The sequence below is a fragment of the Chaetomium strumarium genome, assembly GCF_033439665.1.
Source record: "Chaetomium strumarium strain CBS 333.67 chromosome Unknown B0T15scaffold_7, whole genome shotgun sequence".
NCBI lineage: Eukaryota > Fungi > Ascomycota > Sordariomycetes > Sordariales > Chaetomiaceae > Chaetomium > Chaetomium strumarium.
In genome coordinates this window covers 20,001-832,066 of record NW_026944435.1, presented here as the reverse complement: position 1 = coordinate 832,066, position 812,066 = coordinate 20,001, and the positions used below count along the sequence as shown (strand labels likewise).

The 812,066-nt window shown below is 56.6% G+C and overlaps 254 protein-coding genes and 4 non-coding genes across 258 annotated transcripts in view; 133 read left to right on the top strand and 125 right to left on the bottom strand.

Moving 5' to 3' along the window:
* Positions 1-2,415: 2,415 nt before the first annotated feature.
* On the top strand, positions 2,416-4,514 carry B0T15DRAFT_294970 (STE like transcription factor). The gene is made up of 2 exons (XM_062863751.1): positions 2,416-2,781; positions 2,849-4,514. Exons 1-2 carry the CDS (start codon positions 2,658-2,660, stop codon positions 4,444-4,446), a joined length of 1,722 nt encoding a protein of 573 aa, XP_062717944.1. The 5' UTR covers positions 2,416-2,657; the 3' UTR covers positions 4,447-4,514.
* A 2,557-nt stretch (positions 4,515-7,071) lies between these two features.
* Positions 7,072-8,449, bottom strand: B0T15DRAFT_294836 (uncharacterized protein). The gene is made up of 3 exons (XM_062863750.1): positions 7,982-8,449; positions 7,820-7,917; positions 7,072-7,746 (listed from the first exon to the last, which is right to left on the bottom strand). Exons 1-3 carry the CDS (start codon positions 8,259-8,261, stop codon positions 7,162-7,164), a joined length of 963 nt encoding a protein of 320 aa, XP_062717943.1. The 5' UTR covers positions 8,262-8,449; the 3' UTR covers positions 7,072-7,161.
* Positions 8,450-8,637: 188 nt separating this feature from the next.
* B0T15DRAFT_487388 (uncharacterized protein) lies at positions 8,638-9,589 on the top strand (the record flags this gene model as incomplete). Its single annotated transcript, XM_062866431.1, has 3 exons — positions 8,638-8,937; positions 9,013-9,205; positions 9,300-9,589. The coding sequence occupies 3 exons, from the start codon at positions 8,638-8,640 to the stop codon at positions 9,587-9,589; spliced, it is 783 nt and encodes a 260-aa protein (XP_062717942.1).
* A 769-nt stretch (positions 9,590-10,358) lies between these two features.
* On the bottom strand, positions 10,359-15,080 carry B0T15DRAFT_294832 (cell division protein anillin-domain-containing protein). Its single transcript, XM_062863749.1, has 5 exons — positions 14,879-15,080; positions 14,668-14,805; positions 12,229-14,592; positions 11,721-12,072; positions 10,359-11,652 (listed from the first exon to the last, which is right to left on the bottom strand). The coding sequence occupies exons 1-5, from the start codon at positions 14,894-14,896 to the stop codon at positions 10,400-10,402; spliced, it is 4,125 nt and encodes a 1,374-aa protein (XP_062717941.1). The 5' UTR covers positions 14,897-15,080; the 3' UTR covers positions 10,359-10,399.
* A 1,938-nt stretch (positions 15,081-17,018) lies between these two features.
* On the top strand, positions 17,019-19,065 carry B0T15DRAFT_294762 (pyridine nucleotide-disulfide oxidoreductase-domain-containing protein). Its single transcript, XM_062863748.1, has 2 exons — positions 17,019-17,239; positions 17,307-19,065. The coding sequence occupies exons 1-2, from the start codon at positions 17,131-17,133 to the stop codon at positions 18,797-18,799; spliced, it is 1,602 nt and encodes a 533-aa protein (XP_062717940.1). The 5' UTR covers positions 17,019-17,130; the 3' UTR covers positions 18,800-19,065.
* Positions 19,066-19,518: 453 nt separating this feature from the next.
* B0T15DRAFT_514213 (uncharacterized protein) lies at positions 19,519-20,408 on the bottom strand (the record flags this gene model as incomplete). The annotated part of the gene is made up of 3 exons (XM_062868102.1): positions 19,519-20,152; positions 20,217-20,267; positions 20,353-20,408. The coding sequence occupies 3 exons, from the start codon at positions 20,406-20,408 to the stop codon at positions 19,519-19,521; spliced, it is 741 nt and encodes a 246-aa protein (XP_062717939.1).
* Positions 20,409-22,343: 1,935 nt separating this feature from the next.
* B0T15DRAFT_404545 (uncharacterized protein) lies at positions 22,344-30,707 on the top strand (the record flags this gene model as incomplete). The annotated part of the gene is made up of 12 exons (XM_062865257.1): positions 22,344-23,070; positions 23,140-23,293; positions 23,352-26,055; positions 26,111-26,462; positions 26,523-26,829; positions 26,893-27,118; positions 27,175-27,287; positions 27,359-27,570; positions 27,628-28,194; positions 28,259-28,310; positions 28,367-30,540; positions 30,595-30,707. The coding sequence occupies 12 exons, from the start codon at positions 22,344-22,346 to the stop codon at positions 30,705-30,707; spliced, it is 7,701 nt and encodes a 2,566-aa protein (XP_062717938.1).
* A 1,897-nt stretch (positions 30,708-32,604) lies between these two features.
* Positions 32,605-34,998, top strand: B0T15DRAFT_294680 (uncharacterized protein). Its single transcript, XM_062863747.1, has 2 exons — positions 32,605-33,480; positions 33,539-34,998. The coding sequence occupies exons 1-2, from the start codon at positions 32,768-32,770 to the stop codon at positions 34,842-34,844; spliced, it is 2,019 nt and encodes a 672-aa protein (XP_062717937.1). The 5' UTR covers positions 32,605-32,767; the 3' UTR covers positions 34,845-34,998.
* Positions 34,999-35,036: 38 nt separating this feature from the next.
* B0T15DRAFT_542114 (mitotic checkpoint regulator, MAD2B-interacting-domain-containing protein) lies at positions 35,037-36,571 on the bottom strand. The gene has a single exon (XM_062869909.1). It carries the CDS (start codon positions 36,383-36,385, stop codon positions 35,153-35,155), a length of 1,233 nt encoding a protein of 410 aa, XP_062717936.1. The 5' UTR covers positions 36,386-36,571; the 3' UTR covers positions 35,037-35,152.
* Positions 36,572-36,984: 413 nt separating this feature from the next.
* Positions 36,985-39,933, top strand: B0T15DRAFT_561720 (stress-activated map kinase interacting protein 1-domain-containing protein; the record flags this gene model as incomplete). Its single annotated transcript, XM_062870560.1, has 4 exons — positions 36,985-37,408; positions 37,475-39,698; positions 39,729-39,758; positions 39,814-39,933. Exons 1-4 carry the CDS (start codon positions 37,386-37,388, stop codon positions 39,931-39,933), a joined length of 2,397 nt encoding a protein of 798 aa, XP_062717935.1. The 5' UTR covers positions 36,985-37,385.
* Positions 39,934-40,648: 715 nt separating this feature from the next.
* B0T15DRAFT_294638 (uncharacterized protein) lies at positions 40,649-41,416 on the top strand. Its single transcript, XM_062863746.1, has 3 exons — positions 40,649-40,669; positions 40,737-40,936; positions 41,000-41,416. Exons 2-3 carry the CDS (start codon positions 40,892-40,894, stop codon positions 41,396-41,398), a joined length of 444 nt encoding a protein of 147 aa, XP_062717934.1. The 5' UTR covers positions 40,649-40,669; positions 40,737-40,891; the 3' UTR covers positions 41,399-41,416.
* A 499-nt stretch (positions 41,417-41,915) lies between these two features.
* On the bottom strand, positions 41,916-43,663 carry B0T15DRAFT_542111 (uncharacterized protein). Its single transcript, XM_062869908.1, has one exon. It carries the CDS (start codon positions 43,421-43,423, stop codon positions 42,197-42,199), a length of 1,227 nt encoding a protein of 408 aa, XP_062717933.1. The 5' UTR covers positions 43,424-43,663; the 3' UTR covers positions 41,916-42,196.
* A 3,174-nt stretch (positions 43,664-46,837) lies between these two features.
* B0T15DRAFT_496623 (uncharacterized protein) lies at positions 46,838-48,748 on the bottom strand (the record flags this gene model as incomplete). Its single annotated transcript, XM_062867189.1, has 1 exon — positions 46,838-48,748. One exon carries the CDS (start codon positions 48,746-48,748, stop codon positions 46,838-46,840), a length of 1,911 nt encoding a protein of 636 aa, XP_062717932.1.
* An 8,562-nt stretch (positions 48,749-57,310) lies between these two features.
* B0T15DRAFT_294502 (uncharacterized protein) lies at positions 57,311-59,151 on the top strand. Its single transcript, XM_062863745.1, has 2 exons — positions 57,311-58,144; positions 58,328-59,151. The coding sequence occupies exons 1-2, from the start codon at positions 57,715-57,717 to the stop codon at positions 58,837-58,839; spliced, it is 942 nt and encodes a 313-aa protein (XP_062717931.1). The 5' UTR covers positions 57,311-57,714; the 3' UTR covers positions 58,840-59,151.
* Positions 59,152-61,263: 2,112 nt separating this feature from the next.
* B0T15DRAFT_561713 (uncharacterized protein) lies at positions 61,264-62,839 on the top strand (the record flags this gene model as incomplete). The annotated part of the gene is made up of 3 exons (XM_062870559.1): positions 61,264-61,837; positions 61,897-62,179; positions 62,234-62,839. 3 exons carry the CDS (start codon positions 61,264-61,266, stop codon positions 62,829-62,831), a joined length of 1,455 nt encoding a protein of 484 aa, XP_062717930.1. The 3' UTR covers positions 62,832-62,839.
* A 212-nt stretch (positions 62,840-63,051) lies between these two features.
* On the bottom strand, positions 63,052-65,625 carry B0T15DRAFT_422007 (LMBR1-like membrane protein-domain-containing protein). The gene is made up of 2 exons (XM_062865563.1): positions 65,243-65,625; positions 63,052-65,183 (listed from the first exon to the last, which is right to left on the bottom strand). Exons 1-2 carry the CDS (start codon positions 65,554-65,556, stop codon positions 63,335-63,337), a joined length of 2,163 nt encoding a protein of 720 aa, XP_062717929.1. The 5' UTR covers positions 65,557-65,625; the 3' UTR covers positions 63,052-63,334.
* Positions 65,626-65,796: 171 nt separating this feature from the next.
* On the top strand, positions 65,797-68,201 carry B0T15DRAFT_542092 (aldehyde dehydrogenase domain-containing protein). Its single transcript, XM_062869907.1, has 4 exons — positions 65,797-66,416; positions 66,470-66,855; positions 66,904-68,119; positions 68,183-68,201. The coding sequence occupies exons 1-3, from the start codon at positions 66,142-66,144 to the stop codon at positions 67,884-67,886; spliced, it is 1,644 nt and encodes a 547-aa protein (XP_062717928.1). The 5' UTR covers positions 65,797-66,141; the 3' UTR covers positions 67,887-68,119; positions 68,183-68,201.
* Positions 68,202-68,334: 133 nt separating this feature from the next.
* Positions 68,335-70,757, top strand: B0T15DRAFT_294098 (uncharacterized protein). Its single transcript, XM_062863743.1, has 2 exons — positions 68,335-70,649; positions 70,723-70,757. Exon 1 carries the CDS (start codon positions 68,528-68,530, stop codon positions 70,367-70,369), a length of 1,842 nt encoding a protein of 613 aa, XP_062717927.1. The 5' UTR covers positions 68,335-68,527; the 3' UTR covers positions 70,370-70,649; positions 70,723-70,757.
* A 2,036-nt stretch (positions 70,758-72,793) lies between these two features.
* B0T15DRAFT_294021 (uncharacterized protein) lies at positions 72,794-75,069 on the top strand. The gene is made up of 6 exons (XM_062863741.1): positions 72,794-73,153; positions 73,218-73,290; positions 73,345-73,512; positions 73,572-73,667; positions 73,727-74,522; positions 74,684-75,069. Exons 1-6 carry the CDS (start codon positions 72,873-72,875, stop codon positions 74,899-74,901), a joined length of 1,632 nt encoding a protein of 543 aa, XP_062717926.1. The 5' UTR covers positions 72,794-72,872; the 3' UTR covers positions 74,902-75,069.
* An 11-nt stretch (positions 75,070-75,080) lies between these two features.
* Positions 75,081-77,736, bottom strand: B0T15DRAFT_542088 (uncharacterized protein). Its single transcript, XM_062869906.1, has 3 exons — positions 76,912-77,736; positions 76,776-76,841; positions 75,081-76,722 (listed from the first exon to the last, which is right to left on the bottom strand). Exons 1-3 carry the CDS (start codon positions 77,721-77,723, stop codon positions 75,438-75,440), a joined length of 2,163 nt encoding a protein of 720 aa, XP_062717925.1. The 5' UTR covers positions 77,724-77,736; the 3' UTR covers positions 75,081-75,437.
* A 1,057-nt stretch (positions 77,737-78,793) lies between these two features.
* Positions 78,794-80,091, bottom strand: B0T15DRAFT_294294 (uncharacterized protein). The gene is made up of 2 exons (XM_062863744.1): positions 79,792-80,091; positions 78,794-79,723 (listed from the first exon to the last, which is right to left on the bottom strand). The coding sequence occupies exon 2, from the start codon at positions 79,606-79,608 to the stop codon at positions 78,931-78,933; it is 678 nt and encodes a 225-aa protein (XP_062717924.1). The 5' UTR covers positions 79,609-79,723; positions 79,792-80,091; the 3' UTR covers positions 78,794-78,930.
* Positions 80,092-81,717: 1,626 nt separating this feature from the next.
* On the top strand, positions 81,718-82,970 carry B0T15DRAFT_294093 (uncharacterized protein). Its single transcript, XM_062863742.1, has 2 exons — positions 81,718-82,887; positions 82,943-82,970. Exon 1 carries the CDS (start codon positions 81,955-81,957, stop codon positions 82,681-82,683), a length of 729 nt encoding a protein of 242 aa, XP_062717923.1. The 5' UTR covers positions 81,718-81,954; the 3' UTR covers positions 82,684-82,887; positions 82,943-82,970.
* Positions 82,971-84,371: 1,401 nt separating this feature from the next.
* Positions 84,372-87,672, bottom strand: B0T15DRAFT_542077 (uncharacterized protein). Its single transcript, XM_062869905.1, has 2 exons — positions 86,108-87,672; positions 84,372-86,003 (listed from the first exon to the last, which is right to left on the bottom strand). Exons 1-2 carry the CDS (start codon positions 87,207-87,209, stop codon positions 84,535-84,537), a joined length of 2,571 nt encoding a protein of 856 aa, XP_062717922.1. The 5' UTR covers positions 87,210-87,672; the 3' UTR covers positions 84,372-84,534.
* A 95-nt stretch (positions 87,673-87,767) lies between these two features.
* Positions 87,768-88,979, bottom strand: B0T15DRAFT_561679 (ADP-ribosylation factor family-domain-containing protein; the record flags this gene model as incomplete). The annotated part of the gene is made up of 3 exons (XM_062870558.1): positions 87,768-88,550; positions 88,621-88,686; positions 88,766-88,979. 3 exons carry the CDS (start codon positions 88,977-88,979, stop codon positions 88,210-88,212), a joined length of 621 nt encoding a protein of 206 aa, XP_062717921.1. The 3' UTR covers positions 87,768-88,209.
* Positions 88,980-89,979: 1,000 nt separating this feature from the next.
* Positions 89,980-92,541, bottom strand: B0T15DRAFT_293927 (uncharacterized protein). The gene has a single exon (XM_062863740.1). The coding sequence runs from the start codon at positions 92,308-92,310 to the stop codon at positions 90,070-90,072; it is 2,241 nt and encodes a 746-aa protein (XP_062717920.1). The 5' UTR covers positions 92,311-92,541; the 3' UTR covers positions 89,980-90,069.
* A 3,358-nt stretch (positions 92,542-95,899) lies between these two features.
* On the top strand, positions 95,900-96,665 carry B0T15DRAFT_487369 (ATP synthase delta chain mitochondrial precursor; the record flags this gene model as incomplete). Its single annotated transcript, XM_062866430.1, has 5 exons — positions 95,900-96,001; positions 96,056-96,085; positions 96,190-96,343; positions 96,405-96,583; positions 96,633-96,665. 5 exons carry the CDS (start codon positions 95,900-95,902, stop codon positions 96,663-96,665), a joined length of 498 nt encoding a protein of 165 aa, XP_062717919.1.
* Positions 96,666-98,164: 1,499 nt separating this feature from the next.
* B0T15DRAFT_293824 (uncharacterized protein) lies at positions 98,165-99,267 on the top strand. Its single transcript, XM_062863739.1, has 2 exons — positions 98,165-98,802; positions 98,860-99,267. Exons 1-2 carry the CDS (start codon positions 98,226-98,228, stop codon positions 99,249-99,251), a joined length of 969 nt encoding a protein of 322 aa, XP_062717918.1. The 5' UTR covers positions 98,165-98,225; the 3' UTR covers positions 99,252-99,267.
* Positions 99,268-99,283: 16 nt separating this feature from the next.
* On the bottom strand, positions 99,284-100,426 carry B0T15DRAFT_487367 (uncharacterized protein; the record flags this gene model as incomplete). Its single annotated transcript, XM_062866429.1, has 3 exons — positions 99,284-99,910; positions 99,973-100,058; positions 100,360-100,426. 3 exons carry the CDS (start codon positions 100,424-100,426, stop codon positions 99,284-99,286), a joined length of 780 nt encoding a protein of 259 aa, XP_062717917.1.
* Positions 100,427-101,380: 954 nt separating this feature from the next.
* On the top strand, positions 101,381-106,259 carry B0T15DRAFT_496607 (uncharacterized protein; the record flags this gene model as incomplete). The annotated part of the gene is made up of 3 exons (XM_062867188.1): positions 101,381-105,311; positions 105,369-105,595; positions 105,654-106,259. The coding sequence occupies 3 exons, from the start codon at positions 101,381-101,383 to the stop codon at positions 106,257-106,259; spliced, it is 4,764 nt and encodes a 1,587-aa protein (XP_062717916.1).
* Positions 106,260-107,056: 797 nt separating this feature from the next.
* B0T15DRAFT_496606 (P-loop containing nucleoside triphosphate hydrolase protein) lies at positions 107,057-108,574 on the top strand (the record flags this gene model as incomplete). The annotated part of the gene is made up of 7 exons (XM_062867187.1): positions 107,057-107,077; positions 107,146-107,166; positions 107,234-107,820; positions 107,882-108,106; positions 108,172-108,280; positions 108,344-108,464; positions 108,555-108,574. The coding sequence occupies 7 exons, from the start codon at positions 107,057-107,059 to the stop codon at positions 108,572-108,574; spliced, it is 1,104 nt and encodes a 367-aa protein (XP_062717915.1).
* Positions 108,575-114,684: 6,110 nt separating this feature from the next.
* Positions 114,685-116,788, top strand: B0T15DRAFT_293653 (uncharacterized protein). The gene is made up of 2 exons (XM_062863738.1): positions 114,685-115,401; positions 115,468-116,788. Exons 1-2 carry the CDS (start codon positions 114,884-114,886, stop codon positions 116,666-116,668), a joined length of 1,719 nt encoding a protein of 572 aa, XP_062717914.1. The 5' UTR covers positions 114,685-114,883; the 3' UTR covers positions 116,669-116,788.
* Positions 116,789-117,464: 676 nt separating this feature from the next.
* B0T15DRAFT_293647 (uncharacterized protein) lies at positions 117,465-118,674 on the bottom strand. Its single transcript, XM_062863737.1, has one exon. It carries the CDS (start codon positions 118,581-118,583, stop codon positions 117,765-117,767), a length of 819 nt encoding a protein of 272 aa, XP_062717913.1. The 5' UTR covers positions 118,584-118,674; the 3' UTR covers positions 117,465-117,764.
* Positions 118,675-119,734: 1,060 nt separating this feature from the next.
* On the bottom strand, positions 119,735-121,709 carry B0T15DRAFT_542056 (PXA domain-containing protein). Its single transcript, XM_062869904.1, has 2 exons — positions 120,918-121,709; positions 119,735-120,839 (listed from the first exon to the last, which is right to left on the bottom strand). Exons 1-2 carry the CDS (start codon positions 121,453-121,455, stop codon positions 120,070-120,072), a joined length of 1,308 nt encoding a protein of 435 aa, XP_062717912.1. The 5' UTR covers positions 121,456-121,709; the 3' UTR covers positions 119,735-120,069.
* B0T15DRAFT_542054 (zinc-finger of mitochondrial splicing suppressor 51-domain-containing protein) lies at positions 121,710-124,124 on the bottom strand. The gene is made up of 4 exons (XM_062869903.1): positions 124,084-124,124; positions 122,990-124,029; positions 122,276-122,933; positions 121,710-122,204 (listed from the first exon to the last, which is right to left on the bottom strand). The coding sequence occupies exons 2-4, from the start codon at positions 123,777-123,779 to the stop codon at positions 122,174-122,176; spliced, it is 1,479 nt and encodes a 492-aa protein (XP_062717911.1). The 5' UTR covers positions 123,780-124,029; positions 124,084-124,124; the 3' UTR covers positions 121,710-122,173.
* Positions 124,125-124,408: 284 nt separating this feature from the next.
* B0T15DRAFT_487361 (CPSF A subunit region-domain-containing protein) lies at positions 124,409-128,446 on the top strand (the record flags this gene model as incomplete). The annotated part of the gene is made up of 4 exons (XM_062866428.1): positions 124,409-124,652; positions 124,820-126,896; positions 127,075-128,362; positions 128,420-128,446. The coding sequence occupies 4 exons, from the start codon at positions 124,409-124,411 to the stop codon at positions 128,444-128,446; spliced, it is 3,636 nt and encodes a 1,211-aa protein (XP_062717910.1).
* A 321-nt stretch (positions 128,447-128,767) lies between these two features.
* On the bottom strand, positions 128,768-129,733 carry B0T15DRAFT_496600 (uncharacterized protein; the record flags this gene model as incomplete). Its single annotated transcript, XM_062867186.1, has 2 exons — positions 128,768-129,520; positions 129,596-129,733. The coding sequence occupies 2 exons, from the start codon at positions 129,731-129,733 to the stop codon at positions 128,768-128,770; spliced, it is 891 nt and encodes a 296-aa protein (XP_062717909.1).
* A 1,083-nt stretch (positions 129,734-130,816) lies between these two features.
* B0T15DRAFT_293045 (SGNH hydrolase-type esterase domain-containing protein) lies at positions 130,817-132,345 on the top strand. Its single transcript, XM_062863736.1, has 5 exons — positions 130,817-130,982; positions 131,089-131,106; positions 131,183-131,279; positions 131,344-131,468; positions 131,529-132,345. The coding sequence occupies exons 2-5, from the start codon at positions 131,101-131,103 to the stop codon at positions 132,117-132,119; spliced, it is 819 nt and encodes a 272-aa protein (XP_062717908.1). The 5' UTR covers positions 130,817-130,982; positions 131,089-131,100; the 3' UTR covers positions 132,120-132,345.
* A 1,135-nt stretch (positions 132,346-133,480) lies between these two features.
* Positions 133,481-135,364, top strand: B0T15DRAFT_404242 (uncharacterized protein; the record flags this gene model as incomplete). The annotated part of the gene is made up of 2 exons (XM_062865245.1): positions 133,481-133,673; positions 133,740-135,364. The coding sequence occupies 2 exons, from the start codon at positions 133,481-133,483 to the stop codon at positions 135,362-135,364; spliced, it is 1,818 nt and encodes a 605-aa protein (XP_062717907.1).
* Positions 135,365-135,489: 125 nt separating this feature from the next.
* B0T15DRAFT_292674 (Isochorismatase-like protein) lies at positions 135,490-136,787 on the bottom strand. The gene is made up of 3 exons (XM_062863735.1): positions 136,416-136,787; positions 136,335-136,350; positions 135,490-136,219 (listed from the first exon to the last, which is right to left on the bottom strand). Exons 1-3 carry the CDS (start codon positions 136,444-136,446, stop codon positions 135,616-135,618), a joined length of 651 nt encoding a protein of 216 aa, XP_062717906.1. The 5' UTR covers positions 136,447-136,787; the 3' UTR covers positions 135,490-135,615.
* Positions 136,788-137,129: 342 nt separating this feature from the next.
* Positions 137,130-138,922, bottom strand: B0T15DRAFT_487355 (Hydroxyethylthiazole kinase family-domain-containing protein; the record flags this gene model as incomplete). Its single annotated transcript, XM_062866427.1, has 5 exons — positions 137,130-137,697; positions 137,748-137,959; positions 138,016-138,385; positions 138,444-138,579; positions 138,637-138,922. The coding sequence occupies 5 exons, from the start codon at positions 138,920-138,922 to the stop codon at positions 137,130-137,132; spliced, it is 1,572 nt and encodes a 523-aa protein (XP_062717905.1).
* A 71-nt stretch (positions 138,923-138,993) lies between these two features.
* B0T15DRAFT_577274 (heterokaryon incompatibility protein-domain-containing protein) lies at positions 138,994-141,512 on the top strand (the record flags this gene model as incomplete). The annotated part of the gene is made up of 1 exon (XM_062871056.1): positions 138,994-141,512. The coding sequence occupies exon 1, from the start codon at positions 139,434-139,436 to the stop codon at positions 141,510-141,512; it is 2,079 nt and encodes a 692-aa protein (XP_062717904.1). The 5' UTR covers positions 138,994-139,433.
* Positions 141,513-142,661: 1,149 nt separating this feature from the next.
* B0T15DRAFT_514178 (L-Aspartase-like protein) lies at positions 142,662-145,317 on the bottom strand (the record flags this gene model as incomplete). The annotated part of the gene is made up of 18 exons (XM_062868100.1): positions 142,662-142,820; positions 142,894-142,977; positions 143,042-143,121; positions 143,197-143,302; positions 143,356-143,387; positions 143,449-143,459; positions 143,523-143,626; positions 143,685-143,708; positions 143,760-143,882; positions 143,933-143,998; positions 144,056-144,222; positions 144,285-144,303; positions 144,362-144,504; positions 144,590-144,605; positions 144,724-144,759; positions 144,856-144,891; positions 144,989-145,196; positions 145,301-145,317. 18 exons carry the CDS (start codon positions 145,315-145,317, stop codon positions 142,662-142,664), a joined length of 1,431 nt encoding a protein of 476 aa, XP_062717903.1.
* A 1,039-nt stretch (positions 145,318-146,356) lies between these two features.
* On the bottom strand, positions 146,357-149,119 carry B0T15DRAFT_402976 (uncharacterized protein; the record flags this gene model as incomplete). Its single annotated transcript, XM_062865185.1, has 6 exons — positions 146,357-146,596; positions 146,720-146,919; positions 147,029-147,403; positions 147,487-147,773; positions 147,857-148,831; positions 148,989-149,119. 6 exons carry the CDS (start codon positions 149,117-149,119, stop codon positions 146,357-146,359), a joined length of 2,208 nt encoding a protein of 735 aa, XP_062717902.1.
* Positions 149,120-150,369: 1,250 nt separating this feature from the next.
* B0T15DRAFT_292509 (pyridoxal phosphate-dependent transferase) lies at positions 150,370-152,827 on the bottom strand. The gene is made up of 2 exons (XM_062863734.1): positions 152,136-152,827; positions 150,370-152,050 (listed from the first exon to the last, which is right to left on the bottom strand). The coding sequence occupies exons 1-2, from the start codon at positions 152,479-152,481 to the stop codon at positions 150,468-150,470; spliced, it is 1,929 nt and encodes a 642-aa protein (XP_062717901.1). The 5' UTR covers positions 152,482-152,827; the 3' UTR covers positions 150,370-150,467.
* Positions 152,828-153,374: 547 nt separating this feature from the next.
* On the bottom strand, positions 153,375-159,645 carry B0T15DRAFT_292378 (uncharacterized protein). The gene is made up of 4 exons (XM_062863732.1): positions 159,487-159,645; positions 154,631-159,255; positions 153,797-154,410; positions 153,375-153,724 (listed from the first exon to the last, which is right to left on the bottom strand). The coding sequence occupies exons 2-4, from the start codon at positions 159,237-159,239 to the stop codon at positions 153,512-153,514; spliced, it is 5,436 nt and encodes a 1,811-aa protein (XP_062717900.1). The 5' UTR covers positions 159,240-159,255; positions 159,487-159,645; the 3' UTR covers positions 153,375-153,511.
* An 846-nt stretch (positions 159,646-160,491) lies between these two features.
* On the top strand, positions 160,492-162,684 carry B0T15DRAFT_292328 (glutathione synthase). Its single transcript, XM_062863731.1, has 4 exons — positions 160,492-161,079; positions 161,139-161,214; positions 161,276-161,412; positions 161,465-162,684. Exons 1-4 carry the CDS (start codon positions 160,781-160,783, stop codon positions 162,513-162,515), a joined length of 1,563 nt encoding a protein of 520 aa, XP_062717899.1. The 5' UTR covers positions 160,492-160,780; the 3' UTR covers positions 162,516-162,684.
* An 87-nt stretch (positions 162,685-162,771) lies between these two features.
* B0T15DRAFT_514173 (Sec1-like protein) lies at positions 162,772-164,594 on the bottom strand (the record flags this gene model as incomplete). The annotated part of the gene is made up of 2 exons (XM_062868099.1): positions 162,772-163,389; positions 163,455-164,594. The coding sequence occupies 2 exons, from the start codon at positions 164,592-164,594 to the stop codon at positions 162,772-162,774; spliced, it is 1,758 nt and encodes a 585-aa protein (XP_062717898.1).
* Positions 164,595-165,049: 455 nt separating this feature from the next.
* Positions 165,050-166,376, top strand: B0T15DRAFT_404404 (uncharacterized protein; the record flags this gene model as incomplete). Its single annotated transcript, XM_062865250.1, has 2 exons — positions 165,050-165,087; positions 165,173-166,376. 2 exons carry the CDS (start codon positions 165,050-165,052, stop codon positions 166,374-166,376), a joined length of 1,242 nt encoding a protein of 413 aa, XP_062717897.1.
* Positions 166,377-167,179: 803 nt separating this feature from the next.
* Positions 167,180-169,916, top strand: B0T15DRAFT_542008 (MBOAT, membrane-bound O-acyltransferase family-domain-containing protein). The gene is made up of 5 exons (XM_062869902.1): positions 167,180-167,534; positions 167,610-167,654; positions 167,724-167,823; positions 167,889-168,910; positions 169,026-169,916. The coding sequence occupies exons 1-5, from the start codon at positions 167,513-167,515 to the stop codon at positions 169,589-169,591; spliced, it is 1,755 nt and encodes a 584-aa protein (XP_062717896.1). The 5' UTR covers positions 167,180-167,512; the 3' UTR covers positions 169,592-169,916.
* Positions 169,917-170,836: 920 nt separating this feature from the next.
* B0T15DRAFT_404370 (uncharacterized protein) lies at positions 170,837-173,651 on the bottom strand (the record flags this gene model as incomplete). The annotated part of the gene is made up of 2 exons (XM_062865248.1): positions 170,837-171,554; positions 171,616-173,651. 2 exons carry the CDS (start codon positions 173,649-173,651, stop codon positions 170,837-170,839), a joined length of 2,754 nt encoding a protein of 917 aa, XP_062717895.1.
* A 2,592-nt stretch (positions 173,652-176,243) lies between these two features.
* Positions 176,244-177,781, top strand: B0T15DRAFT_440220 (uncharacterized protein; the record flags this gene model as incomplete). The annotated part of the gene is made up of 3 exons (XM_062865904.1): positions 176,244-176,309; positions 176,360-176,854; positions 176,965-177,781. 3 exons carry the CDS (start codon positions 176,244-176,246, stop codon positions 177,505-177,507), a joined length of 1,104 nt encoding a protein of 367 aa, XP_062717894.1. The 3' UTR covers positions 177,508-177,781.
* Positions 177,782-178,442: 661 nt separating this feature from the next.
* Positions 178,443-179,698, bottom strand: B0T15DRAFT_292184 (uncharacterized protein). Its single transcript, XM_062863730.1, has 3 exons — positions 179,485-179,698; positions 178,954-179,425; positions 178,443-178,901 (listed from the first exon to the last, which is right to left on the bottom strand). Exons 1-3 carry the CDS (start codon positions 179,554-179,556, stop codon positions 178,459-178,461), a joined length of 987 nt encoding a protein of 328 aa, XP_062717893.1. The 5' UTR covers positions 179,557-179,698; the 3' UTR covers positions 178,443-178,458.
* Positions 179,699-180,234: 536 nt separating this feature from the next.
* On the bottom strand, positions 180,235-182,204 carry B0T15DRAFT_542000 (uncharacterized protein). The gene is made up of 2 exons (XM_062869901.1): positions 181,714-182,204; positions 180,235-181,648 (listed from the first exon to the last, which is right to left on the bottom strand). The coding sequence occupies exons 1-2, from the start codon at positions 181,840-181,842 to the stop codon at positions 180,587-180,589; spliced, it is 1,191 nt and encodes a 396-aa protein (XP_062717892.1). The 5' UTR covers positions 181,843-182,204; the 3' UTR covers positions 180,235-180,586.
* Positions 182,205-182,679: 475 nt separating this feature from the next.
* Positions 182,680-183,579, top strand: B0T15DRAFT_292110 (Acireductone dioxygenase ARD family). The gene is made up of 4 exons (XM_062863728.1): positions 182,680-182,805; positions 182,906-183,217; positions 183,320-183,379; positions 183,439-183,579. The coding sequence occupies exons 1-4, from the start codon at positions 182,776-182,778 to the stop codon at positions 183,553-183,555; spliced, it is 519 nt and encodes a 172-aa protein (XP_062717891.1). The 5' UTR covers positions 182,680-182,775; the 3' UTR covers positions 183,556-183,579.
* On the bottom strand, positions 183,563-184,957 carry B0T15DRAFT_292128 (Der1-like family-domain-containing protein). The gene is made up of 3 exons (XM_062863729.1): positions 184,635-184,957; positions 184,080-184,548; positions 183,563-184,014 (listed from the first exon to the last, which is right to left on the bottom strand). Exons 1-3 carry the CDS (start codon positions 184,812-184,814, stop codon positions 183,926-183,928), a joined length of 738 nt encoding a protein of 245 aa, XP_062717890.1. The 5' UTR covers positions 184,815-184,957; the 3' UTR covers positions 183,563-183,925.
* A 326-nt stretch (positions 184,958-185,283) lies between these two features.
* Positions 185,284-186,428, top strand: B0T15DRAFT_292096 (putative centromere protein Cse4). The gene is made up of 3 exons (XM_062863727.1): positions 185,284-185,772; positions 185,829-185,953; positions 186,059-186,428. Exons 1-3 carry the CDS (start codon positions 185,637-185,639, stop codon positions 186,278-186,280), a joined length of 483 nt encoding a protein of 160 aa, XP_062717889.1. The 5' UTR covers positions 185,284-185,636; the 3' UTR covers positions 186,281-186,428.
* Positions 186,429-188,713: 2,285 nt separating this feature from the next.
* On the bottom strand, positions 188,714-191,215 carry B0T15DRAFT_514163 (uncharacterized protein; the record flags this gene model as incomplete). The annotated part of the gene is made up of 1 exon (XM_062868098.1): positions 188,714-191,215. The coding sequence occupies one exon, from the start codon at positions 191,213-191,215 to the stop codon at positions 188,714-188,716; it is 2,502 nt and encodes an 833-aa protein (XP_062717888.1).
* A 4,412-nt stretch (positions 191,216-195,627) lies between these two features.
* B0T15DRAFT_292029 (uncharacterized protein) lies at positions 195,628-196,819 on the top strand. Its single transcript, XM_062863726.1, has one exon. It carries the CDS (start codon positions 195,808-195,810, stop codon positions 196,441-196,443), a length of 636 nt encoding a protein of 211 aa, XP_062717887.1. The 5' UTR covers positions 195,628-195,807; the 3' UTR covers positions 196,444-196,819.
* A 4,600-nt stretch (positions 196,820-201,419) lies between these two features.
* On the bottom strand, positions 201,420-204,390 carry B0T15DRAFT_291956 (rab-GTPase-TBC domain-containing protein). Its single transcript, XM_062863725.1, has 4 exons — positions 204,113-204,390; positions 203,257-204,042; positions 203,062-203,204; positions 201,420-203,007 (listed from the first exon to the last, which is right to left on the bottom strand). The coding sequence occupies exons 1-4, from the start codon at positions 204,133-204,135 to the stop codon at positions 201,653-201,655; spliced, it is 2,307 nt and encodes a 768-aa protein (XP_062717886.1). The 5' UTR covers positions 204,136-204,390; the 3' UTR covers positions 201,420-201,652.
* A 90-nt stretch (positions 204,391-204,480) lies between these two features.
* Positions 204,481-207,044, top strand: B0T15DRAFT_541977 (uncharacterized protein). Its single transcript, XM_062869900.1, has one exon. The coding sequence runs from the start codon at positions 204,936-204,938 to the stop codon at positions 206,847-206,849; it is 1,914 nt and encodes a 637-aa protein (XP_062717885.1). The 5' UTR covers positions 204,481-204,935; the 3' UTR covers positions 206,850-207,044.
* A 1,151-nt stretch (positions 207,045-208,195) lies between these two features.
* B0T15DRAFT_291909 (histidine phosphatase superfamily) lies at positions 208,196-209,810 on the top strand. Its single transcript, XM_062863724.1, has 3 exons — positions 208,196-208,343; positions 208,630-209,462; positions 209,537-209,810. Exons 1-3 carry the CDS (start codon positions 208,311-208,313, stop codon positions 209,655-209,657), a joined length of 987 nt encoding a protein of 328 aa, XP_062717884.1. The 5' UTR covers positions 208,196-208,310; the 3' UTR covers positions 209,658-209,810.
* Positions 209,811-212,713: 2,903 nt separating this feature from the next.
* B0T15DRAFT_541965 (uncharacterized protein) lies at positions 212,714-214,755 on the top strand. The gene is made up of 2 exons (XM_062869899.1): positions 212,714-214,263; positions 214,344-214,755. Exons 1-2 carry the CDS (start codon positions 212,853-212,855, stop codon positions 214,424-214,426), a joined length of 1,494 nt encoding a protein of 497 aa, XP_062717883.1. The 5' UTR covers positions 212,714-212,852; the 3' UTR covers positions 214,427-214,755.
* Positions 214,756-217,010: 2,255 nt separating this feature from the next.
* B0T15DRAFT_291845 (uncharacterized protein) lies at positions 217,011-218,792 on the bottom strand. Its single transcript, XM_062863723.1, has 3 exons — positions 218,579-218,792; positions 217,467-218,513; positions 217,011-217,408 (listed from the first exon to the last, which is right to left on the bottom strand). The coding sequence occupies exons 1-3, from the start codon at positions 218,655-218,657 to the stop codon at positions 217,200-217,202; spliced, it is 1,335 nt and encodes a 444-aa protein (XP_062717882.1). The 5' UTR covers positions 218,658-218,792; the 3' UTR covers positions 217,011-217,199.
* Positions 218,793-220,991: 2,199 nt separating this feature from the next.
* On the top strand, positions 220,992-223,028 carry B0T15DRAFT_541953 (uncharacterized protein; the record flags this gene model as incomplete). The annotated part of the gene is made up of 1 exon (XM_062869898.1): positions 220,992-223,028. A coding segment is annotated over exon 1 (1,280 nt), but the record flags the coding sequence as incomplete, so codon positions are not given.
* Positions 223,029-223,359: 331 nt separating this feature from the next.
* Positions 223,360-225,241, top strand: B0T15DRAFT_496572 (uncharacterized protein; the record flags this gene model as incomplete). The annotated part of the gene is made up of 2 exons (XM_062867185.1): positions 223,360-224,828; positions 224,989-225,241. 2 exons carry the CDS (start codon positions 223,360-223,362, stop codon positions 225,239-225,241), a joined length of 1,722 nt encoding a protein of 573 aa, XP_062717880.1.
* Positions 225,242-225,483: 242 nt separating this feature from the next.
* On the bottom strand, positions 225,484-226,355 carry B0T15DRAFT_291794 (isopropyl malate dehydrogenase). The gene is made up of 2 exons (XM_062863722.1): positions 225,820-226,355; positions 225,484-225,737 (listed from the first exon to the last, which is right to left on the bottom strand). The coding sequence occupies exons 1-2, from the start codon at positions 226,217-226,219 to the stop codon at positions 225,502-225,504; spliced, it is 636 nt and encodes a 211-aa protein (XP_062717879.1). The 5' UTR covers positions 226,220-226,355; the 3' UTR covers positions 225,484-225,501.
* A 425-nt stretch (positions 226,356-226,780) lies between these two features.
* Positions 226,781-229,616, bottom strand: B0T15DRAFT_291749 (uncharacterized protein). The gene is made up of 3 exons (XM_062863721.1): positions 229,425-229,616; positions 227,206-229,332; positions 226,781-227,106 (listed from the first exon to the last, which is right to left on the bottom strand). Exons 1-3 carry the CDS (start codon positions 229,448-229,450, stop codon positions 226,899-226,901), a joined length of 2,361 nt encoding a protein of 786 aa, XP_062717878.1. The 5' UTR covers positions 229,451-229,616; the 3' UTR covers positions 226,781-226,898.
* Positions 229,617-233,572: 3,956 nt separating this feature from the next.
* B0T15DRAFT_487329 (uncharacterized protein) lies at positions 233,573-235,799 on the bottom strand (the record flags this gene model as incomplete). The annotated part of the gene is made up of 3 exons (XM_062866426.1): positions 233,573-233,977; positions 234,032-235,709; positions 235,777-235,799. 3 exons carry the CDS (start codon positions 235,797-235,799, stop codon positions 233,573-233,575), a joined length of 2,106 nt encoding a protein of 701 aa, XP_062717877.1.
* A 6,198-nt stretch (positions 235,800-241,997) lies between these two features.
* Positions 241,998-242,934, bottom strand: B0T15DRAFT_291617 (uncharacterized protein). The gene has a single exon (XM_062863718.1). It carries the CDS (start codon positions 242,763-242,765, stop codon positions 242,010-242,012), a length of 756 nt encoding a protein of 251 aa, XP_062717876.1. The 5' UTR covers positions 242,766-242,934; the 3' UTR covers positions 241,998-242,009.
* Positions 242,883-243,852, bottom strand: B0T15DRAFT_291644 (uncharacterized protein). The gene is made up of 2 exons (XM_062863720.1): positions 243,108-243,852; positions 242,883-243,037 (listed from the first exon to the last, which is right to left on the bottom strand). The coding sequence occupies exons 1-2, from the start codon at positions 243,596-243,598 to the stop codon at positions 243,001-243,003; spliced, it is 528 nt and encodes a 175-aa protein (XP_062717875.1). The 5' UTR covers positions 243,599-243,852; the 3' UTR covers positions 242,883-243,000.
* B0T15DRAFT_291628 (ARP8-like protein) lies at positions 243,706-246,332 on the top strand. Its single transcript, XM_062863719.1, has 3 exons — positions 243,706-243,852; positions 243,919-243,997; positions 244,055-246,332. Exons 1-3 carry the CDS (start codon positions 243,813-243,815, stop codon positions 246,171-246,173), a joined length of 2,238 nt encoding a protein of 745 aa, XP_062717874.1. The 5' UTR covers positions 243,706-243,812; the 3' UTR covers positions 246,174-246,332.
* Positions 246,333-247,216: 884 nt separating this feature from the next.
* On the top strand, positions 247,217-247,295 carry B0T15DRAFT_t208. Its single transcript has one exon. It is a non-coding gene; the product is annotated as a tRNA-Leu (tRNA).
* Positions 247,296-250,225: 2,930 nt separating this feature from the next.
* B0T15DRAFT_404426 (uncharacterized protein) lies at positions 250,226-254,049 on the top strand (the record flags this gene model as incomplete). Its single annotated transcript, XM_062865251.1, has 4 exons — positions 250,226-251,744; positions 251,811-252,333; positions 252,768-253,560; positions 253,663-254,049. 4 exons carry the CDS (start codon positions 250,226-250,228, stop codon positions 254,047-254,049), a joined length of 3,222 nt encoding a protein of 1,073 aa, XP_062717873.1.
* A 151-nt stretch (positions 254,050-254,200) lies between these two features.
* B0T15DRAFT_291549 (Tim10/DDP family zinc finger-domain-containing protein) lies at positions 254,201-254,821 on the bottom strand. The gene is made up of 2 exons (XM_062863717.1): positions 254,593-254,821; positions 254,201-254,521 (listed from the first exon to the last, which is right to left on the bottom strand). The coding sequence occupies exons 1-2, from the start codon at positions 254,674-254,676 to the stop codon at positions 254,339-254,341; spliced, it is 267 nt and encodes an 88-aa protein (XP_062717872.1). The 5' UTR covers positions 254,677-254,821; the 3' UTR covers positions 254,201-254,338.
* Positions 254,822-254,902: 81 nt separating this feature from the next.
* B0T15DRAFT_541928 (concanavalin A-like lectin/glucanase domain-containing protein) lies at positions 254,903-256,555 on the top strand. Its single transcript, XM_062869897.1, has 4 exons — positions 254,903-255,105; positions 255,162-255,185; positions 255,245-255,315; positions 255,378-256,555. Exons 1-4 carry the CDS (start codon positions 255,013-255,015, stop codon positions 256,132-256,134), a joined length of 945 nt encoding a protein of 314 aa, XP_062717871.1. The 5' UTR covers positions 254,903-255,012; the 3' UTR covers positions 256,135-256,555.
* Positions 256,556-257,417: 862 nt separating this feature from the next.
* On the top strand, positions 257,418-259,799 carry B0T15DRAFT_291461 (kinase-like domain-containing protein). The gene is made up of 4 exons (XM_062863716.1): positions 257,418-258,738; positions 258,797-259,050; positions 259,108-259,482; positions 259,537-259,799. Exons 1-4 carry the CDS (start codon positions 257,821-257,823, stop codon positions 259,562-259,564), a joined length of 1,575 nt encoding a protein of 524 aa, XP_062717870.1. The 5' UTR covers positions 257,418-257,820; the 3' UTR covers positions 259,565-259,799.
* A 1,444-nt stretch (positions 259,800-261,243) lies between these two features.
* Positions 261,244-263,116, top strand: B0T15DRAFT_403587 (uncharacterized protein; the record flags this gene model as incomplete). The annotated part of the gene is made up of 4 exons (XM_062865212.1): positions 261,244-261,495; positions 261,565-261,626; positions 261,714-262,512; positions 262,646-263,116. The coding sequence occupies 4 exons, from the start codon at positions 261,244-261,246 to the stop codon at positions 263,114-263,116; spliced, it is 1,584 nt and encodes a 527-aa protein (XP_062717869.1).
* Positions 263,117-263,649: 533 nt separating this feature from the next.
* B0T15DRAFT_487321 (P-loop containing nucleoside triphosphate hydrolase protein) lies at positions 263,650-265,575 on the bottom strand (the record flags this gene model as incomplete). Its single annotated transcript, XM_062866425.1, has 1 exon — positions 263,650-265,575. One exon carries the CDS (start codon positions 265,573-265,575, stop codon positions 263,650-263,652), a length of 1,926 nt encoding a protein of 641 aa, XP_062717868.1.
* Positions 265,576-266,056: 481 nt separating this feature from the next.
* Positions 266,057-269,485, top strand: B0T15DRAFT_291301 (amino acid transporter). Its single transcript, XM_062863715.1, has 8 exons — positions 266,057-266,639; positions 266,717-267,427; positions 267,499-267,911; positions 267,986-268,121; positions 268,186-268,210; positions 268,274-268,339; positions 268,418-268,815; positions 268,945-269,485. The coding sequence occupies exons 1-8, from the start codon at positions 266,470-266,472 to the stop codon at positions 269,117-269,119; spliced, it is 2,094 nt and encodes a 697-aa protein (XP_062717867.1). The 5' UTR covers positions 266,057-266,469; the 3' UTR covers positions 269,120-269,485.
* A 1,816-nt stretch (positions 269,486-271,301) lies between these two features.
* Positions 271,302-273,739, bottom strand: B0T15DRAFT_291278 (kinase-like domain-containing protein). Its single transcript, XM_062863714.1, has one exon. It carries the CDS (start codon positions 273,530-273,532, stop codon positions 271,484-271,486), a length of 2,049 nt encoding a protein of 682 aa, XP_062717866.1. The 5' UTR covers positions 273,533-273,739; the 3' UTR covers positions 271,302-271,483.
* A 5,049-nt stretch (positions 273,740-278,788) lies between these two features.
* Positions 278,789-280,525, top strand: B0T15DRAFT_291167 (HAD-like domain-containing protein). The gene is made up of 3 exons (XM_062863713.1): positions 278,789-278,954; positions 279,073-279,113; positions 279,454-280,525. Exons 1-3 carry the CDS (start codon positions 278,912-278,914, stop codon positions 280,108-280,110), a joined length of 741 nt encoding a protein of 246 aa, XP_062717865.1. The 5' UTR covers positions 278,789-278,911; the 3' UTR covers positions 280,111-280,525.
* An 874-nt stretch (positions 280,526-281,399) lies between these two features.
* B0T15DRAFT_291154 (putative methyltransferase-domain-containing protein) lies at positions 281,400-282,478 on the bottom strand. The gene has a single exon (XM_062863712.1). The coding sequence runs from the start codon at positions 282,398-282,400 to the stop codon at positions 281,543-281,545; it is 858 nt and encodes a 285-aa protein (XP_062717864.1). The 5' UTR covers positions 282,401-282,478; the 3' UTR covers positions 281,400-281,542.
* A 98-nt stretch (positions 282,479-282,576) lies between these two features.
* Positions 282,577-283,743, top strand: B0T15DRAFT_541895 (ribosomal protein L23). The gene is made up of 4 exons (XM_062869896.1): positions 282,577-282,700; positions 282,890-282,954; positions 283,015-283,307; positions 283,366-283,743. The coding sequence occupies exons 1-4, from the start codon at positions 282,676-282,678 to the stop codon at positions 283,451-283,453; spliced, it is 471 nt and encodes a 156-aa protein (XP_062717863.1). The 5' UTR covers positions 282,577-282,675; the 3' UTR covers positions 283,454-283,743.
* Positions 283,744-284,843, bottom strand: B0T15DRAFT_541890 (Tim10/DDP family zinc finger-domain-containing protein). Its single transcript, XM_062869895.1, has 2 exons — positions 284,374-284,843; positions 283,744-284,219 (listed from the first exon to the last, which is right to left on the bottom strand). Exons 1-2 carry the CDS (start codon positions 284,492-284,494, stop codon positions 284,053-284,055), a joined length of 288 nt encoding a protein of 95 aa, XP_062717862.1. The 5' UTR covers positions 284,495-284,843; the 3' UTR covers positions 283,744-284,052.
* Positions 284,844-285,232: 389 nt separating this feature from the next.
* B0T15DRAFT_291094 (uncharacterized protein) lies at positions 285,233-287,525 on the bottom strand. Its single transcript, XM_062863711.1, has 2 exons — positions 285,911-287,525; positions 285,233-285,853 (listed from the first exon to the last, which is right to left on the bottom strand). The coding sequence occupies exons 1-2, from the start codon at positions 287,194-287,196 to the stop codon at positions 285,274-285,276; spliced, it is 1,866 nt and encodes a 621-aa protein (XP_062717861.1). The 5' UTR covers positions 287,197-287,525; the 3' UTR covers positions 285,233-285,273.
* Positions 287,526-288,555: 1,030 nt separating this feature from the next.
* B0T15DRAFT_290717 (microsomal signal peptidase 12 kDa subunit-domain-containing protein) lies at positions 288,556-289,416 on the top strand. The gene is made up of 3 exons (XM_062863709.1): positions 288,556-288,773; positions 288,837-288,896; positions 288,951-289,416. The coding sequence occupies exons 1-3, from the start codon at positions 288,723-288,725 to the stop codon at positions 289,146-289,148; spliced, it is 309 nt and encodes a 102-aa protein (XP_062717860.1). The 5' UTR covers positions 288,556-288,722; the 3' UTR covers positions 289,149-289,416.
* On the bottom strand, positions 289,415-289,945 carry B0T15DRAFT_496553 (uncharacterized protein; the record flags this gene model as incomplete). The annotated part of the gene is made up of 4 exons (XM_062867184.1): positions 289,415-289,513; positions 289,569-289,639; positions 289,699-289,777; positions 289,832-289,945. 4 exons carry the CDS (start codon positions 289,943-289,945, stop codon positions 289,415-289,417), a joined length of 363 nt encoding a protein of 120 aa, XP_062717859.1.
* Positions 289,946-291,359: 1,414 nt separating this feature from the next.
* Positions 291,360-292,862, top strand: B0T15DRAFT_403032 (uncharacterized protein; the record flags this gene model as incomplete). The annotated part of the gene is made up of 2 exons (XM_062865186.1): positions 291,360-292,526; positions 292,731-292,862. 2 exons carry the CDS (start codon positions 291,360-291,362, stop codon positions 292,860-292,862), a joined length of 1,299 nt encoding a protein of 432 aa, XP_062717858.1.
* Positions 292,863-296,208: 3,346 nt separating this feature from the next.
* Positions 296,209-299,330, top strand: B0T15DRAFT_541877 (tyrosyl-DNA phosphodiesterase-domain-containing protein). Its single transcript, XM_062869894.1, has 9 exons — positions 296,209-297,293; positions 297,380-297,562; positions 297,626-297,810; positions 297,870-297,910; positions 297,986-298,059; positions 298,155-298,367; positions 298,448-298,653; positions 298,718-298,774; positions 298,859-299,330. The coding sequence occupies exons 1-9, from the start codon at positions 296,577-296,579 to the stop codon at positions 299,022-299,024; spliced, it is 1,842 nt and encodes a 613-aa protein (XP_062717857.1). The 5' UTR covers positions 296,209-296,576; the 3' UTR covers positions 299,025-299,330.
* A 1,499-nt stretch (positions 299,331-300,829) lies between these two features.
* Positions 300,830-301,632, top strand: B0T15DRAFT_496550 (uncharacterized protein; the record flags this gene model as incomplete). Its single annotated transcript, XM_062867183.1, has 3 exons — positions 300,830-301,112; positions 301,183-301,432; positions 301,503-301,632. 3 exons carry the CDS (start codon positions 300,830-300,832, stop codon positions 301,630-301,632), a joined length of 663 nt encoding a protein of 220 aa, XP_062717856.1.
* A 225-nt stretch (positions 301,633-301,857) lies between these two features.
* B0T15DRAFT_577233 (glucose inhibited division protein A-domain-containing protein) lies at positions 301,858-304,395 on the bottom strand. The gene is made up of 2 exons (XM_062871055.1): positions 304,211-304,395; positions 301,858-304,121 (listed from the first exon to the last, which is right to left on the bottom strand). The coding sequence occupies exons 1-2, from the start codon at positions 304,324-304,326 to the stop codon at positions 302,084-302,086; spliced, it is 2,154 nt and encodes a 717-aa protein (XP_062717855.1). The 5' UTR covers positions 304,327-304,395; the 3' UTR covers positions 301,858-302,083.
* An 84-nt stretch (positions 304,396-304,479) lies between these two features.
* Positions 304,480-305,701, bottom strand: B0T15DRAFT_541868 (ssDNA binding protein). The gene is made up of 3 exons (XM_062869893.1): positions 305,176-305,701; positions 304,993-305,081; positions 304,480-304,887 (listed from the first exon to the last, which is right to left on the bottom strand). Exons 1-3 carry the CDS (start codon positions 305,454-305,456, stop codon positions 304,808-304,810), a joined length of 450 nt encoding a protein of 149 aa, XP_062717854.1. The 5' UTR covers positions 305,457-305,701; the 3' UTR covers positions 304,480-304,807.
* Positions 305,702-306,766: 1,065 nt separating this feature from the next.
* Positions 306,767-308,394, top strand: B0T15DRAFT_364477 (pheromone A receptor-domain-containing protein; the record flags this gene model as incomplete). Its single annotated transcript, XM_062864166.1, has 3 exons — positions 306,767-307,412; positions 307,481-307,997; positions 308,058-308,394. Coding segments are annotated over 3 exons (1,500 nt in total), but the record flags the coding sequence as incomplete, so codon positions are not given.
* A 644-nt stretch (positions 308,395-309,038) lies between these two features.
* B0T15DRAFT_541866 (uncharacterized protein) lies at positions 309,039-309,676 on the top strand. Its single transcript, XM_062869892.1, has one exon. The coding sequence runs from the start codon at positions 309,165-309,167 to the stop codon at positions 309,375-309,377; it is 213 nt and encodes a 70-aa protein (XP_062717852.1). The 5' UTR covers positions 309,039-309,164; the 3' UTR covers positions 309,378-309,676.
* Positions 309,677-310,408: 732 nt separating this feature from the next.
* On the bottom strand, positions 310,409-314,419 carry B0T15DRAFT_487306 (uncharacterized protein; the record flags this gene model as incomplete). The annotated part of the gene is made up of 6 exons (XM_062866424.1): positions 310,409-310,680; positions 310,766-310,832; positions 310,862-312,445; positions 312,502-313,960; positions 314,093-314,273; positions 314,386-314,419. The coding sequence occupies 6 exons, from the start codon at positions 314,417-314,419 to the stop codon at positions 310,409-310,411; spliced, it is 3,597 nt and encodes a 1,198-aa protein (XP_062717851.1).
* Positions 314,420-317,341: 2,922 nt separating this feature from the next.
* B0T15DRAFT_290535 (uncharacterized protein) lies at positions 317,342-319,892 on the top strand. The gene has a single exon (XM_062863708.1). The coding sequence runs from the start codon at positions 317,790-317,792 to the stop codon at positions 319,836-319,838; it is 2,049 nt and encodes a 682-aa protein (XP_062717850.1). The 5' UTR covers positions 317,342-317,789; the 3' UTR covers positions 319,839-319,892.
* Positions 319,893-321,319: 1,427 nt separating this feature from the next.
* On the top strand, positions 321,320-322,945 carry B0T15DRAFT_290499 (uncharacterized protein). The gene is made up of 3 exons (XM_062863707.1): positions 321,320-321,961; positions 322,017-322,585; positions 322,645-322,945. Exons 1-3 carry the CDS (start codon positions 321,553-321,555, stop codon positions 322,786-322,788), a joined length of 1,122 nt encoding a protein of 373 aa, XP_062717849.1. The 5' UTR covers positions 321,320-321,552; the 3' UTR covers positions 322,789-322,945.
* A 1,154-nt stretch (positions 322,946-324,099) lies between these two features.
* B0T15DRAFT_290489 (UAA transporter family-domain-containing protein) lies at positions 324,100-326,366 on the top strand. Its single transcript, XM_062863706.1, has 3 exons — positions 324,100-324,600; positions 324,698-325,500; positions 325,644-326,366. The coding sequence occupies exons 1-3, from the start codon at positions 324,371-324,373 to the stop codon at positions 325,877-325,879; spliced, it is 1,269 nt and encodes a 422-aa protein (XP_062717848.1). The 5' UTR covers positions 324,100-324,370; the 3' UTR covers positions 325,880-326,366.
* A 689-nt stretch (positions 326,367-327,055) lies between these two features.
* B0T15DRAFT_487302 (dual specificity phosphatase) lies at positions 327,056-329,584 on the bottom strand (the record flags this gene model as incomplete). Its single annotated transcript, XM_062866423.1, has 1 exon — positions 327,056-329,584. One exon carries the CDS (start codon positions 329,582-329,584, stop codon positions 327,056-327,058), a length of 2,529 nt encoding a protein of 842 aa, XP_062717847.1.
* A 1,915-nt stretch (positions 329,585-331,499) lies between these two features.
* B0T15DRAFT_290479 (uncharacterized protein) lies at positions 331,500-332,320 on the top strand. The gene is made up of 2 exons (XM_062863705.1): positions 331,500-331,737; positions 331,811-332,320. Exons 1-2 carry the CDS (start codon positions 331,602-331,604, stop codon positions 332,281-332,283), a joined length of 609 nt encoding a protein of 202 aa, XP_062717846.1. The 5' UTR covers positions 331,500-331,601; the 3' UTR covers positions 332,284-332,320.
* Positions 332,321-334,778: 2,458 nt separating this feature from the next.
* On the top strand, positions 334,779-338,222 carry B0T15DRAFT_290441 (uncharacterized protein). The gene is made up of 2 exons (XM_062863704.1): positions 334,779-336,016; positions 336,074-338,222. The coding sequence occupies exons 1-2, from the start codon at positions 334,964-334,966 to the stop codon at positions 338,102-338,104; spliced, it is 3,084 nt and encodes a 1,027-aa protein (XP_062717845.1). The 5' UTR covers positions 334,779-334,963; the 3' UTR covers positions 338,105-338,222.
* A 1,293-nt stretch (positions 338,223-339,515) lies between these two features.
* B0T15DRAFT_403652 (KptA family-domain-containing protein) lies at positions 339,516-340,590 on the top strand (the record flags this gene model as incomplete). Its single annotated transcript, XM_062865220.1, has 2 exons — positions 339,516-339,779; positions 339,859-340,590. 2 exons carry the CDS (start codon positions 339,516-339,518, stop codon positions 340,588-340,590), a joined length of 996 nt encoding a protein of 331 aa, XP_062717844.1.
* A 503-nt stretch (positions 340,591-341,093) lies between these two features.
* On the bottom strand, positions 341,094-342,646 carry B0T15DRAFT_440107 (uncharacterized protein; the record flags this gene model as incomplete). Its single annotated transcript, XM_062865902.1, has 2 exons — positions 342,064-342,646; positions 341,094-342,004 (listed from the first exon to the last, which is right to left on the bottom strand). The coding sequence occupies exons 1-2, from the start codon at positions 342,257-342,259 to the stop codon at positions 341,094-341,096; spliced, it is 1,107 nt and encodes a 368-aa protein (XP_062717843.1). The 5' UTR covers positions 342,260-342,646.
* B0T15DRAFT_505134 (uncharacterized protein) lies at positions 342,647-343,943 on the bottom strand. Its single transcript, XM_062867522.1, has 2 exons — positions 343,570-343,943; positions 342,647-343,513 (listed from the first exon to the last, which is right to left on the bottom strand). Exons 1-2 carry the CDS (start codon positions 343,883-343,885, stop codon positions 342,999-343,001), a joined length of 831 nt encoding a protein of 276 aa, XP_062717842.1. The 5' UTR covers positions 343,886-343,943; the 3' UTR covers positions 342,647-342,998.
* Positions 343,944-344,068: 125 nt separating this feature from the next.
* On the top strand, positions 344,069-348,053 carry B0T15DRAFT_290391 (uncharacterized protein). The gene is made up of 5 exons (XM_062863703.1): positions 344,069-344,828; positions 344,902-345,537; positions 345,589-346,089; positions 346,146-346,238; positions 346,294-348,053. Exons 1-5 carry the CDS (start codon positions 344,249-344,251, stop codon positions 347,703-347,705), a joined length of 3,222 nt encoding a protein of 1,073 aa, XP_062717841.1. The 5' UTR covers positions 344,069-344,248; the 3' UTR covers positions 347,706-348,053.
* A 2,224-nt stretch (positions 348,054-350,277) lies between these two features.
* B0T15DRAFT_290367 (uncharacterized protein) lies at positions 350,278-352,538 on the top strand. Its single transcript, XM_062863702.1, has 3 exons — positions 350,278-350,585; positions 350,650-350,950; positions 351,077-352,538. The coding sequence occupies exons 1-3, from the start codon at positions 350,367-350,369 to the stop codon at positions 352,291-352,293; spliced, it is 1,737 nt and encodes a 578-aa protein (XP_062717840.1). The 5' UTR covers positions 350,278-350,366; the 3' UTR covers positions 352,294-352,538.
* Positions 352,539-353,037: 499 nt separating this feature from the next.
* Positions 353,038-355,220, bottom strand: B0T15DRAFT_561565 (uncharacterized protein; the record flags this gene model as incomplete). Its single annotated transcript, XM_062870557.1, has 3 exons — positions 353,038-353,770; positions 353,867-354,436; positions 354,572-355,220. 3 exons carry the CDS (start codon positions 355,218-355,220, stop codon positions 353,253-353,255), a joined length of 1,737 nt encoding a protein of 578 aa, XP_062717839.1. The 3' UTR covers positions 353,038-353,252.
* An 865-nt stretch (positions 355,221-356,085) lies between these two features.
* On the bottom strand, positions 356,086-358,155 carry B0T15DRAFT_403455 (uncharacterized protein; the record flags this gene model as incomplete). The annotated part of the gene is made up of 2 exons (XM_062865204.1): positions 356,086-356,822; positions 356,883-358,155. The coding sequence occupies 2 exons, from the start codon at positions 358,153-358,155 to the stop codon at positions 356,086-356,088; spliced, it is 2,010 nt and encodes a 669-aa protein (XP_062717838.1).
* Positions 358,156-360,178: 2,023 nt separating this feature from the next.
* B0T15DRAFT_290326 (glycosyl hydrolase family 76-domain-containing protein) lies at positions 360,179-361,999 on the top strand. Its single transcript, XM_062863701.1, has 2 exons — positions 360,179-361,162; positions 361,305-361,999. The coding sequence occupies exons 1-2, from the start codon at positions 360,334-360,336 to the stop codon at positions 361,754-361,756; spliced, it is 1,281 nt and encodes a 426-aa protein (XP_062717837.1). The 5' UTR covers positions 360,179-360,333; the 3' UTR covers positions 361,757-361,999.
* Positions 362,000-362,514: 515 nt separating this feature from the next.
* B0T15DRAFT_290322 (uncharacterized protein) lies at positions 362,515-363,503 on the bottom strand. The gene has a single exon (XM_062863700.1). The coding sequence runs from the start codon at positions 363,326-363,328 to the stop codon at positions 362,543-362,545; it is 786 nt and encodes a 261-aa protein (XP_062717836.1). The 5' UTR covers positions 363,329-363,503; the 3' UTR covers positions 362,515-362,542.
* A 1,614-nt stretch (positions 363,504-365,117) lies between these two features.
* On the top strand, positions 365,118-366,972 carry B0T15DRAFT_541827 (HAD-like domain-containing protein). The gene is made up of 4 exons (XM_062869891.1): positions 365,118-365,556; positions 365,619-365,640; positions 365,708-365,776; positions 365,839-366,972. The coding sequence occupies exons 1-4, from the start codon at positions 365,491-365,493 to the stop codon at positions 366,612-366,614; spliced, it is 933 nt and encodes a 310-aa protein (XP_062717835.1). The 5' UTR covers positions 365,118-365,490; the 3' UTR covers positions 366,615-366,972.
* A 1,267-nt stretch (positions 366,973-368,239) lies between these two features.
* B0T15DRAFT_290254 (uncharacterized protein) lies at positions 368,240-370,425 on the top strand. The gene is made up of 2 exons (XM_062863699.1): positions 368,240-368,322; positions 368,385-370,425. The coding sequence occupies exon 2, from the start codon at positions 368,563-368,565 to the stop codon at positions 370,273-370,275; it is 1,713 nt and encodes a 570-aa protein (XP_062717834.1). The 5' UTR covers positions 368,240-368,322; positions 368,385-368,562; the 3' UTR covers positions 370,276-370,425.
* Positions 370,426-372,143: 1,718 nt separating this feature from the next.
* On the bottom strand, positions 372,144-373,665 carry B0T15DRAFT_290207 (putative Sin3 binding protein-domain-containing protein). Its single transcript, XM_062863697.1, has 2 exons — positions 373,560-373,665; positions 372,144-373,404 (listed from the first exon to the last, which is right to left on the bottom strand). Exon 2 carries the CDS (start codon positions 373,364-373,366, stop codon positions 372,272-372,274), a length of 1,095 nt encoding a protein of 364 aa, XP_062717833.1. The 5' UTR covers positions 373,367-373,404; positions 373,560-373,665; the 3' UTR covers positions 372,144-372,271.
* A 2,141-nt stretch (positions 373,666-375,806) lies between these two features.
* B0T15DRAFT_561551 (DNA topoisomerase) lies at positions 375,807-378,543 on the bottom strand (the record flags this gene model as incomplete). Its single annotated transcript, XM_062870556.1, has 6 exons — positions 378,018-378,543; positions 377,758-377,955; positions 377,520-377,698; positions 377,297-377,466; positions 375,911-377,235; positions 375,807-375,842 (listed from the first exon to the last, which is right to left on the bottom strand). The coding sequence occupies exons 1-6, from the start codon at positions 378,099-378,101 to the stop codon at positions 375,807-375,809; spliced, it is 1,992 nt and encodes a 663-aa protein (XP_062717832.1). The 5' UTR covers positions 378,102-378,543.
* Positions 378,544-378,675: 132 nt separating this feature from the next.
* Positions 378,676-380,730, top strand: B0T15DRAFT_541812 (uncharacterized protein). The gene is made up of 4 exons (XM_062869890.1): positions 378,676-379,387; positions 379,447-379,511; positions 379,559-379,782; positions 379,849-380,730. Exons 1-4 carry the CDS (start codon positions 379,028-379,030, stop codon positions 380,280-380,282), a joined length of 1,083 nt encoding a protein of 360 aa, XP_062717831.1. The 5' UTR covers positions 378,676-379,027; the 3' UTR covers positions 380,283-380,730.
* An 890-nt stretch (positions 380,731-381,620) lies between these two features.
* On the top strand, positions 381,621-383,032 carry B0T15DRAFT_290056 (uncharacterized protein). Its single transcript, XM_062863696.1, has one exon. The coding sequence runs from the start codon at positions 382,000-382,002 to the stop codon at positions 382,795-382,797; it is 798 nt and encodes a 265-aa protein (XP_062717830.1). The 5' UTR covers positions 381,621-381,999; the 3' UTR covers positions 382,798-383,032.
* Positions 383,033-383,252: 220 nt separating this feature from the next.
* B0T15DRAFT_403975 (uncharacterized protein) lies at positions 383,253-384,028 on the bottom strand (the record flags this gene model as incomplete). The annotated part of the gene is made up of 4 exons (XM_062865233.1): positions 383,253-383,419; positions 383,522-383,798; positions 383,868-383,901; positions 383,991-384,028. 4 exons carry the CDS (start codon positions 384,026-384,028, stop codon positions 383,253-383,255), a joined length of 516 nt encoding a protein of 171 aa, XP_062717829.1.
* Positions 384,029-384,296: 268 nt separating this feature from the next.
* B0T15DRAFT_541808 (SPOC like C-terminal domain-containing protein) lies at positions 384,297-387,550 on the top strand. Its single transcript, XM_062869889.1, has 7 exons — positions 384,297-385,040; positions 385,129-385,189; positions 385,249-385,767; positions 385,820-386,217; positions 386,277-386,488; positions 386,548-387,017; positions 387,089-387,550. The coding sequence occupies exons 1-7, from the start codon at positions 384,547-384,549 to the stop codon at positions 387,098-387,100; spliced, it is 2,166 nt and encodes a 721-aa protein (XP_062717828.1). The 5' UTR covers positions 384,297-384,546; the 3' UTR covers positions 387,101-387,550.
* Positions 387,551-388,244: 694 nt separating this feature from the next.
* B0T15DRAFT_403361 (uncharacterized protein) lies at positions 388,245-390,310 on the top strand (the record flags this gene model as incomplete). The annotated part of the gene is made up of 5 exons (XM_062865200.1): positions 388,245-388,685; positions 388,748-388,800; positions 388,850-389,587; positions 389,692-390,096; positions 390,172-390,310. The coding sequence occupies 5 exons, from the start codon at positions 388,245-388,247 to the stop codon at positions 390,308-390,310; spliced, it is 1,776 nt and encodes a 591-aa protein (XP_062717827.1).
* A 664-nt stretch (positions 390,311-390,974) lies between these two features.
* Positions 390,975-391,466, bottom strand: B0T15DRAFT_496522 (mitochondrial import inner membrane translocase subunit TIM14; the record flags this gene model as incomplete). The annotated part of the gene is made up of 3 exons (XM_062867181.1): positions 390,975-391,116; positions 391,204-391,331; positions 391,416-391,466. 3 exons carry the CDS (start codon positions 391,464-391,466, stop codon positions 390,975-390,977), a joined length of 321 nt encoding a protein of 106 aa, XP_062717826.1.
* A 464-nt stretch (positions 391,467-391,930) lies between these two features.
* B0T15DRAFT_289901 (uncharacterized protein) lies at positions 391,931-392,913 on the bottom strand. Its single transcript, XM_062863695.1, has 2 exons — positions 392,589-392,913; positions 391,931-392,519 (listed from the first exon to the last, which is right to left on the bottom strand). Exons 1-2 carry the CDS (start codon positions 392,679-392,681, stop codon positions 392,040-392,042), a joined length of 573 nt encoding a protein of 190 aa, XP_062717825.1. The 5' UTR covers positions 392,682-392,913; the 3' UTR covers positions 391,931-392,039.
* Positions 392,914-396,114: 3,201 nt separating this feature from the next.
* Positions 396,115-398,065, top strand: B0T15DRAFT_289867 (uncharacterized protein). Its single transcript, XM_062863694.1, has 3 exons — positions 396,115-396,252; positions 396,341-396,918; positions 397,053-398,065. Exons 1-3 carry the CDS (start codon positions 396,238-396,240, stop codon positions 397,888-397,890), a joined length of 1,431 nt encoding a protein of 476 aa, XP_062717824.1. The 5' UTR covers positions 396,115-396,237; the 3' UTR covers positions 397,891-398,065.
* Positions 398,066-398,623: 558 nt separating this feature from the next.
* B0T15DRAFT_289811 (uncharacterized protein) lies at positions 398,624-400,447 on the top strand. The gene is made up of 3 exons (XM_062863693.1): positions 398,624-399,219; positions 399,319-399,400; positions 399,503-400,447. Exons 1-3 carry the CDS (start codon positions 398,906-398,908, stop codon positions 400,178-400,180), a joined length of 1,074 nt encoding a protein of 357 aa, XP_062717823.1. The 5' UTR covers positions 398,624-398,905; the 3' UTR covers positions 400,181-400,447.
* A 1,745-nt stretch (positions 400,448-402,192) lies between these two features.
* B0T15DRAFT_514108 (uncharacterized protein) lies at positions 402,193-402,897 on the top strand (the record flags this gene model as incomplete). Its single annotated transcript, XM_062868096.1, has 3 exons — positions 402,193-402,503; positions 402,619-402,717; positions 402,786-402,897. 3 exons carry the CDS (start codon positions 402,193-402,195, stop codon positions 402,895-402,897), a joined length of 522 nt encoding a protein of 173 aa, XP_062717822.1.
* Positions 402,898-403,751: 854 nt separating this feature from the next.
* B0T15DRAFT_404147 (uncharacterized protein) lies at positions 403,752-406,369 on the top strand (the record flags this gene model as incomplete). Its single annotated transcript, XM_062865237.1, has 2 exons — positions 403,752-406,136; positions 406,223-406,369. 2 exons carry the CDS (start codon positions 403,752-403,754, stop codon positions 406,367-406,369), a joined length of 2,532 nt encoding a protein of 843 aa, XP_062717821.1.
* A 967-nt stretch (positions 406,370-407,336) lies between these two features.
* On the top strand, positions 407,337-408,237 carry B0T15DRAFT_289677 (uncharacterized protein). Its single transcript, XM_062863691.1, has 2 exons — positions 407,337-407,671; positions 407,750-408,237. Exons 1-2 carry the CDS (start codon positions 407,440-407,442, stop codon positions 408,019-408,021), a joined length of 504 nt encoding a protein of 167 aa, XP_062717820.1. The 5' UTR covers positions 407,337-407,439; the 3' UTR covers positions 408,022-408,237.
* A 1,254-nt stretch (positions 408,238-409,491) lies between these two features.
* Positions 409,492-413,622, top strand: B0T15DRAFT_289687 (uncharacterized protein). The gene is made up of 3 exons (XM_062863692.1): positions 409,492-409,652; positions 409,808-409,889; positions 409,981-413,622. The coding sequence occupies exons 1-3, from the start codon at positions 409,646-409,648 to the stop codon at positions 413,198-413,200; spliced, it is 3,309 nt and encodes a 1,102-aa protein (XP_062717819.1). The 5' UTR covers positions 409,492-409,645; the 3' UTR covers positions 413,201-413,622.
* Positions 413,623-414,132: 510 nt separating this feature from the next.
* On the bottom strand, positions 414,133-414,487 carry B0T15DRAFT_404173 (dolichol phosphate-mannose biosynthesis regulatory; the record flags this gene model as incomplete). Its single annotated transcript, XM_062865239.1, has 2 exons — positions 414,133-414,321; positions 414,407-414,487. Coding segments are annotated over 2 exons (270 nt in total), but the record flags the coding sequence as incomplete, so codon positions are not given.
* Positions 414,488-414,890: 403 nt separating this feature from the next.
* On the top strand, positions 414,891-417,949 carry B0T15DRAFT_541766 (uncharacterized protein). Its single transcript, XM_062869888.1, has one exon. The coding sequence runs from the start codon at positions 415,039-415,041 to the stop codon at positions 417,925-417,927; it is 2,889 nt and encodes a 962-aa protein (XP_062717817.1). The 5' UTR covers positions 414,891-415,038; the 3' UTR covers positions 417,928-417,949.
* A 2,960-nt stretch (positions 417,950-420,909) lies between these two features.
* B0T15DRAFT_514104 (uncharacterized protein) lies at positions 420,910-421,561 on the top strand (the record flags this gene model as incomplete). Its single annotated transcript, XM_062868095.1, has 2 exons — positions 420,910-421,215; positions 421,298-421,561. The coding sequence occupies 2 exons, from the start codon at positions 420,910-420,912 to the stop codon at positions 421,559-421,561; spliced, it is 570 nt and encodes a 189-aa protein (XP_062717816.1).
* A 401-nt stretch (positions 421,562-421,962) lies between these two features.
* Positions 421,963-424,236, bottom strand: B0T15DRAFT_440046 (dihydrouridine synthase-like protein). Its single transcript, XM_062865901.1, has 2 exons — positions 423,943-424,236; positions 421,963-423,877 (listed from the first exon to the last, which is right to left on the bottom strand). Exons 1-2 carry the CDS (start codon positions 424,087-424,089, stop codon positions 422,351-422,353), a joined length of 1,674 nt encoding a protein of 557 aa, XP_062717815.1. The 5' UTR covers positions 424,090-424,236; the 3' UTR covers positions 421,963-422,350.
* A 2,004-nt stretch (positions 424,237-426,240) lies between these two features.
* On the bottom strand, positions 426,241-428,731 carry B0T15DRAFT_403578 (uncharacterized protein; the record flags this gene model as incomplete). The annotated part of the gene is made up of 4 exons (XM_062865210.1): positions 426,241-426,285; positions 426,342-426,736; positions 426,799-427,759; positions 427,877-428,731. The coding sequence occupies 4 exons, from the start codon at positions 428,729-428,731 to the stop codon at positions 426,241-426,243; spliced, it is 2,256 nt and encodes a 751-aa protein (XP_062717814.1).
* A 3,419-nt stretch (positions 428,732-432,150) lies between these two features.
* On the top strand, positions 432,151-433,318 carry B0T15DRAFT_541748 (uncharacterized protein; the record flags this gene model as incomplete). Its single annotated transcript, XM_062869887.1, has 1 exon — positions 432,151-433,318. A coding segment is annotated over exon 1 (518 nt), but the record flags the coding sequence as incomplete, so codon positions are not given.
* A 264-nt stretch (positions 433,319-433,582) lies between these two features.
* Positions 433,583-435,225, bottom strand: B0T15DRAFT_569393 (Acetylxylan esterase At 0.90 angstrom resolution; the record flags this gene model as incomplete). The annotated part of the gene is made up of 5 exons (XM_062870808.1): positions 433,583-433,755; positions 434,159-434,363; positions 434,485-434,664; positions 434,809-435,054; positions 435,121-435,225. The coding sequence occupies 5 exons, from the start codon at positions 435,223-435,225 to the stop codon at positions 433,727-433,729; spliced, it is 765 nt and encodes a 254-aa protein (XP_062717812.1). The 3' UTR covers positions 433,583-433,726.
* A 1,065-nt stretch (positions 435,226-436,290) lies between these two features.
* Positions 436,291-438,125, bottom strand: B0T15DRAFT_289538 (glycoside hydrolase family 16 protein). The gene is made up of 2 exons (XM_062863690.1): positions 438,011-438,125; positions 436,291-437,842 (listed from the first exon to the last, which is right to left on the bottom strand). Exon 2 carries the CDS (start codon positions 437,801-437,803, stop codon positions 436,607-436,609), a length of 1,197 nt encoding a protein of 398 aa, XP_062717811.1. The 5' UTR covers positions 437,804-437,842; positions 438,011-438,125; the 3' UTR covers positions 436,291-436,606.
* Positions 438,126-439,007: 882 nt separating this feature from the next.
* B0T15DRAFT_541741 (uncharacterized protein) lies at positions 439,008-440,684 on the top strand. The gene has a single exon (XM_062869886.1). The coding sequence runs from the start codon at positions 439,256-439,258 to the stop codon at positions 440,201-440,203; it is 948 nt and encodes a 315-aa protein (XP_062717810.1). The 5' UTR covers positions 439,008-439,255; the 3' UTR covers positions 440,204-440,684.
* B0T15DRAFT_421729 (rRNA processing/ribosome biogenesis-domain-containing protein) lies at positions 440,685-443,568 on the bottom strand. Its single transcript, XM_062865562.1, has 2 exons — positions 442,857-443,568; positions 440,685-442,792 (listed from the first exon to the last, which is right to left on the bottom strand). The coding sequence occupies exons 1-2, from the start codon at positions 443,190-443,192 to the stop codon at positions 440,705-440,707; spliced, it is 2,424 nt and encodes an 807-aa protein (XP_062717809.1). The 5' UTR covers positions 443,193-443,568; the 3' UTR covers positions 440,685-440,704.
* Positions 443,569-443,724: 156 nt separating this feature from the next.
* B0T15DRAFT_541739 (uncharacterized protein) lies at positions 443,725-448,004 on the top strand. Its single transcript, XM_062869885.1, has 4 exons — positions 443,725-443,881; positions 443,965-444,085; positions 444,171-446,998; positions 447,064-448,004. Exons 1-4 carry the CDS (start codon positions 443,879-443,881, stop codon positions 447,754-447,756), a joined length of 3,645 nt encoding a protein of 1,214 aa, XP_062717808.1. The 5' UTR covers positions 443,725-443,878; the 3' UTR covers positions 447,757-448,004.
* Positions 448,005-448,244: 240 nt separating this feature from the next.
* B0T15DRAFT_404037 (dihydrofolate reductase-like protein) lies at positions 448,245-449,153 on the top strand (the record flags this gene model as incomplete). Its single annotated transcript, XM_062865236.1, has 2 exons — positions 448,245-448,693; positions 448,802-449,153. 2 exons carry the CDS (start codon positions 448,245-448,247, stop codon positions 449,151-449,153), a joined length of 801 nt encoding a protein of 266 aa, XP_062717807.1.
* On the bottom strand, positions 449,153-450,461 carry B0T15DRAFT_541736 (ubiquinol-cytochrome C chaperone-domain-containing protein). Its single transcript, XM_062869884.1, has 2 exons — positions 449,952-450,461; positions 449,153-449,839 (listed from the first exon to the last, which is right to left on the bottom strand). Exons 1-2 carry the CDS (start codon positions 450,415-450,417, stop codon positions 449,307-449,309), a joined length of 999 nt encoding a protein of 332 aa, XP_062717806.1. The 5' UTR covers positions 450,418-450,461; the 3' UTR covers positions 449,153-449,306.
* Positions 450,462-450,659: 198 nt separating this feature from the next.
* On the bottom strand, positions 450,660-452,368 carry B0T15DRAFT_541733 (thiolase-like protein). The gene is made up of 3 exons (XM_062869883.1): positions 451,810-452,368; positions 451,002-451,724; positions 450,660-450,945 (listed from the first exon to the last, which is right to left on the bottom strand). Exons 1-3 carry the CDS (start codon positions 452,242-452,244, stop codon positions 450,784-450,786), a joined length of 1,320 nt encoding a protein of 439 aa, XP_062717805.1. The 5' UTR covers positions 452,245-452,368; the 3' UTR covers positions 450,660-450,783.
* A 645-nt stretch (positions 452,369-453,013) lies between these two features.
* Positions 453,014-456,034, top strand: B0T15DRAFT_561509 (OPT oligopeptide transporter protein-domain-containing protein; the record flags this gene model as incomplete). The annotated part of the gene is made up of 4 exons (XM_062870555.1): positions 453,014-453,971; positions 454,053-455,013; positions 455,130-455,371; positions 455,496-456,034. 4 exons carry the CDS (start codon positions 453,014-453,016, stop codon positions 455,981-455,983), a joined length of 2,649 nt encoding a protein of 882 aa, XP_062717804.1. The 3' UTR covers positions 455,984-456,034.
* A 3,243-nt stretch (positions 456,035-459,277) lies between these two features.
* B0T15DRAFT_289343 (Intradiol ring-cleavage dioxygenase) lies at positions 459,278-460,564 on the top strand. Its single transcript, XM_062863689.1, has 2 exons — positions 459,278-459,638; positions 459,711-460,564. Exons 1-2 carry the CDS (start codon positions 459,405-459,407, stop codon positions 460,416-460,418), a joined length of 942 nt encoding a protein of 313 aa, XP_062717803.1. The 5' UTR covers positions 459,278-459,404; the 3' UTR covers positions 460,419-460,564.
* Positions 460,565-460,709: 145 nt separating this feature from the next.
* Positions 460,710-463,184, bottom strand: B0T15DRAFT_403224 (fungal-specific transcription factor domain-containing protein; the record flags this gene model as incomplete). The annotated part of the gene is made up of 4 exons (XM_062865194.1): positions 460,710-461,487; positions 461,581-462,620; positions 462,681-462,898; positions 462,962-463,184. 4 exons carry the CDS (start codon positions 463,182-463,184, stop codon positions 460,710-460,712), a joined length of 2,259 nt encoding a protein of 752 aa, XP_062717802.1.
* Positions 463,185-463,836: 652 nt separating this feature from the next.
* B0T15DRAFT_404011 (uncharacterized protein) lies at positions 463,837-464,109 on the bottom strand (the record flags this gene model as incomplete). Its single annotated transcript, XM_062865234.1, has 1 exon — positions 463,837-464,109. The coding sequence occupies one exon, from the start codon at positions 464,107-464,109 to the stop codon at positions 463,837-463,839; it is 273 nt and encodes a 90-aa protein (XP_062717801.1).
* A 1,852-nt stretch (positions 464,110-465,961) lies between these two features.
* On the top strand, positions 465,962-467,218 carry B0T15DRAFT_289308 (uncharacterized protein). The gene has a single exon (XM_062863687.1). The coding sequence runs from the start codon at positions 466,102-466,104 to the stop codon at positions 466,918-466,920; it is 819 nt and encodes a 272-aa protein (XP_062717800.1). The 5' UTR covers positions 465,962-466,101; the 3' UTR covers positions 466,921-467,218.
* Positions 467,121-469,524, top strand: B0T15DRAFT_289315 (CoA-transferase family III domain-containing protein). Its single transcript, XM_062863688.1, has 2 exons — positions 467,121-467,884; positions 467,956-469,524. The coding sequence occupies exons 1-2, from the start codon at positions 467,320-467,322 to the stop codon at positions 469,359-469,361; spliced, it is 1,971 nt and encodes a 656-aa protein (XP_062717799.1). The 5' UTR covers positions 467,121-467,319; the 3' UTR covers positions 469,362-469,524.
* On the bottom strand, positions 469,524-471,260 carry B0T15DRAFT_289301 (uncharacterized protein). The gene is made up of 2 exons (XM_062863686.1): positions 470,978-471,260; positions 469,524-470,909 (listed from the first exon to the last, which is right to left on the bottom strand). The coding sequence occupies exons 1-2, from the start codon at positions 471,054-471,056 to the stop codon at positions 469,687-469,689; spliced, it is 1,302 nt and encodes a 433-aa protein (XP_062717798.1). The 5' UTR covers positions 471,057-471,260; the 3' UTR covers positions 469,524-469,686.
* An 18-nt stretch (positions 471,261-471,278) lies between these two features.
* B0T15DRAFT_440003 (uncharacterized protein) lies at positions 471,279-472,802 on the top strand. The gene is made up of 2 exons (XM_062865900.1): positions 471,279-471,436; positions 471,491-472,802. Exon 2 carries the CDS (start codon positions 471,499-471,501, stop codon positions 472,543-472,545), a length of 1,047 nt encoding a protein of 348 aa, XP_062717797.1. The 5' UTR covers positions 471,279-471,436; positions 471,491-471,498; the 3' UTR covers positions 472,546-472,802.
* Positions 472,803-480,202: 7,400 nt separating this feature from the next.
* On the top strand, positions 480,203-482,840 carry B0T15DRAFT_403786 (uncharacterized protein; the record flags this gene model as incomplete). The annotated part of the gene is made up of 2 exons (XM_062865227.1): positions 480,203-480,235; positions 480,318-482,840. 2 exons carry the CDS (start codon positions 480,203-480,205, stop codon positions 482,838-482,840), a joined length of 2,556 nt encoding a protein of 851 aa, XP_062717796.1.
* A 2,776-nt stretch (positions 482,841-485,616) lies between these two features.
* Positions 485,617-489,775, top strand: B0T15DRAFT_289201 (uncharacterized protein). Its single transcript, XM_062863685.1, has 3 exons — positions 485,617-487,193; positions 487,273-488,303; positions 488,360-489,775. Exons 1-3 carry the CDS (start codon positions 485,727-485,729, stop codon positions 489,678-489,680), a joined length of 3,819 nt encoding a protein of 1,272 aa, XP_062717795.1. The 5' UTR covers positions 485,617-485,726; the 3' UTR covers positions 489,681-489,775.
* Positions 489,776-493,398: 3,623 nt separating this feature from the next.
* Positions 493,399-494,602, top strand: B0T15DRAFT_403648 (Metallo-dependent phosphatase-like protein; the record flags this gene model as incomplete). Its single annotated transcript, XM_062865219.1, has 4 exons — positions 493,399-493,578; positions 493,679-494,080; positions 494,148-494,447; positions 494,510-494,602. 4 exons carry the CDS (start codon positions 493,399-493,401, stop codon positions 494,600-494,602), a joined length of 975 nt encoding a protein of 324 aa, XP_062717794.1.
* A 1,551-nt stretch (positions 494,603-496,153) lies between these two features.
* Positions 496,154-497,150, bottom strand: B0T15DRAFT_541694 (Rdx family-domain-containing protein). The gene is made up of 2 exons (XM_062869881.1): positions 496,951-497,150; positions 496,154-496,841 (listed from the first exon to the last, which is right to left on the bottom strand). The coding sequence occupies exons 1-2, from the start codon at positions 497,044-497,046 to the stop codon at positions 496,362-496,364; spliced, it is 576 nt and encodes a 191-aa protein (XP_062717793.1). The 5' UTR covers positions 497,047-497,150; the 3' UTR covers positions 496,154-496,361.
* Positions 497,151-497,904: 754 nt separating this feature from the next.
* B0T15DRAFT_404295 (GGL domain-containing protein) lies at positions 497,905-498,242 on the bottom strand (the record flags this gene model as incomplete). The annotated part of the gene is made up of 2 exons (XM_062865246.1): positions 497,905-498,025; positions 498,082-498,242. The coding sequence occupies 2 exons, from the start codon at positions 498,240-498,242 to the stop codon at positions 497,905-497,907; spliced, it is 282 nt and encodes a 93-aa protein (XP_062717792.1).
* Positions 498,243-500,361: 2,119 nt separating this feature from the next.
* B0T15DRAFT_289003 (eukaryotic translation initiation factor 3 subunit A) lies at positions 500,362-504,286 on the top strand. Its single transcript, XM_062863684.1, has 3 exons — positions 500,362-500,524; positions 500,682-500,945; positions 501,003-504,286. Exons 1-3 carry the CDS (start codon positions 500,522-500,524, stop codon positions 503,952-503,954), a joined length of 3,219 nt encoding a protein of 1,072 aa, XP_062717791.1. The 5' UTR covers positions 500,362-500,521; the 3' UTR covers positions 503,955-504,286.
* Positions 504,287-507,405: 3,119 nt separating this feature from the next.
* B0T15DRAFT_404504 (WSC domain-containing protein) lies at positions 507,406-509,250 on the top strand (the record flags this gene model as incomplete). Its single annotated transcript, XM_062865256.1, has 3 exons — positions 507,406-507,961; positions 508,031-508,241; positions 508,296-509,250. 3 exons carry the CDS (start codon positions 507,406-507,408, stop codon positions 509,248-509,250), a joined length of 1,722 nt encoding a protein of 573 aa, XP_062717790.1.
* A 579-nt stretch (positions 509,251-509,829) lies between these two features.
* Positions 509,830-512,242, top strand: B0T15DRAFT_288773 (MBOAT, membrane-bound O-acyltransferase family-domain-containing protein). Its single transcript, XM_062863681.1, has 5 exons — positions 509,830-510,354; positions 510,437-510,477; positions 510,556-511,408; positions 511,534-511,722; positions 511,817-512,242. Exons 1-5 carry the CDS (start codon positions 510,093-510,095, stop codon positions 512,050-512,052), a joined length of 1,581 nt encoding a protein of 526 aa, XP_062717789.1. The 5' UTR covers positions 509,830-510,092; the 3' UTR covers positions 512,053-512,242.
* Positions 512,243-512,249: 7 nt separating this feature from the next.
* On the bottom strand, positions 512,250-513,728 carry B0T15DRAFT_288893 (Isoprenylcysteine carboxyl methyltransferase family-domain-containing protein). Its single transcript, XM_062863683.1, has 2 exons — positions 513,482-513,728; positions 512,250-513,177 (listed from the first exon to the last, which is right to left on the bottom strand). Exons 1-2 carry the CDS (start codon positions 513,535-513,537, stop codon positions 512,433-512,435), a joined length of 801 nt encoding a protein of 266 aa, XP_062717788.1. The 5' UTR covers positions 513,538-513,728; the 3' UTR covers positions 512,250-512,432.
* Positions 513,729-514,102: 374 nt separating this feature from the next.
* Positions 514,103-514,597, bottom strand: B0T15DRAFT_404659 (uncharacterized protein; the record flags this gene model as incomplete). The annotated part of the gene is made up of 2 exons (XM_062865261.1): positions 514,103-514,223; positions 514,287-514,597. 2 exons carry the CDS (start codon positions 514,595-514,597, stop codon positions 514,103-514,105), a joined length of 432 nt encoding a protein of 143 aa, XP_062717787.1.
* Positions 514,598-514,778: 181 nt separating this feature from the next.
* On the top strand, positions 514,779-517,496 carry B0T15DRAFT_288844 (uncharacterized protein). Its single transcript, XM_062863682.1, has one exon. It carries the CDS (start codon positions 514,956-514,958, stop codon positions 517,119-517,121), a length of 2,166 nt encoding a protein of 721 aa, XP_062717786.1. The 5' UTR covers positions 514,779-514,955; the 3' UTR covers positions 517,122-517,496.
* Positions 517,497-518,999: 1,503 nt separating this feature from the next.
* On the bottom strand, positions 519,000-521,022 carry B0T15DRAFT_541681 (uncharacterized protein). Its single transcript, XM_062869880.1, has one exon. The coding sequence runs from the start codon at positions 520,939-520,941 to the stop codon at positions 519,415-519,417; it is 1,527 nt and encodes a 508-aa protein (XP_062717785.1). The 5' UTR covers positions 520,942-521,022; the 3' UTR covers positions 519,000-519,414.
* Positions 521,023-521,203: 181 nt separating this feature from the next.
* On the top strand, positions 521,204-522,392 carry B0T15DRAFT_541680 (RNA polymerase, subunit omega/K/RPB6). Its single transcript, XM_062869879.1, has 4 exons — positions 521,204-521,362; positions 521,422-521,706; positions 521,775-521,894; positions 521,953-522,392. Exons 1-4 carry the CDS (start codon positions 521,325-521,327, stop codon positions 521,987-521,989), a joined length of 480 nt encoding a protein of 159 aa, XP_062717784.1. The 5' UTR covers positions 521,204-521,324; the 3' UTR covers positions 521,990-522,392.
* Positions 522,393-522,562: 170 nt separating this feature from the next.
* On the top strand, positions 522,563-522,659 carry B0T15DRAFT_t209. Its single transcript has one exon. It is a non-coding gene; the product is annotated as a tRNA-His (tRNA).
* Positions 522,660-523,580: 921 nt separating this feature from the next.
* Positions 523,581-524,899, bottom strand: B0T15DRAFT_505082 (uncharacterized protein; the record flags this gene model as incomplete). The annotated part of the gene is made up of 4 exons (XM_062867521.1): positions 524,494-524,899; positions 524,183-524,425; positions 523,716-524,118; positions 523,581-523,687 (listed from the first exon to the last, which is right to left on the bottom strand). The coding sequence occupies exons 1-4, from the start codon at positions 524,890-524,892 to the stop codon at positions 523,581-523,583; spliced, it is 1,152 nt and encodes a 383-aa protein (XP_062717783.1). The 5' UTR covers positions 524,893-524,899.
* Positions 524,900-526,341: 1,442 nt separating this feature from the next.
* B0T15DRAFT_505081 (WD40-repeat-containing domain protein) lies at positions 526,342-529,262 on the top strand. Its single transcript, XM_062867520.1, has 3 exons — positions 526,342-526,733; positions 526,964-527,079; positions 527,138-529,262. Exons 1-3 carry the CDS (start codon positions 526,640-526,642, stop codon positions 528,848-528,850), a joined length of 1,923 nt encoding a protein of 640 aa, XP_062717782.1. The 5' UTR covers positions 526,342-526,639; the 3' UTR covers positions 528,851-529,262.
* Positions 529,263-529,482: 220 nt separating this feature from the next.
* B0T15DRAFT_541668 (mitochondrial nuclease-like protein) lies at positions 529,483-530,897 on the bottom strand. Its single transcript, XM_062869878.1, has one exon. It carries the CDS (start codon positions 530,783-530,785, stop codon positions 529,547-529,549), a length of 1,239 nt encoding a protein of 412 aa, XP_062717781.1. The 5' UTR covers positions 530,786-530,897; the 3' UTR covers positions 529,483-529,546.
* An 866-nt stretch (positions 530,898-531,763) lies between these two features.
* Positions 531,764-533,882, top strand: B0T15DRAFT_288657 (Zinc/iron permease). Its single transcript, XM_062863680.1, has 2 exons — positions 531,764-532,068; positions 532,128-533,882. The coding sequence occupies exons 1-2, from the start codon at positions 531,874-531,876 to the stop codon at positions 533,430-533,432; spliced, it is 1,500 nt and encodes a 499-aa protein (XP_062717780.1). The 5' UTR covers positions 531,764-531,873; the 3' UTR covers positions 533,433-533,882.
* Positions 533,883-533,949: 67 nt separating this feature from the next.
* B0T15DRAFT_t210 lies at positions 533,950-534,063 on the top strand. Its single transcript has one exon. It is a non-coding gene; the product is annotated as a tRNA-Thr (tRNA).
* A 701-nt stretch (positions 534,064-534,764) lies between these two features.
* B0T15DRAFT_288645 (SNF2-family ATP dependent chromatin remodeling factor like protein) lies at positions 534,765-539,628 on the bottom strand. The gene is made up of 3 exons (XM_062863679.1): positions 539,437-539,628; positions 535,318-539,364; positions 534,765-535,257 (listed from the first exon to the last, which is right to left on the bottom strand). The coding sequence occupies exons 1-3, from the start codon at positions 539,527-539,529 to the stop codon at positions 534,988-534,990; spliced, it is 4,410 nt and encodes a 1,469-aa protein (XP_062717779.1). The 5' UTR covers positions 539,530-539,628; the 3' UTR covers positions 534,765-534,987.
* Positions 539,629-542,619: 2,991 nt separating this feature from the next.
* Positions 542,620-543,766, bottom strand: B0T15DRAFT_541662 (uncharacterized protein). Its single transcript, XM_062869877.1, has one exon. The coding sequence runs from the start codon at positions 543,634-543,636 to the stop codon at positions 542,797-542,799; it is 840 nt and encodes a 279-aa protein (XP_062717778.1). The 5' UTR covers positions 543,637-543,766; the 3' UTR covers positions 542,620-542,796.
* Positions 543,767-544,476: 710 nt separating this feature from the next.
* B0T15DRAFT_541658 (bucentaur or craniofacial development-domain-containing protein) lies at positions 544,477-545,950 on the top strand. The gene is made up of 2 exons (XM_062869876.1): positions 544,477-544,971; positions 545,040-545,950. Exons 1-2 carry the CDS (start codon positions 544,637-544,639, stop codon positions 545,728-545,730), a joined length of 1,026 nt encoding a protein of 341 aa, XP_062717777.1. The 5' UTR covers positions 544,477-544,636; the 3' UTR covers positions 545,731-545,950.
* A 44-nt stretch (positions 545,951-545,994) lies between these two features.
* On the top strand, positions 545,995-547,812 carry B0T15DRAFT_288555 (uncharacterized protein). The gene is made up of 4 exons (XM_062863678.1): positions 545,995-546,357; positions 546,436-546,635; positions 546,779-547,162; positions 547,413-547,812. Exons 1-4 carry the CDS (start codon positions 546,258-546,260, stop codon positions 547,716-547,718), a joined length of 990 nt encoding a protein of 329 aa, XP_062717776.1. The 5' UTR covers positions 545,995-546,257; the 3' UTR covers positions 547,719-547,812.
* Positions 547,775-550,097, bottom strand: B0T15DRAFT_288511 (kinase-like domain-containing protein). Its single transcript, XM_062863677.1, has 6 exons — positions 549,822-550,097; positions 549,304-549,659; positions 549,041-549,235; positions 548,947-548,993; positions 548,602-548,889; positions 547,775-548,549 (listed from the first exon to the last, which is right to left on the bottom strand). Exons 1-6 carry the CDS (start codon positions 549,883-549,885, stop codon positions 547,907-547,909), a joined length of 1,593 nt encoding a protein of 530 aa, XP_062717775.1. The 5' UTR covers positions 549,886-550,097; the 3' UTR covers positions 547,775-547,906.
* A 1,315-nt stretch (positions 550,098-551,412) lies between these two features.
* On the top strand, positions 551,413-552,858 carry B0T15DRAFT_514067 (RNA polymerase I associated factor, A49-like protein; the record flags this gene model as incomplete). The annotated part of the gene is made up of 3 exons (XM_062868093.1): positions 551,413-551,572; positions 551,632-551,960; positions 552,019-552,858. The coding sequence occupies 3 exons, from the start codon at positions 551,413-551,415 to the stop codon at positions 552,856-552,858; spliced, it is 1,329 nt and encodes a 442-aa protein (XP_062717774.1).
* Positions 552,859-554,189: 1,331 nt separating this feature from the next.
* On the top strand, positions 554,190-560,103 carry B0T15DRAFT_288445 (uncharacterized protein). Its single transcript, XM_062863676.1, has 4 exons — positions 554,190-554,228; positions 554,327-557,444; positions 557,495-557,767; positions 557,820-560,103. Exons 2-4 carry the CDS (start codon positions 554,460-554,462, stop codon positions 559,965-559,967), a joined length of 5,406 nt encoding a protein of 1,801 aa, XP_062717773.1. The 5' UTR covers positions 554,190-554,228; positions 554,327-554,459; the 3' UTR covers positions 559,968-560,103.
* Positions 560,104-561,063: 960 nt separating this feature from the next.
* B0T15DRAFT_561457 (uncharacterized protein) lies at positions 561,064-576,652 on the bottom strand. Its single transcript, XM_062870554.1, has 2 exons — positions 570,994-576,652; positions 561,064-570,931 (listed from the first exon to the last, which is right to left on the bottom strand). The coding sequence occupies exons 1-2, from the start codon at positions 576,538-576,540 to the stop codon at positions 561,266-561,268; spliced, it is 15,213 nt and encodes a 5,070-aa protein (XP_062717772.1). The 5' UTR covers positions 576,541-576,652; the 3' UTR covers positions 561,064-561,265.
* A 224-nt stretch (positions 576,653-576,876) lies between these two features.
* B0T15DRAFT_541635 (ribosomal protein L7/L12 C-terminal domain-containing protein) lies at positions 576,877-577,831 on the top strand. The gene is made up of 2 exons (XM_062869875.1): positions 576,877-577,208; positions 577,306-577,831. The coding sequence occupies exons 1-2, from the start codon at positions 576,996-576,998 to the stop codon at positions 577,633-577,635; spliced, it is 543 nt and encodes a 180-aa protein (XP_062717771.1). The 5' UTR covers positions 576,877-576,995; the 3' UTR covers positions 577,636-577,831.
* Positions 577,832-579,307, bottom strand: B0T15DRAFT_541632 (CTD kinase subunit gamma CTK3-domain-containing protein). The gene is made up of 3 exons (XM_062869874.1): positions 578,840-579,307; positions 578,574-578,750; positions 577,832-578,514 (listed from the first exon to the last, which is right to left on the bottom strand). The coding sequence occupies exons 1-3, from the start codon at positions 578,993-578,995 to the stop codon at positions 578,053-578,055; spliced, it is 795 nt and encodes a 264-aa protein (XP_062717770.1). The 5' UTR covers positions 578,996-579,307; the 3' UTR covers positions 577,832-578,052.
* Positions 579,308-579,621: 314 nt separating this feature from the next.
* Positions 579,622-580,694, top strand: B0T15DRAFT_404157 (pyrroline-5-carboxylate reductase dimerization-domain-containing protein; the record flags this gene model as incomplete). Its single annotated transcript, XM_062865238.1, has 2 exons — positions 579,622-579,679; positions 579,748-580,694. The coding sequence occupies 2 exons, from the start codon at positions 579,622-579,624 to the stop codon at positions 580,692-580,694; spliced, it is 1,005 nt and encodes a 334-aa protein (XP_062717769.1).
* A 170-nt stretch (positions 580,695-580,864) lies between these two features.
* Positions 580,865-582,717, bottom strand: B0T15DRAFT_288394 (histone acetyl transferase HAT1-like protein). The gene is made up of 2 exons (XM_062863675.1): positions 582,533-582,717; positions 580,865-582,471 (listed from the first exon to the last, which is right to left on the bottom strand). The coding sequence occupies exons 1-2, from the start codon at positions 582,549-582,551 to the stop codon at positions 581,036-581,038; spliced, it is 1,455 nt and encodes a 484-aa protein (XP_062717768.1). The 5' UTR covers positions 582,552-582,717; the 3' UTR covers positions 580,865-581,035.
* Positions 582,718-583,340: 623 nt separating this feature from the next.
* On the top strand, positions 583,341-585,177 carry B0T15DRAFT_541623 (Zinc/iron permease). The gene is made up of 4 exons (XM_062869873.1): positions 583,341-583,542; positions 583,625-583,641; positions 583,710-584,498; positions 584,555-585,177. The coding sequence occupies exons 1-4, from the start codon at positions 583,510-583,512 to the stop codon at positions 584,748-584,750; spliced, it is 1,035 nt and encodes a 344-aa protein (XP_062717767.1). The 5' UTR covers positions 583,341-583,509; the 3' UTR covers positions 584,751-585,177.
* Positions 585,178-587,656: 2,479 nt separating this feature from the next.
* Positions 587,657-589,857, top strand: B0T15DRAFT_404211 (WD40-repeat-containing domain protein; the record flags this gene model as incomplete). Its single annotated transcript, XM_062865242.1, has 5 exons — positions 587,657-588,094; positions 588,156-588,754; positions 588,804-589,166; positions 589,222-589,570; positions 589,630-589,857. The coding sequence occupies 5 exons, from the start codon at positions 587,657-587,659 to the stop codon at positions 589,855-589,857; spliced, it is 1,977 nt and encodes a 658-aa protein (XP_062717766.1).
* Positions 589,858-590,716: 859 nt separating this feature from the next.
* On the top strand, positions 590,717-592,759 carry B0T15DRAFT_577164 (dehydrogenase E1 component-domain-containing protein). Its single transcript, XM_062871054.1, has 5 exons — positions 590,717-590,962; positions 591,115-591,248; positions 591,319-591,686; positions 591,742-591,828; positions 591,889-592,759. Exons 1-5 carry the CDS (start codon positions 590,822-590,824, stop codon positions 592,395-592,397), a joined length of 1,239 nt encoding a protein of 412 aa, XP_062717765.1. The 5' UTR covers positions 590,717-590,821; the 3' UTR covers positions 592,398-592,759.
* Positions 592,760-593,060: 301 nt separating this feature from the next.
* Positions 593,061-596,330, top strand: B0T15DRAFT_288189 (uncharacterized protein). The gene is made up of 5 exons (XM_062863674.1): positions 593,061-593,190; positions 593,379-593,554; positions 593,607-594,732; positions 594,810-595,578; positions 595,708-596,330. Exons 1-5 carry the CDS (start codon positions 593,165-593,167, stop codon positions 596,242-596,244), a joined length of 2,634 nt encoding a protein of 877 aa, XP_062717764.1. The 5' UTR covers positions 593,061-593,164; the 3' UTR covers positions 596,245-596,330.
* Positions 596,331-597,567: 1,237 nt separating this feature from the next.
* Positions 597,568-600,805, top strand: B0T15DRAFT_421602 (uncharacterized protein). Its single transcript, XM_062865561.1, has 8 exons — positions 597,568-597,746; positions 597,929-597,961; positions 598,099-598,121; positions 598,235-598,810; positions 598,876-599,019; positions 599,110-599,502; positions 599,593-600,144; positions 600,433-600,805. The coding sequence occupies exons 1-8, from the start codon at positions 597,743-597,745 to the stop codon at positions 600,604-600,606; spliced, it is 1,899 nt and encodes a 632-aa protein (XP_062717763.1). The 5' UTR covers positions 597,568-597,742; the 3' UTR covers positions 600,607-600,805.
* A 143-nt stretch (positions 600,806-600,948) lies between these two features.
* B0T15DRAFT_541601 (uncharacterized protein) lies at positions 600,949-603,440 on the bottom strand. The gene is made up of 3 exons (XM_062869872.1): positions 603,229-603,440; positions 601,474-603,152; positions 600,949-601,393 (listed from the first exon to the last, which is right to left on the bottom strand). The coding sequence occupies exons 2-3, from the start codon at positions 603,097-603,099 to the stop codon at positions 601,361-601,363; spliced, it is 1,659 nt and encodes a 552-aa protein (XP_062717762.1). The 5' UTR covers positions 603,100-603,152; positions 603,229-603,440; the 3' UTR covers positions 600,949-601,360.
* Positions 603,441-606,530: 3,090 nt separating this feature from the next.
* On the top strand, positions 606,531-607,533 carry B0T15DRAFT_514056 (proteasome component PRE6; the record flags this gene model as incomplete). Its single annotated transcript, XM_062868092.1, has 4 exons — positions 606,531-606,561; positions 606,635-606,641; positions 606,695-607,135; positions 607,200-607,533. 4 exons carry the CDS (start codon positions 606,531-606,533, stop codon positions 607,531-607,533), a joined length of 813 nt encoding a protein of 270 aa, XP_062717761.1.
* Positions 607,534-607,801: 268 nt separating this feature from the next.
* B0T15DRAFT_496459 (uncharacterized protein) lies at positions 607,802-608,343 on the bottom strand (the record flags this gene model as incomplete). Its single annotated transcript, XM_062867180.1, has 3 exons — positions 607,802-608,127; positions 608,209-608,252; positions 608,339-608,343. 3 exons carry the CDS (start codon positions 608,341-608,343, stop codon positions 607,802-607,804), a joined length of 375 nt encoding a protein of 124 aa, XP_062717760.1.
* Positions 608,344-608,633: 290 nt separating this feature from the next.
* B0T15DRAFT_541593 (P-loop containing nucleoside triphosphate hydrolase protein) lies at positions 608,634-611,771 on the top strand. Its single transcript, XM_062869871.1, has one exon. The coding sequence runs from the start codon at positions 608,790-608,792 to the stop codon at positions 611,376-611,378; it is 2,589 nt and encodes an 862-aa protein (XP_062717759.1). The 5' UTR covers positions 608,634-608,789; the 3' UTR covers positions 611,379-611,771.
* A 45-nt stretch (positions 611,772-611,816) lies between these two features.
* On the bottom strand, positions 611,817-615,293 carry B0T15DRAFT_288066 (cation transport protein-domain-containing protein). Its single transcript, XM_062863673.1, has 3 exons — positions 614,931-615,293; positions 613,242-614,881; positions 611,817-613,184 (listed from the first exon to the last, which is right to left on the bottom strand). Exons 1-3 carry the CDS (start codon positions 615,025-615,027, stop codon positions 612,255-612,257), a joined length of 2,667 nt encoding a protein of 888 aa, XP_062717758.1. The 5' UTR covers positions 615,028-615,293; the 3' UTR covers positions 611,817-612,254.
* A 3,244-nt stretch (positions 615,294-618,537) lies between these two features.
* B0T15DRAFT_421589 (translation protein SH3-like domain-containing protein) lies at positions 618,538-619,400 on the bottom strand (the record flags this gene model as incomplete). Its single annotated transcript, XM_062865560.1, has 2 exons — positions 619,167-619,400; positions 618,538-619,100 (listed from the first exon to the last, which is right to left on the bottom strand). The coding sequence occupies exons 1-2, from the start codon at positions 619,324-619,326 to the stop codon at positions 618,538-618,540; spliced, it is 723 nt and encodes a 240-aa protein (XP_062717757.1). The 5' UTR covers positions 619,327-619,400.
* A 209-nt stretch (positions 619,401-619,609) lies between these two features.
* Positions 619,610-620,869, top strand: B0T15DRAFT_487220 (uncharacterized protein; the record flags this gene model as incomplete). Its single annotated transcript, XM_062866422.1, has 2 exons — positions 619,610-619,727; positions 619,818-620,869. 2 exons carry the CDS (start codon positions 619,610-619,612, stop codon positions 620,867-620,869), a joined length of 1,170 nt encoding a protein of 389 aa, XP_062717756.1.
* A 51-nt stretch (positions 620,870-620,920) lies between these two features.
* Positions 620,921-622,373, bottom strand: B0T15DRAFT_287973 (tryptophan synthase beta subunit-like PLP-dependent enzyme). The gene is made up of 2 exons (XM_062863671.1): positions 622,038-622,373; positions 620,921-621,969 (listed from the first exon to the last, which is right to left on the bottom strand). Exons 1-2 carry the CDS (start codon positions 622,165-622,167, stop codon positions 620,972-620,974), a joined length of 1,128 nt encoding a protein of 375 aa, XP_062717755.1. The 5' UTR covers positions 622,168-622,373; the 3' UTR covers positions 620,921-620,971.
* Positions 622,374-622,416: 43 nt separating this feature from the next.
* Positions 622,417-624,879, top strand: B0T15DRAFT_287960 (YL1 nuclear protein-domain-containing protein). Its single transcript, XM_062863670.1, has 2 exons — positions 622,417-624,334; positions 624,389-624,879. The coding sequence occupies exons 1-2, from the start codon at positions 622,633-622,635 to the stop codon at positions 624,769-624,771; spliced, it is 2,085 nt and encodes a 694-aa protein (XP_062717754.1). The 5' UTR covers positions 622,417-622,632; the 3' UTR covers positions 624,772-624,879.
* Positions 624,880-624,986: 107 nt separating this feature from the next.
* Positions 624,987-626,263, bottom strand: B0T15DRAFT_496452 (Mis12 protein-domain-containing protein; the record flags this gene model as incomplete). The annotated part of the gene is made up of 2 exons (XM_062867179.1): positions 624,987-626,132; positions 626,207-626,263. 2 exons carry the CDS (start codon positions 626,261-626,263, stop codon positions 624,987-624,989), a joined length of 1,203 nt encoding a protein of 400 aa, XP_062717753.1.
* Positions 626,264-627,158: 895 nt separating this feature from the next.
* Positions 627,159-630,565, bottom strand: B0T15DRAFT_487216 (uncharacterized protein; the record flags this gene model as incomplete). Its single annotated transcript, XM_062866421.1, has 2 exons — positions 627,159-629,528; positions 630,560-630,565. The coding sequence occupies 2 exons, from the start codon at positions 630,563-630,565 to the stop codon at positions 627,159-627,161; spliced, it is 2,376 nt and encodes a 791-aa protein (XP_062717752.1).
* A 1,531-nt stretch (positions 630,566-632,096) lies between these two features.
* Positions 632,097-634,418, bottom strand: B0T15DRAFT_541583 (uncharacterized protein). The gene is made up of 4 exons (XM_062869870.1): positions 633,105-634,418; positions 632,649-633,051; positions 632,471-632,594; positions 632,097-632,370 (listed from the first exon to the last, which is right to left on the bottom strand). The coding sequence occupies exons 1-4, from the start codon at positions 634,197-634,199 to the stop codon at positions 632,244-632,246; spliced, it is 1,749 nt and encodes a 582-aa protein (XP_062717751.1). The 5' UTR covers positions 634,200-634,418; the 3' UTR covers positions 632,097-632,243.
* A 2,249-nt stretch (positions 634,419-636,667) lies between these two features.
* Positions 636,668-637,849, bottom strand: B0T15DRAFT_287906 (P-loop containing nucleoside triphosphate hydrolase protein). Its single transcript, XM_062863669.1, has 4 exons — positions 637,698-637,849; positions 637,482-637,601; positions 637,031-637,409; positions 636,668-636,955 (listed from the first exon to the last, which is right to left on the bottom strand). The coding sequence occupies exons 1-4, from the start codon at positions 637,712-637,714 to the stop codon at positions 636,887-636,889; spliced, it is 585 nt and encodes a 194-aa protein (XP_062717750.1). The 5' UTR covers positions 637,715-637,849; the 3' UTR covers positions 636,668-636,886.
* A 1,769-nt stretch (positions 637,850-639,618) lies between these two features.
* Positions 639,619-640,856, top strand: B0T15DRAFT_541578 (uncharacterized protein). Its single transcript, XM_062869869.1, has one exon. The coding sequence runs from the start codon at positions 640,029-640,031 to the stop codon at positions 640,608-640,610; it is 582 nt and encodes a 193-aa protein (XP_062717749.1). The 5' UTR covers positions 639,619-640,028; the 3' UTR covers positions 640,611-640,856.
* A 234-nt stretch (positions 640,857-641,090) lies between these two features.
* Positions 641,091-642,510, top strand: B0T15DRAFT_287861 (uncharacterized protein). Its single transcript, XM_062863668.1, has 3 exons — positions 641,091-641,211; positions 641,270-642,239; positions 642,431-642,510. The coding sequence occupies exon 2, from the start codon at positions 641,410-641,412 to the stop codon at positions 642,223-642,225; it is 816 nt and encodes a 271-aa protein (XP_062717748.1). The 5' UTR covers positions 641,091-641,211; positions 641,270-641,409; the 3' UTR covers positions 642,226-642,239; positions 642,431-642,510.
* On the bottom strand, positions 642,388-644,247 carry B0T15DRAFT_287850 (histidine phosphatase superfamily). The gene is made up of 2 exons (XM_062863667.1): positions 642,733-644,247; positions 642,388-642,667 (listed from the first exon to the last, which is right to left on the bottom strand). Exons 1-2 carry the CDS (start codon positions 644,149-644,151, stop codon positions 642,551-642,553), a joined length of 1,536 nt encoding a protein of 511 aa, XP_062717747.1. The 5' UTR covers positions 644,152-644,247; the 3' UTR covers positions 642,388-642,550.
* A 287-nt stretch (positions 644,248-644,534) lies between these two features.
* On the top strand, positions 644,535-647,587 carry B0T15DRAFT_287843 (uncharacterized protein). The gene has a single exon (XM_062863666.1). The coding sequence runs from the start codon at positions 644,699-644,701 to the stop codon at positions 647,291-647,293; it is 2,595 nt and encodes an 864-aa protein (XP_062717746.1). The 5' UTR covers positions 644,535-644,698; the 3' UTR covers positions 647,294-647,587.
* B0T15DRAFT_287807 (uncharacterized protein) lies at positions 647,587-649,771 on the bottom strand. Its single transcript, XM_062863665.1, has 3 exons — positions 649,444-649,771; positions 649,149-649,356; positions 647,587-649,095 (listed from the first exon to the last, which is right to left on the bottom strand). The coding sequence occupies exons 2-3, from the start codon at positions 649,284-649,286 to the stop codon at positions 647,881-647,883; spliced, it is 1,353 nt and encodes a 450-aa protein (XP_062717745.1). The 5' UTR covers positions 649,287-649,356; positions 649,444-649,771; the 3' UTR covers positions 647,587-647,880.
* A 6,254-nt stretch (positions 649,772-656,025) lies between these two features.
* B0T15DRAFT_569336 (uncharacterized protein) lies at positions 656,026-656,949 on the bottom strand (the record flags this gene model as incomplete). Its single annotated transcript, XM_062870807.1, has 2 exons — positions 656,176-656,949; positions 656,026-656,145 (listed from the first exon to the last, which is right to left on the bottom strand). The coding sequence occupies exons 1-2, from the start codon at positions 656,833-656,835 to the stop codon at positions 656,026-656,028; spliced, it is 780 nt and encodes a 259-aa protein (XP_062717744.1). The 5' UTR covers positions 656,836-656,949.
* A 1,265-nt stretch (positions 656,950-658,214) lies between these two features.
* On the top strand, positions 658,215-659,376 carry B0T15DRAFT_541572 (uncharacterized protein). Its single transcript, XM_062869868.1, has 2 exons — positions 658,215-658,962; positions 659,022-659,376. The coding sequence occupies exons 1-2, from the start codon at positions 658,346-658,348 to the stop codon at positions 659,158-659,160; spliced, it is 756 nt and encodes a 251-aa protein (XP_062717743.1). The 5' UTR covers positions 658,215-658,345; the 3' UTR covers positions 659,161-659,376.
* Positions 659,377-661,632: 2,256 nt separating this feature from the next.
* B0T15DRAFT_514033 (uncharacterized protein) lies at positions 661,633-662,020 on the bottom strand (the record flags this gene model as incomplete). Its single annotated transcript, XM_062868091.1, has 2 exons — positions 661,633-661,893; positions 661,934-662,020. The coding sequence occupies 2 exons, from the start codon at positions 662,018-662,020 to the stop codon at positions 661,633-661,635; spliced, it is 348 nt and encodes a 115-aa protein (XP_062717742.1).
* A 1,899-nt stretch (positions 662,021-663,919) lies between these two features.
* On the bottom strand, positions 663,920-665,519 carry B0T15DRAFT_287658 (fatty acid hydroxylase superfamily-domain-containing protein). The gene is made up of 2 exons (XM_062863662.1): positions 664,661-665,519; positions 663,920-664,580 (listed from the first exon to the last, which is right to left on the bottom strand). Exons 1-2 carry the CDS (start codon positions 665,337-665,339, stop codon positions 664,132-664,134), a joined length of 1,128 nt encoding a protein of 375 aa, XP_062717741.1. The 5' UTR covers positions 665,340-665,519; the 3' UTR covers positions 663,920-664,131.
* A 938-nt stretch (positions 665,520-666,457) lies between these two features.
* Positions 666,458-667,293, top strand: B0T15DRAFT_487206 (Mss4-like protein; the record flags this gene model as incomplete). The annotated part of the gene is made up of 5 exons (XM_062866420.1): positions 666,458-666,472; positions 666,568-666,679; positions 666,776-666,913; positions 666,994-667,153; positions 667,209-667,293. The coding sequence occupies 5 exons, from the start codon at positions 666,458-666,460 to the stop codon at positions 667,291-667,293; spliced, it is 510 nt and encodes a 169-aa protein (XP_062717740.1).
* A 271-nt stretch (positions 667,294-667,564) lies between these two features.
* Positions 667,565-669,110, bottom strand: B0T15DRAFT_287730 (uncharacterized protein). The gene is made up of 3 exons (XM_062863664.1): positions 668,744-669,110; positions 668,663-668,689; positions 667,565-668,598 (listed from the first exon to the last, which is right to left on the bottom strand). The coding sequence occupies exons 1-3, from the start codon at positions 668,822-668,824 to the stop codon at positions 667,678-667,680; spliced, it is 1,029 nt and encodes a 342-aa protein (XP_062717739.1). The 5' UTR covers positions 668,825-669,110; the 3' UTR covers positions 667,565-667,677.
* On the bottom strand, positions 668,735-669,110 carry B0T15DRAFT_287670 (uncharacterized protein). The gene has a single exon (XM_062863663.1). The coding sequence runs from the start codon at positions 669,076-669,078 to the stop codon at positions 668,860-668,862; it is 219 nt and encodes a 72-aa protein (XP_062717738.1). The 5' UTR covers positions 669,079-669,110; the 3' UTR covers positions 668,735-668,859.
* Positions 669,111-669,207: 97 nt separating this feature from the next.
* B0T15DRAFT_505042 (chloride channel) lies at positions 669,208-672,650 on the bottom strand. The gene is made up of 5 exons (XM_062867519.1): positions 671,522-672,650; positions 671,239-671,391; positions 671,078-671,192; positions 670,931-671,022; positions 669,208-670,877 (listed from the first exon to the last, which is right to left on the bottom strand). Exons 1-5 carry the CDS (start codon positions 672,470-672,472, stop codon positions 669,330-669,332), a joined length of 2,859 nt encoding a protein of 952 aa, XP_062717737.1. The 5' UTR covers positions 672,473-672,650; the 3' UTR covers positions 669,208-669,329.
* Positions 672,651-672,811: 161 nt separating this feature from the next.
* On the top strand, positions 672,812-675,137 carry B0T15DRAFT_287554 (Neurochondrin-domain-containing protein). The gene is made up of 3 exons (XM_062863660.1): positions 672,812-673,368; positions 673,428-673,734; positions 673,791-675,137. Exons 1-3 carry the CDS (start codon positions 672,980-672,982, stop codon positions 675,012-675,014), a joined length of 1,920 nt encoding a protein of 639 aa, XP_062717736.1. The 5' UTR covers positions 672,812-672,979; the 3' UTR covers positions 675,015-675,137.
* A 543-nt stretch (positions 675,138-675,680) lies between these two features.
* On the top strand, positions 675,681-676,824 carry B0T15DRAFT_287575 (uncharacterized protein). Its single transcript, XM_062863661.1, has 3 exons — positions 675,681-676,185; positions 676,321-676,423; positions 676,495-676,824. The coding sequence occupies exons 1-3, from the start codon at positions 676,006-676,008 to the stop codon at positions 676,647-676,649; spliced, it is 438 nt and encodes a 145-aa protein (XP_062717735.1). The 5' UTR covers positions 675,681-676,005; the 3' UTR covers positions 676,650-676,824.
* A 110-nt stretch (positions 676,825-676,934) lies between these two features.
* On the bottom strand, positions 676,935-677,568 carry B0T15DRAFT_514028 (50S ribosomal protein L30e-like protein; the record flags this gene model as incomplete). The annotated part of the gene is made up of 3 exons (XM_062868090.1): positions 676,935-677,059; positions 677,144-677,459; positions 677,566-677,568. 3 exons carry the CDS (start codon positions 677,566-677,568, stop codon positions 676,935-676,937), a joined length of 444 nt encoding a protein of 147 aa, XP_062717734.1.
* Positions 677,569-678,091: 523 nt separating this feature from the next.
* B0T15DRAFT_287298 (ribosomal protein S8) lies at positions 678,092-679,053 on the top strand. Its single transcript, XM_062863657.1, has 3 exons — positions 678,092-678,373; positions 678,622-678,691; positions 678,748-679,053. Exons 1-3 carry the CDS (start codon positions 678,241-678,243, stop codon positions 678,935-678,937), a joined length of 393 nt encoding a protein of 130 aa, XP_062717733.1. The 5' UTR covers positions 678,092-678,240; the 3' UTR covers positions 678,938-679,053.
* A 648-nt stretch (positions 679,054-679,701) lies between these two features.
* On the top strand, positions 679,702-682,472 carry B0T15DRAFT_541548 (glycosyltransferase family 90 protein). Its single transcript, XM_062869867.1, has one exon. The coding sequence runs from the start codon at positions 680,014-680,016 to the stop codon at positions 682,063-682,065; it is 2,052 nt and encodes a 683-aa protein (XP_062717732.1). The 5' UTR covers positions 679,702-680,013; the 3' UTR covers positions 682,066-682,472.
* Positions 682,473-682,777: 305 nt separating this feature from the next.
* On the bottom strand, positions 682,778-684,327 carry B0T15DRAFT_403849 (RNA polymerase II-associated; the record flags this gene model as incomplete). The annotated part of the gene is made up of 2 exons (XM_062865230.1): positions 682,778-683,982; positions 684,054-684,327. The coding sequence occupies 2 exons, from the start codon at positions 684,325-684,327 to the stop codon at positions 682,778-682,780; spliced, it is 1,479 nt and encodes a 492-aa protein (XP_062717731.1).
* An 831-nt stretch (positions 684,328-685,158) lies between these two features.
* B0T15DRAFT_514024 (retrieval of early ER protein Rer1) lies at positions 685,159-685,921 on the bottom strand (the record flags this gene model as incomplete). Its single annotated transcript, XM_062868089.1, has 4 exons — positions 685,159-685,244; positions 685,306-685,605; positions 685,681-685,798; positions 685,853-685,921. 4 exons carry the CDS (start codon positions 685,919-685,921, stop codon positions 685,159-685,161), a joined length of 573 nt encoding a protein of 190 aa, XP_062717730.1.
* A 608-nt stretch (positions 685,922-686,529) lies between these two features.
* Positions 686,530-687,707, top strand: B0T15DRAFT_287488 (ClpP/crotonase-like domain-containing protein). Its single transcript, XM_062863659.1, has 2 exons — positions 686,530-686,815; positions 686,915-687,707. Exons 1-2 carry the CDS (start codon positions 686,650-686,652, stop codon positions 687,643-687,645), a joined length of 897 nt encoding a protein of 298 aa, XP_062717729.1. The 5' UTR covers positions 686,530-686,649; the 3' UTR covers positions 687,646-687,707.
* On the bottom strand, positions 687,705-691,058 carry B0T15DRAFT_541541 (uncharacterized protein). Its single transcript, XM_062869866.1, has 2 exons — positions 690,707-691,058; positions 687,705-690,565 (listed from the first exon to the last, which is right to left on the bottom strand). The coding sequence occupies exons 1-2, from the start codon at positions 690,782-690,784 to the stop codon at positions 687,770-687,772; spliced, it is 2,874 nt and encodes a 957-aa protein (XP_062717728.1). The 5' UTR covers positions 690,785-691,058; the 3' UTR covers positions 687,705-687,769.
* Positions 691,059-691,251: 193 nt separating this feature from the next.
* B0T15DRAFT_541540 (autophagy protein atg15) lies at positions 691,252-693,784 on the bottom strand. Its single transcript, XM_062869865.1, has 4 exons — positions 693,415-693,784; positions 692,095-693,362; positions 691,935-692,030; positions 691,252-691,872 (listed from the first exon to the last, which is right to left on the bottom strand). The coding sequence occupies exons 1-4, from the start codon at positions 693,622-693,624 to the stop codon at positions 691,557-691,559; spliced, it is 1,890 nt and encodes a 629-aa protein (XP_062717727.1). The 5' UTR covers positions 693,625-693,784; the 3' UTR covers positions 691,252-691,556.
* A 1,128-nt stretch (positions 693,785-694,912) lies between these two features.
* On the top strand, positions 694,913-697,697 carry B0T15DRAFT_541537 (uncharacterized protein). Its single transcript, XM_062869864.1, has 2 exons — positions 694,913-697,344; positions 697,421-697,697. Exons 1-2 carry the CDS (start codon positions 695,074-695,076, stop codon positions 697,601-697,603), a joined length of 2,454 nt encoding a protein of 817 aa, XP_062717726.1. The 5' UTR covers positions 694,913-695,073; the 3' UTR covers positions 697,604-697,697.
* Positions 697,698-698,072: 375 nt separating this feature from the next.
* On the bottom strand, positions 698,073-700,623 carry B0T15DRAFT_541535 (calponin domain-containing protein). The gene is made up of 3 exons (XM_062869863.1): positions 700,357-700,623; positions 699,297-700,276; positions 698,073-699,237 (listed from the first exon to the last, which is right to left on the bottom strand). The coding sequence occupies exons 1-3, from the start codon at positions 700,480-700,482 to the stop codon at positions 698,346-698,348; spliced, it is 1,998 nt and encodes a 665-aa protein (XP_062717725.1). The 5' UTR covers positions 700,483-700,623; the 3' UTR covers positions 698,073-698,345.
* Positions 700,624-703,028: 2,405 nt separating this feature from the next.
* B0T15DRAFT_403555 (pseudouridine synthase) lies at positions 703,029-706,437 on the top strand (the record flags this gene model as incomplete). The annotated part of the gene is made up of 4 exons (XM_062865209.1): positions 703,029-703,150; positions 703,442-703,529; positions 703,597-703,833; positions 703,891-706,437. 4 exons carry the CDS (start codon positions 703,029-703,031, stop codon positions 706,435-706,437), a joined length of 2,994 nt encoding a protein of 997 aa, XP_062717724.1.
* Positions 706,438-709,239: 2,802 nt separating this feature from the next.
* On the bottom strand, positions 709,240-710,798 carry B0T15DRAFT_487191 (kinase-like domain-containing protein; the record flags this gene model as incomplete). The annotated part of the gene is made up of 3 exons (XM_062866419.1): positions 709,240-709,396; positions 709,457-710,118; positions 710,181-710,798. 3 exons carry the CDS (start codon positions 710,796-710,798, stop codon positions 709,240-709,242), a joined length of 1,437 nt encoding a protein of 478 aa, XP_062717723.1.
* Positions 710,799-713,214: 2,416 nt separating this feature from the next.
* Positions 713,215-715,073, top strand: B0T15DRAFT_421516 (P-loop containing nucleoside triphosphate hydrolase protein; the record flags this gene model as incomplete). The annotated part of the gene is made up of 2 exons (XM_062865559.1): positions 713,215-713,957; positions 714,020-715,073. Coding segments are annotated over exons 1-2 (1,644 nt in total), but the record flags the coding sequence as incomplete, so codon positions are not given.
* Positions 715,074-715,212: 139 nt separating this feature from the next.
* Positions 715,213-716,415, bottom strand: B0T15DRAFT_487189 (amidohydrolase; the record flags this gene model as incomplete). Its single annotated transcript, XM_062866418.1, has 1 exon — positions 715,213-716,415. The coding sequence occupies one exon, from the start codon at positions 716,413-716,415 to the stop codon at positions 715,213-715,215; it is 1,203 nt and encodes a 400-aa protein (XP_062717721.1).
* Positions 716,416-717,307: 892 nt separating this feature from the next.
* On the top strand, positions 717,308-718,471 carry B0T15DRAFT_496419 (oxygenase; the record flags this gene model as incomplete). Its single annotated transcript, XM_062867178.1, has 3 exons — positions 717,308-717,349; positions 717,411-718,261; positions 718,339-718,471. 3 exons carry the CDS (start codon positions 717,308-717,310, stop codon positions 718,469-718,471), a joined length of 1,026 nt encoding a protein of 341 aa, XP_062717720.1.
* An 850-nt stretch (positions 718,472-719,321) lies between these two features.
* Positions 719,322-720,023, bottom strand: B0T15DRAFT_514014 (uncharacterized protein; the record flags this gene model as incomplete). Its single annotated transcript, XM_062868088.1, has 1 exon — positions 719,322-720,023. One exon carries the CDS (start codon positions 720,021-720,023, stop codon positions 719,322-719,324), a length of 702 nt encoding a protein of 233 aa, XP_062717719.1.
* A 564-nt stretch (positions 720,024-720,587) lies between these two features.
* Positions 720,588-722,269, top strand: B0T15DRAFT_541523 (uncharacterized protein). The gene has a single exon (XM_062869862.1). It carries the CDS (start codon positions 720,889-720,891, stop codon positions 721,939-721,941), a length of 1,053 nt encoding a protein of 350 aa, XP_062717718.1. The 5' UTR covers positions 720,588-720,888; the 3' UTR covers positions 721,942-722,269.
* Positions 722,270-722,668: 399 nt separating this feature from the next.
* B0T15DRAFT_403232 (putative transferase CAF17, mitochondrial) lies at positions 722,669-723,964 on the bottom strand (the record flags this gene model as incomplete). The annotated part of the gene is made up of 1 exon (XM_062865195.1): positions 722,669-723,964. One exon carries the CDS (start codon positions 723,962-723,964, stop codon positions 722,669-722,671), a length of 1,296 nt encoding a protein of 431 aa, XP_062717717.1.
* A 3,609-nt stretch (positions 723,965-727,573) lies between these two features.
* B0T15DRAFT_496416 (uncharacterized protein) lies at positions 727,574-728,275 on the bottom strand (the record flags this gene model as incomplete). Its single annotated transcript, XM_062867177.1, has 1 exon — positions 727,574-728,275. The coding sequence occupies one exon, from the start codon at positions 728,273-728,275 to the stop codon at positions 727,574-727,576; it is 702 nt and encodes a 233-aa protein (XP_062717716.1).
* A 4,740-nt stretch (positions 728,276-733,015) lies between these two features.
* On the bottom strand, positions 733,016-735,880 carry B0T15DRAFT_286947 (uncharacterized protein). The gene is made up of 3 exons (XM_062863655.1): positions 734,513-735,880; positions 734,300-734,450; positions 733,016-734,242 (listed from the first exon to the last, which is right to left on the bottom strand). Exons 1-3 carry the CDS (start codon positions 735,572-735,574, stop codon positions 733,089-733,091), a joined length of 2,367 nt encoding a protein of 788 aa, XP_062717715.1. The 5' UTR covers positions 735,575-735,880; the 3' UTR covers positions 733,016-733,088.
* A 624-nt stretch (positions 735,881-736,504) lies between these two features.
* Positions 736,505-740,448, bottom strand: B0T15DRAFT_286937 (uncharacterized protein). Its single transcript, XM_062863654.1, has 4 exons — positions 740,007-740,448; positions 739,464-739,953; positions 739,123-739,408; positions 736,505-739,067 (listed from the first exon to the last, which is right to left on the bottom strand). The coding sequence occupies exons 1-4, from the start codon at positions 740,051-740,053 to the stop codon at positions 736,912-736,914; spliced, it is 2,979 nt and encodes a 992-aa protein (XP_062717714.1). The 5' UTR covers positions 740,054-740,448; the 3' UTR covers positions 736,505-736,911.
* A 235-nt stretch (positions 740,449-740,683) lies between these two features.
* On the bottom strand, positions 740,684-741,277 carry B0T15DRAFT_286910 (uncharacterized protein). The gene has a single exon (XM_062863652.1). The coding sequence runs from the start codon at positions 741,078-741,080 to the stop codon at positions 740,724-740,726; it is 357 nt and encodes a 118-aa protein (XP_062717713.1). The 5' UTR covers positions 741,081-741,277; the 3' UTR covers positions 740,684-740,723.
* B0T15DRAFT_286927 (uncharacterized protein) lies at positions 741,165-741,833 on the bottom strand. Its single transcript, XM_062863653.1, has 2 exons — positions 741,492-741,833; positions 741,165-741,437 (listed from the first exon to the last, which is right to left on the bottom strand). The coding sequence occupies exons 1-2, from the start codon at positions 741,655-741,657 to the stop codon at positions 741,250-741,252; spliced, it is 354 nt and encodes a 117-aa protein (XP_062717712.1). The 5' UTR covers positions 741,658-741,833; the 3' UTR covers positions 741,165-741,249.
* Positions 741,834-741,979: 146 nt separating this feature from the next.
* On the bottom strand, positions 741,980-743,270 carry B0T15DRAFT_541508 (ras family-domain-containing protein). The gene is made up of 3 exons (XM_062869861.1): positions 743,037-743,270; positions 742,912-742,975; positions 741,980-742,849 (listed from the first exon to the last, which is right to left on the bottom strand). Exons 1-3 carry the CDS (start codon positions 743,109-743,111, stop codon positions 742,287-742,289), a joined length of 702 nt encoding a protein of 233 aa, XP_062717711.1. The 5' UTR covers positions 743,112-743,270; the 3' UTR covers positions 741,980-742,286.
* A 141-nt stretch (positions 743,271-743,411) lies between these two features.
* On the top strand, positions 743,412-745,790 carry B0T15DRAFT_286845 (KRI1-like family C-terminal-domain-containing protein). Its single transcript, XM_062863650.1, has one exon. The coding sequence runs from the start codon at positions 743,513-743,515 to the stop codon at positions 745,565-745,567; it is 2,055 nt and encodes a 684-aa protein (XP_062717710.1). The 5' UTR covers positions 743,412-743,512; the 3' UTR covers positions 745,568-745,790.
* A 744-nt stretch (positions 745,791-746,534) lies between these two features.
* B0T15DRAFT_286852 (fungal-specific transcription factor domain-containing protein) lies at positions 746,535-750,374 on the bottom strand. The gene is made up of 2 exons (XM_062863651.1): positions 749,014-750,374; positions 746,535-748,942 (listed from the first exon to the last, which is right to left on the bottom strand). Exons 1-2 carry the CDS (start codon positions 750,153-750,155, stop codon positions 746,704-746,706), a joined length of 3,381 nt encoding a protein of 1,126 aa, XP_062717709.1. The 5' UTR covers positions 750,156-750,374; the 3' UTR covers positions 746,535-746,703.
* A 4,950-nt stretch (positions 750,375-755,324) lies between these two features.
* Positions 755,325-756,797, top strand: B0T15DRAFT_286818 (uncharacterized protein). The gene is made up of 2 exons (XM_062863648.1): positions 755,325-755,502; positions 755,579-756,797. Exons 1-2 carry the CDS (start codon positions 755,420-755,422, stop codon positions 756,324-756,326), a joined length of 831 nt encoding a protein of 276 aa, XP_062717708.1. The 5' UTR covers positions 755,325-755,419; the 3' UTR covers positions 756,327-756,797.
* Position 756,798: 1 nt separating this feature from the next.
* Positions 756,799-763,747, bottom strand: B0T15DRAFT_286819 (peptidase family C50-domain-containing protein). Its single transcript, XM_062863649.1, has one exon. It carries the CDS (start codon positions 763,588-763,590, stop codon positions 757,210-757,212), a length of 6,381 nt encoding a protein of 2,126 aa, XP_062717707.1. The 5' UTR covers positions 763,591-763,747; the 3' UTR covers positions 756,799-757,209.
* A 201-nt stretch (positions 763,748-763,948) lies between these two features.
* B0T15DRAFT_286746 (uncharacterized protein) lies at positions 763,949-764,693 on the top strand. Its single transcript, XM_062863647.1, has 2 exons — positions 763,949-764,449; positions 764,507-764,693. The coding sequence occupies exons 1-2, from the start codon at positions 764,023-764,025 to the stop codon at positions 764,662-764,664; spliced, it is 585 nt and encodes a 194-aa protein (XP_062717706.1). The 5' UTR covers positions 763,949-764,022; the 3' UTR covers positions 764,665-764,693.
* On the bottom strand, positions 764,478-766,054 carry B0T15DRAFT_286743 (DHS-like NAD/FAD-binding domain-containing protein). Its single transcript, XM_062863646.1, has one exon. The coding sequence runs from the start codon at positions 765,925-765,927 to the stop codon at positions 764,722-764,724; it is 1,206 nt and encodes a 401-aa protein (XP_062717705.1). The 5' UTR covers positions 765,928-766,054; the 3' UTR covers positions 764,478-764,721.
* Positions 766,055-766,878: 824 nt separating this feature from the next.
* B0T15DRAFT_403102 (cation efflux family-domain-containing protein) lies at positions 766,879-768,144 on the top strand (the record flags this gene model as incomplete). Its single annotated transcript, XM_062865189.1, has 2 exons — positions 766,879-767,467; positions 767,549-768,144. 2 exons carry the CDS (start codon positions 766,879-766,881, stop codon positions 768,142-768,144), a joined length of 1,185 nt encoding a protein of 394 aa, XP_062717704.1.
* Positions 768,145-768,686: 542 nt separating this feature from the next.
* On the bottom strand, positions 768,687-771,818 carry B0T15DRAFT_496406 (chloride channel; the record flags this gene model as incomplete). The annotated part of the gene is made up of 7 exons (XM_062867176.1): positions 768,687-768,749; positions 768,860-768,970; positions 769,038-769,415; positions 769,489-769,821; positions 769,882-771,021; positions 771,083-771,474; positions 771,548-771,818. The coding sequence occupies 7 exons, from the start codon at positions 771,816-771,818 to the stop codon at positions 768,687-768,689; spliced, it is 2,688 nt and encodes an 895-aa protein (XP_062717703.1).
* A 1,222-nt stretch (positions 771,819-773,040) lies between these two features.
* Positions 773,041-776,640, top strand: B0T15DRAFT_496405 (NRDE-2, necessary for RNA interference-domain-containing protein; the record flags this gene model as incomplete). Its single annotated transcript, XM_062867175.1, has 2 exons — positions 773,041-775,967; positions 776,070-776,640. The coding sequence occupies 2 exons, from the start codon at positions 773,041-773,043 to the stop codon at positions 776,638-776,640; spliced, it is 3,498 nt and encodes a 1,165-aa protein (XP_062717702.1).
* An 800-nt stretch (positions 776,641-777,440) lies between these two features.
* On the bottom strand, positions 777,441-779,527 carry B0T15DRAFT_286719 (uncharacterized protein). Its single transcript, XM_062863645.1, has 2 exons — positions 778,977-779,527; positions 777,441-778,886 (listed from the first exon to the last, which is right to left on the bottom strand). Exons 1-2 carry the CDS (start codon positions 779,337-779,339, stop codon positions 777,906-777,908), a joined length of 1,344 nt encoding a protein of 447 aa, XP_062717701.1. The 5' UTR covers positions 779,340-779,527; the 3' UTR covers positions 777,441-777,905.
* Positions 779,528-779,943: 416 nt separating this feature from the next.
* On the bottom strand, positions 779,944-784,891 carry B0T15DRAFT_286712 (uncharacterized protein). The gene is made up of 3 exons (XM_062863644.1): positions 784,459-784,891; positions 784,259-784,367; positions 779,944-784,187 (listed from the first exon to the last, which is right to left on the bottom strand). Exons 1-3 carry the CDS (start codon positions 784,662-784,664, stop codon positions 780,429-780,431), a joined length of 4,074 nt encoding a protein of 1,357 aa, XP_062717700.1. The 5' UTR covers positions 784,665-784,891; the 3' UTR covers positions 779,944-780,428.
* A 3,346-nt stretch (positions 784,892-788,237) lies between these two features.
* B0T15DRAFT_286612 (uncharacterized protein) lies at positions 788,238-788,793 on the bottom strand. Its single transcript, XM_062863643.1, has 2 exons — positions 788,359-788,793; positions 788,238-788,299 (listed from the first exon to the last, which is right to left on the bottom strand). The coding sequence occupies exon 1, from the start codon at positions 788,698-788,700 to the stop codon at positions 788,395-788,397; it is 306 nt and encodes a 101-aa protein (XP_062717699.1). The 5' UTR covers positions 788,701-788,793; the 3' UTR covers positions 788,238-788,299; positions 788,359-788,394.
* Positions 788,794-790,201: 1,408 nt separating this feature from the next.
* Positions 790,202-791,793, top strand: B0T15DRAFT_496402 (aspartyl aminopeptidase-like protein; the record flags this gene model as incomplete). Its single annotated transcript, XM_062867174.1, has 3 exons — positions 790,202-790,259; positions 790,325-790,630; positions 790,700-791,793. The coding sequence occupies 3 exons, from the start codon at positions 790,202-790,204 to the stop codon at positions 791,791-791,793; spliced, it is 1,458 nt and encodes a 485-aa protein (XP_062717698.1).
* Positions 791,794-792,286: 493 nt separating this feature from the next.
* Positions 792,287-796,238, bottom strand: B0T15DRAFT_541471 (armadillo-type protein). Its single transcript, XM_062869860.1, has 3 exons — positions 795,817-796,238; positions 794,147-795,683; positions 792,287-794,092 (listed from the first exon to the last, which is right to left on the bottom strand). The coding sequence occupies exons 1-3, from the start codon at positions 795,826-795,828 to the stop codon at positions 792,582-792,584; spliced, it is 3,060 nt and encodes a 1,019-aa protein (XP_062717697.1). The 5' UTR covers positions 795,829-796,238; the 3' UTR covers positions 792,287-792,581.
* An 11-nt stretch (positions 796,239-796,249) lies between these two features.
* B0T15DRAFT_439769 (POB3-like protein) lies at positions 796,250-798,641 on the bottom strand. Its single transcript, XM_062865898.1, has 4 exons — positions 798,491-798,641; positions 798,150-798,372; positions 797,231-798,099; positions 796,250-797,171 (listed from the first exon to the last, which is right to left on the bottom strand). The coding sequence occupies exons 1-4, from the start codon at positions 798,499-798,501 to the stop codon at positions 796,565-796,567; spliced, it is 1,710 nt and encodes a 569-aa protein (XP_062717696.1). The 5' UTR covers positions 798,502-798,641; the 3' UTR covers positions 796,250-796,564.
* A 953-nt stretch (positions 798,642-799,594) lies between these two features.
* On the top strand, positions 799,595-800,499 carry B0T15DRAFT_403284 (uncharacterized protein; the record flags this gene model as incomplete). Its single annotated transcript, XM_062865198.1, has 3 exons — positions 799,595-799,724; positions 799,808-800,149; positions 800,237-800,499. 3 exons carry the CDS (start codon positions 799,595-799,597, stop codon positions 800,497-800,499), a joined length of 735 nt encoding a protein of 244 aa, XP_062717695.1.
* Positions 800,500-802,156: 1,657 nt separating this feature from the next.
* On the top strand, positions 802,157-804,154 carry B0T15DRAFT_286429 (glycoside hydrolase family 1 protein). The gene is made up of 3 exons (XM_062863642.1): positions 802,157-802,422; positions 802,485-803,917; positions 804,010-804,154. Exons 1-2 carry the CDS (start codon positions 802,379-802,381, stop codon positions 803,869-803,871), a joined length of 1,431 nt encoding a protein of 476 aa, XP_062717694.1. The 5' UTR covers positions 802,157-802,378; the 3' UTR covers positions 803,872-803,917; positions 804,010-804,154.
* A 713-nt stretch (positions 804,155-804,867) lies between these two features.
* B0T15DRAFT_286421 (uncharacterized protein) lies at positions 804,868-807,310 on the top strand. Its single transcript, XM_062863641.1, has 4 exons — positions 804,868-805,779; positions 805,847-806,082; positions 806,220-806,630; positions 806,702-807,310. Exons 1-4 carry the CDS (start codon positions 804,974-804,976, stop codon positions 807,034-807,036), a joined length of 1,788 nt encoding a protein of 595 aa, XP_062717693.1. The 5' UTR covers positions 804,868-804,973; the 3' UTR covers positions 807,037-807,310.
* A 497-nt stretch (positions 807,311-807,807) lies between these two features.
* Positions 807,808-807,879, bottom strand: B0T15DRAFT_t195. Its single transcript has one exon. It is a non-coding gene; the product is annotated as a tRNA-Met (tRNA).
* Positions 807,880-808,022: 143 nt separating this feature from the next.
* Positions 808,023-810,471, bottom strand: B0T15DRAFT_569300 (Golgin subfamily A member 7/ERF4 family-domain-containing protein; the record flags this gene model as incomplete). The annotated part of the gene is made up of 3 exons (XM_062870805.1): positions 808,023-808,569; positions 808,620-810,062; positions 810,412-810,471. 3 exons carry the CDS (start codon positions 810,469-810,471, stop codon positions 808,453-808,455), a joined length of 1,620 nt encoding a protein of 539 aa, XP_062717692.1. The 3' UTR covers positions 808,023-808,452.
* Positions 810,472-811,347: 876 nt separating this feature from the next.
* The window catches only part of B0T15DRAFT_403347 (uncharacterized protein), a gene marked incomplete at both ends in the record, with an annotated part of 1,348 nt that continues 629 nt past the window's right edge, over positions 811,348-812,066 (top strand). Inside the window, 2 exons of the mRNA XM_062865199.1 lie at positions 811,348-811,679; positions 811,747-812,066. The exon at positions 811,747-812,066 is cut by the window's right edge and continues 629 nt beyond it. Coding sequence (XP_062717691.1) covers positions 811,348-811,679; positions 811,747-812,066 — 652 coding nt within the window. The remainder of the gene's footprint in view (positions 811,680-811,746) is intronic.

Here is an 812,066-nt window from a genome sequence, read left to right as displayed (position 1 = left end):
TAACTACCTTACCTTAGTGAATTCCGTGCCACCTTAATGCTTGTTAGTGGACGTGTACCCTTTCTTCCCGTCTGGCCAGAGGGTGAGTGGTGATGGGAGGCGGGGGGATTGAAGGTGGTGGCACAGACTCGGAACTGACATACTGTACTAGCGACGCCAGCTCACGACCGGAAATGGTTGCTGTCGGTGTCACAATTGACTGAGATGCGTTGTCTGCGGTTTACCCTTCTCTCAAACAAGAACCTAGACAAACGGAGGTCTAACCTATATCCGTACTGCGTATGCCATGGATGTTTCTAGGGCGAACGGCTTGCACGGTCCTAACGTAAGGTACACAGTATGCAGCTAGGCGAACTAACCTCTCCCACATGGTACCTACCGTATGTAATCATGATAACCTGGCGCGGCTTATGTGGTAAGCTAAGGTACCTCTATTGCGATGTTCCACTCGCAAAAGAAAACTCACAATAGGTAGTACCGAGGTAGGTAGGGAAAGCCATCGCCACCTTTGCCGTCTCACGGCTGACTTTGAGGGTCTTGCAGATACCGGTACAGTAATCACAACCTCAATGCAACCTCCACAGAATACATGGAATACACCAGTCGTGTAGGTAAGGTATGTCCGGATCCACCAGGGCGAAAAAACGAGGGCGGAGCTCGGTCTACGGCGAAAGCCATCCAAGGATGTTCCCGCTTTCGACATGGCCCCGCCAATGTTAGCGTTCGCGGGATATTTTTGTCGACTTTTATGGATTGCAATTTCCTGGCGCGCCATCTGTGGGAACCTAACCCAGGTCAGAGGCCGTCTCGGTTAACGTTATGGCTTCTAGGCGCTTCTGCATTCTGCACCTCTGATGGCCAATGCTTCCGGTACACTATGCGCAGCCCCCAGCGAAGCCGACTTGAGAGATAGATACAATGAAGCTCGAAACCAAGCAGCATTGGCCGAAAGACTAGAAACAAAGAGCGCCACAATAGAACCAATCTCCAATCGTAAGCTGGTGGGACATCAGCGACAACCTACAGGTTGAGTCGCCGAGCCGCCAGCCATGGCGGCACAATGAATGGACTGACTCAGTGGTCACCCTACCCCGTAAATACTAACAAACTTTGGGACTTCATGGCAGGAATTGTGGGTAGTATGTAAACGGGTGGAGGCAGAGGCAGGGACGCGATCGCCAGCAAAACTCACGCGGCATCCTCAAGAGAATCTCCGGGGGAGTTGGGCGGGCTGCTGCCGACCTACCTACCAGGTAGGTACTGTGTAGTACCGTGGTCCGGTCAGCCCCGGTCAATTGTATAGCAAAGCTTTGATCTCGCACACAAAGGCTAGGAGATTAGGGCAATCAGGATCCTGACACGGTAAACCCGACTTGGGGATGGTGGGCGAGCCCTTGGGAGAATCACATCGACCCAGTTCTTTTAGAGTAGAGCCGTTGAACGAATGGAGTCGTTCCGAGTCGTGTTCGATCTCCGAGTCTGGCTTCTCCCTGCCGTGCGGCAAAAGCAAGAGGATCTTTCACGCCGGCCGAAGTCGCAACCGTGGAATCTTAAAAGGAGATCCCGGGCTCAGTCAAGAAGCTCTGCCGGGAGCCCTGTTATTTGCAGGGTCGGGTGGAAGTGTAGTCCGGCGGAGCCAGCCGGCGGCTTTGCCATTTGAGATCCACCGAATTTTGCCCAGGCTCAACCATTGGCAGGTCGTGTGTGGGTCCCCCGGCCACCAAGCAAAGTTACTGCCCCTGGCCATGGAAGTCATTAACCCCCCAGCGCCGCCCACTCACCATCTCTCGCGATCCCGTCCTTTTCCCTAGAACTCCTCTCCGTACCCCCATCCTTCCTTCACCTCTTTCTGGGTATTGCCGCAGGAGACAGCATCTATTTCTTTCTCCTGCAGCACCGGTGCATATCCCTTCGATTGGATTTCGCACGTCTGATTTTGCGCGCCTTGCTCTTTTTTTTTTCTGCTCCCCGACTCCGATCCTAGAAGGAACCTAGAATCGTTGCTCTGGCCCGTCCAAAGCGCAGCGCTCCTGGCCACCGTCCGACACTTGCCGTCGCAGCCTTCACTGCCACGACACTGTCGACCCGCTCGCTGTTTCTGTTTGATAGGCATCGATACCTGGAGGATCTTTGATTGGTTTCGTTTCGTCCAAACAAAAGCATTAATTCCCATTCACCCATTGTTTCCCGACGCTGCAGTCGTCAGCACCCGCCGGTCGAAGCACCCGCCGAGAGCGCAATCGCCGTCCCGATTCCGATAAAGCTTACACCCGACCGCGCGGTCATTCTCGCGAGCCGACCGATAATCCCTTCCATCCGCCGGGGACAATTGTTGGGAATTAGACCGTTGTGCAAATTTTTTCCTATGTCACGGGCTGGCCTCGGAACCCCTCGACATCTCACTTAAAAGTACACATCGGTATTCGTTCGCAGGCAGCGCCTGAGAACACGTCGCGATCTGATCTACGAACCTCCGAAGCGCTTGGGAATCATCTTTCTCGTCTTCCCACCTTGCTGGGCTCCAAGGTTGCCTCAACTGAGTTGAGTTTCAGAGCGGGCCCGTGGCCTTTGCTCCTGCCTGTGAGCCTGGTTCGACATCCTCACGACGAGAAAGCCGTCGCGCCTTTGCGACTTGACCTCTCCCTTCCTCCCACAACATGTACCCACAGGGTGCAGCTATGGCCGCACAACAGCAGAAGCCAGAGACGTTCATGCTGAGCACTGAGGCTCAGCAATCCCTTCCTCAAGATGCTCAGGTAGCTCTGCAGCAGGTTGACAATCGTGAGTGTCTTGCACGTCGGAAGTCAACAGTGAGGGTAATCTGATGTTTTGCTAACACCACCTGCAGTCAAATATTTTCTCATTTCGGCGCCAGTTGACTGGTCACCCGATCAATACATTCGGCGGTTTCTTCTTCCGACTGGCGAGTATGTATCGTGCGTGCTATGGAACAATCTGTTCCATATCTCCGGCACGGACATCGTTAGATGTCTCTCGTTCCGTTTCCAGGCTTTTGGGCGTCCCGTGAGGAATTCAAAGAAGTTCGAGGAAGGCATTTTCTCGGATTTGCGGAATCTGAAATCGGGCACCGACGCGTCGCTGGAGGAACCTAAGAGCCCGTTTCTTGACTTCCTTTACAAGAACAACTGCATTCGGACGCAGAAGAAGCAGAAGGTCTTCTATTGGTACAGCGTTCCGCACGACAGGCTCTTCTTGGACGCCCTCGAGAGAGATCTGAAGCGGGAGAAGATGGGTCAGGAGGCAACAACGGTCGCTGTCAGCGAGCCCGCCCTCTCGTTTCAGTACGATTCGTCGCAGTCGCTGTACGAGCAGCTCACAAAAGCCCAACAAGCGAACACTTCAGCATTTAACGCGGCGCAGCAAGTTGCGTTTTCCCAACCTCAAGCCCCGTCTCCGGTAATGCCGGCGATGGACCCAATGCCTCCTCCCCAGATGATGATCCCCCAGTCAATGGCCCCTTTAGCGGATGGGATGGACGCCATGGCGCAGTACGGCGGGTCGATGTCGATGGCGCCGACCATGGCTCAACCTCAACCGGTGATCAAGCGGGAGCCTGATTACTCGCGTGTTCAGTACAATCAGAATGGAGTTCCGATCGGCCCGACGCACCAGCGACACACGTCAATGCCCGCTTTCGCACTTGAATATTCGCCCGCACCATCGTTTGTCTCGTCCCATTATGATGAGTACAGCCAGCGCGGTATCTCGTTCGAACCTCTGACGCCTCCCCAGCAGGCTCTCGCCATAGCAGGAGAGCCTGCCTACATCGCCAACGAGGAGACGGGCTTGTACAGCGCTATCCCGGACCTTACGCCTGTCGGCGCCCTCAACGGCATGATGCAGCTCCCGCCATCAAACCTGGCTGCTCCCTCGTTCTCGAGAGCTTACGGCTCTAACAATGTCTACTCCGTCATCGAAGGATCTCCGACATACAAGCAGCGAAGGCGGCGTTCCTCCATCCCTCCATCCTTGTCGGCCACTACCTCGGCGATGGCTGCGGCTACCTCTGCGACCCACCGACCCTCAGATCTCCGGAGATCAGTATCCGCGTCAGTAGGTCCCGTTGCCGAAGGCGAGGAGTCCGCGGAGACATCACCACCGGGCCTCACATATAGCAACTCGGGGATGCCGATGGGCAGCCAGCAGCACAGGGAGGTCGTGGACTTGTCTCGCCATGGTACTCCGCTCTCGACCGTTGAGGGCAGTCCCGCTCTCAATCCTATGGCGCTCCAGCAACACGACTTCTCTCCACTCACGGGCGACGAACTGAGCGAGCAGCAACGGTCAATGATGCACGGTCCGCACGTGGTACGCAAAGCCCGCTCTGCAACCGTCGAGCTGGGTCCCTATCCCCAGAAATCCCATTCCTGCCCCATTCCCTCATGCGGCCGTATGTTCAAGAGGCTTGAGCACTTGAAGCGGTAAGACTGCACATCATTCCATTTGTGAACAGTTTCATTTGTCAGCATGAGCCTCCTGCTGCGGATCTAACCATTGCGTCCAGACATGTGAGAACACATACACAGGAAAGACCCTACACCTGCCCTTATTGCAACAAGGGATTCTCCAGATCAGACAACCTAGCACAGTATGCCCCCCTCATTTCCTTGGTGTATCGTTTCCTTTGTCAGTCGACAATTGGGAAGGTGGGCAGTATGTGGCGCAAGTGGCACATTCGGAGCGAAGCACTCCAAGCCTATGAGATCGCCAAGAGTCACGACACAGCAGCCCTCCACAGCAAACATTCAAGCCTGCCGGCTCAGCGTCTTAGGTGTATGGGACAGGGACTAACAAGCTGCCCCTCTGCAGGCACAAGCGTACACATGACCGCAATGATGGCGCCGAGGGCAACTTCAACTCGGAGGAAGAGCAGTACTCTGGCGAGGATAACTCTGTCGAGGAGGCTTCTCCGACATCCGAGAATGGCTATGTTACTGGTTCGCTCGACGCTGCCGTTCACGGCAACAGCAACCCTTCGGTCTCCGCCGGCGGGACGCCTGCGATTCCAACGAGTCTGTCGCATACACAAACGTTCAACAGCCTGCAGACTCTGAGCATGCCGATGACCATTAGCCAACCGCATGCCATCAACACCGGCGGGATGGCATGATGATATCTCCCGGAGACGCCCATGAGGGAATGCAACGCTACCCCCATGGCTTATCACTCCCGCGGCTATGTGGTTAGCTGGGCCCTTTTCTGGTTCAGCGTCTTGGGGGTGGTCTCTACTTCGAAGAGGACGATTTGGGATGGCAGTGGTGATATCCTCATTTTCATTTGTCCTACGGCATATCCTCTTGTGGTGCTGGATTTTCGTCTTCTGTGAGCATTTCAGTGTTTTGGAAAAGCTGGTTCACGATAGAGATGGACGCGGGGCGAAGTGCTCTCCTGCAATTGGGGCGGTTGGGCCTTTGGAGATGGACCTTTTATGCCATATCATTTTTTTTACGAGCGCTTGGGAAGTTTCCATACGGGGTATTCTAAGAGTCGTCGCATTTCCAGGTTCCTATCCTGTTCTGCGGGTTCCTCGGAACGAGGAAGCGCGGATCGCGGTGGATTGGGGGAGGAGAAGGCATGCGAGCATCTCTGTATATATAGCCTTTTCTTCATTTTCTCCTTTTCCCTTTTGGATGGCAAGCGCACGACAGCCGCTTCTAGTTGCTGGCATGCCGGGAAGTGAGATACCAGGTGACGAGGTGAATTGACGCTTTGAAGGAAATGTCTTTGCATAAATTTAATTTGACTTGCACCAGACATAAGTCGCTTGCTTGTTCAACCCTGCTCATCCTTCGTAGACCTTGGCGTCAAGCCGCAAGCGCAGATTTCCTCCTTGAGATTTCTCCATGGCTGCTCATTCTGCGTTTATTCAGCTAAATGGGAGAACATCATTGCATTGCCGTACAATGAAGGCCATTTCCCGCTGCATCTCATGAGCGTTGATAACCATCCTTTATGATCTCATGTGTTCCCCGTAAATTCTCCTTCGCGACTAGCTCGTCCTCCCGTACAGCTGATGTATCTAAGGCAGACCAAACATCTGCATCTGATCAACCCAATTGACTGTAGATCCCGGGCTGGAGTGTATGCCTGCACAACGGTGTAACTAGCAGCATGCAAATGTAATGTACTGTCGGGTACCTATCTACTACACGTATCATGATGGGCATCCATACCGTTTAGATAGACAGACGCATACTGTACGATACTACTGCCGATACCACAGGCCAAGCAATCAATGTTTGTAAAGGCCGCACTTTGTGGTCGCCCGGGGTCACATTTGCTCTGCGCCGCCATGCGGTCGGGAAAGGCCGGCCCAGCCGCCCGGGTGGTCGAACCACCCAGCTGGGACTCGAGCTGTTCAACTCGGAGACTGACTGCTGGTGTTATCGTTTGTTTGCGCTTCATACCCTCAACATCTATTTACACACAAAGTAGGTCGATACACATACACATACTACCTAGTTACATGATAAATATGCGATGACAACCACGTTAACGTACTACACTCTCTGATGATTATACGCTTTCGTGTTGCATATGCCTCAGCGACAAGACGCGTTACCTCCCCGTGGTCAGTGGTCTCCTAACGGAGCTCGAGAGGGACCCACCTTGGCTTCTACCAGACTTCCACAGTACCAGTTGCTAAGCGGGGTGAATAGCCCTCTCTGGAGGCGTGGCCGGAGCTAGTTTGCCGTGGCGGAAGTAGATGTATGCACTTCATCGTCTTAACTTGGCCACTGGGAAGTCCGAGAGGCTGGCTGTCTCTGTAGCCTGGCCCCCAACTGGAATGGTTGGCAGACCTCGAGGCGGGCCAGTCATAGCTGAAACCGGTCCGATGGGGTGGACTCGGGCGGTGCGAGATCATGACATTTCATTCCCCCCGTCACGAAAAGCTTGTTTGCCGGGTCGATTGGCAGGCCAGGTCTCCGAGCTTGCGGTTTCCCAGATCTGGGAACAATAAGATTAGGGGATAAATACCGGATGGGTTTGATCGCAGTCCCTCAAAAGGACAAGGCGATGGTGCTCCTTGAGGCACAACGGCCCGGAGAGCCCAAATCGCGCGGAGGAAGCCCAGCAGATAGAGTAGGTAGTGGACCTGCTTGCTTGCACGCTGCGCCGGCAGGGATCAGGCAGGAGATATCATCTCCTCCGCCTCCCCTTCCCTTTCCCAACCGGTCCCCTCACCGAAGCAGCGATCGCCCGTGCCTCTCTGGCGCTGACTCTCAACTCGGCCCCTCTCATCTTCCCCACGGCCGGCAGATCGACCGGTCTGTCTCCCCTCCCTCTCTTCTTCGGCGTGGCTTTCTTCCCCTCCCTCTCGAGAATGATTCCGTTCTCGCGCGCCTCTCTCCTCCTCTTCGCCTCTCTTTCTGCAGCGGCACTCACGATACCCTTGCGCATAGACATGGGCATCTTTGCCTGAGCTAGGACGCTCTCCTTGGCCCCCAGTGCCTGCACACGCATGTCGGTGGTTTTGCGAGCCGTGCGGCCGGCCGCGAAGGCACGCATATTGGCGGCAGTGCCAGCGGCGTGCTCCGACTGCCAGTGGGAGGGGTTGGCACCGGCCGCCGACAGGATGTGGGACTCGGCGATAAGCCGCTGCAGGGCGAGGTCGTTGGCCAGGAAAGCGGCGCTGTCTTCGGGTTGGTCCTGGTCAGATGGCGCCTTTTTGGCACTGGCCGTCGCCTGCGCCGCTGGCCTGCTGGGGTCGGGTGGCCGAGAAGACTGGGGCCGGTCCGTTAGCAACTTCGCCGGTGGGTAAAAATGGTAGCAGCGGGATGAGATGGGACAGTCTTACGAGGTAGGCTTTGAGTTCTTGCTTGCTCATCTTCGCGATTGCGGCGGCGGATGCCTCGGATGTATGGTCAACTACCTCGATCACGGGCGTTTCCGTGTCTGTCCCCGTCTTGTCAATTCGGCCTGGTTGTGCCGCAGGCGCAAGGCAACGGGACAAACATACCATCCTCATCCTCGTCTGTATTTCCACTGTCCGAAATACCGCTCCACTCCGAATCGGACTCTCCCGCGTCGGCATCGCTGTCGTCATCATCCTGGCTGCCGTCACTGTCGTCAGTCCCAGGATCGTTGGCTGGCCTTCTTGGTGCGGCGTGGGCGGCGGCGATGGCAAGTGGCTTGAAGCGCGCCTCGAAGTGCCGCTTGAGGATCTCTTGGGCGTCCACGGATGTCTCTGACTCCTCTTCCACTGGCCGCGCCTTGCGCTTCCCTAACAAGCTGGGCATTGTGAAGAATTGCTCGGTAATCGGGTGGGTGTTCCCCGACAGTTAGTGTAAGCTCCGCCAAAAATTGACAGTCAGATGATTGTACGGTACGGTACGATTCAATACCGTGAAATGTCCGGGCTTATCTTATCAGCTGCCAAGCAGGGCCCCTCCAAGACTGAGATGCAAGCTGCTTTTACCCCGCCAACCATACAGCGTCGAGTCCTGTAAACAAGGAAATCGATAAAGGAGGTGCCCCTTATTATTTGTGAGAAGTCCCTGGTGGCATCCGTAAGGGACATACCTAAGTTTGATTCTTGCCGAGACCAGGACTGTATCCTTTTGAGAGCTCACGTCACTCGCCCAGCCTCCCATTGGCCTCGACGATTCCCCTCAGATGACCCGGTTCCGCCCCTGCATCGACCTCCATGCAGGGCAGGTCAAGCAGATTGTGGGCGGGACACTAGACAGCAAGACTGCCTCCCTGCAGACCAACTTTGTCTCTCCCCACCCGCCGGCTCACTTCGCCCGGCTCTACCGCGACAATGCGCTTACCGGTGCGCATGTCATCATGCTTGGCCCCGGCAACCAGGATGCTGCGCGGGAGTCGCTAGCGGCCTGGCCAGGCGGATTACAGGTCGGTGGCGGCATCAACGATTCCAATGCGAAAGAGTGGATAGGAGCCGGTGCCGAGAAGGTTTGTTTTACATGTCATGTCGCCTTCCCGGCAGAAGAACGGTTCATTAACCAATTTCCCCGTTGAATCAAAAAGGTTATCATCACCTCCTTCCTCTTCCCCAACGGCACTTTCTCCCAATCCCGGCTTGACGCAGTCCTCGCCGCAATAGATGGCGACAAGAGTAAGCTGGTGATAGATCTCAGCTGCCGGCGGCACGGCGGCGGGGACAGGTGGTTCGTGGCCATGGACAAGTGGCAGACTATAACCGACATGGAAGTGTGTGAAGGTAAACCATCCCGTTGAGATTCGATCTGCTCATGGCTGTTGTTGTTGCACGCCCGATTTAATGACTTACTTTTCTAACTAACCTTGCAACACAGATTCAATCAAACGCCTTGAACCTTATTGCTCCGAGTTCCTCATCCACGCAGCCGACAATGAGGGGCTGCAGAAGGGCATTGATGAGAAGCTGGTGGAGAAGCTGGCGCAGTGGTGCAGCATCCCAGTGACCTATGCCGGCGGAGGGCGTAGCCTGGAGGACTTGGAAAAGGTGAAGCAACTGAGCGGCGGCAAAGTCGACTTGACAATCGGCAGCGCTCTCGACTGCTTCGGCGGGAGCGGCGTCACCTTGGCCGAATGTGTCGAATGGAACCGGCGCCAGGAAAATTGAATAGATTTGTAGAAACAGCTGTAGAAAAAATGTCAGCCGCCCTTCTTTCACACCATGCTGTTGTGAGGGTGGAGAAGACTGCATCGAGGTCCGCGTGCCTTGCCAGATCACATCGCACCACCTTCCATGGGATACTAGTATACTACATTTCACTTGAATTCTCTCAGAAATGCCAGGCTGATCCTGCAACTGCAACTGCATGGTCTACAAGCCTAGTACAGAACTCAATACACAAATGAAGCATGTTGCTCAACCCTCGGAGCCGCCGACTCATCGGACCTCCTTGGTATTAGTCAAGCCAGCTCGAGCATTTTCTGCCTTTCTCTTGATCTACCCCAAGGGAGTAGTAGGGAGTAAGAGTCAGCGAAATGAACTGAAAATTATGACAACCCAACAACTCCCCGCCAGACATACGGACAACGCGAAAGACGCTTGCTAGACGGACAAAGAGAAAAATATGCAGAATGTGGCGACAGGACGAGCCACCGTCTGTCGAGAAGTGGCGAGAGGAGAAGAAAAGATGGAGCGAAATAGAAAAGGACCATCAAGGGAGGGAGAGGTTGGATGGTCAAACCAGCCGAACCTCATGTGCCCAATATGCTTCCATCCACAAAAACCCATCATCCATCCGCCCCTTTCCACCCTCAACCCTGATCTCCCCATTCCTCTTCATCATACCCCTCCGGAAACTCCTACATGATTATCCCCATCCTAGCGCCCCGACATAATGAACATCTTCATCTCCCGCGTCCCACATCATCATCCCGTCGTGGCAATAGGAAAGCATCCCCAACAGCAGGCGCCACCCCATCAGACATACATGCTCTTCGTCCGGGAGTGCACCCTCCGTCCCTCGGCCCTCTTCTTCAGGGCCTCTTCCCGCTTCAGCACCAACTCACACCACTTGCCCTTCATCCTGCTCGATCCGGTCGTGGTGAAGTCGTCCCCACCGTCGACCGAGCTGAGGCTATCGCGCCCGATGACCTCGCCCAGGACCTTCATCCAGCCTTCCTTGTCGGCGGTCGAGTCGGCATAGAAGTCGATCAGCTCGCCGTTGTTGAAGCGGATGCGGAAGCCCTCCTCGACAAACATGTAGCCCTCTTCCTCCTCGGCGAAGGCTGAGCGACGGCGCCTGCCGTTCTTGCCCGTTGTCTCCTTCTCAACGAGCGTGCGCCGGTCGTCGATGAGGCGCTTGGCGTTGGCCAGGTTGATGGTGGCGCGTGGCTGCCGCGTGGCCTCGTGGTAGGCCGTCAGCTTGGTGCCGACGAGCTTGAAATAGCGACGCCGCCAGTAAGGGCAATCACCGCCCTGCTGGCTGAGATGGCCCTCCCAGCTGCGGGCGAGCCTCTCCTCGGCGGCCTTCATCTCCCTGATGCACGAGTTCATGCTCTTGGGCATGTCCTCGTCGGTAGCCCCCTTCGGCCGCGGCACAAACAGCAGCTGCAGCTCCAGCTTGCCGATCTTGTACGGCGCGCGACGGATCACGCCGCCGGCGCCGCCCGCAGTGCCGCGCTTGCTCTTGACGCTGGACGCGAAGCCGGCATCCTCCGTCGCCCACTCGTTGAACGCGGCTACCTCGACCTGGTACGGCCGGCCAAAGCAGCGCGGCTCGTGCTCCTTGAGACAGACGTAGGCGCGCGCGAAGCTGCCGTCCTCGGCGGCCAGCGGGCTGAGCAGATCCCAGGCGGTGGGCTGTTGAGCGGCCTTCATGAGTTGGCGCGCCTGCGCCTCGCGCTGAGCGGCCAGCGCCCGCTCCTCTTCCTCTTGCTGCTTTTGACGGAGCTCCATTTCCCTGCGCTTCTTGGGCGAGGCGAAGACGCGGCTGAAGGTGGACGTCTTGGGCTTGCTGGCTTTGGTCGGGGAGGGCAGCGCCTTCTTGCTGCTGACGGGCGTAGGCGCCGGCTTCTCCAGTTTGACGTTGAGGGTAAGTTGGAACTCGAGGTCGTTGGGCACAACCAACTCGAATTCCTGCCCGATGGGCGCGTTGCGTGCAAGCTCCAGCCAAGCGGTTGTCACGCAGTGCACTCCGTTGTCCAGTGTCAGGCTGAACCATGTCCGTTCGTCTGTGATCGTCATCGTTAGCTAGGATGCTATTTGAACACACAATCGGGATCGGGTTGTGTGGTCTTACTCTTCGGGATCGGCAGATCGAGGTCCTTGACTCCCATCACTTTAACGAAGAGCCTACCTCTCTCGCCGCTGTCCTCGGTCGCCATCTCCACGCCCACGTCCTCTTCCTTAAGCTGACTTGGCGCCACGGCATTGCTCTCTTGCCCGGGCAAGGGCGGAGCCGGCCCTGCCACCGGGACTCTCGCCCGGAGACTCCGTTTCCTCACGCCGCTCCAGGGCTCGACGGTCCAGGACTGCGGACGCGTCTGCTTCACGGGAGAATTGCCTGCCGATCGGCAAGCACGGGCATCATCGACAAGGTCCTTGTCGCTGGCCGTAACAACCTTCGTATTCTGTCGCATCAGATAGCCGCGCTGTTTGCGTAAATAAACGTTAGTACCCAAGTTGTCTGAATGTGCTTTGAGCTGCATCGCTTCCTGCATACGTCTCCGGTCATCTGGGGGCAGAGTGGCTGAAGTTGCAATTGCAGTTGCAGAGAGCGGAAGAGAAGAAAATTGGTGGAACGCAACCTTTTGTGCTTCAATAACCCGGTCAAAGTCTTGGTCCAGGCTGAGGCCGAGGTCCAGATCCAGTGTCAGACTGCGTTTCTTAAAGCTAGGATGACGTTCGAGGAAGTCGCTGCTCGTCTGGCCGAGTTCGGCGTCCTTGTCGCGCGCGATGCGGCTGCGGTGCCGTTCGGGGATGGGCGGGATGTCGGGCACCTCGCGGCTGACCTGACGGCGAGCCTCCCGCATGGCAGCAAGATCGGATGGGGTTGCCGACGGCCGCGTCTTCAGCTTGGAGCCGGATGCTGATTTGATGGTGGCCAGCTGCTCCGGGATGGCGGGAGACTGCCGCGCCGCCTCGTCCTCGCTGTCGGGAATGGGATGGTGGATGACGGACTCGGGAGTGCCCGGCTCGTTGAACTCGTCTTCAGGCTCGCCCCACCCGGATCCATCATACTCAGGTTTGGTGAGCGACCTTGTAAGCTGTTCCTGCGGTGTGAAGGGCCGCTGCAGGTCAGCCTGAGCGTCCGCCGTGCTCGCCTTCTCTGGCTCTGGGACAGCTTCTGGTTCCTCAGGCTTGGGGGCGAGAATGCAGGACTCGAAGCTCTTGGAGAAGTCGCTCTCCTCAGGTCTGTCCGGCAGCTCCGGCGACGTGGGCGCCTCGGTTTCTTGGGTGGCCACAGCCGCCTCATCGGCCGCAGAAGCTACCCGCGGAGTAGGAGCGTGGTCATCCGCGCCGTCTTCCTCCTTGTTGCTCTGAGGCCCATCATCATGATCCTCATCATCGTCAGTATCATCGTTAGAATACTGGCTCGCACTGTCATCGTCAGACTGCCTCTTTTCGTCGGCTTCCTCATCGCCGTCCACTGTCTCTGAGCGCTGGTACATGTCGGCGATCGAATCAACATCGTACTCCTTGGCCTCATGATCCTCGCTGTCCCGCTTGATGATGACGCTCCCCTCATCGGAGTCCTCGTACATCATCATCGAGTCTTCGGTGCTAGGAATCGGCACATCGGGATCATATGCAAAGGGCTGCTCAGAAGACGAGGGAGCGGCAGGCGACGAGAAGCGGTAGTCCGACTCACGGTCAAACAGCTTGTTGCCGTTGACACGACGTAGGATCGACTCGCGCGAGATGCGCGGAGGGAGCTGGTACTCCTCAAGGCCCGACAGCTCTCCGACGGTATCTCCTTCTTCCTCTTCGTAGTCCGAGTGAGGCTGGGCGCTGGGACTCCGGCTCTCGCGCTCGGGCGTCTGACTCTGGGACCGCTCGCGCGCGTGAGCACGCCTCATGCGGCGTTCGCGTTGCTGCTCAGCGGCGGACTTCCCGTCGTCGGACAGCATCATGAGCCTTAGGCGCTCTTCGAGAGGCATCCGGCCGTTGCCAATGCTATTAGCCTCGGCGCTGGGGCTAGATGCCGGCGGCGGCGACGGCAAGCTTCTCGCCTGGCCCATACCCGGGAGCGGGGGCAATGGCCGACTCTCGCCGTTCGAGTTGGACGAGTCGGTGCGACGGTGCAGCGGCTTCTGGACGGGCGGCAGTTCGTCGGGCATGGGGCTCCTCTCGAAGGGGTCGTCATGGCTCCCCTGCCGCCAGTCATCCGGGCCCACGACCGGGGTCTTGTCGGTATCCTCGAGCGAAGCGTCAAAGCTATCATCCGGGTCGACGCTGCCATACGTCATGTAGTGCTCATCGTCTTCGTCGTCTTCTTCCTCGGAGTCGTAGCTGCCTTCCCTCGAGTTGCTCCCAATGGACGAGAGGTCGGGGGTGGCCATCTCGTACTCGTTGACCTGAGGAGGAGCTGCGTCGAACGTGACACTCTTCTGATGTCGGTGGAGCGACTTGCCCTCTGGGAGGTTGCGCTCGTCGCCCGACGTCTCGGACCAGGTCCCGGTCTCCGGGTCGAAGCTGCTCTTGAAGCGGCTCGACAGCGAGGACTTCATCGGCGACGGCTGATCCTTGCTCGGCGTTGTCGGCCGCACTGGGGAGCTCAGTGAAGAGGGGACAACAGTCTTGGTGGGGCTCGGGGGAAGGATGCTCGTATTACTCTCGCTTCTCTGGTGGCCGAACGGCTGCTTCTCGGAGCGAAGGCCGGCGACGCCACTGCCACCAAAAGCGTTGCCCTGGACTTTGGCCAGAGGGCGCTCGATGTGGGGCACCCGGGTCGGGTCGTATTCCTGCTTCTGCTCGAGGGCCAGGATATTGCTATTCTTGACGCGCGAGGCCTTCTGCAAGCGCTCGATGGAGGAGCGCCGAGAGGGAGACGGTGATCCCAGGCTGTTTTCCGAGTTAAAGCTGCGATTCTGCCAGAAAAGGCGCGGGGAAGTGGTGCTGCTTTCCAAGGGCGACGACTGGAATGGAGACGAGTCCGTGAGTGCCAGTTTCTAATAGGCCGGGCAAAACAATCAATTAGTAGTCTGCAAAAAATCGAGCGACAAACGGGCACGAAATTGTCCCACCTTAGTGGTTTGGTTCCAGCTTGGCGAATTCCGTCGCTTCTCCGTTGGGGAGATCTCAGAGAGCGGGCGCGGGATCGCGCTGCCGGCCTTTGCTGGCGAAGGCATGGTGTTGCTCTTGGAGAGGCGCAAAGGCTGCACCTAAGGTACACAGTTAAGGTTAGAAGCAATGTCGGCAAACTGGCGGTTTGGAGTGCCGTTTGCGACTACATACTGGGTCGTCGGATTTCATGCTCCTCAACCGAGCAGCGGGGGTTTGCTTGCTCTCTGTTCAGTATTGCTGGCGTTTGCGATAGCCAATGCGCAAGCGCGCCGTTGCAAGAAAAAAAAAAACACACGGGAGCGGCGCAAAAGAGCTGCAGGCAATAAAATTATCAGACGGCGGGCGGCGCAATCGTGGGGGAAAGTGAAGCCGAGATGTGCCCGTCGCAGAGGATGCTGGCGCGCGGGGTTGCGAGACCAAGGGAACGTAGACCTCGACCGCGGAGCTGTAACCACACACCGACAATGGTCAGCAAGAAAAAGGGGAGGTGAGTTTCAACAACTGCTACGCAGCTGGAGGAATCTGGATTGTGGTGTTTAAGGGACCTCCCGGCCTTCTCAAGATGCGATGCTACTGTTCCTGATTGGCCCAGCAAAGTAAACAAGGGCCGTCACCCGTCCTGCGCACCCAGGGCGCGTTGCTATGGTAACGCTCGGCAACGAACCGCTCCTGCCCGCTCTGTGAAACTCCCACGACTGAGCCAGGCTCTCCAGGCCAACACTTCCCTGGTCTGCCGTGCCCCATTTCCTGCAGTCCAGCCCCGGTCATATCTGGTCTGGGCCAATCAACAGCAGCAGGACGGCGATTACCTGCTTCGACGTGCAATGCAAGGGCGGGGACGATGGCCGACTTGCAGCAGATTTCATGCAACAATGCAACTCCTTCGACCAGGCAACTGAACTCGGAGCAAGAGATTCCAACAAAGCTGAGATGAGCGCACAGACAAATCGCCCGCTTTCTGAGTTTCGAGAGCCGAAACTCGGGGCCTCGGGATGGGAAAAGAAGCTTACTACTGTGTAGGTTTTGTAGCGACAGACGCCTTCGCAGCGTGTCGCCTAAGGAAGTTCGTAAGCACCTGATCGGAGGCCCGGGCACGCCTCCCGCCTTCTAAGGAAAGGGCTGTGGCCCCAGTCCTTCCATATTATCCGTCCTTCTTACACAGTAATTCATTTCCATTCATGGTCAGTCTCCTTCGATCAGGTACCGGCCCCCAAAAAACTAAGATCTTAATTAGGGCCGGTTGACCAGACCGACAGAGCACACTGGCGGACCTACTTCGTGGCTGCCCAATCTGAATCCTGTGAGAGGAATGTTGAATGCTAAGCCGTTCTTGGGACCCATACGAAGTAGGACAAGGTGGTTTTGGCATGACCACGAAACACGTTGGTGAAGGTGTTATGCTGCGTTGATACAAAGATCGTTGTGGACATCTTGAAATCGAAAGGTCTCGGGAAAATCCCAGCAGGGGACAACATGGCGATAGCTATTCTCTGACTGCTCTAGGCCTTTTCCGACCTCATGCGTGATGGTGAATAACATCGAGGTGTGTAAACGCCTACCATAAGTATACTCCTAGTAGTAGTATAAAACAAGTGAGGTATTTGGCATCGGGAATCTCAACTTTCTAGCTCAGCTCTCTTGAGTACTACTAGTAGTACTAGGTAGTCCCGCTGACAGCGATGTTTTTGTATGGCTTATTCTGTTCGATGCGAGCCCAGATTGTGTGGATTGCTGTGTACAACAGCGGTGGACCTGAGCCTCAACTGAGAGGAGATAACTACGGAGTACGTAGGTACCTTACCTACCTACCGGGCTGCCACCGTACGGAGGTAGCCATCTGAAACCCTGTAGAACACGTCCACGGGTGTACTCCGTATGGTGTATCAACCAAAAGGCTCGCCGGGGCTCCCGAGGTCGTCCCGATGCTTCCCGAGTGGAAGCACGGACCTCATTGTGCCAAGCCGCGTATGTCTTGGCAAACCATCAGTTTCAGCCTCATCGACTTCCTGGTCCAATTTCTTGTCTCCTCAGCGGGAGCAGCTGCCCGTAAGTATGCATGACCGAGGCCGAAAGTCGGGTTTGTCTTTGAGAGAATCGCGTTCTGCCGCCCGTCCCGTATTTGAAAATCAACCATCGATGACACGTGCAAGCGGGCGGAACCGGACCTGGGTGCCCTGGCTGTGCCCGGGAGCCCCATGACATCACGGGCAGTCTCGGGATGACCCGCTGTTTCCGGACCTCGCCCAGCTTCTCATCTGTCCAGCAATGCGAAAAAAAAAGTTAACAATTCTCATAGGCCCAGCATAAGTAGAGCTTGCTATGCTCTACTTGGGTTTCAGGTGGGATGAAGGTTGCCCTTACTGCTGCTATCGCTGAACGCGGCTTGGTGTGATTCCGCGAGAGAATCCAGCTCTACTGCGTAGATGTCTTCATTGTCCCTGTACTCGAGGGTAGCCCGTCGTGGGCTTACTCGGCGCACCGAAATAGCGGCCCCATCACATACGCCATGGCGATGCTTCAGTATTGCGAAGAGTTGAGTTTCTCGAACGATGATCAAAGTTACAAGTGAAGTCGCTCTCGTGCTAACAGCCTTCTCCAGGCAATGACAGCCAAAAAGAACGGATCGTGATCCTTGGCTCGGGATGGGCAGGCTACGGCTTCGCTCGGACGCTCGACCCGGCCAAGTACGAGCGTGTGATCATCTCTCCACGCTCTTACTTTGTCTTCACGCCGCTACTTGCCTCCACGTCGGTCGGCACCCTCGAATTCCGCACCATCTTGGAGCCCGTCCGCCGCCTTCCGGGAAAGATTGGCTTTTATCAGGGCTGGGCCGACGACATCGATTTTGACCGCAAGACGATCCGTGTCGAGGCGAACGCGGCCGAAGAAACAGCAAGCAAGACAGTTGTCCCGCCGCCCTCCCCTCCACCATCCGAAACAAGCGGCGCAGAGAAGACCGAGCTGGCACCGGCGAAGAAGGCCAAGGGCGACTTGATCGACATTCGCTACGACAAGCTTGTCATAGCGTGCGGCGCCTACAGCCAGACCTTCGGCATCGAAGGCGTACGCGAACATGCCCATTTCCTCCGAGACATTGGCGACGCCCGGCGCATCCGCTTGCGAGTGCTCTCACTATTCGAGCAATGCTCATATCCGCGCGGGTCCGACCGTCTCAGCGACGACGACAAGCGGCAGCTCCTGCATTTTGCCATCGTCGGCGGCGGTCCGACGGGCATCGAGTTCGCCGCCGAGCTGCACGACCTGATCCACGAGGATCTCGCGCCGCTGTACCCCGATTTGATGCCTCTGGTCAGCATCACGGTCTACGACGTCGCCCCCAAAGTGCTCCCCATGTTTGACCAGGCGCTGGCGCAGTACGCCATGGACACGTTCGCGCGGCAAGGCATCCGCGTCAAAACCGAACACCATCTGCAACGGCTGCGGCTCGCTGACGGCGCGCTCGGCTCCCGCCACGGCGCCCTCAAGGTCAAGATCAAGGAGTACGGCGACGAAGAAGTGGGCGCCGGCTTGGTGGTCTGGAGCACCGGGCTCATGGCCAACCCTCTCATCGCCAAGCTCGCCGCAAAGGAGCTTCTTGCGCCCGGACCCAACCCTCCATCCAGCCACTCCACGGCAACACGTCACCTCCTCCGCAACGCCAGAACAGGCGGCATCGTCACAGACGAGTACCTACGCGCCCGCACCGTCACCAAGGGCGACGAGACGCCCGGCATCCTAGAGGACGTCTACGTGATAGGCGACTGTGCGGTGATGGAGAACGAGCCCGCGCTGCCCAAGACGGCGCAGGTAGCCTCGCAGCAGGCGACGCACCTCGCCAAGCGGCTCAATGCCGGCGGCGCGCCTGCGGTTGCGGCAAAGCCTTTCAGGTTCCGCAACTGGGGCACGCTGACATATCTGGGCAGTTGGAGGGCTATCCATCAGAGCCAGGCCGATGAGCTCAAGGGCTGGGTGGCCTGGGTTGTCTGGCGTGGGGCGTACCTCACGAGGTCCATGTCTCTGAGGAATAAACTTCTGGTTCCCATTTATTGGCTGGTCTCTTGGATCTTCGGGAGGGGTATCAGTCGTTTCTGAGGGCCAGAAACCTGTGTATGGCTGGCGTTTGGACGGTTCCTGCTAGTAGGCTGTACAGGTTCACCGCTTGTATGCCATGTATAATACATGTATTGTCCATCCCGGATCACAGCTGAAGGTCACGATAGACTAGCTACTTATTCGTTTGTAAAAGTCAGTGTATTGTATAGATACGGAGGCACCACGGGGCTGTCGACCTCGGAATTCGACATTGAGCGTCCCCTCCCAGTCCAGTCTTGCCGTGTGCCTCTCAGGCCTAAGAGCACTTCCCGGAATAGAAACCCAGCGCTACCGGCTTTGTTGATTCTCCTATGCACCTGAAGGAAGGTTTGTGGACGAATGGCACCTCGACGGGGAAGTTGGGCGCTCCTGTCGCCGCGATCTCTTTTCCTCCCCGGCCCCCCTTTTCCTTTTGCGGGCGGCGTCAACTTCAAATCCCGGTCCGCCGCCAGAGGCACGGCGACTGCAAGCCGCCATGACGGTGCTCAAACAACGGGGCGGAACTAAAACCCTTCGACTAATCGTGTTGACATGGCCACGCTGCTGGACTTGTCCAAGCTGCATGGAGGCGCCAGCGGATATGCGCCCATCGATGTCGATGTCGCAATGCGAGTCGCTAGCCGCATCTGGAACCGCCCGCAAGCCACGCACGGTTCCTGGGCAGACTGTTCCCTCACGAGGTGCATCTCAGCAGCCGAATGCCCATATGGGGGACTGACTCAAGAGAGCCTTGGTTTCTTAGTCCCAACCTTGGTCGGAACAGCATCGATCCTGGTCTCGAGGAAGCTGGCAGACCGAGCTTCCCGGAGCCAAGTAATCTCGATCGATGCGACGTGTTCACGTACAAAGTCGACCAGGCCTTTGGCCTGCGGGGCACCTTCCCGGAGCGCAATGCTAGAAACTCGCGGAATCCCGAGTGCCGCACTCAACCGTTCCTCACAGGCCTTCGAGAAACCGACCAGCCTGACAGCTTCGTCCGGCGACCGTGACGCAGCCGCAAGAGCCACCATCTGGGGGAAGTGGCAGTGGAACGCCGAAGACTGCCCGGAGCGAGCCACAAAGACGACAGTGTACGGCCTGCTTTCTACCCCGGTCGTTGCTTCTTCCCGCTTTGATGCCGCACTTTCCGAAGATCGAACCAGCTTGTCCTTGTCGGACATGATCTGTAAGGTACGAGAGATCTTGGAGAGCCCAACATCGACGTAACCGGCCAACTCAGGCACTGGGGGCGCAGCGGGAACCGGAGCTGCTGCGGAAGAGCTTTCTGGGCCGCTAGCTTTCTTGACCCTTTTCCGCTTGCCCTTGGATGCCGGGATGAAGGATCTTCGATGGGCTCCAAGCGGAGCCAGAAGACTGCGTGTATGTTGTCAGATGGATTTCCACATGACGGAGCGACGACAATGAGAGCAGAACTCACTGACAGAGGAGCTCCAGGATGGCATCCTGGTCTTCCTGGCTGATCTGCGGCCTATCGCTGAGTATCAGTACGCGGGGCACAGAGAGAAGACAACAGAGAAGGGGACTGTAGAATAGGTATCAGGCAGAGTGCTTACCATTCGATGGCAGAGTAGGGCGTGTCTAGCGTGTGTACGATCCGTTTGCGCTCCATGGCTGTATCGTTAGGAAACCGGTTTGTGAGACTACCTAGCTTTGCCAACAGCTGGAAGGTTAATAAAACGCCGTCTCTGGCAAACTACCGGCCACCCGCTACGAAATAAGCTTGGACTTCTTCCGGATGGCAGCGCAGCTGGTAGCTCGGCTTGTCTCTTGACAGGCGCTGGTATCGAGTTACGCTCTGCAGTGTTTGCACTTTGCAGTCCTAAGGATTGACGCCCATGTCCCGTGTACCTAATGTTCAGTTATCTTTGATGCTCAGGCCAGTTTTGACATGAGCTAGTAGAGGTAAAGCAACCTATGGAGACCGAGAAGCCAAAGGATGTGACAGGTATTGTACCTATGTACGGTAGGTACCCTATGTCTGTACGAAAGTAAGTTTTCAATACCGACACCGACACAGTACTATTAGGAGGTAGTATTTGTAAGAATGATTCCCTGCGCCCTTAGAAGACCCCACCAGGTGTGTTGCTAGCGCGCGATCAAAACTTCTTACGGACATTCCTTCATGGTGTAATGGGTGCAGAAGCCAACTTGCCTAATAGCTATTGGTTTTAGACGGGCTACAAGATATCAGTGGTGGCATTTAGCAATGCTCCGGACGGCCCCATGGTGCAGGCACTACAAGTCCTTGGTCTTTCCCTAGAAACCGTACGATGTACATATAGTACTCCAGTACAGTACAGTACAGCACATGCATACCCCAGATAGGATTTCAGTACCTTGTATGCTCCTATCACATGCGACACCAAAGATCATCTACATCGCGAAGATCGCAGGGAACTGAATGGCACTTCGTATAGGAGATGGGGATAGTGGACTTGCTATGCTAATACCGTTATTATAGACGACCGGGCATTGCATCGCGGCATCCTCTGAAGCATTTTTCCATTGTCTTGTACGCATGTATGTACGTAGAGTATCTTATTACACCCTGCCCTGTACCTTATATATGGGACCTTAGTTACCTATATGGGAGGGAGCCGTGCCTTCACAATCAGCTGCAGGCCCATTACCTTAGGTACTTCAGCACACACCCCCCTTCCCCGCATTGGCCCCCCTTTGCTGCTCACGCCCTCTCCCAAAGGTGCCCTTCAAGGTAGTAGTTTCATTGCCACAGCCTGTCCTTCTCTTCCGTTCACTCCTCTCCACTGCAACACCCGACAGGCCATGCTCTCAAGCCTCAAACGGTCAAGGCTGTGGATTATCATCATATCTTCCGCATGAGACTAGTCTATTCTTTCTCCGTTGCACAATTTACGGCTTTGCGATAACCCCGTTAAGGTACCTAGGTATGTACAGTCTTCTTCCTCTCGAGATCGAGATCGATTCCTCGATCCCGTCGTCAGGGGAGCCTGGCCCCGCGATTCAGTCCTCCTGGAGCTTGCACTCAGCCTGGTGCCCGGGCCCACGAAGAAGGGCGCTTCCATCCCGCCAGCCCGCACTTACATCACCTCCACTCCCCACATCACCCGCCTTATTCCAGACCCGAGCACCAAAGAACTAGATGAAACGGAAGAACACCAAGAAAGCTTCGAGGCAGAAGTGTGCACGCAATACAGTGCTGATTCCACCTTACCCTGTTACCAGGCACGCTGTTTGGTGTCATTTTCCCCTCTTCTGTGGCCTTTCAATTCACGTTATCGCTTTTATTCGCTTTTATTTAGGGAACGCGTCCCACCAGAGACGGGAGCTTTCCAAAGCGGAACCTTAAGCTTTGGGCCTCCCGCCGTGGCTTTTCCAAACGCCATCATCCAAGCAACCATCCACCCCACCTTCCCGTACTTGCACTTGCATGCGCCTATCACAAAACACCACCACATGCTAATAACTGGCAAGATCAAGAAGCTACTACCAAGCTTCCCCGAGCGGAGCTCATCCGTCTGCGGAGCTATAGCGGCCTTCCACATTGCCCTTCGCGCAAAGTCCGATGGCTCAAATTCGGACCCAAGCTCCAATAGCAGCCGACCCTTCGAAAGAACGAGCTGTCTCGTCTGAGCCCCCCTGCTCAACCCGCCCTAATCCCTTCGACGACGGCGAACTTTCCTCTCGGAAGCGGCGACGTACATCTCTGGCCAGCGAGTCACCAAGCCAGTCCGTCGACACAGTGCGTTCTTCCCCGAGGTTGCCCGCGACGGGGACGCCGGGGCCAGAACTGAGGGGCGATTCTGTCATGAAGATCGATACGGAATACGTCATTCCCACCACGCCTGAGCAGAGGCCCCTCGACGCGGAGCCGTCTCCAGAACAGCGCTCCAGCCGCGTCACCATAAATGTCCGGACACCCTTGCGGCCACTCGAGCCGATTCTTTCGTCCCCCCCATCCCCGTGCCCAAACGGCTCTGGTTCAACCGCGTCTACAACATCGACGAATGCTGTCCGGACTAGTGTCGAGGAACCTGAGGCTGTCATGCCGCCAAATGATGGCGTGGCGGACACCCCCGCCTCCTCGAGGTCGGCTAGCGGAAGTCCACCAGTCGAGGTCATCTCGCTGAATGGGGACGATGACGGGGATTTCGAGGATGAGGAGCCTATCACCATTATGGATGCTCCAGGACGGTCTCTTATCTACGATCCGACAATCAGTTTCCCATTCCACGACGCGACAGAGTCATACACAGAGACCGTTCTGAGGCTGTTACAGTATCTGCCGACCCGTAAGCTCCTTATGCCCTATGCCCTCCTCCATCATTTGACCGCGGGCGGTAATCACTAACATGCCACAGACGAACAAGTGTCCCGCGGCTTTGTTGAGTGGATAGACAGATATCTCCTCTTTGTCAGGGCCGCTTCGCCTCGGGCCGTGGAGGACTCGTACTTCACACACCGGGACATGTGGCAGCCGGTGTCCCAGTTGGTCATGCACATGGTGAACCGAAAGTAAGTTCTTGCTGTTTGCGATTCGTGGCATCATATCGGAATTGACATCCTGTTGTAGAGTTGCCTACCCCCGGTCCAGGGACCTGCGACAAGACATTTTCGCGTTTTACAGGTCATTTTCCGAATTGACTGCATTCTTTATCGAATTTGACCTCAAGATCTTACGGAGCACAGCCTTATCCGACCAGGAACGTTTGCAGGCTCGTGCATCGCCACACTATGTTCAAGCACTCGCGGCACTATTGCGCCGAGAGGAGGTGGCAGTCCACGCTTCTCACTTGCAGCGTGGGGATGAGGATTGGAGCTATCCGGCGGAACTTGCAGCGATGGTCGACCGTTTTCAGAAATTTCCAGCGGTTCAAGGAGGCGGACTCGCACTCGTCAGGCAGCTCGCCCTAACCGAGCGTCGTCTCGTTTCCCAGTTTCCAAAGGAGGTCACCGACCACTTGGGGAACTTGTGTCTCATCGCGGGAAACGTGTTGAAGTACGGCTTGCGCCGGACACACGGCCCTGCTACCGAGTTTGTACGGCACGGCATGTCGCTCAACTATGCCTTCTTCAACACCATGAGCGCCATGTTGTCGGACGTTATCGAGAAGCACCTCAATCGGGTCTCCTCGGACGGCGTGGCAAACCTCATCGAGGGCCTAACAGATATATATGAGGCATGTCTTGCCACGAGTGGCGTCGTCCCTACTGAAATCATCGCGCAGCACGTTAAAGATCACCCGCCCGTCGCGGGTCACCTAATTCCAGAGGCCATGGCTTACCACTGGAAGTTCACACACTTTGTCAGACTTATCAGGTCTGGACAGATGCAGCTCCGCGTCATGGCCGTGAGTACCATGTGCAATGACCTGGTTGGGATCTATCGCATGAACCAGGAACCAAATGGGACGGAGGCCGTTCTTACGCTGTGGAGCTACGTGGCCGACTTTTTGCTAAAGACCGGGCTGGTTAACTACATCTTGGGCCCGAGCTGTCACCCGGAGATCACACTTGAGAGCAGCAACGTCATTGGCTTTCTGCTGATCTCAAACACATATACGAATGCGCACACGGACGCCCTCTGGCAGACGGTCACGTCGACGCAAGACCCCCGGGTATCCGATGCGTTACTTCGCATGGTCGGCCGGATAGCCAATCTCTTTCCGCGCCCGGCCCTGACATATTTCTTCCAGAAGCTGAACACGGTGCCTGTGGAAGCCTTCGGCCCCACCATGCGAGAGTTCTGCGACCACTTGCTGAAGCAAGCTCTGACGAAGTTCCCGGACACGCTTCACCACGACTTGGCCCCCTTTGATCTGTGTATTCGCCTGATTCGGCAGTCGTCGTGCTTGGGGACGCAATCCCCGGTAGCGCATCCAGATATTCAGCAGTTCGGCATTCAGAAGCTTGACGGCATCCTGAACCACGGCCCCGGCGCCGAAGGCCGGTGGAAGATCTACCGCGGTTGCTTGAATGACATAGCGCAACGGTCTCCGTGCACAAGGGGCAGCCTCTGGGTCCTGAAAATGGCGACCCGCTTTTACCATGTTCGAGATCTGCGCGAGCTACTCGCCGAGCACGATCTAACGAGGCTTTTGATCGAAGAGCTCGAAAGTGCGATCCCTGTCGCAAAGGCTGCAGGCTTCTCGGCTGTAATCAGTGGGCCGGAGAACGGGCCCCGGAAGGAGCTTCTCATGTCCATGATACTCCATGAGCCCAAGTCGATTATGAGCAACCTTGGACCGAAGCTCTGGAACCTGCTTGTTGGTCCTGAAGCGGGTTGCAAAGAGGACCGTGACGTTGCATGGCAGATGCTAACCACGGCGATGAAGCGGAGTCAGGGCGAGAATGCGTTCACCTCGGCTTGTTTCGCAGAGTATCTTCCCACGCTTGACCCTAAGCTCTTCTGCCAGGGTGCGCTGGATTTCGTCCGGGAAGGGATCATGCCGCTGGTCAACGACCCGGCGAGCATTGCGCTCGACGAAGACGACGGCAGTGCCAGCTGTTCCGGGATTGAATTGTTGTGGCGGATTGCCCTGTATGCACCGGCCGGCACGGTGGAACAGCGGGCCATACAAACCTTGGTCAAAGATGTCTACATCGAAAGCCGGTCAGTCCAGTCCTTCTCGCCATTCAGGGCTCGCAAAGTACACTTAGGTCTTGTTGGCCGATGTCTCCGGCAACTATCCTCGGCGGCTTCGAGGCTCAAAGCGTTCGCGGATGGAAATGATAGCGTTGGCGACGACTCCATGGTGATAGTCGCCACGGACAGTCAGATTCACGAGCAGGAGCTCCTCTTCATCCGCTCCTTGGCCATCTTGAGAGAGTTCCACCAACTGCATCAGGCCAAGCCAGAGTTCTCCGCTCCGGATATGAGATCTCTTATTCTGGAGTCCCCGAAGGAGGTTGAAGGCGAGTCAGCCGAGCTGAAGTACCAGTCGTTTGACGGTGACAGGCAGACCACGGTCATGCCCCTGAATATCGGCAAGCGCAACACCGCCGCCTCACTGCTGGCGAGTCTGAGGGAAGCCACAGGCTTCGAGAGTTACCGGATCTACTACCGCGGGAGACCCTTTGTCCCCCAAGAAAGCGACATCTGCAAATCTCTCGAAGACCTCCAGATCCACAACGGGATCATCCTTGTCAAGAAGGAATCCGAGGCGCCTGCTTCACCAAAGATTCGCATAGGTGCGTCTCCGGTGGAAATAGAGATTCTGAGCCACTTTGAGGAGCTATGGGAGTATCTATCTCTGGAAGAAAAGCTCGCTCGCGAGGTGAGGACGCCTGTCCGATGGACGCCTGGATGATATTACTGACCGTTTCTACCAGATATTTGGCTTCTTGGTGAAACTTCCCGCGGACGAGAATCTTCTTCAAACGATTGGCGACCCCGCTGTCTCCTACTTGGACACGTTCCCGCTCGGTCAGCCATTCAAATCACTGTATGCGGTTCATGCGCTACGAGAGTACCTGGGCTTCCACCGACCCAGGTCTGCAGTCAGTGAGCGAGCCCCGGGGCAGGGTGGAAGTCCAAGTCTGCGTAAAGACTGTCTGACTCGGGCGATGTCCCTCGTTGTTCCTGCGCTCTCCGACCCGCAGGTTACCGGGCAATGCCCCAATCTTGAGCGACAGGTTGAGCTCGGTGCTGCCCTTGTGGACCTTCTCGTTTCTCTACTTAGAGGTATCCCCGCCCCGGTACAGCCCTCGGGTTTCAACCTTTTACTCATACCAGACATCCCAGATCCCGAACTTCCGGTCTCAGCAGCCCAGTCTCTGGACAGCCAGTTGCTGGATCGCCTCCTGGCTATCCTGTCCCTGGCCACATCGTCCGATATGCCGCAGGATGCCACCAGGCATGCTCCTCTCTGCCTCCACGCTATCCTGGAGTCGTGCTCATTGAGCGAAGTCTTCATGTCGGCGTTCCGCGCCCATCCGGAAGCCGCACGCTTGCTTGAGCACCTCCTGCACAACGATCCCAGGGCCACCATCAGGCAAGATACCGCACTGCTCATCCGGCAGAGAACTTGCCTGGTCAACGAGACCGGAAGGTACAGATCCCGTGTCCATTCCTCCCTTTTCGTATCCGAATCTAACAAATCCGCCTCCCAAAGTCTCCAAGAGGTGGACCAAACAATCACAACCCTTCGAGACTTCCTCTGGCCACTAGTTTCACGGCTAGTCAGGCCAGCGATTGGTGACGCAAGCCGTTCTGCAGAGGTCCTCGATTTATGCTTCGACATGCTGCGGGCCCTCCAAGAAACGCAGTCTGAGATCACTAATCTCAAACAGCTCTCTGACGACTGGTTCGACGTGCTCCTTGGCTACACGACCACAGAGGTAGGTGTCGGAATTGATGCCCTTCGTTGTCACTCGGTTTAACTCGATGTCTTCAGGATCCCACTAAGCCTGCGAACACGGACCCAGTCGCAGCTGGTCTCATCCGGCTTCTTCATGCCATCATATGCGCGACTGATGAGACAGTCAGCCGGGAGATCCTTCCGGAGAGGTTCGTACTGATCCTACCTATACCCTAATACGTCATTAGATGCAACGACATATGATCTAACCGTGAAACAGCGGCGTTGCTAGGAAGATATTCTGGAAGCACCTCTTCCCGCCCCGCAACGAGACGGTGAGGGAATACGAACCAAGCCACCCGATTACCAGTCCTCAAACCCGCAGCTGGCTTCTGGAGATCATCTTCACTCTGGTGAAAGATGATCCAACGCAGTTCATGTGGCTCCTTGAGGACATGGACAACTTGGTGCCAGTCTATCCCAAGGAAGAAGGTGAGTAATGGCGCACGGGTGAAGACCAGGCCGACCAGGCTAACCTCCTTCCCGCAGACTTATACTCGTATGAGCTTCCCCAGCAGTTCGAGAGGGCGAAAGCGGTCAGGGCTCCGTGCGGCTACCCGGGTCTGCGGAACTTATCGAACACTTGCTACTTCAACTCCCTTCTCACCCAGCTCTTCATGAACGTCGACTTCCGCCAGTTCATGCTCCAAGCCACTGTCCGAGATCGCGACTACACTCAGAATCTGCTGTTTGAGACGCAAAAACTCTTTGCGTTCCTACAGGACAGTGTCCGGCACTTCATTAGCCCTGAGGAGTGCGTCGCTAGCATCAAGACGTACGAGGACACGCAGATTGACGTCGTCGTCCAAATGGATGTTGACGAGTTTTACAATCTGTTGTTCGACCGTTGGGAGGGACAGTTTCTCACAAGTGGAGAGAAGAACCTCTTTCGATCCTTCTACGGCGGCCAGCTTGTGCAACAAGTCCGCTCTCAGGAGTGCGAGCACGTCTCCGAAAGGCTTGAGCCATTTTCAGCCATTCAGTGTGACATCAAAGGAAAGAGCTCATTGCAAGAGAGTTTGCAGGCATACGTCGATGGCGAAATCATGGAAGGCGGTGCGTACTTCCCGCCACTTCCCCCAGCGAAGGCTCGCGCATCGTAGGTACTGACCGAGGCCAGATAACAAGTACAAATGCTCTACCTGTGACCGCCATGTTGACGCTGTCAAGAGGTCAGTGCGGTATGGTTCGAGTGCCGCAGGTAGTGGTTGCTAACCGCAACGAATAGGGCTTGCCTCAAAGACATTCCGGATAACTTGATCTTCCACCTGAAACGGTTCGATTTCAACCTCCGGACCATGCAGCGGAGTAAGATCAACGACTACTTCGCCTTTCCTGACAAGATCGACATGCGGCCTTATACGATCGATCACTTGAGCAATCCTGGCGAAGATCAGCCCGAGGACATCTTCGAGCTGGTCGGCATCCTTGTTCATACCGGAACGGCTGAATCCGGCCACTATTACTCGTACATTCGGGAACGGCCAACAGACCGCGAAGCGCCAACGTGGGTCGAATTCAATGATGAGACGGTGACCACATGGGATCCGGCATCGATGGCGAACTCATGCTTTGGTGGTCCGGAATACCAGCCCCAGTTTGCCAGCAACGCGATATACGAGAAACAGTACAGCGCCTACATGTTGTTCTATCAGCGGGCATCATCCCTCGCCAAGAACCAGGCTTTGCTTCAGCGTTCCACGTCCCCGATGCCTTTCCGTGTGAAGATCCCGGACGACATCCAAGAGTACATCTTGGAGGAGAACGCGTGGTTGCTCCGGCGGCATTGCCTGTTCGATCCGTCGCAGATCCAATTCGTCTGCTTGGCTCTGTTTCAGCTGAAGAACCTGAACTCGGGCCGATGTTCTCGGGACCATGCCATGGAGACGCAGGCCCTGACAATGGCTCTCAGCCATCTTGACCAGATCGCGTCGCGAACAAAGGACGTTCCCGACTTCTACAATCTCCTCACTCGGATTCAAGCCATGTGTGAGAGCTGCGCTCAGTGCGGCCTTGCTGTCTACGGCTATTTCTCGCGCTACACGTTCGCGCTTCGAATGCTACTGCAGAGGAACATCGATGAGGATGTTCGGCAGGGGACAGCTAACTTCGTAATTCAGATCGTCCAGTGGCTCAAAGCACAGGTACCGGCGCAGTACGGTATCCCAGCTCCGGAAGAAGGGGACGGAGAGGATATGGGCGAAGTCGACCCCGAGTCCTGCGTCATCGCAGGCATGGTTCGCATCATGGAGCATCTATGGCAGCATTTCCAGGCCAACCTGCGGTCATGGCCCGAAGTCTTCGACTTCATGCTGTCTTTTGTCAAGCTAGGCCGCCACGAGCTAGCGGCTTTCCTGGGACAGCCAGAGTTCCTCAGGTGGCTATTATGGATCGTGTGGGCGGACGCCAATGCTGAGCCATACCTGCCCAGCCAGTTTGCGAGAATGGTCGCGGTCGTCTCCAGGAGGCTGCCCAATCGTCCGCCGTCGTACGAGACGATCATTTCACTTCTCGATTACCTCCTCGCCAATATACGGTTGACATACAACGCGAACGGGCAGCCCACAGGAGCAAGTCATCCTGCGGACCGCGTCAAGAGGGCCACCGACCCGGGCGAGCCATTTGCCATTACAAGAGCAGAGACCGACATCATTCACCAAATGGGCCCTCGCACGATCCCGGTCAATATCTTCATCGACCGGCTCATCTCGATCGCCCAGAACCCGGCCGGAACCGACTCCATAATTGCTAACCTGATGAAGCAAAGCGACCGGATGGAAGTCTCGGTCTTCCAGACCCTCGTGCATAGGATCACGGGGCAAATCGCCCACAACGTCACACCCTACCTGCGCGTGGCTGGGTCGGTATTCTGCCGCCAGGCAAGGGACGCACGCCTAATCGCCGATCTGATCAAGCACGTGTCGCAGCAGTGCTTATCCTTGCAGAATCCCGAAGGGAAGGCGTTTCTAGAATTTGCACGAGAGACGTTTGATGGCCCTCGAGAGCGGTCAAGAGAGACAGCGCACCAAGTGATCATGGCTGGTCTCGACGGTGTGCCCGACTGGGCGCCCGGGTTGCTGGGATACTTTGACACGTCGATCGTTGAGGAGACCGAGCTGTTTTTGCAGGAAAAGATCTTCCAGCATCGGATCTCCCGGCTGCCCGGCGGCGATGAGCTCAAGGAAGCACGAGAACTGGCCGAGAAGGTCAGACAAACAGCTAGGATTTTGGGCATTAGATGTCTTTGGTACCTACGCGACAACTATGTTGTCCGGAACGCGGAGGTGACGGAGCGGTCGATCAGTGGCCTGCAGCGAGTCATCAAGCAGTGCAGTAGGTATTTCAACCTAAAGGAGCCGGTGGAAGATGAACAGACTCAAGAGTATATCCAACTCAATCAGAGTAAGTAGTTGTCCAACACACCTCATAGAAAGCAGGGCTAACAGCGAGGGGTAGGTGTCATGGAGTCAGTGGCGAGCCTCGTTGTCGTGGACGAACTGGAGGAAGACGGCTCGGGTATGTATTATAGCGACGACTCGAGCATCGCGTCCAGCATCACCGCCGGCTGATGACCCCACTTCCCGCACACTGGAAGGAATCGCCTGGCCCACCCTGGAGCAGGATGGTCTTGGTGACATCACGACGGCGGGACGGTTACAGACAAAAGGATGTATGAAAAGAGGACGAGAATAACGCGAAACAAGCTCTCACGGACATCACGACGCCATGGAATTACGACGGCAACCTGAGGAAAGACCTAGTGGATTACTTCAACTACATCGGAAGGGGAAGCTACCTAGTTACTGGGAAGGGCAGCATTTTTTGGCGTACGGGCTACATCAACGATCGCATGAAATGGAAGGCATGGTTCGCCTTTGGGAGCGGCGTCAGGGAGGGGAATAAAGGTTAGGGACTGGGCGTTGAGTTGTCAGTCCTCGGTCCTAGGTTGTGAAGAAGGATTTGCTCCGGTTTGCTTCGTTCTCATGGAGCCATCACGGATCTGGGAAAGGGATAGAAGGAAGGCTTTTGGGTTGGCTTGGTTTGGGTGGGGTTAAATAACTGTATTGTTTACTAGGTTGCACAATTGCGGACTTTCCTCATAGACGGCTGGATGCCGGGTATGGGGACCATGGCATGGGTTCGACTGACAAAATGGCGGCTGACATCGGCTTAGTTACTCTGTGTTGTGACTTGTATTTCAAGTGCAATCAGCTTCGGGGTTAAGGTACCTACTAATGCCTGGGAGGTTGAGACTTCATAGGTTCATCGCGCGTGGACGTCCCCTCAGCCGCTGTAAGCTACCCATGGAGGGAGTAGATTTGTATCTGATAGTTCATCAGGGGTAGGGTCTGCCAGATAGAGCAGAGAAAGTTGGAATCGGCAATCAAGAATACTGAAAATAGAACTCCTGGTAACTATTTACTCCCCGTTCATCTCGCTGTGATGTCGTTGGCTCGGCACGTCCTGGGGTTTGGTTGTTTGCCGCCGCCGGCCACGGAAGGCTTGAGGTGTGGTCCGTGCTCTACCACCCCGCATAAGCTGATTGGCTGATGCTGGTGTGACCCCCAGGTCGACGGAGAGTTAGCCGCCTACCCCTGCCCACCTCAAGCAACCTTCCTTCGTTCGATGAGTCCTCCTTCGAGGAACTTGGAGGTTTGCAGAAGGCCCATTACGCATTCTGACAATTGAAGGCAACTCCAGCCCGGTTGAGACTGGAAATTCTCAAAGTGTGCGGGATGCCGTCTTGGACTGGTGCTTGGGCTCATCATGCGAGAAGTCAATGTCTTTAGGATTTGCGTCCCTTATAAACGTGCATCAGGTCCATACGGATTTAACTTATACTAGAATCCGTATTGATTGACGAAGGCATTGTTGCCCTGACCTGTAGAGGGGCAATTGAGGTGACTCGGAGGTTGAACGAAGGCTGCTCGGCTGATGTCCACCACCAAAGGTCTCGCTTGCCGACCTACCCCTGTGCGTTGCAACGCCTTCCCAGGTCCTCATCACACATCACACAGCTTGCATGGCAGTTCGTTGGTCAACAGCATGGCCTAGCTGCATCTTGTGCTCACCGCACCACGCGGGACGAGGTATGTATGTTTATTTTGGAAGACCCGCCCGCCTGGGCAAATGCTTGTGCAACGACGTGAAACGCAGGCACGATAGAAGATGTCTTGTTTCTTCTCTTTTGCTTTCACTTGAACATCGGAGGCTAGTAGCCGCCCAACCTTTTTTTATCAGCGTTAGGCAAAGGGCACTTACCCCTTTCATTATTGGTGTCGTTGTTTCATTCTTTGTTTAGAAAATTCACTGCATGTTTCCCATCCCAGGCTGCATCCCCGGATCGAGGTTCTGAAACAGCCCTCAGATGCGAGATGCAGCAGCTTCACTTAAGTCCGGCATGTTTGTCTTAGTTTTCATCTGGGAGGATTTGGTTTGAATCTTTTGAGTCCACCAGGCAAGCGGCCAACCGAATCGACCTGCATACTGCATCGCAACAAACCATCCTTCTCTTGGCACCTGTTGACCTGGAACCCGGACTTCAAAAGCATCCACTTCCTCTGCTTGTTCCTCCGGCTGTCCATCCTTTCAGTCTGTACGGCTCGCCTGCGGCCGTGTTGTAGACATCATGTCTTCCACACCGTGCCTCAGGGGCCGCATCTCTTCGCCGCTTGAAGCCGGTCCCTCTATTTCAGACGGTCACCATCTCCCCAGCCCGGTCAACGAGGCGTTCGAATATGCTTCCAAGCGGCTGGGGAGAAAAGTGGGACATATCACGCTCCTAGTGGTTCGGAAGGACTACCAACTGCCTACCTCGCCGATCACCTCCCCGACATTTCCTCCTGGCTCTGTGCCCGCCTCAACCGTCGCCACACTGTCGAGACCGGCCTTTCCTACCACTTCACGGTTAGGGGCCTTGAAACAGCTTGTCCGGCAAAACTTCTCAGGAGATGCGCAGATACGTGAGAGGATACTGCATGTCCATTTGGATCAGTTCCGCAACGATACCGCATCACCAGCCTTTAGCGAGGCTTCCGCGGCTTCCGCAGCTTCGGCCTCGACGGTCTCATCTGTGTCGACTTCCGATTCAACCTTCAGTCACCGGGTACGGTGGCCTACGACTCCAACAGCATATGAAAGCGTGCCTGTGACACCAGCTACCCCGTTTACGGTCATGTCCTCGTTATCAGGGGCCGACGGAAACAGTGCAGTGTCACAGTCCTCGGTACGAGACTCGACGCGGTTTGGCTTGAGACTCGTCTATGCCCACCCATTAAGTCCACGGGAAGAGAAGGCCCTCTCCCAGGTTCTAGAAAAGTCGGCAAGGAAGTTCAAACTTGAGTATGCTCTCCTGAACTGCCAAACATGTTAGCCCCAAGGTTTCTAACACATCAAACAGTCCTCGCTGGCTCTCCCAAGCAGTCTCCCCCTCGACGCTTGGTCTCCCAGCCGACCTCGTTCTGAAGTCCACCGCCCAAAACGAGGTACTCTTCTCGTCGGAACACCTCACCCTCCTCTCTCTCGACCACCTCTACACGTTTCGCACAGCTCTGCAAGCCTACGCACGCTCCAACGTGCTTTGCCGCCTCGAAGATGCCGTCGACGACCTACGACGCCTCTTTCTCGCCAACGGTCGCCGCCCAGTACGAAAGAGTGCCCTCCTGGCTGCTTACCGGTGGCTAGATCCAATCAGTGATGCTTCTCTTACTGAGGTTTGCCGCATGTATGAGAGGGCATACGGGGGAAAGGAGAGGGAAAGTGGGGTGAAGAACGATATTGATCCTGCTCCGGCGTGGCCGCTTCTCGAGGGTGATGTGAATGCCACGGACGCGGAGCCATTGTCGACCAAGAGAATGGGCATGTTGGCACCAGGACCTCGACCGGCTGAAGGACCCAAACCCCCACCGCAAGAATCAGGGCAGCGGACTGAAACCCATATTCTCGATCTGGTGGACGCCCTTGACAAGGAGATCGTTGTGTCCGGTAGTACTGATATTGGCCTGGACGACGGGTCCCAGCTCGATGAGTACGAAGCTTGGTACCGCGAAATGCACGACGGCGAAGCGGCCGTCGAGATCCATCCCCTACGCTCCCACCCGGCGACAATAACACCGGCTGTGACCGAGATTCCGCACCCTCCACCATCACCACCACCGGACCCCCCAACGACAGCTACCTTCCCAACTGACTGGCCCCAATCAGACGATCTCCAATCAGATGACGCGCCGCGGGTCGAAATGCAGCGCACAACACCCAAGCTACGCCCTGCCCCCCCAGGGAAATCACCCGCCCTCAAACTGCAAACGACGTTCGATAAGCCGGTCGGCAATGGTGGAAAGCAGTCCGCCAACATGAAACAGCAACATCTTACAGAACAGGGCCACGGCGAGCACGAAGAGGAGGAGCAACTGACAGCTCGCCCGCGCAGCGCCATCAAATCGTTTGCCGACGTGCGTTGGAGTTTTGACGATAATATCGACAGTAACAACGGGATGTCGATCGATGGGATGCTGCATGGGGATCATCGACATCCGGATGACGACGGTGATGGTTCGAGGAAACCGCAGCATCACCAGCAGCAACCGGAGGAGAGGGTTGGCCCCATGACGCCGAATGGGTACGACGATATCTCGCCTATTACGAGGGGCGAGTGGGGTTTCTTGATGTTTGGGAAGGGGAAGACGGCCAAGGTTGAGACATGCTGATGGTGCATTACCTACCTTACCTTACGTACATGCATGGAACAAATAATTTGAACGGGCCACATGGAGAATGGAGATCTCACACCTTGTTCGCGACTGTAAAGCCAATTCAGTCATGTGTTGTACATATTATGTTGAAGCGCTCCGTTCAAGTGGCGAAAACGAGGCACACACAAGGACGCAAATCAGCACTTATATCAGGTTCATTGTATATAGGTATACACCAGGGTATCATTCTCCAACCTCTGCCAGGTCTTCCTCCGCTAGCCTACACGCAGCACACCCAAAACCGCCCCATACCCAGCACGGACCTACTTCCACCCATACCGCCCCGCCGCATCTCGCTGGTTGCTCTTGGCCCGCGCGAAGCTCTCCTCCAGCGCGCTCTGGTTACTCTGCGCCATGTTGACCACCTGCCGCAGGCTGTGCTTGCCGGGCGCGATCGACCGGACCGGATTGTACGCCTGCTGGGCGCCCGACGCCCGCAGCGACTCGTTGTGCGCGTACTCGCGCTCCATGTCGAAACTGATCACCTTTGCGTTCGGCGGGATCAGCATTGACGCGGCATCGGCGCCGCCGCGGTTGCGGCCAAAAAGTTCGCGCCGCGCTGCCGCGGACAGGCCGTCGGCGAGGGACGTTAAGGGCTGTGGTTGTTGTTCTTCTTGGGTTTGGGTTGAAGGTGGATGGTGCTGGTAGACTGGGTATGCAGAGGTTACGTCGCTTTCATCATCTTCTTGGAAGGCGCCGGGACCGGTGGGGTACATGGGTGCGTAGTTGTCTGCTACGGGGGCTGTACTGGCGGTGTTTGGAGTTGGCTCGTCATCGGCCACGGAGAAGAGGGAAACCTTCTTCTTCTTCGGCGGCGGCGGCTCTGTGCTTGGTGCTGTAACCGTCACCGTGCTGGGCGAGCCCCTTTGCGGAGCCACTGCCTCGGCGGCTGCGCTGGCTGCGACTGCGACGGCCTCTGTCTTCTTGTTCTTCGCCGGCGTCTTCTTCCTGGTCACCGACAGAGGTTTGAACATCAACGGCTTACCAACTAGCTTCACCTCCTCTTCTGGTTTTTGGCCTTCGGGTATTGATGGGCCTTTCGAAGTAGGAGGGCGTAGGTTCAGGTCAGACGACCGTGAGGAGCCATCGATATCGTCTGTGTCGTCCAGGTCGGTCCCGCTACCACGTCGGACGAATGCCGGTTCGGCGGCCGTCCGCAAGTGTACCCCGGGCGCGGGTGCTGTGCCTAGCTTCCTCTCTGACGCCGCAGGTGCGGCGGCCCCGGTTTTCTTGGGTGGCGGCAGGAATGAGCTGAGGCCGCTGAACCTGCTTGCACCGGTTATCTTGGCCCGCTTTGCGGGCGGCCGCTCATCATCGGCGCTGTTATCGGTGGTAGAACTTGCTGCTGGGAGGTTGACAACAATCTTGCCAGAGCCGGACGAGCGATCGAGGAGCTTCTGGAAATGCTTCTTCGAAGGTACAGGCGCTGCGGAAGTCGCTTGCTGGCCCACGGTTTCGGTTTCGGATTCCGAATCCGAATAGTCGACTAGGCCCATGACTGTGACTGTTGACACGTGGCTTTAGGCGCACTACACCGGATCAGATCGTTTGCGGCAAGTGCTGGATCTTTGCCAGAGATAAGATGTGGCCGGCGTAGGGGAGTTGTCTGATGTCTGATGAAAGTGCCAAGAAGATCCGTGCCAGTGGCCTATGATGGCTCTTATCGATAGGTTAGCCTAGGAAGACATATGATCCATGTGATTGTGTATGGTACTGTATGAGCTTACATGTACGATACAGTATCAGAGAACCTAAGGCTTACCAGTGTCTCAAAGACTTGTATGGTACCAATGTACTAGGTTAGGTAGGTATGCAAGGAACAAGCTGTGAGGTAAATGACATTCCAGCTTTCTCTACCGGACTGGATCTGTACTTATTCCTTCCATTCACAAAACTCGGTAAGAAAAGATGTTGAAAATTGTATGGACATGATCCGGTACCTTACCTATCTCTAGTATGTATGGATACATGGATGTATGGATGTATGTATTGTACGTGTATTATACGGATACAAGGTAAGGACAGTACGGGTATGACCCACTCTTTCAAGCGGCATTGACAGATCGGCAACCGCTTCACCCAACTCGCAGTCGGCCGCTCCCTTATCTCGAAGGGGCACGTGGGGGGGCTACCTCCAACTTCGATTGTGTTTGCAGTGGTGTCAGCATTTCAATTTCATATTCCTTTCAGGCTCTTGGGCTGTTCTTGAGAAGGCTTGACTACCTACCTAGGTAGGTACAATGCTTATTCAAATACCTAGGTAGCTGCGGCCCACAACCCGTTCCTGCGTTCATTGTCTGGGACATAGCACAACTCTCCTCCGCGCCGCCGCTTGCTGATTTCCCTTATCGGCAACGTGAATTGATTCTGAGACGGACCCGAGCAGCTCCTCCCTTTACGTGTTTCCTCAGCGGATTTAAACCAGGTGCAAGCCGAAGGATCTTAGCTGTGCGAGACGAACCCCTGATTCTCAGCAACTGCTTTGGATGTGACAGGATGTCGGTTATCCAACTCGAAGAGTATGACTCCCCACTCGCTCCTTCGCACGCGTCCAGACATATGATCGCAGTTCTGACCATTCCCAGTCTGGTCTTGTACCAGTTACGGACCAGTTACCTGAATGACATCGCCGATGGTGTAGGGGAGCGCCTGTTCACCCTGAACGAGGGCTTCCTTAATTCGGCTCCGTTCAAGGCTACAGGGTGGCGCCCGAACCCGGCTCTCATTAAGCGAACTCACTCGCCCCCGATCCCAACGGCAGTCGCGTCTGAGTATTTCCAGGCGCCTCGACGTCCCGGTCTAACCCTCGAAGACGAAGGAGAAGAAGCCGGTCTTTTCCCCGGCAGTGCCGCGGACACCGTCGGCCCTAGCATGGCAACGAAGCGTCGCCGGCGCAGGGAGCAGATGGAGGAAGATGACAGCAGTGATCTCAGTGACGAGAGCGACGATGAGCCGGACCAGCGCGCTGCTCAGCAGATCAAGTTTGCAAAGATGCCTGTGCGGAATCGCTCCGGATCCTCGCCGCTGCAGTCGTCTATCCTCCGCCAGACCGCTCTCTCATCGCCCCGTCCAGCCGCAAGGAGGGGGTCGCAGTCTGCATTGGAAACAGTAAAGGAGAGAGCCCGGCGTGACACCGTCACAAGCAGCGAGGTATCGTCAGAGAACGAGTTTGATGCATCGGCCTTCCATAAGCACAGAGAGGCCGCGCGAGCTGCTGCCGCCCGTGCTGCCAAACTATCTGTCAAGCTCAACACGGAGCCTACCGAGGGCATCAAGCGCCAGGGTAGCGACCCCCTCGAGGAGGAAGAGGAGGACGATTCCGACGCTTCCGACATGTCTTCGGCGTTCATCGAGAGCATTGATTCCGCATCGATCTTGGACGCCGTGAAGAACCCCCTGAATCAAGGGTCCCTCCGAGACCAAGTAGTGGGCACTCCGCCTCGTGAATTCACCAGGCGATCGACGATACGCAGATCGGCCATGCCTGCTCCGCTGCAGATCTCTGTGGGAGAGCTGCCGCCCCCACGGCCTATGAGCACCATTCGGCCTCTGAGCACAATACAGCCCAAGAGCTTACTCTCCGCTGCCCTCAACGCGAAGAAGACCAAACCTGCGCTCCCTTTCGACAGTTTTGCCTCCCTGTCGGGGCAGGGCGACCCCAACCCTGTCATGCTTCGAATCTATGCTCCCTTTTCCACGACGCCCTCCAAACCATTTGAGGTCCTTATTCGCCGGACAGTCCACCAAGGCGAGGGAGGGGACAGGCCTGTGACGGTTGCGGACTTGATTGGCCTCAGCCTCTGGCGCTACAACGAGGAGAAACTAGAGCCTCCTCTTCCTAGTGACAAGCTGAACGTCAATTGGTGGACACTGCGCATGGTCGAAGAGGACGGCGAAGTCGACGAAGACTTCCCGCCCCTCGACCGCAACAAGGGGCTGGTTTCGTTCACCACAGCGAATAACAAGGCCGGACGGGCGCGCTCGAACTCCAAGGTCTACGACATCTTCGCGCTAGTCCAGGCGTCGCCCGAGGAGTTTGAGGAGAATAAACGCAACACACCGCAATTTGAGCAGGAGGCGGCTGCGGCAGAAGACGACAAGGACCTCACGCCCCGGAACACACCGCGGCCGGATGCTAGCATGCTTCCCCCCGCGCAACCTCGCGAGAACCCGCTGCTGAACACGGCATACCGCGCGAATACAACCATTTTTGCAGACACACCCCAATCAACTCAGCCTGCAAATGTTCCCTCCCGGGGCGAGAAGCGACTCCTGCGCATTCACATCCATTCCTCTGATGTTGCTCCGGGCCAAATGATTACGCTAGATGTGAGCACCGACACCTGGCTGGCCGAGGTTCTCGACATTGCCTGCAGGAAGCGGCAGCTGGACAAGGCGAATCATGTCCTCAAGCTTCCACATTCCGGCACAGTGGTGTTGCTCGACCGGACAGTTGCATCACTTGGCAACGTCACCGACCTGGACCTCTACAGGCGTCGCTTCGCTACCGACGGACCCCTCATGGCCGGATCACTTAGCAGTTCCTCTCCCAGGCCGCCTCTGCTTAGCGACAATTCTAGCTGGACCAAGACGAAAAGGACCAAACTCCTGGGGACGCATCCGTTGGCGAAGGAGGTCCTGAAGCAGGATGAGCTAGGAGTCGGGTCCAACTACAAGAAGTACACAGTCTGGCGGAAGCAGCCGATGCGGCTGTTGTCTGAGAAGCTCTTTGCCATTGACGGCGAGTACATCCACATCATGCCCGCCTCGGGCGGCAAGCTGGCCGACGTGGACGGGAAATCGACCACGGTCCACTTCAGCAACGTTGTGGGCTGCAAGGTCTCCCGGAAGCATCCAACAAACTTCAAGGTACGTGAAACAAGCGCTGTACAGATCTCTGGTCAGGCGCTCACCAAAGCAACAGCTGGTTGTGTATAAATCAACAGAGAGCAAGAGGTACGACTTTGTCACCAGCAGCCCGGAATATGCAGCCGAGATCGTCGAGGAGCTCAAGAAAGGCATCTCGCCCTACCGGGAAGTCTGAGTACCTCAACAAACAACCTGGAAGTCATTGGAGCACTGCGTTTCGAGTACCTTTTCCCGGACGGAAGCACCGGACGTTGCTCGGACCATATGACATCATACACGAACCCCGGACCCACATCGCCTCCGGCCGCATCTTAGTGTGCTTGGATGACTTCAGTCGACTTCAAGTTGCTAGTTCCAAAAGGCTCGAGAGGATTCTGGAGGTCATAGTGGCCTGGGACTTGCACTGTGCAAGGTTTGCTTGCGGGGTTGACGGCTGAGAAACCGATGGCTGGCTTTCTTGCATAACCACAAATCAGGCAACTGGCGAGCCATATGTGGCAGAGTTTGCCATGGCGGTCACGAAGGCAGCTGAGACAAGGTCTTCACTACAGCACAGCTGGACTCGCTTCGCCTGGGTGCGAGTCGGATGGGAGCATTGGGCAGTGACTACGAAGGTAGACTTTCTGGAGACTCTGCAGCTTTACAGTACTCCGGTTCGGCACGGCTACAGCTTCCTCAACGAACAGCCTACCTAGGTACAAAATACGAGCTAACGGTTACACAACTGGTTACCTGTTATTGGCCGGCCGACTATTTCTATCCCGCTGTGTTGGCGTCGCACTGTGGTCGCCCCAAGAGGAGTCGGCAAACAGACGGGGCCTGCTGAACAGCCCGAATGACGTTGCAGGTATCCCCGCTATTGCAATCGGTGTGGCTGTGACAGGAAAGGGCAGGATTGCCTGGCATTACGCGTACATGTTCCCGTTTCGTGCCTTGATTTGTGCCCCGACCCCGATACAAATACCGTGCGTGTCTTAGAATCCGAGCGCTTATAAAGCGTCTTCCAGCCTCCCTCTTCGCTTTACCAGTACCTACCTACTACAAAAACCGACTTGAAGCTCCTCGTCTGAGAACTCCACCGACTCACAACTTCCCGCATATTCCCAACCAAAAGACATTTACCAGTTTTCAAAATGCGTTGCGTCGCACTGCTCGCTGCTTTTGCCGCCTTGGCTTCGGTATGTTCTGTTTCCCGTCGGCTGTTAATAGGGACAGACAGCTAATACAGAAAATGTTCACAGGCCCAGGATACTACCACACCTGTGACGACCGCCAATTCGGCCTCGTCCACGTCCAGCAGCACTGACCTCTCGTCGGCCATCTCGTCGGTCATCTCGTCCATTGAGTCCCAGGGTTCGTCGCTTGTCAGCTCCGTCACCTCGGATGCCGGCAGCGTCCTCTCGAGCTTGTCGTCGGTCGCCGCGACTGCGACCGGCTCAGCCGCCGCCTCCCTCTCGTCGGAGATCGCCAGCATTAGTAGCTCGATCGAGTCAGTTATCAGCTCCAGCATCAACCCGTCTATCAGCTCGGCTATCGAGTCGGCGAGCACCGCCACAAGCATTGGCGGCGCGCCGATGCAGACTGCTGCTGTTGCCGTCGGGGCATTGTTCGGCGGTGCCGCAGTGCTGGCGAACCTCTAATTCCTTTGGAAGGGTTTATGTTGGGCTTTTGTATGATATTACGATTTACCTACCGGAGATGACGAAGTTGTCCGTCATTGTGACGAGGAGATGGGATTGCGGGTACTAAGGCTTAATGCTCAAGTGGCGTCACTTGGCTTCTTGGGATTGTTTAAATAGCGTGACGACAAAATCGGATGTGTTATCGGCATCTCACATTAGGAGTATCAGATCTCACACATACAGAGCTTACGGGCTCAATTCAGTATCTCTAACGCTCCAAGTTGGCCCAGAATTCAAGCCCATAACAGTTGAAGCAGTTGGCATCACCCGCACCGTCTCTACCTGCATGATCATTTTAGTGACGTCAGCCCGTCTGATGGACCCCACCAAGTACGGTAATTACAACGGCTTCCCGTAAAGTATTGTACTAGTAGAGGATGTACCTATTGTACGTACAAGTACATAGGTAGACGGACGTTTGTAGATCGATTTTGCCGACAGCCGATGAACATGTTGCTCAGCATCTCCAGGACGTTGGGCAGGCAATCGTGCTCATCAGTGGATGGATGCGCCAGACGACTTCCGTGGAATCTGGGTTCTATAACTTTCTTAACCATCTCCAGAATGGCACTGCTTCGGACCGGTGGTCAATCTCAGTCGGTTCTTCTAGGCGTCGTGGCGCCAGCATCTCACTCTACCTAACTTGAAGGTAGTACTGAAGAGGCTTGCTAAAGAGAGAAGAAGAGAACTGAGAACTACACTACCGCCCATCAACCCAGCGACTAGACCCGGACCATCGATGCCTCTCCCTAATGCTTAGGCACGATGTTTCCTGGTCTCATTCCACAATGCATCCACGATCTGGAAGATAGCCGTCACGTTCCGCATTGTTTTCTCGTCCACCTTGCCGCCAAGCCGCTGCTGCATCTTATCCGGGTGCCACCTGACCCTCTCCTCCTTCAGCGCCGCCGCAAACTCCTTCTCTCCCAACTCCTCCAGGCCGATGCCTTTCACAAAGAACGCCCTGACCGCCTCGCCCGAGACCGAACCCTCGCTCCCTCCGCCGCTCTCGGCCCCATCAGGCCAGGGTATCCCCTCGACCCCAGCCTCCTTCCCTTCCCCTTCTTCCCACGCTTGCCACCGCTCCAGATACCCGCGCCACCTCTCCTTCCAGGCCCTCTTCTTCCTCCTCTCCTCGCCAAACCTCAAGCTCCTCTCAATCTCCCGCGCCACCCTCTCTCGTTCCTCCAGCTGCCTCCTCTCCTCCTCCCGCTTCTTCTCCCTCCGCGCCCGGGCCTCAAGCAGACCCGCGTGCGTCTTCTCCCACATCTTCTGCCGCACGTATGCCGCATACTCGTCGTCGGTCATGCGCTCCAGCATGCCACCACCGGCGCTGCCGTCGCCGGCGCCGGGCGCAGGGTAGATGTGGATGGGCTGGCCGTAGACGGATTCCCAGTACGCGGCGCCCTCGTCGTCAGCAAGGGCGTCAAAAAGCGATTCCCGGAAGGCGGTTTCCGGGGTGAGAGGCGGGTCTTGGAACGGATCGGGTTCCGGGTCTGCGTGTGGTGCGGGTGTGGGGGAGTGGGAGCGTCTGCGACGGTGACTTTGACGGTGACGCCTGTGATGACGGTGACGGTGATGACGGTTATCTGCGTCGTCGTCGTCGTCGCGATGCCTTCGTTCTTTGGAGTCGTCGCGCCCGTTTTTGTCCCCAGATCGGGTCCGGGACCTGCGCCGGTGATGGTGGCGGCGGCGACGGTCATCAGGATCGCTTTCCGCCTCGCTCTCGCGTCGTGACCGTCGCGACCTGGAGGACCTAGACTTGAAGCGGAGCTTAGTGGGCCGCGGCATTGTTGTGTCGTGCTCTGCCGCTTTCGCTTGTTGTTTCCCTACATCTAAGTCCTCCATTCGAGGGGCAGATCTATCGCGCGAGATTGCGCGATCACGCTTGTAGGGCTTCGGGTCGTCGTCCTCAGCGCCCGGTTCAGGCGGGTTGATAGAGGAAAGAATCCGCCGTCGCTTGGGCGAGCGAGGCGACTCCATGCTTTGCGGTATGATAGCGAGTATGAAGTTTCCGCCTCAACAGTAACTACGAGTACTGATACCTGCTGAGGTAAGATGGACTGTATCTGCCCGAATCTCCGTTGCGGGGCCGCCGGCTTTGTTGAATCCACGGCTGTATTGAACCCGCTGTTAAAAGAGCGTAGGAGTCGAGAGGATGGCTTCGGGGTGGCAAAACCGGCTTGTACTAACATTTGGTACAATACAATACCATCAGCTCCAGCCCCTTTGGAGCACGTGCCGCCGCGCCAAGCTCGCGGCGTGTTTTCTGACTTTTGAGGTCATGCTACCCACGGAGGCAACTACCCCGCGTTTCGGTACTGTATGTACAGAACCTACCTGGTATGTACCTGCGGATATCGACGCTAAAAGATCTGATGGGCGTACTTATTACCTAGAACAGTACTGTTTCGCCTCTCATACAGGCTGTTCCGCAATAGCAATGCTATTTTATCTAGCTGCCAGTCTCGCCAGTGAACTAAGTAGTACATTATGCAGACATGACCATTTCGTTCTGTCCCAGACGACTATGTATTTTGTGGCCCACAGTTTCCCGTCAGGTCTCTCTCCAGGTACTAGTAAAGCAAAATCGTGTAAACTTGGGTCGGTCACACTCACAGATTGCTCATCGTTGTTCTCTCTCTCTCGCTTCTTTCCCTTCCTCTGAAGGCAACCTGCCACCTCACATCAAGAAATTACCTACGGCTGAGCCACTCGCTTGGTAACATTCCAGTCTCTGGCCACATCCTGTCAGCTTCAGCACTGAAAGTTGAGCAGAGACATGAACAGTTCATTTCTCCCTTTCCATTCCCAATCCTACGTGCAATGCATGCAATCAATATCAACCCAATTCGAGCCAATACCAAGATTTGTCGGTTTCCGTTACCATCGGGAAGCGCGTGGATCGCCGCCGCTTGGCCCTTTGCGGCGGTCCCAACGGAGTGGGTCATGTAACGTCACTACGGCACGGGACGCTCTCCGTCTCCACCGCCGGCCGGCACCGTGCTCGCAGGGTGGGGTTACTCGGCTCGGGGTGAATGAAGCCAGGTAACTTATACCGACGTATGACGGTCATAGTAACCAACCTCAGGCAACATCCTTCTTTCGTTTGGGGCAGTTCGTACCCATTCATTCCATAAGTTTCCGCCGGACGCGCACAGCTATTCCTCTTTCTTTTTCGAGTTCCCCCGCTGTCTGCCCGATATGAATCCGAAACTATCCATGCCGAGCAGGCAGCCCCGACTCTTGATCGCCTGTTCCAATTTCCCGGCAGTGGACTGTGGGATCAACAACTGGCGGGCAATCAAGCCTCGATTCCAAGACGGCTCAAGGCCTTGTTTTGCTCTCCTCAGCGTCCGTCAATCTGACTCAATGATCTACTCTTGCGTTCTTGTTACTACCTGCTGATCTGCCCTCTACTCTCCGCCACGCCGAGGCCACAGGGACTGATGTACGACATTGTTTGGTTCCGGTTTCCGTACCTGCTTTAGGATCTCTGTTGTCGTGGGGCTAATAAGGGCATAAAATGGCTCGAGGTCCGACCTTTGTGTCACCGCGGCTCGACAGCTGAAACATGGGACAAGATCTTGCAGGTGTGAGAATCAGACCTGGAAGGGCGTCATGACGACTGGGATATCTTGCGGTACTTTTCGCAGCCAAGCGGCCAATCAATGTTGCTTGCTGCAGTGGATGGGGGAGAGGCAACATCTGATGCAGTGGCCCCCAGGTTGCTGAGACAAGGTATGACGTGGAGAGAACATCGTTGCGTGGACGCACAATGCTATTACCTTGACCTTTGTCGTCAGTATCGGGGGTGGGGGGATGAAGGAAGAAAAAAAAAAGAAAGGAAATCAAGACAAAAGCGAAAAGAAGAAGCAAAGAGATAGAGGAAGGAGGGACGCGGGTAAGTACGGTACCTGTGGTAAGCGCCGAGTTTAGCATTGAACCAGCCACAGCGCCGCCGTCACACCGAACAGCAGCGAAGCATACATGTGGTACAATACAATGCAACCGTATCTACAGCACATACAGTCCGCTGCAAACAAGACATCACGGTGATGACAGGACGCACAAAATCCCAGGGCTGACATTGCATGTGACAAGCAGCCGTGCTCGATGGGGAAGGTAAGCCTTGCAAAGGCCCCGGGAGAGGCTGCGGCTTCCTCAACCAGCAACAACTGGCATTGCATTCGATAAGCGGGAAAGCTTCAGGGTTCTGAATCATCTCCGTCGATTCTTGCCTTGGCAGCAATGGATTTGATTCGGGGGAGATTTCCATTCTCGGGTCTTTTGTTGTTGCCTGGGCCGCTGTGATAGGTGGGCAACCCGGGTGTTTCTCTCTTCTGTCCTGCTTTCTCCGCGCGAGGCGTGTCCGAGACAGAAATCCCGGGCAACTGGACTATTCCTGCCCAGAATTGCATGTGAATGCACTGCAAATGGCCAGAGAAGGTGAGCGTGTAATCTCCCAAGCAACCAGTGTCCAACCCTTCGGGCGATCCTGCCTCCTTTGCCTGCACGCTTTTCCATTCATTCGTCAGCTTCAGTCCGAGTTCGCCTTCCTTGGCCGTTCAGAATGTCCAATCAAAGCGGCGCTTGTCGGTTGACGAGCCAGTAGTTAGAGCACAAGGGACTGGGCCGTGGGGGTGGTGGCCGGAGTGAGGAGAGACAAAGATTTCAAGGTTCCGAAATTTGTTCTTCTAGTAATTCAGTTTTGGTATCAAATGCTCCGCCCAGCTGGATGAAGGGAAAAACGAACATAAAAACAGAAAGAATAGGGAAGCACCGCCTTGGACAGAGAAAAAAAGAGAAATACAAAACTGTTATACGATGCCGCCCGGATCGGAAACTGACAATCAAAAAGGAAAGCAACTAAAAACACAAAAGGCCTCTGTAAACGCCACTACCTAGACCGTGAACCCCTTGACTGCAAGGTAATTACTGCGGTAAATGTGAACAGAAGGAAGCAAGCAAGCAGCTGCGAGATATTCGGGCGTGCATACATGTTGTGCAATGATTAGTAGTAGGTGGTCAGGTAAGAGGAGCAGCAATAGCAGCAGTAAACAGTGATGATAAAAGAAAAAAGCAATACTGGCTCCTCCCTAATGCAACGATGCAGAAAGCCAACATGCCGCCCCGGATCCCGAAGGTAAGGTGTACAAGGAATATAACAGACCAGGATGAGAGGGAGGAGTAAGATATACAGAGATATAACAGAACGGGGTGAGGCAGAACCCATTGATTGACTGTTTCGTTTCCTCTTTTTTTTTATTTCGCTTTCCCAACCAGAAAACTCTGGTTGCCGGTTGCCCGGGCATATCTGTACCATCCTCTAATACAGCTCCAAGCTAGACAAAGGGGGGGAAATGGTGGCAGGACAAAGGGCGGGATTGGTCCAGGTTACCTGGGACCGCCCTCCGTGTGGTCCCGCGGATCTACAGCCCATCCCGTCTCGTAGGGCTGTCTCCTTGCTGTGGTAGTGTATGCACTCGCCGACTGCGGGCGTGCCACTTGTGGAGGCGGCACGCCGGGGACAGGGGGCGGCGTCGTCGACGGGGTCCGGGACTGGTCGAATCGCAGCGGCGGCAACCGCGCAACCCCCGGGGGCGGGGTGACGTGCGGCGACGGCGGAACACTGAAGGCGGGAATGGGAGGAACAGGGCCGGCCGTAATGGGCGGCAGATGCGTGGACGTCGCGAGGCTGTAAGAGCTGGTCGGCAGCTGCGGCTCGGAATCCGTCCTCCGCCGCCTCGCCGGCGGTTCAAGGGCCGATGGCTCGCCGTAGGAACTGGAGCGCGAATGCGGAGGTGCGAGAGGATGGGCCAGGATCTGGGGGTATGGTGTCGGATGCCCCGGATGCCCCTGGGACTGCGAAGAATGAGCATGTCGCGGAGGCAGAGGCGCCGGCTGGGCCGGAAGAGCGCCGCCGCAGTCGGGCGCAAGCAGTCCTCCTCCCCCGGTCCTCGAGATCGGACTCGGTGGTGCCCGGTCGGCCCACTCCTTCATGCCGGGCGTCTGAGATAGGATGTCTCGCAGGCGGTTCCGTTCGCTTCGATAGAAATCTCGCTCTGCCTCGACTTGCTGGCAACGCCTCACGAGCTCTTCGTTCTTCTTCTCCAGCTCGCGATTCTGGTTCTCCAGCTTCTGCAGTTCCTCCTGTTGCTGTTGCTCCCGCTCCTTCTTCCGCTGTCGGAATCTCGCCGATGCCCCGGCGTTGCGCTGCCTCTTCTGGTCCGCCACTTTCGATGCCTGGTACACATCGACGGGAACCAGCATCTCTTCCCCTTGTCCGGGCATGATGGCCATGACAGCCTGGACGTCACCACCCAGCTGCAGATTCCTGGCAGCGCCAGCGGGCAGCGAGGTCAGCACGCGAGACGTCCACCTTGAATCGCCCATAGCGCCCGATGTTCCAAATGGCTGGCCCGCCGGGAGAGGAGGCGCAAATGGAGGTCCGGACAAGACGGGCCGCCCGCTGTGTTCTCGCTTCAGCCCTGCCGGCTGTGACGGTTCCGAGTGTGGCGCCGAAGGGAGGCCGCGACTCAGGCTGGGCTGCGAGAGCGACCGCGCCAGTCCGGACGTCGGGCGCATGGGCGAGGGTGTGGCTGTTCCTTGTCCAAACACGGAGCCGTGAAGCTGCGGTGGCGGTCCCAGAGGGGGAGGCCCGCCGACGTGCGTCTGGGCGGCGGGAGGAGCAGGAAGGCTTGCCGTGAAGTGCTGCGGCTCCACTGCTCTCATCGCTGCTCGACTAAGGCCAGCTGCTCGCGGGGATCTCGGCGTCAAGATACGTCTCGCGGCCATGGGATATGGGTGAACGGTCTGGGGAGATACTCGGTCTGCGGAGGTATTATGCCCTCCCGCCGGCGACGTCGTCGTCGCGGGCATAGCCTGGCTCGTCGATCGTGGTGTAGTAGCGCCCCGGGCTTGTTGGACAAACGCAGCGGACGGCGACCCCTGAGATCCCGGCCTCCCGTATTGGGCCGCCTCCATGGCCGACTGAGGATTCCCGCTCGGCCCGGAAGGCGGTGGGAAGGTTGGTGACTGACTCGCGATCGAGACGGCGTATGGCCTGTCCGGGTTGAGTAAGCTACGCCGGTCCATGTCTCGAGTCCCTGCCTGTTGCTCTCTCTCGTCGCCCCGATTCAGCGCAGCCTCGGCGGGATCTTGAAGCGGCCGAGCTCTCGAGTCATCCTGGTAGGCACAGCTTCGCCGAAGCGGAGGTGAGGATGCTGTTGCGGGAGCCGTCGCTCTCGCTGGAGATGGTGAGGAACGCCGGGAGGTAGGGCGAGGCGCAGTTCCCCCCTGCGACATGGCGGCCTTGTCCCCTTCGCTCTTGAGCTCTTCGGGACGCAGACATTGACGTCTCCAGCCGCTTTTGGGTATTGCCTGGCAGGCGTGTTTCTTCTTGTGGACAGAGCACCCGGTGTCCGGCTCGGATAGATGCAACTTGCCTGGACCGCAGCGCCGAGCTGCCAATGACAGCTGCAATGGCACCACGCCCACCCAGGTCCGCGCTGGTTCTTGGGCCCACCGAGGAGTCGACTGGCTCGCCACGCTGGACGATTCCGGGTCTGGAAATGTGACGTGCCTATGCCTATGCCTCCGCCCGCCACCAATGGAGTGATCAAATCCAAACGGCAGTTCGCGGTGGCCTCCGCTGGCCGTCGCACACCCCGGGGGGCGGGGGAGGGGGGTGTTGCCCGGCTAAGGAATCTCAATACGGGCCACACGGCCTCGTTCGGGAGGGCGGGAGATCGAGGAGCTGGCCGTTCCGGGCTGTTGGAGCGGAGCAAGGTAACGTGCAGCTGCAATAAGTACGTGTTCGGGACCACATATAGATGTGCTGGCTTGCGTTAGGGCCGGGGGTGCCGCACAGGCACCGGTAAACACCGGTAAAGCCACGCCGCCTGCTCGTTGGACGACGAGGAGGAGCTGTCACGGGTGGCTCCTATCCAAGCGGAACGGAATGACAAGCGCAGGGCGGTGGCGAGCGAGCGAGCGATCGTCGCCAAAACCGTAATAGCTGCAGTGGGCCGAGGACTGACGGTTGCGAGCAAGAGACGACCAGTGGTTTATCCTTGAGAGATGGCTCTGGCACACTGACTGGCTACGAGTGCTTGACGTGCGCTAATAAGAGGGGCTCTCCGCGACCTGAATGGGCAGAAACACAGCCAAGGCACTTCCTTTGCCTTTGTTGATTTTGTCTTCCCCTGCTTTCCAGGTTCTTGATCAAGTGAAGCAGCGGGACGCGCTCGGGTATCTCGAAAAGGCCCGTGGCGACGCAGCACTCAGATATGCTGTGATTCCGACTCTTCTTCCCTAGTCGGCACAGCTAATCCGCTACTACCCCAAAAGTAAAGACGGGGGAAATAAGGATGCTACCGAGGGGGGAGCTCGATAGAGCCGCGCTTCTTCGCTGCTGCTGCTGCTGCTGCTGCCCAGCAATGACCTCGATTAAAGCCCATCGAAGCCCAAGAAATTTCGGCCCTTGTCCATTGCGTCGACCGGTTTTGTTTCTGACGGTACATACGGAGTACTTCAAGGCCTGGCCAGATGACCCTGGGTAGTATTTGGGATTGGGAGCCGTCAGTGTACCGGGGTGCATGGCTCGGTCAGGGGTGCCATGCTGGATGCTGCCGGTGTGTGTGAGCTAGGACCATAATAACGGGGCTTAGTTCGGGTGGTCCGCCTTCTTTTTGGAATTGGGTGGCTCAGGGGGGTGTGACCTCTGCTCTCGACCATTCGTTACGTGTTTTCCTTTTGGATGGAGGAGTGTGATGGGCGCCCGTAACGGTCCTGACGACGACCAGATGCCCTGGCTAGGCACACAGCCAAAGACGGCATTTCGACTCCATCCTGGAAAGTGCAGTAGGTGCCACAGTACTGTACAGTTACGTACCAGACAGTAAATACTAGATAGGCCTAGTGCAAGAGCTTGACCGCTCCGAAATGGAAGACCCAGAGAAGCGGCGCCGGGTGCATGGCTCGCATCAGCGGCACCCTGTAACGTCACCTGCATGGATCCGGGCTGTGTATGGATCCGGGCCAGGGTCCTGGCCTGAATTCATTTCGACTGTCAGCCACAATGAACATCACGAACAACTTCATCAAACAGGCTGTTTGACCGCATTTTCCAACGAATCCATGGTTTGACCTGTTTTTTGAACTCCTCTGACAATAGCTAACCTTTTCCACATACCAGTCAACCTACGGCATCACCAACGCAGTCAACATACCACATCACCACTGCAATCGACGCAGTCAACCGACTGCATGGTACGTACTCAACCGACCGCATCATATGCAGTCAACTAACCGTATCATGAACGCAGTCAACGCAGTCAGCCAACCGCATCAACCATGGCGCCCAGTCAATCCAAACCCAAACCTCCCAAGCCCACACTCAAGAAGCCACCACGCAAGCGTACCAACAGCCAGGAAGAACGCATCCAGTCTGCTATTGAAGCCCTGCGAGCCGGGGAGGTCCCCAGCGTTCGAAACGCGGCCCACATCTTTGACATACCACGAACCACCCTCCAGGAACGGTATGCCGGTCGACGGCAGAACCACCGGGCCGCAGCCCAGCACTTGCAGCGGTTGACACCACAGGAGGAACAATCCATTGTTAATTCCATTTACCAGTTGGATGCCTGGGGCTGGCCAATGTCAATCTCGGCACTAGAACATCTTGCAGCCCAGTTGTTGCTGGCTAAGGGAGACATCCAGCCTTTGGGTGAACGGTGGATCTACAACTTCCTGAACCGGCACCCGGAATTGAAAGCTCGAAGGTCCCGGGCATTGGACCAAGCTAGGAAGGACGCTGTCGATCACAACACATTACAACATTGGTTCGAGCTATATCAAACTATCAAGTTGGCTTATAACATCGCTGACGACGACACCTACAACATGGATGAAAAGGGGTGCATAAAAGGCATGGGGGACAACCACAAAGTCATTGTTCCGAGGGATTCATTAGAGCCGACCGTCGTTCAACCCGGTAACCGCGAATGGGTCTCTATTATCGAATGCATCTCGGCCAACAATGACGTCCTTCCACCCTTCGTCATCTTCCAGGGCAAACGCATTCAACAAGCGTGGATTCCCAAGGACCTCGACCCCCAGTTTGTTATCCGGGTTAGTGAGAACGGCTGGACCGATTGCAACATTGCTCTAGAATGGATCCGACACTTCGACAAGTATACGGCACCCCGAACACATGGTAAATACCGGCTCCTCATTCTTGACGGCCATGCAAGCCATGTTTCACCCCAGTTCGTGGAATACTGCGAGGAGCACAACATCATACCACTTTGCTTACCACCACACTCGACACATGAATTGCAACCTCTTGATGTCGGGGTCTTCGGGCCGTTGGCTAAGGCTTACCGTAAGTTAGTTACTGAAGGGGCATTGTTCGGAGCTGTCAAGGTAGATAACCACCAGTTCCTCCGGTATTATGAGAAGGCCCGGGCTTGCATTTTCCGGAACATTCCGGAGGCATGGAGAGGAGCTGGGTTACTACCTTACAACCCAGAGAAGGTCCTAGCCCGGCATAGGCCAGCCGAGGCACCTATAACGGCACTGGCACTGGCACCGGCACCTACATCGGCACCCGCAACGGCACCCGCAACGGCACCCGCAACGGCACCCACAACAGCACCCGCAACGGCACCCAGACCCAGGACCTCTGACCGGCCGAAGACCCCAGCGATGGTCAGTATTACTGATCAACAGGGCCGTCGAGCCGAGCTCCCGGTGACTGGCGACATGGCTACAAAGATCAACCAGGTTGTGGAGGAACTGTTCCAGATTTGTGATACCCCCAAGAGAGCCAGGCTGTCCTGGATGAAAGACTACTTCCTAACTACGCAAGCTGACAATACCACACTCAGGGCCCTGACCCAGGAAGTAGTGAAAAAGAGGTTCGAGAGCCGGAAAAAGTCCTCGAGGAAGCATTTTGGTGAGGCCCGGGTACTGACTGTGGAAGACATCCGGGCTCGCATAAGTGAAAGGGAGGCTAAGGAAGCCGTGGAAGCCAGGGAAAAGGAACGTCGTATAGCATTAAGAGGGGTAGTGGGCTTTGCGAAGGGTGTTTGGAAGGACTACAAAATGGGCCCAGATGTGTTCAAGTAGGTGGATTTGGATGTGTTTTCCAGACCCCCATTGCTTTCTGGCCATGGCACTGTCGTCTGCTTGTGAATAGCTTCAATTTTGACCCAGCTGTGATCATGTTGGTGATGGTGGGCATGGTGTTATGGTGCCCCTAAATTAGCCGAAATTGCCTGGCCCGGATCCGTGCACGGCCCGGATCTATGTAGGTGACGTTAAGCCTTGCGAATCCACAAAACTAGTGCAAAAACGGTAGCAGCGAGTGACGCCGCCTTGGCAGGCTTGGCGGCCGCAGCAAGCTCGTCCATCGTCTCATCTTTTGGTGGGCCGTGTCGCTGACATGCCGACTGCTATCACAGACGACAAGTAGCACAACCAGGTAACTATTCCCCTATTCGAGCCTGCCTGTCACAAAAAGCTCAAGCAGAGCTCGTGACACATGCATAGCATGCCAGTGACGGTGGGAAACCGCGCTCTATCCTTTGGCGACCGTGTTCGCTGTTTCTTCCAGATGTCCTCGCTGGCAGCCAGACAGTACTGTAGTTAGTGTACTCCCGATGGGATCGGTAAGCGGCGGCGACATGAGAGACCACGCTCATCATTTCTGTATCAATAGCGCCATCAGGACGCCTTTCGGAGCCCGTGGCGGATCGCAATCCCCGCGCCCCTTCCAGTGACCTGGCAGCATGGCGGGACTTCCAGCACATTGGGCGCTCCGCTCCATAAGATAGGTCACTAGAGCCACACCAAGACCGACATTTCGACAGCGGATTCAACTCCATCTACGGTGGTAGGCTGGACCAGTGGGACTCGGACGTGTCCGGAGCTTGCGATTTGTGAGGCACCTGGGTGTCTCTGACAAGCCGGATCGAATAATAAGCAGCGTGAGCCTGGGGGTTTTGATGAGTGAGATGAGATCTGCATTTCGACTGCGTGTAAGTTGATCTGGGGAAGCTGGGCCTGGCAAGCATCTTGTTCAAGGTCCGGGCTTGCTTTGGGTCGCTTGGAACCGTACGAATTTGTCGGCGGTGCTCGGCAGGCAGGATCTGGTCTGGCAATAACGTTACCCGAGATGCTCGTCATCATCCAATGGCGCCGGCGGCGGGTCATGGACTGTGCTGATGCCATCGAGAGGGCCACGACAGAACTGCGCCCAATACTTCCGAGATAGGTGCCGTGGTCCGCAACCGCCTGCAAGAGCACAAACAAGCGGCATGCGCGTAATCAAGACTATTGGAACCCACCGAGGGACCAATGAACCTAATACCGCGGGCGGGCCGCGGGGAATGACTGCCGGTGCGTCCTTGCATCTTGGGTTGTCTTCCGATGGGGTCTAACTAAATAAGTGGAGCGAACAAAGTGGCGGGATTCACCTGCATCTCGTGTCCAGGAAATGGTGCAGAATTGGGCGCTGGAACTCTGGAACGCGGGATCCCTGTCGTGCATGTGAGCATAAGGTACTGTGGTAGACATATAACTTACCTGAAGTTACGTGGTGCTGTCCAGTAGCTCTAGGCTTTCTTGATAGGTGCTACACATACCTATTCGTAGCAGTATCTTGAATGCTGCACGTGTATATACCTACGTAAGTACCGGTGTGGCGTAGTGGTGTATTGATCGTTTCTTGACCCAGTTGACGATGGAATTTGGAAAGGCCGCTTCGGGCTACAGCAGTCGTGGATGCCGACGGTTGTGGAGCCCTGAGCTCCCAAAGCGGCGTAGCGTCATTCTGCCAGAATGTTTTTGGCATTTTGGCTCCGAGTCGGTCATGATGGTTCGTGACGTTTCGCGGAACGGAAGGCGGAACAGCCCTGCGCTACCTAGCTTGACATATCAACACCCACCCCCTCCGCATCCGCATCCGCATCGGTTGTCACACAAAACTACTGCAATCTGCATGTCCGCTGGTATTGCGCTCGCACGTATATATTGTATTGTTGCAGTACCTGGTAATAAGGTCGGAAGAGTATTTTTCTTTCCTCCACTGATCGGCCCCCGGCGCCCGCATACACAGTAGACTGACAGTCAAGCACTGAACCGCCCTTCTCTACCTACCGTTCCACCGATACCACGAGGCGGGCAACTTCTCCGAGACTCGAGCGCCGGGTGTGTGTTTTGATTGCCAGCTCATGGTCTTGGGGGTTTCCGCCAACAGGTGCAGTGGCTTCTGCACTTCCGGCTTGCGCACCTCGTTTAGGGGAAAGTGATCGTCCCAGTGTACTCGGACAACAACCAACTTGGGGGCCGCAAGTTCTCGTCCTGGGTACTCCGTATAGCAGCTGTAATGTATCGGACAAAACTACACAGGGCGTACACAGTCCCTATACATCATTGCACCGCGGGCAATTCCACCGGTTACTACGACGAAGGCGATGCGGTTCTAGTAGGTAAGATACTACCGTATTGAAGGAGCTCAGAGGGCAGGTGGCGGTGATGTTTGCGTACCGGCCATTCTTGAATCATCTCAGGTCGCTCTCTTAACTTTGTTATTTTATTCTTTTACCATGGCAAGCTCCTCTTTGTGACGAGTCCCTTGGTACTGTGTTGTAGTCAACCGTTTCTAGGCCGCCTCCATTGACCACTGACATGCTCCAATGGCAGCATACTTTGTGTCAGGCTTCTTTTTGGGGGTTGTCGATCGCCCTCTCTGAAATCCATATCGTTTCTCTTCTACTAGTACTGATACATATGCAAAAAGACGCGACAATCCCCTACCCGGCTTAAGCACGTGCAGCTTGCATTGCGGCCTGACAGTCTCTCGGCTTTGGGCTGTGGTGCAGATAATGCCTGTGCGGTCCTTGCAAATCAGATCGTTATTACAATGCTGGCAATGTTTTACGCATGTATTCTGATTACATGGTAGGTGGATGTCTTTCGCAGTACGGTACTGGGCTTCAAATTGTATTATCGTACACAGCAGAATCTCACTCTGCGGCCGGGAGCGCGGCCCTAGCATCAACACTCGCATCAGCGACCTCATCGAGCTGTGCAACGTGGCTTGCAGGTACAGTCCTGCTGGCATATCAACCCCGTTTTGCTTGCCCCCACGTGGGTAGATTACTACATCTCAGAGCGTCGAGCCTAGCGGACGGATGGAATGACATCGCTACCTGATACGATACAATACCTACCGTATGTTTGTACAATACCTCCTAGTATCTATATAGGGACCGTGACCTAAGGTAAGGTGGTTATTGTGTAGGGTCGCTTCTGACAAGGCGTGTGCGGCCATCGACGCTATCTTACCTTGCTCTATCTGATAATCACTAGTATGTACAAACGCTATATGCACCCATTCGGTTCAGACGACATCTGAATGGAATTTATACATGAATTGAAGAAATTCAAGCTGTGCAGGGTAACTATTCCGTAACTTACCTACAATACATACATGAGCCCTGAGTGGAGACATGAGTGACGTGACGAGTGAGACATACCTACCTTACTTTATTGTGACACAGGAGGTCCGTCAGAAGCAAACAGAAACCCAGCACATCACATGCGAGACCTGACCCCCACAACGACATCATGTTCGTTCGAGCTCCACACCTAGTTCCTGTCTCGGAGTCGATGGAGAGATGGGAGGTGATGTCCCACCAAGGCACCGCGGACTGGTGTTGACGGGCAAAATCCGGCAAACAGAACTAAGGCTGTCCCGTGTGCCAACGCATCATACACTAATTGGTGATAGGTACCAAAGTGGGAGCTAGGATACATATGTGGTGACTACTAGTGCACCGATGGCGTATATCCAGCTCACATGAAGACGTCCATGCCTCGAAATCTCCGCCGAAACCGCCTTACTCTTGAGGGGAAAGCAACGCCTCTGGTGCTAGACTAGACATATAGGAGTACGCAACGAGGCAAGAAAAGCTCCTTGAATCGGCAAGGACATATATGCCTTCGAGCATCTCAGTCTTCCCCGCTAGGTTGCGGATATCAAAATTACAAGGTGGACCAAAGCCGTTTCCGCATAATGTGGGTACCTGACTAAGGTATTTACCGATGGCATCGTAATATGTACAATACCTCGAATACGTACATACACATACAAAGTACGGTAGTCTACAGTGCCGATTACATTCGCGGAGCCAATTCGTTCTTCCAGTCAGGCGGACTTGCCGCCCGCGTCTTCCAGATCCCTCAACACAACGCGGGAGGACATGCAGCCGTTGCAGATCATGTGTCTCGCATTGGCCACAGTATTAGACGCGAGCAACCCGGACCGGCGCCATTCTTAATTTCGATGTTGTGTGTGCTGCTTATCCAATCTAAGACACGAGGCGCACAGATCTTGACGAGAGTGCGGACTACGTACAGGTCGGTACAGAGGTCGATGAGATCAACCTGGGAATGAAGACTGCTTGAGATCCCAATCTCGCATCCTCGACGCATGCGGCCATGCGGCGTGTTTAATGAAGCTGGCCCTTGGTAGCAAATTTCCCCGTCCGTGGTCAATGGCGAGGCTCATATCGTCGGAAGAAATGGAATGGCTCCTCGCTTTTCTTGGGAAATTGCTTCTTGCCGCTCAACAAGCTGACGCGATCAGCAGGCAATAACTTGAAGCTAATCAGAGAATCTGTCTCTTTTGTCGTGCGCTAGGACCTCCTCACCTCAATCAACAGCAACCTAGCTCACCTCACCTAGGGTTCCTCACTTCCTCGTCAGGACGGGGCTTCCAACCTACTGTGTACGCAAGCTAAGCTAATCTGAAATAATAGACGTGGTGTCTCCGTTCCCTCCTGTGCTCTCCCGGCGCTGTCAAGAGACTCAAGACCAGCGGCTGTAACGGGCCGTCTTCCGGCTCCAAAGCCGGCGGGTTGTAGTGCCGCGATCCGAGCCGCCGAAACTTCGCTCCCGCAACTACCTACATAGCCGGAGTCAAACATAACATGGTCTCCACCTGGAGTAGAGCCGGATCATAAAAAGGCGGCAGCTACAACTCCAAACCTGTGAACTAAGTATCCGGGAGGAATTCTTATCACCGCTTCCAGATTCTTTTGACTGGCCGTACGGAGTACTGCACGCCAAACACGTTCCACAGGTCGAATCACCGGAGTCTTGGCGATCGGGCTTGTGGATCTTGATTCTTGACCTCACTCTATCACACAGACTACCTACCCGCAGCGTACATCAAGCGCATTGAAGCAGTAGAAGAGACAGCAATGGCAGATAGTCAAGGCTTACAGCAATGGCACGTCAGCGCCCCTTACCTCGAGACTCACTGCTCGCTCGGCGAGGGTCCCTACTATGAGCCCGCCACCAACACGCTGCGCTTCGTCGACATCATCAAGAAGCGCCTCCACACCGTCTCGCTTTCCGAGGGTGCTTCGTCGCTCAAGACGCTCCAGTTCGACGAGGCCATCACCGTCACGGCCGACATTGACGGCCGGGACCCGCAGGAGACGCTCCTGGTCGGGGCGAAGCAGGGCATGGCGGTGTTGGATAGGAAGACGGGCAAGTACGAGTATGTGACCAAGTTTGGGGATGAGAAGGCGGAACGGATCAGGAGCAACGACGGCGTGGTGGATCCCAACGGGGGCTTCTGGCTGGGAACCATGACGGATTTTGGACAGGGTCCGTTCCAACCTGAAGGTGAGTTGTTTTTTTTTTTCCCTAAACAAACTGAGTGGCCTTGGGAAGGACAAGACGAGAGAAGGGGGAAAAAAAGAAATAGAAAAAGAAAAGTAAAAAAAAAAAAAAGGAGGAGGGGGGCCACTATTCCGTATCCACGTGGCAAAGTTGACATGTAGTGCAAAACGGCTCGACCACAAAAAGGCTCCCTGTACCGCTTCACCCACACCGCCCCGGCGACGCGCACCCGCTCCGGCCTCACCATCCCCAACTCAGTCGGCTTCTCCCCGGACGGGCGCACCATGTACTTCACCCACTCGACGGCGCGCGAGGTGGTGGCGTGGGATTACGACCCGACCGCCGCCGCCGGTGGTGGTGGTGGTTCGCTGACCAACGAGCGCATCTTCTACCGCCACGCGTCCGGGTCCGGCGAGCCCGACGGCTTCCGCGTCGATACAGAGGGCAATCTGTGGCACGCCGTGTACGGCGAAGGCAGGGTGCTGAAGATCAGCCCCTCGGGGGAAGTGGTCGGGGAAGTCAAGATCCCCACGCGGAATGCGACGTGCTGCGAGTTTGTCGGTGGCGGGGACCTGGTCATCACTACCGCGGCAGACGAGGAGGGTGAAGGAGAGAGTAAGCGGCTGGGCGGCTGCGTGTTTCGGGTGACGGTGGGTGCCGAGGGGACGAGGAGGTATGCTTTCAAGTTGGATGGATGAGTGAGACTAGGGGGATACTGTACATCGTTACAGCAGTGAGCAAATGGAACCTACCCTGCCTAGTATATATGTACCGAATACATACGTTGCGTACCGTGGGCGTAGGGTTGGGATTGTTTGTCCTCTGGTTCTGGAATGTGTGTACCGCCTAATCCATGTCACAGTATGAAGTAGTGTAGCCTCGGCGGCGTTTTGCGTATTTATTGTACATAAAATACATAATCCCACAAGGAACTGCTGCACCAGGTAACCTACTAGTAGTGTACAGTAGGGCACCTACCCTACGGAGTTCATAGGCTTGCTTGGTCCTACCTACTAAATCTGGAATCACATTGCTTGAATCGGACGATAAACCCCGACCCCTGCCCAAAGCGAGCAGGTGGACTCTTACCGCCCAGAAGCTTAACGCTCTCCGGACCCCAGTCAGCCGACGGTCTCCGCCTTGATGGTATCGGTCATGTGAGCTTCGAAGGCTGGGGAAGCGCAGGGTAGTGTCGGCGAGGCAGGGTAGTTTAACGCTTCAGCCAGTCGGGGAGAGCAAGCCCTTGTCTACGGCGATTTGGAGGGAGGGGTCATAAGCGGAGGAGGAGGAAGAAGAAGAAAGATAAAACCCCAAATATGCGGTCAATGAACTGGGCCATTCAGATTACGGTGGGCTGGATTCCCAGCTCTCTGCAGCCAGTGGTCGTGTGTGATAACGATACTAGTTGAGAGCCGTGGTGGTGTTCACAATCCGTGCGAGGGGAATGTGTACCGGTAGGCGGCCTTGGGCTTATGCGGAGGTTATGCCTTCCCTTGGCCCGGATGCCAGAACTGCGGTAACTTTCCGCCATCCTTTCTCGACGTTGCTCGTCGTGCTCCAACGTAACGGACCCAAGAACTGAAACAAGCAGGAAGGGAGCAGGCAAGGAAGATGCATGGCTACCGTACTGGGTAGGCATGTAACAGCAGCGAATGGACGATGTTCACCACGGAGCCACATCACAACAGAGTCGACCGGATCCGCAACAACATACGAGATGATCATCAACGTGACATGACATCCACTCCCGTCCTGGCCACTCAAGACTCGGCGACCACCATCGGATATGGGGTGTAGTGTAGGTACTCGTTGGGCTCCGGACGGTGCAGACCCACCCCTAGGGCAACGCTGGCGGTGACCTGCAGTCTCCGCGTTGGATTGGTCTGGGAAACACAGATGGTGAGATAGGAAGAGCAGGATTGGGTAGGTACGCAGAAGGGCAAGGGGGGCGCCGGGTTCGACGGTACCCTGACCAACCACCAGGTGAAGCAATCGAGTGCTGCCCCGGAAGAGAGAGATAGGCTGCTTGCAACGCCTTCGGGGGCATCGAATGATGTGGATACATTGCATACGATGTTCTGCTTCAGCAAATCATATGGTGTGCTAGATGTGTCGGTATAGTCGCCAACGGGTTGAACACGACGCAGTCGAATGTCGCCACGATCACCTCTTGCTTTCGAGCGTTCTAGCCTGGCACGGAGTGACGGCTATCAATGATGTAAGCTTCTGTACCTGCTAGCGTCCCCTATTGATGTCCATTCGCGCAGACCATGGCTGGCGTCGAGGAGGGGTTGGGAGTTTACCGGCGACGCGCCGTCTGTCTTGGAATCTTGACGTGGAATCCTACACCATCGTAGTGGTGAAGAAGCACAAGCACGGGAGCTGTAGAGTGAAGAGATTTACAGCCTGCGTAAACGTTACCTGGCTGACCCTGCCGATGAGATAGGAGATTCACCGGGCCAGAAGGGAACGTCCGGAAGGAACCGGGAGATGTGCGCAGCGCCAACCGGACAAGTACATGTCAACCTCCTCTTAGAGCTAACAACCGGTATGCTGCGGCATACGGCATGACTCTCGTCTACTGCCTCCTCGAATGACACATTCAAGCTAAGGTAGCAGATGAAAATCAAGACTTTGCCGTCCTCTTCGATTTCTTGTGAGATTCTGGACGATGGTGTAGCTGTGAAGTAGCATTACTTGGATCTAAGTGTGCTGGATACCCATAGTCAACGCCTCTGAGAACGAACTCGAGGTATCCTTTTGGGAACTCGAATGTCTGTGATCATGCCATGGGAAGAATCATCGGGAGCTTCAAGTTCTCATTTGAGGTGTTGACTCTGTTGACAGCCTGAGGTCGTCGACGCAAACAGGGTTAGGGCTTTTCTGTGGCTGTGTGGGGCTCATTTCAATCTGGATTTCAACATCGCGCCTTCTCAGACTGCTGATTGTTTCCGAACTTTGAGTCACGTCCAGGCCCAACACAGCACATGGCCGAGGCCATCATCGCCATGGCTCGTGTACTTCCTGACGACTCTCCCTCCTGTCTTGGAGAGGAAAATGACGACATGGAGTCGCTCTTCGGCGGCGACGACGACGACGACGTTGATCTGGCTTCCCTCTTAATGGAAGTCGGTGCTGTCGCGCCGCCGCAAGAACCCGACTGTGAGCCAGCATCAATCTCGCCGCAAGAGCGGCCTCAACAGGCGGCTAATCATTTTGCTCAGCTCTCTTTTCCAGAAGCACCGCCGCGAGATGAGCCGGATCGCCGGCTGTCGTGTTCGGCTCTTCAACAGGCTCAACTTTATCTGCCCGCAGTCCCTGATCCTCCTGCTACCTCTTTATCGCAACAGGATGGACACACTTCAGGTGATTTTGTGGTTAGTACCCGCGACTTTGCCCTCAGCTGTCCTGGCCCTGCGCCCGCAGCGGCACCGCCCGGGGAGTTTCCCGACGATGCGGCGCTGGAGGCGGAACTGGAGGACCTGTGGAATTCGATCCAAGGCGAAGTTCAGCCTGTTAATGCTCATGTAGGGAGTCAAGTCGGAGGGAACCGCCAGGGCGACAGCTTCATTCTTCCGTCACAAATTCCGGGCCATCGCTACGCCAACTGCCAGACCAATGCGTCCCTCCTTGTCCCCCGCCGCATCGATCACGACCAGACGCTGGCTGGAGAGCTTACTTACTTTATCACCCTCAGTATTATCATCCTGTTCCCTCTATCGTTGTGGGGCAGCTCAATGGCTAACTGGTGGCAGACCGCGCTTCCAAGATAGATACGCTCTACGGATACCTCGAATTGGGCGTCGGCGAGGGTAAGCGTCTTAGCAATGAGATGAAGAAACTTTTGAAGCAGCCGCCACTTAGTCAACTTACCGATCAACCCGGCAATAGCAGTTGCGGGCCCGGCGAGACCAAAAAGACTCTCATCAACATCTCATTCTATCTGTTGGTGTGCCAAGGATGGGGAGACGCCTGGTTCGGCGAGAGTTGCAGCACGGCTAGTTCCCGCACTCTGTTTTGGCCCACAGATTCTTCGATGTAAACCGCCCTCCCGCGAAAGCATTTGGAAATACTGCTAACTCTCGCACACAGCCTCCTCACTGGCTTCGTGATGCTTCTCCACCGACATTTCACAAACCAGAAGCAAATGCGCCAAGCAGCCTTGCGTGCCAATGCTCGGCACCGGGACTCCATTACAAATTCGACCCTCTCGTCACCAGCACCATCGCGGTCCGCCACTGTCGAGCCGGTCATCTCCCCGAGTACTCCGCCACCCACTCCAGAACCCCAAGGGCAAGCAATCTTTGAAGCCCTAGCCAAGGACGTGGCTGCGGCCAAGAAGCGCAAACATGCCGAGGCCATCCTCAGCATTGCCAGCCAAGAGGCTTACGATCTTGAGCTTCCCGCAAATGCCAAGCTCGAGTATTACATTTACATCAAGGACAAGACTCTCGGCATCGATCTGGCTGCTCCGACGAAGTTTCGGCACACTGACTCTGTTATCTCCCATGGCGCCTTCTCCGGCATCAAGGCGACCTTCGAAGCGGCGGGGCACACCCCGATTTTCGAGATTCAGACGCCGTTTGGGAGAAAAGCCATCACGAGCGAAGAAGAATGGGAGCATGCTGTTCTCTCAATCTACAACGTCAGGCGGTCGGGCGGCGTGGTGGAGGTCGATGTTTTTGTCTGAGGGCGCTCCATCGAGCTATGGTGGGTCGGCAACTGTTCGGGGAGTAACCCTGTGAAACTGCGTGGTTAGGGCGGGTATCCGATCAGTACTGGCATGGAGGATGGTATGGATGATAGCGATATGATACTGGGAAATCGGAGTTGTGTGGTGTTCGTTGTTGTGATGGTGAGGATTCTGCCACAGCGCAGATATCTGGGCCGTAATCGGCCAACTAGCGGCTGTCATGATAATGGAATATGGATTGTTCCTTCGCCGCTGCTTCTTCTATTCAACACGAAACTGGCTTTGTGATATGAGCCGTCTTGCGAAGCGAAGAAACCTGTTCCCGTTGGCTAGCACTGCACATTTAAGCCGGGTCCTGAATCAACCAAAAGAAAAAAAGAAAGAGAGAAAAAAGGATAAGGAAAAAGAAACGCCGTCCAATGCTCCCTCCATACGCAACACTAAAAGCCACGCCGCCTATGCAGAAGCCAGACCAAGGAGCAAATCAAGGAAGTACATGATTACAACCTAATCCTCCCTTCACTATCCCCCCCACCAAACCACCGCCTTACATCCGTATTCCCCGCGGGCCTACTACTGCCGCTACCCTCAGCCTGGCCCTGTCCGGCACCCATCCACTTTGGCTTCTTGATTCCCTGCCCAAAGTCCTGTAACCACTTCGGTGCATCGAGCGTATCGATGGTGTTCTTGAACCGATGCCCCAGGGCCTCAAAGAAATTCTCGTCCTCCGGCTCGTCCAAAACAATCCCAGCGCGTCCACCGACCCTTCTCGCTGAGGTGTTTGCCTGCGGCCGACTCGTGGCCGCCGTACCCGCAGCAGTAGGGGACGTCGCGAAGGGGGTGGTTGGTACTCCCCGACCACTACTACTGCGGCCGGGGGGTATGGTCAACACAGGGCGGCGGGCTGGGCAATCGGCGCCGCCGTCGGAGAGGCCTGAGCGGGACATGCCGCTGAGTTCGCGCTCGATAAGATCGCGGCCTTCGCGCCAGGAGTAGCCAGTGCCGTAGGAGGTGCCTCGCTCGTTGCCGAAATCCTCGTCATCGTCGTCGTCGAGGACGTCTACACCGGAAAATCCGACCACGCGCTTGACCTTCCCATATAGACCGAACAAGGTCGCGCACACGGGCAGCAGAATGAAGGCGGGGAAGACATAGTCAAACCACTTCCCTAGCGGAGTGAGATTGATAAGCTGGCCTAGGAAGTCGTAAAACACCGTGTCACGGTAGATACCCCCCAGAAAGGTCATGAAATTGTAAGTCAGGGGCACGCTGAGCCGGGCGACCTGGCTGGCGTACCAGAAGGCCGACTCGTGTGCGGTGTTGCGGCGGACCAGGGCGCGGCCCCGCCAGACTTTCACCTCGGTAATGGAGATGAGCGCAGCAGCGCACATGTAGACCATCCACAGCGCGGCGATGACTTGGCCGGCGAAGCCGACCTGACCTTTTCCGCGAATTTCATGGTGAACCACGGTGTAGCGGATGACGGAGAGTCTGGGAAGGACGCCCTTGACAAGCTCCGACCAGACGATGCACACGGAGGCGAGGGACATAAGTGCCGCGAGGGTTACCTGTAGGTATGGGATGAGGTAATAGTGGAGAAGAAATCGCGTGTAGGGCGTGAGCAGCGTGTGTCTGTCCCAGAAGCCGGCGTTTGGCGTGGCCTTGCCAAAGTCCAACTTCTTTGAGGCCGCCGAGTCTAAGACTGCCTGCGTCTTAACGGCGTCTTGCAGCAGTCGGTTCCACTCGCTCGCATATCTCAACCTCGCATGCTTCGCTCTGACCAACCTCCTGGTAAGTTCGGCAAGATATTTCTCGGTGATGACATTCGGGACGGAAATCTGGTTGCCAGAGCCGCGGACGGCATTTGCTTGACCGGGTCGCGACTGGGGCAGGTTGGTCATGTCGACCAACTCTTCGATCCAATCTTGAAACAGGCTCGCGCTGCCACCCTTGCGGCGGCTGAGCTCGCCCACCTGCAGCTCGAGATCTTCGAGATCCATCTCGGCGTCTTGCATCTTCTCATAAACCCTTGGAGCCTGCCTCTGTATCCGACGCAGCCGGCCACTGATGTTGGCGCTGCGGAACAGCCGGCGGGGTATGGACACAAGGCCGTGGCCCATCAGGTAGATGACCAGGACCAACCCCCAGCAATATGCGAGAGCCATGACAGTGCTCTTCAACGACGCGGAGAAGTGACCGTACGAAATCAGGACATATATCAGGCCGAGAGCCCCGGACCCGAAGACGATGGCATAGTACTGCGCATTCGCGTATAGGGAGTCGAGCACCTTCGCCTTTGGTTCGCGGTATCCGGAGTCGGAGTATTCGCCGAGAATTGGGAGGATAAACCTGAAGAACGTCAGAGCCGGACAGCAGACGGCCGTTGGGTGAGACGGTACGGCGCATACCAAGTCAGAGCAAAGGTAAGCCAGTACGCTACCCTCCACGAGACCCTCAATGCCCTCGGGTCCAGCCATATGCCCCGCGCATCAAGATCGTCGACCATGGCACTGGATGCCAGGTCTATGGGCACCAGCAGCACCATGCTCGCGGGAAGCCATAGTGCAAAGAAAACGGGCACGAGAAGGAACGCTGGCGTGGTCCGGAGCGGGAGATAGTAGCGGAGGATGAGGAGGACGACCGCAGAGATGCAGAACAGCGAGACCACTGCAAAAACCTGGGACGGGACCGGCGACGGCGACGATACCGTTGTCTCCATCATCACGGGCGGATTTGGCGTTGCATGTTCGGGATCACGGAGTACTGGTAGTATTGTTTGTTCAGGTTTAACTGGACTGCAGCAGCCAACGGAGGATCCGCTCAACGTTCAGATGTTATGTCACAAGACAAGGGGCCGTTATCAACATGACCCACTTCTGCTTATCCACCACTTTGATTTGCTGAGTGCCCGATAGCTTGCATGTGGCATGCCCCACGCTCATCAACCACGACGCTTCGTCATCATGCAGGCGGCAGGCCTGCCAGGACTCACATCTGTTACAACTTCGGAAAGACCTCCTCGCCCGCGGCTTTGCGGCGTGCAGCCCCGGCCTTTGATAACCTCATACTCCGTACTACCTATCTGCCGCTTCTGGTGCATGTACATTTCTAGTGTGAAGCTCACAGGTGTTAGGGTCGATGTAGCTTGGCCTGCTCAAACCTAAAGAGGTAAAAATGTCCAGATCCGGTGGAGTACCCCACAGCTACCGGAGAAGCAACCTCTCCCCCCACCCTGTACAACCATCATTATCACTTGCAGCGTAGTAAGAGTTGAGAGGAGGGGTCAAGCGAGCAGAATGCCAATAAGATGACTGCTCTCCTCCCACGGCTCTCATGTGCGTGGAAGAGGTCGAGCTCCTCAGTGACAGCCCGTTCGAGGATATTCTTCAGAATCATCACCGCTGGCACCTTCCGCACCTTCTCCATTACTTCGCAGCGCAGACGGGAGTCAACTCGCCCGAGGATGGAGGTCGAGCTCACAGCACCAAACGGCAAGAAGTGGACTCAGCCATTAGGTCTCTTCATCAACAATGAGTTTGTTAAGAGCAGCAACGGGCAAACGATTACGTCCATCAATCCTGCGTGCGTGACCCGTGGTTGCTTCGCGTCACGCGGCCGCTGACGTTGGCTCTCAGCACGGAAGAGGAGATCTGCTCCGTCTTTGCTGCGACTGCTGAAGATGTCGACGCTGCAGTAGCTGCCGCCCGCAAGGCGTTCAAGGACCCATCATGGAAGTCACTCTCCGGGACAGAGCGCGGCGCCCTGATGCTGAAGCTGGCGGATCTGGTGGCACAGCATGCCGAAACCCTTGCCACCATTGAGTGCCTCGATAACGGCAAACCGTACTCAGGCGCCCTTAGCGAGAACGTGCCCGAAGTGATCAACGTGCTCAAGTACTATGCTGGCTATGCCGACAAGAACTTCGGCCAGGTGATTGATGCCGGCCCGGCCAAGTTTGCCTACACCGTCAAGGAGCCTCTGGGTGTCTGCGCCCAGATTATCCCTTGGAATTACCCTCTAGGTGACTACCCTTGCCCCTAGTGATACCCATAGTCTAATAGGACCCTAGATATGGCTGCTTGGAAACTGGGCCCTGCGCTGTGCTGCGGAAACACGGTGGTGCTGAAGCTCGCTGAGCAGACGCCTCTCTCGATGTTGTACGTTGCACGGCTCATCAAAGAGGCTGGGTTCCCGCCGGGCGTGGTAAACATCATCAATGGCCACGGACAAGAAGCCGGTGCGGCGCTCGTGCAGCACCCGCACGTCGACAAAGTCGCCTTTACAGGCAGCACCGCCACTGGCAAGCAGATCATGAAGATGGCCTCCGCCACTATGAAGAACATCACCCTCGAGACAGGCGGCAAATCTCCGCTCATCGTGTTCGAGGACGCTGATCTGGACCTCGCGGCGTACTGGTCGCACATCGGCATCATGAGCAACCAGGGCCAGATCTGCACCGCCACGTCACGTATTCTGGTCCACGAGAAGGTGTACGACGCGTTCATCGATAAGTTCAAATCCAAGGTCCAGGAGATATCAGTACTGGGAGACCCGTTTGAAGAGACGACGTTTCAAGGCCCACAGGTGACCAGGGCGCAGTTTGAGCGGGTGCTCTCGTACATCAAGTCTGGGCAGGAAGAAGGCGCCACCATCGTGCTGGGCGGCGAACCGGCACCGCAGAACGGCAAGGGCTTCTTCATCGCGCCCACCGTATTCACCGACGTAAAGCCGACCATGAAGATATTCCGGGAGGAGATCTTCGGGCCCTGCGTGGCGATAGTCAGGTTCACCTCGGAGGAAGATGCGATCCAGCTGGCCAATGACACGGATTATGGTTTAGGCGCAGCGCTCTTCACCAAGGACCTAACGCGGGCGCACCGGGTGGCCAGAGAGATCGAGGCAGGAATGGTCTGGATCAACAGCAGTAATGATTCCGACTTCAGAATCCCCTTCGGAGGTGTCAAGCAGTCGGGCATTGGCAGGGAATTGGGCGAGGCTGGGTTGGCGCCATACTGCAATATCAAGGCCATCCATGTGAACATGGCGGCATGATGGTCCAAGACTGCTGTGTAGGTAACTACATTACCTACCTAGTCAAGATGCCATTGCAAAATATGCAGACAAGTGATTGTTTCTGTGTGCTTGAGGAAGTATCTTGATTCTGATGTTCTTAGTAATGTTAGACGATATCGATGCGAAATATCAGCATATAGGTTCTTTTGATGATCCCGTTATGTCGGTTTCATGGTTCGCTTCCTGTAGCAGAGCTTTTCCTTCACACATAGGTAAGGTACCTTACCTGCATCACCAGTCCTGATCTTGGATAGGTGTTAACCCCTAACCCTCAGCAGCAAGCTTAACAACCACATATAGTACTACTAACTAGTAGTAGTAATGCGCTAACACGGAAGCGGTTAGGTAGACATCACCAAGCTGCGGGAAATCCTCCGGTACGCCATACCCAATTGGAGGCAAAGCACCACCTGGTCCTACTAAAACTCCCTTACACACTAGTGTAACCGTGTGGAAGTTGGCTTCGCGCCGCATCGGGCGTTCGTGGTCGCGCAGTTGTGAACGGTGAATTCCCTGAAGGTCCTCGGCATCAAGGTCACTCGAAGTAACGTTATTCTTGGAAATTCTTCCCACCGAGACCGCTTTCTTCCGACAGCCAGCGCGGCCGCATCAACAGACCAATGGCGCCCGCGATCACTGCATCCGCGTTGCGACTGTCGTACCCCTTATACGCCCTCGGCTTCGACCCCGAAGATGCGGATTGCCTTGTGATCGGCGGCGGCGGAGGAGCTGCCAGAAGCGGGGTTGGGAATAAAGTGAGCGTACTAGATGCGTCACGCGAGGATTCTCTGCAGGTCGTCTCAGAGCTTGAACTGAGCCGCGATGAGGATAGCGTCAACACCCTGGCTGTCGGCCCGCGCACGAAGAACTCACTGCTGTTCTATGCGGGCATTAACTCATCCGAGGAAGATTTGAAGAAAGGGAAGAACGAACACTTTAGAGTATTCGCTGCCGACCTACCCTCCACAGCAAAGGCCGAACCCAAGATCGCCGAACTGTCGCGGTCCGCCTTGTTCTCGACTACCGACGCCGACACATATCAAAGGTTGTTGAGCATATCGGGTCAGGTTGGCGCAGCCGCAACGGGCACAACAGGGCGCGCCAAGGATGCGCAGATTGCTGTGTTCAACCTTCCGCCGGCGGGCGGCAACAGCCCGGCGCCCAAACTCAGAGGCACACTGGAACTCACGAAGGAAGCTATGGATATGGACATGACGCAGGTTTCCGTCGACGAGCACCAGCTCGTGTATTGCGACGACTATAACATCTACACCGTCATCGTCGGCAAGACAGATACCACTGGGCCACACCGCGTCTTCACAGTACCGGACGATGGCTCCAGCGGAGCGGCCCGTCCCTCATTCCGGTGCATGCGCTTCCTCACTCCGACCTTTGTGCTTGCAGTCGCAAACAAGCCGAAGGCCGGCGGGGTTGTGCTTCAGGGCTTTCGCCTACCAAAGTTATCTGACCTTGGAAAGGAAGAGAAGGAAGGGAGCGCTAGGCTCGCTATTTCTGTACACCTTCCCAAGACGGTCGCCCGCGCCACGGGCATGGCAGTCCGCAACCTCTCCCCACCCGCTACCGCCTCGACGAAACAGAGCGATGCGCAGTTTGTCATCGCTGTGACGGGCCAGGATGGCTCCATCCTGATCTACACGCTCGAGCACCAAACCGTGGGCGACGTCAACCTCATTACCAACCTGCACCCCGTCACCACCCTCAAGGACGTCCACCTCGGCCCCATCTCAGGCCTCGCTTTCTCACATTTCACGCCGTCCTCCAAAGCCTCAGCGCCAGCCACATCGCCGAAATCACCACAAAGACCACCCCACCTCAAACTCGCCTCCATCGGCTCGATGGGCAACACGTGCGCAGTCCACTCCCTCCCGCTCAAGAAGCTCACCACCACCAGCACCGCGACCAAACAAACCACCACTCGGTACGTCCTCGGCCTCAAGAGCCGGCCCCCCTCCCCGACAGCCCTCTTCCTCGGCTTCGCCAGCTTCTTCGCCTTCCTTGCGCTCTTGCTACAGGCCATTCTAGAGATAAAGGGGCTCTCGCAGCCCGTAATCGGCGCGCGGTCCCTCACGCCCGTGAGCTGGCACGCTCCGGGACGCTACTACGGAATCGCCGAGTCGAAACCTCCCATGACCCCTCTGCCGGGCAGCATCCTGGAGCAGTACCGGGTGCTCGCTGCTGCCGAGGAAGAGAGAGAGTTGCGGGAGAGCAAGCGCGTGATCCTGCACCACGGCGGCGAGGGGGACGGCGTCGTGAGGGTTGAGGCGCTGGACGCGGAGCGGCACGGCGAAGCGAGGGAGTGGGAGGACTTACAGCCTTCCCAGAGGGAGGCGTGGAAGGAGAGGCTCAAGGAGGCCGGGCATTGGGGCGAGGAGATGGGCGAGGCCGTGTTCAAGGGCGTGCTGTTTGGGCAGATTGCTGGGGCTGTGGGTGCTATGATTTGATCTGATGAGGTATGGCGGACTGTATGTATGAGCGTTGGATGGATGGAAATGAAAGGGTGGCATGTTGTACTGTTGTTCTAATGCGGGTGTATCTGCCGAAGCTGATCGAGGGAGGCTCGTGTGTGTAAGATAGCCAACCTTATCACTCGCTTCTCCTATCCCCTCGGCCTGGCCTTGCGGGGTGCAGAAGGTTGTTTTAGGATACGAATGTTCATCAATCTAGATGGACAAGAAAGGGCCCGAGTACGAAGATAGATCTCAGCCATTTTACAAGACTAAGGTACGGAGTAGATTCGGCGGCTCCCTCCGAACGATGACGGCACACACTGATTTGCAAGGCTCCGGGTGGTCAGAACTGTCGTCACAGCAACCGTTACTACAGAACATCCCTGGGATACACAAACATGCCAGTTAGCCAGGCCGATGACGTACATTTTTGTCTCACAAACCTCATACTCTACCCACGCTTCATCGAGAGCCGAAACCCGGGCACCCTTCGCTAGTACGGTAACCGTTTCGTATGCCACGTTACTACAGCGTCTTCGTGGTACGGTTCCCCTGGTGTGGACGTTGCCGAACAGTCGGGAGTTTGGAAGGTTCTCGTTCGACCTAGTCTGCTACACTGCAGGCACTGCGGAGCGGCGACGGCGAATTAGAGATACCTATGGCTACCTGGTAGATAGGGCGTCTTTTATTAGCTCGGATGAGATTTTGCACAAATAAAGAGAAGATGGCTGCTTCGGTTGGCACGACAGGCCGTCGCTGCATGGTTACGAACTCGATCTGCAACCTCCGAGGGGACTCATTTCACGGGTTGGCACCCGGACGGGACCTTTTTGGACCTGACCAGCTCGGACCTTCGGATGGCGTGCGGGTGGTCGCTTGGAAGCTGCAGACTCCGGGCAAGTATCGATCCTCGGACGGCACGTGGACGGCTCCCAAATGGTACGTGTACGGAGGGCAAGCGCGACTCGGTGTCAGATCTCGCCCGGCCTCAATCCTATAATCTTCTCTCCATTGCAAGTTCGTGCCACTCCCTCGACGTTAACCCCTAGCTACTAAAATAGTTTCAATGATGTTTATCTAGGAAGCGTGATTTCTTTCTTTGCAAAGAAAGAAACTTGCAACTTCAAGGCCTGCGCGCTCGCCCTTTCCGACTGGACCTAACAGTCGCACAGCACGAACATTCCGACGCGCCTTCCTGCATCTCTCCTGCAGCAGTTCTATAGTGCCTGACGTTGGTCCTGGGTCTCCTCAACGCTCCTAGGTCACCGCCCGTCCCGCCGCTCCACAGTAACGGTCAAGGTTCGACTTCAGCCGAAATACAATGTCGTGATTCGGAGCGGCTTTCCTCGAATTTAGGATATTTGCCGCGTCATCCTCTTTGCGGGAATACCGAGCTCAGCTTTCCAGACGGGAGACCCCAGATCTGCCGGAAAGGAACCATCGCCGATGCGGCTGATCGTTGCGGTTTGGGGTGCCATCCTACGCCCTCGGCTGTCCTTGGTTACAGCAGCAGGCAATTGCTTCCCTTGTGATGGATCTGCTTGATACCGGGATGGTACTTCGCTTTTCGCCAGCTTGCGCTGCCTACTTACGGCTCGGGCATGGCTAATGATCGCCTTCCGAGGTGTACTTCTTCTCTTTCTCCTGTTGAGTACAGCGGGCAGGCGCAGCGGGTTGGCAGCCTCCGATGGACCTATACTCTTCGTCTGTTTCCGACTTCCCACGTACACCAACGTGACAAAGCTGGTTCGACGTGAGGCTATCGTCACTTTACTGGCCGTTGCGGAAACCCCCCCCCCCCCCCCCCCCCCCCCATATTGAGCTAGAGTTACTCAACATCTCGAACCAGCAGCATAGCGGGATAAGGCGGGATCCCCCTGTCATATCCCAGCATTTCTGGCGTCCTGTTCGTTGACTCTAGCTCAAAGATCGGGTGAGTAGTCAGGCCCTCTCACAAAAACCGAGTTTCCAAAGTGCTCGGTCTTGGACCAACCCGTTCTTCATTCATCAACACATGAAGCTAGGTCTTCGAAGCTCTCAGCCGCATGTTGTTCAGAGCGCCCCGCCCTTTCAGAGAACCACGAGAGAAAGGGGACTACAAAGCATGCATACGTACCTTATTAAGGTTACCTGCGCCGAGCGAGCGGACGGCAATATGGGAGGCCCGGTTGTGAGATGGATGGCCGCATGTCCCCCGCAACGTGGTATTTACCACCTTCATTTATACTTCCCGCATACTCTTCCACCAACGTTCCAATATTCGGTTACTTCTCGTTTACGACCCGGAGACTTGCATATGGGGTCCCCGTGCTGCCGCTGGAGCGGCTGTTTCTACTAATATGATCGTCCGTCCCTGGTTCATCAACTCATCCCAAGACTCTCCTTGGCCCAATCTTTACTCCGCCGAGGCCTGTCATTCTTTTTTTTGTTTGCCTCGTGTATGTCTTTGTCATTTGCCGTTCCATGTACGCTGCTGTCTTAAGAGCCCCTGGATACGATGAAGCTCCTGTGCGCACTCCTCGCTGCTTTGCTTGGCCTGGCCCTCGCTCATGACAATCATGGCCCGCACATTCCCAAAGCGCTGGGAGGCAGGAAGCTCTTGTCACGACTGGAGGCTCGGAAAAGGGCCATGCCACGTGAACATGCTGTTACTGGAAGGCAGTATGGCCCAGCCAGTCCGCGAGGAAAGCTGGAGGCGCGGCAGGTTGGCCCTGACGACACGCGATGCGGACCTGGCAGTGGGAGTTGCGCATCTGGATACTGTTGCTCTGCTGAAGGGTATGTTCCCTCTAACTGTTGTTGTCTTAGATACTAGTGGTGCGTAACGCTGACATGCGCGTAGCTGGTGTGGGAAGGGCCAAGACTACTGCACCGCCCCTGACTGCCAGATAGATTACGGCCCGGGCTGTGACGCAGTAAGTGGTGTGTATTGGGGGGGCTCTCCAGTCCCTGACTGACCCGATAACTAGAATCAAAAACCCAGCGGTGCAGACACTTCCGGAATCGCCCGGCCTAAACTAGGGAACGTCCTGTATGGAGGAGCGGGCATCTACGACTGCGTGAACAAAGGAGATATTGCTCTGACCTTTGACGACGGGCCCTATATATACACCAATGATCTACTTGACATTTTGAAGGTCCGAAATAGTGCTCTCTCCTCTATGATACCCGGCCGTGCCATCTGACATGGAAACAGAGCTACGGAGCAAAAGCCACGTTCTTCATCACTGGGACCAACCTCGGTAAGGGGAAGATCAATGACCCCTCAACCGTATATCCTGCCATCATCAGAGTAAGTTACTGCTGCGGTGGTTAGCAACAGATAGCCCATTATACTGATACCAGAGACAGAGAATGCATGCCGAAGGCCATCAGATAGCCAGCCATACATGGTCTCACCAGAATGCCAGCCAGCTGACAAACACGCAATTCACGAACCAGATGGTCTGGAATGAGATTGCGCTCAACTCGATTCTTGGATTCTTCCCGACATACATGCGACCTCCGTACTCCATCTGCGAGCGGAACTGTCAGACGGTCTTGTCACGTCTCGGCTACCACGCCATCTACTTCGACCTCGACACAGAGGGCTATCTGCACGATTCCCGGACACAAATCCAAACCAGCAAGGACATCTGGGACGAGGCCGTTGACGGATCCGACCCGGAGGAAGACAGCTTCCTGCAGATCGAGCACGACATCCACTACCAGACCGTGTACAACCTGACCGACTACGTCCTCACTTCTCTGTTCTCGATGGGCTACCGGTCCGTGACCGTGGGGGAATGCCTAGGCGACCCCGCGGCCAACTGGTATCGCGCCGGTCCCAGCGGGAGCATCTCCTCGGTCGTCCCTCCGGGTTCTAGCACCAGTGCTACTAGCAAGTCTGCGAGCACCCCGACGAGAACTACCGTCTCTGTTGCCCCAACACGCACGGGCGTGAGTACCAACGGCAGGTGCGGCAACGGCGTGACATGCGCCGGTGCGCGATTCGGACCCTGCTGTTCCGCCTTTGGCTACTGCGGCTCCGGCGACGACTACTGTTCGTTGGACAACGGCTGTCAGGCCGCATGGGGAAGCTGTGATGGTGATGGGACGGACGGGACGACTACGGTGATTGCCACCAGGTCTTCTACTATCGTAAAGTGTAAGGAAGAGCCCCTCAACCCCCCCCCCCCCCCCCCCCCCCCCCCTTCTCTCTTCTCTCTTTCTCTCTCTCTCTCTCCGGTCTGGCTTCTTGTGTGTTTCCGTCATGAACGAACGAGCTAACAAGACCCCCCCCCCCTTTTTTTGTTTCCATCTCTTTAGCCACCAACTCCAAGTCCACGTCTTCCGCTCAGCCAACGCAAACCGGCGGCGGCGGTCTTGCGATCAGTACCGACGGCCTCTGTGGGCCCGAAGTCAGGCAGACTTGCACGGGCAGCATGTTTGGCAGATGCTGCAGCTCAGAGGGCAAGTGCAGTTCGAACACGATCTCCTGTCGGGCGATTCTGGGCTGTCAGAAGGATTATGGCTCTTGCGTCTGAGCTTTTTGTGTGACTCGGATGTCAAAAAGAAAAAGGGGGGTTGGGTTGGAGGAAGGGATGGGTAGTATATGACGTTCGTTTGAAGATTAGTATGGTAGGTAGGAGAGATTGTTTTGTGTACCAGTACCGAGTACGTAGGAATTGATGCAAGTCGCTCTGTCACGGGGATGTTGGGCGACCTCAAGAGGCAAAGTTGTTTGTTTGGTTCTAGGCGGTACAGTATATTTGGACGGATCCCTCTTTATACCCTACTCAACCGTTCGTATCATACCGGTTCATTACCCCGTGGCCATCGTCCATCGTCCATCGTCCATCGTCTGCGAGGGGCGCATGTGGGCCAGCCACTCTCGCCTCACACGCAGACTTTTGAGTGTATATATACATATCTAACATCATCCATCCATCCACCCGCCATACCCCACGACGGTAGGTAGGTACGTAGTGAAACCCGGAGCGTGAATAAAACACAACCCATAACCCATAACGCCGTGCTGTCTATAAATATATACCTTACGCCCGAGTGTCTTATTGTTGCTCTATTCTTGCTGCGACCCAAGCTCAAACGTAAACCCCGTCGGAGAGGAGCGTGACTGGAGGCTGCTGTAGAACAACTCGAACGACGAATCGGTGTACTCGGCCATCTCCTGCTCCGTCAAGAAGCCCGAGGATTGGCTGCCGCCGTGCGGCTTGGGCGTGCCGGGCCCGCCCGGCCCCCTTTGGAAGGCATCCGAGTCGTCTGTCCACGAAAGCTCTTGGGTGAATCTGGGTCTCTCCGCCGCCTCCTCCGCGCCGAGCGTTGGGCTCCCTGTCCCGGCGTGCTGTTGTTCTGCGCTCGGGGCAAGGTCGCCGAGGCTGCCGCGGCACTGATCGGTGCCGTAGCCCGAGTCTGGGATGGATGGGAGCGGAGGCCGGTGAGCCAGGGACTGTTTGCTCTGCTGGCTTATTAGAGGGTGGCCGGTGTTCTGTTGTTGTGTCGGAAGCCCCGCGGCCCGAGGAGGCGGGCTCAGGGGCACGTGGTGGATGGTTGAGCGCGAGACTGTACTCAGGCCCGAGTTCATCCTGGAGATGGACTGGCGGGTGTGCTCCACATCATCCATGAACCTGTACACGTCGACATTCGTGGACTGCGAGTCCATGTGCTGGACTAGACTGTCTCGGTCGGAAGAAGCTGTGGATATGACGGACGGATCGCTCTTGCATGAGCCAGCTCTTAAAGATTCGATGCCGGACTTAGTCGATGTATGCGTCCGCATCTTCTCCTGAATGAATTGGCGGGCTAGGAGAACTTGGGTTACCCGCTCGAGCTGGTGGTGTCTTTCGCGCAAGGCCTTGTGTTCCTCCTGCAGCTTGCAGTGCTCGTCTGCAGAGATGAATCGGCTGTTGCTCGGATTCGAGGGGCCGAACGCTGCCGATGGGAGAAGGTCAGGTGACGGGACCGAGGTAGGCGGGGTCCCGATGCCGCCCAAGACATCGTCCTCGTTGGCGACGGGTGAGCCATCCGCTTGACTGGGGAATCTTCTCCTCTGTGCTTCCGTTTCTTGGGTTAAGTCGTCGCCGCTGCCCGAGGGTGGCGAGTCCGTTGCATCGAGCAATGGAGTAAAGGCGTCGTACAGGGCGCGCCACTTCTCTCGCTTCCCCTTCGAGACCTTTTCGCATGGACGGGACACGTGGGCATCGAATATTTGTCGGTCGCTGAAAGTCTGCCAGCACCACCGGCAGACGCCCACCCTCGGGTGTCGAAAATCGGGGCCTTCAGCCTCAAAAGAGGATATGGCTCGCTCTGTGACTTGTAGGCGATGGGCTGGTCTGCTGAGATGGCGACTGGGCGCCAGGATTAGATTTGACGAGACGGGGACTTGTCGCAGGGAACTCACACCAGTGTCGAGATCTCTCGATGCATAGTGTGACATGGCGAGTATTTATCGGCCCGGTCCCTGTCGCTGTTCGATTGCGGGTGTCAGCAACCGCGGGCGAGTGTACCCACAAGCTGCAGATAGAGCATCGACTCACTAGATATGGGGGTGGGCATGGCGGAAGATGTCAGGCATGCTCGTGTCCGTAAAGTCCTCCGTAGGATTAGGCCTCTGCTTCTTCCGAGGCCGAGGACCGTCGTCGGGACCGAGTCGATACTCCGAGCCCACCCCGGAGTTCGAAGAGGTCCGCGCTACCTGACCGGCCCCGGCTTTCCGGCTGCCAGACGGTCGCTCGCCGGATGACGGGGGGGCGGCTTGCCCAGGTTGTGATGAGGGAGCTACGATGACCTCGTGCTTTCGCTTGTTCGGGAAGACGGCATCAACCGATACGATGGGTGATTCGGCCTTGATCGTGACGTCGTCGGCTGATTGACGCTGGTCATTGTCCCGCGAATGGTGCCGGATATCGTGAGGTGGCAGGCCAGCGAGCATCGGATCCACTGTAGCGTAGTCGGCAAGGGTGCCTGTCTTCTCGTGGGCGCCGTTATAGGTCTGGCTGAACATCTCGATGAACCGCTCGTTTCTCCTCAGCCGAGTGGACGGCGATGACCAGGGCAGATAGGACTGCGCGCCCTCGGAGTCGTCGTAGTCGGCATATAGGCTGTCGTCATGGTCGCCTATGGCGTCGGCTTGACCGTCGTCAAAGAGGACGAAGTCCATTGTGGCGGGTAGAGGCACAGTCGCAGCCGGTGGCGGGGCGGAGGAGGCAACGGCAGGGTCATGCATTGCTTCAGCAGTTCCCGGGCACGCCTTTGGACTGTAGTCACAGCCGGTGGCCTTGACCTGGGCAGCCGACGGCTTGCCTTTGCATCTGCTCCGGATGTAGACCCAGTTGTGGGCCTTCTCCATGTGCTGCTTGCAGTTCGACTCCCGTTTCGACCAGTAGGGGCATGGCTGGAACAAGCACGGAAAGACCCGAGGAGACGCCGAGTGTTTGTCGTTATTGTGTCGTTCTAGCTCCTTAGCCGTTGGCCAGCCGAGAGTGCTGTACTTACATCTCGGGTCGTTGCACTTGTACGGGCGGCTGTGAGACTTTGCGTGCTTATTCAGGTCACAGAGACGGGCGAAGGCCTTGTTCGGACAATGCGGGCAGACATGCGGCGCGGTAGTACCGGCACGCGAGTCGGTGAGAGGAACCATGAGGTCGTTTGTGGAATGGCCGCGCCGGGAGGCCGTGGTTGCGACAGGTGACGGCCGAGACAACAGACGACCTGGAGGGCAGACCTCAACCGCTTTAGTGTCATCCAACATGCCCAGAGCAAATCAACTCACTAACACGTCGGGGTCCGTTGGCCAGCTAGACGAAAAAAGTGAGTAAGCCACTTCCAGGGCACGGGGGCTCGGGCCTAGTGTGTCGACAACGTGAAGTGAGACACAAAGCTGTACGGCGAGGTATGAGTTGCTGGTGTGTGACGGGATGGGTGTGTGCGGATGGGGTGGTGGCAGACGGTCTAGGCAGCCGGGCCGTTTTATCGAGTAAGACCTGGGGAAGCAGGCTGCGAGGACTTATATAAGATGGAGGACAAGAGCGAAATGCGTTTGGGTGGGCGAGTGAGTGTGAGTAACCGACCTGCTAGGCAACGGCGCAACACCTCCCAAGGCCAGATGCTGCAGCTCTTCTCTTATATTGGGATATCTGCATGTCCAAGGACTGCAGGACGCGATAGATGCACAGATGAGCAAACCGATGAGACGCCAATCCAAACTGAAGATCGCCCAAGTGGGAACAGGCGGCCGCCGCCATATTCAGGTTCGACGACATCGTGCGGTCGGATGGATTAGTGTAGGCTGGCTAGGCTAGCCTGGCTAGGCCTGTTCGTTGGGCCCCGGACCGCTGCGCATTTACTGCGCAGAGGCTCAGCGGCCGCCTGTTAGGACTCAACGGCCCCCAACGGTCGTCCTCAGTCCTGAACGGTCGTGCACGGACCAAGCCGCTTTCGTCCTCCCTTTTTACCCAATCCCGTGCCGTCGGTGCATTCAATGTCGCCGTCGCCGTGACAACTGAGACGTGCGGCCAGCCGAGCTCTGTCGCCATGCCGAGGCGGGCACTCCCGCTTCATACCTGCAAGACCCCGCGAGCTCGCCGGTAGGAACCCGCTTCAGGAGTCCTGGCGATCAGGCGAAGCACCACCCGGATGGGGACTCGAAGAGTCCCTGGGCGACAGTGGAATTGAGCGACACTGCGCTTCGATAATGTTGCCCCTGTGCGCAACGCAGCAAATATCATATCACCGCAGAGCTGCCACTGGCTCAATCTCCTTAGTAAAGTGCCTGGCTGTCGCCGCCAAACGGAACAGCCACAGGGTCGAGCGGCCGACCACATCGTGAGGCCATGGCTGTGTCGCAGGAGCCCCATAATAATCCCGCACTTGCGGTCAGGATAACATATTTGAGTGGCTGATCCAGGAAGTCGGGTCGCTGACCTGTCAGCCTGTTGGGATGCCTTCGCATTTTGCTCGTCTGTTCTGCCAGAAGACGTCAACGGCAATTGTGCTCCTCGGCCTCGACGACTTTCCCGCCGCATCAGGCAGCCCCTCCCCCGCCGACCCACCCCCGCAGTTCGTCCGTAATAATGGTGGTCCTGCTTGATCAGCGTGTTTAGTCGTCTCCTCCGGGATGAGCAACCCAGAGCGCAGAGCGACCATCGTCTTTTCGAACCTCGAGGTCGATACCGCCTGCACCAATTGAGCCCAATGCGTTGTTGACTTCCGCATGCAGTGTACCTGTGCCGCATTGATGCCTCTTCACGCTCAAAAGAGCGACCATATCGACGTCACCCTTCCTGGATCATCCCACTCCGAACGGAAAACTCGGCAGCGCTAGATGCGCGGGAGAGAAGGACAACAAGGAAAGTTGAATGTGGCAACAGCGCACTTGCACCCGTGACCCATTCTAAACCGGTGAAGAACCAAAGGGCCGGTGTCGGGGACGAGATAACCGGGAATCCGGGTGGACACGGTAGCCAGTGACCTTGGCCCAAAATCGAAATGCCATGATCGGGTGTCCGATGAAGGATTAGACTGCACTCTGTTCCGCCTAATCATCAGGAACACCGGAGCCTTCTGACAACGTTATCCAGGACGAGAGGCCAGTCGGCCCGGCATGGGCGGAAGGTTACTCCGTTGAACCGGAATCCTGTGCGGGCTCAATCGGTCTTACTGCATGTAACATCAGCATTGGACAGACTGCACGTCGAAGTGCTCGATCAGAAGGGGCGAGGAATCCACAGTTCTTTGGAAACGCGTTGGGCCCGACAGGTCAAGCGCGCCTTCTCCTCTCCGCCTCTCCAAGACACAAGGCAAAGCAGGCGCGACAATACATTATTATAACCTTGCGCAACACTGAGCTTGTTTGCTGGACTGCCTGCCGACTTGAGAATTATTCGATCCACCACACCGACGTCCCATCTTCGAATTCCCGTGGGCCGTCGGGCACCGAGTGGAGCATTCACAGGGTTCAACGCCCTACCGCCTCCTTTTGCGGGGATGACTCTCAGGGAGGTGGAGAGCATTGGCGATCAGGGCCCGCAAGGCTTCGGGCTCCTTTGACACGTGCATATGACTGGGTGATTGGTTGTCGGCGGTTCTTGTGAAGGTGAGAGTGACCGGCAGAATTGATGCAAAACCCGGGAAATGGTTGGCAGGCAGCAATTTTCCAGGCCTGGCAACGTCGCAAAAGATGGGTTCAAAGGAGCGATGATCATGGAGCATGACAATGGGTCTTTTCGGAAATCCCCTCCTTTGACATCAACCCCGACGACCGACATCGTGCTACGCGCCACGGACATCTCGTTGCGTTTGGAAATGTCTTTCTCTTCAACAAGCACTCTCGGAAACAAGCAACTCGCAGAGGGCGCTGCAGCCAACCCGTTCGTCGACGATGATGGAAACTTTATCTCGCTTGCTTCCGTCTTGGAGGGCTGCTGTCGAATGAGAAAAAACGCCCCCTAATGGTACCTGCATTAGTGCGTGCGCCATTGATTCCCCCGCAAGATGGGTGTTCTGTTCATGCAGCGTTAGCTCGGCCTCCGCGCCTCCTGATATTCTCCCTACGCTGCTGGAATGGAGGCCTATTTGAAAGGTCATACAGAGAGAACCCGAGATCAGCAAGAAGACAGACGATACAGCTAGTGGACAAACACACGTTAACAGATACAACGGTCCGGCCACGCCGTCGTCAAGTGTAGGTGTTTAGCCCGGCAGTTGCAGCAATACAGTATCACGCGAATTGCGGAGAAACATGAAGATCGAATCTCCGCTCTCACTCTCGTATCTTTTCCTTGACAGCCTGACAGCTACATACAGGCGTACCGGTATTCGCGCGCGAGGGTGGAGATTTTCAAGTCTTTGTTGATCTGGTTGACAGCTAGAAAGTTTCAGAGAACGACCGAAGACAAGCCGTGTCCGTTCAATCCTACATAGGCAGTGTATGGATGATCTCTAGTGGCAAATGCAACATGGCTGAAATTGGCTTCCCAGGGACTCTCACACAGCGAAAGAGAGATCCGCCAAATCAGAGAGCACTGCATGGATTCAGTCATCTCAGCGATGACTGGTCTAAGCGCCCCTTCAACCAACCCGGAAATCGAGCGCGAACAAGCACACATTTATTAAACCCCTGCCCTGGTGCTACGACACCTGGGAACTTGTTTGGATAGGATAAGGTCCGCAAACACAGCGGGAGCGCGACGTGCGCGACCACTCTCGCAGGTCAGACGGTTGCGCGCTCCAGGGCTCCCCCGCTTCTTGTGGAGATGCGACGTTCCCTCCCAATCTTGTCCTCCACCGAGCCCCTGGATTAGCGTCGTCCGAATATGGCAGCCGGTGCAGCGGTGCAGACAAGCAATTTCCCACTCCTCGCGCAGTCGTGGAGGGTTCGGCTATTTAACGATGGTCTGGCGTCCCCTTCGAGCGTCCCTCTTCTTTTCTTCTCTCTTCAGCTCACACAAGCCAATTCAAGCTCTAGCTCTTTGACTTCGGTCGTCCACTCTTTTTTCAGCTTTTAGTCGGTCTTTACACCAACTCCAACCCCAAAACAACCCCTTTTTCGTTTTCAAACGAAACCCCAACAAACAGTCAAGATGCGTTTCGCTGTTGCCACCATTGCCCTCGCTGGCGCTGCCATGGCCCACGGCCACGAGGAGGCGGAGAGCACTGTTTACTCGACTGAGTTCTACACCATCACGTCGTGCGCGCCGACCGTCACCGACTGCCCGGCCCGCTCGACTGTGGTCACGTCCTCGGTCGTCCCCATGACCACCTCGACCGTCTACTCCACGACCACCCGGACCATCACGGACTGCCCGGACACCGTCTCCCACTGCCCGGCTGACTCCACCACGGTCGTCACGGAGACCGTTGCCGTCTCGACCACCGTCTGCCCCGTCGGCGAGACCACCCCCACTACCACGGCCGTTGAGGTTCCGGAGACCACCGAGACCGAGGCCCCGGTCCCCACCGAGACTGTGAGTGCGTCCGAGACCGAGTCTCCTGAGGTCCCCACGGAGTCTGGCTCCGTCATCCCTCCCTACCCGACCACGACTCTGGTCACCGCCGCCCCGGTCCCTGAGTGCCCCGGCACCTCGGTCAAGACCATCAAGACCTCCATCACCACGGTCATCCCCACCATCATCTACGAGACCGTCGAGGTTCCCTGCTCGACTGCGGCTCCCACTCCCAGCTCTCCCTCGGCTGGCCTTCCCAGCCCCAGCAAGCCCGCCACCACCTCCCCGGTGACCGCTGGTGCTGCCAGCCTCGGCGGCTCTGCTCTTCTCGCCGCTGCTGCCGGCTTCGTCGCCCTCTTCGCTTAAATTTACCCCTTCAGACCCTATTCTTGGTAAATATCTTCACTTATTAAAGATGGGAGAGGGGGTGTTGGGCTATGCGATGCCTGTTGCTTGATGGAAGGGGGTGGTCACATTTGCTGTGGATACGTCTTCTTCAGGTAGCGGATTGAATGGCAATGATACCTCTGTACCTCTATTCTAATCGCTATTCTTTTACGGCGCTTCATTGTACGGAACGGTTCATGGACGTCTTATTTTACCCATTAATGATGATGACTTCCAGCCAATTGTGCCGTCGGCTGTCATGAATGCACTCTCGGACCCAAAAGTCCCTTGAACCACGACGTTGAGCTGTCGGGGGGATGGAACATGGCGGTCTCTGACGCAGTGTCATGACACTGCGGCACTGTCCACTAAATCTCGCAAATGGGGCTACCGCGGAAATTGCACTTTTGTTGATCTGTCCCATGATAGCGCCATGATTCGCTAGCGCTAGGGACCCCGGATTTTCCTATACCCACCCGAACTCGTTAGAAAGACGGTCAATCCGACAATCCGTGATTGAAACCGGGAACAACAAACATTGTGGACCGCAGGCCCATACGTACCAGTGTCCTGCCTGAACACCTAACTTGCGCTGCATGAACATGCTATTGGTGAGGCGCACTGCTCAAAGGGCTCCTTCTATCTCGGCAGTTCCAGGAGCAAGGCGCCCTCAATGGGCACTCGGTTTCTCATATATTCCGTAGTCAATAACAGCTGGGAAGACTACTAAGCAAACATACGGACATCATATCGCCAAAGTTATCTCGTTGCGTTACCGATAACTAACGTTAGCTACCTGCTTGAACAGGTTAAGGCATGTACTGTAATCCGTACTGACTGTCCAGACACATCCATGATCCGAGATCTTGAAGCGACATTCCCTTCCTTCACCGCTCCTTTTCCCCTCGTCCCATGGCACCATCCATCTCATATCTCGATCGTCGTTTCCTAATTCCTATCGTGCTGCGCAGAGTCCGTCAGAGGGAGGGGCTCCGAGTGGAAAACCGGAGCGCCGACCAACCTGAACGTCTCCGCTGTCGTCGTCTTGACGCTCGGTTCGGCATACGGAACCTCCGTACGCGATGATCTGTCTCACCCAGTCAGCCCAGCGAGCCAGTCAGTCCCCGACCAGGCTCACACGTAAGAAAGCGGCCCCGCTCCTAAAATGAGCGCAACCGGCGGTAACTACGCACAGTATTCATCAACGGGACTGCTCGTTACTGAGGTGAGCCACGGCCCGCAGCGTGTGATGGAAACAGGGACAGATATCTTTCTACAAACAACACTGTAACATTGACAACACAATCCCGATCCAACTACCGATGATGATTACCAGACCTATATCGGCTGGCAAGTCGTCGACCTTATGAGCACGTCGCAGTTAAAGTAGTACTCCGTACCCCCCTCGTCTTCGTCAGACTCGGATCCTAAATAAATCAGGCTTTCACTTTCCATTGTCTCTCGTTCGCTCAAGTCCCCGGAGGACAGCCCCAAGGAGTCTACATCCTTTGGTTGTTATTGAGTGATACGAATCGCAATGACTAGGAGTTTTTTTTTTTTTTTCTTTTCTTTTTTTTTTTTTTTTTTTTTTTTTTTTTTTTTTTTTTTCATTTAGTCACAGCCGAATACGAAGACATTCCCCAAGCAGGATAGAGAGTAAGTAGCATGTGTATGAAGTGCACTGTCATTTCCAAACGATGGGCGATGCCGGTCTACAAAGAAAAAAATGTCTACGGGTATGACTTGGAACGACTGAGCCATCCTACTCGCATACAAGAAGATGCTCTAACACCTGTAAAACTCCTGCGCTCCAGTATTATGTGCCCTCATTCAAAGCTGTCCCTCGGCGCCCGCCAACCCGCTCGGCGTAGCAATCTTCGGTTGTTCCATCCTCGCAGCCTTGATCTCCCCGCCGCCCTCCCCGCCGTCAATGACCATGCTATCATCGTGATCCACCTCGGAATCCGTGGAGTCGTCGTCCTCTTCCGTAGCCGTGACGCTTCCCCCGCTATCCCTCTGCTTCCCCCGCTTCTTCAGTAAGCTCCTCAGGTCATCTTCGCTCAATATACTCTCGAGGCTCGCTCTTTTCTCCAACGTTGCAGGACCCACACCATTCTCCTCCCCCGTTCTCCCGCCGACGTAAATGGGCGCTTTCCCTCCTCCTCCCACACCGAGTCTGCTCTCCCGCCGGCCCTTCTCCACGAGCCTCTCGACTCTCAGCCGGTTCCCGATAAACTTCATCTTGGGGAAGGCACTCTGCTGACCCTCGTGGATCATGCGCGCCAGCCTTGCCTCGTCCGGGTCGCTCAGGATGTGCCAGAAGTCCGAGGGGACGCTCTTGGGCCAAATGGTCACGGTGCCCCCGAACGTCTGCAGCCACAGCATCGACCAGTCCTGTCCGAGCGGGCGGGGCAGCAGCTCGAGCTGTCGCAGCACCCGCAGCCACTTGGTCAGGTCGAGTTTGATGTACTGCTCCACGGCCGAGCCCAGGTAGCCGCCGCGCCAGCCGCGGCCGCGGCGGTGGGTGACGGGCTGGCCGACGGAGCCGCGCGACGAGAAGAAGAACAGGTTGATGTGCGGGTTGACTTGGCTGACGATGGTGAAGTTGACGTTGAAGTGCAGGTTGAGCGCGTGGATGGGGATGTCGGTGCGCAGCGAGCCGTCCTTCCACTTGTGGCCGAAGGAGTAGGGGACGAGCTGGCCCGAACGCGTCTTCATCATGAGCACGACCGGGTTCAGGATGCCCGGCACGGCGGCCGAGGCGAGGACCGCAGACCAGATCACGCAGTCGGGGCTGGTCAGGTAGTTGCAGAGGATGGTGGGCGAGTGCGGGTCTGCCGGCACGCACGAGACGTTGAGGATGCGCCCCGTGCGCTCGTAGGCCTCGCGGAAGGTCATGGATCCGCGCGTGAACCAGGCGCATTGCTTGGCCCAGTCAACCGAGTCGAAGCGGGCGTTGGTCGTCCACCAGCGGCGGAACCAGACCGTGATGGGTTCTCGGCAGGCCTTGATGCGGTGGGCGAGGGCGGGCACGAGCAGCTGTCTGAGCTCCTCGTTGGTGCGCGTGGCGACGAGCGCGGCCACCAACGCGCCACCGCTGGTGCCCGTGATGATGTCCGGCAGGTAGTCCTCCTCGAGCAACGCCTTGACCACGCCGAAGTGGTAGTACGCAAACGTGGCCCCGCCCGACAGACACAGTGCCGTGCGCCCGTAGTTGGCGCAGATGCCCTTGAAGAGGACGCGCTTCTCCTCCTTGGAGAGCTGCTTCGTGTCGATGAGGAATTTGACACTCTTCTCCACTGGGCAAAGTCTACGTCAGCGCTAACAACGACTCTTTCGACAGTGGACCTCTGGGAAAGGCGAAGGGGCTGGCTATCTGGTAGAACAAGATCTCATCACTCACCTTCATCGATGAAATTCTGCACCAAGTTCTTGGTCCCGTAGTACGTCTGGCTGTACAGGCGCGGGTTCTCGACGCCCACAAAGTTGTTCTTGACGCACGCCTCGATGAGCACCTTCAATTCCTCCACTGCCCGCTTTCCGTCCTGCTCCTCCACCGCCCCGCCCGCCTGTTCTTCCTCCCCCTTCTTTGCCAGCCGCCTACACTTCTTCATCTCCGTCAGCACCCTCCTCACCGTCTTGCTGTCGTAGTAGGCGAAGTCGTCCTCCTCCTTCCACCGCTCATTCCCAAAGAAGTCATCCATCCGCCGCGCGGCCGCGACCCAGTCCCGGTACCGGCTCGTGGCGCGCATGGCCCGCCGCAGCCTTTCCCTCTTCCCGCGCCAGGCGATCCACTGCTCGTACAAGTAGATGTATGTGCGGGTAGCGATATACGCGAGGGCCAACCCCACAATCCACGCGCCGACGATGAGGAGGAATGGCCATTTCAGCAGACTGTAGAGGTACCCCTCCCGTGTCTCGTCCTTGGAGCGCGACTTTTTCCTCCTGCTCTTTTTCCCGGCTCGTTTAGCAGCCTGCTGGCCGCCCTTGTCCTTATCCTTGTCCTTGTCACGGAGGACTCTCTCGCGGACGGGCGCCCAGTCGCTTCTAGCCGCGATGAAGAGGTTGCTGGAGGAGCTGGGCCGACGGCTTCCCAGCGCTGGTGGTCGCTGTGACGATGACGGTCCGGCTTGGGTTGCTGGGCCTCCTGGCGCAGCGGCATCGGCGGCAGCGGCGGCTGTCCCGGCGGCATCCCTCGCACCGCGCTCCTCATCGTGGAGAGTCAGGCTCAAGGCTGCGGCGCGCTTGCTGAAATCAACGTCGGAGCTGGTTGAGCTGGCCAGCGGAGGGCTGTTGAGGCGGAAGGATGAGGAAGCGGTGGGGTCCTCGGGGCTTTGCGGGATGGGATCCGGCGCGGAGAGGGCCTGGACAAAGGCCTCGATGTGTTCTGGTGGGAGAAAGTTGGTCTCAACGTCCGGCAGGCGCGTCCAGTCGAACGCCTCTGGTGAAAAGCCGTAGGTGCGTGCAGGTAAGCGAATCTTAAGCGATCCGTCTGGCTCGGCCATGATTGCTCGTGCTGCTACGGCTCTCGACGTATGTGCGTGTCAACGGATTCGGCACGACTACTACTAGCCATTAAGGGGGCTATTCAAGCAAGTTCGACCCGCGTCGCCCAAAAGTGTCTAGCAGGGAGAAAAAAGAAAACGATGGAAACACGAACTGGAGCATAGAGCGCAAGTACGGAATACCAGACGGGAATAACCTGGTTTATTTCGCTGTATGTATGTACCTTTATGTACATACAATCAGGGGTCCGATCGAAACCCGTGGGAATTTCTTCAACGGCGACTTCCATGGGCGTCCCCAATGGGGGGGTTCTTGAAATGTGAGGGTGGAGTGCTGGGAGCGCAAAAGTTGGGAGAGAGGAAATGACGTCGGTCGCCCCTGGTCAACAGGCACCCCACTGCATCGCATGTTCCACCGGCCCGTGCAGCCCTGCCCAACCAAGCAGTATGCCGCGACATGCCACGGCGTCCAGGTCTCAAGTTCCGAGACCGTGTACGCTATCTTCAAGCCTGTGATCTGCCTTTCGGCACTGCTGCATCATTTCGCTTCGATGAAATCACGGTAGAATTAGTTGGAGATCCCCTAGAGAAATACACGGCATGTATATTGTCAGCTCTCAGTAACCGTGGTTCAGGGGTTGCTCCGTCACTCGGCTCTTGTGCTATGATTCCTCGACTAGCGCCTCCGTTTCTTCGACGGCAAATCAAACTGCAAGGCAAATACAAGAGGTATGATTTCCGAGTCATATCGTTGTCAGTCGTAGAGCAGACTAGGGTACCTCGTAGAACATCCCCAACAGCAAACCCCTCCCCCCATGGCCCGAGCAGATTGGCATGTTCCAACTTGCGCTCAGCCCGTTGGACAGCAGAATGCATTGCCCAAGTCTCGATATATCGTTGGCTTCCCGCGGGATTTGATCCGTTGTTGCTGACTCCGCCACTACCGCCCGGCGCACCCATTATTGCTCCAGTTGACGCCCCCGCCTCCCAATGCTTCCCGTTACACATACTGAGACAGCCACCGGATAGCCTCGCCATACCCCTGCCTCATGACTACCGAGCACATGAACACCTCGATGGGCCGGATGCCCTCCAGAGGCACCTTACCCTTACCCGTCGTCTGGTACATGCCGAGCTGGTGGCGCAGTTCGTCCTCGGACACGGCGTCGGGGTGGTCGATCTTGTTGCCGAGGATGACGAATGGCACCTTGGCCAGCTCCTCCATCGATAGGAGCGCGTCGAGCTCGGCCTTGGCCTCGGGGAACCGTTCGTGGTCCTTGGCGTCAACTAGGAAGACGACGCCATTGACCTCCGGGAAGTAGTCTTTCCAGAGACGGCGGGCTGCGGGAAAAGGACAATTAGACACGAGCTTTGATAAACAGGGTCGAAGGTTAAAGGGAGCAAAACCCACCTTGCTGGTGACCGCCTAGATCAAAGGTCGTGAACCTCACATTGCCAATTGACAACTCCTCCGAGGCTGTATCAGCGGATGTCAGCCGACCCTGTCCACACTCATCATTCGCACACCACGATCGGGAAGGTTTAAGGGGACGCACTCGGATGTAACGTCGGTTGGAGGATCGCAACACGGTCATTCTTCAGCATGTGTAGCAGGGTTGTCTTTCCGGCATTGTCGAGGCCCAAAAACAGTAGTTTGGCGTGCTTGTTGAGCAAGCCGAGCGACGACAGGATGTCGTAGACTAAGAGGCTCAGCGTTAGCTTCTCCCGGCTTGCTTCGACCGCTGACGTTTCACCCCCGTAGTGGGACATGTAGAAGATGGCCAACCCACTGCCGGGTCTTGTCCATCTACAATGACATGCTTCAGCGAACACAGGACTACTTACACCAGTTAATGATCCACATGGCGGTGGTGTTTGGCGGTCGGCGTCAGCAGACGGTCTCTCTTGTCGTCGTCCCCAGCTGCTTATGAAAATAAGGGCAGGTGAGTTATCCCGTTTGACCGAGTATTAAAAAAGGGAGCGCCAGCCTTTGGCTCGATGTGTGTTGCGCTGGAGAAATGTGTCAAAGAGGGTTGGTTGGTGTAGAAAGGTATCGGCCAACGATGCTCGAATCATCCAAAAGCTGGCAGGAATTGGCCAGCAGAGCGCATTGGCCACCCCGTCCGACCCGGGCCATGTGCCAATCGCGGGTGGAAGTTCCTCGTTGGGCCTCCCGTGACTGCTGGGTCCTCCTAACTTAGATAGTAACTGCGCCTGAAATATCAGGCGGCAATCAGCCAAATATCAAAGCAAGAACTCCGAGTCACTTCACCTCCTCGAGCCTTGCGGCCAATGTTGTTGTCTCGATAGCGCAGCCCTTTGGCCTAATTAGAAGCTGTTGGGGGTGCATCGCATGACCAATATTGGATCGGCCACACGCCAATGTATGGCGACTCCCAGGAGGTAGTTGTGCACTACTAATGTAAATTGGTTATTGTTCGTTGAATCTCTCTCCTGGTCTCGTGCATGGTTTTCTGATTGCGATGACATCGACATGCGGTCGAACCAAATCTATGGATGCTACTTACCTACCTTCTTGGTACATATCTGTACCTACCGGGAGTTCACGGGAGCCCAAGCAAGTGCAGTGTCTCGAACAAAATATGTATACTTTGAGAGCCATTACACTGGTTCAGAGCCTAGTGCGGCCTCATGTCTACCTACTAAAGAAACAACTGTGATTATAATCAAACGATATCCAACCCTCCCAGAATTTGCAAGCATTTGCGCCGCCATGTTGTCGTAAAAGTGTAACGATGCCCACCCAAGCTCGTAATGTCATGAATGCCACCCGACTCCAGCTGTACATGCCTGGGTATGCCCGCAGTTATCGATTGCTGATCAGATAAACCTCCCCGGTCTAGATGGAAAGCACGTAATTACCGTGTCCCACCTTGCCAGCCATGAACAGCCCGAGCTCCCTCATGCGCTCAGCGCCCTGTCCGGGAGGCGGCCGTCTTGTTTGCGCCTTCTCTTTCCGCGCTCGGTTGTAGTACTTTTGGTAGAATTTCTCCTTGCGCCGCTGTCGTTTTTGCTCGAGTCCCTTGACGATGTCGATGGCACCGCGAACATGCGCCTCGTTCGTTATGGTACCACCTCTCGGCCTGCGTACCTTGAGATGAGGGATCATGCTAGGTGCCTTGGGAAGGGACTTGGCCTGCATCGGGTGAGGACCGAATGCCAGAGGCTTGAGACCGAGGCCTGCGCAATCATGCACCGGGGAGATGACGGGTAATTTGAGTGCTAGGCGAGGGGGAGCCGGAGACCGCAGTCGGGGAGACCGCTGATCGTACAGCTTCTTAGGAGAGTGACCGCGCGACTTGAGCTTGGGCGGTGGGGAGCGACATCTCTTTGGAGATGGTACAGGCCCCTTCTTGCGGCCCCTGCGGTCACGCTCATGGTGTAGATCTTCAAACTCGCCGTGGAGCCAAAGATGGTCATCGCTCTCGCCATTCCCCTTTTTGTACAGCTCTTCGGCCTCATCCTCGGGATCAGAAGTTGGGAAGCTGGGGTCGATGTCCTGAGGAATGGGCTGCTGCCGCTCACGCCTTCGCCTCTCGACACGCGAGATATAAGCTTCCTCCAAAGGCTTATCCTCATCGAAGGTGCCGCATACAAAATCCGTGCTGTCAGGTAACTCGTGAGTGGCAGGCTGGAGGGAAACAGGACGCGTCTTCGAGCGCTTCTTGCGAGATAGGGCCGACTTGCGATTAGACGACGACGACGAATCCGAGTTCCCGCCCAGTGACGGCCTCCGTGAAAGTGTGGACATTGTGGCAATGCCTGATACGGCCCCGGAAAGAAGAGACCGATAGTGGCCTATGCGAGTAGTCCATAGCACCAGGTCGTCATCCTCATCATCAGACTCGGCAAAACCAAACTCGCTGTCCGTCTTGTAACCATCGGAAGCTTCCTCATCCCAAGCATGTTCTGTGTCGGCACCGTCTTCCAACCCTTCCTCATCCTCGAGGTCGTCGACCTCGTCATCCACATCATCCCCTTCTTCGGCATCCCCAGAATCGTCCTCATCATCCTCATCGTCGATGAGATCTGCCTCGTCAACCTCTTCATCCTCCTCCTCGTCGATTTCTTCTTCAAGTTCCGCCTCTTCCTCAGCTTCCTTGCCCAGCTTTCGAATATCGTTCTCCTTCTTGAGGGTGTCGTTAATCGTGAGCTTCGGCTTCATGGTCGCATCATCACGCCGTATCCAATCCTCCTCCACCGACTCACCGCTGGCAAACTCGTGGAACCGTACGCATTCGCTGTCCAAATCCTTGGAGTCTGCAGTGAGCCACCGCTTGTTCCGAATGGCAACGGGACTGCCGGGGTTCCTGCGGGACGTCGAAGAGCGAAAGGCGCCGATAGTTGACGGGGAACGCGGCTTCTCGAGGGTTGAAGAAGCCTTAGGGGTGCTAGGGCTCGCTTGGGTTGCTCTTGGCACTGGAGTTGGCGGTCGAGCCTCACGTCGCTGCATGTATGCGGTCCGCGGTGGTTGAGGGCATGCAAATCTGATGCAAGTTTTCTTCTGCGCAACTTCGGGCTTTCTCTCGTTCCGGTCGGCTGTGGGCGGCATCGACGTCCTCTCATCAGGCTTCGGCTTAGCTGCACAAGCGAAGGAAATGCAGCGCTTCTTCTCCAGAGCCTGTACAGCGGGGTCCTTTTGCGGCTGCGCACCCTTAGAGTTGGCAGGAGCGAGAGAGACAAACCCGGCATTCGGCAGTCGCGGGCTCGGCGAGCTGGTGCGGGCTGGGGTCGTAATGCCGCTGGTGCAAGTGGAATTGGCGGTTGACGCGCAGCTAGTATTGCTCGTGATAGAGCGTTGCCGACGAAGCTGGCGCAGAGACCCGAGACCGTTGGTGTCGTCGTCCGACTGGCTTTGCAGCCCCTTGGTCAACAGTGACTCATGCTGTTCACTGGCCCGGCGGACAGGCGTGCGTTGAAAATTGGTGGATAGATGCGACATCCGCGCCAGACGATCGGGCGGTTCGTCTGCGTCGGCGCCTGCGTCCTCTTCCACCGACGGTTCTACGTTGGCGGAATGTGCGGCGGTCCATGCCAGGACATTCGAGGTCGCATGATCGCGGGGTGAGTGGTGCTCCATTTGGAGGAACAGCCGTGCGGCCAGCTACTCTACGCTGGTGCTAATAACGCGTCTGACACCTGACAAAGAGTTTTTTGCCGTCCGAGAGGACGCAGAACGGCCCTCGCAGGTCGTGATTTCCAATATCAAGAAACTGAGAAGGTCGTGTCGTGGTGAAGGTCGTAACAGATATGGCGTCCACCTGTGAAGATGTTTTGAAAGCTCGAGTCCGCAACTTGGTCGAGGTATTCGAACTTAAGGCTTGTAACCGGCGTACAAGGTGGTGTCCCTAAGGACCCTATTGCTATAACTGCAAAGCCATCGTGAAGAGCGATATGGTTTTGGAGTCACAGGTCGCTTGTTTGACGATGGGGTTTGTTACAAGAAAGGCCGTCGCCGTCGACCCAAGAAGGCCTCTGTTGCGAGGTCAAGCAAGTTCGGCCTGGTGTGTCGTGGAATGACGTCGAATTGAGAAAATTCTGGATGGTGAATCAGGAGGGTTGCAGAAGATGGGAAGGCAATAAAGCAATGAAGGCTCAGTTAATGCAATCCTCGTGGGAAGGAAAAGCGGCAGAATATCAGGTTTTTAGAGCAGCGGAGTCCTTCAGGGCTGGGTGTGGTCGTGTCGTTGTCGCGAGATGCAATGGAAGAGAGGACATGGTCCGAGGGAATGAGGGACAGGGTGCAACAAGGGCCTCAGAACCGGGGACAAAGCCATCTAACAATTTAGCGAGTGTGAGATTGGGCGGTCAAAGGGTGGGTGGTGAGGTGAGCCTGCGAGCACGACTTTTGTGTGAGTGGAGCAGCCGTGGAGCCGTACTGCGCGCGGGATTTGTTAACGCTGAGGTCACCACGAAAATCAGCCTCTGCAGCTTAAACCCGGGCAAACCCTTGATGTGGCGATAGAAGATCAGCTTGGAACGTACGGGAGTACCTCCCCTAGGTGGGTATGCAGGTAGCGGGATTATACAGTAGTGTTACGGAGTACTGCCACCTTACTGTATGGAATGCGGTCTGCAAAGTAGAGAACCAACTATAAGTCGCCCCCACGTTTGATGAAACCCGGCTATTAAGATATCTTTGGTACTGTAATTGTTCGCAATCATACTGTCCTGCCACGGAGGCTGGCTTTGTAGCCCAGACAGCTCGCACATCATGCTGCGCTGTCTGCCGCGGATGTCCAAGGCGCAGCTTGTGGATCTACTAGCGAACAACGGCCAATGGCCGACTTAGCCCTGCCAGCTCGTTTTCGACCTGGCGTTCTTGATTGGCTTCTCTTTTGTCATCCCAATTGATCTTGGGGCAACGTTTCCATTTTCGTTGATACCGGGGTGTCACAGATCATCAGCCAAGATATTTCATTTTTGAGACCGATTCCGCTCAAAAATCTTCAAGCCACGGACAGAATGAGAGAAAGTCCAACCTGGGCCTCATGCCAACGGGCTTATATGTCCTTGCTGCCGGTGCTTCCTTTGACCACCCGACCACGAGCCCATCCTCTCGTGTAAACAGCCGTCTTCAATGGCAAAGACTCAAAACCCCTCAACTTCAAAGGTGGATATTAGTTGCAGGGGCTGGACTCCACCACCTTAGGTAGGTAGGTAGGTGGTTCTGCAGTCTGCAAGCCACGAAAGAGAAGACAGGCATGGAGGTTATAGGGACTTTTTGCCTGCAGGAGGCTTGCAGTCGACTGATGACAATCTGCTGTGTAACATCTGCCAAGAACAGGGCTTTCGACTCTCATCACTCCTTTGTTGGGGTTGGGAGTAGAAAGCACAGCACCAAGTCGATGGTGAGGGTGAGATGGGTTCCCCCTTACTGTACCGTGTACTCCGTACGTCCTCGGTGCTCACAACATGGCTCACCAAAGCACTACCTACTAGTAAGACGCCGACGAACTACAACATCGTTAGGAGACACTGTTCTCCTCTCTGGGGAGCCGCGGGTCCTGCAGTTGCATACCGACTTGTTGGCCAAATGGCCGACTTCCGGAATGCGGCGGTCCGCTGGACCCCGCTTTTAGTGTTGATGTCGCTCGGTTGCTCGCATGTGAGCCTGCAACCAGTCCGGTACTTCAACATCTGAAGCCCGGTGAATAGTTATCATTTGTAATGGTCATTCTCATGAGTGGTCACACTCCAAATCTCTTCGGTTCAGGTGTCAATGATAGGCACAGACGACCATCGCCTCTCCAGGCCCATTGGTGAAGCGTCATTGCCCGTAGAGCCACTACAGTTCTTTGAGAGGCCGCGGGGATGAGGGCCGTCTCAAGTCGCATCCAACGAGCCTCTTCCCGGGGCGATTCGCGCCAGGGTCCGACTGGTCCGACCCCGCGATCGCCATCGTGGATGAAACGACTCGAGATGACCCCGCATCAAAGGAGCAGTCTCGTGGCGCAGGGTGATTTCGCTGGAACGTTTCGTTCGCAGCGAGCTACACTGGAAACAGGAAGCCGAAGTGCAAGCGTCGTTGATATCTGGGTTGCTCACAGTCTAGCTGCGGCATCCTTGCAGTGGCATGGTTCGGGCAAACACTTCATCGTTGGGGCCTTGTTTGTTACAACTACCTTATCTAGTCGTTCTCCAGGAGGGCGAACAAAGTCGTGCACTAAACCGAGTTTCAATGATAGATTCATTGGAAGAGAAAACGAAGCGAGAAGGGGAGAGAGAGGAGGCAAGAGAAAGCAAAACCAAGAAGGAAAATATAAAGCAAAACATAAAGAAAGAGAAGACGTAGATGAAAAGAAATACTGTGTTAGCAGCTGTATTAGAGCCGTCCTGGCCCCTAGTAAACCGTTGCCTTGCGTGTACGTAGAACTTGGCTCGAGTCTGACTGCGGCAAGATCTATCAAAGAGACCGATGGGGGCTATGCGGCCTTCTCCGGAGGCTTGGGCATTGTTTGTTCTACGTTTATTATTAGCCCGAGTTTATACTCGGGAGCAATATACGAGACATGTCCCGGGCTCTCTGTCTTTCGCAGCTTTTGGTTTGTCTTCCCCATTGCTGGTGTTTCAGTGGGGTCGGCGCCCAGGTGATATCCTCATGCGTTTCCATTTTGACTGAAATCACGGAGGCCGAAGATGATCATCCAAGGTGTTTGGCATCATGTTGTCGGCAATCGTAAAGTGATGTCGAGTATGTATCGTATTGTACATCTACGTACAACACGGAAGTACATACGTAGGTAGGTACAAACGATCCCGGGCTGATTGGGAACCATGCAGGACGGCCAGGCAGAGAGTATACTAGTACTGTAACAGACTATTGGGTTCTTGCAAAACCGCAGTATATGGGCCCTCGCATTAAACTAACTGCGATGCATGTGGTGGACTTCATGCCAGGTATCAAGAAACTGAAAGTTGGCTCTTGCAAGTTGCACGCGGGCTTGCCGGGTTGAGATGCTCAGCGCTGAGCGCTGACCTCCAACTTGGGATTGTGTTGGGCCTGCAGGGCTTGGCAGACAAGGACCGCACATACTTTATTCCGCTGAGCTGCCCGGAGAATTCCGGTTAACTAAGCTAAGCGATTCTGGGTCCGCCGCCAAATCTGCTCCGACGACGAACGACTGGCCTCGCCGACGACCTGCACTCAATTGAGACCGCAAACCACCATGAACTCCCTCCGCATTGCTCGTGCGGCTCTTCGGGCGCGACCGGCGGCCCTTCGCGTCCCCCTCCAGCGCAGAGGCTATGCCGAGGCCGTCTCAGACAAGGTGCGTCTTGCATCCATCATTGCGCTCTTCGAATACCCTAACGTATTGTAACAGATCAAGCTCAGCTTGTCGCTCCCTCACCAGGTACGTGGTGGAATTGCGGCTGTGGCTTACGGCGAACCCCGACAGCAACCGTGCAGACGACAGGCCAATGTTCACCCAGGCTAAATGTTTATTCCCGCATCTAGGCCATCTACCAGTCCCAAGATGTCGTCCAGGTCAACATTCCCGCCGAGTCGGGCGAGATGGGCGTCCTCGCCAACCATGTGCCGTCAATCGAGCAGCTGAAGCCCGGCGTCGTCGAGGTTATTGAGGAGAACGGCAACAACAAGCGGTTTTTCCGTATGTCCCCGAGATGATGTTCCCCAACGGAGAGCACGAGGCTTACGCAAGAGCATTGCAGTTTCCGGTGGCTTCGCTGTCGTCCAGCCCAAGTCGGCCCTGAGCATCAACGCCGTTGAAGGGTACCCTCTGGAGGACTTCAGTGCCGAGGCCGTCAAGGCCCAGATCGCCGAGGCGCAGAAGGTTGTGAGCGGTGGTGGCAGCGAGCAGGATATTGCGGAGGCTAAGATTGAGTTGGAGGTGAGCTCGCATCGCAAAGGTGTTCCGGCAGTCGCTAACTTTGGCACAGGTTCTCGAGAGCTTGCAAGCTCACCTGAAATGATGTATGAAAGCCGATAAACCCGCCCTGTAGTATACCAAGATCCCCTAGCTCAAGACCCATTTCGGAGCACCTTGCTCTGAGACCCTTTTTAACAGACATGTTTCTCCTGTCATTGGTCAGGTAGTTGGTGGTGCCGGTAGTGACTGCTGTCCTTGTATGCCCTCATGGCCACGACCAAATCAGCTGGTAGTCTGCAAGTACGCAGTCGCAGCCCTGAAGCTTAAGCCAAAGTCCGAAGGATTCATTCGCCGCCGGGAACTTCATTGCTAGCAGGCTCGTTGGTTCAGCTAAACTCTTTATCGCTTAGGCCACCGTTATAAGCGTCCTCTGGAGCACATCATACCAGTCACTCAGAAGGATCCGCCAGTGGGATGTACCCTCCCACACATAAAGAAGCAGAACTCTATCGCCGCGGGCAACGGCGACAACCTTTCGATTCAAGCATTCAGGGGCCAATGCTCAAGCAAAAACGATCTCAACCATCCCACGACCTTCCAGGCGACAACTAAGATCGTTACTACAACCTTTAGGACACCCTGCCGCCAGGGCAAGAGAAATCAAATCTGCAGTTAGCCTCTCTTCTCCGCCTTACTTCGCGATGCAAATAGCGAGCAGGTTCGTACCCGTCTCTAAACCAATGAGCCGAGACACCTCTTACGTGCCAACAATTGGCAACAAAAGACCACCCGAAGACCAGGTATCTCGGGCGTCACTGGTCATCAAGTACAACGATGTCTCATAGACTCAGCAGCGCGAACGACACAGCCCGAACTCCAGCGAGTGAATACTTCAAAGACCCCAAGCTTTGTGAAAGATCGGTCGTCCATCACGGCTGTGTCTTGTCTCCGGGTCTCTTTCGGCAGCTTCCTCGGCGGCATCAATGGCGCCGGGGATCTGTCCGGGACGTCGATGGACTCGGAGGGGCACGTGCGAGGGTTCCGCTTGGTTTTGGCGATGTTTGCTCTTAGGCTCCGGCTTTGGTGACAGTCGTGGATACCGCCTCATATGGCCGGCGTTCTGAAAGCCGGCTACGCCTTCGTGAGGTGAGCGAGAGAATGAGGTGGGTTGCTTGATTCTGCCGTCTCATTGACGTTGTGTATACTTGCCTCCCAATAGCTTTGGGTTCAAACAGGCAAAGTCAAAGCTCGAGATGGCTAGAACGAGTGGAAGCTTTCGAGGTACGGACTTGGAGGGAAAGCGACTCCAAAGATCGGGTACACCATGGTGGGGATAGCGGAAGTAATCGAAGTCGTGGCGAGCCATACATAAAGGATAAGGATTGCTCGACGCCAAACTGAGCTTTTCAAGCTCGCAGGTAACTGATCTTACACTAGGTAGACTTGAGTAAGGACCGTTGTTGTCTGTACCTACCAGCTATTGTACAACCTGAAGTACATACTAACCTAATTGCCAAGCATGGCGGCGCGGAACAATGTGGAGCCGAGGACGGTGAACTGGTGCAGGTGCCCTGCCCATGGGATGCGAAAGCACATTTGACACACCTCGACACCCATCTCATCCACAATCATTCTATTTTCTGCTCTTACCGACCGCTAGAACATGGCAGCTTGGGGTGAACTCCTGCAACGGGCCCTCCTTACGCTGTCAAGCGTCACACCGGCGCAATGGTGCCAGGGCTTTTTTCTCCTCGCCGCCGGAGGCGTGATGGCGGTGGCAGTGATGCCGCGTGATGCAAAGACCCTCCTGGTTGACTACGGCGCTCGCAAAGCTCACAAACCGTCAGCAGACAGGCCGTCTCCAAGCCCTTCGCAGCATGACGGCTGGCTGCTTTCGCTCATCGACGCTGTCACATCCTGGACGCAGGTGCCTCACTCATGGTTCAGCGCCTTCTATGTTGTGTCTCTGGCATGTTCAGTCTTTTGGCTTGTCCAGTACCTTGGCCACGGAGCTGTGTTACAATCCATTGCATCCAGCCAGGCATCACTCCATGAGCCAACTTCCACCCTGGCTCAGGTCGCCTTAGGTTGGTTGATGATGTTTCTCCAAGCGACCAGGCGCGTCTATGAGCATGTGACTGTCATCAAACCGTCCAAGTCCACCATGTGGATCGTCCACTGGCTACTCGGCCTTTTATTCTATCTCTTCATCAGCGTATCCGTCTGGGTAGAGGGATCGGGTATGTCTTCCGCCCTGACGATGGGCCACGAAAGATGGGTAGCTGACCGTAGCACAGGTGCCATCTCGAACCTCCGAGCTGGACGCACAGACGACGCTCAATCCCTGTGGAAGATGGCTGTCGCGATTCCTGCATTCCTGTTCGCCTGGGTCAACCAGTACAGGTGTCACAAGCACCTCGCTGGGCTGAAGAAGTATTCGTTGCCGGAAGACGGAATGTTCCGCTACTTCATCTGCCCCCACTACACGTGCGAGTGCCTGCTCTACTTCTCCATGGCCGTCGCCACAGCCCCCACCGGGGCGTGGTGCAATAGGACGCTACTGTGCGCCCTGGTCTTCGTTACAGTCAACCTCGGAGTCACAGCATCGGGCACCCGTAAGTGGTACGCCGAGAAGTTCGGCATGGGCCCGGTTGCGAGCAAGTGGAGCATGATTCCCCTCGTTTTCTGACGGCATTTTCCGACCCAGCGGCCGGATATCACTCATAGTCGCTTGAAGAGGGGCCCGAGCTTGGTACCGAGCCTTGATACCTTCAGCACATCGCGATAGGTGAGGCTGGTGCGCGTCTCCCGCTGGTTGACGCCATCGGTATAAAGCGAGGGCGAGCGCAATAGGTGCCAGTTTGCGATGGTCCGCTCCGAAAGGTCTATATCCGCTGAGATCGGCTCGATGCCGTGAAGGTACTCAGAATAGAGAGCTGCTGTCGTGATCAGGAGACTGCGCGGCTCTTGCAAGATTCTCCACACGGGTTCCGGATCCAGCGCCCCGTCCTCCTTGTTTTTGTGCAAGTTGAGGCATAGGCTCGAGCCTAGACTCACAGTGCAGACCACAGGGTAGTAGGCGGCCCCGTCCTTGTGCGGCATGATTCCTGTGTTCGGGGGGTATTCGTTGATGAGTACGTGGTTCGGGCGGAGGTGAGGACTGCCGGCGAAGATGTTCGGCTCGTCGTCCGAGAGGGGGATCGAGAGGATGCGTGACACGACGGGGTTTTCTAGCCAGTCGGGCAACGGTGCAGCATCGAGCAGTGTGTCTTTGACGAGGTCCGAAGGCCATGTCTGCAGCCGGCGATGCGTGAGTTGCCTCCATCTTGCCTTGGGCGCCGTCTCGACCTTTGCGTCGTTTCGGTTAGAAGTTCAAATCATTTAGTTAGAATCGGCGCGTGTCGAGCTACCTTATGCAAGATCGTTTGCTCTTCTTCCTCGGTAAGGAAGTTTGCGATGTAGTACGCCGCCGGCGGGGAGCGGCGATTCGACAAGTCTCCAGCGACGGCGGCAAGTTGACTTGCGCAGGGACCGAGTTCATTATGTCTGAAAGTCCTTCTCCTCACTACGCGGGCGCTGTTTGGTCGTCACCACCCCCGGTTCAGCCGAGGGGCGGAGCATTCAGCGCTGCAGCAGAGAAAGTAGTGGGAGACGCTGACAGCGGTTCCATTGGCAAGCGGCACCGGGAATGGAAATTGGTGAGGAGCAAGGCTGGCAAGGAGGTGGCCCACAACAAACGCGCAGAGCGGGCACACAGACAGACCAGGCTACACGACCGGACGGAGCCAACCAAGGACCGAACAGGAGCAATGAGACTTCGAGAAGGCGTTCTCGAAGGCCCAGTATGTTCTGGTGGTGAGACATCGCGGTTTGTCGAAGCCTGAAGAAAACACGATTTGCAAATCTTTTCTGGACGCTGCCACCGGGAATTCTGCAATTCCCGTCATCTAGTGTGCCTATCACAGTAAAGTACAGGGAGCTAGCACCAGGCAGCAGCAGCCCCCGGGCCCGGAGTCACACAGTGCAAAGGCTCCTGTTGAGCTTCATTCCGCGCCCAGCTTGTAAGGAACCTTGAAATGCGCCGTCGGCTTGCGAAGGGCCATGCAGACTGAAGAGACGCCCCTTGCCCTTGCCCTTGCGGCCTTGCCCCATCCAAGACCGCTAACTAGCCCTGGCACCCTGGTCCGTCGCGTTGGAATACCTAAGCAACTGTCGCCCGCCGTACTCGTAGCTGGCCAATCGCTGTTGTTGGTGGCGATCATCAGTCTTCCACACGATCTGGAACTCGCCCAGCTCCGCCTATCCCAGCCGGTTTTCTGAGGCCTGTGGCAGGTGCGACCAGTTGATCGATGGCGACCAGTCGTGTCCCGACGCCTCCTCTCGCGAAACACTCTCTATTCCGCAACAAGCAATCCACAGCCATCTCTAACGGCAGCTTGTATCATCAGTATATCGTGTTGCAGCCATTTTCTCAGACGCCTTTCTCCCTCGGACGACTCGGTCCTCTTTGACTCATTTTTCTCATCGTTTGTTCGTCGCCGCGCCGCCTTTTCTCACCCGCGGTCCCTGGTTGCTGTGGTTGCTGGGTTCCTGGACTAGTTTTTCGGACACGGAACGGCTGTGCGGGTCTGTCCCAGATTCTTACCACCAACAAAGCCCCTAACTTTCTCAATCCCCTCGATCTCGGGTTGTCTGGCGCATCAATTCTGTTGACTCGAATCAATCGCCTCTCACCCCCGGTCCGTCTTGTTAAGTCCAGGCTACTCTAGCAGCGACCAGGATGGTGCAAAACGGTAGTTTTTCTTCGAATTAAATGACATGGATGCGCAGAATGCTGCTGAGCCCGCCTCCACGAAGCTTGCTGCTTCTCCCAAGCGGCCGGGCAGCGACACCGATCATCCCAGGGCTCCCACCGTGACCAAGACGTCCCACCCCGCCAAACCCGAACTATCCCTCAAGGACAACAGACTGAGTGCTTCGGGACGTCGTCCAAGCGATGAAGATGGCGGGGCCGATGGCAACTCTGATGCCGAGACGATAGTGCTGCCGGGCAAAGACGGCCATTCGCCGTCGAAAGTGCGCAGGATCATCAAGCATGAGAAGAACGACACGGAAGACGGCCCATCATTGGCGTCAAGCCGTAAGCATTCTAATTTGAAGCTGGACCGAGAGGGTGACAGGGCCGAAAAGGGTGACAAAATCGACCGTGCCGAGAAGGTGGAGAGATCGGTGTCGGTTACCGGGACTGCGCCGAATGAAAACATTGCATTGCTCGCCAGCAAGAAGAAGAAGCATTCGGATAAGACCAAGAGCAAGGACGGGTCCAATGACCTCAGCTCTGCACCCGGATCTCCACCTCAGCCCCAGCGTCGCCGCCGCTCGTCGAATGACCCAAAATCGGATCCCGACACCGCGCCTGCGGAATCGGTCAAAGCCATGGTCAAGGACAAGCTCAAGTCACCCGACAAGGTGGTGCCTCACAAACGGAAGGCGCCCAGGCCCGACTCTGACGACGAAGCGGAGAATCGGAAGATCCGCCGACAGCGCACCTCTGGTTCTGGCCTCGACGCGTCTCGGAAACCACACCCTCCTCCTAAACCCCATCATCACGAGGCGCAGTCTTCAACGCGCACTCGGTCGATTTCTCCACACTCTCGAGCCCATCGTCGAAGCATCTCGACGCAGCTCCCAGCTCACTCTTCTAATAACGGGCTCGGCCAAAAGAAGAAGCGGATACCAGCTCCGCTCCAGTCGGCCGACTATCACTCTGACGAGTCGTCAGCCAGCAACAGCCCACATCCGCGCAGCTCCAAGATACGTGGCTTGGCAACTCCCGCTCATGCCGAGTCTACCGTCTCTCCTGCCAAGATGGCTCCGCACAAGAAGCACCTGGATGCGCACGGTCAAACCTTCCTTGCCAGGGCTTGCGCCAAGGGCGAGTACCAAATAGCGAAGCAGCGGTTACAGGAACGTCCGGAGGACATCAATGTGGCCGATTATGCCGGCAACACGCCGCTCCAGATCGCCGCACTTAATGGCTACGATGATATTGTCCGGCTTCTTGTGGATGCTGGGTGTAATCTCGACTGCGTCAACAACGACAAAGACACGCCTTTGTTAGATGCCGTAGAGAACGGTCATCTAGACGTGGTCAAAATTCTGCTCGATGCTGGCGTGAATCCTCGCAAGGCCAACGCGTACGGGCAAGAGCCGATCGACAGGGTGAATGATGAACTCGACTATGCGGACGAGATTAGACGAGCCCTGCAGGAGGCCAAGCAGAAAATGGGCGAGCGACGACGAACCTCTGAGGAACATCATCCGGATCCGGCGGATACCCGTTCCTCGCATGGGCCCGACAGCCCCCGGAGATCGCCAGGAGCATCGAGCTCCATCCACGCGGGTGGCGGTCGAAGGGCTGGGACGGTCCGTGCAACGAAAACCAGCAATCATCTGCTGTACATGCCCATGGATGACAAGACTCTGCGTGCGGCGGCTGCCCGTGGTGACGAGGAGACTGTTACGCGCATTCTTCAAGTCAGAGAGAACTTTGACGACCCCGAGTCTATGGTTGCGGCCGCCAGAGGAGGCCACGACATCGTCATGCAGCTCTTGTTGGCCTTAGGAAGGGCCAATCCAGATCCTCCGCCTATCCCAAACCCGAACAGCGAGTACACGACTCCCATGTTGGCTGCAATTGGTCAGGAAAACATCAAGGTCGTCAGGCTTCTTCTTGATCAGACCGATTTCGATCCCACGCGACGTATCAAGGGGGAAACATACTACGAGATCGCGAGGAGACGACGGGGTCCGAACTGGATGGAGGAAGAGCACATGTTGAAGGATGCTTTTGACGAGTATAAGAAGACGCACAAGGAGACTTCCAAAACCCGGTCTCCCGGCCGCCGAGAGCAGGACCGCGAACCGAAACGCAGGATCGATGTCAGGAGGGAGGAGAGTGTGAAAGGCCACAAGAGGAGGGCATTGAGCCCGCTGGGAGAGCCTAGAAACCGCATTACCAATATATCCACGAGTCCCAAGGAGAGGCGGCGCGCGAGCTCAATCGCCACCCATCAAGATGACCAAACTTCACCAAAACGGGGCCCCGGACGGCCGAAGAAAGAGGACCGTATTCCGACAATTGCAATTTCCGACCGCGAGGCCTCACCGGTTGGGAAGCCTACGACCAAGGTGAAGCGCGCAGAGTCGGATCTTACAGGAATATCTTCTGAAGGGGAGACGGTCAAACCGAGACGGAAGAAGTTGGTGTCCGGCCGGGAGCTCAAGGGCGAGCGAGAGAGGGAGCGGGAGAGGCAGCGGCGCCCCAGCCTGACGTCGAATGCTTCTTCGTTAAAGGAACCATCCAGCCCTCGCGAAGAATTCGAGAAGAGGCAAAAGATCGAAAAGTACCATGACAGGGCAAGGATCCTAAAAAGAGATGAATCCCGCGATAGACTCTCCGTCTCGGGCGAGAGCACCGGCAAGCGATACAGATCGAGTGCAACGCCTCCGCACCTGGGACTGACAGAAAAGGATGATGTCGATGTCTCAGCCAAGAGGCGACGCCTGGATACCCACGCTAAGGATAAGCGACCAAAGTCTAGTCAGTCCGACGATAGATTCCTCAAAGCATCCTTACCTCGAGACCCCTCCTCCGGCTCAGCCGCTGGCCAACGACCCCTGTCCAAGTCGCGAGATGAAGAAGATCGAAGGCTCACTTCGAAGCCCGCGAAGGCAGGTACCCTTCTTCATCAGGGGCGTCGGGAATCTGGGAAGTCTGTTTCCTCCGACGGCAGTATTCATGTTAAATCAGAGGACCTGGATGTCGAGATGTCTAACGCCGTCGCGCCCGTGGACAATAGCCTAGATACCCTGCCTCGCGATTGCCAAGAACAAAGTGGGAAAGAAGATGTTATAAAGGTACCTGCGCTGCATCATAACAAAGTGGAAGAGGAAAAGCGTATACAGTCAGAATCTGAAGCACGGGCCCGGGAGGCAAGGAGAAGGGATCAAGAGAAGCAGCGTCGGGATGATGAAGAGAAGGAGAAGGAACGGCTCCGGCGTGAAGAGGAAGCCAAGAGAGTTGCTGAGGCAGAAGCTCGGCGACGTGAAGCAGAGGAGCAGCGGCAGAAGGAGGAGGAAGAGCGGAAGCGGAAGGAGGAAGAGGCGCGAAGGAGACGGGAGGAACAAGAGCGTCAGCAGCGAGAGGAGGAGGAGGAGCGACGACGATTGCAGGACGAGGAGAGAAAGAGGCTTGAGGAAGAGGAAAAGAGGCTTGAGGAAGAGGAGAGGAGGAGACAGGAGGAAGCGCGAAGGCAGAAGGAGGAAGAAGAGCGCAAGAGGCGAGAAGAGGAAGAGCGGCTGCGTCGGGAGCAGCTCGAGCGCGAAGCAGCTGAGGAGGCTCGACGTAAACGTGACGAGGAGGAGAAGAAAGAACAAGAGCGCAAGGAGCGCGCTCTCCGGGAGGAAATGGACCGCAGACGAGCCGCGCGGGAGGCCGAACGACAGCGCATCCATCTTGAGCAGGAGCGTGCCCGTCTGGCCAGGTTGCCGCCTGTCCTGCGTTGGCTTGATGGCGCCGATAATCCGAAGCTGCCCGAGGTTGCCGAGAAGTTCAGCATCATGCAGGGGGTCAGATATGATTGCATCAATCCGGCAGCAAACGGTACCCGCGACGGCAGGGAACAGTGGCTGCTCAACACGCAGGTTGCGCTTCTCCTTGGAGAGAAAGATCTTCAACTCTCGCGATGTAAGTTCCGCTCTTCAAGCGAACCCAACTTGAGCTTTTGCTAATGGTGCTGCACAGATACGGCCTGGACTCGGATACCTGTGTCGCCCATCGCGAAGCGTGTCATTTGGCGGCTTGAGTCTGACCGCTACGCGCTGACAACGCCCCGGCTTTTTGAGCTCGGCAGCCAGCTTCCCGACTACTATCGAGGGAACGACCCCGCCCGGATGGGTTATCGGATGCTCGAGGGGCTTAGAGCAGAGGCGTGGGAGAAGTTTTCTGCTATGGATATGTTCTTTGTCAAAGTGAGCGCCTATACAACCCCACTTCCTCAACCTTTTGCTCCGTCTCTAACTATTCCAGGCGTCCGATTTCTTATACATCATCCCTACGATACAGCACCTTCGCAACGTCAAACTCACGATCGCTTATTGCGAAATACCTGACGACGAGACGCAGTACGTAAGTTGGACGCCTCACAAGAAGTGGAGGGATGACCCGGAGACGAACGGCTTCCACGGGTTTGCGCCAAGCAACAAGCATTACATCAACGGCGAACTCGTCTCTGAAGACAAGCCAAGACTGAGAGAGGCGAGCACATCGCCTTTCCCGACACAACGAATTTCCCGCCGCGGCCTTGTTGCGACATTCCGTGATGACCCAGCCTATCGCGGGCTCTCTAGGGAGCGAGGCGCCGACAACTCCGTAGTTGACGGAGATTCGTCTCTCTTACCAAACGGAGTGCACTCGTCCCCGACGAGTGGGTCGCCGCATGCGCTGACAGCGTCTGTCGACGGCCTGAGATCGCCGACATTGAATACGACTCAGCCAGCTTTCGTGACGGCGGCGGTCAGAGCGGTAACCGACGGGGCCGGGAACCAACCGATCTCTCCGTCTTCTGAGGCCGGACCTGGGCAGGCTCGGCCCCTGGTTAATGGCCTCCATGGCACGCTGAACAGCGCCGAATAAAGGAGCGCTATGGGGAACACTCAGGTGGGGCCTGCAGCTTGCCATGCAAACAATCCAAACCTATCACATGGGTAGAGGCCGCTCTCCTGGGCTCTACCTAAACTTGGCCTTGAAGAAGAGGGCTCCGACCCAGCCAACCGACCACAATCCTTTCGCCAACGAGGGCGCCGCAGTCCTTCTGCGGACCCAACACATCCGCATTCGCCTACGCAGTCGCCAACAGCCCCGAACCAACCGGGGCAACTTCCTGCTCACCAATCGACCTTTCTGCCCAGCAACGTCCTAGAGAAACCCTCATAAATGACGGTAAACGGGATCTGTGTGCTCCACAGTTAGAGCGAGCACAATTGTTGGAGTCATGTCATGGATCATCGTATGTTGGTTCCTTCACGGAAGATTCAGGGGCATTGGGGAATGTATGAAGACTCGGCTCATGGCTTTGTGGGCGGGAATTCTAAGATGTACTGTACATAACATAAAGTGTATACAATACCGCGCGCAGTGAATGGCGTTCAATCCTTACTGGTCTGCGAAAGTTTGTCTATACACTTGTACTGCGTTGTATACATGTATGCCCCTGTTATAAGCCCGCTCTTGCATCGACGTCCGATGGCGGGGCATTGTTCGGGCCGCCCCGTTCGAATTTGCCCCCACATTGAAATTCCCAACTTCGAACTTGGAACGACATCGAATTTCAAGTTGAACTTCGCCAACTCTACATCTGCTTCCAGCGCCATCTCCCGACCCCAAGGAAAGACATTACGACGATCCAGCAGGAACCCAACGACACCGTGACCATGGCGACCACAGTAGACAAGGTACGTTGAAACGTCCCGATTGTTGGCAGCAAAGTAACTGCCTTCGTACTGACGAGTTGCTACAACAGATCAAGGAGATCGAGACCGAAGTATGTCTGCCCTTTTGCGCCCGGAAACGAGGACAACGGACCCTAACGATTCATCTCTTTGCGGCAGATGGCTCGGACTCAAAAGAACAAAGCTACATCGTATCATCTTGGCCAGCTCAAAGCTAAGCTCGCCAAGCTGAAGCGCGAGCTCCTGACCCCGTCCGGCGGCGGCGGCGGCGGTGGCGCAGGCTTCGATGTCGCCCGCACAGGAGTTGCCAGCATTGGTTTCATCGGCTTTCCCTCTGTCGGCAAGAGCACGCTCATGAGCCGGCTGACGGGGCAGCACTCAGAGGCGGCCGCGTACGAGTTCACAACCCTGACCAGCGTGCCCGGGCAGGTCATATACAACGGCGCGCCACTGCAGATCATCGACTTGCCCGGTATTATCGAGGGTGCGAAGGACGGCCGTGGTCGTGGCCGGCAGGTCATTGCCGTAGCCAAGACGTGCCACTTGATCTTTATTGTGCTGGACGTCAACAAACCGCTGACGGATAAGAGGATTATCGAGAGTGAGTTGGAAGGGTTTGGGATTAGGATCAATAAGGAGCCGCCGAATATCACGTTCAAGAAGAAGGACAAGGGCGGGTTGAATATCACCAGCACGGTACCGCTTACCCATATCGATCAAGATGAGATCCGGGCGGTCATGAGCGAGTAAGTGTGCGACACTGCTTCCACTTCGTAAGGTGCTGGAGTGTGTTGACGCTTGGCACAGGTACAAGATCAGCTCGGCAGACATTGCTATCCGCTGCGACGCCACCATCGACGACTTGATTGATGTGCTCGAGGCCAAAAGTCGCAGCTATATTCCGGTGATTTACGTGCTCAACAAGATCGACAGCATCAGCATCGAGGAGCTCGATCTACTCTACCGCATCCCGAACTCGGTGCCCATCAGCTCAGAGCATGGGTGGAACATCGACGAGCTGATGGAGGCCATGTACGCCTAACCCCCCCCAACTCTGCTACTTACAGTCTGGGCGGACAGTCGCTGACACCAGAAAGGTGGGAGAAACTAAAACTCGTCCGGGTGTACACCAAGCCGAAAGGCAAGATGCCGGACTACTCGGCCCCTGTCGTGCTGCGCTCGACGAAATGCACAGTCGAGGATTTCGTGAGTGACCCATTCGTCCGCCGCGTCGATCGTGGGTCGATACCAGACGCTGACTTCATCCAGTGCAACGCCATCCATCGGAGTATCGTTGAGCAATTTAAGGTGGCCATCGTCTACGGCAAGTCGGTCAAGCACCAACCACAACGGGTGGGTCTCTCACATGAGCTGGCAGACGAGGATATCGGTAAGTCGACTCCATTGAATTTGAGATTTATAACCCGGATATCCCCACTCGTTCTGTCTATTCCGGGTTACTGAGCTATGTCCACCATAGTCACGATCGTCAAACGGTAAAGTCTCTTGAGACACGATCCTACCGGTCCGGCTTCACGCGGGGATGCCCTCAGTGCATCACTTGCCGGGTCCAGCCAAACATGCGGTACGCCGAGCCCATGCCCAAAGGACAAACGATATCAACCCGCTTTGTGTGATGTCGACACGGCCGCGACACACCCAAACGCTGGTAAGACCAGGAGAGGTGGCTCCGTCCTTTTGTATCGCGTCCGAAGTTACCCGCAGTGCTCTGCCAGGTCCGGATCGCATCGGGGGACCGGTGATGCTTCAATGGGCTGGGGATGGATGGGGGTGCCGGGGAGTCAGGAATTGCAGCGAAGGAAGGGATAGGGGAAGCTGGCAGGCTCGCTGACAGGTTCGATGTCCGCCATGACAGATACCGTTCTTCCCTTACGACGCACAACTTGGAGCATATGCGGCATATACTTCACGTAGATCTCTGAGAGGCAATGAAGAAGAAGAAGAAGCTGCTACAAAGGTTTCGATCAGTTCCACGAGGCTACAAGGACTTGGTGCCTCTCCGTACTCTTGGTAAGGGATGGCCGAGCCGAGCCGGGGCCGGTGGTGGAAGCCTCAGAGCCCGCTGTGTAAGCGCGAAGCTAACATGAGAAAACACCAACATGATCTCCCAGATAGCTTGGCATTGTTCTCTGTCCGCCCAGCTGTAACACAGTATCATTCATGTAAGTGCCGCCCTATAGGCACATGGCCGACAGTTACGGTGTTGATCGTCCGCCTCAAAGTAATTGTACCATGGCGTGCAAGCACCATGGCGTTCACTGCAACCTTCCTCTACCAACCGTCGGCGAGTTATTCTCACCTTGACTCTTCGACTACCGGCAGGAAGGGCGGTTTTATTTAATGCTAGTATTGATGTAGGCTGCCAGGTCGATCGGCAAAGATAGTAGGTACCTAAGGTAAGGAAGACCGTCGTCTGCGGAGACGGCGCTTGCGAAAAATACACTACACCGTAAGTATGGGGCTGTGTGAATGTGATAAGGCCCGGGCCAGGCAAAGTCTCGCCCTCTGTCTGACCTTACCCGGTCCGGGTCGGATGTGTATGCGGCCATGTTTCATCAAGAAGCTCGCTGGAGAGGACTGGGGGCGTAAATAAGTCAGCTACCGCCAAGTTAAGACGCGGGTTCGGTCCAGCCCAGCCGCCAACGCCCTACATCATCAAAGCGGGTTCCGAGGGGAGCAGCCACATGGGGAGAGACATATTTCTCATAGACAGCAAGTCCAATACTAATGGTAGGCATATATTTGAAAAGTAGGGAGGCATCGAGCAACAATCCTCATCAAATTCGACAGCGTCGATGCGTTGACAAATCAGTACCTAACATATCGGTATCTCGCACGTCTGCATGGCGCTAAACTGTATGCGAGAGAGCATACGGAAGTTGGGTAGCAACGAGAGCAACTGCCCCTTGCGTGCCGCATGCTTGCTGCCGGCTGAGGTGCATGAACATGATGACAGGAATGAATAGTGTGCGGATTAAGGAACTTGACCAGAGCGAAAATAGTGCCGGGAAGGGGGGGGGGGGGGCGCTCAGCCTTCCGGGCCTCGCTTGTGGCTTGACCAGACTTTCATGCGCAGAAGATGGGGATGAGAGAACATCGTGAAACCGGGTAACGAGCGGGATGATCGGCGTGGCTTCGGATTGTCCGAGCACCTTTGCGGATAACAACCATCGCGAGCGCTCTTTACACCACGGATTGCTGGATAAGGCATGCCTTGAGAGAGGTCGCTGCGACTGCCTGTTCATGAATTCGCTGCTCCGGATCGCCCAGTGCAGAATATCATCTGGCAATTACTACCCTAGCAAGACGCCATGACCAGTTCAAATCAAACATTATCGGGTTTCCATAGGTTACTTCGGAAGTAAGCGTGCCAACAAAAGGCAAGAAGCCGAAGGTCCCGCCGCCGAAGAGACCGCCGGTTTGACCCGAAGATGCAAGAACGGCGGCTATTATCCGTAGCCTGTCGAGCCTGTACCCATTCCCAGCCGACGACGCCCTACGGCTGCATATCTGTTGGTTCCAGGTTGAGCCTCTTTTTCTGGCCGCCATTGCCTGTTTATCCACCACGTCGATGTGAGAGAGAGCGGGCAGTGCACCGTCGGATGATGAAGCCAGGGAAGAAGCCGATGAGGCGCGAATCAGGACCGGCTAGGTATCATCATGTGCAATTGTCTGCTTCTTCTGCCCCTTGCGCGATGCAACCCCATGGCAGCCTCGTGTCGCGGCCAGCACCCAGATAGGAAAGCTGGCGAATTCCAAAAGGGGAACGAGCTGCACGATGCTGCCGTGCAAGTGCTCTGATGAGCGGGGGAATGACCACAAGCAGTGCTTCAACCAACAAGGTCGGGAGAGTTGCAAATTGATCCACAATCGAGGCGCTTCTTTGGCGGAGGGAAGAGGAAACGGCCGGGAGATCACAAAAGCAAGATCTTGTCATGGCTGTGGAGCATTGGAGCTCTGTGGGGCTCGGTATCCGTAGGCGATTGGCGGACTGTTCGATCCACAAGACGGGACGGAGTAGACTTATACAGTACAATGCATACATAAGGTAGGTATCCAGTATCTACATAGGTATCACGTACTGTACAATACAGGCCTTCAGATACGCAGTATCGCACCAGCTTGATGATGAAGGTTCATCATCATGATATCGTCGACTACAATCTCTCGATCGCCAATGGATGGCTAAGATACTATAGTATTAACCTTCTACTGGAGTCGATGGCCGTATCATTGTAGGGGACGTCGCGATGCCTTCGAACCTAGGCTGGGAGGGCAGCTTCCGTTGGGACGACATTGGGTCGATTATTTAGGTGATACTAGCACTTGGCGGAGTCGCGAGTCGGTGGTTTCTGGTGTGTCCTGCGCCGCCGATGTGAGGATCTGGATTTGCGTTTTGCGGAAGGCCTGCCGCGCTAGCCATCCACGGATGGGCCTTTCTGCATCCTCTCCTTCCGACGCGTTGAGAATTCATTACGAGATGAGCTCGGCCAGTGGGATGCAACGCCGGCCATGATGCGCTTGGACGGCTGTCTTACAGGACCATTTTCTGCCCAGCCAATGATATTCCCGCCCTTCCTGTCTTCGTCGCCGTTGGACAGACTCATCAGTCGCACTTTCATGAGTGAGAAGTTGGTATGGTACAGGTAGAGAGATCCCGGTAAACCAGATAACGGTTGCAACCCCAGATCACGTCAAGAGGATTGCATCTTCCGTACTGTGTACACTAGTACTGTAGACCTGCCCTGGCCGTTTTGCTAGAGGGTTCTCCTCGTGAAGTGCTTTGGATAGTAAGCCGGTAAGGTAGGTAGGTACCCATCTGCTGACGCATATGATCATGTCAGGTACACCTTGTCGCACCACGAGCTACGTAGTATGTGCCGGCATGCTGCGGCCATTGACCGAAGCAGTTGTACTAGTCCGTGGTGCAGATCCCCTGACTTGTCGATAATGCGATGGTGCGTTCTGGGAGAGGTGACCCGAAGGTTGTACGGGTTGAGTTGGAGATCCGGGAAGGAAATGAGCCAAGGAATCGTAGAAAAGCGGGGATAGGAAGAAAGGAACAGAGGAAAAATAGAAGAACAAGAAAGAATGAAAAGCGAGAAGAAGAGAGAGATGATGATGAAATGGTTGTTGAGTCTCTTGAGGTGTAAGTCCGGGCCGGCACGGATTTCTTTTTCTGCGAGAGCGCGGGTCTCGCGGCATGCCGAGCTGCGAAAGACGGGATGATCTTCAACCTGTTACACTGCGTAAAAATAAGTACTGTGTACTGTGTGAATCGGATTATCGGCGCTGCAGGCGACGGCTGAGTCGGCTTCGGGCGAGCGTTGGCTATATGGTCGCGGGCCGATGCGGATAGGGATGGGCGCGCTTGTGGATTTTCGAGCCTGGTTTGTCAAGACCAGCACTTGGTTGTTGTCCCCTCTCGATGATCGACTGCAGTGCTTGGCTTCCATTCAGTGGTGCTGCCAGAAACGGGCTGCAGAACAACAAGATGTTCCCCAGACGGCCGCAGCTGAAGGCCGTTCTTCGACCGGCTGTCCTTGCTCGCAGACGCATCCTTGTGGGCCCCCGGCTTCCCTGGGCGGAGCTGCCCGAGCCTCAGGGCAAGCGCGGCCCACCCTGACCCACTTCGGGTCTTGGGTGACCGTCGGGGAGAGTCCGTTGCACAACGTTGATTCGCACGCGGCTTTCGTGTGGCCTCTGTACTAGGCACGTATTGTCGACTAGAGCACGAATAAGTCGGAGGTTATCGAGGGATTTTCAGAAGCGTGAAACTGTAGGAAGACTCCGAGTCATGCTGAACACGAGTGAACCGGTTTCGGTCCATAACAAGCACGCATCTTCAGCTGTGGGGTAGATTGGCGGTAGTAATTGGTAGGTACTCTCCGTTCCTGCCGTACATGGATTTGGCTGTAAACGGCGCCTCCTCATGCTGCATTGCAGTCGGTGTATGTACTGTGCAGCCCATGGCAGATCAGAAAGTGCAAATGTTAGAGGTAATGGAACGTTAGACGGGAGAGTGCGCGGTATTCCCTCCTCCGATGATGTGTCAAAATCTCGCCGTTCCCGTACACCTTGATTCTGGAAGAAGGTTGCTACTGTATCCGTATCTAAGGTACCTACCAGCTACCTTAGGTATCTATTTAAGGTACCTAGGTAGTTATCTACGTATCCTAGTTATTCCGTACAGATCTCAACAACCGGGGAAGAGGACGGTAACAAAGCAGGATCAGCCACAAGCTTGCTAAAACGGCGCCTTCATGGGCCCACGGTTGCTTTTTGCTCGCCTGTCTGGGACGGGATATCAACCTTTTACGCACAGTGTCAGCGCATCGGCGCGACAGGGGAGCGACAGGGCATCACCTTCGTCCACGCTAGTCCGGGACGCGCCTTCCCTAAGGCCACACAGTAGGTGCAGACAGCTCGAAGCCTGTAATCGCCCCCTTCTTTTTTTTTGGTTTAGTATCCATTTGTCCCATTTTCAGGACCAGTCATGGACGTGCCTCAACCTGGAAGCGTGCTCAACTTAAGCCCGCTCGATCACGATCACAACAGAGCCCTTGTTCTTCGCCCGGGGCTCCGTCCCACCCCGGCTCGGGCAGGTCGCGCCTCCTCACCACATTTTCCTCCCGCCCGCGCCCTCCAGTGTGAAGTGTGTGTGGTGTGTGAAGTCCGGGCCCCCACCTCACTCCCCTGCTCGCCCATGCCCATGCTTCCACTCGGGGCCCTGGGGCCAGTGCCCTCCCACATAGGGCAGCCCGGCCCCTGGAGCCCCTGCCGGGAGATTCCCACACACATTAGGTGCGTCTAGCGGAGCTGTGCCCTGGCATACATATGCCGCTTGGGGCAGGCCTTTCTCTGCCCAAATGCCTGCCCGCCCTCCGTCCTACCGCACGCCTTCCTTACCTATCTCGTTCCAGTTCCAGAGGTTGGACTGCATCTGAGGCGCCTGCTCTGCAGCAGCCTGCCGTCCTCCCACTGGCTGATCCACGTTGTTTGCTCTCGACTGCATCATCGCCGCTGCCGTTGAGGCAAGCTTACTCCAGCCCTCGGCCAGTTCTCGGCAGCTCGATGCGTTGTTGACGTCGACCTGAACCTGACCGTCGCCCGAATAGGTGGCCCCAACAGGAGCAGAACAGGGTCAGGTCCGCAGGTCGCTCTCCAGCCCTCTCTTCGCTGCTCAATCAGGAGGTGGGCGCGCTTGTTGCTGAAGGGTCGGGTGGTCGATGAGTTTGACCGAGCAACCTGGAAGGACAGGACAACCGTCACTAATTGTGGCCTGGGGGAGAGCCTCCGACAAGAGCGGCTCCCATATATTTCGCGAGCGCCGCTTTCACCGGACCTATCCCGCCGAGTCCCCGGGCCAAGGCACAACCCCGACCACATACCACGCCCATCCCTGACCCAGACCTGCCGAACGGCCAAACCCCCACCAACGCTTCTGCAGCCGCGACGCTACCACTACCTTTCCTGTGAAAGTATTGTGTTACTCCGCACCTAGCTGCCCCCAAGAACTGCAACCTCCTCCACGGCCAGACCGCTGCATGTCCGATCCAGGGGACCAATTGGTGTCGGACAGCCCCCGTATCATGCATGCCGTCTCCTGACTGTGTCTTGTCCACCCCTTCCGGACGGGCTAATCCCGACAACTGCTAGTTAGAGTCCGTGTGGCCCTTGATCACCAGTGGCTCTTCACGGCACCAATCCCACTACCAGTCTTGCTTGTCCCCATCCGCTCGCGCCGCCCGCCCGGTTTCGTCTGAGCCAGACGAAGCGCCCGTCACCATGCACAACCAGATCACGGCTTCCACGGGTATGGACCAACAGAGTCACCTCGCACCCGACAACACCTATGGTAATGAGAACTGGGTCGACATGAACTCCTTCCAGCACCAGACCACAATGCCCGACTATAGCGGCGGATTCGCCTACATGCCTCCTATAAACCACGGACTGCCTTCGGAATCCCTCAGCAGAATGCCGCCGCCACCTCCTCCGCAGCCGATGCACCAGCAGCCGCAGGCCAGTCACACGCAGCTGCCGATGCTCATGATGCCCCCGGTGACGTTTCCGAGTATGTTGACGAACCCGAACACCTACGGACCGCCGCACTCTGCTCCACCAGTTGCCATCCCCTCCATTGCGGCTCCGCTCAAAGCCTCAAAGTTGCCCGCAATCCAGACCACATCGCAGCCAAGGAAGACCCTGACAGACGAGGACCGCCGGGCAATGTGTCAGTATGCCGAGGACCATCCTACTGCCAAACAGACAGACATTGGCGCTCGTTTTGGGGTGGAGAGGAGGTAGGTGACCCGGATTACACTTTGCCTCGGGGCGATCTCTCGGCTGGCTCTAACATGGTCTGCTAGCACCGTATCCAAGGTCTTGCGGAATAAAGAAAAGTATTTGAACGCCGAGGAGCGCAGCAGCTCTCCGGTCAGGCGCATCGGCAAGGGGAAAGGGGTCGACCTCGAGAAGACACTGACAAATTTCCTTCGGAAGGCCCAGAAATCGGGCATCGCGGTCACGAGCGAAACTCTCAAGGAAAGGGCACGCCTGTTCGCATCCCTAGCCACTGGTGACTCGTTTTCCGAGCCTATCAGCTCTGCCTGGCTCGATAAGTTCATGCTCAAGCATGGCATCGGCCCGGGTAGATTGATACGTCGGGCGTCCGAGACCAACATTCCCGACAGTATCCGTGCCTCTGGCTCACCGTCCCTGGCACCGTCTCAGCCTCAAAGTGCGATTTCCCCCGCCTCTCCGTCGGGCCATCTTTCCCCGTCTCCCTTGTCGGCGAACAGGAGCGACGAGGAGAAGGAGAGTATGAACAGCTTCATGGACTTCACCGCGGATGGCGTCTACAAGCACTCGAACTCACAGAGCACGACGTCTTTGTCCAGCGCCTTCACCGATGCGGCAACCCCGTCCTTCCCGGGCAGTGCAATAAGCCCCACAGCCTCGTTCAACTTCTCCCCTGACTCCAATGTTGGCTCGTTTCTCCCTGCAGACCAGAGCAGACAACTCCCGGGGCACGGGGCTGGGTTTCAGCGACCGCGAAGCCAGACTTTCCCCACCCTAGATCTTGAGTATATGAATCAACCTCAGTCAACGGAGCCTGCGACGCCAAAGTACCATGTCTCGTCCACCGCTCCATCTTCCGCGTTGGAGGCATCAACTCAGGAACACAATGGATCGAGCTTCAGCTTTGAGCAGGCGGTATCGCCTCAGCTTCGCCGCAGCAGCAGCAACAGCAGCATCGCCGGCCGGTCAACGACCACCACAGCAATGTCCAGTGCCGTTGGCCCATCCCCGGGCTCCCCTACGCAGGAGGATGCACGCAGGGCTGCCGACACTCTACTGTCGTTCATTTCGAATGCCAGCGGATTTGTCGACCATCACGAATACTTGACTGTCGTGAGGCTAACGGAGAAGCTGCGGATACACCAGAGCCAGCTTGCCAAGGCCGCAATCCACGGGATGGGAGGGCTGTCTCGAATCCCCGAAGGCGACAACGAGATGCCGAATGCACCGCCCTCTATGATGAAGGCGGAATCAACCATGAATGGCTAGGGAGCATGGTCATTGCGAATTTTTTCGTCGACATCGAGATCCTGACACAGGCGAAGTGAAGCGCAAGATGAGTTCATGGCCGCGACGACGTGACGTTCCGGCAGCCTCAAGGAGGAGAACCGCGGAAGATATAAACCATCTCATACACGACACACGATATACCCGTTTACGCAGTTTCCAGTTTCTTATACCCAACTTCGCATTTCCATCACATATCCCTGCCGCTCAAGCCGCCGGAAGATGTCACGCTCACGCGAATCTTATTCGGAATTCACCTCGCGTCTTTTGTCCTTTTCTTCTGGCCCATTTTTTCGCTCGGGGCGTTTGACGTCCAATATGCCCTTACCATTGGGCTCGCCCCTGTTTAGCATGGTGCTATTTTTGTTTTGCTTTTTAACGTATATGCCTGCATGTTTGTACTTCTGGCGCATTTTTATTTCTCTATACGCTACATATTTCGCATCTCTGTCTCATCTAGGTGGCGGCTACAGGTAGGGCTTGTAAGACATGGGGATTACCGAAGCTATACCACTGCGCCTAGTAGGCAAAGCCGCGACATGATGGGATCGGATCACGCAGGCGCTTGGGAGTGGAGTGGGAGTGGGACATGAGCGGGACGGCACCCGGAGGAGGAGGGATCAGGAAGGGGTTAAAGGAGAACATTTGGATGGCATAATTCTGGAAAGGGAAACATGTGATCTAACTAGTCACCCCGTCAACAATGTGGCGGGTATTATGGGAATAGCATGCTATCTGGCAGAGGCAAAGCAAGGTTCATGAATTCATATTTCAAGCCTTTGCCTTGAGCGAGGGAGGCGTCTATAGCCGTTCTTTGCTATCTCCTCGCTGAAGACATGCGACTACTGGCAAGCCCTCAACGAGATCACACCTAGCCCGTTTAGCTCTCTCTCTCGGCGTCGGACTCGCAGCAAATCACAGGTCGATGCGGCCTTCTGAGTCTCCGAAAGACCACCACAGTACGGAGTACGTATGTACGAGATCTCTAGGTAATAATAATCTATGTACCAAAGTGAAACATGGAATCATGAGCAACATCATATATCCTACGAGTATATCACCATGATGAGCTAGCAAACTAAACCTCAACAGGAACCCTCTCCTCCCAGAGCTCCCAAACCCTCTTCTCTGTCAACTCGGGCAGCAAGCGCACAAGGATCAGCTCCAGGATGCTGTACACGAGGTGTTTGTTGCAGTACGCATCCGAAAAGACGTCCAGGATGGTTCGCTCAATCTCCTCCAGGATCACCTCGTCCTCTGCATCTGCATCTGCATCTGTATCGTCATCAACACCATCACCATCCTCGCCAAACGGGCTAATAACAATGTTAGCGGGATTCGGCGGCGGCGGCGGCGGCGGGGGATCAGCGCCAGCGCTAGCAGAATCATCGAGGGGACCCTGACCGCCGGTCTTCGGCCTCGGAGCGGGAGCGGACCGCCAGGACGGGGAGTGGGGTCTTGGCGGCGCTGCTGACGACCCTGACTGAGACTCCGATCTTGTCCCTTCCTGTCGACCTCGCGCTTGCATTGGTTCCACCTGCGCCGCTTGTGCCGCCGCCGCAGGCTCGACCTCTCTCATCAACAACGATGATGACAGTGAACCCCTGTCCGGATAGTCTCGCTTGGCACTGTCGTTGCCGTTGTCACGCTTCGTTGTCTCCTTCTTCTTGCTGTTGCTGCTGTTGCTGCCAGCCGCCTTCAGCTCTGCATATCCTTCCGTATTCTCCATTGTCCTTCTCCAAACGGGAATAGCTCGCAATAGTAGGCCACCGCCAAAGTACAGCCTTCCGATTCTTTTCGGAACCAGGGCCCAAAGCGCGCTAGCGCACCTGCGCCTGAGGGCGCGGAGCTCGGCATCGGAAGAGGGAGCGACCAGCGCGGGCTTGCCGGCGGGCATGTTGTTGGGGAACAGCGCCCCCCGCACGCTGCGGAGCAGGGGGGACAGATTGGCCGCATTTAAGACATGCCGATGAATGCCATAAGATAGGAGCCTATCAGAATTATGTGAGCATGGGCGGACATCGACAAGGTTTGCCTGGTCAGATAGAGAGGAGCGTATTGGGGGGCTTGTTTGAGGACTATTTATGCGTGGGGGATGCAGCAAAAAGGGGTGTGTGTGTGTGTGTGTGTGTGCTTGTGTGCAAGATCTCGAAGGTCACGCTGAGGGGAGCAAGTGCCCGGGCCGCAACCGGTTGGGCTGCCAGCGGGATCAGGTGTATGACAAAACGCGTGCAAAACGGTGAACAACGAGCAAGGGTAATGGCTATCGAGTGGAGGGGGCGGGCGGCACCGTCGCACAGAATGACGGCGTCAATGGACATCTCGCCGGCTGCAACGGCTTGCTCGCCGAGTACACTAGGGAGGTACCTCGGTCTGAGGGTCCGCAGGGAACTGACACATGGAGCCATCGACAGAGCGAACATGGGCCCATGCGTCTGTTCTCACGTCATATCTCATGCTCGAGGATACTTCCGGCAAGAGCGAAGACGGCATAGCTCACGACTTCCGGCCCATCGTCCGATGCATGAGCATCACGATGGCGTCCGAGTGTCATGCAAATGAGTGAGAGATCGCCGAGTTCCCTCGGTGAGAGGGCCTGGCGAACGGGCACTTGCATGGCGCGCCAATCTGATAATTGTGGTGAAAGGATCACGAGGCGACCTGTCATCCTCTCGAGAAATCTCGACAACCTTGGCGAGCTTTCTTAGACAACGCCAGCCGAAAAGGGGAAAGCTTCATCGCAGCGATCTGTCTCTGTTGAACAAGTCTTGCGTGCCATGGGACGGTGCGAAGCGTGGACTGGCGCCAAATGTTGGTGCCTCATGGGGGGGGGACTCGAGGCGTGAGCGCTCATGGAGTCATTCAGGATGGACAGGGGGGGATTCTTGATCCCTGTAGCCTTCCCCAGCTCGGCGCGTAAATGAGGCCCGTCGATGGTTCCTCTCGCGAAGCCCCACGAAGGCCTCGAGGCAATCAGACGGAGCCAAGGCCAGGGCAATTTGCGATTGGCCCAACGTCCCAGATGCACGGCTGGTCAATGACAAGAAGCGGCAGGAGGCGTCACCTGCGGGTCGCCGATTCGGCCGCATGACATGTGGGAGGTGTGTTCCACCGCAGCCAGGCTTTTCCCGCAACTCCCCTCTTGTGAGCCACGATGGGGCAGATGCACTGTATCCAGTGACCTCCCGCTTTTGGCGGCGGAGGACCTCCATTAGAGAACTCCAATACTGCGCTCGCAACTGATGGAGTCGCGGAATACACGCTGTTGCGCTGTGGATCTATGGCTACCGGGTCCAGTGACTGACTGGCCATGCAGTGTGACAGACCAACTTGGGGAAAAAGAGTGTTTGATAATGCAGAGAGCGAATAGAAGATGGAGCCTCCTACCTGTCGAGTCTGCCGTCCACGCCGGCGATTCGTCCTGGTCCCATGACGGCAATCCACTGGAGCAGGGAGAGTGCGCCACAGAGCCACGGCATCCGTTTATCCATCTCGGAGAGATTCGATACGGCTGACCAGCATCGAAAGGCCAGGACGGGCGTCTTAGAGGAGCTAGAGAGTCGGGGCGTCTCCTGGCTGGTCGGGTGTCGGGCTTGCCCCTTAGGAACGCCTGTGTCTCGAGGGACTCGCCGAGGCAAAGAGCCGGACGTCACGAGGATTGCAAAAGCCGTTTTGATGAATGAGACTGCGAGGAAGCACCACTGCAGGAAGGCCCAAAATAGGGCGTGAACCGAAAACACCCTACGGCCAGCCGAGTGACTAGTGTTCGATTGCATCGAACGGTCCACACCCTCGGCTGTCTTGGGCCGTCTGGTCGTTCTGGATGCAATGATGAGAAGTTCCCAGATGAGCCATGGCTCCGATAGTCTGCCGGCCACTGTGTTCCCGATAATTAGCTCCGACAGTATTTGGCCAACCAGAGCTGCCAGGCAGCTGTTTTCGAGGTCTTCGGTGGGGAGGAGGATGGCCAGGAATGCATAGACGAGAAGCTGGCGGTATGCTGTTTCGTTTTCGGCCTGGGCGGCGACGCTCTCAGGGTCGTCTGGCCGAGGCACTGGAGAAAGCGCGGGCAGAGGGCACAGCGAGTGATAAATCTCGCGTGGGTCTTTCCCGACTGGTGGCTGGGTGATGGCATCGTGGGCCACTCGGTAGGCTAGCGTTCCGAGGTGTCAGTAGAACACACGAGGGGGGGCTCCGGTGATTTCGAAGCAAACGAAGGGTGCGGACGGACCGGTGACATGCTTGTCGAATAGCTCGGGAATTTCGTCGAATAGCAAGCTCTCCAAGTCCACCTTTCTCAACCGCTGCTCGAGTGCTCTGGTGATATGGGCAATGACCTGCACGATCTCGGCCACGAAGGTCTCATCGGGCGTGATCTTGGCGTACCAGTTCTGCACATACTCCCTCAGGAGAATGGCGATGAGAGCGTAGAGCTGCAGATCGACGTCGTTGCGGCTGGTCAATGGCGGTAAGACGTCCTCTATCGACGCCGGCGAGCTCCTGCCCTTGTCGGCTTGCTGGGGACAGAGAATGCGGCGGATTAGGAAGGCCGTCGCCTTGTCCGAGAGCGGGTCGGTGGATGCCGCGCGAGCCCCGCGGCGAGGTCCTCCTGCCTGCTCAGGCTGTGCGCCGGTTCCTGTCGATGTTAAAGTATGGCTAGTCCGTGATTTGGGTGGCGCGGTCGCATCCGCTTGTATGCCCGAGGTGCGTGGCGGCCTGGGTTGAAGATCCGGCGTGTGCGCATGAGGTTGCGCAGCGGCGGTCGTCATGGTGGGCAGAGTTGACAATAGCGTCCCGTCGTCATGATGGAGTCGCAGCTCCAAGTAGAAATTATGGAAGCGTGCACCTCGTCGCTCAACCGTTTTTCAGCGGGTGTTGGTGGTGTTCTACGTCAGTAGGAGCATCTTCCATTTTCCCCCTTCGAGACTTAAATCATCGAGGGTTGGTAGGTACGACAGCGGGACGGAAAGCGGCGGTCATCAATCGCTTATCGGACTCGCATGCAATCTGCCGAGTGCCAACAACATCCGACCGATTTGAAAACGGCAGGCGGTGAACATCCACAACACTTCAAGACACTGGTGTGATATTCAAGACCATCGCTTTTTGAATCAAATGTTCTTGTTACAAGGGGATAGGACATACGTACCTACCTTTACCGAGATGCATGATAAAACCGTGTTTGGCAGCGCATTAGGGTGTCTGGCTCTATGCAGCGAACAGCAGCAGTTCATGGCATCCTCCAACATTTTCGGCGTGAAACCGCCTTGCAAGTCCGCCCAGCTCAAGACAAGGCTGCGTCTTTCTCTCGTTGATGGACGCGTAGAGACTAGAGAGTGGCATCCGTGCACAGCGTTAGACCGGGTTTGTGCACACGATGCTTGTACTCCACATACACGGGCGAGACGAGCTGGCCCAAATCTATTATACAGGTTAAGAGGTTCCGACACAAGACTCAAGAGAGAGTCAAGAGGCCCATGGCCCCGCTCATTCCTCAGACTTGCGCGTCGTCTCATATCTGCGGAAGAGCCAATGTCAGTCACCTGGAAGCTGATGGTTTGCTTTATGGGAATCAGGAGCGGAGCTTACCTCTTGCCTCTAAAAGCCCACACCCCCCAGTTGCCTGCGCTGACATCCTGAGGGTCTAGGTCATTCAGGTCCCATCGGAGGCTGCGGAACCGGTTCTCGCCGGGCTCCAACAGCACGTCGAACTCGCCAGCCGCCGTCTTGTTAACCCAGTCAATGTCGCGCTGCATGTCAGCCTGGGTATAGCCGGTAACAATGATGGGCGCCTTAGTCTCCAGCAGCATAGGCAGCGTCTCCTCCCATTCGTGCGAGCTAGCTGGATGACCCAAGCCCGGATGGAACAGGACGAAGCAGTCGAAGTAGGGATCGTAGGGATAGAAGTAGCCCGTCCTGTGGATGGTGTGATAGTAGTCGACAATGGTGCTGATCTTCATTGTCGGCCACACCCTGTCCTCGACTATGGTGCCGAACGGGTTGGACGGCGTCCGTGGAGGGAGAGGGAACTCGTCGTCTCTGTTAAGCATGCTCTCTGGGCCAATGAAGATGAGGTGGATCCTCGACCGAGGGAAGAGGTGCGCCAGTTGAACCCAAACATCTCGAGGGAGTGATGACTCGGCCCGAGCACCCAGAATGAAAATGCGCACCGCCGGGGATTCCATGCGCAGGCCCTTCACGTCCAGCCCGCCGCCCGACTTTGAAGGATGAAGAGTATACCGGAGCGCTTAAGAAGGGGTCAGATTGTTCGTCTGCAGACGGTCCTCAGGTCGCGACACCTACCGCTTAAGCTCTTGAGACCCTCCACCGTCAGCCTGCCACCGGGCTTGATGCTGTATGGGCTGAGTTCGTGGATGACGCTTCCGATAGTGACCGGATAGGTCAGAAGCCTCGTTGCTTGCCTCATGCTCCGGTCGTCGTTGACGGCATTGAACTCGCGGGTGTACAAGAAGGTATCCCAGTTGGTCATGTTGATCAGCGCATCATCCATCTGTGGCCCGGCATACTCGAACTCGGGGAAAAAGCGGCCTGACCGGAGGTCATGGTCGTCCTCGTTGATCTGGCGCAGAGTGTCGCAAATTTGGAGATGCGCCTCGTAGTCATCGGCCCAGTGCTCCTTGCTGCAGTACACCGGGATACCGCAATCCGGGCACTCGAAATCGACATGCGCCGGGGCCATGGCGCCCCCTGGCTGGTGGTCATGGTGTGGGCATCCCGCATGTTGTCGTATGAAGGCCGCGCGTCGCCGGATCTCTGGGATCGGGGAGTTGGTGAAGGAGTGGAAGAGGTCATCGGGCGACAGGACCCGCGTCGGTTTCGACTCGGAAGTAGGCTGCGCAACCGCGGAGGATAATCGCTTGGACACAAGGCCTGAGCCGGCCCGGGCGGCGGGGCCGGGAAGGATACTGCCATGTTTCGCCCGGGGGCGCTTCTCTGAAAGTGACCGCCGCTGTAGCTGGGAAACATTGAGCAAGCCATTGGACAGCCGGCCTTGTCTTGCCAGAGAGACAGAGCATCGTGTGCAAACTCTTGACAGCGCGGAGCGCGCTGCGAGTTCCGCCGGGAGAGCCATTGCACTTGCACCTAACGCCGATATCTTACGACGGGAACTTTTTCGAGACGTGAGCTCTCGGGTGCCGAGCTGCTCCCCGGACTGATGTCGCCCAATCAGAGCAGCTCAGCCACGTCGGAAGATGAAGAGCTCAGGGTGTGTTAACTTGACTGTGCAGGGAGCTCTCAAGCCTCAACCATGGTCAACCCTAACCCCTGCCGTCCGAAGCTCACGCCCTTGAGGTTGGCGAAGGAAAAGAGAACTTGAAGTACTAGTATTGTAAGATTGTAAGATTGTGCAGAGTGAGATCTTGAGGAGTAAGTACCAGGTAGTAGTTAAGGTACGGAGGTACACTTCTGAATGACGTCTATGCCTCCGATGTTGCATAATTGAGGTGACCTCTCTGCGACATCAAGAAACACCCTAAGTAACGCCAGCCAGCTAGTCCATTCGCGGGAGTCGCACTGTACAGTTACTCCGTCAGATGTGGCGGAGTGGCTGCGCTAACGGGAGTAACTTCCTACCGAACGAGCTCCAATCGTTTTTTTCAACGACCGAGCTAACTTCAGATCCAGCACAACACCATCGCGTCAAGGCTGCAACCGTTGTCCCAGCAAAGCCGCGCCGGCTTTCTGCGCATCTCGGGAACCATGGCGACGACGTCGAACATGTTCCTGTATTCGCTGACGATCCAGCCGCCGACAGCCATCACGCAGGCGCTGCTGGGTCAGTTCTCGGGAACTAAGGAGCAGCAAATCATCACGGCGTCAGGGTCGCGCCTTACTCTTCTCCAGCCGGATCCCAGGCAAGGGAAGGTCAACACGCTGTTATCCCATGACATCTTCGGCATCATCAGGTCCATTGCTTCCTTCCGGCTCGCTGGAAGCCACAAGGGTGAGTGGTTTCGTCGAGCACCTGCCCCCTTTCACCGTTTCTTGGACACTTAGTGATTTTTCATCCGCTCTGCAGCTTTGGCGGGATGATATCCGCGTGGTGGCCTGCGGAATCCTTCAGAATCTCGCTGTAAGCCGGGACTGTGCTAAAACGCTGTCTGCACCTAGACTACATTATTCTCGCGACAGATTCCGGCCGCATCGCCATCGTCGAGTACCTGCCCAAAGTGAACAGGTTTTCGCGGATCCACCTCGAAACCTTCGGGAAGTCTGGGGTTCGCCGCGTCATCCCCGGCCAGTACTTGGCTGCCGACCCCAAGGGCAGAGCGTGCCTCATCGCATCCGTCGAAAAGAACAAGCTGGTCTATGTTCTGAATCGGAATGCTCAGGCGGAGCTGACCATCTCGTCGCCACTTGAGGCGCATAAGTCTGGAGTGCTGGTGTTATCGCTCGTCGCTCTCGATGTTGGTTACGCCAACCCTGTCTTTGCTGCCCTCGAGATCGACTATTCCGAGGCAGACCAAGACCCTACTGGCGAGGCGGCAAAGGAGGCTGACGCGCAACTCGTCTACTACGAGCTTGACCTGGGGCTCAACCACGTGGTTCGCAAGTGGTCCGATACGGTTGACCCTACCTCTTCGCTGCTCTTCCAGGTCCCTGGAGGCAACGATGGGCCTAGTGGTGTCTTGGTTTGCGGGGAGGAGAATGTCACCTACCGTCATTCCAACCAGGAGGCCTTCCGCGTCCCCATTCCCAGGCGACGTGGGGCTACTGAGGACCCCCAGAGAAAGCGCACCATTGTGTCAGGAGTAATGCACAAGCTCAAGGGCAGTGCGGGCGCATTCTTCTTCCTGCTCCAGACCGAGGATGGCGACCTGTTCAAGGTCACGCTCGATATGGTTGAGGATGGCGAGGGCAACCCGACCGGTGAAGTTCGGCGTCTCAAAATCAAGTACTTTGACACAGTACCGGTCGCCCAAAGCCTGTGCATTTTGAAGAGTGGTTTCCTCTTTGCCGCAAGCGAATTCGGCAACCATCACTTTTACCAATTCGAGAAACTCGGAGATGACGATGAGGAGCTGGAATTTTCGAGCGACGACTTCCCGACGGACCCTCGAGCCTCCTACAACCCTGTCTACTTCCACCCTCGGCCGCTGGAAAACCTCGTGCTTGTTGAGAGCATCGACTCAATGAACCCCCAGGTCGACTGCAAGGTTGCAAACCTGACAGGCGAGGACGCCCCCCAGATTTACTCGGTTTGCGGGAATAGGGCGAGAAGCACTTTCCGTATGCTCAAACATGGTCTCGAAGTGTCGGAAATTGTCGCATCTGAGCTTCCAGGCACGCCCTCTGCGGTCTGGACAACCAAGCTCACGAAGTACGACGAATATGATGGTTATATGGTGCTCTCGTTCACCAATGCGACCCTTGTGCTGAGCATTGGAGAGACCGTCGAGGAGGTTACTGAAAGCGGCCTCTTGACAAGCGTGCCGACTCTGGCGGTTCAGCAGCTAGGTGAAGAAGGGCTGATCCAAGTTCACCCCAAGGGCATTAGGCACATAGTTCAGGGCCGGGTCAACGAGTGGCCGGCCCCTCAACATCGATCTATTGTTGCCGCCGCGGCGAACGAGAATCAGGTCGTCATCGCGCTAAGCTCCGGCGAAATTGTCTACTTTGAGATGGATGCCGATGGATCGCTTGCCGAGTACGACGAGAAGAAAGAGATGTCGGGGACGGTCACGTCTCTCAGCTTGGGCAGGGTTCCTGAAGGCCTCAGGCGAAGCTCCTTCCTGGCTGTGGGATGTGATGACTGCACGGTCCGCATTCTCAGCCTTGACCCGGATTCGACTCTGGAGATGAAGTCCATCCAGGCATTGACATCAGCACCATCATCTCTGTTGATCATGTCGATGGAAGACTCATCCGGCGGGAACACGTTATACCTCCATATCGGGCTGCACTCTGGCGTATATCTGAGGACCGTTTTGGATGAAGTTACTGGCGAGCTGACGGACACACGGCAAAAGTTCCTCGGTCCTAAGCCCACCAAGCTCTTCCAGGTGTCAGTGCAGGCACAGTCATGCGTTCTGGCCCTCAGCTCGAGGCCCTGGCTCGGCTACACGGATCCTATCACGAAGAATTTCGTCATGACACCGTTGAGCTATACGGAACTCGAGTACGGCTGGAATTTCAGCAGCGAGCAGTGCCTCGAAGGCATGGTCGGTATCCATGCCAACTTCCTCAGGTCGGTTCACTTCTGCTTTGCATTTCCGCTCTATGATGATAAAAGGGATTCCTACGCCACGTGCTATGAGGCTTGAATACAACTGAAGTTGTATCAATTGTTCCTTCTGAGACGACTTGCATCACACCCGCTTTCGTTTCAACACTGCGTGTTTTGCACATACTGATCAATCTCACAGGATCTTCACGATAGAGAAGCTGGGTGAAACCATGATCCAGAAGTCCATCCCCCTGACATATACCCCAAAGCGGCTGGTCAAACATCCCGAGCAGCCGTACTTCTACACGATAGAGTCCGATAACAATACTCTACCACCAGAGCTCCGCGCTCAGCTCTTGGCCCAGTCGGGTGCTGTGAATGGAGATGCGGCAGTACTGCCGCCAGAAGACTTTGGATACCCTCGAGCCAAAGGCCGATGGGCGTCCTGCATCAGCATTGTTGACCCTCTTGGCGAAGAACCCAAGGTGCTTCAGAGGGTCGACCTGGAGGGGAACGAAGCCGCTGTGAGCGCAGCAGTCGTTCCCTTCGCCAGTCAGGATGGCGAGAGTTTTCTCATCGTTGGTACCGGAAAGGACATGGTTCTCAACCCACGCCAGTTCACCGAGGGATATATCCATGTCTACCGGTTCCATGAAGATGGCAAAGACTTGGAGTTCATTCACAAGACCAAGGTGGAAGAGCCACCGATGGCTCTCATTCCTTTCCAAGGCCGTCTTCTTGCCGGCATCGGCAAGATGCTCCGTGTCTACGACCTTGGTCTCAAGCAACTACTCAGGAAAGCACAGGGAGAAGTGGCGCCCCAACTAATCGTATCACTTCAATCCCAGGGCAGTCGCATCATCGTGGGTGATGTCCAACAGGGAATCACGTATGTCGTCTACAAGCCCGAAAGCAACAAGCTTATTCCCTTCGCGGATGACACGATCAACCGGTGGAATACATGTACTACCATGGTCGACTACGAGTCCGTGGCTGGGGGCGATAGATTCGGCAACGTGTGGATCCTGCGGGCCCCGGAGCGTGCTAGCCAGGAAAGCGACGAGCCGGGCTCCGAGATCCAGCTCCTCCACGCCCGGCCTTACCTCCACGGGGCGCCAAACCGGCTAAACCTAATGGTGCACTTTTACACGCAGGATCTGCCGACGAGCATCGTCAAGACCAACCTCGTGGTGGGTGGGCAGGACGTGCTCGTTTGGAGTGGGATCCAGGGCACGGTTGGTGTCCTGATCCCGTTCGTCAGCCGCGAGGATGTGGATTTCTTCCAGAACCTGGAGAGCCACATGCGGGCCGAAGACCCGCCGCTAGCAGGCCGCGACCATCTGATCTACCGTGGGTATTATGTCCCCGTCAAGGGGGTCATCGATGGTGATCTCTGCGAGAGGTTCAGCCTGCTGCCGAACGACAAGAAGCAGATGATTGCCGGGGAGTTGGACCGCTCGGTGCGGGAAATTGAGCGGAAGATCTCAGTATGTGAAGCACTTACGCCGATTGCACTGACATAACGCGATTGCTAACTCTGGCAGGATATCCGAACCAGATCTGCTTTCTGAGATGATAGCGAGCGAGGTGAACATATAGGCATGGGTTGAAGTTTGGACTATGTACTTCTAATACATGTACGGATTTGGCGCTCTGGGGTAAAAACGGCGTTTGTTGTCTCGCTGAGTGGACGCTTGTTCACAGCGGTCATCTGACCTTAGATTAAGGAGGGAAACAGGATGATCGTTGATACCCATCGACCATCGAGCATCGACCATCGAGCATGTGCGTCCCTTGCCCCGTTCATATCCACTCTTTATCACCTCACCACCTCGACCGGCTTAAGATGGACCATCCTCCGTCGCCCCCCTTTAGCAATTCCGAGCCCACACTCAACCCCTTCTTCCTCCCCTCCCCTTCCCTTTCCCCTTCGCATGAGTCTCCAGCGGATGGGCCCGCTCCCACGCAACGTCGTCCCAATAGCGCCTGACGGCCTCTGCGAAGTCGTACCCGCTCTCCTCCAGATACACGACGGCCGTGTCGTAGTCCGCCTCTTTGCACGCCACCATCCACCGCCGGATCGTCGTCTTCCGCTCCCTCTCGGCGTCGTCTTCCACCGGGTACGGCGACACTGATAACCCTCCTCCCTCGCCGCCGTTGTTGATCTGGTCGCCTCCAGGAAGAGGAGGAGGCCGACGACGATGACGTGTGATGTAGGCTGTGGGGATCAGGAGGGTGTGCCGCGCTGCCAGGAGGTAGTCGGCGTCTGCGGCGAGGTTGTTGTGGCGGCGCAGGACGGAGGCGGGGATCCCGTATCGCAGGGAGAGGGACACGATTGTGTCCGCGTCCGGGTGGGGTGGGTGCCGGAGGTGGTGGATCGTGTAGCCGGGTTGTGAAGCTGGGGCTGGTTCTTTCTTCTCGTCCGGCTGTGGTTGTGGTTGTGGTGGGGAGTCTGTAGACGAGGAGGGCGTGTAGGGCGGTGGTGAGACGGCTGGGGCGATGGCGGAGTAATAAGGGGGCGGGTCGCTTTCTGGCCTGCTTTCTCTCTCACCACTTGGCCGCTGGACGGTGCGGATGCTCGAGCGTAAGGGGGAGCGTCTGGAGGTCTGGCAATAGGGACAATAACTTAGGAAGCGGGGGTTTGTCTACATGTGATGTGATGTGTCAGTCTGCCGAATTCCGGATTGGAAAAGCTGAAAGGTGGTTATATAAAAGCCTACGTATATGCAGTCACCACAGATGACCCGGCCGCAGCAGTCTAGTTGTCTCTCTTGAGGTAACGCTTTCTCGGATGTGGAAGAGACGCCGGGAGCATCGGCGAGGAGTGTTGCGCAGGTGCAACAGGCCCTCTGGGACATTTTTTTTTTTGTTTTTGGCTATCGCGGTAAGCTTTTAGGTCGTATATCTATTGTCTACTAGGATAACAAAAGGGGTAGATTAACTCTCTGAGCGCAGGAGACTGGGAGAGTTGTGGTAGCAGGTGCTGGCTTGCAAGGTCCAGGGCTTCCATGATGGCGAAGTCGTTATCGATAATTAGGCCCTCGATCGCTCCATGAACGCTCTTATCTCCGAATCGACTCGTTCTTCTTTCCCTTCCCCGCGTCCAAAAAGAGAGCCGTTCACCAACCCACCTAGATCCCTAGGTAGTTTCACCGATAAGATCCAATCGAGGAGAGAGAAAGTGAAAGTGAAAAGACAAAAGAATACAAGTAAAGCTAAGAAGGAGGGAAAACAGGGGAGAAAGTAGAAAGAAAGAGAAGAGGTAAGTTAAATGCAAAGCAAGCTGCGATTGCTAACGTACCGCTTGTTTTGGCCCGGGGGGGCTCCACCACTAATACTCCGTATGCCCCGCGCGCCACGGGTCTGCAGGTGGCATTTTAGCCCACGATACACGAAACACTCGGGAGCGACATTGAAGGCAGCCTCGCAATGAATGGCTTACATGAATGTCTCAGGTACTGCAGGCGCCTAGCACACTAGCTACGGTGTACTACCATGTTGGCATTCGCGACGCCCGGCCTGCTGCACAAAACCACTTGTTCCGCGGTCCCGGGTCCGAATAATCAACAGGTGACCCGAAGAGGTCCCACACCGGCCTGCGGGGTCTCGTGGGACACCGCTACACGGCCGGGGCACATGAGACAGGTGATCAGCGAAAGACGCAGCAGCAGGCCTGTCCGGTGTGCATTCGAGGCATTCCAGATCAGACGGAGTTCACCGTCCCATGCCACCGGTTGCCAATCGGCGCTTTCATCTCTCTAAGTCGGTAACAGGGTAGGATGGGCGCGTCGAGGGACAGGGCTGTCGACCTGTTGAACCAACTCAAGTAATAAGTTACCCACCCCCCGCCTGGGAGAGCTCCATGAATCTTTTTACCGAGATATCAATGGCTTGCGGGCACTCTGCGGGGGTTCAAGGCAAATATGCCCACGAATGAACAGCCATTCTGCATGTTGCCCACGCTCCCCCTTCGAGTATCACAAGTTTCACAACTTCTGTTGTGCACAGTAGCTCCAGAAGTCCCCGACTGCAGAGGCCCGTTTGCGGGGCTCTCTGGCGGTGGGCGGGCCCAGGGAAATGGGCCTTCCGCAGACCGGTGAGAGTTAGGTAGGTACTATTTAGAGGAAGGAAGAGCCCGGGTGTCCAGTCTCCCTGCTAGATCTTCCGCCAAAACTCTAAGCTCGGCGGCAAATCTCATGATAATTCCGAACAGCTAGAACCAGCCATGGCGGTAGGTCGCCCACCCTAATTTGTCCATGTAAGAAAAATGAGTTGACGACGAGGACAACCGTATTACCCCGCTGAAGCTCCCCTATCCTCAACTTGTCTTGTTTGGGGATTCCCTCTTCCAGAACACTGCCGACGTTTCAGACGGCTTTTCATTCCAGGCTGCCCTACAAGCTCGTTAGTGTTCCAACTCGTTTGTCTGTTACGCCGAAACCCTCCGGCGCTGACGCAATCATGGCAGAGGTCATCCGAAGGCTCGATGTTGTCAACCGTGGATTCTCGGGCTACAACACATCCAATGCCCTGAGTATCTTGCCGCAGATCTTTGCGCCGCCAGGCCCAGGCGTACCCAACATCAAGTATCTTGTGAGCTGCTTCTGGCTGAATCGGGCAAATCCCTGAACCTGGCGTTGACCTCGTCATCAGTTCGTCCTGTTCGGTGCCAATGACGCCTGCATCCAGGTGCCCACAAACTTCCAGCATGTGCCCCTCGAGAAGTACAAGGCGAACCTCAAGCGCATCGTCCAGCATCCAAACATCGCGGCGCACAATCCCAAGATCTTCCTCATCACGCCGCCGCCGCTGGATGGAATCCACGTGAAGGAAATCGACGTGGCCAAAGGGCATCCTGAGGCGTTACGGCAAACCAAAGTCAGCGCGGCGTACTCGGAAGCCGCCCGGCAGGTGGCAGCCGAGAACCCGGGTGTCACGCTGATAGACTTGCACAAGGCTCTCATGGACAGAGCCATCGAAATGACCCCGGACTTCGATCCACACGGGCCAGCGCTCGGTGATCCGGAAGGCGGTGTTCGTGGCTACCTTGAGCACCTCCTCCCCGACGGGCTGCACCTGAGCGCAGAATCGTACCGCATCCTTTACGACCTCGTGCAGCCTCACGTCGGTGCAGAGTGGGCAGCCACGCCGGAGCAGGACAAGGTTGGTTATGTGATGCCTGAATGGCCTGACGCACCATGGCTGGAGGAAGACGCCCACCTCAAGGGGAAGTCTCTGCGATGAGTTCGGAAAGTGACGCGCACCCGGAAGGTGGGCACTGTGCACCCGCACTGGCACAGTACGACCTGCACGTGGTGTGCCTCCGGAATCGTACCCATGAAGAGGCTGATTCTGTGGCATATGCGAAGTAACAGTTCCATGTAGACATATTTGATGGGGAATTCAAACCACAAGCTCGCTGCCTATATGGAAAATCTTGCCGCGCTGTCTTGAATCTGGCAAGAAGCACCGGCGCAAGCAGAAGGGTAGCGAATTCAGGATACCTGGTACAGTACTGTGTTGTCGATACTGTATGAGGTAACAATGGCTTAGTCAGCAAGTAAGTTCGCCAAACGTCAATCCGTCATGCGGACGATGGACCGGACGGCCGCTGCATTCTCACTGGGCATTCATTCGCTTGCTTGAAGAAACCTTGAACAACTTCTCCAACAAACCAGTCCCGCTGATTCCCAACATCAAGACAGAAAAACCTGAGAGAATAGAAACCCCGGCGAAGCAAAGGGATCTTCACCTCCGCGTTTCATTTGCAACGCCCACGAACTACGAAGTATATACTACTCCATCTAATACACGTACGCCCAGACGTATCGCGTCCGGCCATTTCAAACCTCAGCAACCTTCCTTTCTGGAGCCACCCTCCTCCCCCCCACCCGCAACCATCAGCTTTCCGCTGCCGACCTGCGATCTTGAACTGGACGGACCCCGATTAATCGGTGCCTTGCTGCCTTAGTCAAGAACCCCGCGTTCCTCGCGATACGGATACTCCATCGGCTGAGCACACCTGCTGCTGTTCCATCTGCATTCGTTAGCTCCCTGGTCGGCGGGTCCTTGCCTATCTGCATCTACCTGCGTTTTGCACCGATCACGTCCTCACGCCCATCGCACTGGTCATTTTATCCCTGCTTGACGAACAGCAGGGCGACCATCGCCATATTTGGTGTCGATTTCTACCAACGTCATCAACTGGCAACGACTTCCGACAGAAAAGCTATCCGACCGACCACCCTCGTTTACGGCAAGTCGCTGAACTTCTTCACGGCCTATCTAAGCTTGCATTTAGGACCGTGCACGCATCCGCAGGCGCATCGAATACACTGGGGGCGACGAGAAATCGTGGAGACCTGTGGGGGTCTTTGCGGGCGATGAGGGGGGCGGCAGACCTCGAGAATTGATGGTATCAAGGATCGAGGTCGGGAACAGAACGCGAGCGGCCCCTCGGGCCTGGGAGTCTGATGAAGTCAGACATAATCATCCCCACGAGGCCTTTATCCGTTTTCGTTTCGAACCATACAACCTCGCTCGCGCCCTCCTCGGCCACGTCGTCCTGAATTATATTTTTTATACTCGGCTTTCGGTTTTCGGGCATGGATCCGATCTTCGCCGTCAGCCGTGAAGAGTTCTACGATGTTCAGATGGAGTTGAGGCGCATTCAGCATGTTCAGCACCTCCACGGGGAAAGACTACGGTCGCTGGAGAAACGCCAGGCTGATGATGCCGCCTTGAGGTCCGTCTGGAACTCCCCCTTTCCCAGTGCGCTAGGGGGGACTCCTCAACACGGTCAGCGCACCTCCTATCCCCAGCAATGCAACTCGTTCCTCTACGGACTTACTAATCGTGCCACAGGACCGGTAGTCTCCGGCGAGTTGATCAGTGATTTCGAAGACGAAGCCCAGAACCTTCTTGGGTCGCTCCAGCTCGAAACGGAGGATGAGCCGATACGACGGGGAGCAGCCTCGCGGGCCAACAGCGTTCGGTTCGATGAAAGTGCATTGCACGGTGCCAACAACAGCGGCCATGGCGGCCGCCAGTCTGGTGACTTTGGGATCATCCGCCCTGGAAGCGGCATGGGAGGTCACCAGATGATGGAGCGCTCATACTCACACAGGTCAGACGGGAGACACAGCTCGGCAGGGCACTCAGTCCATTCGATGCACTCGGGGATATCAGGGCGCACCAGCAGCCTGGGGCTAGACACTAATTTCGCGATTGGCGGCGACGAGGATGAGTCGGGCCTGGAGATGCCGGAGCGGCCTCCCATGTTATACATTCTTGGCTCACCCCCCTCCATCATCCGCTGCTGGCTGACCCCGACCTTCACATCCGACGGGCTTCTGTATGCCGTGGTGTGCACCGGGTCCCAAAAGTCGACCGTCGACTACACGCTACTCAAAGAGCTCGATTTAGTCAACAATATCCACAGGGACATAGACGGTGCTCACAGGATCACCCTGCCTGTGTTTTTGGCCGAGGCACGTGTTACGCAGGCAAACTCTCGGGCCGCGAGTCCGGGCCCGCATCTTCCCAATATCACGGCGTCCTTCGAAGTGACGGGCATGGCACAGCCGGAGTCGCCTGAATCGAAGAAGGCCATCCGCGTCTTCATCGGCAGCCACACGTTACGCATGCATGGCGCCGATATCTTGCTTTCGCGGAATCTGATGACCTTGTATGGAAGCGACCGCGATAAGCTTGCCATCCCTTTTGTGCGACCGGAGGATGACGCAGTTTTCAAGCATATAACTACGGCCAACGTGGTGCCGAGTAAGCACAAACTGAACGCTGCTGCCCCTGAGTTCGTTGCCAGCGACAAGTCAGCAAAAGGATCCGTACAGGATGCCAAAGACCAAGGTAGCTCCCGGTCGATGTCCATGGACAGCAACTCTGAGGCGGCAGTATCACCTCGGGCGCCTTCGGCTCAGCCTGCCAAACAATCCATCACCGGTGCGACACCCGAAAGCGCGGGAGAGAGCGCGAAGCAGTCGGCCGAGTCGGCTGCACCGCAATTAAATGGGAAAGAAGGTACGGGAGCAACGGAAGCTAACCGTCGGGATCCCGGCGCAGCCATCCAAACGCCGTGGCGGCAGAGGGCCACGGCAGGGCTCGGGGATAGCAGCACACCGTTGAGTGGATATCAGCCAGCTGCGCGGCCTCGCAGCATGAAAGTGCTGAAGCCGAACAGGTCGAGCAGTTCATCTATGAAGACCAGTGCGACATATGAGCCGGCGCCGACGTCACGGTCTAGCACCGAACAGAGACGTAATGGCGGCACAACGGCGATCAGCTGGGGCGGTTCGAAGCGTAGCCTGAGTGGCTCTGCGGCAAGCAGCTTCGGGGAAGCGAAATCGCCGAGCGGTCAGGAGACCGGGAAGGGGCCGTCAGCCGCACGAACGGCAAATAACCCTCTCGGGAGCGCGTCTGCGTTTTCCTGGATTGCTAAGCCGAGCCCGCCGACAACTGCTACCGACTAGTTGCGGCGGAAGTTGATTTGCAATATTGATGCGATGCGTGGCTCGATTTTGAGCCGCAGATGAAAGTGACTTTTGGTTTTCAACACGCCAGCCTGGGATGAAACAGGCGGCGGCATTGCAGAAGCTTTTACAAAATAGCCAAAAACAAAACCAACGAAGGGCTCAAAGCTTTAGCCATAATTTCGCTCATGCTTGCCGTCTCTGCCTAGGTAGGAATGATCCGTCGCCTCGGTTAACCTGGTATCTCCCACTTAAATCTTACTCCCCAACAAAGCCTGCAGCGCAGCCCTCGTATCCCCCATGGTCTCCTTCACAACCTTCACCATCCCCCTGAACTCCGGAATCCCGGCGTCGCCCATGCACTCGTAGATCCAGCTCTCGCTCGTCGTGACCACGGCGCCGGCCTGCCGCAGCCGCGCCAGCGCGACCCCGACCTCCTCCCGGTTGGAGCTGCTGACCCCGTCGGCCAACACATACACCCGGTGGCCCGCCTGCAGCAGGTCCAGTGCCGTCTGGGTGACGCAGATGTGCGACTCGATCCCCACGATCGCCACCTCGCTGCTGCTGCTGCTTGTGTTCGGCGACGAAGACGAAGTGAAATGCGGGTGGGACGCGACTTCGGGCAGCCACATGCTGAAGCGGGTCTTGTCGACGTCGGCCTTGACGAGGGGTCCCGCCGCGGCGAGGAGGTCTTGCAGCTCCGCGACGGTGTCGCCCAGGCGGGCGCGGTTCTGCGTCGTCACGAAGACGGGGATCTGCAGGTCGGTGGCGGCGCGGAGCAGCTTGCGCGCCGTGAGGATCACCTTGTCGAATTCGAAGATGGCGGGGCGGAATTTCTCTTGTATGTCGCATATGCTTTTTTTATGGTTGCGTAGGTAAAAGGGTTAGTTAAGGAAAAACATGTTACTTGAATATATATATATATGGCCATATCTGAGTGCTGAGAAGTGAGGGCAGAGTGAAGGCTCACAAGATAGCTGGGTTCTCTGTGATGTCTTGGTGTTAGCGACTGAGTGAGTGTGTACAGGTGGGATAACGGGGAAGCCCCTACTCAACCGGCGCTCAGGGGTAGGGGCAGCCATGACGGACAATATAAACGTTTCCGTCGGATGTGAAGAATGGGGATGGATAGTGTTGGATCCAGTAGTATTCCCTCAAAAGAGCAAGTTTGACTGTTCGTCCGGGGATAATGTTCTGATGAGGCGACTTCTCACAGTAGCTTGGATCTCGAGTCTAACTCTTCTCTCAAGGCAGGAGATGTTGTGGCGGGCAAGCGGATCGGCGGCAGCCGGGGAATAAGCCGACTGTACCCCGCATTCCCACCGGCATGGAAGCCGAGCTTTCGGGTCTCGGGATGTGGACTCGTGGGGAACCTGGAACGGTTCCAGCGACAACAGGGTTCACGGGGGAGGCTGCTGGAGCATAGGTAATCAGCTACAAAGTCCTGGGCTGCGAATCGCCGAGTCAAATACTGGGCACAGATCCATCCACGACAATGCGCTGTCTTCCTTCGAATCGCAATCTATGAGCAACATGTTCAAGCTGCTGCTGGATTTGGCCTCGTGAGACTAGGGTACCTGATAAGGCAAGAGGGTCTCGTCCATGGAAAAGGAGCTAGACACCCACACGGCAAGTCGATAATGGTGCTCAAGCGGATATTCGACTATCGGTCTACGACGTAGAGGGCCCAAGGCGGTTCCTTTTCTATGACCCGGGATGAATGTGGTCAATGGTTATCGGTTTCTCAGACTCAGGGGTCTCAGACTCAGGGGTAGTCCTCGGGGAAGTCGACGGTCCTAACTTTAGCCCTCCGCAGCCAAGACAGCTCATTGCTTGCCGTTGCCTGACGAATGCGATACAGCTCGTCCAAAAAGGCCGGGAGGAAGGTGCCCGGCCCCCTAACCTCGGGCCGCTCTGCCGCGAGCTCTGCAGCAATCTCGAAGTGAAGGGTAGCGGCAATTACCGCCGTGAGCCTGTCCGCCTTGCGCGATGCGATAGCAGCCGAGATGGCCGTGCCCAATGTGCAGCCTGTTCCCGTCACCAAGCCGAGATACTCATGGCCGTTGTCGATGGCGAAAACAAACTGCCCGTCACTGACAAAGTCGGTTTTGCCCGTCATAACAACCACATTCTTCTCCCGCGCTGCGAGTGCCAGCACCAACCTAGCCTTTTCTGACTCGTCTAGCGTGCTTGAGCTGTCAACGCCCCGCTGCTGCGCCTGGCTATCACCAAATACGGTTCTGATCTCGCCTTCGTTGCCTTTGATGACGTCGAGATAGCCATTGGCCATGATCGTCTTCACGGCGTCGCGTCTGATGGAGGTAGCACCGGCACTGTGGCTGTCAGCACCTTACTCCGAAGTAAGAGAGTCGGGAATCCATACCCAACGGGATCGAACACGACTGGCCGCCCGGCCTGGTTGTAAGCCCTGAGTGCTTTCAAGTAATTCGCCAACCCAGCAGGGTCTACCGAGCCCATGTTGATGACCAGGGCTCCCCCAAGCTTGCACAGATCAGGGGCCTCTTCTCCATATCCAGCCATGATGGGGGACGCGCCAATGGCCAGGGCCACGTTTGCCGCGAAGTTTTGTACGACCTGTTCTACGTTAGGGACATGCTGCGGCAGATCCTAACTGGCCGAAAGACACCTACGATGTTGGTCATGTTATGAGAAAGCGGCGTGGCGTCGTGAACTGCCCGGATGATGGACGGCGCCTGAGCAACCTGTTCTTGCACGACAACTGGCTGGCCCATATCGACGCCAAAGGCTGGCGGACTCTTGACCAGCCCAAGGAGCTCTCTGGCGGCGCCTTCGGGATCCGGGGCTGCCATGATAGCGCTGACCAGCGCCACACCGTCTAGGCCTTTCTTCGCCGCTCCACTCTGGAAGATGATGCGCTGCAGATTGGACCCGTTGATGCCGCCTATGCACACGGTTGGTATGTCGAACCCGGTCTCGGCAATTTTCCCGAGTATCTCGCGCACACCAGCCGTGCCAATAATATCCTTGGTGTTCGTCTTGCTGCGTACAGTGTCAGATTTTACTAGGACACTTCCTTGGGACCAACCGAAGCGCTTACGTTGGTGTGGCATAAACGGTTCCGATGCCGAGATAGTCGGCGCCTCCCTTGCACGCCCGGAGAGCCTGTTCAACGGTGCTAACTGTGACACCTATGATGGCGTCTGGACCCAGTAGCTTCCTCGCAGCCGACAACTCTGCGGGGACCAGTTAGCTTCGCAGAGTCAGTGAGCAGTAATAAAAGGCTCACTTGCCCATGTCGTCCTGACCGATGTGGACGCCCTCGCAGCCCACGGCCAGGGCCACGTCGACGCGGTCATTGATGAGCAGCGGCACATTGTACTTTTGGGTAATTCCATGAAGCTCCCTTGCGGTCGATATCATGTCTGCTGTGTCGGCCGTCTTCTCGCGGAGCTGCACGACCGTGACCCCGCCCCTTAATGCCTCCTCGACGACATGGGCGAGCTGCCTGTTGCCGAGAATGGCCGGGGTCGAGTCAGTGACAAGATACAGCGAGTAGTCTACTTTTGGTTTCCCCATTTTGAGTCTGTGACGCATTGGGAATTTAGAATCACAAGGTTAAGTCGAAACGGGCAGCATCGTACCACCGTAAACGGATGAGACCGATCATGGGAAGAGGATCCGGGACCGGAGAAGTGGGGCTTGGTGGGCCATCAAATCGGCATTGGTGGGCCCCGAATGAGATCGGCCGGGCGTCAACCGCTTCATCTGATTCCGCACCCTTCTGACGTGGACACATCAGGAATCAAGACCAAGTCAGAGACCCAAGCCTAGTAACTTAGGCTCTATGTTTCAAAATATTCAAACTTCACATTTGCCGGCTGGGGAAGATGTCTGCTTCGCATAGGCGAATGGGACGCAGCCAATCATCATCGCGTCGACGGGGGGAAACCTGCTGAGAAGTTGGATCCCCCCAGTTGGGCACACTGCTCTGAGCTTTCTCCTAAAATACAAACCAAACAGCCGCATCAGCTCATTCACACTACCGCATGCCCAAGGTACTGTACAATACAATCAAGGGTTGTCTCAGATGGAGTTCGCGACCCAGGTTCTCGATGCCACTGAAACCGAGAGTATCGAGTCCCAGCCAAGATGCAATGAAAGCGTGAATGGGATGACGGACAGCTTTCTCTGCAGCGGCTGTCGATCCCTCAATCTCCATTCCGTGGTTAAGCTGAAGCTCGCTGGGCGAAAGTTGCCCATCGATACCCGGGCCAAAGGCAGGCTGAGACCATATACCTGGGACGTCGACTGGTGGCACGGCATACGGGCAGATTCACCATGCCGGCTCTGTCAGATCATCGCGACCCACAACGGAGTAGACTGGGATCCGAAGATTGCCGCCCACTCCGCGCAGACCTTCTTCAAGAGCGATGATGTCGCAGACACTACGGTTCTCCAGCTTCCCTGCTATCCCATCACGTTGCTCATTCCCGAGTGCGACTCCGACCATCGCCAGCACGGAGGACGGCCACGCATTGCCGCGCGGGCCATCGATAGCCACCGCGTTGACACTAGCTTGCTTCGCCAGTGGCTGCATGATTGCTTTCAAAACCACAAGCCTTCCTGTTCAGGGGCATTTGCCGATCACCTGGCCGGTCTGAAGGTCATCGACTGCCAGACACGCAAGATCGTCACCGTCCCACACCACCGCAGTTACGTCGCACTCAGCTATATCTGGGGTCAAACAGCAAGTGACGCCGTCACCCAACCACGCCAGCCAGACGATCCCCTATCCAGCAACGTACCACAGGTGGTTGAGGACGCCATGATTGTTGCAAGGGAAATCGGGATCCCATACCTCTGGGTGGACCAGTATTGCATCAATCAAGCCGACACCGTCGAGAAGCATCACCTCATCAGGCACATGGATAGGATCTACAGTGGCGCGACACTCACTATCGTCGCCGCCGCCGGCGACGATGCCCGCTATGGCCTCCCGGGCGTGTCAAGGGATCGACGGCACCAACAAGCCTCCATCGTGCTTGGCGGCCGCCGTCTTCTTGCCTTTCCAGATGCCACTCAAGACGTGCGACGGTCAAAGTGGTCAACGCGAGCCTGGACCTATCAGGAGGGCTTGCTTTCGAGACGGCGGCTGGTATTCACCCATTCCCAGGTCTACTTCCAATGCACGAAGACATACTGTTGGGAGTGGCTCTCCATGCCGTCCAACAGCACCGGACGACAAGTCCCCTTATACCGCGTCTTCCCCGAAGGTGTCATCGGCCAGCACGCCGACGACATTGTGGACAGGCTGCGTGAATATGCCCCGCGCCAGCTAACGTTCGACTCGGATGCGCTCAACGCCGTTCTGGGCATCTTTCAGCTATACCAGGCCAGGCAGGTCTACCACCTCTGGGGCGTTCCGTTTCTCGCAGACAGCGCCCGCGGGAACGTGGAGAGGAATTTTGCCATGGCCTTGGGCTGGACTAGTGACCCATCAGAGGCAGCGGAGCGTCGACCGGGAATGCCTTCGTGGAGCTGGGCTGGCTGGAGGTATGTCTCCAGCCTCGTCGTGCCCTGGGCCCCTAAGTACTGCTACTCCGTTGAGCCTCTGCCTCTTTCTGTGCGTGTCTTCCGGCGCATGCCGCTTCCCGAGAATGAGATGTCTTTGGCCGAGTATGTCGCTCACATCGCCAACGGCGTCGATTACACCAATTTCTCCCAGTCACTCAGGGTCACCGGTGCATCCTCTCGGTGTCGAATACGCAGCCGCTCCGAGTTTGAGGTGGCTTTTCTCCCCAGGCAACTGATGGGCGAGGGAACGGTGTCTACTGTGAACGTGATGGCGGCCCGCGGCGCCGACTACTCTCTCCTCTTCCCGGAGCCGCTTGATATTCTCTACCTCGGGCATGGGGGCAATTCCAAGGCGGTTATCTTCCGCTTCGTGATTCTGCAGGAGATGCTTGGCAGTATACGATATACCAGGGCTGGGACGCTCACCATACATTATGTACCTCGGCCATTGAGGTGTGACCGTACGGGGCAGTCCGTCTACGGCGGTGCTGCTGCGCAGACCGGTGCGAACTCTCGCATGGCGAGCTGGCTTGCGGCCGTCAACGAAGCATTTCGGCAGACTTGGCAGGTCAAGAGCTTCACTGTATCCTAGCAGTCACCCCGATTTGCTGCTGTGGGATCTTCTGGTTCGTTGGGTTTGGGGATCTCTTAGACCTCTCTGTCAAGACCCCCTCACCGTCAGCGAGACGCTGATTGAAATGAAACGCTGGCCCGTGTCCTTGGTAGAAGAGTCGACACGGCCAGTGTTCGAGTTCACTTCGGTCGCGGGTCACTCCGGTTACCCCCCAAGAGGAATACCTACGTAGGTATGTATCATCAAGCAGAAGAAAGGTAAAATATCTAAGAGGGCAAGCAACCAAGAGCTAATACCACTTCGATATCCAGGCTTCACCGCGATGTCGATGTCGCCTTTCGCCAAAAAGCCTCCTCATCCCTGCTTTCCTCCCGCAGGCAAGATGAAGAAGGTGGCGATGGATCTCGCAGCCACCAACCCGGAGATAGTCCCGTCCGATGTCAGCGTGGCGTCCGTCGCGGATACATGTTTTCCTTCGTCCATACCGGGGGTGCCAAGCCAAGCGGGAGTCACGTATACTATACCCAGCTAACGAAAGGGATAGGCAACAGTAACTTCAAATAGCATGACCTCCAGATGCCGATTCCTTTGATGTTGGGGTAGGTTCGTTCATCGTCCTCAACCTGCGGCGAGTAAATACTCGAGCTTTCTAAGGGACTCGTGAGAAGGGGGAAAAGTCGACTCAAGAAATACCCGACGTGGCATGCGGGTGATTTCCTGGTAGCTGACCATGCAACATCCCTCGGAATTAAATCTGTGGGGTAAATCATCGTCTTCCCCATCCTACCCCAGATTCTGGCTGCCATCTGCTTGTAAGGATGGACCCTCTGATATCTGGGTAGGTAGACCCTCCCCAACGACGCCTCTTAGCAATGGGTCTTAATATTTACCCTCCAAAACGCACAATCTAGTCTCGAAGTCCCGAGAGGGCAAACGTTCTTATGAGGTTTTTTTCCCACGCTTGTTCATCACCGATTCCATTCTATGGTCCCATCTACCAATCCCGCCCTACTCTCTCGGCTTGAGCTCGAGCTGCTGGACTCGAGTCTTCGGTGCTCTCAACAGGACCTTTTTTCTTTCTTTAATGACCCCTCATGACATCTGATACACCGCATTTTGTCCCCAAATCGAACCCAAACAAAAAAGATATTCAGAATATCTCCCGCCTCAGATGGAGAGCTGTGCTGTCGACGCCTTGTCCAGGACTTCTTTGTATTTCGCCAGCTTCTTCGCAACCTCTCCGTTGCAGTAGTCCTCGACGATCTTGGGGCAGTTGCCGATGAACAGCTTGGGGTCGACAAGGCTGTCGATGTCGTTCCAAACGGGCTGCAAAGGCTTGAGTTTTAGCTGCCCTGCCCCGCAAATCTCCGTCCACCACATAAAGTCAAATCGGGCTCACCTTGAAGAACTCGGTTCTCTTGATGCGCTCGAGCAAATCGTTGCGACCGCCCTGCTGTTTCACGACATCGCTAGCTTGGTGTGACTGCCATCTTTGTCAGAGAGTGCGTTTCCCACAAGATTCAGCAGAGCCTTTTTTCAGAACATACCAGGACACGGATCTCCTCGTGGGCGTCTTGGCGGGAGACCCCATGGGCGGCAAGCTTCATCAGGATGGACTCGGTGGCCACTGGTAGGTAGACAGGGTATGTCAGTCTTGGAACGGCCACAGACAAGGGACAAGGGATTTCTGTCAACGACGTACTGAACGGAAGCTCCTGGTCGATGCGGGACCGGATAACGCTCGGGTAGATGACGAGACCGTTTGTGACGTTGTCGAGTGCCAGGAGGATGGAGTCGGCAAGCAGGAACTGAAGGCGTTTTAGCATGGCACTTGAGGCGGACGGGCGGAGGGATCTATTACCATCTCGGGAATGTCCATCCGGCGGATGGCGCCTGTGCCGGTCAGTGGGTAGACATTCGCATCATGGGGAAAGGCATTATCAAGTGAACTCACTGTCATCGAGTCTGTGGTATATATATGTCAGCATACTAGGACCGTCCACGGGGGCCAATTGGATCGAGACTCACGTCCTCTCAAACCACTGCGTCTCAAACGTGGCGGTGAAGTTGGCCGGCAGACGGGCGAGCTTGCGGCCAAGGGCGGTGATGCGTTCAGACCTCATGGGGTTTCTCTGAAATCTTGTCAGGGACTGTCTAAGCGGATAGCAGGGAGGGCAGGCCCTCTCTCACCTTGTAGGCCATGGCTGAGCTTCCCTAGGAAACGTTAGTAAATGATCCAGTGGGATTTAGGGAGTGACTTCTCACAATCTGGCTCTTCTCGAACGGCTCCTCCATCTCCTTCAGGTTGGCCAGGTGGCGGATATCCGAGCAGATCCGCTCGGCCGTGGCGCCGAGGGCGCAGACGGCATTGGCAACCCGGAGGTCGACCTTTTAAACGATTAATAGATGAATCAGCGCGGGGAAAGCAGTAGGCTCACCTTTCTGGTGTAAGTCTGAGTGGAAATGGCGTAGGTGGATGGGAACCCCGCCTTCTTGCAGAGGATCTAGGGGTGGTGTAAGCCAGCAGGGCACAGAGACAATGGCGCAGATAGGTCACTCACCTCGTTAAGCTTCGTGATCTTCTCGGCATCGCCGTTGAACAGTTCGAGGAAGGTCGCTTGCGAGCCAGTGGTGCCCTGGGCGCCCCTGAACTGGAGCCTCTCGCGGACCGTCTCGATGTCCTCCAGGTCCATCATGAGCTCCTGAATCCACTGCGCAGCACGCTTGCCTGGGAGTAGATTAGTATACCATAGCAAGACTCGCGGGACAGAGAGGATATGCGATCCGTACCCACAGTGATGAGCTGGGCCTGAGAGGGATCTTAGTATGGGTAAGTAGGTAGATACCGAGTCAGGTTCGCTGCTTACCGGCTGGTAGTGCGTGAAGCCCAGGGTCGGCATGTCCTTATACTTGAGCGCGAATTCTTGCAGATTCTTGATGACCTTGGCGAGCTTGGGAAGGATGAGATCCAGGGCACGCTGCTGGAAGATCAGGTCGGCATTGTCGGTGACTGCGAGGGGTGTTAGCATGATTGACACATCCAGCAGACGAAGGAGAGCGGTCTGTGCCAGGAGAGAAAGAACCAGCGGACTTACCATAGCAGCTAGTAGCCTGTGGCAAGTTAGGTACTCATCGCAACCAATTGTCTTGAATACCAAAAGGTGTTGGGCCAGATATCTGATCCCGCAGCCAGGGAGACGTGGGCATAGTAGCCTGAACTGTCACTTACACCGAGGTGGATGTGGCCAGCGGCAGCAGGGGCATCCTGAAATCACGGTCCAGTCAGCCCGGGAACGGTAACTACTGTCACGGCCAAACGGCCTTCCTTCAGGCGTCCATATTTTGGAAAATCGCATCATACTTCGCCATAGGCATGGACATGGGCCATGACGTCGTGCTGTGCACAAGTCTGTCAGCCCACTTTTGCTTTCACTTTCATTCATTTCTCAACGAAGAGAGAGAGAGGGAAGTAATAATAGATAGGGCATATATACCCGAAACTTGGCCTCGTAGTCCCGAGCAGAGGCAAAAGCCTTGTCGGATACCACCACGTTCGCACGCATCTGGTCCAGAGCCTCGTCCGGGATGGGGAGTCCCAGCTCCTTTTCAGCCTCGGCAAGCCAGACCCAGAGCTGACGCCAGGTGCTGGCGCGCTCGCGGGCCGAGAAGATGGTCATCATCTCCTGCGAGGCATACCTCGTGCTGAGGGGTGTCTAACTTAGTTTTAATTTAAAGTTCTGGTTAGCCATCTGCGAGAGGCAAGAAAGAGAAATGGTTAGGTGGTCGGGCGAGAGCTTGCCTGGTACTTGTCGTAGCTCGACATCTTGCCCGTCTGATTTTGGCGTATCAATTTCACTTGTCTTCTGCTATGTGAAGCAGTCGGACGCTGAACAGTTGAGTGGCTGCGGGGGAGGGGTTCAAAAGTTGACTTTTTTCGGCTGCCGCTGTGGGGGAGCTTGTCGTCACTTGCAAAGGCCGAATCATCCTTTTCTTTCCAGCTTTGGGAAGACAATGACATTCACCGTAAAACTGAATGACATACACGGTCATGTAGGTAAGGTATGTATGGTACACACATATGGCTCATACACGTGTATGTCTGGTTAGGTAGGTAATTTCATATATTCTTCCCCTGGGTCACGACAGAAGGGTGTAACAAATCACTGAGCCTACGATACTGACGGTAAACCTTTTATTGTTACGCATACCTTCCCTGGTCAGGGTAATGATGTATTTCACCGGCACCCCCCGTTTTCAAACTTCCAGGCAGTAATCAACATGATAACAGCGTACGAAAACCAGTGGGGTGTGGACAACGGACATGGTGTTCGGCAAACGCCACTTGCATCCCAGGAGATTCCCCAAAACATCATGCCACACACAGCAAATTCAAAACACCACAGGACACGAGGTTCCGGACGAATGGACGATTCAATGCCCAGAGAACCCCCGAACACTTCGACACCCGGAGGCTCTTCGTTATCGAGAGCCGTAATATTTCGAGCGTACAGGTTGCGCCGAACATCGGCCTCTAAGTCAGTCCTCAGGCTGCCCCTTTACGGTTAGAGCTCATGGTGAGGCAGAAGCTTTAGGTAGGTAGGTACCTGTAGTTAACTCGAAAAAAGGGGCGCAAGGGCCCAACGATTCAAATCCAAGACCAAATGTGAGAATGCGCCTGCCTGCCCCTGAACGCTTCTAGATTCCTAATAATCCCGTCCCTCTTTATTAACCCCAAATCCGACAACGCCACAACTGACACGCCCTTGTTAGCCAATCCGGAACGCCCGTAGTAGGCTCATTCATTCCCTTTTTTGCAAGTCCGCTTCTTCCACGTTTTCTCTCTTCTTTTCTTTCTCTTTTTTTCACATTGCAAACCCCGAGTCGGTCATGCTGTTGTAGTTACCGAAAAAGGTCGCCCAGTCGACCGGGTCGCCGGCCAAGACCGAACTCCATTCGGCGGACAGGCCGCTCGTGACGTCCTGCCACAGGCCGGCGCCGAGATCCTGCATCAGGTCCTGCGTGGCGTCGGCCAACGTCATGGGCGCCGGATCACAGACCCGCGCTATCTGCGAGCTGGTGAAGTCGTTGCCGAAGCCGTTGGTCTGTTCCCGGACGTGTTAGATTAGTTGTTAATGTCTCCGTCCAGTAAAGAAGGCGGACCCTATTTCCCCCTCCTCCCCCCTCCTTTTTTCCCCCCCCCTTTTCTCAGAGAGGAGTCAACTTACAAGGAGATGGTCCCTCACGGTGCGAAGTTTCCGTGCCAGCTTGCTCCATGGATCCTCCGTTCCGCTTAATCCGCCGTGCACGGGGCTGCTGCGGTTGTTGTTGTTGTTGCTCTGCTGGATGCCGGCGATGCCTCCTTTCCTCTTTCTCTTTCGCCTCTCGGCCGTGAACTCCATATCCTCTATCAGCTGACCTATGACGTCTGAACACAACCAGCGGCGGGACCGCATCAGCTTTTCTGACACCTTTCATGGCACATGCATGGCAGATTGGGTAGATAAGGTAAGGTAGGTAAGGGATTGCTTCCTTACAATCAAAGCGCATCTCTTCTCTCGCGCTTGCCGAGTCCCACCCGGGAACCTGCAGGGTCGCTAGCTTGAGCATGGTCAGAAGGACATAGGCCATGTCGAACGAGGACAGGCATATGAAGCGCGGGTAGTCGCCCTTCTCGGTGGAGAAGCGGTTCGACATGAAGGCCTGCACGGCACGGGCGCACTTCCACAGCATCTCAATGTGCTCGGGGCCTGGGTCTTGCCCACCAGCCGTCGTCGACGATCCGACCACCAGCGGATCCTGCTCGCCGTGCCCGTGCGGGGATGCAATTTGAAAGGGACTGCACAGAAGCTCCGACAAGCTGTTCCCGTAGATGAGAACCTCGGCGACGTGGAGGTGGCCTACTAGGGACACTGTTTGTTTTTTTCGTTACACACATGTCAGCAGAGGGGGTACAATCGCGGCTGGCGAGAAAGGTCTCGCTCATCGGGCGTACCGTTGGTCCTGAGATGTGGCGGGAGGGTGGCGGCAAACGCTCGGATACGCTCCAGCAAGCCGTGAATGATAGCCGTCTGCGGGATTTGGCTCTCGCCGGGCGCGGGCTGGGCGGTGCGCCGGGCACTAAGTGCTTGTGAGATGCTTTGGCACAGCTGCTGTGCACGGACGAGGTGGACAACGAGCTCGTCGGTGGGGTATTCCATCTGGCCGTGGAGGGCCCGGCAACATGTGGCGAGGTACGACGTGTTCATGAGAGCCTCTGGTTTCTTGTTGGTAGTGAACGTTCTGAGAGGGAGAGAGAGAGAGCTGGTTAGTTCGGGGGCGTTCCGGTGTCCGTCAAGAGTCGAGGAAGAGCAGGGGCACTTTACATGGTCACCATGTAGTACGTCCCGGCAAACGCACGCATATGCTCCAGGGACTCGGTCGCATATTTCCCGTCTGCCAGCGTCTTGAGCTCTGTGGTCCTCAGGCTGGTCGTGATCGAGCGAGCCAGGAACAGGAGGTTGACCATCTGGAAGCTGTTGAGGTTGTAATGGTACCAAGCCATCAGCATTTGCAGCCCCTGCAGCAGATCGAGAGTCTTCTGTGGTTTCATGAAGGCCGCCTCGGAGATTTCCCTCAACAGCTCATTCCCCAGCGCAACCTGCCGCGGCCCGTCAAACAGACAGCCCGTCATCATGACTGCCTTCCAAAAGAAGGGCCTTTGTTCTCGCATCCGGGCCGATGACAGATGCGGCGGCACCACCGCGAACGGGAACAGATGGCCCATGTTGTTCCGATACTCGTCCAGCATGACCTCGGCCTCGTCTCCGTGAGGCCACGGAGGGATCTCCTTCTGTTCCGGCAGTCCTGATGGTTGATGGAGGTAAGGAGAAGAGCTTCTGTTGGAGTCGGCTGTCGTCGTCTGCGCCGATAATAGTCCAGGGGGTGCGGAGGGCGAGGTGGTTCCGGTCGTGCCGCCATGCTTGCGGTTGGCTGTGGGCTGCTGGTGTTCGGCTTGTACTTGAACCTCATCAAAGATTGACCGTTCCGGAAAGATGTGCCCGAATGGGGAGTCCCAGCGGTCCCGGCCGAAGGTGGGAAGCGGAACGTCCGCACAGGAGAAGTGCCGCGGGGGCAGGCGATCCTCGGAAGCGCCGGGCGGGCAGGGCGGTGCAAGACAGACAGGATCCGAGTCAGGAGGGGTGAGCACCGGGGAGCCCAGCCGCTGGACGGACTCGATGCGGGCCGTGAGATCCTCGAGGCGCCGCTCCAGTTCGGCAACCCGGGTGGGCCTCGGCTCCTTGCGTTTGCGCGGCGGCGCCGGCGTCTGGGACGAGCACGGCTTCCGTAACCGGTAGCATCTTCGGACCTGCGTTAGCCTTGCTTGCGTCTAACCATGCATCTTTTGGGTGCTTATGGGGGCCAAGGTGCCTATCGGCCCTGGGACACGGCACCTGGTGATAAGCCCGCAATGCCGGATACTCCGTCGGGCCCCTCATAATCAAGTATAAGACTTACCGCTCGCACTTCTCCTGCCCTACCGGCCCAGAGATACACCTGCTCTTCGCCCGCGCACAAGTAGCACACGCCCTGGGGCCCTTGAGACCCTTACTCCCAGCAGCAGCAACTGGCACACCCGCCGTGGCCATGCCGCCCTTGACACCACCTTGTCAGCTCTGTATGTACCAAGCTAAGCTGGGTGTGCTGAACAGCCGAGAAGCGGAGAGCGGAAGCGGAGACGGACGATTCAAGACGGAGGAGGTCCTAGGCAGGAGCCAATATAGAGAGGCAGATAGTATACCAAAACAAGATCGCCGTGGCAACTCTTGCTGACACCTGGTACGTAAGGGAACAGAGGAGACAAGTCAACGCAATCCCAAACACTAACTGAAAAGTTAAGGCAGTCAAGTAAAAGTTCCTGCCGCATTTGACCTGGATATCAAGATTCAAAAATCCCATCCACGACGACAACCACGAAGGATGAAACCAGGATCCCTATTCCAAGCATAAGCCACCGGCCGGTACGGATGCAAGTCAAATCAAAGCCAAGAAGAGTCATCGCCATGCCGCTTACATCTCCATGCAGGGCATGCTACATCGTGTTATCTACACGGCACGGCAATGTACAGCCTCCCAGGAACACTGTACCAACCACTGGTCCAGTGCAACTGCGGCGACTTACACGTTTGGGCCGATCAACGAAATGGAACGGAAAGCCAGTCTCGCTCCTGCTCCGTCGGAGCAACTCACTTAACTCCGGCTCCGTTCCTGTGGGGCTTCGTGCTCGAGGCCTCTCATGATTGGATAGAGCTGATAGGCATAGGAACGGTCACAACTTCCGAGTCGTTTCGAGACGCGTAAACCTTGGTGGCTGTGCTTCATCCTTCGTTTTGTTGAGAATCAGCTGGCTTGTTATGACGATGCCGAAGGATACGACCGCTCAGTAGCACGGCAGGGAGGTCTGGGATCAGTGGGATGGGGCCAACAACCCTGAACAACAAGAGCATCGAGGAACTGCAACACATTCAGGGGATACGATATTGCTTCAGCTCACGCAGCGGTAAAAGATGCCGCCGCCCAAAAAAAGGTAATGGCAAATCGACTTCTCAACACGAGACGGCCCGCCAGCGCTCTTCAATTCTTTTTGTGCTTCAAACAATTGTTTGTTATACACCGCGTATATGCGGCACAATGCAACCACCAAACGCTATAGCAAAATGCCCCATTGGTGCTGCTCGCTCGCTCCAACGAACGTTTTTCATACGTCTTTGGTCTTCGGGGAACCACAGAAATATGTGGTAGGCAGAGTAGGTACTTTAGGGAGAGACAGATACGACAGGCCAGACGGGTCCGGTGAGCTCCCCTAAATAAGTAGCAGCAACCAGGCGTCCGGACGGACAGGTTCACCGACCGACCGACCGGCAGAAGAAAAGAGAGGTCTCTCTTTCTCTATGAAAGAGAAAGAGTGAGTAGACCAGGGGCGAAAAGAGAAGCTGCCTAGGCAGAAACGCTAGCGCTTCTCAGCCCTTTCATCTCCCTCTCCAGAAGCCTCTCTGTCAGGCCGGGCATCACGACGGGCGAGCCGGACGCGGCGTTGCGAGCCTCGAGTTTCTCCGCCTCAGCAGCCTGCAGCAGCGTCCTCGCCGCCTCGGCAATGCCCAGCTGTTCGTCCGTCCAGAGCGGCTCTTCGGGGGCGGCATTCGGCTCGCCGACGCCGATGAAGCCGCCCATGGCCGCCCACTCGCTGGTGCGCTTGATGCCGAGCTCGGTCCAGATCGATTCGATGGCGTTGACCAGTTCTTCGCGGTACTCCTTGGTGTGGCCGGGCGTGGGCGTGATGCGCAGGCGCTCCTGCCCCACGGGCACTGTCGGGTAGTTGATGCTCTGCACGTAAATGTTGTGGTCGTGGAGCAGCTTGTCGCTGGCCTGCTTGGCCAGCTCGGCGTCGCCTACCAGGATGGGTACGATATGGCTCGGGTTGGGGATCACGGGGATGTCCCGTGCGCGCAGGGCTTCCTTGACGGCGCGCGTGTGCAGCTGCTGCAGCCGGCGGTCTTCCTGGTGCTCCATTTGGTATTCAATGGCCGCGCGGGCGCCGGCCATGACGGCGGGTGGGAGAGAGGTGGTGAAGATGAAGCCCGGCGCGAGAGAGCGCACCGTGTCGACGAGCTTGGCGCTGCCAGCGATATAGCCACCCACGCAGCCATAAGCCTTGCCCAACGTGCCGGTGATGATGTCAATGCGGTCCATGACGGTGCCGCGGGGCCGTCCTTGGACATGCGCCTCGTAGTCGAGGTGCTCTGCCACACCCGCGCCATGCGGCCCGTACATGCCAACCGCGTGGACCTCATCTAGGAAGGTGATGGCGCCGTATTTGTCGGCAAGGTCGCAAATCTCCTCAATGGGACCGATGGAACCGCACATGCTGTAGACTGATTCGAACGCGATGATCTTAGGGACATGAAGCGGCAGCGACGCCAGCTTCTCCTCGAGATCCTGCACATCGTTATGCTTGAAGATGATCTTTCTCGCGCCTGAGTGACGGATGCCCTGTATCATCGAGGCATGGTTCAGGCTGTCCGACAGGATGACGCAATCGGGCATCTTGCTGCCGAGGGTAGCCAGAGTCGCATCGTTGGCCACATAGCAGGAGCTGAAGACCAGCGCCGCTTCCTTGGCATGGAGTTTGGCAATTGTCCCCTCCAGCTCGACAGCATGCTTGTTATGGCCCGAGATGTTGCGCGTGCCACCCGCGCCGGCGCCATACTCATCAAGCGTCTCGTGCATCGTCTTCAGAACATGCGGATTGCGCCCCATGCCCAGGTAGTCATTGGCGCACCAAACCGTTACCTTCTCGTCCTTTCTCGACATGTGAGCGCGGGGGAACTCCTTGGCCAGGCGATTGATGTTGTTGAAGTAGCGGTACGACTTGTCCTTGTGCTTCTTCTCGAGCTCATGATTGTAGAAGCCTTCATAGTCGAACTTGGACCCCTGCGACACCGGTGCGCTGGACCGCGTGGCGGTAGCCGGGTTCGAGGCGCTGACATGCTGCTTGGTCGGAATGCCGGGAGGTAACTGGACTGTAAGCCGGGTATTGTCAGCAGGCGCTCTCCTTCGGCTGTGTTTCTGCGTGAAGACTTTGCGTGACCAGGCCGAGTAACTGACCTTTCTCACGGCCGCCGAGCACCGGGGTATCAACGGCCTGAGCCTCCTGAGCACGGCTGGTGTGCAGCTTGGCCTTGCCAGTCTTGTTGTTGCCCGGGAATGTGGACATGGCGGCCTTGGTGGCAACACCAGGGAAGCCACCGGCATGGCCAAGGCGAGCAGACTGGATGGCCATGGCCTTGCCCATCACGGGGCAGCGGCGGGCGAGCACCTGCAGCTTGGACATGGTGCCACCGCAGGGCGAGGTCGCAGCCGGGGTCGCCGTGGACATGGCACGGAGCCCTGCGGCAGTGGCCTTCCTCATGAACGGGCACATGGCTTTGGACTGGCGCAGAACGGAGTCCATGGTCGCTGGTTATGAGACTCAAATTCAGTCGAACTGGTGTATCAGGACTCGAGGTTGTAGGTAGTGGGAGTTTCGTCGACAAATAGTAGGGGAGAGTTCAATTCAGTTTCTGCGATAGGAACGAGAGAAACAAGTCCTCCCGCCCGTTACTCTGGCGAAAACTTGAACTGAGAGACGGAGCTGTAGGCAGCGCACAACAGCGAAATGCACTGGCACAGTAAGACCAGAAGGGAAACAATTGGGATTTTGTAAAAAGGGTCAGAGTTGTCAGAGGCCGGCGAACACCGTCGAACGCAACAACGACTTCTGCCGACATCTTGATGGCAGGTCCACCTCTTGGTGGGTACGGGCCTCGAACTCGGAGTCTCGGAATCTGTCCTTTCAATGAGGTTCTGGCCGTTTTTCAAATTCTTGCCAATTCCCCTTCAATCATTGGATGGAACATACGAGCTTGGCCCCACTCCCATCAGGTCACCGTAACCTCCACTCTTGCGCCCGGCAAGCGTTACCCCGCGGTATCGGAGACCTTTTCGGGGCCTGATGCTGACACCACTTCCAGAGCTGCGTCGGCCGATGGCCCCTGTTACATTGAACTGTCAACTTGCACACTGCATGCACGTAAGCGAACCGCAACTGAAAGACAAGCTTGCTCTGCCACCCGTTTGAGGACCGCTTGTTCAAGTCCAGCAGGCTGTGGTAAAAGCCACCTGGTTAAAAGAAACCAGCGATGGCCGCTTGTGTTTAGGTACCCGTACATGTACTTGTCAAATACAAGATCTAACAGATCCCCCCCAAAAAAGACACCAACGCCCGAAGTCCGGCAGAGTGCAAGGGCCCGCGATTCTCGTCTTCCTCCGTCTCCTACCTTCCGCCCTTTCCGTGTGTCCCGTAGGCGAAGTGCCTGAATCTTCCTGTTTTCCTGCCATTACCCTCGAAAACGCCGTGCAAAAACAGCTGCAGCATAAGCAACCGTGGGGTATCTCAAGAAAGGAGAAGGAAAAAAGTTAGCGTGATCGGAAGACGCCTGCGCTCATTCTATAACCTGGGGCGATTTTGCTGAGTCACCGGGCCTCCTGGACCGTGGACGATCTTGCGGCGTGGTAGGGGGCTCGTCTGGTTCCGAGTCAATGAACCGTAAGAACCCTCGTGTCGGTCTGTCACGTAGTGTCGGTAGCGGGCCATTCAGCTCCGCCGACCCTACCGTGCGCCTCTCGGTCTTTATGGACAACTGTGCTGGTGTTTGCTGTTGCGATTCTTATGTCAGTCGTCATCCTTTGGAATGGCTTGGGGGTTGTGTCTTGGTGTCGGCGCATACGTTGATATCGGCCTTGCCCGTCCAAACTCGCTGCTTGAACTCGGCCTCGGCCAGGCCACTGAGTGAAGTCGCAATTCTCTCCATCTGGAGCCTCGTCAAAGACGCAAGCTGTTCAGGCTCCATATACCCAGAGAGCATTGCCTCGGCGAACCTTGGGTCTCGAGAGAATTTCTTGAGATTCTGCATCTTGTCCATCAACGGCAGATGCTCGATCTTGTTTTGCGCCCACACGCCTTTCACCCTGCTTACTAGGTCGTTCGGGTGATGCTTCACATGGCGTCCTTCTTGACACAGCCTATGATGAACGCTCAGCAATTCAGGGAACTCAAGATGTGTAGCCTCTACTGCTTGTAATGACGATGGCCCGCTCGGAGCAGCTGAGGGGGATCGCGTGGACGGGCTTTTGAAATGAGACCCCGAAGCAAGTATGGGCACAGGTGCTGCGGCCTTCGATTCTTCGGCCGTGGCATCATTCGGCCGAACCTCGTTTGGCACCGTAGTAGGCTGCTGATTGCCCGCGCTGGGTTGACCCGGCGAGACTTGAACGACAGCTGGAGGTGCAGAGTTAGGAACCACGGTCTGGTACAGGGAAGAAGGGTTGAAGAGCTGGCTAGCTAAAGCTGGAGCAGATGTCAAGAGTTAGCCGTTGTTGCCGTGGATGGTCGTCGTGCTACTGTGAAGGTAGCGGGGTGCTAGGAGAAGGTTTAACGCCAGGAAAGACATGGGGAACTGGTCGTCCTGAAGTGCGTTTATTCCTTAGATGCTCTGGCACCTTGATCTTGATGATCGTTTTGCTTCGATTCTTTGCGGAAAGAGGCACTGCTTGCGACTCACCGTCGATAGAGCGTCCCGGTGGCTGATATGGGTTGGGCGGCGAAGGCAGTGGCACGGCCGTGCTTCTCGGTTGCCGGATCCTCTCCAACTCCCTGCGTCGGAATTCCTCAGGGTTCTGGAGTCTCAGACGTTCTATCTCAACTTCTTCTTCCGCCTCTCTTTTCTCCTCCGGCGTAAGCTCATCCTTCTCCTCCTTCTCGAAGGTTTCGGTGGAAGTGATTTTCCTGATCAGTTTACCGATGTCTTGGCTATTGAGGAGCGCATCGAGGACTTGATCTTGGCCGAGGGCACCGGACAAATCTTCCTGATCCGGCATTTTGGGCATCACGAACCACTCGGTATATTTCCTGGACCATGGATCCGGGTTCTTCTTGTCCACCACCCGAGACGCCAGCTGGGTCTTGAACACGGCATTGTTGTGGATTGTGTCCTCGAAAGTGCCGCCAATCGTTAACCAGTAGACATAGACCGGCTTTGTTTGCCCGAGTCGGTAAGCCCTGCCAATTGCCTGCTGCTCATCGGTCGGGGTGTACTTGAAATCGAAAATGACTACACGGTTGGCGCCGTGTATGTTGAGGCCGATGCCTCCCGCTTTGGTCGAGATCAAGTACACCTGGGTGGCGCCATCGGCATTGAATTTTCTGATGGAGTCTTGTCTCCCGTTCATGGGAGTATTGCCATCGAGCCGCTGGTACACGACTCTCTGCCTCTTGAAGATGTTCTCGATATAATTCAGGGTGGGAATGCTCTGAGAAAACACAAGCACCTTGTCGCCCACTTTCTTGCACTCGTCCAAGATCCGCAAGAGAACGAGAATCTTGTTCGAGAGAGCGTAGTTCTCGATCTCCCGGACACGGACAACTGCCATCATCTTGATCAAGACGTCCTGGGGCATCTCGACATTCTCCTCGTCGCTGTCCTCTGCCTGTGCAACCCTTGGCGGTTTTGACGACTGCACCTTGCTGCCGTGCGGCTTCGTCTTCCCAGCTTCTACCGTCGTCTTGAAGATGATGGGATGGGCCAGGACATACCCAAGTTTGGCCACCAGGCTCCAGGCCCTCGCTTGACCGTTCATCAACTCGCTGCCCCGTTCCGTAACCCACTCGATGTACGTCTTGTATAGATCCATCTGTACCTTCGTCAAGGGAAGGGTCAGAATGAATTCTTTCTTCGTCGGCAGCTCATTCCTCAGAACCTGAATGTCCCTTCGGTGCACCTTGGGTTCCACCGTGGCTTTCAGGACGTGGAGCATTCTCCGGGCCCTTCTCTTCTGCTGAGGCTCGCTGTCCGCCCAGAGACCTTCTCTGATGGGTTTCTCGAACCTGTCCCGGAACTCGGCGATGTCGGCGAGATAGTTCGGCGCAACCCAGTTGATCATGGCATAGTAATCCATGACATTGTTCGTCAGCGGCGATCCAGTCATAGCGATGCGGCTCATCGTCTTGAAGTTGGCCGTCGCTTGATGCCTCTGGGAGCCAGGATTCTTCATGTAATGTGCCTCATCGCCGATTACCAGGTTGGGGGTCTCCTGCAGTAACTTGGCAGTCTCCTCATCACTTTGGGTAAGGGAAGTAAACAGGCTGTACCCAATGATCAGCACTCCACCAGATGACGCCCAAAGTCGGAGAGTGGTGGCCCGGTCGTTAGGCAAGAGCGACGAGTACAACTTCTGCACGCGGCCTAGCGAGCCATCGGGAGCCCAGATTGCGATTTCCTCGGACCAGTTATCCACCAAGCTCGACGGGCACAGAATCAGCGTCTTGGACACCCGCAGGCTCTCCGGAATCTGCGACCGAACAGACTCGTCCGGCGACGCTGACGCCTCGGCAATGACGACAAGCAGCGTGATCACCTGCATGGTCTTGCCAAGACCCATGGTATGGGCGAGCAAGCAGCCCTGGCGGACGCGGGAGTCGACAACAAGTTGGTTCCACATGAACCGGACGCCCTCGATCTGATGATCTTTGATCTTCCTGCCGATGTGGTCGTTGATATAGATGAATGGCAAGTCATCGGATTCCTTGGTAACATTGACGATCAGGCGGGTCTTGTTGCCAGGGATCGAGCCCTGTTCAGCCATCTTTTCATGGAACTGACGCTCGCGCCGAGCAAGCTCTTCGTTGAGCTGACGGTGATGACTTCGGAGATCCTGGGCTTTTCTGTCGCGCCGTTTGCGCTTCCGCCGCTTCTTGGAGGACGGCACCGGCATGTCATCCGCCGCAGATTCCTCTGAAATGCTGAGGTCCTCAGCAAGGTCCCGGTTTCCTTCAGCCTCTGTCTCCTTCTCCGCTGGCGTTTCCTCTAATTGCGCCTGAAGGACATTCGGCACCCGAGGGCTAAGATGCAGGAAAAGTTGAAGGACCTGCCCGAGGAACTCATAGAAGCCGGCAAACGAGTGCCCCTCTCGAAGTATTCTCTTACATGACATATCCGCCAGGGGCTTGGTCGAACATTTGGCGCTCTTGCTGGCAAAAGTGTCGAAGAGCCGACAGAGAAGAAACCCAACGGACTCAGCCGTCGCTGACGAGGGATCTTCAAGGGTCGGGCTCACATACTCGGCCCATGCTTCCTTGTGGTCTCGGTCCTTGATCGCATCATGGAGCTTGGCCTTTTTTGTGTCAGACCAATCGCAAAGTGCAGCGACCACAAGTCTCTCAGCATCCCGAACCCTTTGCCAGTGTTCAACTCCGATCTCTCCGATCTTTTCGAGGCTCTCAAGGTCATCGAAACCCGGGACCTGGCCAGGGGGTTTGACGGGAGATGGGGAATCCGGTATCACGATGATTTCTTTTGGAGCCGAAGTACTAACGGGGCGGGGTGTTGCCGGTGCTAGGGATTTCTCCGCCTTTATTTTCTTGGGCGTGGGCTGTACTTGGGGGCCATCATCGACAACCGGTTCACCAGATGGGGTCGCATCTACCGGCGGAAGCCCATTGTCCGCCTCGTCAATCGGGATGACGGAATCAGCACGGCCCGAGCTAGCCGGGACAGCACCCTGCTCTAGCTGTTCTAGAGGCGGCTCCGGATCGACCTCCATATCATCACCGAAAGAGGGAACAACGACGTCGTCGTATTCAATGAAATCGTCCAAGCCGTCGGAGTCGCTTGCTAACAGCTCTTCGTCTTCGTCGAGGACGGGTGACTCTACCGGCTTTTTGGCCGGTCGAGGGAGCGTTGCTGGTTTCGGAGGCTGGCGAGGGCTCTCAAGGACGTCGATGAGCCATTCCTGGTACTTCTTGTCGAAAACGCTCCTTTCAAGGTAATCAACGGCCTTCTGCTGGACGTTGTTCTCAACGGACCACTGCTGGCCGATGATCTCGTCGGTGAAACGGGCGATTCTTCGATGTAGCTGGCCTAGGAATTGCTTCTCCGACTTGATACGAGCTAGGCGGTCCGGATTACGCCGGGAATCCTGCCATACTGGCCAAGCTTTGCGATCCCACTTTGGCTTCTTCTCGATGAGCCAACGGGAATCCAACTCTTGGATGACATTCCGGACCACCTCGGCCACTTCCTCTTTGCTAAGGAGCCGTTCCTTTGCTGCCTTGGCTGGGTCCTTGCGGGCCGCCAGGGCCAACCGTTCTTCTTCCTCTTTTTGATACTCGCGCCAGGTCTCAGAGTCAAGACTCTCCTCATCGTCAGACTCTCCAAACACGGGCAGCGGGGCATCTTCGTTCTCACTGCGGCTCTGTTTGAGACGTTGAACCAGGTTCGACCGGAAGAACCGCTTCATTGCTGCCGACACTTGGATCCGGCGACCCGCAGGTATTTGTTTCCGCAACAATACAAATTCAGGATCGGCAGCATCCGTCTGGCCAACTAACTCAGGTCGGGTAAGCTCGTCGACCAACAAAATGCTGGTCCCGAGGAAGGCAGACGAATCGCCCTCATCGAACACGATCTCGGCTGTCCTCTGCGATATACCGTCGGCTTGGGTTGGTAGGTTCGAGAGAGCTTGGCCGGTAGGTTCGGCCGAGATTGTTATCGGTGCTAGCCTTCTCTTTTTCTTAGGTCTCTCTTCCGCATTTTCCTGCTCAAGGCTTAAGGCATCCGCATCCGCATCCGGAATGCCAGAAGATGCAAGCGCATCAGGGCCGGCAGATGGCGAGAGTGTTGGAGATAGAACCCCCTGGTAAGGGCTTTTCAACCTTGGCTCGGAAACAAGGTCGGTTGACGCTACCCCTGTGACGGGCGATGCTTGAACTATCGGCTCAAGTCGAGCCACTGTTTTTGACTCAAGTTTTACTGCCGGATTGTCGTCTTCTTGGTCGCCGCATGATTGGTTATTAGCCAGCTCTTGCCTCTTCCATTCACGGTACCCCGCGCTGGCCTTTCTAAACCGCTGGATGGCTTTCTTGAGCGACACTTGATGAGGGAGGCTCCTGACCCCCAGCTGACTCCACAGGTCGCGGAAGTCGAATTCATCCGCGTAGGTTAGAAGCGTTTCGCCATCAACCCCGCATTCACGGAGTTTTGTCTCGAGGGCAACGGAATCCGGCCATCGGTTTGCTGGCGGTGCTGCCCACGTTCGTTGGGCTGTGCAGAGTTCTCTGACCACTCGATCCTCATCCCACAGGAAAGGGTCGCTCTGGTCGTCGTCCCCCGCCATGTTGAAAAGGGCACGTCTTGGAATGCGAGACTGGGAGTCAGCAACGGGATCTTGGGATCTAACGAATATGTTGCAAGAAATTGCAAAGCTCGGGTAAACAATGTCTTTGAACGAGCGGATAGAATTGAGGATACTGAAAGATGAGAAATTGAGGGGTACCCAGTGAGATGATGTAGGTATGTACCAGCATCGAAAAGCTGCTGTATTTGAAATGCAAGTCGGTCATTTAGATCAGAGGGATACATACAGAAAAGAAAAGAGAAGCCTTGCCACGAGTTGTTCGCATGCGGCAACCTCAACCCGTCCGGCCGGTCGGGGCACAAGTCCGGGCACTCAGGTAAGAATGCTGCAAACTAGGTAAGAATCAACTCTGAACCCATAGAATCTCGCAAATCTCATGGATGCTCGATCGGGAGGTGTCAGTTCGCAGTTGTGTTGCGCGCGGATACTGATGTCGAATGTTGTGAGTAGAATGATGCTTTAAGAATTCTCACACTTTTCGAATCCGCCGAAGCACTTGTGACCAGAAAAGTGGAAATAATTGGAAGGGCCTTAAAGAAGAAAAGCGATTGTTGGGGGAAGTGATGTGAGAGGCGATGATCGGGTGAAACTCGCATTCTGCGAGTCGACCGAGCAAGCGGACGATGATGCTGAAGAACAAACCTCCCGCATTGAGGGGCTAGCTGCAGAGATATATCCCAATTGAGTACCAACGTAAGGCGCTGAGTTGCGATGGTTGGGATTCGACCAGATCCCTCGGAAGGTTGTATGGTCGCGTAGATACGCGCAGAAACGCGATGAGACCGTCTGTGGTGTTTCGAGATCGACGGGTGTTCACGTTATTTTCCTACCTACGTACCTTTGTAGAACGGTGCAGAGTTCAGGCCCATAACCCTGACCCTTTACCTGGAGCTTTGCATGGTGGAAAGTGCCTGCCACGTCACGGTGCTTGCCCAAAGTAAGTACCTACCTAAGTGGAAGCACCAATGTTGCGACGGCAACACAACTTGAAGTATCATGATTTCGAGCTGACTCGGTAGGTATAGAATTCAGTCTCGTGGCAATGGGTTAATTAAGGCATTAGGTGGGCTGAATGGCGTTTTCTGATCGGCGTCCCACGAAAGATGCCGGAAGTGCTCTTCAAGTTCTAATAAATCGTGAACAACCCCGCACTGTGCTTGTCCCATAATAAGACCAGCAAGAGCCCCGCCAAATCTGAGCAGCAACCTCGGGTCAACGATAGTGTTTGCAAATACGCGCAAGAAGGTTCACAGCCAAGTGGAAAACGGTATTTGGGCTGCTTGCTATTCTTGAGAACAACCCGAGCCTTTTGAAAGACCGCTATTGGATGAGTTTGCACTAGACGGCCTTGCCGGTCCTAGAAGTACATCCACGACTCAAGTTGATTTCGGCTTTGTAAGCACATGGAACCGACCGGAGACTTAAGAAAGGCACAAATGTCTCTTGGTTTGACCTTGAGCTAACGACATCACGGAAACAACCAACCGAAAGATCCGCCGGGCCTCACTATACGCAGTGCAATGTCTTCTCTCACAGGGGGCTCGTACCCCCCGGCTCTGGATGATGCTCTGGAAAGGGAGCGGCTGGTGCAAACCATCAAGGACTGGACCATCGCCCACGGCCTCGCCGTCCGGCCGCCGCCCGCATTGGCAGGCAACGACGCCGAGGGCGTTCTGGCCATGAGTGCGCCCGTCACTGTCTTTCCCAGCCCGTTTCCGAAGAGTTGCTTCGAGGAGGCCGTAGCTATTCAGCCCAAGTACAACGAGCTGTACGCTCGCATCAGCCAGGACGAGGAGTTTCTCGACGTTCTCGTGCAAGAGTGGGTCCGCTGTTCGCCCCTAAGGTCATCCTCCTCCCGACGCCGTCTGACCATGGCAGGGTTGCTGGCGGAGATGAGTTCATTGCCAACCTGTGGGACGTCCACCGGCGGGTGAAGGAGGAAGGCTATGTCCAAGTAGGGGCCAGATTCTTCAGCTTGGATGAATTCCGAAAAGCTGACCACGTACATCATGTAGAACCTTTCGCTCGGTCTCTTTCGATCTGACTATATGGTTCACCAAGATGGTGAACACCTCCAGATTAAGCAGGTCGAGTTCAACACGATTGCCTCTTCATTTGGCGGCCTGTCGGCGCAGACCACCTTGCTTCACAAGTATGGCAACCAACCCCCTGAACTCCAAGCCACTGTGCTGACGTCCTCCAAGACATCTCGCCCGAACCGAGTATCCGGCCCTGAAGAAGGTCATCCCGCAGTCTTCGCTCAACCTACCCAGCAACGAAAGCTCAAAGGGCCTGGCAGCCGGCCTCTACGCCGCATTCCAGGCCTACGGCAAATCCGCCCTCGGCCATCCAACCTGCGTCCTGTTCCTGGTCCAGGACGGCGAGCGCAACGTTTTCGACCAGCGCCACCTGGAGTACGCCCTGCAGTCGTCCGGTCCCGAACCGGTTCCCGTCTTCCGCCTGCCCTTCTCCCAGATCCTCGCCCACACCTCTCTCGCCCCGTCTTCCCCAACAAAGCGCCAGCTCCTCTACCGGCCTCCGCACAACCCGGCCCTCGCCTTCGAAGTCGCCGTCGTCTACCTGCGCGCAGGCTACGGGCCCTCCGACTACCCTTCGCCCTCGGCATGGGAAGCGCGCTACCAGATCGAGCGCTCGGCAGCCATCACCTGCCCCTCGGTCCTCACGCAGCTGGCCGGCATGAAGAAGGTGCAGCAAGTCCTGGCCACGCCCGAGTCGGCATCCTCCTCGCCATCGCCGAACTCGGTCCTCCGGCGCTTCATTCCCGACGACAACGAAGGGTCTGCCTCGGCCCTCTTCAAGACCTTCACCAACATCTACCCGCTCGACAGCACGTCTGCCGCGGGGCGCGAGGCCCGCCGCCTCGCCACGGACCCGGAAGCGTGCAAGAAGTACGTCATGAAGCCGCAGCGCGAGGGCGGCGGCAACAACTTCTATCGCAGCGCCATCCCGCAGCGGCTGCGGGAGATCCCCGAGAGCCACTGGGGGTCGTATATCCTCATGGAGCTCATCACGCCGCCGCCGGTGGCGAATACCATCCTAAGGAACGGCAAGCTGGAGCATGGCGGGGTGATTTCCGAGCTGGGTGTCTATGGCACGTGTCTGTGGGACCAGAAGACGGGTACGGTGCTGCATAATGCCGAGGCTGGGTACTTGTTGAGGACGAAGGGGGATAAGAGTGAGGAAGGGGGTGTGGCTGCGGGGTATGGGTGTATGGATTCTTGTCGGCTGGTGTAAGGGGCGTGGGAATAAGGGGACGGCTGGCAAAGTATGGTATATACTGTACTGTACATACATGGGGGAATAGTCTTAGGTAGGGAGCTTAGAGGTGCATTATGGCGGCTATTTGAAGTGGGAAGTAAAAATATATTATAGACTCTGCTTTAACGACGCGTACTATCGTCTTTTCCTAGAGCAGCCGTCTAACCACCACGTTGGAAGCCTCGGTGCTCTGATTTGGTTCACCACCACCTAGGTACCTGGTAGTTTCATTCTACCGCCTCCTCCCCGCTCCCCCGACCTCAGGCCAACTCGACACCGCATCGTCCACCTCCTCCATGAACGTCGCCGCATTATGCACCGTCGTGCCGCCCAGTACGACCCTGACCCCGGGAGTCGAAGCATTGATGCCGGCCACCATCTTCGCCTCCTCATACGTCGCCCCGCCCACGATGAACACCACCACGTCCTGCGGCTTATCCCTGGTCGTGCCGCCGCCTTCCACGAACGGGTACTGCGCCTCCCGCAATTTGCCCTTCACCAGCTGATGCAGCGTGGTCTCCAGCAGCGGGGAGTGCTGCGTGTACACGTTCTCGACGCCCTTGAGCCCCTTGAAGCGGGAGCCGGCCGAGCTGAAGAGGCCCGTCGATTCGAACAGCTCCGTGATGCCGCCCGTGGTGGCGGGGGACTGCTGCAGGGAGTGGTGGTACGTGAGCAGCTTGGAGACGAGGGCAGCCTGGCGGGGCGAGACGCCGCCCGCCGCGCTGAGGAGGTCGGTCAGCATGGGGAGCGAATTCGAGGGGTGTTTGGCGTAGCGTAGGGCGTAGAGGGCGACGAGGTAAACTTTGTTTTCGGGGGTCACCGATGGTGATTGGATTTGTTTTTGGATATTCTATCCAGATGTTAATACTAGGTGGGTAGGTGATGGAGGAAGAGCGTAGGGAAGGATGGACCTACCTTTAGATCTGCTGCGTGATTCTCGTTGCACGCTATACTCTGTTCAAGCTCGCTGACTTCGAGGAGGTTCTCGGTGCCCACCCGCCTGCTCAGCTCTGAGACGAGCGTGACGTGCTTGCTTACGTTGCCCGAGAGCTTCCGGAACTCGGGATACTCCTCGATGAAGCGCTTCATGTCGGCTATTGACTCAATGTCGGCGTTGTTCTTAGTCCTGGACTGGTATTGCTCGACGTAGTCCTTGATATTGCTTCCCAGGTCGCCGAAGTTGAGGTACATGTTCTTCTTGAAGAAAGGGTCTTGGTCTTGTGATAGTACAATCTCCTTGAGCTCCGGCCTGATATCGGGCACCTCGCTGAGATCTACCCTGCCGTTGTTGATGCCCAGCAGGTGATGTACCATGGCTTGGTATGTCCACTGCATGAGTAGCGGGGTGATGGGGTCTTCCCTCCGGTCCAAGATCAAAAGGAGGGGGGGCGTGTCGACTTTCCGGAAGTCAAATAACTGATCTTCTTGGGTCATGTAGTACCGCACCTCGGAAGCAAGCTTTTTCGCTAAGGGGCTGGTTCTTTGGTATCTGATTAGGGGCTTCTTCTTGAGACTTAGGAGCATGGCAATGATGCCTTCGGTGGCCCGTTGCAGCGAATTCGTGTTCCAGGTGTCCGGGCTGCCACTCCATATCCGGTGCACGGGTAGAGACATGTTGAGGGAAAAGAGATCCGGGTTGATGACCACGTAGTCGAGGAAGTACTCCTGCACCAGCTTGACCACCTCATGGTCATCGGCCTCTGCCAGGCGCTCTAACGTCGACTTCTTGACAACGTTGCTGAAGAACAGATGGTACTCCCCGTACTTGGGTTCCCGCAGCTCATCGATGAGCTGGCCGATGGAGTCTGGGTGTGGCCTCACAAAACAGAGACAGCGCAGATGGCGCATCTTCTCGCGGTTGGGGTTATCGAGGCGGTCTATGAGATAGACCTCGTGGTTCAGCAGGGCTGACTGCGACACAGCGCTCGAGATGAAGTGCAGCGTCTCCCTGTCCAGCAGCAAGATCTTCATTTTGGCCGGCGGCGCACCTGTTGTGCTCTCGCCGGCCGACACCATTTTGGTGACGTAGCCCGACGTGGCCTGCACTACATCCATCTTCCAGTCTGTACTGTAGTAAACGGGGTTTTCCGAAGCAAGCAAGCAATCAATTCATTGAAAGTTGGCGACGAGGTGATATCCTACGTAGGAATCAATGGATGGGCCGGGCCATATCTCAGAAAGGACGGACGGACGTCACGGAGTATGAACTGGGCGGCTGGGGCTGTGAGTGACTGAGTGTAGTGGCTTTAGTTCGGTGTAAGAAGGATGGAAGCTACGGCGGCTTTGATGATGATCCCTCGATGGATGGCGGCTTGATGAGGTCGCCAACTGGCCCGCTACGGCTGCATGCCAAGACCGGCGTTCCAGGGGCTCGGTGCGCTCGAAGCCGATAAGATAAGGAGCTCACCTGCTGTAAATTCCCGTCCTCCACACCATGTGCGACGTCACCGCGATTGCAATGTCAAGCTACCGAAGTCGTTGCCCGGTCTGGGAGTGTCATGACGGACAATATGGCACAAGATGTCTGTCCCGCCAAGTCCGAGCCTACGTGAGTAATTTCCAACTATCTTTATGCTCGAAGGCTCAATTGCAATTTGCAGATCGCTAATGATGGAGTTGTACCCGGGGCACAGGCTTTCCTTCACCCAGGGTTTCATCTTGGGCCAGATCTCGATAGTACTGCTGATCGCCGCATTCATCAAGTTCTTCATCTTCGGCGACTCTCCTTCCCCTGACGTGACGGCCTCCCTCCGTGCCACTGAGCGGCGGCAACGGACGCTCGCGCATAAGAGAAGTCTGCTGAGCCTGCGTGAGTCGGACACTCACCGACAAACCGGCCAGCAACCCGCGCTCAATAAAAAGATATCGAGCATCCTGCGTCCGGGACCACCCACGCTGACGATCAGCTCCATTCTCGACAAGACCTATTATAAGGTGGATAGTCATCAGCCAGAAAGCTTGGATTGGTTCAATGTGCTGGTCGCGCAGACTATTGCGCAGTTCCGCAGCGACGCTCAACACGATGATGCCATCCTCACCTCGCTCACAAAAGCGCTGAATGGAACATCGCGGCCGGATTTCGTGGATGAAATCCGTGTTACCGAGCTGAGCTTGGGCGAGGACTTTCCCATCTTCAGCAACTGTCGCATCATTCCCGTGGACGAGGATGGCCTCAGCGCCAAGGCGGGCAATAAGGAAGGCGCAAGGCTTCAGGCTCGGATGGACGTCGACCTGAGTGACATGATTACGCTGGCCGTCGAGACGAAGCTGCTCCTCAACTACCCGAAGCGCCTCAGTGCCGTTCTGCCCGTGGCGCTGGCCGTGTCAGTCGTCCGGTTTAGTGGCACGCTGTCCATCTCGTTCATCCCGAGCAACCCGTCTGAGAACACGCCCACGAAGATGACCTTCACCTTCCTCGACGACTACAGGCTGGACTTTTCCATCCGCAGCTTGCTAGGGAGCCGGTCGAGGTTACAGGATGTGCCCAAGATCGCGCAGCTCGTCGAGTCGCGGCTCCATCGTTGGTTCGACGAGCGATGTGTGGAGCCGCGGTTCCAGGAGATCGCGCTGCCCAGCATGTGGCCGAGGAAAAAGAACACGCGCGGCGGCGACGAGGCGATCGCGGACGTGGAACGCTCGTTGGGCAAGACAAAGGGTATGGATATCGCCAAGGACATGCGAGAGGAGGCCCGAAAAGAAGTTGAAGCTGAGGCGGATGCACGAGCTGATAGGGTACACGAATCACTGAGATTTCGACGGCGGCCGCGAGCCGAGGATGCGTTTTCCGCCTCGGGGTCCATGCCAGGATCAATGCCGGACCTAGACATTCCCACATGAAATGGTTCGGACGAACAAGAGAGTATCAACCGCTTACGAACCCCAGAGGCCTCAACGAGAACACGTAGTCTCTCATATGCGCCTCATACACCTTTTAACGGCAGTCGTAGACTCGGTCGGGTCGGGCCATGAAGCTAATCCCAGCCAAAGCGTCCCTGGCTGTTACCGCGCATCCAAAGAGAAGAGAGATAGCCAGGCAAGCCGTTATATCTGAGGTCACATCGAGTAGGTGACTCTTGGTCGACCGGATACCGCCTCGTTTGAACAAACGACAGGACAATTAGCCCCCCTCGCCTCGGTGAGCACTCGTTTGTTGGCTTATGGCACCATGAGCAAAACGGTGGAATAGTTAGGGGATGTATGTACATCGCCCCTGACATAAATAGGCACCCATCCCCTGGTCAATGCACCATCGAGAGAACACAGGACGGGTAAACTTTAGGAGTTGAGAGTTAGGTGGTCTGCCACTTTGTTTAGCACAACAGGAGTATTGGCAAGGCAGTGGGAAGAGTCATAGGTAACAGAAGCGGCATGACTTTGAGCTGTTGCCTGCAGCCCATCTGGCTCCGGCAGCCTTGTCTCATAAGGTGGAATACCAGACAGACATCTTCTACCTGCCAAATTCCGGCGGGTGTGTTGTGTAACTATATGGAGGTTGGAGCCTATGTAAATAATAAAGGGACTCTTTAAAGTGGGACGAGATCATGAAGCACATGCATGTGACAAACTGAACCCATGCCAAGCCCTTTGGCACTGGTGAGTGATCCGGTGATGTCACGCAAATGATCCCTGTCAGGGTCCAGCTGCCAAATTCTTGGTTCAACAGTTCAACAAAAACAGAGCTCCTTTTTGTGTAACGGCATTTGCGGCGAGCATAACGAGTCCTGCACATTCTCTCCTCATATAGTATCCGTACAGTATCTTGCGCCCACTCCTCCGGGAGGCCACCTTGTGCAGCCTTCGCCGCTCCATTTCTCCCCGAAGACAAGACAAGTCGCCTCCAACAGCACCGAGGCTTGATCCCCAAGCTCACAGAGTAGCTCATGTGTGGTGGGATGGAATAACACGACTACAAAGCTTCGACTCCTAAATAAATACACTTGCGATTCTGGAACCGCGGTCTTTTCCTCGCCAAGATGATACCACTAATAGATAGACGTATGAATACCACATCGCGACGCTTGAACCATGGCGATTTTGAAGCTACTAGTATTCGGCTGACGCACATCGCAGCATTTATCTATGTGGCCGACAAGCTTGGCGCTGGCCCCGATGAGTGTATGTTGCCTCTTTCTGCTGGTCCATCAAGAGAAATTCGAAAGAGCTGATAGATTCCTGGCGCACTAGTGAAGCTCATCTTCTCCCTTATCCTATCCTACCCTCTCGCCGGCGCATTGAAACGAGTTCCCGATGCCCGGCCCGCATACAAGAACCTTTTCTCGCTCAGGTGCGATGAGCTACCCGGAGCTGAACGGCGACAAGCTATAGCACCTGGCTAACTGCCCACTGCAGCATCTCCCTTTTCTACCTCGTCGGTCTCTTCGATCTTTGGGATGGCCTCCAAACGATGCTCATCTCGGCGGCCGGCGCCTACGCCATCGCCAAGTTCCTGCGCGGATCGCCCTACATGCCCTGGGTCGGCTTCGTCTTCCTGATGGGTCACATGAGCGTGAACCACATCGCGCGCCAAGCCGCCAACAGCCCGCGCAGTGTGGACATTACGGGCGCGCAGATGGTTCTGGTCATGAAGCTCAGCGCCTTCTGCTGGAACGTGGCGGACGGCCTGCTGCCCGAAGCCGAGCTCTCCGATCATCAGAAGGACCGCCGCCTTGCAGAGCTACCAAGCCTCCTCGACTATGCCGGCTTCGTGTTTTTCTTCCCGAGCATGCTGACCGGCCCGGCCTTCGACTTCGCCGAGTATCGTCGCTGGCTCGACACCACCATGTTCGAGGTGCCCGCCGGCATCGACCCGGCCAAGAAACCGCCGACAAGACGCAAGCGCAAGATCCCTCGCAGCGGCACGCCGGCCATGATCAAGCTCGTGACCAGCCTGCTCTGGATCTTCGCGTTTCTCCAGCTGTCTGCCTACTTCGACCACTCCGTCCTCCTCGACGACAGCTATCTCGAGTACGGCTTGATTCGCCGGGTGTTAGTCATGCACATGGTCGGCTTCACGGCGCGTACTAAGTACTACGGTGTATGGACCATGTCCGAAGGCGCCTGCATTCTCGCCGGGCTCGGCTACAAGGGCGTAGATCCCGCGACAGGTAAAGTCTCGTGGGACCGTCTCCAGAACATCAACCCGTGGGGCGTCGAGCTTGCGCAGAACACTCGCGACTACCTCGGAAACTGGAACATCAATACCAACAAGTGGCTGCGCAACTACGTCTACCTGCGCGTGACCCCGCAGGGCAAGAAGCCCGGCTTCCGCGCCAGCCTCGCCACCTTCACCACCTCGGCTTTCTGGCACGGATTCTACCCAGGCTACTACCTCTCCTTCGTGCTTGCCTCCTTCATCCAGACCGTAGCCAAGAGTAAGCCCTCAGCCTCTGTCTATATACTATACCACCCCCTTTCCCAACAACTCCCCCCGGGGCCCGTCACAGCATCGTCCCACCCAGCTAACAACTACGACAACAACAACAACAGACCTCCGCCGAACTTTCCGCCCTTTCTTCCTCGACCCCAAAACCGGCTCCCCGCTGCCTACCAAGCGGTACTACGACATCGCCTCCTGGCTGACCACCCAAGTCACCTTCTCCTTCGTCGTGATGCCCTTCCTCCTGCTCTCCTTGTCCGAATCCCTCCAGGCCTGGTCACGCGTCTACTTCTACGGCGTCATCGGCACTGCCGGAGCCATGGCCTTCTTCGCGTCCCCCGCCAAGCGGTATCTGAAGAAAGAATTGGAAAGGAGATACGCCAAGGTCGGGGTCGTCGCTGTGCCTACGACTACCGGTACTGGGAAGAAGAAGGCTACTACTACTGCTACTACTGAGGCTGCCGCGGCGCAAGCTGCTGGAGACGGCGGCAGGGCTGGCAAGAAGAAGAAGGAAGGCGAAAAGGCCTTTTATGATGATGAGAACCGTAGTCGGTCGGCCAGCTCGGATAGCTTGGCGTCGCGCGAGCCGGTCATGGGGATCACGCAGGATCTGGAAAGGGAGTTTGATGATGCCATGAGCGAAATTCGGGCGTTTGAGGCTAAGAAGAGGAAGTGAGCCAGCGAGGCCAGGAGTGAGTGAGAAGGGGATGATGATGGGTTGGGTTGAGTTGTGCGAGAGAAAGAGGTGAGGGAGAGGAAAGAGAAATAGCCTGATGCGTATGTATGGCTGCTAACGAATGTTTGGAACAAAGTCGTCTAATAAGTGAGGATAGAGGGTAAGGTACATAGCGCGGGTAATACCACTCGACTGGCTACCTAGATGTGCGAATTGGATGCATGGCGATATCTACATCTTGCTGGTGTGCATAGCTGCCTAGGTAGGTGGGTAGGTAGGTACTCGGGCATTCAGACGGAGATTCTAGACGGGTCGTACACAAAGAACCTGGTTAGATTCACATACGTTACAATATTGGCTATCGTAAACGTACTCCGCAAAATATTCACAGCTACCAACTACCGCACCTAATCATAAAGGCACAATACCTTAGGTAGCTAAGAAACTAGTTTAGACACTAAAACACTAAAGTGCTAGCGAGCCTGGGTCTCATGTGCTGCCATAAGCTCTGTAAATATCATCATCATGTGAAGCTTTTCGAGTTCCCCGCCATGACAGATCGATATCCATGATATCTCCCAAGAACACAAAAAAAAGATTGTAGCCTGAAAAAAAAGGATGCCACGGTGACAGGCTTGCACCGAGAGAGACCCCGCAAGCAAATGTTCACAGCAGCATCCCGCCGCGCAAAACAGTAAAAGCCCGCCTCGACTCCAAGCTTTCGAAAGAAGACCACGCAAGCAAGCAAGCAAGCAACAACCGAGGTTGGGGGGGTATCTTGCAACTTCTTCCCCTTAAAACCGAAAACCGATGATGCTCCCTCTCCGTTTCGCTCAAAAAACAACACCACCATCATATATGGCAGAATCGTGATGGTGATAATACAACATGACGAAGAAAGTGAATTGAAGGCTTGAGAGGATGGCGCAGAAGGGGGAGAAAAGAAAAAGTCGAAGAAGCGAAAGTTGGTACATTTCGTGACACCCTGATTGGCGTGAATGAGGTTGCATCGCAAGAGTCTATTGTTGCGGCGAGAGAGATCCCCGATAGGAAACCGTCAGGCGTAGAGAAGACCTCCCGTCGTGGAACGTGTCGTAAAAATCGTAATGCGCGGATATGTAAAGCCGGAAGAGGGACATGCCAAGTCTCATGTCGTCGGGAGGGGGTGAACGAGACTGGGAGAGTGCGTGCGTGCCGTGAGTGTCGATACTTGAGCCGGAAAATAAGGCAGAACATCCCATTCTACTAGCGGTGGCCCCACCCTTGCCGGACACCAACAACTGCGAGGGCGATGATGGCGCCAATGATGAGAAGGCCGACGACGGACATGCCTCGATTGAGATTACGCCACCACCTGGCGCTCTCGTATCTCAATTCGTCCAAGAGTTGCTGTTGGTACCGAAACGCTGGATGAGGGGACCCGAAACGGCCTTGGCTATTTTCGACGTCCAACATCCGAAGCTTCGGGTTAGGCGGAAGTGGAAGCACTGCGGCAACCATCCAGGCGAGGGGAAGAACAAACCCGAGAATGAAGAGAATCACTTGGATGTTCCTTTTCCCCAGAATACCGCTGTCCGCCGACCAGTTCACACTCGGGGGGTCCCACACGCTGTACCGACTGGCACGACGATCCGGCTGGAGGTGCGGAGACCAGATGCTCGAGGTCTTCTCCCGCAATGACCTAAAGACGCGGTGATCCTGGGGTGGCTGGGCTGGTGAAGGGGCTGGCGAGATCTCCATAGAGGCATGATCGGGAGCCGGACGCTGGTCTGCGGCAGGTTGGACTTCCCTGGCACGTCTCCGCGGGCTGAAGATGGCCTGAGGGAAATTGAAATTGTCCGAGTTCGGGGATTCGCTACCGAGGAAGCCCGAGCTCGGCGGCCGGCTATCACTCGATTCGGAGACGGTCAGAAAGGACGGGCGGCGGCCGAGGAAGCGTCGTTCGCCAGAGCCATAGTATACCCTGGAGCCCATGCGTCAGCATAGGGATTACAGCAAGTGTTGATTAAGGTCTCGATCCTTACCTAGCCCAGGCCGGGACCGTTGAGGTGAAACTATTGGCGCGCGAGCTGGCGCCGGAATGAAGAAAAAGGGTGGATAGTCCGGTTTGTGACGGCCTGTGCTCCAGATCCGCCAGGCCATCCCCGTGTTCGTCTTGGTCTCGAACCAGCCGTATCCCCGGCAGGCCACCTCTTGAATGGCTTGGCCGCGGGCGGTCGAGCGGGTCGCTACCTGACGCAGCGGCAGCCTCGTCGAGCTGTAGGGCTATTGAGGAGGATATGCTGGGCATCTGGCGGCTGTGCATCGAACTGACCCAGCCAGTGCTGCTGCGTCGACGGTGATGTCCGGCGCCTTCCGACGACAAGGGGGAGACAGAGCGAGCTGGATCGCTGCCGCCCTCGCTCTCGGACATTACCGTCGACAGTTGAGAGCTCCATTGGTGAGGGTGGGAGTGCGACATGACGGGGGCCGATGGCCGCTGGATGAGGGCGCCCTGGGGACTGGAAGAACCGGATCCCGGCGTCTGTGGTGGCGCCCATGGGAAGCGTTGAGACGATGACTGCGCAAGGTTGAGCACCGCCGGCGCCGCTGCGAACGCCAGAGAGGGATCCTGGCTGGTGACTATGGACGACAGGCTCTTGAGAGACTGCACAGACCCGGTACGGGATCGGAGGGTCTCGCGCGACCGCTGCTTGTAGTACCCGAATCTTTCGTGTGACCTCTTTTTGATCGGCCTCAGGGGTGGGACAACCAAACTCTCCTGTGAGTACTCCGGGCGCGGCTTTCTGACGACGGTGGCTAGAGACGACGAAGGCGATTCTGACGCCGCACCGTGCAAAACGTAATTCTCGTTCCCACCATGCGAGGTCGCGGGGGGGCTGCTCGCATATGCCGGCGACGACTGGCCCAGTACTTCCCAGTTCGAGGCACTGGCAGGGTTCAGATCGAGGCTGTCGTTCGAGTCCTGCGCACTAGATCCTGGGCCATACACCTTGTAGTTTGTCGCTTCTGAGACTGTCTCGATTGTCTGGTTAGATGCAACGGACGAAGACGATGTCTTTGGCACCACCGTCCGAGTAGGAGTCTCGTCGTCGCCAGGGGTAGTGGCAGCTTCCGGTAATGGAGCAAGTTGCGTCTCGGGCGTTGAAGTGGATGTGTTGTACACTGGTTGCTTCCCCTTCTTCTCGGGGGTCGAAGGCACCTTCCGAACGCCACCAATGAGGCGGTAGTTCCAGGGCGATGAGGTAGTAGCAGTGGAATCTTCTGCGAGTTGCGTGGATGAGGATGCCCGGGACGATGACGTGGAATGCGGCTCTTCCGAAAAGCTCTGGTCAAGGATGACAGTACTTGCGCCTGTCAATGGCGTGCTCGCGCGGCGGTCGCTCCACGTGTCGATCGACGGACGGTCTTGCGCGCTCGGAGTTCTGGAAGCGTAAGACGGGTGAGGCGATGTAAGGCTGGGAGAGGCCTCGGGTAGCGGCTCTTCGGGCACGAGAGAGAAGGTTCCGTTGGGATGGACGGCAAGTCGCAAGCGCCGCGACAAGGATCGTGGGCGGCCGTGTGTGGAAGAGGCAGATGACGAGGCGCGGGAGCGCCGCGACTCTGACACATCGGGACCGGTGCCGGTGATGGTACTTAATGAAACTTCAGATACTGATCTCAGATGACGTGCGGTTGGATAAGCGTGCCCCACGCCCGAGGGGCTGGCCAAAGGTTTCACCCCTGAAACCCTTTCATCCCTGAACTTCGCCAATGAGGCACCCGAGCCCGAAGGCGACGACAATGCGGGCCCTTGGCTCGCACCGTGGCCCTCTGTCACCTCATCCTTCCAGCTTGAGCGTCTCGTACGGTCGGTTCCGCTATTGGCCTGGTCATCGTAAATTCCAGATGATCGACTGCCTGCATTCTCGCGCGACGACGTCTGACTGGGCGCCCGCTCTTCCGGGTCGAGCCTGGGCGGGGAATATGGGACGAGGCGGATGCCGGCCTTGCTGTTTTGCGATTTGGATCGCTCTTTGGGGGGTGTTGTTGGGCCATGTCGCGTTGGTGGCGACGACATGGCTCTGAGACGGCCGAAGCTCGAGGCCGGGAGGTTATCGATCCGTTAAATCCTGCTCCCACTCTACAAGCTGGGCAGTGAGCTCCGTTCCATATCCTGGTCATGCGCGCGATCAAGTGGACAATCAAGCGAGGCGAGCTCTGAAGCTCAGACAGGGCAGTGCCGGGGGGTTCGTTTCGTCCGAAGAGGAACGTCGTTTCGGTCGGTATAGGTAGGTATATATGAGGGAGTGTCTGCCACGTGAACAATGGTTTTGAATGTCCGATAAAGTTACGGTTCTGTACGGAGGGCCGGAGATTCGGTCGTTGGAGGCCGGAGATCGCGGCCGATGCGTCGTAGCACGGGAGGCAAAATATGATTAAGCGTTATGATGAACTATCAAGGACCATCCTGGACGGACAAGGCGAAAATGAGCGCGCCGCAAAGAAAATGAAAAAAAAAACGTCACAATGACTGAATGATAGACAAGAAGGAGGATGTCTAAGGCAAATATCAATTGGGCATTATAGGCGGGCGAGAGAGAGAGAGAGAGACCGGCGTCTGGCGAAGCACCCGAGATCCAATGGCTGCGATGCGATATCCAAAGGGACGGGTGGACGTCAGACAAGGGCGCCTAGCTCGGCCAACGCCTAGTACCGTCCTTGATGTTTCGCCTTTGGCACCCGGAGAAAATTTGGAAGGAGAGGAGGCGTGGGTTGCGTGGAGGAAGCTTTCGAGCTCATCCTAGGATTGTAATATTCCCGCAATCGCGCACTAAATGGCCGGGGTTATCCTTCGGCCATGGATTTCTGCAGTGCACAGGAGCAGTCACTACAGAGAACCTGGAAGCTTTTCCTGACCGCTGCAAGCTCCCAGAGCAACACCCCACGAGGCTGAGAGAGGTTAATTTCGCATTCCCCACCGGCTCTCGAGCTGTGATAGGCCAGCCGCTTCTCTGCCTGTCCTGTTTTGCGTTAACGCAAATCTTAAGATCCGGGGCTTGTTCGTTTTGGGGAAGGCTCAGCACTCTTAGGGTTAGGACATTCCAGAATCTCCGGATGAGGATCCCTTTCCCCAGTAAAGCTCCACGGATGAAACACACGAGGCGGTGGCTGGTCTGTCTCCCGATCATCACCAACTTGTCCGGGTCGGCGTTCTGCGGCCAGAACCAAAACCGCTATGATGCCAGTCTGAAATACTACAAGAAGGGTGCGGTTCTGCATTCCCGGCTTGAAGACGTCTGACCGGGAGCGAAACCACAGGGCACGATGGCGCGTCGACAAGCGCCTGCAGGAGTGCCCCCACAATGGCCGCAGCTACGCGCAAAGTTCGCAGGCGTCGAGCCTGGGTCTTATAGCGAGTGATACATACACTACTTTGTGCGCTTCTACTGGGAAACGACTCACCGCCATAAATTGCTGTCTCTCGGCCGCATCCGAGAATCCGGCTTCCGAGAGAGAACTAGAAGCCTTCCGTCGTTGTCGCGGCCAAGTAAATGCGGCTGCTCAATTCCGTGTATTCTCATGATATCGCCGGCCGCATCGTCGATTTGTCCCCCCTTTCAAGTTCTCGGCCCGTCTAGCCAGCTCGCATGCAGCAAAATGGCACTTCACGGATGAAATGGGTCCCTTGATACGTGTTCAACGGTGGTGGGAGCGAACGCGGCCGAAGATCGCAAGCCGCATGCTTGGCAGGGGCCGCCACAGCAGCTCCTGTCGCTATGTATAAACTACTAATCTCGACCCCGCGCAGGACAATGACAACGCGTCTCTCATTCGCGTCCATTTTTGGTTTATCGTGCCGTCTGGCAGGACTCCTCCAACCAGACCTCACGGCTCTCTAGGTCATCAAAGATGCACGCAGCTGAAAGGGAACTGCTCAACACAATCTTAGGCCCCGGGAATCCATGGATGTGATTTGCCGACTTGGGTTTGCCAGTCTACCACATGTATTGTACCTTAGGTAACGACCCCGCGAATCTCAACGCAAACGGCGGACTGGAAGGGTTGGTGCAAATTCCACGTACTGTGGTAGCATTGTGTCGATGAGAAGTTGAGAACAATAGAATGCCTAGTTGGGAAGACTGGAATGCAAGGGCGTCGCACATCACAATGGACCGCAACTGGGGAGATTCTGGCTGCCCAGACCGCCGAGGAGCGGTACGAGCCCGCTAACGGCCGCCGACAAACAGGAAAGCTTCCAGACTCTCCAGAATATAGAGTTTCCTGAAGCACACTCCATTGCGATTCACGAACCCGCAAGCTTCGTCCGAAGTCTTGGCCCTATTCTTAGCCTGTCAAACTATCATAAAAACCATAATAAGGAGCATAGACTAGGAGCCGCTCGGTAGCTCGGTAACTCGGTGGAGCGCGGGAGCAGCCGCAGATCTTGAACAGGCGACTGGGAACCAACTTGGCGATTCGCTGAAACGGCCCATCCACACGGCCGCCCGTCCAGCCCTTCCCGGTGCCGCGGTGCACAGCCGGACAGGAGCCGTAACGCGCTTCTCTGACGGCGTCTAAGCAGGAGTGCAGGCCCCGGCCATAGCCGCAAACCCTCCTTTTGTTGCGCCCGAACTGTCACTCCTGTCTGTAACCTGGGCTGACCCTGACGATGCCCGCGGTCGGGGACCTCCTCCGCAAGATCAACCCCTGGAACAAGGGCAAGTGCTGCACTCTCGTCCCATACTTTCCTTTCTAACGTGCCCCCGATCGAAACACACAATAAAGACGGCCTCATTGATGATCGCGCTAACCATGCCACAAGGTGCGGCGGCCCCTCCACCTCCACCGCCCATCAGCACGGGCACCGCCACTCTGCTCATCGCCCTCTATGCCCTCAGCTACTTCGTCCCCTTCTACCTGTCGCCGACGACGCGGCCGTCGCCAACCCTCTCGCGGGATGCGCCGTCGGTCATCCGCGCCCGCGTCCGCTCGGTGACGCTGTCTAGTCTCCTCTGCACCGCCTTCACCTACGTGGTGCTCTCCCGCGCCGGGACGGCGGGCACCAGCGAGGCGATCACGCCGCGGGAGGCGTTGCACCTGCTGGGTCTGTGGCCGGCCGCGCTGTGGGATTCCTGCCGGGTGCTCTTCCTCACAGCGCTGCTCTTCCTGGGCCCGCTCTTCAGCTACTTTATCGTCGAGCGCGGCTGGGCCGAGTGGATGAGGCTGGCGCCCGTCAAGGAAGTCTGGGACGAGTGGACGACCTGGCGGAACATCATCGCCGTAAGAGCCTCCCCCCCTCTACCAATCCCCCTACACCCCGCTTCTCTTCCAAAAAAAAGTCATAGAGCTCACAAAAACCCAACCTACTTACTGTACTTATATGTATACAGGGCCCCATAACAGAAGAAATCCTCTTCCGCACCGCCTCCATCCCCCTAATGCTCCTGTCCCGCTCCCCGCTGCACAGAACCATCTTCCTAACGCCCGTCCTCTTCGGCCTCGCGCACGTGCACCACTTCTACGAGTTCCGCCTGACCACGCCGCGGGTGCCCGCGTCGGCCGCCCTGCTGCGCTCGCTGTTTCAGCTCGGCTACACGACCCTGTTCGGCGCCTACGCCACCTTCCTCTTCCTGCGCACCGGCTCGCTGGTCGCCGTGTGCGCCGTGCACGCCTTCTGCAACTGCATGGGCCTGCCGCAGGTCTGGGGCCGCGTGGAGCCGCCCGAGTTCGACGAGCCCGTGGCGGTGCCGGTGATGGCCGGCGGCGATACCGGCGGCGGACTGGCAAATGGGAGCGGGAGGCCGAGTATTCTGTGGACGGTGGCCTACTACGTGTTGTTGGTTGCCGGGGCGGTTCTGTGGTGGAGAAAGCTGTGGGTGTTGAGCGAGAGTGAGAATGCGCTGGTGCCAAGTTCGGCGTTTTCGAGAGTTTAAAATGCTGCTTCGGGCCTGGATAATAAAGCAGCGGTGGTTGGTTTGGCCGCAAGAGGGTTAGGAAGGAATACCTACCGTACCTACCTTAGGCATAGAGCACTAAATAGGGGTTGTGTTGGTTGAGCCTGGTGGAGCTTGGAAAGCGTGGCGATCTACTGGACTGTACTTGTACAAGGTAATGTGGACAACATCTGTACACACAATGCAAGACTCTTCTGAACTCTACCAGCTTATAAGCTCTAGACCCATAGTTTGCAACGAAGGAAAACTGGCCGCGAACGATGAGCGCATAGCGGGCTGCATCCATATGGTCTGCCTATGACCCCTTCTCTCTCTTGTTGTGCCACTAGCGCAAATGTCAACATCGATATGATCGATCAGAACGTCTTTGCATTACTATCCAACTACCACGGTAGAGAGCACCCGACAAGACCATCAGATTGCCTCCCACCTCCTTTCCCCTCCCTCGAACCTCACACTGCATAGCGAGACCCAGCACCGTCCATACCGCCGATCCCAAGCTGGCATCTTGAACACCCCGCACCCTAGAAACGCCAGTCATGCGCGCGTTTATGTCTTTTGACACCGTGAACTGCAAAACCGATGCAGGTACTCCGTTTTAGCGACGGAATGATTAGGAAACTCAGCGCCCGTCCCGCTCTTCCGCTCCCAAACCCATCCCTAAGTCCGCGTGCAGAATTTCTATGTTGAAAAAGTAAGATTACCGACTAAAATGGCCGTAAAGGAGGTGGTGCAGGAACAGCTTGACATGCAGAAGCAAAGGAAAGTGCCAGTGAATCAAACAAGCGATCCTTCCGCCTCGATCGCGTCCCTTGCCATTACCGTGGTTGTTGGCGGTTGGCGGCCAACACCGGACGTCATTAAGGCTTCAGCTCGTACGCGGGCGCGCTGTGAGTAGCTCGCATTAGCGCAGAACCATGGCTTCGTGCTTTATGAGTTCGCAGCGTCCCTGTTGCTCTGCGCGCTTGCACTCATCGTAGGCTTGTTGGTGGTGGGCAAGATGCCCGCGTCCTGGGCCTTTTGCCGGACCTTGGCCCACGAGAAAACGAGACCGCTGACAAAGCCGACGAAGATAGCCGTCACACTGCCGAAGGTAACGGGGGCATCGAAGAAGACCAGACCGCTAACGGCGATCGGGAGCTTGTTCAGGGAGCCAACCATCGAGTACGTCGTCGAGGAGGTGACGCGGATGCACCAGGCGGAGCAGTACGAGATGAAGATGGCGCCCAAGCCAGAATAGATCATGCCGATCATCAGCTTGTTGCGTGTCTCCTCAGGGAAGTTCCTGGCCAGGTTCTCCGAGGACCAATCCTCTACCAGGAGGGAGCCGACAATGAGGACGGGGATGGTCAGGAGGTTGTTGTAGAACATAGCTAGTCGAGAAGGTCAGCGCACCGGGCAACCACCTCGAGAAACCAGACTTACTGTCATAGTCCTTGAAGTTCATCTTCTTGATGACCTTGCGCATCCCGAGCAGGTATGAGGACGTGCACACGACGTTCAGGCCCATCCACGCATACCCGGCGTTCAGAGTCGAGAGAGCAGCCGAGGTCTCGAGGGAGTGGCCAACGCCGTCAATGGCAGCTTGGATATCAGCCCAAGCAGCAATGACGGAGCTCAGCACCATCAAGCCGAAGGACAGCAGCATCAGGGGTGTGACGCTGCCGCCGAACCAGAGCACCTCTCCGTAGGCGATCACAATGATGGTCAGGTTCTTGAAGATGGTATACACCGGGACAGACAGGAACTGAAGCGCCTTCGCACCCGTGTAAATCATGCCGACGAGGAGCAGCGAAATAGGGAACCATTTCTTCGCCTTTGTCGAATCGAAGGGAGCAAGGTTCTTCAACAGCCCGGTTTGCTTTGCAAGTATGATCGTGAGCGTGCAGACAAGGGACTAGTGGACCGTCAGTCAACCGTGGCATCCTCCAGATATCCGGGCATCATCCCGCATACCTGAACCGCGAGGTAGAAAAAGTTCAGGTTCCATTGCGCCCCCGAAACGACGTATTTGTTCACGACCGTCATGCTGATGGACGCCAGACAGTATGCGAGAATGGACGCGCCGGGGCTGTGGTCGATCTTGTCGAAGTACGACCAGAAACCGGGATCACGACGAGGCCGATGCGACACGGGCGGTTTCCTGCCCAGGAACGGGTCCTTCTCCCCCCAAAGTCGTTGCCGCCATCGCCGGGCCGCATCTCGATATCTTCGTTCTTCTTATTCGACATGGTGTGCGCAGTTCACGAAAGCTTCAACCGATTGAGAGAGCGACGGGGGAGGATGGTGCAATTGTGAAACTCCTACTCAGGAATGGGGTTTCGTGTTCGAAGTTGGCGAACGACCGGACTGACTTCCGAAGGCGGATGGTGGGAATCCGGGCGTGGCGCGCAATGCGGACGGCACAGCGGTTGGCGTGGTGAACTGTTCTCCACCGTGACACTGGAGAATGGCAAAGCAGCACCGCAGGAGATCCGAAGTCGTCGTCAAGCCCAATTCGAGGATGTGCGTCGAGGGCAAGCGAAGACGCGTGTCCAGGGAGTGCGGTGGTGGAATTCTTATTAGTTAAATTGCAACCGCTCTCGAAACCAGCCAACTCCAGGCTCTTCCCCGGTTTGCTCTGCCCTGTCTGGCTCCCCTTTTTTGCTTGGCTTCGGTACCTGCACATCCATGTGGGGCGCTTCGGTGGAGACTCAATGAAAGGTGTTTCAGGATCTTGGACACATCTCGATTTATGCAATGATATGCAGATAGGCAATACGTATCGTACAACTGCCGTGTCTAATCCATACACGACTGCATCCTGTGACCTGTGGTGTAGCAGCACACAGCTATGCATACACTTTGTGTCCCCTCGATGGCAATCTCAAGTATCAATCTCGTCTGCGGGTCGAGACATAGTATGGAACCCGAAGGATGAGTAGTCAGAGCTAAGATGCAGGAAGATGACCAGACCGCGACCAGCCGTAACATCACAAGAGGGATGGAGAAACTGCGTCATATAAGCATGGACATCATGTCCCATAGAGAACCTCTCAGGTCCCCCAAACTATACTTGTCACGAGCCTTCCGTGTCTCTTGTATTCGGACTTATCCCTTCCATCATATCCTCATCTCCCCTCTCCTCCTTTTCTTTCCCTTCGCCCATTCTTTCATCCGTTTCTTGCCGGTCATGCCTTAACTCGTTGTCTTCCCTCTCTTTGCTTTCATCTCTGTCATCTCTATCATCCCTCTCTTCCTTGTCTCCCTTCTCACTCCTCTCCCCTCCGGGAATATCCGGCGGAGGCGGGAAATTGAGATGCTTCCAATCCTCCAGCTCCTCCGTCACCGATCGTAGCCGGTCCCGGATACTCTCGATTGCATAGCTCCCCAGCAGCAGCCTGAGCGGCGGGTACGAGCAGTGGCCCAGCTGCCACACCAGCTCGGCGCACTTGACAGCGCTCGTCGGCTGCCTGTCGCCGAGCCACTGCACCATCCTCTTGGCGTGGAGCGCGGGAGACGTGGCATGCGAGTACGCCTCGCTCTCCGGTTTGATGAGGAAGTGGCCCCATGTCGGCAGCGGGTTGGTCCCCGAGTCCGGCTCGTCCCTCCTCACCAAGCCCGGCTCAACCAGCGTGGCCTTGATGTTGAACGAGTCGACCTCGTACAACATCGCCTCAATCAACCCTTCCACCGCATACTTGCTTGCGCAGTACGGCCCCAGCCCGGGAACACCGAGCGCGCCCGAGGTCGAGCTGAATATGAGATAGCGACCGCCGTTCTGCTGGCGGAAATAGGGCAGGCTGGCCTGGACGATGTGCAGGGTGCCCATGAAGTTGGTCTCGAATTGGTTGCGCAGCTCGTACTCGTCCTGGTCCTCGCACGCACCGATGACACCGTACCCGGAGCAATTCGCGATGCAGTCAATGCGGCCGAAGCGCTTGAGCGTACGCTCGATGACGCGGGCGACCGACGCGCTGTCGCGCACGTCGCACAGCTGGCCCAGGCAGGTGTCGCTGTTCAGCTGCGCGATGGCTTCCGGTGAGGTCTCAAAGACGCGCCCAACTGTGGTGACAAGGTCGCCGTGGCTAAGGGCCGACTTAACGAGCGAGCGGCCCATGTGGCCGGTGCCGCCGAACACCTGGCGGATGGATGGTCAGCAAATATGAACAAGGGGAGAAGGCATGAAGGGGGCTGGCAACTCACAACCCAAACCAGCTGCTTGACCGGCGCCCCCGGTTGTGGGGGCTCGCAGCTCGCCGGGAGCTGCAGCTTCAGCTTGGACGTTTCCGACCCGGCGACGGACAATCCGTCGTGCACGCTCCGGGTATCCATCGCGAACGCAGACACGCGTTTTCACCACGGATGGTCCCAGGTACCTAATCTTGTGAACAAGGCGAGGCGATGCCAGTTGCAATTGCATGCGCCCGCCTGAACAGGCTTCAACTCATGGTATGTTTGATACGTCTGGCTATTGCGATACCGAGACTCGGACAGTACCTCTCAGGTTATGACAGTGGATGCGTGATGGATGGATCCGGCGGTTGAAATCCGCAGTGTGGGGTGTGGGGTATTACAGATTTCAAGTTGGGGAAACAAGGATAAAATGCCATAGATAACCCTAACCCGTACGTTCAGCTCCTCATTACCTACCTAGGTACTACTAGTACTAGTACTAGTACTAGCACCAGTGTTACACATCTTCTACTTTCTCCTTTTCACCTGGAAGCGCCAGGTAGGTATATAGCAGGCCAAGCACTTATCTAGTAGCGAATGATTATGGAACTGCGTGGTGACGAATAGGGTAGCCACGTGACTTACCTAGGCGCCATCGCCAAGCACGACATCGTTCCTTGGCAAGTTGTCATAGGTGGTTCCAGGTTCTTGTTCGATAGGCGTTGCTAATGGCGCAATCTTTGGAACTTCATCTTATGTCGGGCCTAATAGAAGCGCCTTGCGGAAACTGGAGTTCCCAGCTCCTAAGCTTGACAACCGGTGTTCATGAGAAAGCACTGAAATACATACAGCGAATACCAAGAACGCAATTTCTTCGAATTGTCCTAATTGCTGAGTAACCCGGCCATCCCAAGGGGGAGGGAGATCTTCCAGGTTGCCTGTCTTGTGCCCCTCACCACCAAATTTAAGCCGTGAACCCCGCCATCTTTGGCTTCACCACCCTTTTCGTCTTCATCGCTGTCTGAGCTGAACTCCCAACTGCGTCCAAATTTACCAACACACCAGCATCGCCATACTCAAACCAAACGCAAGATGAAAGCCTACTTCTACGACAACCTCCCCGTAAGCGCCACCTGATATTATTATATTATGCCTAGAAATCCCTCTCTCACTCACCCGCTTTTCACTCACTCACTCGTGCTTGAAATTCACACAAAAAAAGGGTGATCAACGCCTGCCGCATGACTCCGGCACGGCTCTCAGCGAGTCGGAACTCTCCTCGATCGGCGTGCTGTACTACCGCATCCCGGAGCTCTCGGGCGTGGACGCGCTGGCCGCCGAGCGCGGGTACAAGAACCGGGACGAGATCACCGTGTCGCCCGAGAAGATGGGCGACGCCTACGAGTCCAAGGTCAAGATGTTCTTCGACGAGCACCTGCACGAGGATGAGGAGATCCGCTACGTGCGCGACGGTAGGGGTTACTTTGACGTCCGCGACCGGGACGACCGGTGGGTGCGGATTCAGTTGGAGAAGGTCCGTCTTCTTTGTTTTTTCTTTTTTTCTTTCTCTTCCCACAACAGGGACAGAACTCTACGGCCGTGGTGGGCAGGTGCTAATGATGGATGGTTGATATAGGATGACTTGATTATTCTGCCGGCGGGAATCTATCATCGATTTACGACTGATGAGACCAATGTAGGTCGTGACTAAAGGAGTTGCCCTGAGGGTGAGGTTGATGACTGACAGCAGCACAGTACATCCACGCTATGCGCCTGTTCAAGGAAGAGCCCAAGTGGACGCCCTTGAACCGGTCTAACGAGCTGGACACGAACCCCTATCGGAAGGAGTATGTTTCTCAGTACCTAGCGTAGGTAGTTGGTGGGGACAGCATCAGCGAGTAGTTGAATGTCAAATCGTGTTTATGTGTACATTTGGAGACCAGGTCGTGCCCATTGAAGGTGGTAGCTACTTATCCTTCTGTCAGGTCTAAATTCCTGCCTAGCAGAGTTGGGTTCCATAGCGCATACTTCAATCTTTATACTCAAGGCTCCAGTATACCGCCGCCCTCCTAACCTCCAGCTCAACGCCAGTACCGTATGCAATGCCGAAATCAAATGCCCTCCGCTAATGTGTGGCAACTCCTCGAACGCCATGCGACCCGCACCAATATGTAATGCCGTGGAGATTCCATATACACCCAAGCATTCCAACAGTTTCATGGAGCCTTGCTTGCATCCAGAATCACCGCAGTTCGGGCTGCGGCATCCCAACTCCGGCGACAGCAATCTCGTTATTAATTCCGTCTGCCGTCTCGTCACGCGGTCGACCCTCTGCAACAACCAGCTTGTCAGCCGAGCATCCCCAACGACCCCGGCACCACTCACGGATCACTCACCGAACAGACGGCGCCACCACATCGGTGGATCCAGCGGCCTCGACCCTTGATGCAGTGGCGGATAAACGTCGTTGAAGAAGTACCACACATGGCCAATGATCACGCCCATGAGCTCGTCCCTCGGCACCGTCCCGTGGATCACAAAGCTGATGCCCATCAGCACCCACGGCAGATATGGCGCGCGGAACACCAACAAGCCCAAGAAGCTCATGAGCGTGTCCGGGTTGCGGCGCGACCAGATGTAGACGAGCGTCGACGACAGCGGGTGGCCGAGGAAGGGCATCGAGACGAACGGGGAGAGCAGCAGGAGGCTGGTCATGGCGTAGAGCAGCAGCCACGAGAAGTGCGCGGGCGACCGGCCCGACGACTCTTCGAGGAGGCGCGAGTAGCGCTGGAGGAAGTAGACGTGGAAGAGGAGGTCGATGGAGAAGGGACCGAAGTAGAGGAAAGTTGTTATCAGGCGCCAGTACTGTTGCGAGACGTGACGTGTTAGGTGTTTATCAGTTTCTTGAAAAGAGAATATGACTTCGGGTTTGCGTCGGGGTGAGGACTTACCTGCGACTTTTGGAACACTGCACGGTAGCTGTAGAAGAGCTGGAAGGGGGTGAGAAGCTGGCACTGCACCAGCCCGCTGGTCAGGACTGTCGCCGTTGTCCACCACCTTGTGCAGATGGGCATCTCCCAGAACCACGTCTCAAGCGGGAATCCCCCATCTCCGCCCATAATTTGGTCCATGATTGCCAGTTACTAGGTAGTGTAAACGGCGCTGAACGTGTAAGTGGGGTGGTCGGCGCGCGGTTGTATCCTCTGAATGCGGCTTGGAGCGCCTGGTTGGTCTGCTGAGAAGGGCACCGTGGTAAGCTGCGGTCTGCCGTTATCGTTTCAAGGTCGCGAGTATCAAGACATGTGTATTTTAGTTGCCCTGGTATCGCCTTTGAGATTCAAGGGAAGGAGTGGGCTCGCAGAGCTGCTGAGAAATCACCGTGTTAGTGTTGAGGTGTCCTTTACGGATTGCGAGATGTCATCCCCGCGGTATTCCGACCCGAGCATGTACCTTGGTACCTTATCCACTATCGGCGCCGTCCCTTGCAGAGTGCAGACCCGCAGTGGTTGAGGCTGGTTGTGGCTAGTACATTGAGTCCTGACCTATACTCCAGCCACCCCATTAAACCCCCTGCCAATTCGCGTCGCGCGCTGCAGTCTGCCCGCGTCTGCGGGTCTGACGCAGAGATGTTGAAGGGAGCCCCAGCCCCCCCGAATTGAGCCCTCTTTCACATTCCTGAGACCATCAAGACAAAGTCCTGTTTACGGATTGCGTCCCTACATTCGCATTCGCGCACTATAACCCGCTAGCAAGCGTACTGCGATACCACATATTTCTCCCACAATTTAGTTTGCGCTCCCTCGACAATCTGCATCCGCTTGTTGAGCTATCAAACCTACCCTCCCGAGCTCCTTGCCAACCCGCCAGCTTCCGTCCTCTCCAAGTGTATTGGCGTTGTCGCATAGTCAGAAACCTCTGTTAGATTAGTCGCTCGCTACAACACCCCAAGCACAATGCCTCCAAAAGGTCCCAGGCAAAGAAAGCCCGCCGCGGCAGCGTCACCCAGAGCCAGAGGAGCAGGAGTCGCACGAGCTGCAGCAGCAGCGCCAGCGCCAGCACCAAGACGACCAAGACAAAGCGACGTACAACGTATGGTTCTGCCCCCCGGCGACGCATTGGCACGCCCCAGCTAACCCCCCCAACAGCAGGCGACCCTATTCCCCAACCTAAAAAGCGACGCTACCGCCCCGGCACGCTCGCACTAAAAGAGATCCGCCGCTACCAGGCCAACACCGATCTGTTGATGTCCAAACTTCCCTTCGCTCGCCTCGTACGTTACATCCTTCCTTGCTCCCCTTTCTCTCCTTCCCAGTTGCCCCTTTCTTCGCACACAGCGCGACAGCAGCGGGGCTGACACGCCACCCCCTAAAAAAAGGTCCGAGAAATAGCGCTCCAATACCAACCCACCAGCGAAGAACTGCGGTGGCAATCGCAGGCGATACTGGCGCTGCAAGAAGCGGCCGAGGCGTTCCTCGTACACCTCTTCGAAGACACCAACCTGTGCGCGATACACGCCAAGCGCGTGACCATCATGCAGAAGGATATCCAGCTGGCGAGGAGGATACGCGGCGTCTGGGGCGGCGCTGGGTGGATATAGGCTTTGCCCTCTCTGGGAGGGTCACCGGCTTTTGAATGGTACATAATACCCCTGCGGGGGAACGGGGCGCGTGGGTTCTTCCAGCGGACTGGAGGGTTGGGGCGGGGCTCCTCATTATTCTCGCTTTCGGTATATACCTACTTGCTGGGTTCCGTGGCCTTGGGCTGGGGGTTTCTTTTTTTAAAAAGGTTGGATCGCGAAGGTGTTGCAAGAAAAGGAAAGTCAAAGGGCTGTTCCACCGGTCGAAGACCTGGCGTATGGCTTGCTGAGTTCTCTCCTACTCGCCTGCGGCAGCATGTCTGGTCTCTTCGGGAGTCGGCGGAGTTATGGCGTACATCTGGTTCTGATTGTCGTCCTTTGGGAAACGGTGTATCCTATATGCCGGGAGCTGGGAAACGGGGACAGGGGAGGGCAGAGGTTTGCCCCGGGTTACTCTAGCACCCACCATCAGCCAACCCCCTTGTGCAAATATAATGGACTCGAAGTCGATACTCACTGGTTCGTCGGACAGATACCCGTCACTGTCATCGGTGATGGTTATTAAAATGTACGGAGTAAGTCATAGAACCGGTTTTGGATAGGCACATTTCTTGCCGACGTTGACTCTGTTGTTGTCTCGTTTGGACCAGTGTCTTGCTAATCAGGGGCTTTCCCTTCATTCAGACGCGGGAATGCATTGTGGACGTCCCGGCTCGGTTGGTCAAGCCTCAATTGGATGTCGCTCCATGGCTAGGTACTCTTTAGTTTGTGATTGTGGGTAGGTAACCAGCACATAATACTCCCATCTCGGAGCTAGCTGTGGCCATTCAAGTGTTGCTGTTCTTTCAGTGGTAGGTTGGGTCAAGGGGACTCATCCCATGCATTTCCTTTGCCGGCTTTCCCAGCAGCACTCCCATCCATGCCTGCGATGAGCGAGATCCACGAGACATGCACCCCTACCTAGGTACCTTACCTACGGTATGCAAACATTCACCCCGCTGAGTAGGTAGCTCTCGGTTCACAATGCCAGGTCAAGGTAGGAACTGTGACAGGGCAGGTGATAGTTTGTCCGGTTTCTGCTGATGACGTCTGGCTTGGAGCTAAGACATGCAGCTCTAAACCAATTAAGAAGCTGGGCAGGGGTTTTGAGACCTCGTGGCTAGGTTGCTTTGCCAGCTCAGAACTGCAGAGAACCATGTGGGACTGAAGACACTCGTCTTGATAAATTTGTAGTATCCGTATACCTTCCTTTTTCCGACCAAGGGATGCACAGCGCTTGCCTCTTCATGCGATACCAAAATGGGAGGCTTGAAAACACAAAGAGAACATGTTGTGCCACGTATTAATCTACCAGGCTGACCATATATGTTGGGCTGCCTTATATAACTGGGCTTCATAGCTCAGGTCCTATCCTATGTCCTTCCCTTCACCTTCACAAACCGACCTCGTGATCCGAACCAATGTAAGCGCAATGCAGATGAACACGGGGGGCCTCGCGGTCACCGTTCCAAGTTTCCAGTCTCTATTTACATATCTTGCCCAGATCCATTTTTGTTTTTTTCCTGTTTTTTTTTTCTTTCTGGGTGTTTTATTTTTTTTTCTCGGTTCTTCCATCCGCCGAGATATCCCAACCCAGGCTTCCCCCCGCCATCATGATCATTTCCCGTCATCTCGTCATTCCAGACCTGTTCGACATTCCGCGACTGGTTGCGGCCGGGCCTGGCTGGGCCTGGGCTGAGTTGGCAAGCATAGCCTAGACACTCGGTTCCCGGTCGTCTGGCTGCTACCACTTCTGTGCAGCCATGGATTGTCTTTCTTTGGGACGGTCTATCCATACTCCTTAACCACTCCCAGTTGCCCGGGCACCGCTGTTGTATCGAAGCTTCCTTTTGCTGGTTCGCTCGCGGATGATGTATAACGATGTCGGCCTCGGTGTCGGGAGCGCTGTTCCTGGCAAGCGGTATGATATATATAAAAGAGAAAAGAAAACATACGACAGGGGGTTTTCCTAACCCGGTACAGTTGTCCGATACACGCGTGCGTTGTGGAAACACCAGAATAGAAACCAAGGAGAGATGCTAAGGTGTCTGCAGGTCGACGGGCGAAAGCCATAGGGATGAGAAAGGAGTGAACGGATGTTGATGTGACAATAGAAGGAAATGGAGACAGGTCAGTCCATGAAACGGAGGAGGGTAAATGACTTTTGCTTTTCGTTTGCGCCCACCGCCCGGCCCCTTGGTGATATACACCATCCCAAGTCTATATATGATCCGGCCCGCTTACAGATGCTTATTGAGACAACAGAGGCATTCGAATATAAAGGAAACACATGCGGACAGAGCCTGGTAAGTGTCCGGGCTGTGATGGCGGAGGCATTTGTTTATCCCGGGGTTAAGATCTGTTCTTTTTTTGATGAATGTACAACTGCGCGAAGCCGCTTGATGCTTTGTTCGCTCAGATCTTCTTCCCGCTCAGGTGTACCGATGGGAAGAGCGCGTACTGATTCGGCGGGGGCGGTGTGCTGAGGCTTGTGGTCCGCGATCGCCCGCGCTGGGCTTGGATCGGCATCTTCGCCTTGCCTGGCCAAGGCTCATCCATGGCTAGTCTGCCAAGGTTCGACTCGCTCCCGCGGCTTTTGAAGTCAGGGCGACGGACAGGCGGTTGTGCCACTTCTTCCGTCTCGGGAAGCGGGGGCATGGCGGTCTTGCTTTCGGCAATGCCGTGGTCGAACGAGGGAAATCGCTGCAGCGGCTCGCTTGTTGGGAAACAAGTCTCCATGTCAAGTGAGGAAGTGCTCGCCGTCAGTCGCGTGTAGTCGGTCGATGTGGAAGCAGTCGAGATGTGCTTATCGAACGCCGAGCTGGTGCTTTCGATCGTGCCGGTGGTTGAAGCGCTTGTGCGGTACCGAAGGAGGAGGGCTGACGGGTCCATGTTCAGTGCTGGCTCGTCAGAGTGACGAAACGCAAAGTCGGAAGCATCTTGCCTTTCCGCCTCGCAGGCCATCATCTGCTGCTGGTAATCCGGAGGGATCAGGAGCGATGGCGACAGAGTGAAGCCCTGAGACTCTTTGAAGCTGGATGCGTCCGAAGGCTTCCGCACATGGAGCAGGTTCTTGTTCGAATCGACCCGCGGCAAGGAGAAGTTTGATGCCTTCGGATTGTTCACCACGGTTGGCGTGATCGCCTCTTGCGCTGTCGCCGACGAGAGCTGGCTGACGGGACTAAGATCCGGCACGTCGAACTGCCCTGGCGTCAGCATTGCAGAAGATGCCTCCTCATACGACCCAATGCCCCTTCCTTGGTCGTCAACGGGCGTCGCTGTGTCGCCATCCCTACTTGTCTCGAGAGACGGACGGCCCCACTCATAGTCGCAATCAGCCTCCGCCTCGTGCTCATAGCAGTAGTCGATATCGTCCTCCCAGGCCTCCCGAGGTATCGCTTCACCTCGGCTGCTCTCCGCCAATGCCTTCTGGAGGTCTCGTTGAGCGGCGACCAAATCGAAGCGGCCGAGGGTGTCGGAGGCATCGCTGGTCCGGCGCGCAGGGTCATCGTTTCGACGGATCGACAATGCCCTGAGCATGGGTACCGATTGGCTGCCACGGAGGGACGACTTGCTCCCTGCGCTCGCATGCGTTTTCCGTGTTGTGACCGCGGTCTCATCCTCTTCCGGGACGCCAGGTAACGTGCACTCGGATGCGGTGGCGCTACTCGGGCACGGCAACGGCCAATTGGCGTCAACGGATTGGCCCGTGATGCTGTGAAAGGCATGCTCGGGGATGACCTTCATATCCGGGGCGGGGGCATAGCCATAAGAGGCGGCAACAGGGCTTCCGGGGTCGGCATACTGAGGGGTACGGAAGCTGATACTAGTTGGTGGCCGGTCCGCCGAATCGAATCGCTCATGGCGAACTGACGTGCGACTTGACCCGCGTGGAGGCGGAATAGGAGGGCACGGAGCAGACTGGTCGATAGGAGACCTCGGCGGACGAGGTGGTGGCATGCCCCTACTCAACTGCTCCTGAGATTGAGACCGATTAAGAACCCGCCGGGATGTCGAGGTCTTCTGGATCACAGACGGCGCCCGGGTGAGAGAGGTCGTTTGCTGAAGCTCGGGAAGAGGAGTCATGGTGTCCTCCTCGCTCATGGCGAGAGATTCGGATGAGAAGGCGGCGAGGTGCATCCCGGGAGTGTGGCCCACGGCATGGTTGGCGCGTTGCAAATCCGGCGGAACATGGTCCTTCTGCGTGTGAGCCACATGCTGGAAGTTATACGGCCCGGAGATGTTGAGTCTGCGCTGTGTCTCCGCAGCCTGTTCCTGCTTGGAGCCCCGGCGAAGTCCAAATAGCGCGGGAATTGTCGACTCCCGATTGGGAGCCAGCGGTTGGGGGGGCGGCAGCGGTGCATCGGCCACCGCGTCCGTCGAGTACATGGAGCTTGATGAGCTCTGGGCTCCGCTCTCGCGCCTCATCTTCGCTCTCCGGCTGAAGATGGACTTTCCAAAGATCTGAACGCTATCGGGTCGCTCCCGCGAAGGCATGCTACTGGATGTCGAGCGTCCAGATGATTTTCTTGAGAGCGGGCCTGGCTCAAATTCCCACGGCGTGGGATGGTCGGCCGGCGTCAGCGACCGCAGCGAGGACGAACCGGACGAGCTAGTTTGGTGGCTGTGGTGCTTGTCCTGGATAGATGCGCGCCTCACCTGCTGGCTCAGTTCGCGGATGCTCTCTGGTGAAGGGGGGCCATCGATGGCAGGGTCCAGGAGCCTGTCAATGGAGCCGGCGTCGTGCGGGACGGCATGGGATGACGTGAGTGGGCGAACGGGGGACGGCACAGTCTCCTTTGGCGAGCTCGGCAGACCGAGGATCCTCGACTTCTTGGGGCCCTGCTTGGACGCCTTTTGCCGCGCCTCCCGTTCCACCCGGTACACGGGCATGTTAGACGCCGCGTAAAAGTTCATGGTGGGCGATCTGCGACCGTCGTCCTCCTCTCCGTCGTCCTCCTAGTTGCACCAGCTCGGCCGCGGGCGATGCTGGTGCGAGCGGTTGGTCGTGGGTGTCGCGGCAACACGTCGACACGTCGACACCCACTGACACTTGCCAGTCGGGGGTGCCTGGGATATGCCGTCCCGGGCAAGCGAGCGAGGGCATCCGCAGCTATACGGGCCGGCGTGGAGAGTCGATGGCGGAGCACCTCGGCCAGCAGCGAAGGCGAGTTGGCGGTCCCGGAAAGGGGAATCAACAGGTCCAACAATTCTCAACTTTCGAGCATTCGGGAAGGAAGCAACAACGGGAGCTCTTGGTTTGTGGGGGAAGGGGACGGGCCCCGTGGTCCCCATATATTGCCCCAGAGTGCGTTCCATCGCATCCTTGCTGTGCTTTGCAATGCGACGACCTTGCTCGCACGCCAGGGGTCGACGGCCTGGTGCCAACCGCTCCAGGGTACCGCGGCTTCGTGCCCCTGCGGAAGTGCAGTCGAAGAAAAGTCTGTGGAGCAAGAACGGGGTGGCCGCAGTTTCTTGCAGGGATCCTACTAACTACACCCCGTATCACCGGGTGGCTTGGCGCCGAAGCCGTCATGCTCAAAACGGCGCATCACCGTTGGACCCGTCCGGAAGACGTACGGCGAGAGCCTCTCCGCTTCACTTACACGTGGGGTTCATGGCCGATTCTGCAAGAAGGTCTTTTCTGGCGTTGCAATCTCCGTTCTGTTCAAGAAGACTTCCGCTGGAGAGTTCGGACGATAAAGACTCGGACCTCATAGAGTCAGATGATGAGCTTACCCGCAGACCGAGGCTCTTCACACACAGGACGATTGGTAGGTGCCAGGGTGAAAGATGGTTTCGCTTCAGCATCCCGACGTTATGGAAGAAGTGGTTGTGCGCCTGGCCTCCATGACCAAATTGGCCCAGTCGGGAACGGACCGAAAATGCCAGGTATCCAATATTCGACTGGCAGCGATACACTCACTACCCAGGTATGTATTCTCGGGGCCGGCCTAATGAGCAGGCAATGCCGGCCGCCGTCTCGAGGTCGCAGCGGGAAACAGCACTGAGAGCAAGCAGTCGGCCGTCAAACTGTGTGCATTGAGCCGTGACACACGGCTGGGTATTCGATGCTGCTTCCAGACGTCCCAAAGGTCCCGGGCATCCTGTCGCGTGCCGCTCTCGCCTGTGTCAGTACAACCTCGCCAGTATTCGTGCGTATAGGCAAGCTGCCGTCTTGTATCCGAGGTATCACCCTACGATAAATTTAGCCCTGCGTCGGGCTTGATTCGCTGCCGTCGTTGACTGCCTGCAGCAATCCTATGCCGGCAAGCCTGTCGCGCCCGCATATTCATTGCAGTCGTATGTACTTGTACATATGTAATAGCGGCGAAACGATCCGATCAGCACCAGTACTCTGAAAAGAGTTGGCAGGGCAGAGCGCGTGGTGTGGGATCGTCGGCCGAGGATGGCCCGTGATCGAGTGTCCCGTGTCACAGCACAGAGCGCAACACCTAAGGCCCTGTGCTTCCCCAGATTTCATCCACGCCTGACACACCGTGGCCGACGAGCAGAGTGGTTTGAGGTGAGTGGGTGTGCTCGAGTCCATTCCGGGGGAGGGGCGCCATCCCCGCACTCAAGTGGAAGGAACAAACAACACCGTTGCATTGGGTTATAGAATGAAAGGCCCATGACAATCCGTGGCAGTGGGCGGGGAAGCCCTGGGGAGATTGGGGATTTACCGAGGAAGCCTTTGTTGATGTCTGAGGTTGGTTGATGAATTCGAGAGAACAACTACTAAACCAGGCACCTAGTGTTAATTCAGTGTCCGTCGGCGCGAGTTGTGTGTGAATTGAGGGATCGCGACTGCATGACGGGAATTTGTCCTTGCTCGCAACTTCCATTGTTCGCATGCGCCAGGGCGTCCGGCCAACCCCAGCCTCCACGGGCGGTAGGTACTACAGTTGGTGCTCCCAGGACCCAACCGAGCTGTGAATCCGATCTTTCTCCAGCGTCAACAAAGTGCTAATCTCCCCATGGAGCACATGTTTGCTTCCAGGTCCGAAATGTGTCCAAGTGTGGCCATTGCGCTCTCATCAGTTGGTACCATAGATGCTGACCTTCGCAACGATCACATCGCTCCCATTTGTTCGCAGCCGCTCTCGGATTTCTTCCTTCGCACCACGACGTGAGCGCTCCGGCTAAATTCGCCCCGAGGAAGGGCGGAGCGGGAAGCCAGGCGCGGAAGACGGTTCCGATGTCGAATAACTAACGGCCGTCAAAACGCCGAGAACCCGGGTCCCGAAGCGCCATAATGGGACGGGATAGTTCTGAACCCGCTCACTACTACTTGTGCCACATGGTAAAGTTACACAGAAACGGAGCTGTTGAAACTGTGGCTGGTAAAGCGATTTTCCGACAGATATCGCAGAACAAAACCACCCTGATGCACTCCACGAAGATCCGCGAGGACTGGCAAGGGCAGTTACGCGTGCGGTGATGCTGACATCGACAGTCATGGAATGAAACAAGACAGACAAACAAGCTGGAGGACTCGTAAAGGTTAACGTGTAAGTGGGTCAAGGGGTGACTGCCCTGCGATCGGGCATCAAGCCGATAAACGACTGTCCGGGGGGGCTAGCCTGGTTCAAAGACCGACTCGCAGATTTGAGATGTTCAGGATCAGGATCGGCGAAACAAAATGGTGTGAACACTGAAGGACTTTTCCAGGTCAGCTCTGAGGTTCGCCGCTTTCCAACATCTGGGTGTCCGAAGCGTTGCGAGACAGTGAATGAAGCCGAATCTCAGTTCTTAGACTGGAGCACTGTTAATACCCAATCTCCAAAACACTGGGCATTCCCACTCACAGTAATCATGGCCTCCGCAAGTGCAGCTAACGTCACAACACCGCTTCACCGGCCTTGATAACAGCCATCAGAATCAACCAACCCGATGTCCGCCGACTTGGCCGAGTTCCACGATGATACCGTTGATCTTCTCTTTTTGTTTGCTCGCCGTTTCGAGCTCAAGCCAAGATGAGCTTGAGCCCTGACGAGGTCGTGGAACGGTGACAAGGAGCGCTCTCCACCATCGCCACTCGGATTGGTCAATTGGGCACCGCCAGGCGTGGTCTCGACAAGGTATGCATGAGCTCCATCCACGTTCTTAAGACCATGTCCTGGTTCTCAAACTTCCCAGACCGCCGGGTCGTGCCTACGGGCACAATTCCCGAGCCTGCGCTTTATTACTGTCTGTACCAGAAGACACTGCGGTAAGGCTACGTAGCTGCGCACCAAGACAGCCGAACGAGAAGGGGAGCAATTCCTTCTCTTCCTCGAAGTCCAAAGCGGCCCAGGCGACATAGGTGGCCTCGGGTTCTTGTCCAAGGCCGCCGTCGACGAGGACTTGACGATTATTTGGCACGAGAGATCCCCTGGAGAAGATGCCGTCGGTTAATTTCGAAAGGCTATGGTTTCCCGGTTGTTGGTTCTAGCAAAGAAACAATCGGCCCGCAGAGCTACACAGGTACAGTATACTGTGTAGATGCAGCGCTTACAATAAGTAGCATCAAAGAGCTTCCAACAAGCCGTCCGTCCGTGTTGTTCATCATCAGGATAAGTCGCTCAACCGGCAAAAATACAACCAATAAGACCGTCAGTCCCAATCCGATCTCCGTCCCCTCCACGTCCTCGAACTGCAAAGCAATACGGATAGGCGCAAGCCATCGCAACGATATTACAAGAGTGTACATGGCTCAAGTAGGTTTACGGAGTCCCGTGCCCAGCATTCTCCGCGCCGGAGCGCCTCCCAAAAAGTTTGGTCAAACCCGACGCGTCGAGGACCCACCATCGGACCCGATCCTTCTGCGGAGCCATCAACATCGGCGACTGGCCGGGGCCGGGACTGGCGTACGCGATACATACCTGTACGTGTATGGTGTGGATAGCGTCATATGTATTTTCGACAAGCCTTCAACAAAACCTCGATGTGGAAAAGCAAGGCGACCAGATTGATGCGGGACGTACCTACGTACATACGACAGAACGTCGCGGCTTGTGGTCGCAAGCCTTTCCCAATCCTGGTTGGATCCAAATGCTGGTTGGATCGCGGGACATTGACCCTGTCAGCCGCGACCCCTGCAGTCCCAGCAAACTCGGCCAAGCCAAAAGGAGCTTAAACCGGCAGGCTGGGCATCCTTCTGCAGCCTAGATCCCATCATGGCACGCTTGCTCTCGCACGGCCCCTGCAGCACCTGCCGCCCACTGCGAGGGTCCCTGCAGAACTGCATGAAGACTCTTGGGAGAGATAGCGTGTCAGCGACGAAAAATGGCTCGGTTGTCGTTCGACTCCAGATTGAGTTTCGGACTCAACTGCGGGATACCAAACAATACACGTGCACCGCGAGAGAAGGACATGCAGACTCCAGACAGCTGGTCCTTGAGAAATCTGGTTGGTGAAACATTTCGGTTATATATGCTTCATATCTGCCTTCATCGACGCCAGAGAGCGGGAAAAATGATCACGGTTACACCCCGACCTGCGCCGCTCGTCTGCTGTGGAAGGCTTGGATGCACTTCACTTTTGGTTGGAGCTCTTGTTGTGGGAAGAGACGGCTCGGCCCAGGGGAGAGGACACGGCAACTGGTTGGCGTCGCGTTGGCGACGCGTGGTAGTATGTTGCATTTGTGGCCTCAAGCGGGATTAAAAAAAGCTACCATCGACCCAGCAGTGACAGCTAATAAACAGCTCCTCTTGCTTGATCATTCAATACTGCACGGCTGCCGCAGTTGTCCGCAGGCAACATGCATGGAGATGCCCCATTTGGTATGGACGGCTCCGCCTATTCGACTCAGCGTCGAGCTCATCCTTTCCGTGTGGTGTGGCTCGAATTCAACATTGGAGGGACGGGCCGGTGCGGCGTGTAAGGACAGGTATACTTGTGTCTCGGACGTCGATGCTCAGGGACAGGAACCCCCTTCACATGAAGAAAGCAGGGAGGTTTGCTTCCGAGGCAAAGAGAAGCTTCTCTGGCAAGTTTCTTCAATCATTCACAGCACAACTTTCAAGCTTTTACAATCACGACTACCGCTATGTACGTACAGTGCAGCACAACCACATGGCCAGTTTCCTACACCTCTCACCGGGATTGGATTTATCGATCCAGGCATTTGCAACCGGGCATCCTCACACGGCCATATAGTGTAGGAAGGCTGTTGCTGCAAAGGCTAGGAGGGAACGCCAGCAACCATCTCGCACACCCCGACAGGGACAAGCAATTGGAGACGCAAGGCTCGCCCTTCTTCTGTTGTCAACTGTACTGCCGGTACCTAGAGCCCTTGACTCAGTTGAGTGGAGCTCACGGCGGCGGTCCGAGGGCAATGATGCTCTGGACACTCCATGTTCCGGCCGTCGGCGTCCCGCACCATCGGCGGAGGCGGTGGGGCAACCCGTCAAGGTGCCGGACTGCTTCCGTCACCTCCGTCACTAATACCGCTCCGGTCGGGTCCGGCTCCTTCCAGCCTGTTTCCTACCTAGGTACAGCACATACATGGGCCCACGTGTAAAACATTCTAGCCTTCAATTGCCTCGCGCCTGCTGAGGTATGGAGAGAAAAGGAAGCTTAGCCACGCCACAAGCCCGACAGGGCTCAACGGTTTGGCTTGAGCTGCTTTTCCTACCGTAGTCAAGCGAGTGAGTTCAGAGCAGGAGTCAGATCATTCTCCAATTTGGGTAGTTGAGCCAGGGTTGCGTGTGAGACAAGGGTCCACTATCCAGCCCAAAGCCCCGCTGCAGTTAACCCCGCCATTCTGGTCTTCTCGTTCTCTTCGCAGCATCGTCAGGAACCCAAGGAAGCTCACCCCACAATCCGTGTCTTGGAGTTGCAGCATTCGTTGAACACGGACACGGCGACAGAGCTGAAAGAGGAGCTCCCGTCTGCCACTGCGTCGTCACACGGAATGGACCCGACATTTCCTCGTGCTGCAGAAGGCTATTACTTGGCTGTTGCTGCAGCTCTAAAGCGTTTTTCGCCTGGCGGCATCTTTTCGCTTGAGCTTCGCTTTCATTCGCACGCAGAGGTTCAAGCACAGATACCTGGTATCTTTCTATCCTATAGTTCCACCTTTATATCTGCCGCGTCTACGCAGAACATCAGAGGGGCTCAGCAGCAAGGTGCCGCCTGCATTCAGGTGGCCCCAAATCCTCAGAATTACCTCAGCAGGCCGCTCCCTGATAGGCAAAACAAAACCTTGACAAACCCGCTCGGCCAGGCGGGGCGTCACAGTGGGAAGAGGTGCTGAGCATAGCGTTAAAGAGATGCGGTGTGACTGTCGTTGAGAATCCCGCGACAAACCCGCCGGCACACTAGCACTAGCCCGGGAAGCAAAACAAGGGCAGAGATACTCCGGTACGGCTTGAGGTTTGGTGTCTTTTGCATTCCCCCGTCTGTTCCTGATCACGGCCGGTGTCCGGCCACACAAATGAGCCCGTTGTCGAGTCCAAGCTCAAACCAGAGGGGGAAGGAACCACAAAAAACGGGCGATGGTTCACACCAATGAGGGAGAAACAATTGCTGCCGCTTTGGGCCGGGCTCGGCTCTGGCTTCCAAATGTGGAGCATTTCGTTGGCACCCGTTGCATAATGCAACCCCACTGGCCCGCTCCGTGCACTTCTTCAACAAGAATTGACCAATCAATGAGCCATGGCACGAGATGCGATCAAACCCCACCCATTCGAGACCCCTGCCTTTTCCTACACCGGTTGATCAAATCAAGCAAACGGGAACTTGTTGGAAGGAATCGCGCAGACCCAGAAATGCAGAAAACGATGAAGAGGACACTGCAGCCATCAGGAACGCCAGGAACAGGAACAGCAGACGAGCGGGCGGGCAGCAGGCAGGCGCGGCAACATCTTTTATGCGGTTTCGTCCCATGCATCATCCGAGCCCCGACGCTGACAACCACCCACATAGCAAGGGCAAGCAAAAAGCAGATCCATCCCAAATCGACTCGATGCCATGCGATGGATGGATGCGTGGTCAGTGTCTGTGCACTGGTCACCGTGGTGCCCGGCCTCGAACCACCTCCTCAGGATCCATGTGTATATGATACAAGACATAATATAGTACCAATGGGCCGGGGGGTATGCGGTGGGAATGGAAATAGCCTACTGTGTACGGATTATGTCACCGTATCTCATCAGAATCGGGAAGGCAGCTTGGGAAAGAGCGTTCCAAAAGAGAGCGAGAGAGGGATTGCAGAGTTGCATTCGACAAGCTGCCATGCGGCCCATGCCTGACCCCTCCCGCCCCCCCCCCCCCCCCCCCCGGGGGGACCTGGCCTGCCTGCCGCCTGCTGTGACGGGACTGATAATGAGATGATGGCTCATCATTTGCTTCGTCCTGTCTGTCACTTTCTCTGACAGTTGTGATAGGGCGGCCGGGCTGATGGGGCGCAGGCCCGGCTAGGCTGGAAGGGGGTATTTTCGCACACATTTTCCGGCTGGCGGATTGTCCAATGATGGTCCCCGTTTTGAATTGGGTTTTCCACAGCCAGGATTTTGTTTTGGGTCGACTTGCATGTTTTTCATCATCAAAGTGTCCTCAAGAATGGCGTAGCCCCTGTTGTTTGTAGGTCCCTACGTATGACGGTGCTTGTGTGTTTGATAAAGACACTGTGATGCTGTTGCGTTCAGCATTGCAATCACCGGTACGTGCTTTGCTTCTCTCTGGTTTAGCTTCTCTGTTGTGTTGGCAAGCGAAACTAACAAGTGGCTTTTCGTTGCTTGCTTGCTCGCTTGCTTGCTTGTGTTTATCACTTCGCTCGGGAACAGTGTTCGACATCTCATCTGCTCCAAGACAACCCGCAGCGCCGCCGCAGACCGGGGCCCCGGCGCATTGGGATCCTACGGTATCCTTGGCTCGGCTCGGCCTTCCGCTCTATCGGTTCCAGTGTTTTCCTGTCCGGGGCCCGTCTCTGTCGTGGCCTCTCCGGATTGGGAGAGCTTGAACCAAAAGCTTCCTCTGAATGGTATCTAATCTGCACGGATTTGGCAATGCTTCATTCATTACCCGCACCTTACTCTAGTCATCTGCGCTCTGTGACAGTTTAAACCGCGTGGAAGCACGGTTCCTGCTGCAGCTGGCCATCCGGATCTCCTTATCCCCTTGTCAACGACACCGCTTCGTCACCAGGATCCGTACGTCCATATACCCCGGCTTGGGGATTGTTCTCCACGGTGCAGGCTGTCGCTGCTGCGGTGACATCTCTTCAAGTGCCGATGGCAGGGGAGAGGATTGGGTGATACGGAGCAAAGGACGCTCGCTCTGTGTTGATCACGGCGCTCTCCGCTTGCACCTCATTGAACGCGTAGGGCTGTGGAGTTACGATATATTCTACGTTTCTATGTACACGGATCCGTACGTATGTGATATTGTATTCCGTACCTGCCTTCATCGACAATCCCATGGATCTGGCGGTGCCACTCGGAGCCCTTGCTAGCATCGTAGATCAATGACTGCTCATTCGCTCGGATTTGGGATTCAGATCCGATTGCTGACTGCATCCAGTGGGCTGGCGCGAAGTTCGTGTATGTGGATTCGGACTGGAGAGAACTTACGGATTGCTGTGGACGGAATCCTCCATGCGATTCCATCAACGGACTCCAATGTTTGATGGAGACGACTCCGTAACGCAGGGGAGTGGAAACTCGTAAAAACGAGGTTTCGTGCGTGTGCGTCCTGTTCGAGGCTGAGAATGACTCCCGGGGCCCTGGGTTTGGATTCGCCGCGTCGTGTCGTGTCGCGCGTCACAAGCTCTCCGTGTTCTGTCCTGATATCATCAGTGTTTGCTAGACAACTACGCGGTAGAGCAGGCCCCAGCGGCGAGGGTCAAGGGTTCAACTACGAAGTACGAGTTGTTCATAACTATGTGTGTGTGTACCTAGGAATGTTTCAATCCGATGTTCCACGGAACAGAGCACAAAGTAGACTTAAATTGTCCCGATGGTTGCACCAAGGCTTTTGAGCACGACGACTAGATCGTCCGGGTTACGTCAGCTCTGCTCCATATGGCATTGTATAACGGAAGAGGAGGTCGATGCAGGGACTGTGTGTGGACTCGGGGAAATATAAGGTCCCTTGCCGCTGAACTATATTGTGTTCCGGTTCACCAACTTACGGTAGCAACCTACGTACTTAAAACGTCATGCTGGTGCACAAAGGGTCTATCATGTATCACCCAGGACTCGGGAACGCCGTGAACCGGAGATTATTGGCATCCGGGCCGCTAGAGTGCATCGTCCCGTTGCATGCACCATGACGCGTTGCAAATAATGCCACTAAGCTTGTAGATAATGGCCCTACTTCGGCGTCTGTATCACGTCGCAGTCGTCCATGGTCTGGTCTCGGTTCTACCGCGCGACGGTAGATGTTGTTTTAACCATATCTTGCTTCTATATTGGGGTGTGTAGCACTGCTTCTTTGCACTAGCTCTACCCAACCGGCTGGCTCTCACCTCGCTTGTTGCTTCCTAGTTTGGACCATTTCCATCAGCTCTTGCTAGAAGGTGAAACTTTCCCTTTGGTGCCTCTGTATAGCATCCATATAAGCATTGTGCCCGTCTCGCCGCTCTACCGCAGGAGCCTGTGTATACAATAACATGCTCGTTCGGCATGTAAAGCGGACGAGGCTCTCATTCGCAACATAAAGAGTTTGACGTTGTTGAACACTTGGCCCTTCCCAAAAGAGACATAGACGGTCGTCCACAGCTCACAGGTAATCAGTACGACTATGTATAGCCATAGACAATGCCTCTGTAGTGCATCCCCGAGCCGGGGGAGAGGTCATACACTTCCCGAGTCTCTCTCCATATTCACCATCCTGCAGGCATGAATCGCGAAGACTAAACCCTCTAAAACGGACGTGTTCGAAATAGCCAGTCGCCAATGACATCTATCGTATCCATATCTCTCGGAGCAAGCCTGTAGACGGCTTTCTCGTCCTCTCACCAACCATGGTTCTTGCACGTCATCTCCGCACGTAACGTTCCCAAGGTTCAATGCCACCCTTTCCCGGCCGGTAGCCGACCCTACGATAACCCTCCGCGCACACCCTTTCCACTTAACCTCATCTCATATCCGCCTGATCACGAGATGCGTAACGCGATCCCCTCGGCTACCACCTCGCGACGAGCTGTGTGGTCCATGGAAAGAAAGTCCTGCTAGGCCTCCTGGACGCGGCTCGAGACGTCCTCGAAGGACGTAACAGTGCCTGCCGTTCCTACTCTGATCCAGCGAGTCCGTCATCCGACGGGCCTTTGCCAGGGATCGATGCACCGCTCAACAGGTCCCGGTAGTCCACTAGCTGACCCCGCCATTGTATCTCCTGCATCTATTATGCTCTTTCCTATGCCTCCTTTCAACCCCCTCCTTTCCGGATGGGCTGCAGCCCGAAGATATGGTCAGCAGAGAACGAGCCGTCGCCGGCGCCGTCGGCCGTCACTTCTCCAAAGAGGAAGGCATTCCTCTCCCTGCTGGGGTTATACCGCTTCTTGGGGCCACCAGTGCTGCCTCCACTGCTGCTGGGCGGCCTGCCGGACAGGATTGTGGAGGACGAGGAGGAGGTCGAAGGGCGCCGTAAGGACGAGCTGGTCGTGTCCGGCTCCAGCATCCATGCAAACGAGGACTGCGCTAATGTTGAACGCGTCGGTATGGGGCCGTTGGGTCGCTTCTCCATTGGAGTAGGTAGAGGTGGAGTATCAGGTAGCACTGTCGTGATGGGCGGCGGTGGAGAGTTTGTGATCTCGGACTTGAGAGGGGGCAGTGTGTCGTCTTCGAGGAGGTCTGTGTCCATTTTGTCGTCCGCTTCGTCAATGATCTGTTCAATCTGTGACGCCTTTGGCGGGAGTTCTAGAGGGCTGACTCCCTTTGCTGAATCCGGAGTTGACAGCGCCGTCCTCGTCTCTTCCACGGCAGATGAGGTCATGACCACCGGTGTCGTATCGAGAGCCACCGTCGGTGAACTGGTCTCGCGGGGGCTCGATATGGTTAGGGTGTTAACGGCGGGCAGCTCCTCGTCGGGTAGAGCAACCGAGGGATCCTCCAAGCAATCCCTGACCAGCTGTATCCTAGCAGCAGCAACCTCCAGTATCTCGAGGTGTTTCTCCTTCTCTCCCTCAAACCCCGAAGTTGCCAGTAGCTTGAGATTTGTCACCGATTCGTCTAGCATGGCGGCCAGCCGGCGATTCCGATTCTCCGCCACCATAACTGTCGGCGAACGGTCTAACAGAGACGGCCCGGTCTCACCAAATAAGGGCCGGGGCCCTCTGGTTGCAACACGGGTCTCCTGAAAGCCCTGCACGTTGCGGCGAATCTCGCCCATCGCATCGCGCACGACCTGGCTGATACCAAGCTTCTCGCCCCTCTCTATCATGTTTTTCGCAGCCCCCTGTAGCAATGCCTCGACACCACCAGGTTGCTGCAGGATCCTCGCTGAAGCCGACATCGATGATCTCCTGCCCAGAGTGCGCTGCCGCAAACTGCTCAGTTTCTGGAAGGATGGCGTCGAGGTCCGTGATGGTGCTGGCGTTGCGAATGCCGTGTTCGCCGGGCTTTTGCCGGTGTACTTGAAGATCAGGGTGACACCGCCAGCAGCATCAAAATGGTCTTTGAGGTACAGGGCATCATCGACGAACGTGTGGGGGCCATGCGGGGCTGGGGGAGTTGGGTATTTCAACATCAATTGCAGTGCAACTGAATAGTCTGCTTCGAGCACTGTTCGGCCGTCAGTTTCATTCAGGGGTCGGAAGGTGCAACCAATGTACGTACGAGTCCATCGGATCCTGAGGAGCATAGAGACACAAACGAGGTCTATCAACTCAAGATTGGGATCGTAAGCAAATATTGTATCCCAAAGAGTCAATAGTTGGTCAAACGGGAATTCTCTCCCAAACAGGAGTCGGATCCATCGGCTGGTTCAGTTAGACTTTCGAACTAGCATAGCTGGCGGCACTGAGCACTCACATGAGGAATATCTGCGGAAGGACCTCAATGTTCCGCAAGTGATTCGCTAATTCCTCGTCAACCCTCATCAGGGCCACATCGTGGATGTATTTGCTTCTTTCCACGATGGTGTTCCTTTGCTGTGACTCGGATGCCCCATCACTCTCAACCTCGTAAGAGGCGCTGGCGCTCTCCATGAGCCTTGAGAACAGCGCATATGCATCGTGCTCGACAAAGCTCGAGTCCAACAGCTCGGCAATCAGAATCTCGGACGGATCCTCTGTGGTAACGGCCGCACGGTCAACAGCATCTTGTGCCAGAGACCAGACAATCGGAGCCAGCAGCTCATGCATGCCTTGGCGGTACCCGCCAATAGCAGGGTGCAGCTTGCAGTAGAGGAACAGAATGTCGAGGATCATGGTCTGGACCTGGGGTTCGTGGTAGAACGGCTCGTCTGGTAGCCTCCGCACATCTTGCAGGATCTCAGCGCGGACGGTCTCGTCCCGGCGTACGGCGTTCCAGGGCGAATCCGGGTCATCGGCGAGAGGGTCGATTGTCAGCGCAGCCAGCTGCTCTGGGTGTCTGATGAACCTCAGATGTAGGTCACATAGGGTACTGTATGATTCCCGAGATGCGTGCGCGAGCTCGGGCCATTGCTCGACAGGGACGGTTCTCCAGAGCAAGAAAGCCTTCCAGCAGATGGACCGCAGACCGGTTGCGCAGGGGCTGTTGGGGCCGTTGAACTTGACGGCCCGCTGCAGATCCGCAATCCTAGAGCCATCCTTGAACGTTTCTGCCCATCTTGACCTGCGGAGTTATGGTTAGAATGTGCTCTTGCTAGGGAGTTTCATTGACTGAGTGAAAGGAGGAGCCGCACTTTGCTTCAGCTAGGGATCTCATGATTCCAGTTTAGGATGAGCATGTTCCAGAAGGTTGGTTGCCGCCCAGATACGAATGTTCTCTCATTCGATTAGGAATCCAAGTTCCAAGATCGCCCGCGTAGTGGAGAACGCAGGTTGACAGAGTCTCTTCTTTTTGAACTTGATTTCGGTGTGTAATAACCGATCTCACGATGTTTCGAGTTTCGCCCAAGTTGACACTGATAGCCCACAGAGGTGGGCACATCAAGTCGTCAGTGGGTTGCACTTGGGGAGAGTTGCTGATGCGACTTCGGCAGCAGCCCCGCCATCCAATCGATGATCCCGACAGGGACCCCTAACCCTTGTCAGAACCCCTGAGTTGGCTGCATGGAACATTCTTGCCCATCCGATTTTCAGACACTTGTTGAACTTCGAACGTTGGTTACAAGTACAACTCGAGGTCGAGAGCCAGAGGATCAGCTCGGATATCATGTGTCCAAGTAGTGAGTCATTTGCATGCGTACGGTCTTGATCTCGGCAGCGCCCCTGAACTCACTTCTCCACTTGCCACGCTCAGCTTCAGCCGAAGCTTTGAGGGAGCAAGGAACCCTTGTGCCGTGGAGTTGGTGTTGCGAGGTGCCACGCAAAGCAGCCCCACCACAATCCTACTCGACGGTGTTGCTCCTGATTCCTGAGTGACGTCCGAGTCCTTCAACAGCTTCACATACACGTGTAGTGTATTGACGAGCCCCTCTATCAGTCGTCATGTTCGACTGTGCGGGTTGTTGCCGGACACGAGAGTCAGAGCATTAATAACAGTCATACTAGTAATCAGTCACCATGTCAGCCGACCTTTTTGCGGCGTTCGGTGATCTATCTCAGACGTCAACACACCAGCAACATCAGAGCACTTCCCGTGCTGTTCCGGCCACCACCGCCCCAGCTACGAATGATCCCTTCTCTTTCCTGGTGTCTCCTAGTGGCTCCGTTCCACAGTCGCAAACCGGTCAGCAATCTTCACATCGGCCACAATCTCTTCAGCTGACGGCTGGCCAAACAAGCTCATGGCTCAGTTCCCCAGCCATCGAGTCTCGGGGAAACACTGGCCTTGGAGATGTCGGGAGCCTGGGAGGCTTGGGTAGACTACAAAGTCATCAAAGCACGCCATTTACTGTGTCACAAGACCGGGCGCAGGCAGAAGGTGACGATGATGGCTGGGGTGAATTCGAGGTGGCTTCACCGCAGTTCCCTCCGGAACCTCCCGTCCCAAGCACCACGGCCAGCCAACCACGAGCGCGTCTCGCAAGAGCATCTACCTTTGACATGATGAGCAATAAGCTCTTGGACTTGGACCTGGATCAACCCGCCCCGGAACCCTGGCAGCAGCGGCCATCATGGGAGAAAGATACCAAGACCCAGCCAATACCCAAACCGATGCGCAGTTCCGATCCAGATGTGCTTTTTGACGCCGACTTCGAAGCAGAGAACGGCACGAACGAAGACGAAGACGAATTCGGCGACTTTGAGTCTGGGACACCAGCTAGCACTATTCCACAGACCATTCCAGTGAAATCTGCCATGGATCTTCTGTCCCTGGACTCAACACCAGCACCAGCACCACCCAAGAGGCAACCCCCTGGACTAGTTCTATCAAGTGCAGCCCTTCAAGCAAACCCCGCGTCGTACCCAGCGGCGCCAAAGTCTCCTTACGGGTCTTTCCAGGAGCGAAAACCAGAGCCGATGAAGAAACTTCAGGTCAGGCCGCCAGCCGTGACAAAGGCGATGCAAAAAGACAACGAGGCGTCGCCTTCGCCAATCACTGCCTGGCCGACTGTCGAGGACGAGGGATTTGGAAACAAATGGGAGGAGTTCAAAGATAGTCCAACTACAACGTCGGCCCCAACAACGAACCTCAAACCGAGCTCGAAGCCGAAACAGACCCCGGTGTCGACCTCGGCGCATGCCCCAGACTGGGAATGGCAAGACTGGGAAAGGGGAGCGGACGACCAATCAGCTGCTGACGACATTACCGACGCGATACCCTCTGTCAGCTCCTCATCCGCCACAGTCGAGGACAAACCAGGACCCCCGCCAACCAACATTCCCCCGCCGGCGATCCTCCTCTCCCTCCTCCCACAACTCCTCGACCTGGCCTCAGCCTCCTTACTCAAACCGCTCCTAACGCTGGCGCCTTCCTCCCCGGCCTACCAACGCGTCCTCGGCTCCGAGTTCACCGTGAGTTTCCTCAGAGGCTATCTCGCCCTCGCCACTGTCGCCGCCCGGCTTATCGCAGGCCGCAAGCACCGCTGGCACCGCGACAGGTTCCTCGCGCAGGGCATGTCCATCTCGGCCGCCCCCGCGGGAGGCAAGGGACAGCGCGGCATGAAGCTGGCGAGCATCGACAAGTCGCACTCGGCGCACGACGACCGGGAGGCGGCCGAGGTGGCGGGCGTGTGGAAGGCACAGGTGGGCAGGCTAAGGGGGTTGGTGGCCGGGGTGAATGCCGCGCATGCGAAGGACGGGCTGAATCTGAGAGTGCCTGATGTCAAGGAGAGCATGACGGTTAGTACGGCGAAAGGGGTGCCGACTGCGCCGAAGGCGTGCGTGGTCTGTGGGCTGAAGCGGGACGAGCGGGTTGCGAAGGTGGATTTCGAGGTCGAGGATAGCTTTGGGGAGTGGTGGGTTGACTTCTGGGGGCATCGGGAGTGCAGGAACTTCTGGGTGAGGCATGAGCGGGAGTTGAGGCAGCGCTAGGAGTCGCTTTTTGCTGGAGAAGGGGTTTGAGAATGACAGGCCCGGGGGGCTTGGAGTCGGAGGGCGCTTTGCGATAGGGCATTCAGCGTCTGTGTGATGATTACATATGGCATCTGTGTTATGACCTATGAAGATGTATACAATGAGACATCTGTTATCAGGGCTTCTAATACCTAGGATGTGTTCGACAGCCCGTACTGCCTCGCCATTCCCTGATTCCCATTCAGATGTCGACTTCGTGGTGCTGTATAGTATATGGCCAGAGTTCTCTGGGCTAGGGTTAGGGTCTTTCATCCCGAAGTCATGCCTCGGCTCGCGGTAGTTGCTATCCGCATCTTGACCACAAGTTCCGACTCCCTCTTCTCGATCAAATAGCGTTATCACACAACACAGTTTGCCTGTTTGAACGGTATCGTCTCATTTTCACTTCTCATTTCCTTCGAATATTAGACTCTGAAGTCCATCAATCACCTTGTCGTAAGCCCAGGACAGCCAAACATTCTGTTTCTCTCATTTCACCCTCAGCCGGACAGGCACTACCTTAACTGCGTAAGGTACGTACATGAGATGGGAAAATCGCACACACACCTATACACACCCACACACACAATCCTTTTCTTTGCAGCCTCCCATCCCTCGAGTCTCGAAGCGAGAAACACAGCTCTTGGCACCAACTCTTCTGTTATCACACTTTCGGGCAGTCTTCGTTCTCGAATTCCCCAATCCGTCGACCTATATACATGCTATACCGCGTCTGGCTCCAGGAATCCGGGAAACCGGGTAGCCCTCTTGTTTGGGTGGTTGGGGGGGGAGGGGGACTCGATCGGATCAGATCCGGACAAACCAACCTTCCCCCCCAAATCGTCGGAACTATCCAACTAATAGTCACGTAACTAGGCTGCATTACTTGTGTTTGCACTACATATCGCAAGGGAGGGGTGCCGGCAATCTGCAGTGGCGGCAACGCAGGAGGAGAGCGGAGAAGAAAGAGTAGGTGTCTAGCTCGCCTTGGCCTCTCTCTGCCTTATCGAACAAACCTGCATCGGCGAGGCGGTTCGAGGTACAGTACGCCCAAGGTGTGAAACGGGGGTGGTATGTCTCTCTCCCTTCCACCCCCCCCCCCCCCGCTCTCTGCGTCGAAGTTGTGTGATGCATCGAGCCTACACTACCTTAGGCTGGCTATATATGCGCCGGGGATGTACGGACCTGCATCTTGCAGACACACACTTCTTTGTGTGCATGTCTCAGAAGGCCATTGAGAACCCCTGCCGAGCTGAAGTCGCGCCGCATTGCAGCGTTCGCCACTTGCATCTGTCATTAACAACGTTTTTAGCTTTTTATGACAGGACAAACTTCGGCGATCTGGGATCGGAGGTAACGTTAAACTCAATCTCCCAGCCAGTCACTCATAGGCCTTTCCGGGCGACAAGGTTGAGGCTGGTCTCCCGCGCCGCTGCCGTCATGTTGGAGGTGATTTACGTTACCCGCCATGGGGTAAGTTGTTCCTCCTCTTCTCATCTTGTGGTTGTTCTGCGGCTTGTATGTTGTTATTGTCTCAGGTCAGGCGGCCATGCTGCGATGCCCCAACGCATGTTGGTCGTCTCTTGCTGGATGGATAGGTGGGCTAGTAGCTGTTGTAGATCTCGCTAGGGATGGAGGGATGATGGTGACAGACAGCCTTAGTCGGGGGCATCCCTCGATTTCCTAATCCGTCGAGTCCGAGCCATTGTTGCAAGTGATGGCGGCTTGCACAAGTGCTTACACACACACACAACAATAGTTCCGGTCGAACTGGCTCGTCGATCCGTCCAGCGGCAGCTACACGACGTTCATCAAATCTCCCACGGGCGGAGCAGCTGATCCGGCCTTGACGGCGCATGGCGTGGACCAGGCCAACGAGCTTGCCGTAAGGCTGCTGGATGCCGACCCGCCCATCGCGCGTGTCTACTCCAGCCTGTACTACCGCTGCCTGCAGACGGTCGAACCCTTCGTGCGCAGGGCGCAGGAGGCAGCCGCGTCGGCGGGTGAGCGTCGCTTGAGGATCCGAGGCGAAACGGGCCTGGGCGAGTGGTACGGCTCAGCCAGCTTCGAGCACCCCGTCCCTGCCAGTGTCGGGACGCTCGAGCAGCTGTTCCCAGGCATGCTCGATCCGGACTATGGGCCGGCAGTAACGCCGAACCGGACGGGCGAGAGCGTCGATGAACTGCACGACCGCGTGGCAGCGACGTTGGAAGCGCTGATCGCAGAGTGCGACCGAGATGGCGTGCGTGCGATCCTGCTGTGTTCGCATGCCGCCGTCATCATTGCCATGGGACGCGTCCTGACGGGACACATGCCTGAGAATGTCGAGGTCGAGGACTTCAAGTGCTTCACCTGCGGGCTGAGCATGTATCGGCGGCAGCCGCCGAACAACAGGCTGATCAGCGCCGAGTCCCGGGCCAGCAGGGATGGGATCATGCGGCAAGCCACGGATGCATGCGGCGTCGATCATCATGCCAAGGCTGGCTCGGCCCTCGGTACCAGCTGGCGAGCGGGTAAAGGGATATCAGGGGGCTGGAACTGCGAACTGAACAGCGACTGTACCCATCTGTCGCTGGGCGCAGAGCGAGGCTGGTGAGCAGTAATCCGTACCTACTTTTGGGGGTCCCCCTTATTGCCCGTGGAGCCTCTAACTAACGGGGAAGCAGGAGGTTCTCCGGGGACGAGTCTTTCACAGACATGGCAACCGGACAGAGCATCCTTGATGCTCGGCCCGACAGGGGCAAAAACTCCGCACACCGGGAGGAGGGCTCCCGGGGCAAGCTTTAGGCTTCTCGCGGAAGGTGCCGTGGTCGGGGATATTGTGGGGACTGTCTATGCCCTTTCGAAGTCTCGGAGAAGGGATCCCGGCGCCTCGTAACCGCGGTTATACTCCGTACGTGCACGGACAATATGAAGCAGCGCTTTGACCCGGACGTTGCAGACACCCTGTGGAACTGCGATCTCTTGAGACGCAAGCTCCCCTGCCAAGCTCGAGTACGATGACTCGCTGGGCTGGTTGTGCAACGCCAGAACTACCATCTCATGGCATTACTGCGGTGTTACCCCATCCGATGGTTGATTGAAGGTCTGGCATGCAACTTGTGTTGATGGGTGAGGGGGTGGCGTTCCGGACAGGGACCAACCCATCTGGCATTCTGGCTGAACTGCATCAGCCATCCACTGACAGTGATATCGTGCGCAGCCACCCGGTCTGGGAAGTTGGTTTCACATGGAGCGGAATTCTGGGAAAGTCTAGGTGGCGCCAAGCCGAGTCCCAAAGTCACTACTGCACCAGATTCCTCGTAGCGTTGTTGCTGCATGTGTCATGTCATGCACACCACCACAGATTTGCTGTGTCGTGCACCACCCGAAGCCCTTTCCCGAGTTCTGGTTCCGGTCGAGAGCCAAGGATTGGTCCAAGACGTAAGAGTGAGAAGACATGGGAGCAAAAGTGATATATCACATATTCCACCGCTCCCTTCTCTGAGTCAGGGCCCTGTTAGCCACGGAGATTCAAAGCTGCACAAGGTATCTGTAGATACCTTCTCTGATGAATTGTGAAGCGAACCTTACCTCATATGGACGACATCTTTGCTGCTGTGGACGATGAGAATTATTCTTGGCTGATATGATATCGTGACGAGTGTGACGACGTCGCGGGAATCCTAGTCTCTAGCCATCCGATCTAGACCAATACATGCCTTGCGGCGCTGCGGTGATAGGCTCGATCTCGCTTCACACCGAAGTTGAAGTTGACCTGCGGGGCACGTGCGGGACTCAACTTGAGCCGCTCAAGATACCTAGGTAGGTATTATTAATCATCTCAGTATTAGATGCGAGCCCTGAGCCTGCAAAGCTGCAAAGGGAGGGCCTTCGATCTATCAGTACATACTTCCAAGGGCCAGGGTATCCTTTAAAGTTCAGACGGGGGGGTTGATTGCGGGGTGATGCGACCCTTTATTCCGTATTAGGTGCTCGTACAGAATACTCGCGCTGTGCAGCCATAGTGTGCTGCCCCACCAAATCTTCGACAACTGAATTGCATAACAACGCGTACCTAGCAGTTGGAGGTTAGTGGCCACAGTAAGGGTTGTATTTAGGCGTTGGGATATGACCTTTGCGTATTATAGTTCAGGCTCTACACTGATTCGCAGTGCGCATATCGAAGAAAGCGATCGGGAGGCTGTCGATCATCGCATTCAGGTGACGGGAGCGGAGATAGGCGGTTAGTGTTATGTACATGTACGGTACTTACGGGAATAAGCCCTTACAAAACAGGTTAGATTTGAGTACGAGCAGGTAACGATTAATGATTAACGGGGTCTGGGGTGGTGCGGGCCCACTGCGGCTTGAGTAGCACGGACCACTCTACACTACCGTAGTCCAACCGCATTATGTACCACAGTAGGTTGAGCCAACAGTCATTGTGAAGGACTCGCGCCACTCTACCGTCCCCGTCTCCCGAAAGGGAAGTTCGTTCCTGCAGTTCCAATTCAACTGGAGTCAGCGTGGGAGCGAGTTCTAAGGATTGACACCGGTGGTCTGGTTCACCCGCTCAATTGGCCGGGTTTACCAAGCTCACCTCCCCGTCTTGGCTGTTTTGTTGGGTCGTATTCCGTATTCCTGGACGACAAAAAAAGGTGTTCCAAAGCTACTTTGCTCCCAGCCCATTCGTCACGATGATTTACTGTGGTATTAAAATCATCGATCCAATGGCACACGCCTGCTGCGGGGGGAGGGCTCCCGCTGACGAAGGGAGGCAAGGTCCAAGGTACTCCCTGGTACTGTAGGTACGTCAAGGGAAGCACACTACCGCCCAGTAGCTGCCTCTTTGGTGAATGTAAGGTATGTTCAATACCCACCTCCCTTACCTATGCAGTACTACCTGAAGAGGAACTGAATGAATCTGCCGGCGATAGCGTTGCCGACCCGTAGAACGAGGGAAGCCATTATCGCCACGGGCTTGTTACCCGGCGCGTTCTTGGTTCACCGAGGCAACCACGACTCGGGACAACAGAGACCAAGTCTTTGAAGTTGGCTTCATATCATCAGGCATCTCCAGATTCCACACACCACACCAATTCCAAGAGACTCGGTAGAGTGGCAAGCGGGATCAATGCAGTGCCTCCGGGTGTGCTTACGTTGGATGGACTGAAACAAGAAGATGGTCACGACGTCACGCACTTGACAGTCGCAGAACAGAAAGAAGAGGAACGCCCACGGACGAGAGCTGTTAAGGCCATGTCCAACGCCATGGCTGCGTCCAGACCGGGCTATGGATATGGCTGGGAGAGGGAAAGACCCGGTTGCCAGCCACCACCAGCACCACGCTTGACAGGACTTGACGCAGAACGCAGGCTCCAGATCTTGCTGGCCGTCGATACAGCAGTGGACCCGCGGCCTCTCCGAATCCGCTGCACAGCATGCAGTGCTGCTGTGTGACCGTTGTCGGGCTCTAAGCTTCCATCCGCGGGAAAAGCTAGGGCCCGGAGACCTCTCCCTAGCTGCCTTCACAGTACCAAGATTGCCACCATTCACCTATCGTTGCCTATTCGGGTCTGGCACATCAGAACGGCGACGGTACTTGCGCCCCGTTTCACCGTGCTAACCTTCTTGTAGAGTCGTGCAGGTCGACTAAACTGATTCTGTGTGAAGTCAAGAGATAGTGCATCGCGAGATGGCGTTCCGGATGCAGTGGAGAAGATCCCCATCAAGGCGATGCTGCAGAGAGTCATGGTCTGCGAGGCGCGGTGTCTTGCAGGCTCTCACTCAGCTCTGTAAGGTTGTGTAGGTATACATATATATATATATCGAGGCCTGCGAAGTCTCGTAGCGATTCTTGGTCCCTCAATCGTCCTGGTCCCTACTGCTGTCAGCAAGCAGTCTCTCATCTACACAGACGACAGGCCGTGGTTGATATCTCCTGAATGCCTCTCCATACCGAACCAACATTCCACTCCTTGTTCCATTCTTGTGGACATCATGTTCTCTCCGACTCTTCCTGGCCTGGCCAAGGGCCAGGCTGAAGCCGTGTCCTCCACCTCGATGGGACACACGAAGCTCCCCAGCATCAGTCATCTGGGGCTAGTTCCTTCGCCTCCTCCGACCCCTATCGTCCCCCGAGCGGACGCTTTTCTCCATGATCGCCAGCTCGTGATACGGCCAGCTGCCGATGGGAATCCCGCTTGTGTGGTCGGAGCGGTGTCGAATCTCGCTGCCAGTTCCTCTTTCATCGACAGAGATTCTCCCAGCAGCCACGCCGTTGGGCCGGGATGGCCTCTCAGCTTCCCGACCGAGCAGAAGCTTCCCCCAATATCCGATCTTCTAAGGGAGGTTCCGTCGCTGTTGATTCACTCCCAATCCTGCCCGGATTTGCGCCTGACCCCCCTTCCGTCCCCGATCGGGCCAGCCCCGTCCGCGTTCTCAACACCATATCCGACATGGACGACGTTCCCTCCCCGGCGACGGTCCTTTTCCTGCCACTTGCCAGGTTTATTGCTTCCTCGTCCGACGACGCAGGGTCCACGGCGAGCATCCGCCCCGTGCCTAAAACCCATGCCGGGGCCCTTCACCATCTCCGGTACATCGTCGACAAGCCACCGCGCAGTATTATCCGACCGTGACCGCGAACGCCAAAGACGCCAAAGCAAGCACGTCCACCGCCGGCGCGGCTCACCTTTCTCGTCTGGCTCATGTTTCTCCTCCTCTTCAAGACACAGCAAAACCCAGTCTTCCGAATCCGATTCGGACATTAGCACCACCCCTTCCTCCATCATCACCCTCTCAAGCTCCTTCTGCTCCCAGCCAGAAACAAGAACAACAGCAGCAACAACAAACCTCGGAACTCCAAGAGAAGGAGGATACTGGGGACGAAGGAAGCGCAACAACAAGCCCTACACGTTCGAGCAAGAAGCCTTCTTCATCTACCACCGCATCGACCTCGAGCAGACGTGGGAGCAGGTGCGCGCCGCCTTCATGGCGCGCTGGCCCGGCCTGGAGCGCTCCGTCAGCGGGCTCGAGTGCGCCTACTACCGCACCAACCTGCACCTGCCGGCCACGACGGGGGATGGGTTGCTGGTCCTGGTTGATCCGTCCGAGATATTAGGGGAGGGTCACGAGCAAGAGGGTAATAATAATGATGTTGTTGATGGTGGTGGTGGTGACGATGAACAACAAAATGAACAAGGGCAACAACAACAGCAGCAACAACAACGGAAGGAAAATAAGGAGCCGGGAATGGGTTATAAATTCTACCGCGGCGCCGCATATCGCACGCTGGCCGTCAAGTGCCGCAAGGCGCGCATCTCCCTGATGGAGCGCTTCCCCGAGGAGCTGGTGGACGAGGCCAACGACTGGGTCCGGGAGGAGCATCGCGTCTTGGCCAGGGTTGCCGGTGAGTTCCCATCCACCCATCCATCCTCTTGGGAATCCGATCAAGGTTTTTGTGCTAACGATGGAATTCGATATCCACAGCCGAGAAGCGACGCCTGCAGAGGGAAGCGTTCCTCGCTGCTCGCGCTACTAGGCCAGACTGCCGCCTGAAGGTGTATTATTGATGTTTCCTCATTTTGCACGGTCTGTTCGTTGGCGTTTGCTTTTTCTTTTCTTGGGCTGCAACGTCACTCGCTAAGTTTCTTAGTTCCCTTTTTCTCAAGATCATAACCCTCGTTTGTGTTCCTTAATATATAAATATATATCTTCCCTTTCCACCCTTTTCTATCATTCTTTACGTTGTCTCGCGGCGCCAATGTTATATGATAGGTCGATGGTGATGTTGATGTCAGTCGATGACAGTGGTTCCGAGATCATGAGGCAGGTAATGGGAACTCGGTCAATACTTATAACGTACATGATAAGCGAGCGACGCAGATAAGCGAGCGACGCAGATAAGCGAGCGACGCACTTTCAGTGCGACGCGCCTCCTCTAAACTTTTCCACCAAATACCACCGCAACAAGCCATGCGTAGCCCCTCAAAAGAAGCCAGGCTTCTTTTAGCCCTCGAAGCTATCAAACAGAGCGAGAATCTCAGTATCCGGGCGGTAGCCAAGCTATACAACGTTCCAGAAGCAACGATTCGCCACCGGCGCAAGGGACGTGCTGCAAGACGCGATGTTCTAGCCAACTCGCGTAAGCTCACGGATCTAGAAGAGAAGTCAATAGTTCAGTATATAACTGAGCTATCTACACGCGCATTCCCACCTAGATTAAGTGGTGTGGAAGATATGGCCAACCACCTACTACGCGAACGCGACGCGCCCCCTGTCGGCAAACGCTGGGCTCACAACTTTGTCAAACGCCAGCCAGAGCTCCGTACGCGGTATACACGCAAGTACGACTACCAGAGGGCTAAATGCGAGGATCCACAGGTCATCAGCGAGTGGTTTGCACTTGTGTGGAATACTAGGGCTAAATATGGGATTGTCGATGACGATGTCTACAACTTTGATGAGACTGGGTTTATGATGGGTGTTATCTTCGCGGGTATGGTGGTTACGACCTCGGATGGGCGTGGCAAGGCAAAACTAGCTCAGCCTAGTAATCGGGAGTGGGCGACTGTGATCCAGGGAGTCAACGCCCTTGGCTGGGTTATCCCTCCGTTCATCATCCTAGCCGCACAGTACCACCAGAGTAACTGGTACCGGGAGTGCAACCTACCACTTACCTGGCGCATTGCAACCACCGATAATGGCTGGACTACCAATGCAGTAGGTCTGGATTGGATCAAGCACTTCGATTACCATACGGCACCTCGAACAAAAGGCACATACCGGTTGTTGATCCTCGACGGCCACGAGAGCCACCACTCAACCGAATTCGAGCTCTACTGCAAGGAGAACAACATCGTCACACTCTGCATGCCTCCACACTCTTCCCATAGGCTCCAGCCTCTCGATGTTGGCTGCTTTGGGCCACTTAAGCAGGCATACGGTCGCCAGATCGAGGGCTTAATGCGCATGCATATCAACCACATCAGCAAGCTTGAGTTCCTCTGTGCCTTCCGAGAAGCCTTCTTTGCTTCTATGACAGAGAAGAACGTACAGGGTGGCTTTGCAGGGACTGGCCTTGTGCCATACGACCCAGAGCGGGTGCTTTCTAAGCTAGATATAAAGCTTCGTACGCCAACACCCCCAACCTCACGGCCCAGCACTGCGCAACCCTGGGTCTTCCAGACACCACATAACCCACGAGAAGCCGACGCACAGTCAACGCTCATCAAGACTCGCATTGCGAACCATCAAAATAGCTCCCCAACTTCAATGTTGGATGCTGTAGACCAGCTTGCCAAGGGTACGATGGCTGTAATGCACCAGGTGGCCCTCCTTCGGTCAGAGGTCTCTTCGCTTCGCAAGGCCAATGAGGCACTAAGCAAGCGCCGGCGTGCCAAGAAAACACGTGTGCAGCTTGGAGGTTCACTTACTGTGCAAGATGCAAAGGATCTACTAGATCAGAACGCCGTAGGTGGGGAGGCAGTGCAGGAAACGCAGCCGGATGGTAGCGGTTCAGGGGGGGCTCGTACGAAGGTTCGATGCTGTGGGGTATGCGGCAGGCCTGGCCATAATTCTCGCACTTGCCAGGAGGCTGTAGAATCATCTGATTCATCTATTTCTGATGTAATTGTAGTTGGTTGCTAGCGTTGTTGTATTATAATTGAGGATAGTTGCTGTAGGGTGGTAGAAAGTGCGTCGCTCGCTTATCTGCGTCGCTCGCTTATCATGTACGTTATATGTGGGCCTTGGGTTTCCAGTCGTTTCATCCTTTGTTCGGGGGACTCGGGAGTATCCTCCGCTGTATCAAAAGGGTTATCTTTTAGTTACTTATCTGCCACAGAAGCGGCCAAAAAGGAGAGGTGGGAATATGGGGTGGAAATATGGGGTGGAAATATGGGAGGTAAGTACCTGGTATGTATTGTACAAATCACTCAGTTTTTTGAAAACTTAGTTGCTCACTAAGGTACTTACTAGTACATCAGTCGACTCTCTTTTCCCTTTCCCCGGTTTCGTTGTCCCTTGATTGGCTCCTCCTCTTCTTCCTCTCGTTATTACTACCTACCCATTGTCTCCATATAGGGGTCAACAGTCACACACTATTTCATCGAAATAATGTTTGATGAAGCACGGCTTGATGAAGACTCGGACGTCATGGATACGGCAGGATATGAGATAGTATACAGGTTAGCTGCAAATATCCATGGGAACCTGCAGCCTGTGCATAATCAAACAGCCAAATCAAATTAGATTTGCGTGTGACACGGGCATTCAAGGCCTTTGAACTATTCAGTATCCATACCAAAAGCGGATCCCACAACCACGGATCTGACTTATCCTATCCTACTGAAGCTTGCTTCCGTCCCTTTCACATCGCTCCCAGAACGCGTCCGACCACTTCCCACGATCAAGCTCCTCCGCATCATAGTCTCTCTCGTCAAACTCCTCCAGATCCGACGCATTCCGGTTCATGTAGTGGTAAGCGTTGTGACCAAACTCATCATCCCAGTCCATGTCTTCATCGGGATAGTCGTTTGCATAGTAGTTCTCCGCTAGATGGCTAGTCAGCCGTCTCTGGCGGCCATCCATTTGAGTCAAGCTGCTACTTACCGTTCTCGTCGTCCTCATCTTCCAACATCTCGTCATCGTCATCGCTCTCATTACTATAGAAGAACTCGACCATGTCGGGTTCCGTCTCGAACACTAGCAGACCGACGCGGTCCGCCGGTACTGGTTGGTCCAACAGGCGTTCGGCGGGAACCAGTTCGTACGTGTCCACCACGTAGTCTTCTTCGTCTGTCGTGTCACCACCGTTGACATCCTCAGCTTTCGAGGTGGAAGCCGCCTGCTGTGCCGTCTCCGAACGGCGGTGCTGCGGGGCTTTGGGCTTGAAGCGTGATGTGGCCGGGCTATACTTGGATTTGGCGTCCTGCGCCTCAACTTTCTCACGGTTCTTGTTGATCTCATCAATGACCCAGCTGTCCATACGCCGAGTAATCTCGTCCATATCATCGTTTCCGCGGTCGAGTATGGACGCGGCGGTAGGGATCTTGGATCTCGTGGCAAAGAAACGACCCCTATCTCCGGGCCGTTTATACTTGACGGTAATGCACTCTACGGTGGTCTCGGGCAGCGAAGCAGCAGTAGGTCGCTCATCTCCGGATGACGAAGACTGCGCGGACTGCGAGCCGCCGACCGAGTTGGTCGCCTGTGTTAACGGTATGTTGCGTTCCTCGATGACAGCTTTCAGCGACTCCCGCTGCTTCTTCGCGTCCCGTTCCACGAACACCGCGGGCGCGCTGCGCTTCTTGGACACGCCAGCAGTCGGCTGTGGCGAGTAGGATCTCGACAAATAAAATCGCCGAGTGCGCGCGGCGGCCAGATGACTTGGGGCTATCGATGCTGGTTGTTCTGCGGTGGGGGCTCCTGCCGCGTTGTTCTCTGACGTAGTGCCATCTACCCCAGCCGGGCCCGGAGGCGCCTTGTGTGAGCGTTTGAGAAGGCGTTTCTCATCGCCATCCCGGGTCGGCTGGATGGTCGGGATAGCAGCCGCAGAAGGCTCGGCCGCAGGGATCGCGGGTTTTGCAACAACGGTTTTGCGCTGGTACAGCCAAAGATCGCCGGAAACGCTTCGAGACCTTTTGCTTCGCTCGAGGCCTAATGTCCCAGCCCATCAGTACAACAAAGCGCTCGAAACGGCCGAGGCAGCGAAGGGTACGAACGGAGAAAATCAACCGGGTTGTTGTCGTCATCGCCACGCTTGCGCTTGACCGTAATCTGAGTCGGCGGACGGGCCGCCATGGTGATATTAAATATCGAAGTGATTGGTAACAGGGAGCTATTAGCAAGTCGGTAATGAGTTTGCTGGGTTGAATTGGTTGGAGATGAAATCGGGTGGAGGTCGGTGGCAGTATTTGTTCCTCGAGAAGACCTTTTGCCAGTTTGTTAATCAGCGTCCATCCGCTGTTCTAGCTTCTCAGGCATCGCACAGGTGGGCGGTGATTTGCGGCAGGAACCTTTCTGCCGCTACCCACCGCCTGTAACTAGCGAGCTATCCGTTATCGATGCTCCATGACGCCAATGCGGGGGATCACCGACTCGCCAAGCCGTTGGCCAATTGGCTTTATTAGCGTGGTTCACTGGCCCACAACTCCACTGCAACTCTTATGGAAGCTGCAAGCTGTGACGACAGCTGCCCGGTCGCTGTGCTGGTCTTATCAGCGTCATTAGTACGATACTTGCCACCTAGTGTACAGCAGGCTCGCACCTAGCTACGCAGAAGTAATTGCTGACGTTGTTGAGATAACCAACTTGAAAGCTTGCTCCGGCATTGGATATCTGGAAACAATGGAATGCGAGCCTGACGGTGCGATGATTGTCCCCTTGAGCTTCCTGCTGGATGCTGTTCTTGCTTGGGCCTCTCCTGCCCTGACAACCTGGTAATCGAATAACCTGGAAGCGAAGCGAGCCCAATCCACACCCACTGCAGTCAGGCAGTTCTTGCTTGTCTTTGTCTTGATCTGCATCGTTGTTAAGATTTTCTGTTGTGCGACTCTGCCCCGCGCTTGCATCCTACGCCCTGCTAGAAGTGGCGTGATTGTCGTGCCTTCCTCGAAACCGTTTCAGGGGCGCAAATTGTTGTTGAACTTCGAACTTGGTTCGGTCGTCAAGCTCATCTCACGATCAACCCGACCCTCGATCTGGGTGAGTTCAGATTCGCAGCCATTCTTCGTGGTCAACCTCGACAGCGCAGCTCCTCTGCACAGCTTCGAGCAGTTGCTATACTTGCCTTTGCGGGAAGCTCCGCACGTACTATTAGGAACAGCATTTCGCACTTGTCATCACAACTGCATTCGCATCTAGGCTACTTCTATCGAACGGGTGCTGCTAGCCATGACGACTATTCCTGCTGTCATTACTTACCACAAGCCCGGCACCCGGCCGCCGGTGTACGTGGCCGGCACCTTTTCCGAGCCGCCATGGCAACCCCACCAGATGGATTGCACGACCCGAGAAGATGGGGAGTACGACTTCAAGAAGGAGGTCTATGGCGAACCCGGCTCCCAGATCCAGTACAAATTCCGCATTGGAGACGGAGATTGGTGGGTGTTGAAGGATGGCGACCCGACGGTAACGGACAGCGCTGGCAACACCAACCATGTGCTGGAAGTGAAGACCCAGGAGGAGCAAGTTTATCCCAAGAAATGTAGACCATACAAGGCAGGAAGACTAATTCTACTAGATCATCCCATGAGCCTTCTGCGGACCCTCACGGTGCCGAAAACGAAGGGCATACCGACGATGCTCCCCCTCCAACCTTCGCCGGCGTTGCCGCCATACGCCTTCAACCTTCCCTCGAGAAGTCGACAGACGACCGCTCCGGCACCGGGACCCCAGTTTCCGCTAGAGTGGCTGCAGAAGTGGCTGATTCTGCTGAGCTTCTCCACGAGGAAGTGCCAGAGCGCGAGGAATCTGAAGGCGACTCTTCGACCAACAAGCTCCCCGAGCAGACGCAAAGCCAACAGCATGCGGATGATGCTCGCCCGGCAGAATTCTCCAGCGTTGCCTCCAAACACCTTCAACCTTCCCTTGAGGGGTCGGCCAACGACCGCTCTGGCACCAATACCCCTGCTCCCGCCAAAGTGGCCGCTGAAGTAGCTGATTCTGCCGAGCTCCTTCATGAGGAAGTGCCGGAGCGCGACAAGTCCGAAGGCAAAGCTACGACCAGCAAGCTCCCCGAACAGACGGAAAACCAAGGGCGGGCGGATGATGCTCAGCGCCTAACATTCTCTAGCGTTGCCGCCAAACACCTTCAACCTGAAGGGCCGCCCGACGAGCGCTCCGGCACCGGTACCCCAATTTCCGCCAGAGTGGCTGCCGAAGTGGCCGATTCCGCCGAGCTCCTGCATGAGGAAGTACCGCCACGCGAGGAAATTGAGGGTGGCGCTTCCACCGAGAAGCCGGAGCCTACCCAGGGCCAAGAGCATGTGGATGATGCCCAACCCTTAGCATTCGCCAGCGTTGCCGCCAAACATCTTGAACCCGAAGGGCCGCCAGGCGAGCGCTCTGGTGCCGGCACCCCAGTCTCCGCCAGAGTGGCTGCGGAGGTAGCCGATTCCGCCGAGCTTCTGCATGAGGAAGTGCCAGAGCGCGAGGAAGTTGAGCACGGCGCTTCGAACGGCAAGCTCCCCGAGCAGACGCCTGTTCCAATGTCGGAACCTGCAGAATCGGCACCAGAGGTGGCCAACACGGCCGAAACACTCGATAATGGCCAGGTTTGCACCCCGATTACCAGGCGACGACTTCATCTAACTAACCGAGCAAGCAGGCCCCGATCCTCGTTCTGAACCCGCCCTCGGGCGGGGACCACTTGTCCGAAGTGCCACTTGAAGGTGGACAGTTCTTCGACGATCAGGAAGACTCCATCGTGGACAAGTCTCCTCTTTTCGCTCACGAGTGCGTTGGCATGTACCAGTCCGATCAGGACATTGGGCCAGCGGATGAGGAGGAAGATAGCCCTTCCTACGTTGCGCCCGTGGGTTTTATTGACCCTGACACGATTGATCCGAACGACCCAACGCTGGAGCGTTTCCCTTCAAACCGAGAGGAGATCATAGATACGGTTCGGAAATTGGAAACCGGCCTTGAGGCGGACCAAGCTTCCTTTGAAGGCAGCCCTCATTCTCCGGTCATCAATCCGTCACGGCGAGGGACGGAGGACATCACTGGCGACTTCCTGATTGCTCCGCCCCAAGTACCATCATCTCCTTCGACGCGCCGCAATTCGAAAAGGTCGCCGCGCGGTTCTTTTGGGTCGGCGAGCGGCAAACTCTCCCTCCACTCTATTTCGGAGGCTGAAGAGCCGGCGGCAGAGGAAGGGTCCTTCCGTCCGGCAGTGGTATTTTCGAATCCTTTAAAGGCCAGACCCGAACAGCTCAAGCTTCCGGCCGGTGACGAAGATGAAGGCGTCGCATTTAGGGATGGCGTGAGTCCCAGAACAGTCAAGCCAGCGCACCAACCGATTGCGTCGCCGCCATCGTCGCCAAAGACGCAACGAAAAACCAGCGCGGCGGCTGTAGAGACTGAATTGGATAGGGACAAAGAGCGTTCGATGCAGACAGTCACGATTCACTCCGCGCCGGAGCCTGGCGAGCCAGACCCGAAGCAAACCTACCCTGCCACGACGGAAGCCAAGGGCGAAGGCCATACCGAGGCATTACAGCGTTCTAGTGCCAACGGTCCTAGCGAGAGCAACGGTAATCAAGGCGCCAGCGATGTCGGCTCAACAAGCCCTTCACCTCCCACGGCCAGACGCCCCAGCTACGCCGAGGTGGCCAGCTCAGCGTCGCCTCCAAGCAGCGATGCCAAACCCACATCGGCGACATCGGAGGCTTCCCCGGGTACGGCAACCACCACTGCCGCTCAAGATTGCGATGATGATGCGGACAGGGATAGCCAACTCGGGACGGGCGCGGGCCCCGACACCGCGCAGGAAGAGCAGCCGCAGCAACCAGCCAGTCAACGACAGCAACAAGCCCCGTCCTCATCGGCCACCCGTGTCCCCGCGCTACATCCTAAGAAAGGCGCCGGCTGGATCAGGGCGTTCTTCAGGCTCCTCTTTGTGGATATGGTTGGTGGATTTTTCAGGAAGATGTTTGGCTGGGCCTGGCCAAAGGGAAAGGATCGGGCGAGGACTGAGACGGAGACGGAGACGGAGACGCAGACGCAGACGCAGGAGAGAGCTGAATGAGGTTATGAGATCGCGACGAGACAGTGTCTATCCCATGTAACATACATAGGCTGGTAATATGCGAAGACTGAGTGCTGCTGGGAGCGGAGGACTGGAAAGGCGGCATACATGACAGCGCTGCTTTGTGAGATCGATATAATACGGTGCGACGGGTGCTTCAACATAGACTGCTTTGGTGGAGAAGGAATAGGGTTCAACAAGGTGATGAGGCTGTTTTGTGTTGTTGGTATTGACTGATAGGGTGTAGTGTTTTCTGTCGAACTGAGTCAACTCTAGCATTTACCACCATCTTGACTGGTGTACTGGCAAAGCGTCCGGATTGCCGCAGCTGGACGCGCTCTAGGAAGACCCCCACGAATCGTTTTGATCGTCTGATATATGGCGGGGTCGAGTGCATGCAGCCTCATCTGGATAGAGCTAGACTCGCTGTGACATGTTCATGCCCATGCAGCCGGTGGCCATGTGCGCACTACGCATGGACGCTACATCTCACCCACTAAGGGAGTTCAGCCGAGCCGCGTGTGTCTGGGCTTCATCTACCACCTCAGCTCTACTACCTTACTTACCTCAGTACAGTATTACTACCTTGTAGGTCAGCATCATATCATTCATCCGATCACTTGAGCATGCCTATATATATTTTATTCACCAGTATCTATCGTTCCTGGTCTTAAACCAAACATCTCTTCCTTTTATTATGAGTTCATTGCCATCACATCATCCAAGGGGATGAACAACACGGAGACGCCCAAGATGGACATCGAGACAAACACACAAACTAGATCATCCTCCGCGCCGCTCGACTTTTTCTCCCGCAACCACCTCCCACCAACCGCCCGCTCTCAGTGCTGGCTCTTCGCCCGGTCTGTCCACCCTTCCGGCCGCGTCGTCGAACCGGCATGCCAGGGCCACTGCTCCTACACGGTGCTCCTCCCAGACCACAAGACCGTCATCCAGTTCCGCCCGCCCAAGCACCGTCTCGACCTCGAGATCACCTCGGCCGCCCACGCCACCTTCGACGTCCTCGCGCCACACACGCAGCTCCTCGGCGTCATCACCTTCGCCATACCCTCCTCTGGGGAACACGACAACACCAACGATAGCAAGAAGAAAAACAACAACAACAACAACAACAACAACAACAACAACAACAACAACAACAACAACAACAACAACAACAACAACAACAGCAGCAGCAGCAGCAGTAGTAGTAACAACAATAGCCCGTCCCTGATAGTTTACTCGCACTCCCTCATCGAAGGAACGCCCCTCCCCATCGTGCTATCCTCCTCTTCTTCTTCCCATTCCCATTCCCACCACTATGCCCCTGGCCCTTTGAATCACAACCACCCCTCCTCCTCCTCCTCCTCCTCCTCCTCGTCGCTCTCTTCGTCAACAAAGCTGGATTTAGATTTCGATCTCGATCTCGAACCGCTCCTCCGCTCCCTCGCAACCTCCTATTTCGCACAGTCATACTACACCGCCTCCTCGCTACAACAACAGCCCACCACCACCACCAGCCCTTTCCTAGTAACCCCACCCAAGAAACGCCGCATCGGCAAAACCCTACGCCACCGTCTCGCGCTTCTGCGCGCCCACCTGCCGGCGCGCTTCCGCCCCGTCGTGGAGGACGTGACGCGCAGCCTGGCCGAGCTGGAGAGCGGGCTGCCGTGGGCGCTGACGCATGGCGATCTGTGCGGGGCCGGGGTCGGGAACTTGATCGTTCGGCTTAAGCTTCAGTCTCGGTCTCGGTCTCGTCGATCCCCCCATCATCATGATGTTCGGGAGCAGCAGTGGGTAACTAGTACTAGTACTAGTAATGGTGTTGGTGGTGGTGGTGGTGGTGATGGGATGGAAATGGGAATGGGTGGTGCGGGAGGTGCGGGAGAGGATACTACTAGTAATGAGGCTAATAAAGACGTTAAAGAAGTCAAAGTTGAAGTGAGGTTGGCAGGGATGATAGACTGGGCCGAGGGCGAGTATCTCCCCTTTGGGGTCGGGCTGTACGGGGTTGAGGAGGTGTTGTTGCTGCTGGGAAGGATGGTGGAAGAGGAGGAGGAGGGTCAGAAGAAGAAGAGCATGATGTTTCAATATCACCCTCATGCGGAACGGTTGAGGGAGGTGTTTTGGGAGGAGCTGGAGGCTGCTGTGCCGGCGCTGGCCGAGGACAAGGTGCTGCGGAGGAGGGTCGAGAAGGCGCGGTTGCTGGGGTTGCTGCTGTGGTACGTTACTACTCTGAAGCCTGACTCCTGACTTGGTCGAGTGGCTCCCTATTTTTTTTTTTTTTTTTTTTTTAAAAAAAAAAAAACGTCCCCCCAGCATGGCAGCCTTGTTTGAGTGAGAAGAGAAGACAAGGAGCTACTAAGTAGCTAACATTCGCAGGTACGGCATCGCCTTTGACGACGGAGCGCTCGATCGTGTCGTTTGCCCTGGACGGGACGACGAAGAGCTGCAGAAGCTCGACCTGTTCCTCTTTGGGTCAGACCACCGACGCGGCCCCGACACACCCTCGAGTCCGGAGGAAGGCGGCGCATCCGACAACGATAGCGGCTGCGCATTCTTCAACAACGAATGCGACGACGCCGCGTATGCTGAGAACCTAGATTGGTATCCGGACTCGAGGAGCGAAGTTTGACGGAGCCTGTTTTCTGTGGCGGATAAGCCATGATGAGTGTTCTCACACACTCACTTCACAGGAATGAGTGGCGCATATCTGGCGATGCCAGCCTCACGGCAGAAACCAACATCAGATTCGACACAGGCACTTGTTGGCCTCCAACCGCCATCGCCCCGTTCCCAGAATCCACCGCCGTTTCAACTTGCCAACCCCATATGCACCGCCATTTATTTACCCATTAACCCGGACTAAGATACCCGACTTTTTTATTTTTAGTTTTATGCCTTCAGAAGCTTCACCAACTCGGCAACAACGGCATCGCCCATCTCGGAGGTGGCCGCACTCCCGCCAATGTCCCTGGTCCGCGTGCCATTGTCGATGGCCAGCTTGACGGCCGCCTCGACAGCGGCTGCCTCCTTGGGCAGGTTGAGCGAGTAGCGCAGCATCATGGCGACCGAGAGGATGGTGCCGACGGGGTTGACGATGCCCTTGCCCGAGATGTCGGAGGCCGAGCCTGCCAACGGGGAGGGGGGGTTGGTTAGTCAAAGTCCAAACAAAGCCAGGCAACCATTTAATTTTAGATGGGACGCAGTTACCGTGGATGGGCTCGTAAATGCCATTGCACTTGCTCTTCCCATCCGGGATGCCCCCCAAGCTCGCGCTGGGCAACAGGCCAATGCTCCCCGGAATCACGGACGCCTCGTCGCTGATGATGTCGCCAAACAGATTGCTGGTGATGACCACGCCGTCCAGCGCGCGCGGGTTCTTGTCCATGAGCATGGCCGCGCTGTCGATCAGCTGGTGGTTGACCTCGAGCTGGGGGAACTCCTTGGGGAACACCTCGGTGACCACCTTGCGCCACAGGCGGCTGGTGGCCAGCACGTTGGCCTTGTCGAGGCTCCAGACATTGCTGGGCGGGCTAGTCGCCAGGGCCAGGAAGCCGGCCAGGCGCGCGATGCGCTCGATCTCGGCGCGCGAGTAGGGCTCCATGTCCATGATACCGTACGTCGCGATTGTCTTACAGTGCAAGGAGGTACTACTAGGGTGTAATTACGGCGCAGAGGCTGTGTGGTACACCTGATTGTGAATAGCTATCTCAAGGGGCCAAAAGAAGGGAAAAAGAGGGGGGGGGGTTGGGGGGGAGAATGGAAGAAAAAGAAACAGGAACAGAAAAAGGTCGAAAGCATATAAGCAAGATATGCAGCCGGCTTCCACCACCCCACGCCTAGCCATCTACTACCTGTACCTACCTCGCATAAGACGCAACATGTAAATCAATGCCTTTTTGGCAGTAACATCAATCCGAGTTAGACCCGGGCAGCGTATCGGTGCACGAGGGGGCAGAGAATCGGAAGGGCAGAACAGTAGTTTTTCTACATCGGTGCTCAAGTTCATAACATTCGAACTAGGTAATGTGGTGTATTCGGGTATCATATGCATTTTGACGTCGCGGTGCGATGGTGGCCGTCGCCGGTCTTCAGTTTTGGTCTAGACATTTTCCTGCCCTTTATCATCCAAAAGCCAGGACACGGCATCTCGAACGAGCCGGTGATGGGGCCAACCCTCCTGCTCTAATATATCAGCACATGACGGTCGTCGAGTTCGTTATTGTGGCCTGCTAAAGCCTGGCGGCGGTTCGTTCCTCTTCCCAGAGCACCACTCCTTCCTATCGGCTTCAACGGAACGACTTGAGTGACTTGTGCGCCAGTGGCGACGTGGCCGAGCCCGGAGGGTTAGCCGCCCCCGATAAGCGTCCGTTGTCACGGAGTCTCCCGCCTCGCATGTTGGGCGTGTTGGCACAAAAGGCACAGATATATATGGACGGCATCGTCCGCTGGGTGATGTCGACGCACTGGCCGTGCACATACAATTCGCATGAGTCACTAGGCAAAGTTTCATTTAGCAGGCACAATCTGAAGGTTTGGCGGGGCTGGTGGGAAGAAGAAGGGCTAGCTGGGCGCGAGAAGCGGTGGAATACACACCATTGGACAAGCAAGTCATGCCGAGCGGCTTCGGCACGGTTGCAGACACAGCGGACGCCGCGGGTCTTTGTCTCGGTTGCCGGAGTGGGCACGCTCGACTCGCTGACGGTTGATGGCGAGGTGGCAGCATGGCCGGCATAATGGCTCGAGATGTACTGTTTCGGCCGGGAGCTTGACAATTGCTTCTGCCGCGTCTCCCGCAGCTTCCGGAGTTCACTGAGTGCATTGCCCGAAGCCCGATTAGTCGGCGTCACTTCATTCACCACCGTCTCGCCGTCACTGTCACCATCCTCTAGAGACGCCCCTTGAAAGCTCGTGTAGGACCTGCTGCTATGTTCGCTTATGCTTCGTTGTGAATTGTGGACAGTATGAAGCATGGCGGGTTTCGGGGGCGCTGGAAGCGCAAAAGACGTGTTCCTGCTGGGGATGATAATAGGTTCATCATCCGTCGATGACGAATCGTCCTCATCCGACGAACCCCAGTGGTCACGGCGTGGTGGTGCGGCGTACGCACTATGCCGTTTGCGAACACTCGGGGGAGGCTGGTCCACAACCACAGTGGTCTCTACCCGCGCGCGTCCATTGGCATCGATGGTAAATGTCGCCTGTGTCCTCATCTGCGGGCTGGGGCTCGGGCTCGTCGTTTCCGGTATCGAGGAGAGGCTCGACAATCGATGGTGGTGCTGACTCTTGGAGGGCGACGACCTACCGCTCGGTCTTTGGGGCTGCGAGATGACGGGCTTGTTCGCATTGACTCCGGCATTGCTGACTAGCTGAGAGCGCGGCCGCGGAGCAAGGGGAGGTAAAGATGGCCGTCCCAAGGGCTTCTTCCCCCTATTCTCACTGAAGCTCCGGGAGAGCCCCGGACGTCCGGCCTCCTTTACCGGAGAGGTCCCCGAACTTCGGTCGGGTTTCCTTGGAATCGTGTCCTTCGCACTGGCCGAACGGCGCAGCTCGGTGCGTCCGGCGGCCTTTGGGGCTGAAGACCCTCGACTATCCGCGTGGCCCGCTTGGCTGGCCGTGGAGCTTGATGGGTTTTGCCCGGCAATAGCTTGGTTGAAAGATGCCGCGTCCATGCTTGCCGACTGCGGGCGGCTGAAGAGGAGACCCGGATTTACGGCACCCCCGTTCTCACTTATCCCAAAAGGGTCCTCGACAGGGGTGGGGTAGCTGACCCCGAAAAGCGAATGGTCGGCGGACGAAGCCGCCAGCATCGACATGGGCGGTTGAGAGACGAGGGAAGCTTGGTTGTCGCCAGCTGATTGATGCCCATTCCCATGCCCCGGAGGACCGTTTGGGCTCTGCAACATCTGGCTGGCCGCTGCCCAATCTACTGGACCCGCGGTCTGCTGTGGAGGTTGGAAGACGCCTGCGCCGTTGGCGCCAAAGTCGATGTCCATGCCGGCGAGGCCAGGGTCTGGGTCCCAGAACGATCTTTGGGTTCCATAAGCGGGCGCGGTGGCCGGAGCCGAGAGCGGATAGCCAAACATGTCACCCTGGGCCGTCACAAAGTTGCCCATGCCCTGCTGCTGAGCAGAAGCCATGAACTGTGCCTGCCGGCCAAAGTCCTGCTCATTTTGCATGGCGCTGGTGGTGTCGAGCTTGGGCGCAAGTTTACGCTCACCCTTGCGGGCTGACGGGGGAGGAGTTGCTGTTTGCCCTTGTGGTTCTGAGACACTGGTGCCACGACGTGCCTTCCTCGCAGACCTCTGTACGGACCCCGGAAGCTGGCTGGCGGCGCCTGGGCGATCGAATGTCGGCGTTCTCAAAGGAGCCGGCGATGATGGCAGGATCTTGGACGGCTCAACAGGGGCCAGCTGCGGAAATTCGTCCACATGCGCTGCAACCCCAGCACCGATTCCCTCGGTGGACAACGGCCGTTGCTGACTGGGGCCGGCAGAATATGGGATCGTGGGACTGAAGTCGGGAAACGGCGTTCGGGAGCCTCTGAGGTTTCCTGGAGTTGCGTTGAAGACGGAATACTCCTCGGCAAAACGAGGAGTCCACCCGCCCGATTCGTCGAACCGTCCCTGGCTGTGCTTGGGTGTCTCGAAAATAGGGCTCGGCAAAACCTCAGATATAGGGGTCCGTTTGGGTGTGGGCGGCTGGGCGTTTGGATCACCAAAGCTGGAGGGACAAGGTCGTCAGTAGGGCAAACACAACGCCAGACAAAGCACTGCCTTGCGGGCATGCTACCAAGGGATGAGAAAGGAGCGGACCTAGAACCCTGCTGATCCGCACTCATAGCAGAATCAATTGCGTCTCAAACATGTATCCCGGGCCACGACACAAGGCTACCAAGCGGTGGAAATAAAATGGTGCGGTTATATGCCCACGAGACGATCCGAGGTCCAGTGCACGGGGAGATAGCTCATTCGGACAGAGATAGGGAGAGCAGGCACAGGCAGGGGTCGATCCGGCAGTGTCTCAGACTGGAGTGTGGTATCTTTCTGGGCTGGAATATCCGGACATCGCCCAATGGCTGTCGATGTTCGGTTTCGAGGAGCAAACAGACAATGATCTAAAAGATAATACGGCGGGTCAGTGAATGGCATTTTGCAGAGGGCGGGGCTAAGTGATGAGAGCGGTGCGGAGCTGGTCCAACGGACTTAAAACAGAGAGCGGGGCAGGAAACACACCACGATCCACGAAAAGTCTTCTAGAATCAAGTGTTGTCTGCAGTCGTGTGAATGACGGCGAGGATGTTCGGCGAGTTGCAACAGCCAGTGCCTGGGGGCTGAGAAGACGTGGTACAAAAAGCTGTGGTCTTGCAGTATTAACAGTCAGGTCTGTGCTGGGACATCGGAAGCGCTCGGCGGCACAGCTACCCCTTGCCCTTGCCGAATGAGGGAGGACGAATCCGAGCACCAAGATACCTGGGAGTACATACCTCGAAGATATCCGTACGGTGGTATTGTGTATACTCCGGCACGCACGTGGGTATCGTTACACTCACTCAACGTTACTGATACAGCCTGCAGGGATGGCAAGCTGAGCAGGCCTAATCTCAGATCCTCAGGCTGTCCGTTCCCTGGTGTGTAGGCACCTTTGGCGCTGGAGCCGTCGAGAGGAAGTTCCGATGACTTTGGGGGCCGGCGGCAATCAGGGCGAACGAGATTGTAGCACGAAACCTTCTTCGTCACTGTCGTGCAAGCGGTCTTCAGGTCGAAAGGGCGGTTCAATTTATAAGAGGTTCGAAGTAAACGGTGACTAGTCCCACCTGTTCTCACAGCAGGTGGGGCGTCGGTACTCCGTAGACCAGAGGGGCTCAAGCAGAACGGAAGAGTTTCGCTGGCTGTGGATTCCAACTTGAAAAGGATAGGTATTATTCTGCACAGAATACCTGCCTTGTATGAAGTTGGATCTCGCAGGTTGCTGCAGAGAGGAATGCTACTGAAATTGTTCGCTAGAGCTGTTCAAGTCGTGATGGAAGAGCGAAGCTCCACAAGTGTTCCTGTCCCGTCCCTTGAACGGTTCCACATTAGGCAGTCGTCTGGCCCTCAGATCAAGGAACGACAAGCACAGGGTTATTAGGTTGGGCAAGGCCGGGCCTGCAATGGACTCGGAGCTGCAACACAGCACCGGAGTTACATGTCAAATTGATGAAGAAGCGGTGATGTCGACAGCTAAGTATGGTTCATCAGCTTACTACTGTGTGTAGACGGAACAAGCTCCCGAGATCCGTGATCTGGCTCCCGTTCTAGGTCGCATGTCTTCGACTCGCCGGGACGGGGGTAGGCACAGGGATCCGTCGCATGCTCGGCCAAGCCGAACCTCAAGTTTGCGGATGACCGCTGCATACATTCCAGCTCACTCTCTTGGAAACTCCCAAGCGGGCAAATCTGGGACTACCTTATACCGTATCCGTACACTCAGGTAGTAACTTCTGTGTAAGGATAGGAAGGAAGCCGTGTTGTTCACACTTCACAGTGCCATCCGAACTGAGGGGCTGGCTTCAGACCCTTGCAGTCCTGTTTCTTCCAAATTAATCTCCTCTTCCTCATACAACATTCCTCATACATAGTTCGAGGCCACCGCCTCCACGCATCTTGGGCGGTCTCTAGTTATCTTACATGCGCATCGGGAAGATTCGCTGTGTTAGTACTATTGCATAGATAAAGGCCCGCAACACAGTTGTGCAGCCACCAGCTGAGGGCGGGCCAAGAGTTGACAGCATTGGATGTCTGGCGAACGACAGGAACACATGCTGCAGGAGTTAATAAATCCTGCTCCAGACGACATCGGATATCAGATGTCCTGCACAGAAAATCCGGGGTTGGAAAGGGGTCTTCAAATGGAAGCTGGCCTGCGGCAAGTTGCTGCGTTCCTGCATCAGTGCAACACGCACCCAATGCAACTTTAGCGCCGCCTCGGGCTCGAAGCAGGAGCGCGCCTAGACTGTACGCCGCCGCATACCCAACAGTTAGCGGGTAATATTGGACTTGATTTTTGGGTTCAACTTGAGTGTTGGACAAAGGTCCGGTAGACTGTAGTGCCATCAATTCCGTTCTGTGGCTATATCATCGCTATCTAGGAACAGAGGTTCACGCTGATCCGAGTTCTTGGTGAGGGTCGATCAATGGTGGGACTGTCCAGTAACTAACCCTCAAAAGACTCTTGTCCCTTCTTCGTATCAGGTCACCATGGAGCTGATCATCCCCTGGTTCCCTTGAGCGAACCAACAGCATCGGGGGAACCGAGGAGATCGCCAATACATACACAGTACACTAATGTAATGCCCGCGAGTGTCGAGGGGAGCCAAAAGTTAACTGGCTACCAGGTAGTTAAGTTAATTGCATGCCAGAAAAGTTAGTCACCCGGGCCGGGGCCAGCTGAATATGCAAGCACTTAAACATCCCTGCTCGCTCCATAGGGCAGAGCCACCACTTCTTGGTAAAGAAGTTTGTCTCTCACCACAACCTCCTGCTGTCGTTGCCCGGCCAGCTTTAAGTACCTCCATACTTACCTAGATATTGTGGTAGTTCGACTCGTGGGCTAGGGGTGATAAATGAAGTACGGACTATATCGTATCATAGCCTACTAGTAGCAGACAGACCACCCTTGCAGCTGAGTCGCCGTCATCCATTCTTCTTGTCCACCAAGTCGTTATTAGCGAGAATAGTCCGAAGGACCGTGACCCGTCGCTATGGGTGTGCCTGAACACCCCCCCGCGCAAAAGCTTCGTCATATTTCTTCTCGCGAGCTGGGTTATTCCTAGACGCAGATACATACACCGGAGCGAATCGCATCTCTTCTCTTGCCTCTTCTCCTTCAACCCCCCCTTCTCATGCTTCCCGCGAAACCGGATGCACCGGATCTCAGAATCTGTCCAGGTTCTCTTGGACGAACCGCTATGGCAGAGCAGGCAGTAGTGGTTTCCAGAAGTTTGTGCGCCGTACTATGTGGTGCTGTTATGCTGTGGTTTGAAGCCCCGAGTCCATTACGTACAAGCGGGCTCCCTTTCTACCTTACCTGCTATGATGTGACACAGATCACAATGACCACAATGAGAGTCCGTTCACAAAGCAATTCCAAAAACAATCTTCCAAATCCGATTTCAAATCTAATTTGGTACCTCCTTCCAAAATATTCCCTAATAAAGTCGAGACTTTCCTAGCAATCCTATTCATTCCTCCACCACCATCCAAAGCCCCTTTTTTCCGTCGTTTCCAGTTTAGTTGCCCTCTTTCCTCCTCTTGATTTCACCTTCCAGGGGTATCAACAAAGGGTTCGTCATCATGGCCAACCAAACCAACCCGAACCGGACCGAAGAGACTATCTAAGTGTGTATCTACCTAAACTAAACAGAAAAAGCTTGCTGCAAAATAAAGTCGTCTGAAAGGAGGGGAGAGAAGGGAAGTTGAAGAAGCATCAATGTTGAAAGGGAAACGCTTAGGAGGAGAAACGAGAAAAATGAGGAAAAGAGACATGAGAAAATAGGAAGACCCAACCGAATTAAGGAGAGATAGAATGAAGCGTGTGCGAAAGCTGTGCATCGGGCCAGTCTGTTGGATTAAGATGGTAAAAAAAGCCTTTCCCAACCTGCCACACCAGCGTCAAGCAGGGGAAGAGAGGGGAGTCATGTGTCGCCCGACCGCGACTATCATTTGTTGCCGTCATAACCAGCCAGTCTATAGAGCCACTCCGATTATACCCAGAATGTCATCCTTCATCAAAGTTTGTTTTGGCCTGCCTGGGCAGGCCTGGAGGGAATGAAAGCAAGTGAAGTGAGATTTGGTGTCTGTATCCGGGTCGTTAACGGCATTAGAATATTGTTTTTTTTCGGCTGTTGTTTCTTCAATTCAATCTTGGTGTTGTCTGTTGGCGAGAAGCAAGTAGGACAGAAGTGAGAATATATCGGACTCCTTCAGATCATGTTCCGAAATCCATCTACACCACCGACCGCTCCAACCGGGCTCATGACGGCTGGCCGGGCGGGCAATGGTGGAGGCGCTGATGCGACTTGACAGTGGAACTGGCCCGAGAGCGGCCTTGGCTGGTGAAGATGTTGGGGTATTGGCGGGGCCTGCAACTTCAACTGCTGGGGTGCCGGCGGAGGCTGCTGTTGCTGCTGCTGCGGATGTTCTTGCAGAGGAGTCTGGTCATGAGCTTTTGCCGGAGTCGGCGTGGTTGCAGTCGAGATTGCGGGTGTCATCTGTGGTGTAAGAGGATCCGGCCGTGGTTTTGCAGTACTCGACGCTGTGAGCGGGCGCGTGTTGTTGCTCTCTCTTTTGCGCTTGGGCGCGTCCTTGACCTTAGGATGCGTATGGCACTGGCAGAGTCAATATGAGATCCCCAGAAGGGAAGAAGAACGAGATCAACGTACCTTGTAAGCGTGCCTAAACCACGTGGTTCCCTTCTTCTTGCTGCTCACCAGCGCAATCCACTCGTTACAGCTGCCACACAACCCTTCCCAGACATCGGGGTTCCCATCCATGCGCCTCGTCTCCTGCGGCTCCTGGAACGGGTTGCCCGTTGCCGCGCTAATGCCGTGCGTGAAGCTCTTGTCGTACCAGAAGGCCGAGTTCTTAAGAACCAGCCACCGGCCGGGCTTGCAGATGCCGCACCAACCTTCCCGTTTGTTTCCGTGTCCTCGCACCCACTTGGGCGTATACAAGTCGCCCTCGAATCTGAGTTCCTGCTCATGCGGGATAAGGTCCTGGTCCTCGGGGTTCATGTCCTCGGGCGGGGGCGGCACCTGCTCCTCGTGCAGGGAGGCGTACAGGTCGGGCGGGTCCGCGAGATCGGTGTAGTGGCTGTGCAGGGAGTGCGGGTCGGCATTGCTCTGGAGCATCCTGAAGAACCCTTGAGAAAGGAGCGGCGGAGGGTTTTCGTACTGGTGGGCGTCTGGATGGAAGGCCTGAGACGGTAGCTGCGTTGGCAAAAGCATGCTGTTGCGTTGGAATGCCGGCGTGTTGCTGTACAGGTACGGGGGCGGCTGTGCTGCCTGGAGGTTGCTGAAGCTCAGCGGTAGCTGATTTTGCGCGACGGTCGGTGACGAGTGACGGGAGGACAGGCGGGCATGGACGTTGAATGCGTCGTGGGGATGGTGATAGACAAAGGGGGACGGACGACGATTGGAAGCGGTGCCATAGGACCCAGTAGACCACCTCTTGTTCCTCGCGCTCTCGACCGAGTACGGCACGGCGCGTACCCCCGGCCGCGGCGATGGCGACGCTCTGCCCCTGCTCTGAGTCCGCACGAGTTCCGAGCGCGTCTGCGGCGTCAGCCGCGGCGATGCGACGGGGGACAACTGGGACGACGAGATGGAGATCATAGACGTCCTGTTGGACGGCGGTGGATAGTCCGAAGTGAGCGATGGCGCATCCGAAAGCGCGGCAGAGAAGTCGTCGAACGACGCCAATTCCGACAAGCCACCAGAGGTCGATACGGTGAATGAAGAACCAGACATTCTGCGCGGGTTCACTCCGCCGTCAAACGCTATCGAGTCGCCGTCCATCGGAGGCCCCGAGCACCTGAGATCCATGACAGGGATGGCTTCGTCGGTTGTATATGCCTGCCCTATGCTCATCTCCGATTCCAGCCCTGGAATGTCCATGATGCTATCGCACGGCTTTTGCGCCCACGTACCTGACAGTACGGTTAGCTCCCCCCATAGTCCCAGGCCAAACCGACACAACTCACTGCTCTCCATGGTGGTGGCGGGGTAAAAGCCCGGATGAACCGACAGGGGCCTGGATGACATGGCGTCGCTTAGTGCAGACTGCATGTGCAGCGAAGAGTCCCACGCCGGTAAGCCTCCGAATCCTTCTCCCACACAGAACGAGAACCCCTCGTGAATGGTGGCGGGTCGCGGCCTCATGCCCTGAGAAGTCGGCACCGTCCACACCCCATTTGACACCGTCAACGAGTCCGACCGCGGGGGCAGCGTGGTATTGCTGTCCATGGTGAGCGCGTTGGGTTGATGAGACGCGGGCCCGTCACCGCCGTACCTGGCGCTCGGTTCGTTGAAGCTGAAGGGAGGTGCTTGTGACTCGTGCCGGCTGTAATATCCATGTAAGTACTATGGTTCCTGATCGGCATCGGGGAGAACAAAGTGGATGAGCGTACAGATGGGCCTGAGTTGAATGCATAGCCATACAGCCCCTATTGAGAGGTTGCTCAAGTTCTATTCTATTGATGGAGAAGTGAGGGCGGTCTTTGGAGGTTAGCATGATACCTCAGGTACGCGAGGGGAGGGTCCTCGGGCAGTTGAGGGGCCCGCTAGATGGATCCACCATGTAGTGTGTCATGACACTCCCGTACAGAATAGGACAGTCTTGGAACTTACTGGGATGTTATAAGACACGCAAGGCCGGTCTCAAAGCATCAGATGATCGGGTTGAGTTTCGTCTGAACAGCGAATCACTAGCCGGCGGAAAGTAGTTGTGGCGATGGATGGTCAAGAGTGAGTGTATAAACGTCGTGAAATGAATGTCGAGCCGAGAGAGGAGAGATATCGATAGCACCGACGGGTGGAAACTGAAGACAGGGAGTGGTGGCTGAGGTCTCAAGGGCCAGGAAAAGAGTGTGTTGAGTCGAACAAGGGCCAACTCGCGGGAAAGCAGTTCCGCAGTATCGTCCGCCGGTGGTAGAGCGGGAAAGAGAACCGGCTCTTGCTTATATTATAGCCCAGAGGTTGATATATCAGGAGTGACAAGATTTGTTTAATAAAGGAGCGACTATGGGACAACCAATGTGAGGTGTCGGGCGAGACGAGGCAAAGGGAACAAAAGAGGCCCGGACGATGGGACGGTGTAGGACCCCAAGGGTATAAGAGAGACCGGCAGGGCAGCCTCGGAGACAGGGGGGGTAACGTAGTATAGCCCAGCACGGTCGAGGTCGGAGCACCGGTAGGGGCTAAGCCGGATTTTCCTCCTACAGTACAGTACGAAACTGACCTGGACAGGTGAGCCTATGAGGTCCAATGGGCCCGGCTCTAGCCTTGGAGGGGACGAACTGCAAGGATCATGAAGGAAAGGGTTAGGATGGGCCCGCAAAGGGTGGACCGTGGTTGGCAAGGTAGCATCCGTCCGCAGATGACGGGGTAGCCGGAGGCATGTGGATGAAAAGCGATGGAAAAGGTGGGCAAATCAGTGACAGGGCTCAGAGTAATCTGCCCATTTGGGAAAGGAGCAAGACGCAGGCAAAACAATGAACAGCAGGGCTGCGTACGACAAGCCCCGAAATCTGAACAAAACCCTGGACCGGGCCTAGACATAGCTAGGGAGCCGCGCAGGGAGGCTCGGCAGGGGCGGGCGGGACAAGCCCAGGGACGGGAAGCCAGGGAGGGTCGAGGGGGTGGCCAAAATAGATCAGACGTGGAAGCAAAGAAACGATATCGTTTGTTCAAAAACCGAGTCCTGACTTACGGCGGCGCAGTCCACCAGGACGAGACGAAGGGGATGAAAGGGACGGAAGCTAATCCCGGCTGGAACTTGGGCCCGTCAAGGCTGAGGTTAGGCAAGGCCGTGTGTGAAAGACAGCGGAGATGGTCCGTCTCGTCTGTATTGTGCGTCTAAAGAAGAAGGTGAGGTGACAACGTGAAAATCCGAGTCAAAGGTGGAACCAGGTAAGAGGACTGTAGGGAAAGTAAGAAGAGCGGGCGATGAGGCAGCACATCAGCCAGAATGAAGCAGGCCTGTGTTCGAGGACATGTCGCTGATCGCTTGACTCGAAGACATACAGTAGTCGATTGAGTACCTAGCCAGCCCGGCGACGCCTCAGTCCCTGTACCGCAAATCCGGCGCAAGCTTGGGCTACAGTTGCTGACGGAGCATCACAAGAGCTCGCCGCTGTGGCCAAGGCTAGCCCGGGCTCCGCATCGAAGATCATGGCCGAGCATGTTTGGCACCAGCATCGGACGCCGTTTTGGCATCGGCGATCCGGACCTTGTCTTGGGATGCTCTGTTTTCGCCTCGCCCAGATCCCCACATGATGGGCAGTGTTAGCTGCGAATGCGGGCCCGACTTCGGGTCCAAGGAATCCAGCAGCATTTTGATACATACGTACATAGGTAAGGTAGTCGGCGGTCTGCAGATTCTGCCTCTTGACTGTGTTGGTCATGAACCCTAAGGAATCGCGGAACAGGTTACCGCGTCTTAGATGATACAATGAGGGGAGAAACAATGTCGCAAGTCTCCGTCCTTACCTACAACCTTACCATTTGCAGAACCACCTCCGACGCCATCAGCTGAGGGACCACAGCTGTTGTGGCTGTGAGTGTACATCTTGATGGATCGTGTGGGCAACTGATAGCGAAGATTCTGACGACAACCGTGCGGCAGAAAGAAACCACCATTTCAAGGGGGAGGCAGCGGATTGGTGAGAGCGGTTTCGAAGGCCAATTGCAATTGCAAGTCCAGTCGAGCGGGCAGCCACGAAAATTGGGCCAAATGACTCGACAATCTATGAAAACCGGACCGGTGACTGCTTGGATCCGACGAGCTGGATCCGAGAAGAGGAGAATGAATCGGGAGTGGTGTCCCCAGAGGAGGAAGACAGTTGTTCGGCCATGTTGGTGGTGCGGGAGCGATGGTGGTTGACCGGGACGCGTTGGAGAGTTGTCGTTGGAAAAGACGCGAGTCGCGGCAGGGGCTGCAGACGTTTGAGGTTGGGGTTGTGGTGGGCCCGGCGTGTGTCGTGATTCGCTGCTGATGTCATTTGCTGCAAGGTTGGCCCCACAGACCCGACGACCATGATTTGTGGGCCTGCGGGAAGCACGCCAAAAGGCAGCTGTAAAGTGGGGCTTTGCAAGGGGCCCATTGTATCAGATTTGTCGCAGGGGCCGGACCATGTCACCTCCACAACTGCAACCACGTCTCGCCATCAACAGAAGAGCCCCCTCGTCTCTTCTTTCTAGATCCAGATCGCAACTCTCCGAGAAAAGCCAAGCCGGTACCCGCGTCCACTTCCGTCGTCCCCGCCGTAAGCCCCGGCGAACTTCGAGGGCGAGGACGAACGTCCATAGAAGCATCTTGGAAATTCGGAATGCCTCAATCCCTTCAGTCGCCCCAACAGGCCCGATCTCAACTTGGAGAACCCTTCACTTGCACTTTTACGCTGATGTCCGTTGCCTTCATAGGCAGCAACTGGTAAGAGATTGCAAGGTGGGAAGTTTCGTCATGGTGCGGTACCGAAACCGAACCCCGCAGCCCCTTCATCGCCAGGTTTCCCCATCACTCGGTGTCGAGGGCCGGCTGTGATGTGACATACAGTAGGAGAGGCTTCATGGCTCAGCGTCACTCGAACGATCCATCAACTCCTGATCCGTTTCTCCTTCGCTCTTCCAACAAGGCTGTCTTGGCGCTGTTTTAAACCAACACGATTTTCTGGCCTGCTTGTTGCTAACAGGTTAACGCTGCCTGCCTGCACGGCTCTTTCATCCGGAGGCAGAAAGATTAGTGTTCCAGGAGCGACTTTTGGTTCCAATTGGCAAGTTTCGGCGCCGGGAAAAGCTGCGACTTTGCCAACCGTTTGGCTGATTATTACACGTGTACCTATCATGGATGTTTCGCAACCTCTAATTGCTCGATCAGCGCACTATCACCCGTCTAATAAGGTCCTTTCTCAAAGCCTCAAAAAGCGAAGGAGGCCGGCGCAGGAACCCTCTGCCCCAATGCGCTCTGCCGATAGGGCTAGCTGGGCACACAACGCCTTTCGAGAGGTAAGTCGTCAATAAATCTCCGGCCTGTTATCAATCCAGGCAGTCTTCTTTTTTTACCTTCGCGGGACCCTATCCAGACAGGTTACTTTGCGGGGAAGTGTACAGTACAGGACAGGACTGTATTGTACAATGTATTGTACATCCCTCGCATCCGCTCACAATGGATATGGGATGCATCGGCCACGTCTATGTACGGATCCGTGTAAGGTACTGTACATGTATGTATGTACAATCCACGCACGCATGCCTGTGGTGTCGGAACTACCTTACGAAAACAGTGACGCGCCGGTTTGTATGCTTGGGCCGTTCTAATTTCGGAAATTACCATCACTGCCCGGTCACTGTTGGCTCATCAGAGTCCGGAGTGTCTCCCTTCCACAGAGCTTCCGTGACATTATTCTGTGCAGGGGCTACGGTACATACGCTGCCTAGCAGCGGGGCGTGGCATTCGGCGAGACCGGCAGCCCAGCCCAGGCCGGCCCGCAGACAAGGTGTGCCCAGCGCTAGCGTATCGTACCGTAACAGTACGCTGGAGACATCAGATGTTTCGCATGACAACGCTCGCCGGTTTAGGAAACAGAGTCTCCTTTAGCCGTCAATCAACATCCGGCCTGAGCCGACCTATACGCCGGCTCTTATGGCGACTCCGGCCCAATGATGACGCGATCCTTCTTTCCTCAGGAGGAGGAGGCCGCCCACTCTTCGGACGGAGCCCATCCACCGGAGTCTCTCTGTGCCTGTGGACTCGTGGAGGGGAACGACAACCCGTGAAGTGCAGGATACTCTTCTGCGGCGTGTGGGTGCCGGGCCTCGGCAATACGTCCAAGTGACGAGATGGCGGAGGAGTTGCTTGCGTGAGGGGAGACATCAGTGTGCACCTGTACAGCAAATGATGGCGAACAGCGAGGAGCAACACGGGATACCCCAGGAGCTGCACCCTTGGTGTTGAGGGGGAGTTGGGCTGATGGGCACCCCAAATGGCCCACTGTCCACATCGACTACTGGGCCGTCTACTGTTTGCCTCCCACGGCCAGGCTACTGCCAGGTCCTCCCTTATTAATAAGCTCTCGAGGTCAACACAGCTTACCACAGCCGGAGCCGGGTAGTTGTCTCTTGATGGGTTGATGGGGAGCCAAGTCAGTCTACCTGACTCATCCATCACTGACTGTGGAGGTGGTGTCTGTCTCGCACCGGACTAACTGCTCCCGTAGAGCTACTGAGTCAGTTCCCGCAAGGAAGTTATCGCGGGTTGAAATCTGTGCTTATCGGACAGGATCTGCGTATGTACAGCTTGCTGGATTCCGATTGCTTGCCGAAGAGGCAATGGAGAAATCCATTTGTCCGGGTGTCCAGTTGGTACTGTACCAGGCCACATCCTCGGCCAACCTGTGCCTCTCAGATACGGAACGAGACTCGGAGATCCCTAGAGTGCGACGACCTTTGAGCGGAGATCAGGCGGGAAAGGCCCAACAAAAGGTCGGTTAGCTCACGCCGCACTGGGCCGCAGCACCGTTCGCTGCCAGGGGCCGTGGTATACCAGCCCGGCTGGCTTATCATCCTTCCTGCCGAGGGGCTAACGCCCAAGCATCTGATTGCGAGAACCCGACAGATCGGGCTGTCCCAGTCCATGACGTCTTGTGGATCACGACGCTATGAGTGATCTGCGCTTGGGTCCAGCGTATCCGAAAGGATGGACTCATCCACTTCACATCTGCCAACGTACTCCATCCTAGCTATCACAGTGGTTGTTTTGCTCTTCGACGTCCGAAGAGTCTTGATCCCATCATGTGTAGTGGGGGCAGGACCAGCGTCGAGCCCAGTGTCGTGTCGGGCTGCTAGGTACCAAACCTCATGCCGGGTTGTGACACTCTTCACAACACTTAGGCAACCCTTGTGCACCTTAACGTGCTTCCATGACCCTGATCAAGCGTCCCCGTCAACCGTATGGCCGACTCGACATGCCGTTAGTTGCGCAGCGTCCTGCTGGGGCAGCACTGGGTCAAGGGATCGCCTGCTCGACTCCCATAGCAAAGCCCCAGCAGGGCTCATAGATTGCTAACACGCTCCAAGCCATGAGGGCGGTCAGTTAATGAGGGCTCTGGCTTGTTCTGCAGGGACAGGACGATGGAAGCTTTGTATCTGCAGTACATCCAAAACGTGTCAGACCTCCGTTGTATGACTGGAATGGCATATCCTCGCACGGAACACCGTCACTTTCCCTTGCGAATCATAGAGCCATTCCCTTGCAGCATCATAAGTTGGACCTTACAGCAGCAGTCCATGGCCAACAGGGCAACAGGTGATAGGAAACCAATAACGCAGAAACCCAACCTCACAGGATCCACCGGCTGTGATCTTATTATGCATGTATTGTATTGTACATGCATTGCGCACAACGACAGCCCGGGCCGCCCCTAGAAGATAGGAAAGATATTTATCACCTATTAGTAGTAACTCATCACGTAAACTCAGAAGCACGATACCTCCCCATCAAGAAAGACACAATACCGCCATTAAACGGACAGACAAGACAACGCCTTGGTATTTCCCCCTCCACCAACCGAGTCCTAGCCCACTCGCGCTCCTCCTCTCAATCCCACTCCGTCCGATACAAAAAAAAAAAAAAAAAAAGGACAGCTCAGCTCTTCTCCCCGTTAATCCTCCTCCAAACCTCGCTCTCAGCCGCAGCCAGCTTTTCCCCAGCAGCCTTGGCAATCTTCATGGCAGAGCTAAACAAACCCTCCTGCTCCTCCGCCTCTTCCCTATCATCGCCATCATAACCCCTACCGGCCTGATGATAAGGCGCCACATACCCTGAGTGACGATCCCCTCCTGAAGAAGCATTCTGCTGATACATTCCTCCCGAACCAGCGCCTGGGCCTGGGTGAGCAGGAGCGTCCCACAATGGCCGTGAAGAAGAAGCGGAAGAAGAAGGTCCAGCTGGACCGCTATTAGCGGTGGACGTCACCCCACGCTGGTCGGTAGGCACGGCGGGGGGCGGCATGTCCATCTGCGGCGGGTAGCTCATGCCGGGAATCTGCGTTGTGGGGATCGGAGCTGGCGTCGGTGCTGGTGGCGAGGGCGCCGGCGCTGGCGCTGTGCCTGTTCCTGTTCCTGTTCCTGTTCCTGTTCCTGCTGGCGATGATAGTGATGGAGCGCCAGTGACCTCTGGAAGGCGGGGGACTGCGCCTGGTTGGGGGGGAGGAGGGCCCTGGGAGGCGACTGTCCGCGTCGGTGTTGGATTAGGCCATGGTTCGCCGTTTGGTGTGGCGGTCGTCTGGGCTGGCGGGTTCGCAGCGGTAGCGTTGTCTGCTGGCGCGGCGGTTTGGGGCGTTACGCCCGAGGCTTTGGCCGCGTTGATGGGGCTCTGGGTGTACACCGGGACGGGAGGCATTATGAGATTTGGGAAATGAGAACCGAGTCTTTGAGAACGGGTGCTGGGTGTTGTGTTGAATTCGTTTGAATGAACGTATGAGAGCGGTCGAGGCGATCAAGGTCAAGCAGTTAAGATACTTTGAATGAGTGGTGGACTTTGACTCGGGCACGTATCCGAACCTTGGTAGGTATCCTTTTCCTTGGTGGAAGAGGTCCTTTATTATGGCTGTGAAATGTGCCACTCTCCAAAGACGTTAGGTGGCTTGTTTGAACGTTTGCTCTGCTTTCCGTCTGACAAAGGTGTAAGTGGCGACGTCATCGACGAACAGGTGGTTGCCGGATGTGGCCAGCTGGCCCTCACTCATGTTGCTCCCTGAAATGCCGGGTGTCCCACGCATCTATCGTTAGTAGGTATGGGAAAATTGAGTAAAGTCGGGTACTGGCAGTGCCGCAGCTGGATGATTTGAAGTGAACTCTCATTCTTGCCCTTATGGTATCGCATTGGCTTGTATTTTGCATATAATCCGTAAATACTCCAATCTGTGAACCAGAGACATTGACCTTCTTGTCTTTTGATAGTGAGACACCTGACTTTGCGCCAAGAATGCTGGCGCCAAGCCCGCTAGCCCAGAACCGTCTTGGTGCGAACCGCCTTGTCCAGCCGCGGACAGGGACCTCGGAGGAGGTCGTGGATCGCGCCGGGATGATCAACGGTTGGAGCCGGCGAGATGTTGCGCACGGTGTGCGCGCCAACAAATCTGGAGTAGGGAGCCTACCAGCAGAGCAGAACAGACGAAAACGACGTGCCAGGACGTGGCGACCACGAATGACGCCAGGATAAATCCAACGCATAACGACACCCAGCTTATTGAGCTACCGTCATCCTCACGCATGCCTACAGTGCTGCACCAAGTCGCCGGGCCTTTCACCATCGCAAACCGCTCCCGCGCCACACACGAACCTTGGGCAACTGATCTTTCTACACTCAACCCGCACCCCGTGCAATCCCACGCTCAGGTCGCAGACACTCTTTCAATCCAGACGATCGCGGTAGACGGCGGCAAACATGGTTGGCAAAGTTAGCGACCGCGTCCTCCTTCGGGAAGGTTCGTAGACTTGAGAAAGAGGTCCCCCGCCGATGAGAGCAGCTACTTACCCATCGGCGTTTTCAGGGCTCGAGCGCACCGACAATGGCATGAAGATGACCAGCTGGCCCGACGTGCCGCCAATAAACCAAAAGAACTACTACACGTAAGGATCGCGTGCCGTACGTCTCTCCTTCCGGCTAGGAGGCTGACAGGGTGTCAGGGATTATATGAAGCGCGACGACCAGATCCTCTCGCTCCGACTGCAGAATGAGGCGAACAGGGAGAGACTGGTGCAGAACGCCAAGGACCGTGACCGCGCCATGAACACGACCAATGGCGAGATTCCTCTCCCTCTGGACGACCTACAAGGGGAGGATGGGCCGGCACCGTCAACGGCCTTCATGGACCCATCTAAGATCATCGTAATACATCCCGGGAGTCAGAACCTGCGCATTGGCTTCGCCAGCGACGCCCTCCCAAAGACCATCCCGATGGCGTTAGCAACGAGATATTCCCAGACCGAGTCCGAGATGTACGAGTCGCTGCCGCGGCGGCAGTTTGATGGCCGGAGCATGGACCAGCAGCACGGGGAGGAGTGGTCCAAGAGATACCAGAAGATGGTCAACGACCTCAAGGTCGACATGCGCGCCAACAAGCGCAAGGTGCTCCCTAATTCCAAAGATCTCGTCGTCAGCCACAACCGGCGGACGGAGCCCGAGATCATCCCGCACCACAACGACCCCCTGCAGGTCGAGTGGACAGATGTCAAGACTCCGCAGGATTCCGGTACGACTCCAACGGTTTTCATCGGGCAACAGGCCCTGCGTGTCCCGGACGACTCGAACCCCAAGTTCAAGCTCTGGTGGCCGATCCAACACGGTTGGTTGAACGAGGATGACTACGACACGTGGGCGCACCTGTTCAACGACCTGGAGACCTTGCTTGACCGGGCCTTCCGGTGGGAGCTGGGTCTGAAGCGCAAGGCAGAATGGAAACAGTACAGCTGCGTCCTCATCATCCCGGACCTCTACGACAAGCGCTATGTCGAACTGCTCCTGCACCTCTGCATCGAGCTGTTCGAGTTCGGCCGCGTATCGTTTATCCAGGAGAGCATGGCGGCGACCTTTGGCGCAGGATACACACAGGCCTGTGTGGTCGATGTTGGTGCCCAGAAGACATCCATCGCCTGCGTAGAAGATGGTCTTTGCATGGAGGACTCGAGGATCAACCTCAAATTTGGCGGCTACGACGTCACCGAAACTTTCATCAAAATGATGCTTTACGACCACTTCCCGTACCAGGAGATCAATCTCCGCCGGCGGTATGACTTCCTGTTGGCGGAAGAGCTCAAGATCAAGTATTGCACCCTGTCCCAGGCGAACATCTCGACCCAAACCGTCGACTTCCATCTGCGCGCCCCTAATCAACCGACGCGCAAGTATCAGTTCAAATACTACGACGAGGTCATTCTAGCCCCAATGGGCTTCTATGACCCGTCAATATTCGACAACTCGACCAAGCTCCGTGGCCGACGGAAGCTGATCGAGCGATCGTACAATGCCTACGATGTGGAACTCCCCGACGACCCAGCATCGGCCGCCCAGCTTGCCATCTTGGCGCTCATCCAGCCCTCGGTCATCGCAACATCGACCAGTTTTGCGGGCGCCCCCGGCGAGATGTCAACGCCCAGCAAAGAGCGCACCCAACCCTTCAACTTCCTCTCCCGCAACGGCGACGCCAATGGCACGCCAGGCACCTCCAAGGCGCCCTCCCCGGCCCCAGAAGGCGCCAGCACGCCCGTCCCCCCCCCTTACATCTTCGGCTCCTCATCGCGGGACGTGAACGGCAGTCCGGCCCCCGGCGGCCGCAGCACACCGGCCCCGGCAAACGGCACCTCAGTGCTCCCTGGGACCTCCTTCGACGGCCCGCAACAACAACCACAACAACAACGTAACGCCAAATCCCTAGCGATCGAGCGCGACTCGGTGCTGCCGCTCGCGCCGCTCGACATCGCCATCATGACGTCGATCCAGAACGCGGCCAAGGGCGACGAAAAGAAGGTGCGCGAGCTGCTGGGCAGCATCATGGTCATCGGCGGCGGCGCTAAGATCCCGCACTTCGCCCCCTTCCTCGAGGAGAAGCTCAAGCTGCGGCGGCCGGATCTTGCCGACCGCATCCTGGTCAGCCGCAGCGCGCGCGAGATGGACGAGCAGGTCGTCGTCTGGAAGGGCGCCAGCGTCTTCGCCAAGCTGCCGACCAACGATTCGTGGATCTCGGGGTACGAGTACAAGATGCTGGGGAGCAGGGTGATTTATCACCGGGTGCTTTGGCAGTACTAGTCTTTCCTACGGAGCTATGCAGGGCTTTGGTTACGTATGATGGATGGGTGTATGGGAAGGAAACGAACTTGAAGTTGGTAGGGGGGTAAAATGGAGGGTTGGCGGAGGAGTTTATGGCGTGTTTTATCAGGGTAGGTGCTATTGTGGAAAATACACTGGCTGTTGCTTATGGTCTTGCTCTAAGAGACGGGAGGATGGTCTCGTGTTGCTGCCCATGTCGACATATTCATCATTATCAAGCATAAATTAGCTTAGGTTAACTTGGTGAGTTTCAGCCAGCGGTTATAGCGATACTTGACTGAGGAGAACCCTCGTTCATCATTGATTTATCTCCCCCCCGTCCCTTCCCTTTTGCCTTCCTTTTATTTCTCTATCCCTTTTCCCGTTCTTTCTGTTCTTCCTATCTTGTGTTGATCACCCTGGCCTTGGTTCGTTCCTTCCTTCCGTGTCTGAATGTCGGCGGGTGACTGGCGGAGGGAGTAGCAGGCAGTGGCCGCATATGTGGAATACCTGATCTTTCACGCTTGCGAATGCCACTACAATCCAACCATAACACCGAACACTATGCATAACTCTGATTGATTATGGTATACTTGACCGCTTCCGCTCCGCTGTGCAACCATTGCATCGTACAGGAGACCTTCCTCCTGTCATCAGGGCCCGATACCAACCGACCGAAAGACGGGTCCATAGAGCAAAATCAGTTGCAGCGCTGCATCACAACTCGGCCACAACAAGCCCGACATTGCACCCTACCTACATGGCTAGGTGGCTGCTGCATCACGGACGAGCGCGGGAGCACGATCAACGGCAACGACCGCTGGCCGACCGGCTGGTCTCGAGCCTGAAGCAGTCCCGACCGAACCATGGAACTATCCCCTAATATGGAGTCGAACGTTGGTTATCTAGTCTCCTCCTTTGCTATAGTAATTTAGAAAAAAAGGTAGAGAGAACGTTGGGGTCGGGTCCATATGTAAAGCAGCTTCTACATGTTGGCCTGTTAATATTAGAAACTATGAAGCTGACCATTGTCCCGTCTTCTAGGCAAGGTGGCCGAGTGGTTAAGGCGCTAGATTTAGGCTCTAGTGGGAAACCTCGCGAGTTCGAATCTCGTCCTTGTCATTACTTTTTCTCTTCTTGCCCGTCGCCCCAGTCAACAGATTCAGGTCAGTTTTGCAACTCCAACCTATTTTTTACATAAGGGACTGGTACTAGTAGTGTGGGCCTGCCTTTTGGTAATAACCTGGAAGGTCTTACGATGTCTACTCCCCGTAACTATGACCTATATTATGCCAACCCTAGCATCCTCCCTCCGGCTCTCCACGTATCATGCTCTATCTCTAGGTAATTCGACTTAACATATCGCTAGCGGTTCTCCAAGCCCCTCGCAGCTAACTTTATTGTCCGAGGACATTTGTAGCAGCATACTGCTCGTTTCTAAGCAAATTCGATTCACATGTCTTCGCTGTGGAATTCCTTTTTTTCGTTGCTGTACCTGAATCTTGATTTCTATGATCTCTCGGGGCTCGCTGTGCGTGTGAATGGTGCTGAGCAAGGCTATCGTCGTTCCAACATTTGAGTTTGCATCCAAATGATGTTGTTTCAGGTTAGGCCCAGTTCCATAAAGAGCGTCAGATAGCTGCAGTCGAGGGTATGTAGCTCAATGCATCGAGGTTTTCAAGGAAATCAAAAGCACGGAGACGCCTGAGAGGAAGCGATCGTCTTCTCGACCTCAACGATAGAGCGCCCTGGGTCCGAACGACCGCCACCTCAAAGACTCAAACAACCTGAAGTCATCGCCGTCGATGACTCCATGCCTGACGTGAGCCGATTTGCTGCCTAGTGGATGGGCCGCTCTCATGACCGGCGACGGAACCGATTGAACGGTTTCGTTCGGGACCGCCTTCGATCACGTCGGACTGGAGTGCTTAGACGAAAAGAGAAGATAGTAAAGAAGCAAAGGTAGAATAGATAGGTGGAGAAGATAGGAGAGGAGAAGGAAGACAATGGAAATGAGAAAATGTGAGGATTGGAAATGCGAAAGAGGACGGAATGGCAGAGAAACATGAGATTTCAGGTTCGTATCCACGAAGGTTGAATTCGGCTCGCTGGCCGCCTTCGGGCCCATCGCACTTTCCTCTGACATCAAAATTGGAGGACGACCGGCATAATCAGGATGGCACAGGCACACGCAAGCATAGGAAGGAACGACAAGGACAAGGTGGGAAGGTACGAACAAGCATACCACCTAGGTAGAAGCCAAGACCACACGGTCCAGATCAAACATGTGATTCAGGCACACTCAGTCAGGACAGTCTTGATGTGACCAGTCAAGAATGAGCAGACATAGGATGTATTCAAGATAGCATATTGGCGTCATTTCTCGATTGGTCACAGCAAGTCACAGAATACAGTGGCACGCTTAGTATACCAAACACCTGGCAAGATACAACTTCTACCATAAAGGAGTGTCGAGAATTCCTACCGTAGCAGTGTACTTTGAAGCTCCAGCGTGCACAAGTCATGTATGCTAAGCGTAGGGGTAGGCGGTAGGCATCAGGCATGAGAAACAATGCCTAACACTACTCACCGTTCCTAGCTTCTACAAAGCTAAGGTAGATTACCTTGCTTTATTCCCACATATTCTCATATCGACCAATTTCCACGTTTTATATTAGGATGCCAGGCATAACTACCTTAGGATCCCCAACAGGATAAGAAAATTCCCTTCATCAGCAGGTCGGTTTTCAGCTTGGGCCCCAGCCCTGTGTTGGATGTGCTCGGTCTGGAGAGGCAATACAGAAGAAGGATAGACAATCCCGATTTATGGACCGGACCTGGCACAAACAAAGGTGACAAGCAGCAAGCCTGCTAGCTGCCGTGCCGAACAACTCCGGAAAACCCCGACTCATACAAGGCAAGTTTGAGTAGTACAGAGTAATAAGTGAGCAACATGGAGGAACAAGCTGGAATGATGAGATCTGCGTTGGAGGCGTTGGGTAGTGCATGTCGTTTACTTTCCTGTCAGAGCTTGTGTATTCTGGCCAACTACTGAGGGACTCTAGCCGTTCGGGCGCTTGGAAGCTGGGCTTTGAGAAACAGTTGAACAGGATAGTGGGGACGGATATCACGTGTGCAGGTGTGTCGGCTGGTACCCTTAAGGCATGGAGGTGAGGTATGGTGGGAATCGACGTGAACTGTTTCCCAAAGTGGGACGAGCGAGCGAAGGCGGCGTTCTGCTTCACACATCAACCCCTTCACTCGTTCTCTCAACCTGCCATGATCTCCTGTGAGCGGCCACCTAAACTACTACTTGAATGTTTATCGTAGGGGGTACTGCGCTGAGGGGAAGCCGCACAATGCACCTGGTACACCTCTTTGATCCACAATATAGCTCACCGTCTTCACTTCGCATCATTAAGGTTAGTACCTACCTATCCCTGCCCAGGTGAGCTTACAGGGAAAACGCTGAGGTCTGAGGACCCAAGTTGAGATGGCGACAAAGTGTATAGCGTGAATGCAACAAGGCTCATGGTCGGAGGGAGAATGCAGCCTAAAATATGCCATAGATCCGTCCCATGAGGTGTGGAAGATGCTCGGCCGACGGCGCGGGATCGGGCAGTCCCGTCACCGGGGAGACCCGCAATTGACCGACAGGGGCAGCTTCGGTCCGGCCTGACCGCTTCCAGCTGAGGGTACTCGGAACTGCCTGGCGGGGTCAGGTGTTTCACCAATGACCAGCCCAGAGGGAGCTGTTTGGCGGGGTCTTGGAGGGGTTCTCAGCCCCTGGTTTGACACACCTAAGCCCAAGCCTAGGTGGTGGAGGGCTTTGGAGGCCTGACATGATTTGGCCTCAACTCATGCTTACCGCTTGCTTGTGTGTACTTGACTTCGCTGACCCTTAAAAAAGCAGGAAACATATGTAGAGCCAACTCTGGCCAGCGTGCGGATTCAGGATCTGGTTTTGCTCGCTGCTGACCTTGTTGTAGCCCCCAACCTTACCCGAGTACCTACCTGGTACCCTCCTTTAAAGAGGTCAAACCCAACCATCCATGGCGACCGCAGCAGCTCCCAACCCACACCCTCTCCCAGATGGCAGCCATCAGGCGGGCGGCGGTGTCTCTGGAAAGGTGCACACAGTCAGGGCGCTCAACGAAACTACTCTCCAACACCTCCAGAAGGTCTACACAGCCCATGCCGGCAGTGACAGCACCTGGAGCCCCGAGACGGCGGCGGCTTTCGTGAAGGATATCCAACGGGACACGGACGCTGAGCGAGCCCTAGAGCTGGCCGACGGGAAGGCCTGGGATTTCAACACCTTTGTCCGGTACATGACATCGTCCATCACGCATGCCGTTGCACCCCCCAAAGAGGAGGACCTCTCCTGGCCTCTGTCGAGCTATTTCATCAGCTCGAGCCACAACACGTACCTGACTGGCAATCAGCTGTCAAGCGACTCGAGTGCCGACGCGTACAAGAACGTCCTGTTGCGTGGTTGCCGCTGCATCGAGATCGACGTCTGGGATGGCGACGATTCAGACTCTGAGGGTGACGACACCACCACCACCAGCAGCAGCAGCAGCAGCAGTGACGAAGATGAGCGTGGGGTTAAGGCCAAGAGCAAATCGCGTCTCAAGCTACCCAAATCTCTGGCCAGTCGGCTGGGGAGGACGACACTGGGTAAGAAGCTTGACAAGGTCGTCATCATTAGGAGACTCTTCGGCTCATCGTCAGGAAAAGCAGGTAACACGGAATCTCCAACACCCCCGGCGGGGACGGTGGCGTCCGAGGTGCCCATCGAGAAGGAGAGCCCGGCCGCAAACTCCCCAGGAACCCCCTTGAAGAAGGTCCCCAGCCCTAAGGAGCCAAGGGTCCTCCACGGCTACACGCTGACCAAGGAGGTGTCGTTCCGGGAAGTCTGCTATGCCGTCAGGGACTACGGCTTCATCGTCACAGACACGCCGCTGATCGTCAGTCTGGAAGTCCACTGCGGTCCGGAGCAGCAGGAAACCATGGTCGCCATAATGAAGGAGATCTGGGGTCCATTCTTGCTGCCCGAGCCTGCCGAGGACGCAGCAGACTTGCCCTCACCAGCGGACCTGCGCGGCAAGATTCTCGTCAAGGTGAAGTACGTCCCTCCCGAAGGCGGAAGCTCACCAGGGGCCGACGGCGACGAAGCTACCGTGCCGGGCGACGTCCCTGCCAAGCAGAAGAAGCCGTCCAAGATCATCCACGCGCTGAGCAAGCTCGGCATCTACACGCGTGGCGTGACGTTCAAGAGCCTGACGCAGCCCGAGGCGAGCATGCCGACCCACATCTTCTCGCTGTCCGAGGGCGACGTCGTCGAGGTGCACAAGAAGAGCGCACGCGACCTGTTCGAGCACAACCGCCGCTTCCTGATGCGCACGTACCCGTCCGGCTTCCGCATCGGCTCCTCCAATCTCGACCCGTCCGTCTTCTGGCGCAAGGGCATCCAGATCTGCGCGCTCAACTGGCAGAATTGGGACGAAGGGATGATGCTCAACGAGGGCATGTTCGCCGGCACCAGCGGATACGTCCTCAAGCCGGAGGGTATATTTTCCCCGTCTCCTCCCCCGCGTCTCCCTCTCAGTGCCAACACTGACGCCCGCATCACAGGTTACCGCATCTCCAGACCCCTCCCCGCCGCTACCCCTTCTTCCAACCCGGAACCGCAAGCGGCCGCCGTGAAGCACTACACAATGGACCTGACCCTGCAGATCTTCGCCGCGCAATCGCTACCCCTCCCGCCAGACGAGAAATCCCCGTCCTCCTTCCGCCCTTACCTCAAGGTGGAGCTGCACGTCGAAGAGCCCGGGGAGCGGCACGGCACCGACGCCGTGCCGGCCGAGGGCAAGGCGAAGGAGGGCGAGTTCAAGGCCAAGACCAAGTCAGTGAAGGGCACCTGCGATCCGGACTTCAAGGGCCAGGAGCTGCGGTTCGAGCGCGTGCCCGGGGTCGTGCCCGAACTGTCGTTTGTGCGCTTCCAGGTGCTGGATGACGAGCTCGGGCGCGACGACCTCGCGGCATGGGCTTGTGTCCGCGTGGATCGGCTGCGGGAGGGGTATCGGTTTGTGCATCTTGTGGATGCGGATGGGGTGGAGAGCGACGGAGCGGTCTTAGTCAAGGTGGCTATGAAGCTGTATTGACCTAGAGTGTTGTTTTTCTACAGATAGATTAGATGGGATGAGCAGTGGTGCTTGGTGCGGAGTTGCATCGTGAGCATGGCGATTTCCCTGAGATTGCATATGGTCAGGTAGATACTAGATTGGCGTGGTCGGTAGCTTAAATGGATCATCCGCGTGAGAGCAACGTTCTCTCAAGCTGTTGTGCGACATCTTGGTGACTGACCAGCTTTCTGATGACGTTGGAATCATTCAACTGAAGCGAACGGCTCTCATTGAAGGCACCGCCAAGACCCTTGCCTGCCGGATGGGCTTATCGACCGATAAGAGCTGTGGCTGGTGAAATGACCCGCTTTAATTCATCAGTTGCCGTCTTGCGCCGTGACAACAACCATCCCGATAACTCCTTGGACAGGATCCCTTCGGCGTAAACCGTATTCCACACTGCAAGCACAATGAGCAAGCCGGTGCTCTCCTTTGGGCTGAAAAAGTCCGGCCTGGCCAAGCCCACACCGGCCCGACAGAAACCCGCACCCTTCGGCGGCGCAGCCGACGATGACGGGTCCGGCGACGAAACCCCAAGCAACGTAGCGCAAGTCTTCGAACTCGACGTATTCAACAATGCGCCACCCACAACGCCTAGCGAACCTCCAGAGGGCAGGAAAAAGCACACAAAAAAGCCCCTCAAACCAGGCGACACCCTGCCACCACCACCCCCCCTATCCCGATCCAAACAGCTCTCGCCAACAACAGACCAATTCACCGACCTCTCCAGCACGCTGACGTCACGGAAATATGCCGCCTCCGCCGAGGCCGCCGACCCGTCCATCTACGACTACGACGCGGCCTATGACTCCTTCAAGGCCGCCAAGGCCGCCGCCTCCCTCGCGGCCGACAAGGACGCCGAAGCAGCCCAGAAACGGCCCCGGTATTTCAACGCCCTGCAGCAGGCGGCCGAGCTGCGCGAACGGGACCGACAGATCGCCGAGGAGCGGCGGCTGCAGCGGGAGCGTGAGGCCGAGGGGGACGCGTTCGCCGATAAGGAGAAATTCGTCACCGAGGCGTATCGGCGGCAGCAGGAGGAAAACAGGCGGTTGAGGGAGGAGGAGGAGAAGAGGGAAGAGGAGGAGCGGAAGCGGAACAAGGGGAGGGGGATGGCGGATTTCTATAAGAGTATGTTGGATAGGGGGGAGAGGGAGCATGCGGTGCTGGTCAAGGCTGCCGAGGAGGGTGTGCAGCTGCCGGTACCACCAGGAGGGGAGGAGGAGGATGCGGATAAAGAGAAGAGTGCTGCGGAACGGGCCCGGGAGATTAATGCCATGGGCGGGAACGTGCTGGTGAATGAGGACGGGGAGGTGGTGGATAAGAGGCAGCTGTTGAAGGGCGGGCTGAACGTCGCGGCGAAGAAGAAGGTCCAGGTGCAGCAGGAGAGGGCGAGGCAGGAGGCTGAGGCGGCGGCTAAGCGGGCCGAAGGCGGTGCACAGGCTAGAGGGGTATATGCGGCCGGCGGGAAGCAGGCGCTGAGAGAGCGGCAGACGAGGATGCTGGAGGCGCAGCTGGAGGAATCGCTGAAGCGCGCGCGGCAGGAGGAGGAGGAAGAGGCTGCTAAAGTCCAGCTTGCGAGTAAGAGCAGGAAGACGGAGGCCGATATTTCGAGCGCGAAGGAGAGGTATCTTGCGAGAAAGAGAGCGGCGGAGGATGCGAAGAAGAAGGGGTTGGCTGAGGCGCCGTAGAAAAGGGGCCTTGACTCGCTTCCTTCCTGACGATAACCCCTGCCTGGGCTTTCTCTGCAGCCGAAGATGTATGCCGCCACGTCTTGGCCTGATTTGATCCTGCTGCGGAAGCAGAGATCTACCCGCTCGCGCTGCAGCTTGTCGCCCGGCCGATATGATACAACCCTGCACAGTGCGCCAGGCCCAGTCTATCCCTATCGTACAAGTACAATCAGAGCTTTCCACGCCCAGCCCAAGCCACTATCGAAATCGCACACGGTATATAGATTATCCATCCTCTCTGGCGCCACTATGCGTTCGTGATGGTCTGGTTGCCGAGCTCCTGCTGCACCCTCCGGATATATGCCGAGTTCACCTCGTTCCAGGCCTTCATGTACTTGTCCATACACTGTGTCAGACACGTCTGCTCACCACCTGGCAACGAGCTCCCGGGTTTCGGAACGCAGCAATCGAAGCATGTCTTGTTGATGTTCTGACAGTAACGTTAGGATGGACGTTCAGTTGGTATGGAAACGGGACCTAAGGTCCGGAAGCAAAACTTGCCTCGATCAGGATCCGCGCGTTGGACATGTTGGTAGCCTGCACCGCCTGGCGCATGATCGCCTTCTTTACCGAGTCCGAGTCCATGGTTGTAGTTGAGTCTGGTGGGTTCGGTAGGACGTCGGGGCGTACTAGTATCCCGTTGCTTTCCGTGAGGTTGCTGTTTGTTGCTGGGGGACTGGGCAAAAGTTACAAGCTGTGGCGCATGCAATGGGGACTGATGAGGCTAGTGTGCTGCTTGTTTCAGACTTTCAGGCCCGGGCGGTAGCTTTATTAGTGGGGAAGCCCAGTCGAGAGCCAGGGGTAGCCGACCCACTTTCCAGCTCAGGCCAGCTCATCGTGAACAGTTTCCTTATCTTCCATTCCCCTACATTCAGGTTTATACCCGGCCGACCACATCGTATCCATTGGCATTCGGGCGCAATGTTGAAATCGACGCTGTCGGCCTTATGGCTGGCCACGCTCGCCTGGGGTGCGGTCCAGGCGGACGAGGATGGTAATGTGAAGAGCATAGGGGTGCGCTCCCACGTGCGACGTTCTGGTGACAGATAGCAGTGCTGACGGTTTTCTAGTTGCGAACACACACGCTCGTCCAGGTTCGCATTCCTGTACTTTACCCTATAGACGATCGACCGGACTGACCCCACCGCTCCAGCCATACCTAGACTCCGACATGCAAAGTCGCTGGTACGACTTTGGCGGCGATACCATCATCCGCACCGATCAGTAATTGCCCTGCGCGCAGACCCCTCGGCTGCTGAACACCGGTCTAACAGCGCCTACCACAGGTACATCCGTCTGACTTCTGACCACCCGTCACAAAACGGATGGCTCTTCTCCAGAGTGCCATTGACGGCGACGAACTGGGAAGTCGAGGTGGAGTTCAAGATCCACGGGAAGAATCAGTTGTATGGCGACGGCTTCGCTATGTGGCTCACGAAGGAGCGCGGGAAAGTTGGCCCGGTATTCGGCAGCGCCGACAAGTTCGAGGGCCTGGGCATCTTTTTCGACACATACAAGAACAACAGGCCCGGGGTCGTTTTCCCCTATGTCATGGCCATGGTCGGCGACGGCAAGACGTCGTACGATAAAGACACGGATGGCAAGGACACCGAGTTTGCTGGCTGTTCGGCCAGGGGCATCCGACACGCTAGCGTGCCAACCAAGCTCCGTTTGACCTACTTCCAGGACAAGTACCTCAAGCTGGAGCTGCAGTACAAGTCCGAGGGCGAGTGGTCGCTGTGCTTCGAAACGAGCGAGCCGCCTGCGATCCCCCAAGTTGCTTACCTTGGCTTCAGTGCTGAGACGGGCGAGCTGAGCGACAACCACGATATCATCTCGATCAGGGCCAAGAACCTGTACACGGCCCAGCCGAGCGGCAAATCTACCCCTGGTAGCGGCAGAGGCAAGAAGACGGCCACTAAGGAGGGCGGCAGCTGGACATGGTTCTTTATGAAAGTCTTCTTTTTCTTTGCGCTCATCGGCGGCGGCTATGTCGGGTATACCGCCTGGAGAGCGAACAGCAAGCGGAGCCACCGCTTCTGAGGGTCCAGATCTGTCTCGGAAGCGCTTGGTGAATGCGAATTCACTGTCCATTACGGAAGAAAGACAAAAGATACCATACATAGCCGGCTTTTTGCATGAGGAAAAGGGGTAACAACGCTTGCAGCACTTACTTTGTATCAGTAACATGCGTCGGGAGTCTTGGACGGAGTTTAGCGTCTCTGTAACAGTTTCCCAACGACCTCTGGTCTACTGCTACCTAAGGTACCTAATAAGCTCTAAGGTATGTGTTGCATTATGTCAACCATCCATTGAAGAGTACCGGTATCGATGGCCTGCCATAGCCCATAGGACACACTAGCTGGTTTCTAGCACTTTCGGTGTGCTATGATCAGTTATCTATCCGTGGAGTAGCTGGTATGCGTTTGTACACGTGTGCAGTACAGGATTCACCGTAAACTCATGCTTTGGCGATCGAAGGACATTGTGCATTTCTTTACCCCGCCTGCTGTACATAGCCGGACAGATCGCCAGCGACCCTATGACGATATGAAGCGGGCCTCGCTCATTGAAGCTCAGGGGCCTGACCCCTGCTCGGCCGAAGCTATTTACCCCACATTGGCCCCACTTCAACCATCGACGCCAACATCTGAAATCTCACACTACAGAATAAACACAAGTTTATTCCTCTATACTCCGTAGTATATGTGGCGTGTGATCCGAATTGGTTCGGACGAGCCGAGATCTAAAAACCAGGGATAAATAATATCGACAGCCACGTCCTATGAGGAGCTGAAGCCAAATTGAGCTAAAGATGGCTCTCGGGCAACTACTACCAAGGAAGCTGGACTTAAGTCTGCTGCGAGATTTCCGGCCCAGCACTGTGGACACTCTTTTACAGTAGCCCACTCCCACCTCCATGACACCTCACTCACCTTGTAAACTGAGCCGATCACTATCCGTAGAAAGGAGCTGGTTGTAGGCCCGGCCCGACTCTTTGACTTCAATCATCCATCCTTTTAACATTTCCCATCTCGGTAACGCCAAGTTTCCAAATACCTGGTTCCTCGAGCGCGGGCACATATCCTCCGCCCTGAACTCCAGCCTTCTGCTGCGGGACAAACCCAGATTCGCTTATTTTCTCGAAAGGCAGGCGTCAAGCTGCAAGGGAGAACGAATGCAATAAGCCGAGTTTGGAGGCTTCTAAAACACAGCTGTCTCTTGTTATACTCCCCACACGTTGTCCTTCCTGTACCTCGCAAAAGTCAATTGGCCCATTAGCAGCCCTTTGTCTTTCTACCTGTGCTCTAAGGGAAACCCCCTCTGCGCCAAAGCTGAGGAGTCCGCCCGGAGCACTTGCGGATTGCAACCCAACCGCAGTTCAGCCTTCCGCCGTTCCGCACGTCATTATTACCGCCGACCATTCGTACCGTTGGCAGTCTAGATCGCGGCGAGCCAGCGCCCGGTGCATCCTCCCCGCGCCTTCCCCGCCAGATACTCCGCGTCAGCTACTACCTACTAGTACCTAGTACGTTGTAGCAGCCAGCCGCCAGCTCCTACGGGCGTACCAAGTTCCTCTGACGAGCGACATTGGCTCATTGGCCCGCCGCTTGATTGCCGTGCAGCTCCTCGTCACAACCGCTTGGCCGGTCTTCCTTTCTTAGACCGCGCTCGGCCAATTAGACGGCCCAGGGATTACCGGTGGGCTGTCCCGTCGGAGCGCGCTTGATGCACACCCTCAACTTCCTTAGGAGGAGACGGACGAAGGACAGCGGCAACCCGGGCACCTCGTCGCCAAGCAACCCGTCCAGCCCCGTGACACCGACAGCGCCCAGCAGCTCCGAACAGGCCACCGCCCTCCGCGGCCCCTCTCGTCCAAGCACCGCGTCGCAGTCCACCCACCGCTCGTCCGCGACCGCTTCGCAACCCCACGGCTGGCCAACCGAAGCAGCGGTGGCCGAGCAGCAGCAACCGCAGCACTCAATGAGCACTTTACCAGCTCAGCAACCACCTTACCCGGTGGCACAACATAGCCCCTCTCCCGCGACCGAGCCGCAGAACGTGCCACGCATCGCGAACCTGATCAATCCGCCGCAACAAGATGGCTCGGTCGGCTACCAACAGCCCGGAAACTACTATGCGACGAATGCTCCGTACAATGGTGGGGGGTTGTTAAGCCAGCCCCAACAACAACAACAACAACAACAGAATCATCATCAGCAGTCACAACATCAGCAGCAGCATCAGCAACAACATTCAGAGCAGCAACAGCACCAAACACACCAGCCTGTACAGCATCATACGCAGCAGCATGCGGTGCAGTCCGAAGGCCGGGTCACCAAGGGAAGATACTCGCTGGCGGACTTTGAGATGTTGAGGACGCTAGGCACGGGCAGCTTTGGCAGGGTGCACCTCGTGCAGTCGAGACACAACCACCGATTCTACGCCATCAAGGTGCTGAAGAAGGCACAGGTGGTCAAGATGAAGCAGATTGAGCACACCAATGACGAGAGGAGGATGCTGAGCGAGGTGAAGCACCCGTTCCTGATTACCCTCTGGGGCACGTTTCAGGACCCGAAGAACCTGTACATGGTTATGGACTTTGTCGAAGGCGGCGAGCTTTTCTCGTTGCTCAGAAGGTCTGGGGTAAGTCAGGGTGACATATTGCAATGATGGTGCGGTCGCTGGGGCTAACGCTGGGCAGCGCTTCCCTAATCCAGTAGCCAAGTTCTATGCTGCCGAGGTGACGCTGGCGCTGGAATACCTGCACTCAAAGAACATCATTTACCGGGACTTGAAGCCGGAGAATCTGTTGCTGGACCGGCATGGCCACCTCAAGATTACGGATTTTGGTTTCGCCAAGCGAGTGACGGACAAGACGTGGACGCTCTGCGGTACTCCAGACTACCTGGCGCCCGAGGTCGTGTCTCAGAAGGGCTACAACAAGTCGGTAGACTGGTGAGTCCCAATAGTTGTGTGTCCGGCCTCCTAGCGAGCGGCTAATGTAGGTGACAGGTGGTCGTTGGGTATCCTGATCTACGAGATGCTCTGTGGCTACACCCCATTCTACGACAGCGGGTCGGCCATGAAGATCTACGAGAACATCCTCCGTGGCAGAGTCAAGTACCCGGCTTACATCAACCCGGACGCCCAGGACCTCCTCGAAAGGCTGATTACGGCCGACCTTACGAAGCGGCTGGGGAACCTGTATGGAGGTTCCCAGGACGTCAAGAACCACCCTTGGTTCGCCGAAGTTACGTGGGATCGACTGGCCAGAAAGGATATTGATGCGCCTTACTCGCCCCCTGTCAGGGCGGGTGCGGGAGATGCCAGCCAGTTTGACAGGTACCCCGAGGAGACGGAACAGTATGGGCAGCCGGGGCATGACGAGTAAGTCCAATTTTATCTCATGGGTGCACAAAGACGCGATGCTGACTGGAGCAGATATGGACATCTCTTTCAGGACTTTTGAGACGCGGACGAACAACCACAGTGTATCGGCGGTCCACACCCAACAGATGGTTGCCTGCTGGTACGTGTCAGTCACAAAGCGTGTGGTTTGATCACCACTACCTCTGATGAGCGGCCTGCATGGAAGGTGCAACCCACGGCAGCTGCCAGAATCATGCCCTGGTTACGACGCGGATGATGAGGATGAGGTAGAGCGGGACAGTACGAATGGGTTGCTTGGGTACTTGGAGCTCAGGAAACGGAAAAGTGATTGAACGGGGTTTCAAACCTGTGGCCTGGGAGGGACCTTTGGGAAACACGCAATCCTGGTTGCCTGAATGGATAGCTCTCTAACCACTTGGGTGCCTTTGCTCTTGTGTATCTCTTTAAAAAAAGACCTATACAGACTCACAGAGGTGCATTCTATGCGGCAGGAGCGGACAGGTTTCGGAGAGTAGGTGTTTAGGACTGTAGGACTACACAGTACCGCCTTTATTTGTATGGATTGATGTTTAATGATTTAGTAGAGGATGTTTGTTTCAGTTTTCTTCCAGCGCCTCTGGCAACCGAATCTCCCATCCTCTTGGATCCTCTGACCGTGAACTCATCTATTGCCGTGCCTAATTACCTACATACGCGTCAGACCCCTTCCTGACGAGAAGCTGACAGCCATCTCGGTAATTCTGAGGCGACTTTACCTCGGCAGCTTGGCGGTGAGCCTCGAAGCATGTATCGGCGATGTAAATTACTGTACCTAGTGTATTGTACTGTACAATACATGCATACATTACCCATGCGTGCATTTCAGAAGTTACCTCAGCTCCTGTCATTAACGTTACCTCAGATTCCGTCATTACCTAGCCCGCCTCACCGCTCGCAAAACCGCTCTGCAGTTTTACCTAGGTAGTACGAAGTAATAGAAGTGACTCGGATCGTCATCCACCAACCATTGGCTGTCTGCAGAGAAAGTAGGGACCCGATTCTTTCTCAGCTTCTGTCTTTCTCTTCGCCCGGCAGCTGCTCCGTGGTGAAGAACAAACAGACGGGTTGGTTGACTGGCGGTATGTGGGTTGGCTGGTAGGTGGTATGTAAGGTAAGGTATGTACTTTGTTTGTCATTACAGTTAGTTACACCGCCTATTTGGTCTGTACTACTGTCATTTTCCCGTAAATCCCGTTGATTGTACGGACATAAGGTCAGCCGTCGCACTGTCAGTACATGTACTGACCCACCGCACTGTACTAGTACTACTTGCCAAAAACGGTGTGGTTAATACATCACGAGCGGCCTGCAGAAGGTGGCTGGTCGGCTGCAGAAATCGAGCCGTTGATGCATGGGGTGCAGGCTGTGGTGATCGAAAAGCAAAGTTGCCTTGCTTTTACTGACGAACACTGAAAGTCTCGTGAGAGTTTCGAATAGGTACCTTATCAGGGTGAGAGGGTTCTGATCAGGTAGTTGTGCACTTCTTTTCCAGTCCCACGCTTACACGTTTTACAGGCTGATTGAGCAGTCGGTGTGCTGTAAAGAGTCTAAGACTGAGCTTGCATGTGGTGTTGAAAATAGGTAGCTTCGAGGCCAACTTGTCTGCTGCTCAGTTAAAACACCTGATCTGGATTTTGGAGGCGGTGAATCGCACTCGGCCAGTGTGAAGGCAACAGATTTAAGACCCGAAAAAGGGGGGGCCAAAAGATGGACGATTACATGTTTCAGTGGCACGTGAAGGACTGTACATGCGTCCAGGAAGCAACGAGCTATCTGGAGATCTTCAACTACTCAGTGAGTGTTCTAATCCGAGGGTTGGACTTGTTGAGGGCGCGGGGTAAGGTAGGGAATGGGGGGTTTGTTGCTGACGGGATATTCGTTGTTCAGGAACCCTCGCACAACACAGTGGAGGAACACCGCTTCCGCCTGGACGAGCTGCCAGATGAATTCAGCAATTTTCTACACCGAAGGGTAAGTTGCCTTTCCCCTGGAAAGTAGAAACATTTCCTTCGCCATGAACCGAACTGACGGTCCTTGCAGGGGGCATTTGCACCTCCGAAACTTCCCCCCGACGTCAAGCTGGTCAGCGGCGTGCGGTTGATGTGAGTGTTGCCCATGATAACGGCCGCTGTCTGACCGGAGCCGGAAGCTTCTTGCGCTGACAGACGAGCATAAATTAACCCCGGCAGTCTCCAGCAAAATGCGCAGCACCCCGAGACGTTCGCCACCCGCTACCTCTCCCTGTCTCACGAGGCGTACGAGGAGATGGTCCGGGTCCTGCGGCTCCCGTTCCGCGCCGTCGAGGGCAGCAGCGTTGTAGGCCCCTTCTTCTGGTGCGCCTTCGACCAGGTCGACGAGGATCCGCACCTGCAGATCATCTTCCGCAAGTCGGATGTGCGCAAGAAGGGCAAGACGCGCGGCTGGGAGCTGATGCTCTCGCACTGCTTCAGCACGGGCATCACCACGGGCTATGCCAAGGGCACGCCGTCGTCCGACATGGTCGACTGCATCAAGCACCTGTGGCACTGCGCGGCGCAGGTGATGCACCCGCTGCTGCTGCCCATGATCATCCTGAGCCACGACCTGTCGGCGCGCAACGACCAGAAGCAGCGCGACGCGCGCGAGTGGCTGCGCAAGCTCGAGCACGCCGTCAGCATGCGCAACGAGGTGCTCGAGGAGGAGAGCCCGTACGTCAAGGAGTCCATGGTCGACCTGGACCAGATCAACCGCGACCTGGTCGAGTGCCACTCGCAGGTGCTGTGGAAGCGCCCGCAGGCCTACCAGGAGATCATCAAGAGCATCTACCGCGCCATGGACAGCTTCTGGTCCAAGGCCCAGGAGATCCCGGCATATGGCGGGCCCTGCGGGGAGGTGCACAAGCTTCATCGCAGTCTGCTGGCCAGGCTGGATTTCTACCAGGCCAAGCTGAAGGGCATCGAGAACTATGCGCATATCACGCTTGAGCGGTTGACCATCCAGCGGGCGGCGGTGCGTTTCCTTTTCCTTTTCCTTTTCTTTTTCTTTTTCTTTTTCTTTCTCTTTCTCTTTCTCTTTCTCTTTCTTTTCTCTTTTTTTGCCCCCTTCCCACATCGCATACTAACAAACCAACCCCCCCGCCCAGCTCTACAACATCATCGCGCAAAAGGAATCCAAGCTCGGCCTCACCATGGCCGCAGAGCAGCGCCGCCTCGCCCACGCCGCCAAGCGCGACAGCACCTCCATGAAGATCCTCTCTCTGTTGGGCGCCATCTTCCTTCCCGCGACCTACCTCGCGTCGCTGTTCAGCATGTCCTTTTTCGATTTCATCCCGGACAACAACAACAACGACTCCTCCTCCTCCTCCGCTAACTCCACCTCTTCGTGGTCGCCGGTCTCCCCGCTGCTGTGGATCTACTTCGCCATCTCGATCCCGCTGACCCTCATTGTCGTGCTTGGCTGGCGGTGGTGGGACAGACGGCGTGAGATGCGGTACGCGAAAGAGGACGCCGACATCGAGGCCGGCATCGAGAAGATGGAGGCGCAGATCATGGCGACCATGCGGAAACGGACGCTGAGCAAAGTCCGTACGTGGGGCACGGGGGTCAGCCCCTAGTATTTAAATACATACCGTGACATAGTTTGGGGGGGGGGGCGATGTGATGAGATCTGAAGAAAAAAAGACCGAAGAGGAAACAAAAAAGGAGGAGAAAAGAAGATGAGGTGTGCTTGGTATTGTTTCTTTTTTTTTCTCAGCGAGCGATCTGCGTCTGGTTGATAGATGACGACGTTCACGACTTTATGATTGACGAGTCTAGAGAGAGGGGTCCGTCTTTTATCACGGGGTTGTATAAAGATTCCTGGATACAGCAGATCCTTCTGCCTTCTGCCTTTGTTAATAGCCTCTTGATATTTTAGTCCCTTTGGATACCAATCACAACGCCCCCGGCGGCTACGCGCAGTTCATGAAATAGGGGCTGAGGTGGACCGAAATCCTGGTAGTTAAACAAAGTCAAGCCAGGTGAGCCCACTCAACCCGTCTTTAAATGCTAGGTATCTAGTGTTATGCCTTTTATGATCCTATAGTACGACCCGCCAGCTCGATAGTAAGGTACGTAGTAGCACATAACACAGTCATCATACAACGTTTCATATCAACGCCTGCCCCATGAACATGCTCTCCTTCACCTCGGCGACTACATCCCGCCGGTCGTCTTTACCCACCAGCACAATGCCCCGCCCTCTCCGACCCATCCGTCCAGCCCTACCCAGCCGATGGATGAAGTCGATGGTCGTGTGCGGCACGTCAAACAACACCACATGTCGGACGGCGAGGGTATCAATGCCCCTGGACGCCAAGTCGGTCGCCACAATGACCTTGGTATTCGGCAGGTGTCTCCTGGGGCCGCCCGACCCAGACCCCGAGCCGACCTGCTTGGCCAGGATAAGCTGCTTGTTCTGCTCCACCTCGTCCCGGCTGATGCGCAGCGGCTCGTTGCTGGTGAAGTTGGCCAACATCTCGCTCTGGCGGTGCTCGGGCGTGTCGCGGTGCAGCGCGACGGCGTCGATGCCCTTGGACACGAGGTAGTCGGCCACCTCCTGCGTCGTCTCGCGCTCGTTGACAAACACCATGATGCGCTTGACGTCGACTTCGTCCTGGCCGGCCCCGGAGGAGGGTCCTTCGTGCTGCGCCGCGTCTTTGCCGATCGACCAGATGGCGTCGGCGCAGGCCAGGAGCTTGTTGTTGCGGTACGGGTCCTTGGACACGTCGATGACGCCGAGCTGCACGCGGCGCGGGATGGCGTGCAGGTTGGGCGTGGCGATACGGTGGATGTTGGGGAAGTGCGCGGCTAGGTAGTTGTCGAGGCGGCGCGGGATGGTGGCGGAGCAGAGGATGAGCTGTTTGAGCGAGGGCATGGCGCGGTCGACGATCTTGGAGGTTTCGGGCGAGAAGGAGCGGTCGAAGAGGGAGTCGGCTTCGTCCACGATGAGGTGGCGCACCCGCGAGAGGATGTTGGGGTCGCTGTCGGCCATGCTCGCGAGGAGGTGCGGTGTCGCAATCACCATGTCGATGCCCCCGTGGCTGTAGAGGTTGCGCTGGATCTTGGCGACGTTGTAGTTCGCCGAGAGAGGACGCACCTTGAGCTTGGCCACGTGGGAGATGGCCTTCGCGACGGCAACCACTTGGCCGACGAGCTCGGCCGTCGGCACCAGCACGACGGCGCGCGGCCGGGCCGTGTTGGGGTGCGGCTCAAACTTGTCCAACCACTCGGACACCGGAGTCCCCCCCCGCCGCTGCTTCTCTGCCTCCAAGCGCTCGTTGTATGCCTGCACGTCGGCATCGTCGGCCTCGGCTACCTTGAGGGCGTGGATGGTGGGCAGCAAGTACGCCAGCGTCTTGCCGGACCCCGTCTCGGCGGCCAAGAGGAATTCTTCTCGTTCGGTTTGAGACTTCTTTAGGCGCGACGAGTCATTTCGCCTGAGCCGTCCGATCGGCTGACCGAGCAGGGCCGGGATGGCGAGTCTCTGCACGGGGGTCGGCTTGACGCCCACCATGCCCTTGAGCACTTCATTCATGACGGCATCTTTGATGGATGGCAGCAGATTGAACTGGTCGAAGGACTCGACGTCGGATATGCGCGCCTTGACCTGAATCCGCTCTCGGTAGGGGATAGTCGCCAGCGCACGCTGCATCTTCAGCGCTTTGCGCCCATCGTCTCTGTCGCTCGGGCCCCTGTCCCTGCTCCTTGTGTCCCTGTCGCGGCCATCACGGCCAGTCGTCGGCGATGCGGATCGAGGCGGCGGCCCTCGCCGTTTAGAGGGGTCGATGTTGGCGACGGTGCGGTTCGTGCCAGCCCAGGGGCCGTCGGGCCTGTCGCGGGACCTCCTGGGATCATCGGTTCTCGGCCCGCGGGCGACGCGATCCGAGAGGACCATGCGCGATGGACGCTGCTCCCGGCGCGTCGCAAAAGTGCGCTGGCCAATCCATGCCTGCCTGGACTCCAGGAGAGCGTTCCTGGAACCTGCGGCTGAGCGGCATATGAGGCACACCGAGTCGCGGGCTGTCCTCCACATAATCGAAAAGTGAGGCCGCAGTCTACGGGGAGTGGCCGGCTGCTCACTTGAACAGGCGGTACGAAAATTGTCTGAGCGGGACCGTTCTGCCGCACTCGACCGCTCTCAGCCCCTGTCGGACGGCAGATGCGTGCGGGTCTTGGCACATGGCTTGGCAGAAGCTGCAGCTTGGGTGGGGTTTCCATTGGCGAATCAAGGAACCATGTGATCCAATCTGGATGGCAGTCTACATCAACGGCCTCCTGACCGCGATAAGAAAGTTCTGGCAACTCCCAGGAGACATATTCATAGTGCCGAGTGCAAGGTACTGTGTTACTGTATAGGAGGGGGAGACGATCGCAGCTGGTTGATAGGTACAGGTACTCAATCCACAGCTTACTTGAGACCTGACCTTGACACCAGTCGAACTGACAAGAGAGTCACACAGTGCGCCGGTGCGGCATGTGTGATGTCGTCACAGTTCGGCGCATCCCGAATATAACAAAACTACACTCGATCCTCGCTCAAACTCCTGCCCCTAGCATCAACAACTGTCAACCATTCCCTGCAGCTTGATATCAGACTGTAGAACACATTGTTTACCTTAACACGCCCGAATAGGTCTCTCTATCACACACTGCAGCGCTTCTATCTACTATCACACGACCGTGAACCTGAAAGCACAAGTAGTCGTAGTCGCCGGCCCACCAACTCCACAAATCGCTATCTCGCCGCCGCCCTATCCCTGCGCCGCAAGCGCGTCGTTCAGGACCCCACGATGCCCCGCGACAGTACCTACTAGTAGGTAACTGTGTAGCTCAGGTCGACTAGCCAGTGACCTGAATTTGCCTCAACTTTTTCTGCTCGACTTTCGCCTATCCATCGTCCCTCCCCTGTGTTGGATCATCGTGCGCAATGACTTCTAGAAACGCGATAAACTGGGAACAGTACGAGCGCGGAAGCTCCTCGCCAGCGGGCAGCGTCTCGTCCTTGGGCAACCGGAGCGGCCAGTTCGAGTCTCCGCTAGGCCGCAGTGCCGACTCGAACCAGGACAATGGCGAGTGGCCGCCGCTTAGGCGGAGGAGGTAACATGATGGACATTTCAAACCTGCCCCCTTTTTCAGATCGATTGATTCATCATCATGGCTGACTCCTCCCCCAGATCCTCCATGACCAACCGCCTGACGGCCCTGACCGACATCGGCGGCGTCAACAGCATCCGCTCCTTCACGCGCAGCTGGCAGCGCGCCGCCGGCTTCCCCGAGGTCATCCCCCAACGGCCCTCTTTCGTCTTTGCTCCGGACCAGGCGCCCGTAGCAGCCACAGCAGAAGAAGCAGGATCCCGCGATGCCTCCCCCTACGCGCCGCGCGATCTCGAGACCGGGTCGCCCTCGCTCATCCGGCAGCAGCTCCAGGCCGCCCTACAGGCTTCCGGCCAACGCTCGTCGCCCCGCGCAGAGAGCCCGGCGCCAAGCGCAAGCCACAGCTCGCTGTACCGCCAGTCGAGCCGCGACTCGGGGGCGCAGAAACAACCGCTGTTGGAGGGCGAGATGTCGCAGGCGTTCCGCGTGGGGAGCCACACGAGCGCCGGCTCGACCGGCTCGATCTTCGCCATACCGCCGCACCTGGCTGCGCCGTCGGTTGTCGGGAGCTATGGGTCCGGTGCCGATTACGGCACGATTCGGTCGGACGTGGGCCGCGAGTCGATGGCGGAGGCGGCTGCGCTGTGGAGGGAGCAGCAGGAGACGGGCGGCAACGTGCCCGACAGGGAGCTGCCGCCCATCCTGGTCAAGGAGGTGGAGCAGGACGGCAAGATTGTGCTGACGGTGGAGGGCCAGTCGACGCTGCCGCAGACGGTGTTCAACTCGACCAAGTACGTCTTCAAAGTTGTCTGGCTTAGTTCCGGTATGACTGCGGGTTCCGTGCTAACGCAGTGCGCAACAGCGTTCTGATCGGGATCGGACTCCTGAGTCTTCCCATGGGAATCAAGTACGCGGGCTGGCTCTGCGGCATGATCGCCCTCTTCCTCTGCGCCGCCGTGACAGGCTGGACGGCCAAGATTCTAGCCAAGTGCATGGATCTCGACCCGAGCCTCATCACCTTCTCCGACCTTGCCTTCATCTCGTTTGGCCGGAACGCGCGGATAGCGACCAGTGTCCTGTTCACGCTGGAGCTCCTCGCAGCTTGCGTGGCGCTCATTGTGCTCTTTGCCGACTCGCTCGACCTGCTCTTCCCGGGCTTTCTGTCGGTGACCGGCTGGAAGATCTTTTGCGCCATCATCCTGGTGCCTCTGAACTTCCTCCCGCTGAGGCTGCTGAGCTTCACCAGCGTCATTGGCATCTTTTCATGCTTCACTAGTGAGTGGCCATTCCCAGAAGCGCGCATGCACACAGCGCTGTGGTTGAATGTCGACACTGACTCGGCATCTCAGTTGTGCTTATATTGATTCTCGACGGCTTCATCAAACCAACCTCGCCGGGCTCCTTGATTGAGCCTGCCAAAACCTACCTGTTCCCCGCGAACTGGTTGACGCTGCCGTTGTCATTCGGTCTGTTGATGTCTCCATGGTTGGTTCCAGATGACCTCGTCGGAAATATGTATTGTACCTACAGAAGCTAACGTTTCTCGCAGGGGCGGCCACAGCGTCTTTCCAAATGTAAGCCCACGCCACCCACCCCATGCAACAGCCATGAACCGTGTGTGACTCACCTTTACGCAGATCTACCGCGACATGCGCCACCCCTACAAGTACACGCAGGCGCTGAAGATCTCCTTCTCCTTCACCGTATGTCCCAACCCCAACCAGCTCCTCCCCTCGCCAGAGTTAGCGAAACCCGTTCCTCTGACTCCCCTGAAAAACCAGTACGTCCTCGACGCCGTCACAGCCGTCACAGGCCTGCTGATGTTCGGCGACTCGGTCCGCGACGAGATCACGTCCAACATCCTGCTCGAGACGAGCTACCCGCGCGCGCTGACGGCGCTCATGTGCCTGTGCATCGGCATCATCCCGCTGACCAAGATCCCGCTCAACGCCCGGCCCATCGTGTCGACGGTCGAGGTCCTGCTGGGACTGCACCAGCAGACCGTGGCCGAGACCCACCACGGCCTGATGGGCATGGGCCCCGGGCTGAGGGGCGCCCTGAAGGTCGCCACGCGCGTCGGCGTGGTCCTCGTGTTCTTGGTCATGGCCGTGGTGTTCCCCGAGTTCGATAGCATCATGGCCTTCATGGGGAGCGCGCTGTGCTTTACCATCTGCGTGACGTAAGTTCTCTCTTTTCCCGTTCTTGGTCCCCCTTGTTGCATGGGCATGTGGCACGTAAGAGGTCAAAGAGCGGAGAGGGGGGGACAGTGTGGACTGACTGACTGACTGACGGGAAAACAAACTTGCAGGCTCCCCCTCGCCTTCTACCTCAAGCTGTTTGGCCACGAACTCTCCCTGCGGGAGAAGGTCTTGGCCTCGACCGTCATGATACTGTCGTTCATCCTGTCGGTCGTCGGCACAGTCTGGGCATTTCTGCCCAAGAGCTTGATTGGCGCTGAGCCGTCGGCGCCGTCGTTACGGTAGGACAGATCGCGGATAATGAAAGCCTTTCGCCTTTTGCCTGAGACCCCCTTGGCGACTACGATCCCGCCAATACCGAGCCCGACAAATGGCTATAGTTCACTGCTCCTCTCCAGGATCAAGACACCTAGACCAATGCGCCGGCGACGTTGCTTGCTATGGATGGACAAGTGCCCGCAGAGGCCAGTTCGATGTGCGTAGGTTTGGGCATGGCGGGTGCGGGTGGCATACCCAGACGACAACACACGCAGGACAGTGATGGGGGGGTCTCTTCATTGGTAGGGGGGCAAGTTGGATGTCGCCTGTGACAAGTCACCCCCTCTGCTGGTGAAGTGATATCGGATGTGATGTGTTGGCGAGCCGGGGCTGCTGTCGTTGTCTCACGCGTGGCGTGGTTCAGCTATGGCGCCACATCTTTCATTTTCTCGGCTTCACGTTCCGGCTCAAGCGACCTGCATGATCACACTCATACCTAGCATTATGGGTCATGGCGCCGCGTGGGAAGACATGAGTTGTGGGATTAATAGAGTAACACAGATACCACATAATATAGAGAGATGCATTTGGTTTGGTCTACGGTTTCCCGTATGACTTCGTCCTGTGTACGGCGGCCCTCATCCGATCGAGGCACATCTGTCTTCAAGTTCTTTTAACCATCCGAACTCCTTTCCCTCCTCTCTTACACTGCCCGTTTCCTGTCTCAGCCAGCCAACCAATATTGACATATCGAACCGAATGTACCTATCTTTCCCTCCCCACGTCTGCTATGGGGACTCTTTGATCTTCCGCTGCGACAAGCCCCTGGCCAGTGTGTGTGTGGTGTGTGGGGGGCGGGGATTTGTTTACACTGCAAGCGGCATGGCATGTGGCATGTGTCATGATGGGATAGGAGGTGGGGAGCCAGGATGCCGAATCTGCATACATACCTGTACATACACTACCTAGTGTACCTACAATACCTTACCATGCTACTGCACTCCGGATTGCCCTCCTACTGTGTAAGGCAGTGCCTACACCACACTACGCTACCTTCACCATGACGCCAAATCCCGAACTTTCGTACCTACCCGAATGCCATAGGATAGGATAGGTAATGGGATGGATGGATGATCTGTAAAGAGCTGGCGCTCGCGCGTATTCGTAGTGAGCGTCTCTTGCGCCTCTACTGTCACGAGATGGGGTTCTCTGTTTGTTGGCCTTTGCTTGGCTGTGGCATTGCATTTGCATGACGGCCACGACACCCAAGTCCGGGAAACGGTTCCCCCAGCTATGCGCCTCATTATTAGCAATTGAGCGAGGCGGGCACGCAGGAGGTGTCGGAGGTGGCGTGGTGGTTGGTAGATGATGTTAGACACCTAATGTTTTGCAAACTGTCGAGACTTCGTTGGGGGAAAAAGGAGGATGGGGGGATGGGGGGTTAATGATGTTCACTCGTCACGTAGCGCTGTCGTCTCATTTGAGAGAGCACATGGCTGGACAGAGAGCCAGAATCGAACGACACATCATCTTCTTGGTCGTGACACACACCCATGCCTTCAAACCAGTCCACCTATCCCCAACAAACCAACATACTGCCTGGATCCATGACTCCCAATAATCTGTAGAAGGATGTGAGATCTCAGACTATCACGCTCAAGTGCCCGATGCCTGTCACGTTGGACTCGCATGTACTGAGCCGGGCTACAAACCTGCCAACTCATACCTGATATCGAGCCCGCTCTTCGATTGTATATATCACTTGACACACTTCAAATATGGAACCGACATCTGAGTGGGTAACTTCTGGTATTCTAGACTTGATCTCATGGAGATAAACTATCTGATACACAGAAAGCGAGTTGAAGCCAAAACCAACCATCCCTCAACCACGATGCCGCCTCCTTTCAGCCCAAGCCCCGTCGATCGATAGTGTAAGAGTAAATAGAAGAACAATAAGCAAATGCTGACCCCCCCCTCTGCGATGATGCTCATGATGCTGATAGTCTTTTTTTGGCCCGCCCCCATGTAGTGAAAACAATATGGTAATCCAAACCAGGCTGTTTTGTCAAGTTTCTCTCAGAAATCGCTCGAGCTCCTTCGCGCCTTATACCCACGCGCCATGTGTTTGTGCCGTTTTCATTCTAGGCCATGCTATGCTTGTGGAAGAAGATAAGAGAAGAGAGAGGAGACGGGACGCGCCAATAAGGCACAAATGTGTGAAAAAAACAGAAACCAACACCGCGAGGGTCAGCACCTCTTACACCAAGAAAGAAGACAAAAACAATTGTTCCGATCGACGGACTGTGAGTGAGGACGGCGGATGTGGATCAAGGAAACTGGTGGGCCCAACCACATTTGATAAGCCGGCTTCCGAGATCCGCGCTCCCCTCAGGAGCGAGCCTCTTGCCAGTTACCAACCCACCCAAAATAACCAAACGCAGTGCGCTTCTCCTTGCGCCAATCAAAGTTCCAATTCCAATCTCGGTCGCGGCCCTTGTTCCGAGGGCACTCCTTGGCGCGCTCGCGACTACCGCGGTTGCTCCACCTTCCTTGGTGATGGGTGTGTGAATGTTCTTGAGGGGAGTGATGGCCAGTCGAATGGCCCAAGTAGAGTGATTTGTTGGTTTGGGTGCTGGAACTGCTGTGGCCCTTGATTGGAGAACTGGCCGGGAACCCTTGTCCAACTTGCCGGCCCGTTCGGAGGGGAACATCAGGGACCTTGCGGGGTGAGCTTCCAGCAATTGCCCGGCGGCGTTCACCTAGTGCTGCCCACTTGTCCATGTCGTTGCGACGCGAAGTAGGTGATTGGCGCGGAATATGAGCTTCGTCCTTGACAGGGGGTGCCTCGTAGAAGAACAAGCCATCTGCTTCGAGGTCCTGGTCAACAGTTGCCCCAAGCGCCTCGTCCATGGCAGGCATCGTGTTTTCGTCGTTGACGAGCGCGGCCGACTTGGTAACTGGTGACATGCCTTGGCGAGGCGTGTCATCGTTGTCAATGGCCGGGGACGGCGCCACAGTGCTTTCATGGCTCCAGGTTCTCGAGTTCATCTCCTTCAGCGCCTGTAGCTGCTTATCTGCCTCTCCCTCCTCAAACTCCTCGTCCCACAGATCGCTCCAGCTCTTAGATACCGTATCCTTGCGGCCGAAGACCAGCGACATGGCGGACTGTTGGCGAGTCTTGGACATGGTAATGGGGAGTGACCCGGCCATCGGCGCGACTTTCGCGGCAGCCTTGGCGGGCAGGATCGGTCGGAACTTGGACGGCAGGTTGAAGGACTGCATCGAAACTCCAAGGTTGGAGTCCATGTATGACGACATGGAAGGCGTGTGCGCAGCACCCGACATCCAGTCCGACCTCGTGCCAGACTTGGAAAACAGGTCCTCGTCGGGTACGTCCTCGTCCGGGATGACACTGAGTTGGCGGCTCGGCTTGGGAGGCGTTGCCTGCAGGGCCTTAGCCCACGGGAATGCTCCGTTGTCGACCTGCGGACTCTGGATGGAGGGGGTGCGCAAGGGCTCGCGGTTCGAGCTGGCAACGACGCGGCGGTCGCTCGAGCAGAAATCGTCGAGAGCCTCGTCGAGGGTGGTGAAGCTAACAACACGGAGCAAGGCCTCGCGGGCTCCAGCCAGGGAGCGCTTGCTCGGGTCCAGATTCATGCACTGCACGATGACCTCAAACGTGTCCTGCGACATCGACGGGAACACATCGAACAACGACTGCTTGTCGCGGGAGAAGTCCAGGAACAACGGATCCGCCTCCGTCGGCTGGGTGAAGGGATTCCGCGAAAACAGAATGTTGAGAAGGCAGATACCGATGGCCCAGATGTCCGCCTGAGCAGGCGAATACCCAGCGCCGGCTGAGTCATACTGCTCCGGCGACATGTACCGATCGCTCCCTACCGTCGTCTCGTAGGTCCACTTCTCGGTCGTCGCAAGTCCGAAGTCACCCAGCTTCATCGACCCAGTCTGGGTGAGGAAGATGTTCTCGGGCTTGATGTCGCGGTGGTAGATGCCCTTGGAGTGGATGTACGCGACAGCGTCAACAAGTTCCAGCATGAAGCGCCTCACATGCTCCGTCTCCAGCGGACCATGGCCGATCCGGATCGCCTCGTACAGATCGCCGCGCGGGCAGAATTCCAACACGAGATAGACATGGGCTTCCGTCTCGAACGAGTCGACCAGGTTGACGATGTTCGGGTGCGAGCCCAGTTGGCTGTGCAGGCTGAGCTCCTCCGACTTGTCGTCGATGGCGAACTCGTAGCTGGCCTCGTCCGCCGCCGACTTCTTCGTCAGACACTTGATTGCGACCGTCTCATTCGTCTTGACGTCCTTGGCCATGAAGACCATGCCAAAGGAGCCGTGGTTGAGGGGCGAGATGGTCTGATACCGACCACCAAGGATGAAGCCATCGTGGAAGTTGTCGCGAAGGCATTCCATAGCGGTGGAATTAGGCGTAGGCGTGGCTACACGGAGTCGAGATTGGTGGTACAATATCAAAAACGACCTTTCCCCCTGACCTCAAGCCGGTCTATGTCGATCGAGTCGCAGTCTTATCGAGACAACGCTTCCGATTTGTACACGAGCAAAGCAACCGCTTGCAAGACGGAGAGACGAACGCTGACGATACGTGAAGGCGAGAAAAGAAGATGCAGCAACGGCGGAAAGAGGAACGATGTGTACAAGAGCGCAACGCGACGAAGACAAAACAGAACAGAAGCAGCTCCGGGTCGTTCAATATCCGAGGCTCATGGGAGGAGGGTATTTGAATGATCAGTCGAACAATAAAAAGAATAAGTGGTTGAGAAAAGTCGTCACAAATTGGACTGGCAGTCCAGAACAAAAACAAAGGGAATGGTCGTTATAACATCGGTACGAGTAGTTAGAGAGTGTACGTCGTGGTGCGTCGAGTCGATGAGGTTGTGTCGAACTCGGAGATGCCGGTGTCGCAGGGACAGGACCAAGCAAGGAGGTTGGGTGCCGAACAGGTGCGAGAACGTAAGGGAGTTGATCGTTCACCGACCGATATCGTCGAGGGAGCTGCGCGACAGAACGCTAGCCGCAGCAACCGTCAGGGGTAATATGGCGTTGCGAGATCCGGCAAGGGCGGGTGGGCCGATGACAAGAGAGACCAGGTGGCAGACAGCAATTGCAGCTATTGGAACACCTGGCGAATCGTCTCTGAAATCATGCGGGATGGAAGGAGCCTTTGGGGAACAGGTGGACGAAGAGATGACTCTTCGGCCCCCTTGTTCGGCAGACGAGGCGTGTGATTCACGGGTGGTGGAGACCGATCGGAAGCTGGTGATTGTCGGGCTTGACGGGATTCGGGCAGCGGTGGCACGACCGGGCCGGGCGCTAGTCAGCAGCACTGGAAGGCGCCACGAGATGATGCACGAAATGCTCAAGCGTTGCTGATGTGGAAGCTCCGTAGCACGCCGTGATGGATTCGATGCCAGACGCCTCCTTTGATGTCGTCGCTTGTTGGTTGAGCTGGTCGTCGTCGCGAGTTGAGACGAATGGCAGGCCGCGCAGTTAGGTAGCGTTATCGGTTGCGTTGTGCCTGGCAGCTCGGACCACAAGATTCAAACTGTAGCGCAATGCCTAGTCGCAGACAGAGACGAAGAGCACTCGAAAGGGATGCGACGGTGATTTAGCAGTAGCAAAGGCGCACAGGATTATACGACAAAACACAGAGGGGGGCGCAGGGTAAAGAGGCGGTAGGAAGGGAAGGTGATGGATGGCGAAAGAGAAGCAGCTGGGTGAGGATTGGGAATTCGCTGGTTGAAGGCACGGGGCACGGCTGGAAGGGACCAGAAACGCAGGGACAACAGTGGCAGAGACTTGGTCATCAACAGTGGGCTGAGCGCCCGCTTGAGTCAAAGGGGGAATGGGCGTGTTGCCAAGGGTTCACCTCGTGCCTGCCCATGGGAGGCGAGAGACAGGGATGGTGGGCCAATCCCATGTCGATCTTCGGTTCGAGAACGGACGAACAGGCACTGGGTGCTGGGCTGAGGTCGGCCATGGTGTGCCAACGTGTCCTTGATTGCTGCTCGCACTGTTGAGATAGTTATGTGGGGCGCATTGCAGCAAGCAGCGAGATGACGAATGGGACCCATCGAAGAAAGCTGCAGGACAACACACCGCTTTTGCCTCGCTCTTGCAGGCCGTATTAGCCGCTTAGGGTTAGTGAGCTCCTTTGTCTGGCTTAGAGCCAACTCTCTTTTCGCTGCCAGTTTTCCATCCCCGGATTGATTCTCGGCATGTTGCATCTTTGACCAGTCGCGGCGGATGGGACCAGTGGGACCAGGCATGACGACTTTGCTTGGTTAAGAGCTACACCGCCCACTCTCGCGCCGCTGTACCTCGACAGCGTGCCAACCGTAGCAGGTGACCTATGCGTCGGGTACTACTGCATCTCGCTCGCGAAGCCCGAATTCGGAATTGACCAGTTGCTGTTCTGTTCTGCTAGGTAGGCTCAGCACTGTCAGCTGGCTCCCAGTGAGGCCACGTTCAACGATCGCTGACAACTTGAAGCTCGGGCCCCACACCCATGCTCCCTGCCGAGCCAACTTGGAAGTGAGCAATTCCTCTGGATCCATCCAATTCCAGCTGGGCGTGGACAGTCAAATCGACCGAGATTACGAGGCCAATGGACCGTGGAGGCGAACATGATCGCGAACTCGCGATGGCTCCGAACTGTGTGTGTGCCGTAGTGTACTTCCAAAGATGCTGCTCAACCCCTGGGGAATTGAGTACTAAGTCACAGTGTTAAAAGCTAGTGCTGTACTGTACTAGTTTATATTCTTCCAGCGAGCGCTTTCTGTTTCACTTGGAGCCGACAACGACCAGAATTGACAGTAGCTACTACTAACAAGTGGGGCGAGGCATGCACTCCTTTCTCTCTGCATATGGCCCTTTGCAATCGTATGCGTCTGCGTCGCGGCACAGGCACGCGATCAGCGGGTTCAATTGCTCCAATTGCCCGCGAAAATAGCAATGGCCAACAGTTTGGGTCCCAGCCAGCGTTAAATGATTGATGAGGTCGGCATGTCCCGGTCCCAACGACTCCATCACAATCAGCACTTAATTTGGGTGACACAGCTTTGTGGAACACGACCGGTATCCTGTTTTAAAGTGGGCGCCACGGACACAACCACCGAGAGCGATCCTGTCACTGATGAGAGAGACAGCGAGATACAACGGCTACAACCCCACACTACCTCTGATAGCATGGAAAAAGGGGGCTGAAAGACGGATTGATAAGCTACTAACTGCACGATAACAGTAGTCTATAGTATCACAGTATGTCTTGTATATGCGTACATTGGGTACCTATAGGAAATCAAAGGCGAATGGTCGGTACGGTACGGTGCTGCGTTAGATCTTTAAAAAACTTCGATGCCCGGGGACGCCCGACGTTCCGGCGCACTGACCGGCCGACCAGCCATGATGACTGTGTCTTGGCCGCAATTGCCGAGGAATGAAGGTAAGGTCTAGTCCGCTGCCGCCATCAGGGTTTACGCATTATGGAACTGGGTGACGCTTTTGTTGATGCCGCTGGTTTTCTGATGACGTCGTGACGGCCGTCGGCTTTGTCGAAGGAATTTCATATGGGCATAGGAGGGCCACGCAACCCGCCCCAGCGGATGTTCGAGCTCTGTTTCGGCTGAGACAGCTCAGCGCGGGGTTTGGCCACCTATCCCGAAAGTCAAAACATGAGATCAAAGGAGAAGCGATGCGTATGAGTGTCACCGCACATAAGGTACCTACCCCCCTCAATTGAGCAGTCGACCACTCGACGCGAATTGAAACAAGTGCCGGGCTTGGCTTATTGGCCTTACACAAATGGACGATGATGCAGCAAGGTTACGTTAGGAGGGCATCATCACCAACTGATCTTCGAGCGGTCAAGCAGTGGCTAATTGGGGGTGCATCGCTTCCATATCGCGCCAACCCATACGCGTTCGAGGCCAGTGCACTATCTTCTGCTGGTTGATACACACCCATATGCAAGCTTCCTCGCGCTAACCGAGAACGAAGTGGGCGGTTGTCTGCAGCAGCAAGGTCGGGTGCGGTCGCAGGATCGCGTGGTCGTCCTCTCAAAGCACCAATGGCCGGCAAGAGCGCTTGACCCTGGTAGTGTCTCTCTCTGGCTGTGTTTTGGATTGTTTACAGCGGCTCTGGCGACAGTGTTCCAGGCAAGGTGATTACGGAGATTGATGCCATTCCAGAACGATAATCTTCAGGGTCCTAGGTTCGCTTTGAATCGTGGCGGGAGGGTGGTGTCGATCCCGTATCAATGCAAGACCGGCGCTTGGTTTGTGGCGGGGTCCTGGACTCCTGCCGTGTGTTTGTGCTTGATAGCTGCCCCTCTTCAAGTGTAAGTTGGGCTGTTTGGAGTAGCCCAAAACATATCCGTTTCAACCAACTATCAACTGCCCATTCCGAGCTGCGGGTAACCGGTCAACCAACCCTGAGGGTGAATGCCGACTGGGGATGTCTCGAGCAACCACCGGGAGAAGATAGAGCGGGGTCGCTGGCATGGCGCGAATGGCAGCTGTTCTCGTGATCCGTGGGACGACGGGAATGCTGCCGTTGCTATAACCTGCCGGATTGTTTACCAACCCAATCAGGCCATTCTCCCTCGCATTGCTGCAGATCTGGCGATGTCTCTCATTCGACGTGTCGGTGCGACATGCAGACGACTCTTGTTCAAGTGGTTGAGAGTGGGATCTTCGACTTCATGGTTGGTCGCATGAACCAAGCATGATTTTGCCGCTGTAAGGGCATGGCTTTGATTCTGCCCGTCCGCGTCAGCAGTCGCGATCCTGCCGCTCGAGGAACTGGTTGGCCAGGAATGGCCAGAATCTTTCTCCGTTGAGGACCGGCGCGGGTTCCGTTTGCGCCGTTTGCTCCGTTCCGGTTCATAGGAGAACCTGGGCCCACGGTATGATCATGGAACTCAATAAGCCCTTTTTAGGAAGCCAATGTGTAAAAAACCATCTTCCCTTTCACGCTTCCTGCTCCCATGTTGACCTTAGCAAGCGTGTACAACAAGCCAAGCTCGGTGCAACTCCCTAGCGATCATGAAGAATATCCGTTCGTGTGCATGCCGATACTACACGTTCGGACAGCAGAGTGCGCTGCGCGTGTTGGGCTATCGACGTATCGACGCGTCGATGCATCACACCCGCCAGCTCAACTTCCCGGTAGCTCTCCTAGTAGCGGCCTCATGTGCCGTAAGTTAGTGTAGGTATGTACGTCTTCTGCAGGTGCTGTGGTGTGGTGCGGATGGAGATTGGGGTCGACTGTTGCATCAAAAGAGGTTGGCTTCTTGTTGACCGCCATTCTTCTCGGAGGGTTTCGTCAATGCATTGAACGAATCCTGGACGACTCCGAGGCCGCCATTCTCGATGTTGCTTCGGTGATGGTAGGTACCTTAGTAGCCTGTCGTGATGATGCACATCGAGACGATTTGAGTTCAGCATCGGCAAACTTGCGTCGTTCAGAAATTTTTCAGCCCTCCTCCACGATCCACTCACAGCGCAATATCGCCAAACGTGGTTCATTCGCTACGCCCACCTCTTCACCGCATGATCGGGACTGCTATAGCAATTCACGCCGAGCTTAAGGTAGCGAGCGGTACTAACTTGCTCGGTTCAACGCCGGCCCATTTTCGGTCCACTCCGGATTGGCCCGCTTGTCCGCCCCGAATAGACCGTCAACCCCGTCCATCACCGGCCGAACCGGAGGGGCTCAATCGAACCCCGGCCGCTCATCCACATCGGACGACACATTATACCCTGTTCTAGAAAGATGGCTGCTGCAAACAAGGCCGAGGCGGTGCTGCTCGACATTGGTATGGCACTGAGGCCTCTTTTCTCCCTCCACTCTGTTGTCTTCTCTATGCGTTCACTGGTTTAATCGCTCATCGAAGAGCCGGGAGTTGGGCTAACACGGGCCTGGTTCACTTCTAGAGGGCACCGTCTGTCCCATCTCATTTGTCAAGGATGTTCTTGTAGGTTGATAAAGCATATCTCTCACTCTCCTGGTCAACAAATGGTTTCTTGTTCGGCAAATGGTGCTGGTGGTTCAATGCCATTCTCTCGTCACATGCCCGGATGGGCCACTCATCACCAGACGCGCCCCTCCCTCACCCCTCTTTGGTTGGTGTGCCATAACAGCACCATAGCAGCACCAATACTGTACGGGAGAAGAGATATTAGCGAAGCGGTGTGACATGGCATCCCTCAGCATTTCCACATCGTTGCCCCTATCCCACTCTGGGGTAGTTCATGGCATCATACATCTTATAGTACACACTATGTTATACTACACTCTGTACTGACACCCAATAGTTCCCCTACGCCCTCAGCGCGCTACCCACCACCCTCAAAAACGAATGGGACTCGCCCGCCTTCGTCCCCTACCGCAATGCCTTCCCACCGGAGCACGCCACCACCCCGGAGGCCCTTACCTCCCACGTCCGCGATCTGATGAGCCGTGATGTGAAGATCTCGTACCTCAAGTCACTGCAGGGCTACCTCTGGGAGTCGGGGTACGCCTCCGGGGCGCTGAAGGCGCCACTCTTCCCGGACGTGGCACCCAAGATCTCCTCCTGGACGACAAAAAGGGATAGCGCCGGAGATGGTGATGAAGAAGGAGAAGCGGCACGAGTGATGATTTACTCGTCCGGGTCGGTGGCGGCGCAGAAGCTGCTGTTCCAGCACACGAACGCAGAGCCTGTGGCCGACCTGACTCCGCTGATTACTGACTTCTTTGACACGGTCAATGCCGGGCCCAAAACGGAGCGGGCCAGCTACGAGAAGATCGCGGCCAAGTATCCCGAGGTGCCGGTTGGCCGGTGGCTATTTCTGAGTGATAACGTCAAGGAGGTGGAGGCGGCGAAGGAGGCTGGGATGCAGAGTGTCGTCGTTGAGAGGCAGGGGAACGCTGAGTTGTCGGAGGAGGATAAGAGCAAGCACAGGGTGATTAGGAGCTTTGACGAGCTGTAGTCGTCCGGGAGACTAGCATACAAGTCTGTCATTGCCAATCAACTGAAACCAGCCACCTCGACCTAATGTTGTTATGGAGCCAACTGACCAACGTTGTCCCCTTGGAAACCCCAATTCATCCATGCGAAGGATGGATTATGCCACGGCGTTCACGCGACTCCTTCCGCGGTATGGGGTCGGCGATCAATGCTCTCACTGTGGTACATCCTGGTCCGATTCCTTTGAGAGGTCCATCAGTTGCCGCGTGATGTGCCAAGACCCCATTAGCTTCTTCTACCCCTCAAAACCTGGGGAAATGGGGCTGGGCAGCCCTCCCGCCGTGGCTGGCGTTACCCTTCGGCACATAGTCGTCATCTGATCAGCATTGTCCAATCCGGCCATATTTCAGGGGGACAGCACGCGACCGGAGGGCAAATCTTGGGTTGCTTTGCAGTGCGTAGGCAGTCATAGGGGTCTGAGGTGGTGTTGATGGCGTTCGATAAACTGCTTGGGTGCGGAGGCGGGTGGGTGGTGGCAAGTCTTGCACCTGGAGCGGTCCTTCTTCTTTGTTGGACCGCACGCGAATGTCACGGAAACCTGGCGAAAGTGGGAGAGGCGCTCTGAGGAAGGATTCAATTCAGCGGCGGGGCCCGCGCCAAGCTAAAGAGATGGCCGATCCTTCGTGAGCCCTTCTGGATTCGATATTCCCAAGTAAGCAAGCGCCGATGATAGATCCTCGGCTGGCCGGAGGTGCGGTCTTCGAACGAATAGTAGATACCGATAATCCCTCTGACATTGGTGGGCCAGCTTGCTGACCTGGCGATGTCTTGAAGGGCACGGGCGGCGTAACCTAATGCCCCCGAACGAGACCGTTGTAAATCGAAGACCATTCATTCTTGCTCACCAAGATCGACATCCACGGTTTTCTCTGTAAGCCGGGGAACCCGGCCAGGGTTCCCCATATGTTCCCACCATTGTAGGTGTACGGCGATCCGACCATACTCATAGAACTTCGCGTCGTCATCCTAGTACTTCGCGCGTGGGGTCTGCCCGTCTGATCACTAGAAGACCACGATGTCAATACCTCCCACGAACAAGTGCTTGACTTGCAGCTCAATGCAAGAACCAAGCCTTCGGTGGTGGCATAACGATGACTGATGGGAGACATCTTGCGAGTCTGAAACCCTATGTGGCCGACGAAGACAACGGATATGGAACGCCGCTTTTAGGCAAGGGTTCCTGATACCATGATGATTGGATGGCCTGGATGAGCTCATTGTTCGCTCATGGCCATCAAGGTGCCGTGCCGCTGCATCAACAGCAGGAGTGCCGAAATCAGATTGCTATATCCAGGATACCGCTTTACGGCATGCCCTCAGACTGTGATGCAGACAAAATAGGCCCTAAGACACATCGCCTTGGCCCGGAAGCGTTGGAACCCATGGAGGTCGGATCAGCTCAACACAACAGCGAAGTTGTTACGACTTGATCCGGATCGGACCTCTTTCTTCGGGAACGGGCCTCCACTTCCTTTGCAAACTCGATCCCTTCTCCAGAGGTAGTAGACCAGACGCTGCGTTGTCTTCGATGCCACCATCGCATATCCGAGCGAGGCCATGATGGCGCTCAGTCTTTCCTCATCGAGGTACCGAGAGTTCGTCACGCACGGAGCCGGCAAGACAAGAAAGAGGCTCGGAAATTTTCCTGTCAGCTGAGGGGTATCGACATATCGGCCAGGGGCGCGTAAGAACTGGGTTGTCCGGCGCAGCATCTCTCCTCGTTCTTTCGGTTCCGGAACGTAGTTGAGAACCAGCGAGAGAGATATTATGTCGAACTGCTCAGACTCTTCCCGTGGCAAGGGCCGCTCCATAAAGTCCTGCTGAAGGATGCCTTCTTCCTGGCTGTTCAGATCAATCCTCTCAATGTCAAAGTGGCCGCTTTTAGAGCAGGCGTTCTGCGTGCTGAGCGCGCCAACCTCCAGCATTCGAAGCTGGCGACCTGATTCCAGTAGACATGGCTCCAGCCACTGCATGAGCACGCGAGAGCTGTCGCCTCCGCGGTCATGTCTCTGCCCTTGAAGACTTGCTTCCTGATAGCTCTCGAGGCCACCCAAGGCTTCAATCTCGGCGTCAATGGCTGCCTCCGCGGCCTTATCGCCCTTGGCAATAGCTTGCCGCTTCCTTTTTTGCAGCAAGTGGTGTCTGTTGATTATGGCCTTAGTAGCCTTTCTTGAGATTGACTTCGGTCGATGCAGAACCGGAGGCCGACCCGCTGCCAGGTTCTGAGGCAGCTTCCTTCTCTTCTGGCCCATGCGGTTGAGATCTTCCTTGCACCGGGGAGTTGAGCCAGAAAATTATCGACTTGTCCTCAAAAGTCATTGTCATTCGGGAGTCACGGGTAGAGGTTGCTTATCTTATCGGCCGTACACATTAAACGCCAATCATCGGCCAGCCACAACCCACCAGCCACATTAGCGCACCGCACAGAATTTCAAGCAATTTTGTTTGACCCAAATTTCGCGATTTCTTTCTTCAACCACGACCGACTCGACGACTTCGCCCAGCGCCGACACACACAACCTCCGAAATGGCTCCCAAGGACAACAAGAAAGGTACATGAATGGCAGGATGGTTTCCTACACGCACAAACTCGGGCCGTCGCTCAATGCGCACCTCTGCCGCCGTCGCCCTGGCGGCGGGGTGATTGCACCAAAGCAGCAGCAGATTTTGCGAGTTTGAACAAGACGGATCTCTCCCTTGTTCAGGCGAATGCTTTTACTGACGACGCTCTCCTCGGATAGGCGGCGCCTCCAAGGCCGGCAAGGGTGCTCAGGCCAAGAAGGCTGCCCAGGCCGCCCTGAAGGGTGTAAGTAGCTACCTTGATCTGTACGCCAGAGTACCGGCCGGGGCTGACAATTCGCTACAGGTGCACTCGCACAAGAAGACCAAGGTCCGCCACACGACCACCTTCCACCGGCCTAAGACCCTCGTCCTGTCGCGCGCCCCCAAGTACCCGCGCAAGTCGATCCCTCACGCGCCCCGGCTCGATGAGCACAAGATCATCGTCCACCCTCTCAACACTGAGGGCGCCCTGAAGAAGATCGAGGAACAGAACACCCTCGTCTTCATCGTCGATGTCAAGGCCAACAAGGCCCAGATCAAGCAGGCCCTCAAGAAGCTCTACGACATTGACACCGTCAAGATCAACACCCTGATCCGGTGAGTGACCTCAAGGTCCGTGAGATCCCCAAGAAGGCAGTTGCTAACTCCCCTACAGCCCTGACGGCTCCAAGAAGGCGTTTGCCCGCCTGACTCCAGATGTCGATGCTCTCGACATTGCTGCCACCAAGCTTAACCTCGTCTAAACTTGTTATTCTGGCTGGGAGCTGAGGGGGGAAAAAACGGTCGGTCGGCACATGGAAGGGTCATGGGTTGCATTTTAATCGGCGTCAGATACCTGGGCTTGGGCACGATTTGGCAATGAAAAGGACGAATTGACACCACCCTTTGTATCTGGGCCCTCCTGTTTCAGCGACTTGCTGCAGATCTCGCCGGTAGCTGCTCGAAGACGACGAGCCGAGGCCTGAGATGTCTTCCACACCACGAGGGGCCCATGGAGCCAAGACGTAGCAAATGCAAATAGATCGCACCATGGAGTTGTGATCCCATCCATCTAGTACCTATATTCCCCGTACCCGCGTCTACTGTACAGTGTAGAATTGCCTTGGGTGTCCTCGTTTGCCGCGTCGTGTAGGTACTGCCAATTTCTTCATCCAGAATCGCAGGCTCCTTCCATCTATAAGTGACCGGGAAGCCCTGCCATGTCCTCCCTGTCCCAGTCGGATACATAGTATCTACTTCTTCCGCTCTGCTGTCCAGGTTGATCCGGCTTCAGACTCCAGTGGGGATAGTCGAAACCGCTTCCTATCCTACACCCTCCGTACGTCACTGCCCCACGCGCCTATCATTGCTGGCGCATATCGCGAAGGTGCTTCATCGTAAGAAGGTTGGCATCCATGAACCGGTCGACACAGTTTGCCAGGCAGGTCTGCTCGCCCTTGTCGAGCGCGCCACTGCGGACGGAGCTGGTGATGCACTTCTTCCAGCAGATGGTCGTTAACTCGTGGGTTTCTGTTTTTTTACAGAACACACAAAAGAGGTTAGCTTTTGTTTTCTTCCCCCTTGTTTTCCTTGCTTCGAACTCTCTCTCCTGCTAAGCTATAGTACTGTGTAGCGAGCGGGATTGCAATGATAGAGTAGGGTAATCAATTAAGCAATAACGTACGTGCGTGGACCCGCGCGCGCTGTTCCTCGTTTGAAAAGAATTGGCGCAGCTCGGCCTTGTCCTTGTCGTTGAGCTTCTCGAGGTCGGACTGGTCAATGGAGAAATCACTGGAGGACGACATGTTCGGCGTGGCAAATTCGGTATGGAAGGGGCAACTGGCGGTGCAAACTGAAGCGATGGGATGTCCGGATAGTCGCTCGGAGGATGCATGTTAGATGCCAGTGGTGTAGAACTTTTTGGTGGGGCTTGCTGTGGTAATTGTCTGGTACAATACAAATACAATACGTAGGTTCCGATTGTCTGGGGGGTAAATTACGCTCCGTGATAACTTCCCATGTTCTCCTATTCGGCAGTAGTGGCAGTCGAGCGTTGGATTTGCGCATTGGATTGCATGATTCCTTCTCGTTAGTGTCGCGGATCTAATGGTAAGCTTGGAGGAGGCATATTGGTGGCTTCGTTAACGCTTTTGGTCTTACAATGAGCAGGCCTATAATACGAAGTGTAAGTTACTCTCGGATTGCTGAATCTTCGAAATACTTTCGGCGACAAAGATCCATTTCCCAACCAGCTTTGGAAACACGGCTTGTTGAGTTGTCGCTTCTTCTAATGTCTCACTGCCTGGCAACCTGTGACAATATGAGGTTCTCTTCTATCTCAAAATCCAAATGCGGTGGCGCTCAGGCATACGCTTCTAGCAGCAATACATGTGTATATTATTCAAAGCTGCTATCACCATCTCTCAAAGAAATCTACCTCCTCTGTCTACTTTACCAACAACCAAACAGACAGAGCCTCCAAGTATTACCTGCTGCTGTCTAGAGGACTGTGCGCGTGACAATCGTGTCTCATAATGCGGAGTCCAAAAGCGTAAACCGCCAAAACCAAGATGACAGGGCCTGATCAAAGCATCCTCAGCTTCCACGCCGCGACGGAGCAGATGAAGCAAAACGCGAGCAGCGAGGCCAAAATGCCGAAGAAGGGGATCAGAGAGTCGGTATCTCGCCAGGGAACTTCGACATTCATCCCAAAGAGACCCGTGACCACGTTCAGGGGGACGATAATGGAGGCCAAGAGTGTTATCTTGCTCAGAACCTTGTTAGTCGCCGTACCCTGAGCGATGCCGTCGATCGAGATCTGGGCCAGGTAGTTGCTGTGGGCCCGAGACATCATCTTTTCGAAGTGGCCGAGGTTGTTCATCATGGTAACGACGTGGTCTTGGATATCGCCCAGATACAGACCAATGTCCATGCGGGGCGTGACCTTGTAGTTCTCGTTGCAACGCTTGGTAAAGCCCCTCAGGACATCAGCCTTGCCACCAAGCAGCCGCATCAAGGCCATTGTGTTCTTGCGGGCGGTTCCAATCTTGCGTAGGAACTGCGCCATATCATCTGTCCGGGCAATGAACACCTCGTCCTCGATCTGGTCGGTATCGGCTTCAAGCTTGCTGATCACAGGCGCAAAACAATCAACGATGTCGTCGCTACGTGTTTGAGTCAGCAATCAACTCTACCAAGCCGAGAGGCAGCAGCGTCCTTACATCAATGCATAGCAGATCCAGTCACTGCTCAGCGAGACGTAGTCCTTCAACATCGCAATCCTCTTCCTCACGTTTGAGGCATGTGAATTGTTGGCGGAGCTAAAGCTCAGGGTGCCCTCGCGGAAGACAACCACGTAGATGTTGAACGGCACGAACTCCTTCTCCTTGGTCTCCTCGTCGACCTCGATGTAGAAAGACCGGAAACAAGCGAAGTAGTAAGAGGGGAAGAGCTCAATCTTTTCGCGAGATTCCTGCGTCGTGATGTCTTCGGCCGTCAAGGGATGGATACCGAAAGCCCTGCAAATCGCACGAACTTCCTCTTCTGACGGGTTGTTCATGTTGAGCCACCAGACACCGTCCCTCTCACCTTTCGGGAAAGCGAAAAGCCCACGAATGTCCTCACCCGGCAAGATCAAACCCTCGAGGTCGGAAGCGTGGATGGTTGACTCCCAGGCCGAAGAGAAGAAGCTCACCCGGCTATCGACCTGGGATGGCTGCGCTGGTTTGGCGTGCTCTTCGTCTTCGCGCGTGTCCAACTTCTCAGGCTGGCTTTCACCGCTGTCAAACGGCGTGCCCAGGAAGTCGCCCTCGGCCGTAACTACGGGATGGGGAGCTGCTGCCTCGTTGGATTCGGGCCGCAGATCAGGGAACACCCGGACCACGGATGGACGACGTGCCATCGCACGAGCCTCGGCCTCGGCTTTGATGAAGTTTTCGAGGAAATCAAAGTCGATATGGAGATGATCCCCTCTCTGTTCATCCTGCACAGGGAAGCAGACATCCTCTTCAGCGGTCCTATTGGTAGCCAGACTCGCAGCGTCGGCTGCATCAACCGTGTGTTGCCTGCTGCGGTAGCTATGGCGACTGGCGGTTGACGCGGTTCGCTGCAATTCGAGATCGTCGGGCTTACGTTCCGGCCTAGGCTCGGAGAAAGAGAGCTCGCGCTCACGCCGACGGGCCTCCGCAAAAGCCTTGACCGAGTTCGGCGGCGATGGCGATGACGACCTACCAGACACTGTCTCAATGGACAGGCAGCGAGGCCGACGCGTGGTCGGCGAGTGCTCGATCCCCTCCTCATCGACGACAGCCTCCTCAAAGTCACGAACCCGAGGCTCGGCAGAAGCACCTCCAGAGGCCATCATCATATGAGCTCCATACAACGAATCAAAGGTGCCCCGGCGAGGACGGTCCGGACGCTGGACCGAAGCCGTCTGGTTCCGATGATCGTCCAGCTCGGGGACAGGGGTCGAATACCCCGAATTTGAGGCCACCTCGTGATCGGACATGGTAGAATCTTGCCGACGAAATGAAGCTGATTAGGTGCTGTGTGTAACGACTCTTCCCTTTCGCCCTTTTTTGCACCGACACAGCGTCGAACCCAGCCTTGAGAGCGCCTCTCTTAAGACTTAGCCGGCGCGCATATTGGCGTAAGCAGAACCCGTCTAAATCACCAGCGGAGGCAGCGAACGGCCAGCAGCCGTCCGCAACGACGGCGGTGTAGTTGCGACAACGTGACGATTGGAACCTGAACTGCGGCTTCACCCACGGGTTGGATGAGCGGGGTCGATGGAGTGGGTTCTATATCTTTCCGAATAGCGGCCAAAATCGCTGGTTGATTAGAGTAGGCCTAGTTATGGCGGTTGCTTGTTCACTCCGCTGTAGACCAGCCGGGGGCCTAGGAGTGAACGAGGTGAGGAGATCTTTTCAGAGATAGTGCCCGCCAACTTGGTGGCTTCTTTGACTGATAGGCGGCCGGTTGGTTTTGCGCGACGTTGGCTGATATCGAAAGCTATACCACAGAGACCGTGATTCGATGGGCGGATGGGGTGAGATGTGAGAGATCGGCGAGGTTTTGAGAGTGCGGAAACGCGGGGTTTCAGTGAGATACCCAGGGTTTTATACCCAGGTGTTTCGTTTGGGTGGGAGGCAAATGTTCAGAGAGCTATGGTTCTTGCGTGGCAAACCGCGTGTTCGGACGATGAACTGATGACGTTCTTCAAGTTGCTGGCCGTAGTGGATAGTGCCCCTTGCGAAGCTTGCAATCCTAACAGAGCAAGCTTGGAGAAAACCAGAATGGCAAGAGCCCGGCTACTCTTGAAAAAATAAGGTGAATCGCGCGTCGTCTGGGATGTTTGTGCACCCAGGAATCGATGTGGTGTCGGGGTTCACATGAAAGAAAGAGAAAGCAGTTGTTGGTGAATGAGGGATTTGCCTTGGAAAAAGTTGTTCGAGTTTTAGCGCAAGGTTCGACGTTGGTATCCGTAATCGGCAAGCTCCTGTCGATTCAGGTCTAGGCCCACCCCTCGTACATGTACATACCCAGGGGCTTTTGTGGCAGGGAACGAGAGTGACTCGGAGCTTCAAGAAGCCAAATCATCCAAGCTATTATGATAGGGTCGACTTTTCGATCCCGAAATCACCCCTTTGCTGCTAGATCACACGGTAATTATGCAAGAGATGAGCCACGACGGAAATGCAAGTTCGGATCCGGTACTTGTGCAGTAGCCTCGGGTACGAGACAAGGGGTTAGGTAGCCTCAGCGCAGCCCAGCCCAGCGCCCTGCGCTGGGCCCTGTTCCGGACGCTAAAAGGAATGCAGCCACTGCCAGCGACGTAGATGATTGGCCAGCTGACAAAGCGTGCCAAGCCAACTTCAGGTCCACGGGCAAGTGAAATGTATCGTCAAGCCACGTTGGAGGCCAGCACTTATCAAGACACCGTAATCATCACATCACCCATTCGTTGCCATATCGCAACGACCTCCAAACAGCGACCCTGACGGTCAAGATACTTTGGTGCTGAGGCTGATCGCGATGGCCGACCAGATATTGGACCAGGTCCGCGACCTGTTCGAGGGGCAGATTGTTGGTGGCTTCTTTCCGAGCGCAATACATATATCTTGATACAGCTGCTGACGCGATAACAAGGACTTTGAGGGCCAGAAACTGGCTGAGCTCCTTGTCAATGTTGCCTTGACTGTCGTCGGAGTAGGTTACATTTGAGCCTGCCCTCCGCTGTCCATGGCTAACTGTCGGTCCTAGGTCGTTGCGTACCTCGTCGGGTATTTCCTCCAAGACATCAAGCTCGCTCTTTACATTACCCTCGCGGGAACTGCCGCAACATTTGTCCTTGTTGTTCCCCCGTGGCCATTCTTTAACCGACATCCCGTGAAATGGTTACCAGTCGGTGGAATCACGCCGCCAGCGAACCTAGTTGTCGATGACAAAGCGTTCAGATGAGGCAGATGGGTTGGGGGCTCGCGCGAAGAAGCAGCGAACAGTATGCGGTAATCGGGGTTGAAGGATGGCACAGCGATTCGGCTGCTATCATATTTCTGGTGTTCTCCGAGCCCTATCGGAGGATCTATGGATGAACCCGCGCCCGATGCCGTGCTACCAAAACATGCTCATATCGCTCATGTGCAGAGTCCCCAAACCCCCGTTATCCCACCCCGATGTCCGAAGTCCGTCCTGATGTTCTCGCTACGTACAACTTCTGTCGCCGCTTATCTTCCATACTTCTGGAACTCCCAGTCGCGGTTGTCGAGTGGGCAAACCTGCCGGGCCTTGAGCCATCTCGATATGCAGTGGAAGTGGAACGCATGCTGTATGTCTGGTCAGTGATGTGGCCTCGGGCTGGTCGGCCTGGTGTAGTCCTACATTACAGATCCCCCATGCCACTGTGCACTCCTCGCTCGTAGCCGACGCCTGATTCGCCTGGCACTCAATGCCTAGAGCCGAAGAAGTCAGCAAGGGTCTAAGTCAGTCGAGCATTTATGCTGGCACTCACACAAGTCCATAATGTGATTTCTGCAGATGGCGCAGTTGTCAACAACGATGTCCCATGCCCAGAGCGCGACCGCATTCCACTAAGCCCGGTTAGCCTAGGGAAGAGCAAGATAAACGTCCGCAGTGCCATTCACCTTCTTCACCTCAAACCGCTTCTTGCCCTCCTTCCCCTCGCCATCGGCCGCACCACCCTTCTTCTTGGTAACGGGAGCGGAGGTGGGCGCATCGGTCATTTCAACGTCGGCCATGGCGAAAATAAACTCAGGATGATGCTGAAAACTTGATGTGTCGAGACGAGGGGCGACCGTCGGTTGGCGGAACAAGGGAGGTGCTCGGCCGAAAGTCGAGAGCTTGTTACTAGTATGCTTCAGCGATCAAGGTTCTTGGGAGATCCTAGGCAGCGGTTGGTTAGGACCTAAGGTATCTTCCTTATCGGCCAGGGCGAGTTTATGACATCAGAGACCGACCTATCTCAAAACTTCCGACAATTTGGGGTTCAGCAGAGAAAGTCCCGTTCTGTCGTAGATTCCAGGTTCGGGACCGAGGGTTCTTCTAGCTTCAAGTTGGTTGTAAGCCGGTGGTGAATGCCGCCGGAAGCCCCGCCGTAACTTACGGAAATCCAGCAGAACATGAAGCTATCGTTAGCTGCATAAACCCCGATTTCAAGTGCCTAAGAAATGGCAAACTGGTACATAGGTAATATGTACATACCGAGCAAGTGGCAAACACGAAGTCGTCTTGGCACTACTAGTACGTAGTACTGCGTGCATTTGCAGATGGGACACAGAGACAGTACATAAATGCCAGAGCAGCCAGTTCGCAAGGCCAAAACCAGATAGCAGTATCCCAACTGTTACCAGCCATGCGCGTACGGCGAAAGCAGGTACCTAGATGAATTCCGACCCTATGGGATCGGAATTCCCGATCAGGTTGATGATGCGGGCAATACGCGTTGGGATTTTGATGACTGCTTTTGACCTTGCTGTTTTGATGAGATCTGCGTGGGCTTCGGGTCGTCGGAGCAATTGGGGAAATCATCAAGATCTCAACGCGTATTGCCCGCATCATCAAACGGATCGGGAATTCTGATTCTACGGGTTTGAGTACATCTATTTACCTACTTTTACCTTATGCGTAGGGCCTATTCCGGTTACGATGTTACGGTCTGCCTTTTGGTACTAGGATGCCTAGCAAACAAAGGGTGGGACACGAGTCAACCGCTTTCAGCCTGGTGACTACTAACGTTATGGATAGTCGCATAGGTACGGATGCAGCTCGCGGATCTCGCGCACATCACAACTCACCATTGCCGAGAATTCCCGTTCGCCGATGGAATCCATGAAGCAAATGTGCCAAAGCACGCATACCACGACAAGCGGAATATTCCTCATCTTTATCGCATCAAATTATTCCCGCATCGCTGGCGACTGTTTGTGGCACATCTGCGGTGCGCATTTCCGTCCGACGTTTACAAAGAGGTTGCTCTGCTGCTGGGCACGATTGCGCACACGATTGCCGGGATCGAACGTTAATAAGAGTCATCCCTAGCACATCTCCGCCGTTGGTACCTCTTTCCCGACGTGGAGTCTTGAACCGACCTTTCTCTCCTTGCCTCTAAGTTCGTGACACAAGCGGCTTTAGGCCAAGCGCTTCCGCAGGACCATGGAACTCAGAAAATCGCAACCCCAAAAAGGGACCCCCGCACGACGACGTGCAAAACGGCCGGTTAACTCGCCTGCTCGCAAGACATATGCCTCCGAGAACGACATGCCAAGTGAAGCGTCTCTGCCGATCGAGCTCCCAGGGCCGTTTACGCCCCGGAAATCGGCGTCAAACAGCCCGGCGCCCTCCTCTCAGACTGCCCACCCTAAACCCAAGCCCCGGAATGGGAACAACACGAGGGTGAAGCAGGCCTCATCGCCCCGGCCACCGAAGCACGGCCAAACTACCCCTCCACAAACAGCAGCAGTGCCCAAGGCGATTCCTGTATCTGCCTTTGCAGGCGCAACCTTCCACGCCTCTCCCGCGCCTTCCTCCCTTCCGATCCCGAGCTTCCTCTCCAAGGGGCCCGGCTCCCCTTCGGCGAGGAAGGATATCGATCGCATCTGCGGCGAACCGTCACCCCCTGCCACAGACTCGGAGGCCCCCACGCCTCAGCACCGTCTTCTGAAGGCGGAGCCCACGCTGCAGGAATCGCCTCTGGATATCTTCTTCCGTGCCGATCGAGCTGAGAAAGAGCGGGCACGGAGGGCAAGCTCGGCCAACATTCTCAGACCGCACCCAGTCCCGTTCTCTCCTCCCGCGCAGATCCGTTCTCCCCAGGAGCCTAAGACCGTTCCTCGCGAGCTGTTCAGTTCGGGCAATCGTCGACATGGGCTGCAGCGCAAGTCTTCAACCGGTATACCCGTTAGCGAGCTCGACGGCACTCCGGGCACAGCTGTGGGCCCGGCATTCTCGAAGCCATATCAGGACCGTATCCGAGCTGCCCGATCCACCGAGAAGCGAGGCGAGCCGATGAAAAAACCTGAGTCGTACGACCAAAACCCGGCCACGGTGGACGCGAGTGAGAGGCTGAAGCGGCTGCTGGCCATCCGGTCGGTTTCGAACGGGCAGCAACCTCTTCAGGTGGCCGCGGTGTCTCGCGGGTTGGCCGATCTGTCCCCACCCTTTGGGACCGGGTCTCAACCGGCGTCGGCGTCTTCCGCATCGCATGTTTCGGGGCCGGAGAGTCCCGAGTATAGCCGCTCATTCGTGTGCCCGCCGCCCCCCGAAGCTCGCTACAACTACACCGAAACTCCTCCGAGTAGCGGTATCAGTCAGGCCGGCAACGTCGTCGCCCAGCCCACTAGTGTCAGTCCCATCCTTGATGCCATCCTATCCTCCGAGCGGTGCGTCGAGCATGATGATATCCTCACGGTAACCCCTGCGCCTGCCAAGGGACCCGCGCCTCATTCATCTCGCCTTCCACCATCATTGGCGATATCCACATGCGACTCCCTATCCAGTGCTACTGTGCTTGGTTCGACCGCCCAGCGTTCGGTGATAACAGAGCCGGTCGTCAGCCGCGCTCCCGAGATCGTGCACATGGAAGACAACCTGCGGCGCCTGCTAAAGCTGAACATCGGGTCAAACCCGGCACTTCCGACCAGCTATCAGAGCTCCTAACGGTTAGGCCCTGATGGCCACTTTCTGCTCTTGGCTACTAGAAAGGGAAAAGGACGTGTTCCGAACACGTCAAGGATAGTTGGCTCTTCAAGAGTATCGTATCCAAGCCAACAAGGAAGACAAGCACGGGAACGCCTTGTTCGTTCCCTCTCGGCTGTCGTATGCCATAGTATTCTCTCGAACAACGGAACAAGGAGGCGCAATATTTGCAAACAACAAATTTGGCACATCGGCGCAATGTTTCTTTTATCAGATCTGGGTTATGTTACAGCACTCTTTTCCTCTCTTTCCTCTTCTCTTCTCTTCAATTACCGCTCACTTTATGGCGTTGAATGGCGTCTGGGTTGCATTGGGGGTTCTTACCGCGGGTTAGAACGATCAGAGCCTGGTGACATGGCGGACGGGAGGGGGGCTTGTGTTTTGGCAGCACAGGACAGGGCACGTACTCGGTTGCATTGTCGTCGGTTGGATGGACGGCCCTCTTTTCTCCCCATTCTTTTCTTCCTATGTTTGTTCTACTGTCATGTTATTTGGTTTCTGGGTTGCGAGCTGGCATCCATGGCCTATTTTGGGCTGGGACATCAGTCACCCAACCATGGGTGTTGGAGATTCGGGCATTATGATCCGCTCGGGTTAATGATTGTCTTCCGTGGGTAAGGAAGAGAGTCGAGCGGGGTATGGGCACCCAGAGAGACGAGTGGATGCAGCCTTTTCATACCTATTCTTCTGCGTCCTGACACCAGGCCCATATCGTTTGGGTCTACGTTGTTTTGTTTTCTTTTGCATGGGCGCGTGGGTCCCTGGCTTTCTCCGGAGATCGCGGGGAACGGGGAGTACCGCGGAGGTGGTTTACTCAAAGTCTCATTCTTCCTAGGTTCGTTCTCCGGATCCTCGTCGCCGGCGTCGCCTCGCAGCCGATCTGTGAACGGACCAAACGCAAACAGGAACCTCATCAGGACACTATCACCGCCGACCCCCAGGGAGCGGCGTGTATGCTGAGCAATGCCTCAGGATGAACAACACTCCAGGGTGGCTAGGCGAGGACACGTGCGCCTATTCTCGGCATTCCTGTGCCGTCGTTGATCGGACCTTGATGGCCGAGATACGAGAGCTCATCGATCTGAAAGACAAACTTGGACCCAGAATGCCGGGAGCAGCCGCTCGTCGAGTTGCTACATCTATTATCCACATTATACGAAGCCTCCGCCTGCCCGGGTCGTTCTCGGAGCATCCGTCCTCCTACACCGCTGCGCAGGTTCAACCACAGCAGCCAGCGCCCCAAGCGAAAATCGCCCCGCCACACAACGTATTCGGCGGCTCGAGTGTTGCTGACGACCACAACTTCAACCTAGCTTCTATGAATCGCTTACCGGCTCTCAAGGCTATCAGAACCAGATATCAACCTAGTTGAGAACCCATTCAGTTCAGATGGATAAGCCAGCCGTTCGGTTCAGATGCATAAGCCGCGCCACAGTCAAACATACACGAAGGGCAGCGACGTCGTCGGCGGTGGGACGAAGCGAGACAGCTGAACCGCATCCTCAACGCTCTCCGCGAAGGCAAGAAGTCCCCTGATGACAAGGGAGGTAGTATAAAGCCATCCCAGAGTGCTCCGAAAGAGTACCGAAGAACCTCCGTCGCTGAGGGAGGACGACGGGATTTCTGCCAGCAAGCCGATGCCACAACAGCATACGACCGCACCTCATATGGGCAGTGGTAGTGCAGCGAACAGCATCGCGTATCACCTCTGACTAAAGTCGTTGCGTGACACTCAGAAACCAACTCGTTGGAGGCGGAGAAGCGGTGCCCCCTTCTGCATGCATTGGTCCTGGTCCTACTCTCACTGGAGAGCTACGGCGCTTATGCCCGTGTGCTGCGCTTCCACATCACCTCCTCTCTGCATCCGCCGCTTCGCATTCTAGCAGAGGCCGAGGTTCGCGTGGGCCAAGCTTTGTCTCAAGACCTCAAGTCCATCCCGCCGGAACTTCTGGCGCCAAGGAAGACTTGAGGATGGCAAGACCGTTCAGAAGCGGAAGGGTTCCCTGGCGGTCCCTGCCGGCGGACAGTTCATCGCCAACAACCCCAGCATCAACACCCCGCAAACGAACAATTATCTGAACCAGTGCCAGATAACCCAGTTAGCAGTTCTGGGAAAGGAAAAGAGGAGCTGCGGCAATCAACGCTCCGGCTCCCCAGCAGCAGCAGCCACCGAGTAGCTGGCGGCCTTGTTTGGATTCAACCCTTTCTGTTCTACACCACATTTCCAGACCACCGACACAAGACAAGTTCGACACGATGAACGGGCGCGTTTCAGCACAGAACAAGAAGAGCACTCGTTTGCCCAGCACATACCTTCCAAGGCGGGTTGGAAGACCCGCAAGAAGTCGAGGACTCCGCCGCTGGCCTCCCCGTCATTAGGGACCTCAGGTCTATGCTGCGAGCCAAAATTACACGGCGGCAGTCAGGCAACACCTTTCTGACCACGAAACCCTTCAGCGACAACATCAACCCGAACACCAGCAATTCCCGAACCCAGTCGCAAGAGAACGCAAGAAAGTACAGAAAAGATTTGGGAACATGTATCGTGGATCCGGCTTATAAAGGACAAGATTAGGATCGAACGTAGTATAGAAAAGCCAGAATACACTGATATATCCCACTTGATCGGCCTCCATACAATTCCAGGGCAGTCCGTGCTGTTGCCGTTGTCTTTCCGCCACCTAGAGAAGGCATGAGCAAACTAATGCAATCCCAGAAGCGGAGTATTTGGTTCAACCCAGTACTGGTAAGGTGCCCCGGTAGCAAGCTGTTGATCCACTTGTTGAGGTGAAGACAAGCCTCACAACGAAACACGAGCACCACCAGATCGCACACTTGTCTCCCCCATCGCAGTGACCGCGTCATATGAGGCATCCTCTCGTCGTTGTCTAATACGTACGACCATACCTGGTAGAAAGTACGGCATCCCGTCCGCTCTGCCCTCGTCAAGCTACCAAGGGCCGAATCAGTACTCAGGTCGGTGACGACTGGGGAATCCTTGGTGTTGTACGTTTTCTTTTTTTGTTTACATTTGCTATACTATCTGCGCTACGGAGCAGCTATCCATACCACATCGGATTTTAGTCAACTTGAATTATTATTCAGCTCGACAATAATATACTTTTCTGAGACACTATTAATATCAAATAACGTGAAGCTCGATCTCAACGGGGACGGGATTTCGTGATCTACTTAGTACTACTAGTACTTGGAGCAACAATCGCTTGCCAATTCAAGGGCATATGTAGGGTTAGGGGTTGACCATCGGTCATTTTGTACCTGGAGCTCTCTGAGCTACGTACTCCGTAAACAACAACAATCCAACTTTGAATCGACCAAGCAGTGAACCGTCTCGGCTCAGCATCCGTTTCCGAGAAGTGAGCCCTGACATTCTTTTTGCCTACTGGCTTTTGGCTTTTGCCGGATCCAGGCATATTCTCTGGCAGTCTCTCGACTCCAAACGTTCTCAATTCAACCTAGTCGGTTGAAGGTAGGCGTATGTGTATCCGCCATCGAGGGACCGAGGGGTAGAGTTACCTAATCTTTTTGCAGCTTCTTGTATATGTTACTCTGCAGTTCGGCTGTGCGGGTTGGAAGTTTTTGACCTCTCTCTCTCCCTTCCATTTCATCTCCTTCTGGGATTGCAAACAGGCAGCCATCAAACCAATATTGGGAATGGCGAACAATGCCGACAAAGACTGGGCGGCCGAAGTCAGCGGCGCTGAAGACGACGACGAAGCGCTGCGTATCGCGATTGCGCTGTCGCTGGGGAAAGATCCGGGTGAACGGAGCGGTCGGTCGAGCCGAAAGGGAGTGATCGACCTGACGCAGGACGACGAGGATGACGGAGATCGTGAGCCGAAGGAGACACCCCTGCCACAACAGACGATCGCTTCAACGCCAAGCCTCTCCGGCCTTGCAGCGCTGGATAGGAAGAAGATGGAGGAGGAACGGCTCGCGAGGCTGGGCAAGCGGAAGGCGCCGCAGCAGTCTGAGGATGGCGGCCTCTCAGGGTCGAGACCGGTCCAGCGCCCCAGGATAGCTGCTGAATCTCCACCACCATCTTCTTTGGCTTCTGCTTTCGCTTCCGCTGCTCCTAGAGAGGAAGATACCTCGGCCAGGCTGGGAGTTGCAGTTTCGACGTCCCCTTCGACGACAACGAGCTCAAGATCAGGTGGCCTCCCCTTCCCACGTGGGGTTGTAAAGAAAACATGGGCATATGACCAGCCGCGGCAGAGCGACGATATCAAGATTCAGGAAGTCCTCCAGCAGCACCAACTGGAGCTCGCCGTGCTGAGCTCGTACCAGTGGGACGAAGAGTGGATGCAGTCCAGGATCGATCTGGCCAGGACGAAGCTGATCTTGATTGCGTTTGCTGTCAGTGAGGCGCAGGTAAGGGATTGCTCTTCCATCGTTGCTGCGATTATTGTCTGGAACGGGGGAAGAGTATCCGCTGACAGCGTTGTGCTTGGGAAAAGAAGGAAGAGATGCGGAACAATGTGCCGCGGGACAGAATCCGCTTCTGCTTCCCGCCCATGCAGCCCATGGGCGCCATGCACTCCAAGCTCATGCTGTTAAAGTACGAGAAGTACATGCGGATCGTCATCCCCACCGGGAATCTGATGTCGTTCGACTGGGGAGAGACGGGAACAATGGAGAACGTATGCTGCCGTCGCCATGGTCAATCTTTGTTTTTGATGACAACCGCTGACCAGCCCTATTAGATGGTTTTCATCATCGACATTCCCAAGTTCGCTACTGCTGAAGAAAGGGAAGCGCAAAGGCTTACTCCGTTTGCTGAAGAGTTGCTGTACTTCCTGCGGGCCCAGGCATTAGACGAGAAACTCGTGAGCAGCTTCCTCAACTACGACTTTTCCGAGACAAGCCGCTACCGTTTCGTGCACACCATGTAAGCCCTCTTTCTACCAAACTGCTTTGGTATTGTTCTCTAACTTCGTACTGCACTAGTCCCGGCTCTCATATTGCCGAGGACGCATGGAGGAGAACAGGTGAGGCCCTGCCCTCCTCTCCCGACACAATCCTCTCTCTGCTGGGGGTATTCGCAATTAACATTGGACCGCTAGGGTATTGTGGCCTTGGCCGGGCGGTCAACTCGCTTGGACTCAGTTCATCAGACCCTATCGAGCTAGACTTCGTGGTGCGTCTCGCCGGTGCTTGACCCCGTTCACCGTCTCCCTTGCCCCTTGCGGATAGCTTCCTCATCAGCCATATGACGCTCACCTAAGTGCACAGTGCGCATCCCTCGGCGCCGTGAACTACAGTCTCCTTTTGGCCCTGTACTATGCGTGCCAGGGTGACTCGGGCTTGAAAGAGTACGGCAAGCGGATCGCCGGTAACAAGACAAAAGGAGCTCCGCCAGCAAAGGATGAAGCATTCTTGCGCAAGCATATGCGCGTATACTTCCCGTCGCGGGAAACTGTTTTGCAGAGCAGGGGGGGGAAAGATGTGCGTTTTCCTCGTGCCCCTGTCAATGTTTGAATATGTCGTCCAATGGAGAAGCCTTGCTAACGATCCCGGCAACACAGGCGGCCGGGACCATCTGCTGCTTGGCTAAATGGTGGCAAGCACAAACGTTCCCGCGAGAAGTCCTGCGGGACTGCAAATCTCTGCGGAAGGGCCTGCTCATGCACAGCAAGGTCATCTACGTCCGGCCTCACCAAACCAGCCCCGGAGACTCGGTTGCTGGCGGGTTTGTCTACGTCGGGAGCGCGAACCTGTCCGAGAGCGCGTGGTGAGTTCACGCAGGCCAAGCAACCTTGAACTGTTTAGTCTGACAGATGCGACCCTTCTGCCAGGGGCCGTCTTGTTCGTGATCGGACTACAGGCAAACCAAAGCTCACTTGTCGCAACTGGTTCGTATTCATACCGCAACCTTCCTCCATTTCCCTATGCTCTCAGAAGACATATCTTGGCTGATGAAAAGCTTATGTATCCAGGGAGTGCGGCGTGCTTATCCCCGTGCAAGGCAATTCCAGTGATGGTACAGACCTGAGTCTCTTTACGGGACAGGTCCCTGTCCCAATGGAGTGGCCGAGCCGGCCCTTTGTCCGCGATGCGGACTCGGAGCCTGAGATCGCGCCTTGGTTCTACCAGGACGGATGATTATTTACCTACCTACGTAATATGGTGCGGTCAGTATGTCAAATTGATGGGCGTATGAGAGTGGGCCAGCTGTCTGATCAGACATGGCTGGTTTTTGGCACCCAGCAGGCTTATAGGGACTTTTGGAGGTGTGCTGAAGCCATCAGTACTGCTTAGCTAGATGGAGCCGGGTGCGAGACTGGGAGAACTGGACACTGCCCATGGTTGAGAAATTACAGCCGCGTGTCTCTGTAGGACCCTAATTGAGACGCATGTCCACTACCTCTGGTCCTAGAGGCAATGACTTGACTACAGGGCTTTCAGAAACAAAGCACAAGTGACCGCGCTACTACAGTTGCTCCGCCTCTGAACGGGCCGAACGTTGTCTTTATGCTCACCTCGACAGCTAATAAATCAAGGCTGTTGAACTCGGCCCGTGGCTGTTCAATTGATCTTGATCGGAGACACGAACTCCTTGGAAGACGGGAGCACCCGTGCTTGGCGTCGATCTCTACCCCAGAAATTTCCATCCTCGTCTTAGCTCAGCATCCTTTCAAATGATTGGCTCGAGTTGCCCCACTAATAACCCCCTGCCGCTTCTTTTCTCTGGTCCTTGAACTTCAGCCGTTCCACAAGTCGGATTGTGACGTTCTCTGCAGCAATCGTCTCACGTGCGACACCATCCCAGCCAGCCGTTAACTTCAGCGACGAGGGTTAATCCAAACCCGACTCAGTCATCTTTTGACGGCTTATTTTTCAGCGTGATGGAATAGTCAAAAGCGGCACAGCCCCAATTTGCTCTCAAGCCACACCGAACTTTCTCGTTTGCACCCTCTGCGAGCCAGGCAAGTAGCCGCATCTCGAAAACTTACTAGGCACCTCAGGGGAGGGCGGTGCTGTGCAGTGGACCTCGGCCTCTGCTTTCGTTTCCGGGGGATCCGGCTGCATCATTCGATTGCCTGGACCGCCAGGGGCTTCTGCCGAGTGCAGAGGGTGCATCGTTCGTTCGTGTCACTCCTGAGCGTCGACGCCGGCGATAGCCAGCAACAGAATCTTGGGTTCCGGGAAGCCAGGGAGAGTTCAGGAGTGAGCCGAGCCAGTGTTACGGCCAAGCCAACCGAGCCCGCGCCGAACTGCATCGCGCAGCATTCGAGCAAATTCCCTTAACTGCGCCAGGGAGGTTGGTGGTTGAGGAATCGGAAACCTCGGACCCCCAGGCTGTAGGCGCATACCTACCCTGAGCCGTGGAAGGTCATTCACGGCGAATATGCTGTGTTCACCCCTGCGGTTGACGCGGGCCCCGGCTGGGCTAAGGCGTGGGCCTAGTTGTCTGGTGAAAGTGAACGGTTCTGGGGCTGTGACCGTTCGGGGCATGCGACGATGGCTCGGCCCAGCAACATCCATGTCAAGACGTCTAGAAGGTGGGCTTAAGCTAGGCCCTGCAGATGGCGCCGGGATTTGTGCACAGACGAGATGGTTTGCCATTTCAGCTCCATGGAGACGCGGGGAGGACAAGGGAACGGAGAGGTCGCACAAATCGGGGACGGAGGTGGGAGCGGATAGCAGGTATGCACTGAATGTTCTTCATCGTACTTGGCCAACTGATAGTTTGGGCCCTTCGGGATCTCCGGAGACCTTGGTTGTTGGTTTCACTCTTTTGGACTTGATGAGGCGCCGACTTGCCCCGGCGGCCCAGTGAATTGGGTCTTAAGGGATTTCGATTCGTGATATGCTCTGTTTTCGGCTTGGGAAGGCTGACTTGCAGGAACAGCTCAGGTCCAGCGAAACGTGACTCGTCGTCCGTCTTGCGCAAAGTGCTGCCCACCATGTCGAAGGCAACCCTCCGGGAGAATATCTACACGCTCCCTAACCTGCTAACAGCCTCCCGGCTCGTTGCCGCGCCCTTCATCGGGTACTGCATTCTCCATGACTACCACGCCATGGCATTTGGCCTGTTCGCCTACGCGGGCATCACCGACCTACTAGACGGCTGGATTGCCCGTCGCTGGAACCTCAAGACCATCGTGGGCACGGTAATCGACCCCATGGCCGACAAGACGCTCATGACCGTGTTGACCGTGGCCCTGGCCATAAAAGGGGCGCTTCCAGGTAAGAAAGAGTGATTTTATGCGTTATTTCACGGCTTAGCTTCTGTACTGAACCTTACGATACGATACAGTCTGGCTCGCCGTGATCATCCTTGGGCGAGACGTGGCCCTGGCAATCTCGGCTATCTACTACCGCTGGATCTCGCTGCCGCCGCCCAAGACGTTTGCGCGGTACTGGGACTTCTCGCTGCCCTCGGCGGAGGTGCGGCCGACCCTGATCAGCAAGTACAACACGGCGCTGCAGCTGGGGCTCATGGGCCTGACCACTGTCGCGCCGGTGATGCCGGCGGTGGACTTGAGCACCACACTGGGCATCATGCAGTGCGTTCTCGTCGCCATATCTTCTCTCTGCAACTTTGTTCTTTCCACGTGTAGCTAACATCGTGCCAAGGTACGTCGTGGCGACGACAACGATCTGGAGCGGCGCAAGCTACGTCTACAGCAAGGACGCGGTCAAGATCCTGACCCAGCCGCAGGCTGACGAAAAGAAGGAGGCCGGCGGCGAGAAGGACTCTAGGTGATATATCTACTTAGGTACCTAAACATGGGCGCCGCCGGGAGCCGCTGATCCTCAAGTCAATTACCGGTATCCAAACCAAACCCGTTGGTGGCACATGCAAGTTCTAATTTGATCCCCCCCCACCCGGAGAGCGCGTCGTTAGAACACTGCTGCGGGCTTTCTCTGCCCGGGACTCCGTCAACAAATTGACCTGGCACTGCAAACAGTCGTAGGCGTTGCAAATGTTACTTCTAACATATGTGTACGTGTACCAATAAAGTAGTTATCAAAGTAATTTAGTTTACTCCTTTAGAGCGCCGACCGTCGACCCCTTTTTTACCCAGCCTTGTAACGATCCTTTGCTCCGGGCCCGTCTAGAAAGCATTCAAAAAAAGCAATCATACTACATATATATACACACACATACACTGACTCTTATACCCCTTCAAGCATGAAGCAAACTCCGGTCATCGTCATAAGTCAGCAAGCCGACTCTTCGCATCCAGCGTCTCGAGGTCCCCGTCCACGCCGGACATGTCCAAGCCCTCCACAATAACATCCTTGTCCTTCTCGTCGGCTCCCCACCTCTTGGCAGTACTACTACTAGTACCACTACCACTCCTATCCAGCCGCCTCACATACCCCAGTAGCTTGACCAGCCCGGCGGGCGTGACCCCCTCGATCCGCCGCGCCTGCGCAATGCTCTCGGGCCGCGTCTCCTTCAGCACCGTCTTCTCCACGATGCTCAGGCCGTGCACGGCGTCGTAGTCCAGGTCCACGGGCAGGCGCATGTCCTCGTCCCGCCGGAGCTTGGCGGCTTCGGCCGCCTGCAGGCGCGCGTAGGGCTCGTAGATGACCTCGACGTAGACGCGCTCGCGGATGCGCGGCGGGAACCGCTCCGGGTCGCGGACGCCCGGGAGGGACGCGGTCAGTAAATGCGTGGGTGTGACCCCGGGCATGCGGAGGACCTCGTGGCCGTCGCGGCGGCGGGCCTCGTCCTTGGAGACGATGGGCACCCCCGCGCGCTGCCACGCCTCCGGGGTGAGCAGCGTGTCGCGCAGGACGCGCTTCAGGTCGGCCACGCGCTGGGCGTCGTCGCGGAAGCGGGCCCAGCGCGCATCCGACACGACGCCCCACTCGCGCCCGCGGGCGGTCAGCCGGACGTCGGCGTTGTCGGGGCGGGCGGTCAGCCGGAACTCGGAGCGCGAGGTGAACATGCGATACGGCTCCGACACGCCCTTGGTGACCAGGTCGTCGATCATGATGCCGATGTAAGCGTCGGCGCGGGAGAGGGTAATCGGGGGCTGCGAGAGGGCGGCGCGGCCGGCGTTGATGCCCGCGATGATGCCCTGCCCGGCGGCTTCTTCGTAGCCCGTCGTGCCGTTGATCTGGCCGGCGAGGAAGAGGCCGCGGATGGCCTTGGTCTCGAGCGTGCGCTTGAGGCTGCGCGGGTCGACGTAGTCGTACTCGACGCCGTAGCCGGGCTGCAGCATCACCACGTCTTCGAGGCCGCGAATCGTGCGGAGGAGCTGTTCCTGGGCGGCGGCGGGCACGGTCATGCTGAGCCCGTTGGGGTAGATCACGTCGTTGTCGAAGCCTTCGGGCTCGAGCCAGACGATGTGGCGCTCGCGGTCGCCGAAGCGGATGATCTTGGACTCGAGCGAGGGGCAGTAGCGCGGGCCCTTGACCGTCTCGCGGATGTGGATGGTCTTGTCCAGGTTGGCGCGGACGATGTCGTGCGTGGCGTGGTTGGTGTAGGTCGCGTAGCACAGCAGCTGGTCCCGCACTGTTACGGCGTCGTTGAGATAGCTGAAGGGCATCGGCGGTTCGTCGCCGCGCTGCTCCTCGAGGATGTCCCATTTGATGCTGTTCTTGGCGAGCCGTGGCGGGGTGCCCGTCTTGAGCCGGCCGAGCTGAAAGCCTGCTTCGCGCAGTGATTTGCTCAGCCCGAAGGTGGCCTGCTCGCCCATCCGTCCCGAGGGGAAGGCCTCGAGGCCGATGTGGATCTCGCCGCCTAGGAAGGTGCCCGTCGTGATGACCACCTGGCTCGTGGGCAGCACCTCGCCCGACTCCAGGCGCACCCCCGTGATCTTGCTCTTAGCGCCATCGGCAGCCGGGTCGTCGTGGTTGTCCGCGATGACGATGTCGGATACCCTGCCGAGCACGATCGACAGGTTCGGATACGACTCGAGCTCCTCGCGCATGTGCTTCTTGTACAGGGCGCGATCGATCTGGGCGCGCGGGCCCCACACGGCCGGCCCCTTGCGGCGGTTCAACACCCTGAACTGCACTCCCGCCTTGTCGATGACACGCCCCGCCAGCCCGTCCAGCGCATCGACCTCGCGCAGGATGGTGCCCTTGCCGATGCCGCCGAAACTAGGGTTGCACGAGCAGACGCCGAGGTTGTCGATGTCGGGCGTGATCAGCGCTGTCCGAGCGCCCGCGCGAGCCGCTGCCGCGCAAGCTTCCGAGCCGGCGTGGCCACCGCCAATAACAACGACATCGAATGGCCTACATTGTTCAGACGCCAAAAGTCAGAATACGATGCGATTTCCTATTGCGCCGAAGAGGAACTTGGGGGACCTTGAACCCGCGCTCACCTTGAGTCGGAGCCAACTGTTGCAAATGTCCTCCTAGTATGGATTTTGAGTCTGTAGAGACGATGCTGCCATCGGAGTGGCCGGCCGAGGCCCCTGGGAAGCCAGAAATTGGTCATGGCCGTTGGCTATGCCAGCCTGGATGTGGATGTGCTGATGGGAAGGATGGCGGGACTGCGACGGGAACCCCTGCAAGAAAATAAATTGGAGTTGATATCAACCGAGGTGGGGCTGATAGAAACCGCTGAATGTTACGCCCACACGGGCATGTCTTGGCGCTCAAAGAGAGCGAAGGGTTGGATGTATTCATCAGACTTGGATCACAAATAGCTGCGAAGCTCTGTACTCGGTACAGGACGGGGCGCAAGAAGTCCAGCAATCTCCTAGCATCGTCGCCGGAAGATGTGTTATGTGTGAATAGAATCGTACATTGGTATCGTACCCCAGAGACATCGTTAAAAATTAATACAGCATGTCCCGGTCGCCTAGAGACAAAAACCCACGATCCAGAGAAGAGAGTATCGTTCAGGGCGCCATGCCAACAGATTGGCGACTCTAATGTGAAGAATAATCAGGGGCTCAACTGTGTGTGACGGCCATCTACTGTGGCGCACCCTCGCCCTCATGCTCACCAGCCTCGACATAGGAGCCGGGCGGGCGGCGCAGAACCTCCAGGTTGCCTGCATCATGTCAGTAAGTAAGCAAGATTGCTCCTCGTCCTCCGCGGGGGGGGGGGGGGGGGGGAGGAGGGAGGGGAGGGAGGAATTCTATGGGGTGTGACATACGTTGTACAACGTTGAGTCCCTGGCGAGGCTTGTTCTCTGCATCAGTGTACGTCGAGATGCTCACATCGCCCTCAACCAAGACCAAAGTCCTGCCAGGTCGCGTCAGTCAATTCAAGCCTATCTCTACAGAACAGGGTTTAAAAAATAAAAGTAAAAATAAGAATGGAAATAAAAAAAACGCACCCCTTGGGAAGCGATGCGATAAAGTCCTTCTGGACGCCCTCGACGAACGAGCTGACCTGGAACCAGCTGGTCTTGCGGTTGTCGCGGGGCCCCGAGTTGCTCGCGACGGCGTATCGGATGTACTCGCGGCCGGTGCTCGAGGCGCGCGTCTCGGGCACGTCGGCCAGGTTGCCGATGATGGTGATGCGGGCGACTGGGCGCGGGGAAGTCGTGCTGAAGGAGCGCGCGGCGGTGGCCGGCCGGGCGACGGCGCGGGATGCGGTACGCAAGAAGGCAGACATTGTTTCCCTTCGTTTATTTCCCCCTTCTACTTCTTGGCTCTTTTTTTTTATGGTTATGCGCGGAAGGAAGTGTTAGTGGGGGGCCTACGTGAATTCCTCTCAGCTGAAGTTCTGTCGCGTTTAATTGATTGTTGCGGAGACGCGACTACGTGTAACGTTTAGTGGCTAGAGGCATCTGAGCTGCAGCTTCAGCCACAGTGGCTGTGGCTATGGCAGCACGTGCTCCCCTAGACTTACACCGTAGTGACCGCACACGGAAGATTAGTAGCATGTCAAGTTGTCAACGTGGCGGAAGCCGCAGCCCATCCCGACATTGGCCAAATTTCCGACCGGATCTCTTCCGTCGACTGCCGAGTGGTTATCAAATACATTGCGCAGTGACAGCCACTCAGCCTTGCAGCAGAAGCGCAGAGAAGCGCTGAGCGCGCATAACAGCCGCAGTGTCTCACGAGGAAGGAGCAGTCCGCGCGCAGCAGTGGCAGCAGTGGCAGCAGTGGCAGCAGTGGCAGCAGTGGCAGCAGTGGCAGCAGTGGCAGCAGTGGCAGCAGTGACGGCAGCTGCAGTAGCCCAGCATGAAGCATCCCTGGATTTGTGCGAAGTGTCGCCCGGCTCAGGAATCAGGATTCAGGATGAATCCGGCCGTCGTGAGATTGCACTCTCGATTTCTCAAAGTCGGCCATGATGTATCGCATTCCGGAACCGAAACTATTCGCGACGATGAGTTTCGGATTTTATATCCAGGCCCATGAACCGTCTGTTTGCAGTCAACGGCGTGGCATTCTCCTTGTGTGGCCTTTGTTGGTAAGCGCGGCATCAACTCTGGACCGCTGCCGAGCCTTTCCTAATCTGGGTCTGAATAGAGCTTCAATAGGGCTATTCAGCGCTTCTCACCTAAAGTTCGGCCGCTACACCATCACCACAAGTGGGGCTGTCACTTTCATAGTCTCAATGGGACTGCTACTCGTCAATAAGCCAATGGGCAATAGAGCAATATCATAGCCATGGGACGGCCATCTTGCCCCCTGGGCCCTGGCAGAACACGCATGTCGCCGTCTTCTTTTATGTTGCCGTCGTTGCCAACGCAGGAGTCCCTCTCATTCTTAATGCGCACCTCTTCGTTGCCTCCGAGCCGGCCTCGTCTACACCGAGTGAGATCAGTGAGATCCGCAGTATCCGACTGCCCCAGCGTTCCAACTTCCAACCTCGGGTGCAACCTTGGGTGAAGCAGCAGACAGATCCCTCAACAGCACGCTGCTGCTGTGAAACCCCCTCCTTGCCTCGCCAAGGTCTAAGACCTGCCTACAGCCAGCATGGCCTCAACGAACAGCACGCAGCCGGTCAACAAATGGGCCCTCTTTGGCTTCACCACCACGTCAGAGGAGCGCATTGGACCCGGGCCGCCATACACGCACCCAGCCCTGCAGGTCAACCTCTTCTTCAGGGTGTTCCTCGGCATCGTCTCCCTCTTTGTCACCTGGGTCCCAGCACGACTCCTCTGGCGGAACGGCGAGTTCGGCGGCACGGTCCTCTGTGTGATGCTGCTGGTGCTCAACCTCCAGACCGTCATCAACGCCCTGATATGGCGCGACGACAACGTGGAGACGTGGTGGGCGGGCTACGGCTGGTGCGACATCCAGGCCTACTCCAACTTTGCCCTGCACACGGCCTTCAACATCAGCCTATTCGAGATCATGCGCGGCCTGGCGTCCAAAGTGGCGCTCGACCGCGCTGTCAAGCTGACTCGCAGCGAGCGGCGCCGCCAGCGCATTGTCTCGGCCCTGGTCATCTTCACCTTTCCCGTCATCCAGGTGATCCTCATCTACTTCGCCACCTTCGGTCGATATAACATCTCGACCTTGGTGGGCTGCGATGCCGTCTACTACCCCAACTGGATCTTCCTGGTCTTCTACATCCTACCTACTCCTATCTTTGCCGTCGGAGCGGCTTACATGGCAGGTGAGTGGAGAGCACACGACACTCCCTTGGCTTGGGTGAAGTAGTTGGTGGTTACTGACAAGGCACAGGTGTAACCTTCTACCGCTATCGGAAAATCGACAAGGCCACCCGAGACGTTGCCCGTTCCCAGGACGGCGTCGCGGCGGCCAGGCAGGAGCGGGTCAGGAAGAAGCTCTACTTCATGACGCTCTTCTGCATCATCGTGGTGTTGCCCCTAATCATGGTCCTCTTGTTCAGGAACATCGTCCAGGGCGCCCCCTGGAACCTGCCTTACGACTTCTACGCGCTCCACTTCGGCCCGGACCCCTTGAACATCTACTTCATCTCCTTCACCACGTCCGACATGATGGACTTCCCGTCGCTGGCCATCAGCTTCATCGCCGAGCTGGCCGGCATCGCCGTCTTCATCCCCTTCGGCACCACCCCGGAGGCGCTGAATATGTACCGCAAGCTGCTTTTGGCCTTCGGACTGGGGTACATCTTCCCCGGACTGCGGGAAGAGTACGTGCCGCGCCCGAAACGCGGCTCCTCGCTGTGGTCGTCGTTCACCCGCTCCCTGCGCGGCAAGGGTCTCCTCTCATCGATGTACGGCCCCTTGTCTTTGTGTCTCCCCTTGCCCACGCTGACTGAACCCCCCCATAGAAGCACCACATTCACCCGCAAAGACAGCCTTCTCCCCACCGCTGAGCAGGTCTCGCTCACGAGCCGGCCCGACAGAGCTCCCTCGTCCTCCGTGACCCAGCCGCGCAACATGGCCATGGACACGGAACTCGTACCCATCCAGTATCCTGAGAAGACCGCCGCAGGCTCCTCCTCCGTCTCCCACCACAACCCGTGGCCCGACCTCTCCGCGGCCGAGATAGACGCCGCCACGGCCCAGGTCGAAGCCGGGTCATCCCATCGACTCCGCAACCCCTTTCCCTTTCCTACCCTAGTCAGCATCGCCAAGCCGCCTGTCAGATTCCCTTCTTTATCCATCCCTTTCCACAGCCGCAGCCGCAGCACGGACAAAGATGCACAACTACTCCGAGCAGCAAACGACTCCTCAACTCATTCCCTATCGGGTAACCACACCCAAACCCGCCTGACGCCGAGCGCCAGCACATCGACAACAACCACATTGGCACCGCCCAAACCATTGACAGTAGCTCACCCCTCCCCCTGGGCCGTCCCAGCACCGGGCTCCACTTCGCGAGTAGTAGGCGTCGACACCCGCGTCTGGGCAGCAAGCGAGGGCCCTCCTCACCAGGACCCAGGTAGCAGCAGCAGCAGCATGTCGCCGCCGGCCGCGCAGCAGCAGCAGCAGCAGCAACCAAGCCCGGGAGCTGATCGCCACGGGAACACAACTAGCAAGGGTGTGAGGGTTGAAACGAGCATTGCACAGCGGTCTATGGGTCTCGACATCGAGTCTTCCCAGGGGAAGGTAGATGGACATGAGATGCCGGCAAGACTGAGGGTGGATCGGGCTTCCTCTGCTGCCAGCTAGGCGCTTGCCGTGAGGATTGCTCTGGGGTTGGATGCCGGTTGATACTCTCCGTATATAGGTAGGTACCTTGCTGGTGGTTGATTGGTTGGGGATTCGGTGCGGAAGCTGTGAAGGGGGGGGGGGGGGGGGGGGGGTAATAACTATTGTTCTTTCGTATATCTCTACCTGGTCGTCATCGTCGCCGCTGTCGTCGGCACAGGGAGTCTTCTTATTATTTTGAGTTCCCAGCTTCAAAGGGGTTTCCTTCTCTAAGTTCTGCGGTGGTGATGCCATTGCCTTCTTTTCTTTCTCTCTTTCTTTTTCTGACTAAAGACCGGGGGTTGCCGAGTTGCAAAGATAAAAGATTGTTCTCCGGGGGTAGTGGTGGGTCGAGCTCGAGAGGATCAGGGAGTGGGATGGCTGTTATTCGTTTCACGAGTACTTGCGTCGTCGATACGGTATCCAGATTGGAACAGGACAGGAAACCCCCTTCACTCTGAGGAGATGCATAGCTAGGTTGCAGAATACATTCTGAGTGGTGGACTGCATGATATGAATCCCTTGCTTCCACGTAGTCAGAGTCGACCGCGCTGCGCCATGCCCGAGTCACCTTAGGGTATCTAGGACGGGTCAGACAAGCACAGACAGTGAGCTCCTGAAATCCTAAGACTGGCTTGCTAGCTAAGGTAGGTAGCTAAAGATGGATGGAAAGAGAGATAGCATGAAGTGAGCTAGCATTGCGTCAAGCCCGCTCAGACAGTTAACATCTGCACATGCAAAGTGTTACATCTCAGGACCAAGGTGGTGATAATGCTGAGATCTGTTTCAGCGGGCGTTTGTGTTCATGCTCCATCCACTGACATGGCCTCACGCAGCTACTGCTCTGTCTGGCGGCAACCAGGAGTGAGCAGGCTTAGTGCGATACTAGATACTAAGTTAGAGAATAACGTGCGCTGTTAGGAGAGTGCAAGCAAAAACAGCCTGCACATCTTAGCATGTATATATATATATATGTGGGTGTGTGTGTGTGTATATAGCTGGGGTATTTAACCATGTCTGCGTGTGGGTCCGTCCATGTCCTAAGTAGGTGAGTCCAGCAATCTCTCAGCGTCTTCATGCAGCTACACACCTCCTCGTCTTCACCACTTCTTTACAACCCAAAGGCGACGACCACTCTGCTTTAAACGAAGAGAGAGACATAAGTGAAAACAATGCAATCGGTATCATATCTTCTTTGTCTCATCTTAACCACTCGTGCAGGGACATCAAGCCTGCCACACAGTACGCCACCAATGATGCAGCCAAAAACCATACCAGCCAGAAACAAAACCAAGAGTTGAGGGAGACAAAAAAAAGAAACGCTTCCACCCCTAAAAAGGAAGCAGCGTAACAGATGTGCCAAAGAAGAGAGGAGAGAGGAAGAAGGAAAAGTACCTGATCCTCCGCCACAACTATCGTCTTGCCATGGGCGCCCTATGCGGCACCACGTCACTAGACCCGACCATCGTCCCAACCTAGCCGCGGCACTCGCTCACCCAATGAACCCCTGACACCAAGGATGCGCCAGCACCTGGTCGATGTCAAGCCGCTTCTCGACATCGCGGTTGAGCATCTTACGGATCAGGTCGATGCTCTCCTCGCTGATGACGTACGGCACGCGCAGGTCATGGTCCATGATCTCGTCTATGCTATAGAAGGGGTTCTCCTTGTAGATGATGGTGTAAAGCAGGATGCCGAGCGCCCACACGTCCTGCTCCTTGCCGCCGTAGCGCTTGCCGGCGAGGACTTCGGGCGCCGCGTAGTCTATGCCACCTCACGGTCAGCTCTCTCTCTTGGTAAAGGCGAATGGGATGGACGTAGGGCCTAGGAGAAGTGGGTAAACACTCACCAATGGTACCCACAAAGACATCAAAGGGTCCGCTCTTGATGTATGCCGCACTCCCGAAATCGATCAACTTGATGTGCCCTCGCCGTCCAGGATGACGTTCTCGTCTTTGATGTCTCGGTGCACCACAAGCGCCTTGGTGTGGAGGTGGTGGATGGCGCGAGCCACCTGCACAAAGATGCTGCGACTCTCCTGCTCGTCCATGTTGGTCCGTAGTTCAATGTAATCGAAGAGATCCAGCCCGGGCCGGCCGTGGGGGGCCATCTCGATATAGTAGTTAACGGAATCCTCGAAAAAGTCCTCCATCTCCACGATGTTCGGGTGCCGCAGCCCGTCCCGCCGCAGGTAGTCAAGCACGTGGATCTCGAGGGGCACCGTGCCCAGTCTACGGTCGCGGGTCCAGGTGTCGACGAGAATGCGCTTCTTCGTCACGTACTTGAGGACGCACGTCTTCCCCGTTGGCCGGTATCGCGCGAGCTTGACCTGTCCGTAGGCGCCCTGGCCCATGTCCTCAAGGATGACGAAGTCGTCGATGGTCTTTTTCTTGGCTGGCTCAGCCGGTTTCTCGATCGCAGGCTGTTGTTCCTTCTGCGGCTCGGATGGCGATTGCGAGCCCGTCAACTTAGCGGCGGCTGCTATGGCTGCCTTTTTGATTTGACTTGCCAGCGTCGAGGTTGTAGCTTCACCTTTGAAGGACTCGTCGGAATCGGATTGCAGTTCTAGGGGTGTGTGAGCAGGCGTCTGGCCTGGTGATGGTTGTTGTAGGGGCGTCGCGACGCGGGAGAGCACTGGGGATGATACGCCTCCCAAGTTGGGACGAGCGGCGTGGATGTGTCTCGAATACGTCACCCACAGTGCATAGACCCATTCCGTCTGCGCGACCACGAACTCATCGCCGGCCTCATCCGAACGGGACTCCTCGTCGCTGGTCTCCTCCGTGTGGTGCGTTGCGACTTGCTTTTCGCTCTTCACGACCCGCATCTGGATGTCGATCTTCAGTTGGGACCCATCGCGATGCCGGGCTGGGAGACAGTCAGGACGCAGGAACCCTGTCGCGGCATCCGGCAGGCCTTCTTCAAGAGCCAGGAACGCCGAGGCCTTCCGGAACGAATGCTCGGGGATCACAATGCCCTCAACGAGGTGGATGCCGTCCTTGTCGGTGAGGATGCGGAGGACCTTGTCGAAGTTGGGCACCAGTTGGTTGATTGACATGCCATCCGGCTTCTCGTAGCCGAAGAGCGCGCCGCAGAAGACGGAATTCGAGCTCCTGATGGTCAGGTCTTGAGGGCAGACCACGATGATACCCGCGATGTGCGGGAAGCTCGACACGCGCAGCTGGGTGGACCCGCTGACCTGTTCCACCGTTGCTGGTATGTTGATTCCGTTGCGGTTACGGCAAGTGTAGTATTTCCTCTTGGCGATTTCTCGGTAGTCGATCTCGCCGAAGCGGGGGTCGATCCCTTGTCGGGAGATTCGAGGGATCAACGTGCCAATGTCCACACCCGTCTTCAGATTCTCGTCCCCCCAGATCGGTTCTAGCGCACCAGAGAGTTTGGTAACGGTGCCCTCTTCGTCGAGATCGATGTACGCAACATCCTCGTGGATCTCTTCCAGCACCCAGATCAAACCCACCCGTTTCTCGATCACCCAGAAGCTGGCAGAGCCGGTTGCACCGTTCCGTTTCTAACCAGAACCGTTAATGACCACACGTGCCCCCAGAGAGTGTTTCCTTGACTCACCTGAATAGGAACGACGTCTCCACAAAGCAGCACTCCCCTAGATTTGCTGCTGAGGCGGTGGCCCTGCCCCGGCCTCGGCGGCTTCGGGTCGCCACTGTGGACGGTTGCCGGCCGTCGCCCGGTCTTGGGTGCCTGCGATCTTGAGCTTGGCTTGCTTAGGAGTTTTGCCGTGATCCCGCCAGCGCGGGCGCCAAGCAGCGTCGACGTCTGCACGGCAGGCCTTGGCTGAGAGATTTCGCTCTCAGAGCCGTCTCCGGCATCGTCGTGGATGCCTTTCTGCAACTTGCGCACCAGCCATGCCCGCCTTTCCTCCTGAACCACCTCCAGGATTCCCATCTTCCGCACCTCGGCAGTGGTCACGCCGAACAGCAAACAGGCGATGTCATTGGCCGAATGTATCGTCCATGGTGGTTTCGCCTCGGTGGTGAAGATTGCTTGTGCAGCAGGCACCCATCTCGTCGGATGACCATGTGGCACGGGGGCTACGCCGGCCGATGGCCCAATGGCCGGCGGAAAAGGCAGCGATGGTCTGTGCTGGGGCTGTTGCGCCTCAGCGGCGAGGAACGGCTGTGCCATCACATCCACAAGCTTCTGCTGTACTGACACCTGGACCGTGTCCGTTTCGGTCATCGTCCGCTTCAGAAAACTCGGACGTCTAGATGCCGGTGGGGACGTCTTCGCCGTCGTGCCGCTCTCGTTCGTCGGTGTCCGCGACGAGCTTTCGGACCCCGTACCTTCGCTTGGCAAAGGCTGAGGCTGAAGCCGCGTATCTGTCATCGAAGCCGATGCGTCCTGCTCGGATCCGCGGACTTCGGCAGACGCAGGCATCGACGCCGGCGCAGGAGCAGCTGGGGACGTGAGGGGTGTTCCATCTAAGGGTTCGGGGCTTGCGGTCCGCGGTGCGAAGCCTTTGTCGAAAACATTCGCATCTGACATGGATGCCGGCCCCGTGAGCGGTCCCGTAAGAAGACCGGCGTCTCCTCCCGCAGGCAGATTTCCAGCGCCGACCAGCTGTGCCTTCGCTAGCAAATCTAGCATGCTCTGCATCTCGACATCGCCAGTGACCCGTGCCTGAGCGCTGGCTATCCCCGCGTTCGACGCAACAGTCCAGCCCCTCCGGTCCTTCATGAACTCAATCGACCGCTTCAGAACATTCTGGCGGCTGTGTATCAGGTCCTCCGACTGGTGGGCGAACGAAAATGAATGCAGCGATTCGGACGGAAAGCGCGAGAGATCTTCGGTAAAGGCGGGAGACGTTACACCCGGTGATAGCGGTATTGACTGGACATGCGGTTCCAGCAGCGTGGAGGCAGATGGCGATCGTGTCAAGGTGTGCAGGGAGGGCGTCCGACTCGAAGCAGACAGCAAGGGAGAGGCCCACACCGGATTGTGCTGCTGCCGTATGCGCCTGAGGCCGGACATTCCCAAGCCATGGTCATGGTCCGTCATGAGGGAACTCCTAAGAACATGGCCATGTCAGCTACTAGGCCACGAATCAACGGGAGACCGGAACCTGTCTGGCACGCAACCAAGGGTTTCCGCGGCGCCAACAACCCCGCTCTCCCTTGCCCCTTCCATTTCCCATGCTAACCTTGACATTGTATCGTACTCGGCCGCCGAAGGGCCGGCGTCGAACGAGAAGCGTATGCGGGCCTTCTCGGAGCTGTTCGCCACGGCCCCAAGATTTCCTGTGCTTCTGTTCTTCGGGATCTGCAACGGAGCCAAGAGCCTCGCCTGGCCGCCGGCCTCGGGGTCATGCTGTTGGTAGTCGCCTGCGATAAGTGCGGCGTGCCTCCTCGTCAGCAGAGGTTCAGTGCGGAGAATCATGATCGTCGTTTTGCTTGCCGAGTTGTGGCGGAAGCTGAGGGCGATCCATCAACTCACCATTGTCCGAGCTTCCACCACATATCCCGAGCATAATGGGAGCAAGGGAAATCCGGCCGAGTCAAGAGGAAACAAAAGAAAAATATTCAGTTTCCTCTAGAGAAAAGGCCAAATGCGTAGCCAAATGCGGACCGAGTTGGTTGACAGAGAAATCGATTGGTGGGGTTCAGGCTGCGTCGTGAAAGGAACAAGCCACCGCAGAATGCCTGGTTTTGAATGGGCTGTCAGGCGGTTCTTCAAATGCCTAACTAACCTTCAGGCACTTCCTTGGAAATAGACTGGTTTCCCCAAAACGCAAAGCAAAGCAACTGTGTTCGGCGATCGACGATCGAAACCCCCTTGTTAACACTTCTTGTTGGAATGCAATGTGTAGCAATACACGGTAAGAACGGGTCGCAGAGTTTTGTCCTCTTTTGCAGGGCTGACGAAGCATATACCTGGTGACGCACAACATCCGGAACCCTGGACGCTCAGAGCAGATGAGAGTGGATTCCTCGCGATCTTTCGCCCATCTATGATGCACTCCTCAAACAAACCGGCTAGTCCAAGAGACAATCAGCATGGGGAACCCCAGACTTGTTGCCCGGCTATGTGACAGAAATTAGGTGTGTCTCCGCCAGGTTGATGGGAGTTACATACATACAGTTAGCTGTTTCCCTTCCATGGAGACCCAAACTCGCTACAAGCGGCCACCAGGCGGGCGGCCACAGCCTAGGGGAGGGCTACAAAACCACGGGAAACCCAGCCATTTAAACCTTCAGATTCCAAGCTCTAAGCTTGGCACTTCTCACTACAATGCCGCACAAAGTTTGGAGGTGATCCGATGAATGACCGCACAACGCCCACAGAGGTTTTTGTGGGCCTGTCAACGATGGAACAGGTCGCCCAGCACCGGACCACCGAGAACAGCTGAGCCCATCACAGTTGAAATAAACAACCCGCGCACTGTTACCCCGACCACAGCAGTTTCCCCGCCTTCGGTTGCTGATGAATGGCATGTGTCAAAGCAAATGTGGACAACCCCTTTCAAGTGTTATTCGCCCGCCGCACCTATCAATGACTGAGATCGGCTTTACTCATCAGTTGACAGTTCGTAAGATTCCCCCGACTCGGTTGACACACCTGGTCTTCCATCCGCATGCCACTTAACAAAGTGGGTCTCGGCGGCCAAACACCATGGCTGCCGACAATGGCGACCTTATAAGTTAGTAACTTGAAGTTAACTCCCAGCCGTATGTATGGCCCATAGCAACGCCGAAACTGGTGCCCGGTCGGCTGACGGGGCCATAACCCAGTTCCGAACCAAACACCGAGGCTGGCCCCGGCTTCGCCAACTTCTGTATGCCGTTCAGAAATGATCACCAAACAACACAATGTCTCAAAAGCCAGATTCAAGGCAGGACGACGAACCGAGGCACAGTTGTGGAATGGATTCTGCCGATCATCCACCGCAAGACCTCAAAACGCACCCCCACGCTCAAAGTAATTTACCCCATACTGTGTGGCAATTGGTACCCTGGCACGCCCTGGCTCCTGTCGAGAGTCGAGCGATGCCGGTACCCGACAGTCGACACATGGGCTCGGTGGGCTACAGTCAGCTTACCTCTCTCGCAGCGCCGCAACGACGCTAGTCGGGTCGTCTGGGGCACATTCCTCCGTTCCGGTCGGCTTGCAACTCGGCCGCCCGGCCCGGTTGAAACGGCCTGGCTGGCTTTCGGAGCTTGTGTCTCCATTACCCAATGATGCGGACAGCGGTGGGCATCGAGGCATCACTTATATGTACCACGGTAAGGATATAACAATTCCAGATTTGGAAGGCACACAGGAAATATCCACATGCGCATTGCTGCGTCGGGCGTCCCGTGCCGCATGACGGTGAAACTGAGACAGGTGTAATCCGTACAACGAGTAGCGTCAGCGGAGCTCTACATTGGCAGTAGTAGCGCGCCCCGAAGATCACTTACAGGGGCAGCACACGTATTGTACCACTGTCGTTGTACTGATGCAAATATGGAAAGACTTCGTGTAAGGGAACATACCTACCTCCGGTACCGATGTGATGTGCCAGACTCTCGTCAAGCCCCACCTGCCGGTGCCGGACCCCTCTAGCACTTGTCGTTGGCCTTACTTGTGTAGTACTAGCTCGCATCGGCCAACAGCAGCGGATGTTGGATGTATAAGGTAGACTACCTTGGGGAAGTGCTGGAGTGACTCGGAAACATGGACCCTGAATTCTCCCTGATAGTTGCGACCATTGCAACCTCCATGCATGATAAGATAAGGTCGGGCGCCCGCAGTGAGCCACCGTGACCCCACCTTCCCGAATGTCTCGCTCCAACGAACCACAGCCAACAGATACCAGGTGTTTTAAGTCACGCAACCCAACGGTGTGCCAGAGAAACTGGTCAGATGCAGTGCAGGTGAGGGAGGGTGCGGTAGATCTTGCGCAGTTTACTGTCAAGTTGCTCTTCAGACACCTAAGTAGCAAACAGAGCCGCCGTGTCTAGACCGCTGCGTCTTCCAGTTGGATGTAGATGGCATGTTTCTTGCCCGGATCACGCTCTCTCTTAGGTTACGCTCTACACGATGGGCAGTGCCACCGAACCCCTGCTCTGTTGGCCGGCTACCTTCTGCAAGCGGCAATCTTCAGCTTAGAGACATTCGATAGTCTCAGAACTGGACGGCTCGGCTCGATGGATAGATAGTGCGTAGGAACCGGCGATTCACATTGACCTAGGTAGGACCTAGAAAAGGGGAGCCCTGCTGCCCCTCATCTAGCTCTTCCCCCACATTTTAGCCCCTTCCTTTCAGCTTTCTCGCCTCACTTGTCTCGGGTCCTTCGCCACTTTGACTAGCGGTGGGAGCTCGAAATCCCATCATTATCACCAGTGTCACCTTCTGCACAGTGTCTCGAGTGTATAATCCTCGACTGGCTTCGATATGGATGAGGCTGCGATGGGATCCCAGCTGAGAATCACTCAACACCTCCTGCGCCGGTTTTAGGTCTAGCCGCACAGCCTCAGCCTGTGCTGAAGATCCAATTCGGACCCCGCCCCGATCGATGATACGAGCGGCCTGATATCGACATCATCACTGCACCCGCCCACCATTTCTTGCGTGTAGTACGCACTGACTAGTGGATCGGTTCCCGCTCGTTTTACTTGGGCGACTTCTTTTCTCCTTCCTCCTACTTGCTGGCCCGGATATCGCCTACCAATCCGACATTTCTCTTTCTTCCTCGACAACGCCATCGCCATCACCAGATTGCAATTCGCCAGCGCCGGAGCATATTCTGAAACGTCCAGGAAGGCACACGGCATTTATTTTCTGCGCCTCTTGGACCTTTGCTCCGCTAAAGCGCTGTTCCCGATTACGCGGACTTATACCCACCTGGCATCGCCATCATGGCAGCCCCCTACACCATTCACAGTGTTCCAGGCACGCCACCGAGCCCAGATACCCTGGATGAGAGGCCCATTGAAAACGACACAGCGGCACCGACGAAAAGGGACAGGCGGCTGCGCCGTCTTCAGCGTGTCTTGTCCTCACCCTCCCTCACTCGCGGGAGGTCCGCAAGCAGCTCAATTTCACCTCCTGGCAACATCTCCTGTGTCAGTCTAGGCTGGAACAGCTCCTCGTCCGGCCAGTCAAGTACCAGCTCCTACTTCTCCCAGGCCTCAGCGGTTGGGAGTTCCACCACGTACCCATCGATTCCAACCAGCCCGATCGCCGAGTCGCCGGGCTTTGATGGCTTCGATTCAGCGCTTGCTATTCGATCGGACTCATGTGTCCCGCATGCATCAACCACCCCTTCTCTACCCGTGAGAACCAAGAAGGAGCGGAATGCATGGAGCCTGTGGGCGGGCTTGCCGCCGGAGCTCAAGTCCCATGTGCTTTCTTGCCTCCGGCCGAAAGAGCTCGTGCGTGTTTCGAGAGTGTCCAAGGAGTTTCACAGGATCTGCTTCGATGGGCAGTTGTGGACCAGCCTCGATGCATCCGAGTTCTACAGAGAGATACCTGCCGAATCACTAGCCAAAATCATTGAGTCGGCGGGGCCATTCGTGAAGAACCTCAACCTCAGGGGCTGCGTTCAGGTGGAGCATTACGAACAGGCTGCGGTGGTGGCCATGGCATGCCGAAATCTTATGAACCTCACCCTGGAGGGATGCCGAAATATCCAGCGCTCGACCCTACACAGAGTACTCAAGGCCAACAACAAGCTTGTACGGCTTAACCTCACCGCGCTGCCCGCCGTAAACAACGCGACCTGCAAGATCATCTCAAACTCTTGCCCCGAGCTAGAAACTCTCAACGTCTCGTGGTGCAAGAACATGGATGCTAGGGGTGTTAGGTTCGTGGTTGAGGGGTGCCGGAAACTCAAAGATCTGCGAGCCGGTGAGATTAAGGGGTTCAATAACGAGGACGTTGCGAAGGCCATATTCCGGACCAACAACCTCGAGCGGCTCGTCCTCCCGGGTTGTGACGACCTAAATGATCGCACGCTCCAACTTATGATTCACGGTCCGAACCCCGAGATCGACTGGCTCACGGGCCGACCAATCGTCCCTCCCCGAAAGCTGCGTCACCTCAATCTTAACCGGTGTTACAGGCTTACCAACGCCAGCGTGAAGGCGCTTGGATATCTGGTTCCCGATCTAGAGGGTCTGCAGCTTTCGGGCATTACAGCTCTGTCCGACGGTGCGCTTGAGCCGATTCTAGCTTCGACCCCCCGTCTCACGCATCTTGAGCTAGAGGAGCTCAATCTCAGCAATCTCCTCCTGTCAAAGCATCTTGCCAAGGCTCCTTGCGCGTCCGGCCTCGAGCACCTCTGCGTCAGTTCTTGCGAGCGCATCGGAGACCCAGGGTTGCTACCCGCCATCCGGAACTGTACCCGCCTCAGGAGCATCTACATGGACAACACGCTCGCCAGCGACCTCGTCCTTGCCGAAGCCGCCGCCATGGTGCGCGAGCGGTCAGCCCTAGCCCCACGACAGCAACACAAGGCCCTCCCCACCGTCGGCCTCAGCCTGGTCTGCTATGACTGCCATAACATCGGCTGGGCCGGTGTGCGCGAAGTCCTCAGTCGAAACACGGAAGCGCCGCAGCAGCTTCGAGAGGACCGCAAAGGCAAGGGAAAGGCGATCGACCCACACAACCTGCCGACCGAAATCATCAGCCTAAAATGCTATCATAACTGGCAGATGACTGTTGACGAGCATACGAAGCGGGTGCTCAAGGGGGATATTGCGTCCGCGAGACGGTTGGAGAGGAAGTGGGCCGATTTCATGCAGGCGACCGAGGAGGCGGGCGTCTCTGGGGTCGGGGCAAGGAGGAGGAGGAGGAGGGCGAGGGAAGCGCAGCAGGCGCATGACCAGGAGGGTGCCGTGGGCTGGGCTGTCGCCACTGTTGGGGGCAGGAGGAGGGCGAGGACCACGTCGTGTGCCGTTATGTGATTCACAAGACGGAAGGGACTCCGTCTTCTGGGAGGCATATGCATCGCATCGGATTACAATTTACGCTATGGGGCCAGGCAAGGGTACAGGTATCTGGAAGGCATGGGTCATTTCTTGGAGGAGTTTAGGAAGATTGGATTTTGAGAGTTTTGATTTTTAGGGGCGTTGGACAAGGTGTTGGAGGCAGGTTTCCGAGCGGATGGATCTGGATTTTCTTCCCTTTCTCTCCACCAGTTTGGATATCTTTTTCCCCTTTCCTTTACCACCACGGTTGTTATTTTTTGGTATGCGTCTGGTCTGCTCCCTCTATCAGGTTTTTGGGCAGCATTGTCTTGGATCCTCTTCCTCTGCCGAATCCTCCTGTATACTATGACACTACGATGCACTGAACAGAACCACAAGGTTGGATTGTTGAATACAGACTCGAGAAGGTACGACAGCACGCATATATCATTGCAGTCATGCGGCTGTAAGATTGCCAGTCTCGACTGGGCCCGTTCTTCTGACATGTGTTTGATTAATTCCAGCCAGGGATTGTATAAGAAAGTCGACATGAGAATAGTAGAAGAGAGCTTGAGATTCGTCGCTGGCCTAGTACCTGGTCTTGTATCCTTGACCGTGCCTCTGATAGTTCGACAGTGTAACCCATCTTCGATGGCCGTCCACATTGGTCAGACTGGATACGTTACTGCAAAATTAGGTACCTACCTTAGTTATGCTGTAGATATCCATAGCCCTGAGCTTGGAAACAAACAATCGTGAAATCTAAGTGGAACATTCAGTATGCTGCAGCTTGCTCTGGGCAATCACCTATGTTCCTGCTCCCCTTGCTGGATGCGCCGACTTCGTGGTGGCGTTCTAGACTGGCATCGAACGAAAGGGTTAGAGCTGGTTCAACTAGCCGGGTTCCAGCCTCTATGATCACCTCGCGCCGAAAGCTCTCCTCTACCACTAAGAATGACCCCTCTTTTCTTCCCATCTTTTCAACTCCCCCATCTCTTCTCCCCACCACATTTTCCCTCCATGTGGTGAATTCAACCTCCCGCATTCATTCCATCCTCCTGCGATCACCCTCTCACCTTTTCTTCTTCACCTACACCTCTACTCTCATCCTCTCCTCCGCGCCCTTGTTGCCACCCATCTCCCTCGAACCCCTCGCCGTGCGCCGCGCTACCTTTACATACCCCATTCCCCGGCCTGCGCACAGTCCAAGAACCCCGCTCCACCAGCGTGCTGCAAGGACGTAACCACCCCCAATTGGTCGCGCCGTCGCCTGCTGCAAGAGGTACGTGCATTGCCCCGCCATTGGACCCCAAAGGTCACCCATCGCGGCGCACCGTTTCTCTTTCCATCCCCGGCGTCCACATCCTTCTTTCCACAAAAAAACATCCAAATAGCAAAACGGAAGTCGGCAGAGAAAAGATCGCCGAGGATTGTATGGTAGCACTTGCACTATTGCAACAACGCGACTTGGTTTCTTTGTTCTTGGCTTCCTGGCGCGACCAACTTTTGCATTCGCCACCACCTCTGAGTTTATTGTTTACGGGTTTACCCAGCTAATTCTGCCCAGTCCCCGCGACCATACTTCCAATCTTCCTTTTAACCCGCCTTCTCTGCACACTGCCTACCTAGTTTGTCCCAGGCCATTCCGACCCCACGTTACAACCCATTGGCCATCAAGCGCTCAAGCTAGTACTGGTCGCCTGCAACCAACATGTCGGCAGCTCAAGACACGATCCCCACCAATGGGGCTGATCTCGCCCAGGCCGTTGACCATTTGAGTCTCGGTGACAACGAGCCTCGTCTGGGGCCGGATGGAGAACCGGCGCCCAAGACTGACGAAGAATACGCACAAACACAACTTACTTTGCGGGCCATTGTCTCGTCTAAGGAAGCTGGCGTAATCATCGGGAAGGGCGGAAAGAACGTCGCCGATTTGCGCGATGAGACAGGCGTAAAGGCTGGCGTTAGCAAGGTCGTCCAAGGTGTTTATGACCGGGTCTTGACCATCACCGGTGGCTGCGAGGCCATCTCGAGGGCCTATGGCGTTGTTGGACGTGCGCTCCTGGAAGGCGCTCCCACAATGGGCATGGGAGGAGTCGTTCAAAACAACGGCACTCACCGTATGGCCCCGTTGCTACTATTGCGTTTCTAATCTGCTGCTGACTTCCGTCGCAGCTATCAAGTTGCTCATCTCTCATAACCAGATGGGCACGATCATCGGCCGGCAAGGCCTCAAGATCAAGCACATCCAGGACGTGTCGGGCGTGCGCATGGTGGCCCAGAAGGAGATGCTGCCGCAATCGACCGAGCGGATAGTCGAGGTCCAAGGCACGCCCGAGGGCATTCAGCGCGCCGTCTGGGAAATCTGCAAGTGCCTGGTAGATGACTGGCAGCGGGGCACCGGCACGGTCCTTTACAACCCCGTCGTTCGGACCCAGGGCGTTGGCGCCCCAGCGATGACTGGAGGCAACAGCTACGCTCAGGACAGGGCTCCATATGGCGGCCCCCGTGTGACACGGACAGGCAACGGTGCTGATTTCAGTAACGGCGGGTCTCGACCGTACACTCGCCGCTCAGACGACGCACCGGCTCGCGGTCCGCCGACTCACGACGAGAACGGGGAGGAGATTCAAACCCAGAATATCAGCATCCCCGCGGACATGGTTGGATGCATAATTGGTCGCGCCGGCTCCAAGATCAGTGAGATTCGCAAGACCTCGGGAGCCCGCATCTCGATTGCCAAGGTGAGTGACAGCCATTGTTCGCCTGCACAGTTGTTTCCCCCTCTAATCGAAGGCGATAGGCACCTCATAACGAGACTGGTGAGCGGATGTTCACGATCATGGGCACCGCCAAGGCGAACGAGACGGCGCTTTTTCTGCTCTACCAGACCCTTGAGGCGGAAAAGCAGCGGCGTCAGCAACAGACCAATCCAGCATCCGAGTAGAGTGCGGATGAGGGTCGTCCGAGTCATAGGCTGTGACAACACCGTATATGGTGTAATCATTGGAGTTACGGCGCGGGGGATCTGTTACCAAAAGCCTAACCACATCCTTTTGGGGGATTTTCTGGTTTGGGTCGGATTTGGTAGCCCTCCATTACGGGTCATCAACCAGATCTGAATGCCGCGAGGCCTTGTTATTCGACGGAGGAATGATGCGATGATGACGATTTTTTCTTTCCTTACTTCAAAACGCAAACTTTCCGCCGGATACTTCTCTCTTCATTTCCATCTCTCTGGTCCCGGTTCACTCCTCCATCTTACCTTGTTATTGGGACGACCATCGGCCGGGCTACCCCATTGCTGTCCGCGAGACGACAACGGGATCCACGAGACCTGGCTCGGAGGCGCAGAGTTATAAGGCATACCTTAAGCAGGCTCAATCGTGCCAGAATCGGCACTGACTGCTGCGACCTCCTCATCCTCGAACTCAGAACCCGCCAGCGTAACCCCGCGTTCACTCTTCCTCGCTCAACATAGCCAGAACACCACATCCTCACGTCATCCGTTTTCGCTCGCCACCACGTTATATCCGTCTTCTCTCGACGGCCGAAATCCTCTAGCATACTTATCATCCACGAATGCTAGGCTGCGGCGTGTCTTACCTACGTCTCTCTACCGACATGGAGGCGGTTTGAAGCACACAGTGCAGTGCAGTCGCCTAGCAAAACCGATGATTACTTCCTCGATGGGGCCTGACATTGGTCAGTCATCAGCAGATCTTAGCAGAGATGTCTAGTCGAGACATCCAAGTGGAGGCAATGGCAGATCAAATATTTGACTTTCATGATGAATCGACCGTGCATCTCGTGTGAAATGGCTTAATAGTGGCGTGTTGCAGCCAGATACTCCTTGTCTCCCACCATCTACTGCCAATATGCGATTGCTTACTTACCAGGTAACGAACCAATCCTTAGGCTCTGCACGGCTGCAAGTCAGATGCTTGACTGTGGTACTAATTCGAATGGACTTCTTTTTCTTTGTTTCTATCTTTCTTTCCTTTTTTCTATGTCTTTCACTACTCGATATACACACTTCGTAAAAGATCTGGGTCTGGTCCGATTTGCATTTGTCTCAAAATCAACACCCGGCCGATTCGGAATTTAAGGTTCCTCTCTCGGCATGCGACAGGCAAGCCCGGGTTCTCCACACAGCTCCGACGGCGCGGAAGCCGCCAAGCGAGTCCCTGAAATCTGGCGGGTCGTTAGCGCGGTGGGGGGAACCAACGTGGGGAACCTGGAATGAAAACATGCAGCTCCGAAAAGCCAGCCTGGCCGAATGCCGGGTTCCTGAACATCAATCGGGCGGGCTGGAGATTGTCACCTACTTATATACTTCGTACATTACCACCACCCTCGTTTGGTTTCGCTTTGCGACCCTTGACTCTTTCCTCTTGTGCGACCCAGTTTTCTTCCAGCCGCCGTCCTTTTGTATCTACCAGCTGCCTTGCTCCAATATCACATTCCCTGGCCGAGTCGTCAAGGTTCTCGCGCATCTCGACAGCGACCGTAATACCGAGTCGCCCCCCATGGCTCGCACAAAGCAGGCCACGCCTCTCCGGCGTGAGCCGTCCTCCGAGTATGCCAGCAAACACGATCGGGGTGCGCGAAGCGTGGAACCAGTTGCAACAAATGGAATCGCAGAATCGCCCACCGAGAAGACCAATGGCCAGGTATCCCGAGACAGGGCCCTAGTCGCGAAGAGGGACGCCGGCATTGTTACCCTCGTTATCGACGTTGCCGGCATCTACGCTTCCTTGTGAGCTCCCCCCAATGCACCAATGCACACAATCCGCCGCTTGGAGACCAATCCAGACCTGTCACCACACCCATGACTAACACACATGCCCGCCTAGCCTAACATGGGCCTACCTCCAAGAGAAGCTCACCACGACCGCCTACGGCCCGCCGTCCTCCCCGGAGCGCTTCAAGTTCCCCGTCTTCCTCCTCACGATCCAATCGCTCTTCGCCTTCGCCGGCGGCAAGCTCTTCTCCATCCTGACCACCTCGCGGGGCCAGCGCGTGCCGGCCATGATCCCGAGCCGACAGATCCTGGCGCCGCTTATGCTGGTGGCGTTCACCAACGCGCTCGCCGCCCCCTTCGGCTACGCCGCGCTGGCCCACATCGACTACATCACCTACATCCTCGCCAAGAGCTGTAAGCTGCTGCCCGTCATGTTCCTGCACATCACCGTCTTCCGCAAGCGCTACCCGCTGTACAAGTACCTGGTCGTCGCGGCCGTCACGTGCGGCGTCGCCGTGTTCACGCTGCACTCGGGCAGCCGGAAGCATGGGGCTAGCAGCAGCAGATCGCATTCGGGCCAGACCGCATGGGGGCTGTTGTTGCTGGGGATCAACCTGCTGTTTGATGGCCTGACCAACTCGACGCAGGACTATATCTTTGGGACGTTCAAGGGCTATTCTGGACCGCAGATGATGGCGGCGAACAACCTACTGGGCTCGCTGATCACCGGCGGGTATTTGCTGCTTAGTCCCTGGCTCGTACATACTCCGGTTGGGGAGTGGTTCGGCATGGATGTTGGCAATGGTGGCGGTGGTGAGTTGAAGGCTGCGTTGGCGTTCCTGGCGAGACACCCGGCTGTGTGGAGGGACGTGTTGGGTTTTGCGCTGTGCGGCTGCGTCGGTCAGGTGTTTATCTGTGAGTCTCTCTTTCTTTCCCATTCATCTCTCCCCATCCTGCACAATTTTCTTTTACTTTTTTCGGATTTTCTGGTCTACCCCCCTCCCGTTTATTATCACCGGGTGGGTTAGGTAGGCGCTGACAGAATCCGTCCTTCACAGTCCATACGCTGTCAACCTTCTCGTCCGTGCTGCTCGTCACCGTGACCGTCACGCGCAAGATGTTCACCATGATCCTCAGCGTCGTGGCCTTCGGCCACCGCCTCTCCCAGATGCAGTGGCTCGGCGTGGCATTGGTGTTTGGTGGCATCGGGGTCGAGGCGCAGATTGCCCGGCGCGAGAAGCTGGCCAAGGAAGCTGCGAAACGGGATGCCGCGGCCGCAGCAAAGGCGCAATAATACGTACTAACCGATGCCGTGCTGTGGTCCGGGCTGGGACGGAGATATATACCTAGTATGGGGGCGCTTGTAGATATACGGTACTAGAGAGCTATCTAGATACCTACTCGGTTCTGGTATATTGCATTCCTGCTTTGCCTTTGCCTGGTATCTTATTCGGGTGATGGATACACTGGAAGCTTCTTACATGAGCCACCTACTCTTATCCAAACAGCACCTTGGTGGGGAGTAAGCTCCGATGGTAGCGGAGACAGAGGAGAAGGTTGGTCTGCGACTCATGGTCTCGATGGTAAGGGAGAGCAGAACCCAAGCAACGCTGACAAGAAGAATGGGATAGCAGCAGTTGATTGCGTGGCGGTGAAGAGATATTATGATCCCGAAGTTGCGAGGTTTCTGTCACCCCGGACCCAAAAACTAGGTAGGACTGCAGGATATAAGGGACCAGGGCAGGTTGGCAACGATCTGTCCGACCGTTTCTTCACGCACGCCTCTGTCTGTTTTACCCCAACAGGGTGATTGTCAGATATGCATACTAGTAGATGTTGTGTAAGGCTATAGCCTAGCCAACATTATGTTGATACGAACAGTGTTGTTAATAATTTTCGACATGTATCCGCTGAAGCATCCATCCTCCTCGTCCTAACCTAAAACAAAACTAAGGATTATCAGATATTTACCCTCCCTCCCCTTCCGCCTGACCCTCTCCTTTGACTCCATAAATGACGCCGGCCATATCCTTCCCGGCTTGCCTAGGAAATTTTAAACCTGCGCCTCCCTTTCGTATCATGCATGCTGTGTTGTTATATTATACATTTCGTTTAGACCAAGGGGAACTGAGGCGCAGTTGTGATGCTAACGCTGATGATGGATGATCCAATGCAAGGAAAATGCAGTTGAAACCGAGTCAAGCCGCCTTCCTAAGGTCCGATAATTCCCGAAACCCCAGTGCGCTAACAGCCCGTCGATCCATGAGCACACGCTTTTGCATTTGAAAATAGTGGCAATGGATTGGAACGAACAAAAGAAATTGTCGATTTTTTTAGATGGCAAGAATATCTGGTACGCTATGGTACTTGGTGTTTTTGCCACGCTCCTGGAGAATGTCCCCGAAACACCTGGAGACCCTAGTAGCGGATAAACTTCCATCGTGGTCCCGAGCGAACGTATTTTGACTCTTCATATCATGTCGTCAATCGACCGTACAATCGGTGTTTCACCCTTGGTCGGAGGACTGCGCGGATCCGCCAGTTGAGGGGGCCTGGCAAACGGGAAGAAAGGATCGCGTGGAAACATGGTTTCCCTCGGCGAAAACAACCCTTCGCTTGGCGTTGGCGGAATCTCGACGAATTGCATCCCCGTGAGCTCCGTCAACGATTGATGGATCGGATTGCTGGTCATGGTCTCCGCGCGGGGCGACAAGAGAGTCGCGTCGTCGGGTAAGCTCGGAACAACCGCAACATGCCGCTCTGGAACCTGCTCTTTCTGAACCGCCGGTTCTGATGGGGGACCGAGATTCAGAGACCCAAATCCCAGGCCACCGGTTTTGGAACCAAACCTGTGTGCACCAAATCCGGGAGATGGAGGTGGTTTCGACAATGGATTCGGAGGCGGGAATCCGGGGGATATTGGCGGGCGGGATAGGTCCAACGGAGTAAACCCGGGAGACGGGGGCGGTCTCGATAGGTTCAGCGGGGCGAACTGGGGAGAGGGGGGCGGCCTCGATATCGGGGGAGGGGCAAGCTTCGGCGATCGAGGGGCGTTCGACAATGTCAAAGCAGGAGCAAGCCCCGGCGACGCGGGCGGCTTAGTGTGCGTAATCAACGAAGCAGGCTGCTTGTCGGCTTGTTTATGAGCGAGGATAGAATCGAGGTTGAACCGGCCGAATTTTCCCGGATCGGACTCGTCCTCCTTTTCCGACCACGAGAAACTCGAAGGCGCAGATGAGGGACCCGGTGAGATCGGCTCACCCCGGTCGGGAGTCGAGTTTCCCCGCGCCCGATTCGGACTCCTTTCGGTGCTCGCGCGCTTCGAACACTGGCCGTCGGACGGCAACGGGGCGGTGAGAGGCTCCTTTGCTGGGACCTCAATGTTGTCCGCCGACATGGTCGCCCTGTGCGTTGGGCTTCGTCCCGAACGTGGCTTCAACCCCGCGCTGGGCGCGAGTCTCCTCTTGGAAATCTCCTTTTGGAAGTCTTGCAGGCAGTACATCAATCTCATGTTTGGGCTGATCCACCGGCTTTTTGCCTGAGCTGCATAATAGGCGTCATTGACGCTCAACTCGGGGTTTTTGTAGAGGCCATAGGCAATGATTAAGCTGGCCGATCTGCTGGCGCCTTGCTGGCAGTGTACCAGCACCTTCTTTCCTTCCTTTGTGCGCTTGTCGATGGTCTCGCAAAGCGTCATCAAGTCCTGAGCAATATCGGTATTGTGCTCCCATGGCATGTGAATGTATTCGGGCTCCTTCAAAGGCTGGGCCTTAGGGGTCGTTGGCGTATCGCTCGAGGCATCTTCCGGAAAATACTCATAAGCAGTGGCATAGCTCGCAGTTGTCATCGCAGTGTCGGGAATCGGAGATTCCTCATCAGCCTGCTCCTTCGCATCCCGGGAGCCGCCCTTCGCAACAGCCCTGAACGGGTTAGAGACTTCGCGAGCCACGTTGATGACCACGTCGAAGCGAGCCGCCTCTTCTGCGGTTGGCTCAAGATAGAGATAGACGTTGTCGCCATAGATGGCGATCGGACCATCTGGGTAACCGGGTGACTTCTGGTCCTCATTGTTCTCAACCTCGTGATAGGGCTCGGTGTCGAAGGCGATGCGATTCGCAACCTGAGGTCGAATTGGCGAATCCTCCTCTGTTATCGTCGAGCTCAGAGCAGAAGGGGCAGCTGGTCGTGGCGGGCGAAAGAAGGAGGAAAGACCTGACTCATTCCGCTGCAGTACTGGTGGTAGCGTCATGCCGCCAACAGGACCAAACGTTGCGGACTGCATCCCCGACAGCATAAGGGGCGTCGAGGTCGAGTGTTTCAAGGCGCGCCGCTGCAGGATAGGAGCAACGGTGGGCGAACAAGGAACCTCGAGTGTTGTACGCGCTATGAGATCTGAGGAGTTCGTTTTGAGGCTGAGCTGGCTGGGCTTACGCTTCATCGGAGCGATCGTGGGCTTGATGAAGGAGGGCGAAGCAGGCTCCGACAACAGTGATGAGGACAGAGAGCTCGATGGGGGCTGAATGGAAAGACCTTTCATGTTCTTGAGCCTCCTAGGTACTGGTGAGGTCATGGGCCGATCTTGATTGGGGTCTGAGACCCTTAAGCTGGACATGCCGGACAACCCCCCGAAAGACGCCGGCGCGAAACTCGGAAGGTTCGATAGATTAACAGGCGAGTCGGGAGATGAAGACGGAGAAGGGTCCGAAAGATCTGACGAATCTGTACAGGAGAGGGTTGTTGTGGGAGACGACTCAGCCGACTCCGCCCGCGTTAACGTGCTTTCGTGGTGTCTGTGGGCGTTTTCCGAGGCCAAGGCACTGGGCCTTAGGCCCGGCTGTGAATTCCCAGGCAGCTTCGTGTTCTCGATGACCAGCTTGGGGTCAATAATCGTGACAGAATTCGGCTGGTCCATATCCGTCATTCCGCTATCCACGTCATAGACAGACATGAAGGAGGGTATTTGGTCCTCAAACAGCCGTCGAGCCACGGTAGAAGGCATATTCGGTGGCGCTGGAGTGACGGTAGTTGTTGTGCTCTCCGGATCACCAAAACCCCGGTCTGACCTCCTCGTACGTCAATCAGCTCAGCCACGTTTTGTCCGTCGCACGGTGGCCACCTGGCTGGCCTCCTGGCCTCTCTGTCGTCTGATGACCGCAAACGGGCGAGAGATGGTATCGATGCCTCCCAACGCACCGCTAGAGGGTGCAGTGTTCACACTGCAATTAGTAAGAAGCTGTCAGGTATTAAGTCGGACCAAGCGGGACAGCGCTGCTGAATCCTAGCTGTGCTCCGTGAATGTCCTGAGCAGAAAATGAAGACGAAAGGTCCTCCAGTGGCAGAGACAGGGTGCAACTAAATGTAATCCCGCCTTGAGCTGGACTGGATGTCGCGCGAGCGAAGAAGATAACCCGAGCGGACGCGACGACGAGAGATGCGATCGAAGAACAACGGACTGGCGTCCGAGATGGCGGGTACTCAGTGAAGGCTGGAGTTGCGTCTCACGCAGGGGACTAAACTGCGGCGCAGCCGAGCGGGGGTTTGCAATGCGGTCGAAGGATCAACAAAATAAGGAGCGGAAGGCGATATGCGGTGGCCGGCGACCAAGGCGAAGGAGTCAATACATGGTCCAGTCGTCCACTCAGTCTGTCGCGGGGAAGAGGCTGGGATTAAGACGAGGGCGGGTGCTCGATGTCCCACGCTGACCGTGGTCGACTGGGTCTGAACTGGCGGGCCGGACAGCGGGGTCCCCTTTGTCTCGATAGCCGAGTCTGGTTCTCGACCGATGCCACGTTCCCGTCCGAGCTGCGAACTGCGATCCGTCCCTTTCAGGATTGAAGTTGGGGAAAGGAAGAAGGGGGAAAAAGGAGGGAATTGAGGCCAGAAGGGAGGAAACGAAGAGAATTGGCCGGCCGGCAGTGCAAGGATAGGCGCACAAATCGAGCGACCGGGTTTGGCCTGGTTCCAAGTTGACAGTGGCAGAGCAGACGGGGGCAGACTGGCAAGCGCTGAACATGGAAGGGTGCCCGCTTCATCAGAATTGGGCAAAGGTAGAATTGGGAGGAGGCAGCACACAGTGCAGACGACATCCCAGGTCGCCGACACAACACATTCCGCCTCAGAACCCCGGTTCGTTGCTGAGCAGCATGGGAGTGCCGCGTCGCTGGCCAGCTCGCCCTCCGCCTGGGCTTCGTGCAGGGGGCCGATATATGTGGGCCGTGGGGGAACATGTCAGCCAATGACGGCCTCCTCTGCAAGACCCCGCCTGCTGGTGCAGAACCGCCGGCGGCTAGCCAGCTTTGCAACTTGCTTGCTCTCAAACAATTTCGCCTAAAAATAGACAGTTTGAGCACCCAGAGCAAAATTTGAGCGGCACTCCTAATTGGAGCGCGCCTCCGCTTGGAAGTCGTTCACCCAATCAACCATCATCTCTTCCGGCTGCCCCTGTCCTGCTCAACTTCTCACTGTCTCTTTTCTGGATTCTTCCAATCGAGCGACGGGGAGTCGGCAAAGTGTGAGCGTGGACAGAAATCTTCAAATCAATCCATCGTCCCGACCACTCGACATTGCTTACGCAAAGATCAGGGATGAAGCTGGACAGCAATTACCGGAGACACGGTTGCCCAGGTATCCTCGATATTCCCACGATTCTTGTTCTATTGTTAGGCATGATACGGAGTATTACGGCACGCACGGAGCACCAGATTCGCTTGGCGCAGAGGCTCTGACTGGTCATTTGGCGCTTCGGCCGTCGCCACCAACGACGACCAGATTGGGATTCGTGATGGTGCGCGTAGCGCCCGCAACCGTGTAGTCGGGTCCCCGAGATCTGTGATCGCAGTGGCGTGGCCTTATAAGCAGCACGGTGACGATATCGTCTGAAGTACACCACGATGGCCGCGAGAAACGGCCATCTCTGGTCTCGGGAGCCTTCCGTACCTTACACGAGGTGAAGCCGTGCCACACGGCTCCAGAGAACGCCACGGCCCGCCTCTGATTGTGACCTAAAGATACTGTGCATGATTTTCCAATATACGTGTGCATACTGTGGTATGGTTGGCACATATCGTGGGGATCCTCGGGTCATTATGATCCAAATGCCCGGGCTCGTTCCCGAGAACCTGGGCTCTTCGATCTGCTCTCGATTAGACGGAGGTTAGCACCCGCGCAATACGCACATTCAGCTCGGTCCGCGGCTAATAAGTTGCTTATTAGTTTCCATTCCTAGTGTATGTAGACAGTTTCTACCCAGCTACCGTCTTTCTCCCAAGAAGCACCACCACTTGTGCTTGCAACGCAATTGGCCCAACATCTGAAACAAGCCAAGTTCGAGAGGCGGGGAAGGGGTGGAAACAGGACACGTGCGAACGCAACACTGTTCAATTTCGCTTGTTGGGCAGTGGAGTAGTGTTCGTCAGGTTATTAGAATCCTGCACAGTGCACGCAGAGCCTCACGTCGCCGCGGATTGCACAAAATCCGTCAAGGAGCGCTGTTGTCTCCTGCCCCTGAAACCTGATGTCCCGATCCTCGAAGACGCGTTTTACATCCCAGGCGAGACGCGACAACGATGGACCCCGAGCTCCTTGTGCTCCGGACGGGACTCCGGACGCCCTTGCAATCCAGACATATGTACGCCCATAACGTTAGTGGAAGTCCTACGTTCATACCCTACGAAGTACTATTCCGTACACAAAGCATAGCAACGATAGTGTTGGATAAATTTGACTTGATCCGGACCATGCCTACCAAACATTGTGAGATCTTGCTTCCGTCGCAGAGTTCACGGCCGGTCTCGCAGGTTTGGCCGTCATATCTACCTCCGACTTCGCACCGAGTCTATTACATGAGGTAGGTAACGTATTATTGTCAAAAGAAGGAAAAGCGAGCCCTCCACAAGCTCGACCACGGACCTACTGTCTGTATGAGCGAGAACGCGTTTCGGTCCGGTGGAGTTGCACAATATCGCGGGACCGAGATTTGAATGCTAAAACTTGCCCGCTTGTTGAAACGCCATTACCCTCGCCTGTGTGTTTGGTACGGGCAGGCTGACGCGTGTAGTCTTTACAAAGTTGGGTTGACAGAAACCCGCTTACATTTAGTGTACGTACGGTAGGTATAGTCCCTAGTGATATCCACCCCGTCGTTGAGAGGGCGGCGCACATCTCTAGGCGGCGAGTACATAGCCAGCCTCGCGTAGCCAGACAGAGCAAGACGGGATTTCCTGATGCATTTCTCTGACAGCATCACCAACGCATCGGTCTATGGTCTGATTCAAGTTCGAGTCAGCTCCTCTGCTCTAACTTCATCAGTTTCCAGACGAGTCAAGAACCTCAATTGATCCCGGGGAAACAGTGCTGTCAAACGTGTTTGAGCGTAGACAGGGGGTGTAATATGTCTTACCAATGTGCTCAGCTAGGTGACCTTGCAGACTTGCCATGAATATGATACATACAAGCCAAGAGCTATCTGTAACCCAGACCACATTGAAGCAATGTTTCTCTCAGCTGGGGCGGCAGAAGTCCACGTTGCATCACGTTGCAATGGGAACGTTGAAGGTTGTGCCTGTGCCGGCGTCAAACTGGAAGCGTTTGAAGAACTAAGAGTACGCCTGCTGAGACACTTTCAGTTATCAACTCAGCTCGACCACCCAGATGTATCATCTGAACATTGTACGCTGGGAACTCATAATGATAGATGATAGATGGCCATGCAAAACCGATGAAGCCGGAAGGTCAGGTGGTCGTTTCAAGCGTCTTGTTGCCTTGCGGGTTATTGGCGGTTCTGAGATCCAAGCATCTGTACGGAGTAGTCTCTTCGCGTTGCAAGCCTGTGTACCTATTCTCGCAACCTGACATTTGCACGCCGGCCATGCTTTTGTCTGCTTTGTCACCAACTGGTATGTCGGAAACAACCCGTTCAACTGCCCAACATATTGCAAGTATGGCATCGTCTCCTGCTAATGCTTCGTTTTCAGGTCCTGTCCGACTCCTGAAAGCATCGAATCGCTTGCTTCCCAGCTCGACCCCGGCACGTCCGCATATCGATACGCCAGTTGGTGAATGAAAGCTGATTCGTCAATGGCTTCCGAGAACCAGGTCAGTCCACAACCCCAGTCCATGAGCCTGGGCGCATTTTCGCTTCTAGCTTCTTCTCGTCCTGGCTTCCCCTGTGCCCGTCCACAAAAGCCGGTCAGTTATGCGATTGCTCGCTTCGTTTATTGACGTGTATGGAATAATCAGTAAAAACAGAAGAGAAACCAAGGAGGACACCTAGTTATTATCCGTAGGTGTTCGGAAGGAAGTTGAAGTGACCTGACCGTCGGTTCGGCCACAATATCCAGGCTTGGTGATTCCGCGAAAGCCGCTGACTGACCCCCGCCCCCTGCTTCATCATGCAGGTGTTGTGAGGAGGCGCGGGAGGAGGATTTGCCCGTGCGGGGCGAAATGCGACATTGCGTCGACTTTCTGATGCGACCTTCAGGCTCTTGCTTTGCCCATTCGCCAAAGCGAGGATGTTTTGCGAGGCCAATTGTCCACTTTACGGATACTGCCTGCGACTTTCTAGCACAAGCAGTTCGAAGAGAATCTTGGCTTTATTGCTCTAAAAGCCCGCATCTCCTCACATTGTATGACGGTTGGGATGATATTGCGATTTTGAAGGGTGAAGCCGTTGACGGAAGTTGTCACTTGCCAGTCGTTATTTTCCGAAAGCAGGGCTGTAAGCGAGGTGCGGGTGGAGTCACTGCTTTGCGATATGGTGTTAGGCCATTGGCTGCGACAAATTGGCTTGCCGAGACTCCAGCCGTTGTGCCCACACAGACCGCTTGGCGGTCCAGCCACTGTCGTTGGACCATCCACTCGCCGCAGTCAAAGTCCCGTCCAAGCAGGAGATCAGCCAGTCGTTCTCTCCCGTGTCGCAACACAACAACTCTAGCTTGTCAGACAGACAGACAACATCGAGAGTTATCAACGTTCGGCTGCGTTTTTCTTGTTCAAAACAGGAATTCTGACTACTGTATCTGGCTCATTACCAATCAATTGCTCAAATACATCTGCGCTTGCATTCGCGCTCTCCAGGCTGCTTGTTACTGTTCCTACCCTGCGAGGTTGAACGCGCCCAACGTTCGGCCCCTCAAGCTCCTGGACATCTCGCGCAGTCAGGCTTCATTGCCGATGCCACCCAAGGTCCTCAACAATCTCATGCACCCATCAGTCATCAAGACTCGAAACTTGTTTCCTGCCATAAAGAAACCCAGGTCACCAAACACAAAGCCCGGTCGCAGCCCAGGAGCCGGCACGCATTTTGACGCGGCGCAGTGAGATTGAAGGTGTGCGCGATAGTGGAGACCCGAAGCACAGGGCACCTCTGTCACCCCCGAACATGGCATCGACCAGTTTCGGAGCCCGCTCGAGAGCGGTTGCCCACGTTGGCACCCAACCCCTGGAGTCGCATCACACACACAGCAACAACTCATCGTTCAGCAGCGACAACACCACTTTACACACGCATCGCCAGAACAACAATTCATCCAAGCTCCCTGCATTCCGGTTTGCCGACCTGAGAAAGGATCGTATTTCGCTCCCTTCCCTGCAGCAACGCGCCCCGCTGTCTCCCATCTTGTCGCAAACCACAGCTGAGCCCCTGGACCATCATCAAACCGAACAGGAGGAAACCCATCGCAATTCTGGCTCATCGCACAGCGAACTCCACCATCACAGCAGCGCTCGCACCCTTAAATGGAGGTCAGTCTCGTTTGAAACACCTGAGAAGACTGGCGACGTCTCGAGGATCCGCTCGCTCAAGTTCCATCTGCCCTCCACCACAACCACTGTATCCGCCGATACGACAGCATCCAAGCGTCCGGCGTCATATCCCCCAGACGCACACAGAGCGACTGACAAGCCGTCCGCGGCCCGGTCGCGATTTTCATACGACGCCATTCCCGTGCTTAGACGTCGACTGACCGAGAGCGCGGCTAAGGACTCGGCCCCGGGCCAAGTGGAACCCTTGATGCCCAACGCGACTGAGACCACAAAGTCAGACGACAACAAGTCGCGCCCAGCACTACTATATTCGCTTTCCGACAGTGCCACTGCCGCCAGCACCTCGGGTGGGCGCACGGGCATTCCTCCCATCAGGGTCTTTCGGTCCTCTGGGTCGCGCAAGACCGTGGTGATTGACGCGCACGCCCGGCGCAAGTCCGAAGAATCGGTCAATAAGGAAAACACAGACCCTTACCAGCGTGACCGCGCATTGCGGGCTCTTGAGGGACGGAGAGACGAGGACCCTTTGCATACCAAACCGTCCGAATCTGGGGAGATGACTGCAACGACTGATAACGACAACACTGCCGACATCTTCATGAAGATCGCTCGTGAGGAGCCAACGGCTCGAGCGTTGGAGAGACAAGCGACGACTACGGAGAGTGTCCTTGTAAGTTCCCATCTTCGATGCAGGGTCGTGTTGGACTGGGTAACTGACCAAACACAGCCGCGGATTGCTAAGACATCGCACCGTCGTCCTCTCTCATCGGCGATTCCCTCCCAGGATGGCCAGCTGCCCGTTCCACTCTCGCGTCGGCTTTCCGATCAGCAGGAGAATTCGCGAGCTCGACAGGGATCGGTCACTCAGCCAGGTCAACAGATCACGAGGGAGCTGTCATACCGCGCGACTACTAGAGAGAACCTACCACCCATCACAACCACTGCGGAGAGCCCGAGCCGCGCGCAGCTAGGCCGAAGTTCCTTGAGGCCGTCCCCTATCACTCCTAGGCAAATCTCTTTCAAAGACTCGTTTGCTGAAAGCGGCTCGGCATACCAACGCAGAAGACAGTCTGTTACTGAGAACAACAACCACCTTTCAGGCTCAAGGGCCACGCCGTACAGGAGTTCGAATCTTGCACTGACCCAGAGTCGAACCTATCATTCGTCCCCATTGGGGCCCAAGTTCACAAGCGCCCCGACGGATGGATCTCATAACAACTCTGACGCAAATCATGGCGTCGAGGGCACAGACTCCTCGTCCTCAGCTGCGGCGCCGTCAACGGTTTGGGATGAGTTGGACGACCTAAAGTCAAGGATACATCGTCTTGAATTGACAGGCAAGACACCATTGACGACAGGGACATCAACGTCCAAATCGTCTGACGAGCGCCCGAGAACTGCCACCACAAGTGCCACAACTGTGTCGGCATCCCCCAAGCAAGTGTCTGGTACTAGCTCAGCACAAGCCAACGGGAACAGCAATCCGCCGTTGACCCGTGAAACCCTCCTCACGGCTCTCAGCAAGACAAAGGATTTGGTCCACCCAGAAGTGTTCAGTGCTATTGAATCCGCTGCAACCGACGCCATGGCCTTATCATCCATGATTGGTGCTCCGGGCCAGCCAGGGCCGATCTCGAGTGGTGCCAGCAGCATTGGCGGGTACAACGGCAGCGTGACAGACAGGCAACTGCGGAAGAAGGCAGATAGCATCTGCAGGAGCTTAACCGAGTTGTGCCTGGCGCTCGCTGACCATAATGGCGAAAAGAAACAGCCTCGGCAGCAGTTGCCAACGGTCGCACCTGAACAAGAACTCTTGCTGAGCCCCTCGTCCAACAAAGCCACAACTGGCGCGCTCACGCCCCAGAGACGCCCTAATGCCATTGCCGACATTATGGCGAAGGCCAGCACAAGTCCTAGAGCCCCGACAGCTCTGGAGCAAAAGAGGAAGACTATGTTGGCCAGCATCTCACTTCCTACCCCTCGGTACGCCACGGCACCATCCACGCCTCTGGAGTCGAGCGCAGGGCGGAAGTCATCTCTCCTCCTGGCCCGGATTCGCCGAACAGGAACCGATGAGGCAGAGGAAGTAGCCCCTCAAGCCGGAAGGAGGTCGTCGCTATTGCTGAGGACAAGGAGAACCGGGGAGGAAGAGTCAGGGGAAAGCCGTGAAGGGCGGAAGACCTCGCTGCTCCTTCGGACTCGGAAAGCTATGAGTGAAGAAGATGAGTCGCCACGCACTCGTGCGCCATCCAGGGCGATCACCGAAGTGAATGGCTTCCGTCCTTCACCACGGGAGCTTGCCATGCCCTCTATAACCGCTCAACGCACTTCCGAGAACAACATAGACACACATTCGGCCGTGCCACGCCGGGTCATCCCGTCAGCCATTTCTACCAGGCTTTCTTCCACAACAGTTACAGCAGCCCCACCACCGACCACCACGGCACGCAGGTATCTCGAACGCGGGACGCTCCAGGATCGAGCTTCTCTCCAGGATCGAGCTTCTCTCCAGGATCGAGCTGCTCTTCAGGATCGAGTTACTCTCCAGGATCGAGCTGCTCTCCAGGATCGAGGCTCCTACCTTGAACGCGGCACGCACCAGGAGCGCGTGTCCGTCAACAACATTTCGGAAAGGCTCGCTGAAGAGAGAGGGCAGCAGCAACGTACTCTCTCCCTAAGTCAAACCGCTATGCTCAATAGGACCGGTAGTCTAAGCCGCCGGACCCGTGAGAGCGGAATCCCCAGCCTTCGCTCGTGAGCCGCTTGGAGACAGAGACAGCCCTCGGTCTCACCGGCGAGGCACACAGATGACACCGCCATGAGATTACGAGGTCGCGCCTACCGAGTGTATATGCATGGTGCAACGGGCGATATGGCGTTTCTGCTTTTTTTTTTTTTTTTGCATTTAACCGGATTTGGAAAGAGGCGTTCACACTTGACGACTTGTTTCGCATTCGACATTCGCATCATTATCATTGATGGATCCAGTCCATATCAGCATGGCGTCTTGGGTTTTGACGACTGCATATGAGCAACAGCAACAAAATCATACACCGGGTGTTTGGAGACGGAAAAAGCATTGCTAGCACATAAAAGGGGACGGAAGTGTGATGTTGAGATGTCATGGTTTTGGGGTTTTGGGGCGTTTCTGTTGTTCTGCATCGGGAAATGGGTTGTCATGGACGTGCTAGCCTCCGGGCTTTCCTCTTGGTTATCCTGTGCTCTGGGTCGTTCCTTTTGGTGTTGGCGGTCAGGATTTGGGCGGTCCTTATACCCTAAGCTGGAGGAAACGGACATTTGGACAAGGGACAGGCAGGAGGTCTTGGAAGGCAGTTATTCTGGACATGGAGTTGAGAGGCAGGAAATGCCCTGGCTGCTGTTGAATTGATCGAGTTCGCTGTTGACTTTAAGTGCCCTGTTGTGTGCGTGACTGTGTCCGATGCTTCAATTACGGACATCATACGGAAAGTGCCCTTATGAGCCACTGGCATATAACATGTTCGGCATGACTCAGACCGCTTTGCTCAGGCCCCCAACATGAAATTGCGTCTCGTTTCTTGACCTGGCCCATCGTTATTGTACTTATGTTCAGTCTATCAGCGAGGAGGTTCCATGTCAAATTGGTGCACAGTCGTTTGCGACCCTCAGCGGCCAACTGCCATTCCTGCTGGACGCTATTTGAACCGAAGTATTGATAGCCTGCCGCAACATCCACCTTACCTAACCGTGACTTCCATCTTTATTCCACAACCAACCACACTTCCCCCAGGTACCTGAATATTTCATGCATACCGGAACTACAAACCAGTGCTCGAAATTGTATGTGAGCTCCAACATTCGATCTCGCCATCGACTCAGGTCATTTTTACATGCACAACCGCCTTCTTCCCTCGTCAACCCCGCGTCACTTCTCGCTCAAGCTGGTCCCATCGACATCAAGACCCACCACAACATCCGACTTCTCAAGGCCCTCAACTGCCACACCCGCCTTAGTAGTAGCAACGAGATACCACTCCAGCGCCGAGAAACACGGTCTAAAGTCAGCTAAGGTCTTCTACGCAGACGTCTGCTCCAGGCCCGTTTTCAGAAGAGACCTTGGAGCTGAACAATCGCTCGAGAAGAAAGGGAAGACAGCTGACACAAATAAACGGAAACCCAGTGCCGCTGCAATGGCCGACGAGAACGAGACGGATCTGGCCACCTGCTACGAGGTGATGGCGGAACGGGTAGAGGATGGCGGTGCTGGCGGTGGTCGCCGTGGAGGTGCAGGCGGGAAGAGGGGCGGTGCGAAAGGCGGACGAGGAGGCGGAGGCGGAGGAAGAGACAAGCGCGAGGTGGACTTGTCCCGGGCGCTGTCGAGGCTGCTGAGGCATCAGGCGGCGAATGCGGGGATTCAGTTGGACCGGGAGGGGTTTGCGCCGTTGGATCGGGTGGTGAGTGTTTATTTTCTTTTTTAGTTTCATCTCTTTGAGATGTAGGTTGAATCTCAAAAACTAAACCCACCTTACACAGCTTCAATGGGGACCCCTCCGCTCGCTGGCACCCAGCTTCGCCGAGATACTCAACGCGGTCCACAACAGCGACAAGCAGCGCTTCGCCATCAAGCCCAACGCGGCCACCAACCCTTCGCTCGACGAGTCGTCGACCGACCCGTCCCACTGGCTCATCCGCGCCAACCAGGGCCACTCCATCAAGCTCGACAGCGAGCACCTGCTCAAGCCGCTCGCCCTGCCCTCCGAAGGAGACGGCGGCGGCAGCAGCAGCGTGCCCATCCCGTCCGCGGTCATCCACGGCACCTACTTCGCCTTCTGGCCCGCCATCGTCGCCAGCGGCGGCCTCAAGCCCATGGGTCGCAACCACGTGCACTTCAGCACGGGTCTGCCCGAGGACAGCGGCGGCGAGGCCGGCGTGATCAGCGGCATGCGCCGCGACGCCGAGCTGGCCGTCTACGTCAACGTCGAGGCCAGCATGCGCGAGGAGGGGATCAGGTGGTGGATGAGCGACAACGGCGTGGTGCTGACGGAGGGCAACGCCGACGGGCTGGTGCCGGTCAAGTACTTTAAGGAGGTGGTCGGGCGCAGGCAGGGGGTTGGCGTGCTGTGGAAGGATGGGGAGTGGGTGGCTGATTTGCCGGAGGGGTTGAAGATCCAGGCGCCGCAGGGGAAGAAGGGGGGCGGAAGGGGAGGGGGAGGGAGAGGGGGAGGGAGAGGGGGTAGAGGTGGAAGGGGAAGAGGGGGGAAGTAAGGCAAGGGCTCGAGTAGGAGATAAACCAGCAGGACAAACATCATAGCGAGGGGCATCCACCCTCATTAACGGTCGGTACCTGTCTCATTGAGCTTCTGAAATACCAGGTATGCTGAACTCTCCGCATATTCACAGTCGGGCGCTAAAATAACCATTGCTCACTGTCCATAATGATAAAATCTGGCTCCCCTTCCAGCCCGAGAAACGCCCCCCCAAGCCCAAAGCACCCGACCTCCGATCACTCCATCGCCGTGCCGAATCCATCCAGGTCTACGCCACATGTCCCAACCAGTCTTTATGTCATCCCGCTTCATTATCACTCCCACCAAAGATTAGACTCTAGAAATCGCAGAAAAATCAACGCAGATAATTTCACGAAAGAAAAGTTGCCTTGCCCTTTACCCCCCACCAGCACGCCTTCATTGCCACCCGTCCCCTCCCTCTCTCTCCAAGAGCCGAGGTCCAAAGGCGTCTTCACCCTCCTCCCCTCCTTCCCCCTCCCTTCAGAGGCACGCCCCCTCCTCACCATTCCCATTCCCATTCCCATTCCCATTCCCATTCCCATTCCCATTCCCATTCCCATTCCCATTCCCATTCCCATTCTGCGCCTGCTGCGTCAGCGCCAACAACCCGGCCAGCTCGGCCCCGCGCCTCTTCTCCTCGGCCACCAGCCAGGCCAGCACCTCCTCGGCGATGCGCTCCCGGGTGTTCTTCCTGCCGTACACGTTGGCCACGCGGCCCAGGCCGTCGGGCACCTTGACGCTGTCGGCGCCAAAGTCCGGGTACCCGTCGAAGTAGGCTGAGCCTGAGCCTGAGCCTGAGTCGGTGCTGGTGGCGGTGGTGGTCATGGTTGTGAGTGTGGGTGTGATGCGGTACTGCGGCGTGATGATGCCTAGCTGTTGGCAGAGCTGGGTTACGCGCCGCGTGGCGGGGACGTCGTCTTCGTCTTTGATGATGTCGACCGGATTGGTGGTTTCAGAGGAGGAATGGGTCCTCTTTTTGGGCGTGATCGTCGTAGAAGTCGTGGTGTTGTTGTAGCCGTTGGTGTTGCCAGTGATAGTAGTAGTAGCAGCAGTAGATGCGGGCTGCTTCGTCGGCTGCGCAGCTGCTTTGGCGGGCGACTTTGCCTTGCTCTTGGGGAAGGTCACGCTCTTCCCATCCGACGGCATATGCCCGTTCGCCATGAGCCACTCGACGCAGCATTTGGCGGCCCACTGCTTGGCGTCCTTCTTGCGCGCGAAGCCCGGCGCGCAGCGGGTGCCCGTCTCGCCGACCACGAAGCCGGCGGCCTGGTTGGGGAACACCATCTGCTCGGTCTCGGCGGAGAGTCGGAGATTGCACTGGCAGGCCCAGCCGCCGTTATCGGCCAGGTCCTCCGTGAACTCGGACGCAGCACCAGTGGCCTGCGAGAACACTGCATACTTGTTAGCAGAAGAAGAGAAGAAGGGTTTGATGTTTGGAGGGAAGAGTTACGATTTAGCAAGGTGACCCAGTCCCGGCCGCCCAGGTCGGGCTCCAGCGAGCGCTTGAGGTCAGCAATGGCCCGCTGCTGGACCGGCGTGAGCGGCTTCGGGTTGATCTCCTGCTGCGCGATCCATTCCTTCAGGTCGCGGTAGTCGACTGGTTCGTCAAGCAACGACGGGCTCGCGACAGCGACGTTGGAAGCCATCGTGTTGCGGATAAGTATGTTCGTAAGTGTATCTGATACCTGGAAAGTAGATTCGCGCTGAGCTCCTCAGTGCTTTAGGTCGGTAAACGCGTAGCGATGTTTTTAGCGAAGAGCTGTCTGTTGGGTTGTAATGTATTAGCACTGGCGAGGCTGTCGACGAGGTGGGCAAAGTGTGGGGTTGAGAAAGGAAAGGTAAAGGAAGTCCAGTGATGAACTCTGTCCTAGGTAGTTGCTGAAGAAAAGAACAACGAAACAGGAAAGAAAACGAGCTATTCAGATGTGGCTGTTTGAATGGTAATGAATAATGGCAGGCATCCATCCGTGTTGAGTTTCTTAAGGCAGAATGGCGCATTCACCACTCGCATGTGTAAATGGACCACGGCAATAAGGGGGCAAACGCTGTTGTAGGCCTCAGTCTTGGCTGGCCGTATTTTCTGGCCGGCCTGCCGGTTGATCCAATGCGACGTGCCTCGAGGACTCGATCCCTGATGGAATCCGTCCTACTGGCCGAAGCTCGTCTATGCGGCTCCCCGTCGTGGCTTCAATGTGCTATTCGAGGCTACAGTAGGAACAAACGAAGGTGAGAAGCCAGGAAGTCCGCGCGAGACCATAACGGAGCCTCGTGGCACTTTGGTTTGCTCATACGCTCCTCCGTGATATGGGTATCATAAAAATGTGGTAAGTGGACTGCACAATCATACCGAACGGTGACTGCCCGCTGTTCCCAAACGCAACTTGATCAATCCTCGTCGAAGAACCCGCCACCATCGCTCTCATCACTGCTTTGGTGCTTCTTTGACCCACCCCCCTCTGCTTCCGCCCGTCTTGGTCTCGACTTCGTGGACGTTTGCGCCTTCGGTCCCTTCGCCTTCTGCACCGCTAGAGGCTTGTCAGGGGCACCGCGCGCTACTGGTTGCTGGGAGGACTCGCGGCTCCTCGGCGGCTGTCTATTCTGCAGTTTCTCGAGTGCGGCTTGGCCCTCCTCCCTGGTCTCCTCGATGACGGTCCACATGGGCGGCCTCGCGGTCCGCAGATAGCGGGCCCATGCGGCCGTGCTGGCTTCGTCTTTTTCCCCTGACGAGGCGCCAGCATACAAGCTGACGTAGGGTTCCATAAAGGGGAAGTACTTGGCGTAGTCGATGTCGACCTGCGCGACGTGGAGATCTGCTTTGAGCTGGGCCACCTCCTCCGGATCCGTAGCTTGCGCAAGCTTCTTCTCGAGCTGTTTTACAAACCGCATTGCCTTCTTCCTCTCTGCTCGAGTTGTCAGTAATGGACGCCCAGATTGGCCAATGCGTGGTGTGCCATACCAAAGAACCTAACCATGTGATACTTCTGAATCATCTTGCTCCTTTCCTTCTTTGCCTTGGCATCCTCGATCCGCTGCTTGTGCGCCGCCAGCTCTCGCTCCAGGTCATTCTGCTTGTTTGCCGGAAGCTTCAAGTTGTCGCGCGCGAGAAGCCTCTCAATTGCCCGGGCGCGCTTCTTGATTGCAGCCATGCTGTCGTGGTCAACGGGTTTTGGTCTTGGTTTGTGCGGCCGGTTGGTCTTTGGTCGCTTTCTCGTCCCTTCCCCGGAGCCGTGGCCCCAGGATTCTGCATCTGGATGCGGTCTCTTATTTCCCATGTTGCTAGTCAAGGAAAGTTGCTACAGCGAGGAGGTATGGTGAACTGGTTTGTGTTGGCCGAAGCTCGCCGTTGAACTCGCTGGAAATTTTGGCCGGCGAACTGCCAGCCGCGGACGACTGATAAGGGTTAGGGTAAGCTCTTCGCACTGTGGGGCCCCAGTGCTCCTCTCCAAGTGCTCCGAGTCCTTATACAGCACAAGCGGACACCTCTAGACAACTACTATTAGCAATTCATTTCGTGTTGCATGCATGCCACATAACAGAAATTTCGAATGAGCAACTGAGGACGGATTGATTGAGGAGAGACAGCACTTCTCTCCTCTTTCCAATCCTCCAGCCTCTCTACCCTTGCATTCATCGCCATGGACCGGCCCGAGTTGGGGCTGATCAAGTGGTCGCCGAATGCGGCTCACGATTCGTTTCTGCACATCAACTTACAGCACCGTGTGGCGCAACTCTATGAGCCAACGGGCCTGGCTCAACGCGGTCGGTTCGAGTACCGGAAGCTGGCAAAGCACGATGATCTCCCGCCACTCACCACCTACGACTGGTCGCCCACGGTGCCGGGCCTGCTTGCCGTGGGCACGTCGACTGGCGTGGTCAACTTGTTGCGAGTGGACGACAACTCCAACGCCTACCTGGAGCTCGGCCTGAGGGTCTCGCGCAATTGCCAGGCGGTGGCATTCAGCACGGCCGGGAAGTTGGCGGTGGCACTCGATAGGGTGAGGAACGACACCTGCCTGCACATCTGGGACGTCGGTCGTCTCTCGGGCATAGACTCCAGCGCTTCCGGCTTTCCTGCGGACCTTGACCTCCCGTCAGACCCAGTGGACCGGCTAGAGCTCAACGCGTCGGTCTCGAGCGTCAGGTTCTTCGAAGATAACCCGAACGTGTTGGTAGCGGGTATTAAGGGGCAGGGTCTTCGCATCCATGATTTGAGAGGTATTCCATCCGTGCCCGAGATGTATTGACCGGAAACGCCTGTCAAGTGCCAACGTTCTAATGCTCTCATCAGATCAAGGACAGGGCCCAGTCGTCCAGTTCCAAACTAAATGCTGCAACAACCTGGCCATTGACTATGCCGACCAAAATTACTTTGCGTCGTCTGCCCTAGATCAGCCTGGAGTCATGATCTGGGACCGCCGCGCGATCAACCGCCATCATGTTAGCCCATCCTACACCAACGCACTGGTGCACGACAACCTCCCATGGGGCGGCGCCGTACGCCTTGACCGCGCGGTCGAGACCGAGACAGACCCGGCAGCAGCGGACAGCGGGAGCTCCTTCATCCGAGCCCTGCGCTTTTGCCGTGACCATCGCGGTATGCTTGCTGTGCTCTCGCGCACTGGTCAGCTGCGGGTTCTGTCCACGAGGCACGAGCATGTAGATGGAGACGTCAGAGTGGATGGCAGCCCAGAGCTTCTAGAAGTCAGGCGGTCATACGAAATGGACCCTCTTTACGCGGAGCCCAACCACAAGAACGATAGGATAGTCTCCTTTGATTGGATCACGATGAGCTCTCCCGTGCTTCAACCTCGAGTGCTGGTGCTCCGCGCCAGCGGCTCCTTTGATGTGCTGCAAAAGCCCTCTTTTACCTCAGAGTACCCCTTCAAGTTGATCTCGTGGCAACCGCCGTACCGCGGACACGCCGGTATGCCACATCGATCCCTCGCAATACGATAATGCTAATGTCTTCGCACAGATGGAGCAAATTACCAGGAATTAATGGACTTCGAACCAGCAGAAGCTCATGACATCTTTGGCCCCCTCTTGACCGAAACCGCCTTGTCTGATGTGCCATTATTTGGCCCGCAGAAGGCAACGGCCAAGTCTTTAGTGGAGAAGACACTAGATGCTGTGCCGACGGAAGAGCGTTTGGTTGCGCAGGTGTCTGGTGGCAGCCGATCATGGCCATCCTTTGAGGAGGCATCTTCAATCGCCGAGAAACTGAAGGCGCTGAGGCTGGCTTCGAAGGAAGGGAAGGACGAACCAGAGGAGGAGCCGTTCCTGTCCCAGCTGGAGCGGCACGAGAAGCTGCTCACCGAGACCAAAAATATCGCGGGTCTGTCCAGCAAGGAGCGATTCGCCGTAGACCACACCATGCTGCTCCGTGCACTGGAGGGCTACCGCTTCGACTTCATCAAGAACCAACGCATCGTGGCCGACGATCCCTGGCTGAGGGATGTTTGGCTCTGGGTTACTGGTAAGAGCCGCAAGTTCGCAAGGTTAGGTGCCCGGTTGCTCATTGCTCTTCAACAGGCGCCGAAGCAGCGGCGGCTGATGGCGGCATGATGTCGCACCCCTTAGACCTCAGCTACATGGGAGTCCAAACGATATGGACGAACAACCTTGGTGAGTCCACGTCGGTCTTTCTCGTATGTGAGCGAACTCATCTGACACCGAGCAGGGAGCAAGCCTCAGATGAGACTATCAGAGGATGCAGCGCCGCCCAACGAGGTGGGCTGGGAACGTTGCCTAAATGCGATATGCAAGAAACTGGGGGTGCCTAGGTTTGATGGAGAAGTAGAGACAAAGCGCTGCCATCACAGGGAGATGTGCCTTGAGATATGCGGCCTCGGCCGTTCATATGGTGAGGAGTTTGAGGACGCGCTGTCCGCGTCGGGTCCCAGGAGAGAATCGACTTGGTACACCATGGTCGCCGCCCACGCCATATTCAGGGGCAACACGAAGGGCGCTGTACAGGTGCTGAAGAGGGCTAGCTCCGAGCATCCAGAGCTGCTTTTCGTCTCGCTAGCGCTTCAGCTCATGGGGAAAACCGCGGATAATGAGGTCAAGGCGGCCCTCGACTTCGACGAGAGAGTGGCCTGCAAAACCGATCCATATCTGCGGGCGATATCAGCCATCATTGCGACGGGCGACTGGGCCGTGATCGCCGATCAGAGATCTCTGCCGCTCCGCGACCGCTGCTTCGTCGCCGTCCGCTACTTCAGCGACGACGCCCTCACCGCCTGGCTCGAGCAGGAAGTCGCGGTCGCCATCGAGATAGGCGACATCGAAGGCATCGTGCTAACGGGCATCACCGACTCCTTCGTCGACATCCTCGCCCGCTACGTCCACAAGTTCAACGACTTCCAAACCGCCACGTTACTCCTCTCCATCTGTGCGCCCCGCTTCATCGACGACATCCGCGCCAACACGATGCGCAACACTTACCGCCGATACCTCCAACGCCACAGGGCTTTCTTCATGCGCGCCAAGTTCGACGTCGAGTCCACCCTGCGAAGCAAGCACCACGGCCGTCCCACCGTGCCCGCCGCCAGCCGCCAGATCGGCCTGCGCTGCATCTACTGCGACGTCGAGTTCAAGACCGAGTCTCTCCTAGCGCCGCCTCCTCCTCCGCGAAGTGGCAGCGGAATGCCCGCCTTCATGAAGGCCGCCGCCGCCGCCTCGTCCTCGTCGTCCTCGTCCAACAACAACAATGATAACAACAGCAGGAGCAGCAAAACCTCCACGCCGCGCCTCGAAGCCCGCTCGCACCACCAACAACAGGCGGCAGCCAACCCTTACACGGAGAAGATGGTGGGGAGCGGCATCAGCTGTCCCAACTGCAAGCAGCACCTCCCGCGCTGCGTCGTGTGCCTGGAAGTGGTAGGCATGCCGCGGAGCGACCGCCCGGAGCAGTCGCGCGACCCGGAGGTCCGGCGCACCGCGCGCTTCCCGACGTTCTGTGCGTCGTGCGGCCACGTCCTGCACCTGGACCACGCGCGGCAGTGGTTTGCGCGGCACAGGGAATGTCCCGTGCCCGAGTGCAGGTGTCTCTGTAATACCCGGATTAATGAGGAGTTGGAGTATGCATGACGTCGCATGTAGAAGTACAGCTTTTGGATAATTCGATCTCGGAGTTAGGGATGGGGTTCTGGAAGACTGGAAATGAGAGACCCAGTGCGAATGATTGTTGGGAGAGGCTCGTTGAGTCGAAGTCTTGGGCCGGTTATGTATAACTAATGTGAGCTCTGATAGACATTAGTCTGAACTGCCTTGCCTGAAACTTCGACATGCTCACCATCTAACCAGAAAAAAGAAACCGTATACCAAAACATGAAGATCGAAAGAAACCACTAGTTGCAGTACTAGTCCCGATTCTCCTCATAACGTATGCCTTTTATTCCGTTCTTTCTTTCCTCCTCGTCTTCTTTCCGTTCCCACTCCTTCTCTTTCTTTTCATCCTGTTCTTCTTCATTCTTTTATTTCAGGTTCACTTCCGTTTGATCGGCTCCTTGTATTGCTTGGACTTTTGAGAGAGTCTGGCCTTTTTGGACGTGGGAGAAACGGTGTACACTCTGATTCCGGGTTCAGTGATCCAGATCGGTACGTTCAACTGAGCTGACTCAGATCAATAGCTTTAGAAGAGACAATGCAGCAGAGCCCTGCATTTGGGTTGTCTCATGACATTGCATGACCATGATATACGTGGATACCTTACTTATCCCTTCTAGAAGTGTCATACTGCTGATCCTGTGTTACGTGCTATGAAGCAATGACGAAAGCATCAAAATGCTTGGCTTTTTCTGTGTGTCCGAGAACATCCAAGCCGCCAAGCTCTCAGCCCACGTTTTCTTGGGAGGATACGTATGTAGTTTGGAGTTTAAACTTCGCACAAGCTCCGGCTTTGCTTCTGGGCAACAGCACGTTTCCCCGGATTTCTTGGCCCCGGGGTTCCGTTTCCCTCTCCTTCGACAAGGGTCGCTTGGCATCGAGGAGCACGTTTTTCCCGTTCGGGGGGCCTCTTGGCCTGGACTCGAGGCCAAGGAACGGCCAAGAATGATGCCAAGCTGCCAAGAGACTGCGATGATATCGAGTCTCGGAGCACGGATGGAAGGGGGGAACAGCGGAGGTTCTCCTATTTTCAAAGTTTACAGGGTCAAGAGAACTTGCTATGGGTTGACCCAGCTCTCTTTTATTACCAACCGTAGGCTTCAATTTCTCCGTGGCAATGGAGGTAGCGTTATGGGGAAACGGAACATACCTTAGGCATTCGCATTGTATACGGACGTACATATCTTCATTTTGCTTGAGCATCCAGCTCTGCCCACCAGTTTGCGGCTCTTTGCATTCACATCACATGCTTACGTGCTTGGCAGGGTAGTGGGTCCTGCGGTTTGAACCGCAATACTGTGTACATAGAGAGGGGCAGATGTCGTGCTCGCACCTCACGAGTCAAGAGCTACCTACGGAGAACGAGCGTCATCCGGCGCCAACTGTGCCAATCCAAGATGCTTGTGTTCGGCCGACTTGACCCGGCCATCTTCAGCCGGCGCTGAAATGAATGTTCCAAGCGAGAAGGAGGCTGTGTTCGACCCAAACTGATGGTATTCGCTGGATGTCAACGGTAGTCGGGAGAGACGGGACCGCCAAGCGCTTGGCGCGCGGAGCCGTGATCTCTTGGCCTCACAGCACGCTTGGCATCAGCCGGTCGAACTCAACAGGATTCTCGTCCGACAGAAATGCTTGGCGTGGCGTTTGGTTGCTTGGACCCCTCTCGGCAAAGGTACCTGGTAATGGCACGTGATCCTGCAGGAATAAAAAACCTACAACTCAAACCTGATCAGGAATGGGCCGAGGATCGCTCGATGTTTAGCAGAAAGCTTCGGGCGATAAGGTCAGCATGAGCGGGCAGGAAAGCCTGGGCGAAGCGTGTGACCAGGAGGCAAGAACGATTGGGGGGTTTTATGAGGCCTGCCAAGCGTTTTCTCCCAAATACCAAGCCTTGGCGGTGACTTGGCTGATCTTGGCAGGCTTGGCGCGGATGTCGTGCTGTTAGGCAGGGCCGACCGTCAGGGCAAAACGGCACCACCCGAGAGGGGCACTTGCCCCCCTCACCATCAGCAGGTACAGGGAGCAGCCGAGCGTTCCTCCTCCAACCAATGGGACGCGCTTGGCATCCGAGGCCCAGACTGCCAAGAGCTTGCCAAGCCTTCCGCCAATGTACTGCTCCCAGAGCAAAGCTGTAATAAAGGAAGGGGCCCGCTGTTCTCCCGGAAAGCCTGACGTTGACAGTTTTCTCCCTGATCATCTCATCATTCTGGCATCTCGTTCCTCGCGGCATTAGTTCAAAGCTCTGTTTGTTTGTTGAGACCATCTCTAGCGCGCATAGCGTTTTCTTACTTTGCTTGGCATATCATCCCCTGCGCGCTCTGCACCGTCACCTCTCCGGGGCTTGGCACGCCTACCGCGCGCTGTCATTTGACTCTGGGCGAGTCTTGGTAAAAAGTGGGACTCGAGAAGCCCGGGCCTCAGGGCTTGCTGCATTCTCCCTTCGAAAGCCGCAGTCACGTGAATAACGAAATTGGCCACACCCACGCCCACAAATTTTAAAAAAGCCGAGGCCACCCACGAATAACCGATCATCACCAATTTTAACCGCGGTTTTACCGAACGCACAACACACTCAGCCGAGGGTTTTCCGAACACCGGAGTTTAGCCGGAGTCCGCAAATACTTGGCATCAGCTGCAATCACAATGTCGGCTCAAGCGCCCGCTCCTCCTAAGCAGGAGACTGCCGCTCCAGCTCCGGCCGCACCGGCTCCCGCGCCGGCAGCTCCGACGTCGACCGGAACAACGCCCGCACCGTCGACCACGGCCACTGCGAGCTCGGCCTCCAGCTCAGGTGCAGACGACAACCTGGTTTGTAAGTGGCAGGCTTGCGATGAGCCTTTTACTTCGCCTGAAGCTCTTTATGTAAGTTGTGAATCTTATTCATTTTTACCTGATGAATTTTCTCTCGATCGCTGACACGTCCCAGGAGCACATTTGTGAAAAGCATGTTGGCAGAAAGAGCACCAACAACTTAAACCTCGTCTGCCAGTGGAACTCGTGCAGGACCACCACGGTCAAGCGTGATCACATCACCTCTCACATCCGGGTGCATGTGCCTCTGAAACCTCACAAGTGTGACTTTTGCGGCAAGTCGTTCAAGCGGCCCCAAGACCTCAAGAAACATGTCAAGACGCATGCCGACGACTCGGTCTTGGTCGCCGGTCGCGCTCCTCAGGACCAGCCCGGTGGCATGAACCCGGCTTACCGCGCCCATCCGGGCAACAAAGGTATGTTTTCCACTTTCTGACCTGCCCGCTCCCGGGTGCTCGATCGGGTACTCGATCAGGTACTCGGTACTGGAGTGGCCGCCAGTCGTGCTCTCGCAAAATCCCGAGGCTAATCGGCCTCTGTAGCTCCCTCCGGTTTCTATGATCACAACGGCCATATGCGTAGTACTAACTCGGGCCACTTCGGCCATCACCAGGCTGCCCAGCCTAGCTACTACGGGCAGCCGCAGCACCACGCGCCCCATCCGTCGTACCAGCCGCAGTACTACCAGCCCCAGCACATGAGCTCGCGCCCCGAGTACATGGGCTACCAGGCCGCCCCTGGTTTCCACGATGCCTCCCGGAAGCGCGCACCAGACGACCCCCTCAATGAGTTCTTTGGCAGTCTGAAGCGCCACCAGGTCGACCCGCGTTCCTACTCGCAGATTGGCCGTTCGCTTATGCCTATTCATTCGAGCCTCGCCGTGCATGGCGGCGGCGGTCTGGCTGCCGAGTACATGCCGCAGGCTCCGCACACCCTCGGCGCTGTCGGTGCCTCTCACGGTCCCCTGACGCAGCATTACTACTTGCCGCCGATGCCGAGCGTGCGCACCAAGGAGGATTTGCAGCAGATTGACCAGATGCTCGAGCAGATGCAAGCAACCATCTACGAGAACGGCTCTCCCCAGTCGCAGTATGCGCCCGTTGATATGCGCTCGCCGACATACGCGACCCGCCCGGCCGCTGTGGATCCGTACGCCGCCACCGCTGCCCAGGTGGTGTCTCCGCTGAGCGCGCCGACTCACTCGGCTGGCGGCACCCCGGCCGTCACCCCGCCGTCCAGCGCTATTTCGTACACGTCTGGCCACTCTCCCACAGCGTCGTCTTCGGGCATGTCGCCCACATCCCGTCACAGCTCCACGTCGGTGTCGTACCCGAGCCTCCCTAGCCGGCCCAACCTGCCCTTCCCGTCGACCTCTGGTCTCGGCTCGACCTTCGCTCACAATGAGCGCCGCCTCTCGGGCGGCATGCTGCAGCGGGCTAGCGGTGCGCACCGCGGCAGCGACGGCGACCGTACCCCGACCCCGAAGAACCCCGACGGCGCCGCTGTGAGCTCCCCGTCCGAGGCATCCGAGGCCGGCGAGAGCGAGAGTTACGACGACTGGGTCGCACACATGAAGACCGTGGAGTTTCTCAGGAGCTACGTCCGCAACCGTCTGGAGCGCCGCGACTACGAGGAGTCCGATTCCGACAGCCCTCGGTCGATCGACAACAGCCGCATCGACCCGGCGCTGCATGGCGATCGTGGCCGTACTGACCGCACTGACCGCGTTGCGTATCCTACGCTCCCTCCGATGCACTGAGGGGGCGAGAGCTTATGTGATCCTGCCTCTCTGACACACGAACATTTTGCTAAGCTTGTCTACACCGATGGTCTTGGTTCTGAATCATTTGATTCGGCCCTCTGAACATTGTACGACAAGTACGGGATATGGCACACTATTCTATCTAGTACCTCTCGCAGGTACCCTTCGTTGACACTGGGTCCAATGACGACCCTCATGGTGGCGTCTCAGCGCGATTGCTTTTCTCTTTGCAAGAGTCATGGTTTCGTTTCGTCTTTTCTTCTTTCTGTTTTGAGGCAAACATCTCGTCTCTCTTTGGTCTGACGTGGCAACGGGCTGGGACTTTCTCGGGTTCTAATCAAACATCTCCAGTACTGGCGGACGGTGTTTAGGGCAGCAGCGGCCAAGATGGTGGGTCATGGATGAGCACATTGCCGCGTGGGATTGATAGTTTGAGGGCCTGGCCCTCGTCTGGTGGTTTTGCAGCAATTGTGCTGCTGCCTTCACGGAAAGGTTGATCCGGATGGAGGATGGAGTTATTATGGGATGTCGAGTGTGCTGTACAATTAACCTAACGGGCTGTAGAATGATCAATCTGCATTGCAACCAACGTCTTCGCTTCCTTAATTAAGCCGTTCTCCCTCCTCTGCGGTTGACGCGGCCGTCTATTCGCCTTGATCAAGATGGGGGAAACACAAGCGTAAGACATGCATTTTGTGAATGGAAGCATAGTAGTTGCTGTGTATACAGCAGCAGTTATGTCACCAGCTTGTAAGGGGTACGTGATAGTCTCTGCTATGGATGATATTGGCTGTTTTCCCTGGCCGACTAAACGGGTATATAATAACCATGTCCACCCATCAACTTTTACATGCAAGAAGCTGAGAGTCCTTGAATGTAAAACAAGCTACGCTGGCCTTCCATCGCGCCATGAAGAAAAGAGCATTTACGCGATGCGATGCTAGAATATGTCCCGCTCATAGGACCCGCCAGATGGCCCCCGCCCTCGGGGCACCCTCATCCATCCCTCCCAATCCCCGCCTATTCATCTCCCTCACCCACCGCATCTCCTCGGCCGCCGCCTCCCGCTCAATCTGCTCCATGAGATTCAGCTCGGCCAGCATGCCGTGCACCAGCGCCCGACAGCCGGCCAACATCCTGTCCAAGCTGGAAGGATTGCCTCTTTGGCCCTCCTGCTCTTCCTCTTCTCCTCCTTTTTCTGTGATAGTAGTAGCAGCAGTAGAAGTAGCAGAAGAAGTAGAAGAAGCAGGAATGGTAATGGGATCAGGGAGCTCGCGCAACACCCTCCGCCACTCATCCAGCCTGCGCACGAGCGCGCCACACTCCTCCTTCCAGGATGCGTCCAACTCCTCGATGAAGACCATCTCCTCCACCTCCCCCTCTGGCGGCCCATCTCCCTCTTGGTGGGGGTGTTGTTCTTCTTGTTCTTGTTCTTGTTGTTCTTGTTGCTGTCTGCGGGCAAGCATGACCCGCTCTACATTCCCACACCACTTCTCAAACTTCCTCACAACCCGTTCATACCTTCCCCCCCCTCCTCCTCCTCCCCCGCCGCCTCCTCCTCCGGACTCACCACCCACCACGCTCCACAACCCCGTAACAACCTGATCCAGCATCGCCACCTTCTCGTCCAACAGCTCCAATCTATTACTAGATCCAAACAATAACCCAGACTCCCCCGGCGGTAGTGGTGGTAGTGGCAGTAGTGACAGCGAGCCCCACTCCAGCAGCGCCGCAGCATTGCCTTCCTCCTGCACCTCACTCTCCAGACGACTGACCTCCTCCTCGCGCAACCTCACGTCCTCGAACCTGCCTCGCAGCTTCTCCCTGGCGCTGCGCTTCCACCCTTCCAGCGTCGCGGCGGCGTCGCGGTGCAGGAGGTGCAGCTGGAGCAGCTCGGTCTGCAGGCGGGCCGTCTCGGCCGAGAGCGCCATGTTGGACGGCAGCTTGGAGGGGGAGGGAGGCGCGAGAAAGGTCGAGGTCAGTGGCTTGGGCGCGAGCGATTTGGCGGGGGAATAATGCTGCTGGTGGGTGGTGAAGGCCGGGCGGGGTTCGAGTTTGGTGGTGGTGTTGTTGTTGTTGTTGGTGGTTTGCCCGCCTTGGGCTTGCTGTTGTTGTGGCTTCGGTTTCGGTCTTAGGGATGCTCCCGAGGTAGTAGTAGTGGTAGTAGTAGAAGTAGTAGGGGAAGTGGATGGATTAGAGGACTGTCGACGGTGAGCTGTTGCTGCTGCTGCTGCTGCTGCCGCCGCCGCTGTTGGAGCGGCTGAGGGCCGCGTACGGCCGAGACTCGATAAGGGCGGGCGGGAGCGGTCCGCCGTCGCCGTCGCCGTGGTGGTGGAAGAGCTGGCAGAGGAGGTCTGGGAGGGCGGACGCAGGGTGGTGGCGCCGGATAGGGCTGTCACAGAAGACTTTGCGCGGGCGTGGCCCGGTTTGGACCCGGTGCTCACTCCGGAAGCAACCCGCCGTGAGGTCGGAACGCCAGAGGACGTGGTGGGCCGAGCTGCTGAGGGCACATTGGAGTCGGCACCCGGTGCGGCCGGCCGGGTTGAAGTGGACGACTGGCGTGTTGAAGATGCCCGGGCGAGACGACTCGGGGGCGACGCCTGAGGGCCGGGACTGTCCTTCTCACGCTGGCGAGTGGAGGAGGACGTGGTGATGCGCGAGAAGACTCCCGATAACGGTCGGCTGCTCTTCACAGTGCCCGTGCCCGTGCCCGTGCCTGTGCCGGCGCTGGTGGTGGCGCTTCTTGACGTGCGCGTTGCAGCGGGCGATGCCGTGGAGGTCTGCACCTGTCCCTTGAGGGGTAGTCTGCTGGGAGACACATTGCGCTTGCTCTCACCGCTGGCGCTTGTCGCATCCGGCGTGGTACTCGGTTTGCGCAGGGAGCGAGTGCGCGACAACGCGCTGGTGGGTATGGCTGACGACATGGCTACTAGTAATTTTTGTTTGATTCCGCCGTGACCATAATGTGGTGGCGTCTGTACGTTTTCGCCAAATTTACAGGTGTCTCAGTTGGTTTGTTTTCTGGCTTCATATCAAGCTGGAATTCTCGTGTGTTGTTGACACTTGACGTTGCAGTTGTTGATTCGTCGTTGCGATGGAGAGCACCCTCGCCAAGCACAGTTCAGCCCCTGTAACAGGGCGGTCTTGGCTTCAGCCGGACTGCCTTGCGGGGCACAACCGCAAGGTTTCAGTGGCCACCGGCGGTCGGTACCTTACTGTACTGTACATACATGCATGTGGAGGGTTGCATCGAGGATTGACAATAGTTAACGCCCGAGTTCCATGTCTAAGACAACTCTGACTTTCTTTGTGAACCCGACTTATTGGCAGAATATCTCCATTCTCCCTTCAAGTACCGCCTGCTGAGTGTACAGGTACGGTAGGTACAATACCTGACAAAACTTGAGTATGGGGGTGTCTTAGCTCCAAGACAAGGCCAGCTTTCGAACGGCTACTTTGTCTACCCACAGCCAAGAAGAGTCTTTGCGTACTTTATGTGCAAGAGCTTCTCTGTTGTACAGTACGAAACCAACCCAGCCTCCTGTAAATCCAATGGTATCTCCGTATGCGCACCGCTCGGTATCATCTCAATGTAGAGTCGTATCCACCCGCCCAGCCTCTAATTCGTTCCGAATATACTTCGCAAACCAGCTGCTTCTTCTATGACCAACCCCAAAGAAGTGGAAAGAAGACTGACCAGCGTAGGTAGGTATCCAGCCATGCGAAACATTGAATCGGGGAAAGAAATGGAAAGAACACTACCTAGGTACTCACCCGTCGACACGTCCTTCAATTCTTCCCCCCCACCTCCCTCAGAACGGCCCTCAAATCCCCCTTGAGCCGCTTCAGCAGCCCGGCACAGCCCGAGCACACATTCAGATGGCAGGCGCTGCAGATGTAGCATTCGGCGTTGCGGTCCTTGTGCCCGCACGTCCGGCAGGCCACGGGATTGGTGCGCTGCTTGTTGGCCGTCATGTACCGGTGCTGCGTCAGACACCGATAGTGCCGGTCCGTGAGCGGGCGCGCGTCGGGGATGTGCATGTTGTTGTTGTTGTCGTCGCCGCCTAAGGCGGGCGAGGGGTTGTACCAGTTGCGCGGGAAGAGCGCGGCGCCCGGGTGGTCGGTGTGGTCCGGCTGGTTGGGGTCTGGTTCGCGAAGCGGGAGAAGGTCGTTTTGATGATTGTCGCTGTGACGATGGTTATCGAGTGCCAGGCTGGGGATGTGGTCTGGTTCGCGAATAACGGGGGGCTTGGATGCTGCTGCTGCTGGTGGCGCCTTGACTGTTTCGACGGACCCGGCTTCGGAGATGGCCCGCTTGAGACCGCCCGCGCTTGGGTTCTGCGGCTCCGGGTTTCGTTGCGGCATAGCTGGCAAGGCCGCCACCGGCGATGGCTCCTGGCGCGGAGTCGGGGGTTGGGCAGACTGGTCGCCGTCTTCCCTGGATGAGGCCCGAGCCGGAAACTGGGTTTGACTCGGAGCCTGATTCCCGGCGGGCGGGGGAGAGTAGGGGATATACTGCTTCTGATCTGGACCCTGCCTCTGGTCGGCCCTCTCAGCGGGAGCGGGACATTGTGATTGTGTCTGACTCGCATCCTTACTTAAGTCGGGTCTGGGAGACGTGGGCAGACCAGCCAGCGTGCGCACGCCCAACCCCAGGTTTTTCGACTCTGGCGCCAAGGTCGGAATGCTCTTCGCATGGCGTATTTGGGCGTCTGGAGCCCCGACGGGTTTGCGAGCTACCGGCTTCGCTTCGCCGGGCAGCTCTGGCGATACAGACAAAGCGAGCGGAGAAAGGGCCGTGTCTGAAAGCGGGCTTGGAAGGCGCTGAGCAGAGAGGGGGGAGATGGTGGGTCCAGCCGTGACCGCCGATTTGACCTGTGCTTCCTGGATTTTCTTGTCCGCTTCCTCCGCACTTTCACGCTTTGTCGTCTTCCCAATATGAAGCTTCTCCTTGACCCGCGACCCGTCTTGGCCCATGCTCGCCTCGCCTCCTCGTGCGGCGGTGTGCTCACCCACCAGCTCGGGACGAATGTTGCGACCTGGTAGTCCGCCGTTAGCGCTCCGTGGGGGAGCTCGAGATGTTGCGGACTGCGTCGATGTCTCGTGGTCGCTTCCGGGAAGAAGCGTGATTGGTTGTTGCGGAAACAAGCTGCCGGGGCCGCTTTGCGCCGTGTTTTGAGCTGACGCGGCCGTGGAACCGTGGCTCGAAACCAGTTTGAGCTCCGGAATGGCCGGGGGCCTCTCGCTTTTGAGCGATCGCGACCTTCGCCGCCACAGCTGCTCTTGCTGCGCGGGGTCGTTCCCCAACGGTGATCCGGCCACCGGAGAAGTTTTGGATTGCGTGGTTTGTGCTTGCACGGAGGAAGTGGGCGTCTGCACTCTCGCGACCTCGCGCTGTGCATCTTTCACAGGCAGCGGTGGCGGCAACTCTTCGCTGCTCTGCTCAAAGACTCGACGACCGTTGGGCTCTTCCTTTTGCGCATTCTGTTCGGGCCGCGGCAGCGCCTGCGCAGGTGCATCAGACTGTGCACTGCTCCTCTGCGTGTCCAGGGCTGGTGACACAATCGAATAGGAGTTCGCCGAGCTGAAGATAGCCTTGCCGGAGTTTTCCGATGGCGACCGCGGCGAGTCGGCCGTGTGATTGGAGTAGGCAGAGAGAAGGCTTGAGTAGGAGCCAGCAGGCGACGGGATCGGGTTGGGGGACGCCGGTCCGGCGGGAGCGGTCGGCGCCAGAACCGGTGTCGGGGTCACGGGAGCTGCTGCAACGGGCCGTCGCGGGATGCTCATAGGTGCGGGTCCGGCGAACTTGGAGGGCAGTGGCGGGAGCGGCGAGCTCAGAGGCTTGGCTACCGTGGCCATTCTAGTTGGGCTCTCGATGCCGGCTTCCTTGGGCGGCGGACGAGGTGGCAGTGATGTCTCGGGTTGTGGACGTGGAAGCGTCTTCTCCTCTGGGAACAAGGACGTGAATGAGGACTCATCAAAGTCCAGGTCCAAGGCTGGTAAAGAAGGAGGTGCTGGGAGCGCCTTCGAGAAACGAGACCGCCCGGTTTTGGGGGGCTCCAAGGTCGCGGAGCCCATCATGTCCTCCTTCGATTCCGTTGCCCCGGCTGAACGGTAAGACACGCACGAGAAACTTGATCCTGGTTGTGCTTCTCAAACGCGTGTCAGAAGGCCCGCATACGGTGTCGCATATAGATGGAGTCGCGCGGACCGCGAGATGCCAACTTCTCTGCGCCAGCGCCGGGCGACAGGCATTCGATTCGTTAGGAAATCCGATAATCCGCGTCAGAGCATGTCTGTCGATTCCTGGGGCCAGCCAGGCGAAGCGTATGTACGTGAGGCGTGGGCATAAAGGGGGTATATAGTGTAGGTAATATCGGGACAGAACGCACAAGCAAGGAATGCTGGCCCAATTCTCGAATCTCTCTGATGCAGCCCAGCAACCAGTGCCAACCACAGCCAGGAACAAGTGAGACTGCTGTCTTGAACCCCGGACCCTGTACCGGCTGAATCTGCGACCAACTCAAGGCGAGCCAAGACCAAGATTTGATGACAGGGGGAGAGGCTTCAAGGCACCCCCCGTTCAAGCGTCCTGACTGGCGCGCGGGTCGGCAGCATCGGATGGCTGAGTGGAGACTCGTTGGCCGTCGACCACGGCACGCACAAGCGCCTCGATACGGCTTTTTGGTCCGGCTCCGGCTTGAGTGAACGAGTCCTTCGCCATCAAGTCTCGGTCGTCGACCAAATTTTTCTCATTCAAGTCATATGAGCTCCGTTATAGGCACACTGCATAAGTCTGCCTTGGTTGTGATAACCGCTAGATACAATTCCCCGGCGCACAACTCTGGCCGAACCTTTGGGGCAGAATTCCGACCTCTCGCTTCGCATGAGCAGCAACCCCATGTCTTGTGTGGTTTATGTCTTATGAGTGTCGTTGCGAACGGTCGGGAGACCATCGTACATAATGGGACGGGATGGGAATGTTGTTTCCCATACCCTTTGGACAGAGAATTTCAATGTACGCTACACTAGCGCTCCGCTAGTGAGTTCATTTCAGCCGGAGAGTCTGTCGGGTCTTGAAAATGGAAGCATTCCGGACACGCTGTGACTGATTTTGAGGTTGAACCGTGCACTGGATTGCTCCTTCCGGAAGAAGACGGCGAGAATGCCAGTCGTCCTCTCACGATGGCCTCTGCAGGCTGTGGTTGGCCAGGCAGACGAGCCGCCCAAATCCATGTGACGAGGCGCAGGCATGTCCCGCAGAAGGAAAGCACGAGGCACAAGATCCAGACTGACACGTCCACACCCAAATGTGACCCGACGGTGTACCTGCATTGACTGGTGGGTTTGTTTCCGCGGGAACCGCACACGGAAAATGCCATATTAATCCAATTTCCTTGACCCGACTCTCTGCTCTCATGGGAAGGCCGGGTGCTTCCTCTGCAATCCCGTGCCTGCAGTCTGCGTTGATGATGCCAATGCCGAGGCGAAGATTCGTCGCCCCAAAAGTACCCCCGGTTGACGAACATTGGACTCGACGTGAGTGGTCGCCGTGTGCTACTTAGGAGTTAGGACTGTGATCCCGCCTGCTTCCCCTGGGCCTCCGCGGACGGCACAGATGGAACTCGACGTTGTAGGAAAGCCTCCATCCGACTGACACTGACACACAAGACTCGGGACCGGTAGGCCAGACTGAACACACGCGAGACACTCGTGCGAGTTTGTGACTATGGCTGCGGTACCCGAAGCCTCGGAGGGAAACGAAGAAACGGAGATTCTCAGTGATATCACGGCAGGTAATATTGACGATTGGTTGCCAGCTACACGCGGGACGGATCTGCGCGTCTCATCTGGCGACACGTTCATGCCGCAAAGTGGTTGACCAACTTGCAACGGCGATCGGGCTGTGAGTCGCTGGGCACACGGTGATACTGAGGGCCATGTTATAAACACCTGAGGTGAGCCTTCATCTGCGGTGGCCTGGCGATCACACCAACTCGCCACCGCCAGTGTGAGGGGATGTAGGCTGTCGACAGCATGAGACCTAGCCTTTTCTTCAAACTCGGATTCCTCTGGAGCATTCCAGGCTTCGCCGTTGCTGCTGGTGCTCAGCAGCAGGTTGTCGAGCCACTTCCTGAGACGCATCCCGTCCGCTCTGATGACCGGATTGTGTCGGAGAAGAGCCCTTCGCGGACGAGAGATCTGGATCCAAGGACCGCAGCGAGGGCAGCCATCGCCGCCATGAACGACAGATTCTTTGCACCCTCCCAGAACATCTGGTCACCAGGTGACCCATGGTGGGTCAGTGGCGTCGCCCTGACCGGCATCATCGACTACATGCGCAAGAGCAACTCAAGCGAGTATCTGGATCAGGTTGAGAAGATCATCCATGCGCAACGGGTAGTTCTTTCCTGGTGGCCCCGGGGCCTCGGCGAGTTCCGGGCAGACTCGACCGATGACACGGGCTGGTGGGCGCTGGCCATGATCGGCATGTACGATCTGACGGGCAACAGCACGTATCTCGGCATCGCGATCGAGGACGAGGTCTACATGTACGGGTACTGGTCCGACAACCCGTGCGGCGGCGGCTTGTACGTCGACATCCCGAAGCTGACCTACAAGAACGCCATCGCCAACGAGCTGTACATCAAGCTCGCCGCGTCCCTCCACAACCGCATCGACGGCGATACCGTGTACCTCCCCAGAGCGGAGAAGGCGTGGTCCTGGTTCCAAGGCTCCGGCATGATCGGCAACGGCAGTAATCTCATAAACGACGGCCTCACCTCGCGAAGTGACGGCACTTGCTTCAACAACCAGCTGCCCGTCTGGACCTACAATCAAGGCGTCATCCTCGGCGCGCTAGTCGGTACTGATCAGTTCTCCCTTCCTTCGCCGTTCTCTTCTCTTTCTCTCTCTCTCTTTCTCTCTCTCTCTTTCTCTCTCTCTCTTTCTCTCTCTCACACTCTGAACTGCAGGGTCCGACTAACCCTTTTCCCCCTCCAAAACAGAGCTATACCAAGCAACAAAAAACGACACCTACCTGTCCACCGCGCAATTCATAGCCGACGCAGTCCTCGCCGCCGACACCACCCTCGTACGAGACGGTGTCCTCACCGAGGCCGGCTGCTCCTCCTCCTCCTCCTCCTCCTCCTCCGATGAGAGCCAGTGCAACAGCGACCAGCAAGCCTTCAAGGGCATCTTCGCGGGCAACCTGGCCGAGCTAGACGCGGCGCTTCCCCAGCCGGACGATGACGGCAGGGAGGGCAGCAACCACCGCCGGCCGTACAAGCCCTTCCTGCAGCTGAACGCGCAGAGCGTGTACGGACGGGACCGCAGGGTGGTGGAGAGCCCGGATGGGGAATTGGATCTGTACGATGTCAGCTGGGCGGGCCCGTTTCGGAACTCGACCGTCGCCAAGCAGGCGAGTGCGCTTTGGTTGTTGGTGGCCGTCATGCGATGAGCGAACTGCGGGTTGGAGGGCGGGAGTGGCGTATCGGAGCTCAATGGATCCTCTCTAGGGATGTAATGGAGAGGATTCGTGGCTTTTTCTTTTTCTGAGGGAGGACTCGATGCGATAGTCTGGAGACTTCTGTCAGAGGATCTACCAGGTGAACTAATCTTGTTTAGCTACGCTTGCAAGTAACACGACTTTTTGATTCGACAGTGCCGTCACCGTGACACACAAAAGCCGACTGGCACCTATATATAATGGGTGGCAATAGTTTATTCTATGACTGTAAGCTGATGAGATGGTGTCCGGCTTTTCCGCCAAGCTTGGGATCAGGCAAGGCATGTTCATGTTCTTCAGCTAGTACTAGTACTCTGAAGCAAAGAACCCTGATGTGATGAGCTTCTAACGCTGCCCATTACGGATACAAGATAACCATTTATGAGGACACCGCGTCTGCCTTGCACGGCAACGGAACAGGTGGTCTGAGCAACTCACCTTTCAGGTCACTCATTTCGGGATGGTAACTGGTGATTCTCTCTCCGTTCATTCATGGCAGAATATCGACAAGAAAACAAAGCTTGGGATATCAAAGTTAACGAAAGCTAGACGTGCCAAGGGTTCGTTGCGGAACACCAGATCGGCAGATCCTCGATTTCCTTCGCAGCCGTCTGGGCGCCACTTGCTTTTCATATCGGCATGTTTCCCCAATGGGTGCAAACCCGCCAGCAGTATCCCATGACCGGAACCCCAAAGAGCCTCCCACAACCATCGCGCCGCCTTCCCCACTTCCACCGTCTATAGGCTGAACGGCCTCCTCGGGTAGCTGACCCCCTCCACGGCAGCGTTATCCACGAACCAGCTGCACCGCTCCCCGGTACCCTCGTTGACCAACGTGCAGGGCAAGCCCGTCCCTTCCTCGAAGATCTGCTTCATGATGTCCTTCTTCCCCCCGCCCGTCGCCACGAACGCCACCTTCACCGCGTGCGTGACAACCGGCAGCGTCAGCGTGATGCGCCTCGGAGGCGGCTTCGGCGAGTCCTCGATCGGCGCCACCCACGCGTTCATCTCCCGCAGCAGCTCGTGGCCGGGGAACAGCGAGCAGGTGTGTCCGTCGGGGCCGCAGCCGAGCAGTAGCAGGTCGAAGATGGGCAGCTTGACCGAGTCGCGGCTGGCGAAACTCCGGACGAGCGTCTGCTCGTACCGGTCCGCCAGCTCCTGCGTGTCGTCGAGCACCTCGGTGTCGATGGTGTGCACGGTGGGCGGCGTGGTTCCCTCCGGCAGCTTGTCGAGCAGCTCTGCCTTCAGCAGGCCGTAGTTCGAGTCCGGGTGGTCGAGGGCGACGGCGCGTTCGTCGGCGAAGAAGATCTCCCATTTGTCCCACTTGACCCTGTCCGTCTCGGAGGTAGGCGGCGCCAGGAGGGCTTGGGCCAGCGTCTTGGGCAGCGAGCCGCCCGAGACAGCGACCTTGAAGACACCGTGCCGTGTGATGCCGGCTTCCTGGCAGGATACGACATAAGCGCGGAGAGCCGGGGCGAGGGCGTCTACGGTGGGGAAGGAGTAGAGATTGGCCTGTTTCGCCATTGTGATAAAGCTCTCTCTGTCGTCCAATTTCCCGTCGCTTCAATCCAGCTGGAGCTAAACCCCGCGATGATTTTCTTACGCCGGTCTGCGTGCCTGCGAGCTGAAAAAGGTAGATACTCTTCGAGTCGGACCGGGATTGGTAGTGGAAGCCTCAGCTTCTGTGCGCTGTAGTGTAGCAGAACTTCGAAACAGCTAATGTCCGAGGCTAGATACACCACGAGCCTAGACAGAGCCAACTAGATCGGTTGGGACCGCCGGCTGATCTGCGACCAAGGGTTGAGTAACTTGAATTAGGTTTCCAGGAAGAGCGTTACTCCGTTTGACGCAAGGTTCACCACACGCAGTGAAGTTAGAAGATGAAGTACCACGTGGAAACCGGCAAGCACTCCGTGCGCGAGTGTATGAGCGGGATTTTGTGTTGAGTTTCTGGAAGGGAGTTGCTGCCGGGGAAATATTGGCGGGGTGCATGGAGGGGTAGCTGCTGGGGAAGCTTCTGCCGCCCTGCTATCGATAACACTGGTTCGTGGGGGAAGACAAAGGATGTGGTTGCAACCGTCTCTCGCCTTTCAATTGTATGTATGTCATAGAAGGCGATGACCGAGTTATGACCGACCTTCTGGAAATGAATCCAGCCCAATTGGTCGCCGATCAAGTTCTCCAGCATTTGGGAACTATGACGGATGATGGAAGGGATAAAAGGGCCCAAGCTTATGGTCTGAACGAACAGTTTCCATCGGGCGGGCCAGCTACTTTTGCCCTACCAGTCCTAAGCAACTGTCGAGAGGTCCTGACACCTACCGAGGTATATCAGAAAGCCTAAAGCAGTACTTCGCTCACAGAAGAGAGCCCAAGTCATTGTTCGCTGCTAACCCTCTGTTTACAAGTTTGGGTCGTTGAACTGTCCTGCCATCTGTCTTGGGCACATGCTAGCACGATTCTCCGGCCTACGTGTAATGTACTGTAACGTAATATCATGTAAGATATGTATTGTACGTAAGGTACCCAGTATGTGGTTTATGCTTCCGTATACGGAGTAAGTTTGTGTCAGTCATGCCGCTGCCAACCAGGAAGAGTGTGAAGCGGTATCCGTAGAGCGGTGATAAGAGATGAGTTTATAACTCCGCCATCGTACACACTCATACAGTGATACAATACTGACATAGGCGCCTTGATACCATACATAACTGCCGTAGCCCCGCTCTGTCGACGACTCGACACTCTCCCCCGATTTCCATTTGCTGCGGCGAACATGCAGGTGCTGTCGTCGCGATACGCAGAACATCGAGAGAGGCGTCAGGAGACTGACCCTCAGTCAAGGGGACGAAGACACATGGCCGCTGCTACCGCACCGCGGCAGAGGATTCCAGAATACCCAAGCGGGTGAATACCAGTAACGTTATCATCCGCAGGTGGGGGTGCGGCGTGAGACCTTACCTTAATCGTGTAATGTATACATACAAAAAGTTGGGGGTCATGGAGGCGGGAACCCCACCATGGAGGGTTTCCCATTCTGACGCATTGCTGGGGGCAATGATGTCAAAATCGTACGATAGCCTCACTTCGTTCAGAAGTTGTATATTTGCCCCCGAGCCAGATACTCCTCCCACACTACATGTTGTGTAGCTATGGGAGAATGGAGCGGGACGGAGAGTCTGCGGCCTACTAGGCCTACTGTAGCTACTAGTAGGTGTATATACGGGTCTGGGCAGCCACGCCCTTGGCTTGTTTGCAGTGGCGTCTAGTGTAACCGTGTGTGGTTCGAGTTTTCGACGGCGTTCTCGATCTTTGAATCAGGAATTAAAGCTTACCACTTATGGTACCAAGTAGTAAAAGCCGGCAATGGATCGTGAGATGGTACGGAAGTACAGCCGTCAGTTCCCACGACTCTGGATCCCCGAGAAGGGCCTCTCCAATAGAGGTTTTAGCCAATCAATGCCCGTAATCTGGATACATACCTAGGTAAGGTGTTGTACAATACATACACACCCAAGGTAGCTTCTGTACAATACCTAAGGTATTCAAAGCAGCAAACCCGGCGAGTGCCCGAAAATGAGACCGGGAGTCGGATTGTGTCACCTTGGTTTCTGACCAAGAGCCCCCGGCACCCTCGGCGTTCAGCCTGACCTGATTATCTTCACCTTCCATTGATTGCCGTCGCAAGGATGAGCACACCAAAATACCTCACTGGCGATGTTGCCGCCATCAATGAATTTATCGATCAGTTTGATGTGAGTTTGTCAACTCATCCGGCCCCCCGGCCCCTCACCGCAGGCTTACTCACCATCACCAGGTCTTTCTGTTGGACTGTGATGGTACCCAAGAGACACATCAGAATTAATCTCCGTCGATGAGAAACTAATTCTCTGTTCTCATTCTTAGGGGTGATATGGTCCGGTGACCATGTCTTTGAGGGTATCCCCCAGACGTTGGAACTGCTGCGATCCAGAGGTCAGTTCGCTTCTTCTGCTCGCAGACTTGGCACAGTTTCTGAACTCCTCCTGGCTTGTCAGGCAAGAAAGTTGTTTTCGTGACAAACAACTCGACAAAGTCCCGTCAGGAATATGTCAAGAAATTCACCGCCCTGGGTATTCCTTCCGAGGCAGAAGAGATCTTCGGCTCGGCCTATTCCTCCGCCATCTACATCTCGAGGATCCTTAAGCTTGCCCCGCCAAAGAACAAGGTATTTGTTATCGGCGAGGCTGGCATCGAGAATGAGCTGCGTAGCGAGAATATCCCCTTCATCGGCGGCACCGACCCGGCCTTCAGGAGAGACATGACTCCGGAAGACTGGAAAGGCATCGCGGACGGGACTCTGCTGGACCCGGACGTAGGCTGCGTGCTCGCCGGCTTAGACTTCCACATCAACTACCTGAAGCTGTCGCATGCGCTGCAGTACCTCAGACGGGGCGCGGTCTTTCTGGCGACAAACATCGACTCGACCTTTCCCATGAACCACAACTTCTTCCCCGGAGCGGGATCCATGTCCATGCCCCTTGCGTACATGACGGGTCAGCAGCCGCTGGCGCTGGGCAAGCCGAGCCAGGCCATGATGCACGCCATTGAGGGCAAGTTCCAGCTGAACCGCGAGCGCACTTGCATGGTCGGAGACCGCCTGAACACGGACATCAAGTTCGGAATAGAGGGGAGACTAGGCGGGACACTGGCGGTCCTGACAGGCGTGAGCCAGCAGGCGGATTGGGAGGCGGCCGATGCAGTGGCCGTGCCGGCATTCTATGTCGACAAACTCAGTGACCTCGGCGCTGCGGCACGGGTAGACACGCAATGACGGTAACTGACGGTTAATTGGTGGAATTGAACGGGGAGTGTCCCAGAGCAGCAAGACTGGGCGCAGCAACAGATAGAAGGCATGTAGGACAGTAGGACGAGGTGAAGGAGGCTGGCGCGGATAGCGCTGCGTGTTGGTCTCTATTGCAGTCGCAGGTGCTTGATCGGATATAGAAAGCGGCCAATAGATCTTTGTCCTTCGAGAGCGAGGGGCATCCAATACCAAGGAATGTCGAGACTTGGGGGCATTATTAGCGCTGTCTCTGGCTAGGCGTGCCGAGCAGTTGACGGTAGCACTCGTTCCGGAACCTGTCCCTCGATGACGGCCGTTGTGGATTGGCAGCGTTGAAAATGGGCTCATTATTACTCCTTTGCTGACCCAGTGTGACGGGATCTACATAAATCGACGGAATTCCTCAAGGGTCTTCCTCCACATTCCAGCGGCTTATCAAACAGATCGACACCCCCGCCGCCGTCAGATCTGCCATCCGTCTCTCGCGTTTCGGCAGCAACCGGAAATCACGGTGGAAATGGACGGTACACTGTACACTACTAAGTGTAGCATGACGAACAGACAACTGCCAGTTCACTGCGCCGTGACTTGTGGCCTGACACCTATTTCAGCTATGGAACCAAATCATTCGTGAGGGAGCATCACGGGGCACGTGGGCAGGTGCCGACGGAGAGGATGACGTAGTGCCCCTCGCTTGCGACGGTGGCCGGCCAATAGCCTGCCGCCACCATCTGCAAGCCCTCCGTTCTCCAAGCAGGACCCTGAGAATCAGCTCCCGAGCCGCTGCTTGATCTGGTGGGTGTGAACCCTGTTTTAGCGCATGATACCGTACACAAGGGCCTCGGTGGGTCTAGCCCTCCGCGCGCAGGGTCTTTTTCAATTGCGGCCCGGATCTCGACCCCCTCGTTCTCAGACTCAACTGGCACAGGAACTCCGCCAGACCGTTGACCAAGTTGCTTTCTTTGCAAGCGAAGGGCATCGCCCTCCAGTGGTTTCTCTAGGGGTTCGATCATCGCTTTTCTACCTACCGGTACCTACTCTATATTACACCACCCCGTCGTTCTCTTGTGGCTCTGTGTGCAGTGCAAGCATAAGGTATGTCGTGATAAGAGACGGGCATCTTTGAGGATTCATCCAAGCTGGCCAACAGCATGCCCCGCAACCTCAAGAACCAAGCAGGGTCAGGCACTGTATGTAGTGCACAGCAGCTATGACGGCATTCCGCGCGTTGGCCGGCATCAACTGGCCAAGGTTTGCTGGAGCCCTTGGGCCCGATAGAGTCTAGCCCAACGCAAAGGCGAGCCGGGGGCGGGTGTGCTTCCCATGTGCATCGCGCAAAAAGCTCCGGCATCCCTTGGTCTGGACCAGGTATTCGACGCAAAGCCGTCGAGGGTGCATGGAGGCTGCTGGCCCATAGTCCAATGTGTGCAAATAAAAAATAAGGGACAGCCACGGGTTTCGTGGCACCCACACGCCAGGTGCTTCCCTTCCTTTATAGTAGCTTTCTCTGTTTTCTCCCTGTCTCCGCAGAGGGCTTACATTTTTTGAGCATCTCGTCCGAGTCGTCCCATTCTGCAGACGACTCGAGAGTTCGTTGTAACTGCAGTTCCACTTACCACCTCTTTCTTCCCAGTTTGGCTTGTCAGAAGATTCGGAATAGCACCGAATACAGAAGAACGCACAATTCCTTATTAAGGTTTGGTCACCCGATCCACACTAGGTCCTCGGATGCCATGGCTTATCAGAACCTTGAAATAGCCTCTCACGCAGCGATGCCCGCCAGTCGTTATTAAGACTCGGAGACGTCCCATCATCCATCATCTCCTGACCCCGGCATCACACCCCAAACTTGGGGCAATTCCTCTTTGGAACCCGCGATGAAAACGGCCCTTGCTCGACCCCTGCCGTCTAACAGTTCGCTTCTGTGTCCTCCACCATGGACAGCTCCTCGCCGTCCGTCGTAACGGACGAGAAAGATCCACCCCGGGGGCCCCTTCTCGAGCGTCGCCAGCAGCTGACAGATGCACTGGCCGCATCCCCCTACGACTTGATCCTCTACCTGGAACGGGCCGTCGTCTACTCCAACCTCGCGTATCCCGACCTGGCCGCCAGCGACGCCTACCGTGCCCTGCTCCTGGCCGACGAAGTGCATGATGAGAGCTTCGAATACCACGAACAAGCCAAGGAGGCTCTTAGCCGCTACTCCACCACCCCCTGTCCCGACGTGCTTAACCACGGCGCGCTTGTCGAAGACCTCGATCGCCCCCAAGACGGAGAGGGCGCGCAGGCGGCCGGCACTTACAACCTGCTCGCGAACCTTGCCTCGGTCCGCTGTTTTCAGATCCTCTCGCTCAGTCTCTTGCTCTGCGGCTGCCTGAAGAGCGCCCTCAGCTTCTGCGAAAGGGGTCTGAATCTTGCGCCTCACAACAGAGAGCTCGCGGAGATCAAGGGCTACATCGAGCAGGTGGCAAGGCGAAGGCTGCGGAAGGACCCGGACGAGCCACTCGACATAAACAGCCTGCCGGATACCGGAGTTGTGCGCCGGGAAGTGTATCCCTGGAACACCTACGAGCCTGACCGCTTTTCCCAGGAATCGCTATCGTACCTCAACGGACGGCTCGCCGAGATCGCTCCCAAGTGCGAAGTCAGAGTCTCGAATCTCCCCGTCCTGCTCGATGGCGAGAGCAACACCGACGATTACGAGATCATTCCGACCTGTAACCAGTTGGGCCTCTTCGCGAAAGAGGATATCGCGCCCGGCGAGACGGTCCTGAAGGAGTACTCGCTCCTGACCGCCAACAACCGGCACAAGGAATCGACCTGCGACGCCTGCGGCACCGAGTTGCCGCCTCTGGACAGCAACTCCAAGGCGGTGAGCTGCCCCGAGTGCTACGACACCATCTTCTGCGACGAGTTCTGCTTCCAACAGGCCCAAGAGCAGTACCACCCTGCCGTCTGCGACAAGGATGTCGACTCCATTGCAAAGGACCCTGATGCCCGCGACGTCGACGAATCCCTCTATCTCTTGCTGCTGGCACGCCTTTTTGCCATGTCGGCACACCAGGACATCCATCCGCTCGAGGTGAAGGAGATCAAGTATATCTGGGGCGACTTCGTCCCTACCGCCATGAACGACATCGACGGCTCGGTCACTGCCGAGCCGCCACCGGAGTGGACGCTGCCTTTCTCCTTCAAGTACAACGTCGAGATTCCGCTCCACATCCTCGACAGGATGGACGTCGACATCTACGCGACGCTGTACAAGTACGATCTGTGGGTATTCAACACGGCATATGCCAAGTTCCGCGGCACCGCCTCGGCGAGGAAGAGCCTGCGCGATGGCCGCCCGGACGTCGCGGCCGTCCATCCCTTCTGGTGTCTGGCGAACCACGACTGCAACCCTAACGTCACCTGGGAATGGGGCGGGCGCATGGTGATGTGGGCGCGGGAGACTCGGGTAGTGGGCCAACAGCCCGGCGGCATCAGGGCCGGAGAGGAGATCCTGAATCATTATTGCGATGTGAACCTGCCCGTCCAGCAGCGGAGGGAATGGGCTCAGGGGAGTCTGGGGGGGTGGTGCATGTGTACGCGGTGCCGGGAGGAGGCGGCAATGAAACCGACCAATGGAACTACGGAGCACTTGAATTGATGATACACGGAAAGATGGGGTTACGCGCGCGGGGAAGGAGTCGGTATTGGATGGTGTGGTACAACTTCAAGTTCTTGGATCAGCATGGAGCACTGTTTTGGGGGATTCTATGGGATCCGACGAAGTCCTACCCCCCGGGTGGGCCCTCTGAGGAGCGGAAGTGTATCATCAGCACGATCTCTCTGCATATATGTGGCGTACACGACAGGCACCTCTACTTTTGATGTTTGACAGCACTGGAGCATCTGCTAGCCAGGAGTAAAACGGAAGAGGGCTGGTTGGTTCGCTAATACATACCATCTAGGCACCGCAACCGAATAGGTTGTCGTCCGGAACGAAGGGAATGAAATGGGTGTATTGTACATCGGTTAAGGCCAAAATGTCTTTGTCTTGGGAATCAGAAACAACTCCTCTAACGATTCTCACCCGACCTGCACGTACTCTCTGGGCTCTTGCTGGAATGAACACTTATATATGATCTGGACCGTAGTAGAGGAGACAGGGCATCCCTCCCTCTCCTGTACAGATAAATAATCCTTTACTATGACTGCTATTTCCCCGCCTTTATTTCAGTTAAGCCCGAGAAGACAAATGCTGACAAAAGGAAGCATTCAGTATAGGACTCTACGTGATGAACACTCTTTTGAGTTTGATCCGTATCTCGTCTAACCTGACGGTGAATGCTCTTAGATATATGATATATAACTGAATCCACCCTTCTACAAGCTGCTCCTCTCCTATCCCCCCCAAGAATCAAATCGAAGCCAGACCTGGTCAAAGTAGGTAGGGAGCCGAAAAGATTAGATTAGAAGACAGGATGAGGCTTCGATGCAAAGACGTGTGCATGGTTTGCTCTCTATGGAATATGCTGCACTCATGTATAGTTCCGCCCTCAAAACACAGGTAGCAAGCAAAACCCTTGTATAACCCAGAGTTCGGCCACGCCTCTTCAATCTAAAATCCGCGATGTAAACTAACAGACAGCATGCTAACCTGAACGCCTAGCACCGAACTGGACTTCCACGATGGATAGTATTTCGACCCTGAACGTAAAAGGACTGTCAAGACGAGTAGAAAAACCTCGGTGAATGCGGCCAGAAAAAGAGTTGGGGTATATATTAAAAGGAAAAAAACTCTATCTCAAGAATCGGGCACCAAAACAAAGGCATAAGACAGTGGCCGTCTTGTTACGTCCCCATGAAGCAATCGAGCGCACGCGGAAACAATCCAAGGTCTCAAAGGTCCCTGCAAGCGCTTCTTAATTCCTCTCCACCCATTTGGTTGGTGGCTAGAACCAACACTCATTCCTTCATTATTACAAGAATCTTTTATATAAAAATAGGTCAACGTCGGTTTTATTTCCCTGTCCCCAGCCGTCGATGGTTGGGCGAATGCGGACGGAACTACCTCAAATGCGTCAGGGTGGTAAACGCATTCGACGGGGTGATGCCATTAATACCATCTGACCAAGGCCGCAAGAGGGAAGGCTCGGACTAGTTCGCCGGAGCAATTTGGGTGTAAGGAATAGTGGTGAGTTGCGATGATTGGTCCGTCCGTGACGTTATGATAATGCGCGTAATAATAATGCGAGAGTATAGCCCCAGGAAATCGGGTCACCCTGAAGCCGATTGCATGAAGACGTGGGCTCGTAGCTCGTGTCCAGGGGCGATCCAAGACGCGTAGGGCCCGATAAGAGGGCGCCGCCTCCCAATGTAATCCAGGCCTGCTCCATTTGTCCCATCTATTTCATCCATCAATAGAGTGCATCGGAGGCCCGAACCCAGATTGGACCGACCGACACCATAAAACAAGAGGGGATTCCCAAGCAACCCAAATCCCCAAAGCCCAGAATCCCAGAACCGAAGTATTTCCCACGCCCGGCGATGTTTGTTCTTGCCGCCAATGATGATGATGAGTTGATGCCCCGCCCCTGTGTTGAAAACGCCGAGCCAATGCCATGCGAATGTCGTGTATGCAGAGTAGAGTTTTGGTGATATTACATGGATCCAAGACGAAGGAGAGCCTCCACAGCCTCGCGTTCCTGCGCGTCGGGGGCAGCAGCTCCGAACGCAGATGCCGGAATACCGGGGTAATTGGGCGGGCGTAGCTGCGGCGGGCGCGCCATCCCCGCCGAGAAGGAGCGTATACCGCCCGAAGTATGTACTGTGCTGAAAGGAAAGTGTTGTTGGTTGGACCGGGCCTGGTACGACGACGCACGGAGCGCCGCGGCGCCGACTGCCGCCCAGTCCTCATCGTCGGTCGCGTCTTCCGGGTCGTCGTTGTGCCTCCTCATATCGTCGTCGTCGTCGGGAGCTTCGGAGCAAGACGCCGATCCGGACCCATCTAACGACATCTTGTCGGCTTCGTGGTCCATCATGTCCATATCCATGAAGCGGTCGTCGTGAGAAAGAGCGGCCGACGAAAAGGCGCCAAGGCTCGACCCGATATTCGCGCCGAGCCGTGACCTGTCCATGTTCCACCCGGCGGTCCTGGTGATGGGTATGCTGTTCGGATGGCCCCCAGGGGATGCGTCACGTACCGGCGCATCCCGACCAGGCTGGCCCCGACGCTTAGCATCCCATCGACCCCAGCCCACCTTCACAAACTCCACGTCACCATCCAGCCCACCACCCCCGTTGCCACTTCCTTTTCCCTCCAAAGCCCCCACGACCAATCTACGCGCCTTCCCCGGCGGAATCGCCGCGAAGCCCGGGACCGAAGTGGTAAGGTACCCCATCAAATGGCGAATCGGCAACGGACCATGGCTAATCAAGATTTCCGGCAGATGGAACTTGGCCAGCATAGCTGAGGTGATGGCGCCGGACGAGTCGTACGGCGGCGACTCGGCACCCTCGTAGTGTTCCTCACCGCTATCCAGTAGATCCAAGTCCGAGTCGATGGAGTCGAGGCGTGCCCGCATAAGCTGGGCCTTCAGCCCGTGCGGAGGCAGTGAGGGCGATATGGAGTTCGGGGGAGTAGGGAGGGTCGTCGGATGGGTTGCCACAGGGACACTCCGAGCCGCTACAGCAGTTAAGTTGTCTCGGTCGGAGGTCTTCGCGATATCGCGGACAGCAGATGCCATAGTTGCCATGTTGACAGTTCTAGGGGTTGGCTTGCTTCGAGACGTGTCTGCAATGCGGCGCGACCGACCGTTAGCGCTTCTTCTTGAGGCAGACACGGTGCAGCGCGCTGATCGGCGTTGAACACCGCTGGGCGCAGGAGCCATGGCTGGCAGCGGTGGCCGGCGGCGGGTGTGCCTGGGACGGGACTTGAATCACACTCACTACTGTCTGAAGCAATTGTTGGGCAAACAACTTTTGACCGGAGACGAGGCTGTCGGACAAAAGTGCGGTGGGCAAAATGGCAGAGCTGCTGCGGATGATCTGTGGTGACAGAGATGACTCTCGCTGTAAAGTCGAGTGGTTAGAATTGCGAGTTGTTGTTGCTTTGGAGAGGCAAGAGAAAGGAACGGAGCGAGGAATGACAGACCAGGGCAAATAATAAAGGGTGCGTGTGTGCCTGGGCAAGCATCGGATGGAAGGTGTGTGTGTGTACCAATCCGGGGAGGTAGGTACATTAGGATACCGCTGTCGGCAAGGCAGGTACAGTGCCTCGCAGCAAGGTGTTGCTGATGCTTGCAGCCAATTCTTTGTTGGCACTGGGTACCGGGGCCGTCAAAGTGCCAAGAGAATGAGCGTGGTAGGTAAATGTGGGTCCCTCTGTCTTTGTCACCGCAAAGCGCACATGGAGAGCAGGAACCTTCACACTGGTGGCATTTCGATTTTCGAGCGGATCACTGCACCGTGCCACCATCAGAATCATGACAAAGGGAGCGGCGTCCCTCGCATTGAATCTCAGTCCTCCAGTCGGAGCAGACTTTAATTGAGCGTGTTTGGTCTTCAAACATCAGATTCCGATGCCGACTGCTTTTTTTCTTGGGCGAAATTTCGGTGAGGAATTCCACGTTGTGCGAACCCCAGAATTGATGAAGTGTTCTGTGGATCTCAATCATCAGTCACCTATACGGGCACAGTGCGAAGCCGCATCTTTGATGTCTGCTTGTCGCATTTCGTAGGCCGTGAGTTCCCTGGACGTACCCGCCCAGCGCGATGACGACGTCCGATCGTGCGCAGTGACAAAGACCTGCTTTGTGCACTTTACTCGTCCTAACCACTAACCTCTCAGATTCCCACCTTGTGTTCTCTTTCGTCTGTTCTTCCACACCAACCAACCACCAACGAGAATCCCACCCCTGGTCATGTGTCCGTGATAAGGCACCACGAACCTTGTAGCGTGCTAGTGATACTATGTAACTGAAGGTCGGCTCTACACTAGATGCAGTCATTCCCATCCTCAAGAGTTCGAAGTTCATATCACCCCGCTCTTGTCCGAGCAGCGGCCGACATGCCAACCTTGCCCAGTTTATAGCTCCCACACAATGGCAGTGAAAATGGCAAATATTTCCCGCAAAGTTTGTCGCGTAATGTGCGTCGAATGCTCACATCAGAGTTCCCAAATGGCGTTTCCGATTGGCTTCGGGCTGACTACCTCCTTGCCCTACTAGGCTGGCTTCAGCCCAGCTGACCCGGTGTCGCTCCGTGGTTGGACTTTTTCATCGTCTCCAGATACGGATAGAACATTCGATTTCGATTTCAGGTGTCACCCGTCTTTGCTCAACGACAGCAAGAGGGTTTAACCCCAATGAGGGGCTGCTTGATGAGTCGCGTTCCTGTGGCCACCCCAGGCCGGGGCGTACAAGCGAGGGTAATCCCGGAATCGAGAAAGACCCAGATCGGCGCAGGTCGGCTTCCCCACGGCAATCGGACGGAGGAATCAGATAAAGGACCCGGAGTCCGACAGCGATCCACTGACGCGAGGCGGGGCCCGCAGCCCGCTGGCCCGAGGCGCCGAAGAGCTTCAAGTTCCTTCAGCGCACCGCAAGGGCTTGGACAATATCAACCCTATCGACGGTTCCGAAACAAGTGCACAAATCGAGACGTATTGCCTGTTGCATGCGGGGTGGCCCCTCTCACACAAACCCGTTGCCGCCCGAGAGTGTGGATTGGCTCTCCGCCGCTTCTCCCGGCTCCCGAGTCTGTCCACCAACCAACCTGCCTGCATCACGGTCCCAATCGAGTGGTTAGAAAACGCCAAAACCCCGTGTAGCAACTAGATCTTCGGTGCCCTGTTACATACTCTGCCATTCTGCATTTGCGTTTTACCAAGAGCGCCGATACCATCATCCGGTATCGGACGAGGTAATAAGCCCGCTTCCGTCCGTTGGCCATAGCAGCCCAAGATCCCCCCCTTCTGCACCACCACACCTGCATGGAGTTCCGACCCGCACGCTAGATTGTGGCTGGTCTCTGTTTCCCTCAGTCCATCGTTTTCCGCTTCGACAAGAGGGGTCGGCTCACGTCTCGGCTGAGCTTGAGCTTGGAGGGTGCCACGTTCCCCGCACTCTCGAAGCCACCATCATGCAGGTCGCCCTGAAGGTAGGTATCTGGTCAACTCTTAGATGGGTTGGCTCGCTATGCTCCATTCTGGAAGACATATTGTCTGCAGGCCTATCAATGGGTCAGGTCAGCAAACCGCCAGGGGACAAATGCCGGTGCGCGTTGCTGCGGCCACTCACTGCCTTTAGGATGGCGAGCTCTGCCTTGGAGTGTTCATAAACCTGCCGATACTGGTTCAAACTTTCGTGCAAGACTGTACGTTTGGTCGTGCGGCCCTCACATATCGCCTTCATTTTGAGCTCCATCTCCTTGCGAAGGAAAGGCTTGCCAAGGCTGGTCTCAAAGTGCATCCGGTCGAATCCCTCGATCAGAGCGACTCCCAGACTGGTAGGGATAAACTCCCTCACCCCGGACCGTCCCCCTCCACGGCTCGATCCTCCCCCACGCCCACCCCGTGAACCCCCGCGGCCGCCGCGGCCTCGCCCCCTACCGCGCCCGCCTCTCGCCGCGGGAGGCTCCGCTTCGTCATCATTGTTCGCGCCTCCGCCGCCGCGTTCCACGGTTCTCACGTACTGCCGTTCCTGTATCTTCTCGATATGCTCGGCCATCGTAGCGTCTGTGCCGATTCCGTTCGCGTCCATGAGGGCGATGAGGTCAGCCTCCGTAAGGTACCCCGGTGGGCTTGTCTTGCCTTCCGTGATCATCGCCTCGGTTGGCTCGAACCGCTCTCCAATCGTAAACTTGGGCAGCTCCGCCGTGTCCGTCCAGTTCTCGTATGGGTATACGTCGAGGTAGTTGCGCTCGAGGACGATGACGCCGTGCGCGTTGAAGGTCTCGTCCCCGTAGAGTATCTCGATGTCTGTTGCCATGCCTTTGGCGTCCTCGGAGCAGCAGGCGAGGAAGCGGCGGGTGACGAGCTCGTAGACCCTCCTCTCGCTGTCGTCGAGCGCCGTTGGGGCAGCATAAGTGATGGGATGGATCGGTGGATGGGCTTTGTCGTCGTGTCTGCCTTGGCGGGGTTGTTGAAAGGCGCCGTCTACCAGGTTCTGCGCAAATGGGCCCCATCTGTTATCTTGGGTTTGTTTCCTCACCAGCGCCCGGAGGTCCATTCCCTTGTCGAAGCGGTCCGTTTCGGTACGGGGGTAGCTGATGAACCCCTTGTTGTATAGCTTCTCGGCTACAGTCATGGCTTGTTGACCCGTCATGCGCAGGAACCGGGTGGCCATCTTTTGCAGTTCGACGGTCGTGAGAGGGAGCGGCTTCCACTTCTTCGTCGGTTTCTCCTGGACCTTGGTGACCTTTGCGGTCCTAGCCGCGAGGCATCTCTCGTAAAGGATAACAACCGCCATGCGGTCGAATAGGCGGTGTCGGGACCAGTTGAAGTTAACCTTAATCCCATCTCTCTCATGCATCACCTTGATCCCCCAGAACGCCTCGGGGACAAAGTTCTTGACGCGAAAGTACCGGTCTACGACAAACCCGAGGGTCGGAAATTGGCAAGACCCTGTGCCACGTTAGGGAATACTAGGAATCTCGAGTGGCTCACGTGGAATATCAATGCTCACCATAGCTGATTGTGAGCTGGGACATCGGCCCCCCAAGGGCGCGCAGGCTCAGCGTTAGAAACCGGGTGAATGCGTAGCCGATCCGCAAGTCGAGCTCGATGCGAGCAGAGACGGCGTCTACCTGTTTTTCATCAAGGGCAACCAATCGTCTGGCCGCGGACAATATGTGCCTACACATCATGCTCAGCACAAATGGCCACGCAAGTGAGGGATCATGACCTACGCTCTTTCGATGTTGCTGAACCGGGCCCGCTTGATCTGTATCTGGGCATTGCCCCTTTTTGCAGCGTCCCGGATCTCGCTGCCGATATGTTCGCCTTCGCGATCGCAATCTGTCCAGATGACGAGTGTGCTCGCACGCCTTGCCTGGTCTTCGATATTCTTGGCGATGTGCTTGTTATCCTGTCAAGATTTCAGTAACGGAAGCCGCATGCTTCTGATGTCGCGCTTGCGTTTCCTACACTCGGAATCACCGTCTGCACGGGCGCGTCAAACAGACGGTCAGGTGGTGGGTATTCCCATGACTTGAACTCCTGGGGAAACTCGACTGCGGTGAGATGACCCTTCACAGCGGTCATAGTCACCGAGCAGGATCCCCATGACCCCCCGAAATCAAAGTCGAAGGAATAATTCTTGATGTATGTATCGCGTGTGTTGTTCTATGCTAACGTCAGCGCCGCGCGGATCCAAGGCGAGGAGGAGCGGGAAGGAGAGGACGCACAGTCTGGTACCGACCACCAGAAAGATGGCTAGCAACTGCCTTTGCAATGGAGGGCTTTTCAGCCACACAGAGAATGCGCGTCATGGCTGTCGACGACTGAGGAGGCAGGCTTGAATGGTAACGGGCGTGTTGACGGAGCCAAAGCCGGGAAACTCGCAGAGTGATGAGCGCCTTGCCGCAACTCGTTATTTCCTAGACAAGCTTGTGGGTGGCGACGAAAGCCCACCTTCTTTAAGTCAAGCTGTAAACGCATTATAAGTGCTCAAAGGCGTTTTCAATTGTCGGCATCGCGGCCCCATCAAGAGGAAACTCGAGGCTGGAGGAGAGAGCAAGGGCAAGGGCCAAGCGCACAAAACATCCGCTTGTTGTTTCCCAGTCTTTGGTTCTACGGCACGCGATACTTCATGAGGGGAGATGGGTCTCTGGAGACATTCATCATAACTTGAGTTCCACTCGATTATTGGTGCTCATGTCTCAAGTGTTTTCTGGCCTGCCAACGCGTCGCGGTCAACTTGATGAAACGGTTGCCAGCCTTGTGTGAGCTTTACAGGAATCAAAATTACATGTCTGTTAGTAAATTACAGAATTCAGGACGATTACAGTGTTTACTTACTTACATGTGTTGTGTCAATGTTTTGAAAGCACCATATGCACCTAACAAAAACCCCGAAATTTCGGTTAGTTCCATTCCTTTGCCGTTTGTTAACAGACCCGCGTAAGAATGGGGTAACGGTGGAGTTCCGCCGAGGTGCGCTTAACATATCCCGCAAATCAAACGGGCGCTTCTGAGTTCTGCGCGCCGTTTCGGAAAACGGAAAGGGCCAAGGCTTGCAGTGGCCTGCTAGTGCAACAAGATGGAATGATGACGCCTACATCACAGTCTGAGCTCCAAAAATTCAAGTTCTGGGTGACGAAGGGGAGAAGACACTCTACACCATCAAGTTGTGTAGAACCTCATGAAACCATTGAAACAGACCTCTACTGATTCGAAGTGGCGTACTTGACTCGACATGGCGCTTCCGCACCTTCGCGCTCTAGAGGACTGCGCAGACTTCACGAAGACAGTGGAACCCTTCATTCCCCAACTCTATGCCCTCCCCGGCAAGCTACTTGAGGTCTTGACGGGCCATGAGAGTCTGTTGAGAGTTTACATGCAAACCAACCCTCTCATATCCGGCTTCGCCCTCTCTGTGTTTCTTGGTGCGGTATTCCTCGTGGTCGCCGAAGTCAACCGCAACTACTCACAGGTTGATCGCTGCTGGAGCCTCTTGCCGACGCTGTACATAGCCCACTTCGCTCTATGGGCGCGCCTGGTTGGACTTCCCACTAGGCGTATTGAGGCAGCATTGCTCTTCAGCTCGATATGGAGTGTGAGCTGGACACGATATCTTGATAAAGGAACTCACTAACCGGATGGATCTCTGACTAGGCTCGTCTCACGTACAACTACTGGAGGAAGGGGGGCTACAATATCGGGAGCGAGGACTACCGATGGTGGGCATGACCACCTCTCCTGTAAATGTCACGCTGACACTTTCCAGGGAACTCGTCCGACAGCGCATACCCAAGGCGGCGTTCCACGTCCTTAACTGGACCTTCATCTCATTCATGCAGAGTATCCTGCTCTTCCTGATTACCGCGCCCGTTTACAAGATTCTGCTCGCATCGACTATTGAGCCGAACTTGACCAGCGCTGATCTCGCGTCTTTGGCCATGGAGCTTGGACTCATCCTGACAGAGTACATCGCAGACGAACAGCAATGGGGTATGGTCGATTGGATGACACTGCCTTGAAAAGAGGGGACCGAGCTGACTATTTTACAACCTGCAGTCTACCAATCAGCAAAGAAGCTGTACAAAGAGACCGGCAAGGTCTCGCGGGGCTTCAAGCAAGCCGACCTCGACCGGGGCTTCCTCACCTCCGGCCTGTGGGGATACAGCAGGCATCCCAACTTTGCGGCTGAACAGACCATCTGGTTCCTCCTCTACCAGTGGAGCTGCTACGCGACCAAAACTTTGTACAGCTGGGCGGGCCTGGGCCCCTCGTTTCTCATCCTGTTGTTCCAAGGCTCGACGTGGCTCACTGAGGGGATCACGGGCGGGAAGTATCCCGAGTACAGCGAGTATCAGCGCAATGTTGGCATGTTCGCTCCGAAGCGGCTCTCCGCTTACAAGACGCCGGCCCTGAAGCCCAAGATCATTCGGACAAGCGAACTCGCCGAGAAACAGCGACAAAAGGAGAAGGAGAAACAGAAACAGAAGTGAGGTGGCGGCAGAAGGCGGGCAGAGCCCCCATTCCCGAAAAGCACACGAGACATAATAAGCACGGGGGCTCGGCGGTTAAGCAACTACCGACGGAGTCTAGCGTCGCAAAAGGCGGCCAACAGTATTTACGTACAGTGTACGACTCAGACTTGCGGGATGACTGTGGGGAGGAATGCGGCACAGATTGTCAGATCCTCCGATGAGTCCCAGCACTCTCGTGATGTGTTGGAGATGTGGGAGAAACACCGGGATCCACCCCGGTGACTGTCTTGAGCAGGGATTGTTATGATGTGCATCTGGAGAAAAGGGGGGTCATAAAAACTAACGTTGGTAAACTGTGGTAAGCTGCGCGGCATCATGCATATACATTGGTATTAGCCTAGTAAATTGTGTAGTACATGAGCGAGATATACGACTTTTTGATACTACTATGGGATTTGAGCCTGGCGAAGAACAAGCATGAGATGCTGATGAGTCAAGTCACATGCGGTTCATCAACTCGCTTGGCGGGAGGTGGACAAGAAGCTCCAGTTTTTAGGCTGTGCAGCGGCAGATTGACGGCGGCGTCCCACGGACCTGGTTAACCTGACGTTAGTGCGGTTAGCTGCAAGACACTGCAAGGGTAGCACAAGCTAGGTGGCTTCCAGAATGCTCACCTGACCAGTCTGCGAAATTGCAAGCATTGTGCAACATTTGTTGGACCCCCATTTTCGAGCGTGGGGTTGAAACTTGCCAGAGCCCACCTCCAATTGCGAGTGTGGATGAGACATGGGGTCTCCGACTCCCTGCGCGACTCTCATCACACTAGCTGGCCTATGTAAGTACTACCTATTACGGAGCAAGCGGTCCAAGTTCTGGGCCATGCCGACCTGTCAGAGGCCATGGACGGGCCCCGAATCGCCAAGGCCGGCAATCTCGCAGGCAGCGCCGCAGGCTCGTCCCCTAATCCCGCTGGGATAAATACGTACGGCGATCTTCACGGGAGATGCACCTGGAGTGAACACCCCTGGCCCGGAGAGCCTGCCGGTCTCCCCTGGCTGGGCCATGTGGCCAAGTGAGAGATGAGGGTGGATATTGGGTCATCACCGGTCCACCGGCTGAGGCTTCGTTGTTGTTTGATGGGAGATTAGATACTAAGGTACTATATATTCTCAGGCTGCCGCCCTCGTTCCCGTAGCCGGATATTCCAAACTTTGGTGGTTACCTCGTTTTCGAGTTGTACATACTTCATCCCAAAGCTGCTGGCTGCTTCTCTCGGACACCGAGCACCATCGACCTACAAATTCTGTGCATCAGCTGTGTCGACTTACATCAAAGCTGCGTACTGTGACTCGGTGTACCGGGAGCAAGAGAAGACCGATCATCAAGCAGCCAGACAACTCCGATCACCGAGGGACCGAAGTCCTCCGGTGGTATTTGGTTTCCCAACTCACAGCAGCGACCGAGATCCGGGAACTACGACGGCAGGCACCCTACTTATTACTTCACTCTTTCCGTCTGCCATTTTGCTCATTTGGCTCCGTAACGCGCGAGACCACTCCAAGATCAAGTGGGTACCGTGGGGGTTCTTACCGGTGGCCACGCAGTGAGCGACTTCCCACATCTCTGAGATTTTAAAATCCGCAGGGAAGACCCCGACTTGCAGCCAAAAAAATCAGGTACACAATAGTACTAGTAGTGTTAGGGCCCTATTCAAGGGTCTGACCGCACTGGCAAAATGGGGTTCACATGGGAAGCCATCTATTCATTCTTCTCCCCTCCTACCTCGCGCAATCCATCCCCGCAAGACGCACCGTCGCTCTTTTCGTCTGCGTTCTTTGCCCAACCGACCGAGGCCACAAAAGCCAAACAGACGGACTTGACAATGCCCTCGTTTGCCTCGCCGTTCGGGCGGCAGTCGCCCAATACAATGTCAGCCGACCCATCCTCCTGCCAGCAGTCGCCCGGCGGCCGCGATTATCTGTCTTCAACGGCATCGTTCGGGCGGCGATCACCCATGCCCTCCCCGGCCGAATCCTCCATCTCGGTGTTGCCGCCGAGCGAGCGGGACTATTCCCCGCCCACGACCCCCTCAAGCGCCTTACTGCAGCGGCGGCCCTCGGCGTCCTCGGCCGCATCAGGCAGATCAACCGTGGCGTCGGAACCAGAGCATCGGCCGCAGCTAGACAGGTCGCACACCACGCCGCCGTCACCAACACTCGAGGCGGCCCAGGAGAAGAGGCCGTCGCCCCGGCGATCAGCCACGGAGGTCGTCGCGCTAGACCCCATGTCGCGCTCCTACCCGAAACCGGCGGAAGAGCCGAGCTTAGAGGAACTGCTTGCGCGTCAACCGCTCAAGTATTCGCTCGGTCACTACGTCAAGCACGCCAAGGCGGTCGACCCCAGCGCCGTCGAGGCGCGGCTGAAGGAGGAGGTGCTCAAGGCGCGGGAGGAGATGAGGAGGGAGTTGCTGAAGGCGAAGGAGGAGCTCGAGTCTAAGGTTGGGATGAAGGGGAAGGCTGCGCAGAAGCAGTGATTCTTTTTTTGGGGGAGGTTCTTCTCTCGTAAGGGTGGGGGACGGGGCTCTTGAGAGTTGAGAGCGTCGGTCGGTTGGTCGTCGATTCGTTTCTGTCGGGGGTCGCAGTAGATGTGCCCACCGGCTTGGCTAGGGGCTCGTTCTGGGCATGTGTTGAGAGAGTATCATGTTTGGCGTCAACGGTTTGGTTTTGGTCTGCGTCTTGCGGGGAGTTCAAGCGGCACATTTCATCTTTCTCGGGAAAAGGGCATTTGGGCGCGACGGAACCAATGCAGGGTGGTCTTGTTTCCCTTTTCCGTGCTGTTAGTTGTTGAGGGTCAGAGCACAACGATACCTAACCCGCTGGCCTGTATGGACTTGTAATTCCACCTTTTATTCTGGGGAGGATGCATAGGATAGAGAATAACAGCTAACTATCGGTGCATCGGCAACAACGCCGTCGCGGAGTGTCTGCTCTAGAACAGCCTGGATGAAAGTGAAACGCCGTAGACGACGGCCGCGACGAATGTTCCAAGGTTCAGGAGCGACGAAATGCCGTGGAGCATGGAGAACTGCTTGTTGAGCGCCACCATCTCCTGCGAATGCGGCGGCGCGTCATAAGACTTCTTGCCGTCCTTTTTCTCTAACCGGCCGTAAGCCTTCGCTGCTAAATTAAAGAGCACACACACAGAGAGAGAAAAGGGGGGAGGGAGAAAGAGAGAGAGTGGCTTGGTTTGTTACATACCCTGCTGCCTCCTCTCATCCATCACCCTCGTGGTAGCCGGGCCGACAACCGCCAGATTACCCAGCGCGCAGAGGAAAGCGCCGGCTATGGGAGCCAGCACACGCCACCGGTTGGACGGGTCCAGCACGCCGGACACGCCGCCCGCAGGGTAGGTGATTGCCATGACGGCCGGGAGCGCCGTTTGCATGGTGAAATACACAGGGAAGATCTTGGCCATGAGCGCGGCGAACTGTGGTCGGGGCAGGACTTGGAACGAGACTATGCCTCCAACGAAGGTCTAGACCGGTATGTTAGGCGGCAAGAGGGGCGATAGGGGGCCGTGTGGTGATGGAGATGGACGGCTTACGTGGAAGAAGGTGGTCCCCAGGAGGGTTCCATAGCTTGTTCACATTCCGACCTTGTGAGCAAAGAATTCAATCCGTGCGAGGGCGAGGATAGAAGGAGTGAAATTCGTGCGGCGCCGGCATACCTGAGAACATGATATGGAGCAGGCGAGAGGAGACTCATCTTGAGTTGGTCTGAATTTTCCCTATCTCCGTGTTTGATGCCCGATTCCGCCAACCCGAAGAGCTCGGAACGTGCCCTTGTATATTGAATTTAACACTGGACGCGTGCGAGGTTGAATGCCTCAAATGTCCTCGATGAGGCGGTTGGTTGAAGTTGGGGTTTTGAGTCCCCGCAATTCTGTAGTGTATTGTACAAGCAGTATAAAATACCTAGGTACATATATGATGCATGTAACCATCTTGGCGGTGATGCAGGGTGGGGACGGATCCGAGCATGGAGCCAGGGGTGAGATCATTTCCAATGACGCGCAATCATGTGACGCCGCGCGAGGCAGCAACCATCGACGCGAGGGCCGTCCGTTTGCTCGCCTGTGCTGCCTGAAGTTCGGCATGGAACAATGGCGCGCGGAATAAATCCATGTGCATTCCGGGGTCCCCCACACTGTGCGGCCGCTCTCCATTGATTCGTTTCCAGTTCTCTCAGGCTCCCAGTCAATCGCCCGCCGAACTTCGATCACAATGGCGGACAAAGAGGCGACCGTGTACGTGGTGGACTTGGGTGAGTCGATGGCCGACTGCCACAACGGCCGCGACGAGTCTGATCTCGACTTCGGCATGCGCTATGTCTGGGACAAAATCTCAACAACCGTCGCTGCAAGCCGCAAGACCTGGACGCTCGGCGTCGTGGGCCTGAATACTGACGAGACAGACAATGCGCAGGACCGCGAAGGGCTGGAAGGCTACGAGAACATTTCGGTCCTGCAGGAAATCGGACCGATGACCATGAGCGAACTGCGGGATCTGCGCTCGTTGATCCAGTCTTCGCATAGCCACGGAGGAGATGCCGTCTCGGCAATCGTCGTTGCTCTGTCCATGATCGAGGCGTTCACCAAGAAGCTCAAGTACAACCGGAAGATCATACTCGTCACGAACGCCGAATCGCCAATTGATGACGAGTCGCTAGAGGATGTCGCTAACCGGCTCAACCACTCCAACATAGAGCTTATCGTGATGTAAGTGCTAGGTGCTGGTGCTGGTGCCGGTGCTGGTGTTGGTGCCGGTGCTGGTGCGGCCGTTCCTAGGCCAGACTGACACTCTCAGTGGCGTCGACTTTGACGATCCGGATTATGGCTTCAAGGGGGAAGACAAGTCCAAGCGGAAGGCAAGTGGAGCTTCACAACGGTCCGCACGCACATGGATAACTTTTCTGACCCGAAACAGCGCAAGAACGAGAAGATACTCCGGAAACTGGTAGACCAGTGCAACAATGGCGTGTTCGGGACCATGGCTCAGGCTGTCGAGGAGCTTGCTATCCCTCGCATCAAACCCGTAAGACCCTTCAAGGCCTACGATGGCCCGCTCACGCTTGGGGACCCGAGCAAATCCGAGAATGCATTGAGTATCCATGTAGAGCGCTACTTCAAGACCAAGCGCGCGATGCCCCCGGCGGCAAGCACCGTGGTTATCAATCAGGAGCGCGGAGGAACCTCCCAGTCCGAAACGCTTGACGAGGACACCGAGATGGGCGGCACCGAGTTCTCCGGCGTCAAGCGGATGCGCACCTATAAGGTCGACGATCCGGAGGCCCCCGGTGGGAAGCGGGACGTTGACTTTGAAGAGCTGGAGAAAGGCTACACATACGGCCGGACTGCGGTGTCCATTAGCGAGTCCGACTCGCACGTCACCAAACTAAACACGAAGAAGTCATTCACCATTCTCGGGTTCGTTCCGTTCAGCAGCGTAAGTCATGTGGCCTCGAACCTTGGCACCTGAATGCTGAGCCGGATGACAGTACAGCCCGTTCATCAACATGGGGGAGACCGGCATCATCGTCGCACAAAAGCTGAATGAGGAAGCCGAGCTGGGCCTCTCAGCGCTCATCCACGCTCTGCATGAACTCGAATCTTATGCCGTGGCGAGATATGTGCAGAAAGACGACGCTCAACCAAACATCTTGCTACTCAAGCCGAATCCTGCTCTCGAGGACGATTTTGAGTGTCTGTACGATGTGCCGCTTCCGTTTGCTGAAGATGTTCGCAGCTACCAGTTCCCTCCCCTGGACAAGGTGCTTACCGTAACCGGCAACGTCATCAAGGAACATCGGCTGTTGCCGTCGGAGGATCTAAAGCAGGCCATGAGCGATTTCGTTGATGCCATGGACCTGTCTGGATTTGATGTTGACGATGAGGGGTACGCCAGGCTGCAGATATCTCTCTCCGGTACAGTACACCGGAACTAACACGGCACAGGAAACCGGCGGAATATGCACCGATCGACGATCTGTACAATCCGACTATCCACCGCATCAACCAGGCCATCCGCGCTCGTGCTGTAAACCCAGATGCGCCTATTTCTCCGCCAGCCGAGATCCTCCTTCGTTACTCCAAGCCTCCCGAGGAACTCCTACAGAAGGCGAAGTCGGAGATAGACGCCCTGATTGACGCGGCCGAAATCAAGAAAGGTCTGTTGCCTATCCCTCCCCTGTTACGGAAGAAAGTATTTGCTCACATGACGATCCAGTCCCCGCCAAGGCACAGGGCAGGCGCGGCAGAAAGGAGTCAGTCAAGCCACTTTCCGGCCTCGATGTCGATGCCCTGCTCGGCGAACGCAAGCGCACCACCATCTCGCTGGAGAACGCGATTCCCGAGTTCAAGCAAATCCTCGCCACGGCAGAGGACGACGCGACAGTCGCGAGCGCTGCGAAGCAGATGGGCGAGATCGTCCGCAAGCTCATCCAGGACAGCTTTGCGGATCTGTTCTATGCCCGGGCTGCCGAGAACCTCCGGGTCATGCGTGAAGAGCTCATCAGCTTAGAGGAGCCGGCAATGTACAACAAGTTCCTGACCGGGCTGAAGAAGAGTATCTTGAGCGGCGAGCTCAATGGTGATCGCCGGGAGATGTGGTTTAAGCACATCATTGGGGGCCACCTTAATTTGATCACCCAGGATGAGTCGGAGGTGTCGGAGGTCACGGCTGATGAGGCCAAGGCGGTAAGTATGGAAGCTTTTCAACGTTTTGAGGTATTGTACCAAGGTGTTTACTGACTGCTGGCTACCTGTAGTTTGCGACGTGACCTTACTAGGTCAGGTAGGGAATGGGCTGTGTGACAGTTGGCCACGTAGGTACTAGTAGTACCTACTACTAGTAGTACCCAATGTTTTGGCGATCTGTTGCTAGAGAACAAAGGAAAAGCGTACTGGTATCCTAGCTTGGTAACGATGAGCCGTAAAAGCTCGAGCCAGCTTATTGGGCAAAGCTGTCCTCACGGTAGTAGTAATGTATAGAAGATGCCTGAGCACCTTTCCCTGAGGACCTTGGATGTTACCTACTGTCGGATGGTGGTGACGGGAGCTTTAGATCCGACGCGCCTGCTCTCTTGCGGCCTAAACTCACATATAATGTTGGTGCTTCAGTATCATGATTGATTGAAAAACTCATCATCGCGGTGCAAGCGGAGAACCTGAGTATTACACTGGTGGTCGTGCAAACGTGTGTAATCGTGGATGGTATACAGAGGCACAGGTCAGGTGCCTGTGTTCAGTACTAGTAGTAATTATAATAAGGGATGACAATGATGGTAAGTTACCCCATACATCTGATAATACAGTGCTTATCCCACGTCACTTGTTGCAAAAGACACCTCCAGTACGTAAGTTATGTGGATCTTTGAGATGCACAGTTTCAATTGCCTGTCCATCCACCTTGGCAACCAGTTCACTTGTTTACTACCACATGTGTTATGTACCTTATGCGTGCGAGCTGTGCTGGGTGATACTAGCTTGATCATATGGAGAACACACAAGTGCATCGGAGGAACGAAGCTCCAGTCTCTGCTATCGTTGGCGGAAGTATTTCAACAGTTCTTTGTTTGGCAGTGCCACGATACATGTGGGATTGTGTTCTGGCTGGACAATGCACCTTCCCACATGTTGATTCGACTGCACTTGCTTCAGCCCAGCTCCTTTTCCGTTTGCACCAGTGCAGTCACTGCGGTGTATTTCACTTCTCGCCGTGGCCCAAACCTGAACTTTTCTCCATTGAGGCTGAGAACCTGCTTATTTCCTCCCGTTCCTTCCCATTCCTTCCCCGTCTCAACCGTCTACGGTACCTTCGTGGGCTGCCGACATGACAAGTCGGATTTAGTACTTCTACCTTTGCACTCCGTCCCTCATACCGACTTTTCAGTTTTGGACCAGCACTTTGTGCGCCGCTTCAGCATGGAGGACGACGATCACCTGCGCAGCCTTAAGGCCCTCACCGCCGACGACACAGTCTGGGAGGGCTTCGACCCCTCTGCATGGCGCGACATCCCTCCCCAAGAGACAGCCGCCAAGGTCGGGCCGTCGTCTGCGGTTCAAGACCAGGACGAAACTGCTGATTATTCGTCGGATGACTCGGCACCCATGATCTTCAACCACCACAAGCTCACCAAGGCAGAGCGCGCCAAGCATGGCATCCCCATGAACCGGACGCGCCAGAATTTGGCGGAAGACCAGGAAGTTCCACAGAGTCGTGTGCCGGAGAAGTTGGAGAAGGTCAGGTGGAAGGAAACTGGGCTCCGCATGGGCGAGGTTTCGCCCAAGGGAGAGGTCTTCGTGGCGTTCAGGCTTGTCACGAGCTACCCCGACATGTTCATCGGGAAGGCCAACAGCACCCGTGTAAGCCCGCGAATCCTATACCGATCCCGCTTGGACCAGAGTGTGCTGACCATCCGGTCAAGGCGGCCCCTTTCTTCACAGTCAAAGCTCTTCATCAGAAGTGCGAGTGGGATCTGTAGGTCGTCATTCAGATTGTTCACGATCCGGCAACTGACAACTATCAGCTACTACATGCATGCGCCGCCCGAAATGAACATGGACAAAGCTGTGATTTTTGTGCCCACTTACCAATTCCAGCATGTCCTAGATGCTGTGAACGCTAAGCTCGACACTCAGCTCACGATCCCTCCTGGCAAGAACGAGGCAAGATTCAAGATGACGTTCGGTTTCGGGAACACGCCTAGGCCGCGCTATTTGGGCCGCTCCAGCAACCCTACAACGTTCAGAAGACTCTGCAAATCGACCCCGGGGCCTCATCGGGATGATGATATCTCGAAAGTGGAACGGCCCGACCTTGAGAAGTTTCGGCACCTCATCGCGAGGACCCGTGCGGATAGGAAGAATCGGAGGAGGGCCGATAAGAACCGCACGAAACGCATTGCGAGCCATAAGGCATGGGGTCGGTCCATCAAGCGAGTCCAGCGATACCTAGGTCTCCGTCAGAGGGCAGGGGCTGCTGATATCAACCCCGTCATCGATCTCAGTCAACCAACCGCCGTGAAGCCGGAGAACTCTGTCATGTTTTTGGCCGTTGATGTTGAGGCATGGGAGCGAAACCAGGACCTGATCACCGAGGTTGGCATAGCTATGTTGGATACGATCGAGATCCAGAACATTGCGCCTGGTGACGGCGGGCAGAACTGGTTTCCGTACATCCGGGCTCGTCATCTCCGTGTCAGAGAGAATACCTGGGCCGTGAACAGGCGCTACGTCCATGGCTGCCCGGACCGCTTCGACTTTGGGTTTGTCCCCACCGTCCCCTTATCCCAGTCCCCCTTTCCCCAGAGATCCTCCCCTCCGACTCAAAAAAAAGCCCTTCATACCACAGACGACTAACCTTGCCTAGACGGAGCGAATTTGTCCAGAAAGCCCAAATCGAACGGATTCTCCAACAACTGGTCGAAGGCGCGACCTTCACTGATCCGGTCGACGGGGTCACCAAGCAGCGGCCCGTGGTGCTCGTCTTCCACGAGGCAGCCTCGGACATCAAATACCTGAGGCTGCTTGCCTACCACGTGGAGGCGGCCCGTAACGTGCTTGAGGTTATCGACACGCGAATGATGCACCAATACCTAGTCCGGAGCAACGATTCGGCCAGCCTGGCGACCGTCCTCAACTGCCTCCGCATCCCCTACCGCAATCTGCACAATGCCGGCAATGACGCCGTCTATACGCTGCAGGCCATGGTCGGCTTGGCGGTTGCGGAGCGGTTGAAGCGCCCTAAGGAGGCTGCTAACAAAGCGACACAAACGTAGGTTTGAGGCGGTGCAGCTGTGAAGCTGATCCAGCACTAGGGCGTATTTGCTAATTGATGTGGTACTTACAGACACATTCCGTATAACGAGAGCAAGCAGGATGAAGGGGAAGGGTGGAGCAGCAATGAGGATGACGACGGCGGTGATGCAGACGATTCGTTCCGCACTGTTTTCGCCGAGGAGAGCGGGGTTGCCATCTGGTGCGAGTAATGCTAAGGGACTCAGGGAAGACGGGCATCTTGCTACTTCGTGGGAACTGACTATGGTATCAGCGGACATTCTAATCGGAAAGGGACTGTTGGGAGTACCAAGACAGCGGATGCTTTTCATGCCGAGCCTTTTGCTTTTAGCCACCGCAGAGTGGTGATCAGCTAGCCCCCTGCATGTCGATACAAAAACGTTGATATTAGAGGAGAGTTATCAACCCACGCTGACTTTGCTAGCGGTCCATTTATCAGAGCTTCCTTCTCTTCCTTGCTCCGAGTCCAGGCACAGATGATTTCTAGCGATACAGAGCATGCGGCCTTTCTCCGCCAGCCTCGTATTGCCATGACTTGACATAATCCCACCCAACCTATCCCAAGCCAAGACATTCCCACCCCTAACGCCAATGCTATGATGTTGCGTGTATGTTGTATTTGTGTTGTACAATTTGGTGCGTGGCTGACGAAGTAGAGTCGCGCCGCATCCAAGGGTCACGGGGCAGCTGGGCGTCGCGGTTCGGCTATCCAAGGCCACGGAGACAGCCCGTCCCACCCGTCTCCCGCCAGCATCATGGGACGTATCCCCCCTCCCCGAGACCCAATCACGAATCTCGGCCGGTAGCTTCATGTGTTGTACCCTTCGACCAAAGTTGAAAAGGAGAGTAGGACCGTCATTGCACATTCTTCTCCAGGAACTCCTTCGCCTCGTTCACCTTGGTCGCCAGGTACGGACTCCCGCCGCGATCGGGATGGTTGAGGAGCATCAGCGTGCGGTGCGCCTTGCGCACTTTCTCCTTGCTGAGGCTGCTCTCGCTGTTTTTTTTGGGTTACCTTGTTAGCATCTTTTCTCCTTACACCACTACCATACAATCCATCCTTGTTCGAGGGGTTCATTCGTACTTGAGCGACAGGATCAACGCAGCCTCGCGCCGGTTCATCCGCGGCTCGAAGCCGCCCTTGTAGAAGGCCTTGCCAAGCGCGCCGACGCCTCCGCGGGAGCGCCGCCAGGCTACAAGTCCTGCTCGGCCCTGTGTAGAAAAGTGGGAGCGTCAGTTTGGTTGGAGTTTACGAGAATGCGGAGGATCTCGTGGAGAGACGGGCGTGAGACGTACGAGGAAGGCGGCTACCGCGACGCCTGCACCGATGGCTACTGCCGAAGACATTGTTTCTCTTTGCCGTTGTCGGGCAAGTTGATGATTGTGGCTGTGATGGTGGTGCCGCTGACGCGATGTGATGACCGGGGGTTCGTGGTGGATAGGTTGGCAGTAGTTGGTGATGGCGATGATCTCCTTCAAGTGGGCAGCCTAGCATGCGATGGCACTTTTTCTGCTGGGTTCGCCGTCGGGATTTGCCGCTGCCGACCGGACCCCGGACGGGCATGTAATGACACGGTATTTTACAATCCCATACCTCTACCCTCTTTGTCTCCCGCTTGACACCTCTTTTGGCTTCAGTTTCCTGCAGCGAATGAGCTAGCTCAGTCACTACGAAGAAACATAAGGAGTCGCTCACTTCCATTGTATCGTCGTCAGACCTTAACTTCTCCTATGCTAGCATGAGAAGCATGATCTCAACAGCCTGACCTCCTTGCTACCGTACCTAAATTGATAAGTCTGTGAATTAGGGGTAAGTAATGGATGTGCCTACTATGGGGCGTGAGAGTCTCTATCTCGCAACTCCTAGTACTATAGCAAACATGCTCCGTGTCTTCAAACAGTGCACCCACCGAACAGGCATCACGAAGTGTCAGTCAGTTCCTCGCCTTTACGACGGCCGCCCCGCCCAGGATGATGATAAGCCCTCGGCGGCGGCGCTAACCCAACCTCGACGTCCCTCAGCACTTGCATCTCGAGCTCTGCCGCCTTCTTCTGCCGTTCCTCTTCCTCCTTCAACTCTGCCCCTACCCCATCATGACCAGTCCAATTCCCCGCCCCTCCCCTCCCACTGAGTTCTCCCGCCCTCGGTTTGGCCGCGATAGTTGCTGCCACGGCGACAGCTGCCTGTTCTTTTAAGTCTCTCTCCTCCTGCTGCGCGGTGCTGCTGTTCGGGTCCGTGGACGGGGCTGTGGTGTCGGAGCCGGCCGAGCGAAAGGTGAAGTTACCGGCGCCGCCGCGGCCGGTACGGGAGTAGCTTGGCCCGGAAGAAGTGGAGTGGGTCTGAGTCCGGGTTACGGCGTTGGCCAGGGGTTCGGCCGAGTTGTTCTGGGCTTCTAGGTCCTGGCCTAGTGTCAATCACAGAGGAGCTGCTTTAAGCATGCAGCTACCAAATGGGATGAGATGACGCACTGGGGGAGTGCTGTTGGCCGCTTCTTGAACATCTTTCTTGCTGTAGAAGTTGCCCGCTCCACCACGGCCTACCCGGCGGAGGATGTCAGACATAATGATGGTTTATTAATGGTTTACAGTGACTCCCAGAGCTAGGAGGAAAGGTTGAGTGAGATTCAGAAACGTTTAGCTATGGGTGAATTATCTCTCAAAAACATTCCTGGAACTGAGAAGATGCCGATTCATTTGAATCGTTCATCCCCAAGTTCTTATCAGTGACACCCCCCAAACCTTATCGTCTTAGCTGTAAAGCTGTGTAACTGGATTCAGCTTTGCCAAGGAACCTAGGTGCCCTTCATTCAAAGAGACAAGGACCTAAGGTAGTGTAGAGGTAGGTACTAGTAGTGTGCAGCGGAACATCTGAGACAACACGTACGTGTTTCATCATTGTTGATGCTGCTCTGCGGCGTCCAAAGGTCTTTATTAGTTCACACAACAAGAGCGAGTTCTCAACTGGTAATCTTGAGGTTCGATCTTCAGGAGCGTTTAGGAGGTCTAGATTGCAATTGGCATTGGGATCAATCGGCACTAGTCCATGCACGGGGCAGGTTGTGAGCTGAACACAAGCCGCCGGTAGTCGCAGTGCTGATCCCCCGCCCTACTGTACAATACCTCAACTTTCCCTTCCCGAATCCGTTGCGCGAACTGGAGACGGGATCGGACAAGATGCGGAGGAAGAAAAGGCCCGCTCTCGGAGAGCGCAAATCCGGCAGTTTCGGAGCGGCACACGAGGGGATCTGGCGTGGCTGATCAGCCGGATCCGAACTCAGAGCCGCTGCTGGTCCCTGGTTTGGATGAATGCGGCTGAATTTGTCGCCGAATTTGTGCCTGCCTTGGAACACACTTTTTCTTCCGTCTGTCTTTCTACACAACCTGGCTGCCTGGCATCGTCATGCTGCCCAGATTATGTTCCCTTGTCAGGTGGACCTCTGACAACGTCATGCGGTTCTCACCATTTCTCCCGCTCTCGCTGCTCAGAATCTGTCCACAATCACATTCATGGGACCTGCACGTCCCTAAAAGCGAAGAAGCACCTACACAGTAAGTTGTCGGAAGACGGCTTCTCTCATCCCTTGTTGGCATCGTCTGCCAGACCCAACAGCCTAGCGAGGCGGGCAAACCCAACTCTAGCCAAGTAGATGTGATTAGCGTCCAATAGTGCGGCCTTTGCCCCTTGAACGATCCGGGTCGTTCTACACGATTCGTTTTCATGGCCTCTCCTTCGGGACGAGCACCCTTGGGCAGGGGTGCTTGAAGGGCTTCAACCTGTCAAAAACATGGGATCGGGTGAGGGGCTGGATGCTTCCGCATTATTGGTGGTTCGTCTATCCACGAAAGATGCAGGTTGGGGACGAGTTGCAGAACGTGGGACAAAGTCAATCTAGACTTCCGTTCTTCAAAAGGAGCCCGACATGTGCACTACTACTCGGACACCGGACTTGCACAACCGGCTGTCTAGATCCTAGTCCTCATTGGCAGTATCCAGAGTGCCCATAATACCGATCTACTTTTAGGTCATGGTGGTGATATATAGAGCAAAAGTGCATTTCGGAAGACTTGAAGTCATACGTGCTCCGTGGGACTCGGTCTGTAGACATTGGCGTTCAAACAACCTTCCAGATTATCGCGGGCAATCTGTGGCCTTATTAAGGTCCTCACATTCTTTCTTCATACACGTGTAATGTCAAGTTTCTGGTCCTTTTGCCTATGGGTTGCCAGCTGACCAGAAAACCGGCAATAGGTAACCCATTGGCGTAGTGTGGGCGCCCTGGGTGGCTGCTTTGCACCGCCCAGACCCGTGACCTAGATCTTGTTGCTGCTTTGTCTAAGGTAAGCAAGGTAGCGAGGTACCTATGTAGGCGGTAAGGTCACACGACTGGCTTCGCCGAAGCAGAGATGCAACTTGAACAGTACACTAGCGTATCACCGGACTCGGGACAATGATGCTTCGACGGGGCTGCCACAGGACGACTACTACACATTACGCCCAACGATCACCACCACGGAACCTAGTGAAGCAGCTTCACGCACAGCAGAACTCGAACACTCGGCTAGCAGATCACTTATGCCTTGCATGTGTTTAGGTAGTTGCTCAATCTTGCATAAGCTCAGGTTTATGCTCGAAAGGTAGCATCGGCGTCTACGGATCGAGACGCGGACTACCGAGTCTGGAACCAGAACAGCATGTCGCTGTATAGGGTACTAGTAGTACCGTACGAGCGGACTTGGTATTGTACCTGAGGTAGATATTTCCCAACGGATTCCTTACTTCACAACACTGCTTGATAGAGGACGCATACTATCGTACCACGCAGGTAGTAGCAGCCTAATAAAGCAAGCTGAATGTCGAGCAGGATGCAGACGGGACACGCGATGCCGTGTCCGGGAGGTCCGTTCGATCCGGCTCGTCTCTTGTTGGGCCTGGTTCTGACCACAATTGGAACTGGAAGCCAGCACGCCAGGTACCCGCTCCCACCAGGGAGCGCCAGGGAGGGGCATCGTTCGGGGCGAGGGGCGACGCATGCAGGTCTTGCCCTATACGTAATGTACAATACCATACCTACTGCCCTGGCCCTGTATGCAACAAACATTCCGCAACTTGAAGTCGGAGTGAGAGATCCAGCCCACTGGAAGATGACATGAGTAGAGAGAACCAACTCCAGAGATGCAGTCGGATGATAGGAAATGACTGAATCGAAAACAGAAGTGAATGCCATTGATACAGAGTACAGCGATTGATACGATGAACGGTAAGCAAGAAAGGAGCGAGAAAGAAGGTGGTATCCACATGATCGTCCATACACAGTAAGCGCGCCGAGCTGGTTGGCTTAGACACTGACAAGGTTTGTTTACCAAGTACAGTACATTGGAGGGTGAAGTTACCTGTATAATAAATGTGATAGTTTAATCATAGCTAGGTAGCTATTAGGTGGTATGCCCTCGCTCCAGCTCGATGTTGTCCAGCCGTCATCAAGTGCCGCTGCTGTCGCTTGTGTTGAGCTACCCGCCGTCGCACCCAAGGAAGTAGGTAATATTGCTCGACGGTCGTGGTTAGCGGCACAGCGCCTCCTCCCTCGATTCTCATGTGAACCTTCTCCCCCTGCGCGGTTGATATGACCTGTTTCGTTCCCATACCTCCATGCCACGCGCTCTCGTCTTACAGGCAGCTAGCGACCCGCATTTCATTCCAGGTTGTTGGATCATCCTTTCTTTGACGGCGGGAGGCACAGCCACTCTTTCTTTGCTCTTGACATTATTATTTTTTTCTGCCCACTGTCGCATCCCAATCGCTCGCGAATTGTTTCGAACTATCTGGACCGTACACTGGAGTGGTTGGAAAGAGTCATCCCCTGCCTTGCGCATGCCCTAGCCGAGCCCGAAATTGTTATTGTTCCTCCCCGCGCCTCGACTTGCAGCTAGGTGTTCCCTGACACAACGACCTCCCAACAAAACTCCCGGCCAGCAAGAATCTAAGACACACCACACTACCGACCGCCAGCACACCGGATTCTTGCGCATTGGATTCATATTTTGGGCTATCCTGCGTTTGGATAGAAACCAAGTGGAAGAGCCGCTTGGCACGTTGGATCTTATAAAGGGGGTTTAAGCAATGGCTTCTTTCAAGGTAAGTCAAGTCTGACTCAACGTCCACTGTGAGTTCGGCTTCAATTGCGCGGAGGGAAGTAGCCCTAACCGCGCCGTGTGTATCTCAGGAAATACAACAAACGTCGCGACCGCTCTCGCACCGGCCGTCCATCTCGTCCACATCTGTACCCGGCGGTCTCACAATCAGCCGACAAACCCACTCGCGGAACAATTCGCACTCGCTCCTCGGCAGCGCCCTCAATGGCACCCACCGCGTTACCCGCCGCAAGAGCATGACAAACACTGGCGCCAATATGGCAGCGATAGCCACGGCTCTGCAGGAGTCTGGCGATGTTGCCACGCCCCTCCCTATCACCGTCAATGGCCGTCGAAACACCATTTCTAAGAACGGGCTCACTCGGTCGGCGATCGTGGGAAGCCTGCCCTCCCCGCCGGCCAGCCTCCCGACTCGCCGTTTTGCGACAGGAAACGGAACGGTCAACGTGCAAGACAGCGCGATCGACGACGAGATGAACGACATGTCCGGGGACGACGCGGAATCTGCCTTCCAGAAGGCTCGCGTGAGGAGGGCCAGCGATGGCCAGCCGCTGGTCAAGGAAGGTGGCCGGAAGAGCAACCGCCCGGAACTTCGCTGCGAGAAGTGCGGGAAGGGATACAAGCATAGCAGCTGCTTGAACAAGCATTTGTTTGTGCCCACTTTCCTTTCCCTACCCTCTCCCACCACGTGGTACCCGAAGTGCGGAGCCGGCAACCCTGTACCGGTCACAGATCCTAGGCGATGCGGTTTGAAGCGCGTGTGTTGACTTGTCTGCTCGTCAGGTGGGAGCACACTCCCGAATGGTCGTACACTTCCAAGCTCTTGATTTCCAAGCACCAGCAAGTGCAGCTTCTGGAGGCTGCCTCGGTGCTGGTTGCCATGAACAATAGTGCAAACAACAGCCTCTCGTCCGCCACTCCTGCTACCAATGCGGCAGCCATCACCACGACGCCCCCAGACTCGACTAGGCATTCGATCAGTGACCGGGACTCCGCGTCTCCCGCGGCGAGCGGTTACTCGGAGCAGCACGACGGTGGCTCGGCCGACACGACCCCGCCGCCGCAGCTGGACGCAATCCACCCAGCCAATGCGTCTTATAGGGGCTTCGACAGGAGATATGGCAGTGGCAGCGGCGTTTCCCGGTCATTCCAGACCGCGGCCTATGCCAGCTCAGCCGCCGGCAGCATCCCAAGCGTCTCCGGCTTTGGCCACTTCCGGCAGCTCAGTCAGGACCAGAGACCCACGTCGTCGGGTAGGAACGCGACAGGGCAGGACGATCGCGAGTTGGCGGCAGCTGTTGAGCTACTTAGTTGCAGCTTCAACAGCAACGGCGGCTCCCGAACGGTGCAAATCCCGGCGGATGCCCCGCCGGTGCCGCCACTTCCCGCGCAATACCTCGATCAGGGGTCGTTGTACGGCACAAGCTTCATCAGCAGCTACCCTAGCAGGGCACCTGAGAGCTTCACGCGCGGCGAGCTACGTCGGGCGGATGCCAAGATGGAGGGCAGTCCCGAGAGCCTTATGGGCGATGACGACGAAGACATGCGGGACGAAGACATGCGGTCGCGGGCTCGAAGCGACGAGGACGACGACGGCGTCTTTGGCAGGATGGAGGAATGAGTTGTCAACCGGCAGCTAGATGGGACTCTAGGCGGAGAAGCTTGTGCATCAGCTATGAGCCGCCGGGACCATGGTATGGATATGGGATATGATGGAAACGGTCTCTTTTGCCTGTTTGTTTGTGTAAGCGTGTAAATGGAATCGCTCCGCCGACGAACCTTGGCACCGATGAGTGGGGAGTTGCCGCGACCGGACCGATGTAATCAGGGAAGCCGGCCAGCTCCACGAGGTTAAAGTAAGGTTCGTGTGCGAGCGTTGAGCGATTGCGACTGTTTTGATAGTGCTTGGAGCTCTCATTCTCCGGCAGAGGCTTGGGATAGCGTCACCCAATACCGCCTCTTGTTCTTCAATGGGGCGAATCGAAGAGGTTTATCAACAGATGAGCTTACACGAACACTGTCTCCCCGCCCCTCAGACCAAGCGCCTCGCAACGCAGCATCTGGTCGATAGTGTCGCGAGGTACTTGTGGCGCCGCAGCAGGGAGCAGTATGTCCGTAAATTCGAAACGAGACTGTGTGCAGATGTAACTTGTATACCTGGCTCCGGTCGATTCAGACGGGCGACGTTTGCTGTCTGTTGGCTCGAGTCTGGGCAGCGAAGGCCGTTTGTTGATGGCTCCAGTGCGTAAGTAGAGACAGCCTGCCTAGGGGAAGGGGTGCTGCGGCAGCAATGGATCGACACTTTGCACCGGGGCAGTGATTTCGACGTCACTGTCTCCACACAACTCGCGTCTCCCAAAGCTCCCTACTAATCCCCCACGCCCGGCTAATAAGCTTGAGCTCACCCAATCTCATCAACAACAACTGCAAAACACACAAGGACCGTCTGCCATCCGAGACTTTTCCATGCATTAGGAGCCCAGGATCCGATTTATTTAGCTTTCAGTGGTCTCGGATCTAGGATCTCCAGTGCTGCACAGCGTTGGCGCTCGTCCTTCTAGGCCGCCAATTGTTTCGTTCGACTGTTTTCCTCGTAAACACGCGACCCACCATCCTCACATTCCCGCCAACCCACGATGGGTCGAGCCAAGGAGGCGGCGGCTGAGGCTGTCAATGCCGTCGTGGATGGCGCCGCAGCGGCGGCCTCAGCTGCAGACACGATCTCAACAGACCTCGCTGAGTCCATCGGAGCCAAGGCCGGGACGATCGCCAGGAGACGCGACTCCCGCTTGCCCGGCCCGGTGCGGTTTACGTTGGCTGTTGTTTTGAGCTTTGCACTCTCTTCGCTGGGGCGCTCGTTTGTCGACCATTACAGCCAAAACGAGGTGGGCAGCATCATGAGAGAGGAGACATCAAGGACCGAGCTCGGTGTCCTTGCCGCGTGGAGATTGTATGTTTCCTTCGAATGCACCCTCAGGGCTGAGGAGGCTGAACCCCCTCCCTCCTCCCCGCTTCAGTTCAGCCAAGCTAACCCTGGCTCGCACGGCAGGTTTGGACTAGCTTTGGGCTGGTACAACGACTACGATGGCTACGATCTTGCGGCCCTGTCCCTGCTTTCGGATGGTCCTGCGGTAAGTTTGGGGTTTCATACCTTTCCCAGCGAACGGCCGCAGCCAACCCCTCGCTTCTCCCACATGGCAGCAGGGCGCAGTCCGCTGACAAGCTTGGCCCAGACCTATCTCATCTCCATCTTCTACGGGATCCGTCCATTGACTGCCGGCGCTTACCTCGCCGTTGACGTCGCCTCAGCGTTTCTGCCGTTCCTCCTCGTGCGCCGGCTGTCCGGTGCGCACTCAGACGCCCCCGGCATCCCAAACAAGGACATTGTCGGCGACAGAGTGATCCAAATCCTCACTTCACTCCAGTCGGCGCTCGTCTATAGCGTGGTGCTCTTCCTAGCTGGTCGGTTCCTTTTGCCTAGCAAGCTGGTCCTGTACTTTGAGGGTATCCCCACCATCAAGCCCGCAGCCGATGCAACCTTCCTCGGCTTGGGCAGTCCGATTACCATGGCCCTCAGCCTGCTGTTCGGGTTGGCGGCGCGGACCTTCATCTTCACGCCGTTCGTCACTACGCCGCAGACATTCGAGGACCAGAAGAACGCTGAGTTCGATCCGGTCAACGCTACTCTGGGGCAGACGGTAGCGTGGAACTTGTGGGGCTATTCGACGCGCACCAAGGTGTCCCTCAAGCGTACTGCTGTGGCTATGCTGTTCACCGCGGTCGGCACCTATTTGGACACCGCGTTGGCGATCAAGGGCGTCGAGCCATACGGCGCGGGGGTCTACGCCGGCGTATGGGTCACCGCTGCTTTCGTGACCGGGCTTACGCTGAGATATGTTGGAAGCATATGAGTTGCCTATACTGCTGGTTGTCGCAGATATTAAATGGCGTTGCTCTGGGACAACTGGTTGCAGAAACCAAGGCAACAGGGCGTTGATCGACATCCGGATGACGCGCGGGCTAGGTTGCATATGACGGATGTGGGAACGCTGATCCGTTCGGCCACGGGTCGAACGTGGTCCGATCATCCAAATTAACATGCATCCATCTTCGGTCTCTGTTCGAGTTCATCAGTTGTGGTAGGGTAGCAGTGATGGCATGGATCCGATGGGTCAGCAGGGCGGCAGAACCTCGTGGAAGCCTAGGTCGAACTGTCGAGTTGTCGGGCACTGCATTGGGTCCCTGATCTGTATCATCCGAAGATTGGCGCGCGTTTGCGGCAACGATGTCATTCAGAAACCGGGTAACGTCCCTATGCCAAGGCTAGCTGAATCCGAAATCGCCTTGGGGAGGACAAGGCAAGGCGTTCCCGACCGGGGGGGTGGTTGAATACGGTTATCCGATAAAGCAACCGTCGCGAAAGAGAGAAAAAATGGGAGCGGTGTATGACGAGATGCAAGCACGTGCCGCAAGTGACCTTCCCTTCTTCAGCCGTGCTGCGCCTTACCTGAGTTTTTAGTGGACAGACAACACGGGCTGGGCGAATGGCAGGGCGAGAATTAAGCATTCATCTTGCACCGGGCCCCGGGCGGACGTCGATGCAACGTCCGGGCTTCTCCGTCCACGACCGGAATCGGCTGGCTGCCTCTCCATCTGGGAATCTGAGAAACTGTCTGTTTCAGGCCCGAAAAAGGGCTGAGAAACAGCCGCCTCAGGAACCACTATCTGCGGCTGCGGCTACTGACCTCTGCTCTGTGCGTCTGTACTGGGAAACCATCGAATAAAGCACGCTGCGCCACGGTGTCCTGCTCCAATCACGTTTTCCTTTGCGTCTCCCAACAGCCCGGAACCGCGATGGTCTCCAGAAACTGGCATAGCAACCAGCGTTTATGCGTCTAATACTAAGTTGCGACTCTTTGGCATGGGCCCATAGTGTACACCATGAAACCGGGATATACAGAGTCAATTCTTGTTTCCCCATTCAGGCCTGGAACGTGCCAGGATGGAGCTGCCGTGCATGGAGACGTTACATGACGTCCCGGGACGGCTGTGGAGCGCATGAGTCGCGCCCCCTTTTAGTGTCGACTTGGTGGTTGCTTCTCTGAGCAAACTGGTAATGGGAAGCGAAAAACCACTCACGAGTCACGCCCATCCCGGGATGTGGTCTCTCGTGAACTGCTTCGGTCAGAACCACTCACAGAAGGAGCCGGGCCGAGTCCGGCGCGGAGTGGAGGCTCATGGCTTGGCTCAGGATGCGCCCTAGAACCGTTGAGTGTTGGCCTTGTTGGACTAGATGACTCCCTACTACTAACTACATGGATTTGATGTGACCTACACACCATGGCCCTCGCCCATCCCGACCGGCTCGAGGGCTGGGGGTTTCCCTTCTCGGAAAGTTGCCGCTTTCTATATAGCTCCCCGAACATCGCCATCCGAACATCGCCATTGGAGACGGCCGAATCCGAGTTACATGCTTGCATCCAATATTCAACCTCTCTAAGCCTCGCTGCTGTCGGTCGTTCTGTCACTATCCACACAGGTGGTAGCGGTGCATCGAGCATGACAGATACGCCGTAGGGGTGTCATCGCGAAGCTGCATCAGGTTGTACAGTTGCTTATGGCTACCTTACCTTCTTCTTCAAGAGCTCTGCTGCCTTCGCCTCTGTGTCGAGAAAACATGAAAAAGGGCACGCGACCTCCCTCGGTTGAGATGACGGACAAGTCACCATCAACATCGTCACCAACACCAGGACCAACATCGCCACCGCCAGCAACGGCTACATCAACGCCAGCTCCTGCCATCACAACCACGGCTGCTTCCTCTCCATCAACCTCTCCAACCACCACAGCGGCACCCTCTCCCCAACCTTCCCCTCCCGCACGAAACCCCACAGCAACAGAAGGAGAAACCGAAAGCGAAACCATGTATGAGTACGAGCAGATCATGACCTTCGACCAGCCCATGATGATGGCCGGCTCGTCGAGCACAGCAAGCACGAGCTCCCCGGTCAAAAAGAAGAAGAGCATCAAGTCAGACAACTCGCTCGACCTGCGCGGGCCGATGGAGGTCGACGGGTCCGTCAAGTCCATGGCCTCGGTCACCTTCAACGGGGACTTCTCGGTCCGCGACCGCATCGAGGCGTACGGCGATCTCAAGGTCAGCGGGAACCTGAGCTGTGCCGGGAAAGTCAAGAGCATGGGGAATGTGAAGGTCAATGGGGCTGTTGTTTGCATGTGAGTCTTGTTCCAGTCTTTTAGTTTTATTTTCTCTATGTCCTACTGAATGGGGGAGGAGAAGAAGAAGAAGAAGAAGTAATAAATTACTGACGGGTGAATTCGCTGTGTACAGGGACAAAGTCAAGATCTTTGGCAAGCTCAAGATCAATGGATCATTGGAGGTGCAGGGTGACTTGGAGGTCTGGGGCGCGTTGACCATCAATGGGTACCTGTGAGTTCCGAGATCGAGGTTGGCATTGTTCCGGTTGATGAGGACTTTGTCTGACTTTGGATTCGCAGAAAGTGCAGGACACTGACGGCGTACGCATCGCTCACGACTGTCGGCGACCAGTCGTGGTATGAGGCCGAGGAGGGCGAGACGGTCCATGGCGCGAAGCTGGTTCAACGCTGATTCAACGGGAGTTTGCCTATTGCACTATCTTGGCTTTTTCTCATGGGGCGGTGATGATGGACTGTCGGAGTTGTACACGCGATCTGTATACCACTGCTGCGCATGATTTGGGTTTGGCACCGGGGGTTTGCGTCTTGCGGACTTTTCTCTTCATCTTCTTTTACTTTCGACGGTATCTGGTATCCTATGTTCGGTACACTCAGGGATGGGATAGATGACAGTCTGGGGAACTCTACAGAACGGCTCACTGCCGTGTATCCTTTTGTGGTATCCAGGCTTTTTAAAAAAAAATGGCCTTTTGGGTGGAAGATATTCCACAGCCACTGCAGAATTGATGTGGCAATTTTGGACATTGACGGAACTACCGATGAAGCCGATTGTGAAGAACTCGGACTCGGTGGGACCAGACGTCATGCTGTTTGCCTACTTGTGCTGGATGTGAAGAACCGACCCCCAATTGCTCTGTCGGAAATGCCTTGTAAGTTGTATTCCGTACGGAGGAGATAAGGAGTCAGGATAGGTACACTCTTCGGAATCGGACGTGCTTGGTTTGGAAGGTGGGGCTGTGGGTCTTGCGAGTGCAACACTCCAGCGCCGCGGCTTCAACCACGCGCACAGGGCTCATCACCATCCATTCATTAGGTACCTGAAAGTGTTTTGCCATCATCTGCGAACAACGAGTCGCGCAACAAAATCCACACGTGGGCATTGTCGCGCTCATGGCATTGCTTTCATAATAGCATGCGAAGTGAGGCTAAGCAAGACCAGCGATAGCTGGAGTTTTGTGCAAAGCAACTGCGCAGGACACGTTTAGCGAAATCAGCATGGCGGCGGATGACATTGCGCGCCCGGCCATGGACGAACCCATCTCGCCGCGGCAGCCCGCGCCATCGATTGAGCAGGGCAGCCAGCCGGTCGGTCCCGTCTCTACCTCCCTAAACCACCTCGACATGCGTGCCGATCCCGACGCGCAGGCCACCGTCTCGGATTTTCTCGATTTCACCGAGTACCTTCCGGCCGATATTACGCGCTCCCTGACCCAGATTGGGAAGCTTGATGAGAACTACATCGATGCATCGGGTAGTCTGCACGATCTTACCACTCTCTGGGGTCAACTACCCGACCTCCCACCTGTCGAACGGACCGACCCTGTCGAACTCCGCGCTCAGATTTCAGAAAACCTCCATCATGCCTTGAACTCGCGCGTCTTCTCCCTGGCCGAGGCTCAGCGCATGGCTGAGAACATCAACCGTCACTATGCCCGCGCCAAAACCATCCTCGGCAAACTCGAGACAATGCTGGAGAATTACCCCCCTGCGGAAGAGCAGAAGAGTCCTGTCGCGACCAAATCGCCGCAAATGTCACGGGCGCCCAAGATAGCGATGCGTGTGGACGGGCAAAAAGTGCGCAGGCAGCGAGTGCCGCGAATCACGGTTCCAGGGGAGGTACTCGCCCCGTATGACCTGAACTACGACGCATACACCACAGGAGAGGACAGTAGCTCTGACGGGGGAGAGGGCGATGAGGAAGGCCTGTCGAATAGGCTGACCCCAGCTCCACATACACGCATCAAGGTGGTGAAGGCCTCGTCGAGGCCTCCGAAGCCTGGAAGGCCGCCTCGACCGAGGACCTCTGTGGTGCCGTCCAACCTACCGGGAGCTGGGCTGTCGACGAGCGCTGCGATGGCCCAGCTAGCTCCCCCCCCAGAAAATGCCGTCATTGGCGGCCCTGACGCGCCTTGGGGCCAGCTCACTGCATATGAACTAGCTAGGCTCAGGAAACGGATGAAAAAGAATGCCGCCTGGACTCCGAGTGATACTATGGTTGCACGCGAGTTGAGCGCCCTTGGGAGGGGCGTGGATGCTTTCAAAGCTGCAAAGCAGAAGGCTGAAGCGGAGGGGCGTGTGTTTGAGGGCCAGATGCCGGTCCCTACCGTGGATCCGGACACGGGCGAGAGGCGGATGCCGCTTGGTGCTCTGACCATGGAGACCCTGACGTCTGACGAGAAGAGCCTGAGTAACCGTGGGATGAAGCTAAACGAGGCAAAGAAACTCAAGAGAGAGCTTTTGGCCAAGATGGCTGCGGAGGAGGCTGAGGAGTCTGCCAGGAGATTCAACGCCATCGCGCGAACTCTCATGTCAGACACCACTCAGGCCAGCGTTCAGGACCCTTCCAAGGCGCCCGGTAAGGCGAAAGCACAGCGGAAGCGCAAGAGAGAATCCGGGCCCGAGGCTGACACCGAAAAGCTGGACACGGCCGAGGGGCAACCCCAGAGAATCCAGATTAAGCGCACCAAGACGGAGACTCCCGTCCCTCCGCCAGTCCTGACACCGGGCGGCTCACAGCTGCCTCTCGAGGTCCTGACGCAGCAAAACCAGCGTACGTCAAATGCCGGCGTGCTGCAATCGACGACGCCAATTCCCTTACCGATTCACGGCCAGGACCCATCCATCACGGCAAAGTCGGCCACATCCGCGGCTTCGGCAGCCTCTCCGGCCAGCAGCTACGCAGGTCCAAGTGGCGCGCCGAGCCTAGCATCCGTGAAACTGCCTGCTACAGAAACCCCGATTCCTCCCCCGGTCATCTCGCCCAGAAAATCCATTACGCCCATCCTGCCTCCTGCGAGGGAAACCCGCAAAGCTCAAGCAGCCAGGGAACAGCAGCAGCTGCTGGAAGCAAGGGCTGCTCAAGTCGTCACGGATCCCCTATCCCGCTCGACCCGCTCGGCAAGCCCAGCGATAGCAGCCAAGCCCGACCCCGAGGCTACCTCAATGACAACGGTATCGCGCCCAAGGTCCCGCGGCAAGGCCGCTAGTCAGGAACCGCAGGTTTCTCTAGCAGCAGACCGTCCCCGTCGCGCTAGTACCGCCCGGAACACGCCTGCGCCGGAAGCTGCTGCAACTGCCGCGGCTGGAGCAGCAACCGCGACCGGCGCAGTCGCGGGTGCTCGGCAACCAAGCAAGCGCACAAAGCGACCCGCCCCAGGCATCATCAGCCGCACCAACAGCGGCGGTAACAGCGCCGTAGGGCGGCGGAAGGCCGCACCGAGGAAGAAGAGTGCGCGGGCAGCGGCGAACAAGGCGGCTAAAGATAAAGCGGATAATGCCGCGACGGGCGCCGGAGGGGATGTCCTCGAGGTGGAGGTGGACGACGAAGGGAACCTGATCGACCCGGACGAAGAGAGATACTGTCTCTGCAACCGGGTTAGTTTCGGGACAATGATTCAGTGCGATAACGATGTAAGTCTTCCTGCCGCCGGAGGTTCAGCCAGGTTGTATTGTGGCGTGCGGAAAGCCAGCAGAGTTGCTAACAAACCACACAACAGAATTGCGAGCGGGAGTGGTTTCATCTCGAGTGCGTCGGGCTCCTGGAAATCCCTGCCCGCACGACGAAGTGGTATTGTCCTGATTGCAGGAAGCTGCTGAATATCGGCGAGAAGGGGGAGGTCAGTGCCCGCGGGGTAAGGGCCTGACATTTGTTCCCCCTGTATCTGGTATCCCTTTCTCGACGGCAAGATTGTCTGGGATCAGAACCCTCACCGCGATGCTGCAAGTTATGGGTGCCGTATATCGACGGGGACCTTCTCGCAGCGAATGGCGGAAGTGCAGCTTGGAGGAAGGCTGGGCTTGACTTTTCGCTTCTACCTTTGGTCTCACCGTTTTACGTGATTTTCATTGCACTTTGCTGTGATTCAGACACCACAGCGCGCTGCATTCGGGCGAGTTATCAGTCTAGGGAAGGGTGTGCGGCTGGGTTGCCGATGTCTACTGTGTAAGCGAATTTGTCTGTGCTAGTCGGTGTTGGGGCTGGTGACTTTCGGAAGGCTTGGCCAACGGCGTATGATACCTTACCTTTGAAGACGATGTTTGAAGGGTCCGTTGATCGAGATGGGCGGCAGGGCTCGGAGCAAGGAAGAGGGGAACATCTTACGAACCTAGAGCTTGGGTTGCTTTAAACTGATCCTAATTCGAATCGAAATGTGTGTCTACAGCGAAAAGGTCGGAAACCCGGTTTCCCATCTCTGGGCTCTAGCCCTCCGATCTCTACATTAACATAACATGCAAGTCTGGTGTTGTTTACGGTAGTAAGCTGGGTAGAGAAGCTGGGGTACCTACTAACGGTACCTACCTAGTTATAAGCAAACAGCGTAATGATCGTATGATCACCAGTAGCACAAGATATTGGAGCCAACGGACTGTGCTTACCTAGTGTACGGTATGTAGGTAGGTACTACCTTGTGTAGTGTAATGCGATTTACGCGGAAGCAGACGTGTCACCGCAGGACTCCACGCACGGAAGGCTCTGCCAGCTTCCATCGAACATCGATGGAAGGTAAACCTGGAAGTAGATCTGCCGGTCGATCATCTACGTGGGAAAGGAAAGAACCCCGAACCTGCGCAGCCCGCTAATGTAATCCGACCTAGCCAAGTCTCGAATCTTCAGTGTACTAGTACCGTACAGTACGTTTCTAACGATCCAGGTCGATAAAACAAACAGTCGCAAGGCGTTTCTTAACCTCTGCCGTACAAGAACGAGCGAGCCATGGCTTCCCAGTCGCCGGCACCGCCGTCCTCCTCAGCCGTGAAGCCGGGTGGTGAGTCTGGCTACGAGCCGTGGTATCCAAACAACATACCCACCGACTCATCCGTCAAGAGGTTCATCACCCACTTCTTCGAGGTGTCGGACGACCCGGACAGGAACGACGAGTGGGTCGGCTTTTTCCAGGACGATGCGACGGTCATAATAGGGAATGATGTTGCGAAGGGAAAAGAAGGTTTTAGTTCTCTTCCTTACCATACCTCAACAGCCGAAAAAAGTGAACAAATGGCTGATTGTTATGCTGGGGCTACAGAAATCCGAAGGCTAAGACGCCGCATGTGGAAGGAGGTGGAGGCACGCAAGCATCGGCTGGTCAAGGTGTTTCCGGGCTGGTTTTCGGCCGATCCAAAGGCGGTCGCGTCGTTGAACGAGACCGAGTTCATGCTGTTCGGGGCTGTTGCGCACCGGCTGAGGGACGGGAAAGGGGACGCGGTGGTGAGCTGGGCTGGGCATGCGCAGATGCGCAGGGACGGGGTGAGTGCGCCGTGGAAGCTGGGGTTCTATAGGGTCTATATTCAGAGGTGAAGCGGGATGGAGGATCTGTGTGAGCCGGCGGCGCTGACTTCACGTCCCTCGAAATCCGATCCGTGGTAGGCTAGGCATGTCATTCTATTCCTGTTGCTGCTTAGCCACACGTGCCTTGCCTGTCTCGCCTGAGTCGTTTCGTCAGTTGGTCGTCTGTCATGTGGCCATTGCTCGCCCCCCCTTCCCCGCGCCGGTGTTGTGATGCTTACATCCCGTCGTTGCTTGGTGCCCTCTCGTTTTCAAGAGGGCTGAAACGTCGCGCTGCACTTTGCAGGCGCCTTGTTATAACTTATAAGGACGTTCGAGCATGCTTTATGCTGCGTCAAAGATTCCAATCAGCACCGACAACATTCAATTCAGAATTCGTTGCCTGGTGGGCGGTAGAATGACAAGATGGTTCTGCCTGGACGTCGGGTAAGGTGTGCTAGGAGATGCGGGGTGAGATGACTAGACCATTGCTCCATCGACTCATCCGGGGAGATCATCCCGAACACGTCGTCGCCAATCGCAACTCCAACAATCCGAATCAACACCAGATCGACAAGCCCAACTGTTCCCGGCGCTTCTCGCCAGCTTTCCAGTTGACCCAGATCATTAGTTATGGTCACCAGCAAGTCGGAAGGTCAGGTCCGGCTCTGAGCCACGGATTTGAGGTGGGTGACCTCGGCTTTGGAATGACGTAGGATACCTAGGAAACGGGCAGTGGCCCGGGTATTCTTTGAAATTAGTATTCTGCTGCTTCCCATCGCTCCAACTTCCATTACCCATCTTACACGTGTTATACCAAGGATCTTCTTACCTTGCTTAACTTGTCCCAACAACATCTGAACCTGCCGACGTGCCGCAAAGCCATCCGCAATTTGCATCGCTTATCAGTCGCAACTACTCGGTATCATACATCGACAATCAACCCCGCCAAAGCTGATAGCGGTGACGTTTATCTGGATCGCGGTTGCGCTATTCCCTTCGCAGCTGAAGAGCTCCAGCACTGAGTGGATGCATCCGCTGCTGCAGACCCGGACCCCACCGCACCCGAGACCCCAGCATTGCCAGGAACGAAACCATTACGTTACAATCTCCCCTCCGGTCTTTCCCTTCTGAGCGATTCTGAGGGTGACTGTGAGGCCCGCGCGTCACCTGCAGCAAGCCCCGCCTGCCGCCGAACCCCAGCGGCCACCTCCGAGCAGCAGCAACAGCTCCGCCATTCTGTCGCAACCAACACTTCGCTCTTTACTATCAGCAACGATTCGAAGAGACAAGCTTTCTCCTTCTTTATCCATATTTTGCATATACGGCGTTGCTTTTTTTTGTTTCATCCTAGTGGTGGAAGACCCCTTTTTCCTTTGGCAAGCCTGAGATCTGGGCTGGCCGCTCCTTTGTCTTGACCAAGCCGAGAGACCCAGCCGGCAACCTTGGGGAACATATAGCCCATTCAACCCCGGCTCTGGACCTCTGGGATATACATCACAACTTGTGCAGACATTTCATCAACCGAAAAAGACACATAGACTTGCACGGACGTTGCGCTATCACTTGGCACCGCCTTTGCCCTGACGCTTAGGGGTGCACGCTACTACTTCCACGCGAGCGGCACGCAGCTCGCCCGTCTCTTCGATTGCCATTCATGCCAGGTGCGTCTATCTCGTCCAACCCGGTTCATCGTTCAACCGCAGCATCGGATGCACTGAAATCACAACTTTGTTTCTGCCTGGTCCGATGGCCAGCCCAGAACCCGTCTCAACCCGGTGCACGGTTCGGAGCAGGCGGCTAATCCCTCCCGTAACAGGCTCCAAGAAAGACCGGAAGAATGGCAAAGAAAGTGGCGGCGGCGTTGTTGCAGCGGTGACGAAACATGGTGCTAAGTTCTCGTGAGTTCTCTCGCCCTCGATGGAAATGCCAGTCTTGCTTGGCTGGCGGTGACAGCTCAGGAATCTGGGGGCTGACCGGACCACGTCACAGCAACAGCAACGGAAATGCCACCCAGGAGTCCTCCTCAAACCCCTCGCCCGTCATCGCTCCGGTAGTCAACCCATCTAGTTTGTCTTCTACTGACAATACGGTCGCCTCTCCGTTACTGGATGCGGTATCGTCGGCATCCTACGCAACGAGCAACTCACCGAGCACAAGGGAATGGGCAAGAGGGCTCGCTCCCGGCATGGCTGGGTCCCCGGGGAATCTCATCAGCCTGTCAGGGGAGTCTCCGCCCACAGCCCCTTCGTCCTACGAAGACACGCGTGGAATGCGATCCGGGTGGTCGTCGCCTAGACCGGTTGGCATTTACCATCCGCCTTCAGCCTCGCCGCCTATGGCTGGTCGCCGCCCGCTAAGCTACCACATGGATGGCCATTACTCTCCTCCTGATGCGCACCTTCAGCTCGCCGCTGCTGCGGCAAGACGCAGTTCGATGCACTCACACTATAGCCAGCTCCGGAGTGGTACCTCAAATCCGCCGTTGCCGCACCAACCACAGCCGCACTTTTACGGCGTGCCTGCTCTCGATCTCGACCTGCAGTCGCGGGCTGGGATGAAGGCGGGCGAGAAAGGCTACTTTTTCGGCTTTGGCACACTCTCCCCGCAGAATACGGACCCGGCTCCTGGAAAGGACAATGTGGTCCTGGCTGGGTATGAGGGAGGGCTCGAGGTATTCTCAGTTGGAAAACGAGGTCTCGAGAGTGTTGCCGGTCTGAAAGGACTTCGTGGAGGCGTACTTCATGCCAAGATCCTGCCGTGGACGCCTGACGGCTCGGAGCTGTTCCCTCTGGTGGCCGTGGTGGTCCATGGTCCATGCATTCCGCTGCCGACACCGGAGATCAACGTCGAGGGCGACTACGATGCTGTGTCTGTCGACCGGTCGGAAGCCATGGCTAGCCCCAGTCCAGACCCCGCGGCCAAAATGAGTGGCAACAGAGTGTCTGGATTCGTGGAATCTTATCAGACAGCCGTCGAGGTGTTCTCCTTGAAGACGGGCCGACAGGTGAGCGTTCTTCTTGAGGCGCCTAAGACGCCCCTCAAGTCGCCTATCACCAGCCCAGGCTTCCAACCGCCTCCGCCAACTGGCGCCTTCCATATCCATGCCGATGGGGGTAATATCGTTATCTCGTCGGGCGTCACAGGCGAGTGTTGGGTCTATCGACAAACCCCAGCCTCGAGCGAGCATCCCTTTCACTTCCGCTGTCTCGGCAAGATATGGACGACTCTCCAACAGGCCCCGAAGGGAGAAGCCGCTCAAGAGTCTGAGCGAGGCCGTATCCCTGTATCTCCTCGTCCCCGGCCGCAGGTGGCAATCCTCAGCATCAGTGGTAGATGGATCGCCTATTGCCCGGCCGCGCCATCCTCGCAAATCGCCCTGCGGGCTTCAATTAGGGTGCCTGCGTTTGGGCGTGCTCCGGGATTGGCTTCCGTGACACCACCACAGCTACCGTCTGCGAACGCGGAGGTTGACCTCATGTCTGAAAGCGCCATGAACAAGTTCGTGAGAGATGTTAGTCAGGAGCTGATCCAAGGAGCGAAATGGGTCGGCAAGCAGGGCTTGCAGGCTTGGAACAACTACTGGAACCCGCCTTCCACTCAACAACCACAGTCGCCCACCCTCGGGCCTCAGAACTGGGGCGGAGGGGGCGGCGTGCTCCCAGAGTTCTCACAGTTTCCGCCCACACATGGCACCGTCGCCCATCCGGTGGTAAAAGAGCCGGGCATGGTTTCGATTCTCGATGTCGAGAGTCTTGGTTCTTCCTCGAACCCGCATCCTGTCGCCACATTCGCCATACCTCATGGCTGCAGCTTCTTGTCGTTCTCGCCCTCTGGCCTCTCTCTCTTCAGTGCCAGCAGCAAGGGCGATGTGCAGACCGTGTGGGACATAATGCGCGCCCAATACACCAAATCCTCGCCACTGCATGCTACTGGTTCACCTTCAGGTGGGCCGAGAGTGCGCCAGGTTGCCCAGTTCTCACGGATGACAGTTGCTCGGATTGTCGAGGTCGCTTGGGCACGTCCACATGGCGAACGCCTGGGCGTGGTCACCGAGCGAGGTACTGTCCACTTACTGGATCTGCCCTCGAGCGCCTTCACATGGCCTCCTCCTCGCCGCCGGCGGCCTCAGGAGGCGAAGCCTTCGGTGGCAGAGGGCCCAACATCGGCCGTCTCCATCGCATCAAATGCTCTAAGCTCGGTTCGCGAGGTGGCGCGGCCTCTCATCAGCCGTCAGCGCAGGAGCAACTCCGGTGCTTCGCAGACAAGCGGAGGCATCGGAGACTATGCCACCCATGGTGGGAAGGTCATCGCTGCTAGCATTAGCCATTCACTGGGCAAGACTGGCAATGCAATCAGCCAACTTCGCCACACGGGAGAGAACAGAGTTTCACTTCCAAGCTCGACTACGCTCCCGGCTTCCTCATGCGTGACCTGGGTCACCGGGAAGAGGGACCACTCCCTCTTCGTGCTGGGCGGCGGCCTTGTCCGAACCTTCCCAGCCAAGAGTCGGAAGACGGCTTCGGGTGTCGATAAGCGTGCGCCGCGCCTTTCTCGCTACATAGACTTCCAGGTTCCCCTGCTGCCGGACGAGATCCTGTCGCCGTTAGTCAAGAATATCCTTGACCCTGATGAGTACCTGGACTTCGTGGAGAAGGATTATGACGAGGGTGACAACACAATGGTACTGAACCAGCCCGCGCAGCGAACGCGCACTCATGGCCGCAGTCCCGAGTCCTTCATCCCTCAGGCTGAGATCGAATCTAGTGCTCCGTATCAGCCGTTCCACACGGATCGGCGGGTGGCGCTGTACGAGACGGAGCCGTCCCAGCAGGGGGCTGATATTGCTGCCCTCATGGCGGCGACGTCGCTAGAGGAGACGTCACCGGAGCTGTCGACCGGTCGGAAGAAGGGGCGGAAACCGAACCAACCCCAAATAGACCAGTGGGTTTTCGGGGAGCGTATCGAGGCCACCAAGCTTGATCTTGGCTTGCCCAATCTGCCAGAAGATGACTCATTCAGCATCCCACTCGACTCATCACGCGCCCTTCCGGCTTCTGCTATGGAACGAATCCTTCAACGCACAGGGGACGACGATGCGCAGATTGTCGTTACGACCCGCCGAAGACGGGGAACCGCGCCGACCCAGGGTGACGACGGCTTCTTTGAGGATGATTGCGAAGTGCTTGATTTTGCAGACCAGCGGGTCTGACCATGCAATCGATTTTCATCGCCGGCACTATTCGATGTTTTCCTGGCGGCCTTAGCTCATCGCCCGTGTGGAATCATGTCACGGTTACGATCCGTTGGGCTTACGCAGTGGTTGTGCCCACGGTCGAGGCGGGGTGCCGATTTGGGGATTCATATTTACCATTGAAAGGAGCTGGATATGAAGGTCATCGCATTGGAATTGAGATGGGCATATTAAGGCAGCGGTCAGGGGATAATTGACAGTTCTCTCCGCTCCTGTGCTTAGGTTTGGCGCTTGGCTCGGGTTGGTTGTGATCGGATTGGGCTACCTGACTTCTTTTCTGCCAGTCCTTGGAGACAGGCTCGACTACCGAGAGTACCGAGCAGATAGTTGGAAACTGATCTGGCTCAGCAAAGTCGAGCACAGGAGGTGACGAAAGACCTACCTGGATCAGTTATGGATATGGCAGCCCAGCAGTTGTCGAGTGACAGAGGCAATTGCTTGGGAATTAGCTAGTTTAGTTTAATCTAGGTACAACGCCCAATGGACGAAGTCCTCTGCCGGGGACATAGAAGCCAGCGGCCTCTCCTCCTATGAACCGATTATAGTGAGCCCAGATAAGGCGGACCGTTCTTCCTTTGCTAGGTTATACTCTGAACACTTGCTGCTACTGGGATGGTTTAGTAATTTGTATTGTACAATGATTTGGTATTCGTTAACCGTGCCTCCATCTTATAAAACATCACCCTAGATAGGTAGGTAGGTAATCCATTACCCAGTCCTCCAAGTCCGCTTCCCGTACCCTCAGCCTAGTGCCACGGCACACCAGTAACGAACAGTTTCAAGGCTTCAAGTAACAACAAGATGATTTTAGTCTTTTTCGCCCGTATAGTCTGCAGCCATGCATCGCCCCCCCAACCGCTGAGCTCAAACAACATGCAATGCTATGGCAATCACGCCTTCTTCTTAGCCGCGGCCGCCTTGGCCTTGGCCGCCTTCTTCCGATTGCTGCGGATCATAACCACGCTGAGGAAAGAACCCACCACGGCCGAGCCGAGGAGGAGCAGGATCACGGGAATGCGGATCGCCCAGACGCGAGGCGGGAAAAAGTTCTGGAGGGGGTGGTCTGAGTCGACGAAGGGCTGTTTTTTGGGGACCGGGTTAGCAAATTTTTTTTTGGAGATTTTAGGGGAGAATGGGGAGAACATTGGGGGGAGGATAGCTCACCATCAATAATGTCCAGATGGTGTAGTAGAGGAAGACTACGCTGGCGGCCACGAGCATGGCGAGGCCGACGAGTTTGTCGAGCTGCGGCTTGTGTCAATTCGGAGGTCTCTGGACTCTCTCTCTCTGTTGTGGACGGACTGACCATTTTTGGTGAAGGATGAGGGAAAGCTGATCTAGTCTGTGTGTGTGTGTGTGTGTGTGTGGCACTTGTATGATGGTCAAGTACGGATCGGACGAAGGTGTGGGTTACATGGCCCGAACGAAGCTCTGGAGGGCTCCACGATGATGAACGGACGTTGCGCCACGGTGACCTCTCCAAAATGTGGTCAGGGGTTCGCGCTACGCTACTGTGTAGTTAGCGCGTATTGTGCTCCGCGGCAGGCAAGTGGAGGCAATGGACCTACCTGGGAAGTGGGGCGCTCAGTCTTGGCTGCATCAGCCTCGTCGACAAATTCCCCAAACCTACGAATACATTTCCTGGTTCCGTTGACATGCTTGACAAGTTGCCATTCTCTGAGCATCAAAACCCAACACCGCGCTACTTCTACTTCCTGCAACCCGGGTGTTTTGCATCTACCTCGGCGGCGCGCACATCAAATTCGATCCATCGCTGCTAAGAACGGAGGAAGAATATGGCGTCGGCGGATACAGAGGCGCCGTCGCGCCACCACTTTGACAATCGGTCGCCATCACCCATCGACCGTCACCAATCTCCGAGCCTTCGCCGCGACCGGTCCCCATCTCCAGGTTCTCGCGATATCTCACCGCCTCCTCGGGACCGTTCTCGAACAAGGTCGCCACCGAGAAGACGCTCGCCGCCGCCGCCGCGCGCGCGTCGCGATGCCGACAGGTACCGACCAGCCAAGAAGGAGCGCACGCCGCCTCCTGCTCCGCCACCCAAGACGGAGGAGGAGAAGCTAGCGGACGCCAGAGCTGAATACCAGAAGCTCCTCAGCCTGCGCAGCCAGGGTGTGTACATGCCGCCGCACAAGCTCCGCGCCCTGCAAGCCGCCATTACGGACAGAAGCACCAAGGAGTACCAGCGCATGGCATGGGATGCCCTGAAGAAATCGATCAACGGTCTGGTGAACAAGGTCAACACGGCGAACATCAAGTTTGTCGTGCCTGAACTGTTCAACGAGAACCTCGAGCGCGGTCGTGGCCTGCTCTGCCAGAGCCTGCTGAAGGCGCAGCACGCCAGTTTGCCCTTCACGCCAATATATGCGTGTCTGGTAGCCATCTGCAACACTAAGATGCCTCGGGTGGGCGAGCTGCTCGTCAAGCGGCTCATCATGCGGTTTCGGAAGGGCTTCAAGCGGAACGACAAGGCTGTGTGCCTCTCCTCGACCATGTTCCTCGCCCATCTCGTCAACTATCAGGTGGTGAACGAAAGGCTGGCCGGCCAGATTCTGGTGCTCTTGTTGCAGAGGCCCACCAACGACAGCGTGGAAATTGCTGTCGGGTTCATGCGCGAGGTCGGCTTGTTCCTCGAGGAGATGTCGCCCGGGATAGCCCACGCCGTGTTTGAGACGTTCAGGAACGTTCTGCACGAGGCCGACATAGACAACCGCGCGCAGTACATGATCGAGGTGCTGTTCCAGGTGCGCAAGGACAAGTACAAGGATAACCCGGTGATCAAGGAGGAGCTGGACCTGATCGACGAGGAGGATCAAATCATGCACCAAATCCTGCTGGATGACGAGATCAATACGGAGGACAGCCTGAATGTCTTCAAGTACGACCCCGACTGGGAGGCCCACGAAGAGGAGTATAAGACGTTGAAGGCCGAGATTCTTGGAGAGGGAAGCGATGACGAGGGTGAGGAAGATGAGTCGGAGAGCGAGACCGAGGAAGAAGATGAGGAGGAGAAGGCTCTTGAGATCAAGGACCAGAGCAACGCGGATCTCGTCAACCTCAGACGAACGATATACCTGACTATCCAGTCAAGCGCCGACCCCGAAGAAGCGGCCCACAAGCTCATGAAGCTCAAGCTTCCTGTCGGCCAGGAACCCGAGCTAGTGTCCATGATCGTCGAGTCCTGCGCCCAGGAGAAGGTGTATCTCAAGTTTATGGGACTTCTGGGAGAGCGGTTTGCGCGGTTGAACCGGATGTGGATGGACCTCTTTGAGGAGTCCTTTATGAAGTACTACACGACGATCCACCGGTACGAGACCAACAAGTTGCGGAACATCGCCAGATTCTTCGGCCATCTTCTCGCCTCTGATGCCATTGGCTGGCACGTCCTGTCCGTTATCCACCTCAACGAAGAGGAAACGACGTCAGCAAGCCGTATCTTCATCAAGATTCTGTTTGAAGATCTCCAAGAGAATCTGGGCACGGCGAAGCTGAAGGCACGGATGAGCGACGAGACTCTGCAGCCCAGTTTGCAGGGCATCTTCCCGCACGACAACCCGCGGAACATTCGCTTCTCGATCAACTACCTCACTGCCATCAAGATGGGCTTCCTCACCGACGAGATGCGCACCTTCTTGGCCAACATGCCGAAGCCCACCCTTCCGGCCCCGGCTGCAGCCTCGGATTCAGACTCGGTGTCGAGCTATTCTTCCTACACGCGCTCCTCGTACTCGTCACGGTCGCGTTCTCGAACTCCCCGCCGTGCCGTGGACCGCGGCCGTTCCATCTCGCGCACCCCGCCGCGTCGGGGTAGAGACAGATCCTACACACGCAGCCGAACTCGTAGCCGCAGCTACACGCGTTCCGTCTCGACCGGACGGTCTCTCTCGCGCTCCCCTGCGCCGCGCCGAGCCCGCGGTCGCAGCCCGAGCCGCACTCCCAGCCGTAGCAGGAGCCCAGAGCGAGGCAGAGGCAGAGGCAGAAGTAGAAGCTACACCCGCTCACCGACACCACGCTCTGTTTCACGCTCGCGTTCTCCTCCCCCGGCCCGCCGCGGTCGCGCGCGCACACGCAGCCCGTCCTACTCGCGCTCGCCGTCCCGTTCCCGGTCTCCCGTTGCTGGCCCTTCTTATTCCAAGCGCCGGCGGGAGGACTCATACTCGGCCAGCCGCTCCCCTCCGCCGCCGCCGGCAAGGAGGCAGAGACGGTACAGCAGCCGATCGAAGTCGCCTTTGTCGGGGGACTCGAGGTCACCGTCGAAGTCTAGGGCGAGATCTAGAACCAGGTCGCCCGCGCCAGCTGCTGGTGCTGCTGCGCGTGACGGTCGTGGTGATGACAGGGGACGCGGCGCGAGGAACTATAGTTCTCGTTCCTACTCGCGCTCGATGTCAAGGTCGCGGAGTCCTCCACCGTCGCGAGGTGGAGCTGGGAAGGATGGTGGTTATTCCGGAAGCTATGCGGATAAGGGAGGGGATGGCTACAGGGGTGGTGGGTACCGGGATAGGGATGGGTATGGCAGGGGGAGGAGGGACAGCAGGAGCAGGAGCGGGTCCCCAGCAAGGAGTCCTGCGGGAGGAGCTGGTGGCGGGAAGCGGAGGAGGTATTATAGCAGCTCGCGGTCGAGATCGCCACGTGTGCCGGCTAAGCGGGGGAGGGTTGGTGCTTAATAATTAACAGCGGTCAATCAGGGGGGAGGGGGGTTTGCGTTCCTGGAAGGGTAGTGGCAGATGATAGATTGTGATACCATTGCTATCGACTTAGTAGTTCCTGGTTCACGGTCAGATTGGCGAGCGTTCTCGGGGTGCTATGAATCGGTAGCAGACTGTCCCGGTGTTTGATGGTGGTGTTGGTTAAAGACAAAGGAAAGGCAAATACCTAGCACACTATATCATACAGTCCTATTGATTCTTCCATATTCAAACAAAAGTCAACTCCTATTTTGTGGTTTACTAGTACCAGGCATTCACTGTCACCTAAGGGGTAAGGTATTGATCGAAGCTTCACCTTTAAGAATGCACTCTACTTGAGGAGTTGAGAGTGACTAGTTGGTCTCACGAGTCACGAAGGGAGAAGCGAACTATTCAAGTTACTGCTTCAATTTCAAAAAAGACCTGGGACATACCCAGACTTCATCTTGTTCAAGCCGAGTCACGTATCACCTATGGAAGCGGGATTGTCCCTTGGCCAAATCAATACAACTGAGCAGGAATCCCTTATACCTAATTGCCGCGACTTTGTATTCTTGATCTGGCCCGCGGGGAATTCCACGGTAAGGTGAGTACTAGGTACCTACCTAAGGTAGATATCACTGATTACCTTGAGGCGGCACTTAGCTAAGACGAGAAATCAATGACGTTATGACTTGCAAAGTAAATAGGTAAGGTACTCGCGCGGGGCGCCCTGGATCGCCGATTTGGGAGGCCCAGCGAGTATGATCCCGGGGGTTCTGAGAAGCCTTGCTCTCCGACTTTCTTCTCCTTCATCAACTTGAACGTTGAGCTTTTTTCGAAGCTGCTTTCTATATATTGAATAATTTCCGATCAACTCGCCACGGACATTTCTTTTTCTTTTTCCTTTTTCTCCTTTTTCTCCTTTTTCTTCTTTTTCTTCTTTTTCTTCTTTTTCTTCTTTTTCTTCTTTTTCTTCTTTTTCTTCTTTTCTTTCCTTTTTCTTTCTTCTACGATAAAGTATTTAGATACAACGCCCAGCCAGTCAAGTAACGTACATGATAAGCGAGTGACCCAGACAAGCGAATGACCCACTCTCCACTACCCTACAAACATTATCCTCAATTACAAAACAACAAAACTATCAACCAACTACAATTACATCAGAAACGGGTGAATCAGATGCTTCTGCAACCTCCTGGCAAGTGCGGGCATTATGACCAGGCTTGCCGCATACACCACAGCACCGAACCTTCGTACGACCCCCACCAGCACCACTACCATCCAGCTGTGTTTCTTGCATTGCCTCCCCACCTATAGCCCCCTGGCTTACCACCTCCTGTGCCTCCTGCACAGTAAGTGATCCTCCAAGCCGCACACGTGTTTTTTTGGCTCTCCGGCGCTTGCTTAGCGCCTCGTTAGCCTTGCGGAGCGAAGACACCTCTGCCTGAAGGAGGGCCACCTGGTGCATTACAGCCATCGTACCCTTGGTAAGCTGGTCCACAGCAGCCAACATTGAAGTCGGGGAGCTATTTTGATGGTTGGCAATGCGAGTCTTGATAAGCGTTGACTGTGACTCGGCTTCTCGAGGGTTGTGTGGTGTCTGGAAGACCCAAGATTATGCAGTGCCCGGCCGTGAGGTTGGGGGTGTTGGTGTACGAAGCTTGATATCTAGCTTCGAAAGCACCCTCTCTGGATCGTATGGCACAAGGCCAGCCCCTGCAAAACCGCCCTGTATATTTCTCTTGGTGATAGAGGCAAAGAAGGCCGTGCGAAAGGCATAAAGAAACTCGAGCTTGCTTATATGGTTGATATGCGCGCGTACCAAGTCCTCGATCTGGCGACCGTACGCCTGCTTCAACGGCCCAAAGCAGCTAACATCAAGTGGCTGGAGGAGGTGGGAGGAATGTGGAGGCATGCAGAGCGTGATAATGTTGTTCTGCTGGCAGTAGAGCTCGAACTCGGTCGAGTGGTGGCTTTCGTGGCCATCGAGGATCAACAACTGGTATTTGCCCTTTGTCCGAGGCGCTATATGGTAGTCGAAGTGCTTGATCTAATCAAGGCCTACTACGTTGGTAGTCCAGCCGTTCTCGGTGGTTGCGATACGCCAGTCGGCCGGGAGGTTGTACTCGGTGTACTAGTTGACGAGGTGGTATTGTGCGGCCAAGATGATGAACGGAGGGATAGCCTAGCCGAGAGCATTGACTCCCTAGATCACTGTTGCCTACTCGCGATTGCCAGGCTGGGCCAGCTTAGCCTTGCTCCGGCCATCTGAGGTTGTAACAACCATACCCGTAAAGATAATGCCCATCATAAACCCGGTCTCGTCAAAGTTATAGACATCGTCATCCATAATACTATACTTGGCCTTAGTGTTCTGTACAAGCCTAAACCACTTGCGAATAACGTCTGGATCTTCGCATCTAGCCCTCTGGTAGTCGTATCTACGTGTATATCGCGTATAGAGCTCTGGCCGGCGTTTGACGAAGTTATAAGCCCAGCGTTTGCCAATAGGGGGCGCGTCGTGTTCGCGTAGTAGTTGGTTGGCCATATCTTCCATACCATATAACCTAGGCGGGAATACACGTGCAGATAGCTCATTGATATATTGAACTATCGCCTTCTCTTCTAGATCTGTGAGCTTGCGCGAGTTGGCTGGAAGATCGTATCGTGCAGGCTTGCCGGCGCGTCGGCGCCCCAGGGTCCTACGGTCAACCCTATAGATCTTAGCTGCGGCTCGTTCGCTTAGATTCTTGTCGTTTTGAAGAGCTTGGAGAGCCAAGATTATCTGGCCTTCTTTTGAAGTAGAGGGCATTTTGGATGGTAGAGGAAATTTTGTTGTTGAGTGCAAAGATGTCGCGTCGTGTAGGAAGTGGGTCATTCGCTTGTCTGGGTCACTCGCTTATCATGTACGTTAAGTCTATACCGTACTAGATAATTCATTCACCTGTCTCCTTACCAGGGGCCAAGACTGCCTTAAGCATGGGCAAGATTACCACCATCGCAAAGCGGCCATTTGCGGCTGTTCACCAGGCGTTCATTGACTACCAACTCGGCCGCAGGCTCCGCAAGGGTCTGGACAAAACAACCAAAGAGCCAGAGCAGCGAGAATTTTGTTGCGAGGAACATATTACGGAGGATTCGGGTTTACAACAGCCGAACGGCATAGAGGACGCGGCCCCGCCCCCGATGACGACATGCAAGGACGAAAACAACGAGGTGGAACAACAACTCGACTCCAAAGGGAACGCAGTTCCGCCCGCGGTGGGCAAGGACGAGCCCTACGAGGTGCCGCAACCCGAGCCAAGGAAAACTGACGCCGCCGGCTTATCCGGCAAAACGCCCGCCACAAAGCGGATGGCGGTTCAAGCGAGGGGCCGAATTTCCCTGGCGCCTCCAGCAGATGGTTCACGAGGAGAGCAACTGGCGAGGGACTTGGATACTGGAAGTCAAGGACATGCAGGCCATGGTTTGGGAAACGGAGCGGGTGCCCAATCATGAGAGCGGGCGTGCCAAGTACCAGCGGACGGCAACATGGCAGTTGCCGTTCCCGCCCGAGGGACCACTGCCAGACCGCACTTTCCCAAATGCCGGGGGGCAGGACGATCTGATGGTTTGGCTGGGGAAAGCCTAAGACGGGCACCGATGGGATGGGGAATTACCTAGGTATTATTTTTCCTGTCATCTACGGGGAGGGCTTTGGATGGTGTCACAACTTTACAGGATCGTTCTTTTTCTTTCCAATTTCTGAGTGGCTAGCTTGGGTTATAGGAAGGATACCAAGGTATGTTCCATCTCATACGACTCCGGCCAGACCTTAAACCTGATTGATGATGACACAGGGGCATTGCCACTTTTGTTTTCCTGTGCGTCGTAGCAATCAAAGGCGTCACGAAATGCTGGTTGAATTAGTAGGTAACATGGAGTACGGAATAGCTGTGATGTCAGCACTACACTCATCTCTCTCAGGGGATGCTACGTTTGCTACTTAGATTCTAAGATCAAAGGATGACATCGATATGAGTGATGAAGGCATTTCGTGATACGTTCTGCTTTTTCCCTGAATGTTTAGGACGTTTAGCCTCTTTGCCCACACCATATTCCATGCCTCTAGTTCTAACTATTAGTGGAGTAGATGGCTACTTCTGGCTTAGATTTCACAGCAGAGGGTATATTCAAGACAGCGGTCATCAGAAACGCGGCATATCCACAACTAAATCCCGGGTGCCAGCAGAAGCATCGTTAGCCTTCGTCGCTTAGTCTTGCGTGCGTTTCTCGGGTGTTACGAGCCTGGCCACCATCACACTGCCAGCCCTGCTCCGACAGCCACAGTAGAGCCTGCTTGCCGCTCCTGCGCATTCCCATCTGCCTATGGGCGGGATTGGCTATCGCGATTCATCCAGATACAGCCCCCGGAGGAGGCTCACCCGTTCACTAGCTCACTGGATGGATAACTGGTCGTTTTCTCGAGCGACTGCGCCTCCAAAACAATCCCGGCGCCGGGCTCGCCAACAGCGGTACCATCCCCGTTCGACGCCGGCCGTGAATCGTCCTTGCTTCTCTTAGCACCATTCACTGGCGCCTCCTTCTCTTCCATCTCAGCTGCTACCCGTTTCCTCTCCTTCTTGCTCATTTGTACCGCCCCCTTAGCCATGGCCTCTTTGGGCAGTGGCCGAATGATGGGCTGGACAACCCACCAGGGGCGCTTGCACTCCCGGATCGCGCGGGCCGAGCTCTCGGGATCATCTTGGTCTTCTACTGCAACAGAGGTACCCTCCTCTTCGACGCTCTTTCCATCAGTTCTCTCGTACTCAAGTAACCCCTCCGCAACCTTCTTCTCGACCAGTTGGTAGATAGCCTCATATGTCTCCATGTCGCCCAGACGCGCCTTGGCGAGGGCGTCCCGCACGTCGTGGTGGCGCGAGACGAAGTGACGGAGCAGGTGGAACAGATGCGGCTGCATGCCGATGAAGTTGGCTGCCATCAGCGCAGGGTTCTCCTTGGCCACGTCGCTCCTGCGCTTCTTTGGCTTGCTCTGATGCCCACTCTGACCGGGCAGCAGGATCTCCTCGCTCATCCAGGCTGTGTCGTCGCCGGGAACGAAGAGCGGCCTCCTTGGCGGTGGCGGGGCGCCCAGGACGTACTCGTGAAGGATGTCGAGGTAGCGGCGGAAGACTTCGTCAACCCGCCATCCGCCCTTGCCATCTCTGCCGCGCCAGTAGCCACGCGGCTCTTGGCCGGGTGGTGGCGGGGCGGTGAAGATGCCTGGGTTACTGAGGTTTCCTTCGGCGCTCATGACGCCATCTGCCCCGGTGGCGGCGAGGCATTTCTCGATGTCCTCGTGCTGGAGGATGTTGCCGTTTGCAAACAGTACCGTTTCAGGCGGGAGGTTGTCGCGCAGGTAGCGGATCATTTGCCAGTCTGCCAGGCCAGTTAGATGTCCCTTCTGCTCGCGCCGACGCCCGTGTACCGTCAAGATGCTGGCGCCGGCACTGAGGACGTTCTGCGCATACTTGAGCGTTGCCTCTTTCGTGTCTAGAATCCGGATCTTGGCCGTGACGGGAATGTCGAGGTTCTCGTGAAGGGTCTTGATCATGCGGTGTATCAACTCCTGATCCTCCTGCAAGAAGGCACCGTAATGGCCCTTCTTGGCGATGCCCTGCGGGCAGCCTAGGTTGAGATCGACTGCGTCACAGTAGGGCGCCGCTAGTTTCGCTGCATTCAGAAGCGCCTGCGGGTCGTTGGCGCAAAACTGCACGAAGAACGGTCGGTCGATGGCCGGGTTGCCGTCTAGAAAGGGGGCGTTGGATTCGGGTTTTGTCGGCTGAAAGTGTTGATCTCGGTACTTCTGGCTTTCTCCGAAGAGCCGCGCGTGAAACATGGGCGAGTAGGCAAGGATGCTGGATCGCTGGGACTCGGGAAGAAAGGATCTCGACAGCATGCGCCAGGCCTAACACAGCAAAAAGGAGGCATAAGTCGCTATCGCCAGGCGCAAGGACATCCCGCTTGACTTACAAATTCTGACTGGTCTACCATGGGAGCAATGATATGCTTTGGTGAACCGATGCTCTCATAGAACGCGCGTCCATACAGTTTTGTCTTTCTCATGGCAGGCGGAACTGATGCCGCCGCCGCCTCAGTCATGGCCGCATTGGACGCCATTGAGAATAATCTCACCCGCAGCGGGTCAACCACCAGCACCCGCGCAACCGATGCGCGAAACACGAAACCAAAACCTCGCGCCAGCGTGTCCGTTTGAGCGAGGGTTGGCGATTTGCAATGTCGAGGCTGAACCCCGGCAGAAAGCCGAACAGAAAGATAACACTCTGATAAGGAAAAATACTGTCAGGCTGCAAGGCTTTGAAAGTTCCATCGCAGCAGCAGACGCTTTGATTGGTCATAACTTCTTGAACATGCGGGGCGATGCAACACCCCGCAAGGCGGCCAGTCGACCCCCCGAGTTCAGTCAAGGCAATGATTGCATGAATCATCCTTCCATAGTATCCTGACCCGGGGCACACCACGAAATGTTATCGACACGCGTTCTCGTATCTGCGACATCAAACGGTAAGATCGCACCATCAGAAAAATACACGGACAAGGTAAACGGACATGGCGTAACTGTCTATACCCCTCAGGAGACAAAACGAGATGTATTTCGGCTGCTAATAATCCGTACGGTACCTTACATGGCTTGCTTTATTTCTATTACATCTTCTATTCTTCCTTCTGTTCTCATCTTCTCGCCTTCCTCTTCTTTTTGACCTGTGTTAACTGTCGGGTGAGTTGGCACGTGGTTGCAGCACCGCAAGCCGAGCTTCTGCTTAGAATGTATTTGACATGTTTCCGGGAACTTAATTTACATGCGTTACATACTGTCCATACAGGTCAATACTCCGAGCACGCAAGAGACAGCAAGGGAAACTTTCGAAAGCAGACGAACCAGGCAGAAACTAGCTACTCGCTGGGATGCAATCCACCCCCTCACAGACCAGATTCATCATCTCCAAGGAATGTATGAGCATAAGGTAGGTCGGCCGGCCGTTTACCGCTTTAGAATTGTTAGCCCGGAGTTGAGTGGGAATGCATAACTGCAATTCCATATGGCAGCTGCATGTATGTGTACGGTATTGTACGAAATATAGGTTCGTACAGTACCGTACTTCACAGCGTTCATATCAGCTTCTTGTATCACTGTGTATAGTACCGTAATCCGGCCTTATTATGCAGTAGTAGAACCGTGAAGTTTCCATAGTACGGGTGGTCAACGGTAGAATCGATAGAAGCACGCCAGATCAAGGACAACCAGCATGAATACCAGGTAGGTAGTCCGCGTGACTCCAATGACGGAAATTGTTCGAAATGAGCCGAAGGGCGTTTTCGTCCCCCCTTACCAACTACCGTGATCTCTGTAACCTGGCTTTTTCAGGAAGATGATCTCAGTCTCTGTATACAGCACCTTGTTTTTCAAGTTCCTTGCTTTGGTGCTTTCCCTGCAAGTTTGTATGTACCTGATATTTGCTTTTGTTACCTAATAGGTGGAATTAACAATGGGCGACGGCGGCCAAACGACGACGACAATGGCAGCGATGACTATGTATGACACCAAATGGAAGATGGAAACTGGAAGGAAAATGAGAGGAACAAGAAAAATCATGATTAAGCCTCCCAATGAGAAGGACGCTCCGACACGGACATCGTGGAACCTTTTGTCGCTTAGTAAACAAGAAAAAGAAAAACACAAAGACATTGTTGAGTATGTTGCCACGCTGATGCCGTGTCCTCGACGCTGTGGCCTTCCCATCTCTTCTGGTGTCGGTCTGACTGCCGCGCCGCTGGAGGGAGGTTCCCGTCTCGTCGCCTTTGCTCGTTGCTCCATGCGAATTCCGTAAATCGACGATATCCTCCACCCCGCTTTATCCCCGCCCCCTATTCCTCGCCTCTCGCTCTTCCCGATCCCCCAACCTCTGCCCCATACTCTTCCCAACATCTTTCCCCGCTTGGCCTGGCGTCCAACGCCGCGGCAGCTCCCGACCGAATCAGGTTGGTTGGCGTCGAAACAAGAGAGACGAAACCGGCCTCAAATCGCACGTGATTAATTTTGCTGTGTCGAGTTGTGCAAGACTCTAGCCGCAAAAGCTGTCCAGACGGAATGCGAAAACGCCGTGACACCGTACTATGCAGACCCTGAAACGCCCAAGAAAATGTAGTCACTGGTCAAGTACACGACAGGATCTCACTGCCCTCTGTATCAAATGAAGGCAAGTTGGCCGAGAGGTGTGGTTCGAAAGGCATCATGATACGCCTGTGTCATCAGAAGAAGTGCGTGTAGATTTTCGAGTTCTCGTGGACTTCCATCTCCTATCCAACTGTTAGCCGTCTTTGAAACAGTCACGTAGCGTTATCGCAGAGACACTTGCCATTTTGAAGCTGTTTAGCTCCTCCTTGATCTGCTGAGCCAGCATTGGTGTCAAGCGGTTGCACGTAGCAATCTCGCCCCGACGGTCATACTCCTGACTTGGCCAGGTTTCGAAAAAGACAATCCGGGGACTGAACGTCGCAGAGCGCTTCGTACCCTGTGGAGTGCCGGGCGACTTCGAGTCCTGGCGGAGCCGCAGAGCAGAGACAAAATAGTCCTCGCTCCCGATCGCGACCGTGCCAGTCCTCCTCTGTCCCTGGGAATCTTCATTGGGAGTACTAGGCGCGCTAGAGCTAGGCGAGTCTGTGGCGGACGGCACGCTGGGTAGATCGAAAGGGGAGCCCTTGGTTTCAGAGGGCCGAGGTGATGGGCTTTGAGAGCCATTGCGCTCTGTAGGAAAACAGAGGGGTTAGCAGCTGTGCCATGGTTAGAAGACCAGAAATGATGCTTACTCTTCAAGATCCCCTTCCTAACAGCAGCTAGCACCTCTGCCCGTTCCTTCTCGCCGCCTACAATGCTCTTTCTCGCCGTGGTGCTATCGGTTCCCGAACTTCCCACACGCTCCGGTTCAGCCGCTGGTACTTTGGCTGCGTCAATGGAATTTCGCTCCAGGCGGGGAAACCCGGTACCTCCCCCAGGGGCCCGAGGTTCGGGGTTCACGTTAACGCGTTCCCGCTCCGCCTCAACGGTGATCATGGACACCGCTGCTTGTGTCGTCTCGGGGTGAGTCGTTTCAGCCGCTGGAGTGCCGACGATCGACTTTGGCCGGAATAATCCAACGAGGGACCTAGTGCCCTTTTTCATCCCGCGGCCCATCTTCCGGATCATAATCGAAGCCGACGAAGCTGTAGACGAAATAGAAAGATTGTCGGTTGAGCCGGAGAAGAACCTGGCCCCGTAGATGTTGCTGCCAATCCCAGCAGCCTCCTGTTGCTGAGCGATCCGCGCCTGTTCCTCATCAAGCTCGTCATCGGCATCCCGCTCCTTGTGAAGTTTCCCTTTGCTATTATCCGCGGTCTCACTGTCATGCACAGCCTTCCTGAACTCCGCGGCACTACCAAATGAGAAAGCTCGACGAAGCCGTGACGTTTTGCTTTTGGCCTTGCCCCCCTTCTGGTTAATCGCAGTTAGTTGCTTAACAGCGGGGCTTTCATAGCGAGGCGTAGATGCGATCTCCTGAGTCGCGGATCGAGGGGCGTCCGAAGACTGGCCGGTTCCTCCCTCCGAATCCATAGGGACCGGGTTCGAAAGCGGCGATGAATTTGGGGCTCGTTTCCCATTCGGAGCATCGGTTGAGGAGCTTCGTGGAGGAATATCGACAGGCCTTGCAGAATCCGGATTGGTGCTGGCTTTCTGGTCAGGGGAGGCGGTGGGCTTCGCGGGGTCAGATAAGTTGCCGTTGCGGTTTGTCGACTGCATTATGAGAGAATGGCCGTTTTGATTAGCACAGAAGAGAACATGGGCTTGGCAAACGATTGGACAATGTGGCAATGGGGTGCGGCCGAACGAAATGCAGGTTGGGTCACTTACAGACGAGGACGGAAAACTTGGCCTTGGGCTTCCGGTCTGCCCATCGTTGCTGTTTTTGTCGGCCGCCGGGCCCGTTTTGACGGGCTTGTTATCCCTATCAGCACTCTTGGGCCGATTTGATTCTGCCGGCTGCTTGAGATCGTGCGGGGTTAGGTGCATGGAAAAACCGGGAGAATCCAATGCAGGCATGCTGCGCCTGCGAACCCTCTTGATTTCGTCCTGGGGTGGGATCGGCGCCACTCCCATATCGTCAATCGCAGATCCAGATACGGCGCCAACGAAACTATTGGGCCTATTCAGCAGCGCCGAATGCGAAGGCCGTAATTGGGAGCCGGCGGGTGTTGCCGCACCTGCCGTATCAGCCGTTCGCAAAGCTGATCGCCTATACCGCTCGGGCGTCGCCCGTATAGGAGCTGCTGGCGCAAGTGAGGACTGCGTCGACGCTCCATTGCTTCCCTGCGAACGGGGTACCGTTGAGGTTCTCCTGCTGCCAGGGACTGGCAAAGCCGAGTCGTCGCGGGTGCCCAGATGCAAGCCGCTGTTTGCAGTGCTGGGCAGGTTGGTCATGGACGCACTAGCCGTGTAGCGGGAGCGTGCCACAGCAGGCTGTAGGTAATCTAGGGTCTGGATGCTGGGAACAGCTGGCGAAGAGGATGTTCGGTGCGTCCTCGGGTGCTGCCATTGTGTTGCTGGAGCATGACCGGGCATACCTCTCAAGGTATACTGTTGGCCGGAATTGGAACCGCCATGGTACACCACGGGTGCAGTGACCGTCGTCGGCAAGCCATGGATGCTATTCCTCTGGGAACCGGACGTGTATTGCGTAGTTGACTGAACCGGGGCTGACTGCAGCATGCCAGAGGCAGACGATGGCCGTGTCTGCAGCACCGTAACTGTTCCGGATTGCTGGGGATGGTAACCTTGTACAAGAGCGGCCATGGTGAGAGGGGTATGGTTTAACACAACCCCGCGGAAAGGAAGCTCTTCCTACCGCCCAAAATCTCGGGTCTGCGCGACGATACTCAGCGTACGGCAAAGGCACGACGGAGGTTTCGTGAATCGGGAGGGCTGCCGCGTGGGGTATCCTGTTAGCGGGAAGGTCGAGAACAAGATTGACAGGTGCAGAACCACCAAAAGTTGCCTGCGAGTCGTAGATAACGACTGTCAAGCAAAATTACATACCTGCAACTCTAAGGGAAAACGAATAGTAGGTCCTGCTGAGGACCTTCAACGATTGGTGACAGGGTAGAATCGAAGGACGCCTGCGGCCAAAGGAAAAAGGGTATTATGGCTTCTTGTTCGTTTCAAGAGTACCCTCGATGACTATGGCAGTTTGTCGATTTGGGACTGTCAGGTAGTCGACACTCGAGGAGAGGTTGTGTGCAGTGTCCACTGCTGACACCTGCAAATTCGGTTGCTATTGGACCCAAGACATCGGGTTGACCCAGATACTGGCACCTAGAAAAGCAGGCAGAGGTCGGGGTGTTCGGGTTATCTCCTTGTTTTCTTTTTCTTTTTTTCTGGTTGTTTTGAAATTGCCCAAGGTGGCCGAGTCGCGTTAGGGCGATCGAAGGCCTAGACGCGGATTATGAGAAAGAACTGAGCAGAAAATAATAACAGATAGGGAAGCAAGACAGCGTAGGTGAAGGGCCGTGACAGGGTGCAATTCCAGAGCTGTTTCGGCGAAGGTCGACGAAGAATCGAAAGAAGGGCCGTCCCAGAAGGGGCAGGGCACAGAACGACGGGAGGGGGGCACCGCGACGTTGCACGGACGGAGGAGGCTTCTGAAGGGCTCGGTTACACCTGACGAGGAAAGCCCAGCGAAAGAAGAGACCTTTCGAAGAGGAGACGGGCGTGTGGGCGGTGAAGTGACGGGACGAAGAGAAAGAATGAATGATGGAAGGGATTGGGGAGCGGGGAGTTGTGCGAAGGCGAGATCAATCTGAGGAAAGTGAGAGACAGGCAGACCACGCATCAAGAGACGGACAAGGCAATGGCGGTGCACACGCCAGAATTGGAAAGCCCCTGGAACGAATGGATCGGTAATCTGTACTGTACCGCTTGCCTTGCGGACAAATTCCAAGACATCCAGGGCATTGCAGCCGCAACAGCCACTCCTACACGCCGATGCAGCTCCACTGGGCAGGTCCACCACGAACTTTAATACAAACAATCTTCTTATAGGCGGTAACTTACAGTAACGGCTGGGGTGAAGTCCCACTCGCGCACCTTGGACTTACGAGAGTACCTACAAGTCGGTACGGTACAGTACACCCCGCGACGGAATCCTTCCATTCTTAGCTGCGACGTTGGAGCTAATCAGTGGAGACAATCTAGCCTGGCTCGTACCGTGTCAGGGGTTGGTTACTAACTGAATCGTGACAGTTCAAGCTGTCTGCATCCCTTGATCGGCCGTCAGTGAATGAACTTTGCTTCTTTTTTTGCCTCTGTTGTAGCGCCTTTCTAGTGTAGGTATTCGTGGCCATCTCAGGTCAAGTCCGATGGCTTGCAACGACCAGGCACTTCTCTCGCCATCATGATGTTGACTGAGGCCAAAAGAGCGGACTGCGCGATTGGTTAACGCGGGATGGAGACATGCATTGACCCGAGAGTCGCGCGAACAGGGGTTGGTCCTGTGTGGCGAAAAGGGCTCGCCCGCCGCACCACAAGGGAGCTCATGATAACTATGAGAATCTTTGCGGCTTACAACCTCAATTCGTACGAAACTCCCTACCTTAGGTATTGGCAGCAAAGCAACTAATCATAGTGAACTACATTGTCGGCTCATTAGTTCCTTCTCCGTCTTTTGATCTCTCGAGCGCGTTTGCTCGCATCCGCTCGTTAGGAATAAAAGAATTATGGATGGATGGAGTCGCGCCCATTCGGTTTCGTGTCGATTTCCAGTAGCCTTGATGCCAGAGGACTTATAACAACATTCCGCGGCTGCGTGAGTGATCTGTCGGTCGGATTTTATGTGCAGACCTCCCTGCAAGACACCCCCGCATTCCTCGTGTTCCCTTGCCTCACCACCAGGTATCCATCCGTTGGTAAGGTAGGCACGGAGCAAGTACTTATAACAGGCATACTTTCCCCTCGCTGTCCTCATATCCAAAATAATTTCTTGCTCAGTGATCCGTACTCGAACAACAATGGCAGGCGGTACTTCCTGCTTCTTTCAAGCTCACTACTACCTAGTGTAACATGGACTACTACCAGAAACAGTAGGTAGCCAGCCCCTAGGTATTCTCGGAAACCCGAGTGTGTCTCGAAAATCTCGACGGCCCATCCCATTCGAAGCGGTACCTACTACCTACACAGTAGTGTATGCGGCGCTGCATAAGATAGGGGATGCCGCAAACATCCCGCCAAGCGAAGCAGGCCTGCAGCCCTCCCTACAACAACAACAACAACAACAACAACCCATCCTCCGGCGCGTGCTGCAGCGGGCCAGCAGTACCTCAGCTACCTGCCCGACGAAACTCTGAACGGGCAGCCCGGTTTTACTCGCTGCAAGTACGAGAGGCGACCATTTCTGCGGTCTTAAACTGGGGGTCATCACACAGCAGTTCAGCCAGAAATTCTGCGAGATTAAATAACTTAGTATTTAAACAGTACGGAATACTCCGTACCGGAACCCGGTTTCTCGGACAGAATGCCAAACACGACTTCGGTTAATGACTACAAAATATGCAAGCTCTCTTATTACCAAGCCGGAAGCAGTTCCCTGAATGCTCGTGAACCCCATGGGGAAGCACGCCAAGACAACGCAAATCATCATTCTTCTCATCAGCCTTCCAAGTGTCCCACTCTGCTTTCTTCTGTTGAAGTTTCCATTTCAAGTTGCAGGTATATCTAACCGTTAGAGTAGTGTATAGCACTCACGTGGCGGTGTATGGTAAGACCTCTCTTTATGTGCCGCAGAGGCACATGTCCTGTTTCCTGCCCGCCTTTAAGTGCCACGCATGTTGGTTGTTTCCGTACGAGTACAACAAGGGAACTGTGTAGATCGACTCGCCTAGGTAATGGTTAACAAACCTTGTCCAGGAAGCAATCATTCGGAACACAAGAGTAGGTTGAGAGCATTGGGGATATCGCAGCCGCACGAACGGCCTTGGGCCTTTGCATGAGACCATATTGTTTCCGGACAGAGTCATCAATGGGCCAGCTGTCGGCCTGTTCAGATTTGGCATCTGTACTTCGGCATGCACCGTAGACATGCATCATGCCTTACATAGGTAGTTCCACGGATCAACATTACTACTAACTACTATCTATCCACGAAGATTATACATAACGTCAGCAGCGAGATGTGCCATCCGGGGTTCGGAATTGGGAACGGTCGATCCTTCACTCCGACGTGTACTGTAGTCCAACATTGCTAACGGTTATCATTTGCCGCCTATCTCCAGCTGTTCTGCGTAAGCATCAGAAACCAAGATCGATTGACGTTTTCAGCACCAGGCTCTCGATCACGCCATCCATAGAGTCCTATGTCTGGAGTACATACCACCCGACAGTAGAGGCATTACACATCTTGCTTGCGTGGCCCTCCCGTCCCCCCGCCGGGAAACGTTCTGTTAGCGTCAAGTCCAGATCATCTGAAATGTGTCTCGGAGCATCAGGCGGAGCACGAGCTCGGACAAAGCTTAGCATGAACTGATATGCCAATGGAACCGTTGGGATAGGTATGGTTAGGTACATGTACGTAGTTATTGGATGACCACACATGCCAACGCTGACGAGCGCTTTCCAGTTCGACAGGGCAGCAGCGCAGGCACAGTGTCGATTCGTCGCAGGCTTCAAATCAGCCAGCGACCGGGAGACGGACTTACGGACAATCTGGAACCTAGTGTAAGCCAGATCAGCAGGCACGAGCTTCCGCCGTCCCGGTACCCAGCCCAACGGATTTCCATCGTCGGCTTAGCCGCTATCCGGCGACGGGACTGGCACGACCGGGTAGGCTGCTGGATGCTGCTTGGCCCGTCGATTCTCGGCGAGACAATAACGTCAGTACTAGTAGGTCTCCGTGTGCGAATGCGGTGCAACGGGCCCATGTCCAGTTCCTCCTCTCTTGGCTGCATGGCCAACTCCCGTTTCCGTCGGCATGAAGCCCGGAACGGACTACAGCAGCGTGCATGCCGGCCGCTGACTGGACGGCACGACAACTCGGCGACCAGGGGAGGTTTCGCACTCAATAACTGGCATAAACCACACTGCAAAACTAAGGTACCTAAGTAGTAGCTCCGTACAACCATGCGATATTGCGCACCAGAACACTCTCGCTCCGACCGAGGATTCGCTCGCACATGGTGACCGCTGCGGTTGTGTAAGCGCTGGGTGGCGGATGATAGGTCCCTCTGAAAATCGTCGTCGTCAGCAATTTTTATGCTCGCCGAGGAATACGAGCGTGCTCCGGGGGTAGGCCACGGAGCGGCGGAGCAGGACGGAGCGGAAGAGGAGACCAACAGAAGCCTTTACGCCGCCCGGAGAATTACCGTTGACGTTGACAAATGCGTACGGGATTTACGTGGTAATTACACATAGACGTTTGTTACCAGACGCATTGCTCGTATCTTACATACTAATATGTAATATTTCAGCTCCTGTGGAAAGAGCCCCAATTTGCGCCAAGCTCGCGCTTGCCTGGGATTGGCGGCCCCGAGATGATTTCCGATTTCTCGAACGAGAAATGACAACGTCGTTCCACTTCAATCCAGTGCTGGGGGCATGTTGCTATGATCTATGAATTGCAACACGCAGGGGCGGACACGAAAGACTCGCCAAGGCTGCAGGCTTGCTGGAATTCAGCCCTATCTTTCAGCCGGGCTGCCCGCCTCGAAAGCCAACGCCCTATCCCGACGTGCCCGCAACTGACAGCGCTGTAACACAGTAGTATGTACCTATTTGATTGATGTTATTGATGTGGCCTACCGCCAAGATGCATCGTCCTAAGCATGCTCGGCTTGTCAAAAGTCAGGAAATCTGTCGACAGAGGCAGGTGGACGGTCTTGGTCATCATAGGTGAGGCCATTGGGAGAGACCGAACTCTTCTCTTGCCTTCCAGAGAAACGTCCGCCGCGTCTTTGGACGTCACCTACTACTAGTACCTTCTAGGTTGATTCTGAGTCTCCAACGCAATGTCGGGGAGGATTCAGGAGTGTTCAACATGGTCAGGCAAGCAATGCCAACAAAACGTAAGGTATCAATCAGGTGCAGTACAGTATTACAGATATGCAACCAAACCATATACAAAGCCCATGATAACATGGTACATACACGCACCCGGGGCAATGGGCCGCGACCTCGCCGACGACACTGCCATCTTGGTGATGACGAACTGCAGGGCATCCTGCCCAAACTCTTGCCCATACCCCTGGTGCGTGGCCGGGTCGTTTCCGTTGGAGCAGAACGGGTCGGGCGAGTCGCAGTAGGCCCGGATCCTGTCCTGGAATTCAGGGCACCGGAAGCCCACCGGCCTAGCAGCGAACTGTTCCCCCGACGTAGTCAGTAAGGTAGGCATCTTGCTCGACGTAACATGCCTGGGGACTGGGCTGCGTTTTGACGGCGAAGAAAGCAAAACGCTAAACGATTTTTAGGTAGGTACTTACTCCGCCAGCCGTAGCATTCCCAACGTTGAACGGCAGGCCGTCGACATGTCGTGGATTGCCCATCAGGATGATGGCCACGGTGCTGTTGGCCACGGCGGCTGGGACGAGCCTCCTCCCCGTGGAGTTGAAACTCGGCAGGTCGGGTCCGCCGCAGAAGGCATCGTCCATGATTTGCGCGCCCTAGGTTAAGGTAGATGACAGACAGACTGATTAACCGTCTGCAATTGCTTGTCGTTTGTGTCCCCATGCGACGACTCAACAATCCCTTCACACCCCAAGCAGGAGACCATGATATATATATCCACAAGCACACCTAAAACCTACCTGGGAATACCCATGCATGACAACCCGACTCCCGGGACACCGCTCGGCAAACTCGCCCGTCTGCCTCACCACCGCCTCGATCCCGGCCGCCACGCTCGCGCTGTACGCCTCGCCTCCGGCAGCCGGGTAATCGATCGCCTCGGCCGTGATTGACGGAGAGAGGGCCTGGAGGAGGAGGTCGACGAGGGTTCGCGAGGAGCCGAACGGCGGCGGGGCGGTCGTCTCGCGGGCGGCGATGATGTGGATCTTCGGGCATGTCGTGGTGTTGGTGGTGTTCTTGCTTGAGCTGAATGAGTTGGTAAGAGACAAGACGGCAGGGGGCGCGGGCCGGAAGGCGGATGATGGGAAGGCTGCGGTAGTGGTGAATGTGATGCTCAAGAGGAGGGGGGGGAAAAGGATGAGGACGTTAATGGCCATGGTCTGGATGATGATGGTTGTTTTGGAGTGGCATTCACCTGGGTGCTGTGATGCCTTTAGGCCCGGAGACGAGGGGAAATCACAGATATACTACTACTACTACTACTAGTACACATTTACCTTATATAAAGCCTCAAGGAAACTCCACCTGTCCGGCAGAGTTGCCATCCGTGGTTATGCACGATGCGCTGCCCTGATTTCCCTCCAACTCATTCTTCCTGATCGGCGTGGGAACGTGTTTAACCGCAACTATAGGTACCACCGAGAACCAGCAATGGGCGGCATGCAGGAGTGCACTGAGTGCAACACCAGTTATCACAAGACGATCATGCTAACTGCAAGTCACCGTTTTAGGGCCAATGAAGATCAGGTACAGCGATCCCCGACACTTGAGCCACAGCCGAATTGTGCCGGATATTTTGTGTTTCAGAGTTCAGACATGGAATGCTGATGTGATTTCACCAAGCTACACCTTACCAGACTCGGAAAATGATAGAAAAGACCACAATGAGACTCGGAGTTTCAACAGGCCTTGAAGAACAAGTAGCCTTTTGATCTTTCTTTTCTTCCTTTTCCTTGATTTCCTTTTCAGTTGAATTCCCACTACCTACCTACTTAGGTGCCTAGTAGTGTCGCTCTGTTGTAGTAGTGCTAGCGAGATTGAATTCCGTGCTCAATACGCCCTACTTCGCCCCAAGGTAAGGTAATATTTGATTGAGGTACTAATACCTAGTTCAGCTTCCTTCGCGGGTTCATCAAGGGACTGTCTCGATGGGAAACCCCAGCGCAGCATCCTCAACCGCGATTCGCAAAACGGTTCTGAACCCCAATGCCAGCCGAGTAGCAAGAAACGGTCTTTCCGATGGGCAACGTAGTTGTATCTGGCCTGAGGAAAAAGGATTGTCCCAAGATGCCGCTGCTGAATAGGGGCTCGACCCTTGTTGGCATTGTTGCGAGGCCTAGGTCACCTCATAATAATTATATGGTAGTTGCTCTCGAGCTCCCTGAATACCGTCATGATCAGGGACTTACTAGGGTAGTAAACTGAAGTGGTTTACATTCAAGGTGGAAATGGCAGCAGTTGATGGGATTCGTCCAGCGCGGCTGTTTGAATACTGTGCGTGAGCCACTCCACCTTCTATAATAAACTGCCGCTAGTACTTATCCCACTTTGCGTCTCCTGCCTCAAATTCTCTTCTGGTAGAGTCGTGTGATCTCTGAAGGATCTTTTAACTTTGCAACTGCTATATGTTGATGCTGAGAAGGCTAGACGCTGCGGTGCAGTCACGCTGTTGATTTTGCCAAACTAAGGCTTTGGACTAATCCATCAAGCACTAGTAGCACTCATATGCAGTCATATCATCCTTCCGCAGCCCGAGATTCACATCAACAGCCCGGTCGACACCAACACCATCAAAGAGACCATCCCCATCGGCAGCCAGCTAACGAGCCTTCCAACCCCATTGGGCTGGTTCCCCGCCGCACGATTATCCCACAGCATCACTGGCTTCCCCAGCTGCGGGGTCTGGTCGATACTACACACGGCCGCGCAGCCACTGCCGCCACCATCCTCCCTCCTCCTCCCGGTCCTCCTCCTCCTTTCCTTGTCCGTCATCTTGCCTACCTCGGTGTTGTTAAACACCACCTCCAACCATTGTACCTGCAAGTATGCCGCGTCGTTCCGGCTCATGTTGCCCGTCCAGGCCCCGCCGTCACTCCATGCATTCAGGATCAGGTTACTCTCGTCCCTGGGCGCCTGGAACTCGATCTGTGCCACCTGTGTATCGTCCACGTACCACGTGGTTTTCCCGGGGGTCCAGTCCATGCGGTGCACGGCCCAGTCCGTCCAGTCGCGCCCGCCAGGCATGGTGGCATTCTGCGTGGCTTGCGGGACCGTGTCCCCCGCGTCGGTGTAGGCGGGCTGGTTGGTGTAGTGGATGAGGTTGCGCGGATCCGAGGTGCGGATCTCGAGGTCTGACTCTTGCACCTTGGCCAGCGTGTCGGCGTCGCGGTATGTGAACATGGCCGTGATAGCTCCCGCGGCGCCGACGGTGCGGGCACGCATGCGGATGGACAGGTACCTGAACTTGGCCGAGGCGGACTCGATCTCGGCGGCGGTCTGGAAGTCGGCCAGGCGCTGCGTGCGGAGGGTGAGCCAAGTCTGCGAGGACGGGTTGGCCTCGTTGTTGGCCTCGATATAGATGTTGTTGGGCGAGTTGACCATGAGCACGGTGGCGTCGGAGCGGCCATGGTTGCTGTTGTTCCAGCTGCCGAGCATCCAGAAGTCCGTCCATTCTGAGCTGGAAAAGTAGGCACTAGTCATCTCGGCCCCAGCGCTAGCATCGACGTTCTGGACCACAGCCGGCACGCCGGCGTCCTCGGACAACGATCGGAAGTCGAAGAACCTGTGGTCTGCGAAGAAGGCGCTCTGGTTGCCGTTGGTTAGGTAGCAGCCGCATCTCGAGTCATCCGTCAGAGCAGGGTCTGCTGCTGCTGCTGCGGGAATGGTGGCGGAGATGAGGAAGATGAGCGAGGAAAGGGAGGATGGCAGGCATAGTGTCCGCTTCAATTGCTCCATGGTCTCTCACAACGGGTCCCTGAAAACCCCCGGTGCCCCCTGAGGTCGATATAAGAATCAGGTCCAGCCTTGCAGAGGTAGCATGTGTGGTAGGGGAGGCCTCAGTGTGTGGTGAACAGATGTAAGACACGAGGGCATGCGACCACATGCAAGAGAGCACATGGAGCTAAGCCGTGGAAACGTACCGCATCAAGGACCTATACATACGATAAACAGAGAGAGCAGTTGGGCCAGGCGTGGGAGCAGGGGAAGACGCCACTCAAATAGCTAATCCGGAGCCAGCAGAAAGCAAGCGACTGCTGCCATAGCCGGGCAGGGGTGGGCGGCCAGGCTTATCTTCTGACTGCATACCCAGATGGCATGAATGGTTTTGCCTTTGGTTCAGCAAGTTGAGCAACTGGATCTATTTGTCCAAGCTCCGAGCATTGCAACGACGAACTAGATCCGTAGTTGGAGCCGACCCAAGCACAGCTTCTATCAACTCGTGGGTCGGACCGGGACGACAGTTACCAGCGAATCGGTGTCCGCCCGCGTGGGACGCAGGCCGGCCGCTCGAATGTAGCCGTGGCCAATGGCCAGGATCAGCATTTTACCAGATAGAGCGTGCGTGGTTGGCGGCCACACCATATATCCGGCTAAAGAGAGGCCGAACGGAGTGCCTAAATATGGACGACACAGCGGCCGAGATATTGCTCGAGGCTCGCGCGGATCCCACCAAGAGCCCCAAATCCGCGGTCGCACTGCGGCCTGGATGCAACCCCGCGCGCCCAGATGCGCTTGCGTTATCGCAGTCGCCGCAGTCCCGGGCATGCAGTTCTCTCTGAAGCTGAAATGAGTGTGTATAAGAAGCGGAGGCTCTCTGTCGATGGCTTCCTGATTCCGCCCGGGGTGGGCCGCTGAAGATCGGCGATTGCGTGGTGTCGTATATCTGCGACTACTGTGTAACCGAAGACGGCGATACCACTTGCGCACGCCTGCCATGGAGAATCCGATCAGGCCGGACGGGAGAAACAGCTTTCCGGTGCGAGTTTGATGTCGGGCAGTTGGCCACGACCAGGACCCGGCCCCTCGGGAGGTTGCGGTCACCCCAATTGCGGGAAGTTGCCCCACACTTCAGGGCTGGCAGATAAGGTTGGCTACTCCGGTAATTGACTACCTATTGGAATTGCATTTACGGATAATTACATCCATCATCTGCTTGCATTGTCGTAGCGATGCATCTCCACTGTGGTGACTTCAACTTGAAGTTCATGCCACTGCAGCCGGCCTCACATAAATTCCGACAACACATCGAGCACTGTGGATCATTCCGACCCTCGATCCCCTCACTTGTCGTGCCCTCTGCGCAGCACTGATCGTTGCCGGAGGATGAAAGCTTCAATCGTCTAGTCTGTTTCAAGCTATTTTCGGACCCGTCATTCTCACTCATCAAGCATCTGATCTACCTCCGCCATGTCGACAGCGCCGGCAGCCGAAGCTTCGGCTGCTCAGCCCGAACGCCAAGTCGACACTGCAGACAACAGCCCCGAGATCGAGCCAGAACCGACACCAGACCCGACTAAAGCGCAAGTGAACGAATCTCCAACAGACGAAGCGAACGGCTCTCGTTCACGTTCCGAGACACGCAGCGAGGGCGAATACTCCGGGTCCGGCACCTCGGAACAGAGCGAATCCGAAACAAGCCAGAAGGCTGGCGAGGACACACAACCACCTCTTCCCAGCGAACCGCTCCCAGATCAGGACGGCACAGAACCTCCACTGCCAAACGAACCGCTCCCAACAGATCCCACCGCGCCGCCTCTCCCAGCAGAACCTGTACCCGACCCCGAAGACGACGGCTGGGAGTTCCACTGGAACCCCAACGACCAGCAATACTGGTTTTATAACCGCTTCACGGGTGTGTGGCAGCAGGAGAACCCGCGGGTACCAGGCGGCGCCACCACCACCACCACCAGCACAACAAGCGACACCACAGCCGTGGCACCGGGGCAGCAGACCGCGCTGATGAGCAACCCGACCTCCGTCGCGGGGGGTTACAACCCGGCCATACACGGCGACTACGACGAGAACGCGTGGTACGCGCAGGCTTCGCGGGCGGCGCCGCCGCCGGCCCTCACGGCCGAGCAACAGGAAGAGTTCGGGACCGCGGCCTTCTTCAACCGGCGCACGGGCCAGTGGCAGGCGGCCGACCAGAGCGTGGATCGGCACTCGGACGAGGCCAAGAGCCGGCGGCAGATGCGCGCCTTCTTCGACGTGGACGCGGCCGCCAACATGCACGACGGGCGCAGCCTCAAGGCGGAGCGGGCGGGCAAGAAACCCACGCGGGCGGAGCTGAAGGCCTTCAAAGAGCGGAGGCGCCAAAAGAAGGAGGAGAAGCGCCGGGCTTGGTTGAGGGATTGATTTTCGATCTTTTACATACATGGAGGTCCCCGTTTTATTATTCAAGGTGGCTTGTGGTGTTATCGGGTGGCTTCTCTGCGCGTTGCAATTGTTTTCGGTGATTTTCGGCTTTGATGGTGGTGAAACGAGGACCGCTCCCTCCCCAACTGGACTGGAGAGGGCTTCGTAAGGTAGGGAGGGGATGTGGGGGTGTGTTTTGATATCTGGTATTGAATCGGCAGCATTTTCAAGAGGGTAACAAACAGGGCTTACGGCGCGCACAGCTGAACAGGCAAGCGATTGGCGGGCGTTTTAAGATCAGGTGGCTTCAGAGATATCAGGGACGGTTACACCAGCCAGGTTTAGAGAGACAGGCTCTTGAGAGCAACAGTGCATGGCAGCTCAAAGGGGCCGATTGCCGAAGGCAGGCAGTCATGCCTCTGCCGATGTATACAACGTCTTCAACAAGTAACATGAACAGCGAATTATGTTGTGTACATCAACGTACAAGATTTCGACGCCTTATCCATCGTTCTCGTCCTCCTCCTCGTCGTCATCATCATCCAAGGTCATATCGATCTGGACGCTTCCGTCGCTGTCACTCTCATCGCCGCTTTCTTGACCGCTTTGCTCCGATGCTGGCTTGGCTTGGGGCATGACGGCAACCGCCGCCTTGCCCGTGTCAACTCGCTTGGGCGGATTGCCGGTATCAGCCTCAACCGGTTCACTCTTTCGCTTGAGCGACGACGCGGGCCGCGCTGGTCCCCGCTCGGGCTCTTCGTGGCCTGCGGTGGCAGTCACCGCTGCGAAGGGATCTGTGGTCTCAGGCACTGTCTGCGCGGGCGGAGCATCGTCAACATCCATATCGACCCTCCAAGCAGTACCGCTTCTCTTTTTCTTCTTCTCTTTATCCCTGCCTTCCTGCTCCCTTTCCTCCTCGACCTCCTCACCCCCTGTCTCCATGGGCACAGGTGCAGCACGCAGAAGCAGCTCTCTCAACCCATCCCTCGGATGAGCGTTGATACCGCCACCATCCTCACGATCATGATCATGATCGTGATCATCCTCCCACCTCCCGTCCATGAGTTGATCGCCACCACCCTGTTGCGCACGTATGCGAATGAGATTACTCCTGAGCACCTCGACCCCCTGATCGCGGGGGTACCTCCTGACCAGGAAGGGCAAGATGCTGGGGTAGTAACGCCCGCGCGAATCCTTGTACGGGTGCAGACAGCTCGCCAGCATGGCCTCCTTGCTGTCGGACAGGATGGCCGTGCGGTCGAGCAGGCCTCTTGTTTCCGGGGCTAGGTGGGATTGGGGCAGGTGGGAGAGGAAGAGGGGCAGGAGAGATGTGGCTGCTTGTTGGTGGGATGTGGAGAGCGGGGAGAAAGACGTTGCTGATGAGGAAGTACCGGTGGTGTTGGCGTTGGCACTGGGGAGGTAGGCGTCTGCGTTGGTGGAGGCGATGGCGTTAGGATTGGTTTTTGGTCGTTTGCCATTTGTGGTTGGCTTGGTGTCTTCTGCGGCGGGCTTGTCTTCCAAGCGGCCTGCTGCAAGGAGGATGTCCTGGCAGGCGGACTGGATGAGCGCGGTGAGGGAGTCGACTGTGAGTTTCGGGAGGGTTGGACCAGAGAGGAGGAGAAGTTCCTTTGTGAGGCTATACGCAGTCTCGCGTGTGGCAAGAACGTGGCGGCTGGCGGCGGAGACGCGAACTACTTGGTCGAGGATGTCGGTTGCGAGGGGGACCGCGTTTTCTCTCAGTCGGCGGATGACGGCATGATGAAGGCGCAAAACAGAATTGTGGATGTCTGGGAGAACACTCCATAGCTCGGCCTTCTCGTCTCGCCCGATGGCGGGGTTGGTGATGACCGAGTCCTCCGCGCCGGACGATGGCGGCGTCACGAGCGTTATCCTCGCCGTCAGGTCCAGGACTTCCCCGAGCGGGACTGTGACGGGCGCTTTGGTGGGGCTGTTGAAGTAGTCGGCCAGGAACTCTAAAAGGCCGATGAGTCTGTCGGCGCCCGCTGCGACACCAGTCCATGGAGGGAGTTCCTCGGCCGCGTCGCCTCCCCCGGAAGGATCCGCGCCGGTGTGGGCCGCCTGGGGTCGGTGGCCCGTTGTAGACTCCCAGGACTCGACCACGGCCCGGAACACCTGATCAACGGTGGCGTGGGCATCTAGGATGGTGGCCCGGATCGCCCGGGCCCATTCTTCGCTGCTGCCGTTCTTGGGTGCCGTGTAAGACAGGAGAACAAACAGCCGGCGCGAACTCTCCCTGAGGCTCCTGGGGACGACCGCGGCATCTGAGGAAGTGGGAGCGACGTATGGCCGCAAAGCAGCCTTCATCTGGGCGGCTAGGGGCCGCAGCGTGGTCGGGTAGAGCACGACGAGCTTGGATAAGGAGCTAGCGACAGTGTCGACAAAGGCTGCCGGGACCTTCCGCGGCCTGCCCGAGGCTGGGGGTCTGATGAGCTGCAAGCAGGCTTTCACGAAATCCGGGACGGTCGGGGTGGCCATCTCTCGCACCAGAGTCGGGTACGCCTGGAGCAGCATGTACATCTTGGTCAGGGTGACGATGCTGAGCTCTTTCGAGGCAAGGGGGTCAGGTTTCTAGCAAATTGTCAGTCAGTCTCTCCAGCCATCAGAATTACCTAGAGATGAGTACTTGTCGTACCTGCAGCGCCCCAATCAAGCCCCTGAGCCAGGCGTCTGCTGTCCGCAGGCTCTCCCATCCTCCCACGTCGATGACCGCCTTGACCAAGCACACAGCGGCGAAGCGTCCCGAGGCGTTCTTGCCAGTCAGGAGCGTCGTGATGTGTGTTCGGAGCTTGTGGACCAGCATCGGCGTCTCTGCCGACTTGTCCTTGGCCTTGACATCGGAGGGTGCAGACAGGGGCCCGCCGCAGCGCAGCACATGGCTGACGAGCAGCGGACAGAGCCGCGGGAGGTCGTCGGCTGGCGTGGAAGCCAACCTGCGGCAGAGCACTCTCAGGTCGGGCGGCGCAGCCATGCTGGCTCGTGTTGAAGGGGAAAAAAAGAAAAAAGAAGCAAGAAACAAGAAAAGAATAGGCTCAAAAGGGACACAGGTGACTACTGGTCTAGAAACTGAGACGATATTAAACCCTCAGCTTGAACTAGCATCAGGACTTGCAACTTCTGCATGAACTTGTTGAACTTGTCTCGACAGTAGAAATCTAAGTGAGTTGGGTTGTCCACAAGCTAGATGCAGAGCTGCCGGATGACCGCTCACTTTCTCACCACACACCGGAACTGCTGACACCAACAGCTTGAACCTGGAAGATACAGTAACAGTAAGTCGTTCTTCCATCCTCTTTTGGTCGAAATTTTTGGCCCTTTGGCGTTGCTGCACCCCTGTCCTGGCCTAAACTTAGTGGTGGAACTGACCAATTGCACACCGTCTCTGAGATCTTGCCGTGCATGTGCCGTCGGCCAGGCTCGCCGAGCCCCTGCGGGTCCCAACGGGCCCCCTAGGATCTTGGCTTGGCGTCAATCAGTTGCCCCGTCATTTCATAACCTGGAACCCAACTTGGAAACGCTCTCCTGGACGGGCACCCACCGCCTTCGAATCCCATATCCTTGCCCGCGACACCGAACGTCTTGTGAGAAGCACCCGTGGTTCGCATGTCCTGTCGGATTAGATCACCATAGTGCGAGTGGGCTCTCCAAACAGGCAACATGGTAATTTCAATTCAACACCTCGCCTTTACACTCCGCGTTTTCCCGTTCTCGTGGCTCCAAGTCCCGCTGACGTATAGATCCAGCCCGACCCAGTCAAAGCCGCGCACTACATCCAACAGCTCAACGATGCCCGCTGCGACGAGAACTGGGATGCCGTGCCCGAGCTAGTCCGGAAGGTGCGGAAACACGCCCCCGAGCGCACCTGTATGGCCTACCTCCTTTCTCCCACCCTCTTTCTCTCCAAGAGTCATCACGCAAATCTGACGCCAGTAATCCCATGATGACCCAGGCCTCGCCCTAACCGCCGAGATCGAACACGCCATTGCCAAAGCCAACCTCCCCGCCGACGGCACCTCTCCCAACAATGCAGGAGGCGGAGGGGGCCTCGACGCAGCCGACAAGCTCCCCGCGCTGCTCACCACGATCGACTCGGAGTCGCACCACCCGGAAGACCGCTTCCAAGCCCGCGTGTGCGCCGGCTGGCTGCAGTGGGTACTACGGGAGTACGCCGCGGCGCTCGCCCGGCTGCCGCGCACGCTAAACGACAGCGACGCCGCCGATGCCGACCACGACGTTGCCGCCGCCGACGGCAAATCCGAGTGGACCAAGGTCTGCGCGCTCAAGGCGGCGTACCTGCGCGCGAACTGCCTCGCGCGCGATGGACAGCGGGAAGGCGCGCTCAACGCGTTCGAGGCGGCGCTGCCTGCCCTGGGCAGCGTGTGGTCCGCCGGCCCCGCAGAGGCAAGGCAGCAGACTAGGTACTGGGCGGAGCTGTTTCTGACAGAATATTGCATGCTGGCGGCCCAGGCGCTAAAGGACGGGGTGCAGTCGCTGAGGGATGCGGATTGTCTGGGCTGTTTCCGAACCTGGGCGCGGTATTGGTCCGCGGGCAAGGGGGGTGGGGGTGCTGTGTTGTCCGGCGGGTACGGGTTTCGCGGGAGCGTGCCGAGACGTCAGGTCTGGGCTGAGTATTACTACGCGCTGTCGGACATCCTAAGTGGGGATTTGCCGTTTCCGACGGGATATCTAGAGGTTGGTGCTGGGAAGGAGGGTTCAGCGAGGAGTCAGTTGAGGGCGGAGCTGCAGAAGGTTGAGGCCGTGTATCAGGGGCTGTTGTTCAGCGAGACCAAGTTCCCCAAGGCGGACGAGGAGCGGGCCGAGATCGAGGACTTTGTCCGCCGGATGATGCAGAACTGGGAGATCCTGAACGGGCGCGGCTGGAAGGAGCACGATCTTGGCGCTGGCGGGAGGGACTCGCTCTGCCATGGGACGCTGGACAGCCTGTACGGCGCGGCGGCCAAGACGTATCACTCGACGGCGATACTGCGGCACATGTTCACGGTGCACCTCGCCGTGGCCGAGTTTGACCTGGCATTCATGGCGTTTGACTCATGGTTGGAGCTGGTCAAGAAGGGGAAAGCGAGAGTGCAAAAGACAGGCCACCGTGAGCCCGCGCTGGATGATGATGCCAGAATGTTAGAGACCATCTCGGCTTGTATCGCCGCTCTTTGTCGGTTCGGGAGCAGGGAGGCGGCCGACAAAGCGCGGAAACTGGCGGAGGAGCTTGAGGAGCTGGTCAGGAAGACGGAGGAGGGCCGCGATGCAGATGGCAACGATGTCCGGGATGAGGTGCCGCCGAATGTCCTGGCGCTGGCGTGGCAGTCGATCGGGCTGGCTCAGGCACAGTGGGCGCGCATGACGTATGAGTCGGAGTCACGGGCGTCAATCCAGCAGAAGGCGATACAGTGCCTGCGGAAGTCGCTCTCAGCAGAATTCGGCGCTGCAATTGATGCAGGCGCTGCGTTCGCTCTAGGGATATTATACGCGGAGCAGCGCGAGCTTTCCGCGGCAATCGAGCTGGTCAGGACGGCTCTCCTGGCGGAAAAGGCAGACAGGGAAAGCCAGGAGCTGCTCCTCGGCCCGTACTGGAGGGAGAGGTCGCTTATTCCGCTTTGGCATCTTTTGGCACTGCTGCTAAGCGCCCGGCAGGAGTACTTCATGGCTGCGCGGGCCTGCGAGGGAGCCATTGAACAGTTCAAAGACCCGTATGTGCTGTTCGGGAGTAGGCACTTGAATGGTGCTTTCCGGAGCGAGCATCTCAAGGAGGCGGGAATCAGAAACGAGAAAGCCGGCGATGGCATCGTGGACGAGATGGACGACTACGAGAAGGAGGGCATCCTGCAGATTAAGATGACGCAGCTCGCCATTCTCGAGCTGATCGAGGGCCCAGCAGTCGCCGTCAACGCCAGCACAGAGCTGCTTACCCTGTTCCCCAGGTTATTTGGCGAATTGGAACAAAATATCCAGGATGTCGAGCTCAGCAAGGCTACTGAGCCGCCAAAAACCGCCGCGACGATGCGCACTATAAGGAGTAGTGTGTTCGGCGGCAAAGCGGACAGGGCGACGCGTCCGAGGCATAATACCGACAGCGCAAAGCTAGAGACCATCGAGTCGCGGCCGCAGACGGCGCAAACAGCTCACAGCGTGGCAACCACGACGCTGACGCGCCAGTCCACGAACGCCGACCCAGACTCGAGCCGCAGGTCGATCAAGTCGGACGACTTCAAGCGCCGGAGCCGGAACAGCCTGCGCAAGCGGGACCGCAGCGGCAGCCGGCAGCGTGCGGTCAGCAGCGGAGGCCCGCCGGTGCCGCCGCTCGACGGCAACAAGTACTTTGCCCCCGCCGACGAGCGGAATCTCCCTCAATACTTTGCGCCCAAGCAGACGGTCGAGCCGCCGAGGACGTCGTCGCAGCACGAAGGCTCCCGCATGCCGTCGCCCCGCTCGAGGGCGACGACCAGCCATTCAGAGCTGGCGCCGGTCGCGCAAGTGGTAGGATCTTTCACGCCGCTGCTGCCGTACGTGCACTTCTCGCCAGAGCATACCCGGCGGCGGAGGAAGGCGATCCTCGTCAGGGTGTGGCTCGTCATTGCCGGCTTTTACCGCCGGGCCGGGCTGCTCGAGGATGCGCACAAGGCGATTGGCGAGGCGCAGAAAGTCGCGCAGAGCCTCGAGGCGGACGTGGTCAGTGACGCTTCGGGGTCGCTGTCTGTGCGGCAGGCCGGCTGGGGAATGGAGAAGAGTGCGGAGGAGGTTTTGGCGGATGTGTGGGCTGAGGTGGGTTGTGTGTCCCAGAGGCCAAGATGGAACAATGACCGGTTGCTGACGATATTCATCTACAGAAAGGGCAACTCTCCCTCGCCCGCAAGAAGCCGTACCAGGCACGGGCGGAATTCGAGGCGGCACTGACGCATTTCCCCGACCACACCAGCGCCATCGTCGGGCTGTCTCACATTCTCCTGGATATCTACGCAGAAAAGCTGCTCCCGCCGCCAGCCGTCCCGGGGCTGGACCTCAGCGGGCTCTCCCTCGCCGACGAGGACAACGTGTTCACCTCCCCAACTAACAGGACCATGTCCCCGGCAGGCCACAGCATCAACGAAGAGGGCCGTTCGAAATTCCCTCCGTTACCATCGGCGCCTCTCGGGCTGGGCCCAGCAACGAACCCCAAACCAAAGGCGACAGCAGCAGCCAAGGCGAAGCCCGCCGAGGCAAACGGCCACACACCATCCCCGTCCACGCCACCGTCGGACTTCCTGGGCCCGCAGCTGCCCCCTCCGCACGAGGCGACGTCGCTGCCCCTGAACGACCGGCTGGCGGCGCGCGATCGCGCATACGGCTTGCTCTCGGGCCTGACCAAGCTCGGCAGCGGGTGGAACGACGCGGAGGCGTGGCTTGCGCTGGCACGGGCGTACGAGGAGAGCGGGCAGGTGGACAAGGCGCGGGACGCGCTGTGGTGGTGCGTCGAGCTGGAAGACGGGCGGGGGGTGCGGGATTGGAATGTCGTGGCCGTCGGTGGGGGGTATGTGTTGTAGGTTTGGTTTCCTCTTTTGAGTGTTGCAGACCGGGAAGTGATTTCCTTGCTTTGGGGTTAAGGATAGGTATCATAGATTGGTGCTAGCCAGTTCCCCTGGTTAGTAGTATGATAGAGGGTAAAGAGGGCTACCTGGTAATACTATTTCGCGGCATAATCGGTCACCTCGATCTGCAGCGTTTCCTACTGTAGTATATGTCCAATACCTAGGTAGGGCGACCAATGAAACCACCACAACCTGATTCTTTGGTCCCACTTTCATCTGTCTTTCACCTCAAAAGTCAACCCGCATCTCATCTCACCTTTCCCATCCGTCTATAAAAATGGCACACTACTAGGCATTGGTACATACATGCAGCCCACCGCCACATCCACGATCTTTTATTCTACCTCGCACACCCGATGAGCAGCGGCAAACCAATCCGCGGCATATTCAACCACGGCTTCGGAATCCTCTTCTCCTACCTCGCGCGCCCCCACAAAAACAAGATGTCTCACGAATTCCTTCAGAAGACCTCCTCCTCCTCCTCCTCCACAGCAGCAACAGGAGCCACCCAGCGGGGATCGCCCCTCCCCGAAGTAACGCTCATCGTCGCAGCCACGGCGCAGCACATGGGCATCGGCCGCGCGGGAAGCCTCCCCTGGCCGATGCTGAAGAGGGAGATGGCCTACTTTGCGCGTGTCACGCGCCGTCTGCCACCACCGGTGGTGCCCCTCAAGAGTGAGAGTGGTGGTGGTGGGGTGATGAACAATGATGATGATGATGATGCGAGGAGGAAGAAGAAGAAGAAGAACGCGGTGGTCATGGGCCGGAAAACGTGGGAGAGTATCCCCGAGCGGTTCAGGCCGCTTCCGGGAAGGTGGAATGTCGTTCTTTCTACGAGGGGGGCTACCACTACTACTCCTACTACTGGGGGGGAGGGGGCGGCTGGCGGTGTGTCAGGGGCTGGGGCTGGGGCTGGGGTTGGGAATGGGAGTGGGAGTGGAAGCAGTGGGCCTGTGCCGCCGTCCATCATTTCCTCCACGGAGGAAGATCATCAACAAAGTCCCGAGGCGGTCACGGCGCAGTCGCTAGAGGAAGCGCTGGCCTATCTCCGGGACGTGAAGCAGAAAAAAGAGGGCGGCGGGCTAGGCAGGGTGTTTGTCATTGGCGGCGCGCAGATCTACCGCGCTGCGCTGGAGATGATACAGGCGAGGCGGGTGCTGCTGACCCGGGTGCGCACCGACTTCGAGTGCGATACCTTCTTTCCCCTGAAGTTGGATGAAGACGGCGCTCCCGGGTGGAGGAGGGCCAGTCAGGCCGAGATGGATGCGTGGGTTGGCGAGGAAGTCCCCCGGGGCGTGCAGTCCGAGGCGGGCACCGAGTACGAGTTCGAGATGTGGGAACGGGTGGACTGAAAGAAAGAAAAAAAGAAAAAGAAAAAACGAAAAGAAAAAGGACGGCGTTGTTGTTGTTGTGCATTGTACTTGTACAGTAAATGTATGGCTACAGGGTGGTGGTTGGTTTTACAGTCTTTGTTGGTCGTACATCGTACATCATCCCACGCAACGTCATGCGCGACTCGCCTCGGGCTTCAACGCCGCCTGCTCGAGCACGGCCCTCATCGACGCGGTCGGCAGATCTACCGCCTGGAACTTCTCGGTCAGCTCGCCAAACGCGGCGTGCCCGCCCACCTCGACCTCGTCATCCGTCATGCCGCCGAGCTCCGCCAGGCCGGCGCGCATCCACGCGACCACGGCGGCCAGCGCCCGCACGTCGACGTCCTCCCGCGCCTTGAACAGGTTGCGCCACACGGCCGACGCCAGCACGGCGTCCCCCTTCACCAAGCCCTCGTCGTAGGCCAGCATCAGGCCGCGCCACTGGACGAACAGGTCCTTGAGGTACTTCTGGCGGATGAGGCGCGACGTCAGCTCGTGCACCTCGTCCATCTTGGCCTCGGCGTGGTAGAAGAAGTGGTTGACCAGGTAGGTCTGCCAGGCCTGCTGCGAGGCCGCGTCGAAGCAGCGGAAGCGGACGACGAGCAGGTACATGTGCAGCATGGTGATGTGCGCCCACGTGTTGAAGGTCGGGAGGAGGCCGAGGTCTAGTGGGGGAAGAGAGTGTGCCGAGTCTCAAGTTAGCAAGCATATGTATTGTACAGGTACTCTACTACCTATTTGCTGGATGGAAAAAAAAAGAAAGCCCTGAGATCGTACCGTTGTGCCACGACCCGCCCTTGCTGACGCCAATCTCCTCGCCCTCGGCCGTTGTCTGCAGCTTGCCGGCCTTGCGGTCTTTTGGGTCGATCGTGTAGTCGGCCGGGGCGGCGCAGGCATTGTAGAGGCGCTCGGCGGCGCCGTAGATGTAGTAGCTGCTCTTCTCTGTCGCCAGGGTCTGGGCGATGCGGCCGAGCAGCATCTCTCTCAGTTTGAACTTCTGCCGGGACGATGTCGTGTGGAGGGCTCTTCGGGGTGTCCGGGCCGGGGCGGTGATCTGGAGGCTGGGTATCATCGCATACGTCAGGACGAACCCCGAGGCCGAGCGACTTGTCGCGCCGTAGCAGAACGACGGCGACGGTGATGGTAATTGTAGCGGCGTGGTTTCTAAGAAACTCCGGCTGAGAGGCGATGATGCCCTGGAAGGTAGGCGGGCGAGACCCGCGCCGCAACTGCGACAAGCCATTGCGGGTATCTGATCTGCTTGGACTGAGGCAGGTGTTGAGTGCTCGAGGGAGCTCGTCGCAAAGCTTCATCCGTTCGACTCCAAAAAGGCTATCTTGGAGATGGTGGGCATGATAAGGGTTAGGGTCGCAAGTGTGGCCTTCAAGTTCCAGTGAAGAGAAAAGGGGCATTGTACACAGTACTTAAGGTCTGTAAAGGAGTACTGCGATCGTTGACCAGAAAGTGCACAAGACAAATCGAATGGCTGCAATTGCAATAGGATACGTTCACATGGTAATATGTACAGCACATATACAACTAACATACAAACCCCTTACTCAATCTACCAAGCCGGGAAATACGCCCAGATCGTTCCGGCTCGGCGATCTCATTCCAGCTCGGAAAAGACCAGCGAGGCGTTGGTGCCGCCAAAGCCGAAGCTGTTGGACACGGCCACCTTGATCTTCTTCTGTTGCGCCTGGAGCGGGACGAAGTTAAACCCGGCGCCGACATCCGGCCTGTGCAGATTCAACGTAGGAGGGACAGCATTCTAGTACATGTCAGAAAACACACAGAACGACCAGCAACAACCCCATCAGCACTCACCTCGGTGATAGCAAGAACGGAAAACACGGCTTCGATGGCGCCCGCCGCCCCCAGGAGATGTCCAATGGCGCCCTTGGTGCTGCTTACCGTGACCTTGCTCTCGTCGTCCACTCCGTCCTCACCCATCATCAAGGAGCGTATGGCCGCCGTCTCGGCAGCGTCCCCGACTTGGGTGCCGGTGGCATGGGCGTTGATGTAATCCACCTGCGCGGGCTTGATCCCGGCATTCTTCAACGCCTTCTTCATGGCGGAAAGGGCGCCCGACCCATCCTCTCTCGGCGCCGTCATGTGGTACGCATCGCCGCTACACCCATATCCTCTCACCTCGGCCAGGATCCTGGCTCCCCTGCGCTTGGCATGCTCCAGCTCCTCGAGCACAAGCACAGCGGCGCCCTCGGCGACCACGAACCCTGCGCGATCAGCATCGAACGGACGACAGCTCGCTGGCGGGTCATGGTTGAACGCAGTGGACAGCGACCTGGAGCGTCCGAACCCCGCAAGCGTGAGCGGATGAATGCAGGACTCGGCTCCGCCCGCCACCATGACATCGGCGTCGCCAAACGCAATGAACCGCGCGGCATCCCCAACCGAGTGGGCGCCGGTTGTGCAGGCGGTGGTAGCCGCATGGTTTGGGCCCCGGAGCCCGTAGCGCATGGCAACGTGTCCCGAGGCGAGGTTGATCAGTATCTTGGGCACAAACAGTGGCGAGACCTTTCTGTAGCCCTAATCCGCCCACCGCCGAGCAAAGCAATCAACATCGTCTCAGTAGTGGTCCGCGGAACCCAACCAGGGGAGAGGGTTAGCCTACCCCTTGCCCAAAGGCCACACTCGTGGCGTAGAAGTCGTCCAGATTCCCGATGCCACTGCCCAGACACACGCCGGTCATCTCTTGCTCCTTAGGGCCCATAGGCTTCCACCCAGCATCTCGCAATGCCATCTCGGCCACGGCGACGGCGTACTGCGCAAAGGTGGACATGCGGCGCTGGTCAGCGGCGTCAAGCCAATCCGACGGTCGCCAGATGCCTTCATCGACCCCGTCGCGACCATCATCTGATTTGGTGGGCACAACGCCGGCCACGGTGCTGGTCAATTCACGCCATCGGGATTGCTCAAGAGCGTCTCTGCCGCGCTCGGCGACACTGACCAACCCGGACTCGGAGGCAAGCAGACGCTGCCAGGTGCGGCGGATGCCCATGCCGAGCGGGGTGATGGCGCCGAGGCCAGTCACAACAACGCGACGCATGTTAGGCCATTCCAAATGTTTAGTGTCTTATCTATTGAGGGTAAAGGCGTAACTCAACAGTTAGGAGGTTCTTTTATTAACGAGGAAGTGTGATGCAGAGGGGACTGCACTGTAAGTTGTAAACCAAACCCGGAAGGGACGTTGAGAGAGCTCTGCAGAGCTAATCCTATTTGGGCTAGTCGACTGCGGAAGCTGCACCGTAACCCTCCCGAGTCCCCACCGCCTAGCACCCTTGTCAGCCTTTCCGAAACCCAGATCTCCCTTGTGGGGACAAAGCTGATTGGAGTGCCACTTGGCCGGAAACCGTCGTCAATAAGACGAGCTGAGCCAACAACAAGCAAACACCGGAAGCAATACAATATGCGCCGCTGACAATCTAGGTCACAATGCTGTCCTTCCGTGATTCCTCAGCCTAATTCCACCAGGATTGGAAATCCAGATCAGGAACATTGCCACTTCGACTCGGGAATCCTGGATCCGGTCGCCGCAGGACGACGACCTCCGACACTGAGCCATCGTTTCCAGGCCGTACGGGCCTCTTCTCATCAGATTTGAATTCCTTATGACGGGATTCTCAATAACCACAACGGATTGATGATGAGACTCGGTATACAAGTGTAAATACAGTCAGAGTGCACCAGCATTCCGGTCCGTCAAGCAGGGCTCCGCCTTCTGTGATCCTGCCCAGTGCTTCATAAATATTGGAGTCACTTCTGTCCTTCTCCCGTCGTCCCGTGTTGATGCCGGGGTAACCCGACTCTGTTAGACCATGGCCGAACCATCCAGCTCCAAATCTGCGGATGTGCCCCTCCAAACTCTTTCGTCGGGCTCTCAAGACAACGACGGCTCTAACCGGCCCTCTGCTCCTCCTGGTTTGGCGAAACGTACACACCGGCCTCCATCCTCCGAGACAGAAGGCCCCCAGAGCCCACTCAGCCACCTCAAAGCCCGCCTCTCTCTCTTCGGCCCCGGCCACGACGACCATGAGCACCGCCCAGACGACGCTCACTCCGACTCCGGAGGCTCCGAGTACGAGCTCCTGCTCGACCCCAACCTCCCAGCCGACTACTCGCAGCGCCACCAAGCACTACCGCGGCACTCTCTCTCCATCGTCGACCCGGACCATGACGGAGCCCCCGACAAACCCCGATCCACCAGCTCTCTGGACTCGGACCAGGCCCCCTTGGTCGCGGACGGAGCCGATGACGAGCAGGAAGAGATAGAGGACTCGCCCTACCCTGAAGTGCGCGCGGCCGTGGCCCCCTTCGACGACCCCTCGCTCCCCTGCAACACGCTGCGCGCCTGGACTATCGGCCTCTCGCTGATCTTCCTGGGGGCGAGCATGAACACGCTCTTCTCGCTGCGGTCGCCCAACATCAGTCTGGGCGCGCTGATCGCGCAGGTCATTGCCTGGCCGCTGGGCAGGGGGTGGGCGCGGTTTGTGCCGGACAAGGAGATTGCCGTGTCTATCCCGCCGTGGTTGTCGTGGGATGAACGGAAAAGGGCGATACGGCTGAAGCTGAACCCGGGCCCGTTCAACATCAAGGAGCATGCCATCATCGTGGTCATGGCCAGCGTGTCGTTCTCGGTGGCGTACGCGACGGATATCATCCTCGCGCAGAAGGTGTTCTACAAGCAGGACTTTGGCGTGGTATGGCAGTTGTTGCTGGTGGTTTCGACGCAGAGCTTGGGCTATGGGATTGCCGGGATGATGAGGAGGTTCCTGGGTAATACTACTACTACTACTACTACTTGTCCCATCTCCCCCCTTCCGGTCCCGCCACTGACTACCTAGTCACACCACACAGTCTATCCTGCCTCGATGATCTGGCCCGGCAATCTCGTGTCGGTCACGTTGATGAACGCCATGTATGAGAGCAGCGAGGACCGCGATCCGACCGTCATCGGCGGGTCGATGCCCCGGTACCGCTGGTTTTCCCTCGTCACGCTCGCCGCCTTCGTCTACTACTTCATCCCGGGCTTCCTGGCCCAGTTCCTGAGCTCGTTCGCCTTCATGACGTGGCTCGCCCCGAACAGCCCCGTCGTCAACCAGCTGTTTGGATACACCACCGGCCTGTCGCTGCTGCCCGTCACCTTCGACTGGACGCAGATCTCGGGCTTCGTGGGATCCCCCCTGATTCCGCCGTGGCACGCCATTGCCAACACCATGATCGGCGTGGTCCTGTTCTTTGTGTTGCTCGCGTCGGCGCTCCACTACAGCGGCACCTGGTACTCGCAGTACCTGCCCATGAGCGACTCCAACACGTACGACAACACGGGACGCGAGTACGACGTGGCGCGCATCCTGACGGCCGACTACACGCTGGACGTGGAAGCCTACAGCAACTACTCGCCCCTGTTTCTCAGCACGACCTTCGCCATCTCGTACGGGCTCTCCTTCGCCGCCATCACGTCCCTGGTCGTGTACACGTACCTGCACCACGGCAAGACCATCTGGCGGCAGTACCGGAGCAGCACCACCGAGAAGCCCGACATCCACATGAAGCTGATGCGGCGGTACAAGGAGGCGCCGACCTGGTGGTACATGTCGCTGTTCGCCGTGATGCTCGTCATCGGCTTCATTACCGTCCTCGCCTGGCCGACCAACCTGACCTGGTGGGCCTTCCTGCTGGCCGTATTCATCTCGTTTGCCTTCTCGCTGCCGATTGGCATCATCCAGGCCGTCACCAACAACCAGATCGGCCTGAATGTCTTGACCGAGTTCGTCTACGGGTATATCCAGCCCGGCCGGCCACTCGCTCTGATGATGTGAGCACCACCACCCCGCGTTTCGTTCATTCATTCCAAGTCGACCTTTTCCATTTTTTTTTCCTTTTTTTCCTTTTTTTTTTCCTTTCTTTTCTTCCTTTTGCTGACTATCATAGCTTCAAAACCTTTGGCTACATCACCATGTCACAGGCCCTGACCTTCGTCTCGGACCTCAAGTTCGGCCACTACATGAAGATTCCGCCGCGCACCATGTTCATGGTCCAGGTCGTCGCCACCACCTTCTCGTGCTTCGTGCAGGTCGTTGTGCTCAACTACGCGCTCCGAACCATCCCGGGCGTCTGCGAGCCCACCCAGCCGGAGCACTTCACCTGCCCTGGCGGCAAAGTCTTTTTCTCAGGTAAATATCATTATATATCATTGTCATGCCTGTCCTCATCTCTTCCCATTCCGTGACCCCCCATTTTCCCGCCGACCAAAAAGAAAAACAAAAAATAACTAACACCATTACTCTCGTTACTCAGCATCCGTGATATGGGGCCTCATCGGCCCAGCCCGTATCTTCTCGCCCGGGCAGCTCTACTCGTCCCTCTTCGTCTTCTTCCTCGTCGGCGCCGTCACCCCGCTGGCCATCTACCTCGCCGCGCGCTGCCGGCCCAAGTCCTTCCTCCGCTACCTCATGGCGCCCGTCATCTTCGGTGGTGCCGGCGCCATCCCGCCCGCCACGCCGCTCAACTACCTCTCCTGGGGCATTGTCGGGTTCGTCTTCCAGTATCTCGTCAAGAAGCGCCACTTCGCCTGGTGGCGCCGCCTCAACTTCCTCACCAGTTCCGGTCTCGACTTGGGGCTGGCCCTGAGCACGCTGGTCATCTTCTTTGCCTTCACCCTCCGCGAGGTGGCGCCGCCCAAGTGGTGGGGCAACGAGGTAGTCAAGACAACGTTGGATTATAAGGGCAAGGCCGTCCAGGTTGTGCTGCCGCCCGGCGAGACTTTTGGGCCTGCTAGTTGGTAGTAGAGTTAGACGGCCTGGGTCTCGTGTGTGTTTCAATAGGGGGACTAATGAGGTTTCGAGTAAGCATTACCTGGCGGCAGACGGTGGGAATGTTGATGGCTGTCATCTGTAGATGCTGGGTACTGTGATACAGACAATGGCGCCGGATATGAACTGCACGTTCTGGGTCAGCACGGCAATACCTTCGCCGGCGAGACAACTAAAGACATTTGTGATGGTTAGTCTGTTTTGTGTGCCCTGCCGAGTCTGGGGATCGGATATCGGACTTATACACGTACACAAGATCGATCCACATCCTTTTCTCGGCTTGTTTCTGAATCTTGCTCTTGAAGTGAGACAGTGCAGGTCGTCGTTGGGCGGGAAAACAAGGAGAAACAGGAATGGCCTCGTCCGAGGTTGTACATATAGGTACCTACTCAGAGACACAGCGAACAGCGGTCCAGAACCTCGAACATTGTCTCTCTTCTCGGTGAAAAACAAACAAGGCACAACACACTCTCTCACACACACGTCACCACATGACTCCCCTTCGCCCGCCAACCGGATCGCATGGAGTCGCTTGTTTCTGTGCTCTGGCACAACACATGATACACAAAAACACACATACACACACACATACGGGAAAAAGCCCCATCCTCCTCCTCCCTCCTCTTCCTGCCGCCGATCACCACAACAGTCACACGGATAACACACCCGACAACCTCGTGTTCACAACGACAGTTACGAATAGTTAGGCGGCCTCATTCAGGCTCTCTCTCTCTCCCTCTCTCACACGCACACACACACTCTCTCTTGGGATTCGCCGCCCACCAACCAACCAACCAAGCATCCACCCACCCACCCACACCCTGGCACGGCCACAGCCACTTTCACAACTTTCATCACCGCAACATTGGCCGAATATCCGCCTTTCACGGGCATCTTGTGCGTGTGTGTGTGCGTGTGTGTGTCGTCTTCTCACGAGTCATACGCCTCCAGGAGATCCTCTCGGGAACAAACCCCCTCCCCCCCTTGAAGCGGTGAAACAGAGTCACACACACACACACACACACACACACACACACACACACACACACACACACACACACACACACACACACACACACACACACACACGCACACACGAAAACCTGCTTACACATTAATTCGTGTGAACAAATGCCTCTCGTCTTATGGTTCCTATTGGATGCTGCATCCTCGTAGTGGCAGCAGGGGCACGCGTAAGGCAGAAGGGGAGACAAGGATTGTAGTGTATCCGTAGTTAGTTAGGTAACCGACAGATGTCCGACTGTGACTGACCGCCCATGGCCGTGCTCCCAGGTTACCGGGTTCACGTCCCTACTTTCGCCTTTCGCTGTGTACTTGCATAGTAGTACTCATCTGGTCCGGTCCGGTGTAAGGGATAGATGAAGGAATGAAGATAGCTACCCTAGGTACCTAGGTATGGTGATTCCTTCATTCTGCATAACTCGCGAACAGCCAGCAGCCACCAAGCCTGTGAATCGGGAGAGCAGACGCCGTCACATTTCCCGTATTTTCGTATACTAGTACACTACCTAGTACACTAGTTAACCCAGATTGCCGAAAGTCATCAGCCCTGCTTGGAACCTGACCGCCAGATCTACAGAAAGCCCTACGGATCGTAGAGGTAGGGAATAGGTATCGGTTCCCAGTACCCAGTCTTTCGGCAATTGCTGCCAAAAAGCATGCAACGGTGAACCTATCGGAGGCTTCTCCGGGTCGCAGCCGCAGGCAGCAGGCCGGCCCGGCCGGGGCCCGCAAGAGCCCTCGAGCGAGAGCCGCCGGGATCGGCTTGACCGCATTTACTTATCATGTAGTGTTTATTTGTTATTGGGCCGGCGGAACAACCATTCGAGAACGTGCACCGGCTGACTGGAACCGGCATGGGAGATCCACGATGGCAAGGCGGTCGGGTCGGTAGTGTATGCAGCCGAAACAGCGGTATATGTAAATTGCCACGGTGCTTGGTGTGAATCCCGGCAGCTGACAGAAAACCCCCCGTCGCGGTTATCTCCGGCTTCGGGGGGTGGACTCTTTTTGGGTACGTTGACAGAAAACACCGGATCTCGGAGCCGGATCAACGGGTGGTCTAAGTTCTAACTGGTCTCAGTAGGGGCCCGGTAATGCTCCGTACACTTATTTACGGCCGTTTCCTTCCGTACCTTACATAAAACCAAACTTCGTAGACCGGAAAAATATAGCGAACTGGCGTCCACGTTTCGTATGTCCCCTTGTTGAGGACCGCCTCTTCCCTCTCAACCCACGCCTGTTTGGACCCCCAGTGTCCGCTCCAGCTCCTCACACAACGCCTTGTCCCGATAGGTATCAATCCCAAGGTGGAATCCCCTAACATCTTCGGCTCGTCAGCCCTGCATATAATATAATAAGATGCAAGCCACTGTAATACGGACACTGTAGTCGCAAGGCGGTCAGCGGGAGCGAAGTCAATGTCGCACGGCGCAAGGGGGGGTGCTTACATGATTACATCCACCCTGCCCTGCATCCTTTGGAAGTTGTCCCCTGGCCATCTTCTCTATCTATTCGTACCATCCACCCCCTTGCATGTACATACATACATACAATATTCCTCTCAGCTGCCTGCCTGCAGGACTGCAAAAGAGTGCAGCGAGTCCATCAGCTTCGATGAATCCGTCCGCCACATGAATACCAGGGATATCCGGAATGTACAGTGCCGGGAAACATGGCCGGCAGCCGGATAGCCCAGCCCTCTAACCCAACTTGCCACGAGGTCGGGACTCGGGAGTCACAGCTTTGCTGGCCTATCACACCGTATCTGTGCAACGAGTTGCTTGGTGACGCAACAGCGCCGGTACACTAGGCTTCTCCTAGTTCGTGCGTGCTTCGTCCGAAAGGGTTGTCTCGCAATAACCACACGCGGTCAACAGCTTCTTGAGAGAAGTGCGTCAACATCGAAACCAAATATCACTTTTTCTTTTTGTTTTTTTACTTTTCAAAGGAGACAGATCATCAAACGAGGAAATACCACCTGGTCGAGAGCACGCTGGGGAAGGGAGTCCGAGTCCGAGTCGTTGCCGCGGGTATCGTAGGTCAGATGGTAGATAGGTAAGGTAGGAAAGTATGACGTTGCATATCCGCGCGGTAGCCCATCCGTTGCGCCACCTCATGCAATGTGAGTCTGTGCCGCCCTCTTCAGGCCGTCCCCTCTGCTCCCCCCGTCTGAGACAAGCACGAGTACTTGAACCAGCCACTCTTCAGCATTCAGAACCTCTTCCACATTCTGCAAACCACCCCGGGCATTCACCTCTCAGTCTCCCGTCTCCTGCCTTGTAGTACCTGTAGTTGTCAACTCAAAGCTCTGAGCGTACCGAGTCCCCAACGTTCCAACTTCTTCCTCAACTCATCTCAACTTTCAATCGACATGGGTCAGATGATACCCGACCACGCTTCCCGGGCTCCGGTGGATCCCAAACCCAATGACACATCGAAGAAGCCGAAATATGATCCAGCCTTCACAGACAAGGTGATCGCCGCCACAGGACCGAATGCCAACCGGCGCCTGGCCGAGGTGATGCCCAGCTTGGTGCGCCACCTCCACGCATTCGCGCGTGAGGTCAACCTGACGGTGGAGGAATGGACGGCCGCAGTGGAGTTTGTAAGCAATGGGCCCCCAATCGCCAGCTCGATGTCGTTTATTATAGCTGCCAAGACTGACGTTTCTTCGCAGATCAACGAGTGCGGGCAGATGTCGGACGACCGGCGGAACGAGACGCAACTCCTTTGCGATATTGTCGGACTCGAAAGCCTGGTGGGTGAGATCACCAGCAAACTTGTCTCGACATCCGAATCGGAGACTCCCTCTGCCGTTCTCGGACCGTTCTATCGCCAGGATGCACCGTTGCTGCCGCACGGCAGCTCCATTATCAAGGACCTCGGTCCGTCTGTGCCTTGGTATGAGCAAGCAGTGGCCGATTCAGCCTTTGTTACAGGTCGTGTGCTGTCGAACTCGGGAGAGCCGATCCAGGGGGCGATACTGGATGTGTGGCACGCGGCACCCAACGGGCTGTATGAACAACAAGACGAGTCGCAGCCGGATATGAACTTCAGGGGTCGCTTCGAGACAGACGCGTCTGGCCGCTACGCCTTCTATGCCCTTCGACCGGTGCCATATCCGATACCCGACGATGGGCCCGCCGGCCGGCTTTTGGCCTTGTTAGACCGGCATCCGTACCGGCCCGGTCATATCCACTTCATCGTGACAGCACCGGGATTCCGACCTCTGACAACCCAGCTGTACGATGACCGGGACCAGTACCTCGGAAAAGATTCCGTGTTTGCTGTGAAGGACGAGCTGGTAGTCAGATTTGCACCGCGCGAGGGAGACCCGAATGCGCGGTGGTCGCTCCAGTACGACTTCGTCCTTGGCCGGGGCTGAGCCTGTGCGGCAGAAGTGTGTTGGGCGTGGGTAGCTGCTGTATTCCCTCCCACCCAGGCCGGTGGTTTTCAATTGAGTTTCGATGCGTCCCACCAGAGTTGTCCTCTGCCGGGTGTGTTTTGTCAAATCCGTTAGCCCGTCGCCTGCCACAGCCCGCCGCCCCAAAAGCAGGAGACCGCCTTCAAACTGCCAAAAAGAAGATGAAAACGCTATTTTGGTCGCACTGGTATGCCTCCGGCTGCTCGAAGCTCACTCAGAAGCCAGGCTTGTCTTACACAACAGTCCTATGAATCAGCCAAAGCCTGCACGAAACAGCGGGGCGTTGCTGTGTGCTTGAATCGGGGGAAGCATCCGGATTACCGGAGTCGAGTACGCACCATATGGCTCAGTGGGTGTACCAATTACTGGTGGCGGAAACTGAGATGCAAGACTGTTTAGACCCGGGGCTACCGTCGAGACAGGCGGGAGATGGGTGATGAAATTGTTCCATAAGCCGTCAAACTCGAACTCGATGTTCCCGCTAAGCGGCTCGGAGCTCGCGATGGATGAGTGAGCCGAGATGCTCGACCTGGCGCCGGCAAGAGAAATCGAGTGAGCATGCGTATGTGGCGGCGTCACCCCGCCCATCCGTGTTTCTAACGCTGCGCTGGGAATTTGTGCCGAGAGGATGTCGAGAAGTGGCAGCTTTGGCAGTGACGGTGGAGTCAGCAACCCTGGATCCGACCTGCTGATAGCCTGGGACGATCTCCGCTCCTGGATGGTTGTGTTGACGGCAGGAAGCCGACTCGCGTGTTCCGACGTCTGCCCAGAGCGTGCGGGCTGGTTGTACAGGCAGCTGAAATCATCCGACAGCTGAGGCGCGGGATATGCGTGTGCCTTAGTCCACTTAGTGACTACTTCTGAGAACCTTGTTATGATATCTAGAACCCGCTGTGCCTGTGGATCGATCTCGGCACAGTACGCCATGATAGTGCGGGCATGATGCATGGTCTCTTCGTACTCGTCTGTGTGGTAGAGCGAGGAGAACTGATTCATGAGGATCACGAGGCTTGCGGCGAAGATGAAGTATCTGGGGCAGGGGTTAACGTTAGTTGCTATACCCAGGCTCAATGAAGATCAGGGATCTCTCTGGCTAGAAGATATGTTGTCAGCCGAAACTTACATGACGAAGGGGTTCCTGCGCGGGAGGTAACCGTCCTCATAAGCACTGACTGCGAGCTTGATCGTCCGATAAGAAGCAACAACGCAGGCCTCCGAGAATCGCGCCATTGCTGATTCACGGATTTGCGGGGCCTTCTTGCCGCCCGACCGCTCCTCCACAAGCATCCAGTTATGCATGACGAAGAGTTGGCGGGTGAGCAGTATCAGCGAATGCAACGAAAAGAGATTGACATGAAGGCATGCCATCCCATGTGCCGCCGTGGGACCGCCGCCCGATTGTCGTCGATAGGCCTGCGTGCTCGAGGCTTGGTCCCAGTTCCTGGACATGTCGACTATCTCCTGGACCCTTTCGGTCGAGATCCTCCTCTTGGAGAAGACCTTCAGCGTCACCCCAATGACATGGCAGGTCTCGACGCAGGCATCAAGACTGCTCGCATGGACCTGGTCGAAGGCCGGCCCGCCAACAGCCCGAATGTCGACCGCATCACCCTCCCGCAGGATCTTGCAGGAGCAGTCGTCCTCACTTATGGCCGTCGGCCTCCCAAGCGTGGCGGCCAAGAAGCGGTCCAGAACGAACAGAGTCTTCCACAGGTTCCTCCTCACCCTCATCTCATCTGGCGTGAAGATGACGTCGCGCATAGTCTCCTCCCTATGTATGCCCATAGCATAGGCGGAGCGGACAGCCATCCCTAGGTATGCATAAGCCGTGTTCCTCTTGGAGACTATCAGCATGTAGATCGTCATCAACGCCAGCGCTTGGATGGACCAGAAGTCGGCGTCCTCGAAGCCGGCACCCGGGTCACACATGGATCGGGCACTTCGAAAGAAGATCTCGGCCCTGTCTGGTCGAGCCGAGAGCTGCTTCTGTATCACGGCATCTTCCGGGCTGTCCGGGGCGGGAGCTGCCAGCAGGAGGCCAATTGCTAGAACCAGAAACAAGTTACACAGGAAGTAGTTGTTGGCCGAGGGTGGGTCGTTGTAGCATTCTTCCACTGAGCGGAGAAACGAAGGCCTGTCCAGGATCTCGCTCAGACCGCATGTCTACTGATGTCAACACCCATTCGCATTCGCACAGCAACAAGCACAGGGAAGCTGACTGACATTGGTGAAGTAAGACGCTATGAGGACGTCGGCGGTCTCCCTGTCTGGCAGCGGACTAGGGATATGAACGTTTGCGGGTATGTCTATGACGCTCTCCAATATGCGATGCCTCTTAGGATCATCGATAAAAGGTGAGCCCATGTCTGACCCGGCCGTATTCTCGACGATGATGCGGATCAGCTGCAGAATCGACAGCGTCGACGCATCTCCAATGTAGACTAGAGGACAAACACGTCAGATAAGTCCCGGGGCAACAGTACCACAGCGTCGAGAGCACCTACGAAGGCGCCCTGTCTGGTCCTGCAACATCCGCGTCTCGGTGTAGATGTTGGTTTCCTCGGATAGCCCATTTGCATTGCTACGATTCGGCAGCTTTCTGGAGGTTTGGAAGGAGCCTTGTCGAGCATGCTCCGAGACTGATAACGGGAGTTGTGCTGCCATGCCTGCCATGGAGGAGCTACCCGATTGTTGCTCGTTCTTTCGAATCTGGCCCCAAGGTTGCATTGGTTCATCACGGCCTCGGGGAGAGATTGATTCTAACGTCTCTAAAGCAGAGGGAATGGAAGGCGGGGACGTCTCAAGGTGGCGCCGCTTTGATGGTGACGCAGCAGAGTCCGCGGCTTGGTCGGAGGTGTTGTTCGGCGTGTAGCAACAGATCAATCTCCTCCTGAGACAGGTTTGGCAGGGTTTCGAGCCATTGCACTAGACGGGGGGGAATCAGCGAAGATGCAAGGTGTAAGGAGCCAGCCGAGCCGCGATGAGTCTGAAAACGATGATGAGAAAAAAAGGCAGGGAAAAGTGTCAGGAAGAAGTCCTCTCAGAAACAAGGCGATCACCGCTTGCTGGAACCCAACCCAGAGATGTCCAGCCACTAACTACATATTGGTGTGGCGTCCTCTTGTCTCAAGTTTGATGGCCAGCAGACCAGAGCAATCTGTGCCACTCAAACTCAATAATAAGGGCCTCTCCTTCTCTCCCGCAGCCTTGTGCTTCGTAACAACTGAGCGAATACGACGCCCACTGGGGCTTTGTCTGAGCTGGCTGAACTCTGCACTCGGTTGAGGCAGGCATCTCCCCTCCGGCAACGAACGGGCATGGCGGCGGTGCTCTCGACGAGAACTCAGAAGCGGAAAACGAGGTTTGGGGGAACATTGACTCAGACATCTTGCAGTATGGGGATACAACTGTAAGGCTCTAGCAAGCCACTGACAAGTTTCTGAGATCTGACGACAGAAGGGTTGACATGGGCACCCACTGGGCCTTGAAATACCCACCCGGGTGACGGAGAAGGAAGGCAGGTATGCAAGGAGGAGAGGCAACGACAGAAAATGGAGACAATGGAGCCAACCTTTTGCTTCCGGCGCTTGCAAGAATCGCAGGCTTGAGCCGTGCGCTGGCGCTTGTCGTCGGGAACCTTGGGGCGCGTCATGGTGGAGAGGCTGCTGCGTGGGGAGATGCGCGCGGGCGCCCCGCCATCGGAAAGCAGGCCGTCCTGCTGACCGGGAGTCTGGCCGAGCAGACAGCAGCCGCAAGTGCAACGGTGCGGATAGCTGATAGCTGATAGCTAGAGGAGAGAACGACAGAAGGAGGACGAATCTTGGTGCGATCGGAAGCCGCTGGCGACGGCAGGGAACGGATGACGCACGAGACACGTCGGCAGCAGGGCCGGGTTATCGGATGGATGTAATCTGTCAGGGAGGATAGGATGTACTTGCTGGGCTGGTCGGGCAGGGAGCTGCTGGGGTTTCTAGCCTGCCTGATGGATTCAGTCGGGGTCCCAGTCTCGTGCGGGCGCAGCGGCGGGAGAGCGCTTGGTGGCACGAACCGCTGTGCAGCAGGCTGATTGCGGGGTCTGCGAGTTCAGGATGATGAGGGCGTCGGGGCGAGAGATGTCACTGTTGAACGAAAATATCGCCAGGATTCTGCACCACGCAACGAGATATGCTGAGCCGCGGCCGCCGTGAAACAGTCCTGCGAGCAAAGGCAGAAATTCGATCGCGGGGCCCGGGGAACACCCGTCGACGGCCCTCGGCGCACACCATCCGCTTGGAGTGTGGATGATGGGAGCCTCTAATAGAAACCCCTGCCCGCTCGCTGCTGCAGGTTGACACTTTGGATAATACTGGCTGTGCGGCCGGTTGATTTTTGCGCCCAAAGGTACCCAAGATCGGCTCCATGCATGCTAACCAGTGACTGGCACGCCTCGGCCCAGCTGCATCAGCAAGCGGTGCGAGGGGGCACGTGGACCCAAGTACTTGGATAACTTCGCGATGCGCCAGCTAGCCGCTGCTGCATGACGCGGACATCGAGCGAACATGATGTGGGGAAGGATGCGCCAGCAGGGGGGTTGGCAACCACCAGCTCAACATTGCAATAGGCCCCATGACGGCGATGGAGGATGGCGATAGGCCTACCTCCTCCCAGCACACGAACGAAGCCGCGCCCCCAGCTCGTGCTTGACAGCGACGATGTCTTTGAACGTGTCCGCATTGGGTCGTCAGATAGCAGGCTTGCCTCGTGGCGTGAGGTTGGTGCTACCATGGTGTCAAGCTTTTCGTCCAGAAGAGCGTGCCCTGGCGGGGATCAGGCAAGACGAAGCGAAGGGGAACGACGGCACGTCCATTCCATGTGGTTGCATGTAAGCCCCGAGTTGTCGAGCTCTGGGGTAGAGAGAGGGTTGTGTGACCAAGCGACTTCGATGCGTCCTTCTCTTCACTTGTTGAGGTTGTGTTGGTAACTTGAACTTACCTACCTAGGTTGGTGGTGTGTGGCTGTCAGGGGTTCGAGACCCTCATTCGAGCCGCGTTCTACGAGGTGCATGCAAACCAGAGTGGGATCGAAAGGCGGCACAAAATTGGCTTACCAAATTTCGTGACCGCAGGACCACCGAGGAACCTGGAATATTCCTCGTGGTGTCAAGTGGAATTTCGGGGTTCCATGGTGAAGCCGAGGAAGGTGCGATTGCTCAGGTTCATTCCGTGGATGCCCTAGAGAGCCCGTCCCAGCAGTCAACCTACACAGTATATCGCAGAGGGAAGGGACGACCGACAGCGCCGAATTCATCGGATAATGCACCTAATTTCCCCAGTTTTAGTGGATATGGGTGCGGCCGCTACCGAGCGGGACGCCCCACAGCATAATAAGTGGACCGCTCGACCGCGAAGGCCCTGCTCGAGATCGTTCGCAGATTGGTCGTGTCTCTGATCCGGCGGGATTTCCATCTTCAACACAACCACCAAACATCAAATTTCCCCCACGGCGAGAAGCGGGGAGAGCGCCGGGTGACCGTGTCCCTACTTGCTTCTTTCGGGATCTCCGTTCCGGTAACCCAAGCAACAGAGCCAGCTCCGTCTTCTCGGACTCACAAAAGTGGACATTGGAGCGGCATCAAGCGAGCAGATGACGGCATTCGTCAGGAACGATGTCCCATCCGCCCATGAAACACGCACAAGCTCTCTTGAGCAGTGCGCGGCTCACGGCTGAGGTTATACACATGACGAACCGTTCCTGCGAAGCCACCGCGGCAGGCTCATGCGACGCAGCTGTTTTCCAGCCTGGCCACGCGCGGCTTCGCCTTTCCCGTCTGAGCAACCATCTCGTCCGTGGGTCGATTCGGCGTCTGCCATCGCCCATCCCGAATTTCCCGACGCGGAGCTCCTCGGTAGTCGATCGACCCGCGGATCACACCACATTGAAGGCAGGGATGGTCTCCCCACGTTGTCCACCAGCTTCTGCAGCGTCCCCAGATTCGGGTTGGTATGTATGCTCGTCACCCAGGGGGCAGGCAAGCGCTGTGTTTGCACACGCTAACCCCACACTTGCTCCCGTCACCAACGCCTCGCCTTGTGTCTCTGGGGTGCAGGGTCGCCCCCAAGGCTCTTCAGCATCCCGCCGTGTAACCGGTTTCCCCGGTATGCTTACGCCAAGGAACTCAGCTCTTACTTCCTCTTCTGCGAAGTCTCACTGTCTCAGTCTGAATCTATGTTACAACTTCGGATCTTGTCGGCCGCGTGATCACGCCCGGGTCCCACGTGAACCTGAACTGGTAGATCACAGCGTATCCCGCAACCAAAAGATTCTGCCAGGGCCCGGCAAGAACATGCCGGGCCGAGCCATTCCCCCATCGCTCTTTTGGTACAGCGGGTGGAGGGCCCGTACCATGAGCCCTAGGATTCGTCAATACCTCGCCAGTCGTTGGGGCCATTCCGGTCCTGGCGAGTCATGTAAATGGCTCACCTAGCGTGGGCTCGCGGAAAGACGACTCCAATCATAGCCTTCCCCCTTCTTGTGAGATCCTCTCCGCGTTGGAACAAACCCCGCCGGCGCGCGGGGAACCAGAAAACAGAGACCCCGTCGCCGTCACGGATGCGGTGATGCGGCGATGTTCCTCAACGCCTGTTTCTTTTCGTGGCCAACACGTGCCGGGTATCACCTTAGCTCCACTAGCTCCCATCATCCGCTCGACACTGCGGGTCTCACCAGGAATTTGGACCATGCACAAGGTCCTCTCATGACCAACAGGGTGTCATCATCGCCATGGCTATGCATCGGATGGGACACTTATAGTGACATGTCGCCCGCGATTCGTCGTGATGTGTCTGTTCTCTCACAGCGACTGTGCTCCCAACTCTGAAGACGAATGGAGGCGGCCGCTACGATGGCAGCGTCGACGACTTCATCCCTGAACTGGGGCTGGAACAGCGCTCTTGACAACTCTAGCCTCTACGGAGAAGTTCTTGGACAGATGTCACAGCAAAGCATCCTTCTCACGGCAATTCGCTGCTGGCAGCGGATTCTGTCCTTCGGGAAAGATCGCGAACCCGCGCTTCAGGGGCCTCAGAACCGTACCCAATACTCTGTGGCCGCCGGGTCGCAGGAAGCACTCGCAAGCCTGTGTGCGACCTGCCGAGGTTTGCTCCCAGGGGCGATCTCGACCTTCACGCAGGTCGTTGATATCAACTCGACATCGGAGAACGGGGATGCAGTGCACTTCCCGACGCCTCTCAGAGAGCAGGAGGCCGTTACGGCCATCAAGGCTCTCGAGGCATGCGCCGCCGCTGCCATTGCCACGCTGCGTTACGGGACAGAGATCAGGAGGATACAGGTCGATGTCGACAAGGTCTCGGCCTTTCTGATGTCGGCCTACCTAACCACTCTTGATGGGATGGACAAAGCGGACGTGAGAACTAAGGAGAAGATTCCGGGTACGTACTCCGGATCCCAAGTCTGTGGAGGAAGGAGGACATAAGGGGCTAACCGGCTAACCTGCTTCAAGATACGGATCTGAATCGCGCTCAGTCAGTGCTGTACCGGCGGATGTCGGCCAACCTCTACAGCACCAAGACCCCGGGCGAGTACTATCACATCCACGGCTCCCTTGACGCGGATGTAACCCTCGAGATGCTCGGCCTGCCGAAGGACAACCCCTCCATGACCGACTACCGCGCCATCATCTCCTACATCGAATCTGCTGTGATGGAACACACAGCCTCCGAGCTCGAAACCCTCAACCTCGCCCACCGCCAAGCCGGCATCCAAGCCCTCACGTGGCCTCAATTCCAGTCCACCGCACACGGCAAAGCCCTCCAACAGCTCCCACCCTTCACCGTCCAGCCCAACCCAACCGATACCGCCACCCCGCCCGTGCCCTTCCGATCCCCTATCCCATCCCCCTGCTCTGGCCCGCACTATGCCCTGGCGGGGATCAAAGTCCTCGAGCTATGCCGCATCATCGCCGGTCCGACAATCGGCCGCTCGCTCGCAGCACACGGCGCCCAGGTCCTCAAGGTCACCTCGCCGCACCTCCCCGACGTCCCCTTCTTCCAGCTGGACGTCAACACGGGCAAACACGCGATCCACCTCGACCTGCGCCACTCAGCCCACGACCGCGCCGTCTTCGACGCCCTCCTCGCCGACGCGGACGTGCTCATCGACGGGTACCGCCCCGGCGCCCTAGCGCGGCTGGGTTACGGCCCCGCCCGGCTCGGGGAACTCGCCCGCCAGCGGGGGAAGGGCTTCGTGTACGTGGCAGAGGACTGTTTCGGCGGCTGTGATCTGCCGGCCTCGGCGGGCGCCGAGTGGGCGACGCGGCCCGGGTGGCAGCAGATCGCCGACTGCGTGACGGGCGTGGCGTGGGCGCAGGGTCGGTTCATGGGCCTGGACGAGCCGGTTGTGCCGCCCTTCCCCATGTCGGATTACGCCACGGGCGCGCTGGGCAGTCTGGCCGCGCTGGTGGGACTCTACCGGCGAGCTACGGAGGGCGGGTCGTGGGTGTGCAGGACCAGCCTGTGTCAGTATGATGTCTTCCTCATGGAGCTGGGCCTGTTGCCCGCGGAGGAGCAGGCGAGGCTGAGGAGGGAGCACGAGAACGAGGCAGGCTTTTTTGAGCTGCGGCATAGCGACTCGGTGGATGAGGTGGGCAAGAGGGCGCTGGCAAGCATGAGGAAGGTGGTGCCGCATCTGTTTGAGGAGGGGACGATGATGCAGGAGGCATGGAGTGAAGGGTTTCAGGGTGTGGTGAGATGGCCGAGAGAGGCAGTCGAGATTGACGGGCTGAGGGTTGGGCATGTGAGGACGACGAGACCGAATGGGTGGGATAAGGTGGCTACTTGGGAGGAATGGGAGGAGGAGGAGGAGGAGATCGATGAGGTTGCAGATGGAACGCAGAAATCGTCGCCATGAGGGTATCTGGCTTGTCTTGTCGTTTCACTAACGGACACACAAGGGTCGGAGCGTTTGCGACTATACAGCGAAAAGAGAGGCGGACAATGATAGCCTTTAACCACTGAAAGGATGAGGTAGTTTGAACTCAATTTTAACATTGGAGTATTTCACGCTGGCAGAGTCCGCAGCTCTCTCTTCCATGCCGCCCATGCACGGGCGATAAAAGGCCCAATGACACTTGGATGGCCGCCCACTGTAAGATAAAAAAAAGAGTATCTATGCTCTGAATTCGATTTGCCTCTTACACTGACTGGACACAAAGACCCGTTCCAGTAATTCCACGTTACAGCACCAGCCTCCCAGGTTCGTTCTCCAAGACAAGCTTAACCCTCTCAAGGAAAACCTGTGCCCTCCTCTCCTCAGTCTTGGGTACCTGCAGGCTGAAGACATTCGGCCCAGTAGATGCCCCCGGGATCACTGTTGTCTTCGCAGCCCGCTTCGGCTTCGACGTTCCCCCCGCAAGTATGTCGATGATGTCCACCTTCTTAGCCAGGGCGGAGCGGGTAGGCAGGGCAGACGCGGGCGGGATGGCGGCAATCTGCGGGATGTAAGAGCCCCGTGATACTTTAGGGCCAGTGACCTTGTCCAGGCCCAAGACCTGATTGAACAGCTCGTCTACTGTGGGCTGGTACCCCGCGGGTAGCGGGAGCTCGTCGTTGGCAATCTCTGTGGCGCGGGCGATGAAGGTCGAGAGGGGGAGGAACACGCCAAGAGACTTCTGGATTTTCTGTTGAGCCTCGATAACGGCCGACAGGGAGACCGGAAGCGTTACAAGCGATTTGACGGGGACTGGAGGCGGTACTGGCGCAGCCTCCTTGAGTGGCATCTTGGGCTCGGGGGCCTTGGCGACCTTGATGTTGCTCAGATCCAGATGTGACGCCTTGTCGAACCGCGACGAGATCTCGGACGGAATCTTGGCGTTGATTTTACCTAGATAAGCGAGTACGTCACCCTTGAGGAGACGGCCGTTAGGTCCGGTAGGGATGATGCCGCTGATGTCAGACTCGTCCAGGCCGTTCTCCTTGACGAGGTGTGCCACCGATGGGAGCAGAGGGTAGTTGTGCTTCATAGTCTTCGCTCCTGGCTTTGCGGCGGCCTTGGGACCCGCGGTCGAAGGTGGTGCGGCTTCGGGTTCCGGGGCAGCCGAAGTCTGCGTCTCGTACACATTGGGCGCCTCGGCGGTCTGCGTTCGTTGAGGGCTCACGTCGGCGGGGATCTCGAGCGAGCTGATGTCGTCCCCCTCCTCAGCAACGACTGCTATCCTGGTGCCAACCTGCACACCCTTGCTTCCGTCGCCTTGCATGATCTTCATCAAGATGCCGTCCTCCTGCGCCTCGACATCCATCGTCGCCTTATCCGTCTCGATCTCCAAGAGGACGTCACCAGCTGAGAACTTCTCACCCTCCTTGACCCGCCAGGTTGCAATGTTTCCCTCGGTCATCGTGGGGGACAGGGCGGGCATGGTGAAATTCTGGGCGGCCAGAGCGATGGCCGATGTCCGGAACCCTGCATCATGGGAGCTGTGAGCGGCTCTTTTTCTACTTTTTGTCTGCAATTTCCAGCTATAAACTAACCTCTGACAGCCGCATCCGACTGCAGTTTCCGCGTCGCTAACCGCGCAGACAGGCGGCATGCTGCAGCAAAGGATGCCATGATGGCGACTGCAGTGCGTAAACCTGAATTGAGTCGAGGTGCTTCGGTAATTGTTATGTGAGAAACGAACTGATCTGCGCGAGAGCAAATGTTGGGAACTTGCCAAGAAAGCTTGGACCACCGCCTAAGTTCGGACTGGCTCCCGCCAAGTTCAAGGAACAGCCAGGGTTCTTCACCCCGAACGTAACGGGACCCACTTCTCTGACCATGTCAGTTGGGGATCTTCCGGTGGAGCTTCCGCCAAGACCTGACTTTCCATCCGTGAACATTCACTTGCGGCCGACAAAATTTCGGGCCCCGAACGGAGCGAGAGTCGCGGTATGATCGGAGTGATCGGAGTGGTAATATTAGGTAGCCAATTGACTTAGCTCTTACTCAAGGTATGGATTCTGCTGAATGCGTCGCCTTTTCCAAGTTCCATAACTAAGATTCAGACCTCCAGATGGCGTCTTTCTCCAGGGGCTTCGGCCCTCGAGTTCTCCTCCTCGTACGGCAGCAAGCCCCGTGTCAGTGCGCCGCAACCCAGGCCCGGCTGCTCCTCCGCGCCCGCATCCACACCTCCCGAATCCTCCAGAAAGCCGCACAAATACCACGACCCGCAGCGAAGGCCACGCCTAGAACTGCAACCTCGACAACAACAACCCCCAAACCCGCCCCTGCCAGAGCGTCCCTGGCCATCGGCTCCGCGACGACGGCAGCACACGCCGCCTGCGCCTCCTCGTACGCCGAGCAGCTCGCGCAGAAAGGGCGCACGCTGCTCTACGAAGCGCCTTCGCACTTCTGGTTCCGCGCGGGCTGCTTCTGCTCGGCCGCCTTCTGCGTCTCGTACACCGTCTACCAGTACTGGACCGTCATCCTGCACCCGCCCGAGGGGCTGCTGTGGTGGGTCCCGCACGCCTTCAGCGTCATCCTGATCTTCATGGCCGGCATGGGCGCTTACTTCGTGCTGGGCGCGGGCCGCATCGTGCGCTCCATCGAGGCGGTGCCCGCGGCGGCCGTCGCCGCGAAGCAGATCGCTGCGGCTGCTGCTGCTGCTGCTGCCCCGCAGAGTCCCATCTTCATCGAGGTCGCGACGCGCCGGGCGGTGCCGTTCCTACCCGCCAAGAAGATGCTTCTCCGGCCCGAGGAGGTGCTGTTGCCGATGAGGATGTACACCTTGTATGCGGGGTCCAACCGGGCGGGGGCGGCGCAGAAGACGATGAGCTTGGCCGAGAGAGTGCGTGCGGAGCGGGCGGCGCGCGAGGCCAGGATTGCGGCGAAGAAGTATCAGATGGACCATATCCTGACGGCGCCGTTCCGCGACGCGGCCAAGGCGTTCGGGACCGCGTGGGCCGGAATCAGGCGGTCGTTTAGCCGCGAGGGGTTCGCCAAGATCTACCTGGCGAACCGTGAGTATAAGTTGGACGTGTCAGGCGGCTGGGCGCTGGACGAGGGCCGGGCGATGGACAGGCTGCTGCCTGTGAGACCAAATACCGTGAAGGCCCGGTAGGAATGTTTATTTGATTTTTGTATGAATGTATGATTAGGGCGTGCTGCTGTGTAACACCGTGTATAACGGCTTGCTCATTGTTGTAGAATACCGTGTAGAGCCGCTCAGTTGATGCCGATGTGCTTACGGGTCCGGCACAGTGGGTAGGGTACTGAGGGTACGCAAGGTCGGGCTCTTGGGGGAGCTTTCAAGCTTTAAGTGCATCTTCAATGGCACTTCTCACTTGGGCTATGAAGCCGTGTACACCAACAGAATCGTGCTGAAGTAAGACTTATCTCGCCGTGTTGTCATGGAGTTCTGTATCTCCCTTTTCCTTGCTCTTTGTCCTTTGTGTTCTATTTCTCCTTTTCTCCCTCCCCATTTTTGCTCTTATCATTCTTGTCACATTTTAAAGGTCCATCGACGACGCTGCTCGCCGATCCCATCTTCTTTCAGAAGATATATCTTCGGTGACCAGCCCGTGAGAGGCAGCCACCTTATCGTCTTCATTAAGGTCGACTCTCTATATTTGTTTCACAGATCCGCGGACCAGACCTTCTCGCGGTCAACCTCAAAGCAATTATAGAGCATCTATTCCAGAGGCATATTCCAGGGCCCCTCGGGTCAGGTATGGAGAGTCTAGTCATGACAGCTCAACGGTTGAGGCTCATCACCAAGACTACCTTTATTTCATTTCACCCATGCCTGCCCCCCCTGGAGCTTGGAGAAAGCGGGTAGCTACACATGACAAAAAGGAACCTGCCCAGGCCCACGCTGCCCATCAGAGCGAAGACCAACCGGCAGTGGATGTCACTGGTTTCCCTGACCCCACCACCCATATAACGCTCTCATTCACACCCACACCAATACATACGACCATACCTGGTAGAAAATACGGCATCCCGTCCGCTCTGCCCACGTCAAGCTACCAAGGGCCGAATCAGTACTCAGGTCGGTGACGACTGGGGAATCCTCGGTGTTGTATGTTTTTGTTGATTGTGGCTCCATCACCAGTCTTGGCATGAGGCCCCTAATTACCTACCTTATATATCCAGGACAGTACACAGCACCAGCGTCAGGTCCTAAGGACGTTCAACAGTCAGCTTATTACATAGTAAGGAAGTTCGTCTGCCTAATAGTATAGCCCTTCTTTGGGGTTGGTCATGCTGTGCCTCCACCCCTTGCCATTGGTCTCAACGCATATCAGCCAAACTTGAAGGGAACCAAGTTTATCTGTGACATATACTGTAGCATGTGAGAGGATTACCAACTCCTTTCGCCTACCTTATTGACAGTGACATGTAGAAACATTCCGTTCTGTGACCGTGTGAGCACCCCCCGATGCGTAGCAGCAGCAGCAAGCAGGCAAGCAAACAACCAGCAGCCTTCGAGCATTGGATGCTACGCGCCTTCATAGCAGGGAATCTCCTAGTTCACCTTACCCATCATCCTCCCTCCCCAGTGTCCAGAGACGGACACGTGGAGTGACCACAACAGGCCAAACCGTTCCTCCCAGCCAACCCTCCCAGGGTGTCTCTTGTAAAGTGAAACGCACCGTGGGCAAACTTCCCCCCTTTCCACAAAGTCAACCACATCAACCCCGGCTCTGTGTTCATCAAACCAAATGGGTATGCACTTCCTCCTCATGAGTAGCCCGGGAACCCTCCGGTAAACGCCCTACATCCGGCGTATCGCGTGTGTATCACGATCTCCTGTATCCCAGCAGGGCAGGTTGCCATCAGTGATCCCCGAGTTGATTCCTTCAGAGCTATTGGCCCAGAGTCAACTATACCACTGGTGGTCATGATATCCTCGGAGGCTATTCGCCGGTCGTCCACCACCACTACCATATATGCCACTCCGCTTATCGTGAAGCGAGGCACAGATGATGCGTCAAGCTCATCGTAAGAGCGAGAAAGTTTCAATATCCCCCCGCATTCCGCATTTCCATGACGAAACAGAAAGAAACGGCTAAAGACCCCGGGCAAGGTGTTAGTTAGGTGCCAGTACCTACTTACGGTATGTACCTATGTCATGCATCGATGCATTTTTGGTCTTGGCTCCGACAAACTTGGGGAGGTGGAACAACGAGACCATCATCAACGCTCCACACAGGAAGGCGGTCAGCTGTCTAGTTATCATCAGAGGATGTTGTGCCCGCGATCCTGCGGATCATTCATCCCCGCACAGTCATGGCATCGTTTATGTCCGAGTTCGGCAATCCGGCGCCGAGCACAGAGATTCGGAATTGACAGACAGGGGTGTTGAAGAAGTTGGGGGCGGGGTTGACAACTTGACTGTAAGTACGGAGTACTAAGGTCAAGTAAAGGTGAGGCGAGAACGGCGCGATAACCGTTCCGGTCCGTGATTCTGGCGGTCTCGGGGGTTCGGGATGGCCGAGGTGAAGGTCCCAACGGCCGAGTTGGCCATTCATTATGCGTCCCTTGGGAGACCCGTGGAGGGGAAGCGTATAACGGCGTGCTCTCTTGCTCTGTTCTCATTGAATCTTCCTCTATGTCCGTTGGTACTCGTTCGTTATCGCGCAGATGGATTGCCCCGCGAAAAAGCAAGCAGAGAGGACCCTGATGAAGACCCCTCCGAGAGTTGTTCCATGAACAAAAAGTGAGAAGTACAAGGCATGCAAGCCGACGGCGCAGCTAGAGGCTAATGCAATGTACGTGCAACCAGATTAGCCACGGCACCCACTTAACTCTCTTCCCTTCGCTTCCTTGCTTTGCGTTCAACAGCAAGGCATGCATCGCATGCATACTAAAGCCGTCACAGGGAGAGGCGGTGAGAGTCGGAAGGAAGAGGGGATTTGAGAGTAGGTATCGCGGAGGAGCTACGTAGGAATGCATGTGCGACTCGATGCGACGGGTTGTCGACTGCCGTTGCCCCGCCTCAGCCCACCTTGAGATTTTCTCTTGTCGACGGGATATGGCTCGTGCTCAGAAAACCCTGAACTAGGGTGGGGGTCAAGCCTTGGGATTGCCAGGGTGAAGAAGATCCCCCGCAAGGTCAACTCACCGAATGAGACACGGCAAAGGAATATCACTACTTACACTAAATCTTTGGCAAACGGAAGATATCAGGCGCCGCTGGCGCGCCTCATCTCATGATGACCCCGCGCAGGTATCACATCGTCTCATGTGTTCTTGCGCGCTTCGTCCCATCCAGAGGTGTCATGTGCACTAAGGTAAATTGCTCCTTGGACAACGTGGTGTCTGTGATAGTCGAGTTTGGCGCGGATCTATCGAACGTTGGCGACGTCATCAGCAAGTCCCTGAGAGAAGTTCGGCCAGTGTTCGTCACCAGTTCTCCACGAACCGAAGCAAGCAGCGGTGGGGATTCGGCAACAGGTTGTGTTCACAGGAACACGCCATTGGGCGCAACGCTCCGAATGAAACCACACCTGGGGCATCAGGGCGGTCGCAGTTGTGGGTCGCGGGGAGTAGATGGACAAGACCGCCTTGCTTGACATCTGAACTCTGAACGGAGATCTCTGCTCCATTGTGAAGCAAGATTCGACCGGGATTCATCCATCTCGAGATCTTCGGCGCCGGCATATGCGAACTGACGCAAGCGGCGACGGCATTGTCTTTGCCAGCCTCGCCAGCGCCAGGGATATTCTCAAACTATGAACGCCTTCCTTGTTTAGCCGCCAGCGAGGGTTATTATCCTTTCAAAAAGTACGCCATGCCTCTCATTCTTGGGTTCAAGAACCCCGCTTCCTTTGAATCCGTGGGGGATTGTCGCGATACTAAGCAGATCTGCATTTGAGATCCCGCCCGTACCCTGTTGCGTCTCCAAGGGGCTGTCGAGGCCAATCGTCTGCCGTCCAAGCCGGCAAATACGGCAAGCCGGCCAATTATAGCTGCGAATCGCGCTGGCGTGGAGTGCCTCGAGGTCAACCGGAGGCGGTGAGGCTGCGGCATGTACATCATGTCGTTCAAGCCATGCGTGGATTGCGTGCTAGACCCATTCACCGTCCGCCTTTCACACAGCAGATGGTAGCTGGTGTAGCGTGGGATTGGACACAGGCATGGGAACGGCGTCTACTGCGATATCCTTCCGCAAAGTCCCTTCCTCTGATGCAGTGTATCCTGCATGACTGCGAATCCGGGGAGCCCATAGCACGCTGGGGGTAGTTAGCAGTTTCAGAAGGCTATGCCAGGACCCGTAAGAGAAGGTCGAGCACGACCGGCGCCCAAAGCCGATGTAGGACGGGGAACCGCTGTGATGCCGTGGTGGATGTCATCAGATGCTGTTTAACCACGGACCCTCTTCTCGCACGATCCCCTTTCTTCTGAGGGCATTTCCTAGCGAGAGCTCCGTAATGTACCCTCCGGGTATGGCCTGGCGGAATGGGCTCGGCAAAGGTGAGGTGAGAGTCCGAATTTCAGCAGCACATGCAGACATTGCCAAGCCTGCAAGTGAGAGGTGCGGCGGTGTCGTTGCAGGGTTGTGCCAGGCTTGCGAATCGATTGCATGCCACTCGCTCATACCTGAAGTTACTGACGCGCATATTTTTCGAAGACGACATGAGCGCGTTCTGTTATGGGCCGGTTTGGTCGTACAAAAAGAACATAGTGTGCCACTTGCTTGCGAGTCCTGCATGCCGTAAGAGGAGAAAGTTTCCGTTTTTTTAAGATTGGCGAAAGGTGTTGCCGTCTTATTAGTCGTAGTCGTAAGCGTTGAGCGACCCCTGTCGACTTGTCTTTGATATTCAACACGGGACAACGGCAACGGGGCGCGGGGCACCGGTCATGAACCCCCAGCCGCTCCATGCCATTGGTCCTGTACTAACTGCTGAGATTCGTACATACAAGGCCGATGTCTACACGTATCAGCGCTACACGAAGGGCCGTGGCTGGTCCTTGCACAAGTCGTTTCTTGGGAATCCCAACTACTGTAGGACAAGCGAGGCGATTGCGCTGTTCGGGCCGTGAGCACGCATGAAGATGCAGGGTTCCGCAATTTCGGTGATAGGTAGCTGCGGGAGGTGGTTGATACCGATAAGGGATAATCACCGGTTGCCGGGATGCTTAGCGAGAACCGGGTCGTTACCTAACTCAAAAGTAAACAAGGCGCTGGGTGAGCTATGGACAACCTAGGTTTCCCTAAACTCCTCGACCCAGAATTATGAGTTGAGTGTCGCATAAAATGGTGTTGTCGATGAGGGGCTTCGAAGACTCGAGAAATCCTAAGGCAAGGAGTTAAGGAAAAGGTCGGGTGCCCGATGACCCCGCCAAATGACTTTGAGTCTTGTGTCTGGTGATTGATTCGTTAATCTGGCGCGCCGCCAAGACATCTCAGCTCGTCCTCTCGATGGTCTGTTCGTACAGTGCAAGTCACGGTATGCGATGCCAGTCTTCAAGAAGAATTCCATGTCACCCATCCTGTCCATCTGGAACCGAGACAGATAGGTGCAATACAATACAGGGAATACCTAACCGCACCACCTCATCAATCAACCCCCGCTGATACACAGTCGTTCCTCGCACGTATGCACGTATGCCTTCGACAAGTCGCACTACCATTCCATGAGACATGTAGCGTCCATAGCCTGAGAGTGGTATTCACTCACTTACTTACCACAGGTGTTGTAGCACATACTTCCTCCACACCTGCATTGCTTCCGGTATCGACGATTGGTCGGGGCCGCGACCAGGCGGCATGTTCTTGGATGATCATGCGGGAACCGACTGGCTGGAGAAGTGGCATCTCAGCGCCAGTGCAGTTCTCAGGTATCCGTTTCCCGTGTGGCCGCGAAAGCTGAGGTGTTCTGAAGACGGGAATACTACATCGCAGGTTCGGGCGACGACACCAGAAGGTTCGACGCTATCATAGAAAGGTCGCTCTCATTTCATCTCCCACTTGCAACTGCACATCAGAGGAGAACGCGGTTATTGTGTTGCATCGTACACAAGCTTCGAAACACCAAAGCCGCCGTAAGCGTTGATTGATCATCAGTGGGACGGTCGTCGAATGGTCATCCGGCCGGTAAAAGGGGCCTGACCTAGGAGACTTCAAGACTCATGTTCAAGTTCATTACGTACCAGGCACATCAGCAGGTACTTTACACTACCAGGTATGGCGCACGAAGAAGATGTAGCAGCAGCACCGTCCATGACAGTGCGAAAACCAGCCGGGAATCTACGCGCGAGGTGCGGGACGTGGGAAATTGCCCACCTGGCTCGCACTTTCCAGGTTTCTGCGGGTGACCCCGCTGCTCTGCAAGCACCCTTGCCCAACTCAGGCAAGTGGGCGCCGCCTAACCGTGCAGTGGGCGGTCCTTGCCCAGCGCCATCAAGCTGGACCCCCGTGAAGCTGCAGCGGGCAGTTTTGGTACGGTCCATATTTTAATTTGGCTGCTCCCCGGCCCGCTCATCACCAGAGAAGACCCTTCATTCCCCTGTTCTTCCTTCTCGCGACGGAAAGACGCTGCACCGCCAGCGCGTCGAGCGTGTGAGCGAGAGCGCGGGCAGGATCTCCATCCATCTCGTCGTGTCTCTAGCGACTCCGCTGCCCGGCTCCTCCACTTCCCCTCCCTCCTGCGCCTGAGTCAATTGTGCTGCACCGGCACGTTTTGCGGCCACCTCGACAAAATTCCGAGAACACGCCCGGGTTTGGCCACGGAATCCAAGGGCCTAGGTCTCCGACCGGTGACCTGTCTCTCTGGGTTTACACTCTGGTAAGTGACTAGTGTTCTATCATTTTCCTCCTTCATCCAGTTCTTTTGTGCATTGTGTGGCGTCCGGCGACCGAACTCACCGTTGCATCTCAACCGTGATGCACCCCAGAGGACTTCGTGTCGTAGCGTTTGGTGGTTGTCCGACAGAATTGATACCAAGGGATTCTCGATCACGCTATCTGGTGACTTATCCACCGGTACCAGTGGACCTTGGCCTTCAGCTTACGACTTCTTGTGCGCATGCGCGTGATTCCTTGGTCCATTCCTTCCATCACCCTACCTATTGCTCAGCCGGCCTCGGCGCCAGCGTCAAACAATGGAAGCTTGTTTTTACCTCGACTTGGTCTTTCAGCGGTCACAATGGAAGGAATGACGGGGATCTGCTTTGCCGGCACTTACTCAGTCCCAACATTGGCCTTGAAACCGGCGGCCTTGAGTCTCGAGACCATGGGAAGGGACGCCGACCACTCAAACGACCTACTTCACAGAGACGCAGCTGGCAACCCGTAGGTGGCTTATAATCCTGTGCCGCACAGCCGCCGTCCCCGCAACCGACCGTTTCTCGAGATTACGACCTCTTTTGACTCTGGCCGAGTTCCCCCGCACCCGCCTAGCACAATATCGTCTTTACGTCAACTGGGCGCCATTCCTGGCCGCGGAAGCTTCCTCGGTCGTGTGACTGTTTTCGCTGGCCGGCCTCCTGTGCCTTATCATCGGCCACAGACGCCGAGTTTCTTGTACACCGTGACGAATCGCTCGACTGACATATGATTCTGATCAGGCTGCTGTCCAACCCGCGCCGGACCACGTTCAACACCGTCGCTGAAGACGTGATACTCGATCAGTTGGCCGCCGATAAACGCCTGGCCGAGGACGAGTTCGAGATCCCTCTCCTACCCCGTCCCCCAGGCTTAGGACTGGCAGCCGTCCGCTCCTTTGATCATCGCTCCCTCATGCATACATATCCATAGGAAATCGGCAAAGATGGACTCAGAAGACGGGGAATTATTCATTAAGGTACTGCTAGCCGCATCTCCAGGTGCTTGGCTTTCAGTCCAGACATATGCGGGAGAGAAGCTAACGGCTTGTGGTTCTGTAGCAACTTGCCAACTTTGTGCGGACGCACGAAAAGGCCCTTGCGAACGCACTTCAGTTCCGGAGGCAAAACGTGCCTCGCCATGGACCCTCCCAAAGTGTGTCGTCAATCCCGACGGGGACCATGCCACCGCCGTCCGTACCTGAAAGACCTTCGACGTCCGCCTCGACGTCGAGCACACTCGCCGCCGCCCTGTCGTTTGGAACGTTAAACTTTACGTCACACACTATCAAGTCTGCAAGGTTGGCCCTCACCGCACACCATCTCTTCTACTTGCTCTCTCGCTTCGAAGAGCTCGGTATCCCTGTCGGGCCGATGAAAGTTCGTCTTGAGAACCTGCATGATAGTACTGCCTCGGCAAACTATGTGTCATTCCTGGGACAGTCGCAACGTTCCAAGAGCCGCGGCTCCGACGTCGGCTCGATTCACTCCGTCTCGAGCATTAGGAGCGTCATGTCTAGCATGTCCGCTCTCTGGGCAAGCCTCGGGATTGGCTCAAGCATATCAGCGGCAAGGACGGAAAGACAGAAGGCGGCACTTCAGGCGGACTTGAAGTACCTCTATTCTGCCTTCACCAAGATCCCCTCCCTGAAGCTGGCACCCGACTTCCAAGCTCGCCTCATCAAGGGTTACGAGGAGTTTCCGTTTGACTCCGCGGTGCCACTCTACGTGTTCAAAAACGTGCAGGCGCTTGAGGTCAGCGACATCGACTTCAGACAGTTTTTCGGCTGGGACAGGCTTGCCGAGCAGCTTCGATCTCTTACGCTCAAGCGCGCCAGCGTGGACGACCCAGCCGATATTCTGATTGATATCGTGCTAGACGACATGGATAAGAGGCGCCGCCGCTCGTCCAAGACTCATGGGTCGCCCACCCGACCATGGCCTGCGGCCGCGACTCCTCGAAGAAGCCCGACTATGTCCAACAGTGACCTGCCCAGGTCCTCAGTCATCCCAGGCTCTCCCGGGCCGAGGAAATCCACAGCTGATCTGCAGGTTGGATCGCTGAACAGCGAAGCTGGGGCTGAGCAGGATGGATCTAATGGGCCGGATAGTAGACGGCCATCGATCGTCAGGATTGATAGCGATGAAACGGGCTCGCCGTCCAAGGACGGCACCCGGACACGAAGCCATTCTCCCCGACGACCTGGGAGCTCCAGGAATCCGTCCGCTAATGTTCGCGGATCTTACAAGATCCGTCGGTCCGGGTCTGGGAGTTCTCACTCGAGCCTCTCGGATTCGTGGCACAATTCTCGCGGGAGCTCGTCGAACCTCTTGGCCACGGCTATCCTCCCAGCGTCAAAGTGGCGCTTTCTCAAGCACCTGAGCCTGGCGGATAATTCCCTGACCGCAATTCCCGCAGCGAGTCTGGCGCCGCTTGCTAACATCCTTCACTCCCTCGACCTCTCCTCAAACCTCTTTACGCAGGTGCCCGACAGCCTAGCGACTCTCAGTGCTCTGCGTGCTCTAAACCTGGCCTATTGCATGATAGAATCGCTACATTCCCTGACACGCAATCCCCTGCCCGCGATCACTGCTCTAAACCTGCGAGCGAACCGTCTGCAATCTATTGCGGGAATCGAAAGGCTCCTGCCCCTCGAGAGACTGGATTTGAGGGAGAATCGTCTGGCTGACCCCATGGAGTTGGCTCGGCTGACTGGACTTCCCGAGATTCGCGAGATCTATGTGGAAGGCAACCCATTCACACGCACCCACCGTGACTACCGAATCACAATCTTCAACCTGTTCCGGAAGACCCCCGGATATACGGAAGACATCACTATTGACGCCACCGGGCCAACGTACTCCGAGAAACGCTATTTGGTGGAGCGAGCCGAAATGCCTCCGGCCATCCCAGTGGTCAAGCCCGAACCCCCGGAGATTCCAGCTGTCGATGTTAGTAGGCCGGCCATCATCTACGATGCCCCTCCTAAGGAGCCCGCGGTTCTCCGGAAAGACAGGCCCCTACCCAAGACTGCATCCAGCGAAGTCAACACCAGCTCCTCGCGCCGTCGCCGGGCGCCCAAGCGCCGAATAGTAGATCTGGCTACTAGTGAGACAAGTGTGCCCTATTCGCGGCCCGTTAACCGCGGTGTGGCACCTGGCAACATCAGCCTTGATTCGAATGGCCACTACCGCACTTCGCAGCCACCCGAGGTACATGAGGCACTGCAGAGTCCGTTGGCGGAGAGTTTCCCTTCCAACACACGCGAAGCGACCGCAGACATCCCCAGGATTGATACTGATGTCGTTTCCCATTTGCCATCCTTTTTCGGATCACCAGAGAGCAACATTGACTGGGATGTCGGGGGCGAGCTCTACAGGCGCAAAATCGAAGATCTACGCAACAAGGTCGGCAACGGCTACTTGAGTGTCCTCAGCGAAGAAGGTTGGGACCCTGCTTCCCATCCACCTGATTATCGCGAGGCAACTGACTTTGGTGCAACCTCCCCATCCATCCATTCGGATCCAACGATACCCAGAACTTCAAACATGCAAGCCATATCCAGTGGTGGGACGCTTGTTTGAAAAGCGAAACCATCATGTCTTAATTTGTGATACCCCCCTTCCCTCATCCACTCACATCACATCACTCTTCGGCACGACTGCATGGGCCGTGCCGAGAGTCATGATATCGGATGAAGGGATTATTCTGTGTCCCATTGGGCCTGTTCGGTTGGCTGGATTGAAAGACGGATAACGACGGGCGGTAACGAAATCGGAAATACCCTCTTCTTTCTGACTGGTTGGTTCTTGTCTGCCTGCCCTCGTGTTTCCTGTTTCCTGCTTCCTGCTTCCTGCTTTTGTTTTTTTGCATTTGGCGATATCACAGCAGAGCATATCGCACTGGGGCATATTGCATGCATGCATACATGGCGTTTTTGGTTGGGATGGCGAGGTGAGAAGGATCATGGCGTTTGTCTTGGCTTTCGTCTTGTTCCTCTGATGTTGCTGCTGGTGTGGCATGGTCCCCTGGCTCCTTAATACCCATCTCCCTTTCCGTTGTTGTAGACTTGGATGGAAGGAGTCGGCGGGAGGTGTTGTTTTGTACTAAAAATAACTATGCCGCTTACAAGGCTTGTTGGAAGATATACGAAGAAGGCTGGGGTTAGGCGAGAGAAGAAGACAGTTGATGGGGGAGGGGGCAGACGAGAAAGAGAGAGATGAATTGATGAAAGACACATTTTGTCTCGCGCACAGGTGTTGAGTTTGCATGGTCTGGTGCGGTGTGATGAAGTTGTGTGCAGCGTACCTACGAATGCCGTTCTTGCAGCTTCTTGCACTGCATGCTCTTCTCTCGCTTTCTCTTTCTCTTCCTTCCTTTAGGTCAGATGGCCCATGCAGTTCCTTTTACCCAGGTAGGACTCCCCTTGTCGGTACCTTGAGAAGTCCAGCTAGGGAAAGTCTGAGCCGTATGATCAATGTGATGTGCATAGTGCTTTTGAGCTGGACTGGTATCGTAAGCAGATACTCTGTGACATGTCGGTCGCCTGGCGTTCCAGGTTTGCCATCTGTCCAGTTGTGCGTGCTTCAGTGCCTGTTGTTATCTCTGGAAGAGTTCCGACTTAAGCTCGAAAGTGGAAGCCCAGTCCGGATGACCTTCTAAGAGTTCTCCGACTGACTTTTCTCTCTTTAGGCTCAGATGGATGAGTCCAGGCTTCAAGTCGACGGCTCTGTTCCATGGCGACCGTATAGGTGTATTTTTTGATCTGATGTTGTGGAATAAAGTCGTTCGCTGGAGAGGTGGGCCGAAGGACGATTAAATACTGCTGTAGGAACCATGCCTTATAGATTGCGATTTATTGCTAAAAGTCAAAGATGAGACCAGCGTATCATCTTGTACGACAACCGTTGAATACATCGGTTTGGAGTAGGCGATCCCGAAATGAGCTGTCTCCGGTCCACTAGGGTTATCAGGACACGGATCTCACAGGAGCAAGAGAATCATGATTGCTAGCCAGGTTGTATAATTGATCATAAGCAGAGAACAGTCCGTAGCGCTAGCTTGACCCATCCTTGGGAAGGAGAGCAATTGAGGGTATAGCCAAACGGCAGAGATTTCCGGAATTGAACCTTCGAGCCCAGATAAGCCGAATCGGCAGGTCCTTCCAAAGCTGTGTGGCATTGGGGGGCGTTTGTCTCGATAGAAAGAGCTGAAAGTAAGGGAATGGACATTGCATTTGGAGGACGATCATAAGAAGTCTGACATGAGCAATTGACTACGTAGGTAAGCTGATGGGAGACGTGTTAATAGATGTGACGGTGGTGTAAGCACAAGGGATCTAGCCAGCTCGAGAGTGGACGCCGCCGGCAAGATGGAGTCAAGTCGCTGGCGGTCGGTCTTGACCGCTGTTGCAAATGCGCTCAGGTTCTGATTGGTCTGGCGCATTCCAGTCTTGCTCGTTGAAATGATCGCAATGGGAAAGTGGAAACCAAGTTGGGGTTGATTGCCAAGGCTCGCCAGCAGCGAACACGTCATTTGGGGTCGCGGCCATCGGTCGAGGTTCAGCCCTACGAGTTGGTGCCGCCGGCAAAGACAGAAGGTAGTGTAGTGTATGGCTGTATGGATATGTATTGTACGTATGGATGTGGGAGGATGCTACCCTTCCTGCATATCCAGGGCGGCACAAGGCACGTGTATGGCTTTGAGACATCTCGGGGTCTGCAACACACCGTTTCTGTAAGATATCTGGTCCGGTAACCTGGCTGCAGTTGTGGACTTGTGAGCTTTCTACTGTGTCCTGCCAGTGTGTTTCGCAAATGCACCTTGTGGGGCATTTCGACATTTCACATGGTGCCTAGTGTGGTCTTGTGGGGTTCAGCCGCAGATCAGCGTGAAAGTTCAATTACTTCCAATTCATCAGAGTTGCCGTCGGTTTTACAGAAGACCGAGGATTTGCACCCATCTTCCCAACAAGCAACAATCCGCATTGCAACTTACCTTTGAAAATTGAACGTTGCTAGCGTGTTAAGGCGCTGCGACTTGCATGTGATAGGCGACACACACCCTGGTCTGGCGCTCGGACCTGCATGGATGCGGCTGCATTTACGTAAGCATTTCAGGCAGGGACCGCTAACCCATTTCATGGTACGAGCGCGCTGATTGGCCAGCACCGCACGACGCCTCGCGTTTTCCTTAACGTCACGTCTTCCCAAAGCTTGGACATCGCATCACGTCCAGCATCATCAGTAGTCGCAACGAGCCTCCTGCTCGACCGTGGGCACACGGCCGCGTCCGGCCCAGCGAATCAGTCCATTCTTAGCAAATGCTTGAGAAGAGCCGCTGCCCGCCCCGACTAACCCCGCATCGAGCAGCATCCCTGCGCTGACTCCCCCTTTTCCCGCGTCTCGCTCACTTGAGCGCGCTTTTTGACCTTTGCTACTCCCGAAGTGCTCCCATAACAGTCGCCGGCCATGGCTCCGGCCCCAACAACACCGAGGCGCATAGTGCGGGGCCGGCGTCCGGGCCGCCCCAGAGGATCCGAGTCCGCCAGCGCGACTCGCTCCAAGCGCAGCGTCTCCGATGCTCCTGGCACTGAACCCGCCCCGAAGAAACGTCGATACATCCCTGGTGGCCCCGGCGGGGGTGGACGCTTCGTTGACGAAGACGGCACCGAGATCCCCACCGAGTCGCTCGCCCACACTACCACCGCGCCGCGGGTGCGAGCATCCGTCGCGGCTCAAGCGCAGCCTACCCCGACCGTATATCCACGACGAGAGAGAAGCACCCGTATTCGCACAGCCGTAAACCGGGACGAGCGAGATGATATGCAGTATAGCACGGCGGCGGCCGTAGCGGCGGCAGTCGTGCAAAGCGAAGGATACAAGCCCCGCGAGGAGCGCGGATGGGAGGAGTTCCACCCAAATCTCGACATCGAGGCCACTTTCATGGTGTATCAGGCTGATGAAGTCGACGGCGTTGTGAAACCGGTCCCACCCACACCGGCTGCGCTGGCCCCCGGCATCCATGTCGACGGTACAGGCACGCCCACCAAGGAGACAAACCCGGGCCTTGCGACCGAGATGAGCGGGACACCAAGCAGACAAGGCAAACCGTCTCTCGGCAGCCTCCCAGATACTCCTGGCAGGCGTCGGGTTGGTAGGCCACCTCGGGACTCCTTCTCGCTGTATGCCACCCGGACCCTCGAGCTCGGCGCAACCCCAAAGGTTCCCAAGGTCCTTCCCATTCACGGGCAGGCGTCGAAGGAGCGTCTCGATCTGAAACAGCCTCAGTACCGCAAAACAAACCGAATCGCCCTGTTCGAGAGCAAGACCTTTGGTCAGGCGAGATATGTCGACAAGTCGATGATGAATGTGGGCTATCAAGAGAGCGACAATTTCATCCGACCGGATCGCAACCTCATCAAGGCGACGGATGCGAACATGGAAGAGGAGACCGATCAGCCGGGCGCCGTGAAAGTCGACGGTGACGCTGTACAACATCCTCCGGCTGGCACTGTCGGTCGGGTGGAATATGACATGGACGAGCAGGACGACATGTGGCTCGAGAAGCTCAACGTACAACGCAAAGCCGCTGAGCTCGACCCGATAACCCGCGAGATCTTTGAAATCACGATCACGAAAATCGAGAAAGAGTGGCATGCGCTCGAGAAGAGGATACCGAAGCCGAATCCGAAGCCGCCCCAGACTCATCGGCCGCGGTCGAGCTCGGCGGCTGCAGTGAACGGCGAGCCGCAGGCTGGGGAGGAACAAGATAGCAAATGTGCCATCTGCGACGATGGCGACTGCGAAAACACAAACGCGATTGTGTTTTGCGACGGTTGCGATCTTGCCGTCCACCAAGAGTGCTACGGAGTGCCCTTCATTCCGGAAGGACAGTGGCTGTGTCGCAAGTGCCAGCTTATTGGGCGCGGTATTCCGGTAAGTGGCCGAAAGGAGAAGAGGCGTCGCGGGCCGCAAGGCGGCAGATGTGTGCCATAGTGCTAACTCGGTACTGCAGACGTGCATTTTCTGTCCAAATACGGATGGGGCGTTCAAACAGACGAACTCATCCAAGTGGGCGCATCTGCTATGCGCCATGTGGATCCCTGAGGTGTCACTGGGAAACCACACCTTCATGGAGCCTGTCATGGAGGTGGAAAAAGTCCCCAAGACGCGTTGGAAGCTGGCATGCTACATCTGCAATCAGCGCATGGGAGCCTGCATCCAGTGCTCTAACAAAAACTGCTACCAAGCCTTCCATGTGACTTGCGCCCGCCGGTGCCGGCTGTTCCTAAAGATGAAGAACGCGCAGGGGGCCCTTGCAGTTCTCGATGGCAGCCTCCCGCTCAAGGCGTTCTGCGACAAGCATTGCCCGCCGGACTATGCCGAGGAAAACGGCGTGGCCCGCGCGACGAAAGATGCGAAGCGCTTTTACAAGCGCACCATGAAGGGCCGCATCTGGGCAGATAGCCAAGCCTCGGCCTTGCAAATCGCAGCCACCCACCGCAACGCCATCACAGAGCACCCACCGGACGAATCGCAGATAACCGGCGCAAAAGTGTCGGTGGTTCTGGGAGATAAGAAAAAGGGCCAGCCACCCAAAAACGTCTGGAAATTGCCATCCGGCGCACCCATCATTCCGCAAGCCGTTTACGACCTGGTCGAGAGCGCCCTTGCACGGTTTCCGATTCGCAAGCGTAAGGACTTTGTAGCGGAGGCCTGCAAGTATTGGACGCTTAAGCGCGAGGCACGTCGCGGCGCCGCCTTGCTCAAGCGGCTACAGCTGCAGATGGAGACCTTCTCTTCCATGGAGCTGACTCGGCGCAACTTTGCCGCAATGGGCCCCTCGGGCAGGGCGCGGCTCGCGAGGAGGGTCGAGTTCTGCCGGACACTTATCAAGGATCTCGAGCAGCTCAAGGAGCTCTCCGATGCCGTCGTGCGGCGCGAAGCAGCGAAGCTCGAGGCGGCCGAAATCGAGCAAGACTTCATCGATAGCTGCTATTTCCCCATCTTCAAGGAGATGCAGCCGATCCTCGACAAGGCGTTCCTGTAAGTGGCTATTCGACCCTGATTCCCTGCCACGGGCTGCAACTGACATATTCCAGGCTTGATAAGAACGTTTTCAAGCGGGGACTGCAGAAACTCCAGGACAGGCTGGACGAACGTTATTACACCACAACACTAGACTTTGCCCATGATCTGTGCCAGGCTATCAATGCTGGGATCAATGACCCCGCCACGGCATCAGCGGCCCAAGAGCCACGATTCGAGCCCGTCGACGCCTCTCCTTCTAAGCACAGCAACTACTCAGAGACCGCCGCCCGCAAGCGCCTGGGCAAGAGGATCCTGAAGTTACTTCAGCCATACCTCGAGACAGTCCTGAAGGCCGAAGCGGACATCTGCGGCAAGTCGATCGAGACACTGCAGAAAGAACTCGAAGGCGTCCTCGAAGCGAGCCTTGAGGTGCGGCGAGCACCTGGACCTAGCATCACAGTATCCGGCGAGGACGGCACAGGTTCCAAGCAGGACCCAGACGTCGACATGGCCAACCCTCCAGAAGAGGGGCAGATCATAGTAGTCCGCCCCAGCGGAGGCGAGGAAGATGTCGACGCCGACGCAGAGGGAGAGCCTGACGAGGCTGCCGAAGACAACATCGAAGTTGGACGCCGAGATGCGCACGAGGACACCCAGCAACCGAATAACACCCTCTCCGGCGACCAAGCCCCACCACCCAACGATGCCAGTCACCATCTTGCCAACGGTTTCCCCAAACCTCCCTCTTCCGCATCCCCTCCATCCTTGCCAGGTGGAAACTACAACAATCACCTCTCGCCCGCTCACGAACATTCCAACAACAATGATCCCCTCACCCCACCTCAATCACACGACTCCAACTCGTTGGGCTCATTTGCCGCTCCTCCGAACCAAAACCCGTCCATCACAACGACCGCCGCATCCAGCGCCACCGCAGTCGCTACAGGCAACAATCCGCTCACCGACGGCGGGGTGCCCTGGTACCTGTCCGGCTTTGAGCTCCGCGGCACCACAGCCGTCGAAGAGCGCTGGACTACGGGGCGGGACGCCGTCCGCAGTCTTAGCGAGGAACTGACTGATATGGATGAAGATGCGCTCCGGGACCTGGAGTTTGATGTCGATGAGGAGAACACGATTTCGGTTCATCGAGGGGATGACGACAACGACGGTGATGATGGGGATGCGGAAGGCGATGGCGACGCCATGGATGTGGCGCCCCCCGTGAACTCGAATGGAGGAGTAAGTACGAGGAGAGGGAGTCTGAGGAAGGCCTCTTCTCTCCAAGTTGTTAGCGGCGGTGGTGTCGGCAAGAAGAAGGGGAAGGCTGAGGTGCCAGCCGGTCAGAGATTCTCTTTGCGGAAGGGCGTGAGGAGCTCGGCGAGAAGAAGGTAGTTCGTTTTTCTGGGACATGATCCTTTCATCTATTTGCTCACTATGCGTATAACTGGAATGGGGATGTATGAGTATCTGTTGGTCTTGACATTCTTTGGGGGTCTGTTTATCCTTGCGATCCTCCCTACCCCTTTTTTGGTGCGGTGGGTTGGGGCGATTATCTTCCTATTATCTTACATTTGATTACATTCTACAGCCTCTCTCGGCGGTGCAAGCTGGAGTGAGAGGCGAGACCCTTGCGGTTATTCCAACCTTCTTTCTCTCTTTTCCCCCTTCCTCTGAGAGTTACTTTACTCTTCCTTGACCTTGATATCATCGATTCCCAGTTTCCTTCTAGCAACTTTACCTTTTTTTTTTCTTCCCTGTTATCTCGCAAGACGGAGAGCAGATTCCAGCAATCAGGGATCGGGCGTTGGACGAAGGGATGGCCCGAGGGAGGGACTTGTGTTGTCGGCATATACACCTTGTTCGGTTTATTCATGAGAGGTATCATGTACCGCGTCTATGTATGGTTCCAAGGGGCGTCGGGAGTCGGCGAGTGCTCTTGCGCTCGGTACAAATCTGCATACATTAGGGCCTCTGAAATACTGGATTTATTGTTTTCTCTGTGACTGTTCTTGCTGCGCTGGGTGACTACAAAGCTGCCATCATGGGATTCGGTGACGTTGCCTGAGCGGGCAGCAAGTTTTAAGAGGGAAAGGATTGGAACTCGAGACGCCCACCGACCGCATGCCTTTGGACCTTCCGACGGCAGGATATTATACACCCTCAGTCATTGCGGAGCGGAAGGGTGTGTACCAACTGGCACACCGAGTAGGACGAGACACCGCCTCCCAACTGTACTACAGCTCTTCCTCCCAACCTTCGGAGCTGCCCAGTCTGCTTGATTGCCAAGTCGATCAGCCGGTGTATGTACGCACGCATCTGTTACACTCGTAGCTTTCTTGCCTGCCACAAGGTTCCCTTGGCCTCAGTACAACGGCTCCTGTCAGCTCAATGCTACTCTCCGGGGCCTCATAGAAAGGCGAGGGAGGACCTTAGCTGTCCCATGGAGTAGATGCGTTTGAAACTCTGTGAATGCATGGGAAGCATGGGATTCTCAATCTGGGCATGGGAATCTGTCCGACGCGTAATAGTGCGATGTGTGCTCCTTACGGATGGCTTGGTCTTCCAAGGGGCGTTACTTTGTTTAGGAGGATTGTGCACCTATGCAGTGCTATGTGCGTGATCTACAGCATGTGGTGGTGTAAAAGATGAGCGTTCCTTTCCTTGCTATACTAGTAGTTACCGCTTCTATGATGCTGCTGCGGAGCATTGATCAACATCGACGACGAGTTAGCTGTTCACAAGTCTTTCGATGACAGAACAAGGGATAGGCCAGAACCATCTGGGGGCTTCGTATCGGAGCCGATCATGTGACCGTTACGTGTTTCTCGATGCAGTATTATGTTTGTGTCTCCTAATGGTGACATTTTGTGGCTACGGCTAACTGCTCGTGGCTGCATACGATGACAGCATCGAAGAGGGGCAGAATGCCTAGAATGCCCCGCTTGGCACAGCCGTGACGGTTCAGTGTGGGCCAGCCTCGACATACATACGAGTACGATATGCGCAGAGAGATGCTGCCATGACAGGAAAAGAGAACGCTACGATAGTAATCCGGACACGCTGTGCGTTAAGACTGTGTATCAGATCGGATGCTGATGGCTAGCATTGCTACTAGTAGCTAGGGAGACCACGGCCGGAGGTGAGTGTTAAGTGTTCCAACCAAGCCAACATCTGCTTGCCGCCCAATCGCTCAAGGGTGTGGCAGGTGGAACATCATCCGGATCGCCAGCCGACAGGGCCACGATCAGTCGCTGGGTGAAACCTCCCCTCGATCAGGGCGATAAGTAGGGGAGGCCGTGGAAAAGCATTCCTACACATTTGCATTGGCCCGGGGGGTTGAGAGAAGGGATGACATGGAAGGCTTTAAGTAACGAATCAGCTGCCATCCCAGCAGTAAGGTGAGCGGCTAGTTGTAGCTGCTCGGGAAAACTCGAGGATCTGGCCATCAGGGGGCGCAGCCCAGATCCGCTTGCGACCTTCGAATGCGGAAGCCCTCCCAAAACCCCGCCGCAACCAACAAGAGGCGGGTTGTCCTGCAGTGATCTTTGTCATCAATATCCGCGGCGGCGAGACGGAGGGTGGACCTGAGCATAAGAACTCTTGAGTCAAGTCAAGGCAGAGAGTGTCCGGGCCGCTCCGGCTGAGGCTGACCGGCACTGGTTCAAGCAGTCCTCGAGCTGTGGACGGTCAAGCGCCATAGAGAGCAGCGAGAGATGTGGACTGGCCACAGATGATCGAGAATCGCGATATGAGTCAGGCCAACCAAAGCCGCTGTTCGTATCTCCAAGCTCAGGTCGATTCATGGTTAACGAAGAATCGAGCTCCGCGTTGTTGCGGCTTGGACGGAGTCGAAGGGATCGCAATTCGACGAAGTTGATGTGAGTTGCCCAGGACAGGGGCCGACGACGAGGGGTTGAGAGTCCACTTGGCAGATTCGAAAAAGGCCAATCCCAGCCGAGATTGACGGCGCAGCGAGACTCCCTAACAGATGCGGGGTACATATGTGAGTCCGTTAGTTAACAGCTACACGATCCAGGCGTCGAGCCCCGCGTGGCCTGGCCTGGTAATTTTTCGTGGACTTTTGCGGGCCCATGTCGCCCAGCACCTGGCGGTGCCTTCCGACACAGTTGTAGCCCTGCGGAGCGCCCTTGTTCATTTACCTTCGCTGCCCGGTTGTGCCGCCGTCCAAACCTGGCCCTTTCTTCCAAACGACGCAGGCCTCAGTTTTCCCCGTTGCGCTCAACCCGGAGCAAAGGCGATTTCGTGAAAGAAAAAACACGATTACTAACGGCGACCAAAGTCCTGTCGTAGGCACCCGCGCAGTCGACATTTCACTTCTGCTGAAATCACGACAAAGTCGCGAATCCCTGCCTTGAAACATCTGGCACCCAGCAGTTTCCCACCTTCCCGGGTCCCGACCGTGGCAGTCCCAACAACCACAACATCTCCCTTCATCGAACACGACGAGCCGGCCTTGCTGCCATCCCAGTGACACACGTCCCAAGGGCGTTTCTTTTCAGAAGTATTGTCATTTTTGACATCTATTGCCGCGCCGTGCGGTAACAACGAAATTTCTGTCATTTTTCCGAGGCGCACTCATCGCCCGCCCGTCGACGCCTGCTGCTGCGAGTTGCTGCAACGGTTCTTACCATCCGGTGACGATAACAAATCGCCATCCCACAACACCAAAAGTTTTCTCCCCACTGGGTTGTTTTTCCGCGAGTAATTGAAGAAGACGAAGCAAGGGGCTTTCTGCCCTTTCTCCTTTCCCCGATCACTCATAGCCGCGGTCACTTTTGAGCACCAGGTAAGCTAAAATCCCTGCCCTTTTTTTCGCGATCGGTCACGTCCTCCCAGCCTTCGATTCGATTGCCGCGTGTCTGCGACCACAAGCGACTCTCAACCGCGATTTTAGTTTTGCACCTGGCTGACCTTGTATCCCGCTTGCTGCTAGCTGCCAGAAGTGTATCTTATCTCGGTCCTTCTTTACACTTGCCTTCTTGACGAGTTTTTCTTACCCAGCTTGTTGGGGGCCTGCGGTCACCGCCGAAACCACGTTATCTGTGCGCGCGCCCCTCGTTCCGGCTAGGAGGATTGAGGACATATTGCAATGGCGGACCAACACGAAGTCGATCTCGACTCGATAATCGACCGTCTCTTGGAGGTGCGGGGCAGCCGTCCAGGCAAGCAGGTCCAGTTGCTTGAGGCCGAGATTCGGTATCTTTGCACCAAGGCCCGCGAGATCTTCATTTCTCAGCCCATCCTGCTGGAGCTTGAAGCGCCCATTAAGGTGAGAAACCTTGTTTTCCTCGATGGGTCGAACGGCCGCTCTCGCGTGGCCTCTTCTCCCCTTTGGGCTCCTCTGACTAAACTATCGTGTCTTGTCCCAGATTTGCGGCGATATCCATGGGCAATATTATGACCTGCTCCGCCTCTTCGAGTATGGCGGCTTCCCGCCCGAGGCGAATTACCTCTTCCTCGGCGACTACGTAGACCGGGGCAAGCAGTCGCTCGAGACCATCTGCCTGCTGCTCGCCTACAAGATCAAGTACCCCGAGAACTTCTTCATCCTGCGGGGCAACCACGAGTGTGCGTCCATCAACCGTATCTACGGGTTCTACGACGAGTGCAAGCGCCGGTACAACATCAAGCTGTGGAAGACGTTCACCGACTGCTTTAACTGCTTGCCCATCGCCGCCATTATCGACGAGAAGATCTTCACTATGCATGGTGGTTTGAGCCCCGACCTGAACTCGATGGAGCAGATCCGCCGTGTGATGCGTCCGACCGATGTAAGCGAACAGATAACACCGCTTAACCTCTCTCCCTGAACTTGAAGCTGACTTGTTGGGCCTCTAGATCCCTGACTGCGGTCTGTTGTGCGACCTTCTCTGGTCGGATCCAGACAAGGATATCACCGGCTGGTCCGAGAATGACCGCGGTGTCTCCTTTACATTCGGCCCGGACGTCGTCTCCCGCTTCCTCCAAAAACACGATATGGATCTCATCTGCCGTGCCCACCAAGTCGTCGAGGATGGCTATGAATTCTTCTCCAAGCGCCAGCTTGTCACGCTGTTCAGTGCGCCCAACTACTGCGGCGAATTTGACAATGCCGGTGCCATGATGAGCGTGGACGAGAGTCTGCTCTGCTCTTTCCAGGTTCGTAGGCGTCATATCCAATACCATGGCGTCAGTCCGGCTAACGGTCCCTTTTCTCCCAGATCCTGAAGCCCGCAGAGAAGAAACAAAAGTACGTTCACGGCCTTGGGGGCGGTAGCCGACCCACTACTCCCAGGAAGCAGTCCAAGTCGTAAGATAAGGGTTTATACGAACTTTTCCTCTTCTAGGTTCGGGCGCGGTCGATAGACTCTCTTGTGACGACACATCAAACCACCACAGCCAACGGAACCAATCTCGATCTCGTCAGTTCATCCACTGCCTCCGCGTTTTTGATCGCCAAGGGCCCCGTCCTTGTCATCCTGTTTCTTTCGGCCAATCCGCCATCTTACCGCGAACCTCGGCCGCCACCCGCGGCGTCACCGTCATCAACCAAGCCAAGCCATGTGTGTCTCTTAAGTAATGTCATAGACGGAAAGGCTGTATTGACACAGGGATTTTCTTGGGGGGGGGAACGAATAACGACTCTCGACATTTGTCACTCCTAACGAAGGACGCACAACCCGGAATGTATAGATATGTGGTGTTGACGTTGCGCTATCGGCAGGGGCAGCCTAGGTGGTGGCTCGGTCCTTGAGGAAGAAAGGAGCCACAACTGGAGAAAGGGAGTACCATGTGCTTCCTCCGGACGGCGCGGCTGCTTGCTGCCAATCTAGCCCAAACCCTTCCATAACCTGAGTCGCTGTTCGCTTCCCTAGGCCTTTCATGTCCACTCAGCATATCTCGGCTTGTTCAGGTTCGGCGTGGTCTGCATGAGGCGGTCTTGGGTCGTTTAGGAGCGGCATGTACAACTGAATTTTCATGAGCAATCTTTCTCGTCTACCTGAGCTGCCTCTACGTTTATCTGCCTGGGTGCCGCGTTCTGAGCCTGACTTGACTGTTTAGTACTGCTTGCTGCTGCGGGTGATCTGTTACCCGCGGCGCTGTTGATCTTCGTGATCCTGATCCTGCTTCTTAGATGAGGAATTCTAATTCGAGGAGGACGCCTCCCCTCAGAACAGTGTGGTGTAAATAAGACACAGTGGGTTATCCCTTCCGTTAACTTCAAACCCATCCTACGAAACTCTGTTGTCGTGCTTCCTCGGAGGTGAGGGTGTGAGGGTGTCGTCAGGGCCTCCTGCAGTCCGAACCATAGATTGGAAGGGAGGCATTGGGCGCTGTTGAGGTTGTAACGTAAAGGCGGGGGGAAGCTGTTGAGTTGCGAGGATGGAAGGGACAGAGAGGTGATGATGTTGGTGGAAGAATCTCGAGAGATTAGGGGTGTTCCCTATTTGGTGCGTTTCTGTATGTTTCGCGGTTTTCTTTTCCTCCATTGGTGGCTGTGGTCAGTTTATATCCTGGGGAGTACGTAGTGGGAACTTATGTGTAGGCAAGCGAGGTCTTCTAAGCATGACGTAAATGTGTAGCGTGTGATATAGCTCGCATGCCTTCTCTGTCGGAGCCCATGCAGACGGATGAAGGTAGGGAGGGGAGTGGGGAGGGTGATGACCGGCGGGATATTCTGGCTTGGTTGACGAAACGTAACGAGGGTGGTTTGTCCTCTGCTTAGCCACTTACTACCCTCTCATTTCTTTTTTCTTCTTCTCTTCCTTCTTTGTCTTTCTGTTTTTCTTTCCTTTTCTTTCCTTTTTTTCTTTTTTTCTTTTTTTTTTTTTTTTTTTTTTTTTTTTTTTTTTTTTTTTTTTTTTGGTGTGTGCTCCAGGCACTGGGCTCGGTTGGCTGGGAGACTGATAGTATTCAGGAGACAACACCCCTCTCCTTTGACACCATCCCAATTGATCGTGTTCGCGCCAGCCAACCACAGGGTCATAGGTATTGAAGGACTCAAGCCGAGAAGGACCACGAAGAAACTTGACCGTCCCCCAGCCGTATGATTTAACATCCCCATACCTTCCGTCACTGACAATCCTCACATACTTCCTCCCTTTGTCCTTCTACGCTGCGCACCCTCGCTTTATCCCGCTTTTCACCACCCTCCTCCTCCATCTTACGCTCCTGAGTCGCCTTCCCCTCTTCCCCTTCCTCCTCCTTCCGACCAACAGCACCCTCCTTTAACCCCGCCTTCCCACCTGCCTCCTCCTCACCATCATCATCATCGCCTTTCCTACGCCGCGCATAGTCCCGATCGACATGCCCCAGATCCCTCCCGGGCTGGATCACGTCCCTGACCCGGCGCTTGAGCTCCTTGGTCTCGGGGAAGCCAACGTCGACCTTGCGGTCCCAGAGCACAGTCCTCCGGGTCGCTGCTTCCTCATCCGCGCTGTTGGCACTGGAGGAGCTGTGGGTGATCTCGACGACAAAGACGCCGCCTGTGCCGGGCTGCAGGGCGACTTCGCCTAGGGAGGTGGAGAAGGTGGATAGTAGCTCTTGGGCGTACTGTTTGTCGTCGTCGTCGTTGTTTTGTGTGGTTAACTTTAACTCCAAGGGAGACGACGGTTCAAAGAGTTTGTTGATCTACCTAAGGTAATCAATAGTCGGAACTTACATATGCTGCTCGTAGCATCCATTTACATTGCGTGCAGAATTGGATGGTAATGCGAGGTAGCCGTGGCTCAGCTGCTACTTGGGAACTTTCGGCCATTGTATCTGGAGTGTGTATTGTTTGGACCTTTTCCTAAGCTTCTAGGTTGGTGAGTGGTAAGTGGTAACTCTGAGAGGCTGCAATCATTGAGCGTCCAGGATGCGTTGAGCTGCGTCATTTGATGGTTGCGAGTTATTGTACGGATCCGTACTGTACTGTACTGTACTGTACTGTACCTCGAGCTGCAGCTCTACTCCATCAGATCCTCCCTCGACGAACGAGATGTGGCTATGCGGTTACGATCTAGCAGTCGCTGTGGCATAACACTAATAATGGAAGGCTTGATTTAAGACCCGTGTCATTCACCAGTTCTCATCTCGTGAACCCATCGAAGGAGCCGTGGGAAACCTTGAACCTATATACACATAAATAGAAGAGCCCAGGACAAGGAGGGAAGCCAGGCCAAATAGAGCACGGCGGTTAGACAACATAAATGAAAAAGAAACAGAGAAGGATATAAGGTATTACACGCTGAAGAGCTGCGTAGCCAGCCTGCGATCCTGCCCAGAGAATAAAAGGGGTATGAGTAGGAGCGTTATCGTAGGAAGCCGTGCCGTCATCCCGTCCCTTTCCATGACCCTTCCTTCCTTGTCCTGGTAAATTTTGAGATTTTTGTTCTCGTACAGGCGTTGGAGTGTGCTGGATGATGGATGCCTTCGCTCCTCCAGGATAATCCATTCTGCCATGCCCGTGCCATGTGGTCCGATGCGGTTTTCAAGACGTCGGCGACACAGAGCGGAGGAAACTCGTGCGCAACTGCGATGCCGACACAACTCCAGAGACACAGCCGAGTTGCCGGGACGCGCTCAAGCTCGGAATCGGCCCGTTGCGTCCGAGCTGATATTCCTCATAGCAACTCTACATAACGATACAGCACCCGCCGTTTTGTTGTGGCGCGTACGGATCATCTCCCTTGGGCACCTGACCCCAAACGCTAGGCACCATGTAATCTCGGGTGCTGTTGCAGTAGGCGATAATGCTATCGACACCGGATTAGCGGGAACTCCCAGAAGCGACCCCGAGTGTGTATCTTACCTTTTAGCGGCCTGGCTCACGGGGATACGTTCCCGCTCGAGGTCCTCCCGTAGTCGCGAATTGAGCTCCGTAAGCCGGCGGAGCTTGAGGTCGGCCATGCTCTGCTTGTTCTTCCTGATTTGCGACGGGTCGCCGACATCGCGCGATGTGTATTGAGGCATCTCGGCAAGGATGATGAAAGAGATCAGGGGAAGCGGAGATCGTATATGTATCGTGGTCCGAGACGAGGGTTCGCCGGGTCGTTCTCGAATTTCAACTGCGGCGGCGGCGGCGCACGCGGCGTAGTTTCTTCGTCGTCAAGGTCCAATGGAGAGAGCGGCTCGGCTATCGCTGCGATCGTCTGGCGCCGCTGGCTTCCGCCGAAAGGTGAAAATTGCGGCCTGAGATCGCGACCGAGGGGTCGCTGTTTATTGTATTCGTGCTAGTACTAAACAATGGTAAAGTGTCAGTCAATTGTTTACAAAACTTCATTTGCACCATTCCACATTATTGACGTGGCGAGCATTTTGCTCTCATTTGTGCCCTGATTCCTTCCCGTCCTTGCTGCTCCTGTGCTGTTGCCCAGTCGATTCGCTTTCGCTATCGATCGCAGCACACGCACAGTATACCAGACGTGTCGAGAGATGCCGGAGCGGCAAATCAAGAAAACACTGTAATTGGAATGTATCAGTAGGAAAGAACTCACCAAAGGAGTGAAATGGGATGTATGAGGCCGGGTGTGACGTCTGGCGACGGATTCCAAAGGCGCTGTGATTGAAGCTGGCAGCTTTTGGAATGAGGAATGGTGGGAAGCGAAGAGGAAGGGGAGACGACGGGAAGGGCGTCGATGTCCGTGCACCATGCCGTTCCTTTGGAAAATGAGTTGTCCAAAGGCGGTTAGAATGGACCCACCACCAGCATTCGATCGGTTGCAGGCCTGTCCCCTTCTCGAATCTCGGTCCCCACCGGAAAGACTTTCCGCAGCCCGAATTTTCAAAGGACAGCCGGGAAATGACGCCCGCATGTGTCTGACTTCGGCATCGTGCACTTTGTGTATACAGAATAAAGAGTAAGGGAAACACAACAGAGCGATTCTTTCTCGAGGGACTTGAACGTTATTCGCTGCCGCAAAAGTTCAAACGACCGTAGCCCTCGACTCATTGACGTGCTCTAGAGCACGCTAGTCCCGACCGGCCAAGGTTCAACGCGACTGCTCCTGAACTGCGATCAGAGTGATTCAGTGACAAACTGCTCACTAGCCACCTAGCAGTCGGCGCCGCCAGAGATCTACATTCAGCGAAACTTTAACTCCCTTCTGCCGCCTGCGTTGCTTCTGGCCCTGTCCAAAAGTGATTTACATGTGACCTAGGGTAGGGGTCAGTTACCAGTTACCCTTGTAGCCAAACCGCCGGGAAGCAACCATTGCCGGAGGTGAACGAAGATCTGCACGGGGAACAGAATTCTCATCGAGAAGGTCGAAAAGGGACACACTCAGGGTTTCCACGTATAATGACACGCAAGGAGGCAGGAGGGCCGACATCTCCGTGACGACTAGGTATCCGTATTGTATGTACATAAGGTAACTAACTCGGAAGGGAATAATACGCCGGACTAGAGCCTTGGTCCCGTACTGTGTAGTCACCCGCTGAGGAGCATTGAACTTCTCAACACTAGGAATATGGATGCCGGAAGCTTGAAGTAGGAACGGAAACCGAGTGCTAGAAGACATAGATCGTCAAGTAGATGTACATAGATCAACACATTGGCTTGCGATCGTACCTTCAGTTCCTACCTCGATGCATAGACATCCTTCCACGACTCCCCGATACAGAGATACCGACCGGGACTAAGGTATCATTCTCGAGTTCACTTGTCTGAGGCCCAAGTCCTTCGGGGTGCTTCTACACAGTAGATCAGAGAGGACAAACATCGGTCACGTAACCCCCTAGTAATTCGCATCTGATCATCATCACAATACTATCTTCTTGACTTGGCGTTTTATTATTGTTCTTAATCCGGCAGGCCCCGCCATTTGCATCGAGAGAGACTCCCCCCACCTTTCGCAACCCCTCCGTTTCTAAAGGTAGCGTCACCAGGAAAGCTGGACTGTACAACATCAAGTCAAAGTGTGAAACTGCCATACAGTACTTCGGAGGAGAGTGACAGGCCTTGACTGGCCCTGGAACACCCTTGGAGAAGTTCCAAGTCGTCAGAGGTGCTGTTTCCGCCTGACAGGTTGTCAAAGTGCAATCACGTGATCTGCATTTTCCGCCCACAAATTGAGGTCACCAAACCCAAAGTTGCCTGGTCAGGGCTTCGCCAACAGATTCTCCACGAGGCGAAAAATCTCTGGACAGCGCCAGCCAAGTCGCCAGCAACCCCTCCCGCTGCCTTGCGCTGCACGGTAAACCATCAATAGATCTCCTCGAGACCTGCCGCCGCGCAGAGGAGATTGCCCATCATGGTAAGCCGCATTACTGCGCGATTGCGTCGCCGGGGATGAAAGGCAGTGGCAACCCATTTCCCGTTGCGAATGCCCCTCCCCGCTTTGCATGTCCATCTGCAATGTCGCCCTTGGGTCGCCAGCTTTTGTTGTCGAGCACTGACTGACTGTCGCGCAGCCTCCTCCGCCGCATCAGAAACCCGAGAATGTCCTCAAGCGGGCTCACGAACTCATCGGGGTCAACCAGGCCCCCGCCGCCTTGACCCTGCTGCACGAGCACGTCACGTCGAAGCGGTCGCGCAATGTGCCCATCGCGTCACTCGAGCCGGTTATGACCCTGCTCGTTGAGCTGGCCGTCGAGCAGAAGAAGGGAAAGCTCGCCAAGGACGCTCTTTATCAGTACAAGAACATCGCACAGAACACCAATGTCGGGACAATAGAGGTGCGTGGGGCATCGATAACCTTGCGCCGGGCTTGCTGGTACTGACCGGAATCACAGCTGGTGTTGAAGAAGTTCATTGAGCTTGCGGCCGAGAAGGTCACCGCCGCCCAACAAAAGGCGGAGGAAGTCCAATCGAGCATCGAAGCGAGCGCGACGACGTCCAATGTCGAAGACCTCGAGGCGAGCGAGACCCCGGAATCCATCCTTTTGGCCACTGTCTCTGGTGAGCAGTCGAAGGACCGTACCGACCGCGCCATCGTTACGCCCTGGCTGAAGTTCCTGTGGGAGGCGTACCGCACTGTTCTGGATATCCTCCGCAACAATGCCCGGCTTGAGCTTCTTTACCAGAGCACAGCCATGCAGGCCTTCGACTTCTGCCTCAAGTACACGCGAAAGACCGAGTTCCGCCGGCTTTGCGAGCTTCTTCGCAACCACGTCCAGACTGCCGCCAAGTACTCGGCTCAGATGCACGCTATTAACCTGAATGACCCGGATACCCTCCAGCGCCACCTGGAGACTCGCTTTCAGCAGTTGAACGTTGCCGTCGAGTTGGAGCTCTGGCAGGAGGCTTTCCGCAGCGTGGAGGACATCCACACCTTGCTGAGCCTCAGCAAGCGCCCGCCCAAGAACATCATGATGGCCAACTACTACGAAAAGCTCACTCGCATCTTTCTCGTTGGGGAGAACTACCTCTTCCACGCCGCGGCTTGGTCGCGGTACTACAACCTGCTGCGGCAATCTGCCGCTCTCGTTGCGACGGGTCAGGGCAGGAAGTCTGACAACCCGCCCGCGAGCGAGGCTGATCTGCAGCGGGCTGCCACCTTCGTTGTTCTCTCGGCTCTGTCCATCCCAGTCATCAGCACATCACGGTCTCGGGGTGCCATGGTTGACTTCGATGAGGCGCGCAAAAACAAGAACTCGCGGCTGACGCACCTTCTCGGTATGTCGCAAGCGCCGACTCGGGCCAGTCTGTTCCGTGATGTTCTGTCCAAGGCTCTCCTGCGCCGCGCTCGTCCCCAAATCCGGGATCTGTACAACATCCTCGAGGTGGATTTCCACCCCCTTTCCATCTGCCAGAAGATCTCCCCGATTCTTGCCCAGATTGGCGCCGATGAGGAGATGCAAAAATACATTGCCCCCTTGCAGCAGGTCATCCTTACTCGGCTGTTCCAGCAGCTCTCTCAGGTGTACGAGACGGTCGACCTCGAGTTCGTCCAGAGCCTAGCGCAGTTCCCGGAGCCCTTCCAAGTCACACGTGCTACCATTGAGAAGTTCATCATGAACGGCAACAAGAAGGGTGATCTCGCCATCCGCATGGATCACGCCACAGGCGTGCTGAGCTTTGATGTCGACGTCTTCTCCTCCGCCAAGGCCGTTCATGCGGGCTCGGCCGCCGGTTCAGCTGAGAGTGAGGCTGGATCTGTCCAGCGTCTCCAGAGCACTCCCTCACAGATCGTTCGTTCTCAGCTTACACGTCTGGCTGAGGTCTTGTACACAACGTGCCGCTACATCGACCCGTCTTTCAACGAGGAGCGCATCAAGGCTCGCGATGCTGTCCTCGCTCGGGCTAAGGCCGCTGCGGAGAAGGAGCATCTTGACATCCTGGCAAGGAAGGAGATCATTCAGAAGCGTAAGGACAAGGCCTCGGAGGCGCAGGCGCAGAGAGAGAAGGAGAACGCTCGGAAGAAGATGCTCCAAGAGCAGGCTCTACAGCAGGCCGAGGCTCAGCGGTTGGCCGAGGAGCAGAGGATTCGGGAGCAGAAGCGGTTAGCCAACGAGCGTGAGCAGATCAAGAGGAAGGAGGTTGAGAGCATGCTCAAGGACATGAAGTTGGACGACATTGATGTTGAGGATCTTGAGAACCTCGACAGCAATAAGATCCGCATGATCAAGCTGCAGCAGCTTGAGCGGGAGAAGAACAGCGTTGCCGAAAAGCTTCGTGTCACCGGCAAGCGGCTCGATCATCTGGAGCGTGCGTTCAGAAAGGAGGAAGCCAAGAAGCTGCCGGAGGATTATGCCAAGCAGCGGGAGCATGACTTGGCCGCCTACGAGCTGATCAAGGCTCAAACCCTCAAGGAGGCTGAGCTCAAGCACAAGGAGGATCTCGAGCTGAAGCACCGCTTGAGCCGTCTCATGCCTTTCTACGAGTCCTTCCGCGCTGAGCTGCACGAGCGCCGCCGCGACCAATTTGAGAAGCGCCGTCGTGATGCCGAGCGTGAGCTGGAGAGGGCGGTCGCCCAGCGGAGGAAGGAGTACCGCGAGAAGAAGCTGCGCGAGAAGCGCGAGCGTGAGGAGAAGGAGCGTGCTCTTCGGGAAGCCGAGGAGCGCGCGGCCAGAGAGAAGGAGGAGGAGAGGAAACGGCAGGAGGCCCGCAGGGAGGAGCTGGCCAGACTCAAGGAGGAGCGCGAGAAGGAGCGGGAGAGGGCCAGGGAAGCCCAGGCTCGCCAGCAACAACGCGAGGAGGAGGCCATGGCCCGGCGCCGCGCCGAGAAGGCTGCCGCGGCGGCCGTGCCCATCCGGGGACCGCCCGAACCGACTCCCGTTGCGGCTGGTGGCCCGCCCCGTCTGCCGCTTGCCGGCACCAAGCCCAGCTGGAGAGAACGCGAGGCGCAAAAGGCTGCTGCTGGTGGCGGCCAGGCTCCTTCCGACACCGCCCCTCCCTCGGCACGGCCTGGTCCCCCGGCCATGGAGCGGAGCGATTCCGGGGACCGGGCAGCCGCGGCTGGAGGTCCGCCCCGCCTCAACCTTGTCGGTAACAGGAGTGGCCCCAGTTGGCGCGAGAAAGAAGCTGCCAGGGCTGCCTCTGGTGGTGCTGCGCCGCCCTCCGAGCGTGCTGCTGTGCCGCCCAGACTCCCGGCCGGCCGTGGTGTCCCCATGGACCGCGTCGGCTCAGGCCGTGGTGGTGACAGGGATTCCAAGGACAATGGACCTGCACCGGAGCCGCTTAAGGCAAGCGGTGCCCCTGGCAAATACGTGCCGAAGTGGCGGCGGGAGAATGCGGGCAACTGAGTAGACCCGGCTGCGGAAAGACGCTGAAAAGATGGAATGGAACGGAGGGCAGACGGGCCGGTTTCTTTCCCTTTTCCACTCTCGTTGGCATTGCAGGTGTTACGCACACGCACACACACACGCACACACAAACACCTATTCAGGGTCCGGTTTCTTCTGCAACAGCACATAAAGGGTTCGGCTCGGTCGGTCTGCCCTCCATGATTGTCACGGGGCATCGTCTGCATTTGTAGAGTACAAGCATCATGTCGTCACGTCTCGTCACTCACGTCGGTCACGTAATGGGGGAGGGCGGGGCAATGGGCAAGTTGAGAATGGCATACGAGAGATTTGTTTTCCTGCTTTGATTCCCGAGATGACGGTTGCTATTTATTGTCCTGCTGCGTACCTACCTATCGATGCGGACGGACTATTCCGTACAAGCTCGCGGATACATCTCTTTGCAGATCACTAACGGAAGCCTAGACTTGAATACTTCGGCCATGTTTCTTTCCAGTCCGGCACAGTAGGTATATGGCGTCAGCCCTGGCCTGCCGCCTGCAGCTAAGGGCATTTGCTTCGCTGTCTCGGCGATATTGTGGATAACCTATACATTTTCTCCCGCCGGGCGTGTCTCAGATGCGATGAACAGAGAGAACAGCTCTAGAAAGGAAGGCTTGCTTCCATGAGCCCCATGCTTTGGGTTCATCTTCAACTGCACAGCTTCAGCTTCTGCACACATAGGCAATATATGACCTACATGCATGCAGTACAGACAGTAGTGGCTACAGGTAGGCTAGCTAGGCTGCGATTGTGTAACAGCAAGGTCTCAAAAGAGAGAAATGAGATACTCTCAAAATAGTACGTCCGTAGGGTTAGATACAGACGAGATGGTTACACTATCTCAAAAAGAAAGAAAAGATGAACAATTACTCAAATAATTGCCAATCCTCTTGTGTGCTGTGGTACACAAAGTCACAAACACGTCTCTGGCTTACACACGGTAGTAAGGCTGGCAGTGGGGGGGGTTCGGCAGATGTTGTAGCCTTCGATGGGGAAAGCCGGGGAACGTAGACTAACGTTAAGAAGATGGATCGCTGCAACATCGTCGGAATCTCGAAATTTCATCAGTCGGCCCGGCTGCAATGGATCGATCGATCACCAGAGGGCCACAGGGTGGACAAGGTGGATTGGATGGATGATGCCGGGCTGAGTTATTTAGGGTTGGATCGCGTGTGGATCGTGGAGCCTGGCGATCGTGGTCGAGCTCGAGGTCGAGACCTTACATCCATGTTATGTAGTAGCCGAGTAGGTATCTAGTACTACCTAGTACAATCCCTATGTTGAGGTCTGCTTCTGCTTCTGCTTGCTTCATTTTACGCTATAACTACTATAGAGGACTGTGGGTGGTTAGTTATGTTTCAGGAGCTGAATAACCATTTGTCTCGTAAACGTCTGTTTCTATTTCGTAGTGGGCGGGGCATACGCCTTGAGGCTGCTGCTGCTGTTGTCATGCAGTTTAGATATGTTGTGATTGTTTAGGTGACCGAACCGTGTCAACACTAGGGAGGTACGGATGCGGTTGATGGATAACCATAGGCAAGGCTTGCGAGGAATCGGCGCTCGGCAGTGGTTGTCTCGGAGCTTTCCACTTGCTACGGTTAGCGCATGGGCTTTCGAGGATCTCGATGGGCTTGCTCAGCTGAGCCTCGCTTATTCTCTATTGGGTTAAGTTGTTGTTTGTTGTTGGGCTCAGCCCGAGCGTCGACGGTTTGAATGCCGACACCCACTGCCGTTGACCAAGAGACCCCCATAGGTAACTCGCTCCGCCCATGCCAGGAGATCTACCTAATTGAAGTCTTGGTATGTCTCTCTCTCAAACATCAACAAACGACCGACTCCATCACGGCATCTATTGAGCAGCAGCAGGAGAATGTCATGGTAGACTCCAGAGTGACGAAGACCTGCGTCGAGTCCGCTAACTAACCTAAGCTCACCTTCCTGGTTCCCGTTTGTCACGGTCACACCAATATTTGGCACCATTAGCCAATCGCACGGGAGGCGTCTGCACCTTGTATTATATGACGGTCTCGATGCAACAGCGGCACATTGCTACCGCTTAGTGCAAGCAGACGGACACGAGCGGCGCAATGCAGTGTGCGAATACCACCTCAGCTCAGCAGCGTGACAGATGCGGCAATGGAGAGATGCAAACTCTCAATATTGCATGCGCACGTCTCCTCATAGCTACAGCTACAGCTCCAGCTACAGCTACAGCTACATGGGTCAGCCGCCAGGCAGAGACGACGGGAAGACTCGGGGGTTTTGCTGCATCTCCCTCTCCCTTGCTTGCTGGATGGCCGAACTTCCCAAAAATAAACAACGCCGAGTAGAGGTTCGAGAGCCGCGGCATCTCAGTGGTTCCCAACACTTCGGGCGTTTGTCTGTATGATAACAGAAGACCTGCTCCGTACCTGTAAATGTCTTACTATGACGCCAGCATATCGGGTAGGCTATGAGGGGCAGTCCGAAAAGGCAGTTGAGGAGCGACAGGGTAGGCCGGAAAATTTGGGGTCCAACCTTGGAGGCACAGCAGGGAATGGGCGAGCAGGGGTCTATGAGGTCCAGAACTGGGCCCTAGCTGACGCTAATGCAGGTACGGATTACGCCCCGCCAATTACGGAGTGGCCCGGGCGGGGCGTCTCCATTGATTTCCCGTTTGGTTCTTGTCGGTTTTTGGTCAACCCTCGCCTGTTCTTGCTCTGTTTTCCTCACGATCCAGTTGCATGGAAGCCCGGTCACTCACGCACCCCGAGCTGAACTCCAAGGCGACAGACAGCACCGCCTTCGTGTTGAATCTACTACCGCTCATTGCACCACATGAGCGCCTTCGACGTATGATGTGCGCAGCGGTTGAGGCTGTCGCTCGGACGTGGCCAACCCCGCCGCCACTGATGTTTGTTGAACCGCCTGGCTCAGTTGCCATCGCCGTTCTCGAACGCGAGCTTCGAGCTGTTTCTTCCTCACCTCTGCGCCCGTCCCGCTGAGCGCCTTGGCACCTTGGCTGTTGCCAGAAACAGATACGTTGTGGAGGAGGCGCCGTGTCCCTGCAGCAGCCCAAGCCAAACCGCCCAATCTCTGCTTCCACGCGACGGCGGTGCAGTGGTGACTGTGCGTCCAGCTCATACGGTCATACGCCGAGCAACCCTGACCTGGTCTCAATGGATATCTCTTCTTGCGTTTGGTTTTCCAAGGCCCCCAGTGCAGGGCGAGTGATAGCATGCATATAAAAGAAAGCCATTTCCCCAGTCGTTTGGCTGATATTCCTGTCCTCTCCTTATACTTAGGGTCGTCGTCCTCACCCAGTAGCAAGTGAAGATCGAAGCCTCCAAGATCTCATTGTGCCTGTCCACTCGCTTCTTGTACACCCCGTTCTTCTCCTTCCCGCTCAACCATGGCCGCCCTCAGGACCATGGCCGCCGCGATGGCGGCAGTGGCTCTTGTCGGCAGCGTCCGGGCCACCGAGAACCCCCTGCCGCCTTGCTTGGACCCCTTCCAACCGTTCGTCTACTCGGGCTGCTTCAGCGAGGCGAGCGGCAACCAGCTCCTGCCGTACCGCAGCCACAGCGCGAGCGACGACATGACGGTCGAGAAGTGCGTGGCCGAGTGCAAGGGTAACGGCTACCGCTACGCCGGCCTGGTCTACTACGGCGTGTGCTACTGCGGCCAGACGGTCAACGGCCCGAAGGTCGACGAGGCCCAGTGCAACCTCCCGTGCAACGGCAACAGCACCGAGACGTGCGGCGGCAACGGCATCTTCTCGGTCTACCAGGACCCGACCTTCTTGCCCGTCGAGGACGTGACCATCGAGGACTACCACCCCCTTGGCTGCTGGTCCGACGACTCGAGCATGGGACGCGCCCTGGTCTACCGCCAGGACAAGGTGGACGGTGCGTCGCTGACGACCGAGAAGTGCCTGCAGGCCTGCCGGGACGGCGGGTTCCCGTTTGCGGGCACCGAGTTCGGCGGTATGTGAATGAAAAGAGAGCCGAAAGCCCGCATCTTTGGCCGTAGCACAGCTGACATGAGCGAAATAGGAGAGTGCTACTGCGGCGTTGTCATCGGCAACGGCACGGCTGCGGCCCCTGCTGGCGACTGCAACATCCCTTGCAACGGCGACTCGTCTCAGACCTGCGGTGGCCGCTCCCGGCTGAACCTGTTCGTTGCCCATGAGCTGCAGTCGCTTGAGCCGTGCGGCTACGAGCCGCCCGTGTCGAGCAGCACCACGCTCCCTCCGTCGTCGACCACGTCGTCTTCGTCGTCTACCTCTTACCCGCCCTCGGAAACCTCGACGACGTCCAGCTCGGTATCTTCTTCTACCTCTTCTTCCTCTTCCTCCTCGTCGAGCTACCCCCCCATCACATCGACGACGACCACATCAACCACGTCCAAGACACCGACCACGACAACCAGCAGCTCCGCCTGCGTGAGCACCACCGTTGTGCCGCCCACGTGCGAGTGGAAGTGTGGCAAGTGGTGCTCGTCCCCTCTGCCGGACTGGGACGATGACAAGAGCTGCAAGGGCGCCTGGTCCAACTGCGCGCTGCAGGTCGCCTCCTGCTTCAAGCACGCTGGCTGGCCCGACGTGGTCGACTGCTTCGACTTTGGCGACTGGTGTGCCGACATCTCCAAGTACTGCAACAGCAAGCCCCCCTCGGGCGGTTGCCGCAAGGCCGACTTCTTCGGCAAGAAGCCGCCCAAGGGCAACAAGCCGCCGCAGCCGACGACCATCACCGTCACCACGACGTGCAAGCCAACGTCGACCAAGCCCCCTACTACTACCACCCCGACCACTTCCTCTACTACCAAGTGCCCCGTCCCGACGCCGACCAACATCTGCACCCAACCATCCAACCCATACTACGGTTACGGGCCGGGCAAGCCGGTGGGGGGCATCGAGATGCCGGTGGTAACCTGCAACGACCTGGCCGACGACTGGCCGGCTTATCCCTTCAAGCAGTACACGGACCCGGACAGCCGCAAGTGCAAGAAGTACCCCCGCCCAGGGTGCGCCAACGCCTGCGCCGATGCGTGCAAGGAGCAGTACGAGGACTGCCTCGATGTGTACGCGCAGGGCTGCAAGACCAGGCCCAACCGCGGGCGGAACTATTTCGAGGCTGTGGAGAAGCGGACGTTCCGGTGGAATGACTCGTGGGAGTCGGCTGTGGGCAAATGCAAGGCGCAGTATGCCGATTGCTTGAAGGTTAACAAGGGCGTTACTGGGGCCAGGAAGTGTCCTAAGTTTGGAGAGTGGTAAGAGTGGTAAAAAAAAAGGTACCTATAAGGGGGGGTGAGGGGTGGTGTGATCTTCTGTGGTAGTAATGGTGCCTACCAGTTGGGTAGGGTAGTCCGAGGACGGTTATGATATTATCGGGACTCTGACACAGCTTCTTACACTCCTTATTATTAGCACAAAAGTGAATATTAATACTTGGTACCTATGTAAATCGGGGATGTCACTGAGTGTTGGCCTTGCTGTAAGAAGCACCGCATAGGTATTAAATAGGGACTCTTCAAAGATCACCGGAGCTAAGCTCTGACAGCGCAATAGATACCTAGTAGTCAAGCTCATACTAGTAGTAAGTCTGATCTACGTAGATTGATCAATACTAGGTAGAGTTGATTCATGGGTTAGTGCTAGAGCGTCACGGTATCATAATCCTGACGTCAGTATTAAAGGAACCGCTCTCGCTATCAAGCCAACCGACATGCATCCCATGCGCTAGGACCCTCCTCTGCAAGGTTGGTGACTCAGTTCTTCGAGCTCAACATCGGGAATGGTACCAGGAATTACGCTTGAAGTATCTCGGCCATCCATAAATGTGCATCCAACTATTAGAAAGGAGAAGGGCGAGGGAGGAAGAAATTTACGAAAGCCAAGACTTTGTGTCCTGATCTGGAAAATAACTAGGGTAGGTGCATCCCTTGTTGATGACCCCCCCTTGCTTTGCATGTGAATAGGCCCTACGTGCGAACCACCTCCATCCGCCTGCAACTTCGGACGAACCCGCCATATAAAGCCGAGAAGAACATCATACTACTCTGTACCGATTCCCCATTCTTACCTCATGTCCGCTACAGCACCACGACGCCGCAGCGATGACAGTTTCAACGGCCGTTGAAGCGCACGCCAATGGCGTTACCCGCCGGGTTCGCGAGCCCAATGGCCCGTCAACAACGGCAACAGCGGCGACGGGCCCGCCGCAGCCTGCTTCAGCCGAGCAGTTGAAGCAGGCATTCCGCCGAAAGTACCGCCACGTCGAGGCGGTACACTCCGCATCGAGGCCGTCGTGCCTCAGCCATGACACCACCGAGACGCCCAGTTTCCTGGGGTTTCGCAACCTCATGGTGATTGTGCTGGGTAAGGGCCGGGGACGCTTTCCAGACCCCAGTGGATCAGTGGATGGTGCAACCGTCAACGTATCACTAACGCCACCCGACAGTTGCCGGCAATCTCCGCCTGGTGATCGAGAACATCCAGAAGGTTAGGTTGCGGTGTGGTCTCTGAAATTTTATAATTTTTATGGAAATGCATGGCTGACATACATACACCACCACACAGTACGGCGTCTTGATTTGCATCAAGTGCCACGACTTCCGGAAGAATGACGTGCGCTGGGCGCTGGCGCTCTACTTCCTCATCCCGTGCCACCTGCTGATCGCCTACCTCATCGAGCTGGTCGCCGCCCACCACGCGCGCGGCTCTCGAGCGAGAAGGGCGGCCTCCGAGAAACACGACGGCAGCAGCAACAACAGCAGCAGCAGCAGCCCGACCGAGGACCAGTCGCTCGCGTTCCGGCGGACGTGGCGCCTGATTCGCATCGCGCACGCGCTCAACGTGACGGCGGCGCTGGCGTTCGCGTCGTACGTGGTCTACCACCGCATCCACCACCCGCTCATCGGCACGCTGACAGAGGTGCACGCCATCATCGTGTGGCTCAAGACGGCGTCGTACGCGCTGACGAACCGCGACCTGCGCCACGCGTACCTGCACCCGGCGGTGCGCGGCGAGCTGGACGCGCTGCCGGACCTGTACAGGGCCTGCCCCTACCCGAGCAACATCACGCTCGCCAACCTGGCCTACTTCTGGTGGGCGCCCACGCTGGTCTACCAGCCGGCCTACCCGCGCACCGAGCGCGTGCGCTGGGTATTTGTGGCCAAGCGCCTGGGCGAGCTGGTGTGCCTGAGCGCCTTCATCTGGTTCTGCAGCGCGCAGTATGCCAGCCCCGTGCTGCGCAACTCGCTCGATAAGATGGCCAGCCTCGAGTGGATGGCGATCGTGGAGCGCCTGCTCAAGCTGTCGACCATCTCGCTCGTCATCTGGCTGGCCGGCTTCTTCGCGCTGTTCCAGAGCTTTCTGAATGCGCTGGCTGAGATTACCCGGTTTGGGGATCGAGAGTTCTACGAGGCTTGGTGTATGTTGCCCGCCCCTCCTCCTCCTCCCCCTACCCCATACGATTCCAAGGAGGAAGTGGTTTGGTTTGGTTTGGTTTGATTTGGCTTGGGTTTCTGGGTATTGACGAAAAACCTTCTCATGCAGGGAACAGCGAAGGTCTGGGCATGTACTGGCGCACATGGAACAAGCCCGTGTACCAGTTCTTCCGCCGCCACGTGTATTACCCGCTACGCTCGCGCGGATGGAACCACACGACGGCCAGCACAGCCGTCTTCCTGGTCTCGGCCGTCCTGCACGAGCTGCTAGTCGGCGTCCCGACGCATAACATGATTGGTAATACTTCCCCCTTTCCTCCGTCCTCCCCCTTCCCTGGTCCTGTCCCTGTTACGTTACGTTATTTTACTAACGTACGAAATCAATAAAAAAGGCGTCGCATTCCTGGGCATGATGATGCAACTCCCCCTCATCCAACTGACGCAGCGGCTCGAGCGCATGAAGTCGGCCGGCGGCAAGCTGCTGGGCAACACCATCTTCTGGGTGTCCTTCACCGTCCTGGGCCAGCCGCTCGCCGCCCTCATCTACTTCTACGCCTGGCAGGCCAAGTACGGGAGCGTCAGCCGGGCGTTGGCGCAGGAGCGGCCACCCACCTGTCCTGCTGTTTGAGATTTGGGATGGCATGGGGTGCTAAATGAAATGAATCTTCTTAGAATAAATGGCTTATTTGGATTTAGATAGATGGTTCGGAGATCGTCGATTAGATGGAGATAAAAATGGTTATTTTTCCTTTGGGGATGCTTTTCACGATGGTGTTTGGTCGGTGGCATGGATGGGCAAAAAGTCGGCGTTTGATCCATACGGTACAGTACATGAGAGCCCAGTCAATTCCGACTGCTAATATACTGCTTCTCATAACGTACAGCGGTGAGGAAGCATTGAGTATAATGCGAATTTTCTCACCAAAAGTTTGTACAACCCCTTTCCCTTTTCCTATAGGTAGACCCCGCCTCCTACCCCGAGTCGAATGACTGCCCGGAGCTGTCAACTCAAGGCACGAACGGGATAAGAGTCCTCACCCGCCGCCGGTAGTTGACATACTCGTCCCCGAAGAAAGCCACCAAGAGCTCCTCCTCATAATGAATCCGACTGCTGAAGAAGCGCCACAGTACCACCGCGTACCCGACAAAGCTGACCACGTTCCCCATGACCATCTGCGTCCCCAACGCCCACCAGTAGAAGCCGAAGTAGCTCGGGTGCCTCAGCACGCCGTAGATCCCCGTCGTGACTAGCACGTGCCCGGACTGCCGGCGGTACTGCACGAGATGGTTGAAGCTCCGGCCCGCGTGGATCATGGCCACGCTGCGCACCGCCTGGCCCAGCACCACCAGCGCCCAGCCCGCCAGCGTCAGCGCGGGGCCCAGGCCGAAGGGCGCCCATCGCGCGTTGGGCCAGAGCAGGTGGGTGAGGAGGCACTCGAGCGTGGCGAACGAGTGGGCGATGGCGTAGGCCGGCCAATTGGACGTCAGCAGGAAGGACGACACCTCGGCGGCGCGCGTGTTGTAGGCCGCCGTGGTCCAGAACTCGAGGAAGTGGAAGAGCGACAGAGCGGCCAGGAAGAAGGGCAGGCGCCATAGCGGGGAGGATGTGTAGAAGTAGATGGTAAGCGTGGCGACGAGCCCCAGAGTCAGGGCGATGCCGAGGCAGAAGGAGCGGATTGCGATGCCCGCGAGGGATTTCGGTTGGTGCGGGAGGTATAGCGAGGCGTCGTCTTGGCTGCTGTTGGGGTTATCGCTGTCGCTACTGGAGAACTTGTCAGCGCGGGTGCTCCCTGCGTCTGTGGACGAGTTGGTGTTCAGGGTCCGGCCGGTCACGGGGGAGTCCCGGCTGCAGCCATTCGAGGTGGCTGAGGAACTGTGGGCCGCGGCATGGCTTCGGCGACGGCGGCAGGGGTCGGTCAATATGGAAGGGAGGCAGTCGCCAGCTCGCATTGGCAGCTGCTTATCGAGCGACGGTGACACCGTAGCGTATGGCATGCTGATAGCATAGGGAACGAGGACAGGCAGGGAAGAGAAACAAAATCGATGGCTGCTCTTACATTTCTGGCGACCAGGGCCGCCGTCTGGAAGAGGAGGAGCTGTCCATCCTCGACATAGTGCTTGGTGACTGCAGAGAATTGCTCGCCACTCGGTCCCAGGCCCAGGAACAACAAAGACTCGGGCCACGAGGGTGCTGCCGTGTTGGTTTCTTTGCTATGCCATGCCCGATTATTCGTTCCGTCTCCACAATTGGCGCTTAAGCAGTGCCGGGATCCGTTTTCATTGACGAGCAGAACAAGTTTGTTCTTTGAGGCTGCAAAGAAGTCGTCTTGGCTGCACAATTTCGGCTTGCGAAACGCAATGTTTCTGGTGTTTGCTTGATGGATGTTGGCCAGTCGCTGAGAACTTTCAGGCTTTCAGCCCACTGCAGCGGATAGGGGCGGGAGGAATTAGTGCCCCACTTCCCACGTGGAAAGCGCTGGGCAGGGGTCGTGCGACCTATGACGCGCCTCCGAAAGACTGCGGATTTGTCTCCGCCATTCCTCCCTTGCATTGGACTGAATGCAGCTTGTACGGAGAGCCACATCTCCCCCATCCTGCCGATATCTTCCCATTTCTGGTTGGAAATCGGAAGTGACACAAGCAGTGACGTACCGATCCTGCAGCGTTCTGCAGCGAATTCACAGACCGCCTTGAATCCGAAAGGAGGACACGAGCAGGACGAGGACGTTTACCCACCCCCAGACAAAGGGGATCCAGGTCGACATTGTATAGCCGCCGACAATATAGCTCGCGCCGACTCTGCTGCGCATTAGCACGGCCCGGAAAATCCAGGGTAAGATAGCTGAAATCGGAAACGCGCACATCAAACCCACGAGTGTTCCGGCGAGGAGGCCCTCGAAGGCGGCAATGAGGGCGTAGACGAGAGGAACCAGCCAAAGGTACTTCCAGCTGGAACTCCGTTTCCCCCCTTGCATCAGCACGGCAACCCCGACAGCGCCCAGGTGGAAGAGACCGTAGAGGATGAGCGTCCAGTAGAGTGTGAACTTCCACATATCGTCTAGTTCGTAGAGGATGACGGTTCCGTCCTGCGGCGGCCAGAACAAGGAAGGGAAGGGCGGGACTGTGTATTCGGCCGGCGTGTCGCGTCGGACCACACTCGCACTGCGAACCATTCAGTCGGTGATTGTCCGCATGCATAGCAGATGGAACAAAACGTACACTGGGATTTCCATGACGACGGTTTAGTTTGGAGAACTGCGTTCTGGTGTGAATGGAAAGACAGGTGCAGTTGTCGATGGGACCACACACCTCACGGAGCCAAGCTCGGCTGGGCTTGACCACCTTGACGGGTCCGGATTCGGTTAGATGCATATGCCTCGGCACAACAACACACTGCGTCGCAGCTGCTTCCTAAGTTGCTTCGTTTGCTGCTTCTCAGATCGATCAACTGCGAGACAACAGACAACAGACAATCGAAAAAGTAGCGTTATTCGGCCGTCTCAGCAATGACATAGCCCACCATCCCAAACCATGTCCGTTGACCGCCTCCTGACCACGGTTCTGCAGCTCTACCAAGACGTGCACGACGATGCGCGCACCGAGCAGATCTACGGGACGACCACGGCCCTGCTCACGTCCCTCTCGAACCCGCTGAATGTCTCGCTCCTCACTTCCCAATTGCTTACCGCGCCGGCAATATGGGGCCGTCGCGACGGTATGCGTGCGTGCTTCCGCATCATCAGCATCTACAATACCGCCGCGATCCATGTGCGCCGCAACGAGGTTGAGAACGCCAAGAATATGGGACCGCGTGCTGGGGGTGGTCTGGGGAGCGATGCATGGACCGCCGCTGTCCTCAAGGGCGCCGACGACCAGTCGGGCCGCTGGCAGCACCTGCTCGTCTTCAGCGGCGTTTTGATGGGCATGGAGAGCGGCAATCGGCACTCGCTCAGCCGCGGCATGCGCGCCACCGTCGAGCGCGCCGTCGTCACGGCTGCGAACCTCGCCATCCGAAACAGGGCACCCGAACCTCCTGCCCCGTCGGGTCCCGTATCATTGGCGCTCAACTATGCCTTCCCGATGCTGTCCGAATCGGCCCGCGCTGGCCTGGACTGTGATGCTCTCGTTCCGGTCGCGACAAGGGCAATGCTCGGCGGGGACGGCCTGCAGGACGGCCTCTTTCTCGCGACAATCGATCTCGATGTGCGGCAGGCGGAGCAGAAGTTCATGTGGGCCGACAACTCGCCCTCATATCTACACCTCCAGCAACTTGAACAGAGACCGCTTATAGCTGGCCTGGGCCCGTTGTCAAGGCTGTTGGCCCATGCCGTCCAGCACGCCCGCGATTCTGGCGTGGTCTTGCAGCTCCAGGATGATCTGCTGGCCTTTACCGAGCGGCTGCTGCAGCATTGGCAGGCCAACAAGCTGTCTGAGCTTGAACAGTCGGAAGAAGAGATCTTCCTCGCCCCTGAGACGCTGAAGAGCACATGGCCAGCGCTCTGGCAAGTTCTCAAGAAAGTCATGTACGCGGTCGTGGCGGTCCTGCAAGCTGTGGTCGCCCGGAGTCTCATCGACCGCAACCTCAAGCAATACACAATGGCGCCCGCGGTGGCGGCTAAGACGCTGCACGCTCTGCGCAACCTCTACTTCATCTCCTCCCGCAACGGCAGCGACGCCTTCCAGGTCTACACCTTCACCTACCTCACCTCCCTCGACACACTCGTCCGCTACGGCCCAGCCTGCGCCTCTTTCCTCCGCGAAATCAATCCTGCCCTGTCCTCGTCTTCCCCAGGCTCCATACCCGCCCACCCACTGCACCGCACCCTGGATCTCTTCTACCTCAACGTCTCGGAACACCTCCCGCTCAACCTCCCCCCCTCTGAGTGCGACGCCCTGATCATCCAACCAGCAACAACCTACCTCAACCACCCCTCGGGCGGCGCCCTCTCGCCGCGCATGCTGGAGCTCTTCGAGGCCGCCCACAGCGCCGTGCTCTCGGTCCTCTCGTGCCCGCACAACGCCCCGCTGGCCGTCGACATCGTCCCCTTCTACGCCGAGACCCTCTTCGCCTCGTTCCCCGCCCACATCTCGCCGCGGCAATTCCGCCTCGCCTTCAAGACGGTCATGCAGATCCTCAGCCCGCCCTTCCCCCCCTCGGCCAGCCATCCGCACCTGGCCGAGACCCTGCTCGAGATGGTCCGGTTCCGGGTTAGCGACGATCCCAGCGTGGGGAGGGCGCCGCTCCCGCTCCCGCCGTCACCGGGCCCTTCGCTGCTGCCCAACGCGACGACGCCCGTGCCGCAGCAGGCGGAGCTGGTGTCGGAGCAGAGCACGCTCGTTCTGACGCTGATCGACTCGCTGCCGTTCCTGCAGCTGGCCATCTTTGAGGAGTGGATGACGCTGGCGGCGTGTGCGGTGCACGAGATTGCGGACCGCGCGCTGAGGGAGGTGGCGCAGCGCAGGTTCTGGGATGTGCTGGCCAACGGGGAGATGGATGTCGAGAGGGCGGCCATCGGGCTCGCGTGGTGGGGGACGGGGGGAGGAAGGGAGGCCGTGTTGTTTGGTGTGCCCATTATGCTTAGAGGGCGAGTACGACAACCGGAGCGCGGGGAAAAGGAAGGGGAAGGGGAAGGGGGTGCGTACTTGATGAGTGGGGCCATTCATCCAGGAGGCGCTGTGGTTGAGAGTAAACTTTGATGATGGTGGATGGACAACATCACGTGGTGTGGATCAGGGGGGATGGTTCACTTGAAGGAAGGCCGGTTGCCACGGTAACGCGGCCCGTTGGCTGCTCGAGTCGGACGAATGAACCTCGCCAGGTCTGGATTATTGTGCCCGGTATATGATCAGATGATCAGTCTGGTGTGGCTGAACATGAGGCTTGAACAGCAGCTTCTCGGGTATCATACACCCCCTCCAGGGCCTTCACCATTCAGGCCGGCTATCATTGGGTGCAGTTCACAACAGGGGTGCCCCCTTGATTGGTGTTCACATACCTAGCTCCGGTACAGGTAGTCGTCAAGGACGTTGTTTACCCTCTCGTTGACGTGTGTTCTGTTGCCACCCTCTGGACGCGCCTGTTAACGCGTTATAAGCCCCTTTAAAGCCAAGGTCCACCCGCTGCTTCCCAGAGATTCCTCATCGGACGGAACCACAAACATTATACGCACACGGTTTATATTCTCATTAACAAACACAGTTTACATTCTCATCAGCTACCTACACATAGTTTCTACCAGACATATCGGCCGGACCGCCTCTCTCTGCTGTCAAGCTGCTGTTCACGACGAACAACACCCCCAACCGCGCACCGTCTCTCTTGGTGGCCCCGACAAGCTCACTTCCCGTCCGGCGCATCCTCAGGATCTAGGATCACGCAAGCTCCCGCATTCCAATTTTTCAAACCAACACCGCAGCACCCCCACCCCTCCTCCTTACCTCAATAAACATGGGCTTGCAGCTTTACCAAGACGCGCATGACGACGATGCGCGCGCCCAGCAGACCTACTCGACGACAGGAACAGACTTTTTACTTATGCTTCTCCTTCACGACCTTCAAGTTGCTTGCGGAGGTAAACATCGAAGAAGATGAAGATGACGATCATCAGCGGCATGGTGAGTATGTCGCCGAGGCCGAAGAAGATGAGGGTTATGTTGCCGATGTCGAAGATAACGAGGACGACGACCTCGACGACGATTTTAAAGACGACCATGAAGACGACGAAACGACGACGACGACAACGACTACGAAGACAAATGTATATACGACTTTAGTGACGACGATTACAACGACGGCGAATACGATGAGGGATCCGCAGCCCTCCTCAGAGCCATGATGGAGGCAGAACGACACGAGCGACGAGTGCAGATATTTGGCGACTGTTTTGGATGCGCCCACTGCGTCAACGACCCTGCCTGGCCGTCCATTATATATCCTTTTGGTGGACGGTATTGGCGTCTTGGGTCGTAGAGTGCAATGTTTTTATTTATTTATCCCTTTATAGCAATACAAAAATAGCGTTAACAACCCTAAGGCCGGTCAACCATGGTGACGCTGGCCCACCCCTTGGCTGCTCGGTATGGACGGATGAACCCGGCCACGGGTGTGTTGTTTTGGTGCGGTACGTATGGCAGTCCTCGACGACGGTTACGTCGGGGCAGTCCTCCGAAGAGGCCTGATAAAGGTCTGTTGCAGTATGCAGAGAGGTCAGAGGCATGGTTGGGGTCTGGATAGTAGGTAGTAGGTAGGTAGGTGAAGAAGGTGATGTGCCCACCTAAGCCAGGGAACTGGCTTATATGTGGGAGGGCTTGGAAGCCATAGTCGGCACAAAGACCGCAAAGGTCTTGGTAGTCCAACAAGGTCGAACGGCACGGAAGATAGATTCTGATCTCTGGCGACTGTCTCGGCTGCGCCCACCGCGTCAACGGCCCTACCTGGCCACCAGCATGGCAGACACCCCCGTTTTGTTATGGACGGGGTGGGCGTCTTGGGTCATAAAATGCAATGCATTACACACGACGCAGAGGCAGTCCCATCTTGTATAGATACAGTCCTGCAGCGCAGCACACACATATACACTGGGCAAATTGCTTCGTTCTTTCTGGGCTTGACCAAAACCTGAGCCATCATGTCCACTATAGATTTTGTCCTAAGTAGGTTAGAGTGACAGACGCGCACCACAAGCATCTCCTCTCTCGCGTTTCTGGTGTTCAACACCGGCATACAATACGCAGAGTGACCTGCCTTTCGGCCCACTGATTCAGCTCTCTGTCTCTCCATAGCAAACACAATAGCGTCGACCTTCAGCTTGTTTCATGACATGATCAGACTTAACCCGGCTTCTTCATCATCATATCGTATAAAGCAACGAAAATTCATGCACTACACGGCGTCTCCGGCTGGACTTGAGGCACCCAAGGGCCAAAGCAAAACGAAGCAAACAATGGCATCGTAGGGTAACAGGGGGGAAAAGCTTTCCGCCTTCTACAGCTACCCGCTCGCCTGGACAAACGAGTCAAGATCGATCAATCTCCGCATCTCGGCCCACTCCGTATCGAACGCCGGCTCGTCTCTCGCAGGCAAGGCCGACTCAATCCAGAACGGTTCCTCCGTCGCGCCTTCTCGCTGCAGCCGTGGGTCGATGGCATCCTCTTCCTGCTTCGGCTCGCGGTGACCTTTCCGCAGGTGCTTCTCCAGGTCGGCATGTCTCACAAACTTGGCTGAGCAGCCCTCCACCGAGCAGGGGATGGTCCTCGAGGGCGCCGCAGCCGACATCTCGTCTGCTTCACCCGGTAAGACCGATTTGGCCGTGTGCAGACTCGGCGGCCGCTTCCTCCCAAGGTGCACATACCGCACATGCTCCTCCAGCTTCAGCTTGCTGACAAAAGTCTGGCCGCACCCTTCCTCCTTCCAGTTCCAGTCCGCAATATCCTCCGTTCCATACGTATCCACCTGCCCACAGACAAAGCGCAGCCCCTCGTGCGCCGTCCGGATATGCGTATTGAGATTCGACACCCTCGTAAACTTCTTGCCGCACCCCTCCCACGTGCACTCGACCGTCTTGCGATCCTCGACCGTCGTGCCGGAGTGGTACATGTCCACATGCCTCTCCAGATCCGCCTGGCTGCCACACCTGACGTCGCAAAACATGCAATTGACATGCTCCTTCCGCATGTGCGCCTGCAGCAGCAACAGCGTGCGAAACCCGACCTTGCGCCCGTCGCCTTCCTCGGCGCCGCACTCCTCGCACCAGAACCGCAGCTCCCCGTGCTCCCGCGCCACGTGCCGCCTCAGCGCCCCGGCCGAGTCGAACCCGGCCGCGCAGTCCTCCGCGCCGCAGACAAACGCCGCCAGCCCGAGATGCGCGGTGCGCACGTGCCGCTGCAGCGTCTGGTGCTTGCGGAAGCTGAGGCTGCACCCCTCGTAGCCGCGACAGCGGAACCGCTCGGCGCCCTCGTGCACCGCCGCGTGGCGCCTGAGTCGCGTGGCGGTCACGAACGCCTTGCCGCATCCTTCCTCCGCGCAGACGTACTTCTTCTCGTGCGTGTGCGAGCCCTTGATGTGCTGCGCCAGGTGCTTCTCCTCGAGGTAGGTCTTGTCGCAGCCCTCGTAGGGGCACTTGTACTGGCGGTCGTTGGTGTGCGAGCGCAGGTGGGCGGCTAGCCGGGCCGGGCGATTGAAGGTCTTCGGACAGCCTGGGTAGGTGCATTTGATTGTCTTGAGGTCGGAGGGGAATTTGCGGCCTCGCCGGGATGAAGGGCAGGCCGAGACCGAGGTTGCTGCGGAGGTGAGGCCGTCTGCGGCTTCACCTGCGGGCAACATCGGGGTTGCGGTCTGCGATGACGTGCTGGTATTGTCGTCTGCCGTCGAGGTGGTCGAGTCGGCGGAAGGCTCCATTGGAGCTAGAACTGATTCTGGATAGTCGAGGTCCGTTGTTTGGGAAACCTCAACTTGCTGGCGTTTAGAGGGCCCGGTCGGGCCGTCATCCTCGGTTGTAGCTTTCCGTTTCATGGCCATTTGCCAGGAGTGGAAGGTAATCGAAGAGAGCTGGTGGGCGACGAGATGGTGTAAGCTGCGATTGGAGTTGCAGAAGTTCGATGTAAGCTCGATAATTCCCCAACTTTTCTGTGGTGCGCTATGTTCCCGGCAGGCAAGGGCCTTGGCGCTAACTTGGATTGACTCCACTGAACCCGCACTGCAAGGCTGATAAAGCTTTTGGTCGCAGGGATCCAGCCCCACTCAAATATTTTTGCTGTCCTTCCATCAGCCTCCCCTCCCATTCGCCGCCGTCTTCATCAAACAGCGCGACCTTGCATCTCGGCTTTGTCACCGCCGCAACTCGAACCCATAACCGTCGCCAGTTGATTCTATCGCGTACGTGATCTTGCGAATACGCCAAGATGTCTGACTACGGTGGCGACGACGACCGCGAGCCTCTGTAAGCTTCCCATTGTTCCCATCCCCGCTCAAAAGCCTCTCTCCGTTAACCTCAAGCAGCAACGACGAGCCGGCGTTCGACGAAGATGCCGATGAATACTACGAGCCAGAGCCGGACCCGGCCGAGGAGGATGACGCGGCGCGCGCGCCAGAGCAGGACGGCGAGCAGCAGGATGGCGATCACGTCGTGGTGTCGGGCGACCCTAATGCGGCGGCCAACCACGGCAAGGGCAACGAAAAGTCCCACAAGGACAAGAAGATCCCGAACGATCAGCGCACCACGACGCCCTTCATGACAAAGTACGAGAGGGCGCGCATCCTGGGCACGAGGGCGCTGCAGATCAGGTGCGTTTTCGTCCTTGGGAGGGAACTGGCGCAGGAGTAACCCGACTGATGGAAAAATTAAATCACAGCATGAACGCGCCGGTGCTGGTAGACCTTGAAGGCGAGACGGATCCGCTGCAGATCGCTATCAAGGAGTTGAAGGAGAAGAAGATCCCTTTGATTGTGCGCCGGTACTTGCCAGATGGATAGTAAGTCCTCGTTTTTGCCTGGTGGTCTGTTTCAGCTCCGACTAACGTCATATTCTAGCTATGAGGACTGGACCTGCGAGGAGCTTCTCCAATGATGCCATTGTGTTTTTTGAAGAAAACGAGGAAAACCAAGACTGCATTAGCGAGGGCGTTGGGGTATTGCTTTATTGCTGTTTGAGATAAGGGTTACTCGCTTGGAGAGAGATCGGGGGTCAATATTGGGTCTTGCATGGTCCCTGAGCCGTAATCCGTGGTCGCTCGTAGTGGTGATGCTCTTTTTGCTTCGATGGAGGAGTCATAGGCATATCCTGGCCTGGCTCCTCGATTTCTTTCAAGGTTCTTAGAGACTTCGACAAGCCAAAGGTGGCTGTTGCAGATGCAGACGAGGACAAGATACTTGACAGACTAGCAAAGATTCAGAATGTAATCCGACTCACACAACCTGAAGCTTAAGTACATCAGTCTATGGGCTGTGTGAAGAGGCTGGTGTTGTGAACTTGTGGAAGTTGCAGACCCCCCTCCCCCCAACTGGCCCAACTTAACTGCAACCCACCTGCAAGCGGACCTCAGCCGCACCGATGCCACCGAAAAACCGGTCGCATAATCCACAGCAACGCACCGAAAACCAGCGTCTCAAAAAGCCAAGCATCAGCTGCATCAACAGTGGAGGGCGACTAGTCTAGTGGTCAGGACGCTTCGTTGTGGTCTAGGGAAGTACTTGAGCAACGTTCCGAAGAAACCCAGGTTCGATTCCTGGGTCGCCCAACCTTTTGCCTGTGGACGCATATGCATAGAATAAATATGCCCGCCCCTGTCTGCCGTTCACGTTCTTTTTGGAGTCTAAAATATGGGGTAGTCGAATTGCCTTCCATCGACGATATACCGCTTCCTGTCGCAGAGTTTTATGCAAGTTCATTCAATTCGATGTTCGTGTCCGACGAAGCGGTTGACCGTCTTGAAGTTGAAGGATGCGCTTGAGCGCTTGCGACGGCGAGCAGGTTGGGAAAAGCTAGCAGCTCGACTTTGGAGAAACGTATGTGATCATTCGCGAGTGAGAAAAGAAAAGAGGGGGGGGGGGAAGAAGGGGGGGAGAAAGAAAAGTAAGATCGTCCGAACTAGTATGTTCGCATTCTGATCTGCGTCCACATAAGAGCAGACCACTGGTCAGGTCGAATTCCCACTACGGGCTTTTGTGTTACAGGGACAACGGCAGATTCGGAATTGGGATATCATTCAACGGGCGTTGGGAGGAAGGGTTCGTTCCTATAACTCGGCGTGACCTAGCATCAACCTTAGAAACACTCAAGGTATGGTATGTACGTCACCAGCCTGTGCATGCATCAACATCCAGTGCATGGCATTCCAGAATTGATCTATATCAAGGTCATCCATGATAGCCGGTCCGCCAGCGAGGTCAGGGAAGCTGCTGGGTCCTCATAGGGCCGGAGGATTTGGGAAGGCTTGTTGTCCATCGGCACTGTAGCCACCAGCGGTGACGTTGATCTGTTGAGCGGGTATCTCCTCTAATGATGAATCGGGATTGATTGCTGCGATGCTGCTGCTACACAGCCTGCTGCAGGGCGCTTCCCCGGTGCTGGAGCTTGGTGCCATGGAGACTGAGTCGGAACCCGAACTCGTCTGCCCGCCGCCGCCGGGCTTGTTGGGGCGTTGCGTGGAGCGCGCTTCTTAGTTCTCGCTCATGACCTGCCACGCTTTCTCGGCGTGGCTTTCTCTCGGCCGCCGTTTCAGGTCGCTCAGAACGTGGATGTATGCCAGGGCTGGGACGTGGAAATCTGCGAGCCACAGGTACGGTGTACCGACGGGTCAAAGGAGAGACTCGCAGCCTCGTGTCGCAATCCAGCATCTCGAGTGCGTAGGACAGGGCAGCGTTGCGCTGCGAGTCGGCCTGCTGTGTCGTCGCCGGCGATGTCACGTATCGCGCGTAGTGCTCCGGCAGGCGGTTCCTGGCTGGTAGGTAGCCGCGCGTTGTCCAGATTGTCAAATAGTGGAGCGGGTCAGCCGGGTCACAGAAAGCGAGGTACTTGGCCTGGATTGCCTTCTGTATAGTCGACATCTCATTCTCACCATTTGCAGGAACGGACATGTCGCGAAGATCCTTTGCTTTCGCGACGGCCGCCAGTACCGGGTTGACGAGGTTGATGTGGAACGTGCTATGGCGGATCAGGTCGGCCAGCTCGCTACGAATCACCGCGAAACAGCGCCTCTGTCGGTTTCTCGCTGTTTGGCGGGCTGGAATGGGTGTCAGGTCGGATCTTAAAGTCGTTCACGTTTGACGGAATCCGGCAGTCCCTGGTGGGCGTCAAGGTGGTGGCCTTGTAGTCGGACATCTCGCAGATGCGATGATCAAAAACCACCAACGACCACCAGAGTCTTCGGCGCATCTCGGCCTCCACGGTAGTATGTCGGGTGTATGTGGACTCATCGTGGAATCCCATACGTTGCGCAATCCGGATGGAGGCGGCCAGCATGGAGGAGAGCGAGCGCGGGTCTGTTTGCGGCCATTCCGAGACCTAATTTAGAGCCGTTATTACTACGATGTGCTTCGTTCAACTCATATCAACAACAGAGGATCGCATACCAAGTAGAGGTACAATGCGGTCAACCCGTCGATATCTGTAAACTGCCAGGGCCGACACTTGACCAGCAGTTGCTGACACGCGAACCGGTACCGCGACAGCAGATCCTCCTTGGACGATTTGAGCAGCCGGGGACATTCACTATCGGCCAGACTCACGACCGCGATGCAGTAGATGCTGAACATGAGTGCCTCAAAGGTAGGATGAATATCTCTTCCCAGTTCGCTGACCGCGTCGATAATCCGTGCTTGCAGCATCGACGAATGTGTCACCTTCAGCAGCGGATTGACGTTTTCCAGATACGTCTGCCAGAGCCGGAAAATGTGCACTTGCTCAGGGTGCAAGGCGGACACTGATGAAAGCGGTGGGATGAGGTGGGAGATGCAGATGGAAAAAAACATGTCTGAGTGTTCTCGGCGCTGCGGCTCTCGAGTGGAGGAGCGTGCAGAAGTCGGCGGGGGATGAAGTCTCTGCAAAGAAGGGAGTGACGGGCCAGAATGGGACGACCGAGAAGGTATAGGATTGGAATACGTGTGCTGTACACCAGTGGTCAACATAAAAGATCTCTTCACTTTGAAAACACTGTAGTTACCTTGAGTTGAATATTCAAGTCTTTATAGAGAAATAGAACATTTGTAGTATTCCAATTACCCAAACTATTTTAACGTATTTGATCAGGTATTTAACGAACACAATCCTCAATTGCAAAACGATAATACTAGGATCCGACTATAACTACGGTAGGTACATCAGAGACGGCTGAATTAGATGCTTTACAGCTTCCTGCAGGCACACGCGTTGTGGTCAGGCTTGCCGCATACATCCTGGGTTATATCACCAAACCTTGATACGAAGTCCCCCTATACTACTGCTATCCTACTACGATTCTTCCACTGCCTTCCCCACTCATAGCCTTCTAGCCTAGTAGATCATATGCATCCTGTATACCTAGGTACCTACCTAGTAAATGATTTCCAAACCGCTTACGTGTTTTTCTTTTTCTTTTTCTTTTTTTCTTTCTTCTTTGTTTTTGACTCACCCCAGAGGCATATAGAGCGTGATACAATTGTTCTACTGGTCCTAGCGCTTGAACTCGGTCGAGCAGTGGCTCTCGTGACCCGTCGAGGATCAACAACTGGTACTAGTATTTGTAATGGATCACGCTTTGTATCGCACAAGGCGAGGATGGAGGATAAGTAGTTGATTGCTCCAAATGAGAAGAAGAGAAGAGAAGAGCAAACTAGACGCAAAGAGGAGAGCGACCAGTTCTCAAGATCCAGGACACTGATGATGTCGTAACGACGCTATACACGAGAGAACCACGGCCGGGGGATTGCCGGGACCCATCCCTTCACAAGTTGTACTGTCATAGAAGCCAGAGCCAAGAAGTCCGTTAGTAGGAGTAGGAAGAGTGATGAGAAAGAGAGGAAGGGAGCCGCGAGGGTCGACGACAGGCGAAGTCGACAGCGCCGAACGACTACGCGAACAGAGGACAAGATCCTGGCGCCGAACATGCATCTCGATTGCGAATGCGCGGGAGGTGTTATGCAATGGGTGTGAACGGAGTAGAATGGGCGACGCCCTTCCGCTCTCCGTCGCCGGCGCCGTTTGGTAGTTGTTACGGAGGCGGCGACGGCCCGGGATTCCGGGAACACGAACGGATCTCGCCAGGCAACTTGTTGGAGTGTAGGGATTACGAATCACAACGTAAATACGTACGGAATATCCGTAACGACATCGTAAGTTTCCTTTGGTCGAGTGGGTCCAACGCACGGATCATATGGGTACGAAAGCTATCGGGGTACGGAGTACGTACCAGATGTGTGCGCTGGAGCCATTCTTCACTTGGTCGCGACAACAACCTGGAGCCTTCACACTAGGTGTATAAAAGCTGCGGTTGACAATCCGTGGCAAAAGAAACATTAGCAGTATGCACCGATTCTTGCAATCGGCTTCATATCACTGCATATGAGCGCTCAAACTTTCACTACCCATTACGCATGACAAAGAGTATCGTTAAGCTCGGTCTACAATCTACTAGTACATTGCATGCGACTGGGGCGCCTTTCAACAGCCTAGAGGTGATATCGAGAACCTAAAACTCGCAGACTACCAGCTGCGAATCGTTTACTTCCCATCACATTTGCCATGGCGTATGATGGGAGGGACCATGCCGACAAGGGCTTCGGATCTGGTGGCGGAGGGTACGATGGGCCTCTGCCGTCGAGAGCTCGAGGGAGACGTAAGTGCAAGCTTCTCCTTGAACTGTGAATGACATGGGCTACCCGCCGCAAAGTGGTTTTGCAAGAGCTGCCGTTCGCTGTGCGGTAATGGCGGCCTGCACATTCTGTTGTCGAGGTTTCCCACTTACCACCCACTTCATGCCATGATTGTCTTCATCCCTCCGGCTTTATACTAGTTTCGGTTCTGAATTAAAGTTATCATCTTCAAGACTAACCGCGCCTCGAACAGGTCCTGTCACCGACTATGGCGCAACTATTGTCCATTGGATGCGCCGTCGCCAACCGCGCTACAAGGGCTCGTTCGTGGGCGAGACGGAGAGACCCAGCAATAGCTACATCGTTGATGTAAGTGCCCCAATGCGGCCGGCCCTTGAAGCGGTTAGGTACTAACTCGCGGGCCCAGATGCTGCCGCCCCATGCCAGGGTAACAAGTCCCGCGGATTCAGTGCCTTCACGCCACCTGCACTCGTCTCTTAACAAGATCAAACACCCCATCAATGTAGTGCGATGGACACCCGAAGGCAGGAGACTGCTGACGGCCTCCAGCAGCGGCGAGTTCACGCTCTGGAATGGCACGGGCTTCAACTTCGAGACCATTATGCAAGCGCATGACTCGGCCATCCGCGCCTTGGCGTATTCGCACAGCGACGACTGGCTGGTATCGGCCGACCACGACGGCATCATCAAGTACTGGCAGCCCAACTTTAACAACGTGGAGAGCATCCGTGGCCACACAGACCCGGTCCGAGATCTAGCCTTCAGTCCTACCGACGTCAAGTTCGTCACAGCTTCCGACGACTCGACGCTCAGGATATTCGATTTCGCTGCTGGCGCGCCCGAATCGACGCTGACGGGGCACGGCTGGGACGCTAAGAGCTGCGACTGGCACCCGACGAAGGGTCTCATCGTCTCGGGCTCCAAGGACCATCTCGTCAAGCTCTGGGACCCAAGGACAGGCCGGTGCCTGACAACGCTGCACGGCCACAAGAACACCATCACCAAGACGCTGTTCGAGCGAGTGCGCGGGCAGTGTCTCGCAACATCGGCCCGCGACCAGACCGCCCGCGTGTTCGATCTGCGGATGATGCGGGACATCTGCCTCCTCCGGGGCCACGAGAAGGACATCTCGACGCTCACCTGGCATCCGATCCATCCCAACCTGCTTAGCACTGGCGGTTCCGAGGGCTCGCTCTTCCACTACCTCCTCGACGAACCCAACACCCCCCCGGGCCACTCCGCCTCCACGGCGCCCTACGACAGCGCCGACCCGGCCTCGGCGCCGGCGCAAACCATCTACCCGGCGCACCGAGTCCCCTACGCGCACGACTTCGCCATCTGGTCGCTCGACTGGCATCCGCTGGGCCACATCCTCGCGTCCGGGTCCAACGACCGCATCACGCGCTTCTGGGCGCGCGCCCGCCCGGGCGAGGCCGAGAACTTCAACGACCGCTACCACATCGGCGAGGCCGCCGCCGAGGCCCAGGGCACGTGGGACCGCCGCGGCCACCGACACATGCGGCAGGTCGAGGAAGAACAAGAACAGGAAGATGAGCAGGAGGGGCTGGTCGACCAGAAAATGCCCCTCAGACCTCCCGGCATCCCGGGGCTTCCTCTCCAGCAACAACCCACCCTCCCGGGCCTGATCCCCCCACACCCAGTTGCAGGAGCAGGAGCAGGAGGAGCAGCAGCAGCAGCAGCAGCACCACCTCCGCTCCCATTCCCCCTGCCGGGCCTACCGCCCATCCCCGGCGTGGGCGTGGTCGACCCCAAGAACCCGCCCGACTTCGCGGCCATCGCCGAGATGATGAAGAAGCAGGGCATCCCCCTCCCGCCGCCGCCGCCGCCGCCCGGTATGTTGCCGCCGGGAACCTTGCTCCCGCCGCCGGTGCTGCCCGCGGGGTATCCCGTGCCGCCGGGGTTCCCGCCTCCGCCGCCCAATCTCGCGGCTATTGCTGCTGCTGCGGCTGCGGCCGGTGGTGGTGGTAGTGGTGGGCAAAACAATGGAGGTGGTGATGGAGGTGATGGTGTTGGGGTGAGGAGGCGGGGCCCGCTTCCCAGCCAGGAGGAGAGCCTGCGGATGGAGCAGATCCAGGGGAAGTATACGAGGGCGCGGTAGGCGTGCTGAATGAAGAGGGGAGGGGAAGGAAGGGAGGGCCGCAGCGAGAGGGGGTAGTTGATAATTTGCGTGGTGCCTAGTTTAGACTACAGAAGGGGGGGTAGGAGAAAGGGGTGGAAATCCAGGAGGGAAAGGTAGCCAGCCGGTGGGTTGCGGATCAGGACGGCAAATTTTTGGGGTTGTCATGTATTATTCTGGTAGTGCGATCCGGGCACCTGGTTTTAGAAGGAGGATAATGGAGATGTAGCGGAGCCTGGAGGGTTCAAACGTCAGCGACTCGGATTCTATGGATTCTCCTCGTTAAAGATGAGATGAGTATTCCTAGCATGAATTACCTAGTCCCGGAACCTTGGATGGCACGCCCAGGAGTCGACCAGTCATAGAGGAGACAGAGGAATGTATCGTCGGGAATTCGATGATATGTCTGCAACTATTGTTCTTAGCTGCAGTGTATGGTATGTATTGTACAGGGCTCTGATGTACGATGTAAACATTAGATACACATCAACCCCCCGGCTCTAATTTGCTCCTATGCATAACCGTCCCCCCCCTTGGAGGCTACCGTGACGCTATATTATGCATGCAACGCTCAACCCGCTCAACCATATTAACACTCATCCCCCTATCCCATCCTCTCTCTCGCTCTCTCGCTCTCGCTCTCTCTCTCGCTCTCTCTCTCTCTCTCTCTCTCTCTCTCTACCTCCCCCCCTTGGCAAAAGCCTTCTGTCGCTCCGCATACTCCTTGACCACAATCGAGCAGCTCGTCTCGGCACACAGCCTCTTCCTCCGCTGCACGGGCAGCTTGCTCGCAAACTCCAGCCCCGCCGCCCTCTCGACGGCCTCGAGCGGTACCTCGAAGTCGCTCAGCGGCTTCTCGTTGGGGATCACGGCGTTGGGCAGCACGAAGGCGCCGAGCGCCACGTGGCCGGCGCCGCCGGGCGCGGTGGTCGACTCCTCGGCAAAGATGACCTTGTAGAAGTGCGTCGGCACGGCCACGTTGGGCGGGTTGCCGATGACCTCGTACTTGACGTACCACTTGTTGTCGGCCGGGTCGCGCTTGGGCAGGTACAGCGGGCCCGTGACGATGCGCACGGACGGGTAGCGCGCCGTCAGGCGGCGGCAAAAGTCCTCGAAGTGCGCCCAGTAGTCGCGGTTGAAGCCCTCGCCGACCTGCGGGCACATGTTGCTGAGGTAGAAGGTCTCGTCCATCGCCGCCTGGCTCCACTTGCAGTCGGCCGCCGGCACCTGGTGGCCGCGGTCGTACCCGGAGCGGAAGTAGTCCTTGAGCTTGGCCTGGAACTTCTCCGGGATCAGCGGGTCCTCGAGGAAGGTGCTGTGCTTGCGGTCGCCGTCGCGCTGCGCCAGCGACGCCGGCGTGATGTGCTCCACCACCCAGTGCGGGTTCTTGGTGCGCCGGTCGTACGACGAGATCAGCGCTTGGCGAGTCGCCAGGTCGGCGACGGGGCCGGGGAAGCCGTATTCGAAGAGCCCCGCCGGGTTGACAAGAGTGGCGGGGGAGGCGCCGGCCGAGGGGATCGCTGGAGGAGACGGGACTGGGACTGGGACGGCCGCGGCGGCGGCGGCGGCTTGGTTGGGGCTGAACACTTGAGATGTGGGCACGGGTACGGGAACGGCAGGACCTTTGGTGGCAACGACGGTGGTTGTGGTTGTGGTGACTTCGGCTTTCTTTTCGGAGCGCATCGAAAACACGGCCGCCGTGGCAGCCGCGCCGGCGCCGGCGCTCATGGCCGCGATAACGGCGATGGTGGCTTTCGACATGGCAACTTTCGTTCTTGTTGCGGCTTGGCAGAATTGGTGGTATCTCTTGGCCTGCCGCCCCGATCGCTGACTTGCCCAGGTGATGGTGAAGTGGCCGTCGTCCACCCAGCTGAAGCTATGGGTTGTGCATTTCTTTCGGCCTCCTGTTGCCTGCATGTACTCGGAAATTTTGTCGCTGCTGTGTATCCGGTCGAGAGCGACCCTTGCACCCTGCTCGGCAACTGAGTGGGATCCACCCGGGCCTCCTGCCTCCCGCCGAAGTTACGGGCCGAGACGGCGCAGTCAACGCAAACACTACGGATACTACTCCGTACAGATTACTAGTAGTTACTGTACATGTACTATACTGTATAGTTCATGCATTTTCGTGACTTGCGACCACCTGATATCAGGCTGCCTCCAAAGTCACACTGTCACACCTACTTCATGCCTTTGAATTCGAGTCGTGTTTCGCCTGTTGCACGGTCTCAGGCCCTCAGGCTCTCAGGCTCTCAGCAGTACAAATATCGCAGCCATCGAGGTGCACCAGGTGTGAAGGATCGAGGCGGTCAGCCTGAGCTGCAGTACTACTGTGTGGTGGGCGAGTGGGAAAGCAGCGATTTGCAACGTTTGGCGAGCACCCCTGTCGTGGCGGGGTACCTCCTTAAGTCGTTAACAATCTGACTCTCGAAGGGCCAGGACATAGAAAGTCGAGAACTCTGCTCCCTATAGATAGGTAGTTATCCACCCCAAGTGTCAATGGACCTGGCGGCCCGGGCCTTTGGTTTCAAAGCTAAATCTGGTGGTTGTGCTGCGGTCAAGCAACGGCCGCCATATGGTGGACTGATACGGTCCAAGTGGCCCATTTTGGCAAAGGCGAGAAACTTGGCCGGCGAAACCCGACGTCGCTGGATGGAGGATTTCTTTTGCAGCTTTCTGCAGCTCTCCAAGCCGCATGTGCTGCAATCCGTGCTACGTACCTGCCCACGCTGCCTTACCAATCAGCTGCATGGCCATCGAGGTTCTCACTTACCAGGTAGATGACATCTGACACCCCCCCAAGATTCGCCCCCCGGTTCAAGTCCTAGCTCTTTGTCATCTTTCCCACGTTTCCGACGCTGTCGACGGTTAATAAACGTGCCCCGAACAACGTTGGCACGTTTTAACTTCAAAAAGAACCCCCTCCTTTTGCGTGAAACTACGCTGTGAACGAGATTACCTTTGAAAGTGTTGAACGGTTTGAGCCCGGGAGCTGGCCCGGCACCATGAACGTTGATGGCATGGACAACGACACGCGAGGCTGGATTATGTCCATAGTCAGCGGCCTAGCATGCATACTGGGTGCAACTGTTGTTTGCATCGACATTCCCATTCGCCTCCTCCCGGGCAAGCATCGCTTCCGAATCCAGGATAGCAATGCCTTTCTCGCGTCTTCACTCAGCTTGAGCTTCGGCGTCATGGTGCGTATGACGTGCCCGCATGCGCTCTTCTTGTCTTCCTGCTGACATACATTCCCCAGCTTTTCTCGGCGCTGTACAGCATGCTCCCATCGGCTATGCGCTACCTCACTAAGGACGGATGGGACGAGCACAAGGCCAGCTTCTTGATGATGGGCTGCTTTGTGGGGGGGTTTTTCGGCATCCAGGCCATCTCCCGAGTACTACACCAATTTATGCCGTCCCATGTCGTGGACTGCGATCATACTCACGATAGCCCTGTGGATGAGGAGCATGGTGCCCACCCCGTGCGGAAGGTGTCCTCGCATACCGCCGCCGTAGACCGTCCAGATATGACCGAGACGGACCGCAGCGTCACCGAAACCACACCCCTGATTCTTGCCAAGGTCCCGCCCAACGGCCATATGCATACAGCACTTCCCAATGGCAACACCGCGCCGGCAGTTGAGGCCGTCACGCACTTCAATCACGATGATAGCGAACCAAGGCAATATACGCAAATCAGGCGGATGTCGATGACCCAGGTCCGGAGTCGGGTCCTGTCCTTTTTCAAGGACACAAAGGCCAACTGCGACGAGGAGGGGCCGTGCTACGGCTATTCAGACCCCTGCGGTCGCGAGTGCTTCAAGCACATCGGCACGCGGTCGGCCCTCTCCCGGATTGTCACGGCGCGACCAACAGCCGGTTCACTTCTACCGGACCTGGACACCACCCAAGACGCACACGACGACTCGACGCCAAGCCTACGGCACAACGTCACCCGCACCCACTCACTCGATCTCGACAGCCATTCCCATTCCCATTCCCATTCCCATCCTTACACGCACTCGCACTACAGCCAGTCCGAGGGCCTCGAGGACAGCGAAGCGCAGCACCACCACCACGTGCCAACCAACGCCTTCCTGTCGATCGGGCTGCAGACGGTCATTGCCATCGCGCTGCACAAGTTCCCTGAAGGGTTCATCACGTACGCGACTAACCACGCGAGCCCGTCGCTGGGCTTCAACGTCTTCATGGCCCTCTTCGTGCACAACATCGCCGAGGGCTTCGCCATGGCCCTGCCGCTGTACATGGCGCTCGGCAGCCGGCTCAGGGCCATCTTCTGGTCCTCCCTCCTGGGCGGCTTCAGCCAGCCGCTCGGCGCCGCCGTCGCCGTCGCCTGGTTCAAGCTTGCCAACCGCTCCGACTTCGCCGTCGACGGTACCGCCTATGGCTGCTTGTTCGCCGTCACCGCCGGCATCATGGTCAGCGTGGCGCTGCAGCTTTTTGTCGAGAGCCTCAGCCTGGACCATAATAGGAACCTGAGCATCTTTTTCGCGTTTTTGGGCATGACGCTTTTGGGAACGACGAGTGCGCTGGTTGACTAGAGTGTAGCGGCACTATATACGGGGAAAGAGTTTGGGTGTCTTTCTCTCTCTCTCTCTCTCTCCTTTTTTTTTTGGCGTTTCAAGGTCCATGTCGGTTGGCAAGGTTTATGAAGGTATGATGGATACGCTCTGGTTTTTGCAGATGGGTTGATGGCGTCCGTTCATTGAAGGTTCATGTTGGGCTAGTACCGGGATGAGCATTGGTCGGTCGAACATGCACAACCACTCTTGGGGGCGCGGTCATGCATCTAAACGACCCCTCTGCTCTGACACGTTACACGCAGGGATGCTTCATGTGTAGGTCAATAATCATTTTGAAGGCATGCACGAGGGGCCATTAGCCGCAATGGAGCATTTCTAAGGGCACGGGCTTCAAATCATGAGTCCATGAAACCTAATAAGTGACCAAGAGAAAAGACACCGCAACTCAAGTATGAAGGGAAACATCTCCACCTGGATACCGTTAGGTACTTGAAGGAATGTGTGTCAATCAAAACGGCCAATAATAAGCGAGCAAGCCTGATTAGCATAGTGGCTAATGCGTCGCACTTGTATTCGGGGACTCTCAACTCAAAAGGTTGCCCCCAAACTCGACATGCGAAGATCACAGGTTCAATTCCTGTATCAGGCAGCTTGAAAGCTTCAATTTTGCTTCCTCCTTCCCCAGCCATCTCGCGCGGCCTTGTAGCTCTCCTTTTTTGATCCTCGGTTGCTTGCTTCGCGGTGTGAGCGAATAGGGCATTAACGACTATCTAAGGTATCCATGAGAGGATCCAGCGTGGATTCTTTTTTGAAGATTCTTACAGGTCGGACGGACAGACAGAAATCGATGAAGGAGCAGAACATGGAGGATCGGGGCTATAATCAACCGAACTCCCCATAGAGCGCTTCTGCATGGACTACTTAGAGCTGGGTCTCACCCACAGGGAGCAGAAGAGAGACACCCCAACCCGATACTCGACCAAGGGAACCTCGAGAGCAGCAGCACGCCTTAGAATAGTAATGTACGCAGCAGCGTCAGGTTGTATGTGTAAAGTACTAGGTAGTAGTGTGTGTATGTGAACATCAAAGAACCTGGAAGTGTAATCCATACTCAAAACATAAACCATCACCGGTTCCCTCGTCTTGTCTCTTGTCACCCATCAGCCGGCCACCAGCCAAAGCGCCGAAGCAAAAACGTATCGCCCACTAATGACCCCGAGCAGTTTATCTTAGCAATAAGACCGGGGCCCTCTCTTTTCCCTTCTTGATTCTCCACCCAAACCTTCTCAGAGCCATTCCGCCCAAAGGAAGGGAGTAAAGCAAGGGGGTAGCGAAAAGCAAAACTTCCAAAACAGAAACGCCATGTCCTTTCTTCCGATAACGGTACACCGACCCATCCACGAAAGCCTATAACACAAAACCGAGAAGAATAAACCATTCCGAGGTCCCGTCGTGGGGCATCCGCCACTATCCCCTCCCATCATGCACGATCAACCGCCTTGAAGAAAGAACGCACCTGGGACCGGGTCCGGGCTCGTTCGCGGACCGCGGGTTCGTCAGCGATTCGGAACAGCTAATCCTCGTCGCTCTGCGCGCCACTGCTTCCGCCATTGAGCTGGCTTCCCACGCCACCGCCATTCGCTTGATTTGTATTGGCATTCGTAGCACTAGAGATCAGCTTGATCCTCGTGGGCGCGCCACCCGCTAGAGGCTGCGGGGTACCATCGGTAGCTGCTGTCGATGACGGCGCGACTGAGCCATCTTTACCCGACGAGGGATCTTCCAGCGTGCGAAGTTCAGGGTTCTCGGCGAGCTCTTTCTCGAATTGGGCTTTGAAGAATGCCTATTTGGAACGCCCTGTCAGTCTAATGCAAACGGAGAAAGGAGGAGAACAAAAACTCACCTCGATCAAGTTGACGTCCTGGCAGATGCCACTGCTCTCCTCGTTAAAGGTCCTGCAGTTGCTGACCATGAGGTCCAGATCTTTGCGCATGTCCGACAGGCTGTTGTACTCCTCCTTCTTGATCCTCTTCTGGATGTCATTCATGCAGATTGGATTCGTGATGATGACGTAGTAGTCTGCCCATTCGCGTTTCGGCGGCAGCTTGACGAACGGCCCGATGATGAGACGCTTCGGCGGCTCGTCGTCGTCGTCTTGCTCGCCGTCAGGCTTCTGCGGCTCTTCGTCATCAACCTCGAGGTTCATAAGCCCGTCATAGATGCGCCTCATGCTCTTCTGCAGCTTCTCACGGAGCTCCGGCGCTACGCGGTTCTCGGAGCCGTTTATGCTAACCGCCTTTGGCCGTCCTTGCGGGCCACGGCGTTTCTTAGCAGGCGGCTCGTCGTCGCCCTCTTCTGCCTTGCGCTTCTCTTGGTTCTTGCTACCCGGCTTGCGCCCCCGCTTCTTAACCGGCGTCTCCACATCCTCGGTGCTAGCGCGGCTGGCAGACGGCGAGTTCTCCAGGGACGCGTTCATCAGCGCCATCCGTTTCAGCTTGTTTTGCTCTCGCCTCTCCTTGCGGGCAGCCTTCCGCGCTGCGGCCGCCTCGGGCGAGTCATCGTCGTCGTCCACAGCCATGAGCCATTGCTCTTCTGTGAGCCCATCATCGTACTTAACCTTGTTGCGCTCACGCGCACCTCTGCCAAGGATCACTTCCGACTCCTCTTCGACGGGGTTGCCGTCCTGGAGATAGATATCCGGAAGCTCGTCCTCGGCCATAAGACGCGGCACACCTTTGCAGCCAGGTGCCGTGCCGTAGACCGGGTCGCGCGCCCTCTCCTCATCCAGCTGCTGGAAGACGACGAGCTCGTCCTCATTCCGGGCGAGGATCATGTTGAGCTCCTCATCATCCATCTCTTCCTGCTCGCCGGACTCCGCCATGTCCGCCGTCTCTAGCAGAGTCCTCAGCATGGCATCACGATCCGTCTCCGACGACTTGTTGTCGAAACGACCGGCTTGAATGACCTTGCCGTCCATGTCGAGCTTGAATCTAGCACGCTCCAGAATCTTCTCTTCCACAGACGCAGAGCTGATCAACCGGAGAATCCGCACCTCATTCTTCTGCCCAATACGATGAGCACGATCCTGGGCCTGCAAGTCCTGGTGAGGATTCCAGTCTGAATCGTAGATGATGACCGTGTCTGCCGTTTGAAGATTGAGACCGAGACCACCAGCACGGGTGGAAAGCAGGAACATAAAGTATGGCGAATCTGGCCGGTTGAACTCCCTCAGAAGTTCGGACCGGTCTTCCGACTTTGTTGTACCGTCCAACCGGAGGTACTGGATACCGCGGAATCGGAGGAAGTCCTCCATGATGTCCATGATAGCGGTCATCTGGAAGAACATCAACACGCGATGGCCCGTTGCTTTGTACTTGGGCAGGATCCTATCCAAGAGCTCAAACTTGCCAGCCGTTCTCCAGAGGAGATCGTTGCTGACGTTGGCCGGATTCATCTGGTTCTCGACCTCGTCAAAGACGAACGGGTGGTTGCACAGTTTCCGGAGCTGCATGATCATATTGCTCAAACCGCGAGCGCCGGTCTTGCCGCCCTTGCCGTCGCTGACGATGATCTTCTGATGCGTGACCATCTGCTTGTATAGCCGGGCTTGTAGGGCCGAGAACTTGCACTTGATGACCTTCTCGGTCTTGTCCGGAAGATCCTTCTCGACATCCTTCTTGAGACGGCGCAGCAAGAACGGCCGCAGCACCTTATGCAAACGGCGGATGACCAGAATTTGTTCTTCTTCTGTGAGCTCCATCTTGTCCTGGCCGCCCGTGTTTGCGAAGGGAGTGTTGAACCACTCGTCGAATGTCTTGGCGGACTTGAAGATGTTGGGCAGCACAAAGTTGAGCATGGCCCACAACTCGGCCAGATTGTTCTGGAGTGGGGTACCCGTGAGAATCAGACGGAAGCGGGTGCTGTAGTACTGCTGGATCGTGGCGCTCAGCTTGGAGTTCGTGTTCTTCATGCGGTGACCTTCATCGATGATCATGTGGAACCACTTGATCTTGCTCAGCAGTGGCCGATCCTTGATTATGTACTCGTAGGTCGTGAGCAAGACCTGGAACTTGCCCTGGCGGATCTTCTCCTGCTGCATCTTCCTCGCATTCGGGGGCCCCTTGTAGACCACCTTGGCAACCGAGGGCGCCCACTTGTCGAATTCGAGATTCCAATTGGTCAGGGTGCTGAGAGGAACGATTACCAGGTAAGGACCGTGCTGCTGCTTCCTCTCGATCAGGTACGTGATCAGACTGATGGTCTGGATTGTCTTGCCGAGGCCCATTTCATCAGCCAGGATACCGTTGAGGTTGTTATTGTAGAGTGACAGCATCCATTGCAAGCCTTTGAGCTGGTACTCTTTCAGGGTACCGCCAACCAGGATGTTGGCCTGCTCGGTGACTTCTTCCTTGATGCGGTGGGCAACGGCGTAGTAATCGATCTTGCGACTGCTGTCTCCGTCTTCATCCTCATCCGCGTCGCTCTCCTCTGGCAGGCCAGCTTCGTGGCCATAGCGTTCTGCCGCCTGCCGCTGCTGAGCACGGACAGACGAGGCAAGCTGATGCAGGAAGCCATCGGTCTGGCGTAGCAGGTGAGTGATACGGGTATCCTTGGCTTGGTCGAGGAGTTTGAGGTAGGCCTCTTCGTCGTTGGCCTTGAGAGCCTGAAGACGCTGCTTGGCGGTCCTCTCGATTCTCTTCTGCTCCTCCTTTTCGATGTTGAAATGGTGGCTATACATGACGCGACTAAGCTTCTGCAGCTTGCCCCGTTCGGCCTGACCAGCGTTTAGGACCGCGCTCCTGTGGTTGCAGAGGGCAATCATCTGATCTTCCAGCTTCTTCCTCTGCTTGTTCGCCCGCGCATCGCGCTGCTGCTTCTCCAGCTTCTCGGTGATACGCGCTTCCCGTACGTTCTGCTTCTTCATGCGGCGGTACTGTGCTCGGTTTGTGGTCATGGCGAGGTTGTCATAGTGCATCATCTGCTTTCCGATCTTGTCCCTCAGAGCGCGCTGCTTGGAGTATAGCGCGAGCTTCTTCATCTCGATGACAGCTTTCCTCTTCGCTGTGTCGTCAGTCACCAAAACGTCCTGGGATGCATCGATGTGCGCCAGGTTGCCGGGGAGAGACTTCAACTCGGTATATCTCGCACTCATGCGGTTGAACACAATCTTCTCACGGTCTGCCCTCAATTGTTCGAAATCGATGCCTGTGGGGAAGATGCCCGGGATGATCAAACGATTCTTACGGCGCCCATGGTCCATATAAGAGATGGTCTTGCGAACGAGCCCACCATCATACGGAGATTTCACCGACTTGAACGACTTGGGTTGAGGTACAGATGAAGCTTCGCCTCGGGTCTCAGCACCACTGGGACTTGACTTTGTACCCTCTTGCGCAGGCGTGTCCGAACCGGCGCTGACGGATACGGATTGGGAATCTTGCTTCACCATCGATGCACGACGACGCGCACGGTGCTCGAAGATGGCCTTCTGCATCTGAAAAGGGACACCGGCATTCTTCCCCAGCAGCCTAAAAGCCCTGATTTGTGCATGAAGGAGTTGGACCTGCGCGGGCGTGAACTGGCTAGGTTGGTTCTGCCCTGGCGCAGCAGCGGTTGTGCTGGCCGCGGATGCAGTTGTGGTCGCGGGTAGGGCGGAAGCAGCGAGCGACGTTGTCGAAGGAGGCAATGTTGTCTGCGCTGTAGCCGTCTGAGCTGGCAGACTGAGGGGTTGAGTCCCGTTAATAGCACCATTCGCGGCATTCTGTGCGGCCTGTTGCTGCTGTTGTTGCTGCAGTTGCAGTTGCAATTGTTGTTGCTGTTGCTGCTGCTGCATCTGCAATTGCTGCTTCCTCAACTCATTCTGGCGCTGGAGAGCGGCAAGGATCGACTGGAGCTTGATGAATTCGGGATCGGTGTTGGGGACGCCCTGTTTCTTCATCTGCTGAAATTTCTACGCCGTGTTAGCGATATCTTAGCCCGATGTGTTATATCAGACGGAGTGCAGAGGATGGACTCCACGAACCATAAATATTTCCTGAGCCTGTTGCTGGGTCATGCTCGCCGGGAGGGCGGAGCCTGGGTGCTGCACCGCAGGCGGCACCTGGACACTAGCCATGATGGCGGCAGCTGTGTTGGGTTACGCCAACAGGATCTCAATTGCTTAGTCCGAAGGTTACAGTCCGCGCATATTCTGGCGCCGACAGTCGTTGTCGAGGGGCTGCGGAGCCCTGACTGTGTATGTTACAGGCGGTATGGCGACGGAACGGCGAACGTTGAGGGTTCGGGCGCGTCCGAAAACGAGGGCGGCAATTGAATGCTGGTAGCGCTGCAATCGATGATCCGCGGAAGGGAGGGTTGTGGGATTGCGCAGTGGGCTGTCGCGTCGCGGTGGAACAAGGCGCAAGTTAAGGTATGGATTTTGGGGAGTGGGAGCTTGCAAGTTGTCCAGCCGCGCCTGGGATGGCGACGTGCTGTGTGGGGTGGGAAAGGAAAATCGAAGACGGCGGATAGGCGTGATGAAAATAGTGAGTGTTGGCCGAAGGCGGCTGGGGTCGTGTGGTGCTTGGTGGGTTGCGCGGGGATTAGCGCGTTCGGTGGTTGGCGATTTCGAGATGAACTCGATGCGTCGCAAGGGAGATTGGTGATTTTTTTTGATGCGCGCGGTCGCCCTTGATGGGATGGTGAGGTTGAGGCAGACAGCCGACAAGATTGAATGGCGCGGCGATCTGGTCCAGGCTGTGCTGCTGGCTCCTGCGCAGATACGAGCACGTCTTATGTAAGGCAGATCGGCAGGAGCAAAAGTCCGAAAACAACTTCGGTGGGGCACACACGACAATAGCAGCCAATCGCGATAAATGCCCCACTTGGATGCCTGGGAAGGCAGAAGCTGAGAAGTGAGAACGGATTGAGGTTAACATTGCTGTCTTGTTGATAAGCTTTGCTATCTTCCTTGGTTTCTAGTCACTACCTAGTACCCTTCTTGTTTGTGAACAGAACAACTGTATAAACTTCAGTTTCTAGTCTACTGCCTCATTCTACTACAATGTCCTCAGGGATTCATGAATTCGTGAGTTTCGAACTTTCGATGAGCAAGGTCGGTTGCATCTCCGCACTATTTGGCTTGTTAAGTAAAACATAGGTATGCATTGGATGTGTGGTATCAATTTAAAGACAAACTTCTAGCTTAGCCAAAGTCCCGAGCTTTTGCTACCCAGCCACCAACGCCCATAAATTGCCCTCACCGCCCCATCATCACCTCTTAGCCTTCTTCTTCTCAGGCCCCTCCTCCTCCGCCTCCTCATCACTCACCTCAGCATACTGCGTGACAGGCTGGGTTTTGGTCCACGCCCCGGTGAATATGGGGTCCTTCTTGGCGACCTCGGCGTACTTCAGGAGCGCCTCGCGCGGATCCTCGTGCAGCATGCGACTGAGCGGGATATTCTCCGAGATATGTTTCTCGTCCGGCTGGCTGCGCATGAACGGCGTGATCTGCTGGACTTGCGGGCGGCGTGGGTCCCGCAACTTGCCCGAGGCGGACACGCCGCCGCGCTTCTGGCCACCCAGGGCGCCGGGCGCAATGATGGCATCGCCTGACAGACCCATCTGACTCTGGTCCATCGTAAGCGAGGGGTCGTCGTCAATGTGCCGCTTCTTGGGTGCACGGGACATCACTTCAACCGCGCCGCGGGAGGAGAGAGTTGGGTTGTAGAGAACGTGAGTTTCGGCGTTGGCGGAGCCGGTGATGATCTGGTTGAGCTTGGGATGCCACTCGACTGCGATGAGCGGTATTCCTGGAGTGATGGGTGTGACGTGTTCTGGCCTGAGGTTTGCCGGGTTCAAAATGTGGAGGTGCCCTGACGCAGACCCGGTGATAATGAGACGGGAATCGGGCGAGTACTTGATGTTGGTCATCGGATAACGGTCCGACGTCGAGGGGTGTTCAATCTTGACCAGCGGCTGCTTGAACTTGCGTGTGTCCCAGAGTTTGATCAAGCCGTCGCCGCCGCGGCTCACTACCATCCGGCCGTCAGCGCTGATATCGATACCCCCGGTCCAGGTGTCGGGCCGATGTGCTTCCCTGATTTCCGCCGCGGGCCTCGAGAAGGGGCCATTGCCGCTGTACATGACCAGGGACCCATCTAGAGCAGCAGATACCAGAACCGGGCTGTTCCCCTGCGACGAAGCACCCCAGGCCACGGCTGTCATTCTTGTGCGTCCCGCAGAGCCCGCCGCCTTTGATTTGAAAACAATAACGTCCTTTTGACTCCTCTTGTTGTTGATGTCCCATATCCGTAGGGTGCTGTCTGACCCAGCAGTTACGCATAGGTTCTGGTCGGTTGGATGCCAAGTCCCTGTAGTGACCTCTCCAACGTGCCCCTTGGTGTTGTGCATATCCCGCAGGTACATGTCACCTTTGACAAACTCTGTGACTATTCCGCCATCTCTCGACATAATCTTTGCCTGGGGATGCGCGGTGACGCATAGGAAGACACTCCCCGAGTGGCGGCTGAATTCGATATGTTGGATGGGGTGCGAATCGCTTGACGCTGACTTCTTGGTCTCCCACGGATCGATGGTCTTGAAGGCCCTCAGCGTTGTAGGCGTCATGGCCGCGAAGTCGTGGAAGTTGACGGTGCCGTCGAGTGAGCCGCTTAGCATGCGCGCCCCTGCAGGGTCCAATGTGACGCTTGTGATTGCTCGTTCGTGCGTCTTGAGTACCATCTCGTGAGTTATGGGAAACTTCTCCGCCTCGTCCTCATCATCAGATTCTGAGTCATCCGAGTCGCTGCCATCGCTGTCATGCGCAGCCTTCACTTGCTTCTTTTCCGTCGGCTTCTCGACCTGTCGTCTCGTCTTCTCGATCTGCGCGGCGATGTTTGCCTCCTTAGTCGTCTTGCCAAATGAGGCGGGCACGAACGCCCGCATCGGGTCATCGTCAGCAAGGATAGGCTCCTCGGCCTGGTGGTCGTCACTGTCGCTGTCACTCATCTTGCCAGCTGTTGATTTGAATTGTGCATTGTCGACGTTGAACATTGCTCATTCCAAGCTTTGGTTGTGATGGGATCTGGACCGTTCTTGGCATGCCCCACAGCAGCAGGGCTCCCGTTCCGTGGGTCTTGGCACGCGGGAACCTTGCGGGGCACGGCTCTCCGCGATACCGAGACACGACTCACGAGAGAACGTTCTGATGGGATGATTGACCTCCCTCGACATATGTTTATTTCCCTTTGGCATCTAGATAACATTAGAGACATCCAAACCTATCAATAAACATCAGATCAGAATCTTAGCAGATACGAAGTATTGTGGTACGTATGGCTATCTGTATTAACACTTAACTCGAGTCCTCGACACAGGCGCCTTATTATTAAGTACTATTGAATCACGCCGCGGCACTGACAGCCGGCTGCCCCTCCATCGCCTTGAGCTCCTCCAGCCTCCGCAGCTCCTCCAGCCGCATCCTCTCCTGGGCCTTCACCCGCTCAGGGACGACTCGCTCCCGCGGGCCGGCAATCTTCCACCCGCTCAGCCTGTCCTTCCCCAGCGCGCGCAGCGTGACCTGCTCCACCAGGCTGTAGTTCTCATCCTCCCTGTCGAAGCAGTGCGGCTCCCTGAGCGACACGGGCGGGTTCGTGATGATGCGCACCCTGCGCAGCGAGTTGCTCGACGGCGCGTGCAGCATGAGCGGGTGCATCAGATACACGTCGCCGACCTGGCCTGTGGCCTCGATGAAGTTGTCGCAGCTCTTGGCCACGTTGCAGAACCAGCTGAGGTCCTTCTCCTGCCGGAAGCCGGGGTCGGCCCGAGGCGTCATCCGCGGCGACACGCCTTCCGGGTGCTCGTACAGGTGCTTGGCCACCTTAGGGATCGCCTCCGGGCAGATGTAGGTGGCGCCGCCGTTGGGCACGATGTCGGTGAACAGCGGCGTCACCAGCAGCGCCTGCTCGGGACTGTCCAGGTAGTGCACGAAGAAGTCGCCGTCGACGTGCCACTCCGGCAGGTCCTGGGGCGGGACCGGCTTGCTCTCGTACTCCGGGGCGCCGAGGTTGACGATCAGCGAGTCGCGCCACGTCTTGGAGTCCGGATCGACCCGGTCCTCGCCGCCGCAGAGCTCGCAGATGGCGGCCCAGGCGCGCGGCGCAAACTGCGACGCGTCCCAGGTTGTGTGATGCGGCATGTTGGTCCGCAGGCGCGTCCAGGTCGACCGGTCGTTGGGGTCCATGCCTAGCCGGGTCCACACATTCTTGGTGATGGCGTCGGCTTGCTCTTTAGTGAAGGCGTTGGGGATTCTGTAGCAGGGTTAGACAGGGGTGAGGACCGTGAGGTAGGTCTAGGATGCTGAGGCTTGCTGCTAGTGGGTAAGGTAGGTACTTACTTGACCCAGCCGTGGGTCAGGAAGTGCTCCTTCTCCTCCGGGGTGAGAGCTGAGGCGGATGGCATGATGATGGTGTGATGGTGTTGGTCTCGTCAACAGGTGTCAAACGGTAATATTTGTGTCACTTCCTGGTTTATTAGTCTGAAGTCCTCGCCCGAGGTCGATGCATCTGAGCCCCTTTCTTATAGACGTTTGAAGCAGGCTTCGGCCCAGACGTCGAGGCCTGGACGTGGGAGGAACCCCGTGATCGTCATACATATACACTAAGGCGCACCCAACGTGCTCCCCAGAAGCGGGGGAAGCAGTCAGGTTTAACCAGCTCCATCTCATTGGACGTCCGGACATAACGGCGTTGTCGTGCTTCCTCATCCGTGATAGTTGCCCTTAGTGTACGGATGCTTGACCCGTCAGCCCGGTTAAGGTCCGGTGGGAAACCGGGTTTTGTCTCATGGATAAATTGGCCTGGCATCGTGGAAGACCGAATCCGGCGCCCCGGCTTTTGCGATGAGGAACGCAGTGCCGAAAGGGCATGAGAAGCCATCCATCCCTGTCATAGAAGGAGCTACGTATCGAGGTCGTCTCTTCTCTATTAGAACGAGTTTTATCTCGGACTCTCCACGCCGTGGAAAGACGCCTGTAACCTTCAGATCTCCGAACAGCTTGTAGGATAACCCTGCTATTTCGTCTTGTTGGTCTTGCACCGGGAAACCGGAGCCGAGGCGGGGGCGGGTCGAGGTCGCGGGAACCACCTTGTCCCCGCCCCGCTTTAATTTGGCCTCTTCCGTTCTTCTCGGCAAAATGGTTCCCGACAACTTGAACTTGACGTCTGATAACCCCACGCGCCATCATGTCCACAGAGCTAGTGCAGGACGAAGACTACCTGTCAGAAGAGGACTCCGATTTCGCACCGGGAGATGCACCCGGCGAGGAGTCAGCTAGCTCAGATGACGACGAGGCAGCCGTCGCCGAGGACCATGCTCCAGGGAAGCGCAAGAGACGGGATGTTGGCGATGACGGTGCCGAGGTTACTGGCTTTGAGAACTCCGGGGACGAGGCGATTATTGAAAAAGGGGAAAAGCGGCAGAAAAAGTTGAAAAGGAAAGATGGCAGGGCGGATAATACAGATGAAGAGGAGGGGGGCGAAGGAGGACTAGTGAAGACGCGACGAATGCGCGCTGCCGAGTATGCTACCATGCTACGAAGTTCAAGTGGCTTCGTCTCTTGCTAATTTGTAACTTGTCGTCCCACAGGAAAGCCGAAAAACGAACGGGAGCAGCCAGCGGTCCGGTGACGATTGACGTGGATGCGCTGTGGGCGCAAATGACCAGCGAGCCCGTCGTCCGAAAAGCGCAAAACAAACCATTCACAACGTCGCAGCCAAAACAGGACGCTCTCAGGCCTTCCACGCAACCAGCCCAACCAAACCCCGACAGGCCACTCGATGAGTCCAACCTGATCCGCATAAAACGAACCTACAACTTCGCCGGCAAGGTGCACACCGAGGAGAAGCTCGTGGCGCGCGATTCGGCTGAGGCGAAGCTCTACCTCGCCGAGAACCCCACCAACCCCGACGGCGACGACCCCTCCTCCTCCTCCTCTCCCACACAGAAACGCCTGCCCAGAAAAGCCTTCCGGTCCGTCTTCGAGCCGGTCGCCGCCGCCGACGGCCTGTCCGCGCGCACCGATCTCAACCTGTGTCTGTCAGAGCGGCTGCGAGCGCGCGAGCTGGCCGCCAACCAGGCCGAGGCCAAGAAGCTGAACACGGTGGAAAAGAGCAGGATGGACTGGGCCGGGTTTGTCGACCGGGAAGGCATCAAGGACGAGCTGGAGCTGGCGGGCAAGTCGAAGCACTCGTTCGCGGCGCGGCAGGAGTTCTTGGCGAGGAGCGAGGCCGTCAGGGAGGAGGAGGCGAGGCGGTTGCGCATGGCAGAACGGGTTTGACTTGGTTGGGCTACTGTGTTTGTATGGATGGATGAAAGTATGTGCGGCGTACTCTACATATTAATAGGGCATAAGAGGGGGGTGTAGGGTAGGGAAACAGCGGCGTTGGGGAATAACGTAATACCCGGAGTCAAGGTTGTCTAATATTACACGATTACCGTAGGTTCAAGCGTCCGATCTATGACACAGCCATACAGCTTGCGGCCGGCAGGCACAGCACATATAGAATCACGATGTTGAGCTTCCATGTCCTCATCACGGGATCATTTTCCGCGCCGAGGAGCACTGCCTCGGTAGCCCCACTTCGGACGGTAGCCGCCGGCATTACCGTCCGGCCGATCACTAATCCATCCGGGCTCGGCAGGTGCCGGATTGACCCACTACTCCGGCCGCAGGCTGCGTGCTCATCATGGGGTGAAACCTCCATGATCCCAGGCTGAGGACGAGTGGTCCTCTTTGCCACTTACGAAGCTCCTGACAGTTGACAACCGTCACGTACCTACTACTAATAGTTAACTTCGCCCGCCATGCCATCCACCACGAGCAGCCCGGTAGCTCTCGTGGTTGGCGCCTCGCGGGGCATAGGCCGGCAGATCGCCATCGACCTGGCCAGGAACGGGTATGCTGGTAAGCAACAACCACGACACCACCCTTTAAAGCGAAATGATACAGATCACACGTTACCTAACCAGCCCCAAATTGAAGTGGTCGTTGCCGCCAAGTCCACCACTCCCCAAGCCGACCTCGACAAGATCTCCCCCTTCCCGCCCGATCCCAATTCCTCCCAATCCACCATCACCACCGTCGCCCGCGAAATCACTCTCACGGGCGGTGAAGCCACCGCCATCCCCGTCGACACAACCAAATATGAGAGCATTCAGGAGCTAATCCGTAAAACCATCGAGGCTAGTAGTCCCTTCCCATCCCATCCCTTCTATTTCCTCCCTTTACTTAACTTACTCCCCCAAAATGATGAACCCTCACGTTACAACTACATCGCTTAGTGAACTACAACTACTAAAAAGAAGGAAAATGTGAAACACCACAGACCTACGCCCGCTTGGACGTCCTAGTCTACAACGCCGGCGCAATCTACTGGGCGCCCGTCGCCCGCACGCCAATGAAGCGCTTTCAGCTGATGCAGCGAGTCAACGTCGACGGCCTGTACGCGGCCGTGCAGGAGGCGCTGCCTCATCTCAGGAAACGGGCAGTACTAGTAGAGGAAGAAAGGAATAGGGGAGGAGGAGGAGGGAGAATCATTGTGGTGAGTCCGCCGATTTACAGCCGCTTCTTCCGCGGCAAGACGGCCTATGCCATTGGCAAGGTCGGCATGAGTGTGCTGGTGAAGGGGCTGGGTATGGACTTGGAGCGGGAGGGGTTGACGGCGGCTGGTGGTGGGGGGTTGGCGGTGACTGGCATTTGGCCGGCTGTGGTGAGTATTCCTTTCTTCAACTTTCTTTTCCATATTACCTTTCTTTCAGATGGACCTTTTTTCGATCTTCCGCCTGCTCTCTTCTTCTTCTTCTTCTTCTTCTTCTTCTTCTTCTTCTTCTTCTTCTTCTTCTTCTTCTTCTTCTTCTTCTTCTTCTTCTTTTTCTTTTTTTTCTCCAGGAGAAGGAGAGGGAAGACAAGTATGATGAGCATACAAGAGCCGAGCCAAGGCTAACCTACATGTCAAATAGGCCATCGAATCCGCAGCGACAGAACAGTTCACCCGCAGAGACCCGTCCTATGCCAGGGACTTGCGTAAGCCGACTATCATGTCCGACGCCATCCTCGCCATGCTCACAGCTCCCGCGCCGGTCGTCAACGGCCAGCTGGAGCTGGATGAGGACTTCCTCAGAAAGCACGCAGGTGTCACTGACTTCTCCAAGTATTCGGTCGTCCCCGGAGCGTCGCCAAGGAGGATCATGCCTGCTGAGCTCCCTGATTTGACGGTCAGGGAGCAGGACGATGAGGGGATGAGGGCAGATAGCTCAAAGCTGTGAATTTTTATATCTACGAACGCCAGCTGTCCTATTGCGGATCAGGCTGCTTCAGGCTGGGTCTTCTAAGGTTCTCACTTCTCACCTGGATGTTTGTTGCAAATTAGCTACATGCGGTCTTATTACAGCACTGGGCAAGGGGTTAGTCTGTTGCAATCTCCCCGATCTCGCAGTTGGGCCTATTTCTGGCATCAAGTCGGCGAAGACTTCAGTCGTTTCGCGCCCCCAGTGACAGGCGCCATATCCTTCCGTTTCTTTTGCTCCATAGTGTCGTGTCCGATCGGCGTTGTTGGAACGGCTGCACACTTTCCCTTGCTGTGCGTTCTCGGTCTCAGAGCTGCCGTCACCTGCTTGCGGTCCATGAAATGCGGCGACACAGAATCTTTCGGGGCGTTGTAGTTGTTTGCATATGAGCCATGACGCTTATCCATGCCAGTAGATTCCCTTTTGAGGGTTTCGATAACGGGGAACTTGACCCACTGGGGCTTCCATAGTAGGGCGCTCTCCGCCTCCAATCGCTTGAACGTCTCCCTGTCGCTCTTCGGCTCTTGAAGCCATGCGTGGTAGAAGGCCTGGCGGGCCGTCGGCCTTCTTGCGCTGTCATAGACAAGACAACGGCGGATGAAATCCTTTGCTGCCTGGGAAATTCGGAGTTGAGGATCGAAGCCAGAGAATGTCAGGTCCAGATATTCGTCAATATCTTCTTGGTTCTTGAAGACGACGGAATCAAGCCCGGGTAGCTCCTGGTATCCGAGGAACAGCTGCAAGGTAAGCATCCCGACTGCCCAAATATCAACCGATAGATCGTGGTGATGGTCTGGAGCAGCACATTCACTACTCGGAGTCAGACTCGTGTGAAATCGACGATACGGGTGGCTTGGCTTACGGCGGTCGGTAGAACCGAGTTCCGACGGCGGACTTCATCCTCTGCGGACCAGCAATGCCCGAGTCCCCAAAGTCGGCTAGCATGATCCGGTACGGGACCTGGGGTGTCACCCCGCAGAGGACGTTCTCTGGTTTGATGTCTCGGTGGGCGACGCCTTTGCTGTGAAGATAGGTGACACCGCGAAGGACCTGCCGAATGATAGACCTGATCGCCCAATCAGCCAGCCGGTTGTACCTGAGAAGGAGCGAGAACAAGTCGCCTCCCGTCGCCAGTTCCATGATGACATATCTGTCGGTGAGTCAGCCCCTGAAGCCATCAACGTAGGGATACTGCTATACTGCGTACATTGTCTGTTGCGTCTCGAACGCCGCCTTGACGGGGAGGATATTTGGCTGAGCTGTCAGTATCGACTAGGCTGATGGACGCTTTAGTTACCTACATGGTCCAGCGTGCTCAGCAAGGCTGCTTCTTGGCGAATTCTCTCAACTACCCTGGATGTCTGTGAAAATCTGCTGATATCATGGACTTTGCAGACAACGTGCTGTCCAGTCTCGACCTCCTTGGCGAGAAAGACCACAGCATGACCGCCTTCGCCAATAGTGCGATCAATGACAACATAGCGGTCTTTAAAGAGCTTAGAATACATATTAGTACCTTAGTATCGTAGAGACTTTAAAGAACGCTGTAGAAAAGCTTGCTTACCTCGACCTCCTGCTGCTGGGTAGGACTGAGGATGTACGAGGACTGAACCTGCGACAGCTGGACTTTGAGAGTCAAGTGAGGATGCCGCCCGATGGTTATCACGTCTCCGTTTTCGAGCAGTCTGGACGGGGACAACTTCGCTCCCTTTCCGATGAGCTGACCATTGACGGCGGTCCCGTTCGAGGATACTCGATCGCGCACAAAAACGAGAGGGGGGTGCTTGCCCTCTTCATCAACAACGATGGAGAAGATTTCCAGCTGAGATCTCGACACCACTGGGTCTGCAAATGCGATATGATTCCTAGCCTCATCCCGGCCAACTAAGACGGTCTTGTTTGCAGGAATCAAGACAGATCCTGGAGCCCATATCATTAGAGAGGATCTTGTTCAGTGCTCTGAGCAATGCATGGTAGTCTCGCTGAAACACTTGGACGGCATCTGACAGCACTGTGCACCACATCACATGGGACTGTCGGATACGCAACAAAATCAGGACACCATTCGACGATGGATCTCACCTCTATCCGGGGGCTCTTTGCTCGTGTCCTCCCAAGTCACTATTCCGACAGCCGTTGACGACATGTTCAAGAGAAGAGCTCAGCTTGCCATCGAGATTTGGGTGGACGCATCAAGTCATGTTTCCATTCTGGTCTGTAATGTTTCCATGATTTCTATGCATAATTTGTGTGTAGGGAGTTGTAGACAGACTTCAAGTTGTGACTCGAAAAACCGAGTCGCACCTAGGTGGTTTCTCAGTTTCGGGAAGGAGCTTGTCTGATGACTTCCTGCCTCTGATGGTTTCCGAGTGTGAAAGTCGCAGAAAAGGGATCCACTGACCCAGAGCTTGGGCCACCATTGAGCTTTGCAGGCTGCAGCCAATTGAGTCACCTGACCGCTACCCCACAGGGCTTCCTGCCCTCTGCCCTATCCAGTTTAAGTCAACTTCCCCTCCCGAAAATCGATCTTGATCTTTTCCTCCAACCATCACGCAAACCTCATCGAAGAATTCAAATGTTGGTGCACCCCCATTGACTGCAACCTACACTGGCACTGACATTGCATAGTCAAGATGAGAGCGAAGTGGAGAAAAAAGCGCGTTCGCCGTCTCAAGCGCAAGAGAAGAAAGATGAGAGCTCGGTCGTAAGTGTTCCTGCAACGAGTCGCCCACCTTTTACTGGATGGCCATTAACAATCTCGCCAGCAAATAAACGCCTGCTCTGCTCGACCTCAACCAGTCCCCAGCGTCGTAGCTGGGTCACCCGGCGGTTGAGCGTCGCGACTGCGTCATCGGTCGCATCAAAGCTCCCGCTGTTGGACATCCTCCGTCACCCAGCGACCCAAAGGGTCTCGGCAAGCGAGAGTCTTCAAGGAACATGTTGCTCTTCACGACAAGACATTTCGACAAATGAATGGGACGCATGGCACGGGACGATTATGGTGGTATCATGAGTTATGGTAACGACTGGTTGCCCGTCAACGAAGGTTGAGAAGGAAATGCTGGCGTTTGTAAGATTCGAGCAAGTTCAGTGCCTCGATAGCATTGCGAATCCGAAATCATGATTTGCAGGAATTGATGACTATTGAGCTCCGAGGTTGTTGTTTTCTCTCCGACAGCTATCGAGTGTGCGACTTGAGTCACTTGACCCTCTGCTGATTCCCACGCCCTACCTGAGCTGCCGCGGTGGAATATTATCTTCTGGTAGCTTGGTTCCTTTGTTGGCTCAACACCCCACTTTGATGTTGCCGCAGCTTGACCACTAGGTGCTTGGATCGTGAGTCTGACCTTGGGGAGCACTGCAATGTAGTCGTTACGAGCATGGATTTGGCTGAGGACGATAGGTTAACTACCCAATTCCTTCCGCCGCACATTAGAAACTTTGCCGCCATGCGTGCAGCGTCACTCGCTATTTTGCTACGCTGGGAAGCTGTGCGTCCTATGATGAAATTGGTGGGGACGAGACCCATATGTAAGGCGGTGAAGCGAAGCCGCGTCCCTCCGCCGGCAGAAAAAAAGTCTCCAGGAGCCTGATCTCTTACGAAGCGCTCTCGTGGGGGCAGGATAACAGCGATTTCCAGAGCTGCTGCATCACAAAGCGGTCAACCACAACAATGCCTGACTCGGCAATCAAAAAGCGGAGGAGGCCAGAGGAAGAGACGCCTCAACCAAAGAAGAAGAAGGTCGATTTTCAGCAACCGGAAAAGTCGGCCGTCGCATCCTCGTTCTCGGTAACGAAGCTGCAGAAGCCGCAAGTATCACCCCCCGTAGTGGGTGAGGCTCCCTGTATCCAAAAACGCCGCGGACGGGATTGGTGCTGACCTAGCATGCAGCGCTTACGCCCGGAATTTCCCTGCCCGACTCTTTCCCCTTCAATGTCTACGAGAAAGATGAGCAGCCAATTGCCAAGCGGCGAAAGAGCGGCAGCGTGCCTTCGCCCTCCGAGATGGCCCTGCACTCTTCGTCGCACAGGACAATAGACTACACGGCTAGAGAAGAACGGTCAAAGAGCGTGGATACGCTCCTAAACCACTATCTTGCGATTATCGACCCGCGGACTGGGGAAGTGGAAGTCATTCAAGCGAAAAGGATGGTGGTCCGTGGCACGGTTCGGGCGAAGCAAGCGCCGAAGGAGGCGATGGAAGTGGCCGCTGGCAGACCGGTATGAACCCATTCCACAATGCCTCTAGCTCCCATCAGGGACTAACAAAAAACTGCAGACTTTCTCGGAGATGAAGATGGAGCTGGGCGAGGCGTTCGGTACGAAGAAAGCAAAGAAGGCCATCCAAGCTGTTGCAGAAGACGCCATGCTGGCTGCCAGGTCACGCGGCAAGCTGGGCGAGGACGACCGTGCCCTTGTGGATACCATCAAAGACGCCAGCCAACATATGGCCACGCGTGAGGGTCTACAGGCAGCCCTCGACTCGGCTAGGCCCGTGCCGCGGGGCAATTTCGATGCGAAGGAGATCCAGGATGTTTATATCCCCCGCGAGATCATTGGCGCCGACGTCCTCAATGCGATACCGGTTTTGGATTGGCAAGAGAAGGTCAGCAAGCTGGAAGATGTTCAGGTACCTTCTCGTTTCGTTGCAAACCGCATCGTCCGTGTGGCTGGCAACGAGGACATGCAAAGGTTGAAGCTCTTACGATATCTCCTCTGGGTTATCGTCTTTTGGGCGACCACTACACAGGGGCGAGAACGCGGAACCAAGAGGATATCCAACAGGGAGAGGTTGCGGAAGGATTTGGCGCCCGCCCCTGAGGTGGTGATTGAAAACATCCGCCGCAAGTTCTCGGACAGCGGGGTCATGCGGAAAGCTCACATCGACCTCCTCATGACTCATTGCTGCGTCTTCGCGAGCATCATCGACAACTTTGAGGTTAGCACGCTCGAACTGAGGGAGGACCTCAGACTTGAGCAGAAGCAGCTCAACCAGTACTTTATGGAGATCGGGGCAAGGGTCAAGCTGTCAAAGGCAGGCGACAAGGTCAACCACATTGCGAAGCTGGCGTTGCCACTGCAGTTCCCCAAGATGAGGCAGCCACCAAGGCGCAGATGATGGCTCTAAGGAGTATACAGGGTTTACAGGGGGGAAAGGTGCATGCGACGAGATCTATATCTGTTGTTGGCGACCGCGAGACTTTTAGCACTACGTATAGAGGCTGAGAATGGGTAGGCTTGGCAGCTGGGGCTCCTGGACGGGAGGGGGTGGTGGATCCGGACCGCTGGTTCACCCAACAAAGCCCAGTGCAACCACCCTACGGAATACAGTGGTAAGAGATAAAGAGGCCACTGGGCTCAAGAACGAGTACGAGATAAACACAGCTGTAAAACTTGGTCGTGCCTGACATCTCTGACCCTTCTGTTCAGAGCTAGACCGAACATCAGAAGTGTCTCGGGTATAAGAGCGATAAAGTGTGAATGCCCCGTTATTAGCTTCCTTTTGAGGCCCCTCGGGATCGCAAGCCGAGTCAGGGCACCCCTAAGCGGCCAGCTATCCAACAACCCTGCGTTTCGTGCCGGCCATCGACCTCGCACAGACCACGGCAGGCAAGAGATGGGACCGGCCCGTCGAGACTCTCGGGACTGCCGGCTGGCCGTCCCTTTCTCCCGCCGACCCCTGGCAGCGGCACTTTGAGCCGCATCCCACGTGGGAATTCTGGCTCTCCACCGCGCCGTCAATCGAACCATGACGACATTGTTCTTTTCGCGATAACCACGTCGCGGTGCGCTTCGGAGCGCGTTGCGAAACCGACTCTGCGACAGTGAATCGCGAAGCCGCTGGTTTTACACAATGGTTGTCATGCTTGGAAATTCTGACCATTGATAGCAGGGTAACTGAATGTGCTGAACCTGGGCATCTATTTTGCAATTTGACGATTGTGCCCCAACAATGGCTAGATTTATTCGCGAATTGGTCGCTATTGATGGATGGTTCGCTCATGAGTTGTGATTTTTCGAGATGGGTTTTCAAATGCGGCGCGGTTGCCTTGCATAGGATCCGCCCCACTTAACCTGGTCATTTCCTAGCACTGATTGGCTGTACCACGACAAGCCGCAGCCAACCCGCCTGCGCAGAGTGGAAGAACGCGCGAGTCCTTCTCCCTCGCCTGCCTGCGTCTTGGTCATGCTTCCGTGCGGCCCGTTTCCATGAACCCAGTTCTGCACCTTCACCGAGAGAAATTTCGCCAGGAATTTTCATCTGTCCCTCTGGCTAGGCATATTCGCTGTAACATTACTTCTCCCGTCGACCATATTGTTGTGTTGCATTTTCCCGTTTGACGACTGCGAACGAAACGGCCTATCAGCTGGTCTAGCACGCTCCCTCAGTGCATCAAGGTCGGTCCTCGTACTTGTGCGCGTTAGGATCGTCCTGCCATCGACAAACCCGTCGCGTTTTTGAATTGAGGACAGCACGGCGACTGTAATGTAGGTGGCTTTCTCCTTGTCGACGAGGCCGCCAAGCCCTTGCCATCTACAACACTTCCGCGCTGCCTGAATGATTCGCGTTGACATGCTCCGAATAGGTCCCGATCAGAAACACAATAGCGAAATCGCCGCGTACTTGGAAGTTAATACCTTGTTGAGTCGGTGCTGTCGATTTTACGCTTGTTGTTAGCCATTACCGCTGTCCCCTATCGTTTTCTGTGGTGTTGAACCATGGTGTCGAAACGGAAACGCGATCCCCTCGAGGGTTTCGACCCGAATAAATCGGACCCGGAAGACGAGAACTTCGACCCGAGTGAGGAGCGGCCGCGGCGGAGCCCCAAAAAGTCGCGCACATCGAGGCCGAAAGCGTCACGGAACAGACGGCACAACCGCTACAGAGGGTCCGACATCGAGGATGACGACGAGGAGCTTTCTGATAGTGACCAGGATGATTCTTTCGGCGAAACTGAGGATGATGACGAGGAAGAGGACGAAGATCTCCCTTTGAATGCTACGGGCAGGAAGATGAGGAAGGCCGCTGCTAGGCATCAGTCCTACAAAGAAAGTTCCGAAGAAGAGGATGTGGTTAAGGATTCCGATGATGGTGACGAAGAAGCTGAAAAAGATGAGGAACTGGAAGAGCCCCCAAGAAGGCCATCGAACCGTCCCTCGAGGATCGTGGTTCTTAAGACAAATCAACGGTGGCAACGAGGGTCAAAACGCGCGAAAGAAGAGGCGCCACATCCCCCAGCACCGACGCGTCGTACCAGAGCCCGCACGGAGGAAGTCGAGGAGGAATTCGTAGAGTTGTCGAATTCGGGACGCCACGCGCAGCCAGCACGTGCTTCGCGGAGTAGGAGCCCGGAAGCGATGGCCCGAGCGACTCGCAGCACCCGGGCGACGAAGGGCGTGAAGCAGCCGCCGCCGCCTATCGAAGAAGCGACCCAAGAAACTGACCCCACGGAGGAGGCTGAGCAGGGATTGGAGGAACCGGATGAGCTCGCTCTTACTAAGATTGAGGATGAGCCGGAGAAGCCAGATGACGGAGCTGATGTTCAGGAGAATGAAGAACCCGAGGATGCTGCCATGGAGGACCAGCAAGAAGAGCAGGCCGAGCCTGAAGCTGCGCCAGCCGAGGATGAAGACGAGGAAGATGTTCGACCCGTCACGAGGCGCACGCGGTCAAGAGCGAACGCGGCCGCTCAGGCCGAAGCCGAGGGGGCTGAGGTTGAGCCCGAGACCACGAGGAATACTCGTCGTTTGACGCGGAAATCACGCCTGCGAAGCAAGAAAAGCCTGCAGGAGCCTAGTAGCGATTTCGAACCTGGCGACGAATCCGGCGAAGGCGAAGCCTCGGGCACAGAGCCCTCGAAGAGCGGTGAGGTCGACGACGATGTCGAGTCCACCCCAACGCGTCGTGGACGCGGCTCTCGAGCCCCAAGTCGAAGAAGCCGTCGCAATCGGAATGATTCAGGGGATGAGGAAATCGAGCTTGACAAAGATGAGATGGCGGAGGAGCTTGAAGAACTTAGGGAATCTTCCAGGTCGCGCCCTCGTCGCACTCGCCGCCGCTCCCCCTCTATACAGTATGAGGAACGAGCAACCAAGAAACGGCGCACAAAGCCTGTCAATTACAGTATTCCGGCGATCGACCCTGCCGCACTCGAGATCGAGGAAGACGACGGGGAGCCGGTAGCAACGCCTGCAAGGAACCGAAGGAATGGTGCGGGGGCCGGCGGCCGGGTTTGGGAACGCACTCTTAATACCACCTATGGCCCGTTCGGCGGTGGCGGCGGAGCTGGGGCGTTGCTTGGGGGCCCCTGGGGCACCGGGGCGACGGGCGGCGTTGAGTCGGATAGCAGCGATGATGAGTTAGTGCAGCGGTCTGGTATCGGCGGCGCAGTCGGCATGACCCCCACCACAGCTACCCCTGCTGTCGGCCTGTTCAACCCGCTCGGCCAGACTCACGGCGATGGCGGTGGAGGCATCGGCGGGGCTACGCCGCAGGTCGGCAAAGTCAAGAATCAGAAGGCATTCGCTGATGCTGATCCCCTCGGAGTCGATATGAGCGTCGACTTCAGCAAGGTCGGAGGCTTGCAAGGTCACATCGACCAGCTCAAGGAGATGGTGCAGCTCCCGCTACTCTATCCCGAGCTGTTCCAAAGGTTTCACGTCACTCCTCCGCGTGGTGTTCTCTTCCATGGCCCGCCTGGCACGGGTAAAACGCTCCTTGCCAGGGCTCTGGCGAACTCGGTTGGCTCGGGAGGCCGCAAGATCAGCTTCTACATGCGCAAGGGAGCCGACGCGCTCAGCAAGTGGGTCGGTGAGGCCGAGAAGCAGCTGCGTTTGCTGTTCGAGGAGGCTCGAAGGACGCAGCCCAGCATCATCTTCTTCGATGAGATCGATGGCCTCGCACCTGTGCGATCAAGCAAGCAGGAGCAGATCCACGCCAGCATTGTCTCGACCCTGCTGGCCTTGATGGACGGCATGGATGGCCGCGGCCAAGTTATTGTCATCGGAGCAACGAACCGTCCAGATAACATCGACCCGGCCCTCCGTCGGCCTGGGCGCTTCGACAGGGAGTTTTACTTCCCCCTGCCCGACCTGGAGGCACGTCGGTCCATCCTCGACATTCACACCAAGGACTGGGGGATCTCGGACGAGTTCAAGAACGCCCTTGCCGAGAACACGAAAGGCTATGGGGGTGCTGATCTGCGGGCTCTCTGCACGGAGGCTGCTCTTAATGCAATCCAGAGGACATACCCGCAGATCTACACTTCGAAAGAGAAGCTTGTAGTGGATCCTGACAGGATCACGATCCACGCTAGCGATTTCATGATCTCAGTGAAGAAGATGATCCCGTCGTCGGAGCGGTCCACCTCGTCGTCGGCCCATCCGCTGCCGCGCGTTGTCGAGCCGCTGTTGCGAAACCAGTACAGAGCTATTCTCAGGGTGCTTGACAGTGTCCTGCCGCGCCCCAAGAAGATGACGGCGCTTCAGGAAGCCATGTATGAACCATTCGAGGATGCCGACCACGGATTTGGGAGGGAAGCGATGCATCAGGAGTTTGAGCGTTCCCGCATTTACCGTCCTCGGCTGTTGATTGCCGGCACCCCCGGGATGGGCCAGAACTACTTGTCGGCTGCTATCTTGCACTACTTGGAAGGGGTGCATGTCCAGACGATGGACCTTGCCACTCTGCTCGGTGACGGACGGGTAAGTCAATCGCAGGCCCGATAACGCAGGACTTTGCTAACGTTGTACAGCCCATGGAGCAAGTGATTGTGAGTCTCTTCACGGAAGTAAAGCGGCACAAGCCGGGTATCATCTTCATCCCCGGCGTCGATGTCTGGTGGAACAGCATCAGCGACGCGGCCATGACGACTTTTACCACCTTGCTGAGGAGCATCCCACCTTCCGATCCCGTGCTTCTTCTAGCAACAGCGGACTGTATGCCTGAGTTGTTGGCACCGGAAATCCTCAAGGAGCTGTTTGGCTTCTCCAAGAAGAACCGGGCTGTTGTTGAGCGCCCGGAGCGGGTATGTGTTTGGAGCGTACCTGAACATACGGAGTGGAGCTAACCTGTAACAGGAAAACCGGCTCGAGTTCTTCGAGAATATCATCGGCCACCTTTATAGAACCCCCAATGACTTCCCCGATCCGGCGAACCGCCAGAAGCGAGTGCTGGAGGATCTCCCAGTGGCGCCCCCACCACCACCCAAGGAACTGACGAAAGAGGAGATCAAGGCTCAGCGCAAAGCTGATCTGCATCATCTCAACCTGTTGAAGATGCGCCTGCAGCCGATCATGGACCAGATTCACCGCAAGTACCGGAAATTCAGGCAACCCGTGATTCCTTTTTCGCAGATCACCTATCTCTTTGACGAGGCCGACCCCAACTTCGTCCGGCCCGATCTTGTCGCGGGCCAGAACCGGCCTTTCGAGATCGCCAAGGACAAAGAAGGAACAGAAGGTATTCGAGAAACGGCAACGGGCAAGTTCTTCTACAACCTGGAGACGACCACGATCGAGGAGCGTCTGGCAAACGGCTACTACGCCAGGCCCATTGACTTCTACAAGGATATCAACAGGCTGTATCTCGATGCGAAGAACATAGGGGATAGGGACAGGACGCTCAAGGCCAATGAACTCCGCACGAATGTTGAAGTCGATGTCCACGACATTGAGCAAACGCTCACCAACCAGGGCATCAGGTTCGAGGACATCTACCAACGGCAGCTGCAAAGGGCCAAGGAGGCCGAGGAGAAGGCCCGGAAGAGGAAGGCGCTGCAGCCGGTAGTGGACTTGATCCAATCCGACATCCCGGGCGACGGCGATAGCGATTCGCAAGGACCAGTGGGGATGGGGCTTCCTCTGGCCCGGGATATGCGGACCACGACCGCGGCTAGGTTCCAGCCGATAATGAGTCCTCAGTCTAACGGGCATGCGGACACCGCTGACTCGCACCGCCTGACGAACGGCACATCCATACCATCTCGTCTAGACGGCGAGGACGTCCATATGAGTGGCTTGGATGACGAGACGCAGCGTCTGTCTGGGGCCGGGCCAGGCTTGTCCTCGCCTGTTCACCAATGGCCTCATCTGGCACCTCCGCCACCGCTCGGCGATTCGACCAGGGCGACTGCCGGAACACAGCTGTCACAACGCTCGGCGCTCACTTCGATGCCCGCAGGAGTCCCTCCGTCGGCCGTGGTGAACGATGCGTCGACAACGAAGACGTCAGAGCTCTCGACCAACCGGGGCTCTGGACACTGGAGCACGCAGCGCACCGACACGCAGCACACCAATGGCACGGCACACAATGCAGATGAGACATCGTTGCTCGTCGACACGCAGCGGCTTACACAGGACATCGGTCTGCCGCAGAGCGGCCACTCCCTCAGCCAGTCCAGCTCCAGCGGCAGAGAATGGGCGCATTCACAAGCGGCCGCCATGGCCGCAGGGATCCTCCAACCCCGGCCGGGAATGGGCCCGCCCCTTAGGATCGGTTCCGCCTCGGTCCGGATTGCAGAAGAGGACAACATCCCCCCGTCGTCCTCTCAGCGCTCGCCACGCAAGCCCTCCGGCGCCAGTCTAGGCAACATCCTCAACGAGGACAGCAGCAGCAGCCACCACACTTCGGCCGACAGCGGTGGCGCCAGCGGTCCCAGCGTGCACACCCCGAGCAGCGGCGCCAGCGTGGGAAGAGGCAGCAGCAACCACAGCGCGCCCCGCGGCTCAGGTGGCCCTGCCGCCTCCCTCCCGGGCTCCGTGCGCGCCAGCCTCGCCGCGGGGAGCCACAACCTGCGACAGTCGGGCGGCTCGACCGCCTCGTCACAACAGCCCATCATCGACGAAGGGCGGGTTCACGAGTTCCTCCAGACGCTGGCGGACCGCACGTCGGGCTGCAGCGTCGAGCAGCTGGAGCAGATCTACCGCGAGCTGATGGACGAGATCTGGAAGACGCGGCACGAGTGGAACCGCATGACGGTGCTCAACACGCTCATGTCGGTCTTCAACGATACGATAGGGGATATCGAGCTTGTGCAGGGCGCGTTGGTCGATTCTCAGAAGCAGAATAAGAACAAGGGAGGCGTCGATGCGAATGGCGGCGAGGTGCTGGAGGGTCTGGAACGTGGTGGAGTGGGGGGCAGCCAGAGCCAGAGCCAGAGCCAGAGCCAGAGTCAGGGCAGGGAGAAGGAGAAGGAGGTGGAGGAGGCCTGGGTTTATCTCCGGTGAGAGCGCGGGACTGCATGGTGGTGTATAAAAAAGAGTGATGGGATTTGGTGATGGTGGCAGCACAAGGAGCAAAAAGAAGAAACAAAATTGGTGTGTTCGGGGGTTGCCCTGGGCGGCGAAGCCGGTCACAACTCGTTCTTCCGTCACTTCTCTGCAAATTATCGTCTTTGTTGCTTTGGCCGGGGTTTGGGAGCCTATGAGTTGGTAGACATGCTTTTGACTAGGTTCTTTTTGTGCTCTTTCACCGCTTCCCCGATAACTCTGTAGTCGTTTTAGGTTTTGCGGCAGATTCTTCCCTCTTCAAGACGTAGAGGGCATGAGTGTTGCATATGATGCGATGCATAGCTTAAGGGGATTTTTAAATAATAAGCAGCGTCGTGATATTTGCTCGTCTTACTTAATAAGTCCACCTCGGGTATGTATTGTACTTGTACACTTCGCTCCTGATCTCACCTTTCCTTCCCTGTGAGGTTTCTTACCTGATTCTTCCCATTGGCACTCTCACTGTGTTCTGTCATATCTTCCAGCGAAGGCCTTAGCAGCTTCCGGACGGGCTCCCACGCAGAGTGGTCCCCCGCGCGAAGAAACAGTGCGTGTTCAGGCCAGACGACGAGAGGGTCCTGAATCTCAGAACTCAGTAGTCCTAACCTTACAGATAATACCCCGTACCATAGATTTACACTGCATAAGGTAATAATCCTGCTGAACTACTCCGTAACTTGGGTGCCTAAGGTAGGTAGTAGGTGCTAATCGGGAGTGTCTTGTCCAAGGTACATATACACATTTCCTACGTAGGTATGTTAGGGATGAGAAAGGGTTCTCCGTTTCCGTTTACCTGGATATAGGAGTAAGCAACCCAAAGCAGCGAGCTGGGAAACCGTGTCTCAGCTCAGGCTTCGTATTGTTTATATGACAGAACCTAATATACCTTAATAAGACCGTCACTTGTTCAACCTGGATTCTATAGAGTTGGCCACTTCTCCAAGATCTCCTTTGCTTGGAACTGAAGGAGAACCGGCTCTTGACGGTTGGAAGGGGACTAGGAGGCAGTCTACTCAACGGAGGCATTGTCATGGCACCTGCAATCATGGACTCATGTATCCATACTGGTAATAATAACATCTTGTCATAGCTCCTAAACTTCACTAGTCTATACTTTTCCGTATGGAACTCCAAAATGCAACCAGCCAGCCCCAGCCCAACATAACAGAACACAACATACTTAACTAGGAAAACAAACAGAAATCAAGTCTAACTACCTAACCGACATCCCCCTAACAAAAAAAAAAAAAATTGCACTACGAGTTGACCTCAGCAAACCAAGTCCGCAACAGCGCCGCCAGCGCGCCCGGCAGATCCTCGAGGTGGTGCACAATCAGGTAATACGGAAACGGGAACGAGTCCAGATACCTATGAATGACGGGCACGCCATCCGGGCCGAACCTCGCCTCCTTGAGCTCCAGCACGCTAGTACTATGTCCCTTGCCTATTGTCCCGCTGCCGCCGCGAGCGTCGTCCATGACGATGAACACGACCATGACGCGCTGCTCCATCGCCTCGCGCAGCAGTGGCCGGAGCCGGGCATGGTCTTTGCTCTGCACCAGGCCGTCCGACAGGATCAGGGCGAGCTGCCACAGATCTTCGCTCCCACCACCACCAAAGGATTGCAGCATGCGCGCCTCGCGGAAGTGGTCGATGGTGGTCCGCAGCAGCCGCACCATGTCGGTGCCGTCCTGGCGGAAGGTGAACTGCTGCAGCACGCGGGCGCCCGTGTCGTGCGAGGTGAAGGGCGGGTCGGTCAGCGCGTGCGCGACAAAGACGTCGGTCCCGAAGCCGAGCACGCCCACCTGCCCGGCCTCGAGCACGGTCAGGGCGCGGGCGACCATGACGAGGGATTCGAGGGCCAGGCGGCCGGCTGACGAGGAAGCAGACTTGCTAGTACTAGTAGTAGTAGTAGCAGCAGTATCGGGTGGTGACATGGACGAGCTGTCGTCGACACATAACAAAATCTGGTAGGCACGTTTGGAGGGGATGGCGCGGCGCATCCAGATCTTGTCGCGCTTGTAGCTGGACGCGATGTAGGGGATGATCTTCTTGATATTGAGGCGCTTTCCCGTGCGGAAGGCGCCCGAGAGCTTGGTGGATTGGGTCGGGGTCAGGATGAGGCGCAGCTGCGAGGACAGCGACTGCGAGAGCGCCTGCGTCTTGGTCTGGAAGGTCGTCCACAGCTCGAGTGATTCCGAGTAGTCGCGCAGCGGCCGGGCGCCGTCGTCGTCCTGCTGCTCCGTGATGTGCGTCGCCAGCAGCTGCGTCGACGTCTCCTGGACTTCTTCGTCGTCGGCAGCATCCTCGGGGGCAGCCTCGGTCCGGGGCGCTTCGTCCTTGTCGTCATCCGTCTCGTAGGCTCCCCTGCGCGTAGCGACGCCAGACCGGCCGTCCTCGCGATCCTCGTTCTTGGCAGCATCCTGGGGCTCGGCGGGCTCGGCGTCGTCCATCTCCACGTCGACTTGACCCTCGTCTTCCTGCTCATCCTCCTGCGGCAAGACCTGGTTTGCGCCCTCGTCCATCTCGGTGTCGACGGCCATGGCGTCGTCCATCGGCCGGGCCTCCTCGTTGGTGGCGGTTCCCAGGGCCTGGGCATCCGCTTCGGCATTTTCGTCCTGGAGATGCTGGAACTCGGCGCGAGCCATGTCCTCAGCCGACTTGTCCGCCTTCTCTTGGCTCTCCGAGGCAGCCTGGATGTCGCGCTGGTTCCGGTACCAGCGCTCGAGTGCATCGCCAAGCTTTTTGAACGGCTGCGCGTCGTTCGAGTCGGCCTTTTCGGGTTCGTCGGACGGGCCCTGCTCTTGGTCGAGATTCGAGAGGGCCCCCTTGCTGCCGGGCGCCTTGTCCTCGTCGGACGCCTGCTTGCCGAGCGCGCCCTGCTCTCTCTGCGCAGCCTTGTTGTCGGCCTCGTCGTCCTGCATGTTGGCGTCTTCGGCCTGGCCGCCTCCGTTCTGGACATCGCTGGGCGCGGCGTCGTCCTGGTTTGCCCCGGTTCCGTCATCGGGCAGCGGCTTCTTCTTCTCGTCCTTCTCCTCGTCTCTGCCCTCTTCGCCCTGCTCCTCCTCCTCTTCCTCCTCCATAGTATCCAAATCCATCTCCTCCTCTCTGTCGCCGGCCGCATCGATCTCGTCTTCCTGTTCGGCCTCCTCCTCAGGAATGTTTTCGTCTTTCTGGTGTTCCTCTTCCTCGCGAGTTTCTTCGCCATCCCCGCCCTCGCACATCTCTTCGGCCGCGTCAGGAGGCTGCTTCTCCTCGTTCTTCTCCACATCCGACAAGGCATCGAGGTCATCATCCTCATCATCCTCCCCGCTCTCCTCCCCTTCCCCATCACCAATCTCAATCTCCATATCCTCCGGCAGCGCCAGCGTGTCATTCTCCTGCACATTCTGGTCCTGCCGATTCAGCTCTCCCTGCGGCATGCCCTCCTCTTCCTGGCCGGCCTCCATGTCGTCCGCATCAGCATCCTCCTCGCCCTCGGGCGGGGCATTCCCCTCCTCCTCCTCATCATCATCCTCCCGTTCCTTCTTCCGCTGCTGCTCCTTTTTATTCTGCCCCTCCGCCGCAGCGCTCTGATCATCGTCCTTCCTCCCCTTTTCGTTATCATCGCCCAGCTGATCCTTCTCCGCCTCCTCCTCCTCACTGCCATCCCACATCTTCTCGTCCACCGCCGTCGGATCGAGGTCATCCACGTCGCCAGCCTGCTCATCCATCTCATTCTCCTCCTCTTCCTCATCACCATCCCCATCCTTATCCTTTTTATTATCCTCCTCCTCCTCCTCATCCCCTGCAACGCTCCCCAACTCCCCCTCCAACTCATCCTCACCCATATCCACAGCATCTTTATTCTCCTCAATCTTATCATCCCCCTTCTTCCTATTATTATTCTGCGGATCCTGCGCCAACTCAGAGAGGTCCTCGTCGGGCGCAATATCCTTGCTGATATCCTCGGCGCCCTCCCCCTCGCCCAGGCCCGTGCCGCTCTCCAGCTTTCCCCCCGGCTCTGCCCCGCCCGCCTGCTCCTCGTTCTTCTCTTGCGGGCCGCAGAACCCCTGACTGGAAATCTGCACGAACGACGCGGCCAGGTGGTAGCCCAGGCGGCAGGTGGCGCGATGCAGGGCGGCGAAGCGGACGAGGTGGTGCGAGCAGACGGCGCTGTACTGCGCAAGGAAGGGGTGCAGCAGTCGGAGGAGGGCGGACGCCGCGGGAGAAGACTGAAGGGGCTTGAGCTGCTGGAGGAGGGATTCAACTTCGCCGACGATCCTGGCCGTGCGGAGGGCGTCGATGGATTTCTGGAGGCCGCCCCCGTAGGTGAGCAGCCAGCCGGCGTCTTCTGCCGTCTGCGGGAGGGACTGCGCCGCCGCGTGGAAGTGCTGCAGCGCGACGAGGATCTTGCTGGAGAGGGCCAGGGCTGGCGAGGCGAAGGCGCTGACATCGCCGTCACCAACCAACCGGTTTCCGTTGGCAACAAGCTCGGTCTTGTTCCGAATATTCGCCCACAGCCCAACCTGGCGCAGCGCAAAGGCCAGGTCCGACCGTCTGCTCGCCATCTCGTCGAGCCCGATCCTCAGGGCATCGACGCCCTTTTCCACATCCCTCTCCCACTCCTCACCACGCGCCGAGCCAAGCCCTTCAGGAAGACGGGGCAGTCTCTCGTGCTCCGTCTCCAGCCTGGCAAAGACATCCGCCCACCCTTCGAGCATGCTCTTCTCCCCCCCATTATTATTATTATTATTATTCTCGACCCCGGCAAGCTTGGAATGCACCTCCACCAGCTCCGCACCAAGCCTGAGAATCTGCACGAGCCAGCGAACAACCTGCGCATGATTCCCCCCCACCAACGAGGAAGAGGCGCTTCCCACGGACTCGCCGACCGTCTTGGAAAGATGTACCACGGCCCGAAGCCTTCCCACCTCGGCCGCCTGCCCAGCCAGGAAATGCCGCTGCGCAAGCATGACGTGCAGCACCCCCTCGAGGAAGCCAATACTCCTGTGCACAACTTCCCTGTTGAGATCCTCCGAGTGCTCGAGCGCGGCGTGGCGGACGCGGGGCGCGAGGTCCAGCGTTTTGTGGAAGAAGTACTCGATCGCACCCACATCTCCTAGTTCTGCCAATAATAGCATACCAGAGTTGACGAGGACGCTGGCGGTCGAGTTCTGCCGCGCGAGGAGGTTGGTCCCCAGGTTGCGACTGAATCCCATGGCTCGGAGGGTCTTGAGCGTGTCGCTGTAGAGAGCGACCTTGCGGGTCTTGAGGTGGCGGACCAGGTCTTTGTTCTCGTCGGTTAGCGTGCCGGGCGTTTCCTTGCGCAGGGCCGAGATGGAAGACACGAGATCGGTGATGTAGTTGTCTAGCGTCTCGGCGGCATTGAGGGTGCTGGATGGGATGGAGCCGTGCTTGGACATGGCTTTCAGCACGGCGGGCAGGTTCGAGGATATCCTGCCCCAGTGGGGACTGCTCTCGATGCCGGGGAGTGCTTGCTGGCACAGGGCGATTGCGCCTTGATCAACTGCCGCGTCGACAGGCTTCACACCGATGATGCTGTCATTGCTAGTGGTAGAGTGCTCCTCGTCAGGCAAGCCCTGCTCCGTAATGCCCCGAACAGGCTGCTCCAGCACGGCGCGGAACTTGCGCACCAGCTTGAACAGCTTCTGGTGGGACTTGCGCGCGCTCTCGCGCAGGGCGTCGATGTTCTTGTCGCGCCACTTGTACATCAGCAGCACGTCCTTCATGCTCCTGTCCAGCGGCGCCCTGCCGGTCCGGATGGTCTCGGCGACCTTGCGCTCGTACCGGCTGTAGAACAGAATTAAATTCTGCACGGCATCGCGGACCAGACCCAGGGCGGGCTCATCCAGCACTAGAAGGTCTAGTTGGTTCTTGAGCTGGCGCAGAAGATCCAGGCGCGCGGCAAACTGGCCCACGCTGGCGCCGGTGAAGTACGACTCCAGGATGCCCAACAGCTTGACGGCGTGGTCCTTGAGGTTCAGACCCTGCTGCAGGATGGCGCACGGCTCGAGGATCACGGCGCCATACGCAATGAACCACCAGGACCTGGCATTGTCGTAGTGCTGCTTAGCCTCGGCGTCGAGCAGCCTTGACCAACTACCCAACTCGAGCCGGCGCCAGTCGCAGATGGTGTCGCGCAGCTTCTCGTACAGTACCGTCGCCTTGTGCGCGCTTGTGGCCCACCCGCCCTCGTGCCACTCGTAGACGTGCGCGTGCAGGCGCTCGACGGCCGTGATGAGCTTAGCCAGCGGGTCGTCGATGGCCATATCCAGCACCCGGTCGCACGCCAGGACCACGTCGGCCAGCGTCTGGTGGTGGCCGATCTCGTCGATGCCCTGCAACTCCAAAAAGCGCTTCTTGATGGCGTTGACCAGGCCCAGCACCTTGCGGACCTCGGCGAGGTTGGCGTCCGTGTAGAAGTTGTAGCGGGACGCGTCGACGCTGGCGCTGAAGGCCTTGATCTGCTCGTCAAACACGAGCATGGTCGCCGGAAGAAGCATGCGGTCCAGCTCGGGCTCCGCAGCGGCACTGTCCCGGGCGACCCGGCGAGCGACCTGCATGCACAGGCCCTTGATGCTCTGGTGCGCTTCCTGGGCCGAGAGGAAGATCTTCTCGTGCGCCTCGGCCAGCATGACGGAGAGCTCGCGTCCACCGCGGCGGGGCTTCTTCTTGTTCTTTGCCCCGCCATTCTCCTCATCGTCGTCATCGTCGGGGTTATAATCGGGGAACAGCTGGTCGAATTCTTCCTGGTCAAACTCCTCCTGATCCTCCAGGCTGCCCTTGAAGCGGAACAGGCTGGTTTTGGCCTCCTCGATCTTGCGGTCCGCTTCCAGCTTCTTGGTCCACTCCTCGTGGAAAGCCGCGAGGGACTCATGCAGTGCACGGCGGAGGTCGGCGGGCAGCTTGTCGAGGCCCTCGACCGCGGCAACAGCCTGCACAAACGAGAGGAACTCGAGCGTGCGGATCGGCAGAGGCGTGATGCCATCATCAGCCTTCCAGACCGTGCCGCCCAGGAACGGCGTGACGCCAACCAGAGCCTGCGCGTCACCGCTCTCCTGCTCCTCTTTCTTTGAGCCTACCCCCCTGCCAAGCGACAAGCCCATCCTCAAACACCGCAGAAAACTGACCAGCGGCATAGTCAAGTCCTGATAGGCGCCAAACCTGGTGGTCAGACGCGCAATCAACAGCGTGACATTCTGCTCAACAAGCGCCAGTTCCTTGGCCGCTTCGCCTTGCCCTCCAGACAACGAGCTTCGCAAAAGCGTACCGGCAACGTCGTTCCCCCCAACAAGCAGCGAGTTCAGCACATTGCTAAACTCGCCCTGCAGGCTCCTCAACTCGCCGCCGCCAGGCCGATAGATCTGCTGCACCGCCGGCGGCTCACCCAGGCCCTGCGCTTCTTCGACAAGCAGCCGGGCGCGGATGCTGGTTTGTTTGTGCTGCTGCTGGCCGGTGAAGGCGCGCTCGAAGGCTTCGAGGGCAGCAATCTGTCGCTGTAGAGAGTGGTACAGCTCGCGGTGCTCGTCGGCCTCGACCTGGGCGCGGTGGTGCGGGTCGAACGGCTTGTCGGGCACATACAGCTCGATGCAGCCGAGGGCGAAGTGCACCCACGCGAGGGCGGTGGTTGTCGAGCGGGGTTGGAAGCCCCTTGCCGACAACGCTAAGGCGAGTAACGTCCTGGCGAAGTGTTTCCCGAATGCCTCCCCAAGATGCCGATGTTGGTCATAAGTAGGCAGCGGTTGAACTAGATCGACATGTTGATCTAGCCACAGCGCCAGCTCATCCCCCCTCGGCACGGCCTCAATCCGTACCAGTAGTAACCCATAAACCCCGCTCACCCAACCTTTATAGACCCCACCTTCCTCGAAATCGAGATCGAGATCAAAACGGGTGTCATGAGCAACCATCACCTCTTCTAAAGCCCTCAGCAACAACTCCTCCACTTTAGGTAACGCACGAGTGGCCAGCGCCTCCGACGCAGCAGCCAGCGCCCGGCCCATGACCGGCATCTCGGTCTCGAGCGAGCGCAGTTCATGCAGGCTGGCCGACGAGGCGGCGTCATACTTCAGTAGCAACGTCTTGGACAGGGCGCCTGACCAGGGGTGCACGACGCCGTCGCTTTCTGAAGAGGGGGAGCTGTCGCGGACGAGAATGTGGTCCACTGCTTGGAGAGCCCCGGTGCTGGCCTTGTTTTGAGAGGAAGGGAGGCGCATGAGTGACGCGGTCGGGATAGACGCTAGGACATCAACCTCCTTCTCACACGGGACCGGATGTGGCGTGTTGTTGAAGGTTGTGCGGTGCAAGATCAGCGCCTGCCGCAGACTCTCAAAGCATGCGGCAAAGAACGGACTGTGCGGGCCGGCATGCTCGCCAACCTTGCCCTCGAGCGCTGCGATTTCCGAGTCGAGATCCTTGACCAAACCATCAGCATCGCCCCCCTTGCCCGTCCGAATGACGGCGTAGACGCGCGCCATAGCATCCTGAATAGCGCGCAGGTTGGCGAGCGGGGCATCGACGCGCCACCGCAGCGCATCAAACCGGTCCGCGAGCCGCTCCATTTCGGCCACCTGCTGCAGCGTGCGGAGATCCGGGATCGGGTCGGGACGCAGACGGCGCCAGAGGACTTCCATGCTCAGCCCCGTCGACAGCTTAAACCCGATCACAAAATCACGCTCGAGGTACGCGGACAGCGTGCTGAGCAGTGCGCGACCGTGATCCTCCTCTTGCAGCGCAGACATGCTGTGCCGGAGCAGGTTGGCACCCTGGGTCAGGTGCGCCTGGAAGCGGGCCTCGTCGAACGACGCGGCGACCAACGCCTCGAACGTGCGCTTCCAGAAGAGCAGCAGCCGCCTGAGCACGGCGCGCCGCTGCTCCCACCCTTCTTCGGGGCCATCCGACTTCTCGCAGAGGAAGGCCTTGACTATCCTCAGGACGGACGAGAGGAAGCGCACGGAATGGACGGTCGAGTCGCGCGAGAGGGAGGCGACTTTGTCCGCGACGCCGGATCGCTGGAGGCGGTTCATCGACGACGGCTTGCTGACGTTGACTCGGCCGAGCTGCGCCTCCATCGCGTTCTCTGCGCTCCGGATGTGCAGGTAGAACTCGTAGCAGCTGGCGAGCCAGTAGGCCGAGCCTTGGCTGCCCTGTTCCAGGAGCGCAATCATGGGCGAGTTGAGGAGCGGGTGAAGCGGCATCAGCATCTTGTCGGGCACCGCGGCGTAGAGGTTGGCAATGGACTGTCTCAGGGGCGCAGCGTCGTCGGACTGGATGTAGGATAGCAGCTGGCCCAAATGCTGGAGGGCAGCAGGGGCCGAGGGTAGCAGGGACGGTGCAGCTTGCAAGTACGCATCCAGGCGGCTGCTGTCTCCTAGTGAGAGCACATCAAACGCCAGCGGCACCACCATCTGTTGTTCATCTTCGGGCGCTTCGTCCAAGATCCGGGCGGTAGCATGGAACCGCTGCATGCTCCCGTCCACCGGCGCAATCCGCTCCGCAGCAGCCGGTGTCACTGGCAAGACGTCGAGGTAGATCTCAATAGACCGGTTCCTCATCGCGCGCGAGAGCTCGCCATAGCGCGGGTCCACCGTCAAGAACACCCTGAAATCCGGATGCGGCGTGATGATGCGCGGCTTGCCGCCCGGACCGCTGTGCTCGTTGATGCTAAGAATGCCATTCGGGCGCTCGAGCAGCGAGTTGAGCCTGTCCAGTACCGACGCGCTGCACAAATTGGCGTTGTCGAGGACCAGCCAGGCGCCCGTCTCGACCGCTCGGACAATGACACCGTCGAGCCACTCGAAGCGCGGCTTCTCCAGTGCCGGCGGTTTCTGGAGTACTTCAGAGGCCTCGGCGAGCAGCGCGGCGAGCTCCGCCGGCAGCGACACATCGACTTGCAGAGCCTCGATGAGAGACAGGATGCTCTCGTGATGGCGTGTCTCGCCTGGCTGGGAGCGGAGAGCAGCCATCAGGTCCACCACGGCGTCCGGGATGGGGTTCGGCAGAGAGCGCAGGATCTGGTCCTGGAGTGTCTGCTGGAGTCTGGACAGACAGGCTTGAACTTCTCGGTGAGGATCGGCCTGCTCAAACCCTCCGATCAGATCCATGGCGTCCACATCCGCGTTGAGCGGGAAGATGACGAGCGACTTCCCAGCTAGCGCCGCAACATGGGCCAGGAGAGCCGACTTGCCGCTACCCGAGGGGCCGACGAGGATGCAGGGCAAGTCCTGCTCGATGGCCAGCATGACGGATTCGATCTCCTTGAGCCGGGGAACCGGGTCGATCGGGGGAAAGGGCGTTGGCTGCGACAGGGGGTTCCGCTTCAGCGTCGCAAGCCCGACCTGGCCGGAATAGGGGTTGACATCGTGGTAGAGCCCATGCTCCTCGGGCTCTCGCTCAAAGATCTCGGCGAACAGCCTGTCCACCTGCTGCCGGTCTCGGGCTGTCCTGAAACGCTGGCGGATAACCACATCCAGGTAGTCGTCCGGCTTCCGCCCGCCCAGCAGCGCATTCTGCGAAGTCAGCAGGTCGCCCCAGCGCAGGGTGTCTCGTAGGTTGAACTCCCACGGCGAGCCGAGCGCGCCAAACGACCTCCGACCAACCACCTCTTCGTCCAGCCTCGACATGAACTCGATGAGCTGCTGCTGCGTCTTGCCTCCGATCTTGTCAAACTTCCTGGCCGTGATGTGCAGCAGGTCCTGCTTGGTGAAGACATCGGCGTACACAACGATGAAGCGGTTGACGAAGGAACTGGGCAGCCCCTTCCGGCCGCCGCCCTGGTGATGGGGGTTCTGGGCGGCGAAGAGCCGGAAGTCGGGGTGGCGCTTGAATACCTGGTCCAGTTCGGCAATGTACACCTCTCCGCGGTGGTCAAGGCAGGCATTCAGACCTTCCAGCACCGTCTGCGAAGCCAGGTTCATTTCCTTTTTTTTTCGCCTCAGTCAGCATCATCATTATGAAACAACAGACGTAAAAGATAACTCACATCCAGCAGAACCCACTCCCCCTTCTGCATAGCCTCGAGAAACGGCGCATTCTGCCACGCGAAATTCCCCGCCTCGGCGCCCTCCACCGGCACATCCGTGCCAAACAAATCCATCAGATCGGTCTGGTCCGACAGGTTGATCCTGGTCAGCGGCCGGCCACAGGCCCGCGCCAGCGCCGTGACCAGCGTGGTCTTGCCGACGCCCGGGTTGCCCTCCAGCAGGATCGGCTTGGAGCCGCCGCCCTGCAGCGCCCGCACGACGCGCATGGCGTTCATCCTCGTCGTCGGGACGCCGAACTCGTCATTAGAGGAGGTAAAGGATGGGGAACGGTCAATGCTAAACTCGCCGATGGTGAGCGACCTCTCGTCGATCGTAACCTTTGGCTCGCGCAAGTACATCTCGGCCAGGTCAACACCGCACAAGGCACCAAGCTGGTCGAGACACAGCCGCCGCCGCGCAGCCATCTCGCGCGGGTCGACGGCCACGAGCGCGGACGGGTTGGCGCCGATGGTGTCGATGAAGACCATGGCTGCGCCGTGCAGGAGGGACAGCTCGACCGGGTGGGAGTGGCTGCTGGCGTTCATGAACTGTACCCAGGCGAGGATGTCGCGCACCGAGAATGCCGTTGCGGATGAGGGGCGGAACGTCTTGCCGAACCAGGCGGCGAACTCGACGATGATGCGCGAGGCGGGCTTGGCTGGCTTTCTCTTGGCCTGCTTGAACCGGCTGTCGAGCTTGGAGACCACAATGTCGTGCACGTCGTCCATTTCTGAGAAGGCCGGCACCCAGACCTCGGTGAAGCGGTTGCGCAGGGCCGGCGAGAGCTCCTTCTTGCCGAAGTCGCCGCCGGGGTTCATGGTGGCGAAGAACTGGAAGCCCTCGGCGGCTTGGACGAACGAGTCGGTGATGCCTTTCTCGGCGAGTAGCAGGCTGCGGTGGGGTTCGAGCACCGAGTTGAGGCGCTCGAGCACCGAGTCGTCCGCGAGCGAGATCTCGTCGAGCAGGAAGTAGCTCCCTTCTTTCATGGCATGGACCAGACTGCCGTCGCTCCACTCGAAAAGCGCCTTGCTCCGCGTCGAGCTCGCATGGATTTTCGCCTTGAGGCCTTCCGGTAGTTTGCCCAGGTCCTCGGGGGTCAGCGAGCGGTACCACTCCTGCAGAGCCTCCAGCGAGTGCGAGTGCGAGTCCTTGTCCTTGTCATTGTCATGGTCCTTGCCCAAGATGCCGGCGGCTTCCCGCAGATCCCTGGACAGCGCGTCCAGAATCGCGCCGCGGTTTCTCACCGGCCTTTGAGAACCGATGAGATCGCCGGTCTCGGTGTTCTGATGCGCGTTGACGATATGCAGCTGCTTCTTCTCAAACTCGGCCAGCAACTGACAGACCGTGGTCTTGCCGCAGCCCGTCTCGCCAACCAGCAAGACCGGCTCGTTGTTCTTGATGGCCCGCTTCACCAGCACATACAGCCGGCGCATGGCCCGCGTCCAGATGACGCCCTGGCTGTTCCTGGCCCGGACATTGCTCAGCTCCGGCGCCGTCTCCAGATCATACAGGCGGCCCGGGTCGATGGTAACCTTGAAGACGTCCTCAATGGCCTTCTTGACCTCGTCGCGCTCCTCCGGCTTGCGCACCCGCTCGGCGAGCAGCATGAAACCGTTCTCGGCAATCTCCTGGCGCGTGTCGGCCTCCCTCAGCGCCCAGCGGAACAGATCGCGCAGCGTGGCGAAGCTGTTCTTCTGCTCGAAGACGCGGCTCTCCTGCCGCAGCCGGGTCAGCTGCTTGTAGACGGCGACGATGCGCCGGCAGTCGGACGGCGCCGTGTTGCGGCTGCGCTTCTGCAGGATCGTCTCCAGCTCGCTCTCGGGGATGTCGTCGAAGTGCAGCTCGAGGAACCGGTTGCGGAAGGCCCGCGACAGCACCTTTCTCCCGCCGTACAGGCCGGCCGGGTTCTGCGTCGCGAACAGACAGAAGTTCTCCGCCGGCCGCACCACCTCCTGCGTCTCGGGAATCAGGAGCTCGCGGTTGTCGTCCAGGAGGCGGTTGAGCGCTTCGAGCACATCGGTCGGCGCCAGGTTCAGCTCGTCCAGCACGATCCACGATCCCTCCCTCATGGCCTGCACCAAGACGCCTTCCTGGAACTTGAGCTTGCCCTCCGAGTCCGAGACGTACGTGCCGAGGTACTCCTGGAGGTCCGTGTGCTCGTGGTTGTTGATCCGCACAAACTTGTTCCCCGTGTAGTTAGCTAGATACTCGATCATGCTGGTCTTGCCCGCCGACGTCGGCCCCTGAATCAAGATAGGGTATCTCCGCGTGGATGTGGCGCGGACCAGGTTCAGCAGGTTCCGCTCGACGTACGGCGTGATGATGTAGTCTTCTCGCTCTTTCGGCACCTCGTTTCCTTGCAGCAGCCAGTACTGGTGGTCCTTGTTCCTGTTCTTGAACGAGACATAGTTCCGCCCGTCCGTGGGCCGTTTGGGGGGCTGAGTGAGGATGTTTGACCGCTTCAGCAGATGCTGCTGGATCAGGGGCATCACCGTCCGCTCCGACTCCTCGCTGAGCAGAGTCGTGAAGCACATGCAGAATCCTTCGTACAGAGCCCGCTCGAGGCCGTAGAACGGGGCCACGTCGTTGGCGTAGGTCAGCACGCGCGTTAGCGTGCGCAGGCTGAAATGAGGCACCTCGTTGGCCTGGTCGACTAGTATCTTGAGCTCCGCTCGCTTCTTGATCTCCAGGTAGAGGTCGGCGACATCGTCGGCCAGCCGGTCGATGCTGCTGTTGTTCCCTTTCAAGTAGGTCTTGATGATGGTCAGAAGGTCTTTCTTGTCCCGGTCCGGGCTCCCGACGTAGATCTCGGTGAATCGAGAGCGCAAGCCAAGCGGGAGATCTCGCTTGCCAACGTCAGTGGCCGGGTTCATGGCGCCGAATACCCGGAAGTTCGGGTGCGCCTGTATCCTCTCGATCTCGCCCGTCTCGGAGAGAAGGAGAGAGGGAGAAGTCTGAAACAGCCCGGCGATGCTCTCCAGGGTGTCAGGAGAAGCCAGGTTGATCTCGTCAAGGAGAACCCAGTCGCCGTTCCGGGCGGCCTTGACAATCTTGCCCTCAACAAAGGCAAACGCGACGCCGGCCGGCCCGCTCGCAATCTGCCGATCGAACTGGTCGAGACTCTGCGAGAACATCTCCCAGCGCGGCTTGAGGTCCAGCAGGCGCTGCAGCTTGGTCGACTCTGTCTTTCGCCGCTTTGCAGGCTGGCCGTCCGCGCTCTCCGCACGCGTCTGACTGCTCTCAATCTTGGCCAGAATCGCCTCGAACATCTTGGGCGCCTTCCGCCATTCCTTCGAGACCTCTTTCCAACGGCCCTTGGCGAACCGCTTGGCGATGCGCTCGAGGTACTCCTTGTTCTTCTCGGCCGAAACACCCGTCTTCTCGAGCAGATCCTCAAACTCTTCCTTCAGCGGCATTGCGAGGCTCTGCGAGCTGACGGGCTTGAAACCACCCAGCAGGTCGCCGGCCTCGCTCTGCTGCGACAGGTTGACTGCGACCAGTTGGTGCCCGAGAGACTCGGCCAGCTGCTGAACCACGGTTGTCTTGCCGATACCAGTCTCACCGACCAGCAGCAGGGGCTCGCGGTGCTTGACGGCGACGGCTATCTGCTCAAGCAGCCTCTTGGCATGGACCGTCGTGGCGAACGGCCGCTTTGACTTGCTGACCCGGCTGGAGCGTCGCGGCTTGATGAACGAGGCACGCCCAATCGCCAGTCTGGACTCGCTGTCGTCCAGCTCCGGGATGTAGCTCGTCAGGTAGTGCTGCACCCGCTCCGGAGAGAGAAGCATCTCCTTGGCGATCGCCGCAATCAGGATGTTGCGGGAGGACGGGTCATGCATGCTGCTGACGAAGCAGTCGACAGCCTCGAGGAACATGCGATCTCTAGTCGTGTCCGTGATGGGCTCGTCGCCCGTTTGGAAGCCGGCACTGCGCAAGATATCATCGAGTCTGCTGCACCACTTCAGGAGGTCTCGCGTGCCAATGGGCCGGTCGAGGGTTGTGCGGCCGAGAGACAGGCGACTCGACCCGCTGGTGCATGCCATGAGCCGGTCGAACACGGCCAACACGCCGGGCGTGTACTTGTGCAGCAACGGGTACCGGCCGTTGATGACCTCCGCCAGGTCGTCTCGAGGAAGCGCTTTGACATGCAGGAGATGCCAAAGACGCAGGCCGATCAGGTTTGGCAGATTCTCCCTATCGTTCATGCCGAGCTGGGTGCGGACGGTGGCGAACACCCGGAAACCGGCGGATGCCTGGATCCTCTCCCCGCGGCCTGGGATCAGAAGTTCTCCGCGTTCGATAAGCGGCAGCAGGGTGCTCATGACCTCGGTCGGCGCGCGGTCAAGATCCTCGATCAAGACCCATCTCCCCTCCTTGGCCGCCGTCGTCAACACGCCCGGGCGCCACTGGAAAGAGCCAGGCCTCGAGTCTGTCGTGTACAGTCCCAGCAACATCTTCGCGTCGGTCTGTTCGTTGAGGTGCAATGTGACCATCTCCTTCTGCTTCCCGAGCTCCCTGGCAATCTCGTGGACCAACGACGTCTTACCGGCCCCGGAGCGGCCATGAAGCAGAATAGGACCCGGCTGCTGCAGCAGGCCGGCGAGGTTCTCAAGGTTCTCAACGGTGGTCGGTGTGAGGGCTAGCGTGCTGGGGGTATTCACAGGGCCCAAGGGCCGAGGGAGGACTGTCTTGCCATATTTGACAACAAGAGGAGTTAGATTTTGCATTGGACTGCGCGGCTGGGTTGACTCAAGAGCAGCAGACCCCGCTGTCTGAATACTACTGCGAAGACGCCGGATTTCTTGATTCCTTGCGTCTTCATACAGGCTCAGAAACGCATAGTCAGCCTCCCTCCCGTCTAAATCCGCAACGATGCTGGTGTCCTTCGGGATATGCCTGGTCAGAAGTGCCTCGAGCTTTTGATCCGATGCATCATGAAGTTGACAGAACACCCTGATGGCGAGGTATCTGACTGTAGGATCCCCGTGGTCGAACAGGGACTGGAGCTGGGACGGTCTCGACAAGGGTGAGAACGTCCGCTTGTCAAAGTTGTTGAGCCTCCACAAAGCGAGAAGAGCGATGCGAAGCTCTGTGTTTTGAAAGGATGTCAGATCAAGGAAGTCGAGCGTTCTCGCACCGGAACCCTGTATCACTCCTCCTAGGCGCGCCCCCAATCCTGCTCCTGGTCCTCCTTGGAGATGAGATATGAGAAAGACAGACAGAGACGGGGCGAAGGGTAGAATGCGGGCAAACGACGCGAGAACTCTCACGTCGAGTTTCGGGTGAGATAGGACCCATCTGGCACCAATGTCTGCGAACGCCGCCTCAAAATGGGCAAATATCCTGTCCGTGGCCGGGGAGACGAGCGCTGCATTGGCGACTGCATCGAACAGTTGCGTCGAGTGATGGTCCTGAAGAATGAGCAGCAGCTCACGCGGCAAAAGTTGTAATGTAGCCGCATCGCCAAGCAGAGACTCTCTCTGCAGGCTCATGTCGATCGTCGCCATCTTCTGGGCTCAAGATGGCTTATTCGTGAATGCCAACTCATGTTGTAAGTTGCAGTCTTGAATTCTCGTCCATCAACTTTTTTCTTCACATGAAATTCATGGTGGGGCATTGTCCCGCGCCTGCATGGGCAGGTTGCAGCGGTGTGACAGGGGTCAAGCGCCGCTGAAAGGACCCTGGCAAACGGATCTCAGTGGGCGCTTTGGGGCCTGAGGAACAGGGCGCCGCCGGGACGGGGCACACCCCAGCTGGCAGCCAGCTGCCGCGGCCCAGTCAGCCAATCAATCTCGGGCCGGCCGACTTTTCGAACGACGGCCGAAAAAATCTCCGGGATTCTCGACATCAGCAGCAGCAGCACGCACTCCATCGTGAGGCCCAATTCCGACGCCCGCGTCCCCTGACAACCCGCTCCTTTCCTAGCTCGGCCTCCCGTCCTCTCACAGCAGCGCCTCACACCATGTCGCTGTCCTGCAGGTACGCGGCCCAATGCTGCGCCCGGCAGCTCCGCGCAAGCAGTGCTGTCCCGATTCGCGCCTCGAGCTCCCTCCTCCAGCGGCAGCGGCGATACAACTCGACCGAGGCCGCCGCCAACCCCAAGATCAGCGCCATCGTCGACCAGATTAGCCAATTGACGCTACTGGAGACAGCAGACCTCGTTGCGAGCTTGAAGGTGCGGAAGAGCCCAGGGAAGCTGCTTGGTGCAGTAGCGAATGGATTGGGCGTCCCTTGACTAACATGACATGCGTGCCATTTCCCTGGCCCAATAGTCACGCCTTAACATCCCGGATCTCCCCGTCGGCGGGTTTGCTGCCGCCCCTGCAGCCGCCGCCCCTGCAGCGGCACCTGCCGAGGAAGAGGAGGCTCCCGCCGCGGCGGCCGAGAAGACGCTCTTCACCGTGAAGTTGCAGTCGTTTGACGCGGCTGCCAAGCCTAAGGTCATCAAGGAGGTCAAGAACTTGCTCGGCCTCAGCTTAGTAGACTCCAAGAAGTTCGTCGAGAGCGCGCCCAAGACGATGAAGGAATCGGTACCGAAGGAGGAGGCGGAGAAGATCGTGGCGACGTTGAAGGAGCTGGGTGCGGTGGCGGTGTTGGAGTAGACGAGCAATTGAAGAGGTGTCTGCGCTATCAGTGAGCCTGCCATATAGCTCATGGTCCGAGGACGGCGGAAGGCCGGATCAGGACCAGGCCGATCCGGTCTCGCAATCGGCATGTTACGACTAAAACCAGACTGCAGCTTTCACGCCGCATGTACAAAACACAATGTAACACTATAAACTCGAGATGTACAAGCCAATCTCTGCATTGTACGGGCATACGCTACGAGTGCTGTCCATAGAACTCCTGTTCCAGTGATGCCCCAAACCAAGCACTAGCCACTTTGTGATTCCTTGACCTCTTTTCCAGCCACGCCATAACCTGTCTAAACCTGCTGAGGTATGTCCCAAACCACCGAATCCACATGAAACGCCTTGCAATGCAGAATCACTCAACTCCACACAACTAGTCGGGGGTTATCATCCCTTTGCCTCATTCCTCTGGTGCTGGCACCGGCGCGCCTCGGCCTCGGCCTTCCACTCGGCATACTCCTCCTCCCCCATGCGGTGATCATCCTCACCCAGATCGCTCGTCTCCTCCCACATCTTCTCCATCTCAGCGTCCTCGCCGGGCGGAACGGCCCAGACATTCTCCCTCTCTCTCTTGTGCCGCTCCCGGTCCTCTTCTATGCGCTGTTCGATCTGCTTCTTGTCGAGCTTGGGCGGGGCATTACCCCTCTTGCTGTAGGCGGGAGGCAGTGTGCGGGGCGGGGGCATGTCGCCCAGGCTGTCGGCCCCCTCTACGCCGTCGCCGCCGTTAGCGGGAGGCGGCGAGGACATGACGATGTCCTGCGCGGAGACGTCCCGTTCCTTGAGGACCTCTTCGATCTGGATGACCACTTGCGCGTCGAGGAGGGTTTTGGTCTGCAGCGCGTGGAGGACCTGCCGAAATGACATTGTCAAGATCAGCTGGCCCGCTATGGATTGTCGAGAGTCCTCACCTTGCGAACGACCTTGACGTTCGCCGCCCCTGACCCGTCGTCGGGCGCAACGGCATCCACGACCCTAATGATGTCGCGCTGTATCATGCGCACGTAGTCGACGTAGCCGTCGCGGTTGGCCATGTCGAGGAAGTGCTCGATAAAGTACATGATGTTGGCGCGAGTGTTCATGTTATTCTGTGTTCTCCATCAGCTGTGCATGTTCCATCAGACCGGCCAGAAGACGAGCTTTCCGGGCGCGGCGGAATTGCAAAAGTCTGGCATACCCGCTCGAGCTGCTCCAGGATGCACGAGTGCAAGTCTTCGGCCATGTCCCTATACTTCAGCGCGTACTGCGCTGCCTTCTGGGCCGATGTCACCGACGCGTTGAGCTGCCGGAGCTGGTTGGTGAAGCGCATGCGCACTTCGAACGGGTCCGCCATGGTGTCATCTGCTTCGTTGTTTATATTCGGCCGTTATCTGAATCTAAGTGTGTATGTGGGAGCCAAAAAGACTACGAGATGCGGTCAAAAGCATGTCCTGTCATCTAAGGCGTGTGTCACGGTCTGGTGTGGAAGGCTCTGTCGCGGTTGCTGCTGCTGGAACCAGTACGCCAATTGCTGCGTTACAACGAGAGCTCAGGGTATTAATTAGCTTTACGCTAGTTCATTTCAGGCAGGCGGTGACGGGGGTGCCGGGAGTGGCCCAAGAACGCGGGGGAGGGGCCATGATGCCCCGGTCCCTTGGAGATGCTGTTGGGGAGGTTCTGAGAAAAAATAAAATAGAAAGGATAGGGGAAAGGGGGCAAAGCGGAAGAGGCGAATGCTTCCTAGAATTGTTAAAGGAACTGCAACATCGCGAACCTCCCTGTTAGGTACAATACAATACTGTATGAATCGCCAATTCGCCCAGAAACGAGACACAATCGCTGTTTCTTGATACCGAGCTTGGCCCGTTCTTGGATCCTATCACTTACACTCCTTTTTCTTACTTCCTCCGACTATCGGCTTCCGTCCTTTCCCATCCTCAACCACCTTCACCGAGCACCTTCCGAAGACCAGACAGCAAAATGAGTGTCGCGCAGAATGGCAGCAGCTCGGAGCTGACCATGGCTGTGCTCGGATGCGGTACGTGGTTGCGCTCGCTCTCCAATCGAACCGCGCCCAAATCCAACCTCCCCTAACATTTGTCCCAGGCACCATGGGCATCGCAATCCTGTCGGGCATCCTCGCCTCGCTCGACGAGAAGCAAGACGCCGCCGCCACCAAGCCCTCCGCCTCGGGCACGTCCACGCCGCTCTACGAAACCTCCCCCACCACGCGCCTCCCCTCGCGCTTCATCGCCTGCGTGCGCCGTCCCGAGTCCGTCAAGAAACTCAAGTCGACCTTCGCGAGCCACCTCGACGTGGTCACCATCGCGCAGAACCGCAACGTACCCTCGGTGCAACAAGCCGACGTCGTCATCCTCGCCTGCAAGCCCTACATGGTGCAGGACGTGCTCTCGGAGCCGGGCATGGCCTCTGCGCTGGAGGGCAAGCTGCTGATCAGCATCCTGGCCGGCGTGCCCGAGACGCAGCTGGAGAGCACGCTAGCAGCCGCCAACGGCGGGAACCCAGTCCGGGATTGCCGCGTCGTGCGCGCCATGCCCAACACGGCGTCGCTCATCCGCGAGAGCATGACGGTGATCGGCATCTCCAACCCGCCGCTGGACCCGGACACGCTGGGGCTGGTGACGTGGATCTTCAAGCGCATCGGCGAGGTCGTGTACCTGCCGCCGTCGACGATGGACGTGTGCACGTCCCTGTGCGGGTCCGGGCCGGCCTTCTTCGCGCTGATGCTCGAGGCCGCCATCGACGGCGCCGTGGCGATGGGGCTGCCGCGCGCCGAGGCGCAGAAGATGGCCGCGCAGACTATGAAGGGCGCCGCCGGCTTAGTGCTGAACGGGGACCATCCTGCGCTGCTGAGGGATAAGGTCAGCACGCCCGGCGGTTGTACGATCGGCGGCTTGTTGGTGCTTGAGGAGGGGAGGGTCCGGGGGACGGTTGCGCGGGCGGTGCGGGAGGCCACCGTCGTGGCCAGCCAGCTCGGGAAAGGCGTGCAGGGAGTGAACGGGACGAGGTTTCCGAGTAACCAATTCCAGTAGTAAAAAGGAGTGTAGCTATGGTAACATTCTCTTCCTCCGGGGTAATCATCGAAGAGGTTCAGCTGGGGGATAAACACTCGGTTATTAGAAAATGACTCGGCTGTAGAGAAAAGTAAGCTCAGGGCTGGAGCTTCATTGATGCTTTATCAACATCTGCCCTCCTTCCTGTCCTATTCAGTGGAACTTAGAAAGAAATGCTGGCACACTGGACGCCGTAGTGTACACAAACCGGATAAGAATACACGCCACGCATACGCATACACAAAAGCTCATGCAGCCCTCCCGTCCCCGAGGCAAGGCGACCACAAGCAACAGGCTCACCGACGGCTCGCAATCCCTCCTCACTCGTCCTCAACCCTCGCTTTCTTACTGACTGCCTGGTCCCCGTCCTCAACCGCCGCCTTGCGTTTGCCGTTAGCCGCGCCATTGGCAGCAGTCCCGTTCTTCTGTTGCTGCTCGTCGACCTGGTTCCTCTGCTGGTGATCCTCGGCTTTGAGCAGAAGACGCGCGTAGTCGTACTCGACGCTCATGACCGTCTGGTTAAGCTTCGCAATACGCTCGGGGATCTCGAGCTCGCCGAGCGCATCTTTATTCATACTGTATATCCTCTTCTTCAGCATGAGCCTCCAGAGTTGGTATTCGTGTTTCTGCTCCGCCGTCGCCTCGCGCGCGGACTCATCCGGCACTATTCCCGGTCTGACGGGCTCGGGCAGCCTGGACATGAGATCCATCTCGAGAACCCGCGCAAACTGACGTGGGGCCATCTTGGCTTTGGCTCGCACCGCGTCATACGCCGCCTTATCGATGATGTCCTTTGGTGCGGGCCCTATCTTGGGAATGGTGACGTCCGTGTTGATGCGTAGCGCCTGGAACTCTGGCATTGTCCGCAGGTATTGGAGATCTACGATGTCGCGCATATCGTCAAAGGCTTCATTGGGGTCCTCGACCGTGATCTCAACCGTCTGAGGGTGCTTGATGTATTCCTGGAAAATGATGCTGTATAGTTTCGGCCCCAGCCCCTTTTGTTGGAATGGCGGGAGGATGAGGAACTGGGATAACCTGCTGCGGCAGGGAAGTAGAGACAGGTCGAAGTCTTGAGCGAGAGTCTGCTTTTCCAAATCGCTCTCTGATGGAGAGACGGGAGGGGAAGGCAGCTGCAAGTGAAAGAAGCGGTATACCGTAGAGTAACCGACGAAGGTATAAGGCGAGCTGGCAATCTCCCCGTTGGATGTTTGCTTTTGGTAGAGCAAGAAGATCGTCCACCGGTCGGCATCGGAATCATCCACATCAATAGCGCTCCCACCCTCGATGAAGAGCAACACCAGGATCTGGATGCGCTTGACTAGCTGCTTCACGGCGGGCTCGCCCAGGTTCGCTTTCCTGACCTCAAAGGTGCTGCCATGGGTGCTGAACGTCGTAACCAGCTCGCCCGGCGGGGTCCAGTCTGCCGGGACGTTCTTGATCGCGGCCTCGAAATCGCTCTTCTTCTGGAAGGCAACATCGGGAAGAAACTCGCGCAAGGTCCCATTGATGTCTGCCGCCTCCACGTCCGCGACAGCAGGGAACTTCTTGCTGTATTTGACAGAGAGATTCGGTCGCATATCGGTTGCATTGTACTGGAGACTGATTTCGAGGCCCTTGTAGCCGAAGATCTCCTCGCTGTCGCCAAAGATAGGGTATGTGAATTTCGGGTGGAAAGTGTGCGCGACCGTTTTGATGCCCGCCGGCGATGGCGTTACGAGCGACAGCAGCAGCGCATCGTTGGCCGGCGCCGACCCTGCCAATTGATTAGCATTCAGTAACTACCTAGCTACGTCTGGGCGGGCGTGAACACCCACAAGCGTCGTCTGTGGACATATTGGATTGGAAATTCTAGAATCCGAGAGGGCACTGGAGGGTTCGTGAAGTCCGAAGCGGAAGAAGTCAATGACCGAAAAGTTGCTAGAACTGCCGGTGTTGAACCTGGAAGCGTGACGCGATGCAAGCGCGGTTCGATACCCCGGTTAAGTTAATTACTTGGGGGTTCCGAGCGTTGTTCTAGAGCAGGCCATCGGTGGAACAACGCTCGGACCCCCAAGTAAAGATCACGCCCCACAACACCGTCTTGCTCTTTCTGTATCTCCGTAGTGTATGGATGTAACGTCTCAAACAGGGATCCCGGTCGTGTATGAATCCCGGCCACAAACAGCTATAACCCTAAAATGAGCTCGTAAAAGTTAGGGTTAAAGCTGGCGTGGCCGGGACCTATACATGACCGGGATCTATGAGGGAGACGTTATTGTACATCTGTATGTAGAGATCAGTCACTTCGGGCAGTCTTAATTTACCTCAGGTTTTTGTTGTTAGCCCAGTGCTACCATGGCAAGAACTTAGAGTTGCAAGCTTCCTCATTTCAATATCATCTCAAAGCAAATATCTGATCGTATCTGCCCCAAGAGCTTCCTTTCTTCTGTCTCAGTCCAGCAAGTGTCGGAGCTTTCGTTTATCCACTTAAACCGCCGGGGGAAACAGATTGCCGTAGCCAGTTTGGGACAAGCGGGACGGGAGCAAGCAGACGGGTAACACCAACTGCTTGGGAGTGGGGCGAGCGATTGGCGCCAATGCAGCGGTTGGCAGTGATCTGCTTCCAGGCTGATGAATGAACGAACACGAACACCTCAAAACCAACTTGAACTTCACTTTTGTTGTTCCTGCGGGGTAACAACATCCAGGTCCTACGCGTCGCCGCATGTTTGCCGGCTTGACCCCATGTGCCGGCAAAGCAGAGTCCGGCATTTCGATCTCCTGGCAGTATAACGATTGACGGCCGCCCACGATGGCCGGGTTGATCTTTCTGGTTGCGACCTCGGTCAGTGGTGCTACGAGCAACGTCCCGGGACAGCCATTGACAAGAGATATGGGGCCATGAGCTGACTGCTTGCTTTTGACAGGTTGTGATGGCCGTGGCGTACGTTGAATCCGGTGGTCCCATGTCTGTATCTTTCGCTGTCGCAAGCTGACTCGTCTCTGCGGAAGCTCCTTCCTTGCCGGCGCACTCCCCTTGTCGTTCTCTCTCTCGCAGTCGCAGCTTCGGCTCATCGCTTCCCTTGGGGCTGGGCTATTGGTCGGCAGTTGCTTGATTGTCATTCTGCCAGAGGGGATTGAAGCTCTAGCAGCAGCAACGCAACACCCGCAACATACACCGAAACAAAACGCACGGGCGATGGATGCAATATTGAGGAAAGATGAACCCGCGGAACAGCACCCAGAGCTCCCTGCATTCTCCATCGGCTTCGCCCTAGTCATCGGCTTTGCTCTGATGTTCCTCGTTGACCGGTTGCCCCGTCATGCGGCCGAGAAGTTTATCACAGCGCCGGCCAGCATACATGTCAGCCTGGACGATTTGAGCGGGCCGGCTGTGGCTGGAGAGGAGGAATCGGAGGGCTTCTTAGGCTCCCTGGCGCCATCGCCGAGGCAAACACGCAGCGTTGCTACCACAACGGGGCTGGTCATACATGCTGCGGCAGATGGTATTGCGATGGGAGCATCAGCCACGACGTCAAACCTGAACGTCGGACTGATCATCTTCCTTGCGATCCTGGTACACAAAGCCCCTGCTGCGTTTGGCTTGACTTCTATTTTGTTGAAGCAGGGCCTCTCCAAGAGGGCTACACGTGTGCACCTCCTGGTGTTCAGTCTCGCAGCTCCTGCCGGCGCATTGGCGACCTATTCTCTTGTTTCCTTGATCGGGGGTGAGACTATGGAGGGCGAGTCCACTCAGTGGTGGACAGGCATGCTCCTCCTCTTTAGTGCCGGGACGTTCTTGTAAGCGGTGGCCATCTCCTAGTCTCATGGGCGTTTGTACTGACATTGTCTGTCAGATATGTCGCCATGCATGCGATGCAGGAGGAGAACCATTCGGCGGCCTATGACCACTACTCTGGTCCCAATGGGTATACCGAAACCGGCAATTCATCCCACAGGAGGCAAGGCAAACTGGAGATGCGGGATACTCTTGCGACATTGGTGGGATTCCTCTTGCCGCTACTAACACGGTTCGGCCATCATCACCATTAACAACGTTGACGTCGTTTGGGCTTTTCGTCAGGCCAGGCGTTTCGGTTAGACGGGGGGTTATCTGAGCGTAAGCGCAATGTGAGTTATGGCAGGTGTTCTAATCGAATGAGTTCGGTCATTTCAGCTCATCCTACCGTTATTCCATGGAATTGACAGGATGAAGATGTTCGGTTTCAAGTTTTTAGATCTGGTATCCGATTCCGGGAATTCGCCGTGCTCTGTCAATGCAATGCAAGGAATGTTGCTTTGCATTCATTTACAACGCAACACCATGGCAATGACGCAACTTGTGTAAGGTAGACTTACTTCATGTGGTTTGCCGGCCCTGATCGAAGCCCTGGCCAAGCGTACAGTATACCGGTTTGTTTCTACGGGTACTAACTGTATTCGTATGTCTGTAACGCTCAGTAACTGACGAGCCCGTTACAACCGTTACATACTAGTATACACCCCTGTGGATAAATCGACGGCCTCAAAAGATATTTCGACATAATCTAACCTCCTTCGGAAGGAGATCGACGGGTCAAGCCACAGCCAAATTTTGCAGGCAGCCACCTCCAAGTTCCCCGTCACCATGGTAATTCCGTCGCGCATGCAAACAACCGCGTATCAGATAACCGATTGAATTTCCAGAGAGCCTAGAACTAGCTGAATCGTTCAAAAATGCAATAAAATACAGAGTGCGCGCGATACAACTGCCAGTCTAGACCGCGACCTAGGAAGACTATTGCATGCAGGCGAGGGCAGGCTAGGAAGGCTATTGTATATAGGCGCAGGGGAAGGCGTGCTAGGAAGGCTAATGCATTCGTTGTCGCTGGCCAAGGTGGTCGGTTATTAGGAATGGCTTGAAAAAATCGAGTCAGAATTCAGAATTCGGGTATGTCGATAGATGTACTTGTTGATTATTGATGTCGCTACGTCTTCATCCGCGACCGCGTCGGGGAACTCGGAGGTGGCTGCCTGCAAAATTTGGCTGTGGCTTGACCCGTCCGGCGCAGATTGAGTGGGCCCGTTTCAGACATGTCCTGAGTCCTGACGGAGCTGCCCGCTGTTTCAACTCATCCGTTGGACAAAACATGTCAGACATACACTAGACTGAATTACCGCAGGTAATAGGCCACGATTTTCGGCTCCGTCATTTCATTGTCCGGATGGGCACCAGGCTATGTAGCAAGCTCGTAAGGGTGAACCGAACTCTGGCTGCCCTGCGTGCTTGCCTCTCGGAGCCCTTTAACCCAGCGCCCCATGCCCCATCGAGCGGCCACGCAGAGCCCGGATCGTGCGACAAGCAGCCCATGGCGCTGTTGTTTCCGGCCCGATCTAGCCATTGCTGATCAATGCACAATCTGCCGAAATATTGCCATGCTCGAGGAGAACGAGCCATCAAGGACTCGGGGGCGGAGAAGGAAGCCATGAACATCTCACAGTTCAGGGCCCATTCTCAACGAACTCATCACTTCCACACCCAGGGAAGCAGAGTTATTATGCAGTGATATAGGCAATTTCTGGCGGTACCCTGTGCCTCAATACATGGCATAAGCTGCGGCACAGCCCGACTTGCCCAAATCAGCAGAGCTGGGACCCGGACACTTGGTATGTGAGTGTTGGGTGCACGTCATTCGCGAACCTAAGCTCCTCAAACCTGGAGCCCTGCTTTCTCGACCTGTTGGCTCACGATCCTTGGTCTAGACGGGCTGGGCCTGGGTTTTGTTGCACAGGATAGAGCCACAATTCATGATCCTATCCAAGAGAGCCAGGCGCCATTTGCCAGCTACTAATGTGCGTTGCTCTTCGAGGAGAGTCATGAAAAGTCATGAGGGGCAGAGGTGTATAAGGCTTACCTTACGGTAGACCTGTCGCTTTGAAGGCTCGAGGAGTTAGCCCGGCCCATGGACACTACACCCCAGCAATAGCGATGTTGCAGTCTTCACATCGACCATATGCAGCTGGGTGGGCAACCAACGGTGTTCGAGGACGCAGTCGTTCTTGTACGTATGTACCACTGTACTACCTCCATCAGGTAGTGAACTGTCCTGGGCTTCCGGCCCAATGTGTCAGCGAACAATGAAATCAAAAAGCTATCAGGCAGTGACCATGACTGCCCGCGAGCATGGTGGATAATGCGTCCGCGAAACGGTAGCTCTCCGCCGCAGGAGTGAGTGTCCGCTTCCGATCGTGGCTCCATTGAACTGAATCCAGGGTCGCGAGGGGCCGCAACAGGTGGCGTTCACCTGCTGTGTGGGGCCTGCCATCGTGGGGCACAGAGCGGATGCATCCTGCCAAGTACACACTACTAGTACGTACCCTAGAGCCAGTCAGCCTGCACCTCATTCGGCGCATGGGAATTCTACACAGTAGGAAGAGACCTGGAGCGCCCCTTCCCGCCTCGTATTTCTTCGTCTCCTCAGCCCTCAACATCAGGCCTTGGACGTTGGCCCTCCGCACAACCTTCCTCGATATCACGACTCGACAACACGGGATTGCGGTGGACGGATTCGCATGGCCGTGTAAGGTACATCACGATCTCTTCCTACCTCGCCCCTTTTCCCCTACGTGATCCCGTCCCGTTTTCGGTCCTGAATTTCGTCGCCATTACCGGCCTGCAACCCGGGTCATCAGCCGTGCTCCGTTCCTACCTCGCGAGACAACCCTTTTGACACCGTGCAGCGCGTCTGTACCCCGTTCTCTCGCACTTCGAGCCTGATCGCTGGCGATTGAACGCAATTCTTCCGACGTGATCAGCCAGAAACCCCACACCGAGGAGTGGTCGTCCTCGGCGGTCCTGGGAACATTTATGGTATCGGTCGATTTGCGTTGGAGTTGCTTCTCGGTGGACTGAGCGGCGCGCCCTGAAAATCGGGTTCAGAACCTTCGACCTGTGCGTCGCTCGGCTTGAAAGGCCCGAGATGGCTGCGCCCTACAACCGGCCGCTCAGTTTCTCTGAGCGAAGGGGGGCCATGTTCAACGAGGAGCTATCATTGAACACACACAATGTGAAGTTGTCACAACAGCGCCCTCGGGGCCCACCGACGCCGAGCATGAGCACACCTGCGGCCGACTTTGAGCAAGTCACCGGCTCCCCTCCTCCTCCGCCGACACCTGCTGCATCTCCCGGGCCGTCACACTCGAGATTGAACTGGAGTAACGCCGGGGTGGACGAAGAGAGCTATCTGGCGGGGTTGCGGCAATACTTCGTGCAGTGTAATGGCGGTCAGAGGACTCGACTGCTTGCCGACCTTTTAAACTTGTGCACCAGCCAACAACTGAGCTTTGTGCACCAGTTTGTCAGTCCGTTGCTCAAAAAGGATCCCTTCACGACCCTCCCAGACGAATTGTGCCTTAGGGTGTGTGCCCGACCGCCCCGACTCGAACACCGCGAGTCCTTGCAGCTGACATTCTTTGCAGATCCTCTCTTTCATCGACGACCCCAAGGTTCTAGCACGCGCGTCGCAAGTGTCACGCAGGTGGCGGGACCTACTCAGTGATGATATGACGTGGAAGAATTTGTGCCTGAAACACGACTATCAGCATAGGATGTCTGAGATCGGGCCGCAAATCTACCCGCCTATTACGTCCGGCGCGGAGGCCTACTCCTTCAGTCAGCAAGATGAGGATCCCGGGAGCCATGAGTTTTCCGGCGCGTTAACTTCCACTTCGCTGCCGGCTACGTTCGAGGGAAGGGCTAACGCACGACCCATGCTCCGGTCGTACAAGTCGCATTTCAAGCAGAGGTATCTGGTTGATACTGCCTGGCGTTCCGGCGGTCGCAACGTGACGCGGAATATCACACAGGATGGTGGCGTGGTCACGAGTCTGCACCTAACGTCCAAGTACATCATCGTCGCTCTTGACAATGCCAAGATCCATGTCTTTGATACGGAAGGAAATGCGCTGCGCACACTGCAGGGCCACGTCATGGGTGTCTGGGCTATGGTGCCTTGGGACGATATTCTGGTGAGCGGCGGGTGCGACCGTGATGTCCGGGTCTGGGATCTTTCGACTGGGTAAGTTAGGTCAAGTTTGGGATTCGGGCACCACTAACGAGATCTCTAGCAACTGCCAGCATGTACTGCGAGGCCACACTTCCACTGTCCGCTGCCTTAAAATGTCGGACGCCAACACCGCGATATCTGGGTCTCGGGACACGACTCTCAGGATATGGGATATCAGGACCGGACTTTGCAGGAATGTGCTTGTCGGCCACCAAGCGAGCGTCCGGTGCCTAGAGATCAAGGGTGACATCGTGGTTTCCGGCAGTTACGATGCTACGGCAAAGGTGTGGAGTATTTCGGAGGGCAGGTGTCTGCACACCCTCCAGGGGCACTACAGCCACATCTATGCCATCGCGTTTGACGGGCAGAGAGTGGCGACAGGCAGCCTTGACACGAGCGTGAGGATATGGAACGCTCGGACTGGGTATGCATCCTCCAGAGCCTACATCTCTAGAGTCGAGACTGACTGCGTGTTCTAGTGAGTGTCAGGCCATCCTCCAGGGCCACACCTCCCTTGTAGGGCAACTACAGATGCGTGGTAACACGCTCGTCACGGGCGGAAGTGATGGTTCCGTGAGAGTGTGGTCTCTGGAGAGAAACTGCGCTATCCACCGCCTTGCCGCTCATGATAACAGCGTGACAAGCCTGCAATTTGACGACACACGCGTGGTCAGCGGCGGCAGTGATGGGCGGGTCAAGGTCTGGGACCTGAAGACTGGCAATCTTGTCCGTGAGCTCGTCACTCAGGGAGAGGCTGTCTGGCGAGTCGCCTTCGAGGAGGAGAAGTGCGTCGCGATGGCACTGAAGAACGGTAGGACTGTTATGGAGGTAAGCTAACCCAAAGGACTTTCCCATGATGCTTGGCAGCCCATTGACCGAAAACTTAGGTGTGGTCTTTCTCTCCTCCAGAAGATATGTTCGATGAGCGAACGATGCCTCCTCCAAAGCGGAGACACGACGGCCCAGTCCCAGACCGTCCCCTGAGCGCATTGTCGCTGGATTACCGAGCGTCAATCTCGGCAAGTGGCATACAAGACTTGGACATGCCTGATGCCGGCCCTTCGACGGCACCCCTTCAACAACAGAGTGGCCCGACGTTTTTCCAGGATGAATAAACGGCACTGCCGCTGAAACCCCAGGGATACGGCGAGCAGACATTCTCATTCCTTTAATTACGCGCACCGAAGGTACCCCTCCACGTGCACTCAAACACTGGCGTTTTCTGGTCCATACGGCAGGCAACAATGGCATAGGGGGATAATAATACCAAACCTTCAACGACAAGGGGAAAAGGGCATGCGAATCAGCATTGCTATGGCGTTTGACTTACAAACATATTCACATGGGTTCGGTGGAGATTCCGGGGGTCGCAATAGCAACATATTTAGTGGAGGGAGGGTTAAGGCTAGGCTCCAGGTATTGCTAAGTTTATTAGGGGAGTATCGGAAGGGTCGCATTGTCGAGAAATGCGCGGGGGTTGATGTCTTTTGTGTTGATGGCCTGGCCCTTGCGGTGTTAGGATTAGAATGACTGTCAGTATACGAGTGTTTGGCATAGCAAGTGAAATTGTGCGATACCTTACCGCAGGGAGGCTATGGTGCGGCAGAGTATCTTAGTTTTACTGGATGGTGTATCTCCTAACGCTCTACTCTCTACTAGGAGAACGTAAGAGAGTGAATTTCGTTAAGAGGTCTACGCAAGAGGGTTGCTTCTACAGGAGAAAGGGCCATCATATGTATTGTATGGTAAGGCAGCACCAATACATGATTCAGGTCTTTTCTCATCAGACCTCGAGGCTAGACGAAGGAAACAGTCCTACGAGTGATAATTTGAACATTTGGAGTCTTCCGGTGGAGGTCCGATGAAGTAACCTGAATCCCTGCTCGACTGCCCAGAATAGCCTAGCCTGGTTCAACAAGCATCATTGCCCCAACGCCAAAAATTAGGCCGGCCGTTTTCTCGGACTGCAGGGTCAGCTTTGCAGGACAGAACTTTGCGATCTCGCAAAATCCCGATCTCCTTCCTTTGCCAGCCGTCTTCTTCTTCCATTTCTCCACACCCATTTTTCTCAGACACACCATGTTCTCGCGGGCTGTCCGGTTATCGCGGGCAGCGCCCGTCCGCGCTGCTCCGCGCCTTCAAACAGCTTCAATTGCCGCCCGGAGGACCGTCACAACCAATGCGGCGTCGGCGCAGGTCGACAAGAGCTCTATCCCACAGGTCAGTCGACAGCAGATAACGGCGGTCTTCTCGAACCCCCATTGTCACTGATTTCTTGTTGATATTCGTGGGTTGGATGTCGCAACGCTGCTGGCATCGGATTGATTTGGTGATGGAATTGGCGCGTTGCTGACGATGCTTGCTCCGAGTAGTCCGACGATGAGCCTTTCCAGGTCAGGCTCAGCGATGAGAGCTTCGAGACCTACGAGCTCGACCCGCCACCGTACACGCTCGAGGTGACCAAGAAGCAGCTCAAGCAGATGTACTACGACATGGTCGTCGTCAGGTATGCCGCCATCCAGAAGCTAGCAAACGACGATCGGGGTTCGCCAAGCTGACAGCCGTGCACGATAAAGGCAAATGGAGATGGCTGCCGACAGGCTATACAAGGAGAAGAAGATCCGCGGTTTCTGCCACCTTTCTACCGGCCAGGAGGCCGTCGCCGTCGGCATCGAGCACGCCATCGAGAAGAGCGACGATGTCATCACGTCGTACCGGTGCCACGGCTTCGCCTACATGCGTGGCGGCACCGTCCGCTCCATCATCGGCGAGCTGCTCGGCCGCCGCGAGGGTATCGCGTACGGCAAGGGCGGCTCCATGCACATGTTCACCAAGGGCTTCTACGGCGGCAACGGTATCGTCGGCGCCCAGGTGCCCGTTGGTGCCGGTCTGGCCTTTGCCCATAAGTACACTGGCGGCAAGAAGGCTAGCATCATCCTCTACGGTATGGCCTGAACGCAATTGCAGCTGAGAAATAGGGTGCTGACTGTTCGCTGCAGGTGACGGTGCCAGCAACCAGGGCCAGGTCTTTGAGGCCTTCAACATGGCTAAGCTCTGGAAGCTCCCCGCTCTCTTCGGCTGCGAAAGTAAGCCCCTCCGAGTTGTGCTGTATTAGTAGTAGCTTAAGGTTGCTAACGCCTGTGCAGACAACAAGTATGGAATGGGAACATCTGCGGCTCGCTCGTCGGCCCTGACGGACTACTACAAGCGCGGACAGTACATTCCCGGCCTGAAAGTCAACGGCATGGACGTTCTCGCCGTGAAGGCTGCTGTCCAATACGGCAAGCAGTGGGCTGTTGAGGACAACGGCCCCCTCGTCCTCGAGTATGTCACGTACCGGTACGGCGGTCACTCCATGTCCGACCCCGGCACCACGTACCGCACCCGTGAGGAGATCCAGCGCATGCGGTCGACCAACGACCCCATTGCCGGTCTGAAGCAGCACATTCTGGACTGGGGCGTCGCCCAGGAGGACGAGCTCAAGGGCCTTGACAAGGAGGCGCGCAATCACGTCAACGAGGAGGTCGCGGCTGCCGAGGCCATGGCGCCGCCCGAGCCGACGCCCAAGATCCTGTTTGAGGATATCTACGTCCGTGGCACCGAGCCGCAGTTCATCCGGGGTCGGACGCCGGACGAGAACTTCTACTTCAACTAAGAGAGCTTGTGTGCTAAACTGGGTCTTAATGAATGGGACAACCTCACTAAGGAGAACGCATCCAGGCGGGGACTGCAAGGCTCCAAACGTCAGCGAGTTTCCTCTTGTATATTTATCCTAATTTGCGATAGAGCCTGGGAACGTCCTGAAATTAAGATTCGGTATAGGGGAAGCTCGGAGTCTACAGTCGACATCTTCCCTACACTATGACATGATTTATCTGTTAAGATCATCAGCTCCTGCTGAACACAGGTTTCTCTTCTGAATGAGTGAGCAGTCTGCGGTGATGACTGATACTAAGAGTAATATTTGGCGATATAAAGGTGAGAGAGGCAGTTGGATCCTCTCGCGCTAAATTAACGGTCAGCAAAGACGCTCATGTGACCGTGCCACTTTACGCGACTGCTGCCTTGGCCAAAAAGTCGCGTCCTAGCGCGTCACGTCAGGCGAGCTCAACCATTCGATCCAATTACGGCTCCCAATTGCACCTGCCTAACCCGCCTGCCTGAATTCTCGTCTTGCACCGGCAAACGGACAAGATCCTTTCCAAACTCTTAATATATCCGCGCTCTATTCGGGATTGAAGGGTTGTTTGCATCCATCCCGCCACCGCACCCGACGCCAAGCTGGCTCCCAGATCAGCACTCCGGATCTCCGCGCCCATCAGGGCATCAACTTCCCACACCCATATTGCAGGTTGCGCAGCCCTGGTCCCTCAGAGTCGAAACTTTAGCTCCGTGCTTCCGCGGAGAACCGGGAGATTTGCGATGGCGCCTAAGCAGGCGACGTTAGGGTACGTCAAGTCGGGACAGACCACTGTGGGGTGGGTAATACCATATACAAAAAAGGAAAGGAAAATGGGGATTTTTGGGGGTATTACCCGCTCAATGGGCTGGTTGTATCTTCCTTTTTTTTTCTTTGCTCCTTTCTTCTTGGTTGGGCTGTGAGGAAGGATGGGGCTGACTCTGGGGTTTGTTGTAGCAAGTTCTTTGCCGAAGCGAATGGAGCGAAGGCGAAGGTTGCGCCGGCGCAGCAAACAAAGTTGAGCTTCTCTACCAAGGGCAAGAGCGAAGCGGACAAGGAGGATTCCGAACCCTTGAGCAAAACGGAGCAGGAGGAGGAAAAGGTGGAGGTGGAGAAGGCCGAGTCGGGCAAAGGTATGTTCGAGGACACAGGAGGGCGGAACGAGCTGACGGGATGGGGGAACAGAGACCGGCAAGAAGCGAGTGCGGCCTCCCAACGCAGGTAGAGCGGCGGCTAATGAAGCGGCGACGAAGAAGAGCAAAGAGGAGGTGGTCGAGGACGATGATGCTGAGGTGGCCGCGCCTGCTAGCAAGCGGCCAAGAAGGGGAAGGAAAGTGGTTGAAGATGAGGAAGACGACGAAGCCATGGAGGATGCGACCGAGCCGGAGACCAAGACAGCCAAGCGCTCGACGTCTCCAAGATCCAAATCGCCACGGAAAGGCGAACCTGAGCCGGCAGCTGCCATGAAAACAGAGGCGGAAGAGGACACCCCTGAGTCGGCATCCGAGCTAGAGGACGAGGAGCTCCAGGACGAAGAAGAAAAGTCGGAGGTGGCGGCCAAGGCGCGGCAGACGGTCCAGGCCAGCCTCAAGTCGGACGTCAAACACCCGTACCCCGACTGGAAGCCTGGCGAGCCGGTGCCGTACGCTGCGCTGTGCAAGACCTTCTCGCTGATCGAACTCACTTCCAAGAGGCTTGAGATCATGGCGCACTGCTCGCTGTTCTTGCGTCAGGTTCTCAGGCTCACGCCAGCGGATCTTCTGCCCACAGTCCTGCTCATGATCAACAAGCTTGCCCCTGACTACGCCGGCATTGAGCTCGGCATCGGCGAGTCGCTGATCATGAAGGCGATAGGCGAGACTACGGGCCGCAGCTTGGCCGTCATCAAGCAGGACCAGAAGGAAATCGGCGACCTCGGCCTGGTGGCCGTGAAGTCTAGGTCCACGCAGCGGACCATGTTCAAGCCCAAACCGCTCACCGTCCAGGGCGTCCATAAGGGGCTCATGGGAATTGCGACCGTTACTGGCAACGGCGCGCAAGGGAGGAAGGTGGATGGGATCAAGAAGCTCTTGGCGGCGGCGGATGCGAATGGCACCGGCAAGGTGGACATCACCAAGGATAAGGGCGGCCCGAGCGAGGCGAAGTACATCATTCGCTTCCTGGAAGGCAAACTGAGGCTGGGCCTGGCCGAGAAGACGGTCATTGTGTCGCTGGCCCAGGCCGTAGTGGCGCATGAGGCGGCGAAGAAAGGCAAGGTGCCGAGCACGAGCGACATCGAGAAGGGCGAAGCGATTCTGAAGACGGTCTACAGGTTTGTACCCCTTTTACAATGGAAGGTATCTACGTAGGTACCTGTTAGCTACGCCATATGCTGACCGCATCTACTAGTGAGCTGCCAAGCTACGATGTCATTATCCCGGCGATGGTAGAGCACGGCATCATGAACTTGAGGGAACACTGCAAGCTGCGGCCTGGCGTCCCGCTCAAACCCATGTTGGCAAAGCCGACCAAGGCCATCACCGAAGTGCTCGACCGCTTCGAAGGCCGGACGTTTACATGCGAGTACAAGTATGACGGGGAAAGAGCGCAGATTCACTACGTCGCCAAGGACACGGACGAAGAGCTCAGCCAGTCGGCGTTGAACGCCACCAAGGAGGTCGGGCGCGGCGTAGCTGCCATTTTCTCGAGAAACTCGGAAGACCTGTCCAAGAAGTACCCCGACATCCTCGCCAAGCTCCCAACGTGGGTCAAGGAGGACACCAAGAGCTTCGTGCTGGACTGCGAGTCGGTAGCATGGGACGTGCAGGAGAAGAAGGTGCTGCCCTTCCAGCAGCTCATGACGCGAAAGAAGAAGGATGTGAAGGTGGAGGACGTCAAGGTCAAGGTGTGCGTGTTTGCCTTCGACCTGCTGTACCTGAACGGGGAGGCGGTCGTGGAGAAGCCGCTCAGGGAGCGCCGGGAGCTGCTGCACAAGGCCTTCCAGCCCGTGGAAGGCGAGTTTGCGTTCGCCACGGCCATGAACGGCCAGGAGCTGGACGAGATCCAGACATTCCTCGACGAGTCGGTCAAGGCGTCCTGCGAGGGCCTGATGGTAAAGATGTTGGATGGCGAGGAGAGCGGGTATGAGCCGAGCAAGCGGAGTCGAAACTGGCTCAAGGTATGCTGCTATGTTTTCTTTTCCCCTTTTTTTTTCCCCTTCTTATTTTCCTCGTTTCTTTTTTTCTTCTTTTTTCCCTCTTGTCCGCTGTCCCTACAAAGAATAATCAATGCTAATGCTACGGTTCAGATCAAAAAAGACTATCTCTCCGGCATAGGCGACTCGCTCGACCTGGTGGTGCTAGGCGCCTATCACGGCAAGGGCAAGCGCACGTCGGTCTACGGCGCGTTCCTGCTGGCGTGCTACAACCCAAGCACGGAGACGTACGAGACGGTGTGCAACATCGGCACGGGCTTCAGCGAGGCGGCGCTCGAGGAACTGCACGCGTCGCTCTCGCAGATCGTCATCGACCGGCCCAAGCCCTTCTACGCGCACAGCTCGGGCGGACAGCACCAACCCGACGTCTGGTTCGAGCCGCGCTACGTGTGGGAGGTCAAGACGGCCGACCTGACGCTCAGCCCGCGGTACAAGGCCGGCATGAAGGAGGGGGTCGACCCGAGCGGCGAGAAGGGCATCAGCCTGCGGTTCCCGCGCTTCATTAAGGTGCGCGACGACAAGAAGCCGGACGAGGCGACGACGAGCCGGCAGGTGGCCGAGATGTACCGCAAGCAGGAGAGCGTGAATAAGAGCAAGGGGCCGGCCGTGGATGACGATTTCGAGTATTAGCAGCAGCAGAACATGAATGGCTTGCAAGGGGAAAGGGGGGTCCCTAGTTGAGTACGGTTCGACCGGTATGTCATTCTTCCAGTCGTCATAGTCAACAAAAAGCGACGTCTCGGATTCCAAAACTCCACACCGCTGCTGGAGGAGCTGTGACTCCGGGCCACAAAAAGTGCCTTACTCATCAGACGTCTTACATTTTTCTTCTTGCCCGTCTTCGCTGCTCGGCCGTTGAACACTCCTCGGCGTCCCATTGGATGGAGTGCGAAGATGACACAGCACAAGACAAGTGGCCTCGCTACCACCGTATGCGCCGCATGCTTCCATCGCGACTTGGACCAATCCCCGCCCGTTGTCGAATGCGCCGCTGCTTACCCACCCCTGCACGCTTCTGCCGACCAAACCTGGCAGCGGCAGGCAGAGAGCCCCTGAGTGGTTCCACCGCCCGGCGTGCGGTAGTATGTAGTGCGGGCTCCTCAGCCCTATGGTAAGGCTCGGCGCGAGAGCACCAACAAAGCCAAGTTTGTGTATTGTATTGTATGTACTTCCCCTTAACTGTACGTACATACCGCTTTCCAGTTCCCGTGCGCCACCTAGCCTATCTCCTCCAGGTTCGGAAGGCGTCCACGCCTTTTCCTTTCCAGCGGGAACTTCCAAGCTTCCATCCCCCCCCAAAAAGGGCATCGGCAGCACCTTGCAGGCTTTGCACTAGACCGCCATGCAGTCATGGCGGGGCGAAAAGCACTTCACATGGATGATGGGATTGGGATGGTTTTCCGATTTTTCATCGGTACTCCGTATGTACACTACTGCTGCAAGGGCGGTCTACTACCCGGCGGCGGCAGCATGGAGACTGGAGACTGGAGGTGGCAGCAGAGTGGAATTCCGAGTGGTGTCTCCTTCTCGTGCTGATCAAAAGTTTCTGACGGCTTCCATGGCGCACAGGGGGGGCTTCCATCTTGGTCATCTTAATAAGCTGCTGTTCCTCTCTGAGCATCCTTCCCTACTGTGTCTGTGTGTGTGTGTGTGTGTGAACACATGCCTACAATTTTGCTGCCAGGGTCAGATGAGGGGGGCGTGATAACCTTGGGGAAGGCCCAGCCACGCGACAATCTGCCTCATGGGATCCTTGACTGGTATTACTTATTTGGGTTGGAAGCATACATGTAAGCTTAACCCTCCGTCTGATCTGGTCTTCACATCGTATCAAGTCATACCCGTCGGCGGCCGCCCGAGGATCGCTGGCCAAGTGGTACTGCCGTGGTCGACTGTGCCAGGGCTAGCCCACCGCCTCTTCGTAGTATATGGGGGTGGTGCCGTGGACAGCTTCGACGAGGGGGGAGGGGGGAGACAATTATATACAAAGGGGGCCACGCCGGACCGCCCGGCATCTGTTCGCTGCTTTCTCCCCATAATCACCAGCCACTTGTACCGACACTACTGTCCGTCCGTCCGTCCGTCCTCTTTACGTTCAACCAAGCAACAACGCCGTTTATTACTAGCCATGGGTAAGAAAATTCCCCGGCTTTCCTCGAAGATCTTTCTCTCTCTCTACCCCTTGTCAGTCCCTGATTACATACTACGTCCGGAGCTGCCATTGGCCTTCTTCTGCCTCGTGCCCCAACCGGGCGATAACTTTCGAAAGCTTCACCGCTAACTGTGACGTGACTCTTTGGTTGACGCCGCGAAGTGGGAGTTCCAGGGAAGTACAAGGGCTGCGAGAGTAAGTCCCCGCCCGCTTTTTCTTCCATAGCCAAACGACAATGACAAGTTGAAGTTATGGCAGCAACGGATGCGGTTGTGCGGTGGACTGCTGATGCTGATGCTGATGCTGATGCTAACTTTTTCTTGTTTCCCCAGCCTGTCGACTCCGTCGAGTAAAAGTACGTGGAAAACAAATTTGGGGGGGAGGATTAGAAAAAGGGGGGTGAAGCAAACCATATCGAACCAGCAACGCTCACACGTTTATCTTTTTTTCTTTTCTCCCCTTATCCAGTGCGACAACCAGCGGCCCTTCTGCAGGAAATGCATCGACGGAGGGCGGGAATGCGCGGGCTACGAGCGCGAGACCGTCTTCATCATCGGCACCATCGAGGACCAGGGCCGCTGCTCGTCGCACCCGCCGCGCGTGGTGAAGCCGAGAAGGGGCGGGAAGGCGGCATCATCATCACCGAAAGCGGCCGCCGGCAGTAGCAGCAGCAGCAGCAGCGAGGATGAGAAATTCGAGCTCAAGCCCCGGGAACCGCTCCGCCCGGCCTGGGACGATCTGATCCCGGTCGTGTCATCCCGCGGGAAGAGTTATCGGCTGCAGATCGCCGCGCTCCATACCAACAACCTGCAGGCGGTCATGAGGGCCGGTGCGGATGACGAAGCTGGCGGTGGTGGTGGGGGCAAGCCTGTCTTCGTTTCGTTGCCGCCGTACGAGCCACAGAATGTCCAGCCGGGTTTGGGCCAGGGCGAGGGCGAGTTCCGGCTGTCTTCGCAGTGCTTGGTGCACCTGGCCACGCCGGACGAGGAACAGGGAGTGGGCACGGGATCCGCCACGGAGAGCATCTGCTTGTTTCTGTACGAGGTATGCTGCTGCTGGATATTTCGCGTGTGGTATATCTCGCACTGACTACTAGTAAACTCACCCAGACCAACAACTCGTCCTACTTCAGCAACCAACCGCACTGGAAAGACCCCTCCGGCCACACCGACACCGTCAGGCGCATGGGACCTGAGAACTTCCGGTCCTTCCCCAACCACCACATTTTTGTGCGCGTCTACCGCCCCAGCGCTGTACGTTTCCTGCTCCCTACCCCCCTATCCCCCCTTTGAGTTGAGTTCCTCCCCCCTTACTCTTTTTTTCCTTTTTCGGGTTTCTACTAGATCTTCGCAGCCCTGCTCCACCGCACGCCAACCTTCCTCGCCGAGCCGCAATGGCTGACGACGCCGTTCGAGTTCCACGGCAAATCGGCGCTCGACCGTCTGCTCGACACGCTCGCGCTGTTGCCGTCCCTCCTCGCCCGCGCCGACCGCATCCTCGCGCACGAACCCGGCGCCCTTCTTGCTCGACGGCTGATGGCGCAGGATCTGCTGCTTAACTGTCTTGATGTGGAGGCTGAGTTGGGGAGGTGGTGGGGGGGTGTTCAGGGGCAGGGGCGGGGAGCCTCCTCCTCCTCCTCCTTGTTATCAGCAGCAGCAGCACCCTCGCCGTCATCAATAACAACAACAACATCATCGACGACGGCGACGACGACAACAATATTTCCCTTTCCGGAGGTACTGCAACAACAGCAACAACAATCACCACCCCCTCCACACAGAGGAGGACGAGGAGAAAAAGGAGAAAAAGAAAGAAAAAGAGGGGAGAATAATAATAACACCCGCCTCATCACCCTCGCACTAACATACTACTACGCCTCCCTGGTCTTACTCCACCCTACCATCTGGCGGCTGTATTTCGCTGCCGTCCTCGACCCGCTCCAAGAAGACCCCCACCATCACCACCACCATTCCTCACCCTTGCCCATCCCACCGAGGCTACAGACGCTCGATCCGATGCGCTACTCCCCACACAGGACACGCGAGTGTGCGGCACATGTGTGTCGCGGGCTGGCACATCTTTTGTTGTTGTTGGATGAGCCTGATGATGGTGGTAATGATTTTAATGGTGGTGGTGGTGGTGCTGGTGATGGTTCCGGGGCTGTGGTGCAGCCGGATCTGCTGTGGCACCCTCTTTTTGTCGTCAGGCGCTTCTATGAAGAGGAGGAGATGGCCGTCGCTGGCTATGGTAGTGGTGGCGCTGGTGGGAATACCGGCATTGTGATGCAGATGGGTACTACTAGTATGGGAAGCATGCATATGGGTGTGGATGTGGATATGAGTGTTGTGGGCATGGATATGGATATGGGTATGAGTGCTGTGGGTATGGATATGAACATGAACATGAACATGAACATGAACATGCCGGTGGGAATCGGGGAGATGCATACGACGACGGGACTGGGAGGGCTCGGGGTTCATCATCATCAACAACAACATCAGCAGAGCCACCACCAGGCAGGCCCGGGAAATGTTGGATATGGATTCGGGGGTCACCACGGAGGAGGAGGAGGGTTGGAGCAGCAGCACGCGTTTCAAGCTGGCTACCATGCTGGGTTCTTGGGAAGCGGCTCGGAAGGTACTACTAGTACCCCTAGTACCGTCCAGCACGGGCGGGGCGGGGCGCCCATGGTGGCCGGCGACGGCAGGCTTGAATTGATGTGGTGTGACGGTTTCCGGGAAAGGTTGCTGGCGAGAGCCGGCGAGATACGGGAGGTTGTGCAGGCGAGGACGTGGGTTGAATTGGCTTGTTTTTTAAAAAAGAACTCACAGGATATGTGAGGCATGCATGTACAGTACCGGGATCAATATGGTTCTTTCTACCAGCAGGTCTGGGGTTTTTTTTATTAGTACTGTTTGTTTCCTTCTATTCTGTTTAGACCATCATCGGATGACCGCCTGACGGGGCAAGTCTCTGTGAAACATACAATACATAGATGGTGAAGACAAGATAGAGTCGGTGCTCAAACCCGCCCGCAACCGCAACCGCACACAACATCGCCACGGAACTCTTCGTGGCATCATGGTTAATGGGCTGTGAAAAATAGTCCAACATGCTCCATGTGCGCAGCCTACTACTATGGACTTTGTAGGACCACATGCTCAGTTCACGGTAGCATCACCCTTTTGTTCGATGTTTTGCTCTGTTATGGAGATCCTTCCTTCATTTCCACCTGAACAATAGTACCTAAAACGTTTCTTGCCCAGACTATAGTTGCACCCAAGCCCAGCACTTCTTTTCTTGCACGGCAGACATCCCGTCTTTCAAGCTCATATCCTTCAACCAGCGAGACTGGAAAACCACCCTCTGTCTGTTTAGGCCTTTATAGTGCTTGACTTCAGGAGATACATGGCAACCAGCTCTTACATACATATATGGCAGAGCCACTTTTGGCCCACTAAATTCTCCCGTTGAACAAGCTGACAACCTGCCTCCAGACCACAATGAACTCCAAACTCTGTTACTTTCAGCTTCGCGATGAATCACATCCAAAAGGCGCCGCCCCTCCTGGTTCAGATAGAAGGTAGATTAGGTCTAAAGATACTTGTACGGGTTAAGAATGCCCTTCTGCGAAGTATCGTCAGCGAGGAAGTCCCAAAACGGTAAACCCTGGTTATGGCGTTGGGAGTGGAGGGGGAGGGGCCTACCGGATCAAACGAGTCCTTGATGTTCTTCATCAACCCAACCATAGTCGGGTTGCGGCTGTATCCAATGAACTTCTTCTTCATCAAGCCGAGGCCGTGCTCGGCGCTGATGCTGCCCTGCCGCTCGGCGATCCACTCGTACACAAACGGCTCCAGCACCCTCTCGACCCTCGCGTCGAACCGCCTCGTCGACACGTTGAGGTGGAGGTTTGCGTCGCCCATGTGGCCATACCCGACCACCGCGCGGACGGGGAAGTCGTCCGTGTCGCCCAGCAGCCCGGCCTCGTCGACGCGGGCCCGCGTGTCCTCCACCAGCTGGTACAGCTCCTTCAGCGGAATCGACACGTCGTACTTGTACGTGCCGCCCAGGTGGCTCAGCGCCTCGGTGATGCCCTCGCGCCAGGCCCACAGCGATCGGATCTGCGTCTCGTTCTCGGCGAGCGTCCCGTCCGCGACAACCCCCTTCTCCATGACCTCCTCGAGGAAGGCAGCCAGCTTCTCGCTGTCGTGGTCGGCGTTGGACCCGCTCGTCTCGATCAAGCAGTAGAACGGATACTGGCCCTCCAGGGGACTCTTGTTGTTGGTGACCTGCCGCACCAGCGCCTGGCTGCCCTCATCCATGAGCTCGAAGGCGGACAGGATCTCGGAAAGCTGGCCCTTTGCCTCCCGGAAGGCCTGCTGGACCTTGTCAAATGACTCCAGGCCGAAGAAGGCCACGTTCTGCGCTGGCGAGCGCTGCGGGCACAGGATCGACACCTTGGTGATGATGCCCAGCGTGCCCTCGGCGCCGATAAAGAGCTGCTTCAGATCGTAGCCCGTGTTGTTCTTGCGCAGCCTGCAGAGGTCGTCCACAACGGTGCCGTCGGCGAGCACGGCCTCTATCCCCAGCACGGTGCCGTGCAAGCTCCCGTACCGGAGCAGCCGCAGCCCGCCGGCGTTGGTCGAGACGTTGCCTCCGATGTGGCACGACCCCTTGGCTCCGAGATCCAGCGGGAAGATGTAGCCCTTGCCCGCCAGGAACTGATCGGCCACCTCGAGGATGCACCCCGCCTCGGCAACCAGCGTGCCGCTGACCTCGTCGAAGTCGAGGATCTGGTTCATGCGGCTCATGTTGATGACGATCTCGTCAAAAACCGGCACCGAGCCGCCGACCAGGCCCGTGTTGCCGCCCTGCGGGACGACGGCCAGCATGTTGTCGTTGCAGTACTTGAGGATCTTGCTGACCTCGTCCGTCGACCCCGGCTTGAGCACCAGCTTGCAGTGGCCGCGGTACTTGCGCATCCAGTCGCTGTTGAAGGGCTCGATGTCGTCTACCGCGTCGCTACTGCTCACGCCGTCGATGACGGCCGACTCACTGCCGAGCAGGCCGCGGAAGTAGGCGACATGGTCTGCCGTGAGCTGGGCGAACCTGCCGTCCCGCTTGATGTCCGGGTAGGTCTCGCTCGTGAACTTGCCGCTGGCGGCAGCAACAGCTGCGGTGCTCCGCAGGCACCGCCGGCGGGATTCGCTGAAGCACCGCACAGCGCCGGAAACCGGCAGTTGCAATGTTGCTTGCCTGCCAAGCTTCGCGGAGCATCTCCCTGGTCTCAACCTCCTCAGGACCGGGGCGAGCTGCTGGCGGGCAGCCATTGCGTGGCCGGGGTTGGAAAAAGCGCAGGAAGGTAGGTAACTCAAACGTATGTCTAGACAGAGTCACAGAGCGAACGGCTGGCAGGGTTTATTAAGGGACAATCTGCCGCCAATGGAAAACTTGCTCACTTGCTCGAAGTCTGGAAAGAACCTACTCGAGTCTGGCGCTGCTGCCTGCTTTGCAGGGAAGGTACTACCTGCCCAGCACCTCGAGCTCGACCTTGATTCGTAACACGGTTATTATGGGAAGTTGCGCCCCGTGGATGGTCTCAAACCTAAGGTAGTACGTTGTACAATAGCGACACCGGAGGCAAGTCTCTATAGGCTGGCAGACAGTTGGCAGAGGCTTGACGGCCCGCCGAAGACGGCCTGGGTGGCGCACTTACCCCTAACCCTTCATTTCCCTCTCGTTCACGACGGGAACTCGAAAGGGCTAAACTCAAGGCAGACCATTGATTAAGACGTGGAAGTGGGGATATTCGGGTGATCGACGCAGTTTGAGAGCTGTAGAGGTAAGAGGCGCAATAAACTGTCTACATCTGTGCCTCAGAACGGCTTCCTCCTCCCTATTTTGCTGCCTCCCGTCCTTCCACCCCTGAAGGCCGCTTCCCACCTTCCCTCGGAGTCGAACATTCGTGATCCGGGCCCGAGAAGAAGCGTAGTGCCTTCCAGATTATCACCCGCAGAGGAAGAGCAGAGGTTGCGTGCGTCACATGTGAAACTGCTGGCCCGCCTAAAAGAAGAAGAAACAATGGAAAGCGCCGTAGACTCGTAGACGCAGTAACTTGCGGCAGGAAGCTGGGAAGGCTGAATACTTGTGCTGTGTGCTTGCTCTTTACTCGGGTCTCGTCGAGGAATGAACGACATGAAGGAGGTGCTCTCCAAGTATGGCAAAGATCAAGGGAAAGGACTCTCTGCCATCCATGTGTCTAGATTCCTTGATGTTCCGCTTTCCTCAATGTAGCGACTTCCGGAGGCAAGCAGGGACTGGGAAACGCAGAGGTTGGAAGTCACAACATGTATTGGTATGAGTACGTAAGCCCGCCGCCCATCCGTCCAGTGCCTTCTCTTTTCCTTCCACTTCTTCCAACTCAACCCATCTTCAGCCGCTTCTTCTGTTGATCCATTCGCTTTCCACCATGGCTGGTTGAAGCCTCGAACCACCCACTTGACCTTCTCAGATCTCGTCTCCATCTCCTACACACCGCTTGTCACGCCAGACCGTCGCCTCAGAATCGTCCTTGGCTGAGCTCGAAGGCAACTCAGCTTTCCCTAAGCCACCTTGGTAGCGACAAATCATCACCGGTAACGGAACGGTTTCCTTCCAGCCCCCGGTTGACACCTCTTGAGTTCATTCTTCTCAGCTGAGAACTCGGCTCTCAGAACATGAAAAGAGCCCTCATCGAATGCAAGAGGCACTGTGTTGCATTACCCCTTTCCGCGGTACTCCGCGTTGAATCCCTCCGGTCTGTTCCGATCAAGTATCACCCCAGAAACAGCCCGGCCGACATCAGTCATCCTAGCCGTCCCTTAGCCATCGCAGTGGCGGGAATCATCATTGGCAATACCTATCGTCGCTTGCTCTGTTACGAGCTCATTCGCCTCCCCGGTGAATGACACCAAGGACTACCCCCAGCTGCTCTCTGTATTGAGCTTCTTGAGTCTTGGGATGCTGGTCAGAACACCAGGAAGACCCCGGTGAGTGGACCGGCCCCAATGACGATACTCACAACGTCGAAGGATCTCTGAAGAACATTGATGAGATTGAAGTAAACTTGCGGTGGGGTCCCCGCTCACTCAGCCTTTTGGCTGACCCCCTCCAAACCCATGACTAGGATCGATGATTGCCAGCTCGGCAAGGAGACCTCAGGTTGCGTAACCGGAGACACGTCGCCCCCCGTTGTCATTAAGGCGAGTGAGCTCCTTCTGACGCGTCATCATTGGTCCCCGCCGGCTAACCAGATCCAGGGACAGATCGCGAGACCCGACTTTAGCAATCTCTCATCCCACGCAAACCGCTTACCGAAGTCACTCCAGTAAGTCCATGCGTCGTTTCGCGGTGGTCGGCCCTGCTTGCTGAGCTTAAGAAGGAGAACGCAGCGCATTGCTAACTCATGTGTCGCACCAAGGCAGCCATGCGCGCCTCTTTCTCCAGTGCGGCAAGAGAGCGTGCGGTTCTCCTGATAAGCGCGGGCACATGCAGATGATGTGCAAGTTGATCGTGCCAGGAAGACTTGCCCGGGAACAAAATGCCAACGGGTTGAGAGGGGCATTTGGCCACCATGACGACTTCGCCAGTGGGGAAACGAGTGGCTGGTGTTTCGTAAATCTGCAGAGATGGGAGACTGGAAAGAGCAACGCGTCGAAGGTTGAGGCAACTCGGGTTAAGGTGGCTGTTAAACGATCTGGTGGTGCATGGGTTGGTTGGGCATTCGGTAAAAGGGAATCAGATTGTCAAGGAACTTGTGCAGAGGAGACCCATTCAGCGGGATAAAATTATGAAAGTATTTGATCAGAGTCGAAACTGCAGGTGACATTGCGTGCCTACCTTAGGTAATCGCAACTGCGATATGTGCAGTGCCAGGTGAAAGTGAAGATAAGTGCCATGCTTATTCTCTTTGTCGTTGAGATTGGAACAGCAACTTTGAATGGTGAAAGAGAAGGTAAGAGTTGGAAGAAATGATTCAGCAATAGAGGGTGTGGCTCGCAATTTATACCTGCAAAGGTGGGCGTGGTGAGTCAGTTGAGGGCGAGGGGGTCTATGTCATGGGCGGGTTTGAGCACGACCTTTGGAGGTCTGATGGTGGTCAATTTTCGGGTATACACATCATGACTTCGTTAGAGTTTTGTCACGAGGTCTGAGCATCACTAATAGATAAGCCGTCAACTGCCCCGCGGTGAGCAACTCCGTGGTCTGTCGTTCGTTCCGCTCGGGCCGGGTCGGCACTCGACAGGACGAGGCTCGAGGTCAATAAGAAAGCTTTTGACCGGGGGCAAGTTTATATCATAAGAACAGCTTGAGAATCGATACAAGGCCCGGAGGTAACAGACACATAGGTACCTAGCTAAAGGTGCAGTCAACGGCCAGAAATGGAAAGAGGTGAGGGCAGCCGGAAGCGTGTTGTGCCATTGGCCAGCCTCACTGGAGCTCTAAGAGTGGGTCTACTCATTCGCACGGACCCTTGACCCGCTTGGTCCCACACCCGCCTCGCCTGAGGCTTGGCAGCCTTCCACACTGATGAATGAGCTCGTCGTCAGAGCTGGCAGCCTGCAGGAGGTGCCCGCATCGCAGAGCAAACCACCAACACCGACTGAACTTGAGCAACCACAATAAGTTCATCCCGGACCCGCCGCACTCTAGAACTACCCGCATTTAAAACGGTTGACTGTTACTTTAGGCAATCAGACCTCGAGGATTAACAGTCGGCAACATGGCTTCGGGCTACGACAGAGCTCTCTCAGGTGAGTGAATGCATGGCGCGGTGCCCGCTGCTCCACAGCTACCTTGCACATTGCTAACACAGCTGGCTCTCAGTTTTCAGGTCCGTCGCTGTCGCGCCCTTAGACCGTCAGGCAATGCACTGACTCGTCATAGTCCCGATGGACACGTCTTCCAGGTCGAATATGCTGGAGAGGCCGTCAAGAGGGGTACCTGCGCTGTGGGAGTCAAGGGCAAGGATGTGGTCGTGCTGGGCTGCGAGAAGCGTTCGGCCATGAAGCTACAGGACACCCGTATCACGCCCTCCAAGATCGGCCTCATCGATACCCACGTGTGCCTGGCATTCGCCGGCCTCAACGCGGACGCGCGCATCCTTGTTGACAAGGCCCGTTTAGAAGCGCAATCGCACCGCCTTAACCTGGAGGACCCCGTCACGGTCGAGTATATCACCAAGTATGTTGCCGGCGTGCAGCAACGGTATACGCAGAGTGGAGGTGTCCGGCCCTTTGGCATCAGCACCCTCATCGTCGGCTTCGACAAGGGAAGCCAGGTGCCCAGGCTTTACCAGACGGAGCCCTCGGGCATTTACTCTGCATGGTACGGTCCACCTCTCCGTGTCAGGACAGCCACTGGGATGGTATTATCTAACGCTCCCCAACAGGAAAGCCAACGCGATCGGCCGATCGAGCAAGACAGTCCGCGAGTTCCTCGAGCGCAACTACAAGGAAGACATGGACCGCGAGGCCACGGTGCGGTTGGCAATCAAGTCGCTGCTAGAGGTTGTGCAGACAGGCGCGAAGAACATTGAGATTGCCATCATGGCGCCGGGCAAGCTAATCGAAATGCTCCCGGTCGAGGACATTGAGAGCTACGTCAAGAACATTGAGCAGGAGAAGCAGGAGGAGGCAGCCAAGAAGAAGACAGGCAGGACTCCCGGGACAGGCAGCGCTGCTATACTGACCCGGAGCGCTCAGGAAGAGCCTGGTGACCAATAGAGGGGCTGGTGATGGCGGCGGTGGTATGGAAGAGACGGGGCGTGCGGAGTCGGTGGTGGTAGCCCCAAGAAGAAACGCCACGTAGAATATACCATGAAATGCAACCACGGTGCAAGGACTGTTTTGTTTTGGTCCAATTTTGTTTTCCAGGGCTTACATCTATGTCTCTGCTGCTCTTCTTCAGTTCGGGTATCTCGCTAAATGTATGCTAAAAGTCACAACCCTTTTTCCTCACCAACGATCCCACTTCCCGCCCGCCACACGCCCCTCAGCCGAGTTTGTCAGCCTCCCTGTCGGGATCAAACACGGTCACCTTCTCGCCGGCCTTCGCCTTGACTCGCTCGTCCTTGATCATCCGGCTGTCGATCCGCACGTCGGCGCCCTCAACGCTGATCGCCGGCTTGGGCGTGACCGCGTCCAGCACGAAATGGTTGTCGCAGTGCGGGCAGTACTCGTCCGCCTCCTCAAACTCGGACGCGTCCTTGCGGAAGCACTTCTTGCACTTCTTGCACGCAAACGTCATCTCGAACCGCTGCAGCAGCGGGTGCGACTCCTGCTCGGCGTGGCATTCGGGGCAGTCGAACCATTTGCGGCCTGTGTGTAAGGGTTGATTTGTTGTTAGTGGGACGAGAAAAGGCCCGCGAGGAAACGGTGGAGAGGGCGGGGGAAGAGTACAGCATGGTGAGCGGATTGACACCTGGGCGTTGAGGATGTGTTTACTGGTAGAGGAAATAGTTTAGCAGTCCGGATCAGGTAGCATTTGAGGATGAGAAGAGCTAGAGGAGGGCTTCCACAGCGGACTTACCACATTGTTGGAGATATGGGTTGTTTCTAGATAGGTAGCCTGTATTTTGGATGCGCAATCAATTGTTTGTCTCCTGAATCTCCATACTTCCATACTGCTAGCACGAAGTCTTGCTCACGTTATTGATTTGCCCACCCCCTCGTGGCTTTAACTTTAGCTAATAGCGGGGTACGGCGGGCGGCTCTAAGTGGAACCGTCGGCTGCCAAGCGGGACCCGCAACTGCCTGGCTAATTGGAGAATGTCACACCCAAGGGGACGGTACTGTAGTACATTACTTGATCTCTCGGTTTCAAACGGACCACCGTCATCTGTTTCCTTCCCTCATCACAAACAACTGCCTGGTCGCCACTCTTCCGCCGCCATCATTCAACGCCCAGGGAGAATCGCCGGCAATCGTCATACCGAATATCTCTCAACTCAGACAGCGGTCCGAAGTTCAGAATTCCCTTGATGATGCCGGCGAAGCGCAAGGCTCCGGCCGCGCAGGCAGCCGCCGTCAAGGCAGGGCGCACTTCTGCCATGTCCACGCCGGGACCGGCGACTCCACGCAGCATCGACGAAAGTTCAGTCATGTCAGGCGCCGACGAAGACTTCGACGAAGATGTGCCCGAGGAGCAGAAAAAGCGCGAGGAGATGCTGACCAAGGAGGCCGACGACTTTGTCAACAAGTTCACATTTGGCGCCAGGCGACTCCACGGTCAGGCAGATGACAGTGGAAGACGCTACGATGCCGCAACGCCATTTTTCAAAAAGCGGGATTTCTCCCATCTCCCGCTCAAATCCGATCACCAGAACCGGCCGCTGTGGATTGATCCGGACAACTGCACCATTGTGCTCGAGCGCTTCAACCCGCTTGCTGAGCAGGCGACCGACTTTCTCATCACCATCGCGGAGCCCAAGTCTCGGCCAACGTTTCTCCACGAATATACCCTGACGCCGCACAGCCTGTATGCCGCAGTATCCGTGGGTCTCCGGCCGAAAGACATCATCAACACACTCGACCGCTTTCTGAAGACGGCGCTGCCTGACTCCGTCCGGCGGGAGATTGAACACCACACCAAAAGCTACGGCAAGGTGAAACTGGTGTTGAAACACAACCGATACTTCGTCGAGAGTGTGGATGCCGACGTGTTGCAGATGCTCCTCAAGGATAAGGAGATTGGCGCACTGCGTGTACAAGGGTCGAACGAAATCACGACCAGCTATGCGCCTACTATGGGTGGCCTCGTCATCCCGGGGACGCAGAATGCAGCTGGCGTCCACCAAGCGAATCTGAAGCAGGCCGAGAAGAAGTCCGGCGAAGGAGGAGATGCTCCCAACGAGGCCGATCTCTTCGCCACCCTGAACGAAGAAGACGACGATGATGACAAGGAGGCCGTCCATTCCTTTGAGATCGCAGATTTCAACGTGGAGAAGGTGCAAAAACGATGTCTGGACATTGGATTCCCAATTTTGGAAGAATACGACTTCAGAAACGACGACGTCAACCCCAACCTGGAAATCGACCTCCGCCCTAACACCCAGATTCGCCCATACCAGGAGAAGAGTCTGAGCAAGATGTTCGGCAATGGACGCGCCAAAAGCGGTATCATTGTCCTCCCCTGCGGTGCTGGCAAGACGCTTGTGGGGATTACGGCCGCTTGCACCATCAAGAAGGGTGTCATCGTTTTGTGTACCAGTTCCATGTCAGTCGTGCAGTGGCGGCAGGAATTCCTGAAGTGGTCCAACATCAACCCGGACGACATTGCCATATTCACCGCTGAGAGCAAGAACAAGTTTTCCGGCAGCACCGGTATCATCGTGACAACATACTCGATGGTCACCAACAGCAGGGAGCGCTCTCACGACTCGAAGAAGATGATGGACTTCCTGAGGGGTCGCGAATGGGGCTTGATGCTCCTGGATGAGGTCCACGTTGTCCCCGCGGAAATGTTCAGACGCGTTATCAGCTCGATCAAGTCGCACTCCAAACTCGGGCTCACGGCTACCCTTCTTCGCGAGGACGACAGGATTTCTCATCTGAATTTCTTGATCGGTCCCAAGCTTTACGAAGCCAACTGGATGGAGCTGTCCCAGCAGGGCCACATTGCCAAGGTGCAGTGCGCGGAGGTTTGGTGTCCCATGCCAACCGAGTTCTACGACGAGTACCTCCGGGCGAGCGCGCGCATGAAACGGACCCTCTACGCTATGAACCCGCGCAAGTTCCAGGCCTGCCAGTATCTCATCAACTATCATGAAGCGCGCGGCGACAAGATCATCGTCTTCTCAGACGAGCTGTATTCGCTGAAGCAGTACGCGCTTAAGCTCAAGAAGGTTTTCATCTACGGCGGCACATCCCAAGCGGAGCGCATGCAAGTGCTCGAAAACTTCCAACACAACCCCGAAGTCAACACCCTCTTCCTTTCTAAAATCGGCGACACGTCCCTCGACCTTCCCGAGGCAACCTGTCTGATACAAATCTCCTCCCACTTCGGCTCTCGCCGGCAGGAAGCCCAGCGGCTCGGGCGCATCCTCCGGGCGAAGCGCCGCAACGACGAAGGGTTCAACGCCTTCTTCTACTCCCTGGTCTCCAAAGACACCCAGGAGATGTACTACTCGTCCAAGCGGCAAGCCTTCCTGGTCGACCAGGGGTACGCCTTCAAGGTGATTACGCAGCTGGCCAACATCGAGAACACGCCCGACCTGGCCTTCGCCACGCCGCAGGAATGCCGCGAGCTGCTCCAGCGGACGCTGGTCGACAACGAGAAGGGTGGCGAAGACGATGTCGAGACCGACGATCTCTTCGGCAGCAAGCCCGGCCGCGGCAGGAAGAACAACAACAAACTCGGTGGTGGGCCTGCCGTCCGCCGCACGGCCGGCACGCTGAGCGAGCTGAGCGGCGCCCAGGACATGGCGTACATTGAGCGCAACAAGGCGGCCAACAAGGCGCTCAAGCAAAACGCCAAGAAGAAGGGCGCGGGCGGCGAGGGCCAGAGCGCCTTCTTCAAGAAGATCCAGCGGGAGAAGCAGAAGAGCAAGGCGCAGGCTCGTGCTGGCTAGCGACGGTAGACGCGGCCTTTTTATTTTATTTTTTTGTAGTCTTTGGTTATTGGATCTTATTCTCCGGAGCGAATGCGTTGCTGTTTCGGATGAGATCGGCTTTTTTCTTTTTTGTTGGGATTTGCGGCCCCTATTAGGGATGGAGATGATGTTAAAAAGATTTTTCTCAAAAAAGACAGAACATAATATTTCTGTCTTGTGTTACATGATTCGGAAAACACGAGGTCTGGGAATGGGATTACATGGCACAGGCGTTTGTTTGAAATTCATAGATCGGATCGAAGACAAGGCGGAATTGGGGGGAAAGGTTTGGGTGATTTAGCTTGAGCACGTTCTCAATACCTGGCCATCTGGCCACCGACTCTCTAGCGTAAAAAAATGAGATATACATCTAACATATTGTGTTCTATAATGGGGAATCCAATGCATAACAAGCACGCCTGCTGTAGCGCCCGTTCCCTTGTCCTCCAGTTACGCCGTTGCCGTCATGTTATGTCTCAAGGAGGCATCCGTGCTGCTGTATTGCGCATATCCTGTTCTTGAAGAAGCATCAAATACCGAGATATCCAGCCCGATGCTCCCAGCACCCCATCTAAAATATCCCTGGTGTACAGTATCCTGTGCCGAACGCCCTGATAATAACCCGTTTAAACGCCTTCCCGAGCCGTGGCAATTTGCTTGCTTGCTCAAGCCCTGCCTGCGACTTTATGAACTAAGAAGTAAGATGGAGAACAGGGGAAAAGAAAAGTGTGGGGAAAGTGCGCCGCCCTCCCAGGGTCTGTAAACCCGCGCATCTGCTGGTCTCATTGAATCGAAGGGGCCTCCAAATGCTGCCGCTGTGGTGGAAGGAAACCCCCAAAAGAAAAGCGAGCCCCATTACTCGTTCCCAGCAGAAGTCCGTGGCCTATCCAAACTCAACGTAGGATCAAACCTTCTCGAGACGCCGGGCTCCGTCCGCCGGGAGCTGACCCGCGTGGCATACGACTCTGGTTCCTCGGACATGGCACCGGTATCGGAGAATCTGAGACCAAGATCTGTCATGTGCGGGTCGGCGGGGACGGCCGGGCCGGGATGCAGCAGAGAAGTCAAGATGTTGCCGTGATCGCCGCTCATGGCTCTATGTCGCCCGCCCACACTCGAAGAGCGGGCGGCTCCCGTGGTAGCAGAAGTGTGCGAGACATGTCTCGCCATCCTCGCGTCATCGGCCGCCTCGGTGGCGTTCAAGGATTCGCTGGGGAGGAGGATGGCACGATCCAGGCCGTAAGGCAGACCACGGTGTCTACCGCGGATCACCATAGCGATGATGACTAGCTTGCCGAGAACGGAGAACTGGGAGGACAAGGAAGCGTTGACGCCAGTATAGCCTATGCTCATACCGACCGTGCCATAGGCGCTAACCACCTCGAACAGGACATCAAATTGCGTGAAGTCACCCGCCATGAGACGGGCGCCCTCGGTGATGTTGATAATGAAGAAGCCGATGACGATGTACCACAAGTCGAATGACAGCTGCCGCCGTAAATGAGCCCCGACGTAAGACAAGTCGCTGCCGGCCGCCTGCTCGTCGATGTCGTTCTTGCTGTAAACACCTAAGGACCTCTCCTCGTACACGTTCGTGCGGCGGACCGAGATGGCAATGGGGAAGACCGATATGTACATCATGACCATGTACGAGAACCGGACGGCGGGGTGCAAGGCGGCCAGGTTCACACAAGAGAACCCAGCCGTTCTGGTGGAGACCGCTTCAAACACGCCGTTCAAAACCTTGAGCCCGGCCGGTAGATCGACAACTGGACTCCTTCCGAGCTGCACGAAAAGAGATCAGAGACATGTCCAACAGGCATTGGCGGGTTTCCAACTCACATCGAGCACAATGAAGAACATGACGTCGAGCCCGTTCATGACGACCAGTAACCAGAAAAGCCACCAAGTTGCTCCCGATGGGAACAGCAAGGTGAAGCAGCGCCGAGGATGGTCGAGTAGGAAAGTGAGTTCCTCATAGAGTCCGGTGGCGACGGGGACCATGTGCGACAGCACCCAAATTATAAACCGCAGCATGACGGGAAATCCGGTGTTGCCAATGACGATGAGGAAGCTCATCAGCAGCAGCGGCCACGTGGCGGTGTTGAATGAGTTCATACTGTCCGGCGTGAGGGTGAAGCCCAAGTCCATGAACGCCGAGCTGCCTGTGAAGAAGGCCCACCACGTTCTGCTTACGCCGGCGGTGTCGACAATGCGGCCGTAACTCGGCATGCGCCGAATCCATGGCAATAGGCCGACGACAGCGATGGCGGAGAATATCCAAAAATAGCCGGTGAGAATCACGGCAAGTGTCTTCAAGGACCTGTATTCGATCCCTCCGAGCTCTTCCCTCTGCTCCTCGGTGAGATCTGGGAAGGCTGAGTTACGGCCAATAGTCGGCTCCCAACTCAGGTACGGAGTACCCTCCACCTTATCCCTCGAGAAGACTGTCCTTATTGACGAGAAGGATTGCCGTCGGCCCTTGCCCTTAGCAGATGCACCCAGCTCGTCTTCCTTGCCATGCAGCCGTCTGTTGTTCCGGCTTAGGAACCTGGGTCTCCGGATCTTGATGAAAGATAAGGAAAAAACGCGGGCAGCGGCTTTGGCCCCGTCAACCAGATCGTCCGAGTCGGACTGCTGCAGATTGTGTCGGTCAGGCTCCTCAATTGTGATGGCCTGCGGGCGACTCTCGGCGGTGGGCGCCTGAGAACTGCCGCCCAAGTCCACGCCCAGTCCCTGGGCGCGGGGCGAGGCCGGCTCGGCCTCCTCGTCCTCCCCAGCCTCGACACGCTTGGGAACCATGCCACGCTCCACATCCCTGGGGTTCGGGATCCTCAGCACCTCATCGTCTCCCTTCCGTTGACGTTCCAGGAAGTCGATATGCTCCTGCTGGGACCGAGTGGGCGGGAGCTTGATCGCCCCTTTGCCCAAGCCATCACTCTTCGTAACGGTACGAGCAAACTTGATTTCAGGTCGACGAGACTCGTCGGTCGCAGATGGGTTTGAAGGGAGCTTGGACTTCGGGTCGGGTTCGTCCTCGTCCGACGACCGCGGCTTGTCATCCAGCAGGATGCCGTCATTCGTGATGCGTGACCTGGCACCATTGAGCATGACGGTGATTTTCCGACCATTTACCCCCCTCTCGACATCCTCGTCGTCGGGTTTCGACCTCGTCTTGGACTTGGAGATGGTGCCTCGTCTCTGGCGAGATTCGCGGACGATATGCTGGAAGCGCTTTTCGAACCAATAGAGCCGCAGGAACACGACGAAGGAGTTGATGGTGATGGGATTCGTCAGCATAGGCCACAGATATAACACAATCTGCTGGAACGTGTTGAGCAAGTTGAGGTCGACCGTGTTCAGGCCGGCCTGGGTACTGGCGCAGCTGGCGAGGAAAAGCGCATCGATATAAGCCACATTCCCCTTGCCCGAGCCGAAGACTATGACAGATCCGAGAATCGCGAGGCTGATGATGTAGAAATCTGAGAGCAACGTTAGCGAGAAGTTGTGTCCACTCGCGGTGTTACTTACAATGGGCGGAGATAAAGTTAAAATGTGGCTTTTTGGAGATGAACGAAGGCCGCAGAGCCTTTATCTGGTCGACAACCAAGTGTCTGAAGCCGTCCATCGCGGATGTCTAGCGAGCAAGCCGTGCTGGGAACACCAAGGACCGGACCGGACCGAGATAGGCCGAGGACTGCGCGACGGTAGATTCGACGAAGCAACCAACCGGCGGCCTCCCGGAAAGAGCTGCGGTACTCACTGCAAAGCAGGAGTCAATGGGGCTACCGGCACGGCAGAGACATGACGGCGGAAACAATCGGATGAGAAGCAAGCGGGCAAATGCGGGCGACGAGAGAAGATGCTCAGAGGGAAGAAATGAATCTGAGGCGGCAGGCGATGGTTTATCCAGAAATTGGCGGGAGCTGCGATGATGCGATGATGCGATGATGCGTGAAAGCCGAGAGGCCAAGAAGTGGCCGAGCCACAGCGGTCGGGTCAGAGCAAGACGCGCTGGGTCTCACTAACCTGAGCCGCCGCGTAAAAAGAGAGTCAGAAATCGACAAAGAATTCGGCGATGTGGTGTAATACAGTAGGTTCGGAAGGTTTATTAGGAGAGATCTGTGTTAGTATCGTGGAACTTGAACAAATGTTCCGGTTCAGGACTCGACGCAATGCAGGATCATTAAAGAGATCTTGTGCTTGGTTACCTCGCCAAGGAAAAGGACAAAATTAACGTTGGCGAGATCCGAGCAGCAAGACAAGGGCCGTGCGCCAAGCCAAGCTGGACCCAACGTTAGCCGGGGGTAGCCCGCGGTGGCGAGACCCAGGAAGTGGATCCCGCCTTTCCAAGTTCGCTGTCGAAACTCCAAGGATGATGGATCCGCTTCCGGAACGTCTCCTATCAACTTAATGGAAGCACGTGGGGCACATGAACAACATCTGAGGCTGACCTCGACCAGACACGGTCCAGGATGCGGTTATCGTGCCAAGAGGAGAACCATTTCCCATCACCGCTGTTCTGCATGCACATGGATATTGGCCATGCAGCCTATATGCAAGTTGCCATCTTTTATTGAGCACGTATCATTCCAGGGTGTGGTGTGAGCAGCCTTGAGCCGTTCATCGATGCCTACCTTACGACTGTATGGCCACTGATCGGGGACCGCTCGGGTGAAAACGGGGTACTGTATGCATAGCGGTGGGTAGTATCTATGCCAGTTGCACAGCATAGGTGGTTGCACAATTGCGGCACGACAAGTCGCCGGAGGAAATGTCACGGTACCGTAGGGGCGGGTTCGACGAGCACTGGCTCTCTGATACTGACAAACAGGGGTGCGAAGGATCGGATGCGGCTGGTCGGCAGTCACAAGCGCTGCAGCCAACCAGGCTGCAGCCAAGACCTTGGCAAAGTTTAACGATGGCGTCAACAGGAAGATCACTGCTAACAATGTTTCAAGGTGTCACTTCTCGAATGTATACGGAACACATACCTCCATTAAGCCTCACGATACCCACGAATATCGCCGCTGGAGATAACATCACCGCCGCAAGACACTGTATGACATGGTACTTTTGTTACACATACACTAGAGTCCGACGCCCGTAAGTTCCGCCGAGACACATGGGTACAATTGTACAATACAACACACCGCCGGCAAGCCCCTTGGACCTTTGCTTTTGTGTTTCTGCACCGGACTCTGCCGAGTTTCTAGACACTACCTAAGCTTCCCACGACTACATCCAGCAGCGGATATCAACCCTGTTGGGAATATGCCGTATCGCATTTTCGTGATCTATTCATCAAACCTTGGGTCCCATCCGCCGTCATGCTATTCCTCCGCCATGTCCGAAAACCTTTCCGCCGTCTATGTTCCCATGACTCGGCGAGTTACCGTAGGGTATAGCGCCTGTAGATAGGAGCTGGACGGCAATTACAGACCATGGGGATCAACAAGACCGCTTTTTGTCCGAAGGTACCAAGGGCAATACCCCAGGTTGTCAATGCTATTATGCCCTACAAAACAGAAGACACTCATGTTCGAAACCCTGCTCGAACGTCCCGCCAGATCCCCGACATATCTCTCTTACGGCAAACCCGGCCTTGTCCTCTTGAATTTGACGATTCAGGCCTCCAGAATCAGGAGATCATGAGGCGGGTGCGGAGATTCGTAGTCTCGCGACGCGCGCATTCCGATACGGATGTTTTGTACAGCACGTAAGCATTCAGAAACGCGTCTCGTACGGTCTCCCTCACGAGCTGGATCGTCTTGGTGATCATCGGGGCGCTGGGGGTAGGCGAGATTGTCCAAGAGCATGTCAATGCGGTTGAACTGGTTGTATGTTCTCGAGTTTGTCGAAAACGAGTACCAGCTCATCCTTCACAGCGAAGACGGAATCTTTTGCGAGGTACTCGGCCGGACAAGCAGACCTCGCTGTTGTGCTTCTGTCGGCCTTCTTCCAGTTCCCACCACTGTTGGCCACGACGGCGTCCATGACCCTGATGTTGGTTCTGTGCCGTCCGAAGAATCCATGTCTCTAACCCTGTCGCGGGCGCCGGAGAGGCGAAGAGTTCCATGTCGCTTGATCTTCCACCTAGTTCATTCCGCTGGGGGAATACCGCCGAGGGGTACTCGTCGCGCGGCGCGACGGACCCCGTCGCCCTGCGCTTCCGCCCCGGCGTCCGCTTGTCAAAATCTACAACGGCTTGGCCGTTCCGACCCGTTGATGAGCCAAGGAGCGTGTCTCCCTCTTGGGGCTTCGCCTTCTCGCAATACCTCTTATTATCATCCTCGTCCTTCGGCTTCGTAGATTTGGGGCTGTCCAAGCAGCCAAAGAATCCCGGGTTGCGACATCTACTCTCCACATTATGTAGATGTCCCTCTAACCCCTCGGAAATACAACGGCTTCGCACGACCATGTAAATTTCACCGACGACGTTCCGAATCTCCCCGGTAATTACCTAGCCGAGTGCGGGTTCGTAGAGCTGTCTCAATCAGGGACGAGTTGCCAGGGGATAATACGGGTGATGATTTTCTGGACGTTTTCTGGACGACCGTCATGGGACGTTGGCCGGTATTTCTCTGCTTTCGGGTTGCTTGGGGTCAGCTACAGCCGGAGCAAGTTCTATCTTTCTCTCTCTCTCAAGAAGTGACAAGCGGAGAGTGGCTCTAAGCAGAAGACACAACTTGAAACCAGGGTGTCAACACAAAGCATCCACAGAGCGTGGTGCCTAAAGGACACTTTTGTTTGCTTTCGTTGTATGCTTAGGCTGTAGGTCAGCAGGAGGCTGGCTCTCGCGTCGTTGGGAAGATATGATGGCCGGGACCAGTGTCGAACGAAGGGGTTCATGCTTCTCTTGCGCTGTTGCTCCCCGATGAACGGTAGTGCTTCCTGTGCTGCCGTGACCAATGTGGTACTGAGTCTAGCACGGGGAGCCGGCCTCAGGGACCACTCAGTAGTACACATAGCCCTTTTAGTCTGATCCCTGACTTGCACAGACAAGAGTTCCAATCCTACTGTCCCCCGTCAGGTATATGTTCTATACAAGGCTTACATGAGTACATGGTGGGAAACATCCACCCACCTATCACCACCTATGCCCTCCAACCAATCAACCCCCCCACCTTAAATCCCCCTATTTCTTCTTCTTCGCAGCCGCGCCACCCTTAGCCCCCGCCGCACCCGCAGCCGGCTTCCCGCTCGAGAAGACCTTCCTCGACCGCTTCCACGCAAACACAAGGTCCTCGACGCTGCCCATATCGTGCTTGGGCTTGCGCATGTACGTGAGGCGCGCGCGGCGTGCCCGCTTGGGCCGCCGCTTGACGATCTCGATGCCGGCCACGTTCTTGTTGTACACCTTGAACCACATCTCGACGCCCACTTTCCCCAGGTGGTTGCGCAGCAGGATCGCCGTGTCGATGCCCCGCCGCCGGATCGACAGCAGCACGCCCGCAAACGGCTCGCCGCCGCGCCGGTGCGTCACCATCAGCACGTCGCCGGGTTTGGCCGCCTCGCGCGTCTTGGCGAACAGCGCCGTGCGCGCTCCCGTCGGGTCCATCTTCTTGATCTGCGCCTCGTGCAGCGCCTGCAGCGCGTTGACCGGCGGCGGGGTCAGCGACTTGGACCCGGCGGCCACCGTGGTCGGGTAGACGGCGAAGGCGGTGCGGAGTTTCTTAGTTTTGCGGTCGGTGAGACCGACTGATTGGCCTTGGTTAGTAATCGGCACAAATTCGTAGCTCAATGAGGCGGGTGGGGAGACTGTACAGAAGTTGTGTTTTGGCGGTGGTCGTGGTTTTGATGTCTGTATCGCAGCCGTGACTTCGGTTGCCATGTGCCGGGTGAACAGCATTTTCTGGTGCCTTGTCCGGCGTAGGCTTGCCTTGAGGCAGCCCAGAGGCCGTCTTGCCAGTGGCGCGACGTTCATTGCGATGGTCTGGAGGAGGAAGTGGTGATGTGGTTTGAGTGCTGCTGTCCGGCCGAACGTTTCGGCTCCGTGCGATGCAAAGGCTCCGCTTGAAGTGATTCGCTGGCTCCGATTGGCTGTGGTACGTCGTGGTCAAGCCAAAGGCCCACTTTATTTTTGAACCCACCAACCAGCTGCCGCGCGGCGACGACGTCTTTCCGTCGACTTGAATTTCAGTCGCGCGGTGCACATCGGACCTCGTCGTCCCTTCCAACCACTATCCACCTCTTCTCCTCCTGCAACCATGCTCTCACCAACAGCCACCGGTGCTCGCCGGGTTCTGGGAGGCCGGCCATGGCTACCAATAAACAAGGCCGCTGCCCTGCAGTCCAGGTGCCTGTCCATGTCCCCGGCTCTTAGAGGCAGGTAATTCCCCACGATTGGGTCTGGCGGAAAGTGGACGCATCAACGCACACGGGAAACCACACGCAGCTGACACACTCGTCTCCCAGGCGGCCATGTCGTCACGTTTGGCGAAACCTCAAACCCCGAGCTTGCTGAGATCCTTAGCGAACTGCGTCAAAAGGTCTTCCTCCCGACATACCTGGCTGCGGAGCAGCGGAAAAAGATCCACGACCGCAAGCTTGCGGATGTACTCCGGAACGACCCAGTAACGATGGAGATCGACGGGGTGGTGCACAAGTTCCGCTACGTCGACAGGATGACGGAGATGCCCAACACGAGGAAGGCGCTCAGGCGGGTATTCGACTGCATGAAGACGCCGGCCGACTTCAAGAACGTGCCGCCATTGCTGGAGGGATGCGTGCGCGCACGGCGACAGGTGGACCCGGACATTCTGACCAAGCTGATCCGGCGCGCCAGCATGCACGGCAGTCTCCAGGTGATCCTGGATTGCGTCAGGGGGGTCGCGCGGACAGGCTTCAAACTCGACACGTCGGAAAAGATCAACGAGCTCCTGACCTGGATCCAGCACCCGGCCATTGTGAGCGGATTCAACAAGGCCAAGACCCAGACCGCACTCAAGCAGGTCCAGCTGATCCTGAACATTCTCGAGAGCGAGCAAAAACATTGGCCAACCAAGGAGAGCGGAGGCCGGTTCCCCTTCTACCGGGACCCCCAGATGCTGGCCGCGAGACTGCACATGGCGGCCGCGATGGCGGTGTATCACCAAGAAGGCCATGACGAGACCGGCAAGGTGACAAAGTACGCCGAGGAGCTGGTCACACTATGGCCTGAAAACGCGGGCCTCCTGGACCTCCAGCCGGATGAGTCGTACAGATCGAAAACGAAGATGCAATACCTGCTGGACCGCAACCAATATCTGTGGATTGCATCGCCCGTGCTAAACGGCTTGACGATCGCGACGCAGGTTGTGGACCCCGCCCTGGCGATGCAGTTGCAGAACCGGGCGGACGCGGTCGAGGCTGAGGTACGGGCCGCCCTGAATTCCGACAAGCGGAAAATGGGAGGAAGGGGCGAGCTCATGTACGATACATTATTCAACCCCCAAGCAAACGCTGGAGAGGCCGAGGAGGAGGCATGAGGACTAGAACCGCCGGGGTATGATCTATCGACAGCGAAGTCTTACGGCTATGTACATGTAAATATCTATGTATCTGTAACAAAGTGCAACGGGGTCGCGGGCCTATGGCAGGACAATGTACTTTTGAAGATGCTCCGGGATGGCCGACAACAGGTTCTTCGCCTCGAGCCACTTCCTCGAAAAAAGCCTGTCGGCATACCGGTACGCGCCGTCGGCGAGGATGGTCACCACCGTGTGCCCCTTGCCCAGCTTTTCGGCCACCTCCTTCGCCGCGACCACGTTGAGCGCCGAGCTCGCACCGAGATACAAGCCTTCCTCATCCAGGCACCTGTACACCATCTCGATGCTCTTCTCGTCGCTGATGTGCAGCGACCCATCCAGCAGCTCCACATCCGGCTTCAAGTTCTCCGTGATCCGCCCCTGCCCGATCCCCTCGGTGATACTCGACCCGGTCCGCTCGATCAGCTTGCCGCCGGAGCTGATGTACGAGTGCAGCACGCTCCCCGGCGGGTCCGCCAGGAAGCTCTTGACCCGCCCGCCCGACACGTCCTTCAGGTACCGCGTAATCCCGGCCAACGTCCCCGCCGTGCCCGTCGCGCAGGTGAAGGCGTCGATTTTGCCTCCGGTCTGGTGCCAGATCTCCGGCCCGGTGGTCTCGATGTGCGCCCTGCGATTCGCCGTGTTGTCGAACTGGTTCGTCCACACGGCGTTGTCTAGGCGCTCGGCGTGCCGCTTGGCCTGGTGGTTGTAGTTCTGTGGGTTGTCGAACGCGACGGCGGGGACCGGGTACACCTCGGCGCCCAGCAGGCGCAGCAGGTCGATCTTGCCCTGCGACTGCGTGTCCGGCATGTAGATGACCAGCTTGTAGCCCTTGCTGCGGCACACGTGCGCTAGCCCGATCCCCGTGTTGCCCGCCGTCCCCTCCACCACGGTCCCGCCCGGCCGCAGCAGCCCGCGCTCCTCGGCGTCCTTCACCACGTACAGCGCTGCGCGGTCCTTGACGGATCCGCCGGGGTTCATGAACTCGGCTTTGCCCAGAACCTCGCAGCCTGTTTGCTCTGAGAGGCGGTTCAGGCGGATGAGAGGGGTGTTGCCGATGGCTGCGGCGAGGGCGTTAGTGGATCGGCCTGTCTGGCAGAGAACATTGCGGCTTGATGAGGGTAACTACCTCCTGTCAGCCCCTTGGCAATTCCTTGCGCCTTGGCCACGGCGATTAGGTGCTGGGACGGTTCGGTGGCGGCCGCAGCGGCCACGCGCCGGGCGCTTGTCGCGAAGGTGCGGGCGCTGTGGCGGAACATGGCGCAAAAACGGTGTGCGCTGCTTGAGATATGTGGAATTGTAGTCTGAAGTTAGTCACAGCAAAAAAAGAGCAGCACGAAAAGTGTAATACTCCTTCTCCTGGCCGCTTCGGAAGAAAGGTGCAGCAGCAATGGGCCGATTCGGCCGTCAAAAGTCGAGATGGTTCGGCGGGAAGCCGGGGAAGTGGGGTCCTCTTGGGCATCCCGGCGATGGCGCAATCGAGCATTGAACCACAGAACCAGCCAGAGCGGCAGGAAACTCCCGAGAGCATGGGTCCTGCCACAACCCCTGCGGCCCTGCCCTGCGATCCCGCAAAACAGTCCCCACTTGCGTCGAGCTAACGTTCCGCGACATGTTGTAACTTTTGGCGCCGTGAACCTGCCGGCTCGCGCGTTCCTCCGTCGTGGCATCCGAATGCCACCGCAACCCTCACAAGACTCGAACAAGGTGGGAGACCAGACATCATGGCAGCCAAAGAAGACGAGAGGGAAACCTCGCCGTTAGACGATCTGTCCGACATCCAGAGCACCAGTAGCAGCGATGCCGAAACCGACGCAGCGACGCCTGCACAGGTCGAGTGGCTCGCTACGTCGCGCGCAAGACGGTCGACGGCCGGGAACCGGATGAGGTCGATGCTCGCCAATGAAAAGCCAGCCGCCGAGGATGACGAGCTCGAGCTACTCTTTGCCGAAGACGACGACGATGCAGGCTTCAGCGACGACGATCAAGCTGACGCGTCCGACGTTCAGATGGACTCGTCTTCAGACGACGAAGACAAGGAAGACAATGGCGACGACCTGGAGGGAGAAAAAGAGCTGCTGCGACAGGCGCGGGAGAAACGCATAGCGGAGCGCAAACGCAAAGCCCAAGAAGCCATCCCCGCCAAGTTCAGGAAGAAGGTCCGTATTGAGCAACCCGCTGCCCGACCACCGCGACCTAAGAAGAAGTCGGAGAGGACAAGCTGGCTGCCGTCCCCAGCGGACATGCCGACGCGCGCCTCGGAGCGCCATACGACCCGGATAAGCAAACAGCAGCTCCACCAGAAGATGGTCTCCGACGAGCTCAGACGGAGGAAGCAGCTGGAGAAAATGGAGAAGAAGGCTAAGATGCTGGAAGCCATGAAGAAGCCACCAATGACACAGGAAGAGCGTCTCGCCGAGGCGGCCGTAGTCGAGAAGAGGAATCTGAAAAGCTTGAACCGATGGGAGGAGGCCGAGAAGCAGAGGGAAGAGGAGCGCATGAGGAAGATCGCCGCGCTGAAGGGCCGAAAGCTCGACGGGCCGGTTGTGACGTTTTGGAGCGGCATCCAGGAGTTGCAAGAGGGCCAGAGCAAACACGTCGGCAACCTGGTCTCGATGGAGGAGAAGGCGCCCAGGAAGAAGCGACAGTCTGCTGCGGCTGCTTTGGCTGCGAAAGAGGCCGAGACGGGGCCATCCACGCCCGCCACGCCGGGAGAAACATCGGGCGCAAATACCGTCGAACCACCAGGGCTCAAGTCAGAGCAGCCCGATACACCAGGTCCATCAGACACGCAACGCTTACCTCAGGCTGTCGCTGCTAGTGATTCCGGTCAGAAGACATCGCCCGAGGTAACAGCGCCGGCGCCGGCGCCGGCACCAACCCCCATGGCCCCTCCCCCCATACCTCCGCCGCCAGACACGAGAGCAGGGAGCTCGGGGGTACTCGCTGCACCTGTTCTAGCTCCGCCAGCTGGCATGGCCCCGCCTACGCTGGGCGGGCAGATGTCCATGCTGGGATATCACGCCGGAACGAAATCCGTACTCGCGGCCCCGAATGCTGCACACACCGGCTCGCCTTTGTCCATGCCTCCGGCTACACCATCTTCCGCCATTCCTTCCCCAGCTCCGCCAATCGTTGCGGCACCAATGGCGTCTACTCCGAATTCCAAAGCTACCATTCCACCACCGCCGCTACCTTCGACCCCTACGATCAACCCCTTACAGACGCCCAACACAAAAGTACATCCGCCTTCTGCAAAACCGCCAGACACGCCACAAGAAGCACCCCCGTCAGCGGCCGAGCCTCCCCGTGAAAGCAAGGTAACGCGCAGCTGCATCATCCTCCAGAACTTCGACGACCACGCCATCAAGGACAAGCAGGTGCAGACGCAGATTCTATTCGGCAGGAGGATGAACAAACTCGCGAGTAAGTGTCTCTTCTAAGTGCCACCAGCCTTATGTTGCCACTAACATCGCGCAGAGCCCGCCCATCCTCCGCTCTGCGTAATCACCAACCTCCCCGCCAAGTATCGAGACCCTAAGACGGGGCTGCCGTACTACAACAGCTATGCCTACCGCGAGATCCAGCGCGTCCACCGCGGCGACTACAAATGGAGCCGCCTGATCGGCGCCTGGGTTGGGAGGGGGGACTATGCCGCCCGCGGTGTGCCCGAAGGCTTCCTGGATCCGTCCAAGGTGCCGAAGGCCGCGCAGCCGATCTTGGCTCCTATTGATGACGATGTCGAGACGAAGGTTGAGGAACAAGACCCGAAGGATGCGGAGGAGCCGAGGTTGGAGCCAGCTGACGGAGTGAAGGGGACGGAGGCAGCCGAGGCCCCCACTGCGCAGCCGGTGGAAACATAAATGTCCTTGTTACAGCATGTCTGCGTGAAGTCCGGATACACTTTGAAGGTCATAAAGCGTAGAGAAGAAGCGTCTTGAAAAAGCAATCCCATCACTCATCATAGTTATACGGAGTCGTTCCCCATGTGGTATCATCACAAGCCGGCAAACCGTACGCCGATGTGCCTGAAACGCCCCCCGCCCCCGTTACCGAATAAAAGGTGAACTCGCGGTGGTCATGACTCGTCCATCCTGCCCTGCTCGTCCCTACTCCCTCCAAGGATGCTCACCACCCTCTCCAGGCTCTCGACCTCACCCTTGGCCAGATTCCGCCCACCGCCATCCCACTCGCCGTCCCTCACCTCGCCGTTCTTACCCAGCTCCAGCCCGCGCACATTCTCCAGATGCTTCCTTGTCGCCATCTCCACATACTCCAACCTCTCCCGCCGCCAGCTCTTCTTCCCACCCTTGTCGCTACCCTCTCTCTCCTCGTCAACCTCCTCTCCTCCCGCGGCGGCCAAACCGGGCATCGCTGCCCTCAACACCGCCGACAGCGCCCTGAGCGACTGCAACTGCGACAGCGTAAACGCCGTCGTGGTCGTGAGCGGCGTCTCGGCATCGCCTTCGGCGAGGTGGCCCTTCTCATGCAAGAACCGGAGCGGCGGTTTCGTCTGGCTCTGCTGCTCTTCCCTTCCCCCTTGCTGCTGCTGCTGTCCACCACTGGAAGAAGCCAAAGACGAACCGGTCTCGCTCTTGACCCCCGGCACCGCACCGCCAATCAACCTCCTCATCTCTCCCAACAAGGCCGCATTCCGCGCCCGCTCCGCGACCAGCATACCATGCAGCCGCTGACTCGCCTGTAGCTTCCTTCTAAGCCGGTTGACACTCTCCACCCGCGCACCGGGCGGCGCATTCCCTTCTTCTTCTTCTCCTCCTCCTCCTACTCCATCATTCTGCTCTACGGTAGAAGAAAAGAAAGGAGCAAAGTCCAGCCCCTCATAGTGCCCCAGCCGGATCCACTGCATCTCGACGGGCCTCAGGCACAGGATGTTGCGCATGACATAGATCTCGAAGCGGTCAAAGTTCTTGTCGATGCTCGCCCAGAGGAGCGTCTCGAGCTGGTGCGTGCCCGACTCGACCTCGTCGCGGTGCCTGCGCGCCGGGTCGTCATCATCTTCGTCCTCCCCACCCCGGTGGTGGTCACCGTTGTTGCTATTGTTGTTGTTCTGGTCGGTAGTATTGCTGGTACTGCCATTGGAGCGGTACTTGGACGGGCGGAACCCCAGCGACGCGGGCGGCGCGTTGAGCAGACCCTGCTCGATCGAGTGCAGGGCGCGTTCGGCGAGGAAGTTGATTGCGTTGATGATCTCGTCGAGGAGGCTCTGTAAATTCCAGGTTGTTAGTTTTGGGTCAGATGTTAAGAGGGGGAGAGGAGGGGTTGGATTTGATTGCATACCACTGGCGGGTAACCAAAGTGTTCTGTCAAGAGCTCTGTGTCAGATCTTGACGCCATGGTGAACTTGCTTTCTTGGTTTGAGCTACAACCGCGGCAACGACGCGTTCGGGATGAGAGCCCGAGGTCAATCGTGGGGTGCAGCACTGCAGACATGGTATCACGGGTTAGGGTTATCTCAAGGTATTCAGAATTCACGTTCGAAGGGTCCAGGCAATTTGTCTTCATTCTCCACACCAAGTTGGCATCAAGCTCAGCGCATTTTGTGTGGCTCAGTGCTGCTACTGGCCATACTGTGACCAGGCTGTGAGCGGAGTTAAATCTCTCGTGCAGTTCTCTAATGCGACTACTCCAGTTCATATACAGCGTGCGACGTTCTTTCTCTTTCATGTCAATGTCATTCGGTATCACGCTAACGCACTTCTTCACTTCTTCATGCATCAGCATTGTAGGTTGGCGCAGTCGAGATTAGACTAGTTTTCCGCTTCTTTCCAACTAACCACTCGGTGTGAACCATGCTAGACCCTCGACCCATCCGACCTATACAATGACGATTCCCTTCCGTGCTTCCTCCCTATGACCCCCTTTCCTGTTTACTACTATGCCAAATGCCTCCCACCCCGTCTCTCTCCTTTACCACACCACCTAAGGTAGATAATTTCCACCACATATCCCCTAAGTGGTTATGTGACATCTCTTTCCCCACTGAACGGGGACGGCCATTCGGGATTAAGCGAAGCAGAAAAATCAAACAGCAAAAATCCAACATGATACAAGTGAAAGGGTGTGTGCTATTACAAGGAGCGAACTGGTCGAAGAGAAATAGCGGGTGACAAGATAAAGTCAAAAGCAGCGCCCAGATTCAGCTAAACCAAAACGATTACAACAGAATACTCAATTTGTTCCCCGTCTCGATCCGCCGTCCCCGGTCGATTGGCAAAGTTGGGAAAGAGACTCAGTTCGCGACTTCCTCCTCAACCCAGCCGTTGAGGTTGCCCTGGATGGCCAGGCCGAAACCCGTGCCGATGCCGCCGTAGCTGGCCTGGTACTGATGTCCACGCCGCCCCTCGTCGGCACCTCCGTTGCTACCGTGGAGGCTATTCGGAGTGCTGTTTCCGTTTTCAAAAGGAGCGAAGACTGGCAGGCTCACGGCCCGGCTGTGCGAGGCACGTGAACTGCCTGGTGCGAGCAGGCCTCCAATAGTGGTAGCGCCCGAGGTCGACGGGTTCGTGACGTAGCCATTAGAGATGCTGGCTGACTGCTGGTGGCCAGAGATGGGGCCCTGGGGAACCTCGAGAGTGAGGCCGGGCTCGTTCGGCGACGATGCAGCGGTGCCAAACAGCGCGGCCTGTTGAGCAGCCAGGACCTGGTGTTGTTGTTGCTGCTGTTGCTGCGCCTGCTGGGAAATGTGGTTCAGATACATCGTTAGCGGGTTGTTGGTCGTGTTAAACAACGCAGCAGCGGTGGCGGCAGCGCCAGTGGGCGAGTTGCCGTTGTGGCTCGCGCCATTTGGGGGCGGCGAAGACACCTGCTCCCCACGCGGAGACTGCTGCAGCTGCCGGGGCGGGTTGCCGCAGCGGTCCTTGCCGAAGTTCACCTTGAACTTCTTGTACTCCTCTTTGCCCCTGACGGCCTCAATCGCCTTGATGGCGTTGGCGATGTTGGTGAAGTTCACAAAGGCACAGCTCTTCTCCCGCAGCGTGTTCACCAACTCGATCTCGCCATACTCAGAGAAATCTTGCCTCAGCCGATCCTCCGTCCACGTCTCGTCGAGGTTTCCGATATACACATTCCGCGAGGCGCCGCCGCTGACGGCGAGGGCAATCGCAGGCGGGAGAGCGCCCGAGTGCTTGCCCCAGCCAATCTTCAGCCGGCGGTTGTGGATCATCAGCCCTTGCAAATTGCTCAGAGCATAGAAGGATGCCGCAGCCGTGGGGTCGATGAACGTTACAAAGCAGATGTGCTTGTCAGGGATATAACGAATGTGGTGCAGAAGCCCACCGCGGACGACATTGCAAATCTCCTCGATCGTGGTTTCTGGGTGGATGTTGCCCAGGTAAATGGTCCGATTACCCAGGTTGCCAATGCCACCAGCGGTGGTGGCCACGGCAGCGGCAGCGACCGACTGCTGAGCCAGAGCGTTCGAGATGAGATCACGATCGGCGCCAGTCAACATATGCGCGTAGCCCGGGGCAATACCAAGATACTGGGCGGCGTTCTGCTGCTGGGTCTTGGATACGTACGCACAGCGGTCCTTGCCGTAGTAGACTCGGCGGGGCGCTTGCCACTTGGGCTCCTGCGGAAGCTGGGAGACGGCCTTGATCGCATTGGCGATGGAGAGGAAGTGCACGAAAGCAATATTCTTCTCGCGCACGATCTTCACCGTGTCGATCGCGCCAAACTTGCCCAAATCCTCCCGCAGCTCCTCCTCGGTGATGTCCTCGGGCAGGTTCCCGAGGTACACGTTCCGAGACGCACCAGACTGCTGAACAGCCAGAGCAACAGAAGTCGGGACTTGCGAGGGCTTGCCCCATCCGATCTTGATATCCTGACCCTTGATGCAGAGCTTTTTCAAGATGGCATCAGAGTGGAAATGAGTAGCGGAGCTCGCGTCCAAGAACGAAATGAAAGCGCAGTTCTTGTCTGGGAGGAGGCGGACCGACTCAATCTGACCGCTGCGCACGTGTCCCAGGATTTCCTCGGCCGACGTGTCAGGAGGAATGTTGCCCAGGTAGACTGTCCGGCTGGTGCCGCTGACCATGCCAGGGCCCATGGAAACTGGCGACATTGGCTGTGCGGGGACCTGGATCTGGCCAACGTTGTTGAAGGAGCCCGTCGGAGACTGCGGCGCGTAGAATTGGGGCGCGCCGTATGCCGAAGGGGACACGATGGACTGGTACATCTGCGGCGAAATGTTCTGCTGGACCGGGCTCGACGGACCATTCTGCTGCTGTTGGAGGTTCTGCTGCTGGGCCTGCTGGAAGCTGCTCACGTTCTGGAAGTGCGGGCTCGCGAAGGCGGCAGGCGTTCCGGGCTGGAAGGGGCTTCCGAGAAGAAGCTGGGAGGGAAGCAGAGGGGTGAACTGCATATCGAAAGCAGTGCCCGGGGAGGTAAGATCAGCGCCATTGGTAGGGGCCTGCTGATGGTGCTGGATCGGCTGGGTGTTGATCGTAGGAATGTTACCACGGCGAGGGTGTCTGTCAGCAAACCCGGAGATGTTGGAGGTAAAGGCGCCGTGAGAAAACCCCGTGTCGCTGTTGGACGGCTTGGATGCATGGCCGAAGCGGCCAGGGCCATTGGACCCAGCATGAGAACCGGACATATCCTGCATCGCCAGAAGATGCGGAGGGACAAGACTGTCCCGGGCCTGGTGAGAGAGGACCGCCGTTTTGAAGAATTAGACGTGCCCTGTCAGAGGCACGAAAGAAGGTATTCGCGTTGGAATTGCACCGACGGTTGCTCAGGTACAAGTGACTCTCGATAATTCCTTTTGAGAGTATACAAACAGCTCGTCTGATGCCGTCTCGAATCCTCAACCCTACACTCTGCCAGAAAAGCCGTCGAAGTTGTGTCGAAAGAATGGCCCGAGATCAAACCACGACCTTCACCAGTGGAAGCACTGAGTCAAGGTATTCTGGGAAGACTGACCGTGGCTGACGAGTAAACACCCCGAGAGACGCTTTGGGTAAGTGCGGTGACTGGGGCTTGGTTCCAAAGAAATGCTCGATAGTCCAATGTGGTCTCTTTCAGGAGCAAGCGCCTCTTTCGAGCAAAGGACAATCGACAAGAGTGGCCGAGGTCGACAATGGTTGGCGGGAGACCTCGTCTGGCGATTCTGGACAAAGAACGATGTCGAGTATTAAATTTTTACCGGTAAGTCGAGCGAGCGGTTCTCAAGTGAGTGTCGCGAAGGTGCAAGAATCAACGTCGGGCACACGAGCCCTCGTTCGTGTTAGGGGACCAGAGAATTGGGCGGTCGCGTCGAACAGCGTGGTCCCCGGATTCTGCACCTAAGAATTAATATCTATAAAGAATGAAGGAAGGAAAGGGAGGTCGTCGAGGTAGAAGTCGGACGAACACGGCAACAAAGTCCAACGAACGGTGGTGCGGGAGCAGAGGAAAAGGGAAAGGGAAAAAAAAGGAGGTGAAAGACTGGGGCCGAGCGCCAGCCGAATTGGTGTGGATGAGCCAAAGCCGTTTTAATTGCACCTGGCAGGGAGCTGTGACCGTCTCACGCGGTACCTTGCGTTCAAGTCGCATGGTGGAGGTTCTGGGCGTGTCTTAACCGAGCGAGGAACCTAACAGCGGGTACCTACTTCGACGGCTCAGCCAATCAGCGGGTGCCATTTTCATAACCGTCATGGCGGAGGGTGAACGTGAAAGGGGTCGTAATACGGATCGATAAACCCTGGCCAATCTGGATTGATTTGTGCAACAACTTTACCGTACTAGCCTGTATGGCCCGAAGCGGCTCTGTTCCCCAGCACCAGGACGTTGCAAGATGCAATTGAAACCACATTCTTCCGATTGCTCACAATTGATCCTTATGAGTAGGTAACCTAGTGGTATGTCTGTCGCGACGTTGCCAAGGGGTTGCCAGGCACCCCGTCTCCGTACCGATACTGCGGGTATCTGACGGCAGTTCCCGTACTGCATGCTGAACTCACCCTACCAATTTCCGACTGGGAATGCGTAATAAGGCCGGTAGCAAAAGTTGTGAAACATGTCCTACACTAATGGCAGCATGGTCGTCGAACCCTGATGTTTCCGACCCGTGCCTAGGGGTGCAGCATACAGTGCTTGAGCTGCAGCCCTGAACCAACTGATGAATAGTACTACCATGGTAAGCTACACGTACCTACTAACCTACTACTTAGGTACTCATAAAAAAATAAGAAAAAAAAATAAAAACAAACCAAATGAACTGAACTGAAAATAGGTGCAACCTCAACAGAAGCGCTTAACTATTAGCTCTCGCACCTATATATGTTGGGTACTACAAACCGGCGCTTCCATTCCTCACACAGCATGAGAAATCCGCCGTTGGCTTGCAAAGCAGCGGCACAGTGTAAACACCCAGGCCGCACACTCCCCTTTTCACAACCGCTTCTCAGGGGATGCTGTGATGACTTACCAAAAACGACTGATCTGCATAAGGCTGGCTTCCCTGGTCGAGGCAGTGAGACCCCCCAAGATGGCTCGGTTGGGAGCCAACAGTCAAAAACGGCCATTCAGATCTCAGAACACGATCCAGACATCACGAGCTTGAGAGTGAAATCAGGAACAAAGACAATGCTCCTTCCTAGATTACCATCGGAAGAGCCCACCAATACTAGTACTCCTTACCAAACATAAGGTATACGGTAGCAGGTCACACTGGCATTGATCATTACTAGTGCTTACACACCTACCTACGTGGAAACACACGTTGCACATCCCGCAGTAGGATTCACAGATCCACGCAGCACAAACACGACCCGGGGATGCGGCTCGGCCGCGCGACGGATCGTCGAGGGATCACAAGCTTACCACAGTGCTTACTTACAGTACCTTAGGTAGCAGCCGCCGGCCGCCGCAACCGCCGCACCACGCAACGCCGCAAACAGGCCCATTGAGCTTCTGGTCTAGCCGCGGTCACCCCCCACACACACACGATGCAACACAGCGTTGTTGTAAAGTTGCAGCGCCAGAATCCTCTGATGGGACCGAATTGGTCTAAGACTCTAAATGGGCCTCGAACCCCTAGTTCTCCTCCTCTAACGTCCCACTCACGCGAGAAAACAACAATAGCCACAACTGTATATCACGATCCCCAATATGCAGCAGGTCCTTCCAAAAATCTTTATCTGCAAGCAAGCAAGTCTATGTATAATGTCCTGGGGGGGGGGGGGGGGGGGGGGGGTGGGTTAATGTCTAGCTTCAAAACTAACATGACTGCCCTTCGGATTTGACCCCGGTTGATAAGCCGGTCAAACCAAGCAATGACCGCCGCTCCCAAAACTCCACGCTCTCCGCCTCCAGCTTCACACCGTTTCATCCATCAAGGCTTGCACCGCCCCATAAAGCGCGGATACAAGCTACATGTCCGGACGGTATGTTGGTTGGCCATCCAAGCCAGGAAGCGCTCCAGGCCGAGACCGTATCCACCGTGCGGCGAGGAGCCATACCTATGGGAGGAAGCCACGTCAGTCACAGCAAAAGGCGATGGCGGGGCAGAGACTGAGAGGGGATGTTGGTGAAGACAGGACAGGGAAACAAGAGACGCACTTCCGCTGGTCAGTGTACCAGTAGTACGGCTCATGCGGGATGCCGTTCTTCTTGTAGGCCTCGATCAGCTCGTCGTAGTCGTCCATTCTCATGGACCCACCGACGATCTCGCCAACGCCGGGCACTACACCGAGTCAGTGGTTATCTCCTCGTCGACAAAAGGGTGGGAACGACGTACTTAGCACATCGACAGACTCGGTCACCCGCCGGTCGTTGGGGTCTTTCTTCATGTAGAAGGCCTTGATCTCGACGGGGAAGTGCGTGAGGAAAATTGGCCGGTTGATGATATCCGTCATCCTGCGCTCGGCCGCCTCGGCGATATCGTCGCCAAACACGTGCGGCTTGCCCTCCTCGTTGAGGATGGGCGGGTCCTGCTTGTTGAGCCACTCGATCGCATCCGCATACTTCATGCGCAGGAATGGTCGCGACGGCTTCTGGAAGTTGGGGTTCAGGTGCTTCATGTATCCCGACATGGTCTCGTCCGCCAACACCTTGTCGACGACACGCGAGATGAGCTCCTCAAGGTGTTCGAGCAGCTCGTCGAAGTCGATGAAGTCGAGTTCGCCTTCGATGTGGGTGTACTTCGCGCTGGTCAGCCCATCCTTCCTGTCAGTGCTGTCTGCCTAGTGCCTACCTCCGAGAGATGTCGCCTCGTCAGGCTCTTCTCCGCCCGGAACGACTTCTCAATGCAGTACACATTTCCCAGCGATTGCATCACTGTCTCCAGATACAGCTGCGACGACTGTGTCAGGTAGGCCTCCTCCCCGTAGTAATCGTACTTGAACAGCGTGGCGCCGCCCTCGACCTGCGTCTGCACCATGGCCGGCGGTGACACCTTGCGGAACTCCATCTCGCGATACGTGTCGATAAACGCCAGCTCGACAAACTCGCGCAGCTTCATCACGGCTGAGGCGTTCTCGCCGCGCAGCACCAGGTGCCTGTTATCCAGCATCTGCGCATCCCACGGGTCCTGCTGCATCGACACCTTGTTGGTGATGGCATCTAGGTCGCTCGGCGCCGCGCCCAGCACCTTGTAGTAATCGACGTGCAGCTCGCGGTTGTCGGGTGCCTTGGCACCCGCCGGCACGCTGCGCATCTCGCCGTAGAGGACGAGCGCCGTCTCGATCGCAAACATCAGCGCATCGTAGTTCTTGGTCAAGTCCCCGGCCTGCAGGATGCACTGCAGGTACCCGTAGCCATCCTTGAGCGTGATGAAGGTCGTCGTCTTCTGCACCCGGAGCTCGTGGATGCGGCCGTACACCTTGACGCGCGTGCCCTTCTTGCTAGCACCGTCGCCGAGCTCGACGCTCTTATTGTTGAGCTTGATGCGCACGGCGGGCGGGAGCGAGGGGTCCTCCTTTAGCACGATCTTCCTGGCGTCCTCGAGGTTCTTGAGCCGCTGCTTGCGCTCCTCCTCCTCCTGCCGGGCCGAGGCCTGCTCCTTGGCCAGCTTCTTCTTATACGCGTCGACGCGGCCAGTCGCCTTCTTCATGGCGCTCTTGGCGGGCTCTTCCCACGCGGGACCAGTGCCGTCCTCCTTCGGCGCGGCTGGGCGTGTGAGGTATGCCGGCGCCGGCTTGTCGAGGTGCTGGACCAGGGCATAGTAGAGCGACTGATAGGGCTTCGCCTCGGAGCCGTCCGCGGTCTCGTCGTCTTTGCCCACTGCCGGGTCAATGTAGCATTTGGCGTCGCTCTTGGTGCGGTCGGCGAGATCCTGCGCCGCGGCCATCTTGCCTTGCACTTCTGCGAAGTCAATCGCAGGTTGTGGTGTGGAAGGAGGGATTGCCGTGAAGGGAGCAGTCACTGTTTGGTGGGGTCAATTTGAGGGAAGGAAAAGTTGGCGGGGCAATTGAGCGAACTCGCCGTTTTGTGCCTAACGTTAACTTAAAACGCGCGACCATGACTCACGGTGCCCTCAAACTCGATGTGTCCGAGATAAGAATTGTACCCATGTTTTTATCTTTATGAAACGGTCTGCGATTCTGCATAATTAAACTGTCTATCGTGCTATCTGCAACGGCTCTAGGACAACCGGCGGTCTCGTCCTCGAGACGATTGCCCAGCATCTGCCCATGTCTCCCAGTCTCAGTGGTCCCGTCGCCTTCGATGTGGATGTTGTCGGGGCAGGTACTAGTACTTAGTATTTTGTACTTGGCGAGTCAACTGGAGAAGCATTCTCTTATCTGCGCGAAGCAATTGATTGTCATTGTGCGCAAGGGGTCAGCTTCAGACTGCGATCTTTGAGTTTGTATCTTTGGGTGCCTAGTCTCTGAGGCACAGACTTCACTCTCGTGCGCCGCGCCAGCCGCAAGCGGCTGGCGGGGCGGGGCGGTGTGGGCCGCCGCTGCACAGCCATAGGGACCGTGCACATGTACCACCGGACCCACCCCAAACGCGCACTGAGTAAAGTCTGTGGACGTTGTGAACATTTTCGGGAGGAATGTCATTCGGGCCGCATATAAAATAGAAAAGTTACCTTTTTTAATCACTTATTTCTAGACCAATTAGTATAGTATGAATCTACGACTTTAATGCGAAGGATAGGAATTAGTAGGGCTTTCTAATAATATTTATATTGAACTGTTCTGATTACTAGTTACAAAGTTCTAACTCTGAGGGGGTAAAAGAGAAGTGTCATTAAGCTTCTTTTCGTTCGACTACCCCATGTAAAAATTATAACTACGATAGCTAGTAGGATAGGAATTGGTAGGAATTACGGCCTAGAGAAGGTGATTCGTCGGATATATATGTTGTATAGGTTGGCTTGGTATAGAGGTGTTGTGGTAGAAACGTACGATTTTCACCTTTGAAGACCTACCTTCTTCAACACTTTACTTAACAACCACGTACCATACAATAGTGTAGCTGTCACGAGGGCCGTCGTCGCAGGCCAGGCTCAAGGCTCTGGTGGGCAACTGACTGCATTGCAAGAATATTGAACTTGCAGGAGGAAAGGAATCCTCGAAGACTGCAAGGTGCGAAGAAGTCTAAAATACAGGATGTGGGGCATGTGCCCAGATGTGGAAGGTGGGGCACCAACCAGGTTGACCAATCAAATGGCCTGTGCCATGGTACGGTGGGTTCCACCGTCACAGTAGCCATATTTGTAGTAATGTTCCGGATCCTACGGTTCAAATAAGGTCTATTCTATAGGTGCGCATATGGTAGTAGTAGTAGAAATGAATATAGTAGGTAGAAGCCGTGGCTTCCTATACTTTTGAAAAAAGACCTATTTTCTTCGACACTTTTCTCAACAACCACGTACCGTATAATAGTGCAATTATATATGCAGTAATCTTCAGGTCTTCCGATTCGAACTATACCTATCTCCTATATATACGTATAGTATTGGTGATGGTGGAATTAAACGTAGTAGGTAGGTCTTCCTTGGTGACAAAAGCCGCGAAAAAGTTCCCTCAGACCAGCTGGCGCTGGTGTTGTACGGGGGTTCTGATTGGTTGGAATTGCCTGAGCACGGTAGTGGGTCCCTGCGGTACATCACCGCGCCACAGCTGGTCTGAGCACCTGAGACTACCGCTGACAATATTATCGCGTAGTGTTGACTTACACGACGCGTGCGATCCAGGGTGCCAGCCTAATTTTGGTGTGTCACTAGTGCAGGTGGCAGGGCTTCTAGATATGGTTAGATACCCACGTGATACCGTCCCCCTACGGGATTATACCGTCCCCCTACTAGTCTCGCTTCTGTTGGGCCTACCCCCGACCGACTAATCTCCCTGGTCGCCAGGCGGTTTCAGTGTTTTCTTGATATGTTTGATGGTTGATTGAACTGGGCTGGTTATTTTTGAGAGCGCAGCTCGGTATAGAATAGACTGAGGTACGAACTGCGGACAATTCAGAGAAAGGGGAAGGGAAAGGGGATCTTGATTCAATTGCACTCCAGTCGCCAAACTGTCCTATCAAAATAGAAAGCTTCCTGCCTCGGTTTATGAACTGCCGCCCATTGACAATGGACATAGAATCAAGGAAGGCAAAAGACTGCGCTTACAGACCAAGCGGAAATACCAACGTGAATGGTCTGGACTTGACGGGCTCCGGGACAGGACAATAAAGACTCGATCGAACCAAACCCAGCCCCTCGCGACGGAGAGCAAGCCCAACGTCTTTCCCAATCGCACAGTACCTCCGACGAGGGAAAGGCAGGTTCGGAAAGGGCGGGGGCCTGGAGATACCCTGACGTCGACCGATCCATATTCCTCCCCAATTGTGGGCATTGGGCCATCGCTGTTTAGCCGTGGTGCGCTCGCTCCGGACAACTCAACCTGCGGTCTACGGGCTGGCCGAAATAGGACCGGATATATAGCTGTCCAAATTCGCTCTTCCTGATATGCCGCTTCCCATGGCTCCGTGCGATCGGTCAGACGACTATACCAACATGCGCTAGGAGAGCCTTGATCAGAGAATCTGGCATCTGTGGCTTTTGGTTTTCTTCGGCGGAGGCGGTTCAAGTGCAGCAACAATAGCCTAGTATTTTGTTAGTCAGCCCAACCAATGCCGGCCGCGCTCGCGCGGTTGGTGCACGATTGTCGGTTTACGCACCTCATCAAAGACATCTTTGAGCTTGTACTGCGTCAGAGCACTACACTCGACGTATTTGACCGCCCCGAGCTCCCTCGCCATTCGTTCACCATCCTCCCTCTGTACCGGTTTCATCTTCTGCTTGGCTAGCTTCGCCACCACCTGCTGGTCTTCCCGCAGATCTACCTGAGTGCCGACAATCAAGCACGGCACGCCGGGGCAGTGGTGATGCACCTCAGGAAACCACTTCTCACGGACGTTTTCGAACGAGGCGGGAGACGTGACGCTGAAGCAGACGAGGAAGACATCCGTCTGAGGGTACGAGAGCGGACGCAGGCGGTCGTAATCTTCCTGTCCAGCGGTATCAAACAATCCCAGCGTGTAGGGCTCGTCACCAATCCTAGGAGGGTCTGTTTAGCAGGGTTGCTGAGTGGTACGGGATAGGGGGGCCGCGGGGCTGTGCTCGACGTACATAACCGTGACGGCATAGTTATCGAAAACCGTGGGCACATATTCCGAGGGGAACTTGTTTGTCGTGTAGCTGATGAGAAGACACGTCTTGCCGACCGCACCGTCACCGACGACCACGCACCTAAGCAAATAGATGGTCAGCGGCACGCTCAGCTGCTCAAGAAAAGCTTCTGGCAGCGTCGAAGCAATAAGAACGCGTCAGGTCTAGGGGCGGTACCCAAGACAGCAACGCATGAGGCTGCGGCCAGGTGGCGTGCTGCATGGCAGACTCCAGACAATGCAACTTGGGAAGTGCTCGCTGAATCTTGACGGCGGTGGAGGGAGGGTAGAACGCACTTGATGGTTCCAAGCACCATTTTCAACTACGGGCTCCTGAACGAGAGCAAGATAGATGATGGCTATGCTCGTGAACGGCCTCAAGAAGAGAAGGCTTTGCAACCGACCGCTTCTTCCCGTTATCGCACGCTGCAGATCACCGGCGATGTGAAAGCGCGCAGCGAGGACTCAGGAGTGGAGTCGGGGAGAGAGCGGATGGGGAAGCGGGAACCCAGTAAATGGGGCTTCGGCGGAGGAAAAGAGCGGGAGCTGATGACGAATGAAGAAGCGATCGATCTCTCGAGGCCGGGTGGCCCTCGTGGGAGAGGGGATCTGTTTCTGCACAAACAAACAAAACCTAGACCGGGGGTTAGGTATGACGGAGGAAGAATGCCAGTTTGGTTGTGAGCAGGGAGCGGTAGCGCAGCAATTGAGATGGAAAAGGAGATGGGTCCAGGTTCGCGAATTAAAGGGGACTGGAGGTTTTGATGCAAGCATGAAAGCGGCAGCAGCCTCGTAAGATTACGGGGGAGCTTGGAGAAACGGGCATGGCGGGCGGGCCTGGCACTGCGAGAGAGGGCGGGCAAGAGGGCGGGCAAGCGGTCAGTGAGGTCCGGACCGGGATTGCTCCACTGCCGGCCGCCAGGGCACGCAGACTCCATTCCGCACACTCCATTGGTTGGATTCATTTTAATTCTCGATTCTTCAGCGATAACGTCAAGTTGAACCTAACCGCGAACCCAAGCTTCCCAGCAGGAAGCCAAGCACTGCCCGCAACAGAATCACGGTGCGGAAGCAAGCCTCGATCCTGCGCTAGCTAACCGTAGCAACTACCTATCTACAGCAGGCTAAGGCAATGCTCGCACCTTAGGCAAGGTACAGACTACCTAGGTAATTGATCTTTACAGACGAAAGGAGGGTCGAGTCAAGCACGTAGACGAAGTCACATGGTGTGTAGGTTTCGCGGGAAAGAAGAAAAAGCGACCAACGGTCCGAGGTTGTGTGAGCTTGAGTTCCTCGTCGATAGTCTACCTCCGCGTGTGACAGCCGGTTGCAGCTGGGAGGGTCGGTGGCGACGCTCGAACGTCTAGGACTGGAAGACACTGAACAGAGCCGGCAAATGCGGTGGAACTGAAGCCGCGCTCACCTCGCGATCCACGATCGTGACGTGCCGGCGTGTCCCGTCGTTTTTTTATTGAACAGACAGGACGCGGCAACGCGGAGTCCTCAGCTCAGCGAGTCATGGCCTCGGAGGTGGGGAGACCCATCCGAGGTTGGCGTGCTGCTCAAGGGAAGGTTCCCTGGTAGTTGATATGCTGTCGCATGATAAATTTGACGATGGCGAAGGAAACACAAGTCACCGGCATCAGCGAAATTCCCACCAACGCGACGAGTAATGTGCGTGTAACAGAGGCGCCGGCCGTTGTGTATCCCAGGGGCAAATCGAGGTGAATGTAACGCCCCTTTGCTAACAAACAGCATCTCGCTTGGCAGAATGCCTCAGGGTTGTGGAATCGGTCGACGGGAACATGCTTTCCTAGCTTCGAGGATGGTTCTGCTTGCTGTTTGCCCCGTTCCGTCATGCTGTTTGCCTCCTCTTTCATCCTTGCTCCGGGCGGACAAGCCATCGACAAGCTCGACAATACTCCGTAAAGATAGGGATTCGAGTGTGACGACCCACATATCAAGAGGGGAACCTTCATGCACTGAGCAGCACATGGACAGCTGACGCAACTTATTATTGCGGCTCCCAACTTTATATCAGATCAGACGCCGCGTCTTTTGTGGGCGTTGCGGCGGCCTGCGGCCGGTATGGATGGTCCGTACGGGTATGCGAGACGTCACACCGTAGAAATTTAAATGTAATGTCCGCAATGTCTAATCCGTACACTAGCCATGGAAGCTGAAGGCGGCACCACAACTCCCAGGTACTATCTACTCGTAATAAATGGCAGAGTCGAGTACTGGGCGGCAAAACAAACGAGAACGAGTTAAGTAGTAGTAATAATTAACAATCTCGGTACATTTCGACTTGCTAGACTCGAGTACAAGGCTGAAATGGTACCCCCCTAGCTCACGGAGTATACCTGTTACTTGATTCCTGTACCATTCCTGGCCCACCGAAACCTTCCAACCAAGTTGGCCCCCTTGGTCGTATCAAACCTCCAACACGACGTGCCCTGCACTCTTTCACTTCATTCTACAATGCCCGGAGGGAGAGAGTACTACATAGATGACGAGACCCGTGCGGCCTTGCAGACCAAGGCCGGCGTACGGTTTCTTCTTCGCACGCATCAAACTGAAGGCCGAGTCTCGACACTCTTCGGATGTCATCCCTTGGGCAGAAAACCTCTCGGAAACGGTCACCAAGGCCATGGCGGAAGCAGCCGGGCACCAACTGACCCATTTCGCCATACACTTCAACGTGATCAAGCTGCACCGCCGCCACGCGCTTATCTGCTACGATCTCTTGCTCCATGAATCCGACAAGGACTCACGAAGCCAGTTCTCGCAAAACCCTAACCAACCAATCCACGTGATCATCAAGCGGGGGAATAGCCACCATAACATCAGGAGCAAGCGACTGGACGACCTGGTAGCAAGCCAGTACAAGCAGGTGCAGGAGTGCGATAACGGACCGCGGCCGTACTTTGAAGATATCCTCTATCCGCCCCTGTATGTCGATGGGAGGCGGGTCGAGCGGAATAAGGACGGAACGCGTCATCCAGACGAACCGGAAGGATGGGACTGGGAGCGGGATTGGGTGTTCGACTTCGAGCCGGAAGAGGATGAGTTGAAGAAGGGGGAGGAGTGACCTCGGGCACAGTTGGTGGGAGAAGGACAGTGGCTTTCTATCCTTACAAGCACATGTAGAAGATCGTGATCTTATTGAGGTGAAAATCGGGGGTTGATGGATGAACCAGCTCGCCTCCTTGGCGGGGAGCTGGGTTTGGCCGCTTTGGGACGCCCAGCGAGTAACTACTGGTCTGAATCTGAGATAACTTCCAAGTCCCAACATGGAACAGCTCATGAGCTGAACGATATTCGACACTTCGAAGCCTCAGCAAAGGGTGAATGTAGCGTTGATTGGTTTTTACCATGACAAACAGCCAAGCTCACACATTGCCGGATCTGATAAGAATTCCGTAAGGTAATCCGTACATGCTTTACATACCTTACGGATCATACGTATTGTACAATACCTTAACCTAGGTCCTCTCCCGAGCCGGGAATTGACTTACTCTTGCCAGGCCTCACTCAGTTATTCTCAAGGGAACTTTAATATGGTATTGGCCGTCAGGTGAGGTCATCGATGTTAAATTCTACATGGAAAGCGTGACTAGACTGCTACATCCAGACCTCTGTGAAGTGGTAATCCGTACCGGTATCCAGGTGAGCCAGGTAACTAAAGTGGGGTGAGAGCAGGGCTCATCATCACTCAACATCAGTACCTAAGCTTATCAGATCGGACAGGGTTCCATATCAGTTGGACCTCACCCCTAATACGGAGTTAAGCATCAACACATCTTGAAATCGCCTTCCACACTTCACCACCCTTTCCGAGTCCGGACCACCGGTCAAAAAAGCCAGAGAGAAAAGCCAAGCTTTGCACCATGTCAAACCAAGCCAGCGCAGCAACAGAAACCATCGACCTCCTCCTCGAGCACTACCTCGCGCTGCTCGACGAGTACACCACCCTCCGCGGAACGCTTAACACAGTGCAGGCCGACATCTTCCACAGCCTGGCGCGCGCCAACTTCTCGGCCGAGCGTGGCATCCGCTACTACGGGCAGGACTACTACGACGAGCGGATGCAAGCCATCCGGCGGATCCAAATCGGGCCAAAGGACGGGAAAGCGGAAGCGGAAGCGGAAGGGAAAGGGGACACGGATCCCGGCGCCAACAGGCCGGTATTTACTGTCCGCACATACCCGCCATCGGCGTCAGGGTCGGAACCGGATACGGTGTCACGAACGTCCGATGGATCTGGATCTGGAACGGAATCCAAAGAGGCAGAGAAGTCGGTTCCTGATGCTGATGCTAAGTCCGGCGGAGTAAACCCTTCCGCGACAGACGATAGTAGTGGGTCTGTAGACGAGAAGCAGAAGAAGGAGCAGGGTCAAGAAAAGGGAGAGGAGCCGGGGCCCACAAGCGAGGAGGAGCAGAAACCCAGACCGAAAGACAAGCCCACAGACCCCCTCCGCTGGTTCGGCATCCTCACGCCGCTGGCCCTCAGGCAGGCTCAGGGGCACGCCATCAAGGCAGTGGAGGAGATCATCCCACGGCTGGCGACACTCAACGTCGAGATGGCCGCGATCGAGGTAGAGGTGAGGAGGGCGAGGAAGAGGCGGGCGAAGGCCGAGAAGGCGGAGGAGAAGCGGGTGGCCGAGTTGGCGGATCAGATGGGCCACGTGGATGTCAGTGCCTAAGGGGACGAGGTAAGGTAGGATCTGTGTCCCAATTTGTGGGCATGTTTATCATTTTCTTTTCTACCTAGTCTGTTCGACGCCCCATTACCCTGTTCCTGCGCCCGTTTGTCTCCCAGCATGTATTTGCAGCACAAATTGTATTGTAACCATCCTATCCCGCTTTCTGTTCGAGTCCGCTGAAATCATGTCCAACCGGAGAGGATAGGTAGCCAAGGCTCTGCCTCTTACCTGGTAGGTATCTCCTCCCTCCCTCTCGTTCGAACCGCAGCAAATTTGGGCTGGTTATTCTGGCTACACTCAATAAGCGCTAGATGATCAACGGCCCTCAGTGGCCCGCCCATTCCGGCTCTCCGGTCGGGAGAGTGGGCTGGTCTCTGTTCATTCGGCACTGCTGCTTCCAGTCCGTCGGGGTGAACTTGTCAACAACGGCTTTGAAGGCGGCCTAGAGGTCACATCAGCCAATTGTCTACCAAGAAGCAAATCTGCGATATTATAGGGTGCACTCACCAGCGTACAAAACGACTCGTCGCCCTTAAGATGGTTCCCCGGCAGCCGGCAAGCCGGTACAGTGACGGGCTCGTCGTTGTAGCGTATCCGCACGTAGTATCCATCGAGCTTGTTCTTCTCAGCGGCCGTCAGCTCCGTCGTCGGTCGCCGGCCGATGTTTGTAGGCCCTCCGGCGGCAGCAAACAGCGAAGTCCACCAGCTCTTCTTCGCCGGCTCTGCCTCGGGGGGCGGGATCTTGGACTCCCTGAACAGCTCAATCGCGACGTGGCTCGTAAATGGCGGCCACCGGTCCATGCCGTACGCGCCCAGGCTCGCCAGAACACCCGCGAGCGTGGTGTCGTGACACCCGCTCAGGCCGAACCGGATCGTGGCGCTATGGTCCTCCTGCCCCGTCCGCTTCAGCAGCGAGTCCGGCCCGCCCGTCCCCGTCTGCTGCTCCACGCTCCCGACCATCCGCCCGACGATATCCCCAAGCAGGCCCCCTATCCCCAGCGTGCGGAACTCCTTGGACTCGACGTACCCGGCGAACCATTCCTCCACGACAACCTTGTCCATGATATCCCGCGCTTTCCCGTCGTAGAACTCCTTAGGAAGCTTGGTTTCCGGCCCATGGGCCAGCGTAGCATTGACGGTGTCCATGATGCCCGACAGGCGTGGGTGCGAGTCGACGGCGACCTTGTTGCCGTTGGGCATCCACTTGCCGTAGATCTTCTGCAGGTACTCCATGTCGGACGTGTTGTTCCACCTGTCGGCGGCGCGCTGGGCGAAGGCGTTGGCGAGCGCGGCAAAACGGCGGCAGTTGCCGTCGTTGGGGTAGAGCGTCTCGTCTCCCGGCACACGCGAGAGGATGGTGGGGGCGGGGAACTTGCCGTCCGGCCCCGGGTTCCGCGTAGAGGGTGGGTAGAGCGCCGAGAAGGTTTGCTGCAGGGACTCCAGCGCGCGGGGCACCGGCGTGGAGCGCAGGTAGAGGAAGTCGGCGGAGGAGATGGTCGGAGGCAGGAAGCCCAGCCGATCAATGTAGAGCTGGCGCAGGCGCAGGCCCAGCTTGTACGTGCTCTGCCTGCCGAGGTCGGTCAGGCTGCCCAGGTCGCAGATGTCGTCCGTCTCGCCCTTGGGGCCGCGGGCGACGACGGGCTCGTCATTGGGCCCAAATGTCTCCAGACGACGCTTCCATTTCATGGTGTCGAAGGGGTGGTCGGTCGTCGTGTCTGCAGCAGCGAGGACGGCCGACCGCATGTGGCGCGCGCTGGAACAATACGGCCACCATGGCGTTAGTCCGGCGTTCTGGAAGCGCGCCGAGATGGGGGTGCGCTCGCCGTGGCGCATCAGGATCTGCACCAGCTGCAGCTCCAGGCTGTCTGGGTAGAGCTTCCGGAGCTCATCGTCCGTGTACGGCTTACGCGGGACCAGCGACGTCATGGCTGTGTCGTGCCCGCTTGTAAGTTGTTGGCCTACTTTGTGCGCGTACAGTACCTGGTTAATAATAATAATATTGCTCCTCTTCCCTTGGGGGAATCGAAGCCCAAAAAATTATAGAGCTCGGGGCAGAGCTCCAAGCTGCTAGGGAATACCTTTAAATACGAGATGGAAGGAGGGTCGGGTACCTGGCCCCTCATGGAACTGACGGAGCACGGCTCATCAGGGTCGGACCTGCCATACACGGCTCCTCCGTCACAGGGAAGCGGAAGCGGTGAGGGGCCCACGGGGCCGTATGACCCCTGTCTCCCGGGACGCTCGGTGGGGCACCCTCCTGGCCATTTGTTGCAACGGACTTCCGGATGTGTCCCGTTGCGAAATTTTGAGCCACGACATCGAACACAGCAACCGCCACAGAATAATTGCGTGCCGCCGCTCGAGGTGCAGGGATGCTCGCGGCACAATTGCTTGACTTCGACTGCAGCAGCTGCTGGTCATAGGATGCACTGCATTCACCTTATCTCGAACCGCAACCCGCCAATAAACGATCATGCGCGGGTTAGGGAGTGTTTGCCTGCGATGTCGGGTCAGGCTGCTCATCGCATCCCAAGCTCGAGCGCGCCGCGGAATATCGAGTCACTGCGGCACTGCGGTTGCTGAAAATGATCAGCGTGACGGTCAGGTGCAGGACGAAGGCCAGGTTAGTCCCGCGACGCCTATGCCTCGGGGCCCTTCGGGCGATGCGCAACCCACTGCGCCGACACAGCCCCCTCGACACGTCCCGTCGTCTCGCCAGTCCTCGTCTCTTGCCATGTTCCAGAGCATCGTGAAGAGCCAGGCCGAGGCGCCTTCCATGTCTGGGGTCCAGGGACCCGGGACGGTCGGCATCGAGCTGGTGACAGATGTGGCGAAGATACAAATAATGCTGGAGCGGGAAGGCGCCTCGATCGCCGCGGCATACTCGTATTTCGAAGAGACCGTATATCCTCAGATCGTCAAGCCCGGCACCGTTGTTCCCCAGATTGTAAAGAACCAGATTGCCGGGGTCCTCCTGAACCCGCTGGCTCTCCAGAAGCCGCAGGATTTCGACCTGGACCGTCTTCCAAGCGTTTCCCGTATCACGGAGATCATGATCGCGCTTGATGTCCTCAAGCCTTCCGCCTGGGCTACGCTGGTGATCGAGTTGGTCCAGCACATCTACCGGCAGAAGACGGACCCCGACGCCTACAGCTCAGTGAAAGATTACGAGAACGCCATGGCGCGACGAGATGCTCTGTTGCGCGATCTGCTGGGGTCCTGGAGGGTCTTCTGCGAGCAAAGAGCACCCGCCCAAGGCGGTTTCTCACCCAAGCCCCGAGGGTCGGACCACCTCAAAGCTAAGGCCTTCCGTGGAGATGGAAAGCCGCAGCAGCGGCCTCACCTACAAGAGGCATTCGGAGCCATGTTCCCCCAATACATGCTCCCGACTCTGACCCGGCCAACTTTCGCAGCCTTTGCAACCTATAAGCTGTTGACGGATCCCGTGAATCGCTCCCGGTCCGTGAAGGGAGAGGCTGCGCCGTTCCTCCAGATGATGAAGGGTCTCATTTTCCAAGCGCGGCCACCGCGTCGCAACGACTTCGGGGCGATATTCGACACTTTCCCGGATCTCCCACGGTTCATGTGGCCGACAAGGCAGGGAAACAATGACGGCAACGCCTTTATGGATTCCGCTTCGGTCTTTGGAGATGAATCGGAACAGCTGACGGTAACTGTCCATCGGCAGCTGGGGGACGCGATCAAGGGCAGGAATCTGGGACTGGTGAACAAGGCATGGCAGGAGTTCTGGGGGAAGGCGCCCGTGCCCGATGCTGGGCGCATCGCGGAGCTTGCCAAGCACCCGGATATGTTCGACTACTTTATCCTAGCCTACACCATGATGCGGCGGTTCCGCGAGGCCACCGGAGTGTGGAACAGCATGGAGCGTATCGGCATCAAAGCGACCATCAAGACATGGAACTCGATGCTGCAAGGCTGCGTCAAGGCCAACAACGCCCCCGGCATCAAGACGGTCTGGGACAAGCTGATAAGATCGGGCGCCAAGCTGGACATTGCTATCTGGACGGCACGCATACATGGACTCTTTGTCTGCGGCGAACCACAGGCCGGCCTCCGCGCGCTCGACGAGATGGCCAAGATCTGGGCAGCGCGTCATGACCCCCAATACGCCGCCATGGCGGTGCAACCCACGGTCGAGCCCGTCAATGCGGCGCTCGCCGGGCTCCTCCGCCTCAAACGCGACGGCGACGCCACCAAGGTGCTGTCCTGGGCCGCCAAGCACGGCATCGACCCGGACATCTACACGTTCAACACCCTCCTCCGCCCGCTCGTCCGCCGCGGCGACATGAAGGGCATCGACGAGATCTTCGACACGATGCGCAGCATCAACATCCGCGCCGACGTGGCCACCTTCACCGTCCTGCTGGAAGGCACCCTCAACCACATCGGCGACCTCGCGCCCGAGCAGCAGGTCGCGCTGGTCGAGCGCGTTCTCTCAGCCATGAGATCGGCGGGCATTGAGATCAACATGCAGACGTACGCCAAGATCCTCCACCTCCTCCTGCGCGAGGGCGACCGCGCGGGCGAGCCGGTCAAGGCGGTCCTCGGCCACATCTGGCGGCGCGGACTCGAGCTGTCGTCGCACATCTACACGATGCTGGCGGAGCACTACTTCTCGCTCGACCCGCCCGACGCGGCGGCGGTGACGGCGCTGATCGAGAACCGGCGCCTGCACGAGAACCGGGGCATCGACCGCGTCTTCTGGGAGCGCGTCATCAAGGGCTACGCGCAGGCCGGGGAGCTGCAGCGCGCGCTGAGGATCTTCGACCGCGTCTTTGTCAGCGGTACCACCATCACGCTGGCAACGCTACACGAGCTGCTGAAGCCCTTGGTGGCGGTGGGCGACGTGGCCGCCGCGGAACGGCTGGTCGAGGCGGCGAGGAAAATCGGAAGGGCGGACGGGGATGCCACGGGTGTTACGGGTATTGGGGGGGCTGAGGGCCGGCGGTTCTGGCGCCATCGGTTCTGGCACCTGGCGTACGAGGCAGGCCTGATGGGTGAGCAGCTGGCGGAGAGGTTTCGCGAGGCGAACGCGGGCCCGCTGTGATGGGGGGCAAAGAGGGCGTAAAAGTCCAGAAAAAGAACATGTTGAAACTTGATGGGGTTTGCGTCGGTCCGCGGCCATCGATATATTTTTACCTTGCCAGTCCGGTTTTCAGATCCCTGAAGATGGAAGCCGTCGTCGCGAAGTGTGGTTGTTGTATCAACAACTTAATAGATGCGAAGCGGATCATTTTGTCGATTAAGCTTCATCTACTAACGTTTTACCTTTTACCTGACCAAGGGCCTCGTCCCCCTGCAGGGTCGAGGTACTCATCCGACTCATTAGCCCATTCCATCATCTACTGTGGTAGCCCTGAGGGGTGCTCTTCCTTCACTGTATGTATAAGGTATCCCAGCAACGAACAATGGGATAGAATAATAAACCCAGAAACAAAAAGGGAAAAAGACCCCAAGGTATCTAATAAACCCATCCGATCCCGCTCGCTAAATATATGCCAAGTAAAGCAATCCACGCCGACCCATCCCAATCCAAGCTAGTACTCTATTTTGTATCCTGTAATATCCCGCTCCCAGCACGCCTTTTGAGAGCCAAACCACCATAGACAGAGAAAAGAGAGAGTATGAAAGAAATTAGGCACATTCCCCTTTGATGAAATCCGCCATCCACCCAAGCTCACTAACCAAATCCCCCAGCCCGGCGTCCGGTATCTCACATCCGGTAAGCAGCGACGTGGCATTGCCCTCGTCGGCCGCCACCGCGCTCAGCGCAGCCGGCTGGCCTCCAACCCCAGGGGTGCTCAGCTTCCCTTCCGTGCCCGCCGTCCGGGGCAGGCTGTACGTCGACAGCGTGGCGGCGAGGTTCCGTGCGAACGGGTTCTTGGCCATCATCATCGGTCGGTCGAGTGCGGATGAGGCGGTCCCTGGGATAGGGAGGGCATCGTCCTCCTCGTCGATGTCGACTCCGGAGAACGGCTCGTCGTCGTCCTCGTCTTCGGAGAGGTCGAATCCCGGCAGAGAGGCGGAGTCGGGGGATTGCGGGGAGGCTTGGGAGCGGAGGGCAGAGATGGGGAAGTCTGACTGGGAGTTGCGAGTGGATGTCGGGATCTTGAGAGTCGGCGCCCGTGGTGGTGGGCGAGTCGGGGCTGCGGGGATGAACAGGGGTGAGCTCTTGCGAGCCGCAGAGTCGGTGGCGGACGGCACTGCTGTCGCGGGGGAAAGGGCGCGCTGGGGCGGGGGAGACAGGCCAGTGAACTGTCCCGTTTCCGAGACGGCCGATGTGGCGAAGTTGTCGTCGTCCTCATTCTCCTCGACAATGTCCTCCGGGATGTCAAGTGCCGGCCTGTTCTCTTCGTCGGTTTCGTGGTCGAGCGGAGCGTCGTCGACCAAGAACTTCCGAAGCGACTCAGGGGAGATGTCCCTTGAGCGGCTGCCTTCAGACCTGAGGTTCCGCTCATCTTCTGCCCGCAGAGTCTGGCTCGGCGCCTCTTTCAGCGATGAGCAGCTCGACTTGCGGCTGAAGAGCTTCCGCGGCGAGAACATCCAGCGGGAGCCCGGAGACGGCGACCTGGACGGACGCTTCGGTTGCTGCATGCGTAGCGGCGCTGTTCCGACGCGGCGGGCCGGTTCGGGAGGGCTCGGCGCCGGCCTCGGAGAGACAAACTTGCTTGCCGGATCCATCGTCTTGAAGTCCTCTTCGCGGAGCGACGTCAATGAAGCACTCCGCTTCCTGCCCGATTGCTCGACCGGAATCCAGAGCGCGTTGACCGTCTGGCCGGGAAGGTACGGGCAAGTGGTGGTCGTCGGCTGAAAAGGATCGTGGGTCTCTGAGGCGCCATCCAGTTCGTACTGCATGTCTCAGTCAGTGACATGGCGCGCACCTGCAAGCGAGATGCACTGACATAGTAGTAATAGGCGTGGCCCATCTTGAGGCCCCCGTTGCGCTTTGGAACGCTACCCGCATCCCCCTCGCATGTGATCTCTTTGAAGTTGTAACAACCCTTCCATGCGCCACGGTCTCGCCGACTATCTCTTTCCATTGAGTAGGCCCTTGTGAAGTTGTCCCAGGACCCAATGAGATGGACAGCTTTGACCGAAGGATCGGTTTGTCTATACCCTTGTGTTAGAGACAGTTTGGATGTGAGACATGCATGGGAATGATCGAGCGGTACACGATGAGACAGGGAGCGACCGTACCACGACGATTCGAGTGAGACCCTTTTGACAGCTCGAATATGAAACAGCCGGCCTCAGACAAAGGGCCTGGCGGGTCGAGAGCAAGAAGACGTGGAAGCTCTATGTTCAAGAAATAGAGAGCGATGGGGTATGTCCGAAAGAGAGTGGTTATATATGACACCCAGAGCCACAAGCGCAGGACCAGACTGAGAAAAGGAATGACAAGCGGAACGTCCGCGCAAATATACAACGAGAGACACTGAGTGTGTTCAAGCAGAACAGAACTCACAGCATAAAGGTAAAGAGCGTTGTTGTTGGATCCATGCCGCTGGGACGAGTGGTGACTGGCTGCGTGTTTGGCGGACCGAGCCTGCGTACGGCGAAGCCGATGGTCTTATAAGCGGAATAATCTACGACGGGCTGTCCCGTGCGCGAGCGTCTATGGTGGCCGGGCGGAAGGGCCTGGATAAACGCGCGGAGGCGCTGCAGAGACGAACGTGGCAGAGGATCTCTCCGGAGGAGGGAATGCGTTGCCTGACCAATGACAGCGCCGACAAGATCCCGGAAGCGCCGTGAGGTGGGCAGAACGACGCCTTCCCGGGCGGGTTGAGTGGATGGCGCTTAGCCACGCAAGCGGCAGACAGGCCAGGGTCGCTGTTTCGAGTTGCTCGTCAGCCAGCCTGTGCTCGACGGATGCAGAAAATAGTCTTGCGTCGTCCCGACTGTGCCGCAGTTGTTGGGTCGACTGATGAGACGTGGCGGCGCCGCAACACAGCAGCTGAACGCGGTGCTGGAGCGCCTTTTAATAATAATGATAAAGAAACTTGGAAGCGGCCCGTGGAGCAACATGGTGGAAACGGAGGAGTTGCGGCCGATGGAGCGTCATGGCGAGCATTATTTCCCTCGCCCGAGACCATCGTCCCCCAACAGGGGCCGCATCGGCGAAACCAAGGCTGCCAAGGCGACCCCAGGCTGGGATGATGGACGGCACGCTTTGGCCCTTCAATCGCGATCGAATGGCGTGCCAGAATCCGAGCGGCTGACAAGGAGGATCGAGGCTGGGGATTGGGCCACCTTCATGCGTTGCCAATCTCGCCAGGGCCCAGTGCCCGGGGTCCCTGGCAGCCATGGCAACCATGCGGGACCAGTGGTTGAGCGGGATGCAGTCGATCAAGCGGAGCGCAAGCGGATGGTTGCATTCAGACCTGCTTCCGACGGCGGCTCAATGGTTCGTGAGTGAAGCTCTCGAGGTGCTCGAGTCGGACAGCCACCGACGTGTGAGACGACGGATTTGTTAATTGGCGATGCACAAGATGGGATGACAATTCGGAAACTCTGTTCCGTGCGACTTTCGCACCAGACATGACCGGTACGTTATACCATACCGGCTTGTGTTGCAAATGAGCAGGAGCCGCTTGCGAAGTCTCATCAGACGGCAAATGCCGTGTTAAGGTGTCAAGGGTTGCAGTCCAGCTGCGGAGATAGCGCCACTTTTTTTTCCGTGTGCATCGATGTGAGCTGCAAAAAGGAAATGAAGCCCGACCGAAGCGCAGCTGGCATTCCAGAAGGGACGTCCGAATGCAGCTGAGGTGGCCATGTCTCGGGAACCTTCAGCTGTCGAGTCGAGTCTTTGATCGCGCCATCTTTCGACCGGTTCGCCGGCAATCAATTTGACGCGCTGAGGGGATTGGCGCGACGTCGCACTGGTCAGAGGGTGGAGCGGTTTCAAACATGAGATCGAGTGCTCCATTTGTCAGGGGCACAATGCGGGATCCAAAAGATGAGATGGGCAGGCAGCCAAGACCCGATTGTCAGATGGATATTACTACGGGCTTGGTGCGAAACACCAAACTGCACCTAACTATCGGGTAGAGCCGGGCAGAAGGATTGCTTTAAGTTTTAATACCCACTACACTATGCGCTCGATCTGACTGATGAGTCCGCACAACTGCCACAACTGACGCTTGTCCAAACCCTGATGAGGCAGTGGACTTGGAAAGAAGGCGGCACGGTTCGAGTTTAGGCAACACTGAGAACCTCGCATATCAAGACCGAATAGGAAGAGGTAAGTAAGGTAATCAAATATCTTTCGCTCGCTACGGTCCGTCATCCATGCCAGTATGGTTATCTATGTCAGGATAGCCATAGGAGAGACGGCCCTTCAACTCGTGCCGATTCACTTATGACTACTACGTGGTAAGTATCAAAAGTAAACCGGGAAGCATACCTGATTATTCAGTCCATCAGAGCACCTAACGATAAATACCTATACAGAGAAAATGTTGAACTTGCTGAGATCCTGTTAGCACAGATGGCGGTGATCCGAGTCAGCAAGGCGATGCGAGGAATGGTATAGAGGATGCCGAAACTAAACAAGGGAGATATAAACCTACCATCAAGCATGCGTCGCAAAACCCATCGCTCTCCGTTGCGGTTTTCGCTTGGTTGTTCGTGCCGTCCTTCCAAACCTCTTTTACTTCCTGGTCCTCGCTTGCCTCAATCGCCTCGCCTGTAGGAGTGAGAAGATCGGTAACGTCCTTGTTTGCCTTATGGTACCGTGCTAGCTTGAGGGCGGTCCACTTCGTGGGCTCCCGGCCCAACTCGGAGCACTTGCCCACCGCCTTCTGCCTAGATGCGTGCTTGGAGTTTTCGTGCTGCAGCAGCGTCTTGACAGCTAGCGTTTCTGAGGTCTCTTTGCTGCACCACGTGGTGCACTTTCGGACTGCCCACATCAAGGGTGTCCAGCCGTCATGGTTGGTTTGCTCTAGCTGCTCTGGATGTCTGTCTAGGACATACTGAACAATGCTTTTCTGGCCGCTGGCCACAGCGCAGTGGAGTGCTGTTCTTCCCATGGCGTCTGTCGTAGTAAGATCAGCTCTATATCCCTCCGCAAAGCAGCCTTACATGCTCCTCGCTGTTGTACAAGGCGAAGTGGATGGGCTGACGGATCATCCTGTCCGTCGTATGTATTGCCTATGTTACGCCTCTGTCAAGAAGAAGCTTCACCGTCTCGATTTTGCCTTGTATACAAGCGATAGAGAGGCTACCGCCCCACCAGTTGCTGGGCCTATTGAGATCAACGCCTCGGTCGTTGAACGGGGAGAGGTGCAGAAGAGCCTGTTAAACGACGAGGAGCTTAAGGATTACATAGTACTAGCGGTCTCCGAATCATATGCCAGGCTAATCGAAGGCTCGGTAGTGACGGTCCTAATAATTCATCACAATTAGACGAGGCTAATACCAACGACAAGGCGAGAGGCGACTTAGCCAATTCGGAGCATGCTATAGGTATAAAGTAATATACCTAGAGATTAAGCAAATTTCAGTGCCGGCGGCAGATCTTAGCGCAATACGTATCCTGCCACCAGACCGGGTAGTGTTAATGGTATCGTTCTATATAGAGGGTAGTAGCGACGAAGCACTAGAAGATGCAATAAAGGAGATTAACCGACTAATTAGTAGGTTTCGAAATGGAACAAGGATAAGAACGGATATCGGATTATTTATTACGGGCGACTTCAACCGCCGCGGCTAGCTCTAGAGAGGAGATAATACCTTACCACTAAGACAGGGCGAAGGAGATCGCATTATCAACCTCATAGACAAACACTCCCTTTACAACCTCTCCCTAAGAGGTATAAAGATATGGCAATCAAGCGATACAGAAAGTATAATCGATCTAGTACTAGCACCTACAGGATTAATAGATTAGCTGCTTACCTAGATATACAATTCACCCCTATAACCATAGCTTAGAACATAGAGCGATCGAGATAGCTTTCAACATCACAACGGAGGACCGTCCTAATAAGACAAGGCTCCTTTTTAAAGATACGCCCAGGCGGAAATTAAGACTAGAATAGCAGTAAACCTCGAACATATCCCCTAAGACAACAACGTCCAGTAGTAGACGAACGGCACCGGAGCTCAACAGCAAGCCAAGATGGCAGCTAAGGAGTACCATAACGCCATCCGCAGATAGAAGAGTTCGTACAAGAACGACTTCTTAGCCAGTAACGCTAACATCCAGTAAGCGATAAAGTACCTGTAAACCCGCAGCGATATAATAGGCGATAAGATGCCCCCGCTTATCCGACCCGACGTTCCGTCATAGAAGGTAAAGCAGAACAAACGTAGGAGCTGCTCAACGCCTTCTTCCCAACTTTACCAACGAGAATCAAGGACAAGGGCTAACAACACTAACGGGGACTATAATATATGCTAGACCTAATAATGGAAGCGGTAGAATAAAAGGTCCTGCCTGCTAAGCCATAGAAGGTGCCCGGCGAAGACGGGCTACCGGCAGTAGTATAGAGATAGCTCAGGCTAGTGGTCAAAGATAGGGCGCTCTATTTATTCCGGACGTCGCTTCGAGACGGTGACATCGCCAACTAGTGGATGAGTACTAAGATCATTCTCTTGAAGAAGCCAGTGAAGAGCGACTATACTCTGGCCAAGTCTTGGAGACCCATCTCGCTGCTCTCTATGCTAGGCAAGATACTGGGGGCAGTTCGTTGCGGAACGCCTATCCTATGCAGAGACCTTTGGCCTTCTGCCTACGAACCACTTTGGAGCTAGGAAAAGACACTCCACTGAGCAGGCTCTCCTACTACTCCAAGAACAAATCTATAAAGCATGGAGAGCCAGGGAAAGTGCTCATAACTGGTATAATCCCGCGGCGTGTTTGCCTATTAAAAAGGACCCTTATACGTTAACGTTACTGTGCAAGTTAACCGGCTAGGGACTCAGGGGTTGGTTACTTGATGACGAAGCTACAGATGGCACTCCATTTTAGAATCTCGCTAACCAAAGAATTACTGGAATCATGAATCTATCGGGGTTGCGGAAGTGCTAAAATACTGTTACTTGATGACGGGGTGCCCAAGGATGAGGTAGACTGCGAGTGTGGGCTTGTTATATGTGTGAGGCCTTAAAAGGCCGTACTTGACTCAGAGGGTGTTCATGACCGGGCCTGATTATTCCAGGTTGTGCGACAGCCTGACAATATGATGCATAAATAGTCATCTCTGCTAGACACCGGGTGCTAGTTGCTAACAATCTCGGGGAAATCATTGAGGTGGTTGTGTTCCGGACCTCCGGCAGTTTTGAATTAGGAAGGAATCACTATGCAATCAGTATCCATGTTTGGCAAGAGACAACAGGTAAGTACCTAAGGTACCTAGGTAGGTACTAGTGAAGTTGCTTTTTCTTTTGTTCCGGAGGGGATTGCGTTCAAGTGGTTCAACAGCTTGGGTACCTCACTCAAATAAGGCATGTACGTAGCCAGATTCACCCATCCACTCACAGAGCTCTCTTAGTTCTACCTCAGCCACCCACTCCCGGGAACCTCTATGAAAACCAACTTCTTTGACTCTTCTTTTTAGGCTTGGCATCCCAATATATCAAGGACTGCGAGACCGGTACCCAATTACATACGGTAAGCTTGCAGCGGACCTTTACATTGCTAAAGCCGCTGCCAGTCCGGGGGCGGCTGCCACCCAAATATGGCCATTCTCGGCTCGACCGGCGACGCTGTTTGGTGCCGAGCGTGTGGGCGTCGATGTGGGCGTCGAGCCTGATGGTGTCGCGCCCTGGCCAGGTGTGGCGGTGGGACCGCTCTTTGATGCAGAAGTGGGATTCGCTTCGGCGTAGCATTCCCCGTCGATGAGGGTATGGTTTAACCAAATGGCGCCTCCAAAAACGCACAGTTGGACGCCTCGCACCAGAGAATCGGGCAGTCCTGCGCAACCCGGACGGCACTTGCGTTGTTTACCGACCACCAGGAGGACGCATTGCTGGCATACCACGAATAGGCCGGGAGGAGCGAGGCCGGTAGCGCTGTGGTGACGCCGCACCAACGGGTCTTGTCCGGGAGGGGCAGGGATAGGGGTAGGCCCCGGACGTCTTGCATGTCTCAATCAGCTCGGAGCCGTACGAGATCATGGATATGTCAAGACTGCCGCTCGGTTTCGGGCCATTGAAGTACCGCTCTTTCACGCTCTCTGTCACGCACGTCCACTGGTCTGTGGTGGTGACATTCGGACGCGCTGTGGGTACGACAATGGGGTGGAGCTCAGCTTGGCCGGCCGAGGTGAGGATGGCGGCGGCGGCGGCGGGCGTCGTGAAAACGACAAGCACGCTGGTGGCGACAATGGCTTTTATCATGTTGGTAATGCAGCCGGGGAGTGGGTGTGGGTGGTTGTTGTCGAGGAAACACAAATCAAGAATTCGTGATGTGCAGAGAGCATCAAGTGAGCGAGGAACGCAGCACGGGATATTGAGAGTTCTTTGAGTGGTTCGGGGACGGCTGAGGTTGACTATCATCTCGGCTGACAAGACTGAAGACTCGAGCCACTCGACCTCTTTCTTGTCTTCCAATTCGAGAGGTCCAATCCACAAGCAGCTACGTTACCATTCATTATTATCCACTTTCGTATCGATAGAGCAGGCCAGGAAGCCATGCCGAGTACAACATAAACTACGTACAGAATAGGTGCAACCGACAGACCCCCATAAATAAACCAACTGCGGACCAACCGGCTCGTCACCGAGGTCTTGCCAATATGTGATTAGCTTCGCCCCCTGTCCCATACCTCTCCAAGGTCACAACGAAATGGGGTAGCGCTCTCTAGCCATCGCCCCGACTGCTTTCAGACACTCTTCTTTTTGATAACGATCCAGGTCGGGCCAGCTATGTTCACGATAGATGGCCTGGAGCGTGGGCTATGCTTCTTGCGGACTTGAAATCTCCACGTCGAGTACTCTAGATGGGCTAATGGGAATGACATCCAGCTGCCGGAACTGGTCCTTGAGAAGCTCGAAGAAGTCGGCAATGGCAAATGCGGGGTAGTTTCGCCAGTCTGCCTCATCTTCGGCGGCATAATCGTACGCATCGTCTTCGATCCGTTCCCGGGTCGGGTGGTGCCAGATCCTGCCAGGGCACTCAAGCCAGTAAATGACTCCAAGTTGCGTGTCGAGCATGAACAGGTCCTCCAAATCCTCGCTCGAAGTGAGACCGACAACGTGTGAGGGAATCACATCGCGGTGGCCGCCCTCGGTCATGAATTTCATCGTGTCGAATTCCTCCTCGGAGTCTTGCGACTCTTGTCCCGTGAGGTCGAGGGAGCGTATCGGGTCAAGCCAGCAGTAAAACTGAACGCCGCAGGGACCTGCATCAGGGCCGGAAATGGCGTAGTTAGGGCGGATGTACGGGAGATGGCGCAGCAGCAAGGTGACTTCGTCGGTCTTGCCCAAGCCCTTGAGCCGCTGCGGCATGATCTCGGGCCAGCCCCCTTCCGGTGGTCTGAGAATGTCGGCTTCGTTGAGGTACATCTTGGCCAGGAAATCAAAGTACCCCGTGACGGCAGCGACAGTCGCCTCGCGCGAGTACCTGATTTCGCTAAGCACGGGCATTTTGGGTTCGGGCTTGAAAGAATGCCCGCGCGATGCACAGGAATGGTCTGGACGAAGGTGAAAAGTGACCAGAAAATAGGACTTGGATAGCAATCGCCAGCAGGGAGGTCAACGAGAGGGAACCGACATGATTACTCGGCTTGGCGCCCAGCACGTCTGCACGAGTCGTTAATAAACCCGGCGGGTGCGACAGCGAGTTCTATATTACAGATTAAGTACAGAACTTGCTGTTGTAGCCACCGAATTTGGCTGGGTAGCGCCGCTATTTTCGGGTGTCTTGACAGTCAATGCCATCATAACGCAAGCAAAGTGACAAGACACGAATGGCGTCGTCTAGCTGGGACTCGAAAGAGTTCAAAATGCTGAACGGCAACAACGACAAAGAAACGCGGCCTGGCATGCTTTGATGGGCTCGAGCGCACGCGCTATCTAGGACTTCGGGACTGTCGATAGAGTCTACGTTTAATAGTTTTCGTGGCATCCATGTTAGGGAACCGGGTGTAAGTGCCGGTGGCCGTTCACCAACCTTGTGCTGTGGTTAAGGCAGTCTGAACTTCTAGACCCGATATGGCACTGTCGCCGCGAGCGTTAGAAGAGGAACGCAAGCGTGGTGTATATTCCTCTGCCTGTACGTGCATGGACAACAGGTGAAGTATATACCTGGTAGGCATAGCAATTTCCTGAAGCAGGACCTAAAGCCTGAAGTCTGGATCTAAGGGCACAGCTCTGGTCCAGTCCTACCTTAGGCCCATTGAGGATACCACTCTGCCATTGCTAGTAATACTATCTCCCAGGTACACTGCTAAATCAATGTTCAGTATTGCATCTTGGAAAATAACGTCGTAAGAACCAGCGCCAACTGCCCTTATACTCGTGGATGGTATTAGGTATCTGTTGGTAGAGAACGAACGAGGTATTCAGACTATCTGCATTTGCCCATTTCTGTGTGCAGACCTCGAACTCGACTATACCGCCGGCATGGAGGGAACCTAGGTACCCTTCAACTCCCCCACCCACTCTGTCTAATCCCAACGGCTAAGGGACATGCTCGGTCTTCCCTACACGTGTAACTCTTCTTGGCCTTACTAATTACGCAGCGGCGGACATGTATCGCAGCGAGTTCGTACTTCACAGACCTGGCACCGTATTCTCCCTAGGCACTGTGCAGCCAAAATTGTCCAGGTCAGCAGAGTCCAGACTGACAGTTTTGCCGCCGTGACGTAGACATGCCATCGGTGGCGTAAGCCCTCGTGAATTCTGCGGTTGCTACGGCTGCCACGTGCTTACTTAAGGTACAGCTGTATCTGCCCACGTGTTCCCTTCGAAAAAGGAGGGCCATTCGTCATGCTTGTGTGGCGACATGCAAGCTGTTTACTGAACGCTCGCCCCTGGCTTTCTTTATATTCTGAAAAGAGCCACACTCTCCCTCTGATCGCAGACTCACCTTTTCGGCTTTTCCTACCTACCCATCCTCGTCTCTAACGAAATCTAGCACGCTACAATTCCCACTATGGCACACCGTCTCCGAGCCTGGTTGAGACGCTATCTCGCACCTCATCAACCTTATCAACGTCCTCCGACACCCCCTCCCCCGTACGAAGAAACCACATGCCCTATTCGAGTTGATCCGATCCCAGGCTACGCCCCAGTCCGCGATCGAAATCCTTATTTTAGCATCCCCCCACCCGACCCGGACGTCCTAGTTCCGTACGACTTAGCTGATGTTGCAGGCTGGATCGCGTCTGCCGCTGCGAAGGCACCGCGAGGCAGCGTAGTAGCCGTCGCCGCTAGTTACGCGAATATCATCGCAACTACGGCGTATTTGTACGCCGCAAATGGATTTGAATCCGGAGTAGATTATTCTACGATATACTCCTCAGCGGTACGAAACGCTTATGACTTACAGTTTCATATACTGCCACTTGGTTATAGGGGCCTTTGTGATATCTCCGCTGGTTTGCTCGGACTCTTCGAGTTGATGCGAAGATATCGGGACTCGCCAGTCGATCTTGCCACGACTGCTCATCGGGTTGCCGACCTCGCCCACGCAACGGCCCGAGTCATTGCCAACGGTGTCGCTGCCTTGGAGCCGACGCAGGACATGGACGAACAGAACAAGAAAGCAGTGTAAGCACGCCACCGTCCGTATAGAAGCAGGACACCCGACTGACGAATACGACGACTAGGGATTCCATCGTCGCTACAGTTGTCGCCGAAACTGCCGCTGCTCTTACCGCCGCCGCTCAAGATGAAAACAATCCCAGTCAGCATGCGCCGTCGCGGATAGGTGCAACAAAAGTCATTGGAAACACTGCAAAGGAGTGAGGGAGCATAGCCCATGGAAACAGGATACCAAGAGAGAATATAAGTACAGTACAAAAGACAGAAGCGAGGCTGGCGGGCGGTGAAGCAGATCCAGCAAACCTGGCAAGCCGGACCCTACGGTAACCAACGCCGCAACCAGAATAGCCAAGTCAAATAGTTTATAATCATCGGTCGACTAATTTACTTCACATAAGCACCAACCAGGGTGCCGGCCCCCGATTCGAGTAGGAGAATACCGTGTATTCGCCTCCTCGGTGAGAGTGAGGAGGGATGCTGATGCTCATGTCAATGTCCGGGGGCTGCCCTGGGCTTTTATATACTAGCGAGGCCATGCACGAAGACAGGCAGGGCCACCTGATTAGAACGCCACGAGAGGAAAGAGACTAAGGTGCCCGATGCCACACATTTCACTTCACAACAATAAAAGCACCGGTGAAAGAGGGGAAAGTAGTTTCGAAAAGCGCAGCAAGCGCTCCTCAATCTGACTCTGCCATATAGCACTTCCAGCTCGTCGCCTCCTTTAGAAATTAGATGCCCTGACAAGTCGCTGTACACAATAGTTTGTCCCCATTTAACTGGATCTTCTTGAGCCAAAGGCTCGGTGAGGAGCTCAAGGAGAGAGCCCTCTTGTTGAGCCCTAGGCGCGGAGTGGCAGGGGCCCCGGGCCTGCTGGGCATAACGGTACTGGTGGCGGATGAGCGGCCACCGTGCATAACATGCCATGGCACAGGAAGTTGGGTATTGGCGTGTCTTCCAAGGTTGCGCCCTCCATATCCTAAGTGCTCCTGCTAATATAACAAAAAGGTCAATGAGACGGGAGTTTCCAACACTCTGGCATGTCGCATACTCGCATGTTACTTCCCTGCATGCCCTTGGTGCAGCTGGAAGTGTCCGAGACGTCCGCTCACCTTCGTTTAATGATGCTGCGCACCTTCCCTCATGATGGGAGCAGACGGGTCTCTGCAGTAGGAGCTACGACCGGCGGTCGAGGGGAGATCGGGTATAAGTATCGACTACCCGCCCCGACGCGCGGGCAGCATCTTAAGAGGTCGGCCACACACACCGACACACTGACTGCAGGTAGTGAACCCAAAAAAAAAAAAAAAAAAAAAAAAAAAAAAAAAAAAAAAAAGAAGAAAAGAAAAAAAAAAGACCATGGATGCCGTCGATCTTATCTTTTTCATCTCCGCTGTCAATGACATGGCTAATATCACCGCCGCCGTCGTTACTACTGTCACCATTACTATCACCACCACCACCACGCAAACCGCTACGGCCACGGCGGGGGCAACGGGGTCGGCAAACGTCGACCCCGTCGCCGTTCTCGATATGCTAGCAAACTGGTGCCAAGCTCTAGAGTTAACGAAGTGGCTCCCCCCCCTCATTACCGTCTTGTGGTGGCGTCTTTGGGACTACTGGCGGCGGCGGCAGCAGGCTCAGCCGCAGGCGCGGCGGGCTGAGCTTGTGGGAAAGGCGGCGCATGACGGCGCCCGCGCCGCGATACGGCTGTTGCGGGCTCTCCCGCCCGACGCGGATGCAGTGGTGGAGATCGACGGGCTGCTGGACAGGGCGGAGGAGGGGAAGGGGGCGGTCCATAGCCGTAGACTCGGTACCTACAACGGCCGTCCTCGTCAGAACCCGATGAGACAGCACTCCACCCCCCGAAGGTAGTGACCGTCTTGGTGAACTGATTGAGCTTCAGTGTCAACAAAGCGGCAGTCTTGTGGGGGTTTAGGTGTCGCAAGGGTAGCTAGTCGGACAGCAGCCTCCACCGAGAAGAGGACGGCCATGCATAGCAGCCAGCCCCGACCACAAGCGGGTTGACAATGGTAAGGTTGAAGAGGGCCGGGGGGTTACCCGGCGACGCCCGTGATGGTGTCGATGACGGCGGAGCCTTGCGTGACAGCAATCCGAGCGAAGAATTGGGACGAAAGAAAAGAAACGCAAGAGCAGGCGCATGCGCGAAGGCATTGTGTGGCTAACTAGTAACAATGAGCATTGGATCAGTGAAGCCGCGGCCTGTGGAAGACTGAGAGTCGAGAATTCAGCAGGTGCGGTAACTCTCTAAGAACAGATGGGAGTTGGGAGATCGCAAAGAGCAAGACAATCACGAAAGAAATGCCCGCAAAATATACCTACTTTCTTGCATTCAGCTTCATTGAATTGTCCTTGCCACACTCCCACATAGGACCCAAAAGAAAATCAAACAACTGCTCCATCGTCACTACGCCATCGCCGTCCTACGAATCTCCCGATTTCGGGTTATTGCCACGCTCTCCCATTAACACCAGGTCAGTATCATCGGCGCTGGCCTTCGTAATAAAGGTGGTACTCGCGGCGGGTGGAGCGAGGTGGGGGAAGGGCTCTTGACCCGGTGTTTCCGCGAGCCAACGCTCCATAGCGGGCGAGAGTTCGCCGCGGGTCCTCGTCTTGATGTGCGAGGTGTTTTTGCGACCGCCGCCGGCGCTGCTGCTATCCTCGATTTTGCGCTTTGCCTCGGCCTGGGGAGCTCTTGACCGACGGACGGGAGCAAGCTTTCCGGAGAATGAATTCGTCCGCAGGATCCCCAAAGGAAGCATTGAACTTGGGCCCGGCCGTAGAGATCAGTCGAGCAGCCCGTTGCTGGCGAGCTGGAGGTTTCTGCGCTGGCGTCTGCACAACCGACGGCGAGGGCTCGGCGATATAGTCTTTGTAGTCTTGGTTGTTGGCGGTGACTTCGAACGACCGCGGTTGCTGGGGGTATACGAGGCGATGTGGAGCCGGAAGCACTTACGGAGGAATGAGGTAGGGAGAGAGGGGCGAGGGAGAGACAGGGGCATATAAGATGGAAGCTTGCCTTCTTGATGCATGACTTATCCATGTTGGACGTCGAGAGTCAATGATTCGTCGGAAACGGAAAGGAGGATGTCTTACCTGATGAGAAGACACAGCAGCGACTGTCGGCCGAGAGAAGGGAGGAAGGGCTGTATACTCCGAGGGGTTGGGACGAATCGTCTCTGGAATTCGCCACGCGAATCGCCCTATATGCGTCAGTTACCGTCGGTGGGGTTAACGAGATAGCTCTCCTCGGATTAGTGCTCTTACTTGATCAAGAGGTATAATACTCTCCTGGCGAAAAGAGATAAAAGTGTCGAAGTGGGCGAGGACGCTGTGCTTGTATCGTGCTTTGACTGCGATATGAACGAGCTGCCGTTATCGGCCCGGTTTGAAGGTCACGGCGGAAGCTTAACGACTCGACTCAACTGCGGAGGATGCGTGGAAGAGAGGAGACGACTATTATGGACCGGCGCCATGGCACCTGCTAAAACTATATCCTAATGAGTGTCGAAGTATGTCCTCGGGATGCAGACTTCACATTGCGTGTTAGAGTCTAGACCCGGACATAAAAGGTCTTGCGGTCTGCGGAATGAACTTCAATTGGTTGATGCGATCGGTACTCGGTTCTAGTTGGGCTGGCTGGCACGCCAGTCGCGTTATACAATGGAAGGTGCCTTCCCTTAGATACATTACGTAGGTACCTTAAGTGCTGTATGATGCCAACGCAGCCAATCTTCCCGTCTTCCAGCAGATCCGAAGCCTATCAAGGCCGAGGTTCCTTCTGGAAACGCTGCAATGCAACTGCACCCTATAGTACTCCGCCTTGTCTCAGCCCAGGACCCATGGAAGGTCTGGCCCCCCTCCAAACTAAGGTACCGTCCGCCTCGCTTACAACGCAGACAACGAGCTTCCCAGGCCTTCTACATGTCCTTCCTTCTTTACCTCGCTATCGCTCTACTCCAAGCTGCGGTCGTGATACACAGGAAAAAAGAAGGCCCCCCTAGATCAGTCAACTCCGTATCTACTACTACTGCTATAGTTGCTCAGCCTATCCCCTTACCTATAAGATATGCACACACGATAGGTAAGGTACCTAGTCCCTAGGACACATAGTCTCCCTGTTTGCCGTTCCATGTGAGGTGAAGACACAGCTCTTCTCACCGTCCCCTATCTTCGCAACCACTCCCAGTGTGAGTGCGAGGTCCAATATGTGTGTTAGTTAAGGGAGGGTAAATCCAAGTTGTATCAGACTATCAGACCCAACACTCTTACATTACAGTATGCGCACTGGGACTCTCGTCATGCACACTAAGGAGATGCCCTTATTGCAACCATCCCGCCCCAGCCTAGGACCTGGAGCGGATGAAGCGTCTTGACAAACGGCATCCCCCCCACATTCGAGTTCGCCGACCGCGGATGGATAAGGCCCCGGGGACCATCAATCCTTCCCGTCTCTGGATCCAACTAAAAAAGCACACCATCTCACCTTCGAGAGGTAGGGCATTATCGCGGCGAAGCAAGAAAAAAAACCAGGATGCCGCAGAGCCGCAGATGATCGACGCACCCGCAACGGGAACGCCGCGTTGTTGCAGGGGCAGCTCCAAATCTGATGAACTAATCATGAATGAGCCATATCTATGGAGGCAGTATGTCAAAAAGGCTATTATCATTATCCTAGTGTTGTTGTACTGTAGTGTAACACCGCCAGGGGCCTCCCCTACCACCTCGTAACTTCACATCCGCGCCTTCAGAAACTCGCTAGAACACCGGTATTCCATATCCTCATAACCGGCCCGTTCCCGTCCAATCAAGTCGTCGAGTGGTGAATCTTTATATACACATATCGGTCTTTCATTAGCGGTAGCGGTGTTTGTAACCAAGAAACAAAACGGGAACGCTCCCCTTCCTTTCTCCCGATGCCCAATATCGCATTGTGTCCTGGTTGTCTGGATTTGCCATTCCGGAACGGATCCAAAACAGGGGCCTCCCTTGGAGCGTGTCTTCCCAAGTCTGCAAAAAATATATCATAAGCTTTTGCCGATTGCTTCGCGTGCGCCGGCCCTTCGTAGTCTATCAACCACCCGCCCAGCGAATTGTGGCTGAATGGAAGTGGTCCAGGACTTCTTCTCAACCCCAACACGCATCCAAACCAGATTACTTTGCCTTGGCCTTGCCATTAGCAGTACGGGCCCCCGTAGCGACATCCTTCTTCTTCTCCGCCGCTGCCGCCCGCGTCCGCTCATACTTGGCCTTAGCATCCCCCGTCCACATGGTGCCCAGCAGGCGGTCCCAGATGATGAAGAAGGGCTGCGAGAAGTTGCTCTTGATGCCCCAGCTCTGGTGGTGAATATCGTGGTACGCCGCGTTGTTGCTCGTGATGTGCTGCAGAGGGTCCCATGGCAGCTTGTACCCGCAGTGGTCGTCGACCGTCTTCATCGTGCTGAACGTGAAGAAGACCATGGCCATCCGCGGGCTCATGCAGGCCACCTTGTACGCGGCGCCCGCGCCCAGCGTGTCCATCACGAAGCCCTCGACGGGATGGTTGTACAGCGCGCCGTAGGCGTACGGTACGTACAGGCGGTGGTGTCGGGCGTGCCAGTGGGCTGTCGCAGTTGGGATTTCGGTTAGCTCGAGCGCTCGCTGGGAAGGGTAAGTGGGAGCGGAAAATGGGACAGTGACATACTGTACATCCACTTGTTCACGTGCATCGCCCGATGCATGAAGTACTGCCAGGTGTCCAAGAACGCGACGGCAACCCAGAACTGGAAACACGGGATAAGGACCCAGTAGATGGCCTTGGCCAGCAACAGCTCCCATGTCGCAAACGCTGGCACCGCGGCCCCGGTGACGTCGTCGAGGGTGGTGGTGAGGAACGGATAGTGACCGCCAGCCAGCGCGCCGGCCAGCAGCGGGTGGGTAGCAGCCATGTTCTTAGAGATGGCCGCAGCGTTTAGTCCGAGCACTCCGAGGACGGACGGCAGTGTCCGCTGCGCCAAACGGATACGGGTCGCCCAGACAGCGACGTCATACTCCTCCATACCGGTGGTCTGCTGGGCCTCGGACAGCGTCAAGACAGCCGACGTTATAATCTGAATGACTTGCTCGATAATCACATCGCGTAGCACCTCCCACCTCGACGCCAGATTGCGCTGGGTAATCTCCTCGGGCGTATGCAACCGGTACTGCGGATAGAGGTCGTAGATGTCGATGACGTGGAAAATCAACGAGACAACCCAGTACGCGATGTGCGGGAGGATGGCCAGCAGCCAGAAGTCCGAGATGAAAGGCAAAAGATCGGGCATCGGCCGGGTTTCGTACGCCGGCAATGGCGGCAAATCGGAGGCGACCGTTATGTTCGCCATTGTGCGAGCGGGACCGTGTCAACGGCGAGCAGATGGAGGCGGGAAGTTGGCGGGCGCAAATTCGTGGAATTGGATATGAAAGCTGCCTTGTGACAGCAGCAGAGTCAAGTTAAGAAGTCAAGAATGGAAGATCGCCGGGGGCGAAGAGGTGGCGCGGAGAGGCCGGAGTAGAAAAAGACGATCGCTCGGCGGTGGAGAAGTCAAGTCCCGATTTAAACAGCGAATCGTCTCGCTGCACGGTCCAGAGTTCAATTTCCCGTCCCTCAAGGTGTCTCGCCATAGATGGCACCACTCTCGGGGAATCGAACACTTTACTCCTGATGACTTGACCACCTGTTGTTGAATACATGGGCCCAATTGATGTTTGCTGCATTCCAGGCCAGACCACGGATCATGAAACCTCTCCTATCTGGCATAATTAGACAACGCGTTTCTCGACCGTGTCGTGTCTCCTGGGCCCTGGCAGAATTGGGTTGTTTGTTGGTCTTGGCAGGGACTCATGCAGCCCCGGAGAAGCGGCAAGAGCCTGAATCAGAGGTCAACTCAGGGTTAGGGCTAACGTGGTATCAGGTGAGCCGCGATAGTAGTAGGCAGGGTTAGGGTATGCACCACAGTCTGCAAGTGAGCTCGGGCACAGTACAGCCCAGCTTTGGTTGGCTCACGCCAGTTATGAGGACTACTAGTAATTAGTAAGTAAGCATCCATTTAGAAAAGACTGTACAGTGTACACCTGGGCTAACGTAGGGCTGATAAGGGCTCTAGTGGAATGGCAATTGGATAGAGCGAGACTGGGAGTGGAACGCATGGAAGGAAAATACAGAATCTACAGAAAGGGCCAAAGCAGAGTACGTAGAACGATAGTTACCTTGTACTTATTACGGGTCGATACATTCAACTTCCCTCCATGTCTGAGCAGGGATCAATTGAACTGCGCACGGTCGGTCTAGACAGCCCCCGTTGCCACCAAAAGCTGCCCCGCCGAGTACCCCTCCTCGACCTCTTGGGGCCCCCCGCTCAATTTTTTCCCCAGCACCTAAAACCCAGCCTTCTCTGACGAACGGTTCTGTTGAGACGCTCCTTTCCCATATCCTACAGATAAACACAAGCCATCTGTCAAGATGATTATCTACACCGTGAGTCGGGCAACCCATGGATTCGAGTGCCCTGCACACCAACCATCGCGCGCAAAGGCACGCAGATCCGCTAACATGAGCCCGGCTCCGACCAGGATATTATCAGCGGCGACGAGATCATCTCGGACTCGTACGACCTCAAGGAGGTCGATGGTGTCGCCTATGAGGCCGACTGCGCTATGATTACCGAGGGCGCCGTCAATGTCGGTGCGTCAAACCGGTCCTTCCAGTTTACAGCAAGATCCCGAGTCTTGTGTGTCAGTGGGAAGGGTTTGACCATGGGCTAACGATTCTGACATTCAGACATCGGTGCCAACGCTTCCGCCGAGGAGGGTGAGGAGGCTCTTGACGACCAGGAGGTCAAGGTCAACAACATCATCCACTCGTTCCGTCTCCAGTCAACACAATTCGACAAGAAGGGCTATCTCGCCTACCTGAAGGGTAAGTAACATTAAACTCTTGGTGGGGGCATGTATGTCTCTGGTGGGGACGAGCGCTGACCTGGTTCCTCTGTCCCGCAGGCTACATGAAGGCTGTCAAGGCCAAGCTCGTGGAGGCCGGCAAGTCCGAGGAGGAGATTAAGCAGTTCGAGACGGGCGCCCAGGGCTTCGCCAAGAAGATCATCGCCAACTTCAAGGACTGGGAGTTCTACACCGGCGAGTCCATGAACCCCGATGCGATGTGAGCACCGAATCCTTGTCTCCGCCGGAAAATGGAGGAAAACTAACTTGACCAGGGTCGTCCTCCTCAACTACCGTGAGGATGGTGTGACACCTTACGTCGTTGTCTGGAAGCACGGCTTGAAGGAGATGAAGGTGTAAGGGGTTGGATCTTGCCTGTTTTTTATACCAGCAGTTGCCACAAAAGAACCCCCCGCCCGTCCGCCTCCTCACCAAAACGCTGCGTTTGGAAATTTTACCCAAAACGTATTGGAGCAGAGAAGAGGAGTTCTCCCATGTCCCTTGATACCTCGATGTAACCAAGGGTCTGGCTTAGCCATTGCCCATCAGGGCAACGGACGCGCAAATGTGCACTTCCCTCGTCCACCACTTTCTATCGGTCCTCTTACTTTGCGTCTGCTTGTCTTGGCAACACATCATCGTCCATGGTTAGGTAGCCCATGAGCTCAATGCAAATGGCATCTCGCAACACGACCCGCATCATCAAATGTGACAATCCTCTTTTATTCTCCTTCGCACGCACCCTCAGAACCGGGGCCTCGTAGCCAAAGGAATAGGCGGCGGGGACGGTTCACCAGCTTCCTTATTGTCCCCATTCCCATTACCATATCCCTGTGCCTGTGGCGTACTACCCATACCAACAGCCAAACCGGCCTTCTTCTTCGGAGGCGGCGGCGGCGGCGGTTTCTTCTTCGCTTCCAGCCCTGGCCCAGACCCAGACGCAGTCGAGGAAGGCGGTCTAAGCTGCGCAAAGCGCGACTGGAGCTCGCTCACCGCCGTTCCAGCCCCAGTCCCGAGTCCGGAGGAGGGAGGTCCGCGTGCTGCCGCCGGCGCGGGAGCTGCTGGCAGCGGTTGTGGTGAGTTGGAAGGCGTGTTAGTAGTGGAACCGATCCCGAGGCCGGGAACCGAGATGCCCCTTGCGCCGAGCCGGTTGATGGCTGATTGGTTCAGGTAGCTTTGGCTTGGTGCGGGAGGGGGAGGCGGCCGGGCAGGTAGCGCCGGGGATGCGGAGCGGGAGGGCGACGCTGTCACTGTCGGCGAGGTGCTGGTGGAGGCTGAGGATCGTGGCGGGAGGCGTGGGGGGAGGCTTGGAGGAGCAGGTCTACCTCCGTGGCCTGTGGGTGGTGGTGGTGGTGGTGTGCGGCCGTCAGCCGCGTCTTTTCGTCCTGGGGGCGGCGGCAGATGTGCCGTGGAGAGGCCGGTTGTGTCGAGGCGCCATGGCTTCGGCGGAGAGGGTGGCTCGTCTGCTGCTGGCGCCGCCGCCGCTGCTGCTCCCGCTCCTGTTCGTGGGGGCAGGGTTGGGCCGGTCTGGGGTGCTGGTGATGAGCGGGCGGAAGCTGTTGGACTGACGGCTGCATTGGGACTACGCTTTGGCGGGGGCGCAAAGCTGGATGGGTCGCGCAAGGAGGAGAGGGGAGGGGCAACGTGGTTGGCGTTCCGTCGGGTCTGCAGAGGGGTCTGATGGTTAACAACTCGGCTAGTGAGCCAGGAAGTAAAGAAATTAACGCACATCGTCGCCTTTGCCAATCAGGCTTTTCTGGGAAAATGTCAGTACAGAGTTCGCAACAGTGCCCCATTAGACTTGACATACCACCTGCCCCTTGAGAGACGTTCCTTCCTTCTCGGGATGCCAGCCTTTCTTCAGGATGTCCTTAACTCCTTGCCCTGACATGGCGCAGTCCGTATAAGGGTGAAAGTCACAGCGTGTTACTGGGCATCAGTTACACAAGAATACTGCGATATCAACCTGGAGCGTGGTTTGGAGATCAGTGTCGGTGAAGCAATGAGGCGAGCTGAAAGCACATACATGCGCGAAGGTGGATACAGTGTAAACAGGGTCCACAAACTCACTGAGGGAGAGCCCAGGGACTGTGCACACATACACACAGCAGGGTACAAGCCGGAAATATACATTACAAATAACATACCTTATCGTGCTGCGAAATCTTGCAAAACCGAGTCGCGCTGTCTTCTATGTGTTCAGAGGTCCTGGTGTGACGTAATGTTACCCTGGAAGTTTTGGGCTAGGGTGAAAAGAGATGCCTTGTAAGTTGTGCTTCAGGCAATTAACTCCCTGAGCCTAGGTTCATGCACCTGAATCACTCACAGCGCTTGAACAACTAGGTAACCCTCTCGATACGGTCGTATCTCACGTCTAAATCGAATCAAAACCCCGTCTACAATATACTCCCGCGATCCAACCCCGGACTCAAAGCGGGCGCTTCCCCATCATCGGCTAAGCCAACGGCCCGCAACAAACCGGCACTCTCGCCCTCGCCATCCTCCCTCGCCACGCCCGTACGCAATGCACTCCCGCCACCTCTATGCATCTCTTCACCGTCCCCTGTCTCAGCCATCAAGCTCGTGCGCCTCGTCTCCTCCGCGCCGTTCAGCACATACCACACATCCTTCTTGGTCAACAACCCCTGCAGGGCCCCCCTATCCACAAACAACACGTACCGTAGCCCCAGCTTCTGGAAATAGCTGACCGCCAGGTGCAGCCGACTCCTGCTCGGCAGGGTGAGCGGCGTCTGGTCCATCCACGGCCGCAGGTCCAGCGTGGTGCGCGGATCGGCAAGCGGCTGGTGCGCGAAGAAGGCCTCCGTCTCCGGGGGCAGCGAGCGCGGTGGCTGCGTGGCCGCGTGCAGGGTGTAGGCCAGCTCGGCGCGGGAGATGTAGCCGAGCAGGATGGCGTCGCGCGGGTCCGAGACGACGGGGAAGCCGCGGTAGGGGTGGGACTCGAGGATGGCAGACAGGGACGCGATCGTGTGGCCCGTGGCGGTGAGCACGACGAGATCCTCGATGCGCGTCATGATCTGCGACGCCGGTATGTCCGGGATCGGCGTCGTCTCCTCCGAGTTGTCCAGGAAGGGGTACTCGTTGAAGTGGATCCACGACTCGTAGATGCCCCGCCGCGAGAATGCGTCGCCGACCCATTTGGAGATCATCACGGCCACCATGATGGGCAGCACGTAGGTCAGCGCCCCCGTGAGCTCGAACATGATGACCACGATGGAGACGGTCATGCGCGTGACCCCGGCGAGAGCGGCTGCGGCCCCGATGATGGCGTAGGTGCCCGGCGTGATGCAGGGGATGTCGGGTTCGCAGGAGCGGAAGGCGATGAAGGTGGGTTGGTTGAATTGCCAGATTTCCATGATGATGCCGACGGCGCGTCCTGTGAGCGCGCCTATGGCCATGGACGGCAAGATGATGCCCGCCGGGATCTGGAGCCCGAAGGTAATGGCTGCGAGGCCGAAGCCTAGCAAAGCGGCCGAAATGAGGAGGAGGATGGTGCCGGCGGACGCCGCGCCGGTTTTGCAGAGCCCGAACTGGTCGTCGAACATCTTTGAGCACTCGGTGAAGAGGTTGGCTACCAACTCGGAGCACTGCGCACGCATGTAGTGGTTGGGAAAGTTGATGAGTGCGGTAAGAGAGACAACAAGGACGACCTGACTGAAAGGACCCAGCCACGCCGGCGATGACTTTCTCCACTTGGCCATTTTCATGTTGGCTTTGATGAACAGCCCCCCGTATATGCCACCGAGCATGCCGAGGAGGACGAAGGGGATGAGCTCGAAGCCGTGCCAGCCTCTATCGTATGTCACCTGGTACATGACCAGCTTGCCCGACCGGAAGGGGTCCAACGCTTGGAGCACCATGGCGGCCGTCATGGCACACACGAAGCTCTGCCACATGGTCTTGTCGGGGAAGTAGTACGATAGTTGCTGTTCATGTCAGGATCTGCACTGTAAGGTGGATTGTAGGAGCTTCAAGTTACCTCGAGAGAGAAGAGCACACCGCCGATGGGCGACCCAAAGGCGACAGAAATACCCGAGGCCGCGGCCGCAGACAAGACCTCCCTTTTTCGCGCTGCTCGTGTTAGCTTATGACGCTAAGCGGCCAAGGGGACAAAGCGTCAACGTACCTTCATTGCTGTTGATACTGGGAAACAGCTTGATGAAGACGTTGGCGCAACAGCAGGCGACGTGGACCAGAGGGCCTTCTTTCCCCAGCCACATCCCGGATGCCACCGCCAGGACCTGTCCAGTCAGCAACAGTACCTTACACCAGCCCAGAGAGACCTACCAAACCCAGCGACTTGGTAATCAGGGTCCATATCCCCAGGAACCTCCTGATCACAAACCCGCCCAACACCGTCTTGATCTCCGGTATCCCGCTGTGCCTGGCATAGATGGCGTACTCCTTCACCAGCAGAGCAGCCGACACTGCAAACGTGATCTGGAGGTACAGCTCAAAATCAGCCCCCATAGCCAGCATCATCATCATCATCACCATAATAACCACCATCCACCTCTTTCTCAACAGAAATACGAACTCTGTCCCAATAACACAATAACAGAAAACCTACCGCAAAGACGCAATAAACCGCATACTCCACCGTCCACTCACCCCTGCCCTCCCCGAACACCACCTCCCCCCATTTCCGCCACGCCCGACACTGGCTGGTCCCCTCATACCCGTAGCAGCACGCGCCTTTACTCAGATAAAACCGGCCGCCATCCACGCCCTCCTGGCAGAACCCGTACTTCAGATCGCCCAACCAGTCGGTCGCGACATCGATCCCCGCCGCCAGCGCGCCGACCGCGAGGCCCGTCAGGATCAGCACCACCCACACCTGGCTCGCGTCCAGCAGCCGCGTCACGTAGCCCAGCACGGGCAGCGCGGCGGTGCGCCGGTGCAGCGCGCGCTGCCGCTGCCGCTCCTTGGTGTACTCGAAGATCCAGTCGATCGCCGTCAGGTCCTCGTACCCGGCGCGCCGGAGACGGGGCGCTTCGTCCGCGTACCAGTCGTGTGGTAGCGTAGAAGCAGAGGGGTCTTTGTTGGTGGTGGCTTGGTCGGCGGGGTGGAGGATGTTGAGGCCCGTCGTCGTCGTCGTTGTGTCAGGGGGTGGAGGTGGAGGGTACCGGTGGGGTGGTAGTGGGGGCAGGTCATGACTGATCCGGGGGGACGATGTGTTGTTGTTGTTGTTGCTGCTGCTGCTGCTGTTGAAAGCCCGGCCCGTTAGGGCACTGAACAGGCGTGCGGGTTGGGAGAGGAAGCCTTGCTGCTTTTGTTTTCGCTTGAAGGTCAGCGGAGAGGAGAGGTCGGTTTGGAGAGGGTCATCGCGGAAGATGGGCGTCGCGTCGTCGTCGTCGTCGCCGTCGTCGCCGTCGTCGCCTAAAAGGTCTAATTCGTCCGCATCATCGTGGGTGTCCGGGGCATCATAAGGGTTGCCGTTGTCGTGGCCGGTCGGCGGACGGGATGCGCTCGACGGCGCTGCACTCGGCGCCCCATTGTTCATTGCGCTGATCGGGGGCATGCGGTGTGAAGCGATCGCGACGTATCGGCCATTCTCATCCCGTTCAAAAAGCTTGCGGGGGATTACGTCGTGGCGTTTGAGCGATCCCAGGCGCGCAACGTCCTGGTTCTGGTGTTGAGCCCGCGTCGAGTCGTCTTCGAGTGCTGTCTCGGAGCTGGTCCGTCACTTATCTTATCGCCTTGCAGTGAGGTGAAAGACTAGGAGTGGTCTGTGCGTGCCTTGTTCCGGGCTGGGGCTGAATTGATGATCTGCAGCCCCACTGTCAGCGCAACCTTGTCGATGGTAACGTTTTAGTTACACCGTACTAGGAGTACACGTACGTACGTAAAGTTACAGACCATGCGGATGATGAAATTGGTATGGACATGAATACCATAGGACCGACCTGGCCCAGAACTCACTTTGTTCTTCGGCAGCATTGAACTGCGCATTTAATGTGTACGTGAATGATGCCTTATAGTACAGCTCATCTTAAGGACCGAGATTGGGCTCTATAGGCCGGTCAGGATGAGTGAAGCTACCACGGCACCCGAGCAGGGGCCGTCCATCGACAAGATCAAGACACTGCTTGGTGCAAAGGACGACACATCCCGCTTTGTCGGCCTGGCATTGCTCAAGTCAGTCCTGGATAACACGCCGGAGCTAAGGAGCAATGAGGAAGTCGTTGTTGGCCTGTGGGAGAGCATCCCTCCAAAGTTCCTCGATCGGCTGATCCGCACCGGGTCCAAGCACAAGGCACAGGATTCCTCGGAATCGTCGCGCAGGGATTCCAACGACATGCTGGATCTTGCCGTGTCGGTACTGCACACATTTGCCGCCCTGCTCCCAGAACACGCCAGACAGAACGCTAAATTGCTCGGCCGGATACCGCAGCTTGTGGTGTGTCTCCTCTACTGGTAAGCCATCCCATCAACTCTCGACAGACAGCCAAACCGGCTTATTGACCACCGAGCAGCTCCAATGACACCATGCGGTTGGCGCTCGAGACTCTAGTGAGTCTGGTGAGCCAGCCAAGCGGTGCCCAGATCTTCACGGCCGTGGAGGATCCGTCTCCCCTGACCGAGATTGCCTCCTCGCAACCCCTCGCATTAGACACTTTGTTGTATGCATGGCTCAATGCTATGACGGCAGCCGCAGACAAGACAGATCTAAAATCTAAGATTGACCGTACCATTGGGAACCTTGTTTCGTCCTTCAAGGGCACTGATGCGGTGACATTGCTTGGCTTCTTAGCAAACTTGCTCCCTCGCCTAGAGCCCGAGGTCAGTTGCCCCTGAGCGCGCACACATCAGCACTATAGAGCTAACCACGGTCCTAGGTTCTGCCATTCAACCCCAGTTGGCTACCATCATTAGGCAGGTTCATCCGCGACCTCGTCGTCAGCCGTCCCACAGCCGCTGGCCGCGCCGCCTTCACCAATCTCTCCGCTGCGCTCCTCGAGGTCTACCCCTTACAGGCGCCCCAGCTGCTTTTCGCCGAACGGGGCAGCAAATCAGACAACCCCTTCTCTTACCTCCTCATCAACCTCATCCTCGTCGACATCCGCGCCACCCTCCCCACCCTCCTCGAGCAGCTAAACAGCCCCCAGTATCCCGAAACCGCCAGGCGGCTCGCCTCAGCCTTCAACGTGGTCTCCCACTTCATCGGCTATCTGGTCCGCTCCATGGACTCAGTCGGTGACAGCAGCCTGCCATGGGTCATCTCGCCCGACCTCCTCCTCAAGATCCGCAAGGCCATCTCCGAAACCATGTCCCTGACGACGGAATATCTGCGCGACCGGTGGGACGCCTCGGTTGCCGGCGCAATGGGGCTGCATCCCGAAGCCCGCGTGGGAACCGCCAACACCGCCGCCGGGTCCCACTTCACGCTGGCCTGGGATTCCAAGAGCGACAATGCCGCCGACGACCCGCTCATCCTGGCCGCCGTCCGCGCCCTGGCCATCTGGATCCGGGAAGACGACAACAACCTCCTGCGAAAGGAAGCCGCGGGGCTATCCGACATGTTACTCGACCTCTACCAGGATGGCAGTCAGGGCAACGGCAGCAAACTCGACTTCCGCCGACCGGTGCTGGTCGCTCTCGAGGGGATCATCGTCGAGAGAAAGGGTCGCGAGGCATTCCTCGACAACGGCGGCTGGTCGGCGCTGGCCGACGATCTGCTGTCCATCCTCGAGGCTAGCTCCACCGTCAGCGACGAGGCCGACGCCGCGCGGGGCATCGAGATCGTCCGGGTGCTGCTGCAGATTGCCGAGGCGGAGCGGCCGGGGCCGAGGGAGGCGTGGATGGATGTCGTCACCCGCGTGGCGGCCTGGTACGTGCCCGAGGCCAAACAGTCGCCTGTTGTCGAGGAGTGTCAGGTGGCGGCGCTGCAGCTGGTCACGGCGCTGTTGGCGAATGCGCACCCGGGCATGCAGAAGAGATATGTTCATTCGACGAGCGCGGTGTTGGGGATTGCGAGTCAGCTGAAGAAGAAGACCTCGGGGGATAAGGCGTTGGAAGAGGCGCTGGAGGATGTGCAGGGGACGCTAAGTGGTCTGAGGTGAATCCAACCTCTGTGCGGACTGCTGTCCCATAACTCTCCGGGCCACTGTTCAGACGTGGATCGGCCAGCGTCGAAAGCGGCGGCTTTGCGAGCTGATTGGCAGAGGATTGACGCTACCGGACCTCGAGCGACAGCTCTATGGAGACTAACAATCAATGGCCGGCGAATACTTCGTCTCGAGTCATTACCTACAAACTCAGACGCTAGGCGCCTGGCCGGATGCGGTCTGGAAGCGCCGAACGGATGAATGCCTAGTCTTGAGAATGCACAAGGGATCGTATGTTGCATGGTCCAGGTTGACTGCGAGCCCGGAGACGGACAAAACTCTGATGGAGGTCGCTCTGACGGCTTAACACCTTTCAGATACTATCAGGAGCTGGAACACACTCGGCAGCTACCCAACACAAGCAATGAAAGAGGGCGGTCAGGGGTGGATCGCGGACCTGCGCAGACGAAGGAGGACATGCTGAGAACGCAGAATGGGGGACAAAGTCCGTATTCTCATCAGATAGCAATGAGAAATAGTCCACCTAGGCCATCCATCCTCGCTGAAGCAAACAGCCGAGGTAAATAGTAACGGGCACGCGACAATATGAGATCCGAAACCTGTCTACCTGTAGGGATGGTTGTCTTGAGACTGATACCATAATCAAGAATCCACCAAAATGAGAAAACACCGAGACGTTCAGAACAGAGAAAGGCATATATATATTATATTTAGGGAGTCAAAGGCGAATCTACCTGGGTTATGAAGGGAGTGACAATAGGGGGATGAAAAGAACGCTCGTAGTTGGCCCTAACCCTTCATCTGCAGTGGAGGGGCAACCCACTCAGTTTCTCACTGACAGCAGAACTGAGCTTTCACAACGCAGTTTCACCCACCCAAGCCCTCAAAGCCACAGGATTCCGATTCTCTACGCCCTTCCGAAAGCTTAGACTACCTAGTCTTTTTTTTTAATTTACACCAGGAAGTTAGACGGAGAGCAGAGCTCATGGGTAAAAGCAAAGACACCAAACCCGCAGCCGGGGCAAAGGGCGGCAAGACAGACAAGACCGACAAGGGCGGCAAGAAGGGCGGGAAAGGCGGCGCCGGCAAGGTCGACACTGAGAGCAGCGATAGCAAGTCAACTAAGCTCAAGGGCGCGCAAAGCATAAACGTCCGACATATTCTTGTAAGTCTCGACTGCCTTTGAATTTACTAGGAGTAATGAGTACGGCGGTAGAGGGACAGAGGGGGAACCGGGGAAGCACCATATATCACGTAGAAAGCTTCTAGCTCGGTTCTTTCTTCTTACCAAACGTAACAGTGTGAGAAGTTCGCCAAGAGCGAGGAGGCCATGACGAGGCTGAAGAACGGCGAGAAGTTTGACGTTGTGGCTAGGGAGATGTCTGAGGATAAAGCCAAAGCAGGTAGGTTCGTTCAGTCGCCTCTGTGGAACACGGATGATCACATGGGAACACGCTCACACTGCTTTACTCAGGAGGGTCATTAGGCTGGCAGGCAAAAGGGAACCTAGATCCGGCATTCGAAAAGGTGGCCTTCGAGCTCCCGCCCAGCCCCGTGGACAGCCCCACGGTTGAGCGAGTTAAGACGGGGTTTGGATATCACATCATCATGGTCGAGGGACGCAAGTAACTTGGTTTGGCAACAACCAGAATGCCAGGTTGCGAGGCTTCTTTTTTGTTTTGTCTCGAAGGGGTTTCCCATGCCCAATGCAAAGGGTAGCCGCATGAATGGGCCACCATGTATCCCGCCATCTTGATGCCATCCGGTGAGATCTTTGAGTGTATCCGAGGAAGCATAGGTCATCGGATTCACGACCTGGGAGGAAACCACCGTCCCAAATCCATCTATGTTATCCCCACCCTTCAGTCTTCCCTGGAGGGAAGCGTCACTACCCTCGCCTGCATTTTGGTTCTCTTAAGCCTCAGACTGGAAGTAGTTGAGCAGGATCGACCGCTCCTGCGACTCCTCACCCCAGTCCTTAACGACGACGCACGAGCAGTTGACAACCTTGCGGGCGTTGCCCTCGCGGTCGAGAACACCTTTTGAACACGCAGCCCAGTCAGCACACCGCATCCCATTCTGAAATAAAGACCCTGCACGGGAGGTATTCCAGGCCAACTCACAGAGACCGGCCCACTCGCCGAGCTGCTTGCCATCGGGCACCTTGATGAGCGGGATCTTGTGCTCGGAGCAGAGGGCGATGACGAGCTTCTTGTAGGCCTCCTCCTCGCACGACTCGTTGAGCACGCACATGTGCGCCTCTCTCCGGTCCAGCGCCTTGGACGCCTCGCGCAGGCCGCGGGCGAGGCCGTCGTGCATGAGCGACAGCTTCAGCACGCCCTTGAGCGCATCCAGAACCGACATCTGACCCTTAGTCGCATCGGCCGACACCTCAACCTCCTCCGCAACCTCCGGGGCGTTGGTCTCTTCTACGTCCGACTGGATTGGGGTTGGAAGACATAATTAGCGGGGTGTGCTCTCATCGAAAATCGACCAGCGGGGATCGCGGGGGCAGAGTTCCAAGAGGTAGGACGAGGGCTCTCACCATCTTGACGTTGTTATTTGCACTAAGCTGTCGGGTACGATCCTCGAAGAGTAATTGGGGATTAATTCGTTTTGCTTGTGTTGGGAGGAGCGATCTCGACTTGGCTCCAAGAAAGTTCCAAGCGAATGTGTGCGGACTTATCGGCCCCACCCAATCGGCTGGGGTCTGAATTTTGTGTGGTCGCGTGGAATTCAGCGACGCTAGTCCGCTCTAGGGTAAGCGCACACTGGCGGATCTCAGCATTAGGGCAAGTTTTCGCTGGCACGGACCACCACAGCTCTTGCAGCCTTGAATTTTCTTGTCGCGGCTGTTCTCCTCCATCTTCGACCTCCCCAATCCACACGTCCTTTCCACGCAGGCACAACCGAGGTATGTAAAATCATCGCAATCGGAAAATGGCTTGTCAACAGGAAGATGCCTTTTGCGAAGGCCGAAGGAAGCAATCACGGGACGGCTGAAGCTGTGACCGGCGCCGTCGCTGAGGCCGTCCCCTGATACGCTTCTCTTCACCGGCAACTGAGCAGGCAGAACCCTCTTGATACCTGTCGACGAGGGCACTCTCCACGCTCCTCGAGCCTCGGAAGGCTAACATGGCACGCTTCGGCATGCTGGCAGATACCTCATTTCCTCTGACGATTTGAGAATCTCCGTTCCGACAACCCTACAACCGCCAAAATGGTCCGCACTTCGGTTCTTCACGATGCCCTCAACTCGATCAACAACGCCGAGAAGGCCGGCAAGAGGCAGGTCATGATCCGGCCCTCCTCCAAGGTCATCGTCAAGTTCCTGCAGGTCATGCAGCGCCACGGTACGTTGCCTCGCCGACACCCCTCTCCGCGAGGCGTCTCCGAGTGAAGTGGAAGACCTTCCACAACCCCCATGCCCATATATTCGGCATGATAACTAGGCGACGGTCTATCTCCGCCCCACGATCGCAGCCCTTTAAGTTGCCGAGAAATCAAACACTAATGCGAGGGTCTTACACGTTCTCGGAGACGCCAATGATGTGCAATGTTTAATCTTTCGCAACAAACAACTGACTGGTTTGCTTTCCAGGTTACATTGGCGAGTTCGAGGAGGTCGACACCCACCGCAGCGGCAAGATCGTTGTCCAGCTCAACGGCCGGTTAGTAGCAAGACGAGGATGGATGCCCTTGAGGATCGTATGCTGACTGTTCTCAGCCTCAACAAGTGCGGTGTCATCTCACCCCGCTACAACGTCCGCCTGGCCGAGCTCGAGAAGTGGGTGGTCAAGCTCCTCCCGGCTCGTCAGTTCGGCTACGTCATCCTCACCACCTCGGCTGGGATCATGGACCATGAGGAGGCCCGTCGCAAGCACGTCGCTGGCAAGATCATCGGCTTCTTCTACTAGACACCAAAAAAGGCGAACGAGAGATGACCGGATGCAAAAGGCACAAAAAGGATATGGCATGTGCGGCGTTCAACTGCGTTTGAGGGATACCCTTCCGTGAATACAAACGGCCTGCATTTTCGACAGGATTGCCGCAGCTTATGTCCACCAAATGTGACCGGGCTTTTGCCGCTCAGACTCTGTGATCCCATTCGCCTTTCCCATGTGAGATTGAGTTCTTCCCAGTTCTCTGATGCCCAGCTGTAATCCACCTATGCGAGATAGCGTCAGCCCGGGTAGCAAAGATTTGGGGTGCCTGTGGCGGGGGAGCTGCGGTGGCCGCCACGGAAGCACGAACCTTTGTGGAAGAATGCCAGTCTCGGAGACGATAGAACGTCTTGTGAAAATGATGTGTGATCTGGCCAAGATAGCGTCAGCCCAGGCAGCAAGGATTTTGGGTGGCCTGTGGCGGGGGGCCGTGGAGGCCGCCACGGAAAGACGAACCTTCGTGGGAGAAGAATGCCAGTCTTCGGAGATGATATGTGGTCTGGTGGAGGTCACGTGTGATCATGATGGGGTGATAAACCTCGGTTTTCGGGTAACTGTCGGGCTCGTATGGTGGACGTTATTATAAAACTTGTGCCCCGGGCATCGAACATGGAAGAGCATTGGGGGTTTTGTAGTACCGATACTGACAGTGCTCCTGCTATGGGCCGAACAATCGTCCAGATATTCGAGAGTAATGTGAACACTGTACGAACTGTACGCAACCTTTCGGTTTGGCAGTCTGGACACCATCTTACGATACTGTGTACCTAATTGGCGGTCGGCGGAGTAGTCACCCCACACGGTTTTACTAGCACCGTTTTGCGTGGACAAATTACAATGGACATCGTCCTTGGCACGATTCCGCACACTTGCCTCTGGCCCCCAACTTAAGAACGCTGTAGTTACTACGACCGGCAGACGGAGCGTTAGGATTTCGCTTCTTCACCCAATGCGAACCGAAGGCTGCTGGGCCGTAGGGAGAGAGCCGCCGCCAGAGACAGGACACGGCTGAATCCAGCATTGAAATAGGCGAGAACAAGACCAAGCTGATGCTCTTTCCTTGGGCCGCGCGCCCCGGCCGCGCAGCAAGCGTGACGAGACTGGTACAGATCATAGACAAGCTGACGATGCGCAACCGCCAAATCGGCATCCTCGGCGTTCTCGTCTTTATAGTCTTTTGCTTCTATTCGATCTCGAGGACGTCGCCGGCCGGATTGGGACCACTCCCTAACAAACAAGCGTCCCAGGCGCAGGGACCCCTGAATCCCCAGCCTGACCCCAGCGATATCATCGCCTTCACCAGCAAGAAGTTCGCGTCGACCAAGCCAAAGCCGGCGCCCGGCGGGCCACACCCGATAGTGCACCTCGTCACAGATGCGGAGCGCGAGTTTGAGGAGGTCAAGGCTCGTCAGTCGCGGACGCTGCGCGATGCCGTCTCGGAGTACCGCCGCCGATATGGACTGCCGCCGCCGCCGCACTTCGACAGGTGGTGGGAGTTTGCGAAGGGCAAGAAGGTGCTGCTGGTGGACGAATTCGACACGATCCACGAGCTGCTTGCCCCCTTCTGGGGCCTGAAGCCCGCAACGATCCGCGCGCGGGTGCGAGAGGCGCTCGGGTTCGGGCTCGACAACCAGCTCATGGGGGTGCAGGTGCGCAATGGCACAGCGAAGCACATTTTCGGTGGGTTTGAGTGGCTCCAGACGGCCCTGGTTGACATGATGGGGAGCTTCGTCCGGGATCTGCCCGACATGGACCTGGCCTTCAACGTCAACGACGAGCCGCGGGTTGTGGTGCCGCATGACGATATGGCCCGGTTGATGCACGTCGCCGAGACAGTCGCCAAGCCAGCTGTCAACGCGAAGAGGACCCTCCGGAACGGTTTCACCGAGAAGCCCGCCGACCTCAACTACGACGGCCGCTTTGACGAGGTCAAGCAGACGCGCTTCAACCTGTTCGCGCACCAGCCCGTCTGGACACACTCGCGCATGTCCTGCCCGCCGGACTCGCCCGCCCGCATCCTCGAAGAAGAGGACCAGTACGACGACATCGAGAAGTACGGCCTCAGCGACCTCGGCTTCGTCTACAACTGGACCGCCATGTCCGACATCTGTCTGTCTCCTTCCCTCTCCTCGACCTACGGCTTCTTCGAGCGGCCGAACGCGTACGGCGTGATCCACGACCTCATCCCCGTCTTTTCCCAGTCCAAAATCTCCTCCTACGCCGACATCATCTACCCTTCCCCCTGGTACTGGGCCGACAAGGTCCCCTACTCGGAAGACACCGACCCGGCCTGGGACGCCAAACACGACCGGCTCTACTGGCGCGGCTCCACGACGGGCGGCTTCTCCCGCAACGGCGGATGGCGGCGCCAGCACCGGCAGCGCTTCGTGCAAAAGATCAACGCGCCGGACCAGGCCAAGATCCTCACCCCGCCGCCGCCGCCCCCCTCTGAGTCTGATCCCAATGAGTCTACGAACTGGACAAGCCTTGAGGTGCCCCGGGGGAATTTCAAGTCGCTCATCGACGTGCATTTCTCACACATCGGACAATGCGACCCGGGCGACTGCGACGCGCAGCGCGCATTCTTCAGCGTGGCCGAGTACGCCAAGCAGGAGGACGCGTTCCAGTACAAGCACGTGCTGGACATGGACGGCAACGCCTTCTCGGGCCGGTTCTATGCCTTCCTCCGCAGCCGCAGCCTCGTGTACAAGTGGGCCATCTTCCGGGAGTGGCACGCCGAGTGGCTGCGGCCGTGGGTGCATTTCGTGCCGCTTAGCCTGCATGGCGAGGAGTGGCTTGAGGCGGCCAGGTTCTTTGGGCTGGGTGGTGGGAACGGGAACGGCAATGGGCATAGTGGTGTTGGTGTTGGTGATGGAGGGACGCACCTGGAGGAGAAGGGGAAGAAGAAAACTGTTGCACGCCGGGAAACTCGCGGGGACGATGCGAATGTGGTGGGTAAAAGAGAGGATACTAATAATAATGATGAAGAAGGGGGGAGGAAAGAGGCGGAGAGGTTGGCGGCGCAGGGGAGAGAGTGGGCGGGAAAAGTGTTGAGGAATGAGGATTTGGAGGCATGGTTCTTTAGGTTGTTGTTGGAGTGAGTTTTCTTTGTTCCCCTTTTCCCGCTCAATCTTCTTCGTGAATTGAACATACTAACCCGGATCCCACAGATACGCCCGGGTCATCGACGATGACAGGGATAACATTGGGTATCTACTATGATTGAAGTAGGGGTACGCTGATTGATAGAGGTGGGATTTGGGTAGCCTATCTGGGCATATACCTAATACAAGGTGCGGCATACCTCGTTTCTCGGAGGAGAGAGCGCATGGAGAAGAAAGAAGACCGTTGGGTTGGGTTATTATACTGACCCTTGAAGGAAGTATAGAGAAAGGATCTGGCGTTCCGGTTGAGCTGCTCTTCGCTGGATCAGGCATGCAACTGGAAAGGGGGCCATATGCCCCCTACTCATCCATAGGTACCTACTTATTATGACTAGACTGGGATACTAGCCTGTTGTCTAGAGCAGTTGCAGCCACCTTCTATGGGTTATCATTACCCCCCTGCGTTGCACTATCTGTTGCTCTGGATACCATTCCTAAATTCCCTGCCGCCGGTTTTCGCCGTAGTGCAGCGTGCCGCCCGGCACACGAAGCATGATCTTGCGGCGGCCGTCACAGCATAATGCTGGCTGGGACTATTACTTATTCATATCCTCTGTTCTGCAGCCAGCCTCGTCATCAAAACTCCACGCTCACAGGTGCATACTCTTAAAGAGAATGATTTGCACAGCCTTCCAAAATCTCCCATCCTCTACTCATCCTCATCACCCTCAGCATCCTGATCGTCGTCATCGTCACGCCCCTCCCCGTTCGCCGCTGGACTGGCCGAGTCCCCGTTCCGCTGCGCACCGTTCCGAGGGTTCTCCACTTCGTCCACCTCCTGCTCCTCCTCGTCCTCCGACAGATCGCCCACGGGCTGCTCCTTGTACCGCGCCAGATGCTCCCTGAGGCCCTCGCTCGGGTCGTCGACCCGCACGTGCAGTTCGTCGACCGGCCGTTCCTCCTCATCGTCGGCGAGCCCTATCGTCCGAGCGATGTTCTTGGTCCGCCGGCTGCGGATCGTGGTGCGCAGCATGACCGGGTAGTAGTAGACAGCCTTCTGTGGTTGTTGTCTGGTGCTGTCGTCGTCTTCGCCGGCGTCGTCGCGGTAGGCCAGGATGACCTCCTCGTCGTACTTGTTGTCGTGGTCCATCTCCTTCTCCTGCGCCGTCTCGTACGCGCGCACCCGCGGGAAGCGGAAGCTGCCGCCCGAGTCGTGGCTCGTGTACAGCGAGCGGCGATCGTGGTCCGGGTTGTCCACGTCGAACTTGGCGCGGAAGTTCTCACCCGTCCGTGTGTCGGCGGGGAGGAACAGGTCGTAGTTCATCATCTGTGTCGGCTTGGGCTTGCTCGGATCCATCTCCCATGCCGCTCTGGCGGCTTCATAGAGCTGGTCCTCGGCTGCCGTGCGCTCGATCGGCTTGAAGATGCCGGAGAGCAGGCGTGTGTCGTATGAGTCGCTCTTGTTGACCGGGTTGGTGGTAAACTTGACGGTCACGTACGCTCCGGAGTCGGGGAAGGCTTCGAGGTCGGGCAGCACCGGGAAGGCATCAACCACCTTAAGGTTGCGCTTCGATGGGTGCTTCACGCGTGACCGATCGGCGAGATTGGCGGCGGCTACCTCGAAGCTCTTCTCGATGCGCCGCTTGATCCAGGTTGGCGTGCCCTTGTCTGGTTCGGGAGAGGCCTTCCGCTTTTCGGGTCGCTTCACGGCATTGCCTGACGAAGGCTTGAGGAAGCCGTGGTCCGAAGGTCTTGGCTTGGGTGGTACCGACGATACCGCCGAGATGTACTCGGTTCGTCGGAGGAAGGAAACGGCGGTGTCGCCGACCTTGGGCTTACCAAGAGTGGAGAGAGGCCGGAGGAGAATGCGGTCATGGGGATGGACGGGCGGGGGGTGAGCGGGTGCTTGAATGGCTGTGTGTCTTGTGTGAGCGTTTGCACGGAAAACAGAGACGGGGGCCAACGGGCGAAAAGAATGTACTGACCGCTCTCGTCACCATCAAAGACGCCCGGCATGCCAACCAAGTCTAGTGGCATGCCGAGCTCGGCGTCTGCCTCAATGTTCAAAGGTTGCTCTCGCGCAAGGCGCGAAGCGAAACCCGGCGTTGTGTACTGGCCGCCCGCTAGTCCCGTGTTGGGGATGTCGAGCAGCTTCGGCGGGTTTGGGGGTGGAGGGAGCGCATTGGAATATCGTATCCTGGCGATGTAGTCTTGGTGTATCATGCGCTCGCCGCCGCTTCTCGATTGTGACGACGACATCTTGGCTTGACTGAAGTCGGTCGTTGTGATGCGGTTAACAGAGGTGATGCGCGGTCGCGAATGGATTTGAAGAGCGCCAAGCATCCGAAATTCCAGATGGGGCTCCCCAAGGACCCCTGCCACCGCGACTCAAGTGAACACTCCTATTGTCCCGCTGACCACAACTTGAATAGTTAAGAATATCGGTGGCCCAATTGAGCTTGATCGAAGGTCCAGAGGATAGAAGAAGTACCTACAACGTAGGAACTGCACCAAGGTGAAATATAGAGAGCCGCACTATTGAGGACGGTGACACGTATAGGACAGTACGTTAACTTTACATCCTGTTGTTCGCAGCCCCTGTCCATGAAGAGCGTCCAAGTTTCAACGACATGGAAGGAGAGACCCCTAGGTTTACCAGTTGCACATCCACAACTTTAGAGCACCAAGCACAATTTAGGTCGGATGGTTTGGGCATCCAAAAGACCATGGACCCTTCTTCATATCTCAATTGGCCCACCTTCGCCCGCTCGAACAAGATCTCCGCCTGCCATCCCGTCTCATTCCACAAACTCCCGTCCTCCCCCCTCCTTATGGCAAGCCGGCCCCCCGTTCGAAAAAATAAAAGTGGCAATGATTACGCCGAGTCTGCCCGCCCGAAACCCAGTGCCGCAGCCGCGAGCTGATTAAATATATGAGTACATAGAGTTTTCCAGGACCGTCGTGACCTCCGAGCATGCGTCATAATACATTGAGGATATCTGAACACCCCCGTTCTATCACCAACAAGCGCCGCCTCTCGGTCTTCAGGGTGGCGAAAATGCGGTATTCTACTGTCGGAACATCCGCTCCTCACGAGCTGTTCTTGGTGTAACGCGCTTTGCCAATGGTGAAGGGCACGTAGCGATACTTGATCATGTGCTGGATTTGCTTCCTCACTGAACTCCACATCAGTATGTGAAACAAGCTGAAACGGGGAATCGAAAGCAGGCCACCTACTCGTGAGGATGAATAACATGAACCAGTACATGACCAGGACGGGCCAGAAGACGGGCACGTTGAAGACCTCGAACCAGCTGCACACAAACGAGATGACGATGGCGCGGGTGGCCGAGTGCCAGAACTTGAACTCGGGTAGGCGGCGGATGAAGGGCCGGAACTCCTCGTCCTGCTTGGTCGGGAGCGTGCCGGCGGCGCCGTCTTCCATCTCGTTGTCGAGCGCATCGTTGGAGGGGTCAAACTTGGGCTGCAGGAAGGCCAGGAACAGGTTGAGGAGGTAGATCCCGAGCGCGTATGCGACTGTATGAGTGAAGAGGATGTTAGTTGCGGGCTGGCGTTTGGAGAGTAATAGAATCGGGCGCAGGGAGAACCGACCGATGTACCAGCCTTGCGCGAAGAAGACACGCAGGAAGAAGATGACCAGGGCGGCCCCTGTGCCAATCCACCGGTAGAGGACATATGGCGTCGACTGGTCAAGGAGCGCTTGGTATTGCTGGCCGCATGTCAGTGAATTGGCTGCGACATCAGGCCCTTTGTCGCAACGTACCCTCTGCAACTTGTTGGTCTGCGCAGTGACGGCGCTGAAGGGCGTCGCCGGCTCGTCCGGGGCATCCATCACGACGGGAGTTTGAGTCGGGAAATTTATGCAGTAACCCTCGTTCCGGAGGACCTCGACGCAAGGCACAGTAATGCAGATGCCAGCTGGGGAACTGAATAAAGTGGTTGAAACCTGAAGGCGGCGGGCTGCCGTTGCGCGTCCCTTCAGGTTAGTCCCCTGTGCCAAGTGGACAATCTTCCCTTGCAAGGGTTGGTTTTTCAGCCACAAGATAGGGGCAATTGCTGTGGCGCACACATTCCGGAATCTCAAGGGTCCTGTTGGTCCGAACTGTAGCGCAAGCTGCCGCTGTCTCGGAAGTCTTGGCGCTCTTGGCAAGTGGCTGCTCTGACGTCGTCTCATCACTCCCGAAACCGTCGAAGCAGAACGGACCGACCACATCGAGCCATGTGCGGATCGTTCTAACTAATGCTGGCAGGACTTAACATGCTTAGAATAGTGTCCAAAGTATGTCAAGACGCCAATTGATAGCAATATCAAGTTAAGAGACATGCGGATTGTGATAGTCTGAAGTGGCTGCGGATCAATGGTCAACAAATAATATGGCCCGTGACATCGACTTAAACCGAGGATAACCTGTAGGCCGGTCACTGAGGTGCACTCGACCCTCTCCGGCGGAACGAGCTTCACTCCTTGCCAGCCGCACCCCAGAACTCGCAAGACATCAACTCCCATATCGCAAGGCTGGGCAATCTTGTTAACAGCCGGCATACCCAACAATTCAAAAGATGAACGCCGCAGCAGCCCGTGTCACTGCCCTGCGCAACCTGCGGCCGGTGGCCTCCCGCTTCCAGCCGAGCTCCCTGCCGCAGGTCGCCCGGGGCTTCTCGGCGTCCGCCCGCCGCAGCTACGAGTACATCGAGGTGTCGGAGCCCCGGCCTGGCGTAGGACAAGGTAAGAATTTTATCTTTTTTTTTTCTTTTCTTTTCTTTTTTTTTTTATTATCTAGAAAATTATTGAGCAATGAGTACTGGTACTAACCCACCAACACAGTGAAGCTCAACCGGCCCAAGGCACTCAACGCGCTGTGCTCGCCGCTGATCGCGGAGCTCAACACGGCGCTGCGCGCATTCCAGTCCTCCCCGACCGTCGCGGCCGTCGTACTCACAGGCTCCGAGAAGGCGTTCGCGGCGGGTGCCGACATCAAGGAGATGGCGCCGCTGACCTTCAGCGAGGCGTACAGCAGCGCCTTCATCGAGAGCTGGTCGGAGCTGACGACCAGCCTCAAGAAGCCGCTGATTGCGGCCGTGTCGGGCCACGCGCTGGGCGGCGGGTGCGAGCTCGCGCTCATGGCCGACATCGTGTACTGCACGGAGACGGCCAACTTCGGGCAGCCCGAGATCCGGCTGGGCACGATCCCCGGGGCGGGGGGGAGCCAGCGGTTGACGCGGGCCGTGGGCAAGAGCAAGGCGATGGAGCTGATCCTGACGGGCAAGTCGTTCTCGGGCCAGGAGGCGGAGCGGTGGGGGGTGGCGGCGCGCGTGTTTCCTACGTATGACGCGCTGATGGAGGGCGCGCTCAAGACGGCCGAGACGATCGCGGGCTACTCCAAGGTGGCGGTGCAGGCAGCCAAGGAGGTGGTCAACAAGAGCCAGGACCTGGCGCTGCGGGACGGCGTCGAGTACGAGCGACGCGTGTTCCACAGCCTGTTTGGCAGCCAGGACCAGAAGATCGGCATGAAGGCGTTTGCGGAGAAGAAGAAGCCCGAGTGGAGTCATCGGTAGGCAGGTATTGTATACATGTATGTAGATGCGGGTTCAAAAATATAAGAAGAACAGCAACTGTCCATATTTGACATGGTTTTGACATGGTATCTATCCATGTCACCGGGTATCCAAAAAGAGGTGTTCACCTCCCCACAAGCCTGACATACGGCGCCGGGAACAGTCCCTGGGCGTCCATATAAAACCCGTGGAACCACTCGCCATTCACATCCTCCACCTCCACAATCTCGGCCCCCTTGGGGAACATGAGCTCATCTTCCACCCCAGGGGCAGGGATCCACCCCCAACCAGCAACCGCCCTGTGTCCGGCGCCTCCATCAGGCGGAAACCTACTAGTAGTAGTTGTAGTAGTAGCCTGAGGATTACCATCCTCCAACCGCCCTCCTTCCGCGGTCATCATCGTCATCGTCCCCTCCGGGATCGAAGCGCTCACGTCTTTGGTCATCGACCGCCTCAGTTCTCTCCCTTGCTCGCGCCACGAACATATTTGCATCTGGCCGCGATACTCTTCGACTTTAAGCCTCCGCCCGCCCACCAGATCCCTCAGCACCTTCCTCTTCAGAAAACTGCCTCTTTCACTGTCCGGGCTCGAAATAAACCCCACCACGGCCATGCGATGGCCCTGCCGCGGACACCGCCGCCAGCCCGCAGGGCCGTTCTCGGGAGACACCGTGCCGTCTGCGACGAGAGAGGCATAGCACGTTTCGCAGAGGTTGTATTCGCCCGGCTCGGAGTTGGCGAGACCGGATGCTGGGCAGATGTAGCAGTGGTAGTGGCACTCGGATTGGGGGACGGGGATGCGACATGCCGAGCACGGCGGGGTGTGCATCAGCGGGCGGAAGTTGCCTATTTGCGTCTCTGCAGTTGAGTAATTTGCTGTTTGCTGTTGTTGTGCAGGAGGAGGAGGCGAAGAGGGGGCCGCGGGGGGACGGTAGGCCAGCGCCAGCAGCGGGTGGGTGCAGCACTTCCCCTGGTTGACGCAGTCGTTGCAGAAGCCCCATTCGCCTTCGTTGCAGACGTCGCAGCGCCAGTAGCAGTCGTTGGTCCAGGCCGCGCAGCGGCAGCAGAAGGTGCCGCTCTGCAGGCGATCGGCCGGGTGCTCCGTCGTGAAGACGCGGCGGCCGTCGGCGTCGCGGGAGACGCGCTTCGGGCGGAGGTAGCGGTTGGCCGTGAGCATGTGCGGCGGCGGGAGCGGCAGGCCGGCGAGGTTGCGCTTCTCCCAGCGGGCCCAGGCTGCCTGGCCGAAGCCGAACCAGTGCAGGCAGCCCTTGCGCCGGCGCCAGCAGTCGAGGCAGATGTTCCAGTCGCCGTTGTGGCAGATGGCGCAGTTGAAGTGCAGGTCGTACTCGATGTGCTCTTGGCCGCAGGTGTTGCAGTTGATGTGCGGCTCTCTGTATTGAGCAGGTTGGGTAAGTTGTGCGCGTGGCGGGGAGGCCAGGGGCGGCGATACCACGCCCGGGCTGACGGGTGCCGACACAGTGGACACAGTGGCGGGAGGTGACGATTCTGAGCGGAGGTCGAGTGCTGCAGGTCTGTTGGACCTCTGCCTGCTGCTGCTACCCGAGTTGGACGGGATATCTGGTTGTGGAGCGGCTGCAGTGCCCAAGCCTGCCGATGCCCGAGCACTGAAGGGGAGTCCTCTGGCAACGGGAGAATCCCCCCAAGAACCGGCGCCAACCGTGGCGGTCGCGGGCGAGCTCGAGCTCCGGGCATCGACGCCCATGCCTGGCCTCCTGAGATGCAAGTCGAGCGCGCCGGACCTCGAAGCGAGATCTGTCTGCGCGCGGACTCCCACTCCAACTCTGGCATCCGCCTGCTGCGGCGACACAACAGGCACCGTCGCGCTGCGGGCGCCGCTGGAAGCTCTCCGTCTTCGCGGCGGCTCTTGCACCTCGAGATGCGCCGAGCTGGACGGCGGATACCTCCCGCGCTCCTCGTTGCTGCCCGCACTCGGCGCCCTCGAACGGTTCGCGTGTCTGCTCCTACTCGTTGGCCGCGATGCGTCTCCTGTGCGGTCTGACCTCGGCCTCGCCGACACATCGGACCGCTGAGACATGGCACTGGCATTGCTCCTCCTCCCGCCGTCTCTCCTCCGCTCGCGATGCCGTCTCCTGTACGCCTCGGTGATCTTCCGGCTGAGCTCGTCGTTGTTCTCCAGATCGAGATTGTCCAGATCCAGCCCGTCCAGCAACCCCTCCTCCTGGATCTGCCGCGCAAACTCCTCGATCTCCCGCTCGATATCGATATCCCTCGCATCCATCCCCTCGGTGCTGATCAAGCTCCTTAGCGAGGACTGATGCTCCACCTGCCGCTGCTCTCCCCTACTCGGCGGCTGTCTCGACTCGCTCCTCCTCCTCCTCCTTCGCCTTTCCCTTTCCCCACCACTACTAGTACTGTCCGGGACCGTTATCGCAGCACTCTGCGCCCTCCTCCTCCTGCTGCTCCTCCCCCCAGCGCCGCCTTCCTCCTCATCCCCCCTCCGCGAAGCCCTCCCCACAGCCTCCTCAGTCGCCTCCCTCAAACTAACTCTCTGCACCTCCTCAATAAGCCTCCTTTCCTCCTCATCCCTCCTGACCTCCTCCTCCGTCCGATGCTCCCACTTCAACCTAGGAAGCACCTTCTCCCCCCTCGTATACCGCCGATCCATGTCCCTCTTCTCATCCTCGCTCTTCCCCTTCCCCGGATTGAGCGCGAGGAAGACCTCCACGAGACTGACCACGCGCGCATCGTGTTTGGTATCGCGTACCGGATAGCGGCAACTCGGACACGTGAAGACGGCTTGCCCCGGCGGCGGGGGCGGGCCCGGCGCGGACTCGGCGCGCTCGGCCTGGAAGTGGAACCATTCCTTCAGGCAGGCCGCGCAGAAGGTGTGCAGGCAGTCCAGGAGGGTGAGCGGTTGGTAGAGGAGGTCGGTGCATATCTAGAGAAAGGGGAAAAGACGGAGCACGTGGTTCGGTTACGGTTAGTTTTTTTTTTCTTTTCCTTTTCATTTTTTGCTGGCTTGAAAGGTGTTGAGCTTGATTGCGGGTTGGGGCATTGAGGGAAGGTATGTGGGACATACGGAGCAGGTGAGTTCGGCCTCGAGGTTGGGAGCCAGGGCTGGCGCCGGCCCCGGGTCCGGGCGCGGGGAGTCCGTCATTTTGGACGGGATCTCACTGGCAACCTTCGAGTTGAGATGAGAGAGTCATGCACCACGGCGGGGTAGCGGGACTAGAGAGATACCTAAGGCAAGGTAAGTCGACCTCTGCCCGGCTACCGTAGATACCGTACTGTACTTAGCGGGGTAAACGGACGGAATGTTGGGTTCTGCAAAAAAATATAACAAGAAGGAAGCAAATGAGCAAAGGAATAAGAACTGAAGTGAAGCGAACACAGGGTAGACTATGCCGAGATAAATGAAGAATTTAAAAGACACCACCGAGAATACGAGGCGACGATAGGGCGCCGGTGGACCGGACGGGCAACTCTGGGGCGGACGGGCTGACCCGAGCTGCAGCAGAGTGGGTCATTTCGAAGGTGCCCGTCTGCATGACATCCGGATCGGACTCGGACCGCGTGCTAATCACGGGATTCATAAGAGAGAGAGAGAGAGATCACTGCTTGGTCTCTGTGGGTGTGCTTGTAAGTGTCTCCGTCGTGTATAAGTGCTTCTTGCTATCAACACTTGCTAGAAAATATACTGAGTATAAAACACCCGTAACATCCCCCTGCGAGAAAAGCAGAACACCCTGTATGTTACTCATCTTTTCAAAGATCAAACCAGCATTCGACGGAACTCCCTGTAGTGTGTATGTATGCTATGCAAAGCCCCAACTTCGGTGTTGCTGATCGGAAGCTGATCTGTATAGAACTCCATGCGCGCCCAATACCCAACCCAGACTAAGCACAAAACACATCCGCTCCAGATCTTCTTACATATCCTCATTACTGCCACTCTCATCGCCTTCCCATTCCCGACACCACCCATACCAAGCCCGGTCGACGCAGGTGGGGGCTGCTGAGGGCGACGATGTTGGCGCGGGCATGCTTGGCGGAGAGGTGATGGTGCTCTGCTCTCTGGTTGCTGTTGTTGTCATCGTGATGGCCGTCTCTGTCGTTGCTTCGTCATTGCACCCCCAGAAACGGCCTGGTGTCTCGCACGTCGTACTGGTGGCAGTGGGTGTGGTGGACGTGGTAGGCGTCGTAGTAGTGGCTGTGGTCGTCTTGTCCTTGCACCCAAACCAGCCCCTAGGGAATGTCAGCATAATTTCAGAAAGACAGGTAGGTACCTGCTCGAAAATCTAGCTTACGGAGTATGACAGGTAGTGGTGGATGATGTCGTGGTGAACTTGGACGTTTCGGTACCAGTCGTGGTAGTCGTCTCGTCTAAGCAGCCCCACCAACCCCTGAATTGCGTTAGCTAGTTCTAACTAGTAAGCCTTAGAAGATCCAGTCGGCCTGTAAACTTACGGTGTCTTGCACGTCTCTGTACGGGTGCGGGTCTTGGTGGTTGATGTCGGAGCACTCGAGGTCGTAGTAGTCTCGGTCCCGTTGCTCTCGTACATCTTCCACTTGCCACAGTCCCTGCACTCAGGTGTAAATTTGCACTCGGGCACCGTGTCGTACTTCAAGATCACGTCGCGGATGACAGCCCGGATCTTGTGCGTGCCAATGCCGACACGCCAGCCCTTGTCGCCCACCGTGTCGTAAACGCACTCTCGGCCTGTATGGCAGGATGACTCCAAAGCATATCCTCCAAAAGAGCATGACGCCGTAGCTCCATTGCAGGTGCCGACATAGATCGGATCAGCTGTATGGCCGAAGTGGTACGCCCCGGTGTATTCTCTTGTCTGAGGTGCGTCCGGGTCGGCCCCTGGAGGTACAGGCAAACCCAGCCTTCCTGCCGCCAAGGCATCGGGTACCGCTTGGAACGTAACGACCGGTACTCCATACGTGAGACCGATGAAAGAACTAACGGCCCCGCCCAGCGAGTGCCCCGTAACCCAGACGTTTGAGTTGGGATAGAGCTCCGTGACGTTGGAGTAGAGTTCACGCGCCGCCTGGTAGTACCGATTCTCATCGCGCAGTGCTTGGGCGACGCACGTGTTGTTGCAAGTGTAGGTCCCGGTTGCGCAGTCGCAAACCTGGTGCCATGTCCACGGCCCCTGCTGAGCGCAGCAGCAGCTGAAGAAGAGGTTGTCGTTCACCTTGTCGTTCGTGGTGGTGCCATCGCCATCGAAGACAGCGGGTGATGTCCCCTTCAGCCCGATGACAATGGTGGAGTTGGTCTCATCCGCGAAGACATGGCCCCGCAGCCCATCGCCTTCCCAGCCAAAGTCAGCGCTCCGGTTGAACGGCCCTCCGACGTCCTCCCAGTCTGGTTCGCCCGGTTTCTCCACATAGGCGTCCGCCGCCATCAACGCCAGCGTCAGGACGGTGTCCTTGTCGGTGACGTTGGGCCCGGGAACATCATCGACCGTCCATGCCGACGGTGAGAGCACGGAAACAAATCCCCGCTGCCGGGCCTCGGCAACGATTGGGTCCACCGCGCTTGGCCGCCGGTCGACCAGCCGCTGTATCCGGATCGCATTGCTTCGCGCTCGCAGGGCGCCAACGCGCTCGGCCTCGTAGCCATCCTCGGCCGCCAACCATACATCGGCACCTTGTGTATCGACATCTAGTTTTCGATGGAGGTGCGGATGCTTGTACGTGCCATGATGGTAGATGTGGCGGAGGGTCTACGGATGGTCAGCAACCACTCCAGCCAATGTCCGCCGTTCTCCTACTTACGAAAGTATGTTCTGCAGGGGCTGGCGGTTCCGGTATGAGGGGCGCTATCGGCGAAGCATCTATGGGGAGAACAAACTGCGCGTCTGATCTGGTGTTGCCCGCGGCCGAGATGGGGGTTGCTGATAGGGCGAGGAAGGACAGCAGCAGTTGGGCGGTGACTCGGCCGGCGGAAGTGCACGTCGCACCCGCCTGCTTCCTCCTCGGCAACATGCCAAATGCGTATGTATGTGTCGACACTAGAACAGCCGCCGTGGAAGCGTCTGGAGATGGGTTATGGATGTTTTGTCGCTGGTCAGTCCATCGGGGCAATAAAAGGAATGGGAAAGGGCAAGACCGCGTGAGTCGTTGAATGTACCCAGATGACGACGACAGATGGGGGTTGGCCGTTGCCGATCGGAAGGCAGCCGGCGCCACCGCCTAATCGAGCGGTCTTATCTCTTATCGTAGGTGATAAGATAATGATGTGGATCTTGTAGCACTTCGCCCAAGCAGCAAGCGGAGATACCCGATAGGAAGTGAAGCGTTAACACACGCATGAGACCGTCTTCCCAGCGTCGTGCTGACTTCCGCCGCTTCCATTGGCAGCCGACGTTTGATCTGAACTTGGTCATCGAACGTTGTCGCCGGCAACCAGTCGAGACAGTAAAGACCCAGGTACCTTATTACTACTAGTACATACCCACATGATACCTTACTTACCGGAATGCCGAGCACATTGTACTGCATGCGGTTATAGGGCGAAAACGAAACAGGACGGCAGCACCTTACGGACTACGATATGCCTGAAGCATTCAATAGCGAGTCCTGGTTCTTTTGATACACAGCATAGAAACGACATCCAATGAGATGGCCCTGGCCCGATACCAAACATTCGGACCACGTTTGAATCAAGTTGAGCCTACCCGACACGCCGCCTTAACGTTCAACCCCGGCCCGCCTGTGAACCTTGAGAACTGGCCGGGTACTGAGCCCGCTATCGCGCTGAAATAAGTACCTAGCTCGGAATCTCTACTGCATAACCTGAATTCTCAAGCTATATACCGGTAAGCTGAGTAACGCGGTCGTTTTCTCACCGCAATGGCACAAGTTCAAAACTGCCAGCCGTCTACAATCTCGAGTCCCGACGCCCAAGCCTTGTGTTAAGATCCTCTGTATCGAGATGACGCAGACGCGGCCCGATCCCACTGCGCGTCGGGCCCACAATGTGTCCGCTAGCGCAGGAACAGCTCCATCTCTGGTACGGATAGCGCGATAAGCATCGATAGTGACAGTTCAAGCTCAAGTGACACATGTCCCGCAACATCCGTCTCCGTCTGCAATACCTAACCAAAGTACAGTAAAGCAAGCCCGCTTTGTGCAGATCGTGCCTCCATTTCCCGTTTCGTGGTGGGCTACCCGACTGGCCGGCTTCTGTGCGTTTCGGTCTAGGCGTGGGGCCACCTGCTCATCGCCTGCTGGTCCGCTGTTTCAACATCCCCTATTTCTGTCCTCCGCTGCCTCATGCGCTGCGATTGAGCACTGGTAAGCCCACGTCGGCAATACGACCTGTCTCGTTCATTATGGGAGGGGCAGCCACAAAGATCTGGCGATTAGCCGCTTCCCCGGCTTCGAGCTTGAATATTTGATTATCCCACAATAGACGCTGATGATCTGATCGCAATGCTGTCCAGCATGAACCCCCGAAACAGCTCTATGGCTTCCAACTCGCCAACGTCGTCAAGTCGCACGAACCCGCTGAGGTCTGTACGTTCCTTCCGAGTAGAGCGCTCCGCATCTCCTGAGCCCACGACGCGGACGAAGAGGGCGAGCACCGTCGAGAATGGCCACCCCCCTGCTGCGAGGTCGGCCCTGCGAACTGCATCCGGGCCGCAGCTGCAGCCGGACGGCGAAGATGAAGTGCCCAACACATTCGTGAGCAGGATCAGCGAAGAAACAATAGAGCCGCCCAGAGCCTCGGTCGAGCTGGACGATCTCCCCATCGAGCTTATCAGCCTGACGGACCGCTTCATCGACTCGCTCTCGGCCAAGGTCCATCCCAGTCCGCCAGACGTCGAGAAGCTGGCCCGCATGTTCCAGGAGTTCTACGCCACCGCGTCCTCGCATATCCAGACGCATGTCGATGCGCTAGCCACCCGGCAGAGACGCGAAGATGCGCCGCCGCTTTCTACCCGCACATCGGCCGCCAGTATTTTGCGCGCAAAGGCTGCCTCGCTCGGTACCAAGGAGAAAGCGAAGGCCACGTCGCCCGGGCGGGACTCGGAGCAGCAATTGTTGACGGCTGAGGAGTACGCGAACAGAAAGAAGGCGAGAAGGGCACTGGAGGTGAAGAAGTCGCTCCTGGAGGAAGCCGTGGAGAGGAGGCTGTGCGAGGGCATTTACAGCAAGATCTACCGTCACCGCAGCACCCAGGACGAGGCGCAGGATGCGAAGCTCAGATCGAAGACGGCCGCTCTCGCCGTGGTCGGCATTGGCCCAGCTGACCTCGGCGTCGAGCTCGGGACGGCCGACGACGACGAAGAGGCGGCCGCCAAAAAGCAGGAGGAAGTCAAGGAATGGCTGGACCAAGCCAGGAAGGAACTTGTCCTGATGAGCCAGTCCAGGTATCCGTTGGGGAAGCTGAACCATCTCAAAGCAGCCCACAAGAGTATTATCGACACCCTGTCGCACTTCCACCCGTCCTCCTCGGCCGACGAGCTCATGCCCATGCTCATCTACACCCTCATCACCCTTCCCCCGGAGAATCTCAACGTCATCAGCGACGTGAACTTCATTCAGCGCTTTCGCTGGGAGCCCAAGCTCATAGGCGAGGCGGCTTACTGCCTCACCACACTCGAGGCCACGATCGCTTTCCTCGAAACCGTGGACCTTTCCACCCTCCGCGCCGACGAGACTCCGACTGGTCCGCTCAACAAAGGCCCCGGCTCGTCCCCGGCCTCAAAGGGCGAGACCTTCCCCCCGGCTTTCTCGCCCACTTCCCCCAGCCCTGCCACCGCCTCCTCCACCCTCAGCCCCAACCCATCCGCAGCAGAGTCGGCAGCAGCCGCCAGCCTCAACGCAGCGCTGAAACAACAATCCCAAACCTCATCCCCATCCCAAACTCCCACTCCCACTCCCACTCCCACCGGCTTCCGCGCGACCGTCAACGCCCAGTTCCGCAACCCGCCGCGCCGGCTAAGCGACCTGGTCCGCAACACGCCCACCCCCGCCCAGGCGCTCAACGCCGCCTCCGACGCCGTGCTCAACACGGCCGACCAGAGCCTGAAAACCATCGGCACCTCCCTGGGCGACAGCTACAAGTTCTTCTTGGGGAAGCTGCGCGAGCGCGTGCCCGAGGTCCTGCTGAGCAAAGACGGAGAGGGCGGGATTGTGGTGCCCAAGACGTTGGACGAGGCGCGGAAGTTGATTGCGACTCCACCGCTGCTCCCTGCGGGTGGCCAGGAGGACGACGCGGTATCGTCGCTCCGCAGTCCGAGTCCTCTCTCAGCTGCAGCGGCGGAGGAGAATAGAGGTGGCACCGAGGAACGGCCGCCGCTGCTGAGTTTCATCTCGGGGAGTGGGCGGAACAAGGCACAGCGGGATCGCGATCACAGCGCTGATTCGGCGCGGAGTGCGGCGTCGTCTTCGACGAGGAGGGGAGGCAGTGAGCTGGAGAGGAAGCACCAACACCAACAGCAGCCGCAGGAAGGCCAAGCCGGTGGCTCAGGGTCGGGGTCAGGGTCGTCGCCTGTGGTGACCAGCCCGCCTATTATGGATTCCATGCGCAATCTAGGGAACTCGCTGAATCCCATGGCCAGGCTGTCGGCGGGGATTGCGGGCGGCTTCAGAGGGTTTGGCCGGTCGTCTGCCCCTACCCCTGCGCCGGCGAGGGCGCCCACGCCGCCGGCGAAGGATGGTAGTGGGCCTGGACGGGATGGCGGGGATCTGACTACGGTATGGAAAGGCCTCCCCTTCTTTCCCTACCCCATCCTTTTCAAAAACATGCTAATGTTCTTTCCCCATACGACAGGCCTTCTCCGACCTCGCGACCGCGCTCCCCCCGAGGGAATACCCCAGGATCAACCCGCCTATCCAGCGGTTCATGGAGATGCAAAACGCAGCTGACCTGAAGCTTGGCGAGGTGTTCGACCTGCTGCGAGACTATAAGCGGCTGGCGGGGGCGCTGAAGGAGATGGATGCTTTCAAGGAGTAGTTGAGTAGTTTACCAAGGTGCTAACTCCATTTTTGAGTGTATCATTGGACTGGAATATGTGTTGCTTTGTTTTAGCTGGTCTGCCATTCTCGGGGGAGAGGGATAAGGAGATAGATGGGGAAGGATGGCGTAGGGTGCGTGGGCTGGATGGATCATCATTTATCGGCAAGGTAACTTTCCTTAAGTCGTGTGGCATTCTGATGTATTGGCATAAAACGTGGCTTGGATAGCTCACTACTTAGACAGATGTTATGTGCTTCAAATTGGCCCCTGTCGTGCCTCGAAGCATCAAGGGACTCGAGTAACGCCTACCGGGATGGTGACATCTCTACACTTAATATATCCGAGTCCCAGGTCGTTGGTCCTGTCGGTTCTAGTTTGGGTACCTTACATATACCTGACGTAATGGGGATCTGCTACCGTCAGCGGTAAGCATCGTGCTGCACTCAGTCTGTTTACAACACCGTTGGCGTCCCAAAGGAAAGAAGTTGTCTAGCATGAATACTATTTGAAACGGATATTGAACGCTCGTCTAGAGCAGCAGTCCTACATTTTGCTCTACCTCCCACCCCGTCCCCCTAATTTGGACGCCGAGCAAATCGAAACTGGTATCAGCAAAGCGTCGAGAATAATATAGTGTGTGTGTTCCTATCCGCCAAGACCCAAATGCGCTATGCTAACACGGTTATTAGAGAGAAAAGTCTAACAATAAAGTGAATGCGGAAAGAGACGGTACTGCTCCTCAGATTAAGACCGTAGGTTCCCTTGAGTGATCACCATTAAGCTTCCCGCCGGCCAACTTCGACGGACTCGTCCTCCCACCGTGACTCCCCTTTGACCCCGGCCGCTGCATGTCCCCATCGCCAATCAACTTCTCCATAAACGCGATATAATCAAACTGCGGCTGGCCGCGGTCGGATTGCATATCCGGCCCACTATGCGGCGGCATGATCTTGACCAGATCCTCAATCACCTCGTCCGGCACGAGCGAGTGGCGCAGATCCATCTCGGTCACGTAGGGCTTGCCGTCGGCGACCTCCCGGAAGCTCTGGAAGACCTGCTCGGCCGTGTTCTGGTCCTCGGTCACGTCCACCATGAAGCGGATGAACTGCTCGAAGGTGACGCGGTCGCGCCCGCCCGAGGTCTCGAGGAAGTAGTCGTGCATCTCGTCCTCGGAGAAGATCAGGCCCAGCGAGGCGAGCGCGGCGCTGAACTCGAGCTCGGACAGGCAGTTGGTGTCGTCGCGGTCAAAGTGCCGGAAGACGGACTCGAACTCCTCGAGCTGGATGGGCGTCAGGTTGGTCATGTTGCGCGCCACCATCTGGTTTTCGAGGAAGGCCAGCTTTTTGGACACGGAGGATTTGACGAGGGAGAGCTCGTAGCAGAGCTCATCGTAGGTGTAGGTGGTGAAGTCGTTTTCCTCAATGTTGGCCTCTTGGCACTTAATGTCGACCGCCTCGATGGTCTTGAGGAATGCGTCCAGCGGCGGGAGATTGTCCGAGAGCTTCCGTACGTGGTGTAATTGGTCTTCTACGTCGCCCTCCAGGCCCGAGATGGCGAGCTGTATGGTGTTGAGTGCTAAGGCAAAATCATTCGCCTTGTCGGCGAATGATTTTCGTAGAGCGTTTTTGATGCTATGGCAATGTCAGCGAGGGATTCATAGCGATTCCTGGTGCTCTTGCGGGCCACATACTCCCTGATGGTCTCGTTGATTAGCTGCCCTCGGGCCATCTCTGCCTTGGTCAAGTTGGACCATTCCATGTCCAATACCTCCAACCTTAATTCTGCCGGTGGTTCATACGGCCGTAGCCTGTACGTGCCCAGCTTAGTTTTGATATTGCCCAGGAGTGTCGCTAACTCGCTCTTCTCCGCCACCCATTCTCGCTTCAGCCCCCTCTTGTACGCCGCAAACTCCCCGGCCTGGGCCTTCGCATCTGCATATGTCCCCTCAAACTTGGCCTGCTGCCAGCTCTCCATCTGGGCGCGGATCGCCTTGAGCAGCTCCCTCATCCGGCGCTCGTAAGCGCTCTGCATGTCCCAAGCACCTCGCATGTTGTTGACAAATTTCTCGACGCGGCGGCCCGCGTTCTCGACCTTCTCCATCTGCGAAAAGGCATGGAACCAGTAGGCAATATATGTCATCAAACTCCGCTCGTCGGGCTTGGCAACGTCGCACACGTCCTCGACATCGAGCAGCTTCGGGATGCCAATCTCCTTGTGCGCGATGTCGAAGGCCATTTGCATGTTGCCTCTGTGGTCTGATTTGTCGAGCGCGTCGTAGTCAATCAGGTCTGGCCGGTGGATGTCGAGCAGGGCGCAAAACGCGAGCCCGTCGTTCCAGCTGGCGCTGAAGTCGCGCACGTCCACCTCGTCGTAGCAAGCCGTCTTACGCTGGCACCATAACAGCAACCCCTCCTTGGCTGTCATGCCCTCCTCGTTGATGTCGCTGATGGTGAAGCGCAGAATCAGTGTCCATATCAGTCCCAGGATGATCTTGCGGTTGCCGTCGACGACATCCTCGGCACCAATATTCGTCATCTGAATCCCCCGCGACTTGATGAAGTCCAGGGCTAGGTTCGCATTTTCAAAGCACTGCACGCGCAGCTTCGGTCTCGAGGCGTATCGGCCGAGCGACTCTCCCGACAGACATTCGAGCAGGTGGATGAGCATGACCTGGCAAGGGATGAGGACCCCGTGTATCTCAGCACGACGTTCGCCATTGGGGCAGCCAGAAAAGTAAACACGGAACCTACGCCATCACGCAGATCCCGCACCAAGTCCTTGACTTCGAGGTTGCGGACCTCCAGCTTGGTGTTCAGCCATTTCGTAAACGTCTTCTGCTGGACCGTGATCCAGCGTTGCTGCTCTGCGTAGGCCATTTTGTTGGTGAGGGAAGACGGGGCGGGAATCTCTATCCAGATTTGGACTCTAGCCTCGGTGGTTGCTTGGCAGAGCTGCTGCCGCCATTTGCTGCGAGTGACGCTCTTGGTGCGGAAGTTCCTGAGCGCTGTCACATTGTGTGACTTCTCGAGCTCAGCATGCATCTTTTGGGACCGCCGCGTCGAGGCCCAGCCCCCCGCAGCACTGTGTCAATAGCCGGCACCGGCACCTGCAGCCGATATCGATAAGGTTTTCGTTGATTACTTCGACGCTGTCACGCTGCCCAGTTTCGCCGGTCTTCAGCTTCCTTCTCCTGAAAAACACAGTCGAGCTGAATGGAACCTGGAAGAGCAAGAAAGAGAACAATTGACCTTTTCCTATGTGTGGCTGAGATTGCCAGTCTGCATGCATATGGCGGACTTTCTTCTCTTATACGACGATGTTAGGCGCTTCCAGTTCGAGTTTCACGCAGTGTCTTTGCCTGTCGATCAACCAAGCTCAGCCGAGTCTCCCGTCAATGGTTTATGCCAGCCCTTCCCTACTGTTAGGCCATCCTACTCGTAAAAATGCTAGTTTGAGCATTTAGCCTGTGTTAGCGGATGTCCAATTCTGCCGTGGGCTCTTCACCACCTATGCCTCTGCCGCGAAGTGTTTTAGCTCTCGGGTGCTGGGACGACTCCGTTCAGGTGGAGTGCGGCCATGTCTTTTTGAATGATCGGTTCCATTCATTGGTGACTACCTACCTGGTAAGTCTGGCTAGATAGAGCAATACTGGTATGCGTTCCAAGGGCATAGGCTTTTGACATCTGATATCACAGCCAGCAGCAATTGCCTGTGGCTACGGGTAGCAAGCTACGTGCGGTATATCTCTCAGACTCGTCTCGGATTTCGGGAATCCGCCTCCCTTGGATGCTTGGGAGTTTCTTCAGGTATTTCACGTTATCGAAAGGCCGCGGAGCCATTTCAGTACCGACATATGCTTAAGTCAGACATCTTAGCAATAACTTGGCCACGCATGCTATGAAACACTACCTATGTACACTTGATGATGAGTCGCTAGCCGCCACCTTCTTTTCTTTTACCTGTTCTACGCCCGCTGTCGTTCATGACACTTTACACCTTATAACTCTAAGGGGCTGGCCAAGCTTAAGGTATGTTTATAGCATCTACAGCCGCCTCTGTCTCCTCACCCCATCCTGCTGTGCCACTTGTACTCCGTAGTCCTGGCCGCCTCCTCATATGTTGCCAATCAGTTGCTTCCCACCTCTTATTCCTCCTATTTGCGCGGTCTAGATACACCCGTCAGGCGTCTTAGTCGGTGTAGGCCCTTCATCGAATAGCCGAGTCTGTTGCACGCTCAGGCAGTCCATCACTTGCCAGTAGGGACTGCGAAGACAATGTCTGTGAAGGGTGCCACTTGCCGTCCAACCGCAGCCAATCCAACCCAAAGAACTTGTCAAAGTCCTGTAGGGTCCCCCGGAGCTTCTAAGATACCAGCATATTTACGATCACACAAGAATTCTAGGACAATGGGATGCAACGATGGGATGCAACTGAAGTCGCGGGCACTGCAATGATGATATGATCATCCTTCCAACCTTCGTCCTAGGTGATTTCAGGTGGCCGATACTGCTGTTATGCCACTGATTGGAGTCTTATTGGTCTCGGTGCATGCAAGTCCGAAATGTGACACATAGTAGTACCTACCTAGATATCCATAAGGCAAGGCTCAAAGCCTCAATTGCTCATGGCCAGGGACCGTCGCCAACTCGCCATTGACAGCCCCGCAAGGGTCCAGAAGCTCCCGTCGTCAATACCCCAGAACTGCCCTGCCAAGACACATCCCCTGAGCCAATCAGGACCGCGGACCCTGTCCGAACCTGGCAAGCTCGGCATTGGCGGTCCCGGCGGTGAAAAAGACACCGCCTTACGTACCCCGCGATACTGCCGGCGAGAACACGAGCTGGTATCCACAAGGTGAACGTCTCGCCGTCAAATGAACTTTTCCACGAATACTAAACTCACATCCATACAAGGGAAGGCCTGCTGCCTGCCGACCACCGAACGTCCTCTGTCTTGGTTTCAACTTTCAAGGTGGAAATATCAAAGGTAAGGTTTCTCCTAGTGATGTCCATCTTAGCCTGTCATCTCCCTCAAGGGCAGCTTGCTCTACTTTCCCCGTACCTTCTTTGGTAGCTTGCTTTTCTCGTCCCGGTCAACCACTGTACTGTTCGATCCCAAGTCTGGACTTGCAAGTTTCCTTTGCATGGCACACAAAGCTTTCTACCCTTCAACCTTTCCAGTTCCTCCCACTTCGTCCCCTTCCTCCCACACGCTTCCAATTTTTCTCTCCAACAATCAAACCCTTCACCCCATCTTCCACATCACAACTTTCCTTCGCTTTCGCCTCAGTCTGACAGCGAATTCGGCCTTCTAGATCGCGCTTCACACACCAAGCACAACAGTCTGCCAGGCGGTGCAATCCCCCAATACCGACTAGCAACTCACGGGCGCTGCTGCTGGGACGCTTGTCGCCCAAGTCACCATGTCGTCTCAGCGCCCGGGCACACATGTGCCTGCTGTGCGCGTTGAAGCCGAGAGGGCTCTCGGCATCTCACAGCGTTCGGCTGCCATCAACTTCTCCTGGACCGGAGATATTCGCAAGCGGTAAGTATCTTTAATTTCTGTCTTACATGCCTCGCGGTCAATGCTGTCACCAGCAATGTGAACTGCGCGTTTCATTCGCCGCCGATTGATTTTAGTGCCCATCTAAACCTTCCGCATTTGGACGGCGATGATGTCAACCTTCCTTCCGGAATTCCGGAATCCTGGATTGGACCCGCCTGAACCGCAGCTTTGGATGCTAAGACCAGACCATGACGGGATTCCGGAAGGAGCATTGGCAGCGACTTCTGTCGACTACCCTGCTTTCTCAACGGACAGCTAACTCCACCTTAGATATACCGACTTTCTTGTGAATGAGATCCGGAAGGATGGCACTGTCCTTCATCTTCGTGATTATGAGGAGCAGACGGAGGCTTCTGCCGTGCAGGTTCGTATACATTGTCATCCGCCACAACATTTGCGGCTTCTCTAACACAGGCATCATACAGTCGTCGGTCGATCGTAATCCCTCTGCTGCAAACCTCCGGCCTGAGAATAAGCCGAAGGTCCACTCCATCACTCAAGATGACCGCACAATTCTCGTCGTTTTGATCGGCGAGAACACCACCCAAAAGCTTATTGATCTGGACGAGAAAGTCCAAAACAAAGTCCAGCTGGGTCCTGATGAGCGCACTGTTATATTTGATCCTGTCACCGACCGATCTAAGCGAGCTTCCATTCACCAGGTTTGCTACACACTCTCTTCGTTCACGCCACCAGAACTAAGAGCTAATGGTCACCAGGAAATTCGCCGCATCTTCAAGTCCCGCTTTGACACTGGCGCTGATGCAAATGGTGTCATCAAGGCCACCCCTACCAAGTGGGCTACCAGCAACCGGGCCACTAGTCAGAACTGGGGCCGGCCCCGTGACAACAGCCGCCGTGATCAGAATCGTCAGCTCAATGAGCTCGGCGGTCCTTACCTGCATTTCACTCTCTACAAGGAGAACAAAGACACTATGGACGCCGTCAATACCATCGCACGTCTTCTCAAGATCAAGGCCTCCAACTTTGGCTTCGCCGGCACCAAGGATCGCCGTGCCAGCACTGTGCAGCGCATCAGCGTTTTTGGCCAGCAGGCCAAAAATCTGATCTGGATCAACTCCCGTATTACCAGTGTCAAGGTTGGGCAGTTTGAGCACCGCAAGGAGCCACTTGAGCTTGGCCAGCACGGCGGCAACGAATTTGTCATCACGCTGAAGAACTGCCAGCCCCTGGGTGGCAACAACTGCTCTCTGGCCCACCGCATGAAGATGATCCAGCAGTCAGTCGAGTGCGGACTGGCTTACCTCAAGCATAACGGCTACATTAACTACTTCGGTCTCCAGCGCTTCGGGACTTACGCCATTGGCACGCATCTGCTCGGCATGAAGATCCTCAAGGGTGATTATGAGGGTTTCATTGACGATGTTCTGTATATCGACGATGAGACCCTCAAGGATGTCCTGAGCAACACCCAGCCCCAGTATCAGCCCGGGAAGGACTTGCAGCAGAGCCGGGACGACCAGGATCGCGCCCGTGCCATCACCACTTGGAAGACGACCAAGAATGCGGCAAAGGCTCTTCAGATCATGCCCAAGCGCTTCAGCTCCGAGACTGCCATTATTCGCCATCTGGGTAAGAACCCGAAGGACTTCAAGGGAGCCTGTCTGAGCATCACCCGTGGCTTGCGCTCAATGTACACCCACGCCTATCAATCATACGTCTGGAACTTTGTCGCCACTCGTCGCTGGTCCAAGTACGGAGCCAAAGTCGTGGAGGGCGATCTTGTCCTAGTCGAGGGCAGTCGCCGTCGTGACCGTACTCCGGATGAAGAGTATAATCCCTACGACGACAATGATGATGACAACATCTACGCCCAGGCGCGAACCCTCACTGCTGAAGACGTTGCAAGCGGCAAGTACACCATCCACGACATCGTCTTGCCTACTCCCGGCTATGATGTCGTGTACCCCGGCAACGACATCGGTCAGTACTATATCGAGTTCATGGGCAAGCCGGAGAACGGCGCACTGGACCCTTACAACATGCGTCGGCTGCAGCGGGAGTTCAGCTTGTCCGGCAACTATCGCCCGCTCATTGGGCGCTTGATCGGCGACCCCCAGTACGCTGTTCGGGCGTATTGCGACGATACTGAGCAAATGTACCCCACTGATCTCGACTACGCCACTCACAAGAAGAAGGCGGAGAAGCTGGAGAACGTCAAGGCTCATTTCGAGCGCAACCACGCTGCCGAGATTGCTGCTCACCCTGGAGCCAAGCCTTCTGCTCGCCCCGACGTAAGTCCCGGCCCCGACGCTTCTGTCAATCGGTGGGCTCATTTCTCCAAGAACCCCCAGCTGTACGACGACGCCATGTCTGCTGCTTCACGCCGACGCAAGGCCGAGCACGAGCCCTCTTCAGACGGTGTTATCGTCACCAACGAGACCTGGGCCCAGACTGGGGTCGATGGCAGTGGCAAGCGTGTTAGGCTCACGAACCACCACCAGCAGGTCGAGACCCAGGCAAGCAGTGACCCAATTCCCAGTGCTTCTCCTGCCGTTCCCGCAGTGAAAGTCGACGAGCCTGAGGAAGATGGGGGTTACCCGCGGTTTCCTGTCGGCAATGGCGCACCACTTCACGGCCATACGCCGGAGAATTCTCCTCGCAAGGATAGCGCTCGTAGTCCTCAGGACAGTTCTCGCATTATCGGCGGTGGCCCAGTGTCCATGATGCCCTTTCCCGGGGGTACCGTCGTACCCATTCCTGGTCTGCGTGGCATCTCAGATCAATACTATGCCGCCACCGGCATGGTTCCTTACTTCGGCGCGCTCCCGGCTGGTTTCAACACGGCAGCGCCCGTGAATGGCTTCTTAGGCTTGTCCAACCTTCCGACGCTCCCCACGAACACAGCTGGGGTCCCTGTCAACGACATCGCTTCCAAGGCGGAGCCGGAGACCACCGACCCCATGAACTGGTACGGCCCGAACATGCCTAAGGTCTCCGCTGCCTCGACGAGCGCCACGGATGCCCAGGCCAATCATTCCAGCACGGCCCTTGTCAAGGTTGAAGAGCCCTCGAATGCCTCCAGCGACACGATTGATTTCATCAATGGCATCCCTTTGCCTAAACTTCGCACGGCATCGGACAATCCGCTGTCTTCGCCGGGCAATGGCATTGACGAAGCCAACATCAATCCCTTGGCCTGCAAGATTGCTGTAATCCTGAAATTTCAGCTCAAGCCCAGCAACTACGCGACCATCGTGCTTCGTGAGCTCATGGGCACGACGGCGGAGGAACTGGCTCTCTAATTGGGTAGTATTCGGTGGCTTCCGAGCCCACCCTCTAGGCCGTATCTCTACCGGAAGAAATTCACACAACCGGGCGGCCCCTGTTGGCAGTACCTGCCAGCCTTGTACGACTACAAACGATACGATTTTCATTGGTATATCGGCACTGAGACCTTTCCTGCGGTTTTGGTGCCTCAGCCGCTTGTTTGGTTGACCTCTAATAAGTGGTCCGGTCTGAGCATACAGCAGCTCCGAATTGGTCGATCTAAACCTGAGTCAACCATCTTCCGGGCTTAAGAGGGCTCCTCATGAATAATGAGCACAGCGTCTGTTGAGCATTTCCGGCATTTTCGGCATTTCCGATCTCACCTTCTGCTTTTCTTGTTTTTCGGCATGCAAGAGATGCCTGAGACTACTGCCCCGACTGGAAAGGATTCGACTGTCGCTTTCACCACATGGAAAGCCTTACTCTGACATGTCATCACTCCACGGGACCTCACTACATGTCACGGTACAGCACAGCCTTTTGTTGCTCCCCATGTTGACGACTTGTCTCTGAGTTCAAGTTCGGAGCTTGTCCGGGGAAACTGAGCAGCGCTGTCCGCTGTAGGACTCATCTCGGGCTACTACGTCTAGCGCGTTTTCTTTTTTTTTAATCTATGGCATCTACCAGGTCGATTCTGAAAGAGAGTCGAAGTACAGTACACAGGGGATTAATCTGTTCCGCGATGCGAGGCGAAATGAAAGGATCTTCTGCGAGATGCTGCCATTTAAGTTGGCGGTTGGCTGCGAGGACATTGATGGGCATGATCGCATTGAGATGGGAACCATGGACATTTTCTCTTGGGGAGTCGGCGGTCAAACCTGATGATATTCTGAATCTTCTTCGGCGTTTTTGGCATCGAGAGAGCGGGATAACTGGGATTGGGTTTGACACATGAGAGCGCCATTTCATGACGAACCATTTGAGAGGATACCCCCTTTTTTACTACTGGGAAAAGGTAGATGGGTTATGTACTATTACTTGAACTGACACAGGCATCACATTGTCTGCCTGAAGTGCCTACCTTAGGCGCGAGAGAGAGTGAACATAAAAATGGCGACGATTTGTCTTTTATGCGCTGTCATGGCTGATGCAGAGTGTTGTCGCGTGAAGATCTTAAGAGGCAGTGAGTCCAGGGAGAGAGACCTGCGGCTAACGGACTTCTTGTCCATCTGTGGAGACTGATATGACAGTGAGGTTGGTGGTGCATTCAACTCTTGCTGGAACACCTTCGGTTTATAGATACCCGGGTAAGTACATGTACAGCTGATGCTGGGTGTATTCTGCTTCGGGAGCATGCTGGAGTGCGAGACTATCCGGAGATCACGTCTTTCATACTCCCAATTCCCAGCCTCCTCGAAAAGGTTACCTCATACCTATTGAGTCAGAAGGCCCATAGGCAGGCAGGCAGCACTTTGGACATTCGAACTTTCTCCTCCGTCACCGCATTTGCAGATTTGTCAAGGTCTGCTGCAGCAGCAAGCTCAGTGAGGCGTGGCAGCGTGAGGAAATGTGAGCCAGGACTTGTTTCATCTCCCAGGTGGCTTCTTGTCTGTCCTTCCTAGAAAACAACCTGGAAGCTCGTGCTATTGTGTAGGTAGGTACTTACTGCTCGGTTCAATAATGATGCACCACCTAAACCTGCAACATGGAAGTTCACTCTTCATATACACACTTATTAAGTAAGCTACCCAGATAGTTGGCTAGTTAGGTAGAGTGGTGAGTGAGGCACTGCCTGTTACTCGTGGGAATGAATACATCCTATGTGAGGTATTATCCAGTCCATGAAGTAATCCCATAAGGTGGCCATGACAATAACCCAAAAGAGGAGATACCGCACGCTGACCAAAAGAAAAAGTCCCAGTCCGAAGCCAAGAGAAAAAGGGAAAGACCACTTGTTCCTACCTTTCTTGATTCCAACCCGTCTCTCCAGGGAAGATGACAGACACGCTCGCTATGGTAGTAGGCTGTCCCGACCGGAACCGCTCCCTTCCCACTGACCCATTTCCAAACATACTCAAAAAGATCCATCTCAGAGCTCCTAGTCCAGACGGTTTCCAATGCAGCGACCTTCCCAAGGCGTTTTATATGCTTATTTCTCGTCGACAATCGGTGCTTCGCGCCATCGACCGACTCCTTCTCACTTTATCAAGCCCCGAGTAGACGTTGCGAACAACCCCTCTCAATTTTGTTTCCCATTTTCTCAGGCCGGACTTGATGAGACTGGAGTTGGAAGTGGCAGACGAAGGGGAGGCAGACTGCGGATATGATCGAAATCGCTTCTAGCGCGATGATCCTTTCGATCCAGATGAAGAAGGCGACTCTGGGTTAAGCGGCGACGGTAAGAGTGGCGCCGTTACGAGTGTGTCTGTAGGTGAGTTATTGCTTATTGCTTTTGAATCCGCTTCGATCCCAAGCCACGGGTTTAGCTTCAGTTCTAAGCTCTCTTCTAACAGTCGCTCATGGGCCAAGCTAAAGATTGAAGGCGAGCGTGCGAATGCCGACGCCTAGTCCGGGCTCGCGGAAGCGGACGGTTCTTCTTCCAGCAGCTCTTCAATTGTTGCCAGAACGGGTGGTGTGGCTGTGGCGATTAAGGGAGCTAGCGAGTCGTCTTCTGCGTATTTCTGTCGTAGTTCTTCTGATGGTGACAGCCTTCCTGTTTTAATGCTCACTGGGGACGAAACGGAGCCGCCTGCTCGACCGCTCTGTGCTCTCGTCGCCTTCTAGGCCACCCTGGAGCTCACGGTATGCCCTGACCGAGCCAGGCCACGTCCGGGGCTCTATGCCTTCTGTGGCGCCTGAGGTTCCTGATCATCCCAGCCCCAAACTTGCGACAGGTAACGGCGCATGTTGACGCGCTTGGTGCTCATCTCCTTCATCCAGGGGTGCTCCATCATACGCCAGGGGGTCGCACGGCGGGACGGTTCCTTTTCGAGACTGATGGACATCGTTAGCGGGTATGCTCATGGGAATGGGGAATACGTGGACAAGACGAACCAGCAGTCGATGAAGTACTTGAAGTTGCCACTCCAGAAGATGTTGGCATCGGGCTCGTCCTTGAGTTTAGGCGTCGGGTGCTTGACGATGTAGGTCAGCAAATCGAGAGGGCCGGCGCGGGGCTGCATCTCGGTGCCGTCGACCGGGAACGGGAAACGATGCTGGGCAACCTCAAGCAGTGTGATACCGGTAGACCAGACATCGGACGTGATGGTGTATGACTGGCCCGTAATACGTTCTGGTGCCATGTAGTAGCTGGTGCCAATGAAGGTGGACGCGTCGCCCTTAGTGCCGAACTCGCCAGAGACACCGAAATCGCAGAGCTTCACGTCGCCATTGCGGCAAAGAAGGATGTTGCTCGGCTTGATGTCGCGGTGGATGATCTTCTTGGAGTGAAGGTAGGTCAGACCTTGGAGGACACCCTCGGCAATTTTGCCCAGCACCTTTTCACCTGTCCGGCCACCGAGCCGCTTGACCTCCTTGTAGATGCTGTCCAGAGACCCGCCCTCGCAAAACTCCATTGCGATGGAGATGGTGGCCGTCGCGGGGTCGACGAATGCACCGTAGTAGCGGCAAATATGTTGCGAGGCACACTCCTTGTTGAAGCCCAACTCGCGAATGATTTGCCGCTTGGCGTCCGGGTCAGGGTTTGTTGTGATAATCTGGGCTGTTGTTAGAATTGGCCATTTCAGACTGTCCTGAAGAGCTTGTTGGAGCGTCATACCTTGAGGGCGAACATGGTGTTCCCACCCTTCAACTTGCATTTTGTCACTGCACCACCGGCACCTTCACCCAGGGTTCCCAGCTCGATGATCCTCTTCTCCATACTCACAATTCGCCAACCTTCGTCATCCAGGTCTTCCACATCTGCTGTCCTCGCCTTCTCAAGGCTCAGCTTATCAAAGCTTTCCAGTCCGTGTAAGCTGCCCTCTTCGCCTATGCTCTCACTGGCATTCGAATACAGCGATCCAACCGCCGATACTGGATCGCCCGTCTGCCTTGTCGACCCAATACCATAGTGGCTAGCGAAGGAGAGGGCGCTGAACTGAGAGCCGGCACTGGTGGGATTACTGGCGCGGCCGTCGAGCGGCCCAAAACTCCCGCTCCTGCTGTGAGCGGCGCTGCTCTCGCTACCACCACTCGCACTTTGCAAGCTCAGGGCCTTGTGCGGCTGTTCTTGCGGCACCACGGTGCTGCCCATCGGAGTGGCGATGTTCAATGTGGGTAGCGCCGGACGCGGAGGAGGTGCCCCCTGGTTCCCGACCGGCTTGACGTTGGCAGACGGAGGAATTGCAAGGCCCAGGCGGGGGCCAGCTCGGCCGCCAGGACGAGGGCCGCCCATGGCTGGGCGGAGGGGCGGTGGTGCGGCGGACATCGTGGGAACTGGAGAAGGGTTTGGCTGCGGGATTCCGAGAGTTGGGACCGAGGACTTCATTGTTTTGAGGGAGCTATCAGCAACAAGATCATTCAAATTGTCGCGGACGGTCTAGGCTGTCGCTTCTTCCCCGCTGAGGCTCGCCTTGAAAGTGCACTTCCAAAGGCCCAACGGATCCACCTAGGTATTGCCCAAGCTTCAAGACGGAAGCTGGTTGGAGGCCCGGTCTGACGTTGATGGAGACAGAAGACACACAGCCAAGTGATATATGAAGGCAGGGAGAACAACAGCGGAACAAGCGGATAGAAGTGAAAATGGAGGAGGCTCATACCATGGGTGCAGCACCCTCGCCGCTCTGGTTCGGGGGAGCGGCCATGACGGCCCGGTAGTAGCGTGGGCCTTCGATATCGACTCGGCGCTGGTGATCAGCAAACCAAGCTGCAGTGGTCTGCAGACCAACGAGGCGAGATGCAGTGGGTTATGCGGACCGAGCCCAGGCTGGGATAATAGGGCCGATGCGACACGCTGGCGAGCCTGATTCAACTGCCAAACAAAGGAGGTGCCGCGGAACACGACAGCAACGCACGAACGGACGCAAGCTGGATCGAGCAATCAGCTGGGGCGATGCTACTTGGGGCTCGGCGCGCTGCGGCGATGAATCGGCGGATTGAGCGTCAACTCCCGACGTCGTGTGTGCGCCTTATGAGGCGATGGATGGGGCCAGGAACCGTGAATGTTGGACGAAGTCTAGTCAGATAAGAATGTGGCGAACTGTGTTGATTTGGGAGCGGTGTCCGTCGGACTGAACTGTTTGCTCATTGATGGAAGGGGAGCGGTTCATCCATCTGATGAATCGGGCGCAAGAAACCCCTCCAGGCTCCAAGCGCCCGTTCCAGGGCCTCCCTGGCTCCACTCTTGTGATTGCTACCGGCCCGGCCAATGCCCGTGGCTCAGGATGGGCGGATCCGGGCCCTGGCCCTGAAAAGGCGGGGCTCAACTGACAAAGCTCGCCTCTGACAGCCAGGGGATCCGCGATTCAGAGCTTAAGACATTCAGGAGCAGGCAGCGCGGAAAGCCCAATAGGTAGGCACTGTAGGTACTATACAATCTTCAAGGTCGATTTCCCATATGGATGGACGCTAGTGTAGTAGGGAATGGAAATTAAGCTGAGACCTGGCGCGTCCTGCGGCATTTCACCAAATCAACAGCAACTCGTAAAACAAATCAGAAAGCAACACGAGGTGATTCGAGTTCAAAGGATCTCGGGCTCTGCTGAGTGGGAACTTACTGTCGCACATACTGTGTCGCTAATGGGCTGGCCGCAAGGGATGATAGCCGCCAGTGATCAACACTCCCATGAACCTTAGCCCTGGAGGACTTCCACAGAACGCCACCCCCAGTCCTTTGGCTGCAGCGTCCGGAACTTGCCCGCACATTGAGCTGCAATGTATGCAACAGACTACTAGTACCTACGCATGGAACAGAAGTACATACCTTACCGTTCGGAGCATGGGCCCCGAAGTGTCTACTCCTTTTGTTAGTCTAAGTCACGTCGCTGTATATACTGTCTTCCCGATGGTCAAAAGAATGCGTAGACTAGTCCCAAGATGACCTCGATGGTCCAAAGAGAGGTAAACCAAAGAAAGTTGTTAGTTAAGTACATGTCTTAAGTTATATCAATGCTACTATCGGCGATTTTTGGTATATAATGTAGTATATAATACGTTCCTGACTGAGCCGCCTCCTGAGACTTCGCAACTTACCATCCAACAACCGTCCTGAGCTGACGTGAGAGTCCACTTGCCGGAAGGTCCGTCTGGTTAACGGCCGCTAGGCGAAGCCGAAGGTTGGCTTGGGTGCTTTACACGTGCACTGGTGCCGCAGTCCTGCGCTCGGCCCGGGTACGTAAGATACGTTGATGGTGGTGGTTAGCCGATTCTTCTGATATAGGAACTCGGCATTGTGTCCAGAGGTTGAAGAATGAAACCTTGTTCAGGATCATCGTGTTACTGGGCTATAGATTCGCTGATCCTTGCTTCACCAGGGTCAACGACAGCGAGAGACAGACTTGCTGACTGTGTGTTTTGCTTTCCTGTTTCATAGGCTGTCACCATGTTTTCGCTTCGTAGTATAGCTCCTCATCCCAGACTCTAGTGTATACGCACACAGACACGGTGCTTCACAATAGCCCAGACTGTGCTTGATGCGCGACAGCTTCGCAGGCGCCGCCCGATTGTTAGGCGCTGTGATACGAGACGTCGTTGGTCCGTGGAGGCAGCGATCCGACCCACCAAATTGTTCTGATGGGTCTGATGGGTCGCGGCTCCCCGAACCGAGATCCATCATTATCCGCCGCCAAGATGCCTGCGTCCCACTTTTTTATCTTAAATCGTGGACCAAAATTTTCGACTTTCATGAGCGAACCGCGACGACAGTGACAGCTTGCTTGCTAGCGCTCGCAAGCATCAAACAGAGCTCCGGCAAACTTTATGCAGCTGTAGTAGTTTGAGTGGACAAACAGACAGACGATTGAACTATGCCGTCAATTGCCCCTGTAAAGGGAACGCGCAAGGAGGAGCTGGTAGAGCGCCTCAATGACACCGACGGTTCAGCCTCCGACTCGGATGCAAGTTCATCGGCGTCCCACAGCGACAGAGCTGCTACAGATTCAGACTCTCTAGACAGCGTCAGCCCCCGGAAACGGCGCCGCACCTCTCCCGTGGCTCATGAGGATGGTGATGATGAGGAGCCCAAGGTCATCAAGTCTGTCATCAATGTACCGTCTCGCATAAAGCGCAGCCAGCCTCAGGCCGAGAGTAAGGTCACCGCCCGGCCAAGCGACACCGAAGCCGAACCGACATCCCGGATCACGGCACCGTTGGATGCCAACACCACTTTCGAGTCACTTGGTGTCCGGCCATGGCTCGTGCAGTCACTTGCAAACATGGCCATCAAGCGGCCAACCGCCATTCAGCGAGAGAGCATCCCGATGCTGCTCAAGGGAAGAGACTGCATCGGCGGGAGCAGGACTGGTTCAGGTAAAACGGTGGCCTTTTCCGTCCCTATTCTGCAGAAATGGGCCGAGAATCCGTCTGCCATCTTCGGGCTCATCCTAACCCCGACTCGGTGAGTGCCATTCTTGCCCGCTTATTGCTGAGTGACGGACCCGTGCTAACCGCTGCCCACAGAGAGCTTGCGCTCCAGATCTACGAGCAAGTCAAGGCGATCTCCTCGCCACATTCGCTCAAAGCTATCCTAGTCACGGGTGGTGCAGATATGCGGTCGCAGGCCATCGCCCTGGCCCAGCGGCCACACATTGTCATTGCTACCCCTGGCCGCCTGGCCGACCACATCCGCACATCCGGCGAAGACACGATATGCGGACTCAGACGCGTCCGCTTTGTAGTACTAGACGAGGCCGACCGACTTTTAGCGGCCAACGGACCGGGAAGCATGCTCCCGGACGTGGAAGAGTGTCTGGGCGCTCTTCCGCCGCCAGCCGAGCGACAAACCCTGCTCTTCACGGCAACCATCACGCCAGAAGTGATGGCGCTCAAGAGCATGCCCCGGCAGCCGGGACGCGACCCGGTCTTCGTGTGCGAGGTGGACACCGACAACTTGGCGATACCAAACACGCTCAAACAAATGTACTTCCGGCTGCAGGTCACGCACCGCGAGTACTACCTGCACACGTTCCTGCTCACCCCGGCCAACGCGGAGAAGTCGGTCATCATCTTCTGCAACCGGACGTCGACCGCCGACTTCCTGCACCATCTCCTGCGCCTGCTCGACCACCGCGTGACGGCGCTGCACTCCAAGCTGCCGCAGCGGCAGAGGATTGACAACCTGGCCCGCTTCCGCGCCTCCGCCGCGCGGATCCTGGTCGCCACCGACGTGGCGGCCAGAGGGCTGGACATCCCCGAGGTGAAGCTCGTCATCAACTACGACGTCCCACGGGATCCGGACGACTACATCCACCGCGTCGGTCGTACGGCGCGTGCGGGGCGGAAGGGTGAGGCCATTACCTTCGTGGGACAGCGTGATGTCGAACTGGTGCTTGCCATTGAGAACCGCGTGGGCAGGCAGATGGAGGAGTGGCAGGAGGAGGGCGTGAACCTGGAGACGAGGTTGACCAAGGTGATGAAGCTGGTCGGGGAGAAGAAGCGGGAGGCGTTGTTGGAGGTGGAGGAGCAGAGGGAGGTCGGCGGAAAGAGGAAGAGGGGGAAGCTGAAGCTGAATATGGTATAGGGGCTGTCAGGGGTGGGGTGTTGGCCGGGAGGCGATCCTGCAGACTGGCATTGCCCGGGCGATTGTCAGTCATAGCCATCATATTCCGCACGAACAACACAGAGTCTAACTCTAGTCTCTATGCCTGACCCATCTACTCAAACAGCCGCAGCACGCGTATTGCATTCCCTCCCATGACCAACTCCGCCTCCTCGCTCCCTTCCCCCAACGCCCGCTTGACAGCCTCGGCATTCAACCTCACACTCTCCCACTCCCCTTGGCTGTCCGCTTCGTCCCCGACAGGCGGGAAAAAAGGGTGGTCCGTCCCAAACATCAACCTCTCCGCCCCCTCTCTCCCACCACCACTCGCCTCGACAGCCGTCTTCAGCCCCACCTCACTGTACACGACAGCATCGAGATACACCTGACTCCTCAGCACCTCCCACACGCTTCTCCTCCTCCTCCGGCTTGCCGTCGTCTTCTTCTTCTCCGCCTCCTTCGCAAGCCTCTCATCATGCAAAACACAACTCTCGATCCTCCCGGCCAGAAAGGGCAGCGTCCCGCCCGAATGCGCCAGGATCATGCGCAGCTCGGGCACGGCATCGAACACGCCCGCGAGATACATGCGGGCCACCGCGATCGTCGTCTCCATGGGGAACCCCAGCGCCAGCGGCAGCACGTGGCCGTACTCCTCGGCCGCCCTGGGCCCGTACACGGCGCTGGGCAGGCCGTAGTGCGGGTGCAGGAAGACGGGGAGGTTGTGGTCCGCGAGAGAGCGGAGGATGGGCAGCAGCGCCGGGTCGTCGAGCCCGGATCCCAGGCCGGAGGTGCCCAGGATGACCCCGCGGCAGTGGGGCAGGCACTGTGAGACGTGGGTGATGCACGAGACGATGGTTTCGAGGGGTGCGGTGAGCGGGAGGGCGGCGAAGAAGAAGAAGGCTCTGTTGGAGGAGGAAGAGCACATTTCCTCGAAGGCGGTGTTGATTCGTTCTGCGATGGCGCCCGCTTCGGAGGCCGGGAGGAAGTCTAGCCACGGGTTGGCGAGGGAGAGGACCGAGATGTCGATGCCGTGGGTCGTCATGAAGTGCAGCTTCTGCGGGAGGGAGGTGAAGTGCTTGGTTAGGGGCCGGCCGGGGACGGGAGCGGACGGGTCCTGGAGGGCTTTCTCGAGCGCTGGCAGCTCGGCTTCGAGGAGGATCAGGCGAGGGTCGGGGTCGGGTGATGAGGGCGAGGGGAATGTTCTCACGAGCGGGATCTCGGTGCGCGAAGAGAGGATGGAGATGTACTCGGCGGGGTACATGTGGGTGTGGATGTCGACCACTTTGCGTTTGGGCTTGGATCCTCCCGGTTGAGCCATCTTGGAGTTTCTACTGACGTATAGGTAGCTTGTGGTATCCTTGCTCAGGGCAAGTGAAGTAGTTTGAACCAGTCGATCGTTCCTATAACCTCAACTTACAAGATGGGAGGGATTTGCTGTGTGAGATAATGATACATCGAGGCGGGGGGTGCCAAGTCCGATGCCAAGCCGGGAACCACTCCGCATACCCCACTGACCCGTTGGAAGCTCCCCACTTGGGTTATCAGTGCCGTCGATCTGACAGGGGTTCTTATCGCTGCGCTGCAGCTGGGGGTCTGTGGAGCGGTCGCGACTTACACAGTACGGAGTACAGCCATTGAGCCCTTGATAAGTGCTGGTGGTGGGCTGGGAAGAGACCCGACTGAACAAGAACGAGTACCTGCTATAGTAATAGGCTAATCACTTTCATCTGTGGTGAGGATACGAGATGTATGGTGCCCGGTGTTACTGTGCACGCTCTGCAGACAATGGCTTTGCACATGGAGCAATTGGGTTTGCTTTGTCGTCATGTGTAACGGAGATGGACTCGGCCCTTCTTGGATGGCATTGGCTTAACTGCCGCGGGACCATTGGAGGGACAATGTATCCTATGCAATCGGGGACAATCTAGCCGAGCACAGGATCACATGGCAGCTGCATTGCGAGTTGCACTGGACTATCCCGTGATACTCGATTATCGGGAGGCATCAAAGGAATTCAAGTGAGAACCGAGGCGGGTCCGACTTAGCTGTTCCCCCCTCTCCCAAGCTGTAGCAGACAGGTAGTAGAACTGACCTATCAAGCTTTGAGTCTCCTATTCTCTGACGACGCGGCTTGAGCGTGGTTCTCTTTTTCACCATCGTCCCTCCACTCGAAGAAATTCTAGGAGGTCATTACATTTATCTGGCACATCATGGAGAAGGCAGCCGTGGAAGGAAACGGTCTTCTCATTCCAGTCAGCTCCTACCACGTTCCCCTCTCACAGATAACAGTTTCTAACATAAGGTACGTAACAGCTCATCGACTTCTCCAAGTTCCTGCACGGCGACCCCTCCCAGAAGGTTGCGACGGCCAAAGCAATCCTCCATGGCTTTCAAACCGCAGGTTTCATCTACCTCTCCAACATCCCCACGCCACCGCCCACTCTCGCCCACGTCTTCGACATGTCGGCCAAGTTCTTCCAACTCGACACTGCCACCAAATCCTCCCTGGCCTGGACCGTCCCGGAAGCCAACCGAGGCTACTCGGCGCCAGGCCGTGAGAAGGTAACGCAGCTAACCGACGGCGCGGCAGTCAGCGCCCTGCGCAGCACTGTCCCGGACTTGAAAGAATCCTTCGAGATCGGCCGGCCGGACGAGCCGCAGCACCCGAACCACTGGCCGCCCGAGACGGCCGAGAACCAGCTCGTCGGCTTCCAGCAGACCATGCTGGACTTTTGCTCGCAGCTAAAATCCCTGCACACGGACGTGATGCGCGCCATCGCCGTGGGGATGGCCCTGCCGGACGAGAGCTACTTCGACCGATTCGTGTGCGACGGCGACAACACCCTGCGCCTGCTGCACTACCCGGCCGTGCGCCGCGACGTGTTCCAGATCAACCCGGGCCAGGTGCGCGCCGGCGAGCACTCGGACTACGGGAGCATTACGTTCTTGTTCCAGGACGACAGGGGCGGGCTGCAGGTTAAGAGCCCCGAGGGCGAGTTCGTGGATGCCGCCCCTGTCGAGGGCACCTGTGTGGTCAATGCCGGGGACTTGCTCGCGCGGTGGAGCAACGATACCATCAAGAGCACGGTGCATCGGGTTGTTGAGCCGCCTGGGAAGGAAGGGGGCAGTGAGGCGGAGACGTATCCGCCTAGATATAGCATTGCGTGAGTGTTTCCACATGGAAGGGATCGGAATTGTTTTGCTTGGTTGAGAAGAGATGATTAGCTGACTTGTGTGGCAGGTACTTCTGCAACCCCAACTTCAAGGACTGGATCGAGGCTATCCCGGGAACGTACGCCACCGAAGCCGACAAGAAGTACGTGGGCATCAACAGTGGGGAGTACCTTACACAGAGGCTGAAAGCGACGTATTGAGGAGGTGTATGGGAATTATGCAGCAGAATTCTGGTTTTCATGTCCTATGGTAGGCGACATCTCAGCGTTCTCTCATGTCAGTTCAAACGTCTGCGGTTTTCTTTTAAAACAGTTGGTCACTCTGTGGAAACATTGTTGAATGTCAACTGGCATTCAAACTGGCATTTCTAGAAGCGCATACCCCATGTTCTGTGCCCTCTCAAAGTTGAAGTTTCGGATTGATATTCTTGGGTCTAGTTTCGGTATGCTTGTGCTATCTCTAGGTGACCCCTGGTCCGTTTCTCTGCCACGCCCCTCCCTGTAATTGATGTCTTACTCCAATGTATGGCCTTTGAGTTTGGGCAGTAGTGCTCCGAGTGTTTCCGTGAGACCTGGGACCTGTCTTTCCAAGGGATCTGGCACTTCAGTTAACCCACTGTCTGTCTGTTTTCCAGCCAATTCATGACCCAGTTATAAAGCCCAACACCGCCGTCCTGATATACCCTAACGGCCCGCGCAAAAGGCTGTATTCGCTCGTCAGACAAGACCGTAGACAGCCTTGTATCCAGTTGCCGCTTCTCTTCCATCTCTTGGACAAGCCTAACATATTCTGCCCGCTCGAGTTCCAGCTCCCCGGAGAGGGTGAATGGTGGACCGCCGCTCACACCAGGAGGAAGGGCGAGTGCGTCAAAGTACTATACCACCTCCCACGGCCCCACGAATGCATTCTCCCAATCGATCACTGACAGAATGGTGTAGTCCTCGTCTATGATGATGTCCTCGCAGCCGAAACTTTTGCGAAGGAACGGGAAGGGACCGTCTCAGAAAGGAAAGCGCTCAGCCAGCTTCCGGACGCGAGTGGGAAATGTGTCTAGCGATTCAAGAGCTTCGCCCACGAACAGTCCTGGCAGATCATCGAGCATGTCTTTGAAATCGGCGTCTGAGTACATATCGTAAGGAAACTTGGCTGTCCTGGCCCAAGCGACGAAGTATTCAGCTGCGGTGTCGAACGGGCCTCCGACATCTGGCATGGGGCCAATTCAAACACCCCCTCGCGGAAGACAATGGTGCCAATCTTGGGGAAGCGTATTGACGCCATCTGAGCCTGTATGTCGGCCACCGCCGCATAAAACTTGTTCTTGAATACGGAAGGCGTCAGGTCCGTGGCCGTATCGCGCGGCACGAACTCCATCAACATAAAAGCAGCACCGGAGGGAACCCCCCAATCGTATCGTAGGCGAGGACTTCTGGAACGGGGATGTTGGACATTGATCTCACTAGCAGGGTGTCGACCTCGTTCCGTAACTTCTGGCGAGATTTCGGGCGTTAGGAGCGTGCATTGGACCCAGACAAGCCACCGGCGGTTGTCCTCAAAGTCGACCCGTCGGACAACATGGTTATCACCGTAGTTGTACTCGGTAGAAAGCTGGCATGGGCAATCAACCCCTTCGGCTGCCCGCCTGGCGCTGGTCGCAAAACGTTTTATGACTTCCCAATCAAATTTGAAAGCTCCGTCTCCGTCGATATCATTCCTCGCCCAGCGTTGCGGGAGAACGCTAGTCGGAGGGGTCATGGCGAGAGAACGGCCTGGTCCGTCCTTGGGTGTACCTGTTCGGTGGGAAAAGAACAGAAAGGAGATTTCGATCATAACCCACAGGCACTGGACCTGTTACCCCCGTTGGTCTTCTCCGTGCCTGAACTCAGTGGACTCCGATCGCGAGCGGAAAAAGAAGAGAGACATAGAAAAGAGTAGAAGAGGCGAATAAGTAAGTGCAAGGAAAGCGAGAGAGCAATGAAAGACCGGATGCATGGTGACTGCCAACGGCGCGGGGGGCCACCAAGCAGTCGACCGTCGACCAGCAAGTTACGGCAATGACATACACCAAAGTAAAGCGATTGTACGAAGGAGGACTCCTGGGTTATAAGTGAGGGCAGTTACTACCTACCAGGTACCTACCTCACCTAAGGAAGGTAGGTAGGTGTCAGATCTTAAGAGGGCGATCGCCCTTCCGAGATCGTGATGCCGGTTGCCTTTTGCTTCGTCCTCGTCTTGGTTGCCTTAGCTACTACCTAGGTACCGAGTCCTTTCTGGGCTCCGTGATTCCTTCCGGTTTACGCATCACGCAGCACATATAAGGTACGGTTATCATCCCGGTTGCTTGATCATGGTCTGGTGTATCCGTAATTTACAGTCAATTGATTCATCATACTACCTGGTACTCGTACCGTCTTGAAGTTACAAACAGCAATCGGCCTGCACCTTACCCGATAAGTTAGCGCTGATTGGAGAAGCGATAAGCTTATCGGCTTACCTTCGTATCCACAGCAGTTATTGATCGCCCGCGCGTCCTCTTCCGCATTGCTCCTGCAAATTGAACGCAACCCATCGCCAACATTCTTGGCTCGTCTCCCGCCGCTTCAACGACAACAAACCAACAATGGCAATGGCAGACCAAGACCTCATCACCTACGCTCAGGATGCGGCCAGTAGAGGGGAAGACCTGTTCGCCCTGCTCGCCACAGACGCGACCGCCTCGGAATCCGACATCCGCAGGGCCTTCCGCCGCAAGGCCCTGACGGCGCACCCGGACAAGGCCGGCGACGCCTACGATCCCGCCCTGTACGAGCGGCTGGAGCGCGCGCGCGATGTGCTGCTCAACCCGGCGGCCCGCGAGGCCTACGATAGCGGGATGCGCGCCGTCCTGCAAAAGAAGATGCAGCTGGAGCAGATGTCCGCCAAGAGACGGCAGCTCGTCGAGGACCTCGAGCGGAGGGAGGAGGAAGCCAGGCGCGCCAGACAGCAACCAAAGCCTCAGGCATATGACCCAGAGAGGGCAGCCATGGCAGCGAGGGGCAAGGCAAAGTGGGAGGAGATGGTGCGGCAGAGGAAGGAGGCCGAGGTGCGGGAGGAACTGGCAAGGCAGGAGCGGTTGGCGGCGAGGAAGAAGAAGGAGGCGGGTGCCGCGGATGCTGCGGCGGGAGACGAGCCATCTGTCGCCTTTGCGAGCGAGCCAACCACAAATATCCCTGACGATGGCCAGCGCGCCCCGCCTGCACCAACAACAACTGACGACCTCGACGAGCGGATAGCCGAGCTGGAGAAACAACTCGAGGAGAAACGACGCAACAAGGCGGAGAAGGAGCGGCGTAAAGCCGAAAGGAAAGCGGAGAGAAAGGGGAAGACGAAGACCGAGAGGTCCACGTCGCCCGAACCTCTGGGGAAATGGGACTCGAAGACTTCACCATCACAATCTCCTCCTCCTCTTCCTTCTCATGCCACTGGAGAATCACAGGCTGACGAAGACAAGGCCAAGCCCGTCGAACCCACCCCATCTGCGGCGCCTCCATCTGTCGACGGCGCCCGCCAACCAAGCGACCGCTTCGCGTCAATGTTCGCCAGGTTGCGGGAGGCTCAGGCGAAGAAAGACGAGGTAAAAAGGAAGAAAGCCGAAGAGGAGGCGCGGGCAGCAGCAGGCGTTTCCGCTACGTAGACTCCTTTCGTCAAGGTTATGTTATGTACTATTGTCGTGATACACCCTACCGATACGTGCCTAATAGAACTAAGTGTCCGATGCCATAAGAGCCTCACAGACTAGTGTGTTTGGCTCTGCATAGGAGACGGGCTGTGATTGAGTTATGAGAGATACATCTGAAGACCCTAGACAACGGTGCTATAAATATAGGACTACCTATGCAAGCGCCCGCGATCCCGACGTCTTTCCGGATGGGGACAGGTGATGGGACATAGCAGATACAAAAGATGGGATACAAAAAGCTCACCACCAAGCTCCCCATCGCTTTTCTCTCTCTCTCTCTCTCTCTCTCTCTCTCTCTCTTCTTTTTTTTTTCTTTCTTTTTTTTTTTTTTTTTTTTTTTTTTTTTTTTTTTTTTTTGGCTTGGGAGGTTGGTGACTACGAAAATCCCCCACCAGGGATTTTACTTCGCCGTATACGATAGGAATCGAACCCAGGCCATCTCAGGCGAGAGGGGCTACGACGCCGTGGCCCAACGCAGGTGCACCGAGGTAGCCACTTGACCACTTTGCGGCGCCGTTGGAAAGTCGGTTCAATGATGTTTGGCTATATACTGCATACTGCCCTGTGGTTGTGCGAAGTGATGGTTATAATGGAGAACCCAGGTTCATGGGCCGTAGTATCTACAAACATCGAGGTATACAACACACTCAACCCCCGAACCGTCTCGCAAGCCAACGGCAACTTAGTGGTTCTCTGTATTCACTAACCCGTTTCTCAACCACTCCGGCACAAACGCCTTGATCTTGACCTTCCTCTCCTCCCCTCCTCCTCCTCCCTCGCCCTCCTGTTGCTGTTCCAGCCCAACAACAAACTCATCCCCTTCTTTATAACCCACACCCCCGGACTCCCCCGGCAGCACAATGTCCGTCATGATTTCTAACCGACACAGCGCCAGCCCCAGATTCCCCGCGCCCCTCAACCACTTCCCCGCGCTCCGCCCTTTCTTCCCCACCCGCCCGATGCTCGCCTCGGGCGGTACCATCTCCGCCGTCAAGCCCGTCCCGATCTCGGGCGAATACGCCAACATCCCCGCTTCGTTGTCTTGCTCGGGGGGGTACAGCAGACAAGGCAGGATGCGCTTCCGCACCACCCCGCGATGCTCCGTGCGGATGGTCAGCTCCTGCCCGACGTAGCAGCCCTTGCGGAAGTCGATGGCCCCCATGCGGTCGATGTTGCTCTCGTGCGGCAGCGCCTGCTCTCGCAGGATCTCGGCTTGCCCCTCGGGGATGCCGTGCAGGTACCGTCGGATCGTGTAAGCGTCTTCCTCGACGGGGGAGATATCATCATGGAAGGGTAATGAGTCTGGAGTTGTGGGGGAGAAGGTCAAGATGCGGTAGCCCAGGTTGGGGGCGCGCGTGTCCGGGAGGGTGATTATAGTACTGCCACTGCTGCCACTGCTGCCAAGGTTGCAGAGCAGAGAGAAAGAGGAAGAGGCAGAGGAGGAGGAGGAGGCGGGTAGATTGTCGTCCCACGCCTGCCAAACCTGCCCCTCGCCGTCGTCCAGCAGGCGCACGTCGAACTTGGCGCGCAGCTTGTACCGCCGGATGTGCTTCTGCAGGCGGTCGGCCTCGGCGGCGTCGACCTCGAGCAGCCAGCTGTGGCCCGGCGGGTGGGACGTGTCGCGCACGTCGCGGTAGACGAAGACGTCGTGGAGCACGCGGCCCTGCGCCGTCAGGAAGGCGGCGTAGAAGCCCGCGTCGCTCCGCAGCGGTGACGGGTTGGGACCTGCAGGGCCGGGGAAGAGGTTGGCGGTGATCACCCCCTGGAGGTACTTGGCAGCGTCCGGGCCCGAGACGGAGATCAGCCTGCGCGAGGAGAGTTGCGCGAGGCCCGCCGGGGAGGGCCGGGCCGGAGCGGCATGGCGGGGCACGGAGCCGGAAAAGGTGCGGCGCTGCTGATGTTGGCGCGCGAGCCGCGACAGGCACCCGCGGCAGGTGAAGGTGCCGGCCGAGTTGAAAACCGTACGTGCCGGCTGCATTGGCTGCATTGCGGCGTCAACTCACTCTAGTTGGTAGTGTTCGAAGTCTGCGTTGGCATTGGTCATGTGAGTTCACTGGCAGTTCAAAGAGCAACTTCAAACTTCCCGGTGACGTCGATCCAACTATCCGAGCTCTCCGGTCGGCGCCAACAATTTTGCCGGTCGGCATGCGGGACATTGCAAGGCCGAGGTGGTCAAGGCGCGATTCATTGATCAGCCTTGCAGGAGGTGGGTCCGGGCCTGCGAGGTTATCGCCGGGTTCTCCACGTTTCTTTGAACTTTCGGGGACTCGGAGATAGGGTCGTCTTCGATACGTATCTACGGCACGGTACTCTCATCACCGACATTAACCAACTCCTTAAATTCTCGGGTAGCAACTTAGGCTACCGGACGGACATATGTGAATTTATCTCCAGAGTACCTTCGTACGCAAGCCTTAGCCCATTCATTATCTTGATTTGAGGCTTGTCGGGCGCGTCGGGAGCGGGTGGGCCACCTGCTCCCGGTCCGGGACGGAGGGACTCGGGCTCGTGTTGGGTTGTCTCGTCAGTTGACTCAAACCCTCGCCTCAACGCGCCAGGAAATCTTGCTTGGAGTTCCCGATTCAACGGTCATGACTTATGTAGCCAGCACGGTACGGATATTCTCATCAACATTCTTGGGACGGCAATGTCACAGCTATGTAGGTAGGTATCCAAATCTCGATCCCTGTCTAGCCTTGTAGTCGATTACCTACAGTACACCCTACCTAGTGTATATGCAAAGGACCTTCTTGTGCTACCAGAGTCCCGCGGCTTGTCGCGCAGTAGTCGACGAGATCGCCCGGAGAGGCGGGGTTCCGCCGATGAACTGTGCATATCAATTTCTTGCCGGAGTGACACCGGCATCAGAGGCGGTCTGTATCGTAACTCACAGTCAAACCTGGTCTCAATGCCTGTGCTGTCCCTTTTTTGCTTCTTAATAAGCGCGATAAATCCTTGGAATTGGTGCTCGAGATTTTGATTCATGTGCCGTATGCGGTCAACTGACGGCCTTCTGGTGTTTCACTCGAGGCCCAGTTGCCGAGACCTTGTGACGCCCCGCGGGATGAAGGGGGCCCCCACCCCTACAATCGGCGCCGTATTGTTGGCCCGTACGCGCGCTTTCCGAGCCCGAGCGAGCGACATACCTCTCTACCTTAACTAGGCCGGAAAGCCGTTAAGATACGCATCATACTTACACAGATACAGTCAGCCAACCGGCCAGCGTAATGATAGGTACGCTAGTGAGATACTTCGGATGGCGGAGAGGTCCGAGCTGATTGATAAGGACTCATCCATGAGCCGCATTCAGTAGGGTACATTTTTCTTGCTGCACGGTCGTCAAGGGTGGTGCCGAGATGCTTCAAGCTCACCGCTAAATAAATAAGTTGATGAAACCTCCGGCCGTCCTCCATTGATAGGATAGCGGACTTGAAGGTATTGACAGCACAGCCTCCAATACATACTAATGGATTGGCCGACGGACAGCGCCCTTTAAGCATCGTGTCACCAACTTCCCCAGATTAGTAGTTAAGAGAGTCAGTGTAACGTTGACAAGACGCCAACAATTGCCCTGTTGATCCGCAGCACATCATCCAAAACTGTAATTCTGCGGAGGATCGCCCAACGTTGTGGATTGCGCTGATCTCGCCCTGCCCAAACGAAATGACAATGGCTGATGAGAGTTGATCTGAACCGGGTCTCAAACAGAGTTTGAAATGGTCTGGGGAAGGATATGTTACACGTGGAGGAAGCCCTGCAATTCCCAGGACACTCCCTCCACCATAAGGCATCTATCCGTATGATCTCAGCCACCCTCCACATCAGGCAGCATCCGCTCTTGCATCAGAGTTGGACTCACAGGATTGGCAGGGCATTTGATGCGGTTGAGCCTGAGTCAGCTCGAGAAATTAGGCCCCCGCCTTTTCGCCCTGTAATTTTCATGCAGGCGAAGTCTTCAACGCAAAGCAAAGAGCTCACTCATCGTGTGAATGTGTGTTGGGCGGTGAGCCTGCAAAGGTGATCGGTGTCAAGCCAAATGAAGGGCCAGCGAAGCGATGCGTTGTGCCTGTCAAAACCCCAACTACTCCTTGCACCGAGAGGCCGAAACACAAACGGCGGGTCTGACTGGTACCTACACACGTCCCGTCCACTGCTTCATCAACTTGGCCGACCCAGCCAGCAGTCAGGTGAGCAAGGGCGTTTGTAGCAGTGACTGAGAACCTTGAAGATGAAACCATTGAATCCCTGACCTCGAGGCCTCGGCCTCGGTGACCACCCGCAACGCCGCGAGCCGCGAAAAACCCCAACACCCCAACACCCCGTCAGCGATAGCCAAGGATCGCGAGAAATGAGCGATGATGAATCAACAATTGCGCCATGCGCACGTACCTGACCAAAGAATCAGCAACCCAACTGGTCTGTCAGCTGTCTGCCAACACGCCCAACAACGACAACAACAACGGTAAATGAGAGCTTCGCAATCTCATTTTGCCCGACGGGTCTAATTTATGTGATCATGCCATGGAACTTTGTATTCGTAGGTACCGTATCCGCCGTAACTATCCTGCTCGCGAGTGCGAGTGCGTGTGCGCTGCCTAGCACATCCACGTAAGTTCGCATTGCTCACAGGATCTCTCCCGAGGTGCCCAGGAAGGCAGAAAATAAGCGAAAGCGATACAACAGTATTAACAGCGAGCAAATTTACGCGCAACTCGCGCGCTCGAGAAGAACCCTCGTGGTTTTCTTTCACTTGCTCTTCTTTTCACTAGGCAGCCGGCAGGGACAGTTCTCCGCTGCTCCGACCCCGTTGCCCCGACGGAAGGAAATTGTAGCCGGTCAGGTACAAACGGGGTCTTTCATCACAGAAAAGGGCAAAAATTCCTGACACGCGGCTCCACCACCCCAGACCGAGTCGTCTAAGCCGACGCCCGTGGCGTGGGTGTAGCTTCCGCTAAATCTTGTGAATCATACCGTCTGCTCGGAACCGATCTCATTGGCGACTTGCCCGATCATCGGCGACTGACGTTGACGGTTTCGGAGCATTCGTAGACAACGTCACAGACGACGACGGGCGAGATGGAACTGGATCGGTGTCAATCGGAGTGTTATCTCCGAAGTGCGTCATACATGCGATCATTTCGATGGTGTAAGATTCTTGATACTCATAGATCTCATTGTGATTGCAATGCTATCCGAGACGTCACTGCTTTCCCACTCTACCTTGCACAGCTTTGGTGTGGCAGGGAGCGGAAGAAGCGTGATGATGGAAAAAAAAGAAAGATGAAGTCCAGCGTCCGTCCGACGAAAAGAGCTCACTGTGTGTGTGTGTGTGTGTGTGTGTGTGTGTATACAACCCTTCAGAATCCAATACCCCGCCCATTTCCCATTCCAGTATCCCGTATCATCGCCCAATTGTGGTACTGAGTGGTGTAAGATTGGCGCGTCATAGCGCCTGAACTCTGTCAATGAAAAAAGAAAAACCGAAGACTTTTTGTTTTCGCTCCCGCCCATTTGGTATCATCTGAAAACGCCGGCTCATGCAGAAAGAGGAACTAACACAAGACAGAGAAGGCCGAAGACAAGCCGCTCAGTAGACTGATATCGCGGAGATGAGACCCCCTTGTGGCGGGAGGTAGTACTGGCTTTCTATGGGATCTGTCGCTGTTGTTGTTGTTGTGCCGCTCCCCTTCTGCGGTGCCTCGAACTCCGTGATGAGTGCCGTGGGCGGTGACGGCGGCATTGACTCGTCTTCTGTCGAGTCTGAGTCGTCGTCGAGTTCTGGCGGTGATGATGGCGAGGTAGAGTGTGATGGGCTGCGCTGCAGAGCCAGCTTGGCGTAGTCCTCCTCGTCGTCCATGTCGTAATCATCCTCCTCTTCGTGGTAGTCGTAATCCACCTTGTGAGGCAACATCGTGTTGGAAGGTATTCTCCTCAGGGAGACGGCATCGGCCATTTCAATGTCTTCATCGTCGCTCAAGTCACTGTCCGAGTCGGAGTCCGAGTCCGAATCCAACTCGGCATCCTCGACTTGCCAGTCGTGCTCCGGCTCCTCAACGATCGTGTCGGCCCATTGGATGTGCTTCTCTTCAGTGTATTGGGAAGCACCCCGGACGGACTGATTGAACCACGACTCTTGTTCCCTCTCGGCGTCGGCGAGCTCCAACATCAACGAGTCGAGGAGATTGGCGTGCCCGACAAGCAGGCGGAGGTTGTGATCGGGACGGGCAGCCTCATAGGAGAGCTTGGCCCGGGCCTTGTGGGCGAGAAAGTAGGTTTGGGCGATCGACATCTTCTTATTGGCTCTGGGTCTGAAAGGCGATGGGAGAGCTGTAATGGTTGCCGGTGAAGCGCCCAATGGCCTCGGTGATTGTTGTTTCCTTGTGGATGGGATGGGAAGAGGAGAAGACATTGTGAGTAAAGTTCGGCACGAGGCGTTCAAAAGTCCTTTGGCTTTTTTCCTGGTGACTCAAGGGCGCGAAAACCGATGACAGGATGCCCCAGTTTGCGGGTCTAGGGTGTGGGTTTAGACTTGGCGGGGTGTGACTGAAAAGCGGTATCGAGGACAGCGCAACAACCATGTGAAGCTGGGCTCTTGTGCTGGTGGGTCGGCAAATGAAGACCCTTTTGCAAACAGACAATAGGTAACGGCTTGGGTAAACAATCAAGTCCTCAAAGTCAAGCTGGAGTGTAGGCCTGGAGGATGCCTTGTGTCTGGGGAAAGGGCGGCCCCGAGTCCTTTTGTAAGCTTGACCGTTTGTTGGTGTTCGGCCTTCCAAGACACCGCTGGTCACCAGAGCTTGGCTGGTTGTATCATCCGCAGCAGCTGACAAAACCCGAGTCCGATCTCCACCTCGGCCCGCCCATTCGCCCACGTTACCTCCGCAGTCGTACACAACAACTCTCAGTTATTAATTACCCTTGCGGGTTAGTTAACGTTAGAGAAACGCGGCCCTCGGCCACGCCTTGCGCCGCCCCTTCCCGCAGCGTACAACAGTCGAGACTGGGACGCGGCGGCGGTGAAGCGGCATGGACGAATTTGCTGTCTCCGACGCACACACGGCCACATTTGATTTCCCCTGCGGGCCGTTTCTGCGAGCCCTCTCAGGCTCCAAGCAAACTCAATACGTCTCACCATTAACAATTTGGTGTGTTGTCGACGATACCCTGTTTCGGCCAACGGCGGTTGTCCTCATCGTGGGACGGAGTTATGTCCCAGCTTAACACCTTGCTTAACACCACCTCAGCCCTTAACCCCGGCCCACATTGATAACGCGGCGTCAGGATGAATTGAATTTCGACTCACCAGCGTAGTGTATGAGCGAAATGTGTCCGACATACGTATCTGTCATCTGGTCGGACTCGGCTAGCGCCAGAACCTTGATGCCTACGAAGTAGGCTGCTTGTTAATCAGCAACGCCGAGCACACCCCGCATTTGGCAGGGAGGACTCGCAGCATCTTCTGGCGGTTTCGCTCAGGACTTTTACTAAAGTTCTAGGTTTACCTAATCAACCGCCTTATTAACACATTTTTGCTGCACCCATGCCCATTCATTCATACAAATTTCCATTGAAGGCATAGTTAACGCACTCGCGCCCTTGCAAGCGATCATCATAACCCTAGTTTGTATGGATTTCTAATTCCATTAAGCGGCACGGAGCCTCAATATCTTTGCGGCATGGATCATTCTACCTCGACAATGCATGCGCGCCTTTTTGTTTTGATCTCATCAATCGGTGAGTGTTCAAAATGATTCATTGGCTTGACTTGGCAACCTCCGTTCAGTCCAAACAACCCGAGCTGTACGAGGGCCACGAGTCCACGACACCCCCACCTCCGACACTGAGGCAATGCACTCGTTTGATACGCCGGGTACATACTGTGTTCGCAACAGCAGGCGTCGCCGATGCTACAAATCGCAAATCTCCGCCACGAACGCCAAACCGGAAGGCTCGAGGTCGATTTCCGATTGCAATCCCCGACGTTGTAATGCATGGAACATCTGCAGAGAACAACTGTACCGCCCCCTTGCCGATACAGTCATCAACATGCGAAGAGGAAATGAGCATCTGCAGGGCAGCGTCGGCTGGGACCGTAACACCGAGTTGAAAACGGCGTTTGCACTGCCTGTGCGAAGCGAGAATTGGAATTGCGGATCGCATTGGTTCGCTACCGGCCTCGTCTGATTCGCCGGGTCCGCTCGTAGGGCTGATGAGGTGATGGGCACCGCAGCGGTGGGATTGGAAGACACGGCGGGCCGGAATGCGCTCTCCTGTCCCGACAGAGCTGCATCTGAGCTCTCTCACACGTGGATGTACGCGGACTCACGGCGCAGCTCAGCCACAAACATTCTGTCGGAACCGCAGATGGCGTCTGCGGTGCGTAGCTGACCGCATGGCCAGTGAGACGCTCAGGGCAACGTTAACATCATGTAGCACCCGTTCCTTGGTTTTGAACCGTCACCCAGCGATGCCGAACTCGGAATTCTTGTTCGAAATGCTTCCCGGAAAAAGGACGCGCCAGCGCCCATCATGAAAACCATGCTCAATACCTATCCGTAACGCGGACACATTCGACGCCATGGAATCCTGCGGATTACGAACGGCATCGCACTCGGGCCAATCAGAAATATCTCCGTGTCGGCTCGGCGACAATTGAACTTTAATAAGTGCTACGTACCCAGGGCCAGTACCCACATCTCCGAATGGTCCATGCATCGGGCTGCCTCGGATTCTCGCTCTCCCCCACAGGCCGCCGGGCCGTGGTGCTCCGTGGCTCAGTCATCCGTCTCCTGCCGATTTTCGCGATATACGGTTCTGTCACACGCGTTTGACGTCAGAGGCGCTACAGACAGTTTATCCGAAGATTTTGACGGGACATCTCGAAGAGTGTATCGATCAAAGAGGTTCGTCCTAGGCTATAATGCGATGCATCATGCAGGAGCGTCATGAGTCCTCATTTGCACACTTCGAGAATATCGATGCAGTGGAATACTCGGGGAGAAACGAAGGACGAGAATCAATTGAAGAGGTCGGTGAAGAAACTGTTGGAACAATGTATATCGCGCAGCGGAATATTTCGGGGCGTGCTAGGAACCCCCACACCTACTTTTTGCCGCTACCGCAGGTCAGCGGACAGGAACTCTTGGTTTGAATATCAAATAAGCTTCGAACGAATCTTGTACCATCGAGATGTCCCGGGCCGGCGGTTTCTCGTGGCCGACCGATATCCTCCAGACCCTCACATTGCCAGCCACACGGCGGAGTTAGACAGGACTCGAACTTTGGAATGCAATCCTGTGACAGGCGAGCAAGAACCGTATGCCAACATGCAAGCGCTTAGTATCGGGTAGCACTGATGAGCTGGTATTGGTTTAGAGGGGAAGGGGTGCCGGGAACTCGAAAGCGAGGTGCCTATGTTAATGAACAGAGTCAGAATAAAACTCACTGTGAAACTGGTTGCGGGTGAGGTTTCTGCTGCCGCGCGCCGTTTCTCCTGCGCCAGTGCATTCATAAGTGCAACGAGGTAATTGGGTCTCTTTGAGGGTCTGAGGGTATGTGGTGTTTTGGAAGGCCGCCGTGCCATTTGAATCGTCGATGGTTGTTGTTCACGCGATCTCTTCGTGGCAGAAGCATAAAAAGGGTCACATCGACGTCGTAGCACCTCATTGGTATCGACGCAAGCGAACTGAATCTTACATTCTCAACTCATATTCCAGAACTCACGAAGGCGTTATAGAGTGGGATCGTGGTATAAGAAGTTCAATCCAAGAAGAGGTGGGCCACCTGGATTGGTTATATGAGCGAGTATATGTCCCTACCTGGTAGTGTCCTCTGCTATCTCACCCTTTCATGATATCGGATGTACGGTATAGTATACAAGCAATATAGGTTGTGGATACTATGAACAACTAAATGTAGTCGAGACTGTCGGAGTACAGTACATAGGTATATATAGTAGATATCCTAGCCAACCTTACATCAACCATGGTTGTGGACAACAGAGTTCTCGTATCAATCATCTCGATATGTCGGGCATACTGCCTACCCTCTTGACGATCAAGCAGCAAACGTGGAGCGTTCCCTGTGAGGCTGTGACCGAAATCCCTGGGAAGCATATTGTGGCCAATCTCATTGGGGCGACATTTAACAGACCACACTGAATGAACTGGGACACGAAGATGCTAACAGACGCTCGACATTCATACGGCTCTCCGATAAGCGGTTGCTTGGTTGACCAAGGTATTATTTAACTCAAGTACGTAAATCAAACATCACAAGCTGTTTCCTGTTTCTGCACTATGCCACTGTCCTCATGACCTCAGCGAGGACGATATTCAGAAACAGAACACGCATCTTACAACGTCCACTCAAGCTTCTGCCGTGCGCGTTTGGAATATATGTCCGCGATCCGCCTCTACCACGACATGAGATGGTTCGATTGTGACCGACAGACTCTAGCTCGGAGGATACGAAGTATCAGTGGTGTTCTCGAGACTGAAGCTGTGGCTACATCCAGCCAGAAACAAGGTACTCTCCGCCTCGCTTACAGGTAAGCAGCTAACGAAGCCCGATGTGACTTTTCAGGTAGGAATATACATTCCTGGATCGGGTTGAGATTCTTTGTGTACCTTCCTAACGCCTCGAATTACCTCGCATCAGTATCACCAAGAGCTACCACTTACCCAATTTAAACATGATGCCGCTACGATCTCTGCCCCCCCCCGCCCCCCCCCCCCCCCCCCAATGACGTCCTCATCGATGTGCAGGGTATTGGAGTCACTTGTGGCACACCAGGTGATTCCCACACAGTTGCATGATCAAAACCAGCTGGAACTCAAGGATACCTATGCATTTGCGCCGTCCTACTTACCGCTCGGTATGTATCACGCCCATCTCTGCCCGGCGTCGCCCCCCTTGCATGACATAGAGAGACCTAGAAACCCTATGTGGCACTGAACCATCCCGTGATATGTACAATGCATGCAAAAAGCACAACCACAACCTTAGAAGTGAAAGATACATTAGGAGATTGCATAATGAAACCCAGGCCTGTGTCTCTCTCCTTCCATCCGTTCCCGATGCCAAACCATCAGATCCCATGATTAGTACCTAGCACCATACCAAAGCCGCTCCCACTCGCCCACCATCCACCCGTAAGCCTGCAGATGGATATGATGTCTGGTCACCCACAGCGCCAGCCCGCCCAGCACGCCCAGACTCCCCAGCACCTCCAGCGCAATCAGGCCCTTGTGCCGCAACTCGTCCGCGACCTCCAGCAGACCGAGCGGATCCTGCCTGTGACGCCGGTATTGATGCTGGTTCTGACTCTGGAACTTCTCCCGTTTCCTCTGTCCGGCCCTCCCGTCACGCGGTACTCCCAGAGAGCTCGAAGAAGGGACAAATTCCCCAGCCGCAGCTTCCGCAAAGTCCAGACTGGATTTATTCACCCCCCTACCCTGCCCTCGAGTCGTACGAAGCTGATCCGCGACAACGAGACTCCCGTCCCTCACACACTCGCTGATCCGCTCAGCCAACCACATGGCGCGCTCGCCCCTCGCGAGTGCGGCATACTGCTCCCTCTCGCGCGCCAGGCTCTTCTGGAGGTCGGCGGCCCAGTTCGCGAGCCGCACCTGTGCCAGGCGCTCCTCCCGCTGCGTGTGATCGGCCAGGCGGGCGAGCGCATAGCTCGATGATGTGGTGCCCATCGGGGTGGCGAGGACTTGGTCTGTATAGGAGCGTGAAGGCGACGGCGGGGATAGCGGGGAGGATGAGGATGGGCTGATGTTGAGGTTGGGCGGGAGGGTTTGGTTACGGAGTAAAGAGGATGGTCTGGCGGGAGGGAGGTTTTCGGCTTTGCGCCACTGCACGTACTTGCGCGCGACCGAGTGGCGGAGCCAGGACACGCCGGTGCTGCTGAAGACTTGCTCGACGAGGGTGGCCAGTTCGGTGGGGATGAGGGGTTGGACGTAGTCTGGTGACATCAGCAGGCTTGCGTCCATGGTGTCGTGGTCCGAGCCGGTGGCGCTGGATATCGCATAGATGCCCTGTTTCTCGGGGTCGGAAGACACGACGGAGTTGGGCGAGGGCATGGAGAAGGAGAAGGGCCGAATATTGGCCTCCTTGAGCTGACTGTACATCTGCTCCTTGCTGGCGGCTACCTGCTCGGCCGACATCAAGTCGGCCTGGGCGAGCAGGATGATGATGTTCGTAAGGTGTGAAAGCTGCCGTAGATACTCAATATCGACGAGCCGCAGACCTGGTCCATACTAGTCAGCACCAACTCCTCCGAACTCAGCGGCAGCGCATCTCATACGGTTCGAAACCAGGTAAAAGACGGCGTCAACCTGGACACCACCCTCTCCACCTAGCAAGTTGAGAAGGTCTCCATCGCTGAGGAGACCGGTGTTCATCCGCTGCAGGTGGGCTTCTATGTACTGCGCCACGGGCGTTATCGTATCCATCGACTAGAGAGGGTCAGCCGGGTCCTCACACCCTGGTCTCGCACGAGGGAGTGAGGGAAACACACCGATGATCCGCTGCCGTATCCCGGGGTATCGACAAAGCAAATGTTGCGATCCAGCACGGCATCGCCCAGGCTCTTCCTACGCCTCAGCAGCCGGAAATCGTCCACCTCGGACCACCAGTCGGGGTACGGCTTCGTGCTCGCATAAATCTCGGTGATCTGGCTCGTGCTGGCCGACTGCTGCCGCCGGCGTCCCCTCTGCTTTCTGACAGGAGCTCCCATCACACTCGGTATGGACCTCGTGACAGACGAGGACGGCAGCGCCGACGGCGTGATGGGGTCCACATGCACGATATGCTCGCACGACTGCACGATGGCCTTGATCAGCGAGGTCTTGCCCACCCCGCTGTCGCCGGCGACCAGCACTTTCAGACGGCCCATGCGCTTGCCCTCGTCGGTAAACGGTCGGCGGCTGGGCATCTTGATGCTGGGCATGACCAGCTGCGGGGCGCTGCCGCTGTCCGCCATGGACGAGCCGCCCACGCCGGGGTCGCCACCGCCTTGGTATTCCTCCTCCTCCGCCGCCTCCTCCTCCTCTTCGGACTCCACCGCGACATCGCCGCTGTCTCTCATGCTTGGCGGGCGGCTGCCGAGGTCTTCGGATAGGCAAAGCGAGTTGCGCCTTGAGGAGACGCTGCTCAGGACCGACGCGGCACCGGATGCTCCCAGGAGGACAGGCGTGAGAGGCCGAGAAAGGTTGGGAGTGTCTGTTGGTCTGTGGAACGGTGAGATGGGCCGTGACGAGTCGTATTCGTCATGTCTGAGAGCCTCGACGGGCCCCTTGGAGCTCGACGGTCGACCGGCGGGCTCTTTGTCTCTCTCAAGGTTGTACTGCGATCGTCCCCGGGCTTTGGGCGGCTCGGCGTTCTCGGGAGGCGGGACTGTGCGGTGTTCCTTCGGGCGGTGGAGGGCTACCGGTGGAGGTTGGGAAGACGAGCCGATAGAGGACTCGTCAGCGAAACAATAGCTCATTTGCGGAGCGGCTGGAAGTCTGAAGGTCGAGGGACCGTCGGGATCGGAGGTGCAGGGACGCCTGTGCGCGTCATCGCCAGAGAGTGGTCGCATCGTCGCCGGACTACATGGAACGAGCGGAGTGAAATGTTAAACTGCGGTATGCAAGACGGGAAATGGCCCGGAAAGCTTCTCTGTCGAGGGGTTGCAGGTTGGTAGTAAAAGTGCTAAGACAAACAGAGTAGGCCTGGAGGCGGTAAGAGGTGAGGTGCCCGTCCTGGTGTTAGCGGGCGGACGTGTAACCCCCATGTTCATGTTCTCGGGATGCGGGGCAGTATGTAATGTAGATGTACCTGCACTGTGCAGCATATCTCACCACATTCCTTGTATCAGCTGCCGCAACAGGGCCAATGATGACATCCCATCGAGCTCTCGCAGTGGTGATCGGTCGACTTAACCCCGCCTTCCCCATCCTCGTTCCAGGCCATGCGCGGACGGTCCGCTCGCAGGAATATCACCCGTCTCGGCATGTGTAGCGTACTGTGTAATGCAGGGGTACCCTTGACCCTGAATATCAGGTATGCGACTTCATCACAGTCCTCCATGGCCCTTCCCGCTTTTCTCAAGTGCTGGTTTAATCGTATAGAAAGAACTAAATAAAGCCCAGCCAAGAAAAGAAGATGGAAAATACGGCCTCCAGGAACACGCCGTCCATGGAGATGATCTTATGATAAGGTACCTTAGGTATCAAAACGCTACCCGACTAGATCCTGTTTCCTTAGGCTGTAGTCGGTTACGAAAAACACATGGGCGAGGGCCGTTGACGATGGGGGACATGGTCCTTCTATATATACCTCACCCTATCGTGGCCTTATTATCATTGACCGACTCGGCGCGAAACCCGGGTATATTTGGCTCCCATGACCCCGGTCTCCCCGGAAGAAAGCTTCCGCGGTGTCGCCCCAGATCATAGTGCATTGGGCACCACTTCATTGAAGCTTTCGACTGAGTGATCATGCTACCCAAGTATCAATGGCAAGATACAGCCCACAGTTCCATAAATATGGGTGTTCTGGTCCGGTTGACGACTCCCAACTGCTTAGCAATAGAGAACAACATCTCGAATTAAAAGCGGAGTGGACAAGCTATCGTACGTAGGCACCTACCTACCTCGGTTACCCGAGGCAAGTTCATCCCAGCGGACTCAACATACCAGCCCTTTGTCTAATCAGACGAGACTCTACATAAGCACAACCCCCCACAAGGCAAACTTGAACTTGTACATAGACAGATTACATGCAGCGCAATGCGAGCTTCGATGATCAACGCGTTCCTCTTTCTTTGCTCATGCCAAATCTAAACCTTTCCCCGCTGTCAATCCTGCGCTGAACCTCCCCTCCACCCTCTTTTGTTTACCAAAACCCACCGCATCCAGATCTTACCAAGTGGTCTCATTCATACCGAGCCTTCTCCCGCTCCTCTTCCAACCTCCTCATCCTCTCCTCCTCCCCCTCACGATCATCATCCGCACCACGCCTCGAAACCCTGCGTCGACTGGACTTCCTGGCCCCCGCCTCGTCGTCGCCCCCTCCAACATCCCGGCTTCGCTTGGACCCTGCAGCAGCAGCAGCAGCAGCAGCCAGCCCAGTCAGACTCGCCATGCGTCTTGTCTCGCGGAGCAGGCGCTCCCTGTCGCGTGCTGCACGTTCCGCCGCGTGCGGGTCGGCTGTGTTGCTCGAGGTCGCGGTATTGTTGTGGGCCGGGGTGCTGGCTGTGGGTGTGGCGAGCGAGGAACGGCGGCTGTCGGCTGCTGACGCTGAGGCGGCACCCTTGATTTCGAGGCCGAGGCTGCGGGCACCGCTTGCGGAGGTGCGCGGGGCGGCTGGGGGTTTGATCTCGTTGTCATTGTCGTGGCCGTTAGTATTGTTGGCATTGTTGGCATTGTTGAGGTTGTTGTCGTTGTCCGCGTTGTCGGTGGCGGAAGAGGCGCGTTCATGGGCAGCGGAGCCGGCGGTTGTTGTCTTGTTGCTTCGGTGGTGACGGTCTTTGTCACGGTCTCGCCGGCTCTCCCTGTCTCTGTCTCTGTCGCGGTCCCGGTCCCGGTCACGGTCTCTGTCACGATCTCTATCGCGGTCGCGGTCGCGATCCCGCCGTTCCTTGCGGTCCTTGTCTCGCTCCCGGTCCCGGTCCCTGTCACGATCCCTGTCACGGACACGATCACGATCGCGGTCCCTGTGGCGGTCCCGCTCCCTGTCCCGCGACCTTTCGCGGTCTCGATCTTTATCCCGCTCGCGGTGAGACCGGTGCGATTTGCGCCGGTGATCGTCGCGGTCCTTCTCCCTGTCTCGGTCCCGGCGCTTCTCCGACTCGCGCTCCCGCCGGCTGCTTCGGTGGCTCGACCGCCGCTGAGACTCGTCGCCAACAGGGGATGCAGACCGCGACCGACCGTCCTGCTGCTGCTCGTCCCGGCGGGACTTCGATTCGCGCTCGTCCGCGCCATATGTTGAGTGCTTCCTGCGGTGAGAAGACCTGTGGCCGCGGCGGTCGTCTTCGCTTTCTCGTTCCTCGTACTCGGGCGAGTACGACCGGTGCCGCCTACTGCTGCGCCGGTGATCCCTGCGCTCATGGCTACGACTGCGGCTGCGGCTGCGACTCCTGCTCCTGCTCGACGACCGCTCCCGGTCTCTCGTGCGGTCTCGCTCAGGGTCGCGGTGGCGGTCCCGATCGCTGTAATCGCGCTCCCTGCTCCTATCTCGGTAACGCTCACTGGGGTGTCGGCCGTGCTGCGAGACATGCACAGAACTACTCCGCGACCCGGCGCGGTCAAATTCCTGCCCCGTGGCGCTGGTCGGCGTCGACGGCTTGTCATCATCAACCCAGCCTCTAGCTTGGAGGAGTTTGTAGCTCGTATTGGGCAGTCCGCGCACCATCGCCTTCGGCCCCTTGGGCGCGTTGATGGGCACGTCCGGGTTCGGGCGCGGAGGAGCACCGTCTGCGGCGCCATCGCCCTCACTTGGGCCCTGATTCGCAGTTCCCGGGGCAGCACCGCTTCCTTCAACCTCGCCACCTTGCTTGCCACTCCCTTCCTGCCCGGCGTCATTGCGGAGTGAACGCCCGAATTCGTCGACGCTGGCATCCGCATTGTTCCCATCAGCACTGCCGTTGTAGTCGCTCTGCCCGTTTGGATACGCCTGGCCGTGGTTCGCTTGTTGGTCATTCCAGTTGCCGCCTGCGCCGTACCCGTGCTGGTAGCCTCCGCGGCCAAATCCGTATCCGTAACCACGGCCTCGACCCCTACCGCGGAACCCGTACTGATTCCGGCGATAGTCATTGAACTGGTTCTGGTGGCCATAATTACCTTGATTGAATCCTGTCTGGAAGCCAGAGTTAAACGAGCCAAAATCACCATTGCCCATGCCAGAAGCGCTTGGATGATTGTAATTATCTTGGCCGACATTCCATGATTGCTGTCCGTTCCAGTTATCGGCTTCGCCCCCGTAGCCTCCCATCCCCATATTCATGTTCATGCCGTTCATGCCCATGCCTTGAAAGCCCCCGCTCATGTACATCTGGATCGTCATCGGGTCCATGTTCATGCCTGGCATGCCTGGCATACGTTAGCCATGAGTCTCTTGGAAACAGAAAGAAACCTGGGGACTCACCCATCATCGGAAAATTGCCAAACCCGTTTTGCATGGCCATCATCATCTGCATCTGATCGAGTCCAGGGGCAAACCCAGGCATCGGAAAGGTCCCGCCCACGCCATCAGTAACAGCTCCGCCGGAGCCATCGGGGTTCCCTTGAGGGCCGTCGCCATTCTCATCTCCTTGCTCTGCTTCCTCGGCGTTGCCAGCCTCAACAACCTCCGAAGCTTGTTCTGCTGGGATCAAGTTAGTCGAGGGATCTGCCTCTGGTTCGCCTCCTGCTCCATCGGCGGGTGCCTGCTCCTATCTTATTGTCAGCAAGGGAATGTCTTAGAGGAAGTGAACTGGGCCGTCATACAGCATTATCCACAGCCTTTTCCGCAGTCCCAGCCTCTTCCTGCGCAGGGATTGCTTCCTTGCCTTCTTGGTATTGCGTAGGGGCGGGGGTGGTTTCAAGAACCGGCTCGGCTGCGGATGGCTTTTGTTCTTCGATGGCTTCGGTTCCTTCTCCCTGCGGTGCTGGTTCCGGCAACGCCGGTGCGGCGGCCGAGACGGGACTGGGATCCACGGGTGTGATGGGAGTAGCGGTGTCTTTCGGCCTGTTCGACTCTCGCTTCTTCTCTTCGGTCCGCAGAAACACCTTGATGGTCGTGCGCAGCGCTTTGTGCGGCTTGCAGTCGTCGGCCGACAGCGGTGAATGTTCGCAAACCGGACAGGAGGCGGGTAGGGTCGATTGGCAGTTCTCGCAGATCGCCTGCTCGCAGCACGGCAAGCGGAAGGCGTTGATCGCGAGCTTGCTACAGATGGCGCATCGGAGCTTCGCGGGGATATCGTCCTGTGACAAGGAGCTGAAGTCCCAGTGGTCAGCGAAGCCCCCGAGAATGGTTTCATTGCTGCCTACCTGATGAGCTCGGCCTGCGCTTCCGTGATGGTCAACGATGCAGCCATTTTGCAATGCAGTCCGCGATGACGCGGTCCGCACCCGGGAAAAGGCTCAGTTAAGTGATGTGATTGCGACCATCGAGTACTGCGCAATTGCGGGAAAGTGACGCGAAAAGAGAAAGGCCGCGGCCTCAGGTTGCAACTTCCAGATCGCGGCGGAGTCGATGCTTCCGGTGGAGATTGGAGTTGGCGAAGCTCTCAAGGGCTGTCGTGTTATCAACGTCCGCCCCGTCGAATGTTGGTGGCAGGGTGAAATACTTCCTGTCGCGTTCCTTGCTGTGAAAAAATGGAGTCCGTTGCCGCACGTGCACGGTTGGGTTGAAGTTTTGAAACTGGATCCATCACGGTGTCTAAGTTCATTATTCATACTGTACCATCTTGGCGGACGAGCACACACTAGGGATGGCCGTTGTTGCTGACGTAAATGTAAAGTACTTACGTAAGTTATGGTTAGCTTATGATTACCATCAGAATCAGGATGTTTCTGACGGCTGGGTTATTATTTAGGGCTGTATATGCCAACCTTCACTTCAAATTTTCCACGAAGATTTGACAGGACCTTGGACATCACGCAAAATACATGACCGTGCGAGGTGACTCTCCAGCTTGCCCCGTTAACAATTACTAAGAGGTCTCCATATGAAGGTCATCGCTCTAAAACAAACTACCAGCTACCTTATACAACACGCCGCCAGACTTTCTCCGCGTAGGTCTGCAAATCCTGCACGCTGATCACGATGTCTCTTTCTGTGGGGCTTGGGTCTCGGAGCAAGAGAAGCCTGAACCCCAACACCAATGCACCGCTAGTGACATTGTATGATACCGGGTTTGTGCTGCTATCCCGAGTAATGGAGATGTGCTGCCGGCGTACAGGTTGAAGAGCAGCAGTGTATCGTGTTGTGGTAACCCCCGGACAGGTATCGCGTGGTTCTTCCTCCCACTTTTCCAAAACGATGGCTCGGTGAGTAGAGTCAAACTTGACCAGAAGAACAATCTTGATCTGGTGGTTTGACGCCTGAAACCACCATTGCATGACCCTATGAAGTCCCCCTAGTGTCTGAGAGACACCGGCCTCGATGACCAGTGTTGGCCAATCGTCATCTCCGGCACGTTCCGGATATGGTCCGCCTGTCGAATCACCTTCTCCTGCGTTTCCTCCAGGATGACCTTCTCGATATGTGGTATGCCCAGTTGATTCCCAACTATCGAATAGACCAATTCTGGCCGTCTCTCATGAAACTCTGATACAACTCGAGATGGAGCGCTTCATGCAAGCGGGTGGGGATCGTGATGATGAGGATCTGGGAATTGCTGTTATACTGGCGAAACCGAACCCCACGGAGCGGCCCATCCTCACGGTCGAAGTCAGCGAATTGAGCGGGAGTGATATCTATATCAATACTAGTATCCTTAGTTAGGATAGCGAGTTAAGGAGTAGTTGGACCTGTGACGATGAGGATATCACTAGTGGTAGACTCAATTGTCTCACGGAGATGCTCCACATTGGTAAACCGTATCGTCCGCGGGGCTTCGTCAACTGAAGTAGGAATTTTGGACGTTGAGGGAACTACCGATGAAGCCGACAGAGAAGTTGGTGCAATTGACACCATGCTGTAGTGTGCTCTCAGAAAACGTTGATGCTCGCGGAGGAAGTCTCGTTGTGCAATCGTGCAATTGAATGCAGAACTGTTTGCCTACTGTGCGGGATGTGAAGAAGGCAGAAGTGTGGTTGTGTCTGTGGGAGAAAAGACGATGACTTGGATAGTTTGATTGATGGTATGATGAATTGATTGATCGAACAACCTACGTAGGGGCCCCAGCCCCAACAAGTGATGATGTTCCGGGCTTGCTCTAGTTCCGTTGGTTGAATGATGGATGTTCTGAAGGCCAGAGGTTGCAGGACCACAAGAAACCCAAACTCGGCCCAGTACCTAGGTGGCACCTTCCAACCTACTAGTAGGTTAGTTGTTGGATGATGTAAGAGCTGAGTTCGAAAAACACCCACCAAGCATCACAAGGTACCTAGGTACTAGGTACCTCCGTAGGTTGCTGCGGCATCAGGGACGGCGGCTTTGGGAAGATTATTAAATAGGCTCAGAAATACAAAAGACCAAAACAACTAGTACTCCTGGTTGACCTGCCCAGGCTGCCCATTATGACCGACCGCTCGGATAAACCTTGTAAAAGAAACAGAAACCGGGGAACTCAATAAGCGCTCGAGCCATACCCTCTCCTTGCATCAGCATGCACAACCCGCCTTTGCGTTCGGATCCTGCGGGCCGTTGAGATTCACTCTCTGTTCCTCCGTCCGGCCAGCCGCGTGTGATACGCCAGGGCCACGGGCAGTCTTCAGGGATGTCTCCGGAATGGCATTGGCAATTGCCGTAAACACCTCGGTGACGTTGTAGCCCGTCTTGGCACTTGTCTCGAAGAACAGTAGCCCCTCTTCTTCCGCATACGTCTTGGCTTCCTCGGTCGTGACCTTCCTGGCGTCGCCCGAATCCTCAGACCCCGCGCCATCTGCGTCCCCGCCGCTCCCAGCTCCGTCGTTTGTGAGATCCAGCTTGTTTCCGACGAGTGCGATCACGATCCCGGGGGACGCCTGCCTTTGCAGCTCGGCAACCCAGTGCTTCGCCTTGATGAGAGATGTCGGCTTCGTCAAGTCGTAGACCACCAGAGCAGCTTGTGCATTTCGGTAGTACATTGGCGCTAGTGACGCAAACCGCTCCTGACCTGCTGTATCCCAAATTTCAAACTTGATAGTCCGCGTGGGCAAGTTGCATTTCTGTGTCAAAAAGGCGGCTAGAACGGTTGACCGGTTTAGCAGAGGTACTCTACGGCGGTTCGAGGCGCTGGCGACCTACCTCCTATTGTGGGCTCCTTGTTCTCTTGGAAGTCGTTGTTGACAAAACGAAGGACGAGAGACGACTGCAACAGAGACTCGTCAGCCTGCATGTAGGGCGCCGAGGGAGATTGGGGTGCAACCGACCTTGCCGACAGCAGCTTCACCGAGCAGTACCAGCTTGACGCTGCTGCTCGGTTTCGGAGTATTCGAATCCGCCATTGTGAGTGACTATACGTTGATGCTTCTCACGTTCTCACGGAGGACAAAACTGCGGAAAACGAAGGGTCGTGGGATCTGTTCGTCACTGGGGCAGCGGTTGCGTTGCGTGTGACTGTTCTTGGGAGTGACGTGATAGGCAGACGCTTGGTTTGCCGGATGCATTGCGACGACATCTCGAACCAACCAATGTTGGATTAGCGCCAAATGCAGGCAGGGTATGGGCGCACGGGCCACGACGGGGGCGTTCTTTATTTGATGGACTCGGAACTACCCACAGCAGCCCCACTAAAAAGTTCAGATGTCAAAAGCTCTTTCCCTCATTCTCTGGGAGTGCCTGTCTCCAGAAGTTTCACACTTAACGCTCTCCTGCATTGGACAACAGAGATTTCCAAGTCTCTGAAATGGCTCAAGCTTCTGCAAAAGACGCCAAAGGCGTACCCAATGGCGACGGCGCTGTGCCCAAGAAGGCCTTGTTTGACGACGACTCTGCATCCAGCAGCGAAGAGGACCAGGAAGAAGGCGGGGCCGCCCTCGGCCCTCCTGCTGAACTCAAGATCAACGAGGAATACGCCCGCAGATTTGAGCACAACAAGAAGCGGGAGGAACTCCACAGGCTGCAGGAGAAGTACAAGGCGGCTGGTGGAGAGGACGAAGAGTCTGAGGAGTCGTCTGAGGACGAAACGGAAGATGACGAAGCCGCGCTCATTACCGAAGACCTAGATGCCGAGATCTCGGCTACGCTTCAGGCTATCAGGAACAGGGACCCCAGAATATACGACAGGAACGCCGTCTTCTACAAGCCGTTCGACCCCGATGCTGTGCCGACGAAGAAGAAGGAGGAAAAGCCAATGTTCTTGCGCGACTACCACCGTGAGCGGTACTTGAGCGGCGATGTCGGCGCTGACGACGACAATGCTGCCGATAGCCCAAGGACATACGCGCAGCAGCAGGACGACATCAAGCAGTCCATCCTCTCCGAGATCAACGCGGCCGCCGCTGCTGCCAACGACGACGAAGAGGAGTGGAGTGATGACGATGCCTTCATCAAGCCGGTCAAGAAGGACGACGGTCCCGCAGAAAACGGCGTCCATCCGTCACGAGCGGCCAACGTCAAACTCACCGAGGTCGATGTCGCTAATGCCGACAAGAACCCGGAGGAGTTTCTAAACAAATTCATGGCCTCCAAGGTTTGGGCGGCAGAGGACGGAGATCCCAATTGGCAGGCATTCGAATCCGACGAGGGTGAGGACGCGGACGACTTAGCCGAGGAATTCGAACATGCCTACAATATGCGCTTTGAGGACCCAGCCAAGAGCAACGAGTTTCTGAAGACCTACTCGAGAAACATGGCGGCCGCACGGTCTGCCAGGAAAGAGGAGTTGACGGGCAGGAAGAAGCAGAGGGCGCTCGAGAAGGAGAGGAAGGAAGCGGAGAAGAAGGAGCGCGAGGCGGAACGGGCCCGTCTGCGGCGCCTAAAGATTGACGAGGCCGCGGAGAAGCTCGCCAAGATCAAGAAAGCTGCTGGATTGAAGGGCAAAGCACTCAGCGAGGAGCAATTGATGAAGGTGCTGGAAGATGCCTGGGACAACGACAAGTGGGAGGAGGAGATGAGGAAGCAGTTTGGCGACGACTACTACGCCGAGGCCGATGACATGTCCCTAGACGAGGAGGAAGACGATGAAGAGGAAGAGTCGAAGAAGAAGAAAAAGAAGAAGCCCAAGAAGCCCAAATGGGACGATGACATCGATATCAAGGACATCGTTCCCGATTTCGAGGATGAAGTCAAACCCAACATCACCTTGACCGACGACGAAGCCCAAGCGGCGCAAGCCGAGCAAGACGCATCAGACGACTCGGGCTCGGACCAAGAGCGGCCAGCCAAGAAGCGCAAGACCTCCAAAGACATCAAGAAGGAGCGCATCGAGGCCAAGCGACAAGCCCGCGCGGAGCTTGCCAAGATTGAAGCGCTCGTCGACACCAAGATGGAGCTCGAAAACCCGCGCGCTCTTCAGTCTAGAGGCGGCACAGCTGGCTTCCGCTACCGCGAGACGTCGCCCAACTCTTTCGGCCTCACGGCGCGCGACATCCTGCTTGCACCGTCCGACGCGGCGCTCAACGAGTTCGCGGGCCTCAAGAAGCTGGCCACGTTCCGCGACGCCGAGAAGAAGCGCAAGGACAAGAAGAAGCTGGGCAAGAAGGCCCGGCTGCGGCAGTGGCGGCGCGAGACGTTTGGCAGGGGCTTCGAAGAGACCGGGCCGACCTTTGGGTTTGAGGCGCTGCTCAAGGACGAACAGTCTAGTGGAAGTGGAGCCAATGCCGCGAGGAAGAAGCACACGTCGAGGAAGGATAAGCCTGAGAATGGCGAGGCGGGCGCTAGTAACATCGTTGACGGGGAGAGGAAGAAGAAGAGGAAGAGGTCCAAGAAGGGGAAGAAGGCCGAGAAGGTGGAGGAGTAGGGGCTGTCTCTGTTGGCGTTCAGATGACTACGTTACTTATGCATGCATTGCTTCATTTATTGGCAGGCCTGTATCCATTCAATGGCGTTATATGGACCTTGAGCTACATACAAGTTATCTGGTTGGCCTCGTCTGTATCCCGTACATACCATACCGTAGGGACCCAGATGTATTTAGGGTTTGTGTCCTTGACATCGTCAATTTCACATCCCTAGAGTAACCGTACAGGTCTCGGTAGTCAGTAAATGCATTCATCATTCGACATATTGGTAGACTGTCCAGCCAGTTTGGCCTGTTGAGTCGGCCAGTTCTCGCACTCGCAGATGCCGCACCTAAAAAGAAGGTCACGTAATTACAAAATGTCTACGTCCCACCGCTGCCCATAAAGACGCCAAACCCGAGTCCAGGTAGTTCAGTCCAATCCAGTCCAATCCAGTCCCTGGACCTATGCAGACCTGGCATCCGGACCCGGCACTCTGTCTCTGTAGAAGTGGTGTCCCCGATAGAGAGTATCGCAATGTGTTTTTTTTTGTTTATGTGTGTGTGTGTGTGTGTATGTGCATGAGTATGAGTGATGACCTTGCCCGTTCCACCCAGTAGATACTCCACCAGTTGCGTGTATGTGTGCGCGCGCGCACGTGTGTGTGTGTACGCCTCGTCCTGTCCCAAAACCCCATCCGTATTTCGCCAGGTGCCCGAGAAAAATATCGATCGCTCGCTCAGTTGAATGCGCTCTGTCTCGTGCTGTTATGTTCAGTTGAAACCCCCATTTAAGCCACATGATATGATAACCACCCATCCCAAACAACACCTATATATCACCCTCACGGCACTGTCGATCGCCCAAACCGAGTCAAAATGATCCGTCCAACGTATACAGACTAGAACGATATCCCAACTTATTCCCCTATTCACACACCTCTCATCACCCAATCAACCCCGCGCCTCAAGCAGAACAGCGTAGAAACAGGATTTGGGCAAGGGGACATAGCTTCTTCTTCCATGCCCTCTAGGGTGGCTTTTGAAGGGGCAATATATCGATCACCCAAGAAGAAAACCAAATGAAGCTAGAACGAGAACCGCGATGTCCTCTAACTCTTGGCCCCATGGGTTCTTTATCAACCTGATGGTTTTGATCAATGATGATGCATCCCACCTCCACCACCTCCACCGCCGCCAAACAGATTGGCAAACCCATCCAACCCGCCGCCCAAGCCCCCACCAACCCCCAACGACTCCGGCCCAATCTCAGGCGGCTCCATGTTGAAGGGCATGAACCACGCGGAACTGGGCTCGCCAAACGCAGCGTGCAGCGCCGCGTCCGCCGGGTGCGGGTGGTGTCCGTGTCCGTGTCCGGGGTGCGCGTGCCTGGCGTCGCGACCGTCGGGGCCCGAACCCTCGCCGCCTCCCGGCCAACCTCCACCGGCAAGGCCGCCGAGGCCGTGGTGGTGCGGGTGGTCGACCGCGTGGCCCGACACGCCGTAGGCGCCGAAGACCAGCTGCCGGTCCAGGCGGGACATGCCGTGTGCTGCGGCGAGCGGCATGGCGAAGGGGTCGGGGGAGAAGAAGGAGTGCGATGGCGGATGGTGGTGGTGATGCGGGTGGGCGAAGGCGACGGGGGAGACGGGGGAGAGGGCGGATGCGTGGTAGGGCCCGCCCGGGCCGGCGAGGGGGTTGAAGGAGCCCGGAGGGGCGCCGGTAGTGGGTACGCCGCCGTTGGGGTTGGCGTTGGAGAAGGACCGTTGGTGGAGGCGCGCCGCGTGGAGCTGTTCTGCCGTCGCGCGGGCAAAGTCTGTTTGCAGCGGTTCCAGGCCCTGGTCGGACCCGGCACCACCGCCGCCGCGGGAGCTGATGCTCGGCTTACGGACGATGGACTTGCGCTTGTGTTGGGCGGCGGCGCTGGGCTGGCCTGGACGGGGGGCGCCGTTCGCTGCTGCTACTGCCGCTGCCGCTGCCGCCGCCGCCGCGTTCTCGGCGCTTTGCGGGGAGAGAGTGGTGAAGAACTCCTCGACTGTGTGGAGTTCCGGCTTCTGCTCGAGGACCGCGTCCTCTCCTTTCTCTTTCTTTTTGTAAGCGGCCGGGTCAAGGAAGTCGGACTGCGACACGCCGTGTGGATAGCGGTCAAACCAGTCGCCGTACTGGAAGATCGGCGACGACGCGCTGTCGTTCGCCGGATTGTTCCCTTGCCTTGCGGCGTCGGCGCAGGTGCGGTACTGCTCGCGGAGGTTCTCGGACATGAAGTGGAACATGCCCCAGTACCGCTTCATCTTGGACAGGAACCTGACGTTGGTGGCCAGGTTCCGTTTCGAGGTCGCCTCCATCGCGGGGTTCCCGGAGAAGATGCCGAAGATATGGACAGTGCTCGACAAGAATGCACAATACCCGGTAAACGGCGCGGTAATGAAGTGGGCCTCGGCGTCTTTGAGCAGCTCGGATATCCTGTTCGCGGCCGCGAACGCCTTGGCACCCGCCTTCGTCACGAATGCTTTCGGTACGTCTTGGAGCGAATGCCCGTTGGGCGACGAGACGGCGAACCTGTTCATGAAGAGGATGTTCTGCTGGATCGAGATATGCAGGAAGAGGAACTGGTTCGCCATATTGTCCGTCTCATGCACTTTCAGGTTTTCGGGCGTGTACGCCAGCGACTCGGGCAGCTCGGTCAGGAAGTCCTCGGTCTGCTTCAGGAGCCTGGTGTACTCCGAATCCGGACTCCACATTGGATGGGGATCCAGCTCCTTCCCGCCCTGGTTAAGGTAATTGATGATGCGTCCCCACAAGGCGATCACCTTGATCATCCAGGCTGCGACTCCCATATTGTCCTTGGCTTCACTGGGCCGGTCCTCGGAGATCTGCTCTAGGACCTGTCCGCTGAGCGTCTCGGTGGGGCCTGGGAGGTCATACTGGAAGTTCTTCTCCTTGATGGGCAGCGGGATCTTCAACGTCTCTTCCCGGATGAAGGTCGGCCTGTCCGTCCCTGACGAGTTGAACCGGTCCATCAGGAAGCAGGCCCACATCGTTCGTCTGCGGATTTCGCGGTCGATGAAGCTGAGCTGCGTCTTGCCCGGTATCCGCAGAGGGTCGTGCTCTAGGTCCTTGTGGAGCTGCAGGGCAAAAGCCATGCGGATCGCCTGCCCTCCCAACGACCAACTCCGCCCCCCGTGGCATGTACCAAACTCGTGCAAGCCCAAAATTAGCAGGCAGGTCAGGATAGTGATGTTAGGCCACTCGTATCGTTTCGTCAGGATGTCGCGCGCTACGGATGCCCATTCCTCTCCGCGGAGGAAGTTCGGATTCGTATTGAGCTTCGGGTGATTAGAAAAGCGCGCCGCTATCGCGCAGACGGAGAGCACCAGCACCGGGGGCAGTGTGCCAGCTCTGGTGGGGAGAGGGTATACGGTTAACATGGCTGCCAGTGTGTGTGAAGCCGAGTCATCATGCCGACTTACTTGAGCTTCCTCATATAGCTAGGCTTGTGGAGGAGATGGTAGGCTTGGCCGTAGATGTTCTCAAAAAATACCTCGGCGAGATGCTCTTGGATCTCCTTGGAAGGGAGAGCATCGCCCCCTTCCAGAAGGAGCTTGCTTTCCTCGGCCTCCTGCACAAGAATAGTCGACGGCTTGTTCGGCCCGTCCAGCTTTGACCTCGATGGAGCGCGCGCCCAGTGGTCTAGGTCCGGACCGAAGGCCTCATCAGCGCCGCGCTTCTTCACTGCGGCCTTTCCACCGCCTGGCAGCGTGCCGGGGATCGCGGGTTTGACGACAGCTCGGGTCACGGTCGACGAAATTGCATCCTGCTCCGCTTTCGGCACAATCTTGATGATGCGTTCCTCCATCCGCTTCAACCGCTTATCCAGCATCGCCATGTAGTCCGTCCTAGGGGCGGCCTTGCGGGCCGTGACTTTGTAGACGCAGGGGATGCGCGACCGGAGGCAGTGCTTGCAAGCGGGCTTCTCGCCGGAGCAGCGGATCTTTTTGCGACGGCATGCTATGCAGGCCAGGGGCAACCGCTTGCGCTCTTTGCCTGCCTTGGTTTTCAGTTCGCTCCACGCCGGCGCGGCATCCGATTTCTCCCCTTTCTTCCCACCCAAGTCCGTCCCGTCCGCCATCCCACCAGTTGCCAGGCCAAACTCATCCGACATCGGCTCCTCCAGTGAATTGGCGCCGTTCCCATTGCTGTCCGGCGTCCCATTGTCGGACCCGCCGGGGCTCGGTCGTTGCCCGTTAGCAGGGCCATATCCGGTTTGAACGACGATAGAAGCTACCGAGTCCTGTCGGTCCTGCATCGGCGAGATGGATGTCGGCTGAGGCGTCGCGAACACGTCTGGCCCGTGGTCATCGAAACTGTGTGGCAGGCCACTCATCGGCGAGTCATCGAGCGAGCCCTGGTATGAGAATGGGAAATCGGCAAACTGCGCCGCATCCCCCATGCCGTGGGCGGCTGTAATGCTGTCCAGTGTCTCATTGGCATTTTCCAGCTTGAGATCGGGCTGGGCGAGATGGACTTCGGATTCGCCGGCGCCAGGAGAGAACGCGAGATCGAGGGACGGATAGTTCTTGAGGCCGGTCTGCGTGTCGCTAGGCGGTGACATGGCGAGGCGCCGCTGAGAAGGGGAGGATAGTTTCAGGAGAACTCGAGCCCGGCGGGCACCCGTGACAGGGCAGGCGGCACAGATGATGAGACGGTTCAATACCCTGGCACACGACCAACCCAGGACCTCAGGGTCTTTCTCCACTCAATCCGGCTCAACTCGTGATCAGATTCAGTGTGCCGCATAGGGATAGGACATCATATCTGTCGTGTCCAGCCGCGAAACCGGGTTGAGTGGGAGGCTGCCGGTCGTTGCTACAACTCTAAGGCCGTGGCGATTCTGGTACTTAAGAGATGTTTCCCGGCTGAGGTGGTACCCTAGGTGTCGTCTCCAAAAAGTTGGTGTTTGGGGAAGAGAAATCGGAGAGAGGAGGCGCAACTGGGGTCGGAATCTGCGGCGTCTGGGCGTCCCAAGCGGCCAGGCGGTGGATCATTCGGGAATGGGACTAGCGACTAGCGTCGAGAAGTGTTTTCGCGTGGTTGAGTTGTGGGGTAGCATCCCAGTCACCCCGGTCATCCCCAGAGTCTCTAGCCTGTCTGGGATGAGCGTATCTCACCGTACCGAAATACCGAAATTGTCCGCCTGGCAGTGGCCGCGATGCAGTAGTAGGTACTAGTATGTACAGTACCTGCTGGCCAGAATAAGTTCATCCGCAACGGCGCATGCAGTCGATTTCCAAGCAGCGGGCGGCATGAAGCATCGAAGGCCGGGGGAACAGGGAAAGAAGGCTGGCTTATACTCGGTTGCAATGGGACAGTAGATTGACCATGGGGAGCGTTGGTGAGTTCAGGGGAGTGACGAAGTCTGACGGGCCGACTGCAATCGCAACATATGAGGCTTCCTCGCCCCCCCTCTTCTCAAAATCCCTCCTTGTCGTCTAAACCAATGCAGAAGAACAAGAACAGAGCAAATGGAGACCGAGGATATGCAAGCGCGCTGACGAATCCCCACACAGCATCGCTTCTCTGTGTCTCCCGCAGCAGCCACTCCGGGCCACTCCGGGGCCGCCTCATGCATGCCACCTGCATGCGTCAGACAGCCTTTTGTCACTTTGTGTAGGTAGCTGAGGCAAGCCGCACGCAGCGTCATCCATGGATTGTGATTCGAATCAAGGACGAGGAGTGTTGGTTCGCTCTCCACATCGCCGTCTTGCTGCGCCGCGCACAGGCATTCGACTTTGCGGAGTACATGCCCTCCCGCTGCCTCCATAGAGAAGGCTGAAAGCATCGCCCGAGGCCTGCGAGGTCGCGAGACACTGGGGTCGCTCGTGTGCAACTTGCAGACGCCGGGATGTGACGTGTATGCATGATGGTAAATTCCGAGAATACGCCGGGCGCGTCATATATCTGACAGACTGTCTATCGAGCTTGTAGGTATTTCACGGCGGGATCTGTTCAATTGGCCTTCATCGGATCTTCTCTTCTCTGTTTGCGACATTACTTGTTGTCAATGCTAATAAATGGCTCCCCAGTGCTGCTGCTGAGATTGCTGCGTCGTGTGTTTCATTGCGACATCGCAGCGCGAAGCTCCGGTGGGTTACGCGGGTATCGTTTCGCCGATCATCGATCGTCTGGTGGCGGAACGACATCTGGGGTTTATTAGCTCCGGCTGACAAACCTGCCCATGTCAGCAGCTCACCCGTAACAGCTAAATGTGTTTTGCTTGACCTGAGAGCCTGGAAGTCAGTACATACATACAGACGGCAACCCAACCGTGACGCCATGATTGATGTTCTAAAGCAGTACAGCGCGCGAAGTTGACGGGGAAAATGTCCGTATCCTGAATAAGGCAGGTGCAGGCGACTTGCCCGTTTATAGGAAATTCCAGGTTTGGTAAGTGCTCCACCGGGCGAATTTCATGTAAGTACGGCATCCAATCCCGTCGAGGACGTTTACACTAGGTACCTCGAGATTTCATCGCCCGAGCACGCCCCGCTTTGCCGGACTTCACTGCGTACGACTCAACAATGGAGAACATCAAGCAACCCACACGTTATGTGTACATATCGACATTTTTAGGTCTCCGGACGATACTAGTCGATTACTCTCTGACTACCTAAGGTACTTCACCTTACGTAGGTGCCCATCTGTATCCTGACCGAGCGAGATTGGCAGCTTCTCCTCGGCGCTTCTGATCTACTAGTACTCTAAAGACACCGACCGACAGCCTCGATGTCCACTTACGCCATAGATTTTCATCATCTGCTGCTGAGAAGGTCGTTGTCATGCTGGTGTATGGTCAGCAACACTTCTGCTGTGTGACCCCGACCCCGGCTGTACTCGATGCACGGCTCGTTTCGATCCGTCCGACATTACCAGCTTCCCGATTTCGCATATTGCCCTTGTCTATCCGACAATTACCCGCTTCGGATGGAAGGGAGATGTAGACCTGGTATATAGTGTACCCAGCTTCCATGCATGATTACACAGCTTTTGCTTCATCAACTCTCCATGCGTTGGCCGACGCTGTCCAAGTAAAGCAGGCTTGAGCAACGCCCATAGCTCCGGCCGAGAAGGGTTACCCCAGACTAGGTAGGTCGTCAAGGACGGTTAGACCTCCCAACGGTTGAATCGGCAGCCCCCACCCCACGAAAATGCGACCCTACACCTCAACGTGTATACTAAACCGACATGCTAGGTACCCATCCTGGATCCCGTATCAACCAGAGCGGACGGTGAAAGATGATAGAATTAAAGTCTTAACAAGCCGCACTAACCTCATCTCAAGGAGACACCCACAGACTGTCTCATCATACGCTCTAGAGCAAACCATACCTTAGTTAGCATAACTGTGATGAGGAAGCATTCCTCTGGCAACGGTTATTGCTTTCGACCCCAATGGTTACCACGTCAGGCTATCCGTCATCGATACTGGTCCCCAGCCAACACAGCCCGCAGTCCACTTTGCGCAAAGCAACCTCGAATGGGCCACACAGCTCCTGTCAGAGCTTCTTTACAGTCCGTACAATCTACATGATCCAACGAGGACCTCTCGCTCCGAGATGCAGCAAGCTCTCGCCTCACATATGCCTTCTGCCCGCCAACCTGGATAGTGTCTCGAAGCCAGACGTCAGAAGCATGCCAGTTCTGATTCGAGGGTACAAAGCCTGAAGCCGCCCTCGTGATGGAGATTTGATATCCCAAACATGTCCCGCTATGACCATGCCGTTTCACATCCGACCCGTTGCAGTATCTGAAGCTACCGGCCTGCTTCTCTCGGTTGGCCCCCGGTGTAGTGAGGTTCATTTAGAAGCAAATTTCAATCTCTGGGACCCCGCGTCAAGGCTACAACAGTCCAACTTTGGCCCCGACCTTGTCTGGATTAGGGAATCTAGCGGCTTGCTGATGGGCATACCCTAGGGGCTAGGGGGAACGGGGGTTTTCCTCAACACAACCTGCGGAATACTAGTAACCACTCACAGTTGCAACATGGCCGGGGTAAGTTTTGGCAGACTGGCAAAAGAAAAGTCGAGGCACGAGGAAGCAGGAACGGCGGTTAGGCTGGAGTTCCCCCGCTTCCTTTCCCTCCGGCCCAATGCTATATGGTACATGTACTTAGGTACCTAGCCAATAGGGTAATACCGGGCTCAAGTCTCATTCAAGGTTCGGCTCATTGTACCGAACCTCTCTATTTGCTTTAAGCATTTGGTCACGCATCTATCAATCTCGATGAGACAGATTCTGGTTGAACGGGGTAAAGGGTAGGCCGAAGGCTTATTTCTTTTCATCGTTTCTTACTATCCCGTGGGTGCTGCTGTTGTCCATGTGACCAGTGCCGCCTCCCATGCTTCTCGTGATTGATGCATCCCGTCTTCTGCATGCGCACTTTCCAGCTCTTCCGATTCGACTACCAAGTGGTACCTAGGTACGTCATGAATCCCCCGTACTTTACAGAGCCACATGCCCTCATTCAACTCACTCAATAGTGGCCTGTGGTTCTGTACCGTCGTAGTACAGACCTGAATTACTCCGCAAGTCTTGTTGAAGATTCGAGTTCGAAAAATTCACCACAACGAAATATGTGGTTTAGTTGGATCCGGTAGGTACGGTATGTTAGTAGGGTCAATGGCGATGCTTATAGGTCACTTGTCTCCGTCACCTGTTTTCTTGCACTCTCTCTCCGTTTCCTTATATACCCAAACTTCTGTCCTTGTCTGTGCCAGTTGATGGGAATTGGAGCCAGTACTGAGATGATATGGAGCAAAAGCCAATGCCGCTGTTGAGGTGTTGCCAACCTGCAACCCTGTTCTTCCGGCAGCGACCATTGTTGCATTGGTATTGCAAGGGGGATGGGGCAGTTGAATTGAGTGTCTCAGAAGACTCAATGTTATCCAGGGGAGAAGGGGGATTTGGATATCCAACATCCGTGAAGTAGACTCCCAGGTGAATTTAGAAATCAACCAGCAGATCAACAGAAGCCCTTCAGAGACCCATCATCCTCCATCACTGCTTGATTTTCATCACTCGACATTCCATCTTGCCTTCACTCTCATCACTGACACTCTGCCTCGATCCTCTCAATCTCTCGCCAATAGAACTCGACTGACCGTAGTGGATACACTGGATAGTTCTCGGCAGTCTCCGTCTCCTTCCACACGACTCAGATGATACTTCAGTGGGGAACAGCCCCGCGGGCGAACATGCGCAGCGGCAGCCGTCGACGGAGTTAGCTAGCGCCGCAGCCTTGAGCCACGTCGGCACCATGTGCCGCTGACTATTGCACATACTCAGGAGTGTAGACTGTGTAGGTTTTGCGTAGCCACGAAGACTTCGAAGTGGAGTCAACAAGCTAGGAATCTGTGTTGCAGAAACCGAATAGGAAGAAGAGGTCGGCGTCGGACGGGGAGAATCGAGTATTTGGTAAATCGACAGCATAGGCTTCGTTTTGTCTCTAGTAACGACAAATGAGCAGGCTCTGGACAGCAGCGCCTACCTATAATGATGCTCCTGAGTCCTGAGTCGCCCGACAACATGCCATGATGTGAGATGATCACCGAAACGAAATCGGGTCGGTTTGACAAAAGGTAATACCTCTTGTTTCAACGAGCTTTGATGAGCTTGTTGAGTTTGTTGCTAAGGCTTGATTAGGACGATGGAAAGCTGCAGTGAGCTAGGTACCTTATGCGTCACCCCATTAACATCCCATTACTATTTCTCATGGGGTCCTTGTCTCGTGGATCGCCGAATCAATACCTCCTTTATTAACGATTCGCTGCCATCCAAAAAGAAGAACCTAGACGAAAAGAAAACTAGACTCCCCCTCAGATGCAACTAGAACACCTAGCTCAACTTTCGCTCTTCGTGCGGTGCAGCCTGGTTGCACATTTGCACTCGGGGATGAGGACGAGGTAAGATGGCCGCGAATAGCAGTCAACTATCGATAACATTCTCGCTAATAGCAAACACCCTTGATGGATTGAACAGGAAGAATGGCGCCCATATTATACCTCCGCTACCTAGGTATTCAAGCTTTCAACACGGTTTCGACCGCCGACAACCAATATACCCTCGGTCCCCGGTTCACTTAGGACACCCTCCAATAAGTAGGAGCACCGACCGGCGGCTTTGTTTCCCTGTCGCCCACGGCATCCCGATTCCCATATCCTCCATTGCTGTCAGACGTTGGCGGGGACCCAGACGCTGCGCAAGCCTCAGACGTTGCGGGAGACTCGGACGTTGCCCAAGACTCAGACATTGCGCCAGACACAGGCGCTACGGGAGGCCAGGTTGGCCAGGTTGGCCAAGTTGGCAAATGCGGCGAGGGAGACCAATTAATCCAAAAGCATTCGCCACACAGCATATGCCAGCACGTCGCGCATGCCCGCACGAAGTGCTGGTTGTCGGTGAAGCAATGATGGCACCTCCAAGTGACCCAGCAGCTCGACGTAGCAGAGCACGGGAAGTCCAGGGCGTCGGGCAGTTCTCGCCAAATGGGTTCCGCTCTGTTTCCAATTGTCCGTTCACAGCCTTCCGGGTAAAACCTGAGGTTACGGCCCCCATCGCAGCGTATGATGACTTTGGAAAAGTGGTGTTGGCAGACTGGGCGCCAGAACTGAATCCAAATGCACATTGCGTACTTTTCGAAAGTTTGGAGATGGCAGTTGTACCCTCGGAGAAGAAGCGGGTTCGACTTGAAGTTGGAGACTTGAAGTGGCGCCGATGGGCTGATTGAATGCGGAAGATGAGGTGGTGAGTCGCCGGCGTCGACCCGTCGGGTCTTTGGAGGCAAAGCGTACGAGAGACCGATACTTGGATAAGGGTGTAAGGTATCGCGTATGTATGTCCTAATGGTCGGTTTATGGTCTTGCGGCGGGAGAGCTGGAACTTCGCTAAGGATATCATGTCGTATGCCGGGAGCCGATGGTTGGAATTGGGCTGGAGATTGTGTTTGGCAGTCACCTGGAAGTCGCAACAGCGTCGTCGGCCATACCTTCCAAGTTGTCAGTCCCAATTAATTATTACCCGTCTTAGGGAAGGGGCGATTACGATAGTGGCATTCCAGGTTTGAGCAGAGGCACGATCGTCAAAGCATGCGGCGTCCACAGATTTGTATACGGTATCAACTGAAAAAAGCCGAAGAGCAGGATAGAGAGGAAGGATGGCACCAGAAGTAGCTAGCTGTAGTGCGGATAACGATGACCTATCGGGCATGGTTGAATTCGGAGGGTGCTAATCCAACAACATCCTCAGAACGGCGCCCTTATTACAGACTTCCATTATCAAACATGAATCGTGACTCAACACCAATATTCCTGTCTATCTCTCATCTAACAAGGCTTATGAACCAGGACTCCGCGTCCGTTGACCCCGTGGCTGTATACACAATCGACCTAGCAAGGTATATGCTGCTCACTTTGTATGTACAGCACATCCAATGCGTCATTACTCAGTCGCCATCCTTTGTAGTTACTCACCTCATCTGTACATGTAACTGTACAGTACAAAACTCCATCTCCCTCCCTCCTTCTAATGCCAACCCTACCATACCCAGAAAGAGCCCAAAAGAACAGGATATAAAAACACAGACAGAATACTACACAAACAAGTCGAGCTCATCACCTCTCCACATAAACCGGAATCCCATACACCACCGCCGCTGCAGCCGTGACATAGCGGAACCGGCACCTCTCCTCTCTAGCCCTAGCAACCGCTTCCACAAGCGACGCATTCCCATATCCACCTCCCGTACTTGCTGCAACCGCACTTTCACTTCCCTTCCCACCCCTATGACTCTTCCCCTTGCCACGCTCATCAAGTTTGACAGCGCCCCTAGGCAAGACCCCCCAACCCTCCAACACACCAGCGGCAAACCGATCGATATCGCGATCCGTGACGTCCCACAGCGTGCCCACCACGGCCGGGCAGCCGGCCATCATGTAATTCCACACGGGGCCGGACGGCTCGAACTCGCCTGCTTCGAGCAGCGCGGCGCTGGAGCAGCCCATCAGCAAGACGGTCGCGCGGCAGCGATCGAGCCGGCGGATCGTGCGGCCGCGGATGTACTGCGCGCCGGAGCCGTGGCCGAAGTACAGCAGGATGTCGGAGTCTGTGAGCGCCGTGGAGAATTCGGCCTCGGTCGGTGGGCGGGCGATGATGCGCTTCCACGATGAGGAGTCGGCTGACGAGGAGGGTAAGTGCGTGTCGAGGGCCTGGGAGAAGGTGAATTGCGTCGAGACGAGGTCGGCGGAGGGGTTGAGGATGTAGGTGCCTTTTTTCAGGGATGCGTGATGGCCCTCCCCTTCCGGAGCGGCATCCCATCCGTCATTGTCGGCGGTGCACCGCTGTCGTCGGTCGAGGATGAGACGGCGCAGGCAGGCGAGCGAGGGCATGCGCGAGATGGCGAGGCCTTGCATGCAGGGGAGGGACTCCCAGGGGAAGATGTGCAGGGCTTTGTCCAAGAGGAGGATGGTGTGTACGTTGGGAGTGGTCTCCTCGGCCGCGTTGGCGGCAGTGTGGTAGGCGTGGAGGGCCTCCAGCGTTTCGACCGCGATCGCATCGAAGGGGATCTCGTCGTAGGCGTTCCGCTCGCCGTAGAACTGGAGGATGTCCACAACGAAGTACAGCAGGTCTGTCAGCTCCTCGTCAAAGTCGCAATCGGGCTGGGTAGCATCGCCTAGGCCGATAAATAACTCAAGCACGTTCGTGTCCAGCGTCACGCGAGGCGTTTGTGCGGCCTTTGTCTTCTTCCCGCGCACCTGCCGTCGGGAGGGAAGATGCTTGTCCAAGACGGTCACAAAGTCCCTTTGGAACCTCGCCAGCAGTTCCGGGCGGCGCATGTGCTGCGAGAAGATGCCCCTGAAGCCGCCGAGCCAGATCTTCTCGACGTTCATCAACAGATCCTTGAGGCGCCCATCCAGTGCCTCGCGCTCGGCCCACCACGCATTCTTGGCACCCTTGACCGTCATGTCCCTGGAGTCGTGGCACGTCTTGTTGACCAGCTTGATGATGTCGAGAAGCTCAGCGCGGCCCTGCTGGAAGTCGAAGACGTCGCTGTCCGCGTCGCGCGAAGTTGCCCGCTCCAAGGGAAGACGGATGACAAACGGGGTCTGCCCAGCCTGGAGCTTCGTGATGCAGAGGTCATGGTTGCCGTCGCTGAGAGAGATGGAGATCACGTTCCAGGACGCCGGGACAATGTCAATGTAGTCCCGCTGAATCTTGTGCAGGTCGACGCTGAATCCTAGACTCGAGCGTCGGGTGCTCGCAGAGTGCAGCGCGGGCGGCCACTCGAGTCCGTCCGTCTTGGGCGCACTCTTTTCTTGGACGAGTGCCTTTCGTTCACGCCGCCATGTGAGATTCCGGGCGAGTTCGACCGAGTACGATGTCTGGGCGGAATGGATGGCGGCTTTGGCCTTGGTTGACGTTGCCGCGAGGAACAGAGCTACATTCTGGAGCATCCCCGAGATCCTATGGATCAAGCTGGCGTCCCCGCTGAGAGCTGCCATCGAGTGCGCTTCAAGAAGATAATCATGAGCCTCGCGCAGGTGCTCCACGTAGAGCCGTGAACCTGTCTCCCTGGCGGCTTCTCCTTGACCCGCAGGCGCGGCGCCTCGTGGTTTCTTGGTGGGTGACAAGACCTTCAGCGGGGACGGGCGAGCTGGCGAAGCCTTGTCGGAACCCGCGAGTGCAGGGAAGGAGATGGTGGAATCTTGGATCACGGAGAACACGGGATCCTGGGCCATCTGCTCCATGCTCATGCCCACCAGGCACGATGCCATGGCAACGTGTCGAGTGGGCAGGAGCCCCGAGGCCTTGGAGGCCGCCTTGGCTTCTGCGAGGACTGCCTGGGCTGCTGCCCACTCCTTCTGGCGCAACTTGGAGATGGCTTTTTGAACGAGGATCGACGCCCAGAGTTTGGCTAGTTGAGCGTTCTCCACGGACGACGCGGGCGGCTTCGGAGCAGCAGCCGCCACCGCTTTTGTGCTGACTGGCGCCTTGGTCTTCTTCACGGGTGCCCGCCTGACAGGCCTAGCAGGAGCCTTGCGCCCGCCTCTCGCCGGTTTCTGAGCTGTGCTGAGCTTTGCCGTCTTGTTCTCGTTGGCCGCTGCATCAGCCGGTTGCTCGTCAGCGGCCGGGGCCGTCGCAAGGCTTTGCGCGATGGTCTCAGCCCTTGCAAGGAGAAGCCCTGCCTCTTCAAACCTGTCTTGCGATAGGTACATGGAGCTAATCTGGCAGGCGAGCGTTGCAGCGGAGTACGACTGATGGTCGTCAGGTAGCAGAGCCGCAGCATGCTGCAGCATCTCGAGCGACTTGGCACTGTTGGCGGCTCTCCAAGAGACCGATCCGATCCAAGCGGCACACTCTGCGTTGTAGAACTCCGAGCCCACCATCTTCGCCATCTTTAGCGCCTGCTCCGCGTAATACATGGTCTCCTGAAACATGCCAAGATGGGCGTACAGCGAAGAGAGCCGGAAGACATTGCGATAGAGGCACCGAAACAACCTCCAGAACTCAGGACCGGTGCTGTGCTGTTGGTTTTCGCCCATGAGATCTACCGCCGAGACATCAAGGGTGTGATCCTCCAGCTGGCTTTGTTCCGGGGAGGCCTGGCGTACCAGTCGAGACTCGAGCTTGACCCAATCCTGAAAGAGAATGCGAACGCTGTCTCGGGAGTAAACCAGAGCATAGTGAGAGTCTCCGCGTTCCAGGGCAACGAGAGAGTGTAGGTAGCAAGCGTTTGCAATGAGTCGACTCCTTTCCACCTTGTCATGCCTCCGAGGCACGGACTCGGTACTCAAAGCCAACTGTGCCTGAGAGAGGTGCTCATCGGCTTGCCGGAAATTGTTGAGCGCAAGAGAATGCTCGGCGAAGGCAAGGTGGAATTTTGCAAGAGCTTCGCCACGGAGTTGATCTCCGATATACTCTTGCGTGTTCAGGAACACCTGCTCAGCCTTGGACGACTGGCCGAGGCTGGTGTACTGCAGCGCCAGACAAGAGCTGTGCTCGGCAACGTCTTCTGGCCTTGGTCCCTGCGCGACTCGCGCCAGGTCCGCGATCAGCTCCAGCACGGTTGCAAGCATGCCGTCGCGACCCTTCATGTGAAGAAAGTCCGCAACGGACTGGAGGTGCCCTAACAAACCCGGAACATCGTCGACCGCCTTCTCTAAGGTTGTGCTGTCCTGCGACGCCTTCAGAATACCGCGCCAAGCCGAGATGGAGCGCTCCAGTGCCTGATAGTCTTGGTATGCGTGGATCGCCGCAGCCAACGAGTCGTAAAGAGCCTTGAGGTGCGGAACAAATCCTAACAAGCCCGAGTCTTCGCGGAGGTCACCATTTTCCTCGACCTGTGCGGCGTCCTTAACGACCGAAAGGAGCTCTGGAGCCCTGATAGAATCCCCCAGGGCGGTACAGAGCAGGAGGAGGAGCACCCTAAATCGCCGGATAGGATACCGAGTGGGGATGTATATCCGTAGTAGCGCGTCGACAACGGGGTGCTCCAATGTGACATCACCGTTCTTAGCCCCTTCCTTCAGCACGATGAATCGCAGCCGGTGTTCGAGCGCCGCGGCCCTTTCCGCCTCGGAGAGATCCACGGTCCAGTCGATCCACACAGGCTCCATCTTGGCGATAGCCAGTAGTGCACGCGAGAGGGCATCCGCTTTTCCGTTGTTGAACCAGGCGACGGCAGGCGACTCGGTTGAGAGGGCGTTTGCAACCGACTGCAGGATGCCATCTTCCAGCAGACTGGCACGGATGGTTTGGAGTGCACCGAGTGCCTCCTCCGCCCTGCCGAGTGTCCTACACAGATCCGCCATCCGCTCCAGTTTCAGAATGAGCTGCGCCTTCTCCTTCTCCGCGCTCGTCCGGTTCTTGACGCACTCGACAGAGCGGCGCAAGGCGCGCAGGGGAGCCACGTCTTTCGGATCGCCCGACCGTTGCCGCAGGCAACTGTATTGTAAGTAGTAAAAATGCGAGATTTTGACATAGTACGATGCCGAAACATCCGATGCACCTATGTTCCCCGTGTACTCCAAGAGCGTGTTGCAGTCACTGAGGACGGAATCCATAAGCTCCCACGAGAGTCGTGATTGTTCCAAGCAAGACTTGATGATCATGAATGCCGAGTCAAGGATATGCTGAAGGTACTGCAACATAAGCTGCCGTCGTTGTTCGTATCTAATGTAGTCCTTAGTGCTGCCTTTGGGCCCGGGGGGTTTGCCGAGCCACCGTAGGCAGAACCGCGGACATTGAAGAATGAATGTCTCCAGAAGCTCCTTCATCGCCGGCGAAGGTTGGAAGGCGCTATCTCCCCTGATCACGGTGAGTAAGACCTGCATGGCCGCTTTCCGGGCTGCGCAGATGTTGGTCAAGAGCTCGTCCAGCTCCGTAGTATCTCCCCGCAGAGGACCCTGAATGCCGGCGACCACCTCTTTGAGAAGCTGGTCATCGGATAGGTATGTCGCCGGCTGTTTCAGATGGAGCGAGAGCAACTGAGCAGCAATCGAACACGTCTTGGCGATCGATTCGTCGTCCGGGCTCATCGCTCCACGGAGTCTGGTTGCCCACATGATGGCGTCCCGTGTTTGTTGGGCATCGCGTGCCAAGGTGAGCAGCGTCTGGCATATGCTGGCAAAGGGGAGCCTCGACCCCCTCGAGGGATGGAGAGACTGACTGTGGAGCTGCTTGTTGATGCGGTTGCAGATGTCTGAGCAGAAAGCATAGCTGGATTTGGGGCTTTCCGAGGTCCGCCGGATGTAGGCGCTGAGACATCGCGACAATGGAGTTATGATGTCCTTTTCGGCATCGCCCTCGTGCTTCACCATCCCCCACCAGTGCAGCCGGGCTTCCAGCGCTAGTGCCTGCAGCTCGAACGCAGATGCTGGAGAGATGCTGAGTCGAGACTCCTGTGCCAAGCCGTCGTCTTTGCCGGACACGTTCGGAGTGAGTGAGAGGAGGCACTGCGCAACCGTTTCCATCTGTCGAGCAATTTTCCCAACGTCGGCCCCATCTTCATGTACTGCTGTTCGCAGCAGGCTTAGTGGTGAAGAGGCGTAGCCCTGTCGGAGATATGGAACCGCTGCCTCGATAGCTGACGGCTTCTTCGTCATTGCGAGAATCCGCAATGCCTGGATTTGCGTTGTGATAACCAAAAGAAGCTTCGGTCCCGATGCCTTCACCTCACCATAGTCGAGAATATCCGAGAATACGTGGGCGGCATTCTTGGGCTCCGCATTGTGTACCCTTGCTGACTTCTTCGCCTCAGGAGCCAGGCCACCATCCAGCCTCTTCTTCAGTATCCGCAGTTCTTTGATTGCCTGCTCTGGAAGGTTCAGGGAAATCAGTCTGCCAACCAGCGCCGACATCCCAGTTTCGAGTTGCAGTTCTGCAAGAGTGATCTTGCCCGTGGCGGCTAACTGGCGCAGGGCCGCCAGGGCCACACGGGCACACTCGACAGTGGCTAGGATGTTTGCAGTAGTCGACGATCTGGACGGTGAGCGTGCGTGCATGGGGGAAATCGGCGTGGTCGACGTTCGGTTGAGCGAGCGGGGCTGCAGGGGCGTCATGGGCACCGAGCTCGACCGCTGGAGGGTCCTTTTCGTTGCTGATTTGACCAGGTCCTGCTCGTCGGCGGGTCGCTTTGCGGGCGTTGCGGGCTCTGCGGGGGCTGATGTCGGCTTTGCGGCTTCTCCGAGTGCCTTGAGCGTGGCATTGACAACGTGCGTTGCCAGTGCCGCCCTGTCCCGGACAGACAAGCCATTTTCGGCTGCAGGCGGAGCGGCTTTGGCGCCTTTTGACGGGCCTCTCGCAACCGTGTTCGCTCTTGATCTAGCCGGGTGCGCAGCCTTCGAGCCAGCTCGGGCGTTGCTCTCGTTGACGGTCGATGTCTCGTCCTTAGGAAGTAGCAGGGTTTTGAGCAAGGCGGATGTCGCGGGCGAGCATGTCGCGACGGACGATACGGCGCTGCGCACAGCGTCAGCCTGGGTGAGTGGCGTATCCATGAAGAAAGTGTTAAATGGGCTGATTCCTAATCATATCATCGCCGTATCTAAGGACATTATCCAAAAGAACAGCAATACCCGGAGTGCTTATGAGAAAAACGAGAGGTTTGGAACGATGAAGTCAGAGTTTCAAGGTCAATCTCTCGCGTTGCGACCCGTTTCGGTTCGATGTTCAGTTTGCAGCTTCCCCAGTAGCGGTTAGCGTAGTGCCGAATCCGGTATTGACTCCACGTCACAAGAGCCACTCTTCGTTGTCCAGGCAACAGCCTTGAAGTGGACCCACTTCGATGCTTGCCATGCCGAAATTCGGGAGCGGCCGCTTCCATGCAAGGTCCCCATTTTTTCCGACCCGGGGCAGCTTCCAATTCCGATTGCATCTGCAACGTCCCAGCCGATCGCCCGCATCTCTTCCTCGCCGACAGTCATACAAACATGAGCCGAGTTTCTCTTACACGGGCGCTTCTAGCACCGCCAATGCGCCGAGGATCTCTTCTCGGAAGGCCTCTGCGATTGGCCGTCGGCGCCCGCTCCGTGAGCTCTGTCGCAGAGCCTTCGTTCTGGAAGTCCCTCGTGCCGAAGCCCCTGCGATCTCGGTCCACGACAGGGCTGGAAAAGAGGCCCAAAACCAAGCAAGGGTGGAATCCCGCGACATTCTTCATCCTCATGTCGTTGTTTATCGGATCCATGTCCATCCAGATGATCGCGTTGAAGAGAGACTATGGGAATTTCATGCGCCGGACGGATGTCAGGATAGGGCTGCTCCGCGAGGTGGTGGAAAAGCTCCAGAGGGGGGAAAAGGTGGATGTGGAACAAGCCTTGGGCACGGGTGATCCAGTCCGGGAACTCGTGTGGGAGGAAGGTCCGCAAACCCTGACAACTTGAGCTCTGGGCGGGATAATGCTGACGGATACATCAGTCTTGAAGGATATCGAGCGCGGGGAATCGGCAAAGAACCAGCAGAAGAAGCAGCCCGAAACGGCTCCGGCGCCGAACCCGGAGCCTAATGCTCCTCCTGCGCCAGAGACGGCGCGGGCGCCGGTGCAGAGCACCCTCGCTAGCCAAGGGTTTTTCTGAGGGCATCCTTTCACCTGGGAGCGACGATTATCACCATTTAACTTATCATGCCTGGTTCTATTGTAACAACTTTTTGAACACAGCTCCTTCATTCTCCTGGAAAGGCGCGGTGCCAGCCGAAGCGCGCGGCACACTCCGGAGCCCAGGCTGCCGCAAGTCCTGGACAAGAGCCGGCAACAAGGTGTCGGTGGACATCTCGACTCTCACTCCGCGGCCGCCCGTCTGATCAGGGTCCACACCGGCGAAGAAGATATCCTCGCCCCTAACGCCGCCGATGTTTACAATGGCAATTGGCATCCCCCTATCCTTAGCGCGTTTGGCTAGCCTCCAAGCTGAATACGTCGCCATAGACGTCGCGAGGACGAGCAATCTCCCAGCGCTGTCAATCGCCTCGTCGGCAGACTGCTTGACCTTACTCGCGATGCTCTCTCCAAACATGACGACGGCGGGCTTCAAGATGCCGGCATTGCTAGTCGGGCTCCAGGCCCCGTTGCTGTCAACCTCCACCACCCCCCTTACCTCGTCAGCCAGGGGCGGCGGACTGCTCAAACACTTCGGGCAAGCAGGGTACCGAAAGGTTGTATACGGTGCATCGGGCACCTCCACGTCACCATCCGGATTCATCCTGATACCGCGCGCACGCTTCTCGTACGGGTCCTCTGTCTCGAGAGCCCCAGTAGTAATAGCTTCCTGCAGAAAAGCATTCCACAGGGGATTCAGCCTCGCCAGCTCGGCCTGGAAGGTCTCCCTGGGAAACTCGGTCCAGCACGACGTACACACGGTCGACCGCAGATAGCCATGCAGTTCCAGCGTCGGGATCTCAGGGTGAGCCTTGGGATGGAAGGAATCCACATTCTGTGTGATGACACTCGACACGAAGCCGAGCCGGCCTAGGTCCCGCACCGCGTAGTGCCCTGCGTTGGGCGCTGCATTCCGCATCGTCGTCCAGCCGAGGAAACTCCGCGCCCAGTAACGCTTGCGCGCTTCGTGATTCGAGAGGAACTCATGATAGTAGATGGGCCGGTATGTCTTGTTGACCCGGTAGGTGCCATTGGCGCCGCGGTAGTCGGCTAGACCGCTTGCTACGGAAAGGCCTGCGCCCGTCAAGACCACTGTCGAACGGGGCAGGTCCCGGGGCGGCGGACTGTGGAGAAACTCTTGTAAAGCTGCGATAGCGCCAGGGAGGGAGTTGGCTGTGGATGGGATGGTGGCGGGCGGCGGGAACAGCCCCGTGTAGGGGATGCGCATGAGCGGCTTGCTCATTCTTTATGGAACATTCGGTTCTGTAGTGTTCGTAATGTTTCGAAGCCAATTGATTGAGATAATCAGGGGTGCTTACGCGGCTCTGCTGAACACACTGGAACGGAGCGTTGCTTTCGTCATGGACTATGGATGGCTTCGGAGAAAGTGGCGGCGGCCCGGACTCCGGAGCTTGATCGTCCCGATCTGGTGGGTCCACAGCTGACCGCGCAAGGCACAAGCTGAGTGGTCAGTGCTCAGGACCCAACCTGAGATTCCCTCAAATGATGACGGGAATTGTCGATTCCCACGGCCATGGATTCCTCTGCGGGCCTCTGCAGGTGGAAAATGGTGCGATGTCGGGCCTTGCCAGGCCGAGCGGATGAGCCCACTGCAGCGTGCAGACATGCCCTTTATAACCGGCAATGACGTGCGGGCTTCTATCGCGTATCTAGACTCCCTAGAAAAATCCCCAAACTCCAGACTCCAGATCCGCCAAAATCGTGTAGAAAGGCAACTTGACTGCAAAGACAAATAACTGCCGATTGACAAGCAGATTCCCCTGTCACGCACCTGTCGCCCACGTCACCGACTTCCACGTCCCCGTTTGGGGCTTGATTGACCGGTCCGGACGCTCGTTTTTTGATGCCTCTGCTGGGGTGCAGGCACACGCCGGGGCCCGCGCTGGTGCAGGTGCGGCTGCGTGCGACACCTGCCGCGTCACGGCTCCATCCGAGACGGGTACGGAGCCATGAGCCTCCCTCCTCCATATTTAGCCACTCGGGGACACATCACCCACAACCCGGGGCGCCGCGCATCTTCCAGACGTTCTCTCCCTCCCGGGCATTTACAAGCCGGCTACGACGCTCGCTGCATCCATTGCCGCCATCAGCGCCTTTCCTTTCACCCTCCGCGACAGACACTCTCTCGTCGAGGAAACCACGATCGACATTCCTTTACAACACCAACACCATCATGGGCACCGGGACACAGCAGCAAACACGAGGCCATGCCGGCCATGGCCACCATCACCATCACCATCACCACCACCACCACCACGACAACGTCTACCTCACCTCGCAGAACAAGAACGACGCCGGCGTGCGCATCACCCGCATCGGGCTCTACTCGAACCTGGCCATGGCCGTCGCCAAGGGCGCGGGCGGCTATGCCTTCAACTCGCAGTCGATGGTCGCCGACGCCTGGCACTCGCTGACCGACCTCGCGTCCGACATCCTGACGCTGGCGACCGTCTCGTGGAGCCTGCGGCCGCCGACTGCCAACTTCCCTCAGGGCTTCGGGAAAGTCGAGAGCCTGGGCTCGCTGGGCGTGTCGAGCATGCTGCTGTTCGGCGGCCTCTTCATGGGCATGAGCAGCTGCGAGTCGCTGTACGCGCACTTCTTCCTGGGGCCGGACGCGGCCGCGGCGCTGCTGGAGCACGGCGGGCACGGCCACGGCCACGGACATCATCACCATAGCCACGCGGCGGTGGGCGGGCCGAGTTTGCATGCCGCCTGGCTGGCGGCGGGGACTGTTGCTGTGAAGGAGTGGTTGTACCATGCTAGTACGTGAAGTTCGCCCCTTCCCATCCACCAACAACAACGACGGCAGCTTTTGCAGAAGTCTAACTCCTATGGTTGTGCAGCAATGAAAGTAGCGCGAGAGCGCAAATCATCCGTCCTGGCGTCCAACGCCGTCCACCACCGCGTCGACTCGCTCACGGGCATCGTCACGCTGCTCGCCATCCTGGGCGCCAACTTCCTCACATCGGCCGCATGGCTGGACCCCGTCGGCGGCCTGTTCATCTCGTTTCTGGTCATCCGCGCCGGGTTCCAGAACGTTCTCTCGGCGCTGTACGAGCTCGCGGACAAGTCGATCGACGAGGAGGTCAAGGCGTCCGTCTCCCGGCAGGTGGGCAAGAGCCTGGAAGAGGTGTCACAGGGGCAGGAGGTTGAGCTGCGCGACGTAACGGGCGTCAAGTCCGGACAGAACTATCTGGTGGACGTGGAGCTGGGCGTGCCGAGTGCGTGGACGGTGGAGGACGTGCGCGGAGTGGAGGAGGCCGTGCGGACGAGGGTCGGTGGCAAGGTCAGGGGCGTCAGGAGGGTGCGTGTACGGTTTGTGCCCAAGACGGCGCCCGTCCCTGATCGGTTTGACGAGTTCATCCGGGGGGATGTGAGTCCCCGGTCGAGTCCCGAGCCGGAGGATGAGAACGTGCATGAGCATCGCAAGGCGGAATGAAAACCCCGCGCGGTTCTATATCGACTTCCGTAAACCATACCTTCACCTGCGCAACCACCCACTAAGCGCTTAGTTGCCACTTCGATACCCTATCTGGCATGGTCTAGCTGTCCCTAGAAATATGTCAGAGCAGAAACGAAGCAGAACGCTTCAAAGGCGAGGCAAAACACATCTATACTGTCAAATACATGTCCACCCATTACCATAGCCATCAGATCATTAGATGTTTCAGTTCTCGCTCAAAGCTCAAGTATCTATGTATGCCGTGTATCCGCCGCAGATGATGCAAGATGTATGCATGTATCTATGTATGTATGCCTGACAAACAACAGACGACAGCCTCCTTGATAATCGAAATGGAAGATGCAGATGGAAAGCGCAAATGCAATGTTAACATAGGTATGCAGCGACCGGACGCCCCCGTCAGCCAACCCAGCCACCTATCCTGCCCACAAATACAAGGAAGAAACAACGGCGAAGCAAAATCTCTACCATGCATGTGTAGTATACCTGCCTCAGACAGCGCAGAGCAAAGCGCACAATCAGCGATGCCCTTCCTTCTCCTCCAGCTCTCGCATGTACTTGACAAACGTCTTCTTGTGCGTCTGTTGCGTGCCACTGCAGTCAGTACCGTATGCCCATGTTGGTTTGGGCAAGTATAGCGACTTGGTAGATGGAAGAGAGGTTGGGTATAGGAGAGGGGGAGGGAGCTCACCATGCCCGCATACTTCCCGTCCCGCAATACACAGATGTACCTCAGCCCCAACTTCACAAAGCACTCGTACACCAAATCCAACGGCGATCTGATATCCAGCGCAACCGGTGCCTAGCCAATATTTCGTCAGCAACCCTCTTCACTCCCACAGCAAGGCAGACAGACGGAGAGGACTCACAGGATCAATATATGGCGTGAAATCCGTCGGGTCCGGTCCACCATCATCCGAATCGTCGATGCTCGGCACAGGCGCCATCAGACACAAGCTCGACCCTTCGTCGTGCAGGTTGTCGAGCGCGTACTCCAGATCGGGTGCGGGGATGAGCCCGACGAGGATGCCGTCGCGCACGATGGGCAGACCGCCGTCCAGCTCGCCGGCCTTGTGCAGCAGCTCGAGCTTCATGCGCAGCTGCGACGCCGGCACGACGGGCGAGTTGGTGATGTCGATGATGCGCTCCTTGCGGACGCGCGGTACGATGTCGGCCAGGTCCGAGGTGAAGATGGGCTTGTGCTTGTTGTTGAGGTAAGGGTATGAGTTCATCTCCGTAAGGAGGTCCTGAGAAACCGTCAGAGAGTGCGAATTGGGTGACACACAGATAATATAATGTGGAGGACGGGGGGTGCCTTACGTAGATGCTGAGCGGCTCGATCGCATCGGCGGTCCACTTGGCGACTAGGATAGCCAACGAGAACGGCAAGACGTAGTCCAAGCTGCCGGTCAGTTCAAAGAGGATGACAGCAAGCGTGACGGAGAGGCGCGTGACACCGCACATGGTCGAACCGGCGGCAATGAGACCGTAGACCCCCGGCTGGATGCAGGTCGCGTTCGGCATCTTCCCACAGGTGCCCCAGACGCCCCAGTCTGGCGTGGCCATCACCATCCACTGGACGACGTGTCCTATCAGGCGGCCCATCAGACCGCCAACCACCATGGACGGCACATAGATGCCGGCTGGGACTTTCTGTTTATGCCGTCAGTTCTGAAGGATGTTGGACCGCGATAAGGTTCTCATCAAACTTACGATGCCGAATGTGATGATGGTCAGGAAACCTTTGATCAAGAAGGCGGCAAACAAGTTGGAGAGAATAGGCGGGATATCGCCGATCTCCTCCGGACACAAGCCCAGATTCTCAAGATTGTTATCCCGATCGTCGCATGGCGCGGCAAGGTTGTACAGCAGCTTAGCCACGGGGAGCCTGGTAAAGACATTCCAGTACCCGATCAAGCCCGTGATCAACGCCACGAGCACCACCTCGAGCAGGGGATACGCCTTGATAACTGGGATGCGGCGGAAAGTCTTGGCCCAGTGGCGGGACGCTTTGATGAACAGAGCGCCGGCCGCACCTCCGAGCACGCCGACCGCAATGAAGCTGCAGATCTCAAAGTACTCCCAGTCGACGAGGTAGCGCACCTGGAACATGACGATCTTGTGCGTCCCGTAGGGATTCAGGAACTTGAGCGTCAACGCGGCCGTGATGCAGCAAAAGAATGTCCGGAACAGCGTCTTGGCCGGGAAGAAGTAGGCCACCTCCTCCAGGCCAAAGAGCACGCCGCCGAGGGGCGCGCCGAACGCGACAGCCACACCGGCGGCGGCCGCCGCGGACAGGACCTCACGCCTCTTCGCATCGTTGCGGTCGTACTTCTGGAAGAGACGGCAGGCGATGTTTCCGACGCACGTTGCGATGTGCACGTAAGGGCCCTCCTTGCCCAAGCTCAGGCCCGAGGCGACGCTGAGGATCAGCGCGAGGGTCTTGATGATGAGCGTCTTGATGCCCAGGAAGCCGTGCAGCACGAAGCCGCTAAGAATGACGCGCACTTCGGCAACGCCGCTGCCGGCGGCCGAGTAGTAGACCATGGGCGGGGCCGCCGTCTTCTCCGGTTGTGTCTGCCGGGGGCTGATGCTGCCTGCGCCATCAGCCGTCTCTTGCTCTGGCTGCGGCGCGACAGCCTCGGCGGCGAGGTTCTCGTCCAGGGTCGTCAGTCGGTACGCCGAGGGTACGACCGTCTTGGTGGTGAGCGAGAGAAGACAAGACAGACTGGCCAGCGTGATGACAGCCACGATGTAGACGGCATATTCGGTCCATCTCTCGCCAAATGGGAACCCCTGTAGGACCTCGCCCCAGTCCCGCCAGTCGGTGCAAGGGCCGTGCGGGCAGCATTTCTGTCTCGACAAGTCAACACGACCCCAAGTCCATGTCTACACTGTAGCAGTCTCCGCTCACCTTCTCATTGATATACCACCCCCTGGTGCAGTACCCATCCTTGAAATCAAACACGGTCGCCTCGCTCACGTTGACCACGTACGCCAGCACGGCAACGATAAACCCGACCAGGGCACTCAGGATCCAGCCCTGGGCGCCGTCGAACAGCACGTAGACGCGGCCCCAGAAGTCCTTGCGGGCGCGCAGGGCCTTGACGCGGTAGGCGTCGGCGATGCTGTCGTGCACCCAGTCGGTCGACGTGAACTGGTCGTACCACACACGGTCGTCGGGGAAGACGGGGCCGAACTGCTTGGAGTCGGCCATGGAGGACTCCTGGCGGTCCGCCAGCGCCTGAATCAGGCGCGTGCCCCACGATCCGCCGCGGGTGTGGTGGCGGATGCTTTTGATGCTGTCTATATAGACGGGGCAGCGGTTAGCCTGGTTGATCGGTACCAGCCGTGACAAGGTGAAGAGGGTCAGCCATACCGGCGTAGCTCTGATTCCTCGACAGATGGGGTATTCGCGGCGAGCCGTGGGCGCTGTGCACGCGGCGGGTGTGCGAGGTTCGCGGCACCCCCAAGAGCGGCGACCGCTCGTCTGGGGGTTGCTCGGCGGTGGAAGGCCTCCTGCTCATGTTGGCAACCGGTCGTCGGACGCTGGTGGGCGAGTTCGGCAGCGAGAGATACTGGCTCTGGCCCTCGCTGCTATCGTTGCCGGCGCCCTCGGGCAGACGAGGCCCGTGTCTCCTTCCTGGCATGCGCGGTTGGTGGAGGGGCGAAATGAGGAAGCGGGTTCGTTAGACGCGAAGGTTCGCGTTGTGTCGCTGACGCGGCGCGGGATGCCGTCACCCTGTCTGGCCTTCAAGACTTAGTTAGACCAGTCCTGCGGCTACCCGGGATAAATCACACTCGGGATATACCTTATGGGAACTAAATAACCTTAGGTCTCTCGAAGCATCGATCGCTCGACGCAAGCGGGGCCCTCGACCTCGGTGAAACGGGAAGCAACAGAAAGGCAGGCAGACCCAAGGGAACGATCAAACGGCAGTGGGACCTTCCGGTTATCCTGTATCGTACAACTGCACTCGAACGACAGAAGAACCAACCCACAGCAAGCCAGACGGATCGCAAAACAGAAACAACCAACACCAGCGGCGTCACCAGCAAGGAGACAGAGCGGCCCTAAAGCCGGGCTCGAGCGGAGGGTTCGAGTGGTTTCGGAAACGGAGTGGAGACCGGGGTCACGGGTGGTTTGTGAGGCTGCCCGGATCTGCACCAGGCCCCACGTGCCCACTGGAATGTCTTACCCTGGCATGCCTGGCCCAAGAATCCAAAGAATCAGATGCCGCGGCGTGTTGTGATTGCAGTTACGGAGTAGTGTAAGCAGTCTCAGGCAGTGTTAAGTTACACTGTGCTACGAGGCGGTTCTTGGTTGTGTAAGGTCGTTTAGGCAGCAATTTAACGAGCAGTCGAGAGACCGGCCTGTGCTCTCATCGATGTCGCGGCTCATTCGGCAATAGCAGAGAAACTGAGGTACAGTACAAATTGTGATGGGATCGATCCAGGCACCTCGAACATGCAACTTGAATTTCAAGGTCAGACGGAGCCGATGCATAGTGTAGGTAGTGTACTTTACTTGGCCCTGTGCAGTTGATGTCATACCCCCTGTAATTTACCTACAGAGGGCCGTGCTTTTTTTAGCCGTTGCATTGGAACTGGGGAAGCGGCCCCCGATTGCAGCGACCCGCAAACAAAACTCCGGGCCGGGCCTTGACAACTGCCGGTCGCACAACACCACGGAGACGGGGAGAAAAAACATGAAATCCCGCTGCAAGTGGAATATTACAGAGGGAGACAGCAGCATCTGTCTTGCATGACTTGAACAGAGAGTCGGCCGTGCTAGCACTGCTGAGGGGGGTATGTTGGGCGGAGCTGTGACGGTTCTGAGGATTTGCGGCGTGGAAAAGTGGTACGACAGAGATGGAGACGGAGAGGGAGAAGGAAAAAGGGAAGCGGCAGAGGGCTGTGCCAAAATTTGGATCCTTCAAACCGAAGGGCACTTCCCAGCCAGCTTCCCCTGACACACGGCTAGCATCGGGAGAACACCGTGAATCAGAGAAACGCCGGGGCGACGACCGGAGGGATGATGAGCGCCGCCGTCACGATCACAGCCGTGAGCATCGCCACTCCGATCGCGAGCGAGAACGCCGTCGTGATCGGGATACGGAAAGGGACCATGAACGGGATCACAGGCGAGAGCGTCACCGCGAGCGCCAGGGGTCACGACCGGGCAGCCCAAAAGCGGCGTCCAGAGACGAACGCCAAGTCACGCCCTTGGCCCTGCCCCTGAGTACTAGTAACGACGGGGACCTCTTCATCATCGACAAGCGCGGCGACCCGCTGATCCTGCAGTACGGAAGCAATGACCGTTCCCAGGTCCCCGCCTACTACCGCTTCGGCGCAGGCAGGATCATCGGGTCGCGGGGCTTCCTCACCATCCACCGCGAGGGCGCTCACGAACGATTCAGCATCAGGGCACCCGGCGAAGGCAGCGGCAGCGGATCTGCGTTCCGCGACAAGGCGCTCGTCGAAGCAGCCCACCGCTCCAGGTCCAGGCGCGTCAAGCCATCAGCAGACCCGCCTCCCCCAGCCGCTGCAACAGACGACTTCATCCCCCTAGACACGTCCCGAAAACGCAAACGCGGCTTGGAGGACCCGACAGATTCAGACCACGACGACAAAACACCAGACTACCGCTCCATCTACGGCAAGGCCCGTCCCGCAGCCTCCGATTCCGATTCCGATTCTGATTCCGATCCCGATGTCTCCTCCAGCACCACCCCCGTCGACCCCTCCGCAGCAGCCACCCATGACCACACGGAGCTCTCCACCGCCAAATCCCGCTCCATAGCCCTCTCGCGGCACGTCAAAGCCCACCCAACCGACATCCCGGCCTGGCTGGAACTCATCTCCCTGCAAGACACCCTCTTCCGCCAGGAACATCAACGGGGCCAGAGCCAGAGGACGCCAGAGGAAGTGAAGTCCCTCGCAGAGCTCAAGATAGCCCTCTACCAAGAAGCCCTATCGCACACGACTGCTGCGCCGGGGCCCGGCGACAGGGAACGGCTGCTGGTGGGCATGATGCGCGAGGGGGCACGGGTGTGGGATCCGGCTGTTTCGGCGCGGAAATGGGACGAGGTCGCCGGTTCGTTAACGGAAGGAGGAGGGAAGAGTGGTTGTAGTAGTTTTGGTCTGTGGAGGGCGAGGTTGAATTTCGAGATGGGCCGCGCGACCACGGTTGAGGTAGGGGTTGTGAAGGGCTATATTGTACGTAAGCTCGCGGCGCTGACGGAGGAGCTGGTTGTGATGCATAACCCTGCCAGAAGGGAGCAACAGAAGGAGGACGAGGAGGACCGCGACGAGGAGGACCGCGACGAGGAGGACCGCGACGAGGAAGAGCTGTGCGAGCAGCTGGTCTACGTCTTTTTGCGGCTGACGCGGTTATTGCATGACGCGGGGTTCGCGGAACTGGCCGTGGCGGCATGGCAGGCGATGCTGGAGATGACATTCTATCGACCACAGGCCGGGATGGAGTATGATGTGGAGTCGGCCGCGGCGGCGTTTGCGGACTTTTGGGAGAGCGAGGTGCCGCGGATCGGGGAGGAGAGAGCGAAAGGGTGGCGGTACTTTGTGGAGGCCGGTGGAAACATGGTTGATCCGTCCGAGGCAAAAGGAGACGAGCCCGATGGCATGCCGCGCACGACACATCCGTTCCTGGCTTGGGCAGCGGCCGAACGGCAACGGGCGGAGAAGGCGCGCATGCCGGCGAGGACGCTTGATGAAGGCGTTGAGGACGACCCGTTTCGCGTTGTCATGTTTTCCGATGTCAAGGACTTTCTGGTTTGGTTTCCGTCGGCTGCTCTCCCGCGGGTCAGGCCATTATTGGCGGATGCCTTTCTTGTGTTCTGTGGGCTGCCACCCGCAGTTGTATCGGAAGAGAGGTTTGGGGCCCTCTTGAATGATGATCCCTTCGTTGCTGGCAGGGGGGAACGGCTCAGCCTCGGTGTGGACCAGGACCGTCGCCATGGAGAGACTATGGATCTTTCGAGGAAATCTCCCGAATTCGGCCAGCAGGGTGGCAGCATGGCTATGTCACCGGAAGTGCTCTTCCCCGGAAAGGCATGGTTCCGGTACCTCGAAGAATGGTCAAGTGCATATCGGCCAGGAGACAGACAGGTCGAGTGTTCCTGGGTGTTGGGCACACTCAAGTGCCTGGTCAAAACTTCGTGGATGGAGGATCTGGCAGAGTATTACCTAGCCATGGAGTGGCTCAATGCGCCGAACAGCGTCAGGAAAACTGCAAAGTGGCTTCTCAAACAATACAGCTCTAACACTAAGCTGTACAATGCGTACGCCTTGGTTGAGTGGGCAAATCAAAACACCGAGATTTGCCACAATGTCCTGTCGTCGGCGACAGGTCTTACATCTGGTGACGGTCAGCTCCTCTGGAATACCTGGGCCTGGATTCATCTCCAGTCCGGACAGAGGGAGATGGCTCTAGCCCGACTGTGCTCCTCGGCGGATAGGGACTTCAAGGACACAACCGTATCTCCCGCATTGCTCCTCAAAGCACGGTCTTATCATTCCAGTACCCGGGACTATGCGCTGTCCTCCCGACAGCTAGAGAGCGCGTCTCAGCACGCCGAGGGTCTGATGTTGATCGAGTATCTGGCCGCCAAGGCAGGCACTGAAGCCGCGTCCGAGACTCAAGGCAACATCTCGGCCGCCTTATCCAGCGTCGAATCCTTTTCCCAAGAACTCGTAGCCCGTAAGCTGAGCGGCTCCCCGCATCACGAACGGCTGCTCCAAGCTGCCGCACGATTATTATACTACCACGCGACACACGGGTAAGCCGTCATGTCACGTAGCCCAGCAACCCCCCACACACCCACCCCCCCCCCCCCCCCAATCAACGATACGGTGCTAACCCGCGTCCCTCCGGCTCATAGACCCTACCGCCCACTCTACCTCCGCGCCCAGCTCCAAACCTTCATCCGCCTCTTCCCGCGCAACGCAATTTTCCTCTCCCTCTTCGCCTGGTCCCACTCCTCCTCACTTCGCCTCGCCGACGATCCCGTCCGCAACGTCCTAAGCACCCTCTCCCTCGCCGAACCCCACGACTGCCTCAGCACGCGGCGCTTCGCCATCCAGTACGAAGCCCGCGCCGGCATCGGCACCGCACACTCGGTTCGGGCCGCGTTCGAGTCCGCGCTCACAGACAGCGACGCCGCGTGCTTGGGCAGCAGCGTGGAGCTGTGGACGGCCTATCTCCATTTCTGCTGTTCGCACGGGGAGCTGCGGGGCAAGAAGGCGAGGGAGGTGTTTTACCGCGCGATCGCGGCGTGTCCGTGGTCGAAGGAGGTGTACATGGAAGCCTTTACGCTGCAGGAGGGGCTGGGGTTAGACGATGCTGAGTTGAGGGCTGTGTATGAGACCATGGTGGCGAAGGGGTTGAGGGTGCACGTGGATCTAGAGGAGTCTTTGGGGGAGTTTTTGCAGGGGAGGGGGCGTGGGAGGTAATGGGCTGGGCTGTGATATGCTACTATGATCTTCCTCGTGAGAGGGTAGTGTGCGGAAATACTCGCGGGCCTTTACTCGGACTCTGAAATTGCGCTTTGACGTTCGAAACAGCATATTCAGCGCCACTGATTCTGCCCCGTGAGAGTTCTTTTGATACTTGCCAGCCTGTGTTCGTTTCTCGGGTTTGTGTCTGAGTTGTTCTCATCGTTGCCAGTTCCAGACTGATATCCCCCGCGCCATAACTGCCAAACTACTACATCAGGTATATACAGTATCAGCCCGTAATTTGGCCAACCGTCAATACTTCATACAAAAGATCACTGGTCTTGCAACGAGCGGGAGACAGCGCCTTTCTTGTCTTTCACAGAATACAAAACCACAAAGCCGAAACATCCGAAATAGAGCGGGTACAAGTACAAGTCACGGTACATACATATAACATCCACAAGTAGGCTACGCTCAGCTCCTCTATCCCCGGCTACGGCCCACGTGGCGCGGCGGCGTCGCCTCTGGCCTTCAAACCTCCCCTTGCTGAGTTTGCGCTTCGATCTTTGATTGGGCCGTGCCTTGTTGCACCTGGGCTGAGCTATGGGGCACGACCCTGGGTTGCATCGCATCTGCAGGATTTTCAGCTGAGCCGTCTCAGACCTGAATGGAAGCAATGGGAGCGTATATTTGATTGGTTGGTTGTCTGGCTGACCACTCGAAATGGAAGCATTCTAGAATCGGGATCATGATACAACTGAAATGCAGGGGAAGGGGGCCTAGCATCGATGCAGGTACGGAAGACAGTCTGTGCAAGCTGAAGTACCACCTATGTTGTATGTACATACAAGTAAATACAGTATTTGGAGGACTTGGTCTGTTTTGTTGGCGAACCGGGCTGGATCCTCGACATGGGACACGCCTATCCTATCCATACGTGGCGCGGTGCGGTCAGGAAGCCAACTCAAGCATCTGACCAATACAGCAGCACAACGTGCTGGCAACATTACGTCTAGATAGCCCTCATGTACAATACAAAATACCCATGCCTGGCTCTGCAACCGGATTGCGCCTCGACAGTGGTGCCAACACATGCATATTCCGGCAACGCTTACTCTCCAAGACCAGAGAGAGCTTTCCCAACAGTAAAAGATCTCAAACCACAAGCAGCCCCGTCCCGTTCCTGCTTTGTTCATGTACTCACTCCCTCAAGACCAACCCAGATCGCCCTGGCGCCGACCGCGACGGGGCTTTGTCGCCCAGTCCTTCGTCCGAAGCTTCTAGCTCTTCGCCAAGCTGAGCAGCCCACTCGCGGCTCCGCCTCGGCGCACATCATCACCACCGCCCACCAGGCCCTCCTCTTCTTCGTCCTCCTCAACGAGACTACTTCTCGGCGAAGATAACGCCCTGGCATCGGCAGCAGGCGAGCGTGGTCTCGCCAAGCCTCCATTCACCGACGGCCTCCTTCCGTCATCAAGCCGAGCATCGTCTTCCTCCTCTTCATCTTCCTCTTGTTGCCGTGCTCGATGATGTGGCCGCTGCTCCTCCTGCAGAAATTGCCGTCCCCGTCGGTTGCCTTCCGCGCCAAGCACCCTGCTACGGCTACCGCCGGCGCCCTCACCAGCATGCCTTTCAGCCCTGTCTCGATTTCGATGCTGCGGCTCAGCACCGATACTAGCCGGCCTCCGCACCGGCGCACCAGGCAGCGGCCTTCTCCTGCCCGGACCTTGGCCATGACCCGACGGCGGTGGGAACGAAGTCGAGACGGAGGCGGTAGTGGTCTGGCCGTGGCCGTGAGGGAAGGAACCGGGCCCCGAGCGCGTCAGGCTTCTCTGTAGGCCGAGCCTGGCCTCTAACCTCTCCAGCGGCACATCGGTCTGGCCCGTGCGGACTTTATAGCTCGCGAGGCCTAGTCGCAGGCGGAGAATTTCGGCTTTCTGTTCCCCGTGAGGGTCATACTTAGCATTCATGGATCGTGCCAGGCTGACTTGTGGTGACTGAAAGGAAAAGAGAGGGAAAGGTGAGAAAAAAAGAAGAAAAAGCCATACCTCTCTAGCCTGCTCACGCGTCAATCGTCTCCGCGGCGGCGGCGCCACAACGGGTGCTGCTGCCGCTGCTGCCGGCGCAGTCGTGTCGGGCTCAGTAACAACCGTGGCTTGAGAATTGTCGGCTGCCGTGTCGAAGAGGGAAGCTGTATCGGGGGACGCAGAGCGGCCGCGCGTCGCCGTCGACCTGATGGTGGAGGTTGATGAGGGCGGAGTCTAACAGGGCAGAGCAAGGGTGGTGTTAATACCACATCCCAACGAGCGAGGCACACGCAAGGGGAGGTGGGAAAAGGAGGGGTCACGCACTCCAGTGTGAGCAGGCGGTTCCTGGCGCCGGGCGTCTTCTCTGGAACTCTCGACACGCGGCCTCTTGGGCGCTCGCTCGTCACGATCGTTGCCCTCGACAAGCGAACCCATCAGCGGGGTGAGGGAAAGGCGTTTCCTCGAATCAATGTCCCGCTCCGGCTTGCGTGGTGATGCCGGAAGAGGGGATGCTGCACCCAAAGATGCAACCGGTTCCGTTTGCCGCCGCCCGACGGCCTTTGCCTTGACCGGACTCGTTGCCGCGTGTTTCATGTCACGCTTGATCTTGGACGGGCTGGCCTTGGGCGAGCACGCGTTGGGATCCAAAGCGCCGAGGACACGGCGTTTGACTGGCGACGTATACATTTTTGTGACTTGGTTGACGGTATGAAAGAAACTTGACGTTAATCTAATAGGCAACGGGTGTTCAAGCGCACACAGACAACCAGATGCAGAAAGTCTCGGAGAGGAGATCGCACGCGCAAAGTTGCAGGAAAGAGGTGCAAACTCGGCGTTGGATGGCCGATAATAAACCCGTCCAGTCAAGCCCCCGGACCGCGGAGCAAGTCGACGCGTCGATGGTGGGACACGAAAGCAAAGGCCGAAATCCACCAGACGCGCAGGGGTTCAACTTTAAATTGGAGCTTCTTGCCACACTACCCACGTGCTATGTACTAGTTACTACTAGTACCTTGTTCATTCGAACCCTAACCCTAGCTCTGCCGCACTTCTGGTGTTGATTTCAGAGGGCGCCATCAGTTGAGAAACGCTCGGACCCCAAATACCCCTCAACGGCATTCAACGCCCCGTCGATCAAGTCAGGGATTGACGCGCCGCGCTTGAGGGTTCCTGCGACCCACTCCAGTCCCGAGCGGGGCGATCGCAGGAACCATGGAAACCATCTACTGTGTAGGTAGGTACTTTTGTACAGTACATAACCCATAACGCTCGAACTACCACCTCCATTTCAACCAGATTATCGTTCAATGCGTGGTCTTTCTCACCATGAATGGAAATTCCATTGTACAACACACAATGTACGTACAGTACGCATTACCAAGTGAGAAATGTGGGTATCACCCCATGTGCAGTTATATCATCATAACCCAAAAGCATCATACACTCCCAAACTCCAGGGTGGCCAAGGTACCGTAACCACGAGCGAGCCACAGGCTACCTAGATACTGTCTACAGGTAATAATAATAGACCTGTGAAATGGAAGAATGACCACATAACGAGTCGACATAAGAGAGTCCGGACCTCAGATTCAAAACCCAAATCAATGCAGTAGGTCGCTTCACCTTCCGGAAATAGATAGCAACAGTAAAAGGCAATGACGATATCAACGCCCAACCGCCCGTTTTTTAACCAGTTCACCAACCCACCCACCCAATGCTTTAGCCCGGCCCTCCATTACCTGAGGTATTAAAACCGCGCTCCGGCCCCGCCGGGCCTCATTGATTCAAAGATTTGGAGAGGTCGTCGTCCATGCAATCCAAGGAGAACATCAACGACTCATACTCCTCGTTCGCAAACATACCCGCGTTCACATCCTCGAACGTCTCCATGTTGATGTTGTTCATGTCCCACAGCAGGTCGCTGTCCAGCGCCGACTGCCACGCCACGTCAATGTCCAGGCTGGTGCCCTCGGGGATGTCACTGCTCGGTTCCGACGCCCCGCTGTCCTTGCTGGATTCCGGCGTGTCGTTTGGTGTCAGGGACCGATACGTCCCAAACTCCGGCACAAAGCTCCCCGTGACAGATTCCAACGAGCGAGCGACGCTCTGGAACAGGTTCTGCGGGTCGACCGTCGAGCCCGACCATGCATCTTCCACGACCGGGGCATGGGGTGTCCCCATCTCATTCTTAACCACCGGCTGCCGGGTTGTCGTCTGACCCACCTTGAAGGCTGTGTTAGGGGTGCCGCTGTTCTCAGCCGCCTTTCCGCCTGCCGCGCTGCTGCCCTGCCGTTGCATGGATACCGCCCGAGACATTGGCGTCGAGCCCATCTTCGGCGTCTGGCCTTGTTTGGAACGAGTGGCGCTCATGGGCGGCGCCGCCGGCGTCGAGCCTTGCTGGCCGTTGGGGTTAAGGGGTGGTTTCGGGTTGCCTTGCGCATCCAACCCCAAAGCAGCAGCCATTTGCTCCTGCAGGAATCCGTAAGGGTTCTCGAATGGCTTGACATGCTCCTCCTGGCGGTGGGCATTGAGCGCCTCCTCCGATGGGAAGCCCATTGACCCCATCTCGCACCCGGGTTCCGGGCATGTTAACTTGGGAGGCAACTGTTTGGGCGGCTCTGCCTTTCTGGTCACCACAGGCGAAGGTGCCTTGACCTGGGGCGACGACGATACGGCGCCTTGTTGCTGCGTCGTGGGGGGTGATGCGTGGGATGCTCCGGTCTTGGGTTTCTTCCGGGCGGGCGGGAGGACCAAATCCGGAACGGGTCGCTCGATCTGCGGTATCTGCGGCTCGGCGGCGGGAGTCTCCTGGTTTCCTTTCTTGAGCGCTTCCAGGTCGCGCAGCATGCTGTCCATCATGTTGATGAACTGATCCAGCTCGTCCTTAGAGATGGTCAAACCGGGGCGGAACCCCCGCATCGTTTTCTGGTCCACGAACTGCCTAAGAACTTTCCTTTGCTGCACAAAGTATGAGTACAGTTTCAACTTATCAGAAAAGGGAAACAGCTTGGTACGTACCGTCTTGAAGAACATCTTGGCCCGTGAGTCATCTTTGGTGAGATGGTACCACAGCGGCAAGCTTGAGCCGCGGAACAGGTTGATCTTCTCCGCCGCCTTGAGGATCTTCTGCCGAGTCTCGTGCATTTCTGTTGGCGACATTTGAATAATGACCTCCTGCTTCTCCTCCTGCTGCGCGAGTTGCGCCACTTCCCCATGCAGGAGCCTCAGTCGGGCGACGGCGGCGGCCTCGTCTCCATTTCCGCTGGGTCCAGGCCGGCCCCGCATCTTCATAAGCTGCTCCGCGCTCGGTTTCGGCGCTCCTGCCGGTGGAGCTCGCTGGTCCGATTGAGGAGCGGCCCGCGGCGCGGCGTTGGCCGGCTGGCCGGGCATATCGCCCGCACCGTCGGGGTTTGACCGCTTCAAGTTCTTCGACGCGGTCACCGGCGAAGGATTAGGTGGTGCGCGGCCATTCTTGAGAGCTCCCGAGGCAGGTACGGCGGCCGCCTCCGCTACCGGAGCTCCCAGAGGCTTCGGCAGAGCCGTTTGGTGCGGAACGACGTGTGGCGGGTTGGGGTGCGTCGCCGCCGTGGCTAGCGTGTGTTGGGTTACGGGAGTCTGAGAGACCGGAGCAGTAGGTTTTGGAACCCCTGGAACTTGTGCCTGTGAAGATTGCCTGTACATCTCCCAAGCCTTCCTTGCGAAACTATCACGTTTCAGCTTCCTTGCTATCTCTATGACAGTCTCATCAGGCATGGCCTGCAGTGTAGGATTCCTCTGGCGGACATTCTGGATGTCATTCGGGGTTATCTGCGCAATGTTTGGCGGATATTGAGCGCCAGGAGGCAACGCCATCGGCTGATTCGGTGGCTGCTGCTGCTGGGGAGCCGGGGCGCTGGGTGCCGCAGCTCCTCTTTTCCTTTCCCACAACTGCTTGAACTGGGTTACCTGACATTGGTTCAGATAATTGTTCGTTTGCGGGGTGTTGATGCTGGGGTTGTTGGCGATGAACTGTCTCAACTGACCCCATTTTCGGATCTCCGCCGGCACAACGCCCACGACCTGACGGAGGCGATTCAAAAGGAATGGAGGCACATCCATGCTGTTCATGGAGGCTCGACCCGGCGGCGTCTGGATAATTGCCATGATGTCATCGCCTTCGCCGGTGATCTGCTGTTGCATCGCCGGGGGCCGAGCCCCTGGCGGCATCACCCCTTGCCCGGCCGCCAACCCCTGCTTAGCGCCCGGAAACCCATTGTTAGCGGCGCGTTGCTGCTCGCGCCACTCGTTGATTAGTTCCCTCGTTGATCCGCTTGCCGGTAGGGCACCAATCCCGGGCCGCGCCTCAGGGGTGAGGTTCGGAGGCATTCCTTGTATAGCCGGGTTGTTCAGGTTCCCCGGCAGGGATGGCGGCCTCGCATTGTTCTGGTGGCTGAACTGGGGATTGAGGGTGGTCCCCAGCATTGCCGGACTCTGCGAGTTCTTGGGCATCGCGTTAGGAGCCGCCATGCCCGGCTGCTGGCCTTGCATGGGACGACCTGCGGACGGCCGCACTCCCGGCTGTGCTTGGGCCGCGGCGTCCATCTTAACGGGCGGCATACCGAATGGCTGCTGCCCTTGTGGAGGCCGCGGTGTTTGATTTGGGCCCTGTTGGTTACCAGGCATCTGCTGTGGCCCGAGCCCAGTCATCACACCAGGAGCTGCATTTCGACCGGGGGCAGTACTGGCGGGTACCACCACCTGACCGGCTTGTTGGGCAAGGTAGCCCAACTCTTGGTCATTCCGGATGCTCTCCATGTTCGGGACAAACATTTGGCCATCGGGCATGACCGTTGGCGGAGCTATCGTGTTGATCAGGGCGGGGTTCATCTGTCCTCCGTGGTGTGGTGCCGGAGCCATCATGTTGGGCGGCATGCCTCCTGGTCGCGCCTGCATCATACCACGCTGCTGCGGGTTCTTTTGCAGCTGGTTCATGGCGTAGTTATGGAACCAGATCAGCGCTATGTCCCTTCCATTTGCCGCGGCGTCTGCCAGCTGGGCGGGCGACATCTTTTGCCGCATCATGTTTCTGATATTAGCCTTAACATCTTCTGGTGTGCGGTTCATGGACTGCAAAGCCAGCTCGTTGACCCGGGCCTTATCATGCGCACTCAGCTGGCCTGGACCGGGGGGCACGAATGGCGGCTGCCGTGCTTGTCCCATCTGCATGGCGAACTGATGCTGTTCCGGTCGGTTTTGTAGCATGCCCGGCGGCGCCATTCCCATGCCTATCTGTTGCGGCTGCTGAGCCATGGCAGGGACTTGCATCGGACTTTGCAGAGACTGAAACCCATGGGGAGGCTGTTGGCCCAAGCCCCTCGCGGTGGCCATTTGGTTCATCATGATCTGCTGCTGGTGCTGTTGTCGCTGCTGGACCGCCTGCAACTGGGCTTGCCTCGCAGCATCCGTGTTCAGTTGGTTCTGTAGATCGGGGACCAGGTTCTGCCGGCGCTTGACAAGCTCTTGAATCCGTGACTGCATGGCGTGATCGTAGGATTGCTGCACCCGTGTCAGCAAAAGAACGGCCGAATCCTCACAGGCTTTGGAGCTGCAACGAGGGTAGTGCCTACCTTGTCCGGTGATTGCACGAACGCCTTCTTCTCGAACTCTAATGCCGAGTGGCAGAGCTTCTGCCATTCGGATTGATTTTGCGGGTACGCTAGAATCGTATTCGAAACCCTTTTCAACTATTAGCGTTTGGGACGGGGAGGTAAAGGACGGCAAACGGAGCAGCAGCATGAAGCATCGGAGAGAGAATATGGGGTCGTACAGAGTGACAGCCTTCGCGAAGCGATCCTGGATGCTGACGCTGCTCTGCCATGAGTTCATGGGCGCCAGGTGCATTGTCTGCATCAGACTGCTGTAGACCAGTTGATTCAGTTGCTTATTTGGCTGCTGTGGAGGTTGCGGATGCTGCTGTTGTGGCAACATCATCATCTGACCGTTCGGGCCCATCTGTGGCATATTGGCGGCCATGGCCGCAGAGGGGCGATGAAGTTAGCCTCTCGCAGATTTGGCGCCAGCCGGGTCACAGGCAGCGACCCGGTGCACGGAGGACGTTGAGGTATGGAACGGCTTTGGCCGAAGTGGGCGAGAAGCAGCCTTGAGTCGAACAGCCGTCTACAGTGCCACCATCTATTCCACGGCAGTTCCCCTTTGGAGTTGAATCGTCGAGCGTGGGGTCTGGGGAGAAGAGGGCGGCTCGCGGATTTCGTTGCCCGTTAAGTTGACGTGCCGCGACCTTGTTCGCCTTGGCCTCCGAGACTTTCTGGTCTAGCAACAACAAAAGGAACGGTTCCGGGCGGAACGCCAAATGAATGTAACAATCGGGTTGAGGTTTCACGTGGTGACGGCGTGGAAACTGGTGGGCACTGGCCGCAGTGGAATAAGCTGTACGCTTTCGTGCTGTGTTGATTTGCAATTGTCACCCCTAGTAGTCAAGCGAATGCCTTGCCGGGCCGTGCTGGCGAGGAGGATGGTGGCGGTAATGGTGATGGTGGCGGATATCGGCGAACGGACTGTGGAGACGCATCCGAGCGAAGAAGGCGGAATTGCAACACACGGAAACCAGCCTTGCTATAGCAAGCCAAGAAGGAACAAGAATGTAAGAAATGGTCGCAACACAAGCGACTGTGTTGCTGCGAGGGCAAATGACTGACGATCGCGTGCGTGCCTGGCGGAAAGATTGAGGACGCAAGCAGGGAGAGGCGCCGAGGTGGTATGGGATGAGAGGTGAGAGTCGGAAGGGAAACAACCTCGCTGGACAGGGCAGGGCGGGTGAAGTGGGCTGCGGTCTGCTCAAGTGGGCGGTAGGTGGTAGGTGGGACCTGGGCAAAAGCCAAGACACAGATATGTGCAGCTCCGTACCTGTATTTGTACCGTGCAGCAACCAACTTGGGTGGGGCATCGGTGAGATTGGTATGTACCTAACTGTGTGGTTGTATTGACGCTCTTGTTCATTGCTTTCTGAAGATTCAATCAGGAAATCTCCTGGCTGCTGTAACTTCACCGAACTCTTAGTAAATAGACAACTTTTACTGTCTAAGGCATGTATGGAGAGACGATATCAAAATTGAGCAGGCGTCGGGATCACGGTTACCAGGAGACATTGCATCAGGGTCGTTTACACCCCGCCAAAAGTTCAGGCGATCTGCCTGGTGAGATGCATCCAATTGCTTGCGCGAGTTCGTCCCTGTCCGCTTCGGTGTTCATCTCAAAACAACTTGAATACACGAAGAGAAGCAGAAAGATTGGGTGACCTGTTCAGGCCTGTGGTCGGTCATCCAGGAACCTTTTCCCACCAAAAAGTAACTACCATAGGTTACCCCCATTCACTGGGTCTACATTCTGGCAGCAGGGATGGGGAAGGCAGCAACGAACTGATCACGGGGCTTGGGCCAGCTCCCTGCGGCTCTGCTCTCTTCAAACGTTTGCGTTGTCCCTTCAAAGCCAGTCTGCTCGCGATTACCAAGGTTGGCGGTACTTTGACAACGCAAGAGTCCCGATTTATAGTGACCAGATCGAGACGATCAATCGCTGCAGCGAAGTGCAGGTTGCGTGGACGTGTCAGATACACACATGTACGGATCTGTACAAGTACCCGTCCGTTACATACCCGTAGTCCGTACTTCCGTACAGTAAACCTTGAGCGTTGCGGATGAGACCTGATCTGATTGGTTTGATTAAAGCAATGGAGCCTGGCAGCCGACGACCCTTGCTCTCCAATTGTCTCTTGGGAAGTTGGGTCGCTTCCAGGTTCAGGCCAGGGGTGCCCGATGGCCAGCGAAAGAAGGGTGAATGCCGCCCCTTCCCCGCAACCAGGGCGAGCTCATGGCAAGTCTATAATAAAGGACCTGATTAAGACGACAGCTGCGAGGCGCATCCGTGAACAATGTTTAGTACTATGCCTTCCCCGTCCGTCGGGCCCACACTTACAACCTGGAAACGGTGATGCGATGAATTAAGTTCAGCTAGGCCCAGGTGCTGGGTGTGTAGGGTTACCTCTGTAAGCAAAGTTTTTGTCTTCCCTCGTCAATTGACGGCAAGCTGTGACTGAACTGAAAATGCAACGAAGTTAGAATGGTGCCGCGACGAGGCAAACCCAAGGCGGGATACCTTGTGAGTGGTGCAACATCGGTTGTTGTCCTGCTGGTGGCGTTGGGCCCGCTCAAACAGCCGTGACCAACCACCTGCACGCAACTGAGCTCCTTCTACAGAGTAATCCGTACATACGGATGATTGTACGAGCTTGTCCACCTACGTTTAAGATAGAGTGTTAGTCATGTCATCTGCATGTCCGTCCAACTTCCAAGGGCAGCTCGCACGCCTATAAGTGATATTGCCTACCACATTTATACCTTGCACCGATCTTTGCTGTCTTAAGTCAACCGTGTACAAACTTGTAGTCTTATCTATACGTTGCTGTACATATCCGGTCGCTTTGCACGAATTTACTATCGTATACGACCTCCTACAATCAGCTCCCTACAATACACAGAGGATGCTGCTGAGGCTCCACTCTCTAGTACCACGGTAAGACAAGGTTGGGAGAGGTAGTAAATGTATTGAACCCCAGGAAGCGATTCAGTTTTATTCCAGCTACAGTACCTAAGGTTCCTTACGTTCCGTATCACCTCCGCCCGTCCCCGCCTTACTTTCCCAGCCTGGCCCGCTGAGCTCCCCCAACACCCTTACTTGCTGGTGTTCCTGTTCCATCATACTCCGTACAGATGCAATCCTCATGTCTTGCCCAAGCTCTGTCCAGGGTGGGGATCGGACCCAGATATACCCTGGCTCAGCCACCTGGGCCCGCTTGGCGGGCGACGCCCGTTTCGGGGCCTCTTTGTTGCCTCTCTTCATACCTCGAGGCTGGGAGGCGTGCGACAGATCCAACATACGGAGTACGCAGACCGCCAATCTCGTCGGTAGCTCCAGATGAACAAGTCTGTCTAACTCGGCAAGCATCGCAGGAAATGGAGGGACGCCGGGGCCAGTGGTTTCTCGCCCCCAGGCGAACGAGGAGACGACGCGAGTCATACACAGTAAGCAACGATGTCTACGATCTTTGCTAACCTAAGATTTCCCAGTCGCTATCAGCCAATGCAACTCAGTTGGGCATCCTGTGCACTTAATTTGGTTCCAGGTATGTCATTATCGTAGCCCTAGTGACCGAAAAGAATTCATTGACAGTTAATTTGAGGTTTTTGGTCATGGCGCACGGGTGTATGAACATACGGTCATAGTCACGGCAACTACATAGAGTATGGATGCAGATAGACTCCTGGACCGTCCGACACGGATCTGGATGCGGGTCAAGCCGAGTATGAGGATTGTCAGGTGGTCAGACACGGAGGTGTTTCCAGCGGCACTGCCAAGGGCCACCTACCAAGCTTTTGATCGGCTTCATCCCCTGCCTGGCCTACTGCGCAATTCGTATAGATTGGTCTTATAAGGGCGAGCGTGTGAAATTGACCAAGTAAAGAAAACCAGAATCTTGTCTTGCTGTCTAGTTGGAGCATCGTGTGATTTGGAAATAGTAGCTGGAACACGCCAAATTGTCGGGAGCCTCTTCAGAAATGGACGGGGTAGCTCTATTGTAGACCTAGGCGTTCCTAGAGATCAAGTCAATGACTAGGCCCTTTATTTACCTAGACTGAATTGAACTGACTACCTCAAGCCGTTCGTCCTCCAGGCTATTTGGCGGATGTCAATGGCCACTTTGGCAACACCCAAGACCTTTCCAAGGGGCGAGAAACTCTGTTGTGTGTTCCGGCGTGCATGACGGACGGAGAGATGGTACGCAATACGAGAAACCCCTGGGCACAATACAGGAAAGCAAGGGGCCTAATCCGCAGGACATCTCAATAGGAATCGACAGATGAGCGGCTCTGAATAGATTCACTACATCCCCCGTCCCGGGCAGGGCCATAACATCCACCGCACATAAGAGTAGCGCCATTCGACGATGGTGCAAGAAGGCTACCAGCATACCACATATGACACAGGCTTCCATAGCCCCAAGCGAGAATCATCTCAATCAACGCGGAACAAGTGTCCATTGGGGGTTGGCGCCTGCAGCTGTAACAGTTTGCTGGTGCGACCTGTTCCCGTAATAGGAAGGGAGACGCGCCACAAAACTGTGGCAGCCTTGCGGGTATGATGAGGGAGAAGGGAGGTGGAGGTAAAGATGAACTACTCCCATGAGAGCTCTGTCCCTCTCAGAAGTACCGAAAATTTTTCTTCTGTCCAGTCAAATCAGGGCTGCTTGGCCGTCACAGAGGGCCATGCATGTGCTGTCTCAAGACAACTGGCAGTCCGCAAGCAAGCCATCGCATTCTGATGCAGTGATAGTGAAAGGCCACTCGATCCGGGCCACCGTCCTGTTCTGTTCCTGTCACTTTCAGTGGCTCGACTGCAGGTGAAGATTTTCGACACCGAGGAACCTGATGCCCAGGCTTGCCAGGCTGCACTTTGGACTCGGCTGGTGTCGCGGTCTGTTACCTATGAGGCCAAGAGGCCTTACTATGTACAATACATGTACGTGCACGGCTGTCCAACGGACATGACCAACTCTTCTCTGTGTCATCCGGCGAAGGAAGTGGGCAGTGCAGTATCATCTGTCATCACTCATCAGGCAGTCACACGCGGGTCATCTTGAGTCCTTGACCGCTTCTTCTTCACTTCCTGAGAGACTTCACGGGGGGGATAGAGAGGTAGGAGAGGCAAGCGGACTCGACGACAAGACGGAGTCGCGAGCACTATGCGAGCACGGATCTTCCTTTGTTTGGGACTGGCCCAGAAGCTGAATCGTGATGCCAGCCTGCCCTGATGAGTTGCAAGGTTCCGGACTGCTGACCCGGTCGAGGCTGAGCGGGACTGCGGCAGCTGCCGTGCTGAGGTGGGGCTTGCTAAAGCGGGGCTGATTCGCATTGCGCAGTGATTGATTGGCCGACGGGCTTATTAGGCAGAGAGATCGTGAAGCTGATTCTACTGTAACCGATAACGTCAAGAATTCTTTGTGACATTTTACCCCCACGTTCGTGGGCTTCACGCTCTCCATTGCCTCCTACATGCCCTCCCGTCGACATCAGCGCCGCTGAAGGTCCGACCCGGCTAATTTGTTAGAATGTTAGCTCGGTTGATGGCCCTCGGCCGCACGAGCGACGTAGGAGAGCAGGCGCTCGGCAAAACAGTCGCTGCGGCAACAGCTGTAATCCGCACGCGGCGTACCAAGTGTGGGCCGTCTCCATTGACGCCTCAAAGTGTTTGGAGCTGACCCCGCTGAGGGTCGGCGATCAGCAGGAGTCGGCGTGGGGTGTGGGATCAGAGCAATCGCTCTCTTCCCGCCAGTAAAAATAACCATCCCAATGCGAATCTGGAGGGCTGTCTCTCTTCAGTTTGCCCAGGTTGTCCCCGGCCAATCCCCTTCCCGCCCCGTCCTCCGCGTTTCTCAACCCGGAGCTGCTCGTGTGACACTAGCGACATCGCGTCTCCGCCACTTGTCGTCCGCCACCATGTCCCCGCCAACGTCCGCCCTCGAGTTCCTCGACTTCGTCAACGCCTCGCCGACCCGTAGGCCTCCGCAGTTCATTGCTCAGAGGACCCGACCTGCTGACAAGAGTGCCGCCGCTCCATAGCTTACCATGCCGTCGCTAGCGCCGCCGCGCTCCTCGATGCCGCCGGCTTCACGCTCATTAAGGAGCGCGACAACTGGGCGTCGACCGTCAAGCCCGGCGGCAAGTACTACCTGACGCGCAACGGCTCCTCGGTCGTGGCCTTTGCCGTCGGCGCTCGCTGGCGACCGGGGAATCCCATCGGCATGGTTGGAGCTCATACCGACTCTCCCACCCTCCGGGTCAAACCCATCAGCAAGCGCACCGCGAACGGCTACCTCCAGGTCGGAGTTGAGACGTACGGCGGCGGCATCTGGCACAGCTGGCTCGGTAAGACTTCGAGGTCATCAACCTGTTGTGGGTGTTTCTTCTCTGCCTATCTGACCAAATCACATGTAGATCGTGACCTGAGCGTAGCCGGCAGAGTGCTGGTGCGGGAAGGTCAAGGGGAAGGCAACTTCGTCCAGAAGCTCGTCAAGGTGGACAAGTCAGTGTTGCGGATCCCGCACCTGGCGATCCACCTCCACCGGCAGACAAACTTTGACCCGAATAAGGAGGACGAGCTGCTCCCGATTGCCGGCCTGGCGGAGGCCGAGCTGAACAAGGCCGGGGGGAACGAGAACGCGGAGGTGCAGGAGGGCGAATTTGAGCCCCTCAGGGCGCTGCCCGAGCGTCACCATCCTTCCTTCCTCACCCTCGTAGCCGAGCAAGCTGGCGTCGACGTATCCCAGATCATCGACTTCGAGCTGGTTCTCTACGACACCCAAAAGGCCTGCCTTGGCGGGCTGAATGACGAATTCATCTTCTCTGCGCGCCTTGACAACCTCAACATGACCTTCTGCAGCATCAAAGGGCTGATCTCCTCCGTGCAGTCCACCGCGCTCGATAACGACAACAGCATCCGCCTGGTGGCGTGCTTCGACCACGAAGAGATCGGCTCGCTCTCCGCGCACGGCGCCGACTCAAACTTGCTCCCCGCCATCCTCCGCCGCCTTTCCGTCCTCCCCGGGTGCACCACAGACAGCGACAGAACGGTGGAGGAACTAGCGGCTTCCACGGCCTTCGAACAGACCCTGTCTACCTCTTTCCTCCTCTCTGCCGACATGGCCCACGCGGTGCACCCCAACTACCAGGCCAAGTACGAGCGCAACCACACGCCGGCCATGAACAAGGGCCCCGTCATAAAGATCAACGCCAACCAGCGCTACGCCACCAACTCCCCCGGCATCGTGCTGATCCAGGAGGTGGCGCGGCAGACCAAGGTCCCGCTGCAGCTGTTCGTCGTCAAGAACGACTCGCCCTGCGGCAGTACCATCGGGCCCATGCTGTCTGCGAAGCTGGGCGTCCGGACGCTGGACATGGGCAACCCACAGCTGAGCATGCACAGCATACGGGAGACAGGCGGCAGTAGGGATGTCGAGTATGCCGTGAGGCTGTTTGAGGGGTTTCTGAGCCGGTTTGGCGACCTGGAGGGGAGAATTTTGATTGACTGAGCAAGCGTGCTATAGTGCATCAACGTTGCTCTGGTTTGATGCCAGATGGGGCAATCGGGCTGTTATGTATGTATGTACCAGGGATAATACATGAGGCAGGTTGGTTTAAGGCCAAAGAAATACGTAGAGGCGGATAGGAATCGAGATGCAGGCTGTTCCTCATTGTTTACGGACTGTCCTTACTTGTGCTAGTATCAATCTGTTTCCCGATGAGCGGTCATGTCTTCCCTGAAAGATACGACACCTTTTAGCTCATTCTGATCAGGAGTGTGGCGTGCTCTCTTGTGGAGCTCGCTGTGATTTGTTGCCAGTGAATGCAAAGATATGGTTCCGCCCTAGAACATTCGGGGTCTGAAGATTTGGACGGGCCTGTCCTGTATGATTGGAAGGTCTATGAGGGGAAAAGAAAAAGGAGGGGATCCGGCTTATCAAGGGAGTGACAGTGCTCAACTCGGGCGGTGATAGCATGAGATGCACACAAAGAAAGGTAAGGCCAGACACAACAGATCTATATCTATGTTGGCTATGGGCGCGAAGTAGCATCTCCCAGCTGAGGAACAGAAAAGCAAACCCAATCTTTCCAACGGACAAAGGAAGAGGATAAAGTCAGACTTCAAGACCAAGCCCGAGAAAGCAATGATCCGCAGAACAGAACGGTAGGTATCAACATGAATGTATTACTGCCCAGCCGGCCTTAGATCAATAGGAGACGGCAACTAGATACATAGTCCATAGGTTCCATATGCCCATATGGACGCCACCCTATCTAACCCTCGGCCCACCTATCCTTAGCTCCTCCCCTTAAGCAGCCCCAACAACCAGGACACAACCGGCTTCCGCTCCCTTGACGTCGTCAGCACCCTCAGATACTCGGTCGCATCCATCCCCAGCTGCGGGAACGTGACCCCTTGCACGTGCCGCACAAATGTGTCGCCCGTCTTGGCGTAGATCACCTGCTGGATGCCCGCGATCTCATTCAGGATCTGCCTCGACTGGGCATCGCTGTTGGGTCTGAATCGGGGATCCTGCAGGACGCTCCAGCACAGGCCGTGGAACTGGTCGATCATGAAGCGGTCGAACCCGGGGATGGCGGGGGCCGGGGCGCCCGTCGTGGTCGGGTGCTCGCCGATGGTGGCAACGTCCGGGCCGCCCCACTGCGAGGCCATCCGGCTGAGGACGTTGAAGGCGGTGCGGCTCGGCACCAGGTTGCCGTGGGTGAGCGTCTTGGCGATGTTGATGATCGAGGAGACGAGGGATTCGAAGATGCCTTGGTTAGAGGCACTGACCAGAACGCCGCCGAGGTCGTTGACGAGGATGACCTGGACGAACGAGACGTATTCGCGGCGCAGCTCCTGTAGCTGGATCTCGTCGTCGGTTCCACTAATTGGCTCGGACAGGCCGCTGAATACTCGCTCGAGGAGAGGGGTCAAAAGAAGGTCGAGGATGTTGTAAATCTCTCCCTTGAAGTTGTAGACGACTTGCTCGAGCAGCCGGAGGAACATGGCCATTTCATCCTTGCTCGAGCTACGAGACAGCAGTCCCTCGATCCATTGCGGGAGCTGCGGCAGGACGGCAGCGCCCAGGACGCCCAGCAGCCGGGAGAAGGCCGACCGGCACGCAGTCCGGATGTCGTCGCTGGCGTTGAGCTGGTTGAGAGCAATCAGGATAGCCTCAGAAGCCCTCGAGAACTCGTTGGCTACCGCCTCATGCGGTTGCGGTCGTTTGTTTGGCTGACCTGTCGTCGTCTCCGCGAAGCCGTTCGCCAGCGTCCCCAGAGCCATGATAATATGGTGCACCTGGAGCACGGCTTGCGCATCACCGGCCTTTGCCCGCTCCATATGAACGCTCATGTCCGAGAAGAGAGGCTCCATGACGGAGCGGGCGTACAGGGCCTGGTCCGCTGGGGGCGTGGCCGAGGTTGACGAGATGCACCCGATGGCCTCGTAGAGGTAGAGCTGGCTGTTGAAGACAGCGTCGGCCGAGTGGTCCGACTCGTCAGAGGACATGTCATCATCGGCATCGTTGCCAGGAACCTCGGCCTTGATCGGCAGAAGATCGCTAATAGATTCGATAACCGTTTTGGCCACATTGCCAACTTGCGCCCTCAGCGTTTTGACAAACCGGAGGAACAGATACCAGGACCTCGTTCGGACGCGCACGTGGTCGTAGTGCACCAGGCGGACAAAGTTCTCCAGCACTTGCGGGATGTAACGTTGCTGGTTCTCGAAGAAGCTGTAATATCGGGTGCAAATTTCCATATACTGGAGTACTATTGCGGGGTGCGGATAGTTGGCGATGCCTGAGAAGATGTCAGCAAGAGCTAGGAAAATGTCATGTTAACAGCGGTCCTTACCTGACTCGACCATCTTGCTCATCATCACGGCAAGCCGTTCAGCAGCGATGGTGTTCGGCTGACTCTTCTGAGCCAGCCCCATGTTGGGCAGCGCCAGCTCGCCAAAGAGATAGATCTCGTGCAGCGCGAGGTCAAGGTCCCTCCAGTCCATCTGCGACCCCTGTTGTTCCAGAGTGGAAAACATATTCGCAACGAGATTGCTTAGGAATTCTATGCAGAGATTCTCGTCGACAGATGCCACGCTCTTCTGTAGATTCTGGAGCTTCTTACGCAGGTCTTGAAAGTATGCCTCGTCCATCTGTTCGTCCTCGTTGCCCCAGTTAGACGTCTCATCGTACCTCATCTTTAGGACGATGGCGTTCAGGATCGGGGGCAGCATCTCAGAGTACGTGGAAGGCAGCGGGCCCACCCTCCGGAGAAAAGTCAGGAGATCGGTGAGAGATGGGATGACTGTCGAGCAGACCTCGTCGAACTCGTCCGAGAATAGCCGGAGCTGCGATGGCAAGAAATCCCGGAGCAACTGCTCGGCCTTTGCCCTCGTATCGGTATCGGCCTTGCCGTCTTCCAGGACACGAACCACGTCGGCCACGATGTTGTTCACCAGCTTTGCGACAGCCTCGGCGAGATCCGTGTCGTACCGGGGCGTCCCTTTCCACTCGTGCAGAGGCGGGCTTGCCAGCAGCTGCGTGACAATCTCGCGGAGGTTGAGGAACGAGATCATCTCTACCTTATCGCTAGCCTTCATCTTCTTGGCCACAATCTCCGTGAAGGTGTCCACAGCCGCATCCCTGACCTTGTCCTCGCCGCCGGTGGAATTCGTCCTCCCGACCAGGGGCAACAGGAGGTTGAGCATGTCCTGGTTGATGACAAGGTGGATATCAATCCAGCTCACCCATTTGCCGATGATCTTCAGTGTCGATTCGACCACGGAATCGTTCTGGTTGCTGAACCGAGCCAGTAGATCCCTCCAAGACTCGGCGATCTTCCTCATGTCCCGCTCACGCACCAGATCCTTGAGATCGCTGTTGCGCTTGGCCTCGCTGTCTGGCCGGCTCAGCATGAGATCGGCGATCTCATCGTGAATCGAGCTGAGTAGGCGCAAGTACATGACCACTCCGGGGAGGTTGTTCTCCTTTTGGGCGGGGGCCAGGAAGTCGTCAATGAAGCTCTCCCAGCCCTCCTTGTACAAGAAGACGAAAAGGTAGGTTAGTGTCTGTGTGAGTTTGTTTTGGATGTGTGGTGGGTCGATGGGTTCTTGGGCGTCGCCGCTGTAGATGCGCCCGACATAGTCGAGCAGAGATTGCTTGAGAAAGCCGAGCCCGGCGCCGTCAACTGCTTGCGAGTGGACAGCATTGTTGACTATCTCGAGGCTGACCAGACGCACTACCTCGGATGTCCGGGGCGTTCGGGTGAAGAGTGTGGTGCAGACCTGCCAGGCCTGGGGATCGGTGCGCAGCTGGTTGAGGAACTCGAAGGCCTGGCCCTTGAGGGCCTGGTTGGACGTAGGGTTCCAGGCGATCTCGATCGCATTCTCTATCTGCACACGAACATAGTGGTTAGCGTAAGTACGCTGGAAAACGACAGGCGGCAGTGAAGCCTGGAAAACAGGCACCGCAACTCGATTCTGTGCGATAGTATCGCACGGCTGCCGAAGCGGCGACTGTGCTCACCTGGGTGTCCATCGCCGGACAATAACGTATGTTGCGTGGTGGACTCGATACCCGCAGCACGCGGAATCCTTGTTCGCAAAGCTACTATACCCCGAGCAGCTGTGCAGTGCGAGACGTATTCGGCATTCTCATGTACGGCAGATGCAGTGCCCAACACACATTGGGCGACCCCTCAGTCCGACGCTGTTGCCTGCGGTCTCACGGCACGACAGGAAAAATGTATATCTACTGTGTAAGTGATGGAGGAAAGCTGCACAGATGATAAAGCGGTGGGTAGGCCAACGGTTGAGCGAGCGAGCGAAGAGGTAGTAATTTCTATCGTTGAGGCAAAATCAATCCCCAGAATTACGTCGAAACAAAAGCTCGGTGGAATGCTTGCGCTGCGGATTGGGTTGGAGGTGGGGCAGCGAAATCAGAAAAGATGAATGTGCCTAGCTGAACCACCGGTGGTGGGGTAACTACCAGGCATGTAAATTGGTGGGGAATTAGGTGAGGTAGTCATGCACGTGCCTTCTCGGCATGTCCTGACTCTTAGGGAATATGCAAACAGAGGATCCAACAGCAGAGGCAAAGCGCCGTTGTATGCTGGTTGTACAGAAGGCCAAGCAATCTCTAAGCTCTGTAAATATACATTCATAGTCAAGCAAGGTAATGGCAGAGCTAGAACACGGTATACAGACCATAAAGACCCGAACGCCAGACCCCGTTGCAGTACAGCCCTATCGCGACAGTGAGCGCCAGCGGCCCCTCAACCGGTCTTCTTTTTCTTCTTCGGCCGCGTCTCCTCTTCCTCCGGCTCGTCCATATCCTCGTCCTCATCTTCGTCGTCGACCTCATTATCCACGTCGCTCTCGGCGCTCCCAGACCCGTCGCTCTCGTGGTTGCTGTCGTACTCTTCGGCAACGTCGCTCTCGGACTCAGCTTGGAAGTCCTCATCAACGCTCTCCTCGTCCTCGTCAGCTGAGCCGCGGTCTGGCTTGGCCCCGACAACCTCCTCGTCCGAGCTGGCCATAGCCTCATCCCTCATGGCCGCGGCCAGAAGCTTAGAATCCTCGTCGATCTCGTTCTTCACCCGCAGCCCCTTGAGCTTGAAGAAGTCCTCCAGTGCCTTCAGATCTTCACGGTTAATGTTGCTGAATTGAGAGGAGCCTGCACCATTCTTCATGTGCACTGTGATATCGAAGGTCGAGAGGGCCGAGACAGCGCCTCCGACACGCGAGAATGTGACGGACTGTGTTTGCTCGTACGAAATATACGTCGCCGGCTTTGGCACGAACATGAAGGCCTTTTCCAAGCAGTACAGGAAGCCTTCGCTCGCCTTGATCGAGCACTTGATGCCGTACTGTTGGCGGTGTCTGCGGAAGAGTCAGTATGCGCGCATGTGCCGCGAAACCAAAAGGGGAGGGTAACCCACGTTGTAAAGTCCTTTGCTGGCGCCGTGATCCTCTTGTTGGCCAGTCCCTTGAAGATGTACGCAACTACCTGGTGTAGCGGTTGCTCGTAGTGGGCTTGCAACCTGTCCTTGTATTTGCCGTTGAGCTCCTCCTCCGACATGTTGAGATCCAGCGTGACCTCCTCATCCTGCTTGAACTGCATAACGATGAACGGATACCGCGTCTGGCCTTGTCGAAGGGGTGGGTCGAGGCCGATGCAAAGCATGAAGTGAAGATCGTCTGGCTTCGGAAGGACCATAAACTTCTTGATCGCCTCGTACTGGATCTTGTAGTCGTATGTCTTGCCCCTGAGGCGGAATGACGCGTCGTACATGTCGATATCGAACCGGCCTCTTGGAGTGAGATGCAAGACATCCAAGAACGTGGCGATCGTATCGCCTGCCGTCTCTCCGATCTCTGCCTTCTCGATGAGGGTATCATAGAAAAGTGTGACCGCGTTCTTCTCTTCCTCGTCCGCATCGCTGCTAGCCTCACCGCCTTCGGCTTCCTTCCTTGTTGTCGTGCCCGGGATGTAGAATCTCATTTCGACGAGCTGGTCCTTCCCGGCCGATGCTTTCTTGCCCTTGCTATGTGTCGCGCCATTTTGGCCGCTCGCCTTGCCACCTTCACCAACGGCAAACTCTACCGCGATCTCGTTGCGGCCGGCGAGGTTGGTGTTGGATATTTCCGAATAGGGAATCTCGAATGCGGGTCGATTCTGCACGTTGAACGACATCTCGGCTTTGCCAAACTCGGCCTTGCCCCAGTTCCAGCCACGCAACGAATGCTCCTTGTTTTCCAGGTTGGTGCTGTACCAGTTCTTGAAGATCTTCACCAAACGCTCATAGTCCTGTTGCAAAGTCAGCTGCTGTGCTGTCGCATTCGCGAATTCCAGCATACCTCTTGCTGAAAACCATCTAGCTGGATGACGCCCGAATTCCTCTGCAGGATTTTCACCTCGTAGCCTTTGGCCGCTCTGCTCCAATGCGCCCCACCAATGTTGCTCGAGTCGAGGGTGAAGGTATCGCCGCCGCCCGCGGGCTTCCAGCCTAGGCCATTTTCCGCAAACCTGCACTTGCCGTGGTCGCGAGACAGGTCCAGGTAGATATTGTCAAAACTCTCGCTATTTTCGCGTCAGTGGCGAGTCAAGGAGATCGGGCTGCTAGGGATGGCAAAAGTCGACGTCGGGCGACATCACGCGGACATTGTTCAGTGACAGAAAGATGGCGAGGGAGACTTACATAGCTGCCATGCTGTCGTAGGTATTTGTAGCGCTGCCGGATTGAGGATTTGCGATGAAGGACCCGGAAGCTGAAAATTGGGAGTGTTGAGAAATTCGCTTAGGTGCGCGTGAAGACGCGACTGCAGGTTAAACTGAAGCTTGGCGACAACGTGGGGACGACTGTGGCAATGATCGAGTGAAGCTCGGACCACGTTGCGCCCGATGGTAAGGCTGAAACTTACTTCGTACATTTGCAGAGAACCCTACCTACATGGCCTACATACTGTGTAAGGTGTCCGTATACAACACAATACAACGGCGCATCCTATGAAATACAATACTCACACTACGTATACGTACGGTACCTTTACACATGACACAGAGACGAAGATCTTCCCGATATGCGACCACCTCCGTCTCACTTCCAGAAGAATAATGTTCGCTGCTCTTACAAGCCGATGGTGCGAGTACTAGGCAGATGGTGAGTCTGTCTCTGCTTGATTACCAGGCATGAATACCGCCGAGTGGCCTCGGGACCTGACTGACACCCAATGTACTCCTCCGGGAAGTTGGAACAGTCGCCTACCCGGGTACCCTACTGTGGTATGTTTGTACTAGGTATGTTTATTATAGTAGTACCGATCGATGTATGCCCGCAGGACGGGGCAAACGGAGCTTGGGAGCCTTCCTGCCTAGGCCAGTTCGGAAGTGATGAGCCAACAGCACGCACCCATTCATGCACAAGGTGGGGTTGGCCACCGAGCACTGATGTAAGTGAAAATCGAGCTGCATTGCTGATGACGGATCAAAAGATTCCAAAAGAACATTTGCTTGCTTCCAACCGCATTTCTACAGTAAAGAACCTCCGGTGCCGCCCTAGCATTGCATTGACCCTCTGCCGAGAAGCATTTCGTCAAGAGGTCTTTACGTAGGTAGTCAATTGATTGCATCAAACAGCCGCTCAACTAGGACGACTTGCTACATCTTACCAGTTCTGACCATATCTAAACTCGTAGGAAACATCGCGTCGAAAGCCAACCACTACCCCTTTTGATTCCTTCATTGGCCCGCTGACCGCAGGGCTTTCTTCGTAAGCGCAGGGCGCTTCTATTTCAACGAAACCATGAGCGTCGAGGGTCTTCTCAGGGGCGGTTGCACCTGCGGTCGTAATCGTTACATCATCCAATTCCCCAAAGATCCGCATCCGACAAGCCAGGTTACTCAAGTGCTATTCCATTCACATCCACCACGGCGTAAGAACCCCCGTTGTCAAACTACGGGCAATCAAACACCTTACTTCTTCTTTTCCGTACTTGCTCACCACCAGCTGCCCTAGGCTCATCCCACGCAACAGCAACGCCCTACCTCCGGGTTCCGCTCCCATGGTACCACAGCACCACGTTGCCTCTGTTCCCGGACGAGACCAATTCCCAAATCCACCGCGTATATGTGCCGCCGCACGCGCAGCACACAATGCGCCACTTCTGCGGCTTCTGCGGCACCCCGCTCTCGTTCTGGTCCGAAGAACCGCGTGACGAGGCTGACTTCATTCACCTCGCGCTGGCGAGCTTGTCGCCGCGGAGCTTGACGGATTTGGAGGCCGAGTGGGATGCGGATCTCGAAGATATAGGTGTCTTGCCTGGGTTCGATAGTGAGGATGACGAGGGGGGGGAGCAGAGTACCGTAAGGGAGGTAGGAGTGGGAAATGAGAACCAGAGGGGCGAGAGGACGAAAGAGACTGTTGCGGCGAGGGTGCAAGGGACAGTCTCGGCACCGGTGGATAAATCTGAGATGTGTGACGCCTCGTCAGGACTGGATACAGGTACAAGTACACACAACAGGGCCGTCAGACTGGGTACGTTCCGGACGTTGATGGGTTGGGGTTCGAATCGGTCGGGTACGGTGAGGGTGGAATGGGAGGTCATCGAATGGTCTGATGATGGAACCGCGGAAAATCCGCTGAAGCGGAAGCTTGATGATGTCGAGGGCGCTGCTGGGGTTGGGGATATGGAGGGGTTGGAACAATAAGGTGGCTTATTTGCTCGGGGTTGATTAGGCCGTCGTTAAGGCGCTGAATTGGTGCGACAGGGTAGAGGTTGCAATGTACTGACTCTTGAGCATAGTCTGCCGGAGATACTTGCGTCTGGCGTCCCGTACGAACCGCTAGCCCATGAACTTTTTTTGGACTCGGGAGCAGGAAACTCGTCCCGTCGTCACCGAGTCAATGAGACGTGGCTCTTGGAACACCGAGTCTCTCCTCGTCCGATGCTTGCCGATGTACGCAATGCAATACCAATGCCATAGTAGTGCTGGACTTACCTTACGACTGCATCGACCCCGTCAGTTCATGGACTGCATGGCTGGCTAGGGTTCATCTAGCCCGGCGCTAGGGCCTGCTCCGGAAACAAGGCGGCAGATTGCCGTACTATGACTATAGAAGAAGAGCAGCTCAGTCGGCAAAGCCGTGTAGTATTGCCTGATCTGCGAACGAAGATTGGTCAAGGCTATACGACATACAGCAATACTGCTGTGGAGAAAGTTTGTGAGACATATCACTCTGCACGGTCGATTTAGTCTCAAGGGGCGGAATTCTCGAGGCGTTCATCGGGAGAGCTCTGGTAACCCGGAGACGCGCGGTTAGGTAGCTTGCATGAGGGCGGAAGTGAAAACGTTAGCATATTACGACGCGGTAACTAGCGACCCGGTTGTAATTGCCAGGGCCGCAGTTCAGTGTGATACAGCTCTCAACTTGGCCACCATGGTCAACAAGGGCTATAGCGATGAATGGTCGTGCCTTCGGTATAAGTAGTTGTCATTGCCGACGTTGGTAGGACTCATTAGAATTCGAAACTCTTGCCCTCTTTGGACGGACGGGATGGTCTGCCGAACCGCGATCAAGAATCAAGATCCGTGGCGAGCAAGGCTCGTGAATCGCTAGGTCATCCGCGGTTTAACCGTCAGGACTCGGGAGGAGGTGGCCAGCCGCCCGGAGATTTGCCGACGGGTGGCCAAGGTCTCGTCTCGAACGTGCCGTGCGATGGGTCGGCGGCTGAGGATGCTCATCTCGGTGCGGGCGGTGTCGTGCCGTGGCTCCCTACGGTAACGTCTTCCCGTGATCACGTCTTGTCTCGTGTAAGCCGCTCTAGCGCCGCCAGCCTCTGCCGAAGTTTACCCAGCTGGGGCACCTGCTTGTTTCTATCCGGGCCGCGCTTCCGGGGAAAGATGCCAAGGTGGAGAGAATGAAGTGAGCGAGTTGCGCGAGCATTTTGCGGGGCGTGAGATGGATTCGTCTGTCTCCAAACGCCAACAGAGGAGGGTTTTGCTTGCTGGACAGTGCGGCTCTCAGCCGAAAAAGAAGCCCCCCATTTGTACACCGGTACGGTGCCTGGGTTACCTCGTTCTTTCCCAGAACGTGGCTTTCGGGTTCCGTGTGCTCTTTCCGAATCCGTGGCCCGGGCCTGGCCTTATTTTCCGTTGTGGATTGGTGGGGCCCACCGCTTTCGTGGATCCTGGCTGGGGCGGCCGCTGGCCACTCACTGTCTCTTCCGTCCCTTCCAAGGGACCAAACACACCCCGCGGTGGGGGTTCTTGGTCTCCCGGTTACCGAAACACACGCGGGGCCATGTTCCACTAAAGTGCAATTGCTGCCCGCATATATCAGGCTATGCCTAGCTTTTCTCGGTGTTGACGGTCCGAGAGGCGCGGGAGAATGGGGGAAGAATGGCTTGAAGCGGCGTGATGGAGGTCTGAAATATATAAGATAGGGCAGAGTCGCCGCGTTCCTTCCAACTGCCCCCGCTGCTCAAGTCCCTTCTCTATCTTGAAGCCTCAGCTGCTAAGACGGTTATCTATCCTCCCGTCTCTCTATCCGTTCACACAGCCAACTTGAAGTTTTGAACTGTCCACCATGTCTCTTCCCAAGGGCTTCAAGTGGGGCTTCGCCACCGCTTCGTGAGTTTCGCTGCATCCGGGCGCTACTCAGAGACATGGTTTAGCTGATGTCCTTTCTGCAGGTACCAGATTGAGGGCTCTACTACTGAGGATGGCCGTGGGCCGTCTATCTGGGACACCTTCTGCGCCATTCCCGGCAAAATTGCCGACGGCAGCTCGGGGGCTGTGGCCTGCGACTCGTACAAGAGGACCAAGGAGGACATTGACCTGCTCAAGTCGCTCGGTGCCACCGCCTACCGTTTTTCGATCTCGTGGTCACGCATCATCCCGCTCGGCGGCCGTAACGACCCCATCAACCAAAAGGGCATCGACCACTATGTCAAGTTCGTTGACGACCTCCTCGAGGCCGGCATCGAGCCCTTCATCACCCTCTTCCACTGGGACCTGCCCGATGCGCTAGACAAGCGCTATGGCGGCTTCCTCAACAAGGAGGAGTTCTCGGCCGACTTTGAGAACTACGCCCGCGTCCTGTTCAAGGCCATCCCTAAGTGCAAGCACTGGATCACCTTCAACGAGCCGTGGTGCTCGTCCATCCTGGGCTACAACTCGGGCTACTTTGCTCCGGGCCACACGTCGGACCGCAGCAAGTCGCCCGTCGGTGACAGCGCCCGCGAGCCCTGGATCGTCGGCCACAACATCCTCATTGCTCACGGGAAAGCCGTCAAGTGCTACCGCGAGGAGTTTAAGCCCACGCAGGGCGGCGAAATCGGCATCACCCTGAACGGTGACGCCACCCTACCCTGGGACCCCGAGGATCCGCTCGATGTCGAGGCCTGCGACCGCAAGATCGAGTTCGCCATCTCGTGGTTCGCCGACCCCATCTACTTTGGCCACTACCCGGAGTCGATGCGCAAGCAGCTGGGCGACCGGCTGCCGACCTTCACGCCGGAGGAGGTGGCGCTCGTCAAGGGCTCCAACGACTTCTACGGCATGAACCACTACACGGCCAACTACATCAAGCACAAGAAGGGCGTGCCTCCCGAGGACGACTTCCTGGGCAACCTGGAGACGCTTTTCTACAACAAGAACGGCGACTGCATCGGGCCCGAGACGCAGTCCTTCTGGCTGCGCCCGCACCCGCAAGGGTTCCGGGACCTGCTCAACTGGCTCAGCAAGCGGTACGGGTACCCCAAGATCTACGTGACCGAGAACGGCACGTCGCTCAAGGGCGAGAACGACATGTCGCTCGAGCAGATCGTCGAGGACGACTTCCGCGTCAGGTACTTCCACGACTACGTACACGCCATGGCCTTGGCCCACGCGGAGGACGGCGTCAACGTCCAGGGCTACATGGCCTGGTCGCTCATGGACAACTTTGAGTGGGCCGAGGGCTACGAGACGCGCTTTGGCGTGACGTATGTGGACTACGCCAACGACCAGAAGCGCTACCCCAAGAAGAGCGCCAAGAGTCTCAAGCCGCTGTTTGACAGCCTGATCAAGAAGGAGTAGAGTTGGGTGGTTTGGGCGGTTGGTGGGAGTTATCTGGGGTTTGCTGGTACTATTTGATTGGGATCTGCTCTTTATGCCGGTTGTGGTTTCTTCTTTGCAGCAAAGAGAATTCTAGCTGATGATATCGCGTTATGATAGTTATGATCGAGCGACGATGGTTCATCATTCATGTTCGGGCGTCAACGTCTGCTGACCATTTCGCTTCTTTCCCTCATGCGGCAATCGTCTGGATGTTGTGACTTTAATGGGTCAAGTCTTCCATCTGTTCAAGGAAGCCGGAAGGACACTGCCCGATTATTAGGATGGGACGACTCTCACTCAACGACTCTTCCATGACCCCCGGGCCGTGTCATGAAGTGGGGGGACTCAAGTGTGGGGAATTTGACGCTTATCCTTATGGGGCAGTGGTCCCACATGCAAGCATGCATAGTGCGGGGTGCCGGCGATGGCGGCCCGGGTGTTAGGATCCTGGGATGAACCGCCCTTGTGCCGTGCAATTAAGGTTTGAAGAGGCTCGAGATCCATCGGAATGGGGCAGTTCAAAGGGTTTGACTTGCTTTGCAGTCCCCATTCTGGACATGTTGCCCTGGTGCAGGTTTCCCAATTGTGGCTGTTGGACTTTCCATCGCCGCGGATCTCATTGCATCATCTTGCTACCCGATGCGGTTAGCGCCTCCGCAAGTTTGAGTCGCTCAGTCCGCCTTGGACGGCAGCAACGAATGCGGAGAACCCATTGTTGGCTGACTGCGCTGGTGCGGCTTAAGCCGGGGAGGGACTTGGAGATGGAGCTCCGAGCTGGCCCGCATACCTCGCGATGAACCCTCGCCAGGGCGAATCCAGGACGAGAAACGGAGACTAGGTATATTACCTTGTCGTCTTGGTCCTGGCTTCTTCCGTACGTCCGCTCGTCGATCGCTCGCTTCGTTATCCTTGGTGTCTTCGGCTTACATACTAGTACATACCTAGGCAACAACGGCTTTGGTCGGCTCCAGACATCAGCCAGTTGTTGACACTGCCTTCCCTATAACTATTCCCAGCCCCAACTTATCTTTCCAGCTCCTCACCTGCGAACTTGTTTTGTCCTTGCACCCCGACTCTCACCATGTCCAGCCCTACTTCCCGCCTACGCAACATCCTCAGCCACCTCCTCTCCCATAGTAACCACTCTCCATCAATCGACGCACCTCATATTCACAATGGAGGGCCACCGCCGCCGCACCTCGCCCAGCTCTCCCCAACCTTCTTCCTCGAACGCGCCGCCGCCATCGAGCCCCACGCCGAAGCCGTCTACCACCTGACCGCCAACGGCCGCGTGCTGCGCCGCTCCTACCTGGAGCTGGCCGACCGCGCGCGCGGGCTGGCATACTACCTACGCAAGAAGGGGCGGAAGCGGGTGGGCATCCTGGCGCCAAACACGCCCGCGTTTCTGGAAAGCATCTACGGTATCGCGAGCGCGGGGGCAGTCATAGTGCCGGTGAATTACAGGCTGAAGCAGGAGGATGTGGCGTATATCCTGGCGTTTGCCGAGGTGGATGCTGTGGTTGTGGATCAGGAGTTTGAAGGGCTGCTTGAGGGGTTCAGGAGGAGTTATCCAAGCGTGGAGGTTATTGTGGACCTGGATCAAGGTGCGACCGAGGGCGCGCTCTGCGGGCCCTACGACGAGGCGGTTCTGGAGGGCTTGGAGTATGACCGGGACACGGGGGGCAAGGGGTGGACGGGCCTGCTGTCGCAAACGGTGGCCAACGAGGACGATACGATCGCCATCCCGTTTACCTCGGGGACGACGTCGAAGCCCAAGGGCGTGATCTACACGCATCGCGGCGCCTACCTCGCTGCCTTGGCCAACGTTGTCGAGTCGGGACTGAATGTGCCGGACGGCCGGTGCAAATACCTATGGACGTTGCCAATGTAAGTGTGTGGTCATGACTCACGGGCTGCCTGAGCGTTCCGAAACGAGGCTGATCGATGGTCCTAGGTTCCATGCCGTCGGTTGGACATTCCCGTGGTCCGTCTGCGCGGTCCGCGGCACGCATGTCTGCCTGCGGAAGATCGACTACCCGCTGATCTGGAAGCTCCTGAAGCAGGAAGGCGTCACGCACTTCAACGCAGCGCCGACCGTCAATACGCTGCTGTGCGCCCACCAAGACGCCGAGGTGCTCCCACGCCCCGTTCGCGTAACAGTAGCTGCCAGCCCGCCGACCGCCCACCTGTGTATGTCACATTCGTGCGGTTTATGTCCCAATCTGGCTGTCTCGGGAGTCAATGTGCTCCTGAGACAGGCCTTTTGCTCCCGAATTGCTCCCGAGACACGCCGATCCGCGAAGAAAATGGCTGACATTGTTGGATAGTCGAGCAGATGATGAATCTCAACCTTGTCCCAGTGCACGTTTATGGCATGACCGAGACGTACGGGCCCATCACGCGCGGCTACGTCCTTCCCGAGTGGGATGCCCTGCCCAAGCACGAGAAGTACGCGAATATGGCTCGGCAGGGACACGGGTTCCTGACCAGCCTGCCCATCCGAGTGATCAAGCCCGACGAGCAGCCCGATGGGGTGGTCGCTGATGTGGCCAAGGATGGCAAGGAGATTGGCGAGATCGTGTTCTCGGGGAACATCTGCTGCAAGGGATACTACAAGGACCCGGAGGCGACACGGAAGCTCTTTGCCGGCCGGGTGCTGCACTCGGGGGACCTGGCGGTGTGGCACCCGGACGGAAGCATCCAAATACAGGACCGGGCAAAAGACATCATCATCTCCGGTACGGTCTACGTCCCCTCCCCACCCCTGCGCTTTCTTCGCTCTCACTGACCTATGTCTTCGCCTGTCCAGGAGGCGAGAACATCTCCTCGGTCGCTCTCGAATCCATGCTGGTCGAGCACCCGGATATCCTCGAGGCCGGCGTCGTGGCCGTGCCAGATTCGCACTGGGGCGAGCGGCCCAAGGCGTACTTGACGGTCAAGGAGGGTAAGGAAGACCAGCTCAGGGGGGAGGACGTGATCGACTGGGCCAAGCACCAGAGCGCCATCAGCAAGTTCATGGTGCCGCGCGAGGCCGAGATCGTGCGGGAGCTGCCCAAGACGAGCACGGGCAAGATCAAGAAGAATGTGCTGAGGGAATGGGCAAAGAAGGGCACGCCAAGGGGGGTTAAATTCCGGGGGGAGTAATGGGGAGTGTAAGGGGAGTGGAGAGAGAGCATAAGGGGTTAGGCCGAGGTGGTATGACAGAAGCCAGGAAGCTATCTAAGTACTTATAAGACGACTGGGGAGACTGTCCTGCTATGTCGTGTAGAACGTGAGGATGAGGAACTAGTATCTGAATGAGACCCTAGGTCCAGTTGAAAAAACAGGAAACTCACAAGGTCCAGACACGATGAAGATTGGCAGATTCGGAGCTCTTTCTTGATTTCATGGGTGGTGGTGGTGGTGGTGGTGGTGGTGGTGGCGGTCATGGCCGTTCTTACTTGGTGGACTGATTCGTCTGCTTCCATACCTTAATCGCGATAACTGACGAGATCTTAACCTGCTAAATAGCCCCCTATTGCTTTGGCAAAGCGCCGGCTTCTTAGAGGGACTACCGACTCAAGCCGGTGGAAGTTTTGGGGCAAATAACAGTCTCAAAGGCGGCGAACGAGGCGAAGAAGAACTGCCCTGGGGCTGGGGCGACATGCATGATGTGGACAATGAACATGGATGGGAGGACGGTCGTGAGTTTTGCCGCCTTGAACCTTTTGTGCAGGAATATGAGGAGAACGGAACGAGTCTATACGGAAGAGCAAGAATACGGCGCGCCCTCTCAGGCAGATATGTAGGAAGGAGTGCAGCAAGCCGAGAAAAGCACGAGAGGAACCACACTTGAGTACTAGTAGCTCATGGAAAAGGTTAGTAGGGGAAGTACAGTGGCAAAACCAAAAATGGAAAAAAAACCAAAAGGGTAATTAGCTGCGACTCGTTTCGATCGAGTGACCTCCGGGTTATGAGCCCGGCGCTATTCCGCTTAGCTACGCAGCTTATCCTTGAGTTGCTGTATTTTCCGCTAGCAAAACTAGCAACCATAAAAGTCATGCACGGACATCAGTGTAGGTGGGGTTGTGAATCACGGTTCTATTTCGGTGATTGGACAGAGCTTTCTGTTGGAACAGGACGGGATCGTGCGTGACATGATGATGCATCATGCAGCGCTTTCGAAGACATATTGTCCGTACCATAGCACGTGCATAGTAACTCATGGGTTGTACATGCTACATGCGCTGCAGCTCAACATGAAGAAGCCCCGGTTTTGGTAGTAGTCCGAGTTCTCTTCCGCATATCTAAGAGCTCTAGAGATATTACTGCTGATAGTATTCCAAACCCCGTATTACTCTCCTTGCAAAGCCCGGTATGCCAGGAACATGAGAGAAAAAGCAAGGACAACTCTTGTCCCGGTCGAGAGGGGCTAGAAACATAGGACAACGTGGTTTACAAACAATTATAACAGGCCGGGGTATATAGGTTTGTATGATACATCATCAGTCATTGCAAGAAGACGGATTATAGATATGGTAAAGAAGAATAGAACAAGACGAGAAGTCCGGCAAAGAAGCCCTAGGCGGTAACGGCTGCGGGAGGCTCAACTGGGAACGATACCGGGCCGTCACGAGAAGCGCTTGGAGTAGTGGGTGATTCAGGGGCGAGCTCGGGATCGGGGATTTGTATGTCAAGCTGCAGCAGTTAGCGCAAGGTTTGAGCGATGCAGCCGACTAGAGACATACCGTCATATACCCAGTTCGCCTCAGGGGCACGATCTTGGGCGGGATGACGCCCTCTTCCGATCTGACTGCCTTCTCCATCTCGGTATTCCACTGCTCGATCCACTTTTCGAGGTTGCGGAGGCGTGTCTTGGCGGCCGTGAAGCCCAGGTCGTCCCAGAGCCAACCGGTCGCCAGACCCAATACGTTGTCCACGATGTTCCTCCAGTTGTACGGGCTGAAGATGGGAACAAGCTCGCTATTCAGCTTGTCAATGATGCGGCGGAACTCGTGCTCCGTCACCCCTGCCGGGTCCAAGATGTCGGGATACAGATTCGAAAAGGTCGGCGCGAGGTCGCCTTCCAGCAGCCAGTCCCGGCGGACCCTGATGATTCGAGTTGTGGTATACTCGGGGGAATCCACGGGAACGTGTGGGTTCAGGTGCGGGTAGCAGGGATGCTGCGGCCCCCACTCATCGCCCGTGTCTGGTGGCTGATCCGGATCTCCCATGATCGAGGAGTCGCTTGACGATATGGCAGACCCGATGCCCGATATCTGGGACGCCGTGGAATGGCGTTGATTGACGACATCCGGCCCACGTTCTAGGTCCGGGCCATAGGCGTCCCGGGAATCCTCGGGAGGCGCCATGCCTGCCTTGCCTTTCCCCTTGTCCTCCTTCTGGCTTGATCGAGGCCGGAAGCTAAGCCCGACGGGCCCCTGCAGTCTCGTGAAACTCGGTCCCCTGCTTCCGAGTCTCCGAGCCTCGGGAACTATTAGACGGGCAGGCGGCCGACTCGTTGACGGACCGGCTTCTGCTTGCTGGGCAGGCGAGGGTGTCGCACTGGCCCGCTTGCCGTCGTATGAATGGCGGACGGAGGGCGGCAGGCCGATGCGCTGCTCGGCCCCGGCGTAGCGATCGAGATAGAGAGATGGCCGGTTCGAGATTGGAGAACGGACTTGGTGTTCCTCTGCGAGTGTCAGAAGCGGGTAGTCGCCAGCAGTGCTGCCAACGGGTTCGGAAGGGACACCGGCGACGTTGAGCGTAGGCCGGGATAGCGGGACCGGCGGAGGCGGCGGTGTGGACTGACGCCGGGGCCTACCGGCTGCGGATGGTGGCGCGAGATCCCTCGGGGTCGAATTGGTAGGGTTCCAGAGGCGCGACGGATCGAGGCGGCGCAGAGGGGGCGGCGCAGCGGCGCGGCGGGTGCGGAAGGGCGATTGGGGGAACGAATCCGGGGCGCCGCCGAGGCCCCTTTGCAGTGGACCGGTTCTGTGCGACGGCTGAGCGGTAGCGGCTACAGCGGGCGCGGGAGTGGGAGCGTGGAGAATTTGCCGCGACGGCGACGGCTGGCTCGGGTTTGCTGCAGACGACGATGCAGCTTCGGCCGCTGCATTAATGTGACGCGCTCTGTCAGGGGACCGGGGGTGAGCTGCTGGTGCCGTGGTGGAAGCCGTGGGGACGACCTGCTAGCGGCGGCCGCCGAAACGGCCTCCGAGATGGTGGTGGAGGTATGTCGCCCCTTCTTCTCAAAGCGAGAAGCCTTCAGTCGACCACCCTTCTCCACCCGTCATGCAATCTTAAATCACCCTGGTGCGAACGTCTCGTTGAACGCCGTCCAATTGAAAGACGCAGGCTCAAATGGGCGTGCAGACTACGGAAACGGACTGCAGGCGCTTGGCGGATTAGATGGAATGATTGGACTAGAACTGGTTCAAGACTTTTGCCAGTATGCAGGTGCGAGCTTGATCGGGACGGGATTCTGGAAGCAGATTGATGGATGGCGATTGGCGCACTGCGACTTCGAATGGTTGCAACTTGGTCCAGGCTGTGGTCGTCCAGCTGGCCACCAGCTGGCTGCCAGAGCTTGCCAGCCATTGAGACGAAGATAGCACAGTCCCTTGTGGCCAGGCTCAGGATATCAGCGGGTGCATGGTCTAGTGGTATGATTTTCGCTTCGCATTGACCTTGATGCGCTTCTGTGAAAGGTCCCCGGTTTCCCGGGTGCATCCAGCTTTTGCTGTTAGAGTCGGCACTGAAGAGTGTTGATTCAAAAAAAAAAAAGTTTCTTTTACTACGTTCTCCTTGCCTCGCTTGGATCGTCTAAGGAATATATATAACTAACTTATTACATGCAACTAGTTCCGGTAAGTAATAACGAAATCCGGTTTCAGCTTAAAAAAACGGTTCGTGCTCGACGTCATCACTATAGCCTCCTGTAAGTAAAACACTAGCTAACTAGCACTCCAATTGGAAGCTCTAGTTGAGGAATGCCGGAAATGGCACACGAGCCGCCGATCGGGAGGTAGTAACCCGTATCTCCCCACGCGGGGAAGCTACGATGACGGCACTTCACTTATTTAAGCTTCTATACCAAAAAGCTCCAACATATTAGTTGTTGAATCCCCGTCTCATGCCCTACTAATAACGGCCATTGATGGTGGGAGGATCAGTAACAGCCACGGCAACTCCAGTTCCTCCCAAAGGAGAATATGAAGTGAGAGAGACGGCGTTATCGACACTAGTCTGGCCTTGAATATTTGCATTACTTAAACCACGGCACTTGCTCGCAGCCATATCGACACCATGGAGTCGTCGTCGAGTCGCGACGCCGCAGCATCACTGTCGACGGGCGTTGCCCCTGAGCCTCCGGTGAAGCTTCGTCGGGGAAGTCGTAACGGCGTTACTTTTGGGCGTCGTGAAGGCAACCCCATCCGCCATCGGTCCGCGGTCGGCCAGTCCAATTCCGAGACAATGCTCCAGGACCTTGCTTGTCCGCCGTCCACGATCGACGAATCCGACACGGAACCAACCCCAGCACCCCGCCGCCACCGCCGCCGCAGTTCCGCCTTCTCGGCGTATAGTTTTGACGAAGTGACTCGCGACTTGCAGGAAATCACAGATCCCGCAAAGGCGGCGAATGTGCGATTCCGGCGGCCGACTTGGAAGTCTTGGTTCCCTATCATACTCGCTGCCGTGCCCCCGATTGGCGGTCTTGTCTTCAAGAACGGAGCTACCTTCTTTAGCGATGTGATTATGTTAATCCTTGCTGCCATCCTCCTCAAGTGGTCTGTTACAGCACCGTGGTGAGTGTTGGGCTCATTCTGCTGGAAACCCGCTCTTTTTCAAGGGATGAACATTTACGTCGTGCAGGGAATGGTACCATTCCGCCCAGGAGGTCCGAGTGCTGAACGAAGGAGCCGACCTCGACAGCCAACGAAATTCAAAGCCAAGCAGCGGCCTGGGCTCATCTAGGGCGACAAGCCCGTCCCGCGCGGGCAGGCAGGGCATGGAGGCGCGGGAGGTGGTCGATGTCGCCCGCGCCAAGCTACGATCCCACGAGAGATGGGCGTTGCTGTCATGCTTTCTAGCCCCCGCCGCAACGACATACCTCCTCTGGTATGTCCGGAAGACCTTGGGCAGCCCTGCTGGGAGTATCCTCTCCTCCTTCAATCTCGGCGCCTTCCTGATCG

Bases quoted from the DNA above. Each gene is read 5' to 3' on its own strand.
- B0T15DRAFT_294970 (XM_062863751.1), top strand. From the start codon at position 2,658: ATGTACCCACAGGGTGCAGCTATGGCCGCACAACAGCAGAAGCCAGAG. The intron at 2,782-2,848 runs GTGAGTGTCTTG...CACCACCTGCAG, and splicing joins TCTGCAGCAGGTTGACAATC to TCAAATATTTTCTCATTTCG.
- B0T15DRAFT_294836 (XM_062863750.1), bottom strand. From the start codon at position 8,261: ATGCCCAGCTTGTTAGGGAAGCGCAAGGCGCGGCCAGTGGAAGAGGAG. The intron at 7,918-7,981 runs GTATGTTTGTCC...AGACGGGGACAG, and splicing joins TACAGACGAGGATGAGGATG to ACACGGAAACGCCCGTGATC. The intron at 7,747-7,819 runs GTAAGACTGTCC...GACCGGCCCCAG, and splicing joins AAGAACTCAAAGCCTACCTC to TCTTCTCGGCCACCCGACCC.
- B0T15DRAFT_294832 (XM_062863749.1), bottom strand. The intron at 14,593-14,667 runs GTGGGACAATTT...CCGGCCTATTAG, and splicing joins GCTGGAACCAAACCACTAAG to AAACTGGCACTCACGGACTC. The intron at 12,073-12,228 runs GTTGCGTTCCAC...TTACGCAAACAG, and splicing joins GGGTTATTGAAGCACAAAAG to CGCGGCTATCTGATGCGACA.
- B0T15DRAFT_294762 (XM_062863748.1), top strand. From the start codon at position 17,131: ATGTCTTCATTGTCCCTGTACTCGAGGGTAGCCCGTCGTGGGCTTACT. The intron at 17,240-17,306 runs GTTGAGTTTCTC...AGCCTTCTCCAG, and splicing joins ATGCTTCAGTATTGCGAAGA to GCAATGACAGCCAAAAAGAA.
- B0T15DRAFT_294680 (XM_062863747.1), top strand. From the start codon at position 32,768: ATGTCTTCCACACCGTGCCTCAGGGGCCGCATCTCTTCGCCGCTTGAA. The intron at 33,481-33,538 runs GTATGCTCTCCT...CACATCAAACAG, and splicing joins GCAAGGAAGTTCAAACTTGA to TCCTCGCTGGCTCTCCCAAG.
- B0T15DRAFT_542114 (XM_062869909.1), bottom strand. From the start codon at position 36,385: ATGGGCCTAGTCGACTATTCGGATTCGGAATCCGAAACCGAAACCGTG.
- B0T15DRAFT_294638 (XM_062863746.1), top strand. From the start codon at position 40,892: ATGCGTTGCGTCGCACTGCTCGCTGCTTTTGCCGCCTTGGCTTCG. The intron at 40,937-40,999 runs GTATGTTCTGTT...AAATGTTCACAG, and splicing joins CTTTTGCCGCCTTGGCTTCG to GCCCAGGATACTACCACACC.
- B0T15DRAFT_542111 (XM_062869908.1), bottom strand. From the start codon at position 43,423: ATGGAGTCGCCTCGCTCGCCCAAGCGACGGCGGATTCTTTCCTCTATC.
- B0T15DRAFT_294502 (XM_062863745.1), top strand. From the start codon at position 57,715: ATGGCAGATAGTCAAGGCTTACAGCAATGGCACGTCAGCGCCCCTTAC. The intron at 58,145-58,327 runs GTGAGTTGTTTT...GACCACAAAAAG, and splicing joins GGGTCCGTTCCAACCTGAAG to GCTCCCTGTACCGCTTCACC.
- B0T15DRAFT_422007 (XM_062865563.1), bottom strand. From the start codon at position 65,556: ATGATGGAGACAACGGTATCGTCGCCGTCGCCGGTCCCGTCCCAGGTT. The intron at 65,184-65,242 runs GTATGCGCCGTA...GACGTTCTTCAG, and splicing joins CTTACCTTTGCTCTGACTTG to GTTTATCCTCCCAATTCTCG.
- B0T15DRAFT_542092 (XM_062869907.1), top strand. From the start codon at position 66,142: ATGACTGCTCTCCTCCCACGGCTCTCATGTGCGTGGAAGAGGTCGAGC. The intron at 66,417-66,469 runs GTGCGTGACCCG...GTTGGCTCTCAG, and splicing joins ATTACGTCCATCAATCCTGC to CACGGAAGAGGAGATCTGCT. The intron at 66,856-66,903 runs GTGACTACCCTT...ATAGGACCCTAG, and splicing joins CCCTTGGAATTACCCTCTAG to ATATGGCTGCTTGGAAACTG.
- B0T15DRAFT_294098 (XM_062863743.1), top strand. From the start codon at position 68,528: ATGGCGCCCGCGATCACTGCATCCGCGTTGCGACTGTCGTACCCCTTA.
- B0T15DRAFT_294021 (XM_062863741.1), top strand. From the start codon at position 72,873: ATGAAGCTCCTGTGCGCACTCCTCGCTGCTTTGCTTGGCCTGGCCCTC. The intron at 73,291-73,344 runs GTAAGTGGTGTG...CCCGATAACTAG, and splicing joins ACGGCCCGGGCTGTGACGCA to AATCAAAAACCCAGCGGTGC. The intron at 73,513-73,571 runs GTCCGAAATAGT...ACATGGAAACAG, and splicing joins ATCTACTTGACATTTTGAAG to AGCTACGGAGCAAAAGCCAC.
- B0T15DRAFT_542088 (XM_062869906.1), bottom strand. From the start codon at position 77,723: ATGGAGAAGGCCCACAACTGGGTCTACATCCGGAGCAGATGCAAAGGC. The intron at 76,842-76,911 runs GTGAGTCGATGC...GCAATCGAACAG, and splicing joins CATGCCCACCCCCATATCTA to CGACAGGGACCGGGCCGATA. The intron at 76,723-76,775 runs GTGAGTTCCCTG...CCTGGCGCCCAG, and splicing joins CGAGAGATCTCGACACTGGT to TCGCCATCTCAGCAGACCAG.
- B0T15DRAFT_294294 (XM_062863744.1), bottom strand. From the start codon at position 79,608: ATGCGGCACAGGTACACTGCATGCGGAAGTCAACAACGCATTGGGCTC.
- B0T15DRAFT_294093 (XM_062863742.1), top strand. From the start codon at position 81,955: ATGCGTTTCGCTGTTGCCACCATTGCCCTCGCTGGCGCTGCCATGGCC.
- B0T15DRAFT_542077 (XM_062869905.1), bottom strand. From the start codon at position 87,209: ATGGCCGAGCCAGACGGATCGCTTAAGATTCGCTTACCTGCACGCACC. The intron at 86,004-86,107 runs GTGAGTGATGAG...GACTTTGCCCAG, and splicing joins GCAGAATTTCATCGATGAAG to TGGAGAAGAGTGTCAAATTC.
- B0T15DRAFT_293927 (XM_062863740.1), bottom strand. From the start codon at position 92,310: ATGGAGCACCACTCACCCCGCGATCATGCGACCTCGAATGTCCTGGCA.
- B0T15DRAFT_293824 (XM_062863739.1), top strand. From the start codon at position 98,226: ATGGCAGCTTGGGGTGAACTCCTGCAACGGGCCCTCCTTACGCTGTCA. The intron at 98,803-98,859 runs GTATGTCTTCCG...ACCGTAGCACAG, and splicing joins CGTCTGGGTAGAGGGATCGG to GTGCCATCTCGAACCTCCGA.
- B0T15DRAFT_293653 (XM_062863738.1), top strand. From the start codon at position 114,884: ATGCACAACCAGATCACGGCTTCCACGGGTATGGACCAACAGAGTCAC. The intron at 115,402-115,467 runs GTAGGTGACCCG...ATGGTCTGCTAG, and splicing joins CGTTTTGGGGTGGAGAGGAG to CACCGTATCCAAGGTCTTGC.
- B0T15DRAFT_293647 (XM_062863737.1), bottom strand. From the start codon at position 118,583: ATGCCCGCCGGCAAGCCCGCGCTGGTCGCTCCCTCTTCCGATGCCGAG.
- B0T15DRAFT_542056 (XM_062869904.1), bottom strand. From the start codon at position 121,455: ATGACGACCGCCGCTGCGCAACCTCATGCGCACACGCCGGATCTTCAA. The intron at 120,840-120,917 runs GTCCGTCCGCAC...TCGGAACGCTAG, and splicing joins ATTCGACAAGCATGTCACCG to CCTACCGAGTGGCCCACGAT.
- B0T15DRAFT_542054 (XM_062869903.1), bottom strand. From the start codon at position 123,779: ATGGCTCTCCCGGCGGAACTCGCAGCGCGCTCCGCGCTGTCAAGAGTT. The intron at 122,934-122,989 runs GTAGGTGTCGCG...CCCCTTCTTAAG, and splicing joins GGGTCTCAAGAGCTTAAGCG to CGCTCCGGTATACTCTTCAT. The intron at 122,205-122,275 runs GTAAGCTCCGCT...GCTCTTCCGCAG, and splicing joins TGGGCTTTTAGAGGCAAGAG to ATATGAGACGACGCGCAAGT.
- B0T15DRAFT_293045 (XM_062863736.1), top strand. The intron at 131,280-131,343 runs GTTAGTGTTCCA...CAATCATGGCAG, and splicing joins CCAGGCTGCCCTACAAGCTC to AGGTCATCCGAAGGCTCGAT. The intron at 131,469-131,528 runs GTGAGCTGCTTC...CCTCGTCATCAG, and splicing joins TACCCAACATCAAGTATCTT to TTCGTCCTGTTCGGTGCCAA.
- B0T15DRAFT_292674 (XM_062863735.1), bottom strand. From the start codon at position 136,446: ATGGCTGCCCCTACCCCTGAGCGCCGGTTGA.
- B0T15DRAFT_292509 (XM_062863734.1), bottom strand. From the start codon at position 152,481: ATGGACTCCGTTCTGCGCCAGTCCAAAGCCATGTGCCCGTTCATGAGG. The intron at 152,051-152,135 runs GTCAGTTACTCG...CCCGGCTTACAG, and splicing joins GCTCGGCGGCCGTGAGAAAG to TCCAGTTACCTCCCGGCATT.
- B0T15DRAFT_292378 (XM_062863732.1), bottom strand. From the start codon at position 159,239: ATGGCGGGGGACGACGACCAGAGCGACCCTTTCCTGTGGGATGAGGAT. The intron at 154,411-154,630 runs GTGAGTCGCAAG...CTCCAGCTTTAG, and splicing joins ACCGGGACGCTCTATCGACG to CTAGCCAGCTCTTCAACCCT. The intron at 153,725-153,796 runs GTATGCGCCGAC...GAATCGCAACAG, and splicing joins CGGGCAAGGCCGATATCAAC to CAAACACCAGCACAGTTGTC.
- B0T15DRAFT_292328 (XM_062863731.1), top strand. From the start codon at position 160,781: ATGTCTTCTCTCACAGGGGGCTCGTACCCCCCGGCTCTGGATGATGCT. The intron at 161,080-161,138 runs GTGGGTCCGCTG...TGACCATGGCAG, and splicing joins CTCGACGTTCTCGTGCAAGA to GGTTGCTGGCGGAGATGAGT. The intron at 161,215-161,275 runs GTAGGGGCCAGA...TACATCATGTAG, and splicing joins AGGAGGAAGGCTATGTCCAA to AACCTTTCGCTCGGTCTCTT.
- B0T15DRAFT_542008 (XM_062869902.1), top strand. From the start codon at position 167,513: ATGATACCACTAATAGATAGAC. The intron at 167,535-167,609 runs GTATGAATACCA...CGCACATCGCAG, and splicing joins GATACCACTAATAGATAGAC to CATTTATCTATGTGGCCGAC. The intron at 167,824-167,888 runs GTGCGATGAGCT...TGCCCACTGCAG, and splicing joins AAGAACCTTTTCTCGCTCAG to CATCTCCCTTTTCTACCTCG.
- B0T15DRAFT_292184 (XM_062863730.1), bottom strand. From the start codon at position 179,556: ATGACGGTCGTGAACAAATACGTCGTTTCGGGGGCGCAATGGAACCTG. The intron at 179,426-179,484 runs GTATGCGGGATG...ACGGTCCACTAG, and splicing joins TTTTCTACCTCGCGGTTCAG to TCCCTTGTCTGCACGCTCAC. The intron at 178,902-178,953 runs GTAAGTCTGGTT...CTTCTCGACTAG, and splicing joins GAACTTCAAGGACTATGACA to CTATGTTCTACAACAACCTC.
- B0T15DRAFT_542000 (XM_062869901.1), bottom strand. From the start codon at position 181,842: ATGGATACCCGGAGCGTGCACGACGGATTGTCCGTCGCCGGGTCGGAA. The intron at 181,649-181,713 runs GTGAGTTGCCAG...TCCATCCGCCAG, and splicing joins TCAAGCAGCTGGTTTGGGTT to GTGTTCGGCGGCACCGGCCA.
- B0T15DRAFT_292110 (XM_062863728.1), top strand. From the start codon at position 182,776: ATGAAAGCCTACTTCTACGACAACCTCCCC. The intron at 183,218-183,319 runs GTCCGTCTTCTT...TGGTTGATATAG, and splicing joins TGCGGATTCAGTTGGAGAAG to GATGACTTGATTATTCTGCC. The intron at 183,380-183,438 runs GTAGGTCGTGAC...ACAGCAGCACAG, and splicing joins TTACGACTGATGAGACCAAT to TACATCCACGCTATGCGCCT.
- B0T15DRAFT_292128 (XM_062863729.1), bottom strand. From the start codon at position 184,814: ATGGACCAAATTATGGGCGGAGATGGGGGATTCCCGCTTGAGACGTGG. The intron at 184,549-184,634 runs GTAAGTCCTCAC...GTCTCGCAACAG, and splicing joins CAGTGTTCCAAAAGTCGCAG to TACTGGCGCCTGATAACAAC. The intron at 184,015-184,079 runs GTGAGTGATCCG...TGGTTGTTGCAG, and splicing joins GTGGTGGCGCCGTCTGTTCG to AGGGTCGACCGCGTGACGAG.
- B0T15DRAFT_292096 (XM_062863727.1), top strand. From the start codon at position 185,637: ATGCCTCCAAAAGGTCCCAGGCAAAGAAAGCCCGCCGCGGCAGCGTCA. The intron at 185,773-185,828 runs GTATGGTTCTGC...CCCCCCCAACAG, and splicing joins AAGACAAAGCGACGTACAAC to CAGGCGACCCTATTCCCCAA. The intron at 185,954-186,058 runs GTACGTTACATC...CCCTAAAAAAAG, and splicing joins AACTTCCCTTCGCTCGCCTC to GTCCGAGAAATAGCGCTCCA.
- B0T15DRAFT_292029 (XM_062863726.1), top strand. From the start codon at position 195,808: ATGCACTTCACTTTTGGTTGGAGCTCTTGTTGTGGGAAGAGACGGCTC.
- B0T15DRAFT_291956 (XM_062863725.1), bottom strand. From the start codon at position 204,135: ATGAGATCCCTAGCTGAAGCAAA. The intron at 204,043-204,112 runs GTGCGGCTCCTC...ATAACTCCGCAG, and splicing joins AGATCCCTAGCTGAAGCAAA to GTCAAGATGGGCAGAAACGT. The intron at 203,205-203,256 runs GTGAGTGCTCAG...TAACTGAACCAG, and splicing joins CTTCCGCAGATATTCCTCAT to CCGATGGATCCGACTCCTGT.
- B0T15DRAFT_541977 (XM_062869900.1), top strand. From the start codon at position 204,936: ATGTCAGCCGACCTTTTTGCGGCGTTCGGTGATCTATCTCAGACGTCA.
- B0T15DRAFT_291909 (XM_062863724.1), top strand. From the start codon at position 208,311: ATGTTGGAGGTGATTTACGTTACCCGCCATGGG. The intron at 208,344-208,629 runs GTAAGTTGTTCC...ACACAACAATAG, and splicing joins TTTACGTTACCCGCCATGGG to TTCCGGTCGAACTGGCTCGT. The intron at 209,463-209,536 runs GTGAGCAGTAAT...ACGGGGAAGCAG, and splicing joins CTGGGCGCAGAGCGAGGCTG to GAGGTTCTCCGGGGACGAGT.
- B0T15DRAFT_541965 (XM_062869899.1), top strand. From the start codon at position 212,853: ATGTTCTCTCCGACTCTTCCTGGCCTGGCCAAGGGCCAGGCTGAAGCC. The intron at 214,264-214,343 runs GTGAGTTCCCAT...CGATATCCACAG, and splicing joins CGTCTTGGCCAGGGTTGCCG to CCGAGAAGCGACGCCTGCAG.
- B0T15DRAFT_291845 (XM_062863723.1), bottom strand. From the start codon at position 218,657: ATGGCGGCCCGTCCGCCGACTCAGATTACGGTCAAGCGCAAGCGTGGC. The intron at 218,514-218,578 runs GTTCGTACCCTT...CTGGGACATTAG, and splicing joins CAACCCGGTTGATTTTCTCC to GCCTCGAGCGAAGCAAAAGG. The intron at 217,409-217,466 runs GTAAGTAGCAGC...CTAGCCATCTAG, and splicing joins AGATGAGGACGACGAGAACG to CGGAGAACTACTATGCAAAC.
- B0T15DRAFT_291794 (XM_062863722.1), bottom strand. From the start codon at position 226,219: ATGGACATGGAGCCCTACTCGCGCGCCGAGATCGAGCGCATCGCGCGC. The intron at 225,738-225,819 runs GTAACTGCGTCC...CCCCGTTGGCAG, and splicing joins CATTTACGAGCCCATCCACG to GCTCGGCCTCCGACATCTCG.
- B0T15DRAFT_291749 (XM_062863721.1), bottom strand. From the start codon at position 229,450: ATGAGTGCGGATCAGCAGGGTTCTAG. The intron at 229,333-229,424 runs GTCCGCTCCTTT...TTGTCCCTCCAG, and splicing joins GCGGATCAGCAGGGTTCTAG to CTTTGGTGATCCAAACGCCC. The intron at 227,107-227,205 runs GTGTGTATTCCA...AACTTTGCCTAG, and splicing joins CATGACTTGCTTGTCCAATG to TGACTCATGCGAATTGTATG.
- B0T15DRAFT_291617 (XM_062863718.1), bottom strand. From the start codon at position 242,765: ATGCCTCCCGTCCCGGTGTACACCCAGAGCCCCATCAACGCGGCCAAA.
- B0T15DRAFT_291644 (XM_062863720.1), bottom strand. From the start codon at position 243,598: ATGCGTTGGATTTATCCTGGCGTCATTCGTGGTCGCCACGTCCTGGCA. The intron at 243,038-243,107 runs GTGAGGGCCAGC...CACCTTTGTCAG, and splicing joins CATTTCAGGGAGCAACATGA to ACGGAAAGCAGAGCAAACGT.
- B0T15DRAFT_291628 (XM_062863719.1), top strand. From the start codon at position 243,813: ATGGTTGGCAAAGTTAGCGACCGCGTCCTCCTTCGGGAAG. The intron at 243,853-243,918 runs GTTCGTAGACTT...CGGCGTTTTCAG, and splicing joins CCGCGTCCTCCTTCGGGAAG to GGCTCGAGCGCACCGACAAT. The intron at 243,998-244,054 runs GTAAGGATCGCG...ACAGGGTGTCAG, and splicing joins AACCAAAAGAACTACTACAC to GGATTATATGAAGCGCGACG.
- B0T15DRAFT_291549 (XM_062863717.1), bottom strand. From the start codon at position 254,676: ATGGACTCGGACTCGGTAAAGAAGGCGATCATGCGCCAGGCGGTGCAG. The intron at 254,522-254,592 runs GCAAGTTTTGCT...CGTTACTGTCAG, and splicing joins ACGCGCGGATCCTGATCGAG to AACATCAACAAGACATGCTT.
- B0T15DRAFT_541928 (XM_062869897.1), top strand. From the start codon at position 255,013: ATGTTGAAATCGACGCTGTCGGCCTTATGGCTGGCCACGCTCGCCTGG. The intron at 255,106-255,161 runs GTGCGCTCCCAC...ACGGTTTTCTAG, and splicing joins GTAATGTGAAGAGCATAGGG to TTGCGAACACACACGCTCGT. The intron at 255,186-255,244 runs GTTCGCATTCCT...CCACCGCTCCAG, and splicing joins GAACACACACGCTCGTCCAG to CCATACCTAGACTCCGACAT.
- B0T15DRAFT_291461 (XM_062863716.1), top strand. From the start codon at position 257,821: ATGCACACCCTCAACTTCCTTAGGAGGAGACGGACGAAGGACAGCGGC. The intron at 259,051-259,107 runs GTGAGTCCCAAT...TGTAGGTGACAG, and splicing joins TACAACAAGTCGGTAGACTG to GTGGTCGTTGGGTATCCTGA. The intron at 259,483-259,536 runs GTAAGTCCAATT...TGACTGGAGCAG, and splicing joins GGGCAGCCGGGGCATGACGA to ATATGGACATCTCTTTCAGG.
- B0T15DRAFT_291301 (XM_062863715.1), top strand. From the start codon at position 266,470: ATGACTTCTAGAAACGCGATAAACTGGGAACAGTACGAGCGCGGAAGC. The intron at 266,640-266,716 runs GTAACATGATGG...CTCCTCCCCCAG, and splicing joins CCGCCGCTTAGGCGGAGGAG to ATCCTCCATGACCAACCGCC. The intron at 268,211-268,273 runs GTAAGCCCACGC...ACCTTTACGCAG, and splicing joins GCCACAGCGTCTTTCCAAAT to ATCTACCGCGACATGCGCCA.
- B0T15DRAFT_291278 (XM_062863714.1), bottom strand. From the start codon at position 273,532: ATGGAATGCCTTCGCGACAACTTCCACGATGGCTTCATCCTTGGTGGT.
- B0T15DRAFT_291167 (XM_062863713.1), top strand. From the start codon at position 278,912: ATGGCTGCTGCAAACAAGGCCGAGGCGGTGCTGCTCGACATTG. The intron at 278,955-279,072 runs GTATGGCACTGA...GTTCACTTCTAG, and splicing joins GGCGGTGCTGCTCGACATTG to AGGGCACCGTCTGTCCCATC. The intron at 279,114-279,453 runs GTAGGTTGATAA...GACACCCAATAG, and splicing joins CATTTGTCAAGGATGTTCTT to TTCCCCTACGCCCTCAGCGC.
- B0T15DRAFT_291154 (XM_062863712.1), bottom strand. From the start codon at position 282,400: ATGGGCCAGAAGAGAAGGAAGCTGCCTCAGAACCTGGCAGCGGGTCGG.
- B0T15DRAFT_541895 (XM_062869896.1), top strand. From the start codon at position 282,676: ATGGCTCCCAAGGACAACAAGAAAG. The intron at 282,701-282,889 runs GTACATGAATGG...CTCCTCGGATAG, and splicing joins TCCCAAGGACAACAAGAAAG to GCGGCGCCTCCAAGGCCGGC. The intron at 282,955-283,014 runs GTAAGTAGCTAC...AATTCGCTACAG, and splicing joins CCCAGGCCGCCCTGAAGGGT to GTGCACTCGCACAAGAAGAC.
- B0T15DRAFT_541890 (XM_062869895.1), bottom strand. From the start codon at position 284,494: ATGTCGTCCTCCAGTGATTTCTCCATTGACCAGTCCGACCTCGAGAAG. The intron at 284,220-284,373 runs GTACGTTATTGC...GTAAAAAAACAG, and splicing joins GCGCGCGCGGGTCCACGCAC to AAACCCACGAGTTAACGACC.
- B0T15DRAFT_291094 (XM_062863711.1), bottom strand. From the start codon at position 287,196: ATGTCCGATCACGAGGTGGCCTCAAATTCGGGGTATTCGACCCCTGTC. The intron at 285,854-285,910 runs GTAAGGACGCTG...TCAAACACGTAG, and splicing joins TGGATCTGCTATGCATTGAT to CGACGACATCGTTGATTGTT.
- B0T15DRAFT_290717 (XM_062863709.1), top strand. From the start codon at position 288,723: ATGGCCGACCAGATATTGGACCAGGTCCGCGACCTGTTCGAGGGGCAG. The intron at 288,774-288,836 runs GTTGGTGGCTTC...CGCGATAACAAG, and splicing joins ACCTGTTCGAGGGGCAGATT to GACTTTGAGGGCCAGAAACT. The intron at 288,897-288,950 runs GTAGGTTACATT...TGTCGGTCCTAG, and splicing joins TTGCCTTGACTGTCGTCGGA to GTCGTTGCGTACCTCGTCGG.
- B0T15DRAFT_541877 (XM_062869894.1), top strand. From the start codon at position 296,577: ATGGCGAACAATGCCGACAAAGACTGGGCGGCCGAAGTCAGCGGCGCT. The intron at 297,911-297,985 runs GTGAGGCCCTGC...TTGGACCGCTAG, and splicing joins GGACGCATGGAGGAGAACAG to GGTATTGTGGCCTTGGCCGG. The intron at 298,368-298,447 runs GTGCGTTTTCCT...CCGGCAACACAG, and splicing joins AGAGCAGGGGGGGGAAAGAT to GCGGCCGGGACCATCTGCTG.
- B0T15DRAFT_577233 (XM_062871055.1), bottom strand. From the start codon at position 304,326: ATGACCAATTTCTGGCTTCCCAGGGGCCTCGGCCGGCCACTCCGATGG. The intron at 304,122-304,210 runs GTGAGCGCGGGT...TGAACAATGTAG, and splicing joins ACAGTTGGCTCCGACTCAAG to GCCATTCGATGTCGTTGTTA.
- B0T15DRAFT_541868 (XM_062869893.1), bottom strand. From the start codon at position 305,456: ATGTCTGCCTTCTTGCGTACCGCATCCCGCGCCGTCGCCCGGCCGGCC. The intron at 305,082-305,175 runs GTGCGTTTTTTT...GCGACCTGGCAG, and splicing joins ATCGCATCGCTTCCCAAGGG to GACTTTGGTCTTGGTTGAGG. The intron at 304,888-304,992 runs GTATGTCACACC...GACATGATGCAG, and splicing joins GGGACTCAACGTTGTACAAC to GCAACCTGGAGGTTCTGCGC.
- B0T15DRAFT_541866 (XM_062869892.1), top strand. From the start codon at position 309,165: ATGCCATTGCCTTCTTTTCTTTCTCTCTTTCTTTTTCTGACTAAAGAC.
- B0T15DRAFT_290535 (XM_062863708.1), top strand. From the start codon at position 317,790: ATGGCAGCCCCCTACACCATTCACAGTGTTCCAGGCACGCCACCGAGC.
- B0T15DRAFT_290499 (XM_062863707.1), top strand. From the start codon at position 321,553: ATGTCGGCAGCTCAAGACACGATCCCCACCAATGGGGCTGATCTCGCC. The intron at 321,962-322,016 runs GTATGGCCCCGT...CTTCCGTCGCAG, and splicing joins TCAAAACAACGGCACTCACC to CTATCAAGTTGCTCATCTCT. The intron at 322,586-322,644 runs GTGAGTGACAGC...CGAAGGCGATAG, and splicing joins CCCGCATCTCGATTGCCAAG to GCACCTCATAACGAGACTGG.
- B0T15DRAFT_290489 (XM_062863706.1), top strand. From the start codon at position 324,371: ATGGCTCGCACAAAGCAGGCCACGCCTCTCCGGCGTGAGCCGTCCTCC. The intron at 324,601-324,697 runs GTGAGCTCCCCC...ATGCCCGCCTAG, and splicing joins GCCGGCATCTACGCTTCCTT to CCTAACATGGGCCTACCTCC. The intron at 325,501-325,643 runs GTGAGTCTCTCT...CGTCCTTCACAG, and splicing joins CGTCGGTCAGGTGTTTATCT to TCCATACGCTGTCAACCTTC.
- B0T15DRAFT_290479 (XM_062863705.1), top strand. From the start codon at position 331,602: ATGATTTTCCAATATACGTGTGCATACTGTGGTATGGTTGGCACATAT. The intron at 331,738-331,810 runs GTTAGCACCCGC...TTCCATTCCTAG, and splicing joins CTGCTCTCGATTAGACGGAG to TGTATGTAGACAGTTTCTAC.
- B0T15DRAFT_290441 (XM_062863704.1), top strand. From the start codon at position 334,964: ATGGCATCGACCAGTTTCGGAGCCCGCTCGAGAGCGGTTGCCCACGTT. The intron at 336,017-336,073 runs GTAAGTTCCCAT...GACCAAACACAG, and splicing joins CGACTACGGAGAGTGTCCTT to CCGCGGATTGCTAAGACATC.
- B0T15DRAFT_505134 (XM_062867522.1), bottom strand. From the start codon at position 343,885: ATGGGAAATAAGAGACCGCATCCAGATGCAGAATCCTGGGGCCACGGC. The intron at 343,514-343,569 runs GTATGGCACACC...CAACTCGAGCAG, and splicing joins TCACATGGTTAGGTTCTTTG to AGAGGAAGAAGGCAATGCGG.
- B0T15DRAFT_290391 (XM_062863703.1), top strand. From the start codon at position 344,249: ATGGACCGGCCCGAGTTGGGGCTGATCAAGTGGTCGCCGAATGCGGCT. The intron at 344,829-344,901 runs GTATTCCATCCG...TGCTCTCATCAG, and splicing joins TCGCATCCATGATTTGAGAG to ATCAAGGACAGGGCCCAGTC. The intron at 345,538-345,588 runs GTATGCCACATC...GTCTTCGCACAG, and splicing joins GCCGTACCGCGGACACGCCG to ATGGAGCAAATTACCAGGAA.
- B0T15DRAFT_290367 (XM_062863702.1), top strand. From the start codon at position 350,367: ATGTCGGCTCAAGCGCCCGCTCCTCCTAAGCAGGAGACTGCCGCTCCA. The intron at 350,586-350,649 runs GTAAGTTGTGAA...GACACGTCCCAG, and splicing joins CTTCGCCTGAAGCTCTTTAT to GAGCACATTTGTGAAAAGCA. The intron at 350,951-351,076 runs GTATGTTTTCCA...CGGCCTCTGTAG, and splicing joins CGCCCATCCGGGCAACAAAG to CTCCCTCCGGTTTCTATGAT.
- B0T15DRAFT_290326 (XM_062863701.1), top strand. From the start codon at position 360,334: ATGAGACCTAGCCTTTTCTTCAAACTCGGATTCCTCTGGAGCATTCCA. The intron at 361,163-361,304 runs GTACTGATCAGT...CCTCCAAAACAG, and splicing joins CATCCTCGGCGCGCTAGTCG to AGCTATACCAAGCAACAAAA.
- B0T15DRAFT_290322 (XM_062863700.1), bottom strand. From the start codon at position 363,328: ATGGCGAAACAGGCCAATCTCTACTCCTTCCCCACCGTAGACGCCCTC.
- B0T15DRAFT_541827 (XM_062869891.1), top strand. From the start codon at position 365,491: ATGAGCACACCAAAATACCTCACTGGCGATGTTGCCGCCATCAATGAA. The intron at 365,557-365,618 runs GTGAGTTTGTCA...CACCATCACCAG, and splicing joins AATTTATCGATCAGTTTGAT to GTCTTTCTGTTGGACTGTGA. The intron at 365,777-365,838 runs GTCAGTTCGCTT...CTGGCTTGTCAG, and splicing joins GGAACTGCTGCGATCCAGAG to GCAAGAAAGTTGTTTTCGTG.
- B0T15DRAFT_290254 (XM_062863699.1), top strand. From the start codon at position 368,563: ATGGACAGCTCCTCGCCGTCCGTCGTAACGGACGAGAAAGATCCACCC.
- B0T15DRAFT_290207 (XM_062863697.1), bottom strand. From the start codon at position 373,366: ATGGCAACTATGGCATCTGCTGTCCGCGATATCGCGAAGACCTCCGAC.
- B0T15DRAFT_541812 (XM_062869890.1), top strand. From the start codon at position 379,028: ATGGCGCTTCCGCACCTTCGCGCTCTAGAGGACTGCGCAGACTTCACG. The intron at 379,388-379,446 runs GTGAGCTGGACA...ATCTCTGACTAG, and splicing joins TCTTCAGCTCGATATGGAGT to GCTCGTCTCACGTACAACTA. The intron at 379,783-379,848 runs GTATGGTCGATT...TACAACCTGCAG, and splicing joins CGCAGACGAACAGCAATGGG to TCTACCAATCAGCAAAGAAG.
- B0T15DRAFT_290056 (XM_062863696.1), top strand. From the start codon at position 382,000: ATGGGGTTCACATGGGAAGCCATCTATTCATTCTTCTCCCCTCCTACC.
- B0T15DRAFT_541808 (XM_062869889.1), top strand. From the start codon at position 384,547: ATGGCGGACAAAGAGGCGACCGTGTACGTGGTGGACTTGGGTGAGTCG. The intron at 386,218-386,276 runs GTACGCCAGGCT...AACACGGCACAG, and splicing joins TTTGATGTTGACGATGAGGG to GAAACCGGCGGAATATGCAC. The intron at 386,489-386,547 runs GTCTGTTGCCTA...ATGACGATCCAG, and splicing joins CGCGGCCGAAATCAAGAAAG to TCCCCGCCAAGGCACAGGGC.
- B0T15DRAFT_289901 (XM_062863695.1), bottom strand. From the start codon at position 392,681: ATGTCTGACATCCTCCGCCGGGTAGGCCGTGGTGGAGCGGGCAACTTC. The intron at 392,520-392,588 runs GTGCGTCATCTC...ACACTAGGCCAG, and splicing joins CGGCCAACAGCACTCCCCCA to GACCTAGAAGCCCAGAACAA.
- B0T15DRAFT_289867 (XM_062863694.1), top strand. The intron at 396,919-397,052 runs GTTTGTGCCCAC...TCTGCTCGTCAG, and splicing joins AGCTGCTTGAACAAGCATTT to GTGGGAGCACACTCCCGAAT.
- B0T15DRAFT_289811 (XM_062863693.1), top strand. From the start codon at position 398,906: ATGGGTCGAGCCAAGGAGGCGGCGGCTGAGGCTGTCAATGCCGTCGTG. The intron at 399,220-399,318 runs GTATGTTTCCTT...CTCGCACGGCAG, and splicing joins GTCCTTGCCGCGTGGAGATT to GTTTGGACTAGCTTTGGGCT. The intron at 399,401-399,502 runs GTAAGTTTGGGG...AGCTTGGCCCAG, and splicing joins TGCTTTCGGATGGTCCTGCG to ACCTATCTCATCTCCATCTT.
- B0T15DRAFT_289677 (XM_062863691.1), top strand. From the start codon at position 407,440: ATGGCTTCCCAGTCGCCGGCACCGCCGTCCTCCTCAGCCGTGAAGCCG. The intron at 407,672-407,749 runs GTTTTAGTTCTC...CTGGGGCTACAG, and splicing joins TGTTGCGAAGGGAAAAGAAG to AAATCCGAAGGCTAAGACGC.
- B0T15DRAFT_289687 (XM_062863692.1), top strand. The intron at 409,890-409,980 runs GTGAGTTCTCTC...ACCACGTCACAG, and splicing joins AAACATGGTGCTAAGTTCTC to CAACAGCAACGGAAATGCCA.
- B0T15DRAFT_541766 (XM_062869888.1), top strand. From the start codon at position 415,039: ATGGCGTCGGCGGATACAGAGGCGCCGTCGCGCCACCACTTTGACAAT.
- B0T15DRAFT_440046 (XM_062865901.1), bottom strand. From the start codon at position 424,089: ATGGCGTCCAATGCGGCCATGACTGAGGCGGCGGCGGCATCAGTTCCG. The intron at 423,878-423,942 runs GTAAGTCAAGCG...TTGCTGTGTTAG, and splicing joins TGGTAGACCAGTCAGAATTT to GCCTGGCGCATGCTGTCGAG.
- B0T15DRAFT_289538 (XM_062863690.1), bottom strand. From the start codon at position 437,803: ATGGAGCAATTGAAGCGGACACTATGCCTGCCATCCTCCCTTTCCTCG.
- B0T15DRAFT_541741 (XM_062869886.1), top strand. From the start codon at position 439,256: ATGTCGACAGCGCCGGCAGCCGAAGCTTCGGCTGCTCAGCCCGAACGC.
- B0T15DRAFT_421729 (XM_062865562.1), bottom strand. From the start codon at position 443,192: ATGGCTGCGCCGCCCGACCTGAGAGTGCTCTGCCGCAGGTTGGCTTCC. The intron at 442,793-442,856 runs GTACGACAAGTA...ACAATTTGCTAG, and splicing joins GCTTGATTGGGGCGCTGCAG to AAACCTGACCCCCTTGCCTC.
- B0T15DRAFT_541739 (XM_062869885.1), top strand. The intron at 444,086-444,170 runs GTATGGCCTACC...ATGATGACCCAG, and splicing joins ACACGCCCCCGAGCGCACCT to GCCTCGCCCTAACCGCCGAG. The intron at 446,999-447,063 runs GTGGGTTGTGTG...ATTCATCTACAG, and splicing joins TGGCGGATGTGTGGGCTGAG to AAAGGGCAACTCTCCCTCGC.
- B0T15DRAFT_541736 (XM_062869884.1), bottom strand. From the start codon at position 450,417: ATGGCTTGTCGCAGTTGCGGCGCGGGTCTCGCCCGCCTACCTTCCAGG. The intron at 449,840-449,951 runs GTACGATCTCAG...TTCCCCCACTAG, and splicing joins GGGCGGGTCGTGGCACAACG to ACCTCGGCCTCCTCCCGACC.
- B0T15DRAFT_541733 (XM_062869883.1), bottom strand. From the start codon at position 452,244: ATGCGTCGCGTTGTTGTGACTGGCCTCGGCGCCATCACCCCGCTCGGC. The intron at 451,725-451,809 runs GTAGGCTAACCC...TGGGCGGATTAG, and splicing joins GTGTGGCCTTTGGGCAAGGG to GGCTACAGAAAGGTCTCGCC. The intron at 450,946-451,001 runs GTGAGTGCTGAT...GACATGTACTAG, and splicing joins CCGTTCTTGCTATCACCGAG to AATGCTGTCCCTCCTACGTT.
- B0T15DRAFT_289343 (XM_062863689.1), top strand. From the start codon at position 459,405: ATGGGTCAGATGATACCCGACCACGCTTCCCGGGCTCCGGTGGATCCC. The intron at 459,639-459,710 runs GTAAGCAATGGG...GTTTCTTCGCAG, and splicing joins GGACGGCCGCAGTGGAGTTT to ATCAACGAGTGCGGGCAGAT.
- B0T15DRAFT_289308 (XM_062863687.1), top strand. From the start codon at position 466,102: ATGTCCCATCCGCCCATGAAACACGCACAAGCTCTCTTGAGCAGTGCG.
- B0T15DRAFT_289315 (XM_062863688.1), top strand. From the start codon at position 467,320: ATGGAGGCGGCCGCTACGATGGCAGCGTCGACGACTTCATCCCTGAAC. The intron at 467,885-467,955 runs GTACGTACTCCG...ACCTGCTTCAAG, and splicing joins AACTAAGGAGAAGATTCCGG to ATACGGATCTGAATCGCGCT.
- B0T15DRAFT_289301 (XM_062863686.1), bottom strand. From the start codon at position 471,056: ATGGCATCCTTTGCTGCAGCATGCCGCCTGTCTGCGCGGTTAGCGACG. The intron at 470,910-470,977 runs GTTAGTTTATAG...CCCATGATGCAG, and splicing joins GTCGGATGCGGCTGTCAGAG to GGTTCCGGACATCGGCCATC.
- B0T15DRAFT_440003 (XM_062865900.1), top strand. From the start codon at position 471,499: ATGGCGTCTTTCTCCAGGGGCTTCGGCCCTCGAGTTCTCCTCCTCGTA.
- B0T15DRAFT_289201 (XM_062863685.1), top strand. From the start codon at position 485,727: ATGGCTCCGGCCCCAACAACACCGAGGCGCATAGTGCGGGGCCGGCGT. The intron at 487,194-487,272 runs GTAAGTGGCCGA...TCGGTACTGCAG, and splicing joins TTATTGGGCGCGGTATTCCG to ACGTGCATTTTCTGTCCAAA. The intron at 488,304-488,359 runs GTAAGTGGCTAT...GACATATTCCAG, and splicing joins ATCCTCGACAAGGCGTTCCT to GCTTGATAAGAACGTTTTCA.
- B0T15DRAFT_541694 (XM_062869881.1), bottom strand. From the start codon at position 497,046: ATGGCCGAAAGTTCCCAAGTAGCAGCTGAGCCACGGCTACCTCGCATT. The intron at 496,842-496,950 runs GTAAGTTCCGAC...GACGACAAACAG, and splicing joins GGATGCTACGAGCAGCATAT to TACGCCCAAGAGCTACTATC.
- B0T15DRAFT_289003 (XM_062863684.1), top strand. The intron at 500,946-501,002 runs GTGCGTGGGGCA...CCGGAATCACAG, and splicing joins CCAATGTCGGGACAATAGAG to CTGGTGTTGAAGAAGTTCAT.
- B0T15DRAFT_288773 (XM_062863681.1), top strand. From the start codon at position 510,093: ATGACAGTTTCAACGGCCGTTGAAGCGCACGCCAATGGCGTTACCCGC. The intron at 511,409-511,533 runs GTATGTTGCCCG...CTTCTCATGCAG, and splicing joins AGAGTTCTACGAGGCTTGGT to GGAACAGCGAAGGTCTGGGC. The intron at 511,723-511,816 runs GTAATACTTCCC...TCAATAAAAAAG, and splicing joins CCCGACGCATAACATGATTG to GCGTCGCATTCCTGGGCATG.
- B0T15DRAFT_288893 (XM_062863683.1), bottom strand. From the start codon at position 513,537: ATGTCGAGGATGGACAGCTCCTCCTCTTCCAGACGGCGGCCCTGGTCG. The intron at 513,178-513,481 runs GTAAGAGCAGCC...CAGTAGCGACAG, and splicing joins CGGCCCTGGTCGCCAGAAAT to CGATAACCCCAACAGCAGCC.
- B0T15DRAFT_288844 (XM_062863682.1), top strand. From the start codon at position 514,956: ATGTCCGTTGACCGCCTCCTGACCACGGTTCTGCAGCTCTACCAAGAC.
- B0T15DRAFT_541681 (XM_062869880.1), bottom strand. From the start codon at position 520,941: ATGGCCATGAAACGGAAAGCTACAACCGAGGATGACGGCCCGACCGGG.
- B0T15DRAFT_541680 (XM_062869879.1), top strand. From the start codon at position 521,325: ATGTCTGACTACGGTGGCGACGACGACCGCGAGCCTCT. The intron at 521,363-521,421 runs GTAAGCTTCCCA...AACCTCAAGCAG, and splicing joins GACGACGACCGCGAGCCTCT to CAACGACGAGCCGGCGTTCG. The intron at 521,895-521,952 runs GTAAGTCCTCGT...GTCATATTCTAG, and splicing joins CGGTACTTGCCAGATGGATA to CTATGAGGACTGGACCTGCG.
- B0T15DRAFT_505081 (XM_062867520.1), top strand. From the start codon at position 526,640: ATGGCGTATGATGGGAGGGACCATGCCGACAAGGGCTTCGGATCTGGT. The intron at 526,734-526,963 runs GTAAGTGCAAGC...CGCCTCGAACAG, and splicing joins GTCGAGAGCTCGAGGGAGAC to GTCCTGTCACCGACTATGGC. The intron at 527,080-527,137 runs GTAAGTGCCCCA...TCGCGGGCCCAG, and splicing joins GCAATAGCTACATCGTTGAT to ATGCTGCCGCCCCATGCCAG.
- B0T15DRAFT_541668 (XM_062869878.1), bottom strand. From the start codon at position 530,785: ATGCAGGCAACAGGAGGCCGAAAGAAATGCACAACCCATAGCTTCAGC.
- B0T15DRAFT_288657 (XM_062863680.1), top strand. From the start codon at position 531,874: ATGAACGTTGATGGCATGGACAACGACACGCGAGGCTGGATTATGTCC. The intron at 532,069-532,127 runs GTGCGTATGACG...TACATTCCCCAG, and splicing joins GCTTGAGCTTCGGCGTCATG to CTTTTCTCGGCGCTGTACAG.
- B0T15DRAFT_288645 (XM_062863679.1), bottom strand. From the start codon at position 539,529: ATGGCTAGTGTCCAGGTGCCGCCTGCGGTGCAGCACCCAGGCTCCGCC. The intron at 539,365-539,436 runs GTTCGTGGAGTC...AACACGGCGTAG, and splicing joins AGGCTCAGGAAATATTTATG to AAATTTCAGCAGATGAAGAA. The intron at 535,258-535,317 runs GTGAGTTTTTGT...CGTTCCAAATAG, and splicing joins AGGACGTCAACTTGATCGAG to GCATTCTTCAAAGCCCAATT.
- B0T15DRAFT_541662 (XM_062869877.1), bottom strand. From the start codon at position 543,636: ATGGACCCCAACGACCGGTCGACCTGGACGCGCCTGCGGACCAACATG.
- B0T15DRAFT_541658 (XM_062869876.1), top strand. From the start codon at position 544,637: ATGTCCACAGAGCTAGTGCAGGACGAAGACTACCTGTCAGAAGAGGAC. The intron at 544,972-545,039 runs GTATGCTACCAT...GTCGTCCCACAG, and splicing joins CGACGAATGCGCGCTGCCGA to GAAAGCCGAAAAACGAACGG.
- B0T15DRAFT_288555 (XM_062863678.1), top strand. From the start codon at position 546,258: ATGCCATCCACCACGAGCAGCCCGGTAGCTCTCGTGGTTGGCGCCTCG. The intron at 546,358-546,435 runs GTAAGCAACAAC...CCCAAATTGAAG, and splicing joins GGCCAGGAACGGGTATGCTG to TGGTCGTTGCCGCCAAGTCC. The intron at 547,163-547,412 runs GTGAGTATTCCT...CATGTCAAATAG, and splicing joins CTGGCATTTGGCCGGCTGTG to GCCATCGAATCCGCAGCGAC.
- B0T15DRAFT_288511 (XM_062863677.1), bottom strand. From the start codon at position 549,885: ATGTCGTCAACGGCTGTCGGAATAGTGACTTGGGAGGACACGAGCAAA. The intron at 549,236-549,303 runs GTAAGCAAGCTT...ATGTATTCTAAG, and splicing joins CCCAGCAGCAGGAGGTCGAG to CTCTTTAAAGACCGCTATGT. The intron at 548,994-549,040 runs GTAGGTAACTAA...CTGACAGCTCAG, and splicing joins TGCTGAGCACGCTGGACCAT to CCAAATATCCTCCCCGTCAA.
- B0T15DRAFT_288445 (XM_062863676.1), top strand. From the start codon at position 554,460: ATGGTGTCGAAACGGAAACGCGATCCCCTCGAGGGTTTCGACCCGAAT. The intron at 557,445-557,494 runs GTAAGTCAATCG...AACGTTGTACAG, and splicing joins CTCTGCTCGGTGACGGACGG to CCCATGGAGCAAGTGATTGT. The intron at 557,768-557,819 runs GTATGTGTTTGG...AACCTGTAACAG, and splicing joins TTGTTGAGCGCCCGGAGCGG to GAAAACCGGCTCGAGTTCTT.
- B0T15DRAFT_561457 (XM_062870554.1), bottom strand. From the start codon at position 576,540: ATGGCGACGATCGACATGAGCCTGCAGAGAGAGTCTCTGCTTGGCGAT. The intron at 570,932-570,993 runs GTGAGTTATCTT...CGAAAAAAAAAG, and splicing joins GGGAGTGGGTTCTGCTGGAT to GAAATGAACCTGGCTTCGCA.
- B0T15DRAFT_541635 (XM_062869875.1), top strand. From the start codon at position 576,996: ATGTCGCTGTCCTGCAGGTACGCGGCCCAATGCTGCGCCCGGCAGCTC. The intron at 577,209-577,305 runs GTGCGGAAGAGC...CTGGCCCAATAG, and splicing joins ACCTCGTTGCGAGCTTGAAG to TCACGCCTTAACATCCCGGA.
- B0T15DRAFT_541632 (XM_062869874.1), bottom strand. From the start codon at position 578,995: ATGGCGGACCCGTTCGAAGTGCGCATGCGCTTCACCAACCAGCTCCGG. The intron at 578,751-578,839 runs GTATGCCAGACT...TGGAGAACACAG, and splicing joins TCCTGGAGCAGCTCGAGCGG to AATAACATGAACACTCGCGC. The intron at 578,515-578,573 runs GTGAGGACTCTC...TCATTTCGGCAG, and splicing joins ACGTCAAGGTCGTTCGCAAG to GTCCTCCACGCGCTGCAGAC.
- B0T15DRAFT_541623 (XM_062869873.1), top strand. From the start codon at position 583,510: ATGGCCGGGTTGATCTTTCTGGTTGCGACCTCG. The intron at 584,499-584,554 runs GTAAGCGGTGGC...ATTGTCTGTCAG, and splicing joins TTTAGTGCCGGGACGTTCTT to ATATGTCGCCATGCATGCGA.
- B0T15DRAFT_577164 (XM_062871054.1), top strand. From the start codon at position 590,822: ATGTTCTCGCGGGCTGTCCGGTTATCGCGGGCAGCGCCCGTCCGCGCT. The intron at 590,963-591,114 runs GTCAGTCGACAG...TGCTCCGAGTAG, and splicing joins ACAAGAGCTCTATCCCACAG to TCCGACGATGAGCCTTTCCA. The intron at 591,249-591,318 runs GTATGCCGCCAT...TGCACGATAAAG, and splicing joins TACGACATGGTCGTCGTCAG to GCAAATGGAGATGGCTGCCG.
- B0T15DRAFT_288189 (XM_062863674.1), top strand. From the start codon at position 593,165: ATGGCGCCTAAGCAGGCGACGTTAGG. The intron at 594,733-594,809 runs GTTTGTACCCCT...CGCATCTACTAG, and splicing joins ATTCTGAAGACGGTCTACAG to TGAGCTGCCAAGCTACGATG. The intron at 595,579-595,707 runs GTATGCTGCTAT...GCTACGGTTCAG, and splicing joins GGAGTCGAAACTGGCTCAAG to ATCAAAAAAGACTATCTCTC.
- B0T15DRAFT_421602 (XM_062865561.1), top strand. The intron at 599,020-599,109 runs GTACGTTTCCTG...GGTTTCTACTAG, and splicing joins GCGTCTACCGCCCCAGCGCT to ATCTTCGCAGCCCTGCTCCA. The intron at 599,503-599,592 runs GTACTGCAACAA...AAAAGAGGGGAG, and splicing joins CAATATTTCCCTTTCCGGAG to AATAATAATAACACCCGCCT.
- B0T15DRAFT_541601 (XM_062869872.1), bottom strand. From the start codon at position 603,099: ATGGCTGCCCGCCAGCAGCTCGCCCCGGTCCTGAGGAGGTTGAGACCA. The intron at 601,394-601,473 runs GTAGGCCCCTCC...GATACTTCGCAG, and splicing joins TCAAGGACTCGTTTGATCCG to AAGGGCATTCTTAACCCGTA.
- B0T15DRAFT_541593 (XM_062869871.1), top strand. From the start codon at position 608,790: ATGATGCCGGCGAAGCGCAAGGCTCCGGCCGCGCAGGCAGCCGCCGTC.
- B0T15DRAFT_288066 (XM_062863673.1), bottom strand. From the start codon at position 615,027: ATGGACGGCTTCAGACACTTGGTTGTCGACCAGATAAAGGCTCTGCGG. The intron at 614,882-614,930 runs GTAAGTAACACC...CGTTGCTCTCAG, and splicing joins TAACTTTATCTCCGCCCATT to ATTTCTACATCATCAGCCTC. The intron at 613,185-613,241 runs GTGAGTTGGAAA...CTTTTCGTGCAG, and splicing joins TGTTCTTCATTGTGCTCGAT to CTCGGAAGGAGTCCAGTTGT.
- B0T15DRAFT_287973 (XM_062863671.1), bottom strand. From the start codon at position 622,167: ATGTTCCGCCACAGCGCCCGCACCTTCGCGACAAGCGCCCGGCGCGTG. The intron at 621,970-622,037 runs GTAGTTACCCTC...CCCTCGCCGCAG, and splicing joins TGCCAAGGGGCTGACAGGAG to CCATCGGCAACACCCCTCTC.
- B0T15DRAFT_287960 (XM_062863670.1), top strand. From the start codon at position 622,633: ATGGCAGCCAAAGAAGACGAGAGGGAAACCTCGCCGTTAGACGATCTG. The intron at 624,335-624,388 runs GTAAGTGTCTCT...AACATCGCGCAG, and splicing joins GAGGATGAACAAACTCGCGA to AGCCCGCCCATCCTCCGCTC.
- B0T15DRAFT_541583 (XM_062869870.1), bottom strand. From the start codon at position 634,199: ATGGCCGCGGCGCAGGATCTCGCCGACCGCACCAAGAGCGACGCCAAA. The intron at 632,595-632,648 runs GTACGTCGTTCC...GACTCGGTGTAG, and splicing joins CGAGTCTGTCGATGTGCTAA to TGCCCGGCGTTGGCGAGATC. The intron at 632,371-632,470 runs GTGCGTCTCTTG...TTCCTCCCATAG, and splicing joins TGGTACACTGACCAGCGGAA to GTATGGCTCCTCGCCGCACG.
- B0T15DRAFT_287906 (XM_062863669.1), bottom strand. The intron at 637,410-637,481 runs GTACGTCGAGCA...AGACCCTCCTAG, and splicing joins AACTATGCCGTCACGGTTAT to GATTGGTGACGAGCCCTACA. The intron at 636,956-637,030 runs GTGCGTAAACCG...ACAAAATACTAG, and splicing joins TCAAAGATGTCTTTGATGAG to GCTATTGTTGCTGCACTTGA.
- B0T15DRAFT_541578 (XM_062869869.1), top strand. From the start codon at position 640,029: ATGACGAGACCCGTGCGGCCTTGCAGACCAAGGCCGGCGTACGGTTTC.
- B0T15DRAFT_287861 (XM_062863668.1), top strand. From the start codon at position 641,410: ATGTCAAACCAAGCCAGCGCAGCAACAGAAACCATCGACCTCCTCCTC.
- B0T15DRAFT_287850 (XM_062863667.1), bottom strand. From the start codon at position 644,151: ATGACGTCGCTGGTCCCGCGTAAGCCGTACACGGACGATGAGCTCCGG. The intron at 642,668-642,732 runs GTGAGTGCACCC...TGTGACCTCTAG, and splicing joins ACGAGTCGTTTTGTACGCTG to GCCGCCTTCAAAGCCGTTGT.
- B0T15DRAFT_287843 (XM_062863666.1), top strand. From the start codon at position 644,699: ATGCGCGGGTTAGGGAGTGTTTGCCTGCGATGTCGGGTCAGGCTGCTC.
- B0T15DRAFT_287807 (XM_062863665.1), bottom strand. From the start codon at position 649,286: ATGGAAAGAGATAGTCGGCGAGACCGTGGCGCATGGAAGGGTTGTTAC. The intron at 649,096-649,148 runs GTCAGTGCATCT...TGAGACATGCAG, and splicing joins GCCACGCCTATTACTACTAT to TACGAACTGGATGGCGCCTC.
- B0T15DRAFT_541572 (XM_062869868.1), top strand. From the start codon at position 658,346: ATGGCACACCGTCTCCGAGCCTGGTTGAGACGCTATCTCGCACCTCAT. The intron at 658,963-659,021 runs GTAAGCACGCCA...TACGACGACTAG, and splicing joins GAACAGAACAAGAAAGCAGT to GGATTCCATCGTCGCTACAG.
- B0T15DRAFT_287658 (XM_062863662.1), bottom strand. From the start codon at position 665,339: ATGGCGAACATAACGGTCGCCTCCGATTTGCCGCCATTGCCGGCGTAC. The intron at 664,581-664,660 runs GTATGTCACTGT...CAACTGCGACAG, and splicing joins CGTGAACAAGTGGATGTACA to CCCACTGGCACGCCCGACAC.
- B0T15DRAFT_287730 (XM_062863664.1), bottom strand. From the start codon at position 668,824: ATGTCAGGGCAAGGAGTTAAGGACATCCTGAAGAAAGGCTGGCATCCC. The intron at 668,690-668,743 runs GTATGTCAAGTC...ACATTTTCCCAG, and splicing joins CGTCTCTCAAGGGGCAGGTG to AAAAGCCTGATTGGCAAAGG. The intron at 668,599-668,662 runs GTGCGTTAATTT...ACCCCTCTGCAG, and splicing joins TGATTGGCAAAGGCGACGAT to ACCCGACGGAACGCCAACCA.
- B0T15DRAFT_287670 (XM_062863663.1), bottom strand. From the start codon at position 669,078: ATGTTATTTGTAATGTATATTTCCGGCTTGTACCCTGCTGTGTGTATG.
- B0T15DRAFT_505042 (XM_062867519.1), bottom strand. From the start codon at position 672,472: ATGCCCCCGATCAGCGCAATGAACAATGGGGCGCCGAGTGCAGCGCCG. The intron at 671,023-671,077 runs GTACGTTGACGC...TAACACGAGCAG, and splicing joins CAGTATCAACAGCAATGAAG to CGCGAAAAAGGGAGGTCTTG. The intron at 670,878-670,930 runs GTAACTTGAAGC...TGACATGAACAG, and splicing joins GTGTGCTCTTCTCTCTCGAG to CAACTATCGTACTACTTCCC.
- B0T15DRAFT_287554 (XM_062863660.1), top strand. From the start codon at position 672,980: ATGAGTGAAGCTACCACGGCACCCGAGCAGGGGCCGTCCATCGACAAG. The intron at 673,369-673,427 runs GTAAGCCATCCC...ACCACCGAGCAG, and splicing joins GTGGTGTGTCTCCTCTACTG to CTCCAATGACACCATGCGGT. The intron at 673,735-673,790 runs GTCAGTTGCCCC...CCACGGTCCTAG, and splicing joins TCCCTCGCCTAGAGCCCGAG to GTTCTGCCATTCAACCCCAG.
- B0T15DRAFT_287575 (XM_062863661.1), top strand. From the start codon at position 676,006: ATGGGTAAAAGCAAAGACACCAAACCCGCAGCCGGGGCAAAGGGCGGC. The intron at 676,186-676,320 runs GTAAGTCTCGAC...CAAACGTAACAG, and splicing joins TAAACGTCCGACATATTCTT to TGTGAGAAGTTCGCCAAGAG. The intron at 676,424-676,494 runs GTAGGTTCGTTC...TGCTTTACTCAG, and splicing joins TGAGGATAAAGCCAAAGCAG to GAGGGTCATTAGGCTGGCAG.
- B0T15DRAFT_287298 (XM_062863657.1), top strand. From the start codon at position 678,241: ATGGTCCGCACTTCGGTTCTTCACGATGCCCTCAACTCGATCAACAAC. The intron at 678,374-678,621 runs GTACGTTGCCTC...TTTGCTTTCCAG, and splicing joins GCAGGTCATGCAGCGCCACG to GTTACATTGGCGAGTTCGAG. The intron at 678,692-678,747 runs GTTAGTAGCAAG...GACTGTTCTCAG, and splicing joins GTTGTCCAGCTCAACGGCCG to CCTCAACAAGTGCGGTGTCA.
- B0T15DRAFT_541548 (XM_062869867.1), top strand. From the start codon at position 680,014: ATGCTCTTTCCTTGGGCCGCGCGCCCCGGCCGCGCAGCAAGCGTGACG.
- B0T15DRAFT_287488 (XM_062863659.1), top strand. From the start codon at position 686,650: ATGAACGCCGCAGCAGCCCGTGTCACTGCCCTGCGCAACCTGCGGCCG. The intron at 686,816-686,914 runs GTAAGAATTTTA...CCACCAACACAG, and splicing joins CCGGCCTGGCGTAGGACAAG to TGAAGCTCAACCGGCCCAAG.
- B0T15DRAFT_541541 (XM_062869866.1), bottom strand. From the start codon at position 690,784: ATGACGGACTCCCCGCGCCCGGACCCGGGGCCGGCGCCAGCCCTGGCT. The intron at 690,566-690,706 runs GTATGTCCCACA...CCCTTTCTCTAG, and splicing joins AGGCCGAACTCACCTGCTCC to ATATGCACCGACCTCCTCTA.
- B0T15DRAFT_541540 (XM_062869865.1), bottom strand. From the start codon at position 693,624: ATGTTGCCGAGGAGGAAGCAGGCGGGTGCGACGTGCACTTCCGCCGGC. The intron at 692,031-692,094 runs GTAAGTTTACAG...AACGCAATTCAG, and splicing joins ACAGAGACGTGCAAGACACC to GGGTTGGTGGGGCTGCTTAG. The intron at 691,873-691,934 runs GTAAGCTAGATT...GACATTCCCTAG, and splicing joins ACCACTACCTGTCATACTCC to GGGCTGGTTTGGGTGCAAGG.
- B0T15DRAFT_541537 (XM_062869864.1), top strand. From the start codon at position 695,074: ATGCTGTCCAGCATGAACCCCCGAAACAGCTCTATGGCTTCCAACTCG. The intron at 697,345-697,420 runs GTATGGAAAGGC...CCCATACGACAG, and splicing joins ATGGCGGGGATCTGACTACG to GCCTTCTCCGACCTCGCGAC.
- B0T15DRAFT_541535 (XM_062869863.1), bottom strand. From the start codon at position 700,482: ATGGCCTACGCAGAGCAGCAACGCTGGATCACGGTCCAGCAGAAGACG. The intron at 700,277-700,356 runs GTAGGTTCCGTG...ATCCCTTGCCAG, and splicing joins TGCGGGATCTGCGTGATGGC to GTCATGCTCATCCACCTGCT. The intron at 699,238-699,296 runs GTATGTGGCCCG...ACATTGCCATAG, and splicing joins ATCAACGAGACCATCAGGGA to CATCAAAAACGCTCTACGAA.
- B0T15DRAFT_541523 (XM_062869862.1), top strand. From the start codon at position 720,889: ATGGCAATGGCAGACCAAGACCTCATCACCTACGCTCAGGATGCGGCC.
- B0T15DRAFT_286947 (XM_062863655.1), bottom strand. From the start codon at position 735,574: ATGCGACCACTCTCTGGCGATGACGCGCACAGGCGTCCCTGCACCTCC. The intron at 734,451-734,512 runs GTGTGTTTCCCT...GACCCTCTCTAG, and splicing joins GATACGGCAGCGGATCATCG to TCGATGGATACGATAACGCC. The intron at 734,243-734,299 runs GTATGAGATGCG...AGTATGGACCAG, and splicing joins CTTTTACCTGGTTTCGAACC to GTCTGCGGCTCGTCGATATT.
- B0T15DRAFT_286937 (XM_062863654.1), bottom strand. From the start codon at position 740,053: ATGGCTGCATCGTTGACCATCACGGAAGCGCAGGCCGAGCTCATCAG. The intron at 739,409-739,463 runs GTATGACGGCCC...ACAATAAGATAG, and splicing joins AAAAGGCTGTGGATAATGCT to GAGCAGGCACCCGCCGATGG. The intron at 739,068-739,122 runs GTGAGTCCCCAG...AACGTATGCCAG, and splicing joins TGGCAATTTTCCGATGATGG to GCATGCCAGGCATGAACATG.
- B0T15DRAFT_286910 (XM_062863652.1), bottom strand. From the start codon at position 741,080: ATGCAATGGTGGTTTCAGGCGTCAAACCACCAGATCAAGATTGTTCTT.
- B0T15DRAFT_286927 (XM_062863653.1), bottom strand. From the start codon at position 741,657: ATGGTGTCAATTGCACCAACTTCTCTGTCGGCTTCATCGGTAGTTCCC. The intron at 741,438-741,491 runs GTCCAACTACTC...GTATTGATATAG, and splicing joins TGATATCCTCATCGTCACAG to ATATCACTCCCGCTCAATTC.
- B0T15DRAFT_541508 (XM_062869861.1), bottom strand. From the start codon at position 743,111: ATGGCGGATTCGAATACTCCGAAACCGAGCAGCAGCGTCAAGCTGGTA. The intron at 742,976-743,036 runs GTCGGTTGCACC...TCTCTGTTGCAG, and splicing joins GTGAAGCTGCTGTCGGCAAG to TCGTCTCTCGTCCTTCGTTT. The intron at 742,850-742,911 runs GTAGGTCGCCAG...CAACCGTTCTAG, and splicing joins CAAGGAGCCCACAATAGGAG to CCGCCTTTTTGACACAGAAA.
- B0T15DRAFT_286845 (XM_062863650.1), top strand. From the start codon at position 743,513: ATGGCTCAAGCTTCTGCAAAAGACGCCAAAGGCGTACCCAATGGCGAC.
- B0T15DRAFT_286852 (XM_062863651.1), bottom strand. From the start codon at position 750,155: ATGTCACCGCCTAGCGACACGCAGACCGGCCTCAAGAACTATCCGTCC. The intron at 748,943-749,013 runs GTAAGTCGGCAT...TCTCCCCACCAG, and splicing joins AGCTATATGAGGAAGCTCAA to AGCTGGCACACTGCCCCCGG.
- B0T15DRAFT_286818 (XM_062863648.1), top strand. From the start codon at position 755,420: ATGCAACTAGAACACCTAGCTCAACTTTCGCTCTTCGTGCGGTGCAGC. The intron at 755,503-755,578 runs GTAAGATGGCCG...TGGATTGAACAG, and splicing joins CACTCGGGGATGAGGACGAG to GAAGAATGGCGCCCATATTA.
- B0T15DRAFT_286819 (XM_062863649.1), bottom strand. From the start codon at position 763,590: ATGGATACGCCACTCACCCAGGCTGACGCTGTGCGCAGCGCCGTATCG.
- B0T15DRAFT_286746 (XM_062863647.1), top strand. From the start codon at position 764,023: ATGAGCCGAGTTTCTCTTACACGGGCGCTTCTAGCACCGCCAATGCGC. The intron at 764,450-764,506 runs GTCCGCAAACCC...CGGATACATCAG, and splicing joins GGAACTCGTGTGGGAGGAAG to TCTTGAAGGATATCGAGCGC.
- B0T15DRAFT_286743 (XM_062863646.1), bottom strand. From the start codon at position 765,927: ATGAGCAAGCCGCTCATGCGCATCCCCTACACGGGGCTGTTCCCGCCG.
- B0T15DRAFT_286719 (XM_062863645.1), bottom strand. From the start codon at position 779,339: ATGTATACGTCGCCAGTCAAACGCCGTGTCCTCGGCGCTTTGGATCCC. The intron at 778,887-778,976 runs GTGCGTGACCCC...CTGCCCTGTTAG, and splicing joins AACCGCCTGCTCACACTGGA to ACTCCGCCCTCATCAACCTC.
- B0T15DRAFT_286712 (XM_062863644.1), bottom strand. From the start codon at position 784,664: ATGGCCGCCAATATGCCACAGATGGGCCCGAACGGTCAGATGATGATG. The intron at 784,368-784,458 runs GTACGACCCCAT...ATAGTTGAAAAG, and splicing joins TTCGCGAAGGCTGTCACTCT to GGTTTCGAATACGATTCTAG. The intron at 784,188-784,258 runs GTAGGCACTACC...ACACGGGTGCAG, and splicing joins TCGTGCAATCACCGGACAAG to CAATCCTACGATCACGCCAT.
- B0T15DRAFT_286612 (XM_062863643.1), bottom strand. From the start codon at position 788,700: ATGGAAGCCTGTGTCATATGTGGTATGCTGGTAGCCTTCTTGCACCAT.
- B0T15DRAFT_541471 (XM_062869860.1), bottom strand. The intron at 794,093-794,146 runs GTAAGGACCGCT...ACATCTTCTCAG, and splicing joins GAGCAAGATGGTCGAGTCAG to GCATCGCCAACTATCCGCAC.
- B0T15DRAFT_439769 (XM_062865898.1), bottom strand. The intron at 798,100-798,149 runs GTATGCTGGAAT...ACTTTGCAACAG, and splicing joins TAGATGGTTTTCAGCAAGAG to GACTATGAGCGTTTGGTGAA. The intron at 797,172-797,230 runs GTGGGTTACCCT...ACTCTTCCGCAG, and splicing joins CCAGCAAAGGACTTTACAAC to ACACCGCCAACAGTACGGCA.
- B0T15DRAFT_286429 (XM_062863642.1), top strand. From the start codon at position 802,379: ATGTCTCTTCCCAAGGGCTTCAAGTGGGGCTTCGCCACCGCTTC. The intron at 802,423-802,484 runs GTGAGTTTCGCT...TCCTTTCTGCAG, and splicing joins TGGGGCTTCGCCACCGCTTC to GTACCAGATTGAGGGCTCTA.
- B0T15DRAFT_286421 (XM_062863641.1), top strand. From the start codon at position 804,974: ATGTCCAGCCCTACTTCCCGCCTACGCAACATCCTCAGCCACCTCCTC. The intron at 805,780-805,846 runs GTAAGTGTGTGG...CGATGGTCCTAG, and splicing joins TACCTATGGACGTTGCCAAT to GTTCCATGCCGTCGGTTGGA. The intron at 806,083-806,219 runs GTATGTCACATT...ATTGTTGGATAG, and splicing joins CCCGCCGACCGCCCACCTGT to TCGAGCAGATGATGAATCTC.